The sequence below is a fragment of the Mauremys mutica genome, chromosome 7 (assembly GCF_020497125.1).
Source record: "Mauremys mutica isolate MM-2020 ecotype Southern chromosome 7, ASM2049712v1, whole genome shotgun sequence".
Lineage (NCBI taxonomy): Eukaryota > Metazoa > Chordata > Testudines > Geoemydidae > Mauremys > Mauremys mutica.
In genome coordinates, this window is record NC_059078.1 from 19,426,396 (window position 1) to 20,569,182 (window position 1,142,787).

The following is a 1,142,787-nucleotide window of genomic DNA, read 5'->3' on the forward strand; positions in this document are numbered from 1 at the left end:
ATCAGCTAACCTCATGCATAGGGCATGGAATAGAACTTCTGAAATGGGCTGTAAAACCCCTTGAGTTCCATCTTAAACTGCATTGGGCCAAATTCTCTCCTCCATTACACCTGTGAAATGCTGCTGTGTGCACACTGCAATGCTTATAATCAACTTCACCTCTTAATCACTTGCGGTTTGCCATATTCCAGCCCCCCTGTCCTGGCCATTTAGACTGGAAGCTCTGCAGGGCCAGGCCCTTATGCACCTACTTGTCTTTAAAGCAACTCGCACACAGCTGGGGCTCTAGAAATATATTTCTTGCCAAATGAAAGAGTCAGCATGAGAAGCCTCACCTGGTGAGATTTTAGGTAAGGTAATAATTGGAGATATACCAATCTCCTAGAACTGGAAGGGACCTCGAAAAGTCATTGAGTCCAGCCCCCTGCCTTCACTAGCAGGACCAATTTTTGCCCCAGATCCCTAAGTAGCCTCCGCAAGGATTGAACTCACAACCCTGGGTTTAGCAGGCCAATGCTTAAACCACTGAGCTATGCCTCAATTTTTTCAAACAAGATTGGCTTGGGGGATAACAACCCAAACACCATGGAGCTTAGCTGAAATGAAGCTTTGATGTTTCCTCCATCACTAGCTCCAGCCCCTGTGAGTTCAACAAGCTGCTCCACTCGAGCAGTTGTGATATTGAATCTAAACTGATCATCAGCTTCATTCCCCCCTATTCAAGCAGCATAACTACCTATCTTAGATTGTGTCCTTCTGTCAGCCTCAGCGCCATGAACTTGGCTATAACTGTCAGCAAAACAGCTCATACCACTATGAGGACTTCTGGGCTTTTGTGCTGTGTCTTGCAGTCTGCCTGGGTCCTCCTTTTAGCAAGGAAGGGAGCACCAGGCAAGCGTGAAGACACACGAGGACATATTCAGTACCATCAGCAGCCGACATGAACTAGTCACCAGGTCCCAGTGCATGTCATCCAGGAGAAATCATTTGTCTGACAACAACCCTTGCAGTATGTTGTACCCAGCTGTAGCGTGCACTTACAAGTCAATGCCACCTGTTAGGCTTATGTCAGTGTCATCGCAGTATCCAAGCTGACCTTATTCTTTCAGCTAGGTATTCTAAAAATGCAGCACTGATTCTAGAGGCCATGTGGGCAGAACACAGCTCAAGAGATGTATCGAATCATCACTTCTCAATTTCCATTTGCCTGAAAAATCAGTTGGTGGTGGTTGCCAGTGAAAGGATAGAACCTTCTACCACCAGGCTGGGGCACTGATTCAGTACTGACTCAGAGGGAAGATTTTTTGAGGAAAAGCCAGAATGCAGCAAAAATGTTAGTGGCTCAATAGGTAGCAGTTTCCTATTCAAGCACTGACTCATTGATTTCAAGGGAACAGTGTTACACTCATATTAGCCGCGTCTGAAAATCCCAGCCTAGTAGCATTGGTGCTTTAATTGTAATGACTATAGCACATACAATTGTAAAACTCATAAGGCAATATTTTCAACTAGTACTCTGCCTATTGTATCTGTATTTATTTCCGTGGCACTCAGCTGTTTTAAAAGGTAGACATTTGTCATCTTCATGTTCGCCCTTTCAAACAGCACACTTCTGAAAACTCTCGTTGACTTCAGAGGGAGCAGAGGAGTTGGGCCACCATGGACCATTTTTGAAAATCCTTTCCTAATAATTCTGTACCTTTCCTGTGAATATTTCTGAGCAGCCCATAAATGCTGAATAAGCCTCACAACAGCCCTGGAGGTAGGTAAGTATTGTACCCAATTAACAGATGGAGAGACTAAGGCACCAAAAGGTCAAAGGACTTGCCTAGGTCAATAGTGGAGCCAGAATATAACGCCACAGTCCAGAACGCCACTTCCATGTTTTAACTACTAGAAAACATTGTCTCCTTTCATTAGCATTTATTTTGACTTGATAAGGGTCTTTCTCATCTTTTTGTTGTCAGCTAGAACATTTGGTGTGCATCACAAACTTTCTGCGAGTTAGGGTGATGTTCACTGATCAAATTCAGCTAAAGAATTCTGATTTATTGTAGCTCCGCAAGTTATCACATACTTTTGCACCAAAACTACAGCGAATTGTTTTTCCAAGAGATTTCTGCATGTCAGATTTCCAGCTGGTGCCAAGAGGGGGATTCATCACTACAGTATAATTCCAGTTATCTGAATCCTTTATCCAAAAATCCTAGTTTTCTGTAGAACTCACAGATGTGGATACCCAAAGACCATTTTTGCAGATCGCAGCTGCATGCAGATCCAAATTTCATACCTAAAGCGCTGCAAATCTGTGGATCATTGTTGCAGATCACAGACTGGATGCGGATGCAAAATTTGTAGGGCTCTAATTATCTGAATCCACAGTGTGTTCCTTTGTAGCACTATGTTAGGCTACAGCCCTTCCATGCATCTGAACGCCTGGTTAGCCAAAAGTTTCCACTTCCCCCCCCAGTCCATTTGGATAAACAGGAGTTTACTGTATTGGGGTTGCAGTCTAGCTATTCCTCCAGTAGCAGGTCAGACAAGAAATATACCCCTCCCCATCTGTGATTCAACATAACCACCCTATCCTCTGTAATCTTCGCTGCTGTGCCGCCACTAGTGGATGTGCCAGAGTTTGAGAGATAGCGGTGCTGTTGCTGCCAGCTGATTTTCATCATGAAATGTCCCTTAGAGCTGGCTACAGTGAAAAAGAGGCAAGCTGCACACCTTTGCCTACAGACTATACTAGCTGATTTTCTAAAATATATCTTTAGTTGCCAGCGTCTAGATATATTTCCCAGTTGGGGATGATGGATAGCTCCAAGAGTTAGAAATTACTGGCAAAGGGAGCAATGTTAGTGGTAATTCACTGCATCACCATGTTGAGAACTTGAGTTCAGTTCCTGGGCTTGACTGCTTACTGCCTCAGTCCCGCAACCATTTACACGTGTGCTTAACTTTAGACATGTGAGTAGTCCTATTGAATACAATAGGATTACTCATGTGAGTAAAATTAAGCATGTGCTTAAATGTTTGCAGGATCAAGGCCTAAGTCTGCAGGAACTGATGATGTCACTCTTCTTTGAAAAGAGGGGGACAGTTTTGTGTTCACCACCACTCGCTCCTCTGGCCAATACAGGCGTGACATTCAAAAGGAATCCTCTTCAGCCAGGGGATGGTAGCTGCAGCACTGGTTCCTTAAGGGGGCAGGGGGATTAAAGTGTCTGTGCGTGAAAGTCCTTCACGTTTCACAAGGATGCAGAGGAATGTAGATAATGAGTCTGGCAGTGGGCTATGTTATCCATCCACCTTATGTTGCCCTTAAAACAATTGGCTTCTATGCTACACAGAGGTGAAAGTAAGCCGGTACGGGCCAGTATGGAGGACCGGTAAGAAAAGGTGCAGTAACTACAGGCAAGAAAATGGAGCATTCTCTCCCTCTCTGACTCCTTCTCCTGGCTCCAGCAATATTGAGGGTCCGAGCCTGGCTCCACAAATGTTCGGGGCCGGGTCTCCCCCCTGGCCCCACCTGCTGCCCCACCCCCACGCCTCCCCTTTGCTGCCCCTATGCACCTCCCTGGGTCCCGGAGCAGAGTGTTTGTCTCTCCCTGTCCCCTGCAGCTCCATGCTGCCTGCCTGCATTAACTGCTGCCACGGGGTCCTGCTGCCCCCCTCCACAACTGCCAGGGCAGGCTGCCTTTCCCCCTAGGATCCTTTCATTTTCCAGTGAGACCCTCCACCAGTACAGGCACCCCCCGGCCTGCAGTCACTGCTCTTGCCCCACGCTGGGCAAGGGGCAGCCCCAGTGAGGCTACAGTGAGGGGCAGCAGCAGGGGAGGAGGCACACATGTGATAGCAGCCCCCCCCCAGCATGGCACCCACCACAGGGGAGACGAGGGGGATTCCTGGACCTGAGAGGGGCCCTAGGAGCTTGTGCAGTGACCGGGGGGGGGTGGGTGAGTGTGCTGCCGGGGGGGGAGAAGGGGGTCCCTACCCCAGAGCTTGCTGCTGCCAGCAGGGAGAGGGCTGGGGGGAGTCCTTCTCTCTGGCTCCAGTTCCAGGGCAGCCTGCCTGCACCCCAAACTCATCCCCAGCCCTGCCCCACCCCAGAGCCCTCACCTCCAGCCCCTCCGCACCCCAACCCTCTGTCCTAGCCCTAAGCCTCTCCAACACCCCAAACCCCTCATCCCCAGCCACATCCCAAATCCACCCCCAGCCTCACCCCACAGCCCTCACCCCTGCACCCCCGCCCTCCACACTCCCTCCCATCCCCAAACTCTCTCCCAGAGCCTGCACCCTGCACCCCTCCTGCACCCCAGACCCCTGCCCCAGCCCAGGGCCTGCACCCCAGACCTCCTTCCTCACCCAAACTCCCTCCCAGAGTCTTGGGCAGGTGGCGGGTGGAGTTTGGGGTGGGGCAGAGTTTAGGCAGGGGCAGGTTCTGGGCACCATCAAAATTTCTACAAACCTACCACCCCTGCCGGCAAGAGCTGGTGCACCATACCGGGGTGGACCGGCTTCCTGAGGCAGCAATTTAAAGGGCTGGAGCCCAGGGCCCTTTAAATTGCTGCCAGAGCCCCACTGCCAGAGCCCTGGGGTAGTGGCTGTGGGGCTCGGGTTGCAATTTAAAGGGCCCAGGGCTCCTGCCACCGCTACCGTCCCGGGCCCTTTAAATCACTGCTGGAGCCCCACTGCCACTACCCCAGGACTCCGGGTACAATTTAAAGGGCCCCCGAAGCCTGCCAAAGCCCTGAGGTAGTGGCAGCAGGGCTCTGGTGGCTATTGAAAGGGTTTGGGCTCCCGCTGCCTCTACCACCCTGGGCCCATTAAACAGCCACCAGAGCCCTGCCACCGCTGCCCCAGGGCTCTGGCAGCAGGGCTCCGGAGATGATTTAAAGGGCCCTGGAGGGTAGCGGCAGCCAGAGCTCCGGGCCCTGCTGCCGGAGCCCTGGGGCTCCATCGGCAATTTAAAGGGCCCAGGGCTCTGCTGCAGTACCAGCAGCCAGAGCCCTGGGCCCTTTAAATTGTCCCATTTAAATTGCCCCCGAGCCTCAGGGCTCCCAGCCACCTTTGCAGCTGGGAGCTCGGGGGTGATTTAAAGGGCTTCCAGCTGCTGCTACCACAGCCCCAGCCCTGGGCCCTTTAAATCCTGATTTAAAGGCTGCCTCTTCCGGTGGAGGCCACGCCGCTCCTCGGGATTCCCGAGTACCAGCAAGTCCTTTAAGTTACTTTCACCCCTGATGCTGCACATTGTAAACATTCCGAGATCTAACCCAAAGACGATGGGAGGCGTTACTGCTACCTCAGCAGCAATCATGGGTCTCCGAGCTGCAGACTTAGATCACCTGATGATTACCTGTTCTGTTCTTTCCCTCTGGCATTGGCAACTGTCAGAAGACAGGATACTAGGCTAGATGGACCTTTGGCCTGACCCAGTATGGCTTATGTTCTCTTTTCCCTTTCTTACCCAAAGGGAAAACAAAACTGCACTTCCTTTTTCCTGCCTCCCCCGCAGCTAAGCTGCAATAGACACCCTAGGTTACTGTGTCCCTATAGTGATGCGGCTGTCCCAACCATCCAAAGTGGGCCAGAGGGACAGCTCTCTGTAACACAAACTGGCTGATCTACTGCACCCTGCCTTCTGGGGTCTGAGCGAGAATTTGGTCCATAATCTTATAAGGTTACAACTGCCATGACACACATTAAAATAGCTACCACCATGAAGGCAGAGATATACATGAAGGCCTACCAGTGCTTGTAAAAGGCCTGACAAAGAACAAAAAGCCTGTCAGTCACTACTAAGAAATGTTGCCCTCAGGAAATTTAAAAACATGAACATCGTGGCATATGCAATACATGTCTCCTTTTTAACTGCATGTTCAAGAATGAACAAAACTCTAGTATCCTTAAAAAAAAATCAGAGAGAGTTTGCAACCACCCCCAGATTTTTTAAATATTTGTGAATAGTCATTACAATTGGAAAAAAACATTATAAACTTTGGTCCAAGTCATGCAACTTTACATAAGCAGTTTCAAATATGTAGTCCTACGCATGTGAGCAAAGTGTTACATACAGGCATGTTAGCAGGATTGGGACATAGGTGCAGAATCAGGGTTTTAGAGACCATTTTTGGATGTGTCTTCACTCCAAAGTGAAGGTGTTACTGTAGCACAGGTAGGCACAGCTTAATTAAAGTCAGTCCAGCTAAGAGTAAAGACATGGTGACATAGGCTAGCAACAAGAGTATGTACCCAGGGTACCTGATGGGCTCATGCTTGGGTTGCTAGCCTGTGTCGCTACATCTTTGCTACTATTGTTTCCTGTGCTAACTTGTTTAAAGCTAGCATAGGTATGCCTATTTGTGCTAAAATCACACCTTTGTGGTAAAAACACACACAACATGTCGGATTAAAGGGATACATTCAATTTAGTTATTTATCAAACTTCTTTCCCTACGTTACTAATAACTTCTTAGTTTATGAGGTGAAAGAATTTTTACAGTCCTATTTACTGGTCACTCTTTGTGCTCCTCATTTACTCTTTGAATTTCGTTCAGCTTGGACTGAAAATCAACATTCCACTTTTTGTTTATAGACAGTTTCACTTTCAGGGTTTGAGTTTCAGACATTCCAGGAAATGCTTATGTTCAAAATCAATTGTATTAATTAATCATGCAAATATTTCTCTTGGTCTCAGGTTTTCATTATAAAATGTAAATGTTAAACAATCTTTAAAGGGACACCATCAACTTAAAATCAGTCTGATTGATTTTTAACCTACCATTGTTACAAGTAATGCCTCAGTTTAGAGAAAAAGAGAACAGAAAAATATTTTCCTCTAAAAGATCTGTTTACACTGTGCATTTGATTACACATGGTAAAATAGACAGTCCCCTATTGTTTATGAGGGGTTTCACACTGCAGTGAGGGAGAGAAAATAATAGAAAAAAATAAGAAAATGTGGAAGTAAAGCCAGGACCATTAGCAGGAAAGAACTAAGAAGCAGGTGTAGTTCCTTTAACTACAGTTATTCAGACAGATTAGATTGCAAACTGACAGTGTCCATTGAAATGGCTTGATCAGAGAGAAAATACCTAATTAAAATAACGTGTGATGGGGTTTTTGTTTTTTGGTCTGACACCTCTGGAATCTGGCGGGGGCTGAATAATCCGCAACGTGCGATCTTCTACGACCTGATGGCACACACCTGCCATGGGGCTGAGGCGGCAGCGGGCTCATTTGTGCTCAGCGGAGCGGGAGGCTGCGTGTGTTTTCTCCCTCTCTCCGTTGCCAAACAAACCGGGCGATGATACAGTTATCAAAGCCTGGCACAGCTCAGAGGCATCGCTCCCTGTCACCTCGCGAGCGGCGCCGGGTGTAATCGGGCTCAGCAGAGCCTCTCTGGCGGCGGTTTCAGGCCCTCAGTCGCAGCTCCCGTTTAGACACAAATGGTCCATGCGCTCCCCACGGAGAGACCGAAGCGCCCTTTGTCGCCTCCGCCCTGCCCCGGCTCCCCTCGGGGCGCCCCCTCCTGCCATGCACAGGGCGCCCCGCATTCACCCGAAGAACATCGCGCCCAGCCCCGGGGGAACGGCTCCTCCGGCTGCTCTTACCTGCCCAGCTGTGGGAAGCGGAGCGACTCGGCTCCAGCCTGGAGCCGGACTGTACTACCCCGGGCAGGCACCCCCTGGCGGGAATCGCGGCCCCGGCGGCACGCGGCTAGGCTCTCCCCTCCCCTCCCCTCCCACCCCCCGCGCGGGGGCCCGGCAGCCGCTCGCCGCTCGCGCTCCCCTGGCCGAAGGCCTCGCTGAGGGAGGGAGGAAACTCACTGTCGTGCCGCCCCCCCCCCCCCGGCTTCTCCTGCCACTTAGTACGATCCCCACCCCCACGCTGGGAACCGCAGCTCGCGTGGCTCCACTAAGGGCAGGGACCAGCCTCCGCGGAGCCACAGTCCCGCGCCACGGGCCGGGAGAGGCTCGGCTGAAGCAGCACCAGCCAGCGGCCCGGCGGGGTGTTTTTTATCGGCTACCCCCCGCTCTCTCTGCCCCCCCCCCGGTCCCCAGCCTTGTTCCTGCACGAGCACCGATGGAGCACAGCGCCCATCCATGTCTAGCCTTGTGAAGCCCTCGGTCTCGCCGCTGCTCGCTGCGCTGTACCCGCCGCGCTCCTGGAGTGGGGGCGGGGGCCCTGTACAGACTTGCCGAAGGAGGAAAAAAAAGGCCCCCTCGCCGCCTCAGCGGGTTGCTCCGGTGCCGGGATGCCAGGCTGGAGGAAGAATCTGACCCTGTGTCTGCAGAGAATGCAGGAGGAAGGTAAGGCTGGCTACAGAACCAGGGGGGATATTGCGCTGCTCTGAGAAACTGCCTTGGAGTTTTTCATGGGGTTGTAAGGGGTGTGTGTGTGTGTCTGTTTCTTTGTCTCTGGAGGGATGCTTGAAAATGCAGCCTCTCTTTTGAGGCCCCTGTTTGAACTGCGTGTTTACAATGGTTCTGGTAGGGATCCCCCCCCCCCCCAAGAATACAAATCACTTTGAGCCCTGCTTGGTGGTTACCTGTTTGCCAGGAACAGCAGCATAAATCAGATGTCTGATGCACTGGCTGAGGGGGTGAAATACACCAAATGCCAATACACTTTAAAGCAGCACCTCTCCTCCATCCATCGTGCTGGGTGTAAGATTGGAGGTGGTGCTCTTTTACTTGTGTTTTGAGTGTTGGGAGAAGATATGAGAGAGGGGAAATTGAATATTTATTTTTGGCAGTCGAGTAGCATGCAGCATCTTGCATGTAACTTTCTAAAGCTGCTGCTGCTGCTTCCAAATGGCAATTATTCTCAGTGCTTAACTTCAAACAGGGATGTGGGTCTTGTGAATTTCACTGCGGTCCTGCAAGCTTACTACTACTCATATTCTCTTTCATACTATTACTCCCAGCATCTGGGAATTATGTTCTACAGTGTGATGTTAAATTAATATTGGATCTGCAGCTCATAAAAGTTGGAAGGAAACTCCCACAAGGTGGCAGAACTTAAAGAAGGTTTAAAATCTTACATGCCAGTTTATTTTGGTTCATGGGGAGCATGTATGAATGGGGATAATAGTGTTGAGGACAGTACCTATGTCAGAAATGGAGTATAATTCTGTCGCGATCCCATGACAGTGGTTTCAGGGAGTTAACCTGAGACAAGCTTTTAGGGTCAGAGATGAGCAGGAATTCCTTTTCTGGTTGCCTTTGCAGCTTCTCCTTTCAATGCCACCCTGCTACAGTTGGTTAGTAGTGAGTTGTGTTGCAATGCCAAGCTGGGCTCAAGAATGATTTAAAGCTTTACAGTTGCACCGAGTAATGCAAAAATCAAAGGCTTTTCAACCCTGTTGGTTACCAGACATAGAAACAAATTTCACTGTTACCTGCTTTGTGACGTTTCAGGTTTGAATGGTTAAACTGATATATTTAGTGAGTCTTTTTTCTGATGCTACTTATCTCTTTCTTGCACTCTGTTTCAAGATAACAGCATAGTGTTTTTAACCTCTTGAGTCCACTGCTTCCACTTAACTTGGACTCCAGGCTCATTAAACTGAGAACTTGAATTCTGCTGAAAATCAGAGATTTTATTCTATTAAAAAGCATCTTTTTCAACAAATCCATAGTGTCTTCAAACTAGTCCTTTAATGCAGTCACCGTGGGGTACAGTGCTATGTAACACTGGTCTGCAGTAATACATATGGGTGCTCTTGCACCAATGGAGGTTTGGAGACCAGTAATTCTTAAACAGTATTTACAGTACTGAGCTCCTGAAGTACTAGCTGCATTGTTTTAACATGATTGGTTTTATTACTTTTTATGACTTTCACAGATATTTAATGGTTCTTCCTTCCGGTGCCTTTGAAATTGACTTCCCCGTCATTTGTCCCCCCATCCTCTGACACACAGCACTGCAGTGGGTTTCTTACCTGAGTATGCTGGTACATTATCCATATTCTTATAGGCTGTTTACCAGATTCCCCTGTAACATTGTCCTTAGTTCCTTGCACAGCTCAAGAGCAGTTTGTCTTTGGAAGTTATGACTTAACTACTGTCTGATTAACCATCTGAAAGAAGAAATCTTGCAGGATAGGGAGCATGACAAGCTGGTTTGATGTGTAGAGGACAAGCTATATGTATGGCAATGGACTAGCGGTGAGGGCATGCAGGGAAGAGATCTCCTTCCCTTTTCTACCAGGTATTTTCTTTTTTTACAATGCTAAATAGTCAGCTGTTCATATTTCAGTGCAAGACTCTGTTGCCCTTCTATGGGGAAAACAGATATGGGCCCAGTTAAAATTTTGTAGTACTAATATTTTAACAGACACAGTACAATGTATAACTAAGCGCCAGAGAAAGTTTCACATCTTGTCTTGTATAACAGCATCCTGAAAACAGGATTTTGTTTAGATTTTTTTTTTTGGTCAAGCCAAACTCCAAACATCCTATTAATATTATTTTCTAGTTATCCTTTTTTTGAACAAATTATCTCTGCCTGTTGTCTCTTGGTGATAGTTCAAATGTGGCATTTTCAGTTCAGCCATCCCACGACTAGGAGCGTCAGCACTGCAAGAGCAACACACACTCACCACGCAGCGTGTAAATTTTGCACATAGCCCATAGCCCTGAGTTTCCAAAGTAAATGTTCTGCTAGTCATGAATAGGACTATATTTAAGTCTATGAAAATGAGTGGTACGTTTTGGTTACTCCATATTGCTGCAATGGGCATCGCTTGCTACTTTCAGCCATTCTGTACAAGAGTGGGAGCTTCATTAATCGAGAATGGTGTTCAAAGGGTCAAGCGTATTAAGTAACATAGTTAAAATACATAAAATTCACACGGGCTCTGCTGAAATATGGCATTCATTCATATTTTAAGCAAAAACCAACAACGGGTATTTTCTTTATACACTTGTTTTGCTGTATGATCCCAGGAGAAAGCACAAAACGGCTGTGATCATGAATAAATTCTCATTCTCCATCAAAAAAGAGTTTCATGGTATGTACAATTGTTGGTTTTTTTTTAAATTCTGAGGAAGAATTGACATTAATGACTTAAAAAAAGTTGAATGTTGCCAGTAAGATTCCACGTTACCTTACCCCCAACACACGTGCTATCTATGTAAACGGCCTTGTTCTTTCCAAGTCAAGGACCAGTTCCTGTGACTACTTCCTTATTCACATGAAAAGGTCCATCAGCACCATTATGGGCCAGATGCAAAGCACATTGAAGTCAATGGAAAGACTCCCATTAACTTCAGTGGCTTTGGGTCAGGCCATATTGCATAAGTATCGCTCAGCTGACAGTTTGCAGGAACTGGCTTGAAGGCTGGAAATTCCCTGGTAAGGCAGCCACACAAACAAATCTACCTTGCCTGCATGCTTTATAATCATATCCTTAATTACACACCTTGTACTCACGCTTTATAATCATGTTCTTAATTACAGTATCACACAGTAAGATACAATTCCCTTATTATAGTTTATTATATTGGATTATTTGCCAAATAGTACCACATAAATTATAAACTGATAAAGGCTGGAGCAATATTATGTGTTGCTGAATTTCTAACAATCATGATAACTCAAGAATGGCAGAACAAACTATATCATGTTCATTCTGCTCATCACTGGTTAGTTGTCAGGCCACTTCCTGCAGTCCTGTTGGAGAAAACTATCCTGCTGATTTCAGTGGCTTGTGAATGAAGCCTATGCGAAGACTGCAGGTTATGGCCCACAATGCTGGTAAGGAGGATTTAACTACCTGATGCTGCAGTTCTTAATGGGAATTTAGCTTGAGTAAGGACTGCAGGACTGGGCCCTTATTCATGGTTTTCTCAGCATGTCAGTAGTGGGGAAAAAATAAAGGCCACATTCTGATTTCAGGGTTGTGCATACATGTGGGTGGGTGGGTAGGAGGGAGAGTTCCCATTGATTTCAGTACCTGTAAGCAACCAAGGGCAGAGTGTGGCCATAAAGACATAGGGCTAAGTCTTATCTACTGAACAAGAGAATAAGACATTTTTGTCATAACAAGTATGAGTAATATAATAGCTATATCTACTTATGTAGTCACTCTCATATCTAGACACCATTACACAGTCCTTAGATGTGATTCATATACTACTGGGGACAAGTATAGGCTGTGATTATAAAGATGTAGGTCACTAATATAGGACCAAATCATGAAATCTTTACTGTGGAAAAACTCCCACCGACTTCAATGATATTTTGTTTGAGTAAGGACTTCAAGGTTTGGCCTATAATTTGTACATTACAAAGCCCAGTGTGGTGATTTCCCCCCCGCCCCTTGGAGTAATACAGGGGGATTATAAAATCTAAACTGAGTTACTGACTCCTCACATGCAAATGGACTGGGGAAGATAAAAAAATAAATTTGTGACAAGTTAAAGCTGTTCTTGAAAAGTCAAAATGTTACAGGATTATGTCGCTGCTGTTTATTTCCATCCACTGCATCCAGTCAGTTTATGTGGCTTCATGCTGGTTACCTAGGAAACAGCTGTAGCAGTGTACGATGTAATTTCATGGGCTTTGTGGTCACGCTGATTGTTAGGGTTGTGGGCAGAGGTTTCCCGTGGTAGATCCGTGCATATGCAGCCTAGGAAGAGGAAATGCTTGATGATGTGTTTTGATATGTAAAATGAAAGAATAAACATGGAAATTATGGGATAAAATTTTACTTGCGTACCTTGCAGTGGGATAATCCATGCTAAATATCAGTGGGTTAAACTTGACACAGTAAGTGGGAATCTGGAAGTAGTTTTCGACTGTTTACAAGCGGTGTTTTTCATGATTTTGATGGAAGTGTTTAAATTTACATTTGAAATGTAACAGCATCTATATGTTGAAGATCTCAGCTCTTGCTGCTGTGCTATAAAAATCTAGTCCAGATTCTGCCCTCAGTTACATCCATAAATGATGGCAATTTTTTTTCAGAACTGTGAAACTATATTATCCTGGCTAGGACTGGGATTCTATCTATGTACGCTAACATCTCGAAGTGCAGTGCCCCAGTAAGTCAAGGATGGGGAATTTGTGAATCTCACAATTAACTTATCAGAAAATATACAGATTTTTGAGGGACTTCATAAAAATGGCATCTGTATATATATATGTAGTACATGAGACTGTAAAACAGAATAAAATATAAAAAGAATCCGGCAAATGGAAAAGAACTTGCATTATTTTTTAATGTGCTTGTTCACTTACCCCTGAAGACCCCAATACTGCAAACTCTTAACACATGCTTAACTTGAAATCAGTTGTACTATTCACCTGCTTAAATTAGTGTGGGTAGGATCAGGACCTAACTCAGTAACTCACAATACATCTACTTATTAATGAGAATTAGCAAGGTTTTACTATAAATGCATTTAAATAGCAGGCTGATGCTATGCAGTTTTAGCATGGTGTCTTGCTTTGAAGAATCCCCATGTTTGAACCTACAGCAATGTGGTTTAATATCTTATTGGCACCTTTTTAATAAAGAAGTTCTGCTGGATTGCAGTAGGTACAAATAGTAAGTGTTTGGGTGCTGAAAGGCTGAAAAGACTTTACGGCTGTCTGTATATACAGTGTGTCTTCTAATATATTTCTAGATACCAGCACCTAACTTTACAGAGCATCTAAGCTTTGCCAGAGATGAAGAGCTGCACACCCGGTGCTTAGAAATTTATGGGCCGGAGTTTGTTGGCAATACTAATTATACAGGCCACTGCTTTTAAACAAAATGTTCAAATAGAGGTTCTGACCTCCAACAACGTATGGTAAGGGAATTAGAATGGCTTTAAGTCTGTGGTAGTAATGCTTAAAGGACAATGTTCATTCATCAAACTGATAGGACAGGCAGAGCAAATCCTACTAGACCGTGATCGGTTCTTTTTCTTTCATTAAAATGTTGATGTGCATGCGGCACCACTTAAAATGAGGGACAAACAGCTGTGACATCAGTGTGTTTTGGGTAAGCGCTTCCCGGGACCCCTCCCATTCCCCCCTCCCCAACTCTCTGGCACACTGTGCCTGTTTCAGGTGTGGTGTTTGGTCCCTGACTTTGCCATAACAGTCAACCCTCATGGAAAAGTCTTTCATAGGGATGAAACCTGGGATTCTGAAAAATGGCTATAAAAACAAGATAGTTTATAACTGTCTTTTTGAACAAGGCTACAGAATTCTCCAACATGGCTATAATTTTGTATTCACTTGGATGGGCTATTGTACAGGTCTTTCATGAAAAGCCTCTTTTCTGGGCAGTGATAAAATGTTAATCCTGGCACAATACTACGTGCAGTGGCATAGTGCTGGCTGCAACGACTTGGCACTATCTGACTTCGTAGACCTCCACTCTGCTTGTGCCATACTGCGGCAGTTGCAATCAGAGGAGACACTCAAGCTGGTTCAACCTTCATTTCAAAGAGAGGAAGCTGGGGGAAGAGTACTCTCCACGAGGGTCCTTCAGCTTTGGAAGCTACTCCCCCTGTTCTTGGGTTCGGGAATAGCCTGGGCGCTCAGAGCACGCTGCAAGGAGGGTAAAACTCTGAAAAAGCTTATGGAGAGTGAGGGGCTTCTTGATGGGGGCTGAGAATTTTGTGGGATTGGGGAATTTTGTTAGTGGGAAATGGTGGGGTGTGTGGATTGAACATTGTTTATATAATTTATATGAGAGTTCCCAGTAGTTGCCTTTTTATAAATAGAAATTAATAACAGTAATCTAGCGTGGGTGCTCTGCAAATCCGCCACGCTTCTAGCTGCTGGCACCCTGCCTTTTCCATTCCTGGGCTTGTTCTGAGAGGCTGCTGCTGATCATGCCAAATTACCACAAAGTTGTGGGCAGCTTATATGATGTGGCCCAATATCCAGATGGGCTCGAGAGGAGATTCAATGCTAATTTTCACTGCCAAGCTAGTGACGTCCAAACCTGCTCTTGGAGGGAAGGATGACTTGCAGGATAGAGTCCTGTCTGTAGTGCCATTCACTTGTATCTCAAAGTTTCAAATTCAGATCAGCATGTTAGTGACAAAACCACCCGAAGGCTGTCTGTGGCCTTAGTTCTTTAAGTCTGGTTCTCAGTAGAGAGGCCACTGGGGCGGGGGAAAAAACAGGCACTGCCATTTATTGCTCATATTATACTTGTTTTGTGGGTGAATAGAGCCCTTCAGTTCCAAAGGGCTTAAAACCATAGAATATCAGGGTTGGAAGGGATCTCAGGAGGTCATCTAGTTCAACCCCCTGCTCAGAGCAGGACCAATCCCCAACTAAATCATCCCAGCCAGGGCTTGGTCAAGCCTGACCTTAAAAACCTCTAAGGAAGGAGATTCCACTACCTCCCTAGGTGACCCATTCCAGTGCTTCACCACCCTCCTAGTGAAAAAGTTTTTCCTAATATCCAAACTAAACCTCCCCCACTGCAACTTGAGACCATTGCTCCTTGTTCTGTCATCTGGTACAGCAGTCTAGATCCATCCTCTTTGGAACCCCCTTTCAGATAGTTGAAAGCAGCTATCAAATCCCCTCTCATTCTTTTCTTCTGCAGACTAAATAATCCCAGTTTCCTCAGCCTCTCCTCATAAGTTATGTGCTCCAGCTCCCTAATCATTTTTGTTGCCCTCCGCTGGACTCTTTTTCCAATTTTTCCACATCCTTTTTGTAGAGTGGGGCTCAGAACTGGACACAGTACTCCAGATGAGGCCTCACCACTGTCGAATAGAGAGGAATGATCACGTCCCTCGATCTGCTGGCAATGCCCCTACTTGTACAGCCCAAAATGCCATTAGCCTTCTTGCAACAAGGGCACACTGTTGACTCATATCCAGTTTCTCGTCCACTGTAACCCCTAGGTCCTTTTCTGCAGAACTGCTGCCTAGCCATTCGGTTCGTAGTCTGTAGCAGTGCATGGGATTCTTCTGTCCTAAGTGCAGGACTCTGTACTTGTCCTTGCTGAACCTCATCAGATTTCTTTTGGCCCAATCCTCTAATTTGTCTAGGTCCCTCTGTATCCTATCCCTACCCTCCAGCATATCTACCACTTCTCCCAGTTTAGTGTCGTCTGCAAACTTGCTGAGGGTGCAGTCCACGCCATCCTCCAGATCCTTAATGAAGATGTTGAACAAAACCGGCCCCAGGACCGACCCCTGGGGCACTCCGCTTGATACTGGCTGCCAACTAGACATGGAGCGATTTATCATTACCCGTTGAGCCTGACGATCTAGCTAGCTTTCTATCCATATTATAGTCCTTTCATCCAGACCATACTTCTTGCTGGCAAGTTAAAGAATACTGTGGAAGACCGTATCAAAAGCTTTGCTAAAGTCAAGGAATAACATGTTCACTGCTTTCCCCTCATCCTCAGAGCCAGTTATCTCGTCCTAGAAGGCAATTAGGTTAGTCAGGCATGACTTGCCCTTGGTGAATCCATGCTGACTGTTCCTGATCACTTTCCTCTCCTCTAAGTGGTTCAGAATTGATTCCTTGAGGACCTGCTCCATGATTTTTCCAGGGACTGAGGTGAAGCTGACTGGCCTGTAGTTCCCCCGATCCTCCTCCTTCCCTTTTTAAAAGATGGGCACTACATTAGCCTTTTGGCAGTCATCCGGGACCTCCTTACCTACATGTGGAAATTTCCTGGCATAGCTATACTATAATAGCTATAATAAAGCAGAGTATTTATATTGGAATAAAGTCACTTTTTTATTCTAGTACTGAGTGTCCGCACAGAGACTCATACTAGTATGACTATAATGGGATAATTATTCTGGTGTAGCTACACCAGGGAACTTCCCCATATAGGCAAGTCCTAAGACTGTCAACCAGGCAGGTTTTAGAGCACTAAATTCACTTAAACAGAGCCCTGGCCTTTAGAGATTAAAGTCCAGTATGGTAACTTGTGACTGCAGTCCTAGTTCTTGAGCTTTAAAGGTTCCCATATCACACATTATGCTGGGAAAGGTACATAAAGCACGACTTGGAATGTCCAGCAAACCATTGGGTTGGTTGCAGGGGAAGGAAAGCTTATTTACTGTAATCTTCCCTTAGTGGGTACAAACAACTGGCATGAATGTAATGGGAAATAACCCCTGAATCATTAAGGGCCATTTTTTTTCATATGAACTGAGCAACTCCAGTTCCCACTGAATTCCACTGGAGTTGCAGACACTAAGGCCATGTCTACGCTACCAGCTAAATCGGCACTGCTGCGATCAATGCAGCAGTATCGATTTAGCGGGTCTGCTGATAACATGCTAAGTCGATGGCAGAGCACTCTCCCGTTGACATCTGTACTCCACCTCCCCGAGAGGCAGAAACTATGTCGATGAGAGACTGTCTCCTGTCTACATAGTGCGGTGTAGACACCACTGTCTGAAAGTCGACCTAATTTACGTTGACTGAACTAGTTGATATACTGAACTAGTATATCTTAGTTCAACTTAAACTAAGGGCTGGTCTGCACTAATGCTGTAACACATGCCTGCTGGGTGTGGTGCTCTGTCCCCCTCTAGTGGCACCTAAACCACCTAAAGATTGATGAGCTGGCTACAGCCTTGGCTAAGAGGCCTGTGACTTTTAGCTCATACAGTAGAAGCTCATGCATTAGCTCCAGAGGTCCCAGGTTCAATCTTGCCTACCAACAACCGTGGTCTATTGGCATTACATTAACACTTCTGAAAATCAGACCTTGGTTGTCTATAGATTGTGCTTCTCTCTCACCAACAGAAGTTGGTCCAATAAAAGATATTACCTCACTCATTTTGTTTCTCTAATATCTTGGGACCACCATGGTTACAACAACACTGCATATGCTTCTTAGACCCATATGCTGGGGAAAAATACAGATCATTACACCAATGTAAATCAGGAATAACTTTCCTGAAATTAATATATCTATTGTGGATTTACATCAGTATAACTGAAATCAGAGTGAGTCCCAGCCTTGACTGAGGGTTATGATGAGAAACATTGCAAGGGAATAGATTCCACACTGGTGCACTGGTCCTTATAGAGCAGGGGTCTCAAACTCAAATGACCCCGAGGGCCGCATGAGGACTAGTGCATTGGCCCGAGGGCCGCATCACTGACACGCCCCCTTGCTGCCCCTGGCCCCACCCCCAATCCACCCCTTCCATGAGGCCCCGCCCCTGCCCTGTCTCTTCTCCACCTCCTCCCCTAAGCGCGCGGCTCCCCGCTCCTCCCCACTCCCTCCTGGAAAGTGCTAAGCGCCACCAACAGCTTTTTCAATGCACTCTTCCAATCCTTGAAATATGTCACGTCCCGTTGTGATACCCTTCAGTGGCATTAAGTCTAGCAATTCTTCAGTTATATTCAAATTGCAGTCCACACCTCTAATGAACACTGCACACTGTGTGGTATCTGATACATCTGTACTCTCATCAAGAGCAATTGAAAATACTTCAGTCTTTTGCCATTTGAATCAATTGTTTTTGCACATTATCAGCTAAATCCGTTATCCTGCAGGCAACTGTATTTGCAGACAAGCTTATGCCTTCAAAAACTTTCTTCCTATCAGGACATAAAATTTCACTGGCCTTCATAAGACATTCTTTTATGAATAAGCCTTCTGTAAAAGGTCGCGATGATTTAGCTATCATTTCGCTTATCACAAAACTTGCTCTTACTGAATCTTCGCTAGACTTGTTAATCCCTGAAAATAAATTTCTTTGCTTGGCAAATGCTGCTTTAAGTTGCTGAACTTTTTCCTCTCGGATTTTTCCGGTGAATGCATCATATTTTTCACGGTGCATCGTGTCATAGTGCCGACGCACGTTATACTCCTTGGGAACAGCAATCGTTTGCTGACAAATAAGGCATTGAATTTCATCTTTTACCTCTGTGAAAAAATATAAATTCTCCCATTTGTCTTGGAAAACTCTCTTTTCTTCCATGAGTGTTCTTTTTTTTGACGAAGTCATTTCCAAGCAGTTTTAATAAATATATACACTCAGTAATGCACCTCACTCAAAGGACAAAACACGCACTTAGATTTACTGCCTAAGGCTCTGGGAGGGAGTTTGGGTGGGGGAGGGGGTCTGGAGTGCAGGCTCTGTGCTCGGTGCAGGCTCCAGGCTGCGGCAGGGGGTGGGGGTGCAGGCTTTGGGACGGAGTTTGGGGATAGGAGGGGGTGCAGGGGTGAGGGCTGTGGGGCTGAGGGTGAGGGGTTTGAGGCATTGGAGAGGCTCGGGGCATTGGAGAGTCTCAGGACTAGGGCAGAAGTGCAGGGGAAGGGCAGCCTGCCCTGGCCCTAGTGCAGGGGGGCGCTAGGACCCTGCGGCAGCAGGTGATGCCGGAAGCCGGCATAGCGGAGGAGGAGTGGAGTCAGCGTGAGCTCCCGGGCAGGCTCCCGCGGTGAGGGGGCAGCAAGTGGGGACTGGTAGACACTGGGGGGAGGCGCGTGGGGGCGGCAGGTGGGGCCAGGGGAGAGACCTGGCCCCAAACATTGGGGAGCAGCGCGCAGGGAGCTTAGGCACAGAAAATAACTCGGGGAGGGGGGCGGGGGTGAGGGGAGTTTGGCGGCGACAGGAAGTAACTGGGGGAGCTCCGCGGGCCGCAGGGAAGAGCTCCGAGGGCCGCATGCGGCCCGCGGGCCGCATGTTTGAGACCCCTGTTATAGAGGATGGTAGGTTCTCTTCTTTCCGGTGCTTAAGTCAGCTGAATCTCACGCTGTGATAAAACAGTTTCTATTCAAAGGGTTTGCATTTTGTCCAATTACTTTTGATGTTCCTGTGGACTTGTTCCATAGAAAGAAAGAGTAATGAAGCTTTTTGTTTTAGAATTCATGTGTAATAATTTTTCCAGTCATCTTGCTTTGTCAGGGGAGTGAGCTACCTCCTCCATCCTTTTATTCCTGGAATATGAAGTAATTTATGTAGAACAAAAGAAACATACACGGTTTCTAAGTTCATAATTATTTCCATTTTATCTATTTTTTTCCCCTTTCATTAATGTTAGATATTTTTGGCATCCGGTAACTACTGGCTCTGATTTTTCCAGCCAGAACTGTCTTTGGCTCAAACTAAATTCACTGATTCCAATGACAGTGTTGAAAATGTTGCCTTCCAGCAGCGAATTCATTCAATCGAACATGCTTTCCGCTGACATGTTCAGCGTCAGGTGAGCCTGCACTGCATTTAAGCAGAAGGGGCTACTATGTGCTGTTTGAGTTCAAAGGAACGTTAGGGATCAGGATGCAATTAAATCCGTGCATTACGTGGAAGATGTCATTGACCCTGCCAACTTAATTGCTCCCTTCTGGTGAGCAGAGGGCAGAAGACTCTCTCCGAAGCTGCAAAATAAATTCAGTTGCACAGTCTTCAAGTTGTTGTGTTGTCCTGTTAAATAATGTACATTTTCTGTCAAACTATTCTATTGCTATAGTGACCAAAGTATTACAGAGCTTCATTTTAGCAGTTATATTAACCTTGGTGTGCTCTTGGATGCAGACGTTAGAAGATACTCTATATATTTATTCGGATTATAGATGTTGTCACCTTCTCTGCTAATGTGATGCTTTTAGTCATTTGAGTGACACTTCATTTCATCTGCACAAGGAAATAAGGGTCTCAGCTAATGTCTGAACACTGCCTGTGTAATGAAAAGGGGAGGAACTGCTCCCTACATGGAATAATTAATTAGATCATAGGACTGGAACGGACCTCGAGAGGTCATCTAGTCCAGTCCCCTGCACTCATGGCAGGACTAAGTATTATTTAGACTATCCCTGACAGGTGTTTGTCTAACCTGCTCTTAAAAATCTAAAATGACGGAGATCCTACAACCTCCCTAGGCAATTTACTGCAGTGCTTAACCACCCTGACAGTTAGGAAGTTTTTCCTAATGTCCAACCTAAACCGCCCTGGCTGCAATTTAAGCCCATTGCTTCTTATCCTATCCTCAGAGGTTAACGAGAACAATTTATCTCCCTCCTCCTTGTAACAACCTTTAATGTACTTGAAAATTGTTATCATGTCCCCTCTCAGTCTTCTCTTCTCCAGACTAAACAAACCCAGTTTTTTCAATCTCTCCTCATAGGTCATGTTTTCTAGACCTTTCATCATTTTTGTTGCTCTTCTCTGGACTTTCTCCATTTTGTCCACATCTTTCCTGAAATGTGGCACCCAGAACTGGACACAATACTCCAGCTGAAGTCTAATTAGCACAGAGTAGAGTGGAAGAATTACTTCTCATGTCTTGCTTACAACACTCCTGCTGATAGATCCCAGAATTATCCTTGTTTTTTTGGCAACAGCATTACACTGTTGACTTGTATATTTAACTTGTGATCCACTGTGACCCCCAGATCCCTTTCTGCAGTATTCCTTCCTAGGCAGTCATTTCCCATTTTGTATGTTAAGCTTTTGGAGACCCGTGGGAGATTTCAACTTGGATCCTATGGGTATGGCTACACTTGAGAGTTGCAGCGCTGGTGGAGGCTTTCCAGCGCTGCAATTAGTAACTGTCCACACCTGCAGGGCACATCCAGCGCTGCAACTCCCTGGCTGCAGCGCTGGCTGTACACCTGGGTCTGCTTGGGGTATAACGATTGCAGCGCTGGTGCTACAGCGCTGCTCATAAAGTGTGGCCACACACCAGCGCTGTTATTGGCCTCCAGGGTATTAGGAGATATCCCAGAATGCTTTTAACTAAATTACTCTCTTTGTTTTGTTATGCTGCCTCTCTTTGTTTTGTTGTGAACTTGGGGCTCCGGGAGCTGCTTATCTAAAAAACAAACACAGCTCCTGTTTGCTGTGATCAATCTGTAACTGATTGTGAACAATCAAATGAGATAACCCACTACCTTGCTGTGAATGAGGCAGGCAGGGGGATGAGTGTTTGCTTGAGGAGAGAAACAGCGGGGGTGAGGGGGAGAAAGGGAGTCTGTTGGAGCAGCTGCTTATCTGGTCTGCAGGCTGTTTGCAGTTAAGAGTAAGGGGTCGGGAAAATTTTCTGATTTTGCAAGGCAGGGAGCTGATACACAGTGTTGGCTCCAAAAATCCACTCTCTCTCTCTCCCCCCGGTCCCTGTCACACTGCACCCCACCCCCCTCTTTTGAAAAGCACGTTGCTGCCACTTGAACGCTGGGATAGCTGCCCATAATGCACCACTCCCAACTCTGCTGCAAATGTGGCCACACTGCAGCGCTGGTAGCTGTGAGTGTGGCCACACACCAGCGCTTTCCCTACACAGCTGTACGACCAGCGCTGTAACTCTCAAGTGTAGCCATATCCTATGTGAGATGAGTTGAGGGGTGAGAGGAGGCGCTCAGCACAGTTTCTCAGATCTCTGTCAACATTTGTCCACACTGACTCTTTTTGGCGCAAGGAGGACTATATGATTATGCAGCATCTAGTGAAATGAGGCCCCTATTTGGGTTGAGGCCTCTTCCACAATACGGATAGATAATAATAATCATTGAAACACCACATAGTTTAGCACCGTTGGCAGCGTCTGCCCAGGAAAATCCCAGCAGTGGAAGAGTAGAATGTCGTATGATATGGGGGAAGGCAGAATGGTCGAGTGGGATGTGGGGAATCTTGTGGAGGGCTTTCCTCCATGCCTGTCTGTCTCTAGTGAAGCTTTAGTGAAACTATTGGGCAAAAGGGGGTAAAAGATAAAGCGCAACGAGAGAGTGAAACAAGGTGTCAGTGAGTGCAGCAAGTGTCACTGGAGATGGAGAGTTCCTGTTAGGTACTTTGGGTGTGTCTGCACTGCAGAACCCTTCCCCCGGGGCAGCAAGTTTCAGAGCCCTGGTCAACTGACTCAGGCTTGTGGGGCTTGCACTACAGGCCTAAAAATAGCGGTGTAGTTGTTCCCACTCAGGCTCTGAGACCTACCCCATCTCGACGGGTTTCAGAGCCCGGGCTCCAGCCCACATGGGAGCATCTACACTGGTGTTTTCAGCTGAATAACATGAGGCCTGTGAGCCTGTAACGATGCTGCCCGTGGGAGCCCACTGAGGTCACTCAGTCAGGGTGAACTGCAAACAAAATGGGGCAGACAAACCCCAAACGCTGGTGGATATTCCAATATTTAGATTTACCAAGCCAGCACAAAACAGCCTCTATATTACCTCACTGGTTGCTCAGAAGTCCAAGTAATGCAGTTCCCTTAAAGTGACCAGCCTTAGGCCTCCGTCCAGACACACATGTCAGATATGATGATGATTATTGAAAATCTTATCTCATCATATAAAAGAAAACGTTCTTCCAACCTCAAAGGATCAGCCACACACCCAGGTCCAATTATAGTTTAGATCTTACCCAAAATACACACTTATAGTCAATTCTTGTCAACTAAACTAAAATTTATTAAAAAAGAAAAGATGTAGAGTGTTGATTAAAAGATCAATATACCTACAGACTTGAATTCAGTACTTGAGGTTCAGATACATAGCAGAGATGAGTTTGTAGTTGCCAAAAGTCCTTTTAGAAATAGTCCATAGGTTATAGTCCAATGTCCATATTCAGTGTGACTTCAGTCAATGACTGGGGACCTCAAACCTTGTGGCTTAAGGTTTCCCCCTCTTGAAACCCAAAGCAGATCTGAGATGAAGAAGGATCATGTCCCAGGTTTTTATACATATTCAGCAGCCTTTTGGCCTGAGAAAACAATAGGCTTAACTTTCCTTCTCCTAAACATTATGGCAATTAGCACAGGGTAATTTATCCATTAAACAGTTCAGATACAGGTTATCACAACCTTCAAAGAGACATATAGACAATAATACTATTTCACTCAAGTGTCTTCCTAAATATTAATACTCCTTTTTTTTTTTTTTAATCAAAGCCATAGTAACAGACAAGAGTTGTTTGCTTACATCACAAGACCTGAACAAGCATCTACCCTTCTATCTCTAACAATGCAGGCTTGCATTTCAAAGCTCTATGCATTTACATATCTTCCTAACAAGTCTTTAAAGTTCGGCCATGGGTCAGGTCAGTCTGTGAGTTAATTAACTCTTTCTGGCCCTATGTCACCTTTCAGTGAGATATTATATTACACTCATAATGTCACAGAGCCCAAATCAGTTGGTCCAGGCTCTGAGAATTGCTGCTGTGGGATATATATATTTTGCAGTGTTGACGTACCCTGTGGCCACACATACCTGGCCAGGGCAGGATCATTTGCTATTGCTTCTGTTCCAGACAGTCCTGGGATCCTGCAGGAGTAAGCACTGCCTGTGCTATCCTTCAAAAATTCGCTGTGTTGTCTGGGTGCCCGGAACGAGTCCCCAGGTTCTCTGCTGAGTTGCCCAACTGAGGTCCTTTGAAAATTGCCGTGCACATGAATCTGCCTCAGTTTCCTTGTCACTATTTTACAGGGGGGCTATGCGGGCTAATCAGTTAATGTTTGTAGATGGCTATATCCATGCTAGGGATTAGCACTTTATAGGGGCCCCTGCTAGGATTTATTTTATGTTCAGATTAAATTTTGCTTGCTTAATTTAATCTCATAACCTGAAACAGTGATCCTCTTTCTTGCATGCCCAAATGTGCCCCCGAGATCCACATGGACCGCCCCCACCTCTGCTTGTGCAGGGGGTGGGCATTGACTACAGGACCGATCATCCTTGTGACAGAGCAATTGGGGGAAACCATATGGAGCTCTCTTCCCCTCAGGACCCCTTTTTGTGGGTTTTCCTTTAAGAAATGGTAATTTCCCACTTCAAGCAGGCCTAGTTAGCTATCTGTCTTCAGTGGGGACATGAGGGTCAAATGTCATGAATTCTTACAGCAGCAAGATGCTCTATAGCCAGATAAAGAACTGCTCCCGTGGTCCTGATGTCCGTGGAGGGAGCTTGTCAGAGAGCAGGAGAGCTCACCACTGGTAGGGGATTAATCCATAACACCGTTCTATGCTCTGAGGGACCAAGATGGTGAGTAGGAACCTGCGGTACATCAGCATGGCCCTAGTCACGAGCCTTGTCTCTTCTATGCTTTGATTACCTGAAGGTTAAAGAGCAATGTCTTGCTCATTAGGCTCTGTGGTTTGGAGGCAGTAATGAAAGCAACATTATTCTCTTTTCCTCAGTTAGACCCAGGCTTGTGTGTTTCTTTCTTTCTTTAAACTCACCATCACATCATGCAGTCACTCACAGCAACTCTTGCAGTCTTCGCTTGGCTTCTGATTTCTGTTGACGGCTGGGCTCCTTGTCGACCTACAGGATGATTTAAAATAAGCAACAGTCTTTAGTTTAGATCAGTTGAAAGATCCAGGCTCGGAAGAGCCAATCTCAGAGCTAATGCTCTATCCCAGGAAATATGAGTGAATCTCCAGTGGAGTTGTTTGCATTGAGAGGAGATGAAAGACAAGAGCCGTTTTAACTCCGTAACACAGAAATCAATAGCAGTTGCTGGAAAGTGAATGAGGATTAAAGAGAAATATTTTCAGCCCTTTTTTAAACCAGCATTTGCAACCAGCTTTTGGCTAAGTGAACTGGTTAAACTGATGATAAACACAGGAGCCAGGCTCCTTTTGAGTGAGTTGGAGGCTGTCTCTTTCTCCACCTCACTCCCCATCCCGCCTGTGTAGGATTGAGACACCCCATTGTGCCCAGAGTTTGCAGTTTGTATTTTTCTTTTTCAGAAAGTCCTGAGAACGAAGGGCCACCTTGTTTATCATTTTACTGAGCAAACAATTTTTAGTGCCCTAAAAGTTGCAATCAGTGTCACCAATTTACCTTCTAAGTGTCTGTATTTTGGGCTCCTGACATACATATCCCATTTCCAACGATTCTGCCAAGCAATCAACTCCTGACAAATCAGGGGCTGTTAACAACTCAACCCAGAACTCTAGTTGCACAACTGCCTTGGGGTTTAAATTTGTCTTCCGCAGTGCTTTCTCTTAGCCTGTACTATCTGAGCTTCAGACGTCCAGTGCAAGGATGATCAGTTGTTTCTTTCTTTCCTCCCCCGCTCCCATGTGCTGTCAAGGATGCGCAGTATTTATGGAGATGTTTTTTGAATGTCCATTATAATTTTGCTTTTGACACTCCCTGTCCCACTTTGATTGCATTGTCTGTTCGCTCCTCCAACATCAGCATATTTATGAGGGGAGTTGGCGGGGAGCAGAGCCCAGAGTGGGAAGATAAGATCTACATTGTAGAAATCAGGCAGTAGCTGGAGCTCTTCTCCTTGCCTTGCTTCCTAGGACTCACAAGTGGATTATAGCTCAAAGGTTTATCCACTGAAACATTTCCCTTGCAGCCCTCACCGGGAGCATAGCTGCCAGAAGTGAGCATATCATGGCCTCTTAAATAAAATCTGAACATACTCCATGGGCCTGCATATAAATCTCCCTTGCTCTGCCACTCCAGATGCCACCCTAACAGAGAAAGCAGTTTAGGGTGGCGTGCCTGGGCAGTGAGTTTAGCTCTTGCCAAGGCTCAGGCACTGCACAGTAGTAATTTAGGGCAGACAAAACTGCCGCAAATGGCATCCTCTTTATGGCTTTAAATAATTAAAAGAAGAAATTGTGCCTTCAGCAAGGGAGCAATTTGTGCCATTCTTTGCTATCCATCTGCTCCCCCAAATGCTAACTCCCATACAACATTGTTGTCCAGAGCAGCTGTGGCCTGTCATATATGGGAACTGGGCTGGCAGGAGTAAGAAGCACAATAAAAGGAGTGTTGCCTAGTGGTTTGATTATGAGTCAGGCAATCTGAGTTCTGATCCCAGCTCTGCCACTGCCTTGCTGTGTGACCTTGGGCAAGTCATCTGTGTGGAACCTCTGTGGGTCTCTGTTCCAATCTGTAAAACGTGATGTGAGGTTTGTGAGCTTTGAGTGAAAGATGGCAATAGTTAACAACACTGTGCTTTGTATTTATTGCCTGACTGCACAAAACCCATGCACTGTTGGAGGAGAGCAGGGAAATAGAACGTGATAAAGAATGGATTGGGGAGGAAGGGGGCAAATAGGACCCAGCTGCTCAGGAAGAGTGGAGCTCCAGCAACGCTCTGTTTTGCCAGTTATTTCCTATTTGAGGCTGCTGACTCGATGGGAACTGGGCCTCTCGCTCCCTGCAACTCCTTTGGAAATCCCAACATTAGTACCTATTCAGCAGTGGGCAATAGGTGCCATTCCACTACTTGTGTGAATGAGCTCTGCTGAATTACCCTGCTAGGAGGTCATTTGTGCTCAGGTACTAGAATGATCGGGTGTTTATAACATGCCCATCTAAATAGAAATGGGAGACCGACTTCTTCAGTCAGTCTGTGTCGGGACTTACATTAAAAGGGACCAGGGGAAAGATGGCCTCCTTTGCTAAGGAACTCCCCTGTTTTAATAAATGTAATTCTGGATTAAATTAGACCTGGCAGTAGAGGTCCTCTCTGTATCCAGAGAGCAAGTGTGTTGGGCAGCAGCAGTGCACGTTTCCCCCATGCTGTCGCCTGGTAATGTGGCCTCAAACCTGATCAGGAGACTTTTGGAGAATGGTTCAGCCTTCAGGACCAACTCAGTCCTTGTTGCCATGGCTCATAGTACCAGTTAATGCCAGTTATGACAGTGGCTTTTTCTGTGATGTGGACTCTTCTCCACTAGAAACTGTGTTTTCAGACCATCAGTTAATTTCACTTAGGCCACAAAACAGCTTCCAGGTAGTCATGAGTTTTGGTTGCTACAGATTTGGGCTACATTTGAACCAGTGACTAAAGGCAACTCTACACTACAAAATTAAGTTGACTTCAGTTATGTCGACACACAGCCACTGCAGGAATTAAATCGCTTTTGCATATCCACACTAGCTTCTTTTGTCGGTGATGCATGTCCTCACCAGGAGTGCTTGCACCAATTTAACTGTCAGTATGGGAAATTCACCCCAGGTGGGAGCTGACAGCAGGGCCGGCTCCAGTGTTTTTGCCAAGTGGCAGGGAAAAAAAAAAAGAAAAAAAGGCGCGATCGGCAGCACTTCAGCGGCAGCTCTACTGCTGCCACTTCATTCTTCGGCAGCAATTCGGCGGCATGTTCTTCCCTCCAAAAGGAAACGAGGGACCTGCCGCTGAAGAGCCGGACGTGCCGCCCCTCTCCGTTGGCCGCTCCAAGCACCTGCTTGCTGCACTGGTGCCTGGAGCCAGCCCTGGCTGACAGCCAAAACAGGCTGATGTAAACAACACAGTGTCTACATTGACACTGCTTTGACCTAACTGCATTGACCTAAGTGCTACACCTCTCACAGAGGTGGAGTTATTACGTCGGCACAGTGGGTGACTTACATGAGTGGGAGCAACATTGTAGTTTAGACTCTTAAAGAGTTAGGTCGACGTAAGGCAGCTTATATCAACCTAACTCTGTAATGTAGACCAGGCCTAAGAAGTGAAAGATTCTGTGTCCTATTGCCAAACTGCTAAACCCCCTCCTCCCTCTCTGCTAGGAATTCCCCTTGTTAAAGATTTCAGAGTGGTAGCCATGTTTGTTTTTGCTGATAGAAACTATGAGGAGTCCTTGTAAAGCAACCCCCATCCTTTCATGTATTTATACCTGCTCTGTATTTTCCACTTCATGCATCCAATGAAGTGGGTTCTAGCCCACGAAAGCTTATGCCCAAATAAATTTGTTAATCTCTAAGGTGCCACAAGGACTCCTTATTGTTTTTCCTTATTAAAGATTTACCATATGAGCGCTGCAGATTATCCTGTGATAAAATACTCCACAGAGCTGATCTGACAGTTTATGAAGCCTGCTTTCTAGCAGCCTGTCACCTTGTAAACCTGCTGCTAGCCAGCTTAGTTGGTTAGCCAAGGGCAAGATATTAAAATATTAGACAGTTCCGACATACTGTGTTAGCCAGGGCTGCATGTTGGAGGTAAAATAGCTCCTATCATGTAGCATAAATACCTTGATGTTGTGGTATTGACACAAGGTGGGTGAGGTTGTGTTGGTCCAATATCTTTTATTGGACCAACTTCTGTTGGTGAGAGAGACAAATTGTCGAGCTGCACAGAGCTCTTCAGGTGTGGGAAAGGTGCTCAGAATGTTAAAGCTAAATACAAGGTGGAACAGATTGTTTGGAGTAAGCAGTTAAAATATATGTTGACGGACCCACCGTTCAAGGTGAAGTGGCCCATTAACGCCTCTGTCATAAATATAAAGGGAAGGGTAACCACCTTTCTGTATACAGTACTATAAAATCCCGCCTGGCCAGAGGCACAAAATCCTTTTACCTGTGAAGGATTAAGAAGCTCAGGTAACCTAGCTGGCACCTGACCAAAAGGACCAATAAGGGGACAAGATACTTTCAAATCTGGGGAGGGGGGAAAAGGCTTTGGTTTGTCTGTTCTTTGCCTGGTCTTTGTGCTTGCGGGAGACAGATCGAAAAGGCAAGCAATCCAACTCCATTAGAATTCGTATGTAATAATAAGGGAATGCGTTAGCTTCCTTTTATTTTGGCTTGTGATTTTCCTTGTCTAGAGGGAGGTTTATCCCTGGATTTGTAACTTTAAGGTTTTGCCTAGAGGGGAGATCCTCTATGTTCTTGAGTCTTTTGTTATTCTGTAAAGTACTTACCATCCTGATTTTACAGAGGTAATTCTTTTACCTTTTCTTTAGTTAAAATTCTTCTTTTAAGGACCTGATTGTTTTTTTCATCGTTTTAAGATCCAAGGGTTTGGGTCTGTGTTCACCTGTACCAATTTGTGAGGATATTATTCTCAAGTCTCCCCAGGAAAGGGGGTGTAGGGGCTTGGGGGATTATTCTCAAGACTGCCCAGGAAAAGGGGTGTAGGGATTTGGGGGGATATTTGGGGAAGGTAGGGCTCCAAGTGGCCCTCCCTAAATGTTTGTTTAAATAACTTGGTGGTGGCAGTGTTACTTAATCCAAGGAATAGGGGCGTTTTTAACCTAAGCTGGTAGAAATAAGCTTAGGGGGTCTTCATGGGGGTTCCCACATCTGTACCCTAAAGTTCAGAGTGGGGAGGCAACCCTGACAGCCTCTGCAGGGGGTTAGTGGGTTACAGATTGTATTAAGCCATCTATACAGCATCTTTATTAAGACTATGATTTTTAATATCTTGCGAAGTTATGAATTTAAGCTCCTACACTTGTCTTTGAAGGTGTTGTGTAGGTTTCCTTTCAGGATGAGGACTGAAATATCAGATATCGAGTGAGCACTGTGTGAAAAGCGTTCACCCACAGGTGATATGGTGTTTTTGTCATCTATCAGTTTTCTGTGTGAGTTCATTCAAGAGCATCGTGATTGTTTCTTGATCTCTGGCATGTGAGGACTTGGTCCCTAGGAGCATGTGGATAAGCATTAACTAAGCAAAAGGGCAGAATAACTTTTTGGGGTGGGGGGAATTGGTGGGGTTTTAAAAATGTTTTCTCTGTTTTTTACTAATTGGATTTTTGGATGTATTGGAGTTTACTAAGTTTTGCAGCTAAATGTGACATGTTTGAAATTGTGACTGCTTTGTCTGAATGTGAAATTGCCATATTTGTTATGTAAAATTCAGCTTGGCTCCAGTCAGAGTTATTCCCATTTTGCAGAGGAGGGAAATAAGAAGCCGAGAGGCAAAGTGACTTGCCCAAGGTCACAAAATAAGTCAGTGGCAGAGTCAGGGAACGAGTCAGATATCCTGAATCCCAGCCCTTTGCATAACTCACAGCAGTCTCCCACTGGAGCTTAAGTCCACTCTTGTGTCTTATCACAAGTGAGCGAGCACCACAATAGAGGAGCCTAACCTGGTGTGTGCTTTCAGTGTCAGAAAGATGGTAAAACACCACCCTGCTGGGATAATGTTATTTGAGGGGCTCATTGATTTCTTTTAGTAGGGGAAAGTGGGTTAAAATAAGGAGCTGTTGGAAAAGGAACAACCCCCTCATGCTGTCATTAAACGCTAGTGATAGATTAACCTGAATGAGGTCTGCTGAAAGGGGAATTAGAGATGCTCCTTCACGCCAGCCATTGCTCTTGACCAGTGGTTCTCAACCTCAGCCCACAATGTGTCCACAGAACCACAGTGCCCCCCAAGCTCCCCACAATCCCCATGCCCAGTGCCCCACACTCAGAGACCCTTCCACAGAGTTGTGCCAGGAGCAGAGCCCTGGGCATGGAGCTGGGCAGCTGGGACCCGCACTGCAGGTCTGGACCCAGCACCCCACACTGCGGGGCCAGGCAGCCAGGACGCGCCACGTGGGGCCGAGCAGCCTAAAGTCTTGGTGAGCTGCAGCACCACCACAAACCCCTAGTTCCCAGCGTCCCCCACCCCCTCACTGCCCAGAGTGTACCCCCTCCCCAAAAACCTGCCCAGACACCCACTCTCCACCCTGCCCCCCTGTGACACTCACCAGCCCCCTGCTGGCAGGAGTGCTCCAGCAGGCTGCCAGATGCTGTCTCCTCCTCAGTCAGCCCTGCCCCCTTTCAGATCAGAGCCGCAAATTTTGATTTTTTTTTTTTTTAGCACACAGCTAGGCCGCAGCTGTGTGCTAACTGGGCCGCGGGTTGAGAACCGCTGTTCTTGACTGTGTGCCATGCTTCTACCTACTGTACTCTGGGCAGAAGCAGGCGGCTTCGAGAGTCACCAGCATCAAGGAAACAAATCCCAATGCCGCTATATGGCTGGGAGGCAAAACTGAGGATACACGCTCTCTATTTAGGGCTCATCACAGCCCTTCCCTGGAACAGCTGGTCTCCCATGCTGCACTCTTTGTAATCAGGGGCGGCGAGTTGTATGGACCTGTGGTGCCTGGGCTCCAGCAATATTCAGGGCCTGGGGGCCCGGCTCCACCAATGTTTGGGGCTGGGTCTCTCTCCGGCCCCACTTCCCTGCCCCAGTGTCCCCCGGCCCCCACTCATCTACCCGCGCCTGGAGCCTGCAGCTCACGCTGACTCTGCTATGCTGGCTCCTGGCATCAATTGCTGCTGCAGGGTCCTAATGCCGCCTTCACTAGTGGCAGAGCAGGCTGCCATTCCCCTGCCCTTCCGCCTCAGACCCTTCCCTTTTCTGGCGGGAGCCTCCACCAGCACAGGGCCCCCCCTGCCCACATGCACCACTCCTGCCCCAGGCTGGGCAAGGGGCAGCCTCATCCCACACCCGCAGTGAGGCTGCAGTGAGGGGCAGCAGCAGGGGAGGAGGCACACACCTGATGGAAGCCCCGCCCCTGCACCCACCACAGGGGAAGCGAGGGGCCTTCCTGGACCTGAGAGTGGCCCTAGGAGCACGTGCAGTGACAGTGATGAGGGGGGCCCCTCCCCCAGAGCTCACTGTTTCCAGTGGGGAGAGGGCAGGGGGGAGTCGTCCTCTCTGGCCCCAGCCCCAGGGCAGCCTGCCTGCACCCCAAACTCCTCATGCCCAGCCCTGCCCCACCCCAGAGTCCTCACCCCCACACCCCAACCCTTTTGCCCCAACCCTGAGCCTCTCCATCTCCCCAAATCCCTCATCCCCAGCCCCAGACAGAGCCCTCATTCCCCCACATCTCTGCTCTAGCCCTGAGCCCCCTCCCACACCCCAAACCCCTCATCCCCAGTCAAAGCCCTCAACCCCCTGCACCCTAACCCTCTGCCCTAGCCCTGAGCTCCCTCCCACACCCCAAACCCCTCATCCCCAGCCCCACCCACAGCCCTCACCCCTGCACCCTCCAGCCCCCAAGCTCCCTCCCAGAGCCTGCATCACCTCCTTCTGCACCCCCTCCCACCTCCAAATATCCTCCCAGAGCTTGCACCCCTCACCTCCTGCACACCCACTCCCTGCCCCAGCCTGGAGCCTGCACCCAAACTTCATCCCAGAGCCTGCACCCCCATCCCCTTCCCACACACCTTCTCCTGTCCCAAACTCCCTCCAAGAGCCTGCACCCCAGACATCCGCACCCCCTCCCAGAGCCTGCACCTCTCACCCCCTCCCAGAGCCTGCAGCCCTCACCCCCTCCAGCACCCCACCCCCTGCCCCAGCCCGGAGCCTGCACCCAGCACCCAAACTCCATCCCAGGGCTTGCACTCCAGACCCCCTCTCCCACCCAAGCTCCTTCCCAGAGACTTAGACAGGTGGTAGGGGGGTGGTGGAATTTGGGCAGACAGGTGCTGGGCACCGCCAAAATTTCTACAAACCTGCCACCCCTGTTTGTAATGAAGGACAGGCAACCAGGGCAAAGTCCTGGTACTGGGGAGGTCCCACCAGTGCGCTACTTGTCTGGGAATGTTTGAATTACCCAATGGCCATGGTTTTAATTTGAAAAATCCCTCTGTCTCTCTCTCTGTCTCCAACTTATGCCCTTGCCCTTCTGCTCCTCTCCACCATGGTATCACTGCTGGGTGCCTGACTGTGTTCAGAGCATGGAGTGAGCATGAAGAGTGCTCAAGCAAGAAAGGAGAGAGCAGAGGTGGAGGGGTAATTCTGGGAAGCATCCGAAGGCTGGTGCAGAAGCACTTACCAGCAGCACGAGGCATGAGAGGAGCAGTAATTGAAAGCTGGGCAAAAGGTTAATGTCAGAGTTTATTAATAAAAATGGAGATGAGGCAGATTCCTAATGGGCAAAGGGATCTCAAGTGACAATGCAAATAGGACTCAATTGGGAGGATCCTGTCCTGTGGAAGATGCAGACATCCAAGAAGAGCTCAGACAGGCTTGTTGCGCAGAGAAACCACATTTTTACTGCTTCCCAGGGGCTATGTTTTTTCCTCAAGTTAATGCAGTGTAAGGTTCCCTCAGCTTCCTTCTCAGGACATAGGGTGTTAGTGTCCTGGTTTCAGCTGGGTTAATTACATTGGGCCATGTCACCCCTTTCACCACTGCAGGGGGATTGGAGGAATTTGATTGCTGCCTCTGTATCCTAGTCTTCATCTTCCCTCTTCCCCAAGATAAGTTCTTCTGATGGGGCATCATGGATAGGAAAGAGTGAAAGAGAAGGGGGCAGGTGGACTGCTACTGTCTGGCTTCTTACACTGTCAGGCTCCCCCGATAACCTGGGGAACTTTAGCAGGTAAGTTACTACATGAAATTACTTGATTTCCCCAAAGAGGGTGTAGCGTCAATGCAAAGGCACAAGGGATCTGTAGATCTCAGGGAATCCACTGATTTGGTGCTACTAAATGCTTGCTACATCTGCAGGGTGGACCGGGAAATGGCAATGGGGCCATGGTCCTCATCCCTCTTGGGCAAAGCAAAGTGTTTCCTGTACTTTGAGATGTTCACTTCCTGTCTCAAACTGCTGAGTAGTATTACTGGCACTGCTTCATATAAATGGTAATCAGCTTTACAGCATGTTTCCTCTTCAGAGAACTTTGCAGCCTGTTTTAAACAGTCGGCATGTAACACCCCAGACCGGGATACATTATGTAGTGGAAAATGAAGTGATCCACATGCACCAAGGAAATGTTGTCTAGTGGATAGAACAGGAAACTGTGAGGCTGAATCAATGTTTTGAGCAGCATCTTGTGATATTTATTTAAATTGAAAATGCTCTGTAAATGTGAATCATTATTATTAATCAGTTTGTAAAATGGTCTGGGATCCTTTTCTATGAGAAGTGCTAAATAAATGTAAATCAGTGTGAGATAAAAGTGAGCACATTTAAATAATTCAGACCAGTTCCCGTGGTTTGGGATTAATATTCATCCTGTGCTTATTTGCTGCTGTTCTCCGTTTTATCTCACAGTTAAAATCCTAAACCATCTTGCACCTTCATCACTGTCACCTTCTCCTGCCTCTAGATTCCTGAGCTTGATAACCGAGGAGCCTGCTCCCAGAGAATCCTTCACAGGTTCTTCACACTGCGCCCAGTGCATGCTGGGATTGGACTTTGTGAGATCAGTCAGTGATGTAGTTTATGTACATGCCCGTGAAGTGTAGATATGATCAATAAAGCTTATAGTTTATTTACTTCGCCGCTGAGTCTCAGTGCCTTGATTTAAGGAGTTCCCCAATAACTAGGGAAATAATGTGGTTAATTGAGTTAATTAGAGTGTAAAATCTTTGGAATGGGGATTCTGTCTTTCTGTGTGTGTTTTCTAGCATCTAGAATACATTTGGTCACAATAAAATAAGAATGTTTCTTTCTTATACACATAATCTGTTTTATTCCCATTTTCAATATAAATGCTTAGTTGCTTTACAGCCAATGTGCACCAATTTCTACAGAGAGGCTACAGGAGCATGACATTCCTGGAGTTTTAAAACTTTAGGTGATAGAAATGAAAAGAGCATTATTAGTATTTCAAGGGCTTAGCTGGCTGCTCTTGATGTGTTCCAGATCCCTATGTTGTTTTCCAACAGGTTCTTGCTAAACGGTTATTGTACACTTAGCAAAAAGTCTGTCACGCTGGCCTAAGAGTTTAGTTAATAGTAATTACATTTCTGCTTGCCATCCAGCAAGGTACTCTAGGAAATAATATATTGTACTCTCAATAAATCCATTCCATGGCATCCATTTTTTAGCAAAATAAGTAAACAGCTCTACCTCTGTCTACAATGGTAATTTATTCTGAGTGTATAAAGTGAAATCTAGCAAGGAGGTATTCCTCTGGAGCATGCATTTCTTCTAATTTATGGCTTCACTTCTGTTCCAAGTGAACTGGAGACTTAAACCTCCCATTATGGGTCTGTAATTTATGTTTTCAGAATTTTACAATTGTTATCTTTTAGTGTTTTTATGAAGCCTTGCCGTGGAGGTGCTTGGATAAGGTTGTATTTTAAATGCTGGCCACTGGGAGTAAAATTGAGGTTATAAATTACCAGAAACACACACACTCTCAACATGTTGCTCGTTGTCATGTTAACTATGTGCGCCTGTTTGAGAAATTAAAAGGAATGTGTAGATTAAATCAGAGCTCTTGAGGCTTGGTCTACAACTCGTACAGGCTGTTGAATAAACTGGTGCTACCTGCTTCCCAAATTCCTTCCTGGTTTTAATGGTTACTTTTAAAAATTTGGTACTTCAGTTGTCCTGCTCAGCTTTCTCCGGATGGGGGATGTACATAGCACCTAACATTGTGTGTGTGTGTGTGTGCGGGGGGGGGGGGAAGGAGGAGAAATTTATGTTTGTTTGTTTGTTTGATTTAAGAAAAGAATCCCTTTGATTCTTCTTCGAGTGATTGCTCCAATGCATTCCAGTTAGGTGTGCGCGCCGCGCGTGCACGGCTTCTCCGGAACTTTTTCCCTAGCAACCCCGGCGGGCCGGCTGGCGCCCCCTGGAGTGGCGCCGCCATGGCGCTAAATATATACCCCAGCCGGCCCGTCCGCTCCTCAGTTCCTTCTTACCGCCCGTGACGGCAGTTGGAACTGTGGAGTGCTTGATAGCTCTTCACGTCCCTAGCTTTCTCTAGTTCATTGTTGTACATAGTTAGCATAGTTAGTTATAGTTGTTAAGTTAGCATAGTTAGTGTTAGTTAGGCTAAAAAAGGGGGGGTTCCCCCTTTTTTTTTGCCTTAGCCGGTGCGGGCTCATGCCCAAAGCGCCGGGCTTCAAGCCCTGCACGGGGTGCCAGAAACCGATGCCCGTAGGAGACCCGCACGACGCGTGTCTCCGCTGCTTAGGCGAAGGGCACCGAACTGACAAGTGCCAGATCTGTTTGAAATTCAAGCCGCGGACCCGCAAGGATCGAGATAGCCGCTTAAAACAGATCCTCATGGAGGAGTCCCTCCAACCATCGGCACCGCCCGCGCCGCCTCCGCGGCCTCCTCCCGTGCAGGACACACCGCCGGCACCGACTGCGGCACCGCCGGCGAAGAAAGCGGCTGCGAAGACTCGGCACCGCTCGCTCTCGCCCGCCAGGAAACAAAGACTGGCGAAGGCTTTGGCTCAGGCGCGCGTGCAGGACTCCGCCAAGGCGACTCCGCAGCCTGCAGCCCCGGTGGTGCCTCTGCACAAACAGTGCATTGCACCTGTGACTCCGGCGCCGCAAGGGCCGTCGAGTCCGGCGCCGCCTCGCTCCCCGGTGCCGTCTGTGGTCGAGCCTCGGCGGCCGTCGACGCCGGAGACGTTCGCCTCTGCGCGAGAGCTGATACAGCTCATAGAGGCTCCAGGCCTCCGGCCCCCGGCACCGCCGGTGCGGGCTGTCGTCTCCAGAGGAAAACCGGCGGCAATGGTCCGGCCACCCTCCATGGACTCAAGGCGTGGACGTCGGTCCCGGTCCCGGTCTCGCTCCCGCACCGTCGACAGCTTGCCGTCCCGCCGATCGCGTTCCCGGCACCGCACCCCATCGCGGCACCGATCGCAGTCTCCTCGTCGGTCGAAGTCCCGGTACCGCTCCGTTTCGCGGTACCGGTCGCACTCCCGACGTCGCACCAGATCGAGGTCGCCACCAGCTAGGCACCGCCGGTCTCAGTCCCGGCACCGTTCCCGGCACCGCGACTCCCGCGGACGCTCCAGGCGTCGCAGTTCGCACTCTCGGTCGAGCTCCCGACACCGGTCGAGCTCCCGGCACCGCGGTGACCATGGTCGGTCTCGGCATCGGAGATCTTACTCCCGGTCGAGCCCCCGGCACCGGACCAGCCCCCGGCACCGGCGCAGCTCCCGGCACCGGTCGAGCTCCCGGCACCGTGAAGACCGTCGAGCGAGGTCGCCTTCCCAGCGCCAAGGGGAAGAGCATCCCCCGGCGGTGTGCCCTGGACCCTCTTTGGCACCTCCCTGGCCTTCCCGCCCTGAGTCGGTCGCCTCTGGCGCAGAAGCCTATGGGCTCCCGCCTCCAACGCCACCAGCCCAGCCTAGCGGGGCCCAGCAGTGGGGTTTTTGGGTCCCATGGGCACAATATGAGTCGGACGCTATGCCTGCTCCGCCGAGGCCTCCAGGGGCCCACCGCAGAGTCCCAGAGGCGTCGATATCTCGACCACCGCCATCCCCACCGCCAGCCGTTCCGGTGGTGCCAGAGTGCCCCTCCGAACCCCCAGCCCACCACGCAGTGGACCCCTCTTCGGCTGAGGTCGTTCAGGAGTTATCCTCCTCATCCTCTCCCGATGAGGCAGTGGCCGGCGCGGCATCAAGGGAGCCGCCCCCCGTTGATGCGAAGGCGCATCAAGACTTACTCCGCCGTGTGGCGACGGCTATGGACCTCCCTATAGAGGAGGTAAAAGAGGACGAGGACCCCATCACAAACGTGGTGGGGTCAGACGTGCCACTCCGGGTTGCGTTACCTTTTGTGCGCACGGTCCAACGGAACGCCACCACCATTTGGCAAACGCCCGCTTCCGTGCCTCCCACAGCCAGGGGAGTGGAAAGGAAGTACTCAGTCCCTCCCTCGGGCTATGAGTACTTGTACGTGCATCCAACTCCGGACTCCCTGGTGGTACAGTCCGTTAACGATAGGGAGTGTAACGGCCAGCCGGCCGCTGCCCCAAAGGCGAAAGAGGCACGACGGATGGACCTTCTCGGCCGAAAGGTCTATTCTGCAGGGGGCCTGCAGATGAGGATCGGTAACCAACAGGTCCTCCTGGCCAGATACGTGTTCGACATACTCACGTCCCTGGCCAAGTTCACTGACCTCCTGCCGTCAACATCCCGCCAGGACTTCACCACAATGTTGGAGGAAGGGAGGCGGTCCTCTCGCTCCTCCATTACAGCCGGCCTCGACGCGGCGGACTCAGGGGCACGGACCTTAGCAACAGGGGTCACGATGCGCCGCATCGCCTGGCTCCAATCTTCCACCCTGCCTCCAGAAGTCCAGTTTACTCTCCAGGATTTGCCCTTTGACACCAAGGGGTTGTTTTCGGAGAAGACGGATTCGCGGATCCAGTCGCTCAAGGACGGCCGGGTGGCGATCCGGACACTCGGGATGCATACGCCGGTTACGCAGCGTAGACCTTTCCGCCCGCAGCCCTCCCGCTATCAGTCGCGGTACCGACCCTACCCGGCTCGGCGACCGGCCCAAAATCGCCGTCGCCCGTCGGGCAACCGCCGAAACCGGGGCCAGGCCGCTTCCAAAGCCCCACAGGCGGCGAAGCAACCCTTTTGATGGGACGCACGAGGGCTGCACATCACTCTCCCCTACGGATCCTCCTCGTTTATTTCACAACCGCCTCTCCCGTTTTTTCTTGGAGTGGTCCCGAGTAACGTCGGACAGCTGGGTGCTCAGCACTGTCCACTCGGGATACCGTCTTCAGTTTGTTTCGCCCCCTCCTTCCCACCCACCTTCCCTGTCCCTCTTCAGGGACCCCTCTCACGAGCAAGTCCTCCTACAAGAGGTCCAGACTCTGTTGAGCGTGGGTGCCATAGAGGAGGTGCCTCCCTCCAGGCGGGGCAGGGGATTTTACTCCAGGTATTTCCTCATCCCCAAGGCAAAAGGCGGGCTACGTCCTATCCTGGACCTTCGCGGGCTGAACAGATACCTACTCAAGCCCAAGTTCCGCATGGTCACCTTGGGGACCATCATTCCCTCCCTGGATCCGGGAGACTGGTTTGCGGCCCTCGACATGAAGGATGCCTACTTCCATGTCGCTATCTACCCCCCTCATCGGCGCTACCTTCGGTTTGTGGCCAACGACGCCCACTACCAATTCGCCGTGTTGCCATTCGGCCTTTCGACCGCCCCCAGAGTATTCACCAAATGCATGGCGGTCGTCGCCGCAGCACTGAGACGGAACCAGATACACGTGTACCCGTACCTGGACGACTGGCTGATTCGCGGTCTGTCCAGGCAGCTCGTGGAGAGTCAGATAATAGAGGTCCTGGCTCTCTTTCGGCGCCTCGGTCTTCTTGTCAACACCGAGAAGTCAACTTTGATTCCGACGCAGCGAGTCGAATTCATTGGGGCGGTCCTCGACTCCACGATGGCCAGAGCCTGTCTCCCTCGCGCTCGACACCAGACGATGGTCTCCATCATCCGAGACCTCGTCAATTTCCCGACTACGACGGTGCGGTCATGCCTCCGCCTCCTGGGCCACATGGCATCGTGTACATACGTCACCGCGTACGCACGACTTCACCTTCGTCCGTTTCAGTCCTGGCTCGCGACGGTGTACCGCCCGCATCGCGACGCCATCGACATGGTGGTCACGGTCAACAGGACGGCTCTCGACTCCCTCCGCTGGTGGCTCGACCCGGAGGTCGTGTGCGCCGGAGTCCCGTTCCACCCTCCTCGGCCATCGGCAACGTTGACCACGGACGCCTCTGCGCTCGGATGGGGGGCTCACCTGGGAGACCTCCACACTCAAGGCCTCTGGTCAGCAAGCAAGCTCACACTCCACATCAATGTCCGCGAGCTCCGAGCAATCCGTTTTGCATGTCACACCTTTCGGACCAAGCTGCAGGGCCGCTGTGTGACAGTATTCACGGACAACACAACAGCAATGTTCTACGTGAACAAGCAGGGCGGAGCCCGCTCGTCACCCCTCTGCAGGGAAGCGATCCTCCTGTGGGAATTCTGTGTGGCCCACTCCATTCACCTGGAAGCGTCCTTTCTTCCGGGAGTGCAGAACACGCTGGCCGACCATCTCAGCAGGTCGTTTCTCTCCCACGAGTGGTCCCTCCGTCCCGACGTTGCTCACACGATCTTCCAGAGGTGGAGGTTTCCCCGGGTCGACCTCTTCGCCTCCAAGGCGAACAGGAAGTGTCTCCAGTTCTGCTCGTTCCGGGGGCACTCGCCGGGCTCTCTGTCGGACGCTTTCCTGTATCCGTGGCAGACTCACCTCCTCTATGCCTTCCCTCCGTTTCCACTCGTGCACAGAGTGCTCCAGAAGCTTCGGAGGGATCGAGCCACCATGATACTCGTGGCTCCAGCCTGGCCGAGGCAGCATTGGTACACCCTGCTGCTCGAGCTCTCCGTTCGGGAGCCCATCACCCTCCCATTGTGGCCGGACCTCATCACGCAGGACTTCGGCAAACTCCACCATCCGAACCTGCAGTCCCTCCATCTTACAGCCTGGTACCTGCGTGGTTGACCCACGCAGAGAGGGGCTGTTCGGCGGCGGTGCAGCAAGTCCTGCTTGAAAGCAGAAAGCCTTCCACTCGTACCACCTACATGGCAAAATGGAAGAGGTTCGCGCTCTGGTGTGACCAGCAAGGGCTCAACCCATTCGTGGTACCTGTCCCTACCATCCTAGATTACCTATGGTACCTTAAGGAACAGGGTCTGGCGGTTTCCTCCTTGCGGGTCCACCTCGCATCGCTGTCCGCCTTTCGTCCGTCGGTCGAGGGTCGAACCATCTTTTCCAATCCGATGGTCTCCCGCTTCCTGAAGGGCCTCGACCGCTTGTACCCGCCAGTACGTCTCCCTGCCCCGACCTGGGACTTGAACCTCGTCCTGGCCAGGCTCATGTGTCCACCATTCGAGCCTATGGCCACGTGTTCTCTCCTCTACCTCTCCTATAAAACGGCATTCCTGGTTGCCATAACATCGGCAAGGAGAGTCTCGGAGCTCCGAGCGTTGACGGTGGGCCCCCCCTACACCGTCTTTCACGCTGATAAGGTGCAGCTTCGTCCTCACCCGGCCTTCCTACCAAAGGTGGTCTCGGCCTTCCACCTTAATCAGGACGTCTTTCTCCCGGTCTTCTTCCCGAAGCCCCATGCTTCGCCCCGAGAGCAACAGCTCCACACTCTCGACGTCCATCGGGCGCTGGCGTTTTACATCGACCGGACAAGGTCCTTTCGGCGTTCCACCCAACTCTTCATCGCAGTCGCTGATCGCATGAAAGGCGAGCCGGTCTCTACCCAGCGCATTTCCTCCTGGGTGACTCAATGCATCAGGTCATGCTACGAGCTGGCTCACGTGACACCATGCCGACTCACCGCTCATTCTACGAGGGCGCACGCCTCGTCAGCCGCCTTCCTGAGCCATGTCCCCATCCAGGACATCTGCAGAGCGGCCACCTGGTCTTCGGTCCACACCTTCGCCTCCCACTACGCGTTGGTGCAGCAGTCTAGAGACGATGCAGCCTTCGGCTCTGCGGTATTGCATTCCGCCACGTCTCACTCCGACCCCACCGCCTAGGTAAGGCTTGGGAATCACCTAACTGGAATGCATTGGAGCAATCACTCGAAGAAGAAAGAACGGTTACTCACCTGTAGTAACTGTTGTTCTTCGAGATGTGTTGCTCCAATCCATTCCAGACCCGCCCTCCTTCCCCACTGTCGGAGTAGCCGGCAAGAAGGAACTGAGGAGCGGACGGGCCGGCTGGGGTATATATTTAGCGCCATGGCGGCGCCACTCCAGGGGGCGCCAGCCGGCCCGCCGGGGTTGCTAGGGAAAAAGTTCCGGAGAAGCCATGCACGCGCGGCGCGCACACCTAACTGGAATGGATTGGAGCAACACATCTCGAAGAACAACAGTTACTACAGGTGAGTAACCGTTCTTTCCAAAAGCTGCATTATATTTGGATCAGAAATGTTCTCATCTCGAATCACTGAGATTTCCATATGGTGGTTCTATCCTGCTTCCTAACTATGAAATCCTTTTGATTTTTCTCTCCCCTCCATGGAAATGAAGACCATCATCTACAAGGAAGCACTCACTCTTTCTCAGCCTCATGATTAATGTTAACTAGTAACTACTGCAGGTCCCTAATCCTCTTGACCAAGGATGCTCAGTTTGATCCACTTCCCACCTGACCTAACACCATAAATCCTCATGCTCGTTCTTGACCAAAACACACACCTGATTCTTCCTCCCAAATGCCAGCAGTCCTTCCCAATCAAGAAGTCCATCTCAACTCCTTCCTCTGCCACCATGACCAAAACACTCACCTTAGCTCTCCCTTTCCAGCTATTGGAAACTCTCCCAAATTCTCCCCAGCCAAGGAAGCCTAGCAGATCTGAACCCACCAAATGAAGAAAACTCTGTATCTGAATCTGGTGTTACATAATCCTATTAGTAATGAATAAACCTCTAAAGTTTGGCTCAGGCAAACACCTGAACATTCAAATGCATCTACAAACCTTCTCCTCAATATCCAAACCTCTCAGGTCTACAAAACTGAATTGGAAATCTTGAAAGCTCATCTCTTCTCTGTCTAGTTGTGGCTGGAAACAGCAGTTTGTCTCCAGCAATTTAAAAATTAAATTTTGTTTTAATATTGGGTGAAGTCTCAAATATGTTCTTAATTTATCTAAACCAGTTCTACCATCCCATATTGAGATACAGTAGCTATTAGCTTTTCCCTTTTGCTTGACTATATTTCATTGGTACAGCTGATCAAAAATGGGGAAAAATTGTTGTGAAAAATTTCAATATATCCATGTTGTTCCCATTTCTCAGGGTACAACTGCCCACTCTCCACTTTTTTTTTTCTGGAAAATGTTGAGCATAAATTTTTGATGAAAACATTCTTGAAATTGGCCTCCATAATTTGTTTACCAAAAATCCAGTTTTCAGTCAATTTTCCTGGAAAAACTTGGTTTTCAGTAAAAGAAAAAATTCAAGAATGTTTGTTTTTAATTTAAATTTTGTAAAAAAAAATGAGAAAAAAGTTTTCAAAAGGACTCTTTTTTGCAGGGATGAAGGGAAGACCATGTTGTAATTGTAAAAACTTCTCATTGAAAAAATTTGAACCAAGTCTGTTCATTAGAGTGTGGAACATAGAGCCTAACCTTCACGATAGGTATGAAATCTGAAGCATTCCAAAGTTGCCTAACTGGAGAAGTAACCAAACTCCATGAAACCAAGTAAGGACCAGGTTTCCTGATCCTGGCTTTGAGTGTCACGCTGTTGTAACAAAGAAGCTCTTCCGACACATTTGTGTGATTCTCCACATCTACCCATTGATGTCTGCATTTACAGACAACAGCTGACACTTTAATATAAGACGTTTTCTCCAGGTCTACCTTGCATGATGTGTTAGTAATCTTACCGCCAACAATGGCAAATTTATGGCACTGAGGTTAGACTGAGGGCAGCAGAGTTTGCGCCTGACCTTGTAGAGCTGTGTCAGTCCACTTGAATGGATACAGAATCAATGTGGTCTTGTGGAGGAGGGAGAGAGAAGAGGTGGAGGGGTGTGGGGTGCAATCATTGATTATTCACAGAGCTTGGCAGTGAATGTCAATCATTTTTCACCAGTTTCCTGAACAGCCAGTGACAGTGGGTTCTCAGTGCTGAGCCAACTGTGCCTATTTCCATGAGGATGTGCAAGCTGAATGTCTGATTCTTTTCCCCCTCTCTCAGCTTAGAAAGGCCATAGAGGGTGAGGGTCATGGAGATAAGAGTACAGGAGCAAGTACATACATTTCAGGCTCCAATTTAGAACAACCCTCCTTGGTATCTATAGCCTCACATGGACTTGCTCCAGCTACCTTGTCTCTCTAATTTCCTCCCTGACCATCTACCTGTGAGCTGCACTTCCAGCCCCATCACACAACATCACTGATGCTGGTGTGAGAGCTTCTCCTCTAAAGCACTTGCCATCCAGAATAGCCTCCTTGCATCTCTCTGCCTTATCATCTCGTTGCTATTTCAAATGTCACTTGAAAACCTTTGTCCCTTCCTTATTTCCTTTGCCTCTTAATTTCTTTCTCCCTTCTGATTACCCATTTACCTGTGCAGCTTTATGATTTAGCTTCCTAAATGGTGTCGAGATACAGTGTGCTTGACAGGTATTTCACAAGAGGAAGTTTGTATGGGAAGATGTTATCTGACGTCTGGAGCTCAGAGCAGAGTGGGTGAGCTCAAGACACTTGGAGTGCTAAAAGGCCTATATTTTTGCCTGCTCTAAGGAACCTGTGACCCTTTCAGGCTATAATTTCTGTAGCCCCACAGGGGATATAAAGCTATGTTGTACCACACAGGGAGACCAGAAGCTGTTTTCTAGACCTTAAGAATCACATTCTTCAGATTACACTCTGAGCATTACGCTTGTGGAATTGAATCAAGCCAGACCTCACAGGATACTGTGTAATTATCAATTTCCCCCCGCCCCATTTTTAACAATTGATGGAGTGGAAATATTTTCAGAAAATAAGTATCCTTCTGTATTTGTCATGAACCTTTAGCCATATCCATACTTACATCTGTCTGCTAAAGCACACGCATGCAGTACCTTCACTAGAACGCGGGACGTTCAGCTCAGAGAACACAGGTTTGCCTCACGTGAGCAAAAGGCAAATCTCAATTAGCAATCGATAATGTTGGGGCTTATGGCCTCCTGCGATGAATGTGGGGGTGCTCAGTAATGACTATGGATCTGTGCCCCAAAATTTGATGTATAGGATTTCTGAGGTGGTGTGTTGGAATGTCAAGGAAGCAGACAGTTCCAGCATGCCCCCCACAGGCAGGAGACCTGTCACTGCCACAAGCCATTAAGGGTGAGTGGATCTACCTGGGAAATGATGGAGCAACCCCCACAGGGGCATTCTCTGAGATGGCCTAGCTGGTTGACTGAGAGAAACTGGTGTGAGGCAAAAGGTAGACTTCATACCCAGGCCCTGTAACAAAAGCCATTGAGCAATATATTAATTGGTCTCAGCAAATACAAGGAGGGTGGGGCTTTGGGATTAGGAAGTCTTCCCTGGGAGAAGTAAATCAATTGGGAGGTCACACTGTCTGGAAGGAAACTGCACACCTGGCTGGGTCCCAAGAGCTTTGGGGCCTCCTAAAAAAATGTAAGTTGGGAGCATTCTGTTCCTGTGTAACTTGAGAGGGAAACTCATCTAATGTAGCTTGTAGGGAAGCCTAAGATTAGGTGAGACTAAATATGTGTGTAAACTGTCTGTTGTTTTGAAACCATTTTCTCTAATGCTTTGTTTTGTTTGCTAATAAACAGACCTGTTATAAGAAGGTTGATCGTCACTTCTGTGTCACTGGTCACGGGCTCCCAAGGGAAAGAGAAGCAGGTGTCCAAATTGGACCTGCATAGTAATAAGTGATTGGCATACATGGGATGTTGTACCCAGTCCCCAGTCTAGGAGTGGGGGAGTTGCACTAAGGCCTAACAGCGGAGGGGGTGCATTCAGAGAGACCGGGAAAGGGGCAAAAATGAAATCAGCACACCTCCGTATTAGTTGCCCACCAATAAAAGGTAGTAGTCAGAATTCAGTCGGAATAGAACTTGAGCAGTTCTGTGCTGAGTGGTACAAACACACCAACTAGCATATACAGCCAGTTGTACTAAACCAGGCTGTATTTACCAAGCTTTTTGCAAGGTAATCTCAGAAGCCATGTACCTCTGAAAGTGACTAGGAGAGAAAAATTGAAAATGAATGAGTCTGGATTTACAGGTGGCTTGCTGCTGCCCTTTTTAATTTTTTTCATACTCATACAACCAACTGTACCATCTAAATCCCTCCTCCCACCCCACCACCTCCTTCCAAAGGATCAAAATGCACTGTGGTCTCTTCTGCCCATAATTCCTCCAACATAATGCAGGCATCCATTTAATTAGAAATAAAAATTGATTAGTGTGATCCCCAGTGAATCTTTTAGAGTTTTGGCAGCAATGGCATATCATATGTATGCAGCTGTTTACTAAAGGAGAGAGAAAGTGTTATTTCCTTTAAAGATAGATCAGTGCCATTCCTGGCTATTGATCTATGCAACCTTAACAGGAGGCTGCTATATTTAAAAAAAAAAAATAGGCACCTACATCAAGGAGCAAATGTGGATGGCAGCCTCTCAGTGCTGCAGAGAAAATAGGTTTGGTGCAGCTGGTTGAATAATTTGGGGGAGGAGTTAAGGTTTGGGTTTCCCTCACCCTTTCTTTCTCTGTCTCTTGTATGATGTGTGTCCTATTTAACATTTATATTGTGGTAGCACTGAGAGGCCTTGTGTAGGTCAGGGCCTCATTGTCCACGCAGATAGTAAATGACAGTCCTTGCCCGACTGTTCTTATGTGCATAGATAAATATAATATAGAGAGAGTGCATTTTTAAAATTATGTACTTATGAATTATTGAATAATATGAATATTATTATACTTATGAAAATATAAATTACACTTCTCCAGCTCAATGTCCCACTGGCCTAGGCAAGCACAATGCCACTGCATGCAGTGACCTTGATCTCATTTCATTTGGACCATTAGGGGCAACAGGTTAATCTGAATCCATACTGGAGCATTGTGAACTCAAGATGACTCAGGAGGTGTTTGCCCTACTCTGTTGTGTTTTATTCTAGGGTCTCAACATGCTATGCATCTCTCACCCATAAAATCTTCGGAGGGTTGGTAAGTCTTTTTATCCCCATTTTACAGATGAGGAAACTGGAGGTACGGAAGTAAAGTGACTTGCCTAGGAAAGGGTGTATCTAGGGACTGTATGCCAGATGCTTCCCTCTGGACAGCATGTGATAATGTATAGTATTAGATCTCTACACATCATGTGTGGCAGGTGGCTAGGAATGACATAATGATTAATCACCCTTCCTATTTCACATACTCCCCTGGGCTGAAGCTGAGTTTGCCTCTTCCTTTGTAATTAAAGCTCGTTTGTCAGGGATTCAAACCCAAATCTCTCACTTTATAGCAGCGTGAACCCACTGGGTATGACATGTCCCCTTTCTGTGCCCAATCCAAAGAGGATACAAATATGTTACAGCCCCAATTAAAGAGCTTTAGCTGAAGCTGGAGTAGCTCATCCTTTCAGCTCTGAAGGTGCCCAGATCAATCCCCAGTGTTGGTCAAGATGGTGGTCATTACAGCACCATGTACAGTGATACATGTGGCATACTATACCTTGGGGGAGCATCTTGTAACCCCCATATTCCTCATTTTTATATAATCACCTAGAAAGTAGGTCGGGGCATCTATTCTTCATGTCACGTGACACACACAAAAAAGGGGGGACTGAAAGGTGACAAATTCAAAACTGATTAAAGGGAATCGTTTTTTATTCAACACATAATCAGACTGTTGAACTCACTACCACAGAATGTCATTAAGGCCAAGACCCTAGCAAGATCCCACTGGGGATTGGATGTTTACCTGGGTAACAAGAATAGCCAGAGCTATTAGTTCATGCAAACAAAGAATTTTGGAAGGGATAAAAAACCCCTCATGCCTCAGTGCTTAAAACAATCTCAAACTATTAGGGTCTAGGGTGAGACCTTCATGGGAGGCAGATTATCCTGCAGGATACTAACATCTTCCTCTAAAGCATCTGGTGCTGGCAGATACAGGCAGGACCGGCTCTACAGTTTTCGCCGCCCCAAGCAGTGCACCGAATTGCCGCCGCAGGCGGCGGGGGCAGTCCATGCGCCCTTAGGGCGGCAGGCGCGTTTCCGCAATGGCGGCAATTCGGCGGCAGCTTCTATGTTTAGCTGAAGCCACCGCGGACAGCTAAATATAGAAGCTGCTGCCGAACTGCCGCCACTGCGGAAACGCACGTGCCACCCTAAGGGCACACGGACTGCCCCCGCCGTCCGCGGCGGCAATTCGGCGCGCTGCTGGGGGCAAAACAACAGGGACTGCCGCCCCTTGAAGATTGCCGCCCCAAGCACCAGCTTGGAATGCTGGTGCCTGGAGCCGGCCCTGGATACAGGACAGTTGAAAAGGTGAAGCATGGGTCTGATCCAGTATGATACCTCATCTGATGCGTCAGAGGAAGTCAACTCCTTCTGGCCTGATAACATACCATAGCGAATTGTGTAATGTTGTAATCAGCTGCCACAGGAAAAATTCCTCCGGGATTCTGTCAAGTGATTGGCTTACATCCTGAAGCATGAGATTTGATTTGCCCTAATCACCATAACTAAAACTGTTGTCAGCGATCATAAAATTATCGGTCCAAAGTTACATGATCTCTGACAGTAACAGTCGTTAAGAGCTGCACAAGAGAAGTCATTTGCAGCACACAACGACAATGAACTTTAGTGGTGCTACCAATCCATAAACTATGCTGCATATTCTTTAGTGCCACCTGACACATTTTCTATTGACACGTAGACACAAAACACTCTTGTAATAGTAGGGACTCTGCAGGTTGACTCCCAGTACATAAAGTAATGGAGGAGCCGCCTAGATTTTATCTGTAACTAGGAGGCCCCCTGGCCTCTTATTCTTTTTCAGAAGTCAGATAATAGCAAGCCTCTTATCTTTCATCCCAATTTTTTTCTCCCTGTGAACTGATGTATGACACCAGATAGAGCAGTTAACAACAGTTTTGATTCTGCATATAGTGATATTGTCCCTTGCTACTCCTGGTCTTTGCAATAACATCGCTAGGATTGAAAAATGCAGTTGTTAAATGCTGCAACAAAGCAATCCTGTCCATTGTATCTTTTTCTGCCAGATACCCATCATAATAAAGGAGATAGATATCTGGTTTTTAAAATGGAGAGTCGGAGGAGGGATAGCTCAGTGGTTTGAGCATTGGCCTGCTAAATCCAGGGTTGTGAGTTCAATCCTTGAGGGGGCCACTTAGGGATCTGGGGCAAAAATTGGTCCTGCTAGTGAAGGTAGGGGGCTGGACTCGATGATCTTTCAAGGTCCCTTCCAGTTCTAGGAGGTTGGTATATCTCCAATTATTACCTTTATTACCTTTAGATGGCTCAAGAGATTAGTAATGGGAAACATGGCCTTCCACCTCTCAGAGCCTGATCAAATTCCCATTAAAGTCAGTGAAAAAACTCCTATTGAGCTCAGTGGGAGTTGGCTCTGGGCCTAGGACACCAGGTCAAATCCAGCCCAGGTGAGACGTGTCACAGATAGGCAGGGCCGCCCAGAGGGGGGGGGGGGCAAAGGGGGCAATTTGCCCCGGGCTCCGCAGGGGCCCCCAAGAGAACAGCGGAGGCTCCCGCCTCCGCCCCTCTCCTGGAGCCTCAGCGCTTGATGTCTCCGGCGGAGCCCCTGAGCCCCGCCCTGCTCAGAGCCGCATGGTGAGGGGGCGGGGCTGGGAGCTCCGCTCCCTCCGCTCGGCGTGGAGCTCCCAGCCCCGCCCCTCACCACGCGGCTCTGAGCGGGACGGAGCTCAGGCCCCGCCGGCCACACGCTGCGGCTGTTCCGGCGAGGCGCTGAGACTCCGGGCGAGGAGGGAGCCGGGGGTAAAAGGCTGGGGCCGGGGCGGGGGGGAAGCGGGACCCGCCGCCGAAGCGCAGCCCGGTCTTCGGCGGCGGGGGGCCCCTTCCGTTCCGGGACCCGCCCCCGACGGGCCCCGAAGACCCGCGGCGGGGACCCCCCCGCCGCACTTCGGCGGCGGGTCCCGCTTTGGCGGTAATTCGGCGGCAGGGGGCCCCCGCCGCGGGTCTTCGGGGCACTTCGGCGGCGGGTCCCGGAACGGAAGGGCCCCCCGCCGCCGAAGACCCCGGGCCCCCGGAATCCTCTGGGCGGCCCTGCAGATAGGTTCATCATCTGACAGCTGATTCTTGCTTAGTTCCAAATAGCAAGTAGCCACGTATCCAGGTCCTCTTTGCATCACCACAATGGCAGTGAAAAGTCAATGGGCCTGTTCTCTTTCTCTCTCTCTCTCTAGCTTAACCACAGCTACTTTTCCTTCAGCATGGCAGTAAATCCAACTCAGATTGGGAGAAAGTGACTGGATTCTATGAGGTGGTGGTAGTGGTGGAATTACCATGATCTCAGCTATGTGGCTAATATTAGAAGAGGGGAATGTCTCTCACAGTCACACACAGAGACTGATGAACCAGCCAGCTGCTGAGTCTTTATATAAAATGATTAAAACAAACTAACAAACAATCCCTCCAGACCTTAGATAATAGTGTGTGAGGTTATTTTTAGGCAGAAAGAAAGGAGGGTCATGGAACATTTGAAGTCCAAAAAGCATCCATTGTAAGAGAAAATTTGGAAATCTGTAAAAATACCAAAACAACCAACCTCTCCCACAACCTTTCATATAAATACAGAATTAAGATAGTTTACAATGTTTGATTATATACAGCCTCTAGACAACACATACTGATACCTAGCACTTATATTGCACTTTGCATCAAAGTCCTTTACAAAGGTGGGGGCACATTTTACAGATGGGGACACTGAGATGTGAAGTGACTTGCCCAAGGTCGCAGAGCAAGTCAATGATGCAGTAGGACTAGAGCAGGGGTCGGCAACCTTTCAGAAGTGCTGTGCCGAGTCTTCAGTTATTCACTCTAATTTAAGATTTCGTGTGCCAGTAATACATTAACGTTTTTAGAAGGTCTCTTTTTATATGTGTATAATATATAACTAAACTATTACTGTATGTAAAGTAAGTAAGGTTTTTAAAATGTTTAAGAAGCTTCATTTAAAATTAAATTAAAATGTAGAGCCTCCCGGACCGGTGGCCAGGACCTGGGCAAAGCGAGTGCCACTGAAAACCAGCTTGCGTGCCGCCTTTGGCACCCGGGCCATAGGTTGTCTACCCCTGGACTAGAGCCTCAATATTCCGGCTCCCTCCCCTATGCCCTATCTACTGGACCACACTGCAAGCACTCTAAATAGAGCGGAGATCCTCTGCAAGTGAAAACTTTGCAATGAAGGATCTGTAGGTTTTACTACCAAGAGGTTCCGCTTCCTGTATAGAGGAATCTCCAAGGCTCTGTAGGGAATGTCCAGCAGGAGGCACAGTGTCCTGCAGAGCGGGTTCTGGTGTAGAATCTGTCTCTCACTTGTTTTGTACCCATCTGCCATAAGGTCTATACACCTCATGGTGGTTTGGCAGCCAAAGGATTAATGAAGCAACTGCCTGATTGCTCAGCCAGAGCTGATTGGCGGCCTCACAGCAGCTGTGAGGTTAAAAGGGCTGCAAAGCAGGAGAGCGGGGCAGCTGCCAGAGCAGGAGAGAGAGGATCCCTTCTGTGGAGAGGTGAGAAGCTGCCAGACAAACCAACACTCCAGAGATGGAGAAGCTGGGCAAGACACTGGGGGAGTCTACAGAGGAGGAGAGGTAGAAAGTAGCTCAGGAAGTAGCAAAGCACAGAGAAGGACTGGCTCTGGCTGTTCCAAGAAAGGGGCCTAAGGTGGGATCCAGTGGAGTGGGTGGGCTTGGGTTCCCCTTCCTAGGCCAGCCAGAGGCTTTTGGAGACACACCTAAATCCAGGAGACCTAGAGCTGATTAGCCCTTGCCAGAGCCACAGAACTTCTGACTCCCCACCATCCTGAAGGAGTCAGAGGTTATTGAAGATCCAGCCAGGATGTCTCAGGTCATAAAAAGGATTTGACAAATGCAGAATTGGTGACAGAAGGGGGATGGAGCCAGGGTGGTGTTACTCCCCATCTCGCCACAATGGGGTGCTAACAGACAAAGGCCACATACTATACCATCACATAATGGCCACGCTCCACATCCTCATGTTCCTCAGAGGTCAGCCTTGAAATGGCTCTTCCCTGGAGGAAAAAGAAGTATTGAGGCTCTGTGGTGATGCTAAACTGGGCATAAATCAGTTTGGTTTCTCTGTGTCGGCCTGTTCCAGTTCTGTGGGCAGGGTGCCCAGTCACCAATTCAGCTTCTTCTCTGTGATGTTTAAATACAAGGAGGGAATTCATTTTTCACAGGGTGAGGGTGAGAGGTTGGTGTTAAACCAAAATGGATCAGTTCCAGGCTGACACACCCAATAAAAGCTGAGCTAAGGATTAAGTTGGTAGTTGCACTGTACACAGTGTACTTATAAATCAGTGCTGGCAATATCTGGCTTTTATTGCCTTTGTATTGGGTGTTTTCGCTGCCTTCTGCCACAGGAAATATAGTCCAGTCGGGTGCTCAGCTCTTTGAGAGGGGCTGAGTACTCAAGTCACAATGACTTTGCTAGATCGGACCCACTGTGTTACTTTCACATACAGAATATAAGGGAATGGGGAAACAGATGGCTCAGGAGATTGGGAACAGGATTGTATAGAGCCTTTTGCTGCTAGGTTGTCTATTTAAATGGAGCCTAGGTCAGCAGAGGCCAAAAATTGTTACTATATTATTTTGTGTGGTGGTCCATGTAAAATGAATTGGTTCTTGTCTCAGCCCACCTCTCAGGAGGCTGGCCTCCACTTCACTAAAACCACCATTTTGTTTGGCCACCTCATGTTGACACACTTGACAGAGAGTGAATGGGCCATAGAGACTGTGGTTCCTGCCATGTGAAGGACTTCGCTTTGTATGGCTGACCTACACAGATGGGGAGACTGTAGAAGTACACCTTTACCTCGATATAACGCGACCCGATATAACATGAATTCGGATATAACGCGGTAAAGCAGCGCTCCGGGGGCGGGCGGGGCTGTGCACTCTGGCAGATCAAAGCAAGTTCGATATAATGCGGTTTCACCTGTAATGCAGTTTTTTGGCTCTCGAGGACAGCATTATATCGGGGTAGAGGTGTAGCTTGTATGGATGGCAACCACTGAGAGTGGATAGAGAGAAGATTTCAGCCTCTAGTGTTGTCGACTCAGAACCTCACTGTGGCCCCTCCCTTATCTGAGGGGGCGGGTCTTTAGTTCTGTGTGGGCTCCACCCACCTTTCCAGGATTCTAATAGCTCAGCACCTCTCACTGTGACCCATGGGTGGCGCATGAACTGTTGGCTGAGGGAGGCTAGCCCCCAGCCCCGCCCCTTCTTCCTGAGGCCCCGCCCCTTCTGCGCCCACCTGCCAGAGCCCAGAGGCCCCCACCCCATCTGCCGGCCCCCACCGCAAGCTAGCGTCCTAGCCCTAGAGTACTGGGAGGGTGGGCGGCGCAGCCAGATCCAGGGCCATAGCACGGGGGGAGCCACAGAGAAGGAAGCAGGAGGGGGGCCTGAGGATGGACTGTGGGTGGGGCCACATCTGGCTTTAGGGAGATCACAGCCTCCCCCAGCCTATGATGCCTGCCGCCCATGCTGTGGCCTCTCTCTCATCTAGAGGGTGAGTCTTTATATATTTTGATGATCTTTACCCACCAACCCAGAACTGAAATTGGTCAGCACTTCTTACCAGCATGAAATTCACGTGAAACGAACAAAAATGAAATAGCCCATATCCACCTGCAGAATACAAAAGAGGGAGGAAAATTAAGTTGTTCCCAGCACATAGTTATGATTTAGTATATTTAAAAGACTACGTTGACTATGTGCTATGATGCATATATAAATTCAACGCGTGTTAATAACCAACCCGTATTTACATTTCCTTGCTCTCCACCAATCATACAAAGTGAGGTGTTTCTAGTGCATGTGAAGATGAGTTTTAAATTCATTTCCTCCACTCGAATTGCTGCTGTATGAAAAAGATACGTAGTACGACCCCCTTGCAACAATTGCCTGTGGAAGGCTTGTGTCTCATTGTCTGCAGGCTATGTGTGTTTGCTCTTGTACTGAAAATTTCATAGTACTAAAAGCCTCCAATTAGAATTACACGTGTATTCAGAACAGCGAATTAATTTGAGGTTGATTATTTAATGCTCACAAAACCACAGCACTTTTCATTATCCCAACAAATATCAACACTTTTCCAGTTCAGTTTACAGCTGTGTGGCGCGTGCTTTCTGAAATCATGATCTTCAGCTAGCGTGCCTCGTACCGATCAAAACAAGAAATGTCAATCATTTTATCAGTGCTGTTTGGCAAATATTTTTTAAAATCAGGGATAAAATGAATTGTGTGTAAACAAAAAATGAAATAAAACCCCAACCAAGGAGGTAAGTGACAGGGATGGATTCTTGTGTTGGCAAATGGAATTTGAAAAAAATGGATCTTCAAATGCACAAATGTCCATTTTCTCTTCCCCAGGTGCATTTATGCACTCACACAGTTTCTCTAGTTTAATTGAAAGTGTGTTTTGGGTTTTTTTTTTTTAAATTGATTTAGTTAAATTGGTACAAGACCTGGTTGTGTAGACACTCTTTAAATCAGTTTAACCTTGGTTTATATCAATTTACTTTATATTAATTCCTTGCCAGTTTAAGATAAATTGATATAAAACTAGGGTTAAATTGACTTATGAATCTCCAGACAGGAGTTGAAACGAGTTTAATTAAATCAACCCACTTGTAGCGGAACTGATTGTAGTTAAATGCGTGCAACTTTGTGAAGATAACCTCTAAAAGTTTCCAGGAAATCCCATCCCATGTTCCTGTTAGTGCGTAAAGGAGTCTCTGGTACAAATTTATAGTTGTCTTCTCTGATCCTTGTCCACAAAGCAGAGCTCACTACTGAGGCATTCTGTGCCTAGTAGTGGGGTTAGTAGGTCAGGACTGCGGTACGTTAGCACAGCTGTGTGTAGAACACCTCTCTAGTGCAGCCACTAATAGGGCCACCTGCAACACGTTCAGTCAATCTGTCACTTTCCTGGGCATCCAAATCTATCCCATTATAACCCTCACTCCAAAAAACAACCCACCAGGGACAGACTGAAAAGGGAGCAGACTGAAATGGGTGGCTACCTATGCACAAGGGATGTACATGTGTACTTCATACTACTTTGCAATTGCATAGCATCTTTAATCCGAGGCTCTCAAAGCACTTGTCAAAGGAATTTTCACCCCAATTTCACAGATGGAGAAATCAAGGCTCAGACTTGCCCAAGGTGTCACAGGGAAGCAATGGCAAAAGTGACATTAGAACTCAGTTCTTCAGAATCCCAAGATGCTATGAGATGCTGCTTCCTCCTTTTTTTTGCATTGACACGAATAGAATGAATGTACATACATTTTTACCCATCCTTTCCTACCTCTGCCGCTCCTCAAAGGGTTGATAATCCCAGAGAGCAACTGAGCTATAAAAAGAGCAGCTCATCAGAGGTCAGATTTTCTGAATGACACATCTTTTAGCCTCCTTACAGACCTGCCATCTCTTAGAAAATTAGGAAAAAATGCCATGTAGGCATAATTATGCCCCCCCCCCATATCCTATATTTTCAAGTGACTTAAGTTCTTTCTATCATATCCTGTTCCAAGGACATTTGCATTTAGAATATCTCCCTGGCTTAGGAGATCATTTGCTCCTCTCATTCTGAATTTCCCTGTTTCAAACTAATCCAAGGTCCGTGGTGACATGGGGCCCACTTATACTACAAATGCTTTGTCAATACAGCTATGCCAGCAAAGCCCCCTCGTGTAGGCACAGTTTATGCTGACAGAAGGAGGTTTTGTGCTGGCATAGCTCATGTCATTCTGGGAGGTGGCTTAGCCATGCCGCCAGCCTAGCATAGTTGTGTCTACTCAGGGGTTTTGCTGGTATAGCTATGTCAGCTGGAGTGTGTGATTTCCTCTCCCCTCCCCACACTCCTAGCCATTGTAGCTATGCTTTGTAATGTAGACTAAGGCGTAATCCTTGTGTTGGAGTTATGAGGTTCCCTCCCCAGTCTGAACTCGGGGGTACAGATGTGGGGATCCACATGAAAGACCTCCTAAGTTTATTTCTACCAGCTTAGGTTAAAAACTTCCCCAAGAAACAAATTCCCTTCCTTGTCCTTGGATGGTATTGCTGCCACCACCAAGTGATTTAGACAAAAATGCAGGGACGGGTCACTTGGAATCCTTATCCCCCCAAACCCCTTCACTCCTTTCCTGGAGAGGCTTCAGAATAATATACCAATCAACTGATTAGCAATGTGAGCACAGACCATTTAGGACACTAAAATCAATCAGGTTCTTAAAAGAACTTTATAATAAAGAAAAAAAGTAAAAGAATCACACCTGCAAAATCAGGATGGAAGGTAACTTTACAGGGTAAAAAAAAAAGATTTAAAACACAGAGGACCCCCCTCTGGACTCAGTTTCACAGTTACAAAAACAGGAATAAAACTACCTCTTAGCATAGGGAAAATTCACAAGCTAAAACAAAAGATAATCTAACGCATTTCCTTACCTTACTTACAATTTTTGTAATCTTAGATGAATCATTTCAGGTATGTTTTCAGGAGATGTTGTCCCTACCTAGTCTCTCTCTCCATCCGGAGAGGGAAAAAAACAAAGAGAGCACAAACAAAACACCCCCCGCCACCCTCCAGATTTGAAAGTATCTTCTTTCCTTATTGGTCCTTTTGGTCAGGTGCCAACCAGGTTATTTGAGCTTCTTAACCACTTACAGGTAAAGATTCAGTATAGTTTCCCAGGAGGGATTTTGTGCTATCCTTATCTGCATGTTTATGACACCTTGCTACACCACCTAATTGTGATGGCGCAAACAGCAGGAGATGAGTAAACAGCTGTGCAGGGAAAACTTAAAGGAGTTTTGAGAGGCAGGTCCAGTCAGTAGAGCATCACAATGAGAGTGGGAGACATGTGCCCTACTCTTGTTTCAGTCAACGAACGTGACCTGGGGCAAGTCTCTTCACCTTTCAGTGCCCCAGTTTTCTCCTCTAAAAGTGGGTTGATCATGCTTACCCACCTCTCTAAAGTGCTCGGGATGAGATGGTGCAAAGTATTATTTAAATGAGGGAAGATCCTGCATTAGCAAGAATTTTTCTCACTGTGAATAACTGGGGAAGGAAGTACAATAGGAGATCTACAAACCAGAATAATCCCTCACTAGGCAGTTTTGGTTTTCATAGTGTTCCGTGAAGCCTCATTGTGTCTCCTCAATGATACTGAGGGAAAGAGGGACGCAAAGTTTTTTCTGATGTAAACATCCCTGAATGTGCAGGGAGGGAGGAGGGGGAAGGGAGGCGCAGTCCAAGTCTGCACAAGCTTTTTGTTTTTTTCTCTCTTTCCAGCTCAATCCACACATTAAGAAAACATTAATAGCCTCTGATGACAGTTTCATGCTCTGTTTGCATTCTTTCTAATGAGCTCCGTTCGCTTTTATGGGAATGTTTTTGCCAAGATCCAAGGTGCCATCTGCAGACGAGCTGCTAAATTACTGCTCAATAAATTAAAATAAAAATGCATAGAGATTCCTGCACAGCCAGTCAAACTCTCTGGGCCTGATCCTACATTCCTGGTGCACCTAAAACCTCCCCAGATTGGGCCCAAAGGTGGTAAGCATCGAAACGATCTTCTAACACTACAGTGTTGGGGATGATTGGCAGCTCAGCTGGTCACAGTTTCTGCTACCATGGCTACATGGCTATATTTAGTGCTATAGCTTGATGAGCGCTAGCGTGAGTATGTCTCCTCAATAGAGTTGCCAGTTTTGGTTGGACATATTCCTGGAGGTTTCATCGCATGACACAATCTTTAATTAAAGATTAAATCTTTAATTCCTAGAGAGTCCAGGACAATCCTGGGCAGTTGGCAATTCTGGCGAGCTGGGAATCACACCCTTAGCACTAAGTGTAGGCGTACCCTGAGAGAGTACTCCGAGATCAGCGCTCAGGGTTTAGAGAGCTGTATAAAGTTCTTAATTGAAGAGAGAGAATAAAATGAGATAAAAGGAAAAAGTGGGGAAGAAGGTGATTGTCCAAGCAGCTGTGCTAAAGAACACATGTCCTCCATGACCAAGAAGTCAGGGAGCCAACAGGGCCTTTAAGAGACAGCAAGAGATGATCTCTTGACAGATCAGAGAGACATTGATTAACAAAATAAATAAAAGCAATGGTTTCTTTGCTTTAATGTTCATCAGAGAGAATGAGGGACAGATGCCAGAACCGATTTTCCAGGGCATGATGGAGTTACTGAAGGAAATTAGGGTCACGCTAAAACAGCTGATCACAAAATCCAAATGTCTGAAGGTTGCAAATCCCTAGATCTCGAAATAAAGTGTCAAAAGAGATAGGGGAGCCTTCAGCAGATGTATTTCAAAACAGCTTTGGAAAGAGGCCAGGCCTGCATAGGCTGGAGCGAAGCTGATGTCTTGCAGCATGGACAAGGATGGTTGGAGTGAAGAGGCAGGGAACTAAAAACCTGCCAGCATGACTTAACGGTCATGCAAAGATGGAGAGAAACACTCACAAAGTAGGGAGAGGAGAGAACTGTGGGAATCCCTGTGAAGGTGGGATACAGGAAAAGAAATACCACTGATTATTTCCTTTCCTTTGGAAGAAATAGGAAAATAACTCACAGAGGGCTATAATTCATCTGGGTACTTGGCAGAACTGGTTGGGTTGGTTTTTTTTGGTTGGAAAAATGGCATTAAAAAAAAAAATCCTTGACGCTTCCCCCAAACATTGTTAGCCTTTATCAAAATTTTCTTTTTTTACGAGAAATTTTTGGTGATCATTTTTATTGTCATGGTAACTAAAATGATTTTTGAATTTTTTCATTTCCCACTTTTAGGTTTTCAGTAAATGGAAAAAAATTTAAAATGACTTTGATTTAATTTTTTTGTCAAAAAAAAAATCATGCCAAAGTTAACAAAGAACAGAAAATGGTCCATTTTAAACCCTGGAATATATAAACAACTTAAAATGGGAAAGGAGCACTGTGGCCAAGGTGCCATTCAGAGTGGCTAAGCTAGGAGCCTGTGCAGCCAGATGAGCTCAGGGAAACACTGCAGGGAACACAACTACTGGCTGACTGTAGTAAATTAGAGCTGGTCCGAACTATTTTTCCCCACAGAAATATTTGACAAAAACCAACAAAAACTCAATTTTTTTTTAAGTTTTCCAGGGAAATGTTGGCGTTTTGGACTGAAAACTCAAAAACTGAATGATGTTGGCTGGAAATCAAATCTTCTTGGCCCAACTATTCTGACCAAAAACCTGAAATTTTCAGCTGAAATCAGTTTCGACGGAAAGTTTTCGACCAGCCCTACTAGTCCCTCGTTGGTGGGACTGTGCCTTTTAAGTAGCCAAGAAGGAAAGGCCCAGGAAAGTGAGGGATGGCACTTGGAAGTGAGAGGATGAAATAGATGCTCCCACCTCTTATGTGTGGGGGAGAGAGAGGAGGGATGAGCGAGAGGAAGGGGTAAAGGAAAGAAAGGAAAAGGAAAAAAACAAGATAATGTACACAGGCCCAAACAGATTTTAGGTTGTATTTAGGCTCCCTTACTTTACTGTACTTCCCTGGCAGGTGTCCTATAGCTCTGTACCTTCTGGGGACGGGTGTGTTGGCAGGTTTGAGCACTGCTGTTCATACTGCTGGCGACTCTGGAGTTAAACGATTTAATAAAACGATGGGGAAAATCACTGTAAATTGACCTGGATGTGCATGCAGCTCCTCGATGGTCTAGGCCTGGCAACCAGCCAGATCCCCAACTTATGTGGAAAACTGATGATTGGAAACATTTTCAGATGGTGGCAATTCAGTGTTTGGGCTCCACCTCTCTTGTAGTAGAAGAGGTTGGCAGTGGTTAGGATTTCTCTCTACCCCCTCCTCACTCCTTTTTTACAAAAGTCAGTTGAGGGGAGAGAGCTCGGCTGCAATATTCCTCCTGTACAGAGCATGGGCTCATGGCTAAGTGTGAGGGGAAGTTTCAAGTGCTAGTAAATATCTGATGCTTCGGGGATCAGCAAAGCAACATGAAAGAGTCCCAACGGGCAGAAGATTGTCATGCTGCAAATTAAGTACATGCACCAAAATTACCGTTCCCCCCCTCGCCCCCCAGACAAGCAAGTAAGGAAACAACCAAGTGTGCACAAGCAGGGCCGGCTCCAGGCACCAGCTGAGCAAGCTGGTGCTTGGAGTGGCATATTCTATGGGCCGGCATTCCACCCAATCCTAGGGCAGCGGCCGTTTGTTTTTGTTTTTTTTTTTGGTTTGCTGCTCCGGCCGCCCTGTAGGGGGCGGCAGTGCGGAGGAGGGGCGCGCCCTGCAGCAAACTGGGCAGGGCAGCCCCTGTTCTTCCCTCTCCCCCGACTGGAGTGGCGTGGAGCCCTCCCAGCAGGCGGCGCAGTGGTTGGGACCGCGGGACAAGCGCCCCGCTGAAGCCCTGGCCGCCCCCCTGCTCTCTCTCTCCCCCGCTCCCTCCCCTTCCTCCCCGCTAGACTGGGTGCGCACTCCACTGCATGTCTGCAGCACAAGGAGTCCCCCTGCACCCTGGCTCCAGCTGCCTGTCAAGGGTTTTTTTGTTGTTTTTTCCCCCTGCTTTGCCGCTCCGGCCATACCCAAGGTTTTTTGTTTTGTTTTCTTTCCCTGCTTTGCTGCTCCGGCCATGCTCCAGTTTCCATCCTACCCCCGCTTTGCTGCTCTGGCCCCGCCACAGGTTTTTCTTTTGTTTTGTTTTTTTCCCTCTCCTGCTTTGCTGCTCCGTCCATGCCCCAGGTTTTTTTGTTTTGTTTTGTTTTCTTTCCGCTTTGCCGCTCCGGCCGCTCTGCAGGTCCCTCCTCCCAGCTGCTCTGGCTGCGCCACAGGTTTTTTTGTTTGGTTGTTTTTTTCCCCTCCTGCTTTGCTGCTCTGGCTGCGCCACAAGTTTTTTTGTTTTGTTTTCTTTGCCGCTCTGGCCGCGCTGCAGGTGTCCCCCCCGACTTTGCTGCTCGGGCTGTGCCACAGGTTGTTTTGTTTTGTTTTGTTTTGTTCCCCTCCTGCTTTGCCACTCCGACCCCCACCCCCTTTATTTTTTGCTCGTGCACAGAACCGGCCCTGTGCACGAGCAATTGAGCACCTAGGCTTTTGATGCAATTTTATTCCATTCAACCTAAAGGTTTTCTCCTATACCCTCCTCTGCTACAGAGAGCCTGTGTAGCAGGCATTTTTGTATTTTGATGCTTGGCAGACTATGAAATGTACTTAGTCACAGTGCTCTGTCCATGATCACAGAATCATTATAATCTCCCGCTAAGAATATATTTTAGCCCAACATCTTTATTCCCTCCAGAATATGAACATCCCCTCTCTCTCTCCAACACAAATCCCTGCAGCTCCTGGACATCCTCTCTGTAGTCCAAGACTCAGATCACTGAATGGGGTTAAAACTTAAGGGGTAGGGGGATGATAAGCACATTGGACCCCTGTATGGAAAGTCCTGGCCTCTCTGTGGACCTTGGGTTGGAGAATGTGATTGACGTTAAGGTGGTTAAGCACCTCCTAAATTGATGCTGACAAATCGGGGGAACCACTGTCACTTTTCTCTCCCCAGCGTCAAGCAACTACCGTGTGAGTCCTTTCCCAAAATGCAGTTGGAAAATAGGAGCTAGGATGAGAGGTTGGCACAGCCCAGCTTCCCCCTGCACACTTCACTTGCATGAAAATATCTGGCAAACACTCTTCAGCTTGGATCCCTGTTCCTGCTTTGGCAGCTCCTGCAGTTGTGGAATTCAGGTCTGTTTCTTCCACATGCACACGGCTTTATCCTCTCCTTTAACAGGATTTCTTTCATCTTCAGAGCTGACCTGTTTTGCCACTGAATTAGTATATCTTGCCAATACCCTTCCAGATTCCCAACCAAGAGTAGCTTGCTCCCAGCGGATCCTTTGCAGGTTTGACTGAGAGCACAGTGGGTGCTGGGACAAGATTGTGAGTGGTATAGTCAGTGGCATGCTGCGAATAGCTGTGCAGTGCAGACATGATCAATAAAGTTCAAAGTCTCAGTACCTGGATTTAAGGATCTCCCCAGCAATCCATGGTGGACTTGTCTGCTGCCTGAGCCAACCTGAGTTAATCTGCAGCATCTGGTACAAACGGAGCAATCTCTGCTAAAGTACTAGTAGCAGGCTAATTTCAGAAGGCTCATGAGTTCTGTTCACACCAGGACCCAAAATGTAGTACATGAAAGAGATGACACACCAAGAGAGGCGTATTCTGGCTAATTGGGAAAAAGGAAATCCCCAAAATCTTGTGAGAGAGGCGCTTTCTGTTAGGCTTTGCAAACTCAAGTGGCTCTGTCGGGGTCCAGCTAAACAGCCAGACCTTTGGTTTTTAGGGTTATATTATTATCTGAATCAAACATCCAGACCATTACCCAGAAAGGCATGTGCTTATCATTCCACACCATGGAGGGGGCCTAATGGGATGCATGGCATGCAGATTAATGGTGTGTGGAGTCCCATGTCCTAGAGCAAGCAACTGTGATGATACAGTCATTTGCATTAACAGCTGTCCTCCGCCTCCTTCAGCCCTGGGAGGGCGGGAGCAGAAAGACAAGGGCCCTTGCGGCAGACTTCCCCATCTCAAAGTTGACTTTAGAACAGCTAACAGCAGCCATTTAACCTTCAGGCCAGAAACTTAGCCATGAAGGATGTCTTCCCCCTGTGGTGGTTGATCCCTCTGGTTTTTAATTTCACTCCCCACAGAGGTCGTGGAACTGATCAAACAGCATCTGCCGCTGGTTCCCTGGGGAATGTAATTACTTTGGAAGAGCAGGTGACAGGGAGAGGAGACGAAGCAGAGGAGAGCAGCAGATAAAGGTGCAGCCTTAGAGGGACTAGTATTTTATTCCTGAATAATTTATCTATCTGCCTCAATCGCTGTGGTATCCCCTTCTATCTATCCCAAGGCTAACACCAGAGGATGGAGGGGAAAAAATAGGTTTATTAGGAAATTTCCAATCTATGGCAGCTTTATGTTGTTTCCTAAGGGTTTCTTATTTTGCAAAACTGACAGGAGCTTCTATGTAAGTTTCCATCCACTATTGCAAGGGCAATAGGAATGTTCGCAGTAGGAAGTTAAATTAGTATTAGGTTCAACAGGCTTGGTCTTGGGCTATCACACTAAAAATAGCTGTGTAGACATTGTTTTAAAGCTGTGGTCAGCCTGCAGCTGTGGCTCTGAAGCCCACCCCCCTTCTCTAGGCTTCCGGAGCTGCTGCCTCTACACAGTTATTTTTAGCATGGTCGTGTGAGGCCCCCACAAGCCCAAGTCTGTCAACCCGAGCTGGGAAGTTCCCTGCTGCAGGCTGTGTAGACGTACCCTCAGAGCCAAATTCAGAAGTCGTAGAAGTAGAGGAGTAAGCTACATGTTGGTACGTGGGGGAAAGTCTAAGGGGAGGTCTACACTACAAAGTTTTGCTGGCAGAGTTTTATGTTGATTTGGAGTGTGAAAAAATCTCACCCCCTAGCGATGGTGCTCGCTGACAGGCGACTTGGCTAACATCATTGGGTGGTGTAGCTGTGCTGGCAGAACTCCTTGTATCAGCTTTGGCTTCGTCTCCACTAGGGGGCTCTGCTAGCTTAATTACACCAGCTAAGTCTTGGGAGTATAGACTGGGCCTCAGAGAGTGCAGTTAGGTGGCTTTGCATCTTCTGTCAGCGACAGTACACATGCACACACATGCACTCACTCTGAGTCTGGTCCAAACTTTTACCCCCTTCCAGGGATTTGTCTTTAGTGTGTGCAGAAATGACACCAACAAAACATGAAACTCAGACTGTTTTTCTCTTGCGCTTGCTTGTTCACGGGGGTTTTCCCTGTACAATCCTTCTATCCTTTTCCCCCTACTTCTCTTTGCCTCAGATAGACGCTCAAACCCACAAGCAAACAGGATCTTCCTGTTCTGGACAGCAGCAACAAACAACAGCCCAGCTGGTGCAGGGTTCTAGAACCTTGTGTGCCATTACAAGGGGTCTGCGGGTATTGTCTACACTGCAGTAAAATACCCAGAATTCAGAGCCCAGGCTCTGAAACCCAGCAAATGGGGAGGGTCTGGGATTCTAGGATCTAGCCAGAGCCTGAACATCTTTGCTGCTATTTTGAGCCCTGCAGCCTGAGCCCCGCAAGCCTGAGTCTATTGACTTGGACTCTGAGACTCTGTGCTGTGGTTTTTCTTTGCAGTGTAGACGTGCCGTGAGACTGTTAGTGTGCCTGTCATGCTGAGGAAGCCACAAGAAAATGTAGGCCCCAATTCAGAAGTGAGTCTCAGTGAATCTAAGGGAGTCTGAGTTTGCCTGTTCAGGGCTTTTTTTTTGTTTGTTAGTTAGTTGTTGCAACTACAGCATCAGGAGATCATGCAGGTTGCATATTACTAATCCAGTTCTCTAGGATTGTTGAGGTGGACTGTGTTACAATGAACTGCCCCTGACCTCTACTGGATTTTTGTCAGAACAGCTCAGCTGTGTGTCATAGACCCTATACTGCTACAACAAGGGAAAGTATAATAGTTCAAGTGGCAGGGCACTGGGCTTTGGAAGGAGGAGGATCTAAGTTTTATCTTTGTTGCCACTGTGAAGTTTTTAGTAGCCACGGCATGCAGTAAAGTGACTCACAACCTTGAAATCCTAGAAAGTCAGACATCTTATTGAAAAATTCATCATATTCAGAAAGAAATGCTCTCTGCCTCTGGGTGGTCAGGAGCATTTGTAGCTTTCTTTGGGATGGATATACAGCATCTTTGCAAACAGATTCATTTTTCTGGAGATATTTCTCCTGACATCGTTTCCTTCTGCTATGCCCACACAGTTTGGACATCTGCATAGATACCAGTGACACTGGTATAGCAAAATAACACTTGCCAGTACTCCTATTTCTTCTTCCGGAATGCTCTTGTGGGGTATCATCCTGGCATATCAGCAGCCCTTGAGATGCTTGCAGGGAATGTGAATGATTGAGAAGAGGCAGTGGTTTGACTATGAGAAATTCTCCCTTGTTCTTTGTGGTCTGCAGAAAGTCAGTGTCTGAGAACCACTCTTTAATGGCTCTGTGACTCCTGCAAACCATCTCACTTAACAGGCTCAGCATAATGACGGGTCCAGCTGTTATAATTTCATGTTATTTTCCTAGTTAAAAAAATCCTCTCTGCATGGGGAAACACTACTCCAATCTTACTATTGGATTAATTATCTAATCCTTAGCAGTTCAGCAGAACTAGATTGTTCACATGTCTTTCCATCATTTGTTCCCTCCCTCCTATCTGGACAAAATATGTAAATTGTCAGACTTTTTCTCATTGGAGAAGCTGTATTATTCAATGCATTAGTGTCTCTGATATAAATCAAGTTAGAACCCCCTGTTATGCTCTGCTATAAGGCAGTTTACGCAATAGCTAGATAACATTCTTTAGGATGAGCTAGATTTGATATTGAGTCCATCTCAGAGCTCAGTCATTTGACCAAAGTCAGATCAAATGCTGATTTGATGGCTTCTTTTTCTTTACTCCTTAGGACCCACCTGGTTTGGATGCCGGCATAAATCAGCAAAAGAGCTCTGCACACATGGCTCCTACTTGTATGTCCATAAAATTGGAAAGGTACATATGCCCACTCTTGGTAGGTCTGACCACTGCATATGCATTGCAAATTGTAACACCTGGGCACGCACATGCAGGTGTTAGAATTTGCAATGCAAAACTCATTGTGGCAAGTGGAGTGCAAATTCTAACACTGTGTGCATGGGTATTGAAAGTGTGCATACAGATTGTTGCACCTTGCTAAGTGCCAGTGTGTACATGAGAATGTTCATTTCTGCACACACGCAGGGACCTTACACGCAAAAGTCTCAGTCAGACATTTCCAATTTCATATAAGAAATTTTTCCCTCTCAAGCCCGTATTCCCACTAAGAAAGAGTAGATAATCCATGGGTTAGAGTTAACCCATCCATCTCAGGAGCTAGCACAGACGGGGAAGTGGTAGCATAGATTATATCCCCGCTTTTTCCAGCAGCAAAGAGTCCTGTTCCTTTTAGGACTGTTCCTTTTAGGATCATCAGCTGGTTCCTGTCCTGCTCCTGTGGCAGTGTAGCTATGCACTGCCCCATTTTCAGGCTGCATTGTAGGGTTACAATCCAGCCCCATGAGATTAACAGGAGTTACCTGGTGATATGATATCTCATGGTGTTGCATGAGGAGATAGTTTGTACCATCACTATAGCAGCATTCTGCCCTCAGGTAGTGACTGCAAAGGTCTTTTCCCATCTAGTCCTGATGACAGTGACAAGTGGAATGGGTATGTTTGTCTATGTGACACAAACCAAACAAAAATCCAGACAAACCAAAAACAATCACCCCTCCCCGCACTGCTTGTTGTTGGAAAATGTTTCCCTATTGGCGAAGAATTCCGTTTTAATTGGAGATGAGCACAGACCAAAACTTTGCACGCAGACATCCCTGAGCTTTGGGAAACCATGGATGCAAATTTAAAGTTGAGCTCCTTGTTGCCGGCCCAAAAAGGCCTGAGGCAGCAAACAGTGGTTCGTTGCCCGGTGTGCGTCGCACTAATTATCACACCAGGGTGGAGAATGCAGAAAAAGTTTATTTGAGCTCAAGTAAGGTGCCAGGGAGATATTTACCATCTCAAATCCTGCACACAGATAGAAGCTGTGTGTCTCTTCTTATACATGATTTCAGTTACACATCTCTATTACCCCCCACACTCCTCCCCTTACTACCCCCCCCCCCTTCCTCCTCCCATATAGTAGACACATTGTATAGCTAGCGTTTACATTAACAGGTTAAATCATTCTTGACAGCAAACAATCTATCTGCTAGTAACTTTTCAAGGCTGTTAGCCTGGTTCACTTCGGAATTTATTATCTTGTCTCCCCTCTTTATAAACTAAACACAAGTAATAAAAGGGGCCTCTTTTTACTATCTCCTGCTGTCCGTGTTGTACTGATAAGAAGCAGTTACACATTCCATTCTCACTTCTAACTTGGGAATTCAACTAGAGTTTAACATAAAGGGACTCTTAGACCAACATAAAATAACTTTGGTTCAATTCAGGCCTAGTACAGAAAGACTTCATTAATACTGTGGTTTTCTACCCTCCTGAATTACCTAGGAATATGCCTAATGGCACCAACAATTCCCCCCTTTGAGAATACTCAACAAACATTTGGTTGAGTTTTCTCATACTTTGAAGACAAAAAACAATTAAACTCTAGGGAGCTGGGGTATTCAGTCCCACATTCATCCTCCCTATGGACCCGGTAGGATTCGGTATGTGGAAGCCCACACCCACCCTAACCGGTCCTCATGCCTGGAAGGAGCATTGTGAATGTCCATACTTCCATCCAGAAAGTGTCCAAGTATGTCATCCCCCTGACCACAGATCAGATGGTTCCTGATAGTCTGTAAGGGCAGTGGGCCAAGTCCGGTGCTCAAGATCCATCTAAATATACCAGATCCCACTGCAATACCTTCCCAGTCTCAGTGATTGTCAATACCATCTCTGTCAGCAACTTCTGGGTCATAGAACTAAGGGTGGAAATGACATGTAACCCACCAACTCCAGCCTGTATTTGGGATAGCTGAGCTTTAAAAATAAGGCTAGTGGCCTTTTCTAGTTGGCCCAATTTCTTATCATGTTCCCAGCTTTTAAAAATATTTCAAATGGCTGCTGTATTATTGGTCTGAGTCCACAGAGATCTGGTCAATTCCCTCTTCTTGCAGAGGAAACAACCCAGGCTTTCTGTTGTACTAATCTAATGGCAGCCCCTTGGGAGCAATACATGCTGGAGGATTTATCCAAACCACAGGGCGCAGCCTGTAGAATAAACCCCAAAATCTAATCAATACCACAGTCTCAAACAGGGGTCACACAAATTTCCTCCTGCCAGTGTATAATTCTTGGTTTCTACACCAGGGTCAGTCCTTAATGTCCATTTTGGTCAGGAAATCCTGGATTCTGACACTGCACAACGCTGTTGGTGGTCAGCAGGGCTTAATAAGGGTCTTTCCAGCATAGAGCCAAAGCAGTCTTTCGCTGGTGGAGCTTTACATCGATCCAGTTTCCTGGTTCCAAGGGTGGCAGGACTCCTAGGGTCTTTGTGTAGTTTGTCTTTACCTGTGAAAAAAGAAACCTAACACATTGCATTAGTGCCTGTCAGCGATTTGCAGACTTTACAGCTGTGTGGGCACATTTAAGCCTCCCTTGTCTTGGTTGTTAGCTAAGTCTTAGCTGAGAGCAGTGTCCTGAAATGGGGCTAATGCCCTATTTTTAAACTCAGCATGTTAGCTATTTTTCCTCAGTTAACTCGTCCTTCCTTTTTCCTTTTTGGCTTCTTTTAACCTACAAAAGAAACTTAGCCTTCACTTATACATCTTTTGCTAACAATGAACACATATACATTGCCTTTATACAGTACATTAGTCTTATTATTTAAAGTTTATCACATCTATCCTTTCACTAAAATAACTTTTTCCAGAGCTTTGGGACAACAAGTTAGGACAAGCACACCCACTTTGATGAGTTTATTTCATAGAGCCTCTAGTCCAATAGTTTCCCACCATCCCCAGCCCTCTGGCTAGAAATCTGAGATAGCCAGAAGGATCCCATGTACAATATGGGGAGTGGGTTAACTTTCCATGTCCTTGCTTCCAAAAACTATTGGTATGCAAGTTTTACTAACAATTTTCAATTAAAAGATTTGGCCAATAAAGTTTCTCTTTCTCTTACTTAAGGAGATGTATTAGACTTTAGTATACCATATTTTTCCCAATTTATCCAAGCACTTTGTATTCCAAGTTGAACAAAACAAGTATCTGTATTCCAATCCAGACCATCCCATAAACAAAATAATTTTGGCCACCAGACAGACACCACAAGACAGAACATAAAACATAAAACATAATTTTTACTGTGCCATCAAAGGCATGGTATGTTGAATGCTATTCAGCTAGCATCAGTTTTCTCTGATTATCTGAAAGACAAAAACAGAAGTCTACCCTTTCTGGGTAGTCAATCATCACTGAAAATATACAAATACCTTCGTTGATTTCAGGCAAAACAGGGGAATTACCCCATATTTTCATATATATGTTTCATAGGCAGCTTAGGTCTCAGTGACTTCTACTTTATCAGTTAGATAACTTGCATCAATACAGATGCTTCCTGACTTGCTTTGTACTTTTAACTCCTGCTTTTAAACACTGAAAGAAAACATCATCACTTATAGTGCCTTTAGAACCTAATAAGATTTCAATTACATAGCACTATATACATTCTTTAGATAATTCAACTAAATGGGTCATAACCAAATGATTGCAATCTAATAATTTCTTTGCCTGAATTTATTTACAAACATTTCAAAAACAAACACCAAGAATTTTTCTCTTTAGCATTTTTACAAAGTTCAACTGCTGTTCCCTCCAGCAACTACGGAGTTAACTTTTCACACTGCCTTAAAATCACTCACTTGTTTTCTTCAACAACCATTTTTCTCAACTTAAATCACTATTCCAAGTATCCTCCTGGGTATTTGAAATCCCCATGTTTATACCTATTTACTCCTTTCTTCCACTAGACCCTCAAAAGTTTCCAACCTATTTTTCAATCTCTCCGTCTATTGCCTGCCTGCCTGGGCCCGATCCTTCTTTTCTAGCTGAACCATTCTTTCCCTAGACACCAATTTGCTCCACTGCCAGTTTTAACTAAGGGGGGGGTTGGCTTCTCAACTAGCCCCCACCCTTCTGGTCTTTTTCCCTAAAACATTTTAACTCACAAGACTACCTAAGTCTTCCCTTGTGAGGCTTGCCACCTGGGCAAAACACATGGCCCACTGGTGTTTAATTATTTAATCTCCCCTTGTAGCAAACACACTACTATTACGGTGTATGCTGAGCACAAATAGTTAAATTTTGGCAAGTCCCTGAAGGACTGGTACTTGCTTAACCAGGGCTTCCTTTTCTAACTGGAAATCCTGTCTCAAAGCCTGCAACTTGCCCTGAGCGCAGGTTTGAGTTGCTGTCTGGGTCATGATCTATGCTCTTAATTGCTCAATTCTAGTTATCAAGTACATATTTGTTCTTTTTCTCCAACTACTCTATTGCCCAGTCCTGCTGCAACTGGGGGTAGAACCCCTTTCTAGTTCTCAGACTTACTGCAGCTGAGAGTAGGTTCACCTTTAATCATGCAATCCTCAACATATAACACCAACAGTTCCAAACAAAAGAAACACAACATAACAAAGGTAAAACAAATAGATGGTGTAAATTCTATAGGGCTCCCCCATTCTCAATTACTCACCAAACTGCAACAAATCTGTTACCAATTTATCTACTGCAGGACGTTGGGGGAGGACAAAACACACCATATAACCAAACCCCAAAGCTTCCCCAAGCCTTAAGCCACTTTAATACTCACACATATCCAGACTGACCACGTCTGTGTATAACATTCAGAGAAGGGGAATAGGTGGACAGGAAATTATTCTGTATACAGCTTATCCAGTATTTCCAACATGCTTCCACTCTTGGGAGAGCTGTTCTTTTACACCCTGGAATCTCCTGCAGTGTCTCTTTCAGAGATTTCAGTTCAGGTCACCAAGCCATACCAACTCTGGGATTCCAAAGACTGTTAAATCTCACTGAACAGTTAAGCTTTGCAAATGCAATCTCAGTTCTGTAACTTAGATTACCTTTAATTTACCTCTGTCTATATTTTCCCACAGCCAGCTGGGGCTAAAAATTTTTCTTTATACTTAACATAGTCTGACCTAACACGCAGAGCAGCTCTCTCTTTATCTCTGGCCTTAGCAGAGTTTCAAATTAACCCATTCCTAGACGAATTGCTCACACCGTGTCAGAGGCTTTTCCTTTGGTAATTAAAAGCTCCTCTGAGATATATGATCTTATCTAGATTGAAGATACCTTCTAATGGACATTGTTTAGATGGATTTTCACGCGTGTAAAGATTCCAATTCTCTAAATACCTGCAGGTTTCAGAACCATAATGTACGTACATGTACTATGCTGGGGTACCCTTAGGGGGTGAGGTAGAACGTTTAGACTGTCCCTTCCCCCCTTTTCCACTTACACACACAAAGAGGGGGGCCCTGTCCGCGCTAGCGGCTCATAAACTAAGAATCTCTCCCTACAGGACACTCACACAGGAGAGATTAACGAGGATGACTGACTCTTCTACATCTCCTTTCAGCAAAGAGCGTCGGCTAGTCTCTGGGAGACACAACGCCGTATACTCTAATTGCATTCAATGAGATGATCAGACTGTCAGTAGCCCACACAGAAAGGAAGTGGGGGGAGGGAAGATAGGTTCACACATTCCTAGACCCAGGCAGCTTCCTCGCCGGACGATGCCAGGCTGAGTCAGCCCACCGTGGGTCGGATCTCCTAAAGATCCACTAGTTACTGGGCTTGCGTTAGACTACTCCTGATCATTAGCAATCGCTTCACAGGGCAATCTGGGCGTCTTCCAGCAACAGACACTCACACTGGTGTACACACACACACACACACCAAGACCATTATTCCCACGGACAATCCTCCTCCCAGTGCAGCTCTGGGGCATATGGTGGGGGATTTTTACAAGAGCTCTTTATACAAACAGTTTCAAAAACTACCCATTTGCTAACAAAACAAAAGTAATTGAAGGATCATGTTGTAATTAAGTGATCCTTCTGGTGGCCACCTTTCCTGGCTCTCTAGTTGATATTGAGGCCAGTCAACTGTACAGAACCTTTTTAGTTTACCCTTAGTCATTGGATCCAAACCAAACACTTTCCAATTTGCTAGAATGCATTCTGGGGGCATACACCGTGCCCTGCCTGTACTCTATCCCTGCCCCATACCTATGGGAAGACACTGGGCGTCCCCAGGTCTTAACAGGCAAACAAAAGGTTAACAGCACTGAACTGTTCCTACCTTTTCCACAGGACCGGTTCCTCACCGTCGCCCACAGCTGCTTCTCCACTATCTGAGTGCGTTGCACCGTTGTGCCTTCCAAGGTCGGTCTGACACGTCCCTGCCGAGGCCCCCGGTAAAAGCACCGGTGCGCGCTGGCATCGGCTGTGACTGTCGTCCACCGGCCATTGGAGGAGTCCGGGCAAGGCATAATTTTGCCTCGAGCCCACCCAGGGACGCCAAGACTGTTGCCGGCCCAAAAAGGCCTGAGGCAGCAAACAGTGGTTCGTTGCCCGGTGTGCGTCGCACTAATTATCACACCAGGGTGGAGAATGCAGAAAAAGTTTATTTGAGCTCAAGTAAGGTGCCAGGGAGATATTTACCATCTCAAATCCTGCACACAGATAGAAGCTGTGTGTCTCTTCTTATACATGATTTCAGTTACACATCTCTATTACCCCCCACACTCCTCCCCTTACTACCCCCCCCCCTTCCTCCTCCCATATAGTAGACACATTGTATAGCTAGCGTTTACATTAACAGGTTAAATCATTCTTGACAGCAAACAATCTATCTGCTAGTAACTTTTCAAGGCTGTTAGCCTGGTTCACTTCGGAATTTATTATCTTGTCTCCCCTCTTTATAAACTAAACACAAGTAATAAAAGGGGCCTCTTTTTACTATCTCCTGCTGTCCGTGTTGTACTGATAAGAAGCAGTTACACATTCCATTCTCACTTCTAACTTGGGAATTCAACTAGAGTTTAACATAAAGGGACTCTTAGACCAACATAAAATAACTTTGGTTCAATTCAGGCCTAGTACAGAAAGACTTCATTAATACTGTGGTTTTCTACCCTCCTGAATTACCTAGGAATATGCCTAATGGCACCAACATCCTCTTTAAAGTCAATAATAAGATTCAGAGTAAAGAACCATGCATGCCTGTGCATCACAAGCTTTGAAAAGCATTCCCATTGGAGAGGGCTGTGCTGGTGCGTTATCTGTTTTTTACCTTCTCTTGTTCATTATTTATTGAGCACTGACAATGCGTTTGCCCATGTGCAGACATACAAGGTGAATGATACAGTGCCTTGCAAGCAGCTGTATTAAGGATGTTTACATGAACACAAGAAGACCTCTGCTGCTTAGAATTCCCTCTGCTTCTGCTGCTTATTCCCCACCAGAGGACCTCACTTCTCGTTATTACATTATACTCCCCTCAAATTTGATGTCATGGATAGAGGATATAATTTCAGTTGGGGAATAGGCAACAAATTTCCAGGGCCTGCTGTGCACACATGAGGTTTTTTGGAGGGGGTATATGTTTGTAAGGACAGGTGGACACGTTGAGGTTTGCTGCTAACGATACACCACACTTTATTTTTCTCTCTGCATGCATGTATAACACTGACAGACCCCGGTTGTTGGTGGGTGGGATCGAACCTGGGATCTCCAGAGCTTAGTGCAGGAGCCTCTACTGCATGAGCTAAAAGCAATATGGCCCTTAGCTAAGGTCTGTAGAGCAGACCCATTAATCTCTCTTGAAGTGGTCTCGGTGCCACTAGATGGGACAGAACACCACACCCAGGAGGTGTGTGCAGGGGTGAGCTGGAGCCGGTTCACACCGGTTCGCGCGAACCCGTTGTTAAATTTAGAAGCGGTTTTAGAACCGCTTGTTAACTAGCTTCCCTGCGAGGGAAGCTTTGATGGGCTCTGCCTGGGAAGCCTGTAATTCCTCCTCTCGGCCGCCGGGGGGCGCTGCGCTGCGCTGTGCTGCGAGAGCCATGTGAGCTGCCTCCTGGCCCTGTTGCTGCTCCTGCTCTTTGGACCTCTGGCCCTGGGGCTCCTGCTGCTGCCCCGTGAGTCCCCGGCTGCGTCCTGCTGCTCCCAGCCCCCTCCCCCCCGTGTAAGTGTCTGCGCCCCTCCCCCGCCTTCCCTGCCACCAGCCACCCCCCCTGCCCCACCCCCTGCCCCCAGCCACCCCCTGCCCGCAGCCGCCCTCTGCCCACAGCCACCCGCAGCCAGCCCCTGCCCCCAGCCACCCCCAGCCAACCCCTGCCCCCAGCCACCCACAGCCAGCCTCTGCCCCCAGCCACCCACAGCCAGCCCCTGCCCACAGCCACCCCCAGCCAACCCCTGCCCCCAGCCACCCACAGCCAGCCTCTGCCCGCAGCCAGCCCCTGCCCGCAGCCAGCCCCTGCCCCCAGCCACCCCCAGCCACCCCCTGCCCACAGCCGCCCCCCTGCCCGCAGCCAGCCCCTGCCCCCAGCCACCCGCAGCCAGCCCCTGCCCACAGCCACCCCCAGCCACCCCCTGCCCCCAGCCACCCACAGCCAGCCTCTGCCCACAGCCACCCCCCTGCCTGCAGCCAGCCCCTGCCCCCAGCCAGCCCCTGCCCCCAGCCGCCCCCAGCCACCCCCTGCCCACAGCCGCCCCCCTGCCCGCAGCCAGCCCCTGCCCCCAGCCACCCGCAGCCGCCCCCCTGCCCGCAGCCAGCCCCTGCCCACAGCCGCCCCCTGCCCGCAGCCAGCCCCTGCCCGCAGCCACCCTCTGCCCCACCCCCTGCCCACAGCCGCCCGCAGCCAGCCCCTGCCCACAGCCGCCCGCAGCCAGCCCCTGCCCACAGCCGCCCGCAGCCAGCCCCTGCCCACAGCCACCCGCAGCCAGCCCCTGCCCACAGCCGCCCTCTGCCCGCAGCCAGCCCTTGCCACAGCCACCCCCAGCCAGCCCCTGCCCACAGCCGCCCTCTGCCCCACCCCCTGCCCACAGCCACCAGCAGCCAGCCCCTGCCCACAGCCAGCCTCTGCCCGCAGCCAGCCTCTGCCTGCAGCCCCTGCCACAGCCACCCCCTGCCTGCAGCCAGCCTCTGCCCACAGCCACCCGCAGCCACCCCCTGCCCACAGCCACCCGCAGCCCGCCCATCTGCATCACCTGCCCACAGCCAGCCCGTGTCACTCCCTGCCTCCAGCTAGCCCTGCCCCACGCCCCTATCTGCAGCCAGCCCCACATCCACTGGTGCCCTGCAGTTCCCAGGGCAGTAACCCTGCACACCTGCTTTAATGAGGGGGGGGAGGGAGCAGCTGGGACCCACACATGTGCACACCCTAGAGTGACCAGACAGCAAGTGTGAAAAATCGGGACGGGAGTGAGGGGTAATAGGAGCCTATATAAGAAAAAGACCCAAAAATTGAGACTGTCCCTGATCACCACCCACACATGTGAAACGGAGCTCATTTCTAGTTCAGCCCCATCTTTTTAAAAAAGAACTTTAGGTAGGGTTAAAATACATCTGTATTTTCCTGGACATGTCAGGCTTTTCGGTTCTTAATCACCTCCTGGGAAAATATGGACGTATGGTAACCCTATTGGTACAAAAAATACATGCTGTCGCACATCCCTTAAATCAGAACTTTTTATAGGGAACCCGTTGTTAAGATTTTGGCAGCTCATCACTGGGTGTGTGGGTTACATATAGACATGCTCAACTTCCTGCTAGAGCAGGGGTGGGCAAACTACGTCCCAGAGGCCGGATCCGGCCCCTCAGGGCTTTGGATCCGGCCTGCGGGATTGCCCCCGTGGCGCTGTGGGCCCCGCACTGCTCTCAGAAGCAGCCAGCACCACGTCCCTGCCGCCCCCGGGTGGAGGGGGAAGAGGGCTCTGTGTGTTGCCCTTGTCTTCAGGCACCGCCCCCCGCAGCTCCCATTGGCCGGGAATGGGGAACTGCAGCCAATGGGAGCTTCGGGGGAGGTACCTGGAGGTGCAGCAAGGGCAGCACATGTGGAGCCTTCCTTCTCCCCTCCCCTCCCCCAGGGGCCGCAGCGCTTCCTGGAGTGGCATGGGGCCAGGGACAGGGCAAGTGTGCAGGGAGCCTGCCTCGGCCCCGGTGTGCGCTGCTGCCTCCCCGGAGCCGCTTTAGGTAAGCAGCGCCGGACCGGAGCCCGAACCCTGCCTGCACCTCATCCCCCAACTCCCTGCTCTGAGCCCCCTGCCTACACCCCACTCCCTGCCCCGAGCCCCCTGCCCCACCCCGCACCCCTCCTGAACCCCAACTCCCTGCTGTACCTTGCACCCCGTGCACCCTAACCACCTACCCTGATCCCCCTGCTGCACCCCTCCTGCACCCCAACCCCCTGTTGCACCCTGCACCCTAACTCCTGCCCTAAACCCCCTCCTGCAGTCCACACCCCTCACCCCAAACCCCTTCTGAGCCCCCCATACATCCTGCATCCCTCCTCTGCCCCAATCCCTTGCTCTGAGCCCCTTCCTGCACAGCACTCTCCCTTCCATACCATGCACTCCTTCCCGCACCCCATCCCCCTGCCCTGGCCCTGCATACAATTTCCCCATCCAGATGTGGCCCTCGGCCCAGAAAGTTTGCCCACCCCTGTGCTAGAGGATTCTGACTAATGTTGGCTGACAGGTATTTCCTATACTGAGTCTATAATTTGTACTGCCAGAAGGGGGCATTCAAGATATTTAGAATACTTAAATTGTACATTCTTTCATGCTGGACTGTCTCTTTGTTCTGTATTTGTACAGTACCTGGCACAGTGGGTCCTGCCTCAGGCACTACCATGATAGAGATAAACAGTAATAATAATGAGCAAGATCCACAGTTAGTATAAATCAGTGTAGTTCTCAAAGCTTAATGGAGATGCACTGTTTTACACCTGCTGAGGATCTGGCCCAGGATATTCTTATATTGTTGCATTACAAGTCTATGCATTAAATCCTGGGCCTGATTCTCCACTGCTTTGCACGTTGTATAGTCACTTACACCTGTGCAATGGGTAGCCTTTTGTATCCACTATGCACAGGTATAACTTACTACACCTAGTGCAAGACAGTGGTGAAAGCAGGTGTCTAGTTTTCATGCAGATGATCTCTCTTCATGAAACAATAGAGAAAAGGGAAGGAAAAGTGTGATCCTAAATCATCAGAATAATTTCTAGAATATAAGTACTATGAGACTTCTCTTGGCAGTTTAAGGACTGCTAGGAGCATTCAGTATAGCTTATTAGCTTAGTTTAGTTTGGAAAAACAAAATAATTAGGGAAGCAACAGAGGCCAACCTTTAGACACTAGCTTTGCAAAGGTGGCAGTTGCCAGGCAGAATTTCACAAGACCTATACGCAGTATAGCAAGATTACACAAATCCTTGCATTTGCAGCCAGATCTGACTCTGTGAAGCTTGCTCCAAATAAATAAGCAAACTCCCCCTAAAACACACAATACTAGAAAACTTTTGGTATCCAACCTTCCTGCCTGGAGTCAAGGCTAGCGTCAAACTTGTTCCAAAATGATAAATGGGGAGGACAGATAAACCTCTGCTGTAATTGTTTCCTGTCTTAACTTCAGCTACACTGTATTAATTAGGGAGACAGAGGAAGTTGGAGATATGAGTTGAAGGCTGCTGGGCATTTGTAACGGTAGCTTTAGTAGGTGAATTTGAGCAGCAGCAGCAGCATCAACACAGCAAAGGGAATAATATGCTCAACCCAATTAGTTCTATGGGTACAATGCCAAGTCATTTTCACAGGCTGTACCTGTAACAGACAAGGTTTTCCAGCTGTTCTTGCTCAGTGAATGCAGCTTGTGAAATATTTGTGTGTTGCTCTGAGAAGCACAGAAGCCAGCAAACTTGTTCTTATTCTTCAAATTTATAAAGGATGAGCCATATTCACCTCGAGTGTAATTCCATTGATGCCAACAGAGTTACATGAGGGATGAATTTGGTCCAAGCTGTTTTTAAAATATACTTTGTTCTCCAGGAATAAACCCTCGAGATCTCTTGTTCCTCAGGGCGGTGTAACTTTTTCCACCTATCTGATCAATGTAGGGTGTTAAAAATAGCAGGCTATTTACCCCGTGTAAGTATTCGTTGTTGTTTGATATGAAAGAGTTTATTGTCTGCTATGTTGGGAGCAATTTTCCATCTTGACTTATGAACACATGACTTATGAGGAGAGGCTGAGGGGACTGGGATTATTTAGTCTGCAGAAGAGAAGAATGAGAGGGGGATTTGATAGTTGCTTTCAACTACCTGAAAGGGTGTTCCAAAGAGGATGGAGCTAGACTGTTCTCAGTGGTACCAGATGACAGAACAAGGAGTAATGGTCTCAAATTGCAGTGGGGGAGGTTTAGGTTGGATTTTAGGAAAAACTTTTTCACTAGGAGGGTAGTGAAGCACTGGAATGGGTTACCTAAGGAGGTGGTGGAATCTCCTTCCCTAGAGGTTTTTAAGGTCAGGCTTGACAAAGCCCTGGCTGGGATGATTTAATTGGGGATTGGTCCTGCTTTGAGCAGGGGGTTGGACTAGATGACCTCCTGAGGTCCCTTCCAACCTTGATATTCTATGATTTTGGAAGCATCTGCATCAAGCATAAGTCAAAGAAAGGCATTTGAACTACAATTCCCAGAATACCTAGTGCAAGGCACGTTCCTAAAATTAAATGGAAAGAGAGCAGCAGCAGCATAGTAATCATCACTGTTAGCTTTTCAGAGTTTAATGCTTTCACGGTAGCAGCCTGATCAATAATTCAAATAGCAAGAGAAGCATAACTCTTGAAATTCATACAGTCAATCTTATGCTTGTAATTCAAAGATAATTCTGAAATCAATAGCAATATGACTTTGTCATGGAATATGAATGATTTGAGTAGGTTCAGCTGTATTTGCTTTTATGTTGAAATGTGTTCCACTCTGCCATGGGGAATTTATTGATAATCCTAAAGGAGGCTGTATTTACAGCCATAAATGTGATCAGCCCCATCACAGCCAGGGTGCTCTCTATGTCTTTGGGGTTGCCACAAGTCACCCCTTTAATGTTCCACCTCTTTATCCTGCATACTGGGCCAGTTCTGGTGGCCACAATTCAAGAAGGATATTGATAAATTGGAGAGGGTTCAAAGAAGAGCCATAAGAATGATTAAAGGATTAGAAAACCATGTCAGATAGTGATAGACTTGAGAAGTTCAATCTGTTTAGCTTAACCAAGAGAAGGTTATGGGATGAGTTGATCACAGACTGTAAATATCTACATGGGGAATAAAACTTTGATAATGGGCTCTTCAATTTAGCAAACAAAGGTGTAATAAGATCCAATGGCAGGAAGTTGAAACTAGACAAATTCAGACTAGATATAAGGTGCAAATTTTTAACAGTGATGTTATTAACAATTGGAACAGCTTGCCAAGGATTCTGGTAGAGTCTCCATCACTGGCAACTTTAAAATTAAGATTTTGTCTAAAATATACACTCTAGTTCAAACAGGAGTTAATTCAGGGCAGTCCTATGGCTTGTCTTATGCAGAAGGTCAGACTAGATGATCACAGGGGTCCCTTCTGACCTTTTGTTCTATCAGTTCCTCAAGGGCCTCTCCTGATCTGACTTCAGGGGGTTGAAATCACATCTCTCGCTGAAGCCAATGATGGTCACTCTTACTATCAGCATAAGGTGGGGTTGCTAGCAGCTGGTTGTGGCCACAAGGTGATACCTCCATTTCATCAGCTAAGCACACTGCCTGTGAAGACCTCTCAGTCACTGCTCTTTTGCCACCACCAATACACACTAGAGGGAAGGACAGAGCTGGGAAGCTATGTGCGCCGATGTGATCCGTGCTTTTGTGTCTTTCAGATCAGATTATTTCAGTGTGCTCTGTTGTCAGAGTACTACCGGTGTGGGGCTCTGCTTTCTCCAATGTTGATATCACTCGGCTGCGTGCGTGTGTTCCCTCTGTGTGCTGCCCCAGCTCTTCGAAGATAGCTGACACAGCAGACCCGACGAGAACCCCCAATAACCACAGAGTCTAGTAAGATGCAAAGTCACGTCGACTAGGTTTATTGTGACCTTGGACACAATTGCAGTTCCCCGTAGATTACTTAGTCTACCGGGCATACTACTAATAGGTGCCTCTTGGCAATGGACCCGGCTCAGTCAGTGGCGGGACTTTCCACTGCCCCCTCGGCCGGACAAAGACACCGCCCCAGGGATGCATTCTTATACACAGGTACAAACAAGTTACACATCACACCTGACGTATTGAGGTGCAACCCCTCTACGTAGCAAGGTACAAACCCTCTACGTAGTAAGGTGCCGCCTCTCACCTTGTACATGTTAGTTCGAACAAAACAACTCTATCCATCATATTACCCTTTTGGCCCTGTCATTGGGATGGGCCAGCCTGTTCCTTGTTATCTGTGTGGAATGTGCAAGTATGTGAATGTTCAGTACCTTTTAGGTACGTATCAGCCCTTTCCTTGCCAGCTTCTGTGAGCAGGGCCTGCCTCTGGCTCACAGCTTAACTTTGCTTTATGTTAGCAAAGTCTTGACCATTACTTTAGTTTAGGCCTCAGGCCTCATACCAGGCCTCTGATACCAAGGTTTATATCTTAGGGCCTCCTCTTACTACATTCCCCCACTTTTTGTCTTTTTATGGGGAGGATGTTTACCCATCGTCCCGGAAAAGCATAGTGCATGGACTAAAGATAACCCAGTGGGCTAAACACTGTTATGTGGTTACCTTATTTTACCATCCATACACTCATGCCCCATCTGTCTGTTTAGTCTGCACATTCCCTCGTACGACTGTTAGGCAGATTTTATTATTAAATTATTTTTTAGTCCCTTATGGTGGGCCTGGGAATGTTAGGCCCGGGACCATGACTGAGGAATGTAATATTATGATTGAGCCTTAGAGGCACTCCCAAATAATTAATATATATGAATTATATGGGCATGGCATATATAAAAGCATGTATGGGCATATATGTGTAGTATGTATGTGTACATATGACACCACCTTATATCTGTTCCATTGGTTGATGTTTAGGCCTCAGGTATGGGGTATGTTTGGTGGCTGCAGCTAGGGCAGAATGGGGCAGGCTGCCTGCCTGGCGGTGAAGGCCATAGGGAACGTATTGTGATAGCAAAAGACATGCTGTGAATTCTTGATCTGAGTGTTTGATCTGAAACATCTGTACAAAAAGGGTTAAGTAGAGAGAGTGTTGCCCAAAGGGCTTCAGCAACTGCACTTGGATGGTTGTTAAGGAGGTTGTGTGGGATACAGTTCTCTTCGGTGTGGATGGAGGCTCGCACTGAAGCCAGCTCCTGTGGACACTGATTATGGCTGAACCAGTCTGAAGAGGCCCTTTGTGCTTCAGTGTAATTGGACTAAAGCAGGTTAACAGCCAGGCCCATCTGAACTTGCCCGTGCTCAGTACTGATAACAGTGGCCTCTGGGTGATCAGGTGGGTGAGTGAGGTCTGATGGTTTCCTAGTGAGAACACAGAGGCAAGCGGGACACAGGACTGGACTGTGCTGAGAACTGGAGAGAGAGGCCAGAGAGGAAGTGGCTATAGGATTGGATTCTGTGGTGTCTTGACTGAGGTTTCTACATGTGGAATTCCTTGCGTGTAGCCTTGCAGTGGTTTTTCCTGTCTGTTTTCAAGGCAAACATGTCTTGGGTCTATATTGTAAATAAACAAATTAGCCTAGGAAATATCCTGAATCTTGACAACTAACTTTTCTTCCAACAAGAACCTGCCCCACTCTGTAGCCTCCCAAACTATTGCTTCTCAGCAAAGGGGAGAAAGTATTGTCTCCCTGCTCACTTCTAGGGGTAAGCCAAGCTATTGATGTTGCTTTATAAAGCCCCAGTCTGGGTGCTGGCCACCTGAAGAGCTCTAGCTCTCTCCCCAAGCTGCACCCAGATGAGGTCAGCTGGGGCTCTCAAGCAAACAGCCCCTATATTTAATGGTCTGTGGGTTGATGGCTGAGCTTACTCACTGGAAGACCTCTGACTTTGGAATTCACTTCCTCCCAAGTGCAATAAAGGCCATACTTGTTGACACGGTGCAAGGGGCGTCTACTGTTTAGGCTTTTCCTGAGATGGTGGGGTTCAAATGGTCTCTTCACAGTGCCTGGGGACATATAACAGGGTGCATTTTAGAACCTCAGATAATATCTGTCCTGATTTTATAGCTTCTGCGTAAAACTTTGAAGCTGATGTGTGCTTTGCCTGTGAAGGGATTACTGGATTGGTTCCTTAAACTCCTTTGAGCAGGAATCTGGTCTTCCTATGGACCAAATCCTGTAGTCCTGATTAATTCCTGCTCAAAGTAAAGTCCTATTGCTTTCAGTGGAGTTTTGAATAAATTTGGTGTGGGGCTTCTGTGCATGTGAAGTACCAAGTAGGCTTTACTTTGGAAATAACATTCAGGTATCCTCAGAAATGACTCCAATGTGTGATTTCTAGCTATTGCCAGAGCTTTTAGGAGGAATGTCTAAGTAGAGAAACTCTCCGTATCTTCTGTCTTGTACTTAGATTTATTAAACTAATTAGCTGAACTTAACAAGGGCTGCTTTTTCCCTGTGCTGAGCTCTCCCCAGCCTGAGTCAAGGGAAGGCACCTGCAAACATTTGGAATTGACTCCCACCGGGTTGTGATCCCCCCTGCTGGGGATTGTATGGTAAGTGAGCTGATGTTCTCCCATTCATTTTGTTTCATTATAATCTTGCTGTCTTCACCCTAAAATGCAGCCAAGGTACATTACAGGTGCAATAACTAATGCATGCAATTACAACTGTCCACATCAGGTTAGCAGATTGGATTAGAAACAGTCAGGATCCCAAAGTATTGGAGTCTTATTGCTGGGTCTCCAATGCAGCCACATCTAATGAAATTCAACAGATCGGGTTGAATTAGATTGAATAATGGGATCCTCCTCTTCTCAATTTAATGGAATTCTAAACTGTATGTCTTTAGTTTGCTGTTAAAATGCATGTTTACATGAAAAGGACATGACCTAAAACTTTAGATCTGAACTCCTTGGGCTTTGGGGAAGTTTGTATCCAGATCTGCATTTTGTGGCTTAGGCCTATCTCTGGTTTTTACTAGACCTGTGGTAGTAGGGCCTGGCAGTCGTTTGAAAGCTGCGGTCTCAGATCATGGGAGGGGGAAAGAATGCCTGGCATTGCTCGACAGCGATGCCTCCAGAATGGTATTGGTTGGTTCTAAGGAAAGTTCTGTGTGTTTAGATGGAGCATGACTGGAATCTGGAGCTTTGAAAGTGAGATTTCACGGAACCTAAACAGTGTGCTTGTGGATTAACAATAGTAACACTTAGCACTGTCGTTCCTCTGTATAATTCAGTGCCCTTTACTAAGGGCAATGGTTAACGTTATTACCCCTGTGTTACAGAGGGAGAAACTGAGGCAATGGCAGAGGCCGCAGTATAACCCAAGTCTTGTAAATCCCAGTCCATCCTGCCTTCTCTCCACTTCACCATGCTGCCTGTGGACCAATGTGGTTCCACAGGACATAATTTGACAATGACTGACCTAAAATAATCTCTCCTGATGTAGCTTCCATTTATTGTTGTTTAAAAGAATTTGCAGAGAAGCCGTGTAGCTCGGTCCGAGAAAGTGGCCCTCACTGTAGTGTGCTCCTACATGATTGCCCGAAGGTGACTATTAGGTTGTCTCATCTGCTCAAGCGATCGGATGCACAAACTAGTATTAGACAAAGCTGAAGAATGTAACCAGTGCCAGAACGGTAACTCCCCAACTCTTTCCACAATCGTAATGATTTCCCCCCCTCTTTTGTTTCAAAATAGCCCAGACTCAATGACCTTCTGGGCCTGCAGCAAATGCCATTTATTTGACAGGGTTTTGGGGGAAGGCTGCGGTGAGGCTAAGAGGGTGTCTTGCTGCTCTGATTTATTGGCTGGCTGAGTTATTTCATTATTTGTGTCTTGGTTATTTTCTGCTGCTTGGGTGGACCTCCTATATGGTTTTATCTCTTATTAATTGTTAAGGCACCTGGAGTTTTGCATGGGTGTTTTCTGTTTAAATTTCAATATATAAATAATGAAAAATATTCTTTCCCTGCAAGCAATGTATTGGATATGTCTTCAGCAAAGCATTGCCCATGCAGCTTAGTCAAACTAAACCTAAGTGAGCCCGCAAAGAAGCAGCCCTTAGAGCTCTGATGTGGAACAGAGGAAGTGCATAGGACTCCGCAAAGTAGTTAAAATGATCTCTTTGCCATTATCAGAGGGGTAGCCATGTTAGTCTGGATCTGTAAAAAGTGACAGAGTCCTGTGGCACCTTATAGAAGTATTGGAGCATAAGCTTTCGTGTGTGAATACCCACTTCATCAGACGCAATTAGCCATTAGCCATTCAGTAATCAGCAAGGAAACTGCCATGATGGAGCGGAAGATCCCTGACGACTCATCACTAGCATGGTCACAGCCTGTGCTGGTGGGAGACAATGAAATATCTGAGAGATTTATTGGGGATGGCAGGCTACCAGAACCTTGCTGGGTCTTGTTGCACTGACTAATGGTCTATGGTGCATGGCTGCTGTTAATCTTCAAGCGGATAGAACGCTTGTGAGGGGCCATTGCATCATCCCGCTGGTGGAAATGACAAAAGCTGCCTCTTTATTTACTTGCAGCGCAAACAGTGTGAGTGAATGGATTTGTGTTTCAGAACCCTCTGGCCTACAGAAAACCAGAAAGATGCAACACTGGAGTGTTTGCTACCAAGAAACATGGAATTTTCATTTCTTCTCCCGTGAGACGAAATCAGGAAAAATAATGGCTTCCTCGTACCAGCTCCTGCTTTTGTTGAAGTCAGTAGCAAAACACCCGTCAACATCGGTGGCGCAGGATCAAGCATTGGAGAGGCACGATAGAATTTGCCACGGTTGTAGTGGGCCATGGAATGTGAACTCCTGCCTGAGTCCTAGAGATGGCCTCTGTCGACAAGGGCCCATTCTCTGCCTCCGTCCTCTTTGCTTAAGCAGAGGGCTTCTGTTTCCAGTGCTGTCAATCTGCCACCTTTCACAAGTACTACATTCAGTTAATTTCCAATGAAATAGCACGCGGGGTTATTCAGCATTACTGGAGCTGGCTGACAGTATGAAGGCTTTTGAGAAGCCATTAAGACTGTGTGCTGAATTCAGCATCATTCCCTTTCATTTGCCTTGTTAAACACAATATTTTTTCCGATAGCACAAATTCTGCATGCTGGCACAGCACAAGTGTCTGTATCAATCAGTAGTTATCTTATTTCCACTGAGGGTTGGGTCTGGAACATTTGATTTCTCTACCCCTCACTCTCCCTGCAAAAACTCAGCTAGCAAGTAAGTCTTATTTAAATCAGAAGTATCTTCAACAAATGTAGCTGTCTGTCTATGTCTGTGCCAGGCACTAAGGGAATTTGTGCCCTTAACTCCTTTTCCTACTATTTGTTTTCTTGTCACAACTTAGCTCTGGTGGCACCTGCGGTAAAAGGAGGCCCTGGAGCAACAACAAAATCCCTTATGGAGACTTTCTTTTCTTGCGTTTCCAGCACTGAAATATTTGTATTCTTGCCTCTATGGACATATGTGGTTTGTGTCACTCCCTTCCTCCCCATCCCACGTATCCACCCCCTTGCTAAGGCCAGTGCTGCAGTGTTACTAACACAATTGCATTATCGCAAGTTATAGCTCACTGCTGGGACTAGAAACCGTTATTTATATTGGCGCGTTCGCTCCTTTCGTAATACACTTTTCTTTGTGGCAGCAAATCCCATTGCCAGCGAGATAATTGTTTTCATTGCTTCACTGGGAATAGTGAGGTTAACATCTTGAGCAGAGGTTAAAACAGGCAAGAGCAAATGGCACAATAGCTTAATCCGATGGAAATTACATTTTTTTTTGGAATGGAGTTACGCTATTTTTGTGTCGTCCCCCCCATACCTTTTTAAAAAAAATGTCAGGGTAGAATTACATTTTATTTACAGCTCATCCCAGGATTTGAAGTCTTCCGTTCCATAATATACTGACTCACTGAATATTACTCTTTCCAGCCGCAGGTTAGGAGAAATCCTGAGTTTCAGTTGTGCAAATTCATATAACACACAACCAAGTCATGAATATATGGGTTGAGTTCCAAGTTTTAATCATAAAGATTAGTTGGCGAAGACCTGTCCATCTGTCCTGTTCTCTCCCTAGTATATGCAGGGAGCATATGGAATACCTAACTTCAGGTTGCCATTATAAAAAGGTCTTTTCATGTTGCTAATAACTTTTTACCTGTCTGGCTGAAATTTGGTACTCCTACTCTGAGCCAGGGAGCAATTTTCTTCTGAAAGCTCCACTCAAAACAGTTGAGCCGCTCTCAAGCACTGAAGGAATAAGGGGTAGGGGTCGGGGGAAATCACTTTTCCTGCTAAGAAAAACTGATGTTCCCTTTTGAACAGCTCTGATGGCTCAAAGGAAGGACGTGGCCTGTGATGAGGTGTACAGACTGCACACCGCAGAGCAAGGGGTTAAGGAACAGATCTAGGCCCAGGCAGCTCCGCCCAGGCACACCTGCCAAGCCTGCACATGCTGCAGGCAGGACTTTAAAAGAGGAAGCGGAGCAGTTCAGAGACAGGCAGTGGAAAGGTGCAGACGGCTGCTCTGAGGGGAAAGTGCTGCCCAGGGGCTCGTTGCTTGGGACCTGACAACGCAGACCTGTGTAAACCCACAAAGGAGGAGCAGGGGACAGAATGTGCCAGGGTGGTTTCCTCTGGGAAGCTGAAAGAGACTGGGGTAGGAAGTGGTCAAGGGGGGCAGTGGCTTAGCACCCCAAAGTGTTGCGTGTCGCTGCCCATCATGGGGCCCTGGACCAGAGCCTGGTGGAGAGAATGGGCCTGAGCTCACCTACCCACTCCGAGAGGACAATGCAAGAGCCTTCAAATCCAGTAAGAGGCCAGAGGGAAAAGACTGTGAGTGTTAAAGTGCCCAGCCCTCAGAGCCTCTGTGCTAAAAGGGAGGACTGGGAACCCTCAGGGCAGGGGCACTGAAAGAAGGCCGGTGCTTCAGTGGGGAGACGTCCTGCCAACCCCACCTGACCACTAGGTCAGTGGTTCTCAAAGCCGGTTCGCCGCCTGTCTGGGAAGAGCGGCCGGCACATCCCTCAGCCCGTGCTGCTTCCAGCAGCCCCCATTGGCCTGGAGCGGTGAACCACAGCCAGTGGGAGCTGCAGTTGGCCGAACCTGCAGTTGTGGCAGGTAAACAAACTGGCCCGGCCTGCAGGGGCTTTCTCTGAACAAGCGGCGGACCAGCTTTGAGAACCACTGCACTAGGCAGCACCTTCTGCAGGCCCCTACATTGTTGATTTGCCTTTCATCAATCCAGTCAAAATCTGATTAACTTTGTCAGAGTTGTAAGGTTTTAAAAAACATACTTTGCTCAAGTGAGCTGGATTATGACACACACACACGCACCACCCACCCCCGCTGGTGATGTGCATGAGTGTGTATGTAAACTGCGTGAAAATGTCCACCTCATTGATGATGTCTTGGGAATCCATTGGGTGTGCACATACGTGCATCACTGTGTGGGATAGAATTTCAATTTTCATAGATAATTTTTGTGATTGTGTAGCTAAAGAGTGCATCATAATGCAAATGCAGAAGGAGCAGAGTTAAGGTTACTCAGGCTGCCTTAACTTTGACATTTCCTGGCTGTTTAGCACTTCACTTTGCAACCTGAATGATGCTCTAGTGTGGTTTTCTTATATCAAATGTATCTGTGATATACTTAGCTACATTCCAGGATGTGTTCCAATGAAAACCTTGGCAGCAGGAAATCCATAAGAGGACCGGCGTGGCATTAAAGCCTGTAGGGAGCCAATGAAGCCCCAATGATGGATGAAGTTGGATTGTAAGTGGATGCAGCCAAGGCTGCAAGCATCTCACCATACCTGCTCCTATTCACAGATCCCCCATAGAACCTCAACAGGAGTTGCAGTTGCTCTTGTCTGGTGGAAACTCTGAGGATGGATGGGCAAGTAAACACCCTCTAGCCTCACTTAAAGTGAATTTCCCATCCTGAGGGTCAAGAGACCTTGTTGGTTCAGGGAGGCACAACTTACCACTTTGTGCAGCAGCATTACTGAACCTGGCCCGTTGTGTACTGCTAACTGGTTCCTTAAATGTTTTCCCTAGTCCCAACTCGGGAGTGAGATCAAGTCTCCAGTATTTTTGGAAGCTCCTCATATCCAAACGCTCTCTGTTGTCGCTGTCTCTTTTTCCTTACAAACATACACACAGTCATTTTCGGAGCCAGCCATCTGGGTTTGACAGATGTCTCAGGCTTTTTCTAGGCCTATTGTTAAAGGGGAGAAAGGGAGGGAATGCTCTGAATTGGAGGAAATAGCTTCCGATGGCAGTCTGCAATTTCATGGGCTAGATGAACTGCCCTTCTTTCAGTCAATTGCCATCAACTCCATTCATCGTAATCTGCATTTGCCGGATGGGAAGCCTCGGTTTTTTTGCTTGAAGTGTTGGAGTTGTCATTTTTTTCAGGAGAAAGCTCTGGTATGATTTTAAGCTTATTACGGGGCTGTTGAAAGATTTATGCTGCTCACTGTTTGTACAGGAGACGTAAAGGAAGATGCAAAATGAGATTCCAAAAAGCCATAGGAACAAATCCTTCGTAGCCCTTGCCTGAGAATAAGATTACCATACCTTGGGTGCTCTTTACCCACCCTTACTGCAAAGGCTTGGCTCCTCTCAGGCACATTGCTGTGTAAATTCCCCTTCTTTGGCTTAGAAAGGTGCATTGATTTCTTTTTTCCATGCCCTCCTTGCTAGCATCTTTAAACTTTTATCTTGTGTTCTTTGTGTGTAAAAATATTCCTGTGTCAGATCATCACAGACAAATGGCAAAGTTGACATTAAGGCTAAATACCAACATCAAATGTCAGTTATGTTGTCTGCCTGTGTGTGTGTGTTTGTTTGTTTGTTTTGTTTTGATCAGTGAACTTGAAGTAGATCAGCTGCCTGAAAGAGATGATATTCAAAAATAGAAGCGAGGGCTGAGACATTTTGTACAATAAAGGTCACGCATTAGGGAACTAATTTCCAGTGCATTTCCAAGAAAATATTCAGATGAGGTGATGTGAGGAGACCCTTCATTTCACAATTGGGATTGTAGATGGACGTCAGCCCCAACTTTCCATTCTCTGACACGTGGTCAGACTCGGCTTTGGTCTAAATCCTCCACACTCCTCAGCTCGCTTTTGTTTGTTGTTTTAAGTCATCTTGCACGGAAGCCTTGATTTTCAAAATTCCAGGGTTTCAAATTTAAGCATGCAATTTACCATGATGCTTTCATGCGAGCAAGGCCCAATGGGCACATTTAGGACATCTGTGCTAAAAGCACAGATTTTTATATTTGCATTTAGAATTTGTGGAATTAGTTGGCAAGAGGAGGAGAGACACCGGGGGATCATTCAAGTAATTACTCAAGCATTCCATTGATGGCCTCTCTTGAAATTGGGAGCTTGTCAAAAATAGCAGCCTAGGACAGATATGTATTTATACTGGAACCCACTTCGAGTTCTCTGTTTTGTCCTCTGGAGTAGATGGGGGAGGAGGGAGATCACTGGATTATATCATCACACAACCTTCATATTGTCTAGATTTAAAGAAGAATCCTGAGCATAAAGAGAGTTCATTTCAGTTGAGAGAACTGCCATGTCTACATGTAAACTGCAATCACTGAGCAATCAGAAATATTTAACTTTTCTGTGCACCCAGTATGAGTCATGCAGCCTTCTGACACACCGGCTGTCATGGCAGATGGGTAACTAAATCAGAAGATCAGGTTTTATCCCTTTTAAGGTGGGGTCTGAAGCTTACACATTGCAGTCAAGGGTCCTGACCCCACACTGGTGACAGACCCCTCCCTCTTCCCCAGCGCAGTGTTCTTAATGGCCTTACAAAAATCCATGAAATAAACCAGTCCACAGGTTACATCTAGTTTCCTAAGAGTTAAGTGAGTGGATGTCATTTTAATTTAGCGAGCAAGCCCGTGCATCTCTTACTGTGTTCGCGAAGTGGTTCTAAGAGAGAACCACAGTGAAGACCTGGATTCTGAAGGCACTGACCCACTTGTGCTGGATGCAGAGCACAGTCTCCAGATTTCCATCCCATTGCAGCCAAGTAAATGGGAGTTTCAGTAAGAATGTAACTCATGGGTTCTCAGCCTGGGGGTTGTGATCCCCTCCATGGGCCAGGGGGATGTGGTTGCTGGCAAGAACCTAAAAGGTACCTAGTTTGCATTTCAAAAAGTCCTGTTTGAAAAAGGACTTTGTTAAAGCAATGTAGGTATCTTTTAGTTCATGCCAGCAGCATCTGTCCGGGGCAGTTAGAACCCTGCAGTTCACACCCATGTAGTCTTCAGTGCAGTGTAGACAAGCCCTTCGGAGTCTTAGTCCCCTTTGGAAACAGGATTTAGGCCAGGTCTACACTAAAAAGTTAGTGAAAAATCCACACTCCTGTGTGACATAGTTTATTATTAACCCTTGGTGTAGACAGCTCTAGGTTTGATGGAATTCTTCCATCGATCCTGCTACTGCCTCTCAGGGTGGATTAACTACAGCAACAGGAGAACTCTTCACGTTGCTGGGATGAGTGTCTATTCTGAAGTGCTACAGTGGTGCCGTTGAGCACTGTTGCTGTGCCGCTGTAGTGGTTTAAGTGTAGACCTAGCCATAGGCTATTAAATCACTTAGGGCTTTTGAAAATGTTACCTGCCAGCTAGCACTTCATGTTGCCTAGCCACAATTTTCTTTGCCATCTTCTCTGTGGGCTTTCCCTTGCAGTCTTCTTTTCTTCGCATTATTCCAGATTCTCATCTCTTCTGTGCTGATCTGAATCTATAGCAATTGCATTGAAGGCAATGGATCTACTCCAGATTTACATCAGTGTACATGGGGCCACACTCTGGGCAGGTTTACACTAGAAACTTGCATTGGCACAGATGCACCGATGCAGCTGCGCCACTCTAGCGCTTCTGGTGAAGACGCTTTAAGCCAACAGGAGAGAGCTCTTCTGTTGACTTAATAACTCCACCTCCGCGAGAGGCAGTGTGATGGGTTACCCCCTACTCCGGGGTGCCACCTGATATCCTGGGGTACCACCGAGCCCACCTGTTCCATCAGCTTGGGCTCCCTCATGCTGTCCTGCTGAGACAGGCTCTCAAGGCTCCTCCAGCACACACAGGTAGGGACACACCCAGCTGCAGAAAGACACAGACATTGAGATCAGCTCTGGGTGGGAAGACTCAACTCGGGGATTGCCCAGCACTCAAGTGCACAGCCCCCCTGGAGTGGTAACCCCCAAATTGTCTTGTGTCACACAGAGATCTGTACGGCGTAAGCTCATGAAAATTGCCCCCTCTCTCAAGGTGGAGGAAGATCTGCACAGCTTTCCCCTACCCCCAGTTATGAATTGCACAAACTGGTTTAAACAAAACAAAACAAGTTTATTAACTACAAAGAATAGATTTTAAGTTATTATAAGGGTTAGCGAACAGATCAAAGCAGATTACTGAGCAAATAAAACAAATAGGCAAACTAAGATCAATACATTAAAGAAAGTGGTTACAAGTGGTAGTTTATCGCCCTAAATGTTGTTTTAGGCTTTTCTTTCACAGGCCAGACACCTTTTCCATCCTGGGCTCAGCTCCCCCCAGGTCCTTGTTTTATAGATGTTCTCAGCAGTCATCCTGGGTGGGGATTCAGTGAAGAAAGAGCCCTGATTAACTCACTTCCCTGCCTTAAATAGGATTTACATATGGCAGGAATTCTTTGTTTCCCAGTTTGGTCCCCGCCCCCTACTAGTGGAAAAATACTAGTAGGCCAAGATGGGGTCCAGTACCAGGTGACATGATCACATGACCCTGCAGTGTCAAAGCAGCATCCCAGGAAGCTTCTCAGGAAGGTGAGAGATTAGCATCTTCAGAGTCTGATTGTTCTCCCTAATGGTCCATCCAGGCTGATTGCCTACTGTCTGGTGGGTGTTCCTCAGGTGCAAACACTTTTGTAATTAATACATAGTCAATATTCCTAACTTCAGATACAGAAATGATACATGCATACAAATAGAATAATCAAAGTCAGTATATCATAACCTTTCCAATGATACCTCACATGACCTGTCTTGCATAAAACATATTTTAGTTATGCCATATTCATATCATAACAATATCTCTATGAAGACTATCGGGTGTAGTCTCATAGGTGGTAACTACATCGGGCAGAGAAGCTCTCCCGCCGACGTATAGCTGTCTACACGGGAGGTTATGATTGGTATAATTATGTCGCTCAGGGGGGTGGATTTTTCACACCCCTGAGCTGCATAATTATACAGAAGTAACTATGTAGTGTAGACTTGGCCTCTAACCTTTGTCTTCATTTCTCTTTGGATAGCTCTAAAGTATTTAATCACTACCCCCCTTTGATCCACCCCCAACAGCAAACACTGTTTTTCACCTTGTTCAATTTCCCACTCGTGTGTTTTTTACTTTACTTCACCTGGGGTATTTTAAGCATATAGAAGGAATGTCCTATTTCAGGGCTTCTTATCTTCTGTCTGCTCTCTGAATATTATTCTGTGGTTTAAGGTGTGACCTGATGTTCCTGGCCCAGTCTGCTATTTGCTCAATTCCAGTGGCACTTCAACTGCAGTCACCTTCTTGCTCATTCTGCATCTTGCTTGCATAAGAAATGAGCAAGATATTACTCTTGAATTCTTGCCCTACGTGATCTCCATTGTGTGCAGAGGAAATGAATTCCTGCTTTGCATCAATAGTATGGACATTGGCCAGCTTTTTCAGGGGCCTCACCAATGCCATGTAAGATATTGTTGGTATCCTTTGTCACCAGTGCCTTTTGGGCCAGAATCAGAGACTTTAATGCACTTTGGGTCAGGCTCTTGGACCCTGATTCAGCAAGATACTTAAGAACATATCTAACTTTATGCATGAGAGGAGTCCCAGACTCAGCTGCAGGCTCTGATTCCTGACAACAGGTACTCTTGACTTGCAGACTTACCTTTGATGTCATTATTTATCATCTTGAATCTATAGAGACCCCACCCACTCTCAGTTCTAAATTAATCAAACAAACATTAGTATTCTGTGACTGCTGTGGGGAAATTGCTTTTTTCCCCTCGTAATGTAATTTAAAAATATGTATTTAATGCAAAACTGTCTGCCCAGCATTGTAAACCATAATGAGGAGATTTAGTTCCTATTGCATGGTACGTACGTACGTAGTGTTCTGTTGTCTCTTGCAAATTGCAATAGAACTCGGGTTCATGTTTTTAGGCGACTCCTGGGAAATCGTTACTTCTACAGAAGGATCTGACTCTACAGTAATTGCAGGGAATACACGGGCAAAAGACAAGCCACACAGAAATAAAAAGGTCAGCATTTTGCATCAGCAGAAGTTCTCTCGTGTTCAGGTCTATTTAAACTTCATTTGCATGTAAGGTGGAATTCAAGGCATGTGCACATTTCCCTTAAGCACCTTCTCCTCTGTCTCTCCATCTGTCAAATCTTTCGCAGCCAGCACTTGCAGCCTCTCCTATAGGTGCCAGTGAGGGCACCAGCCTGTGCCCCTTCCCCCCCGGCCACCCCAAGAATCTGCAGTGGCTCCCTTAGAAACCAGGGAGCACCTAGACAATACAGCACTCTCCCCTGCCCTACCAGACTCTACTTTCAATCTGTGACATCATTGGCATCTACTTCCAGTTGTCTCCTCATTTTCTGCACTATCCTTACTCCTTCCCCCATCCCCCCCACAGTTTTGATTTTCTTTTGTAACTCTCCGTGATGTACGTTATCCTCATACAATGCTGCTTCTTGAATGGGCCCATGAATCCAGGAAATAATCTGTAAGTGGGTCACCCAACCAAATGTCACATCTGCAGCTCTGTGAAGAGTTGGGAGCTGCTCAAGGAAGGGATTTGAGGGGCTTAAACACTAAATAAAAAAATAAAATAAAATAATGGAGATATACCTATCTCCTAGAACTGGAAGGGACCCTGAAGGGTCATCTAGTCCAGCCCCCTGCCTTCACTAGCAGGACCAAGTATTGGTTTTGCCCCAGATCCCTAAGTGGCCTCCCTTGAGGATTGAACTCACAACCCAGGGTTTAGCCGGCCAATGCTCAAACCACTGAGCTACCCCTCCTTCTCGCTGACACTGATCTAGCCCTAGAACAAAGGCTCATTTTTCCTCCTCATGGTAATTTTAGCAGGTGCCAGGGTAAAACATGAAAAAGCCATTGGAAGATTTTGGAATGGGGCTGGGGAGGAAATCAAAAGTCACAGGTGCTGTTTGGTATCCCGAGTGGAATCCATGATTTCCAGGACAAAATTAAAGTGAGCTGCAATCTATTGCTTGATTTGTCTATCTAAACTAATCTGTCTGCCTGTCACCATGATGTCTAAATGCTAATTACTCTAAAGAAGTGGGCAGTGACATTAAGGTTGGGCTTTTTAAAAGGCTCCCATTGGAGTTAGGTGCCCAAATACCTTTGAAACTCAATAGTAGGCCAGTGCCTAACGTCCGTAGGATTCTTTAAAAATCCCTGCTTAAACACACAAGTCAGATTTGGCACCATTAAGATAAGTGGCCATTTAAAATTCCTAGACAGCCAGAGAGGGGGAGAGTCTAAAGACCTCACACCGCCAGGAATCTTCCGCACTGTGAGTACTAGGTGCTGAAGTGCTGACTGAATCAGCAATGAGATGAGTTGAGTTTATTTCAGGGGTCAGTGCCCAAGTAAATATTTGCCATGAGATGTTCACCAGCCTTTAATAAAGTTACAGCTAGATGAGCCTGTACTCCCTGAGGAGGCTTAGGAGCAAGAGGTGAGATAAAATGTTTGTATTAGAATTTATAGTGATGTCTGGGCAGTGTTTATGCTTTACAACAAGGGTAGGCAACTTATGGCATGCGTGCCAAAGGCGGCACACAAGCTGATTTTCAGTGGCACTCACACTGTCTGGGTCCTGGCCACCGGTACGGGGAGCTCTGCATTTTAATTTAATTTTAAATGAAGCTTCTTAAACATTTTAAAAACCTTATTTACATACAACAATAGTTTAGTTATATATTATAGACTTATAGAAAGAGACCTTCGAAAAACGTTAAAATATATTACTGGCAAAACCTTAAATTAGAGTGAATAAATAAAGAGTCGGCACACCACTTCTGAAAGGCTGCCGACCCTTGCTTTATAATTTCAAAGGTAGATGGGGCCAGGAGCCTTTGTGAGATTACACAGGAAGCATATGGGGACATATTTTTCTTGTGTGTGGCTGAGCAAATTTCCAAAGCATCTGAAACATCTGTTTCTGCAAAAACTTGCCACAAAGTCAATGAAGCTCAGAACTTATAGCAAGTGCTGAGATAGCAGGTTATAAACCAGGGGTGGGCAAACTTTTTGGCCCGAGGGCCACATCGAGGTTGCACAACTGTATGGAGGGCCTCCCCAAACAGCCCCACCCCCTATCCGCCCCCCCTCTTCTTGCTCCCTGGCTGCCCCCCTCAGAACCTCCAACCCCCCCTGCTGCTTGTCCCCTAACCGCTCCCTCCTGTGGGCTGTAGTTTGCCCACGTCTGCTGTAAACAAACACAGTTATACCTGCATCCACACTAGAGGGTTGTACTAGTATAATGATTTCAGTAAATCACCCCCCTAATCAAAATACTTATACTGGTACAAAAACTGTATGTAGAGCAGCCCTTAGCTGTAGTGGTTGTAGATGCAATAAGATGTGAACCACAGGAACAGATGGGAGTTAGTATAAACACACAACCAATATTTAATGGAGTGTCTTTTGGGTAGTGGATGGGCATAATATGCAAAGAGAGGTATGCTGGGCCCGTCAATTTTATTTCTCCTTTCTGTGATCTTGTTTGTAATGGTGGTCCAATCTGTTCATTGGTTGATGTTTGCCCCATCACAAGACCACTTCTTACTTGGCAGTTTCTCTTCAATAATAGCTAAGGTTATCATTTAGTCAGGGTATTTTTAGTAAAAGTCATGGATAGATCATGGGCAATAAACAAAAATTCACGTCCCTGTGACCAGACTATGATTTGCACCATAAGTACCCCTGATTAAATCTTGGAGGAGGGGGGTGCTGCTGGGGAGGGGAGCCCTGGGGGCCTGCTGCTGGGGGCCACCAAGCAGCAGCTGCTTCAGCCACCACTGGGGGTTCCTCCCACAGGGACCACTGCTGGGGGCTTCTAAGCTACGGCTGCTCTTGCCGTCCCCAGGACCGCTGCTCAGATGGTCCCCAGAGCCAGCCACATCGGCCGCTGCTCAGGCAGTCACCGGGGCTAGCTGCTTGGGCGGCCTTGGGGTCAGCCACACTGGCTGTGCAGAAGTAACAAAGGTAGCGGAAAGTCACAGAATCCAGGACTTCTGCAACCTCTGTGACAGACACAGAGCCCTAATAATAGCCTAGACTTTGTATTAGAAGGGTGTGCTGGAGATCCTGGGGGATAGGTTGTGTCCTACATTCCTGTGTGGACACCGCTCCCATTAACTTCAGCAGAAGCTAATGGACTTCAGCCAAATAGATGGAGGGCTTACGCCTCAGGACTGGTGGAACTGCATATGAGAGAGTCCTACCTGTATCCGCCTTATTTGGTCTCTGGCTTTTATGCATAGTAAGACATGCTGTGCCAGATTCTGCACTCAGCTGTGGTGATGGTCTCCCAGGTTTAAAAAAGATGAATTCAGTAGGAACAGGTGCAGAGAAAGGATACTAGAATGATGAGAGGAATGGGAAACCTACCTTACAAGAGGTGACTTAAGAAGCTTGGCTTGTTTTATCTAATAAAATGAAGGCTCAGGGGACAGATGGGAGGATAAACACCAGGGAGATATAGGAGTTATTTAAGTTAAGGGCCAGTATTGGCACAAGAACAAATGGGTATAAACTGACCATCAATAAGTTTAGGCTTGAAATTAGATGAAGATTTCTAACCACCAGAGGAGTGACATTCTAGAACAGCCTTCCAAGGGGAGTAAAGGGAGCAAAAAACCCTAACTTGTTTCAAGACTGAGCTTGATAAGTTTTATGGAGAGGATGGTATGATGATAACGCGTACAGTGGCATATGGCCCATCTGCGACTGCTAGCAGCAAATATCTCCAATGGCCAGAGATGGGACACTAGGTGGCGAGAGCTCTGAGTTACTACAGAAAATCCTTTCCCTGGTGTCTGGCTGGTGGGTCTTACTCATATGTTTAGGGTCTAACTGATCACTCTATTTGGTGTTGAGAAGGAATTTCCCGCCAGGTCAGATTGGCAGAGACCCTAGGTTTTGCCTTCCTCTGCAGCATGGGGCAAGGGTCATTTGCTGGTTTGAATTAGAGTAAAGGCTGGATTATCTGTAAACTTGAAGTCTTTAAATCAAGATTTGAGGACTTCAGTAACTTAGCCAGATGAGCCTATTACAGGAGTGGATGGGTATGGTTCTATGGCCTGTGAGGTGCAGGAGATCAGACTAGATGCTTATCACAGTTCCTTCTGGCTTTATAGTCTGAGAGTCTATGATGCAGTCTTGGAGTAGCTCTGTTTACACCATTGGATAATATACTCCATTTGGAGTTACTCTTGATTTACTACAGTATAAATGAGGTCAGACATTGGGCCAAAGTATCAAGGGCAAGATGCTGCTCTTGGATATCATGGGTCTTTTTTTTTTCACATGTTAAAAAAAGAAAAAGTTAGAGGAAGGGGGAAAAGGCTTCTAAATTCATTGCACCTTGCCACTGACACCCCTCCACTGACACCCCCCCAGAAGAGGACTTTAGTGTTAAAATACAGTGGGGGAAAAGTCCCTTGCTCAGTGTAAGTGTATTACTGTTTTTTTAGAATAGGAAAGCTTGAGAGCAATGGAAGCCAAGGCCCATTTTGGGATTTGTTCTCTGTTGTTCTCTTATTTGATTGGACACATTTCCATAAGTATCCCTATGGTTGCCAGTATAGTTTGTGTGTTACTGTGCTGCTTTTTAGCACAAACTGCTATTCCATTTGCTTCCCTCCGTCTTGTTTTTGACCTTTTAACTCCATGTGATTGCTCTGGGAATCTGTGCCTTTTTGCTGGCTGTGTAATTATTAACGTGACCATATGCTTACCTGTCTCTTGGTGGCGTCTGAAATCTGTGTGGATCCAGTCACGGTCTACTCATTGGGAGGGTCCAGCATGAAACTGAAGGAAGCTCTCAATTCTACTGAAGCCAGAGTGACGCTCTTCTTACACGTCCAATATTCTGTTCTACTTGAATTCTTTCCACCTCTGGCTGTGATCTTGTCAGATCTAACAAGCAAGTAGGGTTGGCCTGGGTCCAGGCATGTATGGAGGAATCTTCAAAGAAAACCCAGTGTGTTTCAGGAAACAGCATTAGTGATTCAGTAAGTGGTGGTTTTCCTTTTGAGTTAGTAATGAGCCTGTCACCCCACAGCAGTGCTGCTGGAAGGGATGTCTTTTAGAAAATGGAGGATGTGGCCATTTGTGATCATCGCAGCCCCCATGACACACATTGCAAGTGTAGGCGCCATGCTAATCTTGGGATCCTTGTTAATTTGGGGATATTCATCCTACTGAAAACCCTTCCTGCAGTTTTAGTAGGACTCGGTATTTTTCTCCACGTCCTGCCCTCAATCTTGGGGGGAAATCAATTAATAGAGTGAATCACTTGGAGACTCTTGGGGATGAATGGTGCTATTTAAATATAATAATAATGTATTGTATTCCTCTTCCATATTATCGTTTACAGATTGATCCATTCACATGAGTGCATCTGACTAGTCAGCGCGCTAAGGCTTTTCTAAGAGTACTCTTTTTGGCATTTTGTCGGTATGCATACATCCTAGAGCCATCTGCATTTACTGTTGCATATAAGAAAGACAGATGGCTGCCCTACAAAGAAACACAGCATATTTCAGTGAATAGTTTTCATTGCATGCTCACATAGACACCAGACAGATAGAATGTGTGACCCATCTAGAACTGTATGCCGCTCTTAATGTTACTGTTTTTCTCTATGCTTGTTAAAGTGGTAGGACTCCTACTTGTTGTCTATTTGCTATTAATGTTGTACTTCCTGAATTGCTTTTGTGGGAAGATTAAGATGGGGGCAGTGGGTGGTTTTCATAAATGTGTGGAAACTTATTGGCTCTTTGGGCTGCATCCTTACTCATATTTATTTCTCATGTACTTTCCTTCCACTTGTGTGTGGCTGATTTCTTTTGGGTTTCTTTTTGAGCATTTTTACCCAATTTGGCAGTTTCACGGATTCTGGAGCATTCTGATAACTCTGGGATAAGAATCCCAAAATGTAGATGTTTATGAGAAATTAAATGAATTAGAAATGAAGGAGCCTCTTGGGTTATCGACTCCAATCCTCTCCTATCACAGGCAGCCCCGCCATATAGTCCCATTCATATATTTATCAAAATTAACCTGCTGTTTGAACCCTACACCCTGAGATTAAGAGCCTGATGCTCTGGCAACTGAGGGCTAGCTGGGATTTTGATTGCCCCACTCCCCCAACACACACTCACTCCTGTAAATTGCACTCAGAAAATACCCTGTTATGTTTGGATTTTAGAAAGAGCTTTAGTGAGTTAGGAGCTCCAGTCTCAATTGGGTGCCTAGCTCCTGCATGCTCCTTTTGAAAATCCCAGCTCTAATCTCCAAGAAAACTGCAAATTTAAACTCTTCAGCCAAACGAGTCTGTAAAAATGTAAGGACTTCTGGATACTTGACCTGAGATTTCTCCTCAGCTATTGTCTTTCATTGAATTATTGTAATAAAAATTTTAAGAAAGGGCAAAGTTCATAAAGGAAATTCAATCTCCCACGAACTAAGTTTGTGAATTAATAAATACAGGATTAGACCCTTTTCTTATTTAGGCACATAAAAGTAACCATACTGTACAGGAGCTGACCAAATATTTTTCTTGTCCAGTGACACACATAACGTGCTCCAGATGAAGATATTTAACAGTATGTTTTTCATACGTGAGTAACACATGGTACAAGTAGGACTGCATTCTTCTTTCTTCCATGCTGTTTAGAACTACCAAATGTTTCATAACCAAATCTACACTTCTCTGGAAAGGTCACAGAAATGTCTTGATTTTCCAAGTTCTTTGGTTTTAAAGGAACAACTGTCAAAAATCTTAAATCCAGGCATCAGAAATTGAGCATTTCACTCATCTACCTGTAAGAACCTAAGACCTAGCTAACCTCCAGCTCTGGAGAGAAAAAGAGAGATCGTTCCTGAGAAGTCCAATTAAGTGCTGCTTAGAAGGGGAGCTGAGAACACCATGCGTTCATTAAATCTATCCTGTATCCACAATACATAACCTGATAGGTATTGAGCCTGAGTTACTGGCAATGTACACTGTAAGTGAGATTGGAAATTAGACCAACTGGCCACAGCATGTCATCTGATATGCAAACACACTCTTCAGATACAATCCCTGAGAAACAGAGAGACCAGACAGTGGAAAGTTTCCCAGAAAGGTCTCAGAAGAAACATTATCTGTTCAGGTTGATTTGTCATTTTTGCAGCTTCTGTTGTGTTCTAGGCAAATTGTGAAGGGAAAGACAGAGTGAATGGCTCATCTAACAACTTTTTGTTTAAGATATGTGTGCTGGTGTTCAAGTGAGAGGACGGAACAGGTTAGGCTAGTTGTTACAAAGATTCTTTTAACAAAGATTTTGTCACTCACACCTAAGTCTCTGCTTGGTGTTCTTTGGAATAGCACCTTTAGTCTCTGCGTGTGTGCGAGAGCCACACTCTTGGTCAACACACCAGGGACTGACCCAGCGATCTCCAGAGTTAAAGGCATGAGCTGCTACAGTTTGAATAAAAGAGCCCAGGCTCTAATGCTGGGGACTGTAGCAACTCATGTTCTGTGTGAATCGGCACAGAGGAGGAACTGTACACACACAGTCACAAGTGGATTTCATGTGCATTTTTGCCTAGTTTGGAAATTAACTTCTTATTGGTTAGCCAGATTTTTCTAGTTTCACATGCTGGCTAAGTCTTCTCTCCTAGAAATTAGACACCTCTGTTTATGCACACAAAGGGTCCTCCTTGTGATGATGGATTTCATGGTGTGGACTCCTTAAGGAATTTGGTTTGAGACACACTCCTTACAACCTGCTGTCAGGTACTAAAGACCTGAGCCAGATCAGAGCAGGTGACCTAAGAATGAATGAGCATCTTCATGAGTATGTTTACACTGAATCTGGGCTGCGGCTCAGGTTTGCGCCCAAGCCCCTCCTCTGTGCAGACACAGCTCAGTCTGACTCAGGTCAGCAAGCACTCATGACCAAGGTCCTAGGACCCTGCTAGGGGCATCGATCAGAGCCTGAGTCCTGCTGTGACTCTGGTCCAAGTCCTGTCATTTTGCAGTATGGACACAGCTCCAGCCACAGACCTGAGTTAGAAGTTCTGCATAATGTAGTATGAATGCGTTAGCATGGTTGTGAGACCCAGTTTGGAAACACCAAGTCACCAAGCCTGTGTCCCACAGATCCAGATTTACAGTGCAGTGTGGACAACTCCTATCTCATTACCAGCTCTCCGAGCTAACCAGATCTGTTGTTGACTGTCAGGTCTGCCATTTTTGTCCTCCATGCTCATTTCAGAGAAGAGTTTGAGATGTAATTCCAGCCCTTCCTATCCATCCAAATGTCTAAAACATTTACCCACTTCCTTGTTAGCTCCTGTAACCTCCTTCTCCTTTGGCCCACCTAACATCAGGATCACTTCAATCTGAACTGACGAAAAAGCAGCAGCCAAAACATTGCCCTTTCCAATTGATGGGACTAGGTCCCTCTTTGAACTGCTCCACTGGTTCTCCCTTGCTCAATGTAGCAAGTTATTGCTCTTGCCTTCAAGGTCCTACCCAGCTCTAACCCAACCTATAACCCAAATCTCATCTACTATCACATTCCCCTGTCATCCTCATCACTTAGCTTCTGTACCTCCTTCATTTCCTTCATCCATTCCCATCATCACTACTCCTTATGTTCCACCCCTGCCTATGGAACTACTTCACAGTTACCATCCACCAGGAACCCACCCTCTCCTCAGTCAAGCCCCTCCAAAAGACTGACTTCTTCCATTACATCTACGCAAGAGACATCATATAGTAGTACATTTTTTAAAGGATCCTTGGTGACTCCTTCATGTGGATCTCCCAGTGTGGCGGGTAGGAACCCTAACCCTAGGGTGGGGTGCCCTACCGATAGGAACCCTAACATTAGTTCCAAGTGCCCTACCCATAGGAACCTTAACCCTAGCTCCAAGTGCCCTACAATTAGGAATCGTAACTCTAGGGCGGGAAGCCCTACCCATAGGAACCCTAACCCTAGCTCCAAGTGACCTACCCATAGGAACCCTAACCCTAGCTCCAAGTGCCCTACCCTTAGGAACCCTAGCCCTAGGGTGAGAAGCCCTATCCATAGGAACCCTAACCATAGCTCCAAGTGACCTAACCATAGCTCCAAGTGACCTACCCATAGGAACCCTAACACTAGCTCCAAGTGCCCTACCCTTAGGAACCCTAACCCTAGGGTGGGAAGCCCTACCTATAGGAACCCTAACCCTAGCTCCAAGTGCCCTACCCTTAGGAACCCTAGCCCTAGGGTGAGAAGCCCTACCCATAGGAACCCTAACCCTAGCTCCAAGTGACCTACCCATAGGAACCCTAACCCTAGCTCCAAGTGCCCTACCCTTAGGAACCCTAACCCTAGGGCGGGAAGCCCTACCCATAGGAACCCTAACCCTAGCTCCAAGTGCCCTGCCCATAGGAACCCTAACCCTAGGGTGCAAATCCCTACCCATCGGAAACCTCACCTTAGCTCCAAGTGCCCTACTCATAGGAACCCTAACACTAGGTCCAAGTGCCCTACCCTTAGGAGCCCTAACCCTAGTGAGGGAAGCCCTACCCATAGCAATTCTAACCCTAGCTCCAAGTGCCCTACCCTTAGGAACCTTAACCCTAGGGCGGGAAGCCCTACCCATAGCAATTCTAACCCTAGCTCCAAGTGCCCTACCCTTAGGAACCTTAACCCTAGGGCGGGAAGCCCTACCCATACGAACCCTAACCTTAGCTCCAAGTGCCCTACAATTAGGAACCCTAACCCTAGGGTGGAAAGTCCTACCCATAGGAACCCTAAACCTAGCTCAAAGTGACCTACGCTTAGGAACCCTAAACCTAGGGCGGGAAGCCCTAGCCATAGGAACCCTAATCCTTACTCCAAGTGCCCTACCCTTAGGAACCCTAACCCTAGCTCCAAGTGACCTATGCTTAGGAACCCTAACCCTAGGGCAGGAAGGCCTACCTATAGGAACCCTAATCCTAGCTCCAAGTGCCCTACCTATAGGAACCCTAACCCCAGCTCCAAGTGCCCTAGCCTTAGGAACCCTAACCCTAGGGCGGGAAGCCCTTCCCATAAGAACCCTAACCCTAGCTCCAAGTACCCTACCCTTAGGAACAGGGCCGGCTTTGGGAAGTGTGTGGCCCAATTCGAACAGTTTCGACAGGGCTCCGGTAGGGAAGACATAAAAAAAAAAATCATGTAAAAAAAAACACGTGGGGCTTGTACTCACCGGGCGGTGCTCCGAGTGTTCGGCGGCACTTCGGCGACGCGTCCTTCACTCGCTCCCGATCTTTGGTGGCACTGAAGGACCCGCCACCGAAGACCCAGAACAAGCGAAGGACCCACCACCAAAGTGCTTCCGAAGACCCGGAGCGCCGCCAGGTGAGTAAAAATTAAAAAGGCGCCTCTAGCCAGGGAAGAGATTCTCACTGGGCGCGGGGCCCTCTTAGGCACCAGGGCCTGATTCGGGGGAATTGGTGGAATTGGCCTAAAGCTGGCCCTGGTGGCGTTCATCTAGATCTCAAACTCTCTTGACCAAGCACACGGACGGAGTTTAACAATGAGTCCAGTAATGTCGACGGTGGCACATACCTGTGCAGTACCATGACTCAAGCCCGTTTTTAAGAGTGTTTTTTTTCTTTGTCCTGTAACAAACACAGTCCCATGAGCCAAAGTTGTTAGGATGTGTGTTTTCCTCTCCCACTGTGCAAGAATAATTACCTTCTATCTCAGCAGTGCTAGTGTTTCTGTTTCCTCTCATTTATGGAGGCAAAGAAGTCATTTGGGAGGATGAGTCGTAAGTAATTGAACTCCAGGGAGGCTGTATTTCATTGCCCTTCTTTTCCACCCTGTACCATACCTTCCATTTACTAGGGCTTTGGACTTTCAGTTAACATATTTTATTAGTTTATAGCGGGCTTGCCCTATGCCCTGTCTAATTCTCATTTAAAAATAGACCTGATTCTGTAACTCCGCAGCCTGACATGGAGATAAGCTATGATAGTGCTCTTAAATGTTTGTAGTAATAGCACATGTGTATGATATTTTTCATATTGGGGTATCTCAAAACACTTGATATGCTTTATATAATAAGTGCATATATACAATAATTGCTTCATTCAGCACTAAAATGCAGCCACCGTTGGGATAAAATTTAGCATCTGTTTAACTGCAGGCAGCAATACTAGGCAGTAGTTTTGAAGAGAAAGTGAGTAAGACTGTTGTATGCAATTGAAACATTAAGGAGAATTTTAGGCATATAAAATGTGTGAACCTAAAATGGAGTTTGGTCAGGATGCTGAAGCTATTATTCCTCTTTTTGAAGCGGCATGAGATGTGTTGTCACCAGGAGTAGAAAGGATCTTAGTTTTGTATCTCATCTGAAACACAGCACCTCATAGTCCTTTGTTTGGGTAGTGGTTCAGTTCAGTCTCCTTTACTGAACCACTTCCAGCAGCACCTAGATTTGACTTGTCGCATGGTGTTTTCCCATCCAAGGATTGACCAGGCCTCTGTCTGCCCAGCTTGTGAGATCTGATCAGTGGCTCAGCACTCTGGTCCTGATCTACCAAAGAACCTAAACACATGTTTAACTTTAAGCATGTGAATAATCCCACTGAAGCCAACCACTTGACCAAAGTGGCGTGGCTTGGGCTGCAACAGACTTTCTCTAAGTCAAGGGGCATTTCTCCCAGTTTCAGTTGGCTGCATTGCCGAGCTCCCACTCTGTTAAAAATTACATCTGGTGGCTGTGATTAACTCTCTTCTGTTGCTCAGATCAAATTTTCCCACAGCAAGAAAACATGCAGTTGGAAGTTCACGTTAACATTATTACATGTCCCACATCACCCCACCTCATCTAGGGCCACTGTGCATGGAACATTTTGTGTCTCAGAAAGCAGAAAAATAAATCAGGCAGTTATCACGATCAGGTTCCTTTGCACGTCAAAGCATTTTGATGGGTGTCTGCATCTCGCTTCCATGTACCAATACTGCCATCAATAGGCTGACATCCACTCTTACCTCCCACCCCTTCCTTTCTCCCACTATCCCCTTCTTCTCCATCAGAGCTATTTATCAAAGTAGCTGCCTGGCAGTCCTTGATAGCTGTGATGCTATTACATGAAACCTCATTCACCACTGTATTTTCTAAGCTAAAATTCCACAGTCAGAAACAAGAAACTCACCTTTTCAAACTCAGATTTCCATGAACAGAGCTAAGGTTGTGTCTCTTTGCATGGGGAAACATGAGGACGGCAGAACTGGCCGATTCTTCTTGGTTATCACCATTGGCAAAGATAATGCAAGGACAGAACTTGTTCCTGCTCCCATTGAATTCCATGAGAGGCTTCCCAAGGACCTCAGTGGACCTCCATTGTTTGGAGTATAAATATGCAACGTTGAGGAGCTAATGAGCCATCACCCTGCACCATATGTAGTCATTTACACTAGTGCCAGGTGTGCGTAGAACACTGCCAATCTGATTGGGTAGTTTTGACTCCCACTTTGTGCTCACTTTGCACTGGTGTAAACAACATCACCATATACAAGGCCACAGAGAATCGGGCCCCCAACATTTCATTCACTGAGTACCGAATCTAGAGAGGCATATTTTATGGGATTATAAACTTTCAAAATGAATGAGCCATTTTGATCACCTGTGAACCAAAAAAGAGGAAAGAGCATCTCTGAAGGTCAGTATGCTGATCTAGGGGGAAGGCATTTGGCCTGCTTGATTTTTAGAAAAAAGTGACTGTGGTCAGCTTTGGAATGAGAAGATTTACAGTGATTTTGAATGATCGTTTGTATTGCATTCTTCTTGTTAGAGAGGCCTTAAATTGTTTACACAGCTGAGCTTTCACGTCTTGTTATGACTTCGGGATTTTGCTCAGGTTTCTCTGTGAAATAATTCATTCTCTTCCCCTCTCCATTTTAGCCTCTTGTGTGAAACTCTTCCATTATTTCGTTTATCTCATGTCACCAAAGGACTCAGAGCTCAGATAAGTTTGTCAGGTTCTAGTGGGTTTGTTCTTATGCACTGCAGCTACATGTCTTTGATTGGACTTCTGTGCACCAGTGGATATGCCGCGTCGCTCACATTACATTCTGAACTGTAAGCATAGGCATGGCCAAACCTTATCAGAAGGCCTTTGTGAAGGTTCACATATGGACTGCATCTACAAAATAAATGCAGGGCCAGACAGATTAACTTGCACGATACCAAATCTCTTCTGGTCCCTCCTCTCCAAATTAGCCTGCATCAGAATGTTAGGCTTTTGGAGGCGTATACACAGCCCTTCCTCTGACTCTCACTGGCAGTTAGAGCAGGTGGGCCTCATTCACTCAAACTCAGGTGTGTAAAAAATAGGATGAATCTTTCTGAGGCAAGAGGAAGAAATTGGAAAGTATTGGAGGTCCTGCAGGAAAAATCCCTTAACATGGCCAAACCAAGAGGGCAACGTTTTCTACAGTTTATGTCTGTAAATACAATCTTCTTGCAAGATTTGGTTCTTGAATTAATGATAATGGCAAACCCTGGAATGGGAGTGAATTGAGATGATAACCATTGCATATTGAGTATATCAAGAGCTGGGAGGAAAACCCAACTGTTTACTGAGCCTAACCAATGAGTAGCAGCATTGCAGTGAATCTATTTAGGATTTTCTTGGTTGAAATCTATTGGGTCACCCTCACCGCCAGTTGCTGGGGCGAAGCTGCCAAGACCAGTGACCAGGGGTCCCCAGTGGAAGCTCGCACCTCTGGCATTCTGGTTGTCTGCCAGAGACAGACTCTCTGGTGAGCTTTGGAATGAAAAGTAAGACCTCTCTGTTTGTTTAAGCCTTTGATTTAACCCATAAGTCAGTTCAAGAGCAGGGAATGGGGGTTTTGTTACAGTCTTGAAGTAATTCTGTTCTGTAGCTGGTAGTGAGCAGAGAACCTACTGCTTGCCAACAGGGAGCTAACTCCTTGTTACACCTTCCTGTTCCCCACATCCAAACAGGTAGGGATTTGGGTAAGGAAGTGGGGCATCCAACCGAAGGCTCAGTCGGGAGGCCAAGTCTCTCTCTCATTCTAGAGGCATGGGAGAAGATCAGTAGCAAACCAGCTAAGTAGGCGCCTTGGATAAGCTAGTTCAAGGTAGAAAGACTAGTTTTATGTCTGTCTGAGCAGTCCTGGTTTCTGTTTGTTTGTTTTCCCTTCTTGTGTCAAATCCCTTGTTTTAGTTTGAAACTTGATCTGCTAAAATTCCCTGACAACAAGGAGCTGTGAGAGAGCTCTCTCCCTGCACTAGACTTCTGTTGGGTGACCCTGCCATTTTACATACTCCTGTTGTGAAAAAAAGAGCTGAAGGAGTTTGATTGGAACAGAGCACAGGTGGGTTCAGTAGTGCTGAGGGCTTTTATCAGTGAGAAGGCAGGAAGGTGTAGGCCAGGATATATTGGGAGGGAGATTCTCTGGTACCCAGATGTCTGGCAGTGATGCCCAACTTCTGCAGCTCGACTTCATGCTATAGTTCTGGCTCATGCATATCTCAATAATCTGATCTAAAGCAAGTTCAACAAGAAAATAGCTACTAAGGAATGGAACCACAAGGCCTTGGAAATGGGGACCCAAGGTGGCATTTTCCAGTCTTGAGACTGTGGTCTTTTTCCGGGATTTCTGCTCCTCAAATTAACCCTTGGGTGCAGAAAATCCCAGTTTTGCAGCATCATTCTCATCGGCAGTGATCATGTCATTGAACCAGTGTCATCTCCGAACTTTTGGACTGACTGACAAATCTCTGAAACTGCAAAAGTCTGAGCTGCCTGACAACTCAGCCGTAGCTTTTTCCATTGTTGTTTACAACTTAATTTATCTCTTCTCCCTTCCCACTGTGTGTTTCTTCAAATGATTTTGGTGGCTGTTCCCTTCAAGTGTAACAAAACAAGACGAAAGAATGCCTGCTGTCAAGAAGGCAAGCTGGTATTTCTTTGTTGTGCTAAATAGCCTACTGTTATGATTGATTATGATGGAACTGGTTTATAATCTAACTAAATGGTGATGTACAGCAAAAAAACAAAACCAAACACCAAACTGATCATACAGATTATTTGCAATCTCCCTTTATCTATGGGTCATGTTCATTATGGAGCTGTGTGGCTTAGTTATGATAGGTCACATAAATCACATGGTATTGTTTTGGTGCTCCAGTTGGGTTGGGTTTGTACTGTGAATGCTGACGGAAAGAAAACTGAAAATTCTGTTTTTGAGAGGACTTGGGGCAAGCTTAAACTATCTTTCCTCGAGTGCGCCCGTTCATACCATGCCGCTGCAAGAATCTGGATTCTGGAATGCAAACGTGGCTCAAATGTAGCTGAAACAAATTCCTTAAAGCATTAAATAGCTGTGGCAAGTTTTCTGCTGTATCTGCCCAGCTCTCTGTAATATATTTGGTAAGTAGAATTTGCCCACAGAGCCACGCAGGTTACACAGTGTACATAGACGTGTAAAGCGAATCCATGTTTCAGAATGATTAATGTGATTAAAGTTTTTGTGCCCACTGTCATGTACATTATTCCTCTTGGGTGGAGCTAGTGCCCCTGTCATCTACATGGGAATTCAAAGACAAGTTAGTGTGAAATAGTGAGGGTGTGAGTTCAAAGCACAATAGCTATTCTGCACTCCCCATGTGGACTGAGGGCCTGTCTAGAGTCCAGGTGTTACAGCTGCACAGCTGTAGTGCACGGCAGGCAGGACAGTGGTGGTATCCTGGAATATGGGGCAGATGCAGGCAGCGCAGTGGCTGCCCGGTGCAGGTAGGGTGGTGGCAGAAGTAGAGCCGGATTAATGCAGGGGCTTTAGGGGCTAAGGGGGGCCCCGCAGGCGGCTTGCTCCTTCTTTTCATCTGCCCCATGGCAAGTCTCCACACCGCGGGCCGGACACTGGTCCCTGAGCCTCATCACCCGCCCCTTCCCCTCCCCCCCCCCCCCCCGGGGCTGGAGCCATGAGCGCCGGCTCACCAATGTGCCCCTGCAGTCCCTAGGCGAAGGGTGTACATGGAATCTCTGTGCGCTGCCCCAGCACCGTCTCCACAATTCCCATTGGCTGGGTACCACAGCCAATGGGAGCCGCAGTGGCGGAGCCTGCAGACACATGCAGCGTGCACCATGCATAGCAGCCTGGCCCCTATGCCTAGGGGCCGGACAAGCCGGCCACCTCGAGGAGCAGAGTAGTGCAGAGTCAGGGCAGGCAGGGATCCTGCCTTAGCGCTGCTGCGCCGCTGACCAGGAGCCGCCCAAGGTAAGCTCCTCCCAGCCGGAACCTGCACCCCAACCCCCTCCTGCACCCCAACCCCCTATCCCATCCCTGGCCCCACCCTAGAGCCCACCTTCCCCCAGCTGGAGCTGCACCCCCTCCCATATCCCAATCCCCTGCACCAGCCCTAAGCCCACTCCCCCACTCCAAACCTCCAGGGGCCCCACAAAATCTAATAACTCCAAGCCCACAGGAGAGTTAATCCGGTCCTGGGTAGAAGTCTGGCACTGGGGACAGGTACAGTCAAAGCTGGGGTGGTGTCCTGGCACAGGGGACAGATACAAGGCAGGGGCAGTGGTGGCCTGGCACGTGGGGCTGGCACAGAGAGGGCAGTGGCATTGTTGAATCTCTTAGATCATTCATTTTGCCAGTGAGATGCTGGCACAGTGCACAAACAGGCTTCTGTGCAGGAAGACAAAATACCTGCAATATAAGAAGTCCGGCTTTTTTTTTTTACATCGTCCATCCAAAGGCTTCTGATCCCCTCGGCAAAATCCATACAGCTCCCCCCCCCACACCATGTTAAATAGGAAGGATTTCATACTCCTCTTAGTTTTGTAGCAGAGCCCATTCTGTCTCACACCTGCACTGGATAAACCTTAGTGTAACAACTAAAACTACTTGTCCTGACAAGGGTGGATGTACAAGTGCCTTGGTGATTTCTCTGAGTGCTCATGTGTGTATCAGCACCCAGCATTGTCTTCCAGCTCCTGGCCACATGAGAACAGTCATGATGTAGCAGCTCTAGCTATCTCCTTTCATGGTCTGGAGTGCAGATGGGTTCCCTGAGTTGGGTGTGGATACCCTACAAGCCAGAGTTGTGGTGGAGCTTTCAGGTTCTGGGCTAGAACTTGTCAGAAAATGGAATTTCCATCCCCAGGTGAATTCTGATATTTTGACATTTCTTTCACCTGATTGGCTCCCTGCCCTATAAGAACCCAGGAGCCATTCCAGGAAGTGTCTGGACAACCAAGCAGATCACTAGCTATCTAGCTGCCATGACTACACTGCACTGTCTGTTCCTGAACTCCTCTGCTCTGCCTTGGACCTTGACTCCCACTTGAACCCTGGAACACCCTCCCACACCTTGATACTTGGTATTGATCCTCAGTCTGATCCCTGACCTGTCCCCGGCTCTGCCCGTTGGCCTGACTATTCACCTGGATACTGACTCCAAACCCCAGTGGTTGTTCCTGCCTATTTAGCTCCTGCTACTAGTCCTGCCTACCTTTGCCCAGGATTCTGATACTCAGAGCAGAAATTTCCGAACCTTGGTTTATGGCGCACTTGCTGGTGATCCACAGACTGCTAGATGGTGGTTCTGGCTTCTTCCCATCAGTCCAGCTAGTGCATGCCATTTAAAAGCAGCTGGAAATACATCAAATGTTTTCCTAAAGTTACTTTTCCATATGGTTGCCACAGGGATGATATGTGATTATGACGGGGAGATGGTGCTTTTGACTATAGTTGTGGCTCAAATCCACAAAGGATGATAGGATGGATTACACCCTCAGCAAGTTCGCGGATGACACTAAGCTGGGGGGAGAGGTAGATATGCTGGAGGGTAGGTATAGGGTCCAGAGTGACCTAGACAAATTGAAGGTTTGGGCCAAAAGAAATCTGATGAGGTTCAACAAGGACAAGTGCAGAGTCCTGCACTTAGGATGGAAGAATCCCATGTACTGCTACAGGCTGGGGACCGACTGGCTAAGTGGCAGTTCTGCTAAAAAGGACCTGGGCATTACAGTGGACGAAGAGCTGGATATGAGTCAACAGTGTGCCCTTGTTGCCAAGAAGGCTAATAGCATATTGGGCTGCATTAGTAGGAGCATTGCCAGCAGACTGAGGAAAGTGATTATTCTCCTCTATTCAGCACTGGTGAGGCCTCATCTGGAGTATTGCATCCAGTTTTGGGCCCCCCACTACAGAAAAGGATGTGGACAAATTGGAGAGAGTCCAGCGGAGGGCAACAAAAATGATTAGGGGGCTGGGGCACATGACTTATGAGGAGATGCTGAGGGAATTGGACTTATTTAGTCTGCAGAAGAGACGAGTGAGGGGAGGTTTGATAGCAGCCTTCAACTATCTGAAGGGGAGTTCCAGAGAGGATGGAGCTAGGCTGTTCTCAGTGTTGGCAGATGACAGAACAAGGAGCAACGGTCTCAAGTTGCAGTGCCGGAGGTCTAGGTTGGATATTAGGAAAAACTATTTCTCTAGGAGAGTGGTGAAGCACTGGAATGGGTTACCTAGGGAGGTGGTGGAATCTCCATCCTTAGAGGTTTTAAAAGCCCAGCTTGACAAAGCCATGGCTGGGATGATTTAGCTGGGGTTGGTCCTGCTTTGAGCAGGGGGTTGGACTAGATGACCTCCTGAGGTCTCTTCCAACCCTAATCTTCTATGATTTGTGCATACGAGGGACGGGGCCCACAAAACAATCTATCAGGATGTAGGGAGCTACTTGTGAATGGGATGAGGAGGTGCCTAAGAGATTAAATGTCTACTAAAGGGTGACCCACACTATGGAAAAGTTTGTGAACTTCTGAATCTTAGAATTCTGATGGGGTTTATGGTTATAATTGTGTCCAGCTATTTGTGCATCACTCCAAAGGGCTTGGTGATGGAGAAAGAGACTTTAAAAACCATGTTATTACAATGTATTAGTGTTACTGTGTGATAGACAAAGGCCGAGAGACAAGGCTGCACAGTAAATGCTGACTGCAACAAGATCACAGCATGCTGATGAGTCGGGTAGTTGAGCAGTGCTTATGGCTGTCGCGAAAGGCTTTATGACAGGAGGGGCTGTGGCTTTTTGTGATGTCGTGTTGCCAGGAGAATGGTATCTGTAATAAACAGAAGGGAATCTGAAGCAAAACTGCTTGTAAATTGAGTTTTAGATGAAGGAACCACTCATAGCACAGTTGGAAGGCTGGAGACATTGACAGTTAAAGAGGCAGTAGAAGGCACGCTCGTTACCAAGGAAGATCTTCCCTTCTTTTTAAACAACCTTTCTTGTGTATAGCATGAGGGTTTCCTGTTGCTTCTGTGTTATGTTCTCTGTGACTAGCTTTTTCTTACCTGGGGGGAGGGGGAAGTTTGTCATGGGTTAGAGAGAGAAGGATTTTTTTTCCAAACTAAAAAAGTGTGTCTGAGTAGCAGCAGCAACAATTTTCAAAAGTGGCTAAGTCCCATTTTCAAACTGGCTTAACTTTCAACAAGTCTTTGACTCCTACATGCCCACATGGCTTTTGAAAATGGGACTTAGACACTTAAGTCACTTAGACACTTTTGAAATTTTTACCTTTTGTAATCAAGACAATTGCGAAAGGTTATTTGTAGATTTCATTGGAAGATGCAGAACTGTCACATTTTCATGTTGGAGGAACTCCTCCCCACAAAGATACACAGGGCTGGCTGATTTTTACGTGCCAGAGTACAAATGGGAAAATGTCCATTAAACAGGATTTAGTCATTACATACATAAAAATGTGGTATGTAGCATCTTTCACGTCTAATGATCCCTAATGATTCGTTGAGTCTCATAACCCAACTATGGTATAGGTTTTTATGAACCACTTAACAAACAGGTAAATACAAGCACAGGGTTGTTAAGTGACTTACTAAAGGTCACACAAAAATCCACTCAGGGCTGGAAACAGAACTGGAGTGTCCTGATTCCCTGTGCTTCTACTCTGTCCACTAAATACACTGCCTCCCAGAGGTGGAGCACTGGAAATAGAACCAAGGGATGTCTCTGCTGCAGAATAAACTCAGATGATTAGCAACCAGGTCTGGACTCTTGGGTTAACCTTGCCCTGTTGTGAGCAGCAACACTGCAAAGCCTCTCTTGAGATACTGGGTGCTCAATGGTGCTTCACTCCCTGGTGTGTTGATAGGACTTTTGGGGGCATACCCTATGGTTCTTTGTGCTGCAGTAAGTTGAGTTGCTCTGAATGTTCCTCAGTGAATTGTGAGAGAACTTGTCTGTCTTTCTGGGCACCTGGGTGGAATTGTGGGAAGACGTTGGAGGACTATCAGCACTTGAATGGTTTAGCCTGCATCCTCATTTCAAAGTGGGCAGGTTAATAGTTCAAGTGGAAGCAGCACCTAACCCACACTCCCAGTCATGCCAGCTAGCCCAGCTTGAGAGCACCACTAGACTTGAATCAGAGGGCTTTGTGTCTGGACAGGAGGGGTCATGGGGCAGCACCCGAGTAAAAGCTTGAGTTAACTCTGCAGTGAAGACACACTCAAAAGGTATGTCTACACTGCAATGTAAGCCCAGGGTTTGAACTCAGGCTTAAGGCTAACTCCCCTTCCATCTACAAACCAATCACGCTAACCCAGAGCTCAGACCCAGGGCCCCAGGACCCCATGGGGATGGAGGGTATGAGCCTGAGTCAAGCCAGGACCTAGGGTTCAAGCCCTGTTGCTTTGCAGCGTAGATGGAGCCCCACTGGATGTGTGCTCTGGGAGTCCACCAAATGGGCCGACTTTTTGTCCTCTGGACAGTCAAGTGTTCCCACAATCACCACAAACAAAAGGCTAGAGTGGCCATGTTTGGGGAGGGTGCTAGGAAGTCTGGAATATGAGTGGTTGGGCTCAGGCCTGTATAATACAGTGCAGATGCTGGAGCCTCAAGTTGGGACCCAGGGTTCAACAATTCCTAACTTGGGTTTACAAATGAGTATGGATGCCGAAGCTCTAGGTTAACAAACCCAGGGTCTGCTATCTCAAGTTCTACTAATCCACAGTATATGTTGCAGTGTAGATATGCCTTCAGGGTCCCTGAGCCCGAAGTCTACCCTGCAATTAAACAGCCCCATAGCCCAAGCACCATGAGCCCAAGTCAGCTGACATGGGCCAGCCATGGGTGTTTAATTGCAGTGTAGACATACCCTAAGAGTCCTGATTTTCATTTCCTCTTTTCTAACCACTTTCCTAACACTGCCTCCATCATAAAGTAATAAAAATCCAGGTGGCGAAATGGGTGCAAGTTTAATTTCTATATTTTTGGAAACAATGAGATTTTTTTCTCTCTGTCTGAGGCCAGCTGAGTGAATTATGTCCGCCATGAAAGGGCGGGGCAATCTCCTCAAACATACTCAGTGTTTAAGGATAAAAACAAGATGTCTTTTCTGATCGCTTTTCCTGTAAGAGCCAATTGTGAATATTTAGAAAATTCACTCTGTGTCACTTGGTTACGATTGATCAGGTAAGTCAAACTTTGTTTCTGCTGCTACTGGCTCTTGTGACTTTGCAATATGCTTTTCATGAAGGTTGGTGCCAGTAAAATGTTTGCAGATAGAAGGGGCACCATTCCAGTGGAGATGCCCCGAAATGGTTTTGCATTATTCACCCAGCTCTTGTCACAAGTGAGCAGTGCTTTGCATGAGCCTCTCTCCCATACGAGAGAAGTAGTAAAGCTTTTGAGCAAATACCCAATGGCTGAGCATATTTTGAGGACACGACACTGTTCCCAGCATCCCTACCCCAGCCAATCAGGACTTTGTTTCCCAAACACCAACTGCAGCGCAAAACAACAGTAACAGAAAGATTAGAATGTTTTCAGAATGCCTGGATTGGCCAGTCATGGTTTATATAACACACCTGACAATGCTATCTAGAGCAGGCACTCCTGGCTCTGTTTTAGGGCTGTCAAACCAGAGTGCCTTCTGTTGGAAACTAAGCCCCTTGCCTCATTTAGGAGGAAGGAAGATCAGATGGTTAAAGAACTGGATGAGGAGTTAGGACTCCTTTTCCTGGCTCTGCAGCTGGCTCGCTGTTGAGCAAATCGGGTTTAACCTCTTTGTGCCTATTTGCCATGCTGTAAAATGGGGCTGTACGTCCCTTCGTTAATATTTGTGAGATGCTCAGGTACCCTGGTGATGAGTGCCCCAATAATGCCTCTGAGTAAGCCAAGTGAAACCTTTGGAAACTGAAAGCAGCTCAGCACAGTCCCCTCCGAGTGTAGTTTTTTCTGTAGAAAAGCTTTTCTAGGCTCCTCATAATCAAAACCACTCTGCTGATAACATGTGCGTGGAATACATCAAACATCACATAAAATAGTGCAATATTGTTTAGCTCCTTACACAGCAGGGGTGGGGGAAGGGACCTCTTTAGTTTGATTTTAAACCCTTTTGCTGGTAAAGATCCAAAATATGCATGCAAATGCTCCTGCTGATGACATTTGAAAATCAGTGCAACTTCTTTAGATTTTACCCTAAGGGTTCATAGCTGTGTGTATGCTAAGCAACCACAAAATCCTTTTGCACAGGGCGAAGGTTTGGTTGAATTCCTCTGCACGCATGATGAGTTTCTATCTTACTCCCCACCCCCCTTCTTTTTCTATTATTGTCAGAGCAAAATGAATTTAAACAGGGAAATCAGCAGACACTAAACCCAGACAGCTCAGCATGTTTTTCTTATTAGGAAGGACTTGATGGTAACAATTGTGAGTTTTTTTTTGTCCTGGATTATTGTCAGGATGAGCCGTCAAGCCCAGTGGGTAGAATTGCTCTAGCTATGGCATGAAAACCATGACGTTTTTACAGGGACAAGGAATGCCACAACTGTTCTTCAGAGCTATCCCATCATTTTGTTTGGACTGTTAAAAGGGCAATCTTAATGCCTCCCTCTTTGATCAAAGAACTCAGGGATCAATGCTTCCTGTCATCTGCAAGAATTCTGATACATATGGATAAAAGGGAGAATGCAATCAGGGCTTTCTCCTTCATCCCCAGAGTGCTGCAATGGGGCTACTCACGTGCCCTTCCACTCAAAGATGTAAAGTCAGGTAACGACATTTCACAGCCATTTTGAACCACTAAACCTGGTTCTCACATGCTGTCCTCGTGATGTGACTTGGCAAATCCCAAGGATTAGAGATTTCTGGTTCTGTTTGACAGACCCCGTGTGACAGATCCACAGCCAGTGTGAATTGGTGCAGCTCCATTGACAGCAGAGTAGCTATGCTGGCTTACACCAGCTGAGATCCTGGCCCTGTGGATTTAGTGCTGATGAAAAGTTCTAGGCAGACAGCCCTAGAGACTGAAGTCCACTGTTCAACCACAGAATGAGTGCAGCGCAGCCGGCTAGGCACACACAACGCCACCAGTGTGTGTCTGTCCTTACCTGGAGGAAACAGCTCTAGTAGTTAGTGGAGGAGCTTGATTTCCATGGGCCATTCGATCTTCAGCCTCTCTGCTGATACTGCCAACAAAGGAGCAATTATTGCCAAGTTTGGTTCTGGTTTTAGTGATACAGACACCTTTCCATTGCAGATTCTTTCTGCATTACATCTGTAACTCATGGCTTTTCCTATCCATCCGCACGGCTAAAACTCACTCAAGTTTTCATCACCTTGTGTCTCAATCAATGCAACATCCTTTTCTCTGGCCTTGATAAATACAATCTTACCCCACTCATAATCATTCAGCATCCAGTCACCGTGCATTCATAATGCATCCCTCCGCTGGCTCCCCGTTATCTATCATATCAAACGTAAGCTGCAGCTTTTCACTTTGAATACCCTTCATAGCCTATCAGCTTTTCTTCAGTATCAAAATGTCGATGCCAGCCTCCAAGGCCAAATCTATAACAGAGTTCAAAAAAGAACTAGATAAGTTAATGGAGAATAGTGATGGTCTTCCTAGCTTGTTTGCCAGAAGCTGGCAATGGGCAACAGGGGATGGATCACTTGATGATTACCTGTTCTGTTCATTCCTGCTGAGGCACCTGGCATTGGCCACTCTTGGAAGACAGGATACTGGGCTAGATGAACCTTTGGTCTGACCCAGTATGACCTCTCTCTTATGTTCTCTTATTGCTCACTTGTTGAATTTTCAAACATGCACCTTCATGCTTTCTCCCGTGTTGCCCCTCGCCCTTGGAAGGAGCTCCCCATAAATATCAGCAAACCTATCTTATTCTCCTCCTCCAAATCCCTCCTTAAAATGCTCCTTTGTCATGACACCTACAATAAAGTTGCTAACGTTAGGCTTTTGGTGTGGCGAGACCACTGTCTATCTTGCTGACCAATATTTTCTCATTGTTTTCTTGTACTCCCCTGTCTGTGTCTTGTCTTATACTTAGATTGTAAGCTCTTTGGGGCTGGAACCATCTTTCTGTTCTATGTTTCTACAGGATTGAGCCCAAGGGGGCCTGATTCCTGACTGAGGCTCCTAAGTTGCTCTAGAAATACAAATAGTAACTAGGTGAAAGCCTATGCTGTGGAACAGATATAATTCATAAGTGTAAACAAGCCAGAAAATGCTGTGAAATTAAAAATCAGATGCTAAGAGACTGCGAATCCCCGTGATGATTCGACCTGGTGATATTTGATACGAAAAGAGATCTCAGCCATGTGTGTAGCTATTTACATCACTTCACACAAACTCGACAGACATTCTAGGCTTCTGAGTGACACAAAGAGTGACAATCCTGGAATCTTTTTATATAGATGATAATAACCAAATTAATTTTATCAAGCCGCTGAATGCCCCTCACTTGGTAACAAGTTTTGTTTGTGAATGATCTGTGTTGGATCTGAGCTGGCAACCTGGCTCTATAGCAATATCCTGAGCTGTCCAGCTTCTCTTTTATTGTGTACTTGTGGTGCTGTGAGGGTAAATACATATGATTGTGAGATGCTCGGATTCTATAGTGATGGAGGTCATATAAGTACCTACAATAGATAGGTCACAGATATGTTCTGTCGTCCCTCCCACATGAGGATTATGGCTCTTCCAGTGGGTTTTGTGCGCTGTGGCACATTTCATTAATAAAAAATGAGTTTTAAAGGGAAATTCAATACTGCACTTAAACATTTTTCATCATAACACCCACAAGGAATCCTGAAAAAGACCTTGAAGCACAATTCCTCTGGTAGTGCCAGAAATGGATAATCTGCCAAATGTACCGATTTGATGGGAAATTTAAGGGGGAGAGAGAGAGAAAGCTAAGATAAAAAAGAGCCCAAGAACATCTGCACTGCTGTTACTGAAATGCTGATGGATCTCAAAAAATACTGCCTGTGATCTTATCTGGTAATGAACCAGAGGATTATATTGTGTATTTTCTGCAGCAAGGGAATTTGATAAGACTTTGCACCATGATGCCTGTTTGGCTTCAGTGAAAAGGGAAAGGAATTGGCTGTCTGATGGGCCAGTGGCAAGCAGGTCTATCATCAGCTTTAGAAATTCTACTGGTAAACTATAATGGATGCTTCCTGGGGCTGAGGAATCTAAATTGTCTTCATATTAATTTCCCATCCAAGCTTTTAGTGTCAGCTTGAATAACAGGACAGCTTTGTCAAGGCCTTGATAGTGGTGGGTACTGGGGAAGGAAAATATCAGCAGTTCTGGAGATGGTGGCGTTTTAAATGTTTAAATCCCAATAGGTTCTTTAGATACAAAGAAGAGCACTCCCACCGTATCCATCTCTAAAGAGGCACTCGCCCCTCTAATCTGGGATGCTGCTGCCTCAGGGAAAGAATCTCAGGAGGAGTGGGGAAGGCAGACAGCTGCTGTGACGGTGCACCCCATAATGCTTTATGGAAATATGCTTATGAATGTATATATGACATAACTGGAATATGTTTTATGCTACATATGCCATGTAACATATCTCTGTAAAGGTTATGCTATACTGAATCTATTCATCCTATTTTTATGCATGTATCATTTTTGTATTCGAAGTTATGAATATTGGCTGTGTGCTTGCTTGATTTTAAGTAGCCTTAGTAAAGCATTTGGTCAGCTTCTTCAGAAAGGAATGTGCAAATTAAGTGCCCAATCGAGAAACACTTAACGAACAATGGATCTTGGAAGCTCCAATCCACATAAGAAGTCTTCCTGGAGACATTCAAGATAGCATGTGGGTAATGGCTGCTGCCTGTAAAAACTGAGTCGTGCATGGACATGTGACTTGCCCATGTGACTCCAAAACTCCATTTTGTAGCTGGATTCTACACAGGGGGAGGAAGGGGTGTCCACCCACAAGAGAAAGTCTATTTAAACCCTTGGGAGACCCCTCCATTTTGTCTTCAGCCGGCTCAAGAGAGAGCCTCTCCAGCCCCAAAGGACACCTGAAAGAAACTGGAACAAAGGACAGTGACTGCAAGGGGTGTGAGTGATTACTGGACCCAGACTAGAAGGAGACTAGTCTGTAAAAGGAAGCTTACTGGAACTTCTTGGAGGGTGAGATTTTATCTGTATTCAGTTTTATTACTGTATTAGGCATAGGCTTGCATGTTTTATTTTATTTTGCTTGGTAATTCACCTTGTTCTGTCAGTTACTACTTGGAACCACTTAAATCCTAATTTTTGTATTTAATAAAATCACTTTTTACTTATTATTTAACCCAGAGTATGTATTAATACCTGGGGGAGCAAACAACTGTGCATATCTCTCTATCAGCGTTATATAGAGGGTGAACAATTTATGAGTTTAGCCTGTATAAGCTTTATACAGGGTAAAACGGATTTATTTGGGGTTTGGACCCCATTGGGAGTTGGGCATTTGAGTGTTAAAGACAGGAACACTTCTTAAGCTGCTTTCACTTAAGCTTGCAGTTTGTGGGACATGGTTCAGGTCTGGGTCTGGGTGTGTGGCCAGCAAGTGTGTCTGGCACAACAAGGCAGGACTCTGGAGTCCCAAGATGTCAGGGAAAGCAGGGGAAGAAGCAGTCTTGGCACATCAGTTGGCAGTCCCAAGGGGGTTTCTGTGATCCAACCCGTCACAGCTGCCAGCTCTGTAAGTGCCTCTGGGTACATCAACATTGGAATAAAAGACCAGTGGCGGCCCAGGTTACCTGACTCAGGTTTGCAGGGCTCAGTCTGTGTAGACATTCAAACTTGGGCTGGAACCCAAGCTCTGGGACCTTCCCCCGCCACTGCAATTTTACAGCCCCACAGCCTGAGCCCCATGAGCCTGAATCAGCTGACCCAGGCCAGTCCCAGGTATGTAATTTGTGTGTAGACATACCCTCTGTGGCTAGGGTTCCCAAGTGTCCAGTTTTCAACCGGAATGCCTGGTTGAAAAGGGACCCTGGCGGCTCCAGTCAGCATTGTTGACCGGGCTGCTAAAAGTCTGGTTGGTGGTAAGGCAAGGTAAAGCAGGGCTAAGACAGGCTCCCTGCAGATCCCAGAAGTGGCTGGCACGTCCGATTCCTAGGCGCAGGGGCTGCCCCCACCTTGAACACCGGCTCTGCAGCTCCCTTTGGCCAGGAACTATGGCCAATGGGAGCTGTGGGGGTGGCGCCTGCAGGTGAGGGTAGTGCGCAGAGTCTCCTGACTGCCCCTGCGCCTAGGAGCCAGAAGTGCCGGCTGCTTCTGGAAGCCGGATGAGGTAAGCGCTGCCCAAAGCCCTCATCCCGAACCCTTTGCCCCAGCCCTCAGCCTTAAATAGGCTTTGCATATGGCGGGAGTGCTTTGTTTCCTAGTTTGAGCCCACCCCCTTCCCGTGGAAAAGCACCAGGTATCCTGTACCAGGTGACATGATCACCTGACTCTGCAGTGTCAAAGCAGCATCCCAGGAAACTTCTCCGGAAGGAGGAAGATTAGTTTCTTCAAAGTCCTATTATCCTTCCTAATGGCCCATCTAGGCTGATTACATACTGTCTGGTGGGCATTCCCCAAGTACACACACAGTTGTAATTGTTACATAGTCAATATTCCTAACTTCAGATACAGAAATGATACATGCATACAAATTGGATAATCACATTCAGTAAATTATAACCTTTCCAATGATATCTCATACAACCCATCTTGCATAAAACATATCTTAGTTATGCCATATTCATATCATAACAATATTTCTATTAAAAATACGGGGCTTAATGTTACAGTTTCCCCCCCTGCCACCCATGAGCGGGAGACTTGCTCATGCTTGCCTGAGAATCAGTCTGTCAGTCACCCAAACAATCTCCTCTGGGCTATGCCAGCCCTTACTTTGCCTTGCAGGCTACCAATAGATGTACCCAGACCCCCATCCTTTAAAGCATTCCCTTGCAGTGTCCAGACCTCCTTATTACTGAACAAATACCTGGGCTGCTGTTCCCAATGGAACAGTACACACCCCAACTTGAATGATTCAGCTCAGGATCAGCTCCTTGTATAATACCACAGCATTGAGCTATCATTTGTTTTCACTACAAATGTCAGTTTATTATCAACGCTCAAGAAAAAATGAGTGAGGATAATTGAACCAAAAGGGTTACATATAAAACAAAATCATAAGTCCATTTCTAGAGACTAAACTTAACAGGCTAAAGTTTATCTGACTCAAAATGCCCTTTGCAGTGTTTCAACCAGGGCGGGTTATGATCCAATTTTCACGAATGTAATCACACTGCCTGATTACTTCTTAGGCACAGGATAACGGGTGTCTTCTTTGCCTTCTCCTTATATCCTCCAAAGTTCATGGTTTGTACCGAGAGTCAGAATAACCCCCCCGTAGCTTATTCTCCAGTGTGTTGCCTCCCTGTTGATTTCTCATTCATGTGTGGGACTTCCCTTGTGTTGGCTTTCAAGGCTTAATTTACATGCGAAGCAAGAGATCGATGCATAAACATCTTTAATCTGACAGAAAGCCTTTGTCAACTCTGCCTTGAGACAGACTTTAGGGCATATTTTCAATATATACACACATGACTCCTTACGTGGTATCTGTACATACATTTCACAACTATATTGATGACCCATGTGACCCTGGCTTTTATTTAATACAACACATGACATTCTTTGGTGTATCAGAATGTATGTACTCAGATCACAATGTTCTTATACCCCTTTGCTGGTTGGCATTGAGGCGTTTGTCTCATGTAACCATCCAATTCTCAAGATGATTTTTCTTGCCTATAAATGAATGAATGGTATCATAGGAGGCATTGTGGCATCCTCAGAATGCCTGTTTAGTACCTGAGAAACTACAGGGCAAGGCCCATGAGACTTTTAATGTAACAGAAGAGTCAGTTTCCTCAGTCAGTGAGGAAGCCAGTCAGGAGCCAGAAGTTGTCATCAGAGAAAAGAAGGGTATAGAGCTGTTCCTAAGAGAGAGTGTAAGACAAGTAACTGACACCAGTGTGCCGGAATCTGCCCTGGCAGATGGAGTTTAAGGTATTGGTTATGAGCTATGAAGCCTAAATAGCCTGGGACTAGCCTACCTGAAGGCTTGCCTCTCTCTGTACCCAGCCACAGCAAGGTCATCGGGGTCCTGAACCAGCATCCCCCATGTTATAAAAGAACAGGGGCAGCTGGCCAGGCATTCGCTATGAGGGGTGCAGGTCTCTGGAACATGCTTTTCCACTTGATCTGAAATAGTCCAAATTTGATGACTTCACAAGCATGTTGCAACAGAAACCTGTTCCACAGTGCATTTGGAAACAGGCAAGATTATGCTTCCCATATGATGAGAGGGCAGAAATAGGAATAAGTAAATAACTTTTCCTTATCTACTTTCTCCACACCACTCATGATTTTATATACCTCTATGATATCCCCCCTTAGTCTCCTCTTTTCCAAGCGGAAAAGTCCTAGCCTCTTTAATCTCTCCTCATATGGGACCCATTCCAAACCCCTAATAATGTTAGTTGCCCTTCTCTGAACCTTTTCTAGTGCCAGTATATCTTTTTTGAGATGAAGAGACCACATCTGTACACAGTATTCAAGATGTGGGCATACTATCGATTTATATAAGGGCAATAATATATTCTCAGTCTTATTCTCTATCCTCTTTTTAATGATTCCTAACATCCTGTTTGCTTTTTTGACCGCCTCTGCACACTGCGTGGACATCTTCAGAGAAGCAGCAAAGAATCCTGTGGCACCTTATAGACTAACAGACGTTTTGCAGCATGAGCTTTCGTGGGTGAATACCCACTTCTTCGGATGCAAGCAGTGGAAATTTCCAGGGGCAGGTGTGTATATATAAGCAAGCAAGAAGCAAGCTAGAGATAACGAGGTTAGATCAATCAGGGAGGATGAGGCCCTGTTCCAGCAGCTGAGGTGTGAAAACCAAGGGAGGAGAAACTGGTTCTGTAATTGGCAAGCCATTCACAGTCTTTGTTTAGTCCTAAGCTGATGGTGTTAAATTTGCAGATGAACTGGAGCTCAGCAGTTTCTCTTTGAAGTCTGGTCCTAAAGTTTTTTTGCTGTAGGATGGCCACCTTAAAATCTGCTATTGTGTGGCCAGGGAGGTTGAAGTGTTCTCCTACAGGTTTTTGTATATTGTCATTCCTAATGTCTGATTTGTGTCCATTTATCCTTTTCCTTAGAGACTGTCCAGTTTGGCCGATGTACATAGCAGAGGGGCATTGCTGGCATATGATGGCATATATTACATTGGTGGACGTGCAGGTGAATGAACCGGTGATGATGTGGCTGATCTGGTTAGGTCCTGTGATGGTGTTGCTGGTGTAGATATGTGGGCAGAGTTGGCATCGAGGTTTGTTGCATGGGTTGGTTCCTGAGCTAGAGTTACTATGGTGCGGTGTGCAGTTGTTGGTGAGAATATGCTTCAGGTTGGCAGGTTGTCTGTGGGCGAGGACTGGCCTGCCACCCAAGGCCTGTGAAAGTGTGGGATCATTGTCCAGGATGGGTTGTAGATCCCTGATGATGCGTTGGAGGGGTTTGAGCTGGGGACTGTATGTGATGGCCAGTGGAGTCCTGTTGGTTTCTTTCTTGGGTTTGTCTTGCAGTAGGAGGCTTCTGGGTACACATCTGGCTCTGTTGATCTGTTTCCTTATTTCCTCGTGTGGGTACTGTAGTCTTGAGAATGCTTGGTGGAGATTTTCTAGGTGTTGGTCTCTGTCTGCGGGGTTAGAGCAGATACGGTTGTACCTCAGTGCTTGGCTGTAGACAATGGATCTTGTGGTGTGCCCGGGATGGAAGCTGGAGGCATGAAGGTAGGCATAGCGGTCGGTAGGTTTTCGGTATAGGGTGGTGTTAATGTGACCACCACTTATTTGCACCGTGGTGTCTTCAGAGAACTATCCACGATGACGCCAAGATCTTTTTCCTGATTTGTTGTAGCTAAATTAGCCCCCATCATATTGTATGTATAGTTGGGGTTATTTTTTCCAATGTGCATTACTTTACATTTATCCACATTAAATTTCATTTGCCATTTTGTTGCCCAGTCACTTAGTTTTGTGAGATCTTTTTGAAATTCTTCACAGTCTGCTTTGGTCTTAACTGTCTTGATCAGTTTAGTATCATCTGCAAACTTTGCCACCTCACTTTTTACCCCTTTCTCCAGATCATTTATGAATAAGTTGAATAGGATTGGTCCTAGGACTGACCCTTGGAGAACATCACTAGTTACCCCTCTCCATTCTGAGAATTTACCATTTATTCCTACTCTTTGTTCCCTGTCTTTTAACCAGTTCTCAATCCATGAAAGGACCTTCCCTTTTATCCCATGACAGCTTAATTTACATAAGAGCCTTTGGTGAGGGACCTTGTCAAAGGCTTTGTGGAAATCTAAGTACACTATGTCCACTGGATCCCCCTTGTCCACATGTTTGTTGACCCCTTCAAAGAACTCTAATAGATTAGTAAGACACGATTTCCCTTTACAGAAACCATGTTGACTTTTGCCCAACAATTTATGTTCTTCTATGTGTCTGACAATTTTATTCTTTACTATTGTTTCAACTAATTTACCCGGTACTGACGTTAGACTTACCGGTCTGTAATTGCCGGGATCATCTCTAGAGCTCTTTTAAAATATTGGTGTTACATTAGCTATCTTCCAGTCATTGGGTACAGAAGCTGATTTAAAGGACAGGTTACAAACCACAGTTAATAGTTCTGCAACTTCACATTTGAGTTCTTTCAGAACTCTTGGGTGAATGCCATCTGTTCCCAGTGACTTGTTAATGTTATTTTTATCAATTAATTCCAAAACCTCCTCTAGTGACACTTTAATCTGTGACAGTTCCTCAGATTTGTCACCTACAAAAGCCGGCTCAGGTTTGGGAATCTCCCTAACATCCTCAGCCGTGAAGACTGAAGCAAAGAATCCATTTAGTTTCTTCGCAATGACTTTATCATCTTTAAGTGCTCCTTTTTTATCTCGATCATCCAGGGGCCCCACTGGTTCTTTAGCAGGCTTCCTGCTTCTGATGTACTTAAAAAACATTTTGTTATTACCTTTGGAGTTTTTGGCTAGCTGTTCTTCAAACTCCTCTTTGGCTTTTCTTATTACATTTTTTACACTTAATTTGGCAGTGTTTATGCTCCTTTCTATTTACCTCACTAGGATTTGACTTCCACTTTTTAAAAGATGCTTTTTTATCTCTCACTGCTTCTTTTTACATGGTTGTTAAGTCACGGTGGCTCTTTTTTAGTTCTTTTACTTTGTTTCTTAATTTGGGGTATACATTTAAGTTGGGCCTCTATTATGGTGTCTTTAAAAAGCGTCCATGCAGCTTGCTGGGATTTCACTTTAGTCACTGTACCTTTTAATTTCTGTTAACTATCCCCCTCATTTTTGCATAGTTCCCCTTTTTTAAATTAAATACCACAGTGTTGGGCTGTTGAGGTGTTCTTCCCACCTCAGGAATGTTAAATGTTAATATATTTTGGTCACTATTTCCAAGCGGTCCTGTTATAGTTACCTCTTGGACCAGCTCCTGCACTCCACTCAGGACTAAACTGAGAGTTGCCTTTCCCCTTGTGGGTTCCCGTACCAGCTGCTCCAAGAAGCTTTTCTGTGAGTGGCAGGCTGGCAGAATTCCTTTAGGAATAATTATTTAATACTGCTGGTATTTTGTTGTAATATTGTGTGTCAGAGGGCCTAGAGCTTTGGATAGGTGTCTTTTTAAAACAATTATTCAAACTGAAATAAAAAAGTGAAGAATTTGAATCGTGTCACTAACAAAAGTCTGTATTTCATACTAGAAAGGAGATAAGCTTCCAAAACTTCACCTGAAACTTTATATAGGCTCCTCCCCTTCTGCAAGCCTTGGACACTTCTCTTTTCTCCCCCTTCCTAATCCCAGCTGATCATGTCCTTTTTCTTTCCTGCTGGGTGGATCTCCCTTTCCAAATTGGGTGGGGGTTCTGGGATGGCTGAACAAAGAATCTGTGCTCCCAGAGGGAGCAGCTACTCCCGGGTAAACTGAGCTCTAACATTACAGCTACTACAGACATGCTGATAAGCACAGTATCCTGGCAATTGGAGACAAAAAACAAAACAAAACAGGGCTTAGTTCTATGTACTGCACTCCCTGCACTAATTATTATTGTTGTTTTATAATGGCTATATTGCGGGAATGCCCAGAGGCCTCCATCAGGATCAGGGCCCCATCATAGGCACTGTATAGTGGTTTGTTACTGGACAGAATTACTGGACACAAGCAGCAGGAGGAGGAGAGGACTGTGACTTCAGGTGAGGAGTAAGCAACAAGGGCCAATGGTTGCAAAGCAGAATTGCCACTGAACGCAATGTGTTCCATTAGGCATCAATGTCTTCTTGGAATGTTTGATGCTAAGTAGACTAGGTTTAGCCTAATACAACACCAGGGTTGCCAATTTTGGCTGGATGTATTTCTGGAGGTTTCATCAAATCACATAATCTTTAATTAAAGACTAATCTTTAATTCCAGGACAATCCTGGAGGGTCGGCAACCATATAATGCATACGTGGAAATTACTTGTATGTGCACTTGGTAGTCTAAAAATCTGAGCCTGGATACTTAGATTCGCAAGCACACATCCAGGTAATTCACATGCCCAATTGCTGTGACTACATGCATGTTCACAGTGACTGCACACAAATGATGCACTTGCAGTTTTGAACCTGGAAATCCATGCCACAGTTTGCTCTCTTTGGATCTCTGTTCAAGCAGCAAGGCTCAGACACAGCTCCAGAAGTGTTGTTGTCTCAGCTTTATTTGCATGCATGAAGGGGCTGGCGAGACCTGGAGAATGAGGGAAGCACTTTGTTTCAACTCTGTATCTTAAGTTCTACGACATTTAATTAATTGTTGGGTTTTTTGATCAATTAAACTGTTTTTCTGTTACATTTCCAGAACTCCCTCTGGTGGCTAATTTGATAGCGTAAAAGTCTATTTTGTTTTATTTTAAATCAAAACTAGTTGTAGCTTTGTCAGGAGACTGACTTTGGTATAGAAGGCCAAGATTTCAGTCCTGTTGGGGTTAAGTGTTCATTACATACTCAGCTTCTTAAATTTGCTCTTCACTCTATGGATGAGTAAACTCTCATTCCTTGATTAATTGCTCCCTGCCCTCAAGTCCCTAGTGCTTGTCTGTATCAATTGAAATTCCTAATCAAAATGCTTTGTTAGCTTTGAGTTCAGTTGCCCGTTCTGCAGCTGGTGTAAATCAACATAGCTTCATTTGACATCAGAGGAGCTATTCCAATTTACACCAGCTGAGGAGCTGGCCCAAGGTTGCTAAATTGTTCCCCTCTTACCCAACAGAGCTCTGAAAGGGAGTCAGCATTACAAAACGGAAGCACACAAAAGTTTGAAAGCTCTTATTTAAGAATTACAATGGATATGAATTCTAATTTGGGTATCCAGCTATGCCAACCTAAACGCAGCCCTTCTGTGTTTTATGAGCACATGTTCCAGTTCCATAGATAGAACTCACTGAGTGTTCTGATCTGCTCATTTATGGCCTCACGGATTTTTGCAACTGAACCACCGTCACTGTTTTCTGAGGTAATTGTCATCTTTACAAAGCAGGCAACTGGTGTCTGTAAAGTGCCCTGGTCTACTTATGTGTTGCCTTGTATTGATACAATTTACATTATTCTTAGTGTATTTGAATCTGGCAAAAATTTCAGTCACTAATGGTTTTAGGGCCAACATTTCAAAAATTGGCACATATACTTATGCAGTTACATTCATTCATGTATTTATGTGCATGCCTGATTTATGCTTGCAAATTCCTGTTGTACCTATTCCTTGCTAATGTAGGGGATTTTTCCTTACAATACATTTCCTAATGTTCCACCCAATCTAATTTTAAACCTGGCAATGATGGGGCTTTTACCACTTCCTTTTAGAGACCCCTCCACAGCCTGCTAGAGCTCACTGTTTGGAATGTGCATAAGTGGCACTTTACAGACACCAGTTGCCTGCCTTGAAAAGAGAACAGTATTATCCTGATCTTCAGCCTGTTTTATCTCTTTCTTGGTTTCTTCCCATCAGCCCTAGTTCCATATCTCCATCTATTGCCCTAAATAATCCTTAGCATTTTGCTCTCCAAATTTGTACAGCTAGTCGGGTGATCAGACAGCAAATGTGAAAAATCGGGATGGGGTGGGGAGTAATAGGAGCCTATATAAGAAAAAGACCCAAAATTGGGACTGTCCCTATAAACTCGGGACATCTGGTCACCCTAACAGCTAGTCGACATGTTTCCCCAAGTCCTCTCTACTTCCACACTTTGTTGTCTTAAGCCAAACTATCCATGTTTAGCTCTTGTAATCTTTCCTTGTGCATTTAGTTACAGATAAGAAATATAGCAGCTCCACATTGTTGTTAGAAAATCACGTGTTGCCAAGTCTCACAAGAAAAAAAAAAAAGTCGCACTGCCTTTCAAAACAACCCCGACCTGCTTCAGAGGGAGATCAGTGGGGGTGTTTATACAAATTCCAAGTTCTAGTTTTTCTTCATACAACATGATTTAGGGTGACCAGCTGTCCCAATTTTATAGGGACAGTCCCGATTTTGGGGTCTTTTTCTTATATAGGATCCTATTACCCCTCCATCCCCTGTCCTGATTTTTCACATTTGCTGTCTGGTCACCCTAACACGGTTACACATTAAAAAAAATCAAAATAATAAATTTGTGTGCACTTATATTATTTAAAAAGGTCATTCTTGCTCTTTCCATCCTTCATGGTTTCTTGCCTGAATGTGGTACATTCCCATGTTGACCCTTTGAAGCATATCCCAGGGTGGGACAAAAAATTGGAACATAGCATGTGCCGAGTGGACGGGCCAGAAAGTTCACAAATTTAGGTGTTTTATCTTAGTTGAACGGGAGTGGGGAAAGGAAGATTCCTAAAATTCTAAGGATGTGCATATACATTGACACCAATCAATCACTGAAACCACTCCTACAACCATTTTTAAACTATAACTTTGTGTTGGTCACCTATTACAAAAAACCCAAATAAGCAACCTCCTAATGAAACAAGCCCCCAAACCTGCAGCTCCCTTTCTGCTCTCTAACAGAAGGGATAACACTGTGAATTGGCTCCCGGGCAAATTAGCCTAGAGGTGTGTCTCTTTCACATGTGTACCCCTGGGGGTATGCAGGGGTCTTCCAGAGGCTACATCAACTCATCTAGATATTTGCCTAGTTTTACAACAGGCTGTAAGAAAACCATTAACAAAGTCAATGCAAACTAAAATTTCATACAGACAATGACTTGTTTATACTGCTCTATATACTATACAGTGAAATAAGTTCAATATTTAAATGCCAGTTGATTTATTTTATAATTATATGGTAAAAATGAGAGAGTAAGAAATTTTTCAGTAATAGTGTGCTGGGACACTTTTGTATTTTTGTCTGATTTTCTAAGCAAGTAGTTTTTAAGTGAGGTGAAACTTGGGGGTACGCAAGACAAATCAGACTCCTGAAAGGGGTGCAGTAGTCTGGAAAGGTTGAGCGCCACTGATTTAATAAATATCAAATACCAAGTAAATGCCATGTTCCTACAGTGGACTTGATCATTAGGTTTTTGAGCACTGTACAAATAATAAATAATGAGCTGTCTACACTCCCACTTTGGAAAGAGAATTAGACACACATTTATCTTTTCATTATCTGCTACCTGCTTGGTTTGGTTTGGTTTGGTTTTTAACAGGCAGTTGCTTGGTAGTGGATTTATTTAATTAAACTCCCGACATTTACCCTGTACATAGGATTGGTAAGCTATATAGAAAACTGTAAGTCCATATAAAAGGTACTGTAGGGAACAACGCTGCCCCGCTGAAGAGCCATTAGGTGATCTGATAGGACTTTCCCATTCCTGGCTTATATGGTCTAGGACATGACAGCACTTAATACTAATGTGCCATGTGCCTGATCAACAGCAAAGGGAAAGAGAGAGAAAAGAGAGATTATATGGATCTGATCTGATCCACATCCTGGAATGTTTTGCATGATTAAAAATTAATCCTAGGGCCTGATTCTCCTCTGTTCCTTACACCTGTAACACTGGTGTAACTTTGTTGAATTTAGTGGCATTACATCAGCATTAAACCAGTGTAACAAATTGGGAAACTCAGCTTTTTGCCTTCAGTAGAGTTTCTCCTGATTTACACTGGTGTAAGAAGAGAATCAGGCCTTCTAGTCTCTTTCTCTAGTCACTAGGCGCACTAGTTTAAATTGGGTATTCACTTACACACATGCAACCCTGTTGGTGTCTTCTGTTTCACAAGTGTAACTAAGAGAAGAATTTGCCCCATTGTCTACCAAAAAACAACAACAAAATCCCCTTATGTGCAGTATGCTAATATGATGCAATCAGGGCCAGCTCCAAGGAAGCAGGTGCTTGGGGCAGCCAATGGAAAGGGGCGGCACGTCCGAGTCTTCAGCAGCAATTCGGTGGCAGGTCCCTCGGTCCCTCTCGGAGGGAACAACCAGCCGCCGAATTGCTGCTGAAGAATGAAGCTGTGCAGTAGAGCCACCACTGAAGTGCTGCTGATCACAGCTTTATTTATTTTTTTCCCCTTCGCCGCTTGGGGCGGCGAAAAAGCTGGAGCCGGCCCTGGATGCAATGATATGTTACAATTAGAGATGGACTTGAGCTGCAAAATTTGAAAATGGACCTGATGTTCCCCAGAGGTTAGTAGGCCTTAGATTCAGGGTTGTGGTACTGATCCATGGCTAGTTACAATATGGTGATGCAATGGTTATTACTTGCCCCATGCAGGGAAAGCATTAAACAGTGGTGAAAGGGGAGAGATGGCACACGACTGTTTCAGCGACGGATAGGGAAAACACACTGACTGCTGGACAGGCTTGAGATTTAGATATCACGGCTGAGATTCTGGCCTGGGCCTCGGGAGACTGCACACACTAGTGCACTGCCTATGGGGAGGGGAGACCAAAGTGGCATTAAACCCACTTTGAGCCCTTCTAATTCTGCTCCAGATCCTAGTATGGCCCCCTGCATAAAATAGAGCAGTCAGGAGCTGCTTCAATGTATGGTGGCCCCACCTTTTCCCCACAGGACTGTCTATGCAGAGCTCTACAGCAGCAGAGAACTCCCTTCTCGCCTATATGGGCCCACTGCAGCAGGGCCTGTGAGCGGGCCTGTGTAGAGCAGCCGACTGTCATTGTACACAGGGCCTGCACTGGGTGAATTCTCACTTGTAAAGACTTTTGCAAGCGTGACCTAGAGGCTAGAGCATGTGGCTGGGACCCAGGAGACCTTGGTTCTAGTCCTTGCTCTGCTTCTTGCCCGGGTGTGGGACCTTGAGCAAATCATGTCACTGCTGTGTGCATCAGTTTCCCCATCTGTAAAATGAGGTAATGATACTGGCATCTAGGGTGACCAGATGTCCCGATTTTATAGAGACAGTCCCGATTTTTGGGTCTTTTTCTTATATAGGCTCCAATTACCCCCCACCCCCATCCCGATTTTTCATATTTGCTGTCTGGACACCCTACTGGCATCCCTCTATAACACACTTTGAGATCTACTGGTGGAAAGCACTATATAAAAGCTAGGCATTATTATTATATACTATTATTACAACCCTTTATGGCAGCGCAGTGGCTTCAGATTGTTACACAGAGAACCGTTGATATGTAGGATAAACTCCCAAGGGCAACATTAGGAGAATTCAGGTCATGTAATTCTCCAAAGTTCTTTGACAAACACACACAGGATCAAATATGATGGCATGTGCATGAAAGAGAAATAGATCTGGATGAAGCTGCCTGGAGTCATCCCTCATAAAACTTACTGTGCACTGTCTTGGTGGAAAAGAAAATATTGAACCAGCAGAAAAGCAGAATACATTACAATAATTAACTGAAGAGCAAAGAAAGTGACGGACATCCTGAGCACCGAGGAAATTAAATGGAAAGCAGTATTGAACTTCATGGTGGATGAAATTATAAAGAGCTATTTCTGTAGGCTGGAAATTAATTATTGGATTTTTGTGCAAAACCAACCTGCACGACAGAGGCATGTATCCTACGTCCGGCTCTGCCATAATAACTTTTCAAATACGACTCTTTGTTTCCCCTAATTTAAAAATGTTGTGGGCAATATTCCACCACTAAGAGTTGGCCTATATGCCAACTTGCTCTGATTTAACTAAATCAGCTTTCTAAAACTGATGTCATTACTTTGGTACAAGTCTATGTATGGCCACTTTTATTTTAGAATAAGAGTTGGTTTAACTAAGACCAGTGTAGCTAACGATTTTAGCCGTTCCCATTCTGAAATACGAGTGCCCTCAAACAGACTTGCAGTGAAATAACTAAAGCCATTTTAATTCACAACTTTGGGAATTTCGGTGCAAGTTTGTGCATACAATTTGTAACAAACTGAAGAATACAGACTCGGAGGTTTTTTAAGCTGGCCACTAGATGTCGCAGTTGATTCATTGATGCACAATTGGCAATGCCTTTTTCTGGCAGCTAAGAATAGCGGGCACCATTTGCCAACATTCCCCACATGTTGGTTTCTGCGATACCACAGTTCTTCTCTGTGCTCAGGATAGGAAAATAAATGTGGTATTTCTGGGATGTCTGTTGGCAAAGATTGACTCTTTGTAATGGTCACTGTGCAACTGCTAAAAACGGAAGTTCAGAAATGTGAGATTTGGATGACAATCCCAGCAGCTGCTATAGTAATAATATTTATTATTATGTATTTGAATTACAGTAGCACCTCGCTCCTGTTGTGCTAGGTGCTGTACAAACACAGAAAAAAAAGACAGTTCTTGCCCCAAAGTGTTTAAATAACTTAATTTGTCGTTTATTCTGTCAGAACCCTGACAGTAGCTATCTATCTTAACACACAAAGAGCAGCTGCAGAATGTTTTCATTTCCATTGACCTTTATTTGAAATGAAGGCAAAACCAAGAAGGAACTAAAGTGTCCCTTGTCAGAGAGTCTTCCCCTTAACATGCTACATCATTTCCGTCTCTCAAAATGGCAGCTGAGTAGGAGACCCCCTAGAAACCTCGGTACTAGGATTGGTTGAAACGTTTTCATTAGAATTTCATTCACTATGTAAAATGGCTTTTCAAAGACAACAAAATATTTAGTAAATGTTTTTTTCATTTACAAATTTTGATGTTTTGACCAAATGAATCAAAACAAAGTAAACTTTTGTCCTTGGTTCATTTAATCACAAAATAAAAATCTGTGAAGATGGCAAACAAAAAGATGTGATTTTCTTGAAAAATTTCACAGAAAATACTTACCCATTTTGACCTGCCCATGGTAGAACACATACACAAAAGCCTAAACATTTGCATATCTACATGGTCAAAAAATGGGGTTGGAAAATGAGAGGTTTGCCACAGAAAATTTGATGAAAATGAACAAAAGTCTTCGAGAGCGAAGATGATGCAACATGGGTGTCTTTGTGGTGCATCATGGGAGAAATAGTCTGGCCAGAGAGTCCAGCCCACAGAGGGGAATGGGAACAAGAGGCCCCAAACTACTACTTCCAGCAGGCACTGCAAGAGTATATCCAAATCAAAATAATTCGGTTTTCAACCAAAATAATTTGGTTTTTGCATGTTCAGTTTTTCAACCAAAAATCTTTTTCCCCCCATGGAAAGCAGACAATGTGTATAAAATTTCATGTAGTTGAAAATCCTATTTTCTTGCAAAAACAATTTTGATGAAAATTTTTTGACCAGCTCTACTACAAAAGGAATTTAATAACATTGGGGTTAATGGTGTCATGTGAAGGAATGATGTCAGTGGATCTAGGCATCATGAGGGCAAATGCTGTGTATGCATCTGAGGCAGCTATTAATGGATCTCAATTTGGAACCTTTGTTAACTCCAATCTTTCCTCTCACTTCCCCTAGCTGTACTGAAACCCCTCTTCCTGCAAGTGGGTAATATCCTTGTTGCAGTCTCCTGGGCAGAGAGGTGGAATTGGGTTAGATTATTAGATATTTTTATGATGTCTTGGTCTGAGGCCATTAAACTTGTGTTCATGGTCTCCAAAGTCACCCTAACCTCTCACCCATATCTCCTGCACAGCATACTGATGAAACCCTGTATTCTTCTTCAAACAGGAGAAACGGCAGCTAGAATAGGCTCCACATATCTGGCCGTTGATAATCTTTCTGTAGGATTCCTAAAGGTCAGACATGAAAGATGGCCCATTTATTTAACCTTCTACTGGGTGTTGTCAATGTGATTAACACAGCTTGGAAGAATTGCTGCTGGAACCAGAGACCAGATCATCAACTAAACTAAACACAAAGAGATGTGCTCTAACACAGTCTGCTTTTATGATCCAGGTGTCTAGTGTAACAGAAGCTACTGCGGAAAAATAATGGTAGTTTCCAGCATTGATTAGTGGCTTCTGATCAAAAGGCTCTGCACTTCAACTGATTGAGTGTAATATGTGAGGGTGGCAAAGAACTCTGCAAGTGTTGAAGGTCGGCAGGGATGGATTCAGGCTCAGCCTGCAGGAAATCAGCCACAATGAAGGGTCTATTTATATATTTCCGGAGTGGAAAAAGTTGGAGTCACACAATTGGGGAACCTTTTAATGGAATTTGTGGGACCCTTTGAAGCACATGGTCTTCATCTGCTAATCTACTCAGTCCTGCCTATCTGCAACTATCTCTACCCTGGTCTGCAGCAGGATAACAGATTTGCTGAATATACTAAGAAATCCCCCTGGGTTTGCTGCTATTTTCTTGCTTTGGAATACCCCACTAGTCAATTATACTGCTATGCCAAAGCTGCAATACTTTTGGAGACTCCGAAAAGGGGAGGTCTAGCAGAGCTGATCAGATTCCATTACATCACTTTAAAGTGAACAATGCATGAGTTTCCAAAGTGGATTATGAAATACCTGAAAAACGTGGTGTTATTCTTTTATTTCTCACTTTGTATTATGATGGGGACAACCATGGCAATGGAAGATGGTGAAAATGATGAACCTACTTTAAAATACTCACAATCTCTTTCCCTTTACTATTAGCCAAGTTTCTTCTTGATGTTGTTAATAATTACTGCTCTCTAATAGAAATGGTGTAAAGAGCTGGACACACTGACACGGTGGGGAGAGCACTATCTAAAGTACCAGGGGGCAGATCCTCAGTTGGGGTCACACTCAGTGGGGTTCCATATGATCAAAATATAGCTGGAAAATTACAGCCATACACCCTGTTATTTTAGGCACTCGTAAAATAATCTCCACCGTTGTGGAGCTAAGAAAATTATACCAGCTGAAGATCTGCCTCCTGGATGGATGCATAGATTCTCCAACTGTAGAACAAAGTACCAGAGAAAATCTATAGTAGGTTAAAAATGATCAAAAAGGGGGGAAAATGTTTGTACCCTTTTCCCTTCTTTATAATATAGAAATTTCCTTCTTGTTTTATTTGAACTTTAGGACATTATTGATATTTCTGTCTGGTCTCCCCTGATATTACCTGAGAACTCATTAGTGATCTCAGACCACTGTGTTGTGAGCTTTTTCAACACTATTTGGAGAGAAAAAGAGAGTGAGAGTGAGTGAGTGAGTGGGAGTGTATACATGTAACCCACACACCTACTTGGTGTGGTGTTCTGTCCCATCTAATGGCACAGAGGGAGGAGAGGAGAGAGAGATTAAATTAGATTCTATATTATGAGTCTGTTCTATGGTCTTTAGCTCATGTAGTAGAGGCTCATGCACGAAGCTCCAGAGATCCCAGGTTCAATCCTGCCAACGAGCGAGGTCTGTTGGTGTTACATGCACACTGAATTTTTAACAAAAAAAAACATGGCTAGTAGGACATTTGCATTAAAGGTTTGTTAATTAAAAAAAAGGAAACACTGGAAACTCAGTTCTGTTCTAAGCTACACCAGTATTAGACTTGTGTAAATCCATTGATTTTTAAAATGAGTTTCTCCTGATTTACACCAGAATGAGAGCAGAGTTAGTCCCAAAATTGTTTTTTGAAAGCAGTCTGCGTTTAAATCACTTCACTTCTTTGAAATCTGTGATATCATGAACCTGACAGTCCTAACAGTGCTCCATAGTGATTCCAGGGTATTCCAGACCTAAATTTCTCTTGTTGAAGATAAACTAAATAAACATTTAATTTTCGCTCCATGCATCTGAAGAAGTGGGTTTTTACCCACGAAAGCTTATGCACAAATAAATCTGTTAGTCTTTAAGGTGCCACTGGACTCCTCGTTGCTTTGGCGGATACAGACTAACATGGCTACCCCTCTGATAAGTAAACATTGTCAGGCCTACATCATGAAGAAGAAAAAAGGGGACAAATTCCCCTCTTCCTCCTCCTCCTTTTTTTTTTTTTTTAACTTTTAAAAGTGACCACTCTGGATATGACGGTGGAGATTATTTTACGAGTGCCTAAGATAACAGGGTGTATGGCTGTAATTTTCCAGCTGTATTTTGATCATATGGAACCCCCTGAGTGTGCAGTTCAATACTCTTTTATATGTGTGTGCTGGATATTTGATTTTAGTGTTGTGTTGAGAGAAGCTGCACAAACATATATACAGGTCAAGCTGAGAAAGTGTTCAGTACAAGTATGTATACTTCTGTGCATTTCTTTGTTGCCTTCTGTGGTTCACAGCGAGCCTTTACTTGCTGTCTCATTGCTGCATTGATCTGTACTTGCCTTTTCTGTTGGCTGTTCATGGTTCTTAGTTTCTGGGTGGTTTATGCTGATTGCTTCCCATCTTTTGATTGTTCTTTGTTGTTTAAAAAATGTAATCACTGCTCATTCTTTGGATCCTTTGGAACTGGTGTTATGTCTGTCACTGGTTTCTCCTAAAACCAAGGCATTTGAAACTCATCAGTAATGAGATCCATGACTGTGTGGTCCACTGATCCTATCTGTGCTCAGGGGCGGCTCTAGCCATTTCGCCGCCCCAAGCACGGTGGCATGCCACGGGGGGCGCTCTGCCGGTCGCCGGTCCCGCAGCTCCAGTGGACCTCCTGCAGACGTGCCTGCGGAGGGTCTGCTGGTCCCGCGGCTCCGGTGGACCTCCCGCAGGCGTACCTGCGGAGGGTCCGCTGGTCCCGCGGGACCAGCGGACCCTCCGCAGGTACGCCTGCGGGAGGTCCACCAGAGCCGCCTGCTGCCCTCCCGGCGACCGGCAGAGCACCCCCTGTGGCATGCCGCCCCAGGCACGCGCTTGGTGTGCTGGGGCCTGGAGCCGCCTCTGTCTGTGCTGCATAGCTTGGGGTGCTGGAACAATTTTTTTAGTGGGGGTGCTCAGAGTCAATGAATCAAGCTGTAAACCCTGTATGTGATGGAAACCATTTCAAGCCCAGTGGTGCAGTAGCACCCCCAGCACCTCTAGTTCCAGCGCCTGTGTGCATAGGTACTCATATAGCAACTTCCCAAGTCCTCTCCCAGCATGCCCTAGGCTCAGAATAAAGCCGGGGTAGGATTTTATGGTGGTCAGTGCAGTCTTCTTTAGCCAGTCCAAAATCCTGGCAGGAATATAACAACTTTGATCACTCCAAAGTCTGCGAATGTTTGGATCCAGCATTTTGATTCAGTTCATTGTGAAGAGGGGCCATTTACAAAATTTGGATCCAGGTTCAGATTTCGAACAGCTTCAAAGTTTGAGGTGTCTGGGTCCCAGGTTTCAATTCAGACCATCTCAAGAACTAACCTAACCAGGTGCCCTGTAATTCAATCAAAGTGAACTTCTGTTGTTTTCATGTATATATGTGATTTTTGAAAAAGATTTAAAGCTACTGGCCGAAGTTCTGCATAAACAGGCCACGGAGTGATACTAGACAAGAAGGCAATGTTGAGATGACTGACTGATCAGGGCACTGGTAGCATAGTGGGATGTGTGTCTGTCTCTAATAAATATGTATGTTATGTGTGTGGAAGAGAGCAGTGGCCACCAATAAATAAGTTCAGGACTGGTCTTATGAACACCCAGGACAAGAGATTGCTGTTGCCTTCAGACTTTTGATAGCAGGAGGACCCCATCATACTCACAGCGACTCACAGCCTGAGTTCTTTCCTGTGACCCTGTCACTCAAAAAGCCGCCATCTCCTGCTTTTTTTTTTTTAATTTGTATGTGTAATTTATCTAATCTCCTTTCAAAAACCCTGTTTGAGTTCAGCTCTATTTTTTTTTCTGCTGGTGAACAAGGAAAAGGAGAGTGGGAACAAATTTCTATTAGGGTGCAATTTAACTTAATGAAAGGAACAAACAGAATCAGAGGCGCCAGCACATGTCCTGGAGGGAGTGTGAAAAAGTAATGAGAAGTGGATTTATGGTGCTCTATAAAAGATTTAAAACCATGTTTAAACTCTACAGATTCCATTGAATTAACATCAGTAGCACTTGGGCTATCAACTCCCGCCCTTGCTGTGTGTCCCTGACAGGAAGATACAAAGTCCTTGGCATAAGAATATCATTAGCACAACACCCCACCTCCAACCCTCCGGCACAATCACACTTCAAATTGGACCCTTTACCATGGAAATGTAAAATGACTGGCTTGTGAGTGGAGCATCTCTAGTGGCATACAGAAGATGGTTCTGGAGGTAATTGCCTTCTCCTTCTTGCCCTGCAAAGGAACCGGATTGCTTTTGGCCTCACGTCAATGATTTACTCTGTGAGGGAGAGAGTTGCTTTGATTCCCGTAGTTATGATGATACTGGTGATTGTTTTTTCGAAGCAATTATGTGTAATGCCTTTTTAAGGATTCCTCCCTGTAGAGAGGATTCACATCTTTTCACGGTATCTTTATTTCCCTCCTTTCTCTCTATTCTTTTCTTTTTAAATGACAGTAATTTCTGGTATTGAACGGCAATGGTGGTGTTCTTGCAGCGCTGATCGCTGATGGTGTTGATGGGGCTGTCAATAGAGTCACATGAGACAAGATGCTGTGAGGAATCAGAGTTTGGCTCTGTGGCTGGAGCTTGTCTAAAAGTGGATAAGGAGCGTGGAGTCCCTCTATTTTGAAATCTCAGCTCTCCGTTTCCCCCTTGTCTATATGTCTCTCAGTCTAGTGATGCGTGATTGCTTTCCTAATGTTTAGGTAAGGGGGCTCTAGGGAGGATAGTGTCTGGCTTCTGACAGGCTGGCCCACTTGGGAGCCATAAAACGCAGAGGGACTTCACTCTGACCGGCTCTCCCCCACCTTACTCACAGTATGAGGATCCTCACCCTGCTGCTACTCCTTGATCTCTACCTGTGTACAGGAACCAGCAAGAGAGAGGGTAGGAGGGTCCAATCACGAGGTCAGGCACAGAATGGAGAGCAACAGGCGTGGATATGGGATGGCACTAGGGAGCCTGAGGCTGCCAGCCCCGTGATGAAAGGATGTGGCTTCACATTTATATACTTGCAGCAAAGAGTCCCGTGGCACCTTATAGACTAACAGACGTATTGGAGCATGAGCTTTCGTGGGTGAATGCATGCATCCGACGAAGCGGGTATTCACCCATGAAAGCTCATGCTCCAATACGTCTGTTAGTCTATAAGGTGCCACAGGACTCTTTGCTGCTTTTACAGATCCAGACTAACACGGCGACCCCTCTGATATTTATATACGTGCTCTATGGGATTTAGGAGGGGTGGTAACTTAAGTGTTCTGGCCACTTTCCAGCTTGGGTGATGACATCCTGCTAAGGTAAATTTCCCCTGTAGTTTTGTCTGGAAAAAGGAATTAAATTTCCTGCCCTAAACTGTGGGTTAGTGTTGCCCTTTGTAGCTAAACAGCCACTACATCCCACCTCGGAGTTATGGTTAAGCAAATACCAAAATAATTGTCAGTGGGGGAGGGGAGTGATGTCTGTGCCTATTACATCCGAAAAACTACATTGAAAGAAAGGGAAGGTTGCAAAGTCAATAAATCAAATGTTAAGAATTGCCAGAATTAAGACTGCCCATGACTGCAGCAGGCGGAGCACTGAGGGCACAGGAGAGATGGTCTCCCTGCCCTCAGGCCCTGTGCCCTCAGCAGAAAAGAGGAGCAATTGCAGGAGGTGCCCAGTGCAGATGGAATAGAATTTACTGCCAAACCCTAAGAAGTTTCTACTGAATATGTGTGAATGGAAATTTCGCAAAGGTTTCTGATTTGACCAAATTGGGACAGACTTTCAAAGGAGCAGCAAAAGACACATCCCTGATACCAAGGTGACCGTAACCCCTGCCAAATTTCAAGCCTTTGCTCCAAAGCTTGGTGTCCCAAGAGTTTCTCAATGAAACGCTTGTAAGAATTGTTTTAACGCAGGTGAAACAACACATTTTCCTTAACCTCATTCTGAGAAACAGCCGAACCATTTAAACAGAAACTTAAAAAAAATGAGCCTGAGACAGACACCCGGCATGCAAAATTTCAGCCTGATCAGCTAACATTTGGCAAAGTTATAAGCAACTGAAAGCAGGGTCTTCCTAAAGGAAAGTGCTGAGCAATCTTAAAGACCGATGACAGCATCGCCTATAACATCCAGTGAATTGAGATGCTTCGGGAAGGAAGATGCCACTTGTCTGTAGAAGTATTACTGTAATGAACAGCTCACACTGAGAGCCTCTCTCTCCGATGATGAGTTTTAGTGGCTACAAGTGGGCTTTTGATATATGCCCCACTTTTAGGTAGCGTGTAGTTGAAGCCCAGTGCTTGCAGACAGACTGGTGCACATCAGCTTAGTTCTGTTGCGTTCAGTGGAGCTCTTGTGATTACACCAGCTGAGGATTGAGCCCGTGCTGAGGGAGTTAGCAGGAAATGCCAAGTTTTCCTTAAGTAAGAAGAGGATGGTAGTTTTGAAAGTCAGTTCTTTGTTCCTTGCGTGTTAATTGCAGCTCTTCCACGATCCTGTGTCTGTATCTCGTCTAGGTCAAAATTACCAATGTTGACAACCCCAAGTGCTCAGAATCATGACCCCGGGTTCAAAGAATCATGAGATTGACTATAAAAAAAATCACCATTTAAAAAAAAATCCGTATCTTTATATTTGCCTTTTGGTTTTTGAACCTGTAGGGTGCGTGTGGGTCATGTTTTCAAGATTTTCTCTGCAATGATGATTAGAAACTTATATTTTTTTGTTAATGAAAGCTGAGATTCTCTTGTGGTCACATGATTCCAGGATCTGGGGCTTCAAGACAAAAACAAACATAGTTATGTCTCATGATAAAACTAAGCTGGTAACACTGAACTGCTAACTCTAGAAAGAGCTGAAGTCATCATGATCAGGTTTTTCTGGAACCTCAGAAAAAGTTTGGTTCAAGTTTTGGGCAAAGGTTGTGGTCAGCTTCTGCTTTATTAATTGCTATTAAATTAACATGAACTGATTGTCTTATTAGCCTGGCATTTAAAGCCTATTTGAGATCCTTAATTAAAAGCTTTATGATGGTTTCCATTCTGAAGCCTGTTTTAATTAACCAAACAAAACCTTTCTCCTTATCTTCCCCATCAGCCCAGCAAGGGTGGAATTGCCAGTTCTGAGCTGTGAGAGCCAGGCATGTCCCATTGGGGTTTTTATCTACTCTTCAAAGCAGTGACATTTATAAGCTATAATAAAGTGAAGAATATTGTATCCCCTTAAAAAGTAGGCATGCAGGGCAGTAATGGCCCGGTAGCAGAGGGTAGTCACTGCTGTATCACTGGCTACTTGGAGGTTTTTTTAGCAGCAGGCAGATTCTTTGCTGTGATGGTGATTGCTATATTTCTGGACTCTTAGGACCATTAAGGAAGCTCCTAGGCTGTGTGTGGTGATTTTTGGTCTTGGTCTCATAGCACAAATGGCAGTGTGCTATGTAATCACTGAAAAATGAACCGCCTGGTTTATATTATACTAGTGCTCAAGTGTGCAACTCTGACTGTTCAGGAAGGGACTGTGTTGGCATTGGCATCTATGAGCCCCTTGTTACAATTTTGCCATCATATACTGCTATATCATCTCTGCCAGAGAGAGCTTGTCCCTAGAACTCATAGACAGTGTTTCAGAGGGGCCTTTAGAATGCACCGGATTCAAGGCCAACACTGGTAGATGCTTGTGCCAGCACTATCAGAAGTGAGCACTGATTTTAGGTGCCACAGATTTTGGGTGACCAACCTGAGACACCCTGGGCCTGATTTTCAGAGGCGCTGAAGGGCTCACATCTCCAATTGAAGTGTTTGAGAGCTGCACATATTTATTGCCTCTGAAAATGAGGCCCAAGGCAGCGCCCAGTGCCACTGGCCTCATCTGAAAATTTTGAGGTGTCTACAAAAAACCGCCACAACAACCCGAGGAGGATGCTGATACAAAGGGACCGATTTCCAAATGCACAAATGGTAGGTAGGTGCATAACCTTCACGTGTTTCTGAAAATCTCCTCTAAGGTCTTCACTCACCAACTCTGTTTCAAATCACACAAGTTGAACACTATCTGAGCAACATACTTAGAGGTTTCAGGAAGAAAGTGTATATAAGAACACATTTATTTATTTATTTATTGTACAGGTTTTTCCATGGCACGCATCACCTTGGCATGTGAACAGGTAGAGTCATAGAGTCATAGACTTTAAGGTCAGAAGGGACCATTATGATCATCTAGTCTGACCTCCTGCACAAAGCGGGCCACAGAATCTCACCCACCCACTCCTGTGACAAACCCCTAACCTATGTCTGAGTTATTGAAGTCTTCAAATTGTGGTTTGAAGACCTCAAGCTGCAGAGAATCCTCCCGCAAGTGACCCATGCCCCATGCTGCAGAGGAAGGCGAAAAACCTCCAGGGCCTCTGCCAATCTGCCCCGGAGGAAAATTCCTTCCCGACCCCAAATATGGCGATCAGTTAAACTCTGAGCATGTGGGCAAGACTCACCCACCAGCACCCAGGAAAGAATTCTCTGCAGTAACTCAGATCCCATCCCATCTAACATCCCTTAATAGTGCTTTGATTGTCAAATGCTTGTACTTACGAGAGAGTGATTTTCTTTAAATGGGACAGGAAGTGAAATGATTTCCCTAATCAGAGGTGGCTCTAGGATTTCCGCCGCCCCAAGCAGGGCGGCACGCCGCGGGGGGCGCTCTGGCGGTCGCCGGTCCCACGGCTCCCGTGGACCTCCTGCAGACGTGCCTGCGGAGGGTCCGCTGGTCCCGTGGCTCCGGTGGACCTCCCGCAGGCATGCCTGCGGATGCTCCACTGGAGCCGCGGGACCAGCGGACCCTCTGCAGGCACATCTGCGGGAGGTCCACCGGAGCCGCGGGACCAGCGGACCCTCCGCAGGCATGCCTGTGGGAGATCCACCGGAGCCGCCTGCCGCCCTCCCGCGGGACGCTGCCCCAAGCGCGCACTTGGCGCGCTGGGGTCTGGAGCCGGCCCTGTCCCTAATTTCTCACCCCTTTTCTCTATAAACAGCTTCACTCTTGAGACACAGGGTTTTCACAAGCTAACAGGAAAAAAAATCAGTAGGTGATAGTGTCTTGTTAAAATATTGGAAGTGCATCATTGGCCAGTTAAATCATTTGCTTAAGTATAAACATTAACACTCTTAAGGAATGCTGTGAAGATCACAGCCTATGATCATAAGACTGATCCTCAGATAGCAACATCGTTTTGATCGTTCAGTATTAACTTACCTCCCATCCTGAATTCCAACTTCTGATTTTCATGTGCCTCCAATGACCTGCAAAATTGTTTCATGTTCTTACACACACACACACACACGCACGCCTTTTAGGATTTGATTTGTGTGTGCGCGTACGTACGTATTAGGATTTGGTTTGCCAAGGAGTATATAGCTAGAGCTGGGTGACGTTTTCAGACAAAACATTTTTTCAACAAACTGTAGATTTGGGTTGACCAAACATTTCGTGAATGTGTGCTGAATTTGCCAAATTGTTTCTGTCAAAAGAAAAAAATTCTGAAATATAAAAACATTTCATTTTGACCTTTTCAAACTGAAACTGTTTTTTTATTCTAAATGACTTTTCATTTAGAATTTACTTAAGTTTTTTTTTAAAGAGCTTAAGAAACCTCAGAAATGGAACCAAAACATTTTGTTTGACCTGAGACAAATATTTTCAAATTGTTCAGTTTGGCTAGTGAACCAAAAAGTTAGTTATGCACACAACTCTAGTTATAGCATGCCAGGACCGTATGTCATCGTGATCTATCATGACATAAAACTCAGGGTGCTATGAGGAACTGTGTTTTGCCCCACGGAACTAAAGATGACTACCCTGCCACCCCTGTGCTGTCAGCAAAGCTCTGCCCACTGCCCCTCTGTCACCAAGTTTCCAGGTATACGCACTTACTCGGGCTGGAAGAGAGGTGTAAGCACCAGACGAATGATATCACCAGTGTGGAAAGATCACTCGCTGCCATAGGGCATGAGGGTGGTTTAATTTAGGCAGATAGATGTAGACAACAAGTAATTTATTTCTCCCCCTTCTCTAATAAATATTCATATTTACATAAATAATATATCACACACAACCTGATACCTAAATAAATAATGACCAAGGTACAGCATGATCAGGCATATGAGTTGCTTTGCTTCTTTTTGCTGCTTTGAATAGCAAGAGAGTTAATGAGCTCATTATTCAGGCATTAACGGAGGTTGCTCCTCAACGCTGTGTGATGAGAAGTCATCCCGTCACTCTTCAGTGCTGACAAGGAAGACAGGAACAGCCACGCTGAAACAGACCAACAGTCCATCTTGCCCAGCGTCTCGCCTCCCAACGTCACCACAATAGAATCAGAGCCTGAACCTTTGAAAAAAGCTGTGCTTTCTTTGCAGTGCTGAGTACTCTCAGTCCCCACTGACATGGAAGTAGAGTGCTCTGCACCTTGCAGGATCAGGCCTATAGTTGTGCAATGCTGTATCACAGGGAGGTATGTAAGAGAGGATTTCGTCCTAACCCCAGCCTGTGATCAGCTTTTTCTCTGGAGCATGAGGATCAATATCACTTGCCATTTTTTAGCTCAGCTCCTATCATTGCAAGTGTTTCAATTATTCATATGCCTGGTCTAATTTTTTTAAGCATTGTACTAATTTTTTTGCTTCCATAAATCCTGTGGCAGGAAGTTCCATAGGTTAAATATACCTCTTTAGCGGTTGATTCAGATGTACCAAAATCTCTGATGTTCGTGGAGCTAGAAGTGCTGAAAGGTTCTTCTTTCCCCTGGAACACCCAAGAGAAATCGATAGCAGACTGTTTATATCTGAGCTGGCTATATTTTGTACATTCTGTGTACCTTTCAAGTTTGTGTTTCTTTTGCATGTGAAATTTTCAATGTTTTCATATTTTTTAAAAATTATTATAATTTTTGAAATGCTCTTCCTCTCTTATTTTGGAGAATTTTCCAAATGGAAAAAGTAAGCCCTGACAATTTACGCCAACATTTTCAAAAAATGTGTGGTTAAAGTTAGGCTCCTAAGTCCATATTTAGGCACCCATATAAGCAGCCAGGTTTTCAGAAAGTGCTGAGCACCTAACAGCTCCCACTGAAAAGTCAATGGAAGCTGTTGGGTGCTCAGCATTTCACAACATTTGGCCACTTATAGCCAAAAGAGATGTCTAAATATGGATTTAGGAGCTTAACTTTAGACACATGTTTAAAATAAATTTTTGGCCTTGGAGTTCTACAGTATTTTCAGATAGAATTGAGCAGTATCTTAATTTCTTTAACACATACATAGGAATGAGGCTTTGCAGGTACAGATGTTGGAAGGATCAAAACCACTTGTATTTCAGTGTATGAGCATTTGAATAGCCCCAAGTGCATCTGCTAGATGGGGATATAGATATAAGGAAATATCCACAGAAGGAATTGTTCCTTTCATTTCCATATAAACCAGGAATTTTTTGTTTTAATGTAACTTTCTTTTCAAGACCCCTCTGCCCCTCAAACAAAGAGTGACGACCGAGTCTGAACTAAGAGCAAAGTTCTTAATTTAACCCAATTGGATAATTCATTCCTAATTATAATTCTGTGTTTCCTGAGTCCTTCTATTTCCTTTTACTTGTCTCGTGATATTTAGCTAGTAGTAGCTGCCTTCAGAAACTGCTTTCAGAATATTAGCTGGTTTTCTTCCCAGGCTGGTGAAGCTAATGGCCACTTTAAATATTAATACCTTTTTACTAATCATATTCATAATATAGCCACTGCTGCTTAAGAGTAATCCAACAGCCGTAGTGGAATGAAATACATTAAATACCATTCCCCAGTGGGAGGTTGTAGTTCTTGAAAGTACCATGGACAGTATGTTGTGCCTGTCGGATATGTCTTAGGGAACATTCTCTGCTGACTATGCTTTGGGAAATTGCAAGTATATTTCCCCAGGAAATATAAAGTGACTGTCAATTAGGGAGATGTAGAGGATTTCTCAGGCTTGTGAGAAATGTACTAGAAAGCGAAATTAGGTTGGGGAAAAAAGATGCATTGAAAAAAGGAAGGCAAAACCCTTTCCAAGGTGGATACTTTTGAGTTCTGTTGAGGCTTGGAGTTTTAGAACTGTTTGTGCAGAATTACACGTGTTCATAATTGAACGTTGCCATAGGCTGGCAGTGTTGGTCTGAAACACTCACATCCTCTTGACAAGTGTTGATTTTGCTGGGATAAGGTCAAGAGGGTTCTGCTGGATCACTGAGGCAGGTGACTTGTTTAAGGCATAAGACAGGATAGAACAGGGATGGACAAACTTTTTGGCCCGAGGGCCACATCTGGGTATGGAAATTGTATGGTGGGTCATGAATGATCACGAAATTGGGGGTTGGGGTGTGGGAGGGGGTGAGGGCTCTGATTGGTGGTGCGGGCTCTGGGGTGAGGCTGGGGATGAGGGGTTGGGGGTGCAGGAGGGTGCTCCAGGCTGGGACTGAGGGGTTTGGAGGACTGGAGAGGGATCAGGGCTGGGGCAGGGGGTTGGGGCATGGCAGCAGGTCGGGGTGCAGGCTCCAGGCAGCACTTACCTCAAGCAGCTCCCGGAAGCAGCAGGAAGTCCCCCCTCCGCTCCACGCGGAGGTGTGGCCAGACATCTGTGAGCCCTGTCCCGTCCGCAGGTGCTGCCCCTGCAGCTGCCATTGGCTGTGGTTTCCAGCCAATGGGAGCTGTGAGGGCAGCACTTGGGGTGGGCACCGTGCGGAGCCCCTTGGCTGCCCCTACGCATAGGAGCCAGAGTGGGGACGTGCCATTGCTTCCGGGAGCCAAGCAGAGCCATGGCACGCGTGGGAGCAAGCACCCAACCCCACTCCCCAGTTGGAGCGCGGACGCGGGGCAAGCCCCGGACCCCACTCCCCGGTGAGAGCTGGAGGGCCAGATTAAAACATCTGAAGGGCTGGATGCGGCCCTCGGGCCGTAGTTTACCCACCCCTGTGATAGAGAGACTCTCTAGAAAGAAAGGACCTAAGGCATGGGCTAAGCAATCCTCAGAGAGGAGCCCTAGGCAGGGGCGGCTCTAGAAAATAGGCTGCCCCAAGCAGCCGTGCGCAGCGCCGCCCCTTCCCCGGTCCCGCGGCGGGTCCCCTCTTCCCGCGGCACCTGTTGAGCTCCCGCAGGCATGCCTGCGGCAGGTCACCCGGAGCCCGGGACCAGCGGACCTGCCGCAGGCGTGCCTGCGGGAGCTCAGCCGGAGCCGCGGGAAGAGGGGACCCGCCGCAGTCATGCCTGCGGCAGGTCCGCTCCTCCCGGGCTCCGGTTGACCTGCCGCAGGCACGCCTGCGGGAGCTCAGCCGGAGCCAAATGCCGCCCCCCAGGGAAAGGGCCGCCCCACGCGCCTGCTTGGCGCGCTGGGGTCTAGAGCCGGCCCTGGCCCTAGGAGCAACTAAGCCTGGGGAGATGGTGTGAGCTGCTTTTTATGCTATTTTAATCTTGTTCTCTTTGTTCGTAGAAGATGGGAAGATGGTGAGTTTGGACTCTACATTGCATGAGGACTGTATATGTAGAGTAGGCTGGGTTAGATGCATACTCTAAACATTAAATTACGGCTTCTAAACCATAATTCTAAGCCTAGACTTTTTTCCTGCAAGGGAAGGAAGATGCAGACAGTGAGGGCAGTGAGTGAGTGCGTAAGAGACGGGTGGTCCTAGAGCATAAAAGCCTGGACAGACAGATGACAAAATCTTTAGTAGAGTCCAGGCTGTGCAGTTATGCAATGAGGTCCCTGCAGTGCAGGATATGCTGAGCCTGGGAAGGCTTTCGTGAGCTTTGGCTTGGATTGGCTTTGTACTTCTAAAGTTACAACGTGCTTAGAACAAGCTATCATCAGTGCCATAAAAGGGAGCCAGGGGACAAAGGAGAAAAGTACTAGGATGTTTGCAGTGTTGTAACCAGGTTGGTCCCAGGATACTCGAGAGAGAAGGTGGGTGAGGTAATATCTTTTGTTGGTAAAAGAGACAAGCTTTCAAGCTTACACAGAGCTCTTCTTGGCCTGGAGAAGAGCTCTGTGTAAGCTCAAAATCTTGTCTCTCTCACCAACAGAAGTCGGTCCAACAAAATACACGACCTCATTCCCCTTGTCTCTCTGAGTGAGGCTTGCCCAGTGGGAGAACTTGATCCTCGTCTTGGCCTCTCACTCCTTGAATAGTGAAGTGTTGGACAGAGGTAGCACATTCAGTTGCATTAAAGGATCCCCTTAGTCATTTAAGAAATAATTAGCGCATTGATGAGTGCATCCTTGGCTGTAAGGAGTGTAGCTCTGGCTTGTGACGCTGAAGGAACGCAAAGGTTAAAATTCTGGATATGGGAAAATTTTAGGAGCTCCACCTGGGATATGGAGGAATCCTCTGCCCAACTCCCCCATCCCTGGGAGAGAATAGAGAGTGATGAGTAATGGAAAGAACCATTATACCTAAACTGAGTCGTGTCTGTGATTGCCTGTTGTGTGGTTTATACCGGTGAGGTTATTCGCTCCTGTACTAAAGAGTTTCATTAACATCTAACTGGTGCTTGTTTTCTTCATTCATAGCATCCAGGTGTTGTGCACTGTTCTAAATCAGTAGTGTGAAAAGGCCATTTAAAGTGATAGCTCGCATTCCTGCAGCGATGTTTTGAGTGTCTTCGCAGGCTGCTATCTTTACCTGTCCGGGGAAAAACAACACTGCAAAAGGAGGTCTTGAACTTGTCCAAGGTTTTGGCTTGTTCTTACACCCGTTATCTCTGCCAACAAAGCAATTGAAATGTGGTAGCATAGCAACAATGTTCCTATTTGTTGGAAGAGCTGAAACATTTAACTGTATTAAGAACACTCATGTCGGCGGCACCAGCAGAATGAATGGCTGGCTCGGGAACTTCTAGGACAAGCAATTTGCTGATAGGGGGACCAGACAGAGGAGTAACATGAAATGTTAATAGAAGCCTAAAATCATTACACTGCTTTATTGGGAGCCAGTGTGGGGAATGTAAATTGTGACTAAATGTCCCGTGGGCGGAATTGAGAAGAGCTGAGATTTGGATTTGTGGTGGTCTCAGTATCTCCTGCATATCATTTCAGTGGGAAGGGATAATGTATGAGTCATGCCGGTGAAATCAGCTAAGACTTTCAATGTACTCAGTGTTACTAGAGAGGAATGGGCTGCCAGGCTATTCCTATTATTTTCTTTCCTTTTCAACCTAGGCAGCAGGATGCTAGAACAGCCATTGCTCTGGAAGCTTGGTGTTCCAAAGTCCTTTGAAGAGTATCAGAGGGTAGCCGTCTGTATCCACAGAAACAACAAGGAATCCGGTTGCACCTTAAAGACTAACAGTTTTATTTGGGCATAAGCTTTCGTGGGTAAAAAAAACCTCACTTCTTCAGATGCATGGGGTGAAAGACTCTCATTGGTTTCTCTGGGCTTTGGATCAGGAAGTCCTCGCCACCCAGCTGGAAGAAGCATAGAAGGGTTGGAGCTGACACACTGGGATCTGCTCAGCAATCTATAGAATTAGCCTGAATGGTGGAATATTAAACCCAAGATCTAAACACAGGTGATGGATAAAGAGTTCGCCCTGTCGCTTGAAGCTCTAGTAATTTCTGAAGGGTAACCTGTTGGGGGCGGGAGTAGAAAAATCCAAAGACGCCCCAATCATAGGCAATAACTTTCTTGGCACCGGTGGGTGCCCGCGCCCCTCTGCCTTTTTCCCCACCCCTTTCCCCGCCCCAGCTCCATCCCATCCTGGCCCCTGACCCCACCCCCATTCCAACCTCATCCCCAAAGTCCCCACCCTAACTCCGCCCCCTCCCTGCCCCTATTGGATCCTTTCCCCGAATCCCTGCCCCAGCCCTGCCTCTTCCCCAGCGCACCACGTTTCCCCTCCCCCCTCCCTCCCTGCCCCACAAATCAGCTGTGTCATGGCGCAAACTCTGAGAGGGGGCGGGGAGAAGCAGGACATGGCAGCGCGCTCGCAGATGAGGCGGAGGTAAGCTGGAGCAGGGGGGCGGGGCGGGGCCATGGGGAGCTGCTGCACCCACCAATTTTTTTCCATGGGTGCTCCAGCCCCAGAGCACCCACAGAGTCGGCACCTACAGCCCCAACAGCTGTAGTAGGTCTATGAAAACACTACCTTTTGTGGGAAGGGGGGACTCATTCTCCCCAGCATGGTTGAAAGTGACTATATAAAACTAAAGGACAGATTTTTAAATCAGTTACATGGAGTAAATCCACTGTAGTCAGTGCGGTCACTCTGGATTTACACCAGCTTAATTTAGATCAGAATCTGACCTGATTCTCTTGTGTTACTAGGATGTCTGCTACCTACAGGCCAGATACTCTGCTGGTGTGACTACACTGAATTCAGTGGAGTTAGGGCCAACTTCTCCATTAGTGTGTCTTTCATCCAGTTCATTTTCTAGCAAGGCAGATGGTTTAGCTGGGAAATAAACACCCCTCTCTGAGAATGTAATATCCTTTATTCCACTGGGTTTGCAAGGTTGGGAATTGTGTGCAGTAGGTGATCTACCAGACATCTTTGACTGCCCAGCCCCAAACAGGCCTCTCTGACTGTCTCATGTGGTAATATAGACCTCTGAACACAGAGCAGGAGTCACTTCAGAAGAGCAAGTATAACCTGCAGTCGTATTGATCAGTTGCTTGAAAATGTGCACAGCTTACTGAACCGCAGTGGCACAGCAAATAAAATGTATGTTTGAACAACAAGCTATATATATCTATATATCTACAGTAGCACCTCAGAGTTATGAACACTAGAGTTATGAACTGACTGGTCAACCACACACCTCATTTGGAACCAGAAGTATGCATTCAGGCAGCAGCAGAGACACACACACACACACACAAGGCAAATATACAGTATGGTACTAAAAAAAAAGAGGAAAAGTTTAAATTTTTTTTTGACAAAGTAAGAAAAATGTTTCTGTTCTTATTTCATTTAAATGAAGATGGTTAAATGCAGTATTTTTCTTCTGCATAGTAAAGTTTCAAAGCTGTATGAAGTCAATGTTCAGCTGTAAACTTTTGAAAGAACAACCACAACGTTTTGTTCGGTTACACACAACCTCCATTCTCGAGGTGTTCGTAACTCTGAGGTTCTACTGTATATATCTAGCTTGATCTGTAGATAGATATAAGATCCCTCCCAGTGGAAATCAAATCAGCAGTGTGTTAGTCAGTACCCCAGGTTGTCCTGATGGCAAACCTCCAGGAGAACAGCTGGAATAGCTTTGCTAAGCAGCAGCAGCACCCAATAGTCAATCTGGGACCATAAACTAAATGGTTATTTTCCTATTTAAAATGAAGACTTTCATTTATTTGAGCCAAAATAGGCACTTTGCTTAGAGCCTGGGGAAGGTGATGATGAATTTTAGCATGTGTGTGCGCGTGCGTGTGTGATTGAACGAGAGAGAGGGCACCAGGGATGCTGGAGGAAGATTGCAGTGCTTCTGACATGTGAAGTGAAGGATTACACCCCCAGTGCGTTTGATGTAGGAGGACAAGGATTATAGCCTGTGTGCGACATTGCATGAGAGAGATTACAGTCATCCTAGGCAGTCAAGAATTATGGAGCGGAGCAGAAGAAGAAAGAGGATTTGCCAATGGGAGGGGTTTAATATAGGCAGCAAGAGTGTGTTTGTGTGTGTGAAGTGCAGGCAGGGTAGGGTGACAGCGAGTTGAATTTAGAAGGTGCAGACAGTCTGAGTCGAGTTTGAGGTAGGAGCACAGAGACTGAAGAGAATGTAGAGGAGGGAACGGATACTCTGATCGGGTGACACTGGTTATCAGAGTTTAGTGGGCATCTGGTACAGGAGAAATCACCAGGTACTGGATTGGAGAAAAGATATTGGAGAAGGAGAACTGTGCAATGTACCTTCCTCAGGAGCAATGAGCAAAGATCCAGCCTTTAGTATAAAGTGGGCCTATCAGCTAAAGAGAGTGTTGTCTACTAGTTAGAGCAGGGGATGAGGAGTCAAGATTTCTAGCTCCATTTCTAGGGTTCTCAGATATTAGAGTGATGGCTGCATTAGAAATATGTAAGCCAGGAAAGTAGAAACTTTGCTACTAACTTTCTGTGCCACCTTGGGCAAGTCACCACTCTGTGCCTCAGTTTCCCTAGCTGTAAAATGGCAATAATGATACTCAACTCAAAGGGATGTTGTAAGAAATAATTGTTTGTTTTGAGTTGCTCTGATGGTAGATGCTATGGAGTCTGCAGTGTACTGTCCAATCCATGTGTCACCACAACCCTCTACTAGATGGAATGTCAGGTCTGCTCCGATATATGTGGGCATGTTACCCTCTGGTGGCTTGAGAGCCACAGAAAATAAAAGCCCTATTATCACAACAGCTACTGGAGATCCTCCTTGATCTCAGATATTAGGGGCTTATGTTTTTGGAGTACAGGTTCCTGGGCTCCACTGCATCCTTACTGACACCCAGAGGGTCCAGTCTATCACAAAACTTACGGTTTTGAGGCACTACTTATTACCTTCAATTTCAAGGACAGTGTGGGTGACAATGTGAGGATCTCGGTTCTTCCTACCTTATTATTTATATTGTGATTGTGCCTACCAGCCTCAACCAGCTTGGGTCCACTTTGCGCTAGGTGCTGTACTGACAGTCCTTCCCCCCAAAGGGTTGTGTTTCTCTGCCACACTCAGTAAGGAAGAAACAAGGTGGATTATGAAGGGAACCCCATAGAGCAGAGGGACTGCTGTGCAATGCCAGAGGAGTTTGTCAGTGTATCATGTGATGAAGGCAAACAGTGGTGGGTCTGGTGGAGTGGGAGGACTCTACAGCATAGATTGGTAGAACTAGACTAGCCAGGAGGGTTTTGTGGTGAATATTTATTGTGTGCTAAAGTCCTGGAGATGCCATCATGCAAGTGTCTAAAGCCGCTGCTCCAGTTGTGTTTCATGTACTGTGTCTGCTTCATTTACCCATGTTTAAAATCCAACCATAAAATTGTACTTGGAGTGGCTGTTACACATTTCCTGCTCCAAGAGCAGACTCTCAAAGCCCATGAGAAATATTCGCTTGCAATTATGTTGGATTTAAAGGGGGGAAAAATCTGTCGCTTTCTACCCTTAATAATTTGCTCAAACAGCTGTAGATTAATGAAAGTGTTGCTCAAGGCATGTTTCCTGAAATAGCGTGCAGTTCGGCCTTCTGAAGTCACATTAGGTTAGGGAATATGTTTGTGTGTTTAATGCCGGGAGTACACAGTTTTACACTGCAAGAGCATAGGAGCTGACATACCACAGCATGCTGTATTACTCGTCCACCTAATCTGGTATCCTGTCTGCAACAGTGGCCAATGCTGCCTGCATCACAGGGTGTTGTAAAACCCACATGATGCAACTAATCATGCGGTACTGCATATCACAGGAGACATGCCTTCCTGACTCCAGCTGGTGATCAGGTTCTGCCCTGAAGCCTAAGGATTGATACGCCATGGGAATTTTGTTGTTGTTGTTGTTCCCAGTACTGTGACTGCAGATGTGCTTCTGATTAATTTTAAATGTCTAACTTTTTAAAAATCTTGTTAAGCTGTTTGCTTTGATCATAATCTGTGACAATGAATTTCACAGGTTGATTATAATTGTGTTAAAAGAAAATACTTTTTTAGTCTATTTTAAATGTGTTGCCTTTTAATTTAATTGGGTGAACTCGTGTGTTTATAGGATAGAGTGACTAGGATCAACAGACTAGTTAAAGAGAAAAATCACAGCCATTACATGTAACAAAATCCTTATTCCTTTACTCCCTTTCTCCCATCTCTCCCCACCACACACCAGACGAAAAGGGACCCTATTCCTTCTCACAGCAGCATCTCTTTCAGAATGTGGGTTACAGCCTATGAAGATTCAAAAGCCAAGGAAAAGCTTCAATCTGGAATATCTTGTATTGTGGTGAGTGGAAAAACTTCCAGGGGTTAGTTCCATGATACTGTATCCACCCAGGCACTAATATGGCCCTGTCACCACAGTTGTTGACAGGGGTGACTCTAGCTTTTTTGCTGCCCCAAGCACGGCAGTCAGGCAGTCTTTGGTGGCTTGCCTGTGGGTGGTCCCCAGTCCCGCAGATTCGGCGGCTTGCCGGCAGGAGGTCCGACAGTCCCGTGGCTTTGGCGTACCTGCCGCCAAATTGCCGCTGAATCCGCGGGACCGGCGGACCTCCTGCAGGCAAGCCCTGAATCCAAAGGCTGCCTGACTGCTGCCCTCACAGGGACCAACAGGGCGCCCCCTGCGGCTTGCCGCCCCAGGCACGCGCTTGGAGCACTGGTGCCTGGAGCTGCCGCTGGCTGTTGATGATATTGCAGCAGTGCCTAGAGGCCTGGATCAGGGCTCTGTTGTGCTAGGCACTGTATAAAGACATGGGTCCCTGTCCTGAGGAGCTTACAATGTAAGAGTAGTGTCTGAGCACCTCACAGCACCCCCACGAGGTAGGGAAGTAGTGTTATCCCCAGGTTCCAGACGGGGAGCTGAGGCACATAGATTAAGCAGCTTGCTTCATGTCACACAGGAAGTCTGTGGTAAGCCCAGATCTCTGGAGTGTTCCCGTCCAGTGCCTTAATCACAAGACCCTCCTTCCTCTCTAAAGCAAGCCAGATCTCCGTAGGGATCCAGACATCTGTGCTGCAGCTGCTAGCATGTTTTAGATTAGCCAGGTTGACTCTGATCTTGTGTTGCTAATCTGCTACTTGCGCGTACATAAATCCTTCCTTCAGTTGTTACACAAGGGAGGCTTGCTATTGGAGGTGTACGTCTGACCTTTGCCAATACAGTTTGTGGTCTCATGGTCCAATCCAGAGCTAGTGGTTTATGACCAGTGGCAGCTTTCTCCCACTACCCAGATCTGTCTAATCCAACATGTTTACTCAAGGACCAGATGTCTACAGTGCCTATTGTGACATATCTAAGCTAAGGCAGGAATTCATTTCAGCATGCTACCACCTGCATCCCACAAGATCATTCCCAACTCAGAGCAGAGGGAAGGGGTAGTGATAATGAATAGGGGGCCGCAATAAGCTTGAGGTGGCTTTGGTTCCAGCGCTCTGAGCAGGAAGAGTGTCATGCCAGTCATTCTCAGATGGGTAGGACCCACCCTGATCTTTGCTCTGACAGGAATTCATGAGCTTCTTGATGCCAACTGAAGTCTAGAAGTAGGATCCCTCATCAGAAGTGGTATAAGGATAAGTCTAGGAAGAGATCTCCTTGACCTGTGATGTACATGTGTGTGCCTAGCAAAGGGGATGACTAACTTATCCAAAAGTTCTTGCTGCCAATCATTTCCACTATGTAGAACAAAGATCTACTCCCGCTTCAGGCTGATAAGAAACCCTGCTGCTTTGGCTTCAGTGTGGAAGCTTCTACAGTACTGCCTCTGAATACTGAGTAATGAGAAACCAGCTAATCTATTCAAATGCTGCTGCCCTGCAATAACAGCACACTTTTCTTCACAGAAGCTCACTTGATTGAGATTTTCCTACTGATGTCTAGCCTGGTTTCTCTGCCTCAGACAAATAAAAGAGCCATTCACTGAGTTGTGATAGCCAAGATCCAGAGTGACCTGGCAGATGAAATGACTAGAGACGGTCAGAAAATGTTTGTTTTTTCCAACAGAACATGTCAGTTAAAATGGGGGCGAGGACGTGTTTTTTGTCTAAATTTTCCACAGCAGTCTCCCACTTTTTGTTGAAAAACCAAGAATCAAAAATTTCTGGCCAAAAACTGAAAAGAGCTTTTGGCTGAAAATGTTTGTTTTTGGCCAAAACCTGCTAAGGTTTCATTTGTTGGGGACAAAACTTGACATTTTTTGCAGGCAGCAAACACTTTATGAAAAATTCTACTTTGTTGGAAAAAAACAAAAACAAAAACAATTTTCCTTTAAAAAAAACACCAGACAATTTTGATGGAATTTCAACCAGCCTTAGAAAGACCTAACCTTTTGGGTTGTCTTTCTGTGCTAGCTGATTGAAACAGCTCTCAGCTGTGCAGTTCATGCCCTAGCATGAAGCAGCAGGCTTCGTTCCAGTATGATTGCCTTAGAGGTTCAGAAAGGTCACCAAACTCTTAATTGCCACAAAACCCCTAGACCCAAACATGAAACAACAACGATCTACTTTGGAGGGGCTTTGAACTCATGCGTGTTGGGCCATCACCTTGGTAAAAAAACAAAATGGGCTCTTCCCCGTGAATACTGACAAAGCAATATCTTCAGAATCTCTGAGGGAACTTAGGGTAGCCTAGTTTCGGGAAGTTCCATTGAGATAGTCTCCAGTATATACCGCAGTTCAAAATGGTGAGCGGGGGAGGGGAGAGAAATCTCTCTGTACTGCACTATATTAAAGAGGGGGAAATCTAATTAATTTCTGTAGGTATCTCCAGTTCATTGGGATTTCTTGGTATGAAAACTTCAGCAGTTCTCATTAACAAGCGTCTCATCAGCATGACCCTTGGTGATGATTAACCCCTTCAGGGATGCTGGAATCTGCAGATGTTCTGGTAGCTGTTTCCTCTGTAATGTCCATTCTGATGAACATTCAGAAGCACCAGACAGGATCTTCTAAAATCCCACAGCTTGCAGTGTGTGTCCTATGCACTGGGTTCCTGTGAAAAAGAACCGCCCTTCCTGCAGGAGAAATGGAATGACTGTTAGCCAACATGGTCAGGGATATAACCCGGTGTGTAGGGTGACCCTAAACCTCTGGCTGCCGGAAACCGGGAGGGGAAGAGAGGCGTGGATCTCTCCAAAATTGCCCTGCTCTGTACATTCCCCCTGAAGCTCTTGTACTAGCCACTCTTGGAGACAGTCTACTGGACTAGATGGCCATTGGTCTGACCCAGTATGGCAGTTCTTATATTTTTAATTTGAAGGCTATAGAGTGGATCTATTTGCATGGGAGGAGCACATTTCTGGGTGTCATGTTGTCCAATCCTGAATAAGTTAGAGGACAGACTAAAGTTAGTCTATCTGATTGGAATCACCTTCCTCCTTCCATGTCTGAATGGTGAAATGGTGCAGCCTTTTATAGGGCTGGAAATGCGTTTAATAACTAAAAGAATTTTCCTTAAAACTGCTAATACAAAACATTGCATAATGTATGTGTGATGCAGTGAGTGTGGTGTGGATAAGAGACACTGAGTGTGTGTAATGCATGTGGGAAAGCAGAGGGTGGCTGAAAATATTTTGTCAAAACATTTTTCCAAAGAAAAATGGCTTTTCAACCAAAACAAAAATATTCATGAAAAACCAGGAGCTAAAAGTTACATTTGAAAGTTGAAAATTTTCAGTTTAAAAAATAATTGTATGTATCAAGTTTCCAAAATTGTGTTAGTTTTCAGTTTTTCCATTGAATTCCCCCCCCCAGCCCTCTCCAAAAAGTGCAGGAAATTTATGCCTCAGTTTCCCTATCTACAGAATAGGGATAAGATATGTCCCTTTCTCCCAGAATACTGTATCCTGAGACATTGCAATGATGAAAACCAGAGTAAACCCTGTAAGCAAGCAAGCAAACAAACAGAAATTGGGGTATGTGTTGGTTTTTAATTCACTGGGCAATATTGTGGCAGATTGTTGCATCTCAGTAATATTGGTATGTGTTTTAGGGCCTGATCCTGTGAAATGCAGAGCACTTTCATCTACCATTGAAGTCAGGTCAGAGCTGCAGGTGCTCAGTGCCTCTTCAAAGCTAGGCCATAAATCTTTAACATCTGGTTGTCTTGAGTTAATGTTTGCTTCAGCGTCTAGTCTAAGAGGAATAACTCCTGCACAAAATGATGGTTAAAAAAAAAAAAGCAAGGAATTTATTCAGAGCTATACACAAATCAGACTGTCTCCTTCTTTGAGACAGCAGCAGCAACATAATTTCCCATCCCCATAGTTTGCAACAAGCCCATTAGTTCTAATGTTGCTCAGCTGCTGTGGACAGCATGCAGAATGGCAGCTTGTTCTCTGGAACACCGATCCATCACCATCCCTCAGAAGAGTTCCCACACCGAGCATCCTGTCCTGCTTTGATAATCGCCACTCATGGACACTAACGCTCCTGCCGAGGGCCTCTTCCGTACAGCCTCGTCTATGGTCTGGCAGCAAACCTGAAAGTCTCACTCCTACGCGTCAGGAATATCAGAAAAACATCTGCAGCCTGTCAGATCCCTGACCTGAAATCTCCCTACTTGAGCAGACTTTGAAAGCACGGCATAGGGACCGTATCACTTATCCCTGGAGACAGCTGGCATTGTGCATCAATGCACTTGAAAGTTCTGGCTCTTAACAACCCAAATTCTAAATCTTCCAGGGCTGACACCGTCCTATTACTCTGAGCTTTTCGCACTGTGTATTTTGGCCAGGGCTCTGAACTCATCTAGCCCAGGCCTCCCTCTTAGTTTGAAGGGCCAGAATTAGTAGATCCATGGCCTATTGGGGCAGCTATTGCTCCCTCTCACAACTTCTTCCAACCTCCCTGACTTACTGGTTATAAAAAGTCAGTCTGAAGAGATTTGGATGAAGCCGTGAAACAGTTTTTCAGCCCCTCCCCTCTACGTATCTGACTCCTGTCCATGGAATAACACCACTCGATGTAAGTGGCATTTTGGATTGTTTCTGGAGTTTGGGAAGAGGGGAGATGCACCCAAACATAACTAACTATTTATATATAAAGAGAGTCAGGGATCTAAGACCATCTCCCTCCGCCCCTCCTGTAGTTGAAGTGGTGCCCAACTGCCTGCTTTGGGGTCTCTGCATAACCACCAAGGTTTAAACCTCTCCCCCCCCACCCCCCAAAGAACAGCCACTCAAATAATGTGGAGGTCACTACGCTACCAGCTGCTGGAGCATTTCGTTTGCATTCAGGTGAATGTGAGCACAGAAATAGTAGGAATTTATAAACATTAGCTACCAATCCTGACCCCCGTGTGAGGGAGGGAGTAACCGTCCCCATTTAAAAATGGGGAAACGAAGGCAGGTTGGTTCAGTGACTTGACTAAGGTTGCTAAGGGAGTTGGTGTCAGACTAAGGTGAATCCCTTGCATAATCTGTTAGTCCAGGCGGCCCCCTAAAATACTACACTGTGCCTCTCCTGACAAGATGCCACAGTATCTGTTCACTAGAGGAGACAGTCAGTCAGTAAGCAACTCTGGGGCCATCAATGACAGCTAGCCGCCTCATAGTGGAGAACTGCTCTGAGCACACTTCTAGAACTGAGAAGTGATGGGCATGGGATTCAAAGGTCAAAAGCAATCCTGGGTGATCAGTTTACATTTTCAAGGCCAGAAAGCTCTAGAAATTTCTGTGTTCATTGTTTAAAAGAACAGGCCACGAACATAAGAACGGTCCTACTGGGTCAGCTAGTGCCAGGTGCCCCAGACATAATGAATAGAACAGGTAATCATCAAGTGATCCATCGCCTGTCTCCCATTCCCAGCTTCTGGCAAACAGAGGCTAGAGACACCATTCCTGCCCATCCTGGCTAATAACCATTGATGGACCTTTCCTCCATGAATTTATCTAGTTCTTTTTTGAAACTTTGTTATGCTCTTGGCCTTCACAACATCCTCTGGCAAGGAGTTCCACAGGTTGACTGTGCATTGTGTGAAGAAATACTTCCTTTTATTTGTTTAAAACCTGCTGCCTATTAATTTCATCTGGTGACCCCTAGTTCTTGTGTTACGAGAAGTAGTAAACAACACTTTCTTATCTAGTATCAGGAGGTAGCTGTGATAGTCTGTATCCACAAAAACAACAAGGAGTCCAGTGGCACCTTAAAGATTAACAGATTTATTTGGGCATAAGCTTTTGTGGGTTGCAGCTGAAGAAGTGAGGTTTTTTACCAATGAAAGCTTATGCCCAAATAAATCTATTAGTCTTTAAGGTGCCACCAGACTCCTTGTTACTTTCTTATCTACTTTCTCTACACCAATCATAATTTTATAGACCTCGATCATATCCCCCCTTAGCCATCTCTTTTCCAAGCTAAAAAGTCCCAGTTTTATTAATCTCTCCTTATACGGAAGCTGTTCCATACCCCTCATCATTTTTGTTGCCCTTTTCTGAATCTTTTCCAGTTCCAATATATCTTTTTTGAGATGGGGTGACCACATGACCACATCTGCACACAGTATACAAGATGTGGGCGTAGCATGGATTTATACAGAGGCAACATGATATTTTCTGTCCTATTATCTATCCCTTTCTTAGTTATTCCCAGCATTCTGTTCTCTTTTTTGACTGCCACTGCACATTGCGTGGATGTTTTCAGAGAACTGTCCACAATGACTCCAAGATCTCTTTCTGGAGGGGTAACAGCTCATTTAGACCCCATCATTTTATATGTATAGTTGGGACTTTCTGAGAAGAGGGATAATTCCTAATGTGCACATACCTGTATTTGAATTCTTGCCCTTGATGAAAATCAGCTGAGATAAGAAATTGCACACTTGCATTTTAGCCACAGAGTGGTGTCTTTACTCCACAAATCACTCACCTGGCTATCATTAGCATGGAGCAGAAGAATTGCTCTCTTAAAAAATATGCCCTCATTGTCTTGCTTTGCAGTTTCCTCATCCCTAGGCAGGCAAAATGAGATTGAGCCATCAACAATTTAATGTTTGTCTGTACCCAACAATTTAATGTTTGTCTGTTTGCTGGAAAGGGGAAAAAATGTTATTTCCAGGGTATAATTAACATGTTAAATTTAAAATATTTAAAATGTGGAAAAAAATAAGTGGGACTGGAGCTAGAGCAATGAGTACATCTTCTTTTAAGAATGTCTGTAAAGGGCAGATTTGGTTTCAGGAGTGGAGTTTGTGCTCCATACGTCCTCTTTTAATTATATCCACCACCACAGTCACCGTCACCACCACAGTCACCGTCTCCACCACTCTGATCCAGTGTGGTCTTCAGAATTAGCACCTAGGCCCTGATTCTGCTCCCATTGAAGTCAATGAAGTCAATGGGGGCTGCAGGAAGCCAGTGGGAGCCGCGATAGGCCAAACCCGCAGACGTGGCAGGTAAACAAACTGGCCCGGCCCGGCAGGGGCTTTCCCTGAACAAGCAGTGGCCCTAGTTTGAGACTCACTGGTCTAGTGGATCAGACAAAAGACTTGACATAAGGACACCTGGTTTCTCTTTTGTGCTGTGCTACTCACTCTGAGTGTGACCATAGTCACTGAACCTCTCTGTCCCCCACTTTCTTCATCTGAAAAACAGGAACTGCAATACTTCTCTACCTGTCATGTGAGGCTACATTCAATCATGTTTCCCAGGTGCTTTGAGATCCATCGGCAGGCGGTGCTTTAGAAACAGATGAATAATAACAGTAGACAGATGAGAACTGACAGGGTTAAAGCAGATTGGAACAGGAGGGGGAACAGTATCAGAGGATACAGTGTTTACTGAAAGCAGGGAGGAGAGAGGGCAGTCTACCTCTGCTTTCAGTCGAGGAGAGGAAATGAAATGTGGTTGCCATTTGCTTCTCTGCAAGTGCCATGCTGAAGAAACTATTTCTTGTTTCATGTTGTTTTCTCTCTTGATTTTTTTTTAAATTTTAAAGCTCCTCTCTTAGTTTTGCAGTGAAAGCTCCTTGATTCACTTCATTCCCCCCTCACTTCTTCCTTTCTCTCTCTGTTTCACACAGACAGACACACACACTTCCTTACATACACACACAATTCCAGTTGTGCAGAGTTACTCTCATTAATAAAAAACCTGTCCTTCTGCAATCTAGTATCAGAGCCAGGGCCGCCCAGAGGGGGGGGCAAGAGGGGCAATTTGCCCAGGCCCCGGGCCCCACAGCGGCCCCCACGAGAGTTTTTCGGGGCCCCTGGAACGGGGTCCTTCACTCGCTCCGGGGGGGCCCGGAAAACTCTTGCGGGGCCGGGCGCAGGAGCTTCTTCCGCTCCCGGTCTTCGCCGGCGGGGGGTCCTTGCGCTCCGGGGCGGAAGGACCCCGCACTGGCGAATTACCGCCGGAGCGGGACCCGCCGCCAAAGTTCAGCTCGGTCTTCGGTGGTAATTCGGCGGCGGAGGGCCCTTCCGTTCCGGGACCCGCCGCTGAAGTGCCCCGAAGACCCGTGGTGGGGGCCCCCCGCCGCCGAATTACCGCCGAAGACCGGGCTGCACTTCGGCGGCGCATCCCGCTTCGGCGGTAATTCGGCGGCGGGGGGACCCCACCGCGGGTCTTCAGGGCACTTCAGCGGCGGGTCCCCGAACGGAAGGGCCCCCTGCCGCCGAAGACCCCGGGCCCCCGGAATCCTCTGGGCGGCCCTGATCAGAGCCTGTGATCTGCATGCTGTGCATATGGTGATGAAGGCAAGTGTGAATTGCCCAGATAACATGGCTTTGACATCCTTTCATTAGAGTGCATGCAGTATATAAAACTATAAAGAGATCATCAGGGCAGGTTTAATGGCATAAAAGCTTTTGGGCTGCCACTGTAATACTATCAAATCTGAATATATGTGTTTTATGTTTGTGCTGGCTTGGGAGCACTGAAGCTGTGATTGCAAGGAATACAAAGCAGGGAAAGTAAGTTTGAGAACAATCTGGGGCGACTGAACATCAGTAACGTCTGTTAGTATCCATGGCCTCCTTATAAGGGACAGAAAACTCTCGGGGGTAGGAGGAGCAAAGGTGTTTAATCCATAGCTGACAATGAAATTGCACCCCACATCTGCAATTTGGATCTTGTTTTAGTGACCCCACACCTTGGTTATCTAGTGACTTGGCTGCTGCAATGGGCTATAGCTTAGAGTAACCTTGAAAGCCATCAGAATCCCCACCTAGTGCAGAATGGGCCTTTCCAGTCCAGTGGGCTGCTAGAGCACCTGACAACTATGTTCTCGTCCCTGCACCTGCTGTGTATAGACCTCTGGCTGAAATTCCAAATGCCAGTCAGTAATTAGTTAGTAAGATCATTGGAATAAAGACACACTCTCTCTCTCTCTCTGTCTCTCTCTCTTTTGGTCTACCCTTTGTACCCTTTGGGACTGGTAGGGATCTAATTTAAGACTTGTCAAATGCACACAGATACTTAGATTGTAAACTCTTTGAGGTGGGGACCATCTTTTTATTCTGTGTTTGTACAGCACCTTGCACCCTGGGGTCCTACTCTGTGACTGGGGCTCCTAAGCGATACGATAATACAACTAAGACATAATAATAATAGTCATATAGTGGCAGTAGCCTGATTAATGCAAGCAATGATATTTGAAACTTGAGCATTATTAACTTGAACTTCCAAACCTATTGAGGTTTTGTTCAGAACAGTTCCCAACCTTCTGGCCGCTTTTCCAAACTGTCACCATCTCTTGATTTGGCAAAACTGGGTGAGAACATCATGAGAATGGGCTTTCTGGGATGATTTTGGATAATCTTTGCTTCCATTACCACCAAGAAATCCACCTTGTGGGGCAGCAGTCACCACTCAAATGTCAGCATTTGCCAAGTTCCTGCATAGTCAGCAGTTGCTTGCTATTTTATGTGGGGGAGGGAGCCACCATCTGTCTTTGATACCATTGTGCAAAAAGTAGGCAAATGCTTATTTTTGCCAGTAACACCCACTGTGTTCTTTGTGCCTCCATTGTGCACTGGAATCAGTAAATGGGAGAGTGGGGAAAAAAATACTTTTAAGCCCAAATATGTTAAACTGTCATGAACTTTCCAAAAGATTCTGTTTTGTTTTCATAGGACACAGGAGTGGAAGGGATCTCTTGGGTCATCAGGTCTAGTCGGCGACCCTGTCACATAATCCCATTCATAAACATATCAAGCGGCATCTTAAAACTAGTTAGGTGTTTGCCCTCCTTACTGCTATTGGAGGCTGTGTTTTCCCCTCCTTTCTGGCTCTGCTTTCTGTGAATATTCTAGCAAATAAGTTTACATGTGAAATTCATATAAATGATCAATTGCAAATCATTCACTCAGCTCTGCTAAATATACAATGGGATATGAACGGAGAAAGCATTCTGGTGTATTGATGGGAATAACTAAATATAAATAACAATAGGTGGGTTGTCTTCTCCATTCTGGTTTCCCTGTCTCTACCATCTGACTAGAGCTAGGCTGAATTTCAGGTTATAAATTCAGATGGGATTAAAGTTGGCAAGAATTTGGATAAGAATTTGCAAATTTGAATCTGTCTAGCTCATCTATCTCAGTATTCTGGTGTCCCCATTGACATCAGGTAGTTAGGATAAAATCAATTCAGGCAGGTTGAATTCAGTGAAGAGAAAAACAGGTGAAAATGAAAAATTGTAGGAGTCTTACATCTATACTGAAATTCTCCCTCCTTGTTTGTTTCCATCCCTGGTTCTTATGGCTTCCTAAACTGGATTTTTAGAATATCGCTAAAAGAGAGCTCTCCTTTAATAGCTTCAGGCACTATCACCAGGAACCAGCCTGCTGGGCCTCTCATCAAAGCTGGATATGAAAAACACCTATTGAGTTACGGTATCTACTCCTGCCCCATCCAAGCAGAGCAGGATTGGTTTTTGACATTATTTTTGTTTAATGCTTTGTCAAGCCTTTTCTGTAGTTCTTCTGCCTTCAGTCAGGGAAGCAAAGGAGGAATTTAGTTGCAGAACAAGGTGGCATTTTTATTGACCGAGTTAAGGAGGCAAGATGTGTATTGCTGTCCAGGAGACGTTAAGAAGTAGGCTGGCTGAGGCCTGAGTTTACTGTTCATAGAAAGCTTTCAAAGGCTTAAACCACTGAGTGATGTCTTGGCCACTCACCTCATATTTAAGACTCTCTCTTGAGCGCACTCTTTAAATCATCTTCCTTTTACAATTTCCATGTGAATTTATTACTGGTGAAAGGTGTCAGATTATAGCTATCCTAATAGCAGCTGAGATTAAAAATTTCCTTTGCACCGGAAAGACTCCTCTCATCTCTGGGTAGGTCTATCCTGAGCTTGTATGTGTTTGAGAGAATAAATGCTGCCACATAGGAAGCATTTGGGTCCATTTCTTAACACAGTAGCTGGAATGTTTCTGTTAATTTTCTCAATGCACTATAAATATTAATGTACCTTAGGTCTTACGAAACTACATTGTAAATAGGTCAAGTATCTTTTTCTAATTTTAGTGTCTATGCAGAAGTTTGTTTATTTGCATTTAATAAATATTCAATAAAGCGTTTGAATTGAAGGGGCAGGATTGATTGCCCTAGAGAGGGGCATTCTCTACTTCTCTACTAAGCAGATACACTACCACTGCCCTTGTGGTAAGTTCTCCCAATGCTGCCCCATTGTGCTGCCTTTCCCCTTATTTGGAAGAACCCCCTTTGAAATAATAATTTGCACTTGTATAATGCCTTTCGTCTGGGCTTCATAAGTGTTTTCAAACAGATGCCATCGTTATCAGTGAGCAACTGAGGCATGTGACATTTAAGTGACTGGCCCAAAAGTCACACGGCACAGCTAGGAATAGAACCTGTGCTCGTGACTCCCAGCCCCTTGGTGCTAACTTCTGGTGAGGGAAAAGGAGGACAATCTTGTAATTAAGGCACTGGTCTGAGACACTGGTGACCTGACTTCAGTTCCCTTGGAAAAGTCGCTTAATCTCTCTTTTGCCTCAGTTCCCTATCTGTGAAATAGGGATCATACTCTCCTATCTCACAGGTGTATCATGAAGATAATCCCTGTAATGTTTGTGAGGGACACCTAAGAACCAAGATCTACAAATACATCCTGCTACTTCCTTTTGGGATAACTGGTTAGTTAATTTGCTGGTGAATTGATTTTCTGGCCTTTCTGCTGAGATTTCCAACATGGGAGAGCTGCTAATGCTCATTGTGATATTGGCATCTGTGATATGGACTCCGCTTCCCTAATAAGCAGGGAGCACACCTACTCCTGATATTGAAGTCAACATTAGCTGCCGGGCTAAATTCTCTATCTGCCTCTTGGACAATGTCCCCTCATGCAGAATTCATTTGACTTGGAAAGCCTCTATTTTAGCCACACAGGCCTGCAGGTTTGTTTCTGATGGCCCCCACTGGTGCCAGAGTTAATGCAGTGAGAGTCACTTTGTCCCAGGATGTGAGGCGAGGTTAACGAGGAGCAGATTTATAGGTGCTCAGTTTTGCTCTTGAGAATCTGGAAATGGTTTTGCACCATTTCAATAGGTAATTGGCTTGGCAGTCTGGAAGGGGCTCTGCTTATTCTTCCGTGAATACAGGAGAGATCGATGTGTGGCTGCATAGAAACACACTGAGTCAGCCAGTCAGTCGTTGTTTGAACTGAGTATAAGCTGATGACCTGAAGTTAACATTGATGAGCACTGACTTACTACTCTAGCTCACTGCGGACTCAGACCCAACCTCTTGCTAGCAGTACAGAGCCTGCCTGCCCCATGGCGAGGTACAGAAGTAAAAGATGCAGATGATATATATTTATATATTGCTTCTCTGTACAGTACATTACACATGCACATAACTGCCTAGTTCTGATTCATACTATTGCCAGAAACTTCTATAAAAATACAACCTTCTCCTTAATATATACTTTACTATTGATTCTATATTTATGATGATACTAATATATATTTGTGTATTATTTTGCATTTAAAGATTTTGGAGACAGGTGTCTTACAAATGCTTAGAAAGCTTATTTTATTAAGTTTATTGTGTAAATAATAATGATTGCAGAAAAAAGGAAATGCACTAAATTGAACTTAGCATGAGTTGAACTGTGTGAGCTTGACTATCTGGGAGAGCTTTTTTAAAATATGGATCTCATAAAAAGTCCCCACATTTCAAGATATCTTTACACATTTAGAGTTTTTTTAAAATATTTTTTCCATCTTTGATATTTCCCAAATTTTGTTATACCTACATGTTGCGTGAGGAGTTTTTTCTTCCAGTGATTTGCAGCAGAACCGCTAGCTGCTACTGACGTGGGATATCGGTTCTTTATGTTTCAAATATTGTTGATTTTTTTTTCCAATGGAATTTCCTTGTCTCCCCCCAAATTTAGCTTTCTGTTGTACAACTGTGTGTCAATTTCTGGGGTAGATTCCAATTACATTTACACCCACCCATGTCTATCCAGAGTCACTTTAGATTTGCACTGGTGTAACTGATCAGAATCTGGCCATGTGTGTGTGTCTGTATGGGAGAGAAAGAGAGATTACATATAATATAATTTTGCTCTTTGTAGCTTACAAAGACGCGTGTGTTACCATGCAAGAGCCTGAAAATCTCTCTCAAAGGCTTTGGTTTATAAGACTGCCGCAGAATTGTCTGCTTGTTTTATTCCAATAGAGTTAGTTATTATTTGTAATTTGTTACCGATCCACATGCTGTTTGAGGGAATCGCTTAGTAAAGCTGGTAACTGCCCTGCTTTGTTCTCTGCAGACCCCTTTTCCTCTCTTGCTCTTTCTTTTAATAATGAATTGGGGTTTCTCCTTTCTTTTAAGACTGACTTTTCAGGCAATACATGACAGTAAATCCACGAGTGCGGGAGAGCTGAGGCCTTGCAGACTCGCCTGCAGGGGAGGGTTCTGCTACCACTGCACTCGACTCGTTGAGAGAAAGGGCATTTTGAGAGGAGTTGCTGGCATGAATGAAGTCCTGCTCTGATTCCTCTTGACAGCTCGGATCACATCCAGAAGGGTTTTTGAACAGGAGTATGTCTTTGCCATTCACTCACGTTTGCTGGCTGTGTTGTGAAGAATGAAGCTTTCCAAGACATTAAATACTCATTTGAAAAAAGCACCATCTTATAGCTATGTGTCCTGTTCTAAAGACTGAGCCTAGTCATTTGCAAAGGACAAGACTCTTTATTAGGTTGACGGCAAAGCAGGGCTCAGGCATAGTCAGTACTGGGATGGAAGACCTCTCAAGGAAAGCCCTGCTACAGGAAGGGGCGTAGTAACCCAGCGGGTGGAGCTCAGCTCTGTGCTTTAGTGAGCTAATGCCCTGGTACGGTGCTGGGGAGCAGTGTCGTGGTGGAGGTGCCTTCTTCCGGGTTAATCTTAAACCAAGGATCTTGTGACAATTTGTAATTATTAAATATCCCAGGGTACCTTTCACGGGAATAGAGGTGCTAGCTGTGGTGCCTTGGCTCGATTCTAAGTCTGTATTTTGCCTGGCTAAAACTTCTCTTTGCCTTTTCCTCTGGATGCAATATTCTTCTTCACTTCCTGTCCTAAAGCAGTATGTAGCACTCTCGTACACTGTTACAGAGCTGCCATTTATCACCCCAGAGGCAACACTGGCCAATAGCAACACCTGACACTGATAAATATGGACTGTGCTCAGTCTTGCCTCCCCAAGTCTTGCCTCCCCAGTGGGCAGAGCCAGCTCCAGCTTTTTTGCTGCCCCAAGCGGCGAAGGCAAAAAGAAAAAGAAAAACCTGATTGAGAGGGAGTGAAGGACCTGCCGCCGAATTGCCGCCGAAGACTGAAGCGGAGGGATTGAGGTGCCGCCGAAGACTGAACCAGAGCGATTGAGGTGCCTCTGCCGAAGAGGAATATAGGGACTGAAGGACTTGCTGCTAGAGAACCGGATGTGCCACCCCAATAATGGACGGAGTGCCGCCCCTTTCTATTGGCCGCCCCAGGCACCTGCTTCCTTTGCTGGTGCCTGGAGCCGGCTCTGCCAGTGGGGAAGGGAAAGTGCGAGGTGATGAGTCACTCCTGTGCTGGGCTCCAGCCAATCCGTAAGCCAGGGCAGGTATATAAGTCCCACAGAAAGAACAGCAGCTCAGTCTGCTCAATGTCACTCCAGGGCTTGGAACTTTCTCCTGCCTGATGGTGGCAATAGACTCCCCAAGCCTTAGCCTGCTCCAGCCCTGTTCTCACTCCAGTCCTGTTCCAGTCTTGCTCCAACCCAGCTCTGGACTCTTGATTCTGACTCTGACCCCTGACTCTGACCACTAGGCTCAACCATCCCCATTGTGGTTTCTGACAGAAAGGAGTGAATGAAAAAAACAGAACTGTTTGATAGGAGAAAACGAGAAGCCCCATATCTCCCGTGAATTCCCATATCCCCTCGGGAACCTGCCCCATTTGAAACAGTTACAGATTCATATGTGAGGACTGAGCAATCTGTGAAGAAGAAAGTGGGGGGATTGCTATATATTCTCATCGTGTTGCATGTGTATGGCAAGTACGTGTGGGAATCAAAGGCGCAGGGCTGGGCTGGTTTCGTTGTGAATGCGGGACATGATGCTCCCAAACACAGTTACCTGACAATGATATGGCCCTAGTGATTTCAAAACTAGCATAGTCTGTGCACTACTGTTCCCTTAGATGTGATGCCCAAGATAGTGGCCCACACCTAAACTCAGCTGCACTAAGGGGAATTACCTGGCCCCTAAATGCCAGATTTGCATAACATCACATGTGTGACCGTGTGCCATGTTTTCACATTGATTACTGCCATTGTGTGTGGAGTGGCTGTAGCTGTGTGTGTGCGCAAATGGGTCACAATTATACACACCTGCAATTGTGAAAAATCTGACCCTGGCTGTCTTTGCCCAGACTGAATGGGAACAGGATTGCTTTATGGAATTGCAGCCAGTTGGTCTGCAAAAAAGGAAGAAAAACCCTTTCAGCATGTAGACTTTATTGTTGAATGGATGTCATAGACCCAACGTGCATATGGGCCTGTCTCTCCTTCCAGATGAGCAGCTCTGCCAGGATTTCTGAATATGGACAAAGTCGATGTTGTAGGCATGTGACTCATACTGAAATTTGCAGCTGGATTTAGATTGTTTCGTTTGTTTGTTTTTTAAATAGTAGCTTGTTAATTATCTCAAAATAAATCTGTGTTTATTCTCCTAAAAATAGCAAATCCGTAAATGCTTTTGTGTTTGAATAATCTCAGTTTGGTGACCTGCAATCTATAGGCAAAGACATAAACAAAATCATTTTCTCTTTCTCGTAGGAACCAGATGGTTTAGTTTAATCTCTGTAACTTTCTCCAAATGCAATCGTTTTGCAGAGCTTCAGTAAGAAACTCGTTTCAGGAGTTTGAGGATAGAAGGACAACAGAGGTTGAGCTACATAACTGAGCAGGGTGCAGGAGAGAAGACGTGGGAGGGGCAAATAATTTGAATCAAGTAATTTATTCCATGAATTTAACTTCCTCTTTTCTCTGTGAAAAAATTGCAAAATTCTCATATTTATTCAGCACTCAAATCTATTAGCAAACTTTTACAGCCTATAATTCCTTATCTGCAACTTGTTCCTTACAGCTATTTGCAATTCATGCTGTGTTGGCTAGTTACGTAAGTCACATGGCATTGGTTCTGTTCCCTGTTTGGACTATTTATGTACCTACTATCCACAGCATGATTTTTAATACCCTATCTGAGTATAATGTTTGCAAAGGGCTAGTTTGCAGTTTGGAAGTTGTGGCCTGCAAATATTTGCACACTTGAGCATAAAATTTGCTTTTCCTAGTATTCACACTTGTAAAGCTCTTTTAATAGAATACTTGAGGAAAGGATGCACTGGAATAGGCTCCCAATGGAGGTTGTAGAATCCCCATCGTTGGAGGTTTTTAAGCACAAACCTGTCAGGGATGATCTGGGTATACTTGGTCCTGCCTCAACACACAGGAGGCTGGACTAGATGGCTTCTCAAAGTATCTTCCAGCCCTATGTTTTTATGATTCTATGAAAGGAATGCCAATGTATGCTCATAAAATATAGGCCACAGTGCCTGGCTGCACTTGGTTCATTGGTGCTACAAAAAATAGTTGAGGTTTGAGAAGAGATTGGGAGGAAGAAAGGAGTGGCCTGTATGACAGTAATTGGAAGTCCCAAGTATACAGAGGAGGAAGGAAGGCAAGTGGGAGGAGTGATGAGGAGAGTGACTTGTGGAGACAGAGGGCTTGTCTTCACGTACAGTGCTACAGTGGCGCAGCTGCACCAGTGCAGTGCTTTAGTGAAGATGCTCCTGCGCCGACAGGGAGCTTCTCCCATTGGGCGTAGTTAATCCGTCTCCACAAGAGGTGGTAGCTATGTCGACAGGAGAAGCTCTCCCATCAACATAGCACTGTCTACACGGAGGGTTAGGTCGGAATAACTACGTTGCTCAACAGTGTGGATTTTTCACACACCTGAGGGATGTATATACTGATACAGGTCTGTAGTGTAGACCTGGCCTGGCTGGGTGAGAACACAGGAGGAAATGAGGACAGAGGGAGAAGGTGGAGGTGGAGTTGTCAATAGCTCTGAAAGTGAGGAGCAGAAGCTTGGAGTGGGGCTTTCAAGAGCACTCAATGTAGGCCTAACTCCGTTGCCATGGAAGTCAATATGAAAACTCCCACTGACTTCAGTGGTTAGGCCCGTGCTGAGCACATTTGACAATCCCAGGCTTAATCCTAGTGAAAGGATTCAAGAGGAGCGGACTGACTTGCAGGAGTGGACTGTGATCTGTGTCCTCCGTGTACTGCATTATCACTGGCTCAGCTGGCCCCTTGAAGGGAATTGAGTGTTGTCCTCACGTGCGACTGACAAGCTGCCTCCCAGATGGCGAGATAAAACACCACTGAACAGGTCCGTTGGGGAAAGAGTTGCAGGGAGGATCCTGGAGGAGACCGTGGTCAGGGAAGGGGCCTGGAAAGGGAATTGGCACACCAGTTAGGTGAAACACCTGGCGAGGGATATCTGCTGTGTAGGCAGTAGGAGAAGCCTCAGAGGCAGAGGCCTTAGGAGGGACTATGTGACAGGGCCTGGTTTACATGTTTAAACTATGTTTGGGTGTGAATAATAAATACATCCCTGGGAAAAGGGAAGGAAATACTGGTGCTGGTGGAACTTCATTGACACAGATGGCTTCAGTGTATGAGAGTGGGGAGACTGAGGTAGAGACTGTGTCCAATTGTGTAGGAGAAACCTTGTTACATGAATAGCCTGACATCAGTTGGGAGGAGAAGGTGAAAGGCCAGAGTTGACTCCATTGTTGAGCAAGTTGCCCCCAAGGGGGAGGCAGAACGAAAGGTGAACAGTATGTCCTCTTGTGTTTGGTCATCGTAAGCTAAAATCTGACCTAGCCACAGGGAAATCTGTTGTTGGTCAGCACTACTCAGACTTGACACTAGTTATTAGTGGGACATTGGGAGAACAGGAATTCTCTGCCAGGTAGATAAATAAAAACATTTGTCAAACCTGAACGACCTCTTCTACTCTGTAGTTGTCTAACTAGCGTCAAAACCCCTCTGCCTTTGTGCACAAAAAGACCAATGCTTCCAGAGATGACAAAGGGCGTGCCAAACATGTGGCTGGGAGCTTCTGCTTATGTAGGACCTGACACAAGCCAGTGGCTGGTATAACTCTACAGAGGGGTGAGTTTATTCCATTAACAGTCTGGGTGTGGAGCTAACACTGCATATAATGTCAGTGCAATACGCAGTGATACTAACAGTGAAGCTTTAAGTGACAGCTCTCAGCTTTGTCCAGAACACTGATCCCGTATAGGTTTGGCACAATCCAGCCCAACCGGCAGTATGTGTTGGGGGCTAGTGTAGAACAGGGTGCTGCAAGGCAGGATGGAGATGCACCACGGGGAAACTTGTTGTCTCCTCCCAGCGCAACAACGAGCTTCTCATGAGGCTCCAGTCACTGTAGTATCTGTGCACTTGAGTTATTTCCGTGGCACAGTAGTGAGGTAGGAAAACATTTTCACTCCCATTTTACACATTGGAGAGAGATCAAACGACTGCTATGCTTGGCTTACACTGCCGCTTAGTCCCTTCTTGTGAATAGCACCAAATTCAATCAAGGATTTTTTTTAAAAAAGGGGAAATTTAGCAGTTTTGTTTTGCAGGAAGCATGAGCATGAATCACCATCCTTCTAGTCATCTCTGGCTGATTCGTGTTCATGACGCTGACAAGAACCCTGCTTTCCAGCCTTGCTGGTATGGTTAGAATCAGGAAACTAGCCTGGAGTGAAAAGCTGTGGATATAGGCTTTGTAATTCAGGAAGGTGTTTTCCTTCCCAACCAGAGGATCATTTTATTACTATGTGGAATTGCTGACCCCACAATGAGGTTACAGGACAACAGAACTGAATCCTAGAATGGATAAGTGCTTAAGGAATGACAGTATCACAGAAGATACTTACTTGACAGGCAGAGGATGGAGTGAATAGGCTTCTAGGGCCAGATTTTCAAAGGTGCCTAAAGATGCAGATAGGCATCTAATGGGACTTTCAAAAGCAGCTAACTCCCATTGCTCCTTTCCACTAGCCGGTGATGGATTTTCATCCCATTGGTATGGATAATATTTGTAAGAGTGGTACTTTTTAACAGGTGCCAGTGCTGTCTTGTAGCGTAAGCACTAGGATGGGCGTTGAGAGATGTCCAACCCTGACCTTCTGTGTCCTTGGACAAGTCTCTCAACCCCTCTATCTCCATTTTCCAATATATAAAATGGGGATAATGAATATTTACTCTTGTTCTGCGAAGTGCTTTAAGATTCTCTGATTAATAGCGCTATATAACCGTAGGGAACTTATGGAGTTAACGTGTATGGTTCTGTTGGAATGGGATGGCTATAGGGAAGAAGGGTCTCTGCAGTGGACCATCTTTCTGCAGGAACCTGTTTCATCACAGGACAATTTGAAGACAATAGAATAGAGTGTTAAAGGAGCAAATGAAAGAAATGAAAGCGAGTTCTTGTTTATGTTCCAATGAAGCACTCTCTGTTTCCAAGGGCAAAATAAGGTACAATTAAAGTAATAAAATCTGACACATTAACAGAGAGGTGCAAAGGTTTGTGAAGCTGTGGAAGTAATTGGTTTGACTCTGGTACTGAAAGGCCGGAGTAGATGAAATGCTGAATGATATTTTTCCGCCCCCTTCCCTGCCTCCTCGCTCAGCACATTACATAACACAAAACCATTCCCCTTCCCACTGCAAATGCAGTTTGAGAACTGTGGAGTGCTGCCTCCTGACCATTGCGGACTGTTCCTGTAATAATCAGCTAGTATTGACTTAACTGTGGTTTTCATAGAAGGGGAGAACGTTTAGTCCAGCCTGCTTCCCAAGGACCCCCAATTACTCCTTGTTTTTAATCCCTTTTCTCCTAGACTCAAGTCCTCACATCACATTTGCCATTCTCCCAAGCAAGGATAAAAGGGCTCCCTCTTACAGCTGGAGTGATGCATTCTTTAGGAGTTAGCAGAGAGGGAAAAGGGATGGTTTCCAGTTGCTGAGGCTTGAGAATTGCTCTCCCTAGGACTCCACTTACCACCGGGCCACCAGAACCCCTGTCTTGCTTTTAGCCCCAGTGTGGGCTGCTGATGTGACTCGATTTTTCCCCTATTGGTTCCTGACCTGACCCTAAAGGTGGGAGTCAGCAGGAGAACGTGGGTCACATTGGTAGTTGAGGCCATGGCAAAATCACCATGGAAGTTGAGGAAGCCGACAAAAGCCTGGGGTGGGGAAGGGGGTGGAAGAGTGCAGGCACTGGCAGTTTTCAGAGGGGACTGGGGGAGAAAGGAGATGTGGGAGGGAACAGGTTGGCTTCTGAGAAGAGAGACAGGCTGGACCCACATGTTTTGGATCAGGATCTGTATTCACACCCAATACTTTCCCAACTCAGACTAGATCTGGGTTTCTGTTTCTGACCCGTCTCTATGGGAGAGGAAGGGTTCATGGTGCAGTGGGGGATTAGGGGTGGCACGGGAGAAAACCGTACTTTTCTTTAGCACCTCAGCACATAATAGTTCAGATAACAGAGAGTATTTAGAAAGCTGCGAGGTTCACCGGTCTCTGGCAGAAAGCTGAAGTGCTGTCAGTACTTGTGCGTAAACTTGGAAGGTTATACAGTACAGACCCATTTACACGCGGATGTCGGGAGTCAAGCCGTCACGACCGCGTGTTAACAGGGCCATGCTGAAATATCTTAAGGTATCGATATATACATGTATGATTATCTAGGATTATGTACGTATTCGGCAGCCGGGGGGGGGGGGGCGGGAAGGGGCTGGGACCTTAAAGTGCTGCAGGGTCCTTTGCCGCGGCAGTGCTTTAATGTTGCTGCCTCCCCCCCCCCCCCCCCGGTGGCAGCCCAGCGCTGTTGAGCAAAGGACTGTCCTTAAAGCGCTGCCTCCGCCCCTCCCCCCCATCGGCAGTAAAAGACGTACAACACGTTTCCGCTCCGCACTTCCTGTCGATTTCTATGTCAGTGAGTTAGTGAGCAAATCTGTAGCGCTACATAGCAAGTTCCTGTACCGCGTGTTAACGAGTCTCGCGTGTTAAATAGGTAGCACTGGGTGGCACGGCGCTACCACGCGTTAAGCAAATTTGCGCGTAAACGGGTCTGTACTGTATTTGCAGCACTGCACTATAATGAAAGCAATGAGGGATATTTGTATCCAGTGCTGCACTGTTTAATCCTGGGCAACTTCTTCATTGAGTGCAGAGTATAGGGAAGAAATTTAACATTCACAGGTGTGGGCGCCTCTCTCTCTGGATAGTCAGATCTTGAGCAGGAGAGAGCAAAACGCCCCCTCTTTCCCATCCTCCCCCAAAGCTAGGAAGGTCTTATGTGAAACATGCACATGGTTCAATTTTACATTGTTTTGCTTCTGAACTTAAAAAGAATAGGGGGGGAAAAGGCAATTAATCTGACTAGTAATAGTAAATTCATATATCTGAATCTGAGGCTCGCAAAGCACTTTGCAGACATTAAGTCTCACATCCTCCCTTTGAGGTAGCAAAGTTTGATTAACGTCATTTAACAGAAGGGGAAAGTAAGATGGGGAGAGATTAAGTGATTTAGCAGAGGTCGTACGGAGTCTCTTGCAGAACTAGGAATAGAATTCAGGTCTTCTGAGGCCCAGTCCTGTGTCCTAGGCACTAGACTGTCCTTCTTATACCCCCTAACTCCAATTATTACAATGCAGCAAGGATTTAGACCTCTTCAATTAAAACAAATCAAGTGAATTTAGTGCTAGTGAAGGGAGTTGTACTGACAACTCCGGGCAACCTTTTGCCACAGAATAGGTACGGCAAGTGTAGTAGCAACGTGTGCTTCCCTCACGCTCACCTGGGGGATTATGTTTAGGGATGAGGGTAGCTCAGTGATCATGCCCATTAAGTCTTCCCTACTGAAAGTATCTAGAAGAGCTGAGCTGAGGATTTGGTGTTCAAACCCAGAATAGCCTTAGGCTAGGAATTGTAGTCAATCACACCAACATTTGGCACGCTCACCTTACAAATTCTCTGCCCTAAGTGGTGGAAATTTCATAGGATCAGCTGTTCTCCCGAGATTTCCAGCACCTCCAACTGATATCTCATGAGAATTGGTGTGACTGGGATCCTTAACAGGAAAATAGGACCATTCTGGGTTTGGAGCAGACCTGGAACTAAAACTGTAGGGGCGGGTCCAGATCTGGAGATTTTAAATCTGACCCTCCCCCTGTCAGGGGCGGCTCTAGGAATTTGGCCGCCCCAAGCACGGCGGCACGCTGTGGGGGGCGCGCTGGCGGTCGCAGTCCCGCGGCTCCGGGGGACCTCTTGCAGACATGCCTGCGGAGGGTCCGCTGGTCCCGTGGCTCCGATGGATCATTCGCAGGCACGCCTGCAGGAGGTCCACCGGAGCCGCGGGACCAGCGGACCCTCCGCAGTCATGCCTGCGGGGAGGTTCACCAGAGCCGCGGGACCAGCGGACCCTCCGCAGTCATGCCTGCTCCAAGCGTGCGCTTGGCGCGCTGGGGTCTGGAGCCGGCCCTGCCCCCTGTCACCTCCAAAACTGGGAGCAGGTGTGATCCAAGGTTGTTCTTATCTCCGCTGGTAACTTACAGCAGTAGGTATGGTAATGGCTTTTGCTATGTAGACATGTCCACTGGGAAGCACAGAGAAAGGCAACCAAACCCGTATCATAAGTGACCGCACAGGCGTACGATGCGGAAATGGTGGCTTTCTGCCACTACTGACCTGAGCTGGATTTGAACTGATGTCCAGATGTTCTCTGAGACATCAGTCCTCTGGAAGGAGAGGCCTGGGTTTTCTTGGACTAATACTAGCTGCATTCTTTGAACACGTTGGCTGTGGAAGGTGAGCTCTAATCTGTTATTTTATTTAGCCTTGCCAGCAGGATCAGGTTGTTTCTGTTCAGCATTATTGATTGTTTTTGGTAGTAAACCCACAGCAATAGAACACAACTCCTTGCTGACCTTTCAGACCAGCCCTGCTGTGCTGTAGGGGAGACGTGCAAGTCTGGAGGGGGGACAAACCTTGGTGTGCGGTTTAGGGTCAGGCAAAAGATTGTACAGATTGTGCCATAATATGATATGTAATTGACAAGTAAATGTATTCTGGGCCTCAGTGGTCTGTTCTGGCTCCTCTTGTGATGAACTTATCTCCTGCCACCTCGGTGCTGATTATTCCCCTATCTGCAACTCCCCATCTGTCCAGCCTCTCCAAAGGGTGACACCTCTTCAATGTTCAGCTGCCATCTCAAACTCAATCTTTCTAAAACGGAAGTTCTCCACTTCCCTTTCTCTCTTTCCCCTGTTTCCCTTCTCTGTCCAGGGCCGCCCAGAGGATTCAGGGGGCCTGGGGCAAAGCAGGGGAGCTGCGGCGCTTGTACTCACCCAGCGGCGTCCGGGTCTTCGGCGGCATTTCGGCGGCGGGGGGGCCCTTCAGTCGCTCCACCTCTTCGGCAGCACTGAAGGCCCCCCTGCCACTGAAATGCCGCCGGAGACCTGGACTGCGGCCAGGCCAGGGCTTGCGGGGCCCCTGTGGGGCCCGGGGAAAATTGCCCCACTTGCCGCCCCCCCACTCCCCCAGGCAGCCCTGTCTCTGTCTCTGCTGAGATCTTCATTATCATTCCTGTCTCTCTGACCCATATTTTCAGTGTCCTCTTTGGCTCCTCTCTCTCTCTCCTCTCTCACATGTGCAGTTTCTTCCTGAATGCTGTCATTTTTTTCCTCTTTAATGTCTTTCAAAGCCATCTTTTCCTCACTGTTCCCACAGCTGAAAACCCAAAGTCATCATGTAAAATAGTACCAAATTGTACTCACTGTAAAAAAAAAAAAAAAAAAAAAAAATGCTTTGTGGGCAAGAGTGATCTGATTAGGACTTAGTTGCTCCTTTTTGGGGTGGCAAAGCAAAGGTATGTATGGAAAGGACCAATGCAAGGCAAGATGCATTTTATTAGCCCCTTGACTCTCCAAACTCGGACTGGAATTCAAACTTCCTGTCCTGTCTGCTAACAGGAAGTGTAGAGGAGGCATAAGAATGAGAAACAACAAAGAAAAATATTCTCTATGTTTTTCTGAACGTTGATGAAAGAGTCAGTTTGTATTTGAGGCAAAGATTCAGGTCTTGTTATTCAAATCCCTTCATGCCACAGAATCAATGTGCTGTAGCTGTTGAAGAGTGAGTTGGAGCCAGTCCCGCTCATGCATCTTTAATGCCATTGCCAGATTGGTTCGGATTTCTTAAACTTAATGGTCAGCAATGATGTGTGAAGCATAAAGAAAGTTGCTTGATTTTTCTGATACCAGGCTGAGCATGCTGGGTTCTGTCTGTTCAGGAAAAATCATGTTCAGATTTCTAACCAGAGCAAGTAGGGCATGAAAATCATTGGGAGGGAAATAAATATGGAACACCAAAGTTGTTGTTTTTACAGCCATGCTGCAGTATCACCCTGTGACAAGCTAAGCAGCATCTGGTTTGCACTGTGTTGGAGGGGAGACCTAGGAAAGAACAGGTGCTGCAGATAGTCATATTGGCTGATTTTTGGCTGGCACTCATCCCTCTGGGTTAGGGCTAAACCCGTGCCTGGGAAAACAGACAGGCTTTGCGGTGTGACCTGAAAATCAGTGAAATCCAGGCCTAAGGGATTGAATTCCAGAGTCAACCCCCCACCACACACACACACACTGAAAATATCCTGTCTACAGGTCCCTTCTGATTAGATTAGGGGGCTGTTACCTCAGGAGCCTTAACTGATCTCAACGACTGCTTTATGACATAAAGGAAAGGCACTATCAGAGGTAATGAGGACCCAGCACATGTTCTGAAAGGGCTCATAGGTTAAATGCAACACCTCCAATTGGAGAAACAATGCAGATCGTGGATCAAGGGCTCAATGTGGTCCCGCCAGAGCCGGCTCCAGGCACCAGCGCAGCAAGCAGGTGCCTGGGGCGGCCAACGGAAAGGGGCGCCACGTCCGGCTCTTCAGCGGCAGGTCCCTCAGTCCCTCTCGGAGGGAAGGATCTGCTGCCAAAGAATGAAGCGGCAGCGGCAGAAGCGCCGCCAATCACGGGGGCTTTTTCTTTTCTTGCCGCTTCGGGCGGCAAAAACGCTGGAGCTGGCCCTGGGTCCCGGAAGGAAATGCCCTAGGCTGCTGTGTTCTGCGCAGGCTGAAGGCTCGTGCAGGTGGAAGGCACGCTCCCATGTAGCACGCACTGCAGCAGTCCAACCTCAGGTGACAAAGGCAGGGATCACTGTGACGACGTCCCCACAGCTGAAAGAACAGTTCACGACCTTCTAGCCACATGATCAGCAGCACTCCTGGCCACTGCTGCTGCTGGAACATTTAGAAACAGACTGGGTCCGGATGAAGCCAGAGGCTGCAAACCTAAGTGACAGGTGTTGGACACACCACAACTTGTGCCACTTCACTATATCCCCTATGGGCTTCACGTTCCTTCTGAGCAGTAGGAGCCCCCGAACCCTGCCTTTAGGGCAGAAAACAGTCTCTCAATACTAACCTCAAGGTCTTCGCCACCAGAAATCAGGCCCCCCTTAATGCTTCCATCTCTTTGCCAGGATGTAGCTGTGTCAACAACACGTTTTGGTCGACAGCATCACTGGCAGCTGATAGAGCGAAAGGAATCAGCAGAGACAGCTGATTTTCATCCATCATTAGTAGCAGGTTATTGACAATTAAACTAGTCCAGTCTCTTTACCATTCCCCCCCCTAAAACCACCTTTTCGAAGTGTGACCACTCAAAATCCAAAGGGCTGGTGGTTTTGTTTGAGGGGAAGGATTGGTTTTTGGTGGTGGTTTTGATTTGTTTGTTTTTTTGCAAGAGATGGTTTCCCGACCAAATCCAAACGTACGCAACTTTGAGCCTGATTTAAAACCTATGGAAGTAATTGGAAAGATTCCCATTTACTTTGATGGGCTTTGAATCTGGCCCCAAGTTGCGGTCTTCCCCTTTGATTTTCATTTGTGTGTTATTTCCTACTTGTCCTAAATAATAATCATCCTTGGCATCAGTAGTTCTCAAAGTGCTTTACAAAGGAGGGCAGGACCATTATCTCCATTTCACAAATGGGGAAACTGAGGCACGTAAAGGTTAAAATGACTTGTCTACAGTCACCCATCAGGTTAATGGCAGAGCGAGGAATAGAACCCAGGTCTACTGAGCCCCAGTCCAGGACTTTGTCCATTAGCCACACTGCCTCTCAGCTGTTAGATGCTGCTGCTGCTGCTACTACAGAAGAGCTGCTCTTTTTCCATCACAGAGGTGGATGCTTTGCAGTGCTAGGCAAACTGATCCCTGCATGCAGTCTTTAAAGCCTTTTGGGACCTTTCAGAGTATAAGGGGCTGTTTGTTATACATGTCAAACAGTAATATTTTTTGAACAATGACAATAAATATTCAGGCTTTGGTAGGTTTTCCGTTTGGATTAATTATATACTTTTCTGTTTCAAATACAAAAGACTGCAGGCAGCAGACATTTAAGTTCATTCATCTACAAGTTCATTAATTTGATTTAATTTGCTATCATTATTCCGTGAAACACATTTGGCAGCTAAAATGATAACCTACTGGTCCAGTCCTGCCTGCCTCTCGCTTCCATCGATTCTCCATGTGACATTGTCGCTGGGAATGGGGAAGGCTGTGGTAATGCCACCTGAAATGTCAAGCACACAGATGCTCTATTAGTTTGTACAGGCAAAGGGCAGATTGCACAGAGCACCTTCACTTAAAGGCTAGGCTGAATGTGAAATCCACACAGAGGTTGTGGCGTAAGCCTACGCAGTGCAGGAAATTCAAAGCAAAGGAGGCTGCTACAGCTGTGGCCTCTAAAGAGCAGGTTTCGTTCAACGGATAAACATCCAAGTGCTTTCTGACTTTGTTGCTTTGGGTGGTAGTGGCTTTAGGTTTCTAGGTATTTCTTTTTAAATACTGGGGATTGGCACAATCTCTATTTGAAAGAAGGAGTCTGCTCCCTTCCAGTCTATCTGCTTTTTAATCTGGATCCGTCAGTGAATGGTATTGGTTCCCCAGGCCTGGTTCAGAGCTAGGGTGAATTAGGGTGACCAGACGTCCCAATTTTATAGGGCCAGTCCTGATATTTGGGGCTTTTTCTTATATAGGCTCCTATTACCCCCCCACCCTCTGTCCTGATTTTTCACATTTGCTGTCTGGTCACCCTAGGGTGAATTGGCATGAACAAGGAAATCGTGTACACTTAAAATATCCCTTGGGGGGAAGTTCTCCACAGAGAGCTTAAGGAAGCTTGTCTTCAAACCAAACAATCTAGGGTCTCTTGTGCTCACCAGCGTTCATTCCATTCCCCGCATGATCCAAAATGATGGCTCAGAGGCCATGTCTACACTCTGAGCTAGGGGTGTGAGTCCCTTTCTTGTGTACATGCTCTTGTGCTAGCTCTCATTGAGCTAGTGTGAGTATTGGGAGCAGTGTAGCTGTGGTAGCACAGGTAATGGCAGTGGAGGCATGGCTGATCCAAATACAAACCTGCCTGAAATTGGTGGGTACGTACTTGGCACGGCTCGGCTCTGCCTCTGCTGCCGTGGCTACGCTGCTGTTTATATGCACGCAGGCTCAGTAAGAGCTGGCATGAGTCTGTGTACATGTGCAGGGGAATTACACTCCTAGCCATAGCAGAGATGTACCCCTAGATTTATGATTTTCATAGGCCTGGTCTAGCTTCCCCTTCTGGACACTCACCAGGCAGCTGCGTTTGGATCCCAACACTAGCCCCATGTGCTTTCGGCTTGCTGGGTCTGAGCAGAGTCCAGGCAGTGTCTCTGGCTGTGGGTCCCTAGGCACACGTTCAAGGTACAGTTCCTCCATTTAGACCCTCCTTTTGAGAGCTGGGACTTCTCCGCCCTGATACTAGTGCCGGCTCCCCCAGGCTGACACTAGTGCCAGGCTCCACACCTTTCTCATAGTGCCAACCTTGGGGGCGCTCTGGTTTACAATTTACTCCTTTGGGGACCCATCACGGTTGAAGCAGATAGAAATGTTGTATAGATAGAGCCCTACCAAATTCACGGTCATGAAAAACATGTCACAGACCGTGAAATCTGGTCTCTCCCATGAAATCTGGCTATTGGGGGCGGGGGGTGTCACTGTATTGCCACCCTCACTTCTGTGCTGCCTTCAGTGCTGGGTGGCCAGAGAGTGGCAGCTTCTGTGTGGGTGGCATGGTATGGGGGGGATGGTCACTTTTTGGGGGGCAAGACTGGCCTTATGGGTGGGTAACTGCCCAGGGCACTGTGGTCAGGGGGTGCTGTGGTAACACCTCCCACCCCACCTCCACACAGCCAGCCCAAAGACCATTTAACCCCAGAGCTGGGGAGCGCTATGGTTGGGGCATCCCAGCCGGGGGCTCCTACCATGCACTGGGCTCCAGCTGCTAGTCCTGGCTAGGCTGGGGAGGAATGGGACTTCTTCCCTTGCATGGGCACTCCCAGGGCCAGGTCAGACCCACCTCCAGGACTCTCCCCTGACTGCAGGAAGCTCCATAGCTGCTGGCCAGGAGCCCAGCTCTGAAGGCAGCACTGCCACCAGCAGCAGTGAAGAAGGAAGGATGGCATGATATGATATTACCACTCTTACTTCTGCGCTACTGCTGGCGCTGGTGCAAAAGTAAGGGTGGCAATACCATACCATACCATACCACCCTCACTTCTGTGCTGCTGCTGGCGGCGGCACTGCCTTCACAGCTGGGTTCCTGGCCAGCAGCCACTGCTCTCCAGCCCCCCAGCTCTGAAGGCAGCACTGCCGCCAGCAACAGCACAGAAGTAAGGATGAGATACTGCGACCCCTTACAATGCTCTTTTGGGTTGGGACCCCATGATTAAAACACCATGAAATTTCAGATTTCAATATCTGAAACCGTTAAATTTAATTTTTTTTAAATCCTATGACCGTGAAATTTACCAGAATGGACCATGAATTTGGTAGGGCCCTATGTATAGGATTTCTCTTTACTTTACTTTAGATGACACGAGATATACAGATCTAGGCAGAATAAGAAACACCTGCACACAAATCCCTGCTTCAGTTTCCTCACTACCCTTGAACATCCTTTGGGTTTTGGGTTAGGGTCTTTTCTGGGTTCCAGATCCCTCTCCGGGACTCCACTTCTCCAGGTTAAACTTCTCTTCAAAAAGGTGTGAAGATACTTAACATGGGGAAATAGATTCAATTTGTGTAATGACCCAGCCACTCCCAGTCTCTATTCAAGCCAAAGTTAATGGTATCTAGTTTGCATATTAATTCAAGTTCAGCAGTTTCTCCTTGGAGTCTGTTTTTTAAGCTTTTCTGTTGCAAAAGTGCCACCTTTAAGTCTGTTACTGAGTGGCCAGAGAGGCTGAAGTGTTCTCCTACTGGTTTTTTAATGTTATGGTTCCTGATGTCAGATTTGTGTCCATTTATTCTTTTGCATAGAGAGAAGGAAGGAGGGTGGGCTGGAGGGGAAAAGATGGGGGAGGGGGTGGAGGAGAGAGGATGAGGAGGGAAAGAGGCCAAGGACAAGAGCAGGGCGTGGGTGAGAGGGGGCAGAGAAGGAGAGAGGAGAGGGTGTGGGGGGTATGTGGGGTGGATCGGGATGCAGGGGGAGGCAAAAGGCTACAGGTGCATGAGGATGTGGAGGGCACAGGGGTGCATAGGAACATAATGGGAGTGCAGCAGTGTATGAAGGTGAAAGGGGTGCAGGGCTGTGGGGGGTGAGGGACATGGGGGTGGCGGCTCTGGGAGGTGGAGAAGATGGGTGAGAGAGCACTGTAAGGATTACAGGGGTAGGTGTGGGGATGGGAGGGATGCAGTGAGGGGGATGGGTGCGGGGGGGTGGGACGGGGAGGGATGCAGTGAGGGGGATGGGGTGCAGCCCCATTCCCAGCACTCGGAGATGGGGATTCACATACCTCTAACTCCTGGGGGCCAGCAATGGAGCGATAGACAGACGGTGGTTCGCTGCAGGGCATGCACCGCAGCTCAAGCCAGCCACACGAGGAGAAGAGGGCCTGGCAGCAGCGGGAGAGGCACGTGCACCACGTGACCCCTCAACAGCCGCCTGCCGAGCACTCATGAGTCGTGCTTGCACTAGTTCCTCCCTGGCCCTGACCCAGCCAATGGGAGCTGCACCTGCGGTCGGGGGGCGGGACAGCATGCGGACCCCCCGACAACCCCTAAGGCTAGGAGCCGGACCCGCCGGCTGCTTCCCAAGCTGGGAGCTGCGCCACGGCTAGCAGGGAGCCTGCCAGCCCCGCAGCATGGCACGGTGGCACCGCCAACCGGACAGTCAACGGCCTGGTCAGTAGTGCTGACCGGAGCCTCCAGGATCCCTTTTTGACCGGGTGTTCTGGCTCAAAACCGGACATCTGGTCAGCTTAATCTAGACCTGATGTAATAAAAGCACCTCCAAGTAAAACTTCATCTACTTTCTCAGCTTCACCTGGAGCTATAATAAATCCTCTGTTGTGGATGTAACAATTGTTCTGTCAATAATCATGATGCCACACACAGGGGAGGAAGATTTAAAGAGAAGAATAAGCAGTAGGAGAGGAGCAGATGAACTGGTCCTCAGTGGACACCTCATTTACATATAAACACCCGTAAGTAATAACAACAGGTGAAGCAGAAGAACAGAAAACATGCTATACTAGCAGAATAGACCCTAGGCTTCAAGTTTTGCATAACAAGTTGGGAGATCCCTGTGATCTTTGAAGGCAGAAGCGCTACAGTAGCATAGGAACAGGTTTCTCTAGCTGCAGGCTCATCCTGAGGTGATGGATGAACAGGGTTTGGATCTCCTGTATCCACACATAGGACCCATGCATTTATTTATTGTGATAGAGCCCCAGTGTGAGAAAGCCCCAGAGAAGCATATGCATTTAACATTAGGTAGCACCTAATTTATACAGACACTGCCTAAGGTCAGACCCATTTTTAACACCAGCCAGACTGTGCTTGGAACCTTTTGCAAGGATTCTTGCATGATTTTTCTGAGTTTTTTGTTTTTAGCATTTACTTTTTCTAGCATCTCTCCAATCTGCCTTTGAAGCTAATCGCTGTTTTCCCAGAACTAAGTGCATTATGAAATCAAATTTAATTCCTCTTTGGGCCCTTTCAATCGTAAATTAGGGTTCAAAATATCTGGAATTTGGATTCAAATCTGGAAAGCATTTAAATATTGGACTGTTTAGCTGAAGTTTATCTGAACTAGCTGATTGTGCTCAGCAGAAGTGAGCAAGGAATCTTGAGAGAACAGCCCATTGTGTGAGATTTCTGCTTTTGGTTGGGACAAAGGCCTGGTATCCAGAAGCAGCGCCTCTGCTGGAGTAGTTTGAGACTTGTGCTTTGATCCCTGGAAGGAAACAGACATGAAGATGCCCAGGAAAACGACAAAGAACAAGGGAGGGAATAGTTAGATGAACATTGTGGAACTTTCCAAAAGGTTACATTTGGGTTCAAGTCTAGAGGTGCACAAAGATTTTTATTTTTGTTTTTCTAAACCAGTTCAATCAGCTCTGGTCCGTTAGCACTAAGTTTGTGAGAGAGATTTCTTTACACTGGCAGCAATTTTGTTTCCTGTGTATATATTTAACAAGGTTATATAATTGATTACAAATCTAAGGTGATTTTTTTGAATTCTGAAATACTGCCTGTCTCATCAGATCACAGAATAATAGTTTGTAGAGACTGAAAAGACCCATTAAGTCAGCCTATCCACCTTTGTTCCCCACCTCTGGCCAGTGAAGATATGCTTCCTGTTTTCCAGGGTTGTATCCAGCCCAGATTCTGAGACATGTTAACCTGGAACCTGCTTGAACCAACATTTCTAGTATAAACCTCTCCCTCCTCCCCCCCACCACATCTGCGCCTCCGCCCCCCCAACACACACACACGCACTCTGGAAAGCATATGTGTCAAATCATGATAAATGACAGAAGTGTGACTGACTGGTCACGATGCTGTTGACCGTGTATCCTGCAGAACTGTCTCTGAAATGAAATCTGTGCTATGTCTAGCTGACCCAGGGATTTGTCTGGGCCAGTGTTCTCAGTGTCACATGCTCATTGCAGGCAAGACCAAACCCTGAGTGGGATTCAGATCAGCTGAGACCACAAAAAACAATTCCAGTGGCTCCAGTGCCTGGGCTGCTGTGCTGCATTTTGGTGCTGTGCCTGCCAAGAACCAGAATGCATTTGATTTCTGTACAATAAAGGAGGGCAAATCTGGATCAGGCATCCATAGCATGAGCGTCTGCGTTGCTGGGAGCGCTGAATACTTTGAACTCTTGTCTACGCTACAGGGGCTAGAGTGGCATAGCTACAGTGCTGTAGCTCCACTAACCCGGTAGTGGAGATGCAACCTACTGCAATGGAAGGGATTTTTTTCTGTTAATGTAGAAAAACCACCTGCTGGAGCAATAGTAGCTCGGTCAATGGAATCGTTCTTTCATGGACCTAGATGTGCCTAACTCTGGGGGTGAGGCCAGCATAGCTACAGCACTCGCGTGTGTGGATTTTTCACACCCCGAGCATTGTAGCGATGTTGAGCTAAATTTAAGTGTAGGCCAGGCCTAAGAGTAGTCACCGTTCAGTTAAAGACAGAGCAGCTTTAATGAACCATCCAGCATGGGCTGGAGGCCTCGGTTAGAATGGTGTAAGGGCTAGATTCACAAAGGGTCTGGAGCGCCATGATGCCGAGTGTCACCACGCTTCACTTTGGCCACCTAGCAAATCACTGGGATTCGCACAGCCTGAGTTTGGCGCCTAAGCTCCCTATACCACGAATGGGGGGAGACGGCGCCTCAGAATGGGATTCACAAAAGCCAGCATGCTAGGCTGCGCCATGCATTAGCCAGCCAAAAGGGGGTGCGAAGCAAAGAGCTGTGAGCTAAGCCCCGCCCGTCTCTCAGAGCCTAAATCCGGACTGCCAGGAGGCGCCTTCCTCTGCTTGTGATTCTCAGCATCTCTGGGGTCAGGTGCCCACGCTAGCAAGAAGCCAAGGTGAGTATCTTAACCACTGGGATAAATAGTTATGAGGGAGCTCCTCCCCTGCCTGTTTTGTATAAGATCTCTGCCGAATCGGGCCCTGGTAGACGATTCTGGGGCTTAAGAGCCTAAAGTGGCAGTTAGATCCCTGCGTCCTTTTGTGAATCTAGCCCTAAGCATGAGTTGGACCACATCCTAATACAGAAATAATTGATGGAGCATCTTCTCTGCCATAGCTGAGCACTCAGAGCACCTCCCTTCCATTCACAACTGCAGAGCTACCCCGTCCCTTTGATGAGTCCCCAACAAACCTGTGGCAAGGGCAATTGTTTACATGGCAAAGTGACATTGGCAAAGTATTTTTAATGTATTTGTAACGCCATGTAACCAGGCAGTTCTATGCAGGCCATCAGCTAGTGCTCTGAAGAAGAACTGTTTGAGGACCACTGGTCTGAACATTCCCAAATGTTTTGTCCTATCAAGCACTGAATCTCATGTAAAGCCCCGAGTAGACTTCTTGGGGCGGGGGTCTCTCTTTCTTCTGTTGGTCAGTCTACAGACCTGGTCAAGAACACAAGGGAGCTCTTCCCTGGACATTCATGTGATGAACCCAATTGGACATCCCTGTCCATCCCAATTAGACCAAACTCCAGTTGCAAAATTGCCTCATTTTGGGTTCTTTGGGTCCATTCTTTCCATTTAACACATGGGTACAGAAGCTTTCCTCCTTATTGCAATTATTGCTGGTCACAAGTTATTCCAAAGGCTGGAAACCATCTCTGAGCACTTACCAGTGAATCCAGAGACCCTGGAGACCTTTAGGAATAATCAGGTCCTTCTGGACTGCCTTGTGGTTAAGTCACAGGACTGGGAGGTGGGAGACCTGGGCACGCCCCTGCCTTTCTGGATGACCTTTAGCAAGTTAATGTCACCTCTCTGTGCCTCAGTTTCCCCTATACAAGGAAGATGCTTCCTTATTTCACTGGCATGTGTGTAGTTGAATTTCCTAGTCCTTGTAAAGCGCTTTGGGATCCTCAGGTGGATGGCATTATATCAGTGCAAAGTATTAAGTAGTATTAACTTTCATATCACTTAGTCCCTCTGTTCCTTCCCCGTGAATCCTTTTCCCCCTTAAACTTCTGCATTTGATTGCACTGTTGATGTGGATTGCAAACCTGGTTAGTTGCATCACCTCTGGGACCTGTGATGAATGAAAGGTCACTGTCGGCCAGTTTGACTCGCTGTTAATGGATTCTGCTTTAACCTTTCATTGCTTTTCAGATGTCTGTGAATAATATTTCTCTCTTGCTCGCCTCTCATCCCTTTGAATAATGTCACAGCTGAAATGCTCCTTTATACACTTGCCTTGATTTTAAATTAAGATGAGACGATATTACAAAACAAGTGTAACTGACGAAAACCATTGTTCTTTTCATTAGTTTTACATTCTTTCCCTCCCTGCATACTAAATACCAAGTAGATGGGTAACATACAGGGCTGGGAATCTGGAGATTTGTGTTCTAGTCCTGGCTTCATTGCTACACTGTTATCTTGTGCTCCCCTGATCCCTCGGTTGTATCCACCTGTTGTGTCTCAGCTTATAGATTGCAAAATTCTTGGGGCAGGGAGTGTCTTTTTGTTAGGTGTGTGTATAGTGCCCAGCATAATGGGGCCCTGATCCTTTATTGGAGCCTCTAGGTGCCACCAATATAAATATTTATATATTTAAAATGGCTGTGTTGGGTGACCTTGGGCAAGTCGCATCATCTCTCTGTGCCTCGGTTTTTCCATCCATAAATGCTAGATTATGATGCTTAACCTTCTTTGTATATAGCACCTGGAGATCTGAAGAGCTAATTGTTGTTTATTATAGCAATATTAAATGTAAGGTGGAGTTCTTAGACCAGAAAGGGAGTTTCCTGCTTTGGCTTCGAAGTTTCCAGTCCCTCACTGCAGCAGGGGGACAAAGAGCTGAGCTTCCTTAAATCTCATTGAAGTTGGTGGGGTTTGAGACAGCTTAGCATCCTGCAGGTGGTGTTCAGAACCCTGGTTCCAGATCTTCAGAATTCTGGAAGCAAAGTCTGCACTGACATGCATGCCAGCATCCTGGACAGCTCTTCCAGCTTGCAGCAATTTCACAGATGTTGTCTGAGCCCTGGGAACTGATGGAAATTTTTTTGCGTGTGCTCTGCTCTTCACTAGGGGATCATTTTCTCTTCTCATCTCACGGTGCGCTGAATCTTTTGTCTCTAGATCACTGGTTCAAATCCATGCTGGGTCAATAGTGGCTTTAAGGCATCCCCCGGGCCCTGCTAATAGCTCTTCAGCATGTATGTGAAATTAGTTGGTGAGTCTTAGTTTAGTTCCTAGTGGGACAGATGTAGACATCACAGAAAACACAAGCACTGCTTGGCAGTCTTCTTGGGCATCTGCTCAGAGAGGGTGAGAATTAAATGAACTGTGGAGGCTGGTCTCCCCTCTCAACTTTTGAGGTGATCCCAAACGTAAGGTGTGTGGGTGGGATATCAACGGGGAGCTTGCACTGCTGGAACTGACGCCGTGTCTATTCTGTGGACAGACTGCATTCTCTAGGGCTATAAATATGGAACCTTTCCCCATCACTAAATTCACTAAAAAAAATAAAAATGTATAAAGGGGATGGGGGGGAGAGAGATAAATGCCAGCTGACCAGAACTGAAAATCAGTAAATTATAATAAAATTCCCATTTAATTTAAATGCTCAAGGAACCTCCAGGAAATAGACAGCTTGACTCTCTGCCTTGAAACGTTCATGGGTGACTTGAATAAAATCATAATGCAAGCCTGTCTCTCTCGCTAGCTCTAGTTTTAAGCAGGCTTTTATTTGTCTGCCTCATTTTCATGCCCATGTCGCACTTCAAATCACTTTAGAAAAGCGTACACGTTTAATCTGACTCCCGGTGCCATGTGTATCTCATTGATTACAGACCCTTTTTAAGAAGCCATTATGACTGACTCTTTGCGTGCCCTGCTGTCAGCAGCTTTTTGCTTCTTTAAGCCGCTTGAATGTCTTTGCTTGCCAGATTATAAGCCTTCCAACAAATACAGTATGATTACTGAATTACTGTAAACTTTGCTCTGGGAATGCCAGTCATTTAGCGGGTGCAAAGCAACAACAAGAAAAGGCAGTTGTGGTTTGCCATGTGCACCCCTGAGAGAGGGGCTATCTGGGGAAAGAAAATAGTGCAGAGGAATCCATTTCCTTATAAATCATTTTAGGAGTTGGTGTCAAAAGAGGGAATTTTCCATGTACATTTTCATGGTCCAAATGCATTCACAAATAAATTGAATAGCAAGCAGCCCTCTCTGAAGATGGATCATTCCATTTCCACAGTATAGGCCACAGATATGGCCCAGAAAGGGCCCAGAGAAGGTAGGGAATGGAAGGAATTGATTGGCTGAAGAGTGATATGAATAATTAAGGTTCTTGTGTGTCTTGGCACGAGGCACAATACCAAATCTTGGGCCACACTTCCACCACTAGACAAGCGCATTGGGGTGTGCCCTAGTGCTATGTGATATAAGTGATTTTTTAAAAAAAGAAAAAGATAAATGCGGGGTTGGGGGGAAAACTATGAACGCATTTGCTATTAGTGGTTTGGGACGACACCTTTCAACAGCAGCTAACTACAACAACGAATTAGAGAGGAAGCACAGTCTAATACACAGGTCTAAGAGCCCGGAAATCTGTATTCTGTTCCAGCCTCTGCCATAAATTTCCTGTGTGACCATGAGCAAACTGCTTCACTGCTCAGTGCCTCAGTTTCCTTTATTGTAAAATGTGTCAGGACTGGAGCTTTAGGTGCTTTTGAAAATCCCACTCACAATTCCTATATAAATCACACAGAGAGACACTTGAGGAGTTGTGATTATTGCCTTGATTCTTCATCTCCAGAAATGTTGACTCTACTTCATGAGCTAAAGGAGAAATTCCTTCACAAAAACTAATACAGTAGAATCTCAGGGTTACGCACATCAGAGTTATGAACTGACCGGTCAACCACATACCTCATTTGGAACCGGAAGTACGCAGTCAGGCGGGGGGAGGGGGGAATACAGTATAGTATTGTGTTTAACATAAACTACTAAAAAATAAAGGCAGAGTTTAAAAAAATAAGAGATTTGACAAGGTAAGGAAACTGTTTCTGTGCTTGTTTCATTTAAATTAAGATAGTTAAAAGCAGCATTTTTCTTCTGCATAGTAAAGCTTCAAAGCTGTATTAAATCAATGTTCAGTTGTAAACTTTTGAACGAACAACCATAATGTTTATTCAGGGTGACGAACATTTCAGCGTTACAAACAACATCCATTCCCGAGGTGTTTGTAATTCTGAGGTTCTACTGTAGTAGTGCCTACATTTTACCTATGGACTACCACTAGAGGGCATGATATTCATTCACACACCACATTGTGCATGTTGGGTGGTATTTTCAAAAGCAGCTAAGTGATTTTGGAGCACAAGTCTGAGTGAGACCTGTACTCCTAAATCACTGAGCTGCTTTTGAAAATCCCACCTGTTCTGCTTAGCAGAGGGACTGGGGGAGAAAAGGAACAGCGGTAGTGAATTCTAATGAAAATGTGTTCCAGTCTACTGAACGTTCATTCCTCAGCTGTATGCTGGAAGGCATCCACCCATATCAACTTAGGTTTTTGGGGGTGCTGGTTGTGGTGTGGTGTTCTATCCACAATATGAACCACAGGCATCCCTCCAGCTAGAAGAAATGTTTTAAAATAGTATTTTATTTATGTTTAGATTTGTTTTTTAAAGGCTGATTCTATCGTGGTTTCAAATTCCAGGGGGAAAGTGTTCATGAACTCGAGCTCTGTGCACCTCTGAAAATAGTTCTGGGAGGTTGCACTGCCTGAGGTTCGACCAGGCCTACTGTACAAAATCTGTTTGCACGCACTGTTCCCCAATTTACACGTGCAAATGCGGGAGCTAAAGGGTTGCACGAGCCCTCTGTGAGCTTGAGTTTATCTCTGGTGGCTGAATGATATGGATGAATTTTGATAGTTCAGCCAACAAAGTCCCCCCAAAAGATTCCCTCCTCTCCCAACGCGCATGCACAAATTCCAGTGCTTCCTTGGAGCACTGGCATTAGCATCTATTCTGGTTTGAACATTACGTGCATGGATGGCAGGCTTCAGCAGATGGCGTAAAACCCCAGAGAAGGCGTACAGAGAGTGAAATATTCCAGAGACGATAACGGATGCAGTTTAGATTAATATGCAAGCTAACTGATAACTAATATTTGATGCAGAGGAACTTTAGGTAGAATTATTACCACGTGAGTTTACCCTCATGTCAGAAGAGGCTACTCTTCTGGCACTAGGGTTTCTTGCAAATTCAGTTTTCAGAGTGGTCGCCGTATTAGTCTGTATCAGCAAAAACAACGAGGAGTCCTTGTGGCACCTTAGAGACTAACAGTTTTATTTGGGCATAAGCTTTTGTGGACTAAAACCCACTTCATCAGATGCATCTAATTCTGTTGCATTGTTCTTGGTGCCCATGTGAAGAAATGCTCATTCAGGAACCAGAGAGTAAGGGTATGTCTACACTGGCAGAGTTACATTGCCGGCAGTTACAGTGCTGCTCAGAAAGCGCTGAAGGGAAACCGCTGTTGTGTGTTAACACTGTCAGCTTCCTGCACAAGAGCGTGTTTATACTTGCGGCACTTGAAACAGTATTTGGAGCGGTGCACTCTGGGCAGCTATCCCACAGAGCATCTCTTCCTCTTCTGCCGCTAAGAGTTGTGGGAAGGTGGAGAGGGTCACGGGGCATCCTGGGTCCTGTCCCAATGCCCCGTGATGCATTGCTTCTCATCCCAGTAATCCCTGTACTTCCGTCCACATTTGGCACCATCTTTCAACGGTTTGTATATTGTGCGCTCTGCCTCTTCAGCCTGCAGGAATGGCTCCCAAACTGTTGATCAGTATGCTGCTCACTTTCACTAACACGTCGCAAGTGGCAGAGAAATTATTCCTTACACTACAAAGGCAAGAGGAGTACGACATTGATCTCGCCACATGTAGTAGCTATGACATGAGATTGCTTGTGGCATTCACGGAAGGTGCTGACCACAGTGGAACGCTACTTAGGCTTGGGAAACAAGCACTGAGTGGTAGGATCACATCGTCATGCACATCTGGGATGACAAGCAGTGACTGCAGAACTTTTGGATGAGGAAAGCCACATTCATGGGACTGTGTGATGAGCTCACCCCAGCCCTGCGGCGCAGGGATACAAGAATGAGAGCTGCCTTGCCGTTGGAAAAGCACGTGGCAATTGCACTGTGGAAGCTGGCTGCTCCAGACTGCTACTGATCACTCACTAACCAGTTCAGAGTGGGAAAGTCGACCATTACACTCGTGTTGACGAAAGTGTACAAGGCCATTAATCACATCGTGCTCTGAAAGATCATGACTCAGGGCAATGTATGTGACATTGTGGATGGCTTTGCACAAATGGGCTTTCCTAACTGTGGAGGGGCGATAGATGGCACGCATATTCCAATTCTGGCACCAGACCACCTAGCCACCGAGTACATAAATCGCAAGGGGTATTTCTCAATTTTTCTCCAGGCGTTTGTGGATCACTGTGGGCGTTTCACAGACATTAATGCAAGTTGGTCTGGAAAGGTGCATGATGCACACATCTTTCAGAACACTGGCCTGTTCTAGAAGCTGCAAGCGGGGACTTTCTTCCCAGACCAGAAGATCACCATGGGAAGTCAAAATGCCCATTGTGATCCTGGAAGACCCTGCCTACCCCTTAATGCTGTGGTTTATGAAGCCATACATGGGGAACCTTGCCAGAAGCAAGGATCAGTTCAACAACAGGCTGAGCAAATGCAGAATGACTGTTGAGTGTGCTTTTGGCCGTTTAAAGGCCCGCTGGCGCTGCGCATATGTGAAGCTGGACCTGGCCGATGACAATATACCTATGCTTATAGCTGCGTGCTGTACGCTCCATAATATTTGTGAAGGGTGAAAGCTTCACGCAGTGCTGGACTGCTGAGGCTCAGCACCTGGAGTCTGAAGTTGAACACAGAGACCAGGGCTATTAGAGGGGCACAGCACGGGGCCATAAGGATCAGGGGTGCCTTCAGGCAGCAATTTGAAGCTGAAAGCCACTAATATTTGTTGCTATGCTTGGGAGTGCAGTGCTTGTAATGCTAGGAGGTGATTGTGATTGGTGCAGATGATGCACTATGAAGGTTTAAGAAAATTGCCTGTTGTTTTGCAGGGCTCTGTTTACTTTCAATTAATGGAATAAAGATTGCTTTCAAACCAAAACTTGTATTTTATTAAAAAACAACAACCGGAGGAGAGAGACTAACAAAAAAACACATCACCATTGTGGGGGATGGGAGAATGGAGGGTCCCAGAAGGAGGTGGGGTCCCAGGACAGTTAAAGATTTGTGTATGTCCAGGTATCATATTCAATCTTGTCTTTTGGAGTACAGTGCAGCTGGTACTGTACTTCAGCAGAGCTAAACTGCAGAGGGATGGGTGTTGAGTGCAGTGGGTAGTGGGAGTCCACAGTGCTGGACTGTGACGGGTGGGGAGCGGAATGCAGTGAGTACAGACTGGAGCCAGGAGGTTGATAACAGTGTATTGGTGGTGTCTGGGGGGCACATAGGAAAGAGTTTTGCGACAGTGGCTGCAGCGGAGGGCGAGCACAGAGCTGTTCGGTTTGCAGTGCTAGTAGCGCCTGGAGCGTGTCCACTTGGCACTCCATAACTTTAAAGAGCCGCTCCGTGGCTTCTTTCTGGTGTGCCGCATTCTCCTTTCAGTCTCTCTTCTCGCTGTTCCGCCACTCCTTCAATTCTTGTTTTTCAGTCACGGAGTGCATCGTGACATCATACAGAAAATCCTCCTTAGTTCTTCATGGCCGCTTTCTAATTCTAAGCAGCTGTAACAAAGAGGGAGGCTGGGCTCCCAAGTCATATCTGTGAAGTCAAAATGCAACATTTTACAGTAGCAGGATTGTTTGCAACACACAGACCACTGATTCAGTGATTTAAAGCACAGCCAGTATTCACACACCTGTCACTATCTGGCTGACCCCAGGCAAGCACACATGAGCCACAAGACCCCCAAAATGGTGACCAACCGTAGGGGCAGGGGAAATCAGTGTTTCAGGACCGTACTGTCTTGGGACGAGCCAGCACTGTAGGGGGAGCCTTATAATCATTACTGTCCCCACATTTTCCACAGGCTGTGTTCATTATGGAAGATATCTCACTGCTGAGGGTGAGCAGGGAATCAAGGGAGGGTCTTCTCCAAGACTGCGGCTTCTGCCTGGCCTTTATGCCACTTGTCTGTGTGCAGCAAAGTTCGCCCCCCCTCCCTGAGTGACGGTAGAGTGGTGTGGGAAAGTTACCCTTAATGGGGTAAGAAACCAAGCAGCTCTGCCAAAGAACCTGCGGTGTCTACACTGGCACTGTGGTGCTGTAGCACGAGTGCAGAAAGCTGTACGCCTCTCGTAGGGGTGTTTTTTTTACAGCAGTGCAATTGTGCAGTTTCTGAGCACTAAGTGGCTTGGCAGTGTGTACGCCTCGGGAGTTACAGCATAGAAAGCTGCTTTACTGGGCAGAAACTTGCCAATGTAGACAGGGCCTTAGTTTTGTGCAACAAGCTGCTGGGCTACAACCAGAGCTGGAGTTTTCTGATGGAACGTCTTTCCGTCGGAAAATGCAGATTTGGCAAAAGTGAGATGTTTTGTGGAAATGCGTCAAGTGCCACTACATTTTGTTTTGAGGGAAGAAAAAAAAAAGCTTTTAAATGTATCTTTTGGATATTTTCAGAACAGAGGACTTGGAGTTTTCATTTTTGAAACAAGTTTTAGTGTCAATGTTATATATTTAAATTGGAACAGAATGTTTTCACCTGAAATGATTTTCCCCAAAAATTTCATTTTGTGGGAAATTTTGAATTTTTTCTTTTCTTGTTCCAGACTAGCAAAAAAATTCTAATGTGCAGAATTACCTTCAAGATGAACAACCCAGTTCCCACCTACCTCCAGCTGTAACTGAGGAATGAGGGGGGGGCAGGCATGGCTGCCAACCAACCCCTCCCCCTAATTTAAGAAGGATAGCTCGTGATTTTGAGCAGGTTACTTATCATTCCTTCACTCTGCCCTTGCATAGAGCTGGATTTCAGTGATGTTAAACCACGTCTCTACTCTTCTCCTTTCAGATACCCTCCAGGTTCAATGTCAAGGGCTTGACCTTAGATGTGTCTCACATTTTACTACATCGATAAGCTGTTGGGCTATTGCCGAGGGTTGAACCCGGACAATAGGTAATCCCTGCCGAAGAAAATGGGCGAGTATTTGAGCAGCAGAGATTTCAATGCATTGTTCCCTGCAGAGAGAGAGCAAGGGGGGTCTCTCACATTCCATACAAGAGACTAACCTTTTTCAGAGGCAGCAGCTGCATACATTTGGCATATGTCTGATCAAATGGATTGCACATCGTGTGTAGAGGGAGCGTGTGTGCGTCTGCATACAGTTGCCCTGATTTGTGTGTGTGTGTTTGTGGTTAATAAGAGTGCGTACAGATGCCCTGATTTCACCTCTCAGAAATGCAGGCTATGAATTCTGCAATTTGATTTTTTTTTTATGTAGCAAATACTAACCAATGTAGTAAATATGAATGGAGCAAATGTTAACACTTATTAAACAGTGTTCTTTACTTCCTGTCGTAAATTGTGTGGTATTCCATTGTGCCGTTAAACTGCTGTCATGTTACACCATGTAGCGGCTGCATGTCCGTAGCTGGTGAACTGCTTCCCATCTGTATGTTTCCAAAAGTGCTGTTGAGATGAGAAGTGCTATGTAAATGTCTAACCATGTTCATTGTCTACTCTCGATATAACAGGGACTGGTTCACTCTGATTGGCATAGCAAGTGGTAATCTGGTACCCTGCAGCACAGGGCAGAATCAATGTGAGGAAGAGCAGGGGATAGTACTGCCACCTTCATCCTCAGGATTTTCCTTGGGACTTTAGGGAAAACAGCTTAATCTGTGTCTATAGAAGCTTTGCTGGTGGAGGATATACAAAATCATCATACCCTTAGCTATGCCCTATTCCCAGCAGATCTTCCCACTGTGGGTGCTTAGCACCTCCGAAAATTAAGTCCCGCTTATGTAACTTTTGCAGGTCTGACCCTTTTTTCCATTGACAGATGAGATAAAACCCATCTGGAAGATTGTAGACCAAGCTGAAGTGAAGCACAGAGCACCCCCGGGCAAGTTTATTTCCCTCATGCCCCCACTTTTTTGTTGAAAATGGCCACTAGTTATAAAACAATGGATTCTTTGGAGCTGCTTGCCCACCCATATTCTCCTTACAACATGTCATGTACATTTTCTTGCTTTAGTGGTAACAAATGAATTGGAAGAACTCTGTGCCCTACAGGCCTAGCCTGGCTTCTGAGCACCCAGACTCGTTTCATTCTGCTAACCAGATATGTCAGTGTTGATTTTCTGATAATTGTTGCTCGTGATAAATGAGGCAGAAAGAATAGAAATTATGCCAGTAGTCTTAGGAATGATACATTTTACTAGGGGCTGTGAGTGGTAACAATATTGATTTTTGTTTCTTTTGTTGATGTTGTTCAAAAACTGATTATTTGTAACATTAAACTATCCACTCTTATTCTGACATCGCGTATATTTTCTCAGTGCCATAGGGATGTCATACACCACTTCCTATCCGTAGGAATTACATACAGCAGACTGCAAACTAGCTGGGGACTGATTCCCCTCTTGCTTACACCACAGATTAACAGATTTCCTCTGAGATAAGCAGGAGTAGTGTCTGGTCCTCTGTGGCATGTAGACGCTATACAGCACTGGAATGCAATGGTGAATGATGTTAGTTTAAATTATGGAATGTAAGTGTCTGAGAGTAACTGATCAGTTAGCTTGTATATGTTCTTGGAATCCTTTGCCTGTCTGTTCGTTTTAGGTATGACTTATTTATATGCATTCCCATTTCAGTTTGCAAAGTCAGCTTAATGTTACATGTCTTATGGTCACCGGAATTAAAGAGGTGAAAAGTACACTGAGTTCAGGGGAGGACGCAGACAGCAGCCTGCAGGCTGAGTTGAAAGGCTGGCTTGTTTTCAATGTAGTTTACTGCAGGATCTTCAGTATAATACTGACAGAGGCTTTCCGGTTGGAGGGGAGTGAGAATAGAAGGAGACATTAATTGCATTGGAGGCTAGTATATATTTATTTGGACTTTGATCTGTGCCATCCAGTGTCACTCCCGTGGTTAAAATGAGTGGATCGGGTTGTGAACAATAACAAATCAGCCAGAACCTTCATTCAAAATTCAGACAAAACCTAATCAAATCCTTTGCGCTGTAATAATGTTGAGTTAACTTTTTTTCTTAAACATGTAGCTATTTACTTTTCATTTTTATGCTATTTCCCCATCTCCGGGTTCCATCGGACATGCTGAAATGCTTTGAAACGGACAGTTAAGAAGTTCCAAGCTCCACCAGCTGGAAGCTTGTGACAGTTCCCATCTGAGAGATTATCCTCCTGGATCATCTGAGAGACCAAGCTTGTATGAAACCCTGTTTGGGGGGCCCAATCCTGCAAGGTGCTGAACAAGAAGTGGAGATGCTCAGTATCATCAACTCCACTTAGCATCTCCAGGAGTTACTCAGCATTTTATAGGATTGAGCCTTTTACAACAGGGATTCTCCAACTGCGGGTTGGGACCCCCCAGGGGGTCGTGAGGTTATTACAGGAGGGGTCATGGGCTCTCAGCCTCCACCCCAAGCCCCGCTTTGCCTCCAGCATTTATAGTGGCGTTAAATATATTAAAAAGTGTTTTTAACTTATAAAGGGGAGGTCACACTCAGAGGCTTGCTATGTGAAAGGGGTCACCAGTACAGAAGTTTGAGAACCACTGAATTACAAGGTTTCTAGCCAGATTTTGCTGAGTTGAGGGGTTTGGATGAGACTTGAACAAGTCGACCAACATTTTTGAGGGCTACTTTTTCCTAGCTGCTGGTTTTTGACGATGGAAAAAGCCACATCAGTGATATCTGAAGGTGTAGGAAATGTCATGATCACTTTTTGGCCTGCATTTGGAACTTGGAAATATCACTGGTAAAATTATAGCCGATTTAATTGAGAACCTAATTTGGAATATCTGGTTATCGGATGAAGATGAAGAAATATTAAGGGTATTAAAGTCCCCACCCAGACATTTCCACCACTACCACTGCAATATGCTATGGATGATCATGTGGATGAACAATTTGGTTCTGTAGAAATAAGCCACTATCTCTTTAAAATTCTAGGAGGGAAGAAGGATCAGACCTTTTGATGTCATTTCTTCTCCTCCAACCAGGGATTGGACAGAAGGAACTGATAAAGTTAGAAATTGGGTGTGTTTGATGGAACAATGGCAGCAGAAAATGCAGAACACTTATGGGGATGAAGGACCCTAGCATCTCAAGAGACATTATGTCCATAATAACTAAGGATTAAGTGAAAGACTGTTTCATTCCTGAGTTTCTGACCTACGTCCTGTTTATAAAGACACAGCATAAGAATGCTTCCCTAGTGAGTTTCCTGTTAGCTAGGGAGGTAGGGTCACATAGAATCAAAGAATCATAGACTTTAAGGTCAGAAGGGACCATTATGATCATCTAGTCTGACCTCCTGCACAATGCAGGCCACAGAATCTCACCCACCCACTCCTGTATCAAAACCTGTGTCTGAGCCATTGAAGTCCTCAAATCATGGTTTAAAGACTTCAAGGTGCAGAGCATCCTCCAGCAAGTGACCCGTGACCCACGCTGCAGAGGAAGGCGAAAAACCTCCAGGGCCTCTGCCAATCTGCCCTGGAGGAAAATTCCTTCCTGACCCCAACTATGGCGATCAGCTAAACCCTGAGCACGTGGGCAAGACTCACCAGCCAGCACCCAGGAAAGAATTCTCCGTAGAAACTCAGATCCCACCCCATCTAACATCCCATCACAAGCCACTGGGCATATTTAACGCTAATAGTCAAAGACGAATTAATTGCCAAAATTAGGCTATCCCATCATACCATCCCCTCCATAAACTTATCAAGCTTGGTCTTGAAGCCAGATATGTCTTTTGCCCCCACTACTCCCCTTTCAGCTTCAGGGATGTAGGGACTCCCTACTGCGCAGTGCCAAAGAACTCTGAGTATGAAATTCTGGGTGGCCACTTATCACTTTGATTCAGTGACTGGCTAATTAAAACTGTACCTTACAGAACTGGATTTTAATGAGGTGTTTAGTGTCTGGGGGGGGGGGGGGACGACAAAATAAATCCCAACCATAGAAACGCAGAACTAAGCACCGTTTTCATCTCCTTCTAAGCTAGAGTCTGGAGATAAATTATCTCTGAGGATCCCAGCCTGCCATTCTGTTTTAGTACAAATAATTCATATGATAATTACGATGGGCCTGACCGCGTCTTTATGCTACAACAATCACCCTAAAGGCACGTCAGTTAAGAAAGACTTGAAATTGTAGGCAGCAGCTCCAAGAGCTTCAGGTACTTTTGTTGTCAGTACTCAAATTCTTAATCTGTACATGGTTTATATATTTTACCCCCTTTCTGTGAATCACCGTACTGCTTTAGTAAGGCCCTTTGAACAGCAGTGTAGTTTTACTTGGGAGAACAGAGGGGAGTATTTTATACAGCCTGAAAGCACCCAGCTTGAAGATCTAGTCCCTAAGAGTTCACAGCCTGTTGACGGAGAAGACTTGTGCACAAGTGATTTCTTCAGCAAAATTCTGAGAAGACTGGAAACTTTCTGAGCTGATGATATTATAATCCATAAACCCCATTCCCTCCCACTCACCCTCTATTTCAACTTTCTAGAGTTTCTATTCTTTTAGCTGGGGACCTATTTAAATGACTTATCAAGGTTTTTAATTTCGGACTATGGAAATAGTTACAGATACTGTAACCCCCTCCTCCCCTCTTTTTTTTTTTTTTTTAACAAAGAGTTTGTGAAAGGGGCTGAGTTGAGAGACCTGGAGACCGGAGTCCTGAATTTCTCTGCAGATCAGGTAGAGCATGGCCGAGGCTGGTCGCACTTCCCCCCATGCTGACCCCCCAGCCAGTATATCTTAGTCTGTGTGGCCGGCTTCCCATTGCCCAAGTCTGTCACTGAGCTCTGCAGAGGTTACCAACACAGGGGCAAAACGTGGCAGTGGCCTGTGTGATGGGAAATGCACGAAGACTAACACAATTGGCCACTGAATAGCCATTGGATGGTAACAGCTTTCAATTGCTAGCGAACAAAGTGAGCTTTAAATTAGCAACCTGGAAGTAAAAGGCTCTGGGTTCAATCCTCAACTGTATCCAGCACTGGGTGTAGCTCTGCAAGGAAGCTGCAAGGAAGGTTAGGTCAATGAGCCAAGTAACTGGCCAGGGTAACACACAGCTCCCAGCAGCAGCAGAATTTCACTTCCTTCCCTCTGGGATGCTTTTATTTTTCAAAAGCAACACAACCCAACAGAAATTAGCCAGGCCATGCTGCCTGCCTTCTTTCCAGGTCTTTGCCTCTTATCTGCAACCTGCAGAGCTCTCTGTTAGTTGAGCTGCCTGTTGGCTTTTTACCTAAGGACGAGGTGACCCACAGTCTGTCTCCTGATTCCTGGCCTTAGCTGCCTCACAGGTGATGGGTCTAAATAACCACAGGTGAGACTAAACCCACCTCCCCAGGATAGAGATATTAATGGCTGCCTAAGCCTGGAGCCAGTCTTCTGCTGTCCCTGTTCTCAGCATAACCTAGAGCAGCATGGGGGCTCATTCAAGCTTCTGATCCAGTGGGTAGATCTGCAGCAACAGCGTCCCTGGCAGCATTTTGACATTTCAGCTTTGTCCTGATCCAGGGAGTACTGAACCAAGGTTGTGCAGACAGGAAAAATCAGTGTGAGAAATTACCCGAATCTCAGAACCAGGTGGGTTTGGGGTGAATTTCAGGTTGGTTTTGGGGGGTTGCTTTTATCCAGCCCAGTTCACCTGTCCCTAGAAAGTCTTTTTAATTAAAAAAGAAAAAGTAAATTGAACCCAAATCTGTGTTTTGCAGATAAAACGTTGTGTGTATTGTAAGGTATTTTTCCCCACTGGGACTTAAATTAGGGACCTAGAGATCATGAAGAGCAGCTCTACGATTTGAACTGAAGGAAAATCCCTAACAGATCTCAGTAAAAGTAGGACTGATAGTCTTTGTGTCCTCAGACAGTTGGCAGGTGAGACTGCATTTTGCACCATTATACCTGCACCATCATTAGCTTCTCCATTAGCCAGCAGTCCTATATGCCATCTGGATAAGGTGGAAAACCAAGGCACTCTGGTAGGAGGAATGGCACTAGGGAGCTGGTACTCTCTTTACTCCAGCCCACAGATTTCCGACTTGAAAGCTGACTGGGGTCGAGATATCGCGAATGCCTATGTAGAGCCAACCAGCCATCAACAAGGGAAGAGTAAGGGAGATGAGCCAGCAACCACTGCGCCACCATGCTGACAGTGAGAGAAGGCCGGCCGTGTGGCTGTTTGGAAACGGCGGGCCTTTGTAGAACTCCCAAGATCCTCCAGGTTCAAAGAGCCATTGTTCCCTCTCCTTCCCTTTTGGGGTCCAACTCCTTTTTTTTCCCCATTGAAAGAGTGGCCAGGAATTAAAGTTGAAGCTGCGGGACTTTTCTGCCTTCTCTGTGGGTGGTGTCATAACACAGCGATTAGAGCCACCATTTGTAGAGCGTTCCGGGACCCTGAGGTGAAAGGCAGGGTGTGGATAGATAATATATTGTTATTTTTACTTCATTCCAAAAAGCCTCTCAGATGTGAACCCCAAACTATTCAATTTTCTGTGAGGGTGTATCTGAGTGAAAGTGAGCGTCAGTCCTCCAGTCGCTGGGGTACATGGGAGAGCAACTGGGGCAGCAAGAGCTCTGCCTGGGGGCAGCCTTTCAAACTCTTCAGTCGTGTCCTGCTTGCTTCCTCAAGCTCTGATTGCAGCAGAGGTGACATGGAAAGGGTTTTCCTATCCATGGCCTAATTCTGTGGCTCATTCAGCTGGTGTAAACTGATGTCTCATCCCTGAAGTCAGTAGAATTATGCTGATTTATACCAGATGAGGGATGTGTCCCTCAGGTGTCTGTAAATAGATGGATTGTGGAGCAACGCTTCTGACAGTAAACTGTCTGGAATGCTTCTCACACCAGGCACAGAGTCGCCTTCTCCTTTGAATCTTCCCCCAAAGATCTTCCTTTGTACTGTATATTGCATTAGGTTTTATGGATTACAATTGCTTGAAGGAGGAATATGAGTTAAACTTTCGTGAGTTTCTGTCCAAAAGGTATTGGGGAAAATACAAGTTATTCTACCTCCTTTCTCTCCTCCTCGAGCTCTTGCTTCCTCCACCCACCTTGCATCTGAACAATCACATGCTGAGTAAACCATCCGGCCTAACGTTCTGCACACGGTGTAAATAGAATGGTAATGACAATCAACACAGATTTTCATTACTTTGCTAAGCAAGTGTGTTTACAGAGCTGTCTCCATTTGTGAAGAGCGGCGTTGTGGCATTGCCATTGCTATTCTAGTTGGCACTGTTTCTGCTGCAAGGCAGGTGAGCTCGTCAGGGTGTGGGTGGTGAACAACAAAAGGAAAGGTGGCTCAGTTTGGGCAAGGCCTCAAAAGGTTGGATGGGTCTCAAACTTTGAAGGCCTTTCTCTGTTCTCCCACACAGATCCCTCTCCTTTTTCTGCCTGCCTATTGTCAACCCCAGTGTGGGAAGGGAAGAGTTGTCTTACTTCTGGCACATTTTGTCTCTAGAACTTTGGTCAGCTTCTGTAGTGAAATCTTGCACCTTCAGAGTTTCTGCAGCATTAAGGGGCCTAAGAGCATATTGGCTTCCCCCTGCCAAACCTAGAGCAACCCCTGAATTTGCAAGATTTAAAGGCAGCTGCTGGCTTCAGACTGATTTCAGCAAAGGTAGGAAGTAGGGTGTTTACACCATGCCCGTAGTTCTGCACAACAGGGTCAGCACTGCATAGGCTTTATGTGAGAGTGGGGGATTTGAACCCACAACTGCGCCTCAGGAGAGGGTGCTACCGAGTTAAGTCACAGTGATACCTAAGTTTCTGGTTTGGAGAGTCATTGTAAATGCAAATGCAAGTCTCAGTTTTGAGGGGAGGCATTTTCCCAGATGTATGCGTTTAGCTAGTGTTTTTGTGTCTGGTATAAGACGCTGTCAGACAGACTTTGCCTTCGCTGAAATCCTTGCTTTGTTGACACTAGCAGGAGCGAACTTCAAAAGGTTTGGAGTTCAGGTTCAGTCAGGGGGGGCTCCAGGCCCCAGCACGCCAAGCGCGTGCTTGGGGCAGCAAGCCACGGGAGGCGCTCTGCTGGTCGCCACGAGGGCGGCAGGCAGGCTGCATTCGGCTGCTTGCCTGCGGAGGGTCCGCTGATCCCCGCTGAAGCCGCGGGACCAGCGGACCCTCAGCAGGCAAGCCGCGGAAGGCAGCCTGCCTGCTGTGCTTGGGGCGGCAAAATCCCTAGAGCCACCCCTGGGTTCAGTTCAGAAAAGTGTCTAAAAGTTTGGGTGCTAAGTGCTCTCCTGGGGTTAATGGGAGTGGGAGCCTGGGAGGGGAGGGGCACAGCTTTTCCATCTTTGCTAAAAGTAGAAGGGATCTCGCCTGCTTTCCTCATCCTCCTTGGTTGGCTTGGCTTCTCCCTCCTTTTTCAATCTGCTTTAACCACTGCCAATCTCCAACTCTCCAGCGCTACTCTGGGGTCTGTAACATGCAGCTACTCCAAGGTTTCCCATATCTGCTTCTGACTGAACTGCAGATCCCATGAGAACCAGCCTTTCTCGCAGTTTGTTTTGGTGCCAGCTCAAACCCAGAGCTGAAGGGCAGAGGTTGGGCAAGGATTTGAGAAGTGGGGATTGTGGGAATGCGTGCGAGCGTCTGGGACAAGGGATATAAGCTGCTTGAGCAGTGACAGAACAGTCCTTAAGATTTCAAGCTGGAGGCCTAGGGCGTGTTGGGTTGCAATAAGACGACGACAAAGAAAAATGCTTTTGTGTAACTGGAGCTCCTGCCTGAAACCCCCCAACCTGAGTTATAACCCGTCCTTTTGCATTCTCTCTTCAGAGGTATGTGCTGCTTCTGATGGCTGTTTTTATCATTTCCTGGGTTCCCTCTGAGGGTCTGCCTTGGTCTTTGGTGAGAAGTCCTGCCTGGTTAGTCAGGCCTGAGTCCTGCGTGAGTTAACACACATGCTCCTTTGTGGAACCAAGGAAAGTTCTCTGGCCTCTGGTTGGGGTTGTTCATTTGACTTTACCTGATTTGGTGTCATCCCTCTCCCATTTGTTTGGGATCGTGTGTGTCCTGGGATCCCTCCCAGCGGTGGCAGTATCTCTGGCACCTGCCTTTGATTACTGATGTGCTTCCTTAATCTCTGTTGCAAGAGAAGAGTTGGGGAAACAGCAACTATCTGTCATGAGAGCGTGATGGCTTTATCAGAGAGAAGGAAATATATTTCTTCCACCCTCAGCCCCCTTGCAATTTCTTAAAGCATTTTGTGGCTCTGGCACAGCAGCAGAATTTGGAGTTTACCTGTCAGACATGAGTCATATTGTTTGCTGAAGGGCAATCAGAAGAAATGTATTTAGTGGAAAATAGGACAAAACAGCAATAATGATCTGGGTTTCAGAGGGATTTCTTTGTGCTGTCCTCCCACATGCCCTCTGCTTGCTGCTAGCCAGCAGCAGCCGCATTAGAACCAGCTCAGTACGTGGCAGACTGGGGGCCAGAGACTAAAATGGGATCCAGCTGGATTCCTGTCTGGCAACCAGGAGTATGTGTGTGTCTTGCATGTTTCCACAGTTGAAAACATAGCCAGACCTCTTCTTTCTAGTGTTATTTTATTAATTTATTCTTTAATGTATTGTTAAGCACCAGCAATGTTCTCAGTAATATTCAAAACGCACACTGAAGATGACCCCTACTCTGAGGATCTTGCCATCTGAAAGCGAGACTTGGAGAAGATGAGACGCTGGGGGGCCCAGAGGAGGGAATAACTTGGAATGTTGTCGACTTTTCTTTTTTCTTTCTAGGAATCAGGCTGAAAAACCTGAGATTTGGTTTCCTAATGCAATGTCAGGTGCTTCCTAATTGTGATGTAGGCTGCAAGTGCTAAGAGACTGGCTCTTTTCAATGGATTTGTACTTCCTATTGTGACCAAAACTAGGAAATACTGATGGCCAGGGAAACGAACTAATGTCTTTCATGTCTTAACCAAGTTCCAGGGTTTCAATTTGACTTTCAGGGGCAAAGATTCAGAGTTGCTCCGATTTTATTCAAAGCTTGTGTGTTCATCCCTACCATTAGAGCCCTGCGCGGCTCTATTTTTAACCCTGCTCCTGTCTCTGCCTGCAATACCCATTCCCACTCCCACCCGCTCCCGCTATTATGGCAGTGGGTCCTGCGGGACTCATGGGATCCCGGTTCCACTGCAGGACTCTACGCTAATTCCGCACAGAGCTCTACCTACCGTTAACCAGAGAGAGGTTAAGGCACTGGGTTGGGAACCAGGTTATTTGTGTTCAATTGCTGGCTCTGCCACAGACCTGCTGTGTGGCCTTGGCGAGTCCCTCAATCTCTGTGTGTCTGTACAAAGGGAAATTTAAAAAAGAAATTCTTTCCTCCTATCCTTTGTCTGTCTTAGTCTGTTTAGATTGTAACCTCTCTGGGACAGGCCCAGCACCTAACACAATGAGGCTGATCTCAGTTGGGGCCTCTCAGAGCTGTAATAATGGCTCACGGTTTTGGGGGGGCACTGACTCTGAGCTCTATCTAACATGTTGTCACATTGGGCCCCTGTGTATACCAATGGGAGCTCTCAGAGTCTTCCACAGGTCTAGTAACCTTTGTGCAAAGAGCAGAATAGCAAAGCATTACCTAAGCCTCGCTCTGTGTCAAATTTACCAGGGGTTCTGTAAAACAAAGGGGCCTGCCTAATAGCTAAATGGTTCTGGGTTGAATAAGCAATAAAGAAATGGAGAATTTGCCTAAACATGTACAAATATAAACCCTTTAATAGTCCACTGTAAAATTGCTGGGAATTGTACAGGTCTTTTCATGCATTGTGTATCCGTGGTAAATCCATACATTATGCTATCAGAATGAGCGATACCCTGTTTTGCTAGTAACAACAGGCATCGTTCATTACTTTTAGGGCTGTATTCAGGTGGCAGCTTGCAGTTGCAATAGCTTTTTTTTTTTAAAGCCCAAAATGTCAACCTCATGTTACCAGGAAAGATTGTTCACTTAAAAATAAAGGGCCTCTGCTCACAGGGTTTTATACCAGTGTAACTCCAGTGAGTTCAATGGAGTTAACTCTTGACTTACAGCTGTGTAAATGAGGTCAGAATCCTGCCCAAATAATTTCAGGGATGATTGGTTCCAAGGTTTTGTGCTCTAGCAGTTCACATCAAGAGACTTGGTTTGAAATCCTGATTTAGGGTAAAAATTTCAAAAGAACCTAAGTGACTTAGGAGCCTAGGTCCCATTGAAAGTCAAGAGTCTTCTAAGTCACTTTGGAAATTTTACCTCCGGGCTGTAAATGAAAATGTGCTTGAGGATCTCAACCTAATCACCGAGCCCAATATTTGCAAAAGTGGCTAGGGAGTTTGGATATCCCAGCTTGATTCAACTGGTTTTCAAAAGTACCGAGCACCCATTGATCCTATTGGCTTCAAATTAGAATCGCCGGTGCCTTGCACTTTTGGAAACCACATCCACAGTGTGCCAAGTTGGGCACCCAAAAAGGAAGGCACTTGCAATCAGTGGCCACTTCTGAAAATGTCAGCCTTGCCGTACATTTCTCCACGTCACAGCACCAACTCAGAATATCACACAACTGACTCTGAGTGTGTGGAATGGCACCGGGGCGGTTTCAGAGGGAGGTGCGTTGGCGGTGCTGTGGGGGCTGTGTAGTGCAATAGCAGGGCACTCCAAGAACTAGCGTTGCGGGGGATGATGGCTGAGACGCAACGACAAGTAGCTGTGTGTGGAGAAGCCTTGCACGAGAGACTGTGTTGTTAGTGCTAATTAGTGCCTTGTTTTCAAGAGCGCCAAAGAAAGTTCAATAAATAATTCATTACGGAAATCAACATTCTGGATGCGTAATTGCTAAGGCCCTGTGAACTGCTGTTTCCGGGTGTTCGGTGCTGGTATCGATTCACTAGTGCACTACAGACTTCCTTGTTTCAGGCAGGGGCTTAGTGTATAGAAATGCCTCGCACGTTTTGCAGTGCTATATAAAAACAACATTGTCTCACCTGACTGGACTCAGCACTTGTTCTGAAGGCACCCCATTTCCCTGCCCCCACACTGATAAATAGGCTGCCTTTTTGTTATCATAGTGTTCTCAATGTCTCAGCATGAGTTTCTGAGGACATTTGCTCAAATACAATATTGACTTGACTTGGACTGTTTGCGCCCTTTTCATTTTCAGGAATATTCTACTAAACAAACCTGTACCAGACGGGAATACAGTATGGCTAATGCCACCTGCTCAAAACTTGAGTTTGGCTCCAAGATAAATAAATAAAAACACTGGGGATTTTTAAAAATTTCACTTTGGGTTTTGTAAGCCTTTAGGGCACAGTTGGTTCACATTTGTAGACTTTTTTCTGTCACCACAAAGGCTAGAAAGTTACTATTTTCTTAAAGGAAAGCAGAGGGTCTCACATAATCACTTGACTCCAAGAGCTCGGGATTTAAGGGAAAAGACCTAATATTGTGAGCAGGGCCGCCCAGAGGATTCAGGGGGCCTGGGGTCTTTGGCGGCAGGGGGCCCCCGCTGCCGAATTGCCGCCAAAGACCCAGCACTTCGGCGGCAGGTCCCGGGGCGGAAGGAGCCCCGCTGCCAAATTGCCGCCGAAGACCTGGAGCGGAAGAAGCTCCGGGGGCCCAGGCCCCGTGGGAGTTTTCCGGGCCCCCGGAGCAAGTGAAGGACCCCGCTCCAGGGCCCCCAAAAAACTCTCGTGGGGGCCTGGGACAAATTGCCTCACTGACCCTCCCCGCCCCGGCAGCCCTGATTGTGAGACTTGTGATAAAATCACAAGAGTTTGCAACACTGGGGATATTCATAAATGAGCCAGAACAAGGCTCTAATTTGATAGTTTAAGTGGTGCATTGGCCTCTGCTAACCCCTCTGTAAAAGTGGCAATTTCACCCAGAAAGAGGAAATGTTAAGAGATAATTAGAGAATATTTGCCAAACTCTAATTTTGAACTTGTAAATGTGAATAGTCACACAGGAAAGATAATTCCAAGACGTATCCAATCAAGGAACAGAAACAGTGCCGTGTGACATATGAGTTCAATCAGAACAAGCCAGCCCAATTTGAATGGTCACAATGACTGATTGCAAACAATCTACAGCCATATTCTTCTTGCACGAAATCTTGATTCCATTCCAGTCAATGGCAAAATTCCCACTCAGTTCAATGGGGCGCAGATTTCATCCCTTATTATTCAGTGTTTATTTGTATTACAGTAGTACCCAGGTGTCAGGCTTGTGGTATGATTGTATTAGGTATTGTGCAAACACAGATGAAAACCCATCCCTGTCCCATACTGTTTGTAAGAGTTATTCACAAAAATAAAATCACAAATCTGAATAATAAATATATCCAAAAAATCATAAACTGCTAATGGACAGTTGAAAAACAGAAAAAAAGACGAAATCGTTGAATACAATGTTATCGCCAATTATTTGTTCATCTTGCATGATGTTGCATGTTAACTTTGGATACCATTTGTCACATGTGACTTGATGGTTGTGACACTGACGTGTGATATTATATATGACAATGAAATGGTTGTGCTAAGAGCAAATTAGCAATTTTAATGCATGGAAACTTATTAGGCATAATTCAGTGGTGTGTTTTTAGTGGCAAATAAACTACTGTGGTTATGGTGAGGCTCTATTATAGCCCTCCAGGACCGGGTGGCACGGCGCATAACCCGGGGGGAGGCTGTCTCTCTCCAAACAGCCCGGCCTGGCCCCGCCATGCTCCTCCCTGAAACCCTGCTTGCCCTTCCCCCTTGGCCCCAGCCCGGACAGGCTGCTCCTCTTCAGGGAAGTGTGCTGGGGCTGGGGCTAGGGTGGCCAGGACTTGGGGTGACTGGGGCTGCCTAGCGCTGGGGGCCCCCGAGTGTTGGGTCGTGCTGTCTGGCACTTGGGTGGGGGAGGGGTGGAAGCGCTGAGGCTGCCCACCCTGCGCTTCAGTGGGATGGGGGGGGCTGCATACCGCCCACCTGCCCTGCACTCGGGGGCTGGGGTAGGGTGGGGGGCTCCAGCAGGGGAAGGAGGGCTGGTCCTCAGGCGGGGACCAGGGCCGGTGGCTAGGGTCCCCCAACTGGCGGTTCACCCACCCCCCATGCTGCAGGAGATTTGTGGGTTTAAAGATTTGCAGTGGACTTCCTCCAGCACATCAACATGTGCACAGTGCATGACCCAACACGGGTGCTTAACTTATTTGTCCACAGCTTTTGAAGCTCCTTAGATATCCAGCAACTTCATTTTAAATGTGCCCCTTGAAATGCTAAGGGGTTCTTTCTTCCTGGCATGAGGTATCCTCCCAGAACCTCTCTGTCCCTTATTCTTTAGAACCATTTTTTTCTTTTGTATCAAGGATGCTATGTAGAAAATAAATTGTATTGTGTTATGTTCCTGATCATTAGCCTCACTGTCTGAAGCACTGAACCATCTGGCACACTGAGAGTGTTGGGTCATTTTTACAGAGGTTTGGATGTAAAACTCACCATTGAAGACAGAAATGAGAAATCTCTTTACAGGTTTGGGAAGGTGGAGATCTTCTCTAGATTTTTGGCCAGACCACTGAATAAATGGAAAGCTGAATAACTCCAGAGAAAACCGTTTCGTGCCTTCACATTCATCTGCACCTGCCCTAGAGGACTCAGTTGCAGGGCCGCCCAGAGGGGGGGGGCAAGAGGGGCAATTTGCCCCAGGCCCCGAGCCCCACAGGGGCCCCCACCAGAGTTTTTCGGGACCCCTGGAGCGGGGTCCTTCACTCGCTCCGGGGGGCCCGGAAAACTCTTGCGAGGCCGGGCGCAGGAGCTTCTTCTGCTCCCGGTCTTCGCCGGCGGGGGGTCCTTCTGCTCCGGGGCGGAAGGACCCCCCGCTGGCGAATTACCGCTGAAGCGGGACCCGCCGCCGAGTTCAGCTTGGTCTTCGGCGGTAATTCAGCGGCGGGGGGCCCTTCCGTTCAGGGACCCGCCGCCGAAGTGCCCCGAAGACCCGCAGTGGGGGCCCCCCTCCGCCGAATTACTGCCGAAGACCGGGCTGCACTTCGGCGGCGGGTCCGGCTTCGGCGGTAATTCGGCGGTGGGGGGGCCCTGCCGCGGGTCTTCGGGGCACTTCGGCGGCGGGTCCCGGAACGGAAGGGCCCTCCCGCCGCCGAAGACCCCGGGCCCCCGGAATTCTCTGGGCGGCCCTGCTCAGTTGAAACGATATATTATGAAAAGAAATAATGTAAAATGATTGTTGGTTTCTTAGATACAGTATGCTACCTGCCTTAGTGATATTGCTACAATTTTCCTCATATTTTTAAGAATCTCAGCCTCAGAGATCAATGGGTAAAATTTTCAAAAGCACCTAAGTGACTTTGGAACCTAAGAACAGGTTGACACTAGGAAGTTTTGCTGGCATGGCTGTGTCACTTAGGGGTGTCATTTTTTGCAAGCATAGTTATTATAGTGATCGCCCTAATGCAGACCCAATTATATCTATATAAAAGTGCTTTTACTGGTATGGCATATGTCGGTTAGGGAACGCACCCATTGTAATAATGATGTTTCTACACTAGGACGGTTTTGCTAGTTTAAATATATTGGTATAATTAAACCGCCAAAATCTCCTTAGCGTAGACTAGATCTAGATCATTTCCAAAACAGACTTAGGCACTGGGGAGCCTAAATGCCAAAACTGCTTTTGAAAATAGGATTTAGATGCTTTTGAAAAGGTTACCCAATATAAATATTCCTTCCTCCTTCTCAGCACATAGCCTGAATGAGCCTTATCATATAGACATTCACAACCTACACTATACACATCAGACGGACCTATTCCCTAAGATTAATTTCCAACAGTTGCAGGGATGGTGGGTGGGCATTGATGGATGCCTATATCTAATCTCTCTCTCTCTAACCTACGTATGCCTTTCTAATGTGCCCATTACTGGAGTAGCTTGATCCTGCTAGCATTTGCCTTCTTTCTCTCTTCGTAATCCCAGATATCGCTCTCATAGTGACAGTGCATTTTATGTATCTTTCATGGAAGTATTGCTCCTTAAAAGATAGACCTGTCCTGCTCCAAGACTGGACTTGTGTTTCTTGTGGAGAGATCTAGAGCTACAAAAATGACTCGGCTTAGAGACTCTATGTAGGGTGCTCTGGATTTCTATTTCTGTTGCGTGCCTCTGTTGACACAGATTGAGTTTGCTTTGCATCCCACTTTTAAGTATAATGGCGCTTTGATTGAACCTCTGTTTGCACTACTCTGCAGCTATTTCTTCTGACTATTCCTTCTGGCATGTGCCATGAATGATTCTGCATCTCCGTGATTTATGTGACTGCTCTCTTTTTCTACTGATGACATGAAAATCAGTCTACATGAAGGTGGTGGAGCAGGGGTCTTACATCACTGTGGGTTTTTTTTCTGCAGTCCACATGTGTCCTGTTTGGTACAGTGTTGCGTTAAGCTTGTTGAGTGCAGGTTATTTGTCAGCACAGTGAGAGATGGTTGACTCCCTATTATTGTGACACTTTATCTGAGTCGCTAATGTCACGGAGTTAGAAAGATGCAGGGTTGTTTGGGGGGAATAAAGCAATAGTTATGATTAATACAGCTCATATACATGTAGGACTGGAAGGGACCTCGAGAGAGGTCATCTAATCCATCCTCCACACTGACGAAGGATTAAAATACCTAGACTATCCCTGACAGATTGATAGACACAGGGACAGTCTGTTCCAACAAGGCAAGTTTCACTGCATATCTAGGGAGAAATCCAGTCTGAAAAGACTGACAAAGTGTTTTTTTGCTCATACAGGATATATCTGAGATGGGCTGAGGCAGGTGGTGCTTGCATCTAGATTAGGCTTATCAATGTTCATGTAAAATGGCACCAAAATCTCATGAGCAACTTTCATGAGATTTCAGCCCCAAATAACAGAAATGTCATTGGATCAATTTACCTCATGTCTTGAGAGATTTTTTTTTTCCTCCTCAAGAGAGCCATTTTCAGGAGATTCCTGCCACATCCCAACTTGAACTGACAAGGAACCAAACCTGGTTTGAATTCAGGAATTTGACATTGAAATTGCTAGTGGATTTCAAAGAGATTCAGATTGAAATGACCAATTTTAGCTCATTTGGAGCATATATGAGAAAAAGGGAAAGAGAAAATATCAGTGCTAATTAGTTCCCATTAGCATTAGACCAGCACACAGATTTGTTTGTTTGATTGTTTGTTTTTCTGTGCAAACACCCATAGTGCATAAAGAGCAGAGTGAAATTGCGGTAACTGTCATATACAATAAGATCTGACATGCCAGTGTAGGAGATCAGCTGCTGAACCAGTTCTCATGATGGCATGGTCCCCCCTTTTTACTTGTATATGTTTACATTTGGAAACAGGGCCATTTGGAATTAAGCTACACTGGAGAGAGAACAGAGGGGAAAGAAAGGGGGATGTGGAATGAGAGGGAAAAGGAAGGGAATATGATGGAACATGGGTGAGTATGATCAAGTGGGAGATTGGAGGGGACATAATAATAAAATTCAGAGACATGCACGGCATTATCAAATGTAAAAAAGATGACTTAGGAAAGCCTGGCTCGAAGCTTTATGTCAGCACCATAAAGATCGCAGTAGCATTATAGCCATGTAATTCATTGTTCCCTAGCTAAAGTGTTTCTTGTTTGGGTAAGCACTGTGCTCACCTATGGCACTGAGTAAGTAGGCCAGGATTTTCCAAAATGGCTGACTGAAGTAGGCTCCTAAGTCCATATGCAGGACCAAAATAAATGTCCCAATTTTTCAAAAGTTCTGAGGAATCTGTGGAAGTCAAAACTGGCCTTAATTGATAAGCACTTGGGGCCTTTTGCACCATCTGAGTTTGTGCGAATTGCAGGTGCCCGATGCTTTTGAGATTTGGGCCATTTATTTAGGGGCCTATTTCTAGATTTAGGAACCTGATGTTGGGAACAGCATTACTGAAAATCTTGGCCATAAGCACACTATTGTCACACGTGATTTGGAAGCTATCCATATTCTGTGAAGAGACCCCGTGGGAATGAATAAATGTTGTTCTTCCTGCAGAAAGGGAAATGCACAATGTTGGCTCCATGTAAAAATGATAGGCAAGGCACTGTGAACTAAAAATCGCTGCAGGGTTCAAGGGAGACACACAGTCGCCTGGGAAATAGTAAAATTCGGCATGCCAAGTGCAACATTCTGGTGCACGTTAGGATACAATGCAGTGGACCACATTAATCCCCAAACACTCATCCCACATCTTGCACGCTGCAAATAGCCTGATTGTCCCAAAGGTGTAGTCCCATATCAACCCTTCAAAGGAAAAACTCTGTTGATCCAAAGATAGCCCCACGCTCCTGGAGGGAATGAGAAATATCTTGTGCTTATCATTTCAGGGCAGTTTTGAAAGTGTCCCTTAGTTCTCCAGTGTGGCTGGCTGTGGAAAGATGGGCAGTTGCCACTGTCTGGAGTCCTGCTTCTGTTCTGAGTATCCCTATGGTATGTACCCAACATCACCTGAATCACTTGACCCACTGGCTGGAGAGAGTTACACTGTTAATTTATGATTACTCTGAATTATAATGGAGGCATTTTTATTTTACTTTAATTTGATTGCATTTTCCAATATTTCCTGAGTGGGGCAGAGCCCTAACAGTGAAAGACCCACTGGGATTAGGCTGGATTTAAGTCAGAGGCATCATGCAAACTTGCAATATGTTTTAAAGAACGTAGTTGCATAGCCAGGGCTTAGGTCCCTGAGGAAGAACCCACGATAATTAGAGAAGAGCTAGAAAATGATCCAAAAGAAGCCAATTTTCCCTTTTTCTAATGGGGTGGCTATACATTTATAGGAAGTTATTACATACTGTTGGAATCAGTTTATGAGGTTACATTATTGTATAACTTCTGGAATTGTAGCCACATCTCCTCAGAGTCTACTTTTTCCATTTAGCTGAAAAATGTTTTTTTTTCCGATTTGCTAAGTCTGCCATCCCAGTGTATCACTCTGTGACATTTAATTCCTTTGCCAATTTCCATTTGTGTCAAATCAGGCTCTTTGCTGTACAGCTCAGTGAAAACACCCTTAGTAGCAGTTAGATACCATGGTGATGGACACCATGATAGGGTCTAGAAGCCCTTGGGGTTCACTGAAATAACCGTTCTGAAACGACATCTCCATGTCCCTAAATGGTCCATATGAGGAAATCTCGCTACCCCTGCCACTGCAGGACCAACAGAGTTGAACAAGAGGGTTGGCTTGGTAGGTGGGCCTTGTTAACTGGCTAGCTCAGAATGATATAGCCTTCTGGGTGTGGCCAGGGAGCGTACAAGGACTCCAGAGTGGATTGTGGAATTGCTCTCCTGCACTTTTCATTATGTATGAGGGTTTTCTTTGTTACAATTTCTGATAACTATAAAGAAAGAGTGGGTCTGGGACTGGGGGGGGGGGGCTATGGTGGGCCTTATGTTTTCTGCTTGTTTTGTTGTGCTACCAGCCTAAAAGAAACACGGCATCTTAAGAAACAGGGACGACTTTTTAAAAAACAGTCATCCAGAGGGTCTGATGTATCCGTAACTTGGGGAGATCTGGGCCTTTGTTCCATTGGATAGCTCTTTGTCCCTTGTAGGTGAAAGAGGGAACATTCAGTGAAATGGATGACACATCAGGCCATGCTACACCTGGTGAAAGATCAAGCAGATATTCTGCAACAGCAGCAAGCACAAGTCAAGGTCCATGAATGAGCAGAAGCAACAGGAGTTCCAGGATCAATTAGTCCACAAGCTCACCAGTCTGTTATCATCCTCTGGCGAAGTCCTACCTCCTGGTTTGGCTGGCAGTCCCAGTCCCCACCCTTCCAGATTGGGATCTTGTGATGACCCCAAGAGGGCAGCTACCATAGTTGTGTGGAAAGGGATACCTGCGTCATCTGGGTGGCTGTCTTTGACAGGAAAGATTCAGACAATTTATTGATCCTGGACAAGGATTCTGGAAAAGACTATGACTGGCTGAAAGCAATTGTCCTAAATGACATGGGGATTTCTGAGTAAAGCAGCCACTGACAGTTTTACACAGAACACTTTTATTGCAGCTAGATGGGCAGATGCAACTAGAATTGATCTTGGTTTTGGGCCTCTATGTGCTACTGTAATACAAAGGACTGTCCAGTTCATCCAGAACTCGTCCTGGGACTCTGGAAGAGTGCACACTGCAGTGGGACCTTGTAGCAGGGTGGACCCGGCTCCTGCCCGGAGGGGCTTGAAATGCTGCCTGCCAGGGCTTGAGAGGCGTGGCTCTGGAAGCTGGGCCGAGTAGGGAAGTGGCCACAGCTGGGGCCACGCCCCAAACTGAAGCCCTGGGGCTTATAAGAGGGCAGGGAAGCCAGAGCCCAGACAGTCTCTCTCTGCTTCCAGAGAGAGATGGGCCTGGCTGCTTAGAGGTTGAAAAGGTACCTAGGGTGAAGCAGGGCTGGGGAACAGGCTGAGGGGCTGGGGAAGCTCCAGCCTGGAAAGCCCCAGGCTGCGGCCTAGTAAAGGGCAAGAGGTACTGGGGGTTGCAAGGGACAACCCAGGAGTAGGCAAAGCAGCAGGTCCAAACCCCTTTTGCCTGTGATGAGTGGGCTGATACTGCAGTCTGCCCCAGGGTGTGGGGCTAGACCATGACTGTCAGTGGCCACTACTGAGGCAAAGTGGGGATAGTAAGGTGGGGGTTCCCCTGGGAGGGGGAGACCCAACTATAGTGAAAGGGGCACCGGGTCCTGGGAGGGACACGGGGCCGATAGGAAAAAGGGGGATCACCGGCCTGCAGAGGGCGCTCCGGGCTGAAAGAGAGCTAATTCCCCGGAAAAACCAGCAGGAGGCGCCGCGGCGGTGAGTAGCCCGTTTACAGACCTCTACCACCTCTCCCCGGGGATCCAGGCACACGCTCCTTCCTGTGCAAGGCCAGTGAGTGGTGCAGAAGCTGGGGCAGAGCAATCACCTCATCCCTGCCCTTCCCCATCCTCTTTGAAGAAGGCCTTGTGCTGGGATTGTGTCTGAGCCCTGAGTACTGATGCAAGGGAATAAAGATTGTTCCTTGTCCCTTCTCTTCCCTGTCAGCACCTTGTTCACCCACACAGGACCAGCCACAACCTTTAAAATGTAAAGGTAATTCTCTATTGATGAAAGGTGCCAGATTAACAACCCCCCAGACTGATGTCCTCTGTTCAACCACAAAACAGCGATGGGGCACCCAGCTCCTGTACAAACAGAGCCTCATACTGCTCTGTCTCCTGTTTTGGAGAAACCAACTCTATGGATGAGAAGATAGTTCAGTTTCCACATCCATTCTGCTCTAAGCCCTCTCTCCTTCAGCTGCTATGAAAGATGTGTGGCAATACTGTGATGGCAATACAGAAATATAACTGGCAATTGGATATACCTGATGAATAGAGAGATGGAGTGGACAAATGGTTCTCAGCATCCACATATTTGCGTTTATATGTGATTTGGGTTGTGAACAAACAGGCACTAAAAACTAGGACTGCAACCTTACTTCAAACAAGCCAGCAAAGAAGCATCTGATGGCAGCAGCTTTTCCCACCAGGCTGGCCCAGATTTGAATCGGTGGCTTAAAGGTGATAACTGTGGATCACAGCTTTCTGCCTTAATAGCTAGGAAAATAGGCCCTATCAGAGTTACCTTTGCAATTATCTACTCTGGCCATTCTACCACTGATTTTTCCTGTGGACATTCCTAGTCACATTTTTTCATGGATAAACTGAGAAAGCAGGGAAGGAAAATCTTGCCCTTTAGCACCTTCAGTGTGTCTCTTTTTAGTCATTTGAAATAACATAGTTGTTTAGATGCTGGATTGGAAATGTAGGCAGCAGTTATTAATACTTTTTTAAATAGATAGGCTCTGTTTCTAAGTCTCTAGTCCTGCAAACACTTAAACTCATGTGTAACCTTGATCAAATAGTGATGTGTATGTGTGTTTGCAGGATTGGGACCTAAATTTGAAAGTGTGGCTTCAAGCAAAGTGTGGCGTCAGGGACAAATATTCTGTGGTGGGCATTTTTGTGCAAAGGCTATTTGAACAGCGTGATTCTGAAAAGCCAAGAAATGCATCCTATGCATTATAGGTCAGAGTGGTACTTAGTAGACAGGTTCTGGTCAGGTATTGTATTTACTAGCAGCAAGAGTACAGAGTACACTTTCCTCTGAGAAGGTAATGGTTTGGATTAATCAAATATCGAAGTGATGGCCCCTGTCAGTTATATGGCACTGCAGAGGACAGAGCTTTTGGGAGAATGGCTGTTCTGATCTCTAGCATATCCTTATAGGCATATATGACATTTTAAAAAAAAATGTTTTTTTTTTCTGATCAAAGAATTTTAATGAAACATACAAATACTGAGAGGACAAGCCAAATGTTCACATAAGCTTGACTAACATGATCTATAGGCATAAAATCATTTATCTGGGCTACAGATCTGTGAGGAGGATATGATTTAACACACCAAGACAACATCCAGTTTGTATCAAGGGTATTAGTCTAATAGGACCTTTGATAGGAAAAAAGAAAACCATCCGTTCCTATGTGGAGAGAAAGGAAGGTCACTTAGTAGGAAGAATCTCAGGACGTCTCGTTGTTCACTCAAGTAGAGATAAATCTTACATCTAGGCATCTGTCATGAACTTTTGGGATAAAGGGAGAATTTCTATTTTTGTAAGGTATTTGTATTAGCTAACAGCTTAGCCTGTAGCAGATGTGTGTCTGTCTCTCTCTCTGCTGAGTACAAGAGAAGTTTTTTTTGGATACTGATGGGTGAACTTCAGAGTTTCACATATCAAGGGCAGATAACCAGACTGATGTCCAGATTCCTATCCAATCATTTATCTGAGCCCCTTTGAACTAGCTTACCGAAAACAAGACTGAAAGATGATTTGCTTACAACGTATAAGTAGCTTCACGTAGGGGCACCAGAACAGGGTGGAATGGGGGGCTGGGACTCTTAAAAGTGGAAGGGATATGCCCTCTCATTTTTTACCAGCCATAAGGGTGAGCAACGAGGGAGAGGGAAGAGTGAGCAGGGGGCAGCGCCTTGAGGGGAAGAGGTGGTATGGGGGTGGGGCTTCAGGGGAAGGGGCAGTGAGAGGGTGGGACCTCGGGGGGAATGGGCGGTGTGAGGACAGAGCCATGATTTGGGCACTGGTGGCCACCCCACTTTTAGCAAGCTTCCACCGCTCCTGCCTTCAGGGAGTAAAATTCTAGGTGCTAAAGGGCTCTTGCATCTAGCAGAGAAAGACATAACAAGAACCAATAGGTGGAAGCTGAAGCCAGCCAAATTTGAATTAAAAATAAGACACACTTTGCTAACAGTGAGGGTGATTAACCACTGGAACAAACAGTACCAAGGGAAGTAGTGGATTCTTCATCTCTTGATGTTGTCAAATCAAGATGGGCATGCTTTAGCCAAACACATGTTACTGGGTTCAATGTAGGGGTAACTGAGTGAAATTTAATGACTTGTGATATGCAGAAACTCAGACTAGACCATCTAATGGTCCCTTCTAGCCTTAAAATCTATTAATTTAAGCAATCAAGTTGAGAATTTGATACATGTTGGCTCCAGCTAGGTCAAAAATTATGAGAAGATAACCTTGTTTTGGTACTTTCCTTGTGGTCTTCCAGAGCCTGTTCCTGACCAAAACCATAACTTTCAAAGAGACTCTTTAAAATGAAAAGTGAGAAAACGTGAACTTTTTTTGAACCTCAAAAAATTGTCGGGTTTCAGGTTTCAATCACGTATTGCTTCCTTCACCCCCTATCCTCTCAAGCCAGGTCAAACAGTTCTGGGGGGAACAGCACTGTGGACATAGAGGAAACATTCAGTTCTTTAAAAACTGGATGTATCCTTGTTTATAATACAGGAAGCCTGTAATGCTTCACATAAGGAATTGGGAGCCAGGACAGCAAGGTTTTATTCCCAGCTCGCCATGTAACTCTGGGCAAATCCCTTAACATCTTGGAGTCTCATTTTACAGAGCTGTAAAATAGATATAATATTTGCCAACCTCACAGGGGTTCTGTGAAGTATCATTAATGTTTGCAAAGTGCCTTGAGATCCTGATCCTCTGATTAAAGGGGCAGTATATGTAGAAAACATTGAAAGGGATTAACCCGCATGCAAAAATACCTACAGTCTCTGCATTCCCACAAAATCTGCACTGGAAGGTCTCGCTTGAGAGCTGCACATGAGATTAGAATGGAGCTGGTGGATGTTTGATTAAAGCCTGAATATGAAGGGCATGTGTTTGTGGCCTTTGTGCCACAGGAAGGGAAAAGTGTGAAGAAATGTGAAAGATATAAAGAGACTGTGCAGCCACCTGAGGGAATATGTTTCATCTCTCACTCATTGCTAAGTGATATATTTATACAATAAATGTGCCAAGATCTCTATCCGCAGATTATTTTCAGTAGGTTCATGTCTTGTTTCTTTTCTGGATGTTTAAAGAAAGACACTTGCCGGCTTTTATTGGTGTGAAAAATGGTGGGGACGCTGATCTCGGCATGTGAGGTGCTACCCATGTGATCTGTGATGCCAAGTATCCCAGCTCGGAACCACTGAGTCATGACAAACATAGCCAGATGGGGCTAGAAGAGTCAGTAAGAACTCCCAAGTGCCCTCTTCCTCTTTTTCAGGAGCTGATAAAGCGTTTCATTTTACTTCTGTACCGAGGGAGCAGCTTCCAAATAGTTTTCTGCAGAGCCACCAGCTGGGAGTATCAAGGTCTTTGTCTCACCTGCAGCCAATTACATTACTTTCCTGAACTCATATTGTTTTCTTTGTATCACACCTCCAAAGAGACTTCCCAGCCCACCACTAAAGCTTCACAAATATGCATTGGCTTTACGTGCTGGCGTAATCCCTTCTAACCCCCAGGGACTTGAATACTTCCAGACAGAGCAATGAGCAGAGCTGGTTAAGGCTGCTGCTGACAGACCAGCAGGTGTCGCTATAGAATGATGCCAAGATACCTTTCCCTCTGAGAGCTGAGCGGAGAACACAGCCTCTGGACTTTTTATTGTATCCTTTCACCTCTAAAGCCAGGTAAATTTAAGCCAAACAAACAAACAAACAAACAAACAAACCCTATATCATCTGGGTATCCTTAGAATCAGAGAGCAAATTATTTATGGGAAGAATCTTTCTCATTTGCATAGCATAGGTTTCCAGTAGTTAGAAACATGCTTTTTTAAAAAATTATTTTTCCTTCAAAAACTACAGTGGGACTATCTAGCTATTGAAAACAATGAAATTATATAATAATTATTATTTATATATATAATTAAAATCTCTTCAAAATCTCATGCCAGTAAGATAATTATATCCCACTACACCAACATGTCTTGTATATTTTCCATATGATCATAAATATCGACTGACTGTCAATATAACAACATTAAAGTTTACTGTCCTTGGAAGAAATATCTCCTTCAATTTTCCATATTCCCCTCAGTCTGCAATATTAACCAATATACTACACCAGACCCCAAGAACTATGTTGTTTTTCACTGAAGGCCATATTTTATTGATTGTTATCCTTATAGCCAGTTAGTATTTGACATCTAGATATTGCAATGATGAGTGCCTTGGAGATACCTTAGACGGACACAGTTTTTGACCCTAAAAAGTAAAACTTGTTGTTCTTCAAGTGCTTGTTCATGTCAATTCCAATCAGGTGTGTGCGCGCCACATGCACAGTCGTTGGAAAGTTTTTCCTTAGCAGCTCCCATCGAGTCGGCTGTGGAGCCCTCTGGAGTGGCGCCTTCATGGTGCTCAATATATGACCCTGCTGACCCGGCCCCTCCTCAGTTCCTTCTTACCGCCAGTGACGGTTGTTGGAACTGCAGTCACTTGCTTAGCAAGTGCTTCCTTTAGCGTTCTTTCATATAGTTAGATTAGCCTAGTTTAGTTGAAGTTAGTCTTAGTTGTTAGTATATATATTGTATATAGTGAGGTTTGGGAGTGGGGTTTCCCCAGTCCCTCCTCCCCGCACCCCCCAATGGGCTCCAGGGCATGCCGCAAGCCCAGGGCTTTAAACCCTGCGGAACCTGCAACAAGCCTATGCCAATGAGCGATTCGTGTCTGAAGTGTCTGGGGGAGGCACACCAGACAGAAAGGTGCAAGATCTGCAGGGCTTTCCACCCCAGAACTAAAAAGGAGCGAGATTTCTGATTGAAGCAGTTGCCCATGGAATCCGCCCTTCGTCCCCAGTCTGCTGCAGACCGCCAAGACTCTGCACTGAACGCGTCCATACAGAGTGTCCCGACATCGGTACGTGACACGGTGCTGAGGAAGGACTCTAGTCTAAGAGACCCTTGGCACCGGTGCTCTCCGGCACTGCAGGATAAACAGACAACCAGGCACTGCTCGCATTCACCGGTGCCGTACAAGTGGCATAGGAAAGCCAAACAGGGGGTGCTCCCCGATGCAGAAAACAGCAGTACCAGGATATCCTGTGAAGGAGCCCTCGGTGTCGAGGCAGCAAGAATTGGTACTGTCAACTTTGGTTCCCAAAGGGGGGAACATTGAGTCCGGCACACAGCAACTCTCAGGATGGGCAGTGCCAGGTGGAGGAGTTGGAGTTACCCTCCACCCTGGACACTTTTGAAGCTGCCAGAGACTTAATAGCGATGATGACGCCTCAGCCCCTGGTGATCAGAGATAAGCCCCCAATGCCACCGCGATTGATGCCATCTGGAAGCAAGCCGGACATGATGCAATGGTCACCATATCCCGCCTGGCACCATTCGCCTTGGCACCACTCCAGATTGCCATCCTCAAGGCACCGCTCTCCAGGACTGGTCTCCGTGAGGGGTTCTCTGGTACCAGCAGCAGGAGGCTCCCCAGCACCGATGAGGGAGTAGCAATGATCCCCGGCTCCAAGAGAGGACCAGCACCAACCCTCGGCACCGGTCCCCGGCACCAGATCCATGACACCAGTCCCTGTCGCCAGATTCCTGGTTTTGGACCCCAGCCTGGGCATCCCAACACCTGTCCCCTGCATCATCAACTTGGCACAGGTCCCCGGTGCAGCACCATGTGATGCCACCGTGATCATCTCAGTTGAGATCTGTCTCTTCGGACTCGGATGGTGACTCATACTATTCCCATTGCAGCAGGCATAGATCCGACAAGCGACGGAGAGAGGCACCAATGGCATGGCAACCCAAGTGGCAGCCTCCAGCATAATGGCCTTTTTGGACCCCCTGGGCTTACCATCAGGCCCAAGGCTTCTTTTCCAGGGGCTCCCATTTGGTCGCCTCGAGCACTGACCACCTCAGACAGCCAAAGATTGGCCTATGCCCCGTGGTTCCGAGGCAACCTTGGCGCAACCCCCACAGCCGGCCCAGGTCACCGCTGAGGCAACTCCAAGGCATGACCCATTGCAGGGCCAGGCTACTGCCCCCTCGGCTACGGTCACCATAGAGGCCTGAGACAGGAGGAGGTCAGGGAGATGGAGGGCAGGAGGATCCCGTACCACCTCTGGCCTCCTCATCTTCGTCCCCAAATGAAGCGGTGGCAGGAGCTTCAACCTCGGGCCCTCCCCCAATTGACCACAGGGCCTACCAGGACCTTCTACGAAGGATTGCCCGCAACATGGGGTTACAGGTGGAGGAGGTGGTCGAGCATGAAGACCTCATAGTGGACATCCTTGTGCCAGAGGGACCATCTAGGGTAGCTCTGCCACTAATAAAAATGATCCAGAGCAATATTAAGACTCTGTGGCAGACCCCTGCCTCAATCCCACCCACTGCCAGGGGGTAGAGCACAAGTACTTCATTCCCTCCAAGGGATACGAGTACCTGTTCTCTCACCCGCAACCATGCTGCCTCATAGTATCGGCGGTGAAAGAAAGAGAGAGACGAGGCAGCAAGGTCCTGCCCCTAAATCCAAGGAGTCGAAAAGGATGGATCTTTTCGGCAAGAAAATCTACACAACTGGGGACCTGCAGCTAAGGATAGCTAACCAGCAAGCTATCCTCAGCAGGTACAACTTCAACTCATGGGCCTCCATGTTGAAGTTTAAAGAGCTGATTCCACCAGACTCCAGAGCCGAGTTCTCGGCTATCATTGATGAAGGGAAGGCAGTGGCACAAACCTCCCTTCAGGCTTCATTGGACTCTGCGGACTCGGCTGCCCGCACCCTTTCCTCAGGATTAGCCATGAGGAGGAGCTCATGGCTACAGGGGTCCGGGTTGCCCCTGGAGCTGCAGCAAACCCTACCATTTGAAGGTGCAGGGTTATTTTCGGAGCAAACAGACTCCAAGCTTCACAGTCTCAAAGACCCCCAGCCAACTATGAAGTCATTGACTATGCACACCCCGGCAATCCAACAACATTTCAAGCCCCAACCTCTTCAGCAGTGCCCATATCCTCCTCGGCCAAGGCAGGATTTTTATAGGCATAGGGGCAGGAACGGCAGGTGCAAACCTTCCAATCCCCCTTCTGGGCAGGGCCAAGGCCCAACAAAACCTTCATCGGGCTCTAAATAGGCCTTTTGAAGGTGCACCCGAGGACGGTGCACCTGCCATTACACCGGATCCTTCCCCCTGTTTCATGAATCATCTGTCCCACTTCTACCATGCTTGGTCCCAAATAACATCAGATCGCTGGGTTCTTCACACGGTAGAAGTGGGATATTCTCTCCAATTCTGCTCCTCCCTCCCTCCCACTCCCCTTCCCTGTCCCTCTTCAGGGACCCTTCTCGCAAGCAACTCCTTATCCAGGAGGTGCAGACGCTCCTCACAGCAGGGGCAGTGGAGGAGGTTCCTCAGGAGCTAAGGGGCAAGGGGTTCTATTCCCGCCATTTCCTAATCCCCAAAGCCAAAGCGGGTCTGTAGACGAGTGGACTCACCCCTGCGGCGCTTACTGCTGGTCTCTCAGGGAATTAGCTCATTCCAGCATCCAGAGCACCTTCTGCAGGCCAATGATCCACCTGTCCTCTGGCCACCATGTCCCTCCCTGGACCCCAGTGCCCTTTTAGCTGGGGTAATGCCCTCTGGCAGTAACCCCTCAGTCTTAGGGTCTCCCCTCCCCGGGGAACCCCCACCCACTATTCCCACCAGCATGTCGCAGTGTGGGACCTCAACCTTGTCCTCTCCAAATTAATGTGGCCTCCTTTTGAGTCAATAGCGACTTGCTCCCTTCTCTATCTATCATGGGAGGTAGCCTTCCTTGTGGCCATCACATCAGCTAGGAGTGTGTCAGAGCTAAAGGCCCTTACCTCTGATCCACCCTACACAGTCTTCCAAGGATATAGTGTAACTCAGACCTCACCCAGCCTTTCTTCCCAAGGTAGTGTCATTCTTTCATACTAGCCAAGACATTTTTTTCTACCTGTTTTCTATCCTAAGCCTCATGCCAGTAGCCGTGAGCAGAGGCTACACTCATTGGACGTTTGGCGATCACTAGCATTCTACATCGAGCGCACTAAGCCATTCAGGAAGTTGAACCAGCTGTTCGTAGCGGTAACAGACCGGATGAAAGGACTCCCGGTCTCATCTCAAATAATATCTTCCTGGATCATGTCCTGCATCCGCATGTGCTACGAGCTGGCCAAGGTCCCAGCCCCAGCACTTATGGCACACTCCATGAGGGCACAAGCCTCGTCAGCGGCATTCCTGGCCCAAGTCCCGATACAAGAAATTTGCAGGGCAGCAACATGGTCCTCAGTGCATATATTTAACTCTCACTATGCTATCACCCAACACGCCAGAGATGATGCAGCATTCGGCAGAGCGGTACGCCAACCCCAACTCCAGGGTGGGGCTAAGGAGTCACCTGATTGGAATTGACATGAACAAGCACTTGAAGAAAAAACGGTTACTCGCCTTCTCGGAACTGTTGTTCTTCAAGCTGTGTTTTTCGTGTCCATTCCAATACCTACCCTCCTTACCCCTCTGTCGGAGTAGCTGTCAAGAAGGAACTGAGGTGGGCCTGGGTTGGCAGGGTCACATATTGAGCATCATGAAGGTGCCACTCCAAGGGGCTCCCTAGCCGACCGGATGGGAGCTGCTAAGGGAAAACTTTCTGACAACTGTGCACACAGTGCGCGCACACCTGATTGGAATAGACATGAACAACGCAGCTCGAAGAACAACAGTTACGAGAAGGTGAGTAACCATTTTTTCTTATGAGATTGAATTAATTAGGATGAGTTGGAGGTTTACCTATTTTTCAGATGAACTGTCAAAGTGTGATGATTTCAGTGCCCCGAGAGACTGATTCTCCACTCTATACCAGTTCACACTGGGATTTACACTGATGTAGAAACAGTGTAACACATTATAGAACCAGACTGGTACTATTTATTTATACATAGAGCAATGTAACTCCCATGACCTACTCTCAGAGTGAGGCATTTCTATCAGTGGGAGGCTAATATTATATAACTAATAGTAACAGGGCAACCACCGCATGCTGACTGCATGGTATAACCACAGTATTTAGATAAAGCCAGCAATGTAACTACAACTGTGGAAGACAATTTAATATGGCCAGCAATGTAACTGTACCCTTAGGGTATAACTAACTACACAGATAATAGTAGCAAGGTAACAATGCTCACAGGGAAGCATAAACATACAAATAATAGCCACTATGTAAATCACAGGATCTCAGCATTGGTGCAATAGCAGCCGTGTAACTTTGCTCAGCTATCCCAATGACCGCTATGGGGTAATTGCACCAATGGGAAGGTATAATTCTATGAATTATAACGGTGTATATAACTTTTCCAATAACAGGGGGGTCACCCGAGTATGGGTCAGAGCAGTGTCTCTAGGTGTCAGGGCATGAAACTCTGAAGAGGTGAGACTTTAAAGCACAGCTGACTACTTGGAGCTTGACTACAAAAAGGAAATAAAGCTTATTGGAGATGAGTTGCACAATCTGTGTCTAGAAGACAAATGAGATAAACCAAGCAAGGTGTAGATTTTCTGTTCCTGTAAACCCCTCAGACATTGCTTAAATATATTTACAAACCGAGCTTTCTCCCTCAGGCATCACCACAAAGAGATGAGAATAAAAATGTAATAGATCCATCCCTCTCAGGAACAGAAACCATACATGGATGGATAAAGCGCTGAACCAAGTGGTTAGACTTCAGTCCAGTCACTGAATCGAAGAGAAGGACAGAGCAGACACCAGATAAGAGTGATTTGTAGTAAGTAATACCAGTAGCTAAAACAGCCATTCTTGGAAGATTAATATATAGAGATGTGTACATAGGCTCTGATCCAGCTCAGCCTGAATTCTTCTCCCCATCCTGACACCCTTGAGCATACAAGTGAAATAAGGCCCCAGGTTGATATCATCATCATTGTTCAGTAGTCTACATGCAGTGAGTTGGTTGCTATACTCCAGTTCCTAGTGAGCAGGTGTCTACATTACAGAATTGCCATCACTGGCACCCTTGTTGCACTCTCAGAAAAGAGGCCAGGGATTGAATGGCCATGAAGATTGATCTCATCACGTGCCTCTAGAAGAGGTATCTAGATTGGTAGGGCGGTGTGGTGCTACACAGGTGATCTGTGATACCAAGCACTCTTCTGGGCCATCCACTAGCACTAAATTCACTAAACACTTCAAAGGGGAAAAGTTGAATCGTCCAGTGTCTCTACAAACCCTGTCCCAGACTCAGATTCCATGTTGGGTGACTGGATATTCAGTCCCTCCAGCAGAGCAAAGAATTATGAGGCGGCAAACCCTCTCCAAAAACAAACACACACACCACCCAGCACCTTCAGAGATTCCACCATCACCCTTGTTTGGTTTCAGCGCAAACCTTTGCTTGTGTGTAGCCCTTGAAACACAACATTGTGGACCATGTACAGCCTCACATGGATTTTACAGAATTCTGCCATGTGACTATCAAGAGCCGTATATGGACCAATTACTTTTAATTGCTAATGGGTTTTTTTAGTTAGCTTTCACTTTGTCTTTCTATTATTAACCTCCTAGCTACATGAGGGAACAAAGACATAACATAAAGGGAAACTATCAAAGATAATTGTTCCCACCGATTTGTTCTTATTTTTCTTATCTTTTTTTTTCCCAAGAGATTATTAGAAACCATGAATAAAATAAATGATTTTTAAAACAGAAAAAAATCCTCAGCGCTACATCATTTTAGGAAACATTGCAATGTAAATGTTTATCGACTTGATTTTATTTCCCTTTGCCCTTGCTACGCTGTATCAGTACCAGAATCACTCCATAGGAATTGCTGTCCTGGAACAGACCAATGGTCTGCCATGGCAAAGCTGTATCTTCTGAATGGATCCCTGAAAACCTAGGAATAACCCCATTATAACTGGTCACTTTACCACCGTGTACCAAGGAATGTCCCCTGTACTGCAAGGGAGATAATCATGAAATCCCGGAGGCTCAATGTTTAACCCCTACAGGGACTAGGGATATGGGCGATAAATGCAAAGACCAAATGAAATTAAAGAGGTAGATTTTCTGCTTGAAGCCTTCCACTCAGGGGCGGCTCTAGGTTTTTGGCCGCCCCAAGCAGTCATGCCCGGGAGGCGCCCCCGAGCCGCGGGAGCAGCGGACCTCCCGCGGGCATGACTGCAGAGGGTCCACTGGTCGCGCGGCTCGGCTGGACCTCCCGCAGCTGCGGGCGGTTCGCAGGTCCGGCGGCTCCGGTTGAGCTGCCGCAGTCATGCCTGCGGGAGGTCCAGCCGAGCCGCGGGACCAGCGAACCGTCCGCAGTCATGCCTGCGGGAGGTCCACTGGAGCCGCCGGCCCGAGCGTCCCCTCCGCAGTCATGCCTGCGGCAGGTCCGCTGCTCCCGGGGCTCCGGTGGACCTCCCGCAGGCATGACTGCGGCAGGTCCGCCGGCCCAGCCTGCCGCCCCCCCGGGAAAGGGCCGCCCCAGGCAGCTGCTTGCCCTGCTGGGCTCTGGAGCCGGCCCTGCTTCCACTTAAGGGAAAGAGGAAGTGAACTGTCACCAAAGGAATTTTCTATAGCAGAACCTCTCATTAGCAGCACGTTTTCTCTTTTTTAAAGTTTAAGTCTGGAGCCTTTCCTGATTCAACATGACTTAAATGTAATGTGGTAGTATGCTGGTGAACTAGGCCTAAATAGCAAAAGGCCCTTCAGGTAGAATGAAATGCCACTAAGAAGAGGGAAGTCGAGCTGAGTGCAGCAGAGATGTCAGATACATTATTCACCAATTTCCTTCAGGCCAGCTGGCGGATTTGCATTCCACTCTGTTGCATTCTGAAATCACGGTGGTGAATGTTCTGCACAATCCTCAGGCTGACTTAATAAAGCCAATAGATAGGTTTACCAGATGGCATCAGACATCAGTAGGAATGTCTGACAGCCCCCGATAATCACAGCTTATATGATTGAAACCTGTTTATATTGATTGTGTCTGGAATGACACAAAGTGCTTATATATTCGCTACATGATTGGCGTAGGTCCAGTCCTAATCACACTCCTGAACAAATCAGTAGCTGCATAGATGGAGCAGACGGACATATCTGTTTTAATAGATAAAAGAGGACATTTTGGGGTATTCTTCCTGGGTCAGTGATGCTGGCATCACTCTCATTTTTGCCTCAGAGAAGGAATACTCTCTTACCATCTCCAGAACAGACCTTTGTCCTGTTTTTGCTTATGGAGAAGAACATAAATCTTTGAGAGATGAGGGAACTAGTTTGAAAAAGAACATAACTGGCCTAAATTCCAGCTAGATTATCAAACTGAATCAGACACTTTAAGATTTTAACTGGTTTGGACTGCCTCATTCTCTTCCCCATTTCAACATGTATCTGCTTCCATAATATCCCTCTTTTTCTTTCTTTCTTTCTTTTTCTCATTTACTGCTAAAAGAATAGCCATAGTTAGTAATACATACAGAAGAACACTAGAGGGAGGTTGAAGAAAAACTCTGGAGAAGAGCAAAGAGAACAGTATGGTGGAGAACTGTTACCTTTGCAGGGTTTGTTTACATTTTTAATCCAGTTTAGTCCTAGAGGCCTCTTTCTTACTTCAGCCCAAAATTCCTTTGCCAATGTTCCTCACCATGTCGTAGTGTTTCTCAAAGTCTGAGAAAGGCCTGCTGCTGTTTGTTAGCGATTACACATTGTTATGATCGGATGGCTTCTTGGTAGCCTATATAAAATTGTGTTAATAGTCTCAATTCAGTTCCAAGTGGATGGAGAAATTCCCCAATCCTCACTGGAACTCTTACTGACAGGCTCAGTAGAGCAGGGGTGGGCAAACTACAGCCCAGGGGCCACATTTGGCTCATCAGACATTTAAATCCGGCCTTTGAGCTCCTGCATGTTGCCCCCGCCCCAAGTGCTGCCCTCACAGCTCCCATTGGCCAGGAACCACAGCCAATGGGAGCTACAGGAGCAGCACCTGTGGATGGGGCAGCATGCAGAACTGCCTGGATGTGCCTCCGCGTAGGAGCCAGAAGGGAGACATGCTGCTGCTTCCGGGAGCTGTGTGAGGTAAGCGTTGCCCAAAGCCTGCACCCCTGCAGTAGAGAGACCAAAGATCTGATTGTTCAGGGAGCATAAACTCCCTTCTTGCATGTAGAGGTGGCTCCTTCAAGTCAGGATAAAAGCAGAATGGCCGTCCATGTTCTATTGGAGAAGATTACATCAGCACTGTCTGTGCTGTACCAGATAGTTATCAATCCGGCATCCTCCTTGAGTACACACTGTAAAATATAAACATAGTTGCTCTCTGGAGGGCTTGCACTGGTGAACTGCATGATCTTCTGTGTTGCTGGGGACTGACGACAATGCTCTGGCACAAGTTGCCACTTCAAGATGCTGACATGCACAATTACACACCAGGCTGTTGTTGCTGAAGATGTCCATGTTAACCGTATTCACTGCTATGGGGCATGTCAGAATCCATTTTAATGGCACATCCATTCAAGTCAATGGGACAAAAGGGATTATTTACATAGCATTAGGGTGACCAGATAGAAAGTGTGAAAAATCGGGACTGGGGTGGGTGGCAATTGGCACCTATATAAGAAAAAACCCCAAATATCGGGACTGTCCCTATAAAATCAGGACATCTGGTCACCCTACATAGCATTGATTTGAAAGGATGTTCTAACAATCTAACCATCTGCTGAGACTCATCCTTGGCCTGGCAGTATTCCAGAGAGCTATGTACCACCTTCCCTTTTCTTCTTCTGTGATCCTGCTGGCATCCATTCATTTGCCCATGAAATGAGTAGAAATCAAGGACACACCAGTGCAGAGCATAGAAAGTATATTGCTCCAGGGATGACCAGGAAGCGCATTGTAAATGGAATGTTAATCAATAAGCAGGTGTGCTGTGCCTGGAGCTATCTGGAGTGTTTGGTAGCAATCAGGAGTGCTTGGTTAAGGATAATATAGAGGTATGAAAATGGAAAGTGGAAGTCTTGCCACGCCTTTTGTACAATTGATTATAGTTCCTTTTAAGATAGTTAGAAATTCTTAGTCTGGCTAGTGGCCCTGCAACCCTCTTTGTTCAAATTCTGCTTGCTTAGCCACTGTGATGGGTGCTTTGCCAGTTTAGATTTTTCCTTTTCCATCTGAACAACTAACTGGATGTCTTTTGATGTTTGGTTTCTTCATGGGATTTTTTCTTGCTGGTTAAGTGGTCAGTATGCTTCCATTTAGGTAATGACCAGAAAGTGAAAGAATGGTATTTGCCATATCTCAGCTATCAGGAGAGTAAATGAAATCACAACTGCTCTATATTATCATTAACATGGTAGAACATAAAGGCAATATGAGCTCTCTTTAGAGCAAGGGACTGGGGTTTGAAACTCCTGGGTTATGCCACTGAGTTGCGCTCTGTACCTCGGTTTACCCATCTGGTAAATGGACATCATCATCATCATACCTGTCTCACTGAAAAGTGTGAGGTGGTGGTGAAGTTTAATTAACTTTAAAGTCCTGGAGATTCCCAGATGAAAACACTACAGATGAATGGTTATTGTAGACTCATCATCTGTACACTCTGTTACATGGCAGCATCACTGCTGTGACCGTTCCTGTGTAGAACAGGTAGCAAATGTGATTTAGTGTCAGTATCAATATCAGTACTTGTCGGCATTCTTCGAGTACAAAGTCAGTGTCCAGGTCTATCTGGAGGAGGCATAGGGATCATTTTACATGAACCCCATTCATACACTCTCATAATCTTCCTTCTATAATCACCTCAGTTTGTATGAAAGAGAATGAATGTATTGGCACCATCCACTTTATCTGACCTATGCTGGATAAGCATGCCATGCTATGGACAGAGGGATACAGAGCAGTGTTCACTCAGCCAGCTCTTTTAAAGTGCGGCCTTTTGGTGTTAGTCTCATATATACGTATTTTTAATTGGATATGCTGCTGTTACTATGCAGAAGTGCTCAAAACTATTATCCTGTGGCTCAAAGGTTACTCTTTGTAAAGGCAAAGTGAAATGCTGAAGGCTTATCTTCTGCAGAGAGCAAATCCACATCCTAATTTGATGTGTGCTGACCTGTATAATTGTTTTCAGGCATTTATTGGTGAATTGCAGCCTTTTCACTCTAGGTCACTAGCTCATTTCCAGATGAAAGTCTTTATCATAAAATGGCTGTCAGTGGCTTATGTGAAATGACTTGGTGGCCTCTGTAAAGTCCCTAGTGGACAGGTGACCATGTCACAAAACTGGCACCCTTATTGACAGTCTCATCAGAGAGGTCAAGGATTGAATAGGAATAAAATTAGTCCCTCAGGACCAGACATGAGTGTTAGTGCTGTGGGAGGGGCTTGCCTTGTTGTTGCCTGTCCTGCACCTGTTTTCTGGGTAAATATGAATGGGATTATATGACAGAGTTTCCAGCAAACACAGAGGACTAGACTCCATGACCCAGAAGGCGCCTTCTGGTCCTGCTTTCCTAAATAGAGGATTTCAATTTTCAGGGCTGCCGATCCAGCAACTTTCTTGCACACTAAAATTTAATTGAATATTAAAAGAAAGAAAAAATGCTACCAAGGAGGCTGATTCTTGGATGAACTTAATGCTCCAGCCCCGTGTGGATTAGGGGAAGTGTCACCTTTTGTTCTTTTGCTGTAAGAGAAGAAGGGGTGAGCTAACCACAACCTTAGACTAGCAACGACCAAATCATTTGCCTGCCCTTGGTAAATGAAAGAGATTGTTTTTAATTCACGATTCGTTCCCCTTTGTCATTGTTTGTGGACTTTTAAACTATTTGTTTGGGGGCTCTCTGCCTGGCCACAGGTGGAAAGTTGACCTGAAAGCCAGCAGAGATGCCGTCCCTAAACAAAGCTGGAAAAACAGTGGTGGGCTACTAAGAGTAAGGAGCGGTGGGCTACTCAGTGGATCTATCACTAGAGTGAAGCAGTCGTCTTTACATAACTGGAGTCTGATGATCCTGTATCCTAACATACAGCCTGAGGAAAGTGGATAGCTCACCTGCTTAAAACTATGGTATGTTTTTCTGCACTTTTTGTGTTCGTGTGCATGCATTTAAGAGCCTATACTCCAATGCACTTTTCCAGCAATGTTAGTTGGTTCATGAAGCTAAAAAGTCTTTTCTAACTTTCCCTTGAGGTTCAAACTTGAATTTATATTATTGAATTAGCTGAATGTATTCTAAGAGAATCACACTTCTAACAAGTATCAGTGTTAGTCTGGATCTGTGTTAGTAGCCGTGTTAGTCTGGATCTTTAAAAAGCAACAAAGGGTCCTTTGGCACCTTATAGACTAACAGATGTATTGGAGCATAAGCTTTTGTGGGTGAATACTCATGTGTCTGACGAAGTGGGTATTCACCCACGAAAGCTTATGCTCCAATACATCTGTTAGTCTATAAGGTGCCACAGGACTCTTTGTTGCTTTTTACACTTCTAACAGAAACCCAAATGAAATATCCTTTCAGCAGCAATCAGGTTAGACTTGGAGAGTTATCCACAGAGGTGAACTTATATTTTCCCTTCCATCATGTGTTCTTTCTCCTCCGTCCTTTCATCAATGGCACAAAGCTCTGTTGTGAGATATTCATCCTACTATGTCACTTGTACCTGAGAGACATCTGCATCCTCAGTTTGCTTCCCTGCTTTTACGCTGCAAGCAGTCTTGGAATAAATGCTTTCAAGCTAATTGCAAAGTGCTTCCATTCATGGATAACCTGAGCTATACACATGAATAGCACAATTTGTAGTTGTCGTGACCTGTGGAGGGGGAAGATTAAGAACGAATGGCTCTTTAATTAGCAGTGTCCCATCCATTAGACTAGGTATTGTCAGAGGTTGGAGAAAGATTGACACCATAGAAATCAGACCTCTAAGTGGTCAAAGAATCCTGTCCTCTTGTTAGCCAAAGTGTTGGCCTCCAGGCCACCTGCTTGGATGGGATCAGTTACCCGAGTATCCACAGTCCACAGGAGCCGGCCTTGAGTGCCATACTTGGCTGGGCTTCTGTGAAGCTGCTGGGAAGGATAACTTATTTGGGGCCTGGAGCCCTGGCACTTGTCCCTGATCCACTTACCTAGTGAGATCTTTACATTGCGTTGTCACTGCTTTTGCAAAATAAAATGACCGTTTTTCTTGCTGTAAAAATCCTTTATCAGAAGTAGCAGGCTATCAGGAATTTTCTCCTGAGATCCAAGATGGCTCTTGGTAAATCCAAGCCTGTGGCTCTGTAGTGAGCACCATGTATTACTAATAACTCCATGTTCAATATGCTGGACTCTTCGCTTCCCAAGTTTCAGGACTTGGAGCATAGAAAAGTCATTCTGTATAACCTGCATAACAGGGAAGCATGTGGTCCCATAGTAACTCATCTGACTGAATTAGAAGCAGCCCTTCTCAGACAAAGAAGGTTGCAGAAAAAAGGGCATAGAGTGGGGAGAAGAGGAAGCCCATGCTCAGGTCCTTGATTAAAAAATTTCCTTAGAGGCGAACTGGATACAGAAAGGGGGGTATATTTTTGATTGAGCAGGGGCTTAGCTGTGTATATGAGTCAGGCCCAAGGACAGAGTATTGCTGTGAGCTGATGGACACAACATGGTCTTTTTCTGGCCCTTCTTGTTCTTGTGTCATCTCTACCATCCTAAGGCTGGATGTGTTTGAAATGTTCTCCATTTACACACCTGAATGAAATGCACCAGAAGGAAAGGGAGAGCAGAGAGAGGTCGATGGATTAGCTGTCTGAGGGGGTAATTCTCTCCTTCCCCCTTGTTAAATTCACAGGAGAGGTAATATATTAGCAGTAAAGAGAGAAGAGACTGTGTTAATTTAAAAGTGAAGTCAAAAAAGTCTTTCCCTGCTTCTTTTATCCTCAGAAATAAATTTTGTGTTCTGTGAGCTACTCGGCCAAAGGCTAAATCATATTGTGTTGTACATATTAACTGGAAACAAAGCAAGTCTCAACAGACGCTTGAGCAGATGCCAAATGTCAAATTTGATGGGAAATGCTTAATTGCTTCTTGCAAACCTTTTGTTTCTCTGAAAGTGCATCCTGCGCAGTGTAAAACGCCTTCTCTCTTTCAAACATCAGTTCAGAGCTCCAGCCCTGGGGCTCCCTGTCCAGTGGAACAAGCCAGCAGACTCCAATGAGAAAGTCTGGCAAAAGAACTGGATTGTGTTGTGTAAAATCTGTTGGGGTTTTTTGGTTCTCTTTTTGTTTGTGTATTTTGGCTGGTTGGTTGGTTTGTTTTTGCAGAGTTGAGACTCATTTTTACACCTTTGTTAGGGATATTTCTGCTCAGTTTTTCTCCAGAGGATCATTTTCATTATTTATTTTTCTTTTATGTCCACCAGTCCATTCCCCCAAGATCAACTTCCCATTGTACACCTCCAGATTTTGTATAAAAACCCGCTATGTTCCAAGAACATTCACTGCAATTTGCAGTACAGCAGTGATACAATAATAACAATACTTAGCTGTTCTACTTGGAAACCACAGTGACTAGCTCACCTAAAGTATGTAGAAAGGTGGAGGCCAGAACGTTCATATATGGCATATAATTTTTGGGTGCCCCAGGTTTTGAAGCCCTACTTTAGACACTTAAGGGACTGATGTTCAGAGATGCCGAGGACCCAGAAAATCAACTGAAGCTCTTCCCCTTTCAGAAAAAAAACAAGAGGGTCCTATGAACCAGAAACTGGGACAAAGAGCTCCGCAGCCATAAAAAGCTGCCCTGTTTATATTGACTCATGTGGTTATATACTGTTCCTTGCTGCACCAGGAAAAAATGAAACTTCAGAGAGAATTTCACTGCTTAACTTTGGATGTCTGTTGAGTATCTGTCCAGCTGTGTGTGGATCCTCATTCCTGCCACAGTCAACTTGTTTCTTTCTATAGCAAGGAAGTTGTATAAGAGAAGGCGCAATCTAACTGGGATGTCTTTCTAAAACGTGTATTCTAGTTCAGCGGCAAGCTGGTAGGCTAGATGCAGGAATCATGGGGTCTGTTATACAGGTTGTCGGACAAGATGATCATAATGGTCCCTTCTGGCCTTAAAGTCGATGGCTGTACTCTTGGCACTATTTAAGTCAATGGGAGCTTTGCCATTGACTGCAGTGGAGCTAGGACTTCAGCCTATGAATCTCTGAAACTTCTTCCAAAGAGCACGGGTTACTGGAGGCAGAGTAGTCTGTAATTTCATCTCAAGCTGAGGGGGCATACGGGAAAGCTTCATCTGTCATGCGAAGCGAGCGCAAACCGAATGGACAGAGCGGAAACAGAGTGACCCTGTTGCACTGGCTGGGTTAGGGGAGCCAATCAATCAAAGCAAAATATCACTAGAGCTTAATCAGGAGAGATGTCGGATTCAGTGTTTGACTGGAACCACCACAGACCAGAGCCCCTCCTTTCCTAGCATTACCAACCTCCACACACTTATCTAAAGGATAATGGGGGTGATTGTTAACAGCTCTGCGGTCTGCCTGGCAGAAGAACAGAAGAGGTGATTCTACTATTATGCGGCAAGTCATTGCGAATCAATAACTAAGAGAATGACAAGGGGACTGCATGTCTTAGATTATAGAGCTTGTCACTAAAGTGCTGTTCAAAAAAGGGATTATTTCCTGTTTTTCTTTGTTCAGCAAGGTAGGAATCAAGGGGCCACCTTCTTAATTGTTGTCTGGAGCCCTTTGAATCATACATTCTTGGCTAGCAACCTGCAGTAGCAAATGATCATTTTGTCCAACCTGATGAGCACAGGGGAGAATGAGATGCAAGAGATGTACATGTGAGGGTCTGGGTGGCTAAGTCCACACTGCAAAAAAACCAAAAAATCCCCCAAAAGAAGCAGTGAGTCTCAGAGCCTAGGTCAACTGACTCAGGCTTGCACAACAGCGTATATGTTCCCATGCAGGCTTAGAGTTGCCAGGTGTCTGGTTTTTGACTGGAACGTCTGATCAAAAAGGGACCTTGGCGGCTCTGGTCAGCACCGCTGACTGGGCTGTTAAAAGTCCGGTTGGCAGGATTGGCAAGCTCCCTACCTGGCTCCATGTGGCTCCCAGAAACAGCAACATGTCCCTCTGGCTCCTAGGCGGAGAGACAGCCATGGGGGCTCCGCGTGCTGCCCCTACCCCGTGCGCCAGCTCTGCAGCTCCCATTGACTGAGAACCACAGACAATGGGACCTGTGGGAGTGGTGCCTGCGGACCGAGGCAACACACACCGCGTAGAGCCGCATGGCTGTGCCTCCGCCTAGGCTCCAAGGGACGTCATTGCTTCTGGGGAGCCCCGTGAGGTAAGCACCGCCCAGAGCCCACTCCCTGCATCCCCTCCCACACCCTAACCCTCTGCCCTGAACCCTCTTCCACACCCATACTCCTTCCTAGAGACCACACCCCGCACCCCCCCATGCCCCAACCCCCTGCCCCAGCTGTGAGCCCCCTCCCACACCCAAACTCCCTCCCGGAACCCGCACCCTGCAACCCCCCGCATCCCAACCTCCTGCCCCAGCCCGATGAAAGTGAGCGAGTGAGTGAGGGTGGGGGAGAGCAAGCAATGGGGGTGGAGGGGGGAATGGAATGAAAGAGGCGGAGCATCAGAGAAGGAGTGGGGCTGGGGGCAGGGCAAGGGTGTTCAGTTTTGGGCGATTAGAAAGCTGGCAACTCTACGCGGGCTCTGAAGCAAAGGGGGAAGGTCTCAGAGCCCAAGCTCCAGCCCAGCCCCATGCCCTTCCTCTTCCCCCTGTGGCCCCAGCTAGGCCAGAAGCTGGAGCCCGGCCCAGGGAGTCCAGGCTGCTGTGGGCTGCCACAGACTCTCCATCTGCCTGGGATGAGGGGGGCCGATAACAGCCCCCAAACCATGTCCCTGCCCCCTTGGTCCCCCACCCAGGGCAGATGGAGGCTCTGTGGCTCCCCACAGCTGCCCGGGAGGCTCTTACCATGGCCCAGCTGCATCTCTTTGGCCCCCAAGGTCCCACCCCCAGGCTAGGCCAGAAACGGAGCCGGCTTGGGGTAAGAGCCACGTGGGCAGCTGTTGAGAGCCACGGATCCTCCACCTGCCCTGGGCAGAGGGCCCAGAGGACGGGGGAAGAGGAAGGGCAGAGGCAGGGCCACGGAGGGAGTAGAACCTCATACCCCCCCCCCCACACTTTTAGGAAGAATCCATCGCCTCTGGCTCCAGCCCAAGCCCAAATGTCTACACAGCTATTTTTAGCCCTGTAGCACGAACCCAAGTCAGTTGACCCAGGCTCTGAGACTCACTGCGGCAGGTCTCTCTCTTTATTGATTGATTGCAGTGTAGACATACCCTGTGTTGCGTGAGAGGAAAGAGAGCGCAGTGTAGATTTCTGCAGTGCAGGAAGACATTGTAAAAATCTCAGTGCAGCATGCAACTGCTCACTGACTTCTCCTGGGGAGCACGTTCCAGCTGTGCTCTTGACCTATTGGGGTTTTGGTCCTGGGCACCGAAGACACCTCCTCTCTCACTCTACCCGTCATTGAGAAAAGAGGTGCTTCGGCTGACACTCCCCAGCTTTGTACTGAGCTGGAGTTTGCTGATCTTCTGGGCACATGGCGAAGCTGATGGACTGTATTTGCCAAGGAATCCTTCTACTGAGGCAGTGCTTGAGTAGGATTTGTTGGTGGTGGTGATTTTCTTTCTTTCTTTTTGGTGTATTTTTGGACATGATTATTGTGGGTCTGTGCTAGGTGCATTAAAATGTGAGGAATGTGTGTGTGTGGGAGAGAGAGAGAGACGGAAGTGTTTTGTACACATGTCATGTCTCTCTCTCTGGAACATCTACACTGCTATTTTTAGCCCTATAGAGGAGAGGTTCCCAAACTTTTCTTATTGCGTATCCCCTTCCAGATCTACCAGCTGCCTGCATATCCCTCCCTTCTCATCACTGATAGTTATAGTGTGATGTATACAACTGAAAAAAACAACCCTAAGTTCCGAGCTCAATTAAACTGGACAGTTGCTGGGCAACTTAACCCGCGCTGTACGATGATTGGAGACGAAGGCTCTGTACGTCAGTGTCTCTTCGTATCTGTGTTCTCATTGGTATCTCTTGAAGTAAATTAACTACAGTATTTCATATAACAAATTCCCACAGAGTTTTAAAGCTTCATCTGAGGAGCCTATTATGAAAATGCAAGAAATAAAATTAAAATCCACCATTGCACAATTTCTCCCACTTAACCCCCCGAGATGTCTCGCGTACCCTCAGGGTGCATGTATCACAGTTTGGGAACCTCTGTTCTAGAGCAGTGGTTCTCAATCTTTCCAGACTACTGTACCCCCTTTCAGGAGTCTGAAGTGTCTTGCATACCCCAAGTTTCACCTCACTTAAAAACTACTTGCTTACAAAATCAGACATAAAAATATGAAAGTGTCACAGCACACTAGTATTGAAAAATGGCTTACTTTCTCATTTTTACCATATAATTATAAAATACATCAATTGGAATATAAATATTGTACTTACATTTCAGTGTATAGTATATAGAGCAGTATAAACAAGTCATTGTCTGCATGAAATTTTAGTTTGTACTGACTTCGCTAGTGCTTTTTATGCAGCTTGTGAAACTAGACAAATACCTAGATGAGGTGAAGATCTCTGTGTACCCCCAGCAATGGTGGATTAGCCACTGGGTCCATGGGGTGGGGCTGTGGGCAGGGCCACAGGCAGAAGGGGCACAATGGGGGTGGGACCACAGGCAGAACGGGTGGGGAAGGGACCCTCACTTGCTCTGGCCCAGGGCCCCGGGTAACCTTAATCTGCCTTTGACCCCCAGAGGTAGATTTACCTCTGGTTGAGAGCCTCTGCTTTAGAGCAATCTGGGGAGCTGACCCAAGGCAGCCGACCCAGGCTCGGAGACTCACTGCCTCAGGTCTTTTTCTGCTCTGTAGATGTATCCTCTGATGAGACATGATTCTGTGAGATCTTCCTTAATTAATTGCTAATTAAACTGAAGGAGGCTCCTTGAGTCGACTATTCAGTGTTTGGTTTCAGAGTAGCAGCCGTGTTAGTCTGTATCCGCAAAAAGAACAGGAGTACTTGTGGCACCTTAAAGACTAACAAATTTATTTTAGCATGAACTTTCGTGAGCTACAGCTCACTTCATTCAGTGTTTGTCGCTCATCAGCCCAGTCAGTATTTCTGCTCTGCTTTTCTATTGCCACCTAGAATGTTCAAATCATACTCACACAAGCCTTTCTCCCCCCCCCCCCGCTCCCATTCCCTGCTTAAACCCTGCATTGCTTGAGGGCTGAAATCTTGAGATGCAGGGTGCTCTGAATCACTCCTGAAACTGGAATTAAAGTGCTGGAAAGGGGAAACAAATCACACCTCCTTTCATCAGTAACAATGCCCTGGGGCTGCAGTCAAGATTGTCACCCCTGTATTGTCTTCTTCAGCTCTTGGCAAGAAATTGCAGAGCCAGGTTCCTGCTGTCTCCTTCCTTGAATCAGTTTCTAGGTCTCACGTGGTTGAAAGTCTCATGTTTTCCCATGAAAACTGAAAATCCTACAGCTGTTGGCTGGCTGTATTCCAGAGATCCCATCTATACTGCCAAATCAGCCACATCAGGGAACCATTGATATGGCTCAGTCTTTTGGTGTTTACACTATGGAATGGAAATAAACAGGAAGGTATATCAATAGTGGAGTTGGCTGAAAATGTTTTCATCAAAATGGTTTTTTGACAGAAAATTGGATTCTTGATAGAAATTTTTCACAAAAAGTGTCAGCTTTCTGTAGACATTTTCAGTGAAAAACATAAAAATGCTTGAAAAAATGAAATATTTCAATTGGATATTCTGCTGTGATGCCTCATGGGAGTTGTAGTTCAGTTTCCTCATGTCCCCCTTCTTCTCTATGAGCCAGGCTTCCCAGCTGGGCTACATCTCCCATGATCTACCTCAGCCAGCGACTCCCTTGGTGCAACTGCCTGCCCTCGTGATGAGGGGAGAACATGACGCACCATAGGAGATGTAGTCTGACCAGGGCACCCACCCTATAGGTTGCTGTGAGGGCAGCAGTCAGGCAGCCTTCGGCGGCACATCTGTGGGAGGTCCGCTGGTCCCGTGGCTTTGGTGGCAATTCGGCGGCGGGTACGCCAAAGGTGCAGGACCAGTAGCTCACCCGCAGAAACACCGCTGAATCCGCGTGGACCGAAGGCTGCCTGACTGCCGTGCTTGGGGTGGCAAAAAACATAGAGCCGCCCCTGCCTACAAACCATTATTTCACCAATCGAGTGGCCTGGGCATGACAAACTGCATTAATGGTGCAGCCTTTTCTCCAGACAGGGGTGCTCCTAATGCATGTAACCACTGCATGTGAGCTGTACAGCTATTTGCCATTGGAAAAAAAATCTCAGTTAAATGAATGGCTCTCATTTTTCTAGAACTTCTGAAAGCATCCCATTATGTCAGATTGCATCGGGTTAGGTCATACAGTCCATCATAACTTGATTTAATGAGGCAATTAAAAACAAATGCATTTCATGGGCAAATTGCTGGATATATCCTTTTCTTGGTTCCACTTGGCTTCACATTCTTTTAGGGGTGAAGAGTTTAAAAGACTAAAAGGAGCTGTTTATTTAATTTCCCTTGGAATAAAAAAATCCAAGAGGGCATATATTAAAGGGCCATTCTCCGGCAAACAACAGGTAAGTATCTATATACTTCAGCAATAAAGCTCTTAGTCTGATGGAAGAGCTTCTTCAGCACAGAACAAAAACACCGATAGCAAAACAAGAAGCTATTTGACCCAAGGGATCCTTTTCTTTTTGATATGTAAAATAAAATGCATGACAACAACAAAATGCTGCAGGAAGACAGAAAAAGGACTTCGGTGCCTGGCATAGAAAGAGAGATGTGTGGCTCCTTTTCAAATTAAAAAGATTCCCCACAGCTTAAACCCACACAGCTTCTAAAAAAACAGGGGTTGGTTTCTTCAGCAAGTGCAGCACTAGGGGCTTGTTTTCCACTTGCTCTTGAGGGATCCTATTACACTTATAATACCGGGAAGCAAATGGAATGCTTCAGGCCATAAGCTGATTGCTTGCTAGAGTCATGAAGAATTGCCTCCACATACAAATAGCTACATGCATTATGGAAGCATTTCACTTTTCTTTAAAGCACTAGTTATTGGCCACTGCTGGAGACCAGATAATAGCCTAGATGGGCCAACATTCTGATGCAGTATGACAAATTGTATGTTCCTATGTTTTACACACACTGGATCTAGGCAGGATGGCCATTCATGCATTGGCAAGTGGCTACAATCAACAGGCAGGCCAGCCTCCCTCAGTAGCATTTGTTCCATTAGGACTTGCCTGCCTTCTTCTATCCCTTGGCTGTTTGGCGAAGCACAAGTTCAATTGCTCAGCTGACAGCTTTCAGCACAAGAAATGATATACGGGAAGATTTAATTTGTCATTGAGGAAAGTGCAGGCTTCCAGCTTTATTCGTCACTTTCACTGGAGTATTGAACCAGAAGCAGCATCCAGAAGCAAACACACACCTCTTACAGCTTCATTAGCAATTTCCGAATCACTGGATAATCAGCCAGGCTAACTCTTGGGCTCTCTGGCCTTTTCCTTCGTCTAGGTTCCTTCAATGATATCAGAAGGGACACCAATGCAATGCTCCTGCTAGTGAAACTCAAGATCAAGATTTGCCCAAGATATTCCCAATTCCCTCCTTGCTCTCCTGTTAATGGTGCAGTTGCCTATATCATGGGTGTCTCAAAAGACACAAACTTATACTTCCTGTTACCTAGGGCCAGCTGCTGCAGCAACATCTGGAACTGAATAGACATACTGGACAGAAGCAGACTCCAAAGTGAGCATGACAGTTCGTTCTCTCTCTCTTGCGCGCACACACACACACAAAAGGCTGGCCAATGCTAGAAAAATTACACATTGCTTACTATGGGTATTAGTAGTAGGTGCAGCTGAGCCTGAGAATTACCTGCAGGTGTTGATCCAGGGCGAGCTATGCTCTGATCCATTCAGCTGCAGCTACTCCTGACACTTCTACAAGCAATGAGTCATTTTTCCTTGTGTTGACTAGGCCATGTGATGAGTCACCTATGTTCTCTGCAGATGGATACAATAGTAAGAAGTCACCTGGTAATAGAAAACACTGCTTTTCTCTGGGTCTTGGAATAGATGGCTCAAAATGGTGGAAGGGGATTCTGAAAGGCAGTGGATCTGAGGACACAGTGTTCTCTTGGTATGTCAATTATGGGGCCTCAGTGGGGAGGGAATATTCAAAGGTTTGGTCATGTTTAGTAAAATATAAATATTTTTTGCAAAATAAAAAAATATGAATTAATTTGTTCAAAACAGTCAAGGAGCTGGGTAGCAGAAGCCTTACCTCATCCCTCATGGCCTATCAGTGACCTCTGTCTCCGGACCATGGGCATCATTACCTCTTGTCAGTTTAGCTATCTCCTAAAGAGGACACAGAGAACTGCAATTCTGATGGCAGCCTTGTGTGTGTGAATTAGGCTAGGGGGCATGTGTGCTGACTTCCAGCTAGTCAGTGCTATGGGACATATTTATTTCTCTGTCTCTCCACAACAGGGACAAATAAGTGTATTATCCATTACGCTACTCAGTTCATTTTTCTCAAGATGAATGGAAGACAGTGCTTCAAATGAGCATGGACTCCCTTAATCCTCCAATCAAATATCTCCACAGCTACAAAATTGGATGACCCAAAGATATTACTTATTCAATAGAGAAATTATAGTTTACTAAATAAGAGAACTACCAAATGAATATTTAATGTTTTCTGTACATATCTCTGTTCCTTGCTTGCAATATTTAAGCAAGAAGTCTTATCAGAGAGTGTGCTAGCCATGAGCTAAATACATCTCTGAGGTATTTGGATGCACAAGGAGCAGACAAGTGTCTGTAATATCTCAAGCGTATGATTATATCATGATTATAACATCCTGTGGAATTAGGTTATTGCCACTAAGAAAGCTCCCTACACCATGCCTACTTCACCATTTTCTTGACTTGAAAAATAAGCTAACAGCATTCTCTTTCATTGGCAAAGTAACAATTCCAGCTATAGCATTGTACGAGCAGTGAAATTGTTATTACTGACAAGGCACTTTCATTAGAGGGCCTTTTTTTCAGATAACGTTCCAAAAAAGAAAAAAAAAAGAAAAAACAATATCCTTTGGGATGAGAATTTCTCATGTTTATTCCTAATTCCAGAGGAAATTTTTGGGAAGTTTGGAAAAGTTCCATTCAGCCTTTTCTGCTGTATCTGAGTTTAAAAAAAAAAAAGAAAAAGAAAAAAGAAAAAAAAAAGGGTGTTCTACTCAGAGAGGCCTCACATCACCTAAAGCACTAAAGCAGATGCTTAACTTAAGCAGGTGGTTAAGTCCTGGGTGTAACATTTTCCAGGGTTGTGAGGCACCACTCCCTGTCCTTAACATGAAGCAGTCTTGTCTGTGCCTGTCATAGAGCAGCTCCCTGAAACCAACAGCCTCTGGCCACCTTCACCTGCCTCCTCCTCAAAATCATCATCTGACCAAACCAGGACAAAAATAAAAGGAAGAAAGACAGAAGGCTTATTTTGAGCAAGGAGGAAACACCGACTCAGGTGTTCAGATCCAGTTTTTCTGTCAAGCCTTTTTGGTCAAGATTTATCTAGATGGAACCTAGAAGGGACAGAAGAGCTGGCAGGGTGTAGGACGAAGAGCTGGCAGGATGAAGATCTGTCAAGGTGAATGTTCAGGCCCATAGGGATAAGGAACGAATGCTACAGTGACCTCCTGCTCCTGTGTCATCGGCTAGCCCCAGAAGGAACTGCTATCCAGTCCTTGTCAGGTCACAAGATGAGCAGACACAATACAGGGTCAGAGGAGTACAATGAAAGAAATGGGAGGGGGATCATTAGAGCTCTGACAGGGCCTTGGAAGAGTTCCCAAGAGGAGCTGGGCCATGATTTCAAGTTGTGCTCCTTGCTTGCGCCATGAATCAGTGACTTACTGGCTGTTTGGCACTCCCCACTGCCATCCCCATCTGGGCAGTTTTCACAAATCCTTAGAAAAGTCGTAAGTTGGAATCTGAGCACGAGAGGAAAGATTTACTGAGCTGTGTGGAACAAACACAGAAACCATTTACCGCTTCCCGGAGCAGCAAAACTGATTGCAAACAGTCAAAAGGAAACAGGCTGTCTCACCCTTGAGACCGTTTCAGGATTGGAGCATTGTTATTCAAAGCTGCTAGATGTGGTCAAGTGTCCCCGGAAGAAAAGATTATAATCTCGATAGGTTTCTACCTGAATAAATAAAGATAATGAAGGGGACCAGCTAGCAGTCAGGAAATCCTGCACAGGGACAATATCAGCGTATTCCTCCCCTCATTTCAAGCCTGTTCTGTTACTTTAGATTACCATTGCCTCGGAATCAATTCCCAAGAGCATTTTGTGTGAAAAAAGAAAGAAAAAAAAACCGAGCCAAAACCACATATATTCTCCCAGCAATGAGGCTCTCAAAGAGTGTAATGGAAAGTAATCAGTGTTATCAGAGAAAAATGTTACAACTCTTACAGCAATTTTGTATGGTAGGAGAAAAAAGATCCAGTCTTTCAGAAGAAGAAAAAAAGTCAAGCCCCCCTATTCTTTTCCTGCAGTTTCTAGTTGCTGCAGTTATGGCAATAATTTAGGGCCTGATCCTGTGAGGGGTTGAGTGGCTCCTTCAAAATGCCGAATAACTCCCTGCCAACGACTGCATTAGGACAACAGAGTGGTCAGCACCCTGCAGGATGTGGTCCACAGTTTATAAAAAGGAAGACCACTGTGTGAATCTGAACGGAACAACCAGGGAATTCATTTGCCTAGCTTACTGGGGGAAAATATAGTGTGTGTGAGGGTACATCTACACGGCAACTTCCCTTCCCCTGCGGCAGCAAGTCTAAGAGCCTGGGTCTACAGCAGTGGTCTCCAACCTTTTTCGTCTGGCGGGCACCAGACGACGAGCCCCACGGAGGACTGTGGTGGCGGACGAGCATCTGCCGAAATTCCGCCAACAAGCGGCAACGTCACTGGGTGTCACCGCCGAAATGCCGTCAACAAGTAGCATCATCCCGAGGTGTCGCCGCCGAAATATCACCGAACATCGGCGGCATTTCGGCGGCGAAGCCTCTGGATAATGTAGATTGTCGGCAGCATTTCGGCGGGCACACTTAGACGCCCTGGCGTTGGGGACCCCTGGTCTACAGACTCTCGGGCTCACGCTGCAGCACTAAAAATAGCTGTGTGGACATTTGGGCTTGGGCTGCAGGGTTGCTCTTGGGCTCTGAAGCCTGGGGAGAGGGATGGGTTTCAAGCTCCAGCCAAACCCAAACATCTACATGGCTTTTTTTCATGCCGTAGAGTGAGCCCCAGGAGCCTGTAGACCCAGACTCTGAGACTTGCTGCTATGGGGTGGTTTTTTTTTTTTTGCCATGTAGACATAACCCTGGGAGAGCCATTTTACCACATAGGCAGAGCCCTGTGGCATGACATGCTCCTCCCACATGGGGAAATTTGATATGTAAATAGGCCCACTGACTCAAGGAACAAGGCCAGCTATGGTTGAAACTGTACTAGAAATAACATTATTTAAACACTGTTGTTGCTAGTCCTGTTCCATAGCAGTGGACAGAAATACTAGTATACTACATACAAAAAACACATTAGCATTTCACCCTTAATGTTCTTTTAAACAATCAAATGTTAGGAAATGCAGAATTGAGCTTGTCTGTGCCATGCATAGGCATTTGTGCATATGCATTGCGATACAGTCTTTCATTGCATGATCACATGTACATTTTTCCACAGGACCCTTACGTCATTCAGCGCACATGTTAGATGATGAGCAGCTATTCAATGTTTTGTTTTAACAATACTCTTCATCAGTGACTCTTTGCCCTATTTGCTGCATTCTATTCAAAGTCTGCTCTGAATACAGAATTACTGATTTCCTCATGGGCTTTTCTATGGTGCTCATCTCTGTAGCGTCTGAGTGCTTCAGGAATGTTAATGAATGTATGTTCAAAACATTTTACCGATGGGGAGTAGAGGCACAGAGACATTAATGTCAAAAGCGTACACTAATATTGGTTGTCCAGTGTGAAGTTCCTATGATTTTTCAGATAATTGAGCATTTTATAGCTCTTTATATGTCCAAAGCACAGCTCCCACTGACTTCAGTTGCTGTTCTGAGTGCTCAGCATTACTGCAAATCAGAGCCCAGCTCTCCCATTGGGAATCCAGAATATGAAGAACATGCAATTAATGGCCACCCACCTGGGAAAAGTTAGGTTCAAGTGACTTGACTAGCATTATCTAGGAACTCTGTGACACAGGAAGGGACAGAATTAATTGTCCAGGGCAGCATTCTCTGCTCTCAATTCCTGTGCATGGTGTCCAGCAACCCCTGGTTTCCAGAAGGAGCAAAGGAAGGCAAAGTCCTGCTCTGCCCCTGCCATCCTAGGAGAAGCCTGCTCAGTCACTCTGGGGGGATGGCACATGAGTAGCCTGCTCAGCACAAGGAAACTGTGTGGGAATGGAGCAGGCTCAACCGAGACTGAATATTCAGAGTATTTAGAGGCCAAATTCTATCATATCGCTGCTGAGCATGTGCAAACCGAGAGGGTTTATTAATCTGATTAAATATAGGCCAACAGGTTCCCCTTGCTCTCCTCCCAAGTGACTCGAAATGTTAATTCAGTCATTTCATTAATGCAGACTTTACACATCAAAGTGAACGCTCTGGGTTTATTTCTAGATGAGGCAGAAGATGCTCTAAATATTAAGGTCCAATGGGAGAGAACATCTGAGCCACAGTGTAAATCTGAGCATCCAGATGTGAGTAACAATATCTGAAATTTACATGGGATGCCCATGTAAGAAGGTCAGCAAGTTAGTGTTCTTAGGAGAGGGGAAACAGTTAGAAAACAACCCATTTCCAGGAGGGCAAATCCAGGTCCATTTGATCTTGCACCACATTATATAGTTCAATGTATTCTTTCTATGCTGATGTCATTCCAGAGAATGCAATGCTACAGGCTGCTGTAATCCTGCAATATATACACAATGAAGGGGAAGTGAACTGTTAAGCTTAGTAAATGTCTGGTGTGCTGAATAGCTTTGCATGCCTTTGAACTCCCACATGAATGAATGAACCTACCTATATCCCTTCCTCTCCTCCAGAGTGGTGCCACCTTTCATGTTTAGGGAATCAATGCACCAACAGCCCTTCCGAGGCTGGGGTGTGACACCTTGCAAGTGAAGAATCAGGAAAACATCTGGGGAAATCTGAAGAAACAATGACTCTGGAGCCCGGAAGAATCATTTGTCAAAATAAAGAGCGAGAATATGAAAGCAAGGAACTAATTTATCACCTCTGTATATTCAACATGCAGTCTGCAACTAGCAATAATTGGATGGGATGAGAAATACTGTGAAGAAAGATTTCAGAGTAGCAGAGTAGCAGCCGTGTTAGTCTGTATCCGCAAAAAGAACAGGAGTACTTCCATTCTATGCATCCGAAGAAGTGAGCTGTAGCTCACGAAAGCTCATGCTGAAATAAATTTGTTAGTCTCTAAGGTGCCACAAGTACTCCTGTTCTTTTTGTGAAGAAAGAGACAAGAGAGAGGCAGCTTGAAGAAGAGAATGAATCATCTACCCCATCCGATCCCCCAATAAATTGCTCTTGTTTCCAAGCTCCCCCTCCCCCTTTACACACTAATATGCTTTATAGAACTTTTTAAATAGCTGCCATATGTTATTTGCTAAGGAAGGTGTTGAGGGTTAAATCTTCTGAGTAAACCTTGTGGGGTGAGGACAGGCATCTATCTCACCTCATCCATCATTCCTGAGGGGGGTTTGGATAGAGGGCAGGGGAGTTCGGGGTGGTGGTCGGGGCAGGGGTGTGGATAGGTGTCAGAGCGATCAGGGCACAGGGGGGTTGAATGGGGCCAGGAGTCCCAGGGGGCAATCAGGAAAGTGGGGGTTGGATGGGGCAGGGAGGGCAGTCAGGGGAAGGGGGGGTTGGATGGGGCAGGGGGGGCAGTCAGGAACAAGAGGAGGTGTTGGATGGGGCAGTGAGGGGCAGTCAGGAGTGGGGGGGGGGTCCAGGAGACAGGGAACAGGGGAGGTTGGATGGGGCAGGAGTCCTAGGGGGGGCAAGAAGCAGGGGGGGTCAGATAGGGGGTGGAGGCCAGGCCAGGCCTGGCTGTTTGGGGAGGCACAGCCTCCCTTAACCGGCCCTCTATACAATTTCAGAAACCTGATGTGGCCCTCAGGCCAAAAAGGTTGCCCGCCCCGCTCTACATCCTACTTGATTTCCTCTTGCTCAAAATGCCCCTGCTGCTTGTCTTGATCTGTCCTCCCTTACCACTCTCCTGTTCACCACTAGGGGCCATCTCATTCCCACCTTCCCCTGAGGGCAGGAGCATGCAGGTCCCACATCAATGGCTCTACTTTCACACCTCTACTGCTAGAACAGGGCCTCATCCTCCCTGATTGAACTAACCTCGTTATCTCTAGCTTGCTTCTTGCTTGCATATATATAGCTGCCCCTGGAAATTTCCACCACTTGCATCCGAAGAAGTGGGTATTCACCCACGAAAGCTCATGCTGCAAAACGTCTGTTAGTCTATAAGGTGCCACAGGATTCTTTGCTGCTTTTACAGATCCAGACTAACACGGCTACCCCTCTGATACTTGATACCTTAATAATGCCTCCCTCTCCAGTTGTGAATGAGCTGTTTGCCAGAAGCTGGGCATGGGTGACAGGGGATGGATCACTTGATGATTATCTGTTCTGTTCATTCCCTCTGGGGCACCTGGCACTGGCCACTATCGAAAGACAGGATACTGGGCTAGATGGCCCCTTGGTCTGACCCAGTAGGGCCATTCTTATGTTCTTATAGATATAGAGTGATGTAGCTCTGTTTGGGACAGCTGCAAACTTCACCTCAAAGTGTATTACAGAGTGAAACACTAAATATTTCTGGGGGAAGGACAAGAAATGTCAGAGGGCTTGGCGAGAAAGGACAGGTATTATTTGCATGGAAGGAATCAAAACAGACGGTAAAGTGAAGGCTATTCCAAGATGATAGAGGCTGCACCACAGCAGGGTTTTGACCCCACCAGTAGAACGGTGGTGTATTTGGGACACAGAGGCCTCTGGTATCACCCCAACACCTGGGATCACATCCAACCAAACGGAGCTGGAATAAGTGGGTGCAACTGCAATGAGTGTATGTGAGCCAAATTGAATGGCAATGTAAACAGCAATGTTAATGACCTGTCTGGTGCAAAGAGGTCAGGAAATAGTGTAAGTGGCATTCTCTGGGTAGGTAAAACAAGTGTAAATTATATATTGATGTGGATAAAAGAGGAGCATGAAAAGCAACTAACAGGGCTTGTAAGAGAAAGCACACTCTTCTCCACACAGTAATTCACATGGCATTGTTGCCAATGCTCCCAGGGTCAAATCCAGATGTAAGCCAGTGCAACTCTCATAGGAGTCAGTGGAGCTGCACTGCCATAAAGGGAGCAGAATTTGGCCTGGAGATTTTATCCTTTCCAGCCCCCTGGAATTTCAGTCCCTTCATCTGAAAGCATTAAAGTGCCTTTCCTTCCTTTGTGGCCTTATCTTTTCTGAGTATTAAAAAAAAAAATCTGCTCAGCACTGAACCCAGAGAGCAGAGCTACTGATCAGCTGCAATAAGCTGTTGAATTCATTTCCTAATGATCTCTCAAGTTGAGAACATTAATAGCAACATGGAGTTTTACAGCAGCGAGCTGGCTGCATCTCAGCTGCAAAATAGGGGCTCCAGGGTTCAGACAGCATGGTAATTAATAGGGAGCAGAGAACCAGCTGGAAAATGTTGGCACTGAAGTTCATGCATTCTTGACTCCCTTCTTGACAAAAGCAGCTGGGAAGGGCAGAGAGATATTCAGGAACAGCCCTTTTGCCACAATAACTTTAGCTAGAGCTGAGTCATAAACTCCCGTGGTGCTAAACTCTAGGGAATTAATGGCATCTTTGAAAATTTTTTCATCCTGATCTATCTTGTATGGCACCCATTACCATAGTATCTGAGCGGCTCACACATCTTTAAGGCATTTATTCTCATAACACACCTGTGATGTAGGAAAGTGCTATTATACCCATTTTACAGATGGGGAACTGAGGCACAGAGAATCTAAATAGCTTGCTCAGGTCACACATAAAATCTCTAGAAAAGCACTAGGGAACTGAACCCAGGTCTTCCAAGTGCTAAGCTACCACCCCAATCACTGGCACCCCATCCTTCCTTCCTCTTATAGTTGTTCTCACTATAGTTCCTTTTAATTTTACATCAGTGTTTGGTAGGGTTTAAATTTTCATATACTATTTCCTGGAGCCCCCGCATGGCCCCACCATTTTGGACTCCTGGCTTCAGCTGCAGGGCAGGAGTTTCGGGGCTTCTGGGTCTCGGGGCTGAAGAGGTGCCAGGGCACTCGGGGCTGAAGAGGTGCTGGGGCTCAGGAAAATATTTACCAGAGCTCCGCTCCTGAGAGCTCCAGCTGTATTTAAGCCCTGATATTTGGTTTCCGTTACAGCTTACGGACGTTTTAATTATCTGTTAGCTGAGGTATTTATAGAAATAGTGTCGCCATTTAAGGAGCATATCCCAGCATGAATAACAAACCAAAAATGCCTCACGCATACTCTCCACTTTCTTGACTATTATCAGAAATTACAATAAAGGCTCATAAAGGAGTGTCTCATTTCCTAAGCCCCTCGGTACAGCACCAGTGTAGGTTACCTGTAGAGATGGCAATCCGCCCTTCCCATTGGTCAAGAATATGCCTCCTTGTTATTTTTTCTATAGAAAGGGAATGATGGTCTGGTGCCAGACTCAGAGTTGGGAGATCTGAATTCTATTCCTCACTCTGCCATGGGTTCTTAGGGCCTGATTCTAACCTGATTTACACCAGTGTGACTCCATTGACTTTAGTGGAGTTGTTTCTAGTTGACACCAGCATGGGGGAGAGCAGATTCAGCTTTACCTAAGACTCTGGGCAAGCCACTGTGGTCTCAGTTTTCAGAAGGGAACACACTATTATTGGCTGAGACACTTAAATTGAAGCTGTTGAGAATTTAGGCTTCAGCTTCTACATCTGTGGAAAAAGGATATCAACACTTCCTTGCCTCAAGGGAGGCATGGTTCATGTTGGAAAAGTGCTTTGAGAGCCTCACGTGGAGGATGTTCTAGTAATTCACAGTGGTGGTGGTCTGTCTGTCTACAGAATAGATGGCTTGGGAGGCAGTACAGCAACCTTCTCCCACCCACTGCCCCATAGGGTACTCCACTTTGCCAATATGCCTCAATGCTGTTACAGAGCAGACACCCTCTGGATCCTCCCTACCAGAAACAATGAGACTCTACTCAGTGTTCGGTTAAGCCTTGGCCTCCCTGTTTGAACTGCCAACAAGAGTATCAGTTAGTGCTGTTTGTGAGGTAGGCAGCTGTTTACGAGGGTCTGGGCAGAGTCCAGCAGCTCATTACCACAAACAACCCACAGATAACGCCTTTTCTGCACTGTAGGCTAGAGCTACATTTGGCCTGGCAAGGCAATTTCCCAAGCCACTCTGCTTTTTAAAAGCCAAATGTCCATCTCCACTCCCTTGCTTTGGTATTGCTTCTTTCTCAGTACAATAATGCCCATATACCATTTCCTTTTTCAGCCCATAACTGATAAGCCTCTGGGGCTGCAGGGACACGAAGGAGGGCAGAATCTGGCTCATTCATTTTAGTGTGCAACTTGCCAGCATAGGGGCTGCAGGTCAGGCCCTATAAAAATCCACTTAATTCTAACAGAAAGAGCGTGGCTGTGGGCTCAGGTCCATTGGGTTTAATGACGGATGAATCTCAGAGTTCCATGTGGATAAGCACCTAAGAGCTCAGATGCTTCTCTGAACTTACTGTAGTCGGTGTGGAAATCAGGTTGGAAATTGTACAAGAAGGGATGTCCGTTGGTGAGATTTCTGGTATTACCTGGGTGTGGACAGATCAGCCTTTTTTCTGTGTTTAATTGGGTGCTTCAGTGCAGCTGAACCTAGGAGCTCAGCTTGTCTGAAATCTCAGAAAAGATTTGGGGTCTAATTCTAGGCTCTGTTGCAGCCCTTTTGCTCCAGCTTAGCCATGGTAACGGGGCTGGAAAGCCCACTTAACCGGCCCCTGGGGAATACCCCTATGCAGGGGCTGGCTTGAGTGCCTTTAGCTACTCCCTTGCAGAGGGACATACAAAGAAAGTGGCCATGGGCATGAGGGGGAGTGGATGGAGCACTTTGCACTTCGAATAATCTGGGCTTCACGCTTCAGAGCAGCCCAGTGGTGCTTTTGGGTAGCTGCCATAAATTAGAGCAGCCCCAGAGGCACCTGCCCAAAATGATGGAGATGCATAGGTGACATGAAACCATTTTTGCCCCCACCTCTCCAGGGCTGCATCTCTCAGCCAGCCTGCAGGGTTTGCATTAGGATTATTAATTGATTGATATTAATGTTTACATAGGGCCATACAGGGCCGGCTCCAGGCTTTTTGCTGTCCCAAGCAAAAAAGAAAAAAAGGCTGGAGTGCCGCCCCTTGAACAGTGCCGCCCCCAAAGAGCTGGAACGCCGCCTCTTGAAAAGGGCCACCCCAAGCACGTGCTTGCAATGCTGGTGCCTAAAGCCGGCCCTGGGGCCATAACAGTTTTCAGCAGCAAAAAAGGACACAGTTCCTGCCTGAAGAGCTTCCCTTCTAACATCAGACACACACAGGGAATGAAGGTAATGTGCAAGAAAGGAGTAAGGAGAGGAAATATGTCAGATGGAGCAGTGTGACTGAAAGCAGCCCTGTGTTCACACCCTTGGGACTGGGTTGGGGTCACCTGCTAACATTAACCAAGTCTGATAAAGACAAAAGCGTGTCTGTGATAACTGCTGGCGGGCTTGGATTCACTGTGAATCAGAGCTGTACAGCATACAGAACTCAAAGCACATGCTGGCTGTATGTATGTCCCAGGCAGGGAGCCACAAGCAGCAGAAACATTTTGGGGCACTCAGAATGCAAGCAGTGACACAACCTCTTCCTGGTGTGAATTGCACCCCAGAACCTGACAAGCGGTTCTTATTTTACCCAGAGAGATTGGACCGTCCCTAATGGTACATACTACTCACATGGCTATTCTCTCCTGCAGTCTAAGCATTGCTCTTATTCTTATAGTAATAGCATTCGAGCTACCATTTTGCTGTTGACATTGTTTGCATACTGCACCTTGGCCTGTAACAGCCCTTTAGTCCTCCATGAATAATTGAAAAAAACTCGATTTGAACATGAGACCCAAAGTCCGGATCTGGATATGAACGTTTACTATCCAGATCTGTTTTTATTTTGATCTCATCTTTCCTAGAAACATGTGATGTGTGTGTATGGCCTCTGAACTTAAAGTGAGAGGCTAGAACTATCGGACTGAATCATAATTCCTCTGCCCCTGGGCTTCTGATCTCCCATCACTGGATTCCTTTGAAATTCATGGCTGTTACTCCTGTGATTGCAGGCCCCCTGGTGAGGTGCTGCGGGTGGGGAAGTTCAGTCCCTACTGCTTCCTCTGTTGTGTTAGGTTTATTGTTACTTTAATACCACGCACACACACACACACACACACACACTCAAACTCTAGCTAATTCTCACTTCCCAACCTCAGCAGTTAAAAACTGAGCAGGTGCATTTCCAAAACTTTTCATGGCCTCAACCACAGCTAGAAAAATATCCAAAGGAAGCAAGTTAAAGGCCACAGTGTCAGCCAAAATCTGCAAGGAAAGTCAATGATACAGATTGGCCTAAAAGTAACGAAAAGCTTCTTGAGAGCAAGCCTGCTGCCTTCATGCATGGTATTCAGGGTGACCAGATGTCCCGATTTTATAGGGACAGTCCCGATTTTGGGGTCTTTTTCTTATATAGGCTCCTATTATCCCCCACCCCCAGTCCCGATTTTTCACATTTGCTGTCGGGTCGCCCTCTATCAATGGTATGATGTATAACTTCAATAAGCTAGCAGAAATTTCATCCTATAGTCCGGGTAGCTACATTTTAAAAAGGATGCTGAAAAATTGGAGACGGTGCAGAAAAGAGCCCCAAAAATTATTTCCAGGCTGGAGAAGATAGAGTGAGAGACTTATACCGCTCATCTAGCTTATCTGAAAGAAAATAGAGAGGTGACTTGATTATGACTTAGAAGTGCCTTCACCGGGAGAAAATACTGGGACTAAAAGACTCTCTTCAGCCAAGCAGAGAGAGGCATAAAATGAACTAATGGCTGGAAGTTAAAGACAGACAAATTTAATTAGAAATAAGACACAAATATCTAACAGTGACAGTGATGAATTGCTGGAACAAACTCCCAAGGGAAGTCGTGGGTTCATCTCTTCCAATATTTAAATCAAGACTGGATGCCTTTCTGGAAGGTATGCTTTAGCCAAACACAGTATAGGAGTAACTGGGTGAAATCCAGTGGCCTGTTTTATACCAGAAGTCAGACTAGAGGATCTAATTGCCCCTTTTGGCCTGAAAGCCAATGAGCACCTCTCAGATGCACTCAGCACTTTATGGGATCAGGCCTTTATAGGCCATCATTTTACATTAGTGGACTCATCTAGGATATTGTGGTCATCTAGTCAGCAGTTCTACAGTGTCTTTCATCCTGAAGGGTCAATGGCCAAGAAATGAGCCTGAGCCCTGCCTGGACTGCATGGTATCTTTGGGCTATTGGGGAGACTCATTCTCCTTGGCCCATTCCAACCATAGTTTCCCTTTTGATAAGGTTGTCCGTTGTGCTGGTGAGTTTTGTGGCATGAGTCCCTCCGTTCACTAGCAACTGGTCTGAGAGAGACAGTTCGTTTCACATAGGTTGGCAAAGAAGCCTTTAGATTATCTTGATTTTCAATATCTTACCAACCTGGGCTGGGTTTGTAATTGCCATCCCAGGTGTAAAAGATTCTGCGTCTCATTATCATCCCCCGGTATAAGAGAGATTTAACCATGCAGTACCTTCTTGCAGCCCATCTAGGGCCATCGTCTGTCTAGGAGGTCTGGTTACTGGGTGAATACTCTGTCCTTTCTCTTCAGCTCGGGGGCATTGGTATAGATAATTTCTTCCTGTCTGAGGGAGAAGTGGCAGGGGGAGGAGATCTCAGCCAGGATCTCCCACCCACATTGCCCTTGAGGGAAGGACAGGGTTTGTCTGCTCCCAAACCTGGCAGATCTCCAGAGACCCACACAGATACTAGAGCCACTGGAAGTGCCTCCTCATCCCAGCACCGCAAGACCAAGACCCCGTTGTGGCTGTAATATCAGGGATGTCTTCTGGTGGCAGCTGCCCACAGTTCCAACTGAGGGCTTCATAGAAAATGTAATACTGGGAAGGACTGTATTATGTCTTCTGAGTCCTATCTGTGGGGCAGATGTGGTTGGGCGTGATGTGCATTATTTCACCCGCCCTGGCCAGTCTCTCAATGTGGACCACTCCGAATCTGCACCATGTCATAGAGGAAGCAGAGCTCTTCCACAAGGCTCTTCCACCCTGGCATCTGTGCAGGATGATCTGGGTCCATGAGAATTATGAAACAATGGTAGAAAAGCAGTTAGGTGTCAGCTTTCTCATCCTAGAGTGCACTGGCCTTCCAACATCTGAGCAGTATAGCAACAATACAGCTAGTTAGAAAACAGCATCTTTCTTGGTGTGCATGGCAGTTCATCTCGCAAAGGTGTGATTAAGAGGTGTTTGGGGAGGGGAGCACTATGGTTCAAGCAGTGTAGAAGGGCATTTTCCCCTCAATGACAGTCATCAGTTTTCTGCATTGTCAAGCAAGAGACATGCTGCTGACTCACGTAATGGCTCTTGTGTTAACACTATTGCCCTATCATTTAAAAAAAACAAAAATAAAACTGCTACTTGGAGACCAATTTGAAATGACTGTGGTTTTGCTTTGGAAAAACGTAGTAGTTTGCTCCACACATTTTGTGATCAGAGGAGGGGAAGGAAATAAATATTGCATTGTAACTAATGATAATAAAAAACCTTCCGTATTTTAATTTTTCTAAATATTAATGAACCTTGGAACCCAAATCCAAATGCCTTGAATTAGAAACATAAAGTAAAGCTAACTAGGAATAGGCAGTGAAATGGACCGATCACTGGTCAAGTCAAAATGCTTGTGCTGCCAGCTTTGGCTATTTTATTTTGAGGCTTGCAATATTGGGTGTTTTTCCTTAAAGACCCAGCTCCTGGAAGCAGGTGATTTTGCAAGAACTTCAACTTTCATATTAAAAAATAAGTAAGTTTCTAGCCCTCATGGTCACAGAGAAAAGCTTGAAAATGTGACTTGTGTGCAACTTAAAGCTCAGAAACTAGGATGCACATAAAAAGAACCCAAGGCTTATTTTTAAAAAAAAATCTCATGATTTTTTGGTATCCTGACTCATGATTGTTGAATGTCAGGGTAGGCGGTACTGCAAATGTATAACCTAAAGGGAATGAAATGATTAAAATTGTTCTTTCAAATCAGGGATGGAGCCTGCCTTTGTATTGTGTTTCTCAGCCACACATCAACACATGCATACCATTGTGGCAGGAAAGTGCCGTTTTTGCCATTTCCAGAGCCTCAGCCCAGACAGACTAGGGAAGAGGAGCACTATGTCCCTTCCTCCATTCTTCTGGCGAGGCTGTTGTCACAGCGCTATGACACTGTTATCTTAATATCAGTGGAGTTAGCAGCAGCGAGCTGAATATGAATCATGCTGCTAAATGAGGAATGCCACAATTGCTAATCCCACTGCGGGGAGTCAACTCCGAGGAGCTGGGCAGGCCTCCAAAGCACCCAGGGACACTAATCTACACTGTGGATTAATAGCCTGCAAAAGGTCACCGTAGAAAACCAAAGCTATTTTGGAGTTAGGGAAGGAAAGAGCTCGAAAAGTACTAACTTCCCATAGGGAGAGGGGGACATTTGCCACTCTTTAAACCCCAAAATAGAGACATTGATTTGTGTTTTGCTTCAGCCATTGCTTACACATTTTGTTTTGGGCTGAGATCTTGCTTGGCATGAGCTCCAGGTTATGATATCTGAGATCATAGCCAAGGTTTTATGGCTACCTATGTGTGTACTGTAACCCACCCAGTATATATAACGTCACTCATAGTGTGATCAGTGGCTTCTGTAATTCTCCTTTAACCACCTGACCTTCTTTCTGCCCATTATTCTTTCTTTGCCCGGACCACTTCTAGGATTCCAAATCTCTGAGCAGCTTCAAACAGCCGTCATTTAACAAACAAAAGCAAACCAGAGAAACGTTTCAGATTGGCACCTTAGAATTGCACCGGCCTGCGAGGGGCTGTGTTCCGTATTGAACCAGTGACACATTTGCAGTGTGACATCTTGCAATCTGTCAGCGCTTCCCCTTTCTAGCAAGAGAAGGCTTTTGGGTTTAGCATTGTTAGCCTGCGAGGTAACAAGCCTTAAAATGACAAGATTGCTATACAATGAACAGTGATGTTCGGTCATTTAGAGAGACGTCAAACATGGATATTTCTTCTCTCCCTACAAGGCCTATTGTTTTTGTGGTTTGTTTATTTCTATTACAATAGCACCCAGTCAGGCCTCATTGTGCAAATATGGTCCCTGTCCCCAAAGAGCCTGTTCTTTTGGACTACTGGAACTGGCTTTACAGGCAGATACTAACTAAGTATAAGAACAGTGACGTTTAAAAAAAATTCTAATACATCTGTAACGCAGTGTTCTGTAAAACATATGGCATGCACAGGATACATGAAGGTCTGATACAAAGGTTACATCCACACTCAGGTGGATGTGGGATCTTGTCAATCTGAAGCAATTCAGCTGTCACAAGCTCGCTCTAGTAAAACCTTTATACCCTACCAAACCATCTTGGAGACTCTCTACACATAATCCTTTGAAGACTGCAATAATATTAATTATAGCATCACAAGAGGACTGACCATCGCCTGATATTCCATTATATCACTCCCGCTGTGAGAATCCCAGCTACCATACAGTCCTGAGCCCAATTTTTATTTCAAGAGAAAAGGGCTATTTCTGGCTTGGCCCAGTGAGTGGCAATGCAAATTGATTATGTCAGCTCTAACTAATGATGCTGGAGGCCAATAAAATGACTATTAGATTGGTTTGGCATTATTAGTCTTGTTACTAATTATGTGGACGTGACAGCAGTATTAATGCTAATATTAACCGTCAAAATAAAATGGAATTGTACTCATAAATCTCCTAAACCGATGAGGAATTTCTGAAGGATTACAACCATCATCCATGGGAAAGAACAAAAGAAAAGAATAGAGAAGGTTGGGAGTTTTGAAGGTAGCATTGGAGGGTAGTTATTGGAGGACAAGGATAAAATTTTGTTCTCAATCCTGCGAGGTTGGGGCTGAGGTTTGGTTGATGTCTAGATCTGATGTTCTAAGATGACCTTTGCATATTTTTTGGAATTGAATATTCTCTCAGCCAGGATAGTATCCGACTATTTGCTACCAGTAAACAAAATAGCCCTCCCTCCTCCTTATATATTAAAGTTACTGCTGGGAAGGAGCGTCATCTAGTGGTTAGGGAAATGCTGGTGGAGATTTTGCATTTCATCAGTTGCTGTGTTTGGATCTCAAAGGGCTAAAGCGAGACTGAATGAGGCTTAGCTGATGGGCAGCCCTTCGCTTTGTGGCTGGCTCTCACTCTGTGTTTGAGGAGGAGGATTATGGGTTGATCAATGATGACAATAATAACTCTATTTTATAATGCCTTAAATGAAGCGCATAGTAATTTAATTTGTGTGTCCACTTATACTATCTACTGCAGGATTTGTTCTTAATTATATCACTATAAATGTAGTTTTAGGCATATTAATGGGCTTCAAATCCTGCTACTTGGCAGACCCATGTAAATGTTACTTTTGCTTATGTTCTTTCTTGGGAGAAGAACCTTTTTGTTTGGTTAACCTCTTCCCTCCTGGGAGTGGAAGATGCTCCTTCTATTTATTAGTTCATTGGCCAGAATATAGCTTCTGAATTTTCCCCCTAAGAAACAATCTTTCCTCCCTTCTGGCCCAGAAATTACTGGGAGACAATTTCTTGGAAATTACCCATGGGTCAGTTTGATAGCTTTTAAAAACCAGTCTGTTTGTTTAGAATGTTTCCAGTGTCTCGCTGGGGCGGGAGAAGGGATGATGCATCTCTGGGAGCCTCTACTGAATTCACTAATGACCTGATTTTCATGGTGGATGACCACCTACAGCTCCCATTGGCTTCCACAGAAGTTGTGGTTATATAGCACTTCGGAAAATCAGACCACAAGAGCTGATATTAGAGTAAGGATTAGCAGCTCTAATGAATGTGCCCAGCATTGCTTACGATCCGCCTAAAAATGCTAGCTTCCCAAACAGCCTGTCCTGAGCATGCAGAGCTATTTCTCCAATCTCCCCACACCACAGTTAAAAAATGTTTCTTTCAGGGAAACCACACATGTTTCACTGTATTTAGACAGTGCTAAAAAAAGAGTAGTGGAAGGAATATAGAACCTCTTGCTTCAGGGTTTAAGTCAATCCCTAACAAATAGAGAATAGCTGAGACCTCCATGAGGGGCATGTTGTGCACCACCTGCCGACTATGGGGTTCTTGCACCTTCCTCTGAGGCGTCTGTTTCTGGCCACTGTCAGAGACAGGATACTGGACTAGATGAACCACAGGTATGATTCAACATGGCAATTCCTATGTTCCTGGGGATGACCAGCTGAGATGACGGGGGATACCTTAACCTACTCTAGTCTATACCCCAGAGGTCATCTAAAGTTTACAGTCAGGTAGACTGTTCTCAGGGATCTATTACATATGATCTTGGGCAAGTTGCTTCACCTCTTTACACTTCAGTTTCCACCTCTGAAGATGGGGATAGTTCTACCTTCCTGCTTCCAAAGGGTCGAATGTGAGATCGAATGCAATAAGGCTTAGAAGAAAAGCGCTAATGCAAATATTTATTAACATGAGGGAATGTAAAGATTCTTTCCCATGGAATGGACAGATATTTACCATTTCCCAAAGACGCTATGTTCATTCTGCATTAGCTATTTCTAATTGTTGAAATGAAGCCAAGTTTTGTGTGTGTGTGTGCGTGAGTGTGTGTTTTGAGGAGTCACTGCTTCTTCTGAGCTGATGCCGACTCTTACGCCTGAGGAGCATTTGAAATCTGCCAGAATGTATGTATAGTTGAAAACAGAAATTGAAAACCTTATAAAGGAGCTGCTGCCCCTATGAGTTATTAGCTTTCATAAGTCATCGGAGAGGAGACATGCCTGCCCACACTTTCCAAGGGAACTATGGACTGGTTGTGGCTACAGAAATCATTCTCCCTTGTCCCCCCAAACACTCCCCTGGGCTGGGAAGAAGCTTTGGTATACACACCAGTGCTTTCATGCCTCCAAGTGACCTGGCTGCTTTATAGCAGTCCCTCCTTCAAGAAAAGCTGGAGCTGCTGAGACATAGGAGTGGAGAAGATTTGTAACCCTCTCTGTGGCTGTGCGGATAAATGAATAAAATTAACAAGGTCTTGAAGATCGTTAAAAAGTCCTCGAGAAGGAGAAGATGGAAAGAGGAGCTCAGGGTAGAGGAGGAGGAGGTGGAAAGCCAAAGATCGTGTGAGCCAGGTGGCTTATGCAGTCTACGCTTCTGTGTTGGTGGTAAGGAAAAAACGTTACTGATCTTACTGATTAACGGGAGATATGCATCTATATTTAAAGTCAATCTCTGATACTACAGGAAGACGCTCCTAAAATCAGACTTCACTGTTCAGTTTTTCCAGAGCTTAAAAGTGTTGGAGGGAGTAGTGTTTAGAGCAGAGGACAGGGAGCTAGGAACGCTGGGTCCTCTCCTCATTTCTACTCTCAACTCTTTGTGATCTTGAGCAAGTCATTTTATGACGTTTGTGAAATTGGTATAATCCTCGTCTCTTACAGGATGCATTCTGAGAACTAAAACAAGTTTGTAAAGCTCCTCGAGACTTTTGGTTGGAAAGTATTGGAGTTATAAAAAGCATCCAAGTCCTGTGCTTCTATATTCAGAAAAATGTGTAGGAAACAATGTGGAATGAGCAAAATGGGGGGTTGCAAATTCTCCTTGGTTAATTTATTTGCAAAACCCAAGGTTGATTTGGACTCGGGTGCCATTTTATCTGTCCCTCCACCTTTGCATAAACTTTCACAGGAGGGTGTTAATCAGAAAAATGGTTCTGGGTTTTTTCCCACTACTTAAAAAAAAAGGCAATTGGAACAATGATGCATAGAAAATATGGAATTCGCCAGCACCTCCCCAGTGTATCTGTGCTTCCGTCTATTCACCTTGTGTGTATCATCTACCCAATCTTGTACCAGGCTGAAGTACAAGAGGATGATCCCAGAAGCTGGTGGACTTGGTTATTAAATGCAGCTTTTCTTTGTTCCATATAGAAAGCCTCAAAGGGATCTTACCTACTTATATGGAACAGATGAAACTGTAGTGGTGTTTGATTTATGTCATCCTTCTTTTCATATTTGATAGTATACTTACAATAGTACAGGTGCAATTTTCCCATGCTTTATGGACTCTCTCTTTCCCTCTCTAATCTATGTATTTCTTTGTCTCTCTAACTCTATACAGCTACTTTTATGGTCCCATCATCACAGTATCTGAGCACCTCATGCACATGATTCTCAGTGTCTCTGTGAGGTTGGACAGTATTATTAGCCTCATTTTCCAGATGGAGAAGTGACGCACAGAAAAGTTCTGTGACTTGTCCAAGGTCACACACACAGTCTGTGGCAGAGCTGGGAATTGACTCCAGTGTCTGCTGAGTCCCAGTCCAGTGTCTTGATTTGAACCCCTGGCATTTCTCTCGCTCCCTCTCTCTTTGCATGTATGTACAAATATTTCATACTAAAATTTATATTCAAAGAATAGGTCACATGACTAACCCATTGAAAGTCAGTAAATAGCAAGATTAAGGCTGCATGCACAACCCAGACTCTGTCACCTTATGTTTCTGCTGTGTAATGCCACCTTTGATTCTATCACATGAATTCTCAAACAATACATTGCAATCATATTATACAGTCTTTCTCTAGAAGCTTAAGTCAGACCCAGCTAGGGTGACTAGACAGCAAATGTGAAAAATCGGGACGGGGGTGGAGGGTAATAGGAACCTATATAAGAAAAAGACCCAAAAATCGGGACTGTCCCTATAAAATCAGGATATCTGGTCACCCTAGACCCAGCACATGTTACCACACATCCCTCAACTCCTCTTAACCCCTTTGATCTTACAAGAAGTGCAAGGACTGAGTCAACCAAGGGTTCCTGTGTGATTCTTACCTCTGTCCCACTGCAGCTTTGTTGTATCTTTCAATATGCAGCCACCCTTCCTTAACTGTGTACTGTACAAATTTGGTCAAAGAAAACCAAGGCCAAAATATTCTGCGCAGCTGCAAAGTGTGATTTTCAAAGGCTCAGAATGCTGTCAAATCAAAATCAGCAGCTCACCAAGATGCTAAAAAGTCTGTGGCACATTTTTTTAAGTGTATTTTCCCCCACTCTCTCTTTGCTCAAAAATACTGGACCATTTAACTGGAAACTTACGAGCAACAGAAAACAGGAAAAACAATGAGGAGTCCTTGTGGCACCTACAAATGTATTTGGGCATAAGCTTTCGTGGTCTATAACCCACTTCATCAGATGCATGGAGAGGAAAATACAGTAGGCTGGTATAAATACACAGCACATGAAAAGATGAGTTGCCTTACCGAGTGGGGGGTCAGTGCTAACGAGGCCAATTCAATTAGGGTAGATGTGGCCCATTTTCAACAGTTGACAAGAAGGGGTGAATAGCAACAGAGGGAAAATTACTTCTTGTTAGCACTACAAAAAGTAATTTTCCCTCTGTTTTTCACCTCTTCTTGTCAACTGTTGGAAATGGGCCACATCCACCTTAATTGAATTGGCCTCGTTAGCACTGACCCCCCACTCGGTAAGGCAACTCCCATCTTTTCATGTGCTGTGTATTTTATACCTGCCTACTGTATTTTCCACTCCATGCATCTGCTGAAGTGGGTTTTAGCCCATGAAAAGCTTATGCCGAAATAAATGTGTTGGTCTCTAAGGTGCCACAAGGACTCCTCATTGTTTTGCTGATACATACTAACACAACTACCACTCTGAAAAGAAAACACAAAGGTTCATGGAAAATCCCATCCAAACCTAGCTTCAGTGGTAGCTGTAGCTAACTTTAGCTGCCACTTCCACTCTTACATGAATTTTGTTCTATATTTATAAGAGATGAGCTTCAGCTGAAAAAATCACATCCAAACTTTCTAAATTTAATATGCATCCTTCGAAGCATTCACTTGGCTCTTTGGTTGGTGCTTGTTAAGATCCCATCATTCTGAGGGCTTTTAAATGCAATGCATTTAAATTGAGCTATGAAACCTGGAAGTAATGGTCCACCCTTATGATAACCCCTTAGATTGCATGTGTAGGGGGTGTATGGCCTATGTGTGGACTGCTTATGTGCAGTGGGTGTATGGAGACATTTGGCTTTGGTGTTTTGAGCTGGTCCGTTATAAAACATTGTTGCCCGTCATGAGGTGGTTTCAAAACAGGCTATGCTGGTACTTTCATTTTTGTTATTTTAATGGGAGCTAGGCAGTGGGTCAGGACAACCTGCCACTGTCTGGAGTATGGAAATGGTAGAGATGAATTGCTGCAAAGTCATCTGTTAAAGCAAAAGCCAAGAAAATTTGAGCATTCTTGCAGTCACGTTCTCTGAAGATGGTTATTCTAACCAATTGTATCTCAAAACTAAAATGAGAACGAATGCAATAAATTATCTTGCAGCCCCGAGTGAAAAGATAAGACAGCATTTTCCATTGTTTGTATAATGGAGGTGCCTCTTTTGCTTCTGCTTCTCTCTCTCTGATACCTTGCCAGCATTTAAATATTGCCTTTGTTATTAAAAAAGACATATATGGTAGTGTAATGCCTTAAACAGATTAGCATGTCATTTACATAACTGTCAATCCCCAAGGTGCCTGCAATCATATAGATTCTTTAGAAGCACCTGGATAACCTGGATTGATCGGTCTTCAGCTGTCATTAAGACTGCACTGATCACAACACGTCCACCATTCGTCTCGCCTCCTTGCCTTGCTTCTCCATGTTCGTCCGAAACGTTTTACAATGTCATCTTCCCATCTTCTTGGAAGCCGACCAGGTGGTCTTTTCTGTTCTCGCGGGTACCACTCAGTAATGATTGCGGTCCACCTATTGTCCATGAACCGTGCTATGTGGCCTGCGCATTGTATCTTATTATATCTGCTTTCCACGACAATATCTTTCACACTGCTGCATTCTCTAATCATTTCATTTGCGATTCAATCCAGAAGGGAAATTCCCAACATAGCTCGTTCCATTGCCCTTTCAGCTACCAACAGCCGCTGTTCTTCTGTCTTAGTCAGTGCCCACGTTTCACTGCCATACAGCATGGCTGGCAGCACTGTTGAATTGAAGATATTTGTACGTGTGGGTGTGTCGATTTTTCCTTTGAGGACGTCTTTGATGGAATTAAATGCACACCATCCTGCCCGAATCCTTCGCAAGAGTTCTCCATTCATGGCTTGGCACATATTAACTTCTTGGCCCAAATATATGTACTGTTCCACTTCTTCAGTTTCTCTTGGAGCATTGGGAGATGGACATTGATTCTTGATTTGAACAGTTCTGTATAGAAGTCCTTGCAGACCTCCTCCATCCCTGCTCTGTCAATTACTGTCTCTCCGTCCTTGTTCTTCAATGCTGTTACACTCAATCTATACTGCACCAATTCCCGCTTGCATGTCCTAAGGCTCTTGCATGATTCAGCTGTTTTAAGGAGCTTTTCTTTTCCGAAGTTCTCAAAGTCGTCCTTCAGTTTTTGCCATATAAGCTTGCACAGAATGGAGTACTCAGGGTTGTTATCTGAGCATCTTTTCATATTTCTCTGCTTCTCGAACAAAACGAAAAGCTTGTTAGAGATTCTTCCCTTTGCCTTCTTCATCTTTTCAATTTCAGCTACTTTTATGAATCGTTTCAGCTTGTCAGCAAAGATACTATAGTCCTCGTCACACTTTTCCATCTGGCTCTAGTCAAACCCAGAAATCGCTTTCTTCAGCTTTGCTTCATCAAATGTCTTTGGGCGCTGTTTCCTGTTTGCCATCTGTAAAGCTTTCTTTTCCACTACTTCGTCGAAAATCAACTTTGCTCTAAGCAGGTGATAGTCACTACCGGTGTTGAAGGGCTGCACCACAGAGACGTCTTGAACGATGTGCCTTTTATTGACTAAAATATAGTCGATTTCATTCTTACTCTTCGTGTTTGGCGAGATCCACGTCCATCTTTTTGCAATCTTCTTTTTGTACCAGGTGTTTGCCACGTACAGTTCTTTCATGACTGCCATCGTTACCAGCCTTTCTCCTCTTTCATTTTTTCGCCACTGCCGTATCTCCCTATGAACTTTTCACCAGCTTTCCTTTGCCTGACCTTAGCGTTGAAATCTCCCATTGTGATAGTGTAAGTGGACTTTTGCGCTCTTGGTAGAATTCTTCCACTTCTTCGTCCTCACTTGCACTTGTGGGAGCGTAGGCTTGGATGACCTTGACGATAGCTTTTGACTCCATTTGAAGATGCAGCACACCAATACGTGATGATATTAGCTGGCATGATATGACTTTCAAAACCCAATCCTTACTGACGATAAATCCGACTCCTCCAAAGTTTCTAGCGCCATCTCCCTTTCTGAGCCTCACAGTGCTTCAATCCTTCCAGTTGACTACCAACTCCTTCTTTTGTCGGGTTTCGCAGATACCGAGGATATCGCATCTTATCCTTTTCTTCTCCTCCATCAGATGGTTTAACGTTTCCTCTCTCGCCAGTGACCTACAATTGTAAGTACACACAGCGAGGGTTGTCCTTTTCCATGTTGGCCTAGCACCTGACATTTTTATCAACCTCTTGTCACTCAATTTCCACTCCACCACTGAAGAACGGTTTGATGACATGCAGGGAACTAAGACCCATTTACCCATGTTGTTTTAGCCGTTAACTTTAAGCCATCCCACTGGCTATGCGGGCAGGCATAAGTACCTTCGCAAGCTTAGCTAGCCTTCAACCTCTAAGGAGAAGGAAAAACGCTCTTTCCTCTGATAGAGCAATCCCCCTCCTTGGATTGGATAGTCCGACACCTTTGTAGCATGGTTAAACCTACCAGGGCATATGCTCCACTACCATAGTTGTCAGATGGCCAGGGTCACCGCTGCACCACGATGAGGCACTGAGGTAGGATTTTGCAGCAGTAGGATTTTAGAAGCAATGCACAGAAAGCAGAAATGTCATCGACTGGCCCAAGATTGGTAAGAAATATTTCAGCAGACAATAAAGACAAGTTGCAATGAGATGGTAATTTGTTCAGCTGAATTAGGTGTGAAGGAAGAGTAGGGGACTTTTGGATGTCTGAGAGGTGCTCTTTGATAGGCTGAGGAGGGGGAAGAAAGAGAAGGGAAATAACAGTAAGACATGGCAGTGGCATTTGGATAATCTGTGATCTTACTTTTAATCTTTTAATTGGCCTGTCATTTTTCCTTGTCTCATACATTTTCATAAGATCTCTCCCTGCCTCCCCTTTCTTCTTGCAGTTCCTCTGATTTCCCCACTGACATTCCCTCTTGGTTTTTTGTTTTTATTTTGTTTTTGTTTTTGTTGTTTGGTTCAGTTTTGGGTTTTGTTTGTTTGTTTGTTTTTCTTTCAAAGAAATGCAAGTTGACCAGCTTTGCAGTGTCTGTAAACAGCAGCAGACTGAGCAGTAGAGGAGAGGGCCACTTGGAAGAATCCATCTGATTCTTTGTAGGATGTTGCCTGATCTATTGATTGTGTGTTAGTTACACTGATTACTTGAGAATTCCCAATTAACACTCTGAAGTTTGGTAGGCTCTGGTCCGTAGAGCTGGACCAGAGTTACTGGAATTACTATTAATTTGGGAACCTGTCCTAAAAGACCACACTGGCATCAACTGATTTCTTGCAGTTACCGGTCAGCATATTCATTCATTACAGCAATTTGTCTTATGATATCTTGTGACTTAAGGTCACTGCTGGTTAACTTATGCTAAAACTTGTAGGCCTCACATCCTTATGCTGAGTGCAACCCCCCCGATAAATTAAAAACACTTTTAAATATATTTAACACCATTATAAATGCTGGAAGCAAAGCAGGGATTGGGGTGGAGGTTGATAGCTCGCGACCCCCCATGTAATAACCTTGTGACCCCCTATGGGGTCCCAACCCCCAGTTTGAGAACCCCTGTCTTACAGGCTTGGGCCTGTAGGTCTCTTGCATTACTGCCTTATACCTTTAATTTATACCCCTCTACCCTGATATAACGTGCCCCGATATAACACGAATTCGGATATAACGCAGTAAAGCAGTGCTCCGTGGGGGCGGGGGGGCGCACTCCGGTAGATCAAAGCAAGTTCGATATAACGTGGTTTCACCTATAACACTGTAAAATTGTTTGGCTCCCGAGAACAGCGTTATATCGGGGTAGAGGTGTATCTTGTATACTTGTATTTAAAACCTACAGACTAAAGGGAGGAGGGGAAATCTAGTTTGTGGGGACCGTCCCTCACACAAAGTTATTTATATTCTACTGTGGTTTTCTTTATACGAGATTTGGGGTCTGAATCAAAACCCTGCATCCAAACAATCCTGGATTTTGGAGAGAGTTCAGATCTACATTTGACCTGAACTCTGTTTCTCAGACCCCAATCTACACTGAAATGCTTTGAATTTCTGTCACTTCCCAATAGAGTGTCAGGTGCCTTAGACGTATCAGAGATAGGAAGGTAGATTCACCTTCCATGTTGAAAAATTGTCTTTAGGTTCAGAGGAATACTGCACAGCCTTTCAGATCATCCCAGGAAATATTCCTGTGCTCCCATAGCTAAGTCTAACCATGCCATCAGTAGCAGGTCGCTTCAGCCTTACAAAAGAAATCCCCAAGACACATAATTAAAACTGAGCTGTCTTCATAAATCCACTCACAGTGCGCCTAATATTTGCTCTCCAATGGCTTTGAAGTTCGCTGTTTGAAAAGGTGTGAGGATCCCACTGAGACGTTCTGTCTTTGACCAAAAGGAAAGCATGATCATTGTGGTAATAGCTTGTATTTTCATAGGGGAACTCACCTTTGGTCCTGACCAATCCCAAAGTGCTTTACAAACTACGGGTAGAATTTTCAGAGGGGGTCAACACCCACAAGTGTGGCCAGATGTTCAAAAGATCTCAACTCCCATGTAGGCACCTAAAATAAATGATCTTCAAAAGAGCTCACAACATTGGGTGCATGTTGATTGCTGAGCTCTCTCAAATCTGTCCAGACGTGTCACATTGACAGTGGCTGGGTGCTTCACTTTGTTTGAAAAGCTTATCCCAGTTGTGTGAGCAGATCAAAACCAGCCCCTGGACATGCCTCTAGAAATGAACTGGGAGCCAGTGCAGACTGAGCCCAGGTGTCATGTTCCCTGCAAGGAGACTGTTAAGCAAGTAGGTGGATATGTGTTGTGCACCAGCTGAAGTTTCCATGTGGTCTCAGGTGTAGCCCCAGATAGAGCAGGCTGCAGTGATCAGGGGACAGGGGGAGACAAAGACACGGATCATTGTTGTGAGGGCTGGATTTGATAAGAAAGGCTCAATCTCTCTTTTTTTTTCAGGTGGGGGCAGGTGGTCAGTTTTGGCTACTTGTGTTTTCATCCCCATCTATCAGCTGGGGATGTTCCTGTCCCCCAAGGTAGCATGCTCTCTACTGAGGGGCGGACATCAGCTACAACATCTCTTCCAGATGCTTCCCCCCCTGCCAGCCTCTGCCTTGACTGGGTTGAACTTCAGCCAACAAACTCTCATCGGAGCCCCAGTCTTGGCTGGACGGTGGGGAAGGCAAGAGATTGCACCTTCTGGATCCGATGAAAGAGACGTAGGGGTGAGCGTTGTCAGCACATTGATGGCAGTGCAGCCCAAACAGCTACAATACCTCATCCAGCACTGATCAGGAGAAGTGATGGACACAAATCCTGCCGTACCCCACGCTAGAGAACCTGTGAGGCAGAAGAGCAGTTGCCTTACAGGACCTCTGGGTCCTCACAAAGAGAGAGGAATGGAGCCACTCAACCAAGTTTGCATTCACTTGCCTTTTGTTTTTATTACAACAGTTTGGCTTGTGACAATTTACTGTCCTGCCTGGTTCTCTCCTCTGTTTATATCTCACACGTCTCTTTGCGCTGCAGTAGATCACTGGGAAGCTGATGCTTTTGTTTCAAGGAATAAATCAAGTCTTTGGGAAAGGAGATGTGTTCCTTGCTACATCTCTCTTAGTTGAACAAGTATCATTCCCTATATAGCCAGTTCTCCTCCCCCCAATAAGTAAAGAAGTTGTTGTTTGGATAAAAATGGCAGTAGTAATAATTTGTATATAGATGGTGCCTTTTAATTGGAGAACCGCAAAATGCTTGCTTATGATATAGATGTTGTTAGTTTTCCCATTTTATGGTTTCCCTAGCTATAAAAGAGGCTGCACAAGAGGTTAAGTTACCTGACCCAGATCACACATCAAGAACTGGGAGTGGAAGGAGTGGAAAGGTGGTCTCCCTGATTCCTTGCCCCTGCTCTAATGATTAGATCATGCTGCCTGCTTTGTTTCTTAGAGTCCTGCTCCCACCTTCATCCCCTCCTACATGTAGTAAAAGTGATAAATGTCTGGTGTTGTCCTAGCGGTACACAAGGAGATTTACACATAGTAGGGACATGTTTGAATGGGCGGGGGGGGGAAGGAGGGGTTTGAACCCACACAAGCTTGAAAATTCCAGATAGAGCCAAACTATTTGAGGATGAAATTCTATTTCACTGTTCTGTTTCTTTAAGGCCAGCTTGGGGACGGGGATGGGCAGAAGTTTCAGTGACTGCTCATTATGTCCTCCTGTAATGGGCACCCCATGCTGAGCATGGACGGAAGGGGGAGCAGAGCCTCTCCTGTTAACAGACAAGCAGCTTGACCACACCCCCACCCAGCTGATAACTGCCAATCATGGAGTCAGGCACCCACAGCTGCAGTCAAGAGAGGAAACCAGGGCGGCTATAAAGGAGAGAGTACAGAGCAAGAGGGAAGGCAGAAAGGCGTGAGACAGCAAAGGTGTAACACCCCCGCACCAGGCTGTCTCTGCAAATGCAGCCAAGGGACTGAAGCAGCCTGATTGACTCATTTAGAGGTGAGGGTCCAGAACTGCTCTGACTGTGGGCAAACTGGGGCGGGGGGCAGTCAGGAGCAGCAGAGACCCATTGAAAGACCCCAGCACGAGCTGGTGACACCCCCCAGCCCTTCAAACCTTAGCTATTGAGCAGTGCTGCAGTGCAGGCAGGAGGGTATAGGAGAGTGATATCTGAGAGCGCTGTTGAGACTGGAATGCAGTGGAGAAAGGGGTGCAGCCTGCAGATATTGTGGTGAGGTTAAGAGGTAACAGGAAAGGAGATCTTAATGAGGATCTGGCAGCTCAGAGAGAGGTCCCAAGAGTGGTAGCGGAGAGACGACTTACAGAATGAGGCAAAGCCCAAGAAAGAGAAAGCTGTTGTGTGGATCAGAAAAGGAGAGTCAGTGCTATGGAGGCAGAGGAGACACACACAGAGAATGGGGTCGGGGAAAGGGTCCTTAAGGATGGAAAGCAGGAAAAGGCGCCAAATATCCTGTCCACACATGAGTCCAGCATTGGAGGGCATGCTGTCAGCTGGAGGATTTTTTTACAGTTATATTTATGTGCTTATGTTACAAGATGTTTTATAGAGCTAGCAAGAGTTGCCTTTTTCTACCTTTCAGAGTGATTTCCCTTGTGGAGGCTTGTTGAAAGAGAAAACTATATTTTCTATACAAATCCTGAAGCTCTTTCAAAGCCCCAAACATCTCTGTTTCCTTTCCTCTCTAACGTGGTCAGAGAGTTAGGTTATTAATGGCCCCCCTCAGGGGACCATGTCTCCCTTGTTTGTAACAGTCATTGTTTCAAAAAGACAATTACTAGTACATAGCGGAGATTTGAAAGTGAAAACTGACAGCTGACTGTGATCTCTGCAGCTTCTAAGAAAGAAGAGATAGGACTGCTCTACAGATGGGATCGATCTAAGTTATGCAACTTCAGCTACGTGAATAACGTAACTGAAGTAGACGTATTCAGATCTACTTACCGTGCTGTCTTCACTGCGGTATCGTTGATTCCCCTTGCGCTTTTCGTTGAGTTGGAGCACTGGAGTCAACGCTAGAGTGATCGGCGGTTGATTTATCGTGTCTATACTAGACACGATAAATTGACCCCCGCTGGATCGATCACTGCCTGTCAATCCGTCTGGTAGTGTAGACAAGCCATACTGTTGTACAAACATGGCTTTTTATCAAATAAAATCAGCCCGTTATAACAGAGAACAAATTTCACTGTGAAATCATTCTCTGTTTCAATATTTCCAGTGATTAAAATCCTCTTCAGCTGGAATCCTGTATGGTGCTAGAAATTAATTAGCCAATAACGTCCTCCTTAGACAAGGGTTTTTATGGCTTTGCTGAAGGCTAATATTTGCCAGAAAAGAATGGGCTAAGCCTTTAAATTGCACTGTTTTTAATTTGATGAATATGCTTCTCACTCTATTAAATCTTCCAAAAATTTTCCGTATGCATCTTTCCTACCTTTATACATCCCGAAGAGCTAGAGATGGGCCCAAACTGAAATCGGGGCTCTGAACAGCTCTGAATTGGGGAATAGTTTTGATCAGTGCCTAGATCTGTATCCAGCCTCATCATCTCTAACAAAGCAGAGGGATTGGATGGCGAAGAGAATGAGCAAAGGCCTAGGAAGCCTTTCACATGTAGGTCAGACGTTATCTGATGGCTGTTCGATGGAAGTATGTGAAATGGATTTGGTGGTCTCCATCCAGTGCCCTTTGCAACTGGCACTAATTGGACCCTGTGTTAGTTTCAATAGAGGCCAGTGACCAAGCAGGCATGGAGACTAAACTGGTTAAATGCCTTGGAACTACAGCAATGGATGCTATAGAAACCCAAAAGGAAACAGAACTACTGCACCCTCTCACCTTTAGAGGTGGTCCTTCCAGTGGACTGAGCAGAGTGAGGGAAGTTTGTCTGTAATGTACATACTCTGTGTGTAAACAGAAGACTTCAGTCTCCAGAGCTGCTGCTTCAGCAGCTTTTTTATCAGCCTGAAATTCCCTTGAAGAAAAAAACAAAACAAAACAAAATAAAATTACCACCAGGTGGTAATAAAAGTTAGTTTTAAAAGCTGCAAACGAGTAACCTTGCTGTAATCAATATGGAATCCCATCAGCACTGTATAATGTTATTGACTCGAAAGCAGTTTTAACTCTTTGTTTTCTTGGTGACAGGACCTGTCCATTAACAAGGAAAAACTAATAGCAGAAAGTGCTGGTTCCAGGATCTCTGTCTGTAAAGTGTAGGTCTTTACACTGATGTTTTAGAACAAATATAAAGTAACTTAAAGACCAAACCCCAGCCCGTTCTGGAATCAGGGCTAAGCCTGACATTGCTAGGTACAGAATCTGAGTGGAGCAATTACTGTGTATGTGAGGCAGTAGGCACTTTGGGATCCTTTTGGTTAAAAGGCACTGTGTGAATATAAAATGAAATATGTTTATAAAGTTAAAAGAAAATGGAGATAAAATCAGGTAAGTTGTAAGCAGATGTTTAATATGGGATTTTCGAAAGCATGTAAAACACCCAGTGAGGACAGTGGGGGCAGAGATAGGCCCATGATGAGCAGTTTTCAAAAATCCCAACGGTATAATAGAAATGGGGGAGAGGGGGAAACCTTGTTATGGGTTGAGTTAAAACCCCATTGAGATTGATAGGTGTGAATTCACCATTCAGTTAACATAACTATAAGCATAAGCCCCCACCAAAGACAAAAGGTGTGTGAGAACCCACCCATGAGATCTTGGCCGAATATTGCTTTGGGTAGTAGGGTGTGAGTGTGGGACGAGAGATCACACAAAATGAGAACAGAAAAGAACAGAGAGAGGGAAGGAGAGGCAAAAAAAAGCCAGACAGGAGCCTATGAGCACAGTGTGACCCTGGAAGAAGCAAGAGAGAGAGAAATTTTGGATCTGGTGCTGGCAAAAGAGGCTTGGGGGCTGTAAGCTAAGAAACTGCTTCTTTTGTTCTTGGTTCCTTCTGCATTCAGAGACACAGGACTTGGTACATTCCTTGTAAATAAACAAGATTGCATTGAAGAAAATGACTCTCACCAATATACATTCCCAACAGGGATACTCAGGGCCCCAAAGTAGCAGCTTGGGTCGAAAAGGAGCAATATTATCCATTTGTAATGATGCCATTGTAACACTATAGTCCTGGTTTAGAAGAGGCTCTTAGATGGCAAACCACCTAAATGCTCCCAGAATTAATCACCCTCACTATTACAAATTTGTACATTAGTCCTCCATCTGTAAAATGGGGATAGTAGAACTTCCTTTCTCCCGCTCGCTGGCTTGTTTAGATGGTAAGCTCTTTGGGACAGACTGCTGCTTACTGTGTGTTTGTACAAAGGCCAGCAAAATGAGCCTTTGATCCAAGCGATGCCATTAAACTCCAAAATTTGTGCCTCAATTCTACATCTGCAGTTAATTGTGATAATTGTGGGAAAACATTTAAAATAAGGTGGAGAAATCATTTGTTTTTAGACAAGAAGGATGCTCTCATGATTAAGGCGCTGATCTGGCAGTGGTTTCTATTCCCAGCTTTGCTACAGGCTCTCTGTGAATTTCAGGCAACTCCCTTAAGGCCAGATTCTCTGCCAGAGTACATTGGCACAGCTCCACTGGAGACAACATGCCAGTAATACCATCAGAGAATGTAGATCTCGGATTCAGTCATAGATTTTTAAGGCCAGAAGGGGTCATGAAATTCTCTAGTCTGACTTTCTGTATAGGCCAAATAACTTCATCCAGTTGTCCCTTTACTGGGCCCAATAACTTGTGTTCAACTATAGCATCTCTTCCAGAAAGTATCCAGCCTTGATTTGGAGACATCCAATCACTTCCATCACAATCCAGCATTTCCATTGGTAGTTTGTTCCAATGATGAATCACCCTCACTATTAAAAATGTGTAAATTAGTCTCTCTGTAACTGATAATCACTTTGTTGCCACCTTTTTGTTTACTTTTATATTTCGTTCAGTTGGAAAACAAACATTGATTAGTCAGTTTTACTCTATTAATCTAATCTTTGGTATTAATAAATTGCCTGTTATCTTGGAATCTAAGCAAAATCTAGTTTATAACCCATTTTACTTTCTGAAAACACTGCATGAGAATGTTTAAATGCAAACAAAAGAAAAACCTGTTCTCACTAAAAAATTATTAATCATTTTCAAAATGCAGTTTGTAGTTATATATTCAATAACTATATCCATATTCACTATAGAATTGAAGTCGTGTATATGCAGTAAAATGTGTTATTTTTAAATTTATAAAGAATAAATTTAAAGAATATAATCTGAACATATTCACAAAAGAGATAGTCAGGTTCACACAAGTCATTAATTTAATAATGTATATTGTATTTTTGCACACTTGAGGAGTAATACTACTTTTTGTAATACTTTTTAATGGTATGTGTAATTTTGTCAAAGTATGTGAAACATACATATACTATGCAATGTTTTATATTGTTATTTTTGAGAAAAATTGCAAACCGCTGATCAGCCTCAAGAAATGCATGAAATAAGTCTGCACATAAACAAAGTATTTAACCCACATTACTTTTTTGTGTCTTTTTATTTTGTTCAGATATGTTTTTCAGATAGAATATATGCATAGTGAAAGGCTATTTTCTTGCAATCCATTGTTTTGCAGTTTGTTATTATTGAATCACTATAATCATATCCTAATAACCATGTTCAACCTTGCTTATAGGTTTCTGGATATTGAATGTGCATTAACCACATTGGATTTCACACTATTTCTGTTGCACTCCATGTATACATCTTTTCATCATTCCTTTGTATTATTGGAAATGAATTCTGTGGCTTAGTGGAGACGTTTCAGATTCCGAACGTGATAAATGGTAAAAGATATTTCCCTGTAAAAAAGTTCTTTTATCCTCTTTATCTAATTGCTCCATTCCTCTCTCCATGCCTTGTGCACTTTCAATGGCCAACGTCCCTGCAACCATTATCAGATGAATGTGCTTGAGAGCTGGAAATGCATTGATTTCAACATCAAGAGAAGCAGCCCTCCTTCCTTTGTGGCTATAATTGCACCTGTTCGATGTGGTGGTGGGGACAAAACACCAGTATGGGGGAAACCTGGTAGTACCACAGAATGAAGAAGTTTTTTGAATCTACTGGTGGCAGAAGGTAAACAGTAATGAAACACTCAGATGATACTCTAATGGGAGCAGTTGTGAACTCCAGTCAGAGCAGAGAAATAACACATGGGAGGGAAAGACATTAATATAGCCAGATAGTAACAAAGGGCCATGTTCTATCACAATCTTATTCACAGAGAAATGTACCACTCAGTGAGAGTAAGGGAGGCAGAAACTGGTCTAAAACATCATTCAGCTTGGGGGCGGAGGAGGGGGGGGGAGTAAATTACTGTAATAAACTAGGGAGAAGTAATTTGAAAGATAGCTGTTCAATGGGAAGGAGAAAGCAAAAACTTCTGAATCAGCCTAAGTATGACAGTAGGTAGCAAACTGGACAGTAATTGGCAATGTGGTATGAACGCAAAAGGATCCAGTTTGGAGCTCTGTATTTTGTGGCATCTCCTAATGGCATAGCAAGACTGTTGTTGTAGGTGCCACAGATAGTGACATCTATCATTAAAGTTGCCCAACACTTTATATTAAAAAACCTTCTTTTTAGGTGATTATAATCATGCTAACCTTTAATTGTCCAGCTGAAAATTTCCATGCCATCTGTCTTCCAAATTGTTTTGGGAAATGTTGTCTGAAACAGTTCAGGTTAGGGAAAAATATGTTGCTTTCCCCACATTAATTTTTTTTTATTAACCCTTTTGGTTGAGAAGCTGTAACACATCCATGCTTTGGATCCAGGACTTGAAATTTGGCGGAGGGTGGGGGTCACTTTAGCAGGCAGGGTGTGTCTTTGCCAAGTTATAAGCCTCTGAAAAATTTCAGTTTGCATATGGTCAGTAGAAACTTTTTAGAGTTTGGCAGCTAAGTTCTCTGAAGATTCCTTATGCATGGAGCATGCGTCATCCCCTCACAGTTCCTATTTGCCAACCAGACTGCTCCTTCACAATCTCCACAAAGAGACTGAGCATGTCCCAGTCCGGCACTGCAGGAGCTGAGCAAGGACAGTGTGTCTCCTGGGCTCTCGGTGCTCCCACTGCTGGCACCAAGGCAGCATAGAAGTGAAGGAGGAAACAGCCTGACTCAAATGCAGAGGGGTGAGGAATGAGGGGAGAGGGAAGAGAGGCAGGGCAAGGAGACAGGGGCAGGAGATTGGGGGTGGGAGGTAAGAACTGAGATTTGAAAGGAGAAAGGAGGGGCCTGGAGCAGGGGAGAGTGATAAGAGATGGGGAGGATAGGAGTGGGTTTGGGAGGATGGAGCTGTGGGGGATAGTCACTGCTGTGCCTGCACTGTAGAAATCTTCACTCAGCTGCATACAGGACTTTTAGGACCTCCTTATACCAATCTAGTCTTGTTATCTGCTGTAAAAGAGTGAGGTGATGGTCTCACTGCAGCTCTCCTGACTCCCAGTCCAGTGCCTGATCCAGTAGCCCATGTTGCATCCCTCTGTAGAACATTGCAACTGGAATATTACCACCAAGATGTTGGCAAATCCAAAGGGAGTTAATAAAAGACTAACAATGATTAGGGTTCTGGAGAGGTTGTTGCTTTCATGACAAGTTGAAGCCTTAAATATGTATAGTGATTCATAGATTCCAAGACCAGAAGGGACTATTGTGATCATCTCTTCAGACCTCCTGTATAACACAGGCCATAGAACGTCCCCAAAATAATTCTTAGAGCAGATCTTTTAGACAAACATCCAGTCTTGATTTACAAATGGTCTGTGATGGAGAATCCACCCAAGCCTTGGTAAATTGTTCCAATGGTTAATTACCCTCACAGTTAAAAATGTATGCCTTATGATGACTAAGTAGAGGCACAATAAAAGATCTACAGATGGCTGCAGATCAAATGCCATGTAGGGAGTGGAATTTTTAGGATGGTACAATGGGCAGAAGTAGAAGTAATGAGGATAGTAAGGAAAAGAAAATTAGGCTGAATAATAAGACAGTGAGATCTATGAGGCTGTAGAACAGTCTCCCAAGGAAAATCACTGTCACCAGCAACATTAGAAACTAGACTGGACAAAGTATTAGAAAATGATCTGTAAGAAACAATCTTGCATTAGCAGCTTGGAGGGGTGACTGGATGAGCTAGTAAGTCATTCCCGTTTCTCTCCAGGCTGGTCTGTTTTGGGCTGGAGGTAAAGACAGAGAGACCTGAAGTTGTGAAAGTCTCAAGAAAGTACTCGAAGGAAAAAGAGAGTGAATCTGGATCCTAGCATGGGCAGCCCTGTAATCCTGACAAACCCTGCTCACCTGGGACATCACGTTATGCAAACAGAAAGAGGAGAGAGACCATTGGCACTTGAGCAAGTGGAGCCGCTGCACTTGTAACCACTCGCTGTGGGGAAATAGCCAAATGAATTTTACCAAGTACACAGCACAGTGTCTTTCTTTGCTCCTTCTTGCTGGGAAGTTTTTTGAATCACTCTGTGTAAGGTTTTGCTTTGGGTCCAAATTTACACCTGGCTTCGTTTCAGCCTCTAGTTCTAGGCCCTTCCCCTCTGCTTCTGGAGTTACATCTCTCTCTTTCCCCATGTGAAATGTATTGAGCTCAGTCATTGGAGTGTGTGTGGCTGAAGAGGCTCAGTTAGTGAGGAAGCTTGGGAAGCCAATAGAAATAGCACCAGAATTTGCTCATTGTTGCCTGATGCAGACGTAACCCACACACCTCCTGGGTGTGATGTTCTGTCCCATCTAGTGGCACCGAGACCATTTAGAGAGAGAGATAACATGAGTCTGCTCTACAGCCGGTTGGCTTTGAGCTCATGCTGTAGAGCAGGGGTGGGCAAACTTTTTGGCCTGAGGGCTGCATCAGGTTTCAGAAATTGTATGGATGGCTGGTTAGAGGAGGCTGTGCCTCCCCAAAGAGCCAGGTGTGGCCCTGCCCCAGCCCCCTATCTGACCCCCCCCCCGCTTCTCGCCCCCTGACGGCCACCCTGGAACCCCTGCCCCATCCACCCCCCCTGCTGTCTGTCCCCTAACCACCCATGGACCCCCCCACCCCTAACTGCCCCCACCGCCCCATACAACCCCCCCTCTCCTTCCTGACTGGCCCCCCCACCGGGATCCCTGCCCCATCCAACCACCCCTTCTCCCTGACAGCCCCCAGAACCCCTGCCCCCATTCAACGCCCCTGTTCCCCACCCTCTGACTGCTCCCACCCCTGACCACGCCCCGAACTCCCCTGCCCTCTATCCAACCCCCGTCCCCCACTCTCTGCCCCCTTACCGCGCTGCCTGGAGCACCAGTGGCTGGTGGTGCGACTGCACCAGGACAGGCAGCCGTGCCACCCGGCTGGAGCCAGCCACGCAGCACAGAGACCGGGTCAGGCCGGGCTCTGCAGCTGCGCTACCCCAGGAGCTTGCAGCCCCGCCACCCAGAGCATTGCGCCAGCGGAGGAGTGAGTGAGCTGAGGCTGTGGGGCAGGAGGGACAGCAGGGAATGGGCCGGGGGCAAGCCTCCTGGGCCAGGAGCTCAGGGGCTGGGCAGCCCAGGGGCTGTAGTTTGCCCACTTCAGCTGTAGAGGCTCATGCATTTAGCTCCAGAGGTCCCAGGTTCAATCCCGCCCACTAACAACCAGGGTCTGTCAGTGTTACAATCAATCCATTGAACCAAATTGCAACCTTCCAAATCATGTCTGGGATAGATGAACAAGTTTGGATAGGAAAATGACTCAGGTGTTTTCCTTTTGCTCACATCAAATCCAAACCTGCATCATTTGTTTTCCTCTTCAATTTTACCTTTGAATGTTGGGGTGCTTATCCAAACCATTGCTTTGAAAGTTCCTCCTTCATCTCCTGGGATAAACTCTGGAGATTCCCCTAACATCAGCTGGGAATACTCTGGCATGTCACTCAAAACTTCTGCTGCCATTATATGAATGCAGGCCGTGTAGGAGAGGTCAAGACAGTGCAGCTTTATTCAACAGCTAAACACTTTGGCTGAAATTCAGCCCTGTGCAAAGGGTCAGCCAAGGTCTACGTACCACTCAAGTCCCATCTAAAAATAGGACTTAAGTGGGATTTAAGTGGCGCATAGGCTTTGTGCTGGTCCTCTGCATGGAGGTACATTTCACCCAGGCAGCAGCACTCCAAGAATGATCAAAGCTAAGCTGATGCAGAGGCCGGGATCTCTGCCCCTTGGATTGCCAACCTACCTCAGGTTCATACCTCCAACAATTGAGAGAGAAAAAGGGCTACACTTCACATAAAGGATTGCAGCCCTCTGAAGCCGTCAATGATTTGTATAATCAGGCAGAGGAGGATCTAGGTGTGCCTGGGGTTAAGAAAGGAGCAGCTGGTGGTTGGGAGTGGGAAGAAAGGTGCAGGGGAAATAGAAAGGGATGTAAGGAGGCCACTGGGAAGCTGATACATTCACTAATGTACACTGTTCTAGCCCTGAAAAACCCCTGGTATTGCACTGAGAATGTATTTTGTGGGTATGCAGATAACATAAGGCAAAGAAAACCCATCTCCCACTGGTACATTTCTGGAGATGGTGTATAGAATGGGGAACTGTCCAGTGATAATGCAACCCATAACCCCAATTATCTTGCACCATATTAAAATTGTACCCACTGAGGCTCTGTAACCCACAGCCTCTAAGAATTGTTCAGTCTAGGTGATTATATGTGTCTGCATTTGCCACAGGCTTCAACCAATGAATATGGCCAACCACTATAAATACATAATATACCTTCTTTCTTCCCACGGACAGTCAAAAATCCAGTCTTGTTAATTGGCTGTCTGATGTTCAGTGCTAGTAGTATAACAACAGATAACAGTATAATTTGCTTTGATGTTAATTGGATCTCTCTGTATCCCAAGTGAATTTTGTGTGTGTATGTGTGTGTCCGTCCCTCTCGTGTTTTATTCTGGATTCAGAGTGCCTGATTCTCCACTCTGCTGCTCCGGTTTTATGCATGTATAACTCCTTTGAATTTTAGCTCTAGTGTGTTACATTCAGTTACGCTGGAGTAAAATGTAACCCAGTGGAGTGTCATACTTGATATTCCATTTCCCTTCCCAGACTACACAGGATTTCTTCACAAAGGTAGGGAATGGAACATTTGTTTTCTTCCAGCATTTATTTATGTTTTACATCCTAAATCCACTCTGTAGTTTATACCTTTGGGTAAAGGCAAAAACCCTCTTTCCTAAGTCTTTCTGTATGTCTCTCAAACACATTCTGCTCCCCAACCCAGATAAAAACAACAAAGCAAGGATGGGGCTGTCACAGATTTGTGATGGTTCTTACTCACATCCAGCACCTACCCAGAGTTTCCTAGTAATGCAGCTGGAAAATAATCCAAGCCATCTCTCAAGGGGCCATCTCCATATAGCATTGCTTGCAATAAATGTAAGAATGTGGTTCCATATTAGTGGTTAGCATTGAGCGAATGCACTGAAAAGTTCATCATCAGTACTTTATTGACAGTAAAGGGCTAACACTAAGAAGCCCAACTTCAGGGCCTTGCTTAGTCTTACTAATCTGGGCACTGCCATTCCCTCTGGAAAGGCACACTACTGCTCACAAGACTGGGTGCCACCGCTCAGTGTGGGATGGTGTCATTTACTGAGCCACCATAAACAAAAGTGCTGGTAGTTCTCCTCCTCCCGCTTAGCACTTAGAACTCTTGCCGGGTGCAATGGGCTGTATTAAGCCACACTGGTGAATCAAAGATTGTTATCCCCATTTTACTGACTGGAAAACTGAGGTACAGGGAGGTTAACAGTGATGATGTGAAAATGTTCACTGACTTATTAGAACTATGTACAGTAAACCATGGAAATCCCTGGGGTCACTGCCCAGAACTAGCCCTGTGTTTTCCAGTCCCCTAAAGTCTCAGGGAATTCTGCATAAAACAAACCCTGTATTCTCTATTACCCTGAAATCCCTGGGAGTCCTCCCCAGAGCCAACCATACTCTTTCTATCACATTGAAGTCCTCGGGGCTCCTGCTGAGAACCTGTCCTGAATTCTCTACTAGATGCAGTGACCTACACATAAAAAACAAACACACAAATAAACAAAAAAAAACCCTAAACTCTGCACTAGCTACAAGACACAGGGCCTGATTCCCCACTGCATTACTGCAATTTGACACCAATGTTACTCTATTGGAGCCAACGTCTGTATTTATTTTCATACCTGGTTGTGGAACTGTTTTGTTCTTTTCCAACAAAGAAGTCAAAGTCTGGGTATACCAGACACGTACACTGAAATCTAGCTCTAATGCAGGTCACTTGCGTGCTATCGTGTGGCTGACTGAGGAGGCACAGCAGATGCTGTTGTCCTGAGAAGAAAGGTTAAAGCACTTTCTGCAGCCAGTGTAAAATGGGAACCCACCCATGTCCTAGCCTCTGTAGAAAAGTCTGCCCTCAGCCAGCTGGGATTCCAATCCAGCCCTTCAAAGGAGGATCCTAAGGGCCAGATTCACTGAAACTGGTAGGGGAAGCCTGGCTCCTCCGCCCCACCTGGAATTCACCCCAAGCTGTCTTACTGCTGCCATCTTCTACCAAGGGTTCCACATAATGAGGGTGGGGAGCAGCTTTACATGATGCACAGGGTTCCACGTGAATCCTGCCAACCCTTTAGCAGCTGAACCAGTGCATCCTTTGCCTGTCCTAGCTGCACCCCTGGCCAGCCAGTGCCACCCCCACTTTGAACCATGCTAAACCCCTAACTGAGGGGAGATTATTGATGCTTTTCACTGTCACAGCCTCCTCCTTGGTGGACTTTCTGCTACTGAGGGCCTTTGCCAACACAGACCCAAGGCTGAATCTGGCCCTTGCTACATGTGGGTTATTTATTTGTCTAAGTCCCACAAAATGAAGGGCTCTGAATCTTTGCTGTAGTAAGCGTGTAAGTATTATCTTGATGGGGACGTGTGAGTGTGCATGCACACCCAGGAAGGAATAATACTGCTTTGCAAAGTGGTACGGTAATGTACTATAGGATTCCCATCCCTTAAGAACAAGAGGACTGGATATAGATTTATAAATATAGATTGGTGATTTCATGTTCATCTGGACAAAATGACAATAAAACAGTCAGCACTGAAAACCAGGCCCCCTCTCTTTCTGTCTCTCGCTTTCCTTTCCCCTCTCACCCTGATCTCTCTGGCTCGCTCCCTCTGCCACAACACGAAGCGCGACTCTATTTCACAGTAATCATAAATTAATTGAGAGCCAGCAGCCCCTCACAGAGCCAGGCAGAGGTGTTGAGGGAGATGCTGCACGGAGCCATGTGAGTGGAGCACTGGAGGCTGTGATACGGGAAGATGTTTGCTGTTTCGCTGAAGTGCCGGCTAGGGGTGATGAGACGGAAGAATAAAGGTACAGTGGGATGGGGGCGGGGAGCAGCCTACTCCTGTCTGAAAGAGGGACTCAGTGGGGACCAGTTTGAATATTTACTTTTTCTTAGATGGACAAGAAGAAAAATATTGTATAGCCTGTGACTGATCTGCACCATTGGTGTGGATTGGGGGGTTATTTTATTTTTTTATGTATAATATGTTTTCAGGGGGAGATCAGTTGACTTGTGGGTTTTTGTTTTATCCATCTGTTGTGGTTATTGCAATAAAGTAGATTTAGATGTGCCTCGGACCCTTACAAGAATCCCTCACACCCCCGGAAGGGAGTTATTACTTTGCAGAGACAGGCAGTTTTGTGTTTTGCTGGGCTGCATAGCACTGTTTGCCAGTTCTGATGTTTGACCCACCCGTGAGCAGCTTCTGGAGGGTGGGTTGGAATAGGAGACTCAAGGAAAAAGTGGGACAGAGACGTGTCAATAGAGTACAGGGGAAATCTACTTCTGGGAAGAAATCCCACTGTGAAACGAGAAGCTAGTAATATTATAAGTAGATCTCAGGCAAAATCTATTCCCAGGCATGGCTGGGTTTCTCTGCCTCCTACTTACAGTATCAGGCTAGACAAATTTAATGACTGCATCTGCTGGGCAAGTAGACCCTAGCTGCAAGCCTTTTAGTTTTAATAGAGTTAAATTGATTTCAGAACTTCGCTGCTGGAGTGACACAGTTTTCCTGTCATCGTAAAGTCCTGCACTTGCTCTTGTGCTCTGCAGCAGGCGTTCAGTTCAGTTTTGTCTTGTTTTTTTAAATGTCTAATATATTAATGGACTGAAAAGCTCTCCTATAGAGTGGAGGCTATACTCCACCATATGAGCCTTTAAGGTGGTCAGAAATGCCAGGTCTACCTCCTGCGGATCAAAGCCTGCTTCACATAAGGGAAAATGACATGCATTTTTACAAGGACCTTTAAAGAGCAGTGGCTTTTAGGGGCTCAGTGTAACTCAGGTATTATTGATTTCAGGCATCCTGGAAGGTACAAACTCAGCTTTTCCCTCATTTAGAGAGAGCCTTATTGCCTGGTGCAGAGAGTTGATGCATCAGAGGCATTTGGAACTCTGTCAGGACAGCAGCGGGCATTGATCTGTATTAGCCATAGGGGCTACATTTTATCGCATATATGTCCATGAACTAGACCAGTGCTAGAGTCCAGAGCGTAATTCCCGTGCACACCTTGTCCCTTTAGCAAAAGGGATTTGTCCAGATAAAGGCCCCAGTGCTGTGGCAGCTGTACTCTGGCCTATACTGTAAATCAGAGCAGCCCGAGGGGCTGTGACCGCAGCCGGGGATGGGTTGAGCACACAGATGTGATGGCCATGTGCCCAATGCCAGGCACAGCTCGACCCCCCTAGCGGATAATAATGTGTAGTCTGTGAGGGCCAGTTGTGCAAGCTTTACACTCACTTTGCACCAGTAAAGCAGCCTCAGCGTGACCCAGGAATAGCCCAAATCCTACATGAAAAATAAGAGTTTCCTCACCTGATAACACCTTAGGAGTCTGACCTTGTGAGTCCTGAGCCCCCTCTACTGCCATGGAAGTCAAGGGAGCTCAGCATCTTGCACCATTTGGTCCCAGATTATTAAAAATGTACAGATTTTATTTTAAGCTATTTGCTTTTTACAATGTACGTTTGTTTGTTTGCTCATTGCACTTCTATTTGAGCAAAGTAACTAACCTGGTCAGTTTCAATGTCAGCACATAGTCGGTTTCCTACGCCCACTCTGGTGCCCAGCTCTGTTGTTTTGTATTCAGGATTCCAACACTGGAAGACATTTAGAAATCCCTGGATACCAAATACATCCAGTGTTCTGTTTAGTGCAGTTATTCCAGGGGAGAGTTTGGTCCCTGGGTATTAGGTTTTGCAATCCCCCTACTTCACCCCTCCCCCTTTATAAAGAAAAGGCTCTATTTGGGTCTTAAAACACACTGCTACCTCGATATAACGCCACCTGAGATAACACGAATTTGGATATAACGCAGTAAAGCAGTGCTCCGGTGGGGCGGGGCTGCGCACTCCGGTGGACCAAAGCAAGTTCAATATAACATGGTTTCACCTATAACGCGGTAAGATTTTTTGGCTCCCAAGGACAGCGTTATATCGAGGTAGAGGTGTACTTGAAAATGTCTGTTGAATGAAACCTGCTAGAACAGTTTCCTCTGACATGGATTGTGAGGAATGCTAGGAAACGCTCCTAAAGCAGAGGGAGGGGTAACGGTGTGCTGTATGCTAGGGCCAATGAGGTTTAGAAAAAATGTTACTCCAGTGCTACCTTAGAAAGTTTCCCCAGCTTTGGTTAAGTTGGAGTTGGCTTGGATCCCCTGCATTTCTTATTCATCACTTTAAATAAGAGAATCACTAATCTGATGCTAAATTGTTCTGCTTTGATCAAGGATTAAGTTGAGCTGGAACTAGCTTTTGGGGCGAGAGCTTTCAAATGAACACACCCAGTGTCTGTAAATTGGGATATCTGGTTTAAAGTTAAAAGAATCCCAAACCAATCAATATAAAAAATGTATGAGCCAGTCCCACCAAATTGAACATATCAGTGATATCACTAATGGGAGGTATCCAAGAACTAGTAGCCGATATGAGCGGTACCAGCAAGGAATGAACTGTGAAGTTTGCCCATCAATAAATGTTCTAGTCCAGGGGTTCTCAAACTTCATTGCATCACGACCCCCTTCTGACAACAAAAATTACTACACAATCCCAGGAGAGAGGACCGAAGCCTGAGCCTGCCTGAGCCCCTACTGCCCCGGGCTGGGAGGCCAAAACCATATGCCAAGGGCTTCAGCCCCAGGCAGGGGGCCTGTAACCTGAGCCCCACCACCCAGCTTCAGCCCTGGACCCACTTTGCTCTAGTCTTTGCATACTTTCTAACTGCCCATTGCATCCCTGGGGATGCTCAACCCTGCAAGAGCCATCTGTCAATCTCAAACCCCACACCCCTCCTCAACTAATCAATCAGTTTATGCTTCAAAGAACAAAGTCTGTACAGAGAGGGAGAAATATCCAATGTAGCCAGAGAAGGATGTAGACATGAGAGCAGCAAATATACCTCCCCAACCCCATCACATCTATTTATCATCTAACTAAGGTGTTTATGTAACCCACTGTTCCATATGTGTTCCACTCAAGTGGCAGGCCCATACTGGATAGGAGTCTACTACAGCTACCAGCTGGAGGAGTTATTCCTTCAGCTCAAGTGGCAGAGGCAGATGTTTTCAACGGTATCATTCCTGGATTCCGTCCTCAGCAATGACCCCTAATAGCAACTGTCAGATTTAAACTGCATGATATTGAGGGTGGTTTGTTGGACACATCAGCTTCATCTAAACTAATTGTAATTCCCTCCCTACAGACAGACAGACTGTTCCTTCCAGGCTAGCCCTTTCCCCCTCTCCTCCTTCCTAGTCACACACTTACCCTGAGACACTCTTCTTCCAAGTTTATCTCATCTTTACTCGGCAGGCAAACTCTCAGGCTCTTCTTCTCAAACTAATCCTCTGGCACCAGGACCTGGGAGAAATTATTCCTCTTAGCACGCGTGAATGCCTGTCTTCCTTCCGTTCCTGAGTTCTTGATCTTCCTTGGCAAGGGAAGCATCCCAGCTTAACCCAGCAGGCATCTGGCTGGCACCACTACTGCCTACCACTCTGTCCCTGACTCTCTGCTGCAGCCAGCCATTCTCTGGCAGGGAAGCCCAGATCCAGGGCTCCACTTGACCCTGATCATTTCCACCATGCAGTCATGAACCTCTCCTCCGCGTTGGCGTATTTTCCATTCCAAGAATAGCAAAACCTGTAGACGCCATGGTGCAAGCATCTCTTTTAAGAGGGTCCCCTTTGGACGGTGAATATTGTAGCTGTGCTATTACAGTATGTCCATTTGCCAGGCATTTCCATATGACCTACTCTGATGTTCAGCCCGTCATCAAATCTGGCCTAAATTCTCCTCTGTCTTGGCTTCTCTGAGTTGTTCTTAAGTTACTAAAGTGAACTGACATGATTTTATAAATAAAGAAAACTGTTAAGAGATCCTAAATCATTACCAAGATACATGTGTAGGCTTGAAAAATACAAATGAATGGAACTGAAAGGTGAACCGACTGACTTCCTATTTACTTCCCACAACCTTAGCCCAGACAGCTGGGTTGTCTTGCAAGAGCTGATAGGATCACTAACACCTGCATTCCTTGTGCTTTTGGTGTTAGTGGTGTCTTCACCTCTGGCAGTGGAAATCCAGAACCCTGAACTCATTTCCTGTGATGAAAGGAGAAATGTATTTTCAAATATTTTGTTTAAAAATATATTTACTTTTGTCATGTCTAAGTCTTCCTATGTGCAGCGCTAGGGGGGAACAGCAGGGGAGGGGCTGGGGACAAGCCTCCCAGGCCAGAAGCTCAGGGGCCGGGCAGGAGGGTCCCGCGAACCGTAGTTTGCCCACCCCTGCTCTATAGCATCACCACAATGTTACATTTCGGCTGTGCTACACAGCAGACTGTATTTTCTCATAGCAAGACTGGTATTCTCACAAAATAAGAATTGCTCACTGCAGAGGAACCGGAAATATCCCATTATAAGGGACATGTCGCGATAGGGCTCATATCTGCTTTAATCTCCACCATGGTGCTGAATCAACGTTTTTCATTTTTTAAAAAGTGAGAGTGAATAGAGCTGTCTCTCCAAGGTACGTACAGCTCCCCCATTACGATAGCATCTCAGCAACTAACAGTCTTGAATGTATTCATCTTCACAACGCTCCTGTAAGTCAGGGACGCTATTATTTTACAGATGGGAAACTGAGGCACCGAGAAGTAAGTGCCCCACAGGATGTCTGTGGCAAAGCAGGGACTCCCAAGGTCTCCCGAGTCTTAGGCTAGGGCCTTAATCAATTGTTCCTTTCTTATACACCTTCTCTTCAAGGGGAGCAGAACCTTGCAGGGTTTGACTTCAGATGAATATTTAATAGCAGGTGACATCTCTGAAACTGCTACAGTTAATATTGATGGGGTCATTCCTTCTTCAGCAGCAAAAGCAGGATATCCTCTAATGTGGGACCAGGGAAAGTGACCGGAATCCAAGCCAGCGATTGGTGAGCACGTTAGCTGCCCTCTCTCCATTCTGCTCTCGTAAGCATAGCTACGCTTCAGCAGTTTCGATAATTCATTAATAACTAATGGCCAGGCATGCTTTATTTATGTCTATTAATGAAGCCAATTTTTCAGACTGATGGAGAGGCCTCCCAGGTGAGTATCACCTGTGCTATGCTCTCCACAGCTCCCTTTGCTCCATACTCATCCCTAGTCTTTCTCTGAGCAGCAATAGCAAAGAGTATATTACTCCGTTAGACCGGTAATCAAATTAAAAGCAATAAAACCTTGCAGCATTGAGGGTGAAAGAGTAAATCCTTCCTGGAGTGAGATGGAGAGACAACTCCAGGATGCAGGATACTGCATCAAAATATCTGGGCCAAATTGTGGTGGGGCCTATGTGCCCAGACCTGGGGGTGATAACCCGCTAGACACTCCAGCACAGTCTATCTGGACTTTGGGTCCAGGGACACACGGGTAAGAAGGTGTGCTCCCCCCACCTCCATGACATGTGGGTGGGTAGTGGGTGCAACCTGGGCTCCCACCCCTCCAATGTGCCAGTCAGCTGAGCCAGCATCATAATTTGCTGTTGACCAATGCCAGCAAGGGGCAAAAAGCATGGGTCCGATGAAGTGGGTTTTAGCCCGCGAAAGCTTATGCTTAAATAAATTTGTTAGGGAACGTCTATACTACCTGCCGGACGGGTAGTGTTCAATGTATTGGGGATTGATTTATCGCATCTCGTCTGGACGCGATAAATCGATCTGCTAATCGACGCCCGTACTCCACCTTGGCAGGAGGAGTAACGGGGAAGCCGTGGCAGTCGACTCGCTGCCACGAGGACGGCCAGGTAAGTCGAAATAAGATACTTCAACTTCAGCTACATGAATAGCGTAGCTGAAGTTGCATATCTTAGTTCGAACCCGCCCCCCTCGCTAGTGTAGCCCAGGCCTTAGTCTCTAAGGTGCCACAAGTACTCCTCGTTCTTTTTGCTGATACAGACTAACACGGCTACCACTCTGAAACCGTGCCTAAGGCGTGTCTGTAAGGCCCAGTGATTCCCAGTAGTGTTCTTGCAGGGGTGCAGCTTACACACCACCCACCACTCAGGGCTATGCCTAAAGCAATTTTTCTGTTGCACATAGGAATCAGAAGCCACATTTCCATGAGGACTGAACCTCGCTTCTAAATTTCCTTGTGGAAATGTTGCATGAACAGGAGTAGCTCATGCACACTTCATCTGCACATGCAAATAGGCTAGGTCAGTGAAGTGTCCCCTATGCATAAATGCAAAAAAAAAGGAAAAAAGAAAGATTGAGATCACAAATCTTTAACAGAATGTCAGTGTTTAGTAGACTTCACTGCCCGGCTGTCTAATCCATTTGAATACACAGCTTTCAAGTGCAAAAGACTTACATGTGGAAAATGGTGCGTGCAGAAACATAAAGTAAAAAACTGCACACGTAGTGTTAGATTCTGCTTTTGCAAAGTGGTACTTCAATGTCTCCACAGTAATTTAGCACAGAAGAGGGTGGTGCTTTGTAATATCAGCTAATAAATGTGTAGACATTTTTTTAAAAGAACCTTTTTTAAAAGTGGTGCTAGGGAGCCATTGGATTAATGCACTAGCTACTCAACTGGGGAGTTCTGGGTTCAGTGAGTTTTGTGGCCACAACTGAGGGTCCTTAATGGATCTTTTATTTTCTGTGTAAAACAATTACCCATTTTACCCAGTTGAGAATCTCTGTTCAAGAAAGGCCCAGGACTGAAACTGCAAGACAGGTTGCATGTCAGGACTAATGTACATTGGCAGAGCTTTTGAGAGCCTCAGGACTGGAATAGCAAAGGGCCGGCTGCAGGTCAGCATTTGAGACGCATTGGCAGAGCTGTGTGGGGAAACTGCAGAGTGCCTGTTTCATGCTGTCAGTCCCTTCTACCATTACTAAACAAATTCTCTATCCAAAGCTAGGATGACCCACTTGATTTCTGGCACTGTGCCAGTGCATTCCATACTGGAGAATTCATGTAGTGGCGTTGACAGTATGTGACTACAAAGTCCATTGTCATGTGGCGTTAGGGTGACCAGATGTCCCGATTTTTGGGTCTTTTTCTTACATAGGCTCCCATTACCCCCACCCCATCCTGATTTTTCACACTTGCTGTCTGGTCACCCTATGTGGCGTGAAAGTGCCATTGCCTACCAGTGAGAGGGGAAGTGGGTGAGAGGTTATTGAGAACAGTGTTTTCTTTAAATGCTGTCTGTGGAGGGCCACTGAGACCCAAAAGACACCAAAGCAAACCTAACAATGCTCAACGTTTCATGCAGATGATATGTATATGTATGCTTGGTAGAATTCGATTTTTATTTTTTATAATCTCAATGGGTACTATGAATGTTTATTTTAAAATATTTTTAAATATATTAATTAAAATTTTCACACTGGTGCACAATTATGAGTTTTAAGCATTTATTTTCGATTTTCTTTACATTTTCACAGCTGTGGGAAATTATGGAGCGGGGTGAGACAATAATTATTTAACAACAGCAGGTGTTGAGATTCAAAAAGTTAAAGTTTGTAACCATTAAAACACAAATTGTCAATGTCCCATGTCAAAATATACAAAGTAAGTAGCCTTAAATCAACTGTAATAAGTTCTCAAGTAGCATTTTTCTTACTTTGCCTAGCTGTAAATTGTTATCATCGTCGATGGAAATATTTTTTCATTGGTTTGTATGCGTACAGTGAAATCAATGTTTATTGATGTCTGCCAATAAAAATATAAATCTTCCAAGCCTATGTATATGGTAGATCCGGGGTAAAAATTTCAAAAGGTCCATTAAGATCCTAAGAACCAATTGTTAGTAACTCCTAGGCATCTTAGGCACATGCCCATCTACGTCTTTAAGGTGCCTAATACCTATGAAAATATGGCCCAAAGTGATTCAGGAGCCTTTTCCCCCTTTCAAAAGTGATTTAGGCACTTAGGAGCTTACATCCTAACTTACAATGAGGCGTAGGCTCCAAAGTGCTGATTGTCAGATTTTGAAGGTATTTAGGCTCCTAAAGGTGCAGATAGGCACCAAGAGGGATTTTCCAAAGTGCCTAAGTGGAAAAAACAATGCGGAGTCTGGTGGCGCTTTAAAGACTAACAGAGTTATTAATAATCTGTTATTAAACAAATGTAAATAAATGTCTTAGTCTTTAAGGCGCCACCAGACTCCTCATGTTTGTGGATACAGACTAACACGGCTACCCCTCTGATAAGTAAAGTTAGGTGTAAATGCCATTAGTTTCAATGGGAGTTAAGCACCTAGGCAGGTCACTAGCCACCTCTCTATACGGGTGCATGTTATGGGTTGGATTAAACCTCTCAGAAGCTCAGGGTGTGATCACTGCCCTTGATTTAGGATCCAGAAGAATCCCATTTATCCAAGCTAATTGGGTTTGGGGCCAGATCGGATAATAAAAAATCCGGATAAACTGGAGAATGGGACAGTGCCATGCAGCAGCGCCACCTAGAGGTCACAGTAGAGATCGCCCCCTTCTAGATCTGTGTGCACTGATTGTTTGGTTAAAACGCAGAGCCCGCTAATGGAGGGTCAGATAAACGGGGTTCTGCTGTAATTATAAGAAGCCTTTATGCTCCTTTATGTAAACAGGTAGCTAAAGCAATAGGAGCACCCCGAAAAACACAGGCACCTGGCAAGTCTTGGGTAGAATCTTAACCTTATGGCCCAATGGGTTTCCCTGGTATGGCAAACACAAGGAGCTAAGGCATTGATTGGATTGGAGCTATATTTTGTTTGTGTCTGTGAGAGAAACAGCGGACAGATCAGAGAAGCTGGGAGAGAAGGCATCAGGGAAGCACCAGCCACCACCACCGCAGCACTGGTAGCGTGACCCTGAGCAAAGAGCTAAGAAAGAGAGCTTTTGGGCTGAGTGTTGGCAGAAAGAGGCTTGGAACTGTGAGTAAAGAAACTGTCTCCAGTTGTTTGATCCTCCTGTGGTCAGGGAAACAGGACTTTGGGTGCATTCTTTGTAAATAAACAGGATTGCATCAAAGATACCTGATTCCACATACATTTCTCCTCCTAACAGAAATGGCCCACAGGGGGAACTAGACTTTGTCTAGCTGCTCAGGTCAAAAAGGGGTAACACACGTAAATGCCTTTGAAAATGTGGCCCCATAGGCCCTTTTGAAAATTTTACCCCAGGTCAAAATGTTTTCACTGAAATATTTTTTCCCACAAAAAATACATTTTCTGCCAAAATGACAAAATTCACCAAAAACAATTTTTACATATATAAGTGGCCAATAATAATAATTGATAATAAACAACGAAAAAGAGCCAGTTGTAGGATTTGGAGACTGTGAGGGTATTTTGGGTGTGTTCTTGTTGGGCTGGGGAAAGTGGAAGGGGCCCCTACGTTGTGGGTGTGCCAGGGCAGCGCGTGTGTCCTGCGTGACGGGGAAAGCCCTTAGTAGAAAACACTGATGGTTTATCGATATGTGATGGAACCTGACAAACCAGTTAACTGGCTGTAATTAGGAAGTGGAGAGCCTGGCTGTGAGTTGAGAGAGGTACATTAGGGTAAATGAAGAGAAATGAGCTAATGGCAGAAGTGAGCAATATAGGGGCTGTGCTAGAAAGGGGGATTGATGAGATGAAACACACTCACATGGCTCATGAGAGGGACTGTGAGAAGAGCTACTTTCTTATGCCATTATTGACTGAGGGGCAGTTCCTCAGATGGGCATAACCTGGTCAGTGTTGCCAACTCTTGCTATTTTATCACGAGGCTGGTGATATTTGGTGGTCCCACTTGCTGTAGGCAGGGATTAGGTGAGAATCTCATCTTTCATTTAAAAAAACATTTCTCACGCTCATGATTGCAGAGAAAAGCTTGCAGACATGACCCCTAAAGGCAGAAGGATACATATCATTTTTCAAAATCTCATGATTCTAAAGATAATCGTATGATTTGGTGAGGGGGAGGAGGGGAATGTCACCTGATTTTTGAACACTTAGGGTTGACAGTACTACCATGCTCCACCCGCACCATTTCAGCCCCCTTCTGTTTTTCTTTCCCAGTTCACTTTGAGTGAAATAGACCAATTTTGCCCTTTCAAAATATATTTTTGATCCTGTCGCGTGCACCATTGGCAGTTTTTCAAAATAATGGTAAATCCTTTAAGTGAATGATGTTTAGGGATTTTTTAAAGGGGGAATTATAACCCATGCTGAGATTATGGGCCAAATTCACTGGTGATGCAACTCTTTGTCAATGCAACTGCACTTGCTTATCCGGACTGTAGGCTCTGGGACGAGGACTGTCTGTTATTTGTCTGTACAGTGCCTAGCACATTGGGGCCCTGATCTTTGACTGGGGCGGCCAGGTGCTATTGTCATACAAATAATACTACTAATAGTAACCCCAGCCATGAATTTGATCCAGTGGCTTCAGGTTTGTCATTCTGGAAATGTAAATTGATCTTAGTATGTGGGAAACCAACTTTCAGGGTTTATTTCAATGGGCAAAGGGCTACGGAATTACCTTTGAGAAATGAATTATGGACATTGCTTTCCCCCCCGCCCTCCCCCCCAGGAATATACAGCTTTTCAAACAAAATGTCACATTGAAAAGAGGAAAGCATGTCAGAATGTGGAAAGGATTTGGAGAGTCTGACAGGCACAACAAAAATATCTGATGTCCATCACAGAGCAAGAGTGATTTGATCATAGTCCTGGGAACTGAAAACTCCTGAGTTTTAATTCCAGCTCTGATTCCTTCTGTGACCTTGCACAAGTCACTCAGCCTGTCTTGCTAGATCTGAAAAATAGGAATAACAACAACTACCTGCCTCATAGACGTGTTGGGAGGATTGATTAATGATTATAAAGTAGTTCTCAAATGAAAATTGCTGTTTGATGGCTAAACTACAGTATCATTATCTTTCTTCAGAATGAATATTCTGACATTCCACTCACTTCCAGAAAGAGATCTTTGTTCATTGATAATCTTTCTTGGTGTTTTAAAGTAGCTTTCTGGCTGACTTATGGTGTATCAGAGGGAGTATGGTGTGTTAGCATGCGTCATGCTCTGGGGTGCAATCCAGACTGGTGAGGGGCTTGCCCTGCAAACCTGGGATTATCAGCAGGGACTGAACCTGGGGCCTCTTGCACCAAAAACATGAACCTCTAGTACAGGGTTTCCCAAACTTGGGACGCCGCTTGTGCAGGGAATGCCCCTGGCGGGCCGGGCCAGTTTGTTTACCTGCCACATCCACGGGTCCGGCCGATCGCAGCTGCCACTAGCCGTGGTTCACTGCTCCAGGCCAATGGGAGCTGCTGGAAGCGGCGTGGGCCAAGGGACGTACTGGCTGCCGCTTCCAGCAGCTCCCATTGGCCTGGAGCCACGAACCATGGCCAGTGGGAGCCGCGATCAGCCAGACCTGCGAAAGCAGCAGGTAAACAAACCAGCCCAGCCCGCCAGGGGCTTTCCCTAAACAAGTGGCATCCCAAGTTGGGAAACACTGCTCTAGTACATGAGCTGGAGAAGTAGGGCCACTTAGGTAGTAGACTCATAAACCTCTTATGAGATCACTAGCCTGCTCTATGGTAATATGGGTTATGTTAGGCAAAGGAAAAATTAGTCCACATGTTTCATACAGGCATCCTGCGTAGATTGCAAAGATGTGATTTTAAGGGCTGAACACTACACTAGTTACACACTCTATTGCTTCTGTAGGCCAAGGACTTTGCACACACCAGGGGTTCCTTGCATCCCTCCATCCCCACCACAAGTTCCTATATGCCACCCTCCCATTCCCCTCTGTTTCCGGGACTCCATGCAACTCCATCCCCCTCCCACATATCAGTGGTTCTATGTGTCCCCCAATTCCTCCTCCTCCCCATGCTAGGGACTCTGTGTACCTCCATTCCCCCCACCCCTCATATCAGGGTTCCCCATTCTCTGCCTTTCATTGCAGGATCTCTGTGCACCCCCCAACTTCCACCACCCCTACAAATTCTTCTTTCTTTTCTTTCTATCTGGGAGATAGGTCATTAGGGTTGTGAAGCTGTCTGGAGTGGCTCAAGAGCATGAGTACCAACCTCGGGCAGACTGTTAAGAAGCAGGGCACACACCCCAAACTGGTTGTGAGTTCTATATTTAGATTTCACCAACCAAGTATCCAGTGTGAACTCCTCAGGCACTATAACAACCTTAACATGGAGTCACAGACAGTCCCGTTGGGCACTCCAGTCTATCTTGCCACCCAGGCAAACTTGCCTTGGTGAGAAATGGTCCCTTACACCAAAAAAATACAACAATATTCAGGTGCTACCAGTCCCAGAGGACCAGTTGCTTACCCCAGGTCATTTGCAGCTCAGACCTCACATCAAAGAGAACACCCGTAGCCAATCCAATAATAAACTATCTATAGATTTATTAACTAAGAGAGAAATCAGAGAGTTATTTACAAGGTTAAAGCAGGTAAACACACACACAAGTGAGTTAAAGTCTTATGTTTCAAAAGAGAAAAGAAGCTTCTATAATAAGCAAGCTTTATATGTCATTTAGGGCTAACTCAGGCTAAGCACCTGGGGATGCCTTGCTTATGCTCAGAAATCTTTGCCCCTCAGAGGCCAAGCAGCATAAAGAGATGCAGTTCCTTCTTGTAAGAGATTTTATTCCCTTTCCCCAGAGTTCAAGCTGATGGGACGAGTTCATCTGCATGTCTCCTCTTCATGGGTGGGGGGAGCAATCAGCAAAGTCCTTGGGCCCCTGAAGTTTTGCAATGGTTTGTCTGGTGTCTACAGGCCTTGTGGTGGGCAGGAGAAGACACCTCTTGTGGAAAACTAGTATTTCACACTTGGTGATGGGTCTCTCCTGCCTGTGGGGTTTACTGTTCAGAGCAAACACTTAACTACTACCTTATAACATGGGATACAGCTACTATAGGTGAGACTAATGCAGACAACAACTCCCAAGCATTTCATAAAGTCTAAACACTAAACACGTTTTTATAACTCTAATCCCTGTTTAACAATACTAACACATAGGCGATGCAGACTGGTTTCCAGCTATGCATTTGTCAGTGTTCAGTGAGACCTAAGGGGCCTTGGCATGAGCTGGCACCTGGTCAGTGACCGTCCCAAGGGTGTCAACATTTTAAACTGTATTGGGATGATAGGCAGAGCTGCGATGGGAACATTGTTAGGTTGTAATGTGCCAATGGCTGCTTTAAACTTTTGTGTGTGTGTGTGTGTGTATAGACAATTACAGAGCTGCTTGAAGCTTATGCTAACCATGTCTCCTCCCTGTTTCCCCCTTCTTATTTTCTGATTTTTACCCAAATTAATAGGCTTCTGCCCATTGATACCAAGAACATTCCATGAAATTTTGGAATTGATCAGATGTGGCATTGATCAGCTAACGCGTTACAGACAGACAAACTGAGCAGTGCCCTCGAGTTTAGTGTAGGGTCGGACAGTGATCATCTGGATGCTGGGAAAATTGACATCCATTGTCCTCAGAGAGCATTGGCTATCCCAAATTAAAACAGACCGAAAAAAACAGATCTGAAATGTGTGATGTTGTGGAAAGTCTGCGAGATCACTGCTGACCAATGTATGGTCTATGGAAAATATACAGAATCTCATTGTGAGAGGGAAATAATGTACTTGGCTGATAATATTGTTTGACAGGAGCCATTTAAGTACAAAAAAATTATCCAAAGCTTCCAAGATGCCAGGAGCCCAAGGGTCAATGCAGACAATACATTCTGGGTATTATTTAAATACATGACAGCTTTCTGTTTACAATCCCAAGCCAAATTTGTGTCAGAGGTTTGACTTTCTCCATTGTGTATGGACAGCCAGGAACTTGGGCGTGTGTCGCACATTAAAACACTCGACCTGAAGTCAGGGTTACAGACTTCTCTTCATAACACAGAATTTTTGTTCAGTGTGTAATGACAGCAGTGCTGTGCCACTGCCTAACATCCTGTTCTGCAAGCTTGCCTAACTTTTCTAAGCCCGTGAACAATATAAAGCAGACTGGGTGCCGTCGCTCAAAGAAAGCAAGGAAATCTACTCTTTCCCTGTCATCTGTAGAACTTTTTTTCAGCATCTTTCTATCTCTCACACATACGAACAATTTAAATCAATATTCCAAAGTCACACTTTTGCAGAAATGAGCAAAAACGGTTCGATAACGTTTAAGAACCTCCATTCTAAAGAGGCTGACCAAAAGGTGTGCAGCTTGAAACTAGTGTAGGGGATCCAGGCTACCCCAAAATCCAGTCTGCTTACTCTCCCCAGATGGCCTGATAGTGGTATTACTGAGAATGATGTTTCCATATTAGGAAGATGTGTTAAAAAATGCAGATACTCAGCACCCTCAATTCCCAGTGCAAACAGAGGGCACTCAGCACCTCACAGGACCAAGCCCATAGAAGGACAGGACCTTTTCGCTTCCTGGCTAGTTTAAGGGTTATCATGAAGTTCTCTATCTGAGTATTTTTCCTAAAAGAAGTGCTTCGGCGCTCATATGTATACATGTCATTCTAGGCAAAATGAGACCTATTATTAAGGTTGCCTAACACTTTGTATTATTACTGTCTGTTTTCAGTGGCTTATAACTCTGTCAGACTTTAAAACCTGACCTGAAGTATTTCAAGATATTTTTGGAAATGAATGAAATGTGTGACACAAACAGGTACTTTTGCCACTGTAAAAACATTCCCTGCCTTTTTTTTTTAAACTGCCAAAGCAGCGCTGTGGTTTGGATTAGGGCCTTGAAGTTTGGCGGGGGGACAATCCTGTGGACATAGAAAAGCCTTTTGCTGTTCCCATGAAAATCCATCCAAATCTGGCTGCATTAAAAGCAAAAATCACTATTTGCGCATCCCCAGTAGAACTTGTACAATGTTCTGTCTCAAAGTCTGACTTGTTACCGTGCTATACCACCCGTGCTCCCATGGCCCTCTAAACCTCCAGTATGATTTTGAAGTAGCATACATGCACAAAATACACCCCCAGACACAGCCAAAATGAATCCTCTTCCTCTGCTTCTTATTTGACATTTGGTCTAGAAACCAGAGCATTGGCTTGGGAGCCAAAAAATCGAGTTCTAGTCTTCCTCTGACTGGCATTAATAATTCTGTGTGTTTCGCTGCCCTTTTGGTAGATGTAGACCTCCTTCCTCTGTCCCAGTGGAAAATGTCTGAGGAGAAAGCAGGTTTCTGTTTCATGTTTTCCATGAGTTGTTATGAACCCAAGTGAATATCGGAGCGTTTTTTAATTACAAAAAAATTCTCCTGATAATGTTTCTATTAAAAGTTGGGGACAGGACATGTCAATAGCATTAGATAAGGGTTCAGAATTCAGCTGAACTGAATTTGTGCTCCCAGAAAGATATTTAAGCTGATGGGGACCTGAATTTAATAATAAGGCTGTAGGATAAGCACTGAGGTCTGTATTTTGTCTGTTCATAATCTGGCAAGGGAGATGTTGCTGCAAATTATTGGAACAAGCACAAAGCTGAACAAGATTAGCTTGCTGTAGGCTAAATTTAGGGATATTTTCTAATGAGTGCAACAATTACGGTGGTGACTGGTAGCACTACCATTGCAATAATTGTCTGATAACAACAGACACTCCCCTAACTTCTGTTCCTTCCCCAGATGCATAACACTGAACCTCCGGTTTTAATAAGGAGAGCTCTGTCCCCTTGCTGTGTGTCCTGAGCGGGGAGCTGGAAAAAGACAGACAGATTGATACACACGAAAGAGGACTCAGATTGGCAGTAGGATATTGAAACTAGGGGTTTGACCCTGTTCCAGATTAAATCAATGGCAAATCTCCCATTGTCTTCAATGGAAACTGGACCAGGCCTTAGATCATTGATTCAAATTCAGCCCAGATTAGAAGAGTTTAAAGGGCAAAAATCGTGGCCTCTCTATTTCCCCTGCCAATCCTTTGTAGGCATGGAAGGCCCAAGAAGCAGTGGTTCTCCTGCTTAGGGCTGAAGGAAGTCCAGACGTTTTGCATGCCACAGAGCTGTGTTTTGCTTGGGTCCCTCCAACCTAGTTTGCAATATGGGCTGAGGGGATGGAGTGTTTTGGAATGGGAACATTGTATGTGGGTCTGGCTTGACAAAGCCCTGGCTAGGATGATTTAGTTGGGGATTGGTCCTGCTTTGAGCAGGGGGTTGGACTAGATGACCTCCTGAGTCCCTTCCAACCCTGATATTCTATGAAACATTTTGTTTCAGGTCAGTTTTAATTTCTGTATGAGCTGCCATGTTGCCTCTTGGGAGTTGTAGTTCCAGGTCCCCTCATGCCCCATTCTCCAATATAGTTTCAGCTCACTGGCTAGACTACATCTCTCATGGTACATTGTGACCAGCATGGCTGAGCTGCTGTGATGTGTCCCTGGGAGACCTTTCATTTTGCAAAAAGTTTTGCTGTCTCAATGTTGCATCTGATTTGGAAAAAAAACCAAATGTTGAACCATTGGCATTTCCCCCAGGACCGAAAATCCATTTTTTGATCTGCTCTAACAGTGTTGTAGTCGCTGGGTTTTTCAATACTAGGCGCGAATGTTTAAAACAAAAAAAATATTTTCAGGGTTCCCCCCATTAGGTTTTGTAAAACTTTTTCTCCTAACAAAATATAAATATCAGGACCTAAATTAATGGATTCTGTCCCTTTAAATAAATGACGCTTGCATCATGTCATGCTTCCTTGGCTGTGTCTGCCATCTTTTGTCATTGTCACACTTTTTAAAATCCTGGGTCGCATATTTGAACTTCTTCAGCAGGTTGAGTGTTCTGGAGTTGGGATTGCATCTCAGTCCACAGCTGAAAGCCTGAATGCTGAACTTTCTTCCTCTTCCTGATTTCACGCAGACCCCGAAGGTTATTTTAACCTAGTTTTGTGTGTGTGTGAGATTTCCTTTTCTTCCTCTTTCCCCTTTACATAGTGCAGCCGGATTAATTATGAAGCCAGAGAATTCTCCAGCACTGTATAATTCAGGGATTAATTATTGATATGATATGGACTCTATTCTTTATTAAAAAAAAAAAAGCCACACACGTTGAACAGTGCCCAGGATAGTCTCTCTGTATGTCAGGTGTTTTACAGGGTTTTTAAGAAACACTCTGCAACTCCCATTCTCAAATAAATGGCATGTTGTTGAGAGCCATTATAGCCACATTACATGAGGGCACAGTGCCATTCAACTCCTAGAGTCAGGCAAAGAAGCAGCTCTGTAGCCTAGGGAGGAAAATGAGCACCTCTATTGACAATGAGTTATTATCTATGTCGGTTAGAGCAACCCCCAGAGGTCTGGGTGTGGATCAGGGCCCCATTGTGCCAGGTGCTTTGCAAACTCATAGTAAGAAAACAGAAGCAATTAAAAGTCAATATATGCCAACTGTCTAGGTATTTATGCCGTACTCATTTACCCATGCAGTTCCATCTACTCCTTTAATGCTGTGATGATCATAGAAAATCAGGGTTGGAAGGAACCTCAGGAGGTCATCTAGTGTGACCCCTTTATCCATGCAGTTACCAGAGGTACCTCCTGTGCTAAGTGACGGGGAAAACAGTGCTCATCTCAGCTCCCTCTATACAATAGCTGTTGGCAAATGCTCTCTTATCTCCGTATTCTCTCTGATTAAGTTCCATTCAGGCCATACAGACTCACTAACCCATCTCATACAGGCCTGCCAATATAACAAGAAATAGGTACAAGATGTGGGTCCAATAGCACAGGCCTTTCTCATCATCGGAGACGCCCTTCCTCACCCCCATGAGTATATCTCCACAGTGATCCTAGTTAGAAAACACAACAGTGGGCAATCAGCAAACCTAACAAATACTGCCCTTCTGCATCGACCAGACCACCTCTTCTTTTGCCCCAGAACTATGGGCAGGGTCTGCTGGTTTTGTTTTGGGGGGGAGCATTTGACAAATTTACCCCAGAATGAAAAAGTAGGGGGAAAATCATTCCCTCTTCCCTTTCTTGTGACCGAAAAATGATCATTCGAAGCTGCCATAAAAATGAGAAAACTGCAGAATGCAAGTAATTTAAATATCGATGTTATATTCATGTTTCCTCTGCAAAGCGAGAGTCCCTTCCCAGAACAGCTGATCTCTTGTGCATTTTCTTTCTTTGAATTTCCTCTCATGCTTTCTGATTAACTCCTTAATATCCTGAAAACGGCCACTGCTTATGCGCATCACCAAGCAATAGTTATATTAAAAAAACAAAACAAAGCAGGCTTAACCTGAGAAATTCAGGCACTTGTGCACTCGGAATTCCTGTTCTTTTCTGGCAAGACCAAAAGCCTAAAAACTAGGGGACTAGGATATAGCCCTTTCTATGTTTAATATTAAACAGTAGCCTGATATATGGACTGGTTTGAAGAATAAGAAGCAATTCCAGCAGATCTGCTCTGATTATAGTGAATTAAAATGATTGGAGTGATCTAGATATTTGTGTGAAATGTTTCATTGGTAAGAAATCAAGAATCTGGGCTTTTGCCATGCCAAATAATTTCAGATTGTGTGTGTGTGGGCGCGCATGCATGCTGATGTGTTATTGGCTTCAGGTCATAAGCAGTGTAGGGAATGTATTGATAGTTAAAACTGCTGACATTCACAATGGGATCTAGAGTCTTTTAGCTCTAGATCAACAGATCAAATCTGGCCTAGAAGAGCAGCGATTGGTGTCACCACCATCTGAAGGCTATTTGGTGCTCTGTGTGAAATGAGTCAGTAGTGTCAGTCCAACTAGTGCTAGTGTCCACACTGCACAAAGCTTTGTGATCTACTATAGCTCAATGAAAAGTTTCGGGCTTGATGCAGGAATTACTTGGCCTGTGCTATACAAGAGGTCAGACTATGTTATCATAATGGTCCCTTCTAGCCATAGAAGCTATGAATCTGTGAACATACAAGTGCAATTAACACTACGTCCTTCCCTGTACCTCCTTTGGAATTCTCAGCAGAAAGCCAAAGACCAAATGGGCCATGGAGCCTGAGATCCCCTCAAACCACTGCTCCCATCCAAGGTAGGATCCAGTAAGGGAGAGAGGCATGGCTGCTGCTATGCTATACCTCTTCTGTGGAGAAACAGAGGGCTTGAGGCCACCATTTTCAAAGCTGATTTCTAAAGTTAGGCTCCTAAACACATACTTAGGCATCTACCTGTATTGTGAGTGGCCCAATTTTTAGAAAAACCGCACACTCACCCAATCAGTTGGCAGATCCTCCCCTGGTGTAAATGGTTATGATAAGTCAATGGAGGTATGATAATTTACACCAGCGGAGGATCTGCACCCAGGCCACTTTTATCTCCGTGCCTAAATATTGTTTTAGGAGCCCAGCTTTAGACACTGAATGTTTGAAAATGTTGGCCTCAGTCACCAGGGTTGCCAGTTCAACACCCATCACTGACACAAAATGTCCGTAAGAAAACAGCTGAAATCCTTTCAGAGCTGAAGGAAAAATTCATACTTTAGACATGAAGTTCAGAGGCAGCCCTGGAGGGTCTACTCCTTGTGCATTTTCGTGTCATAGGCAGGCGAGGTCCCGGTTTCGATCCCTCCCTTTCCAGACCTGCAGCGGTTAAGCCTTCGGGGAGAGGACCGGAGGAGCGACTCATGTCACTGTTGTGCAACTCTGGACCCTGCTTAGAGCAGTTTTTGATGGGACCTGGGGGGAGTCCAGCGCAACCACTCCCTGCCAGAGGGTGGGTTGTCATGATATGACATTTGGGGAGTAAATGGGGCAGAAGAGTGGAAAGTGTGTGTGATGGGGAGCCCCAGAACACCCTTTCCACAGGAAAAATACCTATCCATGTGAGTCAATCATTGCATCATTGCACTGAGCCAAATTCCTGCAGGACACCACAATTACTGATGCAGTAGTCAAAGCTCCTTAACACACAGTATGTTTGCAAAAAAACAATTTCTCCAAGTCTTTTACTCTAGCCCAGGGTAATGTGATATGGCCAGTTTCCAAGTGTTTCACTGCTTCTTCCCTCAGTACAGAAGTATCAAATGTTGTTTACTGAATATTCCATTGGTTCTTATTTGGGCTGAAGGTGTCAGTTACCACGAGCACTCAGGGGATCAGTTTAGCTGCACTGAACCTGTTTTGGTGGCTCAATTCCTCATTTTCAAAGAGAAGCTGCATTTCCACATCAGCTGAACCTTTTATTTGTTGGCCTTTTCTAGCCTGCCGGCTGAAGGAATGCTTGGGAAGGAGATGCCTTCCCCCTCGCACCTCCCCTAACATACACACGTACTTCAAGGATAGAAATGGAATGGGGGACATGAAAGTAATTCAGAGAAACGAGGGAGTTTTTAATGTAAATGATGCACCACAGGGGACTTGACCTCATTTTAGATAAGAGGGGGGAGTGTATAGAGAAATGCAAATGATTATGTTAGTGCCTGGTTGAGATTCCACAGCACCGTGCTCCTAAGTCAGGAAGTGAATAAGTAAAGCCTGAATCTGCACCCTTAACTCAGAGCCCACCCCCCAAACCCTTCCTGCAGTCGAACCCCCCGTCCTGAGCCCCTTGCCGCACCCTGCACCTTGACCCCCTGCCACACCCCTCCTGCACCCCAACCCACTGCCCTGAGCCCCCTGCCACACCCCGACCCCCTGCCATACCCTGCACCCTGACCCCCTGCCCTGAGCCCCCTGCTGCACCCCGCACCACTCCTGCACCCCAACCCCGTTCCCTGAGCCGCCTGCCGCACCCTGCACCCAATCCCCTGCCCTGAACCCCCTACCACACCCTGAACCCCTCCTGCACCCAACCCACTGCCCTGAGCCCCCTGCCACACCCCTCCTGCACTCCTCACCCCTGCCCTGAGCCCCTGCCACACCCCTCATCCCTCCTGCACCCCACACCCCAACTCCCTGCCCTGACCCCCTGCCGCACCCCTCATCCCTCCTGCACCCCCTGGGGGCAGGGAGGGGGCAGAATTGGGGTGGGGATTTCAGGGAAGGGGTTGGAATGGGGGCAGGGAAGGGGTGTGAAGAGGCAGGGCAGGGGCGGGGCCTCATGGAAGGGGTGGAGTGGGGGTGGGGCCGAGGGCGGCGCGGGGAGGTGTCAGTAATGCAGCCTTTGGGCCAATGTACTAGTCCTCATGTGGCCCTCGTGGTCATTTGAGTTTGAGACCCCTGATCTAGTCTGACCTCCTGCACAACGTAGGCCACAGAATCTCACCCACCCACTCCTGTAACAAATCCCTGACCTATGTCTCAGTTATTGAAGTCCTCAAATCGTGGTTTAAAGACCTCAAGCTGCAGAGAATCCTCCAGCAAGTGACCCGTGCCCCACGCTGCAGAGGAAGGCAAAAAACCTCCAGGGCCTCTGCCAATCTGCCCTGGAGGAAAATTCCTTCCTGACCCCAAATATGGCGATCAGTTAAACTCTGAGCATGTGGGCAAGACTCACCAGCCAGCACCCAGGAAAGAATTCTCGGTAGTAACTCAGATCCCACCCCATCTAACATCCCATCACAGACCATTGGGCCTATTTACCTGCTAAAAATCAAAGATCCATTAATTGCTAAAATTAGGCTAGCCCATCATACTATCCCCTCCATAAACTTATCAAGCTTGGTCTTGAAGCCAGATATGCCCCCACTACTCCCCTTGGAAGGCTGTTCCAGAACTTCACTCCTCTAACGGTCCTTGACTTGCAGTAAGACTTGTAATGATATTTGTGCTCCAAAGTCACTTAGATGCTTTTGAAAATCGCACCTTGAGGTCTTATTTGAAACACCATCACACACTCAACTGCATTCAAATCAATCTGTCCACCTCAAAAGGATTAAAATGCCAAAATCAAAACAAACAAACCAAAATACCACCGTGAGGTCTATTTCAGTGGTGCATGTGAATGTACCTTACCAGTAAGTATACAAAGTTACACCGATTATTACAAGTTCCTGTGTGCGGTTAAACAGGTGCCCCTTCCATTTGTGGCTCCATGTTAGTGATGGATAGAGTTATCTCTGTCTGTAGGTGAGTTTAATTTTGCAAAGTCCTTTGAGAAAAAAGCTACTGTATAAACAGATCTCAGTATTTAGACTATTTCTATAGCTACTGGCATGGTGGAGCCCTTCAGAACTATCTGTACAACTGATCTTATTCTCCCTGGTAGGCACAACTATATTACTGACGGGTGAGGAAAATCTGACAGAAATAGGTCAAATACATTCAGTGAGAATGGCTGTACTTCAGAGATCATCACTCCAAAGTGAAAGGGTAGGACAAGGCAGCGGGGCTGTTCCCCCAGTTTGCCGACCAGAGTCACATCCTGGCAGGACGGTGACTTGATAATGTTTATGCTGTAGTCATGACATAGTGTAGCATCTTTGTGGTGCAAATAGTTCCCACAGGTACTAGGGTCAAGAATGGGCACTGGCAGCAGTGTAAAATAATAATGAGAGAAACTCACCAGCTTTATTATGGACTGAGCTGGGAGGTGTCTATCTGTTTATCTATCTAATCATCCTCTACCCATCACCATGGCATCAACCACCAGACTTTTGCAACTAAATCCTGAACTCCCAACCCCTTCTAGCTAGAGATGGAACTGAGTCAGCACTATATATATATATATATCTGGATTTCCCATTCACTCCACCCCATCCCAGACCATTGGAATACAAGGGGTCCCAGATCCCAGCAGCAATCACAACCTCTGATACAGGAGATTTTTGCATGCCACCCCTCTTTGCTCTGCCATCCCCAAATGCTGATTTAGGCAGATGCTGGTCCAGTTCGAGGGAGCAAGAGATTTCAGTTACTCTATTTGCGTTCCTTCTCCGGCAGGAGAGGGCTGGTGAAATCGAGCTGGTATTTTTTTATTTACAGCCTATCCTCTGGAATCCTGATAGTAAAGTTATTAAAATGAGATGTGTCAGCATATTGAAGAGGGTTGCGGGACTCTTGCATCTTTCATGCAGTTTGATCCAGCTCGGCTTGTTAACACTCAGTTACTTTTGTGATTAATTATTTAATCCTCTCCCTCGGTACCAGGGTATAATAGCAGCCCCCGTTTCTGCTGAGATTCACATTTCTTCAGTTTTCCTGCGAGCGCTTCATGCCATGTTCAAATGCAAAATGATGAGCTCTGTATTCAGGCTCTTAAAGGAACAGTGCGTCATTTTCCTCTTCTTTCCCCCGTCCTTGACTAGCTTCGTTGCTTTGCTCAGCCTTGTGATGCTGTTGGCTCTTGTAGCCTTTCTTTACTCCCAGGCAGCTGAAGGTGTCAATCAGTTCCAACTAATGCCCATAATAAAGTTTGTGGCGCGCGCTGGAGAGTTCGGTCCCTGAGTTCTCTGTCAGTAGCAATGTCATCATTTTCACTATGAGGTGGACTTGCATGCCGCAGAAACATTAGATAGTGTCTGCTCTGACTCCAAATGTAGTCGGACACGCGAACCACAGACAAGAGGATACGTTGTCAGAGAAGTGACTTTATTCCAAAAGCCAGACATGTCAACCACCATCTCCCCACACACCCTTTTTTTTTGTTGTTGTTGCTTTTTCAGATGCATTTTGAATGGCTTTCAGTTCAAGTGTCTGTACTCTTTTCCTTGTAGCGTCTTCAGCATTTTTTTTCTCGTTTTGCTTCACGAGTGCATGTTTTCAAGTGATCTTTGTCAGTTACTCTGTGTAGGTGTGTCTGCACATGAGTCTGTGGGCATGTCTGGGCAAGGCAGTGGTGAGACCTCATCTGGAATACTGTGTGCAGTTCTGGTCTCCCATGTTTAAGAAGGATGAATTCACTTTGGAACAGGTTCAGAGAAGTGCTACTAGGATGATCTGAGGAATGCAAAACCTGTCTTATGAAAGGAGACTCAAAGAGCTTGGCTTGTTTAGCCTAACCAAAAGAAGGCTGAGAGGAGATATGATTGCTCTCCATAAATATATCAGAGGAATAAATACCAGGGAGGGAGAGGAATTATTTAAGCTCAGTACCAATGTGGACACAAGAACAAATGGATATAAACTGGCCATCAGGAAGTTTAGACTTGAAATTAGATGAAGGTTTCTAACCATCAGAGGAGTGAAGTTCTGGAACAGCCTTCCAAGGGGAGTAGTGGAGGCAAAAGACATATCTGGCTTCAAGACTAAGCTTGATTAGCTTATGGAGGGGATGGTATGATGGGATAGCCTAATTTTTGCAATTCATTTGTCTTTGACAACTAGCGGTAAATATGCCCAATGGCTAGCTGATGGGACGGGATCTGAGTTACTACAGAGAATTCTTTCCTGGGTGTCTGGCTGGTGAGTCTTGCCCACATGCTCAGGGTTTTTAGCTGATTGCCATATTTGGGGTCAGGAAGGAATTTTCCTCCAGGGCAGATTGGCAGAAGCCCTGGGGGTTTTTCGCCTTCCTCTGCAACATGGGGCACGGGTCACTTGCTGAAAGATTCTCTGCACCTTGAAATATTTAAACCATGATTTTTGAGGACTTCAATAACTCAGACATAGGTTAGGGGTTTGTTATAGAAGTGGATGGGTGAGATTCTGTGGCCTGCTTTGTGCAGGAGGTCAGACTAGATGATCATAATGGTCCCTTCTGACCTTAAAGTCTATGATTCTATTAGAATGTATGTGAGTCTCTCTATTCTTTTTGTGTCAGTCTGTCGATGCTCAGGTGTCAAACAGCAATAGACAAATTTAGATGCTATAGGTATGTACTAGAGTGTGTGAGTTTCATACATTGTGTATGTGTGTGCGCACACGTGCCAAATTGAGCCCTCATGTAAGTGGGCACAACTCTACTGACTTCAATGGAGTTGCACTTACTGTGTGTATGCAACATAACACTTCCACATCTATACAGCTTTTGCATTTAGTAACAACCCAATAATTAGGAATAAATTTTCTTAAGGGGTTGATTTCCCCGTCCCCCTCCCCCTCCCACTCCACGTCCCCACCCCAGGCTTTTTATCTGCTAGTCTCATTGCAACTTCCTGCTACAGCCTGTCAGTAGTGCTTTGGGGAGTGCTGCAAGAGGGCAGCAGAAGGTTTCAGTATCCTAGTCACAAGGGAAGTTTCGTAAAAGTGGATGTATGGTCTAGTGGTTACAGCCCAGAACTAGGCGCTGGGAGATCTGAGTTCTATTCCTACACGGCTCTACTACATGGGACCTTGAGCGGGTCACTTTGTGTTGGGGATAAGAATGCTGACTTCACCCCGCCCCTTCTTAATATGAGAAGCTATGTTTTTTCACCTGTAGACTATTGACCAGCAATGTCTGGTACGTAGCTGAGAAATCTGTGCCAACAGTAGATTAGAAAAACTACTGAAATTTTTATAAGCCCCTGAGCATTTAAACATTAATTTTCACATTGAAAAGTCTCTCAATATAACAATAATTTCATTTATGAAGTCAAAGTGCTCAGGGCACCATACAACATACAAAAGCAAATTAAAATGCAATAAAATATTTATGGAGACAATAATTTGAGCGCTCTTTAACAGTCTTCTAAATAGGACTTACGAAGCTGTTGCACAGAATGTGTATTTTAAACCTGGCCTTAGCCCAGACACAGTTCTGTCAGAGCACTTTGGGTTTTTTTCCCTCCCATGTTCTTAAAAGAAAAAAAAACAATTAAGAGGATGAAGGTATTCACATCCCTAACATATTTTGAGTTTTAAGGTCCCAGTCCTGCAAACACTTATGCATGGGAGGCACCTGTGTGCAGTTAAGCAGACTTGTAAGATCCCAGTTCTTCAAATATTTACATATGTGCTTAACTTTAGTACCATGACTAATCCCATTGATTTCACTTCACAGTGTTTGCAGGATCAGAACCTTAAAGGGCAGTTCTGCTCTGAAAAGAAAATGGGTCTCTCCAGGATTTGTCTCTCCAGGATTTGTCCACATTGCCAGTAAAATGATTTTTTTATGCAATCTAACTGCCAGTGCTGCAAACTCAGCCTGAAATTTGGAAGTCAAGCGGATTCTTTCTGGCTCATGTGTTATCATCATCTGCTCTGGCCCAGCTGAGTAATTTAGAGGCATAGTTAATGTAGGCTTGAGGTGGACACCTCTGTGCACCATGGTAATGCTTCTGCAATTGGACCTGAGGCCAGGGCCGGCTCCAGGCACCAGCATCCCAAGCAGGTGCTTGGGGCGGCAATCTGCAAGTCTATGCATTTTTGGTCCCAACCAGTGCGCCGAATTGCCGCCGCAGACGGCGGGGGAGAGTCCGTGCGCCGTTAGGGTGGCACGTGCATTTCCGCGGCGGTGGCAATTCGGCGGCAGCTTCTATGTTCAGCTGTCCGCGGCGGCACAGCTTCTGTCTTCCAGCTGAAGACAGAAGCTGCCGCCGAATTGCTGCCGTGGACGGCGGGGGCACTCCGTGTGCCGTTTGGGCAGCACGCGCATTTCCGCAGCGGCGGCAATTCGGCGGCAGCTCTATGTTCGGCTGTCCGCAGTGGCGCAGCTTCTATCTTCCGGCTGAAGACAGAAGCTGCCGCCAAATTGCTGCCGCCGAAAACAGTAAAGCCGGCCCTGCCTGAGGCCCTGATCCTGCAAACTCTTCTGCTTGGGTAGATGCATGCACCACTGTGGAGCTCCAGTCACTTCAGTGGGATTCCACTCAGCCTCAGGGATCTGCCTATGTGGGGTAACTCCCATGATATGAATGATTGGTCGTAATGATCTTACAAGTGTAGGACTGGAAGAGCCCTCGAGAAGTCATCTAGTCCAGTCCCCTGCATTCAAGGCAGCACTACATAATAACTAGACCATGATGCACAAGCCAGAAAGAAAAACAGCTGGAAAAAAAATCTTCCATCGGTAAACTGCAAAGTTAGCACCTTGAAGAGACAGTAGAGTCCCACAGTGCCAGTTTAATAAAGGCATTTTCCCAAAGAGAACCGTATATTAGATTTACAAAAACAAACCTCAGGCAGTAAAAGTTAGGGTTACCTACGCCGTGACTTACTACGGGACACAGACTCATTCCCTGATGCTGCACAAACCCACCTGCAACCCAGTCAATTTCAAGTCACCGCAATTAACAATGAAACAAATCATTAAAACAGTTTGGAAAACCTCAAAAAACCAACCAACCAAACAAAAACCCATCCACCTATCCTAATGGAGCCTTAATATAATTCACAGAGGCAAAGAGCTGAATTAATGTGCTGCTCTTCAGTGGTTTGGTTTGAACTAGCAAATTACTTATAGCTTTGATCCACCGCTTGTGAGGTATCTAGTCATCCCAAGCAAGGCAAACAAACGCAAACCACATGCTGTGGCCCCTTTTATAACAATAACCACAGCATCTAAGATCCCAAGCATTAGTAAGTGTAGTTCTATGATGAAGAATTATGAGTCCAGACGAACCTGTCTGGACAAACCTGAACCTTCCTCCCAAATCAGCCCAGATTCTTCTGAGATTTAAAAGTGTTTGAGATGCTTGTATTTCAGGGGGTTAATGAGCAAACCCTTGGGGCATGTGGGCATTACACTGCTAGCAGAAGCAGAAAAGGAGTTTATCAGGCAGATGCCTGTCTTTGCCATAGAGGCCAAACTGTGATTGCCTTGTTATAAACTATTTCTGTTAGAGTTGCATCCCATTCCTCTTTCCGGCTGGTCTCAGCTTCTACTCCCAGGATGCTTAGCCAGCAGGCAATTCTGTTCCAACCCCTCAGGTCCAGTGCACGCACCTATTTCTTTGTAAGCATCTTTATCCATTTGGAAAGAGCAGTTTTGAACAGCAAACTCTGGCCTCCAGGTGGGGATACAAAACACACGCCAGGTCCATTTTTCTCTGGACTCTGTGTCTGCTTAAAGGCCCCCAGAGATAAAGATTTTACAGATTTACACTGAAGCATAGGCCTGGAGGTCAAGCAATGCATCCACAATGGAGCTGTCAGGAATGAGCCATTTGAAAAAATTATAACTCACGCGGAAGCCACAGTGCTCCCAAGCTTTTGACAGAGCAGCCAGGTCTGGGGCCAGGGGGTAAGACACAGGATTTACTGCGGATTCAGGCCTCATAACGCAGTAGTCTGGATCCGGGTCTAAAGGGTGCAATTTACTGTACAGTTCCTGGTTATGGATGAACTTCTCCATTTATGATCTTGGGAGTGAAGGACCCCTGATTATTTTTCTGTTTATCCTCCGTCCTGGTACCTTTGGTTGTTTCTTTGGTAAAACTTCCAGTGCTCTCAATTAACACAGTGAAAACATCAGTTAAGTTCAGGACACACATGCAGTGTCTCCATTCCACCCAATGTAGGACTTTGATCTCCTCATGTAAAGCGAATTCCCATGTGTTGTGGAAACTGTTCCATGCCACTCTCTCTGGACCTCCTGACACGAAGGAGTGTGGCCAGACCACCTCTGTACTCAGCTATTCCAGTCCACTGGAACAGGTCTGTGGGCAGCCACCTGCCAGTTAGAATAGCCTTCGAGCGTCTCTTGTTATGCTCAGCTCCCCGGGCCCATACTGTCACTTTTACCCCTGCTGCCTGCAACTCAAATGCAGCCCAGAATCTGTGTCGCTAAGTCTGCTTTAGTGTCTGGTCACCAGTTAGCATCCACCAGAGGCTGGTGATGTGATTTTTCCTGTTGGGAATTCTCTAAAGGGGAGGAGATTGTAAGAGACACTGTGCAATTGAGGTGCCTGAAAATGATAGAAAGGGAAAGGTCCATGAAGGAGATGCCACAAGCTCTTAATTCTGCTACGTAACGGGGGCGTTGTAGAGAACTGGCTAGTACGCGCACAGATGTATGCATGTACACCACTCCCCTCTCTACTGCATGGAATCAGAACTGCTCTGAAGTGTGTCATAGACCCTTTACTGCTCACAGCGCCTCTCATTAGGTCACATGGTAGGGGCCTCTGCTTTTTGAAGTAGGAGACTCTGCATGTAACTGCTGCAGAGTTCTGAATGGTCAACAGTTTGTCACCCTGTGGTGCTGTAGGCAGCCTCTCACTACGTGAGGGGCTTGAAACATATGATGGAGCCTACCCATCCCCTCCTCCAGACACTACCAACTAATTGCACAGGGAGAAAACTAAGGCAGCTTCTTTCTTCTCGGTAAGCCTGTGCCTCTACTGCCAGGTTTGGTAAGTGAGACATGAAATCCAGCTTCACAGACAGATTTCCAACTGGCGGCTACCTGACCTTTTCATTCCCACCCTCTTTGCAAAGCCTCTTGGCAGCTGGGAGGCATCCCCAGAAATAGCCCCTGTGCTATTTCAGCCTCACACTGATCCCCAAGAAAGAGTTAATTACAGTCTTTTCCTCTCGCTCAAAGGTGGCTGGGTATTATCATCAGAGCTGTAATTATTCATGCTAATTGCTTATTTGGAAAGGGAGAGAGAATGCGGAGAGAGAAGCCCCAGCCTCCACATCAGTGATTCGCAGATCAGACCAGGTGCACTTCATTAAGCCTGGCCTGAGGAGCCTTGAGGGGGAGTGGAAAGAGCCTGGGGATGCTGGAGTGGTGGTAACTGAGTAGCGTGGCTCACATCTGGCTAATGCTGCTACCTCCTCTGGGGCTGAAGAGAAAGAGCATGCACTTCTTGCAGACCTTCCTCCGAGGGAGGGCACTAGCAGGTAATTAGCAGCAAAGAATCCTGTGGCACCTTATAGACTAACAGACGTTTTGCAGCATGAGCTTTCGTGGGCGAATGCCCACTTCGTCGGATGCAAGTGGTAATTGTGCTCTTGGTTGCCGTCTTCATTTGTTTTATGGCTTTATTAATCCCATTTCGTGAGGGACCTGGGTGGGCTGCTAAATGCTTGTCCATGGCTTGTATTTGAATTGTGCGGCTGATTCCTCCTAGAGATGCATGTGCCTCACATACTGTTAGGTAGTGGTGCTTTATTAACCAAGGGAGAACTTTACCTTCTCCTGGCTGCCTGGAAGCTGACATGCTGGTTGAGTTAATTGGGGTGGAGTGGGATCTGCGTACGAGGTTCTCACTCTCTTTTTTTAGGGTCTCTCTCTTGTGGGCTTTGTAATATCAAAAGATGATTTCCACTGGGGGAGGTTTTTTTTGTGTGTGTCTAAATAGCAGTGGATTTAAATTGTGTTGCTTAATAACACAAGGCTTTTCCTTGTAAAAAGCTGCCCATTAGCTGTTTAGAGGCAGCAGTGTGGCAAAAATTTATCATCACCCAGAGGGGAATTGATTGGAAGTTGCTTTTCTAATAGGGAGAAGTTTTGTCAGTGCTACTGTATGTAGAAGCAGTGTCTGGAGTATGCCAGTGCCTGCTCTTGGGACAATGACAGCGGTGTATCATTTGTAGTAATGGGCCTAAGGGCAGAGGCAGGCTTACTTTGAAATGCCCATCCTTAAGAGTCAAAGGGAATTGAACCAGAACTAAAGCATGAGCCTCTATGGTTTGAGCTGAAGCACAGCGTGGGCTTTACTTGCACTTTGAGTGCAGTGCTATTAAAATACTTGGCACTTTCCTTATTCCCATTGCTGTAACATTACAGAACAGTCACTACAAAAGTTCAGCGTTGAACTCCCTGCGGCTTTGATAATACAAGACTCCTTTTTTGTTAATGCCTGGTGCAGTGAGAAGTATGGCTCAGAGTTGGTAAGACCTAAACTTGCAGACTGAAGTTGAAAGAATTCTCCAAAAGGCTCCCGTGACTTTTCCCTGCCACCTGCATTTCACGATGGTTGCCACATGCTGCATGAGCCATCAGCTTTAAAAATGAAGGACGGCTCTTCTTTCTGGAGGCTTAAAATATTACCCTTGTCACTTTAACATCCAAGCTCTGGAGTGACTTGCCATAATTATGTTTTTAATGTACTGTATAATCTTTTCATCTGGATGTTTTACTACTTAGATTATACAGGCTTTCTGCACTTGCACTCTAGCTGCGATACTAATTCATTCCCTGCAAGGTGGGGAGTGCAGAGCTAACCCTGGGATCCCTGTCCACTCTGTCAATCTACTAGAAAGGGGTACAGAGAGAGATGGGCGCGATTTCCCTGTCTAATCAAAGCCAGGTTTGTTTTTGTAAGGCTGTTGCACAGGTTTAGATTGCCTGTGCGGCAGTACAGCACTCTCTAGCAAGCCTTCAACCCAGCTGCTGATGGCCATTTAAGTTTCAGTGCCCTGTGGCTTACTAGGAATGCTTGGCACCCAAAAAGCATGTGTATCTAGTTTTGACAGGGGCTGTAACTTTACCAGCATGGCTGCCCCAGCTTGAATCTGAGGTTGGGAGGTCTTCAATGGATGGCTCTAAAAGACTGTCTCCAGCGTTCACTTTGCGTAGCAGCCACTCGCTCCATATGAGCCCTGCTAGCTCGGGACGATGCTGTACTATCTGTCGGCAGAAAAGCAGTGAAAATTGGGGGACGGTGGGTTCGTTGTTGCTCAAAGCTGAATTCCGTGGCCGTATGGCTGAGCATGTTGTTAAAGGTTTCAGAGTAGCAGCCGTGTTAGTCTGTATCCGCAAAAAAGAACAGGAGTACATCTTAGAGACTAACAAATAAGGTGCCACAAGTACTCCTGTTCTTCATGTTAGTAAAAGAGACTTTGCTTTTGTCTTTGCTGTGCCAAAGCAATGGCCTTTGGTAAGCTAGCTGCACCTTGGCTGTTTGCAAGGCACACTGTTCTCATCACATCCCTCACCCATCCCTTCACGTGTCTTCCCTGGCCCTATCTTGATGGCTATGGTTATGGCTTCTGCAGTTCTGTCCCCAATCAAGCTAACTGTTTGGCTGATCAGGGAGGTTTCTGGGGTTAGTCAGTGGGCATGCGTAACTGCTACCCTTCTACAGAATTTTATAACTCTCTGAGACCTACTGCATAGCTCCTAGATCAGGCACAGCTAGCAAGAAACGTTCTATTTGTCTGCATGCTGATATGGCGAGCTTTCATTGTGCTGCTACTAATACCCAATTCCCTTATTCTAACCACTATCATTTATCTGTGGGATTAGGGCAAGTTTTCTGCAAAGAGCTGGTGAGCCAACTTCTGCCCTTGATTACCTCCTGGCAAGCTCCCATTGGAGTCGCTGGAGGCTGTGAGGGTATAAATGGGTACAGAATTTAGTCTTTGTTCCCCTTCTTGTAATCAGTGTCTCACTTCAGTGTGTAAATTAATATTCTGGTAGGGAAAGGAGCCCTCTCTTCCTAATTACAGTACTACATAGATCAATTTAGCTAAGGCTTATATCTGAAACATCAGGTATTGGCTGTTGTCAGAAGGAGGTTATTGGCCCAATTGCAACAGTATAGAAAGTACTGATTGTACCAGACCAGTGGTCTATGTCCTCTAATCTTGAACTTTCTTGGGATGAATCTCCAGCACCCATAGTGGGCATCTACAAGCATCATTGGTGTGCAAAAATCAGCATGTGGTATTGCCTCCCCCTTTCTCCCCCCCCTAAAAAAATGAAATGAAATGCCTTAAAACTCCCTTGCATCTGAAGAAGTGAGCTGTAGCCCATAAAAGCGTATGCTGAAATAAATTTGTTAGTCTCTAAGGTGCCACAAGTACTCCTGTTCTTTTTGCGGATACAGACTAACACGGCTGCTCCTCTGAAACCTTAAAACTCTCTGACTCTGAGGGTACAGGGCAAGAGATAATGCTTTACTTTCAGCTTGGCCAAATTCAATTCCATGCCTCAGAAAAGGCAGCCACACCTAGGGAGATTTCCATGTAGCCTCATTTTGGCTGAGGTTAAATGGTAAAAGATGCACATGAGGGCTTGGGTAGTTTGGAGGAAGATGAGGCAGATGGTTTGTGTGTGTTTTTGGTTGAGGGTGTAAGTACAATCAGAGCTGCAGGCCATGGAATGTGGTAGTTCCAGATGCTGGCAGCAGTTGGATGTTAAGTTTTTGCTTGGTGCTTCTTGACCATTCCTCATACTACTGTTGCTATTAACGTGTGTGTGGAGGGGTGTTGTTTTTTTAAAGGACTCCAGTTTATCTCCACTCGCGCAGCCATACCCGATATCATTGTAACCCACTGATACGTTGCAGGCCTCTCTCTGGGGTGATAGCCCTAGACTTCAGAGCTTTAGCTCAAGCTGTAGCAATTTATGCTTTTTAGCTCTGAAGGTCCCTGGTTCAGTCCCTGATGTGTCCACCCAGATGGTGGCTGTCTCATCTCCCTGGCAAATTATTTGCATCGCCTGTTTGGTTATAGAAAAGCTTTGTGCTAAAGAAATGAAGTTCTCAGCCCCCATCATGGGATTAGTCCTGATTTATTGCAGTTTGAGATCAGAAATGGGGTAGACTAGGAGCTCTAGACTCTTGGCTGAAATCACATTTCCTATTAACCAGCATTGCCTGCTCAATTCAGAGAACCTATTGCTGATATTGAAAAATAAGGAGACTACCAAGCCTCCCCAGTTAATGGTTCTAAACTGATTTTAATAAGTGTTGGTGACAAGTTGTATGATGGATGGCATCCTTGTTGAGGGAAGCAATCAGTTTATCCACAGAACCAGTACAGCACTGGCAGGTGATGATGGAAGCTTCCTCTAGCCAGCATAGCGTTTGTCAACCCTGCCCTGAAGGTGTCAAAGCTAGGGGTGAGAAGGTAGCCCTGATTCTATGGCCCAATCAGTATTTAAGTACTCTGCAAGTGACACCCTGTCAGCTTCATGTAGGAACTAACTGGATGACAACCAACACCCATTCTATGATGCTGAACAGTTGATGGATGATGATGCCCTCTGCATCATGCTTCTGTAATGCCTTTCATTGCAAACATTAGCTTGTATTGTTAATGCTGAGGGGCAGGGGCTGTCTTTTTTTTTTGATGTGAGGATGATGTCTAGCACAATGGAGCCCCCACTGGTCTCTCGGCATTGCCACAATATTCATCAGAATACTCTAATCTCCTGACATCCCGTTCTAGGGATGAGTAAAAAGAGACGTAGAGCAGGACTTTTGCAAGTCACATAGAAAACCAGAGCAGAACCAGGTAAAGAACTCAGGAGTGCTGACTTCCAGCATCTGGGTCTAACCACTAAACAGATCTCCCTTCTTCATTTATTATTGACCTGGGCTGGATTGAGTACTAACCGAGAGAAATACAGAAACAAATGTATAGGAGTAGATTGGTCTGAACAGACTCAGGCGGGCTGTGGTCTTAGTCTCTTCCACAAGCACTAGCCAGCTCTTCAGGTGATTGCTGTGGGAAAGACGTTTTGATGGAACTAAATGGTGTGGTTGGTTTTTTATTTTTGTTTTACTTTCCATCCATCTTCCTGAATTCATGTAGTTGATGGTATGAGAAAGGAACCAAGATCTGTCATCAGAATGAAGCAGAAGCTTTGGGGAAAGTCACGTCTCCAGGCTATACTGAGTGTTTGGGCAGTCCTGTAATCTTCCTCCTTTTTCCTGACAAAATATATTAATTGGAAGGCAACATCAGTCAGTGCTTATTGAGTTTGACAGACCTGGGACTATGCTAATTCATGAAGCTGCTCTGGCTGTATGTGTGCATTCTTTCTTTCTCTCTCCCCCCCCCCCTTCCTTTTTTTAAGGGGCCAAGATGACTGGCAGGCTGCTATTTCTGAGAGAGAAATCAAACTGACAAATATCAGGAAAAGCTGACTTGCAAATCAAGGGCTTTAATATAGGCAAGTTCTAGGCAAAATTAGCCCACTTCTCAAGAAAATGTCCATGCTCTAGCTGCCTAATCAGTCAAGTTGAGAGAAGTGTGTTGGCCAACAGCCAAATGACTCTCACAGGGGAGCAAATGTAAATCAGAACTAGAAACAAATGTTCCTCTCTCTTGCTCTTAACAGCGAGCCTGATCCCAAGCCCGATGAGGTCAATGGAAGGATTCCTATTGACTTAAGAAAGCTTTGCACTGGGCCCGAATTGCTTATGATTGAAACTTGACTTTGGCTTTGAAATTGCAGGGAGCTAATTCGTTGAACATACTGAATGCTGCTGAGTCAATGTGTGCTCCAGAGAAGAACTCTGTCTCAGCAGTTTCCCATGTGGACGGCTTTCCCTGGCACTGTACCTGTGGCCGTGCCTTGAGGATGAGCTATCAGCTTTCCAGCTCTTGGGATTTCATCTTGTTCCACAAGAAAATGGGGTTGATGATGATATTCCCTTCCCCAATGATCAGAAGATACAATTATTGTGTGTGTGGATTTAACCTCCTCCCATCATAGCCCATGGGATTTGACCTGTTTACTACTTGTGAGGCTTAACTTTAAGTAGTAATAATACTTGGCTCTTATATTGCACTTTGCATTGGTGGATCTCAAAGTGCTTCATAGTCTGTAATGTATGGGAGGCAGGGAAAGAGTATTAGCCCCATTTTGTAAAAGGGTCACACACAAGCTAAATGGCTTGTCCAGAGTCACATGGAAAGACTTGTGGGAGAATAAGGAATTGGACCCAGGGCCTGCAATGTCTTAGGTTAGGGCCCTAACCACTGGCCTATCTTGCCTCTCATGAAAGAAGTCCCTGAATCAGGTTGCATCTCTTGTGAAAAAAATATACAAGGCTCCCAATATTTGAATTTTTTTCCCTTCAAGATCCAGTTTCTGGAGTCATGTGACTGCATGAGTCTTGGGAGGGGCGGGTTTAAGTAAATTTCTAGCCCTCCTGGTTGTAGAAGCAGGCTTGACAATGTGACCCCAGTGCCTCCTAAAGGCTCAGAAACCAGACAAATAAAAGGAACCCAAAATGTATAATCTCTTAAACATTTCATAATATTAAAGCCATTTTATGACATCTGAGGGCTTGACTCATGATTTTTTTTTGAGGGATTTGGGTGGGGGGAGGAGAAATAGTGCTGCATATTTGTCTTTGAAACCTTATTTTTTCTATTACAAGGCTTTTTTTCCCTGCATTCTTTCTTGCAGAAAATTGTCCAGCAGCCTATCTGAACTGGTAGGATATGCTTTCTACTCTTGCTTCATGTACATGTCTGTATAATATACTTCTGGGTTTCCTAGTTTCCCCCTCACTATTTCGGTGGCGCCCACCTTCCTTCAGCACAACCAAATGATACTGCAGCCTGACTTTGGAGGGGTGTTTAAAACAAAAAATAAATCTTAACCCCCACTATAATAGCGTTAGCCATTTAAAAAGGGATGTTGTAGACTAATGCTATCCCAAATGAAGGCACACACTGCTCCCTAGTGGATCCTTGGGTACTGCAATGAGACAGGCTTCTGTAAGAAATATACCACACCACTTTCTTTTGTACACTACCAGACTCAGGTCTTTAGTATCATACTGATTCGCCTAGAGATGTGAATAAATGAAGAAAGGTGAAGTTATCGCCCATACACTTTCTTAGGAGGGAAAATGCCTTGCCAATAGTGTGTGTGTGGTGTGGGGGTTGTTTTATTTCCTTGTTTCTTTGTTCAGCCAGCCCTTGTCCTTGACTAGACAGTATCAATTTAAAATAGTGGGGGTTTTAAGTGATTGCAATTGTGTTTCCTGTAACGCAAGAATAGAAGATATTGCTCCTGGGGAAAGCCTCCTTCAGAGAAGACAGAGGGAAAGTTGATGCACAGAGGTTAACTTGTCATTGGTTTGAACAGCAGGTAGGTAGCCTAAAGCTGCAAAACCTGCTTGTGTACTTCAGGAAAGCGGGGAGATGCTGCTCGTTCTAACTAACAGCTAAATTTTCCTTGTTAGCCTCTGATTGCACCCTGTGACTTGGGGTGTATGTGCTTGCAAAGGGCACGAGGGTCTGGGGAATCTCTTAATGTGAATTCCCATTACAACAAAATTTGTTTCCTCGAGCCATATTCCAAGAGGGACAAGAATCCTGTTGTCTCAGCTGTCGGTGAAGTGCCTAGTGCTAGGCAAACTGGGGAGCCCAGGATTCAACTTCTGCACTTCAGAGCTGTGCGAGACTTCCCTAGAAGAACTAGGGAAGTATCCTCCCCTGGGCGCTTTCCATAACAGGCACTTGGGCTTAATCTGCATGCCAAAATAAAAGCTCCTTAGGTGTGTGAGGCTGAATAAGTGATGATGACTCTTGGTCACCTCTCTGGAGAATTCTAAGTGAATCCGAGAGGGGGCAAATGCCCCAACCTTCCATTTGGGATGGAACTCAAACCAAGTGGGTTGGTGGCATGAGCCTTCTAACACAACACTGCTGGAAAGCAAGAGCCCAGGAACCGTCCCTCATCTGACCTGCGAACAGAAATGGGTCGGGGGCGAATAAAGCCTTCTCTTGTGAAACAGTGGCATCTCCAACCTGGAACGGAGCTGTGCATAAGATTCTGCAGCCAGCTTTGCTGCTAGAGAGAAGGCACTAGCAGGGCAAAATCCTTACTCTCTACCCTGCCAGTCTTCTCACGCTTGTGGAAATGTATTAATGGTCATGGGGAAAGTTTCTTTTTTTTTTTTTCTTCTACAGCAGGGTGATTAGACCAATAAGATTTCCCAACCTGGTCAATAGGCTGCTGTTTGGTGCAGAATAGAGTATAGCTGATCTTTGCAATCCAGTTTTGAACAAAAAGGTCCTCCTTCAGCTGCGATTCTCATGTTAAAGGATTTCTGGTAGGTCAGGGAGTTCAGACAATAGCCGGTGTCTGCCTAGGGTTTGGATTGCTCCCTGTCTCTCCAGTTCAGTGACAGTGATTTTACTGAGCCCTTTAAGGCCTATTGTATCACAAGAGGGCAGAGTTGTCATACAGCTTCCAAATTCCCTAATCCCATGGACCTGCTGGATGTTAACTGGAGCAGGCCTCGTCCATGGCCTTGATCACAGCGGGACCAGCGTGCTGTTGGCAGAAATGTGATTCTCTACTTTTGACTGGCCCTCAGCGCTGATGTCATCAGTGGGTTAAATAAATAAAATGTTTGACCAAAGAATGTCCTCAGTAACTTTGAAAGGTCAGCTATGTATCCATGCAATTCTCCTGAGCATTTGGCTATAGGGACATTGCAAGCAGCATTATATTAATATTGATGTTGGACTTGAAAATATAAATTGGTACCTAATTAACATCTGAACGATGACTTGAATGGCACTGTTAATATTATGCATTGGTTGGCTCACCATAACGTCTGTCCTTGACCACATGAGTGTGATAAATAAAACCGACAGTCTGTACTTCTATTTAAAATAGCAGAGGTGCCATACCTAATTAACATTTCTCATTAGCAGATGCCTGTTGGATTAGCAGCAATAGGACATTCTGAACAGTTCCTTGTCTAAGAATATATCATGTGACCTACTGCATACAAAGAGTTGGGATAAACTTTTAGGAATGCTGTGTGTACCTTGGTCATTACTACTTGGTAAATAGACTGCACAGCTAACATAGCAGTTAAGTTATTTTAATATGACTTTGGGGGGTTGGATGCAAGTGGATGTGGTGTGTGTTTTTTTTTTGGTCCCCCCCCTCACCCCTTGGGGGGGGAGACAATCCATGGGCTGCCTCTCATAATAACCATACTCCCAGCCTAGATACTTTAAGAGTATTTTAAAAATACACCTTTTTATTTTAAGGCTGCTCTCAGAGGAAGGCAAGCACCTGACGGTTGTCTTCAACCAAGAGACTGGGTTTTTGTCCTTACAAAAGGGAGGCAGTATAGTCTAGGGGATAAACCACTGGACTGGGATTTGGAAGACCTGAGTTCTGAGCCTGGCTCTACTGCTGGCCTACTGATAGGTGATTTGCCCATGTGCACACCATTTGTTTGTTCCTCAACTTCTCCTCACACTTGGATTTGTCTACTTAGGCTTTTGGGGAGGGGAACTGTCTCACTAAGTGTTTGTACAATGACTCACACAATTGGGGGACTTTGGCTCCTAAGTGCCTAAATCTCTTTTGAAAATGAGATTAGGCTCCTAAACCAGTTAGGCATTGCAATGTTGAGTGGTGCCATGCCTAAATACCTTTACAAATCTGGGTCCTTGTCTACGCACACCACTTATACCAGTATAATTAAAGCAGTACAACCTCCTGGTATGGGTGCAGTTATAGCTGTATAAATGTTTATACAGCTAACAGCTTATTTCTGTGTGGGAAGGGGAATAGAGTATTCTGGTATAAGGTACCTTTATACTGACACAATGGATCATGGATGCAGTTATATCATACCTCAAATTGAAGAGGTTATACAGTATAAAAATCTGTGTGTGGATCAGAACTTCAATATAATACAGTAAAACCTGGAAATGGTTCAATATGTCTATAATGTGACTTCTGCCCCTCTCCACCCCCAGTGTGTGGGTTGGATGTAGGAACCTGGATAATCACAAAGATTTCAATCAAACAGGCAGTGCCAATAGTATGCATTGTGCTTAATTATGCTTCAGCCTGTGCAAATTAGACAGGGCTGGATTCTATGACCCTTGCAGAATAAAATACTACTGTATGGGAATAAGGGAGGCAGAATCTGCCCTTGTGTAAAGAGACAGCTAAAAAGGTGTGGGCTGCTTTTCCTTCCTGTCCCACACAATGGATTTCAGTGCGGGTTTGGGCATATTAGACCTATAGTATCATAAGATATAAATATTTTCAGGGGTCGGCAACCTTTCAGAAGTGGTGTGCCAAGTCTTCATTTATTGGCATGTGAAACCTTAAATTAGAGTGAATAATACATTTTAACGTTTTTAGAAGTCTCTTTCTATAAGTCTATAATGTATAACTAAACTATTCTTGTATGTAAAATAAACAAGGTTTTTAAAATGTTTAAGAAGCTTCATTTAAAATTAAATTAAAATGCAGAGAGTTGGCCAGGACCCTGGCAGTGTGAGTGCCACTGAAAATCAGCTCGCGTGCCGCAGGTTGCCTACCTCTGGCTTAAAACATGACAAAAGAGTCTCTGCCCCAGAGAATGGTAGTGACCAACCCTGAATGGATGCTAAGGGTGCTCAGATATAATCTGAAGTTGGCCTCCTCTAAATGACCAGAAAGGATAAGGGATCTATTGTTGTGCCAAGGGCCGTGAGGGGTAGAAATATCACTTAACTCATGGGTCTTTTTCTTTATAGCTAAAGCACTTGGTTCTAGTCCTGGCTTTCCAGGAGCAGTCTGGTCTGCAAATCACTGATTCTGAACAGCCAGGGAACACACTGACAATACACTATGGGTGCCCTGAAGGAGCAAGTTCAATGCAGTGCAATGTATGAAGAAAAAATGTAGCAGGGAGGGGGGGCGTGGGGCATGCAGAACAAATGTGTGATCCTTCTAGCTGAGCTTACCTAAGAACGGGTGTGTATTCAGAAGCTTCTTGCAGCATCTTGCTCATTGCCCTTTCAAGAATTTAGCTTGGGTGTAGTCCCCTCTCTTTGACAGTGCTGAGACTGTAACCGTTTGCATAGGCTTTCAAATACAGTGAGCTAACAACAGAAATCCCAGCTGTATGATGGTTCCATCTGCCCAATTGAAGGGTCTGGGTGCTGGTGGTTAGGGCAACTCTGTTGCATAACCTTTTTGATGTTGTGTATTGAGGAGGAGCCTGGAACTTTCTCAACAGACCAGCCCTGATGTTCGTCTTCATAGGCCAGGTGGCACATAAAGCTGCAGACTGTACAGAGTTACTCTGAGCAATTTGTGTGCTGAAGCAAACCTGTCATCGATTAGCACAATATCGAGGGTCATACTGCTGTGACCAGACCAGCATGGAAAGAGTACTGGGATAGCTTCTTACTGTTCACTAGTCTTCTGAGCAGGGCCGGCCTTAGGGGTGGGCCATCCGGGTGACTGCCCAGGGGATCATGGCCAGGGGGATGCCATGCAGCAGCACAGATGGGCATGCTGCTGCCTGGCAGGGGAGCGCTGTAAATTCGCAGAGGCAGCATGTGGGGGTGGGGGCAGATTTCTCCCTGCTTCTTTCTGGGGCAGAAGTGCAGGGAGAGTGAGGCATAGATACTGCTTGCTCATCCCCCCAATGTTCCTCTTCACCCCCTAGGGTGCTGTGAAGTGGGGAGTGAGGAGCAACACCAAGTGTTCCATGCATCAAGGTGGTCACTTTCCCCACCTGAGTTGCGCTGTAATGTGAGCATCAGGAGCTGCTGCTCCTCTTCCCTCCTCTTAGGCAGCGCAGGTGGGGAAAGTGACCTGGATGCAGGGAACCCTGATGTTGCTCCTTGCTGCCCCTTACCATGAACACATCTGGTGTGTGTGCGTGTGTGTGTGTGTGTGTAAAAGCAAGCTCTGTACCCAGTCCCTATCTGGTACAGAAATGTGACACCTGAGGAGATGAGTTAAATGTCCCTCCTAACTCTTGGCCCCAATAATACTTTGGTGGCGAGTTCCCCTGGCTAATTGTGTTGTGTAATTTCTGTTAAATTAATTTGATTAGTCTTGTTCTCATAGTAGGGAAGCTAGTTTGGGAGCTACCTGTGCCTTTGGCTGCTTCGCCTTCTACTTCCAGTCTGCTAGCGCAGCATTGCTACATCTGGGCTGCAGACAGTGAGGAAAACTCTTTCTTTGTTTAAATCCAAGCAAAGTATTTCAATTGTCACTTAAAGTACAACGGAGACATCTGTTAATTAAGGAGGGTGGGTTTTTTTACAAAACAGAGTTCTATGCCATCAAAATGTCAGTCCATAAATGACCCAACGCTGTTCCCTTAAAGCTGGTTTGAGTCCAGACTTATTTCTGTTGCAAAATTGTACCCAACAGTCTGAACTCAGCAACAAATTCCTAAGTGATTCATGCGATTTGGGTGTAAACATGTAATTTTCACAGGACTTTATTTTAATTCTTACTGACTGGATTTCATGCCACTGACTGGGAAATGGATCCAGTTCACAAAAACTAACCTCACTGAAGTTAACAATACTGTATAATTATTCAATAAAGCCTCCTCTGACAATATAAAGGCTGTAAACTGAAGACTTGTCCATGCTACAGTCCAAATGACACTGGTAATTATGGTTCTGCTGTGGAAAGGGATTAGGATTAGTTATTCTGTATGGTTTTAGTAAGATTTGCAGACAACCATGCTAAAGCTAATCTAGTTGTCAATCTCCCAAACGGGTCTCCAGTGTGTCTCTGCTAATCAGGCATAATACATGCACTAACATTCAGATTCTTCTTCTAATGAGGTGACAGTGGCTGTATCTTGCCATTAACCTTCCTGCCTTGTAATTTATTCAGTTTCTGATCAATCAGCTGCTCACTTATTAGAATGTGAGAGCTACATTTGCCATTGAGTCAGTGGGAGAGGAGGAATATATCAGACTTTTTTTTCCCCTTCATTTAAAGCTGACGTATAAACCCATCTTGGCAAATGGAAGGGGAAGAAAAAACGGAGGGTAAAATGTTCAAGTGCCTACCGGTGTCCCACTGAAAGTCATTGGGATTGTAGGCTCTGTTTTGAAAATTGGGGCTGCGCATTTAGCTGAACTATGAAATTTCACTCACCTTTTGAACTCGTTATAGATTGTGACACATTGCAATAAATGTTGATGGGGGGAAGAGGTGCAAAAGGGAAACACAGACTGAATGAGGACTGACAAATGGCCTACTCATATAATTCAAGGACGCTGTTAAGCTCCTGTTTGGTAAACAAGAAAAGTGTAGGACTGGAAGTCAATGAACCAAAACGGATGTCTTGGAAATGAGGCCTAACTGGTGGATGAAATAATGAGATCATGGGCTATTCTACCCATCACTCTTTGGGGTTTTTAAAACTAAAAGACTCTCTGGGGGGAAATATTAGTGGAGGTGGAGCAAAAGGGGGACAATTGTTGGCTGGGGGGGAGAGAGGGAAGTGGTGAAGTTCACTCCTCCCCCCCACCCCCCGCTGGGTTCCTGACAGAGCTGCAAGTCCTCGCTCTCAGCTCCCCCCACTGCCCCTCTAAGTCAGTGGAAGTGCTCCTGGTGAGGACACGCACCACTGATGACAGAAGAAGGGCAGTGTGGACATGAACCAACACAGTAATTACTGCAGTGGTTCATTGACCTAACACAGGTTGACTTTAGTTTTATAGTGTAGACATGCCCTTTATCTCCCCAACTTGCCCTTCTTCTTATCCACTTTACTACTTCTCTGCTATCTTTCTTTTGCCTTCACTCTAATAAGATTCTGGCTTAACTGGCCAAGACTGTATATTTTACAGCACTGCAGTAAGCCTGTGAGAGATGGCTGAAAGCACTGCCCTTAACAGCCTGATGCTGGTACAAATTTGTACCAAGGTCTTGGCTTGGCTGATAAGACTGTGTGCTGTACCTGTATTTTTCCAGCAGCGAGGCTGCAACTGAAAATCAACACCAGAGGCAGAAGCTGCATTTTGCTGGGTTTCTTTTCCTCTTTTCTGTGTGTGTTGTCTTGTTTTGCCTAGGAAATGGGGATCTGGATTTCCCACCAACAGCTTCAGCCCATCTCAACTAACTTCTTCTCTTCTCCCCTCCCTCCCCCAGCCCACAGAACAGTTATTGTCGTCTTTAATACCAGCTAAGAGACTGTCAAACAAGGGTTTCTTCCTTCTAAAGCCTCTCTCCAGCTAAAGGGCACAAGGGAAGTTAAAGAGCCTTATTTAATACTCAACTGTGTTTTCCTTCTTTTCTGTGTGTTTAATGAAAGGTTAAAAGGATTTCTAATGGTGTGTTCACCATGGTACTAAGCAGGCTGTGGTCTCTATACCAAACCCCAAAATGTTAACACTGTTTAATGTTAGACAGAGACAAGGTCATGTTCATACCATTAATGCGTCGGTCCCATATATTCCATCTAAATTAATCCAACAGCTCCTGAGTTGCCTAGACAATTTAGAAAATTTTACCCTGAATATTTTTTTTTTGCCTATTCCTGCTGCAGATGCAATGTGAAACTTCTATAATAAAGGTTAACATGAGGCAATTGGCAGGAAGGGAGATTCGTGTAACTGCACCAGTTCTGGTCTTTAGGGTGCATGTCAATAATAAATGTGCTTTAAGCCTCTCCCCAAACCTTGCAATTTCATGAACACAAGAGTAAAAGAATCTACCCCATCATTTATTTGTTGCTCTTGTATTCTCTAGCCCTCTGCCTGTGAGATTTGGTGATTTAATCCTCCTCAACTATGAAATCAATTGATGAATAAATCATTTAAAGCAGTACCTTGTCGGAGGCAAAGAGCTAGGCTCATATTCTAGATCTACAATAGCTGATAGATCCTGAAGCCATGGAGGGAGGGGGAGAGAGACAAAATGTGTTGGTGCCTTTTAGATGCTGAGAGCGAGGGAAGGCAAGATTGCCCCTTTGCCATGTGGGCCTGGAAACTAAGCCTCAGGTTTTTCATGTCACAAATGAAGAGAATATATTTTCTAGGATGCATGTTTTACTCTTCCTTATCGCTGTACGTATGTGCTGAACAAAGCCCTGTGATGATATAGGAGGCCATAACTCCAGGTATGGATCGGTTTAATTATTAAAACCTATCCTACAGGGACACAAGATTTGAGGTCCCCCAAAGGCCTGCAGGGGGAGCTACACAGCAGCCGGGCTCGGTTGAGTGTAGCATGTCTGCAGTCCTTTGCATAACTGCGTGACTTGTCCCTTTCATTATATGATTTAGGGAGACAATTTGGTAACCGTAGACGCAGCAGTTCAGTTAATCAGGGAAATGAGGGCAACTGTCTTGAGGGGCAAAAAGTGTGTGTTCAGCTGTGCTAGCACAATCAAGTTAGCTTAGCAACATGATTGAAAAGCCCCATCAAAGATGCAGGTTAACATGTCTGAAGCTGCTTTAGCCTAAACTTCCTCCTAGGCTGCAACAGCAACCTCAATACAAAATATTCTTCTGTCTTCATTACAGCAGAATTCTGTTTCTTCTATACCATGAGTCCTACTGAAATTACTTGTGACACTAGTGCTTTGTCCATCCCAGCAATAAATAAATGTAAAAGGGGGATCAATCCTGCATCAGTGTCACAGAGTGACTGGCCCCCTGGAGGGAGATGAGCCTCAATCCAGCTGTGACAAGCTAACTCATCTCCTCAGGTGTCACATCTGTGTACCACAGAGCTTGCTTATACACACCAGATGTGTTCATGGTAAGATCCTTTAATGCTCTGCTAGGTATGGCTAAGGTTCATTTACATAAGTGACTGAAGAGTATAATACAACATAGCGTTGCATAACGTCTCTCCCTTTAAGTTCTACATTCCTAGGATTTAAACTATCTCACGGTCTTTGAAGTTCAGTCTGTTAAATGTCTCTGGATCATACTGGTTTTCTAATTACGTGACCTGAATGTGTAACAACTTGGTCATCAAGCTGTCCTTTAGTTGCAATGACTGGCTGTGGTCGGTTTGGAATCCTTGAGTCGTCATCGTTGTCTTGTTCTGAATCTGCCATCTGTAGAGTTTGCTCTTTGTTTTCTGAAGACCAAACTGTAGATGTCGGTGGCTTCTGTTGAACTCTCTATCAGTCTTGATGACATATGATGTGGGCACTGAATTCTTCTCCCCCCCCCCCCACGACAGCTGGAGTTGTCCATCCCTTTTTCTCCATTAAATTTGACATGAACATGGTCACCAGGTTCTAGACCTGGCAGCGCTCTGAGTGACGTCTATTGTAAAAGTGCTCCTACGTACTTACTTTTAGCCTTTTTATTTTATTTGGCTACTCTCTGCATGTCTGCCTATTTTGGAAATAGATCACTTTCCAAAGTTGGAACAATAGTTCTGAGTTGTTGTCTTCCCATCAGGAGTTCTGCTGGGCTATACTGCTGTTGGTGTTGATCTGTAACTCAGAAGAGCACAGAATAGATCTTCCTTCTGTAGGGTATTCTTGGCTGTCTGGACAGCTCTCTCAACCTCTCCATTCATTTGTGGGTAATGTGGGCTGCTAGTAATATGAACAAAATCATATTTCGTTTGGAATGACTTAAATTCTGCTGCAATGAATTGTGGTCCATTGTCAGTCGGTAGTTCTGGAATACCAAAGTGAGCAAAAGTGCACTTCACTTTTTGATAACACTGTGCCATGTTATGTCTTTCAAGTACGTTATTTCTATATACCTGGAAAAATTGTCCGTGATGACCAGGTAATATCATCTGAATTTGTATAAATCTGCAGCTAGTCTCTTCCAAGGCCTGTCTGGGAAAGGTGGAGGTAAAGGTATTTTGTGTTGATCTGTTAGTTTTGCAATGTTCACATGCAAATACTTTATTCTTTGTGTCCTTGCTGATCCATTCATGGCATTTAATTAGCACTTGACATCCTTCATGGATGAGGTTTGATTTCTCCTTTTACGTCACTTGGATTTACAATGCAACTGCCTTTTAATCATGAGTCCATTTGATTGTAATTGTCCATGCACCACAAGTAGTCTTTTGTCACTTCCTTAGTATCCTTTACATACTTGAGTCAGACATCCCTTAGAACTTCCTGAAGTTGTGTGTCTGTGGAGGGTTGCTTTTTGTAGTGGGGGAGGGAGAGACTAATGCTGATCTGTATGAATCCACAGCATAGGGTGACCAGACGTCCCAATAAAATCGGGACTGTCCTGATATTCAGTCATTTGTCCTGCATCCCGATTGGATGTACGGTCGGGATGCCATTTTTCCCGATATTCTGGCTCGGGGCTTTTTGCTTCAGTGGTGCTCCAGATCTGCCCCGCAATGTGTCCCAATATTTTGTTCATGTAATCACCCTACCACAGCATCCACGTACCCCTTTGTCACCTTTGAAATCACAGGTAGTTGAGTGCGATGCTGGGCTCTGTGCAGGGCCATCCCTAGCTATTCTGGGGCCCTACACTGCCCCCTGGCCTCTGTGGGGGGGTGGGGGTGCTGGTTTGAGGAGTGGGGGGGAACCCCCCCCCCAGCACTCACCAATGGCGCGGCTGGGGCCGGGTTGCTGCACTCCCGCTGCTGGTGAGTGCAGTGCCCCAGCCCTCAGGGGAGTGGGGGTGGGAAGGGGCAGGGGCGGAGCAGGGGGCCGGTGCCCTACGCAGCTGTGTACTTTGCGAAGGACGGCCCTGGCTCTGTGACAGCGTCTGCAACTACTGGATTTTTCCCAGAACATATTTAGCAACTGGGTTGAATCACATTTAACCTTAGCAATAGACATGGGCATCTCAGTAGTGCTTCATCCAGATATTTTCCCATTGATGAGGGTTACAAGCAGCTTATGGTCAGTGTAAATGAATCCAGTCCACACAGATATCTGTAAAAATTCTCACATGCCCATGTGCTTGCCGGGCATTTTTTTTCTTTAAATCTGTGCATATCGTTTTTCAGCTTCTGTAAGTGTGAGAGAGTAAAATGCAACTGGCTTTTACTCGGAGCCATTTTGTTGCAACACTACACCAGTTAAGCCACAGCTGCTTGCATCTGCACTGCCCCTTCCCCCTCCATTGTGGGTTTGTGCACATCGTAGTACTTGAGAACTGGAGCTGTTGAGGGTTTTGTTGTGCTTTTCCATTGGAGATCCATATATCAAAGTATCGTCCATGAAAACTACAACTCCAATGGTGTTCGTTAGCAGTTTTGCCATCTTTTTTTGAAAATTTCAGGTGCACTGGTAATCCCAAAGGGTCATCTTTGAAAGCAAAATCTCCCAAAGGGGGTGATAAAGATTGTCCGTTTAACACTTTCTTTGGCTAAAGGAATTTGCCAGAAACCATTCAAGGCATCCAACTTGAACTCTATAGCTCCTTTTACCTTGGGGCGGAAGTCAGCCAGTGTCAAATCTGTATTTTTCCGTATTGTTTTTTCTTTATAACTGGTGCCACTGGGCACACCAGGCTGTTGGCTCAGACTTTTTCTCACTTATACCAGTTCACTCCATTCTCTTTGCTTCATGAAATGGTAACTGAGTTAATGGGATAGGAATCCTGTGAGAGATGTACACTATATGGTTCAGTATTGTTTCTTAAAGTTATTTGTACCAGATCTCCTCCTTTCAAATGTCCAAAATTGCCAAATATTTCATCGAGTGCTTTCACCTTTCTCACTAGCGCCATCATGGCTGCCATGGTGCAGCTGAGAAGGCTGTTGGCCTGTAGTTCTTTGATCACATACTCTCTGAATGCATAGCTTTTGTCTGTGTAAGTTGTTTCTTTGGTGAACTGGCCCATGCAAATCAGAGTATCACCAGGGCTAGTCAGAGTTGTCAGGTGACTTCAGCTCTGGGAGAGGTTGAAGGTGGTTGTAAGTCCTTTCTGAGATGACTGTGATGTCAGCTCCTCATAGTATTAAAGTCAGTAGTCTTACCATGAATATTCAACTTTGCTATCCAGACAGGCCCTATCATCACAAGTGATTGATAGATCCCAGAAACTATTGCTCTTGATTGATTGTTTGTCTGTAATATGAATCAACACCCTCACCGCTTGGTGCAGCAAACAACTGCAAAATGTCCATATTTCATACATTTATTACACCACCTGCCTCTGGCTGGACATGCATCATCTCTTGGGATATGACTTTTCCATGCCTTGTGCATAGAGGCTGGAATTTGTCTGGGAGTTCTCTCTGCTTGCCTCGGGGGGGTTATGAAAATGACTTTTTAACATTCTGGTGTCTCTAGCTTCTGAGCTAGTTTTAGGTTTTTCAAGTTGATCCTGTCTTTGTTCTGTTTTACTAATTCTGACTGCTTTGTTAGCTGTGTAGCTGTCAGGAATGAGGGCCTGCAACAGAGCAAGTCTCCAGGCAGCCTCATCAGTACAGCTAGCCTGCTGCAGGCTGCCTGATTAGCTGTGCTGCCTGATTGGCTGGCTGCAGATGCCAGCACGATGGCTGCTCAATGCTCATGCCCGCCGCTGTGCCTGCTCCTGTATAACCTTTTTCCTGCTGCTCCTGCTTTGCACCCAGCCTTGCCCTGCCTACTATCCTGCTTGCTGCAGTTCCTGCCCTTCAGTTTGACCCTTGGTTCTGGCTCCTGACTGCAGACTTGGGCTTGACTCTTGATTCTGCTATCCAGTTCCTGTTCCCAGTGTGACCTTTGGCTCTGAACTACTGACACTCACTCCAACCACTAGGCTAGACTGCCCTCAGCCCAGTTGCCTGGCAATAGTTGTGGGTAAGGTTAAATCGCTCGTCACTTGTAGCTGCCATGAAAAGGTTTTTATCTGTTACCAGAGACAGGCTGATTATTGGGCTATTTTCATGCTTTGCATTTCCAGATTCACAGTCTTCAGCCAGTGTATGCAGAGCTGTTATAAAACATTCAACACTTTCCCCTGGTTCCTGAAAACATGCTCTTCCATAAATCCCATTTCTCTGGGGTATGAAGTATCCATCAAGCATAGCCAGTACCTTTTCATAGTTTTCTTTGACTGTCTTCAGTAAAGTCAAAGGATTTGAAGAGAGACTCTGCTTGCTTCCCCATAGCATAAATTACAGAAGGTACCTTTTATATCCTGTTTCTTTGTAGAGTTTGTTTGCAACTTGAAATCTTGCAAAATACTGCTTCCAGTCTGTCCATTGCCCATGTGTCAAAGCTGAAGTTCTCTGGGGCATTGGAGAATGGCATGTTGATGAGATCCTATAACCTTGGTTCCTTCCGTTTGCAGGCTTTGTTGCTGTTTTTCCTTCTGTTTCTGTTCTTGGTTTACTCCTGGACTGGTCACAGAGCTTGCTTATACACACCAGCTGTATTCATCGTAAGATTCTTTAATACTCTGTCAGGTATGACTGGGGGTTTGTTTAAATAAGGTATTTTATATATAATGCCACTTAATGATGAACAGTATAATACAGTTTATTTCCATTACACAGAGTGCAGAGAATGAAGGTTCTGTGACCAGTGGGTCAGGTGACCTGAAGGAGCTCCAAGGTTGAGGTTGGGTGATGCCTGTGGACATTGCAGGATGTACTAAGGTTCCTGCAGGACCCTGAGTCAGTGTGGGGGGAGAGATACCAGTGAAAAGGCTTGTGGAGAAGGCCAAACCCCCAGTAAGGTGTGCTGGGAGGGCAGAGAGATGGACCTCAGGAAGAAGAGTTTGTGCATGGTCTGAAACTGGGGTGGATAAGACTTTTTATTTTTGAGGGTTGTTTATGTTAATGGTGTTAGAGACATTCCTTTGTGGAGTTACTGGGGAGCCAGAGAAGGGGAAACCGAGGCAGGGCGCTCCAGAGTCATGCGTGTCCAGTAGGATATGCTACACAGCAGGCATGCCCTGTTACAATCATCAAGAAGATAGAAACAGGTCACATAATGTCTCTTCCATCTCAAGATTCTGATCCACTAGAACCATAGCACCTGCAAGAACTGCAGAGCTCTGATCTGAACTTGGTTTCATCTGGGCTGATTCTCGCCCATCTCCTCTTGAAGGAGAAGATGGCAGTGACTTGTATCTCCCTGACAACACAGTGATCCACATACTTGCCAAGTGCCTTATGCCAGCAATGATCTGGCACTACACTGAACAGAATAAGTGATCAAAACTGCATCTGGTATGTCAGATTGTTTTAGAATTCCATCTACAACTAGTCCTGTAAGTGGGGATTCCCCCCCTCACACACACACACACACAGCGGGGAGGGATGAAAATGTGCTGTGGTCCAGAAATGCAATTTGTGTAGTGTGTGCGGTGCTAAGAGACACTGGCTTGTGAGGGAGGTCAACTCAGTGGTTTGAACACTGGCCTGCTAAACCCAGGGTTGTGAGTTCAATCCTTGAGGGGGGCCTATTTGGGGATTTAGTTGGGGATAGCTCCTGCTTTGAGCAGAGGGTTGGACTAGATGACCTTCTGAGGTCCCTTCTAACCCAGATATTCTATGTGTTACTTTGTTAAATTAATAATAATCCTATTATGGAGACCTTAAAGGTCACAGAGTGCCCCATTGCTGATGCACTGTAAATCCCAAACTTCAACTTGTTATATAAGTGAGATTTTTCCCCCCAATGAAAAGGGTTATTTTAATCCCCTCATCTATTAAATGGGCTTTTCTTTTCTTTTAAACTGAGCTGAGAGAACTCGATCTCATAATTGGATAGACCCCAGCTTTCTGTGCGTCCCTGACTGAGCTGTGAGCCTACATTTTTTGTTTCTACCCTTGAAACAATACTTCTCAGACTGCTCCATGCTGTTACTTGACTTTGTGTATACTAACAAATCCATGGTCACAGAGGACTTGACAGTCACCACTGTGCAGCGCACTACAGAGCCTCCGCACTGCATGGGAACAGCAAGGGTAGATCTCTGATTCTCCTCCAGAGACCAGGCTCCTACTTTTCCAGCTGAAAGACTCTAACAATGTGGGGCCTAAGATGCCAATGATTCCATCCAGGGTGGGGAAGCCTTGTTCATATACCTAATTTAGTAATTTGGTGGCACGTATGTAATAAACAGTCCTCTCCACCACCCCTGCCCAAGGAAGTGGCAGAATTAGTATTGGTGAGAGAGAATTTTTTTTAAGGGTTAAACATGATTTCTGCACCCCACCACGCAAATATAAAAATTTACATTTAAACTGAATCTCGTCATTGTTTCTTATACGGCCAGCAGCGCTCTGGCCTGAGCCATTGGATGGCATTGCACCACGGTAACTAATCTGAAAGACACTGGGTTAGTTTCCCCAGGGGTGACTGGGCAGCACTTGCACACTAAGTGTGCATGGCCCTACGTGAGTTTTCCCGACCTGTCCAGTAGCCACCCGCATTAAGGCAGGAGAAGACCCCTTGGGGCTGCTCCATCAATAAGCCATTCCGTGCCGGCCAGGATTGTTGGGGTACATTGTGCTCCGGCTCTGCCCTGACCTCCGCTCTAAGGGGATTCTTAACCATTGCTGCTACCGTGTGTCCCCTTCTGTGCCACAGGAGCAGCTCAAAGGGTCCTTATATCTGGCTGAGGGTCTGCTCTGGAGCTCAATTATTTTTCCTGTCAGTTTGCAATGAACACTTAGGCACATGACACCAAAACAAAGGAGCTGCTTAGGCTGCTCCTGCTGCTGGAGCCCATTCCCTTAGCAGAGTGCCTAAAAACTAGTGTAGATCTCAAAAGCTGAATACAACATACACAGTGCATTTAGGCTTCTTTTAAATTAGAAATGTTGGTTGGTAGGTAAATCCTTAGAGCCCTTACATTAAACTTGAAAAGCCATCTAGGTCCTCCTTACCCTCTTCTCCCCCTCCATAAAAAAGTCGCTGCATTATTTCTTTTGTTTTTCATTTCTCCAACTTTTAGCTTTAGGCCATGGGTTGGGGTTTTTTTCTTTTGTTTTTTAATGATGGTTCAGTGCAATTATTACTGGGGCTTATGAGGGTCAATACTGTTAATGTAGGATGTACGCTTCATACCAGTGAGGGGTGGGGCTCCAATGGGGGGAACAGATCAAATTCCCAAAAGTCACCAAAGGTTTTTATCTCGCTGGTGACGAGATGTTTTATGTTTGTGCACCTGTATGTGCAAAAAAACCAGAAAATGTTTATCTCAAGGTTTCCATTTTGTTTTTGGATTGGTTTTACCAGTTTTTGGCATTGGTAACGTTGGTTTCATGTGTTTGCTTCTCCTTCCAGAACTCTAGTTGGATTTTAAATGCAAAAGGTCCTATTATAAATCTCTTGGGTTTTGGTAGTGCAAACAAAGTTGCTGATGGATCCTCAGAAATCCTAAAGCAAGCTGGACCCTATAAACTCAATGGGAACTGTAGGTGCTTGGTGCCTCTGGAAAAACAGGCCACAACTCTGTTTTGTGTTTTAGTGGGGGCTGAGGGAGAGGAGATTTTTGTCTAGGTGATGGGGTATGGAAACTATATTTCTCTTCAATAGGCATCTTGTCTCTTCTTTGTGTCTGACAAGTTCACACAAGCTTTGTGTGTGCGCAGATGAAAGGGGCCAGATAATATAAGGTTCTTTCATTTTCTGAGGAGAACATGTCTGAATTACGAGTTTGACTTTTTTTTTTTAATTTTATTTATTTTTAAAGATAGCTGGTTAAAGACAAACCAACCTGATTCTCAAGTGGCTCTCTGTGAGAGAACCACTCGTCCCTTTGACTATCTTTAGGGAAGGTGTCTGCTCTGTTTCCTGGTGACTCCTTGCTGCCATTCCCAGAATTCATACTGGTTAAGGGAGACCTTAATTCTAGGCACAGCAGCTTGAAACAATAGATCAAGGTTAGAGGAAGACCTGAGGGTCACCTCTAAACCTGTGTGGGGCTTGCCCACTAGAAAGTCTTGCAAGGTTGTCCTGAGTTCAGTGCCTAAGATCAGCTGAATTTACACACACACACACACACACACACACACACACACACACACACACACACACACACACACACACACACACACACACACACACACACACACACACACACACACACACACACACACATGCTTTTCTGACTTGTCCTGGTACTTGCAGTTGGGCTCCTTGGAGCATGTAGAAAGGTCAAAGCCTTCTCCTTGCTGTCCTCATATACTTGCTCCTCTGAAATGAAACTCAATTGTTTCCTAAATTTAGCTGAATTAGAGATGTGGGTGTTTTCTCCCCCCCCTCGCCTTTTTTTCCCTCAGAGGGGTCCAGAAAGAGCTGCAGAGTGATCGTAAATGGCAGCATGATGGGAACCCAGTAGAAAACAACTCTGCAATTAGTAAATCTCTCCTATTGTGACAGCTCTATTATTAAACTGTCATAAATGTGAGGCTATTAATCTGCTCTCGCCTCAATCCACACATTTTCTCTCCTTGCCCACTCCTGATTTTAACATATAAACTGCCTGTGCACCACGCTTCCACGGGGGGTGGGGGGAAATGTAGAGGGGGATCTTTTCAGAAGCTGAAAACATTAATAGAAGGGGAATGGGGGAGCCCTCAGGAGCTGTCAAAACCTGCTCGCTTTGAGGTTTTCGCTAGCTCTTTAAAACTGGAGGAAGCACAATGCAGGTGCCTGACCTCTGAAAGCCAAATCAAGCTTTGCCCTTGAGGAGGCTGTTTGGAGGAGGACAACATGATAACAAATCGGTGGTCTTGTTGCCTTAAGCCTTTAGGAGAGGCTGAATGGGGAAAATGTGAGTCCCAGACAAAGCTAGGTGAGTCTAGCAGCCTGACTTTTGTTGGCTTAATGCCAAGAGCTCTCATTCTCCTCAAGCCCAGGACTGCGGGTGGTGCTAACTGAGCTGAAGCGGGAGCATGTAGACTCACATCCAGGAATGAAAATAAAGCACCTATTTCACCCCATGAAGCCCCTCTGCAGTACAGATGTGTACTAGTAGCTGGCAGGCCTGAGTCAGATGGGCTAATTTCACCTGTATTAGCAGAATGTTGCACATGGCCCAAGGGAAGGAAAAGCATGAGACATGAAGGGTGTAGAGGTGTCAGGAGGAACAAGAATTTAAAAAGCATCTCTCTGTTAGAGGGAAGCTTCCTAATATAGGTCAGGTATTTGGCTGGTATCTTGTAGCAGGGATCGCAGGTGTTACTGTACTCAATACTAATCCCCCGTGCTATCCTAGAAGAGGCGATGTATCTATTTAGGCATTTACATTATGCTCATTACAATGGTAGGTGAATGGGGATTGTGGGGAAATTCTCTGGCCTGTTACTGTGTTCTGCAGAAGGTCAGACTAGATGATCACAATGTTCCTTTTTGGCTTTAAAAATCTCTGAATTACACTGAGTTAGTGAGTCTGCTGCCTCTGGCTTAAAATCACAATTTGTGCACTTCAAAACTTTGCAACAAAAAGGTCCTGGGAAGTATCATGTTGTTTGTTTGAAGGCCTCTCTGGTGCTCTTTTGGTTCAGGAAATCTGGTTGGAAGTAAGGTGACCTGCAAATATTTTTAGGACTTGCTGACTTTGTCCAGCAAACGATCATAAGAAGAGCTTTTCCTCATAGTATTCTTGCATTTCTGCCTCTGGACTTGGATGGGGAAAAAAAGAAATTTAGAGGCATGTATAAGTCAAAGACCAAAACTGTTAACCAAATTCTTTCTAAACATTCAGATCCAGATTCAGATCCTTTTTTTTCCCAAATCCATTTGCTCAATTCCTTGCTCACATTTGAAATTCTTCAAAATCTTTTTTTTCTTTTTTACTGGCAAAGCAGTCAAGCTGCTTAACATTTTCAGCCTCAAAACAAGAAAAATTATCTGAGAAGCAACACCCTCTATGCATGCTTCATCTCCTTTGACTAGGTACAAACAGGCCTGAATCAAAACTCCAGCTATGAATCTTAGAAAAGTTTTTTTTGGTCTTGTCTTGTCTGGATCCAGTTCAAACACAGCAATTCAGCCCATCTCTACTTTTAACTTTTCTGAACCTCCCTGATTGTGGAGGGTCTGCCTCATGAATCTTAAACAGAATAGTAGATACAAGAATTGGAACATGCTGGCCTTACCAATGTTGCATTCTGATCTGTGGAAAGAGTTGGAGAAACAGGTAATGTGGAAAAATTAGTGAGTGAGATGGAACACATCTACACAGTCTCTTACTGATGGCCAACCTCTTAAGCCATGGCTGAGTTCATCTTTCCTAGTTTACAGAGAAATTTAAGTGAGAGAGTGAAACCTACTGATCCGTGTGTGTTATGTCTCCCTCTGTGCCCTATCCATAGATGATAGGGGTGTAGAGACTCATGCTATTAGCTCTGGAAGTCGCTGGTTCAATCCCTAGTATCAGTCAAGATAGTAGCCATCACAAGACCTCAGCCTCATGTGAGGAGAGACTTCTAACTTAAGGAAGGAACTCACTTTGGTACCTAATGGTATATTTATTGCTTCCATGTGATTATATGGGTGTGATGACACTTGTCCATAATTGAGATGATCAAAGACCATTCATGTAATGGTTATGTGCAACAATGGCCTGCAAGATATCCACACTGGCAACAAGATGCGCATGACCTTTTGTCTTAATCTTCTGGTAGCAAGAAGAAACACTTCCTGGAGAACTTGTTTAGATGCCTTAATGGAACGAGGTTATTTTTGTGCTTCTCTGCTCCATAAACTAATATAGCCACTATGATCCTTCATTTCAGTTTGTGATATTGAAGCCGATGAGGACCTGTAGACAATTCTTTGCCTTAGGCAGCTAAGGGACTCTAAAGCATTGCATGAGCAAGACACAGCTTACCACCAGTTTAAATGGCAATTGTCTGCAAGTGTCTGTCTCATTGGGGCAGAGGCATGTTACCTCAACCCCTGACATGGAATAACAAGCCCTTGTGACGTTGCAGTCTATATGATTTTATTTAAAAAAAAATTGCTGAGTGAATATAATGTAACTGGAATATGCTTCATGCAAAAGGTCTCTTGTAAGGTATCATTACAAAGCTTATTATCTACTGAGTGTGATCAGCCTAGTTGTATAAACGTATCAAACTAGAAATATGAAATATAACTCTGAGGGCATATTGTAATTATGCAAAGTGTGGGCCATTAATGGTGGTTTGGAATCTTGATGACTCCCATTAACCAGGACCATTGTCTGCAGATGGGTGTGTGTTTTTTTTTTTTTTTACCTGTAAGTCTTCCTGTATACATGTGTGCTGGCAAGTGGGCAATCAAGTCTTGCAGTGACATGTGATCATGTGAACTGGAACCCATCTTTAACCTGGTGTCTTTCCATTGAGAAGGAGGGGGTGGAAACCCAGAGAGGGACAAAGGATTCCTGCCTTATGCAAAAGATATATAAAGGGGTGGAACAGAACACAGAGGAGAGAGGAGCCATCGTGAAGAATCCTCTAGATACCACTTGAGCTGGAAGAAGAGCTGTACCAGGGGAAAGAATTTGTACCCAGGCCTGGAAGGTGTCCAGTCTGAGGAAAAAACATACTGAAGCATCTCTAAGGGTAAGATTATCTGTATTCAGTTTGATTAGACATAGATTTCTGCATTTTATTTTATTTTGCTAGGTGACTGACTTTGTTCTGTCTGTTACTACTTGGAACCACTTAAATCCTACTTTCTTTATTTAATAAAATCACTTTTTACTTATTAATTGACCCAGAGTATGTATTAATACCTGGGGGAGCAAACAGCTGTGCATATCTCTCTCTATCAGTGTTATAGATGGCGAACAATTTGAGTTTACCCTGCATAAGCTTTATCCAGGGCAAAATGGATTTATTTGGGTTTAGACCCCACTAGGAGTTGGGCATCTGAGTGTTAAAGACAAGAACACTTCTGTTAGCTGCTTTCAGGTAAACCTGCAGCTTTAGTGCAAGTAATTCAGACCCTGGGTCTGTGTTGGAGCAGACGGGAGTGTCTGGCTCAGCGAGACAGGGTGCTGGACTCCTGAGGTCTTGGCTACACTGGAGCTTTACAGCGCTGCAACTTTCTCGCTCAGGGGTGTGGAAAAAATACCCCACTGAGTGCAGCAAGTTACAGCACTGTAAAGCCCTATCCTAAACAGTGCCCCAGCACTGGCACCACGACCACACTCGCACTTCAAAGCGCTGCCACGGCAGCGCTGTACAGCTGCAAGTGTAGCCATACCCTGAGCTGTCAGGGGAAGCAGGAGTAGAAGTAGTCTTGGCACATCGGGTGGCAGCTCCCAAGGAGGGTTCTGGGATCCAACCTGTCACAGCCCTGTTTGCCGCTAGCCACTCCTTTAGATTTTGACCATGCCATGCTCAGGGGAGAAACCATTTTGCACAAACGCTGTCATTTCCCTTCCTGCATATTAAAGCCTTCAGCAGAGCAACAGAATGGAAACTTTATGGTCACATCAGCGATAATGACTTTGACACTCCAGGGGGATTTTCAGGGAATTCTAAGTAGATATTTAGACACTATGCAAGCAAAGCTGTCCTGTTTTAATGTCCTTTTGCAGCTTTATCCTTTTTCAAAGTGTTTACCCACTTCTTGGGATAGAGGGCAGCTAAGTATGTAGGTGCTGTCTGGACTAGATGTTTCCAAAAGCTTAGGTAGCCAAGAAGATTTGATAGTTTGTTTTTTTTTTTTAAGCTTCAAATCTGCCCAAGCTTATGCAAAGCAGTCACTATCCTACTCCTTGGCTGAGTTAACAGGCAACCCTCTGATCTATAGACCGGGGCATGAACATGATCTAAAAGCTCTCTGGTGGGTGGAGAGTCTGAGACAGAGGAGGAGTGTCAGGTGGGGGAGGGAAAAACTGTCCAGATAAATCACTGAGATTGTTCCAAAGCACCAAGGTGGCGTCATCACCACCACCCACTTCTTCAACTACTTACCAAGGCTGGGCTGGCATAAATCATCTGTGCTGTGTAAACACTTAGATTACATTTGCATTGTGTTGCTATGGTAACTGAACTGGAAGCCTTGGATAAACACACACAAGCCATCTTGCTGCTTTGAGAATGCCTCCAAGCTGCGGGGAATCTGTTTTGTTTTTCCCTAACCTTTGTGAATTGCACAGGGTTTTTGGGTTCCTAACGTTGTGAACAGAAGGGTTTGTCCTGAGGACACCAAGGTCTTTAAAAGCAAAATAAAGAAAAGCATCTAGCTAGTGCAACCACCACAGCAGAGCTGTACCAATGCAGCTGCGTCGCTGTAAGATCTCCCGTGTAGCTGCTCTATGCTGACAGGAGAGAGCTCTCCCGCCGACATCGTGCTGTCTGTCAGTGTAACTCCAGGGCAGCTCCAGGCACCAGCGCACCACGCGTGTGCCTGGGGCGGCAAGCTGCGGGGGGGGGTGCCTGCCAGTTGCCGTGAGGGCAGCAGTCAGGCGGCTTTCAGCGGCTCGCCTGTGGGAGGTCCGCCGGTCCCGTGGCTTTGGTGGGAATTCAGGGGCGGGTATGCCGAAGGCGCGGGACCGGCGGACCTCCCACAGGCAGACTGCCGTGCTTGGGGTGGCAAAATACATAGAGCCGCCCCTGGTGTAAATTGTTTTCTTTCGCACCCTTGTGCGACATAAGTTACACCGACAAAAGTGCTAGTGTAGACCTCGTCTGACTCTCCTGCAGTAAGGAAGAAGCCAGTGCCATGCACGCTGCCCTTCAGTGAGCTAGGACAGTGGTTCTCAGTCAGGGGTGTGTGTATCCCTGGCAGGACACAGAGGTCTTCCGCTCATCTCAATATTTGCCTAATTTTGCAACAGGCTACATTAAAAAGCCCTAGCGAAATCCGTACAAACTACAATTTCATGCAGATGACGACCTGTTTATACTGCTCGATATACTATACACTGAAATGTAAGTGCAATATTATATGGGTACAAATGAGAAAATCCGCCATAGTGTGGCTGTGACACTCCTGTATTTTTATGTCTAATTTTGTAAGTAAGTAGTTTTTAAGTGAGGTGTAACTTGGGCTTATGCAAGACAAATCAGGCTCCTGAAAGGTACAATAGTCTGGAAAGGTTGAGAGCTACTGAGCTAGGGCACTTTGTACCTATTTTGCTCTTAATGATGCAGAAATCCTTTGATCTGGCCTGTTTCATCTTGGATTATGTTTTCTCTTGCTCGTCTGTAAAATCCTGCCAAAGAACCTCCCTGTTTAGACAAGAGAGTGAAGCTGGTGAACCCACCCTGCGCTCTGGAGAGGTACAAGCCCCTTTCAGAGCCCTAAGCTGTTTGCTCTCCTTTGATGACATGGCTGCTTATTGCAGGATCATGTGTGGCTGGCTCCTTCTGCCCACCAACCCCTGGGTGCTGTGTGTGATCATCTTTCTCCCGCCCAGGGCCGGCTCTAGCTTGTTTGCCACCCCAAGCAGCAAAGGTCGGGGGGAGAGAGAAGCTGGTCAGCGGCACTTTGGCAGCTGCTCTAACTTCATTCTGCAGCAGCAATTCTGCGGCCAGTCCTTTCCTCCAAGAGGGACTGAGGGACCCGCTGCCGAATTGCCGATGAAGACCCGGATGTTCCGCCCTTTCCATTGGCTTCCCTAAGCACCTGCTTCTTGTGCTGGTGCCTGGAGCCGGCCCTGCTTCCTCACCTCCCTGCCCCCCCATGCACACTTTAAGCATTAGGGTTAGTGTGGACGCTGATCGACGGTATTGGCCTCCGGGAGCTATCCCACAGTGCAGCAGTGACCGCTCTGGACCGCAATCTGAACTCGGATGCAGTGGTCAGGTAGACAGGAAAAGCCCCGCGAACTTTTGAATATTTCCTGTTTGCCCAGCGTGGAGCTCCGATCAGCACGGGTGGCGATGCAGTCCGAAATCAAAATAAAGAAAGAGCTCCAGCACGGACCATGCGGATGTGATCACTGTAAGGGCAGGCAAATCCGTCCTATCAGCGCTCCGTTACAGAAGATGAAATTCAGAATCCTTTTTAAAAAATCTCCAGACAGACGCCATAGCAGGGACTCAGCGCACTGCAGCGTGACAAGCGTAACGGAAAGCCAAAGAATCAAATGGACGCTCATGGACTGGAGGACTGGAGGACTGAAGCTATCCCACAGTTCCTGCAGCCTCCGAAAAGTATTTGCATTCTTGGCTGAGCTCCAAATGCTTCTAGGGTCAAACACAGTGTCCCCGGTGGGTCAGGGCATAGCTTGGCAATCTACTCACCCCCCCCACCCACCCCCAGAAGCGAAAGGGAAAACAATCCTCTGACTCTTTTACATGTCACCCTATCTTTACTGAATGCTGCAGATAGACACGATGCTGCAGCCGTCAACACCAACATCCTCACTCCCCCCCTGCCATGGGTGGCTGATGGTACAAAAGGACTGGTAACCGTCCTCGTCATCAGCCTATTGGCACATGGGGCAGTAACCATGCTGACTAGCATCCGTCAGGTCAATCAAGGGCGCCTGGCCCTAATTTTTTCTGGTGGATGGTGGATGGTGCAGTATGGCTGGTAACCATCGTCATCATGGCAACAGGGGGCTGAGCTCCATCAGCCCCCACCCTTCATGTGTAAAGAACAGATTCAGTTGCCCCTGGACTAGCAGAGGGATGCTGGGCTTCTCTCCTACACACTGCTTAATGTCCTGTCTGGACTATCATAGCAGCTGGAGGCTGCCTTCCACTCATTTCTCACTAACAAGTCACCATGTCTTTTTATTCCTGCATTCTTTATTACTTCATCACACAAGTGGGGGGACAATGCTACGGTAGCCCAGAAAGGCTGGGGAAGAACGGAATCAACAGGTGGGGTTGTTACAGGAGCACCCCCTATGAATAGCATACAGATCATAGTTTCTGCAGGATCTGACACAGAGCAGCTGTGCTCTCTGGTTCTATGATACAGTGGTTATCTAGTACACTTGCCTATATTCTAGGCAGGACTGATTCTATTTTTAGATACCAAAAAGGAGGGATTGACTCAGGGAGTCATTCCCAATTTTGGCTTTTGCGCCCCTGGCTAAGAGCAGCCAGGGGCACTTATGACAGCAGCAAATGGTACAAAAGGACTGGTAGCCATGATCATCTTAGTTCCAATTTATGGAAGGGTTTGGATGGTGCAGTATGGAGGGTAACCATCTCTGCTGTCATGCAAAAGCATGCTTCTGTGTAGCGCTGCTGAATCGCCTCTGTGAGCGGCATCTAGTACACATACGGTGAGAGTCACAAAAGGCAAAACAAGCTCCATGATTGCCATGCTATGGCATCTGCCAGGGCAATCCAGGGGAAAAAGGCGCGAAATGCTTGTCTGCCGTTGCTTTCCCAGAGGAAGGAGTGACTAACGACATTTACCCAGAACCACCCGCGACAATGATTTTTGCCCCATCAGGCACTGGGATCTCAACCCGGAAGTTCCAAGGGGCGGGGGAGGCTGCGGGAACTATGGGATAGCTAGGGAATAGCTACCCACAGTGCAACGCTCCAGAAGCCGACGCTAGCCTCGGACCGCGGACGCACACCACCGAATTAATGGGCTTAGTGTGGCCGCGCACAATCGATTTTATAAAATCTGTTTTACAAAACCGGTTTATGCAAATTCGGAATAGTCCCGTAGTGTAGACGTACCCTTTGATGCATCAGGAAGGAGGAGTGACACCACAATCAGAATTCTCTCTCATGAAGAGTGACCCTTAGCAAGTTCTTGGCATTTGTTTCACGTACACATTGAAAATATTGGCTGCTTCTCAGAACTTCAGGATTCTGCAAACCGTGAAAGCTTGTTTCCAGTGGGGTTTCTTCCCCTGGAGATTTCCAGCTGAGAAAAGTGGCATGTTGATCTGTAGACGTGTTTAAGAAGTGGGTAAGGGGAATATCTGAGATCTTTACAGGTGTGATTCTTAAAAGGAGTGAAGGTTTGGGGTCATGATTCTTCCTTCAAAACTAGTTTGGCCACGCCTAAACTTTACTCCTTTGGACCAACTTCTAGAATTTGTGTGTTGTTCATTTCTTTGAACACTACAAATATTTCATCAAAAGACCATTTTTCATTATGTGGGGGGGGGAGTTTTGTTGATAGAAAATTTCAACCCATTCACTGAAACTCCTCTGACACGATGCCAGGAATACATTACAACGGATGGCTGCCTCTCCCTGAGGTACTCTAGAAGCAATGAAGGTGGGTTTTTATGCAGTCTTAATCCATATGCAATTTAAATATCAACACTGATTTGCAAAAGAACTATTGCTCCCAAAAAGAAACCCTTGCAGACCCAAGAGAAAAATGCTAGTATTTCCAAATAAACAAGCCACTAATTTCAATTGAAAATTATGGGGAAAATATACTGTAATTTCTACAGGCAATTACACCTGCTTCTCCATCTGTTTAGCGCACAATCCTTTCCAGAAGAGTGTGCTAATAATGTCAATGTGCACCTGAAATCTTGTAAGGAAACATTAATATTCCCCACCATGGCTTAGTGGCTGCTTGTTAGTTCAGCACATCTGTAAGCTTTGTTGGTCTTTTTTAAAATCCCCCTCAAGACACCTCCAACCATCCCTCATCCATATACAGAGGAACCTTGCAATTCTCCCTCCGCTAAACTCTCAAACCCAGCAATTCTCACACATAGCTGGGCAGGTTCACACCATGTCTTGGCAACTAATTAATAGCAGAGTGTGGTCTTGTGTCACTGAAACTGTTGCTTGTTGGACTTGTATAGATTTGAAGCATAAATCTTAATAAAATATCCTTCCCAAAATGAACAAAATAGCATCTTTTGTGATAATAGTATATTTTGAAGGGGCAAATATCATTTTCCTTAGTACTCTATAAGGGGCCTCCTGATCAGAAGTGTGGGGTATTGATGGTTTGGACACAGGACTAGGTGACATCAGACCTGGGTCCTACTATTGACTCTTCCTGTGACTTAGGCAAGTCACATCTTCCTCTGTGCCTCTTTCCCCATCTATAAAATGGGGATAATGCTACTTGCCTCTCTTTGTAAAGTGCTTGGAGATCTGCATGTGAAAATGCTGTGCACCATATCACTAGTAGCAGTTACTGTATCCTCTGATTTTAGGACAGGGTAACAGCTTTTTGTGTAGAAGAATGGAGGGATTTGTGTGGTATACAGGATTTATCGCAAACCCTTAATTCCCTACTGTTTGTCCTACCCTGCCTCTTCAAAATGGGAGCAAAAATAGTATTTGAAAGCAAAATGCAGCTATTCTGGTTAATGGTTTCACATTCTCCAGTAGCACCCCAAAAGTCAAAACAAACCTGCCGTAGCTTGGCTGATGCAAGCCAGTGCAAGGAGTTAGCTAGATTCTGTGTGCAAATGAAATGGGCCAATCCTTGTTTCCTCTGGGCTCCCTGTACAGTTCTCAAGTATGGGTTGCACTTTTGCTCACTTTGCTCTATTCCAGAGGTTCCCAAACTTTTCTTATTGCATATCCCCTTCTAGACCTACTCGCTGCCCATGTACCCCATTCCCGATCTAACCGCAGCCTGCATTCCTGTACCTTTCTCATCACTGATACTTTGTGTGTTCTTCTTAACACTACCTGTCTTTAGCCATCTGTCCATATTTCACTATTACGTACAGATATTGTGTGACGTGTTTACAACCCAAAAAAAGATTCGAAGTCCTGAGCTCAGTTACACCAGAGAGTTGCTGGGCAACTGAACCCGTGCTGTACAGTGATAGGAGATGAGGGCTCTGTACATTAGCATCTCTGTGTATCTCTGTTCTCATTGGTAAATCTTGAAGTAAATTTAACTACCGTATTTTATATAACAAATTCCCACAAAGTTTTAACGCTTTGTCTGAGGAGCCTATTATGAAAATGCAAGGAATAATAAATAAAATCCACCATTGCACAATTTCTCCCACGTACCCCCCAGAGTGCCACAGTTTGGGAACCCCTGCTGTATTCCATTTGCATGAGACACACCAAAAACTTGCTCAGAACTGCAAAGCTGAACTGGCAGGGTACCCCCTCCATTTTTCTTTAAATAACCTCCATCAATTTGCCAAGGTTTGGCAACCCAGGCAAAGCTCTTGGTAGGTAACAAAACCTGACAATGTTTGCTTTGTGAGAGCTTTTGTCTCTCCTGTGTTTGCTCATTTGTAATAGTAACTTGTGATAAGAAGATCTTAAAAACACAAGAAGCTTTTGCTACCCCAGGATGAAAGTTTTTTGCTGGGGTTTATATTTTATGACTGTCAGTATATTATTCCATGTGGGATTTTTTCCCCATAGCAACACACTGATGTTAGAATAGCAGATTTGTCGGGGGGACGGAGCTGTTTCTTAAACACTGCAAATGCTGATACAAGGAGGACAGAAAATGACATGCCAAGGAAATGGCTCCTGTATAAATATTGCCCTACAAATTTGGGAACAACTGCATGTGAAAAACTGAAGGTCATTTGTGTGCCTAAGTGGCTCATGCAAATAGCCAGTTGGAGAAGTAACTGGTTGAGTGCACATGCAAATGATTGCATTGGGGGGCGGGGAGAAAGACCTCCCAGTCAAGGTGCACAAATGCCAGGCCTTTTTTTCTGAAAAAGTAGCCCGTTAGGATAGTAGGGTGTCCCTTTTAAGATACAAGACCTAGTAGATGGTTAATAAGATCATTTATCACTGTGTTGCTGGAGAGCCTTCCATCTCTGCTTACTCTAAGGGGTTTTTGTACTTGGAATAAAAAATATTTATTGCAAAGACAAGGGATGTTGCTCACTACAGTTACCATGATAGACTTTCTAATAGACATGGCAACAGAAATTCTTTGTCAGTTGACTCTACATTCCATCTTCCTTGCAGGTGAAAGGCCTGATGTAGGACGACTGCAGTCTTGGGCCAGTGACTGTTCATCTTTTTACAACCACTTTTTATAGCCCGAAACAATCAAAAGTTTTAAAGTGACTTTGTCCTTCTAGAATCAAAACTATTTTGAACTTGAACTTCTGATATTTCCAATTGTCGCACCTCCCCTCTCTCTCCCAGTTTTTAAACTTTTGAATAGCTTATTTTTTATTGCATTTGTAGTCCATTTCATGACTATGCATGCAAAATTTATCCCTGTTATATAAGATTTGTGCACTAGGATCTGTAAATCTGTATTTATTCATGCCATGTATAAGCAAACAGAGGCAACGTGTAGAGGGAGCATGGTCAAATGCCCTCCTGATTGGCCTGCTGGGGGTGAGGAAGGAGAGGGGTTTTCTCCTTCTCTCCCCCGGTACGTTTGGCCACTCTCCCTGGCAGCTGGGTGGGGAGCGGGATGGAGCCGTTCCTGCCTGAGAGCCCAGCACCCCCAAACCCAGCACCACAAGTGGTCACCTGGATCACCTGCCCCTAAATCCAGCCCTGTGTGAAGTAGACACCAGAAAGCCCAGTATTTTGATCCAGAACTCTTCTGAGCCCTTCCTCTTTGATAGTAGCTGTGCCTTTCTCATATGGGATTTGCAATGAAGTAGAATGCCTGAACCCTTTCCCACTGACTTTTGGTCTATTTCAGAAATCTCCATTGAACTGGATAGTTCAACAGATGTTGGAGTGGGAGGTTGTTCTCTTTTTTTAAAAGAGCTTTACAAATCACACATTCTCTCTGCTGTTATCTCATAGTATCTCCTGCCAGGTGCTGTTGATGTTCAGTGTTTTGCTGTTTGGCGCAATCAGGCCTATGATGTAACTAGGCCTGGTGGATGTAGGAGAAACCTCTGCATAAATCATCCCAACCTCACTGAAATTTATGGGAGTTTCTCCACTGATTTCAATGGGATAATTTCCCATTGTGTCAATTTCCAAATGACACACACTACATATCATGAGAGGAGAGAAGGGGAAGTTCATCTGTTGTCCCACATTCCCGATATCTCTTCTTCTCACCCACCCACCCTCCCCACATAAGGGAACTTATTGTTCTCTTCATATCAGGCTCACTGGAATCTCATTTCAGAACAGCCACTTTATGTGGGGGAGAGAGATTCTATTATGTCACTGTACCACGTCGGGAGCATCTGTGGCAGTGCAGGCATTTGGATTAAAGAGAGCAAAGGCTGCACATCTGCTGCCACTCCATTCATAGAACGTAGTATTAATCCTGAAGACAAAAAAGAGAACAATTAGCTTGTAAACCCTTCATGAACCCACTGGAAGATTAATCTCTTTCAATTACAGCTCTTCAGCTGGAAAGATAATGGCCTAACATTTCCAGATTTTTTTTTTAAATACTGTTGACTGTGGTTTTTTATTTCTAGTCATTTACGTCCTTATCGCTAGCTGTCCTCAGATAACAGGACTGTTACTCTCCACACTACTCCTCTCTACTCCCTTTTCCCTGTAAAACAAAGCTGAATCACTGGGCCATATTCTGGCCTCTTATAACTCATGCTAATCCGCTACCACCAATGTGCAATGCCACAGATGGCAACTGAGTCAAAATCTGCCTTCATTGATTATATGTCCCCCTCATGCTGTGACTAGCCAGAAGAGGATGAGTTTATATGGATTTAGGTACTGTCTTGTCTCAACACTGCTCTAAACATTCAGATCTGGTTCCAAACTGTGTGCCTTGTGCTCATCCGATGGAATTTTAGAAATATTTACATACATGCCTTGGTATGTGTGTGAGCTTTTAAGGAGATGCTCTGTGAGCCCTAGCAACTTCGGTACAAAAATATATTTTGATACCTTCAAGAACCACAGTTTGACTCCTGTAACTAGCAAATGCTTTATGTTGCATAAATCTGATCCAATAACAAGTGATCACAAAATATTACATGGGATTGGAAATTTCAGACTCAAACACTTTTTTGCTTATATTTAGCACATACGAAAGGTGACCGGTTGACAGCCTTAAAGACTGAAGGCAAATGTGGCTGTGTCCCTGGGACAGGTATAGCATCACCAGCAGTACTGGAAACTTTTCTGTAGAGCTCTGCATGTGTGTGCTGTCTTTCCAATGATCCCTGACCTGGAGGGACAAACTGTAGCAACCTAGGGTAACTTAGTTTCTGTGGCCTGTTTTGAGGGGGTGTGGGTGCAGTTTTGGTGGTGAATTGTGTAGTGATGTCATAAATGATGAATAGCTATAGTGAGCTGTTGGGACAGCACCTTTTGGTCAGGTCTGTTTGTTCTGAACCATTATACCAAGGATATCAGTGTCCCTTCACTTCTCACAGGTAAGACATTCTTGAGAACATTCTGATGGATCTGGTTACTCTTATTAGGCTGTAGTTTGTTTTTTTTTTGGGGGGGGGGGGAGATGGGGGCAGGCTCTTAACTAGACCAGTTAAAAACGTGCATTCTTATTATTACACAGTAAAAGGATCATGATGATAAAACTTGGCACAAACATGTCACTGTACTCAAAGCTCCAAAACCTAAGTAGATTTGATCACATTTTTCCACCAGCTTGGGTGCTGATCCTCTGGCCACTCCAGCCTCACATCTTCATCACCCATAGTCTCACTGCATTGCCCTGTTCTACTTTCTCTAAGCCAGCTGCAGGAATTTATACATACAAAATTCTTCAGTACCTTGGATGTTAAAGTACTTTTCTTACAGGAATCCCTTTACCTGGTACTGAAACAGCGTCTTGCCTGTGGTGGAAGGTGACAGCTGTTTTAATAGTACGCAACAATACTACATAATTAAGAAGACAAAGTGAAGAATGCTTGAAATGGCAGGGGAATATTATACACTGTAGTCAACTGCCCCAAAATGGAATTAGCCCCTTTTGTCTTGGACAAATGAGACTAGCTCCATGGGCTACCTTATGGTTTAAAACCTCTGTTTTGCATTTGGTTTGCATTTAGTGTGTAGTGCTGACTGGGTGGGGTGGGGGGGGGGAGAATACTACCTTTAAGTGCGGGCAGAGACCACCTAATAGAGTGTGCACTAGCTACTTCTGGGAGAGTTCTGCGTCACTACGCATGCACAGAATTTATGTCCCCTGCAGATTTCTTTGCTTTCCCACAGAAAAAATGACTTTCTGACAGGGAAGCAAAGGGAAGCCACAAGAGCAGTTATGAGACCCTCCCCAGCAGTATGTTTCAGGTGCCCAGGGCAGCTGGCAGAGAGGTAAATCACTGAGGCAGAGGGTGGGACTGGGGAGGACCTGGCTGGTGGCTCCTACCCTGTGCTGGGCTCAGCTGCTAGTCATGGCTGGGCTGGACAGGATGGGACTTACTCTTCCCCTGCATGGCATCCATGTCAGACCCTCCCCTGGCTGTAGGAAACTCTACAAACTTTTTCTCCCCTCCCTTCCCTGCCTGCACTTCCTTCCCCCTGCAACTGAGGTGTGATGGGTGCAGGATCACTGTACAGGGAGCTGCTCTCACATCCACCCCACCCCTGTGCATCCAGACCCCCTCAGACCCAGGGCCGGCTCCAGACCCCAGCGTGCCAAGTGCACGCTTGGGGCGGCGTGCCGCAGGAGGGCGGCAGGCAGCCCCGGTGGACCTCCCGCAGGCATGCCTGCGGAAGGTCTGCTGGGACCATGGCTCGGGTGGACCTCCCGCAGACGTGCCTGCGGAGGGGCCGCTGGTCCCGCAGCTCCGGTGGAGCATCTGCAGGCATGCCTGCGGGAGGTCCACCGGAGCCGCGGGGCCAGTGGACCCTCCACAGGCATGCCTGCGGGAAGTCCACCCGAGCCGCGGGACTGGCGACCGCCAGAGCGCCCCCCGTGGCGTGCCGCCCTGCTTGGGGCGGTGGAAATCCTAGAGCCGCCCCTGCCCAGACCCTCTCACTGAGCTGCACCTCTCTCCACACCCAGAAGCCCCCTGATGAGCCCCACTTCCCCTGGACCACCCCAGCAAGCCACCCACACCGGGATCCCCAGCCTACTGAGCTCCAACCAGCTGCACCTGGATTCCCCACCCCACTGCACCAGCATCTGGATCTCCCCCACAGAGTCCCCCCAGGACCCCCTGCTGAGCCCCAACCACCTTCACATGGACCCTCCTGCAGAGTCCCATTACCATTGCACCCAGAATCCCCCAACAAGCCCCATGCATCCAGATCCCGCACTGAGCTGCCCACCCCAGATTGCCCCACACAGAACCCTCTCAACCCACACCTGGATCCCCCCCACACTAACCCCCTCCACACTTTCATCCTGCCTTGCTGAGCCTGCCTGCCCACACCTGGTGCACCTGACACAGAGGGGCAGGCCCGGTCCTTGCACTGTGTAAGGGTTGGGTTCAGCCTCATCACTGAGCCATGTCCGGGGGGTGGGGAAGCCGCACAGTGATCTCCCTGTGGGCCTGTGCTCCCCAGTGCCACGGTGTAGACTCCAGAGTTTATTTCACAAATAAAATTTGCAGAATTTTTAATTGGGGGAGACGTGGGAACGGACAGAATTTTAAACTTTTTTGGCACAGAATGCCCTCAGGAGTTACTAGCGCAAGGCTTTCGATTTCTGATGACTGATCATCTTTCCCCTGTGTGTTAACGAGGAGGCAGGGCTGACCTAGGAGAGAAGCAACTAAAATGATTAAAAGTCTAGAAAACATGACCTACAAGGAATGACTGAGAAAACTGGGTTTGTTTCTTCTGGAGAAGACGACTGAGGGGACATAAGTCTTCAAAATCCATAAAAGGTTGTTATAAAGAGGAGGGGGTGATGATGGAGTAATTTTAAGTAATGGACTTAAAATGCAGCAAGAGAGATTTAGGTTAGACCTCAGGAAAATCATCCAAACTGCAAGAGTAGTTAAACACAGGAATAAGTTACCTAGGGAGGCTGTGGAATATCCATCATTGGAGGGTTTTGAGAACAAGTTAGACAAACAGCTGTTAGGGGTGGTCCAGATAATACTTAGTCCTGCCTCAGTGTAGGGCACTGGACTAGATGACCTATCGATGTCCATTCCAGTCCTACATTTCTGCAATTCTATGTGAATGCTCTTTAAGCTGCTGTGTGTAAATAATGCTGTCTTGTTGCTTGCGTTACCATAATGCAGGTTTCAGTTTCTACTTCTTCCAGCTCTTCTGTAAAACTTCACTATCAGTCTTCCTCCTTTTTTTTTTCTCTGTTGAAATGCTTATTAGAATAAACCCTGCAAAATATTTTACATCTGCACTAGTTTATAGCACCTTGGAGGGAAGGTGTCTGATGCACCAGCGTACAAATGAAGCTTTATTAAGCAGAAACTCAATGATTTTCCTGAATACCTTGGCAATTAAATTTCATTTTTGATTCATATGCCAGTCAGGAAGGTTTGGAAGGAGACTAGAAAAGCAAAGCATCGTGGTTTAATACTATGCAAATTCATGTTAACGTGGTGTTTCATTTCTCGCTAATGCATTGTTACACTGCTACTTATTGAAAAGAAACTATGTGACACCTATTAAGAGTTGTGACCTGCTTGCTTATTTTTCCATTTGATTTGGCACAGTGTCCCTGTGAAGATAGTGGTGCCAGGGGAAATCTTGCAAGTGGAAAAGAGCATTCTTATGTAAATTGGAGGAAGGGGTGCACTTGAATTCTGCCTAATGATAGTACTTGCCCTTGAAACTATAAAGAACTGTTTCTGCATGTGTTTGAGCTACTGCCCTCCACTGGATAGAATTAGGATGTCTCAACTTCACATCCTAGGCCCTATACTGCTAATAGCTAAAGGAAATCCTATTTTAGCTCCAGTGGTAAGGACTTATGCTCCTTCAGCAGGAGGATGTTAAGTGCTGCTGTTGTGAAGTCCTTGAATTCTCATTACATGTAGCACAGGCACCACTGCATTTTAAGGGGTCACAGATCTGTTACAAATTACAACTAAAGGTGAGTGACAATTAGAATTTCTGGAGGGATGGAAATTCTGACACTTAAACATTGGTTTTGTCCCAAATTGGGATGAAAAGTTGAAATTTCAAAATTCAGAATTTCTGTTCCATGAAAAGAGAATTTCAATTAAGAAAGTTGAAATATTTTGTTTGGGAATTTGATTGGGACAAAACAAACATTCCAAAATCAAAATGTGTTCGTTTTGATTTATTGGACTGTCCTGAAATGCTTCATTTAGAGTTAATTGAATATGAAACTGTATTTTTCCCATTGTGGCACATTAACTTATGGGAGCTGTAGTTTGGGAGCCTGATGCCCCCATTCTCCCATATGGGCCAAGCTCCCTGGCTGGACCACAGCTCGCATAATGCACCACACAGCTCAGTTAGAGGAGAATCTGCATTGCATTATGGGAGATCTAGTCCTCTAGGGAGCACAATCCATTAGATGGAATGGAGCCTGAATGACCCCTCCTATAAGTCAGTCTAATGTTTTGAATCATTTTCACAAAACATTAAGTCAGTTAAAGGAAATATTCTGCTTTTGAATCTAACTGACTTGAAAATTAAAGGTCATTTCCATTTTCCTGATGGAAAATAATTTTCATATGGAAACTGCATTTTCTGTTTCAAAATCCATTCCAATGCAAAATTCTTGATCAGTTCTATTACAATAATATGTCATTCAATGGAAAAGGACTAATAGTCACTGAACTATGCTCACCTGAAGAGATGGAATGAGATAGTGGAGGATCTTGACTTTCCTCATTCTGTTTGCGAAACCTGAGCATTGCTCCATAAGCTTGGAGCCACTGACTCCGTAAAACACCATCGACTGACAGCAATGGCCAATATTATTGTTGGTCTTCATAATTCAAAGACCTAAACTGATAAAATGGTTATACAGGAAGTTCAGAAAAGAGCTGCAACTTCACCACTATCATCTCCATATGCTGTAGAACAGTGGTTTTCAACCAGTGGTGCATGGAACCCTGGGTGGGGCTGCAGACTGCCGAAGATTTCCAAAGGGATCTGCACCTCCATTCAAATTTTTTTAGGGGTTCACAAATGAAAAAAAAATTGAAAACCACTGCTATAGAAGAAATAAATGAGGCTCTTCTAGCCACTAGAAGCAGAAAAGCTGCTGGCCAGGACTGTAATTCTCCTGAATTTCTGAAGAATTTTGGCCCAAAGGGACAAGCATGGTTGGAGACCTATTCAGTGGTGTAAATAATAATGACTTACCTGACAATTGCATGTACATTCACTTATGCTGCTGATGTCCCTCTGGCAGTACTATTGGCACTATTCACCACTATTGGCAACATCCTCTCGACTGACTTCAAAATGGTGGAATACTTTCAATATTGAAAGCTCTGCCCCAATACCTCCAATACTTCAGTAACAGCCTTTCACTGAACAACAAAGCTGCCAAGAAACCACCTCATGTCACCTTTTGTGATCACCAGGTATGAAATAAGCCTTATCAGAAGTATTTGGATATAAATAAAAGGTCAAGGTTCTGTCCAAAAGTTATTTATTTTTAAAGCTCATCAGGAATGACATGCCAATAATGAGCCTCGTTCAAACACTCATGCACAATACGGGGTGCCAAGGTGCACACATGTCAAACAGCAATTCTAGTACTCATCTGCTCAACCACAGAATATATAGCACACCATAGACTTTAAGGTCAGAGGGGACCATTATGATCATCTAGTCTGACCTCCTGCACAATGCAGGTCACAGAATCTCACCCACCCACTCCTGTAACAAACCCCTAACCTATGTTTGAGTTATTGAAATCCTCAAATCGTGGCTTAAAGACCTCAAGGTACAGAGAATCCTCCAGCAAGTGACCCGTGCCCCATGCTGCAGAGGAAGGTGAAAAACCTCCAGGGCCTCTGCCGCCAGACTGGGCCAGCAACTCACATACCAAATCTCTGGATGCGCAGCTTAATGCCGCAATGAGTGTTATAACTGGAGTATTAAATTCAATGCCCACTTGGTCGTTTCCCACTCTGCCATATACCCCACCCAAGATGTGGAGAGAGAGAGACGTGTCCAAGTGAACTGTGGCCAAACAGAATTTACCAATTCATGAGGACCTTTGAGTCAAGCTGTCTGAAGTAGCTCATGAACATATTGGCCTCAGGACAGACTGTTAAGAAATAGGGCACAAACCTCAAACTGGTGAAATCTAAAAATTATTACAAAGAGGAGGGAGAAAAATTGTTCTTAACCTCTGAGGACAGGACAAGAAGCAATGGGCTTAAATTGCAGCAAGAGAGGTTTAGGTTGGATATTAGGGAAAACTCACTGTCAGGTTAGTTAAGCCCTGGAATAAATTGCCTGGGGAGGTTGTGGAATCTGTCTTTTTTTTTTTTTTTAAACTACAATGGACTAGATAATATTTAGTCCTGCCTTGAGTGCAGGGGACTGGATTAGATCAGTGGTTCCCCTGGGGGGCTGCAAGCAGGTTTCAGGGGGCCTAGGGCAGAAAGCCAAAGCCCTACTGCATGGGGATGAAGCTTGGGGCCCAGAGCCCTGCCACTGGGGCTGAAGCCAAAGCCTGAGCAACTTAGCTTTGTGGGGGGGGGGGGTCCTGTGCCATGGGGCCCCAGACAATTGCCCTGCTTGCTACCTACCCTACTGCTGGCTCTGACTCTTATATGCAGAAAACCAGTAGTTTTGGCACAGGTGGGCCATGGAGTTTTTATTGCTTGTTGGAGTGGGCCTCAGAAAGAAAAAAGTTGAGGACCCCTGGACTAGAAGACCTCTTGAGGTCCCTTTCAGTCCTATGATTCTCTCTTCCCACCCAGGCAAACTTGCCTTTGTGATAGTCTCTTATACCAAAAAAAGTCCCAATAATATTCAGTAAAAGCAGCAAAGAGTCCTGTGGCACCTTATAGACTAACAGACATTTTGGAGCATGAGTTTTCACCCATGAAAGTTCATGCTCCAAAACGTTTGTTAGTCTATAAGGTGCCACAGGACTCTTTGCTGCTTTTACAGATCCAGACTAACATGGCTACCCCTCTGATACTTGAATATTCAGGTTACTCCCAGTTCCACAGGGCCATTCACTTACCCATGGTCAACTGCACTGCAGATCTCTCTCCAAAGACAACGTTTGTAGCCAGTCCTATAATAAACTGACTAAAATTTTATTAACTAGGAAAAAGAAATGAGTTATTTACAAGGTTAAAGCAGGTGTGTACACACACACACACACACACACGATTTAGTCTAGGAAAAGAAGCTGCTGTAATGTGCAAGCTCTATACCTGCTTCAGGCATAGGTGCTGAAAATTAGTGGGTGCTTAGCACCCACCATCAGTCAGCTCCCCGCTTGCCCCCTCAGTGCCTCCCACCCACCTGCTGCCCCACCAATCCACTCCTCTCCCTCCCTCCCAGCACCTCCTGCCTGCCACAATCAGCTGTTCCACGGGGCGCAGGAGGCACTGGGAGGCAGGGGGAAGAGCAGGGATGGGGTGCGCTTGGAGGAGGAGGCTGGTTCTCGGTAGGAAGAGGCAGAGTGAGGGTGGGATGGGGCTGGGGGCTTGAGGATTAACATCAATAAATGTAAGTCTCACCTTCTCTCCGTACTCCAAGTCTCTAGGGGAGATGGCCTTGAAAATGTAGGGATCCAACAAGCAACTGGGATCAGCCTCATGCTGAAGTGATTACTTTTCAAAAGCTTAATTGCAAAGTCAATGGTTAAACTCCCAGTGCCTCGAATGGCAGTCCCATTAGGTCAGCGTTGAGCTTTTGAAGCTCCTACCCACACTATATACAAAAAGGAATCCGTTAAGTCTGGGCTGTATAAAATGTACTTTACACAAGACAATTTTATGGCCTTTCACCCTAGTTTTGTAAGGGATTTTATTGTATTGATAACTGGGGGGGAGAGGGCAAAGATTGGACCAGCAAATATTGCATTTTTGCTGAGGGTAGGAGTAGAACTGGCCAGAGGCCTTTCAGGGAAGTGGGATGCCTCTCCCCCATATCAAGGTATTCCTAGAGAGACTTTATGGACTACTTTGCAGGCCTTTTATGCCAATGAGGCTAACACAAAAAGGCCTCAAGGCACTGGTGAGTTCACCCCCCCAATGCCCAAGCTGAGCCAACTCTTTGCGGAGAGAAGTCCATATGAGTGCTATAGAATCCAGAGCAATGCTGCAAGACAGATGGAAAACAATGTGTTTGGCAGGGAGGGTGAGAACACTTCCCATACTGCTGTGCAACTCTGCATTGAGAGCAGAAGACAGCCCAAGGCATTAGAACAAGGTAAGGGAGGAGCACCTAGAGAAGAGAAGGCTGAGGAGGAACAATGGAGATTTAGGTTAGACATTAGGAAAACTTTTCAACTCTAAGGTGTGACACAGTTCCTCCTCCTACCTTGGTGGGTCCTGCGCTTATTGGCAGATTTGCTCACCTCAGTGATCTTCCCCTCTGGTGGAACCCACAGTCTGGGTCAACTCCTCCTGTGTCTGATCAGGAGTTGAGAGGTTTGGGGGGGAACCTGGGCCCACCCTCTACTCCGGGTTCCAGCCCAGGGCCCCGTGGATCACAGCTGTCTATAGTGCCTCCTGTAACAGCTGCATGACAGCTACAACTCCCTGGCCTACTTCCCCATGGCCTCCTCCAAACACCTTCTTTAGCCTCACCACAGGACCTTCCTCCTGGTGTCTGATAACACTTGTACTCCTTAGTCCTCCAGCAGCACACCCTCTCACTGTCAGCCTCTTGCTCCCAGCTCCTCACATGCACACCACAAACTGAAGTGAGCTCCTTTTTTAAACCCAGGTGCCCTGATTAGCCTGCCTTGATTGGTTCTAGCAGGTTCCTGATTACTCTAGTGCAGCCCCTGCTCTGGTCACTCAGGGAACAGAAAACTACTCATCCAGTGCCCAGTATATTTGCCCTCTACCAGACTCCTGTACCCAACTGGTCTGGGTCAGTCACAAAGGGTAGTTAAGCACTGGAACAGATTACCTAGGGAGATTGTGGAATCTCCATCATTGGAAGTTATAAGGAACAAGTTAAACAAATTCCTCTCCAGGACGGTCTAGGGACACTTAATTCTGCCTAAACAAAGGGAATGGACTAGATGACCTCTTTAAATCTCTTCCAACCCTACATTACTATGCACACGTCCAATCTGTCTCAAGAGCTACCCATTAAATGTGCTTTGTTCCTTAATATCAAGAGTCATTTTCTGTAGTCTTCCAATATATCCTACTCTTCCAAACTTAGCATCTTTTCTTGCATCAAATGAAAACAATGCAACTTTCATGTTCAGAGACAAATGGCAGCTTCTGAGTACCTGAACGTTGTACAGGATATTCAGTTTCGGGCAGGGAGGAGGGGGTGGGATACCCTCTGGGGCGCCATACTAGACATAACTTGCCCTCTCCCACAAACACTTCTCATTTTCTATGGAGCACAAGCAAATTGAGCTCTGCTCTGTTTATTTCTTACTGCCTGAGCAGTAGCGTCATTGCAGGTTGGGAAGGAGGGCTGGGAACTAGCCTTTCTCTCAAACTAGTGCTTCCTCTTCCGGTTAGCTCTGCACTGAGCATAAACAACAGGGCAGGGTCTGTACTCACACCAGGCCAGTCTCTTGTCTCATTCCCCACTTCAGATTGACCATGTAGAAGGAGAAACACCTCACGCATAAGCCACATGTATTAGAATGAGAAGAACATGTCCTCCCACTACAGAGATCTTTAAGCTAGGGGAAGTTGGGGAATTAACTCTTGGGCAGTTGATTTATTTAAAACTGTAATTTGACCTTGAACACCTAATTTAGTTGTTCCTCTAATTAAAGGTGAAAAAAAGTTAAACACAGAAACTTGGGAGACACCATGAAGTGGTTTAAGACAATTCCTTGTTGGAGGCGTTTGGTCCGTGACGCTGGTTTCACTGTAGCTGCAACATCAGCACAAGAGTTGTATCCTATAATTTATGATCTTTGGCCCACATTTGAAGTTGTTAATTTTGCCTGGTGCTACAAAACAATCTGACGCATCACAGTGGAATGTTCAGACCCCAGGGGCTTTTGTAAAAGTTCCTCTTTAATAGTGGGGCATGCATGTACAAAACGCTACTCCGCCTCTGCCATGACTGTTTGTTTTATAAATTGTCATTTCTAATTAAAAGCACATTTTCTACCTGAAAAAGTTGACTTTTATTGTTAAAAGTAACCACAAGATCATTATAACTGACGGCAACTGTGAGGGGAGAGAGCTTTTCTGGTTTGGTTACTACGCCCATTTGACAGTGTTTCACGTAGTCCAGCTCCATTATTTTGCGATGGGCAGTTGTGTTTCCTATCTCATTCACTTGCCTGCTGACTTCACTCTCACCCTGCTCTGGAGGGTGTACTCATGCTCCCTTTTTTTTCTCCATGCCCTGCAAGGGAACATTTTCCAGGAATGGCAGCACCAAAGCTGAATTTGCAGAGGCAGCAGGCAGGTGAGTGCATAGAGAGGAAGGCAAGGGGATGGAGAGGTGGGCCTGAACGTATTTGGTGGTAGTACTCTTCAATCTACCCAAAAGATGTTTCTAAACTTCAGCAGGGGACAGGGAGGAAAAAACTATTAAAATGTTAGGCAATAAATTAGGTAGGTTTATGTTAATCTGTGAGAATATTCTCGGTGGTGTTTTTTTAAAATTAGTCCATTTCAAGTTGAATGTTTCTAACAGGATATGTAGTGGTGTTGTAGCCTTGTTGGTCCTAGGATATGACACACAAGGTGGGTGAGGTAATATCTTTTATTGGACCAAGTTCTGTTTGAGAGAGACTCAGAAGCTTGACTCTGTTACCCACCTTGTCTCTCTGTAACAGGGCGGCTCACTGCTGGAGGACTGGGGCTAGCCATCCCTGAATACGCGAGTCGCACCTGGGAGAGATCAGGGTGATTGCCCTATGAAAAGCAGGAAGTAGCTGCAATGAAGGGGGGATGCTGAGGAAAGTGTAGAGAGACTATAGGGAGTGTGAAGAGCTCCTGCAGGGAAGATCCTGAGACCAAGGGAGTTGTGACACAGAGCAGCCCAGGAGCAGGAGGCTATTGTGGGTAACCTGGATGGAATTTGGGGGTATAGACATTTGGGGGGCCCGCAGGCTAGTGCTGGAAGGCTCAGCTCCAGATGGGAAGAGCTGGGAGGACAGGTTGTGAGACCAGACTGGGACAGAAGAAGAGGAGCTTTGGTGGTGAGAGAAGACACCAGAGCGAAGTATGGACCTTCGTGTGGTGATGGGCTTTTTTTTGGGACCCTGAAGATTAAGAACGGTGTGTGTTGTTAAACCAGCTCCAGACAGTGGGTGTTTTGTGCATATGAAAGCCTGCATGCAGTTCTTAAGGGGTCCATGGGGGGCGCTGGAAGAGGCAGGGTGCCTGAAAAATGAGCTATCACAAGTTGAGTGTCATGGCGTGAATGCAGGATCAAGTAGGGGAAGCTGGGCTGGTACTTCCATACCTGGTGTAAACCCCAGGAGGCCAGTGGAGTTTGTCCTGGGATGAATTCTATCCTATTTTTGTTTAAATGCATCTTGCACACAATTTCCCCTGGCAAAGTTATGCATGTGAAAGAGGAAAGACATGTCTGCCCCCATTTTATTAGTGCAGCATGTGTTTGAATTCACCAGGAACATTGTAACTCCAAATGGCCTCTGGCTTCTGAATGTGTGTGGGTGTGTGTGTGTGTGGGGGGGGGCGTTGTTTTTATTAAAATCTGATCTTCCACTTACAGTAATGTAAGGGGAGGTTGATATTGAATAAGAGTCTATTATCTTAAGCCTGGTCTACACTAGGACTTTAAATCGAATTTAGCAGCGTTAATTCGAACTAACCGCTCAACCGTCCACACCAGGAAGCCATTTAATTCGAACTAGAGGGCTCTTTAGTTCGAATTTGGTACTCCACCCCGACAGGTGGAGTAACGCTAAATTCGACATGGCTAGCTTGAATTAGGCTAGGTGTGGATGCAAATCGAACTTAGTAGCTCCGGGAGCTATCCCACAGTGCACCACTCTGTTGACGCTCTGGACAGCAGTCCGAGCTTCGATGCTCTGAGCAGCCACACAGGAAACGACCCGGGAAAATTTGAATTCCTTTTCCTTTCTGGACAGTTAGAATCTCATTTCGTGGTTGGACATCGGGGCGAGCTCAGCAGCACCGGCAGCAATGCAGAGCTCTCCAGCAGAGGAGTTCATGTAATCTCTGAATAGAAAGAGGGACCCGGCATAGACTGACCGGGAACTCTTGGATCTGATCGGTGTGTGGGGCGAGGAGTCTGTGCTTTCGGAGCTGCGCTCCAACAAACGGAATGCAAAGACCTACGAGAAGGTCTCCAAAGCCATGATCCAGACAGAGGATACAGCCGTCATGCAATGCATCGCCGCGTGAAAACCAAGGAGCCCAGACAAGGCTACCAAAAAATCAAAGCGGCAAACGGACGCTACGGAGCCTGCCACCACTGCCCCACCAGTGACCATGGACTCTGATGATGGGACAGTGTCGACGGACAGTTCCTCGACGATGTTCACGGACGGGGAAGATGAGGAAGTGTTTGTGGAGGACGAGGCAGGCGAGAGCGCTTACAACGCTGGTTTCCCCGACAGCAGGATCTATTCATCACCGTCACGGAGATCCCCTACCAATCCTCCCCGGCCATGAACCCGGATCCTGAATCAGGGGAAGGAGCAGTCGGTAAGTGCTTTAACCATGTTAACTTTTATTCTTAATATAACAGGAATCTGAAGTGTGTGAGAAGGAGGTCTCTCTATATATGGTGATAGAACAGAAATCCTCCTGGGAGATCTCCACGAAGCTCTCCTTCCGTTAATCGATAAGCATCAGCAGGAGGTTCCTGGGGAGAGCTGCCTTATTGGGTGCTCCGTGATAGCACCCTTTTCCGCGCGAGGCTTTCATGCGGTATTCAGGGAGCATTGCCTCCCCGAGCACGGCTGCATCGGTCCGTGGTTCATGATAGATTTCACGCAGCATGCGCTCTCTATCTCCTTCAGTGCCCGTCCTCACGGTGATCTCGCTAGGAGACTCATGCATCTAAGTAGTGGAATTACTGTTATGGTGCGCCTGGTCCAAAGTATTTTTAATAAATCCACGGACAGACGGCATAGCACAGACTCAGCACGCAGCTGCGTGATGAGCGTAACGGAAAGCCAAAGAATATAATGGACGCTCATGGAGGGAGGGGGGAATGAGGACGCAAGGTATCCCACAGTTCCTGCTGTCTCCGAAAAGTATTTGCATTCTTGGATGAGCTCCAAATGCTTCTAGGGTCAAACACAGTGTCTGCGGTGGGTCAGGGCATAGTTCGGCAATTTGCGCACACACCCCACCCACCACCAGAAGTGAAAACAATCCTCTGTTGACTCTTTTACATGTCACCCTATCTTTACTGAATGCTGCAGATAGACGCGATGGTGCAGCACTCAACACCAACATCCTTGCTCCCCCCACGCTATGGATGGCTGATGGTACAAAACGACTGGTATCCGTCCTCATCATCAGCCTATTGGCACATGGGGCAGTGCAAAAGGACTGGTAACCATGCGTACTAGCATCTGTGAGGTCGATCAAGGGCGCATGGCCCTAATTTTTCATGGTAGATGGTGCAGTATGGCTGGTAACCGTCCTCATCATTGCAACAGGGGGCTGAGCTCCATCAGCCCCCACCCTTCCTGTGTAAAGAAAAGATTGAATTGCCCCTGGACTAGCAGAGGGATGATGGGCTCCTTCATCCACAGTAATTAATGTCCTGCCTGGACTATCATTGCAGCTGGAGGCTTCCTTCCACTCATTTCTCACAAACAAGTCACTGTGTCTTATTCCTGCATTCTTTATTACTTCATCACACAAGTGGTGGGACAATGGTATGGTAGCCCAGGAAGGCTGTGGGAAGGCCAGAATGAACAGGTGGTGTTGTTGCAGGAGCACCCCCTGTGAATAGCATACAGCTCCAAATTTATGCAGGATCGGACACAGAGCAGCTGTGCTCTCTGGTTCTATGATACAGTGGTTCTCTAGTACACTTGCCCATAATCTAGGCAGGACTGATTCTATTTTTAGATACCAAAAAGGAGGGATTGACTCAGGGAGTCATTCCCAATTTTTGCTTTTGCGCCCCTGGCTGCTCGGCCAGGGGCACTTATGACAGCACCAAATGGTGCAGTGCAAAAGGACAGGTAACCATGCCCATCTTATTACCATCTTATTATCAATTTATGGTATGGTAGATGGTACAATATGGCTGGTAACCATCTCAGCTGTCATGCAAAAGCAAAAGCATGCTGCTGTGTAGCGCTGCTGGCCCGCCTCTGTCAGCGGCATCTAGTACACATACGGTGACATACACAAAAGGCAAAACAGTGTCCATGGTTGCCACGCTATGGCGTATGCCAGGGCAATTCTGGGAAAACGGGCTTGAAATGATTGTCTGCCGTTGCTTTCCCGGAGGAAGTAATGACTGGCGACATTTACCCAGAATCCACCGCGAAAATTATTTGTGCCCCAGCAGGCACAAGGGTCTCAACCCAGAATTCACAGAGACAGACTAGACTCAGTTAATTGTTCGCAAAAATGTATCTTTGCAAGGAATTCACTCCCTGTTTCCCATCTCACAGCTTCCACTGTCTCCAGACTTGCCACAGCATCCCAGGCTGGCAAAGATTAGGCGGAGAAAGAAAAAGACAAGGGACAAGATGTTCGAGGAACGTATGGGCTGCTACCTAGCCGAGGCGGACCAGGTCTCTCTGTACCAGCGCTCACACAGCGAACGGGAGGAGAGGTGGCGTGAGGAAGACAAGCAGGCGACTCAAACAATGTTTGGACTAGTGAGGGAGCAAACGGACACGCTCAGGCGCCTTGTGGATGTTCTGCAGGACCGCAGGAGGACAGAGCCCCCCTGCAGTGTATCTGCAACCGCCCTCCCCCGCCACAAAGTCCCATACCCCCTTCACCCAAAATAACCAGAAGGAGGGGCGCCAGAGGCCGTGTAAACTGTCACTGCACCCCAGCAGAGTGCTCAAGTACCCAAAAGCTCTCATACCCTACATTTGCAGAAGTCGTTCCCTTCCGGACTCACACAAGTCCCAATCCCAGTTCCATCCCCTAAGTGTCTACTTAAGTAATAAAAATACTTTGCTGTTAATTACTGTTTCCATCATGTTTTTTCAAAGAAGACTGTGTTTGAATGGGGGGCATGGGGAAGGGGGTTGTTAATTGCATAGGACAGTCACCTTTCCCAGGGTACAGACACGGGGGCAGGATCAGCAGCGGGTCACACACACAGTGCAGTCAGTAGGCACCATGGTCAGTATGGGAGGTGGTTTCCAGGTTCTGTGTGGGCGGGGGGGATGTGACTTTGTAGCGGGGGAGGGCGGTTACAGATCTTATACAGCGGTCCTTGTCCTGGACCGCTGAGTCACGCAGCAGAGGAATCTGTATCCGTACTCCTCCGCCACAAGGTCACATATTCCCCCGCACACAGAATTCAAAAAAGAGGGATGGCAGGCTCCGTTGAAAGAAGCATTCCGGCACTGCGGACCGCTCTAGGAGCAGGAGCCTGTCATTCGTTGAGTTTAGAGGCGGTCTTTACATCACCGCACACCCTACCCAGCACAGTCTGCCTCCCAGTTTCAACCCTTTAACACAAAGTCATGAATAAAGAAACCTTTCTTCAGTAACAATGGGACATGTATTTTATTTTTACACGTGTGTTGGAAGTGGGGGAAACGGGGTGAACGGGGTATGTAACCGAAGAGGAGAGTCAACAGTCAGTGGGTAAAGAAACAGGGGCAGGTTCAGCTTCTCTGTAAAGAAACTGAACAGTCACAGGTCACGCTGCTCGCTGGTATTTGAAGAGTTCCTTGTCGCTGTCCCAGGCGCCTGTATAGGGCTTCATGAGCAAGTGCATTAGCGGGCAGGCTGGGTCCCCGAGGATGACTTTAGGAATCTGCTCATCCACAACAGTTATTTCGTGGTCCGGGAAGAAACTACCTTCCTGCAGGCGTCTGAGCAGCCCACAGTTCCTGAAAACACACGCATCATGAACCTTGCCTGGCCACCTGACGTTGATGTTTGCAAAATGTCCCCTATGGTCCCCCAGTGCTTGCAGCACCATTGAAAAGTAGCCCAATTTCTCATCAGCTGACTGTGGAAGAGGTGGACGATAAAGTGCGAGGAGGAGAAAACGGCGATGATCGCAGCGGGCTCCATGCTTGCAGTGCTGTGGCGTCCGCGCTGTCACTGACCAGAAAAGTGCACGAACAGATTGCCCGCAGGCGCTTTCAAGGAGGGAGGGAGGGAGGTTGTGATTGACGGTTCAATGACGACACTTACCCAAAACCACCCTCGACACATTTCTCCCCCCAGCAAGCATTGGGGGCTCTACCCAGCATTCCAATGGGCAGCGGGGACTGCGGGAACTGTGGGATAGCTTCCCACAGTGCACCGCTTCCAAAGTCGACGCTGGCCCCGTGAATGTGGACTCAGAAATTCGAATTAGTGTATTTAGTATGGATACACAAATTCGACTTCATAAGGTCGAATCCACAAATTCGAACTAAGTTGATTCGAAATAGTCTTGTAGTGTAGACAAGGCCTTAATGTGCATCCCAGCCTCGGTAGGGATGGCTGGCAGACATGTGAAATGCGTAATCCTCGAACTTCCATGAGCCAGTGTCAGATGTGGGGATCACTGCAGCACTCCTTTTTCGCCATTAATCACACTCCTGGGAGGCATCCCCTATTCAATTTCCTTTTTGCTCCCACCCACAGACACAGCCGTTGCTATTGGGCAACGATAGATGTGAATGTTGTTGTTGTTTAAGGAGGAAAAATGTAGTTTATTTTTAATTTCCCTTTAATGATGAGGAAAATAGATTGGGGGTTCAGAAAGCAGCCCCTTAAAATACTCTCCCTTTTGGTGCTCTAACAGCCTGTATGTCTTTGTGAAGCAAGGGCCTTAACTGCCTATTAGATGGGTCAATTTATTGTGTAGTATCCGTTTATTGATAATAAATTTGCTTTTAAGACTAGCTGGTGGAATTTGCTCTTAATGGATAGAGCAATACAGAAATGCTTGTCCTCTGGCTCTGTATCTAGGTTTCTTGGATACAAGGCGTCTTTAAAGATCAAGGCTTTTTGCTCATGGGAAGAAAATTAGTGGTTGTGTGTTGCAATTTGGCTCTATGTAGCTAAAACTCTGCATCTGCTTTCCCCATTAACAGGTCTGAATCTGACCCATAGGTGTCCAGCTATTTTAAAGAAGCATGGCTAGCTAAGTGTGGTTTCTGTGGCAATAGAATGGAGTAATTACAGTAGGTGGTTGCTGGTTAGGTAACCAGGTAGGCACTCCTGTTAATAATATATAGGGAGAGGTGGGCAAACCTCCGAAAATGGGTGAGGTTGGGATTCGTTATCTAAACTGTCTGAACCTCTTTATTATGCAAAACGGGGTTGGGAGGTCTCACAAATAACTGGCTTTCTTCTGAGATGTCCAGTATTTCTTACACTTCTAGCATGACCGAGACAAAAAGTGGCAATTTTGGATCTCCTGTCCCAGGTGAAACCATAGATCGATATTATGTAAATGGGAAAAACAAGGATTGGGGGTGTGGGAGATCATCCAAACTCTCTTGAACTTCATCTTTTTAGCTGAAAGTTTCTGGATCATTTTCTTATAAAGCAGCCCTAACCCAAGCACTTCATTTGCTGCTAATATGGGTTCACGTGTGGTCAGATTCTGTGTCTCCTATGCAATGTGTTTTCTACTTGCCATTTTTTGTGCTTGCTGTTTGTTGGACAGCAGCAATGTAGCTGTCTTTGGAGAATCTCCTGGGATATGCTACCGTAGAGTGATATAAGATACTTTTATATTTTTCCAAACACAGTGTGTATTTTTTCCTTGATCGGCCATTACAATATTTTGCTGTAATGTCACACAGGGTTTGGATCATTGCTGTAGGATCGGGGGGAGGGGGAGACGCACGTTGTTAAATATGCGTTGGATCAGCACAGGGCAGCAAACTTCGGTGGTTCACAGCAGAGAACCATATCAATGTTTTGAATAAGCTGCTTCTCTGCCCACTTCTATCCCCATGTCTATTGTTTGTGTAAAGTGTATTCTGTATTTACAATGTGCCAAGCCAACCTAGAGCCAATGGAACTTACTTTTAGTGAACTTTACATTGGACTAGATGGTGCTCAGTGATTGGTTACAAAATTTCAGAGGTGGGAAGACTAGAAATGGCAGGTATAAACTTACAGTTTTTATGTTTCTTTGTGAATATATGCAAATCTAGATATTCCTGGTTGCTGCTGGCCAATAGTTAGTGCAAACTAAATTTTAAACAGATGGCTGGTGAGTGATTTCTCTAGGGACCACCTCTCCCTGAGAAAAAATTGCCCTTTTACATAAACTTAATGGCCTTTCAGCTGGCTTTCATCCAGGTGTAGTAGTGTGTAATTCTCAAGAAGCTGGACTGGGAAATGTTTTACTATGGACCATGGAATCTAGTTTTGTGATGAAGCTGTCTGGAAGTTGTGCTGTCTTCAGCTTAGCATTTGAAATAAGATGTGAGGCCTGATTTTGCATTCTTTACACAGCCCACATTTTCACAAAAGTTAGTGGAAGTTTTGGGAGTACTAAGAATGCAGAATTCCCTGTAAAAGGTTTTTGGTATTTCATTTACTATTCAATTCACTTATTTCTCTCAAGCTAAAATATCCCAATTGGCATCCAGTTTCAGTAAGAATCTTTTTTTGTTTGTTAGGCACTTCGATACATACATCAGTATAGGAGTATGGTTGGATAGCTATTTAATTCAGGACACTTCAATCAAAGTTACTGTCAAGAGGCAGAGGATGTGTAGATTATCACAAGTCAAAGCTCTACTTACTATTGCTTTGGTTCATCCAGCCACAGTTTAGATTGATGCCTCATACTAACGTTTCTGGTAACCATACATGACAACATGAAGATCTATATATATTTTTTGGCTGCATAATTGGTCTCCACATATGTGGTGTACTTTTAAAAAAAAATTATTATTATTATTTGGAAGAGATTCAAGCTGTTCACTTCCACTATAAAATATTGCTGTCATCAATTTCAAGTAGGCATAGTGTTTATATGCATTGGCCTGTATCCATAAAGTAAATATCTTCATTCTTTCTTCTACCCCCCTCCCACGTCCTCTATGGTTGTCCTTTTTCAATAGCTGATCATTTTGACGGCGGCAGTAAACATATCAGGGTATTTATACTTTTTAAAAGCAATCTATTGTAGATTTAATGTCCATTTCATTGCAACCAACACAGTGCATCTTCCTCAAATTATCAGCTTCTAATTATATTTGTTGCTTAAAAAGAAATCTTCAAGTATAGCACAATATAATTTTTTTAAGACACAGTTTCTCCACTGCAAAAACATTAATAGCAGTATGAAAAGATTTGTAATTACAAACTTCAGCTCAATTACTAACTACATCTATTGTCAAACAGAACTTTAAAAAAAAAAAGAAAAGAAAAACCCACACAAATTGTGGACCAAAATATCATGTGTTTGTTTTACTAATTATATCTCTTTTGTGTAAGGCATCTAAGCACAAAGCAGCTGCCTTCATGCCAAGATAAAGATGTTGCAGCACTTCAATCCCAGCAGAAAGTTTAGGCTTCCCTCCGTTAAGCCCACTTGTTCACACTCCACTGCTAAGCCCACAGGGATCTTGAATATTTAGGCCAGGTCTACACTAGAAACTTTTTTTGGTCAGTACAACGTTGGTTATGACATTGTTATATTAGCAAAAGTTCTACTGTAGATGCAGTTATACTAGCAAGAAAACAACAACAAAACCACTACCACCACAAGAAACCTCTTGCAAATGTATGCCTTATTTTGTTTGGAGAACTAGCATAAGTCATGAGTAGGGCCCGATCAAATTCATGGCCATGAAAAACGCATCGCGGACCGTGAAATCTGGTCTCACCCCATGAAGTCTGGCCTTTTGTGTGCTTTTACCCTATACTATACAGATTTCACAGACCAGCGTTTCTCAGATAGGGGGTCCTGACCCAAAGGAAGTTGCCAGAGGATCACAAAGTTATTTTAGGGGGGTTGCTGTATTGCCTCCCTTACTTCTGCACTGCCTTCAGAGCTTTGCAGCTGGAGAGCAGTGGCTGTTAGCCGGACACCCAGCTCTGAAGGCAGCCCCCCACCACCAGCAGCGCAGAAGTAAGGGTGGCAAAACCATACCATGCTGCCTTTACTTCTGCGCTGCTGCTGGCAGGGCACTGCCTTCAGAGCTAGGATCCTGGCCAGCAGCCACCGCTCTCCAGCTCTGAAGGCAGCACTGCTGCCAGCAGCAGCACGGAAGTCAGGGTGGCAGTACCGCAACCCCCATTACAATCACCTTGTGACCCGCCCCCAACTCCTTTTTGGGTCAGGACCCCTACAATTACAACACCGTGAAATTTCAGATTTAAACAGCTGAAATCATTAAATTTACAATTTTAAAAATTCCATGACCATGAAATTGACCAAAATGGACCGTGAATTTGGTAGGGCCCTAGGCACGAGCTATGCCGCCAAAAGCACTCTTAAGCTGTGTCTGCCAAGACAGCGATCCCAGCAAGTGCTCTTCTAGTGTAGGCTGGACCTGAGGTGTGGGACATGGAATAGGAGAAGTTCTGACTTCACAGCACAGCCTTTGTTCAGCATTAGAAGAAAGTGGGGCAGGAACACAGAGTCATTCTCACAGGACAGCATGTGTGGCTCCTGGCCCAATAACGGAAGGAAGCAGTTTGTAGGAATATTGGTCTGTTACAACAATTTCTTGTCCGGTGACTCGTGTCTGATGCTTCAGTGTAACACGCCAAGCATCCTATAGCAGAGGGTAAAATTCCCTGCTGTTGATCAGTTTATGCCCTAAGCACGAGACTTGATCACCATATTATCTTGTATCCTGCCTACTCAAATTGCAGACATTACTATTCTTCCTATAAGTGTCTGAGAGCTTATGTTCCTTTTGCCCTTTCTCCATTTCCAGAACGTATATGGGGTTAGGGTGACCAGATGTCCTGATTTTCTTTTCTTTTTTTTTTTAATAGAGACAGTCCTGATTTTTGAGTCTTTTTTTCTTATATAGGCTCCTATTAATCCCCCGCCCTCACCCCCATCCCGATTTTTCACACTTGCTGTATGGTCACCCTATATGGGATTCGGGCAAAAGTCAGATCTTTCAGATCTGTTCTGTCCCTTGGTGCACTTGTGACCAAAGCCTCCCCCCACCCCCACCCCAAAAATCTTAATCCTTTCTCCTCTCCAGAGAGAGTTAAACTGAGCAAAGGAAACATGCAGAGGTTGCCAGGCTGCCCTTCCAAGAAGGGGTTAAATTGAGTTTTCAGAAAATGCAGTAGGCAGGACCTAGAATTGCAGCTTCCTTCTCTCTTGCGCTCAGTTTTGGGGAGGGAGTCGAATGCTTTGACAGCAGCTTGACATTGCCTTGAAAGGTGCTGGAAGCTCTCTAGGCATTTGCCAAAGAGGGTGGGGGAAAGGAAAGCCTGCCAAGCAGTACTGCAGTCTCAGCCTATTCCCATGCTCGGAAATGCTGCTGCAACTTGGAGATTTCCATAAGGCTTAGCTGCCGTCCAACTTCTGCCACTGGGATCGTGCACAGAAAGATCCTGGAGGCACAGAAGGGAATCTCCTCCACGGCAGGAGCTTCACCATCTCCAGGATTTTTTGCTGCGGGACAAAAGGTTTTGTGCAAAGGGCAAGGACACTGCCCATGTGGAATGATGGTACAAGTTGGAACATTGCTGGGAATGAAGTGTGTGCTTCATGTTTGCTGCATCTGCCAGCGAGCCAGTGCTCAGCTGTCGCTGCTCCTTCAACCAGCTGTTCATTTTAATCATTGCATTTAGAACTTGTGCTCCACAAATGCCGAGTGGCCAGTCTGACAGATCTATTGCTGGATTTTTAAGAACAGCTAAAAATCCTTTAGCCTCTGGTTTGGTTTTGTTGTTGTTGTCAAACCAGACTGGATCTTGAGATTCTCATTTTAACTAGCCCTGTTTAGAATTTTATTAAAGGAAGGGCAACATTTGCTGGGAGTCTTCCTAAAGTGGAGTCAATAGGACTTTGTTCCCTTTAAGTGGAGGAGCATAGAGCGCATTGTAACGCTGCTCTGCTGTGGGAGACAGACCGAAAGTGAGCTTGCTGTGAAGTGATTCCAGTACAGCCAGGGAGAGACAGAAAGGAGCTGGTATTGCAATTAGCTGAATGCTTTGATAGATAATAGCAAACATGCTTTGTGGACTGAAAAAGGATTTGCAGTCAGACGTCGGTGAGTGAGCCTGTATTTTCCCCCCTCCCCCACCAGTTTACTTTCATGTCACTTGATTTCTTTTTACTACTATCAAACCCAATAACCAATATATGGCCACCTTTACTGGAGTGTTTCAAAAGAGCTTGGTGTTTACTCTGACTTAACTGCTTTGATTTGTAAAATGTGCCTCTGCTCCTCTGAAAAGAATTTCTCTCTGTATCAATTGGAGAGCACCGTACATACCACTCTGCCTCTCCTCTTATCCCTTATCTGACTAAAAGCTGTGTGGTGTACGGTGTGCTCTTAAGACACCCAAAATATTGTATTTGCTCTTCTGTGAACATTTGTATGGCAATTACGTTTCATGGAGGCTTCATGTAACTCTGTACTCTCTTGTTCTCTCTTTTTTTTTTTTTTGTTACTTTAAAGATCAAGGTGTATAAAAGCTGAGATGTGTGTGTTAATGTTTGTTAGTAATGGACCCTGCTGAGTAGAGCTGGATCCCTGACACCATTCTGTGTCACAGGTCTAACCTACTGTTACACTGCCTACCATAATGATGTTGGCTCTCACTAGAAAATTGCTAGTCTAAGATGATGATAAACCCCTGTTTGGACATACAGGGCTGTAAACTACTAATATGGATCAAACAGGCCTCCTTTATCCCCCATATTCCTGTGCAGAGATGAAGGCTTTAAGAGGATGAGGCTCTGGATCCAGAAGCCTGGCACCAGGCCCTTCAGAATGGGGTGGTCCTGAAAATGTACTGGGGTTAAAATGTTGGAGCACTTTGGTGGTTGCATGCTACAGCCCTGCTTGTTGTAGTTTTCATTTATAATGCTGCATGAAGTATTCTTCCCCCACCCCCCTTGTGAAAGCAAAAACATCAGAGCCTGGAGAAAGGGGTTATTTTGGATTCCAAATAAATCTGCATTGCTTGAAGCAATCTAGTGGGGGGGATGCCTTCTTCCCTACCTCCTGAATGAATGAACCCAGGTCAATCAATCTGAAAAAACTATGCTACGTTCTTCCTCCCTCCACTCCAAAATCTATAACATACACTTGTTAGATCTCCATAAAAGGATAAAATGAAGCTGGCATAAGCCAGTTTACCCTGCTTAAGTGATGGCTAATAACATTAATGGAGGTTAGATACTGAGAGGTAGTAAGTGGAAATCTGCAAGTTAAGATGTCCATTTTTCAAGCTGATTGAACCATTGAAGTATCTCTCTCTAGGCAGAGAGAAGCTGCTCTAACAGGTCATGGATGCAGGCACTACATGAAGAGACTTCTGGAAACTTCTTGGTAGGACCCTGATTGGCTCTGAGAATTAGTATGGGATATAGGACTTTTCGCCTCCGCTGGTTGATATCTAGTGATGCAAAGTGGTTACCAGTGGGCGGATGTCCTGTAGTTTATATGAAATGTTGGTGAGTCTCACTCCAGTTCCTCTGATTGTGCCACTGATGACTAGGGTCCTACCAAATTCACGGTCATGAAAAACACATCATGGGCCATGAAATCTGGTCTCTTGTGTACTTTGGTAAAAGATCACAGCATTTCTCAAACTGGAGGTCCCAACCCAAACTGGAGGTTGCAAGCCTATTGTAGGATGGTGATGGTATTGCCACACTTACTTCTGCGCGGCCTTCAGAGCTGGTCAGCCAGAGAGCTGCAGCTGCTGGCAGGGCACCCACTCTGAAGGCAGTGCCGACACCAGAAGCAGCACAGAGGTAAGGGTAGCAGGATATGGAGGGTGTCGTCAGCCTGAAATATTTTCAAAGGGGATCCCAGCAAAAAAAATTTTAAGAGCCCCTTTGAGAATCCTTATCCAGGGTGACTTACAAGTGTAACAGTAAAACAGTGCAATACTTGTGTGAACACATCTGCGAAATTTGCTGTTTATGCTGTGACCAACCTGTGAAAAAATGTGGTGTTTTTGTGATTATTTTTTTATTTATTTTTAAGTAGACCCCTACCTGAGAGTTGGTACCCTTTGATGGTGTAATGTGACACTCCTAAGTGGGTCACTGGTAGTGGTGATTAAACATCAGACCTCTGGATCTCAGACAGTGGAGACTCACAGCTTGAGAAAAGGCCCAACACTCTTGGAGAAGGCTTATCAACCTCAGTATAAGGTCCAGTCGCCAGAAGGAGACAGAGCACCACTTTGAATGGGTGTGTTACAGTATCTTAAAATCAGAATTTCTCTGTATGCTAGAGGTGACCCTTTCAGATTGCAGGTGGGGCATTTCACTGAGCAACTAGGCCCAAGCTTACACTTCTGTTGCCCAGGAATTCACCATTCTGTGAATATATAGTGGAGCTGTGATCTCGTTTACCAGAACTAGACTCACTGTATCACAAAGGAGAAGGCAAAGACAGCTGACAGTTTTGTCTCCCAGCCCTGTCCTCCTCCATTCTCTTCAGACCCCTCTTTTAGACTGATGTACACAGAGTAGCATTCTGTGGATCTTTAATGTCTGGTCAATATTTTAATTGCAGGGTTTTTTTAATAGTTCTTCCTTGAACATGCAAAACAAAATGGGATTCTTATTTTTTTTTCTCTATTAGAAATATTTAATCTCTCTCTTGAAATCCTCTTGGTGGCTGGTGAATGAGATGAACGCATTAAAATCACTGTTTCCATTTTTTCAAGTGATTTGTGTATGAGTCATTCTACTTGGCATTTAAAAGTGATGGCAAAATATCAAAGTCCAATGGCTGATTTTGGAGAAGCACCCAAAAGTTCAGATGTCTCCAGACCGGTTGGGCCAACCACTCCTGATTTTTGGTGGTCCCTGGTAAAAAGTCTGAGTAGGCGATTGTCATGATATTTTCTTACAGTTCCAGCCAGCACCAGGAAATGCAAAGCAGCCCAGAACCATTTTTAAAGATAATCTGACTTGCAAGGTAGGGGAGTTGTTTAAGATTTAGAGGGAAGTTTGAGTCAATTCTCATTTATTTGAATGAGCTTCTCTCCCGATCACAGTGGAAGCCCTGATGGAGAATTTGCAGTTTTATATATTTGGCAAGCGATATGCACATAGGGTTTGTGTTTGCAATGTAAGGCATCTGGCTAGCGTGTGTAATTTTTTAAAAAATGTGTAAGGTAGGAGAGTCTCTCTCTCTCTCCCTCCCTCCCTCCCCTCCCCTCCCCCCTCATAATTAGGACTTTTATTTCTAGTGCTAATGAAAAGTGTTGAATTGATATCCCTCCATTCCTCCATCCACAGGAATAGTGGTAATGGAAGCTTTCTCCATGCTATCCCCAACCAATGTGCTTCAGACCCCATCTGTAGAGACTTCTAGGGCTGAGCAAGCACTTCATTCTTCATGACCAATAAGTCTTTGGCCTCTCTGCTGAAGCTGCCAACAATGGTGTCAATTATGATGGTGGCTTTTGGTGTGAAAACTTTAGAGACCACCAAGTGGCTTCATACAGGCCACTGAACACCCCGTAGGTGGTATAATGACTGAGTCTCTTCTAACCCAGGCTAGACTTTCACTGATTGTAGAGCTCATCACTTCTAGGCTTTCCGTTACAAATCCCCTCACCTAGTCAGGCCCTAGCCCTAATTCTTCTGCGCTTCAGCATAGCAGTTACAGTTAATACGGTAACTATTGATACAGTTGATGGGTAACTTTACAGTTTTGTATAGTCATTGCAGCACTCTCTGTTGTTAAACAGTCAGCCATGGAAAACGAAGTTGCTTAGCACTATTAACCGGGAAGCTGCTGAGCCTTGGCAGTTAAGGAACTGGCATATTGGATGTGCGGTGTGCTGAGATCGTTTGGTCTCTGCTTTGTAGTAGATATCCATGAGGGACCGCAGGGAACCCTTGCATTTTCTAGCAGAAGTCCTTTTATTTTGTTTGGATTTTTCAGGGTGGTGGTATCAAATGTAGCTTTTATTCTTGAGGGATGTTAACTCAGTTTAACCACTTGTTGGCTTTGGCATAAGTGACAAAGAAGAGAAAGACGAGATGCAAATCTAAATTTCATTTAACAGATTAAGCGTCTCTTAGCTGATAACTCAGTAATGCCAAATAAACAGACCACCTTGCTTCGCAGCATTTGCTGGGCCTGCAACCAGATGTTCTGCTTTGCCTGGTATCATTAAGTCATTCTTTGCTAAATCTGAAGGACCTTGTCTACAAAGTGCAATTGGTCTCTAGCTTTCTTGCAAAAGTAGCCCATTTCTGTTGTTTGTTTTTCTCCACCGTAGAAAACGTGCAAAGGAATGAAATTTCAGGGGTGTGAAAACTGGCAAAAGAACAAAGAAGTGTGCATGTTTGGGGGAGGAGAAGAATGTTAGGAAAACTTTCCCACCAGTTTTCCCAGGGCTACCAAACAGGGTGGCCAGTGGCCTAAATTTCTTCTTTTTGCCCTTTTACTCAGCGTGCCCAGCAGCCCCTGTTATCAGACACAGGGCCGGCTCCAGCTTTTTTGCCTCCCCAAGCGGCGAAGCGGGGGAAAAAAAAAGGCCGATTGGTGGCACTTCGGTGGCAGCTCAAACGTGCCACTTCATTCTTCTGTGGCAATTCGGCGGCGGGTCCTTCACTCCCAGGGACTGAGGGACCCGCTGCCGAAGACCCGGAAGGGCTGCCCCTTTCCATTGGCCACCCCAAGCACCTGCTTCCTTCACTGGTGCCTGGAGCCGGCCCTGATCAAACAGTCTCTGGGCTCGTCTGCGTTCCATTTCTGTGTAAGTCCAGCATTGCAAAGATGGTGTTAACCCCATTGACACCACTTAGCATTACTAATGGAATCATTATTTTGCAAGGTCAACAGTTCAATAAATGCCAGAGTCCAATTTCTAAATACCTGTTTTCACGTCGCTGTCAAACTAGTAAAAGTACATCTTTTGTATGCGCTCTGGCTTCCTTTTGACTAAGATGTCGCGGGAGATGCTATTCCAGCCAGGATGCCACATGTTAAATGTGGCTTTTTGGTTTTGTATCCAGCTGCATATTTTTTTTTTATTTTATTTATTTTGTAGGCTGAAAGGAGCCAGTTCACCCTGTTAGTGAAGAAGCCAGCAATCGCTGCACTGCAAGAGAGTAGTTTAAAAAAATGTAAAGTCCCTTTCGGCAAACAATCCATGCCTGATTTCATAAATGCATTGGGTAATGCATGAACTTCTGTCTTTACAGGATGGGGGCTCCAAGTTTTTCTTTACTGTAAACTTGCCTCACCTGAAGGTGGTTGTTGCTTACGAGCAGACGGCTCACCTGGTATGTGTGGAAATCTCTAGTTCTGGGCTGAGTCCCTCTTCCCAACTACAGATAATGGACAGCCTGTTTCTGATTGGTTTGTTCTATTTGTGCGTGAGACACATTTTTATTCTTCACTTCTAAGAACAATTAATGGGAGGAGGGTAGGTAGAATTAAGAGTGGGTTTAGTTAGGGAGGTATTAGCATAAGAGAAACTCCACATAGAACAATTAGAATAAGTACCAACCCAAGTAGGGGCTGGGGTTAAACTATTACCAACAAAAACCCAACAATGAGATGCTGGAACTCTAATACTTTCAATTAAAGGAAAGCTATGATCACTTCGACCTGAAGCATTAAGAACTGGAAACACATAAGAATTAAATTGTGAGGAACAATTATTCCAAACACTAGAAGCAGCCCACTGCACATAGGGGGAAGAACAATTTACACTAGATATATTAAATGAAGAAAAATTATAAACTATTGGTACAAATTGAAAGGGTAATGGATATTTAGGTGAGAACTGAGCGGAGCAAACAAGACAATCTTCTGGACTCAGCGCTGACAGGGACTGGTTTCCGCTGACCTCCTGCACCCAGTAGGCGGCGAACCAAGTTTGTAGTCCACCCTCTCCTAAGGGCTCTGTGGGCAAAGATGTTGTGAGGGAGAGCAGTATAACCTGTAAAACAAAATAATACGAGCCCTGCTTAGGGGCGTTAGTTAGTTTATTAAGAACTACATTTGCTGAGCCAGTTATGATGAACTAGCTTGTTACCAGGGGTACTTGTAGCCACTAAGTAGGTGTTAGGGTACTTGCCGGCCTGGAGAATGGTGGCTTTTATAGGTTCTCGATGGCCAGAGGCTTGGGGTTCTGTAAGCCAAACCAGTTGGCCAATGTTAAACACGGGGGACCAAGGCGGCTTAGGTGTAGGTGAAATGTGAGGCCAGCGAGAGTAACTTTGGTTGAGTGCGATAAGTACCTGGGGTAAAAATGAACTCCAGTTTTTAAAATCAGGGTTGGAGTTTGGTGTTCGCAACATAGTCTTAAGGACTGCGATTTTTCGCTCCACCACACCATTGCTTTGAGGATGATATTTAGTATGGATATGAAGGGAAGCCCCCCATCCAAAAATGAGCTGTTCAATGCTTTTGCTGGTAAAGGGTGGCCCCCCATCTGCTTGGACTTCAGTGGGAGTGCCCCAGGCAGCTGCTGTTTGCTTAAGAGCCACAGCGACAGAAGCAGCATTGGTTTTAGTAAGAGAGACACACAAAGTTTGTCGAGACCCCAGATCGACAGTAACTAAGGCTTTTGGAAAACGACGAGCACCTGGCAGGGGTCCTATTAAGTCAATTTGCCACGTACTACCTGGGGCAAAGTGTTCTGCAGCGTATGCAGAGCGCTCATATCGGGGACGATTCATAGTTTTTACCTGCACACACTGCAAGCAGGACTGAACAATGAGCTCGCACTGACTGCGGCTAACGTCAGGCTTTTGGTTAGAGAAGCCAGATAACAGGCCGTACAATTTTGTGGGTGGTAAGTGTCCCCATTCTTCGTGGAGCCAGCGCAGCAGCGGGTCGGCCTGTGGGGCGGGATTTGCCATATGAACTTGGGAGACCTCTCTCATTCTTTGATCAAGACAGGAATGCAGGGGGTTAGAGTCTGGTCGATGAGAGGGACAGTGCGTAACGAACCAAGGGTGAGAGAATTTACGAATTAGGGTAAAAATTTGGTCCCACATTTTAACAAAAGCTGAGGGAGAGGCTTGCTCAATTAAAATATCTAAACAAAATTGAGACTCGATACCTAAAACAACTTGCTTGTTGGCAGAGTGGGCATTAGCAACATGCTGGGCAGCTAAAAGAACGCCCTGCACTTCGCATTCTTGTGCGGAGCAGGAGGGGGACAGTAACTGCACATTAAAGTGATTACATGTGGAACAAAGAACTCCCGCCCTAGGGGATGGTGAGGTGCCCCCGTCAGACACAACCCAGGGATCATATTTTACTTCAATGCATAACGGCTGGTGAGATGGGGGGGCTAAGATGTTATCGCTGGGAGTTAGGGTCCATGCCTGCCAAGCTACCTCAACCTGGAAACATAGAAGCTGCCAGGTGCGAGTAGTGCCATGAAACTCGGGTGGAGGGGTACTTGTAAGCCACGGGATTAAATGGACACGTGGTCCAGACAGGGAACCTGGGATAGGGACTTGGGACCAGTGACTAATACTGGACGCAGCCAGTAGCATTTTTCCCACCAGACCATAGTTATACTGGGGTCCAGACAGGCGATGGGCCCAATTGTAAATGGCATTACCATGTTGCAATACAGTGAACCCTACATGGTGTTTTGTGATAAACAAATCAATGTTGAGGGGTTCTTGGGAATTAAAACGGGCGAGGGCGGGGTTAGAGGCGAACCAGCCAGCTAGCTTCTCTAAGCTGTTTTGTGCTGATGCATTCCACACTTCTCCGGAGCGTTTAGAAGAGAGAGAGCTTTGTAGGATTTCTAGGTTAGAAATTAATTGCGCCGGAATATATTGGCGGTGATAATTAAGGAGACCTAGTAGCTGCTGAAGCTCTCGTTTATTTTTTGGAGGGGCCTCTGTCCAAGGGTCTAATACGCTGGCTGGGGCTTGTGTGTGAGTGGTGGGAGTGAAATGGAGTCCCAAAAATGAGAATTGCTGGCTGGCCTGCAGGTGGCTCTTTGTTTTGTTAATTTGCCACCCATCTGCTTCTAATGCATCTATTACCATTTGGGTGGTACTTTGAACTGCTTGTGGATTGGGCCCACAAATGACAATGTCATCTACATAGGCTAACACGGACACATCCTGTAGGGGTTTTACCTTTTGTAATGTGATATTGAGATGGGACCATGCAAGTGCAGGTGAATTACAGAACCCCTGTGGGCAGACTTTCCATTTATATTGGACGCCCTTAAAAGCAAAATTTAAGATTCCTTGTGTGTCCTGGAGTGGGATTTGGTAAAACATATCTTTTAAATCAAGAGTACATGCCCACTGATTACTTGCATCGCTAAGTTGCCGCTGTATTTCTGGAATGGTGACAGAGCTGGAAAATGCAATAGGCTTTACACGGCAGTTAGCTTGTCTATAATCAATGACAAGGCGATATTTAGAGGGATCGCCGGACTTGGGAATACCCCAACCCGCGGACAGAAAGGTGGATGCAGTAACCCTTTCTATCTTTTTCTCTTTTAGAAGCTGAGTGAGCAAGGCTTCAATAAGGGGAAGCCCTTCGGATTTTGTGGGGATAGGGGAAAATTTCCATGGCTGGGAGTTAACTACTTCGGGGGTATAGGGGGAGTGATTGCCTACGGTTATAGGGAGGGCTTGCAGAATTTGATTATGCAGTTTAAATGTTTTAATATCTGAGACACCTAGCAGATTTTTTGATCCTAACAAGGCTTTTATTTTTCTTATGTATTTTCCATGGGCAATTTTAACCCAAACCACGGGTTTTTCTTGTACTGCATTGGGGCCTTGAACAAACATAAAGGAGCCAGTAGGACAGTGGGGAACGTTGGGCTCTATAATGCTAACTTGAGCTCCAGTGTCTAATAAAAAGGAGGTGGGAGTGTCACCGTTAACTAACAGGGTGGCGTATGGGCATTCATCAGTGGGGTCTTTAATTTGGGCCGGGCAGCATCCGGCCCCTATTCGTTTTTTGATCTAACATAGTCCTCCCAATTTTTCCAGCCTAGCTGTTCGGCTATATTTTGCTGCTCTTGGCCTGACATTTTACGCAGGGCTTCTTTGGGGATTCCTTTGTTAAGAAGGAAGCCAAATCGTGCCCGTTCAGCTTTAGTTCGCTCAGAATGTTTTTGGGGATTAAACTGACTCTTTGGCGGGTCTTTTGGTGGCGACTCAACTGGGAGGACAACAGGCAGGGGCGGCTGTGACAACTTAATTTTACTAACTACTTCAAATAACGTTAAGATGGATCTGCGAACAGCTGCATGCAAGTGCAGCATGGCACCGGTGTCAGCTCCAGGGGCAGCTTCTAATGCTAAATCAACTGCCTCTGCTGAGACAGGAATTTGGGTGGGATCAGTAACATATATAAAGGGTGTGGCCACCAATTGCTGTTGAACAGTTAAATTAAGTGGATTTTGTAGTGGATCCCACAGGGCTATGGAAGCTCCTGCGATTGCCCATATTAAATCATGTGGAGTGACTAAGGCTCCCGGGGGGATATACAATCCTTTAAAACTGCCTTGCATTGCTAAAATGGCAGCTGCCGGGGTGGTAAGTGGCCAAATGCGATTATTTAATAAAGCATGACCCGGGAAGCCTCGTGCCCAATTGGCCGTTTTAGCTAAGATGCCAGCCTCCTCACGGTCCACCAGTTCGGCTCCGTGTTCTAAGGCTAGCCGTCCGACCCAAACCATAGGGGCCTCATCGGTTTTTCGTTGCATTTCCTTTAAAAACTCTTTAAATTCGGCTTTAGTACGAGTTCGCAGTTCAGTAACCTGCGTGGTGTTGCCTGTTTGTGCATCTGTTTTAGTTATCGCAATAGGCAAAGCTTCTGCTACAGTTTCAGATTCAGTAAATTCTGGGGCTGTTGGCAGAGCTGGATACAGAGAACATAAGAACATAAGAACATAAGAAAGGCCGTACCGGGTCAGACCAGAGGTCCATCTAGCCCAGTATCTGTCTACCGACAGTGGCCAATGCCAGGTGCCCCTGAGGGAGTGAACCTAACAGGCAATGATCAAGTGATCTCTCTCCTGCCATCCATCTCCATCCTCTGACGAACAGAGGCTAGGGACACCATTCTTACCCATCCTGGCTAATAGCCATTTATGGACTTAGCCACCATGAATTTATCCAGTCCCCTTTTAAACATTGTTATAGTCCTAGCCTTCACAACCTCCTCAGGTAAGGAGTTCCACAAGTTGACTGTGCGCTGCGTGAAGAAGAACTTCCTTTTATTTGTTTTAAACCTGCTGCATATTAATTTCATTTGGTGACCCCTAGTTCTTGTATTATGGGAATAAGTAAATAACTTTTCCTTATCCACTTTCTCAACATCACTCATGATTTTATATACCTCTATCATGTCCCCCCTTAGTCTTCTCTTTTCCAAGCTGAAGAGTCCTAGCCTCTTTAATCTTTCCTCATATGGGACCCTCTCTAAACCCCTAATCATTTTAGTTGCTCTTTTCTGAACCTTTTCTAGTGCTAGAATATCTTTTTTGAGGTGAGGAGACCACATCTGTACACAGTATTTGAGATGTGGGCGTACCATGGATTTATATAAGGGCAATAATATATTCTCAGTCTTATTCTCTATCCCCTTTTTAATGATTCCTAACATCCTGTTTGCTTTTTTAACCGCCTCTGCACACTGCGTAGACATCTTCAGAGAACTATCCACGATAACTCCACGATCTTTTTCCTGACTCGTTGTAGCTAAATTAGCCCCCATCATGTTGTATGTATAGTTGGGGTTATTTTTTCCAATGTGCATTACTTTACATTTATCCACATTAAATTTCATTTGCCATTTTGTTGCCCAATCACTTAGTTTTGTGAGATCTTTTTGAAGTTCTTCACAATCTGCTTTTGTCTTAACTATCTTGAGCAGTTTAGTATCATCTGCAAACTTTGCCACCTCACTGTTTACCCCTTTCTCCAGATCATTTATGAATAAATTGAATAGGATTGGTCCTAGGACTGACCCTTGGGGAACACCACTAGTTACCCCTCTCCATTCTGAGAATTTACCATTAATTCCTACCCTTTGTTCCCTGTCCTTTAACCAGTTCTCAATCCATGAAAGGACCTTTCCTTTTATCCCATGACAGCTTAATTTACGTAAGAGCCTTTGGTGAGGGACCTTGTCAAAGGCTTTCTGGAAATCTAAGTACACTATGTCCACCGGATCCCCCTTGTCCACATGTTTGTTGACCCCTTCAAAGAACTCTAATAGATTAGTAAGACACGATTTCCCTTTACAGAAACCATGTTGACTATTGCTCAAGAGTTTGTTTTTCTATGTGTCTGACAATTTTATTCTTTACTATTGTTTCAACTAATTTGCCCGGTACCGACGTTAGACTTACCGGTCTGTAATTGCCGGGATCACCCCTAGAGCCCTTTTTAAATATTGGCGTTACATTAGCTAACTTCCAGTCATTGGGTACCGAAGCCGATTTAAAGGACAGGTTACAAACCTTAGTTAATAGTTCAGCAACTTCACATTTGAGTTCTTTCAGAACTCTTGGGTGAATGCCATCTGGTCCCGGTGACTTGTTAATGTTGAGTTTATCAATTAATTCCAAAACCTCCTCTAGTGACACTTCAATCTGTGACAGTTCCTCAGATTTGTCACCTACAAAAGCCAGCTCAGGTTTGGGAATCTCCCTAACATCCTCAGCCGTGAAGACTGAAGCAAAGAATCCATTTAGTTTCTCCGCAATGACTTTATCATCTTTAAGCGCTCCTTTTGAATTTTGATCGTCAAGGGGCCCCACTGGTTGTTTAGCAGGCTTCCTGCTTCTGATGTACTTAAAAAACATTTTGTTATTACCTTTGGAGTTTTTGGCTAGCTGTTCTTCAAACTCCTCTTTGGCTTTTCTTATTACACTCTTGCACTTAAGTTGGCAGTGTTTGTGCTCCTTTCTATTTGCCTCACTAGGATTTGACTTCCACTTTTTAAAGGAAGTCTTTTTATCTCTCACTGCTTCTTTTACATGGTTGTTAAGCCACGGTGGCTCTTTTTTAGTTCTTTTACTGTTTTTCTTAATTTGGGGTATACATTGAAGTTGGGCCTCTATTATGGTGTCTTTAAAAAGAGGAGTTTTAGGAGCTTCATATGGGGGTGGCAAAATTTTCTGAGAGGGACTTGGGGGGGAGGGGGGTAGTGATGGGCTCTACCTTTTCTGTCTTCTCCTCATTATCATCTTTAGGTGAGCCTGGGGCTGCCTGTTTAGCTGCAAACACTGTGCCCCCGTGGAGGACAGAGCACAGATCAAGGGCCTTGCATATCATGCCAAACAGGACAGTGGAAACATCCTCAGATTTATATTCATCGGGTCGCAATTTTTTGGTTTTCTTAATTAAATCTAATTCTTTTATCATCTGGCATAATAATTTGTGTGCCGGATCAGCAGGCATTACCCGAGGTGGGGGAATCAATTTGGAAACGGTACCTCCGGATTTTCTAACAATGTGGCTACATTCTCTCCAAAGCTGAGAGGGAATCTGCAGCACCGAGGTTTTCCACAGTCTCCGTGCACTGAGGCTGTAGAGAACAATCGGCTGGCTGACACCTAAAGCTCGGGTGGCACCGGAGGAGGCATCCCGTATCTGCCAGGGTTAATGGTACAGTATAGCCTTTTAGAGTTTTGCCCGAGCCAAGGGAACAGATCCATTCTATTTTTGGATTAGTTGAATTTTGGCTAGTAAAAAGGTGAAACTGCAAATGTTGGAACTGTTCAGTTTCATCATCTGCGCGGTCTGCAGCGTGCCACGGGCATGGCCCAACTTCCTTGCATCCTGTTCGTGACGCCATGTAGATTGCCACGGACTCGCAGGGGCGAAAGAAAATGCAGGCCTGTTATTTACCAGGCTGCACGTGGCAACAGACTGTATTGGTAAGGGATGCAAGGAGAGTGTGGGTCACGATGCAAACTGCAGACACACACACACACACACACACACACTAAACTTAATCAATTTAAAAGTTTTATTGGGGATAATTACAAGGGGTAAGGGAGTAGTGTATGATTAATAGAGTTAATGAAACTTAAAACACACAATGACTAAAATATCTACTAACAATATTTATAAACAAAGATGCAGCATTTAGTAATAACTGATACTTACAAATACAAACCAACGCATAACGACCGGCAAACGTAGAAGCTCTGTTTGAAACACGTGAGCTGAGAGAGTTTCTTCGAGGTGATCAGGCTCAGTTACGGGTATACACAGGATACACGGGTATACACAGGATTCGTTTTTCTTTCTCCTCTCCCTGCCTGTACATGGCAGGCAGGCCATAAAGTACCCACTATGACATCATAGAAGTGTCATAGGGGACGGGGCCCAAAACCTGTTTGTGTTTGTTTCTGATTGGCACAAGCGAAGTTAACACCATGTAGGGGAGCAGGTGCCTTAAAGTCTGGCTTCGCCCCCAAAAGGTGAGGAAATGCATATTGTCTTAGAATGCGTTCAACACTGAATGACAAACGAAGAGGCCAGGGCAATACCGGTATGGGCAAGTTTTACAGGATGCAGACAGGAACTCATCTCAACAAGTCCCTCTTCCCAACTACAGATAATGGACAGCCTGTTTCTGATTGGTTTGTTCTATTTGTGCGTGAGACACATTTTTATTCTTCACTTCCTAATACATTAATATTTTTATCACTATTATTAACTAACATGAATGTTCTCAACTTCCAAACTGGTAAGTTCTTTTTCAGCTTTCCTTTCAACTTGTGATTTGGAAAGTCACTTGCATAACTTTACCTAGAGATGTAAAATCATATAGGAGTTAGTATAATAGCCTTCCTCTCCATTCCCACCAACAGCCATCCCCAACTTTTTTTTACTATTGTAATAAGAATGTTTTTTGGTTTTTTTTCCTGTTGGTCGTGTGGTTTTGTTCAAGGACCTGGTAATTATATGCTTGGAGATGAAGGCTTTTCAAAGGCATCTTTCCCAGCAATTTTCAGCTGGAGATGTGGGTAAAAATATCTCTCCAGTTTTTATCAGAAATGTTTGCAGTAATGTGCAATTATGAGCTCTGCCTTCACTCAATTCATCCTGGAAGAATTTGCTTCACAGAGAAATTTGTTTCCTAACTGCAGTAGATGCCAGCATAGTTGGCAGATGCAGGGTTTTGGAAAAAGAGACCAGAAATGAAAATTGCTACGAAGCAAATTGGTCCCTACACCTGGAAACCATGAAAGGGTAGAATATACACTTTTTTTTCTTCTTAAATCATATTAATTTGCTTTGCATATCCGTTCCCAAAATGGCCTTGTGAAAGCTACTTAGCCTCGTCAAGATGCGAAGATGATCTCACTTAATCATGCCTTGCAACTGATCCAGTTCTTGTTGTGCAAGTTCATGAAATGACACCAGAAAGGGGAGAGAAATTGTCCATTTTCTTCACAGCAGGTTCCCAGTCTGAAAATATGGATATAATTACACCACTACCTCGATATAACACGAATTTGGATACAATGTGGTAAAGCAGTGCTCCGGGGTGGGGCGGGTAACACGGTAAGATTTTTTTTTTTTGGGCTCCCAAGGACAGTGTTATATCGAGGTAGAGGTGTATCACCATTCTATATAGTCAAATGAGACCACATTAAGTGCCAATTCAGTCTGGAGAAAGGAATAATGGAATTAGGGTGGGAGGCATTTGGGATATTAAAATGTCAGGTATAAGGGTCTTGTTGTGGGAGGCAGTACCTTGCTCCATTAGAACTGTGTGTGTGTGTGTGTGTGCGCGCGCGCACACGCTTGTGCTCTTCCTGTGCAGATTATTCTTTCCACATACCCTCCTTGTCAAAACTGCTGAATATTCCTGAGCTGCCTTATGAATACACATTCCTTCCACAGTATATTGTTCTTCCCTATTCATATTGCAGTAGCACCTAGAAACTCCAGTCAGGCAGCCAAATCATCCCCTCCTGCATTAAAAATCACCAGAGGGAGATTTTAGGATGGGACTCTCCAGGAGGATTTCCTTGTGGCATCTCCCCTGGAAAATGGTGGGAGCCATGCTCCCAAACTTGGCAGATCCCAGGAAGGCCAGGACTATCCATGCTGGCTCTAACCCCCGTGGCTTCTCCCAATACCCTTCCCTTAAGATGCCTGTGGGACTACATAGACAATAGTACAGCCCCAGCCTGTGTTATGTTGTTTCTTCCAGACAAATTCTGTGGAAGAACGAAGAATTATTTGCAGTCTCCTATGACTTGCCTAATCTCTGCCCTGTCATCCAGACTGCGTGGCAAGGGCTTGCTAGATATGGGGATGGGGAGAAGATGGGTTTTATGAGCCCCCTTTCCATGCATGTAGAGTCCACCTCTTCCACAAGTGGATCTGAAGAGATGGAGATGTTCTAGTCCTGATTCACAGGAAGAGACATCTGTGTCCCAAAAAGTGTTCTTGTAAAGCCATGATCTGGTAAACCTTCGTTAGAGTGAGTCTTAACTGGGGAAACGTTTTTCTTCAGTTATACTGCTCACTATTTCATCATATCCCATGTTTATCTTGTGTTTTGTTCCATCCTTTTTCCAGCCGCTCTAGCCAATTAAAAAATGTTTGTTTGTTTTTAAAGTAACATTGGCAGGCACCAGCCAATTCTCACCTCCTTCCCTTAAGTTCCCCGCATTGAAGTTGAAATACTGAGTATTTCAGTCTCTGTCATCATCATGTTACTCAATCCAGTGTTGTGACTCTATTGCAGGAGTTTACAATTGAAATAGCTGCAGTAATGGCACGGGAGGTATGAAGACATTAGGTGAATTTTTTTTTTAATCCCTCTCTTTCATTTTGCCCCTATGATCTTACCTTAAAATTGAAGGGAGCTAGGCAGAGGGATCCTGACAATTAACTGGAGGGGAAATAGAAGCACTTACCTCGGTTGAAATTGGAGAACCAAGCTTGTCAGGCCCTGCAAGCTCAGGCTAACAGCGGTTGCTCTGCTAGCTTTCTCTCCTTTTAAAAAGTCACTTTATCATTCTGTGCTGACTCTAGCAGTACCGTGAGCTATAATAGGCAATTAGCTCCTAGCAGATTTATGTGACTTTGCATTTTATAAGCAATCATGTGTGTTTAATGATTGAACAGATCTGTTGTATCTAATGTTCACAGGGCCTGATTTTGCTCCTCTGTCACTGATGTAAATGGAGAACAATTCCTCTGAAGTGAGTGGTGTATGTAGTATCACATTTAGGTTCAGTTTAGATGGTGAGCAGACACAAGTCATGTAAGGAAAAACTTGTTAGCGACTGAGTACGTCAGAAAGCAGACACTGCTATCTAAAGGCTGGGGTTATGTTGTCTGAGGAAATCTGGATTGCACCAGTAATAGGGATCTCCTGCTTTCATGCTGATGAGACAGACACCAAGGTTGGTTGATTAAAATCATGGCAATTTAAAACAGTGATGCAAATCATTATTTAAACCAAGTGGAAAGCCCTGATTTTAATCTTTTACTCAAATTTCCAGTTGGTACTTCCTTTCTTTTCTACAGAAAGGAGCATTCTCGTTGGTTGATATAAAATTAAAACATGTTGATTTACAACTAAATAGAGCCTTTACACTTGATTTGGTACATCTTTTTGCTACCAAGGAAGGTATGCTATAAATATATACGTTTATATAAGCAATTATATAGCTTAAAATTTCAAATTCTTATTAATTGTACATATTTAGTAATGTTTAGAAAAGATGAATGCTATATTACTTATTTGCCAGATAATTAACTTTTTGCTTATGGCTTGTGTCAAGCTGCATTAGGATGGTAACTGGAATTTAATTAAAACACACAAAACAGCAAATACCATTTATTTTATTAAGCAAAGCTACCTTAAATGTTTTGGCTATATAAACTTCTCTTGTCAAAACATATATCTTTTCAGCTAAATTATTTATTAAAGGAACAGAAGAATTAACTGTACTCAGTGAATTAAACTGATTTCTAGTCAGCCTGAGAGAATTTTCAAATATGTCTATGTGAAAGTGACTAGAGTTTAAGTTCCTACTCACTGAAGTCTCTTGAAAAGGAGACTACAGTCTTGTAAATTACTTAAGCTGTCCTTCAGACTTTTAAAACTAGTAGTTCTCATCCCCTCCCTTCTGGTTTTTATTCATAGATTTGAAAGAGAGAGACACGTTTTCCTGCTTTAACGCTGTGACATTACCCAGGGTACAATCTGGACTGTTGAACAGATGTGTCCCCTCAGTTCTCCAACCTGGGGTGCCTTTTAGACTATTTTTGCCGTGAGAGCAGCCACTCCTGGCCGGCTCCCATTCAGCTTCCAGCATGTAAATTACTCCCAGCTGAGTTATAGGAGGGCTCTTAGCCAGCAACTCCTGAATTATATTGCAGAGTGACACCAAAGCGTCTTGCACTGCCCAGCTCTTTCCTTCTGAACAAGCTCACAGAAAGTCCGTCATTTCATTAATAGAAAATAATATACACAAACCCTGTTTTCTCAAATGGCTTTTCCCAAACACTTCAATCCAAACACACTGGCTTAGATAAAAACAAACAAACAAAAAGTTTATTAACCACAGAAAGAGCCTTACTCATTACTTGTAATGACTTGAAGTAAGATTTTGTCACAGATATTTTTAGTAAAAGTCATGGACCGGTCACAGGCAATAAAGAAAAATTCATGGATGCCATGACCAGTTGGTGATTTTTAATAATAAAAAAAAAATTGTAACAAAATGGGCAGCTCATCTGCAGGGTTTCCCCCACCACCAGGGGTAGCTGGGAGCTGCTCGGAGCTCCGGGGGACCTTGCAGCTCCCAGCTGCCAGAGGCTGAAGTCACGGAGGTCTCTGGAAGTCACAGATTCCGTGACTTCTGCAACCTCAATGATAAAATCGTAGCCTTAGTAATGAGGCATAAAAGTTAGAATTGGTTACAAAGAAATAAAATGTAAAATGCAAACTAATACCTAATTTAATAAGCCAAGTGAATTTAAAGCAAGAGGGTTTCTTACCATATGCATATAACAGTCTAACTGGATTTTTTTTGGCCAGGGACCATCCCCCAGTGCAATGATGCTGCCTTTTGTCTTTCAAATGATGCCATGAGTAGAGATGAGGAAAGAGAAGTGATTTGGGACCTCTCTTCCTCATTTTTTATATCTTTTCCTCCTCTTTGAGAATCCTCTCCAGAAGGGGGTTCAGGTAACAGCCAGTCTGTCTACACAGGAACCCCCAGCCGTTCCATTGCCAAGAGTTCCACCCTTTTTCCTGCCAAAGAATGGTGGCTTAACCAGGTGATAGTCCATTTTGATTTTGATGACATCTGGTTGAGGCATCAGTCAGTTTGCCTTGTGTCTGTGAGGAACTGGTTTGTACCTGCTTTTCTAAACTTGGAGCATGTCTCCATAAAGTCATACAGTAGAATCTTATAACTTTACATACAGTGTTGCCATGCCCATTTTACCAGAACAATAATCAGCAAATTATGAGTTTTCAAAATATACCTCGCAGGGCATACTTTGTACAAAATTTATCATCATGTTGTAAAAATGAGCATAAAGGTATAGACCGTCTGAAACTCCCAATCAATTTCTCAACTTTGAATGAATCAGTCCGAAGAGGCTATTACTGTCAAAAGCTGGTCTAGTACTTCAGTAAACTCTGATTCTAGATGCTTAGGTGGTGGTTTCCACCAGATCAGTGGTGTGACTTTCTTTAAAACATCATCAGCAACAGGGCCGGCTCTGGCGTTTTTGCTGCCCCAGGCGGGAAAAAAAGAAAAAGGGGAAAAAAAAAAAGTTGATGTAACTCCTACCACCGCCGCTTCATTCTTCGGTGGCAATTCAGCAGCAGGTCCTTCCCTCCAAGAGGAACTGAGGGACCCACCGCCAAAGAGCCAGACATGCTGCCCCTTTCCTTTGGCCACCCCAAGCACCTGCTTGCTGCACTGGTGCCTGGACCTGGCCCACATCAGCAAATATGTATTGCTTAAATAATTCACGTCCAGCCCTGAAATTTATTATGGTTGGCATGACTGATGGGTACTTATTAGATGCCTATATCATAACGGTAGTTAGGCATCTGTGCTGGTATGTCGGGTTGAGAATATTGGCAAGAAAATGAGGTGGAGTAGGTGCTTGATCCATCCACTTCTTTGCTGCCTCCAATTTAACTTTGTGGTTGGGTATTTCTTTCTTTGATGTCTCTTGAAATTCTTCCCATATCTCAACAACACCAGCAATAGCGCAGCAATCTTTCTGCAGTTTCTCCAAGGCTATAGAAATAGGGTTCAGGATATTCTGCATATTGTCTACATTTCTCTTCGGTTCTACATTGACTGCTTTGGCTGTGATAGTTCCATCTACTTAGTGATAGTTCTCCGAAAACACTTGCTCAATGTGCAGCAGTAGTCGAAAAAGCTAACGCAATGTTAGGAATCGTTAAGAAAGGGATAGAAACTATCACAATGCCTCTATATAAATCCAGAGTATGCCCACACCATGAATGCTGTGTACGGTTCTGGTCTTCCCTTCTCAAAAAAGATGTATTCGAATTGGAAAAAATACAGAGAAGGGCAAGAGAAATGATTTAGGGGTGTGGAATAGCTTCCATATGAGGAAAGATTTTAAGACTGGGACTGGTCATCTTAGAAAAGAGACAAATAAAGGGGATATGATAGAGATAGTGAACATTGAACTGTTATTTATCCCTTTATATAACCCAAGAACCAGGAATCAACTGATGAAATTAATAGGCAGCAGGTTTAAAACAAACGTAAGAAAATAGTACTTCACACAACACACAGTCAATCTGTAGAACTCCATTGCGAGGGGCTGTTGTGAAGGCCAAAAGTATAACTGGGCTCAAATATAATTAGATAAGTTCATGGAGAATAGGTCCATCAGTGGCTATTAGCCAAGAAGGCATGGGACGCAACTCCATGCTCTGAGTGTCCCTAAATCTGACTGCCAGAAGCTGGGATTGGACAACGGGATGGATCAGTCAACAAATTATCCTGTTCTGTTCATTCCCTCCGAAGCATGTGGCACCAGTCAAAACAACGAGGAGTCTTGTGGCACCTTAAAGACTAACACATTATTGGAGCATAAGCTTTCGTGGGCTATGACCCACTTCTTCAGATGTATGGAGTGAAAATTACAGTGGGCAGACATAAATATACAGCACAAGAAAAGATGGGAGTTGCCTTACCAAGTGGGGGGTGTGGTGTGTGTGTGTGTGTGTGTGTGTGTGTGTGAATGATTCAATCAGGGTGGAGGTGTCCCATTCCTATAGTTGACAAGAAGGTGTGAATGTCAACGGAGTAAACATTATTTTTTGTGTTGTTAACGAGGCCAGTTCCATCAGGATGAATGGCCCATGCTCAACAGTTGCTGGGTCACTACAAGAAGTAATCTCCCATCCATTCCCAGTCTTTATTCAGGCCTAATTTGATGGTGTCAAGTTTGCAAATGAATTCCAGCTGTGAAGATCACTGTCCGAAGACTGGTCCATCTAGCCAAATATCCTTTGGTCTCATCCAATATAGTGTCTCTTGGAATCAGAGGCTGGGTCCCAATGCCTATGATCACTTTGCCAGTCTCTTGTACCCAGTAGCATAACTCCTGGGTCCAGGGGCGGCTCTAGCTTTTTGGCTGCCCCAAGCACGGCAGTCAGGCAGCCTTCGGCAGCTTGCCTGCAGGAGGTCCGCCGGTCCCGTGGCTTTGACGTACCTGCCGCCGAAACCGCGGGACCGGCGGATCTCCCGCAGGCAAGCTGACGAAGGCTGCCTGACTGCCGCCCTCGCAGGGACCAGCAGGGTGCCCCCCGTGGCTTGCTGCCCCAGGCATGCACTTGGAGCGCTGGTGCCTGAAGCCGCCGCTGACTGGGTCCCCTCAGGATCAAGCCCTTAATACAGTATATGATCTATTTGTGCCATATATATATATATATATATATATACACGCACGCTTATACGCACAATAGGTCATGTACTGTGTTAAGGGCTTGATCCTGAGGGGAATAAGGGCCTGTGCTCTTGGGTACAAGAGTGTGTGTGTGTGTGTGTGTGTGTGTGTGTAAAATAAAAGCTTATGTTTTTCCCTAGATTCTTTTTTTACATAGAAAAGTAGCTTTTAATGCCAAGTTTTTGATAGAGGCTCATGGGTTCCTCATATTTTTTATTTAAATATTTTAAGAGATATAGTTTTAGGCCTTAACATATTTTGTATATAAATTGAAATTTCATTTTAAACAGCTTCATTTTTTAAAAGAAAAAATTATTTAAATATGATTATTTTTTATTTTTCAAATAAATTATCGATTTTTATCCACCCTGTGAGGCATTCACATATTACACACCGATATCTAGATAGTTTTGCGTGACTCCACCCAGTATGTGTATCAGGATGATGTGTTTACGTGATGTTTCAGAGGACACTTAAAATTTTGAATGTAATAATGCAGCTTTAGTAGTTAATTTTATGATTACCTTCATATGCTGTGAGACACGCATGCATCTATTACACACTTGATAGAACTCACTGTTTTTAATTTTTCTTAACATGCAATTGTCTTGTTGAATCTAAATTAAGTGCTTATATGGGAACCATAATCTGAAGCATTACTCTTAATGGGGTGTGTTCTAGAATGGTAAAAGTATATTATCTGTCTCCTCAAAACATTGGAGTCTTTAGTTGCAGCTGAGTTTCCCTTGAATTTGTCACCACTCATAACCTAGTCTAAGCCTATAAAGTCCCAAATGGGATGTTTCATAAGAAACTAAGGTTTTTTAAAAAGAGCCAAACTGAAGCAGCATACCAAAAAAAGTTGGGCTAGGTCTCTCTTTCCAGAAGATAGGAGGTGCAGTAGAACCTCAGTTACAAACTGACCTGTCAACCACGCACATCATTTGGAACTGGAAGTATGCAATCCAGCAGAGACTACCAAAACAAAAACAAATCAAAAGAAGGCAAATACTGTACAGTACTATGTTAAATGTAAACTACTTTTTAAAAAAGGTAATTTAAAAAAAAATTTGTCGGGGTCAGGGACCTGTTTCTGTGCTTGTTTCATTTAAGTTAATATGGCTAATAGCAGCATTTTTCTTCTACATAGTAAAGTTTCAAAGCTGTATTAAGTCACTGTTCACTTGTAAACTTTTGAAAGAACGACCATATTGTTTTCTTCAGAGTTAGGAACATTTCAGAGTTACGAACAATCTCCATTCCTGCGGTGTTCGTAACTCTGAGGTTCTATTGTAGCTGCTGTTGAGCGAAGCTGCTGTTGTATGACAAGTGGCTGGGTCATAGCCCAGGTGGCTCCCCAGCTCTGTGTACTATCCAGAGCCCTAAAGCTCTTTGGAGCTATTAATGTCTGTTGTGAGAATCTGTGTTTTAAACACAAGTTTAAACTGAGTTATAGGGTGAGGCATTCTGAGATCATCTTAGATCAGGGCCGCCCAGAGGGGGGGGCAAGAGGGGCAATTTGCCCCAGGCCCCGTGTCCCACAGGGGCCCACACGAGTGTTTTCCGGGGCCCCTGGAGTGTTTCCCCTCTTCCCGCGGCTCCGGTTGAGCTCCCGCAGGCATGCCTGCGGCAGGTCCACCGGAGCCCGGAACGAGTGGACCTGCCGCAGGCATGACTGCGGAGGGGGCGTTCGTCCCGCGGCTCGGCTGGACCTCCCGCAGGCATGACTGCGGCAGGTCAACCGGAGCCGCGGGACCACGGCACCCGCCGCAGTCATGCCTGCGGCAGGTCCGCTCGTCCCGGGCTCCGGTCGACCTGCCGCAGGCATGCCTGCGGGAGCTCAACCGGAGCCAAATGCCGCCCCCCAGGGAAAGGGCCGCCCCACGCGCCTGCTTGGCGCGCTGGGGTCTAGAGCCGCCCCTGAGCGGGGGCCCCCCACCGCCGAAGACCCCGGGCCCCCGGAATTCTCTGGGCGGCCCTGTCTTAGATACTATTTTTTTTTGTGAGCACTCTTTCTTGTACTTTGTAAGATTTAATAGCGAAGCCTGCACCAAACAGTGCAATCTTTCTTATCCCGTGTACTCTGAAATGCTAAAGGGTTCACAAACCCATAGTCTTTTTAAGCAATGTGTCCTGACTTTAGCCAATGTGTTTCACTTGGTTTTGTTAGGAGTATTTTGCACAGGCTGGATTCACCAGTTTTGTGTAAAGCAGCTAAAGCCCAGTACAAAGGGTCAGTTGTGTTCTGTTTGCAGCTGCTTTGCATCATGGGAGCAGCACAACATAATCCGGGGATATTGGTGAATCTCACCCCAATGTGGTAAACTCTGGGAGGGGCCATGTACAATGCTGAGCAGAATCTTGGCATTCATCTAATAATGTCTAACCTCAAAAATTCAAATTGTGTTAACTTGCGTGTTACTACATCTCAATCTGCCATTCTCCATCTCTTTTGATTATTTTTAAGGGGGCCATTGCTAGAGGATAGAGCATGTGCCCTGGTTCTTTGCTCACCTAACTATAAGCTTATTCTATCTATTCAGCAACCCCTATGAGTCTTCCTTACATAGGATCCCAGCTGCGTACGTGGGCCATTGCACAGTGGATGGTTTGTGTGCCAAAGTCTAAAACTGACGTATGTTTAGATCAGTTGTGAAGTGGAAACATCTGTATATATTCATACATAACGGCTTTCAACATCTATATGAATAATCCAAATCCAGCAATTCAGTATTTACTATTTGCAATATCACTACCAAGCAGAATGCTGGTGGGAAAATCACATTTGGGGCATTAAATCTTAGTAAGATTTAGTGGAGCTTCACAGAGACCCTAAAAAGCTAGAAACGGTCCTAAATGAAGCATGGGAACTTTTTTGTGTTGATGCCATTCTGAAGCCTCTTCCCCGTTCCTGCTCTCACTGTTTTAAGCTCATAGAATCAAAATCCAGTCCAAATCCTATTAAAGCAACTGATTTGCAACCTCTTGCATTGAACATTTTCCCACACAACTCCAGTTTGCAGTACTAGATGTCCGCCTTCACCGTAGGTAATCTCAAAATATTTCTAATCCTTTTTTGGCTGGAAAGTGGATTGGAGTTGGAGGCTAAACCTGGGGATTGCTCCATTCTAGTGTAGCTTGATAACCAAATTCTAACTGGGCTTATTGCAAAACAAACTGGTAGGTGGCAGCTTCAAAAACAACCGCCGTCGGGCACCTCATCTCAAAGGACTGGTGGTGAATTCCCAGATCTGATCTCTTGTGTTGCAATGATACATTTTCATTCCTAATCAGCCTTTGGTTTCCAAAACAGAGCCTTTACTCCTGTTTTTTTTTTCTTTTCCTACACTTCCTCTGCCCCCACCCCCACCATACCCTATAGGTGCAAGATATCAATATCCCAGCTCCCCTGAGCAACCCCCCAGTAACAAATCATTGTATGGTGTTACGTATATGTACCTGGCATAAGGCTATTGTTGGGCAGGACTGTCTTGGATCTCCTAAATGCCCTAATTTTCATTACTCTCTTGCAGACATAGCGTAGCAATGATAAGATCAGCACAATAACGAACAGTATCTTAGACAGCCTTGATAGCTGCTCCTCATAATTCATTTGATTTTTTTCATCTTAGGGCAGATGGCATCCACTCTGTGTTTGTTTGTTTTTATATGTATCTGTTCTCTTCATCCCCCAACCCTGCCTGTATCTCTCATTCAGACCTTTATTAAATGTCGTATTTTAAGAATGTGTTTTTTCATTTTACCTTGTGTATCTTCTCTCCCCCGCACCACCCCAAAACCCCCTTTACCATCAATATTGAGTCACAGGACACCTGGACTAGCATAAATCTCAGCTACAGACCTGACGCAACCTAATCTTTCATACTGGTTCTTCATTTCATTCTCTGGGCTTGTGCTGCCTTCCTAACCAGCCTTTTCATTTGGGGATGAATCTGGTACGTGTAAAAGTGCCACAGGGCTGTGCTGAGCCAGTTGCAGTGTGAGCTTTCTCACCATGGCTTGTTACTCTCTCGTTGGGTCTTTCTGGAGCAGAGGCTGCCAGTTGTACCAAACGATTGGCATGTTTACACTTACCTCCGGAGTGATTGATCAATCCAGTGGGGGGCGATTTATCAAGTCTAGTGAAGACACGATAAATCGACCACTGAGCGCTCTTCTGTTGACGGGGGAATGTCAGCTGTCGACCTACTGCAAACAGCAGAGAGGCAAACAGAAGGAGTTTGCCTGGGAGTTCGCCTGGAGAGAGCTCTTAGAAGGAAGAGACCATGGATGCTGAGCAATCTGCCGTTGTGACCTGCACAGGATGCGCCATGTTCGTCTTCCTTCCACAGGATAGGAGCGACTTTGTCTGTACAAAGTGCAAGCTGATCTCCATCTTGGAAGAGAAGATTCAAGGTCTGGAGAAACGAATAACAACCCTGCGTTCCATAAAAGAAAATGAGGATTTCCTGGATAGACGTCAGGATCAGCTGCAGCGGGCACAATGTTCTGAAGATTCAGAGCAGGCTACGCAGCGGGGACAGAAGGCCAGCGAGGATAAGTGGCGGCATGTGACTTCCAGAAGGGGAAAGAGTACCAGAAACATCCACGTAACAGAAACACAGATACAGGTGAGCAACCGTTTTCATGTTCTCTCCACAGGTACTAGTGCAGAGAGTGGAGTGGATGATACACCTGAGGGAACAGAGCAGAAGGAGACTCCACTGATTGGAAGGCATGAGATGCACCGTCCTAGGGATGGGGGTTCCACGACCACCACTCCCAAGAGGAGGAGGGTTGTGGTGGTCGGGGACTCTCCTCAGGGGGACTGAGTCATCTATCTGCCGCCCTGACCGGAAAAACCGAGAGGTGTGCTGCTTGCCAGGGGCTAGGATTCACGATGTGACGGAGAGACTGCCGAGACCCATCAAGCCCTCGGATCGCTACCCCTTCCTGCTTCTCCACGTGGGCACCAATGATACTGCCAAGAATGACCTTGAGCGTATCACTGCAGACTACGTGGCTCTGGGAAGAAGGATAAAGGAGTTTGAGGCGCAAGTGGTGTTCTCGTCTATCCTCCCTGTGGCAGGAAAAGGCCAGGGTAGAGACCGTCGAATCGTGGAAATCAACGAATGGCTACGCAGATGGTGTCGGAGAGAAGGGTTTGGATTCTTTGACAATGGGATGGTCTTCCAAGAAGAAGGATTGCTAGGCAGAGACGGGCTCCACCTCACGAAGAGAGGGCGGAGCATCTTTGCAAGCAGGCTGGCTAACCTAGTGAGGAGGGCTTTAAACTAGGTTCACCGGGGGAAGGAGACCAAAGCCCCGAGGTAAGTGAGGAAGTGGGATACCGGGAGGAAGCACAAGCAGGAGACTGCAAGAGGGGAGATCTCCTGTCTCAGACCAAGAAAGCGGGACAATCAGCGGGTTATCTTAAGTGCCTATACACAAATGCAAGAAGCCTGGGGAACAAGCAGGGAGAACTAGAAGTCCTGGCACAGTCAGGGAATTATGATGTAATTGGAATAACAGAGACTTGGTGGGATAACTCACATGATTGGAGTACTGTCATAGATGGATATAAACTGTTCAGGAAGGACAGGCAGGGCAGAAAAGGTGGGGGAGTTGCGTTGTACGTAAGAGAGCAGTATGACTGCTCAGAGCTCCAGTATGAAACTGCAGAAAAACCTGAGTGTCTCTGGATTAAATTTAGAAGTATGAACAACAAGGGTAATGTCGTGGTGGGAGTCTGCTACAGACCACTGGACCAGGGGGATGAGGTGGACGAGGCTTTCTTCCAGCAACTAACAGAAGTTGCTAGATCACAGGCCCTGGTTCTCATGGGTGACTTTAATCACCCCAATATCTGCTGGGAGAGCAATACAGCAGTGCACAGACAATCTAGGAAGTTTCTGGAAAGTGTAGGTGACAATTTTCTGGTGCAAGTGCTGGAGGAACCAACTAGGGGAAAAGCTCTTCTTGACCTGCTGCTCACAAACAGGGAAGAAATAGTAGAGGAAGCAATAGTGGATGGGAACCTGGGAGGCAGTGACCATGAGATGGTCGAGTTCAGGATCCTGACACAAGGAAAAAGGGAAAGCAGTAGAACAGAGACCCTGGACTTCAGAAAAGCAGATTTCGACTCCCTCAGAGAACTGATGGGCAAGGTCCCCTGGGAGAATAACATGACGGGGAAAGGAGTCGAGGAAAGCTGGCTGTATTTCAAAGAAACCTTATTGAGGTTGCCGGAACAAACCATCCCGATGTGTAGGAAGAAAAGTAAATATGGCAGGCGACCAGCTTGGCTTAACAGTGAAATCCTTGTTCGTCTTAAACACAAAAGAACAGCTTACAAGAAGTGGAAGATTGGACAAATAACCAGGGAGGAGTATAAAAGTATTGTTCAGGCATGCAGGTGTGAAATCAGGAAGGCCAAATCACACTTGGAGTTGCAGCTAGCCGGAGATGTTAGGAGTAACAAGAAGGGTTTCTTTAGGTATGTTAGCAACAGGAAGAAAGTCAAGGAAAGTGTGGGCCCCTTGCTGAATGAGGGAGGGAACCTAGTGACAGAGGATGTGGAGAAAGCTAGTGTACTCAATGCTTTTTTTGCCTCTGTCTTCACAGACAAGGTCAGCTCCCAGACAGCTGCACTCTGCAGCACGGTATGGGGAGGAGGTGACCAGCTCTCTGTGGAGAAAGAAGTAGTTCGGGGCTATTTAGGAAAGCTGGATGAGCACAAGTCCATGGGGCCGGATGCGCTGCATCCGAGGGTGCTAAAGGAGTTGGCCGATGAGATTGCAGAGCCATTGGCCATTATCTTTGAAAAATCATGGCGATCGGGGGAGGTCCCGGATGACTGGAAAAAAGCTAATGTAGTGCCCATCTTTTAAAAAGGGAAGAAGAAAGATCCAGGGAACTACAGGCCAGTCAGTCTCACCTCAGTCCCTGGAAAAATCATGGAACAGGTCCTCAAGGAATCAATCCTGAACCACTTAAAGGAGGAGAAAGTGATCAGGAACAGTCAGCATGGATTCACCAAGGGCAAGTCATGCCTGACTAACCTAATTGCCTTCTATGATGAGATAACTGGGGTCTGTGGATGAGGGGAAAGCTGTGGATGTACTATTTCTGGACTTTAGCAAAGCTTTTGATACAGTCTCCCACAGTATTCTTGCCAGCAAGTTAAAGAAGTATGGGCTGGATGAATGGACGGTAAGGTGGATAGAAAACTGGCTAGATGGTCAGGCTCAACGGGTAGTGATCAATGGTTCCATGTCTAGTTGGCAGCCGGTATCAAGTGGAGTGCCCCAAGGGTCGGTGCTGGGGCCGGTTTTATTCAATATCTTCATTAACGATCTGGAGGATGGTGTGGACTGCACCCTTAGCAAGTTTGCAGATGACACTAAACTGGGAGGAGTGGTTGATACGCTGGAGGGTAGGGATAGGATACAGAGGGACCTAGACAAATTAGAGGATTGGGCCAAAAGAAATATGATGAGGTTCAACAAGGACAAGTGCAGAGTCTTGCACTTAGGACGGAAGAATCCCATGCACTGCTACAGACTAGGGACCGAATGGCTGAGCAGCAGTTCTGCAGAAAAGGACCTAGGGGTTACGGTGGACGAAAAGCTGAATATGAGTCAACAGTGTGCCCTTGTTGCCAAGAAGGCTAATGGCATTTTGGGTTGTATAAGTAGGGGCATTTCCAGCAGATCGAGGGATGTGATCATTCCCCTCTACTCAGCATTGGTGAGGCCTCATTTGGAGTACTGTGTCCAGTTTTGGGCCCCACACTACAAGAAGGATGTGGATAAATTGGAGAGAGTCCAGCGGAGGGCAACAAAAATGATTAGGGGGCTGGAGCACATGACTTATGAGGAGAGGCTGAGGGAACTGGGATTGTTTAGTCTGCAGAAGAGAAGAATGAGGGGGGATTTGATAGCTGCTTTCAACTACCTGAAAGGGGGTTCCAAAGAGGATGGATCTAGACTGTTCTCAGTGGTAGAAGATGACAGAACAAGGAGTAATGGTCTCAAGTTGCAGAGGGGGAGGTTTAGGTTGGATATTAGGAAAAACTTTTTCACTAGTAGGGTGGTGAAGAACTGGAATGGGTTACCTAGGGAGGTGGTGGAATCTCCTTCCTTAGAGGTTTTTAAGGTCAGGCTTGACAAAGCCCTGGCTGGGATGGTTTAGTTGGGAATTGGTCCTGCTTTGAGCAGGGGGTTGGACTAGATGACCTCCTGAGGTCCCTTCCAACCCTGAGATTCTATGATTCTATGATACTGCAGTGAAGACACCGCGGTAAGTAGATCTAAGTACGTCAACTTCAGCTACATTATTCACGTAGCTGAAGTTGCATAACTTAGCTCGATTTTTCCCTTTACTCCCCCCCCACCTCCGGTGTAGACCAGGCTTATGTATTGATCTGGGATATGTACACAGGAGTGGGGTGAGGAGTACAAGAGGACTAGGATAAGATTCACTCACTAAGGGGTATGCTTTCTGTCCTATCCAAGGGTTAATATCGTCTACACTACATGTGAATTAAGGAATTCAGGTTTCCTTAAGATTGCTTTATCATACTTGGCTAGACCTCACATAGCACTCTGAAAATTTAGCACAGGAGCTAAAACTTTATGTATACTCTCAGGAGCACTTCTATTTTGCGGGGTAGCACACTTTCTCGGAAGTACTGAACGTGTTTTATAAAAAAAAATAAAAAAGCTCTGCAGTATGATTTTAATGCTGCCCCCTTTTTTAATTACCAACCTTAAATTCACATTGTTTCCTATAAGTGTCTTGTAGAATTCTGGGGATATGAAAGCTGAATTTTTTTCGATGTGTACTATAAATATCTATATCTGAGAAGGCAAGACTGGCTGAATTCTGTTCAGAGAACCCCACTGAACTTGGCAAGGTAGCTCGGCTGTAACCAAGAGCACAATGCAGCCCTCTGTTTTTAATGCCCCTGTCCAACAAATAGTTGCTGCCTCATAAAATATATTTTGGGCATCTAGTAAGGAGGTCTACAGATCCCGCCTTATATTTGTATTTCAGCTCCATGCTCCAGAGCTATTCTTTTACACACCTTCACTCACACACACTCACTCACTAGTAACAGAAGGAGCAAAACTTTAGCACAACTTCAATGTGCTGTCCAATGCTTGTCTACTCCAGTTGGATCTTAATGCATCATTTAATTCTGGTGGGAATCAGAGCTCAAATTTAGAGCGGGTTGAAATCCATGAGAACTTTTGATGAACACAGTGACAATTTTTTTTCATGAAATTTCAAACTTTTTTTTTTTCAACCAGCACCACTCAGAATGACTTTCTCACATTTAATATATTTTAAGATCAGAAGGGATTGTTATGATGGTGTAATCTTACCTCTAGTATAACAGAAGCCAAAGAAACTCATCATTCATTAATTTCTGGTTGAGCTGTAGCATAGCTTTGAAATCAGGCATGGATGTCTAAGACTTCAAGTCATGGAGCATCCATTAATGTTCCAAAGGCTAATTATCCTCACTGTAAAACTAACTAACTAAATCTGTCTTGTTTCTCATCTGAATTTGTATAGCTTTAGCTTCTGACCATTAGCTCTCATCTCTTTCTTTGCTAGATTAAAGAGTTGTGTACTAACTTTCTCCCCTGTGTAGGTACTTGTGGCCTATGATCAAGTCACCTCTTGACCTTCTCGTCAATAAATTGAGCTGCTTCAGATTCTTAGGATGAGATGTGTTTTCCAGACCTGTAATATGTGGATTCAGAGTGGAGCTCTTTCTTTAAAATCAGAGGACGTTGTTTCTCCTAGATGGCAAGTTAATAACCCTTACTCGTTGATTTGGCCTGGGAGAACATCATAATACAACAGGTAATTCTTTAGCAGGTCCAGACTTACCAAAGCACTTAGGGATCCAAAGTGAGTTCACAAAAGGTAAAATAGATCAAAGAATTTATTTTTATTTCAGCAAGATTGCTGTTTAACTGGGGCTTGCGTTTTAAGATCCACAGGCCTCTTGTTATCAGTACCACAAACACAGAGCTTTGTTCTTTCCCTCTTATTTCTGCCACTCAAAATTTTGTGCGCACTTGGACAATTTGCAGATGTACTGTTGTAACAGAGTGATTGCACTAACCTCATTTAATGATCAAGCTAACACAGTGCTAGGGAGAGCTGGTCGAAATCTTTCAAAGTGAATGTGTGTGCGTGCCGGGGGGGGTGTCATAAAATGATCTTTTCAAAACTAATCAATATTATTGATGCTTTTTTTTTGTTTTAACACATTTTTATGCAAATAGCAACTGAAATAGTTAGTTATCAAAACTTTTCGTTTACCAAAAGCTTGTTTGTTTGGGCAGAGCTTTTTTTGTTTTTTATTTTGACATTTTGTCATTTCAAACCTTTTGAAATCTATTTTTACTCTTTAAAATCGGTTTTGGAGGGGTGGGGGAGAAGAGAGAAATTGCTTTCATTTCACAGGTGGTAACTTTCCTTTCCTGACTGACTATGCTGGAAAGCATTTTAGACAGGCAGGAAGAAAAGGCCCCTTAACAGTCATTCCCAGTTAACCAAAGGATCCAGTCCTCGATAAATTTAGATGCTAAATCTCAAAAGAATAGTCATTAATTTGACTTATTTCTTTGCAAGAAATTCTGTGGCTTCATCCAGGTCAGAAATACCAATAGTAGCATTTCCTCCACTCCTACTTATCAGAGTGTGTTTGTTTTTCCCCATGAAAGTCCAAAAGGGTTTAGATCCATTCCCAAATACAAGAGAATCAACCACAGATCGTAACTAATAGGAAGAGATGTTGTCCCTTGCTCTCTGATTTACTGCTGTCTATTCCACTGATTAACAGACCCTGTTGTATCTAGAGAGGCATTCTTCCTGTGAAATGGCTTTAGATTTTAGTCATCATTTCTCACTGTCTGTGTCACTCAGTTGGATAACGTTTAAGACCGACCTGGAACTATAACTTATTTCTTTTTAATGTTTACTTTGAAGGGTAGTTTCTTCAGGTGCACCAGTTGACTGTATTATCACTATTTCAGTTTCCTGTCCTGTTGCTGGATTCTCCCCAGTACAGTCTGCAATGCTGAATAAGAGAATTTGTCAGATTGACTGGAAAATGCAACTTTCATAAGATCACTTTTATTATTTTTCAGTAGTTCTACACCCAGACTTTTAAAGCTATTTAGGTGTTACTGTGCACAGCATTGCAATTCCTAATTGATTTAGGAACCAAAAGGGGTTTAGATACTTAGGAATCTAAATTCCATCAACAGTCAATGGGATTTTGGCTCTGAAGTGCCCAAATCATTTTTGGAAATGAGATTTAGTTTCCTAATTCAGTTAGGCATTGCAACGCTGAGCGCAGCAACACCTGAACTCCTTTAAAAATCCGGGCCCTGGCATATAATCTCACAATGAGTTGGGAGGTTTCGATTCTGAACTTTTTTTTTTGTCCCTCATGCAAAAGGAAACTCTCTGTGTATTAAAGGTGTCCTGCAAGTGGGAGAGAAAAAGATTTCCCTCCTTCCCCGCCCCCCTTAAAAAATACTACTTCATGCTAGAAAGCGGTTTGGAAAAGAGTTGGGTGGAGGAAGGGTTGTTGCTGCTTGGTTTTTAGCACAAAGTTAGTCTTGTCTAGTGCAGGGGTTCTCAACATTTTTCTTTCTGAGGCCCTTCTTCCCCCGCCCCCCCCCCAACTTGCTGTAAACACTCCATGGGCCACCTGTGCCACAGTAACTGGTTTTCTGCTTATAAAAGCTTGGGGCAGGGGCAGGGGCGGCGCTAGACATTTTGCCGTCCCAAGCAGGGCGGCACGCTGCGGGGGGCGCTCTGCCGGTCGCCGGTCCCGCGGCTCCGGTGGACCTCCTGCAGGCGTGCCTGCGGAGGGTCCGCTGGTCCCGCAGCTCCATTGAAGCCGCGGGACCAGCGGACCCTCCGCAGGCACGCCTGCGGGAGGTCCACCGGAGCTGCCTGCCACCCTCCCGGCGACCGGCAGAGCACCCCCCGTGGCATGCCGCCCCAAGCACGCGCTTGGCGTGCTGGGGCCTGGAGCCGCTCCTGGGCAGGGTTAGAAAGCAGGGAATTGCCTGGGGCCCCCTGTTACAGGGGCGCCCGTGAAACTACATTGCTCAGGCTTTGGATTCAGCCCTGGGTGATGGGGTTCAGAGCCTGGGGTTTCAGCATTCTGTCCTGGGCCCCCACGAGTCTAATGGTGGCCCTGCTTGGCAGCCCCCCTAAAACCTGCTCAGGCCCCTTCTCCCCCAGTTGAGAACCTCTGAACTAGTGAAATAGTAATATGGCAAGATCGTAGAGTGAAAAACCAAGCAATTTGGCAGGGAAGGTATAGTTAGTTGGATACTTTGTGGGGAAGGGGTGTGTGTTTTTGTTTGTTAATATCTGTTTAACTTCAATGAAAAATTAACAATGCCATCCCGTCTCCAAAATGTTAAAGTAGGCTTTCTCTTTCAGCTCAGGTGGGAGGGCTCATAATGCATGTGCGTGCGTGCGCATGCACACTCTCTCTCTCCCCCCTCTAGCAGAACCAGCCATTCTTGATTTTTCTCAAGTTAAAAGAACCAAAACAAGCAGGAGAAAAACACACGCAACCTGTTTTTGAAGAAAAACGTTTTTAAAGGAGTGAAAACCTCATTAGAAGAACAAATTAGATAACGAGCTCAGTTTAATGAAATTCTTTGCCGTCACATTTCTAAGTAATTCTTCTCTTTTTAATTTTCACTCAATGTCTACTAAATGACTGTGTTTTGTTTTTAGAAACTGTGTATTATGCATTCCCCAGGTACACTGATTAGATAAATGACGTTAGTTTGGACTCCAAACCAATAATAGATGACAGGCAATGCATTTGTGGCTATAACTCTTAGCCGTGTCTGGTGTTATAAGGCTGATGGCAGAGTGACTGCAAATACTCAGGTCCTTGGAGTCTGCTCAAAATCCTGTTGAAGCCAATGGGCATTGATGCCAACCCTTACTAGTTAGACCAGTGGTCCCCAATGCAATGCCCGCCTATGTGCACCCGCCTACTGGCCGCTGGACAAGCAGCTGCCGAAATGCCACCGAGAAGTGGCAACGTCAAGAAGCGACCAAGAAGCCGCTGATTTTGGCGGCATTTCGGTGGTGACGCCTCCTGATGACGCTGCTTCTCGGCGGCATTTCGGCGGCTGCTTGTCCAGCGGCCACGCTCCTCGGCGGCTAGTTGTCCGGCACCCGCCACATGGAAAGTTTGGGGACCACTGCGCTAGACATTGAGCCAAAGCCTGGACTCTGTGCAGAGCCAGAGTAAATGGGCTTTGTGCACACAAGTACAGAGGGTACTGAATTTCCTCTCCCACTTTTCCCTGAACAGCAGAAATGCTTTGTCTGGAGTGGTTATAGAGTTGCTAGTCCTATACTTTTTGTTCCACTGGCTTTATACGCTTGCGGAAGGCATGCAGTAGAGAATAATTGCCCTTCTGATTTCTCAACAATGTCATATCCATCAGAATCCCACTTCTTTTGATAGGAACCCTCATTATGGACTGTTGTGCTAAGTGCTACTGCAATACAAATAATTTCCAAAGTCATTACATCAGTCATGATTTCAAATAGCTGCTTAAAATGGTATTGAATGAAATGTGCCTTTAAAAGTCAACTCTTTTTTTTTTTTTAAAGGAACAAATACACAAAGCAGGTATGTAGCTTTTTAGTTGAACAATAGCTATTGTCTTTTATAGACCTACTTGCCATGAATAAAGCAGCAAGGGGTTATGAAACTGACATGCCTTAGTAGGGTTCGTAGGAGAATGGATAAAGACATGAGAGGAAAGAAAGGGGGAAAACTGAATGTGTTCTGTGTATATTGGAGAAAAGGAACTAATAAGAAACATAACCTGCTTCTTTAGTGGACTGGGACACTCTCACTGAATCTCTGTGGCTCAGGTGCCGAAAGAAGCGATTGCACAAATAGATGATGTAGACATCTTTAAAATCTCTACAATTGCTGCCATAAGTAATTGCAATAACTGGGGCATTTTTCTATGCTCATAATAGGACCTGCCATCATACAGCAGGCATTACAGAGTGGCAAATCTGAGACTTCCCTGGTCTTCTGCGGAGGGGTTACTTGCTGAGTAACAAAAGCAAGTGCTTTACAGACAAGTAAGATGACTTTTTGTTGTTGTTGTTTTTACGCCCTGAAGAGCTTACAACCAGAATGGATTAAGGATAGGAGATGGGATGCAAGAAAAGCAGATGTTTGAGACATGATAGTTGGAAGAGGTTTTGTCGGTCATATGGCATGTTTTTATTTTGAAGCTTTTTTATTAAGGCAAAGTTGCTATAAAATGTTGACCTGCTACATTGTATGTTGCTTATTACTTAGTCAAGATCAGGTTAATGTTCAAAGAACCTGACTAAGGATTCTGGCTTTCTAGCTGGGGAGCCCTCCTCCTCCGAGTATGCTAAAAAGGGTGACCAACTTTCTAAATACCTATTATTTTTTTGCCGCCACTTTTGTGTATGTACTTGTTATGAAAGGTTTTTTTCCATTACAGGGACAGTCCATATTTTACTATACCATGACTGCACAGGAGACATCACATTTTTCCAATAATGTGCAATACAAGGTATTGCTGCTAAGAACAATAATAATAATTAAGGCTACGTTTTAGTCGCAGGTATTTTTAGTAAAAGTCGTGTATGGGTCACGGACAGTAAACAGAAATTCAGGGCCTGTGATGTCCATGACTTGTACTATATACCCCTGACTAAATCTTGGGGGGGATCTGGGGGAGGCGGCCCAGAGGTTCTGCTGAGGGGAGGGTGATGGTGGAGCTGGCAGGCTCCCTACCCTAACCCAGTTTTGTGTGGCTCCCCAGAAGGGCCGATATGTGTCCCTCTCTCGGCGCCTAGGTGGTCTGTGCACTGCCTCTGCCCTAGGCGCCGGCTCCGCAGCTCTCATTGGCCGAGAACTGTGGCCAATGGGAGCTATGGAGGCCGAGTCTGTGGGCGGAGGCACCGAACAGCCTCTGCCTAGGGGCTGACGGAGGGAGGGACATGTCACCACTTCCAGGGAACCCCCCGATGTAAGCATCACCCAGAGCCCTCACCCCCTCCTGCATCCAGCTCCCAGCCCTGACCTTCCTCCCACACCCAAACTCCTGCTGCTGCTGGAGGGAGCCACGGTGGCCCGAGAGACTGCCCCAGCAGCGGCCGGTGCGGCTGGCCCAGAGCCACACCGGCCGCTGCAGAAGTCAGAGGTCCCAGAATGTCATGGAATCGTGACAAACTTGCAGCTTTAATAATAAAGGGTTAGTTGTTCTGTTTAAAATGTGGATCCTTTACTGGAGCATTAAGTAAGCTGCTCAGGGGATCTCTAGGAAGATGGCATTTTGTCACACAATGAAGACAACTAGGGCCCACTATGCTTTTTGGAAGAAGTATGTTTGTATGTTGGAGGCATGGCAGATGGAAGGCTGAGTGGCCTCCAGATGTACGGAGCCGCACGGAAAGAGAGTAAGAGGACACTGGGGTGGCGGGTGGTTGTGTAGCTGGGATGCAGTGGCTCTTCAGTCTAGCAAACAGCCTGGGTACGTGCTGAATGATGACCTTTCTGGGGTGGGGAGGAGAAACCCCTTTCAGATGGCTCCAGCAATGCTCTGGAAGATCCTGTCAGGAATCCCTAGTTAAAGTCCCACCACCAAATTGAAGAAAAGATTTGAGGGGTTAGAGGGAGAGAGATTTTTCTCTGCCTCTGGAGTCTCCCTCCCCTCTGATTACTACTGCTGGATCATTGCTGCCAGAGATTACTCATCCCTAGGCCTCAAAAATGCTGATGAAGAGTAAACAGACTCTGGAATTCACTAAATGTCAGGTATTATCAAGATGTTTTCCCAAGGGAAGGTAGCCCTGGAGTTTTCCATGAGGGAGAGACAGACCCCCCCCCTCACCACCATCCAACTGCAAATTCTACAAACTGAAAACTGTGCTGGTCTATTTCTCAGGAACAAAGTAGAAGTTTTGCACTCAGTATATGGTATTGCATCCTTCCTTGGTTATGCTGTCATGAGAAAACATTTGTGTGTGGCTTTTGTTTTGTTAGTTTTTAACAGGGAAGCCAAAAGAGAAAAGGTCCTCTGCCTCCCTACCTAATCCCTCATCTCTCTTCTCTGTTATCTCCTGAATACCTGGCACCTGTGGGTTTATCACAGGCTAACTGGGAAATTTTAAGCCCTTGTTTAAAATATTGTCAGCCCATCACTGGCTGGCCATTGAATTGGTCAGTAAATATGTTCATTTAACATAGAAATAACTTTGAAATTGCTCAGGCTGAACTGCACGGTTACTAGGATGGCAATTTTAAGAATATCTCAAATGCAAAAGAGGGGAAGAACACCACTTTCAAAGGCCCATTCAGGTCTGAGCAGCTCCCAAGGGGAGACTCATGCTGATAAACACCTGCACACAGGTTTTGAAAGCGTAGGCGCTTCCTGGATGTAAATGTATGTGAGTTTTGTGAAGTTTACCTGTGTGGAGGTTGAGATAGCCCTGTGCAGTTCTAAATGCTTCCAGCCAGTTTCCTAGAGAATAAAAATGCAAAACACATTTTTAACACTTTTTTTTCCCTCTGGTGCAATGAGCAAAATATTGAGAATAATAAAAAGAGCATGTGCTGCAATAGCCTAAAGTAAAAGTGAATCTTCCATTTAAAACCTCAACAGGAGCCTGGAATGCCTGGCATAAGAATTCTATATATTCATTGCTATAGATCTATGCTATGTTTTTTGTTTTTGGTTTTTTAATGTACAACAAAAACATCAACTTGGGTTTAACTTTGTAATTGACCAGGCATAGGATGCTGGCATCACTATAGCAAAACCAGGAATTTATAAAGGAATTTAGGCACTGAGTACTGGGGAAAGCTTCCTGACAGTGGAAATCTGTTCAGCGGTAGTTAGGGGTCTGATCCAAAGCTGACTGAAGTCCATAGGAAGACTCCCACTGATGCAGACTTTTTTTTTTTTAAAGTACATGTTCTGCAGTCTTCCTTCTGATTGCTGTGTAGACATACCCTGAGAGTCCACTGCCAAGCAGTCTGAGATCTATGGGAATTTTGTGTGAGAATGTGCATGTTTGTGTGTTCTTTGGTATCTTCTAGTGGAGAAGATACCGGGGCGGGGGGGGGGGGGAGGGAAATGTTTGAATGAAAAATTACCTTTATTCAAAATGAGACACTGGATTTCATTTCCCACACCCCCAACGGGATTTTTGTGATGTGGTTTATTTTTGTTTATGGTCCATTTCTGTGGGGGAAATATAGAAATTTTTCATGGAAAATGCTATTTTGAGACCAGTTCTTCGTTTGAGACTATTTGTTGGATGCTCTGTCTCTAATTTTTTAGCAGATCAAACACCTGCTATTTGTGCACAGATCTGTTTTGGATTGAGAACAGTTTCTTGAGGGAAGTTGTGGAAGTTCCATTATTTAGGACATGATTTAAATCTGGAAGGGACAAACTAATAGAAAATATACGGCAGGGAATAGTTCTGCATTAGCAGGGCATTAGACTGTGGTGGCCTCGAGTGCTTTCCATCTATCTAACATGCATATAAACCCTACTACCGTAGTATCTGAGCACCTCCTCTTTAATGCACTTCTCACAATGGTGCCCTTCCTTACAAGGCACACGTTTCAGATGGGGAACTGAGGCACAGAATGACTAATTGACTTGCCTAAGGTCACATGGGAAGCCTGTGGCCAAGTAGAGAACTGAACCCTGGTCTCCTGCATCTGAGGCCAGCACCCTAATCAATGGACCACCCTTTCTGTACAATATTCAACCATTATGATTGGTGTGGGGCATAATTCATCTTCTTTGCTAACCTGGGTGTAAAGCTTGTGTGTTCAAAATGATTCCCCAGCCTGTAATCTTTGAGGGAGTTCAGATCTGAATTGGGCAGTTATCAGTGCAACAATCCATTGGATTCGAAAAAGACAGTCAAGGAGACCTTTTATAATGCAGATCCATTTTTCCCTCATGTACTAAGTTGATTGGATTGATATCCCCCTTACTATGGATTCTCATTCTCATCCCCCCCAACACCACCAACCCCTCCCCCCCCAAGATATTGCAAGGCAAAAGATCCTCAGCTAGTGAGGCTGAAGAAACAGAGAAGGGAGGCACTGGCTATTTGGAGAGCAGGTAGCAGTAAATTTGTAATGCATATTTGACATGACCAGCTCTTTGGTAACATGGTGTTTGTACAGTAAGCAATTCAGTTCTGACTCTGTAGTTCTGTGTATTTAACAGCAGGCAAGAGCACCTGCAAGTCCTTCTTTGCAACAACCTAGCAACACTTAGGCATGGATCTGTGTACAGCAGTTGACTGCAATAAGTTCTGAATATGAAAAGGGGAGGCAGGGGAGAAGCACAGTGGTGCTTCACAGGCATGGACCCTGGTTTCCTGGCTAATAAATTCTGTGTTACGATGCAAAACAGCAGAATCTCCCTTATCAGGGAATGGAAAAGACTCCAGTAAAGCACAAGAAGACAGTGAAAAATTTAACTGCGTATCTCTGACTCATTGCTGCATCAGACTCTGCCATTCACAGCTGCTTTCCAACATAGGCTTTTAGACATACCTGCTTTCAGATACTCTGTGTGATGTGCCATTTGTTCTTTCGGTTATAGTCTTTCCTAAATAGACTCTTGATGTCTGAACAGATGATCGTCTATTGACGTAATGCTGTGTTGTAGCCGTGTAGGACCCAGTATATTAGAGAGACAAAATGGGTGAGGTAATATCTTTTTACTAGACCAAATTCTGTTGGTGGAGAGAGAGAGAGAGAGAAGCTTTCAAACTTACACCAAGCCCTTCTTCAGACCTTGAAAGCTTGTCTCTCCACCAACAGACGTTGGTCCAATTAAAGATATTGCTTCACCTACCCTGTCTCTCTCAGCAGTTTTTAGAATCAGGTTGGTTTCTGTTGCCATAGAAGAAAGTGAGGTGATAGAGATATAGGAACACCTGCCATAATTCTCAGGTAGTCCATCCCATCAAACACGGGGATGGGTGGGCCTGCCTCCTATGTGTGGTAGATGGGTATTGACTTACTAAACTTACTATCTATCTGCTTATATTTGGGTGACACCTTTTTTTGAATGACATGTACTGTCTTGACCTCTGCATCCTACCTTATACTGATAGGCCATGAATTTGGTAGGACCCTATTTTGGTGAATTTCATGGTCCATAGGATTTTAAAAATTGTAAATTTTAATGATTTCAGATATTTAAATCTAAAATTTCATGGTGGTGTAACTGTAGGGGTCCTGACCCCAAAAGGAATTGTGGGGGGGGGCACAAGGTTATTGTAGGGGAGTTGTGGTACTGCAACCCTTACTTCTGCACTGCTAGCTGGGAGCCCAGCTCTGAAGGAAGAGCTGCTGCCAGCAGCAGTAAGGATGGCATGGTATGGTATTCTCACCCTTCTGCGCTGCTGCCTTCAGAGCTGAGCCCTTAGTCAGCAGCCGCCCAGCTCTAAAGGCAGCAGTGCAGAAGTAAGGATGGCATGGTATGGTGGTGCCACCCTTACTACTGCGCTGCTGCTGGCGGGGTGCTGCTTTCAGAGCTGGGCACACAGTCAACAGCTGCTGCTCTCCAGTTGCCCAGCTCTGAGGGCAGCAAAGAAGTAAGGGTGGCAATACTGCAGCCCCCCCCTAAAATAACCTTGTGACACACCCCACCCACCCCCCACAACTCCTTTTTTGGGTCAGGATCCCCAATTTGAGAAATGCTGGTCTCCCCCCCATGAAATCTATATAGTATAGGGTAAAAGCACACACAAGACCAGATTTCATGGGGGGGAGACCAGATTTTACGGGCCATGACATGTTTTTCATGGCCGTGAATTTGGTAGGGCCCTACTGATACACTAAAACTCTGGCCTTGGATTTCCATGTTTGCATACTTTTGTCTTAGGCCTGGAATATGTAATCCAAATTCTCAAGGATGAAAAGTGGGTTAGACTGCTAGCAACAAGGAAATTACTTTACTTTACTTTCCAGTATCCACTGTGTGGGTGCCAGTAGGTACCGTGTGATCTGGCACCCAACTGCATTTACTGGTGGTGGGGCTTCTGTTACAACTTAGCATGAGTTTAATGATCATTAAAGCCAACAGCCTGGCAGCTCTGGAGACTGAAGTCCAAGGAACAGAAAATAGCACAGCATGCTGCCCCATGTTGCCTGGATGATGTGCCCCAGCTGTGAACTGAAGGGAACCCCTCTAGTGGGATGAGATTGCTCTGTCTCTGTGGCCCAGCCATCCTTGGACTGTCTGCTGTTGACAGGGGTTAGTCAGTCATGGAGCTCTGAGAGGAGGGAGTGAGGTTAGCAGTAATATTTAATAGTAACTAATATTCATTAGTAATTTGGATCAAGATTACTAGTTTCTTTCACATAGACCACCAAACAGCTGTACCATAGGAACATCTTTTGATCCCTACTAATCTGGGCAAGATTTGAACTAGTGACGTGAGCCTGAATTCAGCAGGGTATTTAAGCTGGTGCCCAACTTTCAGTGTGAGTAGTCCCATTAAATACAATAGAACTCTCATGCTGAAAGTCAGGCACCTGCTATAAAAATATATGAGGATATACCTATCTCATAGAGCTGGAAGGGACCCCGAAAGGTCATTGAGTCCAGCCCCCTTCCTTCACTAGCAAGACCAAGTACTGATTTTGCCCCAGATCCCTAAGTGGCCCCCTTCAAGGATTGAACTCACAATCCTGGGTTTAGCAGGCCAATGCTCAAACACTGAACTGTCCCTCCCCCTGCTCATATACCTTGCCGAATTGCAGCCTTGGGATGTGAAAGGCTCTCTATCCTGTTACCAACCCCTGAGCTATCTCCTCCCTCTCTTTGAGCTGTAATGTTAATAAATGCATTGCAGGTCTTCGATCTCAAGGCAACTCCACTTGTGGAGGCTACTTGATTGATTGATTGCAGCCACACAGAATTTTCAGTAGGTGTTCAGTCTTTGAATTTCCATTGAAAACCTATAGATGTTCACAGAGCTGCAAGGAAACCTGATTGGAGTGTGTTACCATGGCATCTCATTCTTCGATTATCCTGTGATAGATTTTCTGGTATCCTGAGACTCTGCCACTGACCTCACAGACTGAAATAGACCTCATCTGTTGCTATGTCATGAGAGCATTTATAGCCAGGACAAGTTTGAAGGGATGCTGCCGAGATTTCTGTGTGTTTCTACCATGAAAAAATACATAATCAGAAAGACCTTTGTGTCCTGATAGTTTGTTTTTTCCTTAAAAATAAACAGTAAGTTAACTTAATTTTAGGTTGAATTTAGGATTCTCAGACCTCTCTCAAATTCCCAGTATGCACAGTCTGGCTGGGTAGCACCTGTCTGTAAGGTATCCCTGCATGTGGAAAATTTAGCAACATTCTTCCACCCCACCGCTCCCTCTATGATGCCATCACAAGGAGCAGATTCCAGGGACTATGGAGAGAAACCTGCTGGGAAGAGGGAAGCACCACTGTTTTAAGGAGAAGTGGGGTGGCACCTTGGTCTTGTCCGTATAAGCAGAACCATGACCTCCATTCTTGTCTGATCTATGTACGATGATCAATTCTTGAGCTGTGCCCTGCTGCAGCTTTTCTGCTGACATGTTTGTGCATCCACACCTGCCATGCTGCTTAACTATGTTTGCACCTATGCATTCTGGGAAAACTTCAGTAGCTATCCCATACTGCCTCAGCAGGGGATAGTGCCCAGTGGAGATGCTTGGAGAGTGCCAGCAGTAGTATGTGCAGCTGCTGTGATGTCCTAGGCACAGACCTGGGAGATAGGAGCACAAGCCAAGCTGGCTAGATAGGTGTGGTCTAAAATGATGTGCTGAGACCAGGAAGACACCATTTGCCAACCTAGGCCTCTAGCTATACCTAAAATGCTATACCTAACTGCTAGTAAGCCTGTGGTGTCTGCGCATATATCATGCTGAGTCAACCATATCATTAACTGTCTACTCACTGTGGTAAGCATTGTAGCCTTCCCAGGGCCTTAGAGTTGACTCCTGACTCTGGTGCATGCTTCTGCCTCCTTTCTCATCTCCCTAGTGGTGACTTCCAAGTGGTTTTGTCACTGTTCTTGTTTCCCTACTCCTCCCACCTGATGCTTATTACTGCAGGTGTGCTCCTGTTATAAAAACATGTTCACACTGCAGCAGAACACCAGCGCCATGCCATGGTGCGAAGGGTATGTGGGAGGTTGTCCTGTGTTAATACTGGAACTGAAATTTGGAAAAGGCATCTAAGAATTTAGTAGAACCATAAGAACATAAGCAAGGCCGTACCGGGTCAGACCAAAGGTCCATCTAGCCCAGTATCTGTCTACCGACAGTGGCCAACACCAGGTGCCCCAGAGGGAGTGAATCTAACAGGCAATGATCAAGTGATCTCTCTCCTGCCATCCATCTCCATCCTCTGACAAACAGAGGCTAGGGACACCATTCTTACCCATTCTGGCTAATAGCCATTTATGGACTTAGCCACCATGAATTTATCCAGTCCCCTTTTAAACATTGTTATAGTCCTAGCCTTCACAACCTCCTCAGGTAAGGAGTTCCACAAGTTGACTGTGCGCTGCGTGAAGAAGAACTTCCTTTTATTTGTTTTAAACCTGCTGCCTATTAATTTCATTTGGTGACCCCTAGTTCTTGTATTATGGGAATAAGTAAATAACTTTTTCCTTATCCACTTTCTCAACATCACTCATGATTTTATATACCTCTATCATGTCCCCCCTTAGTCTTCTCTTTTCCAAGCTGAAGAGTCCTAGCCTCTTTAATCTTTCCTCGTATGGGACCCTCTCTAAACCCCTAATCATTTTAGTTGCCCTTTTCTGAACCTTTTCTAGTGCTAGAATATCTTTTTTGAGGTGAGGAGACCACATCTGTACACAGTATTCGAGATGTGGGGGTACCATGGATTTATATAAGGGCAATAATATATTCTCAGTCTTATTCTCTATCCCCTTTTTAATGATTCCTAACATCCTGTTTGCTTTTTTGACCGCCTCTGCACACTGCGTGGACATCTTCAGAGAACTATCCATGATGACGCCAAGATCTTTTTCCTGACTCGTTGTAGCTAAATTAGCCCCCATCATGTTGTATGTATAGTTGGGGTTATTTTTTCCAATGTGCATTACTTTACATTTATCCACATTAAATTTCATTTGCCATTTTGTTGCCCAATCAGTTTTGTGAGATCTTTTTGAAGTTCTTCACAATCTGCTTGGTCTTAACTATCTTGAGAAGTTTAGTATCATCTGCAAACTTGGCCACCTCACTGTTTACCCCTGTTTAACCCTTTTGATTGGCACAGATCCTAGTAGAAAAACATGTGCAGTGTTGCTGTCTCTCATGATTTTATCACTAGTCTTGTGATATCTGTTGGTTTTTAAAACCCCAGCCCCTGGATTCACATGACTATTTGAGAATCTCAACTTTTTCCCTTTTAATGAGTTTCTAGTGTCCTGGTTGTGAAAAGCATGAAGACATGAACCCCAAAGGCTCCAACACCAGAAAGTAATCTATATTGGGTTCTTTTTATTGGCTAATATCCACACCTCATTTGTCAATTTTGTTATTTGGGTGGGGGAGGAAGCGGGGACTCATGAATTTTGAACACTTGGGGTTGGCAATACAATGTATGCCGAAAGAAGTGATTCTCGTGCTTACCAGAGCCTCTTAGGAATATGTTTTGTGTAAGGGAACAGAGATAAGAAGAATGGAGATCCCTAAGCATAGAACATTAAACCTTTAACAAATTTAACAACTCCGTTAATGCCAGTTTGAGTGGCAGAGCAGGAAATCGGCCGAAAATGAACAAAGGGCTGCTCAGTGGGGAATCTAACGCAAGTAAAAGCCAATTCACACTTCGACAGCCTCCTGCGGCAGCTTCCTTAACAGCACAAACATTTTAGCCAGATAATGAGCAAAGCCAAATATTTTAGCATAATAAACTGCTTTGGAGGAAAGAACCTTGGTGCTAATTATTTGCCAGCTGATCTGTCTGTCGATGAAATACCAGAGGATTTTGTTGACAGGCATCCTTTCTGCAGATCTAATCATGAGCACTGAATGGAACTTCATTACTTGTCCTAGCTGTTTAGCTGTTGATGATGGCTGCCATTAATATGAGGGAAATTTAGTTACTTTGGGTTGTTTCCTAGAATGGGAAGCCTATTTGTTTGCCAACAGCTATAGCACTTTTTGGATGTGAGAGGATAGTAGCTACTAACGTGAGACTTCACATTTAGTGTTTATTTGGGCTACTGCAGGGAAATTAAGCATAGAAGTGCTCTGGTGGTTAACTAGTCTGGGGTGGTGTGTTTATGTGAAGCAGATGGTTGGCTGCTGTACTTTGCCATCGGATTATTGAGCTGGCTTCAGATCCTCTTCTGTGGTTTCCCGGTAATGCTGGCTTTGCATTTGCTATATACAGTAGCATTTTGCCTCAAGGGTAGCACCTTGCGTGTCTCTGTCAGGCCAGTTTACACTATACTTCATGTGTTTTTTCCTCTTGACAAGTTCATAATGCAAATGGCTTGGTGTCATTCTGGATTAATTGGCCGCCTCAGACCCAAAGATGCCATTTCCTAATGACATGATCTTGATCTATTGTGCTCCAAGCATGGCAGAGCTCTGTTCTGACAGCAGTTGCTGAAGCAGAAATCCTGTTTGAAACTTAGCTGTTGGCCTGCTTGCTCTAAGATTGAGGCTATGGTGATCAAGGGAAATGCCCCAAGTCCTGCACATTGTCATCACGGCAGGGCGTTTTATTCAGAAGGCTGGATGTTCACATAGTCAAAGCAGCATTCCCTTGCTTTTGGATTCCTCTAATTTTGGCTAATATGGACACTGCTGTGCGAGCCTCGGCATTGCGTTCTATATGGCTTAGTCAGCAGTGCTAGAAGTGGTTGTTTAAAGAAAGGAGGTGGCCCTGTGCTATTATTCCGGAAGTCTTTATTCAGTTACTAGGCACTCTCACTCCCTTGACCGCTAGGGAGATGGAGAAGACCCGGAGTTTCATACCCGTTTGTAGTGTGGAGCCCCCACTCTACATGGTGGCGGCAGTGCTGTGAAAACTGGCTTGCTCCCGGAGCCCCGATTAGTTAAGGGGTTGGCAAACAAGGGGAGGTGGCCTCTCCATCCCCCTAGAGACTCCTTACCTAGAGGGCAGGCAGGAGATCCCCTTTCTACTTCCTGTTCCTCCCACGGGATGGTGATGATGCTGTCTAAGAAGAGACTGCATGGTGCCCAGCAGCTGGTATCTGCTGCTGCTGCAGGGACACAGCAGGCCTAGAATTTGAGGTCAGGGCTGGGAGATGTGCCTGGGGAGCAGCTGGGGTGCCTGGCAATACTCCATGCCCAAAGGAATGCGGTGCCTCAATTAGTGACTGAGGGACCGAAACAGGAGGGGCAGTTTGGACTGTATGTTGATGCATTTTGAGCAGCATTGTGAAGCACTGAATTCCTTATGCTCTCCTTAGCTGTCCCTTTCAGTGACACTGCGAGGCAAGGAGTCAAAGTTGGGGGCTCCCCTCTAAGGCAGGTGGTTCCTATCATAGTAATGACCTTCATGGCTGAGGTCACCACAGTGCAAGGTCTCCTGGTGCTTATGGCTTCCCCATCAAGGACATATTGGTGGGGAGAAGAGGTCAGGAGAGTGACTTCATATATATATATTTTTAAACCAGGTGTTGCAGCTAAACTGTCCTTAGTAAATTAAATCTATATCCAGAATTTTAAACCCAGATTTAACCCTGCCCCCCACTTCTGCATCACCCAAGGGATTGTTTTCATTATAAATGCAAATTAACTTTCACACCTTTTTTGATCCTAGAATTGGGGCCAAGCTATACAATCTCGTATCAGCAATCAGTGTCTTGGCCTGATTGCTTTAATTATCTGAACAAGTGTAGCCTGTTTCAGTGCTGGTGTAGACTGCTTGTGTTGTGCTGTCAAATCTTGGAAGGGGGATTTCACACCGTGTGGTTTCATTCCGAAGAAGAAGCCTTACCTGCTCCACTCATTTATTTCTTTTTAAAGGAAGTGCCTTGCACTCCATTTTAGAGATCATCATTACATGTTGTGCTAACGGCAAATTTGTGGATTGGCAAGGCAATTGGTTGCTGTCTAGCTCCAAGACTGCTTCAGGCGGGCTGAAAATCTTGAGTGCCTGTACTTGCTGGGTTCCTGGCATTTGATGACATGGTCAGGCAGGAAGTGCATAGACTTGCATTAATAACAACAGAATGGTAGCAGTAGGAGGTAACCAAGCATTTTTCTTTGCTCATGTGGGGCCAAAATCTGCCCTGATTTATACCCCATAGAAGCCTGTAGCTTTCAGCGAGTTACAAGCTAATTGTCTTTTGATGGAGTTAAATGGAGTGTAAATTGGGTCCTTTACCTTAGTAGAGAGGCAAAACTCCTGTTGTCTCTGACCCCTCCATAAACTTACTGGGGGAGGGCAAATAAGAGAGATTGTTCTCCAGATTTTTATTTTAACTAAATTTTGTAATCTTTACAGCTATTGAAGATAAGAGTTTCAGGATACCGCAGGAATGCAGTGAATGGGAATCGGGTTTATCTGATCCTGCATTGCTTTAGTATAGTCTCCCTAACTTTCTAAACCAAGATTTACTGAAAATGTATTGAACTGCAATGTTCAGCATTTTATAAAGTGCCCAGTTACTAAAGGCACTTCATGTATGTGTGGTAGTGGAATGAGTGGGAGTGTTTACTCAGTTCAAACTAAACAAGAACTTTACAATTTTTAGCTTTTTCAGTTCTGAGTGATAGTTCAGTTTGATTCTTTATCTAATCAGTTCTTCCATCCTAAATGATTGGAAACCCATCCCCAGTGGATACTGCAGTGATTAGAAACTTAAAAAATACCTATGTTGTAGAGAATTATTTTTAAGTCTTTGTTGTCGATTTATAGAAACCAGATACTGAGGAATACCAATCATTGCATTCCTAAGTTCCTTGACGTTTGCTTTGCTTTAACCTGTCCTGAAGACTTACTGACTGGCATATTTGGTTCAGTCAATTTTAAAAACCTCTTTTTTCCACTTCTTTTTTTTCAGTATCCTGATTTTCCCCATGAATAAACTATATGCATCTTCCAGTAGGAATAGATAAATCATACTTAATACTTGCATTTGGATTTAAATTGATGTCAGACAATTCTCTTTCTAATACCATTTCCTTCTATTCCTGCATTTTTAAGCCTTTTTTTTTTTGAGAAGGTGGTTTCTCTACTGTACAGTAGCTGAAGCTTTAGCAAGGAAATGTGACTTTGAAAGAACAGGATCTCTAAGAATAGGCAATTTAATTCAAGTATGGTGATTTAGTGCCCTGTTAGTATCCTGATGTATTACTCCATTTCCAAAGACCATGCATTTCTTCACAAGCATGATGACAGGCTTAAAACTTGAGACTGATGTTACAGCTTTTCCTCATCGCTGCTGTTGCACATGATTACAGGACTAAGGGAATTTGCTCTCTCCTAAAGGATTAGCTCCCAGAGAAATAAATCAGTGTGTGTTATCACCCCACTTATCTCTTCTTTCCCTCCTTCCCCCAAAGGCTGTAGAGCCAATTTAGATTGTGAAGTGGTCCTGTGGTTAATAACACCTTTTTCTCACCTGAAGCCAGGAACTGGGATGAGACACTATCTATAGAAATGGTCATGGCTGAACTCTCTTTCAAAAGTAGCTTTTGCTTTCAGTATAATCTTAGCTTCTGTTTGTTTTTTCTTCCCCGGAAGATGATGGCCCTTACTCGAAGGGGAGCAAAGACTCAGGTGGATTGGACACAGCCCTCGTCTCCAGAAGGCAAAGCATTCCAGGTAAATGAAAGAACTATTGCTTGTTCCCACTCTAATGTAGCTGTCATCCCCGACCAGTGATGTAGCAGTAATCAGAGCATCAAGCTGCGGTATGGTTGGTCTCATTGTGGGTGGAATGTAACAGGCACTAAGCTGTGCAGGTTTGTTCTGCGTTGTTCTTATTACAATAGTGGTTAAAATGTGCCAAGCGTTATACAGGTCTAGAGACAGACGATCTGTGCCCTGAAGATCTTACAATTTAAAAGAAGTGGGGGGTAGGAGGTGGAGGGAAAGGCAGGAGGAAAGAAGTGGTGAGGGTGGTAGGCAAATGTCTTGCTAGTTCGATATTTTAATGTATTTGGTAGACATGATTATGCACATCTGCCTGTCTCCCCAGCAATTTTTGTTGTTCTGTTGACTGCCGTTATCTGTTACTTGCTAACTATTCCTTGCCTATTTTATACTGGTAACTTTTTTACCCCTTGCCTATTAATTCAAGCTTATAAAACGTTTTCCCTTCCACTTAGACTAAGACTCTTTGATCAGGACATCAGCTCCCTCATTGCTGCCCCATGAGAAGTACAGCCACCCTCCACTCTGCCATCCGCTCCAGAGGTTCTGGCTCAATGGACAAGTCTACACTGTAATCTGGAGGTGTGATTGCAGCACGTGTAGACGTACTCAAGCTAGCTCACTAAAAATAGCCGTGAAGCTACAGCGGCACAGGCCCGTAAAAGCCCACCCAGGATCCTGGGTACGTGCTCAGGCCGGTGACCTGGGCTGCCATTGTTTACTGCTGTTTTTAAAGAGCTAGCTCAATCAAAGCTAGCTTGGTTATGTCTACACAGATTCCAGTCACACCTCCTGACAGCAGTGTAGACGTACGCAGTGAGAAGACAAGAACTGGCCACTTGCTCATTTGGTGCATGATGATTGGAACCCGGTGAAAGGAGTTTGTGATGTAGGCCTAGTTCTGAATGGGCAAGTATCTGCAGGGCAGCCGGTCTGGGAGGTACAGCTTGAAGCTGGAGATGTGAATAAACTTGGAACTCGAGACTCCATTTCGCTCTTAAATTTGGGCCCTGGTTGGGGCCTGCAGTCACTACAAATGTACTGAAGCTGGCTGAAGAATGAAAACATGAAACATTTAAAACTTCAAAGCTTTTTCTATTTCACAGGATTCCAAACACTCATTTTTTTTTGTATTTTTTGGGACTTCGTTTAGACTGAATTTTTAATCAGAACCATTATCAAAATGGTGCTTAATGTTTTCCGTCTGCCAAACCCAGGTTTTTCAGTAAATGGTTTACCAAATCCCTGGTGTTTCAGTAAATGAAAAACTTCTATAATAGGTTTTTTTTAAGGCTATAGAAAAATTGCAAAAAATTAAACCTTTTCAAGAAAAGTCTGGTGGGGGGAGGGCAGTTCCTGTGAAATTCTTCATTTTTAAAAAACTTTTTGTCAAAGCAAAAAAAAAAACAACCTTCTACCAGATTTTAAAATTTCATTGAGGCATCATGGGAGCAAACACAGTGCTAAACACTTGGTGTGGACTGGGACTGAGATGTTTAGCAGCATATCAGCTCTTGGTGATCCACTCTGAGTTCACACTGTAGTTAGTTGTGACCGATGTCCTCTAGGGTTAACCCTGACTACGTGCAATGTTAAATATGACAGTCCAAGTCTCTGCCAACCTCTAAATTGTGTTTAACATTGTGTTAGGTAGCGTGACTCCTCAGTCACATTCTAACATGATGTAATTTTCCAGTGCAGAAAAGCCGATAGGGGACCAAAGATGTAGTCTGGAAATAGAGACTCTTTCACTGCTGTTACTGGTGGTGGGCCTCTTCTGTAGATCATTACAATGCTCTTGAACAGTGTCAGAGGGCCACACTGGCCAATGAACACACATTCTAACAAAGATTGGGGCTTGGTATCCTCGTATTTATGTTGAAAGATGAAAGTAAGAAAAGTAGAGCGAGGATCTGTGGGATTTGTTCTGTATGTGTTTTGGGGGGGTGGGGATGGGGCAGATATTTGGCCCTGCTCCATTGCTTTTGCACCCCTTGGGAGTCCTCAGATGGAAACAAGCTAGCGTAGCCAGGTCTGTGCCTCCTGCTCTTGGCCTCCCTGGCGTAGTGGGTATTCCAGGGATGGGAGGGTGCGCTGTGTGCGCTGTGCTGTTGTAATCCTGGGCTGGAGCAAGAAACTATAGACTATTCTAACTCATCCTGGAGGTTGAATCAATCCCTGACTGTACGTGACAGGGATGAAAAGGTGTTGGAAAGCCATGTTGATGTAACTTATCCCTGACCTGGAGGGGGTCACTGTTAGGGATGAGAGGGTGGTTAATTCACCAAGCCTGGCCAGTCACTGGTCTCTCTTCTGAGACTGCCATCAAAGGTGGTGGTGGTGAATTATGATGGGAACCACACTGGAACCCCAAACTCATTTCAGATGGGCCCCTGGTCAGGTGTTTCATAAAATGATTTTGCCGCTGGCTCTTGGGTGTCTTGCCAATAATTAGCTATCTGTCTTCGCTTGTCTTAGGTATCTTGGAAGACCTAGGTCCCATTTAGTCAGCTCACTAAATGGACGTTGTTTATCTTGACAGATGGATAAAAAAACAATTCTCCAACTTCATTCTAGGCGTTGAGTTTCTCCTTGAACCCACAAGATGGATAATTGCACAATGGGATTTCTCATTTTTAACACTTGTCAAGGATCAAAATCAAGCCCCATTGAAGAGCTAATAATTACCCCTTGTGGCACCATCTGTGTTGATTGGTAGTCTCTTTAGTCAAGAGGAAATTTGCAAGATAGTGCCGGATGGCATTCTGTTTAGAACAGTGGGGAACAGTGGGAAAGTTTCTGGCAGTTACTGAAATCCTGGATTGGTGAATTGAAAACTGTTACTGTACTTGGCGGTGGATCAAAACTGTTTGAGTTTAAAGACCAGGAGCATAATGAACATAACATTAGAGAATGAATCAACGCTTGCCATGTTAAATGGGGGCACAGCAGAGATTGAATACCTTCCAAACGATGCTAGGTCACAAAGGGGTTCCCCACTCACATTAATCAAGTCCACAGGCTCCTGGTGGGGGGGCGGGGTGCTTTACAAAACAGCAACATGCAGAGTGACTTCAAAGAAATTGCACCTTGCTTCGTTACTGTGGCATCGCACTAAGAGCAAAGCGCCAGCCAGACCTCGCAGACTGATTGTCATTTGGCACCACAAGTATTAAAACGATGTATACACCAAGCAAAAGGGGAAAAAAAACAACCCTACAGGTGTAGAGAGCTACTGTAGTGATAAATGATTCCAGCGATATTCAGGGCCTGAAAATGCAACCTCTGCAAAGCTTTAAATATTCCCCCTCTCTGTAGCGAATCTCATTTGAGCCTCCTGCATTATTCCATCCAGACAAGCTCATTGTTGACCATTCAGTGTAAAGATGCAAGATTTTAGCTTGCAGCCTCCAAAGCCCTGATCTGGAGCTGCTCTTTACAGTGCATTGAAAGTGGCCAGCGTCCCCTTCTTGTGAGTCTCTTCTGTATCACAGAGCGTATTTTTCCTCTTAAGGTTAAAAATTGTCTTTTTTTAAAAATTGTAAATGATTTTAAAGCTTATGAAAAATGGAGACTAATAGCTCATAGCATAGGCAGATGCTGTGCAAGTTTCCTTTACCAAGCTCTGTCAAGAAGACACCCAAGTTCCCCCCCCCAACCCCGCCAGTGTCTTCCGCTGTTCCTAGTCTTCTGCCTGAGCAAAGAGAGCCCTTAATATGTTGTTTCTGTCATGTAGACAAATAGCCCCAGGAGACTTGTCTGAGGCTACCAAATTCAGCTGCAACCCAACTGAGATTTGAATCCCAGTGTCCAGAGATAGGCAATGCCCTACCTCTCCCTCTGCACCAATGCCGGGCACTTCTGAAAATTCCACCAGAGTTTATTTTCCTTCTGCTTCCCTGTCCATGTAAAATACCCAAATGTAAATTGTTAGGGAGGCTGACTTTAAACCATTCGAACATTAGGTGTAAGGTGTCGAAAACTGGAACCAAAAAACAGTGTTTAACATTTCTTGTGTATGCAAGGGCAACATTGTTCCCCAATTGCAAACAAATATTCACTCTTAAAATAATGGAAGGGGCGGGGAAGTGGGAATGTCATGTCCACAGGAAAAAGAGAACTGACGTTAACACAGTAGACAAGGGGATTAAGTACCACATAATTGACTCAGTTATAAATATTTATAACCATTATGTCTTGTAAAACATGCTCTGCCTATATCCATTATAAGTGTGCAGTACTTTTGACTCCAGCTGGGTATGGAAAATGTCAAAATACCTGTGATAAGCCAGGCAAGCTGAAGAAGGGTGGACTACAGTTGCAACTGAAACCCATCCTAAATGAAAGGATTTAATCCATCCATCCATCTCTCCCTAGCTGCCTGTCCATATGTCAACAGAATCTGACTCCTTCCCATCTCGTACCCTGCACGTCCGAATCTTACCACTTCGTCCACCCCAAAATTTCTAAGATCAGTTGTGTGTTGTCTGTCCAGGCCCACATCTCCCCTCTTGATTACTGTGACCTCCTCTTCCCCAGCCTCCCTCACACCCACGCTGCCCCTCTCTGGTCCATACAAAACAGAGCTGCTGAGACAATTGCTCATGGCCATTGCTCTGACCTCATCACATTGCATTTGAATCCCTCTGTTGCCTCTCTTTATTTTACTTGATCAAGCTCAATCTTCTTGTCCTCACACACAAGGTCCTTTGTAGCTCTTCTCCTCCCTAACTGTCCGTCTTGTCTGTAATACCGGCCTCCCTTGCTCCATCTGCATGCCTTCCATGCTCTTACAACCCCCCGCCTTCCCCCAGCACCTTCTTCCATCCCACCGCTTATACATGGAACACTTTTCCTCAGCTGATCCAAACAGCCATGCCTACGGCCAAATCTCTCCTAAGGACACAATTCTACTTCAAGGCCTGTAAGGGTATGTCTACACAGCAGCTAGACATCTCACAGGGTCCTAGAGCGAAGTCTACACAACAGTGAAACAGCCCTGCAGCCTGAGCCCAAGTTGGCTGGCACAGGCAAGACACGGGTTTTTCTTTGCCGTGTAGACACCCCCCCACACACCCAGAAATCAGGCAATTTAATGGTGCACTGTGTGGGCAGATAAGATGAGCTGGCACTTCAGTTATCATTTATGTTTTTAAAAGTTGCATATAAAATCAATTGTGTGCATATTTGGTTGCATCCCACTACCCACCTCAACTTCTGTACATCACTTGTTTTAGAATGTAAGCTGACAGGGGTAGTCAGTTATCTTTTGTCAAGGTTCAGATTTCTTGGTCAAGGTATAGTCAAGGTCCAGACTCCAGAGAAACATTTTTCACACAGCAATAACAATAAAGATAAGTAAATAAAAAGGTCCATTCAAAAGTATCCCGGGGGAGGGATAGCTCAGTGGTTTGAGCATTGGCCTGCTAAGCTCAGGGTTGTGAGTTCAATCCTTGAGGGGGCCACTTAGGGATCTGGGGCTAAAATTGGTCCTGCTAGTGAAGGCAGGGGGCTGGACTCAATGACCTTTCAAGGTCTCTTTCAGTTCTAGGAGATTGGTATATCTCCAATTATTTTTCTTTTTTTCATCTGGCGGTCCGGATTTGGCCCACGGTTCGCCTATTGATTGCCCTGAGGAGTGTGACTTGAGACAACACCCACCATAACTGGATTCTGATTCTGTTTGGAACCTCTGGGCACTAGTGTAATATTTAGTAGTAATAATTGTTTACAATGTGGTTTGGGTTACTCCGAAGCATCAAATGTCTAAATAGATACAGATATTTTTGTCATGATCCAAAATAGGTAGGAGTGACCTGGAAGAAACCATAAGTTTCTTCCTGAGTTTCTGTAAAAGGAGATATTGCTTCAGAAGTGAAACGGGAGAAATGAGATGAACAAGTTGACAGGAAAGGGAACCATTCTATTGTCCTTTTTTCTTTTTTTTTTCTTCTCCCCCTCGTCTTCCTTTCCTCTACCCTTCTGCTGCTGATACCCCAGTCTCAATTTTTCTGTATTTTTTTCAAATAAATTAACTAGTTCTATGCTTGGTCCCACCATACACTGGGATATAGTGCTCCCAGGGTGTGAACCTTCCACTGAAACAGTCACAGGTACAGTTTTTGTTTCTGATATTTCTCTTCAGAGGAATTCAGAGGGGTCACCATTGTGGAGCTGATTAAGAAAGAGGGAAGCACCCTTGGCTTAACTATATCCGGTGGCACAGACAAAGATGGAAAGCCAAGGGTCTCAAACCTGAGGCCAGGAGGGCTGGCAGCAAGGTGAGAAAATCTGTGTGGAAAGTGTTGTATGTGGATGTATTGAATACCTGATGGAATAAGGACAATTGAGTTGGCTTTGGATTATTTTTAATAGTACCATGAGATGTCAAGTTATTCATCTCATAAGAAAAGCCTGTTGTTCCATTTGGAGTTATTTCCTGTGAGCCATGCAATGATCACGAAACGACGTTTTAGAACAGGTTTTGGAATGATTAAACAAAACCAGTTTCTGTGGTTTCTCTCAATCCCATCAGTTACAAACATAAGTGGTTCCACAAAACCCAAGCAGTTTTATTTTTAAATGCATCTAAATAGTAGATTATATCCTGGCTAAGGGGAGTGAATACACTTAGCCTAATTCTGAACCAACTCGAACAGTGGGCTTAAAAATTTAACTCCAGCACTAACATTGTCATTGTAGGATACATGATCAGCTAGGCGACTGTGGAGCGGAGTGGGGGAGCAGACAGGGTGAAGGAGAGGAGAAAAGGAGGGGAAATAATAGAATAATTTTGCAGAGAGCAAGCAGAAAGAGGGGAAAAAAACAGAGCTTGTCTTGTTTGCTTGAACTTTTTCCAGATGTTGCACTTAACATTGGTCTCTTGTTTTCCCATGATAACCTCTCATAGTGGGGTGAGTGGCGTGGAGGGAAGTTGCAAACACGTATTTTTCATTTATTATTATTTGTCTGAATCTGAAGGCTTGCCCCTCGAAAAATAGTCGATGGGCACATTTTCCAGCCAAGTGGAAATATTTCCTATTCCTTTTGATAATACAGCTAAAATTGGTTAATCTTTGGTGGCATTGTTTTTACAAAATTCTCCAGTAGAGATGATGTCCCAGGCAGAGCATAATGGAGAATCTTATTGTTGCTGTTGTTTCTTTACAGAAGTGATCAGTTAAACGTTGGAGACTACATCAAGTCAGTGAATGGGATTAACCTGACTAAACTGCGGCATGATGAAATTATAAGCCTGTTGAAGAATGTAGGGGAAAGGGTGGTACTGGAGGTGGAGTATGAACTGCCCCCAGCTGGTGTGTGTCTCTAAGATAATGTTACTTTCTTTGCTTGACTGTCTCATTCTGTGATACAGATGGGATTTGTTTGTTATGCCCTTTACCAAAAAGGATGTTTAATGGGGCAGCATTATGTTCTGTCTTCATCTGTCTGTGAAACATTGGTAGAGGCTGCAGATCCACTCTTCAAGTGCAGTTAGTTCTCTCTCTGTTTCCAGTATAATGGGTGCCTGCTCATGCACACTGGCTGGAGATGGCTGATTAGATTTCTGTTGCCTTGCTGTGACTTGGCAGCAAATCCCTGATCTGCATCCCAACGCTACCCCTCTCTCTCTCTCTCTCTCTCCTTTTTTTTTCTTTTGTGTATCGTGGTTATAGGAAAGTATTCAGAACCCTAACTACCCAATTAGTACTCCTCTCTGCTTTCTCTGTTGAACTGTATTAAATGTTGTTTCTTCTGAACACTTCCATTTGCTACATGTCTTCAACAGGTAGGCTGAAAAACTGTTCTGTAGCTAGAGGGTCTTAAACCCAGAAGCAGATGGGTTTCTGTTACGTAAGGATTCTGTTACAAGGGTTGAAATTTTTTTGGCTTAATATTTATTATTGAGCACAGCAATAATGCACAAAAAAATTTTTTTTTTTTGGAAAACTCATTCATTGAGGCCTTTCCATCATAAGAATGATACTCTCAATATTGACGCCCATCCCCTGTGATTTCCCTTCCCGCCCCAACCCCCCCCCCCAAAAACCCCTAACTACCAAAAAAATAAAATCTTGAAACAAATCAACCTAAACCAGAAAGGAAAAGTAAATTAATAAAATTAATCCCTCATTCTACTGAGCATGCTCACCCTACATCTCTCTAAGGGCTTGGCTACACTTGTGAGTTACAGCGCAATAAAGGAGCCCCGGGCGCACTAGCTCACTCCCCGTCCACACTGGCAAGGCACGTAGAGTGCTCTGAATCTGCGGCGATAGCGCTGCTGGTACTCCACCTCGCCAAGTGGAATAACATTTGCTGCGCCCCTGCTGGAGGGCCGTGGCGCCAGTGTGAACGAGGTGTTGCATTACTGTGCTGTGATCAGCCTCCGGAAATGTCCCATAATCCCCTTAAGTCAATTGGCCACTCTTGTCATTGTGAAATTGGCTGCAGGAATGAGGAAAAGCCCTTTCAAAGCTCCGTTTCGGAGAAGCCTGCTCCAAGAAAAAGCAAACATTTACTGTTTGCTTTGAGTGAGTGGGGACGGGGAGGGGGATCTGAACTTACAAGACAACATGCTGACACGCTCTCAGTACCCCAAAAACCCACTCTCTCCTCCCCACATCACACAACACACTCCCCGTCACACTCCACCCCACCCCGTTTGAAAAGCATGTTGCAGTCACTTGCATGCTGGGATAGCTACCCATAATGCACCACTCCCAATGCCTGCTGCAAGTGCCACAAATGTGGCCACACCAGTGCGCTTGAAGCTATCAGTGTGGACAGACTCCAGCGCTTTCCCTACTGCGCTCTCCGAAGGCGGGTTTAACTCACTCACAGAGCTCTACATCTGCAAGTGTAGCCATGCCCTAAGCTAGTTGGGTAAAGAACCCAAAGTGAGGGAGAGTGGCAGGGAGCACCATTAATGGTAAAATGAATACACTCCTTAATGGCTGCGCATCAGAGAATGGACATTTTTGTTCTTCCTCATTCACTGTACTTTCTTGACCTTAAGTGGAGCAGTATATTCAGCATGAAGTTCCCCTAGGTTCAGTTTAAAGCATTCACTTCCATTTTTCCCCCTCTAAAAGTCAAAATATGGCGGGGGGATCCTCCTTGCTAAAAGGTTGGCTTAGGAATTTTTTTATTTTTTAGGTCAACAGTTGACTGTATTTGTGTTTTAATTAAAAACATCGAGAACTTTCTATCTCTGACTGAGGCTGCTGGCTTTTGAATGGCACAGAACACAGTGAAACTGGTTGAGATATGGTAGGGTTTCACTTCAGTGTCCAAGTATTAGTCTAGGCAGATTTGGGAAAATCTAGAATATAAATGCTGTATTTTAATGCTATTATTTCCTAGTCTTAAGAGGAAAAGACGCTTATGTTTGGGTTACAGGCATCTTTCTCCTTTTTTCCCTCCGCATATAGCACCGGAGAGCAGCTCTGGCATTATTCCAAAGACCATAGAGGTGTGCCTATACAAGGAGGGCAACAGTTATGGCTTCGTGCTAAGAGGTCAGTGACTTCTCAGAGGAGGATGGTACAGACTGGATGTGCAAAATGTTGGTTGGGGTGCCTCTGAGAATGCGGGAACGAAAGGGATGAGTGAAAATGAGTGTTGAAAATCTTGTATGAGAGACAAAACTGCCTTGAAGTACGTACTGACTAACCTTCAAGGACTGCTGGCTGACTATCGAGAGCCGTCTTTGCTCGCAAGCTTTGTCAGCTATTAAATGAAAAATGTCCCTTGTCCCTCAACACCCCTATTAAGACAATAAGGGTGTGCAGCTCTAGAGATTAGTTACTGATGGCTTTTCTGGTTTTGTTCTAGGGGGAGCCCATGAAGATTGGCACAAATCCAGACCATTAGTACTCACCTACGTAAGGCCAGGTGGCCCTGCAGACAGGTAATGCTCAGGTTTTATCTCCTTTCGCAATTGAGGTTAACAAAATGTATGCACAGCTCTAACCAGACTTCAGGATATAAAAGCCCGTGGCCCATCTCATCTGTCTCCCCTGGGTATTTAATTACGGCTTTCAATGTAGAGGTCTTGTGAAGTTGTAGCCGTAGGATGGCTATCTTGGTTTCCTGTAGGGATGTCTGTTATGCCTAGGAGTACCTCTTCCAAAATGATCCCTTAATTAGCTGAATGTAAATCTCTCAAGGACCACCATTGCTATGATAGAGAGTAATATATTAAGGGGTCTGAGGCAGGATCTTTAGTCTCATACTGCTAAATAAACACAATGGACATCAGACTATAAATACCCTAAACTAGTGTCCAGGGGAATGTTCAGATCATGTTTGATCAAGAATTGTACTGAATTCTGCCTCTGGCTTCCTGCAGGGAAGGGTCCTTGAAAATTGGGGACAGGCTGCTGAGTGTTGATGGGATTCCCCTTCACAGCGTAACTCATGCCGATGCGCTGAATATCCTGCGTCAGTGCAGCCAGGAGGCGCTCTTCCAGATTGAGTATGATGTCACCATTATGGGTAAGGACAAGCAAATTGAGGGCGCTGAAAGAGTTGCTCTGGGATGGACTTTTCAACGGGTGCCTGGGAGGTTGAGTACTTGATCTTAGGGGTTATGCCAGCTGCGTTAGTTGATTTCTGTGGGAAATCACTGAGTAAGGTACTTCTCAACATAGGAAAGGCAGACTCTGGCCCGTGGTTGGTAGAGCTCTGAGTAGGTTTAGATGATAAAGGGGTTGGAATACCTGGAACTGCTGATGCTCTGTTTTCATCAGTGGTGGCAACAGTGGCTCATTTTATGAGAGGAAATAGTGTAGACAAGGCCACAGACAGGAAGTCCCAGGGGCTGGGACTGAAGAGGTACAGAAAGAGGGGCTGTATGGCTGTGCAGCAAATGCCTGTAGTAAATCTGGGCAGGAGACTGACTAATTGACTAATGGATACTGGACATGGACATATTTTGGTTTGGGAGCTTGAATGTGTCTGTTGGGAGAGGTTCAGTTTCATGGTTTTAGTTCAGATCAAATTATAATAGAAATAGTAGGAGGTCAATGGAAACTCCCAATTAAAGAACACCTGCTAGAAAAGAACAGAGGATGAGGAGGTATTTCTAAACAATTTCCTTGAGGGTCTGAGTTTCAGATCATGGGGGAGGGGTTGGAATTAGCTGCTGTATAACAACTTAGAGCTGCTCTGTAACACACATGTTACTGCAGCGAGCATAGTTAATGAGTTTAAAGTTACCAGAGCCCAAAGCTGTGTTGGCTACGAAGCCCAGTGAGCTGTGGTTAGATTCTGGTGCCATGTACAAGTCACAATTATTTCTGGAGCCTTTTCTGCCAACACCATGTACCAGGTCAGCATGTCTGGAGCCAGAAAGAGAAGAGGCTAATGAGGTCAGATTGTTTCCTGATTTGCCAGCAAGGTAGGAAATCAAAGGTGGCTGCAGTCCAGAGAGCATTAATGAGTTTCTCAAGGAGAAAAGGATTAGAGGGCTAAAGAGCTGTTTTCCCAGTTGAAATCTTTTGAGAGCTTTGCACACTGTGTTTTGGGTCATAAGAAAATGTCTCCAGAATTATTCACTCATTAGACAAAGAAACAAAATGTCAGAGGGTTTTTTTTCTTGGTTCCCTCCCACACACACTTTCTTAAAATCTCTCTTTTCCCCATTCCTGTTTCTCTTGCTTCCAACAAAGTCTCCTCACCAATAAATACAGTCCACAATCGCTCCTCGAGAGAGACCCGGGACTGGAATAGCCAGGGGTGTTGGAAGGCATCTCTACTCTGACTTGCATTGGCAGAGGTGTGTGAAGGAAGCTCGCCCAGTAGTTACCTGCCCTCTGCCCATGTTTCAAATGCAGTCTCACTTTCATAGTTTATCTATCGCCACAAGGTTTTTGAGCCCCGTAACAGGGTGGCATGCCCCTTTAAAGGCCAGATGCCTGGAGCCAGCCAGCCCAGGTCATTAATCAGATATGGCTACAAAAGCTCCTTATAAAGAGCTGCAGCAAATGGCTGGGGAAAGGATTGTCTGCAGAGAGAATCTGCAGGCAGACCCTTGAGCGGGGGAAAAACTCCAGGAAGGAAGGCTCAGGGGAGCAGCCCTGTGGCCACTGTCCTGTGTAAGGGTCAGAGAATTGAGCGTGAAGAAAGCCAAGGGCCTGCAGATGGCAGAAGAGACATTTGCTAATGATCTCTTTGAGTGCTTCGGTGAGGGAAGGCCAAAGGAAGCACCTTGTGTGCTGTCCTGAAGAAGAGCTAGGGAGTAGAGAGAACACCCGGGAGGCACAGGACTTGTATTAAGCCCAGAGTGGGTGGACATTGTTATTGCCTTCTTTGAAGAAAGACTGAAGAAGAGTCAAGAGTGGAAAAAATGTGGCAGACTCTGAGGTGTTTTGAGTTGCATTAATCAGAGTGTAGTGGATTACCCCATGACAAGGGTCCTCAACCCAAGAAAGTGGTATTTCAGGAGCATAGGATTGACACTAGGAAGGACGGGAAACTGAGACTAGGTACCTGTGGGGCACCTTCCAGGCATGAGGGGGAACCAGAGAGAGGCCTGACATGGAATAAGTCCTTTCCACTGTTTCTGTGGTGGTATTTATCGCTCTAGTTTATTTGTAGTTTTCTGAATACTAACAGTTCCAGAAATCTCAGTAGGGAAGATCCACTCTCTTTATTAGTTGTTGCTATTTTTCAGCTGTCTGTTGGACAATCAGGTGGACTGGATTAAGGAACGTTCTGCAGAATGGAATGCTTGTGTAAAGCTTCATGACTCCAAGAGTCTGTGCAAATGCAAACAGCTAATGGTGGGTGAGAAGCAGGCTTTTAAAGATACATCTGTGGTTCATATTTTGTATAGGGTTGATGGTTTTAAAACCTGACTTAGTCACATTAAGGGTACGTCTTCACTACCGCCATATCGGCGGGTAGCAATCGATTTCTCGGAGTTCGATATATCACGTCTCATCTAGACGCGATATATCGAACTCCGAACGCTTTCCCGTCGACTCCGGAACTCCACCACCGCGAACGGTGGTGGCGGAGTCGACGGGGGAGCCGCGGACGTCGATCCCGCGCCGTGAGGACGGGTAAGTAATTCAAACTAAGGTACTTCGACTTCAGCTACGCTATTCGCGTAGCTGAAGTTGCGTACTTTAGATCGAACCCCCCCTAGTGTAGACCAGGCCTAAGAGAGATCAGTTCAAGTCTCTTGCATTTCTTCATAACTTGACAACTAGGGTTGAAGGAGCATAGAATAGTGGTCTGACTTTGTACAGCCAATCTTAGCCGTGTGTGTGTGTATACACACACACACACACACACACACACACACACACACCCCTAAGATTGGCTGTACGATATATATATAGCGGTCTGACTTTGTACAGCCAATATATATATATATAGTGGTCTGACTTTGTACAGCCAATCTTAGCCGTGTGTGTGTGTACACACACACACACACACACGGCTAAGATTGGCTGTACAAAGTCAGACCACTATTCTATGTTCCTTCAACCCTAGGTCAGACCACTATTCTATGCTCCTTCAACCATATATATCCATATATATATATATATGGACAGTTTCTCCATAAAGGACAGTTTCTCCATAAAGAGTTTATTTCTAATCCCGTGGAAGTGGAATCATGATGTACTTTCTTTGCTTTCGTTGTCTGAGACTGGAAGGACAGAGCTTTTATTTATTTATTTATTTGTTTATTATGGGAAGCACAAAAATATGACTTCTTATTTTAAATGTTGTGGTCTAAAGAGGACGGTTCACCAGCCTTCCACAAGGGAAGTGGGGTAGGAGGAAGGTGTGAGACATCAAAATAGCAGCTAATATGCGAGCGAGCTCCCCCTGCCACTAGTCGTGTGGATAGTAATGTTTGTTCCTTTGTTTTTGGTTGCTTCTCAGCATCATTGAACATAAGGTGAAATTATTTTAACTCTCTTTATTACCGTAATCCAAATACAGGAGGAGAGATGATGCTATTTCTAAGCTTCTGTCCGTTGGGCAAATTCATTTTTGATTGGATAGTGTTTTACATTTTGAGGTGGGGCAGAGAAACCATTAGAAGTCCCCTCTCTTCTGCTCTCTGTGAAGGCAACAGTCTCCCCACAGGAGGTGCATGTTTATAAATGTGCAACCAATGTGCTGTGAGGAACTTCTGTCTACAGAGCTGGCAAGGCTGCCTGTGGCTCGGCAGATGCTGGCTTCGCCCCCTGAAGCAGGATGGAGCATTTTTAGTTATACTGATTTAAAGTGAATTAAAAATGAGTCTTTAATTGTCCCTCTGTGGTTTTTCCTTAATTTAGTTTTTACAGTTCCTTGCTTTATCACTTGTTCCTCTCACACTGGTTTAACTCTTCCTGAGATTGTTTTGGTCTGAAAGGAGAAATAACCTTAATTCTTTCAGACAGAGGGAAAGTGTGTGTTGGGAGTGTGGATTTCCTCCCTCCCCCCATTCAACTGTTAGTTCCTAGTTTGCTCCTGAAGTAGGATACATGGACCTCCACAGGGCCAGAATGAACATTGGCAAATTAATAATTTGTACAGATTGTATTCTCCATCTGAGGACATCAAAACCCCTTCAAACATTCAATTAAATAGTCCCCATTTTTCAGCTGGGAAACATAAGACAGAGAGCAGCTGAGTGACTAGTCCAAGGCCCTACAGCTTATTGGTGACAGAGCTAGGAATAGACCCCAGAGCTTCTCACACATGGGCATTGCTCTAACCACTAGGCTTAGCACTCTCCAGTTGAGATGGCAGGAAGAAGCTGAAGTGCCTTGGGTACTTCCTGATACTTCACTGGGGCCATGGAGACCCATTTGCCTGGAGCAGTGAAGCAAATGAACTTGGACACTGATGAGCTATCTGGGAAAATGTAAAATATAACTAGTGTTGAGGACTGACCGCTGTGGAGTGCAGGTATTGTTTTGATTACTGTCCTTCATAGGAGCCCGGTCAGTAGAAGGTGCTGAGGGGATCTTCTGAATCATAGCGTTTCCCAGATGCACAGGCAGTTTGTGTTGCTGGTCAGCACTGCCCACTTTTGAGAGCAGCTGGGCTCCATGCAGCTCTTCCAAACGCAAGGGAGATTGCAGTAGAGTTCCGTTGCCACAGGACTTTCCCACCTCAGCAGATGTTTCACGTGGAGGAGGGAAAATTGGCGGGGACTATGCGCCAAGGTTTTTCACCAGTGGAAACCTGGGTGGAACTGGGCCACATGGTGTGCTCTTTTAACTGGTGCTTTCATTGCTCTTACTTGAGATTTTTCAAAGCCACCTAAGGAGTTAAATTGGACTCCCATTAAAATGAATAGGAATTCAGAGTCCAAATCCTGACGGCAGCTTTGAAAGTCTTTGCCCTGGTATTTACTGTAGCATTTATCTAGCAGCAGCAGTAGCAAACATTTTCCTGTGTCAACATTATATTTCATGGGCTCTTCTAAAGCAATATGCAGCATTTAAATAGTGACTTTGTAAACAAGCCGTATCTGCTGCTGCACAGGGCTGAAGGCTTTTAAGATTGACTCACTGTTTGGGGAAGCTATCTGCTGGAGAGGATGAATGGACTAGAGGGTTGCTGTGTTCTCTACCCTCTCTCCCTTCCCAGCTGCCTACCAGCCCACTAACATTAGCTGGAGACTATAGTTCTGTATGACTCTCCTGGTGAGAAAGCAGAGAGAGACTAATGTCCTGCAGCATTAAATGAACTCCAGGTCTTCAGCGGCAATTCGGCAGCAGGGGGGTCCTTCCACCCCGGGACCCGCCACCAAAGTGCCCCGAAGACCCGCGGCGGGGGGTCCTTCCACCCCGGGACCCACTGCCGAAGTGCCGGGTCTTCGGCGGGAATTGGGCGGCAGGGGCCCCCCGTCGCCAAAGACCCCAGGCCCCCTGAATCCTCTGGGCATCCCTGGTTGACTGCTCTGCATGAGCTGAGTAGTGGCAGTATCTGTCTGGCCTTCAGGGGTGACCCATGAAACTGTGTAAACTTACATGAACTCTGAGAACCGAATGAATTTACAGCTGACTTAGTGTCAGTATGCAGGAACCTCTGTATGGAGGTGCATTTTCAGCATGGGATATGCCTTTTCTCCCTGCTCTCCTCACGGTGCATGCTTGGCTGCCAAAGCATCTATCCAGAGGGAGTTTAACAAAACTGGGAGGGGATCGAGAGCTACGTGCAAAACAGAGAAGAAATGCTGTAGTGCCTCCTATGTATGTGATTGAGGACAAGGGTCTTAAAATGCAGCCACAAAACCCACCTGTGGGGCTAGTTGGCTGACAAGTTCTTCCTGTACTTGTGAAACATTTGTCTTGGCAGACTGAACTGAACCAAGAGGACACTGATTCCATAGCATCCATGAACTCATCCCATGAGTAGCCTGTCAGCTGGCAGCCAGTTATCAAAACTGGGTGTGCGTGCGCACAGCCTGCTGTGGTCTGACTTGGGATGCTTCTCCTCCAGGTTGACAGGGAGATGGATTCATTGTACCTAAACAACCTTGATAGTGTTTAATGCTTTGTTTTTGCGGAAGAAAATTAGGGTTTAAGAGATTGTTGGGAACAACCTAAAGGATCAGGCAGCTCTTAGAAGCTAGTGCTGGGCAGCCCTTGACCGGGTCGGGGGTTGGGTTCAGTATGGACAAGCGTGGGAAGGATTTGGCAGCATTTGTGAACTGTTAACGCCTCTTTGAATCAGCTTGAAGCCTCACCAAGGGCCTTTCTCCTGGTATACTTGAACCTGTGCTGAAATTCATAAGGCCCTGATTCAACTCCTCATGAAGTCAATAGGAGCATTTCCATTCATTTCAGTGGCAGTTGTATCAGGCCGTAAACACAGGTGTTTATGACAAAGGTTGAGGTGTTAGGGATTCGTTTGGGTGTTATCCAGGCCAATAAGGTGCTGTGTCAGTACCTGCCCTGTATCCCTGAGTGCTTCTGTGCTGTGCAGCTTTGGCTCAGCAACCTGCTCACAGCTGCAGTGGCCTCACCCTGGCTTCCCCCAGCCTGGTTACTCCTTGCAGGGTGACACCAATAGCCCTTCCACTCCCGAGTCTCTCCCAAACCGTCTCCCCTGCACTGTCCAGTCCCTCTAGCTGGATTGTCACAGAAGTTATGAAGCTCACTGCCAACAAAGAGACAGAACACACATCAACCTGGTAGTTTTAGCTGAGGACTTCATCCTTCAGCTGAACACACAGCACTGCGATGGTTTAGTAATAAAACACAAGTCAGTTTATTAATAAAGAGCAGAGATTAATGTGAGAAGTAAAACCAGAAGAGACAGCCACAGGTACAAGTAAAACAAAACAAAACATGTGGTGTTCTGGCTAAAACTTAACTTCAGCAAGTTACAGTCTTTGTCTAAGCAGGTTTCTCACCTATAGTTGGGCCCCAGAGATTTTAATCCCTTTGGGTGAAGGATCTGCCTTTCTCAGAATACAAGAGTTCTGGCCTCTTGTGTCCCACAAGTTATGGATGCCAAAATGCCTTTCTGATTCTGCTTGTGTTTCCTAAAGTCTATTGTCTCTGTTTCAAGAGTCAGGAAGGCTTTCTGGGGTGGCTTCAACCCCCATCATAATAGTTAAGCGGTCTTCCTGCCCCACCCCCTGCTCATTTAGCTTGATGGCTTCGTTTGCCTTTTATGTAGATGTACGTTGCATTGTCCTCGGCGGTACTACCTGGCTCAATTTACCTTGGAGACACTGGAAACCAGGCAAAACAAAATTCTTTCCTCTAGGAGAGGCTGGGCTTAGGCGCTGCTTTCCAAACACCTGTTAAGAGCATATTTCCAGCACACACCTTTATGCACTGCCCGTGCATCCATCATACAATTAATATTAATGTCCCGTGTGTTACCAATTTGCATGCGATACCTCACATGACACCTTTTAGACACTGATTGTGACAGCAGTGAGCAGGGGCAATGAGTGTGTCAGCCGGATGTGGATTATGGTATGCTGTGCCCTCTGCCATTTGGCATGGAGGGATTCCCTGGATCACAATTGGATCATTTCAGATTTGCTTCTAGAGAGAGGGGAAAGTGTGAGGGTAGAGAATTTTTCCCCAAGCTGGCACACCCATTCCTATCAGGAGATGGATGATTTTTTTTGCCCAAAACAGGGAATTGGGGGTCAGAAGGCTTCTACTAGTCACATCTTTGCTACCAATTGACTCACTGTGTGTCCTTGCGTAAGTCGCTTATCTCAATGTCTTTGTTTCCCCATCTGTAAAATGGGCCATAAAGTGTTTTGAGATCCCTATGTGAAAATCAATATAATAGTGCAAGGTATTACTTGCTTTACAGGTCCTTGGCTCCTTTAGTGATTAACAAAATATGGCACGCATTAGAAAAGCTGCTGTGTATCTTTAGGCTGTGCAGCAGTGGGCTCTGTTCTGTTAGCTGAGCAGTAACAGACGTATGGCCCTTGGGGGACACTGAAGGTTTGAGCTGGATATCTCTTAAGCTCTGAGTCTCCAAACAGCTGATTAAAACTGTGTTGGTTTGTGAGAGAGAATCTTACCCACAGTGAACTGGGCTTTACTCTGATCTGTAGTGGGATTGGTGTCCTTCCCCGTGTTACGGAGCGCAGCGCCTAGTCTGCCTTGTTCTACTTATGCTACACACCTGAAATGCCCAGATGACTAATTTTTTAGGGCTTCTTTATTATCCCTCTCTGCTGCTGCCACTAGCACCTTCTTTCCTTGCCTGAGGAAGGTGCTGAAATGCCTAATGCCACAGTAACATCTCCCTAGTGCCGAAGGGACTCATAGAAATTGATTCAATCATGTGCACATTCACTTTGCCTGCTGACTTTTCTCAACAATTCTTTTAAATTAGTTTTGAACTTAATAGCCCTGTGCTAATTGCTCCGTACTAATTTTGCTAAATTGCAGGTGTCTGATCCTAATTTGGGAGAAGAGTAAATTGTCTTTCCCTAGCACAATGATATAAGTTTGAATGGCTGGTCTCTCTTCAACTAATGCCTTTTTTTAAAATGAACAGAGGGCAATCCCTGGTCATTGTCCTAGAGGTCAGCAGCATGTGGTGACTCAGGGCTTGTTTAAACACACAAGTTTGCACTGGTTTTACTAATGGTGTGTGTTTGTTTAAACTGATTTAGTTAACTCTGTGAAACTGTGTGTGTGTAAACTTTGAGTGGATTGCCCAGTATCTCAATGAGAGTTTCCTGGAGATCTCCAAGGCAGATTCCTGTTCCGCCACTCAGTCTAGGCATGTGGTGGTAGGTGCATCATACAGACACAAGCCTGCTTTCTGCAACCTTCCTGCCCCCAACAACTCTGGGGTAGACAAGAGCTCCTAGTATGAGTCTCTGGCCTCCAAGTCATCCTCTGCCTCTGGGCCCCCCTCCCCCTCCACGTCCTCGTCCAAGATTTCCTCGTCCTGGCTCAGTCCACTCTCAACTGGCACGCGAGCCACCAAAGTATCCACAGTGGACTTCTCAGTGGAACTGGGGTCGCCACCGAGTATCGTGTCCAGCTCTTTGTAGAACCAGCAGCTCGTGGGTGCAGCACCGGATCGGTAGTTTGCCTCCCATGCCATGTGGTAGGCGTTGCGCAGATCCTTCACTTTTACCCTGCACTGCAGTGTGTCCTGGTCATGGCCCCTTTCTGTCATGCATCGTGAAATCTGTCCATAGGTATCGTAATTCCTACAGCTGGAGAGCAGCTGGGACTGGACGCATCCTCTCACCAAATGCTGATGAGGTCCAGCAGCTCGGTATTGCTCCAAGTGGGGGATCGACTGGTGCATGGAGCAGGCATGGCCACCTGGAAAGATGCGCTGAGACGACTGCACGCATCACTGAGCAAACAGGAAGGGGACTTTCAAAATTCCCTAGGAATTTACGGGGTGGGGATGATTGTTGGTCACCTGAGGGCAGGGCAGTAGAGTTCAAACCGATGACCAGAGAGTCAAGAACAAACATTGTGGGACACTTCTCAGGGGCCAATCGCAGTGCTGTAATTGACCAGGGTGTCTACCCTAGCACAGTGGCTCTGTACCCCGGCGCAGAAAGCTGTACACCTCTCGGTGGGGGTGGATTTTTTACGGTGCTGCAGCTGCGCAGTTTCTGCACCCTAAGTGGCTTGGCAGTGTGTACACCTTGGGAGTTACAACACAGAAAGCTGCTTTACTGTGCAGAAACTTGCCAGCGTAGACAAGGCCTAACGCCCACAGGCTGCAAAACCAATATCCTAAATCCCTGAACCCAAATGGCTTAGCTCTAACCTAGAAGGTCCCTTGGGCAGTACCTCTATTGTTTGTACTCAGCTCTCTACTACCAAAAGAGGCTTAATTTAATTACTCCTTAATGTAGACATGTCCCTAGTTGTGCCCAGAGAGTGAGTGTCTATGAGGAACAGCGTAAAATCACAAGGAACAGCGACACTTCTGAGACCCGCATCAATGCGTTCCCATTTATCTGAAAGCTGGAGTGAGCCCTGTCTCTCATTGGAGTCCGATAATATCAGCACTTTAGTGCAGAGTAGGTGAGCACACACTGTAGAAGAGAAAAGCCTTGCCCAGAATAATCGAGGGCCTTGGAGGCACCAAATGCAGGAATTCTCAGAGGTGAGTCTATTAGCGTCTCTTTTGAAGCAGGTGAGTGGCTTTCTGTGAAGCTCTCCACCTACACACATCCCAAAGTGCTGGGGAGGGCTCCAATTCTGGCTGTGGACTGCGTACTGTTAAAACTTTTATCTGCTGCTTTACAATGGCCTTAGGTAATCTCATAGGGTGAGGGGGACCCTTATCTAGGTAGTCAGATGCCTGGTATCCAGATTCCCCCGCCCCCTCTTCTCTTGAAATAGTTTATCTGATATGAAGGGAGTTAAGATATTAATATATGAATCTGTGTGTGTCTGTGAGCAGGCACAGTGTCTAATACGGCATCTGATGGTTCGTTATAATGAAAATACATTTGCAGACATTAACAAATAACAAAATTTCCTCACTTCTGTCAGGTAATAGGTAAGTCTGGGTCTTTAGCCCCATTTGATTGATTGATAGATAGATAGATTAAACTGAGGCAAAGAGGTGAAATTACTTGTCCAAGGCCACAGAGGGAGTCTGTGCCAAAGCCATGATGACTGAGGAGTTTCTGGCTCCCAGTCTTGTGTGCAGACCCACTTGCCTGTCTCTGAATAGCTGGTAATGTAGGATTCTATTCTCTCCCTGGGTTTCTTTGTACCTTTCTAGGAAGAGAACTAGTGCATTGTCTCTCCACTCTGCACCCCTCTCTAAGCTCCCAGGAGACAAGCATTGTGGCTTGCTTTTAATATTATTTATGTAAGTATTACATGGTCTTAGAGTACTGTCTGGCCTGACCTTATTTCATCAATGTAGTAAAAGGTGGTCATGTGGAAACTGGTGAAACTTTGTAAGAGCGCTAGATCCTATTACCACATCTTTGTTTACAAGCCGCAGAGCTTACATATTGACAGAGGAAGTAAAGGTGCAGCAAGGGGCAGATACAGAGAACTGGGTATTTAAGGTTCCATCTATACTGGCGAACGTGCAAATTGCCAAGTCATTGCCTTCCTCGATACTTTATAGTTAGAAAAACTGAAATAGAACTGTCTTAAAACTCCATGCGGTTTTTGTTTTTCAGATACTGTAGCCAATGCTTCTGGTCCATTATTAGTGGAAATAGCCAAGACTCCTGGATCGACACTAGGAATCACTCTGACAACAGGCACACATCGGAATAAACAGGTCATAGTCATTGACAAGATCAAGCCAGCCAGTGTAGTAGACAGGTATGAACCCAAGCAAGATGGCAGTGTTGCACTTGTCTTCTCTGCTGCTTCCTTTGTACCCTTTTCGTTACATTCCACTTCTCCCCCTTTTGAAATGAACTAGTTTCTAGAAAAAAATAATGTTGTGGGGTTTTTTTTAGTGATGTCCAAGGATTCTGTGCAAAATTTGTAGGACTAAAAAAAATCTCACTGGACTTTATTCATCAGGGACAAAAATTTGATCCAATGCATATGAGAATTGAGCCTAAATATAAAGCCTACATCTGAATATCTTCAAGACTTGAGATGCTCACAAATTTAGAGGTGACGTTTCTGGCTTGAGCCCATTTGTTAGATACACTTTATCGCTTTATGCTAGGGTATAGGAAATACAGGCTTTTCTACAATCATAGGTCATGATTAGTGTAGTAGTCTTGTAATTGAATTCCTTCACTGGCTGCCAGGATTTGATATACACCTGTAACTCAGCCTGTGTTCATTTAAAAAAAAAACAAAAAAAAAAGCTGGCTGGGTTTTCATCCAACCTATCCTGCCTTAGCTGTGGGTGCAAAATATTAGAAACTCATAGGTTTTTGATTTGTGTTCAACTGAACCAATGCAGACTTGATTGTCACCCTTTGAGGTTTTGGCTTCATTTGCTAGAAGCTGGAAATTAAAGGGGAGATCAGAAAACAGAAGAAAACCGGTTCACGTGAAAGCCCTGGTAACTAAAATTGCTAAATTTTGCCCAACTCTCGTCCTAACCATATGATGCAAATCTGTGCTCTTAAATAATGGGCTGTGTCTTGTCTCTGCAGATGTGGGGCCTTACACATTGGTGATCACATCCTCTCCATCGATGGCACCAGCACAGAGCACTGTTCCTTGTTAGAGGCCACTCAGCTCTTAGCCACCACTTCAGAAAATGTCAAGTTGGAAATACTCCCTGCTCACCAGAGCAGACTCCCCCTGAAACCTCCAGACACAGGTGTGTGCTTGCAGTAAGAAGCCAAACTTTATTTGTTTTTAATGCTGATGTAATATCTGTACCGTGGTTCTCATAAAACATTGGATAGCTCCAGGGAGAGACATCTGGGGAGAAAAATAGACATTCTGCTGAAACACGTTGGATGAGACCAATTTTGTCAAGTAAATGAATAGAAAAATTGATTAGCCTCTAGGCTTGTATGGGCACGTTAGATTTGGGAATCCATTGCTCTGCAGTGTCACAAGCTGTGCTAAACTCTCATCCTTGGTACTGTTGTATTAATTTAGATGGAATAAAAGGGCTAAAGGTTTTAACATAACCCACTTACTGTTTAACATTAAATGCAGGTTTGGTTTACAGGGACTTCCCCTTACTAACTCTTGTGCAAATATACTATTAACGTTCATTATTAGTTATGATTATTAGTTATGATTTAGTTATGATGGTGAAAATGGCTTTAGTTTCTTCAGCTTTTAATTTGTGTTTTAAAGTTTGTTGTTTTTTTAAGGACTTATAAAGGGACTGACTGGTGGAATAGCTTATTTTTGTCATTTTGTTAATTGGGCTAAACATTTGAGATTAATTTTGATTTATTTTTGGTGTTAGTTTTTTTGTTTTTACTAGGTGTATTAAGTTTTCTTGAACTATATTAGTTTTTTGTTTAGACTAACTTAGGAGATTTGGGGGGGTCATACTTTTTAATATTTGTTATAGGTTATTGTGATATTTTTATGAACTTGTGTATATATAAAATAATGAGATTATAATTGAGTTTATAATTAAAATAAATGTGTAAACCCAATTATTACAAGGGTACCCCAAAATGATTTTTTTTCTATTGAACAATCCTTAGGCATCTGGCTTTCAAGGTGCATCCTTTACTTGTGCAGGGCCTGGCACTTGCCTTGTAAATGATGCAGGTAGATAGAGTTAGACCACAAGTTGTTCCAGTTATGGAAAAAATGCTGAAACATGAGTGCTGGTCTTCCAGCTCAGCACTGCTGTAATTGCTGCTGTGTCTGAACAGAAGAAGGTAGTGGACTGGAACACTCAATGAGAGGAAATATTCCTAAAGGAAGTAGTCAATGACAAAACTCCCATTGAACCTAATGGAGCCAGGATTTCACCCTAGGAAGCCTCATCGTTATCCATCTTCGGGTAAGTCTCTACTGCAACCCAAGGTGTGATTTCAGTGCAGACTTACCCACACCAGCACCACTAAAAATAGCAATGTAGATGCAGTGGCATGGACTTCAGTGCAGACTGGACAAGGGACCCTGGACATGTACTTCTGTTACTAGCCCACGGTGAAGCCAGTGCTGCCGTGTCTACGCCGATATTTTTAGTTGGGATAGCATGGGTATAGCTACCAGTGCTGCAGTCACACCTCTGATTGCAGTGTAGATGTGCCCTTAGGCTACTTCCATACTCTGAGCTGGGGGAGTGATTCCCGGCTTGTGTGGGCATACTGGTGCCAGCTCCAATCTGAAGTAGCGTGCTAAAAATGGTAGTGTAGCCATGGTAGCACAGACAGTCGTGGCACAGGCTAGCTGCCATACCAACGGGGTCCAGGTGGGTTTACACTCTTAGCTGATAGCTCATGCTGCTGTGGCCCATGTGACTGTGGCTCTGCTATAATTTTTAGCGCGCTGGTTCAGATGAGAACTAGCATGATGATGTCCACGTGAGCTGGGAATCACCCCCCCAGCTCCAAGTGTAGACCTTGCCTTAATCTCTCCTTCTATAAAACCGAGCTGGCAGTGGGTTGGATCCTCATCTAAACCTAGGCTGACTTCAGTGCCGATACCATAATATTTAATGCAGTTCCAGCCTGCTCCGTTATGGGGTAAACGTCACGTTCTGCACAGCAGGCTTGTTCTTTCTGGGGCCTGGATAAGTCGAGGCTGATTGTTCGTGTTTCGTGGTGCCCAGGGTCAGATAGTATAACCTCCAGTTCCAATCACCTCTGCGGTGCTTTCTCAGTCGCCTGGTTGCTGGGCACCAATCTTGCTCTCACACATTCAGTTGTTGGTGACCGATAGTAGCCCAAGGCAAAACTCACGTTTCATTACCCCTCCAGGATAACTTGGAAAGGGGGAATTTGTAATGTCCTTTAGCATAATCTACTGGAACATAAAACTCTAATAACTGCTCCTTTTCTAGAAGTGTAAAGCTCTAAAATGCCTAGATTAATTTGTGCAGAATTAGAGCAGTTGAACAGAGGGGCTAATGACTTGACCCAGGTGCCCAAAAAAAAAAAAGGGAAACGAATCCTTTTTCAACAGCTGTTAAAATGAGCCATTCTCCTTCCTGCTTTAGTTCCTAATCTCCTTTCAAAACACATGCATTCAGGAGGTACGTTTAATGGAGGGATGGCTTTGTGTATGTGCCCAGTCATTTTCCCCCATCCCCACTTAGGAGATCAGCCAACCGCGGTAGCAATCCAGAGTGCAAGTTTCTTAGCATGAGCATGGCACTTCAAGGCAAAGGGCATGAAAGTGACAACTGTTCCCACGTTATTTAAACTCTTTAATGACCGAAGGTTCAAAACAAACATGCCCTTGAGCTGCACATTGAACAGTTGTTGATATGAAGCAGAGCTCTGTGTGCTGTGGATCCAGGGCAGTGTATGTCCTTAAATGTTCCCTCCTCCTATGTATCAAGGAGGGTATCTCCTAGCTGCACAGTTCTGAACCAGGAAGAGCTGACCATAGTGCTGAGCACTTAGTGGGGTAATCGGCTGCCATCTGCGGGGTCCAGGAGCTGGAGAACTGGTGAACCTTGCAGCCATCTGCAGCTTTCTTGGGGCGGCTGGTCCTGCAAAAAGCTGAAGATGTTCTGCTCCCGTTGACCTCAGTGGGAATGGGTGGCCCTCTGCATCGTAAGTCATTAAGCTCCTAGGGCCAAACTGGTATTTCCGCGGCAGCCTCTTTATGCCATCTAGGTTGGTGCAAAGGGGCTGTAGGGCAGACACAAACCTCCACCCCCCAAGAATAACCCCTGCACAGAGGGTCTTATTGCCCCCTCCATGGGAGTTCCTCCCCCTCCCCCACTGCAAGGGCAGGGGCAGGCTGTAGGAGGCTGGAGGTGGGACCCTGGCTGCCCAGAGTAAGGGAAGCACAAGCTGCCTCCTCTCTGTCCCTGCGCCAGTGCTCGCACCAGCACAGGGATGAATTTTCCTCATAGTGATTAACCCCCAGGGCCACATAATAAGCTTCAGAGGTTGATCTTGTACAGGTACATAGTGCTGTACATGGAGCAGGGTGTGGGTGTCACTCTGCCTCCCTCTTTGCAGTAGCTTGTTCGTGTGAATCTGGGAACAAATGAGGGCAGTAAGAAAAATGGGCCATGCAACGCAAAACGGGTAAACTTCAGTGGTTGGCAGGTGTGTAAGGCCTAGAAAATCGCCTTCTGGAGAGCAGCAGAGCGTAGGTGGGTAGACACCATTGACATCCCATAGAGACAAAGACTGTTCATTACTATTCATTCAACACTGTTGAATATTTGGTTTTTTAAGAACAAAACTCCTGTGTTTTGGATCTGAACTAGGGTTGCCAATTTTGGTTGGACGTGTTCCTAGAGGTTTCAACACATGGCTTAATCTTTAATTCCCTGGAGCCTCCAGGCCAAGCCTGAAGGGTTGGCAACCCTAATCTGAACTACTGAACAGTGTTCCTATATTCACAGCATGCAAACTTCATAGCTGGAGCCATGTCTTTTCATAACCAGATGAGAAACTATCTGTTCAATTCACTGAATAAATCACAAGGGAAGCAGAGAAACAAGCACACAGAATTGCAGAGGAAATGCCTGAGCTGAACAGCGTGATGGGTATAAAGTGCCAGTGGAGGCCTATGGTGTGATGGGTATATCACAAGCAGAATTTATTTCCAGTGTTTAAATCATCAGGGAAGATGACTTTTGAGATCAAAGCTGTGTGGCGAAGTCACTAGTTGAGCGGGTGTCCTTGTCAGAGATCTGTTCCTGGGTAAGATCTGATCCTGCTTGCGCTGCCAGCAATTACACTTGGAGAGAGAGTTCAATTCGCAGAGAATAGCTCATCCGTGAAGGATGGTTATCAGTCTGTGCAAGGTTAAAAGAGCTCCAGTATAAGTCATGGCTCCAGTGACTGTCTGCTGTGGGATGCAGTTTTGTATGCTGCTGAAAAGAGGGACTGTTGCAAACTTGCTCGTTTTGTCAAGCATCGCCCATCAGGAAACACAAATAAATATAGATAGGTAGCACGGTGCCCATAGCCTGGGAAATAGATCCCAGTGCTCTGGGCATAGGAAATCAAACCCCGTCAGTGCTCATGACTAGTTCTTGGTCCAGGCCTTGGTAAGAAAATGTTCAAATATCACTTCAGACAGAAGTGAAAATGTGCATGCATCTTGGTGTTCATTTATCTGCTCACCTCGAAGAGTGTGCATGGCACGGTAAATGGGGTATCGTGAAGCCGAGGTCCCTCCTGCATGGACACTATGCTCTAAGGCCCTGATCCTACAATCAGATCTGCACAGGCAAACCGTTGTGCCTGCCTGGAACCCCCTGAAGTGCTGGGCTGGAGGAAAGGGATAAAAAGCAAAGCCGTCGAGTGGCTTCCTGCATGTTTGCCAAGTGTCATGTTAGTGCCCTGGTTCTTGAAGCTTTTTTGGTAGACTTGCTGTAATGTAGGCCCCTTTTTCCTGTTTGGGGGAGGGGGGGTGCAGCGGGTGCGGTTTGTGTGTTTAATAATACGATTTATGAAAAACAAAACAACAAACCCTTCCCTCTTTCTTCTGCCTTGGTGAGCGCTCTGGAGCCCACAACTCAACACGACAGGAGTCCCTCCCATCACCATTAGCCTTGGCCTAGCTGTGACGTTATCTGTTGGCTGGTGAATTTAATGCTGGTAAAAGGTGCCAGATGAAGCTCTAAAATCTGACCTCCCTTCAGCATGCACATACAGTGTTCAGCATTGGCAGGAATCCCCTGTGGTGCCCTGTTAATATGGTTCAGCTCTGCCCTGGTAATATGTCACTGAGACCCTTCAGTCTTTGGCTTTTTCTAGTAGTCCTTTTTTATTTAGATGCCTGCTCTCCGGTGGGAAAAAATAGGGCCAATACAAAATGAATTTGTGGTCTCTATCTACACTACGGGCGTTTTAGGGGGAAAATCCCACCGGTGCTACTGTTAGTTCCACTGCACCAGTGGTAGTGTAGTGTGAACCCTACAGAAGACAAGACTCCCTTTCAAAACCTCCTGCAGCCTCTGATGCCTTGTCTACAGTAGGGCTCCCAGTGCATGGTGCCACTGAAGTAGTGTTAGCACTAGCAGGAGCGCCAGTGTAGACCAGGCTTCACAGGCTTTCAGGAGTTCTTGCTAAAATGCTCTAGTGTAAGCAACACCTGTGATTATACAACAGCTTTCCGATGGTAATGAATCTTGGGCACTACCGACCTGGGTTACATTCAGGCCAGCGGCTCTGAGGTGAATGGAAGCCTAGTTCTTGGGGAGCAAATTTCCGACATCCGCATCATCCAATTGTTGTGCTGTGACATTACTCAGTGACACATCCCTGCTGCTGACACGCTCTGTCAGTGCACCCTGACACTGCTTTTCTACCCAAACAAAATTATGGATGTTCTTACCAATGGGACGTTGGTGGGGATGTGGAAGTTTGGTATATGTTGCAGCCCTTGTTGAGACTGGCAGAACTGTGTGCATGAGAAGCCTGCATGATGTCTGGCTCAATAAAGTGACGATAACATGACTTGACCCTAAGTCCCCAGTGGGGAAAGGCTAGTGCATTGACCCACTGATCTACACAGCTCTCCCAATGGCTGACTCCTCAAAGGCTTCTGTTCCTTGTTGCTTATCTTCATTTTCTTTTCCCTGTCTCTGTGGTTTTGTTTCTTGTGTGTGCTGATTGCAGTCAAGGTGCAGAAAAGTGACCATCACCATTGCTGGGATCCCTGTGTCAACTACTGCCACACCCACCATCCAGGGCACTGCAAGACACCCACCTGGAACCAGACCTCCAGCCAAGATTATTGCAAATGTAACCCATCCACTTAGCATTTGTGTGTGTCGCTCTGCAAGAGCTAGTAGCTCTGCTGTCAGGCTGACTGACCGCTCCCCTCCCGCAGTAAGCTTAAAAAACACTTGCTGATCCAGAACATGACCCACCGCTTCCTTGGTCTCCAAATCTGTGTCCAAAAATCTGTAGTAAGGTTTTTATTGTTAAGTGAGCGTGTGCAGTCCAGCGCGTGGGGGAGGTGAGGAGACAACCCTACAATAAAGCCAGTGTGCTGAGCAACCCTATAATAACGCACCAGTGTACCTAGCTAGGCATGCTCTGGGGCAGCTCTACAATATAACGATGACATGCTGCAAAGGAGGCAGCTCTATGCTAATGATACCAACATATTTGGTTAACGAGGAGACATCCCTACAGTAACGCACCAGTGTGCCCAGCATATTCATGGGCAACCCTACAGAAAACACGCCACTGTGTGCACACCTGATTAGGCAATGGAAGTTTGCAGCAGAAAGCACGTCCTGTTTTAATCTGCTGAAGTAGTTGCTTGCTTGATGTATAACTGGCGAGATACCAGTTTGCATTTAATCATGCGGGTGAGCTAGGTTTGTTGTCTCTTACTGCTGAGTTATTTGTTCTTTGTGTGGGTATGTAACATGTTCCGTGTTTGCATAGCTCTTGTGGCTGCCAACTTCTCATCGCCCACCATGAACACGCAAGGTTTCCCCTGCCAGAATTCGAATACGCTACCTCGGAGCTCCCACCCCATGAGCCCGCGTGCCACCATGATGAGGAGGAGACAGAGGAAGAAGGACCACAAGAGCTCATGTAGGTGGGATGCCTGGCTAGATGGGTGTGTTGATCTCAGTGCCACCAACACCTCCCTCTTCCTACTCAGGTGCCCTCACCAGGGCCAACCTTGGACACAAGCAGTGGAAGAGACTGTGGTGGGCCCTGTGCTTGTGTGAATGCTGTGCTGACAGCATCTTGCAGTCCCCTTTCCCTCCCCACCTTTTGCCAGCAGGGATCAGAGTTTGGGGAAACTTGTCATGAGTTTAGCTCCTCTCCCTTAATTTGTACTGCTCCTCCTACTTCAACCTTTCCTGCAGTGGGGCCAGAGGCCTGGCCCAAGTAAATCAACCCCCCCCTCGTCCCCCAGTCTCTCCTGCCTGCATCTTTTAGGTCTTGCTCTCGCTTGAGACCTTGCAAATCATGAGCTTGCCCCTCCTGCCCTCCTGTCCCTCTTGATAAGTGTTGCTCCTGCGACGTACTGCATCCACCTCCGTGTGCGTTCACGGCAGGCTCCCTTCCCCTGGCAGTGTTCCTTTACCGTGGAACGATGCAGAATGGCCAGTTGGGACTGGCTTGTGGGCACTTGCAGCCATGAGGCAACATGGGAGCCATATTTCTACAGACCTTGCACCAAGCTGGCTGCTAACCGGAGCCTCTAATGCTTTTTCTCGTTTCAGTGTCGCTGGCTTCTAGTACAGTGGGTCCCGGTGGGCAGATTGTTCACACAGAAACAACAGAGGTGATCCTAAGGGGAGACCCCTTGAATGGCTTTGGCCTTCAGCTCCAGGGGGGGATCTTTGCTACTGAAACCCTGTCTTCCCCGCCCCTCGTCCGGTTTATTGAGCCCGACAGCCCAGCAGAGAGGTTAGAGCCCTTGCCCTTGATCACTGCATGACGTTGCTGATGGTTTCCTTTTTCAGAGATGTCTTTCACCCATAATTCTTCTTTTCATTTATCATTTTTTCATTATCACCAGTTCTTCACTGGGTGCGGCTTGGTGCTTGTGCATTCAGTACAGAGAAGGGAATCTGTACTGTATTGGAGGGCCGACTTGCTGGTGGTTTGTTTCAAACACTGCATTTCCTCATATTCCAGCATGGAGCTTAATTTTAATCTCCTTCCCATCTAGGAGAGTGTGAATATTTCTTTGTATGCGCTGGCCACTGCAGCAGCATTTGGGTTTTCACAACAATTAAAGCCAATGTACCACGAACTGGTCACAGTTCATTTAAAATTAACTGTAATTGGCCCAGCAGGCCTGTGGTTTGACTAATCAAATACCTGTATAAAGAAATGCACTTTGCACTGTGCCCTAAATCAAACTATGCGTGGGCTCTAGTGAAGCACCATCTTCTGGCATTGCACGGGTGCACCCAGAGAAGCACCTTGCTCCTTCTCTGGGATGGCTCCATCACCTCCTGGAGGAGTTGTGCTGCTGTCTGATATCCATTTTTCAATGGAAGGTAATACCCATTTTTGTGTGAGCGTTATCTGAAGCGCCTATTTCTGTGGCAGTTGGATGCTGGTGTTTATCGTTCTGTCTGCCTGCCACGTGCTTTGTGACGTCTTTTTTTTTTTTTAAGTGCAGTTGGAAACAGAAATGACTCTAAAAATGATGCTATTGATTCCATGTGTACATCACTGAGACTCAGGAGTAGGTTAGTTTGCTTCACAGACCAGAAGAGAATATTATCCTGCTCTCCAGCTCAGAGTCTCAACACTCTTCAGAAAGGTGGCTAAACTTCATTATCTCCATTTTGCACACAGGGAAACTGAGGGACAGCATAGTTAAGTGACTTGCCAAAGGTGGTGCAGCAAGCCAGTGCCGGAGTTGGGGCTAAAATCCAGGTGTCGTGAACCCACGTTATGTATTCCAGCCAAAGGGCCACACAGATGGCTTCCCCCCCCCAACATAACTCTCAAGCTCTAAAAACCAGTCTGTTCCCCCTCCCTCTTACATTGTTACCAGTAAAAAGACCCTTGCAATTCAAATTTAGCTGACAATGTTGAGTGAGGCAGAGTAATTAGCAATGATTATTCATAGAGCAGAATAGAATCCAGATTGTACTTCTAGAGGTTACATTGGCTCCTGTGGGATAACAGGACCAAATATTGTCTTTAAATATTGCCAGTAAAGTCACCAGTGGGGACTCAAACAAGACCACCGCTGCTTTGAATAAGACACCATTTTTACATAGCATTCTCTGGCTACAGCCTTACTTTTAATTCCCACTGAACAAAGTACATTAGCTTCAAAACTAATGGCACACACCCACCCCGATGGACAATTCCTTAAACTGCCTGTGATTTACACTGATGATCTGTCCTGCCTAATGCTGTGATTGGAGTAACAAATAGCTCCCGGTACCTACTGTGGATCTTTCCCTAGCACAACAAATCTCTGCAGGCTTGATTAATGTTTTATCTGCCTGGCAAGGCTTCAGCTGCCACAAACCACACCACACAAATAAAACATTGATCACACCACAGAGAGGGCCGAGTGGCATTTAAGAGTCCCTAGCAGAAAAAAATCTGCATCTTTGCCTTGCGGTATCCATGTCGTGCAGCAGCCTGTGTTGTACCTAATCACAGCAGATATAGTTTATGTACTTAGGATCAAACTTTGTGAGACTGTGGAGGTGGCAAAAATAAAAGAGAAAAGAAGTATCTTCTGTTCTCCGAGGTCTCCCTGAAAATATTGTCCTGCTGTGGCACCAGTTGGTAGGAATGCTAAAGCCTTCTGAGCCTTTATTGTTTGGATTTAAAATCCAATTTGTAAAAGCGGCGGTGGTTTTATTTCCCATTAATGTGGTGGAGTTGGACCGTGTTGTGAAATCCCAAACTGCTTTTATAAATCAGGCATTAACAAAGCCTTCTCTCCCAGGAGGGCTTGGAATCAGCGCTGCTTCTCTTATCCTCTTGCCAAGCCCCAAGCGAGAGCAGAGACTTGCTGCATGGTCTTGCCTGGATCTAACACGTCATGCAGGCAGCTTTTCTTCTTAGCTGCCCACCCAGTCGGATTCTCGCTCCGCCAGTCACCTCCTTCATCCATTCAGGTTGCAGAGAACTATCCATCCTGCTCTGCAGTATGGATTATTTTGATGTTGAAAATTACCTTCTGAAATGTGTGCTAGCTTCAGCCTGGCAGGCCACCTTTCCTAGCCTCTTAGTCGCTGTCAAATACCTTCCTCACACGTTGTTGCCCTCCTGGTGTCATAGAATGTGGTCGGTGGTTGCGGGGGAGGGAGAGAGGGGATATGTAGGGAGTCCAAAAGAAGATTGTACTAACCTCCCGTCAGGCCAGGAACTTTATTCTCTCCTCCTTGGCCGGTACTGTTCTAACTGCTACTCCAGGTATCGCAGCCATTTTCTTACGCTTACAAGGCCAAATCGTCATTCGTGGCTGGCCTTCATTTCTACATGCTCACCCACGTGCGTACAGTCACTATGCTGCACAAAAGTTGGATGGCCACCTGTGCAAACGAATTATGCTCCCCGGTTGGTATGTGAGAGCGCGTGCGTTTGCCTGGTCGGCTATGCTTGTGGAACAGGAGGCTGGCTGAGCAGTGCAGCAGGGGGAACTGTTCTGGAGCAGGGAAGGAAAGCCCTTTGAGTGTGAGTAAGGACACAAGGCCCAGGAATGTAACTTTTCCTTCCCTGGCCTTTGTTTTTTCTCATCCTGCTGTCCCTCAGGGGCATGCAGTCTGCCTCGTGTTGTGATACCATCATAACTCTCTCTCTCATTGGCTGGTCTCACCCGTTCACCGCCTCTGGGTTTTTCTCTGGGTAATGGGGTGGGACGTTATGCAATTCAGGTGAGTTGAGTCAATTCCCGGGATAGCCGCTATTCTCTTGAAAGCAACTAGCCAGTTCCCAATAGCTACGGAGTGAGAGATGCAACATCTGGCTGACAGTGCTGTGTGCCTGCTGTAGAATGATCTGTGAGAAGCCAAGCGAAGGGGAGAGGATTTGATTCCTATCCCCTCCAAAGCGCTCTGTTTCAGGTCAGCCTCATACACTAGGCAGCAGCACCAGGCTGTGTTTAGAAAGAGAATTTACTGCATCTTTCAATTGGTGCCGGAAGAGGCTAAGTTCTCCTTGGCAACAAGTCAAGGTGTCACCCAACGAGTGTTTGTTTTCTGTTAACTCGTGAGAGACATTTCCAGGGAAAGACACCCCTGTGATCAGTTTTACAGCTGGTGGCATCTACAGGTCTTCCCTCACCATCAGTCACTCTGCTTAATGGGGGCAGGTTGAGCCAGGGCCACCCACAGGATTCAGGGGGCCTGGGGTCTTTGGCGGCGGGGGGGCCCTGCTTTTGCGATAATTCGGCGGTGGGAGAGGATCCTTCCGCTCCGGGACCCACCACCAAAGTGCCCCGAAGACCCGCGGCAGGGGGCCCCCTCCGCCGAATTGCCGCCGAAGACTCATCACTTCGGTGGCGGGTCCTGGGGCAGAAGCACTCCCCACTGCCGAATTCCCGCTGAAGACCTGGAGCAGAAGAAGCTCCGGGGGCCCTAGCCCCGCAAGAGTTTTCCGGGGCCCCCAGAGCGAGTGAAGGACCCTGCTCCAGGAGCCCCAAAAAACTCTCAAATTGCCCCACTTGCCCCCTCCCTCCCCCCCGGGCGGCCCTGGGTTGAGCCCTCTGGGCTTGAAATTAGACTGACTCAGCCCTCTGCATCAGCAGCTGGTGTGGTATAAGCTGGGTGTCTATCATTTCCTCTTGGCCTCTAAATTAGTCCATTTCCCTCTCCCTTGTGTAACTAAACGTGCTGCTGAAACAAGTCAGGCCACCCTTCCTTACCAGAGTGACTTCAGGGCACCATCTATGGGAGGATGAGTCTGCAGGATCAGCCATTTGGAGAGTTCAAGTTTGCCAGGAGAATGGGCGAGGCTTTCTTGTCTGTGTCTGGGTGCCAAAAATCTAAGTCTATTAGGTTCTGAGTTCTCCAGCTCTGCTCAGATTTTGTCATTTGATCATAGCACCTGGAAGCCAGTAACACTAAGAGCTCACATGTGAGAAAAATTAGTGGCCAGTGAAAGTTGCCAACAAGGTTCAATCAGGTTAGGATGCGACCTGCGCATTGTATCAGCCACAACAAAATGTAAAGCTCATTTAGAGCAGACATTAAACCCAAGTGAAGGCATCCAACACTGCGAACTCCAGTGTTACAAGAAGTGTGTCCTTCACTCAAGAATACACCAGCCTCCTCATTCTTTTCATTGGTAGCACTTTCCATTGGTAGCACTTTACAAACACTGATGAAAGCCACGCAGCCCACCCATAAGGTGGGTGTCATCTCAGTGGGGAAAATGACTGAGAAAGGGTTTGGTCCGCATAAGGCCAGCATGTAGGTGGTAAAGCTAGAAAAATAATCCCAGAAGTCTTGACTCCCAGTCTCCTCCTCTCACCATTAGATGATCCTGTAGAGTTAACAAGGCACATCTGGCTTCAGCACCTTCATCAAGGGGAACACAAGGTCACTGCTTCACTTCACTTCACAACGTTTTATAAACCTGCGAGGAAAATCTAACTTGAACAAAGTTCAAGTCTCCTGTCCAAGCAGCTTGAGTGGGGGAAATGGCAGCTATCGTCTCTGATGTTTGAAGGCACCCAATGACCCTGCTGTCCCATGATGAAAACAATGGCTGTGTCACAGCTAGTTGGGTTTTTATCTGACTTTGTGATGATAATGTAATACCTTTTTGTCACGCAGCTGTTGGTTCCTTCTAAGTAAGACATACTGCTGCAGCAACAGAGTTCATAGTGCTGAAGGAAATATTTCTGTCACAGCCATTGGGAGTCTTAAGTTCTATAAGCCACAATTTCCATATCTAGCCATATAAAGTCATAGTAGCTGCACATACCGAAGACCAGTTAAGCATCTAATTGATTGCACAGCCAATTAATACTGCATTTATTCACATTTATAGTACACAGAAGAGTGCCTGGCATCATCTCTGGGTCTCCTTGACAAACACTTTTTAAAAATACATCTCATAGACGTCTTCATTTTTCCATGGATAATGTAACCTAGGCACCACCATAATATAACACAGATTTAATAAATGCCCTCCCCCCAGCAAAATCACCTCTCCAACATCTAGAGAGAGAAGATGTTGAGCATGTGCATTTTTCGACACCACAATGTAAGCGTGCTCTGATGACAACTTGGCCAATTGCATCCAGGGCTTGTTTGAAGTGACAGCTACTTCCTAGTCGTCTTTGTCCATGATGGCCTCTGTAGTGACAAACCTTGATACCACAGGTAATTTGTTCTCTTACAGTCCCATCATGCTTGAAGTGAGGTATGGGATTGTTAAGATATGGTTGCTCTGTGAAACATCAGCAAAGTCTGATATTTGAAATTGAGCAGGTAAAGATTTTGCATGGTTAGTAACAGATAAAGATCCCACGGAGCTGGAGAACCTAAGCTCTGAAACAAGGCTTTAAATGTACAAGTGGAGAAAGAGAACTCTCCCAATACCCATGGAGAGATTTTGGAGACCATCCTAACTTGACTGAGAGAAGAATTTGCTACAACTCCTGGAATTCTGCACCAGTGCTTGGCTGTAGTAACTAAAGAGGAATGCAAGAGAAGAAAATTTTGGAAAGATTTCATGTGTTTAGTCCCTTCTAGCCATAACTCAATGGTTAATTTTTTGTGTGTGGGAGAGAGAACTGTCTAATGAGCAATGGAAAGCCCAGGTATAGCACTGCATTCATGCCTTTCTGGAATAACGTGGTAGGTCAGATGAGCTGTGGTGGATGGCACAGAAGTCTTAAGATTTCCTTCTGAGGTTAAGGCAAATAAGAGTGGGGTTGGTTTGCAAATATATTGCTTAGTGTTTGCAAAAACTCTGCTCATATGCACAGATGCAACCCAAAATATGTGGCATGCATGCCACAGTTGTGCAACTCCAACCCAACTTTACAGATCTTTGGTTTCTTCCGAATTAAAAAGTTGTTACACAGTTATGTTTAAAAGGAAGTGTCAGTTGTGGTTATATTGGAAGAGTATCAAACAATAATAATATTGGCCTTTCAAGGCCATTAAACAGTATCAATGAACATTTGGCTTCAGGAAATGCAATTACGAGGGATGAATGATTATCCAATTTGCTGAGACATTTTGGAGAGTTCATTGGATTGTAACTTTTATATTAGTCATATATTAATCAGAGGGCTCTGTAATTTTCAGTGTCATTACTTTGGGTTCCAGGAGGCTCAGGCATGCACACATGGAAAGCTGTGTACCATTAGATATGGTTAGAGAGAGAGGCAACTAGTTTTTATCCAATTTCACAGCTGTGGGTTTGGTTTCTGGGGGTGGCAGGGAGATTTCTCTGTGTACACTGCAGGAAACCTGAAGAACTGCTATTTGTGAGCAGAACATGACTGAGCAAAGAATAGGTCAAACTCTGAAAATATCCATGCTTGCAAGTTTGTTCCTGATAATCTTAGTAGGTTCTCTACATTGGGTTGTGTATTTTAGAGCTATGTAATCTTGTTTTTGTGGCCTAATGTTATCATTTCTCAGTGGTCAGAGATGACCCGTGCCTGCTGGTGTCGGGGGGGGCTGGCAGAGTAAGGGCAGCTGGCTTCAGCTGTGTTACAGAGCATGCTCAGTACAAGCCAAGTAGCAAATCTGAGAGGGCACATGACCCCGCATGGCTCCCCAATGTGTTGTGTCTGTCAGCTGTTACAGTCTTCTATAAATAGACTTGGAAGCATCAGATTTATTGGTAAATGTCTAGTTCACTGCGCACACACAAACCAACAATAACAAAAAATTCCATCGATAACTGAACTTTGCAGGTAGGCAAAGTACGAAAAATGCTGCTTGAGAATGTATTAGTTTAATTTAAGGATGTTTACTTTGTATATTTTGACATGTTACATTGGCTATTTGTATTTTAACAGTGTATATAAAGCTTTAACTTTTTGAATCTGAGCAACTACTGTCATCATAGTTATTGATTTCCCCCCCCCCCCAATTGTCTTATTTCCCGCAACTGTGAAAATTTAAATGGATTAAATTTAGGAAAAAATGCTTAAAAATAAACATTGATATTATCCATTGAAATGGTTGGAAAAAAATAAAAATGGAATTCTCCCACATAGCTCTGTAGATTGTGACTGACTTGTCTGGAAAAGGTGGCTCATCGTTGTCTTTGAGCTTTTTCTCCTTTTCTGATCTGGACTGCAGGTGTGGGCTGCTACAAGTCGGAGACCGAGTCCTTTCCATCAATGGCATCGCAACTGAAGATGGGACCATGGAGGAAGCCAATCAGCTCTTGCGCGATGCAGCGCTTACCAACAAAGTTGTGCTGGAGTTAGAATTTGACGTGGCGGGTATGTAACCAATGCATTCACCTCTCAAGAGCATCCCCCAAAAGGCTCTGGTAGTTCTTTATTAGCCCCGGTATAGGGAAAGCCTCCTCCATAAACATTCTATAGCTTTGGTAAGAGTCACTGATTGATGTGAGCTAGCAATGGAGACATACATTAGATCCCTGTCTAAATCCTGTTTTATCCAGAAACCACGTCTCTTAGTGGGCATGCATGCTTAATAAGTGAAGAGGTCATCTTTCCCCCCCACCCCCTCAGATATTTTATGAATGTATGGACTTGAGAGTGAGGGGACTAATGGCAATGGCTGGTGCCAAGATATGATTTTTGTGTGTGTGTGTTGGCAGAGTTGCCTCTGAATCCTGCACCTCCTGATTATTCTCTCTGTACTGATATAGTACACACAATTATGTATATTTTTAATAAATCAGATTTTTCTAAAAAATCTAGATTGCCGTTGTTAACCATGAGTACATTGAATGGACTAAATCATGTAGTATGTTACATTTATCAACACCTATAATATATGTCTTTAAAACTAATTTTCTCTGGGGTTCAGAATGGTCTATCAACACAATTGAAAAATCTGTCCTTTCCCACTTTTTATTCTTTTCTCTGTTTTGGTTTTATAGAGTCTGTCATTCCCAGCAGTGGTACTTTCCATGTTAAACTGCCCAAGAAAAGAGGTGTGGAGCTTGGAATTACTATCAGCTGTAAGTATTGCTTAGACACTAGCTACAACAGCTGGCAGTAGCAGCAGCCACTGGCTTCCAATCTAGCTTGCTAGAGGAACACAATAAAAACAGAAATTACTTGCTTTTTTGATAGTGCCCACAATGTGCTAGAAATCAATGGGGCTTAAGCACATGCTTAAAGATAAGCATATGCTTTGCTGAATCAAGGCCTGGGTCATGTTTATATATAATGTGTGTTTAGAGAGAGAGAGAGACCCCAATTTACTTCCTACTCTTTAAACTGCCAGCCGGAAAATACAGTGACAATTAAGAAATGGCAGTTGGATTCACAATTTTATCTTTATGTCAATCTTTGTGAGTTTTAGATCATTTTCCTCTCTATCCACCATGCACCAGATGAACACAACAGTTGCAAACCTTTAGGTATAGAGAAGAGGCACATGCTGGATATAAGCAGCAAATGAGAAGAGAAAAACAAAACAAAACCCTCTGTCTTGTTCAGTTTCCATCTCTGCTGTAGATTCAAATGCCAAAATAAGATTTAGAAATTACCTGTGAAGCCTTTCTCCTTTCAGGGAGGAAAGCATATCTAGTGCTGAGAGCTGGGAACTGGACATCTAGGCTCCTGATTTTTATTCACATTCTTACACTGACCCACTCTATGAATTTGGGACAAGACATTTGGGCAAGAATTTGGGTATAGATTTTTAAGGCCATATGGGACCAATGTGATGATCTAATCTGACCATCTGCACAGCACACAGGCCATAGAATTTCACCCAGTAATTCCTGTGTGTTGTATAATAACATCTAAGTAGAGCTAGTCTGATGGACTAAATAGGCAGGAGGAGAGTAATTGTCTACACAGGAACGCTCAGGAAAACGATTGTGAATTCACTACTGAATTCTGAATTGTGAATTGAAGTTCCTAGGTGTTGAACACTTTTGTATGTCAGGCCTTTTATTTACAGGCCTAAACATGAGTCTAATTCTAGACTCCTCTCTCTGAAAATCTTGGCTTGTTGTTAAAGGGAAAAATTAAAAACGATATTTTTCATTATTTGTTCTGGCAGCTCATTACTTATATTTCAGTCAGGTGAGGCACCCAGAGCCGCAGCACAAGAGAGTGTGCACTTGTTTTTAAAACAACTGTTTTTATGGACTCCAAACAGAATACTTTATCTCTCCCTGATTCAGATCAACATGTGGGTTGGGAGGCTTAATTGTTTGCAAAGGACTCTGAGGTACAGTTGAAAGTAAGTGCAATGTTTGATTGTAGACCCAACAATGTAGAGAACCGGCTCATAATGACCTGTCTACTCATCTAGACTGCTGAATGTGCGCCTTGAAGTCCTCTCCTCTATTTCTGGGTGCATTCTGTTCAAATCACACAACTTTGTTCTAAATCTTCTACGGATTAAAATCTATGGCAGTAAGAACTAATAATGGTTCTTCAAGTGATGGTCCCTATATGTGTTCCAAATGAGGGTGCGCATGCAAACTAGTAGTTGCGTTTTATTGTGTAGTCAGTATCTGATCTCCTTCAAATAAGTCATATGATTGGTTTTAGCCTCAGGAAAATGCTGGTTGATTAGAAGAAGGAATTTTTTTTTTAACCTATATAAAATGTTTTTCCCTAATGGCTAGTTGAGTCTTAATGCAGGGTGCATTTTTGTTGTTGCTGTTAAATAAGCATTTAAATTGTCCTCCTTCTTAACGATACAGTAACACTTTATATAGCATGGTTGGTAATTTGAAAATTAAATAACAAATCTATCCCAGAGCCCCTGGCAAGGTGCCGTAGGTAAATCTCTGTATTATTCCGTTTGCAGATGATGGAGGCAGAATTTTGAGATGAAGATTAAGTGACTTGATCAAGATTACTGTGGGAGTCACTGTCCTAACCAGGATTAGAACTCATCCATGTGCTCAGACAACATCTCTCTCTCATATACTGGGACCACTTTGGGGGTCTAGGGAGGGGCCCGTGGCCTATGCCAGCCTGCAATTTACAGTGGTCTTTTCTGGTAATATTGCAGTTTCAGCTAACACATGGAACTGTTCCACTTTAGCACTTTTACAGAAACAGAATATTCTACCTTGGCCCAGTAGCTAAAGATTGTGAAAATAGATAGATACATGGTAGCGTAAATATCCTGCTGGAAGCAATTCTAATTATGAACCTGTTGTTAAATTAATGCATGATACAGGAATAAGCGAATAGTGGGAATTGTATTTTGACTAGTGTATTGTAGTTGATTCAGGTTCACCCTTTTTTTTTTTCCCCCTGCTCCCTTTGCTTAGGTATCCCTGCCCCCCATTATACATGTTTATTCTTAAATGCAGTTTTATGACATCAGTGCCATTTCTTTAATTACACATTGGCAAAATGCTGCTTTGTCTCAATCAATAACAAAAGGTGTTTATAACTGGTGGAAGCGCTGGTGCGTGAGAGTTATGTGCTCAGACTCCTTGGAGGGGAATAATTTACCAATACGAATCATTATGCATCCTATTAAAAACGCCAAGTGGACGTGTTGTGAGTCTCTTCATCCATCATATTGTAAACACTGAGATCACCAGAATCCCAGCAGACGTGGCAAGGGACTGAAAGCAGTTTAAAATAAATGAGGGCCTGCACTGATGGCAGTCTTTGTATTTTAGGTATAAACTGACCCCCCATTTCTGTAGTATTTAACACTGTATTATTTATTTAGTGTGTTTATCCTCTCAACACCCCTGTGAAGTAGGATGTGCTATTATCGCCATTTTACAGATGAGGAACTTGGAGCGTACAGTGGCACAGCTGCACTGGTGCGCTTTAGTGAAGACGCTACTACGCCGATGGAAGAGCTTCTCCTGTCACCTTTCAGGGAGGTGGATTAACTATGTGGACAGGAGAAGCTCTGACACAGTGCTGACTACGCAGGGGTTTAGGTCAGTATAACTACGTTGTTCAGGGAGTGTGGATTTGTCACATCCCTGAGTGACATAGTTATACCGATATAGGTCTGTAATGTAGACCTGGCCTGAGGCGCAGAGGGATTAAGGCCTTGTCTACACTAGAAAACTTTACTGCTTTAATTACGCTAGTATAGTGGTACAACCTCCCTATTGTGGATGTAGTTGTACTGATGTAAGGATGGTTTATATGGGAATAGCTATTCCCGTCTACGATGGGGAATAACTGTACTGGTATAAGTCACCTTTATATCTATATAATTGCACCCACCTTAGGGCTCTTACCTATATAACTATTTCATTAAAAAAAATCACACTCCTGACTGAAATAGTTGGTTAAATTTCAAGTGTAGATCAGGCCTAAGTGACTTGCTGAAGATCACGCAGGAAGTCTATGGCTGACGATGGAATTGAGCCTGGGTCTCCTCCGGGCATGTCTACATTACACCCGCTACAGCGGCACAGCTACCGCACTGCAGTTGTGCCACTGTAGCACCATAGTGTAGATGATTCCTACATTGACAGAAGGGGCTTTTCCATTGATGAAGGAAATCCATCTCTCGAAGAGGCAGAAGAATTCTTCCATTGACCTAACCACGCCTCAACTGAGGCTTTGGTCTACCTAACTACATTGTGCAGGGCACACAATTTTTCACAGCCCTGAGCAATGTGGCTAGGGTCGATCTAATTTTTTTATGTAGCCCAGGCCTGAGTCCCAGCCTAGCGTCCTATCCACTGGGCCACCTTTGCTCTCTCAACTGACTTGGTGAAGTCAGTATAATTTTCTTGCATGGACAAGGCGTCAGTTATACAAAAGACCCCTCACACCACTTTGGCAGTTTAAAGGGGTTTGAAAGTGAATGTGAAGTGAAGTATAAAGGGACTTAATGTAACTGAGGGCTTGGCTACACTTGAAAGTTGCAGCGCTGGGAGTTACAGCGCTGGTCGTGCAGCTGTGCAGGAACAGCGCTGGTGTGTGGCCACATTTGCAGCATTTGCAGCGCTGTTGGGAGTGATGCATTATGGGCAGCTATCCCAGCGTTCAAGTGGCAGCAACGTGCTTTTCAAAAGAGGGGGGTAGGGGGTGGTGTAGTGTGACAGGGAGCGGAGGAGAGAGAGAGAGTGGATTTTTGGAGCCAACACTGTGTGTTAGCTTCCTGCCTTGAAAAATCAGAAAATGTTTCCAACCCCTTAGTCTTAACTCTTAATTGCAAACAGCCTGCATCCAACACGACTCCCCACTGTTTCACTCACTCCCTGCCTGCCTCTCATTTGATTGTTTACAGCCAGGTACAGATTGATCACAGCAAACAGGAGCTCTGTTTGTTTTTTAGATAAGCAGCACCACGGAGCTCCGAGTTCACAACAAAACAAAGAGAGGCTGCATAACAAAACAAAGAGAGTAATTTAGTTAAAAGCATTCTGGGATATCTCCTAATACCCTGGAGGCCAATTAAAGTGCTGGTGTGTGGCCACACTTGACGAACAGCGCTGGATCACCAGCGCTGCACTTGTTATACCCCAACCAGACCAGGTGTACAGCCAGCGCTGCAGCCAGGGAGTTGCAGCGCTGGATGTGCCTTGCAGGTGTGGACAGTTACTAATTGCAGTGCTGGAAAGCCTCCACCAGCGCTGCAACTTTCAAGTGTAGCCAAGCCCTGAGAATCGGGAAAATCTGTATTCAAGGTTTGGAGGTAAGGAGCCCAGCTCTTCAGTGGACTGCAGTGAATGGGAAGGGCGTTGGAGACTTAATTTAGTTAATAAGAGCTATTCTGTGTTAATTGAATACTAAGTGACTGTTAAACACCTTGAGGGTTTGTTCTGATATAATAGACTTGTATCTCTTGCCATCATTGGGGCGAAGTGATTATGGCATATTAGATTATATTTAACAAACCTTTCATTTCTATAGCTGTTGCATCTTCTTTAGAATTAATAAGGTTGGTTTTTGTACAGATTGCCAATTATGTGCCAAACTGATTATTTATTTAAAATGAATTGGAAGGCCTACCAGTTTGTTAAAATTTAATTTGGTTCCTCTTTAATTATCATTATGTAAAATAACGTACAAGACTTGTTTGGTTACATCTAAATTAAATATCAGTAAGCGTGTTTGAAAAATGTAATTTAAACTGTTAGTGTAGATCAATTCCCTTTTAGGAAACAATACGTTTCAGTAGGAGGACAGACTATCCTATTGTGCTGCATACTCTATTCTGGGAGTGCGAAGGGTCTTGCTTCACTCAACAGTGACACCTATTGTTGAGTAATAGAATGATCTAGTCCAGGCTTCTCTTTGAAGGACAGCAGCTATGACAAAATGTTGCAGGGGTCATAAGGCAGGGGATGGGGCCAAAGGGGAGATGCTGAAGGCTCAGCCTATGGGCTTCTATAGGGATTTGTGAATGCAGCTGGCAAATGCTTGATACCACCAGATAGCTGTGCGGTCAATCATATCACAGTATTTTTAAATGTATTTCTAAAGGGAAATGTAATTGATTAAGCGAACCCTCATTTTAGTTGGCTGTACGGTGATCAAGACTATGCGTCCTCTCCCTCATCCCATCTTTGGTCACATGACATTGCTTCTATTCCCCCTTCATTACCATTCCTTATGATTACATGCAGCGGACACAAGGTGAGGGGCAAAATTGGCTTTATTAAAAACCCCAAGAGGATTATAAAAACAAGAATATTTATGTAGACCACATGGTATGCCCAGGAAAACACCACAAAAGAAATGTATTCACTCCAAACTCCTAGTCATTTATTTCTTTTATTTTGTAGTAGCAGCTAGGTGCCTGAGTCCTGCCCCAGAATCCCATTGTGCTAGGTGTTGTACAAACATAACGAAAGATGATCCCTGCCTCAAAGAGATTGCAGTCTAAGCATCAGATAAGAGACAACAGATGGTATAGATGGAAGCAATGAGACAATATGAGTCAGCGTGACAGGCAGAGGTCTCCGTGTGCCAGTCACCTAGCCATTGGCAAGGTTGTTTTTGTTTTGTTTTTTGTAGGCATTATGGCAGAGGAGAGCATTAAGGAGGGATTCGAAGGAGAACAATGAGGTGGCTTTGTGGAAGCTTACAGGGGCTTCTCCCAAGCTTGTGGGGCAGCATGGATCTGAGCCTCTTTGTCAATAGAATCTCCCAAAGACTAGGATCACCCAGGACATGTTCCCAGGTGTCTGTTCACACAATGGGGCTCTTCCAGTGTTACCCCCACTCCCTTAAACTCTTAGGTTGCCATCGGACGCAGAGGTTAGGCTTGAGGTTCCAAACTCTCTTGAGCCCTGTCTGTGCTCAAAAAGCCACTTCTGTTGGGAAACCTACTTACAGCAGACTTGTCTCCATTCGTTCCCCCAACCCCGATGGTCAATACACAATGGTGTTTTAGGAGGCTGGTTTGAGGATCCTGTTAAAACACCATTAGATCCAATCTGCATCACAAGATGGAACCAAGTTTAACAATGGTGAAGTACAACCACGTGGTAATTTGATCCCTTTCGTGCTTGGGTTTACAATGGACCTGGGTCTTTATGCTAGTCAAGATACTAGCTCGTTTTTTCCTTCTTGACTCTTTCTACCACTCAGTGAATTGGAGCAACCAAACCATCTCTCGGTTTAGCTTCCGGCTCTAAATGGAACTTGAGAGCACTCAATCTGCAGATAACAGATGCATGGAATGTGCATCGGTGCGTTGTCAAAGAGGCTATGAGGACAGCTCTTTCGGGTTCTGTAGCACTCGACAGAAGCACTCCTACAGCACAGTACGCTCAATTGTGTTTAGTCCTCTGCTGTGCTTGAGCATGGATTGGTGACATTTTACACTGTTAAATACGGCCGACTGTGCAGTCAGGCAGAGTGTATCCTTACCAGTGACCCGCAAAGCTTTTTTTTTCTAACAAGCTTCATATTAGCATATATCTTTTTAAAACCCACTAATAAATTAAGACCATCATGAAAAAAAAAAGACCAACTTTTCCTGTCTTCGGATTCCTCTGGAATTTCCTTTTTGACTGCTGTTTTTTCGCAGCAGCTCCTGTAAATTCCTTCCCTGTGAAATAGTGACATCACAAATCCTGAACATGTTCATCGCTGGCTGTGAGCTTTCTTTGCCCTCCACTGTCTTTCCCCCCCCCGCCCCTCCCCCTGTGTTGGGAGACAATAGCAACTGTAACCAAGGCAATGTAGCAATGTGTAAGTGCAGAGAGTGTGAAAGAGAGAGAGGAGAATGCTATTTGCATATGTTCTTGGCATGTGACTAGCAGTGAGGTCAGGAGGGGGCAGATCCCTTACCTGGGTTTTTCTGAGTGGGGAAGGGAGCCCACAGCCACTATCTTTAATGTAAACAGCCATGAAAATGCAGGCTTCGACTAAAATAAAGCAGACGTGGCTCTTCGTGGATCACAAGTCTCGTGAGCTGAAATGATCAAACTTGAAAAAGCTTTGCAGATCACCTTTTATAAAGATGTTGGGAGATAGGTCAGGTCATGGTAGGCAGCGTGCTCCCATCTTGTTTAATTTAAATGTTGGCATTTTGGAGTTCAGCTTCTTAGATCGGCTTCCCCTCCCCTTCATCCTTTTGCTTGCAATGGCCCCACTCAGTCTATAAAAACACCTGGGGTTTGGAGAACCAGTTTAAATGTTGCTGGTGTGTACTCCCTCTCTGCAGCACCATGGGCAGAATCCTCGCTCCAATAAAGTCAAGAAAGTTTTGCCATTGACGTCAGTGGGGGCCAGTATTTCACCCCTCTTATGTTCAAGGTGCTGTAAATTTCAGAAAATGTACAGACAACACATTAGGCAGTTGTCTCCAGCAGATTTAATGAAGCTGAACCATTGGGTGGCCTGTGGGGGTGGGGAATTTATGCAGCCACAACGCTGCCTGAATATGACACAGGATTGGCCACTCTTTAATGGCTAAAGGCTAACTATTAAATGGTTTAACAATGCTATGTTGAAGTTAGTGGACAAGTAAAGACTCTGCTAGATTCAGGTTTGGGACCTCTGTGCTTTGCCCAGAGGCTTTGTGGTTCATAAATTTTGAGTCAAATGAGACCCAGTGCATAACTGGCTTAACTACCTCAGATGTGGGGAGAGAGAATCATGACCACCTTATGCGTTATGCTAGATCTACAGCTCTTCCTTGCTATCAGCGTTTCATGAGCTAGGTGGGATTCAGAGATGCGTGTCTTGGTAGAGCAGGGGTTCTCAGACTTTTGAACTGGTGACCCCCTTTCACACAGCAAGCCTCTGAGTGCGACACCCCCCCCATACGTTAAGAGTACTTTTTTTATATATTTAACACCATTACAAATGCTGGCAGTGAAGCAGGGCTTGGGATGGAGGCTGACAGCTCACTACCTGCCATGTAATAACCTTGTGACCCCCTGAGGGGTCCTGACCTCCAGTTTGAGAACCCCTGTAGTAGAGGGATTGATTCATGGTTGTCACATGCTCTTGTCCCATACAGATCATTGGCCAAACCCTCCATTGAGTCACACCAGTGGGGTTAAATCTGCATCAAGCTAGTGTAACATAGTGACAAATTAGGCTTAGTCTCAGGCTAGTGCCAGAAACAATGAACTCTGAAACTACAAGTTACAGGACACTCTGTACTGGAGGGATTCAGCTCAATGGACACGTTTATTAAGAATGGCCACATTTTTTTGATTTAGAATTCAGGGAAGTGGGTCGCATCCAATTTCTTACAGACAATATAGGGGGAGAATGACTATTTAACACTTGCATGACTGCCAGCTACTAAATGATCAAGCAGATTTCCAGGCTGACCATTCGTTTATTCAGAACACCCAAATAATAATGATGTACAGAGAGAGATTCAGGAAACAACTGCTCCTAGCTGCCTCATTGTTATCTCCCTGTGAGGCTCACTTTGGGTGGCCTTCACAGATTTTGGAAGGTGTGGACATCCGTGTTAAACCTGGGCAGATGGAGATACACAGAGATCAGAAGCTCTTGCTTAGAATCACTTGATTCCACAGTTTTATCACCTTGGAACCAGCTGGCTAATTTAGACAGGATGCAAAAATTGCTTGGGCCCAACCCTTATTGTTGCAGGTCTGTCTTTCATAAATTCCAAGTGTGAAGCTGCACTTGTGTCAAATTAATGTAAATTTCCCCTCCCTGTAACTCCTTTTTCTCCCCTTGGCTGTCACTCTGATAGATTCCAGAGCCTGAAGTGTGTTTTATATGCATGCATCTCTTTTGCAGCTGCAAGTAGAAAGCCTGGTGAGCCTTTAATTATCTCTGATATCAAGAAGGGGAGCGTAGCTCACAGGTGAGTGCAGCAGTTTACTGTATGACAATATGCAATGCAGTAATTCAATCAGGGCCGGCTCTGGCTTTTTTGCCACCCCAAGCTGGGCGGGGGGGAAAGCAAACCTGAGGGGCGGCTGGAGCGGTAGAGCAAAAAAAAACCATGCAGGGGGACTCCCAGCGCTGCAGATGTGCCCCAGGCGGGAGAGAGATGGAGTCGGGGGTGGGAGGGGAAGAGAAGGTGGGTGGCCAGGGCTTCCACTGCGCCGCCTGCCGGGAGGGCTCCGTGCCACTCCGGTCGGCGAGGAGGGAAGGACGCACAGGCTGCCCTGCTGGGCTTGCTACAGATCTGACACCAGCTGGGGCAGATGGAGGGCACAGGACGCTCCCCTCCTCTGTGCCGCCGCCCCTACAGGGCAGCCGGAGCGGCGAACCAAAAAGAAGAGAGCCTGCAGTGCGGCTGAAGCGGTGGTGCAAAAAAAAAAAAAAGGGTTCGAGGGAATTGCCGCCCCTTAGAATCTGCCGCCCCAAGCACGGGCTTGCTCTGCTGGTGCCTGGAGCCGGCCCTGAATTCGATGCAGAGAGGCCCAAGTCATAGTGTTTGGTTCTGGAATACATCATAGTTCAAGGGAACGTCGGTTACAGAGGTTTGGTTCAGTCCATTATAGAGTTTGGGGTTCAAATTCTCTGCTGGGATAACTCCACTGCAGTCAAGGAATTAAGCCAACAAAGAAGTTAGCTCTGGATCTTGAGCCAAAGCTGTTCAACTGGCCCCTCTGTACATGGATGTTTACCTCCCCTTCTCTCTATTTAAGGGCAACGCAGTCAGTAAAGGTGGCTCGTCAGACACAATGCATGAAGTGTCATGCCTTGTCCGTCACTCTGTCCCAATGTGCAAGCATCTCCTGCACAGGTGAACAGAGTAGTGTTCCCTTCCGTAGAGTTAAGTGATGTTCTGAGGACATTGGCAGAGTTTTATATATAAATCTGGGAGTGGTCTATTTCTCGAAGACCAGCTGGTTCCAAACTCCTTCCCAAGCTGCCCTGGAAGTGCTCTTTTTGGAGAAGTTTTCACTGTGGATTACTTGGTCTATGCAAACCGTGCCGGGTTCAGTTCTCAAAGGGGTTTTAATGCTGAGTGTTGCTGCAGCAAACCGCTGCAGCTTCAGTGGAGCACAAATGAAATAAATCCTAGCCTCTCAAATAGGTCTCTTCCCACTCCTCCACACATCCAATCACTGTTCACCATCTGCCGTCCAGTGAGGGGCCTTACTCCTTACCTTGGCTGTCTTATGGGGGGGCGGAAAAAAAGGAGGCCACTAAGATATAGGGGTAGCTATTGTGGGGGGAGAGAAGCAGTGGTGCATCTCAACTGGTGTGTAACCTGAACCTTTATTAGCTAAACCTTTATGAACCTGGGCCTGAACTCATCTAAACCAAGGCTACCAAAAGGACTAGTGCTCTTGGACATGCAGCTTCTGAGATCATTTTGAAGAGGGCTGCTTCTGGAAAAGCACTGAACGTCAGGCCCCTACACAGTGCCTCAAATTGGGCACAAGTGGTCTGTTCCAAGCAGGTGTGGGGTTGGATGTGAATATTTTTACACAGCTCTAGATTGACCCAGGTATTGCACCCACACGCTATTGCCCCGATGGGCGTTTCTAGGTGGTCTTGGAGGATAAAAGGCAATATTGTTGCCTTAATCCCTAAAATGAACGAATGGTCAGAAGATCTGAAAGGTTAACAGAAACGACCGTTTTTTGTTCTTTTCCACACAGAACAGGCACCTTGGAGCCGGGGGATAAGCTGTTAGCCATCGATAACATCCGACTTGACAACTGCTCAATGGAGGATGCAGTGCAGATTCTAAGGCAGTGCGAAGACCTAGTCAAACTGAAGATTAGGAAGGATGAAGATAACTCTGGTATAGAAATCCTGACGCAAAGCACCGTCTGACCATATTAATGACATTTGCCCAGACATAATGCGAAAGAACAAAGATGAGGCTGGCAGTCAGTCTGCTGACCACTTTCCAGTTGATTATAGAGCATCTTCCCCCCCTTCTTTTAAATATGGCATGGAAAGCTTAAATCCTGCTCATCCTGTGCACAGCAGGAGACCTCAGGATTTCGCCTCTAAATGTTCTGAGCTTTCCTCGTGGCTTATTTATTTTTAAAATACTTTCCAGCCTCCCTGTTTCCCATTTCAGATGAGCAGGAGACGACCGGTGCTATTATTTACACGGTAGAGCTAAAGCGGTACGGCGGCCCTCTGGGAATAACGATCTCCGGAACAGAGGAACCTTTTGATCCGATCGTCATTTCAGGCCTGACCAAACGAGGGCTGGCTGAAAGGTGAGGTGCAAAGCAAAGACAACCCTTGCCTGCTGATGGTGGGGGGCACACGACCCTGGAATAGCTGAGTCCTGCCCCCCCCAGACAGCGCCCCTCTTCCTGGAAAGAAGCAGCCCCTCCCTGTAGCTCCCAGCTCTTCCTCCTGTCTCTCCCAGCACAGTTAAAGCAGCTGCCTCTCCTTGCCCCTTGCTGCTCAGCTGCCCCGCAGGGAGAGGGCCTGGCCATACCATGTGACTGAGCAATCATGGGGGGACATGTGGCTCCCTATATGCACACGTTGTCTCTGGTGCAAAGGAACCCCAGCAGGGAGGAGGTTTACGGTGGAAGCTGGAGGGGGTCGTGATGTATTGCAAAATTTAAAAAGGAGCAACGGAAGGGATGTTTCTTTGGTCTAATGTGCTCTGAATGTGTCTCGTCCATAGAGTCCCGAGGCCTACCTTTGCAGAGGAAAGGTGCTATAGTGGTGCAAAGTATTATCATACCTACATATATGTAGGGCTCTCCACTCATGCCTCTGAGGTCCCTACACGGTGTGCACCTGGCAACCAGCAGGAGCACCATCCCCGAAATCCCATCTGTGGTTCCATTTTAGTTCCACCTCCCCTTCTATTAGGAGACTGCCCTGTCAGCTCGGGCTACCACCACCTCGTCTCATCTGGGGAGATGTTTCTGGAGATTCTGCCTAAACACACATGAGGGTGGTAGCAGCACTCCCTGCTGCTAGTACCACCTGCTGAAGCTACAAATCCCAGAAACCTTTGCCACTGTTCCTGCTAGATTTCCATTATTTTGGTTGAAATGCTGGATCCAAATGTGAATGGGCCTGCTCATTTTGTTGCTGGTTAGGTCTAGATTTGGACAGCACTACAGTAGGTACACTCTTTAACAAGGTAAATACAGCTGCTATTTTGGTTCTAACAACCAATAAGATGGAGAGAAGGGTGGGGGCAACCTAAATAATTATGGGGAGGGGAGTTGAGGCTGCTCAGAATATAAATTGTTCCTTCTGTAAATTTAAGGTGGAGTTGAATTACACTTTGTATCTTAATTAATTTCTTCTTCTTATGTTGGAGCGTAGGTAAGTATAGGTATTCCGCACCCCACCTGCTTGTTGACTACTTTCTGTAGGATTGCAGCGCCCCCTATTGCATGAAAGGTAGAGCTGCAGCAAGCATCAAAACATGAGTCTCCAAGTTAGGGAGGGTGCGCAGGTGCTAAGGGCTGGCATAAATCAAAACCCTGCACCCCAGATCTGAACTCTGTTCATCTTTCTTTCTGTGGCAAATTTTCTCCTGCAGCTGGGTTTTTTAGAGAAATTCTGCACATAAATTCTCTGCTTACCTCAGACGTTCATTTTCACTTGGCAGGTACCAGCTAAATGTTTCCAACAATGTGCTTCATTTTGTACAGAAGGCAAATCAATTCTGTGCTCTGGGAAAGAAGGGGAGAGAGAGACGTGGAATTAAATTGCTATATCCAAAGGCTTTATCTACCTCTTGATTTAATTTGTTTTGTTTATTTTTGGATTTTATGCTGCAGCCCATCATAGCAGCCATGTGTCTTCCATGTAAAATGAAAATCAGTAGCAACGTCCTCAGTGAACTTGATGGACTCTGGCATTTTTCTCCTTTTTCAGGCTAAAAACTCTGCATTGTTTTTGGAAGCCGGACCATTCTGCACAGCATAAAGTAGCGTTGGTATGAGAAGCTGGAATACTGTTGGGATCAGCACACACTGGTCTTATACCCATAATGTTTTCTCTTCCCTTAAACAGCATTCCTGGCTGTTCCCCTCTCTCCTCAGAGATGTGCACAGCTGATTGGTAAAGATCTGTATGTCACACAGGGGCGGGCAAGTGCTGCAGTGATATTGAATTCTGATTGGTACTGGCACAAAGCAAGAAATAAAAACCTTTGAGAAGAGCGGTGGAGTCATTTAGTGTGTATACTGTAGCAATCTAGCAAAGAAATGCCTGTCCATAGCAGCAGCGTAGATATAAAATAGAAAAGTCACAGCAGGGACTTCTCTGTGTAACCTTGGCTTCCTTTAGGGAATGATTGGGATGAAGTCTGCCAGGAGGTTAGGGCGAATATTATTGTTCTAAGATGCCCTTCCCAAAACAATAGAGGGGCTAGGAAGTTAGGAGCGGAGGGAGGCATTGCCAGGTCACATCTGGGGAGGCGGGGGCGACAGGGAGAAGGAGGAGGATGGGAATAGCTAATCCCAAGCATCCTGTTCTGCCCCCTCTCCCAGCATCCAGCAATCCTCCTTCCCTTCCTCCTTAGCGCGATGCCTCTTGGAAATGAGCTGGGCCCCCAGAAGACATACCATAGGTTTATAGCAAATTCAGAGCTAAGCTCAAGCCTATGTATATAGCTTTTGCAGAAGCACAGCGTGCCGCTCGGTAGACATCACATCATGCAGTGGATGTGTTTCCTGTGATCACAATGGAGACGTTCTGGCCGATTTGGCTCATAGTCAGACTGCAGCTGCTACTGATTTCTGGATAATGGGGAAGGCAGAGTGTCCTCTAGGATCTGCCATATGTATGTCATACCGGGCGACTGACTGTCTGGCTGGGTTTAGAAGGCTCCAGATTCAAGTGACTAGTGTTATCTCAACCTTGAGTATTTTTATGTTGCAAATGTCTGATTTGGTATAAACCTTACAGAGGAGGACTCAGGGTCATTGTGAAGCAACAGCTGTCTCCCACCATTAATCCTTATGCCTGTTAGCACAGCTGCACTACCCAAGGGCAGTCACAGTCTGTGGGAATGCAGTGCTTTCTCCCCACCCTGAAACGCACACAACGGTGAGCGCTCATGTCAGGTCAGCACTGCTTGGGTGAGATCCTGGCCAGGGTTTAAATCGGTCACCAGGAAGTGTTGTGTGTCTCACTGCCAGAATTTTCAGGTTTGCATGGGCTCTTCGAATACCCTCTGGTGGAGTGCAAAGCTGCCTTGCCTCAGATCCACATCAGACCACTGCTAGAGCCACGACCCTATCACTGCAAACCAGTCCTCTATGTCTTGGTTCTGGCAGCAGATATCTATCGTGTCGTCAGCAGAAACCCTTTAGACTGTTTTGCACTGGAGCAGCATTAAAAGAGAGGGTAGCATGATTCACAATAAATAGGGGTGTGTGAGACAGGGTAGCAGGACCTACATCCTGGGTGCTGGCGGGTGAGTCTTGCCCACATGCTCAGGGTTTAGCTGATCGCCATATTTGGGGTCGGGAAAGAATTTTCCTCCAGGGCAGATTGGCAGAGGCCCTGGAGGTTTTTCTCCTTCCTCTGCAGCGTGGGGCACGGGTCACTTGCTGGAGGATTCTCTGTACCTTGAAGTCTTTAAACCACGGTTTGAGGACTTCAATAACTCCAAACATAGGTTAGGGGTTTGTTACAGGAGTGGGTGGGTGAGATTCTGTGGCCTGCATTGTGCAGGAGTTCAGACTAGATCAGTGGTCCCCAACCTTTTCGTCTGGCGCCCGCCAGACGAAGGACCACTATGGCGGTGGAACACCCGCCGAAATGCCGCCCTGCTGTCGACAAGTGACGTCATTGAGAGGCATCGCCGCCGAAATTCGGGAGTGACGCCTCTCGATGATGTCACTTGTCAGCGACAAGTGTCGTTATCGAGAGGCGTCCCCACCAAAATGCCACTGAAATTCGGCGGCATTTCGGCGGGTGCTTTCCCGGGGGCCGGGGCGCAGGCGCATTAAGATGCCCCTGCGGGCGCCATGGCACCCGCAGGCACCGCGTTGGGGACCACTGGACTAGATGATCATAATGGTCCCTTCTGACCTTAAAGTCTATGAATCTGTCTATGCTCCCTGGTTAACAAGGAGTTAGCTCCAGCTCAGCTTCCCTCTCCCTTGCACAAGTGCTTATGGGACAGGCTAGATCAGCGGCTGCTTAGGAGGAAGCCTTTGGTTAGGCCGTCTCCACACCCAAGGTAGTCTGAGTGTTTTGATTTATTTTTCCTAATACTTGAGGAAAAGACCTTGCTAACTGTGACTTTTTTTCTTCCTTCTGCTGAGCCATTTAACCAATTTATACATGCTGAACAATAGTTGCATTACTCAGATTGCTTCTGGCTGGGTTTTTGGTGTGGGTGGGAGGGGGGAATTTTGTCCCATTCATGGTTCAGTGATTGATTTCATTGCTAGGAAAGGTTGTTTCTAAGTGTTAGAACTACTGTAGCAAGTTAAGTGTCTGCTGTAATGTGCCACCATTTAATTTTTTATTTTTTTTTTATTTGGCTGTATAGATGAAACTTTTAAGGCAGACACTCCAGATCCAGTTTGAATCGGTAATTTACTTGAATGACTTCAATTTTTCCCTAAGCGTTTTTCAGAGGAACTTGAGTGGAACTATAGTGACATCTAGGGGCCAGTTAGAGAAATAGTGTACTTCAGCTGAAAATTCTTACCTAAAATATGGCTTAATTTTGCACCTTTGCGATTGTAAAATACATTTTTAAAACTGACAGGTGGTGGTTTTCAACTTTCATTTGTCCTCACTGTAACAGCATGTGATTTTAAAGGAGGAGATAAGTATCTGCTCTTGTCGTAGCTGGCAAAGTGCAAAAGGCTTGTATTTAGAGGAACTACAGTCAAATGTAATTTACTAAATGAATGGAAGTGACCTAGCTGCGAACTCCAGCTGTGATGGAAAGGTGTGATGATCCAGACTTGCATTCTTTCTGATTCAGTCACATGAGCTTCCCATGATATGGCCAAAAATTGTGGAACTGCTGGGGAAAGAAGCTTCTCCTTTGATTTTTATCATTAGGTAGCATTAACATTGGTACCATAAGTAAGAACCAACAAGCACCTAGATCTTCCCTCCCAGTTGCCGGTTGTTGGGGTGAGTATATTGCTGTATTTCCCACAGTTACTAGAGCTGCCAGCCAGCACAACAATCGGTGGCAGATGCGAAGTGAATGTGTGTCACTGTTGTAGATTAGTAATGCAATAATTGAGCAATAAAGAGTGAGACTTGGCATGATTCATTATTGCTTCCACAGTGTGTAATCAATAAGCTGAAGCCAACTGTAGTCATTTCTCAAGTCTGAAAACTTGGATCGCAGATGTTAACAATGGAAAAACTTTTTTAGAGTTGTAACCAAGTGTCTTCCAGTAGAAGCTCGGCACTGTGGTCCTCACTCATCTAAGTACATGTCCACAAGTCCTTTTTGCTTAGGGATGGACTTAAAATCAAGTCACCTGCTTTGTTGAATCAAGGCCGGTAACTCAGCTAGCCAAGCAAAACAATTTGCACATACGTTGGTTTGAATTTTGAAAGTCATTTGCTTTGTCTTTGGTTTTGCCTTCCTCTGTGTTCTTTCCATGAATGTGGAAAGAAATATTAAAAGTTGCATGCATGTGTATTCACAAAAATCACACGCTGGGAATGCTTGTGTCCTTTTCATATAGACTTGACTTAGTTATAGGAGCTGCCAATTTTAAAAGCTGAACTTCATTTGCACTCTTACAGATTCACAGCTATTCTGGAGACTCGGCCGTTCTATAGAGAGATTCCTAGTGATGTTTGATTTAGTATTCTGCTGCCAGCCATAATATGATAGACACTCTCCACACATACAAGAAGATGCTGTCCCTGCTCTTATAAAGTACTGAAGGCTAGTTCGCCATTATTTTAAAGCAATCTGTTGACGGCCTTTTATATTAGGGAAGACAGCAGCCTTCCTTAAAGTTTCTAACTTTGTGTCTTTCCTCTTTAGGACTGGAGCAATCCATGTGGGTGACCGGATATTAGCTATTAATAATGTGAGTCTCAAGGGCAAACCACTCAGTGAAGCCATCCACCTACTCCAAATGGCAGGAGAGACTGTAACGCTGAAGATCAAGAAACAAACCGAAAGTAAGGGCAGAAGCCTTTGCAACCTTTTTGTCCAAAGTCTACAGCTACGGTAGAAATGAGGTTGGCCTCATGATGTAATAGGTAGTGTTCTGCAATGCTATAGGAGAATCTGGATTTAATTCCACACCCTGGTTTTCTACTACCTGGCTGTCTAGGGGGCAAAATGTCCTGCAAAGCCCATATATTCAGATCTGAAAAGAAAGGCCTGGGGAGCAATTTTGGGGAAAATAATTACTAAAAGTAAAATATTTATTTAAAAATATATAATATATAAAGGGACACAATCAGCAATAAAAATTGCACCTCGGTTTGCAAATGTTAACTTGCTGCTACTCCAAGTAACACCTAAACTGACTAGAGATGAAAAGAGATTAGATGGGAAATGTATAATTTAGTTAAAATGTACTTTTCAAGATAGCACTTTGTGTGTCAGTGGTTTCATAGTTTCCTCATCTGTGTGGGTGTCTCACACTGCAAAAGGGAGGGCGGAGAGGAATCTTTTTAAAATTAAAAATGTGATTTTTTTTTTTTTTTTGTAAAGCTACAAAAATTAGCAGGTGTAGTTTCTGGAAAAACAACCTTTAACTCTTCCTTTTGAAACTGACTCGGTGTCACACTGGCTGTTATCCTTTAAAAACGTCTCCTGGCATGTGGTCCTAAGATCTTCAAAGCTACTTTCCTTTTACATTAGAATCCTCCCACCTACTTACCTCTGTGTAGCTTTGTAGTCATTCCACTCTGATGTAGCATCAAAGGAGGAGGAGGCGTATATAGGACAGACAGGTCATTTTTAAAATTGATTATCTTGTCCTTGCTAAAAAAAAATATTAATCTGGGTAAGTTTAAAAAATATATATTTTCTTCTCTAGGTCCCCTGCCAAATGCAAACCACACAACTCCTCCCATCCATATGCAAAAATATTGTGACCAGTCTCTAATTTCCCCCCTTCCCTTTCCCATATTACGTATTGCCTTATCATGCCTTTGCACTTTGTAGGTCTGGCTGGAGCCAGATATGGAAGTGCCATGGGAGAGACAGTTTCTTCCTGTTCTACTTAATAGCAGGAAACATCAGAAACTCTTCCAAGGAAGCCTATTCCAGCCTAGATTTGCAAGTCCAAGAGGTTTGACAAAATAATAATAATAGTACCTTGCTCTTACTTATCTCTTTTCTGTAGATTTCAAAGTACTTTACAAAGGAGGTCAGTATCATCATTCCCATTTTACAGATGGGAAAGCTGAGGCATCGGGAGAGCTGTGACTTGTTCGAGGTCACCCTGCGAAACAGTGGCAGATCAGGGAATTAAACCCAGGTGTCCCAAGTCTGAGTCCAGCATCAATCTGCTTGGCCAAACTTCTAGGACCTTCTCCAAAACAAACCTTTTCCCCATGATGCTCTGTGGGTGCTTTCTCTGTAGGTCACTGAAATAGTTGAAGAAGCGCCAAGTTGTGGTCAGAAAAGTGGCTTCACATTAACATTCTAAGTATAATGGCTGTGCAATTGAAATCTCAAGGTAATCTTAGCTTAATCATAGCAAGTGATCCTTTTATTGCTTGGGATGCAGGGACTTTTTAAGGCTAATAAACTTTGCTTGGCAAAATTAGTCATCTGTCCTCATGAGGAAACTGGGGTTATTTAGTTTGCAGAAGAGAAGAGTGGAGGAGGATTTGATAGCAGACTTCAACTACTTGAAGGGGGGTTCCAAAGATGATGGAGCTAGGCTGTTCTCAGTGGTGGCAGATGACAGAACAAGGAGCAATGGTCTCAAGTTGCAGCGGGGAAGGTCTAGGTTGGATATTAGGAAACACTATTTCACTAGGAGGGTGATGAAGCACTGGAATGTGTTACCTAGGGAGGTAGTGGAATCTCCATCCTTAGATTTTTTTTAAGGTCAGGCTTGACAAAGCCCTGGCTGGGATGATTGAGTTGGGGCTGGTCCTGCTTTGAGCAGGGGATTGGACTAGATGACCTCCTGAGGTCTCTTCCAACCCTAATCTTCTATGATTCGATAGACAATGCTGATGCACTGAGGGTAAAATGTTGGGGATGGAAGGCAGAGGTGGTGCAGCCTAACAAGCTGTCTAGTTGATGAGGCATTAAGTAAAGTTAAATCATGACACACAGAAACTGATCCCATCAGTAGCTTCTGCTAAAAGGGGGATGTAATATAATGGTAATCGGGCCTGTTATCTCTAAAATAATATAGAGAGAGGGGCCTGCCTGAGCTGTGACATTCAGATCCTGATCCAAGTTTGAATTTCCTCAAGCCCTCTCCTCTGATGGGGGATGGTTCATTTGAATTTAAATAAACTCATATTCACCTTCCAGCATTTTATTACTTTAACCAGGTGGCTTAGGTTCCCTGTCCACATTGCATTTGTATCCCCATTGGGATAATCTTGCTAAAATGGTTTCAAACACAGTGAAACCCCACATTGTGTCCAGAACGCTGCTCACATGCTAGACCACTGTTCGAACAGAGGTTGGGTCCTGTCCATGCTGGCAAACCATGTTAGAAACTGTTTGCACTGAAGCCCTGTCTAATCTAAGTAACATGGAGGGGCGGAAGAAGTCCCTGACCCCTTCCTGGTAGGGAATAGTCCTATCTGAGGTGAATCTGATCAGTGATGATGTGTGTAGAAAGCCTCCAAAACAGGGGTGGGCAAACTTTTTGGCCCGAGGGCCACATCTGGGTGGGGAAATTGTATGCAGGGCCATGAAAGTAGGGCTGGGGCAGGGGGTTGGGGTGCAGGAGGGAGTGTGGGGGGATGTGGGGGGGGGGGTTGTGGTGTGCAGGAAGGAGCTCAAGGCAAAGGGTGCGGGGTGCAGGAGGGGGCTCAGGGCAGAGGGGTGAGGGGTGGGCTCCAGCCAGGCGCCACTTACCTTGAGCAGCTCTGGGGTGGCCAGCATGTCCGGCAGTGGCTCCTGGGGGTGGGGCAGACGGCTCCGCTGCGCACTGCCTTCACCTGTGGGTACCACCCCCGAAGCTCCCATTGGCCACAGGTCCCCATTCCCAGCCAATGGGAGCCTCAGGGGACGGTGCCAGCAGGCGAGGGCAGAGCACAGAGGCCTCTGTGCCTCCCCTCCCCAAGGGGCCGCAGGGACATGGTATCGGCCATTTCCAGGAGTGGCAAGGGGCCAGGGCAGACAGGGAGCTGGCAATCCCATGGGCCAGATCTGGCCCTCAGGCCGTAGTTTGCCCTCCCCTGCTCCAGAAGGAGGAAGGGGTAGATTTGGGGATTTAGTGTAGCTCTGAAGTCTGTGCATTCTGTAATCCCCCCAAAAATCCCAGTGATTAGTTTCTTATGCACAACATAAAAAGATGGCCAGTTTTTTAGGGCTCTGTGAGAGCAGCCATATTATGTATGGAGTCATCCTAACTGTCCAATAGATTACTCCCTTCTCAGATACAGATGTTCCAAAGAGTTTCCTCAGATTTGCAAGGCCAAGAATCTACTCTTAATACCAGTTGACCACCTGGTGGCAAAGTTTAGTGTATTTTAGCAAAATATAAAGGTTGCAGTTAAGGGTGGTGATTCCTTTCATAGGAGGCCTGTTTTTCCAAGAAGCAGGAAGTGGATTTTTCTGCTCTGGCTTGCTCAAATATCTGAGCATATACCCCTCCCTGATGCTTGCCCATCACCTTCGTAAATATGATGTTTATCTGAACAGGTCTTCAGTCTCTGATGGTCTTTGACAAGTAACATGTGTCTCATCTATACTCAATAAAATGCATAAGAACAAGTGACCTGTTTTGGTTCCAGGGTCTTATCCCAAGAAGTCGGGGAGTATGAATGAAGTGAGTGACCCAGAAGATGAACTGACTGACTCTCAGAAAACTAGCAAACTCTCTGACATTTACTCCACCACCATCCCCAGTGTGGACAGCGCTATGGAATCCTGGGATGGTTCAGGCATTGACGCAGGCTATGGAAGCCAAGGTGAGTCTGGGTCTCTACCGTAGATGTGGGAGCCAAGCTGGATATAATAAGAGCTGCCCCAAACCTAGACTGAGCCTGACCCTCTTGCATGATTTCTTGGTTGCAGTGGGGCATTGAATTGCTGAAATACCATGGGCAGGATTGTTCTTGTGGTATTTTCAGCCTAATGTGAAACAAGATTTCCGGAACAATTACGTGCAAAAGCTCAAGAGTCACCAACACTTGGGTGCTTATCCGAGCAAGCCCTTGCTACCATTACTAGTTCTACTATTGTTTTGCACGGATAGTGCCTTTAGCCTGAGAATCTCAAAGCCCTCTACAAAGATAAATAAATATTATCCCCATTTTATAGATGGGGAAAACTGAGGCCACTAGAGGTTGTGACTTGCTCAGGATCATACAGTGGGTCAATGACAGAATTGGGGATAGAACCCAAGTCTGTTGACACCCAACCACGTCCTTTAGCTTCTGGATTATACCACTTTAAATAGCTTTCATACCTGATGCATGGGTTTATTTTCATCCATTTGAAATATTATCTGTCTTAGCCAGTAGCAAGGAAGGTTGCTTGAAATCCATAAGCTCTTTGTGTAATTAGTAGCACTTGGGTTCACCACACACTGAATACCTCGTTCAATGAAGTATGACTATCGCTTCGGATCTTTCTAACCTCTGCAAATATGTCACTTTATATCTGTGTTAGGGATAATGAAACCAATATATTAGAATCTCTTCCCTAATCGCTGGGGGAAAGGGCTTAATGAAACCATTGCATAACAGCAAAAGATGCTGCAGAGTAAATCAATATCATTGGCTCTCTCAAACACGAAAGAAGAGACTCACTATCTGGAGGCAATGGAGCCAGAGGCAAAAAGCAGCCTGGCTAAAGGGGACTTTCTTGTATTTTCTGTTTATTGCATTATGCTTCATTGCATTATACTGGACAGAGGGATGCTCAGACGTAGACTCAAATGCCTGGCGGGCAGAAGCATTGAGTAGTAATAGTGAAGAACTTGTCCTCACCCACTGCAGGGCCAGAAGTGTTGCTGATGCCATGGTGTGTGTGGGTAGGGTTAACAGGGCTGGTTGTGAACCCCATTCAGCAAAATAATAGCACAGGATCAGATTAAATAAATGTACTTCATGTTCCGTTTGTACTTAACCATTCCCAGCTGTTAACTGAACAAAATAGCTCTGCCATATGAAGGATTTGGGTGAGGCTGTTGCACTAGACTGTGTCATGACCGTACCACCAGGGGGCTCCAATGCAGTAGGATTTTATGTTGGATTTCCCAGGAGAAAAGCCAGAGAAACACTTGTGCTTATGGGACTGAATGGAAGGCCAGAGCTCAGGGACACCCAGGTTGACAGCCAGATATATTGCTGTATTCTGGCTGTAATGCACTTGGGGGGATTTTGACTCTTAGCAACATAGGGGTTTGGGCAAAGGGACCATGATGTTCTCCTGACCCAGGAAATGGCTGATGCTCTCGGCTTTTGTGAACTGCTGGCAAGTAGTTTCTGGGGCATTCTCTCTGGAACGCTCTAACCTTTAAGCACAGAGAACACTCAGCTAAGAAATATAATGGACCTTGACATTTTCATAGGAATTACTGGCATTGTCCCTCGGCATTTCCATTGCTCTTGGCTGTCCAGGAGGTCAAGTCTCCTTTAATTATGTGTTGCTCCGCTACCTCTTCCTGTTGATTTGGCAAAGCGTGTATGGCAGCGTGCAACTTTTCTTGGAAAGGCTGCTAGAATTTCTCTGAAAAATGCACTGAATAGGCCGGGGAGTGAGGAAGGTGGGGAGGGGATGCGAGTGAGGTTATTTCCTTTGCCGACAGCACCTAAATTACCAATGAATGCTCTGTTTGGAAAAGTCACCGACTATGCTGCTTCGGGGGCCATCAAATCTTTGTATCTCAAATTGCGTGATATGTGAAGAATTATTCTTAGCGTAAGGAATAGGGGAAGCTTGTATATTTTCATCTTTACTATGTGAAGGGGAAGGAGGAGTATCATATATGGGATCAGTGGGGCTTTAATGTGCGCATAGGAGGTATACTGCTTTGAAGCATACTGCTTTGTACTAGCTATGAACCAGCTTCTCTTGCTGCTCTTTGGGCACACGTGTAGATTTTAGTTACACTTCTTCATATCTCCTCCAGATAAATTGCAGTCCCTGAGCCTGCAGTGACCACTTCACAGGCACAGGGGTCTGTACTGGGGCGCTCATTGCAGGATCAGGGTCTAAAGGTATGTCCAAACTACAGCTTCTGTAGCAGCATAGCTCTGGCAGTGCAGCTGTGCCACTGTAGTGCCATAAAGTAGATGCTTCCTACATGGACAGAAGGGGTTTTCCCATTGACATAGTTAAGCTACCTCTCTGAGAGGCAGGTCTGCAGAAGAGTTCTTCCATCTGTGGTGCTCCTCAGGGGTAGGAGGTACCTCCCCATCACCTGCCCTGAGCGTGAAGCTGTCTTGTCTGTGCCTGCTGTGGACCAGCATCCTGAAACCAAGAGCCTCGGGCAGCACAAGCACTGACTGCCAGGCCCCCGCAGGCCTCGCATTCTCTGTGCAGATAGCAATAGGTGCACTCCAACTCCCGAATATTCCAAGCGTTTCCTGCACAGTCCAGCCCCTCATCTGTCCATGGATACACTCACAGAACGATCAGGCCCACTCTTCCCACCAGTACGCACCAGCCTGTAAGACTCAGCTCCAGAGCATCGCTTGGCTTAACACTACAGCACTCAGATATATTTAAAGTGAAAACAAGAATATGTTTTATGGTCAAAGACCAGAGATTTGGGTATAGCGAGTAAAGAATATTGGAAACAAATAGTTCTATATCAAACAAAATCGTAACACACTTTTTTTTTTAAGACTAAAGTTTAACTGACAAGTTGTCTAAAGAAGCTTATCTCACCCAAAGCTCTCGCCAGAGTTTTCAGCCAAGCCTGGCTGAGACCCTATGAAGCAAAACTACTGTCCTTTTTCCCCCTCAGTGAAGGGTACCAGGGCATCCTGTTTGCCTCCCAAATACAGTGGAGCAAAGCTTTGATATGTATCCCAACAGATGGGGTTCTCTCCCCTACCCTTGCTGATTTTCTCTCCTTATTAGTTTCTTTCTGAAGTCCCCACAATCCTTCATTTGCCTTCAGTTCAGACTGGTGATAGGAGACCTATTGTGAATGAGGCAATGCTCAGTTTACATGTAAACATATAAACATCTTATCTGGCAGAGAACCTGTTTTTTGCCTTTGCTGGTGACCAATCCCCCCGGACAGACTTTAAGAACATATTTTCAGTGTCTATACAATGATATTGATGATTGATGTGACATCGGGGTTCATTTCAGACCTCGCATGGCATTCTGTGGTAGTCAGAATCACAAGATTCCTGTAACCCCTCTGCACTCCATTGCCATTTGGTAATAGGAGGTTGTGGGGTCACACCATCGACCCAGCTGCAGCTACACGAGGGTTAGGTCAACCTAACCACAGCCCAACGACATTTTTCACAGCCCTAAGTGACATAGCTAGGTCAATCTAATTTTTAAATGTAGACCAGGCCTTACTCTCTTCCAACAAGAATTCACATTTTCTGCAGCAAAATGGCACCTAGGCAGGTGACTCTGATGGTACCAACCAATGGATTCCATCAACATGGATAAATTCCTTGAAAGGAGAGTTCCATTCACCATGAGGGATTTTAAGATATGAAATGCAACATTTGGATGCTATTTCCAAACTTGTGTTGTCCTGCTTCTTGTGGCTTTCTCTCCCTTGTGTCTGTGGCAGACTGACAATATCCTGTGTTATCCTGAACAAACCTTATGGAATTAAGTTAAACTTTATTAAATTAGTGTTAATACCTTTTGGGTACATCATATTAAAAATGCAATCGTGTACGGGTTATCGTGGTATTGCATGCACCTTCTCTACCAGGGAGGGGGGGGATGCTAATGAACTGCCTCCTTTATGAACCCTTTGAAGCCACCCCTTTGGAGAGGTGGGGTTGGAAGGACTGGGTGCTTGTTCTGAGCTGAAGCTGTGATGAACTGCACAAAAATAACCTTTGGGTGGGGGTTTGAAGGACTGATCTTCCCAAAACTCCATGTTATGGTTAGGGTTAACTCTCGCAAACTTATTAGCACGTGTGAAGGTTCTTCTGTTGTTTTATTATGTTTTATGTAATGCTTTTTACCTTCAGAATAAAGTAGGCTTGCATAGGAAGTGCTGTTTGCTACTTTTATAACTATAGCTGTCACACCTGTTCACCGTGTCTGACGAGAAAGCAAGCAGGTGTCCTTGGCTAACATCTTTGTGGTGGAAAATGCATTGAAGGCAGAGACCTATGCAGCCTGAAAATTCCCTGCTTTGAAGGGAGTGGGCCTGTCTCCCCGTCGGAGGGAGGCAACAGCTGGGGATTTGGAAGCTTGAGAGTGGGTCTGGGACACTAAAGTGAACTGCGAGAGTGTTCATTAGGACTCTGGAATAGTTAACCTACAATAGGTGTGACAGTGTACCTCATAAGGCTTTATAGGGGGTGCTTATTCCTTTTAGCCTGGGTCCAGCAATCACTCACACCCCTTGTACACTGTCCTTTGTTCCAGTTTCCTTTCAGTATCCTGGGGAGTGGAGAGGCTCCTTCTTTAGCCAGCTGAAGACAACATGGAGGGGTCTCCCAGGGATTTAAATAGACTCTCTCTTGTGGGTTGAGACCCCCTCCTCACCCTGTGTAGAATCCAGTCACAAAATGGAGATTTGGAATCACATGGGCAAGTCACCTGCCCATGCATGACTCAAGACTTGCAGGGAGCAGCCATTACCCACATGCTACCTTGAATGTCCTCAGGTAGACTTCTTATGTGGATTGGAGTCTTCCAAGCTCTTTTGTCTGTTAAATGCTTCCCGATTGAGCACATTCCTTTCCCAAGGAGTGACCAAATGTTCTAACTAAGCAATTATACAGCCAATGTTCATAACTCTGAACACACAAATGGTGCCTGCACACAACTAGGATGAACATAACCAGTAGATCATAAGATATGTTACATGGCATATGTAGCAAAACTATTCCAGTTACATCATACATACCTTTATAAGCACCCCCCATAAAGCCTGATGGGGTGCACTGTCACAATGGGATTTTCAGAGCTCTCAAATGGGACCGGGCATCCAAATCCCTTAAAAGTAACGGGAATTGAGTGTCCAAATTCCTTTAAGCAGCTTTGGAAATTTTACAAGACATAATTGCTGCACCGAATTCGCTGCCATTAAGAATGATCTCTGCCAAGTACAAAGTGTCAACTGGCAATAGTCCAGTTCATACTGCCGGCTGCATTACCCCAGCAGGTGGGTTCACATTAAAAGTTCTGACCCAATGGCAATGCAGAGTTTTGGACCCACTTCAGCACTTAAGGGTAACTTTGCTCTTAGTCGTAGTATCACAGTATAGGTATCTTCCTTCAGCTTTCCTGTTACTAATGGGCACAGTTACTCCTGCCTGCTGAGGTGGGGATGATGGAAACAACAGAGGAGCAAGAAATATTTGGTCAGGTTTTATTTTGATCTCACTGTTTATTTGTATTATAGTAGCACATAAAGGCCCCAGTCAAGATGACACCTAGTAAGAGATGGTCCCTGCCCCAAAGAGCCTACTGTGTACATAGCTACGGGTGGGAGGAAAGAAGTATTATAAATTCCCATTTTACAGATGGGAAAAACCAAGCACTGGGAGATTAAGTGACTTTCCCAAGATCATGCAGGAAGTCAGTGGCAGAGCTGGAATGGAACTCAGATCTTTTAAAGAATAAATCCAGTGCCTTCACCACATGACCATCCTTCCCTGGGATCTAATGTTTCATTATGACTGTCTAATCCAGTGTGATTTTTTTTCCCCTCTCTTCCTCTCTCCCCACCTTCCCTAGGTACATACATACCTCAGGCTGTTGGCATTGCTCTACATCCACATGAATGGAGATCTAGCAGGCAGAAGAACAGCACCCCTCCTGGGGATCCCAGGAAGAACTATCCCTATCTGGATGGAAGCTTCAGTGAAGATGACTGGGACAAACCCACCAGGTATGTAGGGGCTGAAAGAAGCAGGGAGGAGGTGGGTAGGCGTGTGTGTATGTGCATGTCCATACTGACTGTGTTGTCCATCATATTGTATTTGCAATGTGTAGGGTGTGTTTGTGCATACATGTGTGTGGTGGAGCAGCTGAGTCAGGGATGGAGAATGGACAAAATAGTTCCTATTAATCTCTTCCCAACTACAATCTAATAGTCACCCAGTTCATATAAACTCTTAAGTTGTGTTGTCCCTGCTGAGAATTCAGTTATCTACAATATTTAACACATACAGTGCAGGGTGTTGATGACCTGTCTTGCCATAGGTACCATGGTGACAGTCTACAGTATTCAACCATCTTGTCTTTGAGATTCAAACCTGAGGTGATTTGTAAGTCTATGCACTGTTGGGAGTATGTGTGTGTTGGGGGTAGGATGCAAGTGGGGGATATCAGGTGCATGCAGTACTGCAGTTTGCTACCAAATCTCAAATTTCAGTTAGGTAATCTATTTTTTTTAAAATTAGACCTGTAGTATATTGGTAACTTAACCAACAGACTTTGATAAAGATCATGCACCGTGAATTATTCACTTCAGACTGCATTTGCAGGACACTTTGTATTAACACTGCAGTTTCCCAGGGACATTATACAGTGAAACGGTCTTCAAAGACCAGCAGAATATCTCTTCCTAAAGCAGGCAGGTCTTCAGTTGTTATAACAAAATTGTATCGCAACCCCTCTGGAGTTATGTTCATGGTTGCCTAAAACAGTGGATTACCTGTTAGAGGCAGACCTTACTGCTGGTTTCCCTGTACTTTACAATGAAAGAATAACTTGGTAGCACTACCTCCTAAAGCAATGACCTGTTGCTCCCACTCTGGCTCACCTTGAGTTGTATCTTCTTCCACCAGTTAGTCCAGCTGAAGAAGTCAAGGTGACCCAGAGTAGCAGAATCAATCCCTTGGCTCAGGCTACTGCAGGTGCTACAGAAATGCCTGTAAATAAACACTGAGTGTGCAAGGGAACAAAGCTACTCTTCACTTTCCCATGGAACGTCTGTTGTTGAGATTCACAACTGCTTTTTCCCTGCTCCTACCCCTAATATTGCTAGGCAGCTCTACACAGGGCTTCCCGGGGGGGGGGGGGGGGGGGGAAGAGGGGCTGACCCCTCACTGAGTGACGCGCAATGAAAGAAGTTCCTACTTCATTGACTTATCCTGCCCTTGACATTCTCCAGACGCCCCATAGTTGTGTGTGTTGCCTGGTTTTGGTTTTTTTTAATTTTTGTTTGTCAAAACAAAAAATTAGACCATCTCATGGACATTTCCACTTATTTAGAAATAGTAAAGCTGGAAGGAAAGCCATCAGTAGCTGATATTTTGTATATATTTTGGTCCTTCTATAACAGCTTGCGTCACAGAGGCTGTTAAGCTTTAAGGGTTCCTATAGGGTGGCTGCTTGACAGCTGTAGCTACCATATTTGAGCCTTTGTAATGGCTCTTGAAGCCAAACCCATTCTGACTCAGCTCTGGAAAACCAACACGCACAAGTCAGAGGGCCAATTCGACCATGTCGTCGTCTTGGGGAGAAAACAATTAACCTATCTAACCCCAGCTGTTTCCAGCCCGGAAAAGGCATTGGTGCCAGTGATGTAAGATCCACAATCTAGAGTTCTGAATGCATTTTTATAATGATAGATTTGACTTACAGATTGAAGACGCGAGGGACTCCAACTGTAGGGAGTGTCTATCTCACCGGAAACTTTACAGCAAAGAAAGAGACTGAGGAGGGGAAGGGAAGCAAAGTTTGAGTCTTTGGCATTATAATAGCAGGTTTCAGTCTTAGTCTAAAGGGGTTTTTGTTTATTTTTATGAAATCGGTCACTGGGTAATTTTGGACCTCTCTAGTGGAATAAACTAAGGCCCTGGTCCTGCAAAGACTGACTGACTTGTGGGCTTAAACTTATGCAGTGGGAATAGTCCCACTGACCCCAATGGGGCCGCACACAGTGCATTAAGTTAAGCATGTATTTAAAACCTTGCACGACCTGGGCCTTAATTAGTATGGATCTGGAAATGGGCCTTTTAAAATGTGGAGTCTTCAGTTAATTGGATGGAAAAAAAACAACTGCTTTTTGACTGGTGTTCAAATAATAGAATATTTGATCTTTGTTAAATAGCATTGACTGATGGAGAAGCGTCTCTTATTTGAAAAGTTAATGACTCAATTTTAGCTATGTAAATTGTCACCAGATACCACAGAGATAGAATCTTAGACATGCAGTTACTAATAATATTGGTAGAAGATAGCGTTGCTGAGGTTAGAGACAGTAGAACTATCTGACTGCTGGGTTTATAATGCGTTGCTGTTTCTCAGTATGGCATATAGAGAGGACTTTCTTGGAGACCTTAAGATATTAGATCGAGAGTTCCTGGTCTCAGGGGCTGTTTTACGCAGTGCCTGGCATATTTTAGGCACTTCCATAACCCACAAAACAATGCTAATAAGTCCCTTGCCATGAATCTCTCAAGCCACTTCAGTGCATTCAATTACCATTCGCTTTAGAGGTCTAAATATTGCACTCCCACATCATGTCTAGTGGCTCGCTAGTGGAGATACTGATTTCCCCATCATGGCAGTGTCTGTATCTGCCCAGTATTGCACTGCAGTTTGAGAGAGATTTCTTCCACATGTACCAGTATTCCCTGGTACATCTGGTGAAAACATTTAAACAGGTAGTAATGTTCTAAGTGCAGCCACTGTTTCATAGACATAAGAGAGAAGATCTATTTGACTATATTGTCCAGTTCCCCTCGTTACTGTCCATATGATAAATACATCTTAAGTTAAAGCAAATGCTGGGTCATATGAGTTGCCCTCTAAAGTTCCCCGTGTTGTTAATTGCAGTGTTATTGACTTGTCTAGGCCAGGGCAAATCATTTTATATACATCTCTCTACATTATTTACTCTCACAGAGACCTAATGTATTTATCATTTTCTCACCATGTCTGTTACCCTCTGTGTTTTTCTCTCTCTTCTCAGGTGTTCTGTGTCTCAGATCTGAACTCTGTCCCATCCGCCTTTGTACTAACAGTCTCTGAGGCTCCTGGTTTACCCATAATGCATCCTTTTTTCTTTCACTTCTCTGTTTCACCAAAACGTCTTCCCAAACCTACAGTCTTCCTACAGGCACTTTTTATTTACCCTTTTGAACGTGACATTGCTACACCAACTTAATTCTTCCTTTGAAGGACTTTTGCCCTGTTAGTAAATGCATGGAGGTTTTGTATTTGGACTCTCTTGCCTGAAAAAGTTCATATTGTTTTGCTGTTGTATATGAAGACTCTTCAAGTCTCTGCTTTTACTGGTGAACCACTTGCTCTAGCCTTGCGGCTTTCTTCCTGCTGCAGAAGAGTGCTGACCATTTTTGGTTCCTACGTTACAGCAGATATCCCAACCGCCAAAACGGCCTCGAGACTGCTCACGAGGATAGTTTTTGGCGTGTTTTTGGAGAAGCTTTGGAGGACTTGGAAACATGCGGCCAGTCTGAACTTTTGAGGGAGATCGAGGTAAATCAACTTGGAATTGTTCTAACCACTCCATTCTCACCACTTGTAGTAAGTGATTTCCCCTTGTATGCTAAATGTTGACCATATCTCTGCGGGGGAGGGGCCAGGATTCTATCCGAGTTTGATCCCTTGGAATATTTCTACTTTCAGATCACTCGACTCATCTGTTAATAGTCTGTTCAGCTTTTTTCTCCGTCAACTGTCAAATTATTCACAAAAAGCATTTCTTGTTTTGACCAGCTTCAGAGCTCACCAAACAATAATCATAAAATGTCTAAATCTTCCTATCAAATGGCAAATACTCTATTGAAGAAGTATTTCTGATTGACAAGCTCTGCAGATTGGCCAAAATGGGTCCAAAAAATGTAGGTACTGAACAGTTGAGTTACTTTAAATGTCTGAGAGCCCAGCACGTACCTTGCATTCAGATGTCTACACCCACTGCTGGTTCAGTAAGATGGATAAATGGTAGGTTTTCATTCAACCCTGCTACTCCTCTCCCCTCCCCCCCCCCCCCGGAAAATGTATAAGAAGGTGACAGCTTCCTGTAGACATAGTGTTTCCTTTCTTCATGAGCTTCTCTCTCTTGTCTTTATCCACAACAATTTGGAAGTCTGTGGCTGTGGGATGGGCAGGTTGGAATTTAAAACCTTGTGGAGAAAGTAAAGCAGGAAAGCCCTCTTCAGAAACCACTAGAAAGTTCTGTAAGGAAGAACCCTGCACTAGCAGGACTGGCTGAGTATCCATCTTCTAATCTAGGAATCAGTCATTACAGAAGACCAGATTGTAGCCTGGCTTTTGCAGTGATGCAAAGGAGTGAGGGGTGTACGGCGAGCTGCCTGTATCACATTTTTCAGTGTGGAAATGGAATCAGGTTCTGCACAGGTGCTTCTCTCCCTGATCTGTGCAGGGAAGTGAGGACTGCATGGATCCTTGGCTCCACTTTGCTCGCCCCCTCGTCCCCCACCTAAAAGATGCTTGGCCAGCAAAGCTGCATTGGCACGCAAGGTGATGTATGCTGTACTGGGGATAGGTCTGGAGCAACAGGGAGACCAGGAGGAACTTTGTGACTTTGCATCCCAGGCTGCCCTTGGGGCAGTCCAACAATGCACTGCTCCCTACTTAGATCACATTGTAAAGTGACTCTCTAGACTTAAGATTGAAGTCCATGGAACGATTCCCATTTTCTCCGGGGAAGTTTGGATATTTGAGTTTTCCAGTTCACAAGGCAGCGAAAGTGGTAGGGAATTTAAAAAAAACATAAGGTTTCCATTCACCGCCCTCTTTAGGAAAATGAGGATATTGCAGATCTATTTCACACAGCCACAAGAATCTATTTGATTATTCTCCTCCTTTGTTCCAAGCCAAAGCAGACTGATCTTCTCTAGCTATCTGACACTAGCACAGGTGAATTAAATCCTCCGGGGGGGGGGGGGATTTGTTTAGATGCTTAATCAGATGGCTCTTTCACTATGTACACCAGTGACTGGTTACTGACTTGCCACTGCTGAGCTTTGCTTTGCTATCTGCTCCCTACCTTTCTTTTTTTTTTTCTTGTGCCTGTTGACATTTAAGTGAACTTCTGACATTCTGAGCTTGAACCTTGGAATTAAGATGTTCGTTACTAATTTAAATAGATTGTGTGGCCTGGAGCCAGTCGAGGTTGCATACACCGATTTCTTGATTCATTCCTTAGCTTTGAGCAGTATAATCCCTTTAATGAAAAACATTGCCAAATAGAGACTTTTCTACATAGAGGGCTCTTTAAAGGGATGCTGTGAAGGGTGACTGGTCCTAAATGCTACCTAATTTCATATTATTAACTTTTTTAAAGGCTTGATCAATTTTCCTAAATGAAGGCTGCCACCTCTTGACATATATAAAATCCATTGGTGTTGGAACTAGCTGCCGCACCCCCCTGGCTTGAAGTGGTTTCCATTATATACACTATAGGATTTACAGCTTGGTTCAATGGCTCTCAGTATCCCCGCTATACAAATTGTTCCAGCACCTCTGAGAAAATCCTAATTTCTTTGCTGGAAAACCTGTTGTGGAACTCAAGGTATTGTCTAGCTTAGCCATTGCAGACAAATGCACATGCAACATACTGCAGCTCTGGAAGCAGGTATAGTATCAAAACCTACCAGAATCCTTCTCTGTGATCCAGATTCTGGTATATTTCACTTCCTTTCCTGCTCATAAGAACAGAGCAGGCTGGCAAACTGGAGGGATGGGGACATGCCGAGAAACTATCCTCTGATCCTTTTTAATGCCCTAAATTCCCAGAGCTATGTTATAGGGAGATGGTGCAAAATCGGAGTGCAGCTGGCTTAAGGTTTTATACCTGAGTAGGCAGGCACAGGCATGGGGTAAGCACGTTGCTTGCTGTCTTTGTTGTATCTCTAGAACACATGTAGCATGTGCTCCCCACATGTCTGCCTCCTGCTGCTTGGATCCACAGTCACATCTCTTCAGGGTATTTAGCCCTATTTGCAGTGTTAGTGGCTCTCACTCCCTTACATTCAAAGAGTGCTGGCTTGAAGCATTCTGAGCTCTTTCTGCACAAGGATGCTGAAGAGGAGGGGATTTCCTGTGTGTTTCCATAGTGAAGAAGCCATAATTTGCCCCATAATCCATAGAAATGTAGGTCTGAAAGCGATCTTGATAGGTCATCTAGTCCAGTCCCCTGCATTGAGGCAGGACTATGTATTATCTGACCATCCCTGACAGGTGTTTGTCTAACCTGTTCTTAAAAACCTCCAGTGGTGGAGATTCCACAACCTCCCAAGATAATTAGTTTCAGTGCTTAACTACTTTTGCAGTTAGGAATTTTTTCCTAATGTATAATCTAAATCTTTCTTGCTGCATTTTAAGCCCATTACTACTTGTCCTGTCCTCAGTGGTTAAGGAGAATAATTTATCACCTTTCTCTTTATAACAACCTTTTATGGACTTGAAGACTGTTACAGTAAATCCTCACTTAACATTGTAGTTATGTTCCTGAAAAATGCAACTTTAAGTGAAACGATGTTAAGCTAATCCAATTCCCCCATAAGAATTAATGTAAATAGGGTGGGTTAGGTTCCAGGGAACTTTTTTTCAACACACACACACACACAAAGTTTTAAACAAACAATTTAATACTGGTACACAGTGATGATGATTGTGAAGCTTGGCTGAGGTGAAGGAGTCAGAGGGTGGGATATTTCCCTTACTGCTAAATGATGAGCTAGCAATTGGCTGAGCCCTCAAGGGTTAACTCTCTCACTTTGCAAGGCAGGCGAATGGAGGGAGATATGTGCATTTCCCTTAAGTACACTGCCTTGTTAATTAGATCAGCTTGCTGAGACCAGCTGCTGCAAGCTCCCTCTGCCCTGAGCCCTGCTCTATGGAAGATGGGGTAAGCGGGGAGCAGGAGGGAGGGGGACACCCTGACATTAGCCTCCCGCTTCCTTCCCTCCCCCTCCTCCCCCAGCACAGCAAGCAGGAGTCTCAGGGAACAGCTCCAAGGCAGAGGGCAGGAGCAGCACATGACAGTGGGGTGAGGGACAGCTGAACTGCAGGCAGCTGCTGCACAGGGAACTTAGGGGAGCGGGAGCTGATAGGTGGCTGCCGGTCCACCCTGGTTCCAAGCCCCCACCAGCTAGCTGCAAGGGGCTGCTCTTCCTGCAAACAGTAGACAAAGCAGGCGGCTGCCAAAGGACGTTAGAAGGGAGCATTGCGCAACTTTAAATGAACATGTTCCCTAATTGATCAGCAATGTAACAACAAAACAACGTTACCGGGACCGACTTTAAGTGAGGAGTTACTGTATCATGTTCCCTCATCAGTTTTCTGTTCTCCAGACTAAAAACCCAGTGTTTTCAGTCTTCTCTTGTAGGCAATGTTTTCTAGACCTTTGATGAAAATTTTTGCTCTCGTCTGGTCTTTCTCCAATTTGTCCACATCTTTCCCAATAATGTGTGTGCCAATATCCTTTCCCTGGTGCTGCCTCCCTGAACTGTTAGTCTACGAACTACAGTGGTGTCAGCAAATCAGTGTTTCAGACCCTATAATGTTCTTCCCAAGATGTCTATAGAATGACCTAGAGTTTCTGTGAAACAAAAGCAAAACCTGTCACTTAAGAGGAAAGCCAGTTTCAGAAGCAAAAAGATCACTTCTCCAGGCCCAGACCTTCTCTCTGTCTTGAAAGCCTAACCTCGCTCAAAACAACCTGTAGCTAGGAGTATAACTTGCATATTTTGACGTATTGAAAAGATAAAGGACTTTACTGTACACTAGTTTGACTATAAGCTTGTTCCATTGTCTGTTGACCATTCTGAATGCATGAAAAGATAACCTTGAACTCCTCCTAAAGACAGCTGGGAGTTGATGGTTGTGTTAAGGGAATTGCAGCTAGATCTGCACTGATTTCAGCATTCTTTTCTATCAGTTCCTTGAACAAGTACCTCCATTTTGTGTATGTACATAAAATGTATACAAGTGTGTTATCAAAAATGATCCCTCCGTTTTTCCATGGGGGGGAACTGGCTAAAGGTTTCTGACAAGAAACAAAGAGCATTTGCCAAGATGCCTGCCCTTTCTGTAAGTGGCTCCTATAGTCAGCCAGAAGTGACTCCATTTCTAACATTGGGTCAGAATTACATCTCCTGTGGTTAGTGCTGAACATTGTGTGTCACCTGCTTCTCTCTCAGTTGCTTTTGTTCTTCTAGGGTCTGTCAGTCTCTTGCCACTCAAACTTTTGTTTAGCCCAATTGAACTAACTTATCACCTTATCCACAGGCATCCATCATGACAGGGAGCGTGCACAGTCTAGGCCTGGAAGGTAGCAAACTGCTTGTGGACTCTGTTAGTGAGTCTGGACTGAGCCCACTGAGGAAAGGAAACTCCAACTGCTGCGATGAAGGGCAGAGCGACAGCAGCATCGCTCCCACCAAGAAGAATGAGAGGAATCTGGAGATGAAGAAGATTGAGGAGGTGGTGCAGGAAATCATGTCTCCAACCCCTCTCGAGTTGCACAAGGTCTGTGTTTAGAACGAGTTCACTTTAGTGTTATTCCGAGGGTCCCTCGGTTACAAATAACATTGTCAGGGTTACAGTGGGGATTGCAAAGACCGACTGTCGGGGAACTTGCCCTTATACTCAGGGCCGGCTCTAGACACCACTGCTCCAAGCATGTGCCTGGGGTGGCACTTTCCAAGGGGCGGCACTCCGGCTCCTTTTTTTTTTTTTGGCTTGGGGCGCAAAAAGCCGGGAGCCGGCCCTGAGCGGAGGTGAGCTGTGGCGGTGGAGGGCATCAGGGGGGCCACGGGAAGTAACCGGGGGGGGGGGCATAGGAACCGCTCCCCCCCACAGCTCACCTCCGCTCCACTGCTGCCTGCTCCTCCCAGCGCTCTGCCACTTCACTTCTCCCCCCCTCCCCCCCCCAGACTTGCTGTGCGAACCAGCTGTTTTGCGGCAAGCCTGGGAGGGGGAGAGGAGAAGCGGAGTGGCAACGCGCTTGGGGGAGGAGGTGGAGGTGAGCTGTGGGGGGGAGCGGTTCCTCCCCCCCCCCCGCCCAGGGTTACTTCCTGCGGCCCGCCCCGCGCCCCCCACCGCCGCAGCTCACCTCCGCTCCGCCTGCTCCCCTGAGGCTTATACTGCACGTTCACTGCCAGAGAGGGGCAGCAGAAGGAATATTCTGCTGGGAAGTGTGTTTCCTGTGATTTGTTCCCGACATCATACAAGTCATCCATGTCTACAGTTGAGCCAATATTTTATTTATATTTCCCCGGATCAGCCACCAAACTGGAAAATGAAATAAATTGGTTAGTTTTGAACTGAAACTGGAGGGGGAGGAAGTGTTTCCCTCCCCCACCTCACCCCCAATGACAAATATTCCATTTGGGTCAAACAAAACATTTCAAATGTCACTGTGAATTAACACTTCATTTATCTCTTTGGTACATGTTAATCTGACACCCTGAGAACGGGAAGGCGGCCTTCCACTAGAACACAGCAGCGGAGGTCTTTGCTCCCGGCTAGAGATGGACTCAGACATATTGACCCTAAATCTCTACCTCACATCGCCAAACGTTGGGAGAATTCTCATGCCAATTTTGGCTCGCACCCCTCTGTGTTTACTAGGCCAGGCAAAGTCTGACACTGAGCTAGAGCATCGCTCCTGCATGCCAAGCTCCTTGGGGGCGAAGGGAGACGACGATGGTATTCGTCACAGGTAGCTAATGATGGTAGTGATGGCAATAATACACTGCCTCCACCTTCTGGATTTAATTTGTGGGGAGATGTTGTGCCCACAACCCCACAATTCCCAACTGTGTTGCCAAAATATGACTCAAAATAGAGTGTGCTGGGCTTGGCTCCTGGCTGAGCTGGCTCTCACTGGCTGAGGGCCATTGCTTCTCTGGCTGGGGGCACTGAAAAGAACTGTCCTGATGTGTCTCCTGTCAGGCAGAAATATGGCTTTCAGTGGTGGGGTGGATGAGCTACCAGCTGCCTCTGCTGCTGGAGAGGAGGGAAGAAGGGAGGAGAGAGGCTTACAGTGGGTTCAGCACAGTACAGCAGCTCTTCTCTGATCTGACCCCAGGCGGCTGGCTCTGTGTCAGCTGTCTGAATGGCTGGTGGTGGAGATGCTCTAGTCCTTGAGAAGCAGGAGGGAGGCAGCAGCTCCTGGCTGGGCTCTTTTGTCCCAGCCAGCATTGTTATGAATTTGGTGCTACTCACTCAGCGATTGGCTGTCGGTGCTGATAACACCACAGTCTGGCAATTCCTAACATTGGAGCGTCCAGGAAAGAGCAGAGCAGGTTGAGGCGGTAGAAGGACAAAACTAAAATGGTGCAAAGCCGAAAACAGGACCAGTTTGCAGCCCAATCGCACCCCAATCCATTGTCACAAATTGTGAACACTGACCCAATTTTGAGGGGACTGTGGTTTCATCATTTTGCTACGTTTTCTTAATGGTGGTAAAACTCATCGGTGTGATGTCTCTGAAGCAAGCTATTGGATAAGCCACCAAGATTAAAAATCTGTAAGAGCTGTAAATAATTCAACAACCTGCTTGGAAACACTAATGTCTGTCGATTAATTTCATTCAGATTTTCAGCACCGTAAGCATGCCTGGTGGACATACAAGATGCCTAGAGTAGCTCAAAGCAAATATGAGTTGCCCCATTGATTAAAAATTCCATTATCTGACTAGCACGGTGCACCTCTTTGTGACTTAATATAGAAGTTGTAGGTTATCCAAACACTTGTGATTTATAACTCTACTTAAACTTTGTTCTTCTTCCCCCCAAGCAAGGGCAGAAGATTTGTTTGTGATATATGTGCCCCTAGCAAAGCATCTGAACATGTGACCTGTATAAATAGCTGGCCCTGTGTGCACAAGTTTAAATTAAACTCCTCCCAAGACTAATAGACAACCAATGTTTACCCCCTAGTCCAAGTAAAACCCCACCAGGAGACCCAGAGCGGAATCACACCACTGTACTGCACACATTACCTGAGGAGTTCCTGCCATGCTTTTCTCGTGTATCTGTGGCCCATACTGCATTAGAATTTCTTGTTCAATGCCATTCCATGCAGATGACGCTCCACAAGGACCCAGAGAGTGACGACTTTGGATTCAGCGTTTCTGATGGCCTGTTGGAGAAAGGTGTCTATGTAAATATGATCCGTCCTAATGGGCCGGCTGATCAGTGTGGCCTCAAACCTTACGACAGAGTCCTTCAGGTAAGGGATGCAAAGTACAGCTCTGGGGATAGGAAATGAGTGAGTGACTGAGAGGAAGAGAGAAGTTTGTAAGATTCCATTAAGGTGACACCAGCTTTATAAAAGCTAGTAGGTAGGCAGCTAGCTACGCAGCCCTTAGCATTACAGTGCATCTGGAGCCAGCTAGAGTTTTACACTGAGAGATTACTATGTAGCAGAGAGGACCTGAGCTCCAGATCAGAATCTCACATTTTGGGGTAGTTGGCATCCAGATCCAGACTACACCACATAGATTTCTCTCTAGTGCTAGGTGGAAAGTCTTTTTCATCCTTTCCCTGGTGCATCAGGGGGAGTTTTCAGGTACACCAGAGTTTCACATATCAGTTGAAGTAAGACAGCATGTGCAGTTCCATATGGATTTAAATGGTATGCTTGAAGTTCAGCGCATAACCATTTGGCGCAAGCATAGAGAATTCTAGGAAACATACTCTTCAAGTGAACTCTTGTTCATAGACTCACTTCCCCTAATGACTCCTGATCCCCTGAATATTTGCTGCAGAGACTAAATACAATATGCAGTAAACACAGTCAACAACCTATGCAGATATATTTGACCACCCAGGAGAGAATAATAATGGGGGATGAGTGAGGATTGGCTTTAGATATTTCCAAGAGACTTAAATATATAGCAGTAGTGCAGCAAGCTCAACTCTGATAACAATAGGGAGAGCACAGTCAGCTAGAGAAGGCATTGCCGCTTGGAAATGCGGGTTTTGTAACCATGTTAGAAGTCTTGAAACTCTCATAAGGATGTTTTATTTTTACTAATTTTAAGTGAGGAGAGGGGTCAGTGCCCAAATTAGCTGAAATATATTATGTACATCCGGTAACTGAAAAACTGGCAGCAACACAGGGAGCCTTATTTGAGCTTGTGATGGTCCGTAGCCAGTTGGCTGCTATACAGCTATTCCTTCTCAGCCTCAAATAAAAGATTAGCATCTTGTACGTTCTTGCACCAATTAGGCTCTGCAGCCGCATTTCTGGTGAATGCTGGATGTGTCGTTATCCAAGTGAATGCCAAGTGTTCTGTGTGTATGTGCATGAAATCTTAATGGGAGCAGAGACTTTGACAATCCCCAACGTCAATGTCTCTTCTTGGTCCATTGTAGACATAGAAGTAGACACGGTTGTCTTCTGTTATAGTTATTGTACTGGCGTTGAGTGTTGTGCTGAATGAGGACTTTGCAGAAATAGTGCTATAGATGAATCCAAGGGAAAAACACAGAGAAGGGGCATTGAAGATGCTTCAACATGGAGCTGATAGTCTAAAGGTCTTCCTAGATCACTTCTCAGTGAGGAGTAGATGCTGTCACTCCTTCCTCCATAGCTATGAAGGGGCCTGTCTACCTTGGAACCAGAGCAGTTCTACAGCACGTGTGCCAATTGGCAATTGGGGAGCCCATCCTGTCTCACTGAGTGCAGCTCCATGGGCACTTAATGAGCCCAGAGGAGCCTGCGGAAGGGAGCTACATGGATCCACCATCCATTGCCCTGTAAAGGAGGCCCAGCCTTGCTCCAATGCTACTTCAGCTCTGGGGAGGTGGGGGCTGAGGTGGAAGGGAAATTCTATTCTCCAACCCTGGGGACATCCCTGCATCAAGCTCCTCTACTCTGGCTAATCACAGGAGGGGGAGGGTTTGCCCCTAAGTAGTTCATATTACAGGTGATTTAACCTTGGAATAGGTTTGAACTTCCACTGAAGACAGCTGGAAAAGTTGGCTCTTTCTTCCGAGTCCTGCAGGGAGGGCTTGCAGTCTCCAGAGAATGCCTTAGAAACCTCCACTGCGCACCAGCTATGCTCTGCAAACCGCTGGAAGAACAGAGCTTGTTTTTAGCAGTCTCTACAATGCATGTGTATTTTTTTTAGTTGAGTATGTATATAAGAGAGTCTAAAATAGGTGCCTATAATCCACACACATGCATGTCTGCTGAAAGATGCTGCTTTGTTCATCTAACTGTAGAGTGTTAAAAGACCAGAAGTGTGATTCTCCCAGTTGTTGAGCACCCTTATTTTCAGTTAGTCAGTGGGAGCTGCAGGTGCTCAGAATCTCTGAGAATCAGGACCAGGCTTAAACTGGGTATAAAATGAAAATGTAGACCACCTGCTGCTGCTTGTGCCGATAGGTGGAGTATCTGTTGTGGTTTGGGGAGCAGCTTGATGATGTTGGGGAGTAGGACAGCACTTCAAAGCAGGCAAAGATTCTGTTTTGATACCAGATCCAAGATCTGATGAGATTGGATTAGAGATCAGCCTGAAACAAACCCCGCAGATCTGAACCCTGCAGAATGTGGAAGCTCAGTGAGTTTTTTGTCTTTTCTATTTGTGGGATTGTATAGTTTTCCTATGAAGGAGACTTTATAGCTGGACTAGGTGGTGCATTGATCTGACTGGTGCTGCAGTTCCTACCATCTTGGTAAATCCCATTCAGGGCTGAAGGAGTTTCAGGGCCTCAGGACAGACTTTATTCCTAGGTACTCCTCTCCGTGCCAGGTCTCAGTTCTAGTGGCATTCTTGGGTTTTGCAGTTAACAAACGTGTTTTTGTTCTTTCCCACTACACCCCCCGGCCTCCCTCTGGCAGGTAAATCGCATTCGAACAAGAGACTTTGACTGCTGTCTGGCTGTTCCACTGATTTCCGAGGCAGGAGACAAACTGGACCTAGTCATTAGTCGAAACCCCCTGGCACTCGCTGCCAATGCCCAGCTGGAGGCCAGTGGGGAGTTGGTCCCACAGTCCTTGGGCGTGGAGGTCAAAACGAGCATGCAGACACTCTGAGGGAGGACTGGAATGGAAGGTACCTTTGGGCCCTGCCATGGTGGGGAAAGCTGATGAGTATCCATTGTGGTTTTCTGGTTTTGCACTGGTCACTGTGATGCTGTATGGAACGTAACTTGGGGGTGGGTCTGCGACTAGCTGTGACTCTCAGACCACCAGGCACTGCTCTGAAGGTGCAAGCTAAACCAGATGAGCAGCTTGGAACTTGGTTAATGCAAATGGTAAAATGGGCTGCTGATAGCAGAAAACAGCATCCAGGGTAATTCACCTTTGGCGGGGCAACCTTCAGTCATCGTTCAACTCCAGTAGGCCTGAGCTTTCACTGTGCATGGGTTCATGGAGAGTGGATCATCTCCTTGCCCCTGTAACGCCCTCATCCTGAAGGACTTGGCCATCTCTTAAACACACATGGTGCTATTTTTTTTTTTGTGATGGTGTTTGCTTTCTTAATCATGTACTGGTTTCTTTGAAAGGAAACCCTACTTCATTTTCCAGGCCTCTTTAAAACACTACCACCAAATCTGACATTTGAAAATCCCCTTTCCACCTGAACATTCACCCCCCACTAGGCAGCACTACGTCCCATTTAAAGCACAGCTCAAAACTCACTTGCTAGTGGCTAGATGCACTTTCTTTTGAAAGCTAAATCCTTTTGATGGATCAGCGTCTCTGTCTCTAGTTGGAAATCCCACCCTCCTCATCCACCCCTTTGGAAATGCAAGGAAGCACTTTGTCCCCCTAGTTGACTCCAAGACACAACTTGGTTGTCTGTCTTCATACATTTTTATAGAGCACTTAATAGAACACAGCATCCAGGAAAGCCACTGAATGGCTGTCCTGAATCACTAGCCCTCTTGTTCACATAGACCATCACAGAGATTCCTCTCATTGAAAACCTGGGCTGTTCCTCCGAGTAAACAGCTGAACAACATTCATCTCAGGCCAGCTTTGGGGTTATTTTTTTTCCAATGTTTTGAATAAATAAATCCTTGTTGTCTCCTGCCAAATGCTGGCACGAAAAACCCTCTGCTAGATTGATGTTGTGTTTCCAGTTCCCAAGTGTGCCCCAGATTGGGTCACCTTAGTGCAAGTACAACTGTGTACACTTTTTTAAATGTCTCTGATGGGTTTTGGACACTTCCCTGTAGTCTGCCATAGCTGCCCTCCTTTGCCTATGGTTAACCTCTCTGTGGTTTGTAAGCACGATGCCTTTTTCGGTAGCTCTCCCTTACCCTGTGTCTCCCTGCACCCAGCCCAGCTCCTTGTAGAAGATATGGGTGTGATATTTGAACTGGTTTAAAAATCTGCCTGCAGCAAACTAGTTGCGATGCAACCAAGGGCGTGATCTCTTCCTTTCTCGTCTCCAAACTCACAATTGCTGGCACGTCAGTTTCTTCACATGGCAAATGTGATCGCCTGCTCCATGTTTCATGTATTTGCACTTTATTATGATTTTTTAACTGATGTCGTAAGGGCCTGTTTTTTTCCTGGGGGAGGGGAATATCCTTTAAAGATCCCTGCTTAACAGAACTGGGTCTCCTCCTTCTGCTTGTTCTCATTTTACTTATTTATTTATTTTTGTTGTTGTTGTGTATTCGGGATGCCATGTAGTTTTGAAATGTTCATTGTTCCACCAAGGCTGAGCCAGGACTAATTCCCATGTCTGTACTCTAGCCTAATTTGCAACTGTCTCTCACATCCAGCTATTCGTAGGTGCAACCATTCTCGTCTCAAGTATGCAATATCCCATACCATTGCTGCCATAACTAGATAATGTGCCATAACTGATACTGCAGAGCATTGACAGTACAGCTGAAAGTGTTTTTATATGCAATATTCTAAAAGGCGGAAGCTCAGTGTGGCTTCTAATGGGTTTTTAATGAAGACTTTTATTAAAAAGGCTTTAAAAAAACAACAACTTGGTCCTTGTATCCCTTCCTATGCATTTTGAATGATACTAAACTGAAATGCATTACTTAAATGTGTATTTTTATCCATATATTAGAGTGTATTCCTTGTAAAGTATTTTTATATGCTAATTTTCTTATGTATCTATGAAAGCACAATATTTAAAGGTACAGCATTTCAAAGAATATTTTAGTCCTGTTTTGGACCTATTTGTAAATCTCTGTATTTAACTGGGATTGCAATGACTTTGTTTGTTTTTTAATTAAATAAAAACAAGTGAAATGCATCTGGCCTTGTTCTTGAGTCCATTTCTGCTAAAGGTTGGAATCCAGATAATACTGGCTGGTTGGATGGTCCAGCGTGCTCCCTCGCATGTACGTTCATTCACTCAATGTAGAGGTGATTGGGGACGTGGCCTTCCCTTCTCCTCCCTTCCCCTTTGTGGGGAATTCAATTTCCTGGTTGCTAGGATGGAGAAATCCTTTCCCTTCCCCCACATCAGGACAGGGTCTTTCTCTTGTCCCTGGAACTTGTGGGTAAAGGCTCCTTGAACCTTCCCTACATGTTTGGACCAGGCCCAACCTGGCTGTAAGTTTGACTGAAACGCTTTGTGAGTTCGGATCTGCTCTTAGGCAGCGTTCCGACTGGCGAAATAGGAGTGCTTTTAGAGGAGGGCACAAATTCAAACCCAGGATGTAGTATTTTTCAACATCCACGGGCTCCAACTCCAGATCTAGCCCATCTGTAATGGTTACCTATGATGCTCCATGTGCTGCTACCCCTAAAAGTAGCTCTCAGTCTTTAGTATAATTTGGCACAATAAGCTTGAAGTAGATGACTCTTCTGTACCTATGTCAAACCCTCTGATTCAAAACCTTGAGACTAAGGTGACTACCCGTCCTGAATTGGGTGGGACAGTCCTGAAATGAAGAGTTCAAGTTCCAGTCCCAGGTTGAATTATTCCAGGACAGCATTTGTCCCGGATCACCTGTGGCACCGTTCTGCGCCTGCCCGAGGCTCAGGGGAAGTGCCAGTCTCTTCCTGGTGGGGCGAGGAGGGGTCTGAGGTGGGCCTTAGCGCCTCCCCCCTCAATATGAAGCCCTACCCCATGGCACGGCCGGACGCTGGAGCCGGGCAATAGTAAGGGAAGCCCTGGACCCTCTACCTACCCTGGGCGAGTGCCCCAGGGGTGAGGGTGGGGGCGGACAAAGGCCGGAGGCTGCTCTCAGGCAACTGGTCCCCCACCCAGGGCAAGTGGAGGGTCTGGGGCTTCCCACAGCAGCCTGGGCTCCCTGGGCAGTTCTTACCACAGCTCTGCTTCTGGCCTTGTCAGGGGGCAGGGCCTCAGGGGGAAAGGCGGAGCGGGGGCAGAGCCACAGAGTCCTGCATGTGTCCCGCTTTTGCCTTTTGAAAAGATGGTCACCCTACAACAGGGTCCCAGAGGTCTGGCTGCAGCCCAAGCCCTAACATCTACACCGCAATTAAACAACTCCACAGCCCAAGCCTGTTGGCATGGGCCAGCCGGGGGTGTCTAATTGCGGTGTAGACATAACCTAACGCTTGTTCAATTTGCTGCCTTGGGCAGTATCATTTTACAGCCACACTATTACGCTGTTAAGTGTGTCAAGGTTTAAGTAGATCTGTAGGAGCACTTGGATGCTTAAATGCTGTGCTGGATCCGGCCCAGAATGATCAGTGCTTTGCAGGATCAAGCCCCTGATTGACTTGTGATAATTCCTCCTCATTTACCTAATCTTTGTATAGAAATATTTGTGGTCAGGTCATTGCTACAGTAAACAGCTCTTATCTGTGATCTTTGGCTGTCTTTCTAGGTAGCAAATTCTTTAGAACAAAGACCTTTAGATGTTTGGCACCTGATACTTGGAATCAACGGCCAAAGCAACGCAGGGCAAACCCGAGGGCTCTGTATGCATTGCATAAAATCTTGTTACGTGTAATGGAGCAAATGTGGTTTCAGCAGTTCGGTATCCTCTTAACCCTGCCTCCCTTGTACACAAGGTGGAAGTTATCACATTTGGCAGCTTCTCTGGAATGCTTTTGATTGTCTTAATGTTCGAGGCACCTACCCTGTAATAAAATACACATTGTAGTACAAAACCTTACTTACAAACCACACTGCTGTGAGGTGGTAGTAACTTTACAAGGTCATGTGAAGAATCTCCTGGGACTTGGGGACCTTCTTGTTGAGGAGGAGTAAGTATTCTGTCGTCTGGGTGTCACACAAACTGCACAGTGGCTCCTTGACATGGGCTGTTTGGTGGCACGGGAGCTGAAGGTTGGGCAGCTGTTGTAGGATTCTTGTTCTGCAGGTGGGTGGAATCTTAAGAGCATGCGGAGCGTGTATGAGCTAAATTCAGCCCTGGTGGGACTCCTTTAGCTCACCTGGAGTTATGCCCCTGAGGATGAATTTGGTCAAATGAACTCAGTGTTTGAGGGAGAAGGGGACATTAATTCATAGGGATTATCATTCTCTAGCAACCCTTGCTTGTGCTATGATTGGGGCTTAAATCACCAGTAGCTCAGAAATGAGTGTGGAGGACACTGAGGGAGGTGGGGAAAATTAAGGAGGCATTTAAAGTGAAAGGGGTCAGAGGCTTAGAGGGCTCCATCAATACCCAGTTTGAGATGTCTGGTTCAGTGGTAGGCAGGTAACCTACCTGATTGACCAAGCCTTTAAAATAAATAAATAAATATTTAAAAAAAAAAACACGGGTGGGGAGGGAGGAGTGTCTAAAATGTTATTTTCTCTTAATTTAAAGATGATCTGTAGGCACAGTCTGGACACTTGTCATTGCAACTAGTGCAAGTCCTGGGCATGGGCCTACTATCTACAGTCTTTACAGGGTGCCTATCACTGGATCTCTCTCTCTGAAAAGAAATCAGCCCTAAGCTGCATCATAATAATGATGAAAACTATTTAAAGTTCAGCTACTAAATCTTAGCTACAGAAGGAAAACTAGAGACAGAAACAAATCCCAAATCTGATCCTGATTTCACAGTCAAGAGTGTGACTGCACGCCCCAGGCTTCAGACAAGTGAGAGAGAGATTGGCATCCCTGTAGGTGTGTGATGATCTGGTGACATCCATACCGGCGTGAAAGGATGTAAATATATGAAATTCTTCTCCCTAAGTTGCCATTTGAGATGCTGCTGAAAACGGTAACGGCAGAAGGTTGCTGCCCTAGAGAAGTAGTTCAGTGAGATATGTGAAATAAACTGGTGAACCCTCCTGGTCCATTCCCTAGAATGCGTGATGTGGAGACTTGTCTGTCACCTCATTGTCTGTGGAAACTGAACTACCCTCTCAGAGAAGGAGGTGCTGCCTCCAGCTACCAGATAAGTGGTGAATGTGTGCTGATGAGGTGGGGAGCTAGCCCTTAGGTTGCCTGTGCTGTAGTCTTCTGGGGATAAACAGAGTGCAAATCTCCAGGGCTGGTAGTTCTTTTCTCCGGCTCTCCATTCATTTCATTTTATGCCCCGCAGTGAAATGCCCAGTATAACTCTGTTCTGACAGTGACTGGGTGTGCTTGATGCAGTTTCCTTGTCAAACAAGTCCAGTAATCTTTATTAGAAGATGGGCACATATTCCATATTTTTAGCTCACAAACTTCACTTGAAAACACCAGAACAGTACATGATAGTTCAGAGATTCCAAGATCCAAAGGACTACTGTGATCACCTCATCTGATCTCTGTACAGACGCCCCCCAACTTACGCAATCGTTCCGTTCCAGAAAGCCTTACGTAACTCACATTTTGCGTAAGTCGGAAACGTGTACCCGTTCGTTACGCAAAAAATTCCGCAACTCGGAAATCCTATTTCTGGCTTATGGAACTTTTTCCGTAAGTGCAAATTTGCGTAAGTCGGGTCTTGCGTAACCTGGGGAATGTCTGTATAACACAGACCCTAGGCCTTTCCTGAATTGATTTTCTTCTGTTTGAACTGCAACATATCCATGTAGTTAGTCCCTTTCTTTGAAAGAGCAAACGGGAGCTGATCTGATTATCCAAGGCTGAAAGCTCTTTGTGAAATAACTGATTGTGCAATTCCTCTCCACTTGTTACTGAATTCACTGTGAACCAGATGTGTTGTGTTATTTTCAAATCACGGTATGTATCTAATTCTATATTTAAAAATGAAAAAACATGCCAATTTAAGAGCATGGACTTTCTTGTTAATCCTTCATATGTCTATGACTAAACCCATGAGCAGAAGTCTAGTCTCATAGTCTATAAAGCCAAAAGGGACTGTCTCTACAGTGCAGGCCACAGAACCGCAGCCATCCACTCCTGTAATAGACCCATAACCTCAGCTAATTGCATGACCTTCACTAGAGTTGTTCCTGATTTACACAGGTGTGGGGGTCAGACTCAGATCCTGTCTCCACTTGCCCAGATATTCAAATCTAGAGCCTTGTCAAAGCAGTCCTGCTGAGCTCAAGTGTCATGGCAATAGAATGGGCAAGAATCTCTAATACACCCAGGGTCATATAAAACATACAAATGAACACCATGAAGGGCACTTTGACTGGAACCGGAAGCCAGTGCAATCTATGGAAAATGTGTTGTACCCATAGAATCATAGACGTGTAGGAGTGGAAGGGACCTCAGTAGGACATGTAGTCCAGTCCTCTGCACTCAAGGCAGGACTATGTAATAACTAGACCATCCCTCACAGGTGTTTGTCTAACCTGTTATTAAAAACCGCCAATGACACAGATTCCACAATCTCTCTAGGCAATTTGTTCCAGTGCTTAACTACCCTGACAGTTCAGAAGCTTTTCCTACTGTCCAATCTGAACCAACTCTGCTGCAATTTAAGCCCTTTGCTTCTCACTCTAACCTGAGAAGTTAAGAAAAACAATTTTTACCATCTTCATTACACTATTTCCTCCATAGACAAGGGAAATGCATCATATTCACCTGCGGGACGTCTCTGCAGCGTTTGATACCACTGAACACACGTATGCCTGTCCTGCCTCTAAGTTTTGCTGGGAGTCTCCCAGAATTGGGCTTTAGCTCCCAGAGGCGACTGAAGCCAAATTGGGAGATTTTAGACACTAAAAGTCCAGCGGCACAGTGGACTAAGGCAGGCTCCCTGCCTGCCCTGGCCCCGCACCGCTCCTGGAAGCAGCCAGCATGTCCCTGGCCCCTGGAGGGGACAGGGGTCTCCATGTGCTGCCTGCAACCTGACTCCACAGCTCCCATTGGCCAGGAATTGCAGCCAATGGGAGCTGAGGGGGCGGTGCCTGGAGGCAGGGGCAGCATGCAGAGCCCCCTGTGCCCCCCGCCCGCCCCCCCCCCGGACCACAGGGCTGTGCTGGCCACTTCTGGGAGCAGTGTGGGGCTAAGGCAGGCAGGGAAGGTGCCTTAGCCCTGCTGCGCCACCAACCGAGGTAAGCACCACCCAGCTGGAGTCAGCACCCCTCACTCCCACCCCAACCTGGTGAAAGTGAGTGAGGGTGGGGATGAGGGAGTATGGAGTGAGCAGAGCTGAACTTAAGGGAAGTGTTGGGCTGGGGGAATCCAAAGCAAGGAAGTTATGAAACCTTGAGCAAGGCTGAAATGAAGCAGATTGGGGGACGTCACCCCAAACTTTGGGTGAGTATGAATAATCATCCACTGTCTTTGGAACTTGAACATGTTTGGCGGTGAGTTCACCGACTGCTAAGTCTAACAGTAGTGTAGCTGTAAGGACCCAATTTAATGAAATACGGTTATCTGAAAGTATCCTATTCTGAAATCTATTCCAAAGCATAAAATGCCCTGTGCGTATTTTGCAATAAGCATAGAGTATAACAGGTTGCCTCCTGAGGTTCATTTGAAACTTAAAAATAACTGACGGATGCATTTGATTTATAAAGGAAAGATTTATTTTCTGTTATAAGGTGATTACAAACTCCATCTAAAAAAGCAAAGATGACTTAAAAATATCAATATACATTTTTATCTAAAAGTCAAAACAGATACTGCAAAATACAAACATTTACTGTATACACAAAGGCTAGTTTTAAGGATTGAATTACACTCCAGGATCTTATTCAAATACAAACAGTCCTGCTCAGAACAAAACCAGAATTTTTTTTTTTTTAACCATTATTGTTAAAGTCTTTTAAAAGATCAGGTGACTTAAACATCCTCACTCTTCCATGTGCTACTTATCACATACTGTAGTTACAGTTATTAGGAATTTAAATAAAAAACAAAAATCACCACCACCACTTTTTTTTAGCTAACTACATCCAACAAGATAGACCACCGCTTACTATGTGAAGTCCCTGGAGAGACATCGGGTAACAATCACAACACCACACTGGAAAAAAAATCCTAGCAAAACAATGAGCATTTCAGATCAGTACTTCAATTAATCCAATGCTAAGAGAACATCCTTGAGTTCTTGGCCAAGAGCAAATGATGGACCACCTCAATCTGTCCCCCAATGTTCAGCCTCCCAACAAAATTTTAACACTGGTGTTCTGCCACTTTTTCTATTGTAAAAACCTTGTCACACCTCAGTTGCAGAAGATTTACAGACAAGAAGTGCCAAGCTAAAGAAATACAGTTTCTTTTCCTAGTTGTCTTGTAGCCTCTGAGTGGGCCTAACATTCTGATTTTAACGGGGAAAAATGGAAGGCTAAATTAACAGAATTTTTCACACACATTTTTCACAGACTTTGATCCTTGCTTGTTTCCAGGTTTAAAACCAACACTAAAGCTGCACTTTGGTTAAGCTTTTTCAGATCTTGTTTTAGCTTTTGATTACAAATGGTTGGAAAAAATGCCACCTGGGTGGGGTTTTTTTGTGTTTTGGTTTTTTTTTTTAATGGAAATTTTGAAGATTCTTTTTTTCAAAATGGTTTTTTTATTATTAAAAAAGTGGACAAGGAAAAAACTGAAAATGTTTGCCTTTGGAAAAAATAGACCCCTTTGAATGAAATAGTTTCAGTTTGGTGGTGGTGGGGTGTTTCCTTAAAAAAAAAATATTATTTTTTGCCCAACTGTAGTCCTGATTGGACAGTGTCTTGGGTACAATTTCTGCTGAAATTAAATTGTTAATTGAAATCAGTGAGCTTTTTAACCAAGGCCTGCAGGATCAATGTCTTATTTTATGCATTTGGCTTGCTCTCTCATGTTCTGTGTCCCCAGATGCTTGAGGCATGTTTGCTTTGTAGCTAGGGATTTGATCTGATGCTTTGAAGTCCTTCTTACAGTAGCTTAGAATAAACTCAAGAGTAATACATCGAAAAGCTGTAAACCCAACATGTCCTATTTAACATTAATTCCTCAGTAAACAAATTAGTACAATTAGGAGCATGTTCATCCTAGATTAAAAATGAATAAATATCCTAGATTAAAGGTTGTGTCCTAGTAGTTCCTGAACGCTTCTCAGTTGGGAGTTAATAACCTTTAATTTTAAATACAAGGCTTTGGCATCTAACTCTGGAAGAAATGGGCCCAAGCTGTGACCTTCAGATCCATAGCTGAACTCTTGTACAATTTGGGGGTATTTTGAACCTGGGATTTCAGTTCAGCCTATGACAGAGGCAGCCATGAATCTTAACCTAGGTTCCCCCCAAGTTCAGGGTGGTTGGTTCTGAGCTTTTATTTCACCCCATCCGTAGTTAAGATAGGTGATCTTGGCTCCTTGAGGTTTAGGCTTCTCACCTATGAATACTGGCTAACCTGTCCCACCCTACTTCAGTGCACTCCTGTGAATCATCAAACAAGGTGGGGTGGCACTGGTGCTGCAGTGCATTCAAAAGAGCTTTTCCTTTGTACAGTTTTCTTTGCCAGCAATACCTGATCACATCATCTCCCAAGAATGACGTAAATACGTTGAAGACTGGACATAGAAGCACCTCCCCTAAGGCTGTTTTTAATTGTGGTGGGGGTCTCATTTGAGATGTTAATTGAAAATAGTTGTTTGCTACAGGGAGTGTGGCAAATGCACTGAATTTCCTGGATGTGAGGTGATGGCCATCTTTCTTCCCAGTGCACTTGAAATACCTTAGTAGTCTGTGCCCTCCACTCAATACACATCTTATTTACAGTCTCCCCACCTGATCCCACAGTGACCACAAGCCATGGCTTCATAACCATTAATCCAAGTGTTCAGTCCTTCGCCCACTGAAGACAAATGGTGGTTAAGCTATTGTTATCAATGGGTACAGGAGTTGAACGCACTTATGACAAAGACGGACATTACCAAATTGTCAGTTCTGCTCAACAACGTACTACTGGCTGCTGGACATTTTCACTCTTCTTCAGATCTGGAGCTATTTGGGACAGAGGCTGGGTAGCCATGTCCACCCGCAGGTGTGCAGTTAGGGCACATACTACATTAAAAAAACAAGCCAGAGTTCTGATCAGCCACTGATCATGTGATTAGAGTGATGATATAAAATGCTCTGCTGTTTTCTTGTTAAAACAATTAGAAGGCTGCGGCCTTTTTTTTTATTCAAGTGCATCAGTGCAGCTTAGTTATGCTGATCCACTTCCTGAACCCACATTCAAAAGCTGACCTTCCACTGCAGCTTGGATAGCAACGTATTTTAAGGTGGTACATAGAACTACTGTGCTTTTTTATTTTCATTTGCTGCATAGGGACAGATCCATGTTGGCTTTCAGATCTCAAACTTCATTGAGAACATATGGAAGCTCATAGATCTGTTTGGATCAGAGTCATCATGAAAAGGAAAATTAATGAGACTCAAAACAAATTCTGTTAATGAAACCATGTTGTACCAATACAGTCTACTGGATACATCATTATACTGCGTGACTTTTAATGAGATCACGACTAGTGACAGGTGAACTGCAAGAGTTTGGAAGGTTTGGTTTAGATAAGAATCCTAAGTTTCGATTATCTGAACTGCTTTGGGTTGAAAAATCTTATGAGTGCAAGATTTCCCCCATGAAATTTTCAGTACTTGATTTCAGTGAAGTTGGAAATATTGCCATTTCCAAACCCAAAAGAAACCACAAAGTATAAAGATGCATGAAATGAGAGACTTCCCCCCACCCCAAAGATTTTGGGGCCAACGTCTGGGGTACTTTTCCCCTTAACTGAAATCAGTTCACCTATGATTAGTCATGATATTTAGTGCCTCAGCTGCAAAGGACAGGTAAAATAGGTCACACATGGCTACGAAGTAAATTAGAAAATTAGTTATTGTTGCAATCATAAATATGTAGAAAATATAAACTTGAAAGAATCATTTACCGTTTGTTTTGTTTTTTGTTTTCATTTAGCAGACTATAATGTTGAAATGCACATTTACCACCAGGTAAAATTTAGAAATCTGATAAAACATTAGGAAACATTCTAAAATGTGAATAGGCTCACGTGCATTGAAAACCATGGGATGGTGACCAGCATTGTTCTGGGTGACTGTTTTACAGAAATGATTTAATAGCGCATCATGAATCTGGCCCTTTCTTGCAGTCAGGTTGAACAGCCGAGTCAGGGCCAGCAAAATGTACACCAACAGAACGTCAGTGAGGTCATTGCATATGTGTGTGAGAGACACTTTCCTTTGGAACATGGAAGTGACTGATTTGAATGGCACAGTTTGAGTCAAAATGGAGCTGGGCTCACGGTCTTGTTTATTTGTAGTTTTAAAGGTGTAGTATTAACCCTCTGGTTCCTAATGCAAATCTCCCCTGCACCATGTGTGAAGCATGCGCAAATATCCATCTCTGACGCACCAGCTACTTATGAAATTTCAACCTTTAAACTATTTTTCTAATTAGCGTCCCTCTCAGATATACCCCTTATAGAGTATGTGCGCACACACAACATGTGAGTCTATAACAAAATATGCTACTGTAATTTACACTAACTGAAACGAGGAATTTAATGATTGGGTTGCTAGTCTGACCTTAACTTGGGCCATTGTGCCTATACACAAAGTCTGACGAGATCTTGGGAAGGACAAAGGGCCTGATTCAAAGCCCACTGAGACTCCTTCCATTGACTTCAGCAGGCTTTGGCTCAGGCCTGCTCTGTTGCCACAAAGGCTGGAATACATAACAACATGCATGATAGAGTTTTAGCTTTAATTTAGTTGCCTTTTGATACTTAAAGGGAAAAAAAATTAAACCCAGGACTTGGTTTTAATTTTTTTTCCTTAAGTAAAGTTATCAAAATCCAGTTGTAATCACCTTGGCTTAGAAAATTCTTCTGTTGAGATGGTCAAGACACCCAGAGTAGCTTTAGGGTAGCTATTACCATCAGGCCAGCATGTGAGATGTGCTATTTGCCATAACAAATGATAAAAGTGTTTCAGCCGCAGCTCTCATAATACAGTAATTGGAAAAGAAAACAAAAGCAATGGGGTGTTGGCTGTTTTTGTTGCTGGAATTCAGCCTCTCTGACTTCAAAACAGAGACTCAAAGACTCTCTAGCTATACAAGACACTTTTTTTGGTCCCTTTCTGACTTCTAAATTGCTCCTTCTGTTTTACATTAATACTAACTCGACATGTGCTTCTGCTGCAATGACCAGTTAGTGCATGACCTGCAGAAGAGTTCTGTGTAGCTCAAAAGCTTGTCTCCCTCGCCAACAGAAGTTGGTCCCATAAAAGATATTACCCCACCCAGCTTGGGACCGACATGGCTGTAACAACACTGCCTACCGTTAATGCATGGGACATCTTTTTTAATATGTCCCATGTAGGAATGTTAAGGACTGGCTCTGTTCCCATTTAAACTGCAAAAATCTACCTATGGACAAACTGAACTGGCCATAGTATAAGCAGGGACAGACTCGGCTGCTGAATCTCTCCCCAGATCCCTTTGGCTAGCCTAACTGTGGTACTATGATTAGGAGGATTATCTCCCAAGTACAATACCCAAATGGAAAGGGCTGGATTTCTTCAGGGAGCCTCTTCTCAGCGTGTGTTGAGGTTTATGAAACAAGAGTGATCCAGATTTTTTAAATTCTTCAGGGAGCAAATATCTACTGGAATTCTTGACCTGGCCTATGTGATCGGTGGTCAGTTCACCTACAGCCACCCAGCTTTAAAAACCATTGAGGAGCTTTGTACTGCTTTCAATGCTTTCTTTTTATTTTTCTTAAGTCTAAATGGGAATGGTATGTAATGTTTTTTTAACCAAAGAAAAATTACATACTTCCTTCTCTTAATTTACATAAAGCCCTAGTTTATAGTAGGTTGAATTCCCCCCTTTTTGTCCCCCATAAATGCATTACCCAAAAAACAAAATGGTGGTAGCATGGTCCTCCGGGGCAAGCCAGTCAGGGGAGCTGAGTTCTAGTCCTAGCTCTGCCAGAGTTGCTGTAACCTTGGACAAGTCACTTTCCCTCCCTGGGCCCTGCTTCCCCAAATGCACCAACAACAGTCAAACAAATAAATAAATAAATAGGGATACCAATCTGAGGTATGCGGATGAACAGCGCCAATGGGGGTGCTAAGCATTATTGTCCTCTTCATTTAATTACTATTATTAAAACTGCACCTGCCTGAAAGGCCTGGTGCACAATATATAGGTGGGCTGCTTTGCTCCTGTGGTAATGAATAACATGCTGGGTGTTAAGCTTGGTGTGATCATTGTCCTCAATCTATTTTTCTTTTGATACCAAAGCCCAACAGTTTACAAAATACATATATATTTTAAATTCCATAAAACATGAACACTGCCTCTCTATAATTCAGATCTTAGCTATCACACAGGCTCCTCCTACTGTTCTTTCGGTACAAAGTGCAAGTTTAAACCAGTAACAACTCAGCTAACCTACGGTGCGCAGGAAAACTAAAGGGTATGTACACAAAACTCCTTCCTCAGGCAATATGTATTTTATCTTCTACTGTGACTGGACTTTTTACGCGATGCTCAGGAGGGACAGGCATACTGATTGGGTATTTAATTCCTAACTACATTCCCCCCTCCCCCATAAATTTCTCTCCTCCAGCTGAACAGATATATATTTTTTTTTACATGGACCATAGCAAAGGTAACATCATGACTCAGAAATCTGTCATTCACCCTGCCTGAACCAGAGGAAGAAAAGCACTACACCTTTGAAAACCAATCCCTTGAAGCAACATCCACCTTTTTTCTTCTTTTTTTGCAATTTCTCTCAACAGAGCTCACTTGTGAGTTCTAGGGTTTACCCTACTCCCAACCACACCAGCACCTAAAAAATTGCTTTCTGAGTTTTGAATATATTGCTGGCAAGAAAATCAATTTCAAGTGATAAGATGTATAATAGTCAGAGAGCTATTAACACGTGTTAAAAACCCGAATGGTAGTACGTTCCTGTAATAGGTCTAGTCTGATATGAAAACTGCCTCCTGCAAGAGGCTTCTGCTGTGATTACTTTACAAAATATGTTTAAAAAAAAAGGGAAAAAAAAGAAAAAAAACACCACAAAAAATAACTTTCTCTGTGAGAAATAAAAATAAATCCTAGTGCAAATATAAAGCTTTGTAAACCCGGTCCTATGAGAATCTATGGTTAGTAAATGGCAGTTAAAGCAGGTTTATCCTCTCACAGAGAGAGCTCACATCATAGTCTCCACAATGACGTGAGTTGGCTTAATCAATCCACCATTAGGAGTTCCATTGGGGCAGAATGAGGTGGTGCTTTCCGTTTCTTTGGCCCACCGAGTCACTTCCCTAGGGGCAGCCACTGTTTTTATTCTCTGAAAGGGGAAAGAACAACAGCCGAGGGTTAGAAAAATGGCCACATCGAGCCTAAGAGCAAGAGTCTAGAAAAGTGTGTTGTCATAAAACATAAAACAAATGATCTTGAGCATTTTATGACGGGCTTAATCTTGCAGCTGCTTTGCCGCAAGCATAGTGCCTACTGCCACGAGCAACTCCATTAACGCTACCAGTTAATCTGGGATCACTGTCAGGGAGTCCATGTTCATCTTTATCATTAAACCCAGTATCTGAATTAGGCTAGGTCATTAGTAAACACCAAACTAGCTCAGCCCATAGTCCAGTAGCCTGAGTCCAAGACTGGCTGGTACCAGCTGCTAACCAACCTGCACAATAGGGAGCTTGCTTCCTTAGCCACTTCATAGCTGGTGTAGGCTCTGAAGCATACGGATATATATTCCCCTAAAGCTATTTTTAGCCTAGCTAATGTAACTATCTCATTATCCATGTAACAGTCCAGTCTATTTTTGAGCCCTTGGCGTCAATTAGAGAATGAAACCCGGTATTTTTAAGTACTGGAGCGCAGAGGAAAAGCATGCTAGTAAGTCAAGAAAAGTTGTGAAATTTCCATCATTAGAGGTAGTTGAGGCTAAACTTGGCCAACAAATATTCAGGGATGCTGTAAGACTAATGGAAACTGTACTATTGCTATGCAGCAGTGTGGCCTACATGACCCAGAATGGCCTTTCCAACCCTAATATTTTATTCATGCAGGAGCACCAGGGCCTCACTGGATGGGAAGTCAGACTGTCTGACTAAACACAAGTTGAATTTCAGTGCTGTAGAGTCTCCTCCAATTCATGTGTTCTCTCTCATATTGAAAACAATCCTGCCTAGTCCATTGGCAAGCTGCAACCTTTCTTCTAGTTCTCAGTTCACAAAGCAGGAACGAGACACGTGGTTACCTCCTCCCTTCCCTAAGATGATCTTAAAAGGCAGCTTTGGCTACTTTTAGACCTCGTTCTGAATAGATGGTGAGAATGCAGGCAGGACAATAACCCTCCGCCCCCTCCCCCCAACAAAATGGCCTAGCCAGCACTAAAAAAGACCATTAAAACTTGGAGAACACACAAATTCAAGTGTACTACTGTGTTCTGGGAAAAGCTACTTTCTTTACTGAAAAAAAAGCACAGTTTGAAGTGAAGATGAAGAAACACTGTGAAGAGCGAATAGAAGAATGTAGTTGTCTTTGAGATGCACTAAGCATATATCTGCCCGTGGTAGGATCAAGCTATAAAGTTCACATCTGAATCCAAGTTTCCCCAAAGTTTGGGAGCATTTGGAGCCAATGTTTCATTTGGTTCATTTTAGAGAGAAAGAGAGAGAGGGAAAGCGAGAAGAGCCAAAAAGTTCAGAAAAAAGTTTTCCTAAAATTCGGGAATTGAGTTTTTGACTAGAGATGAGGTCAGGCATGGCCTTCACATGTGGTACTAAACAGCCTCAAAATTCCATGGGTTCTTGGTGCAGGATTTAGATTTGGCCTTCTCGCTAACTTTTCTAACTCTAATCTTCTCTCTACTATTTTACCTATTCACCTGTGCGTTGAGCTCCCTTTGCCTTGCGAACTGAGCTCTGGTGCACGTAGGCATAGTTCAGTTTCTGTGTGAAATTAGACAAACAAAACAACTGTGCTTAGAGAGGGATCATTTTGTTGAACAAAAAGAATACAGCCCTGGAAGGCAAGTAATATCAGCTGATATTTTTTTGAGGTCAGAAGGCTTAGGTTTTAATTTAGTTAGATAGGATTCATAATTTGCTGAAAGAACTGGTGATCGGAAAAGTGATTATTTATATTGGTTAAACTGAGGTGTTCAACTTTGCCCTACCAAGAGCCACAATGGCAGCTTTCCAAGGGTTGTGATTACAGGTCTGTCGCATCTTACGCGCATTTAACATGCGCAATTTCAGCTTTACGCGGTCAGCAAAAACAAAAACAAAAAAAAAGAAAAATAATTTTAATACTGTACCTGTAGTGTGGGCGATTCCGCCCGCCATTCAACTCAATGTAATTTTGACTATACGCGGTTTTCGCTTTACGCGCTAACCGTGGAACAGAACCCCCGCGTAAGATGAGACTCGCCTCTATTTTGCACAACATGACTCAGGCTGCAGCTGGCCTATCTTTTGTACAGAAGGCAGCTTCATGTCACATCACGCCATGCTCCAGCTTTATCAAGATGGAGAAGTTGGAGGCTAGCATGCTGGGGTCTGTATTCTCCACTGGCAGCCCTTCCATATTAAAGACATGGACAAGTGTGTGCCATATTGTACCTCGCCGGTGTGGCTTGCTTTATCCATTGTATGTTAAAATAACTGGAGCCAAATCAACAAAGCAGATACAAAGAGAGTGCCTCCCCCGGCCCCAACTCAAGCCACCATTTACTCTTAAATGTTAAACTGTGTGTGTATGTGTGTGTGTGTGTGAGAAAGAGAGAGAGAGAGGGAGACACCCACAGAGTAACCATCCACCCACCATTTATGTGGTCATTCTTACCTCAATAAGTGAGCCATCCGACTGTAGAATGCGGATGACCATCACCAGTGGGATGCAGATCATGGAGGAAAGAGCAAGAACCCATCCCACGCCAATTGACCAGTCAGGGTATGTGTAAACTTTGTTGTAGGTCAGGGGTGTATACTTGACCAGAGAAAAGATAAAGCACGCCTGTGAGGGAGGGAAAACAAAACGCGAAGAAGGGTTATAGCATAGGTACAAGCATTGTGGATCCACTGCAGCTTACACAGGATATGGTATCACTGGGACCCAGAAAAGGAAGGCAGTAAAAGGCAGCACCGGCCAACTTTGCTACACGTTTTAAACTATGGGAAAGATATTCTACACTGAAACTGTTACAAGAGAGCTTTATATGTGCATATGTATGTAAATAGCCAATTAATATGCATATTTATGTAAATTGCCACGTAATAGATATGGCCCCAGTAGATAGCACTCAAATGTAGCACAGGTCCTACATTTTGTAGAAGCAATAACCCTCGCGCATTGCAAATGAAGTTCTCTGTGCAGTTCTTTACCTCGTTTCCGAACACTGACCAGCATAAAGTGCTTTATTTCAGTACTGGTTACTTTGTAAGGGAAAGATATAATGCTCTTCCCCCTTGCAAAATTACTTATTTCTGCTCTGCAACCAACACAGCTAAGTTTTGTGCTTCAGTTTGTATGCCAGGTTCTTGGATGCTCTTTAAATCAAACAGCCACTTAACAGTGAGGTAGCTCGCCATAAGCCCAGTGAGTCAGGGCTGCACTGCATGGGCATCCATATAGCACCGGCTAACCTCCAGAGTCCTGTCCCGTCGTACAGTGATCGCAGTGTAAACCCAATGATGGATTCTAAGGGGACAAGCTTTTCTTTTGTTGTTCCAAAGTCCTGGTCAGGATATTATTACAGTACTCTTACAGTATCTCCCCTCTCCTGAACTCTCCTCATCTGCGCTCACTTCTGAGCATGGTGTTAGCCAATACATATATGTTAGGTGCCATGCACACTACATTATACCCAGCATGTGCAGTTGTGTTAACCAAACTATATTATGTATTTCCCACAGTGCTGTTCACTCATGTCAAGCTATATATCCTGCAACGCTGAAGTCAGCTTTGACACTGGAGATTATGAAGGGTCTGTGACCTGAAGCTGGGTCAGGTGGATGACAGCAAAGCAATCAAGCAGTCAGAAAGACTGGGAGGGAGATGACTCATCAGACACCTACACTCAACAAGCAAGTCCACTTGCTTTGACAGTAATGAGGTTTTACATCGGACATGTGAATCTACTGTGTTGCATTAACATGCATCAGTGAGAAAGGAAATATTTTCTGTGTGTGTTCGTAAGAAAATAGGAAATATGAATATGAGGGGACTTGATTTTCTCCAGCCACTGCCTTGTATATAGGAATTCTGCTGTGTTGAGGCCATGTGCTACAACTGTCCACCTCACATTATCAATATTTACACAGCACTGGCATAAAAACATCCAACATCTTCATCAAGATTAGCTGACACTGCTCCACTATAGCTGGGGCTGGTAGCACTGTCTATGCTTAAGGTTGCTCAATACTTCCCAGTATAAGATGCTGTTTTCAGCTGTTTTGTAACTTAACCAAACTTTAACCATTTGGGTTGAAGTTTTCCATGCTGAGTGTCAGCCTAAGGTTGAGTGATAGAGATTGATTGATTGATTGATTGGAAAATTTCAGCCAAAATGGTTCAGTCGTTTCTGAAGACAAGGCTAGGGAAAAATATATTGTTTTGCCCATTTTAAAAAATTCTTGAGATCTTTTCTTTGAAATGCTCTAATGCCCCAATGACCAAGTTATAACTAAGCCTTTTAAAAATCACAGTTCACACATGCTCAGTAGAGACCTGCTAGAGCTCAACACTAAAATCTCCAACGATTCCATCTTCACTGAGCATGCTCAAGCCTCTCACAGGTCTTAGTGCTGACCAGATTGTGCAGGTACCATCCACACAGAGCACAGGGTCAGGCACCAGAAATTAGAATAGGGAACCTCTCTCTCCTATGCGCTCAGTGATTCCCCTGGTCCTCAGGCAATGCGGAGGATGAAGCTGTTTAACTCTTATACAGAGGGGACAATGCAGGGGGAAAACGTGGCTTGAGACAGGAAGCCTAGTGAGACTGGAAGCAGAGGGGGGAGAGTAACTGTAACTGGGAGATGGAGGAGACTGGGACTTGGAGCTGAGGACTAGCTGGATCAGGAGCCATGGACAGGGAGCTAGTGGAGGAGGAGGGGAAGCTGGGTGTGGCTGGTGAGAAGGCTGGTACTGGAACCAATGAGGGAAACAGGGTGGGGTTGGGCTGGGAGCCAGTTGGCTCAGGGAGAACACTGAAACTGGATAAGGAGCTACGGGGGAGGACCGAATGGACAAGGCAACCTTAATTCTGGCATTTCCTAACTTTTGAATGCTTGACTTTGCAACTAGCTTTTTGTGTTATATATAATACTGAATGAGAAACGGAGCATTTCCAACCTACGTGTACCCCTTTCCATTTGGTACCCACACACAGTGGCCCTCTGGGATGTTCCCCTTTACAGGACAAAAAACAGGACAAAGGTTGGAAGGAGAAACAAGTGCAAGATGAGACATAGTGTGATTCTGTACTTACCACGCAAAGAAGTGGTGTGATTAGAATCCAGCTCCATTTCATCCAGGGACCAGGTCTGTATCCAATCATATCTTCAATGGCATCGTAAATATTATCAGCGCCTGGAATACATAGTCACTTGGTGATTTAGGGAAGAAAAGAACATTTTCAGGATCCTGTATAGGAAAGCCACATAGTATAGGACATGAGTAACCAAGTGGTATTGCTCTAATACAACTGCACAGTTGGGGCTGAGAAGGCGCTGAAGGGGGAAAATAGTGGCTTGTTTTGAGTCTATGGGAGCTGTTTATGTTTAGAGAGAAGTGTCTGTAGCTAAGTGTGGATGCTAATTTCCACAGTAAAGAGGAAATGTTACATTAAAGGGCTGTGTACGATGTTGTTCAAGAAAGGTGACGCACAGGACTTTCAAAAAGACCTCGCATGGTGGCACTGAAAGGTTGAGGGAAGTCTCTTTTCTCATACTGTTGCAGTAGAATACTGCGTTAGTACAGCAGAATACTAACCCCAGAGCTACCATGGAAGTTGGCAAAAGTTAGGACTGAGTAACAACTGATACGGCCCATTTCAATCTAAATTTGACTGTAGTTCAATATGAAGTAAAAAAAATGGTATTTATAGTTAATACTATAATATTAATAGTTCATGAAAAACCATGGAAATGACCAGTCTTAGCCACTTAAAACAGCAATATAGGTTATTGTCAGACTTAGGAAATTTGAATCACCTAAAAATAACCAGACATACTACATTTTTCTGTAGGCTCTCTTTTAGCTGTTTTCTATTTGGCTGGCTTGACCCATGTAGGGATTAGTTTTAGAAGATAGGTCTTTGAGACACAATCAGAGCTTTTCACTATCAGCCGAAAGTTCAGCTCTGGACCTTAGGTTTACACATGCAAATGCTTAATTGCACATCTAACTCTCAATGAGCATGCAAAAAACATTCAATTCTGTGTGAAAATATTGGAGGCTGGCTTGAGCCCAGCTGAAAATGTGGCCTTCAGAATGAAGAACAAAATGACAATAAGGGAAAATACCAGGTGCTTCCACAGAATATTCAGGAACGGATGGTTCAGTCTGCTGAATGGCGTCTTGCTAGCTTTAACCAACAAATGGGTAAAATTTGGTATTATTGACTCACGATAAGATTCATATTAGATCTAGAGATCCTTACTTACCATAAACCCAGGCTACAGCAACACATTCAAAGAATGCAACCCACAAAAGGCATACACCACTAGCTGCATAGTAGTCAAAGAGTTGAAACACATACATGCCACCCTGTAAAAGAGACACACACAAGGGTTAGGATCAGTCACTAAAACCATGAGTGCTCTATACTCAATTCCAAATAACATATCCTTATGAACAGAAAACCATGCTGTACCAAATTCTTTACTGTTTATAAAAAGTAAAATTCTGCCAAAATATCTTATTGCTTTTTAGCAAGTACAAATGTCAATCAACTATTAAAGGTAAGTACTTAGCATCAACCTCCCTAGAAAAGATGCTTGTTTATCACTGAAAGCATTTTAAAGCAGAAGATTATTGAGCAAAATTAAGCCACTTAGAATAATCGACTTAGACACTTAAGTCTTTCCTTCTTAAAGATATTTTTGTATGGGCATTTATAGAAACATATGATGGAAAGAAATAATTGGTCTTTAACATAAACTCCTCCAATACGACTAATGTCATCTCACTAGGAGGTATTCCATTTATGATTCTAATGGAAAGATATTTTCTCAGCATGACCTCTCTCTCTCTCTCTATTACTTTTAAATATTACATAGATATGTCCAGTCTCATTGCCACATATTGCTCTAAATATGCTGAACTGTATTTCAATATGGATGTCATTTTCTTCACTCCTTATGTTAGTTTCACATAAACATTTCTGGACAAATTGTCAGTGTATTTGAAATGTCAGTTATGGACATTATTTTAATTCCTACAGAGATCCCTCAGATTTTAATTTTAAATCTGATCTTCAGAAGAAGGCTTGTGTTATTCCTAAGATAACTATCACATTAGTGCACTTATTGGAACAGATTCTAGAGCCTGGAACAGATTCTAGGCTCACTTATACCAAGTTAAATCCAGAATAACTTCACTGATTTAAATCTCTGTAACCAAAATCAGAACCTACTTCACTGAATGTATTAGATGGAAGCTGTATACCCCAACATATCATGCTAGATTTGAGTTTAAAAATCTCAACCTATTTTACCTTTTAATGATTTGGGGCCAGATTTCTGGCATTTTCACTCATGTTGTATAGTACCTTAGACACCACGATTGAAATTACTGAGATTCCTTGTAGAAGAAGTAGAAAGTCAGGAGCTATTCAACTTGGCAGAACAGCATTAGCCAACAGTTTAGGTCAAGAGATGAAGAATTGTACCATATTCAATTAAAACTGTAGAGGGAATTTAGCTAGGGACAATGTAGTTACCCAGCCAAATTGCTACCCCATCAAAGAGACATATACAGCATAATAAACAAATTACATTAGAGCAGATGAGTGACTTTATCTGGAGTTATTAGAATTATATATATGTTTTAAAAGTTTCAGAATCAGAAATAAGATGCAAAGCTCTTTAAAGTAATCTTTGCTTTAAGCCCCTTTCTGCCATTCTTATTGCATTATGAATGGTGTGATTAATTTTCAAGCTTTTGTTTTGAAAAGATTTTCATTCCCAATGTCGTTAGCTGTTCTTCTGCACCTATCTGATTAGGAAGCAGCTCTAAACTAGGTTATACAGGAGTGACAGTCAGATTTTCCATCTTTTTATTTTTTTATGTTCAGACTAGATATGTCTTATTGCTGAGTAGATACGTTTGGAAATTCCATGTGCTTTATTTTTTGGCTTGCAATGAGGCCTCATTGGCTAGTGCAATGGTTCTATACTGTGACCCCATTTTATAACAGAAAAAAGGTTTGAGGCCCTCATCCTATGTAGCCATAAAGAAAGGAAGGGTAGCCATATATTCCGGAAACTGTTCATGATATCCCCATTCCCCAAGTTGAGAACTAATGGACTGGGTGTCAGAAGTCCTGGGTTCTATTTCACTTCACTGTGCCTCTGTTTCCCCATCTGTAGAATGGGCATAAAGAGCTCTACCTCCATTTCAAAGCATTTTGAGATCTAGGGATCAAAAGACCTATGTAGGAGCTAAGTGGTGGTGTTCTTCCAAGTGGGTTGCTTTATGTCATCTGATTCAAAATGTTAATGAGGATACATGCTGATTGTAAAAGAAATAAATACAGTAAACTAAAGCTCTCCATCACCAGTGTTACTTACTTCAGTCACCATAGTTAGTCCCAGAAGATAGCTAAGGAAACACACTATAGCAATGAAGATTTCCCGTCGGTAACCCTTCCTTAGGAAGGATGGGTACAGATCAACTAATGACGTGATCTGTCCTTCAACTTCAACAAACTAAAGGGGGAAAAAAAAACAAATTGAAATATACACAGTATACGTTTCATTCTCTTTTGTCTTAATTACACACTCCCTAGAAGCTCTGCATTTACACTCTATGGAACTATATAGTACTTTGAATAATCAAATAACAGTCCTTTTCCTTGTAGCCTCAAGGTTAAAGTGTATGTGTCATTTTTTAGTATGGAAGAAGCTTTCAGAATTGAAGTCAGTTTCCGCGCATACTTATAAGACATTAAGTTGGTTTTCTTATAAACTTAAGCTACAAGGCTAAAGGAAATGAATATGATGAGAGGGAAATGCTCATGTGGCTTTTATGTTGTAGATTTTTCAGATGAACAAAAAGTGCATGTTATTAAAGAGACAGAGAAAAATACTTGAAAAACTAAACCTCCTGAACTGCGGCAGCAACTCTCAATCTCTGTCTTCATTTGATGTGCTGGTGAAATTTATATGCACCACATAGTTAAAGTACATAATTAGGGCCAAACTCTGTTTTCAGTTATACTGGTGACCATACATTCAATGAAATACAGCCCTGCAAACTTTTTTCTCTACACAAAACCCCACTTCCCCCATTTGTTTGTTTCATCCACCTAGTGCATCTTGTCATAAACTTTGGCCCCACTCCTGCAAAAATTCTTGCAGATACTTTACACACTGTAAATAGACCAATTATTCAGGAAACGCACATGGGTAGGGTTAAGATTCTGTCACCGGTATATTTAGTAAAAGTCAGGGAAAGGCCACGGTCAATAAACAAAAATTCACAGAAGCCCGGGACCTGTCCCTGTTTTTACTAAGAAGACCCTGCGGTGGGAGTGGACAAACAGAGCACTGCTAGGGTTGCAACTGCTCCAGGCCCATGCGGCAGGAGCTGACCACTGCTGTTCCAGCCCCAGGGGCTGATCCAACCCTGGCCACTGCTCTGGCAGGCAGGGGACTGCTGCTCGGGCAGTGAGCCACTGGTGAGCTGTCGACAGCCCCAGGGCTGACCTTGGCCACTGTACAAACATAATACTTAGTCCTGCCTTGAGTGCAGGGGATTGGAATAGAAGACCTGTTGCAGGCCCTTCCAGTCCTACAATTCTATGATTCTTTACATGCTTGTACAACTCCTAGCATAACAGGGCCATCTGGTTTGTGACTGAGACCCTTAGATGCTTCTCTAATAGCTGTAATGATACAGCCACTTTACAGGGGGTAGGTAAAATATTCTCACTTGCAACAGAAACCGAAGTCCGGAGCAGATCAGCTAATATCTTACTTTGTCTAATTCAGCATCTTAGAACGGTTTTTATTTTTTTTAAATTATCGGTACGTCCTTGCAACAGAAAGATGAATGTAAGACAAATATAATTAGAATTGTCCAAATAAAACAAAACCAGCCTTGGGGAAAGGGCTCTAGTTTATTGACAGCCAGAAGAACTTCTTGTATAGGAAAAGGGACCATTGAATGGTGCACAAACAAATCTAATAGAAACAAAGAAACCAGACAGCCTAATCCTGCTCTCATATCTGGCACAATCCAAAGCCCACTGAAGACAGCGGGAGCCCTTCCATTGACTTCACCGAGCTTTGGATCGGGCCCTTACAAGGGTGACTTCGCTGAGCTGCGTTGATGTAACGGAGGGCTGTTTGGCCCCATTAAGTTGTCAATAAGTAAATGGTTCATCCCACAGTCAGTGACATATTGCAGCAAGTTCATGACGTAGCAATACTCTGGCGTACACAAAGCATCCTAGTCTTTGCATTAATATACTTACTATGTCCAGAAACTTCCTTGAAACACATTGTACTCTGTACCCTTCACTGATAAGGGCTAGCAGCTATATTCCTGGCCCAGCTAGCTTCCAGTGTTAAATACTGAATGCTTGCTTGAACTCCTATTTTAAAGTCTTATGTAAAACTGTTTTTCTTTTTACATGTAACACTTCCCATTGGTTGGATTTGATCTTAAGATGCTCTGGCATTCCAAAACCCTGCTTGAGTGCACGCCAAAAAGGGGGAGTGGAGGAAGAGGAAATTAAGCGCTCCAATTAGTTTCAATTATTCTACACAGTGAGGAGCTATTTAAAATTACTAGACAGCTTAAAATTTGGATAAGCACTTGGTTGCAGAACCGCAGCCCTGGGCATTGTACCATTCAGTTTGGAAGGGACTGAAAGTCACTTAGTAGAGTTCAAAGAGTAAGCTCTAAAGAGTGATTTAGAACAAATGCCACACTTCACAAATTGGAGAGATTAAGCGGGTAACCACTGGGAAAAATCCACTTATGAATCTCTCCTCATATAAGAGAGGATTTGAGTTCAATAAACATGTTGCCTTTGTCGCGTGAATTTTTATAACGTTAGAGTCACTTTACCACTGGAGTATAAAAAGTTGCCTGTCGCTCTGAAACCTCAGGCAATCTCAGTTTATAGTTACTGCATAATCCTTGGTTGCCTCTGTTTACTTGTGACTATCTAGAAATGATTAACAGATTCCTTTGTGGGATTTATGATAACATTTCTGCGAAAAAACTCCTCTTTGAACAGCACTACACTACAACAAACTAGGCACCTTGTAGTTCACACGAGCAGGGTCAACAAGAAGCAGTTACAGCACAACATTTTGGTGCGCTCTGCAATTCACTCCCACATAGTCCCCAAGCCCAATTGGCCCTGGGTGCCAATTGATTTCAATGGCACCCAGCACCTTGCAGGCCCAGACCCCAGCTGTTCCTTCCTTTTGTGATGAGTATTTCTCCTTCACCAGACTCAGATAATGCTGCACACCAACCACAAATGGTGGTGTGAGGTGGGGCAGCATTTGGGCCATGGTGCATTGCTGTACCCGTTGGACTCCCCAGGTCCCGATAGCAAAACCTTAATGCACAAGATCATGCTGACCCTGCCACCACTAACTTATTCATTGTCTCTATGTATGGACTAAAGCAGCTTCTCCATTCAAACGCATGGATTCTGCAGCACAGGCAACTTCATTTACGCAGGCTTATTGGTATTTTACTATTATTTTTAATCCACCCATTTATAATGGGGTTGCCATTGCTGGCATCATGGCGACAACTAAGCCATATATGTCCATTTCCGTGGTTACTAACCTGGCTATCCAGTCCAATCAACAGAAGCATAATAAAGAATAGGATAGCCCAGACAGTAGGCGCCGGCATCATGGTCACAGCTTTTGGGTAGGCAATGAAGGCCAGGCCTGGACCTAGAGGAGGAGAAAGAGAAAATAGGAAGGGGGGGAAAGGGAATGGAGATAGTAAGTACTCAGCTCGTGCCTAGAGATAGCTACCCACCAATGCAGGGATGCCTGGTTCCTTTCAGATAAACCCAAACCCAGCTGGAAATACCAGAAGTGCAATTGTTTGGAGCTTTCATCTGACAAAGAAGCACGCATGACTACAGCAGAAACCCCAAGAAAACCCAAAGGCCATCGCTAACCGACCACCAGTTTTAACATCTGTCTCAAACATGCCAGTAATGGATCGCTTCCTGCACCAGCCATTCAGGAGGTATAACAGGAATGAAGGTAACTGCCCCAGTAGAATGAAGGAATCCTGTTTCTAGCACACATGATCTCTATTTGCGTGATGGGGGGAACAAGAGGGAATCTGCTCCAAATATTCTCCTGAAGCGTCAATGCTGCAGCCAACTCAACCTATCCTTCTGAAAACACTCAAATCTCTCATACACCTTCTTTCCAGGTTTTGGTTTACGCTGCAATAGCCAAGGTCCTTAACTGCTGTAAACCACCACTGAAATCAATAGAGCTGCCCCTATTTACACTAGCTGTGGATTTGGGCCTATGAGTTCTCAAAAGTGTTCCCTGCTGTTTGGAAATTATACTACTAATGCTGATACTGCTAACACGCCACCTTAGTCAGAGTCTCCTAGACCACTAGGCTTCCTAAGTCGTGCCATAACAAATCTGGGTCCTGCCAACAATCGTGCACAACTACTAGCCCAATTAAACATGCTGTACACAGCCACAGACCAGGGACTAAAACCTTGGTCCTTCTGCTCCAAAAATCACAGGCTTCTAAAACGTAAGCTAAAGGAGCTTCCCCCATAGCTAGTAGTAACAGAATGTGCCTTATCTGCTCTTTGGTTCAGCTAATAAAGGGTTCACTCACACCCACCCACCCACAGAGCATCGGCGCACTGCACTTCTGGGTTGTTTTTCACAGAAGTTCTCACCTGGTGTCACACAGGTTTCAAATAACACTTAGTTATACATCATGAGAACTTTTGTAAAGTGAGTATGCCATCTCTGATTGGCCAACAGGGGCAGTAGGAATCTGACATTCACTACTGGTTTAAAAGTGATCTTGTAATTTTTACAGCAGGGAAATCTTGCAAGGACAGATTTACATGCACATTAAAATCTGGACTTTTTTGTTTTGTTTCAAAAGAAGGTGGCTTGGAGTGTTGACATCTTTCAGGTTTGGTGAGAAGATTCAAATTAAACTTGTTTTTCAGTAGGGAAGATAAAGTCCAGTAAATCACAGGAGCAGAATTCTCTTGTTTAATCTGCATGGAGAATCGCTACTGATGCTCTTCCTAACTCCCATTTTTCCTTTCCAACAAGAAAGATGGAGAAAGGAGCAAGGAAAAGAAAAGATGAGAGCAGGAGGATGACATTTTTAAATTAAAAGAAAAATTTAAGTAATTTAAATAGAAATAAATACAAATTAGCCAGCAATTGATTGATTAATTTTATTTCATTAATTTTTTAAAAAGAAACATGTCTGTGGTTTTATGTGACAGAAAGCGCGCATACACAAAATTGGCTGAGTAGCTAAAATTTCTGGGGTTCTGCTTTTCCCTCAATCCCTGGACATCATGTCTTCTCTCAGTAAAAATTGAATTCCCAACTATATCTGCTATTAGATTGCATTTGTAGCCAATCTGCGCAAATGATGAGACAGATGTAAAACTGCTATTTCTCGCTAAAACTCACTGAGGGTATATCTACAGTACTCGCCAGATCGGAGGGTAGCGATCGATCCAGCGGGGATCGATTTATTGTGTCTAGTCTAGACGTGATAAATCGACCCCCGAGCCCTTTCCCATTGACTCCTGTACTCCACCGCTGCGAGAGGCGCAGGCAGAGTCAACGGGGGAGCGGCAGCAGTTGACTCACCACGGTGGAGACACCACAGTAAGTCGATCTAAGTATGTCGACTTCAGCTACGTTATTCATGTAGCTGAAGTTGCGTAACTTAGATCGATTCCCCCTCCTCTCCCCTCCCCTCCCCCCCGCCCTAGCGTAGACCAGGGCTAAAAGTGTGTGTTTGTGTATGTTAATTTCTGATGACATGTGCTCTATGGTCTGTGTGTATTTTTCTGTGAAAGCAAATGTTGAACTATAAAGAGAAAAGTCCATGTAAAATACCATAACATTTCTGGCATCCTTTCAGTTTAATGTAAATAATTGAAAACTGCATTGAACATGGAGGGCCGTTCCACTGAATAATTATCTTGTTAAAATGCACTGTGCTTGTGGTTGTTGTTAAAAGCTTATTAGAACAATAATAACCATAGTTTATTTGTTGGCCACTTGCTGATTAAATGAAATATTAAGGCTAGAATTGTATCCAGTCAGCAGAAGGAACTGTGGCTGGTAGATTGCAACAATACAAAATATCAGAGGGGTAGCTGTGTAAGTCTGGATCTGTAAAAGCAACAAAGAGTCCTGTGGCACCTTATAGACTAACAGACGTATTGGAGCATGAGCTTTCGTGGGTGAATACCCACTTCATCGCAGGCATGTGACGAAGTGGGTATTCACCCACGAAAGCTCATGCTCCAATACGTCTGTTAGTCTATAAGGTGCCACAGGACTCTTTAATACAACATATAGAGGCCACACCTTCTCCATCAGCTGACAGACATGATAGTCAGACCTGGTTAATCTGAATCAGTTTGCAAACGGCGTTAAAACAAAGGAAGCCTTGCAATGGCTTTATCACTAGTACATACTGTACATGCAATATATCTTTCATCCAGCCAGGCACGCAGACAAATCCAGCACAGATTAGCCAGGCCTCACTGTGCTTCCTTTGTTCCCACATTGCATTTCTTAGGGTAAAAAAAAAAAAAAAAAAGCAACAATGCTTTTGGCTTTTTATTTTATGTAATCTTATGGGAAAAATAAAGGAGAAAAATGAACTTTAAAAAATCAGGCAGTTTCCCAATCTGGAGTGAGGGATGTGGGATGGAGACAGACCAAATTCAGTCCTTGTGTAACTCCATTGAAATCAATGAGTCCACTTTGCCCAGTGAAAGCTACGAGTAACTCCCATTGTCTTCAGCTCTTCACTACTCATATCCTACCAAGGGAGAATTCAGCTCAAAACCTTTACATAAGGGGTAAATTTGGCAGAGGTGTAATTAAGCAACAGAGTGCTGCTGGGGTTCTGCCGTGAGTGAACTAGATTGTGCCCAAATCACAAGACTAATCCACTGAAGTCAATGGAACCACAGGTGTGAGTAAGGCACGTGGAAGGCTACAGAACGGAGGAATCGTCTGGTTGCTCAATACACAACTTCCTCTGCCAAGCCGCAAAATCAAGTTGCAGACGCTCATTGTTCCCTCTCTCTTTTTCCTACCTGGAAGAATAGGCCTGGATTTGCATACTGGCAAAATAAGGATTAAAAAAAAAGATGGGAGTGGGAATATATCTGGGTTAAAAAAAAATCTATTTCAATTTCTCCTTGCTGGTAAACGGTTTCAGGTTGCCCGCACTAGAAAATGAAGTCTCCTCTTTGACACAGAACAGGCAGAGTACAGGCAGCAGCAGTACAAGCTTCCCCCACCACTCCTGCCAATGTGCCACTACCAAGAACTGACGGAAACACCTCTTAGGAATGAGCGGGGTAGCGCACACTCCCAGCTTTAGTCAATTCTTGGCCTCTTGGCTGAGAATGGCAACAAGTACACCAACTGGTACCAGTTTCGATGGCGGCTGATTGCGATTTGGCTACCTGTCCATTAGAAATTAGCCTAAAACCACCACAGGTATAGACTGTGTAATCCATTGAATAGCCATCAGATGGCTACAGCTTGTGGCCGCCACCAACGTGTGTTGAAATCACACAAACTAAAAGGGTCACCAAAATAAAGGATTGAAGTCCAGTGTCTAAAACTGATCAGTGGTGCCACTTTAAAAAATATCAAATATCATGGACAAAGGTGCCCATTTAGCAATGGATTATGCTTTTTTATTTTGGGTCAATTACAGTAAATTTGGAATCTGAATAGAAAAAGTGCCAAATATACAAAAATTCTTAGAACTCATCTGAAATGAGTGCTGAGCTGCTTAGGGTGTATTCACCAGAATTATTCCCTTAGTTTGTTCCTGTATGCAAGTAAAGCAGTATCTGAGCAAAATTTATGGGCCAGATCCTCAGGTGATGTAAAATGGCATTTGCTCCATTGATTTCAACAGAGCTATGCTGATTTACACTAACTGAGAATCTAGCAGTGTTCTCAACAGCTGTAATTTCATAATGAGTCTTTGTGATTCTTAAAGATCCAGCTCCAGGAGTCAATGTAATTACAAGAGAATCTCAGCTTTTATTTAAAAAAAATAAAGTAAGTTTCTAGTCTCCTTGCTGACAAAAAAATAGCTGAAAAATATGACCTTACAGTGAAAAAGTGAACCCTAAAGGCTGAAAAAATCAGAAGGAAAAGAAAAAGCACCCAAAATGTGCTATTATTCTTTTAAATCTCATGATTTTTAAGCCAATCTCAAGATTTTGGGGGCTTGACTATGATTTTTGAACACTTGGGGTTGGCAATACTGATCTAGCCTGGTATAATTGTTCACCATCATTATGACAGCCTAAAAGTACCACTCCTGCCCACAAGTCCTATAAAGTATGTCCAGGGGAAAGATGTAGGCTACCTTGTTCAGTGTATATTCACAAGCTGGATGTACCCTCTCTCTGCTACATGTGTATAGCTGAATGGTAATGGGAATAATTACATGCAAAACAAGGGGAAAATATGTCTCTGTAAACAGTTTAAGACTGGACATTGCACAACGAGTATCAGCTTCACCTTGGAGCTAGAGTCAAATGTATAAAGTTGCAAGAGTTGGTGTCATAGTGGAAGGGATTTTTCCAAAGAAGCCTATGGGGTTTAGGTGTCCAACTGCCTTTGCCTTTCAATGAGATTTGGGCATCCAGTTCCCATATGTCCCATTGGAAGTGCCAGTCTTTATTCCTACGGCATCTCTCACCGGTGGGCAATCACAGCTACAGTAACAAGAGGGTTGGTGTAGACGTCCAAAAGGGATTGACATGTCTGGACTTGAGACAACAATGTGTGTGGTCCTTTTAACTAATCTGAGCTAAACTTTATTAACGCACTTTGGAAAAATGTGTTCAAACTGCCACACTAATCAAGGTTAAAGTAAGTCCTATGTTAATCAGCTACCCACTGCAGTTCTAAAAGAAAACCAGACTAACGTGCGCATTTAATCATTTTTCTGATGCTTGTGGGAATTCTTTTTGTCTTTCATTTTATTTTGTTTGGCTGATTTAGTCCGCAGTACTTTGCTCACACACTAGGTGGCAGTGCCCACCACCACTGCCACCAATACCATCGTACCTGACTCTGCCACATCAGCAATGTTCACCCCTTGCTCTTGTGCCATGAAGCCCAGGACGGAAAAAATTGCGAAGCCAGACACAAAACTGGTACCACTGTTCAGGCATCCCAGCAGCAAACAGTCCCTAAGTCACACATATGTCATGGAGCAAGTTAATTCAAAAAAAAAATTTAACCCATTGTCCCTACTTATTTACATCATTTAGCTAAGACACTAAACCCCCTTGGTTAGAAACTTGCCTGTAACAGTTGTATTTATACTTGTTGTAGCTTCCCAGGGATGTCATTGCTCCTAAGCAGATTGCATACGAGAAGAAGATCTGTGTCCCGGCATCTATCCAGACCTAAAAGAAAAGATGGAAGAAAGCATCATTAATGAAGGCAATCCCCATAGCAACGTGCATCACAGTCAGTCAGTCAGTCAGGCTATGCAATAACAAAAATTGCTTCCACTGAGATAGATATTGGGGCAAAGGAGGAGAAAAAGAGAGCATCTCATTTTAAAATGACCACATTGTAGGGGGAAATAAATCATTAGCATCAGAGTCCGCTTGAAAACTTCACAGCTCTGTCAGCAATTCAAACAACCCTGCCTGAAAGGTGGTCTATAATTCTAGTTTGTCTGCCATTCAACGGATCCTTTCCTTACTACACAACAATCAATGCTTTCCCAAGGGAATGGACAACACAGAGGCAGCTGTAAAGTCCTGTATACACTTGTATCTGATGCGGTTCGGTTAGAACCAGCCTACAGAGTCACTGGACTGCAAACACGAACACCCTGACTGACACTTTTCCAAATGGCCTCATGTTGCTGCCCCAACCATACCTTTCAACCAGCGGTGGCACAAGGACAAACACTGCAGGTGCAAAGGGGACACAACCATAACACAATGCATTTCTTTAACATCAATAACACCATTACTAACCTCAGTTCATGACCCATCAGGTATTAGTACAGTAACATGCAATACACAGTATCATTACAGTGAGAATCTCCAGCTTAATACATTTGTGGTAACCCCTCCATCTATTCCTGACCATCCATGGCCATGTACTTCTCTCTACTAATACCGGGGGAATCATCCAGGAGGTCTGAATGGGGGGAAAGCAGCAGCTCTCCTACCATTGTCAGCCTCATCCACCTGAAAATACCACAGGGATCTCCTGGTGAAAGAAGATGAGCCCTTTCAATGGGGAGTCCACGATAGCTTAACTCTGGAGGGAGCTATGCCATCATGGAAGAGGGGGCCTGGGAGTTAAACAGAATCTGAATCTTTCCTGTGTTGTCAGTCATCACATTTTAGGGCATGAAGCTTATGGCTAATAACTCATAACAATTACATGCTACCAGTGAAGGAGGTAGATGCGTGTCTGAATGGCTGGTGTAATGAAGGCAAGATCACAGAGACTGTCACATTTGGCTAAAAGAACAGGAGTATTTGTGGCACCTTAGAGACTAACAAATTTATTTCAGCATAAGCTTTCGTGGGCTACAGCTCACTTCTTTGGATGCATAGAATGGAACACACAGACAGAAGATATTCTCTTTCAAGGACACTTTACCTGCTTTCTTACAAGGCCCAAATTCCCTTGGTATTTTGACTTTTTACTAGATAATCATTAGAAAAGAAACAACAAAGAAAGGCATTTTCACCCTATCATGCCTACGTCCATCACTTTAAAAAAGTCACTGTTACCATTTGCATTTGTTTTTTGCTGTTGGTTAGAGAGTTTTGCATTTCTCATGTGATCACCAAAGAGCTAGCGGTCAGACTTTCACACATTGCTATACCAGTACCATGGAAATGAATAGTTTTTTCCTTTTCCAGTTGTAGCTTGTAGAGAAAAAAAAACACAACTTCTCCTACCCAGTGCTAAGCAGTCATCTTCCATGCATTCTCTCATGTGTTTGCATGAGAAAACAGATTTCTCACGTGTTTGCAATGGTTTTCATTTTTCCACTACTCTGTTCACTTCTCTCCCCAATGTCCTGCTTCTGAGAGGTGGTGGCAGAGTGAAACAGATACTCACAATTGCTCCTTGGTGTGCCATCTGCCACGCTCATATTTCTCTCCTTTCGATTCCCTTCGAAACTAAAGACTATCCTCCTAAAAAAAATGTATCTCCCTTACCTTGTCCAGAGCCTAATACCAACAAGAAAGCTGAGATTCTATAACTGGACAGAGTCTACAGCCTCAGAGTCCTTTGACACAAAAATACACACATGGAAAGATGCATTAACACATTTAACAATGACCTTTTCAACCAGATACAATGGAAAAATACAACCCAGTTTTAATGTCCATGCTATATTTGGATTGATAAAGATCATGGGAAAAAATCTCCCGCCGTTGCACCACCACCCACCTCTAAATGTCCCTCTTGTTTCAGAGCACAGGAAGTCTCCCTGATCCTACTTAGTGGTCCCATACCTGTGGATCTGCTAACCGTGATACATCAGGGTAAAGGTAAAATTTGATGCCCTCTGCAGCTCCAGGCAGGGTGACACCACGGATTAACAGCACAATAAGCATGACGAATGGGAATGTAGCAGTGAAGTACACAACCTGCCAAAACAAAGTGACAATATGTATAGTCCTTGACAATTAGTTTAGAAACAAAATATATAACTAGTGTCCTTTCGACCTAGAACCAAAACTGACAGAGATCCAGGGATCTGAATTCAAATCCCCCTGACATTTCATGAGGCTCAGATTTGAGTTTCTGGTTGTTTAAGCACGTTTTTAGTTAATCCTCTCTTCCACTCTCAACTGTCCTCTTGGCTTGTAGTGTTCAACTGGTGCCTTAAGTTCCTCCAATCTTCAGTCTATTCAAAGGTAACAGTCTGGTCTGACTTGTCTCCAGGAAGTAGCTGTCTACATCTCCAGGCAAAGATGATGCTGGAACAGGGTGGTCTGCCCCTTTGAGGACCACAGGGCCTGAAGTGCCCTGCTCTGTTTGGAGGTAGTGCTTGTCTTTAAGGGAGCTGTTCATGCCTTGGAGAGGGGCTTGTCCGACCCAGCTGGGAAGGGGTCAAGTGATTCCTATAAAAGGGCTAAAGAAGTACTGTTGAGGGAAGGAGCAGCAGGAAGGCTCCTGTGGTGGGCCCTGGAGCAGCAAGGGGGAAGGCCTCTGAACCCTGGAAGCAGGCTGAGATCAGGCTGTGTTTTGGTGTTAATGAGTTATTTGTCTGAAGAATAAGCTATGCCCTGAAGGAAGGGCCTGAACCCACTTGAGTGAGCATTAGTCCTGCCAGCCAGCAGCCTACAGCTACAAAGGCCTTTTCTGCTGACTGTTCGCACTAGTCAAAATTTTCTCTTTGCCCCCTGCCACCTTCTCTTATCACAGGCTCACCTTTGGCAGTGAAGAGTAACAGCCTCCACTGCAAAGGGTCACTAATGAGTTATGTCAAGCTTCTTTTGAACCTTCCGGTGGAGGATCTCCAAGTACTTTACAAAAATAAGTGAATTTAGTCCTCTTGTAAGGTAGGTAAGAATTATTTTTCAGATAGGCATGGTGGGGCCTAGAGAGACTTACCCAAGGGGGGGAGATAGCTCAGTGGTTTGAGCATTAGCTTGCTAAACCCAGGGTTGTGAGTTGAATCCTTGAGGAGGCCACTTAGGAATCTGGAGCAAAAATCAGTACTTGGTCCTGCTAGTGAAGGCAGGGGGCTGGACTCAACGACCTTTCAAGGTCCCTTCCAGTTCTCAGAGATTGGTATGTCTCTTATTATTAGAGCAGAACCACAAAATGAACTTCCCAGACACCTGCTCCAACCACTCCCCTAACCCACTGCCTCTGACAGGTTCTGGGGAGCAATTAAAGCATTTTCTACCTATTCATCTAACTACTGGGAGCCTGAATGTATGAAAGGTGTTACAGGCACAGGAACTGGGGATGCAGGGCATGCTGCAGCACCCCCAGGTTTTACGCAGGGTCCTGGCTGCCAGCCCTGCATTCAGAGTCCTGGCTGTCGCCCCCTTCTCCCCCCCGAGCTCTGGGGTCCCAGCTGCCAGCCCCGCACCCAGAGTTGAATCTCCTATACTGCTATGCACTGTGCTACTGCTAATCTATCAGGCCAATATACACCTCTCTCTCATGATACAGGTGTTGCCATGTACCTTGCTAACAGGGAGGCAGCTTAGATATACACAAGGTTACATGCAGGGACCAGTGAAGTCCATGAGCACTGAAGGCTTTGCAGGCTTGTTCTGTCTGAGAATACTGCTATCACCTGTATGGATTTTAGAGGCACTTCTCAAAAATAAAAAGGAATCCAGCTGAAAGGCTTTGGGAATGCTGGAGAGACAGAGTACGATACAATAGTTAAGAACTAAAGACTGAATCACCCAAACCTTGTGGGCACTATCTTCAGAACATAAGGCTGAGGGCTTGCCTAGAGGCGGGGAAGCTTACTGGCATAGCTCTTCCATAATAACCCACGTTCTACTCTGTTCTAAAATAAAAGGGACTTTATTCCATAATTACTCTGCTTTGTGAATGGAGTAATTATTCCTGAATAAAATCACTTTTATGCTAAAATAGCGTGTCCACACAGGGAGCTATTCGGGAACAACTATTACAGAATAGTTATTTCAGAACAGCTATGCTGATCAATTTACCTGGGCAGACAAGCACTAGCACTCTGTTGCAGGCAATCTCTGCCTTCCAAAAAGGATTGGTTTCTTCCTTTCTTTCAATGGAGTCAGACGTTTCTGCCAGGTAATTACAGCGCTGCTGCCTTATTTAAAAGTACATTTTTGTTTTTCAAAATTTAGTTTCATCAGGGAAAAGCTCCTGAGATGCATCCACGTGTCTTTTAAGTGTGTCCTAGGAGAGTAACCAGGAGAAATCAAAGCCGGCATTGATATAATAACTCAGGTAGCCAGACGGATAAAATTCAAAGAAACCCTTTTCATGCATATGGGTTTTCTTCCTTTTCCTCTTGGAACTCAGTAATATTTTTCATTGATAAATAATATGGATTATACATTAGCCTAGTTTCATCTAAAAAACTTTCAAAAAGTTATTTACTTTTTGTCCTGTATGATCCCTTTTTATATAATCTTGACCCATAAAAATCCCTGCTCTCTAATAACAAGGCCGTGTCTGCAGTCACAGGAACTCAGTGTTACACAATGGACTTCCCCTCTGCGGGGCAGGAAACTCCCTGCACGATTGAAGGAATTTTTAGGCTCCAGCACTCTATACAAAATGTCCTCAAAACACTGGGCTATTATTTTTCGTGACTGTTTCTTTTGTTCAATATATTGCAACAAGATTTTTTTTAAAGATTTATTTTTTCCCCTTCAGGAAGTTATTCGTACATTGGAAAGCAGTTAAGTGTGTAAAAAATGATCTATAAAATTAAACTATGGGCTAATCACTCATCCAATAACTCCAGGCCTACATTAGAGTTCTTCATTTTGCTTTAGCCTGATCCAAAGCCAGTGAAGTCAACAGAAATCTTTCCACTGACTTCAATGGGAGTCTTTCCATAGCCTTCAATGGACTTTTGGCCAGGCCTTGTGTCCTCAAAACACAATGGAGGGACAGATAGTAAATTCTGATTAAGTTCTGTTTCCAGAACAAACTTGACTATTTGATATTTTTTAACCATTCCTTTTTGCTTTTTTAACTTCAAAAGGTTCAGCATTAATTCCCTGGTGCAGAAATACAACAGCAGAGGGAACATTTCAGAGTCCAGTCTTGCATTTGTTGTGCATCTCAAGTCTATGGGAGTTTGGGATGCACAAGAAAACATACCCACCAAATAGATATTCAGCTGTTGAGTTATGCATTGGAAAACCCGTGGAAGTTCCCAGCAAACCTCTGAATTTTTCAAGTCACTGCAGCCCTTTGACCTTCTCAGACTAGCATACACCCTCGCTGATTTTGTTTATACTGGTGCATTATAGCGAGGGTTTGTTTTTTGTACACAATAAGCAGCTTGGAAAATCTTTTGGTGCTGTCTGAACTGTGGTGTGAATCAAACAGCCATCACGATCACAAAAGGTACTCAGGAAGTATGTGTTTCCATTCTACTATTGCTGGGGAGATTACTATGCTCACTTTCATCATGACCCTTGACAAGCCAACTCAACAGGTCATACCAACCAGTGACAATAGGGAATACAACCATCTTCGGTCAGCACAGATTCAGAGGTGTGGAAACTGCTCTTTGGACCTAAAACTGGCAGGAGACCAGAAGGATAAGGCACCATGTTTTTAATGAGGCCCTACGATAAAGTCAAAGGAAGAGAGAAATGATGGTACAGAACCACTGCCATATATTTAAAGAGGAAATAAATACCAGACATCGCGTCGTTAATCGACAGTGTGGAAACTTCTGTACTTTGTTCCTGGCACGCTACTGGAGTGGAATGAGGTTCAGATGCTGTCTAATTATTACCATATGGAATGGCGTGGTTATGGAGTGCGGTGGTAAGGGCGTGGGGGGGAGGTGAAGAACCACAGATGGGTCCCATTCAACGAAAACCTCAGAGCACCCAAGGGTCTGGAGTCTGTGAATGTTTAACTACTGTGGCCTTCAGCAGGCATCTAAAATATAGAATGTAGATATCAATGTCGTTGAACTTAGCCCTGAGCTCAATACGCCAAACAGGCCCTTCAGTGAGAGGCACACTCGAAATGACTGCATAAACAGGGCATCGATCTGAGTGTCAGAGCAGCCCTGGGACAATGACCCTGGCGAAGAAGACGGTGCTGCTGTTTTAGGACGAGCGTTTTCATTAAATAAATGAGTGCTTAAAGTTAGGCTCCTAAATCTGTCTTTGGGCACCTAAATAAGTGGGCAGATTTTCCAAAAGCGCTAAGCATCCAGCAGTTATTATTATTAGTTATAACAATCTCATAGAGCTGGAAGGGACCCTGAAAGGTCACTGAGTCCAGCCCCCTGCCTTCACTAGCAGGATAAAGTACTGATTTTTTCCCCACATCCCAAAGTGGCCCCCTCAAGGACTGAACTCTCAACGCTAGGTTTAGCAGGCCAATGCTCAAACCACTGAGCTATCCCTCTCAGTGACTTCAGTTTATCCCCACTGTGGATCCACTGATTCCAGTGGCACTGCGCCAGGACTGAAGGTGGCTCTGTGGATGACATGTCATAGAAGCACACCATAGTATAACTATTATTATTATGTGGGAAGAGGCAAGTAGTGTACCGCTCAGTAAAGCCTGAGGCACCTTCACCAGTACAGGTAGCACTGGCTAGATTCCACTGTCTTAAATGGCGGTGTTTAAAAGGCTTCCTGAGTTGTCTTTATATGATTCTTGATGCCATTCCATTAACATCCGCTTGGTTCAGAGGCATTCTGTACTATGGCACTGGCCACTGCCCTCCAACACCAGTCAAGTTCATCTCTTACTCAGTGTGAAAATACATTTTTTGCACGGAAGCTGTCGCTATTTATTGACAAAAGACACAGCCTAGTATTCACTGTACTGCTGACTTTTCTAAGGGAGTGATCGTAAAGGGGCAGACAGAGCACTTACTTTCCCAGTAGACTTGACACCTTTCCAAATGCAGAAGAAACATATCACCCAGACAAAGAGAAGACACAGGGCTAGATCCCACTTGAGAACACCGACATCTTCAATCCCCGTAGACAAGCTCAGCACGTTGCGCCTTAATGCGTGAAAGGAACAGAAGCAAGACAAAGATGCAACAAAGCAGTTAGTTTTTTATAAGCTCTGCAAGTTTACACACATTACTTATGGCAATGACTGGACTGGTTGCACTTTAAAATTGCAAGCTTATGAACATGTACTTGCCTAACTCAGCATTACTCATATGACTAAAGGTTTGCAGGATTAAGCCCTGGGTATGTCTGCTGTCTGTAGGATTCGTCTGACCCACATACTATACAGCATCTTGACCAAGGCTCCTTTTAGAAGCTAATGATCATATAAGTATGTTGCAAGTGTTGAAGTTATTTGCTATAATTGTTCTTCATGGAGATAGAAGCCAGACCTCTACTGCAGTGGTTCTCAAAGCCAGTCCACACCGCGTCCGCAGGTTCGGCCGATCACGGCTCCTACTGGCCGCGGTTCACCGTTCCAGGCCAATGGGGGTTGCGGGAAGCAGCGCGGGCCGAGGGATGTGCTGGCCGCCGCTTCCCACAGCCCCCATTGGCCTGAAGCAGTGAACCGCGGCCAGTGGGAGCTGCAATCGGCCAAACCTGCGGACGCAGCAGGTAAACAAACCAGCCCGGTCCGCCAGGGGCTTTCCCTGAACAAGTGGCGGACCGGCTTTGAGAACCACCGCTCTGCTGGCATCTTTATCAAAACAGCCTTGAAGCCACAGTGTACTTGTATGTCAATATCACCCATAATGTCTGACACAGACTTATTCAAACAGGCCACAATACATCAGTGTTTTCTTTTCAGTCTGTTATCGTGACTATCATTATAGAGATCAGAGACAACAGTGTGTCAAGTTAACACATTAAGGAGTTTGGTTTGGGGTGCAGAGCCTGGATTTGTTACAATTTCTGTTCCCTTTATCTTGGCTCAGATGCATGCAAACATTACTGATGAGTGCCAACAGTAGTCAATGTCATCACAAGTAGGTCCTTGTTTAGGTGACCAAGGATATTTGATAAACTTTATTTAGTTATTCAACTTAGAAAATAAACACAGATTTCTACTGGGGAGGCAAAGACATGAGCATCAGAATTGCTAGGTTCATAAAAACAAGTTTTTATTAACTTCTTTCTTTTGTCAATTTCCATGGGTAAGAACAAATATCGAAATAAAACTTCTTCCTTTCCTTTCTCTGGCAATGTACACACTCCAAATGGCATGTTCGTCACTTTCTCTAACGTGTCAAGTATCAGAGGGGTAGCCGTGTTAGTCTGGTTCTGTAGAAGCAGCAAAGAATCCTGTGGCACCTTATAGACTAACAGACGTTTTGCAGCATGAGCTTTCGTGGGTGAATACCCACTTCTTCGGATGCAAGCAGTCATCCGAAGAAGTGGGTATTCACCCACGAAAGCTCATGCTGCAAAACGTCTGTTAGTCTATAAGGTGCCACAGGATTCTTTGCTGCTTCTACTTTCTCTAACGTGAATAGGCTGTGTCACACCTTTACTCATTGCCTGCAATAAAGGACCAAATCCTGAAGTCCTGATTCAGTTTTTGTTACTAATTCCTTACTTAAGCAAAACTGCTAAAATCAGTGAGCCATGTCCTGAACTCGTCATGCAAGACTTTCACTGTAGTCAATGAAAGTGTTGGAACTGCAGGACATTGTCCACAGACTAATTTGTTCAATGGAAGAATGCCGCTGAGTTTTGTTTTTTGCCCAATGATGAAAGTCAGCAGCCAACCGTTACCCACTATCAGGAGTGCAAGGGGCACACCAGGTCAGTGTGTCTGCACATGCAGATGAGGTACACAAGTTTAGTGTAAACAGATTTTTGTCAGGATAAAAACATTTACCAAACCCTGCAAGATCATAACAATCCGATGCACTAAGCTTCACCCCCACCCTCACCCCCTCTCCCACCACCCCAGGTCTATCAAGCTTTTTTGTTACCAATGGAAAAAACAATAACAATAAATAAAACCAGTGACCTAAAAGTGCTATAAATTTTTGATAATAAAAAGAAACTGACCAGTTTAGAAGGCCCAAAATGGTTGCCTTTTTTTAATAATAGCTTGCAAAATTGTTATGATAATTTGAGCGTGAGTGTGTGTGTGTGTTCTCAGAACTAAATGCTTTACATTTTTTAAACATTTTTTGAGTGTATTTGGTGCTGTGGAAAAAGACTAATGGAACAAACAATTGTATAATTCTACAGTCCTTGCTCCTATGAGTGAGTCCTTACTCACTGGAGTCAGCAGCAGCAGGATCAGGCCCGGTGTGTGTATGTGGGAGAAGAAAATGGAGCCTAACTTTCTAAGCTAAAAGGCAGTTTGGAATAACATGCTAATAAGCAGCCAACATGGCTTGGGGCAAGAAAACACTGAATAGCCTTTTTCCTTTCGGAAACGGGAGATCTGTGAATGTATGTGGCTAAGACTGTATGTGGCATGTTTCGTGATCCACTCTTTGTTTTTCTCTTATAGATTCAAAAGCAGATGGCCACCTTACCTAGAATGTGACCCAGGATTCTGGGCTCACATTGTATGGAAGAGAACAGCATCTGCTAGGAGCCAGGTAGGTTTTTCTTTTATATTGGACTAGTAAAGTGCACTGTTTGATGTGCTCCTTTGCTGTCTTCAGCCACCCTACCCTGCAAAGGTAGAATACCATGGAGCCAATTCAGGACACACCACTACAGTGTTTGCATTAAGTTTTGTCAGGCAACCAAAACCAACATATTTCTGTAGCAGAAGCACTTCAGTCTGCATCTGTAACACCTTTATAATTTCATTCCTAGGTGGAGTAAGAACTGTATTGCACAACAGCTTGGTGATATGGACAAACCTCCATTATCAAGCCTGCATGATGTGTTCTGTCGTGTATATATATATATATATATATATATATATATTCAGTGGGACAAATATCAAACATGGATTCTTGGGCTTTTTTTCATAGAGGCAGTATGGACTAATAACACGGAGAATGTAAAAACAGGAGTTGTAACTGGTTCCAGAATGTGCACAAAAATAGAATGAGCGGAGTTAGGCAATCCTTGAAGGGTGTCTCATGAAAATTAATCACATGAATGCCATCAGGACATTTCATACCAAGAGAGAGGAAGTGCTTTTTAACACAGAACGAGCAATAACAACTAGAACTATAATCAGGTGTACAAGGAACTCTCTAAAGGGAATACTATGAAAGAAGCAATTTCATAAATCTTATTTGCCTCCAAGGGCACATAAGACTAAGTCGGATTTTGTTTAGTTTTGTTTTGCTTTCCTCGGGGTTACATGCCAGGAACATGTGACAGGCTTTCTTGGATTTGGATGAACAAGGTCTGCTGATTACCAGCCATTTATAAACATTTGGTCAGCATCAGACAATCAGAGCTCTTGTTTAATGGGAGCTGTCCCATAATTCTCACCCCTTTTGCATTACTGCATTTGTAAGACTTTAAAATTCAGAACTTTAAAAGAAAATCTGAAGAAATAAGACCTAAAGCACATGATAGCAAGATGTAAGTCTCCTGAGATAAAGCCAGATTTGCTTAACCCCTTTTACTGCTGCTCAAGTAAGCATGTGATTTTCACAGAATGTTAATTCAGATTAACTGAAATGTCAGGCTCCACTGTATGTCCAGCAGGACAGGGAAGGGGCACACGTCATTCAGCATGAAGAGGCTAATGTATCAGTTGGGCCAATTATATCAGTGTGGTGTCAGTTTTACCACGCACTAGTGATGAAGATAACCACATCCGTTTCCCAGCTTGAAAAGGGCATTTTGTTTCAGAAACAAAAAATTAAATAGATATTAACTGTACCACAAAACAGTGTGGATTCCTTCAGTCGCAGGATAATAGTCTCTTCTCCAAGCATTGTGGGCTTTTTGTATGACTGTTAATACTTGAGCACTGAGTGGCAAACATAAATGTCCCATGGGCAACAAGTTTCCTAGCTGACTGGCTCCTAAGGAAAAGGGCTTTATTTTCAGAATCACGTATTGCACGTACAACTAGCATTTGCACACACTTTGGGGCCACAAGCAGGGCCGCCCAGAGGATTCAGGGGGCTGGGGCAAAGCGGGGGAGCTGCAGCGCTTGTACTCCCCCGGCGGTGGTCCAGGTCTTCAGCGGCATTTCGATGGCGGGGGGCCCTTCAGTGCTGCCAAAGACGTAGAGCGACTGAAGGGCCCCCCACCACCAAAATGTCACTGAAGACCTGGACCGCTGCTTGCGTGGCCCCTGCGGGGCCCGGGGCAAATTGCCCCACTTGCCCCCTCCTTGGGCAGCCCTGGCCACAAGGATGCTAGACTCTGCATGTGCAAAATACATCACTTCCGTGTGTTAAGGCTCCAAAAGTGTGTATATGGGGGGCATGGTGGTGCACAAGGGGAAGCACTGTTGAAGTCCCAATAGTGCACTGTTGGAAGTCCCAATTGGTCAGGCCCAAAGAGTCCACCAAGACCAGTAAGATTGACAACACAAATTATTGTTAACTGGCCACGGTTATATTATTGTGTTTCTTATGTAAAAGTGAGACAGCATACGCTTAACAGAGCTGAGGAAGATAGAGGTAAGGAGAAGACAGTGCACAAGATACAGGGAATCTTTCTTCATGCTTAGATGTTTGCAAGAACTCTTTAGTCTGATTTCTTATCCCCATTAGAAGATTGCATTTTGTCCTGTTCCAGTTGGTCTTTGACTTCTTGATGAGGAATGTCTGTCTAGCACAGGGGTCAGCAACCTTTCACAAGTGGTGTGCCGAGTCTTCATTTATTCACTTTAATTTAAGGTTTCACGTGCCGGTAATACACTTTAATGTTTTTTAGAACGTCTCTCTCTATAAGTCTATATATTATATAACTAAACTAGTGTTGTATTGTAAAATAAACAAGGTTTTCAAAATGTTTAAGAAGCTTAATTTAAAATTAAATTAAAATGTTGATCTTAGGCCAACGGCCCGCTCAGCCCGCTGCTGGTCTGGGGTTCTGTTCACCTAGGCCAGCAGCGGACTGAGCAGGGCCTGCAGCTGGGACCCCGGCTGGCAAGGGACCGGCAGCCAGAACCCCAGACCCAGGCTGTGCGGGAACAGCGACAGGGACCCCAGATCGGCAGTGGGCTGAGCGGCTCAGCCCGCTGCCGCTCAGGGTTCCATCCGCCAGCTCCTGCCAGCCGGGATCCTGGCTGCCAGAGCCACTAAGCCCGCTGCTGGTCTGGGGTCCCGGCCCTGCCCACATACAGTGGGTAATTCTGGCCCATTCTCTTCCTCTCTCTCTCTGCACTGAGCTGAGGGTGGGAGTGCACTGAGCACAGGGCTGGGGGTGAAGGAGCAGGCTGGGGGTTGGGGTGTAGGGTCTGGCCAGGAGCTAGAATGAGGGAGGGGGCTCAGGGTTGGGGCAGGAGGTTTGGGTGTGGAGCGCTTACCTGGGCAGCTCCCATTTGGTGTGAGGGGTGCATGTGGGAATGTGGGAGTGGGTGTGGGGGGTGCAGGAGCTCCCGTTTGGTGCTCAGGGTGGGAGTGGGGATGTGGGGGGGTGCAAGAGTCAGGATGCAGGGGGTGCATAGGGTGTAGGGGGGACTGGGGATGTGGGGGGGGTGTAAGAGTCAGGAAACAGGGCTGGGGGCATGTGAGGGTGGTGCAGGTGTCAGGGCATGGTGTGTGAGGGGCCTGGGTATGTGTGGGATGCCAGAGTCAGGACTGGGGTCTGGGGTGTGGGTGTGAAGGAGTCACGTAGAGGGCTGGGTGGGTGTGAGGGGGGTACAGGGCTCAGGACAGGGGCCTGGGGGGGTGCGGGGCTCCAGGGCTTAGGGCAGAGGGCTGGGTGTGGGAGGGGGGGCAGGGCAGAGGGCTGGGGGTGTGGGCTGGGGTCGTGGGGTGCTCACAGCAGGGGGCTGGAGGGGATATGCCTTGATTCCACCCCCCCTTCTCCAAGGCCCTGCCCCCGCTTCTTCTCTGCCTCTGCCAGGAGCAGTGAGCTGACTCCGCTCCTCCCCCACCCCATCCCTCACAAGGACCATCAGCTGATCAGCCGGCAGGGAGGGAGGGACGGAGAGGAGGAGGAACCCAGCACACTGCGGGAAGAGGCCGGGGAGCCAGCAGGACCAAACTTCTGGCCCCTACCCCCGCGGGAGGGGTGGGGGAGGCGGAGGGCGGAGAAGAATGGGCCGGGCCGTGCAGGATTTTTAATGGCATGCAGCTGCATGCTGCACGCGTGCCACAGGTTGCCGACCCCTGGTCTAGCAAATCATTTCAACTCCCCATATCTTTAGAGGGACCAGTCCACCACCCAGGAAATCAGAACTGGGAAAGTAACTGTCATGTAGCGCAGAAACTCAGTGCTAATGACACACTGAAAACATTGGTAATACAGGATGCACTCTGTGAGTTACACCAGTCATCTGATGGACCAAGACCTACTCTACATTACCGGCTCATCTGCAGCTCTTGGGTTACAAGTTTCAGCACAGTTCTAGGATTCGTTTTCCAAACGTAACACCTGCCAAATATTTGCAGCATGGATGTCATTTCTGGTGTGGCAACTAGCTTATGTTTATTTATAAAATACAGAACGGTGTTCGAGTTGATTCAAGGAGTCAAACTGGAATTTAAGTGGCCTGAAGAAGTCAACCTGGGATCGAAGCAAATGCTACACTTAATAATAAAGCACCAGGGCAAGCCAAGCAAGTAAATAATCTCTGAATCTGCTCATGGGGGGGGGGTCTTACATCACACAGATCTTCTTTGTATTCCCTTTTATTCTGCAAATGTTTGATGCCTGTGCAAATACACTGTTTGCAGAGGTGCCTCTCCATTCAGGAATCAGATTGTGCAAAACAGAATTTATAATGTGAAACGCAGGAGAAACTGTGACCAGAAGCTTAAGCCTGACAAACTCCAGGTATCTGGCAAAAAGCAAGATCTTCTTCAAGATTACACAGTAGACTGGTGCAAGACAAATGATCATAGAAAAGTACAATAACGGGCAGTGTTGAATATCTCTGCCAGTTTTCTTTGCCACGTTAATGGCTGGCCATCTTCGCCAGGTTAGTAAGTGATTTGTTATACATTTAGAAAGTGTATTAACAAGGAAGGGAGGGAGAAAGGCAACAACAGCTGTGCTCACAAAACCATAATTAATGGTCTGTCGTTGTTTCCATTGTAAACTCCTATTCTCAAGGTACTTGTAAATGAAGTGTTCCAAACTGATGTCTGATGTAGAGAATCACACCCTAGAGATGAATGGGTATTTTTCACCATAGAAAACATAACCAAAATCCTTTCAAACCAAGACAGGTTTGGGGAGACTTGCTGTACTCTATTGGGTGAACCTATGCATTTATATACACTACATATGAATATCTTTTGGCCCAGATACACAATGGTATTTAGGCATCTAAATTAGGTGCCTAAATACCCTTGCGGATCTGGGCCTTTGTGCCTCCTCTCCCATTCCTACACCCTTCAATGAAAAATAAGAGGTTTAATGTAATATTTAGAAGTTCACTTCTCTCCAGAAGCAAAGAAAATCACAATTAAATGTACCAAGTATCAGAGGGGTAGCCATGTTAAGTCTGTATCCACAAAAACAATAAGGAGTCCGGTGGCACCTTAAAGACTAACAGATTTATTAGGGCATAAGCTTTCGTGGGAAAAAAAACCCACTTCTTCAGACTCCTCGTTGTTTTTACAATTTAGGGTACATCTATACTACCCGCCAGATTGGTGAGTAGTGATGAATCTATCGGGGATTATCGCGTCTAGTGTAGACGCGATAAATCAATCCCCGATTGCTCTGCCATCGACTCCTATACTCCACCACGGTGAGAGGAGGAAGCGGCGTTGACGGGGGAGCGGTGGAGAGTTGACCCCGCACCGTGAGGATGCGAGGTAAGTTGACCTAAGATACGTCAACTTCATATCTTAGGTCGATCTCCCCCCCACAGTGTAAACCAGGCCTAAATGTATGATTGAAAACCCAGGCTGTTCATTATCCATTAACTCTGATCATTGTCCTTTTTTTCGCAAGGATCTGAGAAGACTGAGCTATCTCCTATGCCATAGGTCAAATCAATGGATTTAGTGAAATCCATGGCATTGCAGCCCTTACAATAGGTCTGAATTTACCCTCATGTGTGCAGCAATACCCAAGTACCACAAGAATTAAGACAATACTGTTAGCACAAGTTTTTGCTTTCACTTGCTTTTGTGGGTTCAAATCAGATCCTTAACGTTACTTTAAAAGTAGTTTCTGAGGCTGGATTTTTGTTTTGAGGTTGGGTTTTTGCAGCCAGACCACCTTAGGCTAAGATCTCAGAAGCTAGAACAGTTGGGTCTTGTTAGTCCTTGGATGGGACAACACTAAGGACTGGCCAGGATCAGTGCTGCACATAGCGTTTGGCATTAAGAAGGTAGGGTGACCAGATAACAAGTGTGAAAAATGGGGACGGGGTTGGGGAGTAATAGGTGCCTATATAAGAAAAAGCTCCTAATACTGGGACTGTCCCTATAACATCCGGACATCTGGTCACCCTATAAGAAGGTGACACTATGGCCTTATCTATGCTTGGGTATAACCCTGATTCAGCACCCTGGCTTGCTGTTGTCTACACTTTGGGGTCAGCACCAGTGCACCTTCTCTAATTGCTGGCCATCAATTATTCAGCCAGGCTATAAGCAAGGCCTCCTACCTAGATCTATTCATTTTCCCTTATCCAAAATTCCCCATGGAGTTTCAATAGAAGAAGCTATTTGCATTTATGATTTCTGTCCTTTAAATAAAGCGCTCTAAAAAGTAATTATGCATGTTCTTACTCCCAAAACTCTGTGACGGGCGAAGTGAAGTTCGTAATGTTCAGTGACAACCAGAGTGTTTTGTTCTTCCTGAGAGTGTCTTCCACGCAAGTAGGTGTGTTCCACTTCTGACCACAAAGTGACCAAGGTAGGACGCTCTGAAATGACTGGAACAGATAGTACACTCCCCAAGCCAGGATGACGATGTAGTACACATTCAGAAGGGACACAATCACTATGGAAGCATAACCGATTCCTAATACAAAATAAATAAATAAATAAATAAAACACATACATACTGGTCACTTATCGTTCCAACACTATGAAATCTCAGACATTTAAAGTTATTTTTTAATACTGTGGCTTTAAATCCTGGTGTAGGATATACCTCCATTGGAAACTGAATCCCATTAAACAGCACATGCAACTAAAGCATAATCAAGCTACTGTCACTGATTCTCACTAGCACCAGCAGTTGCAGTGGTATTAATGAGATCCTTGGGCAGAAGGTTCAGTGGATTTGCAAAATAAGACGAGTTTAAAAATTCCAAAGCGAGTGAAGTGAAAGCCGTAGTCTCTGCACCCATTTCTCTTTTGCAAAGAAAGTCTGCTGCTTGTGCTTGTTATTGCTAATGATATCAATGTTTAACTCTGCTATCAATACTTGACAATAAAAAATGTCCCTTGTTTGTTTTTAAACACAGGGTCATGGGCAGATAAGGCCACGTCCTCCACAACTTAAAATGGCAATCAAGGAGGTGATGGAATGCAGCTCTGGCAGAATTAAATTCCGAAACTATTCCGTGGGTCTGACTCCTCTCACACCACTGTAATCTCACTGGCATTACTTCTGATTTATACCTCTGTGTCAGAGGAGAACCAGTCTCTTTGTTTAAAGTAAGAAACAAAAGGCCTGCATATAGATCCTTCTTCTGATACCTTCTGACCACTAGTATTTAGAATCTTGAAGGGCTTTCTGAAGCTATTTAGGAATGGGAGTGAGAAAAACTGTTTTCCCAACAATGACTTACAATAGTTTGTAAAATGAATGAATTAATTACATTAAATAAATAGGTTTATATGAAAGGTGCTTACTGATATACTGTGTCAACACCTGGCAGATCTGCCTTATACTGCACAGCCTTAAACCATATTGCAATGTGATTCTCCACAGCCAAGAATTTTGTGCTGAGTGCAACCCCTTCCCCGTGCCTGCATAGAGTGTACTATCTATTCTACAGTTCAGTCAGAACATTCACTTAGCCATATTATTAGAACCATACATTTCCTTCTCCAGGGATACCAAGGTGATTTTTATTTAAACCAAGAGCATGGAGGGGGAGAAAAGAAAGGAGTGTAAATCAGGATAATTCCACTGACTTCAGTATAACAGCTGAGAATTTGGCCCATTGGATACGATCTTACTTATTTGGGTAGTTCCATTCATTTCAAGGGGCTAGTCTACACTTACCGCGCGGGTCGACGCGGTGAGTTCGACTTTCCGGAGTTCGAACTATCGCGTCTGATCTAGACGCGATAGTTCGAACTCCGGAAGCGCTAGTTCGAACTCCGGTACTCCACCTCGGCAGCTGGAGTTAGCAGAGTCGACCTTGGAGCCGCGGAGTTCGGTTCCGCGGCGTCTGGACGGGTACGTAGTTCGAACTAGGGTAGTTCGAATTCAGCTACGCTATTCACGTAGCTGAATTTGCGTACCCTAGTTCGACCCCCATTCTTAGTGTAGACCTGCCCAAGGAGTAAGATACTGCTCAGGATCAGTAAGGGTGGCAGAATCAAGGCCTAAGTCAATTTAAGGTGCCCATTCCCACTTACATTTTGAAAAGGAAAGTAGTGCATCTCTATCTATCCAGTGTAATCACTCATAATTAATGGGGGTTAATTCTAACAAATCAGTTCATTTCCCAGTGTCTCTCCGAAGCCAGTCAATGCGTGGGATGCAGGTAGGGGTTCTAAAGGATGGTGGTAACCTGCTTTTAATTTGATATTCCCATTAAATTTCAGAGTGGCCTTAGCACGATTCTTGTGAACGGCAAGTGTTTCTTCATTTGTCGGCAAATGCCCTTTAATAATAATATGGAGCAATCAGAGTTGTTTTTCACAGTCTGATCTAATTATTGCAAAAGCTCTATGCCAGGATCTTTCCACAGAAAGCCATTCACGTTCCCGCTGTGCATGTAATATAACTGTGACGCCAATGGCAAGGTTTTGCATGGCAAAAAGAGTTTGGTTTCCAGTCCGGGATAATATTTGGAAAGGGACTTTAGCAAAAGGATATCAGACTATGGAAAAGATTCTGATCCCCTAGTATTTCAAGGGAACACTACCTTCTCCAACTCTCTGCAACATAATGTGAAATGCCCTCTCTCTTTCTCACAGATTGCACAGCCTCTTGCTGTGGGCCTAGTTAGAGCACAACATGCAATTTCTTTCTTATTTATTGGCACTTCTGTCAGTTAACAAGACGACAGCAACAAAAATTAATACTGTGATTTCTCCTTTCCAGGAACCAATATCCTATAGTCAGCTATTACAACAAATAGCAGCTCTGATGGACATGAAGGGAATACACTTGCCCCCCTGTTTTTTAAGCAATAAATCACATCAAGGGTGTACCTTAGAGACCTGATCCAAAGACAACTGAAATCAACGGGAGTCCCTTTCTAGGATCAGGCCCTAATATCTGAGGATTTAAGTGCAGCTTAAGTGGTGTATACGCCTGGTGGTGGCCCTCTGCCCAGGGGTGAACTTCCCCCATAGTGTATTCAGTGCTTCAGCAAAGCACTTAAACACATTCACAGTGCTAAGCAATCCCATCCTTATGTAGCAAGGCAGTTCAATTTACGCATAAACCCCACAGTGGCAATGTTAGGCACATGTTTAAGGGCTTTGATGAACCGGGGCCTTGGTGTTGAAAAAATGGGAGTTGAAAGCATTCCGCACTTTGCAGGACTGGTTGCCGAAATGGAAATTACCCATTAATAACACCTTCTGCCATCGGTGCGTCTAGCAGAGCTGTTTTGAAAATTTCCAAGTAACATGTCATTACATTCATTAACTGTGTCTTCTGCCGTGATATGGCAGGAAAATAACTAACCAGTGAAAATAGGGCAGATCTTTTCCCAGCATGTAATTCCTCCTTCAGAGGTATATTGTCCTAGCGCCACCTCCAGGAAAAACACAGGGAGACCTCCCCCAAACAGGAAAATGAAATAAGGTATAAGAAATGCACCTGTAGAGAAAACACAATGATGTACAATAAAGATTAAGAGAATTTAAAATGAAGAATAATACACATGCTGCGGTAGATATATGTAACAAGGCAACACATTTGATACCCTTCTGTACACATATAACAATTTTACTTTTCTGGGATTATTTCCCCTGTTCAAAGATTAAAAATAGAATGGTTACAAACCAAAGTGAAAAGGCATTTTCATTCCTTTTTAAAGTGAACATCTATAAAGATGATGAGGATTAGTTCTACTTTCATTTCATTTAAGCTAAAGCAGTATTTTTATTTTAAAACCCAAAAGAAATGTTCAGTTCAAGTCTTGTCTTAGTTGCACCACTATAAATTTGGAGTAGCGCCATTAATTGGAGTTATTCTACATTTACACGGAGAATATGGATCCATATAATTAATGTCTATATTTATTTTTAAGTTAAAAGTGAAGTTCAACTATAATAATAGTAAAATTCAAGGTTGTTGGGTATTTTCATAACAGAGCTTGGATATTAACTATGAAATAATCAAGCGATTTCTCCTACAGGTTGGGAAAGAGAAAAGAAATTGTTATGGTTATTTTGATTTTAAATATGTGGGAGACACTCCAATGCTACAGTATTGGAAGGATGGATGGTTGGACGAATGTATAGATGAATGAGAAGGAATTAGAGAGAGAGAGAGAAAAATACTCACCTCCGCCATTTTTATAGCAGAGATACGGAAATCGCCAGACATTGCCTAAACCAATAAATCCACCAGCCACGGACAGCAGAAAGTCAATCTTACTCGCCCACTTCTCCCGTTGAGGTGGCTTCCCCTCTGCCTCGTCCTCAGGGCGTGTCCCAGGGCTCTTGCCAGGGGAAGGTTTGAGGATGTCCTTGTGAAAATCTTTCAAACACTGCAACTTCTCCTTTGTTGCCATGTTTCTGGTTTCTAAAGAGAAAAAATGGCATGAATGTATTAAACAGATATTATTGGGAGAACTCCAACCGTACAAAACTTCTTTAACCAAACTAAGTTCCCTCACCCATTACTAACACACACGTTTTCTTTACTGACCAGGATACAAATAGGCCTCAAAAAGTACACAGAAGTCTCTACCTATGCAAGACCTTGTCGGAACATGATGCAAACACTTCCTGTGCTTGATCCAACACTCAGAGGTGAAAGGAAGCCGGTACGGTATGGTACGGCGTACCAGTAAGAGCCAGTACACAGCCCACATCACTGGCAGGACCGCTGATGGGGGAGGGGGCCAAAAGGGGCAGCTTCCCCCGGACCCAGCAATTTAAAAGGGCCCGGGGCTCCTGGCAGCAGCTGGAGCCTCTGGCCCTTTAAATCGCCACCAGTGCACCAGGGCTCCCGGCCGCCGCTACCGCTACCATGGGGCTCCGGCAGCGATTTAAAGGGCCCGGTGCTCTGGCAGCAATTTAAAGGGCCTGGGGCTCCCAGCCGCTGCTACTGCTACCGCGCCAGCAGCCGGAGCCCCGGGCCCTTTAAATCGCCCCTGGAGCCCCAGGCAGCACGGGCCGGGCAGTGCTGAAGGGCTGGCTGGGGGAGTCTGGCCCCAGCTCCGCCCCTTCTGCCCAAGGCCCCGCCCTTTCCGGGGCCCAGAGGCCCCCCCCCTTGCTCAGGACCCCAGCCGCCCTGCGTACCGGTAAGTCCCTTAAGTTACTTTCACCCCTGCCAACACTCCACTGAGTCAAAGACTCCCACTGACATCACTGGGCATGGGATCAGGCCAATGAGCACTGAGAGGCTGCGTACATTGGCACTGGAGCCTCACTGCTCTAAGAGGGTGACAGCTGCCAGATTTAGGAGGTGTAAAAGATGTGCAGTCCTTGTGTGCTGACTAGCTGCAGGCAGCGGGTGTACAGGGAACGCATGCTGCACCAGTAAGTGATGGTGCTGAGCCTCAGCACCCCCGACGGCAGAGGTAGTTAACAGGCTGACTGCGGGCCAAATCCAGACTGCCGGACACTTTTGAACGGACCGCAAAATCTTTTTATTGTCCTTGTTGTTATTGCGGTGTGAAAAATGTTTCTCTGGAGTCTGGACATTGACTACGCCTTAACCATAGGGGCAGAGTTTCTCAGGTTGCTGCTGCTTACTCGATGCACGCATCTCTGAATCCCTTTAACTCCTCTCAATGGGCAAGTCCAAATGAAATACATATTGCACTCTGATGTCTTCCGCTGGAGTGTACAGTACTCTCACATTTTTTAAGTAACATCCATTGCTCTTTGCCACTGCCCTAATTCTTCCTAGAATCTTGTATCATTTACAGCCTGCCATAGTCTGGCTCTGACTAAAGTATTGTGATGGTTTATCCTTAACAAGCTGGAATGGGAAGCCATTTCTCCTAATCGGACCATAGGATCTGAAAGAGCATCTTCAATTTATTCTATTTTCACGACACTGCTTTCACTTGGCATCAGTAAAAGCAAATAACTTTTATATTCAGTTAACTTCTTATATGCACGTATAAAATCACACATTTTCCTAGTGTGAGGGTTGGTTGGTTAGTTAATTAAAAATCCGAGGGCATGACTGACCCTGATGCAAAACCAAAAGCAAATTCAACCACAGGGGCTAGCTAATTTAATAGTGGGCAAATGATGAATTGCCATGTGAAAATAATAAACCATGACATTATTTTACATACAAGTGCCTTTTTTATCCAGGAGTTCTTAACTAAAACAGTTTAGGAATAACTACTTTTTTTTTTTTTTTTACAGCTAGACTATTTGAAATTATGCATTCATCAAAATGTGTTGGCAAGTAAATGGTAAACCCAAATTCAGACATTAGGTCAAATTTCTTCTGCATGCAACTCAAATGACTTCAGCTGACTCTGGCTTGTTACGTTTACACACTGTTATGATGCTGAAAATAAACATTTTCATCAGACCCAAACAAACCAGCAAATTTATGCCAGGCCACAGCCATTCCTTGCTTGGTACATGTTATAATGTGTGCACAGTCATAAAAATCATGCTTCATATTATCCCATTTGATAGCCGTAAGCCTAGTACTTCCTTGCTGCTTTCTGATCTGTAAACAGATTTAGAAGCTTGGGTTGACATTAGCTCTACAAGAAGTTTTTAATTGGAACATGATTCTGAGATTCATGCATCCGTATGTATCTATAGAGATGAAAACCTTTCCATACACCATGCATCTCTGAGCCAGTCAAACCTGGGCCAGTCAAGCCCCAGTGCCTTAAACATTTGAAAGGCCAGTGTTCTTGTAAGATGGCCCTCTGCAACAACAGCTCCCTACCGCTCTGACAGCTAAAAACACAAACCGTTTGTTTTACCACTACTTAATCACTATGGTATTCTCCTGCACTAGGAGAACGGTCTGTTATTATATACATACTAGTGAACAGTAGGGGAAGCTTGGGGAAGGAGAAAGATAAGATGCTGGATAATCATTAAGGCTAAGATTTAATCATGGGTATTTTTAGTAAAAGTCATGGACAGGTCATGGGCAATAAACAAAAATTCACGGCCCCATGACCTATGACTTGTACTATATACCCCTGACTAAATCTTGGGTGTTCTGGGGGGCTCCAGGGTGCAGCCGCTGCGCTGGAGGGGGAGCTCTGGGGCTCCCGCTGGTGCTATGGTGGGGGGCTCTGAGGCACCTGCTGGTCGAGGGGGGGGGAGCCCTCTGGTACGCCCGCTGTTGTTGGTGGGAGGGGCTCCGGGGTGCCCGTTGGTGCTGGATGGGCTCCGGGGTCCCTGCTGGTGCTCGAAGGGAATGGGGGCCTCTGGGGCACCTGCCGCTGGTACTGGGAGGGGGGGGCAGCCCGGGACTCCCGCTGCTGCTGCTGGCAGGGAGCGACCAGGGACCGCCGCCACAAGCGGGAGGTAGCCCCATCGCCTGGGACTGCCGCTGCTGCTGCTGGGCAGCCCTGGGTTCAGTTGCACCTGCCAGCTGTAGAAGTCATGGAGGTCCTGGAAAGTCACAAAATCCATGACTTCCCTGACCGATTCCCAGCCTTAATAATCATTAACCATTACGGTTTGGTTTTTCGTTTGTTTGTTTGTTTTGAGGTGTGTGTGTTTTTTTGGTACCTTCCACTGAAGCATCAGGAAGTGGCCACTTTTAGAGACAAGATACCTGACTAAACAGATCAACGATCTGCAATGAGATAATGCTTCTGCTCCTCTATGGAGGTCTTATTTTATTTAATTATTTAGTGAGTTTGCTAATCCAGTCTAACCTTACCGGTTGTTGTCTTATTTCAACCAAAGTGCAAGTTAATTTCATTTAGAATTTGCAAACCTAACCAATTTTTTGCATGCTGAGTTCTATAAATTCTATCTATCTATGAGATGGTTGACTGTCCTGTAGTTCGAGTTACTGGCTTACAGGCTAAGTGCTAATTGCTGTTTTTTGAGATTCTAAGTTCGTAACACATGGCACTACATTTTCTAAAGGGTGTCCTTATTTGGTGTTTTCTACTTGTCCACTCGTTTTGGGTGTCTCATTTTGGAAAATGTAAGGCTTGAGTTTTATTTTCTGATCCAAAATAACTTGGAACTTGATGATGGATCTTGGCTCTTCTGCAATCTCGCAGTGACAAACCCTCAGCTCTACACTCAGTTTTTAGTCCATCAGTAGGAATTTCACTGAGTGAAGAAGACAGCAGGATTTGAAACTAATTATAAGGCCTTTATAGCATTTAGCCAGCTGCATAGTGAGGCACAGTACATTGCTTACCTGATAGCTGTGCAATGCGCAGCTCTGGATCTTCTATTTCCCTCATTGTAACGTTTCATTTTTTGCTATGAATCTATTCATCTATTGTTGGCAAGGTCTCTACTCTATTGTCCATTAAGATACAGTGTCTGTTTATGGCTGGCAGACACGTACTGTCCATCAGTGCCACAGGAATTAACACTAAGCTGCCACTTGTGACTACAATTCTAGCCTATGTCATATGTTACCTTCAGGGACTGTGGGACTTTATCCCATTAGCTGCCAACTACTGGTGGCTACACAGCCACTCCCAGTTACAGGAAGTGCCTACGGCGTCTCTAAGGGAGGTGCCGGGGCCATTCTGTTTGGCAAGCAAAAGTCAAGAAAGCTGAGTTTGTTTAGTGAAAGGCATTGTCTGTATCATTAATGGGGTTGGAGTTTCATTTCCTTCAGTTATGTTCCACTGGGTGAGGTTCCTAAGGGATAACAATCAAATAGCCTGATGGAGATGCTGAAACAATACTTGCTCACTGCTCAGGTCAGAACAAGAGAATGAGAGATTATGTTTTACGGAATCACTTAGTGGGGCACTTTCTGAGATCCAAGTCCCTCTAATCCCCCCCAAGGAAAAAACTACTTTTAAAAGCCTGGAGTCCAACATGAGTAATCCAACTCCGAGGCACATGTCTGCCTTCCAGGAGACACATGTCTGCCTTCCAGAGCAGCTCCCTCTATGAAGCCTTGGCTATCTCCAGGAAGACTTGGCTTGATCCACTAAAGTTAAGATGGATAAACAATGAACAGCAGCCAAGCCTGCAGCCAAATATGTAGAACCTCGCTGGAGAAAAGGGGGAAAAAAATCCAACTTTTGCTGGGCTAATTCTGTTCTCATTTACACTGGTGTGAACTCAATTAACTCCACTGAACCCAATGTAATTAATCTGGATTTATGCTGGTATAATGTAGGAGAATATAATACAGTAGCTAAATGTGGCCTTTTGCATTTTTCTCTCTTTGGCTCTCAGCATAATCATTACCTGCTCCACACACTCTATATAATTGGCATATTAGCTCTTTTTTTTTCTCTGCAGCACAACTTGAGTCTCCACATACATCAGCCCGACTCCCACCTGTCAGGCAGGTGCATGAAATGTCTTACTCAGAATATCTCACTGTCTGATTAACACAGACTCGGTTGCTGCTCTCCCACTACCGGTTAGCTATTGGACCTCAGCGGAGAACTCCAGAAGAGATCGGCCTTAGGCAGAGAATGCCCACAGCTAATTCCAGGCAGCTCCACACAGTACATCATCTCTGGTGTAGTTACGTAACTACTATCTCTGTCATTAGAATAATGATTCATTCTTCCACCTCTCATAAAGGAAACCAATAAAAAATAGCAGGGTTCTCAACCTTTTTCTTTCTGAGGCCTGCCAACATGCTATAAAAACTCCACGGCCCACCTGTGCCACAACAACTGGTTTTCTGCATATAAAAGCCAGGGCCAGTGGTAGTGGGGTAGCAAGCAGGGCAATTGCCGGGGGCCCCACGCTACAGCAGGCCTGCAAATCTTAGTTGCTCAGGCTTTGGTGTCAGCCCCGGGTGGCAGGGCTCAGGGCACCTGGCTTCAGCCCCATGCAGCGGGACTTCTTCTGGCCTGGCCACAGCAAGTCTAATGCCAGCCCTGCTTGGCAGACCCTCCTGAAACCAGCTCGCAGCCCTACAGTGGGCCCCAGAGTCCTGGCTGAGAACCACTGCAATATAGCACCTTTCAATAGGAGTCAACGTCAAATTCATCCCTGGTTTATCTCCACTGAAGTCAAGTGATCTTTAAGGGCCAAATCGGCAAAAGCATGTGCACCCAGTTCAGGTGTGCAAATAGCCTGATGCATTTGTGCAAATCAAGGCTTGCCTGTGCACATGGGTTTTTTTGCACAAGTATCTGTGCATGCCACAATACACACACAGTTTTGCATGGGTGCCTTTGAAGCTTATAAACAAACATGTACCCCTTTGGTTCTGATCTCTGGAGTTTTATTTACGTTTCTTCAAAATCCTAAGAAACCCAGTTAGGAAAGAATGTTAAAAGGGCCAAAAATACTCTGTAAAAACTCATTTTAAGCAGAAGTTACGGTACATACAGGTAGTTTAGTAGCTTCCGGAGTGTAGGTGATTGATAGATTATAGCCATCTTGAAAACTACCTCACAAGCTGCACACTGGCTAAGTCCTCTCTTAGCAGAACCAGAGAAAGACGACATTGCAAAGGAGCAATATATGGCATATGTGCAAAACTGGTTACCAGGATGATCTCAGTTCTGATCCTGGCACCGTCAATAACTTACTCTGCTGCCTCCGCCAAGTCATTTGTTTTCCATTCCTATATGTTAAAATCTGAGAAGGCTACTTCTTTTCCTCACCAGGATATGAGAAGGATTAGATCAGTGGTCCCCAACGCAGTGCCCGCGGGTGCCATCTTAATGCCCCCGCGTCCTGGCCCCCAGGAGAGCACCTGCCGAAATGCCGCCAAATTTCAGCGGCATTTCGGCGGGGACGCCTCTCGATGACGCCACTTGCCGTTGGCAAGTGACATCATCGAGGAGTCGCTCCCAAATTTCAGCGGCGATGCCTTTCGATGACGTCACTTGTCGACGGCAAGTGGCGTCATCGAGAGGCATTGCCGCCAAAATTCGGCGGCATTTCGGTGGGTGCTCCACCGCCACAGTGGGCCTTCGTCTGGCGCCTGCCAGACGATAAGGTTGGGGACCACTGGATTAGATCATTAGTACACCTCTACCTCGATATAACGTGATCAGATATAATGCGGTAAAGCAATGCTCCCGGGGGGGGGGAGGGGGCGCTGCAAACTCCGGTGGATCAAAGCAAGTTCGATATAACGCGGGTTCACCTATAATGCGGTAAGATTTTTTGGCTCCCGAGGACAGCATTATATCGGGGTAGAGGTGTATTTGTGAAGTGCTCTGTAAATACTAAGGATTGTTATTGGGCAAAGTCCTGAAGACTTTACTTGGTTTTTACTCATGGAAACCTTCTGCCAAAATCAACCTAAGTTTTGTCCAATATAGGACTGAATAAAAACTGAATAGGAGTGAGATCTGACTCTGCCAGTTTCCTATTTGAATATGGACTGAGAAATTGCTTTGGGCCCCTTGTTTAGGCTTCTCTACAGCCTGCTACTCCCCACCCTCACGTGAAGTTAGAAGAGAAGTTGAGCTACACTCAAAGCTCCCATGGACTTCAATGGGAACTCTGCCTGAAGAATGACCGCAGAGTCTGGCCCATGGTTTTTACTGAGGGTTGGAATATTCTCTGCAGGCTGATGTTCAGGAGCTGATTTTGTTGCTGTTTTGGAGGCTTCCCTAATGGTAACTTCCTTCAGGTTGTGTTTTCTGTGTTTGTTAATGTTCCTTCTTGCCAGACTTACCTGTTTAAAGCCTTCTGTTTATCACGTTATAATTAATTTTATACTCCTACTTAACCAGATTGCCCTTTGCTGGTTTAGGCTTTATCAGAGCTCCTCTTTGATCTCTGTACATTCGTGAAACAAGTAAAATTTCCATCTCCATTTCATATTTTCACAAAATCGGCCATCCCTAGACTGCAAGTGTGCTGGCGCCACCTTTAATTTTCATATCATTATATTCATGAGTATTTCAATATTAATAGCATTGTGATTCCCAGCTCATAGCAGTTCACAACTCCTGCTGTACCTGAGGGCAACGGGGAAAAACTCTGATTTCAATAAGAGCAGAATCAGGCCCCAAATAAAATCTTTATTACATTTCCTAGGAGCTCAGAACTCTAAACCATGCAACTTTTGCAGTCTGTCACTTTCCCGCCTTCGAATATCAGAGTGGTTAGCCTACTCAATAGATGAGTAAAACATGTAACTCCAGATAAAAGTTCTGGCTTTTTTACAGGTCTTTCTTATGTCAGGGGGGAAATACTGATCCACGTCTTTTCCTGGCTACCCTCGTGGCCTGTACCAATATCCACAGAATGCCTGACTCCATTTACTGTCCTTAACACCTATCCCAACTCTTTTGCTTCATCAGACAAAACACCCCCCATATTCTCTGGAAAATACCAATCCTCCATTTAACTCATTGCCTCTCTAATATTCTTTAAAGGTTCTCTATAAACTTTCCTTATCATCTCCCTCACTTTCTCCTCTTTGTCATTTATGTCCTTTTCAACCTTCCTTTCTTAATTTCTTTTCTCTCTCTGTGTATGTCTACTTATTAATTTATCCATCCTCCCTTTCTTTCCTTTCTTCTCCCTCACTCTACTCCCTCCCATTTCAAAATCATCTCTCCTCCCGCTTCTCTTTTTGCCTGTTTCTTTCACTGTTATACTCCTTTTCTCTTCCTTCGAAGGCTGACATCTGGAAAAGTTGCTACAGAACATTCTGGGAGCAACAGATATTCCTTTATTTAGCTGGGGTATGTTACAAAAGGAAAGCCCTGGGCTTGTTGCAATTTCTTTTTAATCAATTGTATCCTGGACAAAAGGCATCTATTTTTTTCCAGCTGTCTTTTCTGTGTGGCGCTTGTGTTCATACTCGTCAAGTGCTGTAAATGGGCACTGTGTCTCAGCTCAGAGCTATTATGAAACACTAGCTGGAATAGAAAACCTGCAATCATATAATCCTCTGAATTTTCATTCTGTTATACTTCTTTATTTGAACCAATACATCGATCACCACTAAACCCAGAAGATTACAGTAGCTGACTAGGGGAAAATAAACCCACTGCCCTTTGTACCTTGGATTTGGCCTCTCTAATTGGAGGATAAAGGTGGGGACGGAGACTTAAAACTACTCTGTGTTTACAAAGAGAATACAATGGGTTGTATTTTAATGCAGTGTTGTTCTGCTCACAGCAGATCATGAAGTCTAAAGAAACAAAACACTCCACAGTCAGAGGTCACCTTTTTCATATGGGACTTGAGGAAAGGGAGGAAGGTATTTTGATCCTGACTGAGGGGAGTGAGAGTTCTGTAGCGTTTCCCATGTGGGCAGATGAGGGAAAAGCCAGAAACCAATCCAGCTCCTATTGAAGTCAATGCAAAACTCCCATTTATTTCAGTGGGAGAAGAATTAGGCCCCCAGACCCCAGGGCTGAAAAAAAAAGGTGCATGTGAAACTACTGCAAGGATAAGAGGGAGTCTTGCACCAAGAGGCCTGGTCAGTACAGGCGATGGGGAGCAATTGGATACGACATACAGCCAGCATGCACCTTCTGTTCTGTATGCTGTAGCTTTTGATTCAACCACTATGAATCTAACAGCCTCCCAGGAGTTATCACAGACACACCTTTGTCTTTACCAGACGTGGTTAATGTTAGCAGGTGACCCCAACACACTCCCAGTCCTGAACTTCCCCAGACCCGTGTGCTCGGATTTGTCCAGCCCTCTCCTGCAACATTCCGAGGAATAATAAGATCCGTAATCTCCTTTAAGGAAACAAAACCCACCAGTTTGCAACATTAACTGGAGTTGACATTCACTTTAGCACAAACACAGCATGGTTGGTTTAGATTAATAGTAAAACAAGTTGGTTAACAAACAAAGACAGGATTTTAAGTGAGCTTAATAATAAGAGAGGACGTTAGAAATGGTTACAAGCAAATAAAAAGTGAAAACATGCATCTAAAAGTCTAACACTTAATCTAGCAAGTTTTAGTTCAAAGCTTTGTTCAAGATGCCCTTTCTCACCCCCAGTCTTCCAGCAAGACGGTTACTGGCCCTCTCCTCGGTCAGGATGTCTTCCAGAGGCCCAAAGGTGCTGGTGCCTTTGTCTTCTTAGGTGAAAGAACTAACTTGGGGTTCTCTGTGCCTTTCTTTTATAGTCCAGTGAATCTTCGAAGTGGATTCTTCCAAAGGACACCCCTCAAAGTAAAGTTCATGAAAGCTGTGAGGAAGGCGACAGAGTCTGGTGGTGGAGGAAGCGCCACGCTCTTTTGTCCCCCACTTGTGTTTGCTGAAATGCAAATTCTTCTGTTTCCTGACATCTCCTCCCCCTGCTGCCTTGTTGGTCCTGTTTACTACTTAAATGTAAACACACATCCTTTGTTTAGGACAGAGCTGTTTAACAACTATTACCTCAGCAGGGCAGTCTCATTTTGAACCTGTGCTAATAACATCACACGGGGGGGAATTCATAACTTTACATATAATGTTGCTACCTATATTTCCCCATGATATTATTGACCAGCGACTTACTAGTTTTCAAGTGATACCTCACAAGGCACATTTTGTACAAGGATTATTACAGTACTGGGGACGGTGTGAACACAGGGCTGTTTTGGGTCACACCCTGCAGATCACAGAACATTGGCCTACTGGCCTCTTCCTTACCCACCTCACTCTCCTCATCCCCAGCCAGGAGCTGTGGAGACCCTCCCAATGGTACAAATGGGGTACAGAGCATCCCTGCACAGGGTGACTGCTACTCCTCTGCATCATACAGCCACAGCCAATCTCCTCTCATGCCAACAGGCCTAAATCTCAGCCACTGTCTTCTCGTGCCAATAGGCTTGTCCCACCACACACCCAGATACAGGTAAGTTCATCAGCAGGACTTCTTGTGGTGCTTCCACCACAGGTGAAGATCCCATATAGGGGAGAGGAGTAATGCAATGGTGCTGGGTGGTTTGCAGAGGTAGGAAGAACTGATTAAAGCTATTACGCTCTTCATATATAGTACTGGTAACTGTGTAGTGGGAATGTCCAGTTAAAATTTTGTTTTTGTTCACATCAAGCCAACTACTAACCTAATTTAACATCCCCTGGGTGTGTTAGCTAAAAGTGTAATGACTGTCAACAAGCTAAAGTGAGCACCATGTTCCTGCTATACTGCTCCTGATATACCAGTTTTCCAGGTTTGCAAGTACAATACATTATTCTACAGCACTACATACCCCCTAAAGTCCCTAATTTTTATGAGTGATGCCTTGACTGTCCCCACAACATTTATGTGTGCATGCAATTTACATGGCACAATGGATGCATTCCCAAATGTTGTTGGTATGGTTAAGGAGGACCCTTCAAGTCTTGTCCCTTAAAATCTGTTTTTTTTTCCCTTTTGACTGATTTGTTTGCACTAAATAATAATTCACCTTCCTACTAAACCTAGTAAAGTCTTTTAATTTTGGTTTGGTTTGGGTTTTTTGCTTCTAAGGGGCTGTTATATAATGAAGTTACAGTTCATTAGTGTGCCTGAGCATTAACCTTTTCTATAACCTCTGATAAACCATGAGCAAACACTTACACAATATGGACTTTGGAGAAATTTACTTGATCATGTAATGTAACCTCTAAAAAAAAAAAAAGAGACCTTATGAACTTGAATATTTGCAATGTTTTGGTATAGTGCCTATTGGCTTTTTGTATGTGATTAATAATGTATTGAATCTGTCCTGTGCGTTTTATATATATATTATTATATATATATACACATGGAATCATTAGGCAGCAATCTTTCATTTGGTGCTATGATTTTATACTGAGTAGGTCTCAAATGTGTAGAATAAAAATAAAGTAGGCATTGGATGAAGCAAGCATACGAAGAGATATACAAATATATTATGTTATAGCTTTTTTTTCCCCTTGGGAATAATTTCATTTTCCCCTAACATGCTTTGCTTTAGCAACAAATTCTCAATTTGTCACTACATTTACCCATATTGTTTACTCATGGGCTAGTCTCAAAGGTTGGTCACATTTTTTCATATAATGTTTTCCAAATACATCAGAATAAATGTTTGGGTGAAACAGAAGTTGATCCAAAACAGATATTACCTCACCCACCTTCTCTCTCTCTGGGGGAAAATAAACATTGGGTTTTTAAATCTCATTCAGGGTTTGGGGCGGGGGATGGTGGTGGTGGTTATTGCTATCCATAAGTAATATGTGACACTATGCAAAGAAGATAAAAAAAGGAAATGTGAGCAGCATTCAAATTTCCTTGTAATATACTCAGTGGTAAGCAGAGGAGCAGCTGTTGCAATGCTTAAATATCTGATACAAAAAGTTATTTCACAGATTTTGACCAATTTTATAACCAGGCTGTAGCATGGATGAGATTGTAACTATGTGGATGGGACTGTATTTCTTCATTATTTACTGACCTTATGTATCCATCTAAGTTTTAGATAGTATCTGAGGACTTATTCTAACCCTGCTTATGAGGGCTTTTATAACAAACATCAGATTGTAAGTGGTTTCTAACATAGGGACTCCATTCTGTAGGTTAATTATGTCAGTGTACTGGGCAAACTAGTCCTCCCAAATCCCTGATCTCTGCGTGAGAGGGAGGACATCCCAAAATGCATTGTTCACAAAAATCCATGCCCTGGCCCCAGCATCACACTTCTCCCCACCCTTCTCCACCACCAATAAGGTATCTCTGCACCAAAATTTGCCCAGAACGCACTAATAGCAACACGGTTGTGCAGCACAGCAGGTTGGAGTTGACCAACAGTACTGACACCGGATTGTGTGCATGCACTGAGCCATGTTAGCTGTGCCCACAGCAGAGGAACACACCAGAATCCAACTGCACTGTGAATGTGGTTCCACTGAGTGTAATTGGAGCCCTGGGCTCTAACGATGAGTTACCTTTGGGTTTTGTTTCGATTTTTTGTCTGCAGTGGGGCCTATAGTTCACAGAAATATGAGTCAGTGAGACAAATGAGTTGTAGACTTTTAAAATGACGCAGGCCAGCGCTGATATGATAAGAATCTTTGGTTCTCTTACTGAGGTAAGAATGTTTCTAAAGCACTTTATAAGACAAACTTAGTTCATAGCCCTTGAACAATAAGAGATTTTCATTCGGTTTGGAAACCGGGGGAGGGAAACGTTGTTTATTTACTTCAAGAAAACAGCAGCTGAACAGAAGCTTTAAACTTTATCAAGATTTGCATAGGAAATGAAATCTAACAGTGGTTACTGGTATACAGAGGGAAACGGAGACCAGGATGTTTCTGCAGAGGATATGCCAAAAGAAGAAGTGATAAACTGGCTGCATAAGCTGGTGGAGATGGTAAATTTTGCACAATTTGCTCTGCTCTGAATTGTCAAACATCATAAACAAGCAAAATCATGAAGATCATATGATGTTTTCTCTCTGTTTCTGTTTCCATGCCTCTTGTGAAAGGTGCCAGCCTGACAGTCGGGAGACTAAAGTTCTTTGTTTACGTACTGAATGATTAAGGATGGGCCAGCCCAGTTCAGTGTCTACTTCCCCTGCATTCCGCCCCCACCATCAATGTGCCTCACTTATAACCCAGAGGGATCATCATATCCAGTCATAAAAGGGTAGTTCAGCCTTCATGGCCCATCCACTGCTTGGATTCTCTGCTGAGACTCCCTACAAGGGTGTCAGCTCTGATGGGGATTCCTGTACTCGAGGTAGATCATTCACGCATTTTATACAGGGCCTCTGAATAGCCTCTAACAGAAAGTAATTTTGGTCGCTACTGACCTGATTTAAACAAATGAGCTGGAGGTGAAAGTCTTCCTATCTCATTACTAATCCCATGAAACATCTAGCGCTCCAAAATATCACATGAATGATTAATTTTTAAACCAGAAGTATATCTTCAGTTCTGCTTAGCCACATAGCTTTGACAGCTTTCATATAAGGAAAGCTGTGCTGTTGGTTTTGTATCGAGAGATATGAGAAGCAGATAGTGCCTAAAGCAAACATTTAATTTCTCTAAGGAAACTGAACATGCAGACCACTTCTGCTTGCCATGCTCTGAACGTGGCATAGCTGCTCCACATGCAAACAAAAGGCCCTGATCCTACACTTTAAATTCAGAGAAAGAGCCCACTAAAGTGCCACCTTGACTTCAACGACCCTGGTGCGAGTGAGGAGTACAGGATCACCTCTGATATGAGCAAAGAATACCAACAGTGCCGGCCTAATACCAGTGTCTCTCCCCTCAGCTGTCCATATGTTGCCCTGTTGTTGGTCTTTGTGGGTGAACATGTTTCTGTGTCTGACTAGACAAAACATAGCAATTCAACCATTTTCCTCCATCCCTTATCTTTTCTATCATTTCTGACAGATATCAGCGGATGGGTTTAGTTATATATTGCTTTTATATTCCAACATTGGGCTCTGTAAATTTCACTGACGTAATCTATTGCTGTTTACCACTTTATGAAGGTACAGTTCAGAAAACTGAACAGATGGGGCTAAATTATTTCCTAGTGTATAAGCCTATCCTGTCCTTCCAGGGTGAGGGGCAGGATTGGCTCTTAGTAGCTCCCAGTCAGCCTTTCTCTCTGACATCCAGGGAAGCAGAGCAGGCTAGGAAATGTAGTCCATTATGGCAGCCATATCTGTAGGTTTGGTTCTGACAAGGCCCGATGGAGTCCATATTAACAACACCCTTCCCCCAGATAAACCAGAGACCCGGAAGGAGTCGGGCTGTTGGAGTAAAAACAGCAGTCAAGTAAAGGCATCTCCTTATGTTTTACTGTTTATAATTGTTTGGAGATTTTGGGTAACGTCTTTGCAGTGGATACCTTTGAAAATTATCTGGAGTGACAAGGGAAATTGCATGTAGTTCTGCATCTCTTTGAGGCTGGTTAAAATAAAGTTACTCTGACAAAAGGAATGTTCTGTTAGCCCATTCAGCCAGTGAACATTTGCTATCTCCTGAAGCTCAAAGAAGCCCCTCTTCAGAGCCAAGGCTCTGCGGCTTGGAGTTGCTGAACTGAAAAACAGCTAAGCTGAGAAGCAGCTGCTCTGTGCAGCACTAACTACCTTGTGTGACCTCTATCTGCTGCAGGGAGGCATCACATAGTGGCATGAGCAATGAGTGACTATATAGATCCTAAATGCCCGGAGGCTCTTTTTCATGATTATTTAAGATTGTACCAATACAAAATGGGAATTTCGTATCGGTGGGGTGGGAGTTGAAAGGGTATCTATCATTTAAATGTCCCAAACTGTTATAATCATTATTACGTAATTATTTATTAAACATTTTATATCACAATAACTTCTCATGGCACTTAACAGAGATTTAAAGAGCCATCGGGTGAAATCCCAGTGCCATTGAAATAAATGGCAAAACTACTGATTTCAATGCCACCAAAACATCAGCTAGGGTCCCTGCCCCAAAGAGCTTACAATTTAAATTTCTAGCATCAAGATCCTGATTCTGATCTCAAATGACCTCAGTGGAGTAACTGCTGTTTTATGCTAGTTTAAGTGAGATTGGAATCTGATCTAAAATGAAGTTACACTGTTGTAAGTGGCTTGGGCCCTAAAATAAGAGACAGAGGAAGGAGAGCTTAGGGAAAGGAGGAACAAAGTTTAAAGTAAGTAACAACAATACTGTATGAAAAGCAAATTTCAATGCTCTGATATTTCACACATTCAAAACAAGTAAGAAAAATTTAGAGAGGATATTGCATTATCATAGGGGTGAACAACAGGGTGAGCAGATAGCAAGTGTGAAAAATCGGGACGGAGTGGGAGATAAAAGGCACCTATATAAGACAAAGCCCCAAATATCAGGACGGTCCCTATAAAATTGGGACATCTGGTCACCCTAGTGATCAATGACAGCTCTGGGTTGAATATAAAATAGCAATGGCCCCCATTAGCACTATATTAAATTATACTCATTTTATCTTCAAAGCACAAAGCATGTTCCTTTAAATAAACAGAAAATGCTGAATGTAACAACATATTCCAAATAATCATTACTGCATTCACAACATGTCCTGTGACCGACGCACCGGGCCTCAGTAAACTGGTATACATGGTAGGTCCGGATGGTATAACTCACTGTGTCATGTATTTGGAGTGGTTTTAAACAACTAGTTGTTTGGGGTTTTTTTTAATTGTCATTTCCCAGTAGGCCATATAGAAATAGTCACATCATTATTATTTATTATTCTTTTCGAATGGTGATGTACTGTTTTTAGTGGCTGGAAAGTGTCGTGAATGCTCGAGACATGTTGCATTGCAGGGAAATCTATCCAAGCCACTTCCAGTTTGTCAAAACACGTAATTGGTAAGTGCTATCCGCAGGTATTGCAAGTGCACATCTTGGCTGGTGCAAAGAGCAATCAGCTCTTTTTGGCTGCAAAGACTATTCAGCACCTCACAGAAGGCTCTCGGCCCCTGGCAAAATCAGGCCCTTTATGTGCAATCATTCCCATGAAGGGGCAAAATCAATAGAGGTTGAGACAAACATTCTGCTCTTGTCCTCAGAAAACAGCCAGCCTACTGAAGGGACACAGCTAACTGGTACTCCATAGAGCAAATTATGTTCTTTCTGTTAGGGCAAAGATGTGTTATCTTTGCTCATTCTGCCTGAAGAGCAGCCCTGCCTCTGAGGAGCACAGTCATATTAAGGGAAAGAAGATAGATCATCTGTCTTTCAGTCAGTCTGCCCTAGGACAGGAATAGACTGACACCTCAGGAAGGAACTCGTCATTAATGAGAGCCTTGAGAAGCTTAACAGTAGAGTGCATGCAGCATACAGCAAATCCTGCTCTAAACCCCTGAGTACAATATATCAAAGAACAGGAAAAGGTGCACAGGACAACAAAATTATTAGGGGTATGGAACAGCTTCCATACGAGGACAGATTAAAAAGACTGGGACTGTTCATCTTATAAAAGTGATGAGTAAAGGGGAGGGGACAATATGAGAGAGGTCTACAAAATCATGCAGGATGTGGAGAAAGTGAATAGGGACGTGTTATTTACCCCTTCACATAACACAAGAACCAGGGGTCACCTAATAAAATTAAGAGGCAGCAGGTTTAAAACAAACTAAAGGCTGTACTTCTTCACACAATGCACAGTCAACCTGTGGAACTCATTGCCATGGGATGTTATGAAGGCCAAAACAATAACTGGGTTCAAAAAAGAATTAAAGAAGTTAATGGAGGACTAGTCTATCAATGGCTATTAGTCAAGATGCTCAGGGATGCAACCTCATACTCTGGGTGTCCCTAAAAACCTCCAACAGCCAGAAGCTGGGACTGGATGACAGGAGATGGATCACTTGAAATTGCCCTGTTCTATTTATTCCCTCTGAAACATCTGGCACGAGCTACCATCAGAAGTCAGGATACTGGGTTAAATGGACCACTGGTCTGACTTAGTATGGCCATTCGTAGGTTCTTAGTAGAGCCTAGGCTAAGCTTATAACATAACCAGCTAATAACTGAAACAGTGTTAAACTGTGTCTACTTGGCTTCAATCCTGTTACGGTAACTCGACTGAAAAAAACAACATCACATTTTTCCCCAGGTAAACAGAGCCTAAATTACTCCATTGTAAATTTGGAGAGGGTCCACTGATGTCAACAGTGGTCATCAGATTTACAAGTGCATCACTGGGGAATGATATGGCCCAATGGGATCTTGCCTGAGTAACAACTAAGCATTATTGCAAAATTTCCATTGATTTCAAGGGGAGTAGGTTCGATCCTAAGTAAGGACTGTAAAACAGGGCCCCATGTCTATGGAAATTAAGAGCCTGATTCTGATCTCATTTATACAGAGGTAAATCAATAGTAGCAACCCTGCAGTCAGGAGCTATCACAGTGTAAATAAGCTCAGAATCAGGTCCTACATGTGCATTTCTTTGGAATAGAATTTTGACAGCTTCCCTCTCAACATTAATGCTATCTGAAGATAGGGACTTGAGAAGGGAGTCTTTGGCCTGGTCTACACTGGGAGGAGCGGGGATCAATCTAAATTACGCAACTTCAGCTAAGTGAATAACGTAGCTGAAGTCGACGTACTCAGACCTACTCACCGCGGTGTCTTCACTGTGGTGAGTCGACTGCTGCCGCTCCCCCGTCGACTCTGCCTGCGCCTCTCGCGGCGGTGGAGTACAGGAGTCGACGGGAGAACACTCGGGGGTCGATTTATCACGTCTAGACTAGAAAAGATAAATCGACCCCCGCTGGATCGATCGCTGCCCGCCAATCCAGCGGGTAGTGTAGACATACCCTGTGACTTGGAATCACATGAATAAACACCTCTTCCTACAGCCCTATTGCTCCTCAGTCCCATGGACGACAATTATTGCCTCAGTGATGTTCTTCAATACTGTGTGACTTAAATGAAACTCCTGCAATTACAAATACCTTATTCCTGGGTTTTGCCTTTTAAAATGTAAACCCTCCAGTAACCGTGTTGTCTTATGTGTTTTTTCAGTGCCTGGCACAACAGGACCCAATTGCAGATTGGGGCCTTTGGCAATGACCTTAATATAAATAAGAATGAATAAATGACCTGTTCTGCTCGCTTTTTCACCTTGAGTCTACTAAATCATTTAATTGTCACAAGAATGTAAGCCAACTGGAGTTTTGCCTGAACAAAGACTGCCAGATATTTGCCCTGTATTCTTTTATTATTATTCTTTATCTTCTCTTATAATATTACGCATAAAATAGCCTCCTTTTTAATACTTCCTATTTTCTACCTTTTCATCTATAGACTTGATTTATTAACACATTTGTTGGCATTTTTCTCTCCTAGCTTTGCATGGGAATGTATTTCATAAAAGTGCAAAAACAAATCAAGAACAAGCAGGATCCTTCTTAATCAAAAGTCTTATTGAGCTATCAGCAGAAATGCCAATGTCTTCACCGGATCACAAGGAGATGAAAATGTTATTTTGTTATAACCTCCCATTCCTCAACTCTGAGGACCTATACAGTATTTCACTGGAGTACATAGTGTTTCAGGCATGAGCACATGTTGGTTCTTTTATTGGTGAATCTATTGTTTGTGATATTTCATGAGTGTGTATTATTTATAGTTGTTGCTTTCATGTAGCAACTGTAATAAACTAGCTGGATTTATGTTCCTTTCCCTTATTATTTAAAATCAGCCTTGTTAAATGTACTCTTTGAACAAATAAATTTACTGCATAGGGAGTGTTACTGACTCCATTTGCAAGTCTTTTGCATCAAATATGTGAATTGCAAAGTGACTTGGCATCCCTACTCATATCTGGGAGAGGCAAGACAAGATAACTTTAACATGTAATTCAAATTACCATTCGGAACAGGAGGTAATCAGATTACTTCACAAAATTACTTTTTGTTCTAATTAAGTAGTTATTGCAATCAATTACTTTCTGTGTGTGTGTGTGTGTGTGTGTGTGTGTGTGTGTGTGTGTGTGTGTGTGTGTGTGTGAGAGAGAATTACTAACTGGTCCTTTTTGACCTACCTAAACCTGTGACAAGACTCCCTTCTGATTTTGGGAAATGGCCCAAATGGAATCCTCAGACCTGAATCATTCCAACATTTTTGAAGGGAGACTATAATCAGAATCCAAACCCAGACACAGATCATATTTTTGCAGCTGACGTCTAGTTCTACAGACAGGGCCGGCTCCAGACCCCAGCGCGCCAAGCGCGTGCTTGGGGCGGCATGCCGCAGGGGGTGCTCTGCCTGTCGCCGGGAGGGCGGCAGGCGGCTCGGGTGGACCTCCCGCAGGCGTGCCTGCGGAGGGTCCGCTGGTCCCGCGGCTCGGTTGGACCTCCCGCAGGCATGCCTGCGGATGTTCCACCGGAGCCGCGGGACCAGCGGACCCTCCACAGGCACGTCTGCAGGAGGTCCACCGGAGCCGCGGGACTGGCGACCGCCAGCGCACCCCCCGCGGCGTGCCGCCGTGCTTGGGGCAGCCAAATTGCTAGAGCCGCCCCTGTCTACAGAATACAATGAGCCCAATTAAAACCCCAGATCCAATTCTCTGGATATTCAGACTCCATATTCCAACTTTTTAGCAGTTCTCACCCATCTCTGTCACCATCGTTCACCTTGGCCACTTGTTTCCTCTCTGCTACAAGGTGTTATGTGTATAATACAGCCATTTAGTTTAACCTTTTAATGATCACCTTTGATCTGGTTTGATCTGAACCTGGATCAAGCTGGGTAGACTGACAGCTACATCAGAGTTCAGTACAGAGTCCAGGAAATGCACTCCATGACAGCAGTGAGCAAACATTCAATAAAAAGCTTTCACTCACACTTGTATGTTTGTTTGATTTTTCATGATTCACCAAACTTTATATTTCATTCTTGGTGCAGATGCCACAATCCCAGCAGTCCAGCATCCCTCAGGGCAATGGAAGAGACGTGATAAAAATACCAGTGTATATGAGGGAGTTAGATTAAGCAGTTCTATAAGAGTGGACTGATGTCACCCAGTTGCTCACGTGAGCAGAGCTCCAACATAAGTGGGAAAGAGATTATCTTCACTGTGTAAAAGGCTACCTCTTTCCATGCATATAAGCCATATAATGATAATATACTAATTATACAGAGAGAAAAAGTACAACATGAAGAAAAAGAAAAATGCTAAACTTGTCAGTTTCTACATTATTTACTAATATTTTAAAACTAGTATCAAACAAATGAAGGGCAGGGATGCAGATAAAAATGATGGAGCTGGAAACAGGGTTTCGAGTAATATACAGAGGACAAGTGCAGGAGGGGTATTAAAACATAAAATGTTATGTTTCTCAATTAATTCTTTGCACTGTAGATAACAAAACAATAACAACTACACTATGAAAGATAGGATAAATCTAGGTGCTTTAAATTGAACACATAATCATAATGTCTTCAACCAAACCCTAGTGCAGTAAGTAGGCTGCATGCAATGAGATGATATTCAGTACTACTAAGTGTAAATTCCTGCATTGAGGGAGAGGAAATAAACAGCACAGCTATTAATTGAGAGGTAGCTAGCTGTGAATCTAAGAAAGATCTAAGGGTGATCACAGACCACGAATTAATACAGAGTCTCAGTGTGATGCTGCTGGGGGGAGATGCCATGCTATTTTTGAATCTGTATATATAAAAGGATCATATGGAAAGCAAAAGTGATAACAGTGTCTTGTTAACACAGTCCTAGCACAACCATAGTGGGAATAGTGTGTGCAGTTCTGGTCTCCACAGATCAGAGCGGATATAGAAAAATTAAAGGAAACACAAATAAGGGCAATAAAAGTGATCCAAGGACAGACTGCAGGAACTGTATTAATAGAGTCTAGAAGTGAGAAGAATCTGTGGGCCATGAGCCATCTATAAATACCTTTAAGGTAATCATATGTGTGAAGGTAAGTAATTAATCAGGCTCAAAAGATGGCAGAATAGGGAGCAGTTGATTGAAATTAAGTAAGGAAAAGTTCTGGATGGAAAGTAAGAAGAAGTTCTTTAAAGTGCTGCACCTGAGCAATGGCACAGAACCCCAAAGGAGGTAGTACGGGTACAGTCATTGCCCATATTCAAGAACAGGTTAAACAAGAAGCTAGGGAAAAAGATGTAGACAGTAGCCCTCTTAAAATCCAAAGGCGTACACTAGGCAATCTTTTTTTTTTCATGTTCTATTTACTTTGGTTATCTGAAAGGCTGGTGCTCCTACACAGAGGTATATAATATATGAGGCTCATGGGATCTGGCCCACTCTGCTGCTATATATCTGGTTAAAATCCAACCCAGGTCAGTTGGTTGTCCTGTGGCTTATGTAAAACGAGTTTGGTGGATTTCTGGAAGAACAAGCGCCCTTATTGCAAAAGCCATCATCCCAATAAGCAGACTTATGGGCAGTTTCAGCACTGAGGCCAAAGGCTGAAAGGGCATGAAATCTGAACTACCTTTTCCTTTTTTTAACAGAAAAAGGTGAACCTTCTAGCTCTGAGTTCAGAGGCATTCGTACGACAATGTGAAGTGGAATCTTAACATGGTTGCTGCTCGTGTTGTACCTTGTCTGTGGATCAGCTGAGAACCAGTACTGCCAATATATCACCTTTCAGGAACGCTAAAATACACAACACTTACAAAATATAAAAAAGGGGGCACTGGTAACAAGTCCTAGAATTTTTAATGACAAATGGGTACACACACACACGAGGCATATAAATCCATGTAGCATCATTGCCCCCACCCTTTACAAATATCCCATCCCAACTGCACTCACCAGTTGGGACTTCTGTCCCCTCCTCACTGTGGATGGGCAGTGGTGATTCCTCCATAGGGTGAGGCACTGATGGAAAGTAATGAATTGTGGTAGTATTTGTCGCAAAGTGACAATCACAAGACGGTCCCTTTATTATCATTATAATACAAATGCCTGGTTACTGTCACAAGGAGTCCTTTTCAAAATGTCACATGGCAGGAGGTGGCCCCTGCAAATATTTCATGTGTCCGAGGCACCTCTGAGAATTCAGCTATATCAGTGGGATCCACCATCTGAAGTTTGAAATCCCTGGGCTTAATTTCCTCTTGAGAGTTCACATTCTGGGGGGATTATTAGCTTCTGAAAGTTTAACATTACCGAAGAGGCCTCATTTTGGTCATTCACAGTCGATGGGGTTAATCCCAATCTAGAATTCATATCCGTAGAAGTTTAGACCCTTCTGAAAATTCACACTGCACAGAGAGGTTTCTATCCTGGAAGTTTCATAATTCCGACACTTGACAATATTCTGATTATTCACATCCCTGGAGTAAACTCTCTTTTGGAAATTCATACTGTTGAAGAAGCCAAAGGGAGCCAAGGCACTAAGGCACATATAGAGACAGGTTAAAGACATCAAATCTGAGTCATGATATTTCATGCACAGAACCAGGAGAGAGAGGCTCTGGTGCTCAAAGCTTGCCTTTGGCTGCTGAAATGCCACATCAGGTGGTAGAAGGTTGTACTGCATGTGGCCTCTAGGCCATACATTTTGTATCACTGATCCATTTTATGGAATATATTCCAGTTACAAAACTCTAGATTATCCAGATATTCAGCTTTATGATATTAAAGTTACTAGAGGGAGACCTTTGAATCTGCATTCCAATGGGCTCCAGATTCTGGTGTACAACGTCGGGACACCATATCATCATGTCTTTAGGTTTCTTTTCCTATTTGAAGCCTCTTCCTTTAAAGATGTTTTTTGTTACCCTGATGATTCCTCTTTAAAAAACTGGGGGAAATGTGTCCTTTGAACTCTTTTCAAGAGACTTGACTTTTCTATATTAGGGGTCCCATGTTGAGTAATATGACTCCTGGAATTTTTCCAATCCTATTGTCTTTTTAAAAATGGTACCGTAGCTTCTCAAAGATACCCTCAGTCTCAGTTTTAGCATCCCAGTGTAAAGGACAATTCGTTTTAATTGCTGGTGTGTTTTTTTCATTTAATATACCCATGCTCTTCTCCTTTGAAAAAGCTTATCCTCAATTGATTGCCCTAGTGATGTCCATAAAACCAGCCAAAAGAATGTTCATGATTCAAAGATACAAAATAAAATTCTTATAACATTTCTGCCAGAAATATAGCTGGAATAGAGCAAGTTTTCAATAGATTTTTGACTAGCAATGGGACCACACAGTTGTGTCTTGCTAGGTTCAAAGAGGCTGCAATCTCTGCCTACACTTAAGCCCTCCTCTTATAGAAATGCACAATAAAGGGTAGTGTAAGAGAGAAACAGCTGAACACAGTTGACTACATAACTACCGTACTAGCCAGGGAAATAATGGTCTACAAGGGTGCATTGCGCAAGCTCTTTTATCTGAAAGCGGAACTAACATTCCAGCCCAATAACACAAAAAAAAACCCATTTGTCACCACACAGCGTTTTGCTACATATTAACCAGGAGTTGCTATCTGAGTCTAATCTAATGCCATAATTCAGAGACGTATGTTATTTTCTGAAAAAAAAAGTTGATTTATGAGAAGTCAGCTTGATGTGAATGCTCATGGCTTGCCACGCCACTTGACATAGGGCGTGCTTCAAAGTTGTACAAAGTGGGTCCTGCATTGCAATTAATGCAGTCATTTTCCTCATTAAGGCTCATTTTGCACTAAGGCAATAATGGTCTTAATCTATCTATGCTGCTTCTTGAAACATTTTCTTGACTTTACTTACTAGAAAGAGATTCTGGAGCAGAACTTACTTGACTACTTAAAGTTTTAAAATCAGAGATCTGCAAGCAAAGCAAGTTGCTAGGCAACGTGTAAAACTGGTGAGCTCCATGATGTGTAGCTTTACATACTCTATGGAGAGTCCTGTACAAGATTCATCAGCCTGACGTAGACTGAGCATTTATTCTGGAGGCAAAGGTATTCACAAAACATTTGCAACAATATTCATCGATGGCTGGTGTTATTTACTCTCATCTTAGAGGGCCCATGGGTTGTAAAAAAGGCATGAAATATCTGTATGCTACAAGAGGCCACACACATAAATAAACAAAAACAACTCTACTGACACAACTTGGATTTTGTAGAAGAATCCAAGAGAGAGAAGCTTATTTTTAGCATAGGACTGGGAGCTAGGACTCCTGAGTTCTAAGCTGAGCTCTGACACTGACTCCCTCTTTGACCTTGGTCAAGTCACTTAGGGCTTGATCCAAAGCCCACTGAAGTCAATGGAAGCTTTTTCCATCAAGTTCAATGGGCTTTGGTAGAGACCCTCAACCTCTATGAATCCGTTGCCACTCATATATAAAGTGAGACGTTACTACATCCCTACTTCACAGGAGGGGTGTGCTCACCAATACTGTAAAATACTTTGTAATGGTGCCTAGGTACTACCATGATATACACAATAGAACTGCATATATAGATTTGAGACAGCGGGTATTGAGTATTGTTATTGTGTAACTGCAGTTTATTTTTACATGCTCTTTATTCAGTGGTTTCTATGAGCAGATGGTAAGCGTTCCGTATTGGAACATTCTAATCATTTTTATAAGCCTTTTGTAATTTCATAAATGAGCATAAATAACACTTACATGAAGAAGAGTCTCTCCTGAATGGATTTTCTCTTCCTGTTTGGAGGGGAGGTGGGGAGAAAAAAGAAAAAGAAAAAAAACAGAAAGCAAATAAATAAACAGACACATAAAATAAAATAAATAAAATAAAAAAGAGGGGGAAAGTCCATCAGGATACTAAGATACATTTCGTTCTGATCTCTGTAATGGATAACTTTACTGCACCTCTACTTCCAAACTTCTACTGGAATATTTTACACCAATGTCAACCACAGTATAAGTCTAGCAATGCAGTAATGGCCAGAGCTTAGCATTTACATTCTCTGAACAGATAAAAATGCTTTGCGTCAGATCCTCAGCAGGTATCACTCAACTCAATCAGCGGCGCTACAGTGATTTACACCAGCAGAGGCTCTAGCTTAACCTATCCCAACATACATTTGGGGGGGGGGGGGGGGGATTAAATGAACATAGAAATGAAACTTCATACTCTGACTTTCCTTCCAAACCATTGGGGATCATTCCTATAAATGGACTATACTAAGTGCCAATGGAGTTAAGTGGGAATTTGCTGTATTGAGTGCTTAAATGATGGGACTACAGGATTACTTTTTAAAAGCCATCCTGTAGCATAAATGCAGGTTAGTGCATTTGACTTTTTTCATCACTAATCTCCCATTGTAATCTATTGAAAACTGCAATTTTAAAGCATCGACAATTGATTAGGGTGATGGATCAGATAAGGTATTACTTTTAAAAAGCTGTAACTCCTCCAACTTGCACATTCATCTGTAGTTGTTGCATGTTTCAAATTGAACTAAAGTGTTCTTAAGAAAGCAAAAACATCTTTATGGAGTCATTTGTCTACATTCTAAAAACACTACAGAGCATGGCACAGCTGTACAGAGCCCCCGTTTGGTATTGGTTCAGGTGTGTCAGGTCAGGATTGAGGTGTGCTGGCAGACTGGGAAGGAAGCGACAGCAATGGAATAACAGGGGGTGCTGGAGATGAGAACTGGGGAACATTGGCAGAGGGGTGTGATGAGGAGCTTGCACTGACTATATGCAGTATCTGGCGCTATACTGTGCTACCAATTCTTCATTTCACCAACTCCACCCTGTTAGTAGAAACAGACAAAGGGTGTTTTAGTGCTCTTGGGGAAATCACAGACACAGGAGAAGGCTCAGGGACTAATTATTTTTATATATCTAGAGTTAAAAATTAAATGATGGTGACTATGTTGTCTGCCTCATTTTTTAAAAATATACGACAGACCTCAGTCAAAAGATTCAGTGTTCTGAACCCACTATTACTGCAGAATACTGTAGGGTTTTTTTAATATTGGAAACAAAGGGCTTTCCAAAGCAATACTAGGGTTGACAGCATTATTATTTGCAATGGACAGAAAGAGCTTTAGCAATGGAACTGACCCTAACCTACATTCTGTAAGCACAATTTCCTATCAGTAAATTTCATCAGATAGTGATTTCCTTTACAGCACTCATTTCTTTAAACAAGATATTGTCAGATCCAATAGAATAAGAAAACAATTAAGCTTTTCTCCCCAAAGTGCTTCCACTATGGTACATGTAATGACACTGTAGAGCAAATAATCTATAGGAAAATAAAGATTTGGAAGACTGAACGATTATATTGTTATGCTCTGAGGAGGGAAAGCTTAATGAAATAAAATGTGATTGTTTGGGGTTTAAACAGTTTACCCATTGTACTAAATTGAACATTCAGAATGCTTCAGTAAAGTGAAAAGACTTTGGTTTACCCTAAATTCAGTTCTCTGTGCAATGATGGTTTAGTTTTCCTTTAGGGTTTACACTTCTCTGCCACACAATCTATACTCTCAGTTGGCTCTGCTGGTGCATTTGGGTGCAAAATGCAGATTACACTTTCAATGCAGAGCCAAGTGGGAACAGCCAAAGTTAGAAAGACACAGAATGGAACACCTCCTTGCTACGGAAAGCACACACAGCACAAAACAATTAGGCTATGAGGGAGTATCGCTTCAAAGCACTATATGGGGTTTTCTAACCGCGCTCTAATCCATAGGACTTGCTCAGTTAAAAGCCTCTTTGGCAATGCATCCCCAAGTGGAAAGGAGGCTTTAAGTGCAAATCACTGGGCTGCTTGGTATTCAGATTACAAATTAGGGAATTAATCCTTGAAATTCTCCCCCGTTTTAGCTGTAAAACAAGTCACTATGAAGAACCCTACTGAAGCAATCAAATTCTGGCAGGCAGGACTTCTCAAACATCATGCACAAATAGTAAAGTAGTCTAAGGTTTCTTTGTATTTTTCCACAGAAGTGCTCACCTCTTGTTCATACATGATTTCAAACATCCTGGAGACCCACTCTTACCTCAGCTCATACATTGTGCCATTTAAAAAAATAATCTCAAACCCATCAAAAAAAATAAAAATGCATAAACTAATGGCTGCCAACTAAATTGAAAGGCCAAATTCTGTCCTCCATTACATTACTGTACATTAACATCTGCAGAATTATTCCAGGTTTACACCAGAATCTGGCATGATATCCCTAAAACCAAAGAAGGGCATCTTTAGACAAGCACTTCCACTCATCTGTCCATCTCCTTAATGCCTCCAGATTGCTTTATGCTGGCTGGGGTTTACTGCTCTTTATATAGTGCCATAGCACTGCACGCAGCTAAGCAGCAGGTAGCTAGAGGATTTTGAAGCCAGTTGTCTGACACTGGAAAATGCAGGTTGGTAAATGGAAAACAACAGAAATTTAAAAATTAAAAAGGAATTCCCTTGCCTTTCCATTCTCTCCCCATCTATATTATAGTACAGAGATACTCAGACCTCAGTGGTTCAGTACCCAAATTAGCGATCAACATTACTCAAAAGAGCCACAGTAATGTGAATTCATTGTTTAATTTAGTATAGTGCTATATATTCATATTTAAACAGTATGATGGGGAAATATATATATACACTAAATATTTCCCCTGTCCTACTGTTTAAATATGAATTTATAGGCCAGTCATTTTGCTGTGAGTATATAATTCTCAGAGCAAAATGACTGGCCAAGTATTATTATTTTATCAACTACAACCAGTTAATAACACAGTAAAAACATCCTGACTGGTTAATAACTTAGTTTGGTTAATAATTAAATCAGAGCCACAGGAAACACATTAAAGAGCCACTTTCAACTCAGGAGCTTCGGTCTGAGTATCACTCATATAGCACATTAAGTTTGCCTGTCCTCCATATCCTGCCCTCTAATGGCTGGAGTGTCATAGCTCCATCTGCCTGCAAAGAGACTGAGAAACTATGTCACCCCCTACTGGCTGCAGCCTAAAGAGAATATGAACCATAAGGGAGAGAAGGTGGAAGAGAATGGGAGAGATGAAGAGAGTAGTGAAGATGGAAAAGGTGAAATGGAGAGACAAGAGGAGAGGAGGATGGGGGGTGTGAACAAAAAGGTAGATAAAGACTGAAGTGAGAGAGGAGCTATCTCTGAATGTTTCACAGGTCCTAGCTAACATTTACTCACCCTTGTTTACTAAAGGTATCCTCCCTCCAGACACATATAATTCACCCTCAACTTGTGCCCTGATATTGGAGGCAAATGGCATTATTAGTACGGTAGCTATCCCTTGTAAAAACTAAAATCTCTCTCTCTCACCATGACCATACTGTGCACTTCTGTAAAAGGAAATGATCTTCCACCAACATCCCCCGGGGAAAATCTTTCCATAGTACTTCTTTGGAGATAAACAGGGCCAAAAAGAGTTGGTCAATTCTGCTTGAATTCAAATCTAGAAGTAACAAATCCATATGCCAAAATCATAAAAGTTTTGCCCAAAGTCTCTCTTCTCAACATTCCACAACACCAAGTTTTATTGGGTTGATTTCCTTACAGTACTAAAGCCATAGAATCTAAACTGGTAGCAACTGTCATCCAAGTACCAAATTACAACTAACTCCATGTCGCCTGAACAATACGGCTCCACTTTTTGTTGGTCCAACACTTGAAACATTTTGACGTATAAGCAAAAAGATACAGTGGTTACCAAAATAGCACTATAAACACAACCAGCTCTTCTTGGCGCATTTTATTAATGCCTTTCCCAATACGGTTAAAAAATGGGAACTAACCAAAAAAAAGCCTCTCTACACCTTGGCATGAACTGTCCTGAAATATAAAAATCTTTCATATGTGTGTGGTCGTGTTTCTTCAAACTTGGTTCTGAACTTCTCTTTTCCCACTCTGTTTTCATTTGTCATTTAAAAACTAATAATAAAGAGAAGAAACAAGATTTCAGAACTTATATAAGTGTAAGAATTTTGTCACTTTGAAGGAAAAAGGTAATTCTCAAAGAAAAATATATTTTTTCACCTCTCACAAATGAGGAAGCATCAATAGGTTAATATATTCTGAATTCTCCATCTTTTTATGCATGTTTTATCTTCTGTGTGAATGCAAATTAACTCCCACACATACACCCCTTATCTTCATATATGGAAACTTAGAGCTGTCTCCAAAGTCTGTCTTTTGTTACATTATCATACACCACTGAAGATTCATCACCTTAAACTCACTGGGCCAAATTCTGAACCAATTCACACTGATGTGAATACAGATTTACTTTTTTGACACCAATATAAATGAAATCAGAATCTTGACCCACTAAGTTATGACACTTATGGAAACTTTAACTGCCTCTGAAGAAAAGAATGTCAGACCCCAGTCAGATTCATTAGTAGCAGCAGCAGCTGCAGCAGCACTGGCTGTATTGGTCTTTCAATTGGACCTGACTGGAGGTTTGCATACAGCCTTCAAAAATATGTTGCATTTTTCACGGGGGGGGGGGGGGGGAAAAGCAGGGGGAAAAGAAGAAATGTACTTTTAACAGTTGGAGAACTGCCAAGCAAGTGGTTAATTTCACACTGCAAACTGTTATCTGAAAAAAAGTTAACACAAGGTGGTGGAGCATGTACGGAGGGCAAGATGGAAATAGCTGCTCGAGAAACCACACGGTAGCCTAGATAGCAATTAAATATAGGTAGATGTGTTGTTTTTTTAAGGCACTTGAAAAGAAAGAAGCGGCGCTACTGGCCTGCGCGAGGCAGCGCAACAGCACGTTGTAATCTATCTAGCACAGGATACGGCAAAACCCAGCAAAAATACGGGGCTGGGGGGTGGGGGGCAGGAGGGAAACAGACCCTGAGCATAGCTGAGACATTTGCAGCCTTGATCAAGCAAGGCGATGCCCCCTCCCCCACGCCCCTCTCTCGTTCCTCCGGAGGGTCCTTTCTTTGCCATCTTCGCGTAGGCACAAGAGAGAAGCAGCAGCGAGTCCTCCCTCGTCCCCTGCCTGGCAGAGCTTCCTCCCTCCCTCCCTCCGGCAAAGGCAAAAACCTCGCCGCCGCCCGACAGCTCCTTCTTTGTTCCTTCCCCGCCCGGCTGCGGGCGCGCAGGGCGCGAGGCTCCCCCCGCGGCTGGCGGAGCGGAGCGGGGCTCTTACCTGCGGCGGGCTCAGGTAGCGGGCCGGGGCTCGGGGCTCGGGGCGGCCGTGCGCTGCGCTGCGTCCTGGGGCCAGGGACTAGCCGGGCGGCGCGGGCGGCAGGGCGGATTTATAAGCGCTTTTCTTCCTGACCTCTCCGCGCTGGTGCCTCAGGAGGGAGCGTCGAGCATCCCCCATCCTGCTGAGTGGAAAAACACCGGCTCAGCCTCTCCGTCGGTGGAGGGGCGGGGGGGCCGGAGGAAGGGGTGGGGGGGAGGAGGGGCCACGCTTCAGACACACACAGCCCGGGAGCCGGGGCTGGCAGGCAGCCTGCTCGGCTCCGGGGAGGGGCAGCGGCCGGCGGGGCCGGGGGCAGGGACCGGGGGGGGTGGGGAACAGCTGCTGCTGCTGCAGGGAGGCCGAGGGCGGCCACGAGGCCAGCAGCTGAGCTCGGCGAAAGGGAAAGTGGAAGCTTTCCCCGCGGCTGGGGCAGCCTGGCCCCCTCCCCTTTTTGTCTCCCCCAGCAGGCTGCGCCCCCCCCCCACCTTCCGCGCATCATCCCGCCCCCGCTGGAGTCACTCCGGATTGACAGGGGTGTAACTGAGCGCGGCGCGGCGCAAACAGCGGCGCCAAGTGCCCCGCTCCGCGTTGGAGGCGTTTAGTTGCAGTGACAAGTGGAGTCACGCTGCAGCTCTAATCCAACCCCCCCTTTATCCTAGGTCCCAGGCCCTGTCTCCATCCAGGCGCTGGGGGGCTCCTAGAATCCTAGACCCACAGGGTGGGAAGGGACCACAAGGGTCAGCTAGTCTAACCCCCTGCCAAGATAGGCAGGATTTGTTGTGTCTAAACCATCCAAGGCAGATGGCTCCAGCCTCCTTTTGAAACCCTCCAGTGAAGGAGCTTCCCCCACCCCCCTCCTAGGCCGTCTGTTCCATTGTCCTACTGTTCTGACAGTTAGGGAGTTTTTCCTGAGATTTAATCCAAATCTGCTGTGCCTTAGCCGCTCGAGGTTTGTTTCGCCTTTTTTCCCTGCATCGCTTTTCGGTGGTTCGATGTCGTGTGTGAAATATATAACAACTCGCTCTCTGTCTGCAGTTCTCAGTTGCTGTGGGTCATCGCCACCTTCCCACACTCGCTCATGCACGCAGGCTGTGGAGGTTTTGCTGGGGAGCCTTTTTTTTTTTCCTACAAAGAGTTCCCTTCTGTGTTACCAAGTATCAGGCTGTACTGGAACCAGGGCAACAGTAATTGCAACACAATCAAGCTCTACCCTTCCCCTACACCCTCAACACGCACCTACACCCACAACCCTAACTTACTCCCAGGTTGATGATTGCCACTGAAATTCTGGCTGCATTCAGTTTGGTTGAGACTCAGGTTTTAGGGATGTTTACAGACCTCTGGGATCTATCTATGTAGTCTCCAAAGTAAAATCTCACACCTGAACACTCCTTAGTTTTGTGGGATTTCAAAGAAGGTTACAAACCCAATAACCATAAATGAAGAGGGCGTGTGGACAAGCAGATAGGACACAAGACTAGAACTCAGGAGACCAGACCAAGGCTTTGTGGTTTGAGCCTCCCAGAGATAATTGCAAACATCTAGCACTCAGGCACGCACAATGTACAAAATAAATACAGTACAGTTTCTACTGTTGGAAAGTATAGCAGTCAGTTGGATTTGAAACTGCCTGGCCATTAGGGGCTTCTCTTCAGTAGACTTTTTTCTACTGAATTTTGTATATTTCTAGATTCCAAGGCCATAAGAGACATCTGTGATCATTGAATCTGAACTGGCTAACACGAGCTGTAGTAGCGCTTCCTCAAAATAAGTCCTAGTGCAGATCGTTTAGAAAATTCAGAAAAGAATGTAATTTTAAAAGCTGATTGTTTCCCTTTCGTGATTAAAGATTAATGATAAATATGCGTGCATATTCGAGGGAGAATAGACCCACTGTTATACAAAAAGAGAAAGAAACAAAATCCTTTTTCCTTACATTGAAATAACCACGTGTGCTATTGTTGTTAATCATCGAAATGACGAGGGGCTTGCTGTCGTCTTTCGCAACTGTGTTCTACGGGCTCAGCGTTGTGGTATTGCTCATTTTTCACAGTATCAAAGCAATTGAAGACAGAAAATATTTGTTCCCTTTGACCATTCCCCTGCCAAAAAAAGAGTTGTTCCCTCAGTACATTCCTGAATGCTTGCTATACGCTAACGATCAGATCGTCACTTGTATCATTTATTTTATGTGGCCTAGGTAAAAACAATTACATGGCTTTCCCAGAAAACTCTAGTTGTTAAAGTATTTACTAAATCAACTCACTTCATGCTAGCTTTTTTTAATATCGATTTTAAGGAATTTTCCACTAGTTTTAGGTAACTACCGCACAATAACCCTCAGCTGAATCCTGTGGTGTTGACATAAAAGTCCCATTTTACTTCAGTGGCGCTGCAAGATCAGCAATACGTGTATTGTTTTTGTTTCAGGGTTTTTTTTAACTAAATCAAATCAAATCAAATGGAACATAACTCTAGCGCCACTTCTGTGTTCATAACAATACTCGGAATGTCAGTTCCTTCCCAGTATTTGATATATTCTTAAATTCCTCTTTTATCATATGAATCGCATTTTCCAACCTAGGTCTAAGTGTACTATTAATAGACAAGAGACAAGACTGAAAAGGCCAAGAGTTTCTGTAGACATTTGCTATACAAAATAATGTAATCTTGATGGGCCTAATTCTGGTGTCATTATTTCACACAATGAACAGCAGTTAAAGCGGGGGGGGGGGAGTTTTGCATGTGAAAGAACTGCAGGATTAAGGGTAATATTCACCTTGGTAAATGGCCCATGTAAATCCCTCTCTACACCACTGAAGTCCTGCAGTGGCTCTGTTGGGGGAAGTATGCAGACGGGCTTTGCAGGACTCGCTACACTCCACAAACCACTGACCATGCATAATCTGGTGCAGCAGGCCCTCAGGTACTATGGTGATGAGCATAGTATAAATTACTAAGTAGCCCTAAATAGAATAGGATGGTAATAATGGTGATCCCTTGGAGGTTCTTCATCCAGTAGCTGTTAGGGTATGTCTACACTATGATACAAAACCCGTGGCACAGCCGCAGCGGGTGAAGGTCAGATGACTTGGGCTCGGGGTAGACATTCAGCTTGGGCTACTGCATGGGCTCTGGGACCCTCCCCCCTGCACAGCATCTCAGGTTTAAATTTGGAGCAAGATCCAGGCCCCATTGAAGTCCATGGCAACACTCCCACTGATGTAAGTGGGACCAAGAGTTCATCCTCAGTCTTTATTTAATGAATTTCACATCACTTAAGGGATGCAAAACTACCTGTGTTCCCCCAGTAGTAGGGTGACCAGATGTCCTGATTTTATAGGGACAGTCCCGATTTTTGGTCCTTTTTCTTATATAGGCTCCTATTACCCCCCCACTCCCGTCTCAATTTTTCACACTTGCTGTCTGGTCACCCTACCCAGTAGTGCACAGTGCACAGATTTCTGCCATTTGCACCAGCATCAGAGCGGTTTGCTACTAACATTACAGAATTTTGCAAAGAGCAAAAGCGTGATTTTTTTCCAAACTTGCCCCAGGATGAGCTGTCAAGGCGTAGTGAGAGAGTTTGTTTCCACAACAAAGTGGAAGCTTTTCTCATAGAGCAACTGTTTTTCTATTTTCATGTAAACCAAAAATAATCTCTGGCCTCTTTTTAAACATGAGAATGTACCTGTAGTGGGAATGTTTCTACAAAGCCCTTTTTATAAGCTGTTATTGATTTTTCTTTTCCTTTCTTTTTCTATTTCTTTTTTTCCCCCCTAACTTGAAATTCAGTTTGGCAATTTTTATTAGATCATGCATTTGGAGGTATGCTGTTAGCCTAACAAAATGTAAGATAGCATATTTGCTATGTTAGCAACATCCACTGCTCAGATTCCTACCTGGTGTGAATTGGCTTTTGACTCGAACGGTCATGGCTTTGTAGTTGTTTACATTAATTTTTTGATGGAGCTCCATCCTGCTTTTGCCATTGGTACTTTGTTTTCCATGAATAAAGGTCATGGCATTGGCATCACAAAAAAAATATTCTTGCTGTGGAAGCAATTGAGCCATTCCCTCTGGGTTATCAAATGACTCACATGATAGGACAGGATAATGCACTCAAATGTGGGAGGGAAGAAGTCATAGGCATAAGGAAGAAAAGACCCCCAAAACTCTCTTATAGTCCTCTGACGCAGGGGTGGGCAAACTTTTTTGCTCGAGGGCCACATTGGGAACTAAAAATTGTATGGCGGGCCATGAATGCTCACAAAATTGGGGTTGGGATGCGGAAGGGGGTGAGGGCTCTGGTTGGGGGTGCAGGCTCTGGGGTGGGGCTGGGGATGAGGAGTTTGGGGTGTAGGAGGGTGCTCTGGGCTGGGACCAAGGGGTTCGGAGGGTGGAGGGGGATCAGGGCTGGGGCAGGGGTGCGGGAAGGGGGGGCAGGTTCTAGCTGGTGGTGCAGGGTTTGGGGTGGAGCTGGGGATGAGGAGTTTGGGATGCAGGAGGGTGCTCCAGGCTGGGATCGAGGGTTTTGGAGGGCGGGAAGGGGATCAGGGCTGGGGCAGAGGGTTGGGGCATGGGGAGAGGCTCAGGGGATGCAGGCTCCGAGCGGCGCTTACCTCAAGCGGCTCCCAGAAGCAGTGGCATGTCCCTTCTCTGGCTCCTACACGGTGGCACGGCCAGGCAGCTCTGCACACTGCCCCATCTGCAGGCACTGCCCCTGCAGCTCCCATTGGAGCCTATAGGAGCTGGAGCAGGGCCATGCCGCGGCTTCCGGGAGCCACGTGGTGCAGCCCCGACCTGCGCCCTGGCCGGAGCACCAGAGCAGGGCTGAGCCATGTGGTCTGGCCCCCAAACTCGCACCCTGGTCGGAGCGGGGTTGAGCCACTGGTCCAGCCATCGACCCAGCTCCCTGGCCGGAGTGCCAGAGTGGGGCCGGGCCGCGTGGTGCAGCTTGCAGGCTAGCTTAAAATGGCTTGCAGGCCGGATCTGGCCCGTGGGCTGTAGTTTGCCCACCCTTGCTCTAGTATCTCTCTAGTCACATGGCTCCCTGACTTGGCAGGATTGTTGCTTCTAGCATAATCCTAATATTTAACATTTTAAATGCCTTCCTGACTCAAAATTAATGCAGCTCTTGTCCTGCTTTTAGTAGACTTTTTAAAAGCCTGAAAGATTTCACTGTTGGAAAGTTTTTTCCTGGTATTCAATCTAATTTTTCCTTTTCTTAATGTTGTCTAAGTATTCTTATTCCTTGATACAACTATGACCAAGTCAGCCGACATAGTTATGACAATTGGTCCCGACCTGGCTACAACACGGTTAACATTTGTTGTGTAGCTGGAATCTAACAGTGGGCCCATAACTGCATTAAATCATTGGACTGTCCGAGATTTTGACCTGGTAACAGGCATGACTGGGTCCCATCTACATTACTTTGTTAAGCCACGTTGTAGCTCGATCAGACACCAAACATTCTAACTGGGTCAGTTATAGCTATAGTATAGATGAGGCCTTTGTCATGCCTTTATGGAAAAGTCCTCTGCAACTTTACAGCCATCAGGCAGTGATAAACTATTTTCATAGCCTTTCATAGCCTTCCTATTGTCTATTAGCCCAAATGCCGTATTTAGCTATTTTAATCTTTCCTTGTGTTTCAGTCCCGCAAATGCCCTTGTCCTTTTTTTGCTGTTCTTCAGTCTGTCAATCTTTCTAGTAAAGTAGTACTCATAACTGAATGCAATATTCCAGGTGAAGCTGCATTAGAACTGCATGGAGAGAGATTCTCACTTCCCTATGCTCGGTATTGTTATGATGGCTCTGCATATTCAGCTCCAAATATGGATTGTTCTGGGTGTTGGAAGGGATTAAGATGAAATCACCTTATTATTGTAACAGAGAAGTAGCCAAAATAGTGAATGAACTCCTGCAGATCTGTGGTGTCAACAGTAATTATGACATTCTGCCTTTGTTGGTAGAATATAAGAGAAAGAATATTGGAAAAGAAACTCAGGGTTAAGCAAGTCTGGAACCCTCCCTCCCCAGTAAATACATCTTTACTACAAAGTAGAAAATCAAATTCTCTAGAAATGATGGGGTCGAGAGGGTTATTATTAAGTGGCCCAAACCCTGAATTCCTTGTTCAGGTTTTACACAGATGGAAATCTCATTAACTTCAAAGGGAGTTTTTGCCTGTCGAAGAACTGAGTAAACACTAAGTAAGGATGTCAGGATTTTGCCTGATAATTATTAATAATAATTCTTGCACAGGTATATATTTAACCTAACCACTGCAGGGAGTGCAAGATAAACTGGTGCAAGACCTCTCTTGCAGCAGATATCCACAACCTTGGGTATCCAGTTGCCTTAGGCACAAGTTAGCTGAAAGAGAATCATAGAATGTCTCCATACCAGGGTAGTTTCTAATACAGCAGATCTCTTAATCCCTTTGTCATTCACAGAAGTTGTCAGGAAGAGCTAGTGAAAGCTAAACTAAATGTGAACAAATTTAAGAGGGTTTAAAGTAATTCCACAAACTTTTTACTACAAGCATTTTTCAATGTCCACAGAAGCAGTTTTGTTAAGAAACTGTTTGGATTGATTGATGCAAAAGTGCATCTTATCTTTACAAGCCCAGGATGGTTTAGACTCATTAATTTAGATATTTACAAGGATGAACTTTAATGGACCACCCACTTTCTAAGCCCGATTATTAACAGATTGGAAGTTGTCTCAAAAATTGAGAGATGTTTTAAAATGTAGTTTTGATGCAGCCATACAGAGCAGAAACATCTTTAGCTTTGACTAGTTGTTTAATAAGGAGGAAGGTAAATCTCCTTTATAGCATCCCATCTATAACCCTTTGTGTTGTGGTTCCACATCAGATTTAACAAGCTGAGCAGTGTGTGTTGGGAGAAGTTTTACAGGAAGAAGAGATTTTGGTACTTCTGTAGGGGGCATGCTTGCCTTGAATCAATACTGAACTAGCTTGGTATTACAGGGACTGTGCTGTTCTCAGAAGACACATCAAACCAGAATGCTGTTCATGTGTACTCCTTGATTGGTCCTGCAATGCTATTCATAAGAGTAAGGGTAACAGAGCTAGTGACCTGACCAAATTCCATTCAGGTAACTTGCATTCTGCCCGCTTAATTCTTCATTGTCATTTTAATTTGATAATATAGTTTTCCTTTCTACTCCTAAGATGTTGCATAGAGTTGCTGTGCACATGTGGAAGCAGATTCTTGGCTGCATCCATAGTGGAAGTCTCCCCAGTAGTGGAGTTAAGGGTGATGACCACTTCCTTTGTGTCAGCAAGGTAGTGCAAAGGGAGCAGAACAGGTCTGAGACTCTGACCCCTGTTTGGTTTTACCCTAGGAGTAGTTGCATTTAAGATGGATGAAATGATTCTTATATATTCTTTCCTTACCTCAGATGCCTAATGTGATGCTTAATAAATGTTTGTAAAACATTTGGGGATCACTGGAGGAGAAGTACAAAGTATTGTTGCTATCACTTGGGTTGCAAAAATAATGAGATAGGCACAAACTTATGGGAAATACATATGCTTAAAACACAAGGATTTGAACTTATATAAAAAGTATGGAAAGGCACCACACTAAACAATTTATTTGCCTCCTTTAGTACACTCTTCTAATACTCATAGGCAGGTACTGTTTCTCTTGGTACATTTAGTTGTCACTTTGCCAAGGTATTCATGTATAGCTTGTTTAAGCTATCCTCATAAACTAGTCCCTCTTGCCTTTCAATCAGTCTTTGTCATTGTTGTTGTTCATCTTTGAATCCCCTCCAATTTGTTGGCATCTTTCTAGTCCTGAGATGTCCAGAGCTGACCTCAATATTCCAGGTGCAGTTGTCTCTGAGCAGGTCTAAAACCTCCCTTCTTTACGCAGTCCCAATCTCATTCATTTCAGAACTCACTTGAAGACAGCAAAATGAGGTTAAGGAAGACTTCTCCATCTTTGCTTGTTTCTTCCAAGTGTTCTGGATGCACTTCACTCATATCATAGCTCTAGCAGACAGTGAACAAATGCATGGGAACCCTTCAAAGCATGTAGTTCCCAGCAACTAATCCAGAACTGATTCCATAACTTTTATACATACCGTGGGTGCTCAACCATATGCTGAAACAATCTCCTCCCATTCACATATGGTACTTGGCTAGCCTGTTCTTAAATTAGGAAATATTCTATTGTAATGATAATGTTGACCGCAACATTCCTTGGTTTTCAGCTAGTATCTGTAAGAGGAGGATTTGAGATGCCAGTTCTTGTCACATATTTTCCTGTCTCACACCATCTCTGAGCCCAGCTAATCTGATGAGAGCCAACTGTCCTAATGAGCTGCAACTAGTTCTATGATGAGCTGCTGTCAGCTGTCTGTCTGGATGCCAATTAAAACTTTCAAGACTGCATCTCATTCCTGTAAGTAAGCAATTTATCTAGCTCCCAAACATGGGACATGCATAAGCCTTTTTTTCATTAATTCTCTTCCAGACTCCAGATCTAAAAAAAGGCATTGCAAGACTGCACATGGATAACTTCTTCACATGGAGTTCTAATTGGCTTTCTTTCTGTTGGCTACAAAGAGACAGCAAGTGTTCACGGAGTCTTCCAATACATAGGTGTACCCACCCACTGGCAGTAAGGACAATTGATGTCAGCATGGGCTCACCTATGAAGGTTTTTTTTTAATATATCACTGATCCTTTCATTTTGCTGTTCATGGCCAAAAACAAATACTAGAATGCTGATCTGTGGTCAATTAGCTCTTCACCATCCACAATCTTACTGACCACTAGCCTCCCAACCTAGTGTGCATTGCATAAATATGGCTGAGCGACACCACAAACCTGTTAGCTCACCATGCCCACCCAAGATAGTCTCTTCCACACAGATCCAGACCCAGAGAAGACAGACCTAAGTAGCCATTCTTTCCCCTTCTGGACGAGACTGAAGGACAAGTTGACTCCAGTGAAAAAATTTTGAGTGAGTCCCCTTAATATGCGAGTCCAGACAAAACTAATTTCCTGCTAATCTATAAGCCACCAGACATCAAAGGCATTCCAGAGGGGATGATAGAAACACTGTCTAACATAGTGATTAAATTCATGAGACTCATCATCTTGGTAGACTTCAATAACTACATGAACAGCACCTCTACTGAGATAGCCCAAAACAACCTATCTGAGATCCCCACCTTAAGTGTCTCATGGGCAAGCTCCAGATACACATACACACAGAGCCAGTCATATTCTGGACTGGATTCTTGGTGGACATAAGAAATGCAAGAACCACCTCTCCTATGAACTGGTCAGTCCACTTCCTCCTCCACGCAGAAATAAGGACTCTTCCTGTTGCATGTTAAGGAGAAATTATCTCTCTGCTCTGTCCCTGAGAACTTTTGCATCTTGCCACATTCCAAAAGTTACAGAAAACTCTAGCCAACTGGGAACAAAGAGAAGAAGCATTAGAGAAACACTCCAAGTACTCTATGACTACTGCAACAGACAATACACCTCTACCTTGATATAACACGACCCGATATAACACGAATTCGGCTATAACGCGGTAAAGCAGTGCTCCGGGGGGGCAGGGCTGCGCACTCCGGTGGATCAAAGCAAGTTCGATATAATGCGGTTTCACCTATAACACGGTAAGATTTTTTGGCTCCCAAGGACAGTGTTATATCGAGGTAGAGGTGTAGTACCAAAGCAACCTCCCCCACACTCTGTTGAAAACTGAATGCAGAACTCATTTTTTGAATTCAGCTTTACCTCAAAGTTCTGTATACACAATTGCGCACATGCACACACACACCCCACACACAAATGAAAATTCAAAACCCTATAATCAGGCTGGGAAGGAAGAAGGAACAAAAGAAGGTTTGTTATTGTTCTTACTTAAGGGAACATATGATTACATAGACAAACTACATGCATAATTTGTGGTCTTCATGGTTTGGGGTGTTTGTTTAAGGTAAATGAATGAGAGAATTTAATGAACCTCTAAATAGGTCATATTCCTCCTTGACTGGAGAGATGAAATTTTGTAGGCCTTGATTCAGGACATGGTCTCAAAACCTTCACTGTTCAGCAAAAGGACTCAAACACGTACTTTACTTTAAGAGCAGAATAACAAATAGCACATTTTCCAGTATGAGTTTTTGGGCCAATTATCATTTATGGTAAAATTCACGAAACTTTGGAGATTTGTTAAACATTTCACAAATAAACTGGCAGTCACCCAAATACCCGTGAACAATTAATATAATGACGCTATGATTATAGGAGGAGAAAACTCTCTCTGCTTATTTTCACATCCCTCTTTGTATTATGCGACCAGCTCTAACTAACAGCCACCTATGAAACCATATTGTTTTTAAAATCCCATTTAGATGTAAAAGTTCTCACAATGCATCATTTTTAGAACAGGTTTCTTTGTTAGCTGTTGACAGAAAATGTTTATAGCTCTATTGATACTCAAGGAAATAGTGTGAACAGGGTCATGAATGCAATATCTTTTCTCTGAGTTCACTTGAACCTGTTTCCCTGTTTGGCAAAGTACATTAGGATTTTTAAACCAATTTACTTTGCCTGTGTTTATGCTTTTTTAATGTTCCATGAACAGTCTAACAAAGTTAGATTTAGGAGTGCTTTTTTTTAAAATTTGTAAAATATTTGTAGGGAGCAGGGCTGGTGCTTCCACTAGGCGACCCTAGGTGGTCGCCTAGGGCGGCAGGATTTGTGGGGCGGCATTTTGCCGCCCTCCATGGAAATTCGGTGGCGGGGGGTCCTTCCACTCCGGGTCTTCGGCAGAAATTCGGCTGCGGGTCCTTCACTCGCTCCGGGACCCGTCACCGAAGTGCCCTGAAGACGCGGAGTGGAAGGACCCCCCGCTGCTGAATGCTCAGAGGAGGAGCGCTGCCGTCTAGGGCGGCAAAAACCCTGGCGCCGCTTCTGGTAGGGAGTGAATTTTGAATTCTCAGTGCAACCATGCACACTGGAAAACTGGTTTTAACACTAACAGTCCTCCAATTAGGGAACTGAAAGAGAGCATGTGACCGATGACTAAGCAACACAGCTTGAATTTTGAATATTGAATACCCGCAACAAATTGACTATCTACAACCTGCAGGCTGAGTGTCAGCTCTTTGTGGGCATTTCACAAACAGAAAAAGAGACAAAACTCTTTAAATGAATGATTTGCTAGGAATTATTTGCCTAGCTCTCAGGTCCTTATTCAGCAGAACACTTTTGTACATGCTTAAAGTTAAGCATATGCTGAAGTTAAGCATAGGCTTAACTACTTTTCTGAAAACACATTGCCTTAATTCATGCTTAAGTTCTTTGCTTTCAGGGAAATAATTAACAGACAATTAGTTGTATAAACTTCAGCAACCAGGATTCTGAATGCCATGCCACTTTTGACACAGTTGCATTGGTCACCAATCAACTTTTATGCCAGTTACAACTTGCTTATGATGACGTATGATGACTTTATAAACAGGGCCCAAGTTATCGCCTTACCACAGATGTCATTGCCTCTCCAGTTCTTTGATGTGTTACCTTGGCTTGTGGTCTTGTGACCATGGTGCACCAGAACTCATTGCATGTTGACGTGACAAATTGATGAACCTTCCCTTTATGACTTAATATGAGGCTTATTACTTTCACTGGTGTTTTATTTTTGACAAATAACTAGCTGCAATGTAAATTCACTTTCAATGTCAATGTCATTGCAAAGGCTCTTGACCAAGAGGTGATTCAGCAGATTAAGGTGCTATTAAAGTTCAAGTTGCTGTTAGTAGCTTCCAGCAGAAGAAATTCTTCTCCAGTCAGATGATTATTGAGACCGTTGATGCCTTCATTGTCCAAGAGTTGAACCATCAAACATAAGGACTGAAGGGCCAAATCATAAGTTCCTTGTTTAAAAAGTGATCTTGCAAATGCTTACTCACATGAGAAATCTTTATTCATGTGATTAGTCCCACTGATACCAGGTCTACTCATGTGAGTAAGTGCCCGATCGTTTTCCCATTGAAATCAATGGCAGAACTCAACGGTGAAGGATCTCATTATAACCGAGAGTCATAAAACCTATACAGAATAGAATAGGATTCACTGTTACCAACCACAGGATCAAGCTCTTCGCTTTTCATTGAGTCCTTACTTAGGCAAAACACCTACTGAAGTCAGTGGGAATTTTGTTTGACTAAAGGAGTCAGCGAAAATTGAGTCACAACTTGAGGATTGAGCCCAAAGTGCATCTGTGATGGAAGAAGGTTTGGTAACGGTAGCTGCAGTGTACCTGTTCAGTGGACAAATTGTACCTTTCCTAGACTTTTATACCACACTCACACCCTTCTTGCTCTTTCCAACAAAAGCAAATGAAGGTTCAACTACTCCATGACAATGACATTGTGAAAACCTGCTGACGCATATGAAAAAAAGTGTTTTTACAAACCAAAAACACTAGAAATACTCCTATGAAATATTTTCCTCCCATGACATGCTGTTTTCTCATTACATCTGTTGACATTTTTCAGAATGACCTCAGCTGGATATTTTGTTCTGGAGTCTCCATTTAGTGGAACATTTAAACAATAACACTTTGAAACATGCTCATTCTCTCTTTTGAAGTCCATTCAGGCTCTGCCCTAGGGTCAGCATGTGCATTCCAGCAATGATGCCTGGACCATCTGCTGTACAAGTAGAAATCCCACTGGTTTTGTACCTAGAGGTACTAACACATTGCATAACTCCCACTGAAAACAGCCTGTCAATTTAGATGCATTTTGGACTTGTTCCTATAGTTGTAGCATGGAACGTTGGAGTGGGGATGACAAACTAATGAGGTAAATAATAAGAACTGACACTAAGTTATTTTATTAGAAATCTGTATTGTACCCGCAGTCTACACTTTCACTTTGTGGTTTCCAGAGCTGAATTATTGGCTTCTCATTCAGATATCTACATATTCCAGAGTGCTCTTTATTTCCTTATGGTAAAACAGGGGTTGGCAACCTTTCAGAAGTGGTGTGCCAGGTCTTCATTTATTTACTCTAATTTAAGGTTTCACGTGCCAGTCATACATTTTAACTTTTTTAGAAGGCCTCTTTCTATAAATCTATAATATATAACTAAATGATTGTTGTATGTAAAGTAAATAAGGTTTTAAAAATGTCTGAGAAGCTTCATTTAAAATTAAATTAAAATGCAGAGCCCCTTGGACCGGTGGCCAGGACCCGGGCAGTGTGAGTGCCAGTGAAAATCAGCTCGCGTGCCGACTTCGGCACATGTGCCATAGGTTGCCTACCCCTGTGGTAAAACTTTGCTACCCACATGACTGAATTTGCTTATTGTCAGTTAGTGGATAAGAGAACATACACAAGAGCAAACGTTAACTGATGTTGGCCTTATCAATTAATTTATATTTAACATATGTTCTTCACTTGGTGGGTTAGCACTGAAAAGCCTCATGGAGGAAGTGTGTGTTTACAGTGACATCTGAATAATGAGAGAGGTGCTTGGCAACAAGGAGAGGTAGATTATTCCAAGTGTATGGGGTATCATGAAAGAAGGCATGAAGAGAGAGGTGGGAGGAGGACACAGGTAGGCATTAAAGTGAGAGGTTTGGAACAACATAGGCTGCAGGAAGAGGAATACACCTAGTAGGCCAGATTTTCAAAGGAGCTCAGACCCCATTTAAGCACCAAAATAACTGGCCATATTTTTTCTTTTGAATATCCATCTGTCCCTTATTTAGGTGCCTAAGTGGGACTCAGAATCTGGCCCCAGTTGTGCAAGCTGAGCACCAGAAAATCTGGTCCATTGTCTATCACAGTGTGTCATTCTTCTGTGCTAAGGAGCAAGTCATACAGAAGTAAATATTCAAATAAGGGTTGAGATTCAGTCATACAGGCAAGCTGCATCATGCACTAAAGATCAAGCAGCATAAGCTACAATTTCATAAATCGGATGAAACAAAGCATATAACCACAAGGATCGCATTCAATTATTGCAGTAACACACTACAGCTGGAAGGTAGAGAATTTCTAAAGAGGGCCTGTGTTCTAGTGCTTCTGTCTTCCTCTAAGAGCTTGGCAAACTAATTTAACTTCACTGTACCAAAACTGCCTCATTTGTAAAAACAAAAGATGGGACTAATAGTACGTCCCTCGGCCCACGCCGCTTCCAGCAGCTCCCATTGGACTGGAGCAAAGAACCACGGCCTCTGGGAGCCGCGATTGGCTGAACCTGTGGACGTGGCAGGTAAACAAACCAGCCCGGCCCGCCAGGGGATTTTTCTGCACGAGCGGCGGAACAAGTCTGGGAACCACTGTATTATGGAATGGACAGGACAATTTTCTTAAACTAAGTTTTAAAATAATTTGTCTGAAAATCCAATATCCCTCAAGGTCAGGCTGGCTCATTAAGCACTACATTAGTGGGAGTTGTTATTAATTATTTTATAGCACCCACACTTGTGCAATGCACTGAGCAGAACATAAACAGGGACTGATTCTCCTCCCACTTATGCTGGCTTTACACTGATATAACTCCACTGACTTCAGCTGAGAACTGCAGAGTTAGTCCTGATTTAAACCAGTGTAAATGAAAGGAGAATCGGGCTCATGAACTTCAGGTCCCTGCCCTGAGGAACTTACTATCTAAATGATAGAGGTGACGGGCAAGTGGGGATACAAAAAACACCAAAAAGTCATGGGACAATGTTGGACACAGGTGTGTGCTCACTGAAGTCAATGATTTACATTAGTTATGGATCTGGCTCTTATCATCTCACTTGATAGGCATGTGTAACTCCTATGTAGTGTGGTTGTACCTTACCCTCCAACGCTAGTCATAAAAATAAGCAAGGTCACATAGTAAATGCAGGCGTCATGTTGTACTAAATGTCAAGATCAGCAGGGGTTCGGTTCATTAAACGGAAGGTTTAATCCCAGATAATAACTCCCTGTCAGGATTTAGTGAGAGAAAACAGACAGGTTTCACATGGGTCCATGGCTCGAGTCCCTGTGTCTAGTTTCTTAAGCGCAGGTCAGGCTGTCTAGGAGCAGAACAAAGAAGCTGAAAGCAGTAGCAGCACTGACCAACCCTTAACCTAGCCAAACATGTCAGCCCTCTCCCTCCTAACAGAGAGCCCTGCTTTGGGTACCTTTCAGAATAACTATTCATCAGAGTTGCCTGTCGTGAGTTGGTGGAAAGTTCCAAAAACAAAATGAAAAGCTTTCTTAGTGATTTATTACAGGGACTAGACGAGACTGTTGGTTGGAAGAGGCATTTTTAAGTGGTTTCCTTAGTTTCACTTGCTTTATATCTTACTGCATTTGGGGTCTGTGTCTCATTTACACTAATGCCACTTTACACTACCAGAGCAGTGTCGAGGGGCCTTAAAGTGTTGCCACTTTAAACAACTAGAGCAGCATAAAGTGGCCTTAGTGCAGAGGTGAAAGTAAGCTGGTGCGGAGGACCGGTAAGAAAAGGAGACTGACTGAGGGAGGGAAAGAAAAGCCTGCTCCCTGCATAAGAATAGTTTAAACTCAGCTGTTCCCTGATGGTTCAGCCCCCAGGGCTAGGTTTCTGGCTTCCTTGTTAATTTCACTCACAGTAGCTAGGGGGAAGGGGGTCGAGAGGAGGGTGTGTTTGACCATGGCAGGGGGAGTCCCTGTCTGCCCCCCGGGATGAGGGGGTCTCTCCTACTAATATACACAACAAATACAAGCATTTGGCTGTACAGCTTAAATCCTGAGCTAATAAAAGCAGGTGGAAGGGGAAAACTCACTGTCACATCGGTTTCTCGTCTCCTCCCTCTGCCTCCTCCAGCCAGGCTGCAGACAAGGCTCTGAATTCCTCCCCATTCCCCCCAGCAGGGGTTTTCCTCTAGGCTCTAGCTTGCAGTAGACTGGCTGAGATGCCTGCTATTATCATAGAATCATAGAATTCAAGATCAGAAGGGACCATTATGATCATCTAGTCTGACCTCCTGCAAGATGCAGGCCACATAAGCCGATCCACCCACTCCTGAAATAATTCTCTCCCTTGACTCTGCTGTTGAATGCTCCAAATCATGATTTAAAGACTTCTAGTAGCAGATAATCCACCAGCAAGTGACCCCTGCCCCATGCTTCGGAGGAAGGCGAAAAACCTCCAGGGCCACTGCCAATCTACCCTGGAGGAAAATTCCTTCCCGACCCCAAATATGGCGATCAGCTGAACCCCGAGCATGCGGGCAAGACTCTCCAGCCAGACCCTCTGGAAAAAGGCTAACAATATCCTATCATTGACCCTTTGTACTAATTACCATTGTGGCATGTTATTGACCTATTGACTAAACCCGGTATCCTATCATACCATCCCCTCCATAAACTTATCTAGCTTAATCTTAAAGTCATGGAGGTCCTTCGCCCCCACTCTTTCCCTCGGTAGGCTGTTCCAGAATTGCACTCCTCTGATGGTTAGAAACCTTCGTCTAATTTCAAGCCTAAATTTCCTGACTGACAATTTATATCCGTTTGCTGCCTGCAAAAGAACAGTTTAAACTCAGCTGTTCCCTGTGCAGTTCAGTGCCCAGAGTTAGGAGCCGATTCTGGCATCCTTGTTAATTTCACTCCCAATTGTTGTTGGGTGTGTGTGACCATGGCAGGGGCAGTTCTTTTCTGCCCCCAGGATGAGGGGATCTCCTAAACACAATCAAAATCAGGAACCATTTCCAAGTTCAAATCTATCCCATTCCCTCCCCAGCAGAGGATCATGGTTGTGATGTACAAACTGCTTGCAGATCCTCTTTGAAATGTTACTGTTTAAAAAAAAACCACAAAAAACATGGAGAACATGGTGAAAAGATGTGTCATGATGATTAGGGTTTATTTTGGACAAAGCAATTTTGCTAAAGCAACTAAAGATTTACAGGGAAAGCAAATAGCCCCCATAGACAAAACCACAAAGGGATTGGAGGGGAAAACTGAATATTCAGCGAAATTATTGTGCCTCCTTTGAAAGAAATAGTAGTTTTCATTCCAATCCACCCTCTTTCTATATTGATTTAAACACCTGAAATGTCCTTAGGACAGCGGGTGCAATCTCAGATCTCTTTTTGTTTTGTCCTGCCTGCAGAGTGCAGAGGCTGAAATTGATAAAACTTTCTTTAAATATCTTGTATATTTCATGAAGGCTATTCCAGTTGTCCTTCATTCACCCCTGACTTTCCCTTCCTCTCCTCCTCGCCCGCCCCGCGCCTCCCTCTCTGGCTGGGTGGCTGTGGTTTTTGCCTTGGTTACTTACTCCTTGGCAGACCCAGCCCAGCAGCACCTGCTGGCTCTCTGCAGGCAGCAGCCCACAGGGGCCGGTCACTGGGGTCGCTGCTGGTCGGTGGCAGGCTGCAGCTGCATTGTTTGTGACACATTCATACACATACACATACATACAGTATGTATGTGTATGTATGAATGTGTGTGTCACAAACAATGCAGCTGCAGCCTGCCGCCGACTGCCCCGATCCCAGCAACCGGCCCCTACTATTGTATTTTAGTAGTATTGGAGATCCCCTCATCCAGGGGGTAGAAAAGAACTGCCCCTGCCATGGTCACACACAGCTTCCCCCCTGCCCTCCCCCAACAACTGGGAGTGAAATTAACAAAGATGCCAGAAACCTCTCTTAACCCTGGGGGCTGAACCATCAGGGAACAACTGAGTTTAAACTAAAAAAACAGGAGTACTTGTGGCACCTTAAAGACTAACAAATTTATTTTAGCATGAGCTTTCGTGAGCTAAAGCTCACTTCTTCGGATGCATAGAATGGAACACACAGACAGGAGATATTTATACATACAGAGAACATGAAAAGGTGGAAGTATGCATACCAACAGGCAGAGTCTAATCAATTGAGATGAGCTATCGTTAGCAGGAGGATAACGATAGCTCATCTCAATTGATTAGACTCTGCCTGTCTGTGTGTTCCATTCTATGCATCCGAAGAAGTGAGCTTTAGCTCACGAAAGCTCATGCTAAAATAAATTTGTTAGTCTTTAAGGTGCCACAAGTACTCCTGTTTTTTTTGCGGATACAGACTAACACGGCTGCTACTCTGAAACCTGAGTTTAAACTGTTCTTATGCAGGAAGCAGTCTCCCTGCTGCAAGCTAGAGGGAAGCCTCTGCAGCAGCTGCTGAGTGCCAGGCAGGGAGAAAGCACAGAGCCTAGCATTGGCAGCCTGGGTGGAGGAGGAGGAGAGAAGACATAGAGAAAAATGTGACAGTGAGTTTTCACTTTTTCAGGCTTATTCCAATAGTAAAGTTTTATTACAGACAGTACTGGTAGTAGTAATAGTAGCTTTATTTTCTCTGTCTATGTCATGCAATGGCAGGGATCCATGAAGTACGTAGGAGAGATGGGTGGGATGCTTGCGATTGGACCATATGGGTAAGAAATGTAAATTACTTTCACCCCTGCCCAAACCCCAGGGCTCCCAGCCGCCTCTGCAGCTGGTAGCTCCGGGATTAATTTAAAGGGCCTGGCTCCTAGCTTCAGCCGAATCCCTGAGCCCTTTAAATCCTGATTTAAAAGCCCCAGGATTTAAAGGCCCCACCTCTTCCGATAGAGGCCACGCCTCTTCCAGTTGAGGCCCCTCCCCCTCCGCAGGACTCTGGAGTACCGTTAAGTCCTTTAAGTTACTTTCACCCCTGCCTTAGTGTGAATGAGAATCAGGCCTTTTACAGTTAAATTGTGCATTTCCATGTACACTAGAAGAAGAGACAGGACTTCGCCATAAGTAACATAAAGGCAGTCCTTTATTCAGGCTGTTTGACACATTCTGGCTTCTGGAGTTCTCCTTGACTCTCACCAGCTTCCAGACTGACTGAAACATGGCTTGTCCTGCCTGTTGTCACCACACAGGATCTGTCTAAATCTTGGTCTGGATTGAGTTGTCCTGGAAGGGATTGCTGAGTATATGCCAAGCCAATATTCAAAACAGGAAGGAAGAAAGTGATGGTGGAGGCAAGGAGACACATAGGATGCAGCAGTCCAGTAAGAAAGCATATGAAGAGATGATGTTGGAACAGAAAAGGGCCACTTGGATACTCACATTAGTTGAGTCCTTTATTTCTTTTAAGAAGATACTGAATTTTAAGTCAGGAGAAATGCTATTGTAAGTGCCTTGCCCACCCTGCCCCTGCACCATGTGTAATGCTGTTCACATAGGGAGGCTGGTGTGCGACATTTGCAACAAAGGGTTGGAATTTTATTCTATTTAATTAGAAATTCAAAAACAGATCCATTCCGCGGGAAGGTCGGGGGTGGATGAGAATAATTTTATTAATTGTTTGCTTGAAAACAAGCCCCTTTTCCAGTGACAACTAGCCCATTTCAGAGTGAAAACTGTCCACATTATGAATACAGTAGGACCCAGATTTTCATACGTTGCAATTTGACATTTGAAAGTCTCCCGTACGCTGAGGGTGAAACTAACCCTTTTGCCACGCATGATCTGTGTGTAAAAATGTGGTGCTGTTGGAGCCTTGTTGATCCCTGCATATTAGAGGGACAAGGTGGGTGAAGTAATATGTTTTATTGGACCAATTTCTGTTGGGGACAGAGAGGGGCTTTCAAGCTTACATAGAAGAAGAAGAACTCTGGATAGCTTGAAAGCTTCTTTCTCTCACCAACCAATGTTGGCCCAATAAAAAATATTACCTCACCCACCTTGTCTCTGTGAAAATGTGACAATTCATTTCTAAACCAGGAAAAGAGTCCTTTTTTTTCAGTCGTCCACACTCCAAAATGGTGGAAGGGTTTTTGCTCCAAAGTGACCCTAAGAAGTAATTATCTGGGAAATATGAAGGCATGGAAACAGGTGCTTAGAATGGAAATTGTTTTGCAATCTTACCTGACATGTTCGCTCCCAAGCAAATGCTATAAGAATATTGGAACTGATCCTGGACAGTGCAGGACAGGGCAGATCCTGCGAGACACTGAACATCCTTGATAATCATTGACACCAATGGGAACGAAGGGAGCTCATCACAGAGTTGGGCCTATCCTTGGGTTCTTTTTACATAAAAACATAGGAATGGCCATAATGGGTCAGACCAAAGGTCCATCTAGCCCAGTATCCTGTCTTCCAAGAGTGGCCAATGCCAGGTGACCCAAAGGGAATGAACAGAACAGGTAATCATCAAGTAATCCATTACCAGCTTCTGGCAACCAGAGCTAGGGACACCATCCCTGTCCATTCTGGCTAATAGTCAGTGATGGACCTATCCTCCATGAACTTATCTAGTTCTTTTTTTGAACCCTGTTATAGACTTGGCCTTCACAACATCTTCTGGCAAAGACTTCCATAGGTTGACTGTGCATTGTGTGAAGAAATACTTCCTTTTGTTTGTTTTAAATCTGCTGACTATTAATTTCATTTGGTGACCCCTAGTTCTTGTGTTATGAGAAGGAGTAACTAACACTTCCTTATTTATTTTCTCCACACCAGTCATGATTTTATAGACTTCTATCATATCCCCCCTTAGTTGTCTCTTTTCCAAGCTGAAAAATCCCAATCTTATTAATCTCTCTTCACATGGAAGCTGTTCCATATCCCTAATCATTTTTGCTGCTCTTTTCGATACTTTTTCCAATTCCAAACTATATCTTTTTTGAGATGGGGCAACCACCTCTGCATGCAGTATTCAAGATGTGGGCGTACGATGGATTTATAGAGAGGCAATATGATATTTTCTGTCTTATTATCTACCCCTTTGTAATGATTCCCAACATTCTATTAGCTTTTTTGACTGCTGCTGCACATTGAGTGGATGTTTTCGGAGAACTATCCACAGTGACTCCAAGATCTCGTTCTTGAGTGGCAACAGCTAATTTAGACCCCATCATTTTATATGTATAGTTGGGATTATGTTTTCCAATGTGCATTACCTGGCATTTATCAACATTAAATTTCATCTGCCATTTTGTTGCCCAGTCACTCAGTAATCCATTGTTTCTTCTGATTAAAAAAAGACGGTTTCCTCTTTATTGTTTAAGAGTCTGGTGGTCTTAAGTGACCCCTGCTCTGTCTTCTGAGAAGCAATTTGACTACATCATCACAGTCTCTCTTGCTACCATTTAAGGAGCATCAGCAAGTTGTGGTAATTTTCCAGTGAGACACTGAAATGGTTATTCACACTTTAATCACAGCCAGATTAGATTACTATAATTCTTTATTGGCTGGCTTCCCTAATAGGGCTCTGTACAAACTCCAGCTGGTGCAAAATGCACCCACTAGGATTTTAGATAAGAAGGGACACTTTCATCCATTCGGCTCAAACCTCTGCCATGGCAACTGGATAGATAACATATTGATTTCAAACCTGTTCTTTTTATGTGTACAGCCAGAGTCAGATCTTGGTCATCTACCTTTTCACTCATTGCAGGCCTGAATCTGTTACCATACTCCCATTAATTTACTACCCTCTCTTTGATCAGTAGTTCCAGCGAAGGAGGTAGGATCAAGCTTTGGCTCTGTGGGCACGTTCTGTCCTGAGGTCTGTGCAAAAGCTGTGCACAGACACAGTACATCTCCAAATCGCTTTACAGACATTAGCCCAGAGTTTCACGAACACTATGGCCCCTTTGTGCTGCTCTGATGATGCAAATGGGCTGCAAAGGAGCATCCTGAGGAATCCCACTATGTAGAGAAATCTGGTTGTGTAGCAGTTCAATACCACCCCTCTCCTGGCTCCCAGCATAGATGGCATGGCCAGGGAAAATGGGCCATGGCCAGAATGCTGCTGTGATCCCCATGTGCCAGAAAGCCACTTAGGGATAGCAAGGCACAATTCAGAGTAGCTTTGAGGCTGCTCTGAGTTGCACCAATTAGTGAACTGGCTCCTGGCTAGAGCCAGTATTAGTAATCCACAAAGGTGGTGTCAAGATATTTTTGCCCTCCCCATCCTCCTGTCCAGCTCTAAGCACAGCTTGGACACCCCAGAGAATGTGGGTCACTGACTTTTGCCATGAGACTAAAGAGGCCTCTCTTTTTTTTTAAATCAAGGGGCCATACTGAGCCCAGAGTTTAGAATGTAGGCCTCTCATTTAGCTTTTAGTGCGTAAATTCCTGCTGGGCTTAAAGGGAAAAAGTCTTAGGGGAGGTCTGTATGATTTACATGAGCGTTAATAAAAATCCAGTAGCGAATTATTGCACTATCTGGTTTTATTAACTGTTATGTACAAAGCAATTTTTGATTTGTTGCATGAAAGCTACTAGAGTCAGTACTGAGCTTTTGGTAAGATACGGGATGGAATGGAACGGCATGGTAAATACAGCATACTCTAGTTGTTTATCTCCTCTGTCACACTGGTAGGGAACCCGTGCCTTGTCACTCATGGAAGTGGATATAAAAGCTGTGTGTGTGTGTGTGTGTGTGTGTGTGTGTGTGTGTGTGTGTGTGTGTGTGTGTGTGTGTGTGTGTGTGGAAGGTTGTTAGTGAGAGGCAGCTGACAATGCCTTTTTGTTTTATACCCATTAACCTTTTGTTTTGAAGGAAGTGCATTAAAAACCCCCCCACATATAAAGAGTTACACTGACTTTGCAAACAGCTACTAAATAAGGAAGAGAAAGTGGAGGTCAGAATTGGGGTCACGGCTGTTGTCCTTTTAAATGCAAAACATCATGTTCATTTCAATTCTTTTCAGTAGCCTGAGGTAGGAGAGGAAGATCTGAAATTGTTTGCCACATGGATTAAAAAGAGAAAACAGAGAAAACAGTATTTTTAGAGACTGGAGAAGCCAGGATCATTTATCTGAGACCCCATGAACTTTGGAGTTCAGGTAAAATGAGATCCAGATTAGAGCCCTGCAGGGGACTATTTTTTAAATCCTGTTCCCCTCCCATCCCACAATAATAACTCCCACCTGCTCCCACATTGTTTCTTGCATTTTTATTCCTCTCCCATCTGCAAAGACCTTAAATCCTGCAAGAGAGACAGATTCCCCCATGCTACAAAAAAGTAAAAAAGGTCAATTAATATATTAAATCTATAAATGGAATTCAGACACAATTTTACCACTAAAAGAATAAAACAAATCTTGCTTAAAGTATGTAAAAAAAATACTTTAACTCCTGTTATAATAGACACCAAGTCTCTTTCTCTCTCTCACTTAAATTTAAGAATTACAAAAATAAAGTATTTTTCCACAAATTACCACAGTGGTTTTGTTTTGTACCACCCAATCCTGCCCACAATACAGTACATTTTACCAGCTCCATCTATTATGGCAGTGAGTCCTGTAGGACCTGCAGAATCCCAGTCCCACTACAGGGCTCTGATCCAGATCACATCCAGTCCTGGACCCTGATCCTTGGGACCAGATGATCTGCAAGATCCAAAGGAGGGTATATGTGGCTTGTATGTTACCTTTATACACTCTCCATCGGATCATGGAACTGGCCTGTGGCCAGTTTGACATCCAATGGCAAGTTAGAACAACTTCCGGAAGAGATCTGGGAAGGAAACATGAATCAGAAAGCAGTGTCCACTTGCCCTATGCACCTGGACCCAAAGTTCAGGGAAGACACCTATATGTAGGAAGGGTGTTATTCCCACCCCGCAATACCTTCACCATGGCTAAACTACCTGGGTCATGACCTGACCTCTAATCTAATCTATCCTACACATGTATGTGACACAGATAACTACATGAATGCGCATGTGATAGACTGCAGAATCAGATGATAAACATCACCTGCTCACCACGGGTCATCCAGCTAACCCAGACACATAACAATGAAACCTATGAGCCACAGCAGACTAAGGGGTAGGCTCTCTTGGTATGGTAAGTAGAACATTGGATGCTGCAATTCTCAATTGTAAATGGTTGTCCTCACTGTGGCATGTGGCTTAGTGGTGCGTGTATCATCGCCCAATACTGAGTAATTACTGGGCAGTCTTCCATGTTCTTAATTCCCTTGCTAGGCTTTGGAGAGATTTTTTTTAAATAAACACTACATATTTTTTAACAGTTCAAAACAAAACAACACACATCACAGGCTAACTTATTGAAGGTAACGGGAGTTTTGCATGAGCTCAGAAGGTCCCTAAAAGGCCAGATTTTTGAATAGTCGGGGAATTACTAAAAGACTACATGCAATAGTTGTATATGCAGTTTTGAATCTCATGTGTATATGCAGCTCCTGTGACTGTGCATGTAAATGGCCATTTAGATTTCTAGTTGTTTGGAAGTCTGGCCTTAAATATCTATTATAATAAAATAATTAAAGTGAATTAACAAAGATTTATATAGCATCTGTAATTAGCAAAAAAAATTACATGCAAGACTTCATGGACCAGATCCTCAGCAGGTGTTGCTCTTCTGAGGAGTTACATCAATTTACACCAGTTCTGACCTGGCCCCATAGGTGTATGATTGACTTCCTTCACCACTGAAATGCAGCAACGTATTGGGGGGAACAAAAGGGAACCACAGTACCTGTTTAACAGCAACATTACTATCTACCAACAGTGTAGAAAAGAAAAAGGAAAACAATGTATCTGAGGCCTGGTCTACACTGGGGGGGGGGGGGGGTTCGAACTAAGGTACGCAAGTTCAGCTACGCGAATAGCGTAGCTGAACTCACGGCGCGGGATCGAAGTCCGCGGCTCCCCCGTTGACTCCGCCACCGCCGTTCGCGGTGGTGGAGTTCCGGAGTCGACGGGAGCGCATTCGGAGTTTGATATATCGCGTCTAGATGAGACGTGATATATCGAACTCCGAGAAGTCGATCGCTACCCGCCGACCCGGGTGGGTAGTATGTACGTACCCTAAGTGAACCTACAGGGGAGTGTAAATAGGCCAGAATGCACAGTAACAACCTGAGGTGGAAATTAGCCGGGAGACCAGGGCTCTCTCTCCTGCTCTATGTGGGATTGTAAATAAGTGCAAACAGTACAATAACTCCTCGCTTAACGTTGTAGTTATGTTCCTGAAAAATGCGACTTTAAGCGAAATGATGTTAAGCGAATCCAATTTCCCCATAAGAATTAATGTAAATAAGGGGGGTTAAGTTCAAGGGAACTTTTTTTTTGCCAGACAAAAGGCATTATATACATTTTAAACAATTTTAAACAAGCAATTTAATACAAGTATAAGTTTTAAACAATTTTAAAGAAACAATTTAATACTACAACAGTCATCACTGCTGAGTATGAAGCTTGGTTGAGGTGGTGGAGTCAGAGAGTGGAAGAGGATGGATTGTGCGGCTGCTCCTCTTGCTGTTCTTGCAAGCACAGGCACTGACTTTGCCGGCGGCAGGGGGCTCAACCCTCGGCCCATCCACTCCACCCCTTCCCCCAAACCCCCACCCTTGACCCACCTCTTCTCCCCCCCACCTCCGCCCCCTTTACTTTGCATGCTGTGTCCTCACTCCTCCCCCCCTCCCTTCTGGACGCTGCAAGCCAGCTGATTGCCATGGGCAGGAGGCAGGGGAGGGAGTGGGGAGGTGCGCCGAGTCCTCACTCCTCCCCCTACCTCCTGCCTGGGGCAATCAGCTGGCTTGTAGCCTTTAGGAGGCGGGGGGGGGAGAGAGCGAGGACTTGGTGCGCAGGCTCCCCCTCCCTCCCCGCCCTGCCCCCTGCCCGGGGCAATCAGCTGGTTTGTGGTGTTCAGGAAGCAGGGGAGGGAGGTGGAGCCTGCACACTGAGTCCTTGCTCCTCCCCCTCCCTCCTGCTTCCTAAATGCCGCAAGCCAGCTGACTGCTGCAGGCAGGAGGCGAGGGAAGTAGGGGGAAGGCACTGATCCACGGGGTCTGCCAGCGGGCGGGCGGCGCTGTGGGGAGGAGGGGGGCATAGGGAGGTTGCCAGCTGTGGAGAAAGCAGGCAGCCAAACAACGTAAGAGTGGAGCATTGCACAATTTTAAATTAGCATGTTCCCTAATTGATCAGCAATGTAACAACAAAACAATGTTAACCGGGACGACTTTAAGTGAGGAGTTACTGTACTTTGGTTTTCCATTTTGACTAAACTCCTCTCATGTTTTATATAGAAATAGAAACCTGTTTAAAAGGTACACGCTAAATCCTGAGGACACACTGTGCCACTTAGCTGTCTCTTTAAACTGGGGCCATGTTTTTATTTTATACTCAAATATACCCTGAACCTCTCACAGATTTGGTGCATTCTTGGATAAATATTTGATCGGAGACCATGCATGGCAATATCCAGCTTAGAGAAATGAAGCCCACATTATTTTTTTAAATGACATTTAGTGCTTGTGAAAGGTTCTGGATTGAGTGCCCTGGGGAGTGAAGTCCTCTCCCCAAGGGAAAGGTACAACATGAGCAATGGCTTGTCAAGCTTGCCCTGCACCTTAGTTCAACCAATGTGCTTCAATCATTACTTGAGGAACTACTTCCAGGGTTAAGAGAGAGAAGTTCAGTTCCCATCTTCATTAATTCCTTGGCATCTCTGTTGAGACTGTCAACAAGTACCAATTGTGAGGGAGCTTGTGTGATGTACAGACAGAGGCAACAGGACTGAGGCCACTGTCTCATTCCTAGTAAGCCACCATAGTAAGCTATTATATAAGTGCAAGTTTCATACGTTACTGATACAAGGGAAACTGAACCAGTGACCCAAGGTCTCTGTGGACCATCAAAAATCCACATCCAGTTCCCTATCTTCTTGCAGGTTGTCATCTATTGGACAAATTCAGGTGGATATCACAAACACTTAATCTCTTACCAGTAACACTCACACTAAATGACAATAGGAAAAAGATCCATGAATACTATGGATAATTACAGTGCTATGGCTGTAGCAAAGAACAAATGTAAACCAGGTCTGAACACCCAGGAAATAGACTGATGATCTGTTCATAGCAAATATTCACCAGTTAGGATGAGTAATTTTCCAGCTTATGGGGTGTTCTCCAACTCTTTGCTTCAACTGTTCAGTATTGACAGGTTTCAGAGTAGCAGCCATGCTAGTCTGTATCCACAAAAAGAACAGGAGTACTTGTGGCACCTTAGAGACTAACAAATGTATGCTGAAATAAATTTGTTAGTCTCTAAGGTGCCACAAGTACTCCTGTTCTTTGTTCAGTATTGGTTATTCACAGGTGTGTTTGATGGTCATTGGAGTCAGATGGTATTGTTTCTGCTCTGATTGGATGACAAACCTTCTAAAGAGGACAGTGGTGAACAACAAATAAGAAATATCACGTGGCATGAATAAATCATTCATGCTAAAATTCATGAAACTTTTACAATGTGTGAGCATTTTCATTAAATCCCAGTGGTGGCATGAATGTCAACAAATATGACCCCACTGTGCTTCTGCCTACCCTACCTGGATTCCATCACTGTTGTAACTGGATACCTAAAATCTCCATGATTACTATGTAACCAGCCTGATAACACGTACAATCGCAATTAAAGAGCACAGGCTGGGGCCCCCAGAATTCTAATCCAGAGCTGTATCTGGCTTTCCAACACCCTCAAATTCAGTGATGTTCAGATCTGGGAGGGGTTTGTTTGGTTCCCTATAAAAATACAAGATTTAGCAAAATTCAGATTTAGTTACAGGTTTAGCCTTCAAGTGGTTATCCACATAAGCAGCCCGAAGTTTGGAGACTTATTTCAAGCTTTTCTGAACTAATCTGAACTTCTGGAATTTGCAAAAATTGGTTGGGAGGCTCACAAGAATAGGCTTCTTGTGTGATTACCAGTCCATCCAGTTAAACCAGAAATAGCAGAAGAAAGGAGGAAGAGGCAGATTTGCAGGGGTCATATAATTAATATAATCAGTAATGAATTCTTTGTACTTGAATAGCATCTTCCATGGGATTATCAGAAAGCAGTTCATAAACTTTCATCAATTAATCGCTTGTGAAAAAGGTGGGGTAAATTTTAGCATTTTACAGACATGGAAGCTGAGGCATTGAGTGGTGAGAGTGACTTCCCCAAGATCCCATGGTTAGTCAGTGGCAGAGCTGAGGATAGAATACAAGGCTCCATATACCCAGTCCTCTACTCTAACCATTAGCCTGCATGGCATCCAACTTTGACATGCATTTGAAGATGCTGGCTTCCTCTGATGACATTTAACTAATTTTCAGGGCCCTTGTGCCCATTACTGTGATCAGTCTCTTCTTCCCCCTTGCTGGAAATGTTATCCTTGTGTCCTGTTGCTGTACCTACGTAAATATTGTGGCACAAGGTGTACTGCATGCACATTTCCCTACCGTTTGAAGGGTGATGCAACATTTAAGCTTTTGTGACGTTCCCCTGGTGTTATCCAGACCGGTGATCTGCTAGGTCACTCCAATCCTTGACTCTGGGAGCCAGCCTTACCCTGCTTTGCTGTGAGAACCCCCACTCCTGGGCTGTTCACACACAGCGTCTGGCATGTCAACTGCTCCCAGCTACTTGCAACTGAATGAAACTAGCCAATATCTTCGGTCCCAGACACAAACCTAGGAACGTCTGTCTTCCAGTGTCCAGTTATGCCCATTGGACACTGCTAGAGTGACCATATGTTCTGATTTTATAGGGACAGTCCTGATTTTTGGGTCTTTTTCTTATATAGGCTCCTATTACCCCCCCACTCCTGTCCCGATTTTTCAGATTTGCTGTCTGATCACCCTAGACACTGCAAGCTTATATGACTTTGTCAATTTAACAAAGAAATTGATATGTACCAGGCTTGTTATCCCAAGGGGAGTCTCTGACGCTTCAAACCAAACACACTGCTTCAGGCACAATAAACAAACTAATTTATTAACTACAAAGATAGATTTCAAGTGATATTAAGTGATAGGCAAAAAGTCAGAGTGGTTACCAAAATAAAATAAAATATAAGCACGCAGTCTAAACTCTCAACCCTATTAGACTGGGCAGCAACTAGATTAAGCAGTCCCCTCCCCCCCCCCCCCCACACTGGATACTGCAGTCCTTAATATACAGGTTTGTTCCTTAAACCTGGGCCAGTCTCCTCTGTTGGAGTCTTGTCTTCTTCTCAGCGTCTTGGTTGCTTGCAGTGAAGGTGGGAGCAGGAGAAGGGCCCAGTATGTGTCCACTCTGTCTGTTTTATACCCTCAGTCCATGTGCTTGGGGAGCACAAGTCCAGGCATGCCAAGGGGGCATTGCTGAATCTCTCCAAGCAAGGTTGAGCAGTTCCCCTGGTGAGGCCTCATGCAGGTGAGTCATTGAACTATAGCTCCCTTGCTGGATAATGGCTGTTGATGGGTTGTTTGACACTCCACTCGGGTGTTGGTTACTTTCCTTGCTGTTGCCTCTGGGGAGCTAATATCTGGCTGATTCCCCAACTTACAGCATGTTTTAGTGACAACCATACAACACAATTCTCATAACTTCATATGCATTAATGATACACATATATGGATAGAGAAATGACTTTCAGCAGATCACAACCTTTCCCCTGATACCTTACAAGGCATGCTTTATACATAAGATCACAATTATATGAAAATGAGGAATATGGGGGTTACATTACGCTCCCCCGAGATATAAAATGTCACACTGTCCCTTCTTCCCCCTTGCTGGAAATGCTATCCTTGTGTCGTGTTGCTGAACCTACATAATTATTGTGGCACATGGTGTACTGCATGCACATTTCCCTACTATTTGAAAGGCCATACAACATTTAAGCATAGTCGGCTGAGCAAAGGACGACATTTCAGCCATAACTCTACAGAGTTTTTGATTCTGTGTCTGTGCAGACTAGATGCATAGTTGTGTGTGTGTGTGTGTGTGTGTGTGTGTGTGATGCCTCTGAGCTGAATGCTTTCTACTCTAGCCTGTGCCCTGATTCCTCACTCATGACTAATGGAATCAGCCCAAATCACTAGGAATTAAATGTTTCTTTAAAAAATCGCTGTTAAAACAGCAGAATTGTTCAAATCACCAAAAGGAGGAAATTTGAACTCAAATCCTCACACCCTTATAGCTTCAGGTTGAGACATAGAACACCCCAAAACAAACAGGGTGGGAGGGTTGGTCACTCTACAACTTTTGTAACACTCACTACTAGCTATTTATGTACCTCTCTCCACAGTCCCATTTATCTGCATATCCACAAAAACCTCTCTGCTCCACAGTCACTGTCTGCAACTTCACATGACTCCTACGCTCTGCTGGTAACATCATACCCAATGCGGTATTGAACAGAGCTGGAGCTGCAATCCGCCTATGGGAGTGAGGAAGTGGGTCGGAGCTTTGAACAGAACATTACAGAAGTAACTTTGTTAACTAAGGAGGCAAAGAATTAATTATAAATATATTTTTGAAAAAGAAGCAAAGAATTAAGAGCCCAGTCCAGTGAGATGCTGAGAGCCCTTTAGCCCTGTGTTCAACAGAGACTCTGTCTGTCTTTAGTGGAGAAACGAAGGGGAATGTGATAACTTTCAACAATATTGTAACACTGTTTTTATCAAGCATGGATACAAAATAAGGCTGAGACTTAGCCTGGTGTACACTTAAAGGGTGTGCTGGCACAGCGGTGTTGGTTTGGAATCTGAAAAATTTAATCCCTAATGCATATAGTCATGCTGGCAAAATCCCTAGTGTAGACATAGGCACCGATTCCATGGGGAAAAATTAGTTGGTGCTCTGCACCCACCAGCAGCCAAGCTCCCCGCCCCACCCCGCCTCCGCGCCTTTGTAAGGTGCTCAGAGTAGCTGCTCTTTGTCGCCGGGAGAGAACTCTCCCGGCGACAAAATAAAACCATCCCCAATGAGGAGGGGTAGCTTTGTTGCCAAGAACACCTCTCCCTCCTCCTCTGCCTCCTCCCCTGGGCGCACCGCATCCCTGCTCCCCCGCCTACCTCCCACTGCTTGCCGCCGCCAAACAGCTGTAACAAGCTCCGGGAGGGAGGGGGGAGGAGCGGGTACGTGGTGCGCTCAGAGGAGGGGCAGGGAAGAGGCGGGGCCAGGGTGGGGATTTGGGGAAGGGGTTGGAATAGGGGTAGGGAGGGGGTGGAGTTGGGGCAGGGACTTTGGGGAAGGGATTGGAATGGGGACGGGAGGGGGCAGGGCAGGGGTGGAGTCGGGGTGGGGCCACGGGCAGAGGGGAGTCGAGAACCCTCTGGTGCCAGTAGAAGTCGGCGCCTATGAGTGTAGACATGGTTATATAGGCAAAAAAGTCCTTGTTGCAGTACAGCCTCTTACAGTCAGGGAACTGGTTTAAGCTATACTGGCAAAGAACTCTTGCCAGTATGAGCTGTGCCTCCACTAGGACAGTTTGCTGGCATAACTCTACCTTTTCTAGGCATAGACAAGGGTTTTATAGCAATATGCAGACAGGTCAAAACCAGAACTTCTGAATTTCAGGGTGAGAGGGGTCTTTTTTGAATACATGGATCTGAACTAGCCCTGTTAGGTTATGTCTACACTGCACACCGTACAGCGGTGGGGATGTGCCGCTGCAGCCGCGCCTTTGTAGGTGCTCAGTGTAGCCGCTCTTTGTCGCCGGGAGAGAGCTCTCCCGGCGACAAAATAAAACCATTCCCAATGAGGAGGGGTAGCTTTGTTGCCAAGAACTGTCCACACTGGCGCTTTTTTTCATTAAACTTTTGTTGTTTTTCTCACACCCTCGAGCAACAAAAGTTTTAACAACGAAAGTGCAGTGTAGACCAGCTTGCTTTGGCTTGGAGTTAGAAGATGCCTGTTTTAGATATGGCTGGAGCTTCATAAAAAGCAACCACTCTGATAAGATTCCAGCCTAATGTTGGAAATCTTTGAGTGCCCTATTTTAAGCAAGATCTTAGGAGCCTGTGAGATTTCAGCACCATAAATCTCAAATCAGTTCGACGATTTGGCCTCAAACCTAGTTGATATCTGGACCCAAACCTTCTCCTCAGTCGGTCTCTACTGCACAGCAGCTGTTTTGTTATGTTGTTTTCTCTATGGTTGGAAGAAATGCCCCACAGCAACTCAGTGGTAGATCCAAAACTAGAATTCACATTTACTTGCTCCCAGAGCTTGCTTTAGACACAAGGCCATCCTAACCCTCCAGTAAACAGACAACACATTGGAGAATTTATACATAACAACAGGTGCTTGCTTTCCCCTACGTACCAGAGAGCTCTGTACAAAGGGTCCTTTATAAGAGATCCTTGACTTATTCTCATTTTAAAGGAATAAAAGACACCAAACTCAGATGTAAACACAGAGAGAGAGAGATTTTAGGAGCAACTATTTTCCAGCATTTCATTTAATTGTCCAATTCACTCAGTTATAACTTTGGAATGGCACATTTTTGAAAATTCCAAGATCATCATAAATTCCATTTTACTGAAATAAACAACAAAGTGCCAAAAGGTTGATGAATTATCACCGGCTGCGGGGTAGGGTAGGATGACAGGAGGGAGGCGTGAGACAGCTAGAATGTCTCCAACGTGCCACTTCTTCTCTATGCTGCTACTTGTCTTCTGCTTCAGAAATGCAGCTTATTAATACCCTAGTGAAAAATGAGCTCAGGTAATTCCAACTATGAGCACACTCTCAATCCTGCTGGCACAAATGTTTCCCCTCCATGTCCATAGCTCAATCACACATAGGCTTACTCATATCTTGACCACACACATCACTACTACCCAGCAACATCAGCCTGTGGTTTGTTTGCTGTTGGATGTTCCCTACGCCCACTCAACTGGCTGTGCAATTACAGCACCCTCAGGTACATACCTCTGGTTCTTGAGCAGCAAAGATTTGGACTATTGTCGCAACACACGTGTTTACCAGGATTCAAGCTATGTCACACTTCAGGGGGGTGGGGAGGAGAAGGTGGTAGTTTGCCCGAACTCCAACCACAGAACAGAGTCTCTCCACACTTCCCAACTCTACCTACAGTCCCAGAATGGGATCTTTCTTCTAATATGGGAGTTCTCAGTAGTCTCCGGAGCTAATGCCCCACTGAGATGAAGGGGCAGGAGACTGCGTGTCCCAGAGTTATTGTTTCAAGAAGGCAACACTGCACCATTTCTCATTTGTAAGGCTACACTCACAATGGTAAGGGCTAGAAACTTAGGGCTTGTCTACATGCACTCTAGATAGGTGTGATTTCTAAAAGTGCACTGACCTCTTGTACATTAATTGGTCCCTGTTTGGCATGCACTAAAGGTTCCTTTTACCAGGGCCGTTCATCACTTCTGGGACCAGCTCCATCGCTTCCGGGATTGACTGCTCTGGCCAATCACGCCAGCCCGTGGGGTCCCCCAAAGCGTGGGGCCCAGAGTGGTTGCCCCGATTCGCCGTACTGTTTCAAAGAGCACTATGTTAAAGTGCACAAACACGGTCAACATCTAAATGACAGAAAATTCTAGAGACACGGATGGTGCAATCAGAGCAGAGCTGGGTCTGGTTCAGGATGATCTCTTAGTCCAGAGATTTAATCAAATAGCTTTCTTCTCTGGAACCACGCACATCTGATCCCTTACTCAACAGTCCTCAGCTGGTGTTTTGGGAACGCACAGTGCTGGGGGAAGCAGATCCAAGCATATAGCTACAAGTGACAGAAGGAGGAATGTTGTGCCGTTGCGGAACACAGTAGGAAAAAGTATTTTCATATCCAAAATGACACTGTGCACAGTGTCTAACATACCAGCTACATTCAGCAGGATGGGACTTGTAGTGCTGCCAAGTTTACCAGTGGGAACATCCTGACATTTAACTAAATTTACAAGAAGAGCTCAGAAAAAGGAGTTATAAAAAAGGTACAGCTCCCCCTATTTACCTTGCTGACATTATTTTACCATGACGGTGTCTTACATGAACTGGTCCTGCCATTGTACCCATAGCAAAACCAATGCATTACAATGGAAAGTTCAGTCCCCTCTTGGTGCAACTATCATGGCAAAACAACTTTAATAGTAAATGGGCATGTGGGGAGAAACATGGAGGTTTTAAATGAGATGGGCCAAGCCCAGAACTCTGGACAGGACTATCCCCAAACTTTGGTGGAAAAGGGATGGCAGTTGAAATCTGGATCTGGTATTGAATTTTTGCATCGTGGCCTCATCTCTACTTGAGCCATTCACTTTCCTTTCAATTTTCACAAAAGTTCAGCATCTCTAACAGTTCTTTAAGATCTGCTGTCAGCGGCCACTTGTAACAAATCACTTTGCTTAAAATCATTTGAACTATATGCTATTGTAGTTTGAATGCTCTTTAACTAGCAATAAGGGATTCTGTCTCAGGGATTTTGTGTTTTGTTTAGGATTTCTGGGCACACTGTATTAGCAATTATTAGTTACAGCAATCAAAAAGGTATTTTGTTTTGGGAAAGAGTTATATATATCCGTGTCCTTTATTGTTTCCTTAACAACCCTGGAAACGTTTACCTCAGGAAGAGCACACTAAGTGGGCAGTCATAAGGTTATTATAGCAGCATCCCAAAACCCATTTTTCAGGGTAACAGACCCACACTTTCTTTCTTCTTGCTCCTGCTCCTAATGTATTTAAAGAACCTCTTGTTATTGCCTTTTATGTCACTTGCTAGGCATAACTCATTTCGTGCCTTAGCCGTTCTGATTTTGTCCCTACATGCTTGTGCTGTTCTTTTGTAGTCATCCATAGAAATTTGTCCATGTTTCCACTTTTTGTAGGATTCCTCTTTGATTTTTAAGTAATCAAAGAGCTCCTGATGGAGCCATATTGGCCTCTTACTATTCTTCCAATCTTGCCTTTGCCTGCGGATAGTCTGCAGTTGTGCCTTTAATATTGTCTCCTTGAGAAACTCTCAGCTCTCCTGAATTACTTTTTTCCTTAGATTTTCTTCCCATGGGACCTTATCTATCAGTTCTCTGAGTTTATTAAAGTCTGCTTTTTTAAAGTCCCTTGTCCTTATTCTGCTGCTCCCACACCTTCCTTTCCTTAGAAATCATGAAATCCTCATTTCATGTCACTCAAACTACCTTCCACCTTCAGATTTGCTACCAATTCCTCCCTGTTAATCAGAATCCAGTCTAAAATGGCTGTCCCCCTAGTTAATTCCTCCACTTTCTGGAACAAAACTCCCGCCCGAACTGCCAAAACAAAACAAAACAAAACAAAAAGCCGCTTGGACTCCCGCCCGAACTGATGAAGTGAAAAAAAAAAAGCGCTCCTCCTGCCGCGCACCCCCAAGGATTCTCTTGCACACCCCACTTTGGAGACCACTGTGCTAGAGGACATGCTGTGTGTCTCTGAAGATGTTTATTGTGAGCTCGTCGATCTTAATTGAAAGTGCAGTGGTGTTGAAGCTTTAGCAAAGATGTCCTTTAACCAAAATGTCATTAGTCATTGAAGTTAACAAAACCAAAGGCCCAGATCCTCCCCCGAGGCCATGTGCCAAGCATGTTGGAAGTGACTTTAAGTCACACTGATACTTCCCCTGACCCAGAGACCAAATGCAGACAAGTCTTTGCCCCATCCACTCCCTCTACCCTATGAGCACAGAGGGGGAAGGGCAGGAGTCAGTGCACCTGCTCTAAGCCACCCAAGAATCCACTAGGGAGTCTTCAAGGTGCTGGTTAAGACAGGTTTAGGGCAGCTTTACTCTGCAGGAGTGACATAAAGCAGATAAAGCAGGGTCCAGGATGTGGCTCCTAATTTACAGAATGCTCTGGGATGCCTCAGGTGTGAAAGGCAGTTTATAAATGCAAGATACATTTTTAATATTATCAACATTACCTACCTACCAGCTTGATCTGTGTTAGTTTGGAGAGTGGTCTGTAAGTGTCTCCAGACATTCAAAAAGAGGGAATAATTTATTTATTTTAAACACACACAGAGAGAGAGAGAGAGAGAGAGAGAGAGAGAGAGAGTGAGTTTCATTCTGGAATCCATTTCTCTCTCAGGCTATCTTGGCAACAAGCATTGTCACTGGAGATGTCTGAAAAACCGGGCAATAAAAGGCAAAACTACTCATTTTTATGTCATTTCATCACACACTCAAACCTGAGCTCTTGAGGCAGGAAAAAAAATCACCATATTTGATTAATTTTTGTCTTAAAAACAAAAATTTCCTCAAATTTCTTTCCTCAAAGAAAATTAAGCTGTTCCTGAACAATCTGGGTCCCATTGGATGAGTAAGGTGGCTTTGAAATTAAAGTTCTATTTTAGGGGACATTTGGGATTTCAAAATAGCTGTTTAATTTTGCAGAAAAGGAGCACTTGAGGAGATACAAAATCACCTAAAATGAAACAGCAAACAATCATCGTGCAAGAGTCGTGGAGCAAAACATTCATCAGTTTGTTACCTCTGTTGCCATGTTTCCAAAACCAAGATTTCAGTCCTACAAACTGCTTCATCTGGGTATACCTCTGCATTTGAATCTATGCAGCTTTGTGTTCAACAGCCTGTATGCTTGGAACAGTTTCCAGAATTGAGGCTGGATTTTTAAAGATTTAGCTAGCAATAGGAGTTAGGCTTGAGCTTTTGAAAATCCCACCAGGCGCCTATCTGCACCTTTAGGCCTGTATATACCTTCAAACCCTGGCCCTAAGAGTGAGTCTGATCTCATTTACTCTAGTGAGGAGGAACTTGCTTGAAGGCAACAGAGTTGAGAGTTTGGCTGGTTTAAGTGAGATTTTCCCAGATTCAGCTACATAAAGCCTGTGTGACTCCACAAGGTCAACGTGGTTACATGGGATTGATTCCAGTTGTAACTGAGAAGACAGTTTACCCTTTTGTCCCTGTTATAATGTGTCTTTCTTAGGTGGATGGAGTGGATCCGAACAGTTAATACTGTACTTAAACAGCAACGGCTAGAATCATCCCCCCCACCTCCTTGTATGGACTCCTTCCATTGATAGTCTGGCTATATTCACTTTGGCTGAGGTTCAGGGGTTATTCCGGGAAAATGCAAAAGCAGCCACAAAACCCATATTAGATTTATTATTCACGTAGTTTGCCTTTATTTTTATTTACTGAAGACTTTAAATAAAACCAAATCATCAATCCAGAGAGCTGCTCAGCTTCCCCAGTCTTTCATGGAAAATGGAAATAACCAGCTGTGTCAGTAAAACGCTAGCCAGGTGGCATCCTTCAGGCAAACTTAACATCAAGTCTACAGTGTAATTATTATGGGATTTACTGTATTTCTCTGACACTGGCTTTTCGCTGTGGATTCTTGAAGAGACACTCTCCAATTCTTTCTTGTTTGCATTTCTTTTATCCCCTCCCACCCCTGTGTTTTGTGCAATATATTCTAGCTTGAATATAACATTTTTTGTACTGCTGTTTTCTCCCTCTCCTCTGATACTTATGGAAGCCCAGCCAGTGGGCCTTCCCTTAAAGAGTTGGCCATCAAGGGTGAAAATCATCCCCGTGCAGAGGTCCAAAACAAGGTCTATGCATGTATTCTGAGAATTTTAATGGGATGTAAGTGATGCCTAAGCTTTGTCCTAAGCCTCTGCACAAGGTATAATTTCACAAGTTGAGCCCATTTCGCGATGAATAATCATTCCCAAACCAATCCTGATGGCTGAGAACTTGTTCATAGTTCATACGCATTTGCTGAATAGTTTGGACAAATAATTTTCAACCAATGCATTGTTCATCAAGTGCTGAATTTGATTAGATGGCATTCATTTTACATACTGTACAACTAGTCACCTAACTAGTATAGTATTGTTTCACTTCTTTGGCTGAATCTTCTTGAACATGAGGATAATGAATGACTAGTGAAGTTCCGTAATGAATTCTCAAATAGCTAGTTGTTTTGTGCTCACATTTGTGAAACATTTGGGATTTGTAAACAGCAGGTCAGATACTTGGCTTGTATAGATCACAGATTCATTGTCGTCTGCAGTGCTATACTGATTTATACCAGCTGGGGATGTCACTTTTTAAAAAAAAATTACTGATGCGAATGAGTATACAAGGTGTTTTACAGTGATTCCAGCTATTTGTGCAGCAGAACTTTGAATCCCTCCATTGGCTTCCCCTCTGATAGGGTATCAAATATAAGCTTCATAACCTGCCCCGCCCTATTTATACTCCTGTGTCAAACTTCATGTCTCCTCTGCTCCATAAATGCTCCCAACCTACTCTACCTGTTTATCAAATTCTCTCGCACTGACCTCCAGGCCTACTTCCATATGGCCACCTATGCTTGGTACATCCTCCTTGCATTTATTTGCAAGGCCCATACCCAATCCACATTTAAATGCCTCTTAGAGACCCACTTCTATTATATGGTCTCTATAGTGAGTCTCGTTGATTTGTATCAAAATTGCCTTCCTATTGTTATTCCTCTTCCTCCGACTTCTGTACTTAGATTGTGAGGTTCTTGGAGCAGAGATGGTTCTTCTGAAGTGTTTGGAAAGCACCTAGCAAGTGCTGCTGCTACTAATTTTACAACCATAGCCCTGCCCACAATATTTCTCCAACCAGAGTAAAGCATATTCATAAGTATTTGTAGGACTGGAGTCAAGTGTAATAAAAAGACTGGACACATTTATACCATTATGTTTTGCTGCGTATTCAAAAACATTTTTAAAAGCTTTGGTATTTTTTATCAGTCTATAAATCAAATTTTCATTGATGGCATCCAGTGAAACTTCTGGAAGCCAGTTATGTACTGTTGGAATCTTTTCTGATTTCCAGTGCCTTGTGATACACAAAATTGCTCAAGAAAAAAAGAACAGGCAGTGTAATGGTGGCTTGCTCCTTTACAGGCTAGATGGACTGCCGCCTGTTAGTAAGCAGGCACACCTGAGCAGGGAGAAGGTAATTTCCCTATAAGGCCAGCAGGAAGTTGCAGAGGCGGGAGATGCTCAGGGAGATCAGAGACTCCTGGGTCTTGGTTGGGACAGACTAGAAGCAGGAAAGGCCTGGGAGGAGCCCTGATAAGAGGGTGAATGCATGGACTAGAGAAGACTTTATTTTGAACTGTTTTTAGTGAAATGATAGAAGACTCCATAGGACAAATAAAAGACTCCAGCCAGGTAGGAGTGAGAGTGGCCTGCCACAGGAGGGAAGAGCTACAGCAAATAGACTTGGGGGGAAACAGAAGCCCCAGAACTGAGTTTTTTCTCCTGTATGATGTCAGTACATTAGATCCTAGATGAAGAGCAGGACACTCATTGATATGCAGACAGCTGTTTGTGAAAAGAATAATCTTCCAGCAGGAAACCCAGCAGAACTAGTGGAGAATTTTCATTCTCTTCCCAGACTTGAATGACCATTTGTTGTCTCTTCCCCCACCACTACTTTTGTGGCTTTACATAGTTCCACGGTATATTTATGTCAGTGTTACTTCAACTCCAACATGACATATTTATTTGAAGTCTAATAAAGATCATGAATCAGAACTAATGTTGTACTTTAAATTGTATTTATTTATTATGTTAGGGTAAAATTTACCTGCATCCAGACAGACAGTATTAGGTGTATGCAACAGCTTAGTGAGACCTGAGTCCTATTTGAAGGTTTACAGGATGCATAGGCCTTGTGCTTGCCCTTTGGCCAGAGATTAGTTTAATCCTTAAAGTGGAAGAATGCTCCCATTTTTTCAATAGAAATCATAGAATATCAGGGCTGGAAGGGACCTCAAGAGGTCATCTAGTCCAACCCCCTGCTCAAAGCAGGACCAAACTCCAGGCAGATTTTTGCCCCAGATCCCTAAATGGCCCCCTCAAGGATTGAGCTCATAACGGTGGGTTTAGCAGGCCAATGCTCAAACCACTGAGCTATCCCTCCCCCAGATGTGTTTCCCCTACATGTTTTCATGATGGATTTAAGCATATGTGCACATGCTTTCCTGAAAGAAGACCAATGTGAATTCCTTCATGTACACTGACTTTCCATTAGTGGTTTCTGATACCTCTCAAACCAAACCACGTAAACAGGACTAATGGAAAGGACAAACATAAAGGGGATATTTCATTTAATGAGTTGCATTAAGATAGTGGGTCTCGCGCTGTAGTCTGGGAGTCATCAATGTTGCCTGGTGCCTTTCTTGTGGTCTGTGGAATAAAATATTTTGAATCCAGATGTACAAGAAAGTGTGCCTAGGCCACAAGCCTAGTTTCACTGTTAAGAAGAAATGAGGAAAATTAGGAACACAATTCCAAAGAATGGGAAGGGAATTAAGGAAACAAAACAAGACATGAAAAGATGGAAGCCAGCGCTGTATAGATTGTTGATTTTGAAATAGTCCAATTGTTTAAACAAGTTAAGGCATATTACAAATCTTGTTTTGAGACAGAAAACAATGCATTCAGGGTTACACAAGAATTGCTTTAGTACTTATTTTGATTTTAATCTTTTACATTTAGTTTTGTATCTAAGGCCTGATCTACACTGGGGGGGGCGGGATCGATCTAAGACACACAACTTCAGCTACGAGAATAGCGTAGCTGAAGTCGACGTATCTTAGATCAAATTAAAATTATTTACTTTGCGTCCTCACGGCGCGCCGCGGCTCCCCCATCAACTTTGCTTGCGCCTCTCGCTGAGCTGGAGTTCAGCAGTCGACGGGAGAGTGATCGGGAATTGACTTATCGTGTCTACGCTACACGCGATAAATTGATCCCCGATAGATAGATCGCTACCTGCCGATCCGGCGGGTAGTGTAAACATACCCTTAATAACAGCAGAGGCACAATCCTGCAGCCCTACTCATGCAAACACTTCTTACTCAGAAAGTCCTATTGACTTCCGTGGGACCATTTCTAGGAGTACAGACCACTCACATGAATATGATTTGCATGATCAGGCTCTTGGCCTTGTCCCATAATCTCCTTCTCTGCTCAGCACCGTTTTAATATGGCTGCTACTTCTTGTGGTGTTGCTGCTTGAGGTGTGTCTACAACCAGCCAGCCAGTGGCAAACGTTGGAGACTGTCGCTCTTTCTCTATCCAAATTCATCGTTGGTACCAAAGTGCATCATGAAATCAGTGATGAGACCCAAACTCTGGGCACAACAAATCACACACAAGATAAACTATTAATCCTAAATGAGAAACAGTATTGACAGCTGGTGAATATCTATTGTAAGTGAACAAACTGGCATAGAGTGCAAGTGGGTTATTATTTCTTAAGCGTATATTAGTTCATTTTAACATATGTCTTGGTATGATAAGATGCACTGGCATACAACAATGTCTCTTGACTTGCCCCACTGAACCCCAATTAACCTCGAGACACAGAATCAGATATATAGTTTGTGGATATCCAGATAAAGCAAAAAAATTAACAAAAAACCCAAAGTAATACTTTGATGGAGTGTTTGCAGGTACACAAAATGCCTAATGAACCACAGCTTGCTCACGAATGGAGGTCAGATTCAAACCATGGCTGATTTCAAGTGCATCTGAGATGAACCTTTCACACAGTTCTCATGAGAAGGTTGGTGTCAAAAGAAGAACAAATTTTAGCAATAAAGACAGGATTGACTTTATTGCCACTCATGGTTCTCTAGAGTAGAAGTTTCTTACATTACCCCTGGAGTCCAGATATTGCAAAACTCCTTCTGTTCCCCCACCCCTTTTTAAAAAAAAATAACTAAAGCATTCGATTGCAAAATCCAAGATCAGAGGTGAAGAACACAAAGTCAAGATGGCCAGCAAAAGAGCATTTCCCATCACTTAGCTTAATATTCTTATTATAATCACTGGGGAACTGGCAAGTAGGTCCTTAATTGTCACCCATGGTGCCTGGATACCATAGTGATGGGTGCACTAGAAATACACAGAGACATAGAATAGAATGGGCTCTAATCATGTAAATGTTAGAAGCAGCTATTTTGGGCTCTGCCATCGAGTGTAATCTGCAAGAAAACATGGATTCTTGCTGCCAATTTGTACTGCAGTTTCTAAAACCAGGAAGAGTGAAGTAGGTTGCTGGTAATTCTCACTGGCACAAATTCCTCACATCCCAACTGCTTGTGACCAACAGAAGTCCCTAAGGAGGAACATAGAAGAAAGTACAAATATATTTCATGGGCATTAATGAGCCCTCTGGAGCTGGGATCGTGTTCTGCCTACTATAGAGATAGCAGCCAATGGCATCTCAGATGCTGGCTGAGAATCCAAGCTTCCTCTGTGTCTGGAGTTGTTCCAAGCCAGGTAATTTATTGAGGTCTCGATCTACTTTTTAAAAAGACTGAAAACAAAATTATAGGGAATCCAACTAGAAAATGCAAATATCGAAAGTGGGATAAACATATACCCCAGAATATTCTCTCTGGGCCACTGCGCTATGTCTTTCCATTAGCACTCATATTTACATGGCTAGGACCTGTTCTCTTCTCTCTTTATTCCAAGACAAAACTACAATAAAATGGGAGTTAAATTTGGGGGTACGTACCCATAATTTAAGATTAAAACTTTACAGGTATATTGTATTTATCCCAAAAATACACATTATAAACCAATACATTGTTAGTTAACAAAAAAATTTGAGAGAAATCCAAGCATGTTAAGGTATGGAAGAGCAGTTAAGGCACCGAAACAGACATAACTCTGCCTTACAGGGACGCCCTGCAATAACAATACAATTATGATTGATACATACTAGTGTTTGTGGTCTCAGCTTATATTAAACTGATTTTATAGACACATTAGGTATCAATTGTTACAAACATCAAGGAGCTAATTCTGTTCCCCACTCTGGTCTCTATATGCTGTTTCATGTCTGTCACTTGCATTTCAAGGGTGACACCAGCACATTTCCTCTGTCACCCACTCATTCTTCAAGACACTCAATACTCACACTTGGAGATTGAAATGGCCACATGCTCTGGGTCCTATCCCAAAAGAACTGGAGGGATAAAGGGAGAAGAGATAACTTTGGGGAGAGATTTGGACAGAGAAGTGAAGGGGGGAGTGAGAGTGAGAGATACAAAAACAATTCCGTTATGAAAAGAAAGGTAAAGACAATGGAAAGGACATATTAGAGAGAGTTTTCTGGCAGGAAACGTAGAACAGGAAAAAATAAAGGAAATAAGAGGGGAAAAATAAGGGATGTTGTTAAAAAAAAGTGCAAGAGAAATCCTGGCCCCATTGAAGTCAACAGGAGTTTTGTCAAAAAGTTGTAGAAAGTTTATTTCACCCAAGATTTTTAATTAGTGAATTAAGTGATTAAACAGTGATTTTGCTATTTCAAGGACAAAATAACAATCTGAGAATATCTCCCGAATGCCTCTCCCTGCCCCCCGAGAGTTACACATCCCACCCACATCTTGTTTTGGAAAGTGTGACAGGTATTTTGATTAATTTTAGTTTGAATCTGTAACTTCCCAGTCCTTCCTCTACTTCCTATGCTGAGGATGAGGCTTGGAAACACCTGCTAGTGACACATGAGTCACAACAGTGTCCCAGTGGAGGCCTCTCTGGGCCACTGCGCTAAGTAAAGGCATTTGTTACCAACTATCTATTACTACGTGTAGTACATATGAAGGCATGTGATGCTGAATAGATTTTATTGGCAAGAGATTGCAGTGATTACATTAGCCGGAGTGGTGGAACCACGAGTGAGATAAATAGATCCCTCATGAAGGGGCAATACACATTTGTTAATATGCCCAACCTACCATTTAATTTGTTTGCACCATGGATTTGTCTTCTCCTGTTACACTTTTTATGCTTTTCTGAATCGCCTTCTGCTTCCCCCAACCCCACAACACACACCACACCTGAAGGGTGTTGGTTACTATGGAAACAAAGATGTCATTGGTCTGGGCAGAACTTTGACATCCACAACTGCAGAAGGAGTGCAATTTATGCAACCATTTTGTAATTGATATCATGATTCGAGACGGGGATGGGGTGATTATGCTGTCCAGGCATGTGCTCCACTCACACTGCAAACTGCTGGGCCACATTCCGCACTGATTCACACGAATGCAACTCCATTGGCTTCACTGGGTAGCACAGGGCATAAGTCACTGCAGAATTTTGCCCATCGTGTTCTGTTCTAGTATAGCTGAAAAATTGCTTTGACAACTAAATAAGCTTCCTTGTTTATAACCAGCTTTTAACGGACTCAGCTGCATTATGAAGCTTTGCAAAGAGATTACTTTGTCCAGGACTGAGCATATACACTCTGAGCATGAACAATTCAGCATGATGAGCTGCATGATGCACAGAGCTGTGCAGTCTTCCTGCCTTTAAGGTGTCTACTTTGATTTGTGCTGTATGTTTTCTAGTCTTCAATATCTTTTTAAATTTTTGTTGGATCTTTCGGATTAGTCTCTAAAACTTTCCTATGTGGTCTTGGGAGAATTTTCAATCCATTCTGCATTCTGTATACAAAACCGTGAACTAAGAGAGTCCATTTAAAATAGTTCTTGAGTGTGCGTGTCTTGGAATTACTATCTCATTCTTGCCCTAAACTATTAATTGGTATTTGAATTATTACGGTCATACTAAGAGACTTCAACTGGGATCAGAGCTTGTTGTTTTACGTGAGTGATCATTGTTCTAATCAATACAAAATTATCCACATTTATCCACGATCCTGCAAGCAGCCTCACGCAAATGGACCCCTGGGCACAGCCCATCTCTCTGCAGAGTCTTGTGAGTCCATGTCAATACAAGGGGCTGCTTACAGGATCAGGACCTTTTACTGGAATTTGAGTGAGTTATGTAAGCCATGTTGACTGTCTTCTTTAATGGGGCTTGTCTCAGCAGCTCGGGTGGTCTCTTCATTTCTAGATGAGCTGGCCCTGTGTGGTTGCATGCTTCTAGCCACAGCTTGTTTACAAGTTAAATTAATTCAATTGCATGCTATGTTCTATCTTCTGGCGTAGCACAGATTTATGGCACTTTCCTCTGGCTTTGACAAACTTTGCTTCCCCCTTCCTTGGCTTTACAAACATGCGGGATTCACGCTGATATGTATACTATAAGGTCCAACATGAAGACGACTAAGGGCATGATCCTGCATCAGCTAAAGTCAATGGCAAAATTCCTGTTGACTTTGCTGAGCGCAGGAGTGGGCATTTAATTTGATTGTGCTGGGCTGAAAACCTAACTTAGAGATACCATTGGGGATTGTGATCGAGTGATGACCCCAGAATTTGGCCTTCATGTGTCTTCTGTGCCATCATTTTTTCCTCAGTCCATACTCTTGCAAAACTTTAATTTGCAATGAGTCCTGCATTTGTGTTGATCATTATTTTAATAGTTCTGGAGATATGAGCCTTCTTCTTACAGACAAATTTGACATTTGTCAGACAAACTTCTCTCTTATCCCGTAAGTCAAAACTGTGCCTCATTTCAGATAATTCGAAGAACATTTTTTTAATTTATTTGTAAGAAAGTATAAAAAAATAAATAAACAAACAAACAAATAAAGGGGAAGACTTCTTAGCAGGTCAGTATTTGAAAACATAACAACCCTATTTGCTCCTTCTCATATTCCTAATGTGCACGTTTCACAAAAACTGTCAGATTGTGTGCTAATCTGATGAATACATATTTAATAATCCACAATGTGTCTGTATCTTCTTTGTACTTGCCTAGTTCACTTAACTAGTGAATTCCTGATTCTTTCATCCTTACAGAAACCCATGGATTCTTGCTCACTATCAACATTGTGCGAATGGTGATACAAAGGTATACGCAATAGCCAGGGGGCTAATGGGGAAAGTTAGAGCAAAGTTTCTCAGACTGACACATCTTTGTTTTGTTCTACAAAACTGGCTTAGGGGGAAGTTTTGGGATTTTGCAAGTTCAATTGGGGAAGTTTGTGAGATACTTAGAAACTCTGTACATTTCCATGGCAAATTCTTGCTTCAACCCTTGTAAACTTGGCTGAATCATCAAATGTGCATCTGAATCATTGTGCAACCTGCACTGCTTCGTGATCAGTAGGAAAACTACAGTGCAGCTGAGAACAATTCTGTCTAACTCAGCAAGATGCCACTTGTTTTTACGCACCATTATTCAACACCGAAATTAAAAAAATAATTTTGCAAGAAGCTAGTAAGAAAAAGATAGCTGAGGTTTACAAGGAGGAAGTAACTGGCTTGGGGGTTGGGTGTCCAGATAGAGATATTTGCACAGTAATGGAGAGGAAATGAGAAGTTAAAGAAGTAAATAAAAAACAGTTTTGTGCATCATGAGGCTTTTTCTTCCCTTTCCAGTAAGGAGACAATAGGCTCATCCACTCTGTGAATAGAATCAGTACCATGTGTCCTGAGAGTCCAAACAAAGCTAACCAATGCAACTGGAAGGTGGAGGATGATTTAAGAGGAAGGCTTGTTTGATGGGTAAGGCTCTGGACTGGCCTTGAAGAGACTGGTATATAATGCCTGGCTCGGCCACTGACTTTTGTTCAATATCTTTGTTGACCTTTGTTCCACATCTTCATTAACGATCTGGATGATGGGATGGATTGCACCCTCAGCAAGTTTGTGGATGACACTAAACTTGGGGGAGAGGTAGATATGCTGGAGGGTAGGGATAGGGTCCAGAGTGATCTAGCCAAGTTGGAGAATTGGGCTAAAAGAAATCTGATGAGGTTCAACAAGGACAAGTGCCGAGTCCTGCACTTATGACGAAAGAATCCCATGCACTGCTACAGGCTGGGGCTAAGCAGCAGTTCTGCAGAAAAGGACCCTGGGGATTACAGTGGATGAGAAGCTGGGTATGAGTCAACAGTGTGCCCTTGTTGCCAAGAAGGTTAATGGCACATCGGGCTACATTAGTAGGAGCACTGCCAGTAGATTGAGGGAAGTGATTATTTAGTACTGGTGAGGCCACATCTGGAGTACTGTGTCCAGTTTTGAGCCCCCCACTACAGAAAGGATGTGGACAAATTGGAGAGAGTCCAGCAGAGGGCAACAAAAATGATTAGGGAGCTGGGGCACATGACTTACGAGGAGAGGCTGAGGGAACTGGGCTTGTTTAGTCTGCAGAAGTGAAGAGTGAGGCGGGATTTGATAGCAGCCTTCAACTACCTGAGGAGGGGTTCCAAAGAGGATGGAGCTCGGCTGCTCTCAGTGGTGGCAGATGACAGAACAAGGAGCAATTGTTTCAAGTTGCAGTGGGGGAGGTCTAGGTTGGATATTAGGAAACACTATTTCACTACGAGGGTGGTGAAGCACTGGAATGTGTTACCTAGGGAGGTGGTGGAATCTCCATCCTTAGAGGTTTTTAAGGCCCGGCTTGACAAAGCCCTGGCTGGGATGATTTAGTTGGGGCTGGTCCTGCTTAGAGCAGGGGGTTGGACTAGATGACCTCCTGAGGTCCCTTCCAACCCTAATCTTCTATGATTCTCTGTGAACTTGGGCAAGTTGCTTAATCACTTCATTGTAAAATGTGGATAGTAATCTTTCCCTAACTCACAGGGGAGTTGTAAGGATAGATTCACTGTGGGTTAGGAGACCATATAAATAGAAGATTAGCTTGAATATTGAATACCAGCGATGAACAGCTCACAAATGATCTACAGACCAAGAATTATTGGGCAAATCCCTTTCTCTACATAATTCTGAATAAGGAATAAATTTGAGGAATTTGCCAGCTGCCTCTTGGAACTTAATGAATAAGAAAAGAGGCAAAATTCATTGAGTAGCATCTACATATTTGCTAGTGGTAAATTCTCGCCTCAGATCTGCATGACAGCTTACGGGCTTGATCCTGTTACTCCCTGCTGTTACTCACCTGAGTAAAAGGCTTTCAGGTTGGGCCCATCGATTCTCAAATTATGCTCTATGGACCTGCATTGAACTCTTGATAGACAGGAAGAGAATATTACTCCAAAAAGACATCTTATATTTCTTAATTTAAATAAAAAGGTCCAAAAACTTAATGCTGATGCTATTAACAAACTTATATGCTTTTTGGCATCTTTATTTTTACAGATCGCTGTGCTAGCAGAAAGCTTGTTCATGATGCTAGAGATCTTTGATACTTCTTGAAAAAAAATGGGCGTGTTAGAAGCGGAATTAGGGGCCCAGTTCTAGATTAATTTATACTGATTAAGTCAGTGGTGTTGCACCAGTGTACGTGTGAGCAGAATCAGGCTTAATTCTGAGTACTCAGAAACAGGGCATGCAAGGCTGCATCCAGTGTGCTACCCAGCAGAATCAAGCAACTACAAAAGAGGAAGAGTTCAGAGGTTATTTTTATGGGTTCTTTAGTGTGGATGGTAAATGCCTTAAAGGTCTGATCAACTTTCCCTGGATTCTAGAAGTGGCTGCAGTGAAATCTACCTATTTGTTTAATTTTGGAAATCCTGAGGTTTAGGAATCTGTGTGTCATCCCAACTCTCCAGCTCGTCTGCAGAGACTCTGGCCTGCTACTAAGTGATCTTTGATAAGATTAATGTTTTAGAAAAGCAAAGCATGTGGGTATGACTCTCTCCCCCCATCATTGCCTTTTGTGGCATACTCTGATATATTTTGTGCATGTATGAGTTGTCCTTGACTTGGAAATAGCAATAACAATGCCATAGAGATTTTTGGTCTTCATTCTTCTTCATCTGGTCATTTTTTGTATTTGTTGCAGGATTGCTACAGGTTATTCATCTACCAATTAAATTGCTTTTGGTAATTCAGGTAATTTGTACAACCTTCCCCTTTGTTGTCACTGCAGTAAAACACCTGGAGCCAGATCACAGCTGTGTGAGTCAATGTAGCTCCATTGACTCTGATGGAGTTACACCAATTTACAGCAGCTGAGAATCTAGACCGTGATGTCAATAGGAATGCAGGGGAGTAATTGGGAGCAAAGATTGGGTTACTTTGTGATGGGGATTGGATTAAATTTATCTTGTAATGCACCTAGCACACCAGGCAAGCCTGTTTAGTCTGGCCAAACGCTAGCTGTGAATTGGGTATAGATTGATGAAGCAGGAGTATTGGTAGCATTCTGGTCTGGACCAAAAAACATGCAGTCTATGATCAGTGAAATCTACTTTAGTAGGAGAAACAGGAGACACCAGAGAAGTCAGTGAATTGAGACAGCCAAATGACCATTCTTTTATCTTCTGGGAATTTGAACTCTCTAAAGATTGGGCATAAGATTAAAGTGATTTTCAGCAGGGTGGGTTTCAGTTATTTGGTTGTGTGGTTTGTTATTTTTTTCTTCTTTGTAGTCTGTCTACAATCTAAGAAAAAATCCCAGGTTGGAGTCCATGTAAGTATCAGCTGTCTAAATCTGTAGATAAGTAGCATTAAGGCAGATCAGTACTTTCAAGAAACTCTAAATGCTGGTATTTTGGGGTCTGATCCTACCAACATTTTTTAACTTGAGCCGTGCCATTGTCTGCAGTGGGCCTGCTCATTGTAGGAAGCACTAAGATTAGTATGATGTGTTTGCAAGATGGGACCCTGTGTTTGTAAAGTGTTTGGGGATCCTTCAATATAAACGGCTCTGTTCTATGTAAATTTACAATGGTATCATTACCATATATACTTAATCTTACAAACATTGTGTGTTTGGGCTTCCAAAGTGCCCCACGCTGGCCTAACTGTGCCCCCATTAAAGTCAGTGGGAGAAAAATAAGCCAATACTGTGTCTATGAAAATCCCATATGTCAAGCCTGAATGGCTCCTAAGCACAGAACAGCTGCATGTCTGTTAAATTCCTTTTGAGGTTGCAGATTAGGGCCATATCCCTGCCTCCTCCTCTCCTCTCCCTGTCCCCTTTGTGGCATCACATGCTCTCGGGGAGAAAGGAGTTGTCAGAGCTGCAAATCTACCTGCTCCTTGCACAGACAGAGCAAAGGGGAAAGAAGCTTCTTATTTCCCTCCACCCTGCAGTGTGCAACCACATATAGACCAGCAAGAATCTAATCTGGTCTATGTGTCTATATGGTCTAGCCACCGGGAAGCAGTTTGAAACCATTTCTCTGACTTTAATGAGATGGGAGAAACCAAAGGTGTCTCATGGGTAAGGGCAAAGTAGTAACAGACTCCACAATTCTCTAGTTTCAGACACACACAATGCAAATTTACACAACAAATTGCCACAACCCAAGTCATCTCTGCCAGCAGCAGTACACAAACATGTTTTGCATCCTCCGTGAGTAGGGCAGAAGTCCACATAAGAAAGAAATGATTGGTGGGGAATCCCCATGGCCCCATGACAGGACAGCACTGGCTTTATTGCTAGTAGGATCTTCCAGCTCAGCACATCTTGCAGTGCTATAAACAGAAATTGCCTCTGGATATTTAGAACAAGGTGCAGTATTTAGTTATGGAACGGTGCTAATCTCTCCATAGTGAAGGTCAAAGTAAGCTTTCTATTATAAGCCCTGTTTACAACACACATACATCCCAGCCTCTAACTTCAGCAGAACAAAATCCATTGACATGCTCCAAGTGTGGTGCAAGGCCAGAGCAGGAGTTTGAGGCAAACTTGACAAGGCAATTCTGAGCTACGGGAGTTCAGAGCTAGAGCGTGCTTTTAAACTCAGCCCTGAGCAAGGATGGTGTGGAGGCAGCATCACCGCAGGAGTAACCCCACCAGGCAGTGGGCGTCTGACACACCTGTCTGAGGGAGAGTTCTCTCCCTGCTTCCCTCTTGCAGGGGGCAATAATTTGCTCCTGGGCTATTCCAACTGCAATTACACCACCTCCCCCGCACCCTATGCTGACCTCACCCCGAAATATTTTAAACACAAACATTGTGGCATTACAATGCCACTTAAGGCCATCACATTGCTCACTCTGTATGTTTCATCCTTTCCCCTACCCTTTGTCTGGGTGACAGGGCTGAGCTTGCCACTGGTGCAGCCTAGAGGTCAGGTCACTGGGTCCCAGCTCTCCCCAGTGTCCCTTGGAGGACACCACGCCGACACTGTGATATGTCCCCCTTCCAGTAGGTAGCAATTCAACCCTCCAGCCAGGTCACCAGTCAAGTCCACCCCCATTATGGGGTAACCATGTCCAACAAAAGGTATGTAGTCCAACATCCCAACAACAGAAAAGGTCTTCAGCCCCCCTCCAGGCCTCTGGGGGTTACGCACCCTTGTCTCAGGCCTTACATTGTCGCTATTCCCCCTTATCTCCGGGATGAGGGGTTTGTTCCCCCTTCACAAGAGAGTGCTTGATAGACGAACCCAGGCCTTGCCCCTTCACAGGGCTACAGCCCAGGGCCCTACAAAAGGCGTAAATACCAAAGCAAACATCCCAGAGTGCTTTGAGGCTGCCTCCCTGAGCCACTTCCTACCACTTCATTCCATGGCATGGCCAAAAGCCCCACAGATGATCCAAGTTAGAGTGAAGGGTTACCTAGTGCTAGGGAAAGTTAGTCCCTCCTCTAGGGCCTGGGGAGGCTGCTACATGCAGCCCTCTCCCCTGCAGCAAGAACGCCTCCTGCAGCCTTACTCAGGCAGTCCCCAAACAAGCCTCTCCTACCTACCCCCGGGCTCTGTGTCTCTTTCTAGCTCTTCCTCCAGCTGGAGCAGGCTCCTCAGGTGGGCCCGGAACTGTTCCTTAACCCCTTCTGTCCCAGTGTAGGGTTAAGACACCCCATCACAGTCTGTCTTGTCTCTCTAGAGTGTAAGCTTTAAGGAGCAAGGCCTGTCTCTTGGCCCATGTCTGCCCAGTTCCTAACACAGTGGGGCCATGATCTTGCCTGGGACATCCAGGCACCCCTGTAATACAAATAATTATTAATAGGCCTCGATTTAATGTTACAGAGGGCAATTTATTAGATGTCATTAAACTTGAAATTTGATTTCCAGGACAGGGGGACTTTGGGGAGATGGTTGATGCAGCTCAGATGCTCTTTCTTTTATATAGCTTTTTTGTGTTCCTAGGGGTATGGGGTTATCTGTTGGCTTTGCTGACAAGTTTATTAGTAGCTGAGTGTAACACTCATTTCATTTTTACTGCATACATGGGGCCTGTTTCTCCGGTTGGTAAGATAAGATTTATGCCAGTGTAACTCTATGCCCCTGCCATGCCATTTCTTTAGGTCAGATTGTTGCACAGAATGCTGGCTCTGTTGGCACCAGAAAGCTCCTCCATACTTGAGGAACTCACAAATTGCCCAGAGCTGGCAGCTTTCTGGGCACTTCGTGGAAAGGGACTGGAGCACAAATGCGAATCAGACTTAACGTCTTTGTATTGTTTAGATGAACTGAGATTGGTTTGTCAATATCAGCAGATAAATATTACCTTTGACTGGAATTCACAACACGTACGCCCAGCTCTGGAACTCGGCAGTGCACATGTAAGCAGAGCTGCTACACAGGGATGCCTGAATATCCCTCTGGATGTTGCTGAAAGGGTCTCCATGCCAACCATGAGTAGACTGATGCAAAGGCAGCAACAGGCATGGGAAGGTGCCACAAGAACCACGTTTATGCACATACATTGGTTCCAGTGCATACCCTGTGCAGAGGGTCTGGGCGTATCGCTTGTCCCCAGGAATAGGTGTAGGTTCACCCCTCCCAGCTCACCCACACTTCTCCCACGCAGAGCCTGATCACTCGGGCTGTCTGTAGGAGGAGTATATTTCACCCTTTACGAGTGCATGTTAATCAGAAATGAATTCCAGAACAGAAGGCTCACTAACACTTTATGCTGGTTCAGAGATAACCAATCTACTGTCGAAGCCATAGAGAAATAAGTGAAGAATTATAGGAATCTTACTGAGAAGCCATAACAGAGTCTGGGCACACATTGGCAGCAGTTTATACCCCACCCTTAACCAAATACTTCAGGTAACTCCAGGGGAGCAGCAAAGCAGCCAAGACCCCCTCGGAAGTGAAACACATAGAATCAAAGTGACTAGCTACTAGTTTTTAAGTGCACAAAAACACTAATTTTAAAAAACGCACAAAGTTCAAAAGGCCAAATCCAGACGGGCACATATCCATCAAGAGACAGATGGGCTTGTGTCCAACTCATCGGCTAGGATTCAGAAGATCCGGGCTCTATTTCTGATTGTTTCACAGATTCCCTGTGCAAACTAGGTTAAATAACGTAACTTCTCTCAGCCTCAGTTTCCCCAAATATAACAAGGGCAATGGAACAAATGCCCCTGCTGTTACTCCCCTGAAGTCAGTTACACCCTGGCTAAATGTGGTCATCTGGGTATGTCTACACTGCAGAAACAAACCAAAACAACTGTGGCAGTGAGTCTTAGAGCCCAGGCCATTTGACTCAGGCTCAGGGGGCTCGGCCTGCAGAGCTAAAGCAGGGGAGATATTTGGGCTTTGGCTGGAGCCCAGGCTCTGAGACCAACCCCCTCACAGCTGATCCAAGCCAGCTGGGGCTGTGCCATGGGTCTTTTATTGCAGTGCAGACATACCCTTAGAGTCAGAAAGCTTTAGGCTAGTAGGGACCACCAGATCATCTAGACCAATGGTCCTCAAATTTTTGAGGGTCACGCCTCCCCTTACCCATCTGTGCCCCCCTCCAGGTCCACCAGGAGCCAGGGCTGGGAGTGGGGTGTGGCTCCCAGGGGTGGGGTGGGGGAGCGACAGGGATGGGGTAAGGGGGCTGAGGTTGGGGGTGGATCTGAGGCCGGAAGCAGGGCCAGGGACAGAACCACAGCCAGGGGCAGAAGCGGGGCTGGGAGCTGGAGCCATGGCTGGGAGCAGGGCAGGAGCAGAGCTGGGGGTGGGCTGGGGTTGGGTGGCATTACTTCCCCGCCCCCCTTGGGGGCTGGCCCGTGCCCACCACGACCCCCTGAATGTTCCTTCATGCCCTCCTAAGGGGAGGGGCGCACCCCACAGTTCTAGTCTGACCTTTTGTATGACTTAATGCTTCTTTCCTGCTCCCATTAACATTTATAAAGTACTTTTAAGTCTCTGAATGGAAGGCAGTATATGTAAGTGCAAAGTGTTATTGCATGGAGTTCTTCAGTCTATGGGGCGGTTGGACAGCAATTAGATGAGGTAGACAAGATGTGCTTTGGTTTACTTTAATTCGCTGTTTTTGTTACATTAACAAAAAATCCATAAAATTGTTTTGAATTTATGTTCTGCCAACCTCAGGCTAGAAACATTTCTAGGAAAATTGTAGAGATGCTTTGTTCTTGAAGCTTGGAGAGTGCTGCTTGGCTGAGGATACAGTGCCAATATGTTTTCAGCACGAATTTGAATGTGCCCTCTCCAGATGCAGAGGTATAAATAGACTTCTTAGTTACTGCGGTTTATCGTGACCTCGTTGCCCATCAGTCTACATGCTTACTCTGCTGACATGCTGCAGCCTCATTGCTCAACCACTGAACACTTAGAATCAGAGAATTGTAGGACTGGAAGGGACCTAGAGAGGTCATCTTGTCCAGGCCTCTGCACTCATGGAGGGACTAAGTATTATCTGGACCATCCCTGACAGGTGTTTGTCTAACCTGCTCTTAAAAATCTCCAATGACGGAGAGTCCACAACCTCTCTAGGCAATTTATTCCAGAGGTTAACTACCCTGAGAGGAAGTTTATTCTAATGTCCAACCTAAATCACCCTTGCTGCAATTTAAGCGCATTGCTTCTTGTCCTGTCCTCAGAGGTTAATGAGAACAATTTTTCTCCCTTCTCCTTGTAACAGCCTTTTATGTACCTGAAAACTATTATCATGTCCCTCCTCAGTCTTCTCTTTTCCAGACTAAACAAACCCAATGTTTTCAATCTTCCTTCACAGGTCATGCTTTCTAGACTTTTAATCGTTTTTGTTGCTCTTCTCTGGACTTTCTCCAATTTGTCCACATCTTTCCTGAAATGTGGTGCCCAGACTGGACACAATACTCCAGACTAACACTGTTCAGTCTGCTGGGTCATGCAACATTTATTTGTGGGATTTGGTAAAGGTAAAGTATCAGAGGGGTAGCCGTGTTAGTCTGGTTCTGTAGAAGCAGCAAAGAATCCTGTGGCACCTTATAGACTAACAGACGTTTTGCAGCATGAGCTTTCGTGGGTGAATACCCACTTCTTCGGATGCAAGTCATCCGAAGAAGTGGGTATTCACCCACGAAAGCTCATGCTGCAAAACGTCTGTTAGTCTAAAAGGTGCCACAGGATTCTTTGCCGGTAAAGGTAAAGTTATGTTCAGCAAGATCAGTGCAGATTGCTATCAAGATTGCAAACTGACTTCAAATGTGACTTGATATATATCAGAGGCATGTTTTCTTATCTGAGGGTAGTAACTTACAATGATTTCTACTGATGCCTGAAGAAGGATGAGACCAACAGGAAAAATGAAACCCCTTTAGAGGAGTTACATATATTTTTAGAATCACGTGTCTGCCACTGACAATATTTTAGACAAAATATCCCTATAATACAGACTTTGAACTGTGCTCAACATTAGGAAAGAGATTATTTTTATTTTTATTATTTTAGCTCTATAAATGGAGGAACAAAGCTGGAACAATTTGTAGATGTCATCAAAGGCTGGAATTTTAGGGGTTTTTTATAATGCTACCAGCACTGACATATTGCCTAGCCGTCAATCTCCATTCCCATATTAAGAGGTGTATAGTAAGGTGATTTCGATGGGCTCTGGATCAGATCTTTTCTCCTTTACTATTGTGCATGCCTCTGGAGTCAAATTTTCAATGTGCCTCTAAAAATGGTACAGCTATTTTTGCATTAAAAATTCTGCCTTTGCATGCACATTATGAAGAAAACTGAAAGAAAGCACCAGGGAAGGAGGACTGAGTCGTGGTAACGACGAAGGGATTATGAGGAAAGACACATGAGGTTCTATTCTATGCTCTGCTACTGATGGCTGGGTGAGGTTGGGTAAGTCACTTAGCCTCTCCGTGCCTCAGTTTCTCAAGCAGTAAAAGAAAAGATAATCCTTACCTCCCTTTATAGCTTGCCTTGCAATATCAGGTAAAAGGCATTATTTACGTGCAAAAGTCACTTGGTAACATTCTAGCGCAGAAGTGGGCAAACTATGTGGCCCATGGGACCATCCTGCCTGGCCCCCGAGTTCCTGGCCTGGGAGGCTTGCCCCCAGCCCCTCCTCTGCTGTCCCCCCTCCCCTGCAGCCTCAACTTGCTCGCTCGCTTCTCCACCAGCGCAATGCTCTGGGCGGCAGGGCTGTGAGCTCCTGGGGCAGTGCAGCTGCAGAGCCTGGCCTGACCCAGTCTCTGTGCTGCGTGGTGGTGGCAGTGGCATGGCACGGTGCCAGCTGGGCGGCGTGGCTGTAGCGCCGCTGCTCACCGGTGCTCCAAGCATCGCAGTACGGGGGCAGGGAGCAGGTGGGGTTGGATAGAGGGCAGGGGAGTTCGGGGTGGTGGCATAGAGGGCAGGGGTGTGGATGGGGGTCGGGTTGGTCAGGGCGGGAACAGAGGGGGAATAGGGGGTTGAATGGGAGCAGGGGTCCTGGGGGAGCAGTCAGGAAGGAGAGGGGGGTTGAGTGGGGTGGCAGGAGGCAGACAGGGGCAGGGGTTCTGGAGGCAGTCAGGGGACAGGGAGGAGGGGTGGTTGATGGGGTAGGGGTCCCGGGGGTGGGGGCGTCAGGAATGAGAGGAGGAGGGGTTGGATGGGGCAGGGGGGTCCGGGGGCAGTCAGGGACAGGAAGCGGGGGGGGGGTGGATGGGGCAGGGGTCCCAGAGGGGCTGTCAGGGAACAGGGGGAGTTGGATGGAGCAGGAGTCCTGGGGGGGCAGATAGGAAGTGGGGGCCAGGCCTTGACCCCCTCCCCTAACTGGCCGTCCATACTATTTACAAAACCCAATGCGGCCCTCAGGCCAAAAGTTTGCCTGTCCCTGTTCTAGAGACATATTGAAAGTTTTCCCCTTTCGTCTTCTTGACCTCAAGATCTGAAGTTGGCCCACTACCATTTTTTTCTTTGTGATGTTTTGAATAGATTCGTGGGCGGTAGGTATTAAAGGCCAGGGCAGGCTAAGCCACCCCTGACCCAGGCTGTGGCCCCGCCCATGTTCCCCCAGGAGGCTTCACCCTCCCTTCCCCCTACCCTGAAGCCAGCTCGGGCCACCAGAGACGGCACTCAGACCAGCAGCCCGGCCTGGTGCTTGGGGAAGCCAACAGCTCAGCCGGGCGCGTAGGCTGGCGCAGCACTTGTGGGGGGGAGGGGGTTGGCAGCTTGGCTGGGCACTGGGGCCATCCTGGCACTTGAGGGGGCCAGCGGCTCGGCCTAGCGCTGAGGGGGGGGGCAATCATTGTGGCAGGGATGGGCGGGCCAGGGTTCCTCTGGCCACAGGGGTGTGTATCTCGGGGCTCCTCTGGTCAAGGGGGGGCATTGGGGCTTTGGTGTGCGGGGGCGGGCAGGGCATCAGACAGAAGGGGTGGGGTAAGCGGGCTAGCCTCCCCGAAGGGAGGGTTCACCCCTCACCTATGAATAGACTAATACAACTTTGCACCTTCCCTCCAAAGATACTGAAGATATTTACAAAAATACAAACCCTATTGACTTATTAAGCTTTACAACACCTTGCTCTGGTAAGGATGTATTATTATGCCCATTTTGCTGATGGGAAAACTGGGAAGTGAACTGACTTGCTTGGACCACCAGGAATGAAACCACAGTCTCATGGCTTTTAGTCCTGTACCTTAAACATAAGATAATCCTTCTTCTTAAGAGGGCTATTTACCAGTTGGGATGCACGCTCAGCAGCTGCTCTGCATTTAACCACGTCCATCATATTTTGCAGCAAATGGGTAATCAAAAAGCTTTGAGATCTTTAGGCAGGGGCTGTTATGTTCTGTGTTTGTATTGTGCACAGAAGCATGGGGCACTTAAACTGTATTAAAACTGTATAATAATAATAGCCATAGGGCTAAATTCAAATCTACTGACACATGAGGGTTCAGTTTGCACCTTTCTGATCCCAAAGGGGTAGCTGCACTGGCATGGGAGATATACATGGGGAATCAGTGGCGGCAATTCTGCTCCTTCCCTCCCCAGGAATTACAGCAGGAAGAGCAGCTTTACAATCTGCTGATGGCTGCTATAGAAATGTTCGGATATGGTAGAACTGAGATCTTTGCATTCTAAGTTCCACATTGTCTTTTGGATCAGCGGTTTGTCGTCATTAAAGGTCACTCTGCACTTCAGAAGAGTGACAATGTGTAGCCCCCCGCATTCTGATTAAATTACAGGTCCAGAAACTTTTATACATTTATTGCATTCTGCTTATACAAAAAAAGTCTGCAGTTTCAATTGCATATGTGTATTTTTCACTTGCTATCACAAACGGCTGTATAGCTTCATCATTCGTTGTTAAACAGCAGCCACGTTTCTGCCCAGAGGTGGTTGCATTTCAGAAGTGGAGGAAATGATTGTGTATCTACAATATAGTCAACATTTTCAAAACTGGTCACTGACATTGGGTGCCTAGTATGAAATATCTAATAGAAGCCTAAGTGGTTGACCAAGGTCAAACAGGCTATCCATGGCAGAGCCAGGATTAGTAGCCAGGTCTGTGGAATGCAAATCCTATGGCCTATCCTTCTTCAAGTCCATTTTTCTCTTGGTTGGTGCAAGATTATTCCCTAATTTTTCCAAGAAGCACAAATATAGATTCCCATAGAAAAGTTTTTATAGGGTCCATAATCTTTGGGTATTTCATCTAGTTTCATAGATTGCAGGCTCTTACAACCTCAGATTTCATAGGATAATAGCATTAGCTGGAATCACAGCTGTCCCAATCAGAAGCAGTTGCCTAGAGCAGCACCATGTTCATTCAGTGACTGTTTAATATATGAATTGGCTGCAGGGCTCAGAATGGTGAACAGTTGCCAGTTTGCTCAAGAACAACAAAAACCTTGTAGATGGTGCTGATGGTTTAAGACAATCAAGCTGTTTGAAGCTGCCAGTATTGAGCTCCCCTACTGCCCCTTTGAAAAGAAGATGCTCCTTTCTGCCAGTTTTGACGCAACTCTACTGGCTACTATGGAGTGAAAGGAATAGTCATGGACGTCTGTGTCTCCTCAGATGGTAATGACCTTAGGACAAGTGTGGTCTTTGGCTACACGTGCATGTTTCCTGTTAACGTCAACAGGAGCCATGCATGCATGTGTCTAACGGCACCATTTGACCTCTTATATTAGCCACAGGGATTTCAAGCCACTTTGCAAACTGCTTGGGCAAACGACTACATTAAGTAGCTTTTGGCCTCAGTGATCAGCAGGACCTTGGCAGCCCTATGACATGCACCTGAAAGATTTCTGATATGCAGAAGGCCCTAAGAGAATACTAGGGAGAAGGAAATAACAATTAAGTTAATTAACTTAATCTAATTAAGTTAGCAAAGTGCCTTGGAGAAAAGTTCCTTACTTCACTGGTACCATGACATTTCTGACCCATTGTAAGTAACAGCAGCAGAGGGATTACAGGGAATGAATGTAGGGAATTTACTCTGTCAGAAGAGAAAAGAAATGTGTAGAATTTAAATGTGTGATTTCTTCCTTACAACTAAATCATGTCAGTTTGGAAGACTTACTAAACATTCTTAGCCACTAAAGTGTCTTTATTTTGACAGCTGAGGAGGTAAATCCTCCTCCTAAACATGGTGGAAAACCCCACTGGCCTAGCATGTTTTATTTAATTATTATTATTAGTTGTATTCCTGTAGCACCTAGGAGCCTTAGCTATATACAGGACCCTGCTGTATTCCCTGCATCCAGTACAAATGTAAATGCATTATTCCTATTGACATAATGTGCTTGGCACTGAAAAAATATGTCTCTCATTTATTTCCATCCTCCAAGCTCTAGGATTTGAGGCTTATGTGTGATAAATTGTTCTTCCTGAGAGAAAACCTTTCAATACACTGCCTGTTCAATAATATTAATCCTTCCGCTCAAGGCACCTTTCATCCAACCATTAATTAAGCTCTGCAATATCCCTGAAAATAATATATTATTATACCCATTTCACAAATGGTTAAATTGAGGCCACCCAAGAAATTAAGTGACTTACTAAAGTCATAATGCAAATTAGTGGCAGAGTTGGGAACAAAATTCATGGATCCTGAGTCTGACTCCTATTTGCCTGCTCTATCCACTGGACTCATTCCCTTGTCTAAACACTGAAATGGTGTGATTGACTTGAATTTCCCATCTCAATTAGATATGACCAGTGCTGGAGACATCTGCCCTTTCTCTGATGGCTTCAGGAAAGAATTTCTGAAAAGCTAATTTATCTTGAATTGAAAGCCTGTGAGGCTATAATATTGTTTAGGAAAGAATTTCAGGAGTAGATGGAATCCAAAGATCCTGCATTATTAATGATCATTCATTTTTAATTTGCCCTGCTGCCGGTTACTAACTGTAACTGGTAGCACTCTTCATCTTAACTCACCATGTTATGAATGACAACCTGAAGAGCATGTTAAAAGAACGTAACCTCATATAACCTGACACTGTGAATACTAGAGTTGACCCTGAACCAAAACCTTGGATCCAAACACTTGGGGACTTTGGATCTAGTTCAGAATCATCTCTAGTGAGTGATACTTCCAGAGTTAAAATAGGAAAGTTGTACCAAATAATAGCCCTTTCCATTTGTGTATTTTTCCTTTGACTGTGGAAAAAAAAAATCAAATCTGACCAAACTATTGTGGAAGTTTTCTGATCCATTCCGGCTGCTGAGAAGCCTGGGGAAGTCAAGGTAACACAAGGACATATTGTGTGGTGTCCCCTCTCATCTTTTGCTTCTGTCCCTCACTCCAGGAAGAATATAAGGAAATAACATAAGGATGGTCATACTGGATCAGACCAATGGTCCATCTAGCCCAGTATCCTGTCTTTTGTCAGTTGCCAGTGCCAAATGCTTCACAGGAAGTGAACAGAACAGGGCAATTTATCTAGTGATCCATCCCCTGTCATCCAGTCCCAGCTTCAAGCAATCAGAGGTTTATGGACACCCAGAGCATGGGGTTGCATCCCTGACCATCTTGGCGAATAGCCATTGATGGGCCTATCCTCCATCTAATTCTTTTTTGAACTTTAGCTATACTTTTGGCTTTCTACTGCTACAAGCTACTTCTTTAGTTCAAGGGGTAGAAGCCCATGCTTTCAGTGCTGAAGACCTGATGATGATGAACCATGATATGGGTCATTATAGAGGTAACCTTGTAGCAGAGCATTTACTCCCCCAATCTCCTTATCAGAGATAATTCTCCTGCTCCACTAGTGGTGAGGAAGTTGGTAACCTCAGTGGGGAGATCTCTTTCCCTCTGGTGGTAGACAGGACCAAAGCAGGAGACAAGGCTGGCCCAGGAGTTGCAAAGCTTGCACTGGGTCATGGGTCCCCAGGTGGCCTCTAGTTTTGCTTGTTCTTGAGATTGGTCCTAAAAAAGATGTGTGTCTAAAGAGGCTTTTAGAATAGTTGTCTGTGCCCATTTCCTCCCATTTGGTATCAAATTATGAATTCTGGCTTCTCGCTCCTGTTGGCCTCACTTCTTCCTTGCTACCGTCAGACACCATTAGGCAGGCTTGGGGATCTGTGCTCTATGACTTTCATTTGACCTTCACTGCATTTGCTAATGCCAGCGTGCTATATCCAAGCTGCCATGTGAAATACTAAGCCGTTTGTAGGTATGACATTATAAGGAGGAAAAACTACTTTCTTTTTTGTTTGTATAAAGAATAATAATTGGTTCTCTCTTTCCCTCTGTCTCATGCTATTAATAAAATGCATGTGAGAAATATACAAATATATAACACGTGTGGAGCTCATCAGCACAACTGATCCCTGGTTAGAATACTTTCCATGCTGTGTGTCCCCATATAGACCATCTTTCATGAACATGTGACCCAGAAGAATGTGTCATCAAGTAGTCACCAGACTGATGAAAAAAATTCAAGGGAAACTGAAGCAACATTGCCTCTTTCAACCTGCATTGAGCTTACTGCTAATGCTGTCTGTAAGTTACTGTAACATTAAAGGGATATGGGCAGCTTAGATTTACTCTAATTTTACATTTTGTAAAATAGGCTTTTTATAAAATCTAAGATCCTTCCACAGCTTACCAAAAAAAAAAAAATCTAAAAAACTAGGTTTTTTAAATAAATAATCATTCCTTTGCAGTGTTTGAAAGCCAAAGTTGCATCTTTAAGACACTAAATGAAAATGACTAATGTAAAACTGACATCACTGATTTGATTTTTTTTCTTTGTACAAACTGAGAGAAATGCAAAAAAATAAAATAAACCAGGCATGAAAGAGAACAGTATGCTGGATTTTTAAAATTCCTCCACTAGTCATAATCAAGTGTGTTGTCAGAAATACAAAGTAACAAAGGTGTTTGGTTGTGAGGTGTGCTTTTTAATTCGCCAGTCTCATTTTAAGTCTAACGTAAACATTTCAAATCAGGGACAAAGATGAAACCCTGTGAATAAGTTGTTTTGTCTAGAATAGAAGACTCAAGAAAGGAAGAGTTCAAGAAGACCACTTAAGTCATCCAAGCCATCATCTTGCCAATGCAAGATTATTCCCTATGGTATATTTGCTAGAGTTTTACCCAGTCTAGTTTTAAATGGCTGCAATGATGAAGCTAGATATAGAAGCTGTTCCATTCCCTGCTGTGCATGAAATGTCCTCCCAATCTCTGTGCACCATATCCTTCTAAAACCCTACCTCTTCCTTATAGCCCACAAGTAGTGAGTTATCCTGTTTAAACAATGTAGCTATCAGGATATGTGGCTACTAAATCAGATCTCATTACCCTTACCCTATTCCCCCCTTTTGCCTTTTACTTTCCCTCACTGTGTCAGGTCTAAAATTAGGTTGTCAGTACTTCAGGGCAGATATCATGGTATGTGTTTTCACATGTTCTGTAAAGCATGTAATGGTTCCTCACACTCCTGTGGGGAGGGAGGCCACTCAGTCCGGTCCTGTCTGACTAGGACCAGAGTCCGCAGGACCATCAGGCGCTCACAGTAGGGCTGGACGACCAATAGTCACTGACAGGCTTTAGCCTGGGTTTGGGCGGCTCAAGCTGCCAGTCCCTAAACAGAGTCTATACCAGGGATCGTCAACCTTTGGCACGCAGCCCGTCAGGGAAATCCGCTGGTGGGCCGGGACAGTTTGTTTACTTGCAGCGTCTGCAGGTTCGGCTGATCGTGGCTCCCACTGGCCGCAGTTTGCCGCTCCAGGCCAACGGGGGTTGCGATCAGCCAAACCTGCAGATGCTGCAGGTAAACACACCGTGCCTGCCCGCCAGTGGATTTCCCTGATGGGCCGCATGCCAAAGATTGCCGATCCCTGGTCTATACAAACAGTCCATCAGTGGGCTGGGGCCTGGGCTTCAGGAGGCTCAGGCTGCCAGCAAACAAAACAGTCTCAGGGCTGGCTTTAGCCTGGGCAGAGCTTAGGGCGACCAGACAACAAGTGTGAAAAATCGGGACGGGGGGGGGGGTAATAGGAGCCTATATGAGGAAAAAGACCCAAAAATTGGGACTGTCCCTTTAAAATTGGGATATCTGGTTACCCTAGCAGGGCTTAGGCAGCCAGCAAACAAAGTCTATAAGAGAGCTGGTAAGGTAGGCTCCTTCTTCAGGGCTAGAGCTTCCCTGCACAGTGTAGGGAATTGGCCACCCTGGGGGTGGGGCAGGGGAACGCAGGCCCACTCTACTCTACTCTACTGTGTCCCAGCCCATAGCCCTGGCAGGGGCAGGATTGGCTGCCCCTGCGTCAGTGGAGATCTAGGCACAACACGATGACTGAGCCATACCTGGCTCTGCAGCCGGCTGCTCTGGGGCTGCCCCTGGACCACTTCCTGCCTCCCCGGCGGTCGGTACCTATGGCCTCCAGGCCTCTTCCAGCTCCTCGGGATACACAGCGGCAGGCACTCAGGGCCAGTCCTTGTCGGTGTCTGGGGATTGGCACCAGCCAGGCATAGGTTCTGCTCTGGGATTCTGCAGAACAGGCGGAGTGGCCTCCTCCTCCGCAGGCTCTGCCCCAGCTGTTCTGCAGGGCTGGCCTTTTATACTCCTGGCCACGCTCCGGTACTTCCAGTGACGGGGGCAGGGCGATCTAGGCTCCGCACTCCAAGGGGAGTGTAATGGTCCCTCATTCTCCAGCTCGGAGGGAGGCCGCTCGGCCTCACTATAAGCACCTCGCAGGGTTTTGTGCACCACACATTCACTCCATAGTCATAATAATATGAACTGAACAAGGGATGAGGCAGAGGAGGATAAATCATTCTGAAGGCCCTGATGCCAAGTTCTTTGGAATCCATGGCAAAACTCCCATTGAGGTCAATGGTGCAGGATCAGGTGAAAAGGGGCAGATCCTATGAGGTGATGCTGAGCACCTCCTGAATGGGGCCAAACATCCTCAACAGCTACTGACCTCAATAGGAGTGTGGTGTGTGCAGCACTTTGTAGGATTGAGCCCTAAATCCACAAAACAATTAGCACAAGAACCATAAAACTCCTCAAACCATGTCATTTCCCATCATGCAAAGCATTAAGGGATCTTGATGTTACCGTAGGATGGATAGATGGATATCTATATATCTATATTTGCAAACATAAGAAAGACAGACAACAAAAAGAGTTAGATTGAGTCATAGCAGAGAAATGTTCCTTCATGAGGGGAGATAAACCTATTTCATCAGGTGCAAATAATCTTCAAAAGATGGACTGATCTATGCTACATTTGTGTAGCTACTTTGATATGCAATACAGATTCATCCTCAGTTTCTTCAGCTTTTCATCAGTTATCCCTTGTTTTATATAACAGCAGAAGAACATTACATTGAGTAATAGAGTCCTAGTAAAATATCTTCAAAAAGCTTAAAGTAGACCTTCTTTGTATAAATATATTTCCTCCATATCTTCCCCACCAAAGCAGATCCAAAGGTATAGAAGATTTTTTTAGAACTAAAGTGGGAGAAAAGCTTGGTTTCAAAACAATCTACAAGGCTCTGAAAGTCAATTTAAAAGATGAGTACCATTTACAACTCGGAGGCACAGTTAGGGCATGGCTACGCTTGCAGATGTAGAGCGCTTTGAGTTAAACCAGCCTTCATAGAGCGCAGTAGGGAAAGCGCTGCAATCGGCCCACACTGACAGCTGCGAGCGCACTGGCATGGCCACATTAGTAGCTCTTGCAATGGCTACAGAGAGCAGTGCATTGTGGTAGCTGTCTTGGCATGCAAGTGACTGCAATGTGCTTTTCAAATGGAGGGGTTGGGGTGGAGTGTGATAGGGTGTGTGTTGTGTATCTGGGGGGGAGAGAGTGGGGTTTTGGGGGGCTGAGAGCATGTCAGCATGCTGTCTTGTAAGTTCAGACAGCAGCAGACTCCCTCTCCCCACCGCCTCTCTCTCTCTCTCACACAGCATTCCACAGTAATGGTTGCTTTGTCTCGGAGCAGATAAGCATGCCGGATGTCAGAAACTGAGCTTTCAAAGGGCATATCTGCAAGAGGGATCGCCCTTCAGGATAGGTTATAAATCCTTGATGATAATAGAATGCCACTAGCCATCACCTTCAGCCCCCAACTAAAACCTCTCTAGCACATCAAGGATCTACAACCTATCCTGAAGGACGATCCCTCACTCTCAGAGATCTTGGGAGACAGGCCAGTCCTCGCTTACAGACAGCCCCCCAACCTGAAGCAAATACTCACCAGCAACCACATGCCACACAACAAAAACACCCAGGAACCTATCCTTGCAACAAAGTCTGTTGCCAACTCTGTCCACATTTATATTCAAGGGACACCATCATAGGACCTAATCACATCAGCCACACCATCAAAGGCTCGTTCACCTGCACATCTACCAATGTGATATATGCCATCATGTGCCAGCAATGCCCCTCTGCCATGTACACTATGAAGATGCAATCATGCAAGATCTCTGCCCTTCAGATTCAGAAAGATTGCCAACAAAATAGCTTAATAAATAGGAAAGCATGAAGGCTGTGACAGACTGAGGACATGACTGTCAAAGTGGGAACTCTGTTTTGTTTCAGGGTCTCTACTTTATATTGTAATCTTTAGTTTGCAGTGTGAGCTTGATGCTAAATTGCAACCTCTTTTGTAGATTGGAGCATCATTTTGTAGCAGGGGCTTGTCACCTAGTGGAAAGACTATGTCTAACAAGCTATGACAGAGCCATCAGGGGTCATCAATACTGAATTACCTGTGTCTATTGGAACAATGCGGTTTCTAGCAATAGGACCACTGACTTTGAATGACTTTCCACACAAAAAAACAGACAGAAGATGGGGGCTGGAGCCCAGAACTCCCAGGGCTGAAGCTCTTTGGACAAAGGATGACAGAGACTGTTTTAAAAGAGGGCTGCTCCTCTAAGCAAGGGCCAGACCACTGCCACATGCAAGATGACCAGACTGTCTAAGGAAGGCAGGCTAGGAAGCCTTTCCTAGCCTGAGGACACTAACCAAACCCAGGACTCAAAGGTGGGGTGAGATCAGACTCCAGGGGTTACATTAAGGATTTTATTGTTTTTCATAGGTCTGTAACGCTCTAGAGCTTTCAAGATTAAAGTTCCTGTAGCCTTTGCTAGGCTGTGTTCCTTGCTTGCCTTCTGTGTGCTCCCTGAAGGGGTTAATCAGGAAGCCCAGAGCACCCACAGCAAGGTGAAATTCTGAGGGACCATATATACGTGATTTGTGAGAGGACTAGGGCACTAGTTTGGGGGCCTAAGATAGTCTCACTGAAGGGTTCTGCTACCCAAGAAAGGCATCAGATACAGGGTCTGCACCTGGGAGTATTCCTGAGGAACCCAGAGCTAGGAACAATGATCATTCATTATCCAGATCCCGGGGGCTTGCAAGCACATGGAATTCAGTGGTTGGGTCCACTCTCAACAGGCTGGTATCCATCCAGACAGAGGGACAGGGACAGGAAAGGAAGTATTTCTTCACACAATGCACAGTCAACCTGTGGAACTCCCTGCCAGAGGATGTTGTGAAGGCCAAGACCATAACAGGGTTCAAAAAAGAACTAGATAAATTCATGGAGGATAGGTCCATCAATGGCTATTAGCCAGGATGGGCAGGAATCGTGTCCCTAGCTTTTGTTTGCCAGAAGCTGGGAATGAGCGACAGGGGATGATGATTACTTGTTCTGTTCATTCCCTCTGGGGCACCTGGCACTGGCCATTGTCGGAAGACACGATACTGGGTTAGATGGATCCTTGGTCTGACCCAGTAGGGCCATTCTTATGTTCTTAGGCTGTGACTATAGTAATTGAGGATTTTGTGTTGAATAAGAGAAAGATACAATACACATAGAAAAGACTCTTGCCTTTTTATGCTATCTTTTCTGATGTTTCTGCTATGTCCCCAGTTACTGAGGGCTCCTTTGATCAAAATTCTGACTGATCAAAATTCGGACTGGCCTGTCTCCCAAGATCAAACTCAGTAATTAAGTTCATGACTATGAGCTTGATTGTGTCTACACTGCATGGGTATCCACCCAGTACTCTGACTAAACGCCCAAAATTGTGTCTGAATATACAGTTGATTCACCGTAAAACATAGGAAGAATTCCCTGGGGTGCAAAGTGTTTTTTGTTTTTTCCAAACTCTTGATCAGAAAACTGAAGGCAATATCTCCAGGATCTTACCATGCATAAACTATTGCCCTATCCATTACCATGCAAAACCATTTGGCAATACTGGCCTATTGCACAGGTTTATACCTTCAGCTAAACACTCTGTTCTTGATTAGGTCAGATGAGAAAATGGATTTGATTAAGTAGCAAATTGGTGCTCTCCCAGATGTCTAATAAACTGTACATTAATTTCCAGGTTGCAATATTACACAAACCAACTTTAAAATGAGGAATCCATTAGAGTTAATGGGGGAACATATGTTTGTTAGAACAAGTGTTCTAAATACCTGTCCTGAAGAAAGATTAAATGCAATAGGTTGGACAGAGGAAAGGAAATGAGCTGGAGTGCTGATGAGAAGCACAGTCGGGAAAGGAACTCAAATACTTTCCTGATGGACTGTTTTTTCTAAATGGACACCCTATCCTAAGTTCTCAATTACTGAGGGACAATCTTCACTCATTGATATATTTTGCTTTCTGCCACCAATTCTCTGTATTACCTTTTTCATTAGTAATGTACCCAAATACTTGGATGCTAAATATCTAAACTGTATTCTTAAAAAAAAAAAAAAACACGAGGAGTCCTTGTGGCACCTTAGAGAGTAACAAATTTATTTGGGCATAAGCTTTTGTGGCCTTATGCCTAAATAAATTTGTTAGTCTCTAAGGTGCCACAAGGACTCCTCGCTGGTTTTGCTGATACAGACTAACACGGCTACCACTCTGAAATTCTGTATTCTTAAATTCATTCACCTAAATTTGGGTTATTGCTGATTATGCATTATATGTATCTTACAACTTTGTATTTGTGGATAATCTAAGCACTATACCGAGATGTACAAACACTCTTTTCTCAACCTGTATATTATATAATTTTAACGTTAGCTTTAATAAACTTTTTATATCTTACACAACAGAGGTTTTCTCTTGCTTTCTCTACCTAGAAGTCTATCATTGTCATTTGCTGGGAATCACATGATTTTGTTGATAACAGCCTGCTTCTGCTGTGTAAATTGAAAGTTTCACTTTCTAATTCCCAGGCACTAATCACAACGTGCTGCTGTGTGTTGCTTTTCAGCACTGCAATGGAAAGTTTATGGACTAAATCCCACTAAGGTAAATAGGAATTTTTCCACTGACTTCAGTGGACACAGGATCAGACCCTACATCCATCCATTCATTTTTCCATTTTTCTGAGGTGAAATTTTTTCCAGTGTTTTAAAAACAAACAAACATGAAAACATTTCTATTAATTGTTGTTGAACACCCAGAAACTACCCTTCTGGGCCTAACACAGTCTCCCTTAAAGTGCAGGGCTCACTTATCATGGACTGAAATCTCATTAATTGAATTATTAATGGTGGCATTGTTGGCAAAGAGGCTAATTAAATCTAATAATAAATTGCACTGCTAGCACCTTCTAGCTGAAGATTTAATTGTGTTAAGAATATGAAAGAATTGATTCATTTTAATTTTCTCCAAGAACATAATACTATTATTGTTGTTGATTGGCCTGTCTCCCAAGATCTGATTATTTGTACTGAGGAAGGTATATCATTTAGGGTGCTCTAGCACTTTGCTAGTAAAGTGTCATTAATTTGACAGCTGGGTATGCCTCAGTCTTTCTGCAAGATCTTCAGTAACTCCTGCTTCTGGCCAAATTGGATGTACCTGAAATACAGCTTCTCTCACTATACCTCTACCCCAATATAACACGACCCGATATAACACAGGTCCACATAAAACATGGTAAAGCAGCGTTCTGGGGGGGCAGGGCTGCACGCTCTGGCGGGTCAGCATGTCTGGATCCGACATGCTCTGAATGGCGTGTTAAGAGTGGGAGGCGGGTGGGCAAGCAAGGTGAGGAGGCGAATGGGGAAGTGATCGGCAGGCAAGCGGGCAGGAAGACAGTGAGCAGGAGAGCGGCAATCAGGCAGACGCGGGGAGGCGCACTGGACAGACGCTGAGGAGACTAGCAGGGAGGCGAGAGGCGGGCAGGCAGGCGAGTACGTGGGGTGAGGAGGCGAATGGTGGCTGGGCAGGTGGGAGCGCTGAGTGGACAGTGAGGAGATTTGTGGGGAGGCTGATTTGTCCCGGGCCCCGCACCTCTCTAGGGACGGCTCCGACACACTGCTCTGAGCGGCATGTTAAGGGTGCCAGGCTGGGGTCTAGGGGTTGGATAAGGGGCAGAGGGTCTTGGGAGGCAGTCAGGGGACAAGGAGCGGGGGGGAGGGGTTGGATGGGTCAGGGGGTGGGAAGTAGGTGGGGGTCAGATGGGGGCAGGGCCAGGCTGTTTCGGGAGGCACAGCCTTCCCTACCCGATATAACGCGGTTTCACCTATAACACAGTAAGATTTTTTGGCTCCCGAGGACCATGTTATATCAGGGTAGAGGTGTATATTTTGGCATTCCGTCTTCCAGTCCTGGTCCCCAGTCAATGGAAACCACCCCACTGACCCTAGTGGTACTGGGATCAGACCTCTGGTCCCAGGGGGATTTCAGAAATACACCCTGTACAATATTGAGAAAAAAGGTTAAGCACACGTTTTTGAATTTGCTCAGTGTCTCACTGTCATTCTTTTGGGATCTTTGAAAGGGCCAATATTGAATAGCTGTGTTTTAGCCGGTTATTATCTAATAGTAATTAATTATGAATGGCATTTTAAAGAAACTAAACAAGCTGGGGTGAAATTCTGGCACAACTGCAAGACTCCCACAGAGTTCAGGGGGCCAGGGTATTACAGATGGTCTCTACCTTAAAAGATTTGACAAGCTACGGGCTCAAGCCGTACTGTCATGGCTATTCCCAGTGACATCAGTGGGACTATTCACACTAGTGACCGCTACACTTGGCAGTACATGTTTACAGAAGCGGGTCCTAAGTTAGACCTACACATAGGAAATGATGACATCAGACAAGGAAGGGGAGAGATGAGGGCAGCAACAAATGTGAAAATGCAAACCATATCTATGTAGTTAGTAAGATGCTACATATGTAATGTAGTTGTAATTGTGCCAGTCCCAGATATCACAGAGACAAGGTGGGAGAGGTAATAACTTTTATTGGACCAACTACAGTTGGTGAGAGAGACAAGCTTTCAAGCAAAACAGAGTTGCTCCGTGTGTGTGTGTGTGTGTGTGTGTGTGTGTTTATTTACATAAATAACATATGCTACATATGTTAAATATGAAGCTTGTAAGAACATGGTGAGAATTTACCTTGCTATAGATCAGGGGTCGGCAACCTTTCAGAAGTGCTGTGCCGAGTCTTCATTTATTCACTCTAATTTAAGGTTTCACGTGCCAGTAATACATTTTAACATTTTTAGAAGGTCTCTATGTCTATAATATAGAACTAAACTATTATTGTATGTACAGTAAATAAGGTTTTAAAAATGTTTAAGAAGCTTCATTTAAAATTAAATTAAAATGCAGAGCCCCCCCGACCGGTGGCCAAGACCAGACAGTGTGAGTGCCACTGAAAGTCAGCTCGCGTGCCACCTTTGGCTCGCATGCCATAGGTTGCCCACCCCTGCTATACATCAACCTGTGGATTCATTTGGATCTAAATTTTATAGGTCCCCATCTTTAAAATAAGCTGAACTGCCTCCCCATTAACTTCAGAAAAGTTTACATTCAGATCTGAAATGTGTGTCTCCAGCCTGTCCCTATGATATTTATTCTGAAACTAATTGAAGGAGTCTGATAGCATCGGTCAGATAAGATTGCTAATGTTCTCTTAACAGCCTAAAATGTGAAAATATTCTGTGTAGGGATGACTCAGAAATTACCCATCCTTGCCAACTTGGAAGGCCCTAGGACGTTTGCTTCAAATGGTATCTGGGTAACAAATGTATAGGTCACATTTACATACACAGTTCCATACATAATGAGATTAAAGGTCACAGCTCCTCAGAAAAAAGCCCAGTTAATACTGCTATATAAAAAACTGTCTGTTGTCCACAAATAGAAAACTCGCATTCCACAGGGGTTTCATTAGATGAATGGAGCTGTCTGTATCCGCCACAATAGCAAGAAGTGCTGCTTGTTTATTTTTTCCTGTATTTATTAGAAATTTTTACCATGCTTAACTGTTGCGGCTGGGCGCCTTCTATTCCATATGGCTGGAAGTTGAAGTTAGACAAATTCAGACTGGAAATGAGGCCCGGCCCACCCCTTCTGCCTGAGGCCCTGCACCTCCCACCCCTGCCCCCTTGAAGCCCAGAAACCTCTTCCCCCCCACCCCCCGTGGCTGCCAACCTCCCACCCCAGCCCAGGGTCATTGTAACACCTCCAGGTCCAGAGCGCCGGGTGGGCGGTGCACAGGCTCCCTCCCCGCCCCCGGAGCGCCAGGCGGCCCCAGCCGACTTCCTAGAAGAGAAGCAGCCTGCCTGGGCTGGGGCCAACGATCAGCAGGAGGGGTTCTCGGGGCGGAACATGTGCAAGGCCACTCAGGGCTGTTTGGGGAGGCACAGCTTCCCCAGCCTATTATATGCACCACCCATGCAAGATTGGATGTATTTCTATCAGATCTGCTCTAGGAATTATTTGGGGAAGTTCTGTGGCTGGTGTTATACAGGGGGGAAATCAGACAATGGTCCCTTCTGCCTTGAGATCTATGAATCTCTGAATCACAGAGGACTGAGGAAGGTATTGACTTAAGGTAGCCACTGGTGCATCCCCAAAATACAAGACATCCCCACCCCAGACAACATAAGCTGCCCCCACCTGCATTGGCCCCACCTGCATGGGTCCACTTCCACCTGCATCAGCACATTTGCGTGAACCCACTCCTACCTATGTGAGCCCATCTCCACCTGCACGGGCCTACCTGTGCCTGTCTCATTCCACACAGGCACCGCTCTCACCCCCATCCCGATTGGTGTCCTCCTGCGTCCATAGCCCCCTCCTGTCTTCTCTCATTTCCACTGGACAAAGCCACAGCTGGTGCTAAGTCCCTACCTGATAGACACAGTGCTCCACAAAATTAGAAATAATTATCCCTTATAAGTCTCTAGGGAGGCTAAGGGCCAGATCTAAAGTCCACAGGAGTCTTTCCATTGTCTTCAACAGACTTTGGATCAGATCCTAAAAATGCCTGCCTTACCCAGGGAACGCTCTCATTGACATCTATGAGTTTCATAAGGAGTGGAGGAATGGGCCTTTAAATGGTTGTGGCATTGCTTGGCTAAGAAGGGAACATGATAATCATTTGTTTTAAAGGTGTCAACACCAAAGACACAGAGGATTTATTGACCGTATAATTAGTAATAATAGGAAGGCCCTACGAGAGGGAAAATTTACACTGCATATCAGTTTAAGCTTCCTGACAGTGGGCTCTGGTGGTCTGAGGAATAGTCTCCGTAGGCAAGGGTGGTAGTGGGGTATTTGAAAGGGACATTTGAAAGTAGGCTGGAAAACCAACTAATAAACGTACAATGGAGATGAAGTCTATGCTAATGGAGAGATGGACTGGATGAGCTAATAGGGTTTTTCCATCTGTAGATGATATTTTTCCAAACCGCGCAATCATTTGAGTCATCCCGCCCAGCCATCCCACAAAATGTATGTCCTGTGTGTAAATTGTACACTAGTTCGTTACTCTGGATGGAAACTAGTTGTGTGTGAAAATGCTGAGAGCATCACTGAATTTCATCACAAAAAATTTTTCTTGTTTTTTCTAGGCCATTTTGGGACAAATTTTATTTCCATACATATTTATATATGAAAGTAACACACACACTTGAAATGTTGCATGCATGAAAATTGATCTGTCCAGATGAATTATATTTTTATATTCAGCTTTTAAAAACACCAGTTTAAATTTTAAAAAGTAAGACTTTTGCAGAGAATGTATCATTTAATTAACTTTTGGAAACATCCTACTGGGGCAAGGCACCATGAATTTATACTGCACCTGCTCGGGGCTCTGGGGCTGTTACCTCACTACAAATAATAGACTAGAAACTGACTTTAAACAAGAGCGAAACTGATACTTTCAAGTCACTTTCACAGTACTGCCAACCCCAAATGTTAATAAATCATGAATCAGACTCACCAAAAATCATGAGATTGGCTTTAAAATCATGACATTATGTAAAAATAATTGATTTGGTGTTTTTATTCTTTTTGAGCCTTTACGGTGCATTGGGGTCACATTTTGAAGCTTACTCCACAGCCACAAGAGCTAGAGACTTCATTTATCTTTAAGAATGAAGGCTGAAATCATCACATATCACTTGACTCCATGAGCTGGGGCTTTAAGGAAAACAATCATCATGAGACTCATGACAAAATCATGAGTTGGCAACACGGCTTTCACTTCTATTTAAAGGCTAGTTACTTTTTCAGAAGGCTCTTAAACACAACACTACAGTGATTGAGTTGAAGTTCTCATGGGAGAATATTTAAAACCAAACACCAAGAAAATTCAACATTTTAAAATTGAGAAAAAAATTGAGACTTCTGAGGTATATCTAGGCCACTGCAGGCAGGAACAGAGTATAAACAGGCACCAGAGCTCTGGGCAGCTCTTCCTCTTGAAAGAAAGTTGGAGGGTCAAATCTTCTAGTCCTTAATCAAGTAAAACTTCTATTGCCATCAGCGCCTCCACTCATAGATATTAACATGTGCTCAATAACTATACACTGTGACAAAGTTCCTCCTCTACCTTGGTGGGTCCTGCACTTATTGGCAGATTTGCTCACCTCACAGATTCACTCTGTGGATCAGGAAACAGCTCAGAGATCTTCCCCTCTGATAGAAGCCACAGTCCAGGTCAATTCCTCCTGTGTCTGATCAGGAGGTGGGAGGGGAACCTGGGCCCACCCTCTACTCCAGGTTCTAGCCCAGGGCCCTGTGGACTGCAGCTCTCTAGAGTGCCTCCTGGTACAGTTGCACAACAGCTACAACTCCCTGGGCTACTTCCCTATGGCCTCCTCCCAACACCTCCTTTACCCTCACCACAGGACCTTCCTCCTGGTGTCTGATAACACTTGTAGTTCTCAGTCCTCCAGCAATATTGCTGCTCACTCTCAGCTTCTTGCTCCCAGTTCCTTTTGCATGCACTTCCTCTCCTGTGACTCCCCTTTAGCCTGGCTAGAGTGAGCCCTCTTATAGCATCAGAGGGGCCTTAATTAGAGTCAGGTGCTTAACAGCCTCACCTGACTCTAATTAAGGCCCCTCTGATGCTATAAAAGGTTAACTGGAGTCAGGTGTTCTCATTAGCCTGGAGCAGCCCCTGCTCTGGTCACTCAGGGAACAGAAAACTGCTTATCCAGTGGCCAGTATATCTCCCTTTGACTACTCTGCTGTTCCCAACTGGCCTGGGTCTATCACAACACTTCATACTTAAATATCTGAGCCATTTTATACACAGTGGCTCAGGGACTACATTTTCTGGCATGTTCTGAACCGTGCTGAGCACACAGATGGTGCTCAGCGAATAATACAAATCATGACAATAATCAACTTTATGGACTCTGTGGATGCAATTTCTATTCTGGAATTGGCCTGGATACAGCTGAAAACCTAAGAATTTGAGGCATAAACAATCTGATACTCATATGACACTTTCTCATTCCTTCCTTTTTTCAAACTCAGAAATAGTTTTCAGTTAAAATGTAAAATTACACAGCAGCCATTGCTCTACAGCCCAGCCTGGGGCAAAATTGCCACCCCTTGGTGGTTAAGTGATCTCCTCTCATCTGACTCTCATTCTCTCTCTTTCTTTCTTCATCCTTTCTGACTTCTATGCTGCTTTGTCAGCATGACGTCCTTCGCAACTGCCTGGGATCATTTGCTGGAGTCTCAGAGAACTGGCCTCCCATCTATCAGAGCCCTCTTTTTTTTTCCGGATTGCAGCAGAGAGGTAAGTTGGTTCAGTGGATAGAGAGCTAGCACTGAGACACCTAGGTTCTACTTCTTCCATGGACCTCCTGTATGACCTCAGGCCAGTGCCTTAGGGACAGAGTTTCAAAGCCTTTTAGGCACCCAAAGATGCAGCTGGGCATCTAGTGGGGTTTACAAAGTGCCCAACCTTCTAGGCATTTTTGAAAATCCCACTAGGTGCCTAAATACCTCACTAAATGCCTCACTGCTCCATCTGTACAATGGGGATAACAGCACTGCTCTACCTCACAGAGGGGCTGTGAGGAGAAATAGGTGGGACACTGTGAGGTACTCAGATACCATGGTGATGGGGCAGCATAGGAACCTCTCTACGCCACTGCTATCCCTTCCCTAGGTTTTGGCCCCTTCTTTTCACCAATGCCCCTCAAATCTCCCTCTTTTTTGAATGTAACCTTGTCTCTGAGGGCTTAGCTGTATTTCTTCTGAGTCCCCTCTGTTTTCTCTTCAACACCCCAACCCTCTGCAGAGAGATTCCTGTTTTACAGGCTCATCTAGGGACTGACTTCCAGATCCTTAATTTAATTACCACCCCTTTCTTATCTTAATCACCCTGCCTCTGTTTGTAAACAAAACACTGCCCCAGGCCCACCTCTCCTCTGCACAACTCACATTCCAGACTAATGCTGTGCTGTAGTTAAGGGCTCTGCCTGGGACCACACCTCCTGTATGAAACTTGGACGGGGAGAGGGCAGGAGTCTCTCCCCCACCCAACCCCGTGCCCAACCTAAATGGTGCCCCTACATAAGGGCCGATGTTGATGGCACTCTGTTGACATAGCTTCTGCCACTCATGGGGCGCTGGAGTAGTTAAGCCAATGTCGACTTAGAGAGGCTACCTTAGAGAGCTTACAGTGCTGCAGCTGCGCCGCTTGTAATTAAGAATTCAGTGTCCCCTGCAAAATCAGATACTTTGAAAAATAAATCCACCCAGGGCCCACTGGCATACAGGTGTATTACCTTTGGGTGCAACTCCTGTCCGTATTGCCCAAGTGGCCAACCAATAGTCAGAGCCTTTCAGGGTTGTTTCCATTAGGATGAGAAATTGGTGTTCTGAGTCAGGCATATTATTGGTCTGAGCTTGTTTACTTACAAAAATGTCCACAAAGTCCTGTTTCCCTGAACACAGTAGAAACCAATAACAGCAGGCAGTTTCCTTGCTCAGAAATCTCTGCCAGTCCAGCAAGTTCTGTGCCCAAGAACCTCTGAGTCTCTGCTTTTCCTCAGGGTCACACTCACAACTGCTTCTGCTGGCTTTCTCTGTCTCCACCACACACCGTCTGCAATCAGAGTCCTCGCCCCTCTGTTTGCAGCCTGAGAAACCCTGGGTCCACACAAGTTAGCTCTGAGCTGCCAAGCAGTTTAATATACAGTACCTTTCTTCTTAACTTGTGCCCATTTGATTTTAAACATTAACTTTAATAAAAATGTTAAATCTCTTTTTACTACATCAAGGGAACTGATTATGCTTTTTGTTGAGCCTGGAAGAGAGTTCTTGTCACACCCACTGGGTCAAATGAGGTCTGAGAACACAGCTGGATCGAAGGTGCACCTGCTGGCATTCATTAACACCTTTCAGCATAACACTCTTAAATAGTAAGCAAATACTGTACCATGGTATTGATTTTCCCTCAGTGTCTCCTACCTTTAGCACATAGACAGCAACAAAAATATTTATACCAGACTAAGTAGACATTTGCTTTTTAATGGTGCCCCAAGTTGCTCTGTTAACATTTGGGGCCAATTTCCTTCACTGACTGACACAAATTTCTATTGCTCCTGCTACCTTCCTTCCTGACCCTACTGAACTTTATGGGTCAAGTGAGGTGACTGCTGCTTTCCATTACATTTGGCAAGCCAGGCTCGGTGGACGTTACTCTATGCTCCATTTTGTGACACAGTCATTCCTTTCATATCGAAGCTAATTTAGCATAATAAAAACCGCATGACTTTAACATATGCTGTGTTTGTTTTGCAGATTTACTGGGAAAGCAAACAGCAGCCTCAACTCTCAGCAGAGGCTAATGACCTAGGGGGGCATCAGCTTTGGGGGGCCTACTTTGAGGCATCTTAAAGCAGTCTGATTCTTGGGGAGAGAAGAGGGTGTCCTCAGCTCTTTCTGAAAATCAGGCCCCGTTTAGGTGTCCCAAACAGGGCACCCAATAATTGAGGATCTCAAATCGCGGGTCGTTGCTGAAAATTTGGGACAGCGAGACTTACTGCTGAGTCAGGGAGTGACTTGAAAAATCCCCAGCACTCGGAATGCAGAGACTTTAACCCAAACTGTATTAACATTTGAAATGTTCACCAAAGGGTGAACATACCCCAAATACACCCCTCCTAAAAATTGTAATGTACGCTTATTATTTTAAGGCCTCTTGTGTCTTTTGTTCTTTATGCAACATTTGTAATGTAAAGAAACCACACTGGCACCGTGGAGTTCAAATCACTGTTTACTAAACATTTAACGGTAAGGCCTAGCTACAGTGGTTTCTGAAACATGGAAGTTAGTGGGGGCCATTAGAGGGCTCACAAGCTGTTTAAAGGGATACGTCTATATTCCCGTCCACTACAGAGCCATATATTAATTCAGTCAAAATCATGCACACCTTCCATATTTCAGGGTTTGGGGGCACTAGCAGGAGACCTTTCAGCTACTCCTATGCAACACTAAGGCAGAATATGGCCCTTATGTTTTACCATATCACTTTATAGGTACATTAGAAAATATGTTTTCCTCTCTCATTCTTCATCACCACTACTGACTCTTCTTTCTGGTTAGTAGCTGCTGTTTCCCATGGATCCACCTCCCCACCCTCTTTCCTTGCTCCTACCTCGCTTATCTCATTTCTCTCTTTTACAGTTCCCTTTCTCTCACCTCCCTAACTTTGATAGAAATGAGCCTGCAGGTCTTCTTTTTAAAAAACACAGCATCCTCCTATAAACCATGTTTGCTCACCTTCTTTAAAAGTCTCTTTTGTTGCTGTTTGACCATTAGTGTAAAGGAAAAGAATATTCCAGTGGGTCTTCACTTAACTGATCATCCCTCTGTCCAGATCAGGGGTAGGCAGCCTATGGCACGTGTGCCGAAGGCAGCACGCGAGCTGATTTTCAGTGGCACTCACACTGCCCGGGTCCTGGCCACTAGTCTGGGGGGGAAGGGAGGAGACTCTGCATTTTAATTTAATTTTAAATGAAGCTTCTTAAACATTTTTAAAACCTTATTTACTTTACCTAAAACCATAGTTTAGTTATATATTATAGACTTATAGAGAGAGACCTTCTAAAAATGTTAAAATGTCTGACTGGCACGCGAAACCTTAAATGAGAGTGAATAAATGAAGATTCGGCACAGAACTGCTGAAAGGTTGCCCACCCCTGCTTTACACCTACACACAGTGGGTGTAAAGCAATTATTCAGTCAAAATTCTCCATTCACTCATGCCAGTGGTAGCCTTTGCACAGGTATAAATGACAACACAAGGCCCAGAGGAGGGGAGAAAGTATCGGTTCCCAGGAGTGCAATGAAATAGAAAGAATGACTTAAATTGATTGCTGGCATCCCCTAATTTTGGAGGTAGAGTGTTTAGATGGACTATTCATGCTAGGCAGAGCCACACAGAATATCTGTACGTAACAAGATGTTCTTTGTAGCTAAACTGCAGACAAACAACTCGGTGGAACTGCAGTCTGGATTTGCTGCTATGCTTTCTGGCCTCATTCTCAGATTCGATGCTTTTTAAACTGTCTCTCTTCAAGGTAGTTCCATGGCTGCAACACAACATAAGAGGTCAATTCCTCGACCCTTCCCCCTCCACAGCACAGATCTGACCTAGCCCTATGACTATTGTCCTAAACTTACTGCTGCTGTTTAACTTTGCAGCTGACCTCAGTATATTCCAATATAACAGTTTTCAAGCAAATGCAAGCAGACAAGGTATGTCAGCTCTAAGGCAACACGCTGGAATGTAGAGAATGCACAGCAGATGCTAAGCAGTACCCGCAGCACCTTGGAGCATCTCAACCTTTGTACCTGTCTCTGGTAAACACAGACCATCGCTCTTTGGTACAAGGAAAGAACATGAGCTCCAATTATTTTGTATGTGCTACACGACTTAACACCCTTTATGGAGTTAAAGGGGTCAAGGCACAAGAGGACATTGCAGAAGGTGAAAGGATTTTTGTTTGTCTTTGCTCTGCCTGTGCTACCCTGGCTTGTGTGTGAGTACATGAGCCAGACAGGTATAATCCCATATTACAAGGAATCAGCCTCCATGTGAGGTTTAAGCATCTGACTCTGGCTGCTGCCAAAAAGAGAGATTAGGCTGAAAATGTTGCAGCATGAAAGACAACCATTGAAGCCAGTATCAGCGCCTTCTCCCCCCAGCCCCCGGCCCCACAAAGAGAGGCAAAGCCCAGAGCCTGGCACTGCGGTTCAGCAAATGAAGAGAAAAGCAGTTAAAGCTTCTTTGGAATGAAACAGGATCCAGATAACAACAAGAGGCAGATCTTATTTGGAGCCAGGGGGCAAAGTGCCTCCTGTAGCTGTTTGAATGGGGCCATCCTCTTGAAATGCACAGCGGCTTATAACACTTGCTCATCTTCCTGTAATTGAATCAGTCTTCTTCCACTACCTGAGTTTGGCTGACACACACCATAAGAACCAGGTTTATTCTAGGCAGATTGCTGCCTGAGAAAAGTCAGTTTCCTCCACAGGCCTTAAGAAAGGGAAATCTTTCCACTAGAGTTAGAGATCCTGGATGTAGGGGTTTCTTCTATAGAAAAAGACTTGAAATGTATATTTCGGTTGTATGAACAAAACCTACAAGAAAAATCATCATTAGGAACTTGATTCTAGTTATTCCATTCCTGCACTTCTGGCAGGGATAGGAAGCAGCGTTGAAGTTTGCTTTAAAGCCACGTTTGTGCTCCCCGTATTCTGAGCTCATGCAGAAGGTCCGGCCCGTGAATGGTGTAAACTAGAACATCCTTAAGGCTGCTCTAAATTATTCTCTGCTTCTCAGGTCCACTATAGGCCCAAGGAAGCAGAAAACTGCCCAAGTGCACTGCATTCTAGGCATGGCCCCCAAGCTGGGTTTGATGCCAGCTCCGCCCTGGTTAGGAAGGGCCCCTTCACAGGGAGTATCCACAGGCAACTGGTTCCACCCCCATTAAGGCCTCTTTATGCTGCTCTGGCCTTGTCAAGGTGCGTGGTAAGCAAGATATCTTCCCTTTAAATATGGTGTAAATCTTGTTATAGGGCAGATCATCCTGAGAAGGTGAGCACGTCTTCAGTTGTGCCCCAGGTCACAGTAATCTCTGAATTAATACACTAAGAGGCAGTATTAAGGTAAAGAACCAGCAGCTTTACTGAAATACTTCTCACAGCTTCAAGTTCCTATGGAATGAAGCACCAAAATGTCCTGTCCCAGCATCTGTAAAACCTGTAGCAGAATTGACCAATATTGCACCTGGCCCCGTGTCCTGCATCTAAGGCTATGTCTTCACTACCAAAAAGTGGGGGCTTACAGCAGAGGTGCCATGTGTGGGGGACGGGGCATGCGAGGTCACATTCACACACACTCCCCCTAATTTGCTGTTTGGCTTGTACTGAGCATGTTCATGTGGACTGAGCATGCCCAGTAATACCGCTGAAGCCGGCTGCCCTCATTCTGACCCCCCACTATCCTATCAACAAGCCTGGGTGGTCTTTGATTTACAGCAAGATTACTAAGGTGCAATAGTTAGCTCATTGTAAAACCTTAGTAGAGACAAGGTGCTGTCAGTTTACCACAAGGAAAACTAGAGGAGGGTAGCACTATACCCCCTGCTGGTGGATGACCTCCCCTAGTTTACCTCATGGAAAACTGATGGTATCTTGCTTCCTTCTGGACTTTACAGCAGGATAGTTGAGACCTGTTAGCTATCATGCTATAAAAAGCATACCTTTTTCATTAGCAGTGAAGACACACCCTAAGTGTAGCCTCTACTAGAGAAATTGTTTCTGACACTAGCTCATGGTCAGCCTGTGCCCCAAAGGGGTGTGTGAGATTGCCATTGTGATCTTTATCCAACCTGGTGCACAACACAGTGGGTGTCCATAAGAATCATTGTAAATCATTCACATTGCTGGGAGTCATCAATGGATTATGTTATCTTCCGAGGCTGCTATAATGATTAGAATGGCAACCATGTCTAAATTCTTATCTAGACCTAGTTAACAAGCTGGGCTACATGACTATATAGTTCGGTTTGTCAGCTAAGATGACAATAAAGAAATTTCCTATTTAGCTCTGAGTTCATTCACTTTTATGCTGATCCCGAATAATGGTGCCTAACTGTCCCTTGTTACGCGTACAATGTTCAGCTGGGACTGAGATTGAGCTGAGTCCATCAAACTCATTGAACCTGTGGACCCATATTTAAAATCTCTGGGCCAGAATCCGGTCTCAGCCATCACAGTGTAAATCTGAAATAACTCCATTAAAGTCACAAGTCTTAGTCTGTGCCACGGGTGATGTGCAGATACAGATATTAATTGCAGCTTTCTGCCAGGTTTTTTTTTTTTAATCTTTTGGAGCACAATGCTTTCTAAAATTTAGGTCAAGACTTGGTTTTGTTAAAATACATTCAAACCTTTAACACGAAAAAGGGTTCCCAGTTTGCCAATCAGATAATAAGTTTAATTCTTATATCACACTTTATTTGTAGCTCACAGTGTAGTTAATGGTTGCCGCTTATCTAACAGGGGAAACGTGAGAAAGGTGAAACTAGAGTTTTAAAACAATAAAAACCTGCATGTCACCAACAACCTGCCAGTGAATCATATTCTTGCAGTCAAGTTCCCCTCCCCAGAAGGTAATTTGCAACAGAAATATAACCACACCCCTGGCTGGCAAAATGCTGGTCTAAGAAAACATCAAGCAGATCAATTACCGGAATGGTAATGGTAAAGGTTATTGACCTAGCAGGCATGGATCTGTTTGCATCTGTGACTGTGATTCTTGAGATTTTAAAGGGACACATGTCAAATTTGGCCCTATACAATTTCTAAACACAGGCTTTTACAAAACTTAAGACAAATAGAAATGGGATAATGGTTTTTAAATTTCCAACAAAAACTTAACAAAGAGAAAACCTCCTCCTGCAGCATTTGCAACCAAACATTACAACAAGATGTTAGTACATCAGGACTGATGAGAGAGAAATTGACTGGAAACAGAAAGTGAAACTGACTAGTCTATTTTCATTGCTCAAGTGGGAAGAGATGCAGAAAGCAAACAAAGAGCATAAATAGTTAAAAATAAATTGGGTGTTCTTTGTAACATATGTAAGGACATTGATTTTAGTAATATATAATTATTAATTATTTTAACATGATATTGTACCTATAACTCTGCACCAACTGCAGTTAAAAGAGGAAACCCTTCCTGTTACAAAAAGCATTAGGTTTTCTAAAGAGGAAGAAGGATGGAGGATAGGAAAATGAAATACTGAACTAGTCTTATAAGGGGAATGTCATCTAGTCCAGGGGTTTTCAAACTCTGGGTCGCGGCTCCCCAGGGTTAGCCACTGGTGGACCGGAGACACTTTGTTTACCAGTGGGAAGCAGTGTGGGCTGGGCCACCATTTCCTGCAGCTCCCATTGGCAGGGAATGGCGAACCGCGGCCACTGAGAGCTGAGATCGGCCGTACCTGTGGATGCCGCAGGTAAACAAAGTGTCTCCGGTCCGCCAGTGGCTAACCCTGCGTCCAGTCCAGTGGGGTTAGTGGGGCCCTGTGCTCAGCTTCATTTTTGGGGCCCTCCCACGGGACCCAGTCAAGAAAAAGAACATTCTCTCTTATCTCTGTCGCCCCCCGTTTTTCATTCTTTTTTTCTTCATCCTCCTCCTATATTATAAGTAATAGGAAGTAAATGAAAATAAAGTGGGGTACCTTGATTGTTTTTGTAGCCTGTGGGCTCTGTGCTGGTTCCGGCGGCCAGTCCCCCCCCCCCCACTCCCCCATGGGCTGCACCCAGCTGCTGCTCACCAGGCAGCGGCAAGCGGAGCAAACACAGGCTGGAGGACTCAGGAGGAGCAGGGGGCAGCCAAGCAGCCAGAGGCCGGAGGCAGGCGGCAGTTTCCCCTTCAAAGCATCGCTTCTCTCTGGCCAGCTGTGCGGCTGCCCTGTGCTCCTCCTGAGTCCTCCAGCCCATGTTCACAGCGCTCCTGCCACCCACATCTCCCACCTGCTCCCCTGAGGCTGCACGTGAGCCTCCCTCCCTGCTCTCCTGCTCGCACAGCTTCTACCCCGCAGTCCCCCATCCCCCGCGTGGAGCGGGCTGCCCGAGTGCCCGGCCCTGGGGCCCCCTGTCATTGGGGGGCCCTGTGCCAGGGCACAGTGTTTTGCAATAAATCCACTCCTGGTCCAGTCCCCAGCACTCGTGGCAGGACTAAGTATTACCTAGACCATTTCTGACAGGTCTGTCAGAACTGACTGTTGGTGACTTATTATTTATATGTACAGTTGCTGCTGGGTGTTTCTTAATTGATAAGAAAATGACATCTTATCTGCAACTTGGGTGAGACTCCTGAGAAGCTCTGAAGCTACAACAGTCACTGGCCACTGTTCTTATCACATCCGAGACATCTGTGACGGCGTGTATGAATTTACTATAAAAACACATCAAATCTGCAGCTTCAGAATGAGACAGCAGATTGTGAAGAAATTAAATAACCCACACACCCCTATGGAAAGTGGAATGGAGTCTTCCATTTTCTCCAAAGGGGCAGGGAGAGAAACGTTGGCTTGGCTATGCCAAGATTATAAATCATCCCTTCTCTATTAACCAACCGCATCCTCTAATGGGCTTCCTCATGAAGGCCTGTGGTTTTGATAAAGGTGTCTGTTCATACAAAGAGCAGCCAGGCTTCCTAGAAAATGATTGTCACCTCATTCCGCGCTGCAGCCTGTGGGCAGATCCGAATATATAGTAATCCCCTTTCCCCTTCCTTGCAGTTTTGGTCAAGTAAATATCAATAAACGGGAAGAGTGGGGATGTAAGGTGAGCAGGGGTTGGAGGAGTACTAATAGAAAATGGTTGGGGACAGATTTTATACAATGAGCCAGAAAGGACTTCAGTTTCAGGGGAGACCATGCTAAGCTCACAATTGCATGGTACCACTTCAAGGGAAGGGAGATTGTGCCATTATCTATCTATGCTAAGGAGAAAAATCAGATGGGTTAAAACTGCTATCAATCAAGGCCATATTGGTCCCTGCTGTATCCCTATTGTATTTGATGGAGTCACATCAGGAATAAATTTAGAATATAAATGATTTGTAAAATAGGACACATTCATCCCTGGTATTATTCTTTGTGGGTGTGCCTAAGAAATACGGCTGTGAATATAAGAACATCTCTCTTCCTTAGCGCAGGTGAGAGCTGCTTAATGTGTGACTTCAGAGCTCACTCATCCTGAGAAATGAATGGAGGGCTTTTATAATCCTAGAAGCAGGGGGTTGGACTAAGCCCTGTGTTACACTGAATGAACACTTCCCTGCGTGCATCCCTTTCTTCCGTATTTAAACCTTCATTTTAAAAAAAAAAAGCTAGCTTTTGTAGCTGCAAAGAAACACCTCTGAACGTGAACTGAACCATGATGGGAAACTCCTGATGGAGAGCCTGAATAGCAAGAGGGTATGAAACAGTAAGTTCCAGCTCAACTGAAGTATTAACTCTGAAGTATTAACTAATGACAAATGCCCCCAATTGGGCTACACGGTTAACCATTTCACTGCTAATCATTTTAGTGGGCACATTTGGGGATTGTGCGTAAGATTTGGCACATCACGGTTATTTCTCCTGTCTAAGAGTATTAGTACTAAACACACCTTTTTTTTAAAAAAAAAGGAAAAAAGAAAAAACGGTAGCTTTTTAATATTGTTTCTAATAAATATACATATATTTTCAAGTACATCTACGCAACCAGAAATGTCAGGCATGGACACCGATACTAAAACTATAGTGACATCCACCTAGAGCCCTCATATGCAACTCCAGAGTTCATTCCTTGATTTCGAGCCCGATGAGGCACAAGACAAACAATTCATGGAGGACAAATAAAGAAAGGTTCATTCATTGCATTTGGAACTGGGATCTTTAATGGTCACCAAAGGATCAAAGATAACTAAGTAAACCTTGTAAATATTAATCTTTAAGGGAAAACAATACTCCCAACAAAGGAAGCCTGCCTGATAAGACATTGGATTTTGACATCAGTTTGATAGGAATCTCTAATTTCCTTAAAATGTGCCTGGAAAGGGATCAGGAAGGGGACCATTCAAGGAAGTCAATTCATGTTATTAATAGCTAATGTGGGAGAGGTGAAACATTGATTGTTTTTTTGGTGCCTTTTTTATCATTATTATTGGCTAATGGCTTTAAGAACTGGAGCCAAATGTGAACTCTTGTATTTCTAAAGAGAATAGTTAGTTACAGCAAGGATTGCAGTAGCAGCCTAAGCTTCACCATACTGCCCTGCCTGCTAACACATCAAACTGACTCTGGAGGGACTGCTTCTAAAAGGGAAAGAGGACTCCATTGGCCTCTTTGCTAAGGCTGCCAGTAAGGATTTCAGTTATGGAGGTGGGTTTTATGGTGTGCCACAGGGAACTGACCTGAGACCCTCCCCCCCCCCCACTATGATCATTTCCCTCGGCCACTCAAGCTTCAGATGGCAGTGTTGTACACATCAGTGATCAAGTGGTAGAATCCTTCTCCAGAAGGTGATGACTTCCAGGCTATGTCTACACTTGGAGCTGGGGGGCGTGATTCCCAGCTTGAGAAGACATACGCATTGACCTAGCATGCTAAAAATAGTAGCGTAACTGCGGGAGCACAGGCAGCAGCAGCCAGCAGCAGCATGGGCTAGCTGTCCTGAGTAAGAATCCACCTGGAGTACAAACCCACTCCAGGGCTAGCACAAGTACGTCTCCTTGAGCTGGGAATCAGATCCCCAGTGCCAAGTGTTGACATAGCCTTAGTTACTATTGATCTGGGCTGCTTTTGAACTAGTGAGCTGGAGGTCAATCCAATCTCCTGAGCCTTGTAGTTCCCCTGTTCTGTATTTATGAGAAGGAGAATCAACAATGAATTTATCTGCAGCGAGTGAACTCTAGTGAGATAAAACTGGATTCTTTATTCAAGGACATAAATAAATGGAACAGCTCCCAGCAGCCCCTGCAATCTCCTTCCTTCATCTCCCTCTTGTGTTCTCACACATGTGTTACATTTACCTACTTTTGCTCCATTTAATTAGCATTAGTACTTACAATGCTATGTCCTAGGGTGAGTATATCCTGTAAACAAAAGAAAGTGATAAGGGTACTCAAACCTCATGCTCCAGAGTGATTGCTTGATTGAGAGAGGATGGAGTTCTCTCTTCCCATTAAGTACACCTTTACCCCGATATAACGGTGTCCTCGGGAGCCAAAAAATCTTACCGCGTTATAGGTGAAACCACGTTATATGGAACTTGCTTTGATCTGCCAGAGTGCAGCCCCACCCCCACCCCCCGAGCACTGCTTTAGCACATTATATCTGAATTCGTGTTCTATTGTGTCACGTTATATCGGGGTAGAGGTGTACTACACATAAATTGAAAGTTGACACCTGTCCTTTGCCCTGTCGAGCTGAAGTGGGCTATTTAAAATGAATGATTTTAGACACTAAACACTTTTGTTAAAGACACTTTTAAGAGGCAGCATTCTTTATTGTATAGTTCCCTGCAGTTGTGAAGGTGGTCTGTAAACTAGGGTAACGTTTGCAGTGTTGTAGCTGCGCTGATCCCATAATGTTAGAGAGACAAGGTGGGTGAAGTTAAATCTTTTACTGAACCAACTTCTGCTGGTGAAAGAGACAAGCTGACACAGCCCTGAAGAGCAGCTCTGGGTAAGCTCAAAAGCTTGACTCTTCCCCCAACAGATAGTCCAATAAAAGGTATTACCTCACCCAGCTTTTTTTCTGTGGTAAAGAACATAAGAACATAAGAACATAAGAAAGGCCGTACCGGGTCAGACCAAAGGTCCATCTAGCCCAGTATCTGTCTACCGACAGTGGCCAATGCCAGGTGCCCCTGAGGGAGTGAACCTAAAAGGCAACGATCAAGTGATCAAGATAAAGTTTGTTCTTACAAGGCTTGTCATTAAATATCGCATTTTGGAAAATTATTGGCGATTTTATTTTTTAAATGACTCAGCACCAGTCAAGCTGATCGTGAAGGTCACGAGAAGCTGACAGAAATATGAAAACACAATTATTGCTAGGCCCTTTTAAACCCTCCAGGACAAGAGGGAGATAAAACGTCCTCTGTTCTGAAGCCAGGTGGTTTTTAACATCAGCCTGCTTTAAATGTTTCCATGTTTCTGGCCTTTTGAAATTTCCACTGATGTGTAAATACACATAAAAATGACTTATTAACCCTCTAGAAGAAGGCTGTTTTCTGGGTTGAGTTACACCTAAATTCTGAGCATCTACTGAGCAAAGTACATCTACTTTTAATGATATCTTACATGAGGATCTTTGTGAACCAACAAGGTGCAAACAAAAGGGGCTAGATACTCAGCTGGTGTAAATCCACAATGGAAGTGTCAGGGAAGCCTTCTTTAAATTTAAATCTGTCAAGCCAAACTTTTCAGTAATTGAGACACAAATGCCAGCTACAGAAAATGTCAGTGGACGTATGTACCTTTATAACCTTCACTGCTGCTATAGGTTTCAGCCTTTGGAATCAAGATGTTAGTAACAGGAGCCATGATCCTCTATTACAGGGGTGAGGAACCTTTTATCTATCAGGGGCCACTGACCCACAGAAAAAAAAATCGATTGCAGGCCATACACAGCCCCGCAGGGGGTGGGGAGGCAGCGGCTTGGGGCTTCCCCTAGACTCCAGGGTGGTACCAGAAATGAGGGGTTTGGGGAGCAGGAGGGGGCTCTGGGCTGGGGGTTGGGTTGTGGGAGGGGGTGAGGGCTCTGGCTGGGGATGCAAGCTTTGGGGTGGGGTTGGGGATGAGAGGTTCCAGGTGGAGGAGGGGGTTCCAGGCTGGGGGTTGGGGTGTGGGTGGGGTGCAGGCGCTGGGGTGAGGCTGGGGATGAGCGGTTTCAGATGGAGGAGGGGGTTCCAGGCTGGGGCAGGGGTGCAGATGGGGGTACAAGGTCTGGGAGGGGGTTTGACCTGGGACAAGAGGTTCAGGGAGTGGGCTCCAGCCACGTAGTGCTTACCTCAGGTGGCTCCCGGTTGGCAGTGCAGCAGGGCTAAGGCAGGCTCCATGCCTTCCCTGGCTTCACACAGCTCCCAGAAGCGGCCAGCCTGTCGGCCCCTAGGCGGAGGGGCCAGAGGGCTCTGCATGGTGCGTGCTGCCCGTGCCCGCAGGCGCCACCCCCGCAGCTTCCATTGGCTGCGGTTCCCAGCCAATGGGAGCTACGGAACTGGTGCTGGGGGCGGGGACAGTGCACAGAGCTTCCCTGATCACCCCTGCTCCTAGGGGCCACAGGGATATGCCAGTCGCTGCCAGGAGCTGAGCAGACTTTTAATGGCCTGGCAACCCTAGCTTCCCCCCACAGTGGGGTGAGTCAGCACTCGTGGCTCCAGCCCCGCATGGGGGCGCCGAGGCTTGGGGCTTCCAGCCTGGAGACTTGCCACAGGCTGCATGAAATAAAGTACTGGGCCGGATGTGGCCCACAGGCCATAGTTACCCCACCCCTGCTCTATTAGAATTCCCTGAAACAGATCTGAAACTGCAGGAAGGGTCCAATCAGCTTTTGTGGGATTCTATCTATGGTACTTATATGGACCCCATCACTGCAGTATCTGAGCACCTCACAATCTTTAATATACTTATCCTCACAACTCTGATGTGAGGCAGGGAAGCACCCTTATCCCCATTTTCTGTGTGTTAAACTGAGGCACAGAGAGGCAAAGTAACTCACCTAATGTCACACAGGAAGTCTGTGGTGGAGAAGGGAAGTGAACCCTGATCTCTCATGTCCTAGGCTAGTGTCCCAATCACTGGACCATCCTTCCTTTCATCCTGAAACACTTCATGCTAGTTGATCGAATAGAGGATCAGATTAGAAGGGAGAGAACTTGAATGTCTACCTTTCATAGAGCTGTTTGAGTCCTAAACTCACTCAAAGGAACAATTTGCTTGAGCTAAAAATGTCAAATTACCAGAACATCCATATACCACTCCTTGAGCCCAATCATGAACTCTGAACTCCGTTTTTAATCACTCCTTGTTCAGGCAAGACATCCAACCTGAAAAAGGAGTTTTGCTCATATAAGGAATTTCTGAAAACTGAGTTTGGGATTTAGCCTTTCATTTGTTAACTGTATTGTACCTGGTTTTAGCCTGAAGTTTTAGGCTGATGAGCCAAGAGTTTTGCTTTTAATATCTTTTCCTTGAGATTCTGTACCAGTTGCAGTCATGATGCTCTATAAATAATACTTAAAATAAAATAATTTATAACATTGGAAGACTTGGGAGACTATTATGGGCAGGGCCGTCCTCCATGGCGGGGGCGGGGCTGGCTTGGGGGGCAAGGGGAAACCACCCCCAGCACTCAACAGCGGCGTGGCTGAGGCCGGGTCTGTACTTCCCGCCGCCGCTGAGAGCAGGCCTGGCTATCCTGCGCTCCTCAGGGGAGTGGGGTCAGGGCTGGGGTGGAGCAGGGGCAGGGAAAGGGCGAGCCGGGGGTGGAGCCGGGCGGGGGCCATGGGGAAGAGAAGGGGCAGGGGCTGGAGCAGCACGCAGATGCACAGGGCACCAGGAAATTTGGTGCCCCAAATTTCCTGGTGCCCTACACAGTTGTGTACTTTGCGTATGGGTAAGGACGGCCCTGATTATGGGACATGAAGCCTTTTACCCCAAGGTCACCAGTTGGAAACCAGCTCAGGTCTTTAATAGCTAGAAGCTGTTATCAACTAAGAGCTTCTTTGTGAAATGAGTTGGTGACAGTCTGAGTCTAGTTCAACATCTGACTGTTGACAATATCAGATTAAGACAATAGTGCTCACAGTTTAAAAGGCAGACAGAGGTCCATATTGTGCAAGCTTTAACTCTGGGGGTAGTGCTTACTTAACTGGAAGCTACCCATGGTAGTAAGCAATATGTCAAACTGGACCTGTCTTTAGCAGTTGATTCCAAAAGATGACACAATGCACTGGGAAACCCAGAGGAAGGTTTCAGCGTGGTTGGGACATTTTGTGTTCTTATTCATTATCATTGTGCTTCTTGTGAGCATCATGGAAGAAGCAAGCAATCAGGAGTGATTTGAACAATAGTTTTATTAGGGCTAGATTGTGACTGAGTCCATACACAAGGGACGGGTATGAGGAAGTGAAGAGCTCCATACATAGATTACTTGGACCTTGGATCCAGGTGCATTGGAGTAAGCAACGCCCAACTGCTTCCTCTCCAGAGCAGACTGTTGAGGAATCAACAGCTTTTGGCTCCATCGCCTCCACTCCCATTCACACTTACTGGCCAGAGTAGCAGAAGGAGGGGTAGAAGCTCCTTTGGAATGGAAGGGGCTGGAGTAGGATGACCAGATGTCCGGATTTTATAGGGACAGTCCCGATTTTTGGGTCTTTTTCTTATATAGGCTCCTATTACCCCTCACCCTCTGTCCCGATTTTTCACATTTGCTGTCTGGTCACCCTAGGTTGGAGGGATAGGAAGGGGAGTGAGAGGAGGGAGTGACACTCAGTCTTGGGAGGCGAGGGGAAGAACTGGCTCCAGGCTCGGATAGAGGGTCCTGAGAGTTCCTACCTGCTCCCAGGACCACTCCAGCCCCTCTAGGTCCCACTTCCCATCCTGAGCCTGCGTGCTGTGGTGGCCACTCCTGTTATGTCCTAGGGGCAGCCGGTGTAGGAAGCAATCACTTGAGGCCAGAGAGCAGACAGCTAACCAAAACCTCCATTTTATTTACAGGAACAGAGAGCTCACTCAGCCGGTTGAAACCGGCTGAGCTATCCCTTAATAGTCTAACTCAGTTGCCATAGTAACAAAACCCATGACAACCAAATACACAACATATTCCTCCCCCCCTAATAAGAACATCCCCTAAATAAAACACACACTAAACTAGAGAAGGAGGGTAGACTGCCTCCATTCCCGGCTAAACCCTGGGGATTATTTTGCCCCATAACCGTGGGTTCGCCCTAACTAAAGATCCAGCCGATGAGGAGGCCTTCTGTCTCTAGGTGGATTACGGTGAACTTCTGGTGTTGTTGCACCCGAAAGTACTAGGGGCTCAGGGTCCGCAGCACGAATAGGTGAGGAGGTGGTATCAGCTCGTGCTGGGCAAAGGGGTATCTCAGCTGCCGGCAGTAATGGAGGAGAACAGTCAGGAGCAGGTGACTCATGATTCGGCGTCTCACCAGGAGGGGTGAAGTCAGACCCTCCAACTGCAGATGGGTCCTGAAGGCTGGCATGACCTGGCAACAGCTGATCTACATGTCGCCGCCAGGTAAGATTCTCTGCAGTCCGGACTGTATAGGAAACAGGTCCTGTTTGAGTGATGACTGTGGCCGGGACCCATTTAGCTCTGGAAGTATAATTCCGAGCCAAAACTGGCTGCCCTGGGCTAAAGGTTCGGTCTTTTGCTCTGGGTGCCCGTCTGATGACTTGATATTGCTGCTGATGTTGCACAGTTTGTCTGGGTTCAGAAGGTTTCAGCAGATCAAAGCAAGTGCGCAGCTGTCGTCCCATCATTAGAAAGGCTGGGGAAGCCTGGGTCGTAGCATGAGGTGTGTTTCTATAGGAAAGTAAGAAGGTATCCAGACGCTTTTGAATGGAGTGTTGTCCCTTTGCTGATTTCAAAGCGTTTTTCATTGTCTGCACAAATCTTTCAGCTAATCCGTTGGTGGACGGATGATATGGTGCTGACATGATGTGGTGTATCCCATTTGCCTTCATAAAATTTTGAAACTCCTGAGAGACGAACTGCGGTCCGTTGTCGCTCACAAGTTGTTCTGGCAGACCAAAACGACTAAAGAGTCCTCGTAGTTTTTGGATAGTACTCTCTGCAGTAGTGGACTGCATTATAGAGACTTCTGGCCATTTAGAATGGGCATCTACTGCCACCAAGAACATGCTTCCTTCAAGGGGGCCAGCAAAGTCAACGTGAATACGTTGCCACGGGTTTTCAGGCCAGTCCCATGGGTGTAGGGGTGCCCACTGGGGTGCATTTCTTACACTCTGACATGACATTCAAGCTTTTGCCTTCTCTTCAATAGCACTGTCCAATCTAGGCCACCAAAAATAGCTTCGTGCAATTTCCTTCATGCGCACTATTCCACAGTGACCGGAATGTAGCTGTTCTAACATCTGTGATCTCAGGGGTGGTGGAATAATGACACGCCTCCCCCACAACAAACAACCAGATTGGACCGATAACTCCGTCCGCCTGGACATGTAGGGAACAAGGTCGGGTGAGACCGGAGAGGTTTGTCGAGATTTTCCATGCATCACCAGGTCCATAACTTGGGATAATACTGGGTCAACGCGGGTTGCCTTCTTTATCTGAGTAGCAGTGATGGGTGTATTCTCTACCTGTTCAAAGTAGAAGATTTCCTTTTGGGCACTATCTTGATGTTTGACCGGTAAAGGCAACCTTGAGAGGCCATCTGCATTGCTGTGCAGAGTGGATTTCCGATATTTGATTTCATATGTGTGTGCAGAAAGTATCAATGCCCAACGTTGCATACGACTAGCAGCTAACGGGGGAATGCCTGTGTAGGGTCCAAAAATTGATGTCAGAGGTCGATGGTCTGTAAGAAGAGTAAACTTTCGCCCAAACAGGTACTGATGAAACTTCCTAATTCCAAAAACAATTCCTAATGCCTCACGTTCGATTTGGGCGTAGTTAGTTTCTGCTTTGCTTAGAGTGCGTGAAGCAAAAGCAATAGGTCTTTCTTCTCCTGAAGGCATAATGTGTGACACGACCGCTCCCACTCCATAAGGGGAAGCATCGCAGGCCAATTGCAGGGGTAAGGATGGATCAAAGTGCGTTAGAACTTCAGAATTTAACAATGCATCCTTAGCTTTGTTAAATGCAACATCACAGGCTTCAGTCCACTTCCAGGCCTTGTTCTGCCCAAGGAGCTCATGAAGTGGTTTTAGCAGTGTGGCTAACTGTGAGATGAACTTTCCATAATAGATCAGTAGTCATAGAAATGAGCGTAGCTGGCTTACATTTCGAGGTGGGGGAGCCTCCACAATAGCTTTAACTTTTGCAGGGGCCTTATGAAGACCTGCAGAATCGATGATGTGTCCCAAATATTCAACAGAGGGCTTGAAGAATTCACACTTGTCTTTGCGAACTCGTAGGCCATACTCTTCCAGTCTTTGTAGGGTATCCTCTAAATTCTTTAAGTGATCCTCTTCATTTCTTCCAGTGACCAGGATATCATCCAGATAGCACTGAACTCCTGACAAGCCACACAAGATCTGGTCCATAGCCCTCTGGAACAGGGCGGGAGCCGATGTGATTCCGAAGGGTAGGCGACAGTATCGATAAAGCCCCTTATGAGTCACAATAGTCAACAGCTCTTGGGACTTTTCATCAACGTGCATCTGTAAATACGCTTGACTCAGATCAATCTTACTGAACTTTTGTCCCCCAGCCAGGCCTGCGAAGAGGTCATCGATGCGGGGAAGCGGGTATTGCTCTGCACACAACACTGGGTTGACAGTGACTTTAAAATCACCGCAAATCCGGAGAGAGCCATCTTTCTTCACTATTGGAACGATAGGAGTGGCCCATGAGCTATGGGTAACTGGTATTAGGACTCCATTGGTGACCAGGCGCTCCAGGTCTGCTTCAACTTTTGGCCTGATGGCATATGGCACAGTTCGGGCTTTCAGATATTTTGGTGGACTGCCAGGTTTAATGTTCAATGTCACAGTGATTCCCTTCATACTTCCCAAATCATCTCCAAAAACAGCAGCATGTTTCCTTAGTATAGGGGTTAGACTGGTTTCTTCTTTAGTCATCCGGTGCACTTCTGCCCAGTTCAGCTGAATCTTCCCAAGCCAAGACCTACCCATTAAGGCTGGGTAGTCACCTCTCACCACAAACAGTGGCAATTTAGCCGCCTGTCCATTGAGCTCCACCTTAACATCAATAGTGCCCAACATGGGCACAGCTTCACCTGTATACGTCTTCAGAACAGTTTTTGTTGCCTTAAGCGGAAGATGCTGTAGCTTTTCCTTATACACAGTCTCAGGAACCAGCGAGACAGCTGCACCGGTGTCTAGTTCCATGCGTATAGGTTTGCCCTCCAATAAGGGGGTTACCCAGTATTCATGTGAGCCCGCTGCCAAAGACAAAACATGCAGTGGCACTTCCTCTTGTGAGGAGGTGTCACCTTGATCATCCTGGGTCTGCTCTAGGGTATGCAAGGTTCCTCTTTTTGTTGGCCAGACCACAGGCCTCTTTTTCTTTTGTTTACAGGCATACTCAATGTGTCCCTTTTTGCCACAGTGTCGACACACCAGGTCCTTACACCAGCATTCTGATGCCTGGTGACCCAGCTTACCACAGCGGTAACATTCTTGACTCTGCACCGTTTTGTGGGTCAGTTCTTGTGACACTTTTTGCACCCTAGGGGGATGCACTGATGTATTGTGCCTCCCTTGTAGCCAGTTCCATGGAGACAGCAATATCAACAGCCTTCTGTAATGTAAGCTGAGCCTCTGTCAGTAGGCGCTTCCGTATAGCTTCACTGCAGAGGCCACACTCTAACCTGTCACGCAGGGCATCATTTAACATCTCTTTAAATTCACTGTGTTCTGCTAGCTTTTTTAAAATGGCTACAAATTGTACAACTGTTTCATCTTCCTTTTGGTCTCTTTTGTGGAACCTATATCTTTCAACAATTACCAGTGGTTTTGGGGAGAAATGAGACCCCAGGATTTCCACAATGTCACTGTAAGATTTAGTCTCAGGCTTAACAGGGTGTAGTAACCTGCGTAGCAGAGAGTAGGTTTTAGCCCCTACAACAGTTAAGAATATTGGCACCTTCTTCGCTTCTGTAATGTCATTTGCAATACCAAAAAGCTCAAAACGCTCAGTATACACATGCCACTGCTCTGTATTCTCATCAAAAGGCTCCAGGGGCCTGGTCAGAGTAGCCATGATTTTTAGTTTCACTTTCACAGTCAGTGCAAACAAGCAGCTTTTTTTCTTTGTTTGGTCTTTACCTTGACTTCTACTTCCTTCTGTTACTGGAGCAGCACCAGGATCCCATCCTCGTCGCCAGTGTTATGTCCTAGGGGCAGCCGGTGTAGGAAGCAATCACTTGAGGCCAGAGAGCAGACAGCTAACCAAAACCTCCATTTTATTTACAGGAACAGAGAGCTCACTCAGCCGGTTGAAACCGGCTGAGCTATCCCTTAATAGTCTAACTCAGTTGCCATAGTAACAAAACCCATGACAACCAAATACACAACATATTCCAATCCCTCCGAGTCCTGCTCTCATCCCCCACATATATATGACTATTTTCATGCGTGTGAGGTGTGCTAGCTCCTCCAGCCCCACCAGTTCTGCCACCTGTGGGGAGGGTAATAAATTATCCACGGTATAGGCCAACTAATCCCTAGAAGCACGAAGAAAGCAGAGAAGACACTGTGATCAGCAGTGTCTCTCTCAGTCACAAGGCCTAGCTCCATTGAAGTAAATGGAGCTACACTATCTTATATCAGTTGAGGACCTGACCCACCCAGCCTCCAAGGACTACTCTTGGGTGGTGCAGCTCATTCCTCACCCCTTGCCCGAGTTCTGCCTAAAGACAAAATCTATCCCATAATTTAAGTGCCACGGATGCACTTGTCACTGTGCAGGGCTAAAATTAAGGGCTTAATGGAGCATCAAGTATCCTCTCTCCTCCATGGAGGTGGTGCCCCCAGATCACAGCTGAGAAACACAGGGCTACATTCTGCTCACTTTCACTTGTGCCTCTCCCACTGATGTCAGTCCATCTGTTTCCCCAGGACTATAACTACCTAATTCTTAAAGATTACTGACTGCCTGGATCTAATCGTCTTAAAACTCAAACACATTTCTAGCAGTGCCCTGTATATCAATGAGTCATAACTGTGGGTTGCTTTTCTTTGGATCATTTCCTTATTGAACCCATGATGGCAGAAAGTCAGACATACTGTAACTTAGCAGTGTTTCATGGATTACACTGAGTCACATGAAAATGAAGGCAGAATCTGCCCTACCCACTTCTGCTATTTTCTTGTGTTTTGCTGATTTCAAAATGTTTGGTCATAAGATTTTCAGTTGATGTTAGTTTAATTAAATCATGATGGGCTTCCCCTTCCTGCAGACAGACTTATGGGTGCCATAAATCTGTCTCTCTTCTTTCCTGCACTAGCATTAGTGCTGGTAAGTCACCAGCTCCTGCACTCAGACAGATAAAACCATATGTAGGGCCTTATTTGTCCACTGCTGGAAGATCAAGTAAGTTACATGATACTTTTCAGCTGTAGATGACTCAAACAGCTTTCTAAATGGCCAACTATGGACCAGTACAAGCAGTGGCTATTGGCCACTGTCATAGAAAGGATCCTAAACTAGATGGACTATTGGTCTGATCTAGTCTGGTAATTTCCATGCTCCCCAATGTGCTTCAGTATAATTCAGACAAACACAAACTAGAGATGAGCCTGAGCTACCAAGTTCAGATCCAAACTTCTCCAAACTCTGAGGAATTTGGATCCCAGGTTTATGGTTGGGTTCCTCTACCACAAATATATATGGGTAGCAGAAGAATTGGAGTACATATAACCAGCACCAGCACAGCTGGCATATGGGACCTTCCATGTTCAAGGCATGAAGCTCTACCACTTGAGCTAAAGGGGTAAATCTCCAACTTGGTAGTTGTAGCAGACTCACAAACCTCTTCTGTGGGCCAGCCACTAAAAAGGGGCAAAGACACATGCCCCTTACATAGGGGACATGCTCAGCAGAAGAGAGAAGAGGATCAAGGGAAGACTTCCGAAATAAGTGAACTTTAAGGAGGGAGCTGATGGAGGCGAAGGAGCTTGCAGCTGAGATTGGGAGAAGATTTTACTGTATAGGAATAAGTTAGTACCCCTTTAAATAGTTTGTGAGCCCTCAAGTAGTGCTCACTGTGTTCTGTGCTTTTAGAAACCACCAGAAACCTGCCAAAGCATCTGTCTGTATGTAATAGGCCTTGCATATATTGAGCAAACAGTTATTAAGAACGCAGCCCTGCCCTTGTGGTTTCTTCATATTATTTGGTGTGCGAAAAGCAAGACACACAGAGACTTAAGGAGATAGACTTGGGAAGAGCATAGATCATGTGTTCATATGTATGAGTGCATATGTGACCCACACAGCTCCTGGGTGTGGTGTTCTGTCCCATCTACTGGCACCGAGAGAGAGAGAGAGAGGACAAGGTGCCTGAACTTGATGCAGAAAGAGAGCTGGAGCCAGGGAAAGGATTAGTGGGAGGAAGAGGAAAAGTGATATGATCAGAGCAATGGGAGAGGAAGGTCACTTTAGCTGCAGCACTTTGGATGGAGAGGAGAGGAGGCTGCTGCAGTACTCAAAGCGAGAGCTGACTGAGGACTGGACTGGGGTTTAAGCAGCTGGGGTATATAAGAAAAGGGAGATTGTAGAGTGATATGGAATCAGAAGTGACAGAACTTTCCCAGAGTCCTGAGAGGAGAGCATGGATTTAAGATACCTCTCCAGCTGATGGAGCAAGCAGTGGCTGTGCTCCCAGTGGCATTGCGCTCAAGGCAGGCAGAAACACTGTCAGAGCTGGGGCAGTGCAGACCTGAGCTGCCCCTGATACTTAGCCTCACAGGTACAGCTCTGTTCACCAGGCTCCTCCTTGTCCCTTTCACTGAATTCACCATCGTGACTGTACATATTCATTTCCCCTAGACTAGGAATGAAGGACAGGGATTATGCCTGATGCACCCCAGTATAAGTAAAGGGGGAAAGTGCTTTATTCTCGCCTCCCACTTTCCAATGCACCCATGCAAGGCTAGCTGTGATCTGACCCAGACGTGGGGAGAGAAGGGAGCTGTTAGTGTGAAGATTAAACACATTTGACTTATGAACAACACAGCCAGTACAGAGCACAGCTACTGCTAATGGTAGAGGCAGCTCCAGGGCCAGACTGACCTCAATGAAAATCAGGAGCAACTCCATTAAAAACATTCAAAGTTACCCCCATGTGAGATCACAATCAAGCCCACAGCACGTCTAAGGGACCACTGATAATGTGGTATGACCCTGAAGAGATGTAACCTGAATCTTGCCCATGCTACACAGCAACATGGTTCACTAGGAGTGCAGATGGCATGTGGTGTCAGTCTCACTGATGTGAAGGAATAGAAAATCCCTTCACTGTGCAATGTGCATTTATTTCCTGTCTTGGATTTAAGGGCTCCCCAGTTCTCAGGTTTTTATAGCTGCCTGCCAACATTTCTCAAGCACAGGCCAGTTGTTTCTCTCAGCTCCAGTAAATACATGTGTGAAAAGATGGCTCCTCACTTGCAATTCAGAGGCAATGCTGACAGGTACAATACGTTCAGCAGAATGGTTCTAGCTGCAAGCAGCTTTTTGCAGTCAGGTACAGAGACAACAAAACCACGCATTCAGATGGGGATTTTTTTTTAAACACATGATTCTCCAAGTGTATCGTCTTGGTTGTGGTACATGATAGGACTCAGGTGAGCTAGAGATTGTGTCCAAGTGGCCTGTAAATGAACACAAGTTAATGGGTCTAAATGTAAAGTGTCTCAATCCTCAACATTAAAAGCCTCTACAATTCGTTTAACATTTTCTGCCTGAAAGGGGGAAGAGGGGGAGGAAGGAGGTTAGTACTGTACTCTTCTTGAATTCAAGGACACTGCTCTGAAGCCTGTCAGATTTACACTCCAGACTTTTAATTCAACTTGACAAGTATCAAGTCTTCATACTACATGAGCCTCATTGAAAAGACATGTGTACTTCATGGAGTGCAGTGCCAATCTCACCTTGCTGCTGCCCACATGAATGTGACTTAGATCTGCAAACATAACCAGGGACATCCATGTCCCGAAATATTCTCCCTGCATCTTGATTTAGTTTCCTATAAAATGGATCATATATTCAGGCTATAGAAATTCCCTGAGATGGGTGGAGGAAGGGAGAGAGTAATTTGTTTCTGCACCAAAGAACCATTAAACAAACACTAACAACAACAACAGATAATATTTAGCACTTAATATTTAGCACTTACACAGCATGTTTCAAATCTCTCTCTTCAAATGCTTAATAGAAGTCGATAGAGGTTGTTGGCCTCATTTTACTGATTGAGAAACTAAAGCTGAGAGAGATTAAGGGATTTGCCCAAGATCACTTGTAACTCAGTGGTAGTCAGGAACAGTGCCCAGATCTCCTGTGTCTCAGACCAGTGCCAAATCCATGGGACCACACTACCATGGAAAGAAGTGTTCATGTGAACTTTTGTTTTAATGGAATTACATCACTGTGAAAGTGGATTAAATAGTGTGTTGGCCCAGGTCACCTGGTTCTCCTTTAGACACTGTTTCATTGACATGATCAAAGAATTCTAATAGATTAAAGAGGCATGATGTTTTTACAGAAGCCAATGGCCTTCATGACATGTGCATATAGTGGTTTTATACTTCATCTACCGATTTACCTGGTAGTAAGATAAGACTCACTGGTAAGAGCACCCCAAGTGCCTGTTTCAAAGATAGATACAGCTTTTGCTACTCTCTAGTCCTCTAACACAGTGGTCTCCAAAGTGGGGTGCGCAAAAGGATCCTTGGGGGTGCACGGCAGGAGCAGCGCTTTTTTTTTGCTTCGGCGGTTTGGGCAGGAGTCCGAGCGGTGCTTTCTCCCCCCCCCTCCCCTTCAGCAGTTCGGGCGGGAGTCTGAGTGGCTTTTTTTTTTCCTTTGGCACAGCAGGGGATGCATGCTCAAAAGATTTTTCCTGATAAGGGTGCGCGATCAAAAAAGTTTGGAGACCACTGCTCTAACATAATAGCTGTTTTTACTGAGACTGCATATTGCAACATTTGAGGCAGCACAAAAAACTCTGAGCAAACAGACTGGAGATGTTGGGATCTCTTCCCATCCCTACAAGTAACCAGTAAGGAGAGTGGGAGAAAGACAACATGTGAAACATTTTAATTTCTACTCAGGAATCTGGGGGATGAAGAAGTGGAAAGGAGACGTTAAATGGAGACCAAGAGAGATGCAGTAACCACACTGATTCTCAAGGTCCCTGTCATATCATCAGTTGATTCAAGTCATATATCTGTAAGTTGTTAGTCCAAGCAAGTAGCTATTCTGTAGTGCTGAATCTGCAGTAGAGGCAGGGTGTTGCTCCTACTGATGAGCAGTGGGACAGGTACTCAGATGTTTAGAAGTACCCAGATGTTCCCAGAGATCCTCACAACATAAGCCAGCAGCAGTCTAGGGGTATGGCTACACTTACGGTTTGCAGCGCTGGTAGTTTGCAGCGCTGGTCATCCAGCTGTACAGGGCCAGCGCTGGTGTGTGGCCACACTCACAGCTACCAGCGCTGGTGTGTGGCCACATTTGCAGTATTTGCAGCGCTGTTGGGAGTGATGCATTATGGGCAGCTATCCCAGCATTCAAGTGGCCGCAATGTGCTTTTCAAAAGAGGGGGGTGGAGTGGGGTCTAGTGTGACAGGGAGCGGGGGGAAAGAGAGAGGGGATTTTTGGAGCCAACACTGTGTGTTTAGCTTCCTGCATTGAAAAATCAGAACATGTTTCCGACCCCTTAGTCTTAACTCTTAATTGCAAACAGCCTGCAGCCAACACGACTCCCCGCTGTTTCACTCCCTCCCTGCCTGCCTCTCATTTGATTGTTTACAGCCAGGTACAGATGATCACAGCAAACAGGAGCTCTGTTTGTTTTTTAGATAAGAAACGGAGCTCCGATCGGAGCTCGTTCATAACAAAACAAAGAGAGTGATTTATAAAAGCATTCTGGGATACATCCTTATACCCTGGAGGCCAACCACAGCGCTGGTGTGTGGCCACACTTGATGACCAGCGCTGGAATCCTTATTCCCCATGCTGAGTGAGGTGTACAGCCAGCCAGGGAGTTGCAGCACTGGAAGTGCCCTGCAGGTGTGGCCACTTACTAATTGCAGCGCTGGTGGAGGCTTTCATAGAATCATAGATTATTAGGGTTGGAAGAGACCTCAAGAGATCATCTAGTCCAACCCCCTGCTCAAAGCAGGACCAATCCCCAAATGGCCCCCTCAAGGATTGAACTCACAACCCTGGGTTTAGCAGGCCAATGCTCAAACCACTGCAACTCGCCAGTGTAGCCATACCCTAAATCTGCCACTGAAGCGTCCTGTAAGCGTAACTAAATTTTTGGGGGCTCTGAGGCCTTGTCTACACTAAAGGGAAAAGTTGATCTAAGCTATGCAATTTGAGTTACGTGAATAGCGTAACTCAAATTGATGTAGCTTAGATCTACTTACTGCGGAGTCCACACTATGTGATGTTGATGGGAGACTCTCTCCTATTGACTCCTCTTACTCTTCTTGATCAGGTGGAGTACAGGAGTCAACAGGAGAGCGATTGCTGGTCGATTTAGCAGGTCTTCATTAGACCCGCTTAATCAACCGCCGATGCATCGATCGCTGCAGAGTCGATCCTCCGGTAAGTGTAGACAAGCCCTTAGTAAGAAAAGAACAATCCATTTTGGCAGGAAAAAATGAGTGGTTACAACCGTCAACCACCTCCTGCACTTTCAATCATCTCCAGCCCTTATGCCAATCCAAAAACTCAACTTCCTTCAGATAACCTCCATCCCCCAATTGCCAAGACTCCCAACTCCTCGATTCCACACAATGACCCTCTACTGGACCCCTAACTCCCTGCAACACCTTCCCAATGCACAGCCCTAGAATCAAATCATTCACTTCCCACATTTGACCCTCCAACAAGCTACAGTCACCTTCTTACCTACAGCCTTGCACCTATAGACTGACCAGGAGCACCAACTCCATCTTCCAGTTTTCACAGCCCTGAAATACATCTCTGATTTGCTTCCCTCTTTGCATTACCACTGCAGGCCCCTACTCTTCAATGTGCCACCATTACTCTTTCTCATAGGTGCCATCTCCTTTGAGGGATGGAAGTTTCTCCTTTTTCATAGTGAAACTTCACTCGTTTCAGAAGGGTTTTTCTAGAGGGGAGAGGGAAGAAATGGTAATAGTTTCATGCCATGCAAAGAGTAGCCCTGGATAGCCAGGGATGGCAAAACCTTGTTCATGCCCTTAGCAACATTTGATGGTGTGGGAAGGATTCATCATATGTTATAATTACTATCATCATCAATTAAAGCTGTGACCCCATGTAGATTAAAGTAGATTGAAACAGGAGGGAATGTCTCATCTCACTAGTCATTAAGGAGAGGGTCTGAGGAAGAGCACTGGCTACCCAAGCTGCAGGAGAGGGGGAGCTGCCCCCTTTGTTTTCATCCCTGGGCATCAGAATTCTTTTGCACCACACTAGTTCTCTCACTCACTGAGATGATCTAAAGCAAATTACAGGGGCAGAATGTCTGGCCCCTGTAGGCTGTTGCTCTTTTCACCATACACTTCCTAGCATGAAACCATAGAATTGCTGGGGGCTTCACTTCTAGCACCCCACTGCCACAGCCACTTCCTTGACCCCACAGTAGACTGTCTGGGTCTTCCATAACTGGCTGGGTCTTCCATGGCTGGCCCTCAGGCCAAGTCACATTAAGTTCAAACCCCGCCCTCTTGCAATAGCTTCAAACTAATAATTCTTCTGCCCCTCTTGGGCCACTCTAAATTCTTCTGCTTTGCTCCCATTCCTGGGTCCTGCAGCATTCTGCTTCTGCTGTTTTTGTTCAGTAGGACTCCCTTACAGCCTCCCTTCCCCTGGGCCACTGGCAGTTTACCTCAGAGATCTCCCCGACAGGCCCTATCTTAGGGCTTCACCCACAGAAGCCTACCCTGTTCCTTGGGGGTCTCTTCCAATCCAACTTCCTTTCGGCCTTTCCCAGAGAGGAAACTCTTCTTATGCCTCTCTCCTGAGTCTCTGTTCTCTAACTGCATTGTCCACTCAGTTTATATAGTCTTGTCCTGCCCCTTTCACAGCTGGGGGCACTAATTATCATTATGCTGCCATATCACCAGTCAGCTGAGGGCGAACTGGAAGGCCACAAGCAAGGCTCAGCCCAGTTTGCCTTAAGGGCCACTGACAGCCTAGTTATATTTGCCTGTTCTCAGAATTTTGATGTCCGTATATACCATACATTTAAATTACTACCCAGTTTTATCTTGAATTGTGAATTAACCTTTTCTCTCTCTTAATGACTGGTGGAGGTTACATCCCATATACTTCTGAGTTTCTTAACAAATGAAATGTGCTGCTGAATGTTCCAGGTATATCCAGCAAGAATACAGCTGCTGCTGTAGGCTGAGCTGGCTAGTTTTCCAGGAAGAACACTCCCAGTGTATTGTGAATTTGTTGAATGCTCCACATAGGCACTCAAGTCTGGCTGTGTTACTACAGTTGTGCGCAAGTGTGAAATCAATGGAGTTACAAGTGTAAAACTAGAATAACACAGTGGTGAATCAGGCCCTCAGTCTATGGTGATGAATGCAATATAAATGCTTAGGTTGGTCAATCAAAGATAGATAGATAGATTAGATCTGGGTAGAATGCACCTGCTGTGCTGCTGGTACATACATGAGGAACACCTGGGTAGAACTCATCTGCCATGCTAAGAAATGTTCCAGGTATGACTGGGCAAAGGACACCTGCTATGCTGCTGAATGTGCAAAACATGTTCTAGCAACTGATTGACTGTAATGGAATATCAACAGAACATTGGCACCACAGCTGCTGATGCAGAAGGACCAACAGCCAAAGGACCAAAATATACAGTAGATCCAAGCTAGGAATCTTTTCAGCTCTGTTGTTTCTTTCATTCTTATTTAGAGGGCTTTCAGTGCATCCATTTATGCTGGTCCAGAACCTTTCAGTTATCTTCAATCCAGGATTATGTTTTGATGATCAGCTACATTCTGTCATTCAAATACCCTACTTCTATCTCAGGAATGCTGCTCGATTATAGTTTGTGTTATCCCAGGGAAATGGTGAGATGTGGATCCATTCTTGGGTTACACCTTGGCTGGATTCCTCACACTCCCTGCTGACAGCTTTAACAGGCAGGGCCATGAATATACTACAGCTTAATCCAAACTCATCTGCAAACCTGCCACCGGAGACTAAACGTTCATGTCTCAGTTTCACCAGCCTTTAAATCCCATCAGCACTGCTGCCTCACTTAGGCAGTGTATTGATTCTAACAATTCCTCTGTTAACACTTAATGCTGTTCATTTGTCTAATCATTCCCATCAGAGTACATTGCGCCAGGCCCAGCCTTTCAGTTTGCTGTGGGTGGATTGTATTAATGACCTGAATAGGAGTAAAGAGCAAGCTAATTAAATTCCTAGATGATCAGTCTAACCTCAGAGGTATTGCAAACACCAGGACAGAGAAATAATACAAAGGGTGTTACAAATATAAGCATGTAAATAAATGAAATTCAGCCTGGGAAAAGACAAGGTAATCCATCTGGAGGAAAAGAATTTAAAACCCAGATATTTAATAGGAGAATCATTGGTTTATTAATGCCAAAAGAGACCTCGGGGTGATAGTAGACAGTAAATTAGATAGGAGCTTGCAGTGCAACATGGTTTTAATAAAAACAACCCACAGCTAAAGTGATTTGGAACTTTATTGATCAGGAGCACTGCACAGCCTCTCTGTATCTTATCGAGAGCTGGGCATGTCAGTGCCACCTATACGTCAAAAATTGAGACGAAAAGTGTAAAAATGAGCAATTGATTTATAAGGAAATATTAAAAGAAGTAAGTCTGAGTGGCATGGCCAAATGGATGAGGAGAAGAGTATAATAGCTAGCCAGGGTCTGGAAAACACCAAGAAAGGAGAGGAATCGTTTAAGGAGGTCCAAGGAGTCCAACTGGGAAAAATGGAATGAAGTTTTGAAACAGAAAATGTAGTATGATGATCTAGAAAAAATTCCTAATGGTGAGAACTGTTTGACTGTGGAATAAGCTCCCAAGGAAAGTAGTAGCAGCTCCCTAATTTGGGTTGTTTATGGGCCAAATGGGATTAACTATTTTTTAAAAAAATTGATAATGTTTATAAAAATACGTGGGCCGGATCCTAAACTGGTGTAAATCAGCATAGCTCCATTGAAGCGAATGGTGATTTACACCAGGTGATGATCTGGGCCCTATGCATTCCTCCTGTAACTCACAGGCTGTGAATTATGAGTTGTCATTTACACCATCTTCATTCTGCAGTATTCCCTTGACTTTTACATTTGTTACTTAATACTTGTTTTAAAATATACATCAGAAAATTGTGTGACTGTAAAATGCTCAGGGAGATTAGAGAGGCTACAAAAAGAGAAAACCCAATAAGAAGGTGGGATTTCAACTATCCCCATATTGACTGGGTACTTGTCACCTCAGGACAGGATGCAGAGATAAAATTTCTAGACACCACTAATGGCTCATTCTTGGAGCAGCTAGTCCTGGAACTCACAAGGGGAGAGGTAATTCTTGATCTAGTCCTAAGTGGTGCGCAGGATCTAGTCCAAGAGGCGAAGATAGCTGAACCTCTCAGTAAAAGCAACCATAATGTAATTAAATTTAACATCCTTGTAGGGGGAGAAATACCAAAGAAGCCTACCACAGTTGTATTTAACTTCAAAAAGGGGAACTACACAAAAATGAGAAAGAGGCTCTTTAAAAAGAGGCACAAAGGGTCAGAAAGGCATCCTTTAAAAATTGGAAGTGAAATCCTACTGAAGAAATAGAGTGAAAAAATATAACTGGGCAGGCTAAAAAAGTATTTGAAGAGCAACTAGTAAAAGACACAAAAGCTAACAGCAATTTTTTTTAAGTACATCAGCAGCAGGAAGCCTGCCAAACAAGCAGTAGGGCCACTGGAAGATTGAGCTGCTAAAGGAAATCTCAAAGAAGATAAGACCCTCGCAGAGAAGCTAAATGAATTCTTTGCATCAGTCTTTCACTGTAGGGATATGAGTGAGATTCCCACACCTGAGCAATTTTTTTTAGGTGACAAATCTGAGGAACTGTCCAGATTGAGGTGTCGGTAGAGGAGGTTTTGGAGCAAACTGATAAATTAAACGGTAATAAGTCACCAGGGCCAGACAGTGTTCACTCAAGAGTTCTGAAGGAACTCAAAGATAAAATTGCAGAACTACTAACTGTGGTTTGTAATCTATTGCTTAAACCAGTCTCTATACCATATGACTGATGGCTAGCTAATGTAAAGCCGATTTTTAAAAAGGTTCCGAGGGCAATCCTGGCAATTACAGGTAGGTAAGCCTAACTTCTGTGCCAGACAAATTGGTTGAAACTGTAGTAAAGAACAGAATTATAGATGAACATGATACATTGGGAAAGAGTCAGCATCACTTTTGTAAAAGGAAATCACGCCTCACCAATCTATTAGAATTTGTTGAGGTGGTCAGAAAACATGTGGACAAGAGTGATCCTGTGACTATAGTGTACTTGGACTTTCAGAAAGCCTTTAACCAGATCCCGCAACAAAGACTTTTAAGAAAGTAGGCAGTCATGGGATAAGAGGGAATGTCCTTTCATGGATCAGTAACTGTGTCATAAACATACAGCTAAGGGTAGCATAAAATCCCTCCTTTATCTGTAAAGGGTTAAGAAGCTCAAATAACCTGGTTGGCACCTGACCAAAAAGACCAATAAGGGAAGAGGATACTTTCAAATCTGTGGGGGGAGGTTTTGTTTATGCTCTCTTTGTTGTTCTCTCCGGGACAGTGAGGGACCAGGTCAGGAAAAACCATCTCCTAAAACCCCACCTGAAATAAGCATCCAAGTTACAAAAATTGTAAGTAATAGCAAGGAAATGCATTAGCTTATCTTTTGTTTTAGCTTATGAATTTTCCCTATGCTAAGAGGGAGGTTTATTCCTGTTTTTTGTAACTTTGAAGTTTTGCCTAGAGGGGAATCCTCTATGTTTAAATCTTATTACCCTGTAAAATTACCTTCCATCCTAATTTTACAGAGGTGCTTCTTTTACCCTTTTTATTTCTTTATAATAAAGTTCTGCTTTTAATAACCTGATTGGTTTTTAATGTCCTAAAACCCCAAGGGTCTGGTCTGTGCTCACCTTGTTTACCTATTTGGTTGGTATATTATTCTCAAGCCTCCCCAGGGAAAGGGGTGAAGGAGCTTGGGGAATATTTTGGGGAAACAGGAATCTTTCTCTAACTCATTTGGTGGTGGCAGCGATACTGTCCAAGGACAAGGAAGAATTTGTGCCTTGGGGAAGTTTTTAACCTAAGCTGGTAGAAATAAGTTTAGGGGGTCTTTCATGTGGATCCCCACATCTGTACCCCAGAGTTCACAGTGGGGAGGTAACCCTGACAAACTGGTTGAAAGATAGGACACAAATGGTAGGAATAAATGATCAGTTTTCACAGTGGAGAGAGACAAACAACTGGGTCCCCCGCAGGGTCTGTGCTGGGACTAGTGCTGTTCAATGTACTCATAACATGATCTTGAAAAAGGGCTAAATAGTGAGGTGGCAAAGTTTGCAGATGGTACCAGATCTGACTGTGGAGAGTCAAAGGGATCTCATAAAACTGGATGATTGGGCAACAAAATGGCTGATTGAATTCAATGTTGATACATGCAAAGTACTGCATACTGGAAAACATAATCCTAACTCTACGTACAAAATGATGGAATCTAAATTAGCTGTTACCACTCAAGAAAGAGATCTTGGAGTTACTGTGGATAGCTCTCTGAAAAATGTGCTCAATGTGCAGTGGCAGTCAAAAAAGTTAAAAGAATGTTGGGAACTGTTAGGAAAGGGATAGATAATAAGGCAGAAAATATCATAATGCCACTATATAAATCCATGGTATGCCCACATCTTGAATAGTGTGTGCAGTTCTGGTTGCCCCATCTCAAAAAAGATACATTAGAATTGGAAAAAGTACAGAGAAGGGCAACACAGATGATTAGGGATATGGAATAGCTTCCATACGAGGAAAGATTATACAGACTGGGACTGTTCAGTTTAGAAAAGAGACGAGTAAGGGGGGATATGACAGAGTTCTATAAAATCATGAACGATGTGGAGAAAGTGAATAAGGAAGTGTCATTTATCCCTTCATGTAACACAAGAGCCAAGGGTCACCCAGTGAAATTAACAGGCAGCAGGTTTAAAACAAACAAAAGGAAGTGCTTCTTCACACAATACACAGTCAACCTGTAGAACTTGCTGCTAGGTGCTGTTGTGAAGGCCAAAAGTATAACTGGGTTCAAAAAAGAATTAGATAAATTCATGGAGGACAGGTCCAACAACGACTATTAGGGCATGGCTACACTTGCAGATGTAGAGCACTTTGAGTTAAACCAGCCTTCGTAGAGCGCAGTAGGGAAAGCGCTCTAATCTGTCCACACTGACAGCTGCAAGCGCACTGGTATGGCCACATTTGCGGCACTTGCAGCAGCCACAGAGAGCAGTGCATTGTGGTAGCTATCGCAGCATGCAAGTGGCTGCAACGTGCTTTTCAAATGGGGGGGAGTGTGACAGGGAGTGTTGTGTGTACGTGCGGGGGGGGAGTGGATTTTGGGGGGGCTGAGAGCATGTCAGCATGCTGTCTTGTAAGTTCAGACAGCAGCAGATCCCCCTCCCCTCTCTCTCTCTCTCTCACACAGCATTCCACAGTAATGGTTTGCTTTGATATCTGCATTCCTGCAGCGATTCCAAAACAATGACAAGAGTGGCCACTTGACTTAAGAGGATTATGGGACATTTCCGGAGGCTGATCAGAGTGCAGTAATGCAACACCTCGTTCACACTGACGCCTGGGCGTTTCACCCGAGGCGCTCCAAGCATTATTTTTCTCACCGAAGTGGATTATCAGGAGCACTCTAGCCACAGAGTCAGAATGCTCTAAGTGCCTTGCCAGTGTGGATGGGTCGTGAGTTAGGGCGCCCGGGGCTTCTTTAATGCACTCTAACTCACAAGTGTAGCCAAGCCCTTAGCCAAGATCGTCAGGGACACAACCCAATGCTCTGGGTGTCCCTAAGCCTCTGATTGCCAGAAGCTGGGACTGGATGACCAGGGATGGATCACTCAATAAATTGTCCTGTTCTGTTCATTCCCTCTGAAGCATCTGGCACTGGCCACTGTCAGGATACTCGGCTAGATGGACCATGGCCATTCTTATGTTCAGAAAATAATTTGTGTTTTCCAACAATTGTATCCCTAATAAAATAATTAGTAACTAAACCTCCTCTGGATGTAACCCTGGGGAATGCACTGTTGATTACAACATGGCACTGGAAGAAAAATGATTTAACAGGTCTTTCCCATCTGTAATTACTATTGGTCAAATGAAGGCAGTGTGAACTTTGCTTGAAAATAAGGAGATAAGGATTTAACATTAGGTCACTAAATGATTAGTGAATGCCTCTGTGGTGAAATCCTGGTCCCACTGAAGTTGATAGGAGTTTTGCCATTGACATAATGTAGACAGGATTTCACCACAGAGGCATTCACTAATCATCTGGTTCATTTGTGCTTGCTTCTCCCAACCTGTGTCCCCTACCCAGAGGTCCTACCATTACTTCTGGATTCTTCAAGGAAAAAATGTAAAACCTTCATAATGCACCTTTCCTAACTATGCAATATTAAGACAAGGTGTGGAAATTTCTTCCTCACTCTCCCAATGATCAACTTAAGTTCTGAAGTAAGAGGTTAATAATATCCCCAGTAATTTCTATCCAAGCTCTTGTGCCTGCACATATTAAACCATACATTCTGCCCTAAGTTAAACCTATGCCACTCTTCATAAACCAAATGCTGAATTTGGCTCACTATTAATATCTACCCCTGTTTTCTAGGACTGGGGGGATATTTTTCTCCTAATATAATGAAGAGAGAAGTTTTGCTGCTACTGAAAATAAACACATTTGCCTATCTGAAAGATGAAACGGTTAAGAGTTGAGTTCACGAACTGGCATTTCTCCCGCACCAGCGGAAGACACATGCAATATCTAAAGATGTGAAAGCTGCTGCATTATGAGAATTTTGTAGGGAAACACAGAACTCTTTACACAGATGATGCAATGTGACTAGCAAGGAACTGGCTCAGGGTCATAAAACTTCACATATTGCACTTCTATTTGTATTGTACAAACATTAGGTTATCCTCACAAACCCCCTGTGAAACAGGTTAATATAAACCAGTTGGAGATATAGAAAGTACGTGGCCTGTGCATATGCTTTGTGAATGACTCAGGATTTTAAACAGATTTTCATTGCTGGGTTTTATAAAGATTTCCAGTTCACCTTGCTCCGTTTCTTCAAAAACCTTGAACAATGTCACGTGAACGATTCATCCAGGCTGATGAATCTCTCAAACTGCCCAGATCTGCATGAAAATCCACTATCTTCTGGAGCTGCGCTGGACTCGTGGGAGGGATGTGGTTTTCGTACTCTCATGTGTAGTTCTGGCCATCTCAATTTAGCTTTGCTTTGAAATTGTTGGGTCCCAGTGTGTGACTCAGACTGGAATTTGGGGGCGCGATGTGTTTGAATTCGCACAGAAAGAAACCAAAGAAATCCCCAACGTTCAGATCCCTCTCCCTGCAAATGGAGGGACATGCTGCTGGGCTGAAAGGAAATTTCATATGAAAGACATGCCCTTCTTGTACACCTAATCCAGGAATTTAACAGGGACTTTTAAAATAACTATATTTAGATGTGTATGTTCTGCAGCCTCAGCTTTATTTAACGTTCCCGATTACTGAGGAATGAATTCCACTCCTTATATGAGCTGCTGAGCACAGATCAATGGCTTGTTCCTTCTTCTCAAAGGGGTAAGGTGTGTTTTTGTTTGGGTTGTGGGGAGTGAGTTTCGGACCTGGTGAGAGGTTCTGGCTTAAAGCCCTGGAGACTGAAATCTTATGATTATTCATAAAGCTGGTTTAGTAGTGGCAGTAGCTGTGCAAGTAGGGTGACCAGATGCCCCAATTTTATAGGCACAGTCCCGATTTTGGGTCTTTTTTTTATATAGGCTCCTATTACCCTCCCCCTCCCCCACACCTCCTGTCCTGATTTTTCACACTTACTGTCTGGTCACCCTAAGTGCCCCTATTTCCTCCTTCAGTGTGCCTGAACCATCAGATGGAGTGACTATAAGAGAGGAATTCAACCTCTTTGGCCCATTAGTCTTTGGCATCCCTGCTGGGGTTGTCAACAAAAGAGGCGAATGCGACAGTGGGTTTTGTGATGGGGACACCTGTCCGCTAGGAACTGGATGGAGAGACCTTCAACTCATTTCATGTTAGGCCCCTAGTAGCTAATTGATATTAGAATCTTGGATTCTTCAATCTCTGGTAAATCACTAGGTTTGTTCTATGCATATTTGACCTTTATCTATTTTTTAAAAATATACCATTCAGGAGCTTAAGGGTACTTGCAGCAGAAGGTGAAAAGGAGTCGCGTGTTTAGATTAGGATAACAGAGCCAAGACTTCCGGGTTCTAGTCCCAGTTCTGTCACTGACCTATTGTGTAATCTTGGGCAAATGACTTAACTTCTCTGTGTCTCAGTTTACACATCTGCAGAAGATGTATAATACCTACCCCCTGGCCCTCATAGCTGTGTTGTGGTTCTTATAGGCTCTGATCCTGCAATTCATTGCATACAAGGTGCAGCAATGCATCCATATGCAATGAATTTCAGGGATTGGGGTTTTAAGGAACCTTTCTGTAAAAGGTCTGGGTGATCCTCAGAAAGATAGTGCTACTATTATTGGTTAGTTGATATATGGGGAAAAGAAATGGATGTGCCCTAAAAAGACCAAATTAAATATATGTCCTAAGATTTGCCAGTTGAGTCTCAAACAATTGTGTCAAGAGATTTTTACTAGCCCTGCATTGAGATAAAGGAAGTAAGAGACAGAAATGATAGTTTGTAAACTAAGCAAGTTCTCATTAAAACCACTTTGTTGTTTAGTAATCAGTGATAGAATTGGGAGAGAAACAGTTTTCCTGTCCTGAATTTGTTTTCAAGATATCAGAAAAAATTCCCATCCTGATTCAGGATGAGAAGTTGAAATCTCAAAAATTTTCATGAACCAAAAATCCACTCCCCCACCCCCAAAAAAATTGATTCAAGTCAAATGAAACATTTTACTTTGATTCTGACTAGTTTAAAATCATTTGTTAAACTGTAATTAGCTTACCTTTCTAAATGAACGGTTTCTTAACTGGAAAATGAGTTTCTCATTTCGAAAATGTTGAAATGAAATTTTTTGACAAGTTGAAAATTTGTCCAAACCAACCCTTCCCCACAAAAAAGATTTGGTTCTGATGAATTGGCATTTTCCATCAAAAAAAAATTGTTGTCAAAAAAATCCCAACCAGCCCTTGTCGGTGGCCTTTTTGAACAAACATTTTTCAACAAGGCTGCTATTGTGATAACATTTGAGGGTCTCATGGAGAAGCAGAGGTGTCTACTGATTAAAGCAGAGGACTGGGACTCCGGAGGTCTGTTTCCTAATCCTGTTTTTGACATCAACTTGCTGCTTGACATCAGGTAAGTTACTTAATTTCTTTGAGTCAGGGCATGTCTATACAGATAGTTACTGGGTGGCAAGCTGGAGTGGAAATCTACGGTGCTCTAGCCTGCTGCACACAAAGAGTAGGTCTACACTGCAGCTGGGAGTGAGCCTCCCAGCCTGTGTAGACAGCCTTGCACCACTACTGCTTGAGCTTACACTAAAAATAGCATCGTGGATGTTGTGGCATGGGCAGCATCTCAGGCTAGCTACCTGCACTCAGACCCAGGCGGTTGGACAGGATTGTACTCACCTGGCTAGCCCAAACCACCACTTGTGCCACAATTTGCACGCTATTTTTGGTACACTAGCTTGAGCAGAGCTAATGCAAGTCTGCCAACCTGGGTTGGGAAGCACGCTCCCAGCTCTGTGCAGACAAACCCACGCTGACTGTGTGGACCGTCGGTCAGAGTGCAGTACGGAACTTCGAGTGTGCAGTAGCAAGGTCAACATGGTGACTTCATGCACAGCAGCACACAGTGCTGTAGATTTGTATCCTACTGTTTTTGTGCACTAAGTCACCATATACACGAGACCTCAGTTTCTTCATCTATAAAAAGTGGCTATTAAAGCTTACCCCTTATGTCCTCGGATAAAAGGCAATATAAATGTGTAAAATGGTACTCTTCTACTCAGAGGTAGACAGAAGCTAAATTCTGCTCTCTGTTATTCTCACACTTGCCAATTTCATTAGGATTAGCACAGATATATGTGAGGGCAAAATGGGGCCCAGTGTATTCAGACTTAGATTTAACAGGGGACTGGAATATTACAGACAGCCTTATATTTAACCTCTGCTTCAGTTAGATGCAAATACATGTCATATTTTCATCCCATAACTAAATACAAGTTAATTGCCAAGTCCTATGCCAATAACAGAACTGTCCAATGAAAACCTTATCTGCCTCAAAAACATGTATCTGCTTACAGTATCTTTGGTTAGTTAAACAAAACAGAATTATTGTTGCTAAGAAGTTAATATTGTTTAAGATTTGCTGGCTAACACACGCAGCACTTTTCCTGAGTTCTCCCTACTGAATTCAATTTCTATTCTCTCTTGGGCTGTTTTTGTGTTTTGTTTGGGTTTTGATTTGTTTTATTCCTTCTGACTCCACTGGGGCTGATGATTTTTCTTTGGAGAATTTTCTTGTGAGTCCATGTGAACTTTTGGAAGAATGCATGAATTCTGGACAATGTGATGACTGGTAAAGTCACTCAGGTTCAGGAGAGAGAAAGGGGCAGAACAGAGGAATACATTCAAGAAAAGTGGTTGTAGTCTGACCTTAGTGGGTGGTAGTATTGAGGAAACTCACAAAAAACTCAACATCTCCTACTGTCTTGTTTTTCTTTTCTTCACTATTTCCCTAATGTCCTTTTAATGTTCTGAAATGTGTATTGCATGTGCTCATGCCTGATCTGTTCAAATAGTATTAGCTGTAGTACAATAAGAACCCAATGTAAAGTTCCAAAATTCTAAGAGGAAATAGGCTGTGGTATGTTCTATCTGATGGTCTATTTGGAGCACTTTTTTTTTCTAGAACCAGGAAACTGTGTGGTACATGGGAATCCATATCAGAAAATTAGTGTTATATTACTGGGAACAGTATACAAGACGCCAACTGTGGAAATGTACAGTAACTTGTGACCAGAGTATTTTAGATTGCGAGCTCTTGGAGAAAGATTGCCAGCTTTATAAGAGGGGACAGTACCTCGCCCATTTTGGATACTACCATACTATAAATGACAATCAGCTGGACATGAGTTCCCAGTGCAACTCTGTGGCCAGAAGTACAGAGGTGCCACCAATTGATCAGGAGAGTCACAATTTCTGAGTAACATTAAGCCCCACTCATGATCTCACGACAAAACTCAAATGTCAGGATTTTTTTTTTTTAATCAGTTTTGGCACAAAAGTGTTTCCAGTCACACAGGAGTTACCCCACCCCAAACAAAAGAATGTGGTTCCTCCACCAGGCAGTTAATTCCAAAATACTTTAAAAGACAATGAGAATTCAATTCATTTACATATCGGATAAACAAAGCTACCAAGCTAACAAGAGACAGTGTGGCTACACACCAGCAGGGAAGAGAAACTTCATCAGAGATACAAAGAAGGGAGGAGGGCCAACCTTCAAATAAGGAATTGAATCAAATGAAAAAAAAATCCTGACATCAGAGTTCTAAAAATGATTAATTTTACTTAGAAATCCAATCAACCACTCTAGGCACGGCTGGCTGGGGCTCCAGCTGTCAGCCCCTACGAAAGCTGCTCCCCTGCCAGCCTTGGAAGTAGGAGAGGGGACCCCACTGCAGCCCCTGTAGGCCTGGGGAGGGTGAAGAACCCAAAGGAGCAGAGGTGAGGCTGGGACCTGCCAGGGATTTGAAGTAGGGGGGTGGAGGGTGGCTGTATTCATAGAATCATAGACTTAAGGACAGAAGGGACCATTATGGTCATCTAGTCTGACCTCCTGCACAACGCAGGCCACAGAATCTCACCCACCCACTCCTGTATCAAACCTCTAACCTATGTCTGAGCTACTGAAGCCCTCAAATTGTGGTTTAAAGACTTCAAGGTGCAGAGAATCCTCCAGCAAGTGACCCATGCGCCATGCTGCAGAGGAAGGCGAAAAACACCCAGGGCCTCTGATGGTGGGTCCTGAACAGATGGGGTGAATGCTGGGAGGGTGAACTGAGGGCAGAGAGGGTCGATGGGGTAGGAGGACTGAACTGATGGGGTGGTGAAGATGGGGTCTGGGGGACTGAATTGAGGGGGTTGGGTCAGAGGAGAGAACTGATGGGTAAGGCTACGATTTAGTCACTGAGGTTACGGCAGTCACGGATTCTGTGACTTTACTGGACCTCCGTGACTTCTTCCACTTCAGCTGTCAGCAGCGGAAGCCGGGGCTGGATGGCTGGAACCAGGACCCTGCGGCTTGCGGGTGGAGGGGCGGGCTGCAGCTGGGCTGTGCACCCCTGTCCCGCAGCTGCGGTCAGCTCCAGAGCAGGGGCTGTGCACCCCCCTCCGTGGCTGCTGGAACCGGGGCTGTGCCCCCCACCATGGCAGGGGTCTCAGCCTGTCAGTCCGCCCTTCCCCACCCATGGGACTCCATTCCTCCCCCCTACTTAGCACTGCCCCCTGTTATTTTTAGTAAAGTCACGGACAGGTCACAGCCTCTGTGAATTTTTGTTTATTGCCCATGACCTGTCCGTGACTTTTACTAAAAATAACCGATACAAAATCTTAGCCTTACTCATGGGGCCTGAGGGACAGGATTAATTGCTGGGCATGAGACGAGCAGATGTGGGGGAGAGAGCTCCTGCAGCAGAGGCCGAAGTCACCGTATCCAATTGTAGAGGTGCTGGCCGGGGCTTGACCCTCTCCGGGGCGGCGGGGGGAGCCACACCGGCTCACTGCACACTGCTGAGGTTTGGGGAATTAGTCCAGCCGCGGGAGTCGTTCCTGATGGCCCTGGTGGTAACTGGAATAAGCACCGTGAGCACAGCCCCTGGGCGAGTCAGAGGCTCAGGCCCCTCCGGCAGGAGCTGAGCACTGGCAGTATAACGAATAGCAATAAGCCCCGGCCCTGGGTCAGGGTGGGGCAGCAATGAGTCAGAGGCTCAGGCCCTCCGGCAGGGCTGGGCAACAACAGTACAAAGAGTAGCAAGCCCAGGCCCTAGGCCAGGGCAGGGCAATAACAGTAGATCCAAGCCTCCAAGGCCTGGGAGAGGGGGAGATGGCCACCCACGAGTTGGGTGGCAGGGGGGACGCAGGCCCTCCCACGCCACTGTGTCCCAGCCCGGGGCCCTAGCAGCAGCAGAAGACCTGCTGCTGAGTCAGTGGGGATCCTGGCCGCAACATACTGACATGGGCTCTGGCAGTGCTGCAGCCAGACTAGGGTCAGCTGCTCCTGGGCTACTTCAGGACTCCCCTTCTTGTGGTACCTGAATCACGGTGGTGTCCTCCGGGGGGTCCAGCACCATGGGTTCCCCAGAGTAGTGATCCAGCGGCCGGTCCGGCAGCTCCACCAGGTAGCGAGCACAGGGCAGGTCCGGCAACCCCTCCGGGTAGTGGCTGCGGGGCAGGTCCATCCAGTCCTGGCGGGTACCTTGGGCTGCAGGGTTTTCCCAGTCGCGGGCTAGGCTGGAGGCATCTGGCCTCCCTGGTGGCTAGGGCCCTACTGAGCTCTGAGGGGGAACCTTTATACTTCCGGGTCACCACCTGACCCTCTGAGGGGCGGACTCAGAGCTCCCTAGCTCCGCCTACTCCGGCCTCCAGATGAGCTCGTCCCGCTCCAGGGCAGCGGGGAGCCACACCGCCTCACTGCACCAATATATGTGGGAGAGTAGGTAACACTCATTGTCACACACACACATCCTGGGGACGGGCAGGGGAGTTCAAAACATAAGAGACTGACCTAAAAACATAATATAATCTTATTTTAAAATGTCATGATTTTGGGGCCAATCTCATGATTTGTGGGGGGGGTGGCTCATGATTTTTGATCTCTTGAAGTTGGCAATACTGCTAATGCAATTGTTGGATGCATAAAGAGGGGAATCTGGAGTAGGAGTAGAGAGGTTATTTACCTCTGTATTAGACTCTGTTGTCACTACTACTAGAAGACTGTGGCCAGTTCTGGTGTCCACAATTAAAGAGAGATGTTGGAAAAACTGGAAAGGATTCAAAGAAAATGATTAAAGGATTTGGAAGAAATGCCTTCTAGTTGGAGACATAAAGAGCTCAACTATTTAGCTTATCAAAGAGAAGTTTAAGTGGTGACTAGATCAAGTTCCTCCCAGGGGCACAGAAATCTGATCATAGAGGTCTCCTCAATCTAGACAACAAAGCTATAACAAGATCCAGTGGCTGACAGTTAAAGCTAGACAACTGCAGACCAGAAATAAGTCACACATTTTTTAACAGTGAAGGTAATTGTTCCAGCGATTAATTTACAAAGAGTTGTGATGGAGTTTCCATCACTAGCAATTTTAAAATTAAGATCAAAAGTTGTTGTTTTTAAAGATATGCTTGGAACTGAAGCAGGAATTCATACCGGAAAGGCCTAGGTTCTGTCATGCAGGTCCAACTAGCAAATCACAATGGTCCCTTCTAGTCTTAAAATCTATTAATCTAAAATCTATCCTGATAAAGAGCATTCATTTTGATTAAGGTCTTTTTCTTACACTTCAGGGGTTAAATGTTTCAGTGCTTGACTTTTTCATGCTAATAATTTTTCAGTATAAGTGCTGATTAAAAATGTTGGCTTGACAGCCCTGCAAAATGAGGCCTTTCTACGCTAATTATCGTCAACAGATACAGCACTGGAGGGAGCAGTGCAGGTTACATTGTACAGGAATCAATTTGCAAGCACATAGAAAACCTAACTTTGCTTTTCTTTTAGAGCAGTGGGAGTCAATTATTTTTTGTCAAGGTACAAATTTTCTGTGTCAAGGTATAGTCAAGACTGTGACACACTGTATCTCAGGCGAACACCATATACCCCCATGTTCATCCTTATAATATGATTGTGTGGTATCTAATGCAAAGTTTGTCGTGCCGGGTGTCTTCAGAAGGCTCATGATGCATTGTTGTTATAGGAATGTTATAGTAATTGTTGTTAGAGTAATGTTATAGGTTGTAATTTCATGTATATAGTTATGAGGCTTAAAATGTGTCCTCATGGCTTAAAACAAGCCCAGGCAAAAACTCTCTCTCTTCCACCTCCATCTACGGACATCACCACCCAGCGACTGAAGCGCTGATCAAAGGGGAGAGTCTGAAGGCAACTAGCCAGCCTGTGGTGAGAAGCATCTAAGTTTGTAAGGGCACTGAAAGTGTTAAGATCAGCTTAGAATGCGTTTTGCTTTTATTTCATTTGACCAAATCTGACTTCTTGTGCTTTGACTTATAATCATTTTAAATCTATCTTTGTAGTTAATAAATTTGTTTGTTTATTCTACCTGAAGCAGTGTGCTTGGTTTGAAGCATATCAGTGACTCCCCTTGGGATAACAAGCCTGGTACATATCAATTTCTTTGTTAAATTGATGAACTCATATAAGCTTGCAGCGTCCAGTGGGCATGACTGGACACTGCAAGACGGAGGTTCCTAGGGTTGGGTCTGGAGATATTGGCTAGTGTCATTCGGTTGCACAATCCAAGGAGCAGTTTACATACTAGAGACTGTGGGGGTTCTCACAGCAGAGCATGGTAAGGCTGGCTCCCAGAGTCGAGGATTGGAGTGACCTAGCAGATCACCGGTCTGGATAACACCAGGGGGATGTCACAAAGGTCCAGACTCCAGAGAAAATAATTTGAAAAAATAACTAATGATAATAAGTAAATAAAAAGATTTTGGGGTCCATTCAAAAGCATCTGGAGGTCTGGATTTGACCCGCAGTCCACCTATTGACTAATCCTCTTTTAGAGAGTTAGATTCTGATATCGTTGCATTGAGAAATACCATACTCCATGAACAGACCCATTGGAGTCAGTGGAAGTATTCTTAGGTCTAGCTCAGCGTAAGTAAGGGTTCTAAAATCTACTCCAAAGAAAACTCTGGAGACTTTCAAAAGATTAGATCAGCAAATCCCACCTCGATTTTGATTGAAAGTATCCCAACTGAACTTGCAAGTACACCTAATTATGTGGATTGAGGATAATGTACAGTCCTACATTTATTCCCTGCCCCACAGACCATAATTCAAAGTGGACTTTGTCCCTCTCCACAGGATGAGTTTGATACCACTTACGGGGCATGTAAACTTAGCAGACCAGAGGTTGAGTTCTTTTATTTTCTTGTAATGCATCATGCACATCTTTGGTACTGTATACATTTTATGTACAGATATTCACAAACTTTTTGACTAACTCGTCTGTGTTTTAATTTTGTAAAGAAAGCTAATACATGAAACATTTTGCTTATTTTGAGGTTCCCATGATAATGTTTTCCACAGGTCTCCAAAAAATACTGCAACAAACTAGCCAGTGAATATACTTGGTCCTGCCTCAGTGCTGGGGAGATGGGGGTGGCAGACGGAGGGGGAAGGGTGTTGGTCTTGATGATCTCTCAAGGTCCCTTCTAGCCATACACGTCTATGATTCTATATATCCTTGCCCTCTGATAGATTCAGAAATGTATAACTGTGTCATAGGATCCATACTGATACCAGCTAACTATGATTCATCTTTGGCTCAAGTGGTAGGATCCTGTATTTTTGGAGCAGGAAGATTTGCATTCTACTCCTGATGTTGCTATGAAGTGACATCTGGACACTTCGTACAGCACAGTAACAACTATGAGGTCCCCAGATGGCCCTGGATTTCTTACAATATGTCAGTGATCCCTCAAGAGAGCTAAAAAATCCCCAAAGCAGTGTGAATTTAAAAAGTAGGTAAAGAAGATCCAGCTCTATTCCATCCTGAAGCGGATTAGATCATTTGATTATTCATTATTATTAACTGGAACAATTCCAGGCCCAAATAAAAATGATGCAGTGAGCTCAAAAGGACATTACATATCCTAGAAACACTACCTCTGCAAACAATTAAACAGAATAAATAAAAGGAACCAAAGTACCTTGATTAGGATAACGGAGGCAAGAACTGAAGCCAAGTCTCATTCAGGGAAGGAATCTTCTTCCTCCTTCAAACAAGTGAGAATCCACATCTCTGGTTGGGTAGGAGACTCCATCCCATCCCAGCAGTTGATGACCTGGCCTCATTTATACACATCTCTGTCTCCGCCTGTTTGGACTGTAGCAATGCATGAAGCCATCAGCTCTTAGGAAACTCCAAGTAGGACAGAATGCTGCAATGTGTCTCCTCATCAACATGGGTTACTGCAAACACATCAAACCTGTCCTGTGCTCCCTATGCTGGCTTCCCATAGAATAGTGAATCAAGTTCAAGGTCTTGGTTCTTTTGCCCAAGGTGCTCAATAGCCTGGGACCAGTATATCTTAAATATCACCTAGTGCTCTGGACTGAGAGCTGTAGTTGATAACTCTGCTCTTCAAGCACAATGGAACTTTCTATTACAAGGGTAAAGCCTGTCTATGCAGGAGACAGAGATTTCTTGGGGTCTGGTCCTGGACTGTGGAAAGAACTCCTGAAGAAATCAGGGACCATCACAAGGGTGTGCTCCTATGGCCTGCCCTTCTTAACATAAACATGGAGTAGTGTGTATATATAGATGTTTTTTAAAAAATCCCTACCAAAAGAGAACACTCCACTGCACAGACAATTCTCTCCCTGGAAGAGAGAACAAACCACATGTGATAGATGTTAATCGTATCATACAATGCACTACTAGAATACTGGAAGGCACTCAGGCAGTATGGTGATAAGGGCTGAATAAGAACCTATATAGAATAAAACAGCAACTCTCCTGACTCCCAGTTCAGTGCCTTATGCCCTGAATCAGGATGACTCCACAAACACAGCCAGAAAGAATTCCTTCACAAATCCAGAGACACTGTAATTTTATTTATTTTTTGCAGCATTCATCCAGCCCTTCTTCACAACAGGCACAGCTTCCACTGATTTTAATGGGAGCCATATGTATGCATCTATTCTAAGTTCAGGATATCCATTATCAATTCTGGATTTTCTTATATAAGCTACTATCTACTTTCCGTCAGTATAGCCATGCAACATGGCTGGAAAAGAGAAACAAAGGGTATTTTGGGGTTGGTTTTTTTTTGTTCTGTTTGGTTTTCTTGAAATAGTTGGTCCAACACATTTGTAAACGTTGCCTAGAATTACATTCCAAGTTCCAAGAGTAAACACTTAAACTAGCTAATATATATAGAAGTGTCCCTGCTCTTCAAATGTTTCTAGGCAACCTTGCAACACAAAGTTACAAAGCACGGCTATTTGATCAAAAACATTCTCAGCTATTTCATCTGATTTTTTTTCACAACATTTTCCACTACGGTCTATTTGTATTTCACATCAGGAAGAAGGGATAGGGGTGGGGAATGAATGTGAATCTTCTGTTTCCACACACAAAGAGCAAAACCTTTACTTTCAGATTAAAATGAGTTTAAGTTTAAGGGAAACAACAAGAAAGAACGAAAAGAAAGTCTCCAGAATACAGCATAGCCTGTGTGACTCCTCTACAATATACTGCAGCAATTCTGGAAACAAAATACCTTCCTAACTCGACAGGCAGCAGAATTCTTTAGAAAGATTTAACAGTTACATAGCCACAGACATCACAGTGAGACAGTCTCAAAAAGCACTTGGCTAAGATGGAATAGTTTCATTTTGATAAAAAAATTGACACTTTTTGTTTTGACATTTGTGATTTGAAACTTTCTGAATTTTTAGTGCCATTAAATTTTTCAATATTTTGACTTTTTGTTCGTGTTCAGAACAGAAACTAATTTCCAAATGTTGACATTTCCCAGGATGCAAATTCTGTTTTCTGAACAGCTCTAGTTCCAAACTCCATTCAATTTTTTTTCATTTGGATATATATTTGTGATGAAGTAGGTAGGGCCTGTATTCAAAATAAACATGTTAATGGAAATTTTTCAGTTCTTTTGAATTTTTTTTTAATTAAAAATGATTTTTCTCAGTATTTCATTTGTAAAAACATCACATTTCCATGAAAAACTTGGGAAAAAATAGATTTGTTCCTTTTTTTCAAACTTTTTCACAAAAACAGTCACCATATTCAGCTGTTGCTAGGCTTTCTGGTGAGGAAAGCAGCTGCTGATTTCTAAACTATCAATCCAATTCCTACTATCCTTACACAAGCAATGCAAGTTTTGCCTGACAGTTCTTTGTGATTTGGAGTTATGGCATTTCATGGCCCTAATAATCTGCAAGTGAAATAGGAAAAGTAACAACTGACATTAAAAAGAGTCAGAGATTAATTTGACAAGTTTCACTGAACGTTCATGAGTCTACCAGGTCACAAGCGTCTCCAGCACAAACTTGCATTGGCTGATCAGACCATGAGGCCTGACGCGGTTGCTAGCTGCTTTGTGGAAGCAGCAGTCTTATGCAAATTAATCCTTTTATGAGTGTCTCATACACCGCAGGTTCCTCCATTTACCATGGAGGAAGTCGTGGGTGCAAAGGGAAAATGTTGACTAGTAAAGTGTATAACCTTGCTGCACGAGTTGTTTCCCCTCCTGAAGTTGTTTATGCTCAGAGCTGAGTTTGAGAAGCTGGAACATTGAGGTCAGCATTGGATTTCTTTGGTATGTTTACTGTTTGGCGCCAGAGCTACTATCTATGATGAGTCTTGCCATCTAGTGATAATGGGTTAAGATTTCAGTCTTAAATGGAAAGCTGAAGCTCACACTCAAGACTTTTTGTTCATGTCAGTGCCCAATCGTGGCATGTTAGGTTCATGGAAAGACATCTTTTTCATGAACCTAATGTATTTCAAAGGTGCTGACAAACTCCTAGATGATCACATCACCTCTTAAATCCCCAAAATGGCACTAGTGACTGGCAGGTGGGACCATGTGGGAATTTCTCCCCACCCCTCAGGAACCCCTTTCAACCTTTAAGACCTTTCACTAACACAGTCCTCATCTGCTGGTTGTGTTTTTGGGTGGGTTTTATTTTTGTCTCTCATGCCGATCCTGATCCACGGTATGGGAGATCAGCATGGAAAGAGGGTTCGGTTATCACTCTGAGGAGATAGGCTGGCATTTATATTTTGCACTGGTTATAGCATAAAGATTGTCCTGTAGGCCAGGGGCTCTCAACCTTTCCAGACTATTGTACCCCTTTCAGGAGTCTGATTTGTCTTGCGTACCCCCAAGTTTCACCTCACTTAAAAAACTACTTGCTTAGAAAATCAGACAAAAATACAAAAGACAAAAAATACAAAAGTGTCACAGCACATACTGAAAAATGCTGACTCTCATTTTTACCATGTAATTGTGAAATAAATCAACTGGAATATAAATATTGCACTTACATTTCAGTGTAGAGCATATAGAGCAATATAAACAAGTCACCTGTATGAAATTTTAGTTAACACTGACTTCGCTGGTGCTTTTTATGTAGCCTGTTGTAAAACTAGGCAACTATCTAGATGAGTTGATGTACCCCCTGAGAGACCTCTGTGTACCCCCAGGGATATGCATACCCTGGTTGAGAACCACCGCAGTAGGCAGTGGTACTGGAACTATTTTTATGGCGGGAGTACTGATGGTGGAAACAATGTACATGGGTTGTTATTAGCACTTCAAGGCAGGGGTGAGGCAGCACCCCCTGGTTTCAGCACCTATGCCCGTAGGCCTTGCTCTGTGCCGGGCCATTTGTTGTATTATTACTATTTAGCTGCAGTGATAATACAAGAAGAATGTCCCTCATGTCCTTCTCTTCCAGTTTATACGTGGGGATTGTAAGAAAACGTTCAATCTGGGGCCATTGACAGAGAATATGGAAAAAAGGGAACCCCATGATGCCAATTTACAAAGTTCTGACTTTAATGACACTTTAATAAATCAGGAGTACTTGTGACACCTTAGAGACTAACAAAGAATAAGCTCAAATAAATTTGTTAGTCTCTAAGGTGCCACAAGTACTCCTGTTCTTTCGGCGGATACAGACTAACATGGCTACTACTCTGAAACTTTAATAAATAAGGACCAAACATTACCAACAAAAAATGTAAAGGACATAAAGATCCCATCTTTTAATCCAAAAAGAACAAGAGAGGAGAAAATGTTTCCCAAATAAAGCAAGACTTGTTTCCCAAGGGAATGGTTTCAAAGGTCACCAGGAGGCAGCAGCAGCTGCGTACCTTTCATATCACAGTGCATCTTTGCACCAATGGAAACAGTGCTCAAAAGAAGATGTTCCTATGGGTAAAGCATAGGAATTAGGGGTCAGGACATTTCTGGCTCTGCCCAGGGCCGGCTCCAAGTTTTTTGCCACCCCAAACAAAAAAATTTTCCTGGATCCCCCTGGTCCCACCCCAACTCCATCCCATTCCAACCCCTTCCCCAAATCCCCGGCCCTGACTCCTCCCCCGGGCGCGCTGCATTTCCCCTCCTACCCCTCCCTCCCAGGCAAGCCTGGGAGCGAGGGGGGAGAAGCAGAGTGGTGGCGTGCTCGGGGGAGGAGGCGGAGGTGAGCTGGGGGGGGCAGTTCCTTTGCCCCCCCAGGGTTACTTCCTGCATCCCTCCCCACACCCCCTCCCCAGTGCAGCTCACCTCGGCTCCGCCTGCTCCCCTGAGCGCGCCACCGCCGCTCCACTTCTCCCCGCTCCCTCCCAGGCTTGCCGCAAAACAGCTGATTCGCACGGCAAGCCTGGGAGGGGGGAGAAACGGAGCGGCAGAGCAGTGGCGTACTGGGGGGAACAGGCGGCAGTGGAGCGGAGGTGAGCTGGGGGGAGCGGTTCCTCTGGCCCCCCCTCCAGGTTACTTCCTGCAGCCCTCCCCGCACCCCCCACCGCTGCAGCTCACCTCCACAGCTCACCTCCACTCAGGGCCGGCTCCCGGCTTTTTGCGCCCCAAGCAAAAGAAAAAAGGAGCCAGAGTGCCGCCCCTTGGAAAGTGCCACCCCAAGCACATGCTTGGAGCGCTGGTGCCTAGAGCCGGCCCTGGCTCTGCCATAGGTTTCCTGTGTGACCTTAGGCACTTAGCCATGCTGCACCTCTGTTTCCCCATTATAAAACAAGGATAATGCTGCTGACCTACTTAATATGTGGAGGGCAGATTTTGAGACACAATTCATAGTTATTTGTGAAGTGCTTTGAGATCTTGGGTTCAAAGGCATTACAAAAGAGCACAGTATTCTTAGTGGCTTTGTCCTTTTGACACTGCTGTAATACAGAAAGGGGTCTAAGTTTTACATTCTTGTGACTTGTAGCAATGGGCAGGTGGTGCCTACTTATCTGTGCACCCACCAGCCAGTTCACAGGGACAAGCCATTCTGTACTTGCTGCTGTCAAACTTTCACCTCAAATGAGAGGTTTGTTGTTTTCCCTGTAAATAAGCGTCACCTCCTTGAAGGTTTTGATAAACAAATGTCTTGGCAACAGCTCGCAGTTCAGATCTGTGGCACACAGATCTGATTTAAATTTATTTCCTTAACATCAAAAACAGGTGGAGCAGGCTGGGGTTTGCTTGATAAGAAATAACTCCTCATGTGGCCACCCGTCCCTCCATGGAAAAATAATTCAGCCATTTAGATGATCAAAGTATATTACAGGGGCAAACCCCTGCCCAAACTTTGCCAACTCCTCGACAAAATCCGGACCTGCAAAGAAATTCCACCTGACTTTAAAAACACCAACATTGTTACAATATTTAAGAAAGGGGACAGATCTTTGTGCGAGAACTACAGAGGTTGCCCTCCTCTCCATCGCAGGGAAGATCCCTGCCCAGATCCTACTAAACCGCCTTCTCCCCCTTGCCGAGGAACTCCTCCCTGAATCACAGTGTGGCTTCAGACCACCCATGGCACAACTGACATGATCTTTGTGGCACGACAGATTCAGGAGAAGTGCCAAGAGCAGGGTTTCTCAAACAGGGGTCGCCGCTTCTGTAGCGAAAGCCAGTACGTCCCTCGGCCTGTGCCGCTTCCAGCAGTTCCCATTGGCCTAGAGCAACGATCCGCGGCCAGTGGGAGCCGCAATCAGCCGGACCTGCGGATGGGGCAGGTAAACACACCAGCCCGGCCTGCCAGGGGCTTTCCCTACAGAAGCGGCGACCCCTGTTTGAGAAACCCTGGCCAAGAGCAACACCAGGAACTGTTCATGGCATTCATCCATCTAACCAAGGCCTTTGACTATCAATCACGATGTCCTATGGAAGGTGCTGTGTAGGTTTGGCTGTTCACAGAAATTCATTTCCATCATCAGACTGCTCTATGATGGGATGACTGCCACCATTCTGTGCAATGGCTCAGAGACCAAACTATTCATCATTCACACTGGTGTCAAGAAGGGCTGTGTCATTGCTCCAACAATCTTCTCCATTTACCTTGCTGTGATCCTGATTCTCATCCGTGGCCACCTTCCTGATGGAATCAGGATTGAGTATCATATGGATGGTCAACTCCTCAATCTCCAATGTCTAAGATTTTTGAGAATTGGCATCACTGACTTCAGTATGCAGATGACTGCGTCATTCTCACACACACAGAGGCCGACCTGAAAAGTACCCTAAAACTTTTAGTAGATGCCTATCACAGCCTGGGTCTCTCTCAACATTGGGAAAACCAAGGTACTCTACCAGCCCTCACCTGCACAAACTACTCTTTGTACTCCACAAATCACCATCAATGGAGAACCCCTGGAAAACGTGGACCACTTTCCATACCTTGGAAACCACCTCTCCTGAACAGCTAGCACTAACACAGAAATTGAATGCAGGATCCACTGTGCCAGCACATCCTTTGGAAGACTACTCAAACGAGTCTTCAATGATAGGGATCTGCAAATAGGCACCAAGATCTTGGTTTACAAGGCAGTTGTTACCCCCACCCTTCTCTATGGGTGTGAGATCTGGGCAACCTATAGATGACATCTAAAGAGGCTGGAGTGGTTCCAACAGTGCTGCCTCAAGAGGATTCTCAGGATCAGCTGGGAAGACCGATGCACTAACATCAGCGTTCTCTCTGCAGACAGCATCAGCAGTATAGAAGCTCAGGTGATGAAACACCAACTCCGCTGGGCTGGCCACAGTGTACATATGCCCATAGGCAGCAGGTTTGTATAATTTTTGGTGGGGCCCAAAATGGTGGTGCCCCCCCGCTCCCGCCCTGTAAGCCGATATAAAATGAAGCTACAACGCGTCAGTGCCACAAGATTACAAGGGTCAATTAAAAGTGGAAAGTCAGAAGCAGCACTTGCCTACTTCAATATACAGTATTATATTTTGTTGCACCTGTTGTGATGAAGTGGGAATGTTCTTAATATTTTCTCTGAATACTGTGTGGGTGCCTCAGTTTCCCCTGCAAGATGCCAACTGAAGGTGTTGGGGACAAAGAGATCAGGTGGCCTCCTTGTCCGGAAGAGACACAGAGGCCAGAGGAGGGAGTGTCAGTTTGGAGCTGGCTGGGGAAATTAGGAGAGACCCAGAACTTGGTTCTGGGCTCCCCACCCCCCAAGATGGACCTGACAGAGGGGTTCTGTTTTCTGTACCAACAAGCTCTGTTTAAACTGTGTTCCCGTCATCTAATAAACCTTCTGTTTTACTGTCTGGCTGAGAGTCACATCTGACTGCGGAGTTGGGGTGCAGGGCCCTCTGGTTGCCCCAGGACCAGCCTGGGCAGACTCGCTGTGGAAAGTGCATGATGTGGAAGGGCATGCTGAATGCTCCGAGGTCAGACCCAGGAAGGTGTAAGCTTCTTGCCCTGGAGACAGTCTGCTCCGAGAGAGGAGGCTCCCCCAGAGTCCTGACTGGCTTTGTATGGAGTTGTTCCAAAGCATCACAGCATCCCCTTCCACACCGTGCACTTCCCAGAAGTCCGCACAAGCACTGACACTCCCTCCTCCGGCCTTTGTCTCTTTTCCAGGCATTAGGAGGCCACCCGATCTCTCTGTTCTCCAACACCTTCAGTTGGTACCTTGCAGGGGAAACTGATTTGGGAGAAATGAAGTAAAAGCTGCCCAAACCGAGCTTGAGCATTCCTGAATTTTGAGGTGTTCAAATCCGGAAGGCAGGTGCTGGGGGTGGGAGAGGGCTGTGGGCTCCACGGGGGAGCATGGCAGCAACTGTCTGGAGCTGCACGGAGCCAGACACGCTGGTCTGAGTGGCAGAGTAAGCGATTTGGGTGTTGGAGAAGAGGTAGGGAGTTCCGGGGGGCAGTCAAGGGACAAGGAGCAGGGGGGGTTGGATGGGGCAGAGGTTCGGAGGGGCAGTCAGGGGACAGGCAGCAATTGGATAGGCATGGGAGTCCAGGAGGTTTATCAGGGGACAGGTAGGGGGTGCGGTCCTGGGGGGGAAGTTGGGTGGGGTCTCAGGAGGGGGCAGTTGGGGACAAGGAGAAGGGAGGCTTAGATAGGGGCTGAGGTCCTAAGGGGCAGTTAGGGGCAGGGGTCTCGGGAGGGGGTAATCGGGGAACAAGGACCAGTCGTGCTTATATAGGGGGTGGAGGTCCTGGGGGGCAGTTGGGGCAGGGGTCTGCGGAGGGGGCAATCAGCAGCCAGGGGCTGGGATTCAAAGGGCTCTGGGCTGCTGGCAGCTGCGGGGATCCCAGAGCCCTTTAAATCCCGCAGCGGGCAGCCCAGAGCCTCCCTGCCCGCTGCGGCGGGGAGCCCAGAGCCCTTTAAATCTCAGCCGCGGCTGGGATTTAAAGGGCTCTGGGCTGCCTGCAACAGCGGGGAGCCCAGAGCCTTTTAAATCCCAGCCGCGGCCAGGAATCAGAGGGCTCTGGGCTGCCCGCGGTTGCAGGCAGCCCAGAGCCCTCTGACTCCCGACCGCGGCTGGGATTTAAAGGGCTCTAGGCTGCCAGCAGCGCAGAGCAGGGGAGAAACCTAGCTCCAAATATTGCTGGAGCAGAGCCCCTGTCTGTGAATATTCTTGGGGCTAAAGCCCCAGGAGCCCATATAAGTTGGCGCCCATGCATATGCCTGACACTCGCCTCCCGAAGCAAGTACTCTTCTCTCAGTTAAGTCAGGGAAGAAGGGCTCACAGCCGGCAGCGGAAGTGTTTCAAAGACATACTGAAAGTACACCTTAAAAAGGGATGCATCAACCCAACAAACTGGGAGGACTCGGCGTGGAGCAGAACACAGTGGCACCACACCATACAGCAGCCACAGCTCACTTTGAGGAGAACAGATGTGCTTATGAGACAGAAGTGTTTCTCCTGTCCCAAACCACGCACAACCTGGTCACTTGGGCTACTCACTGGAGAAAGGATTTGGCCCTTAAGGACCTGACCCAAAGCCAATTGAAATCAACAGGAGTCTTTCTAGTGACATCAATGGACTTTGAAGCAGGCCCTGATAAAGGAAACCAATGATGCGTGAAATTCCATGGCCATGGAAAAGGCTATATGCAGCAGAAATGAGGGGATGAGAAGTAGAGAGGCTGAATCGATCTACCTAAGGGCTTGTCTGCACTGGCAATTTACAGCGCTGCAACTTTCTCACTCAGGGGTGTGAAAAAACACTCCCCTGAGTGCTGCAAGTTTCAGCACTGTAAAGCACCAGTGTAGACAGTGCTGGTAGCTACGCCCCTTGTGGAGGTGGGTTTTTTTTAGCATGCTGGGAGAGCTCTATCCCAGTGCTCTGCCGCAACCATACAAGCCACGTTAAAGTGCTGCCGTGGCAGTGGTTTAGCGTTGCCAATACAGACTAGCCCTTAGTGGTGGTTTTGCCTGAATAACAGCTGCAGGATTGGGCTGATCAATGATGAAAGCAGCTCCCCACCCCACCCCTTCCTTGAGAGAAACAAATCAGACCAACCAACAGAAACCATTGGGAGTATGTGTGTTTGGAGAATTGGCAGCAAGGTAGTGTTTCATTCACAAAGAGTAAAGCTGAATGCAGATTAAGTTGAACAAGTGGAACTATGGCTATGTCTACACTAGACAGGTTACGGCAGAGCTGTACCGATGCGCCCCTGTAAGATCTCTCGTGTAGCCGCTCTATGCCAATGGGAGAGGACTCTCCTGTTGACACACACAATGAGTGGCAGTAGCTCTGGCGGCTGGAGAAGCTCTCCCGCCGACATAGCACTGTGCACACTACCACTTATACTGGTGTAACTTATGTTGCTCGAGGGGTGTGTTTTTTCATGCCCCTGAGCAACATGCATTTTGTTGACATAAGTGATAGTGCAGACATGGCCTTAATTCAATCCTGTGCATTGCTCTGTCCATAGGGTTGAGCTGCTTCCAGCCTGACTCCTCATATTGCCTGTTTCCATGGTGTGCCACCAATAACAGCCCCTCCAGGGAACATGGGCCCACTGACTCCAGTTCCACTGATACAGAAAGCAGCAAAATCCAGGGCTCCCAGCAATGCAGAAGCATAGGAAGCAGCCGTCGATATATAGCTAGACAGAAAAAAAGATATTTGATTCCTGAAAACCTGGATGATGCTTATTTTAATCCAGTTTGTAAATCTCAAGAGTGAAAACACAACAAATTGAAACCAGTTAAAAGAGATGGGCCAGATCCTCATTTGGTGTCAGCGGGCATAGATCCATGGACTTCCACATGGCTATGCTGATTTACACCAGCTGAGGACCAGCTCACATATTATGCTTGATTTATTTTTTAAGTAACAGCAAGAAGCCCTCCTGGAGCTTTTCCCCTAACAAAGCAAAACACTAGGCAAAATTCTGCTAGCTGTAATCCAGCAAATCTGCCCTCTTAGGGGTGGTTACTGAACCAAGGGAATTAACATAATACAATCCTTGCCGTCAGGAGAACACAGGGATTTCAATTATGCAGCCATAGCCTGTGGCTAAGGGTTGCAAGGTGTGGGAAGAAGAGGGAAGGATCCTTGCTAGCCAGAATATGGTTTTAGAAGCAGACTGAAGGTTTCATGGATGATCTCCCTGCTGAAACTATAGCATATGGATTGGGGTAACCATCCATTGTTGGAAGGAAGGAAGTTGGGGGGCAGGGGGGAAGAGAGATCCTAGCAACTGAAAAAATGGGCTAGTTTTTGGCTTCACATATACAGCTGAAAACCTGGCAGTATCTTACATGCTAAAAATCAATAAATATAATACATGGCATCAGCACCCCTCATTATCCACTTCAACAGCTCAGAACTATCAAGTAATTACATCTTTCTTTCTCTTTTGTGCTCACTCCACACTGAATAACTAACAGGTATGCATTTACCATCCCTGTGTGAAGTACCTGTGTGACTCCCCTACATGCATGTCAAAAAAGAAGAGCTCCGTCTCTACAAAAACCATGAGGCAGGAAAATGAAGGGGTAAAGTCTGGTCAAACAAGTGGCCACACCTGGGCAATCTTCATTCTTCTCTTTCATATCTGTAGCTCTCCAAGGATGTGGCATGACATGCTTGGTAAAGCCTACGAAAATATAAAACACTTCACCGGCTACAGAATGATCCAGACCCGGAGGCCAAATTCATACATGGCACGACTTTGACAACTTCAGTGGAGTTCCTCCAAGACTGAATTTAGCCCAGAGAACCTATATGGATACAAGTTTAGCCCAGTAAATGCAGAGTTGGTCTAAGCTACTGCACCTGCTGGCACTTGCCTGGGTTCCATTTTCTCCAGCTGTCATGTCCAATTCATCACTGTGTTAGTGAGAAGGAACAAAGAAGTCAGGCTCTTACCATGAATCAAAGGCATTCCCTGACTAGAATACTATGTTCAGTTCTGGGAATCCTACAGCAGAAATGGGCAATGAAAGTAATCAGAGGTGCAACGAGACACCTGTCTGAGGAGAGGTTGAAAAAGAATGGAACTATTTAGTTTAGAGAGGAGACATGATAGAATTATATAAAGTCATGAATGGTATTGTCATAGGTCTTCTCCCCCACTTGGAGCTGTTGGGTTCCAAGATGGGGACCTGCATGGACTCCTCTAAACTAAAATCCTAGTTTAGATCTGGTTTTCGCTGCCACCAGTCAGTTTTAAGTGTCTGACACACTCCCTGTTCCCCCAAAACTTCCCCTGGGGAACCCAGATTCAAACCCCTTGAATCTCACCAGAGAGAGCGAAACAGCCAGTTCCCCTCCCACCCCTTCCCTCTCTCCAGCCTGCTCTGGAGAGATTACACACCGAGTCAAATCCTTGACTCAACACAAAGAGGGACTCACCTCCCCCTCCCCTTCCCTAGTCTTGGAGAGAGATACCTTGATTCAAACTCCTTGAATCAAACAAAGAGGGATTCCCTATCCCCCCCTCCCTTTCCCCTAGTCCTTGGGAAAAATACCTTGATTCAAACTCCTTGAATCAAACAAAGAGGGATTCACTTTTTCCCCCTCCCCTTCCCCTGAAAATTCAAACAAGGGAAGAAATCAATCAAGTTTTAAAAAGAAAAGATTTTATTAAAGAAAGAAAAAAAAGTACACTCTCTCTGTATTACCAGGATGCAAAAATACAGGGTCTAACTTATAAAAACTGGAGAGACTTCCCCTCCCTCCTCCTCAGCATAATTAAAGTAACAGCAACAGAAATAAAGAATTTCCTTCAGCAAACACACAATTGCAAATGTAGAAATCAAATTATAAAACTAATTTGCCTTTCTAATACTCACTATACTGGATAGTAGGAAATACTCCAGGAGAACTTGGAGACATGTCTGGCCTCTCTTAGATCCAAAGAGAGCACACAACTCAAACAAAGAACACAGACAAAGCCTTCCCTCCACAGGGATTTGAAATTATCCTGCCCCTTGATTGGTCCTCTGGTCAGGTGTTCCTCAGGTACTGCTTGTTAACCCTTTACAGGTAAAAGAGACCTTAACCCTTAACTATCTGTTTATGACAGGTATAGAAAAGCAAGCACTCTTATTTATCCTTATTTATTTTTCCTACTATTTATTTACTTGGGAAAGTTCAAGAGGTTTACAAATCCTTGACACATAAAGATCAGAAACAAAACAATAATCATTACAACAGTGAGATTTTGATTAAAGAGATGTCATACAATAATATAGTCATCAGATCTCCGTTTAATAGGTTGTTACCATATTACACAAGAAGCATCAATACAGCACTCATGGCCTAGGGATTTATATGTTTAATCATGTCTCCTTGGTTGGATATAAGATAAAGACGGGCCCAAACTGTAAAATTTGAAATTTGGACTTAGAACATATGAAAATTCAGGGATATTTTGGTATGAGGCCATTGACTTAAACTCCCCTCTAATTTAGTGCCAGATCCAACTCCAATGAAGCAAATGGAAAGACTCCTATTGACTTCAGTGGGAGATGATTAAGGTCCTTAAGGAAGTTTAGAGTCTGCTATGTGTTATAGAGAAGATATATTGTATCATTCATTCCATCCCCTTTTGTCAGTGCAGAATCAGGTCTATTCTCCATTGCCCTGTACAGTTCAGTGTTAACCGTCTCTGGAAACAAACAACCCACCACTTCCCTCAAGAGGCTATTCCACAACCTAACAAGTCTCAGCTCTAGGGAACCCTTCCTGCGATTCCGCTCACATTCATCCCATTGCTCCTCATTAAAGCCCCTAAACTATTCCTCTCTCATCTTAATCAATGTTCTCCTCACAGGACAAGTCTGGTTATTTCAGCCTCTACTTGTGCTGCACACTGAATTTGGACAACTTAAGAAAATTGCTGCCAGAATCATGTTGGTTACACAAACATTGCTTATTCAGTCAGATCATTCTTCCCAATTCAGCATGATCCAAGTTTTTATGAAACCAGATCTGCACTCTCACATCCTTGGCCCCACCCAAGAGCCAGATCTATTTATAGAAATTCCCAAAATCATAACATTTCCAGGAAAACATCCTGCTTGTGGGAGTTTTAAAACGTGAGAAAGTGTGAATTCGTCGGAAAGAGAGAATACGGGCAAGGCAAAACTCTGCAAAGGAAGATGAGAACAGTGCTTCCATAGGCAAGGTTGTTCCTTCTGATGCATATTGCACTGGAAAGGGAAGAGGCTCAAGTTGTAACAAAGACCACCCAGAATGGCTCATCTCAAGTAGGATGTGCTCAACCCATACAATGACGGGAATTCCACAACGAATAGCTGATCTGCTAAGAGCTGGTATGTTCCTGAAAAGGTGAAGGTGATTATAGATAGCAGAGGTGCGATGACGTGGGAGGGGACAGTTCTTTGCTGCATGTTCTGCCAACAAACACATGTTCAGAACCACTGTATGGGCATTGCAATGTAAACCTGGTCATGGATGCTTCACAGTTTGCCTATCTCAGTGGAGATAGGCCCATGGGCTAGCAGATCGGTGAGCATGATGCAACCCATGACACTGTCAGGTAGGCTGCCCATTTTTGTTACACATCCGTGTAGTGTGGTTAAGTCAGGTGAGATCCCCAGGAGCCATGGTTTGTGACTGCTGCTTATTGGGCATCAGAAACTGTTTAGAGGATAGCCTAGGAGTGATTTTGTGTGGTGTCCCATCCTGCACTAGCTGGGCAAGAAGCGCCATTGTCCAAGGGTTGTATCGGCTTCCACTTCACTTTCTAGGAAGGCTCATGCTCACTTTAGGCAGAATTGTTTTGCACTGATCTAAATGGTCCTTTCCCTCCCATCACAGATAAGCATCAGTTCTGTGCCTGCTCTGACCCCATCTCCTGTCCACGGTGAGCTTAGTGCTGGGTAATAAGGGGAGTGCTCTCGCTAATACCCTTTCCAGGAGCTGCCAAAGAGGAAGTGATTTTATGGCAGTCTTGACACCTCTCTTCATCCTTATTAGAACATGGAGCGCCCTGAGCACTGCTGATTTGGGTCAGCGAAGTTCATTAAGGGGCATCAGCAGTCTGGGATGCTGACATTAAGCTGTCCATTAGTATTACATCCGCTGGGTTTTTTTTATAGCAATGGCTTGACGTGACTGACAGCAGATTTCAGATACATGAGGGGACATTTCTAAACACTTGGGGTTTTGTTTTCTAAATGCTTTTGGCTCAACCACTAAAACTCATTTGAAAATGCTATTTACACTGGTGTAGTATAAATATATCTGCCATGCTGTACATGCCATTCAGCTGGTGAGCAAGGGAGAAGGCCCCAAACTCAGGATCCTCCCAGCATGCCCTGCCTATTTTATGCATTATATGTTCATCAAGGTCTTCGTCAATGCACTTCAAGGTCTTACATTTAGTAACTAGAGCAGGGTTGGCCAACCTGAGCCTGAGAAAGAGCCAGCATTTACCAGTGTGCATTGCCAACAAGTCACAGTAACACATCAGCCGCCCCCCGTAAGCTTCCCCCCCCCCCCAGTGTCTCCTATCCACCAGCAGCACCGCCAATCAGCGCCTAACCTTCCATCCCTGCGCCTCCCGCCCACCACGATCAGCTGTTTTGTGGTGTGCAGGAGGCTCAGGGTTGGGGGAGGAGGAGGACCAAGGGCACAGAAGACTCAGGGGAAGGGATGGGGGCCTTGCAGGAAGGAGTGGGGCCTGGGCCTGGGCCTGGGGCAGAGCCTGTGGTTGAGCAGTGAGCACCCTGTAGCACGTTGGAAAGTTGGCCCATATAACTCCAGCCCCAGATTTGGCACAAGGAGATGCATATTAACCTCTGAAGAGCCGCATGTGGCTCCAGCGCCACAGATTGGCCACCCCTGAACTAAAGCCTTAAATAATTTAGGGCCTGCATTCCTGAAGAACCCCATCTCACCTCATGACAAAATGGAAGTGAAATTTGGGAGGACTAGGATCAGAGGTCCGTCCTAAGACATGGTCTGGAGAGGATGGGAAGCCGGTCCTTCTGCAGGGTGGGTTTGTCTCTCTAGATTTCTCTCCCTGATCAACATGCACTAAAGTACATTGGGGATATCGTGCAGGGCTAGGCTACTGTTGTGGTTACGTGCTGGGTTGTGTGCATGTTGTGGAGGTGGGATGTGGAAGTTTGAACGGCTCATCTTCTGCTTTAATTCAGGCACATAGTTTCATTTGGTTACTCATGTGTTCAGTTCATTTTTTGTGAATGTGCCCATAGGGGTATTTTCACCACATAGAAACTGGCACATTAGTGGTCAGAATCTAGTGTAGAATTAGCAGAATCCACCATGAGGCGGTTAGGATCACCATATCTGTGTGAGATCTAGATATTCCTGAAGCTGAGAAACTAACCAGGACCCTAGTGGTCAGAAGGTCATGGTTTAAAGGACCCTAACTGATAGATGCCACACTAAGCTCAGTGCTTTGCTAAATGGATAAAGATTGTGTTGAATGCTTGCAGGTACATGGAATCATGATCTTTTATAAAGGGAAGAAAACATATTAGTTCATCTAGTCCATCCAGATTCAGTGCAGGATCATTCTATTCTCCAATACTTCGTTCAGTTTGTTTTCAGTGCCTTAAGCAACAGCGTTTCCACCATAGGTTTTGGGAGATTATTGCATAGTCTAGTAGATCTAGTGATTAGAAAATATTTCCTGAGATTCAGCTTATTCCTTTTGCCCATTTTCATCCCCTTACTCCTGTTGTTCAAGTCATCCCCTTTCCTGGAGCTTACGGTCACCCTCCTTTCTCCTCCCGGACTGGGACTGGGTATCTCAGCAATTACTGGCTCTTAGAGAACCCAGGAAAATCATTCCAAGAACCATATTGTTTATGGTTACCAGAAAAAACCTCCATTAATGAAATTATATTTCTGAACAATTTTTCCTGATCCAAGCTTCTAAAATTGGATCATCCCAGTTGTGTCTGACTGCCAAATCTATCCACACAGGATCCTAAAATCATAAGATTTCCAGGAAAAGACAGAAATATGTTTGACTTGGTAATTGGCGATCAGGGATGGCAAGCCTACATCTATTTCTGCCAGAGCTCCAAAGCCAATTGAAACTCCCTGAGCCCAGTGAGTTTTGGCTTATTCATGTAATGTTAAGTTTTCTAAAAATAGAATGGAACAATATTTCCGTAACAGTGAAACTGAAGAGTTTCACTTAAAGGCATCTTAAGCCAAGGAGGCACTGGGGAGCCAGGCAGAAAAAAGTTAAGGTTACCTCAACCAACTTCAAAAACTCAATCTGTGTTTCTTCATCCCAGGAATAAGTTGGAACTTTGGAATCCTGGTTTCTTATGCTTTGGTGTCATGGTGCTGTGGTGTCTCTGAGGAGGGTCTCCCAACTTCATCAAACACATGACAAGCTGCTCTTGTTCAGTAGCCCACTTGCTATATTTCAGTGGATCTATTCAGCACTGAGGAGATGAACTCAGGGTTCTTACTTATTAACTTATTCTTTGAGCCACATCCTGGCTACCAGCCTGCTCACTTTGTGCTGTTCTGGTAACTCCCAAGGAGGATACGCAGGCTGTGTCACTGCTGTTGGGGATTCCTACGGCTAGGGTTCCCAACAGATTTAAAGCCAGTAAAGATGACTCTTCCATCTCCACCACTGCAGCTCCCACACTGTGGTCAGGAGGGTGAGACAGCATGGCTGGACCATCTCCAGCTGGCAGACAGCGTTATCAGTTTGTGGAGTTCGGAGAAGTCCCCAAGTTGCTTTAAGTTCTGCTGGGGCCAGGATACACCTGGCACCAGGGCTAGGAACTGAAACCAGTTCCCTAACAAAGCCTTTCCTTCTGCTGTGCCTTGTCTTTTGCTCGACACAGCAGAGTATATGGTATTATTACGTTTGTTTTAAATCTAACTGGAACCAAGTGTTTGTGCCCCAAGATCTGATATTTATGCACTTCTATTGTGCCGCCATCCCTTCGCACCTGCAACTCTTTAAGCTTCAACACCCTGAGCAAGGCAGGGGACTATTACCACATCCTCCGTCGTAATAGGCGAGCGGAGGTTCACTGATTTGCCCAAGGTCTAACAACAAGCTTGTGCCAGAGCTAGGAATAGACACAAGGAGCTCAGTCTATTTAGCTTAACAAAGAGAATATTAAGGGGTGACTTCATTACAGTCTATAAGTACTTACATAAGTAAGAAATATTTAATAATGGGCTCTTCAGTCTGACAGAGAAAGGTCTAATATAACCCAATGGCTGGAAGTTGAAGCTAGACAAATTCAGACCGGAAATAAGGTGTACATTTTTCACAGTGAGAGTATTCACCATTGGAACCATTTATTGAAGGTTGTGGCGGATTCTCCATCACTGACAAATTTTAGAACAAGACTGGATGTTTTTTCTAAAAGATCTGCCCTAGGAATTACTTTGGGGAAGTTCTAGAGTGTGTATTCTAGAGGAGATCAGACCTGATGATCTCAATGGTCCCTTCCAGCCTGGGCATCTATGGAGCTCACATGTAAAACTCAGAACCCCTTTGACATGTGACTTTCTGTTTATATCTCCTCTCCCCCCCACCCCCCGAGAGTTAATTGGATTTCAACCTCTTGTCTCAGTCTTTCTTTTTTTCTTCTCACTTGCACAGGCTGAGAACAAATTCTGTCAGCCTTGGTGCCATGAGTTCTTTTTTATTAATATTTCAGTCTGAAATCCTGCTGAGGCTTTAAGTGACGGGCCCCATCATGAACATCAAGAGAACATTATGCCTGGCTAACAAATACCAAGGGCCTGATTTTGATCCCTACTCATGCTGAATGGCACCTTACTCTATGGATAGTCAATGTCCATCAGAGGCATTTATCTATGCAACTGAATGCACCTCAAGGCGGGCTCAGCATAACAGCAGTTGGTGGCACTGTGTTGAATCATTGGGCTCCACAAATACAGATTTAATGGACATCAGCTATGCCATGAACATGCAACACTGAGGATAGAAATAAGAGCCTTGTAAATTACTCTTACACCCACGCTAAGGGTCCTTTACCCACGCTAAGGTCTAAAGGGGCCTTAACATAAATAAAAGTCAGGTCTTTTAGCTATAGAAATCATAGAATCATAGGACTGGAAGGAACCTTGAGAGGTCATCTAGTCCAGTTCCCTGCACTTGTGTCAGGACTAATTATCTAGACCATTCCTGGAAGGTGTTTGTCTAACCTGCTCTTAAAAATCTCCAATTATGGAGATTTCACAACCTCCCTAGGAAATTTATTTCAGTGCTTAACCACCCTGACAGTTGGGAATTTTTTCCTAATGTCCAACCTAAACCTCCCTTGCTGCAATTTAAGCCCATTGCTTCTTGTCCTGTTCTGAGAGGTTAAGAAAAACAACCTTTTATATACTTGAAAACTGTTATGTTCCCTCTCAGTCTTCTCTTCTCCAGACTAAAGAAACCCAATTTTTTCCATCTTCCCTCATAGGTCACTTTTCTAGACCTTTAATCATTTTTGTTGTTCTTCTCCAGACTGTCTCCTATTTGTCCACATCTTTCCTGAAATGTGGTGCCCAGAACTGGACACAATACTCCAGTTGAGACCTAATCAGTGCGGAGTAGAGCAAAAGAATTACTTGTGTCTTGCTTACAATACTCCTACTAATACATCCCAGAATGATGTTCCCTTTTTTTGCAACAGCGTTACACTGTTGACTCATATTTAGCTTGTGGTCCACTATGACCCCCAGATCCCTTTCTGCAGTACATATATAGGCCTCTACCAGTTGAACTAGATCAGTGATTCTCAAACTTTTGTACTGGCTCTGCCCCTTTCACATAGCAAGCCTCTGAGTGTGACCCCCCTTTATAAATTAAAAACACTTTTTAATATATTTAACACCATTATAAATGCTGGATGCAAAGCGGGGTCAGGGGTGCGGTCTGACAGCTCATGACCCACCATGTAATAACCTTGCGACCCCTGAGGGATCCCGACCCCCAGTTTGAGAACCCCTTAGTTAAACGATCTCTGTTACTGTAGTAGTGGGGTTCGTAGAATATCAGGGTTGGAAGGGACCTCAGGAGGTCATCTAGTCCAACCCCCTGCTCAAAGCAGGACCAATCCCAGAATGAGGTCCTGTATCATCTGTGGGTCACAGCCATTAGAGGACAACATGATCCCCGTCCTTGGGCAAGTCTGTCATTCCATTCTGCAGAAGGCACAGACCAGTCAGTGCATTACGTGTGAGAAGCTGCATCTAACCTAATTCTAAGGATAAAACTCTCCTCCCCAATCAGTCCTGAAGATCTTTTATCTGCACTATGAATCTCCACTCTGCTTTCATTCTGTCCACAGGACTCCCATTGATGCACGAGGAATGTGCAAAACCATAGCAGTTTATGACACAGAGAAGACCTTGGCAGTAAGATAGGCCTGCTGTATTCATTTCTGTGTGTGAAAGTCACCCTTTCCTCCAATCTCTTCCTCCATTGGTTAATTCCTCCATCCTTCCATCATACCGAAAGACATCTAGGACACTGAACAAGTGCACGTGGGGGAAAAATGGGCTCTGGCATGAAACAAGAGTGGTAAACCATGTAACAGGTGTGATGAGAACACCTGCCAGACAACAGTAGAGACCCTTTTTTTGTCCTGTGGAGAAATACCTTCCTACTGCCAGTAGCAATCATATACACACCACTTCAGTTTCTAGATATGGATCTGCTGACACTTTCTTCCCTCATTCAGTGCATCGTTCCTCCCTGGCACCCAGCAGCTTTCACAAGAGGAAAGTTACGGTGTTTGGGAAGAACGTGGCACCATGCTAAATAGTACATTGGCAGCATACTTCCTTCCCTGGGCTCCTGTCCATACACAAATCTCTCACTGAGTCACTCCCTGTGAGAAAGCTAATACCAGCGTTCTGCTCTGTCGAATGGTAAGCCTGAGAGAGCAAATATAAAAAGCATTGCCTATCGGGGGGTGGAGTGGGGGGATAGGGGATGAGCTGATGTTTGAAATAGTCAGGAGCAGATTAAAATAAAATAGTAACAGGGAAAAAATAAAAGGATCCTGGAAAAATACCCATTAATGTGGTAGATTGCTGCACCATTCCATATTGAAGCTAGCCTCTTGGCTCCCCATCCCCATATCCTGTACACAGAGAGACAACTCCTGGAACCCTTACTCCAGGCCTCATTTTCCTCTTCTGCTATTATTATGTATCTGTACTACAGTAGCACCTATTACAGGCCTCAGCCAACATCAGGGCCCTATTTTGCAAAGCTCTTTTCAAATGTGACAGACAGCCATCTTGGCAAATCCCAGGATTGAACCATGAACCCCCACAGCCAAAATCTCTGTAGCCTAAGGTAAAGAGCCAGCCTGTCTAGCTAGGAGCTAAACAGGCTAATATCCTCTGTGGATTAGGAACAGATGGTGACATGCGATATACTGGCTTGTGGGCTACACAAACACATAGAATGAGCCAGACCATGTCATGCATAGCTTACAATTTAAACAGACAAGACAAAGGATTGGAGAAAGGGTCACACAGAAGGCTGTCACCTGGGGCATTGAAAGATTACCTAACTTGCCCCACGACACACAGAAAGCTGGTGGTACAGCCCCAGAAGTTATTCAGGTCTCCTGAATACCATCTAAGTGCCTTAACCACAAGACTGTCCTTCCTCCTTCAGTGGAGTTTCTCCTGAGTTCACCAGTGCATAAGGTTCAAACACATCTCTCTTAGAAGACAATGAGACCCGCTGGATTAAGGACTCTAGATTTGGTATGGAGAAACTAATAGTAACAAGGGAATTGCAACTGCCTTCAGTCTAGTTACCCATGGGTATTTTTCAATGCTTTGAAGCCACCCTTGGTTCAGAGGAAGGGCAATCTCTGGCAGACATGGCATGGAAGAGCTGTATCCCTGCAGGCATGTCTGGCTAAAGGCAGCATGCTCCTTGTCCAGCTTCTTGAGCCCTCAATGTAACTGCATTCCTCTTCCTTTAAAAAGAAACTAAAGTTCTATTTCAACATTTAACAGTGAAATCAGATTGGAGAATTTTAGCCATGATTTTGAGAATTTTTGTCTCATATAACACAAAACTGGTAGCATGCACGATCAGCTAATCACATGCTATGTTTACCATGCTGCAAGATGTGGTACTATTGTCATCTAGAAATTATAAACAAGGAGATTATCGGGCTTTGTTTGAATACAGCTCACAGAATCATCGTTTTATGATCCCTCCAGGCCATTCCCCATGAGAAAAAAAAAGCCAATTGTACTTATTATACACTTGAAAACAACTTTGCTTTTTCAGCTGCAAATGTATTTAAATTCTGATTGTAATTAAAGAGACAGATCTCTATTTGCAAAGCCTTCCTTGAACAATTACCTACTTAAAAGAAAAAGATGAGAAATAGAAATAGATCAAGATTACATATTATTCAGTACTACCACGTGCACTGTCTATGTTCTCCACTAGACCTAAAGGTGATGACCAACATGGTTGGGGTTCGACTGCACTAGAGCGTGTTCAGTGAATGTAGGCAGATACTGCAGGCAATGCATTTCTGAGCAATTATAGCACATCTTAGGTGATGTAACAGCTAAAACATGAAACCATAGGCTGAGTGACTAGAAACACCCAAGCATTACCTGGCTGCCATTGTGGAATGGGATGTATGAATAAAACTAAATGAAAATCAGGCTTATACACATTAAAGACTTGAAGTTGCTGGTGCTCAGCATCTCTTAGGATCAGCCCTTTAATTTGGCATTGTTGAGATGGTCATGATGTCACTGGCAGCCAGTCACAAAGATTCCAACTTTGTCCCATCTTCTAAAATTATTTCATTATAAGAGCGTTCCTCGCTCCCTAGACGTCTCTTTAAATGTTTCTTTGTTGTGCTGCTGTGCATGATTCGGTCAGGCAGGCACTCACTATACATTCAGTTTTATGTTTATAGCTGTATTTTTTGCTCCTGCCACATAGTAACATGAAGGTATAATATTTTTTATGAGAGCCAGAAGTTGCTTAATCCACACAAAAAAGGTTAAAAGAAATTGAACCCACAAATATTGTGTCATGCCGAGCTCCTTAAATTGCACTATTAAAGGCCTAATCTGTACCCTCCTGCCCCTGTGCCCAACCTGTGCAGCTGAGGAGAAGTCAGTTCTGCTGCTAGGGGTAGCTCTGTGGATGGGGAATTAGAACTGGCTTTGTCCCTAAGATTCACTACTGAGGTACATAACTTGGAGATCTGCATAAGTATCTTCTCAGAGCTCCCTAAGCTCCACACATACTCTCGCAGCATGGACTGAATTGACCAGAATTGCTGGGATGGTTTCTTTGGGGAAACGTTCCAAAGTCTTAGCCCAAAATCTGGGAGGAGATGCGCCCAGGGGAATTTTTCTGAAGAGATCAGTAGCACTGACCTGCCTCTGTTCCCATTAATTCAATGGAACAAACTCCATTGGCAGAGTTGGGTCAATGCTGAGAGCTTTTGAAAAATCCCAGCCTATCGGTTCTGAACAGATTCTCAGCAGGTGTAAATGAGACCATTGACTTCCCTGGATATATGTTGATTTACACCTGCTGAGGAGCTCACTCTAAATAACGGCTTCATTAATTTAAGCACATTTTAAAAAGCAAAATAACAAAGCCCTGAAACTACTGTGTTTATTGAAGAAACAGCAACTACTGCTAAACTCCAGCAGTACTACCAGGCACTGATATGATATTTCTATCCTTTATGTCATCAGTGCATGAGTCATCTTTTGATATTTCTAAGGCTGACAGGTTGCTTAAAATCACTGCCCACGGATTATATTCATATGGAGCTTTAAAACATTTTCTAATTATTTTTCCTTCCACCCCACTGAACACTGTTAATCAAGAGTTGTTATTTCCAAAACACGTTATATTATAACAGTGGCACACTCTGCAGGAGAGGCATCGAGTGGGTTGGATTCCTTCCAGCCTTAGTTTTCAGATGACCAAGATGTTCTTGTTTTTATAATAAGGTGTTCTTTATGAGTGTGGAATTCACAATTTCTATTTATTTAGGGGAAAAAACAGTCTCAGTTCTAAGCTATTTTGTTTGCAAGGGTTACATGAATGGAGCGCACAGCTGGAGAAACTCAAACTGTCTAGCTTGTTACTGGCTTTGTTGTTCATTCACTAAAATGATACAAATCAGATCTGTGTTTCTACACCTGTTTCTCACTTTGGGCTTGTCTACATTACCGCTTCAGTTGATGTGACTTACGTCACTCAGAAGTGTGAAAAAAACACCACCCAGAGTGATGTAAATTATATTGACTTAAAGTGCCATCTACACCGCACTGTGTTGGCGAGAGACTCTCTTCCATCAACATAGCGCGTCTTCACCAGATGTGCTACATTGGCACAGCTGAATTGATGCAGCTGCACCGATGTAGCAGGGTTGTGAAGACAAGTCTTTTGTCTCCCATAGTGTTATTCCTCAGGCCTTCTATGAAGACCTGCCACTAGTTATTCCATTCTGGAGCAATAATATACAATATTCTTAGTCTCATGTTGTGTTTGGACTAAAGTAAGCCTGATACAAATCCATGGTTCAGAACTCTGGGTTATTTAAAACCTGGATCCAATTTTTGAGGCTTGAGTACATCTGTGGATTTGGCTAACTTTATATGAAACATGACAGCTTCTGTTTGCAGATGATCATGCCAATTTTTTCTTTGTTTGCTTTGTCTGGGCTTCATGGCCCTTTAATTTCACTCGAGTTTTGGGTTCAAGTGAACCTTAGCTAAAAGCCTCTAAAACCACCAAGCCATCCATAAAACCCTAAAGCAGCCCTAGTTCACCCTAAAACTTGACCTCAAGTTCACCTGTAGCTAAACCCTGTTGTTCATTGAATGGTTTGTAATCCTCAGGACCCTTCCGATGCACATTCCTGAGTTTTGAATTTCTAACAAAACATGAAACCAGTTACATTTTATTGTTTTGAAGTTTCATTAAAAATTGTCAAACAGATGTAGTTATGACCAGAGAGGTTTTTTACAAATACAAATATGTAATTGATCTTTGTATAGATGGCAGACCTGGTCAACATTCTTTCATCATAACATTTTTTAATGAAAAATGTATTTCTGACCAAAATGAACATTTTTTAAAATTATTTTGTCCCAAATTTTCCATTTTCTTTTAAACAAACAAAACAAAACAAAAAGTTGTTTTCTGTAAAAAATTTAAGTTTTCAGTGGGAAAAAAACCTTTTCTGTTAGCTCTTCAGTTAAAAAAAGGTTGTAGTTAAAAAAAACAATTAAAAAAACCTGAAAAATTGTAATGATTTTTTTTTAAATAAAAACTTTTTATTCTAAATTTTCTGTGAATAGTAATCAACTTTTTGACAAGCTCTTATATACATATCAAGTCCCTGTTGGCTTCCTCTTCTTGTGTCCTTCCACTATAATCATAGGTTTGTCCAGTGTTGGACACATGCTATGGCCCACCCTGTAGCTGTGGCAAGATCTTTCATGGTTTTGTCCAGGAGCTGGCAGACCAGCAGATGTTCCATGGTTTGTGTTTCACCACAGTCACATTGGAACAGCCCCACTTCCACAGATTTACTTTTGTCCTGCCAACTCTTGCTGAGAGGCCATCTGTTGGCTAATCTTTCCTAATCTATCAACTCCTGTGCCATCTTAAATCTATTTATGGCAGGACCAAGACAGAAAGTTTGGTCACAGGTCTGAATTTCTCCAAAGTTCACGAGTGCTCTTTCTACCTAGGGATTAACATCATGCTCATCACTGGCTGAGCAGATCCAAGGTTTTTGTTCAGCCAGAGATACCATCCAGCTACAAAATCCAGATCCTGATCCAACCTTCCCCGAAGATCGGGAGCTGTTCAGATCTGGGGAATCTGTTTGTTCTCACAACTCCTTTTATTGATCTGAGATGTTTTCAGACAGCCTCTCCTCTTAAACATGTTTAAAGAAGGAGAACACTGTGGCACCAGAACTATAGACCAGGGGTTCTCAACCTTTGCCTTTCTGAGGTCCCCACCCCAAAACATGCTCTGAAAACTCCACAGCCCACCTGGGCCAAAAAAACCTGGTTTTCTGCATATAAAAGCCAGGCCGGCATTAAGGGGTAGCAAGCAGGACAATTGCCTACGGCCCCAGGCCATGGGGGATACTGGGAAGCTACATAGCTTGACTTGCATCTGAAGAAGTGGGTATTCACCCACGAAAGCTCATGCTGCAAAACGTCTGTTAGTCTATAAGGTGCCACAGGATTCTTTGTTGCTTTTACAGATCCAGACTAACACGGCTACCCCTCTGATACATTGCTCAAGTTTCTGCTTCAGCCCCAGGTGGCACACTCAGGGCTCCGGGCTTCAGCCCCATGCAGTGGTACTTTGGCTTTCTGCCCTGGGCCCCAGTGAGTGTAACACTGGTCCTGCTTGGTGGACCTCCTGAAACCTGCTCACAGCCCCCCAGGGGGCCTCGGGCCCCTGGTTGAGAACCGCAGCTATAGACGAGTAAACAAAATACATGATAGGTTGAGCTATCCACACTGAGCACTATATTCAAACAAGTCACCTCAGATTATGCTTTTGCCTTTGAATCAGGTTATAATTCTTAGCCTGTATTTTGGTTTTAGTTCTGTTATTTTTTAAAAGCCACTTGCTGGACCAGAAGTCCCAAAAATTCAGCTCATTCATTCTGTTCCAATAAGCATAATCATAGTCTAGGATTGGAAGAGACCTGAATAGGTCATTTAGTCCAGTCCTCTCCACTCAAGGCAGGACTATGTAATAACTGGACCATTCCTGACAGGTGTTTGTCTAACCTGTTCTTAAAAATCTCCAATAATGGAGATTCCACAACCTCCCTAGGCAATTTATTCCAGTGCTTAACTACCCTGACAGTTAGGAACTTTATTCCTAATGTCCAGCCTAAACCTCCCTTGCTGCAATTTAAGACCATTGCTGCTTGTCCTATCTTCAGAGGTTAAGGAGAACAATTTTTCACCCTCCTCCTTGTAACAACCTTTTATGTACTTGAAAACTATTATCATGTCTCCCCTCTGTCTTCTCTTCTCCAGACTAAACAAACCCAGTTTTTTCAATCTTCCCTTATAGGTCACATTTTCTAGACCTTTAATCATTTTTGTTGCTCTTCTCTGGACTCTCTCCACATCTCTGGACTCTTGTCCACATCTTTCCTGAAATATCTCCCCCAGAACTGGACACAATACTCCAGCTGATGACTTATCACTATGGAGTAGAGCAGAAGAATTACTTCTTGTATCTTGCTTACAACACTCCTGCTAATACCTCCCATAATTATTTCACTTTTTTTTTTTTGCAACAGTGTTACACTGTTGATACATACACCTCTACCCCGATATAACACGAATTGGGATATAACGCGGTAAAGCAGCACTCCGGGGGAGGTGGGGCTGTGCACTCCGGCGAATCAAAGCAAGTTCAATATAACGCGGTTTCACCTATAACGCGGTAAGATTTTTTGGCTCCCGAGGACAGCGTTATATCGAGGTAGAGGTGTAGTTAGCTTGTGATCCACTATAATCTCCAGATCCCCTTCTGCAGCACTCCTTCCTAGGCAGTCATTTCCCACTTCGTATGTGTGCCGTTGATACAATGATGCATTCAGAATTCAAACTTGACTTCAGTGGGAGTTGCACAACACACAATATGATTATCATTTGAGCCCCCACCCCAAGCATACACAGTCATCCTCATCCAGCTCTGCTGGTGTGCCCTGCAGACTAGATCATCCCACTCTTTAACCCAGGCTAGTAGAGGATCTGAATTCTCTTGCTGGCCTCCATGCATAGCACTGGCTGTATGAGAAGGGTGTAGTGAATTCCTAAGGAGTCACTGTGAAGTTCAGAATGCAATTTAGGGTTGGGAATTGGCTTGACAATACTCCTGCCAGGAGGGAAGATAAACAGCTCTCTCTCAGAGCCACGGCCAGATCTTTTCCATAGACCCGTAGGCAGTGGCATGGAATGGAATACCACTTCCTCCCTCTGAGGACTCAGAGCCAGCCTTCAGGAAACATACACCTCCACTTCAAGAAAGGGCAACTGGCTGCCACTGCCATGTTTATTCATCTCAGTGAAATTCCAGCAGCAAACGTCGTGTCATGCTGTGATGCAGGCAGGAGCAGGGAGCACAGAGGCGCCCCCATGTGACTACAACAGAGATCCTGGCTTTCTTGAAAAGAACCCGGAAACAACACAGACAGCACTACCTCTGGGTGTAACAGGACCTACACCATCAACTCTGAAGGGCCTTCCAGCATATCTCCCCTCTCAGCTGCAGAAACATCCTTCCCCAACCATATTTTAATACTGAAAGCCCAACAAGATCAAGTACTTCATGGAGGACAGGGTAGTCTACCTCAGCCAGTGCACCTGCTCAAAGGATTGTTCTGCCTCCTATTCTGCTGTCTCCCTATTGTATTTCTGTCTTTCCTTTGAGTTTAGACTTGCCCTTTTGTCTTCCCTTTAGCTTTTGGCTTGTCCTTTTCAATTTGACTCTGGACTGGCCCTTTTCTTTCTCTTTGGCTGTATACCTGGCCTTTACCACCTTCCCTTGGCATTAGGATAGCCCGTTTTCTTCTCCTCTTGGACTTTGTTTTCTTAAGGTTAGGTCCATGTGTGACTCTAGTTTGTAAACAAATTTTTATTAATGCTACTGAATCTAAGCATCTCACAAGTACGGCAGAGTGCCTGATAATTAAATGCTATCAGAGTTGTCTATTAAAATTTGCAATGACTGTGGGAAAAAAAATCCTGCTTTGATGAAAAACGATTCATTGTGTGGTTTCTCCTTGCATGTTTCTGTTCTCCACGGAAATAAAAGCAGAAAACTGCTATTTTTCACATACTAACTGGAGGAAAACAATTATTCTCAATGTGAAAATGGTGCTATTTTGCATACAGCAAGAATCTGAAAACATTTCTGCCATCCACCATTTTTTCACCAGGTACTATGGTGATAAGTGCAGCATAAAAACCTACATAGAATAGACACATGAAATTTGATGGTAGAGGCAGTGACTTTTAGATCTTACTATTCTGTGCACATTTTCACCAGTGGAAACCTCAGGGCCAGATTTTCAGACAGAGTAAGTGCCCAATAGCTCATACACATTTAGTGGCTTAGACTTGCATGCTAAATTACCTGATTTAGCTGTGTATGCAAAAGAGGTGTGTGATTGCAGAACTTGCATGATTGCAAATCTGAACTTTGCTTTAGATCCAAGAGAAAATCAAGTTTCATAAAGCTCCTGTGAAATATATTTGTCCTGAGATTACTTTGCTTAAATTAAATTTAAATTAATAGAGATATCCTATCTCCTAGAACTGGAAAAGACCTTGAGTCCAGCCCCCTACCTTCACTAGCAGGACCAAGTATTGATTTTTACCCCAGATCCCTAAGTGGCCCCCTCAAGGATTCAACTCACGACCCTGGGTTTAGCAGGCCAATGCTCAAACCACTGAGCTATCCCTCCCCCCTTACTGGGCTCTGCAGAAATACAGATACACAGACTATCACTGAAGCTAGCTGCTAGCATCCTCCTGCTTTATCACAATGAATGCAGTGCTCCTGAAAGGTGCTACACTGGCAGCACCAAAGACTGAAGGCCTCTCTGTCTGCACAGAAGAATGTTGCATAGGAAGTTGTGCGGAGAGTCTTTGCCTACTCCATCCTGTTAATGTGCTTCAATCCTGACCGTGTGTGACTACCTCTAGGAGTAAGAGGGAAGTTCAGCCTCCTTGGCTTATTTAATCCTTGGGCTCTCCATTGAAATTGCCAGTAAGTGTCAGTTGTGACGGGGGATTTTATGATGCTGACATCTGACCAAGTAGGAACTGGACTGAACCCAGCATTTCTTTTTCCATGAGCCATCAACCAGCTGTCACAGAGTAACCTTCAGTTAATCCTGACATAGACTAGTTTTGAAACTGTGACCTAGTGGTGAAAAGCTCTGTATGTCCTGAATGACTCAGTCCTATAGCATAATAAACTGCTTAATGCCACCCTGTTCCACAAGTGGGCCCACTCAGACTGTAACCTTAAGTGCATCGTTTATCGTCAAAGATATATACATACATCTCCAGAATTCCAGTGTTCAGCAAGCTGCCCATTTTACACCGTGAGGAAGGAGAAGGCTATGTCTGGGTAGCACTGGGGGTGATTTCCGGCAGTACCACCACACGTGAATAGACTTGAGAGCATTGATTTAGACTTAGTATGGTCGCCACCACTAGGTTTGTGGTCACATATGTGCTACTTGTCATCTTTTATCAGATTGCTCTTGCTGAATTTCTTTCAAAACTCGGAAGCAGCCCAATTTTCAGGTCAGTATTTAGAAAGTTATGGGGAAAATGTTGCAGTACTTGCTCAGGCAAAACTGCCATTGACTTCAGTGGGAATTTTGCCTGAGTAGGACCAGAGCGGGTATCTCAGGATTTGGACTTATCTGTTTTAGTTTTAAAGTAACCAGTACTATATTTTCCAATATCTCTCTTATTTTTTCCCCATCCACCCAATTTTTCTTTTATTCCTGCTCCTTGTTCCTCTCCTTTCCCCCTCATTTCCCACCCCTTCATTTTTTCTTTCCTTCCCTTCTTTTCTATCCAACCTTCAGCATTTCTATCCTAGGGAGGTTCCCAAACTAGAACTATTTACCCAGTCACATCCAACCCTTGATCCAAAGGAGGATCTGATTCCATAGCAAACCTGGTCTGAATTTGGTTTTGCAAAACCAGACCCACCAAGCCTCTTTCCCACTCTCTGCCTTCAATATACTGTCCCCTTGCCCAGTTTCCCTTTGTCTCTTCTCTCCCTACCTTTGCTAACAATAGCAGATGCTCTGCAGGCCAGTGTATTTTGCAGTTCCTAGTAATAAGTTCCTAACTGAGTTAAGAGATGAAAGCACATTGTGTGTTTTTGATTTACAGGCTGTTCAGTGACATTGCATCAAGGGGACCCTGTAAACAAAGAAAGGCCTGTGGCTTTATAGAGCATGGAAAGTTTTCGCTTCTTGTAATGGAGAGGTCGGTCTGGAAGAAATTCAACTTCAAGGGTTTTTTCCTTCTTTGGGGCTTGTCTGAAACATATGGGCCACTCAGCTTGGCCAAACAGTGGTGCCCCCAAAAAACTCCTGATCAGTGTACAGGACAGCTTCAGCTGTGTGCCTATGTTTCTGCATCTTGACAGGCAAAGCAAAAAGAGGTGGGGCCGTGATGTCAATGCTCTAGTATTTCCTCATCTGGAAGAGTCAGCAGCCTGGAGATTTCAATTAATGAGAAACGCAGCTGTGACTGGCAAGCAGTCAGTCATCCCAGCGTTAGTGTGCGTCCATGTGCCTCTCTCTAAGAAACTTCCAGTCTAGGAAACACTTACCCAACATTTCTGATTTAGCTCAGATGGACCTGAGACAACACCCCTTCCACACCCACAGCTGAGTTTTGGAAAGATTCAGATCTGGACCTTAACTTTGCAGCTAATGCCCATTTTCAACCAATAAAAATCTAAACCCTCTTACCTTTAAATGTGTTCCTCCCGTTTTTTTTCTGTTATACTGATGACTGGTATTTAAGCCAGGGGATCATTCCTTTCTACCCCAGCCCAGCACCATTTTCTTCCTACTAAAACCAGAAGCCATAATGGGGATATGCCAGCCCTTTGTGTTTCCTTGGTTTGCAATGGATACCCAGGTCCTTTTATCTTCTTTAACTGGCAGGGATGCTGTGACCTCACCTCCCATGATGGCTATCCCTATTTCCATCACTTCAAGGCTATATTCCTGCTATCCCTTCAAAGTGAGAGATACCCCTAAACACTGCTCAGAAGTTCAGCTACTTCTGTTCTGCTGTAGAGCCTGATGAGGGATTTGTTGCTGGATGGGGGTGTCCAGTTCACTTTAATCTCCTCCAGTCAGGTGTTCCACAGCTAAGGTCCTGCCATTGCCTTTTGCACCTGAACTTTGCTGTGCTACACCATTGGTCCTCTAGTCATTGGTATTGACAATGTTCATTTTTGTACTTGTGATGGGTGAAGAATAAAGTTTGACCGGAACTGCATGGGAAGATCTAACAGAAGAAAGAAGCCAGAGTGGGAAAGAATAAGCTTCTGCACCAGTGCAAACATCTTCTGTAATTGCAATAGGAGAAATGCCACTGACGTTATTTTGCCATGAACAATCTCCTTTTCTTCTCCCCAGCTTTGCACACCTCCCTTTGAATCAGGCCACAAGGAAGGAATGGAGCCAGACCAGAATTTACTGCATCTTGGCTAAATACTTCAGCAAATGTAAACTGTCCAGAAGTATAATAGCAGCAAGAAGTGCATTACTGAGCTTCATAGGAATAGTAATAAGTAAGAGATGGCTTAGTTTACAGAACAGAAAATCCTCCAGGACCATGAAATGAACAGGGGTGGCTAATCGGCAAAACAAACTAGTCTCTTATTCAGAACAGCACCTTCCCGCTCCAGAGACAGCGGCAAGCAAAAAGTCTTGGGACACGGCCTTTGCATCATGGAGTTAGTCTGTAATGTACACCCTGGAGATTTCAAAACTGCTCAGCAATGGCCTCTCTCTGCTCCCATTGAACTCAATGGTAAAACTCATGTTGACGTCAAGGGGAGTAGAGTATTGATTTCAATGGGAGCAGAGCCAGGCCACAGCTGAGCACTTTTGAAACTCCCACCCTCTGGGTCTGCTGTCAATTGTTAACTGCAGAAACATTTTATGACTCACCCCCTCTTCCTGCTGTGCTGCTATTATCCACCAACAGCCCACTGAAATCACTGAAATGCTGATAACAGGGAGGAGATAAAATCTGGAATCCAAGCACCTTTGAATTTCTGGGAGAAAGGGGTGTGTTTGGATTTGCTTCTCCACTCCTCTATGGTTTTTGGTTCCAAATCAGAATCAATATTTGCGGCTTCCAGTTTGGATGTGGAAGAAATCTTCTGATGGGGAACCATGAGCACTTTTAAATGCAAACCCCCAAAGACAAGCCTAAACCTAAGCTGGATTCCGATGTGAATCCCATCCAGGGCCGCCCAGAGGCTTCAGAGGGCCTGGGGTCGTCGGCAGCGGGGGCACCCGCTTCAGCAGTAATTCGGCGATGGGGGGTCCTTCCACTCCGGGCCCTGAAGACCCGCGGTGGAGGCCCCCCACCGCCAAATTACCGCCGAAGCGGAACTGCCGCTGAAGTGCCAGGTCTTCGGTGGTAATTCGGCAGCAGGGGTTCCTTCCACCCCGGAGCGGAAGGACCCCCACCGCTGAAGACCCAGAGCGGAAGGAGCTCCGGGGTCCCGGGCCCCGTGAGAGTTTTCCGGGGCGCCCGGAGCGAGTGAAGGACCCCGCTCCAGGGACCCCGAAAAACTCTCATGGGGGCCCCTGCAGGGCCCGTGGCCTGGGGCAAATTGCCCCACTTATCCCCCCCCCCCCGGGCGGCCCTGATCCCATCTCCTGGGCCCTTTCCTAGTTAATATTAGCATGTGCCTGCTACACTCAAACGCACCCACTCAAACGCACCCACAGAAGGTGCATCCTACCATTCAAAATGTCCAAGTGTTTGTAATCAGAACACATGAGTCAGGAGAGCTCCCTCCACACTAGGTGGTATAAAAGTCAAGAGGACTTTCATCTTCTAAAGATGCAGTGGGGTCTAGTGTGGATTAACCACAGTGCTAGGACTCAGGGTATCACTGAGCTCTACTCCATACAGTTCTGCCACTGACTCGCTGTGTGGCCTTTGGGAAAGTCATTTCATGTCTCTGCGCCTTAGCTTCTCCTTCTTGAAAATGAAGATCATAATATTTAGTGACCTAACCCAATGGGGTTGAAGATATGGGCGATACTAATGTTTGTACAGTGCTTTGTAAATGGGCATTTCTGAGTATTATCTGCTGCCTCCTAGGTCACAACCTGAAGGCCATATGCCACCTTCTGCCTAAGCACAGAGTCCACTGACATCCCTGGGATTTCTCTATGTGCTTTGAGACCAGTATTAGTTATGTGGCATCACATCATAAGGGTGGCTTGTAGCCAATATTATTTACATAGCATAGAGAGTCTACAGGCTATAGGAGTGTTGTGCCAAAAACACACACACACACACACAAAGAGAGAAATCTCAGTGTTGAATGGTTTCCAGTTTGGAGTTAGAACAATACAAGATAGGATAGATGTAAACACTGAAGGGAGCAGTAGGCTGTCACTGCAGCTGGAATGCTTCATGCAACAGTGAGGTATGAGGAGACTTTTTTTTCTGTCTGGTCCTTCCACTGTCTTTGTGATAATGTGACTAAAGGACCTCTATCAGCTCCACAGCAGCACAGTGCTAGGAACGTGCTATGCCTTTCTAGAGGTTTTTGTTTTGTTTTGTTTTTAATGAATTAGCCATACAGGATGGTGGCATTCCTATGATTATGCTTATTGAATCCACGCTTGCTGGGCATGCATTTTGCTGGGAATGCATTGAATCAGCACCTCCATAGTGAGGAAGGTAGCTATGAGCATGTCTGCACTGCATGTGTACACTTGGCTCAGTGTACAAGTATCCAGGGGCAGATTCTTAGGTATTTAAAGTGGTTGAGATTGAAGGCAGTCCTGTAGAGACTGCCTGGGACTGGTAACCAAAAGTGTGTCGGATGTGGCAGCCTGAGCACCACGTTGTGCCACTAGGTAACTTTAGGAGGGACTTGCATCCTCATAGGACCTAGATGGAGTCAGCTACATATGATTCTTCCTGGTCAAATATCTCTGCACAAGAGTAAAGCAAACAGGGAACACAGCACACATTTAATCCTATGGACCCCACATGGAGCAGCATCTCTGTTTTCCTCTCCCTCCCTAAACTCTAGCCACCAACTTCCTGTTCCCCCTCGATGGGGAGGGGGAAGTGGCTGACCAGAGACTGCTGACTCTGGGAGAAAGAGTCCTTGGCAATGGCGCAACACTGATAGCTCCACCTACCTTTCCACTGGCCTTGCGGAAGAGCTGGAACCTCAGGGAATTCCTCGCAGGTTCTCAGCTGGATATTTTGTGCCCATTTAATTTGTATAGGAGTTACTCTGGCTTCAAATAACATTACAGTCCTGGCCCTTTAATTATCCTGCAGCCCTGCAAGAGAGAAGTTAGAGGAACTCAACAAAATGCACCCTGTAGAGTAGGAAATCCCCCACAGAGCCAGTGGGAGTTTTAAAAGGCCATGACTGCACACAGTGCTTACCCAGCAATGATAATCTGCCAGCCCAGGACATGACCAGACCCCCAGCCAGTTAAAACAGGTGCTGTCATCCACAGGAGCAACTGTGCCCATGCCACTGGTGCAGCTGTCCAGCCTGAGCCCCCCTGCCCAGCGCAGGCAGGATTGCTCTTGTAATGATAGGAGGCCATCATGTCTCCATTCCCCCACTTTCCCCCGGAAGGAACAGGATTGCTCCTTACAAAGGGGCCATGGTGCAAGATACTGCAGTTCAGTTCTTACAACTGCTGACTACTCAAGAAAGCGAAGGGGGAAGAGGAATGAGAGCAACCCCAGCTGCAGTGACACAAGCCTTGTGTGTCTGGGGCTGTAGCCATAGGAATTTGCCCTCCAGGTAGCTGGTAAGTGACTGTGCTCAGCTGGAGTGTGCTACTGTCTGGCTCCACTATTCAAAACCCAGAACATTCGTTTTCTTCCAATTTCCTCCTGCCATTCAACTGGGGACTGAGGATTATTATTGTTTATATTGCAGTGGTGCCTAAAACATGCTGGGAAGATACAGAGGAAGACACGGACCCTGCCCTGAAGGGCAATGTACAATCTAAAGAACAATCAGTGTATTATACAAGCTTCCACTTCTGCAAACAAGCATTCCCTTCTATTCCGAGACCCATCTCAGGGGCTGTGAAAGGGTCACACAGTCCATCTCAACTCATGCCATATAGCAGGATTGATTTCATCATCCCGAAGTGATGGCTGGAGGTTGGAACTGAATCCACAACTGGACAGCTTGTTCCAATTGCAATGACTCTTCTTGGAATTATAAAGTTTTCCCCTGATATTGATCCTAACCGTTTCCTGCTGCCGCCCAAGTCCATAACAGCTTTTTCTGTCTTCTTGCTACTGAAAACATTTGATCTGCATCCTCTTTTGAATGTCCCACTATATACAGCAGGGGTCGGCAACCTCTGGCACGTGGCTCGCCAGGGTAAGCACCCTGGCGGGCCGGGCCAGTACCCTGGCGGGCTGGGCCAGTTTGTTTACCTGCCGCGTTGGCAGGTTTGGCCGATCGTGGCTCCCACTGGCCGCGGTTCACCATCCCAGGCCAATGGGGGTGGCGGGAAGCTGCAGCCAGCACATCCCTTGGCCCACACCGCTTCCCGCAGCGCCCATTGGCCTGGGATGGTGAACCGCGGCCAGTGGGAGCTGCTGTCGGCTGAACCTGCCAACGTGGCAGGTAAACAAACTGGCCCAGCCCACCAGGGTGCTTACCCTGGCAAGCCACATGCCAGAGGTTGCCGACCCCTGATGTACAGTATTTGTAAACAGCTACCCTGTCTCCTCTCAGTCTGAACAAGCACAGGGTTCCCAGTATTTCCTCATGGGCCAGAGCACTTCGGTGAGTCACCGCTCGACTCTGGTTAATTTGTCTAGTTTTAGCCTAGTTAACACCAGTGAATGGTAAACACAAGAGAAATCAATAAAAACACAAGATCTCTCACCCTTAAATATATACAGTATGTTTAAGACATTAAATATCTGCATCAAAGCTCTTTACAATGAAGCCTCAGAATGTCGATATGAGGTAGGTATTATCACAGTTTTAGCTAAAAATGATGATAATAAAGTGAGGCAGAAAGGTTAAGTGACTTGCCTAAGATAACAGAGAGTCAGTGTCAGAGCTGGGAATAGAATCCAGGAGCTATGACGTCAAGTCCTGTGCACTAACCTTTTGGTAACACTCCCTCCATCAGTTATACACGTGTCTGTATAAATGTATTTAGTGCTGTTCCTCTGTTAGGGCCTACCCTGGAATCAACACTATCCTGTATATATTCAAAGTTATATCACCACCTTGCAAATGAAATACTTAGAGTGAGATTCAAAGGCCAATAGCTCATGAAGCTCATTCACCAGTGGCTCTCCCACAACTGGAAGAGGCTGTCTCTTTGTGGGATGACTGGCAAGATTAATTTTTTTTAGCATCATCCTCAAGGATTCACTAAAAGCACACGGCATATTTTTGTAAAAGATCGTGACCAAAATTTACAAAAGCACAAACTAATTTCTGGTGCTTCCAACCTGAGTGCCCAGACTGACACCTGAAAGGGGACCTGATTTTCCATAAGCGTTGAGCATTCACCATTAGAAACAAGACCCCTTTACAGTGTCCCATGTTGGGCCTCCACTCTCACTAGCCACTTTTGAAAACCTTGGCTATAATTAGTGAGCAACTGAAAACTTGGGCTTGTATCTAGGGGCAACGTAGCATTAAGCGGAGAGGTGTGAAAATATTTGCATTCAGACCCCAGCAATAGAGTGACTAGTCCAGGGACGATCACTTTAGTTTGAGGAGGGTTCTTTGGTGACATCGAGTCAATGTAGCTGTTACATCATTCACGTTCCCTGCTGCAGTAGCAGCAGGGAACTGGGGTTGTGGCTGGAGGAAAGGTGTGACCAGAATGCCCTTGTGCTACACCAATCCTTGCCTGTATTTTTGAACCTATGGACGCGGGTCAGCTCTAATCCAGTGCAGGGGTATACTGGCCCTACGCAGAGCAGCACCAACATCAGGAGGGAGCAAAGATGAGCAGCCTTTCCACACATCCACTCTGTGCACTTAAACCATAGCCTACAGCCATCTGTTTCTTCTGCTTACCCCCTAGGCCCCTTGTCACCACCAGGAGTCCCCGGCCTCTGTGACATAACAGTGATTATTGTGATTTCACCAACAGAAAGGTGTCATTAGGGGCTGGGAATATGCAGGGGAGCCCTCAAAGAAACAAAGAGCTTGTTGGCTTGCAAATAGCCTTGAGCAATAAAATAATTTACCATGATTAAATATAAAAGAGCGTAAAGTTGTTAGACTGGGGCAGTGCGTGTGTGTGGTATGTGCACACACGCATGCACTAACAGACTGCTTCAGCTACTGCCTGGTCTGGAAAGAGTTAAACTGGAAACCAGATGCTTCACATCTTTGGGGTGGAGTTCTGGGAGAGGAGTGTGTTCAAGTACAGGGGACACAAGGGCCAGTGCTGCACCCGATGAGATTGCAGAGCCATTGGCCATTATCTTTGAAAAATCATGGCGATCGGGGGAGGTCCCGGATGACTGGAAAAAAGCTAATGCAGTGCCCATCTTTAAAAAAGGGAAGAAAGAAGATCCAGGGAACTACAGGCCAGTCAGTCTCACCTCAGTCCCTGGAAAAATCATGGAACAGGTCCTCAAGGAATCAATTCTGAACCACTTAAAGGAGGGGAAAGTGATCAGGAACAGTCAGCATGGATTCACCAAGGGCAAATCATGCCTGACTAACCTAATTGCCTTCTATGATGAGATAACCGGCTCTGTGGATGAGGGGAAAGCAGTGGATGTGCTATTTCTGGACTTTAGCAAAGCTTTTGATACAGTCTCCCACAGTATTCTTGCCAGCAAGTTAAAGAAGTATGGGCTGGATGAATGGACGGTAAGGTGGATAGAAAACTGGCTAGATGGTCAGGCTCAACAGGTAGTGATCAATGGTTCCATGTCTAGTTGGCAGCCGGTATCAAGTGGAGTGCCCCAAGGGTCGGTGCTGGGGCCGGTTTTGTTCAATATCTTCATTAACAATCTGGAGGATGGTGTGGACTGCACCCTTAGCAAGTTTGCAGATGACACTAAACTGGGAGGAGTGGTTGATATGCTGGAGGGTAGGGATAGGATACAGAGGGACCTAGACAAATTAGAGGATTGGGCCAAAAGAAATATGATGAGGTTCAACAAGGACAAGTGCAGAGTCCTGCACTTAGGACGGAAGAATCCCATGCACTGCTACAGACTAGGGACCGAATGGCTGGGCAGCAGTTCTGCAGAAAAGGACCTAGGGGTTACAGTGGACGAAAAGCTGAATATGAGTCAACAGTGTGCCCTTGTTGCCAAGAAGACTAATGGCATTTTGGGTTGTATAAGTAGGGGCATTTCCAGCAGATCGAGGGATGTGATCATTCCCCTCTATTCAGCACTGGTGAGGCCTCATTTGGAGTACTGTGTCCAGTTTTGGGCCCCACACTACAAGAAGGATGTGGATAAATTGGAGAGAGTCCAGCGGAGGGCAACAAAAATGATTAGGGGGCTGGAGCACATGACTTATGAGGAGAGGCTGAGGGAACTGGGATTGTTTAGCCTGCAGAAGAGAAGAATGAGGGGGGATTTGATAGCTGCTTTCAACTACCTGAAAGGGGGTTCCAAAGAGGATGGATCTAAACTGTTCTCAGTGGTAGAAGATGATAGAACAAGGAGTAATGGTCTCAAGTTGCAGAGGGGGAGGTTTAGGTTGGACATTAGGAAATACTTTTTCACTAGTAGGGTGGTGAAGAACTGGAATGGGTTACCTACGGAGGTGGTGGAATCTCCTTCCTTAGAGGTTTTTAAGGTCAGGCTTGACAAAGCCCTGGCTGGGATGATTTAGTTGGGTTTGGTCCTGCTTTGAGCAGGGGGTTGGACTAGATGACCTCCTGAGGTCCCTTCCAACCCTGAGATTCTATGATTCTATGATTCTATACAGGGTGCCAGCTCTGCACCCTGAGAATGTGCCTAGGGACCCCAAGATTGGGGCAGTGGCTGGACTCTATTCAGGCTCTAGGAGCTTGAAACACCTCTGGCATCTAGAACCCAGAGGCCTAGATTCCCCCCACAGTACTAGTGGGTGCTCGCTCAGTAGGATCTGTGATAAGAAGTCATTTATTTGGGGTGGCCTGGAAAAGATCCTGAGGCTTGAAAAGATACGGGGCAGCAAGATGTCCCACCTTGTGACTGACCACATAATAATGACCATGCCAGTGATCACAGAACAACTGGTAATGTCTGAGAAGAAGGTGAGTGGGGACATTAATTAATTAATTGACTTGCTGTGGGGATGGGGAGGCATGGAACTCCCTTGGCCCCGGACCCAGGGGACACTGTACACTCTACACAGCAGCAGGACCCCATCAACATGCCAAACTGTGTTGCCAAAATAACAAAGTGAAGACCTCGCTGGATCAGGGAGCTGGAGGCAGCCTTTCAGAGCTATGTAAGGGACACTGGACTTCACTCCATTCTCACCACCTCGCTATGGCTTGCTTGGGGTTAAAGTGGGCGGCTGGGAAAATGTTCCATGAACTCACTTGTCCGCAGCACGTGTCAGGCAAACTCACAGGCTTGGCTGGAGCCAGAGGAAGTGACAAACAGGGCCGCCCAGAGGATTCCGGGGGCCCGGGGTCTTCGGCGGCGGGGGACCCTTCCGTTCCGGGACCCGCCGCCAAAGTGCCCCGAAGACCCGCGGTGGGAGCCCCCCGCCGCCGAATTACCGCTGAAGCGGGACCCGCCGCCGAAGTGCGGCGGGGGGGGTCCCCGCCGCGGGTCTTCGGGGCACTTCGGCGGCGGGTCCCGGAACGGAAGTGCCCCCCGCCGCCGAAGACCGGGCTGCGCTTCGGCGGCGGGTCCCGCTTCTCCCCGGCCCCAGCCCCAGCCTCTTACCCCCGGCTCCCTCCTCGCCCGGAGTCTCAGCGCCTCGCCGGAACAGCGGCAGCGTGTGGCCGGCGGGGCCTGAGCTCCGTCCCGCTCAGAGCCGCGTGGTGAGGGGGCGGGGCTGGGAGCTCCACGCCGAGCGGAGGGAACGGAGCTCCCAGCCCCGCCCCCTCACCACGCGGCTCTGAGCAGGGCGGGGCTCAGGGGCTCCGCCGGAGACATCAAGCGCTGAGGCTCCAGGAGAGGGGCGGAGGCGGGAGCCTCCGCTGTTCTCTTGGGGGCCCCTGCGGAGCCCGGGGCAAATAGCCCCCTTTGCCCCCCCCTCTGGGCGGCCCTGGTGACAAATGGTACTTTGCCAGTGTTGGGAACTAATAGAAAGGCCAGAACAGCTGCTTCATCAGGCCTCCCTGCCTCACCCTTAGGTGGGGGGTATGAACCATGTTGCTTCCCCTGCCAGGCGGACTTCTTCCTTATTCTCTGGGGAGCGGAAGGGGGAATTATCACCATAAAGCATAGGGAGCCTTCACTTACACTGTTAGGTCTGAGATGGGGGAACCCAATCGTCTGCACCTCCGAGATCACGCTTAGGGCTGGCTGGAAAACCAGAGTTCTATTGCTTGGAGACAAATGGCGGTTTTAGAAACTGTTTTCATTTTGCATCAGCACAAAACTGCAAATTTTTAATGAAAAACAAGACAGAGGCTCCAATCCCCACACAGCCAATAGCCTGCTGGTTCGGGCACTCATGTGGGACAGCCAGGCTCAGGTCCCTGTTCTGCCTGTTTCACATCCCAGCTGAGTGCCCAGCTCTATGACCAGGCTCTTTATCTCTCTCTCAGTCTCTCCTGTCGGAGGGTGACACCTTGTATAAATAATTACTATCCACAAGACCAGCCTTTCTTCCACATGGAGCACATGAGCAACATCTACAATGTTACAGGTGAGATGACATCATCTTAAATGGAAGAGCATTTTCAGTTCCTGTTTGAGCTAAAATTCCCCAGCATTTTCGTTTGTCTGAAGAGGCAGGCAAGGGATTGACCATGTTCTGATCTCACCTGAAACAGCTAATAGCAATATTATAGTGACTTCTAGAGCAAGCACAGAATAATGAATGTCAGCTTAACCACTGTGATGTCAGAAAGCAAAGAATGATGAACACACCCACACTGGCTGCAGACAAAGCCTGCCCAATGGGGCTTCAGCACATAGTATTTAAGCGTATGGAATGTCTTACTGGCAATTCACTTTCAGCTCTGTATGTTGAGACCTATGTTATGTTACAGGAATATTTTGCCTCAACAATATAAATTGATGTCTGGAAAGGATCCTGGAATCAGGCGTTTAAATCATACAGATCAAATCAATCTCCCTGCTTTAGGGGTCTTTCAGTGATTTGGATTAAAGGGGCTCACCACAGTGGATTAAAAAGGCCTTTTGTAACAGGCAAACAGCTACGGTTCAGACTCACAAGATAAACTCTTCTCGGTTTCACTTACCTAGCGGAATCAGACACAAATGGCTAGCAGTAGAGCATTTCTGAAGAGGCTGAGCTCACATATGGGGCACTATGACATTGGCTTCATGGAGTCTTCTTGACATCACATTGTCATGATATATAACAGAATGCTCCCAGGCTTGTGTCCTTTTGGTACAGCGGGGAGCTGCTGTCTAGCACCTTTGTCAGTTTAATCCTTTCTTTCTTTGTTACGCTAGAGCCATAGAAATCCCACCAAAATAGAGACTGAATAGATGTAAAAGTAAAAACACTGCTGTTCCAGGCATGGGAGGGCCACACTTCAATATCTAGATCACAGCACTCATGCTCAAGGCAACTCAAGTTCTTTCGCCTTCTCTGTGTACAAAGCCCTTTAATAACCTTTACTTTCTAACAGTTTCCCTTGAGACCCACTGACCTTACTGTAGTTCAATCTGAGCTGCAGAACACAGAGACCTGGGGGAGGGGAGAGATACATACATGCCATTTAAACCTTAGGCTGGGACTGCAGCTTAGCTTCTTCTGAACATCTGACACCTGCCTTCCCTTTTCACCGCCACATATTGCCATACATTCACTCCAGCCACTGTGGTATATGCAGCTTGAAGCGCTGATATCTTTGTTTTCTGTGTGCCTCGGCTTACATTTCCAAAAACGCTGCTGCCTGTCTACGAGATAGCAGCCATTTTGTTCTTAGACGTGCTGCTGCCTGCTACTAATTGGCACACACTGTGCTTTCTCAAATGGATACTTTACTTTTGCCCTTTCTTTTAGCTGCTTGCCTGAATCTAAAATAAAAGTAAATGTAGACTGAAAGTCGTCGTTTTGCTCTATGTGTTTGGAAGTACAATACTCACAGCTGCTATTAGATACCTGCAGGGACAACAGGTATTGAAGGCCAGGGAAGGCTGAGCCTTCCCAAACAGCCTTGTGTGGCCCCGCCCATGCTCCGCCCCATGCCCCTTCCTGCTTCCCAGTGCTGTGCTGCGGGGGGGGAGGGGGGGCTCTTCCCCCCGTGGCTGGGGCCCCAGGCTGGGGCTGGGGCTAATGAGTGCTGGCCTGTGCTCCGGGGCTGGAGGAAAGGGGGGGTGCCACCCTCCTGCCCGGTGCTCCGGGGCTGGGGGAGGGAGGCTCTAGGCTTCGGCAGGAGGGGTGGGGCCTCAGGCAGAAGGGGCAGGCTGGGCCAGGGGCTAGCGTCCCCAAGCCCGGGGTTCACCCGCCGCCCATGGATACCTGTACATACAGGTTTCCAAAGAAACAATGATGACTTGAAAGGGAATAAAATTGGGATTTGTTCCTCTCCCAGGTCAACTGTCTATCCCCTTTTTCTTTTGCATCTTTATAATGTATAAAGAAGGCTTAAACATTGCTTCCAATTTTTTCTGCTAGGGTTTTATCTTAGAAATATATCAGGAATTTCAAGTCTGGTCTGGCTTTTGTCAGAGCACACAAAACGTGTGAGCAGTCTCAACCTTTCTATGAAAGTGCAAACAGAGTTGACTCTTTAACTAAAAAATCTTTTACTCCAACTGCTTATAAGATGTTTAATTTAAATAGGTGTTAATAAAAAACAAAAGGCAGAATTTTAAACTGTCTGAATAAAAATCACTTCTCTCAGTTAATCAAGTTTAACTTCCTAGTGTCTCTGATGTTCTAACCGCACCAGATCCCCATCTGTCCATAGAGGCTTCTTCAAAAACAGGGTAAACAGGACCTAAAGGTCTGGTGTATTAAAAACAGTCTTTAAAACATCAAAACCAAAATAGGTTAGGCCTTATTCGCATACCACAAATGAGAAAAAACATTAAAAAGGCACAAACTCATTTTTTCTAAAAGTAATCTTGACTTAAATATATGGGCCAGATCGGCAGCTGGTAAAAATCAGTAGCAAACCATTGACTTCAGTGACTCTACACAGATTTACACCAGCTGAGGATCCGGCTTTCATGTTTTGCTCTGTCTGTGAGAAAATGTAACAGAGACAAATGCTACTTCTTTCCATTTCTTGCATGAATCCTCTCCGTCTTCCGAGTTATCATTAAAAGAAAACAATGATAAATTCTAGCCAGCTGCCTAAAAAGCCCAGAATGTCCATCAATCCTTTGGGCTTCCAAAGAAACTGCCTGTTACGCAATCCCACATCCCTGCCTGTAGACATTCAAACCCTTAATCAGCTAAGGAGAGGGTGATAAGTGAGATCCACCCAATCTTTGGAGCCCGCAGGGAAGAGATTGTTGCTACTTATGTGAAAGTAATCTCCTACTTTGTTTGTGGGTTGGTTTTAAAAAAAAAAAACGAACTTGTCTATCAGATGCCAAAAGAGTTTAGCATTAAATTGTAACCTGCTATTAAAGAAAAACAACCGCACACACAGATTGTTTATTTTTAGATGGAAAAGCTCAATCATTAACAGCAACTAATCCAGGAAAGAAGGGACAGTTAGTGATGGTCACCTAGCTGATACAATGAATTAGACCCAGTGCCAGTCAGTGGCATGGGAGACGGACAGACAGATGGAGCCCTCCATGTCTGTCTGTCTCTCTGTCTAACCACAGCAAACTCCTTGCTCATATCTTCTGCTTAGTTTTTTCATTATCCTTCTGCAGGGGAAATATTTTATTGACGAGGCCTCTCTGAGGTTTCTGGCTAGCCCCCTAAGACACAGTGAGAACTGAACCTGCTCAGCTCGTCATCGCGTCTAGCCAGTCTCTTTCATTACAAACACCATAGCACAGCCAGCTGAAAATGAAGGGCTTAGATTCCATTCCACTGTCATCTGGGCTGTATGGTATCCATTTCTTTCCAGCACTGTGCCCAAATACAGCATTCACCTATAGTTGTAGTTTTGCAGGTGGAATACAGCGTAGGGGGTGACTTGCATCCCAGGTTCGTTTCATGATGGCTCTGTGTGTGCCATCCAAAATTTCACTGGACTTTCTAAGTGAGTTTGCCACAATGTTACACTGCAAGCTCCCAGCAGTGTAACATTGCTTTCCTAGTATCTCCGGCTTGTTAAAATGATGGGATATTTTTTCCTAGATGTACTAGCCCTGTACACTTCCCCTTGTTTAATCACATTTTATTTCCTGTCCATTTGTTTAGCTACTCGAGGTTTGTTTCTCTGACCTGATTGGAGTTTGCTCTGCCTCACCTCCCAATTAGTCTGCTTTCTTACCACCTCCTCCAGATGATCAATAAAGATGTTAAATAAAATTGGACTCAACACTGATAATTTGACTGTATGGTGGGAGACTTCTCCCTCAGTACACTGGTGGGTCTCACCCACTTGCTTAGGCTCTAAGTCAGTGGTGGGCAAACTACGGCCCGGGGGCCGCATCCGGCCCTTCAGACATTTTAATCCGGCCCTTGAGTTCCTGCTGGGGAGAGGGGTGGAGGTCTTGCTCCGCGTGGCTCCCAGAAGCAGCGGCACATCCTCCCTCAGGCTCCTATGCATACAGGCAGCCAGGGGGTTCCGCACCCTGCCCCTGGCCCAAGCGCCACCCCCGCAGCTCCTATTGGCCAGGAAATGGGGTCAATGGGAGCTGCAGGGGCAGCACCTGCAGATGGGGCAGCGTGCAGAGCAGCCTGGCCACACCTCCGTGTAGGAGCCAGAGGGGAGACATGCCGCTGCTCCCGGGAGCTGCTTGAGGTAAGCACCACCTGGAGCCTGCACCCCTCACCCCCTCATCCCCCCTGCACCCCTGCCCCAGCCCAGAGCCCCCTCCCACACCCTGAACACCTCATTTCTGGCCCCACCTCAGTGCCCGCACCCCAACCCCCAATTTCATGAGCATTCATGGCCCACCATACAATTTGCGTACCTAGATGTAGCCCTCGGGCCAAAAAGTTTGCCCACCCCGGGCTAGAATCTTTGAATAACCTTCTACCCTTAATCAGAGATGGGCCCAAACCAAAATCCTGAATCCAAACATCTCCTGAGCACTGCGGAAGTTCAGATCCAGCTCTGAACTTGGAAACAGGCCTCTTTTTTCTAACCTGGGCCAAACCAAAACCTCCAATGCGAATCCTCTACACCCTACTCCTAAACATAGGAGAACCTCTTTCTTCTTTCTTTCTCAGGGTTTAATGTAGTGTCCGTGTCTGTACTATCTTAGCATTTGCCAGGTAAATCAGGTCCCTAGTGGATTTCATGGAGTCTTCTGCTCTTTTCCAGGCCCTGGTTATAGGACATTCTGCTTGGAGTAGACACAGAGAATTTTTCTTTTAAATTGTTCCAGTTATTATGGGGAAGATTTTTTCCAAGAAGAGGACCATGCCCTAGGGGCCATCAGACTTCAGAACACTCTAATCCCCTCTGGAAGCTCCTTCCGCAGCTGAACTCCCTCAACCAATAACACTTTATCTCCAGTTTTAGGTTGCTTCATCGTGGCTTTATAAGCAGCGTTGTTCCAGGGAAGTGCAGTTGTGTTGGTGGGATATGGAAGGAGATACAGTAGCTGTGGTAGCTGGTTCCTGACCCACTCATGGCTTTGATTGTCAGAACAAGGGCCTTGAGCCGTCAAAGAAAGGGGACTGGGCACCTGAGGAGGGATGGAAGCCCAGGCTGGCAGGGCCGGCCTTAGGGAAAATGGCACCCTGGGCTAATTTATATTTTGGTGCCCCTGGCCCCTGTGGGTGCAGCACTGCCACCCATTGCCCCTGGCCTCCATGGTGCCCCCCATTGGGCTCCCCAGGTTCCCCAGCATCCCTTCACCTCTAACTCCTGCACTATGCCCCTTTTCCCTTAACCCCAGCACCCCCCGATCCTGCACCCCTAACCCCTATACTGTGCCCCTTCAGCCCTAAGCCCTGCCCCGTCTCCTGTGCTCCTAACCCCTACATCCCCCTCCTGCACCCACAAGGGGAAACTGACCTGGATGCATGGAGTAGTTGGCATTGCTGCTTGCTTCCCCCCCACCCCCAACATGGCTCCTCTGCGTCCCCCTAGGGGGCTATGAGGGGTGGGGAGTGAGGAGCCATATCAGGGCTCCCTGCATCCAGGTCACTTTCCCCACCTGGGCTGTGTAAGGGGAAGACAAGAGAGCAGCAGCCCAGGTGGGGAAAGTGACCTGGATGCTCGGAGCGCTCAACGTTGCGCCTCACTCCCCGCTACAGGGGGACACACAGAGGAATGTTGGGAGTGGGAGCAGCATCTGTGTGTCACCGCTCGTCCCTCCCCCCATGTTCCTCCGCCAGGAGGCAGCAGGGAGACATCTGGGTGTTCTGCCATGCGACACTGTCCTGCCAGCCAGGAGCAGTTTCTGACTCTACACCCGCAGCACACACCTCTGGACTGCCACACGGTGCCCCCCTGACCATGGCACCCCGGGGCAGTCACCCGGGTGGCTCGCCCCTAAGGACAGCCCTGAGCCCAGGGACGATATGCCTTTAGCATCCCATCCCACCGAGGAGGTGGGTGGCTGCATTCTGCATGAGCTGGAGCATCTGTTTCAGCCCCATCGCTCTCCTTAATAGGATTTTATATCCTTCATGAGCTTAACATGGGAAATATGTACCCAAAAAAAAAAATTCATTCCAAATCGTGACAATGAAAAATCTTTAAAGCTCTCAAATCCCTCTAAATCCCTTGACAAGATTCAGGATTTCTCACTGTATGATGCTTTGGTTAATTTTGCCACTGACTTAAAGGTGCACAGAGGAGAAAAAAACAACACTGCCTGAAAAACATTTCTCTTTTAGTGCCAACTCCGCAAGACCTGAATAACAGGGAGACAAGTGGTCCACATCAAAGAATCAAGAACAGCCACACAAACTTCCTGAGCACAAGAAATTAATAATAATTATAATGTTTTTGAATGAATGTTAGTTACCAAAGTGAAAATTGTTGTTTCCCAGAATTGTTCCCATTTGGCAGGACTCCTGATTGCTTAGCAGAAGAGCTTTTATCAGTGAGTTTTTCATAACCTCTACCCTTAAAATCTGGGGAATGTCTTGTATGGAAAACACAGAATGCACTAAAATTGAAAGCGTTCCCAACTTTCACATTCATTGGCACCAGCATCCTCTCCTCCCCTTCAACAATTCACCCATGGGGCAGGTAGGAGTATAGCAGGATTGCTTCCAGGACAGTTTTTGGCTAGCTCAGCTCATTCTGAATGCTGGATGAAATTGGATGGAGCTAAGCAGATTGGTACTGGAGAAAAAGAAAAAAATCCTATTTATTTTCAGTTGCATAAGGTGGTGAACTGCATATCCATAGGATATAGATTTTTTCCCATCTGGACTGTGGTTTCAGATACCACCGTGTTTCTAGCGCTTGAAAGCCATTTATTGTTATTATTTAATACTTATATTGCAGGAGCATTTAGAGGCAATTTGGAGGACGTTTGCCCTGCTGCTGCCTAGGCTGCTCTTCTTCTATAGATAAATACAGGCATGCTGCCCCCCCAATAGCAGGACTTGTGTTCACACCAGATGCCAGCATTATGTTGATCTCCATTCCTTAATTAGCAGGAGCAAATGAAACCAGAAATTAGCCTAATGGTAAAATTGCTTTCTATTATTCTTAGATCACATAAAAGATATGATCGTAACTACAGAATTCTCTCGTAATTCTCTCCTATGCTGGGAATAAATGCGCATTTTGATAACTCAGTTCACCAGTTAAAGACTTCAAAATCAAAACCTATAAAAGAGGGGACGGGGAGGAGGGATTTTGAGCCCAACCTGCAACTCTTAGACACACAATTAACCTTATTCAAGCAGATAATCCCATTGAAATCATTGTATCTAATCCTGAGGTTCTTAATCAGTTTTATTAAGTCCTTATTCAGACATAACTCCCAATGACTTGTATATTCACTGAGCCAGATTTGGATCTGTGTTAAACCAATGAAAATCCAGGCTAACCTTCAATGAAGTTGCTGTTGATCTAAACCAGCATAACTGAGATGAGAATTTGGCCCATTGACTACAGGGAAAACTTGCCTGAGAAAGAACTGATAAAAGCAAAGTGAGACATTTAGCTTTTGGCTCAATGAAGGTTACACACAAGTAAAATTGGCAGGATCAGCTCTTTTGTTTTCCTGGAACTAGTTTAATAATTTGCAGTTGAAAAAGAATCAGAAAACAAACCTTTCCAGTTCAACTGGCCTTGAGCCAGTTATATTTTCTTTACAAAAAAAAATTGTGTTTATCCAATTGTCATGGGCAATGAACAGTTACATGAATGCTGATGCAAGATGTTTTCTTTAATCCAAAGAAAATTCAAACACTGCACATCTCTACAGACAAGAAGTGCAGAGACGGCCTTGCAAATTCTGGCTCGAACAGCACAAGGAAGGCCAAAAGTATTCAGTGAGTTCCCAGTGTTTTAGAAACCAAACCTCACTACCTCTGAGCTCACTGATTCTGATGGATCGTAGCATGCAAACAGGGTCACCCAGCATCCCAGTATGTTTCAGAACGCCGACTGACAAGCACTGCCACACCAAGTAGCTACTGATCAAACTGAGGTTGACCCAGTCTCCATCTGCAGCCGTCTGTTTCTACAAAGCATTAGGTTTCCTCCTCTGCTAAAATGTAGCCATCTCCAAAATGGAACACGGTAACTCTTTCAAAGCATACAGCAACACAACAGAGCAGTCCAGGACAGAAGGTGAAGGATACTGTACCCAACTGAAACTAGAGGGGAGTTTAAGCAGGCAGAATGTAATTAACCACTTGGGATTAGCCCAAAACACAGTGGTTTGATTCAATCTGCTACTAATCACAGTGGGCTAACCCCTCGATCCTATTGAAGTCAATGCAAATTTCCCACTGACTTCAGTGGAAGCAGAATGTTATTTATTTGTTGCAATTCATAATATCTAAAAAGGAGTCCATTTGCTCTTCTAGCATGACACTCTTTAAAACAACAATACCGAAAAACCAACAGCAACTCACCCAGACAAATTCCAACAGAACTTTATCCCAGTACAACCCAGTAGACAAAACTTTACCTTCCAAACCTTCCTTCCCCATAAACAATCAACCTATATTAGGCTCTAACCTCTTCAACCACCTGGCCAAAAAGATGAACCTAGCAGCACATCCTGAAGGTCAATAATCCCTGATTATTTTGCACAAATTAGGCTCAGTGAGGCTAATAAGAATATCATATACACATTTGCAAACTCCAGGCAGTGGACAAACAAAATAGAAATCACCAAAATTAGATCCTGGGCAGTAATGAGTGAATCTTAAGTTTGCAAGTTCAGTTCAGAGAACACCTAAAATTCTTGGGGCCAGCTCCTCAACTGGCATAAATAGGCATAGCACCACAGCCCTGGAGGCTTATCTAAAAGTCATTGGGACTGGTTTGTGTAGAATCCTACAAGATTATGGGATTACTACTGATAAAATAGCTCGATAGATATTGCAAATCAGTTTAGGCTCTTTGGATGAAAGACACTACATAAGTGATGGTCATTATTTGCTACCTGCTAAACACAGCAGGATATACAAGGACATGACAGGAGGCATGCCCTTCCCCGTGGTGTGAGCGGACAAAGCTGACATGCTATAAATACACAGATGTATTTTTACATTTGTTATTGCAAAGCCAGGATGGTCGTTGGGATGCAGCAATGTTGCTGAGGTTTTTTTCTAGTTATAATTAGACTCCTTTACTGTCCTAATGTAATAGCTGGTGATACAGTCATGTGCATTTAGTTTAAAATTACATGTACTTGGGCCTAAAATCCTGCCCCAAACCTGAATAATGAATCTGACTGTGGAGTGACAGTGGAGCCATACTCCATTTACTAAAAGCAGCAAGGAGTCCTGTGGCACCGTATAGACTAACAGACATATTGGAGAATGAGCTTTCACGGGTGAATACCCACTTCGTCGGATGCATGTCACTCCATTTACTGTTACTATACTCTAATGGCTGGAGCAGCATCCATGGTTCACGTCCTCATCCCTTCCTTGGGAAGATGCTCCTTGTCAGGGATCCTCCAGTCCCACCTATACCTTGGCATCACGAGCCTCTGCAGAGCTATTTTCTGTGGTATGTAAGGGAAGGAAGTCTCCCTGCAAGGGCTCTTGGCTTGCTGACTCCCTACGCCTACACCATGTTTCTACCGTGTCTGGGGTTTTCTGCACCTGAGGAGACTAGGGCAGGATTTACCGAGACCAAATGTGATGGGAATGCTTTCAAAATCTAAAAATAAATTACACCTGTCATTATAAATGATTAGAAGAAGCTTCTAAGCTTAAATCTTGACTGAGCATGGAATTTTTTAAAGGTTTCTTTGCTGGCACTAACCAACTACATTCCGTGAGCAACAGCATAGGAACCATCCCAAGCTAACTGTCAGGGCCGGCTCCAGACCCCAGCGCGCCAAGCGCGCACTTGGGGCGGCGGGATTCTTAGAGCCGCCCCTGCTAACTGCTAAGAGCTTTTCTCAGGAGAACGGTGACATTGGGCTCTGGATGTGAAGCTGACAGGCACATAATCATACAAGGGGACTTGCTGGAGCAGTTCCTCACTACAAATCCCCAAGAAAGTGGAATTAAATGATTGGAAGTGACAACTAGGGAGAATCATGCCTGTCTCTGTTTAATCTTCCTGGGAGGATAATGTAACCAAGACAAGGGCAGGGAACAGCTTATGCTGCTCACCACTTTGATACAGCTCTTTGGGCAGGGCATTTTTTTTGGTGGGGGGGAAATCTTGCACAGTGCCAAGGACATTGCTGATGTTAAACAAATAATAATAAGCTCACTGCAGTTTAGTACCCATACCTCTCACATTGCTGTTGTTTTAGCCACATCTTCAGCCAATATGCGCCATGATCAGGAAGGCAAACTCTTGCAAAGAAAGAAAGCTGGCTGGTGCACATTCAACTCTATCAAGGACGTCCTCCAAGGAAAAATCAACAAGGCAACATGAACCAAGCTCTTGAACTCAACAGTACTGTTGCAATGTTGTACGGCATCAAAACATGGGTGCTGATGAGGATAGAGAAGCAACAACTGTCTGTCACAGAGAGGGTGATGGAAAGAATTCTGGGGATTTCAATCCACGACCGAGTCCCCTATGAAGTGATCAGATAGCAGAGTGGAGTGCAGGATGTCGTTGTTGAAAGCAGGCACAGTAAAATGTGGTGGGCTGGACATATAGCTAGGCTCACCGACAATCAATGGACCGCAGCTGTCGCCAAGTGGTACCCACGGGAACTGAAATGACCACTCGGCCAACCTCCAAAGAGATGAGAAGATTTATTGTGAAAAAGCATGGCCGCACATGGAGAAGGAAGGCCAGGATAAGAGAAGAATGGAAAATGTGTTGTGATCGGCACGATCTATATGAGGACTGAAGGACCGATAGATCAAGGTGATCAAGGTGACCTCTCACTTGCACACAGAAGCCCTGATTTTTGGTCCCCAGGTTCCAACAATGCTTGAGCAATTTCTCTCTCACTCACTTACACACACACACTCCCTCTGGATGCACATACTGGCACTTTTGTACCAGCATGCACAGATAGAAGATTCTAACATCTGCACATCAATGATGTAATATTCTCATGGAAACCCCACTTGCCCATGGTGAGGTCCCACTGCAAATCAAATGTAGAAATGTAAAGTCCATTGCTTCTTCAGACATTGCAAACCTCACTCCATTTACTGAGCTAATTTGTTAGAACTCATTAGGATTTTACTCATTCATTCACTGAAAATTTGGAGAGGGTCAAGAAGAGCCAAGAGAATGATTAAAGGATTAGAAAACCTGCCTTATAGTGCTAGACCTACAGAACTCAATCTATTTAGCTTAACAAAGAGAAGGTTAAGAAGCATCTTGATTACAGTCTATAAGTACCTGTACAGGGTATAAATCTTTAATAATGGGCTCTTCAATATAGCTGAGAAAGGTATAATATGATCCAATAGCTGGAAGTTGAAGCAAGACCAATTCAGACTGGAAATAAGACAATTTTTTTAACAATTAGAGTAATTAACCATTGGGAAAATTTACTAAGGGTCGTGATGGATTCTCCATCATTGTCAATTTTTAAATCAAGATTTGATGTTTTTCTAAAGATCTGCTCTAGAAATTATTCGGTGGAAGCTCTTTGGCCTGTGTTATAAAGGAGGTCAGCCTTGATGATCACGGTAGTCCTTTCTGACCTCGGAATCTATTAATCTATGAATTAGAATCTTGTTTTCAGTTTTGATCTGAATGGACCACTCCATTGAATCATGGACTGAAAAGGCTGGCTGGGTCATTTAGTTCATTTCCTAATCAATTCCAGATCATTTCCTATGGTATCTTCATGACTGTAAGCTGATGGGCTAACTGACCAAGCTCTTTTGCCCAGTCTCTTATGAGGAACTCAAGGAAAGAGATGAAAGCCCAATCCCTTAGCAAACTATAGTATTCCACAGTTAAACTGATTTTATTGCTAGGAAATGATGTTATCAATGGCTAGCCTAGGTTTTTCTTTGCTCAGCATCATCCCTGATGACTAGTTTTGCTTCCCGCAACAATTCTTCCCCTTCTTTAATGCTGATGCCATTCAGATATTTGTAGACTGTTTTCAAATCACTTCGTAATCATCTTTTAGAGTCTGGCACTATACGTTTAGCTCCATTAACCTTACTTTCTTTAGCTGCTACTCTGCAAGGTTAGACTCTCCCATCAGATCACTCTCCATCCTGTCCCCACGGTATCCAAACATAAAATTACCATACAACCTAGAAGACGCTGAGTAGTCCCTAGGGGCACTTTGCTAAAGTCAATGGGCGGACACCAGGAATGAGTCTGGCCCATTGAGAGGAAGTGGAGTGTAATCCACTCCTCTTTGCAATGTAGCACCATGCAGGGGAACAAGCCTAAAGGGTTGGTTTTGCTTTTTAGAGAACGAATATCACCAGCAATAGTCAGTTTGCCCAGCCATGCTGCCAGTATTTTCTCTTTGAAACAATTTCTGTAGCAGTATCCCTCAGTAATCATGGCTTTTTCATTCTGATGCCCAAAAAGATTCCTCTGAATTAATTTTTGTAGAATGAAAAGGCTTTTTTCTACTCTCCAATCTCTACTCCCGATATATACTCTCCATTTTTCTTTTTTATATTGTGCTTTTGAAGGATGTTTTCTTTCAAAGGTTAAAAAAATTGACTGCACGAGAACGTCACCTTCTTAATAGGGAAATCTGCTACCTATTTCCCTCCATTGCTATCATCAGTTCAGCTCCACCCATGTTAACGTTGAGAAAGTGTCCCTTGTGTTGATAGAACCAAAGCCAAAATTACTGGGTGAGGTTCTTTGGCCTGTGTTATGTAGGAGGTCAGACTAGATGGTCATAATGGTCCTTTCAGGCCTTCAAACTGAGGACTCTATGAAAGCCCCTCTGACTCAGTGGAATCTATTGTTACTTTCTGTCTGTCTCCCCTGGTGTTTGCCTAGTTCTTCTTTGTTAACACAACCCTTTGCTGTAACCAAAAAGCAGTAAAAGCACATGCACAGAGGATAGCAGTAGTTCTTTTCTACATCTGGAGGAGCAGAGGCAGTTTTGCATGCTTGGGGTACAGACAGGTGTGCGTTCTCTTCCTGGGATTAATGTAACTAACAAATTCTATTTGCTTCTCTTGTGAATACCCAAATTAAGATCATTGACTCTTTGCTTTGTACTTCTATTTTTATTTTGACTCAGACCAAAGGCCACGTATGGTGTGACCTGAACTCAGTCTCCCTTGATAAACTGCTTTTTATGCCATTCCCATAATGAATTTAAGACATCAGCTGTTAATACTGCTGTGGCCTGTTTCCTTCCTGGTGTTAAAAAAAGAATTCAGAGAACCCGGTTAATACTCGCAGCTCTATCCAATTTAAGAAGAGGATTTCAGGGCCCAATTACGTCACTTATTGGCTGATTCTGAACCGGGACTGTAAACTCTGTCAGAACCTTTTGGGTCAGATGGAATAAAATGATACATATCAGAATATTTATACAAAAGCTCTTATTTACTTTACATGTAATTTTCTGCATTCTCTGTGCTGCCATTGCAAACACTGGCTTTTGTATAGGAATTTGCCACCTAACAATGCAGCTTCTTCTATCTGATCCTAATGTAAAGGCATATTAACAATACTTTGTAGTTCTATAGCTCCTTTTCTCTGAGGATCTAAAAGTACTTCACAAGGTTTAATAATAAATCCATTTTAATGGATGGAAAACTAAGACTCAGGAAGGGAATTTTCCAAAGAAATCTGTGGTAGAGACAGAAGTAGAACCTAGGAATCTTGACTGCCAGCCTCCTGATGTAAACACAACCCATTCCCATCCCACAGCAGAGAATAGAGCACAGGAGTCCTGGTTCTCAATCCCCTCCTCTAACCAGTAAACAATTTCTGCCTAATGGCGTTGTGCTTCTGATAGTGCAGTCTGTTACCAAGGGAGTTGCAGTTCAGCACTCTGGACCAGATTCACCTCTCAGTTATGACAATGCAAACCCTGAGCGAATCCTTTGACGTGAATGGCGCTATTCTAGATTTGCAGAGGTGCAACTGAAGGCAGAATTTGTTCCTCTGAATTTAGTGCAAGATCAAGCAGGAGAAGAAGATGGTCTCAGAGAGGAAAAAAACGCAAATCATATCTTGACAAAAATAGCTTCAATAATTAGCAGAAGGGACAAGGGAAATCACGAGGAAGGCACAAAAGGGAAATTCAAGCATTACATTTTTTCATCAGTGGATAAAGAATCATGCGGCTTGATTCTGATCATTATTATTTGTATCACAGTAGCTCCAACCAAGAGCAGTGCTTCAGGGTGCTATGCAAACACATGGCAAGAGACAGTCCCTGCCCCCAAAGATCTTATGCTGTAATAGACAAAGGGCGTGAGAAAGGGAGTTTATTGTCCTAACTTTACAGAGATTGCTCAGGGACATGCTATTGGGTTTTGTGGATCCCAAACATTTGTTATTCAGAGTTAGTTTAACTGCTTATGAATTTGTACCCAAACTCTCAAAGCAGCTGACCATGTCTTTAAAAAAAGATGGCTTCTGAGCCATCAGGATGAACATTTACATTTGGTCAGCTGGATTAAGCCTTAAAAGGATGTGTCATCACTGAGGTATAAAGAGGTGTCATCATTGAAGTATATTTGATGCAGATTTGCAGTGAAGCATTCTTTGACCGTTCTGAATATCTGAAAAAGCCTGTGTATTGGTGAGTGGCAAGGTTTGGCACCACCTGCTGTTCCTTAATGCAAAGAGGCATGCAAAGGCCTGAGCTGTATTTGTATGTTCACACTGCAGTGGCCATTCCTTGGTTTTGCGGGAATAAGGCTCATCAGGAAATGACTCCAGACATTTTCAGAGCTTGGACCATGCTGAAGTCCATTTTGGATGAATCGAGTGAACCGCGGACACTGGGAGCTGCAGGTGGCCGTGCCTGCGGATGGTTAATGTAAACAAACCATCTCGCGGCCCGCCAGCTGATTACTGTCCCCCCTCAGTCTTCTCTTCTCCAGACTAAACAAACCCAATTTTTTCCATCTTCCCTCATAGGTCATGTTTTGTTGCTCTTCTCTGGACTTTCTCCAATATGTCCACATCTTTCCTGAAATGTGGTGCCCAGAACTGGACACAATACTTCAATTGAGGCCTAATCAGCATGGAGTAGAGCAGAAGAATTGCTTCTCATGTCTTGTTTACAACACTCCTGCTAATACATCCCAGAATGAGGTTTGCTTTTTTTGCGACAGTGTTACACTTGTGATGCTGCAGGGCCAGGGAGTGGTGGGAGAGGGGAAATATATAAGCCCTCGGCTAATTAAGGTATGGTTCCCTGTAGAGTAGGGTGGGTTGCTACAGGTTAATTGGAGCACCTGTGTCAATTAAGGCCCTGTCAGGAACCTAATAAAACCCCCTGCTTCAGGCAGTCAGGGCATGTGAGGAAGGAGAGAGGACTAGAGTTTTGAGAGGTGTTGCTGAAACTTGAAAGACCAGAGAACCGAAGGGAGACCCTGCCCCAGCAGGACAGGGAGACGCCCTCTCCCAGTGTCAAGGCCCGAGAGTAGCCCTACCCAAGGGGGAAGAGGGTAAGAAACCCACAGGGTGGAGAGGGGCTGGGACTCACGGTGAGGAGCAAACCCAGACCCCTCCCCTGCTTCCCTCCTCTACCACCTTCCTGGGCCACTAGCAGGGCCCTCGGTGTCCCAAGAGCAGGGGCAAGGGGTGGCATCTTAGCCCCCCGCCAGGAAAAGCGTGGGACCCACCACCTGCCATTTTGTCACACCCTGTTTACTCCTATTTAGCTTGTGATCCACTATGACACCCAGATCTGTTTCTGCAGTGCTCCTTCCTGGGCAGTCATTTCCCATTTTGTATGTGTGCAACTGATTGTTCCTTCCTAAGTGGAGTACTTTGCATTTGTCCTTATTGAATGTCATGGGTTGATGTAGTATGGCAATTCCTATTTCCTAAGATCAAGAATAAAGATTGTTTGGGTCCCTTTATCATCATCATCATTGTTTTGATGTTAAAAATACATCATGCTATGAGGGGAGAAGATGACAGGAAAGACCAGAAATTCACAGATCCTCCTGTCTCAGCCATGCCTAAGCACGAGGCCTGTAACCTAAGTCACACATCACCTCCATATTAGTACACATAACAGAACTCATTCCTCACACGTGTGGGAAAAATTAGAGGGAACCCTGCGTAACTCATCATTTCAGTTCAAAATGTACCACCAGACATTATCTCACTGTGTGTTGCCACCAATGGAAGTTGGAAATTGACATCAGAAATGCTGAAACAGGAACTGAAGTTAAAGAAAGCTTTGCAAATGCAGAAGGTATTGCAAGATGGAACTGTGATCCTCCTGTGAAAAGCACTCACCCCAATAGTTCTACTGATGTGAACTGGCAGCCCATATACCCAGTACAGCTTGCCATTGTTGACATTCTGAGACCCTGCCTGGTGCAATTTACAATTCTTTTGGCACCATATTTGCTTCCTTTTTTCTGTCTATAAAAGGAATCCCAGAGCAGAGATGTATTAGAGGTAAAACTCTGAGCACAGAAGGGTGGGAGTTAAAAATGACATGCCAACTAGGATGTACATGCAAACAGGTTTGCATAAATGAAGTTCACTTCTGAAAGTCAAAAATGCATGGCATATTATGAGATGAGTTCCTGTTTACATCTCCAGGTAACAAAATAGACAGACAAAGCAAAAACAAGCACAGATTAACCAGGTCCTAACTACATCCATTCCAGCTAAAGCTGGCAAATCATAAAAAAGAGTATTTTCAATTACCATATTTTAGCATTATTGTAACTTACCTAAGCTAGTCAGTTCCATGTTTAATCTTTCTCTAATGAAAAAGGGACATGTTGTTTGGACACAAATGGACACATGCTGGGGTCGTGGCATTAGCCTTCTGTGTCTGAGGACCTTAGTTCAAATCCCATCATAGTTCACGTGGGAAGTGAGTTTCTTAGGGGGACACAGCATGGCCTAGAAGACAAAGCACGGGACTAGAACCCAGGAAACCTGCCCCGTATTCCTGGCTCCCCCACTGACCTGCTGTGTGACTTTGAGCCAGTCATTTTGCTTTCTGTGATTTGGTTTCCCCACCGGTAAAATAGGGGTAATGGTACTTACCTCCTTTGTAGAGCACTTGGAGATCTATGAATTGAAAGCACTGGATTAGAGCCAGATGTTGGTATTCCTAGGCCTGGTCTACACTGGGGGCGGGGGGGTGTGTGTGTCGATGATACGCAGTAGCTGAAGTCGAAGTATCTTATTCCGACTTACCTCCCGTCCTCACCGCGCGGGATTGACGTCCGTGGCTCCCCGTGTCGACTCCGCTACCGCCGCTCGCTCCGGTGGAGTCGATGGGAGCGCGTTTGGGGATTGTCTAGATGAGACGCGATATATCGATCCCCAAAAAATCGATCGCTACCCGCCGATACGGCGGGTACTCTGGACGTACCCTTAGTCTCAACCTAGTCCCCAGTGGACAGTCTTTCACACTACAAAATCACTCACTGGTTTGCGTCCTTGTGGCAGCTGCCAGTGCAGAAACTCGCTGACTTAGGCACCAAATAGGCAACATAGTGGGCATCTCAAGGGCATCTCCTTATGAAATGTGAGCAATGTTTCTTACCCCCTGGGGGGCAAATGTGAATCAGTGACTGGGACGCTACCTTGGAGGGACCACTGCACCAATGTACTTGACAGCAGGGCTGGCTGGGGGACAAGGTCCCCTCTCGCCTCAACCTCCGAAAAGGGGACGGATCCTAGCAGGTGAGTGACGGCACTCGGAGAACCTCCTAGTGTGATGATTAGCTCCCCTTGCAGTGGGAGCCCACAAGAATTGGCAAAGGATCAATGGGCTCTGAGTGACTGCACTGGGCCGTTCCCTGATGGGAACCTCGGACATAATTTGAGCACTAAAGTTGCACCCTGGTTTAAACCCATACCACGTGTCCTTGCCTTCTTCCGTGTGGTGAGCACACCCGTTTGGCGAGAACTGCAGCCTCTGTGCTGGAAAGGCCTAAGACTGGCATATCAGAGTGCGGTGCAGGTCAGGACTGAAGTGCATTGGTAGAGTTGTGTGAGTTCCAGGGTTAGACTAGACTGTGAGACTAGGTTGAGCTGCATTGGCAGAGCTATGGAAGAAGGCACCACAGAGCTGGACTATGCAGCAGTATTACAAGTCGGGGTTGAGGTACATTGGTTACAGGGGCAGTGCAGGGTGGCCCTTGTGGGGACTATAGCCACCCCAAAATTTGCCTTAGCCCTCCCATAGTCATCCCATAGCAGCTGCTGCAATCTGGCAACCCAGCTCCAATGCAGGGCAGAGAGAGCTGTGGCTGCTGGCTAGGTGCCCAGCTCTGAAGGCAGCGCTGCCACCAGCAGCAGCGCAGGAGTACACCCAGGCCGGGTGGGGAGCAACCCCCAGCCCATGTACCCACCCACTGGGTTTCACCACCCAGGGCAGGTGGAGGGTCCAAGGCTCCCCACAGTGGCCCAGACTGAGCTGCTTTGGCCTGGGCTCCTGGTCCCCACCCCCCTGCTGTTGCTGTTCCCTGATGGCTCTGCGGGCCCCAGAGCCGGGTCCCTCCACCAGGGCATTTGTTACCAGCTGCAAACAGTCAAAGGGTGGTGGGGAGCTGAGGAGCAGCTGCAGCCCCGGGGCCTTGGGCAGCAGCAGCAGAAGGAGATGGGGGAGCACTGTGGCTGCCCGCACCATAGCATCAGCTAGTTCAGCAGCCGCCCTGCACTGCCCGGCTCCAGCTTCTGGCCTCCAACCTGGCAAAGGGACAGGGCCTTGTGGTGAGAGGGGGCACAACTCCCTCAATTTTTTGTCTAACCCGCCTCAGCCTCCCCACCCCACTGGGGAGAGGCTGGCGATACCCCTGATTTGTTCTGTGGATGAAATGAAGTTGGCACTGGGCCTGGCCACACTCAGCCTCACTCTAAATTTCAGTTACTTTCAGGGAGGAAGGGCGTTCCTGTGGTAAAAGGACTAGCCAGGAACTCTGGATTCAATTCCCAGCTCTGTCACAGATTTCCTGGGCAAATCACTGAATCTCTGTGTGCCTCAGTTCCCCACCCATTAAACAGGGATATTAACACTCCCCTATCTCACAGGAGTCTTGCCAGGATAGATCCATTAAGTTTGTAAGGTCGTCAGACACTACAGCAGTAGGGGCCATATATGGTAAGTATCTAAGCAGATCAGAAATGGGAAGTACCATGTCACGAGCACTCAGGTTTACAAGCTGCACACAAAGAATGAAACAAAGAAACAAAGGGCAGAAAAAGCAGGAGCCTAAAAAGTGAATGATCAAAATAGCACAAGAATTACATTAAAACCCAAACCTAGTGATGAAATGACAGAACTACCACAGCATGCAGCAGCCTCTCCCCTGCATTATTCTGTCTTTTGTGCATGGTCTGACCTACTTGGTATATTTTCCCCACACTAAGGCCCTACCACTAAGTATCTTAGAACCCTCAAATCGCATTCCAGATTTATAATGGCAAAGCAGCTGTCAGCTTTGAGTCCTGCCATCGTATCCCTCCCATCTGTTCATCTATATAGCATTACTGCCAATGAGAGCAGGAAGGCTGAAACTGTATCACATGGGAGGATGGCAACTTGCTGCAGGACCCACAGCCAGATGAAATCATTTGCATTTCCAAGGGCCTTGGAATCTTCCCTGTTCTTGAAGAACAGTGGGCGAGAGCCCAACCAGAAGAAGGGAGAAGGGACAAAGGCAAAAAGGATCAAGTTCAGTGGTGTGACGTGGCATCCGAGTTAAACAACACAGACATCCCCAGTTTCGTCGGGAAGTGGACATTTGACTCCAGTTGAGGCTCAGGATCACTCAAGACCTCCTTAGAGAGGCAAAAGCTGAAACTGTAGCTTTCCCAGAACACTCCCTCCGCCTCCAACCTTGATGTACTATTAAGTATCAGCCATATCAGTCAACCTTGGCAGTTTTAAATCCATAGGGTGAAATCAACTCAGCTGAAACACAAACTTAGCTGAGCAGAAGCAGAGGCTTCTCCTGAATACTTTAATTTGTTAATGTTTGTATAGTGCTTTGAAGATGAAAAAGGCTACATTAGAGTTAAGTAGTAGCTCTGGGCACAACCTTGAAGACTTTACTCAATACTTACACTGGCAAAACTCCAAATGGAAGTTAATGGCTTGTTTGCCTAAGTAAGGATCGAGTAAGTATGGGGTGGGGGTTTGGCGCCAAATGAACACTACTACCTTGCACTTACAGAGCACCAGAAGGTATATGTCTCCTTTCACCAAGGATCTGAAATCACTTTACAAAGATGGGGAAGCGGATATGGAGAAACTACAGACCTTACAGGGGCACCGTTGCAGCTGTGCTGGTGTAAGGTCTCCTGTGTAGTTGCTCTATGCCAGCAGGAGAGAACTCTCCCTGGTGTAATTAAACTAACAAGCAGGGGTAGCTATGTCAGCAGGAGAGCATCTCCTACTGACACAGGGCTGTCCACACCAGCGCTTTTGTCAGTAAAACTTTTGTCTGTCAGGGCGGTGGTTTTTTCACACCCCACACCGACAAAAGTTTTACCGACATAAGTGCTAGTGTAGATACAGCCTATCTTGCTCAGGTTCACACAGTCTGTAGCTCAGCTGCAAATAGAATCCAGGTCTCCTGACTCCTAGTCCCTTGACCCAACTGCTTGATTCCCAGAGCCCCCTTCTCATTTGGAAACCACTGGCAAGGATTAAAAATAAAGAAATTTGTAGTTAGCAAAGTTGGCAGCATCACGCATAAGTCTGGGTCAAGAACCCCTGGGATTCCCACTTCTTGGGACAATGGACATCAGATACGGAGGCAAATGCATTAGGTGTCTGCGTGGGTGTGACTGGTGTTCTGTCTCCTGCTAGTTCCTTCATGATACAAGTGGTAGAGGCTGCAGATGGGGAAATGACAAGAAGTCGACAGTTGCTGAGGGAGTTAGAAGGAGCAGAGGAAATTCCCATTCTCTACCCTAATGAAACGGTAGAGGCATGACATTGCCCCGTCAACACACACACACAATGACTCTGAACTCAGCTTCCCATCCCATGCTCAGTATTTTGATGCTCTATGACATGCATTTCCAGCAGTTCCTGGAGTTGCTATCTGCTTGTCTTGGACCATATGAAAACTCCTAGTGCCAGTGTAACACATTCCCACAAATTCTTTTTCTGGCAGAACATGGACAACGGAAGGCAGAGATGCTCCAATCAGTCCATACTGTTATACTGAATGCCAGCCCAGAGAACCCAAACCTCTTAAAAGCACACAATACATGCATCAAAAGCAGCTGCTCTCTCAACTCCCAGGGTCCATCTGATGTGTGGGCAGTTGCACGATCAGCAGTTGGGGCAGAGGGGACCATGACACATGATGCTATTTCTGGACCCTGCTTTATAATTTTGTATTTAACCTCTAGACCTTTGTTTTCTGTGGGCCAAATCCTTTCTTGGGGAAAGCTATTACTGAGGTCAATAAGCCAAATCACATGAACTTTGGGCAGTCAAATTCCCCTTGACTTTAGTGGCAGCTTTGTCTGAGGGCTTTTCTACACTGAGAGTATGTCTACACAGCAGAAAAACCCAGGGCTGCATAGTAATCCACCTCCCCAAGAGACTGTAGCTAGGTCAATGGGATAATTCTCCCATCAACCTAGCACTGTCTACACCAGGATTAGGTTAATTTAACTGTATCATTCAGAGGTGTGAATTTTTCACACCCTGAGTAACACAGTTATACCGACCTAATTTCCTAGTGTAGACCAGCCCACAGACAAAAGAATGTGTATTTGATTCTCTGAGCAGCCTCATAGTCAAGCAAAGACAATGAAGGTCCAAATTTACAGGTAAGTAGTAAACAGGATCATCAAGACAGCAGGGGTGTGGATGGCAGGGAATAGAACAATTTGCATTTTAGCAAACACAAGTGGTGTGTGGGGGGGGGAAGTATGGAGCCTCCTTCACCACCAGACTCCATGCTTCCTCCCTGCTTGACTAAACTTTACTTTGAGGGGTAACCCTCAGAAGAATCCATGTCAAAGGTTTACTAGTCTATAAAAACAGGAGACCTGTATATCAAGTGATGAGCAATTGAATCAACTATTTGTATACAATATTACTGTATTATAAAAGTGTATAGAATGAGGTCTTTTCTGAAAGCTAATGACGGACTGGTGATTAAAATCATTGTGAAAGGTATATATATTGCGTAAGGATTTATGGAATCTCATTCATATTGGGCTGTACAGTCTACCCAGACAGAAGGGAAGGTCACAGTATCTACCTGTCTTCTGGGTAAATTAATCATGGTGAAATCAGAAACAACGGAAGCCTTATTTATATAGAAATCATACAAGAGGATGGGGAAGCCCACAGGAAGGGAAGAACAACATGAGTTGATCCTGCTTTTTGAAACAAGTTCACTGAACTTTGGAACATATAAGCAAGGACGGAAGCCATCTTTGACATCCATCAGACAGACAGACACCATGGAACAGAGATCCTGAAAGCTGAGAAAGATGGCTCCTTCAACCAAGGTGGGGAGCAGTTTGAAGTCTCTGGAACGGAATATAGGAGATAAACCTCCTTAGGCAAAGAAGACAAGGGAAGCCAGCATCTTGTACTTTTGTGGAAGGTCCTGGCTGAGGGAAAGATAGCCATGGCTGAGAAGAAGAATGACTGAGGAGAGAAGCCATCTTGAACAAAGCCTGTAACTTGCTAGATTAAGTTTTAGACTTTTAGATGCATATTTGGTTTTATGTTACTTGTAACTCTTTCTATATCTATTCCTTACATTTGAACTCACTTAACCCTATGTATATTTTGTCAATAAATTTCTTTCATTTTTACCTTAAACCAACTCAGTGCTGTGTTTAAAGGGAAGGGTGTATTTACCCCAGTGAAGTTATCAAGCTGTGATGTGTTTTGTCTCTTTAGAGCAGTGTTTCCCAAACTTGGGACTCCGGTTGTGCAGGGAAAGCCCCTGGCGGGCCGGACCGGGCCGGTTTGTTTACCTGTCGCATCCACAGGTCTGGCTGATTGCAGCTCCCACTGGCCACGGTTTGCTGCTCCAGGACAATGGGAGCTGCTGGAAACAGCGTGGGCCAAGGGACATACTGGCCGCCACTTACAGCAGCTCCCATTGGCCTGGAGCAGTGAACCGCGGCCACTGAGAGCCGCGATCAGCCGGACCTGCAGACGTGGCAGGTAAACAAACTGGCCCGTCCTGACAGCGGCTTTCCCTACACAAGCGGCATCCCAAGTTTGGGAAACACTGCTTTAGAGGAACAAACCATACTGTTTCTCTGAAGTGTCCAGGAGAGAGCTGGAGATTGCACAGCACATGGTTTTGGGAAAATTTGGGACTGGGGTGTGTTGGGGTGACCTTGCTGGTTGTAACCAAGGCTGGTAGAAGTGGGACTCCTGGGGTCAGAGCTGCTGAATCAGGGCTCCCTGCATAGCACACAGACCCTCAGGGTGTGACCTGCATGCTGGTAGGCTGGTCGGGAGCTACCAAAGCAAAGCATTGCAAAACACCCAAGGTTGCAGGGCAGGCAGTGACAAAACACCTGACTGGTTTGGATAGCACCCCAGAATGTAACAGTGTCATCTGAAAATTTTATAAGCATTCTCTCCACTCCATTATCCAAGTCATAAATGAAAATATCGAATAGTCCCAGACTCAGGACTGACCCCTGTGGGACCTCACTAGATACTCCTTCTCAGTTCAACAGTGAATCATTGATGATTACTCTCTTTCAACCAGTTGTGCGTGCACCTTATAGTAATTCTATCTAGACCACATTTTCCTAGTTTGCTTATGACACTGTTATGTAGCACTCTGTTAAAAGCCTTAAAAATCAGGATATAGCACATCTGCAGCTTTTCCCTTATCCACTGGGCCAGTAACCATGTCAAAGAAGGAAATTAGGTTGGTTTGCCATGATTTATTCTTGACAAATCCATGCTGCCTATTCCTTATAACTCTGTTATCCTCCAGATGCTTACAAATTGATTGGTTAATTTGTTCCAGCATCTTTCCAGGTATCGAAGTTAAGCTGACTGATCTATAATTCCCCAAGTCCTCTTTGTTCCCATTTTTAAAGATAGATATTATGTTTGCCCTTCTCCAGTCCTCTGGGACCTCACTCAGCCTCCACAAGTTCCTGAAGATAATTGCTAATGGTTACAAGATTGCTTCAGCTAGTTCCTTAAGTACCCTAGGATGAATTTCATCGGACCCTGCTGACTTGAATACATCTAATTTATCTAAATATTCTTTAATCTGTTCTGTCCCTATTTTGACTTGCATTCCTTACCCCTTGTCGTTAATATTGATTACCCATTAATTATCCATAACTCACTCAATCTGGGGGGCAGGAGGAGGAGAAAGGGAAGTTACTCTCCTTTTCTCACATGCCTGAAAAGTCTGTGCCTAATGTGAATATTTTGCTGCACAGTGTTTCAAGGTCCTGTTCTGGGCTTGATTAAGTCACAGGATTCTTTGCTGGAATAGAAAATGCTCCTACCCTCCTTAGCCTTTGACACAAAAGGTTTGTTTTGCTGCCAGTCTCCCAGCACATACAGTAGATAACGCAGGAAACACTCAATATAGTTGGAGTTCATTGCAAGGGGCACGGAGGAGAGGACTCGTGCATAGCGAAACAAAAGCTCACTTGCAACTTTTCCTTCTGCACTGCTTGGTATGTGCTATTTCTCAGCCAGAGTAGGGGGGACATCATGCGATTAATCCTTGAATTCTGGTGTTCAGTGCACAGGGCAAACCCACCTCTGGTGGCCAGACCAGCAGTAAGTGGGTTAATATCCAACTCCATTTCCTTTCATCCCTACCCCATCTGCATTCTGCTAATCAAAAGGGATGACAGCCTTTCTCCCAGGCCTATATAGGCACACATCCACACAGGTGCACTCCCACAGAAGCACACTTACACAACCAGTCACTGGTGTCCCGCCTGAAGGTACAGGATCCCACAGGAACACAGATCTCCCTGTGAGATTGTGAATTTAGATCAAAAGCTGTAAACACAGAGTGCAGACTAATAGTAATTGTCCTGCAGGAGCACTCTGGTATTGGTGACAAATGTCCAACACAAGGGACCTAATTTTGTCCTCGGGTACCTGGTTGTAATCCTTATTGAAATCAATGAAAGCTGCATCTTTGTATCTGAGGGTAGAACTGGGCTACTGAGTTAAACCCGTGTTTCTACGGGTCAGGACCGGCTCCAGCTTTTTTGCTGCCCCAAGTAAATTGCCGCCGAAGAGCCGGACGTGCCGCCCCTTTCCGTTGGCCACCCCAAGCTTGCTGCACTGGTGCCTGGAGCCGGCCTTGCTAAAGGTATATCTATGCCCAGTATTCTGAAGTCTGTGCTAGAGAATTTAGGCTCAAAAGTTGCATCACTTTCAGAGCGTCATTTTCCATGAGACTTTGCAGATTACACAATTCCTGCAGACTCTGCACATCTCCATGAAAATGCCAATTTCCTGCGACTCCCTCATGGATCTCAGCGAGAGCCAGATCCTACATTCCTTGTGAACCATGAAACTCCCATTCACTTCAAAGGGGATTTGTGGTGTGCATAATTGGATCCACAATCTGCATCCCCTACATGCACATATATTCATATAACACTCATATGTGTGCACACACACATACATACAATTCACTAGCCCCTTCACTGAATAATGCAAAATTCCCAGAGCTCACAGTTCATTCAGCCTGTTTGGTGAAGCTTACAGTAGCTGTCTTTTCTCTACATGCATTTAGGGCTTGATCCTACAGGCTTAATTCACCCAAGTGGCCCCACTGACTTTACTGGGGCCACTTTTCTATGAGTCAGGGCTGCAGGCTGGGCTCCCACTGGGAAAGTACTGTAGGTCTCTTGCAGCCGCAGGAGGGGAAGGAAGACCTACTCATTCCAAATGCTAATTGCACCCTGGTGATTCCTGACTGCAGTTCTTCTGTGCTTGCAAGTTCTCATTTCTTTTTCTTTTTTTTCCAAACAGACAATTTAATTTGCCTGAGGGAACCTTTTGACAGTGTATCCGTCTGTAACAAGCTCCTGCTGGGAGCAGCTGGACTGGTACACAAGGATTGGAAAGGCAGACCTTTCCCTTCAGAGAAAGCCAGGAAACAGAAGGTTACTAACTCAGGACAGGGAGTTCAGGCTGAACCTGGCATGGATCTACGGAGCAGCAGCGGCATCTCTCCACCCTTCCCTCACATTTGGCCTTCAAACCTTCAAACATTCTGGACTGTTGCTCACTGCCTGAGATGTCCTCACGAATTAGTATAATTCTCAGAGCTTGTGCAATTAAATTGCTGCTCTGAATTTGCTGAGCCTATGACACACCTTCTGTGCATGTAAGGCAGGCCGGAGAATCCATCCAAGAAAGAAATCTAATGGAGCTGCTTCACACAGCAAACCAGCTTTGGCGCTATAAGAGTAAATATTGCCTGCCCTGTGCTGATGGGCTAGAGTGTGGGGGAGGGGGAGGGATGACAGGACACACAGGCACCCTTCCCCATCAGTGTACACATAAGGCAGCTAGAATTTGGCCCCCAGAGCGCCAGTGCATGAGGAGAGTGGAAGGACAGCTAGAGCCGACCAAACCAGAGTGAGAGTGTCTGCATGTGGCTGGGCATAGCTAGACCCCAGCGCCCTGACCAGCACCCTAAGTGCGGCAAGCCTTTCCCCAGCACCTAGAAGGATTTACATAGGTACTGCTGCTCAGACAGCAAACTCCAACTCCCGACCAGCCCAGCTCTGCCTCTTACATGGCATAATTTAGCCCAGTGGTTTTCAAACCATCAGTCATCCTCAGAACCTGACCTGGGGGGCGGGAATCACAGGATGAACCCAACCAGTGGGGAGCTGGTGTGTTCGGGTGCAGATATCTATGGGAAGGTCTCTCTCTTACTAGATTGTTCACATTATGAAAGAGCTGGGGAACGTACTTTGAACCTACAGACTCAGCTGAATGCAACCTCCTGTATCATCGATTTAAGCTCCAGTGTTTGAGCCATTTCTGAACTAGCTTACAGACCCTTCCCTACCCCCTATGACAATTTCACCGGTCTCTTAGGGTTTCCAGAAGCTGTGATGTGCCAGCATCTGGGTTTCTTATGTATGTCTGCCACCTGGCTGTCAGAGGGATTAATCAGACTCAATTTGACCCCTCTGGAGAGAAAGGCTCCATCTGCCCTTGCTGTGACCTTTTAATGACTTGGGCACCAGGCCCAAGTATTTTTGTTCTAGCTTCAAGTGGGTTTATTCGTGGCTGATTAAATAATCAGGCGAAGTGTTGCTGGTTTAAATAAACATTTTTAGGCCTCTCCTGAATGTGTTCACTGAGTGGATACTAATCATTGAATACTTTATGCTAATATTGCATCTTTCATCCAATGCCACCAAAATGCTTCACAATTGTGGAACTCATTATTATCTTTGTTTTTAGAGAGGGGGAAATGAAGGCACATAGAGGTGAAGTGATTCAAGCTAAAGGCTCATGAGTCATTGGCAGAGCAGAGAACAGAACCCAGCACTCCTGACGGCCAGTCCTTGGCTCTAATAACCGGACAACATCACATGCAGAAGCAACAACAGAGCCTCTCAGTCCCCGACTCTGAATTTGGAGCTCCCTGCCTCCCAGGCAATTCCCTTCACTCTCCCTCATCCCTTTTGTTGTCCCACAAAGAGGGACTTTGTCTGTGTTTGGAAGACTGGTGAATAAGGTGACCGGACATTTTGATATTATTGGGACCGTCCCAATATTAGAGGCTTTGTCTTTTATAGGCAACTATCTCACTCTCCGCCCCCGCATCCACCCCCAGAAAAAAAAAGTGTCCCAATTTTTCACACTTGCTATTTAGTCACCTTACTGGAGGAGGTGATGTCACATGGGGCATAAATGGGATAGAGAGACAGCTGCATGACCCTAGATCCTTCCTAGCCCCCAGGGTGAACATACTCCTGTGAGTTAAACTGTACTGGGTTCCTTGAAAGCTACCTACCACCCTCCCTGCTCCCATGAGCACTGCAGTGGGCAGCAGGAGCTTTTCGAAGATACAGAGCTGCATGATCAGGGCATAGCATGGGGGATCAAGCCTCTCTGCTCCCACTGTACTCACATCAGCCAGGAGAGTTCACTCAATCTGGCCCCATGCAGCAGCCATTGGACGACCTTCCCCAAGCCAAGCAGCACATAGCTTTACGGTGAGTAAAGGAACAGGGAGAGGGTCATCAAAGAACAAGGGTAAAGTCAAAGAAGAATAAAAAAGTAGATAAAAATACATAGGAAAAGAAAAAATGGGGCAAGAAGGGAATCAAAGAGCAGATACACAAGGATGGGAGAGAGACTCAGAACAGAAATGGTAACAACTGCCAAGCATGGCATAAAGCGACTCTGGGGGCTGGCCTTTGCCAATCCCTCACAAAGGAGATCTGATAAAAACAAGACAGGGAACCATTGCCTTGGATGTAACCTTGTTTATTCTCTAAAAGATACATTCATGCTGAAACGATCACCAGATGATCCCCCCAAAATGTCATTTTCCATGAGACCCCGCATAGACAAAGTTGGAGAATTTGTAACTTGCCAGCGTGGGAGGTCTGGGACCAGTCAGGAGACCCTCGGGACAGCAAAGATCAGACACCTCATGAGCTGGAGCAGGAAAGGTGGCACACTGGGACTGTGACCCTTGTCAGGTTTATAAAATGGTATTGTAAACTGTAGACAGGATGTTGGTGCTAATCAGCTATCATGAATGGAGTTAGAGAAGATGTGCACGGCTGTAAGAAGGTGGCATTGATTTTACTTTGTGGAAGTTCAGCATGGTGTTCAAGCATTGTATGCTTTTAGGTCTAGCTTGTTATATTATCTTGCCAAAAAAAAAACAAACCCTGAAGACTTTCTCCTGCAAACAAACCCCAGATGAGATGGTGGTTTTGCATGTTCTCCATTAACATAGCCTCATGAGAGGTAGCAGTGTCTGACAGATACTGAATTTTGTTTCTTTTGCATTGAAAATTGCCAGTGGTTTGTTTTTTGTTTTTTTTTTGTCCATAACTGTGGACACATTTTCACTCATTGGTTAGCCTAAAGCTCTGACATAATGCTAGCTTTGAAAAAAGATACATTAAAAAAAAAAAAGAAATAAAGATTGGTCCTGTCTGATTTCTATGCGATGGCCAGTATGGGGGTATTCAGTAAATACCAGAAGCCTAATCTGAAGAGACCGTTCTGATTAGTCTCAGATCATCCAGCCAAATTCTTTGCCGCATAGTTGGAAAATTAGAAGGAATCCAAGTTTGAAAAGCATGAAGGACTGCAGGTTTTGTGTGTGTGCTGTAAACCAGTGTTTCTCAATGTCCAGTCTGTGGACCGGCACCACTTCCTGAGATTTTCTGACATGGTTTAGGGCAGCAACAAGCTGGTATCAAAAAGGTTGAGAAACACTGCTGGAGACTGTATAGTGGTGCATTAGCACCAAAACATAAACCATTCAGCATCCTGAAAACCTATCATATTTGAGCATTTTGAGGAAGGGGAAGAGGGAAAGTTGGCATCAGTTCCCTTTTTATGGAACCCAAAGATCTTGTATTTTAAATAGGAATGGATATAGAATAATTTGGGTTGAAAAGAATGTCTGGTTTTTGTTCTGTGTTTATATAGCATCTGGTCTTGCCAAGGAGTTCTAGATACCACAGTAATACAAATAAATAATAAAAAAAAAGTGGATCATCTAGTATATACCACTTCTTCATGCACCGCAGGAGTGATTTCTTTATCCCACAATCCTCTCTACCATATAGGTGTCTAGTCAATCTTTGATCTTGAATTATGCCGATTCCACAATCTCCTTTGGCAGCTTGCTCCATAGTCTAATTGTTCTAACAGAAAGGTTTAACATTTAACCCATATTACCTTGCTACAACTTAAGCTGATTTCTCTTGTTCTCTCCTCATTGGCTAATGAGTATAATTGATCCCACACTTCTGTTGCTCTTTTCAGGAATAATAGAAGGTTGTATATACTGTTTTCCAACTTGCAAAATAATGGACTAACTAGGTATTAAATCAAGATTTAATTAAAAGATTATTAATTTAATTAAATCATTTAATTGAATTTAAGTAAAATATTAATATTAATGCTCTGAGACGGTTGGGAAATCAAACACCAATGAATCAGGAAATTCTAAAGGGAAGGTGCCAAATTCTGCTCTCAATCACTGCACTGTAAATCTGGAGTAACTCCATTGGCTTCAACAAATGAGTGGATTTATAGTGAAGGCATGGCAGCTGGTAGATCTGGATTATATCCCTGGCTGTGGTACAGAGTAACAAAGCCTTATGTCAGGAAGTTATTCATTCAACAAGCCTTTGGCTTGGTCATCATTAGCTGTGACATGTTAGTTGGTTTAATTCTCTAAGTCAATGCAAGGCACTCTGAAACCAATTTCAACAAGTCCACAAAGGGTGTTGCATCAATATAAATTAATTTAGAAAAATGAGTTCATTAAATCGGTGCAATATCTGTGTGTAGATTGAGTCTTGGTGAAAATGAGAATGAGGCCCAATGGCTCAGATCTCATGGAAAGGACTCTTTGCAGTTCCCCACATACAGTTTCTTCCAATGTCTTCCTTTGGGACAGCAGGTTTGCTCCTACTCCCCCAAGGTAAGAAGCAAGGGCATCAGCCCCCAGACGGTTGGGAAATCAAACACCAATTAATCAGGAAATTCTATAGGGAAGGTGCCAAATTCTGCTCTCAATCACTGCACTGTAAATCTGGAGTAACTCCATTGGCTTCAATGAATGAGTGGATTTATAGTGAAGGCATGGCAGCTGGTAGATCTGGATTATATCCCTGGCTGTGGTACAGAGTAACAAAGCCTTATGTCAGGAAGTTATTCATTCAACAAGCCTTTGCTTGGTCATCATTAGCTGTGACATGTTTGTTAGTTTAATTCTCTAAGTCAATGCAGGGCACTCTGAAACCAATTTCAACAAGTCCACAAAGGGTGTTGCATCACTACAAAATTAATTTAGAAAAATGAGTTCATTAAATCGGTGCAATTTCTGTGTGTAGATTGAGTCTTGGTGAAAATGAGAATGAGGCCCAATGGCTCAGATCTCATGGAAAGGACTCTTTGCAGTTCCCCACATACAGTTTCTTCCAATGTCTTCCTTTGGGACAGCAGGTTTGCTCCCTCTCCCCCAAGGTAAGAAGCAAGGGCATCAGCCCCCAGAACATGTTAAATCTCCAAGATCTTGGGGAATCCGGCCAAGACCAAGGCTATCCATAATGAGGGGCTGTGTTCTATGGTGCCTCTTAGGCCCACTGGTTGTCCCTAGGTTCCTTGCCAGAATGGTTCTGGTGGAACCTTGTTGATATGATTCCCCCCAGCTGTTTGCTGCCCCATACAAGAGTGGGGGAGGGTTCTGCAGCATAGAGGGGACATTTGTTAGATATTAGGCCTCAGGATATTCATTCCCTCAAAAGGATTACGTGTGATGATATGCAGATGACTTTTTTAAACAATAAAAAATCCCACTGAATTAGGACTTTAATAAATTTGGGCATGTGGACAGCTAACAAGTCTGCATCAATCCAACTTCAGACACAACTGAGATCAGAATCTGGACTCCCATCACCAGTGTATATCAGCTTCCAATGCCAATCTATTTCCACATTGATCCTGTGAAGCCAGAAAGAGAATACTTCCAGGTCTTAAATCAATCAGATGAAATGTAAAGTAGAGAAATCGGAATTTGTTTTTATCCCTAGAAAAAAATGCAATCAGTTGACATGACTACAGGCCTCTTGATATCATTTCCTGTTGCTGCTATTCTTTATAGCAAGACACAAACTAGCTGACACTGCCATCCCCAGATTTAATATCAATAGCTAATGGAAAGCAGAGATAGACCCAAGTATGACCTGGGATCTGAATATGCCTGAAATTTGGAGCTGGCTCTGAACATTCCGGCTATAGTAGGTGGAGTGGCATGCTGCAATGTGGAACAATATAAGACAAAGTCCCAAAATGAGGGACAAAAAAAAGAATTATTCATGCAGGAATCATAAAATGAGGAGAGATTCTTTCCTCTTCATAAAGAGTTCCTTCTACAACATCAGCACAGTAAGTCTTATTTTTTACGTAAATACTCAGCAATAAATATGAGAGCACATCAGACTTGCCTGGAAGGTAATAACTTTGTGTCTAAAATGAGCGTTATCAATGTAGGAGAGCTGAGAAGTAGGTGTTGCAGCTCAGGCCCATCTCTGCAATGGAGGGAGACAGTGTTGGTTAGGGCAGATGAATGGATCTCTGTGAACAGATTTCTTAGCAAGCTTCAGTCTTGCAGGAGCTAAGAGTGATGTGCTGAGCAAAGCAGGATTATGATGTGCTGTCAGTTTGTGCGGGGGATTGATACTTTAATTGAACTATGGTTGTAAATAAGCCAATAATGCTTGAAATCAGTGGTTTCAACCTTTTTTCATTTGCGGACCCCTAAAAAATTTCTAATGGAGATGCAGAACCCTTTGGAAATATTAGACAGTCTGAGGACTCCCAGGGGTCCTCAGACAAGTTGAAAAGCCACTGCTTTAAACTATAGTGCCATTGCTAATTGCCATCTTTGTACTAACGAAACAGGTACTAGATGCATCTACAGACTTCAATAGCCTCTTATAGGTCATATTACAGAAGACATTGCTTATGAATTATTAAAATAAATAGTTCTAGAGTTTATTTCAAGATCATATAATTGAATAACTGAATTGTGGGTTCTGAAATCCAGTTCTGAATCCAAATCTCAGCTACCCTAGGGACTTGTGTTTGTTTGGACCCATTTCAGAGTTAGTAGTTAGCCAGGATGATTAGATCTGAGGCCAAACTTTCCCAGACATTGGATATGTTTGAATCCAGGGTTATGGTTTGGCCCCACTGGAGCAATATCCTTGAATCATGAAGTCTGGATATGAATCTCCACAAAGTTTGGAGTACGGGGCTGGACCCAAAGTTCCATTTCGGGTCATCTCTAAGCATATCCAGGGAAAATTCCCCTAATTATGCACTTAATCCTCAACCCAGTTCTGGTTGCTTTGTGCAGTAAAGAGTAAACCACCCAAATAACTGCTCTAAAGCAACAGCTGAGAACTTCCTGGAGAAAGCCATGCATTCCCCACCTCTTCCACACAAGCAGAGGGTTGGGAAGGGGACAAGTTAAGGCAGGAGTGGCAGGCAGGACAGGATGCATTGCACACTGCCTGTTCCCCAGCCAGCAGAGAAGTCTCTAGGAGATCACTGCAATCACCCACTAGAACTAAAGCAGCCCTTAGGGAAACTGGAAAGGTGTCTTACAGGCAACCTCCTCACTCGCTCTCTTGAGCTGTGCGGAGTGCAGCTGCGGAACTGTTCTGTGTCTATTGTTTGAGCCTTCTCTGCCTCAAATAATTTTCTCATCACTATCTAATGACTTTATTCAGCCTCAATTCATTGGTATAGAAACAGTTTTCCCATGGAATCTCACCCCCAAGTTGTATTGTCGCAGGTCTCTGAGGACTTGCATTGAAATAGTTTTTCCAAGTAAACTGAGACATTGCAATCCCATTGTCACTTGGCCTGGAAGGTTTGCAGTGAAATAATTTCTCTATTATATCTGACATATTAATGCCATTGTTCCCCATAGATTGCACGGGAACAGTTTCCCATGTGCAATCTTACTTTTTAATGCCATTGTCTATACAGACTAGCATTGAAATGGTTTCCCATATAATTTCACACTCAAATATAGCATCGTTGCAGGTCCCCGCAGACTTGCATTAAAATAGCTTTCCCATTATAATGACATTACATAGGGGACATTATTGTTGTTGCTGCTGTATAAATGCCAGAGGCAATTTACACTTTTCAGTGCATAGAAAGTCCCAGTGATGGTAAGAGACTGTCATTTATGACAAGCAGAAAAGTTGAGGTTACCCAGAAGTGGCCAGTAGCAGATCCGGCTCCTAGGCATGGGGGCCACAGGGCTCCGTGCAATGCCCCTGCCCTGAGCACTGGCTCTGCACTCCCATTGGCTGGTTCCTGGCCAATGGGAGCTGGGGTGGTGGTGCCTGTGGGCAAGAGCCACGTGGAGCCACTTGTATACCTCTGCCTAGAGCTGGACATGCTGCGGCCGCTTCCAGGGTGCAGCGCGGTCCGTGGTGCCAGGACAGGCATGAAGCCTGACTGGGAGCTGCCCAAGATAAGCCTGTGCACCAACCCCATGCCCCAATCTCCCGCCCCAGCCCTGAGCCTCCCCAAACCCCCTTCCTATACCCCAGAGCCTTCACCCCCTCCTGCACTCCAACCCTCTGCCCCAGCCCTTAGGCCCCCCAAATCCAGAGATGCCTTCTGCACCCCAAACCTCTCATTCCCGGTCCCACTCCAGAGCCTGCACCCCCAGCCCCTGCCCCAGCCCAGAGCCCCTTCCAACACCCTGAACACCTCATTCCCAGCCCCATCCCGCACCCTCACCTCCGCACTCCAACCCTCTGCCCCAGCTCTGAGCCCCTCCCACATCCCAAAACCCTCATCCCCAGCTCCACTGGGTTGTGGGCATCAATTTTCTTCAACTAGGTCACCAGAAAATAAAAAAGTTTGAAAACCACTGGACTAGATGATCTCACAAGGTCCTGTCCAGTCCTACGATTCTATAAAGGTTTCGACATTCATTTTGGTTCCAGTGTGGAATAAAACCAAAACTTTTTGAAAATTTTCCATGAAAAAAGGAGAAAGCAAGAGAATACCCAATAGCCTGGGAATTAGGGCACTCACCTGGCACGGGGAGGAACCACATTCAAATCCCCTGCTCCAAATCAGGCAAAGCACTTCTTTAATAAAACTTTGGTTAGGCAGGTCTCTCAGGTCCAGGAGAGAATATCTGGTCACCAGGAGAGGAGAAACCCACCCCAGAATAGTCAATAGGCCCGTGATTAGGGCACTCATCTGGGAGGCTCATGTTCAGCTCTAAGTCCCTGATCTGACTCAAGCCCAGTAGTGTGACTTGAACTTGGGTCTCCCATAACCCTGCCTAATCCCTAGCCACCAGACTATCCTGGAGTAGGGCCATCTCTTTACCAGAAATTCCATCCTGCACCTGAAAAAGCTCTCTCAACAAACTGGCATTTTCCACTGAAAAAATGTTTCATCAAAAAGTCTGCAGCCAGCTCTAGTAATGATAAGATCATGTAGTTACACAAGTTAGCTATTGTACAGTTTAATGATTCCAAATAATGCCAGCTATCCGTAACTGCTGCTCTACCTAGCCATCTTTCATTGGCTGATTTCTCATAGGCATCACAGCAGAAGTAGGTCTTGAGGCTAGACTTTGATAACATTGAAGCTTGGTCCTAGTTCGCAAATCAAGGCAAATGAGGTAGTATATTTGCAGGGAGAGGCATTCCTAGGAATAATTCAAAGACTCCAAAATTCTCCAAATCCAGTAACAGAGAGTTTTAAGCCATCACTGCACATGCAACCCCAGCCTGTGCTGTGTGTATCAGCTCCTCCCCAGGATCTGGCCCACTATTTTTCCACGCACTCAATCTGTTCTTTAGCACAAAGTGTTCCTTAGGCAGTTCTTATGTTCCATGGAATTACAACTGTGTTCTTAAATCTAAATGTACACATGAATAGCCAGTCGCTTCATTAAGATCAGAGCTGTGATAACGACCTCCCAAGGAATTCATACTGATCACATACTTAACAGGGAGAAAATGTTAAAGATTAAATTATGCACATATTAGCTAATGATCTCTTACGTTATTCTATGAAGATCCCTTGGTAATTAGAATTAATGGGAGAAGCAGAGCATGAGAAAAGAAATCTCTCAATGTCATTTCATGCCGAGCATCCAGAAACCCCAGATTCAAGCTACATATTAACTTGGGGGATGCTTAAATGGGCACTATCAACAAAAAACTCGTAACACTATAGACCATTCAAACTGAATTTTCAAAATCTAAAGTATTAATATGCTGGTGATTACCTTATTTCATTTCATTAGGCTGAGACTAGCAACCTAGACCAGTTAAGTTTCACTTATATTTATAGAAAGTTTGGTCCAAATTATCAGAGACAAACACATAAGATGATGTGGATATCCCAGATGTACATGTATTCATAACCTGGTTAGTGCATTTTAAGCAGGTACACACTTATTGGAAAACGTAGGCCTCTATAGTCAGTTTCACTTCCTGGTTTTCATGCACTAGCACAAAGCTTTGGTTTGGATTCACACCACCTCACTGCCCCCTAAAACTGCCCCTCCATTTTATCTTTGAAATTTTAAAAACATTCACAAATGCTTTTCTTCTCAGGGTATGTCTACACTACAAGAGTCGTTCGATTTAACTTAGGTCGAATTTGTGGATTCGACCTGATGAATTCGAATTTGTGTATCCACACTAAGGACACTAATTCGACTTTGTGAGTCCACACTAATGGGGCAAGCGTCGACATTGGAAGCGGTGCATTCTGGGCAGCTATCCCACAGTTCCCACAGTCCCCGCTTCCCATTGGAATGCTGGGTAGAGCCCCCAATGCCTTCTGGGGGAAAAATGTGTCGAGGGTGGTTTTGGGTAACTGTCATCATTCAACCGTCACTCCCGCCCTCTCTCCTTGAAAGTGCCGGCGGGAACTCTGTTCGCGCACTTTTCTGGTCAGTGACAGCGCGGACGCCACAGCACTGCGAGCATGGAGCCCGCTGCGATCATCGCTGCACTTATAGCCGTTGTCAACTCCTTGCACCTTATCGAACACCTCTTCCACAGTCAGCTGCTGAGAAATCGGGCGAGGAGGCTCCGGCAGCGCGGTGAGGACGTGAAGTGTGAGAGTGGCACAGACCTCTCACAAAGCACGGTACGCCGCGCCGTGGAGATTATGGTGGCAATGGGTCACGTTCATGCTATGGGATGTCGATTCTGGGCCCGGGAAACAAGCACGGACTGGTGGGACCGCATAGTGCTGCAGGTCTGGGATGAATCACAGTGGCTGCGAAACTTCAGGATGCGTAAGGGCACTTTCCTTGAACTGTGTGACTTGCTGGCCCCTGCCCTGAAGCGCCAGGACACCCGGATGCGAGCAGCCCTGAGTGTGCAGAAGCGAGTGGCCATAGCCCTCTGGAAACTTGCAACGCCAGACAGCTACCGGTCAGTAGCGAACCATTTTGGCGTGGGCAAATCTACCGTGGGGGTTGCTGTGATGCAAGTAGCCCACACAATCGTTGACCTACTGCTCTCAAAGATGGTGACCCTGGGAAACGTCCAGGTCGTCATAGATGGCTTCGCCGCGATGGGATTCCCAAACTGCAGTGGGGCTATAGATGGCACTCATATCCCTATCCTGGGACCAGCCCACCAGGCCAGCCAGTATATTAACCGAAAGGGCTACTTTTCAATGGTGCTGCAAGCACTGGTGGACCATAAGGGACGTTTTACCAACAGCTACGTCGGGTGGCCGGGCAAGGTTCATGATGCGCGTGTGTTCAGGAACTCTGGTCTGTTTAGACGCCTGCAGGAAGGTAGTTTCTTCCCGGACCACAAACTAAGTGTTGGGGATGTGGAGATGCCTACAGTGATCCTCGGGGACCCAGCCTACCCGCTAATGCCCTGGCTCATGAAGCCCTATACAGGCGCCCTGGACAGTGACAAGAAGCTCTTCAACTACCGGCTGAGCAAGTGCAGAATGGTGGTGGAGTGTGCTTTCGGACGTCTCAAGGGGAGATGGAGGAGCTTACTCACTCGCTCGGCTCTCAGCGAAACCAATATCCCCATTGTTATTGCAGCTTGCTGTGTGCTCCACAATCTCTGTGAGAGCAAGGGGGAGACCTTTATGGCGGGATGGGAGGTTGAGGCAAATCGCATGGCTGCTGATTACGCTCAGCCAGACACCTGTGCGATTAGAAGAGCCCAGCGGGAAGCGCTGTGCATCCGGGAGACTTTGAAAGCTAGGTTCCTCAGAGAGCAGGGTAACCTATGACTGTCCAGTCTCTTTACAGAGAAGCTGAACCTGCCCGTTTCAGTTACTATTCACTTTTTTCAGCGGTTACATACCCCGTTCACCAGGTTTCCCCCCTTCCAACAGACGTTTAAAAATAAAGTTATTGGAACATTTTTAATTAACAAAGTTTTCTTTACTAACGAATTCTCGTTCAAGGGTTCCAACAGGGACGCAGACTGTGGTGGGTACGGTGTGCAGTGATGTACAGACTGCTTCTACACTCGAAGACTGACAGGCTCCTGCTCCTACAGCGGTCTCTGGGGGGAGGACGGTTACCGGAGGGTGTGCAGGAAGGGGTGGGTTTGCAGGAAGGGGTGAGGGGTGTGTGGGAAGGGTGAGTAGGTGTGGGGGGATGATGGCTCTGGCTGGGGCTCAGGGCATCGGAGAGGTTCATGGCTAGGGTGGAAGGGCATGGTAAGGGCAGCCTGCCTTGCCATTTGTGGATGCCAGGCGCTCGGACCCTGGGGCAACATACACCTCCCAGACTGACCTGGGGCAGCAGACATCTCGCACAGTGACCCGGGTGCCTAGTGACTGCACTCTGTGTGTGACCTGCTGTTGATCCTGCCCCCATGTCTGTACCCTGTTAATGGTGGCTGTCCTATGCAATTAACAAACCCCTCCCCCACCCTTCACACAAAGTCTTCTGCAAAGAAACATGACGGAAACAGTAATGAACAGCAAACTATTTTTAATACTCAACTACACAGTTGGGGGATGAAACTGGGATTTGGGATCAGGTGAGCCAGGAAGGCAAGCAATGCTCATACTTTAGGGAATGAGTGCTGTTTGGTACATGAGCGCTCTGGTGGGGTGGAGTGACAGTTTTCACGGCCCCTAGCGCCCCTCCTTCTTGTGATTTTGGGTGGGGGGGGACAGGACTTTGTGGCGGGGGAGGGCGGTTGCAGATACAGTTCAGGGGGGCTCTCTGCTCCTGCCTGCGGTCCTGCAGAACATCCACAAGGCGCCGGAGCGTGTCCGTTTGCTCCCTCATTAGTCCAAGCAGCGTTTGAGTCGCCTGCTGGTCTTCCTGCCGCCACCTGTCCTCCCGTTCGCTGTGTGAGCGCTGCTGCTGAGAGAGGGTCTCCCTCCACTGGCTCTGCTGGGCCGCCTCGGCTCTGGAGCAGGCCATCAGTTCAGCGAACATCTCGTCCCGAGTCTTTTTCTTTCACCGCCTAATCTGCGCCAGCCTCTGTGAGGGGGATGCCGGGGCAGTTCGGGAAAGAGCCGCAGCTGTGTGATGGGAAAAAGGAAGTGATTTCCTTCCAAAGATACATGTTTGCGAACACTGAACACAGTCTACTCAGTTTCTGTGAACAAGACCATACAGGGCACCTAATCTCATGTGCTCTCAGGACAAGTTCGAATTTTCGGCATTTGCTTTCATTGCCTGGGGTCTTGCACTGGAGATCGGACAAGCGGGGCAGGACAGCAGAATCCGTGTAGCAGCCAGGCCTGGTAAGCCGTAAACTTTAGGCTGCTTAACAGTTAATGGATAGCAGTGCCCTCCTGCTGCAGGCAATCTGGAAAGCATAAGTCTGACCCTGTTCCAGCCCCTCGCGGCTGTCCCCGGGAAAGATCCCTGTATGCTTTTCCTCTGCAGCCTACAACACGTGGCTGTTAAACGACGGTCATTGTTATGCAAAGGAAAAGTCAAGCATTCACAATAGTAACATTAAAGTAATTCCCCTAATTAGATGCAGCAGTCGCCGAGCGAGATCACCCTGAGGCGGGTCTCCAGGAGAAACAGAGAGCGAATGCTGCGTGAATCCCTGCACAGACCAGGGCCCTATGCTGCCATGCTGGTCGAGGCGATGCTCCCATTATACCTCCTGATGGCCTGGCGCGGAAGAGTGTGCTTCCACGGAGCACCCAACAAGGCACCTCTCCCCAGGAACCTCCTGCGGAGGCTTTTCGAGTACCTCTCAGAGAGCTTCGTTGAACTGTCCCAAGAGGGTTTTTGTTCGATCCCTATATGCATTGACCTTCTTTTTATATAGTTTTTATTCCTGTTTTGTTAAGAAATAAATGTTTACATGTTTATAGCACTTACCGACTGATCCTTCCCCTGATTCGGAGTCCGGGTTAACGGCCGGGGAGGGTTGGTAGGGGATCTCTGTGAGGGTGATGAAGAGATCCTGGCTGTCGGGGAAAGCAGTATTGTAACCGCTGTCGCCTGCCTCGTCCTCCACAAACCCTTCCTCATCTTCCCCATCGGCGAACATCGCCGAGAAACTGCCCCTCGACACTATCCCATCCTCAGAGTCCACGGTCACTGGTGGGGCAGTGGTGGCAGACCCACCGAGAATGGCATGCAGTGCCTCGTAGAAGCGGCATGTCTGGGGCTGGGCTCCGGAGCGTCCGTTTGCCGCTTTGATTTTTTGGTAGCCTTGTCTCGGGTCCTTGATTTTCACGCGGCACTGCGTTGCATCCCGGCTGTATCCTCTGAGTGCCATGGCTTTGGAGACCTTCTCGTAGGTCTTTGCATTCTGTTTTTTGGAGCGCAGCTCCGAAAGCACAGACTCATTGCCCCACACAGCGATCAGATCCAAGACTTCCCGGTCAGTCCATGCTGGGGCCCTCTTTCTACTCTGAGATTGCATGGACTCCTCTGCTGGAGAGCTCTGCATCGCTGCCAGTGCTGCTGAGCTCGCCACAACGTCCACACAGGAAATGAGATTCAAAATGGCCAGACAGGAAAAGGAATTCAAATTTTCCCGGTGCTTTTCCTGTATGGCTGATCAGAACATCTGAGCTCGGACTGCTGTCCAGAGCATCAACAGAGTGGTGCAGTGTGGGATAGCTCCCGGAGCTAGTAAGTTCGATTTGCATCCACACCTAGCCTAATTCGACATAGCCATGTCGAATTTAGCGCTACTCCCCTCGTCGGGGTGGAGTACCAAATTCGAACTAAAGAGCCCTCTAGGTCGAATTAAATGGCTTCCTGGTGTGGACGGGTGCACGGTTACTTCGAATTAATGCTGTTAAATTCGAATTAAAGTCCTAGTGTGGACCAGGCCTCATAGGAGGTTTTGTAAAACACTTTTGTTAAAGAGTAAATCTTGGGCCCAAACTCTAGCTGGTAGCATGTTCCTTTAATTCTGGACAACACATGACGTTGTGAACACACAAGGATCAAGTAAAAACAGAAATGAAGAGAACTTGATGCATTACAGCACAGTATCAGTGACTAATTCCAGCTTCTGTAGGTGATGGCTCTGGGATGCTGTCGGAAAACATCAATGTGACAAGCAATATGTTGAGAGTGAATCACAATTTCAGGGTTGTTTGTGGCCATGGAACAGAGGGAAGATACAAAATGTCACACAGGGTGAATTCTAGGCCTGCCTCTAGATAATAAACATTCTTATTCATAAAAGCAAACAAGAAGCTGATCATCTGCCTTTAGAACTGGAGCATCTGAGCCTGTAACATCTGTGACACCTACCGGATGGAAGCTGAGTCCACCAACCAGAGGAGATGGGCAATATATCTTTGCTTTCTGAGTCTGTGCCTGTTAAAAGCTTGAAAATCATTTTCTGTCCCATTTTAAAGCTGGCTTAATAATGAGAATTTTACTGTTAATGCATTATAGAAATTGAAGGTGAGAGATCTGTTAGATTATCTAGCCCATCCCCATGCTGATGCATGAAAGGTTTTGTTTAAATATTAAACAGCAAAATTTTTCTGATGCCAAACTAATATGGAAACTGGTTTATAAATACAGTCCTGTACATCAGCAGCTAGCAGGGACCATAGTATTGCTTCTTATACTAACCAAATAGAGCAGGAGTTGGTAAACGCTAGGTGGGGCTTAAGAAAGATGTTGAGAAAGAAAAGAGAAAATAAAGATGGTAGAGAACTGTTACATGAGACAAGCATATATTTACAGTGGGGCAGTCTCATAAACATCCACATACTGGGGCCTGTTGTAATTATTGGAGCATAGCAGGCCTACTTTAATTGTAAGCCTAATTGATGGAAAGTGGTTAAGGTTCATGAATTTTCACGATTTGTTATATAAAACTGTTTAAGAAAACATGTGGAAAGGAGACAGAAAGACGGAATCAATTTAAACAGAAAGGGTTTACTGATACCATTCAAGGACTGTGTTAAGATTATGAGTGGTAAACAAGAGGAATAGAGGATTGGAAAATAATGAACCAAAACTGGTATTTCAGAAATTAGGCCTAATTGGTGGATGAATTGAGGGGATGAATTATTCCACCCATTGCCTGTTTGGGGCCCTTAAAAAGAGACTTTGGGGGAGAACAAAAGAAGAACCTTTATTTTACCATCACTGCAGCTGCAATGGAAGGACTGTTGCCATGACACCAGATCTTGATATTCCATTGAGCATGCTTGACCATCATTGCTGCACCAGCAAGGACTCCAACCTGATACATCTTCCCCTCCCTTATGTGCTCCTTTCTGCATCCTGTCTTCTTGTCCTCTCTCTTGGCTTTTCCGCTGATCCTGAAACCAATTATACTGCATGGCACCTAATGTAACAGGATCTGACAACCCCTCACTGGTGTGGATTGCTCTCCAGAATGTGACAGCATTACAATAGTCTTTAATTATATGATCACATGCTATTTTTTCCACAGGACCCCAGCCTGTTAGAAGTGGAGATGGGTGGGAATAAGTAGGGGAGCGCAGGGAAACAAGACAATGATGAAAAGGAATCCAAAGAACTATGGCAGGAAGAGGTGGGGTCACAGGGAAAGACATGAAGAATGGATGGGTCATGGGGAAGGATGTGAGGACAGAAGGGCCCTGATCTGCCCAACCCATCAAACCACACAGCAACTACTCATATTCTTATTTGTCAAAAAAGAAGAAATGTGCCAAACCAGCACTCATTTCGTTGATACTGAACTAGTGTTTTCCCAGAGCAGTCTGTCACTGCATAGCTGGGCTCTGGAAGGGGAGAAACACAGGGCCAAAAAATGGAGAGGGAAACGAGAAGGAACATGAACCTATGGGCATGTCTACACTGCAGCTGGCAGTGAGCCTCCAAGCCCAGGTAACACTGGCATTAATGGGACTCAAGCTAGCACACTAAGGATAGCAGTATGGACATTGTGGCCCATCTGAATCTCTAGGCTTGAAAGCCTGAGCTCTAACCCAAGCTGCAACTTCCACATTGTAATGTCCTAGCTTGAGTCTGTCTACCTGGGCTGGGAGGCTGCAGTATAGACATACTCCGTGACACTTGGAAAGTCTGCATGTGCAAGTCACCCCCAAGTGCAGCAGCCCTGCCTTACACAAGTCTCATTAACATGGCTATTAGAGGAATCAACATGGGTAGAAGACTGTAGAATGAAAAGGGAGCAGCAAAGTCACCTTGACACACTGTCCTCTCACTTAAAAAGGTACTACACCAGCCACAGTGGCTTTCCAGATCATGCACCCATCCCATTATAATGAACAACCTAAAGTAGTCATGGATAGAAAAAAAAATATCTGCATGCAGATGAGGCTGTCTTGTTTTGTTTCTTGAGGCTCACACTTTTAAAATTGCAAGCACAAAAATGTGCATGCAATGCAAGTGAATGTGTAATTTGCATGGGCAATTGCCATGGATGCAAGTGATTACCCAACTGGTATATGCAATTGCAGTCATTCAATGTATATATCTTTTAAATCTTTACATATTTCAGATTTTTTAAAAATATCCTTTAAAGTAATTTTAAGGGTTTGTTGTATTGTACAATACTGTATCCCAAACAGGTTTGAAAAGGGCCCTCAGATTAAAGTAATCTTTACCCAGTTCTGCTTCTTTACAAAGTTATATAACATTTTCTTTATAGTGTTTTTAAATAAAGGTCTCCGTTACCCCACTAATTAATATGACAATTTATTATGTGCTGGATGACATGTAGTTCTTTTTAGCTGTTTTGAATTTTCCACCTTTCAATTTAATTGAATGTCCCTTTGTTCTTGCATGGGACAGGAAGAATAGAAAAGCCTAATATGCCTTCTCTATAATATTCATTACCATAGAAAATCTTCAAATTTTGTTGATAAGAACAGCCATCCTGGGTCAGACCAAAGGTCCATCTAGCCCAGTATCCTGTCTTCCAACAGTGGCCAATGCCAGGTGCTTCAGAGACAATGAACAGAACGGGTAACTATCCCCTATCACCCATTCCCATGTTCAGAAGAGGTGGATGCATTGAACTAAAGGGAAAGGGAATTGAGACGACAGGGAGGAAAGGCAAAATTCATCAGTCTTTGTCTCAATATTGGATTGGGAGCCAGGAACTCTAATTCTGGCCATCTGACACCTATTGTATGTGCACCACCCTTCTCTAATACCCTGGAATGTTATACCTGTCGAAGTCCTCATCATTTCCCACTCACACAGAGTAAAGGTTTGTGGTTTTGGAACTGCAGATCATGAATTCCAGCTGTGTATGTGTGTGGGAGGCCACGGAACATTACACAAGCCATTATGCTTCAGTGCATCACAAGTTGCCATAGCAGTTGTCAGGGTGCTCTTTAAATCCTATCCTCTCTAACTGCCTCCTGCAGGAATTTTCACCCATATCATGGAATCAAGAATAAGCGAATCTCATGGCGATAGTTGAACATTACATAGCTGACATAGCTCCAGTCTTTACCTGATGGCTGCCCCATTCAGTTATACAGCTGATCCGCAGGAACAGAGAGGCAGATATACATAAGGGGCCCTCTTCTGCTCCTATTAAAATCAGCAGCACAACTCATTGATATCAGTGGGAGCACGATTTAGACCTCACTTTCGAACTTTGTGCAACATTGCCATCTAGTGAATGAAGTATTGAAACCCAGGCCATGCTGTCTCAATACATTCTTCCATGCACATTGCACTATGCAGGTAGGATGGAGTAGGAAGACCAGCCACACACCTGTAACTGAACATGCCTTTGCTTCTTATTTACAGCTTGCATTTCATACCAAACAGGAATTCCCTGCCATTCATTCTCTATTATTCTCAACCATCCATAAAGCTATCTTTGAAAATGCTTTGATTATTTCTGCCTGGAAACAAGCCTGCGCAGGACTGTTCAGAGCAACAGCTCAGAACCAAAATATTCTAAACATTTAAACACTTCATGTCCCACTAAGAGGTTTTCAAACCACCATGACCAAGGCTTTTTGGTGTGTGTTATGTACAACATATTTGTAATTGGTTGGATGGTTACTAAATACTGGCTATATAGATCAATGGATCTTAGACGCATTAATACAAGTAATAATAATCCACTTGTGTGTAGCGGCATTTCAGGTGAGGACCTCGAGGTATTTTGCAAACATTAAGCAAGGCTCACAACCTCATGGGGAGTATTGGCGCCACTTTACAGGTAGCAAAACTAAGACTTCTGGGTCCTACTCCTGGCTCTCCCGCTCATTTGTTGTGTGGCCTTTGACAAGACAACAGGGCCCAATTTCTTTAAAACTCTGATTTTGGCTGCCCAGCTTGAGAAACCTGTGCTGAGTTCTCACAACTCCAACTAAAGACAGTTGTGGCAGCAGGTGTGCAGCATATTTGACAATCTGGCCCCACGTGTCTGAAGTAGGCATACCCAAATAGAGAAACCCCAAATGAGTACCTGGGGAATGGCTAAGAAGCCTACCAAAGTCCAGGGATGCTATTAGTGCATTTGCCCAAATCCTGCCCTCTCCACTGTGTTTGTTAATTGAGTGATACCTCGGATGGATTGGGCCCATAAACCTCAATGTATAAACTTCATGATTACAAATAAAAACAATCACCACCTGCCCTAGATTAACTCAACTTGTTTGCCTCAGATGCATCTGGTGAAGTGGGTTCAAGCGCACGAAAGCTTATGCCCAAATAAATTTGTTAGTCTCTATGGGCCACAAGGACTCCTCATTGTTTTTACTGATACAGACTAACACGGCCACTCCTCTGAAACTTGTTTGCCTCAAACTCTGAAAGAGGAACAAATTCAGAATCATCATATCCGTCACCAGAGGCATAAAGTGATCTCTACCTAAACACATCACATTACATCCTAATGCCACAGCTTTATTACAGTGGGGTGGCCCAGCGGGCCAATAAATAATTAAAACCAGTGGGTAGTGCATTCTTCAAAGCAAGGAGGAACTTATTGAAGACACCGTGCTGACAATGTACAGCATGTTCTCGGAATTAAGGGCTCTCCCGTAGGTTTTAGATAGTTTGTTTTAACAGTGGAAGCTCAAGAAGATCTGCTGTTCTTCCTTTCTCCCTCCCTTCCTCTCCCTGACCCTAGGGAACAATGCATTACTAATAAAAACCACAAAGATCAGCCCTAAAAACAAGTATCTGCTGTTGGGCTAGACAGGTTTGACTTTTGAAAGAATTTGATCTGAGTGGTAATTACATTTAATTTTTCAATCTGTACATGAATTTAATGCTGGGGAGAGGAACCAGACCATTTATCTTCCTGTCCCTTCACCAGTCCATCCATCAGCATTTATAAAACATTCACGTAGGCGGCGAGTTATATGGGCCCGTGAGGCCTGTGCTTCACCAATATTCAGGAATGTGGGCCTGGCTCCAATGTTGGGGCTTATATTTTCAGAGCTGTCCCATCCATAGGATGGACTGGGGCAACCCCTCAGGCCCTGCACTTCAGGGGGGCCCATGCTTCAGGGGGATGCAGGGTCCAGGGTGGTCTGGAGGGCAGTGCCGTAACAAGGGCGAGATGAGTGAGGCACTTCCCTCAGGCGCAAAAAGCGGAGGGGCGCAGCTCTACCGTGATCGGCGGCGCTTCGGTGGCAGCTCTACCGCCGCTGCTTCTTCGGCAGCAGGTCCCTGAGTCCCTCTCAGATGGAAGGACCTGCTGCCGAACTGCCGCCGCTGCTTCATTTATTCGTTGGCGGCAATTCGGCAGCGGGTCCTTCTGTCCGAGAGGGACTCAGGGACCCGCCGCCGAATTGCCGCTGAAGAGCCTGGAGCCGGCCCTTGCCTCGGGCACAAAAATTCCTTGTTACGGCTCTGCTGAGGGGGTTAGTAGGGGGCTTGGGGTTAGCAGCAGCTCCGCCCCCCCTGCTCCGTCCCCACTCCAACCCTTCCCCCAAGCTCCCGCCCTGCTTCTTCCCACCCCTGCTATGCCTCCAACCCTTCCCTCAAGCCTCTACCCCGCCTCTTTCCAGTTCCCACACCCTCCCCTGAGAAACACTGGGAGCCGGTGGGGCAGGCCCGCATCACTCACTGCTGCTGGTGCCAGGACCCCTGCTAAATCCCCAGGCCACCCTGGACCATGCATCCTCCTGAAGCACAGGGCCCCCAAAGCACGGGGACCGGGGCGATTGCCCCAGTCCGTTCTGCTTGGACCCATTCTGGGCACCACCAAAAATTATACAAACCTGGCACCCATGACATGGTAGTGGCAGTGCTACACCCTAAAGTCCTTTGTTTATTCACACAGACAGAGGCAAGTTTCCTATGCACACTGCCCCGTTAGTATACCTTCACCATACCTGGAGAGAGCACAACTAGGCGTGAGTGACCCTTTTATTCCTTGGCCTCTGTTCTGAGGTTGCCCTCTGTTTTTCAGACAGGGGAAAGTGGGTGATATGTGTATGTGAAGGGCTGAGTGCTATTCTGCCATATTTCAGCTGGTTGAGCTAACTACCAAAACTAAATACCCCATGCCCTATGTTTGTGACCATTACCCACAATACCAGCCACCAGGGATTGACAAGCATGGAGACTGGCAGAAAATAAACAGAGACTGGGAAATTCACAAGAGCATGACAAATAGTACAAAACCAACTCAGATCCTCAAAGGGGAAATGCTAAGAATGCAGGTCATATTTACAGCAGGGGGACTTAACCTTGGAAAGCAATGACTCCAGAAAAAGACTTGGGGAGTCATGATGGCTAGATGGTTGAACAAAAGCGGCTCTAGGTGAGATGCTGTGGCTAAACGGTCTAATGCAACCTATGGATGGATAAACAAGGGAACACTGAGGAAGAGTAGAGAGGTTATATAACCTCTGTATTTGGCACTGGTACGATCACTACTGAAATACTGTGTCCAGTATGGGTGCCCACAATTCAAGGACGTTGAAAAATTGCCACAAGAACAATTGAAGGGTTTGAAAACATACTTTATAGTGAGAGAATCAAGGAGTTCAATCTACTCAGCTTACCAAAGAGAAAGTTAAGGAGTGACTTGAGCAGAGTCTATAAGTCAGGGGCATGGGCAGGGCCTACCCAATTAGCCCACCCAAATCTGACCCTCTATGAATGCCAGCTGAGAAAGTGCCATCCAGCAGGGGAGCTGGCCCTTCCTTGGCTCCACTGGTGCTGGGGCCTGCTGGCCCTTCCAGGCAAGTCTCCTTGGGCAGAGTGCTGTGCATACCCCTGTCCCTAGGCTCTGCTGGCCCAGCCCAACCCACGGGCCTTGGTACTGCGGGAGCAGGGGTTGGCTGGCAGTGATGCTTCCCAACAGCCTGTGGTTTGGGGTTGACCTATGGGGCTTCTGGGCTGTGTTCCTGGCCTTGCCGTGGTCTGGCTGAATGCCTGGAGTGAGCTACAGCCCTGTGGGCCTCGCCTTCCCCACTAGCTCCCAGCCCAGCTCAGTCCCTTTTTTGGAATGGGATCCAGCTTCTCTTGAGGCAGAGAGGTGCAATGAGCCCAGGACTGGGGGAACTGGACCAGGATCCAGATGCCCCCAGTGCTGTCAGGGCCTTGCCCTATGCCTGGTTCAACACTGGGGCTTGTTGCTGGCCACACTAGTGCAGGCTCCATTTCTCTCTTCCCTGTACTGAGAGAAGCTCCCACCCTTGGGGCTGAGGGCTCCTGCCTTGCTGATGACACCCCCTCCAAACCACGTGAATGCTCCTACTTGTCAGGGTGCACAAGTGGGGGGATGCCTATCTCAGGGAGGTTCATGCCAGCAGCCCGACTGCTGTATGTGCCAGTTCTGGGTCCGGGTAAGGGATTCTCTGGCCTTCTTGGAGAGACAATAAGGTCGTTAAGATTTGTGGATTTCATTCCCTCCTCTATTGCTGGCTGGCTGCATGTGCTGGGCCACATCCCTTCTCTTGGCCTCAATTTCCCCTGCGGTCACTGAGGCTGCTGTGGGTGTGGAAGGAGCCAGCCCAAGAGGCTGCAGAGCCCAAGACATCTCAAGCTTCCATGGGGCAGTGACTGTGCACCAGTTGGGAGTGGCATGGAAGGGGGCAGCACCCCCATCCTGTGCATGGTATAGGGTGTTGGGGTGCTCTGTAATCACACCCTGTCTAGCCCCAATAGTCTGGCTCATGACACAGAACCACAGCTTACTGGTGACCGAGTGCAGTGCCATGCCCTTCCTGCCTGTCAAGGGAAGGGAACCTGGGGCTTGCTCTTCCTTGTGGGTGTATGCAGGGCACAGGCCACATCAGCTGTGTGCTGGTGCTGCCCCTGATGGGCCTGTTCTCTCCACCCTTCCCAGCAGGCAGCAGTGCCTGGTGGAGTTAAAAGTCAAACCAGCCTGGGATCATAACTCCCCCCAAGGAGCTGGAAAGACACGGTCTGCATTTCTTGGGCCCAGAACAGTCGTGGCAATAACATGACACCTCCATGGATGGACTAGCAGGATTGGACCCTGTTGTCCACTCTGACCTGCCAGCCAAAGTGCTAGGTTGTGCACTGACTGAAGATCTCTCTGGGTCTGCGAAGCACAGTAGAGCCAGCAGGAAGCAATTACTCCATTGGGGCAAAGGAGAAGTGTCTATGTGGGGCCTCTGTGTCCACACTGCTGGTGTGGCAGGGCACTGTTATAAAGGAGCACCCAGTGCTTTTGGGGGAGGGGAACAGTTCTTGCCCTCCAATACAAGAGGGTTGTCATGGGGCACATGGTACTCACTGCTCAACAGCACCTCCTCTTGGACATCTGGGGAATTAGCTTGCCACTGTCCATGTCCTCTCCTGCAGTCACTGAGCCCGTTGCCTCAGTCATTCACTCTGTGGTCCCTTTCTCTATGGATAGGAACTGCAGTGCCTCTCCTTCATGGCTTAGCCTTCCGGCCAAATCACGATCACCCTCCCCTTACGGGGTCTTATCAAAGTCTTCTTCCTCAAAGTCTCAGTCTCTATCTCCACGATGCTGACTGAACTACTCCTCAATGGCTCATAGGGGATCCCAGGCCTGCCCACTAAACCAAGCTCTAATCCTGGGACCCTCCAACCAGCAGTTCAGGTCTATCACTTTCAGACCTTACTGCTCCTTCCTTGGACGGCTTCCTTCCCAGCCTCTCTCTGGCTCCTACTTTCCCCCCTTGTATCAGGGAGTGTGATTATTACAGACTGACCTCCCTGCAGCCCCTTCCTCAACTCCTGCATAGAAACCCTGCCTGTTCTTGCCCAGGTGAGCTTCATTCTCAATCAGTCTCCTTGACCCTTAGCTCCCCAGCAAGTGCAGGCTAAGATTAATTGGCCTCTCTTGCCACTTTAACCCTATCAGTGCTGGTGTGTTAGTATGTTAACATCACAGAGATGTTAATGTTGTGCGAGTTGCAGAAGGTGAGGCTGTGTACTCCATGCATGTCCTGGCTAGTCTGTACCCGGACCCCAGTGCCCTTTTCTCAGGGTTCTGCCTCCTGCAGTACCCCACAGTCTCTGGGTTTCCCCACCCCAGGGAAACCCCTCACCTCCTATCTTCACATCACCTCAGTCATGTCTACTGCCAGTCTCTGTTTAGCCCCCATGCCCTGGGGCGGACTGCAGTCTATCAGCCGATCATCACAGGCAACAAGGGGTTTGGACTGGCTGCCTTTACCCACCCTCCGGCTGCCCCTCTGCAAGCCCAATACGTAGGAGGCCTAGAACTAGGCCCTGCAGCCTGGGTAGTTGCTGGCCTAGGGCTTCCCAGATGCTACAGCCTTTCCCCAGCCCTGCCTCCCTCTAGGTCCTCTGGGTGAGTTCCCCAGCAGCCAGGCCTGTCTCCCTCTCAGGTCAGAGAGAGACTGCTCCCTCTGGCTTCCCTGGCCTTCTTATAAGGCCCAGTTGCTTAGTTTGGGGCATGGCCCCAGCAGGGCCACCCAGAGGATTCAGGGGGCCTGGGGCAAAGCAATTTTGGAGGCCCCTTCCATAAAAAAAAGTTGCAATACTATAGAATACTATGTTCTTGTGGGGGGCCCTGCGGCCCCAGGGCAAATTGCCCCACTTGCCCGCCACCTCCCCCTGGACAGTCCTGGGAAAAATAAACATTTAAAAACCTTCTGCATCTCGGCACAAACCCAGTTTTCAAAAAACTTCTTTTAAGCCACCTTTACAAGGTATCACTGGTTCTCAGCATCAGCTAGTGCTAAAAGGCACTAAAGTTCATTAAAAGGGTTGGACAAATATTTTCTGTCAAAACTTTTTTTGGATTGAAAACTAGGGTTTTTTTAAAAGCAGAAAAAATCATGGACAATGTCTGCTTTCCTTCAAAATTTGTTGTGATTTTTTTAATTGAAAAGCTGAAATTAGTCTGCCAAAACCTGAACATGGTTTGGGGTTTCGGAAGTGTGTGGCCAAATATTTGCTGCTTGCTGTGTTTGATTGTTTAAAGAAACAATAAAAAAATTCTGCTTAAAAAAAATCCAAAACTTTTGAACCACCTCAGCTTGTGACCAAACGCCTGAGCCCATCCAGTCAGAGATTTTTCAAGGTTTCTGATACTCTGCTGGCTTCCTTGATTCATATCTGTCTCCATAACTTTGGGTTCATTTAGGTTAGAACATAAGAATGTCAGAATGGCCATACTAGGTCAGATCAAAGGTCCATCCAGCCCAGTATCCTGTCTACCAACAGTGGCCAATGCCAAGTGCCCCAGAGGGAGTGAACCTAACAGGTAATGATCAAGTGATCTCTCTCCTGCCGTCCATCTCTATCCTCTGACAAACAGAGGCTAGGGACACCATTCCTTACCCATCCTGGCTAATAGCCATTAATGGACTTAACCTCCATGCATTTATCTGTTTCCTAGAGACTGGCTCCATGGGGTCCCTCACAAACTGGAGACGGTTACTGTAGGTTTGTCTTGAGCTTGTTCCAGAATCTGGGATGAGCCTATGTTGTGAAAACTGAAATGCTCAAAATAGCACATGCATGTGAATGGATGCAGGGTGCTAAAATTAAATTAATCCAGGGGTTCTCAAACTGGGGGTTGGGACCCCTCAAGGGGTCACAAGGTTATAACTGGGGGTCGCGAGCTGTCAGCCTCCACCTCAAACCCCGCTTTGCCTCCAGCATTTATAATAGTGTTAAATATATAAAAAAGTGTTTTTCATTTATAAGGGGGGGGTCACACTCAGAGATTTGCTATGTGAAAGAGGTCACCAGTACAAAAGTTTGAGAACCACTGAATTAACCCCTCTGGAGCCTCAGGGAATGCAGGGGAGGGAGGTCTCCCTTGGTAGGGTTGGGAAGGAGGTAGATGGTGTATGATATTGCTCTTCTCATGTGATCCCTCCCCCATGGCTCTCCTGGCTCTATCACTGTTAATCTAAAGTGGCTAATTTTAAATGAAGCTACCCTCCCCTGACATGAATCTCCCTATGGCACTGAAATTAAATGGAGACTATAATTTGGCATTTGAGAAGTGAAAGGGATGGTAGCCCTAAGGGAAAAGATAACAGCTTGGCTCTTTGTGTTAAATAGCTGTCTGCAAGCCTCAAATTGCTGAATGAGCTTTAGGGTAGGGAAGGCTGTGCCTCCCCAAGCAGCCTGGTCCAGCCCCCTATCTGACCCCCACCCACTTACTGTCCCCCTCATAATCCCCAACCCATCCTGCTCCTTGTCCTCTCACTGCCCCCACCACCACCCCGGGACCCCACCCCCCACCAACTCCTCCGTCCCCTGACTGCCCCAACCCCTATTCACTCCCCCGCCGAGTCCTGACAGACCTCTGGAATGCCCACGATCCAACCCCCCGTTCCCCATCCCCTGACCACTCCCAGCAGCGCTATCCAGGGCCACTCCTGGGTTACTGTCGCCTCTCCCCTCTCTCAGAGCCTCAGCGCGCCCCGTCCAGGAGCTGCCCTGGCCCCTGGACAGCGCTGCAGCGGCGTAGTTCCCACAGGACTGGAGCTTGCAGCCCCTCCCCCTTACCACGCGGCTCTGACTCAGTGGGAGGAGCTCATGTCCCGCTGCTGCAGCGCTGTCCAGGGCTGCTCCTGACGCAGCGCGCTGAGGTGCCAGGGGATGGGGGAAGGTGGAGGCGGGGACGGAGGTCCCTGCAGGGCCCGGGGCTTGGGGTAAATTGGGTGGCCCTGGGCCCCAGCTGCAGCCACTTCCCCCAGTCAGCCAGGGTTTTACTCCCTTGCCCAGCCCCAGCCCTCTGCAGGGCTTTTCCAACCCCTTCCGGGCTGTAGCGGGTGTTCACCCCACGACAAGCAGAACAGACTACGTGATTACAATAGTCCCTTCTGGGTTTATAATCTATGAATCTATTAAGTGGACTGCAACCCTTTTACAAGCAGGTCACTTTATCAGATGGTAATATTAGAATTTAGTGGGCACCCTGCCTGATAGCCATAAGGAAAACATAGTTGTCTGTTATCATGTACATCCTATATTATTTTGGAGTAGGATGATGTGCTCACCTTCTCTCTGAAGATTCTAGTTTGACACTGCAGATAAATGGGTGTTATTCTTTCAGCTGGTGGTCTTTGTTCAGCAAGGTCTGCCTTGAAGCTCTTGGCCCCCTACACAAGATTAGAGAATAACACTTCTTATGAAGTCAGAGATGGGAGAATTTTTTTTAATAATCATAGGATTTTCCATCTCAGGTCAGACCACTGTCCAGTCTAATTTAGCCCTAAAGAATTGTATTCACCCTCTTGCCTAAGGCAAATATGGGTTATGCTGGACAATAAGTGAATATCATTTCTTCCCTTTTCCATTATCATCGCTACTACCACCATAGTAAAAATAGGTGATGAGAGGCTGATCTGACATCCTCCCTCTAGCACTAGCCAGTATTGGATGCTTCTCCTTTATGGCAAAGGTTTTCACTTATAGAGAGCTTATAAACATCACATGAAAGGATTTCAAGTGAGAAACATATTTTTTTCCTTACCTGCTTCTCTTGACAGGCAGGGATGTAAGCAGCAAAGCCACATGTACTGATCACTGCCTCCTTCAAGTTAGAAAGAGAGGCAAGGGGCAGCTATTTAAAAGTTATGCACAGAGACGTGACTGTTGGCTTTTTTAGTAGGACACAAACAAGCCCCCAGTGTACTGGCGCCTCTGAGCCTTTGCCCCTTAGATCCCCAAGCAGTCAGTTGTTTCCAGAGCACCTATTACGACTGGCCTTGCTACTTAAAAGTGATATGGTACTGGATAAAGTGGGCATCACAAGGGAGCACTGAAGTATATAGAGGAGATCACTTGCCTAGTTCCAGCCCCTAATGGATCTGACTCTAGAAAGTGAACTTGTCACTGGGGATATAATGAGCGATGTAGCCAAAATGATATGGATGAAAAACTGGTTTTAATAGCTCCAGAAGTCAAATGAAACCTTTGAAACATCCAGAAAAGTTTGGAAAACACATTCTTGGAGCAGATCCACAGCTGCTGTGAATTATCATAGCTCCACTGACTTCAACAAAGCTATGACAATTCATAACAGGATCTGCCCCGATCTTTAATTTCCATTTTAAATTTCACACCTCCATTTACTTCCTGAAATCAGGATGGACTAAAAATATAAACACTGGGATTGCTTCCTACTAGGAATTAACATAGAGCCTAGCATAATGGGATCCTGATCTCGGGGTTTCTAGGTGCTACCAGGATACAAATAATAAATAATAACAATAACAGAAAAATGCATGGTTCAGTGGTCTGAAAACAGGACTGAATACAGGGAATGTCTGGCTAATCCTAATCCTGGTTCATATAGTTCCTCCACTTGTGGCCTTGGGTAAATCACTTAACCCCTGCATCTCATTTCTGTATCTCTAATCTGCCTGTTGCCAAAGTATCTAGGACTGAGTCTAGGAATTCCTGTCTATTCGAAAAGAGCGTGTGAGGGTTAGGCAATGTTTGTAAGGTGCTTTGAAGATGTAAAGTGTAATCATCTGGGGATTCCTGACTGGGGTGAAATCTTGGCCCCATTGAATTTAGAGGGGTCAAGATACCACCTCAGGACTTTGTAACACCTAGAGAGTGTCCCTCCTGAGAACCCATCCTGGTTTTACACTTGCTCCAGTGCATGCTGGGACAGGATTTTGGGAGTTCAGGAAACACTGATGGATACCAATGCCATACAAATAGGATTAACAATACTCATAACTACAAACCAATGCAATCAAACTTTAAAATTAGGAACTCCCAGTAGCCTGGGACACAACACTGGACACTGCCATCTAAGTGTTCAATACTACATTAAATAATAATTTTAAATAACAGCTAGGGTAATTTTAAGAATATATTTGGATATATATATAATTAAGTGGATTCTTAAAAGAGAAGGTCTCAAGAGTAGGAAATGTTGGGAATCATTCAAATCATATCTTCAGAGGATATTCCCTGCCCTATGTCAAGACTGAAGATGCCCAAATTAGAATCCAAACCTTGATTATCACTCTGGAACTTCAAGACATTTTGACCATCACCCATGCCTAGCCATGGCATCCTACATTCTGCATGCCATTGCATTTACTGTTAAGCAGTGGTTCTCAAACTTTTGTGTTGGTGATCCCTTTCACATAGCTAGCCTCTGAATGCGACCCCCCCTTCTACATTAAAAACATTTTTTTATATATTTAACACCATTATAAATGCTGGATGCAAATGCTGGGGGGAGGCTGACAGCTCGTAACCCTCCATGTAATAACTTTGCGGCCCCCTGAAAGGTCCCAACCCCCAGTTTGAGAACCCCTGCTGTAAGGGGACAGCATGCTGCAGAAAGCTACGTTGAAATATTTGCACAGATGGATGCAAACATAAAACTTCCTTCCCTCTCAGTGCAAAATCTCCTCACTTCCCACTCACAGCAGCTCTCTTATTCTGCCAAAGAAACAAGCCAAACAAAGTGAAATGACTATGGCACAGTCTTGTTAGCTACTGTAGCCGCCTACAGCAGTCTAGTCAATTAACAACAACCATTTCAGATGAAGGGTAAAAACCTGAGCGTACTGCTTTTTTGTGATAGTTTTAGGAGAGTGAACATTTCCTGGGAAGAAATGAAGAAAAGCAGAAATTAATGCAAATACTTATGTCAGCATCTGCATTGCACATCACTCAAAAAGGGTATTTTGCTGTTTAGGTAGGGTCTGTCTTTGGAAGTGAAACTTTTTATACTGATCAATCAGGGAAGGGTTATAAATAAGTAAATTGGGTCTATTGGAGATCAACCATGTCGGGTCTGAAACATACACAAGCCAATTAGCTGTTCCTATCATGAAAATAGTCTTTAGGGCTTGTCTACACTTACCATGGATTGATGCTGTGGCAATCGATCCACGGGGGGTCATTTTAGTGGGTCTAGTGAAGACTCACTAAATCGACCACTGATTGCTCTCCCGTCGCCTCCGGTACTCCACCAGAATGAGAAGCATAAGGTAAGTCAACAGGAGAGTTTGTCCTGTTGACCCAGCGCAGTGTAGACACTGCAAGAAGTTGACCTAAGCTATGTCGACTCCAGCTACATTATTCATGTAGCTGGAGTTGCGTAACTTAGTTCGACTTAATCCCATAGGTGTAGTATACCTGCCTATAATGTTAGCGGGGACTGCAGTTAAGAATTAAATCTGAAGAAAAATGTGTATTTTGCTACAAGCCAAACAAATATCTTCTAACTGTACAATATGAGAAACCAAAAAAGATTCAGAGAGGTGATGAAGATAACTAGTCCATGTTGTCTAACTGAAATTTCTTTAGTCATCTGATACAGCAGGATTATAGATCTGATATACGACAAGATCAGGCATTAATGGGATTACTCACCTAACTAAAGACAGCAGGACCAGACCCTTTGATCTGGGAATTGCTATATACATCAGTGATACATGCTTAGCAATAAATTACATAATTAAATCTTCCCTTTTCCCTGGTACTTTCAACATTAGCTGGCATGGCAAAGGGGGAAACTGCAGCACAGCTGGAGCAGCAAAGCAGTGGAAAAACAAAACAACATAAAACCACGGTGGGGCTGGAGCTGTAAAGGGGGTGGGGGAGAACAGGGCGCTGGAGCAGCAAAGCAGGTGAAGGAAAAAAAAAGAAAAAGAAAACACGGCGCAGCCAGAGCGGCAAAGCAGGGTGGGGGGGGGGGGGGACAAAAAAACGGTGCAGCTGGAATGGCAAAGCAGGGAAGAAAAAAAAACCCTGCAGCATAGCCGGAGTGGTAAAGCAGGGTGGGGGAAAAACAAAAAAAACCTGTACGGCTGGAGCGGCAAAGCAGGTGAAAAAAAACAGCCTGCGGCGCGGCTGGAGCGGCAAAGCGGGGGTGGGGGAACGGCAAAGCAGGGGAGAACAAAACAAAAAAACCCTACAGGGCGGCCAGAGCCAGGGGACTCCCTGTGCTGCAGAGTGCGTGCCCGGTCTAATGGGGGGGGAGGGGGAAGAGAGAGAAGGGGGGCAGCCAGGGCTTCAGGGGGGTGCTCACCCCACGGCCCCAACCTCCGCGCCGCCTGCCGGGAGGGCTCCGAGCTGCTCCGGTCGGTGGGGAGGGAAGGACGCGGGCTGCCCTGCCAAATTTGCTGCAGGGCGCTCCCCTCCTCTGCCCACCCCAGAGCCGGCCTGGCTGGTGGTTTTCTCAACACCGAAGAGATGTTCAGGGATTAATGTAAGCCCTGGGTGAAATGAAAATTCCTTTAGCCTTGGCTCATGCATTGTAAAACTCCCACTTAAGTCCCTCTCATTTCAAGTTCTGTTTTGTTAAACAATTAAAAACAAAACAAAATCTGTCTTAGGCTGGAAAGTTTTACATTCCAGTGCATATGAGGGATGGCAACGTGCAGCTTGTGGGCCAAACACAGCCCACACAGAGTTCCACAGTGTGGCAGTTTTAATTTTCAGTACAGAGGAGCCCACAGAGGCTATAGATCTAGGCATACAGTGTTCCATCTTACTCTGAGCAGAAACAGGGCATTGCATGATGGGCCCTGCAGTTAATGAGTACACTTGCAATCTGCAAAAACAACAAGGAGTCTGGTGGCATCTTAAAAACTAACAGGTTTATTTGGGCATAAGCTTTCGTGGGTAAAAAAACGCACTTCTTCAGATGCAATTTGCTACATCTTATTGCACGTAGACAAGCAAGTATTGCCACTGATTTCAGTGGGAGCAGGACTGATCCCTAGGTGTGAACCGGAGATAGCTAGCAAGTTGCTCACAGGCCTCTTAGTTGCACTAAGTTTGCCACCCTGTAGTATACATTTTCACCTTTCAGTCCACTGATTCTTCTTATGTGCTGCATATTTATAAAGCCTTAGCATGCCAGAACCTCTTTGTTGGTGCACCAGCTTCATCCATGATATTGGTACAGATGTTCAAATAGCATTTGCGAGTTTATTGCCACTGTAGAACCAAAAGGAATGGATAAAAGATTGTAATTTTGTAGGGTCTAAATATTGCATATCGTAATTTCTCTGCAAATGTATGGGACTAAAAAAATGTGAGTTGTAGTCTTACAGTATTTTAGTACCTGGATGGTGGAAGTAATGTGGGAAGAAAAAAATTGTGTGTTATTTGGTCCTTATAAACTGGTTCCTTGAGGCATTAAAATGTCCATGAAAATTACAAACATAAATACAAATGCAGATTTATTCAGCTTTATTTGGGTTGTTATGGAATCCAAAGTATCAGCCCTACCGTAAAGGTATGTAAACAGATATAGCCAAGAGATTACTAGAAATCAGAAAATTTCATCTGGTAATATAAATTAAATATTACTTCAGAGGTAGCTTGGAGGATACTAGAAATGACCCCCCCTTCTCTGCAAAATTTGGATCTAGATGTAAATTTCCTCAGTGTTTAGAGGTGGTCCAGATTTTCAGTTTTGGCCTATCTGTATAGAAAATACCTGACATGTCAAAAGGGATAAGCAGTTAGACAATTCCTGTGCTGCAGAAGTGTTTTTCACCACTATCATAGAATCATAGAAATGCACGGCTGGAAGGGACCTGAGGGTGCCATCTAGTCCATCCCTCTGTGCTGAGGTAGGACCAAGTATATCTAGACTATCCCTGACAGGTGTTTGTCTAAACTTTTATTAAAAACCTCAAATGACAGGGATTACAAACCTCCTTAGGTCACCTGTTCCAGTGCTTAACTATACTTAGGCTTGGAAGGATTTGATTTTTTTTTTTTTGGTAATTTCAACAGATATCAATATTTATTTTTATTTTTTAATCAATTTAAATATTCATGGTTTCACAGGAGGGGCTAAAGGGGGATCCTGGTGCAGCTGTAGGGCCAGTGAAAGTGGGGTTTGCAGGGGGCTCCCTGTGCAGCTGAGGGGTCCAGTTTACCAAATGCCTGCAGCTGCTAGGTACAGGGGAGGCTGTTCTCTCCAGGGAAGCAGAGACCCTGTTTGATTACTACTGATGGATTTTTTTTTATTGATTCATCTATTTGTGTGTGTGAAATTGATGTTTAAAGATGATTAACGGTACAAATCGAATCCTACCAAGCCTATCTTTGTATTTAGAAAGTTATTCCTAATATTTTTAAATCTCCTTTGCTGCAAACTAAGCTGATTCTTCTTGTCCTTCCCTCAGTGGACATAGCGACAATTGATCACCACCCTCCTTATTCCAACCCTTTACATATTTGAAGACTTATGTCCCACCTCAGCCATCTCTTGTTTAGACTAAACATGCCAAGTTCTTTCAACCTTTCTTCATAGGTCATGTTGTCTAAACCTCTTGTCATTTTTAGTGCTTTCTCTGGTCTCTTTCCAATTGCTCCATTTCTTTCTTAAAGTTTAGTGCCTAAAACTGAACACAGTGCTCCAGCTGAGGCCACCAGTGCCAAGTAGAGCGGAAAATTACCTTCCTTATCTTACATACAACACTCCTGCTAATACATAACAGAATGACACTTGCCTTTTTCTGAGCAGCATTGCACAGTTGACATTCTATCTGTGATCCACTACAACCCCCAGATCCTTTTCTGCAGTACTGCTGCCTAACTAGTTAGTCACCATTTTGTATTTGTGCATTTTAATTTTCCTTTCTACATGTAGCATTTGGCACTTGTCTTTATTGAATTTTATCATATTGATTTTGTACCCATTCTCCAGTTTATCCAGATCATCTTGAATTCTAATCTTGTCCCCTAAAGTGCTTGCAACCCCTCCCAGCCTAGTGTCATCCACAAATTTTATAAGCATACTCTCCTCTCCATCAACCACGTCATTAATGAAAATATTGAACAGTACCAGACCCAAGACAAATCCCAGCAGGTCCCCACTTGATATGTCCTCTCAGCTTGACAGTGAACCATTGGTAACTACTTTTTGAGTATGATCTTTAAAGCAGTTGCACACCCACCTCATAGTAATTTCATCTAGACCATATTTCCCTAGTTTGCTTAGGAGAATGTCATGTGTGCCCCTTGTGGTTGGGAGGAGCTTGCTGTAAACATCAGGATAATGACCTCGTTATGCTCCTTAAAACTCTCCTTTGCTGTGATGCCTACAAAAAATGGCTAGGCCACTGTTATGCCGAGACTAGTGCTTACCATGCTGTCCAATACTGTTTCCTTGTTCTCCCCTGTCTATAGCCATCTCTTGTCTTGTCCTCTACTTAAATTGTAAGCTTTTGTTCGTTTCATACAGTACCTAGCACAATGCACTCCATGACATGACTGCCATGTAAATAGCTTTCAAAGTGGCTAACACTTTCCATTATAAATTATTTTCAATAGCTTATAACTTTACCAAATTATAACCATTCAGGTTGCAGTTTTCCATGCTGAATGTTTTGCCCATGTTTGAAAAAGCCTTAATAAAGTTCAGTTGTATTGTATCACATCTACTGCTTCTTCCATCCACTATTGTGGTTACTCTGTAAAAGAAGGAAATTATATTAGTTTGGCATGATTGGTTATTGACAAATCCATGTTAGCTATTACTTATCTTCCAGGTTTGAACAATTGATTGTTTAATAATTTGTTCCAGTATCTTTCCAACTTCGGCTGAGTGGTCTGTAACTCCCAAGGTGCTCTTTCTCCCCTTTTGGATGACCCTGTTTAGGACCATGTCGGCCTTTCATGAGTTATCAAAAATAATCGCTAACGGCTCAGAGTGCTTCCGTTAATTTATGTATACTCTAGGGTGAATTCCATCAGGCCCTGCCAACTTAAGAACATCTAACTTATCTAAGTATTCTTTCATTTCTTCTTTCTTTGTTTTGACGTGAGATTCTTCTCCCTTGTTAATATTAATTGTGCTAAGCATAGGGTCATCATTAATTAATTAATTTTTTTAGCAAAGCTGAGCTCTTCACTTCAGCATCTTCTATGTCATCTGTTATTAGCTCTCCTTCCCTTGTTAAGTAAGGGACGTACACTTTCCCCCATTATTCTCTTACTCATAATGTATTTATAGAACTATTCTTTTCCTTGCTAGTTGTAAGTCTTTTTTTGCCTTTCTCATTTTGTCCTTACCTGCTTGTGCTATGCATTTATACCCATTCTTAGCAATTGTCATTGTTTTCACTTTATTATTTTTTTTATTTTCAGGTCTGTAAAGAGCTCTTGATGCAGCCATATTGATGATCTCTTACCATTCTTCCTATCTTTCTTTTGCATGGGGCTAGTTAGAGATGATGTATAGAAGAGGAGGAGAAAGGGTTGCCCAGCACAATCCAGACAGATGTAGCTGGAAGCAGAATTTTCTGCTGTTTCATTTGCATGACAAGCTTCACCACTAACAGACTTTTGATAGACAAATTAACACTTGAAAATTGAGGTTCAGAGGTCTGATTCCAAAACAGATCAGTTACCTTAAAAGAGATCTGCAAAATAGGCAGGGCTAGCTCTTGAACAACCTCGGCTCCAGTACCATGGTATCTGGGTGACAACTGAAGCTCTAATACAAAATCGTGGCTTCCGTAATTTGGAAGGAGTGTAGCTCCAGGTCCTTTAAATCCCACAATGAATCACACAGGACGTGATAATGCAGCCCTTACATGTAAGAGTCAGTGGGACTCCTCTTGAGGAAGGCAGTGTGGTGCCAATTATGGACACTGGATCTGGGTTCTACTCCCAGCTCTGCCACTGACTCACTATGTAATTTTGGGCAAGTCCTTTAATCTCTGTGCTTCATTTTCCCCATCTATAAAAACTGAGATAATGAGGCTTACCTTTGTAAAATGCTTTCATGTTTACAGATGAAGTGTGCTTAATTCCTTAGTATTATTATTCACATGAGGGCTCGTCATCTCTGTAAACTGGCTCCTACTCTACTCTAGCATTCTTCTGCGTTCAATCTAAAACTGAAAAGAAACCCCTCCAAGGTACGAGGTGATGGTCAGGAATTGTCTCTATCCATAGGATGATTTAATACCAAAGCAAGAGGTGAGACAATCTTGCTGCCCCTTGCCCTGAGCCAGACAGCATCAGGCTTGCAGTGTAGCAAAACACAGAGTACATCCCATTCTTATGCAAATTAGCAAAAAAAAACCCCAACTTTATTTTCAGGAAATTTAGGCTAAGGATTCAATGGAGACCAGCCCCTGCTACTCTGCCTGCTATTGCCTCAAACTCAAACCTCTCAACATTTCCAAGGGCCTGCTGGTCCCTGACAGTGGAAAATATTCTGATTAATTCCTCACAAATATCCAGCTCATAAACACTGAAGAAAACAGTTATGCAACAAGGCCTTATGGAGGAGAAAAAGTGCTCAAGGCAAATTGGCCATTTACATCATAAATTTTCATGCTCTGTTTGTAATATCTTGCTGCAAGATTTTCACATTTCTGTTGCAACCAGAGATGGGTGAATAGGTTTGGATGAAATAAATAAAAATACCCTACCTGAACCTTCACCCCACACTTAATTTGAACAATTTACTTTTAAAGCTCAAACACATTTGGTGATTTCTGCATTTTTTTTAAATCATGTGCCCTCAATATCTTGGTTTCAAGTGGCAAAATTTGGTTTGATTTCAAATTTCCCAAAAATGCAGGTAGGTGTGTGAGTGGGAGGGAGGGTTGGCCTCATCTCTAACAAGAACAGAAGCAGCAAGAAATCTCTTTGTGTAGTATCAATGGCTCTTGCAAGGGAGCCAGATTTCCAAGCTGGAGGCTGAGAGAGGCTTCCAAAAATCTGGATATTTTTTGGAACTGAAATGCCACGGCTTCAGAGGTTCACCCATCCAGGGCCGGCTTTAGGAAGTGTGGGGTCCAATTTGAACAGTTTCGACGGGGCCCAGGCAGGGATGACTAAAAAACAAAAACAAAAGAACCCCAACACTCACCGGTCGGTGCTCTGAGTCTTCAGCGGCACTTCGGCAGCGGGTCCTTCACTCACTCCAGGTCTTCGGCATCACTGAAGGACCCGCCGCCGAAGTGCTGCCGAAGACCCGGAGCGAGTGAAGTACCCGCCATCAAAGTGCCGCCGAAGACCCGGAGCGCTGCCGGGGGAGTAAAAATTAAAAAGGCACCTCTAGCCAGAGAAGGGATTCTCACTGGGCCCTCTTAGGTGTGGGGCCCGATTCGGGGGAATTGGTGGAATAGGCCTAAAGCCGGCCCTGCATCCATCATTAACTATAACCAGAAAAAAAAGTGTTAAAAGGCTGAAGTGTTAATGAGCTATGATGGCCGCTGCCACAGGGAAGGGCTACTTTAAGCACAAGCCAAGCAATCTGAGAGCTGGTTCAATGCATGTTCTGCAACTCAGGGGCAGGTCACATCTCCCTTCCGACCAGCTAAAAGAAAGTTGACACCTCTCACTCCCTCATCTTCTGTTTCAGTATCAGAAAGCGACTGGGGAGGCAATTTACTGGCTGATCTCTTCTTTAGCAACAGGATCAGAGAAGGCAGCTTGTTACATAATTCCTTCCCTTCCACACTATGGCAGATTGGAGCCCGGCTTTTGCTTGGGGCCCCATGAACGTCAGACCAGCCTCATGCATTGCATTTCAGTGCGTAAATATTATGTTCAGATTGAGAAAGCAGCTGTGTCTTACGTATATAGTTTAAATAGAGCTTCAGAGATTTGCTTAATGTGATAGATCTAGACTGCCCATGATTCCCACTCCATCAGACATCACTTTTTTGAAATCAATGCAGTGTCCATAGAAACTTGATCAATATGCAGATGTTTGTCAAGTGCTTACTGATGCTTATGATTGCTCTCCCTCCTTGGCTGCTTATGAGTCAGAAGAGTGAGAAGCACAAATGAATGACTACATCCATTGCAATACAGAGTATGCTGCAGCTGACAACACTCTTATAGCCTTTGGCTACAACAGAAAGAGACACAGAGATTAGTTCAATGTTTTTTGTTTACTTTCTTAAACAAAAGTACAAAAGGAGATTGGTATATCTCCAATTATTACCTTATTACCTTTACCTAGATTACAAGATGCAGCATTATACTAAAGGACGCATCAGCATGGTCCAGTGGATAAGGCACTGGATCAGGAATCAGCAGATCTTTGCTTTCTACATTGACTCAGACCTATGGCAAGTTACTTCATCTCTTTGTGCTGTGGTTTCACCAGCTGTAGAAGAACAACTATGTGGGTGAAACAAGACAATCACTAAGCTCTCGAATGAACTCACACAGAAAAATTATAAAAGACATAACCACCATATCACCTGTGGGTGCATGCTTTTCATAGTGATCACTCTCTATCTGAGCTCTCGTTCTCATCCTCAAAGGAGACCTACACAACATCTTCAAAAGCTGAGCTTGGAAGCTTAAATTCATAACTTGGCTAGATGCTAGTGTGACAAAGTCAGGCTGGGCAGCTATAAAAGGGTGGTAGAAGGCATATTAATTAGCCCCAGAATGATAAAGGCCCTTTCCCCTATAAGCTGAGAATGGGTTACCTCAGGCCAATTCAGAACTCCTGAGTCCAATTAAGGGCTGCCTGAGACCATTTAAAAACTCTTCCTCAGGTGAGAGAGGGGGACATCAAGACAAGCTGCTGCAGGGCTAGCAGCAATAAGGAAGAAAGGCTACTCCAGAGTGGAGGCTGCTCTCTTCCCTACTGGGGAAGCTACAAAACAGACTGACTGTCTAGGGGAATGGCTGGCACCCCAGGGCCAATAGCAAGGCCACTCACCCTCAGAGTGAGGGGAGGGAAAGGTATTTTCCCTTGTCTTCAGTTGGAATTGGTTTCCTTTTGTTTTGGGGGGGTTTTTGGGGGGGTTTTTTGGGGGGGGGCAGAGGGGCATTCCCTCATGCCCACCCCAGGCTTCTCTGGAGAATACTAGGAAATAAACTGCCAAGTGGGAGAGTAAACACCATCCAGAGTGGAGGCTGACTTACCCCAGGCCCTCACTGCCAGAGAGGGAAGCACTGAGCCTGCTGAGCCAGACGAGGTGCCTTGCCACACTGGATACTAAAAATCATGGACTGAATGACGACACAGGATATGTGGCATATTACAACAATCTATAATCCACTTACCCCTGCCCTCCAAACTCCCATCCTGTCCCCCATTCCCCCTACGACTGGAGAGGCATTTGCAAACTACTTCACCTTGAATGGTCCGTTGAAATATGTAAGCTCAAAAGTTTGTCTCTCTCACCAGCAGAAGTTGATCCAATAAAATATTACCTCACCCACATTATCACACATGAAAGAAAAGACAGACATGGTAGTTGCCTCCTGGATTAAAGAGTGACTGGAGCACTCATGCCTAGAGGATGTCACAAATCTGTGGGCTGCAACCACAACGGTTTTCATTTAAAATTACAGATGTGGTTTGGGGATTGAAGCCAGGACAAGCAATTGCCACAAACCTTACCATTTGACCATAAGAATTTCCATTTACCGGTCCAGTATTAAGTCGTTTAGCATATATGTAGAGCAGCCATTAGAAAGCAACGTAACACTTGAGCAGGTTTGAATTGCACCAGCAGAGGGCAATAGTGATCATCTACGGCAGGGGTGGGCAAACTACGGCCCGCAGGCCGGATCCGGCCCCTCAGGGCTTTGGATCTGGCCTGCGGGATTGCCTCCCATGGCGCTGTGGGCCCTGCACCGCTCTCAGAATCGGCCAGCACCACGTCCCTGCCGCCCCCGGGCAGGGGGGCAGAGGGCTCCATGCCTTGCTCTTGCCTGCAGGCACCGCCCCCCGCAGCTCCCATTGGCCGGGAATGGGGAACTGTGGGCAATGGGAGCTTTAGGGGAGAAACCTGGAGGCGCAGCAAGGGCAGCGCACACAGAGCCCTGTGCTGCCACCTCCCCACCCCCCCTCCCACGGGCCGCAGCGCTTCCTGGAGCAGCGCGGGGCTGGAGACAGGGCAAGTATGCAGGGAGCGTGCCCCGGCCCCTGTGCACACCGCTGCCACCCCAGAGCGGCTTTAGGTAAGCGGTGCCGGGCCAGAGCCCAAACCCCACCTGCACCCCACCCCCCAACTCCTTGCACCTCACACACCTCCTGAACCTCAAGCCCCTGCCCTGAGGCCTCTGCTGCACCCTGCATCCCAACTCCTGACCTGAGCCCCCTCCTGCAGTCTGCACCCCTCCTGCACTAAAACCCCCGCCCTGAGCCCCCTCATATACCCCGCACCCCTCCTCTGCCCCAATCCCTTGCTCTGAGCCCCTTCCTGCACACCACACCCCTTCCCACACCCTAACCCCCTGCCCCAGCCCGGCATACAATTTCCCCACCCAGAAGTGGCCCTCAGCCCAAAAAGTTTGCCCATCCCTGATCTACGGCTACTCTAACCAGTACATTATAAGGACCCTGGTTAAGAACTATGCTTAATTTTAATATAGTTGGTTTGCACTGGAACTTCCTCTCTTGCCTCAATTAAGCAGCCAACTAAAATTTAGCTTGGAGGAATGCATCATAAACATATCCAATTTAAGACAGATCAGATTAGCTTTCATGCTTATTGTTAACACCTCAGTTCTTTCCCAGAATTCTGCTTATCAGAAGCATGCAACATCTATACACCTGGGAGAGGTAGCAATTTTATTTTTAAGTCCCGGAACTGGATGATCTAGAACATAGCAAATCATTTCACAGACTTTCTGACTGCAAGATCCACAGCCTGAGATAGAAGCCATAGCAATTAGCTGAGGCAAAAAAATTAAATGATGTTCCTTTAATTGTGCCTAATCTGTGTCACTGCTACGTAAAGAAAAGAAAAACAAACTGTCACTTCTATGATGTTGAAAAGAAACATGATTATAGCAATTAATTGTTAAGGATGAACATGACAAAGTCAGAGTCATGTGATCCAGAAATAATTTAAACAGCAGCTCAAGAATTAGTGCACCCTTTCCCTGGTTCAAGTTTTTTCCCTACAATCATAATTTGAAAGGTCTGGAGGAAGACCTAGGTACACAGCTACAGCTACAGTTAGGCTGATGCTCAGAATTATAAGCCTTTTAAATTAAGAAAGTTTATAAAGGAGAGACTCTCAGTTTCAACAACAAAAAAATTGTTTTTAATCAAGGTTCTCTGTGATTTACATAGAGTGCATTAGGGAAGCCATTAAGTGACTCGTTACAAAATTTTAGACAAGCATTTTGTGTTGTTTGTTGTTGAGCGATGCACTCACAAACACATTTGGAGTAATGATTTGTGTGGTATTTGTGGTGATTTTGTTGCCCAAAGATCATAAAATGAAATTAGAGCAAAGGAAAATTTAAAATAGCAAGGGAATTGTCTCTGTTGTGAGGTCTGTTAGACAGTGAATGATGGAAAATCCCTTAATGCATTGGCACTCTTGACAGCTAATAGGATTTTGCACCCTCCCGATCCCAAATTAGAGATCCTCCACCAAGAGAACACCTCCCCCAACCCCTTCCATGCAGCAGCTGGGTGTTATGACAAAGGTGCAGCAGCTGGAGAGAAATGGCCTGGTACTGGGAGACCAGGACAGACCAGGGCTGCCATGGAGTGCCTTTAAATGAGCCATATGGTGCCACTGGCTAAGTCTGATTACAGTCAGTCCATAAAAAATATCCCCAAGGAAGTGGTGGAAGCCCCATTGGTTGAGTCATTTAAAAAGTGTACTAGGCAATTATTAGAGAATATATTGTAAAGAGAAGTCCTGTATTGGCAGGGGGTTGGATTACATGATTCAACTGGCTATGATTGGAGGAAGTTATGCTTGTAAAGCACTCTGTTGCTAAGGTGTTAGATGAATAAAGTATAATAATAATGAAAAATTAGTTTTAAATTTTAAGAAACCAGAGATGCAGAATTATAATTTATATAGCATTAGGGCTGTACCAGGTATTAGACAAAGACAAGCTCTGTGCCCCCAAAGAGTTCACAATCTAAACTATACAACAGCATATCTACATAAAAGTTATAAGGCCAGACCCTTAGCTTGCAAGAGTCAGATAAAGCTTCATTGAAGTCAGTGGTGCTACATCAATTTACTGCAGCTGAGGATCTTGCCCACAGCAAAATATTTAAAACATCTCCAGAAATAAACTATCATTTGGGGTCCAATAATGTTAATGCTTTCTTTTCAAAGTTTAAACTATTTTAGTAATTGCAATACAAATGCGTATTATGTGACTATAAAGCAGGGGTGGGCAAACTTTTTGGGCCAATGGCCACATCTGGGTGGGGAAATTGTACATAGGGCAGGGGGTTGGGGTGCGGGAGAGGGTGTGGTGTGCAGGAAGGGGCTCAGGCAAGGAATTGGGGCAGAAGAGGAGTGCAGAGTGTATGAGTGGGCTCAGGGAAGGGGGTTGGGGTGCAGGAAGGTGCGGACTGCGGGAGGGGGCTCAGAGCAGGGGGTTGGGTTGCAGGAGGGGTGCGGGGTACGGCAGAGGGCTCAGGGCAGGGAGTTGGGGTTCAGGAGGGGTGTGAGGTGCAGGCAGGGGGCTTAGGGCAGGGAGTTGGGTGGCAGGATGGAGGAGGGGTTCAGGCTCCGGCCCAGCGCCATGGGGGGCAATCCCATGGGGCTGGATCCAAAGATCTGAGGGGCCAGATGTGGCCCCTAGTTTGCCCACCCCTGCTATAAAGCATTATATGCACTAAGGGTCAAATTCCCCCTTCTGATTCACAGAGTAGGTTTAGATTCCACTATCCTATTATCCTCTATGCATGGTGCAGTCAAGGTAAGTCCTGTGGATAGTAGAAGAGAATTTTGCCCCGAAGAAAGTGCTCATATGAATAAGTGATTACCACCAAATCTTTTCACAGGATTAGGCAGAATTTTCTGAAATACCTTATTCTGCCCACAGAGGCAGTGAGTTGTTTTCCCAAAAGGCCAGGTGGTTCTGATCCAAAGTTTGGAAGTTAGTCCTTCTCTCATTCAAATATATTTAGGTAGTAATGCAAAATTTACCTCAGAAGCAGTTAACTGCACCTCTTCCCTTCAATGGTTTATTTTCCTCTCCAGGCCACATCTTCTAGTCCCTTCCTTTCACCCATCTTTGTTTCCCCACTTCCTCCCCCATAAAAATTTGGATTATATATTATCTTTTTTCATTTCAACTTTCCATTTGCCTTTCCCATTCTTTTTGTGTAGTATATAAAAGGAACATCCTCTTTAGAAACTTGAAGCACAGCATTGTGCAGCCAAGTGCTTTGCAAACTTCCCTGTTGTGGATGACATGCACATTTCTCCTTTGCTATTCCATGCCTGAATCCCTGCATAGCTCTGCCATTGCAGCACATTAACACACCTGTAGTATATACCCTTACTATTCAAGCCAAATCTCTCCTTTGCTGAGAGTAGCAATCATGCCATGATGATAATGAGGTAACAGGCTTAGCCCACCCAAACTCACATGTAATCTAACTCAGATTTGAGAAAAGGATACTTAAAAGACGAAGGCTACCATGCAGTTACCCTACCCATTACCCCTCCCCACCTTAATTATATTTCTGACAGCATGGTGTGGAAACAGAACCTACCACCTTAGATACAGAATGAGAAACTCCGTGAACCAAAACATACCTACAGACAGATTGTATAGGCTAAGAGTTACAAACTGAATATTTAATGCTGGTCCTTCCTCCTTCAATTAGCCAGATTTGATCCAAGTGACTTTCATTGGCTCAGAAAGAAAATAAAGAATATGGTGACAGTAACTGGAAATAACAAGTGTTTGTCATGTTTTAAATAGAATTGGATATATGTACATTCAGAAGCTTGACCTGTTTCTAATGCTGAGCTTTAATCACATCAAGGCTGATTCTCTACAGAATACTGAAGTCAATGGTGGTGATAGGCACAACTGGCACATGCATGCTTTCTGTGCTGCTGCTCTTCAGGGAGTGTTCAGCGGCAGCTGAACAGTTAACCACAATTTTTTTTTAAATGTTTCACCAGTGCTATTAGCAAAGCAGCCAGCCAGGATGTGGGAGTTTGAATCAGACATAATGCAGGCATGGGAGGGGACCTTGCCCCCCCACCCCGAACTGCAAACCTTGGGCAGCCATGGAATTTGCCCCCCACGTGTCCCCCATTGGCTGACTGGAGCTGCCCCCCCAAATATAGAAGTCAAACTATGCCTATGAATGCAGGGCACATGTACTAAACTGTTTTATACTTACTCTGCCCCTGAAGTCATTTGTGCCTATGTAAATATCAAGACACATTTGAATGTCTAACTCTACTGCTCAGCATAAGTAATTAGGATCACATTTGATGGAAGTTTTAAATTAAAAACAAATGACTACTTTGAGGAGTATAGGTACAGCTCAAACATACATCACTGATAAAATCAGGCAAGGTGAACCAAGCTTAAACCTGAGGGAACAGAGCACCATCTAGTGTTTTGAATGAGTTAAAATTCAAAGATCAGCTTCAAATTAATCTACACAGAAAAATCAGAGGCAGAGATAGTCAAGAGGGAAGTAGTAGTTGTAAACCTAACACCCATCCCACACCTCACCTATGGAGTAGAGGCTTTTTGGGGTCAATTGACAGGAAGTGCTGCACCTGTTTGAAACACCACATAAAACACCAGCAGCAGACAGAAATAAGGCAGAGTTGCACTGCACCAGAAGAAGTTATTAAGTGAGGAAGGTAAGATGTTTACATGTAATGGGCATTTCCTAGTCTGCTGTGCTGAATGAAGTTTACCTGTTTCCTTGGAATGAGTTTCTCAAGGCAGGAAAGGTTTGAAAACCACAGTGGAAATGGGGCATATTACCTCCACTGTAGATCAGTAGTAAAAGGAAGCTGCAGCCTCTTTCATAAGAGGAGCTCTCCACAACTGCACATAGGAGCAGGGCATCCGAAGGAACTTTGGTGCTACTTGCGCCCTACATTTCATCATTTCTAGGAGAAAGCTATTCAGGAAGCAGCTTGTGCAGGTATTTATTACAAACTAAAATGCTAAACATGCACTATTTCAGAAACAGGCACAATACAGAACCAGCATCCTCAATCTAGCCCAGAGAAATTTATTGAAATGGGAAATATACCCAATCAGGTAGCTGGCATTTTATAACTCATTATAAATTGCATAGATACCTAGCTCTCAGGCAGTCCTTTTCAACAGTAGATCTCAAAGCGCTTTACAAATTTGGCTGGTATCATGATTCCCATTTTACAGATGGGGATTAATGGTCTTGCAGAATATGCTATGCGCTGTGTCTTAAAGTAAGCCTCAATTTCAGACACAGATGCTATGATTCCCATTTGTCGGTGCTTGCTAGGTTTAAGAGTCTAAAGAAAGCAGGTTCCCATCAGCTACCAGGATCACACCTTCCAAATAGACTGCAAGACATTGGTGACTACTTATACATGTGGGTCAACACAAATGGTTGATATTCAGACAACAAATCTTGTCAAAACTGATTTTGGATAATAGTTACTAGGGCAGTGTAAAGCAGAAGACTCTATACTTTAGAAATCATGAACTGTATGTGTGTACACAAGGATATGTGTTAAGAGACTAGGCACAAAACTGCCACCTCTGTCTGCCTGATACAACAGTGCCCTTTATAAAGAGTCACTACAAGCAGCAACCCTTGCAAATTAGCAGCAACAAAGATGTAATGCGACATAAAAAAGTATTAACCTCCTCCATAAAATAACTAAGTGCACTTAATTCCACAATAAGTTGTAACTTTAAATATGATGCATGTTGAAGAGGCTATTTTTATATACCAAAAATTGATGACAAATCAATAATCCAAAAGATAAACCATATTTATTAAAAAATGAGAACTCAGCAATTGCCAAGATTGTAAAACTGAAAAGATTAATTTACTGATTTGACGGACACTTGTATTATAACATTTAAATTTTACTCTTCGAAAACTAAACTGTCTCACACCATCCTTTCATTATTTTTGTCGGTTATTTTCAATGATCCACAAGCCAAGCAGGTGCAAAAAAACAAAAACAAAACACAAACCAACAATATCATATAAAAATATGCACAGAGTTTTGCACAGAAGTGTGATCTGAACAGGAGCCTTATCTCAAAGCAAGCAGCTTTCCAACCAGGGAAAATCCTTTATGGTTTCAGCCAACCCGCAATGGAGGAGCTACAAGCACAACGCCGTCACCTCTGACAAAGAGCATTGGAATATTCCTCTTGGTAGACTAAGCAGAAAGAAAGGAAAGCATGATTTATACAATGCAACTGAGAAATGTAACCAACTTTAAATTCATGTTCAAAGAAAAAGACATTAGAAGTTCATAAAAAGCAAGTTTTGAGGAAATACAACTTAGAGTCTTATCCACGGAGCAATACAGTTAGCAGGCAGGTTTGCTGTAGCTTTTACTTTGATAACAATTTGCCTGAAGTTGCTTTAAATCAAGTCCTGCTCAAATCTAGCTATCAAAAATCAATTTTCATCTGTCAATTTTAAATGTAACTAGATAAACCATTTAACTTAGAAAGTACTTTTAGTTTTTCTTTTCTCAACCATAAGGACATTTAAACCCTTACTTTATAAATCTCTTCATAGGTTTCCTCATCAATCTCTATTGTTGTCACAGTCTCTTCAACATCACCCAAAATCATATTTAAGTGCTGATCATAAGCCTGTGAGAATGAGACCAGTTTAAATTATTTTCTTTACAATCTGTACCACACACACCAAAAAAAAAGTGTTTAAATATTTGTAGATCAAAGCAGTTCAAATACAAACTGATTAAAATGAAAGTACCTTTTCTTAGTGTATTTCAACTTAGACTAATGAATAATCAATTGCTCTGACCTTCAAATATACCAGTACTTTAACATTAGTGTTAATTTAACCGGCACTAGTGAACACAGTACAACTTTTACACATTCATTTTCTTTCAAATAGTTGTTTCAGCTGTCACACACTTTAGTAATCTTAAACCTGTGCTACTATAATTTGGTTAAAGTTATATAGGTAGGGCCCTACCAAATTCATGTTCCATTTTGGTCAATTTCATGGTAATATGATTAAAAAATCATAAATTCATTGGTTTCAGATATTTAAATCTGAAATTTCAGGGTGTTGTAACTGTGGGGGTCTCAACCCAAAATGGGATTGTGGGAGTGGGGTTGCAAGGCTATTGTAGGGGGTCGAAGTATTGCCACCCTTACGTCTGCACTGCTGCCTTTGGAGCTGGGCAGCCGGAAGGCAGCTGCTGGCTGGGTGCCCAGTCCTGAAGGCAATGCCGCCACCAGCAGCAGTGCAGACGTAAGGGTGGCAATACTGTATCATGCCACCCTCACTTCAGCAGTGCTGCCTTCAGAGCTTGGCTCCCAGCCAGCAGCTGCAGAGCTTCCTGTAGCCGGGGGAGGTTCCCAGAGCTGGGCCTGACCTGGCCCCAGAAGCGGCCCATGCAGGGGAAGAGACAGTCCTGTTCCTCCCCAGCCCATCCAGGACTAGCAACTGGAGCCCAGCGTACAGTAGGAGACCCTGGCTGGGGCATCCCCAGCCCTGACTCTACCCAGCTCCAGGCTCAGCAATTAAAGGGGCCTTGAGCTGGCTGTGTGTGTACAGAGGTGACCACAGTGCCCCCCCAACCACAGTGCCCTGGGCAGTCGCCCACCCTTTAGGCCGGCCCTGCCCCCCTTAAAATGATGACCTCCCCGCCCCGTACCTTGCTACCCTCACTTCTGTGTTGCTGCTGGTGGCAGTGCTGTTTTCGGAACTGGACTCCCGGCCAGCAGCTGCTACTCTTCAGCTGCCCTATGTGAAATCTGGTCTCCACTACAATAGCCAAATTTCACAAGGGAGACCAGATTTCACAGTTTATAACATGTTTTTCACCGCTGTGAATTTGGTAAGACCCTATATATAGGGCCTAATCTTGAAGGTTTCACTTAAGACAAGATCCCCACAGAAATAAATGAAAGCTTACAAGAGTAAGGCTGCAGGATTGGCAACCTAGTGTGGGTTATGTGTGTGCACTGATCACAGATTGGACACAAACGTGTGTTATCTGCTCTATTTGAGGGTTATTTTGCCCTGACTGTCTCTAAGTGAAGGAACTCTTTCATGAACTATCATTTTCATGTGTATAGAGCTTCATAGTGATGACGTGGTGGATGAACAAAAGACAAAATGTTGACCCCTGACTTCCACCTTTAACTATGTAATTCTATTTGAAGTATTCCTTAGAAAATTCAATGAGCTTTTTCCATTAAAAAGCCAGCAAGGTAGAACTCATCAGTACAAAGACATAACACCTATGTATTCATGAAAAAAAAGTTCCTACAGGAAACAGATTTCAAGCTTTCAAGATGTCATAAAACATAGACAAAGGCCTTAATGTGACCCTTTTAATTTAGTCATTTATGAACAGTAAAAATCTACACAAGCATCGCCAGTAGGGATGTAAATACTGTTAACCGTTTAAATGATTTTAAAATATGTCCTTTAAACTGTTAACCGTTTAAGTGGCTGGGGCCCATCAGGCCAGCATGGCTCGGGCTGCTCCGGGCAGGGAGTGCAGCTGGGCCTGCTCCGGGATAACGGCTAAGGCAGTTAACCGGTAAGACTATGCTTACCAGTGTTAATCTTTTACATCCCTAATCTCCAGTCTGCACACTGAAACTGGATCTACCTAGGCCAACCCAATAAGCCACATAAGAATTTCAGCTAGTGTAGCACTCCGAAGGCCTAATCAGAGATGACCATTCCCAACACATTACACCAACATGCCATGAACCACACCGGTGCTGAAGCCATTTCAAGGTTATCGTCCTTGGGATAGCCCGTTTGGGACTTTGAAGATGAGAACTATACCACATTGCAGTGTTCAGGAGGGATGCTTTGACTGACAAAAAGCCAGATATCAACTTGTGAGAGTAAGGGGCAGGTCATTATCATTGAAAGTTGCTTGAATACAGATTAGACTTCTGTAGGATACCAGCTTGAGCCCAAATACCAATACTTTTAGAGAATGTTTCAATACCTACCTTTTATAAAGCTCTTTTTATCGGCAGATCTCAAAGTACTTTATAAAAAGGTTGGTATCATTATCCCTATTTTACAGATAGGAAACTGAGGCTTAGAGAGCTGAAGTGACTTGCCCAAGGTCACTCAGGAGGTCAGTGGCAGAGGCAAGAAACAAAGAAACAAACCTGGGTGTCTGCTCTAAACATTGCTCTAAACTAGTTTAAGCTAGATTTCTCCTAAACCATCATGTTATAAAGACAACTGGTAATGGCAGGAAAGAAAATCCAGCACCTTGTCATTCTAAGATAACAGAATAAAAGACAAGGATTTCTACCTTTTACAGAAGCAGCAAAGAATCCTGTGGCACCTTATAGACTAACAGATGTTTTTGCAGCATGAGCTTTCGTGGGTGAATACCCACTTCTTCGGATGCGGTATTGGTGCTCAGATACCAAGAAATGCTCAGATAACATGTCAGGCACAAAAGAAATTTCTATATACTTTAAACAGACCTTAAAAATGAACTTGAATGGAATACCACAAAGCAACCAACCTTTATGAGTATAAGTTGCCTTGACTTTTATATCTACTATTTCATAGTTAAAAGTACACCAGTGTTAAACCTTACCACAGTGTTTTACTTACATGTAATCTGCCTCGAAGTTCTCGGTCATTCCTCATTTTCACATAGATTCGTTCATCAAGACTGAGTCTGATCAGATCCAGTGGCTCTTCTACAGTATTTGTTGTTTGTTGCTAAAAAAATAAAAAGCAGTTTTCACAATATACACAAAAGCCTCTGAACTTTTATGTTCAAAAGCACTCTCTCTCTTAGGGATAGGATAAAGTACCTTTCACCTTCAGGTCAGTTATTTGATCCAGCCCAAGCTGGTAGCAACCAAAAATCATTACCATAGGACGAGCATTTGGTGGCCTGTACATCCACACTACCATCACAATTGGTACCCTTTACTGGCAGTCTTAATGGACAGGCCAGAAACCTGAACAGAAAGGGAACCAAATATATATTTTGCCCTCAAAGTAGAGCACACAGGGTCAGGTCTGAGATACTCTGGCAGGGGATGTAGAGAAGCTTACATTAGCACTAAATAGGCTGTTCTCATTGGTGGATAATTATTATTTGTATTATTGTAGCACCTAGCAGCTCCAGTCACGAACAAGGACCCCTCTGTCCTAAGCATTGTTCAAACAGAACAAAATGGTGGTCCTTGTCCCAAAGAGATTGGGGTTTCTGGGGTAAGTGTCCTGTATTTTATATTCCTTCACAATTATTCCTTCGGCTTCACTTTCAACAAAAACTGCAATAAAAATAGGAAACATAAAGCCATGCATCTCTTAAGCTTGACAATATTAAGGTTCCAGGAGACTTAAAACAGCACTGAAATGGCACTAAGACCACAAAGAACAATTCAAGTTAGATTTTTATTTTTTTTAATAAAGCAAAGATCATAGTAAAGACTGAAACAAAGGAAAAAGTTTTGATGTAAAATGCAGTAGTGAGAGGTTTGCTGTTCCATTAGGAAAATGCAGTCTGCCTCATGTCAAAGGCTGCAGCTTTCTGCAATTTTTGTGTGTCATGCCTCCACTCTGCCATAGAAAATTAGGGATGGAAGAAATCTCAGGACATCATCTATTCCAACCCCCTGCTCAAAGCAGGACCAATCCCAACTAAATCATCCCAGCCAGGGCTTTGTCAACCCAGGCCTTAAAAACCTCTATGGATGGAGATTCTACCACCTCCCTAGGTAACCCATTCCAGTGCTCCACCACCCTCCTAGTGAAACAGTTTTTTCTATTATCCAATCTAGACCTCCCTCACTGCAATTTGACACCATTGCTCCTTGTTCTGTCATCTGCATCACTAAGAACAGCCTAACTCCATCCTCTCTGGAACCCCCCTTCACGTAGCTGAAGACTACTGTCCTTTTCCTGCTCTGCCTTAGCTTACTAACCCAGGAAAAAGGAAGCATCTCTTGAGCAAGCCCCTCTGGCTGAGCTAGGACTCAGGAGTGGTGGAGGCATGCTCTGGACCAGTGGTGACCAGGAAGACGGTTCTCCCTCCCCACACTGCTCCTACATGCAAGCACTACCCCCGAAGCTCCCACTGACTAGGAGCAGGAAGCTATGTGCAACGGGAGCTGCAGGAGTGGTACTTGCAGAGAGGGGCAGCTCACAGAGCCATATATCCCCCTCCGGGGCCACAGGGGCACATTGGCCCCTTCCGGGAGTGGCGTGGGGCCGAGATAGGCAGGGACCCTGCCTTAGCTTCGCTGCACCGCCGACTGGGAGCCACCCAAGCTACGTGCTGCCTGGTGGAAGCCAGCACCCCAACCCCCTTCCAGAGCCAGCACCCCAAATCCCTCCTACACCCCAATCCTCTACCCCAGCCTGACCCTCGCAGAGCCAGCACCCCACACCCTGTCCTGAACCCAAACACTCTGCCCCAGCTTGGTGACAGTGAGTGGGGAGAGCGAGTGAGGAAGAAAGGGGGGGGAGGGGAATGGAAAGAGCGGGACAGGGCTTTGGGGAAGGGGCGGGGTAGATCCTGGGCTGCCCCCCCCGTGAGCCCCATTCATTAACCCTCCCGGCACTGTCTGAGTAGGGGAGAAGCTGAGTAAGAGAAGGGGCCGATAGCGGCAGCGTCCAGGCGGGAGGGCGATCCCGCTGCGGGGGCAGATCCCCACGAGAGGGGACCCAGCCCCTGGGGAGGGGGAGAGCCTCGCTCGACCCCGCACAGGGGCCCCGGCTGGGAAGGGGGCGGGCCCCAAAACGTGGCTCCCGCCGAACAGTGAGAAAGGGGCGAGTCGCTCACCTGGTCCACTTCGTCCGCCATCTTTCAAACGCGAGCCCCGCCTCCTCTCGCGCGAACCCACCGCCCCTCGGGGAGCCGCCGGCGCGTAGGAACGGCGGGTGGTGACGACACGCATTGCGTAGGGGAGGAGGCGTGGCGCGGTCTCCAAGCGAGGCTAGAGTGGCAGTTGCGCCGTTCGCCGGGCCAGGCCGGCAGAGGCGGGGCCTGGCGGGAGAGGCGGGGCCTGGCGGGAGGGGCGGGGCCGGCGCTCGCTGCGCCCCACAGGCAGGCGGGGGCGGTGGAGGGAGAAGCCAGGGGTGGCCCGGGCTGTGCTAGGTGCCCCCCCCCCCCGTTGTTCTGCCCTAGACGCTCTGTGTGAGCAGGGCCGGGCGCTGGGCGTGGCTCAGCCCCCCCCCCCCCCGCCCGTCACCGGGGGATGGGTAGGGAGAGCGCTGGCTCGCGAAGGGCGTGGCGAAGACCCACGTTACAGATGGGCAAACTGAGGCACTGCCCGGCCGTACCCACAGGCTCCTTTGGCATTACTGTCTAATGGCCAGCGTGGGTCGGCCCCAGGCCTGTCTGCCCCACGGGGACCGGGCCAGGTGCTTCAGCAGCGTTGCCCCCAGGCAGGCGCACGGGGCACGGCGGTAGCAGGGGACGGGTTAGTGCCAGGCAGCCTCGGGGCTGTAAGCTGAGTGGAGACGAGTAACTGGCACGTGTGACCGGGGCAGCGCTCTGGCCCCTGCCCGCAGGAATGGGGGGCACGTCGTGGGGACAGGGCGTTGGCCCAGCCTGGAGCACGGGTTCCTGGGGCTGGGCAGAGCGGACACAACCTCTGCGAGAAGGGGCAATTAGTGAGCCCTATCCGACAGGCCTCTGCAGCGCCCCGCGCAGAACAACGGCAGCTCTGCACAAAGGCGATGTGATGGGCGCCGCCATCTCCCGCCCTTGCGAGCCGCAGCCCAGCCGGCCGGGACGGAAGAGACGTCAGGCAGAAGGGGAGGAGAGAACAGAGGTAGGAGCCGGCTGTGTCAGCCCAGCCTCCCCTGGGCTTTTCTGCAGCTACGGGAGGCCTCAGGGTGCGCATACGCGTGCAAAGGCCTTGCCAAAGGAGGGGGGCTGCCTTCATCTCCGCCGTGTTTGCGTTGTGCCCCCCACCAGTCTCTGGTTGCGCCTCTTGACAGACGCAGGTTTGAAGAGGAAACAGCATGGGCAAGAAGCGCAAAGGTTCCCTGCAGCGAGAGGCTGCCAGCAAGAAATTCAAGGGAGAGCCTGCTGCAGCAGCCACCAGGGCCCCCCAAACTCCCAGGCGAGAATCAGAGGGTGAGTGTAGAAATAGACTCTTTCTTGGGCCAGCGTCTGTTACAAGTAGTTGCATAAGCATCACGGAGAATATAAAATCAAGGAGAAGCAGCCCCTGGCACCTGATTGCAGATTGGGGGAGGGAGATTCCTTTGGAGGGAGTCAGGGAGATTTCCCCTTTCCCCCACATGCTCCTTTTGAATTACTTTAAAAATGACTTAAATGATCCATCTGTGCTGATGAAGGATTTTTTGGTACTATATTTCTATAGGCCATTTAAAATCTTACTTGATTTTTTGGACTTTCCCCTCATTTAAATGTTACCGTTTTTGCAAGCCTCTGTCCTGCTGTCCAAAGTGCATTTCTAATTAGATTGTGACGAACAAACCAAATTTCCCCCTTAGTGTTTATTTCTGGCTGCATTCATTCTGTGACTTCAGTTTTCCTGCAGGGTTCTTATAGGAGTTTAAACCAAAAAAAAAAAAAAAAAAGGTTCATTTAGAATTGTTTTTGTCTCTGTTTTCAGTTTAGAGCTTAATAGAGCATTTTGAATATAAAACAGCAGATATACCCCTTTAAAAACACAATCTGTTTTCATAGCCACTAAATAGTATAGTGTTAGTGTTTAACTCCATCTGCTGATATGTTGTCCCTTATACAATATGTAATCATGTAATCACGACTGATTTAGCTTTTTTGGGATGCCTCATTTAAATTGTACAGATGTTACATAAGCAAGATAGTTTCCTCTCTAGAACTGAGCGAAGTTCTTAGTACTGTCAGTAGAGAATCCAAGATGTCTAAACCTTTCCTTTGTCACAATGAACGAGGGCAGGATCAAATGAATTGGTCTGGCAGGTGCAGCTGAGAAGAATGAAAGGTTCTAGGGTGGATTGTGGCTGATGGTTTTAGTAAGTGCATGTCATTTCAACAGATCTTTAGGGCATTATCCTCTGGGTAAAATATAAGCATGGAATTCAGACTGTTCTTAATGCAAATAATAATAGAACTTGATTGATTGTACATCTGCTTGTGGAAAAGGCTAACTGAAAGATACACTATAAACTCTTAAGGCCTGATACTAAATTTCTTGTGCATCCAACACTCAGGCTCATACTTAATATTATACTATGGTATCTTCTGTTCCTTCACCACATCTTCCGTGCGTATTATTTCTCTCTGGATTTCACATAGGTGTAGAATAGGGGTTCTCAAACTGGGGACCACTCAGGGGGTCGCAAGGTTATTACGTGAGGGGTCGCGAGCTGTCAGCCTCCATCCCAAACCCCGCTTTGCGTCCAGCATTTATAATGGTGTTAAATTTATAAACAAGTGTTTTTAATTTATATGGGGGGGGTCGCACTCAGAGGCTTGCTATGTGAAAGGGGTCACCAATACAATAGTCTGAGAACCACTGGTGTAGAAGATGATGTGGTGAGAGTTCCAAGCAGTCTGTATCATTCCTTAACTTGTGAGAGAGACCCTACATTTTCAGAGTAGTGTCCTGCTTTTTTGTGACTGCTCTGTCCAACATACTGGATTTGGTCCTGCAAAGTGCTCAGCACCTTTAACTCCTGTTCAGTGAGAATTGAGGATACCCAAAGAGCCTCAAAAAATCAGGCCTCTCATAAACTCACCATTTAAGAAATAATGGTTTTGGAATTGGTGTAGGCCTTGATAGAATGTTATTGGACCCTGGTGTTTATGTAAAACCCGATTAAAGACAGGAGGCTACTCTGTGGGCCCAGGAGTGTGGTGTCACAGAGCAGCTCACGGGATTGGAGCCTTTGTTGTTTTTTTTTAAATGTAATGTTTAAAGTACAAAGGTCTCTCTCCTCAGTAAATTTTCTCTCAAGGTTGCTTTTTAAAAATTTAATTGAATTTGAACCAGTGTTACTGGTCTCAGAATTGGGTCCATTGTGGATGCTCACCAACCATTGCAGTATTGCCAACCCCAGATGTTCAAACCCATGACTCAGGCCCCCAGAATGCATGGTATTGGCTTAAAAATCATGAGACTGTAAAAACATAAGAAGGTCTTGTTTGCCTTCTGAAGTGTTGTTGTTTATTTATCGTACATTTGGGTCACATTTTCAAGTTTTGCTTGTCTGCCTATGTTATGCTGGGGGTCGTTCTAGCTTCCATAGCAGTCCACTATGAAGAGAGTGCAAAGGTAGCACCTTAGGAATCCCCGCCCTGCCCCCCCCACACACACAACCTCCCCCCGCTGTTGTGAGTTCTGCAGTGCCTTGAACAGCAGATACTGCAAGACTTGCAATAAAATCATAAGAGTTGGCAACTCTGCTTCTGATATATATTTACAATTGCTTGGTCATATGTGAACTGACTTGAAATAAGAAAGCTTGTTTCAGTAAAATTGATAAACAGAGTCAACAGAGATCTCTCTAGTTTTCTTCCTTCTCTCAGACTTCCAGAAACTAATTTTATAACAGATAATCTCTACTTATTAGGTAATAAAAATGTAGGTCCTAATCCTGCAGCTAGCTCTATACATGCAAAGGATCTTAAAAGTGACCTTCAAAGTTTTCTTCAAAGTGGGATCATTACAAAGTAATGAGCTGAATGTCAGACAGCCACAGGCAGAGGAATATTCAGCTAGTAAATTATTGTAAATGTAGTGTTGGAAAAAAAATCAGCTCCTTCAAAATTACATCGACTGGTGTTTCTCTGCTATACTGACCCAGAATACATTGATCTGTGGGCCTGATCCTGCAAACAGTTAAACACATAAGTGACTTCATGCAAATAGCCCTATTATTCATGCATTGACTTCAGTGGGGCTACATGCATGAGTAGAGTAACTTGTATATGTGAGTGTTTTCAGGAGCTGTGTGTATGTCGCTTGGACACCTGCAGCCTCCCTGGAACATGGAGTAACCCATAAGGGATTAGGTAACTGGCATTTTTTTCCTTACATACAGTGGCTTTGGAAACCTCTTATAGATATGAAATAACTATTCCTATAGACTGGATACCAAATAAAATAAATTCTGTGGAACCATGCCATATTCTAAAAAAGCAGGAAAACCTGGAACATTGCATGAGGGGATTGTGCCCATCAATCTAATCTCATATGTGCATAATGCACCCATCACAGTGGGCACACTGGTTTCACCCTGGTGTGATGAGGAAAGCATCTTGCTATTGTTACGGGAGAGTCTTCAGAAAAGAGGTGCTTTAAATCAGTCTTGCAAAATTGCACTTGTCTGGGGAAAAAAGCCTTTTGCGATAGATGAGTTTAATATTTGTTTTTCATCCACCATCATAGCAAAGGGCAGCTATTGTCTATCTTGTGTATATTTGGCTGCTACATTTCCCTGATGTTTTTGCTTCAAATGCACTTTTTGGTAAACACTTCACATTTGTTATGAAAATATTCTCATAGGAAGTATGTTCATTTTAAGCCTTCATTTTTCCTTGCAGCCTGTGAGTGATATGCTGGCTCCCTAGACGTTGTTGGGAGTTTTATTATTGACCAAGTTCTGTGGAGCTAGGATTTCACTCTTTGACATGTATTTTTCCTCTCTGATCCATTGCAGATGATTTTGAAGAGGAAAAGCCCAGCATGAAGAAGAATCTCTCAAAAGTTCCTGGTGGAAATAAGAAGAAGAAAGGAGATTGTGACACTGAAGTTCATAGCTTACCAGGTAGATCTTCAAGGCAAAAAGGAACAAAATCAGTAGCAAAGGAGGAAAATAACATAGCTGTAAAAAACAAAGGGAATCATAACAAAGGGGAAATGTGCAGGTAAGTTAATCTACAGCATCAGCATAACAGTCTGGAACAATATTGTATTCACTGTTAAATGTGTTTAGTTAGAGCCTGATCCTGCACATACACACAGGTTCCTTTACTCAAACTAATAACCTCATAGTTCCAATATGCACTTAAGCATAATTATTCAGGTGCATGGTTGTTTGCAGGATCAGGCCGTTGGAATTCATTCTGGGTGGAAAGCTAATATTTGAGACATTTCCAAGTTTTAATGCAAATAATTGTAATTTTATATGGAAGCTGTCAAGTAATTTAGGCTGAAAATTCAGGTTGGTTTGTTTGTCTTTAAATGAGGGTAGGGAGGAGAAATGTAATCCTGTGACAAAAAGAAATGGGCTTAAATTGCAACAGAGGAAGTAATAATCCTGCCTTCTGTGCAGGGGACTGCACTAGATGACCTGTGGAGGTCCCTTCTAGTCCTACACTTCTATGACATTTGTATTTAAAAATGTCCAATAGAAGCTTTTGTATGGACTAATAGCAGGAAGTGAAACTGATCAGTCTTGTTTCACTGGCCAACCTGAACAAAATTTACTAAAATAGCAAAACAGAAACAGTTCTAATTCCTATTCTTTTTATACAGATGAGGCTTCAGCAAGATTAACAGTTCAGAGCATGAATTCTGTAAGGCCCTGATCCTGCAAAACAGGAGATAGAACCTCTGCATCTATGTAGAGCCCCATTGATTTCCCTGGGACCTTTTGAGGGTGCAGGTATCCATCTCCATGAAGATCCTTACAGGATGGGGACCTAACATTACACACTGCACTGGGAAGAATATTTCCCCATATTTACTGTTCTCCCTCTATTTATGGCAGAGATGTTTTACTTTACAAGTACAGATCTTTGCATTCTTTGCATTTGTGCTTTTCTTGTCAAATATTTTAAGGCTTTGCAGCTGTTATTTTTAATACAGATACATTGTATTTGTTTTTCTATTATTTTAATATTGTTTTCCTCCAATTTTTAAACAAACTACACACTGTAACTCTTACAGCCTTTTTTTGTTGTCTTTTGTAATCTTTATAGCGCTTTATCGAGCCCCTCTCAGAAGACGACTTTGAAGAGACAATCAATTATTAAAAAAGAAATGAATGAAGATGATGATGATGATGGAAGTGAGGATGAGTGGGAGGATGTGGAAGGTAACAGCCTTTTACAGTGGCCTTATCAACTATTATGCTCTAAATAGTGTCATATAGTCCTGTAGTTCTCGGTGATGATTTATTTGATTCTGATGCAACCTCTCTCTAGGATTCAGATAGTTTCTAGTCACTATTACAGCTATAGATTTTTTTAAATTGAATCTCATATATAAATATTTATAAAGAATCTAATCTAATATACAGATCAAGATTTTGAACATCACAGTGTTCATGGGTGTTTAAAGATGGGTCCAAACTAAAATTAATATACTTACCAGCAGGGGGCATTTTAGCCTCATATTATTCTTGCACAAACAGTGGCTAAAGGGGCAGCCATACCCCTTTTCTGGAATTTCCTTTACTGCTTACTTAAATAACACAAGGTTCCTAGCAGAATTTGCCCCTGAGTTTAGGATTCCTCCCTGCAGAACCTCTCTATCCTGCCCCTCATTCAGTCTGCCTCAGAAAGACACTAGGGACCCTTTTATGTATGGTAGTTGGTGTTACTAAGGCCCACCTAGTTTGGCTGCCAATGTCCATGAGCAGAACAGCTCTGCATTTTATGCACCTGATACCTATTAATATGTGTAGCAATGCTGCTACCCAATATGTGGCACTTCCTGAACTATTTGTAAATATGAAATATCACCTTATGCTGAGAGAAGCTTAGAATGAGTCCAACAGAAGAATCAGACTGTGATTTCCTAGAGATGGGGACTGGGCAAGTTAAGTCATTCAGTCAGATACCATTTAGCTGGCCATCAAACCAGGCTGTGAAGACCAGAATTGTACTATATTATATTGTAGCTGTAAATGTATGCCTACTGAAGTGAACTCCCTACTTAAAAACACTCCTGAGTCTTGCCAGTCCTTTTGAACTGATACATTTAGGCTAAATCTTTCACTAAGACTAAGGCACCAAGGGAAGAGGAGCTCCAAAAGCTGGAGGGTGAAGTTGAGAATACCAAGGCTATGGTAGAATTTTAACATTGTTACAATACGTAATAATATCTCTCTACCACAGGACACATGGTAAAGTCCCAGAACATGTTACTTTAAATAGGGCTGCAGTGCTGTAGAGAAGGCTGCATTCTTAGCTCCCACCTAATGTGGAGCACCCAGTCCACAAAAATATTAATGAAGATTATTTTACAAATAACTGTCTAAATGTAGTGTACTTGTAAGGTGCCATAGAGACAGATCTGAAGCCCAAGTGCTGTGTCCCCACAACAAACCCAGCACGGCCCATAGCAATGCAAAGCTTCCCTTATGCTGCTCCACCAATGTTCCTCAACCCACTTTTGAAGTAATTATTTGTTCTATGGACTTTCTGATAAAGGGGGTTGATTGTGATGGTAGAATAGTGAAAGGGAGACCTGTCTTCTAGAAACTGGACTGAGTCAATACCTTGATACTAAAGCGACTGGCATTCCGTGAATACCTTAGATACAGAATATCCGATCATTTAACATAGGTTACTGAAGAGACACCAAATGGCAGCGACTTTTGGCAGTCCGACTTTGGCTACGTTTGAACAGATGAACTAGAGAGGAGAGACTCCCCAGGGCCATTGATTCCATGGGTATTAATTTTAATTTTACATTTCCAGAACTCGAAGATCCTGTCCTGGATAAGTCAGGAGAAGCTGCTGCCCTTCCTGCACTGGTGTTGCCCAGCAAACCAGTTGAGATCGAAATTGAAACTCCAGAGCAGGCAAAGAAAAGAGAGAGAAGGTAAAATCAGTTATACAGGGGAGGCAGCATAGACCAGTGGGTAGAGCAGGGGGGCCAGAAGTGGGAGACCTCTCAGGTTCCAACTCTATGGTCATACAGATTTCTTTATCATCAGCTGGGGTAAATGCTCATAGCTCCATTGACTTGAAGTCACTGGAATTATGACCATTTAGACCATCTGAGGATCTGTCCCGACCTTTAGATGTGCTGAGCATCCAAAACTTGAACTGAAGTCAGTGGGAACTCAGGGTGCACAGCACCTTAGAAAATCAAGCCCTTAACTTCACTGTGCCTTTGTGTCCCCATGTATAAAATAGAGATAAGAATACTTTTGTAAAGCAGTTTGAGGTCTGTGGCTGTTGTAATGTAATTATACAGTACTATGACTATATATATCAGGGGGCCAACCTGAGCCTGAGAAGGAGCCGAATTTACGAATGTACATTGCCAAAGAGCCACAGTAATACGTCAGCAACCCACCATCACCTACCCCTGTTCCCAGCGCCTCCCACCCACTGGCAGCTCCCAGCACCTCCCACTCCTTCCCCTCACTTTCCGATTAGCTGTTCTGTGGTGTGCAGGAGGCTCAGCGGGGGAGGAGTGAGGGCACGGGAAGGGGTAGAGTGGGGGCAGGATCTGTGGCAGAGCCAGGGTTGAGCAATGAGCATCCCCCGGCACATTGGAAAGTTGGCACCTGTAGCTCCATTCCCAGAGTCAGTGCCTATACAAGGAGCCGCATATTAACATCTGAAGAGCCACAGGTTGGCCACCCCTGGTATATATCTTCTTTGTCTTTTCCCATTTCCATAAGATTTTTTAATATAGTAGTACCCTGTCTGTAAATTCAGTTAGGAACAGCCACAAGTTTGGGTATCGAGGGTAAGAATTTACATCTGGTCTTATAGATCTATGAATCCTAGTTACAGGTAGAATCTTGTTACCTGTATCCTGTATTTTTCTTTCCTAATTCACATGGGTATTGGGAGGGTTGAGTAGTTAGTTAGTTAATGAAAAGTGCTAAATAAGTACTAAGTATTTTTTATTGTTAGTTTGCTGTACCCCCTACACTGACAGCTCTTTAAATTAAGGCACTAAGTCTCAGTAGTAAGGTATGTAGAGCTCACAGTTTTTTAATCACATCTGCACCTCATGACTGTTGCAAAGAATTGACTGAATTCTCCCAAAGCATGCACGGGTCTTAGTATAAAACCTGGAATTGATTCTCTGACGCATTTGATTATTCCGAGTCCTGGTCAGGAATCTGGAATGGTAGGTCCATAGGGCATTACAGCATTCATTTATTTTATAACACTTTGCAGAGAGAAAAGAAAAGCCGAGTTTGAGACCTATCTCCGGAGAATGATGAAACGCTTCAACAAGGAGGTTCATGAAGATACACATAAGGTGAGGGTCACAGAAGCAACATGGCAGAGAGGGTACAGATCATGAAGACTTCGGAACAGTTGTGGTATGTGATTGAAAAGGCACAATGACATTTAGAGCCAATTCTAATCTGTATGATCCATGGATATGCCTAGAAATTAAAAGGAAAAAGGAAAGCAGAGTTCCAATCAAATTCACATACAGGGTTCTCTCTGACCATCATTTGGAATTCCCTGCTGCTTGGAGAATCTGCATTACTGGAATTCAGGAACAAAATCGATGTCAGTGGTGTATATAGGATTAGCTACTGAACTGGGGTGATTCCTGCACATATTCATGGAGTTAAACTATTCATCACATTTGGGGCTGGTAATACTGATGAGCACCAAAGGGATTTTGATCCAAAGGTATGTAGGCACCTAACTCCTATTTACATCAGTGGGAGTTAAGTACTTACATACCTTTTGAGGATCAGGGCCTTTATCACCTTCCTCTGGAGGGTAAGATGGCCTTGTGTTCAAGGCATTGGGGCTGAGGAGAGGAGATCCGGGTTCAATTTCTGTTTTGACACAGACTTCCTCTATGCCTCAGTTCTCAATTGCTAGATCCAAGGATATGACTTTCCTACTTCACTAGAGTGTTGTAAGAATAAACCCATTATTGTGTAGTGCACAGATATGATGAAGGTAGCCAGATAAGTACCTAGATACATTGAGTTAAATTAGGAAGGCATATGTACATGATTTTACCATTGTTTTGTTATTGGCAGATCTCCTTCCAGCTTCTGTTTCTGTACTGGCTATGGGAAAAGGGTGAGAAATCCAGTACAATGAAAAGTATTTAAAATAAGAACTAGCTTTTGACTTTGAAATTGTCTTTGGAGATGAATATTGCTTCTGCTCTCATGTGAAGCAATGACAGTTGTTTCGAAAGAGAAAAGACACAACGTTGGTTTTGTATCTGTTTTGTGCCTAGTCCTAGAAAACAAATGATGGGAAGTGTTTAAACAAAGCTCATCAGTGTTTCCAGATGGTAGATGGACACGTGGCTGTCAAAAAGGGAACTTAACTGGCATTTCATTGTGCATTAATTTCAGGTATAGTTTAAAATCTGCTCCTCCTATTTTAGCTATCTTTATTTCACGTCCCTAATAATTGTGTCATGGAGAGGGAATCGAAACAAAGATCTTAAAACTGATCATTTGAAAGACAGAATTTATGCTGTTCCAACAGAGGCTACAGAAATTGTAGTCACAAAAGGCCACGTTCTCCTCTGGCTTACATGGCCACAACTCCTTTGAGAATCTTGGCATCTCCTTCCTTATATAGCTGTTGGGTCAGATTCATGCTGGTATGTTAACTGTAATGGTGTTGCACCTGAATTAATATGGCTTGTTGTATTAGCTGAAGAGCCTTTGTATTTGCCCTATCCCTGGCTGTTGATGGAGGAGTAAAGTCATTAACTGTACCAAAAACACTGGCTGTTTCAATCTTAAAACCTATTTTCTATCTCCTCCAGGTTCACCTACTATGTTTGCTAGCAAATGGTTTCCATAGGAACTGGGTCTGCAACCAGCCAGATCTTCAGGCTATTGGCCTTTCCATCATCCCCACCCACTTCACTAAAGTGCCTGCAGGTCGTGTAGACCTTCTCTACCTCTCCAACTTGGTGAAATGGTAAGAACCTCCCTTGTAATCCAGCTCTCTCATGTGAGAGAGATCAAGATTGATGAGTGTAGTCACCCAAGCTCAAGTGATTTATCTTGTTAAATACTAGTTTGGGGAAAATCTGTCCCCCTCCCCCCTTTTTTTTTAAGGGAGGGGTGAACTATGAAGAAGTCATTCAGGAAACTGGACATTAAGGTGAATTTGTCATTCTTCAAGGTTTGTTGCAACCTTCACTATCAACTCTGAACTCTCTGTTGATGATCGAGAGAGCCTGCAGTCCACTTTAGAGAGGCGCTTTGCAATCTACGCTGCAAGAGATGATGAAGAGTTGGTCCATGTGAGTGACTTGAAGTCTGGAAGCTCCCGAGGTTGCTTGCTGGGTTTGGATGCCAGATCACTGGGGCAGTATTGCTGCTGTAGAGGTCGCAGGTTAGGCTCAAGGGGTGGGGCTGGATTTGAAGAAAACTGATAGATCATCTCTGGGCCTTGGCTTTCTCTTTATTTTTTTCTGTTTTGAAAGTAGCCTTTGTGCTTTGAATGACATATGTGCCTTATAACCTGAACAAGCTCTCACCGGGGTCCTGCTGTGATTAGGCCCTGGTTCTAAGCTATACCCAACTGAAGGTCTGGTGATTTTTGGCCCTCTGTTCTAGGCAATATCCAACTGAGTTAATGTATCATCATCCTGATGCTGGTGGCTTCACAGATAAGTATGTGCATTCGTTCAAAATCATTACTCCTGAGTCTGCTGTGGCAGTGCAAAGCAACTACAAAGACAGATTAACCAGCTCCCTAAGGATTCCTCTTTTGTAAAGTGATTCCTGGGGTCACACAGCCCCTTCTTGGTCCCCGGTTTAGGGGGTTTACCTGGAAAAAGAGTTGTGATCAACGTGTGTCACTGCATTGAGGCAATCCTCAGCAGTCAGAATGACCACTTGAGGCCAAGGGCAGCCAGGTGTGATTTAGAGCAGCCTGAAGGCTTTAACTGACGACTATTTTTTAAGGCATCTGGCAATAAGTCAGCCTGTGACTTTGGAACTGGGGTAGGGGGGCAAACTAGAGTCATGTCTTTCCAGTTCACATAGGGGTTGCTGGTTAAAGAAAAAAAAATCATGAGCACAAAACTGAACATTGAGGGAAGGTGTCACATCCTTTGGGAGAGCAGCTTGTGAACTGCCATTTTGCAGGCATTCTGCCCACAAGTCCGTCCGTGTCCTTGGAAACTTGGGAAATTGTAGCCTTGGTCTAGTTGTAGAATGTCTTTGCTGTGGCTGGAGATGTAGAAATACCTCTAGCTAGGAACTGAGGAATCATGCTTACATACATTGGTGGAGGAGGAGCACAGACAGCGTGAACCAGGCCTAAGTTTGAATGCTTCTGGTTTGAATTTATCTATTCTTCCCCATTTCTGCTGAACTCCCACATAACAAAACAGGCAGCGGGTCACCGCTGATACTAGGTTACCGTTGCTAAACTACCGTTGCAGTGTCCGCATGAATGGCAGATGTTTCTGTATAGTAACATCTTGTTAGCATACATACATAATTAGCATACATCTTTGTTAGCATACATAATTTAGTCAATCCATCCTTGAAAGAGGTGCCACTTTGTCTTCTTCAGCTCCATTTACCTCAGGAATGAGGAACTGAGAGGAAGAACGGTTCAGTGTTGGAGCACTAGACTAGGACTTGGGAGGACAGGGTGCAAGGCCCTGCTCCACCACAGACTGTCTTTGTAATCTTGGGCAAGTCATTTAGCCTCTTTGTTCCCCATCTATAACATGGGGATGTTGTGAGGATAAATACATTAAATACATATATTGTGAGACATTCAGACGTTGTGGTAATGGGCGCAATGTAAGTACTAGAGATAATTGAAATGAATCTTTATCAGCACACATTGAAAGATCTGGATGAAACTGACTTTTGGGTTAAAATCTGGCTCCAATGTGGTTTTAAGATGGCTGTTCATACTTAAAAAAACCCAACCCCCTCTCCCCACCTCCAACCTCAAGTCTTTTTTTTTCTTTTCTTAAACAGATATTTTTACTTATTCTACGAGCGTTACAGTTGCTGTGCCGGCTTGTGCTGTCTCTGCGACCCATACCCCTGAAAGAGCCAGCGGGAAAGGTAGGGTTCATTGGGATTGTGGAAAAAAAGGAATTAACTATTTTAGGGGTCCACACTCTGGCCCAGAGGATGATCGTTAGGAGTCACATGATGTTAAAGAAGAAGAAAAAATTAGGCTGCATGTCAGAAAAATATTTCTGACAATGAGCTGTATTAGGGCAGAGTTGCCAGGGTTTAACTTAAGGTGTGATGTTAAACTGATTTAGCTAACGGTAAAGGCTGTGTGGACACTCTTATTTTGGTTTGAATGTCTTATTTCAGTTTAGCTTATACATGTTTTTATTCAAATTAAGATGAATAGAAATAAGCCAGGTTTAAACTGAAGTATGAGTGTCCATACAGCCTTTGCACCAGGATAAATTAAATCAGTTTAAAGCCACACCTCAAGTTGAACTGATGTGATTGAGACAAGGATTTAAGCTGTAGAATTTCTTCCACCACTTTTCTTTGGAGACCAAGTTGCTTGGGACTTTTAAAACTAGGCTGGATGAAACACTAGAGTTGGACTGAATGATTGAATAGGTCTTTTCCATCTCTGACATCTGTGATGGAGACTAATTAACAAGCTCAGATCCTTTAAAGCCAGCCAGCCCATGTATCTAGCCAGTGTTTTCTTCTCTGGAGTTAGCAACACAGAGCACAGCCTCTTGAAGCCCACCAAATGGCCCTCTCCAGCTGTAGGTTTATGGTTCCCTAAAGCCTGCATATTAACAACAGTGTATTGTACTCACAAAGCTTTGTTCTGCTTCCACCTAGCCCAGTTAGTGGAAGTTGGAGTTTGTCTAACAAACATTATTTGCTCTAGAAAAATCAAGAGTGTCTCTTTTGTTTTCAGGGCAAGAGCTCCTGCAAGAAGCGCTCTGCCAAAAAACTTAAGGCTCCATCAAGAAAAAGCTCCTGCAAAGCAGCCAAACAGGAGACTCTGTCAGGGAGTGAAGGAGATTGCAAGGAATCAAACACCTCTGGAACCAAAAGGAAAAGTAAGTCAAAGGTGATCAAGGATTGCCAGGAACAAAAGGAATCCAGTGATGATGAAAGCAACCAGGGGGAAGAGGAAGGAGCACACATGCCCAGAAACAAATGCCGACGAAGAGTGACCTTGAAAGCCTCTTACAAAGAGGAGAGTGGAAGTGACGAGGGCAGTGATTCTGAGTTTGAGGCTTCGGAGGAGGAGGACAGTCATTTCTCTGATGAGGATTTTGAAACTGTCTCTAAGAAGCAGAGGAGATCATCGGGGCCCCATAAAGCAAGGATAGCAGTTGAAAACAGCAGGAAAACCAGGTCTTTGGAATCAAAGGGGCCCAAGAAGTCAGGTGGAAATGAGCAATTGCTGGCAAAAGCAGCTTCTCCAGGCTCTTCTAATACACCCAGGAAGAGGAACAAAATCATCTCTAGTGACGATGATGAGGAGCAGGAGGTGGTGAAAGTCACAGGCACAGATCAGTGGTTGGAAATCTTTGTTGAGCGGGAAGACAGGTGGGTGGGTGTGGACTGTGTTCGTGGCATCGTTGGCCAGCCCTCTCTGTGTTTCAAATATGCCACCAAGCCAGTTTCCTATATTGTGGGGATTGACAGCAATGGGCACGTAAAGGACGTAACACAAAGGTATGACCCAGCATGGATGACTTCGACAAGGAAATGTCGTGTGGATCCCCAGTGGTGGGAAGACACGCTGGAACCATATAGAAGCCCCTTTGTGGAAAGAGAGAAGAAGGAAGAAAGGGAGGTAAATGGATACCAGACATTCAGGTCATTTCATACCAAGAGCCAAATCCTGACATCCTGAGTCTGGCAAAACTCCCTGGGATTTTCCCTGAGAATGGATGCTGGGATTTGGTGCCAGAATATTTGCTGTATTCATATGTGGGTGTTTATATCTGGGATCACTAAGGGGAACATATATATGTTAGTTACGAGAAATAAAATAAAATGGAGGCTGTTTAGGAGAGAATCTGGAGAGAACAAATGCAGAGGACAGACCCATTTGTAACTTGTCGCATAGAACAGCATTGCCCTTGTCATTAAATACTTTGGACCAAGTTCATCTGTGGTGTAATTCCATCAACACCAAAGGAGATACACCAGGGATGCCTTTGGTCATTTGGATTACCTGCTTTTGTATGGGTTTCTGATTATTTTGGGATCAAGTTTGTAGTACAATCTTCTTTTTGTAAAATGCTGGTGTAAAAGACCATTGAATTCACTATTATTTGCATGGGTCATGCAGTTTCTAGTTAAGCTTCAAGACCAACCGCTGCCGACAGCCATTGGAGAGTATAAAAATCACCCTCTTTATGCATTGAAGAGGCATATCCTGAAATATGAGGCCATCTACCCTGAGACTGCTGCTATCCTAGGATACTGCAGAGGAGAGGCGGTATATTCCAGGTGAGACATACATGCTTGTCATATTGTAAAAATTATATAGGTAGCTAACTTGATTGAAGATCAGCAAGACAGTTCTGTGTATTTTTGCAATCCATTGAAAGAGTGTAGACAGTTGCTTTTGTTCTGGCCTCTTTAGAGACTGTGTGCACACACTGCACTCCCGGGACACCTGGCTGAAGCAAGCTCGAGTGGTGAGGATTGGGGAAGTGCCCTATAAGGTAAGGGAGCTTGGAATGATATCATTGCACTGCCCTCTCTGGATAAATAGTCCTTGCTTTTATACCTTTTGCACAGACAAGATTTGCACTGGGGCGGCGGGGCAGGGGAGGAGTGGTTTTCCCTCCAGGCTGCAAGGAGCTGCCCTGCTGCTGTGGATCCATCAGCCAGCCATGTGCCAGCTCTGACCAGAACTCCACTATGTGCTCTTCACACTCTCAGGGACCATCCCTGCTTGGAGGCCTCCTGCCTAGCAGAACTGCACTCGTTAGATTCTGTTCAGAGCCTTCCAGGATCCTTCCTTGAATTAGAGGATTTGGCCCCAACTTGCTTACAGCGTGCCTAGGTGCATCAAGCATAAGCAATAAGTTACAGATGTCAAAGCTATAGAAAGAGCACTCCTTTCCTCCCATACCCTTCTCTTTCGGTCTCCCAAATAAAATCTGAGATCCCAGATTAGTGTCTGTCTGTTTCTACAGTGTGACAAATGCAGCCATTGTGTTTACACAGATGGTGAAAGGATATTCCAATCAGGCAAGGAAAGCACGACTGGCAGAGCCTTCAAACAGGGAGAAAAACGATTTGGGGCTGTTTGGCCTGTGGCAGACGGAAGAGTACCAGCCTCCTGTGGCAGTCGACGGAAGGGTAGGCAGGAGGGAAGAGAGGTGGTGTGTGTGTGTGTGTGGTGAATAAAAATCTGGAATGAAGACACAGGCTTTATTTTTCTAGAGCATCTTTGTGTTAGTGGTAGATCAGTCTGCAGCTTCTGGATCCCAAAGTTCTGGGATTTGTAGATTATGTTGGTTAACTGCCCAAATTTTAGTCCCACCTTAAGTAGGCCTCCATTTTTATGATTGGAAATAATTATGGAGTTCTGTGCCTGCAATTCAGGGCTTGCAAACATGGAAAGTTATTCTTGATTAACTTTGGAAGTGAATTAAGTTAATTTGGAATAAGGCATTCTTGTTCCGGTGTAAGAGCATCCACCTATGGAGAAAATTGGGAATAGTTAATCCGCTTGAAATTCACACCCTACCATATTCTGGGTTCATTTTCATTTTTAATTTTCAAGCCCTTAGTTACGAAGCACAGATGGTAACCATAAACCAGGGTTGTCAGTGTAGTTGCAAAATGTAGGCTAATGTCTGAAAATACAGCTTGTGTCCTGACTATTAAAGAATTGTTGCCAGAGTGTCGCTAATCAGACAATCAGAATAAGGATAACTAAGCAGACACTTGTAATGTATCTATTTTTGAATAAGAGCAGAAATTTCCATTCATCTTCTGACTGAGCATGAGCTTCACTTTTTATTTTAATTTCTCAATAACAGGTTCCCCGGAATGAATATGGAAACGTGTATCTCTTCCTGCCCTGTATGTTACCAATAGGCTGTGTGCAGCTAAAGCTTCCCAACCTGCATAGAGTGGCACGGAAACTTGACATTGACTGTGTTCAAGCCATCACTGGATTTGATTTTCACGGTGGCTACTCGCACCCAGTGTATGTGATGTGCCCGCTTTCTGGTTTGTTTGACCCGTGAGGATTTTGTAAACTGCATGGTGGGTGCTCCATGCTAAGGGGCTATACCATGCTATTTTCACTGTCAGCTGCTGTAGAGGCTGAACACCTCAGAGCAAGCTGTGGCACGTGACATCATAGAATTCAGCTCAACAGCCTGTCCTTTCATTTCCATTAGCAGCCTGCTCTTGCTCTGGAAGAGTAGGGAAACCACCCTTGCAGATGCGTCATGTGAGATACTCTGCTTTCTCTGTCAATACTCAGTAGTCTTCTGTCTATGATGCATCAATATGTATTGGCTGGCTTCCTTTCTTCCTCTAGCACTTGGCCTGTTTTTGCGGGTGCACAAACTGATAGGTGAATGTATTCTCCTTTCCAGTACTGATGGCTACATAGTCTGTGAAGAATACAAAGAGGTGCTTATTGCAGCCTGGGAGAATGAGCAGGCAGAGATAGAAAAGAGGGAAAAGGAGGTGAGAATTGTTTTCACAGGGTCTTTATTTTTATATTGAACAATAAGTCACCTTCACTTACAGTTATATAAAATAACAGTCAAAAGTGGGGGCTATGCAAGCATTAAACACAGAGCTGAGCCAATGTACATGTGTAGTGGTCACAATTTTACATTTCAGTAGAACCACTAGTCCAGCTGGATCCCAAAGCACTTTACTCTGTCCATACCCTGGGCTAAATTTTAGGCACAATATAATTACCCACGTTGGAATTTGCCAGGGAACGAGGGCCAGCAGCCCTGCTCATTCAAAAATAATGATAAATGGCCATGACATCAGTGTTGTATTTAATCCAGATATGGCCCCTCCAGCAGTTCTGGTTAGTGGGGCATTGATTCAGTATTGACTTTGAGAAAAGTGCCCAATTCATGACTCAGAGACAAATGCCCCATATCCTGCAGCATCTACTGACATGTTCTTTGGGGGCCTCCTATATAAGTATTGGCCAATCCTGACACTGCTGGAGTTGTGAGATGTGACATTGCAAAAAGCCATACTGGCTGTAGTGCTGATAGTGAGTAAAATGGTATAAAGTTATATGATGGAATAAATACAATGATTCCTGTACAAACAGATACCTCTTAAAATATAATGTTTGGTTAATAGGCCTCCTGAATGCTCAGGAGTGATGCAATACATTTAAATTAATATACAGTTGTTTAAACACCAAAGACTGTTTGTATGGTTCTGAATATATCAGAATTCCTGACTTTAAGGATTTCTTTTTTTGAAATAACAATTGCACATAGAAAAGAGAGAAGAGAGCACTGGGGAACTGGAAATTGCTGGCAAAAGGGCTTCTCATAAGAGAGAGACTGAAGCAACGCTACTGCAGAAAGGTAAGAATCTGTGTGTATATCTGCTACCAGTAAGGACTAAGGAGTTTTCCAAGGCAGAATTTGCCTGCCAGGCAGTGCTAAGACCTGTCAGGAAAATGGTAGCAGTGGAATTTGCACTGGATTCTTGAGTCTGTTTTTTTCCCCCTCAGTTCTTACAATCTCTTCTTACTCATGGGACAGCTCAAATGATTCATGTGAGCAGGATTTGACCCTTGTGAATGTCAAAGGTGGGGGGGCCCAAGAAGCCCAACTAAATGTTTCCTCAATTCATTTTAAAATATACCTAACATTGTAACTTGCCTAGTGCTCACTTTGGCCTTTCCATATGTTAATTGCAGCCTGTGAACACACTTCTGGGCTCGTCACAGCAGATGAAGCTAACTGAGCACCATTGCTGTCCTCTCTATTGATGCAGCCTAATTACATCTCTTTCAACACAGGTGGTGGTGAAGATCACTACTTGCTTAGTCATTTGACGGATGATGCATGTAATCTTTAGCAGCGTTTGTCCCTGTGTTGCTTTATATCCAGAATCTTAAATTTTCAATTGGTACATGAGAGAACTTCCAAAATCTCTTCACGCAAAGCTCTCGTCCCTTCTTCTCACACTAACTTTGAATAGGAGCTCATACTGGGTTTTGAACAAGAATTCAGCTCAATCATGTCAGTTGAAATCTCATCCCTATTTAACATAAGATGAACACTCCGCAACCAGGCAACATGGTTTTATATTATGGCCCTATTTTTCTGACATATCCACTTCGTATTTTGGATTTCTAAGTCCAAACCACACGTAGTTTTCAGAGGAGCAAAGTGACCTGTGTTGGTTTGGGTTATGAAGTGAAATAATTCTGTCCTTAAATATGTTTTTCCTCATGCTTGGTGATAAGTCAGATTTTGAAGCCGGTTTCTTCTTACACTCTCTTGACTAGTGACTATTCTTTCTGAACTTGAATTAATGCTGCATGTATGAGACATGGACTGATACTGCTTTGTGTAGAGAATTACATAAAATGTACTGCTTGTCTGTTATAGATCACTCCTGCTAACTACAGTAGCATGTTCCATGGTGATGAGACTATTATGACAAAAAAGGGCTCTTAAAAAAACACCCCCCTAACCACAGTTGCCAACTTTCACGTGGTAAATAAGCACCCAGACTTTCACAATAAGCCAAAAATCAAGCTAATCCCATTTCAAAACAAGGCTCATACAAGCCAATCCCTAAGAACCTCAATACTCTGTGACTAGATCCCCTCAGGGTGCAGTGTGGGACTGTGGTGGGCCTGCTGTGTACCCCAGACTCTCTCCCCCTCCTTGCCAGGAGCCGATCCAAAAAAAAAAAGCTACAAGCCAAACAAGCTAGCCAACAAGCAACTCACAAGCCAATTAAGCCAAAAACACATCCAATTTCTTGGTGCGGGGGGGAGGGGAGGGGGGGAGGTTGTGGGTTTGGCATGTCTGCCCCTAATATTCATGCTTATTTTTTCCAGAGTGAGGCATCCGGCTCCATGATGGAGAAAGGAGCTGGATTTTCTTCTGATGAAGAAGGGAAGCCAAGTTCAGAGACTCCAGCCGAAGATGTGGTTGTTTCTTGGCCTCAGAATCGGCAAGTGGATGAACAAAGAAAAGAGAAAAAAGGCAGAAAGAGCAAGCGTGAAAGGAGAGGAGAAGTAGCGCTCTTGTTCCCCTTTGAGAAGTCGTGACCAGAACTGAGTGCTAAACCCTTTACATTCAATTCCCCGATGCAAGGACGGAGGTGGTTTCTTTAAAACTATCTTGTAAATAATTTCAGAGCTAGAAAATGTTTGCTGTTTTCTACTAGTTGCCTACTTGGGACTGAATGAGTCATAATTATATAACTAGAGCAAAGAGCAGATGTGGCAGTAGATAAAAATACATCACAACAGGAGCATACCAGCACCCGGTGTGTGTTTTCAGCCCTCCAGTGTATAAGCATTTCTGGTGGTCAGAGGTGGACTCTCTCCATAGTGTAATCTCAAGCCTTTCTCCCTAATCCAGCATTAAGAGTTCTAAAAAGATGAAACTGGATATATCATTTCTTTTGGAGTCATGGGTAACCTTATTTGTGGAGTCTTTGAGGAACAGACTTGTAGATATCATATACCTTCTGAGAAGAGTGACCCATTGCAGCTGTTCTTCCCCTTTGACAAGTATTGTCACCCCTGCAGTATACCTATTTCTGCATCACTTTCACGATCTCCTTTCCCCAAGTCTTGTTTACTGACAAACAGAAGCCTGTGTAGCTGCTATCCAGGAGTCCCTTGTGTACTCTGTTATTGGCCTATTATTGCTATAGGTAGTTAACCTGTATTGTTTCAAATCAGCAGTGCAAGAGATTCTTTTATTCACATTTGTAGTCTATCCCAAGGTGGGAAATGTAAAGAATCAAGTAGCACCTCAGAGCCTGGCAGATCCCTAATATTTATATGTTTTGCAAAGGACAGAGATTTCTTCAAGCATAGTTTTGACTTATTTTACTTTTGAGTCCTTGATCTTTTCCCTGCCTCCATAATCCTTTCTAGAGAGAAAAGACTCGAGATAATTTGGACACTGTCATGTTGCATTTTTTAAATATTTTTTTATATTGTCACCACCTTATCATTAAACTAAAATAACTGACTTGTCACCCTTCATGTTTATTCACTATCTGCATATGGCATAGCTTGGACAATGAAAGCAGACAAGGAACTTTTAGTTTGGGGCAAAATTTGCAAGAGCGCCATGGCCAGAAGTAAGTCAGTGGGACTTGGGCACTTTTGAAACTGTTACCCCATTGTCTATACATAACAAGTTTCACTTTCTCTGCAGCACTGTAAAGGAATGTTTAAATACATGCAAACTGTTTATGGGATTTTTTTAAAATGAAACGATATAGACTAATTATTTTTAGAAAACCTATAGTTGGGCCTAAATGGACCTAAATTTCTCTTTAAGAACACTCCTAGTTATGGTGGGAATACAGTAATGTTAAGAGCCTGCTGCTTCCTTGCCTTATGCCACAAGCTCAAACTCATTGTAATCCTAGTGGAGAGGTTAAAAATGCAAGAAAAAAAAGTTTTAGTACTTATGTATATTTAGAAATATTTTTATACTGAATTTTTGGAAAAAAATAAAGTTTGCAAAGATCAATCTTGTGCATGGTCCCTGTTATTTCTATGGGTCATTTATCTGTATTCCTAATGAACAATTATTAAAGGAAAAAAGCAGTGACTTCAGGTAGCTTAGTTGTCATACTTCTGTATTACATCAGCAGTATCACCAGTCCTAAGTGTTCAAAACATGTAAATTTGGGTTTCTTTACATTCTGCTCTTGGAGCTTTTAGGGTTCATATTAAACTTTTTTGTAATGAAAGCTGGTAATTACTTGACTGCAGATGAGGCTTTAAGAAAAACTCTACATATTGCAAGATTTGACAATACTGCAGTAGTTACCAGAGGCCCCTTCAGGGTCTTTGTCCTCCTGTGCAAATACATATGAGGACATGCTCATACCCTGGACCATTTTCAGTGTAAGGGCCAGAATCCAACTCTCACTGAAATTTGGGAGTCTTTTCACTGATTTAAATAGGCCTGAAATGGAGTGACAGCTAGGCATAAATGGAAGATGACTCTGGAATCCATTGCATGGTCAACCAATATCCTAGATCTAAGAGAGCTTCATGTAGACTGAATTTTGGACTGTCACTGGTGCAGGTTCCTATCCTGTACAACCAGCATAAGATAAAATGTATTGCTGCAGTTGTTACTACAGAAACCTTGGTTGTATATATGCAATGAAAGCACCAATTCTGGCTATGTTGCTTAGAAAGAAAATGCACCTCCCCTTACATGGAGTTTTGCTTCATTATTTATGTGTACAAAGTAAGCTATTAAGGATCCATACTTAAAATTGTTCTGATTGTAGAATAAGCCCAAAGCCCTTAAATATTTAATCCAATGGAACTAGCACCATTACCATAGTTCTAGTTCCATTGTATAATGCCTTTCAAAGGGCTGTGGTGGAGGTAGGAATGTTGCTGCAGTTAAATAAGGAAATGTATGCCAAGGTTTAAGCAACTTGCTCAAGGCCTCACAGTAAGTCTGGCAAACTAGGAAACAGACCTTATCTCCAAGTTTTAGTGCTCTTAAACCACTCCACCATGCTGGCTCTAGTATAGATAAAGTACCTTACCATGGATACTAGTAATTCAGGTAATATGAACATGCCTCCTGATAGTGAAATATTTGAATGCACATCTACAATTAAACAGTTGCCTTTTTCTTCAGTGTAGTTTTAGTAATGGGCTTGTTTGTCTGCAAGCTACAAGCTGTATGTCTCGCTGTATTTAACAGTCTCCAGAAGAGTTCGGACCAGCTGTGGTTACAGCATCTTGAGCATCAAAGCCCAGTTACAAAACCCAAACACACACTTAGCCATCTGAGAAATTCTTTTTTAATAAAACATACAAAAGTTCAGCACTTCCACAGAAAACTATTTCAAGAGTCTCCATTGTACAGTAGCTGAATGCTGGTTAGGGCTTAAGTTTTGAAAGAACATGTTCAATGCATTGTTCCCCAAAAGGAAAACACAATTTGAGGTACTGGAAGATATACTGCAATGATTAAGTAGCAAACACTGCATAAGTTTATTAATAGACTATTTGTATATCCAGGCAACCTGCCTAGGAGCCTGTTCCAACTGACTTCATTGGGGGCAGGATAGGGCCCTAGAGACTTGAAACTGAACCAACACTGGCTGGATACCAACAGGAATAAAAGGGCACCACCTAACAATGATTATTGTTCATTCAAGAAGTAGCAACTGCCCAAAGTTCTATTTTACAAGCCAGACATTCTATTTAATAGTTTTGTGCAAAAAAAATTTTTTTCAAAAATTGCCCCATCACTAAGCCTTGGATTCTCATCTTGTAGCCAACTTTTAAATAGCACTAGTAACTTATCTAACAGCCCAAGGACTAATAAACTTAGTACCTACAGAAATTGATTTTAAAATCACGTGGCCTGATTCCTTAAATACGTCAACTGTATGTGTTAAGTGGATTTAAGGACTATACAGTCCTCAGCTTTGGTGTAGTTTCTCCTGTTTAAGATCCCAAGCAAGCAAAATCCCCTGCTTCAACCATTAGATATATTCAAGTGAAATATTGTAGCAAGGGGAAGGAAGCTTTTGAAAGCCAAGGTTGAGGTTCGTGAGCTGCCACATTCCATGCACAAAGCAGGAACTAGGTATTCTTAAACATCAGTTGTGCTTACAAAAGTGGAAGCACAGGAAAAGGCAGGCTGAAAGACAGCCCCAAGTTGTTAGAAGCAAATACACTTTTTAAAAATAATACAGAAGAGGGTCCAAAAACACAAATACTGGTGTTAGCAGAAAAATGTAAACATGAATCAATGAGAGGTTAGATGTGGAGTTGCTTCCGCTGCGCCCTGCCCCCCCTAACCCCAATATGACAAACCCTAACATTTCGGTTACTAACATTTATAAAATATTAACTATTTTTTTTAATTTCAATTAAGGTGTTTAAGTATGAGGCAGTTGCAAACCCTGCAGGAAAGTGTTTAAATCCAAACAATACAGCTTATACAAGTACTCAGTTTGTTTCTCATGTATCTTTCATTAGCCAAACTAAGAGAAATAAATGGGAAAACAGGAATTTACACTAGTTTTACAGGTTACATCAGTTCTTAGTTTCAAGTTGTTATAATTTTGACCTTAGACTATCCCTTTAAGCAGGTGGAATTTGAAATCAGTTTTACAAAACAAAGTAGACATGCTAGCAACTTTGGGTGCCCAAATGAGCCAGCTTCCAGGGTTCTGATTCTGAGTAGGTGATGGCTCATCCCTTTCTGAAAATCAGGCCCCTTTAAAAGGGTAACAAGTTGAGCAGCCAAAATCACTTATGACTTTTGAAAACCTTACACATTATACCTGGCTTTCTAACTACTGAAAACAAATTAAATGCATAACAGCTTTCACTCAGATACAAGCAGCATTTTGTCTCTAAACACACCTTTCAAAACATTGTCAAAGTATATTTGTCTGTGTACATAAGAAAATAGAAGGAATAGTTAAATGAGAGGCAGGCACACAAAATCTGCTAGAGATTGCATAATTAAATCTGTCCATATTCCCCTGTAAACAGCACACACCGTTGTTCTTTTAATAAGTAAGGATTGGCAAAATAGTTAAGTAACAAATGCTGCTTCCTCCTCTAAATACACAGAATATCACCCACTCCAAACTGCGGGTTCTACAGTTACATTTTCCCATGGATGTATAATAAGCATAAAAAAATTGAATCTCGGTCTCCTACTGGATTCTCTGGTGCAGGGAGTCAAGATTCTGAACTGTAATGTGCCTTAAGCATGTCGTAATAGCTTGAAACATGATAAATGCACTGGGCTTCAAAGGATTAAAAAAAAAAACAGGGTCCAAGTGCAAAGGAAAAAAAGGAATTCTTCCATCTTCATTGATGCTTCTTTGGCGGAACCCGGGATTTTGCAATCACAATAGGAACGGCAGACAGCAACCCAATCAGTAGAGCCCATAGTGGGCGGTAGAAGAGCCATCCCACAGAAATAGTTAGCAGGGAGAGTGAGGTGGCTATACAAAAAGCAAAAGCTTTAAGTCCAATATTAACCAGATCTCGAACAACAGGAAACCAATCCACTGTGGTTAGGAAGAAAAATTAAACAGAAAATGAAACATTTGACAATGTGAACAGCTGTAAGATTTAATACTGCTAAAAAATTGTGGTTAGAGTCCCCATCCAGCTGCCAGTGAAATCAACGGAAAGACTTCCATCCACTTCAATGAACAATGGATAAGGTCTTTCCACAGTCCTTTCAATCAGAGGATCTCAGATCACTTTACAAACACTGACAAGGAAAGCCTCAACATCTCTGGGAGGCAGTTAAGGGTCGTTCCCTTCTCTTCAGATAGGGAAGGTCAGGCAAAGTAGTTAAATACCTGTTCCAAGATACAACAGTAATTGTATGGCAGAGCTGAGAATAGAATCCAAAGCCTCCTACTGGCCGAGCCTGTCCCATAGCTACAAGGCCATCCTTCTACTTACATTTAAAATACATAGGATAGATGTGTGTGAAAGTCACAGAAGGAAAGGCTAGGTATAACTGGTCACATTTCACTGAGAACTGGAAATTGCATAAACTTCCCTGAAAAGTCTCAAGTACCATGAATGTTTCTCTCAAAATATGGGACAGATGCTATTTCAGAAGAAGAGGCAGCTCTGGAATTCAATTTATGCAAGTTTAATGTAAAAACCGCTCTTTTGCCAAGTTTCTTCTTGTAACATTTGCCTTAAACTAAAATACAAATAATTCAAGGACCATCTTTTTGTTCTGTGTTTGTACAGCGCCTAGCACAGCGGTGGCCTGGGACTCTAGGCATTACTGCAGTACAAATAATCACAACAATTCAGATTTCAGACACAGCAGTTCTGTATTTGGAATCAATAGCAGGTCTGATAGAGATCCATGGGGAAAGTCTTTAAAGAACCTGCCCAGCTTGTGTTATCAGTCTCTGACTTTGGTAAGCACAGGGTAAGCATCTGCTGGGGACTAGACTGTGAGACGAGACCATGAATTGTGACCTAATCCACATTTTAAATTACATGGGTTCAAGTCTCAAAGTTCTGATCCAGATTTCATACACCCACAAAGCAGATGTTTGGATCTGGGATTTTGGTTCTGATCTTTATTCAATAGCAAAGTTCAGATTCTGATTCAAATTCTCCTCCCCACGAAAAATTCATTTTTGTGTGTTGGTCATTTTATCATTAGGATCCAGTGTTTTCAGTCAGGTCCCATCTCTAAACTGAGCTCTGTTTCTAGTAACGGACTTACCCAGTGTGTAAAGGATTCTGGTCATAAGGTTGATGCCTACAAACATCGCCAGCCAGCCAGCTGCACGGAGACCCCAGGTCTTCATGGTGTTACTTTCATGCTCTTTTTGAAACACCTCCTGAAAACCAAACACTGTTATACATTGCTCATTTCTGGGTTCCTTCAAGCCTCAAATCCTGCTGCTTCCTGAACCTTATGAATAAATACATCACAGCTGATCATGGTTGGAAATATTAATGCTTCCGAAGAGATACAGGGCCATTTGCAATACTATCTTGGTGGCTAAAATGTGGCTTTTTTCCCTCCCTCAACAGCAGCCCAACATGTAACAGCAGTGGCCAAAGGGCATCTTTGTGGAGTCCTAACTTGGTCCACAACATTTTCTGTCACACCTTGTGACTAAAGGTGAGGACACACCTGAAAAGTGCACAATTGTTGTTGCTGATGAACTCAAATAAGGAGCATCCATTTCCCTATCAAGAAAGAATCAGATAGCCATTTAATCAAAAACTAGTGTGTTTACACCTCTGTAAAGATTGCTGCCTTCTCTCTCTCCTTATTCAAACACATGCACTAAAATCAGCAACCTCCATTGGGACCAGGGAAAATTGTAAAAGCTGCATATTAATTAATGTTGTTGTTTTTATTCAGAAGAGATGTGTGTGTTTTGCTGACTAGAAACATGGGCATGTTTCAAAAACAAGACACTGCCTAGCAAACAGTTTTAGTAAAGGAGATTTTCAGAACCACATGTACTACATTCATGAATTAAGTTCACACAGGCTTTGAGATGCTCTGCAACTGCTTATAAAGATTTTATAGTAGTAAGACATCTCCTGGAAACTACTTGTATCCTGTTTGGACCAATTTCTACATTGGTGGTGTCTCAGTTTCTGCTGAAGTTAAAATGTAATAAGGTTCACATCTTACAATGAAAGTTGTTACTATGTCTTATCTCTTTCCAGATCAACCTGACACAAGAGCCAGTTTACCTGCTTTTGGGAACTCATATACTTGGCATCAAGGATCTTTGCAGCAGGGCACAAAACAATCACTAATGGAAGCCAACCTGCCAGGGGAGTAAGTGAATCACCAAACTGCTGGAACATGCAGGGTTTATTGGAACCCAGTTAGTTGCCTACCCAACTTTACTAACAATAATTGTATTTAACATCTAGGTCCCTTAAAAGGGAAGGATTTTGGAACGTGTGGGGGTGGAATTACAGGCTTTAATTAAAGAACTACTTTTTAAAATATCACCTTTAGAAAGTATGTGAGTGATCATGAAACAAACAGACGGCAAACAATGGGGTGGGGGCAAGGAATTTACAACAGAGTTGTCGTAGCTGAATTGGTCTCAGGACATGAGAGAGGCAAGATGGGGGAGGTAATATCTTAGGTCCATTAACAGACATTACTGTACCCACAGTCACACTCTCATTTACAGCAGAAGTAAGCAGTAGCAGAAGGAAGTTATTTTGTGTGGTAACTTTAGCCACAAATCACTACTTAATGAGCAAGAATGAAACAGCCAAACTGGCTGCTGCTAATAGGGTAAGAGTACACAGAGCAACGGTTAGGCATACACAAAGACCAGGGTGGGGAGGATGAGGGAAGTGGACACGGGCTCACAACTTTCTTGCCCTCCAGCAGTAAGATTAGAGGCAGGAAAGGGAATACTCAGACCAGATTTCTCCTGTCCATTAGCAGACTGGTAACTTACCACCCGATCTTTCCCCTGCAAATGGAACCTGAAGAGGGAGGAAACTCACTGTCCCATTCCCTGCTTCTTGCTACCTCCTCCAGTTTCAATGCTCATTGTCTCCAATAGTTTACTCATGCTGCGGGATAACTAACCTCAGCAGAGAGATCGCCAGGATAAAGAATCTGCAGAACGTCTCCAGTCTTGGTTTGGTATGAAACCAACTGGTCCCCTCGCTGACGAGCAATCACGGTCACCTTACAAGAGGCAGAAGAACCAATCAAAGAGCTTTACTTATTACAGCACTGGGGCCTTAAATTACTGGAGAACCTGAACATTTACCACATCTGCTGGGCCACGGTGGGACTTGTCTCCACTCAGACCCGCATAGAAGAATGAAACACGAAGATCTCCCACCTGAAAATAGGGAAATCATAAGTTAATAAAGATTTACTTCAACAAAGAAGATTCCCAGCGAAGCCACTCTGCACAGGAACGTCATGGGCGGATGCTGTGCCGTAAGGCTTTGCACCAGCACGTGACACAGCCAGGTAGGATTCTTGGGTTGTGATTATTCCAGGCTGGGTTGGCAGAAGGGGAAGGTTGCAGAGACAGCACAGCTCAAGTCCCAAAGGAGAGCAAGCTTTATGCCACTTCCCCCTATGTCTGATTTAGGAGTGGCAAGGATGGGCTCCCAAAGAGTGTTACAGCTAGCTCTCCTCAGCGGCAGGCAGGCAGTGCCAGCCAGCAATGACCTGGCTCACTCATTACTGCGCTCAGTTCACTTGCACTGAGCAGACCTAACTCAGACAGACCCCGATGAAATCCACCTATGTGAGAATAGCAGTAGCCCTGCTTGTTTCTTTCAATTTAAAAGCATCTTCTTAGCCTGTCAGTCTAACATGCAGGAAGAAGACACTCAAGAGAAAGAGGAGGGTGAGGGCAGGATCAGAAGCTCCTTTGATATACAGAAATTAATCACTCTTCCATTAGCTCTGCACTCAGAGCTAAGTTGGCAAGTTGCTCAGCACTATGACTTCCATTGATTTCAATGGGAGACAAGAGTGGCATGCAGCTTGCAGGATAAAACCCTATTTTTTCTATGATGAATAGATTTTAGTTGCTGCCTTGATGGTCTTTGCAAAGCCCCTTCATCTTACTTCTGGACGCCCGGGATTCTCGCTGTGATAAAAGTAATCTCCTCTTCGAGTAATGTCAGCATGCGGATCCTCCAATTTCGACAAGCTCATCTGCTTAAAACTGTCAATTTTCTCAATAAGACCTGAGCAGAATAAAGAGCCAAATGTAGGTCTCAGGTGGCGCACTGACTTCAGGATCCATTTTGTTAGCCCTAGACAGCCATTTCAAAGTCTGCCATCCCAAAGGGTAATGAACCAAAAGCCATCCACAGTGCAACTCCAGTGAGCTTAATGGTGTTACACCAGTGATGAACTTGACCCAGTGTGTATTTGTTATATAAATTAAAAACATCCCTTACCTTTTGAAAGAAAGAAACTGCCCACTTGGACATCAGGAGCAATTGCTGTGAAAGATTCCACAGCCATGGCACTTGGGGAAAGAAATAACCTCTGTATAAATTCGAGTATTATGAGCACACTTGACCAACAATATAGAATACCCAGAAGCACAAAATACTGTACGCATGCTGATAGATAGACAGACAAAGACCTGTGAGTGTGAGAGTGTCCCTGAGAGTTAAACAACTGCCATGATGTAAAGATAAATACATTAGAAGATTGTTAAGTGCTGAGATACTACAGAAATAGGACCATTAGTAGTTACTAACATCAGAAGGGGCAATTATGATCATTTGGTCTCATTCCTGCATAACACAGGTCAGAGAATTATACCAGGTGATTTTTCACATCTAGCCCATAACTTCTAGTTGAGCTAGAGCATCTCTTTTAGAAAGCCATTTAAGACTTCACATGATGAAGAAACCACCACATCCCTAAGTAACTTGGTCCAAGCGTTAATTATCATTATGGTTTTAAAAAAATGAATCTTATTTCTAAGTCTGAATTTGCCTAGCTTTAGCTTCCAGCCACTGTGTCTGGTAAATTAAAGAGCCCTCTATCAGAAATCTTCTCCCCAAGTTGGTACTTAAAAACCATGATCAAGTCATAGTAGTAGCTGAAGCCCCAGTAGTTCTGAAAGCACTTACACATGTGCTTAACTTTACTACCATAAATAGTTCCATTGATAACTCATGGTAGTAAAGCAAACAAACATGCATAAGTGTTTGAAGGACCAAAGCCCAAGAGACATATAGAGAGAGCACCCTATAAAAGAAAGAATAAATTCAAAGACCATATCTTTTCCCTACAAACTGTTTCTTAGAATTTGAGTCTCCCTTACACTTGTAATAGCTAATGGGGGATAAGGCACTTTGACACATTTAAAACCGACTTGAAAGACATAGGTTCCCATCAGAAAGGCATGAACTGTAAATTTTAGTGTTCAAGTCAGTGGGTTTGAGTCAGGCACGTAACTCATTTACAATGGCATTCACAGCTTTTATGGCTTGCACCATTTGACTCTGCGCTGCTACATATTTTATTGTTATTTCTGTGGCAGCCCTACAAGCACAATGTGATTTGCTTTCAAATAATAATCTTAAGGGTAGATCTGATTGGAAATGTCAATTAAAAAATAAAGGAAAAATTACACATAACAGTCCCTCCACCCTGCCATGTTTTCTGACCAGCTCTAAGTTATTTGCATTGCTCACGGTGTCAATTTGTTAAAAATACATTGAATATATTGGAAACAAAATTCCACTTGCATAAAAATGCTTCAGTTTATGGGACATTTGTGAAAGTCCAACACTCCAAAGCAAAGATGCAGAGATTTTGCAAAATCCCAAATGCCCATTTTCCCACCTATCCTTATAAACATTCTTTGCCACGTCACACCACTGGAAAATGCTCAGATACCACCCTCAACATGGTAGTATAAGAACCTGTATGGAATATTATTTGTATTACCATAGTTCTTAGGAGCTTGTGAATCAGAACTCCACTGTGCTAGGCACTGTACAAACACAGGACAAAAAGAAGGTCCCTGCCCCAAGGATCTTACAAGAATAACTCAAAAGATAATAATTCAATAAGTCAAAATTTGGCAGCAAGGAGTAATTAAAAATAAATTATGCCTTGAGTGACTGACACAAACAAATCTGTGATCTTGCAAATGCGCTGTCAAAAGATGTGTGCACTATTGCATCTGGCATGACAATCACACGGGATGTCATTCTATTTTTGTATTTTTAATAGCTCAATGCTTCACTGGTGGATTATGAAAGTCAGAAAGGAATCCTTTCTAGTTTTCATACTTGGAGGCAGCACACTCCAGAGGCACAAAAATACAGTTGGAAGTCAGGAAGACCCCCTGCCTATTAATTATTAGCTATAATATAAATAACTTAATCTTGGCTCCACTGTTGATTCACTGTGGTACCCCACCGTGTCTGTACCTGTTTCCCCACCTATAAAATAGCAATAATTCTCACCTACCTCATAGAGTGCTGTAATGATTAGTCAGTTGGCATGTGTATCAAATTCAAATTATTATATTACAGAAGTCAGAATTACCTGGGGTTTTTATGGCCAATCTCTCGATCAAAGTTTCTGCTGTTCACAACTTCTGATTTCCATTCAGTGTCTAAGGAAAATGGGATAGAAGTTGGGAAGAGAAGAGTTAAAAAACACTAAAATCAAGAATGTTCTGCATAAATGCCACAGAAGGAGACGACAAGTTTTAGGCAAGGTGCCTTATACTTGCAGTAACATTCTTTACACCAAGATGTACATTTAAAAAGGTACCCTGTATACACCTGCATCTCATGACATATTTCTAAAGGAATGGAAGGATTTAGGGAAAGTCTACTCGGTGTGAAATCCTGGCTCCACTAAAGTCAATGGGAGTTTTGACACTGACTTTAGTGGATCCAGGATTCCACCCCGGTTCCCATCACTGGATGATTTCTGGCTGAGAAAGGGATAACTGTTCTGCTGGAACAAGCTGGTTCAGTGTGATGATACAGCAGACAGAGAGGGGAAGAAACCCCAGTAGGACACAAAGTTGTGCTACTGTCTTCACCACAAAGAAACATAAAGCAGCTTCTTGAGATTCTCAGTACTGGCTCTGGCAGCTTCCTTCTTACTCCTGCAGCATTATAATCTCTTCCCTCTTCTTTGTGCAGCTCATCTGCTAAATAAGCAAAGCTCCATGTTTCCATGCAGGGACAAAGACAAAGCAAGAGATCCGCATTAAAGGGTGAAGCGGGGGTGCTTGCATGGAATGCTCTCATGTGTGACCTACTGACAACTATTGGATGGAACGCACCAGTCCAGTCTATATTAGTTACCTTCTAATGTAGGGCAGCTCCTTTAGCTGACAGCCACCAGTTCTGGTCCTGATATAACTCCGTATCAGGGAGCTCTATATTCAAACAGGCTGATAGTATTTTTATAATCATGTACATGGATTGTTACATACCCACATTACATGCCCATGTGCTTGAATCAGGCACAAATGAGGCTCAGAGATTAATCTCCTGAGATGTTATGACTCAGAGTCAGAGTATTTGTTTTCTGCCATTGGGTAGCTCAGAATAAGAGGAAAATAATCCTCTCTACTGCTTCTGCCAGATGTGCATTATAGTTTTTGCCAAATGCTTGTCAAAAGGCGGAGGCACTCAAGATACTGGGCGTTTCCACTGGCTGACACCAGTGCCTAAGCAGTCTCTCAATACGTTACATATACAGTATGAAGTACACATGCCATTCCTCCCAGTCACCCGCTCTGACTATCCAAGCCTGAAGACATTTTGGGATTTCTAGGTTATTCATGAACAGCGTCCCAGTTTGGTCCTCATCTCAATTACCTCATGGAACAAAGTGTCTGCCATTTGCTAAGGGAGCATGGAATGAATCTTTCCCTGTTCCTCCAAACCCCTTTCCTCTCTTCCTAGTAGGGCACTAGAGGACTTGTTTTTAAATCAGCATGCAAACCACATTTTGGTTCAAAGGGGGAGAAGCACTTTTGTACTGTGCATTGATAAACTTACTATACGAATATCTTGTTTCTTTCTTAACTTCGCCATTCTCCTCATATTCTCTGCAGAAGAAAACACACACAGCATGAAGGTCAGGACAGGGCCCACCGCACAAGTGAAACTTAAGGAAGCCCATGGGAAACCAAGCACAAGCCAAACTTCTCTTTAGAATGAAGTGAACATTTCCCTAAATAATGGATTCTGAACAGCAAGGTCAGGGGGGATCCTGCAGACAGCTATCATGAAGTGGCACACACCCTGCCCTTCTCATATAGCTAACTAGAAGGGAGGTGTCCACTAGATTAGTGGTGGGGAGCCCGATATGGAGAGGACTGAGAACCACTGCCCTAAACCAAGGACTCTTACTGCCATTATAGGTAGTTACTCTTATGGCCGGGTGTAGATACAGACACCTACTCTAGAATAGAGACAGTACTCAGCTGGCACAGGAATAAATAGAGTAGACAGTGAGGCACTGCTTTGGTGAGTAGAGCAGAGATTCCTACATCCCTGAACCCTACAGTATATACCCCACACAGCTCTATACCACACCCAACCAGTGCCTCCCATGTCTACATTGCTGCCTCCCTGCTGCCAGAGCCTTTCCCTCCTGCAGTGAAAGGCTCCAGCAGCAGGGAAATTCACAGAATTCACATTTTAAATTGTGGGTTTTATTTGTTCTAAGAAAGTTCATCATCATTAAGGGGAGGAAAGGAAGAATCCATGTTTAACATGGAGAGGTTTCCAGATCTAGCAGAAGCCATTTAAAATGTGTTTACTTTCTGGCAAAGGAGGTAAAAAATGAGCTTGTGCCTCCATTCTCGAGTTTGAGAGTTCAACAGTGGCAACGGTTCAGCAGGGCGATACCAGAAAGTGTTCTATACTCTGCAGCTAGACTTTGTACTTAAAAAACTTAAGACATCAGGAGCAAATGCTTTGAGATTATGGGCTGCAAAATGATCAATGCAGGGAGAAGTCCTAGGCAATATTGAGCCATAGAGACTCATGGAAGTCAGCATGTCGGTATGAGCCTTAGTGCCACTTTTCTAAAAAGTATAGAAATCAATTATTTTTTTTAAAAGTGTATTCAACTGTTTTTGTAAATTATTATAAATTATGCATGGATGGATTCTACTGACATCAACAAATTAATATTCCAGGAGCCTAAGGAATATCAGAAAATAGAAGGTAAAAGCCACAGTTGTATCTTAGATTTCAAGAGGTCTGATATAGTACTATATGAGGTTAGGGGATGGGGAAAACATTTCACATACTGCTGGAGGTTGTTGGGATTCTCCTGCAATTGGATCCACTCGCACAGAGCTCATTACAGGATTGGGGCCTGTAGTGAGTCGGTGTGGCTCCCCTCCTGCCCAGCAGAGGGAGCTCCCTCCCAGACACCCAAGTGGGCGGAGCTACCGCCACCTGTCCCCGCCCCCCGGAAGTCAAAGGGTGGGACAGCAAGTAGAAAAGCCGGCAGCCAGAGCTCAGTCAGAGGCCAGCCACCGCCGAGAGCTGACATGCCGGCGGGAGCTCCTGACTGGGAACCCTCCCGGGCCCGAGGCAGCTGCCCTGACTGGCCGGAGCTCCCTCGCGCCCGGTACGACGAGGAACCCCCGGAGCTTCCCCGTGACCGGTACCCAGAGAGGCCGCTGGAACTCCCCCGCGCCCGGTACGAAGAGGAGCCGCCGGAGCTTCCCTGTCCCTGCTGCTACCCGGAGGAGCCGCCTGACCGCGCCGGGTCGGACTTCCCGGAGGAGCTGCTGGACCTGCCACCAAGCCCTGGTCCTGAGGAACCTATGCAGTTAGACTGGCCTGCATCCGGTGCGACCAACGAGGTAGGCCCCGAGGGGGATATGGACAGTAGCCCGGGGGTAGCCGACCCCTGTCCGGCTACAGAAGCCGAGGTCCCGATGTCAGTGTGTTGCGGTCAGGACCCCACTGACCAGCGGCAGTGATAGCCGCTGCTAGGGCCCCGGGCTGGGACACAGTGGAGTGGGCGGGCCTGTGTCCCCCCTGCCACCCCACTCACGGGTGGCAGTTTTCCCCCTCACCCAGGTGCAAGGACCTGGGCCTATACGCCTGAGCCTATTGAACTGTTTTGTTGCTCAGCCCCTGCTTCCTAGGGCCTGAGCTTCTTAAACTATTGTACTGCTCAGCCCCCGCTTCAGAGGGCCTAAGCTTGTTATACCGTTTTCTGCTACACTGCCCACGGTGACAGCGGACGCGTAAGGAGTCGGTGTGGCTCCCCTCCTGCCCCAGGAGGGTCGAGCCCCGGCGCAACCGACTACAGGGCCATAATCACTAAACCAAAATTAAATGAAATTGTGAAAACTCAAGGGCTCTAGGGCCATCACTTTACCAAAAAAAAAAAAAAAAAACAAAGTTAATTAGCCAGTGCCTTTTCCTTACATTGTGATTGGATTCTGGTAAGAAGTCAAAATAATGAGCCTAATGACTTACTTGGAGTCTTCATATTCTACCCATTGATACATTTCCACCTGACGTTTCAGTTTGACAGCTTGGATGGAGAGCCCATAGCTGGGATCGAACAAAGGCTATAGGATATAAATAAAATACAAGCCAGTCTAAAAAGCTGTATCTCAGACAACTCCAAACTGCATCTTTTCATTATTGATTCCAGCAGAGCAGATACTTGTGAATTGATCTTGGGGAGAGCTCACTTTATTGTGATGAAAAAGTAAAGCGGATGTCATGTAAAATTTTTCCTTCAAAAACACTCTGAAATAAAAATTAAAAGAAAAAGGCCCTGGTGACATGCAGGAAGACAGATGATGGAATAAAAATATAACAACGCATCAGGAACAGTTATTTCTCTCAATTTCTATGCTGTACCTTCTTTCATCTGAGGATCTTGAAGAATTTTACACACATTAATTAAGCTTCCCAAAACCACATGATACGAAAGTATCTTCATTTTGTGGATGAGACACCACATTTATCACTATCAAAAGAATGTGAAATTCCAGGAAGCCACAGAGATATCTCAGTGATGGATAGGATGTAAAAACCTTAAAAAACACGGAGGACTACACCCTATCTGCTTATACCACTGGTGAATTTGACCTGAAGAATCCAAGATAGCAAGTCATTGGCACAGCAAGGAAATTGAGGCAGGATTCCTGGTTCTCACTTCTAAACATTAAACCAGTGTTTCCCAAACTTGGGACGCCGCTTGTTTAGGGAAAGCCCCTGGTGGGCCGGGCCGGTTTGTTTACCCCCGCGTCCGCGGGTCCAGCCTGGCAGCGGTTCGCTGCTCCTAAACAAGTGGCATCCCAAGTTTGGGAAACACTGCATTAAATCATGCATGAACCCATTTGAAGAGAACCTTTTGTTCTTTTCTGCTGGCCGCTATTCCATCACATTCTCTCTTGCAAAAAGAGCTGACCACAAACAACATCACTACCTCTGGAATAACCCAGAAGATGCACAGCCTCTGCAGCCTAAAGATCCTCAGGACTGTGTGTCTTCAGGAATGCACAGCTGGCTCCCAAACACACAGCACAGGAATAGGGAGGAACATTTTCAGATGGGAGGTTTACAGCCCATAGCAGTGTTTCCTATCAAGCAAGGATGAGTTTAGTCTGGCAGTAAAGAGTTTTCCTTCCTTTTAGTTCATGCATTATTTTCAAACCAACTATTGTTTATTTACCTTTGATGTTCTAAGGGCACCTGACAAGTGCACTAGTTTTCCCTCATTCTGCTGAGACACGCTGTGAATATTGTCAAGAGGGACCACGAGAGAAAGCCCCTCATCAAGGGAAGTGGCTGTCTTCAAAGCTCGTCCCTGTAGTCAATTAAAAGAGAAAAAAAGAACATGTGGAGGTACAGTCACAGAGTGCCACTTTGTTAGTTTAGTAGGAGTTGGGGCCATAGCTTCCATGAAGCGCTAATAGGTTCAGCCTCCATACATGTAACCAAGGAACACATCTGCACTTCCAAGCTGTCACAATCTTATGTCTGATACTTACTTGAGAGTAGTACTTATTTGTGAAACTAACCCCACCGATGTTAATGGCACTACCCCATGAGTAAGAATTTGTGGGATAATCAGACTAGCAATAACAGGTGGCACCCTAAAAAAAACAAAACCCCAATATCCACACATGTAGTTCTACCTAAGAAAACAGAACTGCTCTTGATTTACACTAGCATGAGAGCTCAATCCAGCAATCCTTATGCATGTAACACTCACAATGACTTTGATAGACGTTGCAGGCACATACAAGTTGCAGGCTAAAACCCTGAAATTACTCCTGCTCACCTTTTACTTTACCTGTTTTTGAATAACTGCAATGGTGGTACCATTGTAAGTCTGTTCCACTGTCCAATTGTTCTGATTTGCTATCTAGAAATTTTTTCTTCACTTATTTTCAGATTATTGTTCCTTGTCCTACAATCTCCTAAACCTGTGAACAGTTCCCTTCCTTCATTTATATAGCGATGGTTAGAAACTATAGATGAAAATCTGAAATAAAATTTCACAAAATTCTGCTCCCACCGCAAAATTTCCAACCAGCTCTAAGTATAAATACCTTCAGGATAACAGATTATGGCCTCAATCCCACAAACTCTTATGCATGCACTTAACTTTACTATCATGAGTAGTTCTGTTGATTTCAATGGGACTTCTCATGGTAGTAAAGTTGAGAACATGCGTGTTTGTAGAATCAGGGCCCAAGATCATCCTAGGAACGAATTAAAATAGACAGTTTGACATAATGCATTAAATAACCTGAAGGATTAATTTATCTGCCCAGTTTGGCTAGATGTATTCAGTTCCTTTCATGTAAGTGGAATCAAACTAACTGAAAATTTAGCCTTGCAATATATCAAGAGAATGAGGAAGCAATGAGAGAGTGAAAACCAGGCTGGATAAAAACGATCACCCCGCTTGCTGATGGTAAGCCATTTTCTGAGACTGGTGAAACAAGCCAGCTAGACAACCTCCAATTCCCATATTCAATAGTGATTCATTCTGTGCTCCTGCAGCACATCAGCTCCCTCCTCACTACAACTGCCTCTCAGCTGTGCAGCACAGAGCAGAAATTATGTACACAAATGAGGTGCACTAGCACATAGCACACACATGCAAGTCCATGCAAACTCTTCTAATCACACTTGTCATGTGCTGTTGATCCACCTTTCTCCGCACTTCCCAGTCAATCGACTCCACTGCCAATAGACTATGAATGAGTAAGATAAGATCCATCTCTATGCTCCACACAGTTCTAGATAAAATCTCCATATATGGCTCTACTATCCCATCTCATATCCCCCTGTAACACACCCATCTTCTAGAGGATGTTACTGGACCAGGGTGCAATTCAAGCTCTCCAGATACATGCCACCTCTCTCAAGTGTAAATTACTAATGAATCCTGGAGACAATCTGAACAGTTCAGCAACATAGTGTTACAAATATTTTAGCAAGAGAGCTTTGTCTTGAAGAGCACTGGACTTTGGGCATAGAGGTGAACATGGACTTAAAAAGAAATTCAAAGGTCAATAGTGTTTCACTTACCTCATTGGTAAAAAGAAGGTAGAAAGAGAGAGAAAATGCCGCAAGTCCAATTAGCATCCCTCCAGCAGTGTCACTGAGTCTCTCCAGAAACCCTGGCTTGGGCTCACTTGTGATTTTAACATTTTCTTTCTTGCTGCTTGTGTCAGAGAACTGGTAAAGAAAAACAAACACTAAATAACTTCTTAGCTAAGGCAGAAATTGCTTTGCCACTCACGGGGTCCCTTGTTTAAAAGGCACATCTCCTGATTTAGAGCAAACCTGATCTCTGTCCCAGTTAAACATTTCTCACCTCACTTTTAGTACTTTTAGTTATTTATACCAGAAAAACTGTAAATAAACTGAGGTTTATTGAATGAGGTAATTTACACAATAATAGTCCAGTGTATTTTTAAAGCTTCCTGAGATGTTTTGTTAGGTTTCTCATTTTGTATCAGTAGCACATATTTGGGCGTTGGCAGGTTAAATATATTCCTGGCATCCCTACCATATAAAAGTGGAGCTGTGACTAATACACAATATTTTACATTACTATGGAATAACTGACAGTATTTTTCAAAAGTAAAGACCTCTCTCCCTCTTATGCAGCATCTTGGGCAATAAATGGAGACAGCTGATTTGAGCTAAACAAGTATTCTATTGTCTTCAGATTAAAAGCAGGATAATATTGGAGTGAAGGCACTCGGTATTTATATTGGTGGTGAGGAATAGCTAGAAACAGTTTTATAATTGCTTTAGGTAGCTAAATAAGATGTGCAGGTTTGGGGATTTTTTTTTTTAGAAAATGCTCCGGAAAGGAGTGACCATCCCATCACTTTTTGTTCCAATCTGAGCATTGGCTAGAACACAATTTTTATATCCTACATGCAAACTGCCTCTTACAACCACACACACACACTTCCCGCAGGACCATGAAGCTGCTCAGTTAAAATACAACACGGTAGAGGGGAGGGGCGGGGAGACTACGAGGTGCCACCGCGTCCCGGAGGGAGAAGCAGCCAGCGGGCAGGGGCGAGTCAGCAGCGCGGGTGGTGAGGTGAGTTATTCCCGGACAGACAAAGGCTCCCCCCACCCGGACTCCCACACTTACGTGCCCGGACATCTTCAGCCTCAGCCGGGCGCGGCTTCAGCCCGGGCTAACGCAGCAGAGACGGACACCCGCGCTGAGCTCGCCCCGCCAGGCTCCCAAGCCCGCGTCCGCTGCCCCGCTCCCCGACGCACTGACTCCCAGCCCAGCCCGAGAGTTGCCACCCCAGGGACACACTGTTGCATATAGAACCTTAGCCCGACAGCTAAGCCCCAGAGCAAGGCATGCTGGGAAATGTGGCTCCAAACTGAGTTGGCGTCGGGCATGCTGGGAAATGTAGTTTCAAGTTGTGTCGCCGCAGGGCATGCTGGGAAATGTAGTCCATGCGTTGGTTCGGGCGATCGAAGCCGAGCCCTGCCAGAAGTTCGCTGTCGCAGGGCACGATGGGAAATGCGGTCCTGGGCCTGTAAGAAGCGCGGCAAAACGCAAAGCACGCCGGGATAGGCAGAAGGGTGGCCCGCAAAGCTCCTGGTTCTTGCTGCGGCCCCCGCTTTCCTAACTGCTCCTCCGTGGAGCTACTACGGCCGTTAGAGGGCGCCCTCTTCGCAGCCCTCAGGGTCTCGAATACGGCTCTCAATCAGGCGCGGCGCTGGGCAGCCCGGGGTCCTTCTGGGAGCGAGGTGAGAGGTCGCCGTGTGGTGCGCCGGCTGCCGCTGGTTCAGGCGCTGGCGGGGACGGACGGGTCGCTGGCTGGGTCAGTCAGTCAGTCGCCGCGGGCCGGAGCTGCGGAGAGACCACCCCGCCCCTCACCATGTCCTACTGCCGGGAAGAAGGTGCGTGGCGGGAGGGGAGGGGGTCAGGGGCAGGTGGGCCCGGGCCGGCGGTGGTTGGGGGCTGCGGGCTAGCGGAGGGGGTGGGGGGAGAGAGTGCGGGAGGGGGGGAACGGACGCAGCGTGGGGTAGCGGCCCCCGGAGCTGCCTTCCCGCCAGCGCATGGGGACAGGCGGCGCCCTGCACAGCCATCAAGGGCAGTGCTCCTTGGTGAGCCCTAATGAACGGGTGCAGCGCGGCGAGCCTCGGGGTTCCCAAATCAGGAGCCTTTCCCCCGCCCGGGTTTGCCTTCTGGTTTTTGAGCCTTTAGGGCTTGCTCGTGTCCCATTTTCATGCTTTTTTTCCGCCCTCTCAATCATGACAGTTAGGGGCTACTTTCATAAAACATACAATTGAATCTCTTCATGCCAACAATTGCAGTGTTAAGAAATAAATCAGATATCATGAGATTTGTGATTAAAATAATGAGGGTTGACAACTCACTGGCACAAGATGTCTCTGAGGCCAAGAGTTTAGTAGGTATCAAATAAGGGTTAGGCACAAATACAGGGCTGCCGGGAGCGGGTTTGGGCCCTGGTGAAAAAAAAATTGCCCCCTCCCCCCCCCAGCAAGGGCGGACCGGATCAGGCCCCAGGCCCCCTTCAGGACCACCGGGCCCTGCTAATTTGTACCAGCTTCCCCCTCCTCTCATCAGCCTTGTACACATACTCATGTTAAAAATACCCAGTTATGTTAGAACGTAATAAATAAAACCCTTGTACTATGCAGCTCAAGCCATCTTATAGCAGGTGTTAAGTAAGAACCTACTCTCAGAGCTCATCATCAGGGTGCCCCGGGGGCTTGGGTGAATTCTGAAACGTGCCAACATTCTGCCTTCAGCACTTACGGATTCACATCCCTCTAGTGCAGCATTGCCACACATAAGACTTAATTGTCCACTACCTGGTTACCTTTTACCTTCCTGTGAAGGGCTGGTGCTGTCTGTGCTGGAGATGTAATACTGGGTTATATGACTACTCATTAAATTTAGTATGGTAATTTGTGTCTTGTAGCCAGATTGCACCGTGGTTGTGGTAGATCTCATTATCTGAGCTAGGTCAGTAGTCAGATGGGAGAACAAGGAAAACCCCAAAGCTGCACAGGATGGTGTGCAAGACATACTAGGAACATGCCTGTTTGGCTCCACATTGACTCGGGTATCCTAGTATGGTGCTGCTGGGTACCGTGCTGTATGAGGCATTACAGAGACCTGACCACCCATCACTAGGGTTGCCAACTTTCTAGTTGCACAAAACTGAACACCCTAGTCCTACCCCTTCCCTGAGGCCCCACTTCTGCTCAATACATTCCCCTCCCTTGGTGGTTTGCTCTCCCCCATCTTCACTCACTTTCACTGGGCTGGGGCAAGGGGTTGGGGTAAGGGTTCTAACTAGGAGTGCGAGCTCCAAGGTGAGGCCAGAAATGGGGGTTCAGGATGCGGGAGGGGGCTCTGGGCTGGGGCAGGAGTTGAGGTGGGGGGAGTAAGGGCTCCAGCTGGGGGTATCGGCTCTGGGGTGGGGCTGGGGATGATGGGTTTGGGGTGCAGGAGGGGGGCTCCAAGCTGGGAGGTGGGGCTGAGGGATTCGGAGTGCAGGCAGGGGCTGTGGGTTGAGGCAGAGGGTTGGGGTATGGGAGGGGGTGGGGCTGAGGATGGGGGTTCAGGGTGTAGGAGAGAGCTCTGGGTTGGGGGGATGAGCTCTGAGGTGGGGCTAGGGATGAGGGTTTTGGGGTACAGGAGGGGGCTCGGTTGGGGGGGCTTGGGGCGCATGCTTACCTTGGGCGGCTCACTGTCAGGGGCACAGAGGGGGTTCTAAGGCAGGTTTCCTGCCTGTCCTGGCACCAAGGACCACGCTGCCCCCCAGAAGTGGCCAGCAGCAGATTCGGCTCCGTGTGACTCTTGCCCGCAGGCGCACACCCTCCCCAGCTCCCACTGGCCAGGAACCAATCAATGGGAGTGCAGCGCTGGTGCTCGGGGTGGGGGCAGTGTGCAGAGCCCTGTGACACACACACCCCAGCCTAGGAGCCGGGCCTGCTGCTGGCCACCCAGCTCTGAAGGCAGCACAGAAGTAAGGATGGCAATATCACAACTTCCCTACAATAGCCAGATTTCACAGTCTGTGACGTGTTTTTCATGGCCAGGAATTTGGTAGGACCCTATATATCACACCTACTGCTTCACCGCTAGTCACTAGGCCAGTAATCCTGTCATGGAAGGAAAGTAAGTTGTTTTGGCATGATTTTTTCTTGAAAAATCCATGCTGCCTATTCCTTATAACCCTGTTATCCTCTAGGTGCTTACAAATTGGTTAATAATTTGTTCAAGTATTATTCATGGCGGCAAAGTTTGCTTGACAGAGTGGAGCGTTTGCAGTCATGCACTGTACAGTGTTTGAAATAGCAATTGCCATGCTTCACACATTTAACTGGTATATTTCAGACACATTAGTAAACGTTTCACCAAACCATATACATCTTGGAATTTGTATGTGTCCACTGATGGCAATCACATTACTGATAGCCAGGAAAGCCTTAATTTCTAATCCCACCCTCCCTGTTGACTCACTGTGGTAGCTTCATGGAAATGTGAGACAGAAGGGAGACTATTGTATATCACCCTTTCTCTTCCCTCCCAAATGAAGGATTGTTTCCCAATGAAGTTTCCAACACTCCTTTTGGGAGACTGTTCTGCAGTCTCATAGACTTCAGTTAGAAAAATTTACTCTGAGAATCATCCTAAATTTCCCCTAAACTTTCCATTACTCTAGTTCAGTGGTCCCCAACCTTCTTTGTCTGGCGGGCACCAGACGATGAACCACGGAGGACCGTGGTGGCAGACGAGCATCCGCCGAATTGCCGCCGACAAGCGGCAGCGTCAATAGGCGTCGCCGCCAAAATGCCACCGACTAGTGGCAGCATTTTGGCAGCGACGCCTCTGGATGTCGCTGCTTGTCAGCGGCATTTCGGCGGATGCTCATCTGCCAGCCAGTACGTGGGCGCACTTAGACACCCCGGCGGGCACCATGACGCCCACGGACACCACGTTGGGGACCCCTGCTCTAATTGTATGCCCTTGGACCATCATAGTGAGTTCTGATGATACAAAACTTCTCAAGGTAGTTAAGTCTCAGGCAGACTGTGAAGAGTTGCAAAGGGATCTCACAAAACTGGATGACTGGGCAACAAAATGGTAGATGAAATTCAGTGTTAAAAAATGAAAAGTAATGCACCTTGGAAAACATAATCCCAACTACATATATAAAATGAGGTCTAAATTAGCTAAGAAAGAAAGAGCTCTTGGAGTCATTTTGAGTAATTCTCTGAAAACATTCACTCGACGTGCAGCGGCAGTCAAAAAAGCTGACAATGTTGGGAATCATTAGGAAAAGGATAGATAACAGGACAGAAAATATCATATTGCCTCTATCTATGGCATGGCCACATGTTGAATACTGCATGCAGATGTGGTCACCCCATCTCAGAAACGGTACCAGAAAGGGAAACAAAAATGATTAGGGGTATGGAACAGCTTCCATGTGAAGAGAGAGTAATAAGACTGGGACTCTTTAGCTTAGAAAAGAGACGATTAAAAGGGGATATGATAGAGGTCTGTAAAATCATGACTGGTAGGAAGAAAGTAAATAAGGAAGTGCTGTTTACTCCTCCTCATAACACAAGAACTACGGGTTACCAAATAAAATTAATAGGCAGCAGGTTTAAAACAAACAAAAGAAAGTGTTTCTTCATATAATGCACAATCAACCTGTGGAACTCTTTGCCAGAGGATGTTGTGAAGTCCAAGACTATAACAGGGTTCAAAAAGAACTAGATAAGTTCATGGGAGGATAGGTCCGTCAGTGGCTATTAGCCAGGATGGGCAGGAATGGCGTCCCTAGCCTCTGCTTGCCAGAAGCTGGGGAATGGATGACAGGGGATGGATCACTTGATGATTATCTGTTCTGTTCATTCCCTCTGAAGCCCCTGGCATTGGCCACTGTCAGAAGACAAGATACTGGGCTAGATGGACTATTGGTCTGACCCAGAATGGCCATTGTTATGTTCTTTTATTACTTTAATTCTGAAAGGTTTTTTAGCATAAAGGGTCCCTAATTTTTTTATTGTGGTTCCTAGGTGTCACTGAAATACAAATAATAGTGGATCCCAGAGTAATTTCTAACCCCAATTCCATGAATCCTAGCAGTTGACTCAGAATCTCTGATAGATGGACACCTATGGTAGCCATGAATCCCTTCAATGAGGACCCCTCTACATCTCCCCTGGCATCAAGTTCTATTGCCTAACTGTTCTTAAAAAGATGTGAATAGTTTTCCTAAATTACCCTGCTGTATCTTAAGCTCATTATGTCTTGCTCTGTCCTTGTTGATTAATTAGGATAATTGATCCCTGTCCTCTTCATACCATCTTTTATGTATTTGTAGACAGTTATCCTGTCTCGCCTCAGTCATCTTTTTTTCTAGACTGAACATAGCCTGATTCTCTTAACCTCTCCTTTTAGGTCTTATTTTCCAAAACCTTTTTGTCATTTTTAGCGGCTCTCCTCTGAACACTTTCCAATTTGTATTTTTTAAAATGTGATGCCCAAAACCAAACACTGCTCCAATTGAAGCCTAACCAGGGCCAAATAGATCAGACTCATTAGCTCTTAAAATGAATGCATCTGTTTATATGCAGAACAGTTCAAAAGCTTGTACTATGCAGCGGCTTTGTAAATGGCTTGTTTTGTCTCCGCTTAATCCTTTTTCTGAACTCTTGCTTTTTGTCTTTCCTTAGGAAAAGACAGAATTATATTCGTGACCAAAGAGGACCATGAGACGCCAAGCAGTGCAGAACTGGTAGCAGATGACCCCAATGACCCTTATGAAGACCAAGGTCAGTAACATTTGGTAAGAGGATGGTAAGACATATATGTAACAATCTAATCTATTTGTGTGGCTCCCATTCAAATTAGTGGAGTAGGTCCTCAGAGAATCTCTAAAAGCTAGGTCAGTCTTTTTCCTAAGGCAGTACCATTAAGCTTGCTCTTAATTTTACTTTAACTCCCTTTTTATTTTTAAACTGAGACATAATCCTTGTCTGTAGGTGTGACATTCCCCTTTGGTGTTATCTGGACCGTTGATTTGCTAGGTCACTCCAATCCTTGACTCTGGTAGCCAACCTTACCCTGCTCTGCTCTGAGAACCTCCACTCCTGGGCTGTTCACACACAGTGGCTAGTATATAAGCTGCTCCTTGGATTGTGCAACCAAATGATACTAGCCAATATCTCTGGCCCCAGACACAACCCTAGGAACCTCTGTCTTGCAATGTCCAGTTATGCCTGCTGGATGCTGCAAGCTTATATGAGTTTGTCAGCTTAACAAAGAAACTGATATGCACCAGGCTTGTTATCCCAAGGGGAGTCTCTGACATGCTCCAAACCAAACACACTGCTTCAGGAATAAACAAATATATTAACTACAAAGATAGATTTTAAGTGATAGGTAAAAAGTCAGTGTGGTTACCAAAATAAAATAAAACATAAGCACGCAGGCTAAACTCTCAACCCGATTAGACTAGGCAACATCTAGATTAAGCAGTTTTTCGCATCCCACTGGATACTGCAGTCCTTAATATACAGGTTTGTTCCTTAAACCCGGGCCACTCTCCTCTGTTGGAGTCGAGTCTTCTTCTCAGTGTCTTAGTTGCTTGCAGCGAAGGTGGAGGCAGGCGAAGGGCCCAGTATGTGTCCACTCTGTCTGTTTTATACCCTCAGTCCATGTGCTTAGGGAGCACAAGTCCAAATATGTCTGGGAGGCATTGCTGAGTCTCTCAAAGCAAGGTTGAGCAATTCCCCTGGTGTGGCCTCATGCAGGTGAGTCATTGCATTGTAGTTCCCTTGCTGGACAATGGCTGTTGATGGGTTGTTTGACACCCCACCCGGGTGTTGGTTATTTTCCTTGCTGTTGCCTCTGGGGAGCTGATACCTGGCTGATTCCTCAACTTACAGCATGTTTTAGTGACTGCCATACAACACAATTCTCATAACTTCATATGCATTAATGATACACATATATGGATAGAGAAATGACTTTCAGCAGATCATAACCTTTCCCCTGATACCTTACAAGGCATGCTTTATATGCAAGATCACGATTATATGAAAATGAGGAATAGGGGGTTACAGTATGCTCCCCCAAGGTATAGAATGTCACAGTATGACCATAGTTTATTTGCCATTTTGGCAAACAATCAACAAACTTTCTGTAATTCCACAATTTAATTCTTTCTTAGAAACCAGAGACAGACCTATTCAAAACATGATTAACTAAGAGGAGGAGTTAACACAGTTTAATTCTATACAGTAGCTTAGTGTTTCTCTAACTTCTTTATTCTGCATGTTTTCTAATGGTCCCACCTTCAGCCTCAACTACTTCAGTCCCTCTCCAGTCCTTCAAAATATTTAATTCTGCAGTCTATCACACATGCAGTTTGTTGCAGTAGTAGTCTGAGATTTTTCACTTTTTTGTGAAAGTGACTTACACCCATGACCGTGTCATGTTCTGTACCCAGTAACCCATTTCAACAAGTCTAAAACTATTTTCCTCCTCCTGTCACCTAATGACAACTCTAAAGGGATCCAATTGTCACTAATGCCTTAAGAGGCAAGTAACTTAACATTTGCAGTTTGGAACTGAAGTTTGCCAAAATATCATGCAATATAAACCAGTACTGATGCTAAACAGTTCACATCTGCAAGTGAACAAATTTAAGAACTCTCTGCTTTTACTATTGCTATTTATTATCTTTTTGTGAGACAGAATAACAGGGAATTAAGCGTTGTAAAATCGTGATTGCCTTGGGCAAGTAATCTCTTTTTCTTAAAATCGGTGAGTAAAATATCTTAGTTTATAGTCATGGTAAAACCTGAGTGGATAGATTTTGACCCAGGCTAATAAATGTCCATGAAAATTTAAGACTGGATTTGGGATTTATTGGATTGCTTTTATGTTCACCAGGCACAAACTGTTTGAAATATGAGGAACTAAATGGAAACAATCTCATTTTTAGAGGTGCTGAGATTCACAGCTCCTGTTGAAATAAATTGGAACTGTGGACACTCAAGCAATTCTGAAAACTGCTCGCTTTTATTTGGGTGCATAAATTCAGGTATTGCGGTTTTAAATTTGGCTGCAGTGTCTACTTCAGTTTGCATGAATTGAAGTATACTAAGTCTTGTTGCCTCCAACTTTGACTGAAGTTGAGCTAAGTTGTTTCTTTTCCCAGTTGAAAATCTGTTAAACATACAATAGTTAGCAGAAACTCTGCCCCAGCATTGTAATCTCTAGGGGGCAGTATTCGCGCATCATTTAGCACCCAGAAAAGGATATTGGTGATGCTATGTTAACAAACAAACAGACAGTACACAGTCTAATTTGAACCATCTTGTCCTGTATAATTAAACTTTTTTTGTTTTTGTACATAGATTTGTGCTAAAATGAGCATTCCTCACCTACCTGCACAGATTCTGAACCTGTTTACATCAGTATTCAGAGTGAACAGTTGTTTCTGACCACATCCTCACCTTGGATCCTTTGACCTTTGTAATGATCTAAATTAAAATTGGGATAAGGGATTAGAGAAATCTTTCATGACTTTAGATGCTACATGTATGTCAGGTGAACAGATTTCTTTCAGGTAGAACAGTAACTTATCAGACTCCTTCCCATAGCATGCTTGATTCAAAGTCAAAAATGTCTCTTGAAGCTTAGGACAGCATGGTGAGAGATGCTCTGTACCCTACTCTCTTGGCTATCAGTCAGTTCAGCCACTCAGAAGGCTGCTAGAATCTATGAAGAGCAATGCCTCAGAATATCGCAATAGGGATGTGCTAGCATATGTATGTTAGAAGAATATTTAACCCTGATGTGTGCAGTTGTTTAACCGAAGACATTATTAGTATTAGCCCAATATCTGGGAATTTAAGACAGTGTTATGTTTAGGGGTAGGCTGAGAGAACAGCCCATGTGGAACTTCTTGTGAAAGCTAGTAATAAAAGATGATTAAACATAACTTCACAGTAACAAATAAGTAGAAACAGACATTCTTACACAGTACTTGATGATATACCTCAGATATGGTGCTCAAAATAAATTTAATTGGCTTTCTCAATATATGGGACTGGCAGGCTTGGTGTGATTGAGATTAACCTTACACCCTTTCTGAGATGAAAAGAAGTAGCTGGTTTCCCCCCTTAAACTTTCCAGTGTGTGTGTGTCTTATTTCAGAAAGATGTGTAGAAGCTAAAGTTTAGCGTCTGTCAGGAGTTCCTTTACCCGTCGTATTTTCAGGCAAGATGTGTTATTGGCTAAGAGCCAATGCTCAAACAGCAGATTTGTTTTCACCAATCTGCACAATAAGATTTGTCAGCATCTCCACTTTGAAATCAGTGCATCAGATTCTAAAAACTTCAGGTAGAATCTGGTACTGGCCGTGAAATCCAAACTGTATTTGCACCTGTTTTCTTCTCAATTTATGTCTGTTTATACAACTTCCTGACTATAGAGTGGAGAATAGAGCCCACAATATCTACAAATAATCAGTTCTGTAGTACAGTTGACCCTTCTATTAAAAGCATTTTCTGAGAGAAGTTTCTGATCAGCCAGTTATTGTACTCTGTGGAAAAAACAATGAAGAAACATATTTAAATGCTGTCTCAAACATTTTAGAAAATGCCATTTTCTCTTATAGTGTTAATAGCCTGTGATGGGTGATCTTTTTCATTGGTCAATATGGTGGTGGTAAGATCCCAACTCCCTTCTGCCTGGCCTGTCTCTCTTCTGCAAAACTAGACTGCCGAAAATAAAGATCCCACCACAACCTCACATCTGGAGAACATAAGCCCTAGGAGATGTTATAATGCATTTTAACAGTTCATAGAATGAAAAATGACCTTACGTGGTATGCAACTGAACAAAAAAGACTGCTGCTTATATTGGCAAATTCTAACATTCATGCAGTCTTGGGTTATAGGAAGTTGCTTCAAGTCTTAGAATATCTCCCATTATCATTGTAAAGACGGTGTGTTGGAATCTTTTAAAAGTGTCACTTCTGTTCTGAACTGGAAATCATGTCTTCAACAACGAGGGCTTCTCTAGTAATGGAGTATGTGAATGTAAACTTAACTCATTGGAACTGAGCCACAACAGTTCATGATATTTTGAGTTATATTAATAATTATGGTCGAGCAAGCCAGTCAGGTTTGCAGTATTGTCAGTGCCATATCAAAAGAGGGAAGAAAAGGATCTCTGGGCATTGGTGTGACGCAGATACAAGTGATTCGAACATGAACTCTGTGCATAGTTCTTCTCTTGGGACCTGTAAGGACAAGTTGCTTTGTTGTTCTTTCATGGCAGTGGTTGCATAAATGAAGTTAGTATATCATAGAATCTAGTTCCTTTCCCAGTTGGACAGTCTGGGCAGAATTCGAAGGTGGCCAAGACAACTCATCTGGAAGGGCTAGTGAAATGCCATGTTTATGTTGGATGTGGAAGGGCTTTGGTGGGAGGGAGATATGTATCCTCTCACAAAGCAGTAATTCCAGCACCTTAGACCACCAGATAGCTGTACTCTGGATTTATATTCCCAGTTTGGCCTGTCCAGGCCTACTATGGATGGGGGAAGAGAGAGAAAAGGCTAGAAGCTAGTTGTGTTGGGGAAATCTTGCAATGAAAAGGACATCTTATCCCTGTCCTTTCCATTAGAAAGGTTATGATCCAACATGAAAATGTTTTTTGCATTAAATACTGTAGTATGCTTTTTTGAACATGCCGTGAGTTGCTGCCACAATTTAAGAGTTTTCTCAGTTTCTCACTTCAGCTCTCCAAAGCTACAACACAGCAAATCAAAAAACGATAAACAATTCATGTATCACAGATTGCGGTTGCATCTGAGGGGAGGGAAATCAATGGAGGGGAAAGACATGGGCAAAACATTTTGAAGCATTGTAGGGCAGAAACTCTAGTTTATTGTGTGATTTTTATTTAAAAGAAAATTGGAAAAGTCTTTAGCCGTTCATAAAGTAACATGCAGGTTTTTTTAATTTAGCTTATACGTTGAACAGGAGATCTGATTTCCAGTGTTCAACTTCTGTGGCATAATTCACAGTAATGGCCCTTTTGATCTTTTTTTACTGTACTATACACAGAATAATCACATTTAAGGAAGAATATGCTTATTATATAAATACCTTAATCTGCACTGAGTCCTAATATAATGTAAACCTTTAAATTTATGTAGAATGTGGTCATTATTTTGCAGCCCTCCTGACACTTGGTATTACAATACAAAGCATAATTGTTGTAGCTCTAGTTGTTAAATTCCTCTTTTACAGCAAAGATTATCTTTATTAAGTTTTTGATGAATAGATTGCATAGGAAAATCCTAATTATCGTGTTTCTCTTCGGTAAGATCATAGAATATCGGGGTTGGAAGGGACCTCAGGAGGTCATCTAGTCCAACCCCCTGCTCAAAGCAGGACCAATCCCCAACTAAATCATCCCAGCCAGGGCTTTGTCAAGCCTGACCTTAAAAACCTCTAAGGAAGGAGATTCCACCACCTCCCTATGTCTGGAGCCCACTTTCTAAGCCAGAAGTATTAAAAGTACAATGGGCAAAGCTACAGATGATTCCCAGCTAAGTGGTATGGCAAACTGAGACAGATTTAAATTACAGCTTTTAGAACATAAAAGTTGTACCTAAAGGTACATTGTGACTCTCATTATAACATCCTCTCTTTGCAGGTATGGGCTGGGAAAATTGCCTAAGAATCTCTTCGTCTGCTTTTGAATTACAGAAAGATGAATAAATATTTTCCCCAATTTAAGACTTTGCTTTTTACTTCCACGGTGCAAACAGATGAACATCACAGGTGTTGAATTTTTCAGGGTAACTGAGGACCTGTTCCTATTACTTGCAAAATATATATATAATTTTAAAATTAAGAAACCTCTTATGATTGTTTTTAAATATTTTGTGCATGCCAGGTGACTTTTGTGAATGTTACAGCACTATTAGCATAACTAATGTTTTAAGTAGAAGGCATTAATCACAAAAGATTCTCAATAAATAGATTTCAGTGTAAAAGCAGGTTCTCTATTGAAATCATTGCCTAGTGACAGGAGTGGTTCCCAAAACTGCTAGTGAAGGCACAGGCCCTTCCCTGAAACTTCCCATTATACAACAAACGAGGATCATAAACAGAACCCCAAAAAAATGTCGGTGGACGAAAAGGATACTACAAGATCACATAGGGTACATGTCTTGACAGTTCCATTAACTTTAGTGCTTTTGTGGGTTTTTTAAACTTTTCATAGGTGAGACAGTAGAAGTGAGTTTTGAGGATAAATTTAAATGAGGGGGATAACTTGACTTCCTCTTTGCACTGCAAGAGAGAATTGTGTGGCTTTCCAGTCTTGCTAAAGGAACTAACGGAGCTTGTAAGCTCCTAGTCTTCAATAACTTAATTTTGAAGGGCCTACAAGTTCCTCAAGGCTAATTGTTTTGGGGTTTTCCTGAGGTTTTTTGAATGAGAACCGTGTCTGAAGAGGATTGAGAAACTAAAATGTTAATATTATGAATTTAAAATGTTCAAAAGTAAGGAAGTTAAAACAAAGGTTCTCTTAAGAATGCTAATTCAACATCATTGCACCTCTTGCAATTTATACTCCTGTGTTTTAAATATGTACAAAACATAAATGTTAAGTGTCCTTATCAAATATACAGGATGTGCCAAACTAATATTCACTTCTTGCATTCTGGGTATTTTAAATTTGTCGATTCCAATGCCAGAAGGGACCATTGTGATCATACAGGCTCACCTCTGTATAACACAGGCCATAGAACTTCCTCAATATAATTCCTAGAGTATATCTTTTAGAAAAACATCTAATATTAATTTTAAAATTGCCAATGATGGAGAATCAACCATGACCCTTGGTAAATTGTTCCAAGGTTAATTATACTCACTGTTAAAAATGTATGCCTTATTTCCAGTCTGAGTTTTTGTCTAGCTTCAACTTCTGGCCATTGGATCATGTTATATGTTTGCAAGATTGAAGTACCCATTATCAAATATTTGTTCCCCACGTAGTAGTTATAAGCTATAATCAGGTCACTCCATGACCGTCTCTATGTTAAGTTAAATAAATTGAGTTCCTTTAGTCTGTCACTATAAGGCGTGTTTTCTAATTCTTTAATTATTCTCATGGCTCTTCTCTGAACCCTCTCGAATTTATCAGCACCCTTTTTGAACTATGGACACCAAAACTGAACACAGTATTCCAGCAGAGGTCATACCAGTGCCAAATACAGAGGTAAAATAATCCTCTTCTGCTCAAAATTCCGCCATTTATGCATCCAAGAATCGCATTAGCCCTCTTGGCCATAGGATCGCATTGGAAGCGCAGGTGCAGTGACTCTATCACAACCCCCAAATCTTTTTCAGAGTCACTGCTTCCCAGGATAGAGTCCCCCATCGTGTAAGTGTGGCCTACATTCTTTGTTCCTAGATATATACTTAGCTGTATTAAGATGCATATTGTTTGCTTGCGTCCAGATTACCAAATGATCCCATTCGCTCTGTATCAGTGACCTGTCCTCTTCAGCATGTACCATTCCCCTGATTATTGTGTCATCTGCAAAGTCTGTCAGTGATGATTTTATGATTTCTTCCAGGTCACTGATAAAAATGTTCAATAGCCAACAACTAATCGTTGTGGGACCGCACTAGAAACACATCTGCTGGATAATGATTCCCAGTTTGCAGTTGGAGACCTGTCAATTAGCCAGTTTTTAATCCATTTAATGGGTGCCAGGTTCATTTTATATCAGTCACATTTCTTAATCAAAATGTCATGCAGTACCAAGTCAAGTGCCTTAAAAAAGCGAACAGAATGTTGGGAATCATTAGGAAAGGGGTAGATAATAAGACAGAAAATATCATATTGCCTCTATATAAATCCACGGTACGCCCATATCTTGAATACTGCATGCAGATGTGGTTTCCCCATCTCAAAAAAGGTATACTGGAATTGGGAAAGGTTCAGAAAAGAGCAACAAAAATGATTGGGGGTATAGAATGGCTGTTGTATGAGGAGACATTAATAAGACTGTGACTTTTCAGCTTGGAAAAGAGACGACTAAGGGGGGATATGATAGAGATCTATAAAATCATGACTGGTGTGGAGAAAGTACTTAAGTGTTAGTTACTCCTTCTCATAACAGAAGAACTAGGGGCCACCAAATGAAATTTATAGACAGCAGGTTTAAAACAAACAAAAGGAAGTATTTTTTTCACACAACGCTCAGTCAAACTGTGGAACTCCAGAGGATGTTTGCCAGAGGATGTTGTGAAGGTCGAGACTATAACAGGGTTCAAAAAAGAACTAGATAAATTCATGGAGGATGGATCCATCAATGGCTATTAGCCATGATGGGCAGGGATGGTGTCCCTAGCCTCTGTTTGCCAGAAAGCTGGAAATGGGTGATGGGATGGATCACTTGATAATTACCTGTTCTGTTCATTCCCTCTGGGGCGCCTGGCATTGGCCACTGTTGGAAGACAGGATACTGGGCTAGATGGACCTTTGGTCTGACCCCATATGGCCGTTCTTATAACACCATTGGATGATTTAAAAAAGTTAATGCCCAGCAGAATGCCACTTAAAAGCATTAATAAAGGAAAGACTTTAGAGGTGCAGTAGATAATAGATATACAAGCTCACAGGGATAGCTCAGTGGTTTGAGCATTGGCCTGCTAAACCCAGGTTGTGAGTTCAATCCTTGAGGGGGCCATTTGGGGATTGGTTCTGCTTTGAGCAGGGGGTTGGACTAGATGATCTCTTAAAATCCCTTCCAACCCTAGTAATCTATGTATCTACATTACAAGCCAATTACAACAAAAGTCAATATTCCAAGAATTAATCTGTACCGTTAAAGGGAGTCCTAATGCAAATCTCTGATACAGCCTAATTATAGGCACTTAAGTAGGTTAGAGAGGACAAAACAAGTATTGCCATAAGTGCAGACATTTTTATTTGTGGCTGTGATATTATCAATTTCCGTTAGCTAAGACGGTTTAGGCTGGATGAGCTCTGCAACTAATTGCCAGCCTAAGCCCTGGATCTATTATGATGCAAACTGAGTGGTTTTCGAGTGAGCCTCAACAAGTACTTAACAGTAGGTCTGGATTAGAGGATCAATGTCCTGCAGACTACCTCCAGAAGAAAAAGTGCAACTTTCTATTAGTTCAGAGATTTAAAAAAAAAAAAAAGCCAATCCTGCCCACTTGCTTCATGTAAAAGAATGTCCTAGGTGACCCTAGAGGTGTCTTCCAGATCTAATTGGGTAGAATTCTAGCTGATATACTATATCACTTTTAGTGTAGGGAGACTCTTCTGTGCCTCTGGTCCACTGGGAACAAAACTCTTACTCTCGTTCAGCTTTCTTTTAAAACGTGGTTTCTGTGTAGTTGGTATTAGAAGCTTGTGTCTTAATGGTGAAATTAGTGGAGTTATACCTATTTTTCTATTTCTACAATATCCCAGGAGTATGTGCCAAAGATTCATGTGTGGAAAGTCATAATTTACAGTTGAACTTTCTCTGTCACCATGCAGTCTTGAGTTTTAAAACTAATAATTTCTGTTTCAGATTGAAGATTATATGACAAGGAATTTTATTACTGCAGTGCCCTGATCAGGCTAATTTCAGAAAACTTTCTATGTTCTTAAAGTATTTGAGACACAACCAGTCATTTTAATAGCTGATATTCCGTAATGTCCCTCAGTGACTTCAAATTCTAGTTTGGTCTATTTACAAAGCAAAACCATATTTCTTTTACACTGCAAGGTCAACCTACGTTCCTGCTGCTTTATATCACCCGTAGCAATAGAGTCTGCAACAGGCTATCCACCTTTTTTATGACCTCCTGCTTGCTTCTCCCCTCCTCCCCAGCTTGGATCTCAGCCATGGTTTGCCAGAGATGATAGACTGTACTAGCTACATCTTATCCATGAAAGAGGTTTTGTCCAGCAGGATAAGTGACAATTCTGTGAGCGTATCCAAAAGACCTATGCATGACAATGTCCCAGTCTTTGGGTAGTAAATAGCACTTCCAACACAGAAATGGTACGAAGGGGACTGTGCAGTTTACTACTAGGCTTAGTGTAAAGCAGATAGTCAGAATTCAGTGCCTTCTAGGGTGCTGAACCAAACCCACTTTGCTTCAGTTGTAAATGCTGTTTTCTTCTGACCTGATCTGGTTGAATGGAAGTGAACTCCAGAGACTCACAAGACTCTTGGGCAAAAAATAGTAAACGTTTTAAGTGTGTATTCTACAGTGAGTGCTTAGCTATTGTTTTTCCTACTTTGTTCATTTTTGTTTTTAAAAATAAAACATGAATTGTGGTCCCCAAGCACTTGGGGTAACATAACTAGTAGGCCCAGTGCAGATAGAATCTTCAGAGATTTTAGATGTTAAAGGCCACTGCTCTACCAGATTTCAAGCCCCTGCTACAAACATGGGGTCACTAGAGTTTTCAAAGAAAAAGTCATCTAAATTTTTTAACATGGGCAAAACATCTTTTCTTAGCCTTGTTCTCAGCAATGGATGAAGCTTTATGGCTTAAATTTTCAAAAAATAAATCCGACTGAGGCAGACACTCATCAAGGAAAATTTCAGTCCAAACAGTTAAAGTTTGGCAGCATAATAAGCGACTGAAAACAGGGTCTTATAGTGGTAAGTATCAGGCAACCTTAAGTTATCTTCTTGCAGGATGAAGGCTAGTAGCACAACCTATAATAACATCATCAATTCACTTAATTTTTTTACAAGCTTACATTTCTTGATCTTGTTAAGCTGTTTAACTTCTTGCCTTCACGGTTTCTGTTTTCATTCCTAGAATAGATCCAGATATTTTTTCCTGTGATGTTGTCATTGTGTCCTCTTTTCCATCTGTACACTGTCTTCTTTGTTTGTTTCCTTCCCTATGATTTCTTTATTTTCCCAAAGACTGAACGGGGCCATGAACTAACCTCTCCTCTTTCCCTTTCTCAGCAGTGAGTCATACAGGTCAGAGTTGAGGCACATTGGCTAGGCAATAAAGGGTGGCTTGCACTGCACTGTTGATTCTGTACTGGTTTTGTGCATGTAATAAAGAACCTCAGACTTCAGTGCTGTCACCCAGTACATTTCATAGAACAAAATTCACCTAAAAACCAAGACAACAACCTATAGGACACCTAATTTTTATTCTGTCTTTGTCTTTTTGTTCAGGATTGATATTGCCTAATGGAGATATCAATTGGAATTGCCCGTGCCTTGGTGGAATGGCTAGTGGTCCCTGTGGGGAACAATTCAAATCGGCCTTTTCCTGTTTCCACTATAGCACAGAAGAAATAAAAGGATCGGACTGTGTGGACCAGTTCCGTGCCATGCAGGAGTGCATGCAGAAGTATCCAGACCTTTACCCTCAAGAAGATGATGAAGAGAGAGAAAATCAGAGCAAAGATTTGGAAACTACTCCTGCAGAGGCTGCGGTAGCCAAAGAGGATAAGGGATCTAGCTAATGAAGATGCATGGAGGCTCTTGTCTCCACTCCTTAAAAATCAGAGACATGGATGTTTTGAAAAGTGTCTGTCTTTTGAGTCTTCAAGAAGTGTTTCACCTTTAATGTTCTATACACTGTATTGTATGAAATAACTTATTACAGGGCAGAGACCTCAGCCCTGTGGTCTTGCAAATAAACACTGCAGAAAGAGCAAGTATATATGTAGGTACTGTGTAAACTGTTAGTGGGTACAGCCACTGCTTTAAAAAAAAAAATTCTCCAGTTCTCAGTTTGCAGATTGGGTTGAATAATGTCTTTAAAAGTATAAAACATACTTTTTTCAACCAAAAAGTTCCATTAGCCAGCGTGTCCGGTCTATATCCATTTCAGTTCATTCTGATCAGTAGTTGTTCCTTTTCAATGTGTTCTGTGCTGTTGATAGGAAAAGCATTTTGTGAAATTTCTTAAAGCTTCTCTGCTAGAGAATAGCCTTTAAAGTTGGAAAGGAGCTAAGCTTAGAAGTTGCAAACTCCATAATTTCAAATGGCACTAAAAGGTATTGGCTGCATATACTACTGATTCCAGGTAAAGATTTCCAGAAACTAAAGTTAAAATGTGTGGCTTTTTTAATTTTGTGAATTGAATATGGCTCTTGCCTTTTGAAAATGGTGGTGTGTTGAGCAGTTTTATCAAAAACTATCAAGTGAATGGGAAGAATGCTGATCACTGTGTTCCTTTGTTCTGAAAGCCCTGCTTTTGAGGTCCCTCTGTTAGTACCTGTTCCTTCTGTATAGACAAGTTCTTACAATATACCATTGACAATAAAATTGAAATGTTACCCGGAGTAACACCCTCAGAGCAGATACTGTGACTTGAGCACATATTAAAAAAGCAAAATCTTTTTAACTTGCTTAGAAGCCTGTCTCGTTTCTTTCTTTTTTTGTTTGTTTGTTTTAATTAGTAGTGCTTGGATTGAAAGTAAAGCATGACATTCTCTTATATTGTAAAGAGATTTTGAACTCATCTGAAATTCCTCTTAGATTAAAGTAGCAGACTTTTGTATTTACCAGCTGTATGGCTTATTCCTCCTCTCTCTGAGAAGCATGAGCAATGAAAGCACCTCCTCAGGCTGGAGTGGGATGGGTACAGGACACATCTCAGAAGTCCATAGTGGCTATGAGGCAACAAGGACCTCTTGCCATAATCCATGAATCATGTGAAGTTAAGTATATGTAAAATGAAAGAAATGATCTGCTTTACACTTGTATATAGACAGTCTAATATAAAAATTACATTGGATTACAACTTGCAGGTCAAAGGGATAATACATATACCACCCTCTCCACTAGCAAAAAGATGGCCATGATAGTCAGTGTGATACTGAAGCCTTGGGTAAGATCCCTTTCATAATATGCAAGTACCATCTGTAACTTGCCTTCACACTCATTAATCAGTTGTTACCTAAATATAGCAAAGTACATTTTACAATAGCATTAATTTGCTCCAGCAGGTGTGATAATATTTAGATACTTGCCTCCCTTGGTGGCTGAAAACCTTTGGCTTCACTCAACACTGCTGAGATGCCCTATATCAATACTTTGGTTTAGTGTTACTTTCTTATTAAGTTATTTCAGTGTAAATGGACCTATTTATTCTCTTCTGCTAGCCTCTAAAGTACTGTTTGCACTCTTTGAATTTCAGTAGTAGTTGAATCTTCATCCAGGATTAGGCAGTTGGTAATAACCCAGTCCTAGGGGGATGGATAGCAAGTACTCTGGACAGACTTTGCATTTAAAAGAAGCAAAGTGCAAAAGTTTCAGTGTGTGCATGAACCAGTCAGCAAAACAGATGCCAAGTTAACAACCTGAGAAAGTGGGCACAAAAGTGACAGTGATAAACCTTGATGACTAGGCAATTTGGCCAGGGAGAAATGAAATCTCAGGCAAACAGATAAATACTGAGCACTGATAACGAATCACGTGTACCTGAACCTTTGTTTTCAAAAGGAAACCCAGCTTGCGATTTGTTAAAGGAATACCACAGTGTGAAGGAGTGCTCTGTTCTAAGAACTGCTTGCCTGTTGTGCTTCTGTGGTGTGCTTTTCTTTCCCACGCTGTCTTGTCACCTTGCTGCTTTAGGATTTATTATCTGTAACTGAGTATTTGAAGCATCTGTGTACTGAATACAGAATGTATAAGTTCTTGTATTTGTGTTGCGTCTCAATCCATACTTCAGTCCCTTGTCAGCATGTCCCATATTGTCAAAAATCATTATGTATTTGTTCCTAGTTGTACCTTCTGTATGCCGTACAAACAGGAAGGAGCATATAGTCCTTTCCTCAGAGAGCTTACACTTAATTTCCTAACCAAAACAATGTCAACTTTCAGTAGACAATTTTACAACTAAGAGTAGATTGGGTAACTTGTCCTAAATTAAAACTAAGTTGCCTCCTGCCATTTCTAATGGCATTCTAATGCCATTTCCATTGTTCGTAATGTCTTGTTCCAGACTGTGTGCACTGTCGATCAGTTACCATGTTCTACCCCAGATGTGGCTGCATTACACTGGATGATAAAAGGATTCTTGTATTTACACCATATAGCTTAACATACTTGAGGGTTCCTTTTTGCCTAAATTATTTGTAGTGAGATAGTGCCTAGGAGTCCCGGTCATGGACCAGGATCCCATTGTGCTAGGTGTTGTATAAATGGAAGAAAAGGATGGTCCCTGGATCAAACAATCTAAGTAAAAATTACAAAAGTTTCTGTATGTACACAGAATGTGTAGATAGCCAGCCACTTTTAAAACCTCTTGAGTATTTTATAAAAGGGAATTCTGGAATTGCAGGAGATGATGGTTTCCCTTTTAAAGAGAACTCAATAGAAGTTTCATTCTTAACCAAAAATCTAGAAGTTAGTGGCAAAAATAATTGAGCTACCACTCATTTTTCGTACTGTCCCTTAAAATGCAATTACACTTTGAAAAGTGGCTTTAAAAATGGAATAATGACATTTTTATTTTTCAGTGACTTGCAGATCAGTTCTGCTAATTTCCCCCAAAAAAATTAAAAAAAAAAATTGACTATTTCTAACTGCTAGCTCTACTAACTGCTAGCTCTACAAACTGCACTTGAAGTCTGTTAAAGTCTGTTAAAAGCTTATTTAGTGGAGAGTGATGCACAAGCCAAAATATAGTATGCAGTTCATTCGGTATAGGTTCCTGCACTGCTCTCCTCGTCATGGTATGTGAGCACAGTACTCTGCTGTGTTAACAGGAGTAGAACTGTGTAAAAAACGCTTGCTTTTGGGATTTAAAATCCATTAGTCAAATAATGTATTTTGCACTTTTATATAAGGTGGTATGGGGACTTACTAACAGAGCAGATGCTTAAATATTACCATTTTACAGCTGAAACAGAGAGGCTATTTGACTTACCCAAAGTCCTGTTGTCACTGGTAATTGTAACTAGAATCAGTCAGTCTCCAGAACAGTTCTCTTCTGATTAATATCCATGTCCTTAGAAATATTAGAAAAATTGTATGAAGATGCTGCCTGCTCAAGATAGGAAGGAAACTTCCTAGTTTTAAATGGATGATTACCACTTGATGATTATTTGTTATGTTCATTCCCTCTGAAGCACCTGGCTTTGGGTCACTGTCAGAAGACAGGATGCTAGGCTAGATGGATCTTTTGGTTTGACCCAGTATGGCCGTTCTTATGAGGAGAGAGGGACAGATAAAAGAAACATATGAGTGTTACTGGGCTAGAGATTGTTGCTATAACCTTTCCTTTATATGTTAATATGGGTATTTGTGCAAGGCTGGTACAACTCCCTCATACTACACCTTCACCAGTACTACCTTTTGTTGGTGCTGTTTCTATTTTATACATGCAAGTTCCAATTTAAACCTATAATCAATCAAGGCTATTTTAACAAGTAACAGATGATAAAATGCTTCCCAACATTATGTGGCAGGCTGTTGAAATTGTAGACAAGGGTTCACTTTTATTAGTTGCTGGAGATGGAATAGAGACCTGCATGTGGCAAATATTGCTGCCTTTTCAATTTATTTTGTTTACTACTTTTAACAATATGTACTGGATCTCTGCCACAAACATCTTATTTTTTTAAAGAGGCAGATCTTCAGTGTCTGGTCTTGGGATATTCCTGAGCTTGTTTTGCAGGGGCCTAAAGGAACTGTAGACAAGTTCTATGTAAATTTGTTGCATTACATTCACATGTATCTTCTTTAACAAAGTAAAGAGCTTATGAGTCAGACAGTAAAGAAGACAAAGTGAAGCTGCTGATCTAACCTACACGTGAATAAAGATTTATGCTTGTCCACCTGGCCTGCTGCCATCTGACTTAAGGTTTTAGGTATGACCCACTTCCTTAGTGTCTCTTGAAAAAATCTTTTAAAATATAATAAACAATTACTGATTCAATTATCCCTTTTTTAAATCTTTGTGAGAGATATAATACACCTAAACATTTGAAATGAATTGCCTGTTAAAGGGTTGCCAACAATTCTATCAGTTTTATGCATCTTAATCAGACAAAATCTAGGTCCAAAAGTTGTTGAAGGACTCTGTTTAATAGTGGGTAGCTCCCCTTTCCACCTGGTTACCGCCTTTTAACAGCAATCTCCTTACAACTTTTGATTGAGAGATCTGGGTTCTGCCTTCATCACAGCAGGCTCTAACTTCTTTTTTTTCTTCCCCTATGAATTGATTTGGCGGTGCTTCCACCCCATCACTCCTCACTTGCAGGATCACCAGGGCAGCTTGGCAGGGAAAATTCTAACCACAGGGTAACCCCCATTACTTGCCAGATAGTTGGAGACTTCCAAGAAGTAACACAAACACACACAATATATTCAACAGAGTAATTATATTAAACATAAAGTAAATATGACAGTGTAAAATGCTACTGAGTCACCAGTGCCACACTAATAAAACTGATGAATTTTCCCAGTCACATGACGTGAGAGCAAGAGTAAAATTTAGTGTCCCATTGCTATGTGTACTTTGCAGGGGCCCTTGATGACCTGTGAGAACGATATCATCTGTAGCAGCAAAGCAACTTGTCTGACTTGGTTCAGTACAGTCCCCAAAACACTCATGTGGGTATAAGATGGTATGTCCCTCCCCAAGTTTACTAGACAGCAGATGATAAAATCCCCAGCCCTTTACGGCCTGGCTTGAGGACAGAATGCAGGGGGGACTATCTATTTCCCTGACTGACTGAAAGATGGTGTTCTCACAACTCCGCAAATGATACTCAGGTTCAGAGATGAATATAGACTCCTCAGCAACTAGTTGGCAGGCATCTTCTTCATGCAGGAATCAGGCTGCTTCTGTTCCTAAGATTTCCCCTCACTGCCAAGGGATGCAGTGCTCAAGGTACAAATTGTAGTTAATCTACTAAAATCTGAACTCCAGTCTCCTACCGTAGTGCTCACATACCCTCACAGCAAGTAGGCAGCCCTAAACTAGCAGCAAGAGCAGTATTTGCCATGTGGTAACTGGATCTAGGGTGCTGGAGGGCTAACTCAGCCTGGCTGGGTAGGGAGTTTTCCCAACAAAACTCTATACATTGGTGAGTCACCTTGAGTGGGGAAAGGACCAAGCTTAAGGTTACTGCTGCCAGATACCCAGAGGCCAGTTCTCAGGGGCACCCTGCATGCAGGCCTGGGACTCAGGACTTCACCACACAGCAAGTCCTGCTTTTGCAATGGCTGGCTCCCGACTCCTCCAAAATGGCTTCTCCCCTCTCCAGTGCTCCCAGGGCAGGACATCTTACTTCCTATGGATCAAGCTAGCTCTTCTTACCAGGCTTTTTTCCCCTCAATCATTTGACTCTACCTCCCCTCCTTTTTTGCAGTCACTGCTCCTCCTCTTAACAGGCATACCAGTGGCTATACAGGCACCTTGCTAGCCTCCCCTGCCTCTCCACATAGTGTCTCTTCTCTCTCCCTTTTGGTTGCCTAGCAGACTCTGAGTCTGCCTTTGGCCCCCCTTCCTCCCAGGGACAGCATGCCTCTCCCTGAGTTACAGCACAGACAGCCAGGAACCAAGTAAGCTCCTTGGGGGTTACAGTGGGACTTTTGAGGTTTATTTAATCATATCTTTTTTATAACACTGTAAATAGGTATTCCTTTTTAAAATATGAAGACAGTATCAAACGCCTAGATATATCAAATATATGGCTTTCTTTCTACCCACAAAGCTTGCTACCCTGTGGTTTGACATTTGTTTCTGACAAATCCACATTGACTGTTATTTATCACATTATTTTTAGGTGCTTACAAATTGATTATTTGCTCCATTATCTTTCTGGGCACTGAAGTTAAGATGACTGGTCTATAATTCCCTGGCTTGTCCTTATTCCCCTTTGTATAGCCAGTGCCCTCATTATTCTAGCATGTATTTAATCAGGCCCTGCCAATGTAAAGACATCTAACTTGTCTAATTAATTTTTAACTTGTTCTTTCCCTGTTTTAGCCTCAGATCCTACCCTACTTACCTTGATGTTCTCTATGTTCATCGTCCAATCACTGCTAACTTTTTTGGTGAAAAAACAAACCAAAAAAGGCATATAACACTTTGCCCATTGTTGTGTTTTCTGTTATTGTTTTTCCTTCCTCATTGAGTAATGGGACTACTCTGTTCTTGGTCTTCCTCTTGATTCTAATGTCTTAGTAAAATGTTTTCTAGTTACCCATTATGTCCCTAGCTTGTTTAATCTTGTTTTGTGTCTTGGCCTTTCTAATTTTGTCCCTAGATGCTAGTGTTATTTTTTTATATTCATTATTCTAATTTGACCTAGTTTCCATTTCTTGTATGACTTTTTTTGAGTTTCAAGTCATTGAAGATCTCATGGTTAAACCAGGGTGGTCTCTTAACATACTTCCAATCTTTCCTGTGCATTGGATAGTTTGGTTTTGTCCCCTTAATAATGTCTCTCTTAAAAAACTGCCAACTCTCCTGAAGTTTTTTTTTTTCCTCTTCGACTTTCTTCCCATGGGATCTTACCTACCAGTTCTGAGTTTGCTAAAGTCTGCCTTCTTGAAGTCCATTGTCTTTAATCTGTTGTGTTCCTTCCTACCATTCCTTAGAATCCTGAACTCTATCATTTCATGATCATTTTTACTCAAACTGCCTTCCACGTTCAAATTCTCAACCAGTTCCTCGCTATTTGTCAGAATCCAATCTAGAACAGCCTCCCCCAGCTGCTTTCTCAACCTTCTGCGTTAAAACATGGTCTCGCCCACCTCTCCATGTTCTGGACTTATCTGAGGGCTTTTGTCACCTGCCCCATAGGGTTGCCAGGTGTTCTATTTTCAACCAGAAAGTCTGGTCAAAAAGGGGACCTGGCAGTGTCCGGTCAAATGTATTGACCAAACGCCAAAAGTCCAGTTACCGCAGGCAGGGGAGGGAGGGGCTAGGTCATCAACCCATACCAGCCCCTGCTCAGTAGCCGCCCTTCTTGGAACAGCAAAGTGGGGAAGGGACGGGGACAGAGAGGCTCACCAATTTAATATGTGCCTGGTTTTGAACAGTAGAAAGTAAGCAACTGCAATGCATGGTTATTTTTACTAGTGGACTTTTAAAAGCTCAGGCTGCTATTAACATGTTAATAGTATCAGTAAAAGGCTGCAGTCAGCTTTGTACCCTCCGCCACCAGAAGCACAAGGATTTATGTTTGGAGTACTCCATGCATTCAGCCAACGGTTCAAGCCAGAGCAATTTTTTTTTCATATATTTTGATCTACTAGAGGAGCCTGCATAGCGCATTAAAATGCTTGGAATGTTGCTTTATTTCCTGTCATTTGGTGATTTAATTGAAATAATTAATAATAGGCCTTTTGTCCTACTTGTTGGGGTGAGTGCAGTGTTGTTGCTTTAAAAAAAACACACTTTTGCAATTCAAAGAAAATAGACTTTGGAGTTGGCAGTTTTCCACCGCTGGTGTCACGGGGTAATGTCTAATAGAGGCTTCCTAATAGTGAACTGTCAGGTTCTCCTTTCTGTTATTAACTTTATTTTCTGCTAGTATCGTTGGCCTTTATTTTTCTTTCTCTCTCTCTCTCCGGGCTCAAATTCCCTATCCTTAGCATAAACCACACTCAGAGACTGAACATAAAAAGACCAAAGGGAGAGGCAGTCTCTAAAACGAGTAAATGCACAAAAAAAGAAAAGCGTGCTACAGATTAGCGTCGATATATCAGTGAGCAGACAGCTCGTGAAGGCTTCGTGGCAGCCAACACAAAGAGCACTGGAAGATTTGTAGTGATTGCTCATTGACGATTAGCTCAGATCCCATAGCAGTGATGTGAAGGGGAAAGTGGGAGTAGGATTTGCTGTACCAAATCAGATTATTGGTCCAGCAGATTTGGTGTCCTATCTCTGGAAGTTACAAAAACCCGATACTTTGTAGGAAGTTGGAAAAAAAACAAAACACCCCACTCATAATACACTTACCCACTTGTTTTCTAGTGTATGTGGAAGGGGGAACAAGAACAAACATCCAAGTGATCAGTTTACATCCTGAAGCATCTCCATGACATTATTATTGTAGCTGGCATGGCTACAAAAGTTAATAGGCATTGTATCTCCTCAGTTAAAAATGGAAAAGTCCTTAATGCCTATGCTCTTTACTCTCTTTAAAATGTCATTACAAATACATTAAGAAGATATGGGTTTGAGCCACAAAGCACAGACCCAGATCTGAGCTTCTCTGAAAATCAGCAGTGTTCAGAGACTGTGTTGAGCCGTTTGTTTTATAGATGCTGAAGCTGTTTGTATTATAATGCACCACATTGTTCCTGTAATTTAAATTCACTTAACAAAGGAGAGTCATGTACTTGTACAACTGTAACACATGGAGCTACTTTAGTTAAAGGGGTATGCACTGTACTTAAGGGAGTATATACTATATAGTACTATTGGAACCACTTCTGTTGGTGATAGAGAGACAAGCTTTCAAGCCACACAGAGCTTGAAAATTAATGTCTCTGACCACAGAAGTTGGTCCAATAAAAGATATTACTTCACCGCCACTGGTCTCTCTAATATCTTGGGACCAGCCTGGCTACAACTACACTACATATAGTACTACTTTTAGATACATAGGCATAATTCCCTTTGCAAAATTCTGCTTTGGTAAATCAGCTACCATTAGCTTTAATGGGAGTCACACCTGTCGAGGCAGAATTGATTTTATTGTAATAAATCCCCTGCAGTTTATGCCAGCAATGAATATTGCCCCACGGTTCAAAAGGTCACCTCCTTATTAACATATTATGTTATGTCAATAAGACATGGATTGAAGTCTCAGTGGTGGTGTTTATTGTGTTAATCATCTGCATGCAGAGTATGGCCCGCTGAGAATGGCGGTGCAAACATCTAAGAAGGAAGACCTGCAAGGATCCTATGAGCTTGTCCCAAAGAGCTAGCACAAAATCAATGCCAAAGTCACAATAACAAATCTCTGTGATGCATTTATTTGTGTTTATTAAAAGCAAAAGTAATTATGAACCAAAAAAAGTAGTCGTTTTAAGCCTACATAAGTTTTGGGTAGACAGTCAAGGCTTCTCCACCCACCTTGAACTCATAGTTGGTTGTGCCTGATGTCTGGTGTGGGCAATAATTAGGCTCCAGGGAGTGATTTTGGAATGTAGTGATGAGCTTTAAGGTCCCAAACGTCAAGCATTTATACATGTGTAATGTTATGCTCCTGATTGCTACTCATATTAGTAAAGTTAAATACACATATAAGGTTTTGAAGGACCTGGGCTGAAATTCTGAATTAATATGCTGTTAATGCAAGTCATCAGTATGTTTTTGGCACCTTCTTTTGTGTTTTTATTATACATTCAAAATATACTTACATCTTCTATTTGCTACATATTAGTTTTTGATGGTGAGAATTAGCTTGCTAGGAAAATGATGTTTGGTACAATTTCCTTCTTAACTAAATTCTTTCCTCTGTTTCTTCTACTCTGTGCAAGACTATTGAATCAAGAGTTTGATGTCTGGAATGTTTCAGATTTATTAACTTCAACAGAACTAGTGTAATTGTGGCTTGAAAATCCCATAATTTAAAACATAAAAACCCAAACAAACTGAAAGTCAAGATCAATATACATTTCTATGAGTATTTTTAATCAAAGTTTTAAGTACAAAAAAGAAAATGTGCACAACACGTTACAAATAACACAATCACTTTTCCAGGTCTGAGGAACCCTGGAGAGAACACCCTATGAATTATATAAATTCAAGGAAAGCTTACATCAGGCAGCACTGAAACAATCTGAGATACACACATGGAGAATGCTACAGAGAAACCTTGCTCTGTATAGCAGTTACAAGAATGAGCCACTCTTGCCAAAGCAATACGATATCGATATCGTATGTAGGTCTGTTTGCCTTCCTTCCGCCTCCTTCCTCCTATCTGCTTGCTGTACCAGCGTGTAAGAGCAGGAGATGCAGAAGCATGATAATATGCAAGGTTGCTATGTTGTATTTAGAGTGCAGCACTCACAAAGAACTACCTAGTGAACTATTTTGATCCTTTTAAAGTTCCCTACAAAGACTAGGACAGAGGTGGCCACATTTTATTTGATACATGAGCTGCACAGCTCTCACAGGTAGTTGCTCTGACTTGAAACTGTCCTAAGGTGCTGCTGCCTCCTCTCTACATAGGCTGCTGCATTCCGCCATTGCCCGTTTATTTCCCTGCCCCAGTGTAACTCTTCCAGTGCTTTCCATGCTTTTCTTGGAGGTAAACACTATTATTTCATCATTAGGCAGGGCCTACTAGCTGCCTTTGCTGCTTCTTGGCATGTGATAACAGCTAGTGATAGGGCAACTTGTCTACTATGGTATGGGTTGGATTGTTCATCTGACCATTTTCAGTCTGTGTTGCCTTCCTGCTTATTGCTTCCTGCTCCTTGTTTCTGTTTGTTTCCTGGTTCCTGCTCCCTGAATTCAGTGTTCCATTTCCTGTTCTTCTGTGTGTGGGAGTGTGCACACATGTGTGTATGTACACGTAGCGTTGCGTGTGTGCAGTTACGCTGAGCCTGCTGCTACATACCTGCCATTTGGACTGTTGCTGATTTAGGGTTATTACATGTTTTGATTGACCACTTACCTGTGTGTCTTGCTTTGATTTCCTGGTGTTTAGGATGCATCAGAATGCAACACAGCTGCCTTGTCTTTGCTACTTTTTGGCAAAGCTGATGATAGGACAACCTGTCAACTACTGTATGGACTGGATTGTTCTTGTGAACATTATCGGTACTGCCCTGGGCCCATGGTAGAAAGTACTGGAGAGCTGTATTCAGCAACCCCTGGACTAGGCCAATAGATTTATTTTCCCATTTCAATAGATGCATCTTCTTTGGCAGATCCTCTTGTTAGTTCTGTAGGGCCTTGTTTGTTCTGGTCACAGGAAATACATTGTAGTTATTTCTGGGAAGTATTGATAGTGTCATGCGGTCTCACAATAATCTTCTGAACCATCCCAGTATATGAAAAAGTTCCCCATACCCAAGATAACCATCCCTTTATACAGTCTTAATTCCAGTGCAAATAGTGAACACTGTTCTCACTCAAATCTGTGGAGTTCATTTGTACTTTGGATGTTCATTTTCAGGCAGGCTACATGCTTTATAGCACTGCGGAGTGTGCTGGTACTATTGTTTGGCTAGACACTATAGTTCTGCATAAGTCTCAGTTTTGCTCCCCATTCTTGGACTGTCTTAGGCTAGTTAATCAGAGATCTCATGAGTAGCTGGTAGTAAAAGTAACAAAAAGTCAACTTGCTCTTAGGCTGATCATATCTGGCTTCCATTCTGTACTTTCAAACTGTAGGCTCACCTGTGTCTCACACTGGTGGGGTATCTGCTTACCCTGAATGATTGCAAAGCAGAAGCCATCAGACATTAGTTAGCCTGACAGTCAAAATGCAATGTGTAGTATTTCTAAGTAATGGAGATTTTAGAATAGGAAGTAGACTCAGCTCTACAGCCACCATCAAAGAGGATGAAAGGGAGGGAGGGGAAAAAGAAACTATTCATGTTTTTTCACATTTGCCCTCACTTGTTCCCCAGTCCTTACACATTATTGTATGTGAGCTGATTCACCTTTGGAAACATTTGGCTACATAATGTTTACACAATGGGAGAATGCATCTGAATGCAAAAAAAATTGTTAGCCTGATTGTTTTTATTACAATGGATCCCAAGGGAAGTGATAGAGATTATAGAAGTACCCTTGTTTCAAATCTCCCATCTAATATTGATAGCTAGAAACACTTGGGAATGACATGAATTAATATTTTTCATGATGAGACAGATCACTCGTTATAAGAAATGGCTGCAATAGATTCAATGACATAGTAGCTTGACCATTAGTGACATAAATGTGTTGGTCCCACTCTGGTTTCCAGTGGGTATTTGCATATACCACAAAGCCATCACAGTCTGGCACAAATGGATGAATATGCTCGGGAATCCCCCAGTTGAAAGTTGGCATTAAGGTGCATTGCAAAGCTGTATGTAGAAGCTTGTGATGGAGTGTTCATTCCACACATCACCTGGGAGAGTTAAGGTAGCTGGGAAGGGGCTAATTAACCTAGTAGACTGCACCTGGGAGAGAATTAGGCTGGCCAGGCAATCCCTAACAGGATGAATTTCAGCTGAGCAGGGATAGGCTGGTCTGAAACAAAACCAGCAAGCTGAGAACAGAAGGGGTTGTAGGAGGGGTAATCTACAGTCATTCCCTGGGAGGAGGCAAGTGTGTTTGGACTGCAGATTGGCAAGAAATTGAAAGGGGTGAAATAGCAGAGGGAGGGCTACTGATAACCTGTGGTGGGGGGTAGAGCAAGGGGAGAACAAGGAAGAAGAGCAGGGAGAGAGCAATGAGGTCTGGGGGTAAATGGACCATGGTTGCTGAACAGAGTCCCTGTGCTGGAATCGGGAGTAATGGGCAGGCCTGGGTCCCCTACCCACTCCCTGAGGAAAGTAGCATCGTCTTGAATTAGAGGATGGTTTGGGAAGGCAACTGGACAGTTGATCTGGAGAGACTTTGGTATTCTGGAAGGGGAAACATGTATAGTGACCTGGTCCAAGGGGAACATGCTGAGTCCCAGAGAGCAGGAGGGGCCATGGTGAGAACAAACAATGGGGCATCAGATGGAGATGGAGCTAATCACCTGAACAGCTAGGAGGAGGTACCCTAGCGGTGAGTGAACCCCATTACAAAGTTACACATACAAGATTAGGCACATTGAAACTCCGTAAGTGTGGCATTCATATCCCCTTTAAAGGGTAGCGCACAGCCCTCTGAGCTGGTGATTCCCCACTTCCTGCAGTAGCCCTGCACGGAATGGGTAGGCAGGCTGAGTGGATGCTGCATGGTGGGCTCCTACTGATGCTAAATAAACTGGCACGGAGGAGTGTATTGGTGGCAGATCAGAGGAAGGGCTTGACTGGACTATGTGGCTTCAGCAGCCCTCACACTGAAAAGAACAAAGGCACTGGTCACTATCCCAGCCCATAACCTGAAATGGTCAGTGGAAGGGGTTCCCATCTCCGTTTCCCATAAAAGGGGTGAATTTCACCCCTGGAAAGTAAAATAGTTGTGGGGAGGGGGGGAACCTAGTCCGGTGATTTACACCCTGTGCAATGCCATTTAGCTCAGTGGTATAGCACTTGGGTAAATGAGAACAGAATATGACCCTCAGCAGATAAGAAACACACGATGGGAAATATAAATGCATTTGTTAAAAAGCATGTCCTTGAACACATTCTCTCACATTCTCCCAGGCTTTACTTTAATGAAACTCTTCCTAACAGGCCCTTTGAGAATGGACTGTAAAGTCATTTAAATACATCCTTATTTTGAATGGTCTTTAAAAGAAGATGACTAGCTAATCCTTGTAGTACATCTATTTCTGGACACAGGGATGAAAACAATCACCTGATTGCTAGTCTTCTAACTTAATGGGCTGACATTTTAAAGGAAGCCACTTTAGTGGTGCATAGTGTTTTATTACATTAATGAAATGTCTGATCAGAGATGCCAAATTCTTGGTTACTGCTTTAGGTAGCAACAAATGGATAATAGTGGCTTTTTTTCCTCCTCACATGATAGGAAAAAGAAAACACAGTGTTTGTGCTACTGAAGAGAAAACACATTTTGGGGATGGGGTGGGGTCAATGTATATGATCAGATGGGAACCTCTATCCATATCATCATGTGTCCCATGAACAATTCTAGTTGTTAACTATGAAGTGGAGATGGCCATTTCTATGCTAGTTTGAGTGTGAACAGGACACATTTCTAAGCTTGGAATCTGCAAAGGTGCCCAAGGAAATGAGGCTCCGATGTGCCACTTCATTTCTATGGGAACTGAGTGTCTGGCTCCTTTGAAAATACAAATAAAGGAATCCCCAAAGGTACCGTGTATATTTACTTAAAAGTACAGAAATCTAAAACAACTAACTACTGAAATAACCATGTGGAGTTTCCTTTCCCACAGGATAGCTTTAAAACTGGAACAAGCCTATAGTTAAGTGACATTATCCAAGGGCAGTTGGATCCACTTGTGCGTGAGGCAATATACTGTATGGTTCTATTCAGCTCCCCATTTTGTGCCTGCAAAGTCGAAGGTATCACCAAAGTTATTGGCAACCAACCAGTTTGACATCTAAGTGATACTGATTACACTTGCACTTACAAAACTGCAGGCACAAAATGGAAAGTTACTTTTAACAGGGCCATTGTAGGAGCAATAATGGGTTTAGGAATATTTGATCAGTCCAGCCAGCTACCAGACTGAACATCATTTGAATTCACAGCCAAACATAGGATGATGTCATGTTGGCCTGAGACAATATATAGTAAGTACATCCATAGATTGAGGGATGTTTATGTAAACACACACTGAGTCAATTCAAGTTGATGTCCAATCCAGAATTTCACCCAAGCTGTGACTGGCTGGAAGAATATAGCAAGAAATTTCTGCTGGTCTTCTCTTTGTAAATAATCTGAAATGTGTCCTGATACCCTTCCTTTTATGTAGGGTCTGATGTATAACAAACAATGATAATAAAAAAAGTAGCTCTGGCATTCCGGGATCCCTGGTCTTCAGATACTGGTCACCCAACTGCATTAATTGAACATGCCGATAATTTATCTCCTTCTCATCAGACACTTCATAACCCAGACCCACCACTTTCTTTTCATGGTTGTTGGGCTATCCGAGATTCCTTCATGTTACAGTGACTGAGTGGCACGTGGATCAAACCCCATCTCCTCTTCCTGTAGGCACAGACAACGATGAGCAAAAGCAGCATATATGAAGGTGTGTGCCCCTACACCCAGTGGTTCTCAAACTTTTGTACTGGTGACCCCTTTCACACAGCAAGCTGCTGAGTGTAACACACACACACACCCCTTATAAATTAAAAACACTTTTTAATATGTTTAACACCATTATAAATGCTGGAGGCAAAGTGGGGTTTGAGGTGGAGGTGACAGCTTGTGACCCCCCGCATAATAACCTCACAACCCCCTAAGGAGTCCTGACCCCCAGTTTGAGAACCCTTGCTCTACATAAACCAAAAAAAAGGATATCTTTGAACAAAGTTCTGACTTATGCTTTACTTATCAATGGAACATACTCCTTACCCTCTCAGTTTGGTCATGAGTTTCCTGTCACTTGGGCAGAGACCGGTAGGAGATCATTCCCTTCCCCTCACGGTACTCTGAGGAACTCACATTTCCACAAACTGGCTTCTTACTAACTGTGGAATAGACTAAAACAATTCTATGGGGACTCCTGCTGCAGAACAGCAGGACTTTATTTAGAGTGGAGATGCTACCACCCCTATTCCTCATGCTAAACAAACTTCAAGCACAACTGGAAGGTAACTTCACTTGACTATTACAACACATAAAGGAGGCAAGAGTAACAGAGCATAGTGAAAATGGTAGCAACAATTAAATAATGAGCATGGCCTCAAGGGCATTGATCAGAGTAACAAGGTAGCTGCCCTGTCAGCCATCAACACCTCGCTTAATCCTCAAATTGGTACAGCCTGCTGCACCTTCACACCTCTATCTGTTGTAGCTTCACAAACTCAAATCTGGGCCAGCTTCCATCACCTTCTCCTGTGGGGCTGGAGCTGCAGCTTGACACTACTCGACTGGTACAAGGCTCTTTAGCAGCAGTCATTCTGAAACCTGTTGTGTGACAGTACTAATAGCAATGTTACAACAGCAAAGAGGAGACCTTTGATAGAACAGATGAGTGTGGTGTCAGAATTCCACACTGAGCCAGCAGTGCTTTCACATTAGGCATTGACTTCGACAACTCCCATCTGTAGAGGCCCTCACCAGATAAAGTTCCAGCATTAGTCTCTGTGCAGCAATGTGATATTTTCACTCTAGAAAGCAGCGTGTCTGATATTGATCCAACTGCAGTTTGCTTGGTAAATAAAAATAACTGAGCTCTTTTCAAACAAATCAAATGTCATTTGACATGCTGACTGTTTAATATTTTGCCACCTGCAAAGCTGAAATTTTTTTGCCCATTAATGGCCACTTAAATAAAGCAAATGACAGCCAAGTAATGAATGCACTATGCAAGCGGTTTATAGGTATCGATAGCAGATTCATTCCTGAAGAGTGGAAAAACATAAACCATAGCTTCTGCTTCTCCCATGAGAGTGAATTTCTGGGAGCTGTGAAAATGGCTGCAAGCTAAGAACTGTGATTTGTAACCTACATGTGATGGGTTGGTTAATTTCATATAAGACAGTGTGTATTTATGAAGAAAAGTCATGTCCAAGGATTCCTGGTTTAAGCACATAATGAGGGACAGGAGGATAAGTCCACTCTTGTCCCCTTAGCTAGGAACGTGTTGCATGGTAATATATGAACTAGCTACACCTTTCTCCACAGTGCTATTAAATTATAAAGTTTGTGACTTAAACTTCTGAAGAAGAAATTATTTGCACCCAGTTCGAAGAATGTCTGCTACTTGTTTCCCCAAATACGCCTTCCAGGGTTTCACCAGACTGTTCATATTCACAAGGAGTTTGCTGGTCCTTGAATCCTCCTGGCCTGCTATCAGGTAGTCTGTTCCTGGTTAAAAAAATAATTACTTAAATAAATAAAACAGAGGAGTACATACTTAATATCTCCACTCCCCAGGAAGTCAGGATCTTGCACCTTAGCTAGCTTCAGCCTGTTTTTAAAATGAATATTCCAGGTTGTGCACATACAGTTTTATGTGCATACATTTTCTGTGCTCTATTTCCTCTGTACACCAGCAATACATTCTAACATGCATGTGCACATATTAGAACCTTCACACACAAACCCTATTTGTCCCAGAGGGTTTAATGCTTTCAAAATCCAACACCTGCACTAGCAAGTGATTGGGCTTGATTCTGATCTCCCTGACACTGTTTTTTTGTTGTGGTGGTGTTTGGGGTTTGTTTTTGTTTTTACACCAATTTAACTCCATAGGTCTCAGTGGAACTACTCCTTGTTTGCACAGGTATAAGTGACATCAGAATCAGGTCTTGCCAGGTGCATGCTGGTTTTGAATGTGAGAATTCTAAAGCATCCCTGTTAGATTATCATCTGCACATGCAACTGCTAGTGCACAGAAAACGTGTGCACAGACGTTAGTTCATACAAAATTGTACACCTTCAAGGAAAGGCCAGACTGAGGCGCCACTGAAAATCAGGATGTTTTGTATTAAACACAGGTGGTTTTTTAAGTGTATTGTATCTAGTATGATACGTAAAATTCCCTTACTGTTCAGAGGCCCTTGTAACAGCTAAGCACCTTGGGACAGGTTATGGAGGGAGCTGTGTCCTTCTGAAGTTTTCTTGATTTTGTTGGTTTAATAGCACAAAACACAAGCAGAAAGTACAAATTCCCTAGTCATTAAAACACAATGAAGAAACATCTCCCAACTGAAAAGGATGGCTAGATTTTGGCTGGCAATTTACTGTCTTATTTTCAGCAACGTGTGTGTGTTCCTATCCATAAGTCTGGTGTATGTGCATCTCTTATTGAGTATCTGTCTGCTGTGTCTTGTTTCTCTTTTGTGTTTGTGCCTTACTGCATATGGCCATTGTATGGTATCTGGTTGCTTGTGTATTTGTGTCATGTGTATGTGATTTCTTGATTTTTAATTGAAATGAAGCTTGGACATCCATCCTCCGGGGATATGTGGGGGGGGGGGGGGATTGGCAGCCTTTCTGTATCCACCCTGTTAATATCCAAAGTTTAATTCTTCGGGTTCAATGTGTGGAACAAAATTTCTGGATGATAGACAAAGGGGGGTGGGGTGGAAAGGTACAGATCTTGCCCTCCCTCTCCCATCATAGCTGAAACCTGCAGCAACAAAAAGACCACATTGTCGGTCAGTGTTTTCTGGTGAGGAACAAAATAAACACCATTATTAAAGAGCCTGAGCTGAGGCAGCGTTTCAATTGGCTGGTGAGCAGTCTGAAGGGCTAGATTAATCTGTGTGCGCCACACAGATTAGCTGAAATGGCTGTTTGACATGACAACTGCCAGCTCTGTATTCTTCTGGTACAACAATGCACATTCTCCTCACACAATAAGGATCTTTAACAGCAGCTCAGGCAACTCCAGGAAATGTAACCACCACATCCCCATAGGATTAGAGGCATAACCACAGAGGTGAGACACCCTGCTGTGATCAGTTCATTAGCAAGACACAGATACTGCTAATGATTTATTACTCAAGCAGACAAACCCCACTATTATACTATAAAGTTTATTAAAAACACAGGGCCGAATCCCCTGACTCCCCCAAGTATGTGTAGTGGTGAAAGGGGATTCTGAGGATTATACATTCTCTATGTACCCTACTCAGCAGCCCTGCGATTTCAGTAGAGGCTGCTGTTGCAACCCTGCTCCCTAAGAAGGACTGAGGCTGATGGCTATAGAAGTCACTGGTCTTGTCTCACTCCTCCCTTCCCCTAAATCCTGCTGTGCAACCCCTTGCACAGTGAAAGTACACCAATTTCGCTGCAGGCAGAGCCCTCCACAGCCCTGGAAGGGGGGAGAGAGAGGACCTTATTTACCCCTAAATTATACTTCTTCAGCCTTTAAAAAGCCTGAGGTTTCCTATGCTTTATTAAAAAAATGCTAGTTCATGTGCAAAGCACAGGGCAGCTCAACAGTTTATTCTGGCTGGAAGTTACTAATGTGGAAAGCAGGAAGGTCTTTCTTTAGTCTCCATACAGCAAATCCATTCGGTAGCTCCATAAGTAAAGTTTTATGATTAAACTCTAAAGGCCATGAGATTAAATATGGACTTCCTGTCATCAGCCAGGGAAGAACATACAATACAATGCTGCAGAGACGATTGGGCAGGAAGCCAGATCACCCTGCACAGCAGAAAGCCCTGCTGACGACAGTGGCACTTTGGACGGGCATTGGTGGCTGCTGGTTACCCCTTACTACTCCCCCCCCACAACCACCCCCCTTGCTGGAAGTAAAGTGATGGGAATGAAAAGCTAATGTGCATGTAGACAGAAGGGAAAGGGGTTGTGTAAAAATCATGAGCCGAATAAAAGCAGGGATCTCAACATGAGTGAGCATGTACAGTGAAATTCTAGGTGGGCAGAAATCGGCATGAAAACCTGAAGTCAATAGAACTATGCTGATTTACACCACTTGTGAATCTAGTGCATAATTTTGTGACGAGAATCTAGTTTACAAACCTACTGTATTGTGAAGAACTGGCTAGTGTGCAGGTGCACCTCTGCAGGTACACTGGCTAGCATCAGAACTGCACAACAGTGTTTCACAGGCCCCATACTCCTAACAGACAAAGAGAGACAAGGGGGCAGGACTCCTTATGCCCTCTCCTCTCCTTGAGCTTCTGTGAAGGGTCAAACACAGTCTAACCCTATATTAAACACATATTTCACCCACCCTGACCTGCAGCTCCCACTGCTGGGCAGGGAGCCCAGCAGCTATTTAGTGGCCCGTAGCTATACCATAAAAGAATTTAGGACAGGAAGTGTAAGAGAATACCTTAACCATTTGCACCAGTCAGTAAAATGTATTTGACCAAGTGCAGCTGAAGTACAGCTCTCAGAGACCATATACTGCATCCCTGCATATTCAAACCCAATTCCTCACCTGGTGGTATAGGTGATGCAAGACCCAAATCATTTTTGAGAGGGCACAAATCATTTTGGGCTGACTGGAAGAATTCACACTGGATTTGATTGGACTCAGCCAATCCCAAAACAATTGGCTCTTTTGTACGCGGCTGATTTCAGATGAGAACTTGCATTAGAGGTCAGGGTAAGCCTTAGATTTCAGCCCAAATACAAGGAATTCTTTCACTCAGTGCGGAAGTGTGTTTAATCTATTCAGAGGAAAAAACACAGGTACCTTATCTAACAAATTTTTGTTTTAGAATGTGGATAAGTCCCCACTCTCCATGGTGTAAGGCACAATTGTGAAACACAATTCTTGGGGATACTGTTTAGTTCATCCTAAAAAAAACCAAGTTACCTGTCTCATTCAGGGCCTGATCCCAAGTGCTGCTGAGCACCTGCAGCCTTTATTGAAGTGAATGGGAGCAGTGGGTGCTCATCACCTCTCAGGATCAAACCCTTGCTGCCTACTTGGATGAAAAAAAGAAAGCAGGGTCCAAAAGATATTTCCAGACTCCAGTTAGCACAGTTAAAGGCACTTACATGGGCTCTATAGCTCATCTCCCCATAATTATCCACATGGGATTTCAACTGGGGGAATACAAGTATTTCTGTCTCCAGCCCACTAAATTGTGTGATGGGAAAGAAGGCAGTAGTCAGGGCTCTGCTGAAAAATCCATCCGTTCAACTACTAATAACGTTGCTTAGCACCCCTATCTAGCATAGGCACGAACTCTGTGGGTGTTCAGGGGCTCAAGCAGCCCCCCCCCCAAATAGTGGGTGCTCAGCACCCACCAGCCACTGATCAGCTGTTTGGTGGGAAGCACTTGCGGGAGGCAGAGAGCAGCGAGTGGTGGGTGGGCAGGGGACTCTGGGGGAAAGGAGCGGAGCAGGAGTGGAAAGAGGCCGAGCAAGGGTGGGGCCTCAGGGGAGGAGGTGGAGTGGGGGCATGAAGAGGCAAAGTGAGGGCAGGATCTCGGGGGAAGGGGCGAGTGGGGGCTGGGCCTCTGGGCAGAGTAGGGGTGGAGCACCCACTGGGAAAAATAAAACTCAGTGCCTAAGTGCTTTTCAACTTCAAGTGGCGTTGGAAAGATTAAGCTGTGCAGTGCTGCTCCAGGAGCAGGCTAGGAACCACCCTGTGCCTCCAAGTCATCATTTGGTTCCTATTGCCCCCTTGTCCTACAGGGAAGTAATATGTACCAGCCCTTTTGCTGGCACAGATTACTTCCCCTTCTGTGCCGTCTTGGATGTGGTATTCAGAGGGATGGGGTGGCTCTACTCCCTCCCTGCCTACTGAGGGGGAGGGGGAATAGCTGCTGGCAGCGGCTGCTCTCCTCACATCACAAGCTCTGGTGATGGGACTATTTCATACAAGCCCCTCCCCTGTGCAGGTGCACAGCAAGGCTCACAGTTGTGCCCTAACTATTGGCTCCACTTGACACATGAAGAAATTGTGGCAGAGGGTTTCTCATGCCTGCAGAGGGAGTCGTGAGGTGGGATTCAAGGAGTTCCTGGGCCAAAGTCTGTGTGTAAACCACTAGACAACACCTCCCTCTCTAACTCTCTCTCTCTCTCTCTCTCTCTCTCTCTCTTTCTTTCTTTCTTTCTTTCTTTCAAACCTGTATATTCACAAGCGTAAATCTAATGTAGTAATTAACTGAAATGTCAGATCTGGATTTATTTACATTCTAGGACTGCATTATTGTTAACATGGAGATTGCATTTCATTTTCTCTGTGCATACTGTATATGATGCAAGGCATGTATGCAATGGCAGTTTTGCCCTAGATTCTATGGCACTCTTGTAGGAATTCTGCGGTGGCTACAGAGAAATGTTTAAAAGGGATGTTTTTACTGAATTAAATCTAAAGACAAATAATCCAATCAGCACCGAAGCCCGTGTCTCATTTATTGTGACATTAAATTCATTTATTGTATGTTAGCCCGATATACTGAGTTTACCACATGCTGCAAATTGTGAGCTTTAAGTTTCAAAGTAACAATTCATTAAGATGCATGGGGCAGGTCACACCTCACAGCTATTGTTTCAGGCTGTCTTCAAACTCAGAAAGGCATTACTGAACCAGTTTGAACCTGCTAGACCTGCTGGCAGGACTAACTGCCCCCCAGCCCTGCGCTCCCCAGCTCTGGGAAACAGATTATGCCTGGTCACTGTGCAGCTGCTTGGGCAGAGAAGGGAGAGTGGGTCTCTGTGCCCACTCCCCTGTAGTACACCCGCAACAGGGAGGCATAGTTCAGCCCTAACTGTTTGAATAAAGGATTTTTCGATTTTGTTTCTCTCTTTAATACTCCAATAAGAGTACCAGGTTTACCCTGCTAATCCGTTCATTGGCTTTATGTTAACCGGACCAGCTTTTCCTCAATGGATTATTCCAGCAGTATGGTCAACTAGGGTAGGTCTCACATAGGTTCCAATGCAATTTCACTAGCTTCAGTAGAGTTACTCCTGATTTACATTAGTGAAAATGAGATAAGAATTGGGAACATGAATACCTTAACAACCCACATAGCCTTTTCCCCACAGAATTCATGCCATAAGCATTTAATACTTACCAGGATTGAGAATGGGACATGTACATCCCCGGTTGGTCCAGGACTCTGGATAGATACTTCTGTTACTCCGGGCAATTTTCACTTTGCCTGATTTCAGGACTTTCTTTACCTTCACTACGACTTCCGCATGGGTTCCTTTGTCATGAGCTGATAGGATTCTTGCTTTAATCACTGCCAGAAAACACACACACGGACACAGACCAATAGAATCATAGAATATAGAGTTGGAAAGGAATTTAGGAGGTAATCTAGTCCAACCCCCTGCTCAAAGCAGGACCAATCCCCAACTAAATAATCCCAGCCAGGGCTTTGTCAAGCCTGATCTTAAAAACCTCTTAGGAAGGAGATTCCACCACCTCCCTAGGTAACCCATTCCAGTGCTTCACCACCCTCCTAGTGAAAAAGTTTTTCCTAATATACAACCTAAACCTCCCCCACGGCAACTTGAGACCATTACTCCTTGTTCTGTTATCTGGTATCACTGAGAGCAGTCTAGATCCATCCTCTTTGGAACTCCCTTTCAGGTAGTTGAAAGCAACTATCAAATCCCCCCTCATTCTTCTCTTCTGCAGACAAAACAATACCAGTTCCCTCAGCCTCTCCTTATAAGTCATGTGCTCCAGCCCCCTAATCATTTTTGTTGCCCTCCGCTGGACTCTTTCCAATTTTTCCACATCCTTGTAGTGTGGGGCCCAAAACTGGACACAGTACTCCAGATGAGGCCACATCAATGTCGAATAGAGGGGAATGATCATGTCCCTCGATCTGATGGCAATGCCCCTACTTATACAGTCCAAAATGCCATTAGTCTTCTTGGCAACAAGGGCACACTGTTGACTCATATCCAGCTTCTCGTTCACTGTAACCCCTAGGTCCTTTCCTGCAGAACTGCTGCCTAGCCATTCGGTCCCTAGTCTGTAGCAGTGCATGGGATTCTTCTGTCCTAAGTGCAGGACTCTGCACTTATCCTTGTTGAACCTCATAAGATTCTTTTGGCCCAATCCTCTAATTTGTCTAGGTCTCTCTGTATCCTATCCCTACCCTCCAGCATATCTACCACTCCTCCCAGTTTAGTGTCATCTGAAAACTTGCTGAGGGTGCAGTCCACGCCATCCTCCAGATCATTAATGAAGATATTGAACAAAACCAGCCCCAGGACAGACTCTTGGGGCACTCCGCTTGATACCAGCTGCCAACTAGACATGGAGCCATTGATCGCTATCCATTGAGCCCAACAATCTAGCAAGCTTTCTATCCACCTTATAATCCATTCATCCAGCCCATACTTCTTTAACTTGCTGGCAAGAATACTGTGAGAGACCGTATCAAAAGCTTTGATAAAGTCAAGGAATAACACATCCACTGCTTTCCCCTCATCCACAGAACCAGTTGTCTTGTCATAGAAGGCAATTAGGTTAGTCAGACATGACTTGCCCTTGGTGAATCCATGCTGACTGTTCCTCATCACTTTCCTCTCCTCTAAGTGCTTTAGAATTGATTCCTTGAGGACTGGCTCCATGATTTTTCCAGGGACTGAGGTGAGGCTGACTGTCCTGTAGTTCCTCGGATCCTCCTTCTTTCCCTTTTTTAACGACGGGCACTACATTAGCCTTTTTCCAGTCATCCGGGACTTCCCCAATCACCAGGATTTTTCAAAGATAATGGCCAATGGCTCTTTAATCAGATCCACCAACTCCTTTAGCACCCTCAGATGCAGCGCATCTGGCACCATGGACTTGTGCTTGTCCAGCTTTTCTAAATAGTCCTGAACCACTTCTTTCTCCACAGAGGGCTGGTCACCTCCTCCCCATGCTATGCTTTGAAATAATTCATTTCAAAGTAAGCAGTGGTATTTTCCTTATACTGCTGGAGGGTAGAATGTTAGGGACTGTTGGATGAGGCACAAAGAATCATGTCAGGATACTGGCACTTGGACAGGAACACATGAGCATTCTGGTTCAATCACTGCTCCCATTTAAATGAATCTGGGGAAGGAATGCTGGATTTTTTCAATTTAGACAGTTAACTAATCCTTTCCCAGTTTTATCAGCTCATCTCCAATGGGTTGCTGCCAACAGCTTGAAAGTCTTAGGAAACCACTAGGATATGTATAGGGTGATGGGATGTCCACCCCACACAGGAGTGGAAGGGGTTAGTGGAGGCTTCATGGTCCTACCATGCCCTGCCCCAGAGTGGAGCAGTGGAGGTGAGTCCTCCAAGCAGCCGGTGGGGTGCAGCCAATCAGAGAAGAGCTTCAGGAAGCAACCAATCTGGGCCCAACAAGGCCATATAAGAGGAGCTACAAGGTAGAATAGGTTAATGGCTGCTGGGAACTCAAAGAGTGAGGACTGTGTCCCTACCAGGCTGAGGGAACTGTAGCACCTTGGACAGAGCTGGCAGGGACCAAGGGAGCAAGAGGGAGCTCCTGGCCGGCTGCTGGGACCGAAGGGCCCTGAGGTGAGGGCGAAGAAGGTGGTGGGGCTGTGGGGAAGTGGCCCAGGGAAACACAGCAGCATTGGGAGAAGTTAAAGAGTCACAGCAGGAGGTTGCTATCTACAGGGTCCCTGGGTCAGGACCAGGAGCAGTGGGACGGCCTAGGTTTCCCCCCATCAGCCACTGGGGAAGTGGCCAAAATATTGAACTTTGATACACCCCGGAAGGGGGAAACACTGATGGTGACTCAGTCGAAGGGCCCAGTTCCTGGAGTGATGCAGATCTGCAGGCAGAGACAATGATAAGAGAGGTACCTCCAGAAGAGGGTGCACCAACTGGCAGAGCTAATCGCCAGGATGGCCAGCAGAAGGCGCCACTGTGGTGAGTGGAACCCGTGATAATAGGAATGTCATAAAAAACAAAAAGAAAGAAAGAACAGCAGCCAACAGTATGATCTTAAGCAAACTGACTCAGAGCCTTGGCAGATTTTAATTTGGACATTGGACGGCCTGCATTAGATTTACATAACTACAGACCTGAGCTTTTAAAATTCCTCCTGCCCGCTGTACAATAATTCAGTGTTAAGCAATGGGCAGAACTGCTGCCTAGCCATTCAGTCCCTAGTCTGTAGCAGTGCATGGGATTCTTCTGTCCTAAGGGCAGGAAATTTCCTACTGGAGTGCAGGAATGCCACATGACTAGAATTCTAAGATGATAATGATAAGCTGGAAAAAAGCTACTTTGATTTGTGACCTGACAGGGTTGCCACTCCTGATTTTGCAAAATCATCCAACTTTCAGCAGGCTAATCCCACAAATAGGCTTTGTTTGATCACAATGTGATTGTGTCGAGTCAAAACGTGGTGTCTTTTGGTGGCCGTGACCCTTCAGAGAGCGTGACAGGGCATAGTTGCTTATTCGCCAGGGTGATAAATAAGGTGTTAACAAACAGACACAGCAAGTTTATCCTGCAGGGCAAACTGCAAAAGGGTGGCAATCCTACTGCAAGACCTATAGAATGGGTTCTGAACCTCAGGGTGATGGGAGTAGCAGGCAGGTGTCAGGGGATCCTGACCACCTTGCCCTTCCTCTATTGCTAAATGGGAGGGAGGTGCTGTGTAGACAGAAGAGCAGCACCAGAGGAAAAAGGAGTCCTGGCATGGACTGCTGGTCTATAGCACATACTCAGATAGGTGTAATCATGTGCCTGAGCTCATGAAGGCCATGTTGATTTGCTTGGCATTGGAAAAATCATTACAAGAAGTATGCTGTCCTCTGATCAACTCTTCCCAGGACTGGGAGGTATCACTAGACAAAAAAGGAGGAAATCTATGATTTCACAGGTACCAGCTACGAAAATACTGGAATGATCATACCATGAAGGCACATTAGCCACTTACCATATGCATATTTCATCTGGCAGAAATCAGTGACACTTCCGAGCACTTTCTCTTTGCACACACACTTTTCTAGTACAGGAACCAGAGACCAGAAAGGGTTGGAGAAGGGCCAGAGCATGAAAGAGAAAAGAAAATCAAATGATGTTCATTCATATATACTCATACACATCTATGTATAAAAGTTGCTCCAATTATCTGAATAAACATAGATGGTTAAAGAAGATTTCAGAGTGAGCTCAGTTATTTGCAAAGCTGGTTCTTGTTAAACAATACAAAAATGGTTCTGAAATCTGGTCTGCATTGTGAAGTAAAAAGCGGTCTGCATCGGGTCCATTACACAGTTAATAAACCAATGCTAACAAAAGATAAATCAGAATCAGATCCAGGTGTGAATAATATAATATAAATAATGCTCTTGTTAGATGTCATAAGCAATATTAAGCTTTATCAGTACTTAGATGGAAGTCCTCTAAGGAAAATCCCTGGTGCTTCAGGACATGTTGGGGATTCAACAAGAGGCACATTTTCCTCTGAGCCAGTATAGAAACTGCAATGAACTAACTTGTTCTGTCTGTCACATGCTATGTAAAACTGAGGTCTTGACCACTTTTAGGCATTAAAGGTTCCACTATATTCTGTTGGACTAATTTCTCTCTTACTTTAGCTGAATACAATATACTTCTTTACTGCCTGTCCTGAATTGTTCCATAGTGTGGCATGTGCTGTTCTTAAAAGCACCTACATTCCATCCCAGAGGTGGCTGCATTTCAGTAATGGGTCAAATGATCCTTCTACATACAACATTTGTAGTTCTACAAAGCAATTGAAAGCTTTCAAAGGGTGCTATGTAAATCAATGAATGATACAAATGGGAAGCGCATTTTCCACAGAAATTTTATTTAAATTATGACTTTTTCATTTCTTGACCACAAAGCCAAAGTTAGATAGTTCAACCTGCACTGGAAAATACAGTGCAAAAACAACAATACCCAGCACAGGTCAGATCTCTCCTTGAACTCATCCTGGAGTGTCTTGACAAATAATCAGAACGGCGCGCAGAGAAGTCTCAGACCCATTCATGGGATGCTCACATTTGCCTCCACATTTGAATAACTTATGACGCCACCATCATACTTTTACATCTGCAAATATGCAGGAGCAGTTTTGGTAGGGTACAAGGGGAAATGGTGCAGGGAATAGTTCTACAAAGATGCAAAGGATCAGACTGGACAGCTATATGTGGGTCAGCTATATTGTGGCTTAAAGTTTCTGAAGTGTGCAGTAAGGCTGCACAGCAGTGGGACTCTGGAAAGCACAGGCTGATGCAACAGCCTCATTCTTCCCTTCCTTCACCCTCTCCTGAGCTGCTGTCCTGAGTATTGTCTTGTGTTAGGTTCTCCGTCCCAGAGAGTTTACAGTCTACCTTAGCTATCTTTTTACTCTTTTCACTCAAGTGGTTAAAGAGGGGGGAAGACTTATATTTTATAGGCAGTCCTTTGTTTATGTTGTGATTTTTAATTTATGAGATAGACACCCAGAACACTAGATGGATACCTGCATTTTAGAAATGTGAAGAAACAAATCATAAATAAAATAAACATATGTATTTGGTCAAAATCCATGCCTATTTCTGGCATTGTATACGAATTATTTATTTATTTATTTAATAAACACCGAGTGATGGAGTTTATAACGCTAAACCATACCTGGATGTCTCAATGCAGAAAATCCCTGCTCATGATCATTCCATTTCCACTCATCACTTTCATTGGCTGGCATTTGTAGGAGGTCAGGGATTCGCCCACCCATGGGGATGTTGAAAAATGGCTCATTGTCATAACTAGGGAGGAGATAGACAGAGAAGAAAAATCTCACGTTAGGATTTCTGATGTTTAGCAGGGAGGAAGCTACTACCACATGCCAGCAGCATTCAGTGCCAGAAAGGAACATGGCGTCAAAGTGATGAGCAACCTTAATCACACATCTAGTCTTGAATGCAAATAAGTGCAAAACCCTAGCTCACTGCCCTATAGATAGGCCACAATATCTGGGCTTATACTTCAACTTCACTGATTCACACTTCATTTTTTTTTAAACAGTTGTTGTGTATAATTTCTTTAAAATTACTGGGCCAAACCCTGCACGTTGCTGAGCACCCAAAGGATGTTGTTAGGAATTGAGAGCACTCAGAGGATCGGAGCCATTGAAATAAGCAGGAGCTGTAGGTACTGAGCACTTCACAGGATTTGGAACACCGTATTTGTGCTGGTGAAAGGTACCAGACTGACAGTCCTTGGGAGTGAGTTCCTGCAGTTATCTGTAGAAAATTACCTGCACTGGTAGCATCTGTGCAGGCTTCCTCACACCACCAGTGATCTATGGATGGAAGAGTAGTTCAGACTCCGTAGGCCACTCAGGCTTGGACTTTGCTCAGACTGGCTGGTCACCAATTAGTCACATATGTGTGTGTGTGTTTTATGTAATGAGAACACTTGCACACTAGGAATTGGAGTGAGACTCTCCCAACTTGTTTCACCTAGGCCACAGAGCACAGCAGCTCTTCAGATGCTTCCATTTACTTTTTCTAAAGCAAACAGTAGTTTCACAGACACCAGCAGGGTCATGGAGTTACCTGTCATAACTAGAAAAGACCTTTGCTTCAGAACTGTCTTTAAAGAGTATTATGGATGTACTTACATGCAGGCAGGTCAAATGGCATCTGAGTGACCCAGTGCTGCAATCCATTCAAATTCAGGTGGATGCAGAGAACTGTCTTGTTTCCCCTAATACCTCCCCCCACTTCTTAATTTATGCCATTTGTGCAGGATTCCAAGTGTTAATCTGAGTTTCATATTAAAGGCCAAAAAGTGACCCAAAGGATTATCTCCCCATAAAAGGGGCCTTGTTTACCCATTGAAACAGTTTCCAGTGTGCGGGTCGCAGTCTCTGGCACAGTCACAAGGACGACAGCCATTCTCTCCAAGGCCCCAGTATCCCATAAGGCATCTGTCACAGTTCGGGCCTGCCACGCCTGGCTTGCAGTAACAGAACCCCGTCTTTGGGTGGCACCGCCAGCTTCTGCTGAAGGTTGCATTGGCCGATCCCATAGGCTGACAGGAGCAAGCTAACAAGACATAAGAAGTGATTGAGATGATATGCCAAGGGTCAGCAGTTTAGGTGATGTTTCTGCGAGGCTGATAATCTCCATGGGTCCCACTCATTCCCAACAGCCAGTCATTTTACATCAGCACTGAGAAGCATTGTATTCTCAGGCAGCCGGGGTTCAAAATGGAAATGTAATTTTTAAGTACTGGTGGGGTGTTTTCTCACTGAGCATAGCAATGGATTCAAAATAAAACCTGAACTGCTAAATGCTCACCTGAGACCGATGCATGTGCTAGCACCATCTCCTGTGGGCCAAATCCTTGCCCCTACACCAGTCTCAAATAAAGAGCATTATGCAGCTGTGCAGTAGCCGGTGTTACTAGTGTGGATTCACTCTGCAAGGAGGAGGGAGGGGCTGGCACGTGAATTTGTAAAACACCCAACTGGGCTACCATGGACGGGGCCTCAAGGTGCATATGTCGCCAGAGTGGGCTTCCCATTATGCCCATTTGTGAACTTGCCTTTTGGGTGGTATGTGGCTGTAGGCTGTGGGTGGGAAGGATTTGCCCATTGTGTGTCTATACAATAAAATTATATAAATCAGTCACAGTCTTCCTGTGTAGGCACAAAGACCTCTCAGGTGCCCGCTGTGCTGCACACTTGCACCATAACGGTCAGAAGCCAGGCTGTTTAGTGCTAAGGGCACTTTAGTGCAGTGTGAGGGATATGTTTACAACCCTGGGCAGTATAATAGTGCCCAAGCATTTAGAGTGAGAGGGAGCATTTGCAAAGAGAGAGGGGATTTGCTAGTGTGATACATGAGGGGATGCTCAAAGCAATGCGATGAAAACAAGAAGGAAATAATTTAGGCAGAAGATCAGGATAAACAGGCTCCCCAGGGTAGTGTTGTAATTCCTACTGCCAGGTATATTTAAAACTAAACTGGACAAAACACTAGTAAAAGTATGACATGAAAAGCAAGACCAGCCAACCGGATAGGCCTTTTCCAGCTCTAGATTTGAGGAGTCCATGATTCTGCTTTAGTGTGAGATGTAGGGCAGTAGGTTCTCTTCCCAGTGTGAACTTGAAGTTTGCATGCACACATCAGTGGATACATTACAAAAGGGAGGGGAGAGAGAGATCTCCAAACCCATTGGGTATGTTTTAGCTACGACCATTATCTGCTGAGTGCAGTGAGAGAGAGGACAGAAAGGCCAGGTGCAGCTCCCTGACTCTGGTGCCATTTCAACACCAGCTCTGCCATACGTCAGAGTAGTCTGGAGGCTTCTGTAAAGTAGAGCAGCTGGCTATGGCCTCCAGGGACTACTACAGCTAAGACAATTTGGAGCTCAGTGATGTTCTGGCCATGTCCCTAACGAAGTCTCTATGCCAGGGGCATGGGGAGTGGGTGAGGCCAGAGCTGACTGTGCTGGGTCTGCATTAGCTGGGACACGTCTCCACCAGGAGAATTCTCAACTGGGGAGATCCTGCAGACTGCCAGCCCCTTTGTGCTGTCAGGGCAGCTCTACCAGGCTGGATCACAAGAGAGGATCTGGCCCGCTGACGTCTGATGCTTGAATAGGTTTGGACAAATGGAGAAGTGAGCTGAATCTTCGCCCCAAACTCAGGTCCAGCTCATGTTTTAGCTCCTTCTCATTTTTGAACATTGTGGCACCTCTTGATTTCTGCTGACACCAAAGCCTGAAGTGCCAAGATGTCACAATTTCATCCACCTGCAAGAAGGAAGAAACAAAAATCTTGGGGCTAAGGCCTGCCCTAACAGGTATTTCCAGTCAGATGTTGGACACCCAAGATGTTTGGCTCAGGGGCCAGCCTTTTGGACGATTATCTTTACTCCAGTGCTTTTGACGTTTGCCCATCACTACTGCTGATCAAACAATTTTTCTTCCTGAGCTCACAGATAAGAGACCAAATGAACACACTGATTCCACACATCCCTGTCCAAGAAGGGAGCTCTATGAAGAAGGATAATGGCAGTGATGATGGATTTACTTTCATGTGCATCATGTTTGTTCTTTAGAAAGGAAAATCTCTTTGGGGAATACTAATATGTGAAAAAGCAGTGCCCAGCGGTTTGTGTATTGGGCATTTTTCTTGTGATCTTCCATTAGATATTATATTTTCACCCTGTCCTAGCTGTGTACTTCATGCCAATATTTTTAATAATATTATTATACTGTGCTGCAGGAGGATCCTATTCAGTTGTTTTCAAGGGAACATTAGCACAATAGCCTAAAGACAGAAAATAAGCATACTGTAATGAGCAGTGTATTCCACACAATGAGCTTGTTGGCTGGTGGCACAGTAGCATCAGGCTCTATTGCTGCTGCCACACAGGAGTCTTGAGCTTGGGAGCAATCTGAGGGATGTTGTTCACCAGGATTTGAAAATCAGGTGTAACATCACAGTGCACATTTGCACCAACGTTTCAAAAGTCGCTTCTGATTTTTGGTGCTCAGCTTGAGAAACTGTGGCCCAGGTTTTCAGAAGTGCCGAACACCACTCCAAAAATGGAGGGATCTAATATTAGTTGACATTTTTGAAAATGTTGTCCTTGATCTTTGGACATGGGAAATGGGTGCTTTCCTCATTAGAGATAGGTCTGCGACAAAAAGATCCAAACTTTGCCACAGTCCGGGTTTGTCTGAATCCTTGTTCTTGATTTCCCCTACTATATCATTAGGATCCAGCCTTCCCCAAGTTCACTGGTGTTTGGATCGGGAGTTTTAGTTTGGATCTATCTCTATTCTTTACAGATTGTTCGGTCTCATCTCTTGTCTTTCCAGGTTTCCGTATCTGGAGACAGGTCCTCAGCTGGTGTAAATCAGTGTAGCTCCAATGAAGCTACACTAGCTTACTCTAGCTGAGGACAGGATGTCAGATATGTAAAGAATATGAATTTCACCATCCCAGCCGAAGGGAAAGTGCTCCAGTGGGTGGTGATTTATAGCAGAGGCCAAGGAGGGAGGTAGAGAAAAAAGTGCATGTATTTAGTTCAGGGACATAAATAAGGGAAGCTGGTGGTCCAAAAATGAAAAGCCGGCATTGCCTCCAGTTAGAAGCTTTGGCAGCTCTTGATGGATCATAAAGCAAAACGGAACAAATAAATGCATGACACTTTCAGAGGAGTTACACAAGTAGCTCACAAACACTTCCCTCAGTTTGTGTTTATTTAGCGTATCAACTCGGGTGTGTGCATTGTCTGGCTTGCAGAGTATTATGACCAAACTCTCAATTCTGTAGCTATGGTAACTCCCAAAATATGAATCTGTGTGTCACATGCTGAAGGGCAGCTGTTGATGACCAGGTTTTATCTCTCAAATAACAATAGATTTGATGATAAACCTCACGATTAAAGAGTCATAAGTAAGTTCTTACAAGCTGAGGGTTTTTTGTATTTCCCAGTGTTTGTAAACAAAATGTCTTTTCTGCTGATTTTTGCTCTTTTCCTTTTTGGCAAACCCTAGTTTTCTCTCCATCCACCTCTTTCTAATGAAACACAAACCAACATGCCAATGGATTCGTTACCTTCTTTTTGTCAAGGGATGTTAGGGACAGTGGACAGACAATTCTGGCACAGAGCTGGCTAGTTTATTTGTAGGGCCCTACCAAATTCACAACCATGAAAAACGCATCACAGACCATGTAATCTGGTCTTTTCTGTGCTTTTACTCTATGCTATACAGATTTCACAAGGGAAACTGTTTCTCAAATTGGGGATCCTCACCCAAAAGGGAGTTGCAGGGGGGTTTCCAGGTTATTTTAGGTGGGTCACGGTATTGCCACCCTTACTTCTGCGCTGCCTTCACAGCTGGGTGGCTGGAGAGCGGCAGCTATTGGCCAGGTGCCCAGCTTTGAAGGCAGCGCCGTGCCAGCAGCAGTGCAGAAGTAAAGAGTGGCAATATCATACCGTGCCACCCTTACTTCTGCGCTGCTGTCGGCAGTGGCTCTGCCTTCAGAGCTGGGCTCCCAGCCAGCAGCCACCGCTCTCCAGCTGCCCAGCTCTGAAGGCAGTGCCACCACTAGAAGCAGCGCAGAAGTAAGGGTAGCAGTACCAGAACCCCCCCCCCAATAACCTTGTGACCCCCCACAAGGGTCATAATCTCCCTACAATTACAACATTGTGAAATTTGAGATTTGAATAGCTGAATCATGAACTTTCTGATTTTTAAAATCCTATGAAATTGACCAAAATGGACCATGAATTTGATAGGGCCCTATTTATTTGGGTTCTCCCCTTTACAGCAGCAAAATATTAACACTACAAAATATTACATGGTGGCTGCTGTTGGTCACTGAAGTATCACAAATGTCCACTTGGATTTTTATTGGCAGCTGCTGTTATAAGATTTTTGCCAGGATGCTGCTGACAGAGAGGGAACCAAGGAATGAAAACAGTCCTAAAGCAGATAAATCTTTGTCTGCTCTCAGCACAGCTGTCTCCAGTTGTATCTTAATTAGATACAGATGTAAACTATAATATTAGTTGCAACAATGTGGTTCCAACTAACATGAATATAGCAGGCATGTAGTACTCCAATTAACTCACATGTCAGAGACTCTCATGGTATGTCGACAGTGCTATTAAAAACCCACGGTTGGCCCATGCCAGTTGACTTGGGGTTGTGGGGCTTGGGCCATAAGGGAAATCTTAATTGCAGCATTAGATGCTTGGGCTAGAACCTGGGCTCTAGGACTCTGCAAGGTGGGAGGGTCCCAGGGCTTGAGCTGCAGCCTGAACCAGAACATCTACACCACAGTTGAACAGCCCCTTAGCCTGAGCCCTGTGAGCCCGAGTCAGCTGGCACGGGCCAGCTGCGGGTTTCTGGTTGCAGCTTAGACATACCGACAGAGATAACTAATCTTTCATTTCTGTCAAAACTATGGTGCAAAACACAGTTAACCGCAGATTCAATCTTTTCCAAATTTAAAAACAAACCAAAGCTTTTGGAATCTGGAATATAATCCCACCCAAATTCGAACAATTTTTAAAGCAGGTCAAATTTTGGGTCAAAACCATTCAACAATGTCCCGTAAATCAAGGAAATTGGATACACTACAGTCTGTGTGGGTGCCATCACCATCTGGGTGGCCAATTGAGATAGTGACTCTGACAAAGATGTGATTAATCCCAAATACTACAACTGGGAGGTTCACAGACCTGTCTAGAGGGGAAAGAAGGGAAGGGAAGGGACAGCTTTGTTGATGGTGTGTGTGTGTGTGTGTGTGCACATTTTAATTTTCAAGCTGATTGCTAGAGTAAAAATCCCATTTCCCTGAAGACTTTGGCCTGATGGTCCTACATACTTGCTTTTTTTTTTTGGATAAGCAAAGGCTGAGTACAAAAGATGGTGTCAGGTCAGACGTATCCTTTAAGCCTCCAAATAAGCCACAGGAAAGAGCCAAGGATACAGCAGCTTTTCTGACCACTGGTTGGGAAACGATTTGGCTTCACAAGGCTTCTGACTCAAAGCTCCCATACAAGCCTATATCCAAACCGTTTAATCCTGTGTTGTCACCCGCAATAACAAGCAGGTGTGTGCTGTGCTCTGTGGCTCTTTTCATGTCCTTTTTTTTTTAATCTAAGTGGTGTCAAAACAAGGCTCTGTGCATGACCTGGCTCCCATTCATCCCCAGCTGCTAGGAACGGCAGAAGCGAAGAGGTCAGAGACGGGCGATCTCTCCAGATGAAAAGAAATGGCAGAATCATATTTACGTGTTAAATCTCAGCTGGGATTTTTTTTTTAAAGCAATTGTCTTTCTCGTAAATGGAGAAGTCAGGGAAGGGGGATCTGGATAGCATCAGTGCAGCCAGTTGTTATACAACCCTGTTTTCCCCCGAGCAGTGATTAAGAGAGAATCCTGCCGATTATTATGACTAATGCCTAAAGATTCCTTCTGGGCCTTAGCAGAGTCCTGCTAACTTTTTGGGAGCTGGAGGCGGCTGTCGTAGCTTAACCTAGACTTTGCTCTGGATGGAAGAGCACTCTCTTAAAGCATGATTACTCAAAGGGCTTAACACAGCGTTTCATTCAGCTTTTTCATCATCTTTTAGTTCCCAGCTCAGTGCCTACTGTAAATACAGGGTGAGTTTTAATTCCCTGTATTTCTTCCCCCTTCCTCACCAATGTGAAGCCAAGAACCACGTTACTCACACCAAAAGCATCCGTGCAGTCTGCCACGACCAATTTATTATGGCTCTTTTCATCATTTTCCAAGAACATTTAGTTATTTAATGTTAAGTGTCAGAGGGGTAGCCGTGTTAGTCTGGATCTGTAAAAAGCGACAAAGCGTCCTGTGGCACCTTATAGACTAACAGACGTATCGGAGCATGAGCTTTCGTGGGGGAATACCCACTTCATCAGACGCATGTCAACATTATTTAATGTTGTGACTCTGGTACTATTTGCAAGGTTTCCTCAGCCAAAGTGAGTGGATGTGTAGGAGGTGGCATGCCCAATCCTTCACAAAGCTATTCACCCAGACTTGGTAGTTCTTCAGGTCATGATCAGCACGCTGAGGTGTGATAGAAATGCACCTCCATGGGTTAAAGTTCACTATGGGATAAATCTTTAACCCGGAGCCAAGCTTCAGTAAATGCACTTGCGTCAGTGGGGATCCTATGGGATGAATCTTTCCCCCGCACCAAACCTACTTTTGCTCCACCCGGCACAATGCTTCTCCTCCCCACAACTGCTGCACTGGTGGAGTATGGGGGCTCTATCTACATTAGTGCTTTTACAGGTGCAGGCACTGGTAGAGCTAAACAGTGATAGCAGAACAGTGGGAGATTTCCTGAAAATTACCTGTGTCGATGCAGCATTTTATACCTGCACCCACCCACCCACCGACCCACACCCCTCTCTGGGAAATTTCTGGGGCTCAGCTCTCAGCTTCAAAAAGCTGCCCATTTAGATAAGCATCTGAATGTCTTTGTAGGAATTCTCCCCTTCACCTTTAAATAACGTAGAAAAGGGCATAGACTAATACCCAGTGAAAATATGTCTCTCTGAACAGGCTCTGAAGACTGAATGTTTCTCCCTGCGCCACGCAAATGCAACCACAGTTCACAAATCAGCCATGAAAGCTAGGGGGGCTCTCTAGAGAGGAAAGTGCCCATGTGTTCCTTAGGTCAGGATCCAGCAAACAGTTAAGCACTGTGTGTGACTTTAAGTGCCTGAGTGGTCCCCTTGACTTCAGTCCCAAGTGCCTAAAGTCATGCATATGTGCATAAGTGCTATACAGAATTGGAGTCTTGGTGCGGAAGTTATACATGATGGGAACAGTTGCAGGGAGCCTTCTATTTGCATTAAGCATTTTGCTGGGAAAAATGCTATTACTTATAATGCTGCCACCACAGGAGTAGTTCTGTTTGAACAGGGTATATTTCCGCTTGTTCGACGGCATCCTTCTGAAATGTTTTCCTGTTCGTTTTCAGAGTATTGGCAAGATGTGCTGAGAAGGCGGTAGCCAGACCAGACAAAAGACTTGTAGGTAGGCTCAGGGTCCGATTTCACCCAGGCAGCCTGTTCTAGGGTTTCCTCACAGATATTTTTAAATAATGTTTTCTCTTCTCTGCCACTCTTTAATGTTACTAGACTTCAATGATTATCTCATATTACACACAGTGCTGGTTACTACACTGTCACCTTGCAGTCAAATACAAGAGCCTGTACATTGATTCCTTCAGGTGCCATAAGACTTGAAATCTAATCTACTGGAACAAAAATTTATTCTCATTACAAATCTTTGCATACGGCAAGTCCTCTCAGAGCAGAAACAAACCAGTAGAAGAATCCCTGGAAAGTTGGGCATCATCGAACACAATTGGGAACACAGCCAAGGAAGCCCTGCCTCCTCCCCTGATCAATGAGCTTTGTCACAAGGCTAAAAAAATCAAAAAGAAAGAACTGGGAGGAGACAGAGCTGGCTCTAAGATCCAATGAAAGGTGAATACAAAGGATCAGAAACATAGAGCATGTTGTGCACTGAAAGTTCAAGTGCTATCGCAGGCCAGCTGGTCCCAGCAAGAAGTGCATGTGTAACCCAAGTGTCTAGAGAAACCTTGATCAGACCTGTCAAAGGGGCAGGAGAACTTCAGAAGCAATGTCTGACAATGGGAATGAACACAGGTGACAAAGGAGGCAGTTCTTTGTTGATGACTGCGTGGATGGGGGTGGGGGAGGAATCATGATGGTATAGGGGAGAGAACAAGCTTCATCCAGAGGCAGAGAAAGGGGGAGAGAGAAGGAGACGAACAAAATGATGGATTGTTACAAACAGAAACCTTCCTGGGGAATACTAGGGGGGATCAAAGGTGTAAGATGTGGGAGGCAACTCAGTGGCTCAAACTCCCTACCCATCCCTCCTGCAGCCAATATTATTCATGTCTGTCTGTAGAGAGAATGCAAAATCAACCTGTGGCTCACTGGAGCCTCACAGCAGTTAGAACATACACACACAGACGCTGTAGGCCCCTTTTGGTTGAGATACAGATAAACCCAACGAAATAAAATGTGTGCCTCGCTAGGATAGGAGCATTTTAAATGCAAACGCAACCAGAAAAAAACTTTCCCTAAAAATACAATTGCTTCAGAGAATTATTATTATTATTTATTATTATTATTTTAAATCAGACCATTCCACGATCTCACATAGAAATCAGACTTTGGTGGCAGGATCAGGAGGAAAGTGTCCTTGATCAGGAAACCAGGATTGGAGGAAAGGATAAGGTATTTATGATGTATTTCCACAAGATACCTGTAGATACTTTTAATGGGCTGGATGGCTCAGCTCACTCTGTAATGTGTAGACCTAAACAGCTTTCACCATTCATTTGTACAGTATTATATTGGACTTACGTTTGCAGACCTCTGGGGAAGACATAGGTTTTCCCCTATCTCTGTAAAATCCTGGTTTGCACCTTTGACATCGATGTCCCTCCGTGTTGTGTTTGCAGTTGTCACATACTCCACCGCTGTGTTTCCCCGATGCCAGCCAAACACTCAGGTTGAAGTGGCAGCTATCAGCATGGTTGTGACAACGGCACTCTGTTAGGGAGCAGGGAAATGCATTTCTCACTCACGTTTATAAAGCACAGAGCCTACAGTATCACTCATGTGATAGTTTCATTGCAATGAACTTAGGACCAAACATTTTTCTTTTGCCTGCCTTCCTGGATTTACATTAAAAACAGAAACGTCCAAGCAGAATGAGACTCCTAGTAAATCCTAAGAAAGACTGACAGTCAGGTGAAAAAGCCAATTGTCACGAACTGTATACCTGATCGAAGTATCTACATGAACTCACAGGTGGGCCTGGACCAAAACCCCAGATCTGAACAACTGCCTAACTTTGGGAAAGCCCAAGCTCCAAATCTAGATCTAAACTATGTAGCTTGGACCACCTCTACTTTTAGTGTTGTCCTGTTTATTTCCACCTATAGAACTGAGCCCTTTGGGCCATAACAGATTTATCACTACTACGGCTAGTTGAAAATTTCCTGTCAAAATTGGCTTGGGACAGAAAATTGTGTTTTCAACTAATTTTTTTTAAAGTGTCTGTTTTTGTCAAAAAACCGAAGGCCTGAAAACGGAAATATTTTGGCCCAAACCCCAGAATTTTGATTCATATATGCTGCCGCAGTGCCTTATGAAAGTTGTAGTTCAGTTGACTCATATCCCCATTCTCTATGGCTGGGTTCCTCAGCTGGACTTCATCTTCCATGATGCACCATAGCCATACGACTCCCAGGATATACCACTTCTCCTCAACAAGAGGGAAAACCATGAGGCACCATGGAGAGGCAGTCCAACCAGGGAGCCATCCTGTAGAAAAGAAAGGGAACATGAAACAACTAAACTACAATTCACATGAGGCACCGTGACAGCATTTTGGATAAAAATATTTCAATATTTGGTTGAAACATTTTGGTTTTTGGCCAAAATATTTCAGTTTTTGGCTGAAAGATTTCAGATTTTGATTTTTTGCCGTATTGTCAAAATTTTCTGCAGAACCTCCCCTGTGTTCCAACCAGCTCTAGCCACTCATAGTTTTGCTTTTTCAATGCAAATATAGTAACAAAAAGATAAAGACTTTTCAAGATTGTTTCAACGTCCTGCAATTCTAGCTTGAAGTATGCAACCTGATCCTACTAAAATTAGTATATGTTATAACAAACCTGTAGCTATCATTAGTAAACTTGAAAGTCCACTTTATTTTCCTAGATTGATCAACTACGACACTGTCTGTTCTGCTCCAGTTAGAATCTCCCACTTGGAAACACTGTTGGCTTTTTTCCCATCCAGTTTAGACTGTAAACTGTTTAGAGCAGCAATGCTATACTTTGTGTTTTGTAAAGCACCGTGCACACCTTTAGTGCTACTTGAGGAAAAAAATAGAGATGGACAGATCTGATCCAGAGTTGGACTTCACTCCAAGGTTATGAGATGTTGGGATCCAGGGTTTTGGATGAATCCACCATATAGAAATCAAACCTCCATAAGTCTCGGAGTGCTCAGAACTGGGGTGTTCTTTTAGGACACTATATAAACAGGCGTTGCCTGTGAAATTTAGATCCAGATCCAAGTTTGGATTCTGATTCTCATCACACAAATGCCCAAGTTTGTTTGGATTGGGGAAGGGGGGGCTGGAAGTTGGTTGAAATCAATGTCTAGTTATTAATAAATACATAATATAATTATATCTCATAATAAATATAGACTTGGAACCAACTCAAATCAAGACATTCCTGAAACCTTGTTCCCATGCACATGCCAAGGAGAGAGATCACTGAACCTGACTTTCCCTCCCATTAAACTTATCTCCTTAAGCTTTCTTAGCCTACTACAGCTCTGTAGAGACTCATGCTTGGGAATGGTGAAATGAACGAGGGAATGTTTCTCTTTGAAGAGCAGAGTTCTGCCTTGTATGTTCTATATTGCAATAGATCAAATAGACCAGCTACATTAAAAAATACTTTGATTGAAAGGATTTTCTAGCAGTTACCTAGCAATTCATTCCCCATCTGCTGCAAGAGCACCATAAATCCAAACTGGGTGAATTGTCTATTATAGAGCCTTGCCTACTTGGACGGTGATTTATTGCCCTGACACCCTGAATCATTATGCTCCCCCCTGCCCCCCACTTACTTCTGCATTCATTTGGTGCCCCAGTTTTTCCATCTCCTGGCTTCCAAGGCTGGTCATTGTATAATGGTTCACACCTTTCACAGTGGTTCCCTGCTGTGTTGTGTCTGCACACACACTTCCCGTGGACCTGTCAGGGGAAGGAGAATATGTTCAAGCAGCTGAAAGAATTAACAGGACAGAGCACAGCACAGCCTCTGAGTGAGGAGGATTTCTGAGTGCACAGTTCCTTCTCACAGCTCCCGAGCACTCTCACAAAGCCTACACCTGTCTAGAATTCCTACACATGCAGCTTTATTGCCTCATGAAGTCTCTAATAATGTGGGTTTGTTCTCTGTAATGTTGGGGTCAGATTCTGAATGGGTGACGAGGTGTACCAGGCATTTGATGCCCCCTGCTGGAATAGTAGTACCTGGCTCTTATATAGAGCTTTTCACCATAGAACTCAAAGTGCTTTACAAAGGTGGTTAGTAGCCTTATCCTCATTTTACCCATGGGGAAACTGAGGCACATAGCAGGTTGGTGACTTGTCCAAGACCACCAGCAGAACCAAGAATAGAACCCAGGTCCCCTTGATCCTAGTGTAGTGCTCTAGCCACTATGTCATACTGCTTGGGGTGTAGAAGATAAGGTAAAAAAGAGTGGGATGCTTCCTCCAGGGGGGAAGTTCTGAGTGAAGCAGGGACAGGGGAGGAAGGATCTCCCCTGTTTTAATCCAAAGGTTTGGCCTGCTCAGAGGCCTAACTCTGACTATTTAGTTTGATTGAACCAGTAAATAGAATATCAGGGTTAGAAGGGACCTCAGGAGGTCATCTAGTCCAACCCCCTGCTCAAAGGGGAACTAGTCCCCAGAGAGATTTTTGCCCCAGATCCCTAAATGGCCCCCTCAAGGGTTGAGTTTACAGCTCTGGGTTTAGTAGGCTAATGCGCAAACCACTGAGCTATCTCTCCCCCCACTGAAGTCTTCCTGTCTTGGCACACCCTGCCCACCTTTTGGGTGAAAAGAGCAGTGAGTTTAGTCCTCCAAGAGCTCCTAGAGAAGCCACCCAGATCAGCTGCTGGTGGAACCAACAATAATTGGTCCAACAGCAGCTAGAAGGGCTGGAAGCAGGTAGAAGTCAATCAGAGCCCAGTGGGCAAGATAAAAAGGGCTGGCTGCTTCCTCCAAAGGAGTGAGTTCTGGGTGAAGTTGGGGTGGAGATGGAAGGTTCTCCACTGTCTTAATCCGAATGGTGAGGGGCCTAATTTTGACTGCATCTTTTAGTGGCGCCAGGAAAATATTGTTTTGTTTTCAGGGTTGAATTTAAAGCCCTGAGTTTGGATATCAGTTGAGTGCTGTAAAATTAAAGGGCGCTCGCTTTGCAAGTTGCTCTATTAGTTCAAGTGAACCTGTGACAGATGGCAACAAAGCTCTAATTCTGGTCACCCAGTTGGCAAAGTCATTACTAGGCTAATGCGAATAGCAAAACTGTATATTCACTTCGGGAGGTGTGAGCGGAAGAGAAGAGCTTCCCTCAGAATAAGAGATGCTAGTGTAAGTGTTCCAAGTAACCTCACAGTACAGTATCAGATTGTGGCAAATGCATAGAGGGAAGGCTTTGTGGAATACCAGATAAGCAGGCAAAGAAGACAAGAAGCCCTCTGGCTCCCGTTACTGGTTGTTGTTTAATGCACAATGGCTGAGTGCATCCAAGAACTGTTAATACCTGAGCACACAGGACTCTACAAATCTAGTTTCTTGAGAACTTTTGTGACAGAAGAGGGCCTTTTTAAACAGGAGATCCAAGTTCTCTGCTTGCAGGGTCTTGCAAAGGAAGGAAGAGAATTACTTTTGGAAGAATGAATCTCCTTCAGGAAGTGCCTGATATTTGGCCTAGGAGGTAGGAGATGGAAAAGGTAAGTTCACAAGTGACCATTCTGCTTTTCCACCTGTCAGGCTAGTGGCTGTCCATCACTGAGATGTACATCACAGGAAATGGTCTTAACAGCAGGGCAGGTACACTGGTGACTAAGCCCTATAGCCACATGGTCACAACTCTGGCCCAGTGCACGTGACACAAAAAGTGAAGACTGAGATGTCATTTTTAACTGAAGCGTGAGTCTAATTTTATCCTTTAATCTCACCACTAATGTGAGTTATGGTTTTCCATAGCCTTTCCCGAAAGTCAGATTTTATATTTGAACTTCTAGTCTCCTCCATCCCCTAACCTCATTGTTGTAGGTAATTTGAGATTATGAGAAGAATGTTAAAAATAACTGTTACCTTAGCATTCTCTCCTATCCCAACTCCAGCTCCCTGCAGCAATTTGCTCCCTACTCCTCCAGTTTCTAATCCTCTCAGACCAGATATTTCATGCAGCTAGCAGAGGGGACAGGCTGCAGCTGATGCCACTGCTCCTGTACAGCCAGCTGGCAGATTGACCGCCTCACAGAGCGGTTGGCTGCCTCCTCACGGAAGACTGAACACAGACTTCAGGGTATGCATTTCTCTCTCAGAACTCAACACCAGTAATCCTCAGGGAGATGCGATATCGAGCACATTATGTGGTGTCTTTACAGACCAGGATGCAAGATGGTCAACCATGTCAAACCCCTAAATCTGATTACAGAAGGGTCTATTATGATCATTTAATTTGACCTCCTGCATGACAAAGGCCACAAAATTACATCCTGTGATTCCTGAACTGAGCCCAGTAACATACAGTTGGATCATAGCATATCTATTAGAAAAACAGTCTTGACTGAAAGCCCCCAAGTGACCACTAGAGACTCTTTCATACTTTACCTGCCCAATATCAAGTATCACCCTCACGTATCATTGTCATGGGCAGTTGAGAGAGAGATTGAGAGAGAGAGATTTACCCAATAGGTCTTTCCCCCCCCTTTAATTTCTCTGATTCTTTAATTCCTGAACCCTAACCATATGTATGTGATGTTAACAGACATAAAATGATTAATAAAGAGATGCAAACTGCACTTGACAAGAGAGAATTCTAAGTGGCTGGAACCATTATGTAAAGCAGAATACGCATAGTATTTCCATTTAGTTCTACATCATACCTCACTCTTTTGATTTTTCCCTCTCTCTGGTTGGGCGCTTTTATCTTTTTAGTAATTGTTGTTTTTGCTACTGCTCCTTGGCTGCTGTCAGTGTATTTCATTATTTTGCTACTGAATGAAGGTTAAGTTTGGAAGCTGTCCAGAACTGAGCAACTGTTGCTGATTCGGAGAAAATGTTTGTCTTCGGGCTGTGTATTCACTTTGTAGTGTCGCCAGAACAGTTTTGGACATAGCAGTTTGCAACCATGTCAGCAGCAAGTCACTTACAGGCTTTTGGAAGGGGACCATTTATGGGTAGTTGTCATTGGTCTCATGAGAAACAGTGAAACATTCGTCTGCCTCAAACTAATCCCTGTTGTCCTTATGACCTCCCCAAATTGAGAGGTGTGGGAAATTGGTTCCCCAAAGGGATTTTTGGCTATATCAGATGTCTGTGATTTCTGAAATCATCATCAATATTTGAGCCTTAGAGGGAAATTCATTAACATGTTCAATCATTTTGAGTGGTCAAATGAAAAGACTATTTCAACTTTTTCAAGCATGCAAAGCCCTAGGGGACCAAATGGCCGAAGGGATTATTGATGGATTGTAGTACTTTTCACATTTAGGTCACCAGTTCAAATCCTGAGAAGGTTAGGAGTGACTGAGGGCTATTACCCATTCATGTCATGTGTTGTTGGTCTATGTGATTTAAGTAGGTGGGTCTAAGTTCATTTGTCTGTATTACCCCTCTCATCATGACTGTTACCCTTGTAGGCATTCTCTGAGGAGAATGAATGTCCATCCCATCCCAAGGAGCTTCTGGAAAACAGGCTCTAGAGATCCTGGCAGGGGAAGGTGGGTTAAGGAAGTTGGCAGTGTGGCACCTGCTCTGTGGATAAAACAGAGGGCTTCAGTCTCCTGGGCCACTAATGAATCAGCTTTCCCCAAGTTCACTAGAGAATAACAATGAAGAAAGTCAGTAATGAGTTAGGTGAATCCAGAGGCTGGCCAGACCAAGTCACTTTCTGAACAGTGACAAAGGCATAATGTAGGAAAGGCTGTTCGTGATCTCACAAAGAGACAAAATTCATACATTACAACAAAGGGATGTTATAGAGTGAGCTGGGCCTTTGAGGGTTTCAAGTCCCCAATCTGGCCTTTGTCTGGTACCCAATCTCCTGTGACTGCAAGCCAGGCCTAGTGGGGGATATTTGAGAACTCTCTGTGGCTCTATGTTGCCTAATGCATCAAACATCAACTTCTTGTCTGCACCTTCAAGCTCACGCATGACTCCACCCAGCCAACATCTCAATCTGGTTCCTTATCATTTTCTGCCTCAGTGCAGGCTTGACTTTTCTGTGTCTTTGGGCAGGGCTGCCCTCTTCTGTCTTGTATAGCGGTGAGCATATTGTCAGTGCCTACCAAATAGCATGCAAATAATAGCTGCTATGTTGACATAAAGCCTGAGGATCATAGGACATTACAATTACAGTACTTCTGAGATGCAGTAGGTCACCTGGTTCCAATGATTACCTCATTGAATGGAGACTGGCTATTTCAAGTGAGGAAGAGGAGGAGGCTCAGTATATTACTGGGTCAATGCATTAACCTGAACTTTTACCACAGTTCAAATCTTCTCAGATCAAATGGTGAAAATGAGTTTGGTGGTCACATCCTAGATTCTTTTGGTCCACATCACAAAAGCACCAAACACTTTGGCATGAGTGGCCAGCTCTGCTGGGGAGAGACCCAGAACTGGGTTTCAGGAGAGAAGAGAAGTGGATTCTGTAAGTCAGACCTAAAGTACATTAGCAGAGATCTTTGGATTCCCAGCACAGACATAACAGGTTAGCACCAGGGAGCACTGCCATGGTGGTGTAATGGAGAAGCTTGCACACCATCTGTTCACACCAGTGGGCCAAATTCTCCCATCACTTATACTAGTGTGTAAATCTGATGCAACTCTACTGACTGTAATGGAATTACTTGGGATTTACAGTGGTCAATCCAATGTTTGTGGCTATAAATTCCTTCCTTTATCTCATTTTACAGTACTCAGTTAATATTAACTACTGATAATGATAAACAGTAAAGTACATTCTGGATGATATTGTTATTTTTAGTGGGCATAAGACGCTCATGAAGCAGAGTGCAGGGAGCTCAACAGCTGGTATACTTACATTGTTACTGTGGATATTCACCTGTACAAAAAAACTGCCATGACCCTGGGATTTGCTAGAGTATCAGTGGCTTGAATCAAGTCTAATTTTGGACATCTTGTATCGAATGGAAATCAAATAAACACCCTCTGAGATTTGCTGTACTCGAATCTTTGGGAGAGATGTTAGTCTCAAATGGTCTTTGATAGTTTTCAACAGATCTGATTATTTATCCGTCCCCCCCATCTTTAAAAAGAAAAACAACCCCCTGAAGGCAATATAAGGAACATTAAACCATTTTACCAGCTCTAAGTGTAGTTACAAGTGCATCCAATCAAAGGTTTCTACTGGCAGGATTAGTGTGGTTCTTCACAGGGGAGGGCTCCCTCAGTGGTTTTGAGCATTGACCTGCTAAACCCAGGGTTATGAGTTCAGTTCTTGAGGGGGCCATTTAGGGAACTGGGGTAAAAATCTGGTTGGGGATTGGTCCTGCTTTGAGCAGGGCGTTGGACTAGATGACCTCCTGAGGTCCCTTCCAACCCTGATTTTCTATGATTCAGCAATCAAGTGATTAAAATAACAAAACAAAAAAAAACAACCTACCAGGAATTAACCTGTTAAGCAATAAAATGAAATTATTTTTGAATGGTTTACATTTCATTCTTAACCATTACATTAATAAAGGCTGTGTTTAAAAGTTAGCAGAGTCTCAGATAGGGAGTTAGTTTGTAACCCCATCACACAAAATAGTTTAAAGTCAAAGAAGTGGAGTAGAAATGTTGCTTCTTACAAAAATTGTATGTGTGTGTAACAGAGAATGCGCTCTCAGGCCTTGATTCAGGAAAGCACTTAAACAGCCTTCCTAAATAGGTAAGTTTCCTGATTCAGAGCCTTAATCATTAGTAAAAGAGATTTCCAAGACATTAATAAGATTAATTCAGCACTACATGTGGCAGAGGGATGTGGGAAAGTATATTTTACTCAAAGTTATAATCTAAGGGTAGGTCTACACTTACCGCGCGGGTCGACGCGAGAGTTCGACTTCTCGGAGATCGAACTATCGTGTCTAATCAAGACGCGATAGTTCGAACTCCCCACGCGCTCCGGTCGACTCCGGAACTCCACCACCGCGACCGGCAGTGGTGGAGTCGACCTTGGAGCCGCAGACTTCGATCCCGCGGCGTCTGGACGGGTGAGTAGTTCGAACTAGGGTACTTCGAGTTCAGCTACGCTATTCGCGTAGCTGAACTTGCGTACCTTAGTTCAACCCCTCCTCCGCCTTAGTGTAGACCAGGCCTTAGACTACATGCTCACTATATGATAACATGGCCACCAAGGGATTTATCATGTTTGCTGCTATGCTGTACACCACAGCCACTGAAAACTTCACACTGACAGCATGGACAGAACTCAGATCCTCCTGCTACAAAAGCACAGATCCCTATTTCAGCTAATGGAGAATCTCCATTAGATGTTAGCAATACAGGATCAATGACCCCCATGTTGAGTAGTTCTGATTCTAACCAGCAGATGGCAGTGGACACATAAAGATTCAGTACTTTACAGTATATTTTCAGGGTATAGTGAATAATATTAGTATGGGAACAACAAGTTAGCCTTCTTTGTAAGAAGGAATGGGGCCAACAGCCTAATTTCATTCAGAGCTCAACAGTAGAGTGGGTCCGTTCCAAAAATTAGGGCTGTGTGAATCCATCTGGATAAAGAACTGACCTGAACCCTCACCCAAAATGCAAACCCAAACGTTGGTGATTCTAAATAGTTTGGTTAACTACTTTATTCATTACTTTTCATTTTTAAGTGCCCCTGCAATTGTAGCTGGAAGTTAAAGTGTCAAAATACCACTGGGCTGGCTTTTCTCATGGCATTCTCGCCCATCTGGGATTAGGAAGTAGCAGAAATCCTCTCAGGGTGCCTGCTGTTTGAGACTTTGAGCTCAGTTTTGGAGACCCAAGAAACTCAGAGACTTCAGAAATATTTTGCAGAAGAACTCAAACTATTGGGTCCTTATTTGAACTGAAATGAACCTCTGAAACCTGAGAGATCTGCTTACCATGACCCTTTTAGTGCTGCTGGATGTACTAGCAGGGAATAGTCCACAAGAAATGCAGACCAGGACAAATGCACTTTCCAGACTGGGATGGTGTCAGTCCCAAAGTTGGAGAGTATTTGAATCTGGGGTATAGGTTTTGCCCATAATAAAGACAAGACTATTTAGAACAGTCTGGCCTGAATCTAAAACAACTCCAAAATTTAGCGATGCTGAGTTTTGGTTTGGGCCCTGTTTCTAGTTCCAGGCAACAACAGAGATTTAGCTTAATGTAGGAATGTTCCTCACCGTCTACATGAGCTAACAGCAACAACAAAAACTTATGCCAAGTCCAGAAATCCTTACTCAGATTTTACTCAGTCATTACTTAGGCAATATACCCATTGATTTTAGTGGAAGTTTTGCCTAAGAAAGAAATTCTGGATTTGGCCTTTTAGTTGGGTTTCAACATTCATCTCTAGCCTTAGTTTAGATAATTTTGGGGAACTTGACTGTCACTCAGGGTATGTCTACACTGCAATTAAACATCCACAGCTGGCTTGTGTCAGCTGACTCGGGCTCACGGGGCTTGGATTACTGGGCTGTTTGTCTGTGGTGTAGACACTTGGATTTGGGCCCTGAGAGCCCAAGTCAGCTGACACAGGCCAGCCATGGGTGTTTAACTGCAGTGTAAACATACCCTCAAAGCCAGAGTTTTGAAGTTGGTTCTCATCTGTGGCTCATTGGGCACCATACTGCATGGAGCCCTCTGCTCCACCACAGCTGCTCCTAAGCAAATCCAAGTGAACCTATCTGTGATGCTAGCTATGGCAGCTTCTCTCTCAGACAATATCTGAAACTTAGCCATCTTTCTTCATCCAACGCTCCAGCAGGGAGTCCTGGAAAATCCTTGTATCAAACCGGGCTAGCAAAGATACCAGGGATATAATGTCCTTTACGTGTGGTCCATGAAACTTAAACAAACTACTTATTGTTACATAGTCGGTGTTATCTCTTCCTGTTCTTTCGAATGGGGAGTGCCAGACCCTGGAGTCCTAACTCGGTCCTTATTCGGGCAAAACAGTAAGATACCCTAGAACGCATTCTGAGGTGGCCTACAATACATTAACATTTCTGATGATAGTCACCTAACTGAGGCTAATCCCACTCAGCAAAAACTGCTCTTTGAATTGCCATCTTCAACAGAGAGCAGCTCTGGGCAGCACACTGAAGCCTGGTCTACACTAGGCGTTTAAATCGGTTTTAGGAGCGTAAAACCGATTTAACGCCACAACCGTCCACACTAGGAGGCACCTTATATCGATTTTAATGGCTCTTTAAACCGGTTTCTGTACTCCTCCCTAACGAGAGGAGTAACGCTAGTATCAGTATTACCATATCGGATTAGGGTTAGTGTGGCCGCTGATCGACGGTATTGGCCTCCGGGCGGTATCCCACAGTGCACCAGTGACCGCTCTGGACAGCATTCTGAACTCGGATGCACTGGCCAGGTAGACAGGAAAAGCCCCGCGAAGTTTTGAAATTCATTTCCTGCTTCCCCAGCGTGGAGAGCTCATCAGCACAGGTGACCACGCACAGCTCATCAGCACAGGTAACAATGCAGTCTCCTGAGAATCGAAAAAGAGCCCCAGCATGGACTGCACGGGAGGTACTGGATCTGATTGCTATATGGGGAGAGGATTCAGTGCTAACAGAACTGCGTTCCAAAAGACGAAATGAAAAAGTATTTGAAAGAATTTCTAAGGCTATGACGGATAAAGGCCACAGCAGGGACTCAGTGCAGTGCAGAGTGAAAGTTAAGGAGCTCAGACAAGCCTACCAGAAAACCAAAGACGCAAACGGAAGGTCCGGGGCAGGTCGAAAAACATGCCGCTTCTATGCTGAGCTGCATGCAATTTTAGGGGGCTGCGCCACAAGTACCCCACCCCTGATCGTGGATTCCGAGGTGGGGGTTGTAATCTCTGCCATGGCTGAGGATTATGCAGACGGGGAAGATGAAGATGAAGAAGAGGAGGAAGACCTAGCAGAGAGCACACAGCACTCCGTGAGCAGCCAGGAGCTTTTTATCACCCTGACGGAATTACCCTCCTCCCAGCCCTCACAAGCCACTATCCCAGACAATGACACCATGGAAGGGAGCTCTGGTGAGTGTACCTTTGTAAATAGCAAACATTGTTTTTTAAGCAAGCCTTTTTTAATGATTGATTTGCCCTGAGGACTTGGGATGCATTCGCAGACAGTATAGTTACTTAGAAAAGTTTGTTAACATGTCCGGGGATTGAGAGGAAATCCTCCAGGGACATCTCGATGAAGCGCTCCTGTAGGTACTCCAGAAGCCTTTGCAGAAGGTTTCTGGGCAAGGCAGCCTTGTTCCGCCCACCATGGTAGGACACTTTACCACGCCATGCATGTAGCAAGTAATCAGGTATCATTGCGTGGCAAAGCATAGCAGCGTATGGTCCCAGTGACTGCTGGCATTCAAGAAGCATCCGCTCTTTATCTTGTTGTGTTATCCTCAGCAAAGTGATATCGTTCAGGATAACCTGGTTAAAAATCAGGAATTTAAGTAAGGGGGGTGGCCATTTTTCTACTGGGTTCGTGGACTGCAGCAGCTTTAAAAAAAAACCTTTCCTGCACGTAGTGAAGCGGGGGGAGGGGAGGAGTGAAATGCCGATGATCTTTTTTGTGTTTGGTCACCGGCGATCTTCCCCAAGCTACCAGCCACGCAGTGGGTGGGGGGGTGGGAAGGGTGTTGATTAGCAGGGAGCTAGCGTGGTATTAGCCATGCATTGGGGGGAGGGGTAAATCACTGCAGAAGCCGAAAGACAGTGGCTTACCATGGCCGCATGCAAGCTGAATTCTGATGCCTGGACCTGTGTCTGTGAGATCTGTAACTCCAGAGCTGCAAGCACTCACTATTAAGATGAAAAATGCGACCTTGTAGGGAAATCACATGTGCTAGGTGAATAGTGCTGTTCACTGTGAAAGAGTATAACCATTGTTCTGTAAAATGTATCTTTCTAAATATTTATCTCCCTCATGCAGCTGCAAATTTTTCAACCATCCCTCCTCCATCCCAAAGGCTAGCACAGATAAGGCGGAGGAAAAAGAAGACGCGAGATGAGATGTTCTCGGATATTATGGAAGTTACACGCAATGAAAGAGCTCATCTGAATGAGTGGAAGGGCGTGGTATCAAATTACAGGAAAGAGGCCAGAGAACGTGAGGACAGGAGGGATAAACGTGAGGACAGGAGGGACAACCGAGATGAGAGGTGGCGGCAGGAAGACCGGCAGGAAAATCAGCGGTGGCGGCAGGAAGATCAGCGGTGGCGGGATGCAACTCTGGGGCTGCTGCGTGATCAAACTGACATGCTCCGGCGTCTGGTGGAGCTTCAGGAACGGCAGCAGGATCACAGAGTGCCGCTGCAGCCCCTGTATAACCACCCTCAACCCTCACCATGTTCCACATCCTCCTCACCCAGACGTGTAAGAACGCGTGGGGGGAGGCTCCGTGCACCCGCCCACTCCACCCCCGTGGACAGCCCAACCAGAAGGCTGTGAATTTTTTCGTTACTGTGAATTTTTTTTAATGGCCTTCTCCATCCCTCCTATCCTCCTCCCAAACCACACCCTTACTTCTCTCCCTCTTTTTATAATGAATTAATAAAGAATTCATGCTTTTTAAATGAGTGACTTTATTTGCATAAGTAAGCTGTACTCGAAGGGGGAGGGGGAGTTGCTTACAGGGACTGAGTCAATCAAGGGGGTTGGGTGTTCATCAACAAACACAGCAGTCACACTGTACCCTGGCCATTGATGAAGCTCGTTTTCAAAGCTTCTCTGATGCGCACCGCTTCCTGGTGTGCTCTTCTAATCTCCCTGGTGTCTGGCTGCGCGTAATCAGCGGCCAGGTGATTTGCCTCAGCCTCCCACCCCGCCATAAAGGTCTCCCCCTTACTCTCACAGAGATTGTGGAGAATACAGCAAGCAGTAATAACATAGGGGACATTGGTTTGGCTGAGGTCTGAGCGAGTCAGTAATGTCCGCCAGCGCGCCTTTAAACAGCCAAATGCATATTCCACCACCATTCTGCACTTGCTCAGCCTGTAATTGAACAGATCCTGACCACTGTCCAGGCTGCCTGTGTATGGCTTCATGAGCCATGGCATCAAGGGGTAGACTGGGTCCCCCAGGATAACGACAGGCATTTCAACATCCCCAACTGTTATTTTCTGGTCTGGGAAGTAATTCCCTTGCTGCAGCCGTTTAAACAGAGTAGTGCTTCTGAAGACGCGAGCGTCATGAACCCTCCCTGGCCATCCCACGTGGATGTTTGTGAAACATCCCTTGTGATCTACCAGTGCTTGCAGCACCATTGAAAAGTACCCCTTGCGGTTTACGTACTGGGTGCCCTGGCGCTGCGGTGCCAAGATAGGGATATGGGTTCCATCTATCGCCCCGCCACAGTTAGGGAATCCCAGTGCAGCAAAGCCATCCACTATGGCCTGCACGTTTCCCAGAGTCACAACCTTTCGTAGCAGCAGCTTAGTGATTGCTTTGGCTACTTGCATCACAGCAGCCCCCACAGTAGATTTTCCAACTCCAAATTGATTCCCAACTGACCGGTAGCTGTCTGGCGTTGCAAGCTTCCACAGGGCTATCGCCACTCGCTTCTCTACTGTGAGGGCTGCTCTCATCTTGGTATTATGGTGTTTCAGGGCAGGGGCAAGCAAGTCACAAAGTTCCATGAAAGTGCCCTTACGCATGCGAAAGTTTCGCAGCCACTGGGAATCGTCCCACACCTGCAACACAATGCGGTCCCACCAGTCAGTGCTTGTTTCCCGGGCCCAAAATCGGCGTTCAATGGATAGAATCTGCCCCATTACCATCAGGATCTCCAAAGCGCAGGTGCCTGCGGTTTGAGAGAATTCTGTGTCTACGTCCTCATCACTGTCATCGCCGCACTGCCGTATCCGCCTCCTCCTCGCCTCGGTTTGAAGGTCCTGGTTCACCATAGACTGCACGAGAGTGCGCGAGGTGTTTAAAACATTCATGATTGCGGTATTGAGCTGAGCAGGGTCCATGCTTGCTGTGCTATGGCGTCTGCACAGTTCACCAAGCAAAAAAGGCGCGAAACGGTTGTCTGCTGCTCAGGGAGGGAGGGGTGAGGCTGTACCCAGAACCACCCGCGACAATGATTTTTGCCCCATCAGGCACTGGGATCTCAACCCGGAAATGCCAAGGGGCGGGGGAGGCTGCGGGAACTATGGGATAGCTACGGGATAGCTACCCACAGTGCAACGCTCCAGAAATCGACGCTAGCCTCGGACTATGGACGCACACCACCGATTTAATGTGTTTAGTGTGGCCGCGCGCACTCGATTTTATAAAATCTGTTTTACAAAACCGGTTTATGCAAATTCGGAATAGTCCCGTAGTGTAGACGTACCCTGAGTCTTGGAGGTCACATAGTCTGGCACAACTTGGATCCATCAGAGACTGTGGAAACTTAGTTGGAGGATTATCAGAGGAACAGCACAAGGTATTTTTTCAGGAGATAATATTTGCAAAAGGGGGATGACCGCCAAGTCACCAAGCAAAGTGCTGTAGAAAAACAAGTTTTACCTTATGTAACCCTTGTTTCAACTCCCCCTTACCCCAAACAAGAAACTGCAGATAGGGCCAGATCCTTTCCCCATTTAAATCAATGGGAAAATTCCCTTTGGCTGCAATTGTGTAGGATCAGGCACAGAAAAAAGTACAATTCCTCTCTGTAAACACGATAATAAAGAAGAGGAACTGACCTCTGAGGCAATTCATGTGAATTTCCTGGCAATGAGGGCACCAAAAACAAACAAAACGCCCCCAACACTTGTCGACAGCCAGTGGTTCTGCACTGAGTTTTATAAATCACTTTTTGGATACACAGTGACCTTCCTTTGTCCCATGTTTATTATTGTTTCATTTGCACTAAGAAAAGAATTGGGAAATATTTGGCAAATGGACTGGAAGCTTGTCTAGAAGCCATTCATTGTCTGTGCTCTCTGTCTGCGCTCTAAGCTCCTTTGTATGTTCTAGATGTACGCTAGGAAAAAGGTTGGGCTTAGCTACCATATGTTAGCTAACTGCAACCTAAACTTGACCGCTGTTCCTTGTGCCCTACAGAGTCCTACAGCAAGGCCCTCAGCATGTCACAACAGAGATCCTTGCACCTTCCACAGAAACGGGGCAGGAGGAAGGGGCTATTTTCCACTATGTCCAACAATTGAAAAAAAACCACAGAGAACATAAGAATGGCCGTATTGGGTCAGACCAAAGGTCCATTGAGCCCAGTATCCTGTCTTCTGGCAGTGGCCAATGCCAGGTGCCCCAGAGGGAATGAACATAACAGGTAATCATCATCCCCTGTCGCTCATTCCCAGCTTCTGGCAAACAGAAGCTAGGGACACCATCCCTGTCCATTTTGGCTAATAGCCATTGATGGACCTATCCTCTAAGAACTTATCTAGTTCTTTTTTGAACCCTGTTATAGTCTTGGCCTTCACAACATCCTCTGGCAAGGAGGCACACAGATGTGCCTAGTCAGGGCATTCATTCCTTTCTAAACTGATGCTAATGTCTTACACTTACAACAAAATGCTCCTCTGTAATTTTCATGGCATCGCCCCCAGCTTCAATCAGTAGTTCTCCTTCACTGACATCCATGAAAGATCTATTCACATAGGATAGGGTGACCAGATGTCCCGATTTTTATAGGGACAGTCCCTGTATTTGGGGCTTTGTCTTATATAGGCACATATTACTCCTCACCCTCTGTCCTGATTTTTCTCACACACTGTCATGTCACCATAATGTAGGGAGAACCAAATGTTGTAGCCCATGCAGAACTGAGAGAAGAATTCTGCCCTTTGAGTGTAAACCTAAAGATACTACAAGATGATGCATGAATCATGTGTCATATCTTTGCAGCATCTCCCAAATGACTTGGAGGTAAGAGAGGACAAAGGGAAAACAAGAAAAAGGGTAATTGCTGCTGCAAGAAAACCCCAAATTTGAGATGTTTGCCCATAGATTTCTTGACCATCACTTTTTCTCCTTTTTACTTTCTGCATTGAAATGGAAGAATGCCCAAAAGAGCTGGATCTAGGCATTTCACCGAGTCTTGTGTCCTGCCTATTTGACTAAGGAGGGAATTTACAGGAACTTTGTACAGAGAAATATGAGCGTAGTTATAGAGATGCTAAATTTAACCTAGGAAATATCAGCTGCTGCCAGACAAAAATACCAATGAAATAATCCATAAAAAGCAAAACGCAGCATTGAAAGGAAGAGTTTATTTAAAATGCTCATATGCTTTGCATTTCCTAGAAGTACCCTGTATTAAATAATCAAAAGGTTTAAAAGGGCTTAATCTTAAATCTCAAGATGCCCATTGATTTGTTTCTTTATTAATATGTTCTATAAAACATCTTCTGCCACATGGTGGGCACTGCGCCTTCAGGGGAATTGATGCAGGGATCCTGAAGCCATCCTCAGTTCTCACTGAGTCCTTACCCAGGCAAAACACTCACCGCTGTCTCAGTGTAAGTACTAGGGTACATACTCCTTATTGTCTCCTGGGGTATGAATCACTCATGAAATCTATTTCATCAAAACTATTTCACCTTCTGCCCCGTGAAGTCATTTGATGGCACAAAACCCCTGTTCCATTGAGACTAACGGAAAAAATAAAAAAGAGACATCCAGTCATAGTTTACAGTGACTGTGCCAACAGCATGCACAATATTGTGTTTTCCCTTGCGATGGGCAGTGTTTATTCTTCTACCAGCTGTATTCATTTAATGTGTTACTCATCTATTCTATTTCACCACTTGTATATTTAACAGTTTGCAATAGAGAATGTGTTCTTTAAACTGTTTTTTCTACAGTTATGTCTTAAATGGGTCCACATTTACAGTGGGCGGATAACATCACCCAATGCTAGCATATATGACATGCTAGATTTATACCACGGCTGGTAGTGATTCAGAAAAAAATCTTTTAAATATTGTGAAATTCATATGGTCTTTATTAATTGTACAATATCTAACTCTAAAAGTAGAAAACTTAAGAGACACCTAAGAATATCCATTCCAGAAGAAAAGAAAACAGAATAACACACGCACCATATACCTATATGGACATGAAATTAGTTGTGGAACGGGTTTCTTTAGTCTATGATGCCAGAGTGTATCACGAATACAGCATTTATGGCTGCTTTTGTTTTCAGATCCCATTATAGAGACAGACAAAGCCTTATGGAAAACCACAGACCTGTTGACTTGTGTTGCTGCTCCTGGTTAAATGGCTTGAATTCTTGGCCAGGGATATATCTTTTTTGATGTCCTTAAATAACACACTATATTTGGTTAGCATAGGCTGTTATTATGGTTACTCCATACAATATGTACAGCTGAATTAGTATTCAGACAGTAATGGGGGCATTATTGGTAGTGAAGGCTGAATAGCAGCATTCGAACACCCTGCCCAGATTTAAGGCCTCGATTCAGGAGCACACCCTTATTCAGGAAAGCACTAAAGCACATGCCTCAGTGTACATATGGGCTTTCCTAAATCAAGGCCTAGAATTTTATTCCAAAGTGACTGCTGAAGATTATATGAATTATTAATCTCTTCACTGTTCAGCCAATTAAAATTCTACTGAAAACGATGGCACATGGTATTGTAACTGCTCTAGTTGGGCTGGAGGTGCATCCAGCTACCTGTACATGGCATGTATAATAGCAGTGAAAAGGTTAGGGGTTTGAATCTGGTCTCCTCATAAAATGTAAAGAGCTACTGTGAACTAGGATAGTGTCAGTTAAAAGGTACATGGAATCTTCAAAGGAAATTCAGGCTTAGCACCATTCATAGAATGGAAGGGACCTCAAAGCAGGACCAATCCCTAGGCAGGTTTTTGCCCCAGATTCCCTAAATGGCCCCAAGGACTGAGCTGACAACCCTGGGTTTAGCAGGCCAATGCGCAAACCACTCGAGGGGGGGGGGGGGATAGCTGAGTGAACCTGTGATATGTATGACAGATCCATTTTTATCCTAACTCGTTTTAAGCTGAGTGGAGGGGGAAAGAGAATTACCTTTACATTCTGAACCTTGCTCTACAAGAAGGTAAAGTAACAAGAAAAATCTTACCAGAAACGTGGTAAGTTAGCACTCATTCTGTCTTTTCTTTCTTTTTTTTTTTTTTAAAGTTTAGTTATAAATCTTATCACAAGCTGATCCAAATGTGTCACAAAAGAATAATTTCCAAGCTCCTTGCAAACCTGGCTTTTCTCTACAGGAAGAAACAAGGCGGGGCTGGAGACCACCTGCATTTCTGTTGAGACTTCCAGTTGGAGATTTAAATGCTCAGCACCTCTGATAATCAAGCCCAATAGTTTACACACATGAGTGCACATGCGTGTGCAGGAGAAGAAATCCCTCCAGATTGAAACCTGGGACACAGTGTCAGCACTAGAGCAAATTGTTGGTGCAAGTGCCTAAAAGAACAGCCAGGTAGATATTAAAATTAAAAAGTGATCTGAGTTTATTACAATCAAATATGTTCTAGGGCCACATTTTGAACCACCAGCCCCACAACTGTGCCCAGAAAACATACATGCACATAAATAATTGCACTGGCAAAACCTTCGTTTTCTTTTTCTTTTCTTCTTTTTACCCTTTTTCTGTTCCCTTTTATAGAGAATATTTTCTATTAGAGTCACAAATGAGTAACAGACTATTTGTACATAAGACCATTATATATCAAGACAAAGATTAGATTGCATGGGTCAAGCGAAGACCTTTTAAAAAAAACCCAATAGAACATTGACTCATCTGCTGTGATTCAAGAGAAGGAACAACAAGACTGATCATGCCTCTTTCTTTGAGCCATGGTATCTAGAGTCAATCTCTGCCGTGCCTAATCAAGCAAAATTTTCATTGAAAATAATTGAAGTTTTCCACAATTATGAATTTGGTTGTAGGACTCTATAATTAAACCACTCTCAGAATCTTCTTCTCCCACCAATAATGCTTAGCATCTGACTGAACCAACAAAACCCAGGAAGTTCAGAATCAAAAGCTGAAATCATAACCCTAACACAACTGCTTGTGCCTAGCAAATTCAAGAGTCTCCAGGGGTGGGGATCTCAGCTATCATTTGCACTCTAATACAGTGCAAAGGAAAAATGGAATTTCAAACAATACTTTTAATGTCCTAGCTTGTGGTAAATGAGATTCTTTGCATTGTTTAAAGAGAGATTTCCTTATGTCATTTAAAATAGATAACTAGAACAGATTTTGAAATCCCAAAATTTCACGGGCAATGTTTGGGTCCAAGGTTTTAGTTTATCTCCCTGCTAAGATACAAGAAGATGTATAATATCGGCCACTATATTTGGATCTGGATCCCAGTTCAGATTTCAAACATCTCCACGAAGTGTGGGTATGTTCAGATCCAAGATTTTGGTTCAGGCCTATCTCTAACACAGATCATTTTTGGAACAGCTGTTAGTGTTATATAGCCCCTTCCATACTAAGAAGCAGGTTTAGGTTTCATTGATGTGGATTATCCGTGGTACCCTATTTTAAACTGTTTTGGCGAAGGTGAACAGGGTCTTATGGAGACGCCTCTGTTTGACTCAGGAAGCACAAAAAAGTACAAATTGAAGTAAACTAGTGAATTTCAAGAACTCACCACATTCTCTGTGTTTCCTGTCCCATTGGCAAGCTGGCATTCTTCTGCATGACCATTACAGAAGCAACTCCCCCGGACAATCAGATCATAGATAGCATAGTGGGCAAACCTCTGGGGTTTCTCCAGCAATCCCAAATCTTGGCAGGTACACTCCTGCCTTTTTAATAAAAGGAGGCGCAGGTTGGTGAGTTTCAGGAGGTCTTGGGCCTCAGGACCATATGGGTCTTCGATCTTGTTGGTTGGAGTTAAGGCACGATAGATCACCTAGGAGGCAAACAGAAAACACATCCCTGAGGAGATGCAGCACCCCTGTATGTGCAGTCCAGACAAACGGGATGCTCAGGAAAGAATAATATTTGCCATTTGGGAGGCTCCTCACAACCTTAGTCATGGTTGACAGGTATGAGGCACCAGGTGGTGGCAGACTGTGACAACTCAGAGGAATACTGGTGTTGTAAATACAATACTGTCCACTTTTCTACACCACTTTCCACCTGAGCATCTCAAAGCATTTTAAGAAAATACCTTCAGACTATCTGTGAGGTAGATAGTCTCACCATTCTAGAGTAGTATAAATGGAGGCACAGGGAGGTAAGGTGATCTGCTCAAAGCCACACAACTGGTCTGTGATAAAGCTGAAAATAGAAGCCAGGAATCATGAGTCAGTCCCCGAAACTAACGACCAGAAAACACAGCCTGTCACACCACTGTTAAACATTAGGAAGCAGATCGTTTTAAAGGCTGAGCCAAATTATTAATTAGGAGGGGCTAGAAAAAGAGAGAGAGAGAATCTGCAGTGTTCCAACGGTTCAGATCCAGGAATAAAAGGCCACTGGACGTAAGAAGCAAGTTTATTGTTTGTTTGGAGTTTCCATGTTGCTGAGAAAGGCTATTCATGTTACAGATTACAGAATCCCAAAGGAGTAATCGGGTTTTTTTCTTGGTATCAAGGCTCTGATTTTGTGTTTACCAAAGGCTGCAGGAATATTTCCTATTTTAGCTTTGATTCCACTATAACTCTTCCTCTCTTCAGGGTCTTTTCTTTTTATTGTGAGGGTGGGTGGTGGAGATAGAGGGGTGACAGTGAACTAGAGAGCTGGTTTCATTAGTTCCCAGGCTTAGATTCCCTTTATAGATGTGTTGTCTCTGATTTGAGAGCTATTTTCTCCTCTGGCTGAGTTTTGCCATCATAGCAGAGGTACTTGCCCTCGGGGTTCTTTGGCCCTGCTTTATGAGCAGTGACAGTCTCTGTCTGACTAACTCTATTCCTGGAGTGAAAGCTTTGTTTCCATAGGGATTCCCTCTCCCTCTTTCTCTCTCTCTCTCTCTCTCTCTCTCTCTGGATTTTCTTTTTTAGTGGACAGACAAGTTTAAATACTTGCTGTGGGTAAAATATTTCTTCCGTTCCTTTTTGTTTGCAGGGGCCAGAAAAGAGCTGGTGGTTCGTGCCTAATAGATAACTCTGTTGTGTGTCGATGGCACATGGGAGATAAACCCCCTTAAAATAAGAGTCAGCTTCCTGACTCAGTAGCAGACCTACACCTGACAGAGTGATGCCGCAGTGCCAGCAGCACATTTCATGCCTTTCCACAGCGGTTTCTATTTTATCACTTTCCCTTGTTTTAATTCTCTTCTTTTATTCTGCGGAGCCATCCACAAAGTTGCAAATGACCCTGTCTGCTCAGACCAGAGATGTCCACATTCCCTTGTTCAGTGAAGCTATGGGCAGATTGCCCAGCCTGTGCAACCCAGGTGCCTACATTCCCCTGCTCAATGGAGCCATGATAAAATAGCCTAGTCCGTTCTGCCCAGATGTCCACATTCCCCTGATCAATGGAGCCATAAGCAAATGACCCATTCTGTTTAGTCCATGGGCCAACATTCCCCTGATCAATGGAGCCATATATCAATGACCAAATCTCTTTAGAACTGGATCCTACATTTGCTTATCAATGGATGGGCAAATGACCCAGTTTGATTGATCCAAAGATCAACATTTTTAGACTGATAGAGCCATGTGGGAATATGTTGGTGTATTCACTCCTAGTTCTTAATTATGCCACGTGCAAACATAATATTTGACACTTCTATAGAGCCTTCCAACATGAAGGGTCTCAAAGCAAGTTATAAATAACATATGAAGTCCTGAAACAACCCTCTGAGAGTCTCTCACACTGGCACAAGGGAGCCGAGACCCAAAAAAGTTGATCAGTCTGTTTAATCTGTGTTCTTGTCGTCCCTGTACAAGCTCCATTCTTCATACTTACCATCAAGCCACCTGAGAGACCACAAGTTTGAGAAAAAAATATTTTAGTCGCATCTTCCACTGTGACATGTCAGCTGAGGAATACTGACTGATGTGGGTTTAAGAGCTGGAAGATCTGGAGGCTAGTCCCAGCTCTGCGACTGACCTCCTGTACAACCATGGGTAAATCATTTAATCTCTCTGTACCTCAGATTCCCTATCTGTAAAATGGGGGGTCATAATACTGATCTACATCACAGGGTAGATTGTGAAGTTTAATTCATTAATGTTTGTGCAAAGATTTGGGACTTTCAATAGAAAAATGCTATAGAAGGTTCAAAGCAGTATTTTTACTATTATTACATATCTTGAATCATATTTAAATCTGAAGGAAATAGAAGTGCATTTGCATATGCTAGCAATACATTTGGCCCTGTGTAGTGTAATATTAGAAATCTTTTATATATTAGTGTAAGCCACATTTTTCAGGTGGTGATTAGTGATTTGGGTATCCAGTTAATTGCCCATCCTCTCCAGATATTAATAGGTATCCTACGTAGCAGTGAGTTCTTTAGGCTGAAAGAACGGCTACAGGGTGCGAAGCTCTCACTACTGTTCTGCCTGCTGTCATGAAGGTGTTTTGCCTTTCCTTTCTTAACCTGCCAGCTTGGAAAATACTCGGACTCCTTGTGGATTTATTGTTTTGCAAATATTTTCATTTCAGGCCTTGCATCTCTTCAGGGGAGTTGCTTTGATATTTCCAAACCCTCTTAGAGCTCCGAGTACCTACCCATCAGCAGAGAAGTTAATAGCCTTGGAAGTCCCATGGCCTCCATTTGTGGAACAGCAATATTCCGTTCCCTTTGAGACACAAGAATTTGCTTACTTGATTAATTCATGATGTACTTCTGCTTTTTAGAATAAGATCAATGGTGAGATTAGAGTTGTTTATCCCAGTCTCTCCCAAAGAAAGATTTTTACAACATTAAAACCTAATTCCAGTGACATAACACAAGTGAACTCATGTATATGTTCTTCCCAGGCTCAGCAATCACTGGCTCCTTGCTAGTCTTCACTATTACAAGAATCTCAGAAACTGAAGGCCCCTTCCACACTAGTAGGGTGACCAGATGTCCCAATTTTATAGGGACAGTCCCGATTTTTGGGTCTTTTTCTTATATAGGCTCCTATTACCCCCCACCCCCTGTTTTGATTTTTCATATTTGCTGTCTGGTCACCCTACACACTAGGGAAATTTGCTAACGTAGACATGTTGCACTAATGCAAAGTGGAGTTTGAACTGGTGTGACTTAGTAAGTCAAAGAAAAGCAAGTCTTGCTTTACACTGGTGCAGTGTGTCATTAAGGGTTTGAGTCACTTGAATGCATGCCCCATTTTGCACCGGTGGAGCACACCTACATTAGTGTTTGATTCCATTTAGCTACACAGTGCAAATTTCTCTAGTGTACACAAAGCCTGAGTTTCAGATTCTTCAATCCATCACACTCCCCGGAGGAGAACCAGGGTCCTTGAAACCCTGAAGATAAAATCTGCTGGACACGAATGATTGTGTAGTGTAATTACTGTTTCTTTGTTGCCTATTATTATTTTTTCCTGATCCTGCTTACATTTTATTATTGTTTTATCATTAGTTGATCAATTGTTTTTTATATATGTTATGAAGAAGGCCAGTGGGCAGAATATAAAATGCTGGTATTTATCAGGTGGGATCTGACATCCCATCTGATATATGCTTCCAGGGATAATTTATTAATAAATACAACAATCTACAAAATGGTTTTGCTAAAAAAAGAGATGATAAAATTGTATTTGTTTGTTTTCATTCCATCGGAAGGAATGCTGCCCTAGTTAGAAGTCGAATATATCCAATGATTGTATATATCGCTTGTGTGCTGTATATAGATTTTTTTTGTGATTTAGGAAGACACTAAAGTCATTTCAATTAGTTACTCATTTCATGTGGTATGAGGAACTACAAAAAAAGAGGCCAGGTGTTCTTGTGGCTAAAGAAAAGTCTGGGAGATCTGGGTTTTATTCAAAGCCCTGACATAGACATCCTGCATGGCCTTAGGCAAGTCACTTAGACACTGCCCCTGGGGCTTTGTCTTATATAGGTGATTATTACCCCTCCACCCATCCCAATTTTTCACACTTGCTGTCTGGTCACCCTAATTATCCTGGTCTGCCCTGACCATCTTAATAGTCAGGAAGTTAGCAGAATCCAGTTCAAAATTAATCAAGACAGCCATCTTTAGGGGATGTGTTTTTCTGTTCACCAGCTGGCACAGCATTGTAGTGGATGATATTTTATCTCCAGTCAAGAGGGTCATCTTCATTCCAGAGACAATGTCTCAGATTTTTGATTTCTTGCCATTCACTGAATCCGTGTTTTGCTTCTCCACTCCTGAGGCAGATAATTTTGTTTTTTTAACATGATCTCCCAGCCTGCAGTAGTCAGAAAAGATGTGGACACAACAAAAGCTCCCCTCATAGCCTCAGGTCAAGGAATATGAGTCACGCGTGCAGGGCAGTTCCGATGCATGCTCTCCTACAAAAGAAGATCCTTGTACAGAACAAAAAATGGATATTGCAAATCATCGCTAAGATATGCTGATCACGTTGCATGCAATTGGCTTAATGACGACAATAATGTCCCTGCACTCAAAGCATGCCCATCACAAAGAAGCCATAATAAAAACTTCCATCAATCCAAAATGTTCTTCAGTAGTAGGTTGCTTGCAAGTTGATTTAGTTTTGAAGGGTGTAATAAGCATTTTCACCTCTCAAATTTTCCTACCCTTTAATAGATGTTATATGATCAGTCTAATGGAACTACAGTGCTAAATGCATTATTCCATCCTGCAATGCAAGAGTAATCTTTGTCCTGTTTCAGAACATCATTAGAAAAACACATCATTAGAAACACAGAGAAATTAGTTTTCTTTTTAGCTATCTGAGCATCTCATTGATTCACGGAACAGGTTTGCTCCAAATCCACTGCATTTCCATCCTCTCACTATGGACAGTAAAACTATGGAGCAATTAAAAAACAGAATATGGCAGTTTATTAAAGAAAAATCTATGCATTTAATTTTTGTTTTGCACCTATGACCCAGTTAAACCCAGCTACAAAGTGACATCTTGGGTTAGTTCAGTGCTTTCCAGTGCAGTGGGGAGCTGATACCTCTTCAATTTACATTTGCTTTGGGCTATCTCAGTGATCAAATCTTCCATTCAACATCCAGCCTTCTCATCAGTATGGTGGCTCTGTTTTGGATTCAGAATATCCAAAACATTTCTCCTAAATTCATCTCATGAGAATATTTTTGAGTACCACAAGCTACTATGCCCATTCCACAAAGTGTTATGTTCCATTTGGTAAGAATTATAAAGCACTATGGAAGGAGTACCCAAATTTTGGACCACAATAGCAATTTGCCAGGAGTCTAAGGATCATACCTATGCAGAGCAATCCAAACAGTATGTCAGAGCAGCGATCTGCTGGTGGTTGCTGTTGCTGGTTGGTGGTAGAGTAATGCACAGTCTTAGAGGAATTATTTATTGCTTAGAGGTCAGAAGGCAATGGGAAAGGACCCTGTGCGATGAAGGAAAAACTATTTCACTGGGAGGGTGGTGAAGCACTGGAATGGGTTACCTAGGGAGGTGGTGGAATCTCCATCCTTAGAGGTTTTTAAGCCCGGCTTGACAAAGCCCTGGCTGGGATGATTTAGTTGGGGTTGGTCCTGCTTTGAGCAGGGGGTTGGACTAGATGACCTCCTGAGGTTTCTTCCAGCACTTATCTTCTATAATTGTATGAAGGTTAGAGACAGACAATACTGAAATGTCAATTAACTCCCTTCCTTCTCCCCCCACCCAAACTTTTGTGGTTTAGATATAATAATATAATTTCATTATATAAAGCAATGCTGTGCCATCATCTAGAATACTATGTTCAGTTCCAGTCCCCCTTCTCAAAAAGGATGTAGCAGAAATAGAGGCGGTCTAAAGATAGGCAGTGAGAATGAATAGAGGTGATGTTTAGTCTCCGTGATCCATTTTGTCTTTGGCTCTTCTGCTGAGACTACCAACAAGGTGTCAAGTAGTGTTGAATTAGCACTTGTCCTATGTTTTGCAGGATCATCCCAGTTTCTTCAAATTAGTCCCACATCCTGCAGGGAAGGAATGCAGGATAATTGAAATGTCCCAAAACTTGCCCCAGGCCTATACAACATCATGATCTTGCAATACTTCATCAGGACCTGAGGCCATTTCCATAAGGCCATCACACTGCAACACTACATGATGTTTCCTCATGAGGCAACGACTGTTTTCTGAAACCCAAACTGCAAACACCAGTGTGATGGTTTCTGTGATGTGGACGCCTGTCTGCTAGGAACTGGACTGAGAACAATGAAACTCATTCACACTGGCTGCCGAACAGCAATCAAAAAGTAACAACGTCCAGTCATGATTAGATTGAATCTGATGACCTAGGCTGGATTCTGATGGGAAAGGCGCCATTGCCCATCACCAATGCCACTTTCCTATGCAAAGCTTCTTGAAAGATTTCCGAAGAACCAATCTGCAGAACAGAGATCTAATGGAAATCTAAGCTGCCACTGTCTTGGTGATCATAGTAATACATAGAAAACCACAGAGCAATTAATAAATTATCTTCTGCATGGAGTTAAAAACAAAAACCATGTAAATTATCCACCAGGCTAATAACTTCTCATACAAAGAGATTTTTTCTCAATCGAGACTTGAAAAAAGAAGTGGCAGCTTCTCCAAGCTTTTATATAACAGCGTGAGGATGAGAAATCTATTTGGTATCTGCTGCCTGACATGTCAGGAAGTGCAGAAATAATGCTAGAAAAACACTGTGTTTTTCTGGCTAGTTTACAAGGTGCCAAACAAATATCCCTGACATGGCTCATTATAAACCTGGCTCTCTGCAGTTCATATAACAGGGAGGCAGGCCCCCAGACTGTCCCCTCTCTGCCCCAGTTGTTTCTTCCAGGTTCAAGTCACCCTCAGACACAATCCCCAGTGTCTCTTTAAGCTTGTCCTCCAGAGAAGTGAAGCCTTGCACTGTTATCCACTTGTTTATTCTACTGGCATTAACTGCTTCCCGTTAATATGCCTCTGCATTTTCTCTCCTCTACAGCTCAAGTTAAACTAAATGCTGAACAGACAGCCCTAGTCATAACATTTGGGCACTTGCCTTTCAAGAGTGACTAATCCCTCGTCGAATCCTTTCCAGCTGGAAGTTGGAAGAATCCACGGATCATGCTCAGCTCTGTTTGCTATGCCTGCTGCAGATCTCCTGGACATTTCACTAGACCATTTGACTCTGTCCCTAGCACCTCAGCTATTAGGGGGCTTGATCTTGCAGAAAGATGAGCAATCCCATTTGTCATTGACGTCAATGCTTTGTTGAATCAGACCCTTAAATAGCTGCTGATGCCTCATTGAAAATCTTGTAAATTATTAACATATCCACATAGTGCAGGTAAAGACAAGGCTCTTCCATCTTTTATTTAAGGGCATTTGCTTGAAAATAGTTTCCCCTGCTTAAAGGGGCACCAGGGTGCCATTTTCCCTAAGGCTGGCCCTGCTTAAGAGATCACCTGGTCCTGCTGCATATCCCTCTGTGGAGCCCTTAACATTGTCAGTTTGCTAATGGTTGTGATGCCACAAGTAGATTATGGTGTCAAGTGGGAGGAATAAGCAATGGTCCAAATCTTGCAGCCCTGACCTCTCTGTCCCTAATCAGAAAAAACTATCATTGTAGTCAATAAGAGTTTTGCCTGAGAAAGGACTGAGCAAATATTGTGCGTGGATATCCCTCTTCCCACCCCTTTGCAGCACTGTCCTCTTCTTTCTGAACTCCGCACAAGGCCCTCTGTGGCTCAGGGATCTGTATGTCCAGGTACGCTACGCGCACATAACCCTGTCCCCCGCACTGGTCCGCACTGACTTTTGAGAGGATTCCCCCGTGTGATGCAGAGCCTCCTCTGGGGTAGCAGCTACCCAGGGGGTTTCTAGCAGTGTTGCTCCATTGCAGTTAGAGGGGGCAGAGACCCGGGGCCTCCAGGGTGATGGCTCTGCCTCATGCTTGAGCAAATTGGCGCTTGTGAAGCAGAGAGCTGCACCCCCTTACACCAGGTCTGAATTTGACCCTCACTGTGGGTTTTTTAATATGAATACTTAAAAATCGGTTAGCTTAAAAGTGACATCTTTGACAAACAGGCAGCATGGGGCACTTCCATACCCAAAGGGGTCACCGTGGTTTAGACACTGAAGAGTGTACAAGTCTTCCAAACAAGGCACATTTCACATGTTGCCTAGGAACCAGTTACCTTATTCAGGCATAAACAATTCCTCTCTCTCCTCCCCACCCCCCCAGTGAATTCCAGTAATGGGCTCATTATATCACACTTCATTGGTGTCATCTGTCACCCAGACCCGCACATAAATGGATGGGCCTTTGATTTAAAACTCACTTATACTCTTCAGACCCAATATCATAGGATCTTATTTCTAATCATCAGTTCCTGAGGCTGTAAGTAGGACACTGTGATACAGACCCTGCATCTTAATGCCTTCCTTTTATACAAACATATTATTCTACAGAGAAGAACATTTGTTTTCATTTCCGGATGCTCTAGTTTATTAAAAATGTGCTCCTAATGTCCCACATCCTTGAATGCATGTGCTGTCAGTATGCAGGTTCTAGAATTCCCATCCTTATCTCCGCCAGATGGTGTCTGAACTCCCAGGCTTCTGAGCACACCAAAAGTCTGACTGCAATATTGAATTAATTTAACCTTTTGCCTTGGCCACATCTTCAGTTAAATTATCTGTCTCTAACGATAATATTAATGTTGGTATCTACATACAATAGTGAGTGGTGCATTAGAAATGTAGACATATAGATAAGTAATAAAAAGTTCAATCTATTGATGCATAATGCCGCTCAGAAGCATTACTGTAGACAGATGTTTTACTGAAGGTGAACACATCTTCTAAAAAATGTTATTCCATAGAGTTATGCTGGGGGTTGGATGAAGCTGGTGGGCGTAACAGCCATCCTTCATTCAGGATAAATATAAGAAGCAACTAAGCTCCTTTTGGAGTAAAATAGCTGAAGCCAATAGGAACCACTGCCCAAAACATATGCCACATACAAGGCTGGTCAGGAGCAGAGCTATGTGGATGGAGGGGTTTGACTGGGAGTTGAATACAAACACAGATGGCAGAATATTGCTTTGGTGGAAGTGTGTGTATATATGTGAGCAGATGCAGCCAGAAACATCACAGACACACAGAGAGAAGGCAACAGAAAGTTAAAGATAGCTAGAGAAGAACTTGTAATGTGATCAAGAGAAAGGTGAAAGAGAGCTTTTGGGGTACAGTGCTGGCTGGAAAAAGAGGCTTGGAATAATGAGAAGGAAATGGTCTTCTCTTGTTTGATTCTTACTATGTTCAGGGAAACAGGACTTTGTGTGCATTCTTTGTAAATAAGCAGGATTGCATCAAAGAAATCCCTGACACCATTATCAATTTCTCCTCCTAACAGAAACAATCTGCAAGACCTTGAATATTGGCTACCAGCTCAGGTCAAAAGGGGTAACGCTAGCATCTTAATCATCTGAACATTAATTGGTAACTTCAGTTGGGAACAAGTTAGATAAGTTCTCAGAAGTTACCACCTTGTGCTATGAGTTCACCAGCTCTCACGCAAAGCTGGCTTCAGCAACTGGATGGGGGAACTCCAAAGAAAACAAAGGATGCTGCAGGAAATAGCATTGGGGATTCCTCAGGTGGCACTCTTCCTTCTGAGTCAGTATTGAATCAGTGTCCCAAGGGCACTGTGCAGATATAGGTTACATCTTTAGAATAAGATGTAAAAACTGAGGTTCTGACTACATGTGGTTAAAAATCCCATGGCACTTTTTGTAAAAGTAGGACTGTTAGCTCAATGTTTCTGATCAACTTTCACTTTTGGTAACTACATTCCGCCTCCCTCTCTCCGTCCATCAGTTTCAATAGAATAAAAATCTGTTGTGTCATGGTCCTGGCTCAGAATGGCTAATGCATTTGTACCCCAGACATACCCACATTTCAGTGATGATGGTGAATTAAGTGGTCCTCATAAAGTCTGTCCAGAACTTCATAATCCTTTGGCATTATGGGTGCCGTATAAATGAAAGATTATTAATTTTATTCCTGCACATGAGTATTCCTCTTCTTGTTCTCCGGGAGGATGTTGTGTTGCTGTGTGCTGCTACACACCTGCTACATTTCACTGCAGAGGTGGCTGAACTTCGGTGGGTGAAGTGATCCTATCTGTTTTTACTTCATTCATCAGTTTGTAGAACTATTTGGGCTCTTCAAGGTTGTAAGGTCTATGTAAATATATTATTATTAATAATAATAATCTACATTTCTAGCATATATATATTGGCTAGATGATAAATTTAACTTTTTTTGCTACACAAACTGACGTGTCATTGCAGAGGCTTGTGTTGGATGAAGCTTTTACTGTCTGATTTTCTGCCCTCCACATCTCAGATTTAATTTAGCAGCAATACATGGTCTTAATGATATTCTCCAAGGTTAAATAAAAATGTAAGCACAAACCAAAGTGTTACAGAGACAGAGGCTTTTGTGACAGAGGCAGGGGAAAGAAGAACAGTTTGTGATTAAGGCCTGTGACTCAGGACACCTGGATACTACTCCTAACTTTACGAGAAGCCTCCTGTGCGACCATGGGCAAATCATTTAGCCTTTCCACACCTCAGTTTCTCTATCTGTAAAATGGCGATAATGCCATTTATGTGTGTTCTGAGGTGTGACGCATTAGATTTTGTAAAGTACTAAGAGCCTTGATCAGAAGGTGCTATAACAATGCAAAATGGTATTAGGTGTTTAGAGAGTATGTTGATGGGTGCAAAAGAAATAACAAAACGGAAAACGTACAAGTACAGTTGTCTTAAATGCAGTGCCACTTTCCTTATTTCATGTTTTAAAAAAATCACATTCACTAATTACCAGAACTACAACTCAAACAACAGGACAGTCTGGGAGTCAAATCAGCTGCCACAAATTTCCAATATGTGCACCATCCAGATGTATAGGTCTTATGCTGCCAATGCACGGGGTGAATTTCACCCTTCACCCCTCTATGCCTCAGCTTCCCAGCCTGAAAATAAGGATAATAATTCCTTAACCCCTCAGGCAGCAGTGACGTAATAAGCACCACTGGAATTCCTACAGTTTCATTTAACGCAAACCAGGGCATCTCTTGGCACATCCTCGCTTATTTTGCAGTGAAGTCCCAATGCCAAACCTGTGACAGCATGATCACTTCTGTGACTACAATTGTGATGCCATAAATAGGACTGTGACCTCACTAAAGGATCTTAGAGAAGATGTAGTAAGGCTCTCGGAGGCCCTTATTCAAACAGGAATATCTATGATTACAGCCAAGTGAACCCAGGAGATGTCTAGCCATTCATGTATAATTGTTCTCTTTTTCTTCAGGTTTGTTCACATAACATGAGAGGCAGTATAGTCCAATGGAGAAGGCATTGGACTTGGTTGGAGTTAAGAGATTTAGGTTCTAAGCTCGGCTGTCTCATCAACCTGCTGCATGATCTTAGGTAAGTCACTTCTCTTCTCTTTGCCTTAGTTCCCCGTCTGTAAAATGTGAATAATGATACTTACCCCCCTTGCCACCTGAAGTGCTTTGAGATCGATGGACAAAAAGTGCCATATATGAAGTAGCTATTTTATTAGTAAATACTTAATAACTCCTCTTTAAAGAGACATTGTCAGTTTAAACATACTGTGTATTTCTTTAAAATAATCTCCTATCTAATGGCACCTTAGAGGATTAACACAGAACGAGTTTTACAAATCTAATTTACTGTTCAGTATTTATGCTAGTTTCCCATTTTCCCCCTAGCTTCACTCAACTTAGACAATGAAACTAGGTTGGTCAGTTTCACGTCCTGTTTTTAAACAGTTTCACTTCCTAATCCTCAGGCACTAGCAAAATATTGTATGTGGCAACACTGAAAGTGACTGTTTACATTAAAGATGATTTGACTGACCTAAAAAAAACCATGAACGCATTTGTATTCCCTTTCTTTTACTGAAACATCCCCTTTGTTTTCCCCTCACCTCCTCTTTTATTTTCATAATGTAAAACCTAAATGTTGTGCCTACCTTTATTTACTGATTTGGACAGTGTCCCTTTCAACACGCAGTCCCTGATTTTTAGCCAGTTTTTAACTGACCCTCTACATATGGTCCAAATGTCAGTTATCACTTACCTCACCTCTAGTGCAAGGCACTGCATCTGAATACCTGGAAGTGCACAGAGAGCCCTCTTCAATAAGATCATCTTGAAGCCCAAACGTTGCTGTACAGTTGACGGAAAAATATTTGTAGGGTCTCCACGTCTGGCCATTGTCCTGAGACCTCTCCAGTACCATCGCAGCTGGGCGCGGCGACTTGAACACTACAATGACGTGAGTCAGGTAGAACGCTGTTTCCAAGTCCAGCCTGATTTCTTCCCTGTGTACCCCTTGTGCAGACTGCCACCAGGAGCCAGGATTTAGGAAGAAATCATCTGTCATATCAGAGGGGAGGTGGGAGTTATCAGGCTGATTGGCATTGCACTTAGTGCATCGGGGCTGCCCACAGCCTTGGGAGGCCCAGTGAAGGAGGTGCTGGTCTGGGTAGAAGCAATACAGTTCTGTGCTGTTCTGCCCACATGTGGTAAGAGAGACTGGAGTCCTGCCGGTCGCTAGATTCCCTACCGGAGGATTGCAGGAGTGGCCGTCGCAGCGGAAGGTTCGTAGCTTTACTGGATCTGAAATACAGTAGTAAGAAACAAAACTAAACAGAACTTCTCAGGCCACTCTCGTTATTTAAATATAGGGAAGGAGTAGGGTGACCAGACAGCAAGTGTGAAAAATCAGGACAGGGGGTGGGGGGTAATAGGAACCTATATAAGAAAAAGACCCAAAAATCAGGACTGTCCCTATAAAATCGGGACATCTGGTCACCCTAGGAAGGAGATACAAACTTCTGACAATCTAAACCATCATGGAGACATTTGTCCATCTACACCACTAAAGAATTGTCAGAACATTCAGCACCACAACTGAGGACAGATTTTTTTGAAAGAACTCAGCGTGGAGTGTGCTGGTCTCTTCAGAAAATGTGACCTAATTGCCACCGGGTTAGTTTCTGGGTGAATCTAGCCTTATTTTAGGTGCCAGACTGGGAACTGAATGCTTCTGAAAACCTGGCCCCAGCGGTCAATGCTGAGCACTTGAAAATCCGGCCTTGATCTCTTCTGAAAATGTGACCCCTCTTGTCCAGTATTACACATCTATATATCTCTTTAATGATAGAACCCTTGTGTTATCTCGCTTTTATTGTACCCTAGTGAAGCTATGCACCTACAGAACAGGTATAGTCCATGTATTGTATATTATTTGGTTTGCAAAAGTGCCTACAGGTATCAATCAGGGATTGAAGCCCCATTGTGCTGGGCTTTGTACAAACATACAACAAAAAGATGGTTCCTGCCCCCAAAATTAAGGCCAGTATTTTCACATATGGGTGCCTAAAGTTAGGTACCTACATCCATATTTCGGCTCCACCTAAGTGGCCTGATTTTCAGATGTGTTGAGCATTAACATCACCTGGAACTGTGGGGTTTTAGCAGCTCTGAAATATCAGTTCCCTCATTTAAGTACCTAAAGTGTCAAGTGAGGCACTTCAGGCAACCAGGTTTGCAAATGCTGGGCAAAATGATTAGAAACCAAGTTCTACTGATTATAGATTTATTTTTTCCTTTACAAAAGTTCTACTGTTTATATATTTATTTCTTTAGAAACTAAGAAAATTAAAAGAAATCTAAAAAATCCTAATATTTACGTTTGTTCATCTCTATAGTTCCTATATGGAAATCATTAATACCTTGTGATACTGAAGTTATAGGTCAGTCCCAAGACCTTATTATCAGTCTAAGGAGAATCACCTTTCTAATGACATATGGCACAGTCTTCATTTCTTAACAGTCCAGAAGGAGTTAGAGTCTGACCTTACAAGGTCATAAATCTAATCTGAGGGGAGGTCACAAGTCAAATCCTAGGACTCTGTACAAGTCCTACAGGAAATGACCCTTCCAGAGAAACTTGGAATGGCCTTAAATGCTTAGTAGTCTAGGAGAAGTTCAAAGATCAGCTGTTAGTTCAAGATTTAGCAAATTATGGGCCAAATCCTGAAATCCTTACTCAGTTTTTATTCTGTCCTTGCTCTGGCAAAACACCCTTTAAAGTCAAGTTAGGCCTGGGGAAAGACATGAGGATTTAGCATTGAACCATAAAGTCCAATTTATTGGAAAAAAATGAGCCTCGCTCGTGTGGCTTTGCTTCTTGTTTCTCTTCTGTCCTTCATTTTGAGGTAGATGGTGGCATTTATGCTGCAGATCTCAGGAGTGAGTGGCGAGGATCTCCACTGGTCCGAGAGCAGTGCTGGACACAGATTGTGTCTCAGACACACAGGCAATCTCTTTAGGCAGGGCTGCTGGAACTGTTTTTATAGTGGGGGTGCTGAGAGCCATTGAACCAAACTATAAATCCTGTATAGAATGGAAGCCACTTCAAGTCAGGCAGTGCTGCAGCACCCCTAGTTCCAACACCTGTGTCTTTGGGGCTGCCTCGTGAACATGTGCAAGATGTTCCAATGCTCCCCACAAAGTGCTGGCCGTACTATGCAGACTAGTGCAAAGAGGGGGCAGGGCGAAGGCCCAGCCATGCCCCAGCAACCTTCTCCTTGCAGGGTGGAGAAGCAGGAACAAGAAGTCCCTCAAGCCTGCTGGAGCTCTGAGCCTTCTTGCACATGCCTCCAACACTGCATTGTTGAGCAAGGGCCTGTCATGATCTTGCCCTTTGCACCTTTGCCCCATATTTTGTCTCATATTTGTGTATCACAGGCTAAAAGGTAGGAGTCGGAGGGACCAAGCTATCTATCTGGCAGCTTAAAGATGCAGTAAATTAACTGAAATGTTAAGAAAAATTTTAAAAGATATGTGTATCCACAGAGCTCCACAGCCTGCTGATAATAATAGTTCTACAAACTAATACTGTAAGAGTATTGTAATGAAAACCAGAAATCAGGCACAGACCATAATCTCTTGGAGTCCAAAATTCAGATCTTTCCCCCAAGATTTTCCCTTCATATCATGCATCCTTCAAAATCCGTAGTACTTGTCAGCCTTTGAAGCTATTTCAAGACATTCGTTCACCATTTACCCTGATGAACACACTAACCTCGTTTAGTGTCTGAGCCAAGTGTATTGTGCAATATGGGCTCAATAACCATTTTGTTCAGACTCCTTTTCTGATTGCATCTCAGTAAAAGTTGGTATGTACTGATAGGCAGAGCTGAGCGAATGACCGTTTTTCATTTGGTTCAATCCAAAATGGAAAATTTTCAGTTTTTCTTGCTGAAATGAAAGACTGAAAAAAATGTTTCCGGTCAAACAAAATGTTTCATTTCCCGATTTTTAAAACCTTTTTGGTTTTGGGTAGTAAAATCTAGCTAAATTTCTAAACAAAACATCGTTTCACAACAAAAAGTCAAAAGGTTTTGTTTTGGAAATGTTGAAACAGATCATTTTGACTTTTCTAATTTTGTTTTCTTTTTTTCTCAGTCCAAACTGCATTTTTCAGCAAATAATCTATTCATCCAAAACATGTTGCCCAGCTCTCCTGATGGGTTTTCTACCACAGCACAATATTGCAGACTAAGGGAACTGAACATTTTCCTGTTGAACACCCCAAATCAAGAGCGGCTTAAGGGGAAGACTTGCACTGATTTATCAATATCTCTGTATCTAGGGTTTCTACACAGTACTTCCCCTTATAATCTGTCCCTTATGCTCTGTCCTCCACTTGCCTCTCTTTGCACAATAGAGAGAATGATCATGGCCCATTTTATTTTAGTATCAATTTTCATTTTTAGATGTCATATCTGTTAAGGTTGGAGGTGCAGAAAGCTGGAGGTTTTATGCAAATGATGTAACCTAATTTGCATACTTTATGAATTATTTAATTACATGAACGTCCAGATGATCAAAACTTAAGCATTAGAAGGCTGCAGCAAGGGATGAGTTTTAAGAACATTAGGACTACAATCCTGATTGGCTATGGTATCTCCCTGGGTTGGTGTCCTAAGGTTCTGGCCCTCTCTGCTCCTTGTCCTAAATTGATTACAATGCTCTGGCTGGGTTGCTTGCCCCTGGTGCTGGCTGCTGCTTGTCCTGTATTGGGAGGATGATCTGGCTACTTCCTTCCATCAGCTGGAGATACTTCATCCAGGCTGCTAGCTCCTGGCTGGGTGACTAGCTCTGCCTACTGCTACTCGGCTGGGGGGTCTCTGGCTCAGGCGCTGCTTGTTGCTCCCTGAATACAGCTCACCAGTCCCTGTGGCCGAGGATTACTGGCCAGAGCACTGCCTGTGAATCAGACCCGCAGCCAGAGTAGAGCTGCTCTCTCAGTTCCCAGGACTCACCCTGGGCACACCCCCGGAACCTCAGTTGGTTCCATGACTCAGCCCTCGAACAGAGCTGGCAGGGACTCATCATTCAGGCATGCCGCTGCACTCAGCTGCACTGACTCATCCTCTAAGTAAGGCCCTACTTAATTAGCGATATTGCAGAAATTGAGGATCCTGCAATATTAGGTTTCCACCACAATTTTTATTTTAATTAGCTTGCTTTGCACAGTCCACAATTTTGTATACATTTTGAGGTTTGCAACACACACTTTTTTCCCCATTAATACAGTAGGACTCCATTGGTGACTAGCGTCCTTGGTTGGCCAACAACTGCTCTGACTGGCCGGCCACAGTTTTGATATATTTGCTCGCAAGTTATCAGCTTGTCACTTTGAATTGCGTCTATGTATTGTATGGTTATGAGAGAACATCAGAAGGTTCAGAAGTTTAATCTGAAAGTTTGTCTGAACGTCTCTTTTTCTAGGAAAGGGCTTAGAGATCTCCTGAGTTCAGACACCTGGACAAGGTGTCTAGTGCTTCCTGGTTGCGGCCTTGTTGCTGCAGTCTTGAAGCCTTACGAATTCCAACTGCCCTGCAGGGTGAGTTCCATTGAATAACACCGAGTTCCTTTAAAAAAACACCACCCTCACTTCTGGTAGATGAGGTAGAATTTTAAGGCTCTCAGACTGCAATGCTTTGAGGATATCTTTTCATGGCATTTTGGTATCTGAATTTCCTTATTTTACCTAGCCTGGCTTGTTAATGTCTGGTCTCTGTCTTGTGAGATTTTATTAATGAGCTCTGAGACCCTTGGGTGAAAGGCATTGTAGAAATGGAAAATATGGTTGTTCCTGTATTCAGTTTCTGTGTTTAAAATGGATCAGGTATTATCATCTCAATGTGGTCAGTGCTGTACAAACCAGAGCAGAAGACATTGTCTCTGGTTCCAAAGAGCTGACATTGGACTGGTCCTACCTACATCATGCTGAGAGCCTTCAGTTTGTATTGGCCATAACTGGAGTTAAGGGCCTTTAGCACTTCTCAGGATCAGGCCTTGAGTTAAAAATACCATTGAGATGTAATATATCATGGCTAGAGAAAGGTCAATCTATAAAGTTGTGTGGACATCTGTCTCGCTTTGGTGGATCATCATGGAGAGCCTTCACAGAGTATACAGCAGCAAAGATTTGAAGGGTACCAAATGATTTGTGTCTTCCAAGGAAAGGGAATGAGGGAATTCTAACTATAAGAAACAGCATGGAAGAAATCGTGGAGACAAGAATGGGTGAAAGTAAAGACAAGAAAGTTTTGGACAGGAAACTGCTGTTTCTTTTAGTTCCTGTTGGTGGGCTATTTGAATGTTCTAACTGTATTTAATGACACATGGAAAGTGAGAAAGAACGCAGTTGCCCTTCTGATCAGCAATGACGTGGAAGTTTATCTGCTCTGCCTGCTTATGCAGCAACATCAATATACAGTTCGTGTCTGAACTGCTGTGTCATTAGGAAAAAGGAGAGCACAAACTGCAAATTAGCGGAGGGGTGTTTGAAGGAAGGAGGGAGAGGAAAAATGTTCTGCAGTCGATTAAGAGCTTTGCATTTAAATAAATCAATCTGCAGGAGCTTGCTCGGCCTCCCGGTAACACATCACTCAATTGTTTCACGGCTGTGACCTGAAATGTGGAGTCAGAACGGCGAGGGCACTGCTGAAGAAGGGAAACAGCGGCCAGGCAGCCAGCAACTTCCTCCGAATGCCAGGAGGGGCTCACTGAATAATTTATAGGAGGCTAAACCATCAGAACAGCACATGGGTGCTGCCTATTACTCAGGCTGATTAACTCTGGCTCCTGTGCTGGATGGCTTGGCCCAATAAACGAGGCCGTTTATTTATTTATTTATTTATTTATTTGTTGCTTCCCTAAATGCTGTGCAGTGAGGCAGCAGTTTTGTGGAGTGCGGCTGGCAAATGACAGTCTCTGTCTGATGGTTAGTGAGCCATTCAATTGGAGATGGGGCGCATGGCTGAAAGGACATGCTGGACAACCGTTCAGGCAGCGATGGCTAACATCAAACCCCCATTAGGCATCAGAGCCTGACAAATGTTAACCGAAGCCATATTAAATATTAAAAAGTGCATTTTTCACCCTCTCTAGGGGCCTAAGCAGAAGAAATGGCACCAGGCCACTCATTTGGGGTCTGCTCTAAAGCCCAATGCTGGGAATAAAAAGATGCCCATTGACAAGAAATAAAGGACCTGATCCAAATCCCACTCCAGTGGGATTTGGATCAGGTCCTTTATTTCTTGTCAATATAGAGAACCACGAAACAGTGTTTTAAATGTCTTCGGTGTGTTCAAATCACAAAGTTCTGATCCATATTTTGGACACCCTAAAAATCTGGGGTTGTCCCAGACTATCTCTAGTTTTGATGGAGTTTCACTACAACTGATTTTACGATCAGCCAGTTTCATACTGGGGGGGTGCGCATGCGGATTTCACTTGTTTTACTCTGTTTACCTGTCCTCTTAGTAGCTGAACAATTGTAAATATGCATTTTTAAAATTAGCTGTGGTCAGGACACTGATGTCTCTAGGGTTTCGTAGTGAGCAATGGAGCCCTTAGCTTCCCATTGGTAGCAACCAAAACATTTTAGCATTTGTTGGCTGGTCAGTGGCCACTGTGAAATGAGTTTGGTGGGTCTCAGTCCATTTACCAGTGGCTAGATATTCACATCACAAAAACCTCTCTCACAGTTGGCACTAACAGTCCCCCCTTTTTACCTGAGAGGCCAAAGACTGAATGAGCCGTGGTGACTAAACTGTCTCCACTCCTATGGGCCGTCCCACTCCACATGAGGGGTGTGGCACACCAGCGGGAGGTTAAAGATCACATAGCATGTGACAGAGTCTTAGACCCAATGTCCTGGCCAAATGCCAGCTCGACCAATTCCATTCGGTTTGTCTAAATCCCTCCTACGGTCTCAATTATATTGAACACTGCTGGCCTGATTTTCAGGGGTGCCGGGTACTTGCAGATCCCAAGGAAGCCAAGCCACTCTGCTAAGTTAGGCCACTAGTGCCCATTGGCAAAAGCAGAATAAGCAAAAATCTGTGCTACTTGGCATTACTTAGTGAAAGTCTGACAAGTAATTATCCAACGTCAATTTTGTTTCAAAAAGAACACACATCTGATTTTAAGCTTTGTGCTACCACTGGCCATTTTTGGCCAACCCACGCCCCCTTTTGGAGAGCTGCCATTAGGAACGCAGCCGTGAAGAACCACACACTCTCTAGAGGGAGGGCAGAATGCTGGCAGATCAGGATCTAAGAGCGTGAGCTCCTGCCAGCCTTTCAAACTGACCCCCAACTCAGGACACTTTTCAGAGCTTGGCAATGGTGTGCAAAGGGAATAAGGCCCTGAGTTTAACTGAATTAAGGCAAGAGAGTTTCAAATTTCAAAATCACTGACACCCTCAATTTCACCCTCACTTTTTTACCCTCTTATGTTACCTTTAATGGCCTAAGGGGCCATGCACTGGCGGAGGCATCCCACATATATATCATCCTCCATCAGGGTGCTTCCATTCTGGCCAGGAGGGACCAACTCCAAGGCTTGGAGGGGAGTTTATTGTACCACATTTTGGCCAACTATCTGAATAAACAGCATGTGAGTCTTTTAAAATGTCATGACTCTTCAGATAGATTGACCAATCTTCAACCTTCAGAGCAATGCTAGACCTGTTTTGTCTTTAACCGCCAGGTCCTACACCCTTACGCTCTGTGTGTGTGTAAGTCAATACAGAAAAAAACAAACCATTTCAGACTTTCTGAGCAACCTGCTTCATGCTGTGGCTCATTTAAAAAATCACTCCAGCTTTGCAAACCTTAAACAAGGCAAATTTCAACTGCATTTATGATAGATTTTCCCCTAAATTCATTTTTAACTATATATTCCCCAAGTGGTACCAATAGCTCGACAAATGAAATTTCTGTACACATCCCGTGTGTGCTGCTGGGATAGTCTCAAGCAGGGAAACTAGCTGTTGCCTCGGATGAGAGACTAAGGGGCTGGAGGTGTAAATACATGATGGGAGATACTGTGCACTTCCCTATAACCTTTCCCTATAATGCTGGGCTAGCTAGACTCTGTTCTGATTGCAGATAAACCTCTGTGTGATGTAGGATAATATTTCTCTGGTTACTGTGATTTCAGTTCTTTTTACCTTAATTTTTTTTGCACTTATGGAAATCTAATGTCTAATCATGTTGTAAAATATAGTCTAGTAAAAGAATGAATAACTTGTATTGAAGCAGCCTTGTCTGCCCTTGATTTTAATGGAGAGAGGCAGAAAGCAGAAAATGTAATTATCTTTCAAGACACTGTATGGAAAATGATGTTATCAATGCAATACTCTGGACATGCAAGTGAAATTTAAACCAGCCTTCTCTAAAGAGAGCAAGAGAGATCCTAAGTCAATTCCCTGATGAAAAAGACACATGAACCAACCCACTGGCTCATCTCTTGTTTTATCAATACTGTTTTAATATTTTTCTGATCTGATCAGCATAGTTCATCATAGTCCATCCTGTTTTTTATTATCCTTTCAACCTTAAAGATGTATTAAACCATGGCAGGAAAAGCTGTTCTTCCACTCCAATGCCCAGCTTCCATGCCCTCAGGGGAGCCATTCTTTATCATAACCGAGATATTTTTAGAATCCTATGTAAATACCAGTGCAGTTTAATCAAATATGAAAAATGTCCAGCTGCTATGCATTGGTCCTAGTCCTACTGACTTTCAAACATTAACCATTTTAAGTTAACCTTGTTCATCAAATCCTGATCAAAGTAAGAAGAAACTTGAGTGAATGGTCTATCCTTATACGATAGCAATAATATTTTCTAGATGGAATGGCTCTGTCTTTTAATTATTTTTGTAATAAAACTAACCGTAACATAGTTCGGATCTTTTCAGCAGTGCCATCTAAAGAAACTGGCATCTGACTCTTGTCCTATCTAAGAAGATAGTATCCCCTATCAAAATAAATTATTGGAATATCTCAAGTCTTCCCCACCCATCCACCCAATTTTCTTTCTTTCTTTCTTTCAATAAACAAAGACAATATGTTATTTTCTTGTAATAAAATGAGCTGATAAATTGCACATCCTATTTTAATTCATAGGAAAGCAGAATGGGGTATATAGGAGGAAGGAAAAATATTTATATTGGTTAGCCCAGATTCCTGAAAGAAAGAAAGAAAGAAAGAAAGAAAGAACCTTACTAAGAGACTTTAAATATCTGCTTTCCCTCCTTCCATCTCCGCCTCCTTCTTTTTTTTTTAAGTTAGGTTTAACTGTCCCATGACTGACAATACTGACTGATTTTTGCTTACCTGCCTCACCATGACCAGAAACAATGTACTCCAAGAACACAATCAGCATGATGCCTTTATGCTGCATGTCTGTAAGGGGAAAAATATCTGTCCTTAATGGAGCAAAAAGAATGTCATAAATCTACAGGTTTGGTGTCTGCATGTTCTTTCTTTCTTTCTTTCTTTCTTTCTTTCTTCACCTTCCTCTCAGGGCAGGGATCCTGGCTGGTGTCTCATTCTTCTTGTTTTATTTTCAATCCAGACAGCTTTCCAGGTCTCAGATGGCTTCTCTGTGTGTGACCCACATTGCTTCCAAATAAATAAAGGAATGGGTAGATGTTACCCCTTTGCATCCAGAAAGTAGGTGAAATTCACATGCCTGACACAGCCCCGAGACAAACCATCACTGAGGAAGCAAAGCAAAGCTCAGGTCTCCGGTCAGATCTGATAATATGCAGTTATTTTTCTTGCTATTTTAATCTTTCACTTTCATTTGCGGTCCTTGCTTCTTGGGTCCCCCGCCCCCCTTATCCCCTCCCCCCGCCCCCTCCCTCTGCTGCTAATGGGGGTGCAATTAGGGGCCAGGCACCATTAAAACCTTGCTTTGTTATGAATTTTGTCCTAGACAGTGCGCTCTTCCCTTTTGCTCCCTGAGGCAGAGGGTCATAGGAAGACTCAAGTTTGCTTTTCTTTCTGAGAGATGATCGGACAATTACTCCTCTCTCTCTCTCACCGCCTTGCTATCCCTGCTCTCACTTTTCCACCAAGGCGCTAGCCTCACTGACTGGTCGTCAAAGGGTAATAATGAAGTCACCCCTGGCCCTGGTGTCAGTGCACACACAATCGATTGCCCCCCGTTACTGTTCTTCTCTGCCTCCTGGGACTTGATATGTTCCTGGAAATTATGACAGATTAGGTGCCTGGTCGGGAGCGGGTAGCATTCGGTTTAGGGGAGCTGGGGGTTCGGGAGGGGGTTGGAGGAACTATTCCTCCCTCCCATATGCCTTGCAGAAAAAGGGGTGGGGGGCGAGAGATCCTCCCTTTTGCTATCTGGACAGAGGTTTCGCCCCCTCGTTGTGCTATTTAGTTATCTTCAAGTTTTCTCTCTGTCTCCCTTCAGCTGCTAGCACATCCCTCCGTCCTAACTGGCCAGCTCTGCCCTCCAGTGCTGTCTGGCTGCAAAGGGGATTATTATCACATGGGATCTTCTTCCTGTTCTTTATATGTTTTTTGCGGCGGTGGTGGTGGTGGTGGGGGGTGTCGTTTCCACACCCCTTCGTCTGGGCTTGTGGCTAATCCTTGCTTCAGACGCATGTTTTATTTGTTTGCCAGCCGCATCTGCCTCCTCCAGGAGCCAGGCTGGGTGGGGGGAGAGGTTAGAGCAGGCTTGTCACTTTCAACTCAAGCGCGCCCCAATTTTGCTCCTGTGCCTTTAAATTAAATACCCGGCATGTGAGACTGGCGGCGGGGGCGGGGGGACTCCTCCCACCAGCTGCTCGGCTCTCGCCTCTGCAGCGCCCTCTATCAGGCAGCCGGGCAAATGACACCTGCCTGCTGCAGGTTACCAACCAGACAGAGACAGCGGGGAGCAAATAGCGTCCAGAGCAAGGAGGGAGCAGTGAGCTCAGAGGGTAGGAGGGGATTTGAAAACAAATGGCAACGGATCTGCTAGGCCAGCCTGCCAGGCGAGGTGTGATACGTGTGTGTGTGCCCTGCTCTGTGCAAGGCACAAAACAAGACAGGCCCTGCACCAAAGAACCCCCAGGCTCTAGCCCCAAGCTTGCAAGCAGAGCCACACAAGCAGTGCCTGGCACCAGGTTTCGAGCTCGTTTGTCTCCATGGGGGCTGGCACAGGTGTAAGTTGTTCAGAGCATAGAACTCATTGCTGAAGGGCCCGATCCTGCAAACACAGCCCTGCCCGACTTTTTTTCAGGTGACTAGCATGGGCCTGACTCTTGTCTTTCTTAAACCTACCTTGTGTCGGTGTCACTCCCTGGGCTTCTGGGGAGTTACTCTTGAGTTAAACTGCACTCCCGAGACAGAAGCAGGCCCAATGGGAATCTAAACATGAGAAACGCAACTCACCTGCCTGAGTGTTTGCAGGATCAGAACCTAAAATCAGAAATAAAGAATGTGTTACACTGGGAAACCTAGGGAAGGGGGGGGGGGGGGGGGAGAAGGTTATTTGTATATTTTTGTTTCCCCCCTTCTTTTAAAACTGCTAGAATGATGCATAATAATTATGCAAAATACTCCAGTCACCTATTATAAACCATGAGAATACTGTCCTAGGGCTCAAACTGGTAGGGTTCAGTGGGAGCAGAGGATGTGCAATACCTCACGGATGAAGCTCCATATAACATTAATGGAAAGCCTTTGTTCATAATGCGTTGTTATCATTGTTTAACACTGTTAGACCAATGGTCCAACTAGCCCAGTATCCTGTCTTCCGGCAGTGGCCAGTGCCAGGTGCCCCAGAGGGAATGAACAGAACAGGTAATCATCAAGTGATCCATCCCTGTCGCTCATTGCCAGCTTCTGGCAAACAGAGGCTAGGGACACCATCCCTGCCCACATCCCTGCCCATCCTGGCTAATAGCCATTGATGGATCTATCTTCCATGAATTTATCCAGTTCTTTTTTTAACCCTGTTATTGTCTTGGCCTTCACAACATCCTCTGGCAAGGAGTTCCACAGGTTGACTGTGTGTTGTGTGTAGAAATACTTCCTTTTATTTGTTTTAAACCTGCTGCCTATTAATTTCATTTGGTGACCCCTAGTTCTTGTGTTATGAGAAGTAGTAAACAACACTTCTTTATCTACTTTCTCTACACCAGTCATGATTTTATAGACCTCAATCATATCTTCCCTTAGCCTTCTCTTTTCCAAGCTGAAAAGTCCCAGTCTTATTAATCTCTCTTCATACAGAAGCCGTTCCATACCCCTAAATCATTTTTATTGCCCTTTTCTGAACCTTTTCCAATTCCAATATATCTTTTTTGAGATGGGGCGACCACATCTGCACACAGTATTCAAGATATGGGCGTACCATGGCTTTATATAGAGGCAACATGATATTTTCTGTCCTATTTTCTATCCCTTTCTTAACTATTCCCAGTATTTTGTTTGCTTTTTGACTGCCGCTGCACACTGAGTGGATGTTTTCAGAGAACTATCCACAATGATTCCAAGATCTCTTTCTTGAGTGGTAACAGCTAATTTAGACCCCATCATTTTATATGTATAGTTGGGATTATGCTTTCCAATGTGCATTACTTTGCATTTATCGACATTACATTTCATCTGCCGTTTTGTATATTGCTGCACTTATGGAAAAGTCCAATAGAATTTAATAGCAAAAAATAATAACCTTTCTATACATTTTTCAACCCTTCTGTCAAATTTAATAGCCAATAATATCCCTGTTGTAGGATTCTATAGGATTGTTCAAGGAAACCTATAAGAGAAGGCGTCGTTCTCTTTTAAATGCTATAGGTTTTCAGAACAATTTCTATAGAACATTATTTGATTTCTTAAGAACCCTACTGATTTCACCCTTTTACACTTCATAGGACAATGGACCTTAAGTCTGAAATGTTCCCATTTCACACCTGTTCATTATATTAATATTTTCTCTCTCTCTCTTTTCTTTCCAGATTATGGGCTCAATCCTGGAGTCCTTACTCAGGCAATTCTCCCAGTGAATGTCAGCACAGACATAGGCTGTGGCTTTGTGAATGCAACAAGGGCCAAAAAGCTGCTGCACAATTTAAACAAATGCTTAAAGGTGAGATTAAAGTTCATGTTTCGTGTTCAGAGGAAAGTCACAGGAAGCATATTTGTTTGTGATGTTTGAATGGGAAGATCCTTAGCAACTCTGGTTGTTGCTGATCATGGTGTATAAAAGCCAGGTAGAAGAGAAACTTTATTTTCTCCCTGCTGTTGTTATGTAGCACAGCAAAATCAGTAGCAATATTGAATAGACTGATATATTTTCAGTTTAAATCTGTTAAAATTCAGGAACATATAATAACAGGAACCTATTTGGGGTGGCATCTTTACTGCTATTATGGGTAACAGCTGTTAACAGAAAGGGAAACTGGTCAGGAGTGATTTCAGAGTAGCAGCCGTGTTAGTCTGTATCTGCAAAAAGAACAGGAGTACTTGTGGCACCTTAGAGACTAACTAATTTATGTGAGCATAAGCTTTCATGGGCTAAAACCCACTTCATCGGATGCATAGTATGGAACACACAGAAAGAAGATATTTATACATACAGAGAGCATGAAAATGTGGGAGTAGCCATACCAACTGTAAGGGGCCAATCAATTGAGATGAGCTATCATCAGCAGGAGAGAGAAAAAAACCTTTGAAGTGATAATCGAGATGACCCATAGAAGATGTGAGGCTATTTTAACATGGGGAAATAGTTTCAATTAGTGTAATGTTCAGGAGTGAGGTACAGAACTATCCAGAGGTGTGAAAGAGAAAGTTCCCAATATTTAGTTTTGTGCCTTTACCCATCTATAATCTCATATCATAGAATCTCTACTCGGGCAAATCTCCTTTTGAAGTCCATCAGCCTTACTTTGCATTGAAGGCAATGTGACTTTGTGGTCTGCAAAGAATGTAGGATTGGACCAAACGTGTCCCAAAGTGTTAGCAGAGCAGCTGCAAAAAAAAATAAAAAAATCCAGAGATTGAAAAGCAAAATGGTAAATGATTCATTATTAGGGGGAGGAGGGAAGAACCAATGGGATTTCACAGTGTGAGGAGGTGTGTCGCCTGTGGTGTCTGTTCTCTGAATCTGGGAGGCATGTTTGCAAAAGCCACAGGCTTGCCTGTTCTCTCTGAGGTGACCTCATAGCTGTTGCACATCCCAGGTGCTCACACACCTCCCTTTCCACTTCTCATTCCCCTTGAACCAGCCTTTTCTTCATCTCCTATTTCCCCAGCAGACATGTCTAGCCTGGAAGAAATTTGTGGGGGACTTCCACTACAACCCCTGCCGGAAAACAGAGGGCGAACGAAAGGAGTACCTCACGCGCCTGTGAGAACCCCCAACCTCACCGCTCAGGAAGAAAAGGTAACACGGGGTTTGCAAGACTGAGCCTCCCCTCCCACCAGATTCTAGCCATTCAAAGCAGCAGGGCTAATGCCTCAAATGCTCCACAGGGCTTGGGGGCCAAAGAACAAGGCCACTAAATAAGTTTCATTGTTGCTTTAATATCACTGAGCTGTCAGCTAACGGACGACGCCATGGGGACTCGTCTGCTTTCCACCTCATTGCTTCTCCCCAAAGAAAAGTTTGAGACAGGTTGGTGGGGCAGTGTGGGAGAGGCTTGCACAGCAGTTTTTGGTGCTTTCTGGGGATAAATGGGACTTTCGGCTCTGTAGCTGTCAATCCAGCACTTTTCACTGGACATTTTATGAGTATCCCCCTTAAAAAAAAAATTCCCTAGTGCAGGGGTGGGCAAACTATGGCCCGTGGGCTGGATCCAGCTCCTCAGGGCTTTGGATCCGGCCCATGGGCTTTCCCCACCATGTCACCGAGTCCCCTGCTGCACCCTGCACCCCTGTGCACCCCAACCCCCTGCCCTGAGCCTCCTCATACACCCTGCACCCCTCCTCTGCCTCAATCCCTTGCACTGAGCCCCTTCCTGCACACCTCACCCCCTCCCATGCCCCGCCCTCCCTCCTGCACCCCAACCCCCTGCCCCAGCCCTGCATACAATTTCCCCACGCAGATGTGGCCCTCGGCCCAAAAAGTTTCCCCACCCCTGCCCTAGTGTATGTGTAGAAGGCTTAGCCCACAAAATTGATCAATGCAAAGTATGGAAGATCAACACCTGTTTACAAACCATCCACATACATTCCTTTTTGGTTTTGCATTTTAAGATGTTACAAGGGGAAATATATTTAAAAGCCTAATCAGAAACGTCATGGTGTTCTCTGCCGAGGCACAGACTTCAAGGGTTTGAGTTAATGATTTCTTCTTGGTTGTGCAATTCTATCTCTTTTTTTTTGTTTGTTTGACCAAGTAGCTTGCACTGTTAAGTAATCATTAGGCTCAATCCTTATTAGAGATTTAAAATTTTTTAACAGTAAAGAGGTTACATTAAAACAAAAGTCAATAGGAGTTTTGCATGTTCAAAGGCAACAAGTGGGTTCCTTAATAGTCTGAAAGGCCATGTTTCATCAGATAATAATAGCAATAATAATATAACATTGTATGTTCCCTCTCCCCCCCCCCCATACTAGACACACAGGGACACATTCACAGCTGGTGAAAGTAGGCACAAATTCATAGACTTCTTTGGTGTTACACCTGCTTAGGTGAGTGGTGAATTGGCACTTGAGGTCAGATTCTTTCTGTCCATTTCCCCAAGCAAGGAGGAACCAAAATAGTTAAAAACCAGCTGGGGTGGAGGTGCATACCTGGGGAGATCCAGATCTCAGATCTTTCCCCAAGTCCTTGGGACTCTATGGAAGCCCAACTTCTAAGGATTGAGACATCAGGGGCATTTGGAACAAGAAGAGAACAACCATGAGAGATCCAATTAGGAATTAATGCTATTTTGTTGCTGAGGAATGTTCTCCTTGGCTATTACAGCACAGCCATGGGATTGAGGTGGGGGAATTAATGACTGTGTGGCTCTTGGAGGAGCCCTGCTGCCAGGAGGACGGGAGATCAGTGGAGCTGCTGTGCAGAGGCATACGATCTCCATAGATGTTCCAAGATCTCCATGGACCTACAGATATTCACCTTTTAGCAGGCCAACCTCCCTCTCTTTATCATGGAGAGATCCTTGCCCCTTTTCTCCTACAAGGCAGGTACTCTATGAATGGAAACTAGTACAGTTTCCTGCCCGCCATAACCTCACAAGGAGGAAAGTATGGATCATGGACTCCACATTATTTCCTCAGGTCAAGTATTTTCTGGGAACAAACCCAGGAGAAATTGGTTTAGTCCCAATCTGGTTTCCAGCATCCTACCCTCTTCTTTCTCCTCCTTATCAATAACAGTTAATAAAAGATCAGGCTGGTTGTGAATTTTTTATTGGCCTGTTAAAGATTTAAAAGCTTCCTTTCTGATTTATTTGGCTTTTAATCCTCCACCTTTAAACTCCTAACAGGTTGAGAGTCTCAGCTGGTATTTATCTGATACCCGAAAGCCCAAATGCCTTCCATGCTTAAAAAAATATAGTCTTTCTACAAGGTGGTTTCAAAACCTTGAGACAGGATTTCAGCTTTTACCAGTGATGTGTAATACTCGGACTATCTGGAGATTTTTCTTTATATGCCACAATACATTTATTTTCTAATAAAAATAGCTAATGAACAACAGAAAAAAGAGTCCAGCATCTCATCTGGCGTGGAATCAATGGAGCGACTTATACTTGCTGAGGATGTTTGTATCCCTTCAGTCTAAGTTTTTCTGTATTTGCAATAATAATTCTAAGCCATTGCAATGTTTTATTTTCTTGTGCTTCTGGTTCTGGTAATAATATAAACCCTTAAATGAGATTTAGAAAAATCCATATGGCTTGGGGCTTGCTGACAAGATATACAATTGTCCCTACCGTACACTCCTTAATCTCCTTGCATAAACCAAACCATTTCTGAGGACCTATTTTGTTTATAAGTTTCCTGAGCTCACTCGCTTCCACTTTCATGGCCTAGCGCTTGAAACAGCCATAACCTCTGTCTTTCCCTCCCCGTCTCAGAAAGCTCAAGCCTTCTGTCCTTCCGGTTCCATCTGTCAAGCTAAACATTCTGCAAACAGGAAGCTTTGACTGGAGTATCTTTGCTAGTAGTTATAATGTAATAGGAATGGGTCAAGGATTTCAAAAATAGGCGCCTAAAGCAGGGCCGCCCAGAGGATTCCGGTGGCCCGGGGTCTTCGGCGGTGGGGGGGGCCCTTCCGTTCCGGGACCCGCCGCCGAAGTGCCCCGAAGACCTTTGGCGGGGCCCCCCCGCCGCCAAATTACCGCCGAAGCGGGACCCGCTGCCAAAGTGCAGCCCGGTCTTCGGCGGTAATTCGGCGGAGGGGGGTCCCTGCCGCGGGTCTTCGGGGCACTTCGGCGGCGGGTCCCTGAACGGAAGGGCCCCCCGCCGCCGAATTACCGCCGAAGATCGAGCTGAACTTCGGCGGCGGGTCCCGCTCCGTCATCGGCAGCAATTCGCCAGCGGGGGGTCCTTCCACCCCGGAGCGGAAGGACCCGCCGCCGGCGAAGACCAGGAGCAGAAGAAGCTCCTGTGCCCGGCCTCGCAAGAGTTTTCTGGGCCCCCCCGGAGCGAGTGAGGGACCCCGCTCCAGGGGCCCCGAAAAACTCTGGTGGGGGCCCCTGTGGGGCCCAGGGCCGTCGGCAAATTGCCCCTCTTGCCCACCCCCCTCTGGGCGGCCCTGGCCTAAAGTGGCCTCTTTTGTGAAATTGCTGCCTGAGCCCCCAGCAGCTCCCTTTGACCTCTGTGGAGAAGTGGGAGGACATTTGACCTCAGTGGGAGCTTCTGGTTGATTGGCATTTCTGAAAATCAGGCCACTGAGTTAGAAATCTACGTATGGAAGGAGAAGTCTAACTCTAGGCTTCTGCTTTGGAAAATCTTAGCCATAAAGAACACAGGTGGACTTTCAGAGCCTGTGTGGAGTTTACAACAATGGCCAATCAGAAAGATCCACTTTTACTTCTAAACTGAGGTCATCTGTATTGGATGCTATTGAGAGAGAATGACACGTGAAACCCACAATCTCATTTTTGCAATCACTTTTCAGAGAATAATCCCACTATAAATGCCTTATAAACACATATAAATACAAGAAGATAAATGGGAGGAAAGAAAAGTTAATCTCATTGTTAAAGAACAGAACAAGGAACCAAGAAATCAATGTGACTTTGAGTGTCACTTCTCTGGGCTTCAGTTTCCCATCAGTAAAATGGGAACAATGATAGTGACCTCTCTCCCAAGGAGGTCGTAAGGCTTCATCTTCATGGTTGAAAAGTTCTTTGAGATCCTCCAGTGGAAAGTACTGATAGTGTTGTTATGAGGGTAAACTGAGGCCAGTCATATAAATCCAAACCCAGATACTGGTTTTTAGAAGGGAGGAAAGAAAAGCCATTAAAATATTTCTAATATTCTCATATTCTTGGTTTCCCAAGACAGCCCCATAACAAAGAGGTTGACAGTTGATCAATTGCAGCGGGATCTATTGATAGCTATCTGGTTCCTGTTGAAGTTAGTGCAAGGATTCACTTTTATTTAAATGACAGGAGGGGCATGCTCTGCTTAGAACACAATGGGGCATGTGATTCTATTGAGCAAGAAAATTGAACAGCTAGTGGAGTGCTTCAAAATGAGAGCAAATATTAGGCATGATCCACCATGCATGTCTAAGAAGGAAATGTTGGGTCAAGTTCTTATATTGTACTTAGGTAACCTGGTTGAAATACTCTCAACGAATAATTAATTAAGGGTTGGGATTTCAAAAAAAAGTCTAAGTGACTTAGGAGCATAGGTCCTATTGACTTTCATATACATTGTAAGTGAGGTTAAAGCCTGATTTTCACAGGCGTTGAGCACTTGCAGCATGAGATGAAGTCAATAGGAGCCATAAGTACCAAGCATCTCTGAAAATCAGGCTCTTCATCTCTTTCTCTGCTTGCAGAATAATCACAAGGAAATGTTGACTTCCAGAAATGCATTTATTATAGATGAAATTCACTCCTATTCAAAGGTCCAGGCCAAGGCTCCATGTTTTGATGACTTAGTGGGATTTAAGTGATGTAGAGGCCAGGAACATACAAAATTAAAGATGTGCTGCTTAGTTGTGATTGGTCACATAAGCCACATGGTATTGCTTATCTTCTCTGGACACACATACAAGCGCTTTTGGTATAGATACTTTCATCTGAGAATTCACTTTGGTTTCTGCCAATACAAGCGCATGCAACTTTAGAATTCATTTGCATGAATGTTTGTATTACAAAATGCAATCTCTTGGATGCTCTTGGAAAGGGAACACAAATAGGGCATCCACTCAGCCAAAAAAATCCAGGCAGATAGTCACAAAAATGTTTTCACACCATTTCCCCAGCTCTAGTATTTACTTACATGTTAAACTGTTTGAATTTATAAAACTGTATTTGTAGATTAGGTAAAAATATCTCTAGCAATCCCGTTATACTACAAATAATGCAGGATATTTATTGAATAATTCTAGCCAGGTTAGAAAGAGAACATTTTCATTCCTCCAGCACTCGATATTCAACATAGAACACAGCCATAATTCCAAATGTTGCAATATTTTCCCTTTTCCTGTTACACATTTCTCCCCCCGCCCCCGCCACACGCATAGAATTTTATCCCAGATAATTGTATTTTATTTTTAAGAGTGTGTGGCATAATTTTATCCTCTCATTTGAAATTCTCCAGAGTTAAATCATTGTCGTTATCGCTGACTGCAGCTGATACGACATTCTAACAAAAACACCCAATCTTACCATATATTAATTATAGCTGGGATTTTTGTGTTCGCTAGTAACATGCTCTTGAAAAACAACTGCTTATCTAGCTGCTGGAGGGGTAGTTGAATTTAAAAAAATAATTTGCATTTTCTACATCCAGTGAATGAATTTTTTTTCTTTTCATACTGTTGATAAAATGGCAAATTCCAGCCTCTGGATTTTATTGGCCACATTCTCAGCTGGTGTAAATGGTCATAGCTCTGTTGACCTCAAATTGGATCTGACCCTATGTGCTCAAATGCAAGCATACCTATGCCAGGAACATTTTCTTACATAGTCATCATCTTGTCTCTTCTGGCAGTTATGAATGCTAGTTCTCATTGAAGACAGAGAGTTTTGTGTGTGGAAGGCTTGCACGCTCAAGTGGTGAGTTAGCTGGAGAACTCTAAGCCATAAAGACCAAACCGTGGCCCGTTGAAGTCAACTAGAGATTTGCCACTGGGCCAAGGCTTGGGTTTTGTATGGGTTTTAAGGGCTTTTGCCAAAGTGTCTTGTCTCCAGAGAATAATGACTATGCTGAGAATAATTAGGTTGAGTCTGTGGGTTTTCACTGTTCTAAGCGCTATTATTCCCATACTGCACTACTTCAGTTCGCATTCTCTATAAATTATCTGCATCCATGACTCCCTCATGCAACCACTAGAGGGTGTTGCAAGTGCAGGGCATATGTGCTGTATTCCTCCCTCTCCAAAACTAGAGTCTCCCACATGCTGAGATGATGTGATCTCATCAGATCTTAAAGCAAACTCTGTCTCCATTCCCTACAAATCACCCAAATGAAGCTATTAAGTTAAATATGGGTTGAGACTATCTTCACCGGAAAGCAGCTTGGATAGTGCTGCCATTTATAATGCAAGTGGAAAATCTTTTTCGTGACCTTTGTGTGCAATTAGCCTTTTAAAGATTGTAAAATTTTTGGCCTCATTATGGCTCTAATAGACCAGAATGTGGAATACATATTGGCTACATGATTTAACAAAACATTACATAAAGATAATAGCTTATGTGTATCACCTTTCTTCTCAAAGGATACCAATGTGCTTTGCAAACTATGGGCAATATCTCTGCAGACAGAGGGAATACAGTGCCTTAGCACAGCCTGAAGAGTTTTATTCCATGTGCAAGAATCAGTTTAATATGAAAATACACCCACCACTGGAGAAAATTGTAGCAAATGCATAATAATACATAGCAACACACGCTGCTAGCTTGGGATGGAAAGTGATGAGAATACTTATCCAACTGGAACTTAGGCAGGAAGACTCTTAGGCAAGCAGCATGTAATGTGATTTTGCCCCTGACACAGGGGTGAAAACCCTACTCTTATGGAACGTGCCATGAGATCTTCAGTGTCCACCAGCGGCTAGGACCGCATTGTTGTCATTTCTGAACAATAGCTCCCTTGGCAGCACAGCGCCCCCTAGCACAACAATGGAGAATTGGTTCAGTACTGACTTACAAGAAAGAACACTACTTACGTCCACAGCCACTTCCTGCAATTGCTGTTGTTTCTGGCTAGCTGTGCTGAACAACTGTAAAATAAAATAACTCCACAAAAATATAGCTTTAAATAACCTTAGCAATTCATAGTTTGATTTTCTCACTGATGGAACAGTAATAAATACCTGATAAGTATCAAGAACAGTATGTGTGATTTGCCTAAAATGCCACCCACCTGTGATTATTTTGGCATTTAAAATTTCACATAAAATATACAAAATTTTGTATGATTTCTCTCACTCACGTACAGTGTTGGATGAAATGGCTTTATTCATTCCAACAATTAATTTTTCAGTAATTTCAAAATTCTGTATGTTTTACACATTTTTATATGTTTTCCTTTACTGAAAAATAGTCTTATTTTTTCCACATTTTTGTTCAAAAACTGGTCCATTTTTAATTGAAATTGGTCCTGGTTTTACCTAAATAACATGCATACCTTAGCGAGGTTTTCTGTGAAAATTAGTCCATTTTCCAGTTTGTAAGGAATGTGAAAAACCTTGAATTTACATTTCATTATGAGGATTTCACAAACGTCTAGTGGTTACTTTTAATGGGAGAGATCCTACAAGAATCCACTATCAAGTGTAGGTATCCTGCTACGAGTATACTCTGAATGAATTTGATCTTTATGCAGAGAGCTAGAACAAGACCTATGCATCACTTAAATCCCATTAAAGTCCTATTTTGAGCAAACCTTCTGCACATGGGCAAATTTTGCACATAACAAATTGAAACTGCCTCATGTCTACCATTGTTTCACTCCCTCTGTGGGATTGTCCCTAAAAATTCCACCATCATAACTTAACCTACAGAAGCAAAGAACAAAGATAAATAAAATGTGAACATTTTCTTCTGTAAAGGGTTAGAAATGATGGGCAAACATCTTTAGAAGAGCTAGGCACATGAGTATTTATGGCTAATCTTTACTTGATTTACATACCATACTTACATTAAAATTAATGGGAATTATATATGCACATTGAGAAGATAAAAAAGACCAGAAATTGCACCAGACTGCAAATGGAATACTGCCCATCATGGTGTTATGGTTATTTATTGAACATCTGTGCATAGCACCATATACATGAAACTTGACCAAAAGTCTGAAGACATGGTTGCTGCCTTTGAGTTGAGCTGAAGCTTGTTCTACTCCCTATTGTTGGGTTTGCTTAATAAATATGTTAGAGGCTCAGATTGTCTAGCCCAATCTAGCCCCTTTGTGCTACTCCAGAGGTGCAAAGGGGCTATAAACTGGCTGTAGCCCCACAGTTAAGGCTTCCCCTGGCCTCAGGGAGCCCTCAACTCGTTTAGAGACAGCAGAGCTGTTTCCTATACCACTGCCTTCCTGGCCGAGTGTAGTGGGATGCCGGGGACAGGAAAAGAGTGGCCAGAACCCTACTGCCTGGTTATCTTCAGATGGCTCCTTTGCTGTCCTCCCCTCCCTCTACTGCTGTGGTTGGTGGAGACTAGGCGTAGCAGAGAATCTGAGCCAGAGTATTTTTCTGCTTGTGCAAGGATTAGGATGAAGAAATATCATCAGAAATGCTCAGCTTTCATACTTCTTGGGCTGTTATTCTTTTAAGGGCAGTAACCTTGAAAACTCTTACAATCTGGGCAGGTTTCCCATCATATCTCATAAAGCTCATGTTGTTATGATAACCACCCACCTCGTCACCTTCATTTTACCCATGCCCTTTTCTTTGACAGCTGGCTTTGCAAAATGCCTTGCGTTATTTCCCACCCGAAGTCCATAAAGAGCTGGCGCTGGAATTTGCAGAAGAGCTCAAGCTGTATGGCCACATATACATGTACAGATTCTGCCCAGAAATTGAGATGAGGTAAGGTTGGGAGGGGACTTTTCAGAATTGCACTGACATGCTTGTTGTACTCTGGATATGAAATTCACTTCTGTGCACAGGGCTCGCCCAAAGCCTATGCCCCAGTGAGGCCTCACTTAAGCCCATCTAGAAACAGTGTCAAGACATATTAATGAAATGAATCAATCAAACGAATAAATATTGCGTCTTGTATGTAATTAGAAAACAGTAGCTTTGTTGATAGTGAGCTACAGTCGTAGTTTTGGAATGCTGCCCCATAAGCTGCATAACAGAGGTTCTTCATACTCCGGGCCAGGGGCGGCTCCAGGCACCAGCGGAGGAAGCACGTGTCTGGGGCGGCACATGCTAAGAGGCAGCATTCTGTCCATTCTTGGGGCGGCACAGTCCAGGTGGCTTTTTTTTTTTTTTTTGCCTCGGCAGTTCGGGTGGCACAGTCCAAGCGGCTTTTTTTTTTTTTTTTTGCTTGGGGCGGCAAAAATGGTAGAGCCGGCCCTGCTCCAGACTCTGTATTGCTCTCTAGCCACATGAAATTCCCCTTGGCATTAGTGAGCATTCCGCTGTCCAACAAGGGAAATATTGGGCACCCTTGTGGGTGGCCACTGGCTAGGCCCTCCCCTCTCTATCGCTCGTTATACTGTGCTCCTTATTTAAAAGCTGGTCTACTCTGGAGACATTTACTTCAGGCTCTTACAGCATCAGCTCGAGCTCCTGCAATGCTTGTAAAATGCTTGGGGTGAAATTCATCCCTGTGCAGAGAGACTGCACAAGGCCTATGCACCACTGAAGTCTGACAAATGCCCAAATTCAGAGGTGCCTGTAGTGTTTCACAAGCATCCGATGTACAGTCCCAACCGTACGAGCTCTGAGTAAGTCTTATAGGCACTGCGGCTTGTGCTGAAGCTGAATTCTGTTGGCTGGCAAAACTCCTCAGTTATTATTTATAGACTATAGATTTCAATCCATAGACTGTTGGAATGTTGAAGCCAACCATTGGTGAATCAGTGGGAGAGGTCAAATGCCCTGAGTGGCTTTAGAGCCGCCTATTTGAGAGACTGGCTCTCTCCTCATGCCACATAAGGGAGGCTTCAGAGCTGGATCCTCCTTGATTTAAAAGAGAGGTAGCGCATTCTGCATGAGGGGCCCTCAGCTTTGGAACCTGCTGCCTGACCCTGATCTGAAATATGCTAGGCCTGTTGACATTTGGAGAGTGCTGTAAGGGGCAATAAATTTATTCAAGCTTTTGGAGAGGGGCAAAGGTTTGTGGAGCAGAGCAGTTTTGTTGAGGGCCTGCTGGAGTGTTAGCTGTTGTTTCTAGTCTGATTAATTGTTCTAATTTGTGTCAAACAGGGCATGTTTAATATCTTAACAGAAATCTAAATAAATAAAACAAGTAACTATAAAGCACTCAGATTTGTGCAAACAACCGTGTCTCCATGCTCTCAGCATGAGACTGAGGCGAAAGCCTGCAGACCTAAACTAAGACAAACTGCATGCTAAAGACATTGGGAGTTTTGTTTGACTAGGACTGCAGGATTGGCCTCTAGGTAGCACAAAGCACTGAACACTAAAAAGTTGGGGACGAACTCGCCCTGACTGGGATTAGATTAGATGGCCCACCAGATCATTTCCATCTCTAATGTCAGTAAGGCCTGGTCCACACTAGGACTTTAATTCAAATTTAGCAGCGTTAATTCGAATTAACCGTGCACCTGTCCACACCACGAAGCTATTTAATTCGACATAGAGGGCTCTTTAGTTCGACTTCTGTACTCCTCCCCGACGAGGGGAGTAGCGCTAAATTCGACAGGGCTATGTCGAATTAGGCTAAGTGTGGATGCAAATCAACCTTAGTAGCTCCGGGAGCTATCCCACAGAGCACCACTCTGTTGACGCTCTGGACAGCAGTCCGAGCTTGGATGCTCTGACCAGCCACACAGGAAAAGCCCCGGGGAAATTTGAATTCCTTTTCCTGTCTGGCCAGTTTGAATCTCATTTCCTGTGTGGACGTCGTGGCGAGCTCAGCAGCACTGGCAACGATGCAGAGCTCTCCAGCAGAGGAGTCCAGGGAATCTCAGACTAGAAAGAGGGCCCCAGCATGGACTGACCAGGAAGTCTTGGATCTCATGCTGTGTGGGGCGATGAGTCTGTGCTTTCGGAGCTGCGCTCCAACAAACGGAATGCAAAGACCTACGAGAAGGTCTTCAAAGCCATGGCACTCAGAGGATACAGCCGGGATACAACGCAGTGCCGCGTGAAAGTCAAGGAGCTGAGACAAGGCTACCAAAAAATCAGAGCGGCAAACGGACGCTCCGGAGCCCAGCCCCAGACATGCTGGTTCTACGAGGCACTACATGCCATTCTCGGTGGGTCTGCCACCACTGCCCCACCAGTGTGCATGGACTCTGAGGATGGGATACTGTCGACGGACTGTTCCTCGGAGATGTTCGCGGACGGGGAAGATGAGGAGGACGAGGCAGTTGACAACGCTTACAACGCTGATTTCCCCGACAGCCAGGATCTCTTCATCACCCTCACTGAGATCCCCTACCAACCCTCCCCAGCCGTTACCCCGGACCGTGAATCAGGGGAAGGATCAGTCTGTAAGTGCTTTAAACATGTTAATATTTATTTTTAATGGAGCAGGAATAGTTACTAGTTGAAAAGAAGGTCAAGATATATGGGGATGGAACAGAAATCCTCTTGGGAGATTTCTGAGAAGCTCTCCTGCAGGTAATCGAAAAGCCTCCGCATGAGGTTCCTGGGGAGAGCTGCCTTATTGGGTGCTCCGTGGTAGCACACTTTTCCACGCCAGGCTATCATCAGGTACTCCGGGAGCATTGCCTCCACGAGCATGGCAGCATAGGCCCCTGGTTTGTGCTGGCTTTCACGCAGCATGCGCTCTCTATCTGCCTCAGTGACCCTCCTCAGGGTGATCTCGCTCGGAGACTCCTGCATTTAATTACAGTAATTTGTGTACTATTAGTATTGGGAGTGCTTCACTATTCCTTTGCATAACAATGAGCATCACTTTACAGCCACGTGGTGGAGGCTGCAGAGTGGCAGCATACAGGGATCTTTCCCAGGGAACAGACGCGAGGGGGTGCAACAGGGGCAGAGTTTATGCTTTCAGGATTGCCTGTAGCAAGAGGACAGTGATATACATTGACTTTTAAGCAGCCAAAAGTTTTTGGCTTACCATGCCTGGCTGCTCCACGGATTCTGCTGTCCTGCCCCGCTTGTCTGATCTGCAGTGCAATCCCCCAGGCAATGAAAGCGAATTCCGAAAATTCGAACTTTCCCTGAGTGAGTGCTGTGCATGGTCTTGTTCACAGAGACTGACTAGACTATGTTTCTTCATTGCAAAACTGTATCTTTATAAGGAAGTCAATCTCTTTTTCCCATCACACAGCTGCAACTGTATCCCGACCTGCTCCAGCATGCCCCTCACAGAGGCTGGCGCAGATTAGGCGGCGCAAGAAAAAGACACGGAACGAGATGTTCGCAGAACTTATGGGCTGCTCCCGAGCCGAGGCGGCCCAGCAGAGCCAGTGGAGGGAGAACCTCTCTCAGTAGCAGCGCTCACACAGCGAACGGGAGGGCAGATGGCGTCTGGAGGACCAGCAGGTGACTCAAACGCTGCTTGGACTAATGAGGGAGCAAACGGACATGCTCAGGCGCCTTGTGGATGTTCTGTAGGACCGCAGACAGGAGGACAGAGCCCCCCTGCACTGTATCTGCAACCGCCCTCCCCCGCCACAAAGTCCAATACCTGCCTCACCCAAAATAACAAGAAGGAGGGGCACCAGGGGCCGTGAAAACTGTCACTCCACCCCAGCAGAGTGCTCAAGTACCAAACAGCTCTCATTCCCTAAAGTATGAGAAGTCCTTCCCTTCCTGGATCACCCAAGCCCAAATCCCAGTTTCGTCCCCTCACTGTGTAGTTGATTATTAAAAATAGTTTGCTGTTCATTACTGTTTCTGTCATGTTTCTTTACAGAAGACTTTGTGTGAAGGCGGGGAGGGGTTTGGTAATTGCATAGGACGGTCACCATTACCTGGGTACAGACATGGGGGCAGGATCTACAGCAGGTCACACACACAGTGCAGTCACTAGGCACCTTGGTCAGTCTGGGAGGTGTTTTTCATGTTCTGTGCATAGGCGGCAGGTGCCCTGCTCCAGCTATATTTGGAGCTGGGTCTCTCCCCTGGCCCTGCCTGGATCGGGCCCTGGCCCCCACGGGTCTCCCCCCGCCCCGCCGCGCTGCGTACCTGCCTGACAGTAGAGCGGCTCCCCGCAGAAATGCTGTCTGGTGCCCCAGGGTCCTAGCGCCTGCCATACACAAAGGGCAAGGCAGGCTGCCCTTACCCTGCCCTTCCACCATAGCCCTGAGCCTCTCCAGTGCCCCAAACCCTCAGCCCCAGCCAGAGCCCTCATCCCCCTACACCTCCTCCCCTTCCCACACACCCCTCACCCCTTCCTACGCCCCCACCCCCAGCCCAGAGCCTGCACCCCTCATCCCTTCCTTCACACCCACCTGTAAATGTCCTCCCCCCAGTCCTCCCCCGCCACAAGGCCACATAGCCCCCGCACACAGAGTCCCGAAAAGGAGGGATGGCAGGCTTCGTTGAAACAACCAGTCCGGCAGTGCAGACCGCTCTAGGGGCAGGAGCCTGTCATTCTTCTAGTGTAGAAGTGGTCTGTACATCACTGCACACCCTACCCACCACAGTCTGCGTCCCTGTTTCAACCCTTTAATGCAAATTCATTAGTAAAGAAAACGTTGTTAACAATATTCCATTAACTTTATTTTTAAATGTGTGTTGGAAGGGGGGAAACGTGGTGAATGGGCTATGTAACCGCAAAAGAAAGTCAACAGTAACTGAAAGAGGGGCAGGTTCAGCTTCTCTGTAAAGAACCTGAATAGTCACAGGTTACCCTGCAACCTGAGGAATCTATCTTTCAAAGCCTCCCGGATGCACAGCGCTTCCCGCTGGGCTCTTCTAATTGCACGGGTGTCTGGCTGAGCGTAATCAGCAGCCAGGCGATTTGCCTCAACCTCCCATCCCGCCATAAAGGTCTCCCCCTTGCTCTCACAGAGATTGTGGAGCACACAGCAAGCAGCAATAACAATGGGGATATTGGTTTCGCTGAGATCCGAGCGAGTCAGTAAGCTTTGCCATCTCCCCTTGAGACGTCCGAAAGCACACTCCACCACCATTCTGCACTTGCTCAGCCGGTAGTTGAAGAGTTCCTTGTCGCTGTTCAAGGCGCCTGTATAGGGCTTCATGAGCCAGGGCATTAGCGGGTAGGCTGGGTCCCCGAGGATCACTATAGGCATCTCCACATCCCCAACAGTTATTTTGTGGTCCGGGAAGAAACTACCTTCCTGCAGGCATCTAAACAGATCAGAGTTCCTGAAAACACGCGCGTCATGAACCTTGCCCGGCCACCCGACGTTGATGTTGGTAAAGTGTCCCCTATAGTCCACCAGTGCTTGCAGCACCATTGAAAAGTAGCCCTTTCGGTTAATATACTGGCTGGCTTGGTGGGTCGGTCCCAGGATAGGGATGTGAGTCCCATCTATAGCCCCACCGCAGTTTGGGAATCCCATCGTGGCGAAGCCATCTATGATGACCTGGACGTTTCCCAGGGTCACTACCTTCGAGAGCAGGAGCTCAACGATTGCGTTGGCTACTTGCATCACAGCAACCCCCACGGTAGATTTGCCCACGCCAAAGTGGTTCGCTACTGACCGGTAGCTGTCTGGCATGGCAAGTTTCCAGAGGGCTATGGCCACTCGCTTCTGCACACTCAGGGCTGCTCGCATGCGGGTGTCCTTGCGCTTCAGGGCAGGGGACAGCAAGTCACACAGTTCAAGGAAAGTGCCCTTACGCATCCTGAAGTTTCGCAGCCACTGTGATTCATCCCAGACCTGCAGCACTATGCGGTCCCACCAGTCCGTGCTTGTTTCCCGGGCCCAGAATCGCCATCCCATAGCATGAACATGACCCATTGCCACCATGAGCTCCACGGCGCGGCGTACCGTGCTTTCTGAGAGGTCTGTGCCACTCTGAGACTTCATGTCCTCACCGCGCTGCCGGAGCCACCTCGCCCGATTTCTCAGCATCTGACTGTTGAAGAGGTGTACGATAAGGTGCGAGGAGTTGACAACGGCCATAAGTGCAGCGATGATCGCAGCGGGCTCCATGATTGCAGTGGAGTGCTGTGGCATCCGCGCTGTCACTAACAGGAAAAGTGCGTGAACTGATTTCCCGCCGGCGGGAGTGACGGTGGAATGCTGACAGTTACCCAAGACCACCCTCGACACAGTTTTCCCCTCAGCATGCATTGGGGGGAAATCCCAGAATTCCAATGGGCAGCGGGGAGTGCGGGAACTGTGGGATAGCTTCCCACAGTGCATTGCTTCCAATTTCGACGCTTGCCCCGTTAGTGTGGACTCACAAAGTCGAATTCGTGTCCTTACTGTGGACACACAAATTTGACTTTGTAAGGTCGATTCTACAAATTTGACTTAAGTTGATTCGAACTACTCTTGTAGTGTAGACATACCCTAATTCTTTGATTGCATCAGATACTATTTATCGCTTGTTTATTTTTCATTTTCCATTTTTATAACAGTTTATTTGAATCTCAAAAATAGAAAGTCTTTTCTTTCCCACCTGGCACACTTTGTTTTCGTTTGTTTATTTGTGTTTCCTATGGAATGTGGGTCAGCGTGTTTCTGTTTCATTAATATCCTTGTTCACATAGCAACATTCTTTGTGTTAGCAGATATCTAAGAATAGGGATTGTATGGTTGCTTATGGAATCAGTCCCCTGCACTGAAGCAGGACTAAATATTATCTAGACCATCCCTGACAGGTGTTTGTGTAAACTGGTCTTTAAAACCTCTAATAACAGAGATTCCACAACCTCCCTAAGTAATTTGTTCCAGTGCTTAACTACCATGACAGTTAGGAAGTTTTTCCTAATGTCTAACCTAAATCTCCCTTGTTGCAATTTAAGCCCATTGCTTCTTGTCCTGTCCTCAGTGGATAAGGAGAACAATTTATCACTCTCCTATTTATAACAACCGTTTACGTACTTCACGTCCCCCCTCAGTCTTCTCTTCTCCAGACTAAACAAACCCATTTTTTTTCTTCAATTTTTCCTTGTAGGTCACGGTTTCTAGACCTTTAATCATTTTTGTTGCTCTCTTCTGGACTTTCTCCAATTTGTTCACATCTTTCCTGAAGTGTGGTGCCCAGAACTGGACACAGCACTCTAGTTGAGGCCTTATTAGTGCTGAGCAGAGTGGAAGAATTACTTCTTGTGTCTTGCTTACAACACTCCTGCTAATGCATCTCAGAATGATGTTCGCTTTTTCTGAAAACAATGTTACAGTGTTGACTCATATTTAGTTTGTGATCCACTATAACCCTGGATCCTTTTCTGCAGGACTCTTTCCTAGGCAGTCACTTTCCATTTGGTATTTATGCAGTTGACGGTTCCTTCTTATGTGGAGTACTTTGCATTTGTCCTTATTGAATTTCATCCCATTTACTTCAAACCATTTCTCCAGTTTGTCCAGATCATTTTGAATTCTATTCCTGTCCTCCAAAGTACTTACAATCCCTCCCAGCTTGGTATTGTTGCAGGCTTTTTAAGTGTGCTCTCTATGCCATTGTCCAAAACATCTTTGAAGATATTGAATAGAACCAGACCCAGGACAGATCCCTAAGGGACCCCACTTGATATGCCCTTCCAGCTTGACTGTGAACCATTGGTAACTACTCTCTGAGGCCTGGTCTACACTAGGACTTTAAATCGAATTTAGCAGCGTTAATTCGAATTAACCGCTCAACCGTCCACACCAGGAAGCCGTTTAATTCGACCTAGAGGGCTCTTTAGTTTGAATTTGGTACTCCACCCCGACGAGGGGAGTAGCGCTAAATTCGACATGGCTATCTTGAATTAGGCTAGGTGTGGATGCAAATCGAACTTACTAGCTCCGGGAGCTATCCCACACTGCACCACTCTGTTGACGCTCTGGACAGCAGTCTGAGCTTGGATGCTCTGACCAGCCACACAGGAAAAGTCCCGGGAAAATTTGAATTCCTTTTCCTGTCTGGACAGTTAGAATCTCATTTCGTGGTTGGACATCGGGGCGAGCTCAGCAGCACCGGCAGCGATGCAGAGCTCTCCAGCAGAGGAGTTCATGTAATCTCTGAATAGAAAGAGGGACCCAGCATAGACTGACCGGGAACTCTTGGATCTGATCGGTGTGTGGGGCGAGGAGTCTGTGCTTTCGGAGCTGCGCTCCAAAAAACGGAATGCAAAGACCTACGAGAAGGTCTCCAAAGCCATGACAGACAGAGGATACAGGCGGGATGCAACGCAGCGCCGTGTGAAAATCAAGGACCCCAGACAAGGCTACCAAAAAATCAAACCGGCAAACGGACGCTACGGAGCCTGCCACCACTGCCCCACCAGCGACCATGGACTCTGACGATGGGACAGTGTCAACGGCCAGTTCCTCGGCGATGTTCGCGGACGGGGAAGATGAGGAAGGGTTTGTGGAGGACGAGGCAGGCGACAGCGCTTACAACGCTGCTTTCCCCGACAGCCAGGATCTCTTCATCACCGTCACGGAGATCCCCTACCAACCGTCCCCGGCCATTAACCCGGATCCTGAATCAGGGGAAGGAGCAGTCGGTAAGTGCTTTAAACATGTAAACTTTTATTCTTAATACAACAGGAATCTGAAGTATGTGAAAAGGAGGTCTCTCTATATATGGGGATAGAACAGAAATCCTCCTGGGAGATCTCCACGAAGCTCTCCTGGAGGTAATCGAAAAGCCTCCGCAGGAGGTTCCTGGGGAGAGCTGCCTTATTGGGTGCTTCGTGGTAGCACACTTTTCCGCGCGAGGCTTTCATGAGGTACTCAGGGAGCATTGCCTCCCCGAGCACGGCTGCATAGGGCCCTGGTTTGTGCTGGCTTTCACGCAGCATGCGCTCTCTATCTCCTTCAGTGACCGTCCTCAGGGTGATCTCGCTCGGAGACTCCTGCATCTAATTAGGGGAATTACTGTAATGTTACGCCTGGTCCAAAGTATTTTTAAAAATCTCCGGACAGACGGCATAGCAGAGACTCAGCACGCTGCTGCATGACGAGCGTAACGGAAAGCCAAAGAATCAAATGGACGCTCATGGAGGGAGGGGGGACTGAGGACGCAAGGTATCCCACAGTTCCTGCTGTCTCCGAAAAGCATTTGCATTCTTGGCTGAGCTCCAAATGCTTCTAGGGTCAAAAACAGTGTCCGCGGTGGGTCAGGGCATAGCTAGGCAATTTACGCAGCCCCCCACCCACCCCCAGAAGTGAAAGGGAAAACAATCCTCTCTTGACTCTTTTACATGTCACCCTATCTTTACTGAATGCTGCAGATAGACGCGATGGTGCAGCACTCAACACCAACATCCTTGCTCCCCCCACGCTATGGATGGCTGATGGTACAATACGACTGGTATCCGTCGTCATCATCAGCCTATTGGCACATGGGGCAGTGCAAAAGGACTGGTAACCATGCGTACTAGCATCAGTGAGGTCGATCAAGGGCGCCTGGCCCTAATTTTTCCTGGTAGATGGTGCAGTATGGCTGGTAACTGTCCTCATCATAGCAACAGGGGGGCTGAGCTTCATCAGCCCCCACCCTTCATGTGTAAAGAAAAGATTCAATTGCCCCTGGACTAGCAGCAGGATGCTGGGCTCCTCTCCTCCACACTCCTTAATGTCCTATCTGGACTATCATAGCAACTGGAGGCTGCCTTTCACTCATTTCTCACTAACAAGTCACTGTGTCTTATTCCTGCATTCTTTATTACTTCATCACACAAGTGGGGGGACAATGCTATGGTAGCCCAGGAAGGCTGGGGAAGAATGGAATGAACAGGTGGGGTTGTTGCAGGAGCACCCCCTGTGAATAGCATACAGCTCATAATCTATGCAGGATCTGACACAGAGCAGCTGTGCTCTCTGGTTCTCTGATACAGTGGTTCTGTAGTACACTTGCCCATATTCTAGGCAGGAATGATTCTATTTTTAGATACCAAAAAGGAGGGATTGACTCAGGGAGTCATTCCCAATTTTGGCTTTTGCGCCCCTGGCTAAGAGCAGCCAGGGGCACTTATGACAGCAGCAAATGGTGCAGTGCAAAAGGACTGGTAACCATGCCCATCTTATTACCAATTTATGGTATGGTAGATGGTACAGTATGGCTGGTAACCATCTCTGCTGTCATGCAAAAGCAAAAGCATGCTGCTGTGTAGCGCTGCTGGACCACCTCTGTCAGCAGCATCTAGTACACATACGGTGACAGGCACAAAAGGCAAAATAGGCTCCATGGTTTCCACGCTGTGGCGTCTGCCAGGGCAATCCAGGGAAAACGGGCTTGAAATGATTGTCTGCTGTAGCTTTCCCGGAGGAAGGGATGACTGACGACATTTACCCAGAACCACCCGCGAAAATGGTTTTTGCCCCATCAGGCACTGGGATCTCAACCCAGAATTCACAGAGACAGACTACACTGTGTTCATTCTTCGCAAAAATTTATCTTGGCAAGGAATTCACTCCCTTTTTCCCATCACACAGCTTCGACTGTCTCCAGACCTGCCACAGCATCCCCCTCACAGAGGCTGGCAAAGATTAGGCGGCGAAAGAAAAAGACAGGGGACGAGATGTTCGCTGAAGTTAGGGGGTGCTCCCGAGATGACACGGACCAGCAGAGCCAGTGGAAGGAGACTCTCTCTCTGTAACAGCGCTCACACAGCGAACGGGAGGAGAGGTGGCGTGAGGAAGACAAGCAGTCGACTCAAACGCTGCTTGCACTAATGAGAGAGCAAACGGACATGCTCCTGCGCCTTGTGCATGTTCTGTAGGACCTCAGGCAGGAGGACAGAGCCCCCCTGCAGTGTATCTGCAACCGCCCTCCCCCGCCACAAAGTCCCATACCCCCCTCACCCAAAATAACCAGAAGGAGGGGCGCCAGAGGCCATGTAAACTGTCACTGCACCCCAGCAGAGTGCTCAAGTACCGAAAAGCTCTCATAGCCTAAATTTTGAGAAGTCCTTTCCTTCCCGCCTCACCCAAGCCCCCATCCCAGTTTCATCCCCTAACTGTCTAGTTGATAATAAAAAATACTTTTCTGTTAATTACTTTTTCCGTCATGTTCTTTTAGAGGAGACTGTGTTTGAAGGGGGGGAAGGGGGTTGGTAATTTGACAGGACAATCACCTTTACCAGGGTACAGACATGGGGGCAGGATCAGCAGCAGGTCACACACACACTGCAGTCAGTACGCACCCTGGTCGGTATGGGAGGTGGTTTGCAGCTTCTGTGTGGGCGGGGGGGGGGTACGTGACTTTGTAGCGGGGGAGGGGGGTTACAGATCTCATGCAACGGTCCCTGTCCTGGACCACAGAGCCACGCAGCAGAGGAATCTGTATCCGTCCTCCCCCGCCAAAAGGCCACATAGCCCCCGCACACAGAGTCCCAAAAAGGAGGGATGGCAGGCTCCGTTGAAACATCCAGTCCGGCACTGCAGACCGCTCTGGGAGCAGGAGCCTGTCATTCCTCGAGTTTACAGGCGGTCTTTACATCACCGCACACCCTACCCAGCACAGTCCGTGTCCCAGTTTCAACCCTGTAACGCAAAGTCATCAATAAAGAAACCTTTGTAAAGTTACAGTGGAACATGTATTTTATTTTTAAACGTGTGTTGTAAGTTGGGGAAGTGGGGTGGGCGGGGTATGTAACTGCAGATGCTAGTCAACAGTCACTTGGTAAAGAAACAGGGGCAGGTTCAGCTTCTCTGTAAAGAAACTGAACAGTCACAGGTCACGCTGCTCACTGCTCGCTGGGACTTGAAGAGTTCCTTGTCGCTGTGCAAGGCGCCTGCACAGAGCTTCACGAGCCAGGGCATTAGCAGGTAGGCTGGGTCCCCGACGATCACTGTAGGCCTCTGCACATCCCCAAGACTTATTTTGTGGTCCGGGAAGAAACTACCTTCCTGCAGGCGTCTAAACAGACCAGAGTTCCTGAAAACACGCACGTCATGAACTTTGCCTGGCCACCCGACGTTGATGTTGGTAAAACGTCCCCCATGGTCCACCAGTGCTCGCAGCACCATTGAAAAGTAGCCCGATTTCTCAGCAGCTGACTGTGGAAGAGGTGGACGATAAGGTGCGAGGAGTTGACAATGGCCATAACTGCAGCGGGATCCGTGCTCAAAGTGCTGTGGCGCCCGCGCTGTCACTGAGCAGAAAAGTGCACGAACAGAGTGCCCGCAGGCGCTTTCAGGGAGGGAGGGAGGGAGGGCGTGATTGACGGTTCAATGATGACAGTTACCCAAAACCACCCTTGACACATTTTTCCCCCCAGCAGGCATTGGGGGCTCTACCCAGCTTTCCACTGGGCAGCGGGGACTGCGGGAACTGTGGGATAGCTTCCCACAGTGCACCGCTTCCAAAGTCGACGCTGGCCCCGTTACTGTGGACTCAGACAGTTGAATTAGTGTATTTAGTGTGGATACACAAATTCGACTTCATAAGGTCGATTCCACAAATTCGAATTAAGTAGATTCGAAATAGTCTTGTAGTGTAGACGTACCCTGAGTATGGTTTTCCAACCAGTTGTGCAACCACTTTATAGTAGGTTCATCTAGGCTATATTTCCCTAGGTTACTTACAGTATCAAAAATCTTACTAAAGTCAAGATATATCACATCTACTGCTCCCCCCCTTACCCACAATGCTTGTTACCCTGTCAAAGAGCATATTAGATTGGTTTAATATGATTTGTTCCTGACAAATCTATGTTGACTGTTACGTATCACCTCATTATCCTCTGGGTGCATACAAATTGATTGTTTGATTATTTGCTCCATTCTCTTTTTGGGCACTGAAGTTAAGATGACGGGTCTATAAAGCCCTGGTTTGTCGTTATTCCCATTTTTATAGGTAGGTACTATATTTGCCCTTTTCCAGTCCTCTGGGATCTCTCCCATCCTCCATGAGTTCTCAAAGATAATGGTGAATGGCTCAGAGATCTCTTCTGCCAGTTCCTTAAATATTCTAGCATGTATTTTGTCAGACATCTAACTTGTTTAAGTAATTCTTAACTTCTTGTTTCCCTATTTTAGACACAGATCCTATCCCATTTACATTGCTAATCTTTTTGATGAAAACTGAAACAAAGAAGCCATTTAACACTTTGGCCATTGCTGTGTTTTCTGTTAATGTCTTTCCCTCCTCATTGAGTAACGGGACTACTTTGTCCTTGGTCTTCCTCTTGCTTCTAATGTCTTGGTCAAATGTTTTCTAGTTATGCTTTATGTCCCTAACTAGTTTAATCTCGTTTTGTCCCTTGGCCTTTCTATTTTTCTCCCTACGTGCTTATATTGTCCTTATATTCACTCTTCAGTATTGACCTAGTTTCTACTTTTTGTATGACTCTTTTGAGTTTCAGATCGTTGAAGATCTCCTGGTTAAGTCAGCATGGTCTCTTACTATGCTTCCTATCTTTCCTACGTATTGGAATAGTTTGCTCTTGTCCCCTTAACAATGTCTCTTTAAAAAACTGCTAAATCTCCTGAACTCCTTTTTCCTTTAGACTTGCTTCCCATTGGATCTTACCTACCAATTCTCCAAGTTTGCTAAAGTCTGCCTTCCTAAAGTCCATTGTCTTTATTCTGCTGTTTTCCCTCCTACCATTCCTTAGAACAGGGGTAGGCAAACTTTTTGGGCTGACGGCCACATCCGGGTGGGGAAATTGTATGCAGGGCCAGGGCAGGGGTATGGGGTGTGGGAGGGAGTGCGGGGTATGGGAGGGGGTGCGGTGTGCAGGAAGGGACTCAGGGCAAGGGATTGGGGCAGAGGAGGGGTGTGGGGTGTATGAGGGGGCTCAGGGAAGGGGGTTGGGGTGCAGGAGGGGTGCGGAGTGCAGGAGGGGGCTCAGGGCAGAGGGTTGGCGTGCACAGGGGTGCAGGGTGTGACAGGGGGCTCAGGGCAGGGGGTTGGGTTGCACAGGGATGTGGGGTGCAGGAGGGGGCTCAGGGCAAGGGGTTTGGGGTGCAGGATGGGTGCAGGGTGCAGTGGGGGCTTAGGGCAGGGAGTTGGGGGCAGGGAGCAGAAGGGGTTCGGGCTCTGGGGTGGCAGTGGCATGCATTGGGGCCAGGGCAGGCTCCCTGCAAGCCTGCCCTGTCCCCAGCCCCGTGCCGCTTCTGGAAGTGCTGCGGCCCTGGCCGTGCCTCCAGGTACCTTCCCAGAAGTTCCCATTGGCTGCGGTTCCCCATTCCCGGCCAATGGGAGCTGCTGAGGGCAGTGCCTGGAGGCAAGGGCAATGAACAGAGCCCTCTGCCCCCCTGGCCTCTGCCCCCCCCCCCACACACCTGAGAGCGGTGCAGGGCCCGCGGCGCCATGGGAGGCAAGCCTGCGGGCCAGATCCAAAGCCCTGATGGGCTGGATCTGGCCCGCTGGCCGTAGTTTGCCCATCCCTGCCTTAGAATCACAAACTCTATCATTTCATGATCACTTTCAACCAAACTGCCTTCCACCTAACCTGTTCCTTGCTATTTGTCAGAATCCCATCTCGAACAGCCTCTCCCCTAGTCGCTTTCTCCACCTTCTGCAGTGAAAAGTTGTCTCCAATGCATTCCAAGAACTTGTTAAATAATCTGTGCCCTGCTGAATTATTTCCCCAACAGATGTCTGGGTAATTAACCACTTCTATGATATCACATCTATCTGAGCCTCAGTGCAAAGTGTATTCAACTTTGATATTTGTATCCAGTAATCTTATGTTGTAATAAATTATTTTAAACTCACCCAGTACTTGCTATGTTACTCCCACACACAAATGAAACCCCATACATTTTAAAAAAAATGACTTTCCTTCTAGTTTGGCTGTGACTACAAGACATTTTCCTCTTTATCCTACAGAATACAGGTAAACGAAAGGAAATACACCCAAGGGGTGAGAGTAGCTGCTAAATCTATACAATACACATTTTCAATCTTGGGTCAGGAGTTGGTCAGCCAATGTCTGATGAATGTAACTGGCAGGTTTCATCCAAACCTTTCCAGATTAAACATCTTTCTGTATGAAGTGAAAGTCCGGCCATCAAGGGTCTTTCTGCAAATAGAAGAAAGACAGTTTAGACATGTACAACATGTCACATTATCTTTCCTGCCAGAATGACCTTCCAGTGGCCATAACAATTTTTCTGCCTGTGGAATAGGAGGAAGCAAAACAATGAAACCTTTTTATAATGGTTACACTTTCAAATATTATCAATATTATTTGATTTGGGTTAACCCCTAGAGGCCCCAGACCCATTGTGCTGTGCCCTGTACAAGCACATAAGAAAAAACAGACCTTTCCCTGGATAGCTTACACTGCAAAGATAAGATTAGATGTCTTAGAACAAATTGGTGGGGAAGAGAGCATAGGGTAGCAATTAGACAATTACAGTAGTTAGCCTTGAAGAGTGATCTTGCTCTGAAAAGTGGCTCTGTAGAAATACCAGTGTGGGATTCTATGTACATTATGCCTCAGTGATTTCTGGATCAAAAGAGAATGTGGGTGGGTTTTTTTTCGTAACTGCCAGCCTTGCAAACTCAACCTAGGAACGGAGGATCAAGCTGGATTCTTTTCTTCTCAAGCATGAGCAAAAATAATAGAGGTGGTGCAGGCCAAACTGTGCCCTCAGTGAAACCTATGAAGCCCCATTGTCTTGTGCGGAGTTGCACAGATATAACTGAGTGGCCCTGTAATTGATAGAGTGATGGGGCACCAGAAATATCCAGCTGTCTTTGTGTTGGTTCTGCAGGGCTATCAGGAGTAATAAGAACTTGCGTATGTCAGTAAAGTTAGATCCCATTTGTGATTAATTGAGTCAACAATGAATAGTAGAAAAGTGCTGAATAAAACTATTTGCAAATATTCTTGGATTAGCTCTCAAATATGTTAACTCAATTTACAGAAGTCTTTTCAGGCTTGGGCTGTGTTTTGTTTTATTTTTTCTTTCCTTATTAATCAATATCTGCAACTCCGGGAAGTTTGTTCGCAGTTAAATATTTCATTGGGTTTTTTTCCTTCTCTTTCCATGTGCTTAAGAAAAATCCTCCCTAATGTCTGTGTGTGTTTGTTTCAGAGCTTACCCCATAGAGGAATATCCTTGCAAAATCAAATCAGCTGCTGCAATAATGCACATGATCATGAATAATCTGGATCCCTCAGTGGCCCAGGTAATGTACCATGGAAATAAAGGGATGGAAATTATTCACAGAACAGGAGTAAATCTACAAGTAATTCCCTCCATATATGCTCACATATAAATGGAGTATTTTAGGACCTGGGAAAGGTTTATGCACCACTTATTCCCATTTAAACCCTCAATATAGGATTAAATGGGATTGAAGTAGTGCTGCATAGGTCTTGTGCTGGTCCTCCGCACCAGGGTGAATTTCCTCCATAACATCTGTAGAGCTGGCTTCTATGTGGGCTAGTTAAATAGGCTATTTTCAGTATCTGCAGGAGAGTGTATGTACAGTGTGGCATGCCAAAATGATACTTTCTGTGGGACTGATCCTCCAAGGTTCCTGGGCATCTCCTGGAGGGACTGCAGGCCAGCCACTCCCTTTGGCTTCAGTTGGGGCTGAAGGTGCACCGTGTTTCTCAGGACTGGGATCTGTGTCGGGCTTAGACCTGCCGTCCCATATGCTGTAATCCTAATGACAGTGGGAATTATGCATGCAAGAAGCATGCAGGGTTTTTAGATGGTAAAGCTATTCTTTTTATAAAGATCTTATCACCGACCACAATGTTCCTCAGAGTTTTCAACTCCTGTTTGATCACTCTGAGGTGGAGATGGTGACTACTGGAGTTCCTTTAACTATTTGACCCTTTTTATTAATTAGGCTCTGGTGTTCTGGGAGTCTGGAGTACTGGCGTCTGGAGACCCTGGCTGTTCAGTTTGGCTGGGGGGAGGGGGAGGGATTTTGGTTGTTCAAATTAATAGGCCTTTGTATATGTCAGTAAATATGGTAAAAGTATTGTCTCCTTCATCAAAGAAGCCCACAGTGGAAGCCAGTGAGTCAAGAAAGCACAGCAAGATGACCTCATGGAGGCTATAGCTCCCCTCTTGTGGAACTTGAAGGGTGATGCCTCCTTACCCCATGGATACTGGGGATCTGCAGGCAAGAGACACCCCTCCCCCGCCATTCCAATCAATGTGGGCAGGTGCCGTGCACATAGATGGCACCCTTTGTGTGGCAGAGCTGGCTCTCGTTCCACCTAGCAGTATGGTTCCTCCAGCAGCCATACTGCTATTGGATGGGTGCCCCTGCCACTGCCACGCCCACTTCCACGTAAAGCAATAATGTTTTTGCTTTCACTTGTCTTCCTTTCCTTGTTCGTTTCGATTCATTGCTACACACACTTGTTGTGCCTTGTCTATTTAGACTGGAAGCTCCTTGGGGAAGGGACCATCTCTCACTATATATTTACAGAGCAACCAGCACAGCGGGGCCAGACTCGGGGCGCAACAAATTAATCAGGGCCCAATCCCGCTCCCATTGAAGTCATTGACTTTAATGCGAGTAGGGTTAAGCACTCAATATGTTAAGTCCTCAATATATATCCAAAAGTAGATGTTAACCCTTTCTGCATCTTTGAAAGTGCGGCATGCATCTCAGAAGCAAGATCGCTCATACTGTCTTTAAGGGAGCTTTTCCCTGCCTAGTTAAAAGAACAGCAACCAATGATTAACTTTTGTAATTTGGCATATGGGTCCCCACAATTTGGCAATAATTAATAACCCTTATTCTAAGGGGGAGATTACAATCCACCGATCTGCTTAAATTGTCACTTTTACTATGATACTTTCTGATTTCAAAAGTCTAGAGAATGTTGATGCAAAAAATATAACACCGAGTTGAATTTAATATTAAATTAATCTCTGGGATTGTTAGAGGGATCACTCAGAAATGTTGCAGGGAAGCACTAGTTTTAATATAACGAAAATGTGCCTTTTTTAGTTTCCCCAGGAGCTTGTAACTTACGGAGGAAATGGACAAGTCTTCAGCAACTGGGCTCAGGTATGACATTGATACATTTGCAACTAGAGGTCTTGTGAAAAAGTAGATCAGATTCATATTTCACCCGTCGGAACTCCATTCTGCTTAGGCAGAGTTTGTGACAAATTCTTGGCAGTCATTGTAATATTCCAAAACATCCTGTCTGGGTAGATGAATGCTGAGTTATGAACTGTAAAGATGTACAGAGCTTTATTTAGTGAGGAGAGCACATGCTGCCAAATAGGAATGTTGTGACGATAATTGTGTATTTTAAGATAATTTCTTTTCTTTCTATTGTACATTTGCATGCACCTCTGGTTTGTTCACATAATTTTAGAGGCAAACTGCATCCTAATATGTAATAGGATATATTTGTTTGTTTCTACTAATTTCACACTAGTTCGCACAACATGCAACTTAGTAATAATGACCTAAAAAGCACAATCTTGAGTCTGTTTCCAACAATGTCAAAGAACAGCTGAAGACATTTCATAAGTACTAGTCGACCGTTTCTTTGTCCAGTTTAGCTTCAGTTTTGTAACACTGCATTATATCTCCTTTGATTAAGAGATGTGGTCGAGGCTTAAGTCTAAATTCTGGGGCTGGAATGTTTAATGGATCTTACAGTCCAAATCTTAGACCTGGGGTCCAGGCCGGGTTTGCAGAACACACCCACATTGCCCTATAGCTCAATAATCCCGAGACATAATGTCAGTTCCCCACTAATGTACAGATACCCTGCTCAGGCCATTGTCTGTGGGAGTTTGCTTTCCCAACTAGATGAGAAGATTTCAGAAATGTCAGGTATTGTTCTACTCATAGAAGAGACGGTTACTCACCGTAGTAACTGTTGTTCTTCGAGATGTGTTGCGCCTATCCATTCCAGTCAGGTGTGCGCGCCGCGCGTGCACGGCTCTTCGGAACATTTTTACCCTAGCAACTCCGGCGGGCCGGCTGGCGCCCCCTGGAGTGGCGCCGCTATGGCGCCTGTTATATACCCCAGCCGGCCCGTCCGCTCCTCAGTTCCTTCTTGCCGGCTACTCCGACAGTGGGGAAGGAGGGCGGGTCTGGAATGGATAGGAGCAACACATCTCGAAGAACAACAGTTACTACGGTGAGTAACCGTCTCTTCTTCTTCGAGTGATTGCTCCTATGCATTCCAGTCAGGTGATTCCCAAGCCTTACCTAGGCGGTGGGGTCGGAGTGAGACGTGGCGGAGTGCAATACCACGGAGCCAAAGGCTGCGTCGTCTTGAGACTGCTGCACCAACGCGTAGTGGGAAGCGAAGGTGTGGACAGAAGACCAGGTGGCCGCTCTACAGATGTCCTGGATGGGGACATGGGCCAGGAAGGCGGCCAACGAGGCTTGTGCTCTCGTGGAGTGAGCGGTGAGGCGGCGTGGTGGCACGCGAGCAAGCTCGTAGCAGGTCCGGATACATGCTGTGACCCAGGAGGAAATCCGTTTGAAGGAGATCGGCTCGCCTTTCATGCGGTCAGCAACCGCTATGAACAACTGGGGCGAACGCCGGAAGGGCTTCGTCCGCTCGATGTAAAAAGCGAGGGCCCTGCGGACGTTGAGGGTGTGAAGCTGTTGCTCCCGAGGCGAGGCATGCGGCTTCGGGAAGAAGACCGGGAGGAAGATCTCCTGGTTAAGGTGGAAGGCCGAGACCACCTTAGGGAGGAAGGCCGGATGTGGTCGAAGCTGCACCTTGTCTCCGTGGAAGACGGTGTATGGTGGACCCACCGTTAGAGCCCGGAGCTCCGAGACTCGTCTCACTGATGTAATGGCGACTAGGAAGGCTGTCTTCCAGGAGAGGTAGAGCAGGGAGCACGTGGCCAAGGGCTCGAAGGGGGGACCCATCAGCTTGGCCAGCACGAGGTTCAAATCCCAGGTCGGGGCAGGACGCCGCACCGGCGGGTACAAGCGGTCCAGGCCTTTAAGGAAGCGGGAAACCATCTGGTTGGAGAAGATGGACCGACCTTCCACAGATGGACGAAAGGCGGACACTGCTGCCAGGTGAACTCTCAAGGAGGAGACCGCAAGACCTTGCTCCTTAAGGTACCAGAGATAGTCCAGGATGGTAGGGACAGGGACTACGAAGGGATTGAGGCCTCGTTGGTCACACCAGAGCGCGAACCGCTTCCATTTCGCCAGATAGGTGGAGCGAGTGGAAGGCTTTCTGCTCTCTAGCAGGACGTGCTGAACTGCCGCCGAACAGTCCCTCTCTGTGCGGGTCAACCACGCAGGTACCAAGCTGTAAGGTGGAGGGACTGCAGGTTCGGATGGCGGAGTCTGCCGAAGTCCTGGGTGATGAGGTCCGGCCATAACGGAAGGGGGATAGGATCCCGAACGGAGAGCTCGAGCAGCAGGGTGTACCAATGTTGCCTCGGCCAGGCCGGAGCCACGAGTATGACGCTGGCTCTGTCCCGCCGAAGCTTCTGTAGCACTCGGTGCACGAGTGGGAACGGAGGGAAGGCGTAGAGGAGGTGATCCTTCCAGGAATACAGGAAGGCGTCTGACAGGGAGCCCGGCGAGTGACCCCGGAACGAGCAAAACAGGTGGCACTTCCTGTTCGCCTTGGAGGCGAATAGGTCTATCCAGGGAAACCCCCACCTCCAGAAGATTGTGTGTACGACGTCGGGACGGAGAGACCACTCGTGGGAGAGGAACGACCTGCTGAGATGGTCGGCCAGCGTGTTCTGCACTCCCGGAAGAAAGGACGCTTCCAGGTGAATCAAGTGGGTTACGCAGAAGTCCCACAGGAGCATCGCTTCTTTGCAGAGGAGGGAGGAGCGGGCTCCGCCCTGCTTGTTCACGTAAAACATTGCCGTGGTGTTGTCCGTGAACACTGTCACACAGCGGCCTTGCAGGCGGGTGCGGAAGGTGTGACACGCCAAACGGATCGCTCGCAGCTCGCGGACATTGATGTGGAGAGCGAGCTCTTGGGGCGTGGGTGTGAAGGCCTTGGGTGTGAAGGTCGCCGAGGTGAGCTCCAGAACCGAGCGCTGAGGCATCCGTGGTCAGAGTGGCGGATGGGCGAGGAGGGTGGAACGGGACTCCCGCACACACGACCTCCGGGTCGAGCCACCAGCGGAGGGACTCGAGGGTCGGCTTGGTGACCGTGACCACCATGTCGATGGGATCTCGATGCGGCCGGTACACCGACGCGAGCCAAGACTGGAACGGGCGGAGGTGGAGCCGCACGTACGCGGTGACATACGTGCATGATGCCATGTGGCCCAGGAGGCGGAGGCAGGAGCGCACCGTCGTGGTCAGGAAGGTGACGAGGTCCCGGATGATGGAGACCATCGTCTGATGCCGAGATTGCGGTAGGCAGGCTCGGGCCAACGAGGAGTCGAGGACCGCTCCAATGAACTCCACCCGCTGCGATGGAATCAAGGTGGACTTCTCGGCGTTGATGAGAAGACCGAGTCGCTGAAAGAGGGACAGGATTTCTGTCATCTGGCCCATTACCAGCTGTCGAGACTGTCCGCGAACCAGCCAGTCGTCGAGATACGGGTAGACGTGTATATGACGACGGCGGAGGGCTGCGGCAACCACTGCCATGCATTTGGTAAACACCCTCGGTGCGGTAGCGAGCCCGAATGGTAACACGGCGAACTGGTAGTGGGCGTTGTTGACCACAAACCGGAGGTAACGTCGATGAGGAGGATAGATCGCGACATGGAAGTAGGCGTCCTTCATGTCGAGGGCGGCAAACCAGTCTCCCGGATCCAGAGAGGGAATGATGGTCCCCAGGGTGACCATGCGAAACTTGGGCTTGAGCAGGTATTTGTTCAGCTCGTGAAGGTCCAGGATAGGACGTAGCCCTCCTTTCGCTTTGGGGATGAGAAAATAACGGGAATAGAATCCCCTGCCCCGCCTGTCTTGAGGCACTGCCTCTATGGCACCCACGCTCAACAGAGTCTGGACCTCTTGTAAGAGGAATTGCTCGTGAGTGGGGTCCCTGAAGAGGGACAGAGAGGGTGGGTGGGAAGGGGGGGGGCGAAACAAACTGAAGGCGGTATCCCGACTGGACTGTTTGAAGCACCCAGTTGTCCGTTGTTATTTGGGACCACGCCGAAAAGAAATGGGAAAGGCGGTTGTAAAACAAAAGGGTAGGATCCGGTAGGGAGAGTGATCGGCCGTCCTCGGGCGTCCCATCAAAAGGCCTGTTTGGACCCTTGGGGGGCCTTGGAAGGGGCCTGGGCCTGGTTGCGCCTGTTGCCGGATGGTCGACGGCGATTCGGGCCTGGTTGCCTGCTGTTGTACGGGCGGTACCGTTGTTGAGGGAAAGACCGGGAGGGTTGTTGCCGGAAGGACCTGCGCTGAGGAGCCGGTGTGTGCATCCCGAGGGTGCGGATGGCGATGCGACCGTCCTTCAGGGTCTGGATCCGGGAATCAGTCTTCTCAGAGAAAAGACCCTGGGTGTCAAAGGGCAGGTCCTGCAACGTATACTGCACCTCCGGTGGCAGGGTGGAGGACTGCAGCCAGGAGATGCGCCGCATCGTCACCCCTGAGGCCAAGGTCCGAGCTCCCGAGTCCGCAGAGTCAAGGGCGGCCTGGATGGAGGACCTGGACGACTTCGTCCCCTCCTCCAACAACGCGGAGAACTCCTGGCGGGAGGCTGTTGGTAGGAGCTCCGTAAATTTCGCCAGGGACGCCATGATGTCATACACGTACCTGGCGAGGAGGATCATCTGGTTGGCGATGCGAAGTTGCAGGCCGCCAGCCGAGTAGACCTTGCGGCCTAACAGGTCCATTCGCCGCGCGTCCTTTGACTTTGGTGCAGGGGCAGGTTGACCATGCCTCTCCCTGTCGTTGACCGACCGCACGACCAACGAGTCCGGGGTCGGGTGAGTATACAGATACTCGTAGCCCGTGGGGGGGACTGAGTACTTGCGCTCAACCCCACGGGCCGTAGGAGGGATGGACGCAGGCGTCTGCCAGAGTGTGGTGGCGTTCTTTTGTATCGTCCGAACGAACGGTAATGCCACGCGCACTGGAGCCTCCGCTCCAACGACATTTGTTATGGGGTCCTCGTCCTCCTGGACCTCCGCCACGGGGAGAGCCATGGCCGCCGCCACGCGGCGAAGCAGGTCTTGGTGCACCCTTAGGTCTATCGGCGGAGGATCCTTGGCAGATGCTCCGGCCACCGCCTCGTCAGGTGAGGACGACGAGGACAAGCCCTGGACGACAGCCTCCGTCGATGGACCTGCTGACTGCTCGTCGGCTGGGTCGGGCTGCGTGTGCCTCTGGGGGTCAGGCGGTATGGAAACCGCGCCCGGTGGCGAAGGTGCCGGTCGGCTGACGGTCGCCTCTGGTACCCTGCGCTTGGAGGCAGGGGCTCTTGGAGGGAACGGCACCCCCTGAGTCTCGTACTGGGCCCAGGGAACCCAGAAGCCCCACTGCTGTGCCCCCTGAGGTTGGCCTTGTGGGGTAGGTGGCAGGTGCCCGTTACTGTCTGCCCCGGAAGCAACCGACGCGGGGCGGGATGGCCATGGAGGTGCTGAGGCGCTGACGGATTGCGCTGTCGAATGAGGCAGTCTGTCCCCGGACGGTGCCGAGGATCGGTGCCCGTCTGCACAGTACCGGGATGGTGACCGAGACCAACGTCCGCTGCGGTGCCGGGAGCTCGACCGGTGCCGGGAGCTCGACCGGGATCCGGACCTGCGGCGCCGGGAGCGGCTACGCGAGTCGCGGTGCCGGGAACGGTGCCGGGAAGCAGACCTCCGTCGGTGCCGACGCGAAGGCGATCGGGACCTGGAGCGACGCCGGGAGTGCGACCGGTACCGCGATGTCGAACGGTACCGGGACTGCGACCGGCGTCGGGACGGCGACCGGTACCGCGATGGCGAGCGGTGCCGAGATCTCGAGCGACGGGACGGTGACCTGCGGCGGGACCGGGAACGTGACCGGGACCGGGAGCGTCGTCCGTGCCGTCTGTCCGGAGAGGGGGGCCGTATCATCATTGCCGCCTTTCCCGCCGAAACGACAGCCCGCACCGGCGGTGCCGGGGGCCGGAGGCTCGGTGCCTCTGTGAGCTCTATGAGCTCGCGTGCCGTGGAGAAAGTCTCTGGCGTCGATGGCAGCCGGAGCTCAACCGCGGTCGGTGCCGGGGAGCATGGCGGTGCCGGACTCGACGGCCCTTGCAGCGCCGGAGTCAACGGCCCGGTGCACGTCCTGTGCACAGCCACAGCGGGGACCGCAGGTGGCGCAATTGTCTTGGCTGCTGGGCCCTCAGCGTGGGACTTGGCACCCACTTTCGCCGGCTTGCGCTTCCTTGATGGCGACAGGGAGCGGTGCCGGGCCTTCGGTGCCGGTGGCTGAGGTCGCGGAGTCTCGGTGCCGGAACGGCCCGGGGCCGGCGGTGCGCTCCGTACCGATGAAGCCTTCGGCGCCGGCGCGGACGGTGCCGGGGGCTGGAGCGAAGCCTCCATGAGGAGCTGCTTTAATCTTATGTCCCGCTCCTTACGCGTCCGGGGTTTGAAAGAGGAACAGATAGGGCACTTATCTGCCCGGTGACTCTCACTGAGGCAACGGAGGCAGGAGTCGTGCGGATCCCCTACTGGCATAGGCCGCTGGCAAGATGCACAGGGCTTAAAGCCCGGTGCCTTGGGCATGAGCCCGCACCGGGGGAGGAAAGGGAGGGGAAACCCCCCTTAACCTTATCCTAAAAACTAACAGAAACTATCTATATTAATCACTAAACGAACTATATACACGAAAAAATAGCGAGAGCTAGGGTTGTGGAGGACAGAGAGCACTCCACAGTTCCAACTGGCCGTCACGGGCGGTAAGAAGGAACTGAGGAGCGGACGGGCCGGCTGGGGTATATAACAGGCACCATAGCAGCGCCACTCCAGGGGGCGCCAGCCGGCCCGCCGGAGTTGCTAGGGTAAAAATGTTCCGAAGAGCCGTGCACGCGCGGCGCGCACACCTGACTGGAATGCATAGGAGCAATCACTCGAAGAAGAACAAGCCTCTCCATACTATATGTTGTCCCCGTTCTTCCCAGTAATGGCATGCAGTACAGTGTAGTTGTCTAACACAAACACTTTGCAAACACTGAAATTTGCACATGAAAAAACATTTCAAGGAAATCACTGACATCAATAGCATGGGTACTTGGTTACGTCTTATACAAGGGCAATTTAGTCATTCAGAACCAGATTGGGTCCAGTTACTCAACAGGGGTGAAGTGGAAGAACATTTAATGAGCAACTCTCATGCCCCTCAGCAGGGCACAAATGCAGTTGCTGTGAGCACAGAAACTGCTCCTTCCATGAATCCTCTGAGGCACAAGACACTCCAAAGGGGGCAGAGAAGTGAAAGGAGGAGGTGGGGCTATCGGCCTTCCTTGCTGCTGGTAGAGCTGGACAGGTGTGCAGGCAGGAATATGTTGCATCCCCTGGAAGGGATGTAGCATCAGGCATGCGTCGCCACTCACAGAGTGGAAGATCTAGGAGGAATTCTGGCTCTGGATTCCTCCCAGAGCTCACCTGAGGATGGTGCACTTTATTCTAAGGCTTCCTGTATCTCTCACAAACAAAAATACCCTTAAGACAGAAATGCATTGGGTCAGATATATCCTTGCTGAAGCTTCTCTCATTTGGTCCCTTTTTTTTTGTTTTTCACAAAATACATTAACTTACAGGTAAGGGAATATGAATGGTCTTGTGGTTATGGCACAGGTCGGGGAGATGAGAAACCTGGGTTTTATTCCCAGTTCTGTAACAAACTCCATGTGTGACCTTGGGCAAGTCACTTGTGCCTCGATTTCCGAATCAATAAAATGTGGATTGTAGTCCTTACCCCCACCAAAGGGGCTTTTTGAGATTAAATTCATTATAAATTACTTGTGAGACCCTGTTCCCGTTTTAGTGTGAACAGCACCTCCAGTTAAATTAGATGCATGCATGTGTTGTCAGAGGCTGGTGTGCCTCAGGGCAGATGTGAGACTGCAAGGTGAAATGCAAGCAACACAAAATTTGGTAACATTCTGTTCTTTCTCTAGTTCCAGCAGTCCTGTCCAAATTAGATAGAGCTGTGAACTGCAGGAGTTTCACTGCAGAGCAAACAATGCTTTTTTGTTCCTGGTTACTTAGAGTAGCAATCAGATGAATGGTTGGGTTGTAATGGGGACACTTTGTTCTCTGTGTTCATGTCATGAAATCAGAGTGCTTTTTTTTTTTGGCTTTTTTTCGCCATTGCAAAATTTATCCTGAAAATGCTGGTATCATCCGCACAGCCCCTTTCTTTCTTCCAAGTAGATTGCTAAAGAAAAATCCATTTCTGGTACCAAATTTCCCTTACTTTAGCTCCACCAGCCTCAACACTTAAAATTGTGACCTGGGCTATTCTTTTCAGCTGAAAAGGCCAGGATGGGTCTTGCTTTAGACAGTCATTGCTTGCTAATCAGCCAGAAGGATGGTGGTTGTACATGAAATATAACAAGATGTGATTGTTTTGTGCATTTTCAGTCCATAACCACATCTTGAAAATTCACTGGAAATAATATGACCTTTCTGTTGGACAATAATGGATTTGAGTTAACTCTGCAGCCAGTTTATAGACTAAGGGACAAATTCTGCTCTCTAGTGTAATTCCAGAGTAATTTTGCAGATGATGTTGGGAATATTGTTTTACTTCTGAATGTATCAAGGACTGTATTTTCTTTTACCAACATGATGAAAAGAAGTGTTTTTTGTTTAGGATGAAAACTTCTTTCACTTTCTAGTGCCAGTTGTAATCCATATTTATTTCAAAGGTGAGAAGCCGTAGGAGACCTTGAAATCTTGAGATCAATGAGATTTGTGTGTGTTTTTATAGCTGTTATTTTAAAGAGAAATTTTTAGCATTTGGCTTTGGGAAGATTTTCAGAAAAGTGCCAGAACCAAATGGCTCACTTCAGGTTAAAATTAGGACAATTCCAAAAATGATGCATTAAGTGCTAGCAAGTCATTTCTGAGTTTTGTACTGGAGAAAAATACATTTTTTTTTTGCTATTCTTTCTGGAGCTCATTCAGAATGTTCTCACTAGTCATTTATGTGTTTGGTGTTGAGCATTGTCCTTCTAATAGACTTTATTAAAAGCAAGAATTAGCAAAAGCTCTGGTTGATTTTTTTATATATAAATACACTATGTTATCCACACAGATGTTCTTATACTAGAAATTAAGAGCTCTATGAAGACAGATCATTGCAAGATGGAAACAGATTCACTAGTTTTCCTTTGCTTTAATTTTCAGTTCTGGTTGGTGATGCACTATTTGTCTGAGATGACCGAAGAGCAAACTTTAGTGATGTACAGTGGTCATCCTTTGGGCCTCTTCCCCAGCCCTCGGTATGCACCTCGACTAATCATCACCAATGGCATGGTGGGTATTATCCTCTCATTCTGTTCTCCTCATCTTAGGCTGTTTTTAAATTTATTCCTTATTAGATTATCATTACATGAATAAAAGAAAACACATAAGGCCAAATTCTGCCCTCATTTATTCCAGTGCAACCCTCTCTAGGTCAGTGAGGTTGCACTGCTATAATTAAGGGCAGAATTCTGCCCTCATCAGATGGCCATGTTTTTCTGTCAGAGTCAGCCTAGGGCAGATTTGAACGAGTGACCTGGAGGTGAAAGTTTCTGTGTTCCATTGTCAGTCTTCTAAGCCATTCAGTGCCCATCTCTTGTGGACGGGTAATTGCCTCCTGTAAGATCTGAAAGCAGGTAAGCTGCATGACAGATGAGTCACATTTTCCATAATATTAGAACATATGGAGCCAAAGCCCACTTGCCTTACCCTTAGGATTAGTCCCATTGATGTTCATTGATTTACTACTGGCATGAGCAAGACTAGCAGAATTTGGCCTATGCCCTGGTCTACACTACGGGGTTAGGTTGAATTTAGCCACGTTCGGTTGATTTAAAAATGAATGTGTCCACACAACCAACACCGTTCCGTCGACCTAAAGGGCTCTTAAAATCGACTTCTGTTCTTCCCCGACAAGGGGAGTAGCGCTAAAATCGACCTTGCTGGGTTGAATTTGGGGTAGTGTGGACACAAATCTATGGTATTTGCCTCCAGGAGCTATCCCAGAGTGCTCCATTGGGACCGCTCTGGACAGCACTTTGAACTCCGATGCACTAGCCAGGTACACAGGAAAAGCCCCAGGAACTTTTGAATTTCATTTCCTGTTTGATCAGTGTGACGAACTCAGCAGCACAGGTGACCATGCAGTGCCCCCAGAATCATAGACCATAGAATGTTTCTATGCTCCCCCATCATCTCCATCCCTGAGGTTATCGCAGATTAGAGGGCAAAAAAACCACACTCGCGATGACTTGTTTTCCCAGCTCATGCAGTCCACCCGCACTGATAGGGCACAGCTTAATGCATGGAGGCATTCAGTGGCAAAGGCCAGGAAAGAATTAAGTGAGTGCAAAGAGCGGAGGCAGGACGTGATGCTGAGGCTAATGGGGGAACAAACGGACATGATGAAGCATCTGTTGGAGCTGCAGGAAAGCCAACAAGAACACAGACCCCTGCTGCATCCACTGTATAACCGCCTTCCCTTCTCCCCATGTTCCATAGCCTCCTCACCCAGATGCCCAAGAACGTGGGGGGGGAGGCTTCAGGCACCCAGCCACTCCACTCCAGAGAATGGCCAAAGCAACTGAAGACTGTCATTCAAACCGTTTGATTTTTAGTGTGGCTACAATAAATAATGTGGCCTTGTCCTTCCCTCCTCCCCCACCCCACCCGGGCAACCTTGTCCATTATCTAATTTTTTTTTAAGTAATAAAGAAAGAATGCATGGTTTCAAAACAATAGTTACTTTATTTTCAAGGGGGGAGGGTGGTTGGCTTACAGGGAATTAAAATCAACGAAGGGGGCGGGTTTGCATCAAGGAGAAACACACACAACTGTCACACCGAAGCCTGGCCAATCATCAAACTGGTTTTCAAAGTCTCACAGCACTCCTTGCTGTGCTCTTCTAATCACCCTAGTGTCTGGCTGCTCAAAATCGGACACCAGGCAATTTGCCTCAACCTCCCACCCCGCCATAAATGTCTCCCCCTTACTCTCACAGATATTAGGGCACACACAGCAAGCAGCAATAACAATGGGAATGTTGGTTGCACTGAGATCTGACCAACAGCGCCAGTGAGCTTTTAAACATTCAAAGGCACATTCTACCTATCCTGCGCTTGCTCAGCCTATAGTTGAACTGCTCCTTACTACTGTCCAGGTTTCAGGAGCCATCGGAGCAAGGGGTAGGCTAGGATAGGTGCGACTGCCTGGTGCTGCCAGCTGGGAGTGCAGCCTGAGGCAGAAGCCTCCAGTTCACAATAGCAGCAGTGATGGTGAGCTGAGCAGGCTCCCTGCTTGCTTGCCATGCTATGGCATCTGCACAGGTAACGCAAGAAAAAAGGTGCAAAACGATTGTTTGCCGTTGCTTTCATGGAGGGAGGGGCAACTAACGACATGTACCCTAAACCACCCATGGCAATGTTTTTTCCCCATCAGGCATTGGGAGCTTAACCCAGAATTCCAATAGGCAGCAAAGACTGCGGGAACTGTGGGATAGCTACCCACAGTGCACTGCTCTGTAAGTCGATGCTAGCCACAGTAGTGAGGACACACTCTGCCGACTTAATGCGCTTAGTGTGGACGTATGCAATCGACTGTATAAAATTGATTTCTAAAAATCAACTTCTATAAAATTGACCTAATTTCGTAGTGTAGACATACCCCTATATGGAATAGAACCATTGCTATGTTCCAAAGCTTTATTTTTTTCTTTTTAGGTTATTCCCAACTATTCCTCCAGAGATGAATATGAGAAAATGTTTGCAATGGGAGTTACAATGTAAGATATGCTTTATTATTACTCCTGTTTCAAAGGTTTGCAGTCTTATATTAACTAAACGTGAGTCAGGTACCAGTTACCTTTTGATTAAAATTTCTAACGTAGATGGACTTTAACTGTGTTCCAGAACTAAGATCCTGATTCAGCACAGCACTTAAACACATGCTTAATTTTAAGCACAAGTGATCCCATCTGTGCTCAGCAAACAATTTAAGCACATTGGGACTTAAAGTTAAACACATGTATAAGGACTCAGCTGAATCAAGGTCTAAAGCCTCGGTCATGACCAAGACATGATATTTTTGATATTTTGGAAATAAATAATTGGATTACATTTTATTTTTTCATTGCTCATCCAGTTTGTGGATCAGGGGGATTGGTCACTCAATTATACACGACTTTGCATGTCATGGTGAGAATTAACAGTTAGAGTGCTGTGAAAGTCATGGGGAAGTAGGTGCACATAAATAAGGAGCAGAGATGAAGGGGGTTAATATAGAGGATGAACATGGAGGCTAGCATTCTCAAGGGGACCTATGAGAGTTAGGAATCTCGGGTAAAATTTTCAAAAGCACTTACGTGATTTAAGTGCTACGTTGCACTGAAAGTCAAGTCACATCCACACTGCTAAACCAAAGCAACTCTCTGCAGCGAGTCTCAAAGCCCAAGTCAACTGACTAAGGATTGCAGGGCTTGTGCTGCAAGGCTAGACATAGCCATGTAGATGTTCCTGCTCGGATTAGAGCGCGGGCTCTGAGACCCTCTCCCCTCACCTGGTTTCAGAGAGTAGGCTCCAGCCCAAGTGGGAATGTCTACACTGCTCTTTTTTAGCTCCACAACACAAACCCAGCAGCCCAAGGTCTGCGTCTCACTGCAGTGAGGTTTTTTTTGTTTTTGCAGTGTAGACGTATCCTAAATCACTTAGGTGCTTTTGAAAATTTTATCCTCAGTTTTCATTGACTTTCAATGGGGATCCAGCATCTACATCACTTCATCCCCATTGGGAGTCCCAGCCAGAGTCCTTAGCCCACATAAAGCCATGTTTCCAGTTTACTTGTTTGTGCTGCAGCTGTGCACTCCCAAAGCTCCTTCTATACCCCTATTTGACCTTATTACAGTAAATAACCAGCTTTGGGCTTTTGAGGTGACACTGCCATTGAAGTTCAGCACGTGGAAGAATGGCGAGATATTGACATGGTTTCCTCTTTTTGATGGTGGTGGACAATCACTTACTCATAATGCAGACAGGATCCGGTTACATTGTAAACATGATAATACCAGGTTTTCTAACAACAGATAACATAGCCACAGAAAATGCTGTTTTAATTTTAACCTTATTCTGAATTGAATAAAATGGACATCATTGTGCTCACTTCAATTGATAGGTATGGACAGATGACGGCAGGGAGCTATTGCTACATTGGACCACAGGGAATTGTCCATGGAACTGTGGTAAGAGATTTGGGGAGGGGTCTGTACATTGTCTGCGAGAGTTGGCTGCCTGCCGGTGGGTGCTGAGCTGACCGTTGTTATCAGGATGCTCCTGACTACTAAAGGAAACTAGTTTTGCCACCTCATTAAGAGAACTGTAGCTCCTCCCCAAACTCTTCAAATCAGAGATGGAATCATGATCCAGATCCATAATTTGACAGTGTCTGGATCCAAGGTTTTAATTTGGGCCCGTCTCTAGTTACAACAGGTGAACTGGCTGAACATGTATTGTCCTAGTACCTGCTCCATTGAATGTAACATGTTCTTGGTCCCGCATTTTATTTAGTACTGAAATACTGTATTTTGTGTCTGCCAGATTCTTCCTGCATAGTGTTTCAAAATCCTGTCCAAAGACTTGTGTGGACAGATTCTGTAACCCATGAGTATATCCACAGAGTCTTTTGGATTGAAAGGGACCTTTCATTAATATGTATTTCATTCCCTGGCCTCATGGCGGGATTGATTCTGGCACCCCTAAACCATCCACAAGACTTGGATGTCTTTTGAATACGTTCAGGATTAGGAATGTCTACAACCTTGCTCGGCAGCTTGTTCTATTCTTTAACCATTCAAATAGTTTCTACCGATATTGAATGTAAATTATCCCTTAAACCAGTTCCATTGTGTTTCAAGCATTACATTCTTGCAAAAGGCTGGGAAGAGCACTTGACCCTCCTAAAAACACCAGTACCTTAGAGCAGGGGTAGCCAACCTGAGCCTGAGAAGGAGACAGAATTTACCAATGTACATTGCCAAAGAGCCACAGTAATACGTCAGCAGCCCCCCATCAACTTCTCTGCCCTGATCCCAGTGCCTCCCACCCACCAGCAGTCCCGCCAATCAGCACCTCCCCGTCTCTCCCTGCACCTCCTGATCAGCTGTTTCATGGCATGCAGGAGGTTCGGGGTGGGAGGAGTGAGGGCACAGCAGGCTCAGGGGAGAGGGTGGGAAGGGGTGGAGTGGGGGGAGGGCCTGTGGCAGAGCCAGGGGTTGAGCAGTGAGCACCCCCCAGCACATTGGAAAGTTGGCGCCTGTAGCTCCAGCCCCGGAGTCGGTGCCTATACGCGGAGCCGCATATTAACTTCTGAAGAGCCGCATGTGGCTCCGGAGCCACAGGTTGGCCACCCCTGCCTTAGAGTATCTTAACCAATTCTACTTGTAAACAAATGTAGGCTTGACATTTTGCATCTAATCAATGCAAAAGTACAATAGAGAAACAAACCTGTTAAATATTGTTAAATTTTAGGGATTTTAGGGAAAGGAGTTATGAATAATTGCTTTGTTGTGTACTGTGTGTTAGCTAACAGTGCTGAATGCCGGTCGTCGCTACTTGGGCATGGAGGACCTGGCTGGGAGGGTGTTTGTCACCTCTGGTCTTGGAGGGATGAGTGGTGCTCAAGCTAAAGCTGCAGTCATTGCTGGATGTGTGGGGATCATTGCTGAGGTAAGACCAAATCCCTCCCTTAAGCAACAAGGCCCATCACAGGGCATTTATTGATCAGCTAAAGACCGCTGGGGCAGCACGTGTCTCAAGCATTTATCCCAGCAAGTCCTGATCTCATTATAGTGACCAGATATGAAAGGTCAATACAATTTCTCTTTCCAATGTTCCATTTTGGCACACACAGCTTTGGGCTGCTTCATTCTGCGCTTCTGCATTTGGACTTTGAACACCCTGATCCTGCACTGAAGTCCATTGTCTCAGTCCCCGGATGCACTTTCCCAAACGCTGTATGGAGTGGGCAACCAGGGGCTGGTCTCCCCTCCGCCCTCCACCCCCCACCGCTCCCAGCATAACTTAGAGCAGTCTCAGAGCTGTTCTGAATCATACCAATTTGTGAAGGACTCCTAGAAGCAAGTATTTTGTCTGGGGAATTGCCAGAGCGCCATATCCTCTTCCACCACACCACACCACTGATGTGCAGCCTCAGCTGGGGGGAGGCGGAATTTATCATTTGGCTCAATGGGAGTATTGCCTGAGCAAAGACTGCCAGAATGGCTCATCTATTTGATCCCCTAGAGGAAAGTTGTCTAACAACTGCCTCCCAGATTTTTAAAAAAGGAGGGCAAGTAGCAACACAGCTTCTTCTCTTACTCCCACCTAGAGTAAGATCAATTTTTAATGATATTTTGCTAATATTAGCTAGCTTTTATCTGTAAGTTAAAGACCACTAATGCATTAGCAATCCGCACACTGGATGTTATGAGCCCATCGGGTTTATAAAACGATGGATAAGCAGCACATCTAAAAGCCAAATACTATAATTCTAATGTTGATAAATGTAAGTATCCATAAGACTGAAATAAAATCCACCCTGATTTGAAATATAAATAAAGACAAACATTAAAGTCTCTTAGCGCCTGCATTTTTTTGGTTGTTTTTATGTTCTGATGCTCCTTATAATGATTCTGGTTTTCTAAAGTTTTCTTTGGTTTCTAACCAGAATTGATCAGAATAATTCTCTATACTCCAAAATGTAATAAACATAGATCAGGCATAGACTGGGAATAATGGGGCTGCTTCATTATATAATCATTTATTCTTTAGCAAAAGAATAAAAATACAATTCTGCTCCACTGAACGGAGCTTAAAGATCAATTTACCTCCCTTCTAATTTTTTAACAAACTTTTCAACTCTATAGAACCTCATCTTGCCCTTCTTACTTGGACGGAAATATCACATTTCACAGTTTATACTAAAGTTACATTTATAAACTATTTCAGAAGAGTTAACAAATGATGAATTGAGATTATAAGTATGTTACAGACATGAATAGTATAGATAGCTGTAAGCACATCAGTAGAAGGTCGTGGGTTCAAGTCTCATTTGATCTGACACTGAAAAGGCACCTCCAGTTCACCCATCTGCAAAATGGGTTTCCGATTAATTGGATGTGATGCTGGCTACATCACTCCTTTTTGTACCGTTGGCTGCTAAACTGGTGTGCCTTAACTGTGCCAGCCTGATGAGGCATTGGCTCAGGGGGAGGGTGGATGGGTGGTTTTTGACATCAGTAGAAGGAGTTATAGATGTTTAAAAGCAAGAAACCTACTGAACTATGGCAGGGTTTCTCAACACACGTTGCAGCTCCTGTCCCATAGGTCTGGCTGGGTTCGCCTCCCTGCTCCAGGCAGTGCAACCTCTGGGATCTCAGTGCCACTCAAATTTGGCCCAGCTGTCATGATGACAGGAGTTCAGATAGGCCAAATGTGAATGAGTGGCACTGCAACCCCATGAGCCAGGTCACAACTCCACTCACACAAATTTGGTCCAGTCAGGGAGCGGGGCCAAACCTGAGCAGCACTGAAACCCTGGAGGTTGCAATGCCCAGAGCCGAGAGCCAAGCCCAGCCAGCCCCACAGCACAGGAGCTGCCAGAGCTGCCACTGTGGGTTGAGTGCCGGGTAGGATTGCCAGGTAATGCCTGGTCAAAAAGGGCAGCTCTGGTCAGCACAGCTGACTGGGCTGTTAAAAGTCTGGTTGGCGGCCCAGCGGGGCTAAGGTAGGCTCCCTGCCTGCCATAGCTCTGCATGGTTCCTGGAATCAATGGCATGTCCCCTAGCTGGTACCTAAATGTAGAAGCAGGCAGGGAGCGCCATATGCTGTCACCACCCCAAGTGCCATCTTTGCAGCTCCCATTGGCCAGGAACTGCGGCCAATGGGAGCTGCGGTGGCGGCATCTGCAGACAGGACAGTGCGCAGAGCTACCTGGCCGGGCCTCCACGTAGGAGCTGGAGGGGGGAATGCCACTGCTTCCGAGAGCTACTTAAGGTTAGCGCTTCTGGGAGCCTGCACCGTGACCCCCTCCTGCGCCCCACCCCCCTGCCACAGCCCTGACCCTTCTCCCGCCCTCCAAACCCCTCGGCCCCAGCCCAGAGCCCCCACCTGCATCCCAAATCCCTCATCTCCAGCCCTACCTCAGAGCCCTCACCCCCCAGCTAAAGCCCTCCCCCCCTGCACCCAAGCCCCAGCCCTGATCCCACTCCCACCCTCCAAACCCATGTATCCCTGCCTGGAGCACCCTCCTGCACCCCAAACCCATCCCAGAATCTGTATCCCAGGCTGGAGCCCTTACCCCCCCTCCCGCACCCCAACCCCCTGCCCCAGCCCAGAGCCCCCGCCCACACTCCAAACCCCGCAGCACCAGCCCAGAGCCCCCTCCTGTACCCCAAATCCCTCATCTCCAGCCCCACACCAGAGCCCGCACCCCCAGCTGGAGCCCTGACCCCAATTCTGTTCCAGCCTGGAGCCCCCTTCCATACTCCAAACCCCTCAGCTCCACCCCCCCAGCCCAGAGCCCCTTCCTGCACCCTGAACTCCTCATTTCTGGCCCCACCCCGGAGCCCACACCCCCAGCCAGAGCCCTCATCCCCTCCCAAACCCAACCCCCCTTAGCCAGTTTGGTGAAAATGAGCGAATAAGTGAGGGTGGGGAGAGCGAGTGACAGAGAGAGAGGGGTGGAGTGAGTCAGAGGTGGGGCCTCGTAGGAGGGGCAGGGCGGGGGGCGGAGCAAGGGTGTTCGGTTTTGTGTGAGTAGAAAGTTGGCAACCCTAGTGCTGAGCAGGACCCAACACCCTGGGGAGGCAGGACCTAACAAAAACCACCCCAGGGCATTCACTTCCAGACTATTTACTGGGTTGCAACAGGCCATAAACATTTACAACTGGGTCCTGAGCCAAAAAAGGTTGAGAACCACTGACCTATGGGGCTCTAGGACAATTGACTAAATACTTATTAAACCATTCATTAGTCATTTACTAACTCATCATACATATATCCTTAATATAAAGTGTGCCTGAGGCACTGTTGATACTGATGAGACTTTTGCTTAAGTGAAGACTACAGGATCAGGGCCAGGGCTTACCAATACAGAACATTTAAAAAGGAGGGTTTTAAAAAGCTGATTGTTCACAATAGTGATAACATCAGACTGGGGTTAAGTGCCATATAATGCCCTCCCATTGGTAAGACCACAGTAGGACTGAACCTGTGCCCCAGAAGCAAGATTTTAAGTCATCTGATGGGGACAAGTTTGGGCCAACTCAAAGGGGGAAAGGAACATAGCCAGTGTCATGACCCACAGGCCTCAAACCCAGGTCCACAGTGTGAGCCATGCATCAACCCTCCACTTAGCAGCCTGCTGACAACTGCTGGACCCATGAAGCCCAACCCCAGTTTGAGGTTCCACCTCTGACATCCTACTGGTGGAGTCCCAAAGCAGCTGATTGGCCTGCTGGCTCTTCTTAAGCTAGCAACAGGAACAGGAAGCTGGCTGAATAACTGGGATCCACCCTGCTCTGTACTGTGTACCTTGTGGCTCCTGCTTCTGCTCCCTTGGCTCATTACCTCTGACTCGTGGTTCTGATCTCCAGTGTGTCTCCTGCCTCTGACCCCCTCGATTCCTGACCTGGCCTGAATCTGGTTACCAACTCTTGGTTCTGATCTCCAGTGTGTCTCCTGCCTCTGACCCCCTTGTTGCCTGACTCTGGTTACCAACTCTTGGTTCTGATCTCCAGTGTGTCTCCTGCTTCTGATCTCCTGGTATCCTGACCAAAACAACTCCTGACTGTGGACTTTGGCTCTGATCACTAGATCTGGCTGCCTGTGATCCAGCCTTGACAGCCAGTAAAACCGGTGGATCAGCTGGGAAGTCCATATAGAACTATGCAGAGCCTGGCCTATCATTTCAGTGGGCATTCTCTTCTGCACCAATCTCTGGGTCGCCTGTAGCATAACTTCTTCTTCGAGTGATTGCTCCTATGCATTCCAGTTAGGTGTGCGCGCCGCGCGTGCACGGCTCTTCGGAAGTTTTTTACCCTAGCAACTCCGGCGGGCCGGCTGGGTGCCCCCTGGAGTGGCGCCGCTATAGCGCAGGATATATACCCCAGCCGGCCCGTCCGCTCCTCAGTTCCTGCTTTCCGCCCGTGACGGCCGTTGGAACAGTGGAGCGCAGCTTAGCTGACCTCCACTTCCCTAGCTACTCATAGTTTTCTCTCGTTCTGTTTATAGTTGTAGTTAACTCTGTTTGTTTGTAGAATAGTATAGTGTATTTATTTTACAAGGGTTCGGGGTTTATCCCCTTCCCCTCACCCGGTGCCGGGTCCGATGCCCAGTCCACAGGGTTTTCTAATGCTCGGCCGACCACAAGCCGCTGCCGACAAGAGATCTTCTCCTAAGTGCCTCGAGGGATCTTACCTCACAGATAAGTGCCGCATTTGTGAGGCCTTTAATCCGTGAACAAAGGGGAGCGGGGCTTTCATTTAAACAGCTCCTGAGGGAGGCAGCTCTTGCTCCTCCGCTCTCGGTGTCGAGCGCTAGTTAGTTTTCAAGGCGCGCTCCCTCAGCACCGGATCGCAGGTACCGCCAAGGCCTCCTGGCACGACCGTCGCTGGCTCCGACGTACCCTCGGCATGGATCCCTCTCCTGGAGGATGAAGAGGCACAATATCCTTGCTGCGTCCAAGCCGCCGCCTCTGCAGCCGAGCGCTATGCTCGGTCGGATCGTCCGGCACCGGTGTCTGCCGCGGCACCGACAATACCCGCACCATTTACTCCGGCCAGGCAAGAGCCGTCGAGTCCGGTGCTGGAAAGCTCCCATGTACGGACCGTGGTCGAGTTCGCTCTGAAGCTGCGTCCGAGATGCCTGCTCCGCAGCCGAGCGCTATGCTCAGTCGGATCGCCCGGCACCAATGTCTGCCGCAGCACCGACAATATCCGCACCTTTAACTCCGGCCAGGCAAGAGCCGTCGAGTCCGGTGCTGGAAAGCTCCCCGGTACGGACTGTGGTCGAGCTCGCTCTGAAGCTGCGTCCGAGCTGCCTGCTCCGCAGCCGAGCGCTATGCTCCGTCGGATCGCCCGGCACCGATGTCTGCCACGGCACCGACAATATCCGCACAATTAACTCCGGCCAGGCAAGAGCCGTCGAGTCCGGTGCTGGAAAGCTCCCCGGTACGCACCGTGGTCGAGCTCGCCCGGAAGCTGCGTCCGAGCCGCCTGCTCCGCAGCCGAGCGCGATGCTCAGTCGGATCGCCCGGCACCGATGTCGGCCGCGGCACCGATAGTATCCACACCGTTAACTCCGGCCAGGCAAGAGCCGTCGAGTCCGGTGCTGGAAAGCTCCCTGGTACGGACCGTGGTTGAGCTCACTAGGAAGCTGCGTCCGAGCCACCTGCTCCGTAGCTGAGCGCTATGTTCAGTGGGATCGCCCGGCACCGATGTCTGCCACGGCACCGTCAATATCCGCACCATTAACTCCGGCAAGGCAAGAGCCGTCGAGTCTGGTGCCGAAAAGCTCCCCGGTACGGACCGTGGTCGAGCTCGCTCTGAAGCTGCGTCCGAGCCGCCTGCTCCGCAGCCGAGCGCTATGCTCCGTCGGATCGCCCGGCACCGATGTCTGCCGCGGCACCGACAATGCCCGCACCATTAACTCCGGCCAGGCAAAAGCCGTCGAGTCCGGTGCTGGAACACTCCCCGGTATGGACCGTGGTCGAGCTCGCTATGAAGCTGCATCCGTGGTGCGAGCTATGGTCGAGCTCACTATTCCCTCCACGCCGGAGACAGTGTCCACGGCGAGGGAGCTGATTGCAACGACAGCATCTGCGCTGCCTCAACCCCCGGCACCGCCAATGCGGGTTACATAGTCGATGGGCAAGCCTGCCTTGATCAGTCCACCCTACGTCGGCACCGCAGAGCGGCACCGTTCAGGGTCGCGGTCCCGCAGATGTTCTCGGTCCCGTCACCGATCTAGGTCTCAACGCCGCTCACAGTCTCGGCACCATTCTCCATGTTGGTACCAGTAGTAATCGCGGCACCGGTCAGCATCCCATTCGCCGGTCCGGGACACTCAGCACCGATCCAGCTCCCGGCACCGCCCCAGACACCGAGACGCCCGTAGCCACTCCTGATCATCGAGCCTCGCACCCTCGGTCGACCGCCCAGCACAGCTTCGGTGGCAGGTCCTGTTCTCGGTACCGGTCTGTCTACCGGTACCGATCCCCGGTGCCGCATCGAGCGACGTCAGTTACAGACGGAGACTCTACCAAGAGCTTTCAGCTCCTCCAGGGCCATCCAGCCACGCATCAGTGTCGTCCCGTGCGGACACTTCATATGCGTAGCACTCTGTTTTCCGATGTGCCCTCCAGAGTCTTCCAGGAGACCTATCAGTGGTCATTCTGGACGCCTTGGGTGTACTACCACGCCAGAGGCGTACCGGTGATCCCATCTCACTCCGTTCCCTCGGAGCTCTGGGTGACAGAGGTGACAATTAGTCGTCCCCGTCCGACCGGTACAGAGCAACCCCCGGTTCGGCACCGGGCTCCCAGATCCCACCGGATCAGGAGGTCGCCCAGGAGCTCGAGCCCACACAGGACCCGCTTGTCCCGGGCCTTTCTCCTTCCTCCTCCCCAGATGAGGCGGGGGCAGGAACATACCCCTCCGGCCCTTCTCTAATCGAAATGCGACCAGCCCCTAAATCCAAAGAGGCTGGGCGTGTGGTCTTACTGGGCCGTAAGATGTACCCGGAGGGGACCCTGCAACTTCGTGTAGCGAACCAGCAAGCCCTGCTTATCCGCTACTGTGGGTGGCGGTGGGCAAATTTACAGAGTCGGTTCTTCGGCACTCCCGTCAAGCGTTCGATGCCCTCCTGCAGCAAAGGACGGAGCTGGAGAGAGCTTCCCTCCAGGCCTCGTTGGACGCAGCTGACTCCGCTGCCATGACTCTGGCCTCGGGTGTTGCCACGCGGCGCGTTTCATGGCTCCAGTTGTCGAGCCTTCCCTCGCAGCTGCGGCACGCTATACAGGACTTGCCCTTCAATGGCACAGGCCTGTTCTCTGAAAACACTGGCCCTAGGCTGCAGAACCTAAAGGGCAGCAGGGTCACTTTGCTCTCTCTCTCTCTCTCGGCATGCACACGCCAGTGATTCATCGCCGACGTTTCCGTCCCCAACCTCCGCTCTTACCCTGTGCCTTGACAAAGTCAGGACTTGGCCAGCGGGCGTGGCTTACACGGTCATGGCCATCAATCCGCACCCCAAAGGCACCGAAATTAGGGTCCTTCTGACCACCAATGGGGCAAAAGCCTAACCATCCTCGCCCCTCCTAAGGACCCCTCTCACGAGCAATTCCTCTGGCAAGAGGTGCGGACGCTCCTCTTCATCGGAGCTATACAGGAGGTACCTAAGGGCGAAACCTAATCCCCTAGGCGAAGGGAGGTCTCAGACCTATCCTAGGCCTGCGGGAACTCAACAAGTCACGATGCAGATGAGTTCCGCATGGTACCCAGGGTGACCGTCATCCCATCCTGGGATCCCAGAGACTGGTACGCCGCCCTCGATATGAAGGGCGCGTGTTTTCACGTCGCCATTTCTCTTCCACACAGAAGGTACCCTCGGTTTGGGGCCTATCATTGTTATTCCCAGTATACGGCCCTCCCGGTTGGCCTCTATACAGCCCAGGGGTATTCAAAGTGCATGGCTGTAGTCGCCGCCTTTCTTCGCCACCGTCGGATACATGTTCTCCGTATCTAGACGAGTGGCTCATTCGAAGAACCACCGGGCCCAAGTTACCAGTCATGTGGGCATCGACACGAACCTATTCCTGTGTCTAGGCTGATGATTAATAGTAAAATCCACTCTGATTCCCATACAGGGAAGGGAATTCATTGGGGCCGTCCTGGACTCCAGACTCGCCAGAGCCTGCTTACCTCAGCCTTGGTTTCAGGCAAGGGTAACAATTGTACAAGGTCTATGAACCTTCCCGCCAACTTGGGCTCGCACTTGCCTAGGTTTCCTGAGTCACATGGCTGTCTGCACGTTTGCAACCAAACATGCCAGGCTTCGCCTCTGTTCACTTCAATCGTGGCTCACCTGGGTGTGCCACCCGGGCAGAGATGGCATACTCGTGGTCGTCTCGTTCCCCCCGAGCAGCCTAGGCTCCCTCGACCGGGAGTCAGCGTCCTCCCTGGTGTATCCAGGGATGCTGTTTCATTCACCCCTCGGGGTCCCTCATGACAGACAGCCCATCTCTCGGCTGGGTGCGCACCTGGTGTAGTTTCGCACTCACGGCCTTCGGTCAGCGCAAGAGCTGGCCTTACACATCAATGTCCAAGAGCTGAGAGCAGTCTGCCTTGTGTACCAGGCGATTCAGCTGGCGGATCGTCTCAGCAGATCCTTCCTGTCTCACAAGTGGTAGTTTCCTCCCGTCTTTATCTATTCCGTTTTCCAGAAGTGGGTCTTTCCCCGCATAGCCCTCCTCGCTCTCGCGAGAACGGAAAGAGAGAGAAATTCTCCTCGTTCCAAGGCCTCTCCCCAGGCTCGGTCTTGGAGGAATTTCCTGAGGCCGTGGATCAGCCATCTGCCGTACGCTTTCCACTGTCCCCGCTGGTTCACAAGGTCCTGCTAAAACTCCGCAGGGACAGAGCGCCCCTGATCGTGATCGCTCCAGTGTAACCTGGGCAGCACTGGCACACCATGTTGCTACACCTGTCGGTAGCAACCCTCTTGGCACAGACCCCATGACGCGGGATCACAGCAACCTTCACCACCCGGTCTTGTAATCCCTGCACCTCACAGCAGGACTCCTGCGTGGCTAAACCGATCCGAGTTATGTTGTTCTGCCTCGGTTCTACAGGATTCTCAGGGGTCGTAGAAAATCTTCCATTCGGTTAAAGTATCTGGCCAAGTGGAAGCGTTTCTCCTGCTGTTCCGAAACGCGCAATGTTTCTCCCGCCGAGATCCCGCTCCATTCCATCTGGTTCCTCAGGGCTTGGAGCGTTTATACCTCCCCCCCAGTGGGGCCCCGCCATAAACCTGGCTCTTCAATCTGGTTCTAACCAGTTTTATGACTGCCCTATTCGAGCCAATGTCAACATGCTCATTGATATACCTGTCCTGCAAGACAGTTTTCCTGTAGCCTTTCCTGCGGCCAGACGAGTCTCCGAGCTTCAGACTCTAACAATAGGCCCAAGGTATACTGTGTTCCTCAAGGACAAGGGCAGTTATTACCATGTCCGACCTGCCTCCCTAAGGAGGTGTCGGCCTTTTATATCTACCAGGATATCTTCCTTCCGGTCTTCTTTCCGAAGCCACTCTCTTTGCAAGGAGAGCAACGGTTGCCCTCCTTCGACATCCGTAGGGCGTCCGCAATCTATATCTAGCGGACAGAGCCCTCTCGTAACGCCCCCAAAACCTTCATTGTACCGGCATACCGGACGAAGGGCATACCTGTCTCCTCCTAGAGGATTTCATCTTCAATGACGTTGTGCATCCGCACCTCCTCTGTTTTGGCCCATGTTCCATAGAGCCACCTTGCTGCACATTCCGCCAGGGCTCACGCTTCTCAGCTGCCTTCCTGGCTCGCATACCCTTTCGGGGGATGTGTTGTACACCTACCTGGTCCTCAGTCCACACCTTTGCCTCATTGGTCCAGGAGTCCAGAGCTGATGCAGCCTTTGGCTTAGCGGTTGCGTTCTGCAACATCTATCTCCGACCCCACCGCCTACGTAAGGCTTGGGAATCACCTAACTGGAATGCATAGGAGCAATCACTCGAAGAAGAAGAGACGGTTACTCACCGTAGTAACTGTTGTTCTTCGAGATGTGTTGCTCCTATCCATTCCAGACCCGCCCTCCTTCCCCACTGTCGGAGTAGCCGGCAAGAAGGAACTGAGGAGCGGACGGGCCGGCTGGGGTATATATCCTGCGCTATAGCGGCGCCACTCCAGGGGGCGCCCAGCCGGCCCGCCGGAGTTGCTAGGGTAAAAATCTTCCGAAGAGCCGTGCACGCGCGGCGCGCACACCTAACTGGAATGGATAGGAGCAACACATCTCGAAGAACAACAGTTACTACGGTGAGTAACCGTCTTTTCCTTTGCAGTCTTGTGGCCACTGGCTCTAGTTCCATGCCTGCACCCTACCCAACTCTCTGAGAGCTGTTGGAGGGGAATTACTGCTGGTTCTGTCTCATTTTTTAAGGTCTGATTCCCTGACAGCTATTCGTATGCTAGCAAAATTGTTGCAAACCCTGCATAGGTATGTTGGAATAAAAACGAAAGCTGTTTTAAATATATATATTTCATAGCTTCACTTTGGGGCATAAACTACCTGCTGGGGCCTCTTTTACCTATTATGCAGGGCTATAGGGTTAGAGAAGAAGAGAATCCCTAGTGTAACTCCACTAGTCCCACTGGAGGTACACTAGGTATGATGTGAGCCCATGTGGTTGATGTCATTTTAAAAACTGTTTACTTGCTGATCAAAGAGATTTTCTAGAATCTGATGAAAAGGAAGTTAATTTATTTGGGCATGTTGGTGGGGTCTATGAAATGAGATCCAAGATCCTATCAAGATAGGTCAGAAATACAGTATATAGGATACTATAACACAGAGGATTTAGATAGTCCAATCAGTGCAGCACTCAGACTTTTAGAATTGTAGTAGCAGAACCCATTTATTTGTCATGTACCATTCTACATTCTTTTCTCCATCACTGTTGTTTTGCCTGGTACTAAAACAGCATACAAAGAGAAGCAGTCTCCTCTATGTAACTGACTTCTTAGTGTGCTGCTCCACGGGTGTTGCCCCAAACCAGGGTTTTTTAATGATATGCCTAATCAGTGGCATGGGAATTGATGGAATATTTCACACACTGAAATAACTGGGTAAGAGGAGGCTTTCCATCAGCTTTGATGGGGATTATATATTTTGGGCTCGATCTAACTTTTTTAGTTTACATATAAATGGCTTGGTGGCTGAAAATGGTGGAAAGAAAATGCTGGGGGTGGGCTGTGGGAATGTGTTGACAGTTTAAATGTTTATTGTAAAATTGTGTGTGTGTACATGCACACCAGCCTGGCTGCTTTAATCGGTTGCTGTGGTGCAGCAGAAAATTGGCTTGCATGAGTTTTGCAGCCTGTATTGTGTCTGGAACTCATCATAACTCATATAAGAAACCTTAGAGATGCATGTGTTTGCCTATTAATCTTTAAATATGGAGTCACTGCCAAAGCCTCCATAGTATGTCTCTCGATTTGTGTATGTCTCTGTCTCGCGCACACAGACACAGAAACACACCAAAACTAATGGTGGTGCAGGGTTCAAATTTGGGATTCATCTTATCTGGACCCTCAAAGTTCAGAACGACAAGGGCATTGGATACTTGGGTCCCGTTTTGACCCATTTTTTTCATAGAAGTGACAGTTGGCTGGAAAAAGGAAAATATTTTTTGCTCATTTTGTTTCCTTTTTAGCTGAGATTTTTGAAAATTTCCAAACGGCTCAAGAGAAGACTAAATCCAGTGATGGTTTTGGTTCAGCAAAACCTCCCTTAGTCAGGGCTGGAGCTGGTGAAAAAATTGCCATCACTGTGTTTTCAACAGAAAATGGCTTTTTGATTAAACGGATGTTTTAAATGACAAATTGCAAGTTTTGCAGAAAATATTTGGGTTTTCATTGAAAATCTGAAAATGGAAAAAAATTTTGTTTTCAGTTTTTCAGTTAAAACATGAACAATTCCAAGAGAAATTAAAAAATTGTTATTAAATTTTTTTGTGGGGAAAATATTATTTCCTAACTAGCTCTCATTAGGAGTTTGTTTTTCTGAAACCAGATTGGTTTGGATCTGTCCCAGTGCTGGGCCCTGGCACCTCTGGGCTTGGCAGTTCATAGCCCCAGCACCTCTGGGCTTGCCGTGTCATTTATGAAAGTAAAAAAAATTGCTTGAGCCCTGACACCTCTTTCATTACTAATTAAGCAGTGATCTGGCTCCCATTTTATTAAAACCACAAAGTCTGGGGTTGGGAGGTGGTTGGAGAAAAGATTCAGCTCTTGTTTCATTCCTGGGTTGAAACAACAGAAACCAGAACTGATGGAATAGTAGAAGCGAGAAATAAAAAACAACGATTAGATCACCCAGCCCATCACCTTGAAGCCAATGCAGAAGTGTTGTGTTATATACATTTGTTAGTGTTCCATCCAGGATCGTTTTAATGTTAAAGAGGGAACGGAGAAGTTCTTCGGTAGGTGAGACGACAGTCCTGAAATAAATATGCAATTTGTCTCAGGTTGATGAAGCTGCACTTTTGAAACGTTACAGGCAAGGATGGCTGATGGAAATCACTGATAGCCTGGACCACTGCATTGCTCGGCTCAGGTATGCCTCATGAAGTGCTGTGTTTGTCCCTATGTGCTAAATCCTGCTTAAGGGCTGAAGTAAACGCAGCAGCCCTTGCAATCCTCCACATGGGTGTGCGGGGGAAGGATTATAGGATCTCTCTCCTCATATCACCTCTGCTATTAAATGAGGTAAATGAGAAGAGAATCAGGCCCATGTTTTAGAAATTCAACTCATGAATTCCCTGTCTTGTTATTACTCCATAGCTCCCTTACAGAATCTGGTGTGAAAAGGATGAGCTAGGTGAAAGTATCACATCTCCATATTGGGGATGTGGATTTAAAGAATATTGTTGAGGTTTTTAAGTGAAAGGAATGGTATTTGGCTTGTCTGGCACCTTAACCTGTTCAGTATTAACAGCACACTCCGAGCTCTGTTTGCTCTTAAACTCTTTCAGACAGAAAGTCTGTCTGAATAAGAACACTGGCTCTTCAGTGCATTGTCCAGTTCCTGGTACAGTGTATAATCTTGTATTGCTTATGCACCTAGAACTCCCAGTCTACTCAAGGAATCCCTCTGCAGCATAGGGATCCTCTTGCAGGTTTAGGCTGATAGTGTTCATAACCTGTCTTGCTGTTGGAATCCACATGTACTTTTCTCTGCTCTTTTGCGTGGCTGCTTTGGTTGTTTCTGTGTAGTTTGTAAACTGCAACTATCCAGATGATGAATTTTCTTCATCCATTTCCATTTTTACTCTATTATAGAGATGCAAGAGAGAATAAAATTACCCTCAGTTTGGGCTACCATGGGAATGTGGTAGATCTTTGGTAAGTACCAGATGGGAGATGGCACTTTTCTGTGTTAGTTAGCCTGGAACAATGTCCAAGCTTGTAGATAAAGGGAATTGTCCTTCAAACCAACCATTGAAGCTGCATCTTGACTCTTGGAGGTAAAGCTGGTGTCCAAATTGGGAAATTACATTTTGCCGACCAAAGTACCCCTTTTAGGCACAAATGGATAGCTTTGGCTTTGGAAAGAAAGAACAAAGGTAACAAAACACAGAGTGGTGTCCTAATAAAATAATTTGTTGGTAATCAGAAACTAGAGAATAGTGTCTTAATGAAAGACAATCCCTTGGTAATCAGAATATTGAGAATAGAAAATTTGCTGCTTTTGTGGCATGATCCAAAGCCCATTGAAATCAATGACAAGCATTATTTATACTTATATCAGGCATCCACAAACAGATGTTGCCAATCCAGGATATCTTTGTAATATTATAAAAAAATCTTTAAGGATATTCCTGAGAACTCCTAATTGGCGCTGTTGATGCTCACAAGGAATATAACTATGAGGTGATGTTTGTAATGGCAGCCACCAGACAAGCAGTCTATATATTATCTTTCCTATCCATAGGGAGAGGCTTGTCTATGAACTGGATACAACAGGAGAACAGCTAGTTGATCTTGGATCTGACCAAACCTCCTGTCACAATCCGTTCAGTGGAGGGTACTACCCCGTGCAGCTCAGCTTTGAGGAGGCAACCCAGCTCATGTCTACCAATCCAGGGAGGTTCCGTACCCTTGTGCAAGAAAGGTAAACAATTACGGATTCATAGATTCCAAGGCTAGAAGGGGCCGCCCACTGTGATCATCTCGTCTGACCTCCTGCATAACACAGGCCATAGAACTTCCCCAAAATAATTTCGAGAGCAGATCTGTTAGAAAAACATCCAACCTTGATTATGCAGGTTTGGTGGCTAACTGTTTCTAGGCTCAGTGTTTATTTTGCTTCTCCAGTGACCAGATTCTTTTCTTCCCCATAATAAGGTTCATAGAATCAGTGGGTCAGACTCCGCTCTCAGCTCTCTCAGTGTAAATCTGTAGTAATGCCATTGAAGTTACATTGGTTGAACTCTTAGCTCCTGTGACGTGACTGCTTTCACACCGGTGTAACTGATATAGAATCGAACTCACAGATTCTAGAGAGGGAAATGGTCTGTCAGATTGTTTAGTCCCTCTACCTGCCATTGCGGGGTCATTCCCTGTTGTATATGAACTAAAGTCTGAAAATATCTTCTTGGATCTATTTCAACAATTTATTGGGGTTTGTAGCCTATGTAAGGGTACCTAGCATGTGAATTAGTTGGTGTTAAACATCGAGAGCAGAAAATCAACAACACCTTTATTTTGTATCCTTTCCAGGCTTGCTAGTAGTTTCACTAATTGGATAGGAGCAGGGAACAGTGCTACTGTTCTTCACTAAAACCCAGCAGGTGCTTGCAGTTACAGAGGTTCTTTGGCTCTGAGTGCTGTCACTCTTCACCCCTGTTGTTCTCCTTCCTCTTGGAAACACTCCTGCTGAAGCGGTTTTTACCATCAGAGGCTAGAATTTGTGTTTGTCGTCTGTTTGGCTTTGGCCCAGGGGCCAAAAATAATGATTTGAGTCTCCCAGGTCTTCATTTTAGATGCGTTCTGAGGGCGATGCTGTGTGTAACAGCAAAGCTAATTTCCAGCAGGACCTTTTCGTAAGATGCAGAATAACTTAGGGACCCTGATCTCATTGATTATGCACTGGTGTAATTCTGTTGATTTCTGATTTACACCATTGCAAGTGAGATTAGAATCGGGAGCTGTGAAAACAAGCAGTGAAAAAGGTATTCTCGAGAATAGGCCTAGGGCCTGATTCTCTTCTTAATTAGCAATTTAATTCCATTGTCTTCACTCATGACTTATACCAGTGAAAGCAAGAGGAAAATTATCTACTGGGGTCTTTTTAATCTCTGGTTTTTGTGATTCTACTGTAGTCCAAGAAACAGGTGGAAACTGCAGCCAGTTCAAAATAGCCCAGACCTTGTGCGTGCTTTGAAGGGAAAAAGAAAAGGAGCAGAGAATTGCAAAGATCTCCAAGGAAGAGGTCAGAGAGGGCTGACGCAGTTTCATTAACTTCCTGGTTTTTTATCTAAAACCAAGTTAGCAAATGACTTTGCTGGAAGAGGACTTTATTTTTGAGACCATTACAAATTTAAGAGCCCCAGCTGTATTGATTTTGAGCCTTTGCCAGTTGCCGGGGTTTTTCAGTCCATAACCACCAGCACTAGGAATTAAAGAATGAGGTTACAAAGATTAGAAGTGGCAGCTCTCTTGCTGCCTGAAATGTTTAGATCTCTGTTCCAGAAATAGGGAGGAGACAGTGATGGGAGTTGCTCACATTATATAACGGTCTGAAGTTACTTGGCCTTTAGTTGGTTTACCTTATCACTGGAAACTGCCAGCTCTGAGCGAGGAGGCAGTCTCTAGCAGTACGACCTTCTGTGATTTTTCCTGTTAGATCTCTGAAGCTGTGTTGGCTTATTATTTGGATGGGAGACCTTTGGGAAGCACTGTTGTTAATTTAGTAGGTGGCACTCTTCACCCTGGCTCTTAACCTGTGTCGCAGGTTGTTGTTAGCAGGTATGGTGCTGAGACAGGAGGTCTCCTCTGGATAACCCATAAAACCAAGCTCCTGATCACTTGTGGTCATTAAAGATCCACTGGCAGTTTTCATAATGGTGTGGGTGATAACCGGGCTGTGTTAGCCAAATTCCTATTCAGGTACAATAACCACATTCTGCTTCTCTGAATTCATCTCTGTAGTTTCAGCTAGGTAAGATACTATTCTTCACTTCCTCTCCTGAGCTGTCGGGCAGTCTTGCTGTGTGCTTTTGAACAGCTGTTGTGTTCCACCCCAGAGATGGCTGCATTTCTGAGCTGGATGAGGTGACTCCTGTGTGTTACTTACCTACCTCACAGTGGTGTTGTGAGGTTCACTTAATATTTGTAAAGCATTTGGAGAGCTTGGGGAAACAGGTGCTACAGAAGTGGAAAGTATTTTTATTTGGTGTCTGGTGGGCTTAGAACATGAGTTGATCTTGAGTCTTTCAAAGTCATCTGTCTCACTCTCTCCACCTTTTCACAGCCCAGGCCGTATTAGCAATGCTAGGGTGTTCCTGACATTAACCTTTTTATATAAGTGAATGAATCTCAGAGCTAACTTTCTGCCTTTTTATTTTCAGTCTGAGGAGACAAGTGGCTGCTATAAACAGGCTGTCTGATAAGGGCATGTTTTTTTGGGACTATGGCAATGCTTTTCTCTTGGAAGCTCAGAGGGCCGGTGAGTAGATGCTGGCTTTCCTAGATGTAACCAGGGCACTTCTCTCCTTTCCGGCAGGTAAAATATAGTTCATTACCTTTGTTAGAACAGGTCTTCCAAATCAATTGTATCAGTCGGAGTCAGTTCTACCTGGACGTTAAATTGGTGCCATTTTTTCTCATGCAGGCTAGTGGTATTGGGCTTTATTCTGTAGTGTTTGTGGGAGAAATGTGTGCTCAGCGCCACTGAAAAGCTGGCCCTTTGTTTTTAAAGTAACAGCACTGACTTTTTGATGGGGTCGATCGGAAGCAGTCTCTGTCTTTCCTCAAAGGAGAAAAATAAAATACACATTTTTAAAGTGTCCTCTAATTTCACATCCACAACTTTGCACCCAATGTTGGGCACAAATGATGGACTCCAGCGGCCAAGCTTTCTAAAGACAAGCCTCCATTCTGTTGGCACAACTTGCCCCAGCAAATGAACAGTGGGTACCAATCTGGATACTTGTACCTCCATTCTACACAAGGTAACAGCATCCCAGTCTGCAATTTTCAAAATAAGGCCCTAATCCTACAGCTGCCTCTGTGTGAGTGGATTCCTATGCAGAGCTCCACTGGTGCAGGGGTCTGCCTATGTGGAGGTGTTTGCAGGTGTTTGCAGGATCAGGACCTAGGATTATAATTCCCTTCTCCGTCCTACCCCTCACAACACTTATTTTTAATTTAATGTCCCTCTCCATCCTGGACAGGAGCGGGTGGCAAATGTTACAGTTCCAGATGGCTCCGTTGCCCTTAAACTCAAGCCCGCCAGAGATTTACAAGGGAATCTTCTAAAGCCTTCTTAGCATTGCAAACAGACCCTTGCGGCTTGTCAGGATGCAGATCAGACAAACTGAAAGTACAAAGAAAACGTAGCAGACATCTGCTTTTGTTAGGGGTAGAATATATTGCTTCAGAACCTTAACTGGTGTAAATCAGTCTAGCTCCATTGAAGTCAGTGGAGCTATGCCAGATTACAGCCACTGAGCATCTGACCCAATATATTTCCTTCACCTGATCTTCAAACTAGGTTGTGTGAATGGTAGGGCATCAACATTTAAAGCACTAGCAATTTTCATCGTTAATCGTTTTGTAACAGAAAATGTCTAAGGAGGCAGCCTCGGGAATTCTATTTTTAGTCCATTGCATCTTTAAACTATCGAAATGAAAAAGCTGCCAAGACATCTCCATGCAGAATGGTTGTTTAAAATATATGAACAAGGAACATGTTTCGACCACTTAAAATGTTTGGGGAGGGGACTCCCCCTTCTACTGTGGCCCCTGCACAATGTACAGGGGAAAATTTCTCTGGTTCAGGCACTGTACTGACCAGCCATATGCTGATCTATGAGGTCCCCCTGGTTTAAGAGGCTGGGCTAAGGGTGGGACAAACATTCTAAGCTGCTCTGTGTTACAGAGCTGGTGGTAGGCACATGGCTAGCCCACCTTTGCACTTCCCTTCCTGAGATACAAGCCTGGCTGGGGCAGGTTCTGCGCACGGAGCAGCCTAGAATTGGAAGGGCATAAAAGTGCCTTCACTCCTTCCTCAGGGGCTGAGAGTTTTGTGGTGCAGCACAAAATCTCACCCCAAGGGCTTTGGGTCACTTTTTAAGCCTGCCCTGTTGGTGATGCAGGATTTGGCAGGGTATTTTCTTTTCTTTTACAAGCTGATATTTTAAAACTAGAAAATAAAAAATGAGCAATTAAAAAAAAATAAGGAAAAGAAAGCAGTAGGGTCGGCTTTGAGGATGTCTTGGGAGGTGGCTTCTGCAAAATACAGGACCTGGTGAATATCATTAATTTGTTTGGTTGCATTCATCTGCTGTTGCCACTCATTTATTCCCAGTGGAATAAATTTGTATTCTAACAAAAACATTTAAAACAAATAGAAGAAATGGTGAGAGATTTTTAAAAGAATTTCTCTTGGAGCCTGAAATATTAAGTCCCAGGAGAGCCTAGTGTTTCTAAGGCGGGGAGAAGCCAAGGTGGGCCAGCTGTGTCAGTTTGCTTCTCTGCTCTGGTTTAATTTAGAGCCACCTGTATTGCTTCCCTTGTGGGAAATCCCATAGAAAGGAGGAAGGGGGAAGAAATCACAGAGGTCTTCCTATAGATTTCTCCTGCCTTTTTCAATTTAGGGAGGTGGTTGCTCACCCTCAAGGTATGAGCTGTGTGACTTTCCACAATCTCCAGTATATACAGGAGGCCCTGGAGAAGCGTTTTGTCGGAAAGTTGATTCTGGGGACTCTGTTCCCTCTACCCATCCAGCTCTCTGGCAGAGCAGCTCCAGTGAAGGACTGCGCTGGCCACAACTGCCTCCATCATTCCCTTAAAAGAAGATCCTCTGCTGCCCACCACCCTCCCCAGGTCCACCCAGTCCCCACCCCTCCTTTCACACAGCACCCCTGAGTGGGATCTAGGAAAAGGAAGGTGCCATCAAGCAGAGGTCTGACCCCCTTTTTCGGTGTGGCAGGGGAAGACCTGTGCAGGCAGGGATGCAGTCATGCATGAACTCAAGGGTACAATTCTGGCCCATTTGTAGCTGTTCTTCTCACCAACTAATCTGCATTTAAAATCCTTTTGCAGGTGCTGATGTTGAGAAAAGAGGAGCCAATAAAACTGAATTCCGATACCCTTCCTATGTTCAGCACATTATGGGGTATGTTGGAAGGAATAGATAACTTGGGGCAAAGAGCTATTTCCATTTACTGTAGAAGTAGAATCATAAACCGGGCTGCTTTTTAGGAGAATATCCAAAAAATATGTTAACTTGGAGACCCCACTTACAGGGCCAAACCCTGCCTAGGCCCACTAAAGAGTACAATGGTGGTGATGGGGAGGGGCCTTCAGCAATGAATTATCTAAGACATCCCATCATGTCTTGATTCTATGTCACTTGCACTTGTATTACCGTTGTGTGGACCACATGCTCATTTGCGCTGGAGCAGTGCCCAGCATGGCTAGGAAGAATGGGTGTATGCTGGAGTAATGTAAAACAACTGGAACAAGGCCAAGAGTCTGGCCTATGGACTCTGCTGACTTCCCTGTGGCTACTCCTGATATACATCAGTGTGATATTAGAATCAGGCCTATGGGGACAACTCATATGCACTAAGGCAAGCAGGACTTGGCCGTTAACAGCTCAGTAATTCTGGAAGACATTTTTATATATGTAGAAAGCAGAGTTGGCATTGTAGTGGTGTCCTGATGATATATGGCTGTATGCATAGATTTGCCACCTCTCACTACCCTGGGGCGAGACTGACTCCTTTTGGATTAGTGGCACAATTAGGGTGGCCACTCATGCATTCCCAGAATACTAGACATACCAGTACTTCCAGGAACGGCATGAGCCTGCCCCTGCTGGCGGGACCCTTTCCCCTCTGGCATGACCTTGGCCACACATCCAAATCTGGCCCTTTCTGCTCAGGCTGGCCCCTCATCTGGTATTATACTGGACAGTCCTGCTTTTCTAGGGTTTGTCCCCTATCCAGTACTCAGACAAAACTGGATGTGGTTTTGTCCAATACCAGATGGGGGACGCCATTTTTAAGAGTATGCTGCTCCACCCCCCATGTGAGGTGCGCGCCGCATGGAGGTTGCCATTTTTAAGGGCATACCACTCCACCACTAGCGATATGACCTTGGATGCATGGTGCATGCGAGGTCACACCACACGGGGGGAGCCATTTTTAAGAGCACACCACTCCGCCCCCACTCACGTGCCAGGTCACCCCGGCGGGGACTAAGCAGCACGCTCTTCAAAAGGGCATCCCTATCTGATAAAACCACATCCAGTTTTGTCTGAGTATGGATAGAGGACAAACCCTAGAAAAGCAGGACTGCCCGGTTTAATACCGGACGAGGGGCCAGCCTAAGCACAATGGAAGCAGAAAAGGCCAGATTCTCTGGCCCACTAAGTGCAATATAAGGTAGACTGCTACCAAATCAGACTTCTCCACTCTCTTCCATGGATGGGTACATTTACACCCACTTTGCATTCACTTTCCATAGCTGTAAATGACTAGACAAGGGTGCAAGAGAGAGGCTGAATCAAGCCCTCACTCTGTAAATGATTACAGGTTCATCTGTGGACATTAAAACGAGGAGCTGGGTGCTCCTCTCACACTGGTGTTAATCAGGTACCCTGGTGTAAGGAAGGAGAGAGCCAGGTCTCCAAGATGTTGTTTTATGAATGGACCTGTGGTCAACTGGGGAACACCCTTGTTTGATTAACTGCCTTGAGTTTTCTATCAAAGGCTGTGAGCACTCAAGTGTGATTGTGATTTTCCCCCACACCAGCTGATGTCTTGGTGAGACAGCATTGTTTAAATTCTGGAATAATGGTCCCAAGTGCTTTCTGTTTAGATTAGTTGGTTTGAAATATTTAGAATTCTTCCATCTTCAGTTAATGAAAGAAAAGCATTGCTAACTGCCAGGATAAATCAGACAGGAATTTCAACTATCTCTTAATGAAACATGTTCTCTTCCCAGAGACATTTTTTCCCTGGGATTTGGACCATTCCGTTGGGTTTGTACTTCAGGTGACCCACAGGATCTGGCTACCACTGACTTAATCGCCACATCAGTGCTCGAAGATGCTATACATCAGGGAGGTAGGATGTCAACTCTTTTTCTGTCATAATAGGTGTAAGTTTTGTGAAGAATGGGGTGCAATCAAAGGAGTTTACTGTGTCTTTCAGGCAAGACCTGAAAAACCAAGCTCTTGTCTGCTCCACATAGGTATTAAAGTCAGCAAGGAGTGCAGCCAATCTTTATGACTTACAAGCACTATTTAGGGGGTTTATGGAGCCCAGGGCTGCTATTAGATGTGTAAACTGCAGCTGTGACTAAGAGCACTATTTCCCATCTTTCTATGGTATGGATTTTGCTGCATCTATCCAGACCTTTGTCAGCTTGAGACTCAGCTAATAATAATAGTAGTAACACCTAGTTCTTATTAAGAGTTTTTGATCAGTAGAGCTCAAAATGCTTCACAAAGGAGGGCAATAGTATTATCCTCATTTTACAGATGGGGAAACTGAGGCACAGTGTGGCGACGTGGCTTGCCAATGGTCACCCAGCAGGCCAGGGGCAGAGCCAGAAATAAGATGCAGGTCTCCTGAGTCTAGTGCTCTAGCCAGTAGTCCAGTAATACACTCGACCTGGGGCTAGGCCTTAAGAACTGGAGGCTAAAGCTCGGGTAGAATGAAGTAGCCTGCTTATTAAGTAAGCTTTCATGTCAAGAGTATATGACACCAGTGCTCTGGGAGCTGCACTGGCTGTCTGTAGAATTCAGGAGGATGGTCTTAAAGCCGGAAATAGCTTGAGAACAGTCTGCTTAAAAGACCACCTCTCACCCAGCATATGTGATGATGCAGTTAAAGTCATCCAATTTGCTCAAGCTGGAGGCAGTTCCCTCAATTTAACTAAGAGGGAGCTGCTGGCAGGGCACTCACTATAAGGGCCCTTTGACTCTAGAATTCACTTCCCTCCTTGGTCTGCCTATCCCCGGATATGTTAATCTTCTGGGCATGCAGGAGTGGCTTCGGGCATTTGTGAACTGGACTGCAGTGAGGTAGGGGAGTGCTACTGCTTTGTGCTGAAGGGTTAGTTCCTTGCATGGAACATGAATGATATTGTGTGATGTCATTTGTGTCATGGCGCCCACAGCTTTAGGGGATGGGCACCTTTGGGGTTTTATGAACTGAAATAGAGGCCAGGGATGCTGATGTACCTCTTTACCCCCAGGTGGTTGCACCAGGTTGTATGAGAGGCCCATGGGTGGGACAGTTTTAGGGAGCCCTGTACATCTGCTAGCTATACCATACCTGTTATTAGGATAAATGCACACAACATTGTTGTCTAAAGCTGTCCACCTGGCACTTTTCGTGAGCATTAAATGTATTAAAGAAAATGGTCAAGGTAAGTCCTCACTGGGATGTGTTTATTGCAGAAAAACAAAAAATGCATTTAAGCCAGTAGTTTAATTTCTGTCTGGGCCTCAAGCTGATCTCCAGTTTTGTGGGTGCAACTTTGTGGTGAGAATTAAATTTGGCCTCAATTATCTGCACCTGCCCTTCCACCCATTTGGAATCCTCACTACCTGATCTGTGGTTGCAGTTTTGGTGGCAAATAATTTTTTCCCATCGTTTTCCCATACAGGCCTGTACAATTGGCAGCTATTTTTTAAAATATCGGGCCTGATTCTGCTGTCACTTTTATACAAAGTCAGTCTATCTATCCATGGTACTTATGATTTATCTGGTCCCCCTGCACTGTAGTATCTGAGCACCTATTTTGTCATGGATATTTTTAGTAAAAGTCACGGACAGGTCATGGGCTTCCGTGATTTCTGCATTATTGCCCATGACCTGTCCCATGACTTTTACTAAGAATATCCATGACAAAATCTTAACCTTACTGATGAATCCTGCCTCTGTCCTGATTCACACTAAGCAGAGAGCAGAATCATCCCCTTAAGTTTCACCCAGCTTTTGAATACCCTGCTCTTCTATTTCCAGACTACCCCCCACTGCTTCCACACTACCTCGCCCCAGTGACTTGAGCTCCTAACCCTAAAAACTGCCTACCTCATTCTCTTGACCCCAGATCAAGTATTATATTTTCAGCTTTGCTTTTCTCCAGAACACACTGTTGTCATTAAAAGCTGCCAAGGCCAGCCTCCTGGCATTATGCTGTTAAGACAGTCTGTAAGAGGAAGGATCATAAATCAAGGCCATTTTTCAGGGCATCAGAATCTAAGGTTTCATTTCTTTTTTCTCTTTTAATGTTTTTGCTTTGTGCATGAACACCACCATGGGGATGTAACCAGAAAAATGTGAATCAGGAGGCCTCTGACTCCTTCCAGAATTGTTAGACTCTTGTGGAGATAAAAAGTAGCATTTCTGGGGAAATGATGTGCCAACCTTCTATAGTTTATATTTCACACATGCTTAAACATGGTGTAATAGGCCTTGCTAGAGGAACTAAACTGTTATCTTCCCCTAACATGCACCCAGCGTTATGGCCTTATCCAGCCTTCACAGGTCTGAGTTACTAATCCTCCAAGATGCTGAATGCCCTCAGTTTTCATTGACTTCAGTGGGAGTGGAGGGCAGTCAGCACCATCTTAGTGTGGGGTGTTTTTCGATACTGTGTTCTGTGTGAATTACATGCATCAAAATAGTTGTCAGATTTTCAAAAGTGGTCCATACCCAGGAGCTCCCATTATATACAATGAGTGCTGCTGGGTACTGAGTGTTTTTTAAAAATCTGGCCCATCATGCTTGTCAAAATGGAGTGAGATCTGGTGCTGTACAGACATGCCAAAACCTGTGAAAAAAACCTGCAGAGATTGGGCTTGTTTTTGGCTTAATCGGCTTGTGAGTTGCTTGTTGGCTAGTTTTTGGCTTGTAGCTTGTTGCAGGTTTTTTTTTTATCAGCTTCAAGCAAGCAGGGGCAAGGGGGGAAGAGAGTCAGGGGTGTACAGCGGGCCCACCCACAGTCCCAGCCTGCACCCCGGGGGGATCTAGTCACAGAGTTTTGGGGTTCTTAGGGATTGGCTTGTTTTGGCCTTGTTTTGAAATGGGATTAGCTTGATTTTTGTCTTATTGTGCAAGTTAGGGTGCTTATTTACCGCATGAAAGTTGGCAACTGTAGTGCTGTATTGTGTACTAGGGCAGCATAAATACACAACAACTTATCAGGCATGTGATTCATTCTCCAGTCATTTTTTTCCATCCCAGAATGAGCTGACACATGACATTTTAATGTATCACACTGTGTATATACAAAATTAATTGGATATTGTGTAAGTATATGCATATGAGTGGGGTGTGTGTGTGTACACACACACACATACTCTAATGCATGGAAAGGATATGGGAAAGCACCTCTTACAGGGAGTAAAGGTATTGGAATGCTATTTGTATTTTTACATTGATATAAAAATGGTATTTTAAAACCCAGCAGATGGAAGCAGACTTGGGGGCAACTCTGTTATTGGATTTTCTGTTGTGCTTGGCAGAGCAATGGACAGAGGAATTCAGAGAGAAATTAAAACTGAACTTGGGATGGAAAATGCACCTAATAAACACAGCCTTTCATGGATTCCAGTTTGACCTCCCAAGTTCTCGACTATTTTATTTGCTGTTCAGCCATTGTAAATATATACATGGCCTAAACCAAAATCCTGCATCTGACCATCCCCTAACATCAGTAATATTCAAAAACTAAACCCAGATTTGAATTTTACAGAATGCAAAATGTTGAACCAAAAGATGGGAGCCCAACAGCCTGAACTGTGGGGAATTTCAAATTCAGATCAGGACTTTCAGTCGGGACTCATCTCCAATTTTAATCAGTCTTCCCTTTTTGAGGAGATGATTTTGCTGTTTAAAATCGGTGAACCCACAACACAGGAGGAGAATGGTTTAAAATCCTCTAGGGACTTTGCGTATTACTGTGTATTATTGTGTATATTTTCATGCTTGACCTGCAAAACACTTGTGACACACGTTGGGGAACTTGACTTCTTTGGATCAAGGCACAAATGGCAGTGAGATAGTAATAACTAATTTAAATGAGGAATTTGCTCACCACTCTAGTCATAGTTTGACAGGGTTGGACAGCAAAAAATAAATTTAAACAAACGAGGACAGAGAATCAACTTCCTTGCTGATGAGGATTATTTTTGTAAGATCAGAATGTGCTTTAAAGCCTAAATAAAGACCCGTATCTGTGAAATACCAGAAGCAACACAGTAGCCTGTCTGATTTAGGAACATATTCCTGAGAGAGACAGTAGGCAACAGTTTAACAAATGAGAGATGCGTGGAGTTAGTCCAAGGTTGAGCCACAGCGGCTCAAGAAGGAGCATCAATACTTTCAATTCCAGGAGGGCAGATTTAATGAAAGGACACTATCCCCCACCCTCACAGAACTAACAGAAAATTCAACACTGGACACACCAAAATTTAGAAAAGGGAGCCTGATAATGTCTTGGGTTCTGTAGAAGGGTCAGATTTATTTAGTTGTCGTATGTCCCCATAGCCTTAGTTGAATGACAGCAGTTTTCTCAACTAGCTCCTCTTAAGGAAAAGGCCTATAGAATTCAATAGAGAATGAGATCCGTTCTATAGGTTTATGTGAACCACTGGACTGAATAGAAAATTATACTCTGTGGGATATTGTTTTAAAATTATCGAAAGGATCTCATTCTTTATTAAATTCTGTAGAATAATTTTTATAAACCCTTGTAAAACTTTAATAGTACCCTAAGGTTGTCATATCTACAGGATGTTTCCGTAACGGTTTTATAGTTCAATGCAAGTCTTCTAGGAAAGGATGATTCAAGCAGATGTTTCAGCCTTTATTCCTTGTGATGATAAGAGCTGACATATTAATACCCGCTGTATAATTTAAAGGCGCTCATAACCAACGCATAAAGCACTGACACTTCCTTACAGAATCATTAAAACAATCTTGCTTCTATCTCACTGCTAGTGCAGGCCTGCAGTAATGTATCTTTCCTATGCAGAAATGAACATATTTTACGTTTCTCTTTAGCAGTATATTAAACCTGATCTTCAATATCCAGCTCTTTCCTCAGTTTCTAGTTCGGCTGTGCATATTTGCCTGAATGTGCGCCTTGTGAAAAGACACAGTAGTCTCAATACTCCTCACTTACCCCCATGAAGCCCCCTATGGGGTCGGTTTCAGACCTCATGAAAGTCTTTGGGACAAATTCAGTGCTGATGGATATATTTGTATAAGTTACTTGCCCATTGTAAGTTGGTGAGGAAATGGGTGTGAGCTGTATAGTGTAACGTGCTGATTGGGCATTCAGTGGATGTGCAAATTCTTGTACTGTACTTACCCAGGGGCAGAAGGAAAGATATAACAGCAAAAACACCTAAAAGGAAGATGCAAAATAAAGCAGCCCCTACTTTATTTTACATCTTCCCTCTCTCTTGTTAGTCGCTTACCTGCTACAGTTACCTTCAGTCTCATCAACATTAGATTTGTATTACAACACACACACCCCATGCCAGACTGATGCATGCTACACTTCTTTGCCATTTACACTCATTTTCTGACCAACTTTCACTCCACATGTAACTCACCCTTTCATTTCTGTTGCTGCTCAGTTGAGCCCAGTGACTTAAATGGAGTTACATAGATGTAAATGAGAGAATGTGTCCCAGTGGTTAAAACCATTGTACCAGATTATGTTTTCAGATGCACATAAGCAACTCCCTTAGAGGTTCCATTGCTGGAAGTTCAAATTGCTAGAAGGAAATACTTTTTCAACCAGTGTGGAATTAGATGTTGGAACTAATTGCCACTGTGTGTTGCTTAGGCCAATAATTTAGCAAGATCCTTGATGGGGCCATTTAGGGAACTGGGGTAAAAATGGGGATTGGTCCTGCTTTGAGCAGGGGGTTGGACTAGATGACCTCCTGAGGTCCCTTCCAACCCTAATCTTCTATGATTCTATGATTTATAGGCACAACGAGAATATCCAGAGTTGTTGTAGTTAATGTGAACAAAAGTGTTGGAAACCCTCATGTGTCTGGGTTTAAACCAATCCATTATGGATTTGGAAGAGCGCTTCAGATTATCTGGAACAGCTCATCCTACACCTGCCTACTGCAGAATTTCTTGCATCTTCTTCTAAAGCAGGGTTTCTCAAACGGGGGTCACCACTTATGTAGGGAAAGCCTCTGGCGGGAGGGGCTGGTGTGTTTACCTGCCCCGTCCTCAGGTCCAGCCAATCGCGGCTCCCACTGGCTGCGGATCGCTGCTTCCGGCCAATGGAAGCTGCTGGAAGTGGTGCAGGCCGAGGGACTTACAGTGGGAGCCGCGATTGGCTGGACCTGCGGACGGGGCAGGTAAACACACTAGCCTAGCCTGCCAGGGGCTTTCCCTACACAATTGGCGACCCCTGTTTGAGAAACCCTGTTCTAAAATACCTGGAGCTGGCCACTAGATGGGCTGTGGTCTGATCCAGTATGGCCATTCCTATATTCCTCTGTTGCACCTATGTTAAGAGTAGGATTTGACTGTTTTATGAATTCCATAGTATTTAGAGCACGTTGCATTTATTTTTCTAAACCTTTTGCTTTCTTGGTTTCTCTTGCAGTCAGTGCATCTGTGAAGCAGCAATACCAAGACAATATCCGCTGGATTCGGGAAGCCGGGAAGCACAGCTTGGTAAATGCACAGCCTCCTTCACACACAGCCAGACCAAAAAGCAAAAAGGGGTCCCAGTGCAAACTCTGTCTCCAAACACTGCTCTTTCCACCCAGGGGTGTTTGAAATCTGATCCTAGCTCCAGATCCAAACGTTGCGAGTGGCCCCATCTTCATAATGAACCAAACCAACACCTCACCCTCTCAACTTTGAGATGTTCGAAAACTGGGTCTAGAGCCAACTTTTGTGGCTTGAGTCCATCTCTGTTTTTCAACAAGGCAACTTAGGCTCACAATACACTTTATTCATAACCAGCTTCCCCTGAGCTCCGCTCCTGATATCTGACCTTGAAGGAGCTGTCCTGTCCTGGGTTCTCCCCTTCAGGACTGCTGTTCCAGTCCTGTAACCCTTTTTTCAGGAGAAGGGGGGAAAGGGCTATTTCCTCCTATGGCATTGCATATTAGATGGACTCTCTTTTTTTAAAGCGCAGTTAAGCACCTCAGCCAGTTAACCGCAGGCACTTCAGGATTCAAGCATGCCCCCCCCCAGCTGGAAGCCAGACTAAAGACCACAAAGTAAGGGGTGGATGGGTGCATAGCTATGGGAGACAGATGTCTGATGATCTTTGTCTCCCTATTTCTCCTCCCTTCCAGTCCATCGCCACCACCAGCGGTTCCAGTCTCTGCTTCTCAGCTGTTGATAAGGGGATTGTGGGCCTGACAATGAGGTCGATTTAAAAAGTGGGATTTACTGAACTGTAGCAGCTAATTAGAAAAATAAATCTCATTGTGTGAGTGTAGATAAAACTCAGTTCAATGGGGTGGGGTTAATGTCTTATTTCTGGAAGCCGATTGTTTACAAATTAATACTCCATGCTTTCTCCAGTGGAGGGGGCCGAGTCTACCCCTGGCGCCTGGAGATAAGCCAGTTGCAGAGGGAACCTTATCACTGTGGCATTTTCATTTTCCAGGTAGTTGGCTCCCAAGCTAGAATCTTGTACTCTGATCAGAAGGGTCGTGTGGCTATTGCGGTGGCTATTAATCGAGCCATTGCTGAAAAAAGGATTAAGGTATGGCTTTTCCCACTCAATGCAGCATGGTAATTATGTTTAGTAGCTGAGATCAGGGTGGGATGGGAGAAGTAGAACGGTTCAACCAATGGTAATAAAAAGGTATATTACAAAATGTCAAGCCAAATTCTCTTCCCTGTTACACCGGGACATATTCAATGAGAGGAGAGTCTGACCTAGAGAATGTCTGCATAGATATCACACTTAAACCCCAGGTAAAAAATCTGCCTGGTGTTGTGTATGGGCATCATACAGTCGGCATTCACTCACACTTCGTGCGCTAGTGAAAAATTAAGAGAAACCAACATAGCCTCTGATACTGCCACCTTTGTGCATGCTGGGTCGTAAGTTACTGTAGGAGTAAGATACTAGTCAGTGTGAGTAACGGAGGCAGAATCTACCTTGTTGAAATTTAGTACGTGCACAGGAATTTGTACATATTGGGATTTTTCTAAGGTCTCTGTGGGCCTTGTATATGATTGTACAGCAATGTAGCACTGTGGGACCTAGATCGTAGGCACTGCTGTAGATAATACATATGTATTATTGCAAAGAATCTGGGGCTCATGGTTGGGCTCAGTTAGTACATGCATAATAAAGGCTTTTATACTACAGCAAAACTATGTGGTATACAAGCTTCTGGTTAACAAAATTGAATTCTTGCTTTTATGCTCATGAAAGGTGTTTAGATGATGCATGCTGTGGTGGCATTTTGCTCCCTGCATTTTAGTATGCTGGGGCCTGGCATGCATGTTTTTCTGTGCAACAGAATAACATAATCAGCCTGTGTGTTTGTTTTAGAGAGGGTTCTGAGCCTCAAGGGTCTGATCACCAACCCCACAAATCAGAGAGCCGTTCAGATCCAGAGGTTCAAACCCATCTTTTATATTTTTTTGTTGCTCAGAAAATCTAAGGGCCTAGTTCTCCTCTCAGACAGGTTTTAAGCCAGTGTAACTTCATTGGTGTTGCTCCAGATTCGCACTTGTTTAAGTGTACTTGGAGTCAGGCCCAAAGATGTTAAATCACGCGTCTCTGTCTTTCCAGTGTCAGAGCTGAATTATCATCATTTTTAAAGAAGCAAATTCATGTAAGGCTTATAATGAATATCAATGGAGCAATGTCTGGTTTTTGTTACTCAGAAAATGTTTATTAACATATTTCAAATACTGTTGATCATCTCAGGATTCAAAATGAACATAATTTCAAGCTCGTCTTAAAAACTAAACCTGGCCAGACAAACCAAGCCCTTGGAGCTATGAATGACAAGGGCAGGCTTCCATGCCTTTCAGATTTTGTTCTGTATCTTTTTCATCTTTTCAGAATCTCCATTCCCCTTCTCAGCCATTCTCATGAGCTGGACATAGAGGTGCCCTTGAAGTTACTTCATAATTTGCTGGCAGCACAGAGCAGAGTGAGCAAACTGACTCCAGATCGAGCCAAGTCCATGGAGTTACTGTGGTGTAAAACTGGCATAAATGAGAAGAGAATCAGGCCCTATCAGCTGGGCTAAATATCTGCCAGCCAAGAAAGATTTATCTGAGCTGTAGGAAGCTGTTAAGTTTCAATGTTCCCTTATTTGTAGTTTATTATTTATTAGCACTGATTGGAAATATTCTGGTGGAACAGTTTCCACTAGAAAATGCCCATTTGACAACATTGAAACGTTCCGGGGGAACGTGTCTATTTTGACAAAATTCCGATGGAGACCGGGCAGGTTTCCAGCAGAATCCTGTCTGGTTTCCTGCCAGCTGACCTGCCTGGCTCCACACCAGCCTGCCCAAGCTTCAGGCTCACTGCTCCTCAGCAGCCCAGGCTCCCAGGGCTTCCATGCTACTGGCTCCAAGGCAGCTTGTCTGGCAGAGCCAGGGCACCCATGGTTTCAAGTTCTGTGAGCTGCTGGGCTCCCCATCTGGTGGGCTGCCATGGCTGTGACCAGCTCAGGGAGCTTTGGAAATGTTTCCAAAAGGTCAGAATGAAATGTCATTTTAACTTTTTTCTAAATGAAATTTTGGAATGATTGTTCTAAGAGAAATTTCAAATTTTCATTTCTTGTTCCACTTCTCAACAACTTTAATTGTTTTGGAATTTCCTGTGGAATGGGAATTTCAGTTTCTACCCAGCTCTATTATTTATTATTTATATTCCAGTAGCACCTAGGAACCTCCGATGTGGACCCAGACCCCATTGTGCTAGGTGCTGTACAAACACCCCAAAGAGCTCACAATCTGTAGTGATGTTTAAGTTACACATATATGTTGCGATTTGTGGTTAAGAATCAATGAAAACAATACAAGACAAGCTAAGGGCCTGACCTCACAAAGCTTTGATTGCACAGGCAGTACCACTGCAGTCAATAGTATTATATGAATAAAGAATACTCCGTGAGTGAGGTTCACAGGACTGGTCTCTCATTTTGGATAGCATCTTTCATAAAAACAAACAGTTTCCTTAAATGCTATAGAGTTACAAATGCAGTTGTACTAAATGATAAAGTTCGAGTTAAACTATAAAATGAAATGTGGAACTTTTCAAAAATATTTGTGTAATCTCTCATAGTCTCAGATATTATACTTAATTTCACATTTTCAAAAATGTTGCAAATTCATGAAGAAATATGGCTTTGCCCTGTTTTTTGTTGTTCTATTTCGCATGAGGATTAACCAATCCACAAAGTCTTTAAAATTTCAGGTAACAGTCAATTCAGATCAATTACTTGCAACATTTTGCATTTTTTTTTAGTGTGAAAATACAATTTTCATGAAGAGCTCTCAAAAAAGGCTCTTCATCTCTGGGTGTGAAATGATGGTGATTTTCTCCACCAGATTTCACACACAAAAAGTCAGCATTTCTTTACCAGTTATAATAAAAATTGATGGCAGAGGGAGAAGGAAATTAAGAGGATTAGGGTGAGGAGTAACGAGTTCTTTTTAGATGAGATTTGAAATGAGATGGTAAGTCAATAAGGCAGAGAGTGAAATCTGCAAAAAAACAGACTGTCAACTCTGTCATTCACAATCTGTGTAGGATTCCACTTCCTTGTCCTTGGTTTTTTGTAGGCACCGGTTGTCCTGAGTCGAGATCACCACGATGTGAGTGGCACCGACAGTCCTTACAGAGAGACCTCAAACATTTATGATGGATCAGCCTTTTGTGCAGGTCAGCAGAGCAGCTGAGATGCGTCTGTCTAGGCAAACAAAAGAAATGGCTTAAAACAAGAAATTAATTTTATAGAACATTTTAAATGGGTTTTGTTTAACTCTTTCATCCCAATTAATCAGATTTCCTGTTATCTTGACATGGCGGCTTTATGGGATATAATTATGATACAAAAATTAGCATGGAACTAATTAAAGTAGAAGGGCCCTTGGTAACACCAATGTAAATCTAGACTAATGCTACAAAAGTCACTGACATTATTCTTGATTTATATTGGTGTAATCAGAGAGTAGAATCTGCCCCAGCTGATGGAACTCCATGGAGGGGGTCCTTTGATTTACACAGGTGCAAGATCAAAATCAGGTATAAAGTTCATAGAATCATAGACTTTAAGGTCAGAAGGGACAATTATGATAATCTAGTCTGACCTCCTGCACAATGCAGGCCTTAGAATCTCACCCACCCACACAGGTTTGATACAGGAGTGGGTGGGTGAGATTCTGTGGCCTGCGTTGTGCAGGAGGTCAGACTAGATGATCATAATGGTCCCTTCTGACCTTAAAGTCTATGATTCTATGAACTTTATACCTGATTTTGATCTTGCACCTGTGTAAATCAAAGGAACCCTCCATGGAGTCACAGCAGTATTAACCTGGTACAGTATAAGCAAGATCAGAATCAGGCCCTGTGTGTACAAAAATGCTTTGTACAGAATTGATACTGACACAGCCTGTTCATTTTACTCTGTGCATTAACAAGAAAATACAGTTCAGATTCTATGAGACAGCCCTTGTCATCAGGGAACATGGGCTGATGGTTAATGCACAGCAGTGAGCATCAGGAGTTCTGGATTAGGTCCCAAGCTTTGCCACCAAGCTGCAGAATGACCTTGGCTGAGTCATTCAGGTTCCCTTTTCCAAAAGGGCCTTTAATTTTGGGAGCCCTAGAACCTGATTTGCAGAGTGCTGAGCACCTGGGGAAAATGCAGATGCTCAGCACTTCTGAAAAACAAGCCCAAAGTATTTCAGATTAGGAACCCAAAAATGGAGGCACTCAAATCAGTGCACACTTTCAAAAATGTTGAGGTAAATCTCTCTCTGCCTCAATTTTCCAACCATAAAATGGGAATAATAATAAGTGTACCCGAGGGGGTGTTGCAAGGTGTCATGAATTGCTGATGGTGAAGTGCTTTGAGGTCCTTGGATGCAAGGTGCTACAGAGCTATAAGGACAAAGTATTATTAGCAGGTTCCCAGAGCTGCAAAATTTGACTAACTTGTAGGATAGCTGAGGATTCCAGTTTGAAATGGAGGCTCATTTTTTAAGAGTGCAGTTTGTTTATCACTGTTTAATAAAATTGTTTTCTTGACTTATATGGACCCCTTTGAAAGATCTCCTCCAAAGCCCACTGGAATCAATGGGAGTCTTTCTATAGTTTTCAGTGATCTGTAGATCAGTCCCTAGCTCCTAAGGTCAAGCTCTGAGAGAGAGCTGGGGAACATTTTAGGTCTCTTCATTTCTCCCCCGCCCCAATACTGCAATATATGGTAGTTTATCTGACCTGACCCATTTGAAGTCCTCTCATTACTGAACATTGGGATTTTCTGTAACTTTGGGCCCACCTGTTTTGGTTTTGCATTAAGCACTTCAGCCTGACAATCAAGGTCACCGCAGCCCAGGCAGATGCTGTTGAGGAAAGTGTCTTTCAGTGCTGTCGTTCGCTCAATTAGTGACCTTTTCCAAAGCAGAGGGCTTGCAAATTATTGCAGCATTAATCTGCTTGCCATGGTTCCCTCCTAACCTTGACTCTGCTCAGCCGTTTGCCTGAGAAGGGAATGGAAGTTTTTACATGTTGAGTGTACAGTCTTATCCCTCTTGTCCTCAATGCCATCTGACAAAGTAATTATTATGTTAACTGGGTTATTAAAGTGACATTATGCCAGACAAGATGATACCATAATGAAAGCTTTTTGACAGGGTTTTAACATGGATCAATGGCTGCATTAGCTAGTTCATGGTAGTTCACCTGAATATGCAGTACATGCAACATTGCAAATGTGGTTCTAGGGATGTGTGTGTTTGTTTCTTTGGGTTGATTTTGAACTCATAAAATCAAAGCACTTGCTCTGTTGTTCCTGAATAAAAAATTGTAGGGTCTTGTTTTCACTGGGGTCCAGCCCATCATTTCTTCCACACGTGCACACTTCTGTGTATACTTCGATGTACTACAATTTACATGCAAAGCTGAAAGTTTAGATTTGGATATGCAAGTGTTAGTGCCCCCTATTGCATGGGCTAATGTGTAAACTGTGTTTATGTGCATTTCAGAGGAAGCCGTGCACTGAAAATCAAGTCTCTAATTTATTTTTCTGCCTCTTTAAATTGTGATTTTTAAAGAAATAAATATTCTAGGTAACTTCTAAGCATTAATGCAGTGGTTCCCAAATTTGTTCCACCGCTTGTGCAGGGAAAGCCCCTGGTGGGCCGGGCTGGTTTGTTTACCTGCCGCGTCCGCAGGTTCGGCCAATCACAGCTCCCAGTGGCCGTGGTTCGCTGCTCTAGGCCAATGGGAGCTCTTGGAAGCGGCGTGGGCCGAGGGACACGGCAGGTACACAAACTGGCCCGGGCTTTCCCTGCACAAGTGGTGGAACAAGTTTGGGAACCACTGCATTAAGGATTAAATTCACTCTTGTACAGAGGTTCAAGGCAAAGCCTTCACACTACTTAAGTCCCATGGAAAATCTCAACATAAGGCTTACTTGATGCACAAGACTTTTTGCTTGTTCCCTGCGCATAACCGAGAGCTGTGATCTGGTGGTCTGAGCATGAGTTTGGTAATTGGGAACTCCTGATTTCTACTCCTTGTCTCTTCCACTTTGTGTCTAGGTTTTCAAAAGCATCAACTAATTTTGGATGTCTGTGCTGAAGGGTGCCCAGTGTAAGACCCCATAACTGAGGCATCCAGAATTATTCGACATTTTTTTTAAATTGGGGCCTTAACTTCTGTGCCTGTTTCTCTGTTTGTGAATGGAAATGACAATACCCACCCAACTTTGATTTAGAACTGAGGGTTATAATTAAATAATGTTCCTACCATGAAAAGTGCCACGTCTCTGCAAAGTCTTATCTATTCCAGTGAAGTCTTAGGACTGGGAACTTACGTCGGCCTAGCTATGTCCCTGAGGGGTGTGAAAAATCCACATCCTTAAGCAACATAGTTAAGCAGACCTAATCTCCAGTGTAGACAGCGCTAGGTCAACAGAGGAATTATACCGTCAACCTAGCTACCGCCTCTTGGGGAGGTGGATTACCTATGCCGACAGGAGAACCTCTCCCGTTAGCTGCGCTGCTGTAGCGATTGAAGTGTAGACATACCTTTATTTACTTATTTTCTAGTTTTCTACAATTCCTCTTGCATAGGCCTCTCATTTTAGATCTCCACTTTAGCAGTGTATAAAGAGTACTACTATCCTGAGAGAGCAGAGCATTTTGTGATACTGGCATGTGTTTCCTCCTGTGTGGAAAGAAAAAGGATGGAAAAAATAGTTTCTTCCCTTTGCCCTCCCCAAGTGGGAGAAAAAGCAGTGAAGTAACAACAAGCATTACATGAAATAAGTGAAGCATTCTGGTGCTGCAATAACTCATTTCCTTTCTTCCTAGATATGGCGGTACAGAATTTTGTAGGAGATGCAGTTAGAGGAGCCACTTGGGTTTCCTTACACAATGGTGGTGGAGTTGGCTGGTAAGGAGAACTTGATCTTGTTTGAAGGGAAGAGCAGTTCCATCCAGTTGACGTGTGTGTGTGTGAGAGAGAGAGAGGGAGAGAGAGTGAGAGAGAAGAGTCAGCATATGCTACTGCGGCAGTGAAAGGCCATGTTCATGGGAACAATGGAGATTTGGGGAGGGGAGGCTCAAAGGGTATATTATAGGTTGACGTGTGGTGTCGTGTGATGCTTTTTAATTAATGTCCATGTGTCAAGAAAAAGTGTTTTAGACATTGGCCATAGCACTATTTAGGAAACTTAATTTGCCAAACAAGGACAGACTGGCTTCGTCTTTTTGAACAGACCCCACTTCCAACATTGTCTTCACACATGAAGAACCAGAGTGTTAGTGGATGGATTGTGTTTAGGTTTCCCCTTAAGCTGCATTTAAATCTGTGACCTTAGGACCCCAATATAACATGCCCATGTGCTAAAGTGCAACAAAGGGTTATTGATACAAAACTGCTCAGGTGCCAGCAAACTTTTTTCCGTCCTTCTTCGTTCAGTTCTTCACTCCTCTTCCCTTGCTCATGCCTGGCAGGATAAAGCATGCAGCAGCAATGCAAGGACTGGTTTAAACAACAGCTTTCTTGTTGCATTACACACTGAACCTGCAGGGATTTTTAAAGTGAGAAGCAGAACAAGATGATTGCCGTATAGAGGGATGGGGATGTATATTTTCAAGAGAATTCTCAGAGGTCACATTCTGATCTTGGTTACGCCAGTGTAAATCCACAGTAACTCCACTAAAAATTTACTCTGGACTGACACTGAACTCAAATCACAATATAGCTGCTGTCTAAGATGTCTTTCATCATGTAATCTAAGCACCGTGGATAGAAATGCCTAGAAGGTGCTTTTTTGCTTTGATTTGTATGATTGTTCAAACTACTCAAGGATGGTTCAGATTACTCACTTCTAGCAGATTTACATTAATAAAAGACAGAGAAGTTGGAAGAACAAACTAATGATTATCAATCTTCCTGTTTCAGGGCATAGGATGATCACCACTTACAATCTGGAAAAAAGTCCTTCCTTCTACCTGGGCACACGAGTGTGTTGTTAGAGCTTCATGCCTTCTCATGTTAAACAATGCCAGAAAAAAATATACTAAAATAAATCATGGCTCTTCAGCCTAGGCCTGGATCCAGCAAAGCACTTTAACATGTGAGAAATCCCACTGACTCCAGTTGGACTGCTCAAGAGCTTAAAGTTAAGCACATGCTTAAGTGCGTTGCCGGATGGGACTCTACGTACTGTGATGATGGGTGCTCTGTAAATGTTGCAGTAGAGAGACAGATTGTTCTGGTATGATACAGCAGTTTGTTACAGCTTTTCTATTATTGTTAGGGGGCTGCATTCTGTTTTCAGTTACACCAATGTAAATCTGGAGTCACTCCATTACCTGCAATGTCAGGTTCACACTGGTGTAGCTTCAAGCAGAATTTAAGCCGTGACTGTTTGTTTAGGCATCCTTTGGCTCTTTTATTAGAAGCAGAAAATTTAGTTTTTAACAGTGTTTAAAAATAGTTTCCCTCAAAAAATTGTCCTCTTTCCATGAATCTCCATGTTCGTGGCATGAGCTTCCAGCAAACACAGCTAGAGGGAGGTATTTAGGGCCAACTGGGCCCATCTGCAAACAACGTACTGCAAAACTTGTACACTTGAATATTCTGGGTGTACAGTTGTTACATAAATCTACTGGGTTTATTATTGATTATTAATAACACAAATAAAATTACGTCATCATCCATACCGTTAAGTTTGGCTTGCCTTACCCACCCAAGCAGTCCCATGAGTGAGGTGAGGAGCTGTAGGGCATTAAATGTCACAGCATTTTCTGATTGACCCTCTAGTACACAAGTTTAAGGTGGTTGCCGGTAGTATAGGGATGTCTGATCCAGGATTTCAAATCTGTGCAAGAAAAATGATAATACTGCAGTACTGCCACTTGTTTTTCCCAAGCTCTGTCTGACATTTCACTAAATGTCCCTTTTCCCCCTAGGCCACTGCAGTAGGCTGCTAGCTTAGATGAAATCTCAGTCAAGCACATGACTTTAAGGGCAGGAAAGTGTATTGCCATAGGAAATGCTGATCACCAAGACCGCAAGTCTAACATATGCCAGCAAGTTTGGAAACTACAGCTAAAAATGTAGTGTGAGAGGCATGAAGTTACTGAGGCTTCGGCTGGTTGCATTGTCTCTGGGATATTGTCCACTGGAACAGAATGTTGCTGAAAGAGGCACAATTTTTGCTGTTAAATGTTGTAAAGAACCCACTCTCCTTCCAATATGTTACAGAACAGCTGTACAGAGAACCAGAATTAAAGAGCTTGCAACAGATGTTATTCACAGAGGCACTGACTATTATCTGGCCTTGTTAACTGGAGCTAAAACAATCTCCCATCCTGGTTGGTCAGATCATTCTGTCTGCATTATTCTGACTCTAGTGATTTCATGGAGTTATTACTGACTTAAACCTGGATCAGATCAGAATCGGGGCCATAGTCTTGAGAGAGTCAGGCACACAGGGTGAAATCCTGGCCCTGTTGACGTCAATTAGTGTTTTGCCATTGACTTCAGTAGAGCCAGGATTTAATCCATAATGTCTGCTAATTATAATGGAGGATATGTCTCTAAATCCCCTAAACTGCTCTGATAATCTCAACCATAGGCTGTAGAGATGGAAAACAACTAGATCCTGAGTGAATAATTCATAGTGAGTCATTTCTGTGCTGAATTTAGCCTTTTTCATCAGCTGCTGGAAAATCTGCCAAAAGATCACTATGTCCATGAATGTATTAGTTATTTTATTTAAATGTATTTGATTAATATCTTAAGGAATTGTTTATTCTATGCATTGATTGTGACTGTTCAAAATTCAAATGATAGAAAAGACTATCCAGTCCAGTAGTTCCCAATTTTTTTTCTGCAAATGACCCCTTTGGCATCTGACTAAAGGCATTGGACCCCTTTCATTTTTTATACATCAGTTTCATGTTGTTATAGGGCCTTTACACTTCATTTTTATCTGTATTTCTGTTTCTCCTAAATGGGGGTATTACTTTCCTGTCTTGTATAAGTGACGCAAGTCTTGACATCTGTGGCAAAATAGTACTTCTAAACCCTCACAGGGAGGATGTGGTCCTGAAGGGTACTATTGGAATGCCTCTGCCAGCCTGGGAATACCTCCACCAGTGTGACCTCTCACACTGTTTGGAGGACACCATTTTGAGAACAAAATGGCATCCTCTGTGCAGCAAAAGTGCAGAACACTGTTCTGGCCCTGACTCAAGGGACAGACCCCTATATAACCCATGGTGGGCCCCACTTTGGGACTCTAGTCCTACTTTTGCTTGAATAGCGCATGGGCCAGATTGGGATCTCAATTACACTAATGTAAATCTGGAGTAACTCCACTGGCTTAAGTGGATTTACACCAGTGAGTAGGATCTGTGTCAGAATGTAATACAAAGGGGGTGCTTGCAAAATTAATCAGAAAATTAGCAAATGGAACTTTACGGGAATCCAAATACTCATGGAAAGGCAGGTACCGGTAACCCAGCCTACCAATTGCCCTGGATGATTTGGGGTTGGGTATTTGGTACAGTACCTGACTGGCTCATTCTTGCTCACTTTACTCATGGGGGTAGACTTGGCCCTGTGTGATGAAAGAGTTTGGCTTCCACAAAGAACGTTGGAGTTGAAAATTGGGCCTGTCCTTGCACAAGTCTTAATAGGCCACTATGCTGAGACACAGATGTCGTAACAATGTCATGTTATTAGATGCTGCAGTCCGGAGAGCTTTCTAAAAGCCTTGGCACTGCAGTGGTTCTGTTCTGTTTAACTAGATACCACTCAGTCTAGTTGGAGCTGCATCCTCCTTGCATTTGTTTTTTGGGAGAAAAGGAGGGATAATATGGAAGTTTTTCTTTTAAAAAAGACACAGTCCCCAGCCATTACAAATATATTTGCTTTCCTTGCCTTCGGAGCCAGATGCTCTTTGGTCCTCCGTTTTCATCCAGCAATGTGGCACTTCAGCAACTGAGAACCTGTGTTGCATTGTAAAGACCGCTGGGGACATGAGAAGTCAGCTGGCTCTGCAATATAGAAATCTCCTTGCGCATGGTGAAAATTAGCCACCTCATCTCCTTGATCTCAGTCGATGTAGGCTTTTTGTCTGTGAGATTTATTTTTCCTCTTTCATTTCCCTGATAACTGATAAAGGAGTGTATGTATATACATATGTTAGAAAGAAATCAACTTGACATTGGAATGTTGCTGTTTAGAGAATTCAGAAATGAGGATCACAATTTATTTGGCAGCCAGCCTCCTCGGTAGATGTTTTGTTTTCACCAGAATTGTTGACAAATCTGATGCTTCTTCCTATGCGGCTCAAGAAATGTCTTTCCTCCATTTTGATTCACTAAGTTATAACCTTGTAACACAAACAGAAAAACAGGATTTGTATTTATTTAGCTGGATCTGCATCACATGCACTGTTGATGTGGGTACAGAATAACTCACGCTTGGCCATAATTATAGCAACTGAATGTCATTGATTTCTCGAGGTCTGTTCATTTGCACAAGAATATATATTAGCATGAGGTCTGTGTAACCTGTAGTGACAAAAAAGCAGAGGTAATTTAAGCATTGAACTACACAGTTGACAGTGTGACATCTTGATTGTGAGAGGGGCCTGGTTTTCTTTGATCACCTTACAAGGAGGCATCTGGAAATTATAGGAGGTAGCTTAGGTCAAAATGCCACATGTTTCTTTAATTACTTGAAAATATTACCCAATGCTAATGAAGGCAGAGTACTCTCCTTTAAAAGTGAGAGGTTTTGTTGGAAAAGCCATCCTAACAAACATGACTTGTTTGGGGGTTAATTTATTGGTGTGTTTTTAAATGGTAGGCCAGATTCTAGCTTGCTATTCTGGATGTACATTGGAGTAATTCCATTGAAATCAGTGGAGTTGCTCTGGATTTTTAAGATCAGGAATCTAGCCCTTCACCTCCATGCTTCAAAGAATTATCTTTGAGATGTTGGGCTCAGATGTTTTGTCACTAAAAAGAATATCTCTGCAAGTGTTTTGCCAAAGAGAATCTTTTACAAAACAAAACAAAAAAAAACTAGAGATCTAATTTTCTTACTGTTCTATATTAGTAGTGGGCTGATCTGAAAACCAGGTCCTGATCTCATTTACACTGGAGTAACTGCATTGAAATGATCAGGAGTTACTCTGGGTTTACATGGGTGTAATTGAGAGCAGAATTCTGGCTAAGTTATCAGTCACACTCAGTGGACCAAAGACAAAATGGGTGAGGTAATATATTTTATTGGACCAACTTCTGTTGGTGAGAGAGAAGCTTTCAAGCTTACACAGTGGGCTTCTTCCAGGCTAGGAAACATACTGAGTGTCACAGCTAAATGGGAGGTGTAACCGATTGTTTAGCATAAGTAGTTAACACACAAGGGACCATTCAAGGTGAAGTGGCCTGTTAACACCCCTCCAGTCATAGGGAGGAAAAGAACAGAGAGGACAGGGGGATGGCGAAGGCAGTAGCCGTGGGGTTATAGATAAGGCATGGGTATTTTTAGTAAAAGTCATGGACAGGTCACAGGCATAAACAAAAATACACGGCCCCTGACCTGTCCATGACTTGTACTATATACCTCTGACTAAATCTTGGAGAGGGGGCAGCCCGGGGGTTCTGTGGATGCTTGTGGTTGGGGGGGAAGCCCAGGGGATGCCGTGGGTGCTCGGGGGGGAGGTCTGGGGGCGCCGCAGGTGCTCTGGGGGGTACTGGCAGGGCTGGCAGGCTCCCTACCTGGCTCTTTGTGTCTCCCTAGAAGCGGTGACATGTCCCTCCCTTAGCTCCATGTGCTGCCCCTACCCCAGGCGCCGGCTCCGCAGCTCCCATGGTTGGGAACTGTGGCCAATGGGAGCTGTGGGGGTGGTGCCTGCAGGCGGAGGCAGCGCACAGAGCTAGGAGCTGAGGGAGGGACATGTTACCACGTCTAGGGAGTCCCCCAAGGTAAGTGCTGCCCAGAGCCCTCACCCCCTCCCACACCCCAACCCTCAGCCCTGAGCCCCTTCCGACATGCACCCAAACTCCTGCTGCTGAGACTGCCCCAGCAGCGGCTGGTACAGCTGGCTAAGCAGTTGCCCGAGCTGCTCAGGTGGCCAGCCACACCGGCCACTGCAGAAGTCACCGAGGTCCTGGAAAGTCACAGAATCTGTGACAAACTCGCTGCCTTAGTTATAGATTGTTTTAATAGGCCATAAATCCAGTGCTTTATTCAGTCCTTTCCTCCATATGACTGGAGAGGTGTTCACCTTGAAATATATTTTAATGCCTTATGCTAAACAAACTGTTCCAACTTTTATTTAGCTGATATGGGAGAATTAATAGGTCGGTCTGTCTATCTAGATACCAACAGGACCCCCATCACCGTACTATCTGAATGCTAGACCTGAATGTAGCAAATGTGAAAGGCTTAACCTTTAAGAAGCCCTGTGACTTGAGCTCTTTAATCATCAGGAATGCTGGCATTTCTGTATTTGGGTTTTGTTTTGTTTTAATAAAGCAAGTGCTATGTGGAACATACTGTCCTCAGGAGACTTATAGCAGGCTTAGCTTCTGGCACTGCCACTTGGGTCAGAAATGGGTTTGCTGGCTGGCAGTGTGGGAAAGTACAGAATGGGCTTCCTACCCTTTTCTACACTAGGACTTTGGTTCCTTGTACTGCTAGCTTTCCATCTTTTAAGTACAAAGACTCACTGACTGCATCCTGTATCCAATTTCAGCAATATTATCCAGGCCTAATTTAGATTTTCTCTTTCCCCCAGTGCATCTGACTGGAGGGATACCTTATAGGATTGGTTTGTATAATTAAAAAAAAAAGATTTATTTTAAAAATGTAAATACTTATATTTTAAAGGGGCGAAGTAATAAATGGAGGATTTGGCCTTGTTCTGGATGGATCGGCAGAGGCCGAGAAACAAGCTAAGATAATGCTCAGCTGGGATGTTTCCAATGGAGTAAGCAAAATCTGCCTTCTGTTTTGACTTGAAATATTGCTTTTCTTCTTCAAAACACAAAAAAATGCTTGGTATCCCAGGAATATGGAAGGTGTACCATGAAATAGGCAGAGTAACTAACTCTGCTAACTGTTCTCTGACATGTACTATTTATGGCCCTGATCCAAACCCCATTGAAGTCAGCGGGAGTCTTTCTATCAACTTTAGTCAACTTCAATGGGCTTTGGTGTCAGACCCTAAAAAAAAGACCCAATAAATGTAGGGCTTTTGGGACCTTATCCTGGGAGGTCAACAGCACCTCAACCAGGGGCGGCTCTAGGAATTTGGCCGCCCCAAGCACGCCGGTCCCGCAGCTCCGGGGGACCTCTTGCAGACGTGCCTGCGGAGGGTCCGCTGGGGCGGCATTTTTCCGGCAGGGCGGCAGGCGGCTCCGGCGGACCTTCCGTAGTCATGCCTGCGGGAGGTTTACCGGAGCCGCGGCAGCAGCGGACCCTCCGCAGGCACATCTGCGGGAGGTCCACCAGAGCCGCGGGACGAGCGGACCCTCCACAGTCATGCCTGCGGCAGGTCCACCTGTCCCGCAGTTCCGGTGGACCTCCCACAGGCATGACTGCGGAAGGTCTGCCAGAGCCGCCTGCCTCCCTGCCGGCAAAATGCCGCCCCAAGCGCGCGCTTGGCGCGCTGGGGTCTGGAGCCGGCCCTGCCCTCAACCCCCACTGAATTCCCAATGCATAAAAGGCCTGTTTATCTCCAATTTATATCAATGAGAGTTTTTCCAGTATTGTCAGTGGGAAAAGGAGGAACCCCAAGATACCTTTACATTAGGCACCTGTGGACACTTTTATTCTTGTATATGTGCCACATGTCCCTCAGTCTAGAGTTTCAAACTCAAATCAGTTTATTTATTTGAACTGCAATGGACCATGAGCTTGGGCTGAGTTTCCTTGGCCTGAGGGAGAGTGTAACACATACTAACACAGAGTGATTGTCCTCCTTTAGTGCCGAGACCAACATGGGTTTACGACTCAACTCCCATGCCTGTGCTACTAGAGGTGGTAATTTAGAGCTCATGCTTTTTAGATCCACAGGTCCTGGGTTCAATTTCTATAGACAACGCCTCACAGTGGCATAATTACATAAAGCAAAATTATAAAGGACAAAATGTGTTGCATTTTAGGAAGACTTTGCCTATGCATAATTACTTGATGTGTCTCAGACCAACTGAGGCTATTGCTTGCCAATTCTGGTGTGGTCTATTTTTGTTTTATTTCTCAGAAGAATTTGATGAAGATGGTTTCCTTCCTTGCATTAGATCTGAAAATGGGTTCTCTCCAGAGAATGTGGTACAAAAACAGTAGGAGGAACTATCCACATGCACTCCCTGTACCAGATCTGATAGAATAGATAAATCATTGAGGAAGAAGATTAAATTAATCTCTAGACTTGAGTAATGGAAGCCGCTGCTTAACAAGCATAATTTATCAGAGACAGCCTATAAAACAACAGTCTGGTAGAAGATTTACTTGCAGTGTGATTTATTGCATGCAATAGCACAATTTCTCAGCGCGCTGTTTAAAAAAGACAATCTTAGAATATTGTCTATATTCCTACATCCAAAAATGGAAAGAAATTGGACAGTACACATGAAAATATACTGCCAGGAATAATCCTATGTCAGGGGACATTGACTAGTAGTTCTTTTATTTTTATAATCCTCAAAATGTATTAGTTCTAAATTGATCACATGCTTAAGTACTTTGCTGAACTGGGACCTTAAGCATTTGCCTATTTTAACACTTTGAGTCTGACCAAATACTTCAAACACGGATTTGTAATGCATAATACAATAATATTTCTAGGGCCATTGCACATAGGATTGTGCCTGTGTAAAGACTGAGTAAGGAGCTGAAGATTTGGCCGGTGATGCTTGTGTTAAATGACATAATGGATACATGATATAATAAATTAATAATTGAGAATAGTTATATAGCACCAATATACTTGTGATGATCATAGAATATCAGGGTTGGAAGGGACCTCAGGAGGTCATCTAGTCATACCCCCTGCTCAAAGCAGGACCAATCCCCAGATTTTTGCCCCAGATCCCTAAAGGATTGAACTCACAGCCCTGGGTTTAACAGGCCAATACTCACCAGCAAGTTCAGATCTATGTGTTGGTGTTGTGGTTTGGGCATAACTTTGCCATAGACATTCTGAGCCTTCCAGTTCTAGAGACTATGGGCTGAATTCTCCGCTGGTATAAATGGCTTCTACGTCATTTACTTCAGTGGAGCAGAGAGTTTGGCCTGTTGGTTTCAAATCTTACCAGGGGTTCAATTTGAAAATATGTTCAGTGATCTCAACATCCTTCCATGTAACTATTTATCCCATGATAAAATCAGTGATCGTTTAAGACAGACCTAGGTCTGAAACAGCAGCTAGTTTTGCAGATCTGGATTGAGATCCATTAATTTTTCCTTGTGAGGGACTTTTGCAAAGCATCTTTTTACAATGTGCCTTGCTCTAGCCAGGGCTATCAGCCCCTAATATTTAACTGGACTAAAATGCATCAAGACCATCCAAAACCTTTTTTTTTAAAATGCTTAGGGTGAAAGAGCAAATGATTTCTTACATTGGTAAAGAAACTGGGAACTAGCATGAGTTTGGTAGATTTGTTATCATTAAATTGTGTGCGCGTGTATGGGGAGAGGTGAGATGTGGGGAGATACAGTTGCATTTTTACATCCATTTACTTTCACCTCATTTGTGATCTGACAGGTAGCTAGACGCTGTTGGTCGGGCAACAGTAATGCCTATGAAACAATCTGCCAAGCGATGGAGGAGACTGGTAAATTAAAGGTGACTCTCCCACACAAGGTGGTAGACGAAAGCATTTTGGAGCAAGCCCTGCATCGTTAATTGCATTCTGAATTCATTATGCTCTTTTCAGACACATTTTGAAGTTGCTTTCTTGTTACCCAACCTCACTCTCTGGTAAGATAATAAACGCTTTGCAAGTGTCTCTCCTATGTGAGCAGTTCTTTTCCTTCATCATTAGCAGGGTAATGCTGAGGCTCCCTACATTTAGGGTCTGATCTAACCTCCACTGAAATCATTGGGAGTTTTTCCATTGACTTAACTGAGTCTACTCCTGCAGTAAGATACTATTCAGTGTGAATAAGGATATTGGAATCAGGGCCTAACTAATTAAGCTACATTTTTAAAAAAAAATCCATTCCTGTCTGACTGTTCAGAAATCTGAGCGGTTCCTTGGTCTAGTGCAGGGATACTCAGACCTCAGTGGTTCAGTAGCCAAATTAGTGATCAACATTACCCTAAAAAGCCACAGTAGTGTGAATTCATTGTTTCATTTGCTATTTTTATATGTATATATTATTGTCACAGCAAAATGACTGACCAAGTGTTAGGTTTCAGAGTGGTAGCCGTGTTAGTCTGTATCAGCAAAAACAACGCGAAGTCCTTGTGGCACCTTAGAGACTAACAAATGTATTTGGGCTTAAGCTTTCATGGAGTAGAACCCACTTCATCAGATGCATGAAGTGGAAAATATAGGAGCAGGTATAAATACATACGTGGAGTGGAAACTTTGGAACTCCGCTTCAGGTAGTTGAAGGCTGCTACCAAATCCCCCCTCACTCTTCTCTTCTGCAGACTAAATAAGCCCATTTCCCTCAGCCTCTCCTCATAAGTCATGTGCCCCAGCCCCCTAATTATTTTTATTGTCCTCAGCTGGACTCTCCAATTTGTTCACATCCTTTCTGTAGTGGGGGGCCCAAAATTGGACACAATACTCCAGGTGTGGCCTCACCAGTGCTGAATAGAGGGGAATAATCACTTTCCTCGATCTCTGGTAATGCTCCAATATGCCATTAGCCTTCTTGGCAACAAGGGCACACTGTTGACTCATACCCAGCTTCTCGTCCACTGTAATCCCCAGGTCCTTTTCTGCAGAACTGCTGCTTAGCCAGTCGGTCCCCAGCCTGTAGCAGTGCATGGGATTCTTCCATCCTAAGTGCAGGACTCTGCACTTGTCCTTGTTGAACCTCATAAGATTTCTTTTGGCCCAATCCTCCAATTTGTTTAGGTCACTTTGGACCCTATCCCTACCCTCCAGCATATCTGCCTCTCCCCCCTCAGCTTAGTGTCATCCGCGAACTTGCTGATGGTGCAATCTATCCCTTCATCCAGATCATTAATGAAGATGTTGAACAAAACCCGCACCAGGACCGACCCCTGCGGCACTCCGTTTGATACCGGCTGCCAACTAGACATTGAGCCGTTGATCAGTACCCGTTGAGCCTGATGCTCTAGCCAGCTTTCTATCCACCTTATAGTCCAATCATCCAATCCATACTTTTTTAACTTGCTGGCAAGAATATTGTGGGAGACCATATCAAAAGCTTTGCAAAAGTCAAGGTATATCACGACCACCGCTTTCCCCATATCCACAGAGCCAGTTATCTCATCATAGAAGGCAATCAGGTTGGTCAGGCATGACTTGCTGTGGTGAATCCATGTTGATTGTTCCTGATCACCTTCCTCTCCTCCAAATGCTTCAAAATGGATTCCTTGAGGACCTGGTCCATGATTTTTCCAGGGACAGAGGTGAGGCTGACTAGTCTGTAGTTATACAATATACAGCTGTAAATACACACGTTAACCAAATGTCCTGGGAAGTGCAAATAGTGGTCAAAATTGCTACATATTACAGAAGAACAATTGCCAATTTACATATCCATAACTTAAGTAGGTATCAGCCAAAGTTGCCAATCTGTGCTTTGACCTATATACATAATTATTTCCAAAGTACTCCAATTGATTTAAACAAGAGTTGAATTGGGCCCAATGTTAGCATCTTGATAACTGCCTCTTACAAAATCATTACACTTTTTGACTTCAAAGATATTTTTCTCAGTTTAATGGCATTGGGCGACTGTTTTGTCATGAATAAATGCCCAGCAAATACATCAGTTCTTTTTACTGAAAGAATTTTTAATATAAATTTAACCTAATCCTCACGTGAAAATCCACTGAGGGAAAAGGCTGCCTTATACTAAGGAAATCTTTATTATGAATACGTTAGATTCATTTTCCTTATTTCATACCAGTTATGTTCTGGCAGTGTGCTCAGTATAGTATAACAGACAAAAAGAGACATGGTCCCAAACTCAAAGCTTTTATGATCTGGGCCTGATTCTGCAAACTCTCCCATGCTTATTCCTACCAGAGTCAATGGGAGCACTCATACATCTGGGAGTAAGCATTTGCAGGACCAGGCCATATGTCAACAAACAACGGAACCCAAACATAATCTCCATACAAGATTTATTGGTTGAGGATCAGACTTTCTTGCAATCAGTTTTAGTTAGACTTGTCTAATTAGCATGAGCAATGCAAGATGGCTGATGGAATAGTAATGAAAGGACTTAAATGAACCCATGAGTAATTCATCATATTTAGTAACGCCCCTTGCCCTTTTTACTAATTGTGATGTATTTTGTACATGTATAGCCCTTTCAGCTGAGAATCTCAAGGCATTTTACAAATGTGAACTAATTGAGCCTCATGATACCCTTGCCAGGGAGGTAAAGGAAACAGATTTCCCATTACCCACCACTGGGATGAAGCAGTAGCTGATTAAGAGCATGCTGAAACCATATGCAAGTCTAGGGCAAAGGTGTTTTTTTTTTCCCTGAGCTTATCTGAACCTTGTCTTGCAGAGAAGCCAGAATTCTGAAGGTGTGATTGCTTAACCCCCTTCCATGGGGAGACTGATGTCATGTCTGGGAAGATGACTTCACTGTTGGAGAAACCTTTGAGGGGGAGAGTGTGCTTATTCAAACACATATGTAGTCATAATAAAAGACACCCATGCAATGACTGACACAGTAAATGAATTGCTGTAGCAATTCACAATGCCTCATTGTGAAAGTCCTTCCTTAACTACAAACAGTGTCTTCATGTCCTTCTCCTGGCATGGGAAAGACAAAGCTGCATGTTCTGAAAAAGCTTAGGCACAGTTATGGCTACAGGACTTAAATTCACAAAGTGAGGAAGAATAATTAATCTGGAGCTTCAGTTTTTATATCTATCACTGTAGCTGAATTGGTGTTTCGTTTAGATTGGTGAGCTTTGTGGTTCCATAATTCCATAGAGCTTTCATAGCATCTCTGGTGCGTTGTACACATGAAGGATTTTTGGTTTGGGTTTCTTTCTTAGCAATGACAGAGGCCTAGAATTTTGCTAACAATCTACCGTGCTTTCATTTCTCACTCTCCAAACACAGATACTCCCAACTTGTTGAGAAGAATTCCCCAGGCCATATGCTATCCAAGATGCATTTCCTAAGCTAAGAAAAACGGTAATAAGAATTACCACCAGAAGGCATCCAAAACAATTAGATTGCCAGGGCCTGCAGTGATGGGGTGCTGCAGAGGTGCCCCACCACAGGGAAAGTATGAGTAACTCAGAGATAATTCCTTCAGGAACTGGGGGGCAATGGCCGGCTTGCCTCTGGGGTTTCTAGTGCTGCGTCACCACAACCTATAGGTCTTGTGAATCAGGAGGACTGATATTGTGGCTTCTCTTTTGCACAAGCATGTTATGGAAGGGGATCTCCTTGTGTCTCTACACCCATACATTGCATAAGACTAGCCTGAGTGCCCTTATTCCTATTACACACCCATATTAATACACTACAGGAGGCATTCGCAAATAATAGGAGCTTGTTAATTCCTGAATGTTTGTTGGTACTATTATCAGTGAATAAGGGCTCCACATAAAGAAACGAGCCTTGGTGCTCAAGATTAAATACAAAATTATACTGTGAAGAGAAATTAAAGTAATTTTTAAAATAAATGCAAAATGGAACTGTTGGGCTAGTGCTATAGCACCATCTACTGGCTGTTTCTCAGAATACTATTAACATCTAAATTGTAAAAACGAGGAGTCCTTGTAAATTTAAATACATTTGTTAGTCTCTAAGGTGTCACAAGGACTCCTAGTTGTTTTTGCTGATACAGACTAACACGGCTACCACTCTGAAATCTAAATTGTAGTTAATCTGCCCTTTTTGCCTGAAACATGATATAATTTCCTTTTATATGGAAGTAGGATGAAGGAAGACAGAAGGGCTAAATTCCATTTTCAATTGTGGTCTATGGGCTGGAGCATACTAGACTACATATTACCCTCAAGTCACAGCAGCTCTGTCTCTGATATCAAGGAGAGGTTTTTGCACAAAGATCAAGGATCGCAAACTGACTTCAGCATCTCTCAGTGGGAGAATTTTCTCTCCTTTTTAGGCCCCTATGTTTCTCCTCCTTCCTCAACCTTCTTTCTGTTTCTTTCCCTCTTTCTTGTCTTTGTGTCTTTCCTCCTTCCTTTGCTCTGCTTTTCCCACCACCCATGGGATTCGTACTGACCCAGTTCCCCATAAACAGATCAGCAATGAAAGTTTATGATGACATGTTCATTGTCAAATTAGGCTTTTTAGAATGACATCCTTATGCTTTGAACCAAGGACTGGAGGGGTCACATATCTCAGGCCTGGTCTACACATAGTTTTTGTACCGATTTAACTATTTTGATTAAAAAGTGTGTAATAAATTACTAGTTAAAGCTGTACAACCCAGAGTGGGAACATAATATAGAGAGATGCCTTATACTGGTTGATAGCTTATTACCATAAGGATAAGGAGCATAAGCTAATACCAGAATAATCACCTTTGATATATGTATAATGTTTTCAAATGGATATATAGTTAAAAGCAAATAAAAAATTGTGTTAAGTATTGTTTCTGGCTGTTTACAGAGTTAGGCAGACATCACAGCATTAGTTACACTCGGTTCTCATTTGGATTAGCAGGATCACTTCACAACTATGAGAGCTAGAAGAAACATATTTTTCAGAGGTGCTCGCACTCATGATTTTATTGTGAGCCTTGTGATATTTTCTGTGTTTTAACCTCGTGAATTACAGGTTTCTCGTGAATTTTTGCCCTTGTTCCAAAGGGTTGCCATCTTCCATCAGTTTCAACAGGACTGAAGCATCAGGCAAGATAGTCAATGTTTTCCTACAGACTTTGCACGAGGAAGTGTGCCTACCCCTAATAAAGATGGTCATTGTTTTCAATGGAACAGAAGTTAAAAGGAGCCTGGGAGGGGGAGATTGGAATATGGGAGGTCAGAAGGAAAAGCGGAGGATGTGCTGGGGATGGAGGGGGCAGCAGGAGGTTATCAGAGTGGGAACTGGGGAATATGAAGAAGTAGCAGGGTCAGAGAGGTTCCTTGGGCAGGAGGAAGACTGAGGCATGTGCTGGGGAATGTGGAGGAAAGGTGGCAAACAAAGGGGGGATTGGGGAGTTTGGGGTATGGGAGGAGACAGGAGAATGTGGGTGCAGAAGGGGAGCTGAGAGGAGCAAGGAAGAAGGAGTGGGAATTGGAGGAGGCAGGGAGTGCAGAGAGTAGGTGGGGGACAGGAATCTCGGGGAGAACCAAGGGAGAATGTGAGAGGTTGGCACTGGGAAGGGGCCAAGGCAGTGAGACGAGTGAGGCTAGAATGGCAGGGCAGCTCCCCAGGGTTAGGGGAGAACCGGTAGCAGTGACCCTGCCAGGACCAGCAGGCAGGGGAGTGCGTGGGGGGAGGCACATGCCAAGTAGCGTTTAAATCTCACAGACCAACCCAGGCAAGTTATTTCTCGATCCCTATGAGCTGTAAACCAAGCTCAGGTTTTGGGATCAGGGCTGATGAGAGTGGGCGGGGGGGGGGGGGGGAGCCGGTACAAATTACCAGGGCCCTGCGGTCCGGACGGGGGCCCGGGATCCGGCTTCTCAGGTCCTGTTTAGCTAGTTCGCCCTTGCTGGGGGGGCCCAAAAATGTTTTTCACCGGGGCCCGAACCTGCTCTCGGGGCCCCGCGAGCCCTGGTCTGGCGGCGGTCCAGGCCTTCGGCGGCATTTCGGCAGTGGGGGGCCCTTCAGTGCTGTTGAAGACGCAGAGCAACTGAAGGGCCCCCTGCCGCCGAAATGCTGCTGAAGACCCGGACCGCCGCCGGGTGAGTACAAGCGCCGCAGCTCCCCCACTTTGCCCCAGGCAGGGCTGGCTCTAGGCTGATTCCCCCAATTCCCCCGAATCGGGCCCCGCGCCCTAAAGAAGAGTGCCTAATGTTTTAATTTTTACTCACCCAGCGGCGGTCCGGGTCTTGGCCAGCACTTCGGTGACGGGTCCTTCAGTAGCTCTGGGTCTTCGGTGGCGGGTCCTTCAGTGCCGCGGAAGACACGGAGCGAGTGAAGGACATGCCGCCGGAGACCCGGACCGCCGCCGGGTATTCGAATTGGGCCCCGCACTTCCTAAAGCCGGCCCTGGCCCCAGGCCCCCTGAATCCTCTGGGCGACCCTGCTCGGCGGCCCTGTTTGGGACTGGTGACGAGGCGGGGGTGGCAATAGGGACAAGCCGCCAGCCGTGGGGTTTTGCTGCGGACCCTGCGGCTCCATGCTCCCGGCCCGGGCTCCGCTCCAGCCCCAGCGCTCCAGGGAGCCCGTCCTCCCTTCCGTAACACCAGCGGGATCCAGGTGCCGGGTTTTCCCCCGCGCCCCGCCCGGCTCCGCTCTGGATTCTCTGCTCCGGGTTTCCCCCGCCTCCCGCCCGGGCCGGCCCCGCCCCGCGGCTCCGGTTTCAGCCGCTGCTACAGGGACCCCCAAGATGGAAACGCAGGGGCTGCCCGCGGTGGAGGCGGCCCGGGCCCGGCCCGACACCCAACATGGCGGCGGTGCCGCGGCACCGAGCGCCGCGCCCGCCGGCCGCCTGCCCCAGCGGGAGCCGGAGCCGCCGCCCGAGTGGGACCCGGCCGCCGCCGCCTCGGGCCTGTACATGAGCTTCCCGGTGATGCTGCTGGAGGAGAAGCAGGAGCCGGGCCCCAGCGCCGCCCCCGGCCCCCCCCCGGCGCCCGGCCCCGACAGCGACGGCCTCCTGCTCGTCTTCAACCTGGTGCGGGGCGCGGCGGAGCCGGGGGCCGGGCCGGGCGGCGGGGAGAGCGGCCGCACCGAGCCTCCCCGCGGGGAGCAGGGGGAGGCTCCCGGGCCGGCCCCGCCGCCGCCGCCGCCGGGTCCGGGCGCGTCTGCTGCGCCGCCCCGGCGGGGAGCGGAGGCGGCGGAGGGCGCGGGCCAGGCCGGCTCGGGCCCCGGCGGCTTCTCCGGCACCATCACCATCAACAACCAGAGCCTGCTGGTGCGGATCGAGAACGGGGTCCTGACCCTGGGGCCGGGCGCCGCCGAGCCGGGGCCGCCTGCTCCCGCCGGGGCCGCGCCGGAGCCGGCCGCCCTCCAAGCCCCATCGCCGCTGCCCAGCCGGGCCGAGCCCCCCGGCTCGGAGGGGGAGGCGGCGGGCGGGGAGGTCCCGGGCCCGGCCTCGGGGGGCTCCCGGGCGCTGCTGGTCTATCACTGCCCCGAGCCCCGCTGCACCGAGACCTTCTCCCGCAAGCAGCAGGTGCGGCTGCACCGGCAGGCGGCTCACGGGGGGCCCGGGCCGGGCGGCGGCGGGCGGGCGGCGCGGCCCTTCGGCTGCCCAGTGCCCGGCTGCGCCTGGTCCTTCGCCACCGCCTACAAGCTGCGGCGCCACCTGCACTCGCACGACAAGCTGCGGCCCTTCGCCTGCGCCGCGCCCGGCTGCACCAAGCGCTTCACCACGGTCTACAACCTGCGGGCGCACGGCCGGGCGCACGAGCAGGAGGCGGCGCACAAGTGCGAGGCCTGCGGGCAGCGCTTCCCCAGCGCCGCGCGCCTCGGAGCGCACCAGCGGCGGAGCCACCTGGAGCCCGACCGGCCCTACCGCTGCGAGTTCCCCGGTAATCCTCATCCCTGGCTGGCCTCGGCCTCGCCCTTCCTCTCGGGCCTTACTGGGGATGGGGCTGCGCTTAGTGCCTACGCACTGGCACAGTCCCACGCCCCGATAGACCTACACCCGGCCCGGCCGGCCACCCTCCCCGGGGAAACTGGTCTGGGGACGCCCCAGCCCCATCTAGGATCACGGGACTTGTGAGAGCTACTAGGGAGCCTGCCTGGGAGAAATGGGGCTCGGAATAAATTACAGCGTTGGTGGGACCACTGGGGGTCACCTGCCTCTTTGGAACAGGGAGGAGAGCTGGTTTGTGTGGGGAGACTTCATAGAGCAACTGCCTGGCTGGGGGCGGGGGTGTCACAGTTCTGACCCAAGAGGCAGACGTCCCCTTTTAGACCCCTAGAATTGTTCATGAATCAGTCCTGTCGCATGGCCCCCTAATTAAACATCAAGCAGTGCTGATCTTGTTCGGATCCCTTAAGAGGTGTATTCTATGCACTATTCTGGTAACTTCAAATAGTATATGAACGTTTCTCATCCATTGGTGATTGAAGGAGGTTCTGTTTCTAGCCCTGTCATGAACAAATCAATATCCTCACAGCCTGCAAAGCAATCTTTTCAAATAATCTAAATCATATATATTTTTGATGATTAAATGTAGGTGAGGTACTTACTTGAGCACTACTATGCTGCAGTGTTTCTTTGGGGTCAGATGGTATATTTATATGCAAGGGTGGCTAACCTGGAGTCCCTTCTTTAGACTTTTGTAGGTTTGATACAATGCTTATCTTGCCTGTTGGTCATCTCTAGCTTGTGCTACCACACTTCTGTTTTTTACCCTGATGTCTGGGACGGACAGTTGGAATCTTTTGATCTCCATCTTCTGCCCCTTATCAGTGAGAGATCCCTCAGAGTTTGCTGATTGAATAACAGCAGAAAGGAAAAAGATACCGCTCAGCATATCTCCATTAGACTTACATAGTGCTTTGATCAATGTACAATAGTAGAACAATTTTTTTAATCTGTGAGCACTGTCCTCACTGCTGTCTTCTAATCTGTTGATGTCTATCAGTCCGCCAGCTTAAATTGCACTAGTTCTGCTTTTCTCTGTGCCCAGAACATACCAAATCTAGGTGGATATTCAGTTCCAACCCATAGTTGCAAACCCTGAAGTATGGTATAGAGCAGGGATTCTCAAACTGGAGGTTGTGAGTGACCCCTGAAAGGGTCATGAAGAGGTCAGAGGCTGTCAGCATCCACCTGCAAGCCCCGCTTTGCCTCCAGCATTTATAACAGTGTTAAATGTGTGTTTTAATTTTAAAACAAGTGTTCTTAATTTATAAAGGGGGGGTCACACTCACAGGCTTACTGTGTGAAAGAGGTCACCAATACAAAAGTTTGAGAACCACTGGTATAGAGTTTAATTTGCCTATTTTGTGTGTCACACTAAGCTGATGATGTTCCACTCTTTCCTTAGGTTGTGAGAGAACCTTTATCACAGTGAGTGCATTATTTTCTCATAATCGAGCCCACTTCAGAGAGCAAGAACAGTTCTCCTGCTCTTTCCCTGGTTGTAGCAAGCAGTATGACAAAGCCTGCCGACTGAAAATCCACATGAGAAGTCACACAGGTATTCAGCAGGGTAGTTCATAAATTGGGATAGTTGAATATATAAAGCGATATTGGGTCAAATGCAGCCTCAAGCTTTAGCCATTTATAAAAGCAGTCTTTACAAACCTAATGCCCATACGATTTTGTTAAAATGTCAATAGAAACACCCCTTAAATGTTTGTGACCAAGAGTTGGAAGAGTGAGAACCTGAAAATGACTCTGAACAACTGTCTGTGACTTATAAGTGACAGTCAACTTCATCTGGTCAATTTAAAAAAGAAACTTAAATTAAAAGTAGTTCTATACCTTTTCCTCTGTCCTTCTGACGTTTTTTGTGGCTTTACAATCACACTTTATTGTCTTTTACCATTTTTTTTCCCTCTCTGTTACCATGTGAAAGATTATGGAAATAGGAGGCAATTGACTGTACACCAAATGCTATCACTTGCATAGAACAAACTGCAAGAGTAGAGAAATATTTTAGTAATTTGAAGTGTTTACAACAATGGTTGGTAAAACATCTTCAGGGAAAAGTGGATTTTATTGACTTTTTGTAAGTGGACTGCCTGTTAGTTTGGACAGCAAAATATAACTGAGAGAAACGGGGAAAAACAAATGCTCACAAACTATTACATAAACAGTGAAAAGCAAACTGGGTTTTAAAAAATTTGGTTGCCCAAATTAATATAGGGCCATCTCCTACAGTTGGATCTATGTAGCTGGATCCATGCACCCACATGGATGCCTTCGGGTTCCATGGGAGCTTAAGGGTCTGCCCATGGAGATCCACTTGCAGGACATCGCCAGTAGATAAGGAAACTTGTTTGATAACTGTAAAATGATATTTTAGTTTATTTTAACTTTTTAAAATAACTGAGGGTATGTCTACACAGGGGGGGGAAAAAACATTGCAGTGAGTCTGAGTCCAAGTCAGCTGACTTGGGCTCGCGCTACAGGGCTAAAAATAGCCATGCGGACATTCCCACTCGGCAGTGAAACCTGGGGAGGGTCTCTGAGCCCAGGCTCCAGCCGGAGTGGGAATGTCTGCACTGCTATTTTTAGCCCCTACAGTATGAGCCTGAGTCAACTGACCCAGGCTCAGAGACTCATTGCTGCAGGGAGAGGGGAGGATTGGGTTGTAGTGTAGATGTCCCTTAAATTATTTTGAGACTTCACAATATCAGCATGTATTTTTGTTACTATATGGTTAAATATTTTTTTTTGTTTGGTTTTGTTTTTTTAGGTGAAAGGCCTTTTATCTGTGATTCTGAAGGTTGTGGCTGGTCTTTCACCAGCATGTCCAAGCTACTAAGACATAAAAGGTAAAAAAAAGAAAAAAAAAGAAAAAAAAGAAAAAAACCAAAAGTTATGCTTAAAAACAAAACCACGCCAAAACCCAACACATGGCTTACTTGTCAGTTCTTTGCATTGGCTAAACGTGTTCTAATGCAGATAGTTGTTTTAAGAGTGAGTTTTAAAATCAGAGTGGTTGTAATTGATGCTAGAAATGAGCATGTAGTGAACTTAAGTTTGGGAATAGTAATCTCCCTTTTTTGTAGGAAACATGAAGATGACAGGAGGTTTACATGTCCAGTAGAAGGCTGTGGGAAATCCTTCACAAGAGCAGAACACTTGAAAGGCCATAGTATAACTCACCTAGGCACAAAACCATTTGAATGTCCAGTGGAAGGTACGGTTTGTTTGTGGTCCTGTGTGCTGTTACTAGAACTGTTACTTTGGTAGGTGTAGGGTCCTGCCCGGTCAAGGCTCACTGAAGGACTGGAGCCTTGGGTATTTAAAGTCATATTTTACTTTTTTAAAACCTTTTTATAGCTTATTTTTTTAAAGAACATCTAATTGAATAAACCATATTGTCCCAGACATGGAGGAGACAGGGGAAATGGCTAGCAGATCATTGTCGCTTGATTTTTCTTATCAGTTAGTGATAAAAGGAAATCAACACCTCCTTTAGATTTAAGACTATGTGATACTGTCTAGACACTGTATCTTTTCAGTTGATTAATTGTTCCCTATGGATAAACTGCTTGTGAAAAATTATTTTGATGTGTGTGTGGCTGCAGGAGGGAAGAATCACAAGCAATGATAAAATGAAGATGTCTGCTCAGCATCCGATTGATGTTCAGATGAATCTAATAGGCTGGTTGGTCATATTTAACAGGGATAGAAAGTTATGCAGAAGAGTTATAATGGCCTTTTTCTATAACTCTGTAGTAAATTTACCTCTCCAGTACTGGTGGTCACCTTGGGTTGCCTCTTCCAGCAAAAAATTCTCTGCAGAACTACTAATATCCATTAAGGGGTAATTAAGTGGCTAAAGGTATATGGGAAGCTTACAGATAAGACCCATGGTTTTAAAATGAATACAAGCAAAAGATTTGTGGATCCAGCTGCTGCAGGAAATCATTGAGGCACAGTCTCTAGTGGGATTTTTAAAAGGGTTTAGATAAGTGTGGTATAAATAGACACAAGACCATTTACCCAACTTCCTGGCTGAACAAGGAACGTTGATACTTACACTTCATGGCATAAAACAAAGTGGTTTTTGTCCTGTGGTCGTCAGGAAGCATTTCTTCCTCCCTTATGCTTTCCCCAGTGGCCATTATCAAATACTTCTATTTAAGGTGTCTTCATGGCACTTTTCACTAAATCATTTGGATTTTTTGCTGCTCTTGGAAGCAGGATGCTGGACTAGATGCATCAGCGGTCTGCTCTGATGTGGCATTTCTTCTGCTCCTTTGAAACTCTGCTTCTTTGCTTTGTGCTGCTTTCTTCAACTTCCTGTATTTATGTATGGCATCCGTGCTCAAGTGCTGCAAGTTAACTAACTAGAACATTTTATTTATGTAACTTTGAGATGTTTACCAGGGAATTCTAAATACTACTTTTAAGTTAAAACTAAGAAAGATCCTGTAATATGCTGTGTATCATGTTGCAGGTTGTTGTGCAAAATTCTCTGCACGCAGCAGTTTGTATATTCACTCCAAGAAACATCTTCAAGATGTGGATTCATCGAAGACCCGTTGCCCAGTGTCCAGTTGTAATAAATTGTTCACTTCCAAGCACAGTATGAAGACTCACATGGTCAAACAGCACAACTTCAGTCCAGGTATAATAGTTTAGCCTCAAAATATGGCTGGGGCAAAGGGAAGCCTAAACACTATGTATATCAGGCAAAAACAGGGGGTGAAATCCTGGCCTCATTGAAGTCAACAGCAAGACTCTGACTTCAGTGGGGCCAGGATTTTTTCTTTCTGTGTATGTATATGATATAAAATCTTCAGTGGGAGCTGTGACTAGGGCTTGACTTGTGGTTTCCAGAAGTCAGTAACATCTTGAATTAAAGCAGATCTTGCTCTTGAAGATTTTTCAATATATTCTTTCTAAACCTGATAATGAGGACTTAAAACCAAAATACTCTTAAGTCCTAACTTGTATCATGGACCACTTTGAGGGTATTTTGGAGAGTATAAGTGTATGTAGAAATTCCTGTGCTGAAAGGAACTGTGTTGTCCAGCAGTACAAACAAATAATGTTACTGTATAATTGTTTGCTGGGTATGAGATTCTTCATCACAATGGAACATTAGTAAACATTGTTAAAGTAATTTTGTCTTTCAGTGATGTGGCAAACTTAAAAATTCATCCTACTTTTATCTAGACAACTAACTGAAGCAAAATAAGACAGAGCTCAAAGTCCCACATTGGAAGCATAGTGAATAGGAAAGAGAATAATAATTGTTTCAGTGTTCTAAATATATATACACAGATGAGACACTTCTGTACAATATTTTTGGTAAGAATGGGGGGAGGATACGTTACACAGGAAACTAATACTTGATTGAAACTATACTTCTACCCCGATATAACACAAATTCGGATATAATGCAGTAAAGCAGTGCTCCAGGAGGGTGGGGCTGCGCGCTCTGGCAGATCAAAGCAAGTTTGATATAACACGGTTTCACCTATAACGTGGTAAGATTTTTTTGACTCCTGAGGACAGCGTTATATCGGGGTAGAGGTGTATTTTTCTTCTGATTGGGGGGGAGGGACAGCTCAGTGGTTTGAGCGTTGTCCTGCTAAACCCAGGATTGTGAGTTCAGTCCTTGAGGGGGCCACCTAGGGATCTGGGGTAAAAATCAGTACTTGGTCCTGCTAGTGAAGGCAGGGGGCTGGACTTGATGACCTTTCAAGGTCCCTTCCAGTTCTAAGAGATTGGTATATCTTCTATTATTATTACTATAAAGACAAATTTTTGTTTTAATAAGCTTGTTTTCCTCTCTAATTCTGGTTTAGAAAAGTGGGTTTAATTTAGGAAATATTTTTAGCCTATAATTTTAAGGATACTCTATCTTCAGACACTTGTGTGCAGTGTTTTTTCTTCCCTATTAAATTCTCATGTGTCTGCTACAAGGGTGTTGCTTATAAACCCCACAGTTTCTGAGGTCAGTAATGTTGCTTCATTTGTTTGCAGTGTATGTAAACTTAAGAGTTCTGTTGGCATCTTACCTGTTCTGGAAAAAGTATCCATATGTTCTATTAGTTATTAGTGTGTGTCTTTGGGGCTTCTGTGTATTCGCACTTTTGAGTGTTGTACCCCTTGAGCTATAGGTAGTGGCACACAACCCCCTTTTCTTCATCATTTGTCTGTTGCATGTTCAACAAGTTTAATACATGTATTATATTTCAGATCTCTTAACCCAGCTTGAAGCAACCAGTTCCCTCACGCCTAGTAGTGAACTCACCAGTCCAGGACAAAATGACCTCAGCAATATAGACCTTGTGTCCCTTTTCTCCAATGTGTCTGGTAACAATTCTGGGATTGCAACAGATATGGCTTTAGTAAACTCTGGAATTGTCACCATAGATGTTGCTTCCGTAGGCTCTACGCTTGGTGGAAACCTTTCTGTCAATAGCAATTCCCTCGGTCAAACAGTTGACCCTTTGATATTGGTGGCAAGTGATATTCCACATAGCCTGGACAGTTCTCTCTTGATGGGAACCACTGCTACAGTTTTACAGCAAAGTACTTCAAATCTGGATGATGTACAGACTGTAAATGCAGAAGCCTTGGGTTCGCTAGCATCTTTATCAGTGAAGAATTCCAGTCAAGACCTGCATGGTTTGACATCCAGCAATAATCTAACGATAGACACTACCACTTTGACCCCTTCCAGCAGCCTTGGTGGAAGCAATGGACCTGAGTTACTGACACCAACTAAAGCTGAACGAAACTTGCTTCCTAGCTCGGATGTTGTTGGTCAACAGGAAGGCAGTAAAGTGGTGACACAGTTTGTGTTCTCCAACCCTCCAGGAAGCTACAGTGCTCAGAAAGAAATGGATCTTAGCACAGTGACTTGCAGCTCATTTTTGGTATGCAGTAACTATATTCAGTTGTCCCCAGATGACTGAAGCACCTTAACTTTGAGGATACTCCATTGCTGCTTGCAACTTATGGGCAGACCTTTCATACTGATTTACCCAATTACATGGGTTTTTTTCATGAAGGATGTAGAACTCTGTATTGACTAAATATGTTGTTAGACATGGATTCAACATGGTGAAAATTCTTTAAAAGGCCTGAATTGTGAGGGTGGGGGAGGGAGGATCGTGTTCAAAGTTTAAAAAAAAAAAAAAAAGGTTCAAAATTAACCCCCCAAGGGTGAAGTGGGACTAACAAGAAAGCATAAGGAGGGGAATATACGGTATGTCCTGTGTGTATTAGTTTCAGGGAAGGGTTTGGGGATGGAAAGTAACTGAAATTGTTAGTCTTCGTTCCCATATCTATCTTTAATGCTGCTTCTGGGAAACCATTCCCTTTCCAGTACTATGTAAAGATAACTGTTTATTTTCAATATAAAATGTTTCCCTTATCACCATGACCTTATTGAAAATGCTGATAGACATGGAAGTGTATTTAACCTTAGATGCCAGATACGTGCAAGGGACCGATTATAATTTTGATTGCTACTGTTTGAAAAACTTACTCATTTTAAATCCCAATCAACCAGTGTTTGATGAATATACAGGATAATGTAGAAGATTATGAGCAATGAGTAATTCGTTAGCCTGGCTACATTAGCTTAATTTGTTGTTTCAAACGTGTATAAAACATATCTCTTGTTTGATTAGGAGAGCGGGGGATCTGCAAGGACAGACTACAGAGCCATTCAGCTAGCCAAGAAAAGAAAACAGAAAGGGAATGGGAGCAGCACAGGTGAGGAGGCATTTGCCTTGCTGAATCTAGTAACATGCAATGAAGTGGGAGTATATCTCTTTCAAATAGATAAACTTATTGTAATCAGCAACAAAGTCTGAGTGAGGTGTGCTTTTTGTAGATGATTAAGATGGTCTTCTTGCATGGAGTTTAAAATTCATTGAGAGTTTAAAAAACCCCACACTTGGGTTTTCCTTTTCTGTTAAAGGGACCCTGGTAGGTTAAAGTTATAGTTTAAACTCCCCCTTCCCTCACCCTCAATATCATTTACTTACTCTACTCAGAGGATTATCCTTAATTTATTAAAACCAAAAGAATTTTAAAAATCTAATTTGCTATTTGTGCTTTTTATCCACTCTTTGTATTTCATTTTACTCAACATGGACAATGAATGAAAACAGACTAGTCAGTTTCACCTCTAGGTCATGCACTAGCACAGTGCTGCAGCGTTAGCTTGCAAGCACAGTAGAGGAATTTATTTGATTTTTTTTTTTAAATTGAAACCTTTCTATTAACCTTCAATCTCGTGTAGCAGATTTTTATAAAACACAAACTTGGGGGGCATAGTTTACATAACTATCCCATTTGTTTTCTTCCCCTTAAACTACAGCGGAACTCATAGCCGTCTGTTGATGTGCACTGTTGTTTTGTTAGGTCAAATGTATTCCATGACTCGCTAAACTTGCCCAGAAAAAATAACGAAACAACAAGAGACAGCTATTTGAGTTGCTGCTTCCCTCAAGGGGAAAGGAACATCACACTAAACAATTTTTTCCCTTACGTTTCTTGTTGCCTCCTATCTCTGAAAATCAAGGCGACAGTTGTTTTTAGTTATGTCTCAAGGTAAGCAAAGGATTACACTTCCAAATTAAACATTATCATGTCTCTTGCTTTATAGCACTATGCATGTATGCACTTTCTCTTCTTTTAAAAAATACTGTCTTGTCTAGGAAATAGAGGACTAGCCTTCTTTTTGTCTGTTTTATGAAGTGATCTGTAATTATGGCAGCTTGTCCAAAATGCATGCTTGGTGATATCCTAGCTTGAAAGGAGACTTGATTGAATTTGCCCCTGTTCTGTAAAACAGAGCTAGAAAATTCCCAGTTTTTCTTAAACAAGATTCCTTGTGTCATGTCTAACATGTCACCTACCAGTTACTTAGTGACTGCCATTTACTTTCAGAGACAATCAGTTCCTCTTTTTGATTCCCTCCCATGCACACATTTCCCCTGCTATAGAGTAATAAAAACTTCTATATAGTATTTCAGACAAGTCTTGCATCTTAAAATGCATTAACAGAATTTAAATGGACACTCAAAAGTTGAAAGTCTTAGTTTAAAAATGTTTACCTGTTAACATTTAAAGTAAAAAAAAAAAAACCACAAACACCTGATAATTGAAAAGATCTAATGTGTATTATCCCCAAATTATGCTTTTTAATTTTCTTTTGGCATCTTATTCAGCCCAAACAATGAAGAATGTTACTTTTAATCATAGTCTTTTCTTGTTCTCCTGGGTAATGTGATGTCTATATTGAGAAATATGCAGGGAAATATTTAAATTAAAAGAAACCTTTAACTGAAATTTCAACAGAAAAAAATGAAAATATAGGCTACATAAAATTTTACAATCTCTACCTTTGAGCCTAACTACTTTAACGGTTATAGTTGGTTAATAGTAAAAGGAGACAAACTAACTAGAGGCAAGGGAGAAAAGATGTTTTCAGGTGAAATTTGACAAGTCCCAAGGAGAAACTTACCAAAGAATCAGACGTTCCAACATAATTAATAAAATAACTTTATTTCAGCAGCATCAAATTCCGGCCAGAGGAAAAGCAAAGGTGGTAAAGTGAGTCCTACCAGCTTCTCATCTACCAGTCATGGCAATCGATTGTGTGGCAACATTGTTTTGCCAAATGGAGGCCTAACAATAAGGGATCCAGCAACTGGCGCACAGTATGTGCAAATTCAGCTACTTCAAGTAAGAACACATGAATAAAACATACAGTCTGCCCAGTTCTCTAATGATTTGCCAGTTCACACAGAAGAATCTGACTGTCCTTTCAAATCAGATATAGTCTTCTCCTGTATTAATATTGTGATTGTTGCATGATACCAAGGTACTTGGTGAGTAATATATTGCTGATCTGTTTTTAAGACTGTTGCCCAAAAAGAGCATTTTTTTCTCCTCAGGGTGAGTGTCCCTTCACACACTTATTGCCAATAATAGAACTGTTTTTCCAAGCATCTTAAAAATAATTACAAAAGTAATTGGAGTGAAGAGGGGACGGTTCAAATGGTTTCCTTTGAGAGCCACTTTATGGGGGGACCTTATACCCCACCCTTAGCTGATAATGAAAAATGAATGCTGTAGTATAAATTAAAACCCTTCTGTAAATATTCCCCTTATTCATGCACATGTCGGGGGGGGAGGGGGGGGGAGGGTTAGACACAGCTAAGGTGATGAGGAGACTGAGTGTTAAGAACACAGGCAGCGTGAAGCGGCATGGCAGAAGCCTTGTAGGCAGCACTAAAAAGCCACAGGAGTAGCCATACTGGAGAGGGGCCTTGAGGAAACATTGTTCAGGAGTGAGAACAGCCCCAGGAGTGGGAGCTAGGAAGGAAAGATGCTGCCCTGCCCTGCACTATATCCAGTAATAACACATGCAAATTACATTATTCTTTGAGTGCTTGCTCATATCACTGGCAGTGAATATATGACCCTGCTAACCTGGCGCCGCCTCAGTTCCTTCTTATCGCCAGTGACGGTCATTGGAACTGCAGTGGTTTGCTATTGCAAGTGCTTCTTGTTTCTCATAGTAGTTGTAGTTTTGTAGTCTGGTAGCGTTAATTGTTGTTAGTTCTTCGAGTGATTGCTCCTATGCATTCCATTGTAGGTGTGCGCGCCGCGCGTGCACGGCTTCTCCGGAACATTTTTACCCTAGCAACTCCGGCGGGCCGGCTGGCGCCCCCTGGAGTGGCGCCGCCATGGCGCTGGTTATATACCCCAGCCGGCCCGTCCGCTCCTCAGTTCCTTCTTACCGCCCGTGACGGCCAGTTGGAACACTGGAGTGCTCCCTTACCTCCACAGCCCTAGCGTTTCTCCATCTCTTACTGTATATAGTTCGTTAGTTAGTTTGATAGTTGTACAGTTTTATAGTTAGATAGGTAAAGTATTGTAAATAGGGAATTAGAGGGGTTAGCCCCTCTTCTTCCGCACCCGGTGTGGGCTTATGCCCGGGGCACCGGGATTCAAGCCCTGCGCGGCTTGCCAGCGGCACATGCCGGTGAGTGACCCGCACGACTCGTGCCTTCGCTGCCTTGGGGAGGCGCACAGAACAGATAAGTGCCCGATCTGCGTGGCCTTCAAACCCCGGACGAGAAAGGAGCGGGACTCGCGCCTTAAACAGTTGCTAATGGAGGCTTCGCTCCAGCCTCCGGCACCAACTCCATCGGCGCCGAAGCCCTCCTCGGCGGGCAGCGCACCGGCAGCACCGAGCCACTCCAGGGCCGAGCCTCCTCGACACCCGGCACCGAAGTCCCGGCACCGCTCCCTCTCCCCAGGAATGAAGCACAAGGTGCCGAAGGCGGTCTCTTCTAAACATCCGCAGAGACCGCTAGCCCAGCCGCCTCCGACACAAGCGGTACAGGCTGAGGCAGTGCACAGGCAGTGCACGGCGCCGTCGACTCCGGCGCCACAAGGGCCGTCGAGTCCGGCACTACCCAGCTCCCCGGTACCCACCGAGGTAGAGCTGCGGATCCCGTCCACGCCGGAGGCGTTTGCGACGGCGAGGGAGCTAATCGAGCTCGCGGAAGCTCCAAGCCCCCGGCACCGCCGGTGCGGGCACCCAAGTCAGTGGGCAAACCGATGATGATGCGGCCTCCTTCCTCTGACAAGCGAGACGGACGCTCCAGGATTCGGTCTCGATCCCGGTCCCACTCTCGGAGGCGGTCCCGATCCAGAGGTCGATCAACATCGCGACGCCGCTCCCCGTCCCGGCACCGGTCGCAGTCCCGGCACCGCTCGCATTCGCGGCACCGGTCGTACTCCCGGCAACGGTCCCAGTCACCGAGTCACCGGCACCGCAAGAGGTCCGGCTCCAGTGACCGCTTTCGGCACCAAGACTCCCGGAGCTGCTCCCGACGCCGCCGTCGAGGTCGAGCTCCCGGCGCCGCCGGTCGAGCTCCCGGTGCCGCGCCGCACGCAGGTCCCGCTCTCCGCTTAGGTCACGTGATGACCGCCACCGACCTTCAACGCCTGCTAGGCACCTGACGCAGGTTTCGGTTGGGCATTCAGGAACCGCCTCAGCTCCTCCCTGGCCCTCGCATGAACCCTCCATCACTTCCCCTGAGGGCAGCGCAGTGGACTTCAGGGCAGCGTCTCAAGGACGAGACCTTGGACCCCAACACTGGGGATATTGGGTTCCCTGGGCCCAACACGAGCAAGGGCCTCCCCTGCCGCTGAGGCAGGCACCTACGGGGCGCTCAGCGCCGGAGGCCACGGTTAGCAGGCCCCCCCCCCCGTCTCCACAGGAACAGGCTAACTCGCCACCGCCCGGCACCGGGGCCGGAGTCCGTGGCTCCTGACCGCCCAGGAGCGGACCAGGCATCCGAGGAGGTGCTGCCGGGCCGCTCCTTGTCCTCCTCACCTGACGAGGCGGTGGCGGGGGCATCAACATCTGAACCCCCGCCTATTGACCTGAAGGCGCATCAGGACCTTCTCCGCCGTGTGGCAAAGGCCATGAACCTGCCCGTTGAGGAGGTCACAGAGGACGATAACCCTATAACGCATGTTGTGGGTTCGGACGCCCCAGTGCGAGTAGCATTACCCTTTATCCGCACTATTCAGCGGAACAATACAACAATCTGGCAGTCGCCCTCCTCAGTCCCCCCCACGGCGCGAGGGGTGGAAAGAAAATACTCTGTCCCGCCCAAGGGGTACGAGTACTTCTATGTGCACCCCTCCCCGGACTCTCTAGTGGTCCAATCGGTAAATGACCGGGAGAGGCATGGCCAGCCGGCCGCTGCTCCAAAATCAAAGGAGTCGCGGCGCATGGACCTGTTGGGGCGAAAAATCTATTCAGCGGCTGGCCTTCAGCTCCGCATAGCGAACCAGATGGCGCTCCTGTCCCGGTACACTTTCAACATCTTAGGGTGCCTGGGAAAATTTTCGGAGCTGACCCCGCAAGACTCCCGCCGGGAATTCTCGGCACTCCTGGACGAGGGCAGGACGGCCTCCAGGACCCTAATACGGGCAGCCTTGGACTCCGCTGATTCAGGAGCCAGAACTATGGCGTCTGGAATAACCATGTGGCGCATTGCCTGGCTGCAATCCTCCACCTTGCCGCCGGAGGTACAATACACCCTCCAGGACCTCCCCTTTGAGACACAGGGTCTCTTCTCAGAAAAGACAGACACGAGAATTCAGACCCTGAAGGATGGGAGGGTTGCTATTCGTACTTTGGGCATGCACACGCCGGCCACCCAGAGATGATCGTTCCGGCAACAGCCCTACCGACCCTTCCCCCAGGCCAGGTCTCGGCCATTTAATAATCGCCGAGCGGCCCCCTTCCGCCGCAGACCATCGGGGGGTCGGCGTAACCAGGCCCAGAGCTCCTCCAAGGCTCCTCAAGGCCCAAAACCGGCCTTTTGATGGGACGCCCGAGGACGGCTCACCACTCTCCCCCCCGGATCCATCCCTATTGTTTTCAAGTCGCCTTTCCCGCTTCCTCCAGGCGTGGTGTTCCATAACATCGGACAGCTGGGTCCTCAACACCGTCCAGCACGGCTACCGCCTGCAGTTTATTTCGCCCCCTCCCTCCCACCCACCTTCCCCGTCCCTCTTCAGGGACCCCTCTCGCGAGCAAGTCCTCTTACAAGAGGTCCAGACTCTGTTGAGCGTGGGTGCTATAGAGGAGGTGCCTCGCAGCAGGCGGGGCAGGGGATTCTATTCCAGATACTTTCTCATCCCCAAGGCGAAAGGAGGTCTTCGTCCCATCTTGGACCTCCGGGAGCTCAACAGACACCTGTGCAAGCTCAAGTTTCGTATGGTGACCCTGGGGACCATCATCCCTTCCTTGGATCCGGGAGACTGGTTTGCCGCCCTCGACATGAAGGATGCATACTTTCATGTGACAATTTACCCCCACCCCCCCAGACGCTACCTGCGCTTCTTGGTCAACGAAGCTCACTACCAGTTTGCGGTTCTGCCCTTCGGCCTCTCCACCGCACCGAGGGTGTTCACCAAGTGTATGGCAGTCGTGGCCGCAGCCCTCCGCCGTCGTCGGATACTTGTATACCCGTATCTCGACGACTGGCTGATTCGTGGTCGCTCCCAAGAGCTGGTAGCGGCTCAGGTGACCGAGATTCTGCATCTGTTCCGCTCTCTAGGCCTGCTTATCAATACCGAGAAGTCCAGCCTAACTCCAGCACAAAGAGTGGAGTTCATAGGAGCGGTGCTCGACTCCAATTTAGCCAGGGCCTGCCTCCCTCGTCTTCGGCACGAGACGATGGTCTCGCTCATACGGGCCCTGCAGGCCTTCCCTTCAACGACGGTGCGATCCTGCCTGCGCCTGCTGGGGCACATGGCGGCGTGCACGTTCGTGACCGCGAACGCAAGGCTGCGGCTTCGCCCGTTCCAGATGTGGCTGTCATCGGTGTACCGCCCCCACCGCGACAGCATAGACATGGTGGTTACGGTTACGAAGCCCACTCTCCAGTCGCTCACCTGGTGGCTGGATCCGGAGGTTGTCTGTGCAGGGGTTCCGTTCCGCCCTCCTCGCCCGTCGGTCACCCTGACCACAGACGCCTCGGCACTCGGCTGGGGTGCTCACATAGGCGACCTGCACACCCAGGGTCTCTGGTCGGCCCAGGAGCTCTCCCTCCACATCAACGTCCGGGAGTTGAGAGCGATCCGCTTGGCGTGTCTCGCCTTTCGGACCCACCTGTAGGACCACTCTGTAGCGGTGTACACGGACAACACTACAGCAATGTTTTACGTAAACAAGCAGGGCGGAGCCCGATCCTCCCCGCTCTGCAGAGAAGCGATGCTCCTCTGGGACCTTTGCGTTACCCACTCGATTCGCCTCGAAGCGTTTTTTCTGCCGGGGGTGCAGAACACGTTGGCAGACCATCTCAGCAGGTCGTTCGCCTCCCACGAGTGGTCCCTTCGCCCGGATGTGGCTTATACAATCTTCCAGAGGTGGGGGTTTCCCCAGATAGACCTATTCGCCTCCAGTGTCAACAGGAAGTGCACCAGGTTCTGCTCGTACCAGGGTCGAGCTCCGGGCTCCCTCTCGGATGCGTTCCTCCTGACGTGGACAGGCCCCCTCCTCTACGCGTTTCCCCCGTTTCCACTCGTACACCGAGTGTTACTCAAGCTTCGGAGGGACAGGGCCCGCGTAATACTCGTCGCTCCGGCCTGGCTGAGACAGCACTGGTACACCCTGCTGCTCGAACTGTCAGTTCGGGATCCCATTCCCCTTCCGTTATGGCCGGACCTCATCACTCAGGACCTCGGCAGGCTTTGTCACCCGAACCTGCAGTCGCTGCATCTTACAGCTTGGTTCCTGAGTGGTTGACCGACGCAGAGAGGGGTTGTTCGTCGGCGGTGCAACAAGTCCTGCTCGAAAGTAGAAAGCCTTCGACGCGCTCTACCTACCTCGCGAAGTGGAAACGCTTCGCGCTCTGGTGCGACCAGCGAGGTCTTAACCCATTTTTGGTCCCTATCTCGACCATCCTCGACTACCTCTGGTACCTGAAAGGTCAAGATCTTGCGATCTCTTCCCTGAAGGTGCACCTGGCGGCTCTGTCGGCCTTTCGGCCCGCCATCGGAGGTCGGTCTGTCTTCTCTCACCCGATGGTTGCCCGCTTCCTTAAAGGTCTAGACCGTCTGTACCCGCCGGTACGTCCTCCTGCCCCGACCTGGGATTTGAACCTGGTTCTGGCCCAGATGATGGGACCGCCCTTCGAGCCCCTGGCCATGTGCTCTCTGCTTTATCTCACCTGGAAGACGGCCTTCCTCGTGGCAATTACATCCGCCAGACGAGTCTCGGAACTCCGCGCCCTGACGGCCGGGCCCCCGTGTACCGTCTTCCATGCAGATAAGGTGCAGCTTCGACCGCACCCGGCCTTCCTCCCCAAGGTGGTGTCGGCCTTCCACCTCAACCAAGAGATCTTCCTCCCGGTCTTCTTCCCGAAGCCGCATGCCTCACCTCGTGAGCAGCAGCTCCACACCCTGGACGTCCGCAGGGCCCTCGCTTTCTACATCGACCGGACGAAGCCCTTCCGGCGTTCGACCCAGCTGTTTGTGGCAATCGCCGATCGCATGAAAGGCGAGCCAGTATCCTCGCAGCGGATTTCATCCTGGGTGACGTCATGTATACGAACGTGCTACGAGCTTGCTCGCGTCCCCCCATGCCGCCTCACCGCTCATTCCACCAGAGCGCACGCTTCTTCGGCCGCCTTCCTGGCCCATGTCCCCATCCAGGACATCTGTAGGGCGGCCACCTGGTCTTCGGTACACACCTTCGCTTCCCACTACGCGTTGGTGCAACAGTCTCGAGACGATGCAGCCTTTGGCTCAGCGGTCCTACACTCGGCCACGTCTCACTCCGACCCCACCGCCTAGGTAAGGCTTGGGAATCACCTACATTGGAATGCATAGGAGCAATCACTCGAAGAAGAAAAGACGGTTACTCACCGTAGTAACTGTTGTTCTTCGAGATGTGTTGCTCCTATCCATTCCAGACCCGCCCTCCTTCCCCACTGTCGGAGTAGCAGGCAAGAAGGAACTGAGGAGCGGACGGGCCGGCTGGGGTATATAACCAGCGCCATGGCGGCGCCACTCCAGGGGGCGCCAGCCGGCCCGCCGGAGTTGCTAGGGTAAAAATGTTCCAGAGAAGCCGTGCACGCGCGGCGCGCACACCTACATTGGAATGGATAGGAGCAACACATCTCGAAGAACAACAGTTACTACGGTGAGTAACCGTCTTTTATAGTAATTGGGGTAGGAGTGGGAGTTCTCCCCCTCCCCCCCAACTTTCCTGTTCCCCATGAGGCTCAGGGCATGCCTCAATCCCAAGGTTAAACCCTGCAGATCCTGCTATAAGCCCATGACCATGAGCGACCCCCACAACACTTGTCTTGTGTGTCTGGGGAGGCACACGAAACTGACCGGTGCAAGATCTGTAAAGGGTTTCATTCCAGGACGAAAAAGGAGCGAGACTGTCACCTGAAGCAGCTCCTGATGGGGGCAGCTCTTCGTCCCCAGCCAGCTTTGGCCTGGTAAGATCCGGCGCTGAGCTCCTCCATGCGGAGTGCACAGGCCTCCATCCACGAAGTGTTGCCAAGGAAGGACTCTGGGCATAGAGACCCTTGGCACTGGCACTCCCTGGCACCGAGGCTGGTGGAGGCAGCGCGACACTGCTCCCATTCCCCGGTACCACAGAAGCGGTGCTGCAAGCAGGACAGGGGTTGATCTCTGGCGCTGAGGACAGCTGCCTTTGAAAGCGCCACTGGTGTGCTTCCTGGGGAGGAGCACCCAGCGACGACAGCCGAGGAGACGGCACCGACAACTTCGGCCCTGCAAGGCGGGACGTCAGGTCTGGTGCTCGTGGACTCTCTGGGCCAGGTGATGGAGGACATCGAGTTGCCATCCACCCTGGGACATCTGCGAGGGACTTAAGCACCATGATGGCGTCACAGTCCCCAGCCAGTCAGGAGAAGCCTCTGGTACTGCAGCGCGTGACACTGTCTCAAGGCAAGCTCATGATGTTGATGCAATCAGCTGAATTTCTATGGCTTCGCTCTGACTTGCAGCACCAGTCCCCGGCAGGTCCTGCTCCCAGCACCGCTCGTGGCACCACTCGACTTCTCACTGGCACTCCACCTCACGGCACCGCTCCCCAGATTCCTGGCACCAATCACAGGAACAGCTCCGATCAGCACTGCCCTGGCCTTCGCGTTCCAGGTCTTTGTCTTCGGCGGAGACACAAATTGGACTGTAGGCATCGGGATGTGGGTGCAGGGCTATGGCAAGTGCAGTGGCCATTCTGGACCCCGTGGGCATACCACCAGGCCCAGGGCACCCTCTCCAAGGGCTCTCACTCAGTGGTGTCAGAGCCACAGTTACCTGCAGCATCAATGAGTTGCCCCACCCCTAGAGGTTCTGAGGTGACCTCAGTACAGACCACCCCACCACCTCTGGAGCCTGCTCCCACCACCAGCATGGACCCTGGGGCAGTTAGTGGAGAAGGAGAGGCTGTGCAGGATGTCCCCAGGGACCTGGAGGGCCACGAGAACCCTGTACCCCCCACTGGCATCATTGTTGTCCTCCCTGGAGGACGCGGTGGTGGAGACCTCCGCCTCAGGACTGCACCGTATAGACAGTCACACCCACCAGGACCTGCTGCACAGGGTAGTGTGTAACATGGGCCTGCAGGCTGAGGAGGTGGTGGAGCTGGAGGACCGGAGGGTGGGCATCCTGGCCCCAGAAGGTCCATCGAGGGTGGCTCTGCCCCTCCTCAAAACTGTACAGACCAACACAGCCCCAGTGGCAGACCCCTGCCTCCATTCCTCTGCCTGCAAAGGGAGTCAAGAGGAAGTATTTTGTCCCCGTTAAGGGGTATGAATATCTTGACATACACCTGTAGCTCTGCTTGTTGGTGGTGGCTGCAGTAAACGAACACGAGACACAGGCAGTAGGGTCCTACCCCGAAATCCAAGGACTCTAAGCAGCTAGACCTGTTCGGCCAAAAGGTCTACTCGACCGGGGGACTCCGACTCCGAATTGCCAACCACCAGGCAATCCTGAGCAGATACAACTTCAATTCCTGGAACTCCATGGTAAAGTTCAAAGAGCTAGTGCCGTGAAGTCCAGTGAGGAGTTCAGAACTATTGCTGAATAGGTCAAGGCAGTGGCACGGACCTCTTTACACCCTTCACTGGATGCTGCATACTTGGCAGCACATACCTTGTCCTCTGGGATTGCCATAAGGCAAAGCTCCAGGCCTCGGGGCTCCCACCTGAGGTGCAACATACCCTGCAGGACCTGCCATTTGATGGGGTGGGCCTGTTTTATGGAGCAAACTGACTCCAGTCTGCATAACCTTAAAGATTCTGGGGCTACACTGAAATCTCTGAGGTGCGTATCCTGGCCACCCAGAGAAAGCACTTTAAGCCGCAGCCTGTATAGCATCCCTATCCTCGATGTCCTAGGCAGGACTTCTCTAGGAAACATGGCAGGAACAGCAGGCATAAGCCTTCCCAGCCCCTGTCCAACCAGGGCCAGGCGGGCGCTGCTTCAGGTTCTAAGAACGCCTTTTGAAGGTACACCCAGGGACGACGTACCAGCTGATGGACTGGATCTTCAGCCCTGTTTCCTGAACTGTCTATCCCACTTCTACCATGCTTGGTCACAAATAACATCAGATCGCTGGGTCCTTCACACAGTAGAAGTGGGATATTCTGCCTGCCCCCACTCCCTTCCCCATCCCTCTTCAGGGACCCTTCTCTCAAGCATCTCGTGCAGGAGGTCCATATGCTCCTCGCCGCAGGGGCAGTGGAGGAGGTTCCTCAGGAGCTTTGGGGCAAGGGATTCTACTCCCACTATTTCTTAATCCCCAAAGCAAAGGGAGGCCTCAGACCCGTCCTCGACCTGTGAGACCTCAGTTGCTTCATGAAAAAGCTGAAGTTTCACTTGGTGTCTCTGAACACAATTATCCCTTCTCTGGATCTGGGAGACTGGTATGCCGCCCTTGACCTCAAGGATGTGTACTTCCACATATTGATACAACCTGCCCACAGACACTTCCTAAGGTTTGTGGTCTGTCACAAACATTACCAATTTACAGCCCTCCCATTCAACCTGTCCACGGCCCCCGAGGGATTATCAACTGCATGTCATGGCCACCCTCCTCCATCGGAGGCAGGTACAGGTGTATCCTTACCTGAACAACTGGCTGCTCTGGGGGACGCTCCAGGGACCAGGTGGACGCAAATGTCCGTTTTGTGAGATCCACCTTTGATAGGCTGGGTCTTTTCCTCAATGAGAGCAAGTTGACCCTGGTACCAACTCAAAGGACCGAGTTTATCGGGGCAGTGTTGGACTCGAACCAGGCCAGAACATTCCTGCCAGAGGCTTGCTTCCAAGCAATGACAGACGTCATACAAGTCCTCAGACAGTATCCCACCACCGCAGCAAGGGGCTGCCCGAGGTTACTTGGTCACACGGAGTCTTGCACATATGTGGTACAGCACACCAAAATGCAACTCAGGCTGACACGAGCCAAGCATGGAGAGGTCTATCGCCTGGCGCATGACAGTCTGGACTCTGGTCACCCTCCCGGTGCAGGTCCTCAAGTCCCTCTGTTGGTGGCTCAACCTGCAGACAGTGTGCAAGGGAGTCCCCTTCCACAAACCCCAGCCCTCTCTGTCCCTGGTAACGGAAGCGTCGGTGCTGGGTTGGGGCGTGCACCTGGGAAACCTTCAGATGCAGAGCCTGTAGTCCCAAGACGAACACTCACTCCACAGCAGCATCAAGGAGCTGAAAGCAGTCCGACGAGCATGCCAAACCTTCCAAGCTCATCTGCAGGGACAGTGTGTGGGAGTCATGACAGACGACACAATTGCGATGTTTTACATAAACAAGCAGGGTGGAGCCCATTCCTCTCCACTGTGTCGGGAAGGCCTCCAGTTATGGTAGTTCTGCATAGCCCACTCCGTTCACCTGGAAGCGTCTTACCTCTCAGGTTCCCAGAACGAGCTGGTGGAGTACCTCAGCAGATCCTTCCACAACCACGAGTGGCCTATCCGTCCAGACAGACATGATGCACTATTTTCCAGAGGTGGAGAGCTCCCCAAATCGACCTCTTTGCCATGTGAGGTAACAGAAAATGGCCATGATTCTGCTCTTTCCAGAACCACAACCTGGGTTCTCTCTGAAGCATTTCTCCTCCCCTGGATGGATCATCTGCTGTATGCATTTCCCCCATTCCCACTCATGCACAAGGTCCTGCTCAAAGTCTGCAGAGACAAGGCAGAGGTCATACTGGTGGCGCCGGTGTGGCCTCGTCAATACTGGTACACCATGCTGCTGGAGCTGTCGGTGGATGCCCCGATCACATTGCCTCTGGTCCCAGACCTGATTACCCAGGACCACGGTCGCCTTCACCACCCCGATCTTCAGTCCCTTCACTTCATGGCTAAACCCAATGGACCTCATGTGCTCCGAGCAGGTTAGGGAGGTCTTGCTTGGTAGCAGGAAACCATCCACCAGGGCCACCTACCTGGCCAAGTGGAAAAGGTTCGCAACCTCGTGCGCTCAGAGCCGGACACCCCACTCTGCAGGTGCCCATACCGCTTATCCTCAAATACCTACTGCACTTGAAACAGCAGAGTCTGGCAGCATTATCCATCAAGGTGCACGTGGCAGCTATCTCCGCATTCCATCCGGGAGCAGCTGGGTGCTCCGTCTTTGCCAACCCCATGGTTGGCTGTTTCCTCAAGGACCTGGTGCAACTGTACCCACAGGTTAGACAGGAGATCACGCCGTTACTTTTAATGTAACTTTTATGTGCGACTTCCCAGAGCTTTTTTTTAAAAAGCAGACTGAAAAACCAGATTCCATCATGTGTCCTAGTGACGCTGGTCATCAGCAGCACTGTTGGTGCCTTTAGATCCACGCCACAGACCTCTACCACTTGAAATAACAAATTGATAGCAGTAGTAGGTTGTAATCAGCTGCATGGATCAGCACTGGGTGGGATGAGGCACCTTGCCTGAGGGAATCACATATATTTGCTAGCAGCAGACTAATGGTGAGACTTGGAAGTCTTGGATTCCATTCCAGCCTCTGAAGGGGAGTGTTCTCTAGTGGGCATAGAGCCTTCTGGTAGGTTCTCCCAAGCTTGACCCCTTTTGCCCCTTCCCCTCTAAACTGTTTCTGTCCCAGTCCCATTCTTCTCACCTATTCAGTCCCAGTTCCTCTTTCTCAGCTTCTTGTCTGATCTCTCTCTCTCTCTTTCCTGCCCCCCCCTCCCCTTCTCTGGCCTCTAGTCACAATGGCTATTAGCCAAGATGGGCAGGGATGCTGTGCCTAGCCTCTATTTGCCAGAAGCTGGGAATGGGTGATGGGATGGATGGATCGTTCCCTCTGGGGCTCCTGGGATTGGCCACTGTCGGAAGACAGGATACGGAGCTAGATAGACGTTTGATCTGACCCAGAATGATCATTCTTATGTTAATGTTCCTTGTTCCAGTCTCTGCGCAGCCAGTCCCAATTCTCCCCTGAACCTCCCCCCCCCCGCCCCACAGGGCAGGGTCTTGTCTCATCTGCATGCAACTTAAGTGGTTTTCTCCTCCATGCTGCTAGTGCATCAGCAGAGAGGGCATTGAAAGCTGAGAAGAGACATGAATTCAGCCTAGAGCAGCTAGAACTACAGTTGCAGGGAAGACCCTGTTCATCAGCTTGCAGGGCTGGAGGATGCTTACTGTGGATGGAGTCCTCGCAGAATAAAAATGTGAATCTCTAGCAAGTCTCTACTGAGCATATGTGAACTGAGAGTCTTAAAAGGTCAAATCTGGACAGATTTTTATAGGAACAGCAAAAGTCACATGACGGATGCACAAGGCCCCTCCTTTGCCTAACGTAAGCAACCTGCTCCTAAGCTCAGGGGCATTAGAGCTCTTCAAAGCAAAGGTTGCCAACATTTTTTAACATGGGCAAAGCAAAGTATTTCCCCCTGGTCTCATTTTTGGAAACAACCAACCCCTTCTGGCTGAAATTCCCCCCCCCCCCCCAAATCAATATGGAAAATTTCAGCCCAAATAGTTAAAGTCTGGCAGTTATAAGCAATTGAAAAGACAGGGTCTTTTAACAGGCAGTGTCAGACATGCTTCCACCTCGCATGCTAATATCTCACCGGGGAGCAGTAAGCTGTTGGCCAGACCTGGAGGTGTTTGGTTTCTAGGAGGCAGAGTGAGGATCTGTTCAGCTCACCTACTCTTAGTATGGGGTGAGCCACATGCAGAGCTCTTCTTCTTTTCCCCCTTCATATGGGGTGCCCCAGGACTACCACTTTGGCAGCACAATGGCCTTGGAGTGAACACATAGTTTTAGTAAAAGCAGCAAAGAATCCTGTGGCACCTTATAGACTAATAGACGTTTTGGAGCATGAGCTTTCGTATTCACCCACGAAAGCTCATGCTTCAAAACGTCTGTTAGTCTATAAGGTGCCACAGGATTCTTTGCTGCTTTTACAGATCCAGACTAACGGCTACCCCTCTGATAGTTTTAGTAGTAAAGTTCTTGAGAAAGCATCTTACAATCTGCAGTTGTCACATGTGACTGAGTACTAGGGGGATTGGTTCAACTTCCATGAAACCACCGGAAACATTTCTTAGGCCTCATCAGACTTCAGAGCTGGGGTGCCTTAGGATACTACCCTTGTAAGGTCTTAGCCAATAAGGCACTCTTCACCTTTCCTGGTTTTGTTTTTGTTTTATTTTATTTAATTTATTTATTTATTGTAGTAGTGAGCGTGAAGCTTGCTGTGTGATAGTAGGAGACACTTGGAAATCATATGTTTATATTATGTTTTTCCCTTCACAGGATGATCCCCCCGGAGAGGGAGACTTGCCCTTTCAGCTCAGCTCTCAATCTTCCTCATCACATTCTCAACTTACAGTGGACTTACCTGTTCATATCCTTCAGGTACAGCACCTTAGAACTCTGATTTCAGTTGTCAAGTTAGATGCAATGAAAACAATTTTGCACCAACACTTTAGCTATCCTGCACTACAGAAGTACTCTACTTTCAGACCAAAGTTTAATTTCACAGGCTCTAGCTCTGTGACCACAAGAGGTTTGCCGTGGGCATTTCAGAGATGCTGTAGGACGTTGTCCCCCACATGCCCCCATTTCTTGTTTTGCTCCATGTTGGAGATGCTATTTACTTTTGCCCCAAAGGGTAACATCAAAGAAAGATGTTCCATGACTGTTATGATAGGTGGCCGGGAAGACCTGGAGCCAGATTTTCAAACGTGCTCTGCACTTACAGTTGTGGGGCTGGATTTTCAAAAAACTCTGCTCTGATATAGACACCCTAAATATGATGTGACCAGATTTTCAAAAGTACTCTGCACTCATCTGCTTCCATTAGTAAAAGCAGGCTCTTTTGTCAACAATAGTCAGGATTCATCCCCACCCCATCAGCATTTTAATGAAATGTTGTTGGCAGTCCAGCTAAATCAGTTTGCAAACCAGGAGTGGGACAACTTTAAATTTACTGTGAAGTGTTCAGTGCATTTGGTTTCTTGGCATAATCTTAGAACATAAGAACGGCCATACTCGGTCAGACCAGCCCAGTATCCTGTCTACCGACAGTGGCCAGTGCCAGGTGCCCCAGAGGGAGTGAACCTAACACGTAATGATCAAGTGATCTCTCCATGAATGTATCTAGTTCTCTCTTAAACCCTGTTATAGTCCTAGCCTTCACAACCTCCTCAGGCAAGGAGTTCCACAGGTTGACTGTGTTCTGTGTGAAGAAGAACTTCCTTTTATTTGTTTTAAATGTACTGCCCATTAATTTCATTTGGTGGCCCCTAGTTCTTATATTATGGGAACAAGTAAATAACTTTTTTCCTTATTCACTTTCTCCACACCACTCATGATTTATATGCCTCTACCATATCCTCCCTTAGTCTCCTCTTTTCCAAGCTGAAAAGTACTAGCCTCTTTAATCTCTCCTCCTATAGGACCCATTCCAAACCCTAATCATTTTAGTTGCCCTTCTCTCAACCTTTTCTAATGCCAGTATATCTTTTTTGAGATGAGGAGACCACATCTGTACACAGGATTCAAGATGTGGGTGTACCATGGATTTATACAAAGGCAATAAGATATTCTCTGTCTTGTTCTCTATCCCTTTTTGAATGATTCCTAACATCCTGTTTGCTTTTTTTGACTGCTGTTGCACACTGTGTGGACATCTTCAGAGAACTATCCACAATGACTCCAAGATCTCTTTCCTGATTAGTTGTAGCTAAATTAGCCCCCATCATATTGTATGTATAGTTGGGGTTATTTTTTTCCAGTGTGCATTACTTTACATTTATCCACATTAAATTTCATTTGCCATTTTGTTGCCCAATCACTTAGTTTTGTGAGATCTTTTTGAAATTCTTCACAGTCTGCTTTGGTCTTAACGATCTTGAGCTGTTTAGTATCATCAGCAAACTTTCCCACCTCACTGTTTACCCCTTTCTCCAGATCATTTATGAATATGTTGAATAGATTGGTCCTAGGACTGACCCTTGGAGAACATCACTAGTTACCCCTCTCCATTCTGAAAATTTACCATTTATTCCTACCCTTTATTCCCTGTCTTTTAACCAGTTCTCAGTCCATGAAAGGATCTTCCCTCTTATCCCATGACAACTTAATTTACGTAAGAGCCTTTAGTGAGGAACCTTGTCAGAGGCTTTCTGGAAATCTAAGTACACTATGTGGACAACGGGGATCCAGTGGACATGTTTGTTGACCCCTTCAAAGAACTCTAATAGATTAGTAAGACATGATTTCCCTTTACAGAAACCATGTTGACTTTTGCTCAACTAGTTATGTTCTTCTATGTATCTGACAATTTTATTCTTTGCTATTGTTTCAACTAATTTGCCCAGTACCGACGTTAGACTTACCGGTCTGTAATTGCCAGGATCACCTCTAGAGCCCTTTTTAAATATTGGCGTTACATTAGCTATGTTCCAGTCATTGGGTACGGAAGCTGATTTAAAGGACAGGTTACAAACCATAGTTAATACACCTCTACCCCGATATAACGTGACCTGATACAACACGAATTGGGATATAATGCAGTAAAGCAGCGCTTCGGGGTGGCGGGGCTGTGTGCTCCAGCAGATCAAAGCAAGTTCAGTATTACGTGGTATCACCTATAACGCGGTAACATTTTTTGGCTCCCGAGGACAGCATTATATCGGGGTAGAGGTGTAGTTCCGCAATTTCACATTTGAGTTCTTTCAGAACTCTTGGGTGAATGCCATCTAGTCCAGGTGACTTGTTACTGTTAAGCTTATCAGTTAATTCCAAAACCTCCTCTAGAGACACTTCAATCTGTGACAATTCCTCAGATTTGTCACCTACAAAGGATGGCTCAGGTTTGGGAATCCCCCTAACATCCTCAGTCATGAAGACTGAAGCAAAGAATTCATTTAGTTTCTCCGCAATTACTTTATCGTCTTTAAGTGCTCCTTTTGTATCTCGATCGTCCAGGGGCCCCAGTGGCTCTTTAGCAGGCTTCCTGCTTCTGATGGACTTAAAAAACATTATATTCTTCTTCGAGTGATTGCTCATATCCGTTCCATGTAGGTGTGTGCACGTTCGTCGGAAGACTTTTACCCTAGCAACTCACCGCTTACTCTGCAATATCCGCACCGCTTACTCTGGCCATGCAAGAGCTGTCGAGTCCGGTGCTGGAAAGTTCCCCGGTACGAACCGTGGTCGAGCCTGTTATTAAGCTGCGTCGGAGCCGTCTGCTCCGCAGCCGAGCGCTCTACTAAGTCGTACTGCCCGGCACCTATACCTGCTGCGGCACCGACAGTATCGGCACCGTCCACTCCGGCCATGCAAGAGCCGTCGAGTCCGGTACCGACACGCTCCCCGGTACGAGCCGTGGTTGAGCTCGCTCTTCAGCTGCGTCAGAGCCGCCTGCTCCGCAGCCGAGCGCTATACTAAGTTGGTCTGCTCGGTTCTGGTACCTGCCGCGGCACTGTCAATATCGGCACCATCGACTCCGGCCACGCAAGATCCATTGAGTCCAGCGCCTGAACGCTCCCCGGTGCGAGCCATGGTTGAGCTCACTATTCCCTCCACGCCGGAAACATTTCCACAGCGAGGAAGTTGATGGCACTGACAGAGCCTGCGCTGCTTCAACCCCCAGCACCGCCGGTGCGGGTTATATTGTCTATCGGCGAGCCTGTCTTGCTCAGGCCACCCTGCGTCGGCACCACAGAGCGGCACCGTTCACGATCGCGGTCCCGCAGATGTTCTTGGTCCTGTCGCCAAGCCAGGTGCCGGCACCGCTCACGGTCCTGGCACCGTTCCCCATATCGGTACCGGTCGTACCCGCGGCACCGATCAGCGTCCCGTTCCCTGACCTGGTACACTCGGTGCCGATCCAGCTCCCGGCACCGCTCCAGGCACTGGACTCCCGTAGCTACTCCCGGCGTCGAGCCTTGAGATCTCGGTCAGCCTCCCGGCACCGCTCCGGTCGCAGGTCCCATTCTCGCTCCCGGTACAGGTAGGCCTCACGGTACCGATCCCCGGTGCCGCGTCGAGCTCCATGAGCTGGAGAGGGAGACTCTGCCCAGGGCTTTAACTTCTCCATGGCCATCCATTCGGATGTGCACACCAGAGTCTTCCGGGTGCCCCAGGCCAGGACCCTGACCCCCATCAGTGGCTGCCCTGTACATCTTGGGCGTGCCATCAGGCCAAAGGCCTACCTGTGATCCCATCGCGCTCTGTTCCGTCAGAGCACTGGGTGCCAGAGGCGACAGTTAGCCCTCCCCCTCCGACCAGTACGGAGGAAGTCCGGTTCTGCCACCGGATTCCCACATCCCACCGGATCAGGAGGTCGTCCAGGAGCGTGAGCCCACACAGGACCCACTGGTCCCCGGCCTTTCTTCTTCCTCCTCCCCAGATGAGGCGGTGGCAGGAACATCCGCCTCGGGCCCTCCTCCAATCGACTTGAGGGCCCATCAGGACCTCCTGAGACAGGTGGCACTCAATATGAACCTCCAAGTGGAGGAAGTCTCGGAGATAGAGGATCCGGTAATAGACATTCTGTCGGCTGACGCCCCCACTAGAGTGGCCCTTCCGTTCATTCAGATGATCCAGGCCAATGCTGATACCATTTGGCAGTCTCCAGCCTCTATCCTGCCCACAGCCAGGGGAGTCGAACGCAAGTACATGGTACCCTCTAGGGGGTACGAGTACCTATATGTACATCCTCTCCCTTGTTCCCTTGTCGTCCAGTCCGTCAATGAGAGGGAACGCCATGGCCAGTAGGCACCAGCCCCTAGATCCAAGGAGGCTAGGCGAATGGTCTTACTGGGCCGTAAGATGTACTCGGCGGGGGCCCTGCAACTTCGCGTAGCAAACCAGCAAGCCCTGCTTAGCCGCTACTATGGGCGGCGGTGGGAGAATTTACGGAGCTGGTTTCTCAGATCTCCCGTCAGGAGTTTGATGCCCTCCTGCAAAAAGGGCCGAAAGTGGCGAGAGCTTCCCTCCAGACCTTGTTGGATGTAGCGGACTCCACAGCCACGACTCTGGCCTCGGGTGTTGCTACGAGGCGCATTATATGGCTCCAGTTATCGAGCCTTCCCTCGCAGCTGCTGCACACTATGCAGGACTCGTCCTTCAATGACAAAGGCCTGTTCTCAAAACTGACCCTAGGCTGCAACGCCCAAAGGACAGCGAGGTCACTATGCACTCCCTCTCGGCATGTACATGCCGATGTCTCACTGCCGACCTTTCCGCCAGCCTCACCGCCCTTACCCTGCGCCTAGACAATGACAGGGCTTTGCCAGCAGGCGAGGCTGAGGCAGTCGTAGGCGTTGGTCGGGACCCCTTAAGGACCCCTCTCACGAGCAATTCCTCTTGCAAGAGGTGCGGGCGCTCCTCACCATCAGAGCTATAGAGGAGGTTCCAAGGACGAAACGGACAAAAGGTTCTAGCCCCACTAGTTCCTGATCCCCAAGGTGAAGGGAGGTCTCAGACCTATCCTAGACCTGCGGGAGCTCAACAAGTTATGATATACCTGGAGTTCCGCATGGTATCCATGGGGACCGTCATCCCATCTTTGGATCCCGGAGACTGGTATGCCGCCCTCGATATGAAGGGCGCGTATTTTCACGTCGCCATTTATCCTCCGCACAGAAGGTACCTCCAGTTTGTGGCCAACTGTCATTTTCAGTTTACGGTCCTCCCGATCGGCCTCTATACAGCCCCCTGTGTATTCACAGTGTCTGGCTGTAGTCGCCGCCCTCTCCGCCACCGTCGGATACACGTTCTCCGTATCTGGACGTTTGGCTCATTCCAGGGGCCACTGGGGCCCAAGTTACCACTCGTGGGGGCGTCAACGAGGTCCTATTCCTGCGTTTAGGCCTGATGATCCATATAGCGAAATCCTCCCTGATTCCCACTCAGGGAATAGACTTAACTGAGGCCACCCTGGACTTCAGTATCGCACAGCCTGCTTAACTACGCCTTGATTTCACGCGATGGTAACCATTGTACAAGGTCTACGGACCTTCCCGGCAACTTTGGGTTGAACTTGCCTAGGTTTTCTGGGCCACATGGCTGCCTGCACGTGCGTAACCAAACATGCCAGGCTTCGCCTCCATACACTTTAATCGTGACTCACCTCAGTGTACCAGCATGGTCATGGTCGCCTCGATCCCCCCGAGCGTCCTAGGCTCCCTCCCAGCAGGGGTGCTGTTCCATCCACCTCACCCTCGGTGTCCCTCATGATGGACGCCCCCATCTCTTCGCTGGGGTACTCACTTGGGTCAGTTTCCCACTCCAGACCTTTGGTTGGCTCGACAGCTGCCCTTGCACATCAATGTCCGGGAGTTGAGAGCAGTCTGCCTTGTGTACCAGGCGCTTCAGCAGCACCTACAAGGCTGTTGTGTCTCGGTGTTCACAGACAACACAACGGACACCCGTTGCATAAACAAGCACGGAGGAGCACGGTCCTCCTCTCTTTGCAGGGAGCGATCCAGCTCCAGGACTCCTGCACAGCTCAATCGACGGACCTGGTAGCGTCCTTTCTCCTAGGGGTCCGGAACACTCTGGCGGATCGCCTCAGCAGATCCTTCCTGTCTCTCAAGTGGTTGATTCCTCCGGATGTTATCCATTACGTTTCCGGAACTTCGCTCTCGCGAGAACAGGAGAAGAGAGAAGTTCTGCTCATGCCAAGGTCTCTCCCCCGGCTCGATCTTGGCTGCTTTTCTGATGCCGTGGACGAGCCGTCTGCTGTCCGCTTTCTCACCGCTCCCGCTGGTTCGCAAGGTCCTGCTAACACTCCGCAGGGACAGAGCGCATCTGATCATGATCGCTCCAGCGTGGCCCAGGCAGCACTGGTACACCATGTTGCTAGACCGGTCGGTAGCCAACCGATTCCCCTGCCTCTTTGCCCAGACCTCATAACGCTGGATCACGGCAAACTACCACCTAGACCTGCAATCCCTGCACATCTCCACATGCCTGCTGCGGGCCTAAACCGATCCGAGTTACGTTGTTCTGCCTCGGTTCTACAGGATTCTCCTGGGTGGTAGGAAGCCTTCCACTCGGTTAACGTATCTGCCCAACTGGCAGTCTTTCTCTTGCTGCTGCGAAACACAAGGTTTCCCCCAAGAGGAAATGGATCGGAACCTCTGTGGATTGCCTATGATCTTCTAACAGCAGCGCCTGGCGCAGTTCATCATTAAGGGTGCACTTGGCAGCCGTCTCTACCTCCCTCCCAAGGGAGAGTGGCCGCTTCATATTCTCACACTCTGTGGCTTCTAGGTTCCTCAAAGGCTTGGAGCATTTATGCCCCCAGGTTCGCCGCCCCACCAACTCCTGGGTCTTCAACCTAGTTATAAGCAGACTTATGCCTGCCCCATTCGAGCCACTGACAACATGCTCGCTGAGATACCTGTCCTGAGGGACAGTTTTTTCCTTGTAACCTTTGCATCGCCTGGTCAAGTCTCCGAACTTCGGGCTCTCACAGTGGACCCACGGCGCACTATGTTGCGTAAGGACAAGGGGCGGTTGTGACCACGTCCGGCCTTCCTCCTTAAGGTGCTGTTGACCTTTCATATCATCCGGGATATCTTCCTTCCGGTCTTCTCTCCGAAGCCCCATTCATCGCGACGGGAGCGCATTTGCCCTCCCTAGACATCCGTAGGGCGCTCGCTTTTTATGTCGAGCGGACAAGCCTTTTTGTACGCCCCCAACTCTTCGTTGTATTGGCAGACCGGATGAAGGGCCTACCTGTCTCCTCCCAGAGCTTTCCATCTTGGGTGACATCATGCATTTGCACCTCCTGTGACTTGGCCCATGTTCCGTCGAGCCACCTTACTGCTCGTTTCACCAGGGCTCAGGCTTCTTCTGCTGCCTTTCCGACTCACATACCCTTCCAGGGGCTATGTCATGCTACTACCTGGTCCTCAATCCGGACCTTTGCCTCTTTGGTCTAACTTTCCAGAGATGATGCAGCCTTTGGCTCAGCAGTTGCATTCTGCAACATCTCACTCCGACCCCACCGCCTACGTAAGGCTTGGGAATCACCTACATGGAATGGATATGAGCAATCACTCGAAGAAGAAAAGACGGTTACTCACCATTGTAACTGTTGTTCTTCGAGATGTGTTGCTCATGTCCATTCCAAACCCACCCTCCTTCCCCACTGTCGGAGTAGCCGGCAAGAAGGAACTGAGGAGTGGGTGGGTCGGCTGGTGTATATATCCGGCGCCATGGTGGCGCCTCTCTAGGGGGCGCCCAGCCGACCCACTGAGTTGCTAGGGTAAAAGTCTTCCGACGAACGTGCACGCGGCGCGCACACACCTACATGGAATGGATATGAGCAACACATCTCGAAGAACAAGTTACAACAGTGAGTAACCGTCTTTTACCTTTTGAGTTTTTGGCTAGCTGTTCTTCAAACTCCTTTTTGGCTTTTCTTATTACGTTTTTACACTTAATTTGGCAGTGCTTATGCTTCTTTCTATTTACCTCACTAGGATTTGACTTCCACTTCTTAGAAGATGCCTTTTTATCTCCCTGCTTCTTTCACATGGTTGTTAAGCCATGGTGGCTCTTTCTCAGTTGTTTTACTGTGTTTTTAAATTTGGGCTATACATTGAAGTTGGGCCTCTATTATTATGGTGTCTTTGAAAAGTGTCCATGCAGCTTGCAGGGATTTCACTCTAGTCTATAAGGTGCTACAGGATTCTTTGCTGCTTTTACAGATCCAGACTAACACGGCTACCCCTCTGGTACTCTAGTCACTGTATCTTTTAATTTCTGTTTAACTAACCTCCTCATTTTTGCATAGTTCCCCTTTCTGAAATTAAATGCCACAGTGTTGGGCTGTTGAGGTGTTCTTCCCACCACAGGAATGTTAAATGTTATTATGTTATGGTCACTATTTCCAAGCGGTCCTGTTATAGTTACCTCTTGGACCAGATCCTGCACTCTACTCAGGACTAAATCGAGAATTGCCTCTCTCCTTGTGGGTTCCTGTACCAGCTGCTCCAAGAAGCAGTCATTTAAAGTATCAAGAAATTTTATCTCTGCATTTCGTCCTGAGGTGACATGTACCCAATCAATATGGGGATAAGTGAAATCCCCTACTGTTATCGAGTTCTTTATTTTGATAGCCTCTCTAATCTCCCTTAGCATTTCATTGTCACTGTCACTGCCCTGGTCAGGTGGTCGATAATAGATCCCTACTGTTATATTCTTATTAGAGCATGGAATTACTATCCATAGAGATTCTATGGAACATATGGTTTCATTTAAAATTTTTACTTCATTTGATTCTACATTTTCTTTCACATCTAGTGACAATTCCTTTTCCTTCTCCCCTCCTTCCCTGGCCCCGCCCCGTGACCTGTTCTGTCCTTCCGAAATATTGTGTACCCTGGAATGATTGATTGTGTCCCATTGATTGTCCCCACACCACCACTTCTGTGATGCCTATTATATCAATATCCTCCTTTATCACGAGGCACTCTAGTTCACCCATCTTATTATTTAGACTTATAGCATTTGTGTACAAGCACTTTAAAAACTTGTCACTGTTTGCACCTGCCACCTGCCCACAGGGCAGGTAATCATACATGCTGCACTCGGCACAATAAACTGGATAGCCCCCACTCTGCTGCTGGGTTTCTGCCTGCATTCTCTCCTACAGCTACCTAGGTTAATGATAGGGTTTTTGTTTAAATCAAGAAGATTTGATTATAGTTTAGGTTAAAGGTTTTAAAGAATGGCAAATGTACCTCGCCCCCTTCCCAAACTCCCTCTCGAAACTCTCTGTTAGCGGCCCTTGTTCGCAAAGCTTGAATTAAGTTTGAAGGTAAAGAAATATTACAAAAAGGGACTGTGTGTTACAAGCAATGAAAACATAATGGGGTGAAAGCTTTGGCTGAATTCCAAACTCTTTTTTGTTTACTTTGTTTTGACAGGAACCACACAACTCCACAGAAGATGATGCAGGTTCTGATAACTCTCAGTTCACCGGAAGCACAATAAACTTACAGGACCTGGAATGATTGTTAGGAATATTAGTTTGAAAACAGAATGGTGCAATCCTAGCTTGACAAAGGAAATATAGCTGAGTTCCAGTTTCTCAAGGAAAATATGAAAAGTAGGAGTACATGATTATGATCACACACTTAGTGTCAGTTACATGAAAAAAGAATAATAAAAAAAATCAGCAAATCCTACTTAACATGTCTGTGTAAGATATTCTTTCTGTCTTGTGGTCAAAGATGCTGGGGGCAGATTTGCTGAAATCCCATTGTAGAAAAGTGCCATAGCTATTAAATGTCTAACCAGAGTACTAATTTTCCTGTTATCCCAAGAAAACAAATATTTCACAGCTAATGAACAAATACAAACTTAAAATTTTTCATGTGACTTTTAAACTTTTCCTCCATTAGGAAAGGTCTCTTCCTTGACACGGATGATACGGAATGAGAAAAAAAACACCTGAAATATTTTTTCCCAAACTTGTTTCAGCCATCTTATATATTGACAGCAAATTGCGATAAAATATTTTACAAGGCATGGTAGGAAAGTAGGATAGTGCCCAGAAAGCAGGGAGAAGAAATGAATTAAAAGTCCCTTGGATAGAGAAATATAGATCAAATATTAACTGTGAATGAGTTTTGATGCCTATGTTGAGCTTCCCTCTCATTCATCCTGAATAATATTTAGCTGAATTCTTCCAGCAAGACTTGAAAAAAGAAAGCTTTGTTAGAGAACTATATTCTCCATAAGCAATTAGCTAATGTTCCCAACAGCATTTGACAAGCTAGTCTTAACATTCCCTATTTTGGTGGAATGTTTGACAGCCACTTAATTCAAAGCACCTTCATTATGTCTTTTATAATACAAAAAGTGTTGCCGAGTTTACTCATAACTAGCCACTGTCTTTTAGAATTATATATTCTGTTACCACTGGATCTTCATTAAAATCTAGAATATCTAGTGAGCATAGTGTCCAGTTGTCAGAGTTTTTTAGAGGGAGAGGAAGAGTATTGTTAACTAGGAAGAATTGCCTCATTTGAAAAATTGCAGTTTCTAGAAGAATAGCTGTATGTACTGTACTTAACTGAATTGAATAAGCATAGGGTTGTGTAAATTCTCAATGGAAAAAACAAAACACCTTTTGGTTATTAAATTTTAAGGTAGTAATTTAAATGTTTATGGTGATGTATTGAATGCCTATAAAATTATGTATAGGACTTTGATAAAGGGGTGTGTGGTTTTTTTATTCTCAGTGAGTTGTGTGTATGCACGTATGTGTATATATTTTTTACAGAATAAGATGTCATGCAGAAGAACATTGCGATCTTCCTAATATTGCACATATTTATTTATTTAGTTATACTGTTGTTGAATTCACCTGAGGTTGTTCAGAAATGCTTTTACTTCCTGTGCCTTTTGAACTATGTATATGTCCAGATTAGTACTTTTTGGTTTCTGAGACTTGAAAGCAGTATCCAGGCTATTTTCACTTCAAACTCTGATTTTTCAGGCAGTATTTTATCCTCTGGTTGAACTAATGTTGTTGTTTTTCTGTCTATGGTGGCTAAACAGTTTGAGCATTGGATAGTCCTATGCTCATGCCCAAGGGATCTCTAGCCTGCCTCAGATGAGGTCTACAAGCCAGAGTGAGTCAGTGAGGAGATTTCACGCACTTGTTGTGAGGACTGCTGTTTTGTTTGATCATGGAGTCCAATGTGGAAAGGTTAAAGGGGTTTATGAGTTATCTGCAGGAGCACAGCACTGTTGAACAGACTACTGGGTCTTGCTTTAGAGCTGTCGCTAATGCTGTCCCTGGAAGCTGTCTCACCCTGAATGCCAAACTCCTCTCGATCCTCATGGAACCATACCAGTTGTTCTTAAATTAAGAAAATGGTGAAGAAACCCAATTTATTTTTATGGGACTTAAAACTGCATTTGTTTCTACTTCTGAAAATGTACCTCACTTGGCTTTGTATATGAATGTAATTTGCTAACTGCTTGGGGCCGAGACTCAGGTTAATCGGCTTGAAGTCCATTGCTGGCAATGGACATCCGAAGAACTGCTGGTGCAAAAGGATTAATAAAGCTTTTTTTTATGGCCACTTTGGCATTGGGTTTGTTGTTGATATGAGTAATCTTCTGTTGATGCACAGGTATATGCTATTGGCTTTAAAACTAACGCTGAACAGCTTTTCATCTGCAGTGCTTGGGCTTTCCTCTTGAATCTTGTATGTTCAATAGTCAGGGTGGAGCCTGTACTGAAACTCCAGTTCCTGGAAGGGTGTTTCTTTTGTTTGCATAGGCTTGGGGTTTGTGACAAACCTCTATCTGGAACCTAGCTTTGTCTTGCTGTAACTAAAGATGTCATCCACCTGCGTAATGAACGTGATTTCCTAAGATTCCAAGGATCTTACTACTGACTTCACATCTATGAAGATCCCTGTTGTTGACAACTGGCCTAAAGGCAAAATGGGGGGAGAGAGTTCAGTTTATTTTTCTAGGTAAGCACTCATTTAAAGTATCAGAGGGGGAGCCCTGTTAGTCTGGATCTGTAAAAAAACAACAGAGTCCTGTGGCACCTTAAAGACGAACAGATGTATTGGAGCATGAGCTTTCGTGGATGAATGCGTCTGACGAAGTGGGTATTCACCCATAAAAGCTTATGCTCTAATACACCTGTTAGTTTTTAAGGTGCCACAGGACTCTTTGTTACTCATTTAAAGCAATGCCAAAATAGTTGTTGACTCACACCACAGGCTCCAGTGAAACAAACCACTCTCCTGGGGGGCAAGGGTTAGCAAGAGAAAATGGGAGATTTTTGTTTAATTCATTGCAAAAATTGTACATAATTCTAAGAACCCCAAACCAAAACGTTCCCTGGTCAGGTTGGTACAATGTCTTTGCATCTCATTGGTGCTGTCCTTTAATTTCCAGTCTTATCTGGGGTCTTAAGTAAAGTAATAGAGAGCTTCTTCCTTCTCTTGATCAATCAGTCCTTGATCCTCATCTTCTTTCTCTTTGATAGGCACGGGCTCAGAGCGGAACATCAGCTTTCTGCCAGTCTGCAGTGAAACAAAATGCAGGCACAGCAATGGTGGTGACAGAAGAATAGGTTGGGTGCAAATGCTGGTCACTAGCAATGTTTATATTCCAAGCTTATGCTATTCTTTTTAGGAGATGTTACTGTCCCTCTAGTGTTAAGTTTGTAGCTAGAAGCTCCCATTAAACCTTTCTGGAAAAACTAGAGTGTCCCCCCCAATTGTTTCAGTAAGACAGTTCCTGATGGCTCAGGGCTCTGTGTATATTGCCATTGCTGATTATCTAGTGGCTAGGTTTGTACAAAGGCACTGCACTGCAGCCTCCATATTCAAAATATCTAGTCCAACTGAAATAGTTATCCCATCATGGTGATGCCATACTTCAAATGGTAAAAGAAATAGGTAGTGAGACATGTAGAGAATCTGTTCTCCACTGGTTGGAGCAAGTGGCTTGGATTCAGATTGCCTGTGTTTTATTCCCCACTCTGCCACTGATTTCCTGTTTGACCTTAGGCAAGTCACATTGGCACTCTGTAACAATTTACTCATGTGTAACACGGATACAATCACTTGCTTGGTGTGCAGCTGCATTGAGAAGTGTATGGCTAGATTCTTCACCGGTAGCAAGCAGACGTAACTCAAACAGAGGCCAGTGGCAGCTGTGGCTGCTTACTGCTTGTGAGGGGGGGGGGGTAAGATTCTGTCCTATGCTCCTACAGTGCAGTACAGAACTCAGCTCAGGAGGAGAAGTGGGGCTAAGGTGGCTTTAGGCCACAGTGGTGTCCCCCAATCCTGGGCTACTCCAGGGATTAGAGTGGCTCCAGGTGTAACTAAGTCCTGGAGGCCTACTTAAGATATGGCAGCCTCCCAGGGCTGCCCAGAATCCAGTGTTGCATACTGCAGCAGTGCAACCACATCCCTTCCAGTGCTTCTGAGGGGCCCTCACAAGGGAGCCTGTGGCTGTCTCTTGTAGTTCTTGTACTGGGGCTCCCAGATGGATACAGGGATACTAGGGTCCCTTTACACTACTCTGGCCCACTTACCCATTGTGAGGGGCTTCAGCAGGGGTGAGGAGCTCACTCCAGATCCTTTATGTCTAAGTGCACTGAGATTTTCCATTGAACGGTGCAGCACAAGTGCCAAGTATTACCGGGAATTGCTAAGGTTACCTTTTTCTTTATATCCGCTTGTGCTCTTGCCAGTGCCCGTTGCAACCTCTCCTCCTGCAACTGCCTCTGTTGTCTCACTTTTTCGTCCCTCATCCTTTCAGAACAATTGAGCAAAATAGGAGTTAAAATGATGGACTCTGCCAAGCAGGATATTTTTTTTTACCCCGATTTTCAATAAGAAAGGATAAATCCACAAGAGGTGAATTTTTTGTGATACAGCACCCGCTCCATTTAGTTCTTCTCAAGGGAATTCTAAAGTGCAATTGACTTCTCCACCAACACCCTCCCTCCCTTACTCCAAAAAAACCTATTTCACTTCTAAGTGGAGACATAGCAGCAGTGAACTGAACAGAGGAGATTGTACTTCTATTTCTGGATCTGTCATTGACTTTCTGCGCACGTCACCTTCAGCAAGTTACTTATGCTCTGTAAAATAGGGCTAATGGCATTTGTGGGGTAATGATACTTACCTGGCACGTTGTGTCCTCGCACCAGTGCAAAGTGAGTATAAAATGCTATCTGATCAGCCTGGGAGGGGGTTGTGCCTGTTTTGCCCTGGTGTAAATGACTACACAAAGTGGCAGGGCAATGGCAAATCTGATCCACTGTTTCTATGCATAAAAAGCATGGAGAGTAAGTGGTAATACAAAAATAATCTGCAATGACAAACTGTCCTGGCTGATTAAGTGCAGAGGGCTTCCTCTCTTGTATAGCCACTACAACTGAGAAGCCAGTGTGCGCTCAAAATACTGTTCTAATTTTAAACCTTTTCATTTAGGGTAACTTCATTTCCTGGCATTTGAGAGGGAGAGAGAGAGGGAAAGAGAATTTTATTCTAAATAGCACTGACAAAGTGGCCTAATGACCTTCTTTTTTAGTTCTGAGGAAGGAGATGGGGTGGGGGGGAAGTCATATGTTTTTGTTACTGAACTCTTTCTGCCACTTCAAGTTTCTTCCTGCAGATCTGACCCAGATAGTGATCACACAGTCTGATCACTGGCTCACTTCTTGGGATGTAAACTATCATCTGTATTCAGCTTCTCAAGTCATCAATGAAAGTACATCTAATCTTAGAGCACAGATGCAGTGGGAGGAGCATGGTATTTTCTGCTAATGTGGGTTAGCAGTTTGGGGCTTTGCAGAGGCAAAAATTTTAATTTAAAACATGCCAGTGTCATCAAATTTCCAAATACTGTACTGGAGAATAAGCTCGGGTTTCCACACGTGCCCTGCTATCTTTTAGCATACTATCTTAGCAAGAATGATCAATATGAAAAAACAGATTTAACTACAGCAAGGAGTTTTTTCTGCCTGATCAGTTTATTAGAATTATGGGTATTAATTAGGTATTGATAATGTGGGCTTTTTAATATACCTGCCATTTCTTCCTGATTCACTGACATACGCAAGCAGTTCCATTGGCTTCTCTTTTTATCTTTTGGAGTTTGAGAAACGTTAAAAATTGAAATGCTGGCGTGATCTCCCCATAACGGGTCGCACCACAGCCAGAGCAGAACTTCCTCTTACCTCATCCTCCGTTCTTTTTCTTTGGCTTTCTCTGCCTGCTCTATCTTTGCTTGAGGGACTCTCTCCAGACACTCCAATAAGTCGTCGAGTTGGTGTTCTATGACTGTTAGCATCTGCAGGGTTCCCAGGTTGGCCTCATTTTCTCCAATGCAACGTCGATAGACCTCTGTCACCTTTTTGTTCAGGCTCACCAACATTTTGTCCTGGAGACAAGGCAAAGGGGCAGTCCTCAGCTGCGGTAAACTGTCACAGCTCCTGAGGACCTGCCCAGCGTCATCTGCTTAAACCCAGTCAAAGAGTTGAAATTAACATTTCAATTCCCTCCACAGAACTCAGTGTCTCATCTCACATTTTGATACTTTCAGCATCTAGCTCCATTACGTGTAGGGTTTTGTATAGGGAAAGGAAGGGTGCTAAAACCTCACTGTGACATTCTATACCTTGGGGGAGCACCCTGTAACCTCCATATTCCTCATTTATATATAATTGTGATCTTACCTCGCGTGGCATGCTTTACGTGCATCGGGTGAAGGTTATGATCTGCTGAAAGTCTGTTCTATCTATCTATAATTAAGGCATATGAAGTTATGAGATTTGTGTTGTATGGTTGTCACTAAAATATGCTGTGGGTTTGGGAATTGCCCGTATACTCTCTCTCCAGAGGCACTGACAAGCGTGGTAACCAATGCCTGGGTGGATATAAAAAACTCCCTCAACAGCCATGGTCCAGCAGGGGAAGCTACAATTCAATGACTCACCTGCATAAGGCCACACCAGGGGACCTGTTCAGCCTTGCCTGGGGACTCAGCAATGCCCCACAGCCATGCCAGAATGCAGGGTATAAAACAGGCCCAGCATGTGGCCACTGCATTCTTTCTCCTGCCCCCATTTATGCTGCAACCAACAAGGACACACTGAAGACTCCAACAGAGGAGACTGGCCCAGGTTTAAGGAACAAACCCGTATATTAAGGACTGCAGTATCCAGTGGGGTGAGGAAGAACAGTCCCAGGCTGCACCCCAGGGATCCTGTCACATTTACCTCTGAAGTACTTTGTTTGGTCACAGGCTAAAGTCATCATGGGAAGAAGCATGACATGCTACTCCTAGACATCTCCGTGCCAGTCTCTCACTTGCTTAGGGTCTTGCTCTATGCACATACCTGCACATCCGCTTTGTACTCTCCGAAGGAAAAGACTCGTGCCTTCAATTCCAGGTCTGCGGCTGTCTCCTCTTCTTTGATTATGGAGGCTTTGAGTGTGGCTGCAAGCTGCTTCAGCTGCTTTATCTCACGGTCCCTAATCCAGGAGAAAAGGATCTGTCTTAGACACAGCTTTCTTCCAGCATTTTTGCAAACAGTGGCTATAACTCCTCCAAACATCAAGTGGAGCCTGAACTTTGTGACATCACTTTCCTCTATAAGGAGACTGGCTAATAAATGCATTCAGTTGAAATTCTCTTTCCAAGAGCTAGAGAGGACTCCAGGTCTCTGCCATAGTATTTTCTGTGAAGTGGGGGTGGGAGTTAATTAAATGGTGAAAAGTTTCAATATGTCAAAATAGAAAGATTCCTACTTAAAAAACAAAAGGCTAATATACATCTAAACCATTGGATTATTATTAGTAATGTTTATTGCAGTAGTGTCTAAGGGCCAGCGGAGAGGGGTGGCCTATTGCACTTGGCACCGAATAAACACAGAGTAGTAGAGAGTCCCTGCCCTGAAGAGCTTACAGTCTAAATATGCAAGACAGACACGTGCGGAGGAATAAAATCCTTGTGTGATTTCCTGCAATTTAAAGACTTTACACTTTGATTGCCTGTTGACTTCCACTAGAGAGGATTTTCGTTGGAATTATCGCAGATGCTGTAGTTTATTCCTGGGTGGAAGTTCTCTATGCAATGCTGTACAGAAGCTTTTGTGCTTTAAATAGTAGCAACACATGGTGAATGATCAGGAGTGAAATAAGGCTCACTTGCTCACCTTTCCTTTCAGGAGCCTAGCACACCAATTCCCTAGCCCCCTGTGAACTGGGGACCAAACGACCGATTCAGACCTCCTCTGTGGCAGCACACAGACAGACCAATGCCCCAGTAACACCCCCGTCCAATCCCGTGGTTAGAAGGCAATGCAGTGAATCCAGTCCATCTGATTAACCAACTGTAGGAGAGACTCTTCCATCCTGTACTGCATGGCTGATACATCACTTTACCATGGTCAATGCTCTGATCTCCGGCAGGGGAGCCCCCAGGCATTCTAATGCTAGAATGTATGCAGCCTCTTTCAGACACTTACATTTTACTTCGCGTAGTGGCGAGAGTATGCTGGAGCTCATCCAAGGTTTCCTCAGTCTCCTGGGAATTCTGGATTAGGGACAGGTTCTGTTCTTCCAGCTCAGTGAAAATGTGCAGCAGTTGCTGGGGATCAGTAAAATATAACTCTGGCTCCTGAGATGGGAAATACAGAATATGGATGTGCATCCATTTCGCTTGGTGACTCTAATTTACCAGTTTATTATTATATGAGTGTTGAAGTTTGGTCTACACTTCATAATGTTAATATATAGTTATTACATAGCTTGTTACACACACACACACAGAGCAAGATGTGTCATCTGTCCTAAAGAACTTACATTCTAAATGAACAAAAGCAAGACATTGGTCCGTTGCTCAGGAGAGAGAGGCTGTGCAGATTACTCATGGTGGGAAGACGGGAGAAAGAGTCCCTCGGCGTGTTGGATTTTACAGAGGGCCTTGAAGGAGAGTGGTCTGGGTGGAAGCGTAAGGGAAGTGTTCCAGCAATAAGGTTCAGCAGAATAGAAGGAAGGCCCAAAGCTGGGAATGAGACCAGATGATGGAAGGAGGAATTAAGGATTGGGTAGAGCACGGGTGGAGACATATCAGCAGGAGCAGGGTTAATCTGAGGAGGGGGTTGAATTTGAAGCTATAAGGGACACAGTGCCAAAGATGGGATTTGAGGACTCGGGGAGCGAAGTTGTCACGGCGTAGGAGGATTGCTTTAGCAGCAGTGTTGGGCTGATAAAGGCATGCATTTGTGGCCCTGGCTCCTTGCTGTTTTGTTCGTATTGCATGGGTTGGGTTTTACTTCCTAATGCCTGTGAGCAGCCAGGCAGCTTCCAGACAGCCCCTGCCCCAAGCCATCAATGCCACCAGTCAGTCAGCAAGATTTCTTACTGCCTTTCTACATGGTTCACTTTCTATTCACCCCCTTGCCCTAGGAGTTTACATGTCTCCTCCGTAGCCCCAAACGGGCCCTGGTTCATCAGGCTGATGGGGAATTAAGGGGGCTGTGGGCATGACAGAGCTGGTGTTACAAGGAGGGAGTGCCCGTGGCAAGACTGGGTCTCCTAGCATCTATACGCAGTTTGATTCTGATATCTGAAATCTCCTCATGGCTCTTCTCTCCGTAACAGGGCAGCCTGTTCCTTTAAGGCAGGACCTGGCCCAGCCTGCCCAGTTCCAGGGCTCATCCCCTTTTAAGGTCCAGGAGTTGTAGTTCCCCAGCTGGATCACATGACTGGGAGGGGTTGTGTGAGTGCAGGCTGAAAGTAGGACCTGCTATAAATGAAGCAGCCTTCAGCCTGGGCTTGTCTCCATCCATTGTTGCACTGGTTTAACGGGAGGTGTGGTGTTTTTATTTTTTAAAAACAAGTTTCATTAAACCAGTGCCACAGGTTCTGTGGACACACTTACTGTGATTTAGTGTGGTCGATTGGGAACAGGTTTATGTTGAAATAAGCCACTCTGAAACCAGAGTAAGTGTCCATGCAAGGAGTAACTAAACCGATACAAATGTGTGTATACAACCCCCTCAGTGGGAGAGTGACCAAGCTGAGGCAAGACCTGAGCTGGGAGTCCTTCACAGAGACCAAAGCAGTGGGTTGGAGAGACCTGGGAAGAGCAGCAGTTTGGCAGAGGAGGGAAGGGGCCTAGGAAGAGCGAAGCAGGGATGAGGGCAGATGACGGTATAAGGTCCCAGGGATGGAACCCAGACTAGTGGAAGGGTCTGGGCTCCCCCATTGTGCCAGCTGGGGGTGATGTGGAAACTGCTGCAAACAGAGGAAGGACGCTGTGGCCCACAGGAGAACCGCAAATAAGGTAAAATGTGTGCAGAGCACTAAGGAAGGCTGTGACCCAGTATGGAGACTGGGTGAAAGATTCTGGGTCTCTTCATTTTGTCTGGTCTTTGTTTACCCCACAAAGGAAGGACTTTTTGCTTTGGCTGGAAGATCCACCTACTTAAATCACCAAAATGTCAAAGCACCCACGTGCCTGAAGAGATGGGGAAATGAGGTACCAAGCTGAGGTGAATGTGAGGCTCGCATAGTTTGACATTGGACCAGGTAAGAAGCTACTATGTCCCAGTAAGAACCCATTATATTCCTCTCTCAACATTCCCTGTCTTCACCTCCCTGCCGTGAGGGATTGGAAGGCCCTTTACGGCCCTTCACCCTCTAATTATTGCTCCTAATGTCTGCAGGGATGAAGGTTAGGAAAGTAAAAGATTAAAGACAGCTGCTACCAATAAGCTGCTTGAAAGCAGCCATAATTGGTCCTAGACGATGAGAGGTCATGACTGAAGCTGAGGAACAGTGAGCATATCAACAATGCAGGGTTCCTTACACCAGCGATAGCTGAAGGTGGAACAGACTCTGCTCTTGGCTCTTAACACCTCTTGGGACCATATACCCTGGGCAGCTTGCTGCCCTCAAATGAAAAGAAAACGTCACATGATTTTCTCCTTGGCGACAGAAGTGTGTGTGGGGGCAGGGGGAGAGTGAGAATCGCACATGACAAATGCTAGTCACATCACTGCGGTGAGGAGGGCAGGGTGAGAACCTGAACAGAAGTAATTGAATTTTAGATCCATTTTAGGATGAAGCCGGGCACGTTGTCAGCAAAAAGGTAGGTAAAGGGTAGCTGCAGCCACTAACAAACCTGCTGGGGCAAAATACTAAGGGGTTGATGGGATTTGGTATCCTAAGCCTAAATGGGCAGCTGTTAATGGTGCACATTTGGTCTGCTGCTGGCTCCCCAGATACTTTCCACACAGCATTTCATTTTATTTTTAAAAGAGGGAGGGAAACATCACACACATCTCATTTAATCAGCTGAGGTTCATCTGGGCTCCGTGCAACCCTACTGCAGTGTAACATCCTTTAAGCAAATGTAGCGATGTGCTTCTCTGTACAGACGTTCTGCTTGCAACAAGTCTGGGCAGCGAATATCATATTTGGCATCAAAACATAAGTTTGAAAGTACCTCTTCATTCAGCAGCCGTCAACATTTTTAGTACTTAAATTGCACGCCGACGCTGTGTTCTAAGTTAGAATGAATGGGTGATGGGACAGATTTTTTTAAAAGGTGGAGGCTTACATACATAGACACAAGTGTGCAATTGCACACCTGCTGTGGTGGGGCCGTTACTACAACTGCAGGCACAAATGGCCATTTAGATGGCTGAACAGTCATTTGTGCAGTACTCAATTCCCACATGTAACTGCAGCTATTGCAACTTTGAAAATGTTGGCTTTAAATGGACACCTGTCAAGAGCAGGCTTCTGTTTTTGAATCCTTGCCTGTTTTAGTGATGGGGATTACGAAAAGATGAGATTTGAAAAATCTAATATTCACCATTTATGCTGCGAATTTACTTTTCTGCATTTTATTCTGCTCTGTCGTTGGTCAGTTTCATTTTTGTCTCCCGTGAGCTAGCCTCTATGCTGTTTTTCTTTGGGTTTGCTGCATTGTAAGTGGCATGGGGAGCAGATGTTGAAATTTAAGAAGAACAACCACCACCTCTATTTACAGTTGTTAAAAATGTCTCTTTACAAAAGTTGAATTTTGGATTAAAAAAATCACTTTATAATAACAAAAATCTTAAACACATAGTATGACTGGTGGCAAACTGAGTTGATCCTGGGTCTGCTAAAGGCAAAGGAAATAAATTATTCCCTTGGTTCAGATATTTCTATTACACTCATCACTAAGATATCCTAAAAGAAGAAAAGCATGCAGTGTTGTAATCATTAGATACAGGAACGCCACAATTCGTCAGCTAATGGTTGGAAGGCATGGGAAATCAACAAGCCACAGATGGAATGAGAAGACAGGTATAATATCTGTGTAGTTCAACACAAGGCTACTGACCTCATCCTCGTCCTCATTGTCAGAGAAGGTTGTACTCGCCTTCTCCTCCATTGCTAGGGCGGCAATGCTCCTGAAAAGGTATTTCCAGTGACAGGCACTTACAGAAATGATTGCTTAAGCCATGTTAAAGGAGATCTTGTTAGCTAGTAGCCAGACTCCTAGTGCACTTGCTAAGTTAATAACAGCTGCAAACCACCTCTGGTTGTAGCAGTACATAGCTGGCAATTTATATTTATTTTGCATGTTACCTATCTGATTTTAAATATTAATATTTGCAGGGCTGGGTTCTTTCTAGACTGTTATTTGTTTTATGGTATCGCCTAGGAACCCAAGACATGTACCAGGCCCCATTACGCTAGCTGTTGCACAAACAGAACAAAAAGATGGTCCCCGCCCCAAAGGACTGCCATTCTCAGCCTTTCTGGGTTCTGTTGCAGAGCCATTTCCACTGGTATTGCAACAACAGATAGTCCTAAACCAAAACCACTGATTCTGAACACCCCCAACCTTTAGGGGTGTCTGGGACCCAGCTGTGGATGCGAATTCGGCAGCTGAGCCCCGCTCTCTATAATGGGTTGAATCAAGGGCTTGATCCAGTGGCCCGTGGAGCAGCAGAATGCATGGTATGGAGTGGTTCTGCATGTGTGCTCCATACAGGCTGGTTGCAGCAGTGCTCCTAGGCGGAGCGGTTTCCACACAGCTGGAGCCATCTGCAGAGTGTACCTCCCTGTTCCCTATACCCTGCGCACAGGAGAGAAAGTGGGCAAGTTGAAGGCATGGCAGAGTAACATATTCCTAAGCAGGACCCCCGGGGCCATTAATGAACAGTGCAGCCGTTTATTTCGCTGCTCCAGCGAGGAAGCAGTCCCAAGTGCACAATGAAGAGCAACAGGGTGAGAGACATTGGACTGATGTCAGCAGCAGATTCTGCTCATCAGCCTTTGCTGCTGCTGCTCCTGCTCCATGCACTCTCTTCCATGTCCTCTTCATGCCACGATGGAGGCTCCAAAACTCCCCATCAGATCACTCCCTTTGGGGAATTTTACAAATGGATCCAGATCCTAACTCTGGGGATTGGGTCTGTTGCTAAAGGTAATATTCTAAAGTTCCACTTCTGCAGCCACTATGTGCTGAATAGCAGAGTCAGGCAAGTCGTCCCGTTTGATTTCAGGGGGAGAACTCATGTAAGTGCTGCTCATTGTAGGGGTACCAAAATTGGGTGACCAGACCTTCAACTGGAGGAAAAGGGAGCTGCCCTCAAAACAACAATTTCACCAGAAAACTACTATTAGTGTTTTCTATTGGGTGATGGGAAAACTACTATTAGTGTTCTCTTCCCTTAGGCAGACTGGCAAATAATCCCCCGTTACCCACGCAAACAGGTAGCAAACACTTTGCTGCCCCAAGCAACTGCCTCCTTTGCCTGCATGGTGAAGCTGGCCTTGTCTATACTCCCTCCTCCCCTTCCCTGCCTCTCTGCTTCTAAGTCGCTGTGGTTACGGGGAACCCATGGCCACACCTGCCACAGGGAGTATTATTCTACCTGCCTCCCAGCATACATTGATTACATCTTTAATTAGTCATGATTATAATGCACATGACAAGCAGATACAGTGGAGCCCTCTTACAATGAAGTCAGACCTAGTGAAACTCCATTCCCAGGGAGAACGGATGCCAATGGGGGCATTGGTTCAATGTTCCACAGTATGCAATGGCAATTTGGCAGGGAGCAACACCTCCCAGAAGGAAGTTTTGTTGTGGGACAAATGCCTTTTGTCCTAGAATACCACTGGGTGGCGGCTTGAGGAAACAAACACTTTAGCCAAGTGCTCTGCTGGTGTACGTTGGTGCATGTCTATGGAGATCAACGGGGCTATGCCAGTTTACAGCAACTGAGAATTTGGCCCTCTGAGCATTTTGACTTGTTCTAATAAGAGAGCCAAACGCATTAACTGATGCTTTCCCTAAAAACACAGAAGGTAAATAATACTCACGCATACCTGTAGCTACTGTCATCTGACTGACAGCTCTCCTATATTTACATCCATCGCCTTCACCGGGTGTCTCATACTTACTGTCGTCTTGCCTGCTGGGATTTCAAGTTTTGCTTTGAGGGGCTTTTGCCTGGCCTGAGAGATTCCCTTCTCTGCGTGATTTGGCTTGGGGCCCTCAAATCAGGCCCTCCTGAAGAGAAATCAACACTCTGACGTCCTGTATAGCCAAGATAAGGCAACTTGCCACGTCTGGTTCGGGGTGTTGGATCCTGGCCTGAACACAAGAGGAACATATCCTTAGAAGGGGAGGCTGCACACAGTGAGGAATGGCCAGAAACTCTTCTTGGGAGAACTTACCCTTGGGCGTGATGGGAGAAACGGAGATTTTTTCTTCTTTCACTTCAGAGGACATTTTCATTGCCTTTGTCTTCATCTGCTTTTTTTCATACTCTTCCCGCCACTCTTTTGGAGAGAGCTGGTAGAGGAAGTTCTTGTACTTCTTGCACTCCTTCAAAGTGTCTTCAAACCTGGATATCTCACTACGACAGAGGAGCAAACAGGTTGCACTAGGTTTAATAGCACAGTTAAAAGCACCATTCTGAAGAACTTCTGTCCTAAAATGCAGCTCTATTCTGACAGCAACTATTTCAATATGGCTCTGTCTCACTCCACAGACCCACTCCCTGTGTGCATTCAAAGTCTGAGCCGCAGATTCCAGGCCAACAAGTTTTTAACTGCTGTTAGACCTGCACAGCTAAGAGGGCATGAGCTAGCATCCACATATTTCTTCTTGTGCATCCTCAACAGAATGGGTCACTCTGTTCTGACCCATTACCCCTGCACAGGAGGTCAGAGTACATTGATATAGGAGGGGGAACTCTCAACACACCAGCCAAGGAGAAGGGGGAGCTGTGGAGAAGCCCTGCCTCTTGAAGCTAATGAGAAGAGAGGAGCTCTCTTCTGCTTTTAGTAGAAGAGAAGGTCTTCACTCCCCCAGTCCCATCTCACCCCTACTTCAATCCCTGCTCCTGTGAGAGTCCAGTGAAGGCACCTGTAATACACAGGTGTCCTCAAGGGCCTAATTTGGCCTGTAGCATCTTTAGTTGTAGTGGAGATGATGGATGAGATCGAAAGAACCCAGTCTGACTCTGAGAACCCCGCCTGGTTTGCAGGGCCGGCTGTTGGCAAGTTGAGCAGATATCATTCAAAAACCAGAGACAAGGCATGGAACCCTGCAATGCCTTTTTTACAGAGCAGAAGCACACTTTAATGGCTTGCAGGAATCATGAGGAGACTATTTGAAATCCTATAACCAAAAAAAAAAAAAAGTTAGGCTGGCACAGTACATGGTTAGGGAGACAGCCTGTGTCACTTCTTCCATTGAATCAATTCTGAAGTCACCACTCAAATTAGTGTCAAGTATCAGAGGGGTAGCCGTGTTAGTCTGGATCTGTAAAAGCAGCAAAGAATCCTGTGGCACCTTATAGACTAACAGACATTTTGGAGCATGAGCTTTCGTGGGTGAATACCAGTGGGTATTCACCCACGAAAGCTCATGCTCCAAAACCTAATAAGGTGCCACAGGATTCTTTGCTGCTTTCACTCAAATTACGCACCTGTAAAGGCTCCCTGAGGAAACTGTGGGACACAATCTAGAGCTGTCAGCTGAGAATCAATGCCCGCCCCTACAATACAGGGCTCATAGGAGGAGAACATCTTTCACTTAGGAAAGATTTCCTGTTACAGGCTCCCAGGACGGGGGTTATAAACAAGATCAGGATTGGCTCAGTGGCCCAGTAAGAGTGCTGCCACATGAGAGATCAGAAGATCCAGTTCACATTCTGCGTTGCCAGGGTGGCCGGGCTGGGAATGCCAAGGTAGCAAGCTGAGTCTTGCAGGTTTGGAGGAAGGGAACCTTTATGGCTGAAAGATGGAGCAGTGTATTAATGAGCTGCATCCAATCATCCTTTGCTGGGCATAAGATCTCTGAGGATGGAGAGAGAATGAGTGGAGTGAGAAATTAGGAGTTTGGAGGACTCCCTAATCTCTCCCTCAGTGAGGAAAACCATAGCTTCATCCACGTTAGAGATAGAGAAGGCTTATTGGATCATCTTCTCTGTGCCAAAGTCAGGCTTGTTCCCTGCAGTGTATATTCCATGAAAAATACCATAATAATATCTTTGAAACCTCAGATTTAAGTGAGTCAATACTAGAGATGGGGACAGACCAAAACCTAGATATGGTCAGACCCAATCTTTTGGAAGTTTTAGATCCATTTCAAATGCCGTTGCTCATACTCTGCCTAGCAATACCCTCCTCTAGCTATTATACCAAAGCTATCTAGTTTCACAGACAGTGCAAGGCGTTCATCTACTATCCATAAGAACATAAGATCCATCTATTCCAAGATGATGCAACAGGTAAGGTAAATGGGAGAGCAGATTTTCCTTCTGTCTTTGGAGATGAAGGCTATGTTTTCTGAATATGAATGTACACAAAATTTGTACTGTATATACAATTACATGTATGTTGTGTAATGGCATGTCAATGGCCAGTTCAGCAAATGCCTGATCGTTTGTTTAACAACACCCAATTTACATACATAATTGAAGTAATTGGGCATGCACATTAGCCATGATATTGTGCACATTTTGGGGTGTGCATTCACACTAGGTCTGTTTAAAAAAAAAAAAAAAACAAGCTCCAAGAGTCTTCTGGGAGTTCCAGTCAACTATGTAGGGCTTTGTGCAACATTCTAACTTTGGGAATGGTCAAACAATGCCCTCCATAGAAGAACCTGCAAAAACCCAAAGTATCAGGTTGTGGTAGATATAATATGGGGAAATCCCTTTTATATTCCTGACTTGGCCAGGTTCTGCTCTCAGCGATGCTGGGGTAAACCTGAAGTAGTGCTATTGAAACAGCATCATAATAATTGAGCAACTGCCATGTAAACATCTTGACACACCAGTGAAGTCAAAAGAGTCACTCCAGATTTAAACCAGCATCAGTGAGCACAGTCTCAGCATTTTAAGGTAAAGCCAATGCCCACAGAGACAATCTCAAGTCTTCTCTAAAACCCTGTCCGTGTTATGAGAGGGCACTATCGAAGTTTAATAAAAAAGCTAGTTACTTGATGACCAAGCTTTAGTGCTGTAATTTGAGAAGCTCCACCTGTCCTGTCTGTGTGTCATACTCCAAGGCTAGAGGGTGAAATTCAGCAGTGCCATAAACTGGTACATCAGTACAGATTGCACCCACTTACACCAGGACTGAATTTGGCCCAGTTTTGATAATTCTCCCTGACTGAGCACATGGCTGGGGTAACCTGCCACTCATACAAGAACATTTAAGGCCCCTAAAGTTTTTTTTTATTTTTAGCATGAGGAGGGTGGCGCAATCAGCTCAATGTTATCGGATTGCATTACAATGTGACGACATGGCAACATGAAGTTGCATTGTTCCATTACACAGCTACTGTCTCATGACAGTTTGGCTTCAGGTGACACTGACGGCACAAACTTTTAAAGGCGGCGGCTCTGAGACTGCAGCTCCATAAGGTCTGTTAAAGGTTCAAGCTATTCAGTGACACGGTTCGCTGGGTGATTGTTACCTTTGAATGCTCATCATTTGTGCAGTAAGCTCCCGGATCTCGATTATTTTCTCTATCTTTGCTTTGGTTTCTTTTTCAGCACTAGGGAAGAATGCATAAAAATAAGATTGCAAATGTGCATAGAACCGCAGTTGTAGTGAGGTGGTGGAGCAGTGTATAGGACAGAGGAAACAGATGGAGCGGAAAATGTACTCTGCTGACTCTCTGTTGTGACACTGCTTTTGTGATACTCCCGGTCTACTGGACTGACATCAAACTCATTTCACCCAGCTCATTGGAAGTATGAACAAACCAAGTCATTTGAGCCAAGACCAGAGCCGGGGTTGGGGTGGGGGGGGGGGTGAGTGAATGGAGTTAAAGAATTTCAGGTCAAAAGGAATGTTCAAGTTTGCTATGAAGAGAGATGGTAGAAAACCCCATCTCCTCCCCCATTTCCCATTGTAATTTCAAACTTTTTTTTTTAAATTTCTACCCAGCCATTATTTCCTAATGTCTGAAACAAGGGGATTAGAACTACTGTTATCCTCCGTTTTCTGAGTCCAGTATTGCAATATAATAATTGCTTACATGGATCTAGTGTCACTGGTAACTCGAAGTCTGCGTGGAACACTTGGTTCTTGAGACATGGAGGCACGGGCTAGCAACCAGAGCACATATCCAGGGATCCTGGCATGCTTGTACTCTTCTTGCTAGCCAGTGCTAAAGGCCCATGCTGCCAGATCTATATTACCATTGTTACTTGTGCTAGGTGGATTAAAGCTGTCATGGGTAGGGCCTCCCTGTGCTACAATCACACCTTCACTTACAGATTCCCTTAGAGGTCCCCGAGGGCAGGACCTTTGCCTGGGGATTAGACTATAGTGGCACTGCTCCACTACAACCCTTATCAATGGGCAGGATGGTCGCCCCATTGACTAAAGCAGCAGGTGCTGCTGGCTGGAAAGGGGCACAGTCAGCAGCTGTTTGAGGAATCTCCCCTCAGCCCCACTCCAGGTGTCCACCCCCATGCAGGGCAGCAGTGGAAACAACCTTCACAGGGTGGTGAATCCCCCCTTGGACTCAAACTTGGCTTGAGCCAATGGTGTCGCTTGACTGGGCCATGAGCCTGCATGCTAATCAGCTTTAGAGCTCTGCAAAGGGAAGTCTGGATTCAGAGGGTCTGTGTGTAACCTCTAGCATGGGTACCCAAACAGATGTGCCCGGAGACAGGGGCATAAACCTGCCGCCTTGCCACGTGCAGAATGCCCAGTGATGCTCCTGGGAGCACTGTGTGTGGGGCAGGGACCATGGCCGTGGAGCCCCCTCATGTCCATGCCAAAGAGTCTACGTGTTGCCCCCACCACTTGCGTTACGTTTTCAGCGCCTGAGCAGAGTTTTTATCATTCTCCTTCAGGAACTCGTCAAACATGGCGGCGTCCTTCTCCAGGTACTGTTCAGCCTTTTCCAGTTTTGCTTCCTCTTCTGCTGCTAAGCTTTCCAGCTTCTGAATTTCATCTCTCTTTATTGCCACAGCGTACTGAAATCAACCCAAAAGGGGAACACGGTGACTCATGCTACCTCCTCTTTCCGCTTGGTTTCCTTAGAATTCTGGTTTAGCCTGGTTCTTTTCTGGCTGCTGCAACCATTGTTACATCAGCCACAAACATACACATGGCTTCACACGGCAGCAGTGCCTTCTTCCTGAGGATCTCAAAGCACTTTGACCCTCATGTGCTGATGGGTGGGCTGAGGCAGGGAGAGGCTTAATAATTCACAGAGCAAGTCAGGGATGAAGCTAAAAATAGAACCCAGGAGTCCTATAACCCCCGTCCCTGCTCTAACCACTAGATAATACCATTGATTTCAACTGAGTTATGTTGGCATAAGATAGGAGTTGTATTTGTGAATCAGGTCCAATCTGTCCACACACTTACATTGTCATCATCACCGTAGTGTCCAAGCACATCACAATCATTAATGAATTTATCCTCATAACAGCCTTGTGCAGGAAGGAAGTATTATCCTCATTTTACAGATGAGGAACTGAGGCAAAGGTAGATAAAGCGATTTATGTAAGATCACTTAATAAATCTGTGATAGAACCAGATATCCTGAGTCCCTCTCCAGTGCCTTAACCACAATACCAACACATTCAGCTAATGAGGCCTGATTAGCACTCCCCTGCTCTAACCACTAGCCATGCTGCATATAAAACAACACACAAGGAAGGAGCTCAAAATAGTTTTTACATGAATCACATTCGTAAACCAAAGCCAAATACCTGCAGCAGAAACATCTGTCGCTTCTTGTCTATGTATTCATGGAGCGTCTCTTTTTCCACTTGCTGGTCTGAAAGCATGAGACAAAGTCGTGCAAGCTGGGGGTGGAACAAGTAGTCAAGGCAAAATGCAGTGACCAAACAAAAGGAGGCGTATACGCAAAACCGCATTTAGTAGGAATGGGCATTGGCATCTGCACTTGGGGCCTAAACAAGCGGGCCCAGAATCAAGTCAGCTCGCGCTGGGTGTCTTTGTCTGCTGGAGGGGGAAAAAAACCAGGAAGTGGAATGGTAACAGAAAGTTAATTAACTTTGTCCTTGATTAGGAAAAGGAGAAAAAAAACTCAGGAGGCTTCTGGCACTTGGATGGAGTCACAGGGTTGAATCAGAATAATTTCTGAAGTTGGGAGAACTATATAATGAATTGCTTTAAAGAGCAGAGCTCTGAACCTTTGTGGTTTTCGGTCTTTGTTATTCAGGTTTGTGCCCATCACTGCAGTTAGTGTCAAAGCAAAAAAAAAAAATGGATTGCAAAGCACGCAAAAGCAAAGGAGAATTTTACTTGCAGAGGTAGAAGTTTGTGCATGTATTTTAGCAACAAGGAAGTACCAAGGATACTGAGGTGGAGTTCCTGGACTGGTTCTCCAATCTGTGACACTAGTTTCATACTGATTTTAATGGAGTTACACCTGCATGAAACTGGTATAACAGAGTGGAGTGTCAGGCCCCCATAAGGGCCAAATCTAAATCACATTGCATTAATGGCAAAACTCCTATTGACTTTCACAGGATCAAGATTTGGCCCTAAATGCAGACAAATATAACTTGCTGGATCATGGTGGAATGGAAATATCTCCATGACCCACAGCATAAGCTAGAGCCTTGGGAGCCCCAGACCAAGCTCTGTCATGACTCGCATCCCACGCAACACCATTGATGACAACTTTTTGCATGGGGTGTAAGATAAGGCAGAATTTGGTCCACTGTGTTGTAATATTTCTGTGTGTGCCACATATAAGCCTTTATGTACGTACATATGGTAGAGACCAGAGATGCATGGATATATTGGCAAGGTATGATAGACGAGTGTGGTGCCTGCATGCTAGAGGAACTCAACTACGAGCTGCTTCTGAAGAGAACAAGAATACTTGCAACTCTCAACCCTTCTTTGTTACAGTTCTTCGTGGAGCCTGATGGGATGTTAAGTCTAGCAAGTTCTCTACCTTTGGTGACTGCTATCTTCCAAGAGATACTTTCTTGGAGAGCTTTCAGTCTCTGTGCTTCTGCTGCCAGTTCTCTGTCCTCTGCTTCCTCCTCCTTCTGGAGCTCCTTCTTGAACCCCGACTGCTTGGCATTCATCATAGTGGAATAGGTCATCTTTTCATGGACTTTCAGGGTCTTCTTTCGCTCACGTTCCTAGGGGGACACTTCAGTTATGTAGACAAGTTCTCCTAGTCAAGTATTTTGTCCAGTACAGTCTTCAAATGATTCAAGAGATTACTTCACAATCTAACTGATCTCCCCGTTAGGAAGCTTTTCTGATATTTAAATTTGCTCAATTTCATCCTATTACTCATTCCTTGAAGCTTACACCCTGCAGTGTGCACACTGTTGCTAAATCTCCTCCCCTGCTAGATTTTAAATGTATTCATAAATTCATAGATTCTAGGACTGGAAGAGACCTCGAGAGGTCATCGAGTCCAGTCCCCTGCACTCTTGGCAGGACCAAATACTGGCTAGACCATCCCTGATAGACATTTATCTAACCTACTCTTAAATATTTCCAGAGATGGAGATTCCACAACCTTCCTAGGCAATTTATTCCAGTGTTTAACCACCCTGACAGTCAGGAACTTTTCCCTAATGTCCAACCTAAACCTCCCTTGCTGCAGTTTAAGCCCATTGCTTCTTGTTCTATCCTTAGAGGCTAAGATGAACAAGTTTTCTCCCTCATCCTTATGACACTCTTTTAGATATCTGAAAACTGCTATCATGTCCCCTCTCAGTCTTCTCTTTCCAAACTAAACAAACCCAAATGGATTGAGTGCCTTGTGTTTCCCTTTGTGGGTTATTCCTGAGAGGGGGAGTGAGGACTTGCAGAGTCTCCTATTCATTCTTCCATTACAGGGCTGGCATTTGTCCCCCTACTCAGCAGAAGAGGCTGATCTCGGGGAACCTCTCAAATGTAAGGGACATCCACACAGAGGACTCTTGCCTTCACAGTGCTGCCTGCCTCCTGCAGCCTCTTGAAAGCACAGACCCTACAAGAATTGAACTACCATGGGCTCCCCTGTGTCCTTCCCCCAGTTGTGGATCTGGAGCCTCGAGGAAACCCCTCTCAGGGCTGTGGGGAAGAAGGAAGCATACCACAGAGCCGGCTCGCCCCAACTTCCAGACCTCACTAGTCCTGCCCTTGGGGTTCCAATTCCACTTCTCTTATGGACAGAAGCCTGGAGTCCTAAATTAATCTGTCAACCTTAGCATTCATCTAGCTTATGGTCCAGCACAAGCCAGCATTAGTATGTGGGCTCTCCAAGTCAAGGGATGAGTCTGATTAACTGTAAAACAGGAGATCTGTAAAACCCAAAGGGGCTACAGAAATAAGTAATTTCAGGAGCCTCCCACAGGAATGATAAATCCACCATTCTATAGAAGGAAAGAAACAGAAGAGCAATAAAAATAATCTTCAAATACCTGCCCAGATTCTCAGCTGCTGTTAATCAACCTGGCTCCATTGTCTTCAATGGAGCTACTCTGATTTACACCAGCTCAGAATCTGGCCTGTAATGTTCTTTCGTACAAGAAGTTTTGTTAAGGCTGCCATCCCCTTTCGAATGCACTGCAAACCTCTTCGCTTTTGCCTTAGTTGTTATACATACCGCCTTAGCCCGTTCTCTTTCCTTGTCTCTCAGTAAGAAGATATCAATATCCGAAGGGATTTTAAATGGGTTTTTCCTCAGCTGAAACTCATCATCATCTATGCACACACAGCAAGAAACAAAACTCGATTAGCAGAGCCTCAGTGTGGGCAGAGCTAAAAGGGACAATTTCAAAATATAAAATTCACCGGCTATGTTTTAATGTGAGTTACCTCAGCACTATCCAACATATTTCAAAGGGAGATGGCCAATGTATAACCTGGCCTTTTGCTACTGGAGACAGGCATTTTAAGAATAAACTGTTCACAATGGGCCAAATACTGTGTTTTGTCCTGAGGTTTTACTGTCCTTACTGATTGTTTTCAACAGATGTTTAGCCCTGAGTAAGGGCCTCAGGATTTGGCCATATTAAAGGAATTTCACTCTATCAGAGATCACTATTGATGGGCCCTATGGGGTATAGTTTTGGGAATTAGCACATTTGCAACCGTTGATCTTTTGGGGAGGCTGTGTTGACAGCAGGGCTGGCTCTGGGCACCAGTGCTCCAAACATGTGCTTGGGGCGGCACTTTCCAAGGGGCGGCACTCTGGCTCCTTTTTTTTTTTTTGGTTGGGGCGCAAAAAGCCGGAAGCCGGCCCTGAGCGGAGGTGAGCTGGGGGGGGGCACGGGGAGGGCTGCCACCTGCTCCCCCAAGCGTGCTGCCACTTCGCTTCTCCTCCCACCTCCCTCCCAGGCTTGCCGCGCGAATCAGCTGTTTGGCAGCAAGCCTGGGGGGAGAGGGAGAGAAGCGGAGTGGCGGTGGCATGCTCACGGGAGCAGGTGGAGCGGAGGTGAGCTGCGGCGGTGGGGGGCGTGGGGAAGAGGGGGGAGTTGGGGCAGCGGCGCACTTGGGGGAGGAGGCGGAGGTGAGCTGGGGGGGGAGCGGTTCCTCTGCCCCCCCACCCCCAGTTACTTCCTGCGGCCCTCCCCGCCGCAGCTCACCTCCGCTCCACCTGCTCCCCTGAGGTAAACCTGGGAGGGAAGAGAAGGAGGGGAAATGCGGCGCGCCCGGGGGAGGAGGCGGGGCCGGGGATTTGGGGAAGGGGTTGGAATAGGGTGGGGCTGGGAGGACACAGGAAAATTTTTTTGCTTGGGGCAGCAAAAAACTTGGAGCCGGCCCTGGTTGACAGAAGAGAGACTTTACTGTTCACCTACACCCCCCTCGCTCTCTCATCCAGTTCCATTGGGCCAATGCCTGAAGGCCTTACTCAATGTTTTACTCAGCTAAAGCTCCTCTTGAAGCCACTAGAACCTGCCAGACTAAAGGCTGTACAGCAAACTGAATAAGCACCTGTAGATTTGGCCCATGGTTAACAATTAAGAGCTGAAAAGAGTATCAGGACCTTACCTGAAAGTGGAGACTTTGTTTCCACTGTAGAGTTGGTAGAGGGAACCCCAGAGCTTGGCACCGTTTGCTGAGGTAATGTCCTAGCCTCTGGTTCAATACAAATCAATACGCAGCCATCAATAAATCAGTAGTAGTAAGCAACACTGGTAAGAAAGCGGGGCAATACTTGAATCCATAGACTTAATCCTCAACTCTTGGTATTTCCCTGCTTTCACAGACATCAGAAAGGGGGCTTTTGCTGCCTTTTCATTTCTCATTGGAAGATGCAGCAGTGAAGCTTCTTCCTATCTTCTGCAGGATGCTTGGGTTGAGCATGTTTTTCAAACATTGATAGTAGGGCTTTTCCAAAGGGAAATTAACACAATACCCTGTTGTCAAATCAAGGCCACTTTCTGATCAGAAAGGGGCTATTTCTCACATCTTGCGCTGAATCTTGGGGTGACTTTGTAATGTGAATGAAGATTGATTACAGCGCTCAACTGTTAACCCCTTTTGCTACATTTTAATGAAATTATAACCCAGGCCTTCTGACGGAGGAACGGTACCATACCTGCCTGTCTTAAGGAACCAGTACATTCATAATCTAGGGTTCCTTTCTGTAATATAGTAGTATGTGCAGTGCACATATAGGGCCTGAGCTGAACCCCTTTTAAGTCAATAGGAGTGTTTTGATGGACTTCTATGGGGTTTGGATAAGGCCCACAGGTGAAAATTTTGCCATCAGCAATACAAATCTAAATAACTCCATTGACAACAGTACAGTTATTTTGGATTTACACGAGTAACTGAGAGCGGAACTTGGTATACAATGTTTTAAATGCCCCATAGTGGTACTTCCAATTACATTACTATGTAGGATGGGAAATGCCTGTTGGACTATGCCAGAATGCTTAATTGGAAGTTGAACAGGTTGGTTTTGGTGTTGTGTTTCCTACATCCAAAGAGCAAAACACTCACTTGCAGTCTAGATTAGTTTTATTTTAGATTAAAGAATATAGCAAAGAAAGAACGAATATCAAGTCTCCATAAGAAAGGAAAAAGAAAGCATTTGTCACTCTGTAATATCCTCTATTTCAAACCCCTCAGTGTCCCACTCCCAGCAGACAGTTGGGCAGACTTTTTACATTGAAAAGGTGGAGTAGCATGAGTCCTTGATAGTGGGGAGTGAACCCCCTGGCCTCTAGAGCTAAAAGCTTGCACCGCTACTGCCTAAACTAGCAAATTCAGCTCTCTTAGCCAACACCTGAAGAAAACTCAAACCGCCGTGTGATCCAGCCACAAGAGGGGGACAGAGAGCAACACTCAGTATGTGTAGGTTACACACAGAAAATAGAGTCCAAGGCCTGGTCTACACTACATGGTTAGGTTGATGTTTGCTGCCTTGCGGTGACCTAGCTGTGGAAGTGTCTCCACTTAAAATTGTCTCCCGCCAACGTAAGTGCCTCTCTACACCTATGTAGTAACACCACCTCCCCGAGCGGCATAAAGTCATGGTCAATGTAATTAGGTCGATGCCATGTCAACGTAGACACTGCGTTGCTTACATCAACTGTTACTTGCTTTCAGGAGCTGTCTAACAGTGCCCCACACTAACAATACACAAGCACTCCTGGTGAGAAACTGCACTGCTGACACAGGGAGCCAAGTGTGCATACCCCCAAGCGATTTAACAGCTGCACTGGTTGTATGCTGATGTAAGTTAGGTCGACATAATTTTGTAGTGTAGACATGGCTTTAACGATGTATATCACTTTTGGAAAAGGAGGGACAAAATAAAACATAGTGGTTTGTTAGTAATAAGCCTTAGAGTCTCTGTCTTTCCTTAAAGACAGGAAAATTCCCACACATGCCATACACCACACTTCTGAGTGCTCCAGCCAACACCACATTTCATCATTAGATTTGTGCTTTGCAAGCAACAAGTTACGAATTAAAATTCTTACTGGAAATGGCTCCAGAGCTGGACGTTTCCTGGGACCCAGTCGAACGTGTATAGGATAGCACAGACATGCTGTACGAATTCCGTTCTGATGAATTCTAGAGAAAGGTTTAGATGGGCAGTTGGTTGAGTTTTGTATTCTCTGCTATAGAACCTAGAAGGGAAACATAATTATCACAACACACTTATCTGTAATGTACAGAGAGAAGAACAACTGTAGTTTATTATCAAAATTAACCCATGATCAACAGACGCAATTGTCATGCCTCCCTCATTTGGAAGGTGACTCCTTAGGACAAGTTCAGATGGGAATCAGTTGCATGGGTGTAATTCCACTCGAGTCAGTAGGATCACTCCAGACATGCACTGGCATAAAGGAGAGGAGAAAATATCGACTGCCTTTTGCACTAGTTTTAAGGCTCTATTTTAAGCAGTTTCATTTGCATTGCCACCTACGCTTAGAACAACCTCTCACTTCTTCTACAAAAAGTGTTCTCCACCTCCCCTTTCCAAGAAGCTTCCCACATCCTAGAACTGGCTTTCACTCTCCTTCTGCATCAGGTCCAAACCATGAGTATCACTGGGTTAGCACCACCTCAGAAAGAAGAAAGTTCCCTAAAAAATCACCCTTCCTGTAGTATCTGGGTTTTCTGTAGGGTTAATCCTGTTTATCTTGTGAGCCCTAAGCAGATCCCAACTTGGGTGGTGGCCGTGTAATCCAGCTTCTGCTGCATGCTGTAAGATATATCTTGGTCATGCATGACACCTGGGCAAGCAAAGCAAACACCTAGAGGTGCAAACCCCTCAATGCTCACTTGGATATTTACAATCCAGAGCTTTGCTACGATGCTGAGCACTTCCAATTCCTATTGAAATGCATGAGAATGGAGCGCACTCAGCACCTTGCAGGGCTATATATGTATGCAGTAATGATTTATCTGTGACATTCTTTGAGATAAAGGTGCTTCATAATATAGTGTTACATGAAAGACTGATGAGTGCATGGATCAAAAGCCTATTGAGAGTGGGTGTGAACACACCCATCACTTGAGATAGTTGTAGGAAGCACTTCAGGGCCCACTCCTAAAAAGAGAGCTCACAGAATCTGCCCAGAAACTAACAACACGGTGGGAAGGAGCCCACTGGGTACTGTGACCAGGTATGAGAGAGAGGGAAGGCAGAACACGGAGACAGACAGAAGGAGCAGCTGAAAGTGCAGTATCTGACCCTGGAAGAAACCTTGGGTCATGGGTGCAGGCTGAAAATAATGGTCTTGGTGCTGTGAGAAGAAGCTGTTTCTCACTATTGGAGTCCCTCTGCATTCAGAGAGACAGGAGGACTTTGTAAATAAACAAAACTGCATCAGAGAAATGCCTATCACCAATTTCTATTCCCAACTGGAACATCTCCAGGGCTACAAACTTCCATGAGCTGCTCAGGTCAAAAAGGGGCAACAATAATCAGGGTCCTTTTTTAACCCCGTTCCTAAGGTGTGGATACAATTTTTTTCTTTTATAAACCTTATTATAGATTGTTTGCACACACTCTGGAAATAATGTATAATGTTACATAAGTGCTAATAGGGTTAATTATTAAGATCCGTAATGGAAAAATGGTATTAAAATCATTTGGTGTATCTTTCGTGACCTTTGACATTTTAATAGCTCCACGGGTCTATACCGCCACTCACTGGTGCCAAAGTCAATTGATAAGGAATTACCATTTTTAGTTTACTTATAATTTTATATGCCACATTTCCCTAGCATTAAGGTGCAGTGCAGAAAAAATGCTGAATGAAACATACACAATCAGTCTAAAAATAGAATTAATATGATAAAATGTAGGGTAGTTTCCAAGTTCCCAGAGCACTGGATGGGCTCAAGTCTTGAGCCAGCAGCAGGTAATTTAGAAGTAGAGGCGTTAGGTTTCCCTGGCTTCCAACAGAACACACACATGCAGACACACTCACCCACACATAGGTAAATCATCCGTGCATGGCATTTTCTAGCGAAACATATCAATGCCTCCAACTTTCTGTCTCCGTGAAAAGCTGTATTTGCTGTCAAAAAACGTAGGAGGGGAAAACGCAATAAAAATGGTACCTCCCTTCTTTGGCTTCTCACCCTACCCTCTCTGACAGCAGCCTTGGTCGATTGCAGCCGGGCAGAGCCATGCACCTGGAAGAGTGGCACAGAACCTTGCAGACTTTGGTTAGCTCCGGGGCTTCTTTTGTTCGCCACTCCTGTTTATGTTGTCAAGGAAGCCTTCTCTCCTGTTGCCTGGCAACCGGCTACGTCATAAAGGAAAGAAGGGCTGCATCACTTTAGTGCGCTGTTCCAGAACGATGGGGAGGGCGAGCGAGCGAACCGGCTGCACTTGCAGGAGGGTGGGTGGTGGTGGTTCTAGGCTTTGCAACACAAGCAAATGAACCGGCGGGAGGGGCAGTTTAGTTGCAATTAAGGAGATTGTGCATGACGATGAAGTTGGTAGAAATAGCGCATACATCGGCTGCAAGTTTCAAGAAAAATCCATTGTAGCTACTTTTGGAAATGTCTTGAGCATGAAATTGCAGTTAGCTGCAATTGCGGGTCTCTTGCACATAAGCCAACCAAGGGGCTGCACGTGACATGCAACTGTGTTTGGTAGGTGTTGGGCAGGATTCATTGCAGGTTTCTTTCTACTGATTTTGCAGAGGTTCTTCTTTCCCTGGATAATAACAGCCTAGGGACTATTTTCATAGGCAAACGAGGGATATTGCTAATCATGCATTTCTACTTCTTATTTTTAGTGGGAAGAATTTAACTGTATCTCTGCAAATATACATAGAGAGACAGTATATCTAAGAGGTTAGAGCAGGGCCGCCATCCAGGTTTCTAAATCTGACTGCAATTTTCGGGCTGTGTGACTGTGAGCAAGTCACTTGACCTCTGTGGAGCTCAGTTTCCCCTTTCCCCAGCTGTAAAATATGGAGAGTTAAATTTAGTCACCTCAGAAGGGTGTTGTGTGGCTTACTAAACTAACCGCTGTAAAGGACTCGTCAGCTGAAAGGTGCTGGTGTAGAGCAAAATATTATACATTTATAAAGGTGTATTGGAAAAGTATGATTTTGGGGGCTGGGGGGGAAGGTATCAAACCCCCCTTATTTTCTCTTTGTTATGCCCAAAGGGAAAAATATCCGTTCCAGATATATCAGTGTGCTTCTTTTGTGTTCTAGGGATTAGCAGCTGAGCTTTCTAAAACAGCAATTTCTGTGTTACAGAAGATTTCTAGATGGCTTTACCCACCTGAATAAGTCATGCAACATAACAAATAGCAGGATTTGTTTTTTAAAAAAGAGCAAACTCCTATTTAATTATCACATGTGTTATTTCCCATTATTGTGGATTACTAAGATATGGGACTCACTGAGTTGTAAAGTCTCTCTCAGTAATTCTAGCAAGAGGAGGATGTTGCTTATAAAAGAGGAAACTTCTCTTTACTCCAAACAAATACTTCAGCATTTGGCAAAAAAGGTATGGGATACTCTTTTGTTTCTGTAAAGGAATCTTTTAGTTGAAAATTTCCCAGTTGCAGTAGGAGATTTGAATCAGGAGAGAAATTGAAAAATCATTTTGCATATTTTAAAAAAATCAAGGAACAAATTTTACTGCAAAGGCAATTCTCTAAATCAGTGGTTTCCAAACTTGTTCCGCCGCTTGTGCAGGGAAGCCCCTGGCGGGCCAGGCCGATTTGTTTAACTGCCGCATCTGCAGGTTTGACCGATTGCGGCTCCAGGCCAATGGGAGCTGCTGGAAGCAGTGGCCAGTACGTCCCATTGGCCTGGAGCAGCGAACCACGGCCACTGCTCTAAATGTAAGCCTTTGGAAGTAAGGATTTATAATGGAACTGCAGATACAGAGCAGTAGTGGTATGAATAGACATCACTGAAGTGCATTAACATAGAAACCTAGGAGATTAGGACAGCTATAGCTCTAATATATGGAGTCATTTCTCATAGTGAATGATACAAATTCTATAGCTATGTGTCCCTTCCATGCAACCTTGTTAAATGTTCATTACTTGCTGGCTGAGAAATACTATAAGAGATGGGAGCCATATAAGTATTTTCACAGACAGAAAGATAATACTGCCAAGTAATATATATTTATACCAGGAAGCTGGCATGCATCAAGTACACTGTTCAGCTCAGTGTTCATCAGTCTCCACCATTCCCTTTAACTCTCTCAAGGGTCTCCATTATTCATTTATTTTACTTTAGATATTATAAAATAGCTGAATATGCACTAGACAACAGGAAAGGACTAAATTACAAGCCAAATGACAAGCAGAGAATGGCACAGAAATACTTCAAGGCAGTTTGAGTATTTTCTCTCTGATCCGTTCAGCTTTATATTCCTTGCTGGATTTGGTGCTATACAACCTGAAACAGCCAAAGAGGGAAATCAAGACCTGATATTAATAAGGTTAAAAAAAATTAAGGAAGGAGAAAACCTACAAGCTGATATTCTGTGCTGCGCCTCCAGGAGGCTCTGAATTCCAGGCTTCTACAGGGGCCTGAGCAGCCTCTAATATACAGTAGAGTAACGGGCGCTGTTAAAATTTTTTTTGTAGCCTTCCAAGGACTGACTATGGGGAGAACCCACACAGTGCTCTGCATTATGGGCTACACCCTATGTAGCAGGACTTGCAGAGGGGCCAGGATAAAGCTGGCTGGGGTGGTCCTATGCTGTGCCTATGCCAGAATACACCTCTCCCCCCATTCCTTGGGGTGGGGACGGAGGAGGCTGTTTTTGGCTACTATATCATGCTGCTATTGCATTGAGGGACTAGAGTAGGGAACAGAATCCCTCCCATTTTTTGTAAACAAAGCTTTATTCACAGTACACAATCATATGAGCCTTTAAATGAGTAATGGTTGCCAACAAATCCTGTCTGTCTGATCAAATGCTTCTTAGTAGTTCAAGTTTCTTGCATATGGGTCACAGAACATTAGGCACCAAGGGCCTGCCCCACAGCCAGAAAACTCTCGTTGACTTCGATGGGCTTTGAGTCAAGCTCCCAGAAAGGGGCGTTGCTTGAGATACAGGATGGGTGGGTGATCTTCGCAGCACAAAAGAATCCTCTTGCTCTCCAGAAAAGCCCTGTGGTGGAGGAAGGTTGGGATGTCTCATGTTTATAGCAGGCTGCTGTTTCTAGAATCCTGATGTGACTCTTTGAGCGTGTTGGACACACCCGCTCCCTCAACTTACCACCAATTGCTGCTTATTGTCTCACTGCTCCCAGCTGAGCATCCTCTTATTGCAGGGAACCTGCATCAGTTGCAAAGGGGGAGGCTGATTTCAGGGAACCTTGGAACAACTGCACTGCCAGAGCCCGCCACAGGATGTCATCAAATGTTGCTTTTCAGCTGCTGGAGAGAGAGGGATTTGGTTGAAGGACTCACATTTCTCACTCTTGGTTTCTCATTGCACCTGTGTTTGAATTTCACCTTGTATGTTATGAATGAGGGTTAAACATGATCAGCGCAAAGAAAATCCTGTTCCATCTGCTGAATGTTAATGGTTAAGTTTCCCAAGTGATAAATTCTGTAAGCAGTTTTGAAGAGGCCATCAAGATCCTGTGAGCAGAGTTTTAATTCCTGCTAGCAGGATGATTCAATAAAAGAACCTTGATTCAGTATGCAGCATTGTAGATCCTACCATCCAGGATGCTAGTAGCCTAGAAAGAAAAGGGGTCTCTTTTGATATTGCTCCCCACCAGGATGGTCCCCCATAAGTAGGGCCCTACCAAATTCACGGTCCATTTTGGTCATTTTCACTGTCATAGGATTTTAAAAATTTTACATTTCATTATTTCATCTATTTTAATCTGAAATTTCACAGTGTTGTAATTGTAGGGGTCCTGACCGAAAAAGGAGTTGGGAGAGGGGGGTTGCAAGTTTATTGTAGTGGGGGGTTGCGGTACTGCTACCCTTACTTCTGCGCTGCTGCTGACGGTGGTGCTGCCTTCAGACCTGGGCATCTGGAGAGCGGCGGCTGCTGGCTGGGAGCCCAGCTCTGAAAGCAGAGCTGGGCCCTCAGTCAGCAGCCGCCACTCTCCGGCTGCCCAGTTTCGAAGGCAGCAGCGCAGAAGTAATGGTTGCATGGTATGGTATTGCCACCCTTACTTCTTCACTGCTGCTGGTGGGGTGCTGCCATCAGAGCTGGGCACCTGACCAACAGCTGCCGCTCTCAGCCACCTAGCTCTGAAGGCAGCACAGATGTAAGGGTGGCAATACCGCAACCTCCCTAAAATAATCTTGCGACCCCCCCCCCCACTCCACTTCCCTTTTGGGTCAGGACCCCCAATTTGAGAAACCCTGGTCTCTCCTGTGAAATCTGTATAGTATAGGGTAAAAACACACACAGACCAGATTTCATGGTCTGTGACGCGTGTTTCATGGCTGTGAATTTGGTAGGGCCCTACCCATAGGGGATTTCATTTTATTTTTGCAACTGATTGATTAAACTGGAAACTGTCACCTGCCAAAACTCCAACAGAGAATCTAACAACTGACAAACTAGTGGCTTTTCTATGGTGGCTGTAGTTACTCTAAGCTGAGCTATTGGGTTTTTTTCACCTTGACATAATCAAATCAGTTGCATTCCTTTTCTCACTAAAAGGCGTAAATTCTCAACACCTTGTGAGTCCAGATGGCAACAATGTGGAAGTGGGTCAATGGTTTTTCAAACTTAATGCTTATTGTAGTGTCCCTTGTGGAAGAAAAGACTCCACTGTCATGAATATAAACTGTATTCTTTACTGAGGCTGATGGACACAGACAAAGACTGTGGTTCTCTCTAGCTCCTGACTAACACAGCCTAAGCTGTCTAGTGTCAATACATAGGGTCTCCTGAACTCCGGGCCTGGATTAATCAGTTACAGACTGGGCTACCGACTACAGCCCACTTAGCAGCAGGCCTGATCCAGAGCCCATTGTAGACAATGGAATGATTCCCGTAGAGTTGAATGGGATTTGGATTGGGACCATAATGTTCACAGTTAGATTGTTTTTTATGAATGACGTTGTTCAATTGCAATGCCACTTTTGAGTTTCTAGCAACACCTGGGCCCCAAACAAAGTTTAGATCCATATCCACATTTCCCTAAAAGTTCAGGTGTATTTGGAATCAGGATTTTGGTTTGGCCTATTCTAGAGATGGCCTCATCTTTGTGGCTTATAAGACTACTCTAGTCGTGTCTGTTATTCCAGTTCATTTTCAGGGAATAATTATTTTGCACAGGACCTGCAGAATCTGTCCTAAAAGGGTTTTTGTTCTGATAAGTCCCACTCTTCCTGGCTTCATCCTTGGAATTCCCATGAATCTCAATGGGAGTGACACACATGTAGAACTTGCAGGATTGGGTCTGGAAAGGCTAATACACTAAAATAATCAGTCCTGCTGTTCCCTAAGAAGACATGAAAGAAAAAATAGGTTCTGGTTTTAGATCATTTCTGCTCCCATGGAGAAAGAGGGAGGAGGAGGGAGAAAAACAAACAGCTGTTATTGTTACATCTGATCTGTTGCAACCCCGTTGACCCCTTTCTTCAGGGAGGTACCTGCATTCTCAAGCCATTTGTATCATATCCCCAGAGTAGCCAATGGGAAATAACTTAAGAGCAGTCAGTGGGGTGCAGTAGCTAACATGCCCCCAAACACATCCATACAGTTTCACTGGGGTATCCCATCCCAATGGCATGAATACATTTGATCGATCTATCTAAGTAAAATGGCTCCTCTTACTGTAATATCTGAATACCTCACAATCTCATCCTAGAACACCCCTGTGACTTATACCAGTACTGTTATCTCCATTTGACACTGATGGGGAAACTGCTTCTGCTCCAGGTCTTCGGCGGCGGGAGGTCCTTCCACTCCGGGGTGGAAGGCCCCTCGCTGCTGAATTACCGCTGAACCGGGGGCCCCCCGCTGCTGAATTACCACCGAAGCGGGGGCCCCCTGCCGCCAAAGACCCCAGGCCCCCTGAATCCTGTGGGTGGCCCTGGGAAACTGAGGTGCAGAGAGATCAAGTGACTTGCCCATTGAAGTCTATATGCTGGAGCAGGGTCCTGTGTGCAGGTTTCCCACTGACTTCAGTAGCTGCTTAGTTGCAATGGAGTCCCACTTACATGCGTGGACACTGCTAACTCACTTCACCTGGGCCACCCAACAGGTGTCAAATGGTAAGAGCTTTCATTCATTACCTAGTCATTACCCCCAACTAGGGACTGCTCAAAAGGCTTCACGTCCGATGCCTAATCCCTTCGTTAATCCAGGCCCTCATCTGTTTGGAGTCACGCAATTCTATGTACCAAGATGTCAGCAGATCTTGTAGCTTGTTTTCCAGCGAAATGTCTCCTCTTAGGTAAATATTACATTTAAGGGTGCTTTGCCTGTGGTTTTCCTACCTGCGGTTTGTACAGTGGGTCAATGCCCTGCTCAGAGATAAGAGGAATAATTGCTACAAGAGCTGTTTGCTGCTGTAATACACCAACCTGCTTTCCTCCAAATGGTTAGGTGGCTCATATACCTGTAATTACAAGACTTGAATGCTGCTTAATATCTGGAGAAATTTTCAGTAAGTGGGGAATTTAAGGCAGGGGTTGAGACTTGGCAGACTGGAAGGGCTTATTTATTCTCATTTTAGTGGTTCATAAATTATAAATCTGCGTGTAATTTAAACATCCAGCCATCAGAAGGTCTTGTGAGAAGGGTAGTGGTGAGAGGGATGATAAATAGACTCAGATAATTAAAGGAACGCCAGTTGCAGGTCAGCAAGAAAATTCTTGCATTATTATTTTTCTTTTAATAGAGAACCCAGATTTAAAATGTCTGCTGCCACCTCATGGGTAAACAAATAACACAAATGCCACAGCAGATAACAATACACAACAACATTTCACTTCTGTTAAAGGAAACCTTTCCAAGGAGCGACAGAAATCAGAATAGCAGTCTAAGCAATTCTGCTCAGCAATTCTGTCTCCAGACAAAACCAGACTCAGAATAATTAAAAAGAACAGGTGCAAGCTAGAACATTCATGGGAATAACATGTATTTTGTACGTTCTTGGTTACTTTTTGCTAACAATCTGTTTTCTGGCTAACTCATGTAATCGTTTGATAGGGAGAGTTAACAGTTTAGCTGTTCCATTAATATATCCTGCAAAGCATTTATCTGAAAGAGCATCGTAAGACCTCTATGAATAGAGCTTTGGACCTTTTTTCAAGGTCCTCTTTAGAATTCTCCAGCTAATAAGTCGGGCCCTCTAAAAACAGCATTTTCAAACCTTCCTTCTCACATTGTTGTTAGTAAAGTGATCTGCTTGGCTTTCAGAGAGTTTGTGAGAAGGTCTGGGCAGAGGGCCAGCTGCTGTCCTTAACCAGATGTATTGAATTAAGAATACACCGCTTCTATAACCTGTGCTAATTCATTCCCCTCAGCCAGAGTATTTTCTTGGGTACTTGATGTACAATCTATAGAAACAATTTCGCTGACATCAGATATGCTTATAAATAGAATGTCTGCCCCGCTACAGTTCTGTAGCTATACCAACAGGAACAAAACACCCACAAGTGTTGTACTGGGCTTGGAACTGGGATGCTAACCAAGATTTTCCCCTAAAGCATCCAAATTCGACCACTGCTGGAGGCAAAGTACTGGACCAGAGGTACATAGGACTTGCCAAACTGGAAGAGACCAATGTCTCTACCTAGCTGTAGACTCCTTTCTCCTGTCCCCTTTCTTGGGGTGTATGTGACCGGTTTGATTTGGATGCTTCATCTAAGTCTTCCACTGTTTTCTTCTCTCTGCTTCTTCTCCAGGTCCTGTCCTCTTTTTTCTCCCATCGCAACCAGAACCTTCCCCATCTCTTTCTCTTTTCAATACAATTCCAGGCTCTGCGCCTTTCTGTCCTTTCAAGTATGAGTAACTCTGATCCGCCTGGCCTGGACCCAGTGGCTCCTGTTCCTGATATGTATCACACATTATATAGTACATTACCATAACAAAACCCAAACCAATTATTAATTCATCCACTATATCGGCTCTCCAGACTTCTTGCTCAAATTCCAGAGGTCTAATTTTCAAACCCATTTTTCCCAAAATTTGAGGAGTGCACTTCTCCCTTCTGTGACTAACTAGGTGGGTCAGTTTGGGATCCTTTATTCCCCAGCCTTTGCAGCAGTTTAATAACTGTTCTGTTGGAGCCAGTGTCCATGGTTCCCATGCATTTCATAGGTCCTATTGCACACTTAAGAGGCAGACTCCCATTATTGTTTAACTGTGTAGACCTTAAAAAAAAATGTGGGGCTGATCCTTGTACCTCCAAGCTGTGCCCCTTCAACTTGTGCCTCCTCCCCCTTTTTCCAAATTGAGAGAGGGGCTTTCACTAGACACTGTGATGCTCTGTCCTGGCCTGCCTTAAATTTATAATAGTCTTTTTATGGCCATTTTTTTTCAAAGCATCAGCATTTAACCAAACTGCTTCCTTCATTTTTGTATTATTGCCAATTTCCCTTGTTTTATAAACCAAATTGAACACTTTTTCTAATCATTCAAAAATGTCACAAACCAGATTAGAACCCCCCTCTTACCATATGTATTAGACACAACGCTGTACTTGGAGGGCTCACGGCAATCAGCTTCCATCTTCCTTGCTGCCGCTGCTTCCTCTTCTGGTGCTCTGCTGCGAGGACAGAGTCAAGCTGGGTGGCAGTTTCCATAGCCACTCACAGTATCTCTGGCCTCCTTTTGCGGATCTGCAAGTCTGAGTCCAGCAGAGTGTCTATAAATTGGTCCATTGTCAAGGCATTTGAATTATTATTTGTATTACCGTAGTGTCTAAGAGCCCTAGTCACGCACCAGTATTCCATTGCACTAGGCACTGTATACACACACACACACACACACACACACACGGCTCCAGCAAGCTGTCTTCCCTGGGGCAAGTGGGGACTTTGTCCCTGCACCCGTAGAGTGCTCCGTCCATGTACATCTAAGGATGACCACGAAGTTCTCCATTTACTGCAGGTATTAAAAAGCTCTTAATTCAAGAGAGTTTTTGGCACAGTGTCTTGGTTTTGGCTTTATTTGCTGTCTTAAGCTCAAATGTTTCTATTCATTAAAGGGCTGAGCGGGCAAGGTGCTGAGCACGTCCAGAGGGGTACTGGAGTGCCTTTACCTCTTGCTGAAGTCAATGGACCTTATAGGTGCTCAGCATTTTGCAGGACTGGGCCTTTAATGTGTATTGTTTTTTGTGTAAAGCACTTGGGTTAGCTTGGCAAGGCAGACACTATGTAAATATGAATTATTAATATCATTTTTTTTCACTGCGCAAGTGGTCAAAGTCACACCTCTCCTCTCCAGCTAGTGAGAGTCAATATATCAACAGATGTGGTGGCCAGGTATGTCTCCTGCTGTGTAAGAGACGCCACCAGACATTGTTCAGGTTCTCCCTGAACCTGCTTCTCCAGTGAACTTTATCTCACAATATCTCAGCTCTCCAGGGCACTGTGTGCAATCCCCGATTTGGACAAACGGCTGAGCTTGATCCTGCCAGAATGACGTAAAAACCTGCAACATTGCACATCATTTCAACACTGGCAGAGCTAAAGTCTCTGGGCCTGATGGTGGCTGCTGCCGCACAACAGAAATCAGCCCATGACAGTTTGATCCAAGCAGCACAATTAATAGGTTACCAAATGGCAGCGCGGGTAGCTCATGTTGCTTTGTGAGTGGAAGGATATCTGCTTACATGATTGGCCATCTCCTGCAAATTCCAGCTGCTCCAGAGGTCATGAAACCTGTGATTGAAAGTGGATGGAAATTGCTCTTTAAAAGGAACATAATCTGGCTTCAGCCTGGACAGCTGCTGCTGGGGCAGCAGTTGATATAAAAATCCAGAGATATTGCAGCCTTTTCTGGGCTTAGGGTTGAGACTGTGCCCCAGGCTAGTGTGATAATCGTGGAAGGGCAGCAAATGGCTTGAGTGATGGTGAGCTGTAAATCACCGGGGCTAGTAAGCTCCCGGAGGCAGACTCTAGACTCCTCTTCTTGTGAGCGGTCTGAGGAGCAAAATTCTGTTGTCTCCTAATGAGCAGCTCAAAACAGCCGATGCTGGTTAAGCTCTGTGGAGGATCATGGTGACAAAGAAAGAGCATAAGGTTATAAGCAACAGCTAAAAGTCACTGTTTCCTAGAGGTAGGATTCATCCCTGGTGGCACAGGGAAGAGAGGGACACCTTCTGACATCAGTGGAGAGACATCTCCTGACCATGCAGAGGAGAGCTGGTGTTTCTGTCACCACCCTTGTCGAGAAATGATGCCAGGGCAGGAGCTGTAGCTAACCAGGAGCCTGCCAATATGTGTTGCCAAGTGGATGCAATGAATCAGGGCATCAATGAACCACACTAGCGCTACCAGCATGTCAACCAGTGCCACCCTCTGCTGGCCTTTCACAGCCATGCCATCCCCTGCTTTACACCAGCCAAACCCAGGTATAAAGCAGAGCTGATTATAGCCCTCTACCAATAAAAATACTGAATCTGATTCTGTCCCACAGTCAGTTGAATATTTGTCTACTCTAGTCCACGTTGCGTTTTGACAGTTCTGAATATAGAAACAGAAGCTTGGTGTTTCTCATTTGCATATCAGCACCCAGAATGCCCAGCTGTTTCACAACTACTTCTTACAAGGACACTGACAGGTCAAATCTGGGTCACAAATTTAGAAACTGTAAAAACCAGCCTTTACAAATCCTAAGACCAATCAGAAAGTTTCTAAGAGTTAAAATTTCTATGGAAAGCATATTTTTCTTTAAACAGATATAAACACTCCCCAGCAGTCCGTGCACGCTGAACATGGCAGCACTGTGGTAGTGCATGAGAATCAGAAGGATAAATTGACTAGAAGTTGATTGAACATTTTCATTTTTGTTTCTAGTCTGTTTTCATTGTCCGAGGTAAGAGAAATGCAAAAAGGGCACACACAGAAGAGTGTAAAGCAAATCTACTAATGTTTTATGTGTTTTAAAGAATCAGTTTAACAGTTTAGTGTTAAAACACAGGTTAAAAAAACTTGGAAACAGAACTGAGCCAAATCCTCAAAACTGACCAGTGTGAACACCAGGGAAATTTGGATTGAGATCCAGACTTTGTATCTGGCCCTTATATCCCTATAATGGGCTCCATGCTGAGACTTCTAGGAAGATTGCTGATTAGTACCAATTGTGTTGGTATTTCTGTGGGTTTGTCTACACATGAAAATGTATCCAGAATAAGATAAGGTGTGAATTTAAAACAGATTAACTATTCCTGATTAGCTCTCTGTGGATGCGCCTATTCTGGAATAAGAATACTTTATTCCAAATTAGTTTATACCAGTTTACAGATGGGGGAACCTGAGGCATAGAGAAGTGACGTGGCTTGCCCAAGATTACACAGTAAGTTACAACAGAAATAGGGGGAACGGAATCTGGGAATGGAAATGAAAATGCTTCATTCCCAGCCACGTTCTCTGATCCCCGGACCATAGCCACTCCCTCTCTAGCAATGTTTCCTGGAGAATTCAGCTCTCAGTTACACCTGTGGAGTCCCACTGACTACAGAGGTGCTACAAGAATGCCATCAAAGGGTAGAATTTTTGCCCATGGGGTAAGTACAGCAAAGAAAATTGCTTATTCATGGTTCATGACGTTCATCATAAGTTGGAACTTGTCCCAAAACAACCTCTCTGATCGGAAAACCCTCAATTTCTGAGTTGAACTGATAACTATCTGAACCTCGAACTCCACAGTAAGTCTAATAATTGACTTGAAAACACTGGATGTGAACACCACTGACCTTTGAGCAAGAATGGATCTAGGTGATCTGAATCTGTACCTTGTGGATTGACTCAGTTGCTACTAAAGGCTAGTAAGTGTGTGTGTGGGGGGGCAGTTTGGAATACAAGATTATATCACAATGTATTTTTGAATAAAAAAACCTCCTAGGATTTTTAAAAAAATATTCTACTGAAAATATCCACTCTGTGACAGGCAATCACCTCTCAATAGCAGCTCAGTAAAAGACTATCCAATATGAAGAAAATTGGGCAGAAACCCCAGCCAGTGGTGCTGCTCTGAAACAAGGTATTATTTTGCAAGCTAGTCTGGAAGAATTGGTCTTGCCAAATACTAAAACTGGGCTTCAGAATGACTGCTGAGTGCATAATTAATCCCCCAGGAGCATGGAGTCTGGACAGATGTACAACAGAGCAGAAAAAATGTATATGAAGAATTAACTTTAAGAAACAAGCAAGGGCATTAGTCTCATTAGAGTTATAGCTCATCATTCATTTAATTTTATTTCTGTGATGAGCAGAAACATTGTTTTTAACCCCAGCAATGAGGCAGGATTCTTCTTTCTTTTTCAAAAGCAGCTAGAAATTACTGTGTATAATGTTGTTGCTTTGATATGATCAAAAGTTATCTGGTCCGTTCCTCACGTGAATGTGAATCCACAAAGAACTGCCAGCCAGAAAAGCAGCTTTTGCTTTCTTGAGAAATCCATGAAGGAATATGCACAAGGTGCCCAGACGTTTAATGGCGTCATCATGAGCCAGATGGAGAGCCGGTAGCCCACCATCAAAATAAGTCAGTGGGCACTTGATAGTGATATGTGACACAGTCTGAAGTTGATCGCATGACTTCTGACTTTCAAGGGGTTGGTGAGAAACAGGGATAGAGCTGTCTCCCAAATCCTGACCCATGCACAAAGCTTAGTAAATGGGATTTGTGCAGGGCTTGGAGAAGCAAAGGACCTCTCCTCTGATGTTGGGGAGAACCAATGGCTCCTGTGGTTCTCCTGGGGAGAACCAGTGTCTGGCTCCTGTCCTATCTTCCTGTCCATGGCAGGGAGGTTGGCCAGTGAGTCTGCATAGTTGATGTTCTACCAGCTATGCTTTCTATCTCCCTCCCAGTGCTATGTCTTCACTCAATGTTGAGGAAAGAACATTGGAAAGAACATTGAGGAATGTTGGATGGGCACCGGGCAAGTGCTCTATCACGGTGATAGAGCAATTGCCTGGTGCCCATCCACAAGGTGAAGGCTTTTTGTCTTTGGTACTGAACAACATATCAGTTACTAGACCAACTTCTATCGGTGAAAGAGAGAAACTTTTGAGCTTACACAGAAGTTGGTGCAGTAAAAGATATTGCCTCACCCACCTTGTCTCTAATATCCTGGGACCAACATGGCTACAACAACACTGCATACAACATTTCAGCTGCAAGAAGAAAGGTCACTTGTCTCAAGCACCACAGATACCTGGGCATCTCTTACTGCTCTAGCCACTCAAATGGATTTTCCAAAGACCCACCAATAGGCAGACTAAGGGTTTGTGGTCTTTTGCTCCCATTACCATGTTAGCAGCAGCAGTTTACTAATAACACTATTCACAGAGTAGTGAATGCATGCTTGGTGCTCAAAAAAGTAATGATGAAATAAACCACATTAATTCTAAGAGGAATTGCAGTAATAATAAACAATAAATTACTCCAATAAAGTATGAAATCAGTCCCCCTGAGTTATTCAGTTGTTTTCAGTGAAATGATTGCCCAGTGGGTTAACAGTCCTGAAGTCTCTGTCTCTTAGAGGAGGCTCTGAAGCAATAGCCTCAGATCTGAACATCCTGAATTCTGGGGAAGTTCAAGACTTTGCAATTCAGGCCTATTCCTCCTGTTTAGATGACTCTCCTAAGAGATTCAGCACAGCTTCCAATTCTGCTTCACACTTTAGCTTCAACCCTGACCAGGAGAGGTCAGATCTCCAGGTGAGTGAGGAATTCAGTTTCCTTGTCCATCCAGTGTTTGGCCTCTCCACTGAGGCTAGGGCTAATCAGTGTCAGTTGCAATGCTGTTTTTTGACCAGATGTGGCCACACAAACTGGACCAATGTTTTTTGCATCTTGGACTGGAATTGCATTGGTGGTGAGGTGAGACACTCTGCACCTTATTTGCCAACCCCTGGAGTTATTCTTACCATTCCTTACTTTAATGTGAGTCCACAAAGAACAGCCAGACAGGCAGCTCTTTTCTTGAAAATATTTAAACTTTCTTGGGAAGTCCAGGAAAATCAGTTTCCCTCTTAATACCAAGCCCAGTGTTGGCAATGCAGAATGGACGCAATGCAGTCATGGCTGCTCAGTCCAGTAAACTGTGTTTCCAAATCCACTGGCCTCTTCCCAGTTTGCAAAAAGAATCAATTCCCCCAACTACCCCAAAGGGATCCTAAACACATGTGACTAGGTCTGGCATATTCTATCCAGGAGAGGGCAGGGAAGCACAGCTTATTACAGACTCACTACTGAACAGGAGTCAGCTATCTCAGTGAGATTGTTCCTTCACATCTTCCAGTCTACTCGGCTTTCCTCAACACAATAGAGTTAGTTAGTTGATGTAGGCATTGTATAAAAATCCCCCTAAAGTGGTTGCAAATGAGTTTGCAACTCTTACATCCACTCCTGAGCTCATTTTCACAAAGGATTGTTCTGACCAGGGCTGGTCTATTAACTGTTAGTTTTGCTTTTTTCGTTCCCTCTTGCATTGGGCCTTACCAGTTACATGGAGAAATGGTTCTAGTGCTGCTTGGGAACCAAAAGCTCAAAGAGTTCAGGCTCAGTTTGACATCACTTCAAGTTCAATTCAACAGCGCCAGTGTCAGAACATTTCTGCCATTG

General features: G+C 45.2%; 10 protein-coding genes and 1 long non-coding RNA gene across 30 annotated transcripts; 6 read left to right on the forward strand and 5 right to left on the reverse strand.

Moving 5' to 3' along the window:
* The first annotated feature begins 7,885 nt into the window (after window positions 1-7,885).
* On the forward strand, window positions 7,886-506,810 carry GRIP2 (glutamate receptor interacting protein 2). Of its 9 annotated transcripts, none has more exons than XM_045023870.1 (24): window positions 7,886-8,312; window positions 424,296-424,376; window positions 430,573-430,708; window positions 431,598-431,743; window positions 433,862-433,948; window positions 434,265-434,340; window positions 434,782-434,927; window positions 446,056-446,203; window positions 447,001-447,170; window positions 453,085-453,210; window positions 453,865-454,017; window positions 454,659-454,845; window positions 462,192-462,337; window positions 462,967-463,047; window positions 472,229-472,295; window positions 474,052-474,197; window positions 474,483-474,627; window positions 480,372-480,511; window positions 484,277-484,453; window positions 490,389-490,542; window positions 493,979-494,150; window positions 498,885-499,124; window positions 501,687-501,833; window positions 504,453-506,808. In XM_045023870.1, exons 1-24 carry the CDS (start codon window positions 8,258-8,260, stop codon window positions 504,645-504,647), a joined length of 3,321 nt encoding a protein of 1,106 aa, XP_044879805.1. In that variant the 5' UTR covers window positions 7,886-8,257; the 3' UTR covers window positions 504,648-506,808. The 9 variants fall into 9 exon arrangements, with proteins under 9 accessions (XP_044879805.1, XP_044879806.1, XP_044879804.1 ...); XM_045023871.1 differs by lacking the exon at window positions 7,886-8,312 and adding an exon at window positions 286,086-286,155; XM_045023869.1 differs by lacking the exon at window positions 7,886-8,312 and adding an exon at window positions 315,672-315,920 and having other exon boundaries at window positions 493,982-494,150; window positions 504,453-506,810.
* Window positions 388,870-392,720, forward strand: LOC123374205. The gene is made up of 3 exons (XR_006581030.1): window positions 388,870-388,916; window positions 391,609-391,661; window positions 392,612-392,720. It is a non-coding gene; the product is annotated as an uncharacterized LOC123374205 (long non-coding RNA).
* Window positions 506,811-512,430: 5,620 nt separating the features above from the next.
* On the reverse strand, window positions 512,431-749,443 carry SLC6A6 (solute carrier family 6 member 6). Of its 3 annotated transcripts, XM_045025967.1 has the most exons (18): window positions 748,914-749,443; window positions 742,664-742,810; window positions 589,108-589,273; window positions 587,133-587,310; window positions 581,640-581,675; window positions 556,818-557,057; window positions 555,993-556,127; window positions 552,902-553,136; window positions 543,991-544,123; window positions 538,908-539,042; window positions 536,713-536,816; window positions 536,473-536,597; window positions 530,951-531,063; window positions 527,707-527,844; window positions 525,580-525,682; window positions 524,403-524,503; window positions 521,756-521,926; window positions 512,431-519,239 (listed from the first exon to the last, which is right to left on the reverse strand). In XM_045025967.1, exons 6-18 carry the CDS (start codon window positions 557,044-557,046, stop codon window positions 519,099-519,101), a joined length of 1,863 nt encoding a protein of 620 aa, XP_044881902.1. In that variant the 5' UTR covers window positions 557,047-557,057; window positions 581,640-581,675; window positions 587,133-587,310; window positions 589,108-589,273; window positions 742,664-742,810; window positions 748,914-749,443; the 3' UTR covers window positions 512,431-519,098. The 3 variants fall into 3 exon arrangements, with proteins under 3 accessions (XP_044881902.1, XP_044881903.1, XP_044881901.1); XM_045025968.1 differs by lacking the exons at window positions 589,108-589,273; window positions 742,664-742,810; window positions 748,914-749,443 and having other exon boundaries at window positions 587,133-587,317; XM_045025966.1 differs by lacking the exons at window positions 581,640-581,675; window positions 587,133-587,310; window positions 589,108-589,273; window positions 742,664-742,810; window positions 748,914-749,443 and adding an exon at window positions 578,835-581,259.
* A 71,131-nt stretch (window positions 749,444-820,574) lies between these two features.
* XPC (XPC complex subunit, DNA damage recognition and repair factor) lies at window positions 820,575-849,498 on the forward strand. Of its 4 annotated transcripts, XM_045025655.1 has the most exons (17): window positions 828,158-828,732; window positions 828,902-829,040; window positions 832,580-832,787; window positions 833,844-833,959; window positions 835,569-835,692; window positions 837,012-837,096; window positions 838,594-838,751; window positions 838,959-839,079; window positions 840,782-840,871; window positions 841,707-842,597; window positions 843,099-843,259; window positions 843,396-843,477; window positions 843,986-844,120; window positions 844,807-844,976; window positions 845,374-845,467; window positions 846,256-846,345; window positions 847,839-849,498. In XM_045025655.1, the coding sequence occupies exons 2-17, from the start codon at window positions 828,926-828,928 to the stop codon at window positions 848,049-848,051; spliced, it is 2,853 nt and encodes a 950-aa protein (XP_044881590.1). In that variant the 5' UTR covers window positions 828,158-828,732; window positions 828,902-828,925; the 3' UTR covers window positions 848,052-849,498. The 4 variants fall into 4 exon arrangements, with proteins under 4 accessions (XP_044881593.1, XP_044881590.1, XP_044881591.1 ...); XM_045025658.1 differs by lacking the exons at window positions 828,158-828,732; window positions 828,902-829,040 and adding an exon at window positions 820,575-820,592; XM_045025656.1 differs by lacking the exon at window positions 828,902-829,040 and having other exon boundaries at window positions 828,161-828,732.
* On the reverse strand, window positions 821,706-827,877 carry LSM3 (LSM3 homolog, U6 small nuclear RNA and mRNA degradation associated). Its single transcript, XM_045025661.1, has 4 exons — window positions 827,739-827,877; window positions 825,551-825,661; window positions 822,472-822,567; window positions 821,706-822,122 (listed from the first exon to the last, which is right to left on the reverse strand). The coding sequence occupies exons 1-4, from the start codon at window positions 827,757-827,759 to the stop codon at window positions 822,042-822,044; spliced, it is 309 nt and encodes a 102-aa protein (XP_044881596.1). The 5' UTR covers window positions 827,760-827,877; the 3' UTR covers window positions 821,706-822,041.
* Window positions 849,499-852,478: 2,980 nt separating the features above from the next.
* On the reverse strand, window positions 852,479-867,870 carry TMEM43 (transmembrane protein 43). The gene is made up of 12 exons (XM_045025659.1): window positions 867,649-867,870; window positions 866,562-866,711; window positions 864,691-864,825; window positions 863,481-863,575; window positions 861,030-861,079; window positions 859,552-859,621; window positions 857,436-857,506; window positions 857,098-857,219; window positions 856,280-856,354; window positions 856,093-856,194; window positions 854,236-854,353; window positions 852,479-853,039 (listed from the first exon to the last, which is right to left on the reverse strand). The coding sequence occupies exons 1-12, from the start codon at window positions 867,658-867,660 to the stop codon at window positions 852,837-852,839; spliced, it is 1,203 nt and encodes a 400-aa protein (XP_044881594.1). The 5' UTR covers window positions 867,661-867,870; the 3' UTR covers window positions 852,479-852,836.
* Window positions 867,871-868,044: 174 nt separating this feature from the next.
* CHCHD4 (coiled-coil-helix-coiled-coil-helix domain containing 4) lies at window positions 868,045-885,960 on the forward strand. Its single transcript, XM_045025660.1, has 3 exons — window positions 868,045-868,418; window positions 873,243-873,341; window positions 884,781-885,960. The coding sequence occupies exons 1-3, from the start codon at window positions 868,397-868,399 to the stop codon at window positions 885,071-885,073; spliced, it is 414 nt and encodes a 137-aa protein (XP_044881595.1). The 5' UTR covers window positions 868,045-868,396; the 3' UTR covers window positions 885,074-885,960.
* A 14,685-nt stretch (window positions 885,961-900,645) lies between these two features.
* On the reverse strand, window positions 900,646-966,694 carry LOC123373705 (netrin-4-like). The gene is made up of 10 exons (XM_045022785.1): window positions 966,213-966,694; window positions 956,580-957,121; window positions 943,971-944,234; window positions 925,968-926,094; window positions 923,679-923,867; window positions 914,602-914,815; window positions 913,398-913,531; window positions 911,692-911,760; window positions 907,860-908,030; window positions 900,646-902,211 (listed from the first exon to the last, which is right to left on the reverse strand). Exons 1-10 carry the CDS (start codon window positions 966,277-966,279, stop codon window positions 902,075-902,077), a joined length of 1,914 nt encoding a protein of 637 aa, XP_044878720.1. The 5' UTR covers window positions 966,280-966,694; the 3' UTR covers window positions 900,646-902,074.
* On the forward strand, window positions 955,784-1,059,067 carry UROC1 (urocanate hydratase 1). The gene is made up of 22 exons (XM_045022784.1): window positions 955,784-955,904; window positions 969,848-969,978; window positions 971,150-971,277; window positions 979,925-980,055; window positions 996,264-996,357; window positions 998,149-998,208; window positions 1,007,439-1,007,567; window positions 1,009,994-1,010,055; window positions 1,011,441-1,011,507; window positions 1,012,847-1,012,990; window positions 1,025,600-1,025,688; window positions 1,026,414-1,026,476; window positions 1,027,066-1,027,245; window positions 1,029,704-1,029,801; window positions 1,032,402-1,032,474; window positions 1,034,310-1,034,431; window positions 1,040,961-1,041,031; window positions 1,041,981-1,042,079; window positions 1,045,136-1,045,235; window positions 1,048,895-1,048,976; window positions 1,055,946-1,056,045; window positions 1,058,824-1,059,067. The coding sequence occupies exons 1-22, from the start codon at window positions 955,801-955,803 to the stop codon at window positions 1,058,962-1,058,964; spliced, it is 2,268 nt and encodes a 755-aa protein (XP_044878719.1). The 5' UTR covers window positions 955,784-955,800; the 3' UTR covers window positions 1,058,965-1,059,067.
* Window positions 1,059,068-1,065,761: 6,694 nt separating this feature from the next.
* Window positions 1,065,762-1,102,165, forward strand: ZXDC (ZXD family zinc finger C). 2 transcript variants are annotated; one of them, XM_045024219.1, is made up of 10 exons: window positions 1,065,762-1,066,908; window positions 1,068,379-1,068,531; window positions 1,069,756-1,069,834; window positions 1,070,072-1,070,202; window positions 1,071,469-1,071,639; window positions 1,073,220-1,073,902; window positions 1,074,662-1,074,746; window positions 1,076,554-1,076,726; window positions 1,090,356-1,090,457; window positions 1,099,997-1,102,165. In XM_045024219.1, the coding sequence occupies exons 1-10, from the start codon at window positions 1,065,768-1,065,770 to the stop codon at window positions 1,100,081-1,100,083; spliced, it is 2,805 nt and encodes a 934-aa protein (XP_044880154.1). In that variant the 5' UTR covers window positions 1,065,762-1,065,767; the 3' UTR covers window positions 1,100,084-1,102,165. The 2 variants fall into 2 exon arrangements, with proteins under 2 accessions (XP_044880154.1, XP_044880155.1); XM_045024220.1 differs by having other exon boundaries at window positions 1,076,557-1,076,726.
* A 699-nt stretch (window positions 1,102,166-1,102,864) lies between these two features.
* CFAP100 (cilia and flagella associated protein 100) lies at window positions 1,102,865-1,128,267 on the reverse strand. 6 transcript variants are annotated; one of them, XM_045025533.1, is made up of 16 exons: window positions 1,128,141-1,128,267; window positions 1,126,039-1,126,188; window positions 1,124,096-1,124,182; window positions 1,122,708-1,122,805; window positions 1,121,052-1,121,244; window positions 1,119,832-1,119,899; window positions 1,118,924-1,119,087; window positions 1,117,572-1,117,652; window positions 1,114,316-1,114,497; window positions 1,114,040-1,114,232; window positions 1,111,965-1,112,034; window positions 1,108,090-1,108,241; window positions 1,106,959-1,107,094; window positions 1,105,798-1,106,000; window positions 1,104,271-1,104,364; window positions 1,102,865-1,103,125 (listed from the first exon to the last, which is right to left on the reverse strand). In XM_045025533.1, the coding sequence occupies exons 2-16, from the start codon at window positions 1,126,103-1,126,105 to the stop codon at window positions 1,103,012-1,103,014; spliced, it is 1,902 nt and encodes a 633-aa protein (XP_044881468.1). In that variant the 5' UTR covers window positions 1,126,106-1,126,188; window positions 1,128,141-1,128,267; the 3' UTR covers window positions 1,102,865-1,103,011. The 6 variants fall into 6 exon arrangements, with proteins under 6 accessions (XP_044881468.1, XP_044881466.1, XP_044881470.1 ...); XM_045025531.1 differs by having other exon boundaries at window positions 1,128,137-1,128,267; XM_045025535.1 differs by having other exon boundaries at window positions 1,126,039-1,126,132; window positions 1,128,004-1,128,266.
* Window positions 1,128,268-1,142,787: the final 14,520 nt, after the last annotated feature.

What these genes read in the sequence shown, in the direction of transcription:
- GRIP2 (XM_045023868.1), top strand. Translation starts at nt 315,842, where the DNA reads ATGCTGCTACCTCCTCTGGGGCTGAAGAGAAAGAGCATGCACTTCTTG. An exon ending in AAACGAGGGCTGGCTGAAAG is followed by an intron (nt 474,628 to 480,371) that starts GTGAGGTGCAAA and finishes TTTCCTCTTTAG; the next exon opens with GACTGGAGCAATCCATGTGG. An exon ending in GACTGGGACAAACCCACCAG is followed by an intron (nt 490,543 to 493,978) that starts GTATGTAGGGGC and finishes CCTACGTTACAG; the next exon opens with CAGATATCCCAACCGCCAAA.
- SLC6A6 (XM_045025966.1), bottom strand. Translation starts at nt 578,973, where the DNA reads ATGATAATAAAGGGACCGTCTTGTGATTGTCACTTTGCGACAAATACT. An exon ending in GGGGACAGAAGTCCCAACTG is followed by an intron (nt 557,058 to 578,834) that starts GTGAGTGCAGTT and finishes TTTTCTCTTTAG; the next exon opens with AAACCAGAAACATGGCAACA. An exon ending in CGGATGGCTCACTTATTGAG is followed by an intron (nt 519,240 to 521,755) that starts GTAAGAATGACC and finishes TTCCCCTTTCAG; the next exon opens with AGAATAAAAACAGTGGCTGC.
- LSM3 (XM_045025661.1), bottom strand. Translation starts at nt 827,759, where the DNA reads ATGGCGGACGAAGTGGACCAG. An exon ending in AACTTCGAGGCAGATTACAT is followed by an intron (nt 822,568 to 825,550) that starts GTAAGTAAAACA and finishes TCATTCTCACAG; the next exon opens with GCTTATGATCAGCACTTAAA. An exon ending in CCTATGAAGAGATTTATAAA is followed by an intron (nt 822,123 to 822,471) that starts GTAAGGGTTTAA and finishes CTTTCTGCTTAG; the next exon opens with TCTACCAAGAGGAATATTCC.
- XPC (XM_045025655.1), top strand. Translation starts at nt 828,926, where the DNA reads ATGGGCAAGAAGCGCAAAGGTTCCCTGCAGCGAGAGGCTGCCAGCAAG. An exon ending in CTCTCCAACTTGGTGAAATG is followed by an intron (nt 838,752 to 838,958) that starts GTAAGAACCTCC and finishes TCATTCTTCAAG; the next exon opens with GTTTGTTGCAACCTTCACTA. An exon ending in TAGAAAAGAGGGAAAAGGAG is followed by an intron (nt 845,468 to 846,255) that starts GTGAGAATTGTT and finishes AATTGCACATAG; the next exon opens with AAAAGAGAGAAGAGAGCACT.
- TMEM43 (XM_045025659.1), bottom strand. An exon ending in CAGTTTCTTTCTTTCAAAAG is followed by an intron (nt 857,220 to 857,435) that starts GTAAGGGATGTT and finishes TATTCTGCTCAG; the next exon opens with GTCTTATTGAGAAAATTGAC. An exon ending in CTGGCGATCTCTCTGCTGAG is followed by an intron (nt 854,354 to 856,092) that starts GTTAGTTATCCC and finishes TTTGGTTTTCAG; the next exon opens with GAGGTGTTTCAAAAAGAGCA.
- CHCHD4 (XM_045025660.1), top strand. Translation starts at nt 868,397, where the DNA reads ATGTCCTACTGCCGGGAAGAAG. An exon ending in GTCCTACTGCCGGGAAGAAG is followed by an intron (nt 868,419 to 873,242) that starts GTGCGTGGCGGG and finishes GTCTTTCCTTAG; the next exon opens with GAAAAGACAGAATTATATTC. An exon ending in TGACCCTTATGAAGACCAAG is followed by an intron (nt 873,342 to 884,780) that starts GTCAGTAACATT and finishes CTTTTTGTTCAG; the next exon opens with GATTGATATTGCCTAATGGA.
- UROC1 (XM_045022784.1), top strand. Translation starts at nt 955,801, where the DNA reads ATGAGAGGCAGTATAGTCCAATGGAGAAGGCATTGGACTTGGTTGGAG. An exon ending in TCACCGCTCAGGAAGAAAAG is followed by an intron (nt 971,278 to 979,924) that starts GTAACACGGGGT and finishes TTTCTTTGACAG; the next exon opens with CTGGCTTTGCAAAATGCCTT. An exon ending in GCTGGGATGTTTCCAATGGA is followed by an intron (nt 1,056,046 to 1,058,823) that starts GTAAGCAAAATC and finishes GTGATCTGACAG; the next exon opens with GTAGCTAGACGCTGTTGGTC.
- LOC123373705 (XM_045022785.1), bottom strand. Translation starts at nt 966,279, where the DNA reads ATGCAGCATAAAGGCATCATGCTGATTGTGTTCTTGGAGTACATTGTT. An exon ending in TTCTGCATTGAGACATCCAG is followed by an intron (nt 911,761 to 913,397) that starts GTATGGTTTAGC and finishes TTCCTGTACTAG; the next exon opens with AAAAGTGTGTGTGCAAAGAG. An exon ending in ATGTCCCATTCTCAATCCTG is followed by an intron (nt 902,212 to 907,859) that starts GTAAGTATTAAA and finishes TTTTTTAACCAG; the next exon opens with GAACAGACTACCTGATAGCA.
- ZXDC (XM_045024219.1), top strand. Translation starts at nt 1,065,768, where the DNA reads ATGGAAACGCAGGGGCTGCCCGCGGTGGAGGCGGCCCGGGCCCGGCCC. An exon ending in CCACATGAGAAGTCACACAG is followed by an intron (nt 1,068,532 to 1,069,755) that starts GTATTCAGCAGG and finishes TTGTTTTTTTAG; the next exon opens with GTGAAAGGCCTTTTATCTGT. An exon ending in ACAGCACAACTTCAGTCCAG is followed by an intron (nt 1,071,640 to 1,073,219) that starts GTATAATAGTTT and finishes ATTATATTTCAG; the next exon opens with ATCTCTTAACCCAGCTTGAA.
- CFAP100 (XM_045025530.1), bottom strand. Translation starts at nt 1,128,207, where the DNA reads ATGGCTCTGCCCGGCTGCAATCGACCAAGGCTGCTGTCAGAGAGG. An exon ending in TCCCAGCAGGCAAGACGACA is followed by an intron (nt 1,112,035 to 1,114,039) that starts GTAAGTATGAGA and finishes ATACCTTTTCAG; the next exon opens with GAGCATTGCCGCCCTAGCAA. An exon ending in ACAATGAGGACGAGGATGAG is followed by an intron (nt 1,108,242 to 1,111,964) that starts GTCAGTAGCCTT and finishes TTCCCATCTCAG; the next exon opens with GAGCCAGAGTTATATTTTAC.